General features: G+C 44.5%; 1 protein-coding gene across 2 annotated transcripts; it reads right to left on the reverse strand.

Annotated features, from left to right (window-relative positions):
- Positions 1-255,247: 255,247 nt before the first annotated feature.
- On the reverse strand, positions 255,248-781,750 carry HCN1 (hyperpolarization activated cyclic nucleotide gated potassium channel 1). 2 transcript variants are annotated; one of them, XM_073680308.1, is made up of 10 exons: positions 781,236-781,750; positions 645,765-646,188; positions 470,321-470,482; positions 387,380-387,598; positions 316,267-316,413; positions 300,837-301,077; positions 295,347-295,511; positions 285,818-285,848; positions 284,795-284,830; positions 261,869-262,136 (listed from the first exon to the last, which is right to left on the reverse strand). In XM_073680308.1, exons 1-10 carry the CDS (start codon positions 781,577-781,579, stop codon positions 262,001-262,003), a joined length of 1,905 nt encoding a protein of 634 aa, XP_073536409.1. In that variant the 5' UTR covers positions 781,580-781,750; the 3' UTR covers positions 261,869-262,000. The 2 variants fall into 2 exon arrangements, with proteins under 2 accessions (XP_073536408.1, XP_073536409.1); XM_073680307.1 differs by lacking the exons at positions 284,795-284,830; positions 285,818-285,848 and having other exon boundaries at positions 255,248-262,136.
- Positions 781,751-1,153,433: the final 371,683 nt, after the last annotated feature.

The raw sequence follows: 1,153,433 nt of genomic DNA on the forward strand, positions 1-1,153,433 counted from the left end.
GACATGCATATTCATTCTGAATGTAATGCATTTTTAGCATCATCTTTTACATACTGTAATTCTCTATGTAATTTAAATCTAGTTTGCAAACTAACAAAGCAATGTTATATACAGATATAGATAGATATCCTGTAGACATATAATTTCACAAGCCCCCTACATATAACAAAGTTTCACCCTTTACTGCCTTTCATGTGGCACTAAAGTGTGTTTAGCCTTATTAAACCTATTAAATAAATAATTTTAAAATATGACATGGAGTCCCCCTTATTTTTGATAACCAGCAAGGTAAAGCAGACAGCTGTGGGCTTATATTATCAAAAAATCATAACAAGAAGAATCATTACAGAACTTTTTCCCCTTTAATGTCACTCATAATCTGTACAATTACATTGAAAAATAAATTGAAATCATTTCAGGTGGAAAAAATAAAAATAAAGAACTAAAATAATGTGGTTGCATAAATATGTACACCCTTAAACTTGTACTTTGTTGAAGTACCCTTTCCATTTATTAGAACTTTCAGTCTTTTTGGGTAAGAGTCTATCAGCATGGCATATCTAGAATTGGCAATCTTTGCCCTCTCTTCCTTGCAGTAGGGCTCCAAATCTGTAAGATTGCAAGGGCATCTCCTGTGTACAGCCGTCTTCAGGCGAACCCACAAATTTTCAATTGGATTCCGGTCTGGGCTCTGGCTGGCCACTCCAAAACTTATATTTTCTTCTGGCAAAGCCATTCTTTTTTTGATTTGGAGGTATACTTAGGGTCATTGTCATGCTGAAAGGTGAAATTTATCTTCAGCTTTTTAGCAGAGGCCTGAAAGCCTTGTTGCAAAATTTATCGATATTTTTAACTGTTCATAATTCCTCAAGCTGCTAAAAAACAGCCCTAAGCACGATGCTGCCTCTACCATGCTTCACTGTTGTATGGTGTTCTTTGTGTGATGCGCAATGTTGGCTTTGAGCCAAACATAGCTTTTGGAATTATGGACAAAAATTTCAACCTTGTTCTCATCAGACCATAGCACAATTTCCCACATACTTATGTACTCATGTAAGTTTTGACAAAACAAAGCCAGGCTTGGATGTTTTTCTTTGTAAAAAAAAGGCTTCTGTCCTGCCACGCTACTGCACAGGCCAGAAATATGAAGACTATAGGAGGTTGCTGTTACATGCAGTACACAGCAAGCACTTGCCAAAAATTCCTGCAGCTCCTTTAATGTTGCTGTAAGTTGCAGGCTTCTGAACCAATTTTTTTCTTGTGTTTTCCATCAATTTTTGAGAGAAGTCCAGTTCTGGGTATTATCACTGTTGTGTCAATTTTAAAGGGATTGTCCCACAAACAAAGTACATTTTAATAAATAGATTTTAGAATAAAAATAAGTCCCACCATTGGTTGTGTTAAAAAAAAATGTTCCTGTCCTAAAGTAGTGGTATACTGTAAATATGCCCCTATGAATGCATGTGTCCGACCATGCAGGAACATGGTTGGATATACAGTACCACAGCTCCTGGATAGGTGAGAAAGCAAAAGAGTATACAGACATTACCGCTTGGGAACACAACTGATTCTTCCTGTGAGGTAAAAAAAAGTTTTTAAACAGACAGGGAAATGTTTTTCCTTACAGAAACCAGCAGCTCAGATCCCCTGCTATAATGTCTGTGTTCTCTCTTTTGCTTCCTCCCCTGCCCAGGAGATGTGGTATAATCAGACCATGTTCCTGCACGGTCAGACACAGCCATTACACAGTACATACACTGTGTGCAGAATTATTAGGCAAATGAGTATTTTGATCACATGATACTTTTTATACATGTTGTCCTACTCCAAGCTGCATAGGCTTGAAAGCCAACTACCAATTAAGTAAATCTGGTGATGTGCATCTCTGTAATGAGGAGGGGTGTTGACTAATGACATCAACACCCTATATAAGGTGTGCTTAATTATTAGGCAACTTCGTTTCCTTTGGCAAAATGGGTCAGAAGAGAGATTTGACGGGCTCTGAAAAGTCCAAAATTGTGAGATGTCTTGCAGAGGGATGCAGCAGTCTTGAAATTTCCAAACTTTTGAAGCGTGATCACCGAACAATGAAGCGTTTCATGGCAAATAGCCAACAGGGTCGCAAGAAGCGTGTTGGCCAAAAAAGGCACAAAATAACTGCTCATGAATTGAAGAAAATCAAGCGAGAAGCTGCCAAGATGCCATTCGCCACCAGTTTTGCCATATTTCAGAGCTGCAACGTTACTGAAGTATCAAAAAGCACAAGGTGTGCGATATTCAGGGACATGGCCAAGGTAAGGAAGGCTGAAAAACGACCACCTTTGAACAAGAAACATAGGATAAAACGTCAAGAATGGGCCAAGAAATATCTTAAGACTGATTTTTCAAAGGTTTTATGGACTGATGAAATGAGAGTGACTCTTGATGGGCCAGATGGATGGGCCAGAGGCTGGATCAGTAAAGGGCAGAGAGCTCCACTCCAACTCAGATGCCAGCAAGGTGGAGGTGGGTTACTGGTATGGGCTGGTATCATCAAAGATGAACTTGTGGGACCTTTTCGGGTTGAGGATAGAGTGAAGCTCAACTCCCAGACCTACTGCCAGTTTCTGGAAGACAACGTCTTCAAGCAGTGGTACAGGAAGAAGTCGGTATCGATCAAGAAAAACATGATTTTCATGCAGGACAATGCTTCATCACATGCATCCAACTACTCTACAGCGTGGCTAGCCAGTAACGGTCTAAAAGAAGAAAAAATAATGACATGGCCCTCTTGTTCACCTGATCTGAACCCCATAGAGAACCTGTGGTCCATCATAAAATGTGAGATCTACAGGGAGGGAAAACAGTACACCTCTCGGAACAGTGTCTGGGGGGCTGTGGTGGCTGCTGCACGCAATGTTGATCGAAAACAGATCAAGCAACTGACAGAATCTATGGATGGAAGGCTGCTGAGTGTCATCATAAAGAAAGATGGCTATATTGATCACTAATTTTTGGGGTTTTGTTTTTGCATGTCAGAAATCTTTATTTCTAAATTTTGTGCACTGATATTGGTTTACTTAGTGAAAATAAACAAGTGAGATGGGATTATATTTGGTTTTTATTAAGTTGCCTAATAATTCTGCACAGTAATAGTTACCTGCACAAACAGATATCCTCCTAAGATAGCCAAATCTAAAAAAAACCCATTCCAACTTCCAAAAATATTAAGCTTGGATATTTATGAGTCTTTTGGGTTGATTGAGAACATAGTTGTTGATCAATAATAAAAATAATCCTCTAAAATACAACTTGCCTAATAATTCTGCACACAGTGTAGCAGAGGCACATTTCTAAGATTATCTCAACATAGGAACATTTTTTTAACACATCCAATTGTGAAACTTATTTTTTTTCCAAGATGTATTGATTAAAGAGTACCGTATTTTTCGGACTATAAGACCCACCTAGGTCTGAGAATAGGAAAATAGAAAAAAAATGTAAGCAAAAAATGTGGTCATGATGCACTGTTAAGGGGGAGGGGGTCTGCTGCTGACACTGTTATAGGGGAATGTCCCCCAATTCTGTTAATATCCCCCATCCTGTTATATATGGCCCCCCCTCCCTATTATACGCCACCATACCCATCCTGGTATGCATGGCACCCCTCATCCCCATCCTGGTATGCAAGGCATACCAATCCACCATCCTGGTATGCATGGCACCCCTCAATCTTGGTATGCATGGCACCCCTGATCTCCATCCTGGTATGCATGGCACCCCTCCATCCTGGTATGCATGGCACCCCTTATCCCCACCCTGGTATGCATGGCACACCTGATCTCCATCCTCGTATGCATGGCACCCCTCACCCTTATCCTGTTATGTATGGCACCCCTCACCCCTATCATAGTATGCAAGACCCCCTTATCCTTATCCTGGTATGCAAGGCATCCCTCTTCCTGGTATGTATGGCCCCCTCATCCCTCTTCCTGGTATGCATGACCCCCTCATCCCTCTTCCTGGTATGCATGGCCCCCCTCATCCCTCTTCCTGGTATGCATGGCCCCCTCATCCTGGTATACATGGCCCCCCTAATCCCCATCACGCTGCACACAAAAAAAAAAAAAACACTTCTACTCACCTTCCTCCCCTCTGCTGCCAACACTGATCTCAACGTGTGAGCCGCACATGACGTCACTGCCATGAGCCCTCACAAGGTGAGATGAGCTGCCGGAATAGTCACTGTTCCCCACGCCGGGACCGTGTGCGTGGGGAGCAGTGACTTCATTCTCCTTAATAGCGGGTACACAGTGTAGCCACAGCGCAGCTCCTGCTGTGACCGGGCGATCGCGTGTGCCTGTTATTAAAGAGCATGAATATTCACTAGGTGGATCTGGAGCATGAGGGACGGGCATTACGAGATCTAGATCATGATCTATCCTGAGGGATATGCCATCTATATACACTTCCAGATTGTTTGTCGTGTATATCACGGTGAAATTTTTTTAGTTTATTGCCATGAATTTCTTTTACCCATCTCTGACACTCCAGATCCACCTCGTCATTAAGCTGTTTTAATTTAGCAGTGTCCAGCTCTTTTTGGAGTTGTATCTGAATCTGTTCAATCTCCTTTTCCATTTCATTAAGTGATGTGTCATTCAAATCCTTCAATAAATTCAAAAATCCGAGGGAACAGGTGTTGGCCAGATCTTCCCATTTATTTTTAAAAACATCATCCTCAATCGGAAAAGAGGGGAAGATCTGCACCTGCAAGCCTCTTGGAACAAGAGCTTTCTCAATATATTTTGCCAAGAAAGCCCTATTCCACCAAGTACGTGTTCTGCATCTCAAAAGAGTCTTGAATTTAGTGATGCCCTACTGCACACCCTGCTGTGTCCCCAGGCCACCATCAGCTTGATCTGCAATATCACCAGATATCTCATTTAGTTGAGCGAGCCAGGTGTGATCCCAGGCTCCAAAGTCCATTTCCGGCCTAGAGAAAACTGTGAAAACACAGAGATAGATTATAGAAAACAATACAATTCACACCCCATAGCCGTGTATTATTGCCTACTCGAAGAGATATACAGTATATAAACACAGAGCAAAGTGAGTATAGCAGCATATAAAGGCTTTATTAATAAAAAATTTTAATATACAATATCACAAAAGTCATTGCAAAAAATGTCATTACAAAAGTGTGCAAATATGCAGAGCAAGAGACCCCACCGTATGTCGAAGCCCAAAAAAGAAAGAAAAAAATGCAGAGAAACTAGATGCAAAAAAATGAAAGATTTGGCAAAGAACTGCCCCAAGAATCTCTAGAAGCACAATAGGGTAATCATGAGAACTCGAGTCAATGTATGTCTCACATATGTAGCTGGACAAACATGGTCCTTAATATAAAGAGAGACGGGCGACTCAGCCTAGAGGTGACAGAGTATAACGCTCACAATGTAAAAAAAGGAACAAGAGAGAAGAGGGAAAGACAAACAAGGTAAGGGGCAAGGAAAGGTGGCAAAAGCGAACATCACAATGAGACAACAGGTGGACATGGGATAGAATCAATCTAAGTCACTAATCCACTGGTAGATCCCTATCGTACATTTCAAAGGTGTGACAAAAGATAACTCACCCAAAAGTATCAGGATGTCGCAAGATGTGGAGGGTGCCTGCCCAGTGTCTGCCCAGTGTCAGAAAGCATGGTCTCAGTCCAGGTCATGGGTCTTGCAACAGGATAATGACCCAAAACACACAGCTAAAAACATCCAAGAATGGCTAAGAGGAAAACATTTGACTATTTTGAAGTGGCCTTCTATGAGCCCTGACCTAAATCCTATTGAGCATCTTTGGAAAGAGCTGAAACATGCCGTCTGGAAAAGGCAACCTTCAAACACAAGACAACTGGAGCAGTTTGCTCATGAGGAGTGGCCAAAATACCTGTGGAGAGGTGCAGAAGTCTCATTGACAGTTACAGGAATGGTTTGATTGCAGTGATTGCCTCAAAAGGTTGTTCAACAAACTATTAAGTTAAGAAGAACCATCATTTCTGTCCAGGCCTATTTTATGAGTTTAATTTTTTTTAAATTCTGTGGAAGCAGGTTGAAAAGCAATGTCTGACTTTCATTTGTTCATTTTCAAAGATTTTTAATTTATTATTACTTTTGTCAGATTCAAGTTGTTTCTGTGACCATTGTGGGTTTTTCTTTCATTAAACGAGGGGTACCAACAATTTTGACCACGTGTGTATATATATATGTGGCACCCCAGGAGTCCGGTTGCCACAGTGGCATTGCCTCCCTCACAAGGGGTGATGCTGACGCGCCCCCTGGGCCGTGGGGTACTCGGTGCCGGACCGGTCGTTGCAAGGGGAGATGTCACAGTGGCGGTGACCTGGTCCATGACCCAGGGCGGTCAATCAAAAGGGGAATATTTACAGGGGATTTATAGTTTTTATATACAGTTCATGACGCCACCTGTGGTATGCGGCTATGTGGAGCCTCCGCTGTGGAGCAGGTCCTATGGAGCTGGTGTGAATGCAGCAGAGTTGGTTTAGCTCTTCACAGGTAGAGCTTAGCTCCAGGGCAGTGTAGATGTTGTTGTGATGAAGTAGCACTCATGGTGCAGTGTAGTGCAGGGAGTGATGGCGCAGCAGCAATAACTGACAGAGACGGTGGGGTGCAGTCTTCAGGGTTTTACTCACGGTTTTCAGACTCCAAGTTACCAGGGCCAGGGTAACCTCCCACGTTGTCCTGTGCTTACTCAGGGAGGGGTTCAGCCAACCCTCAGGTACCTCCAGAGTACATAGCGGGACCCCCTTCTGTGTATTCCTTCTGGCCGTCTCCCTGCACCTCACACCTAGTGTCCCAATCCAGTGACCGCGGACTTCTCTGTCCCCTGGGTCCTCTATGGCTAACTTCTTGGTGAGACAGATGTGGATTGTGGCTGCAGTACCTGAAATACTGCAGCCTCCGGTTTCCTAGTTGAGGCTTGAGGTACTCTGCTAGTTTAGGGACCGGTCCCCTCTGTGCGACCTGACCCCTCCACCGCCTGGCAGATTCGGGCATACGGGTGGCCTCCAGCACTGCCCGTACCCCTGGGGTCCCTTCTACGTTCCTGGAGCCTTTCTCCTGCTCCTCTCCTCCTCAGTCTGTCCTGGGCCTCTCTCTAGGCCCTCCTCCTGAGCAGAGCCCCTACAGAGCTCCTGCTCCTCTCACTGTCCTCCTCTGACTGACTGGCTCAACTCTCTTCACACCAAAGATGGCTTCTCTTTTTATACTACTTCTAAGAAGTGCTACCCTGAACTTCTTCCTCCACCCACACCCACTACATGGTTCCCCCTACTTTGGTTCCCCCCACTCCAGCCAGGGACAGGGCTCAGCAGGGAAGCGACGCATCTTGCCCCTCCTGCTGGTCTAGTAGTGTAGTGTTGGATGCAGGTGTTAGGGTCCCGGGCAGTACTTCTTCCTTACCTGAGCGTGAGATACCACACCTCTGGGTGAGATGCAGCACCTCTGTGGCGACTGAACCTGCAGGGGCGCCACAATGCCATGCCTGGAAGCAAGCAGGGGTCCCCTAGTCAGGTATACTGGCATGCAACACTTTCCTGGCTCCAGACCAGCAAGGGAAGCTTCTCCCCTTGACAACTGGAATCTGGAGGCGGGGTTAGTTAGAGTTAGTGAGAGGAGTTGAAGTCAGGACAGCGATGAGGAAAGACCTGGGGAGTGGAGCTGCACGGCAGTTCACCCCAGAGAGGAGCGTAGAAGAACCGGACACCGGAGTCTGAGGTTGTGGGGCACTGAAAACCCAGCAGCAGAAACCGGAGGGCAGGAGACTGCAGGTCTCCTGGCCCCATCAGACGCCCGGAGGCTCAGCAGCACAAAGGGCCGAGCACCGCCAAGTGGGAGTGACACTCCAGGAAGGCCCGAGCTGCCTGCCATACGGGTGAGCACAAAGACGTTTTACTCAGGGACGAGGGCCACAGCACAGCTATAAGCAGCAGGGCCAAAGAGATTAGTGCAAAGGGAAGGCCTTCAACTTCACCTGGTGATGTGGATTCCCATCTTGCCTCCAGGACGCCCGGACCTCTAGTACTCGTGCCCCGGTCTGCCTAACCACCGCAAGTAAAGATAAGAGGAAACCGCCATTAAGTTGTGGACTGGTCATTATCTGCACCATCCCCTGCACAGCAACCTCTATCACATCATCACTTCCTGCCCTGGAGCTAAGCTCTGCCTGTGGAGAGCTGAACCAACTCTGCTGCGTCACCATCAGCTCCAGAGGATCTGCACCGCAGCGGCTCCCCCATATATCCGCATACCACAGGTGACGTCACGAATATTATATATATAAAAACTTTATTTCCTTTTCACTTAACCCCCTTTTATTGACCGCCCTGGGTCACGGACCGGGTCACCGCCACTGTGACATCCCCCAGCATCGACTGGCCCAGCTACCGAGTACCCCATGGCCCAGGGGGCGCATCATATATATATATATATATATATATATATATATATATATATGTGTATAGACATATATATGCACACACCACATTCAGACTATAAGACGCACCCCCAACTTTCCTTCAAAATTTTGGAGGAAAAAAGTGTGTCTTATAGTCAAAAAAAATATGGTACTTTGTTCCTGGTACAACCCCTTTAAGCCACTTCTTGATGACCGTTTTTTGCATTGTATATCTAATGTCTTGGAACAGCAAAACCTTATATGGGTGTTAATCACTGTAAATGATGGCAGCAGTGTAGTGACTACTATGTAACATGAGTTTAAATGTAATTGGCTAAATCTGAACACAACCACACCCCAAATTATAAGAGGGTGTTCGCACTTATGCAACCACATTATTTTAGCTTTATTATTTTTATTTTCCCCCTCAAAATTATTTCAGTTTTCTTCTCAATAGATTTTTACAGATTATCGGTGACATTAAAGGTGGAAAAAGTTCTGAAAAGATTCTTTTTGCTATAATTTTTTACATGACAAACACCAGACATTTTAACACAGATTTTTTATATCCACTGTAGATGCCAAAGGAGATGCTTCAGCATTTTCATTAAGCGTCTTCCTCTAGCAAAACTCATCAGATACACCGGCATCTATAAGACTACGTTCCAACAATGAGCTTTTGGAGAGTTTTTGATACAGATTTTCAGCACCATTTCTGCACCAATTAAGTAAAATAGGTTATTTGCATTATTTCTAAAATATGTAGCGTAAAAAACTCACCAAAAGCTCATTGTGGGAACATAGCTTAAGACTCTGTGTGCAAATACCCTTAAACGCACTTTGGGCATTAGTTTTCATCAAATTACATTCACTTTGTTTACATTCCCATGATGAGTTTTTGATGTTGCAGATTCGCTTCACCATTTCTGGACCCATTAAGTAAAATACACTACTTGCATTTTTCGAAAACAACAGCGTAAAAACTCACCAAAAACTAATTGTGGGAACGTAGCCTTAAGATAAATTCCCATGAGTTTTAGGTGAGTTTTTGATGCAGTAGATATGTGCTGCGCAAAAAATGCAACGTACTACAGTACTAATATAAAAAAGAACACTAAAAACGCAATGAAATTTTTTTATCTTCTAGGTGCATAAATGATCAGAAATTCTGCAACTTCAAAAACTCACCAAATTCTCATCGTGGGAAAGCAGCAGATTTTCTGCACTAAATACAGTAATGGAAAATGCGATACATAGCCTTATTATCCAAAAGTAATCAAATTCTTAGAGCATAGAGTTTACAGTCTGACCACAACAGTGAATCTAATGTCTCGACTTCCGAACAACATTTTCTGCGTGTAATTATTCAGGCTTGTTTCCTCTATATGTCTCCCATATACCAGGTATTAATTGTAAATCAGTGTCTGCGCTCAGTACACTGAGCTGAATAGGCAGTGTTTAATAGGGGTCAGTGCAGATCAGCGCTAGAGATCAGAATGTTCCCAACCCAGATGGTGCTGTAAGACTGATCCAAAAATAAGCATTAGATGCATGATGCCATTCAGCTTCTCTGTTAAATGACACAAATCCTGCTAGACTTTAACATGCGTTCGCAACTTTGTAACTTGTATTCAATTAATTACAATTTTGATCTGATTGATCCCAGAGGATGAAATGAAAAAGAGTGACATTCTGTAATGTGATTATGACTGGGAAGTGATATTCTTGTTAATATGAAGGCACTGGTTTTCTTTTCTCCCTAGATTAAAATGTGTTCTTTTTTTAAAAAAAAATCTGTATGCAGAAAAATCTTCTTTGAATTTAGTATAAAAGATGATAAAACTTAATACTATATATATAGTAACACAAATTATACGACTATGAGCCTCATTATATCCCTTGTTAGAATGTTTCCCAGGAAATACCAGGATTCTGTCCTTGTTCAAAGGAAATTCTCATGTATTTTCTATTTTTTTTTCTACCAACTCAAAAGAAAAATTATGTGACTCTCTTATGTGTTATGTGAAAAATTAAAGTTTATTAGTTGTGGATATATATAAAAATGAGTCATTGATGTAGAACATTCACAAATGTCATTTTGTTCTGTGTAAAAATATAAGAAAGCTTCTTTACTGTAGTGTGCTCGATCACATTTTTTCATCACAATTTTTGAAAAATGTACAGATGTGATATTACTGTAAACAAGAAGATATAAACACTATATAATTACACCCACAGGGTGTATTCACATGGGGAGGTATTGTGCAAAACCTTAGGTGTTTAAGGGCTCATTCAGACAAGTGTATTACATGGATGTGTGTTCTCCGAGTAAAAAACGCACAGCACACTGACCAATGTAATTCCATAGGGCTGTTCAGATGACAGTTTTTTTTTACACAGACTATAGTGTCCATGTGAAAAAAAAAAAACAGCATGTGCCATTCTCTTCCGTATTTCGGTTGAGACTCGCCCAATGTTCAAATCATCAACGATTAGAGTATAAATAGCATTTTATTGAACAAACAATATTTTTTTAAACACTAAAAATGCTCTGTTCCAAATTATTATACATAACAGAGTTTCCAAACACTTTATAGGTTGTAAAGAACTTTAAATGGTCATTTGTTGAATTTGCAGCATTAAGAGGTCACTAGTGATGAGCGAGTATGTTCTGTTAACCCTTTCGCCAAGTATGCTCGGGCGAGCACCGAGTATTTACAGCGTGCTCGGTGATATGTTTGAATCACTCCCGTGTATGATTTGAGTGAAGGCTAAAGGGCCAACAAGTGCTAAGCATCTCTGGGAACTCCTTCAAGATTGTTGGAAGACCATTTCCGGTGACTACCTCTTGAAGCTCATCAAGAGAATGCCAAGAGTGTGCAAAGCAGTCATCAAAGCAAAAGGTGGCTACTTTGAAGAACCTAGAATATAAGACATATTTTCAGTTGTTTCACACTTTTTTGTTAAGTATATAATTCCACATGTGTTAATTCATAGTTTTGATGCCTTCAGTGTGAATGTACATTTTTCATAGTTAAGAAAATACCGAAAAATATTTAAATGAGAAGGTGTGTCCAAACTTTTGGTCTGTACTGTATATCCATCTGAACTAACAGTCCTTCTGAGGACTAATCCAGTTGCATATATTCAGTGGTGAAGGTGATAGCAGGAGTTAGGCAGGCAGACAATGTATGTGGCAGACTACAGTGCATGACACAGCACAAAAGGGTCCATTGAAAGTTCTGTCTGCTGCTGCTGTTCAGACATATATTTATAGACATAGCCTCATATATCAGGGGCCAGGAGGACCAATTTTTTTTATCTTATTCCTGAATATTTGCTTAAAAAGGAATTCAGAGTACACAGTTTTTTCTACTCCATTTGCTTGTTAGCACTGCAGATTACAGCCAGATCTTTTCCATATTACAGTGATAAAAATCCAGAAATTTGAACTGAACGTGGAAAATATTGGCTTACATTTTCATTAAGTTGCAGTGTGTCGGTCAAACTAGTCACACTAAGTCTCTGAGAAGAATAGTATTACTAAACTACAGGCCTACTATTTAAAACCGTGGTTCTCTGTCAAACGTATCTCGCATATAACTGTGTTCCAAAATCAGCCATTTCTGTCTTCCATTTCGTTGCAGTGTGTCGGTCAAGCTATTCACACTAGGTCTCTGTGAAGAATAGTATTAGTAAATTACAGGCCTGCTATTGAAAACCGTGGTTCTCTGTCAGACGTATCACATATATAACTGTGTTCTAAAATCAGCCATTTCTGCCTTCCATTTCGTTGCAGTGTGTCGGTCAAGCTATTCACCCTAGGTCTCTGTGAAGAATAGAATTAGTAAATTACAGGTCTGCTATTTAAAACCGTGGTTCTCTGTCAGATGTATCATATATATATAACTGTGCTCCAAAATCAGCCATTTCTGCCTTCCATTTTGTTGCAGTGTGTCGGTCAAGCTATTCACACTAGGTCTTGTGAACGCGGAAAATATTGTCCTCCATTAAAAATGGATAAGGTGCGTGGCAAGGGACGGGGAAGTGGACATGATGGTGATGGTGCATGCAGAGGCAGAGGACATGGCCATGAGCAAGCTGAAATTGTGCTACAACAAACACCCACATCTTGTCGCTTGACCTTCCTGTCCCAATTACTAGGGGACAGCAGTACACCACTATTGAACGCAGAGCAGTGTCAAAAGGTTGTTGGTTGGATAGCAGATAATGCTTCCAGTCACTTGGCCACGACCACCCTGTCTTTCATACGGTCAAGTCTCAGTAGCCGTGAGTCTGGACCGCATATTTGTCACCCTGATGCTCCTTCCTCCCACCATGCCGAGTTCTCGGAGACAACTGATCCCACACTTGGACACTCAGAAGAGCTGTTCACTTGTCCATTTGTAGATTCGGGCCTCTCGCCCAGCCAGCTTCAAGCGAGTCAAGAGGAGAACGCGTGTAGCAATGCCCAAATATTGGAGCAGCCACAGTCACATGAAGGCGACGGTGGGAAAGTGCAGTTACTGTCGCAAGAGGTGGATGATGATGATAATGAGACACAATTGCCAGAAAGTCAGGAGGAGGACCAGGATGCGGAAGTGGAAGATGAGGTGGTGGATGATATAGTAACTGACCCAACCTTGCAGGGAGACATAGAGAGCGAGATCAGCAGCACACAGGGGAAGGGAGGCGTAGCACCACAACAGGCAGGAAGAAGCAGTGTGGTGGCCGCAGACACAAGGCGGGAAAGCGATCCTCATAACACGACGGAAGTTGCCAGCACAACTGTTAGGTCTTCCCGAGTCTGGTTATTTTTTAAAATGCAAAAGGTAAAAGCTGGTGATAAAGAGCGCTAAGGCATATAAAATTCAGCAATTAATACTTTTATTAAAGTCCTTGTTGAAACACAACTTGTTTTGACGGCATGCAAGCCGTCTTCATCAGGTGAAGCTCATGCCGTCGAAACGCGTTGTGTTTTTACAAGGACTTTAATAAAGGTATTAATTGCTGAATTTTATATGCCTTAGCGCTCTTTATCACCAGCTTTTACCTTTTGCATTTTCCACATTTCACCCGTTTGGGGTTACTGGTGAGCTGCTTTGGCTTTTTAATTTTAGCTCATGGATTGTTTGCCCCTCATTTTGACATCCTAGCGTGTCTTACTACCAGCTTCAACTTTTTTTTTTTCTCTTCACATGGTTATTTTTTAAAGACTCTGCAGATAACCCCAAAAAGGCCACTTGTTTTGCTGTTGTGCGTGCATGCCAATCCCCTGTCCATGGCGCATGCCAAGATGCCTCCCGCCCTGCACCTGTCGTTGAACACTCTCAACTAGTGCCATCAGCAAGCACGTCCAGGTCCTTGTCCCAGGGCAGTGTTCAGTTGTCCCTAACCCAGTCCTTGGAATGCAAGCGCAAATGCGCAGTACTAAAAACCTGCTCTGACAAAACGCTAGCGGCAGGGCAGGCCAGGATCTCGAAGGCATAGAGAGCCACTTCATGCCACGTGTCCAGCTTGGATACCCAATAATTATAAGGCACAGCGGAATCACGGAGGATGTTAATACGGTCGGAAAGGTAATCCCTCAGCATCTTCCGAAACTTTTCCCTTCTCGTGAGAGTACCCCACGCCTCAGGGCCTGTGCTATGGGAGGGTCTGAGAAAACTGTCCCAGAACTTTGACAGTGTTCCCCTGCCTCTGCTGGATTGCATTTGTGGCTCTCTCGCCTGTACTCCTTGGTTGTCCAACGAACTGTGACCTCTGCCGCCAGCGTTTTCAGATGGGAATTTTATTAAGAAGTACGCAACACGGGCATTCTTGTACTGCACTATTTTATTAGGCCTGTCTTGTAAGGGAATAAAAGACAGAAAGTTCTCCTTGTAGCGAGGGTCTAGAAGTGTAACCAACCAGTAATGACTGTCATCCAAAATGTGGACAACGCGAGGGTCACGGGAATGGCAGCATAACATAAACTCAGTCATGTGTGCAAGACTGCAAAGAGGCAAGACTTCCGTGTCCTCACCAAAAGGATGACTGACCATGCTCTCCTCCTCATCGTCCTCCTCCTCCTCCCTGTCCTCAGGCCAACCACGCTGAACAGACGGTTTGACAGTTGTGCAGGTAGTACCATCTATAGCGCAGGAAACTAGCTCCTGTTCTTCCTCCTCCTCCTCTTCCTCATTGTCACCCAATCCACGTTGGGATGAGATGAGGCTGGGCTGCGTGGAATCACCCTGTATGGTTCTTTGCTCCATCTCATCGTGTTCCGCCTGCAATGCATCCTCTTTAATTGTGAGCAGAGAGCATTTCAGAAGACAGAGAAGTGGGATGGTGATGCTAATTATGGCATCATCGCCGCTCACCCTCTTGGTGGAGTCCTCAAAGTTTTTGAAGATGGTACATATGTCTGACATCCATGTCCACTCCTTAGGTTTTATGTGTGGAGTCTGAACTGAATACCGATGGCCTTGTTGATGCTAGTAGTCAACAACTGCCCTCGTTTGCTCAAAAATCCTTCCCAACATCTGCAATGTAGAGTTCTAATGCGTGGGGACTTCGCAGATCAGTTGGTGAGCAGGAAGCTTCAAACGCTGCTGAAGCATAGCAAGGGTGGCAGAAGCTGTAACTGACTTTCTAAAATGGGCACACAGACAGGGTACTTTGACAAGCAGATCTTGCAGATCCAAGTAGGTTTTGAGAAACCGCTGAACCACGAGGTTAAGCTCATGGGTCAGGCATGGTACGTTTGTGAGCTCGCCTCACCTCAGAGCTGCCACCAGGTTCCAGCCATTGTCACACACAACCATGCCTGGCTGTAGGGTCAGCGGTGTCAGCCACAGATCTGCCTGCTCTTTCAGAGCTGTCCAAAACTCTTCAGCGTTGTGTGGTTTGTCACCCAAGAATATTAGCTTCAGCACAGCCTGTTGCCGCTTGGCCGAGACAGTACTGTAGTGCTTCCAGCTTGCGACCGATGTGGTAATTTCTGAGATGGAGGCTGAAGAGGAGCAGGAGGTGCAGGAGCTGTAGAATGTGGGGGCAACCCTGATTAACCTAGTGCCCGCAATCCTCGGTGTTGGGAGGACGTGTTCCATCCCAAGGTTCCGACTGGGTCCCAGTTACCGCTATATTAACCTAGTGTGCCGTCGGCGAGATGTACCGCCCCTGCCCACAAGCACTTGTCCACGTGTCTATGGTTAGGTGGACTTTCCCTGTAACTGCCTTGTTGAGGGCACATCTAATGTTGTGAGACACGTGCTCGTGTGATGCGGGGACCTCACACCGGGAGAAATAGTGGCAGCTGGGGACTGAATACCGAGGGACAGCCGCCGCCATCAGGTTGCGGAAAGCTTCCCTCTCCATGAGCCTAAAAGGCAACATTTCGAGTTCAAGCATTCGCAAAATGTGTGAATTTAGTAGTGTGACCTGTGGGGCGTTGGCTGCGTATTTGTGCTTGCATTGCAAGGAATGGGGTAGGCACAACTGAACGCAGCGCTGGGATAAGGACGTGGACGTGCTTGCTGATGGTGCTAGTTGAGAGTGTGCAACGACAGGTGCAGGTCCGGAGGCAGCTGGGCATGTGCCATGGACAGGGGATTGGCGTGCACGGACAACAGCGGAAGAAGCAGTGGTGTCACCCACAGACATTGTTCCTGGACCCTGAGGTTCGACCCACTTAGTTGAGTGCTTTGCTGCCATGTGCCTGATCATGCTGGTGGTGGTCAGGCTGCTAGTTTTGCTACCCCTTCTGATGCTGGCCTGGCAGGTGGTGCAAATCGCCTTTTTAGGGTTACCTGCAGAGTCTTTAAAAAACAACCAGACTTGGGAAGACCTAACAGTTGTACTGGCAAGTTCCGAGGAAAGCTTTCCCACCTTGTGTCTGCGGCCACCACACTGCTTCTTCCTGCCTATTGTGGTGCTACGCCTCCCTCCCCCTGTGTGCTGCTGTCCTCGCTTTATATGTTCCCCTGCCAGGTTGAGTCAGTTACTATATCATCTACCACCTCGTCTTCCACTTCCGTACCCTGGTCTTCCTCCTGACTTCCAGGCAATTGTGGCATCATCATCCAGTTCTTGCGACAGTAATTGCACTTTTCCACCGTTGCCTTCATGTGACTGTGGCTGCTCCAATATTTGGGCATCGCTACACGCATTCTCCTCTTGACTCGCTTGAAGCTGGCTGGGCGAGAGGCCCAAATCTACAAATGAAAAAGTGAACAGCTCTTCTGAGTGTCCAAGTGTGGGATCAGTTGTCTCCGGGCACTCGGCATGGTGGAAGGAAGGAGGATCAGGGTGAGGAATATGCAGTCCAGACTCACGGCTACTGAGACTTGACCGTGTGGAAGACAGGGTGGTGGTGGTGGCAATGTGACTGGAAGCATTATCTGCTATCCAACCAACAACCTTTTCACACTGCTCTGCGTTCAATAGTGGTGTTTTGCGGTCCCCTAGAGTAATTGTGACAGGAAGGTTGAGTGACAAGAAGTGAAAGTTTGTTGTGGCACAATTTCAGCTTGCCCGTGGCCACATCCTCGGCCTCTGCATGCACCATCACCATCACGTCCACTTCCCTGTCCCTTGCCACACACCTTGCCCATTTTAAATGGAGGACAATATTTTCCACATTCACGAGAAATGGCTGATTTTGGAATGCAGTTATATGTGATACGTCTTACAGAGAACCATGGTTTTAAATAGCAGGCCTGTAGTTTACTAATTTTATTCTACACAGAGACCTAGTGTGAATAGCTTGACCGACACACTGCAACAAAATGAAAATGGAAGAAATGGCTGATATTGGAACACTGTTATAGTTGATATGCCTGACAGAGAACCATGGTTTTAAATAGCAGACCTGTAATTTACTAATACTATTCTTCACAGACACCTAGTGTGAATAGCTTGACCGAAACACTGCAACAGAATGGAAAAGGAGGCCAATATTTTCCACATTCAGTTAAAATTTCTGGATTTTTATCGCTGAAATATGGAACAGATCTGGCTGTATTCTGCAGTGCTAACAAGCAAATGGAGCAGAAAAATTGTGTACTCTGGATTTCTGTTTAAGCATATATCCAGGATTAAGATTAAAAAAAAATTTGCCCTGGTCCCTGATATCTGGGGCTATGGTGAAGGAAATAATTATTTGATCTCTTGATGTTTTTGTAAGTTTGCCCACTGACAAAGACATGAACTGTCTATAATTTTATGGGTAGGTTAATTTTAACATTGAAAGATAGAATATCCAAAAACAAATCAAGAAAATCACATTGTATAAATTAGATACATTTTTTTGCATTTTGCAGTGAGAAATAAGTATTTGATCCCCTACAAACCATTATGAGTTCTGGCTCCTACAGACCAGTTAGACGCTCCTAATCAACTCATTACCTACATTAAAGGCAGCTGTCTTACATAGTCAACTGTATAAAAGACTCCTGTCCACAGACTCAATTAATCAGTCAGACTCTAACCTCTACAACATGGGCAAGACCAAACAGCTTTCTAAGGATGTAAGGGACAAGATCATAGACCTGCACAAAGCTTGAATGGGCTACAAAACCTTAAGTAAGATGCTGGATGAGAAAGAGACAACTATTGGTGCAATAGTAGGTAAATGGAAGAAATACAAAATGACAGTCAATCGACATCGATATGAAGCACCATGCAAAATCTCACCTCGCGGCGTATCCTTAATCATAAGGAAGGTGAGAGATCAGCTTAAAACTACACGGGGGGAATTTGTTAATGATCCCAAGGCAGCTGGGACCAAAATTCAAAAAAAAAAAAATCTAATTTATACAATGTGATTTTCTTGATTTTTTTGGGATATTCTAACTCTCAATGTTAAAATTAACCTACCCTTAAAATCATAGATTGTTCATGTCTTTGTCAGTGGGCAAACTTACAAAAACAGCAAGGGATCAAATAATTATTTCCTTCACTGTATGTATACAAATATCTGTAATTATTACAGCAGCAGCAGACAGCACGTTCAATGGACCCTCTAGAGCTATATGCACTGCCGTTTGCCACAAACACTGCCTGCCTAACACTGATTATATGCAGCTGGATTAGTCCTCTGAAGTACTGTTAGTTCAGATGGATATATACAGGTGCATCTCACAAAATTAGAATATCATCAAAAAGTTAATTTATTTCAGTTCTTCAATACAAAAAGTGAAACCCATATATTATATAGAGTCATTACAAACAGAGTGATCTATTTCAAGTGATTTTTTCAGTTAATGTTGATGATTATGGCTTACATTATGGCTTTTAGTTCAGATGGATATATATACAGTTATATGAAAAAGTTTGGGCACCCCTATTAATCTTAAGGTTAATGTTTTATAAAAATTGGTGTTTTTGCAACAGCTATTTCAGTTTGATATATGTAATAACTGTTGGACACAGTAATGTTTCTGCCTTGAAATGAGGTTTATTGTACTAACAGAAAATGTGCACTCTGCATTCAAACAAAATTTGACAGGTGCATAAGTATGGGCACCTCACCAGAAAAGTGACATTAATATTTAGTAGATCCTCCTTTTGCAAAAATAACAGCCTCTAGTCGCTTCCTGTAGCTTTTAATGAGTTCCTGGATCCTGGATGAAGGTATTTTTGACCATTCCTCTTTACAAAACAATTCCAGTTCAGTTAAGTTTGATGGTCGCCGAGCATGGACAGCCCTCTTCAAATGATCCCACAGATGTTCAATGATATTCAGGTCTGGGGACTGGGATGGCCATTCCAGAACATTGTAATTGTTCCTCTGCATGAATGCCTGAGTAGATTTGGAGCGGTGTTTTGGATCATTGTCTTGCTGAAAGATCCATCCCCTGCGTATCTTCAACTTTATCACTGATTCTTGAACATTATTGTCAAGAATCTGCTGATACTGAGTGGAATCCATGCGTCCCTCAACTTTAACAAGATTCCCGGTGCCGGCATTGGCCACACAGCCCCAAAGCATGATGGAACCTACACCAAATTTTACTGTGGGTAGGAAGTGTTTTTCTTGGAATGCTGTGTTTTTTTGCCGCCATGCATAACGCCTTTTTTGTATGACCAAACAACTCAATCTTGGTTTCATCAGTCCACAGAACCTTCTTCCAAAAAGAAATTGGCTTCTCCAAATGTGCTTTTGCATACCTCAGCCAACTCTGTTTGTGGCGTGCTTGCAGAAACGGCTTCTTTCGCATCACTCTCCCATACAGCTTCTCCTTGTGCAAAGTGCGTTGTATAGTTAACCGATGCACAGTAACACCATCTGCAGCAAGTTGATGCTGCAGCTCTCTGGAGGTGGTCTGAGGATTGTCCTTGACTGATCTCACCATTCTTCTTCTCTGCCTTTCTGATGTTTTTCTTGGCCTGCCACTTCTGGCCTTAACAAGAACTGTCCCTGTGTTCTTCCATTTCCTTACTATGTTCCTCACAGTGGAAACTGACAGGTTAAATCTCTGAGACAGCTTTTTGTATCCTTCCCCTGAACAACTATATTGAATATTCTTTGTTTTCAGATCATTTGACAGTTGTTTTGAGGAGCCCATGATGCCACTCTTCAGAGGAGATTCAAACAGGAGAACAACTTGCAAGTGGCCACTTTAAGTAGCTTTTCTCATGATTGCATACACCTGGCTATGAAGTTCAAAGCTCAATGAGGTTACAAAACCAAAAAAAGTGCTTTAGTAAGTCAGTAAAAAGTAGGTAGGAGTATTTAAAACAAGAAAATGATAAGGGTGCCCATACTTATGCACCTGTCAAATTTTGTTTGAATGCAGATTGCACATTTTTCTGTTAGTACAATAAACCTCATTTCAAGGCAGAAACATTACTGTGTCCAACAGTTATTACATATATCAAACTGAAATAGCTGTTGCAAAAACACCAATTTTAAGAAAACATTAACCTTAAGATTAATACGGGTGCCCAAACTTTTTCATATAACTGTATATGTTGGGGAATACCTATACTAACTCTAAACAAGCAAATCTCTCCCTGACTCAGCAGTAGTTCTCCCTACTCTGCCTTATTCCGGGGTAGACTGTGACGAGCATAGCGGCGCCAGGTCTTATATAGACCTGATGACGCTGTTCGGCCAGCTAATCACTGTAATGCCACAACCAACATGGCTACGGCATTACTTTGCATGGCAGGTAATCCCTGCATGTTCATTGGCGCCAAACATTGCAGGGAGGGGACCCGAGTTACCACCCGAGCAACCTGGAAATACTCGCCGAGCACCATGATTCTCAGGCGAGTAGCGAGAAGTGGCGAGCACGTTTGCTCATCACTATTTAGAAACTGAACAAAGTATTTTTTTGCTGTGTATGACGCGTGTATAACATAAGAGATATTCTCCAAACTTTTTCAAACTCAGTTCTAGCCTGCTGTATCAAGTTAGGAACAGAAAAAAATAGATTTTTTGACTCTGCACAAGCTCTGAATACAGCTGAATTTCACCGACACTAAAGGACTATGTGGCTTATAGCAGAGTGTAACACGTTTGCGAATAAATTTTTTACTCTGAAAAAAGCTGAAGTACACCGCCACTAACATAGTAGCTGATGTATAGCGAAGTATATGACATTTGCCACACAAAAAAATCTTTGGTGGACTCTGCCTAGCAAGACAAAAAATCTATTTTTTACTCTGAAAACAGCTGAGGTTCACTGCCACTACGATAGTAGGTGTCTTTTAGCAGAGTGTATCACGTTTGCTACACAAAAAAAATCTTTGGGGGACTCTGCCTGCAAACAGAAAAAAATATTTGTTTTACTGTGCATACAGCTGAAGTTCACACACCAAAAAAATGACAAACTGGGCTAACACAGCTTGCACTATCACATTAGCAAATGAAAAAAAAAGGTTTTTGTGCTCTGCACTCAGAAGCCCTGCACTGACAAGCTCTGCAGATAGCTGAATTTCAACCTCACAAAATCAAAAAGTGGCCTACAAGGGATTGCTTGCTTGCTTTATCTCATTAGCAAGTGCAAAAATAGATTGAAAGTATACCCAGGGCTGTGAAGTCGGAGTCATGGAGTCGGAGCCCATTTTGGTGGAGTCAGAGTTGGAATAAAATGGACCGACTCTGACTCTTAAAATATATAATAAATTGGGTACAGCAATTCAATGCAGTTTGTGGGGAATATTTTTTCATAAGAATTTGGGAAAGTTATGAAATATCCTATAAATGTCCGTCCTATTCCTGATCTAAGGGTCTAGACTTTTAGCTGAGATGAATCTGTGCTACAGTAAATGTATCACTTAAACATGAGCCATGTTGGAGTCGGAGTCGTGGAGTTGGAGTCATGGAAATTGAGGAGTCAGAGTCGGAGTTGGAGGTTTGGCTTACCGACTCCACAGCCTTGGGTATACCCCTGCATGGAGCACAGACAGTACAACTGGTGCACAGCACTGTTCTTTGCCATAGACCCTGCTCTTTCTGTCAAAATCTCAGTAATTGCACAAAAACAAAAAAAAAGGGCTGCAAGGTCGATTGAACAAGTACACAGCACAGGACTTATCTACACTATCTGACTTCCACAGAAGCGCCCATCTATCTAGCTAATATCTCTCATTACACAAGAGCTGGGTGCAGGAGCAGCGTCTAACATGAGTGACATGCATAAAAAGGCGCTGAGGGAACATAGCCGTTTTTTATATGGAGAGGACATGTGATTATAGCAGCCAATTACAGAAGCCCTTGTGTCTGGGACACTGTGGATGCTTCCTGTGCTCTGATTGGCTAGCTGTGCTTTCCTGACTTAAAGTTACCGCCTATAGAAAAAAAAAAAAACAGTGCGCCACTGATCTGACCTGTTCTCAGCTTTCACCAGCCCGCACACTCATCTACCACGTCTTCCTGCTCATAATACACAAGCACTATGCTAGCAAAACTGTTAAAAATGCTAGTTGCCCCGCAATCAGGTAACCACGTAAATTCACCAAACGTTACAGATTTTCCCGAATTTAACAAATTTTGCTCGCCTTTCCGATCACGAATCCGAATGTGCCACATTCGCATCGAACTTAAAGGGGTTTTCCCACAAACAAAAGTTAATTTTAAAAATTGGCTGTGTCTGACCATGTACGGAACATACCACATCTCCTGGGCAGGAGAGGAAGCAAAAGAGTATACAGACATTACAGCAGGGGATCGCAGAGGATTAATGTTGAGCGAACATGCTCGACACTGCTCGGTACTCGCCAGAGCATCACGCTACTCGGGATGTTCGGCAAGCACCGAGCATTTCCGGGTTACTCGGGCGGGAGCTCGGGTCTCCGCCCTGCATGTTTGGCGCTCTTTACAGAGCCAATGAACATGCAGGGATTGCCAGCCAGTCACTGTAATGCCGCAGCCATGTTGTTTGTGGGCATTACAGTGATTGGCTGGCCGCACAGCGTCACCTCGAGTATTTAAAACCGGGCACCGCCATCTTGGACACAGTCGCTCCGGATCAGACAGTGTAGGGACAGCGCTGCTGATTTAGGGAGAGATATATCCTGCAAAATAGTTAGTGTAGGGTCTGTAAAGGCTGCCAGATCAAACAAACAGTCCTTCTCAGGACTAATATCCATCCCAGGTATATCAGGCAGGCATGCAGGCAGGCTGTAAAGGAGACGCAGTGGTTATACCAGCAAACGCTGCATTACAGTCCTGTGTGCTGCTCCTGTTGCTGAAATTGCTGGACTTAGCTCCAGGTCCCGGGGGCCAGGAAAAATCCTTTTTTTTTATCTAAATCCTCTTTTTTTTTTCCTCCTTCACAATGTACAAATACCCATCTTATTAACCTTTTGGTGCCCCCCCCCCAAAAAAAAAATAAAGTGTGCCTCTGATTTTTCAGACACAAATATATCTGTTGAAAATAGTCTGGTGTAGGCCAGAGAAATAGAAGTGTGGTTTTGCAGTTCTATGGGCCATTTGTATCTAAAAAAAACAGTTTGAGTGTGTCGCTCACTGTTCAGCCGCAAATATATATATATTTTAAAAAGCCTGGTATACACCAGTAAATTATTACTGTGGTTTTGATGTTCCACGGTAAAACATCTCTATTATCCTGTTTTTGGCATTTTTTGCTGTATAAAAATAATAAGTGTCTCCCTGATTTTTCAGACACAAATATATCTGTTGAAAATAGTCTGGTGTAGGCCAGAGAGACAGAAGTGTGCTTTTGCTGTTCCACGGTAAAAAAATCTCTATTATCCTGCTTTTTGCATTTTTTGCTGTAAAAAAAAAAAAATAGTGTCTCCCTGATTTTTCAGACACAAATATATCTGTTGAAAATAGTCTGGTGTAGGCCCGAGAAATACAAGTGTGGTTTTGCAGTTCCACGGTACAAACCTCTGTATTATCCACTTTTAGGCCATTTGTATCTAAAAAAAACAGTTTGAGTGTGTCGCTCACTGTTCAGCCGCAAATATATATATATTTTAAAAAGCCTGGTATACACCAGTAAATTATTACTGTGGTTTTGATGTTCCACGGTAAAACATCTCTATTATCCTGTTTTTGGCATTTTTTGCTGTATAAAAATAATAATAGTGTCTCCCTGATTTTTCAGACACAAATATATCTGTTGAAAATAGTCTGGTGTAGGCCCGAGAAATACAAGTGTGGTTTTGCAGTTCCACGGTACAAACCTTTGTATTATCCACTTTTGGGCCATTTGTATCTGAAAAAAAACAGTTTGAGTGTGTCGCTCACTGTTCAGCCGCAAATATATATATATTTTAAAAAGCCTGGTATACACCAGTAAATTATAACTGTGGTTTTGCTGTTCCACGGTAAAAAATCTCTATTATTAAGGTTTTGGTAGTTTTTTCCGTAAAGAAAAACAGTAGTGTCTCCTGACTGTTGTGACACAAAAATATATCTGTTGAAAATAGTCCTGTGTAGGCCCGACATCCCAGTGTGGTTTCGCAGTTCCACGGGTCAAATCGCTGTACTATCCAGTTTTGGGCCTTTGGTATCTAAAAAAAAAACAGTTTGAGTGTGTCGCTCACTGTTCAGCCGCAAATATCTCTATTTAAAAAAGTGTGGTATACCCCAGTAAACAATAACTGTGGTTTTCCTCTTCCACGGTTCTAATCTACTCTTTATTATCCTTTTTCCATTGATAGTGCAAGTGTAAGCTATTTTACTTCATTTACAATGGGCAAGGCGCGTGGCAAGGGACATGGAAGTGGACGTTCTGGTGATGGTTCGTGCAGAGGACTGGGTCGTGGCCAAGGTGAAAATGTGCCACAACCAACAGCCACATCTTCTTGTTCCCACTTCTTGACCGAATTACTAGGGGAGCACAGAACAACACCAGTATTGAGAACTCATCAGTGTGAACAGGTTATTAATTGGATAGCAGACAATACTTCCAGTTACCTGGGCACCACCACCTCCGGTCTGTCTTCCACACGGTCAACTCTTAGTAGCCGTGAGTCTCGACCGCATACTCCTCCTCACCCTGATGCTCCTTCCTCCCACCATGCCGAGTGTCGTCAGACAGCAAGTGATCCCACACTTGGACACTCTGAAGAGCTGTTCACTGGTCCATTTCCATATTTGGGCCCCTCGACTGATACGCTTGAAGTGGTCGAAGAGGAGATCCCATGTTGCGATGCCCAAATATTTGAACAGCCACGGCCACAGGAAGTCGACGTTGGCAATCTGTCACAAGAGGTGGACGATGACGGGACACAATTGCCAGGAAGTGAGGAGGAGGTGGTGGATGATCTAGTAACTGACCCAACGTGGAAGGAGGACATGCAGAGTGAGGCCAGCAGCACACAGGGGGAGGGAGGCAGAGTACCCCAACAGGCAGGAAGAAGCAGTGTGGTGGCCGCAGACAGAAGGCAGGCAACCGTTCCCTGTAACACCAACACGAGGGACGTTGCCAGTACTAGCGGTAGGTCTTCCAGAGTCTGGAATTTTTTTAAAGACTCTGCTGATAACCCCAAAAAGGCCATATGTTCCACCTGCCATGCCAGCATCAGCAGGGGTGACAAAACTACCAGCCTGACCACCACCAGCATGATCAGGCACATGGCAGCAAAGCACCCGACTTTGTGGGGCGAAACCCAGGGTCCACGACCAGTGTCAGCGGGTGTCACCACTGCTTCTTCCACTGTTGTGCATGCAATAGAACCCCCTGTTGTGTGTGCAAGGCAATCCCCTGTCCATACTGCATGTAAAGATGCCCCCTCCTCTCAGTCTTCACTTGTTATGGCAGTTTCTCAAGAAACAGCATCAACGTCCACGTCCACGTCCCACCGCAGCGTTCAATTGTCCATATCCCAGACCTTTGAACGAAAGTGGAAATTCGCAGCTAACGCCCCACAGGCCACAGTCCTAAATTTGCACATTTCACGACTGCTTGCATTGGAAATGCTGCCTTTTAGGCTGGTGGAGACGGAATCCTTCCGCAATCTTATGGCGGTGGCCGTCCCACGGTACTCGGTCCCCAGCCGACACTATTTTGCCCGGTGTGCCATCCCCGCACTACACAAGCACGTGTCCCAAAGCAACTGCCGTGCCCTCAACAACGCAGTTACTGGGAGACCTGACAACGGACACGTGGACAAGTGCTTGTGGCCAGGGACGGTACATCTCTCTGACGGCACACTGGGTAAACATAGTGGAAGCCGGGACCCAGTCGGACCTTGGGACGGAACACATCCTCCCCACACCGAGGATTGCGGGCCCTATGTCAGTCAGAGTTGCCCCCACAGTGTACAGCTCCTGCGCATCCTCCTCCTCCTCCTCCTCCTCATGTTCAGCCTCCATCTCAGATATCACCACATCAGTTACAAGCTGGAAGCATTGCAGTACTGCCTCCGCCAAGCGGCAACAGGCTGTGCTGAAACTCATAAGCTTAGGTGATATACCTCACACTGCTTGTGAGTTGTGGACAGCTGTGAAAGAGCAGGCAGATCTGTGGCTCAGACCGCTGAACCTACATCCCGGCATGGTCGTGTGTGACAATGGCCGTAACCTGGTGGCGGCTCTGAGGCGAGGTGAGATCACACACGTACCATGCCTGGCTCATGTGCTTAACCTTGTGGTTCAGCGGTTTCTTAAATCGTACCCCGAGTTGCCAGATCTGCTTGTGAAAGTACGCCGCCTGTCAGCTCATTTTCGCAAGTCGGCTACAGCTTCCGCCGCCCTTGCTGTGTTGCAGCAGCGTTTGCAGCTACCGGCACACCGACTGGTGTGTGATGTCCCCACACGTTGGAACTCTACCCTCCACATGTTGCAAAGGATTTGTGAGCAGAAGAGAGCAGTTGTGGAGTACCAGCTGCAACAAGGCCGTCGATATTCAGGTCAGACTCCACACATAAGACCTCAGGAGTGGACCTGGATGTCTGACATATGTACCATCCTGACAAACTTTGAGGAGGCCACCAAGATGGTGAGTGGCGATGACGTCATCATTAGTGTCAGCATCCCACTTGTCTGTCTTTTGCAACGCTCTCTGCAGAGAATTAAAGAGGAGGCATTGCAGCCAGAGTATGATGAGATGGATCAAGAAGCCGTAGCGGGCGATTACACACAGCCCAGCCTCATCTCATCCCAACGTGCATTGGGGGACAATGAGGGAGAGGAGAAGGAGGAGGAGGAGGAAGAACAGGAGCTGCTATCATGCGTTGTAGACGGTAGTACCTGTACAAGTGTCATACCGTCGGTTCAGCGTGGGTGGCCTGAGGACAGGGGGGAGGAGGAAGAGGAGGAGGAGGAGGAGAGCATGGTCAGTCGTCATCTTGGTGAGGACACGGAAATCTTGCCCGTTACCAGTCTGGCACGCATGGCTGACTTTACGTTACGCTGCCTTAACCGTGACCCTCGCGTTGTCAAAATGTTGGGTGACAGTCATTACTGGTTGGTGACACTTGTAGACCCCCGCTACAAGGAGAACTTTCACTCTCTTATTCCTGAGGTGGAGAGGTCTACAAAAATGGGGCAATACCAGAAGGCCCTTGCTGCAGAACTCTTAAAAAAATTCCCATCTGAACACGCTAGCGGCAGAGGTCACAGTTCGTTGCCCAACCAAGGCGTACAGGCGAGAGAGATGCAACTCCAATCCAGCAGAGGCAGGGGAACACTGTCAACGTTCTGGGACAGTTTTCTGACACCCGCCCAGCTTACAGGCCCTGAGGCGCGGGGTACTCTCACAAGGAGTGGAAAGTTTCAAAAGATGGTGAGGGAGTACCTTGCCGATCGTACCAGCGTCCTCCATGATTCCTCTGTGCCTTTTAATTATTAGGTATCCAAGCTGGACACTTGGAATGAACTCGCTCTGTACGCCTTGGAGGTCCTGGCCTGCCCTGCCACTAGCGTGTTATCGGAGCGTGTTTTTAGTGCCGCTGGGGGAATTATAACTGATAAGCGCACTCGCCTGTCAACTGACAATGCTGACAAGCTGACCCTTATCAAAATGAACAAGGGCTGGATTGGGCCAGACTTCTCATCACCACAAAATGACAGCAGAGTAACATAAAGTCAAATACACTGTGTTATTTCGGGAGGTGTATTCACATGCACCGCTTCACACCCACACATAGGTATACGCTTCCTCGTTTCGGCTGTTTAATCTTCTTCTCCTTATCCTCAGCCTCCACCACCACTATACCACCAGGGTGCCAGCATTGCAAGTTCCTCCGTCCTAATTTTTGGCAGCTTTTGCTGGGAAAGCATAAACAAATACCATGGGACACCCACTCCCCAATAATGGGGCTTATGTTTGTAATATGCTGTACTGCATAGCTCTTGTAAGGGGCATTGCAAGTTGCTCCGTCCTAATTTTTGGCAGCTTTTGCTGGGAAAGCATAAGCAAATACTATGGGAGACCCACTCCCCAATAATGGGACTTATGTTTGCAATATGCTGTACTGCATGGCTCTTGTAAGGGGCATTGCCAGTTTCTCCGTCCTAATTTTTGGCAGCTTTTGCTGGGAAAGCATAAGCAAATACTATGGGAGACCCACTCCCCAATAATGGGACTTATGTTTGTAATATGCTGTACTGCATGGCTCTTGTAAGGGGCATTGCCAGTTGCTCCGTCATAATTTTTGGCAGCTTTTGCTGGGAAAGCATAAGCAAATACTATGGGAGATCCACTCCCCAATAATGGGACTTATGTTTGTAATATGCTGTACTGCATAGCTCTTGTAAGGGGCATTGCAAGTTGCTCCGTCCTAATTTTTGGCAGCTTTTGCTTGCAAGGCATAAGCAAATACTATGGGACACCCACTCCCCAATAATGGGACTTATGTTTGTAATATGCTGTACTGCATGGGACTCGCCCCCTGGGCCGTTTGTACACGTGTATGGGATACCCGGTGCCGGGTCTCTGGGGTTTGTAGTCTCCGTGGCGGTGACCCGGTCCCGTGGGTCAGGCTGGTCAAACCAGTGGCAATCTTTCTTAGGTTTTGAGGTTAATTGTCCGACTGCGCCACCCGTGGATTGCGGTCAGGGAGTACCACCGCTGCGAGGCAGACCGCTGAGGCTGGTGTTGTGTGCGCAGCATAAAATGGGATAACTCCCCTCGGGAGGAGTATAGCCTCAGGGCAGTGAGTGTGGATGATGGGGGTGGTGGTGCACGAGCACAGCAGGAACGACTCAGAGTCTTTGCAGTGCAGTTCAGGGTCTTTACTGATGATTATAAGGTAGATCCTCCCGGGAGTACTGGCTAGCATAAGAGGCCTGGTCAGTCTGTGAGCAAGCAGGAGTTCCCCTGGCCAGGTGGAGTTGTAGGCCTCCCCGTCTGTCTGCACTCTTCCTGGCTACCTTGCTGTAAGCGGGTAGAAGTAGCCCACGTCCCTGAGTGTACCGTGTAGTGCTCACCCGTATGGCTGGTGACTTGGGGTCTTCTGTTAGCCTCCGCTCCACGACGTCGGTGCTGGTCCCTTGCTTGTGACTGAGCCTCCGGGCTTCTATGGCCAGAGGACCTGAAATCCCCTGCCGGCTGGTTTCTGCTGCTGGATATATAAGTCCTCACAGCTTCGGACTCCTGTGTCCGGTTCCTATTGTCTTCTGCCAGGGCGAGCTCTGCTCAGCTTCCAGCCCCTGGTCTTTAGCTCCTAGCTCCTACAGAGCTCCTTGCTATTACTTTCCCTTGCTCTCACTCTGACTGTTCTCTGACTCACTCAACCCCGCCCCAGATCCAGTTTATAAGGGCAGAATTCTCCCCTCCCAGGATTGGGGCAGGAGGATGTTGCATGTTTAAGGGATCCTGACCAGGAAACCTCCCACTTGCTCTCCAACGTAATATCTCTATTACTGTGGTGACCAGACCCCTGGGGTGCCACACATGGCTCTTGTAAGGGGCATTGCAGTTCCTCATAATTTTTGGAAAGCCTTCCATTCACTGCTTAGGCCAACAGTGCACGGGAGACCCAGTTGCTATAAATGGAAAAAAAGGTTTAGTTAACGCCCTGTGACCTCCATGTCATTTCCAAGGGGCATTGGAGTGGCTCGAAATTTTTGGTAGGCATTGCACTCACTGTATGCCCTATAACTGTGTAGCCGAACCACTCCTTTTGTTACAGAAACATATCCTACAAGACATATCTGGTTGACTGGCCTGATATTGATGTGAATGGTCCCTGTTCCTCCTGCTCTTTCTCCTTTGCCACTACCTCATCCATCATTTATCACCTGAAGCTTTGTTTTAACGGGAGTCATAGAACTTGGATAGTAGCAGGAAAACATCCAGCAATCCTCGGAGGAGGTAGGATATGCGCCAAAACGCTGACCACCTCAGGCCTAGCCGCTACTACATACATGCGCTTGCATTACAACAAAACAAAGCAGATGCTAACTTCTATCATCCTCATCATGCTCCTCACCTTGGCACTCTCAACTCCCCTGATGGAGAAGCCAGGGCCCACCGGAGGAGTCTGATAGTCCGGTGGGCTCGGCCAATGCTGTCCTAAAGCAGGCCAGGCTAAGAAAAGTGTGGGAAAGGTTACCGGGACAAATAGGAGTGGCTGGGGACCGAGTATGGACACCCGGCCACCCCCTGGAGGCTGGGGAGCAAGCGGGGACACCCGGCCACCAGGAGGCTGGGGACTGAGTATGGATACCAGGCCGCCGACACAGCCATGGCGTGGTGGCCAGATTCCGCCTCCACATGCCTAAAAGGCCCAATTTAAAGTGCAAGCAAGCAGTATGGTATTGTCGCCTGGGGGTGGGTGGGTGGCAGGCAGCATACTTGAGCTTGTATTGCAAGGAATGGGGGAGGTACAATTGAACACTGCCCTGGGACTAGAACTTGCATGGGGATAGTTGCAAGTCTGCATCTTCTGATGCGGTAAGGATCACTTATGATGGGCACACTTTTAGACAGTGACCTGGGAGTCAGAGATGCTTCCAGGGGTCTTCCCCATGCTGTTCCCTTGTCTTTTCAGCACTTTATGCATGTGTCACACAGCACATGGCCAGATAAGGTTGTAAAATGTTAAAATGACATTTCACGGTGAATGCATTTGTCATAGTTGAAAGCTATACAAAAGTGCAAAAACGCATAAAAAATGCTACTTGTGAACATAGCCGAAGGTGTGGAGGAGTATTTTTGTTTTTGGTCATTTATTTTAACTTATACACAAGTCTTTTCCCTGGAAAGGATGTTCCTTAACTAGTGTTGAGCATTCCGATACTGAAATATCGGGTATCGGCCGATATTCGCGGTATTGGAATTCCGATACTTAATTCCGATACTTTTACAATATCGAATACCGGAATCGGAAGTTCCCATAATGCCTGCGCTCTGCAGTGTCTCTGAAGTATGACAAGCTGGATGGCAGCGCTCAGCTGAGATCCAGCCTGTCATCAGAATGCCATCCCAGCGTGGGAGAATTCTCCTGATCGTTTAAAAGCCGGCTTTTAAACAATCACACAGCCCCATACTGCTTCCCCGCAGCCTCCCACCCCGATCCTCCGCTCCCCTCGCCACCTCCCATCCCGATCGTAAGTTAGGACCGGGCGGGGAGCGCAGCACCAAGGAGCGGGGAGCGAAGGACCCGGGCGGGGAAGCCGGCAGTGAAAAGACTTCACCGCCGGCTATCCCGTTCTGTGCTGCGCTTTCCCGCCGGTTATTTCAAATGAACAGCTGAGGTATCAGGTGATGCTGATCAGCTGTTCATTTGAAGTAGCCGCGGTGCCCTCAGAGGGTTCACGTGAGTTCATGCTTGACTGCATTGCATGAACTCACATGAACTTTCCCACGGCCGCACAGGTCAGCCTCATCTCCCAGACGATCAGCCCGTCATGATTGGTGTGTGTGGGTGTCTGTGCGTGTGTCTGCGAGTGTGTGCGGGGTGTCTGTACGTGTGTCTGCGAGTGTGTGCGGGGTGTCTGTGCGATGTCTGCGGGTGTGTGCGGTGCGGGTGTGCGCGGTGTCTGTGCGATGTCTGCGGTGTCTGTGCGATGTCTGCGAGTGTGTGCTTTGTGCGATGTCTGCGAGTGTGTGCGGAGTCTGTGCGATGTCTGCGGGTGTGTGCAGTGTCTGTGCGATGTCTGCGAGTGTGTGCGGTGTCTGTGCGATGTCTGCGGGTGTGTGCGTGCAGGCAGACATAGGCCGATGTGACACTACTACTCCCATCGGCCTATGTCTGTCCCCCCGTCCACTCGTGCCAGCAGGATCAGCTCGATGGGAGCAGTAGTTCCCATCAGCCTGATCCTGCTATTTAAATTGCCCTACTGTGTCCCCAATAAATTTTAAATACATGTCATTGGTGGCCAGTGGTTTCCTACAATAAATTAGTTCATACATTACCTGTCCCTGCCGATCGCCACCTAAAATAAAGTAAAAAATAAAAAACTACACCTATACTCACCTAGACACCTAATTCCCCGAAGCCATCGATCTCCTGTAATAAAATATAAAATAATAAACCACAACCTTATCCTTACCCCTCCGTAGTAGTCCATGAGTGTCCCACGATGATCTCCAGTTTAGAGCAGCCACATAGAATGTGACCGCTCTGAACCGCTGCCGCCGCTAGAATGATGGGGCCGTAAAGCAGCCCCGTCATTGCATAAGCGGGTTCGCCGGAGTTCAGGCAGCGCTGCTCCAGTTAGCTCCTTTACGGCCCTGCTGTATCGTGAGAAATTCCCACGGTACAGCAGTGCCGTAAAGGAGGTCTCCGGAGCTGCGCTGCCTGAATGCACTCCGGTGACCTCAGTCAGTGGCTCCCGCTGCCGGGAGCGGACGTGTTCCCGGCAGTGTGAGCTTACAGAAGCCATGCACAGCTGTCACCATCTCCAGATGTGACAGCTGTGCATGGGAACATGGACAGGTAACTATTTTTTTTTAGTAAACTAAGAATTAAATAAAATTGTGTGTTTTATTTCAAATAAATTATTTTTTTCTGGGTGTAGTGTGTTTTTTCTTTTTAACACTTTGTAGGTTAGTAATGGGGGTGTCTTATAAACGCCCATCATTACTAACCTGGGCTTCATGGCAGCTGGCGCTGACATGAACCCCAACCCTATTTCCCCCTGCCACCGCACCAGGGCAGTGTGGAAGAGCGAGGCTAAGTGCCAGAGTTGGCGCATCCTATGGATGCGCCATTTCTGGGGCGGCTGACGGCTGGTGTTTCTAGCCTGGGAGGGGGCCAATATTCATGGCACCCTTCCTGGGCTATTAATATCAGCCCCCAGCTGTCTGCCTAGCCTTTGCTAGCTATTAAATAGGGGGTACCCCACGTCATTTTTTTGGGGGGGTCCCCCATTTTAATAGCTAGTAAAGGCTAGGTATTCAGCTGGGGGCTCATATTAGTAGCCTGGGAAGCTCTGTGGGTATTACCCCCTTCCCAGGCTTCAAACATCTGCCCCAGCTGTCTGCTTAACCTCCGCTAGAGACTAAAATTAAGGGGAACCCCACGCCAATTTTTTTTTAAATAAATCCTTTATTTTAACACTAAATGACAAGTACAGTAATCAACACTGTCACTGTACTTCATATATATGTGACTGACATGTTTCTATCTATCTAATCTATGTGTGATTCTCTATTCCTTCTATTCTAAATTGTCGGGTACCGCTGCTGAATTGCTGGCCGGCTTTTTTAAAGAGACAGTGCATGAAAATACTATTATATTTTTAAATAAATCCTTTACACTAAATGACAAGTACAGTAAGCAACACTGTCACTGTACTTCATATATATGTGACTGACATGTTTCTATCTATCTAATCTATGTGTGAAGCTCTATTCTTTCTGTTGTAAATTGTCGGGTACCGGTGTATGCCGCTGATGAATTGCCGGCTTTTCGCGTAATACATTCTACATTATTCTTAGTTGTTTTACTTCATGTAGAATTAACCTACAAGGAAAGAAAGGGTTTATTTTCATTCCGATATTTGTGTCCCATTGACTTGCATTGGTTTCCGGTATCGGAATCGGCGATATCCGATACTTTTTGGGTATCGGTCCGATCCAATCCAATACGATATTTCCTGATATCGGAAGGTATTGCTCAACACTATCCTTAACATATTTCACAGGAAAAAAGTTTCACTTTCGTTTTTGAACGTTTTATTGTGAGCCCGTAAAAGTGGCTTAATACCTCTGACCACATTGTTGACAGCAGTGACCTGGGGGTCAGAAATGCTTCCTGGGGCGATCCCCATGCTGTCCCCATGTCATTTGAGCACTGTCACTATCGTTTTGGGCACTTGTTAGGCTTTTAAAAGACTGCCGGGGGTGCCACCGCAAAAATGCTCGAGTCTCCCATAGACTAACATTGGGCTCGTTGCTCGGGTCGAGCACCCGAGTCTCACGGCGAGCTCGGCCCGAGCTTCGAGCACCCGAGCATTTTAGTGCTCGCTCAACACTACAGAGGATTCATTTTGTGAGGTAAAACATTTCCTTGCCTGTTTTTAAGCAATATTTTACCTCACAAAATTAATCCTTTGCGATCCCCTGCTGTAATGTCTGTATTGTTTTTTGCTTCTTCCCCTGCCCAGGAGCTGTGGTATGATCAGACCATGTTCTATACACTGTCAGACACAGACAATTTTTACAATTATGACCAGTATCCCATTGATTCTGAGACTGTTTTTTTGTGACACATTGTACTTTAGGTCAATATGTTTTGCAATTTTCAAACTTTTATTTTTTATGCCCTTTAACCAGTTATATCACACAAAATAATTAATACATAACATTTCCCACATGTCTACTTTACATCAGCATAATTTTTTAAAGATATTTTTTTTAGTTAGGAAGTTAACCCTAATTTTTAACCCCTAATTTTTGGGGTTAAAAATTTATCAGCAATTACTTATTTTTCTAACAAAATTTACAAAACCAATTTTTTTAGGAACCACTTCACATTTGAAGTGACTTTGAGGAGCCTATATGGCAGAAAAGACTCAAAAGTGACACCATTTTAAAAATGGCACCCCTGAAAGTGCTCAAAACCACATTCAAGAAGTTTATTAACCCTACACGTGCTTTACAAGAAGTAAAGCAACGTGAAAAAAGAAAATTAAAATTTGACTTTTTCCCACAAAAATGTTTCTTTAGCCCCAAATTTTGCATTTTCACAAGAGTAACAGGAAAAAATGGACTATAAAATTTGTTGCAATTTCTCCTGAGTATGCAGATAACCCATATGTGGTGAAAAACTACTGTTTGGGCGCACGGCACAGCTCGGAAGGGAAGGAGCACCATTTGACTTTTGAAATGCAAAATTGTCTGCAATCGATAGAGGACACCATTTTGTGTTTACAACAAAAAAAAAACACTAGTTACTAGTGATGAGTAGAGATGAGCGGTGTTCGACTAGAACTGTTCGCCAATCTCAAATTCGAGCTGTTTTGGGCGGTGTTCGAGTTGTTCGACGAACCCGAACGATTTGCAAAAAATTCGGCTGTTCGAGGTTATGTTCGATAACTGTTCGTGCACCAAAAGCGAGTCCTGCATGTCTGGCGCTATTTAGAGCACCAATCATGCAGGGATTGTCTGCCACTCACTGTAATGCCACAGCCATGGTGGTTGTGGCATTACAGTGATTGCCCAAATCGATGGGAACAGTGCCAACAGTGAAACATGAAAAGCCGGCAATTCAGCAGCGGCATACACCGGTACCCGACAATTTAGAACCGAAAGAATAGAGCTTCACACATAGATTAGATAGATATAAACATGTCAGCCACATATATACGAAGTACAGTGAAAGTGCTGCTTACTGTACTTGTCATTTAGCGTAAAGGATTTATCAAAAAAAATAATAGTGTTTTCATGCACCGTCTCTTTAAAAAAGCCGGCCGGCAATTCAGCAGCGGTACCCGACAATTTATAACAGACAGAATAGAGCTTCACACATAGATTAGATAGATAGAAACATGTCAGTCACATATATATGAAGTACAGTGATAGTGTTGGTTACTGTACTTGTCATTTAGTATTAAAATAAAGGATTTATTATTAAAAAAATTGGCGTGGGGTTCCCCTTAATTTTAGGCTCTAGCGGAGGTTAAGCAGACGGCTGGGGCAGATGTTTGAAGCCTGGGAAGGGGGTAATACCCACGGAGCTTCCCAGGCTACTAATATCAGCCCCCAGCTGAATACATAGCCTTTACTAGCTATTAAAATGGGGGACCCCCCAAAAAAAATGACGTGGGGTCCCCCCTAATTTAATAGCTAGCAAAGGCTAGGCAGACAGCTGGGGGCTGATATTAATAGCCCAGGAAGGGAGCCATGAATATTGGCCCCCTCCCAGGCTAGAAACACCAGCCGTCAGCCGCCCCAGAAATGGCGCATTCATAGGATGCGCCAATTCTGGCACTTAGCCTCGCTCTTCCACGCTGCCCTGGTGCGGTGGCAGGGGGTAATAGGGTTGGGGTTGATGTCAGCTTATAATGCCAGCTGACATCAAGCCCAGGTTAGTAATGGAGAGGCGTCTATAAGACACCCCCATTACTAACCCCATAGTCAAAGTTAAAAAAAACACAAACACCCAGAATAAAGTCCTTTAATTGAAATAAAGACACAATCCTTTATTGTTCTAAATTAAACCATACTTACCGTCACGCCCATTCCAGCTGAAGCCAACGATCTCCTGCAATAAAAGAAAAATAACAAAGCAACCTCATCCTTACCTTTCCATGGTTCCCACGACAGCTTCAGCTCTGCTACATCGAGATGACAGGCTGGACCGCAGCAGAACGCTGCCATCCAGCCTCTCATCCCGCAGACACTGAGAAGCGCAGGCTTGCTTGCGCTGCTCAGCGTCTCTCTGTGACGACATCCAGATGAGCCGAGTTCATGTCCAATGAACTCGGCTCACCTCATGCACGTCACTGACAGCGTGGGAAAATTCTCACGCTGAAGCGGTGAGTGCAGGAGAATTCTCCCACGCTGTCAGTGACGTGCATGAGGTGAGCTCATGTCCAATGAACTCAGCTCACCTCCTGCACGTCACTGACAGCGTGGGAGAATTCTCCTCCACTCAGCGCTTCAGCGTGAGAATTCTCCCACGCTGAAGCGCTGAGTGCAGGAGAATTTTCCCACGCTGTCAGTGACGTGCATAAGGTGAGCTCATGTCCAATGAAATCAGCTCACCTCCTGCACGTCACTGACAGCGTGGGAGAATTCTCCTGCACTCAGCGCTTCAGTGTGAGAATTCTCCCACGCTGAAGCGCTGAGTGCAGGAGAATTTTCCCACGCTGTCAGTGACGTGCATGAGGTGAGCCGAGTTCATTGGACATTAACTCGGCTCATCTGGATGCCCTCACAGAGAGACACTGTGGAGCGCAAGCAAGCCTGCGCTTCTCAGTGTCTGCGGGATGACAGGCTGGATGGCAGCGTTCTGCTGCGGTCCAGCCTGTCATCTCGATGTAGCAGAGCTGAAGCTGTCATGGGAACCATGGAAAGGTAAGGATGATGTTGCTTTATTATTTTTCTTTTATTTCAGGAGATCGTTGGCTTCAGCTGGAATGGGCGTGATGGTAAGTATGGTTTAATTTAGAACAATAAAGAATTGTGTGTTTATTTCAATTAAAGGACTTTTTTCTGGGTGTTGTGTTTTTTTTAAATACTTTACTAGAAATTCATGGTGGTCATGTCTAATATTGGCGTGACCCCATGAATTTCGGGCTTAGGGCCAGCTGATAATGCCAAGCTGGCCCTAACCCCTTTATTACCCAGTGAGCCACCGCATCAGGGCCCTGGATGAGTTGGGTACAGCGCCAGAAGATGGCGCTTCTATGAACGCGCCATTTTCCGGGGTGGCTGCGGACTGCAATTTGCAGCGGGGGTGGCCCAGAAAGCTTGGGCCTCCCTGCGCTGCGGATTCCAGCCCCCAGCTGCCTAGTTGTACCTGGCTGGACACAAAAACAGGGCGAAGCCCCACGTCAATTTTCTTTAAATTATTTCATGAAACAATTAAGAATAAAAGGGCTTCCCTATATTGTTGTGTCCGGCCAGGTACAAATAGGCAGCTGGTGGTTGGGGGCAGCCCGTTCCTGCCTGCTGTACCTGGCTGGACACAAATATAGTGCGAAGCCCCACGTCAATTTTTTTTAAATTATTTCATGAATTTCCTGAAATAATTTAAAAAAATTGAAGTGGGGCTTCGCACTATATTTGTGTCCAGCCAGGTACAGCAGGCAGGAACGGGCTGCCCCCATCCACCAGCTGCCTATTTGTACCTGGCCGGACACAACAATATAGGGAAGCCCTTTTTTTCTTAATTATTTCATGAATTTCATGAAATAATTAAAAAAAATTGAAGTGGGGCTTCGCACTATATTTGTGTCCAGCCAGGTACAGCAGGCAGGAACGGGCTGCCCCCAACCACCAGCTGCCTATTTGTACCTGGCCGGACACAACAATATAGGGAAGGCCTTTTTTTCTTAATTATTTCATGAATTTCATGAAATAATTAAAAAAAAAGTACGTGGGGCTTCGCCCTATTTTTGTGTCCAGCCAGGTACAACTAGGCAGCTGGGGGCTGGAATCTGCAGCGCAGGGAGGCCCAAGCTTTCTGGGCCCCCCCCCCGCTACAAATTGCAGTCCGCAGCCACCCCGGAAAATGGCGCGTTCATAGAAGCGCCATCTTCTGGCGCTGTACCCAACTCATCCAGGGCCCTGGTGCGGTGGCTCACTGGGTAATAAAGGGGTTAGGGCCAGCTTGGTATTATCAGCTGGCCCCAAGCCCAAAATTCATGGGGTCACGCCAGTATTAGACATGACCGCCATGAATTTCTAGTAAAGTATTTAAAAAAAACACAACACCCAGAATAAAGTCCTTTAATTGAAATAAAGACACAATTCTTTATTGTTCTAAATTAAACCATACTTACCATCACACCCATTCCAGCTGAAGCCAACGATCTCCTGCAATAAAAGAAAAATAATAAACCAACCTCATCCTTACCTTTCCATGGTTCCCACGACAGCTTCAGCTCTGCTACATCGAGATGACTGGCTGGACCGCAGCAGAACGCTGCCATCCAGTCTGTCATCCCGCAGACACTGAGAAGCGCAGGCATGCTTGCGCTCCTCACTGTCTCGCTGTGACGGCATCCAGATGAGCCGAGGTCATGTCCAATGAACTCGGCTCACCTCATGCACGTCACTGACAGCGTGGGAAAATTCTCACGCTGAAGTGCTGAGTGCAGGAGAATTCTCCCACGCTGTCAGTGATGTGCATGAGGTGAGCTCATGTCCAATGAACTCAGCTCACCTCCTGCACGTCACTGACAGCGTGGGAAAATTCTCCTGCAATCAGCGCTTCAGCGTGAGAATTTTCCCACGCTGTCAGTGACGTGCATGAGGTGAGCCGAGTTCATTGGACATGAACTCGGCTCATCTGGATGTCGTCACAGAGAGACGCTGAGCAGCGCAAGCAAGCCTGCGCTTCTCAGTGTCTGCGGGATGACAGGCTGGATGGCAACGTTCTGCTGCGGTCCAGCCTGTCATCTCGATGTAGCAGAGCTGAAGCTGTCGTGGGAACCATGGAAAGGTAAGGATGAGGTTGCTTTATTATTTTTCTTTTATTGCAGGAGATCGTTGGCTTCAGCTGGAATGGGCGTGATGGTAAGTATGGTTTAATTTAGAACAATAAAGGATTGTGTCTTTATTTCAATTAAAGGACTTTATTCTGGGTGTTTGTGTTTTTTTTAACTTTGACTATGGGGTTAGTAATGGGGGTGTCTTATAGACGCCTCTCCATTACTAACCTGGGCTTGATGTCAGCTGGCATTATAAGCTGACATCAACCCCAACCCTATTACCCCCTGCCACCGCACCAGGGCAGCGTGGAAGAGCGAGGCTAAGTGCCAGAATTGGCGCATCCTATGAATGCGCCATTTCTGGGGCGGCTGACGGCTGGTGTTTCTAGCCTGGGAGGGGGCCAATATTCATGGCTCCCTTCCTGGGCTATTAATATCAGCCCCCAGCTGTCTGCCCAGCCTTTGCTAGCTATTAAATTAGGGGGGACCCCACGTCATTTTTTTTGGGGGGTCCCCCATTTTAATAGCTAGTAAAGGCTATGTATTCAGCTGGGGGCTGATATTAGTAGCCTGGGAAGCTCCGTGGGTATTACCCCCTTCCCAGGCTTCAAACATCTGCCCCAGCCGTCTGCTTAACCTCCGCTAGAGCCTAAAATTAAGGGGAACCCCACGCCAATTTTTTTAATAATAAATCCTTTATTTTAATACTAAATGACAAGTACAGTAACCAACACTATCACTGTACTTCATATATATGTGACTGACATGTTTCTATCTATCTAATCTATGTGTGATGCTCTATCTTTCTGTTCTAAATTGTCGGGTACCGCTGCTGAATTGCCGGCCGGCTTTTTTAAAGAGACAGTGCATGAAAACACTATTATTTTTTTAAATAAATCCTTTACACTAAATGACAAGTACAGTAAGCAACACTCTCACTGTACTTATTATATATGTGACTGACATGTTTCTATCTATCTAATCTATGTGTGAAGCTCTATTCTTTCTGTTCTAAATTGTCGGGTACAGATGCTGAATTGCCGACCGGCTTTTTTAAAGAGACGGTGCATGAAAACACTAATATTTTTTTAATAAATCCTTTACACTAAATGACAAGTGCAGTAACCAACACTGTCACTGTGCTTCTTATATGTGTGACTGACATGTTTCTATCTATCTAATCTATGTGTGATGCTCTATTCCTTCTTGTCTAAATTGTCGGGTACCGGTGTATGCCGCTGCTGAATTTGCCGGCCGGCTTTTTTAAAGAGAGTGTCTTCTGAGCAGTTTGTCAGCTTTTGGACACCTTTGCAGGTGTTTTCTATGTGTTTCTATGTGTTTTTGTTTGCCTGCCATTGGTTTTAACGGTGTTCGACGGTGTTCTAAGGTGTTCGACGAACAGTTCCTCGAACATCCCGGTGTTCGACGAACCGAACCGAACCCGAACACTACGGGGGTGGCTCAACACTAGTGATGAGTGAGTAGTAAAATGCTCGGGTACTCGTTGCTCGGGTCGAGCAGATCGTAATGCTCGGGTGCTCGAGCCCAATGTAAGTCAGAGGGAAACTCAAGTATTTTTCCGGCAACCCCCCCCCCCCAGAAGTCTGGAGGGGGCCTAAAAATTTGCCAGATCAATGAGAATAGTGCTAAACTGATATGGGAACAGCATGGGGAAGACCCCTGGAAGAATCTCTGACTCCCAGGTCACTGCTGTGAACAATGTTGTCAGATTATTACGCCACTTTTACGGACTCACAATAAAACAAACAAAAACGAAGCCAAAATGGATTTTCCTGGAAAAAATGTTAAGGAAGGCAAAATAAATAACCAAAAACAAAAATACTCTTCCACACCTTGGCCTATGTTCACACATAGCGTTTTAGATGCGTTTTGCCCTTTTGCATTGCTTTAAACAGTGAAAAATTCATTCACCGATGTCCAATAAATGTAATTTTAGCATTTTACTACCTTATCTGGCCATGTGGTGTGTGAGACATGATCAGACACATCCTGTTTCATTTATGAAGGAGGGACTGTGAAAGTCACAAAGCCTATTTTTACAAGGCCATCAGGCGGCCATTACTATTGTTAGAGGGCCAGCAGTCATCCCTCACTATTGTTAGAGGGCCATCAGCCGGCTATGCTTTGTTGTTCCCATTATTAAGGAGTTGGTCTCCTATACTGTAATTGCGTATGCAGTGACTGCAAGGGCTGCCAAAAATTAGCACACACTCCAATACCAATTGAAAAGATGTAGAGGAGGGCCTCATTAAAAAAAAATATTCCCATTGTTAAGGAGTGGGTCTCCTATAGTGGTAATTCCCATGCAGTGACTGCAAGGGCTGCCAAAATATTGGACGCACTCCAATACCCCTTTGAAGAGACGTAAAGGAGGGCCTCATTAAAAAAAAAATTCCCATTGTTAAGGAGTGGGTCTCCTATACTGGTAATGCCCATGCAGTGACTGCAAGGACTACCAAATAATTGGATGCACTCCAGTACCCCTTTGAAGAGACATAGAGGAGGTTCTCTTTTAAAATTTTTTTACCATTGTTAAGGAGTGGGTCTCCTATACTGGTAATGCCGATGCACTAAGTGCATGGGCTAAAAAACATTTACCCTTGGGGGGGTATACATGAACATACTGTATAACATACAGAATGTTAGAGGTAGGCCTCCTTTCCTACGGGCATCATAAACACCCTTAAAAAATTATGCGGGTGTTACATCATGGTCACCCTGGTGATATGGTGGTGGAGGATGAGGATAATGAGAAGGAGGAGGACAACAGAAAATAGACAAAATCAGGAAGCATATACCCATGTCTTGATGTGAAAAGGTGCATGGGAATTGACCCTCCCAAAAAAACACTGGATCTGACTTTATGTTCCGCAGCTATCATCCGGTGATGTTGAGAAGTCTGGCCCAATCCAGCCCTTGTTCATTTTGATAAGAGTCAGCCTGTCAGCATTTTCAGTTGACAGGCGGATGTGGCTATCAGTGATAATACCCCCAGCAGCACTAAAAATCCGATCTGACAAAACGCTAACGGCAGGGCAGACCAGGACCTCAAAGGCATAGAGAGCCAGTTAATGCCACGTATCCAGCTTCGATACCCAATAGTTATAAGGCACAGAAGAATCACGGAGGACGTTGGTACGGTCTGCAAGGTACTCTTTCAGCATCTTCCAAAACTTTTCCCTCCTTGTCAGAGTACCCTGCGCATCAGGGCTTGTGCGCTGGGAGAGTCTGAGAAAAGTGTCCCACACCTTTGACAGTGTTCCCCTGCCTCTGCTGCATTGTATTTGTGCCTCCCACACCTGTACTCCTTGGTAGCCTAAAGAACTGTGACCTCTGCCACCAGCGTTTTCAGATGGGAATTTAGTTAATATTTCCTCAACAAGGTCCTTCTGGTACTGCACCATTTTATTAGACCTCTCTGCTATGGGAAGGAGAGATAGAAAGTTCTCCTTGTAGCGTGGGTCTAGAAGTGTGACCAACCAGTAATTACTGTTGCTGAAAATGCGTACAACACGAGGGTCACGGGAAAGGCAGTGGAACATAAAGTCAGCCATGTGTGCTAGACTATCAACAGCCAAGACTTCCCTGTCCTGACCAAGAGGACGACTGTCCATGCTCCCCTCCTCATCCTCCTCCTGATCCTCCTCCTCATTCTTGCTCTCCTCAGGCCATCCTTGCTGAACAAACGGTATGACTGTTCTGTGGGTAATACCATCTGTAGCGTAGGAAAACAGCTTCTGTTCCTCCTCCTCTTCTTCCTCCTCATTATCACCCAATCTGCTTTGAGGTGAGATTAGGCTGGGCTGTGTGGCATCACTCTGCATAGTTCCTTCCTCCATCTTATTGTGCTCCACCTGCAACGCCTCCTCTTTAATTGTGAGCAGTGAGCATTTCAGTAGACAGAGAAGTGGGATGGTGAGGCTAATTATGGCGTCATCGCCGCTCACCAACATGGTGGAGTCCTCAAAGTTTTGGAGGACGGCACAGATGTCAGACATCCATGCTCCTCAGCTCTTATGTGCGGAGGCTGACCTGAATACTGACGGGCGTATTGAAGCTGGTACTCAACAACTGCCCTCCGCTGGTCACAAATCTTTCCCAACATATGCAAGGTTGAGTTCCAGTGCGTAGTTACATCGCACACCAGTCGGTGAGCTGGAAGCTGCAAACGCTGCTGAAGCACGGCGAGGGTGGCAGAAGCCGTAGGTGACTTTCTAAAATGGGAAGACACGCTGTGTATTTTGACAAGCAGCTCAGGCAGATCTGGGTAGGTTTTGAGAAACCACTGAACCACTAGCTTGAGCACATGGGCCAGCCATGGTACGTGTGCGAGGTTGCCAAGCTTCAGAGCCGCCACCAAGTTCCGGCCATCGTCACACACGACCATGTCTGGCTGTAGGTTCAGCGGTGCCAGACACAGATCTGTCTGCTCTCTTACAGCTGTCAACAACTCCGCAGCTGTGTCCGGTTTGCACCCTAAGCATATTAGCTTCAGCACAGCCTGTTGCCGCTTGGCCGAGGCAGTGCTGCAGCGCTTCCAACTTGTGACTGAGGTGGTCATTTCTGAGATGGAAGCTGAAGAGGAAGAGGAGGTGCAGGAGCTGTAGAATGTAGGGGCAACCCTGAATGACCCCGGGCCTATAGTCCTCAGCGTTGGGAGGACGTGTTCCGTCCCAGGGTCTGACTGGGTCTCGGCTTCCACTATATAAATCCAGTGTGCCCTCAGCGAGATGTACCGTCCCTGGCCACAAGCACTTGTCCACGTGTCCATGATCAGGTGGACCTTCCCAGTAACTGCGCTGTTGAGGGCACGGCTAATGTTGTGGGTCACATGCTTGTGTAAGGCGGGGATGGCACACTGGGAGAAATAGTAGCAGCTGGGGATCAAGTACCAAGGGACGGCTGTCGCAATGAGGTTGCGGAAAGATTCCATCTCCACAAGCCTAAAAGGCAACATTTCAAGTGCAAGCAATCTAGAAATGTGGCAGTTTAGAGATGTGGCCTGTGGGTGGTTGGTTGCCTATTTGCATTTGCATTCAAAGGACTGGGGTAGGGACAACTGAACTTTGCACTGGGACAAGGACGTGGACGTGGTTGCTGATGGTGCTGGTTGCGAGTGTGCAACCACAGGTGCAGGGTGAGAGGCAACTTCACCTGCGCCATGGACAGGGGATTGGCGTGCATACACAACAGCGGACCAGGCAGTGGTGTCACCCACAGACACTGTTTCTGGAGCCTGGCATTTGGTCCAACTAGTCGGGTGCTTTGCTGTCATGTGCCTGACCCAGTGAAGAAAATATAATTAAATTTTTGACACAAAAATGTTGTTTTAATCCCAGAATTTACATTTTCATGGGTAAAAATGCCACCAATATTTGTCACACAATTTTTACTGAACGTGGAAATGCCCCATATGTGGCTGCACAGTACTGGAGGGACGGAGTGCTATTTGACTCTTTGAGCACAGATTTTCCTAGAATAGTTTGTGGACTCCATATACAGAGACACTAAATGCCAGAATCCTCCCCCATGTGACCCCATTTTGGAAATTACACCCCTCTGGGATTTTATCTACAGGTATAATGATGATTTTGACACCATGGGTGTTTTCCAGAAACGAGCAGCAGTGGATGTTGGTAAGTGAAAATTGCAAATCTGCCATAGTAGTGCCGAGTACATTGTAGTGCCCATACACTGTAGTGCTTCAGGAGACATGCACCAGTAAATTAAGCAAGCTCTCATCGCTGCAGAAGTGCTAAACATATGGATGCGAAATGTGGCTTAGGCACACTGGGGCTCTGAAGGAAGGGGAGCATTTGGATTTGAGAGCACAAAATTCGCTGGATTTCTTTTGGATGTCGAGGAGCCATACCATAGCACTTTTACAGAGCCTTTGTGCTACCAGTAACGTGGCAGCCTCTTATATTTCCATTAACAAATGAGATACCTAAGTGGGGACTTACTTTTTTTGTGGATTGAGTAGAAGTTTTTATTGGTAACATTTTACATACCATTTTGGATCACATTTATCCTGTACTCTACGCTGAGCACTTACATCGGGGTTTACATCTAAATCTCCAAACAACGTGATTCAGATGAAATCCCCCAATGGATCCAATCACTATAATGCTGTAGCAGAGTTAGGCCACATTCACACGTTCAGTATTTGGTCAGTATTTTACATCAGTATTTGTAACACAAAATGAGGAGTGGAACAATCAGAAGAAAAGTATAATAAAAACTCGTACACTTTGGCATTTTTCACCTACTCCAGGTTTTGGCTTACAAATACTGATGTGAAATGCTGACCAAATACTGAATGTGTGAATGTGGCCTTAATCTGGACACCGTCTGTTCAGCTGTGTCTTTCTTTTCAGAAATGCACAAAACTGTGGCTAGCGGCACTTTTATGCACACTTAAAAAGACAGATACCACCCGATTATAGGCTAGACAACGTCTCCATCTGCCTCATTATAGGGAATTTTCTTCTGGGTGTTCCGTCTGAATCACTTATTTCAGAGACTGATACTTAAACCCCTGCATAGAGTGCAGGATAAATGTGCACCGAACCTTACTGCAATCTTTGGGAGGCAGAATGAACAAATTAACAGCAGGTGAAGAATTGTTTTTATTTATTTTTTACGTCGTTCCTCGTGCAGTATAAGTGATTAGACAACTTTATTCTTCGGGTCGGTGCAATTACAGCGATACCAGATGTATATTGTTTTTTTCTGTTTGACTGCTATCATACACTAAAAGGTTTTATTTTTGCAAAAAACAGTTTTGCATTGCAATATTTTGAGAGGTATAATTTTTTAGTATCTTGTGAGGGCTTGCTTTTTGCGAGACGAGTTGACATTTTTATTGGTACCATTTTCAGGCACATAACATTTTTTGATCACTTTCTATTCCGATTTTTGGGAGACAGAATGAGCAAAAACCAGCAATTCATTAATTATTTTTGCGGGATCTTCTTTCTGCCGTTCCACGTGTGGTTAAAGTGATAAGGCAGCTTTATTCTTTATTCTTTATTCAGTACGATTACAGCGATACCACATTTATATCATTTTTTTATGTTTTGCTGCTTTTACACAATAAAAACAAGTTGATAGAAAAAAATAATTGTTTTTGCATCACTATATTCTGAGAGCTATAACTTTTTTATTGCTCCGCTGACAGAGCTGTTTTCAGCTAAAACATTTTTATTTACATTTGACTTTTTGATCTTGTTTTATTCCACTTTTTGTTCGGGGATCTGATGAAAAACCATTGATTTTTTTTTTGCCAGGTTTTTCATTTATTTATTTTAAGGTGTTCACTTTTAGGTGTTCCCGAGATCTCAATCTGCGCATGCGTCGCTTCTAGTGGCCATGTTCCTGAAGCACATCACAGGGAAATCTATGGGAAAGGGGACTCTGCTCACCGGTGCCAACATTTTATCAGAGCACAGGGTTTTCAACATCGCCCCACTCCTGCCGCTGCTGGCCTCCTGAAGCAGCGACCCTGCCTCCTGTAACCCCCGCTGCACCGCAGCCACCCCCCAGGTAAGCTACCTTTAAAACCGACTATAAGACACACTACCATTTTATTTAAAAAAAAAAAATCCTATTTGCTACCCCAAAATTTGGGGTGCGCCTTATGGTCCGGTGCATCTTATAGTCTGCAAAATACAATAAGTGATACATCGTTGGTTTCAGGATTTATTTGCCTACATTATGCTGCTCTCAGATAAAGTAGCAAAAACCTGCTCACTGGTTTACTTTAAATATGAACATGTAATATTTCCATGTACAGTAGCAGCATGATGGGCCATTGGAGTGAATCCCACCTCAGTCTGACGCTGCACTGTACAGTAACTCTAAATAATGGCTTTCACAAAAAGGGTATTCCTGTTATAACAAGTTTAATAGGTGATAACAGCTAGGTATGCGAGTTCAACTAGGAATCATGGCTAAGGTTGGTGTATGTAAAAAATGAATGTCATTATGTAACAGGTAAGGCAATACAATACACCAAATACGAGTTTCATCAAAAAAGAAGGTTTCTCCAAAAGCAAATGTTACAGGAGGCATCAAATGTATTTTTATTTTAATAGATATTTAAATTTTAATCTATTGATTTTGGCATTGAAAGCTGCAATATACGTGATATTCATCTGCAGACATTTTTTCATATACTCAAATTCTTTCCAGCCCAAGAAAAACTATTGAAGATAACTAGATTTTAGTATAAGACAAGAGGTATTGTTTTTGCACTTGTTGACTTCATGTATGTGAATAATGTCAGTAGATGTTTGTGACCCAGTGGTCATGATATGGTCCTGCATCTGTAGATGTCAAAGGGAACCTTATCAGAAACTTTTACCCCCAATACCATTTACATGACTGTGTGGCCCTTTAAAAAATAAGCCAGTCAATCCCTTTTATGGCCTCTTTCACACGTTCAGTATTTGGTGAGTTTTTTATCTTAGCGTTTGTAAGCCAAAATCAGGAATGGACAATCAGAGGAAAAGTATAATAGAAACACATCACCACTTCTGTATTTATCACCCACTCCTGGTTGTGGCTTACAAATACTGATGTAAAATACTGACCAAATATTGAGCTTGTGAACGTGGCCTAACACCATAATGGGCTGCTTTAGCAGTAAGAAATTACATATTTTGAAGTTCTGTATACTGGTGTCTGGAGGTGCATTGGGATGTGACGATGCACTTTCAGCTCCTCTGCATCATGCTCTTTACCTTAGCGCCACCCTTCTCTGGTTGATTGACAGGATGTGTGGCCTATCAACTTTGAGTTATACAGCGAGGTCCCCGAATGCTGAGACACAGTGGCCACCATTCATTAAGACCAGTGTTATTCACGCTGCTCTTACCTCTTAGGGAATCACTAGCTTCGGAAAAGTGGTGTATATCTCCGGATGCACCTTGCCACAAATCCTATTCCAGTCTGGAACTGGAGTAAAATTTAAAATTTATGGCGTGTAGGAGTGCATCCCCTCATCCTGAATTTGACAAGCGGGGGTTGTCACGCCCCTGACCTGCCCCAGCTTGGCCCACTTTGTCGGATCTGGGCGAAAATGGAGTGAGAACGCCATAATTCACAAAATTTTAATGCAGTCTTGTGTTGCAACAAAACTTTTAGGATTTTTCAAAACTTTTTATACCAGAAATCTGGCTTAAAATCTTTTGATGAATCAGCATAAAAGTCGCACTAACTCCTCTGTTATTAATATCTGTAGTGTGGAGATGTCGCAATACTTTTATCCTTACGTGTAGTTATAATTAGTGTTGAGCCACCCCCGTAGTGTTCGAGTTCGGGTCGGTTCGTCGAACACCCGTGTGTTCGCCGAACTGTTCGTCGAACTGTTCGTCGAACACCTTCGAACACCGTTAAAACCAATGGCAGGCAAACAAAAACACATAGAAACACATAGAAAACACCTTCAAAGGTGTCCAAAAGCTGACAAACTGCTCAGAAGACACAACTAACACATGGAAAAGTGACAAGTACATATAGTCATGCGAAAAGAAAAGAGGTGGAGGAGCAAAAGGAGGGGGAGACACAGATATAGGCATGTCATGCCCTTCTAAAATCCAAAAAGTGAGAAACCGAGACGGCCAGTCCGCTCCTGCCCGTGCCACCTCCGTGTCGCCGGGTTTGTGCCAGAGCCGCGGTGAACCCTGACGGCCAGCCCCCCTCTCCCAATACTGGTGCCTGTCCGCTGGTGGGTCGAGAGAGCCCCCCTGTGGTGGAGGCAGCTCTAAGCTTTTTAATTTAAATTGTCCCTCTAATTTGAATGAATACACTTTAAATCCATTTACAAGGATCTATTGGAGGGCAAGTCTCATGCCAGCAGCCGCGTAATTCCAGCTCCAGTAGCGTCCACTAAAGCTGCTGCAGTTAAAAAGCTTTTATAAGGATTGAGCTCGGCTGTCCACCGCAAGGCATCCTAGTGCCAGTCCCAGCCCCTATGCCTTGGGGTGCCTCCTGATGCTCTTCACTAAGTATCCCGTGGTCCCGAAGCATTTCCTTTGAAAAAATTAAGTGTCCAAACTACAGGTGGTGTAGCTTGCTTAACAGCCGGGATAATCCGCTGACTAGCAGACACTGCTACTAGGCACAAAGTATTTCCTGGGCTAGATGCAGTTAAAAATTTGCAAGTAGATACTCTCGTTGGATGCTGAGAAAGCATTCCATAGAGTCTCCTGGCACGCCATATATGATTCTCTTAAAAAGCTTGGGGTAGGGGTCTAGGGGACCCTTTTATAGCCAAAATCACGGCCCTGTATCACAATACGTCACCTAGGCTGAAGATAAATGGAACTGTAGCACCGAGGGCTCGGTTGCTACAGACGTATTGCACCTCACCCAGAGGTGTGATATCTCACTCTCAGATAAGGATGGAGTGTGGATCAGGACCCGACACCTGCATGCATTACACCACATTGCCGTGGGGCAGGGCGACCAATATGCCCCTGAGATGGTCACGACAGTCCCTGTCCCTGGCTGGAGTGGGGGGAGGGAACACTGAGGAAGGGGAACCCTGCAGTGCAGGAGCAGGGAGGAAGCAGTTCCTGGGTGCATTGAGAAGGGAGTATAAAAGGTGGGCACCATCTTAGTTCAGTGCAGAGAAGTCTGAGCAGAAGTGGCAGGGAGCAGGGGCTCTGCATGAGCTCTGCTCCGGAGGCGGGCCTAGTAACAGAGGCCCAGGCCTGCAAGAGGGAGAAGGAAGGAAGAGGAGCGGAGAAGGCTCCAGGAACGAGGAATGAAGGGATCCCAGGGGTGCGGACGGGCGAGTCGCCACCGCACGCCCGAATCCACCTGCGTGGAGGGGTCAGGCCAAAGGGGGAGACCGGTCCCCGAACTAGTGGAGGCAGGAAACGACCCTCAGCTAGAAACCGGAGGCTCTGACATTTTATGTGGCGCAGCCCCTTGCTCCACCCGCTAGGAAGGCACCACATAGGGTCAGGGAAACTGGCGCCAAGTTTACCAAGAGGAGGCCCGAGGCAGCCGGACAGAAGTGTTGGTAAGAAAGGCCAGACAAAGGACACACAAAGGGGGTCCTGTGAAGCGCTCCAAAGTTATCTGGGAGTTGTCTGAGCCCCTCACCTGGTGAGCACAGTACGACGTGGGCAGCCGTTACCTGCAGACGTGGTCTGGATAATAAGAACTGTGAGTAAAGGCCCTGAACTGCATCACTGACTCCGTGTCGTTACTGCTGCTGCCCTGCACCATCACCCCCATCCTCCGCATACACTGCCCTGAGGCTATACTCCTCCCGTGGGGAGTTATGCTACGCTCTGCTGCACCCACAACACCAGCCTTAGCGGTCTGCCCTGTAGCGGCGGTTCACTCTGACCGCAATCCACGGGTGGCGTAGTCGGACATTTAAACATCAAAACCACATAAATAGTTCCGCCACTGGTTTGACCGCCCTGAGCCACGGAACCGGGTCTCCGCCACGAAGACTACAACCACCAGCATCCACCAAAAAGGGTCCGGCTCCGGGTGTCCCAAGGCCCAGGGGGTGCGTCAGAACATTTTCATCACCTTTCACAATCACCAATGGGACAAGGCAGGGATGTCCTCTGTCCCCTCTCTTATACATCCTAGTGACGGAGCACCTGCTCTCATCAATTCGCCATAACCCCAATATTAGGTGGATTGAGGTGGGAGGCACCGAGTACAAGTGCTCTCTATTTGCTGATGATGTCCTAGTATATATCACTCAATCACATATATCCATCCCTGCTGTTATGGCTGAAATAGATCACTTTGTTACATGGTAAAATTTTAAAATCAATGCAGCGAAGTCTGAGGCCCTCGATGTCTCCCTCCCTAAATCCATATAGGATTCCATCCAGTCCAACTTTCCCTTTGCCTGGCCCTCACAGGGTATCAAATACTTAGGAATTCCTATTCATAGAGACCTCTCCCATCTATGTTATCTTAATTTTGGGCCCTTTATTGAACAATTCCATACAGACCACGGTTGGCAAGTTAGAACTGTAAGATTCACTACGTGAACCACTGGTGTTTTGTGGAAAAGCACATGTACACCGCGTTCCAAATTATTATGCAAAAAGTGTTTAGGAGTGATAAGGGAAGAATTTGTTTGTTTGTCAGTTAAACTCATTGATGGTGATGTGTGTCAGGGCTCTTTATATCACTGTAAGCAATTGCAGACACCTGTGCTAATTAGTTTGGCAGGTGTGTCCAATGAAAGGCAAGACTACTTAAGAAGGCTCTCTCACATTATTAAGCAGCCTACATTTTCTGCCAAAATGGGAAAGAAAAAGGATGTGTCGGCTGCTGAGAAGCAACAAATTGTGGAGTGTTTAGGTCAAGGCATGACTACAATCAACATTGTGCGATGATCAGGATGAAGTGTCTTGGCAATCAAGAAGTATGTAGCTGATTCACAGTACACACGTGTGCGTGCTGATAAGGGCAAATTGAGGACTCTTTCCTACAGGCAATTACGTCAGGTTGAAACAGCAGCGGCAAAAAAGCCTTGTCATAGCAGCAGACTAGTTTTTGAAGCTGCTTGTGCCTCCAACGTCCCCCGAACAACAAGATGCAGGGTCCTTCAGAGGTTTGCAGCTGTGCATATGCCATCCTGTCGACCTCCTCTATCCACTTCACACAAGCAGAAACGGCTCCAGTGGGCCAAACATTACATGAAGACTGATTTCAAAACTGTTTTGTTCACGGATGAGTGCCGTGCAGCGCTCGATGGTCCAGATGAATGGAGTGGAGGATGGCTGGTTGATGGACACCCCACGCAAACACGGCTACAGCGCCAACAAGGAGGAGGTGGAGTAATGTTTTGGGCTGGAATCATGGGGAGAGAGATTGTCGGCCCCTTTAGGATCCCTGAAGGCGCTAAAGATGAACTCCATAATGTATGTGGATTTTCTCAAACAGCACTTCCTGCCATGGTTCAAGAAGAAGAACCGTATATTTCACAGCAAGATCATTTTTCTGCATGATAATGCACCATCTCATGCTGCACATAAAACATCTGCATCTCTGGCTGATATGGGCATAAAAGGGGACAAACTTATGGTGTGACCCCCATGCTCCCCTGACCTCTACCCCATTCAGAACCTTTGGAGCATCATTAAAAGGAGTGTCTATGATGGCGGGAGGCAGTTCACATCTAAGCAACAGCTCTGGGAGGGTATTCTGTCCTCATGCAAAACAATTGAAGCAGAAACCATCCAAAACCTGACAAATTCAATGGACGAGAGAGTTCAGAAGCTCCTTTCGAACAAGGGGTCCTATGTGAAAATGTAACATCACCTAGAATAAAGTTTTGAGTTGAAAACTGTTTGATTTCAGTTTCTAACAACCTGCTAATGCTTATAATTTCAAAAATGACCATTTTTTTGGTCTTTATTAAAATGAAAAGGTTGATCGAAAAGTTTGGGGGATCTAAGAGTGTGGCAACCCAGTAGTCATGATTACTTCGAATTCTGACAATATGAGGGTCATGCTGCAGGTAGTGCAGCAAGAAGGCACTTATGTGTCTTGCGCATCTCGGAGCCCCAAAATTATTTTCTGGGCTAGATGCAGCTAAAAATGATTTTTAATTTTAAATCTGGTGAAGCTTATTATAGATGGCCTAATAGGATCAGTGCTGCACACTGCTACAAAGCCCAAATTATTTTCCAGTCAAGATACAGATAAACATGATTAGTAATTTGAAAGCTTAAAACGGTTGGTAGGGTGATTTTAACCAATCATCAAGCTTTTACTCTCCCCAGGATGACACAGGGGTAGAAAAGTCGTTTCGGATCCATGATTTGTTCATCTTTATGAACGTGAGTCTGTCTACATTATCAGTGGAGAGCCGCGTGCGCTTATCTGTCAGCACACCACCAGCAGCGCTGAACACACGTTCAGACAGAACGCTGGCTGCGGGGCATGACAAGATCTCCAAGGCGTAAGTGGCTAGCTCCGGCCATTTATCCAGATTGGAAGCCCAAAAAGAGCAAGGGTCCAGTGACACAGTCGTGGCTTCAATGTTTACTTGGAGATACTCCTGTACCATCGTCTCTAGGCGTTGACTATGTGTCAGACTTCTTGTCTCCTGTGGCCTTGCAAAGGATGGGCTAAAAAAGTGGTGAAATGATTCCGCAAAATTGATGTTACCAGCAGATACTGTGGTTCTGTTACGGTTTGAGTGCTGAACACTTGACGGTCCCACGGTTGGCAAGTTGGAACTGTGAGATTCACTACGTGCACCACTGGTATTTTGTGGAAAAGCACATGTAAGATTCTGCAACAGTCTCTGCTGATACTCCTGCATGCGTGCATCCCTTTCTATGGCAGGAATAATTTCTGCAAATTTACTTTTGTACCGGGGATCTAACAGTGTGGCAACCCAGTAGTCAGGATTATTTCTAATTCTCACAATTCGAGGGTCATGTTGCAGGTAGTGCAGCAAGAAGGCACTCATGTGTGTTGCGCATCCAGGAGCACCAAGTCCCTGTTGTGTTGGTGGCGAGGTAACAATCATGCTTCCTTCCTCTGTCCTCTCCCCCCAACCTCGCACAACAGAAATGTGATCAAGGTCTCCCTCATCTGATGAGTCTTCCATCAGTTCGTCCTCCACTTCTTCCTGGGCTCCTGCACCTTCCTCACTAGTTTGGCTGCTACCATGCGCCCTGGTAAAACCATCTCCCCCACCCTCACATGCCTGCCGCCTTGGTGCTGCCGACCGTCTGGACCTTGCAGATGTTAGCCCTTCCGCATACAACTCCTCCTCCTCTACTTCCTCCACCTCCTCTTGTGCCACCACCTGACTCCGAATTCTGTTTAACATGTGCTCCAGCATGTAAATCACCGGAATAGTCATGCTGATAATGGCATCGTCAGCACTAAACATCTTCGTCGCCATTTCAAAACTGTGCAGAAGGGTGCATAGGTTCCTGATCTGAGACCACTCCTCCAGCGTGATTTGCCCCACCTCTGAATCTCGTTGGCCCAGGCTATACGTCAGAACGTATTGAACCAGGGCTTGTCGGTGCTGCCACAGTCGCTGCAACATGTGCAGAGTTGAATTCCACCGGGTAGGCACATCGCATTTTAGCCGGTGAAGTGGCAGGCCCAACGACTTCTGTAGAGATGTAAGTCGCTGAGCTGCGGGATGCGAACGGCGGAAGTGAGCACACAGCGACCGTGCCCTCTGCAGAAGGCCATCTAGTCTGGGATAGTGGGCTAAAAATTGCTGGACAACCAGGTTCAACACGTGAGCCATACAAGGCACGTGTGTGACATTGCCCCGGCGAAGGGCCGCACCCAGGTTTGCAGCATTGTCGCACACGGCCTTCCCTGGTTTCAGGTCCAGTGGAGACAACCATTCATGAAATTGGTTCTCCAGAGCTGACCACAACTCCTCAGCTGTGTGACTCACATTTCCCAGACAATTCAATGTAAAAACCGCCTGATGACGTTGAGCCCTACTGCCAGCATAGTAAGGAGGTGTGCAGGATCCCTTCTGCGCAGTTAGAAAGCTTGTGGCATGAACAGACAGGCTTTGGGTGCAGGTGGAAGACCGAGAGGAGGTTGAGGAGGCAGAAGCAGTGGAGGAACTTTGACATAAAGAGGATTGACGCACAACTCGTGGGGACGGCAAGACTTGGACAGCAGCCCCTTGTCCTGCTGTCACCATAGTTACCCAGTGCCCAGTCAGCGACATGTAACGCCCCTGTCCATGCCTACTCGTCCAAGTGTCTGTGGTGAAATGCACCCTGTCACACACAGAGTTTCTCAAAGAAGCGGTGATGTTGTGTGCGACATGCTGGTGGAGCGCAGGCACACCTTTCTTTGAGAAGTAGTGCCGACTGGGCATCTGGTACTGGGGCACTGCGACGGACATAAGGTCTCGAAAATCCTCTGTGTCCACCAGGTGGAAAGGCAGCATTTCTGTAGCCAAGAGCTTGCAGATGGTGAAATTCAACCTCTTAGCTTTCTCATGGCTAGGAGGAAATGGTCTTTTACTTGTCCACATCTGAGGGACCGAGGGCTGGCTATTGTGCTTAGACGGGGTTGATAAGGGTGTCCCCGGCAAACTGCCGGTCTGTGAGGAAGATGCAGGCGGACATGTTAGGTTGCCTTGATCCAAAGGTGGTGCTATCGATGTCGGACAGCGCTCAACACCAGCTGGTGTTACCACCTCCAAAGAAAATGATGACCTGCCAATCACGCTGGCTGTTGCGGGTAAAGAGGTGGCAGGTCTGCGCCCCAAAACAGGTGTGACTGCTGTCCCCCCAGTCACAGAGGATGAAGAGGCCGCGGATGCACAAGATATGGCAGACGGTGATTGGCCCGGCCGGCTAGGCCGCATTGTAGCACACTGAGCTTCCCACTGCAACTTATGCTTCATGTCCATGTGCCGGTTCATGCATGAAGTACTCAAACTATGTATTTTTTGGCCTCTACTTAGCTTTTGCTGACAAATGTTACAGATAACATGAGTTGGGTCATCTTTATCGATCTGAAAAAATGCCCAGGCTATGCAAGGCTTAGCACCCATGCGACCTGAAGAGCCACCACGACTTGTGGTGAGAGGCAGAGTTGTGTTTGAGGATGCAGTTGTTGACGTGCTTCCAGTACTACGTCTCTGTCCAGGAAGGCGCAACCTGACCTCGTCGTCACTAGCATCTTCCTCCACCTCCTCTGCTGACCTCATCTCTTGGCTGACTGTGGGTTGACAGTAAGTGGGATCTCCGACCTCATCATCATCACCCTGTGCGTTATCACACCCGTCGTCCTCAGAGCCAACCTGTTCCTGCCCTGACAAAAAACTAAAGTTGTCGCTCCAATCAGGTATTTGAGTCTTATCATCGTCTTCCTCATTGTCTCCACCAACAGGAGTTACAGTTTGGGAATGAGGGTCTACATTATGGTCAGAACCTTCTGCGTCTGGTCCTGGATCCGACTCATAAAGATTCTGGGCATCAGTGCAGATCATTTCCTCGTCTGGATTCACAGAAGCGCTGGAGTCGACCTCTGATTCCCAGGCTATAGTATGAGTAAACAGCTCTGCAGACTCAACCATCTGTTCTACCTCATACTCAGACGGGCAGCTGGAGATTTGGGAGCTGTGAGGAAGCAAGTGCGATTTGGGTGACACCTTTGAGGACTGGAGTATTTGTGATGTTGAAGTTGATGTGGAGGAGAGCCCACTTAAAGGAGCACTTGATATCCGTTGAAGCACCTGCTGTTTTTGTGCCTCATCTGGAATTTGTAGCGATTGGCGTGGCCGTAAGAAAGGGATCTTATCACATTGTCCGCTAAAAGAAGTAGACATTTTAGTTTGGCTGGAAGATGGTCTTTCTTCTGCACCTACCCCACGGACACAACCTTTTTTCCCCTTCCCAACACGCCTATTCCCCTTTCCACCAGCAGCAGGCCTTTTTCCACTCATTTTGGTGGTTAACTAATTCACAACTCTGGAGTTGTTTGCACAAAAAAACAATGGATGGTAACCGAGCAGAGCTGAGTGGCCAAACTGTGGTATTAGGCCAAAACTATTGGCTGGGCTAGATGCAGAAAAAAATTATTTTTAATTTGCAACCTGATGGAGGTCAGTATAGATGGACTAATAGAACAAGTCCCACACGCTGCTAGAAGCCCAAATATTTTTTCAGAGATAAATGAAGAAAAAAATTATTTTTAATTTGCAACCTGATGGAGGTCAGTATAGATGGACTAATAGACCAAGTCCCACACACTGCTAGAAGCCCAAATATTTTTTCAGAGCTAGATGCAGAAAAAAATTATTTTTAATTTGCAACCTGATGGAGGTCAGTATAGATGGACTAATAGACCAAGTCCCACACACTGCTAGAAGCCCAAATATTTTTTCAGAGCTAGATGCAGAAAAAAATTATTTTTAATTTGCAACCTGATGGAGGTCAGTATAGATGGACTAATAGACCAAGTCCCACACACCGCTAGAAGCCCAAATATTTTTTCAGAGCTAGATGCAGAAAAAAATTATTTTTAATTTGCAACCTGATGGATGTCAGTATAGATGGACTAATAGACCAAGTCCCACACACTGCTAGAAGCCCAAATATTTTTTCAGAGCTAGATGCAGAAAAAAATTATTTTTAATTTGCAACCTGATGGAGGTCAGTATAGATGGACTAATAGAACAAGTCCCACACGCTGCTAGAAGCCCAAATATTTTTTCAGAGATAAATGAAGAAAAAAATTATTTTTAATTTGCAACCTGATGGAGGTCAGTATAGATGGACTAATAGACCAAGTCCCACACACTGCTAGAAGCCCAAATATTTTTTCAGAGCTAGATGCAGAAAAAAATTATTTTTAATTTGCAACCTGATGGAGGTCAGTATAGATGGACTAATAGACCAAGTCCCACACACCGCTAGAAGCCCAAATATTTTTTCAGAGCTAGATGCAGAAAAAAAATATTTTTAATTTGCAACCTGATGGAGGTCAGTATAGATGGACTAATAGACCAAGTCCCACACACTGCTAGAAGCCCAAATATTTTTTCAGAGCTAGATGCAGAAAAAAATTATTTTTAATTTGCAACCTGATGGAGGTCAGTATAGATGGACTAATAGACCAAGTCCCACACACCGCTAGAAGCCCAAATATTTTTTCAGAGCTAGATGCAGAAAAAAATTATTTTTAATTTGCAACCTGATGGAGGTCAGTATAGATGGACTAATAGACCAAGTCCCACACACTGCTAGAAGCCCAAATATTTTTTCAGAGCTAGATGCAGAAAAAAATTATTTTTAATTTGCAACCTGATGGAGGTCAGTATAGATGGACTAATAGAACAAGTCCCACACGCTGCTAGAAGCCCAAATATTTTTTCAGAGATAAATGAAGAAAAAAATTATTTTTAATTTGCAACCTGATGGAGGTCAGTATAGATGGACTAATAGACCAAGTCCCACACACTGCTAGAAGCCCAAATATTTTTTCAGAGCTAGATGCAGAAAAAAATTATTTTTAATTTGCAACCTGATGGAGGTCAGTATAGATGGACTAATAGACCAAGTCCCACACACTGCTAGAAGCCCAAATATTTTTTCAGAGCTAGATGCAGAAAAAAATTATTTTTAATTTGCAACCTGATGGAGGTCAGTATAGATGGACTAATAGACCAAGTCCCACAAACCGCTAGAAGCCCAAATATTTTTTCAGAGCGAGATGCAGAAAATTTTTTTATTCAATTTGCAACCTGATGGAGGTCAGTATAGATGGACTAATAGACCAAGTCCCACACACTGCTAGAAGCCCAAATATTTTTTCAGAGCTAGATGCAGAAATTTTTTTTATTCAATTTGCAACCTGATGGAGGTCAGTATAGATGGACTAATAGACCAAGTCCCACACACTGCTAGAAGCCCAAATATTTTTTCAGAGCTAGATGCAGAAAAAAATTATTTTTAATTTGCAACCTGATGGAGGTCAGTATAGATGGACTAATAGACCAAGTCCCACACACTGCTAGAAGCCCAAATATTTTTTCAGAGCTACATGCAGAAAAAAATTATTTTTAATTTGCAACCTGATGGAGGTCAGTATAGATGGACTAATAGAACAAGTCCCACACGCTGCTAGAAGCCCAAATATTTTTTCAGAGATAAATGAAGAAAAAAATTATTTTTAATTTGCAACCTGATGGAGGTCAGTATAGATGGACTAATAGACCAAGTCCCACACACTGCTAGAAGCCCAAATATTTTTTCAGAGCTAGATGCAGAAAAAAATTATTTTTAATTTGCAACCTGATGGAGGTCAGTATAGATGGACTAATAGACCAAGTCCCACACACTGCTAGAAGCCCAAATATTTTTTCAGAGCTAGATGCAGAAAAAAATTATTTTTAATTTGCAACCTGATGGAGGTCAGTATAGATGGACTAATAGACCAAGTCCCACACACCGCTAGAAGCCCAAATATTTTTTCAGAGCTAGATGCAGAAAAAAATTATATTCAGTTTGCAACCTGATGGAGGTCAGTATAGATGGACTAATAGAATGATGCTATGCCCAAAAGATTTTACTTCACTAGGTGCAGTAAAAAAAATTGGTATTCTATACACAGGTGGTATATCTTGCAACACAGATAGGCTACTCCACTGACTAACACACTCTGCAATAGGCCAAAAAGGATTAGCTTTGCTAGATTCAGCCAAATGCTGTGAAAAAAACTTGCACAGCACTGGCACAGACCTGCCTGGCAAAAACTGATAGGAACTGATGTAACCTAGTCCTGAAAAGGACTCCAATTACAATTAGTCTTTACTCCCACAATCTATCTATTTAAGAGCACAGACCTGCCTGATAAAAGTCGTAGGAAATGCTGTAACCTAGTCCTTAAAAGGACTGCAATCACAACTATTCCCTACTCCCAAGCTATCTGTATATTTGTGCGAAAATTGGCTTGAAATTAACAAGGTATAGCGCACACAGCAACAGCGGTGCCGTCTAACACGCAGCTGCAGCAGTGAGAAAATGGTGGCGACGGGGAAAATGGCTTGGTCTTATAGGGCAAGGACATGTGACATACACTGCCAATCACACATGCCCTTGCTTGTGTGAAAAAAAGCACTTCGCTCCGTGTGTGCGCTGCTGATAGGCTGACAGATTGCACCTCCCCACTGCAAATGCGGGAAAGAGAAAAAAAAATGGAGATCTTCATTGTTCCTGCAGAGATCCATCCCCTGCCCCTCCCCCCGCCCCGCTGTACACTCAAACTGCGTATTAACATTAATTTTCATCATTACTGAGAAAAAATCCAGTTATGATTTTGGTGCACGAACAGTTATCGAACATAACCTCGAACAGCCGAATTTTTCTCAAATTGTTCGTGTTCGCCGACCGGCTCGAACACCGCCCAAAACAGCTCGAATTTGAGATTGGCGAACAGTTCGAGTAGAACAACGCTCATCTCTAGTTATAATGCGGGATAAGTTAGAGCAGAGTCAGAATGATTTCATGTCTGTGCTAGAATCTTCCTTTAGTGCCAAGGTTATTGTGCCGCTGATTATTTTTGATCATTAGACTTTACATAAACCGTTATCTGCCATGCTGTTAGTAAGAACACTGGATGACTTCTTTGCACTTGAAAACATACATTTTCTTTGACAACTCGAGCAATTTTAATGGGATAAAAGCCACTCTCTCTTTTTTGTCCTCTGAACTTAAAAGGTTATAACGAGAAGCTTGCAGTCGGCGATTATTCACCAAGGATTTTTCCATAAATACTGTGTAATTTCTTTAAGTAGTTTTCAGTTTATACATCACGCAAAGTGATGGTTTTCTGCAATGAAAAAAGCACAATCCATGTTTTTACATCAATAGATCTGTATCTCTTGCATACCCCATAGTATTCATAAGGCTCACCCACACCAACTTATAATCAACCATTCATCAGACTTTAATTCATTTTGTAAAGAGATTTGATTTGGATAGAAAAAAACTTCTTAAAAAGTTTTGCTTTAAACATAAATTAAAATTTTGCTGCTATGGGCTTGAATAGTAAACTTCAATAAAACACATATTTGATTGAGACAGATAATGAAATGAACCTTCCCTTTCTTTGTCAATCATAGATTGTGTTCATTTATTGTATTTATTTTTTTGTGTAGAATTTGCTTCACATAATAGATTTAAATGTTAGTTCTAGCTCCTATAGTAAAAAATGCTGATGAAGCGGAACTACCCAATCAAAAAGAATGGATGGCATGTTATAGATTATGAGAATTGGGATACTTCTTGGACATATTAAACTGATATGTAGAACAGAAGTTGTTTTATCGTTCTGTGAATAATGAAGGAAACAAATTCATAATTTTTCAAAAGTTTTGTGTGAAAGGACAACTGCATTTTAAGATTCTAGGTTTGAATGGCAGTTCTGTTTCAGGACCACTACCATCAAATATCACTCAAAACTTGTTTTCTGATTAAATAATTTTAGACCAAAAATTCATAAAAGAGACTTTTATAAATGCCAGGGCATTTATAGAGGGGTCTTGAAGACTAGAAGGGTCTGGCTACCATACAATGTGCTATCCCACACACGCCATAAGGAAACGTTCACACATTCAGTATTTGGTCAGTATTTTACCTTAGTATTGGTAAGCCAATATCAGGAGTGGGTGATAAATGCAGAAGTGGGGACGTGTTTCTATTACAGTGGGTACGGAAAGTATTCAGACCCCTTTAAATTTTTCACTCTTTGTTTCATTGCTGCCATTTGGTAAATTCTAAAAAGTTCATTTTTTTCTCATTAAAGTACACCATGCACCCCATCTTGACAGAAAAAAACAGAAATGTAGAAATTTTGGCAAATTTATTAAAAAAGAAAAACTGAAATATCACATGGTCATAAGCATTCAGACCCTTTGCTCAGACACTCATATTTAAGTCACATGCTGTCCATTTCCTTGTGATCCTCCTTGAGATGGTTCTAATCCTTCATTGGAGTCCAGCTGTTTTTAATTAAACTGATAGGACTTGATTTGGAAAGGCACACACCTGTCTATATAAGACCTTACAGCTCACAGTGCATGACAGACCAAATGAGAATCATGAGCTGAAAGGAACTGCCCAAGGAGCTCAGAGACAGAATTGTGGCAAGGCACAGATCTGGTCAAGGTTACAAAAGAATTTCTGCATTACTCGAGGTTTCTAAGGGCACAGTGGCTTCCATAATCCTTAATTGTAAGAAGTTTGGGCCACCAGAAGTCTTCCTAGACCTGGCTGTCCAGCCAAACTGAGCAATCGTGAAGAACAGCCTTGGTGAGAGAGGTAAAGAAGAACCCCAAGATCACTGTGGCTGAGCTCCAAAGATGCAGTAGGGAGATGGTAGAAAGTTCCACAAAGTCAACTATCACAGCAGCCCTTCACCAGTCAGGCCTTTATGGCAGAGTAGCCCGACGGAAGCCTCTCCTCAGTGCAAGACAGATGAAAGCCCGCATAGAGTTTGCTCAAAAACACATGAAGGACTCCCAGACTATGAGAAATAAGATTCTGTGGTCTGATGAGATGAAAATAGAACTTTTTGGTGATAATTCTAAGCGGTATGTGTGGAGAAAACCAGGCACTGCTCATCACCTGCCCAATACAATCCCAGCAGTGAAACATGGTGGTGGCAGCATCATGCTATGGTGGTGGCAGCATCATGCTATGGGGGTGATTTTCAGCTGCAGGAACAGGATGACTGGTTGCAATTGAAGGAAACATGAATGCGGCCAAGTACAGAGATATCCTGGATGAAAACCTCTTCCAGAGTGCTCTGGACCTCTGACTTGGCCGTAGGTTCATCTTCCAACAAGACAATGACCCTAAGCACACAGCTAAAATAACAAAGGAGTGGCTTCAGAACAACTCTGTGACCATTCTTGACTGGCCCAGCCAGAGCCCTGACCTAAACCCAATTGAGCATCTCTGGACAGACCTGAAAATGACTGTCCACCAACGTTCACCATCCAACCTGACGGAACTGGAGAGGATTTGCAATGAAGAATGGCAGAGGATCCCCAAATCCTGGTGTGAAAAACTTGTTGCATTATTCCCAAGAAGACTCATGGCTGTACTAGCTCAAAAGGGTGCTTCTACTCAATACTGAGCAAAGGGTCTGAATACTTATGACCATGTGATATTTCAGTTTTTCTTTTTTAATGAATTTGCAAAAATTTCTACATTTCTGGGGGGTTTTTTCAATCAAGATGGGGCGCAGAGTGTTCTTCAATGAGAAAAAAAAATAACTTTTTTGAATTTACCAAATGGCTGAAATGAAACAAAGAGTAAAAAATGTAAAGGGGTCTGAATACTTTCCGTACCCACTGTATACTTTTCCTCTGATTGTTCCACTGCTGGTTTTGGCTTACAAATACTGAGGTAAAATACTGGCCAAATTCTGAATGTGTGGCCGTGGCCGAATCATGGCATTAGTACCATTGTAACGTTCCCTCGTAAAGACCTCTTTATGGCATTGGCCACATGGCCTAAAGACCACTCTCTGGTTATCATTGCGTCCAAGACAAAAGTGTGACTTCTAGCCTCCATTGCTGTCTTTCTATGCACCATGATAGTCTTTTTGCTGTATATCAGAGCTGAAAGGTGGTGGTCTTACCTCATATGGTAAAAACCTGGTGACAGGTTCGCTTTAATAACCTTATTGATGGCAGACAAGGCTGTAAGTGTGGGGATTTCTGTGGATAACCTTCATAATCCATACTGAATAAAGTGAGATGTTTTCAAACTGGTATTTCCAATTTTTTATCATTTGCATATCATTAACATGTCTAGCCATCCTGTGATTTTCATAATTCCACGACTTTTCTTTCTTGGTGCTGCAATTTCAATGTTGAGAACAGAATGTATTTTCCCATTTACAGTAGATTGAAAAATCTATGTTTACTGGACTATGTGAGACATGATAAATCAGTCATTCAAGCTGTGATGCCAATGTGCAATAAAGTTCATGAAAACCCAGTGATGGCAGCTTTTTTGTGCCAGTAACCATGTGTTTATAATCCAGGGCTACAATACTCAACAAACCAGTTCAGACCCTTTTGTTGTACAAGTGTCAAGGCATAAGGTCCAGTAAGCCTCTTGGGATATTAATAGTTTAACTAAATCCACTCCACACGTAGGTGGTTGACTCTTTTATTGCCATATACAATTAGTTGAGAAGTGTTGACCATGACATGATGCACCATTTAGAGACCGTTTTGTGTGTTAAGGTGGTGATATTGTGGCAGCGCAGCCCACATACAGTCATGGCTGTAAGTGCTGGCACCCTTTATGTTGTGCTCACACCTGTTACTTGCCACAGGTGAGTTTGAACGAGCATCACATGCATAAAACAAAGTTGTTTACCCACAATTTTTGGAAAGATGCCAACAATTTTGTCCGGCACATTTTATGGGTTTTGTGTGAAATTATGTCCAATTTGCCTTTTTTTCAGGGTTTTTTTTTGTGTATAACAAAACATGTGTAATTGCAATAATTTTCTGGGAGAAATACTTAATTTTCTGAAACAATTTCAAGGATGCCAACACTTTCGGCCATGACTGTAATGTAGGCAACGTATTTTTCATTCTATCATATAGACTATGAGTGGTATTACAACTGATTGGCCCCGATTTATCAAGACCAGAAATTTTCACACTTGTTTAGGATGCGTGATGGCATCAGACACTCAAGATTCATTAAGAGACACATGCCTCTGTGCGCCTCGCCACAAAGTAAGATTTCTGATATAAGGAATGCACAACTCGTCATGAATTAGATGAGCTGTAGCGTAACGCCCTGTCGCGCTCCCATACTGTGACAGGTCCACCCCTTTTTCAAAGCTGGGCAAAACTGTTGGACAGCAAAATTTGCCATATTTTCGTGCAACTCACCATTACGCAAAAACTTTGCTACATTTCCAAGCTATTTACACCAGAATTCTTATGTATTCACTTTGATGAATCAGCACCCTAATGTTACAAGTATTGTCTTCATTTGAAGATGAAAAAATAGGAATCTTCTCAAAATATTTACATAACTTGCACATTTGAAAGCCACATTTAAAGGGAACCTGTGATATTACAAAAACGCTATTAACCTGTTGATATGGGGGTTAGTCTGCAGGTCAACAGCACTGAGTAGCCATGCGGCTGCCGCACTGAAAGCCACGCTGCCGGGAGGAAATTAACTTTATTCCTCCCAATAGCCTCAGGCTTTCAGCCGGCATGGATCGCCAATACAGTTTAGCCAATAAAAGCAAGAACTTTGGAAACATTTAACAACTCTGCACTTGAAGAAAACAATCATGATTGAAAGAAAAAAGTTGTTAGTCAACAAAAAATTCTTTTTGGTGAATATATACCTACAATGGGCCAAATAAGTATTTGATCCCTTGCTGTTTTTGTAAGTTTGCCCACTGACAAAGACATGAACAGTCTATAATTTTAAGGGTAGGTTCATTTTAACATTGAAAGATAGAATATCCAAAAATAATTTCAAGAAAATCAATCACATCGTATAAATTAGATAATTGTTTGCATTTTGCAGTGAGAAATAAGTATTTGATCCCTCTGACAAGCAACACTTAATACTTAGTGGAAAAACCCTTGTTGGCAAGCACAACAGTCAGACGTTTTTTGTAGTTGATGATGAGGGTTACACACATGTCAGGAGAAATTTTGGTCCACTCCTCTTTGCAGATCATCTCTAAATCATTCAGATTTTGAGACTGTCGCTTGGCAACTCAGAGCTTCAATTCCCTCCATAAGTTTTCTATGGGATTAAGGTCTGGAGACTGACTAGGCCACTCCATGACCTTACTGTGCTTCTTTTTGAGCCACTCCTTTGTTGCCTTGGCTCTATGTTTTGGGTCATTGTCTTGCTGGAATAGCCAGCCATGATCCATCTTCAATGCTCTTACTGAGGGAAGGAGGTTGTTGGCTAAAATCTTGCGATACATGACCCCATCCAGTACGATGCAGTCATCATGTCCCCTTTTCAGAAAAGCACTCCCAAAGTATAATGATTCCCCACCATGCTTCATGGTTGGGACAATGTTCTTAGGGTTGTACTCATTAATCTTCTTCCTTCAAACACGGCGAGTTGAGTTAATACCAAATAGCTCAATTTTTGTCTCATCTGAACACAGCACCTTCTCCCAATAACTCACAGAATCATCCAGGTGTTCATTGGCAAACTTCAGACGGGCCTGCACATGTGACTTCTTGAGCAGGGGAACCTTGCGGGCACTGCAGGAATTTAAACCTTTAAGGCTTAATGTGTTACCAATGGTTTTCTGGTGACTGTGGTCCCAGCTGCCTTGAGATCATTAACAAGTTCCCCCCATGTAGTTTTAGGCTGATCTCTCACCTTCCTCATGATCAAGGATACCCCACGAGGTGAGATTTTGCATGGTGCCCCAGATCAATGTCAATTTACAGTCATTTTGTATTTCTTCCATTTTCTTACTATTGCACCAACAGTTGTCTTCTTCTCACTCAGCGACTTACTTATGGTTTTGTAGCCCATTCAAGCTTTGTGCAGGTCTATGATCTTGTGGCACCCCAGGGGTCTGGTTTCCACAGTAACAGCAATGTTATGTCTGAGAGCAGGTGGGAGGTCTCTTGGTCAGGGATCCTGTGCATGCCACACCTCCTGCCCAGTCCTGGGAGGGGAAGAACTTCCCCTATATAAACCTAGGGCTGAGGCAGGGTGAGTGAGTAGAGAAGAAGTAGAGACAGAGAAGAGAAGCAGATCTAGGAAAAGAACATCAGGAGCTCTGTGGGAGCAGTGCTATAAGGAGTCAGGGGCTGGCAGCTGCAGAGCTCGCCCTGACTGAGAAGCTATCACCGGACCCGGAGTCCGAGGCTGTGGGGACTAATCTTTACCCAGCAGCAGAAACCGCCCGGCAGGGGATTTCAGGTCCTCTGGCCAAGAAACCCGAAGGCACGGTCACACGCGTGGGACCAGCACCGCCGTCGTGGAGCGGACGCCACTAGAAGGCCCCGAGTCACCGGCCATACGGGTGAGCACCACACGGTACACTCAGGGACGTGGGCTACTTATACCCGCCTCTAGCAAGGTAGCCAGAAGAGTACAGTCAGTTTGGGAGGCCTACAACTCCGCCTGGCCAGGGGAGATCCCATCTGCTCAAGGACTGACCAGGCCCCGATCGCTAGCCAGTACTCCGGGAGGGTCTATCTTTATCACCAGTAAAGACCCTGAATTACACCGCATCGTCTCTGAGTGATTCCTGCTACCCCCATCTTCCACGTCGGCTGCCCTGAGGCCATACCCCTCCCGTTGGGGGTGATACTATCACGCTGCACAATCCTACCACCGGCCTCAGCGGTCTGCCCTGCAGCGGCAGCTCCTTCGCTGCATTCAACGGGTGGCGTAGTCGTCGAACATCTACCGCTAATACATCGCCGCTCAGTTTGACTCCTTGGGCACGGACCGGGTCACCGCCACGAGACTACAACCCTCAACAGATCCGGCTCCGGGTAAGCTCCCGTGCGCGCGATGCCGCGCGACGAAGGCCCAGGGGTGCGTCAATTTTTGGCGTAGTCGGCAGGATCTCGTGCCCGCAACCACCGGGTACTGCGTGCCTGAAAAAGACTGTTCAAACTTACCAGTGGTGAAGATTCCTGCCATCCGGCGCCATCTTCTGTCTTCTTCCCGCCATCCGCGATGTTTTCCCGCCATCCGGTGCCATCTTCTGCCTTCTTCCCGCCATCCGTGGAGTTTTCCCGCCGTTGGACGCCATCTTGAAGACGCCGCGCGGGAAGAAGAGGGGCGTGGACTCCGAAAGCGCGCGAGAACTGAAGCCCCGCCTCACGTCCGGACGTTGCGTAAGGTCCTGGAAGGAGCCCAGCAGACGCCGACGTCACAGGAGCGCGACGGAAGGTCCTCAACCCTGACGATCCACTGCGGAGCCGCGGCCTACGGAAGAGGATCATCGCAAGGTAGGCCACGGTCCACTAGGGGGGAGGAAGATGTCGGATACGGAGGAGAGCTTCACTGCCTCAACCCCCGCCAGCGCCACCGCTGCTGCAGTCATGCCTTTCACCATGCCCTATATCCCGGGAGCGGCCTGGCTACCCCAGTACTCAGGGGAGTCACATACCCTGCATGACTTTAGAGAAAAGCTGGATAGCCTCTTCCAGGTGTATCCCCTCACAGAAGAGCAAAAAGTGAGCATCCTGGTGGCCCAATTAACCGGGGCAGCCCAAAGGGAGGTAAAGTCCTGGCCACCTGGGGGAAGGACTGTTGCAGGGATACTAACCCGGCTGAGGGACACCTTTGATACCCGCACCTCAGCCGAGATCAAGCTTAGGTTCTACGGGTGCAAGCAGCGAGCACACGAGAGTATAAGGGACTATGCCCTGAACCTACAAGAGGCCCTGAGAGCCATTAAGCAGACCGACCCTGACGGCGTGGGAGACGAGGACAGGCTGTTGACTGAACAATTTATAGAGGGTTTATATTGCAATGCCCACCGAACCCAGTTGCGGGCAATGGCCTTACAGGACCCTCATCTGGGATTTGCACAGTTCAAGGACAGAGCCATCCGGGTGCTCCGAGAACCGGCACCAGGTGGCGTTGTGACCCACAGACGCCCCACTACCACTTACCACCAGGAGGCGGCACCCTTGTCAGCAGGGCCTGTGGGAGCTGATGCGCAGGCTTTGAACAATGACCCGGCTCCAGACCTGTACCATCAGGTCCAAGAGCTAGCTAAAAGCGTTGCCGCGCTAACCCGAACTGTGCAGTCTTTACAGGTTTCCACTCCAGGGAAGATCCAGCTGGCATCCGGACCGGAGGACATCCCGTGGCGTCGACCAAGGAGGACCCCACCGGCCAGAGGAAGACCCAGCGACCGATACAACGAGGACGGACAACCCATCTGCCGCCGCTGCAATCAACCCGGACATATGGCAAGGTACTGTCCTTTAAACTGGCACAACCTGGGGTAGAGGGCCAAACCCCAGGAAAAAGATCATCAGGCCCATCGAACTGGCGCGACAAATATGTGGGAGGACGTCCAGTCTTGCCCGTAGTACTGGATGGCATCCCCATGAGTGCCCTACTGGACACCGGGTCAGAGGTTACCACTATCCCGTACGTGCTCTTCAAGCAGTACTGGAATGACTCGGATATCACCCGCTACCCTGACGACGACTTGAGTATCATCGCCAGCAATGGTCAGCCCGTGCCACAGATTGGATTTAAAGAGGTGACCATTAAAATCGGTAGAGTCGAATTGGCGGCACAGGGACTGATCATTGTAGACATTGACAAGCGCGAGAGTCACCCAAAGATAACTCTAGGAACTAATGTAATTGAAAATTGTCTTGCAGAGGTGATTTTCCTTTTACAGCAGGTTGCCAAGAACGCCAGCTCCGGCCAGCAGCGAGTGCTCCAGAAAGAGATCCGGGCACTGATGCGACGGCAACAGATAGAACTCTCCGGTGGTGAGATTGGTAGCGTAAGAATGTGTGACCCTTTTCCTATTGCCATGCCCCCAAAAAGTGAAATGATGATTTGGTGCCGGGCAGCTATTGGTCTGAGAGGTAGAGATTACCAGGCAATGGTAGAACCAGTTTACTCAGACAGTAGGCCCACCATTTTGACAGCACGGGGGGTGGTCAATGTACGCCATGGGAGGGTGCCCGTTCGCATAATAAATATCGGGAAGAGGGAAGTGTACCTGCCCCGGTATGCCACGCTAGCCAAATTGTATACCATCAATCAAAATTCCATACAGTCCGTAGAACCCTTGCCTCCATCTTCCCCGGAGGAAAGTAACGGCTCTAAGGAAACAATGGAGGACTGGTGTCAGCAACTACATTTGGGTACTGACTCCACTCCCTCACACCAGAGACAGGGAGTCTATCGGGTGGTTCAAGAGTACGAGAGAGTGTTTAGTAAACACCCGTTAGACTTCGGGCGAGTCAAGGGGGTAGAACACCACATCCCCACGGGAGACCATCTTCCCATAAAAGAGAGGTATCGACCCGTACCCCCTGCACACTACCAACACGCCAAGGGGATGCTTAGGGACATGAAGGAGGCTGGGGTGATCAGGGATAGTTGTAGCCCCTGGGCAGCCCCATTAGTTTTAGTCAAAAAGAAAGACAACACCATGAGGATGTGTGTAGATTACCGGAAAATCAACCGTATCACACACAAGGATGCGTACCCCTAGTGAGCCAAAGAGCCGGTAGACAGCTGCCCAGTTTACCCTTGACAGCTCCTACACCCTGTAGTTCAGGGCTAGACAGTCAGCTCCGTAGGTCCACTAGGGCCACTAGAGGCCAGTTACCCGCACGTTGGAGGATTTGAAGTGTATAAACTGTTTTATTTGTGGTTACCTGTTTTTCTTGTTGTTTGTGTATAATTATGTGTTTCTAGTTATTTATAGGAGTCCTTGGTGGATTTACCGGGAATCCTTGTACATGGTTGCAGCGTAACCTAGGAATGGACTAAAGACTGTTAAGGACTTGGGGCAGGACAGACCCCTACCTGGTTACGTCTCCCTGTTTTGGTGAAATGGACACCTTTGTTTTCTTCAAAGACTGCACCCGGTTGCGGACACGCCGTAACCATCTTTATGTGTTTTTCTTATTGTATTATTATTGTTTATACCTTGTTATGTTTTTTCTAAAAATATGTTTAGTCCCGGAGTACTAAATTTCACTAGGGGGGAATGTGGCACCCCAGGGGTCTGGTTTCCACAGTAACAGCAATGTTATGTCTGAGAGCAGGTGGGAGGTCTCTTGGTCAGGGATCCTGTGCATGCCACACCTCCTGCCCAGTCCTGGGAGGGGAAGAACTTCCCCTATATAAACCTAGGGCTGAGGCAGGGTGAGTGAGTAGAGAAGAAGTAGAGACAGAGAAGAGAAGCAGATCTAGGAAAAGAACATCAGGAGCTCTGTGGGAGCAGTGCTATAAGGAGTCAGGGGCTGGCAGCTGCAGAGCTCGCCCTGACTGAGAAGCTATCACCGGACCCGGAGTCCGAGGCTGTGGGGACTAATCTTTACCCAGCAGCAGAAACCGCCCGGCAGGGGATTTCAGGTCCTCTGGCCAAGAAACCCGAAGGCACGGTCACACGCGTGGGACCAGCACTGCCGTCGTGGAGCGGACGCCACTAGAAGGCCCCGAGTCACCGGCCATACGGGTGAGCACCACACGGTACACTCAGGGACGTGGGCTACTTATACCCGCCTCTAGCAAGGTAGCCAGAAGAGTACAGTCAGTTTGGGAGGCCTACAACTCCGCCTGGCCAGGGGAGATCCCATCTGCTCAAGGACTGACCAGGCCCCGATCGCTAGCCAGTACTCCGGGAGGGTCTATCTTTATCACCAGTAAAGACCCTGAATTACACCGCATCGTCTCTGAGTGATTCCTGCTACCCCCATCATCCACGTCGGCTGCCCTGAGGCCATACCCCTCCCGTTGGGGGTGATACTATCACGCTGCACAATCCTACCACCGGCCTCAGCGGTCTGCCCTGCAGTGGCAGCTCCTTCGCTGCATTCAACGGGTGGCGTAGTCGTCCAACATCTACCGCTAATACATCGCCACTCAGTTTGACTCCCTGGGCACGGACCGGGTCACCGCCACGAGACTACAACCCTCAACAGATCCGGCTCCGGGTAAGCTCCCGTGCGCGCGATGCCGCGCGACGAAGGCCCAGGGGTGCGTCAATCTTGTCCCTGACATCCTTAGAAAGCTCTTTGGTCTTGCCCATGTTGTAGAGGTTAGAGTCTGACTGATTAATTGAGTCTGTGGACAGGAGTCTTTTATACAGGTGACTATGTAAGACCGCTGTCTTTAATGCAGGTAATGAGTTGATTAGGAGCGTCTACCTGGTCTGTAGGAGCCAGAACTCATAATGGTTTGTAAGGGATCAAATACTTATTTCTTACTGCAAAATGCAAAAAAAAAAATCTAATTTATACAATGGGATTTTCTTGATTTTTTTTGGATATTCTATCTCTCAATGTTAAAATTAACCTACCCTTAAAATTATAGACTGTTCATGTCTTTGTCAGTGGGCAAACTTACAAAAACATCAAAGGATCAAATACTTATTTCCCCCACTGTTTGTAATGTTCTAATTATTGTACTTTTGTAAGTGAAGAGATAGAGTTCTAAAATATTGGGGGATACACGGATTCGTGATTGGAAAGGCGAGCATTTTTTCTTAAATTCAGGAAATTCTGCAACATTCGGCGAATAAGTGCGGGAACGTGATTGCTCGGCAACTACAGTGTTTTGAACAGTTTGGCTAGCATAGTGCTTGTGTATGATGAGGGGGGGACGTGTTAGATGAGTGGGGGGCTTGTGATAACTCAAAAGAGGTCAGAGCAGTGGTGCGCTTGCAATCTTTTTTTTCTCTGTAATTTTAAGTGAGGAAGCGCGGCTAGCCAATCAGAGCACAGGAAGCATTCATACTGTCCAGACACAAGGGGTTCTGCTATTGGCTGCTGAAAACACATGTCCTCTCTATATAAAGAGCGGCCATGTTAACTTAGCATCATTTTAGGCATGTCACTGCTGGAGACATAAGCTGCTGAGTGTGCTCCTGTGTACTGAGAGATTTTAGATAGATAGATGAGCGCTTGTGTGGAAGTCAGATAGTTTAGATAAGTCCTGTGCTGTGAACCTCCTGTTGTACCTGTGAAATCGATGTTGCAGCACATTTTTTTTTTTTGTGCAATTACTGAGATTCTGACAGAAAAAGCAGGGTCCATGCCATAGAAATGTGTTGTGCACTGCTTGTATTGTGCTCCATGCACGAGTATGCCTTCAATCAATTTTTTCACTTGCTAATGTGATAAATCAAGCAAGCCCTTGCAGTCCACCTTTTGATTTTGTGGGGTTGAAATTGAGCTGTTTGCGGACTCTGCAGAGATTTTCAGTGCAGAGCACAAAAAAACTTTTTTTTTCATTTGCTAATGTGATAGTGCAAGCTATAGCATCCCACTTTGTCATTTTTTTGGTGGGTGAAATTCAGCTGTATGCACAGTAAAATAAATAGTTTGGAGAATATCTCCTATGTTATACAGGCCTCTTCCACACTAAAAAAAATAGTTTCTTCTGTTAGTAACATTATACAGCAAGCCATATCTTACCTTGTCATTTAATGCCGCTGAAATTCAGGTGTGTGCATAGCTGTTGCAGAGGAAAAAATCTAATTTTGTTTTGCTAATAGTGTGCTTCTATCACAGTATCTGAGCAACATGAGTGGGAAAAAGAGAGGTCATGGTGGAAGAGGGAATAGGCTTGGTGTTCAAGGTATACGTGGGTTAGGTGGTAATGTTAGTGAAAGCACTAGTGAACCAACACCGCCATGTCCTATCCGAAGACAACTGACAACTGTTACAGGACGGGCAACTCTACTCCTTTTCTTTGGCAGCCGTACAGCGATACGCTTTGTTGATAAGGGCCAGAAAGAGCAGGTGCTCAAGTGGACGGCAAGCCCTGCTTCAAGTGGCCTCTCCTCTTCTTCCTCCACCTCAACATCACACACAGTACAGTCCACAGAGGTGGCACACCAATTACCCTTGCTTCCCCCCGTGTCACAACTGTCCAACTGCCCAACTGTCTGTAGGGAACCACAGATGGGCTAGTCTGTAGAACTGTTCACCCATTCTATACCATGGGCATCAGAAGTGTACTCCAAACATTCACAGAGGCAAGAGGAGGAAAGCATCTGCACCGATGCCATATTTTTTTAGGTTGGATTTGGGGCAGGACAAAGTAGGGGCCAAGCAGGCTCCTGACCCTCATCACCAGACTTTAACCACCGGGGAGGGAGGTGATCCTGATGACAGGGCAACAAGAGGAGAAAGTCACTCTGAGGGCGATGAATGGGATAACACATTAGATGATGATGAGGTTGAAGATCCTACATGGTGAGAACCCAGAGTCATGCAGCCGAGTAGCTCATCTGAGGAGGTGGAGGAGGAGGAAGATGATGAGGTTACATTTCGGCCTATGGTGCAGACACGTAGTGATGCAAGCATGAGGAGCACTGCATCCTTAGCCACAACTGTGGCTATGGCAAGCAGCGGTCGCGGGTCTGCAGCTCGCAGGGGCGGCAAGGGTTGCCTAACCTGGGCCTTTTTTGTCACCGCAAAGGATGAGCCAACTTACGTTATCTGCAAACTTTGTGATAAAAACTCAGTAGAGGGAAAAACTGCAATAATTTGACTACTACATGCATGAACCTTCACATGCGCAAACAAAATGCGTTATGCTGGGAATCTCACCACACTGAAATGCGGACCTGCTTCTTCCTCCTTCTCTTTTATCATGCCAAGTATTGTGGCGCAGGTCTCCCACCGCAGAACCTCCGGTTCTCTACCCCCTCCAGTCAGGCTGAGTGAGAGCCTGTCAGCTGTAATGGAAGTGGACATGCATGCTGTGTTTGTTTCACCAAGCACACCATATGTGTCTTAATCCACCGTAACATCTGCGCCTGCACTCACGGTCCAGCAGTTTGTCCTTTTCACCATAATCCGCCCTCTCTCAGCACTGCAGCCAGCCCTCGGTCCCACAGTTATGATCATGTAAAAGATTGTTTCCTTCTACACATGACAGTGCTAAGAGGTTGAACTCTACCGTCTCCAATCTGTTGGCCATGGAAATGGTGGTGTCAGGCCCTAATTTTTTGAACTGTGAACACTTCTGTATGGCTACTTTTTTACTGAGGAGGAAACCCCCGTAAACACGGGGAGAACATTCAAACCTCTTGCAGATGTTGTCCTTGGTGGGATTTGAACCCAGGACTCCAGCGCTGCAAGGCTGCAGTGCTAACCTCTGAGCCACCGTGCTGCTCTTTCTTTTCTCCCGGCCTCATATCTAACATGCTGAAGAAACTTACACCTACTGCCACTCAGTGTGGTCAGCTCCTTTGTGAAAAACAAATGTTTGGGCAGCCACTCAGTCTACCAAATAAAATTCCTGAGAAGGAAATTGTGGATGGCTTTGCTTCTGGTACTGGGTGCACTGCTAATACCATGGCATCATGCCATAATTCACTGGAAATATTCCAGACTGGTTGGAGACAAGCTCATTTCCACAGAAAAGTACCAGCAGCAAGCTAAGGAGATGGTGGCCTCTATCATCATAAAGGAGTTAGCTTGTTGTCTAGGACACCGACCACCGCTGCTGTCTACCTTGTGAACATTGTGTTGAAGCTTGCAAGGTGTCACATGACAAAGTGGAGCCAGAAGACCGCAGTATCTGATTCCTCCCACTCCTGCAGTTATTCAGTTATTAGAAGCCTTTCGCCTTCATATTAATCGATGCAGGGGTTAGTCTGCTCAGTTGTGAGCTCCTGGAAGCTTACCGTGATTTAGGCTCTCAGCAGATTTGTCCCGTGTGTCTCACCTACTGTGAAAACGCTGTATCGAAACACATCAGACTGTCGCCTACCGTGGAAACCTTGAAAAGGAGCTGAAGATCCACTTCTTCTGACAAGTGTACAATCTGAGGTAACCCTCGCTCCAGCATACCACTGTATGACTAGCTGTACCCTGCCCTACTGTATCCGCACCCATCTTTTGTAGATTGTTTGTGCACCCTGGCGGGCAGGGTCCTCACTCCTCTTGTACCTGTCGGTGACCCTTTTTCACATGTAAAGCGCCACGGAATAAATGTCGGTGTAATAGTAATAATAATTATAGTATTTGCACTCTGGGTCAATTGATGACACTTTCATGGTGTCTATCCCTACTTTGATGTGTTTTGGCAGCTTTTGGGCCCATTTGAAGGTGTTGTATATGGGTTTTTTTTTGGCTCTCCATTAAATCCTATGGCATTAAGCAGTGTTCGGCGAATGTTCGACGAATAAATTCGGCGAATGTTTATATATTTGGCGAACATTTCCAAACCGGAAATATTGAAATATTCACTCATCTCTACTAGTATAGTAATCCATATAGAATCCTTGGTCCAAGTAATGTTGTCCATAATCTGCAACAGTTGCTTTGCTTCACGTATATGGCTAGGTAGACGTAACACTAAAAGCTGGAGAAATTTGTTTAACCAAGCAGATACACATTCAGTCAAGGGGCCAATTCCAAGAACAAGAAGGAGGGAGAAAATTCTCTATGGGTTTTAGGCCATGCATGAAAAATTGAATGAACTGGAAATTCCACTAAAAATATTTAGCCTCTGTTGGTGAAAAATTGCTATTTAAAAACACTTTTTAAAAAAAAATAAATTGGTGAAACAGAGCTAGAGTTGGGGAGTGTTTTTTAAAATAAAATATGTGTGGGTGTTTTTTTTTTATTTAACTTACAGGGTTAGTAATGGTGGTGACTGACAGACGCCTCTCCATTACTAACACCAGGGCTTGATGCCAGCTTACATTACACAGCTGACATCGACCCCATAAAACAATTTCCACTGATGGCTTCCACACCAGGGCAATCGGAAAGAGCCGGGGCTAAGTGGCAGAATTGGCGCATCTAATATAATGCGTCACTTCTGAGGCGGCTGCGGGCTTGGATTTTTAGGCTGAGAAGGGCAAAATAACCATGGGCCTTCCCAGCCTGACAATACAAGCCCGCAACTGTCTGGTTTTCATGGGCTAGTTATCAAAAATAAGGGGGACCACATGTCATTTTTTAATTATTTATTTATATGTTTGTTTAGATGCGTTTTTTGGGTGCGTTTGAGCTGTACTTTACAACGCATGTCCTTTTTTTTTTAACCGTGCACTTTGCGCATCTAAAGAAAGTCTATGGGAAAATTCCGCACAGAAGACTGAGCGTTCCCGCAAGAGAAATTGACATGCTGTGGCTCGGAAACTCACACCACAGGTGAGTATACACAGTGTAAATAAGAAGCACAGTGGGCATTTCTATTAATCTACCAATCCACTATGCTCGTACTGTACAACGCAGCATTTTGGACGCAGCAAAACTACACTGCTTCCAGAATGCTAGTATTCCAAATCATGTACACGCAGCCCTAGACTGTCTATTCTAAGTTCATGCCATCTAATTGTTGACTTACTTTCTGCCAAAATTAGCTCCAAAACCGTGTTGCATCTTTTGCTGCACAGTGTGAATAATAGGCCAAGCCATTTGTTTTGTAAACCATGGTACTTTTCACCAAAGCCACACCCCCTCATGAGAAAAAGCATTTGGGGGAAAATTTTAGCCCAAATTCTTGTACTTTTAGCTTGAAAAATATTCCCTGTAGTGACCATTTGGTGGCCATTTCAACATTAAAATATACACTACCATTCAAAAGTTTGGGGTCACCCAGACAATTTTGTGTTTTCCATGAAAACTCATACTTTTATTTATCAAATGAGTTGCAAAATGAATAGAAAATATAGTCCAGACATTGACAAGGTTATAAATAATGATTTTTATTTGAAAGAATAATTTTCTCCTTCAAACTTTGCTTTCGTCAAAGAATTATCCCTTTGCAGCAATTCCAGCATTGCAGACCTTTGGCATTCTAGCTGTTAATTTGCTGAGGTAATCTTGAGAAATTTCACCCCATGCTTCCTGAAGCCCCTCCCACAAGTGCTTGATGGGCACTTTTTGCGTACCATACGGTCAAGCTGCTCCCACAACAGCTCAATGGGGTTGAGATCTGGTGACTGCGCTGGCCAATCCATTACAGATAGAATACCAGCTGCCTGCTTCTTCCCTAAATAGTTCATGCATAATTTGGAGGTGTGCTTTGGGTCATTGTCCTGTTGTAGGATGAAATTGGCTCCAATCAAGCGCTGTCCACGGGTTATGGCATGGCGTTGCAAAATGGAGTGATAGCCTTCCTTATTCAAAATCCCATTTACCTTGTACAAATCTCCCACTTTACCAGCACCAAAGCAACCTCAGACCATCACATTACCTCCACCATGCTTGACAGATGGCGTCAGGCACTCTTCCAGCATCTTTTCAGTTGTTCTGCGTCTCACAAATGTTCTTCTGTGTGATCCAAACACCTCAAACTTTGATTTGTCTGTCCATAAAACTTTTTTCCAATTTTCCTCTGTCCAATGTCTGTGTTCTTTTGCCCATATTAATCTTTTCCTTTTATTAGCCAGTCTCAGATATGGCTTTTTCTTTGCCCTGAAGGCCAGCATTCCGGAGTCGCCTCTTCACTGTAGACGTTGACACTGGCGTTTTGCGTGTACTATTTAATGAAGCTTCCAGTTGAGGAGCTCTGAGGCATCGATTTCTCAAACTAGAGACTCTAATGTACTTGTCTGGTTGCTCAGTTGTGCAACGGGGCCTCCCACTTCTCTTTCTACTCTGGTTAGAGCCTGTCTGTGCTCTCCTCTGAAGGGAGTAATACGCACCGTTGTAGGAAATCTTCAGTTTCTTGGCAATCTCTCGCATGGAATAGCCTTCATTTCTAAGAACAAGAATAGACTGTTGAGTTTCAGATGAAAGTTCTCTTTTTCTGGCCATTTTGAGAGTTTCATAGAACAAACAAATGTAATGCTCCAGATTCTCAACTAGCTCAAAGGAAGGTCAATTTTATAGCTTCTCAAATCAGCCAAAACGTTTTCAGCTGGGCTAACATACTTGTGCAAGAGTTTTCTAAACATCCATTAGCCTTCTTACACAGTTAGCAAACACAATGTACCATTAAAACACTGGAGTGGTGGTTGTTGGAAATGGGCCTCTATACACCTATGTAGATATTGCAATAAAAACAAGACGTTTGCAGCTTGAATAGTCATTTACCACATTAACAATGTATAAAGTGTATTTCTGATTCATTTAATGTTAGCTTCATTGAAAAAAATGTGCTTTTCTTTCAAAAATAATGAAATTTCTAAATGACCCCAAACTTTTGAACGGTAGTGTATATATATATTTTTATTGCTGATTTCCCCTGTAACTGGAGAGGGCATATTAGTCCCAGTTACAGGGCAAATTTAGCCTCCGCCTACAATGTAGAGCTGATCTGGGTCTGCTAAATCCAAGCAGCTCCTGCATCTTCTCAGCACCTGCCAAACACGTGATCACTGGGGTAAGAGATGGGAGTACTATTACCAATTCCTTAATTGGCACTTATTCAGCACTGTGTACATAGCTCATCTAAAATGCAGAGACAGTAATAAACCATCTCCGTCTTTTCTATAGGGGAGAACAGTGCTCCGGCAGCAGCACGATCCCCGGTGAAAGTTCTGCAAGTGAATAATGAGTTTTTGGCAACCTACCCCAGCCAAATCAACTGTTTAGCATGGGTCTTGTCACTTGTGACCCAGATCAATTGAGAATATCTAATAACTGACGCAGGTCTAATATTATAGGGGTTATATGTAGCAAGACATTTTTCATCTGACAGCTGCTTAAAATAATTTTTGATTGTCAATTTTTTTCCTTTCATCTCTCCCATTTTGCATGTATAGGTTTGGTTTCATCACCATTGATGTTACATGTTATGTATTGTGAAGAAAAAGGAATTTTTCAAAAATAAATAAAAGATACGAGATTACATATACAGTGCCTACAAGTAGTATTCAACCCCCTGCAGATTTAGCTGGTTGACACATGCGGAATTAACTTGGCATTGTGACATTTGTACTGTAGATCAGCCTGGAAGTGGGAAATGCACTGCAGCAAATTTTGTTTTTGTTTTTTTTTTTTGTGTTTTTTTAAAAACGTTAAAAGTGAATTCAGAGTGTCATTTATTATTCAACCCCCTCAAACCACAAGAATTCTGTTTGGTCCCCCAAAAGTATTAAGAAGTAGTTCAGGCACCAAGAATAATGAGCTTCACATGTGTGGATTAAAGATCTCTTTTGCCAGCCTTTTCTGACTATTTAAGACCCTCCCCAAACTTGTGAACAGCACTCAGACATGGTCAACATGGGAAAGACAAAGGAGCATTCCAAGGCCATCAGAGACAAGGTCGTGGAGGGTCACAAGGCTGGCAAGGGGTACAAAACCCTTTCCAAGGAGTTGGGCATACCTGTCTCCACTGTTGGGAGCATCATCCGTAAGTGGAAGGCTTATGGAACTACTGTTAGCCTTCCACGGCCTGGACAGCCTTTGAAAGTGTCCTCCCGTGCCGAGGCCAGGCTTGTCCGAAGAGTCAAGGCTATCCCAAGGACAACAAGGAAGGAACTCCGGGAAGATCTCATGGCAGTGGGGACACTGGTTTCAGTCAATACCATAAGTAACGTACTCCACCGCAATGGTCTCCGTTCCAGACGAGCCCGTAAGGTACCTTTACTTTCAAAGCGTCATGTCAAGGCTCGTCTACAGTTTGCTCATGATCACTTGGAGGACTCTGAGACAGACTGGTTCAAGGTTCTATGGCCTGATGAGACAAAGATCGAGATCTTTGGTGCCAACCACAAACGTGACGTTTGGAGACTGGATGGCACTGCATACGACCCCAAGAATACCATCCCTACAGTCAAGCATGGTGGTGGCAGCATCATGCTGTGGGGCTGTTTCTCTGCCAAGGGGCCTGGCCATCTGGTTCGCATCCATGGGAAGATGGATAGCACGGCCTACCTGGAGATTTTGACCAAGAACCTCCGCTCCTCCATCAAGGATCTTAAGATGGGTCGTAATTTCATCTTCCAACAAGACAACGACCCAAAGCACACAGCCAAGAAAACCAAGGCCTGGTTCAAGAGGGAAAAAGTCAAGGTGTTGGAGTGGCCTAGTCAGTCTCCTGACCTTAACCCAATTGAAAACTTGTGGAAGGAGCTCAAGAATAAAGTCCACATGAGACACCCAAAGAACCTAGATAACTTGGAGAAGATCTGCATGGAGGAGTGGGCCAAGATAACTCCACAGACCTGTGCCGGCCTGATCAGGTCTTATAAAAGACGATTATTAGCTGTAATTGCAAACAAGGGTTATTCCACAAAATATTAAACATAGGGGTTGTATAATAATTGACCCACACTTTTATGTTTAAAATTTAATAAAATTCAACTGAGCAACATAACTTTTTGGTTTGTAAGATTTATGCTTCTGTTCATAAAACCTACTCTCGTTTGCAGTTTGAAGGCTCTAACTTATTTGCATCTTATCAAACCAGCTAAATCTGCAGGGGGTTGAATACTACTTGTAGGCACTGTATATTACTTTATACATTATATATCAAAACTTTTATTTTACGTACAAGAAAACCTTTCATTCTTCCAAAACAGCAAAATGAAATAATTCTGTAATAAAAGACATTGTATTAATATTTAATCATTGTATTTTTACCCTCTCAAAAATATATCATTATCTACATTTTCTACAGGACGTGGAAAAAAAAGCTCATTTGCAAACATTGCAATACCTGAAAGACTGTGAAACATGGCATACATATTGCTGAGTAAGCAATTTCTGTTATCTAAAAATATTGCTCTCTACGGGTTGTTCTGGGGGTCTTTCTATTTTCATCTTCATTTTGCCTTACCCTCAGCAGCTTCTATATAAAGCTCTAAGTCATTGCTATAGGTTGTTGCCTTAAGACAAGACTCTCCATTATGCATCATAAGTCAACAAATGAATAATTTTCTATCAATGAAATGAAATATTAGCTAGAGAGGCTGACTCAAGTCAAGGTTTATATGCGCATAAGACAGGTTGAGCTGTGGTCTCAATACAACGGTCATAGTAAGGTTCAAAGGGTTGATCCAGAGGAAGGCAAAATCATCCATAGGAGAACCATATTTTCCATCTAAGGCCACGGACGCACTATCAGTATTTGGTCAGTATTCGGTCAGTATTTTTTCCCAAGAGTGGGAGAAAAAACCAGGTGAGGAACAATCAGAGAAAAGATATAATAGAAACAAGTCACTAATTCTGCATTTATCACCCACTCCTGGTTTTGGCTCCCAATCCTGAGAAAAATACTGACCGAATACTGATAGTGGGGCCGTGGCCTTAGTGGAAAAAAATCCTTCCTAATGCTAAATGCTGCATAAATCCCTGGATCAACAATTTTCCAGAAACCTTGTAACCATCACAAGGTTGGAGCTACACATTAACTTTAGAGATGAACCATTTGATGTGTGCTCTCCTTCATCAGTCATCCAGTCCAATCCTCCATGACATTGTGGAGCCTAGTAAGTGCCAGAGATGCCTGGGCTGCTGGGTCCAGGATGCCAGGTGTAAAATGGAAGACCGGCTGCCAAGGAGGACCAGCCTAGACATCAGACCAGGGAAGCGTGAATTGGATTTCTCATCTCTAATTGTACTTAGTTAAGATAACTGTGACACCAGTTGCAAAAAAATCCAAAGCTGCTTGACTTCTTGTGTGTTATGGTCACGGCAAATTGCTGGTCACAACACAACCACATTCACCCTTATGATTCAAAGTAGTATTGACATAGTGCAATTTTTGCCTCTGTGCTGTGTGACAGCCAATTTGCCATGTAGTCCACAATCTATCTTGTAACATAACACTCAAGAAAGGCACCCAAACTCCTCTTGAACTATTTCAACAAATTAACCATATTGGCATCCTGTAGCTGAGAGATCCATAGTCTCACTGCTCTTACTATGAAGAATCCTCTTCACTGTGATGTAGAAACCTTCTTTTCTTGAGTTGAGGTAGCCTCTATTGATCTTTGGCATATTTATACAAAGTTGTTAGGTCAGCTCGGAGCCTACTTTCTCTAAATCAAATAGTTCAATATACTCACTGCTTTTACAGTAAAGAATCCTTCTACATGATTAAAAACCTTGTTATAGTTACAGTCTTGTGTATAAAACAGATAATTCTGCATATCTCTCTTTTTTTTTTTTTACTATTTCTATAATACACAGTTATTAGTGTTATGATTAGAGATGAGCGGTGTTCGACTAGAACTGTTCGCCAATCTCAAATTCGAGCTGTTTTGGGTGGTGTTCGAGTTGTTCGACGAACCCGAACGATTTGCAAAAAATTCGGCTGTTCGAGGTTATGTTCGATAACTGTTCGTGCACCAAAAGCGTGTCCTGCATGTCTGGCGCTATTTAGAGCACCAATCATGCAGGGATTGTCTGCCACTCACTGTAATGCCACAGCCATGGTGGTTGTGGCATTACAGTGATTGCCCAAATCGATGGGAACAGTGCTCACAGTGAAACATGAAAAGCCGGCAATTCAGCAGCGGCATACACCGGTACCCGACAATTTAGAACAGAAAGAATAGAGCTTCACACATAGATTAGATAGATAGAAACATGTCAGTCACACATATAAGAAGCACAGTGACAGTGTTGCTTACTGTACTTGTCATTTAGTGTAAAGGATTTATCAAAAAATATAATAGTGTTTTCGTGCACCGTCTCTTTAAAAAAGCCGGCCGGCAATTCAGCAGCGGTACCCGACAATTTATAACAGACAGAATAGAGCTTCACACATAGATTAGATAGATAGAAACATGTCAGCCACATATATATGAAGTACTGTGACAGTGTTGCTTACTGTACTTGTCATTTACTGCAAAGGATTTATTAAAAAAAATATTAGTGTTTTCATGCACCGTCTCTTTAAAAAAGCCGGCCGGCAATTCAGCATCTGTACCCGACAATTTATAACAGACAGAATAGAGCTTCACACATAGATTAGATAGATAGAAACATGTCAGTCACATATATAATAAGTACAATGACAGTGTTGGTTACTGTACTTGTCATTTACTATTAAAATAAAGGATTTATTATTAAAAAAAATTGGCGTGGGGTTCCCCGTAATTTTGGTCTCTAGCGGAGGTTAAGCAGACAGCTGGGGCAGATGTTTGAAGCCTGGGAAGGGGGTAATACCCACGGAGCTTCCCAGGCTACTAATATCAGCCCCCAGCTGAATACCTAGCCTTTACTAGCTATTAAAATGGAGGACCCCCCCCAAAAAAATGACGTGGGGTCTCCCCTAATTTAATAGCTAGCAAAGGCTAGGCAGACAGCTGGGGGCTGATATTAATAGCCCAGGAAGGGAGCCATGAATATTGGCCCCCTCCCAGGCTAGAAACACCAGCCGTCAGCCGCCCCAGAAATTGCGCATCCATAGGATGCGCCAATTCTGGCACTTAGCCTCGCTCTTCCACGCTGCCCTGGTGCGGTGGCAGGGGGTAATAGGGTTGGGGTTGATGTCAGCTTATAATGCCAGCTGACATCAAGCCCAGGTTAGTAATGGAGAGGCGTCTATAAGACACCCCCATTACTAACCCCATAGTCAAAGTTAAAAGAAAACACAAACACCCAGAATAAAGTCCTTTAATTGAAATAAAGACACAATTCTTTATTGTTCTAAATTAAACCATACTTACCATCACGCCCATTCCAGCTGAAGCCAACGATCTCCTGCAATAAAAGAAAAATAATAAAGCAACCTCATCCTTACCTTTCCATGGTTCCCACGACAGCTTCAGCTCTGCTACATCGAGATAACAGGCTGGACCGCAGCAGAACGCTGCCATCCAGCCTGTCATCCCGCAGACACTGAGAAGCGCAGGCATGCTTGCGCTCTGCAGTGTCTGGCTGTGACGGCATAAAGATGAGACGAGTTCATGTCCAATGAACTCGGCGCACCTCATGCACGTCACTGACAGCGTGGGAGAATTCTCCTGCACTCAGCACTTCAGCGTGAGAATTCTCCCACACTGTCAGTGACGTGCATGAGGTCAGCTGAGTTCATAGGACATGAATGAGCTCACCTCATGCACGTCACTGACAGCGTGGGAGAATTCTCACGCTGTAGCGCTGAGTGCAGGAGAATTTTCCCACGCTGTCAGTGACGTGCATGAGGTGAGCTGAGATCATTGGACATGAATGAGCTCACCTCATGCACGTCACTGACAGCGTGGGAAAATTCTCCTGCACTCAGCGCTTCAGCGTGAGAATTTTCCCACGCTGTCAGTGACGTGCATGAGGTGAGCTCATTCATGTCCAATGAACTCAGCTGACCTCATGTACGTCACTGACAGCGTGGGAGAATTTTCACGCTGAAGTGCTGAGTGCAGGAGAATTCTCCCACGCTGTCAGTGACGTGCATGAGGTGCGCCGAGTTCATTGGACATGAGCTTGTCTCATCTTTATGCCGTCACAGCGAGACACTGAGGAGCGCAAGCATGCCTGCGCTTCTGAGTGTCCGCGGGATGACAGGCTGGATGGCAGCGTTCTGCTGCGGTCCAGCCTGTCATCTCGATGTAGCAGAGCTGAAGCTGTCGTGGGAACCATGGAAAGGTAAGGATGAGGTTGCTTAATTATTTTACTTTTATTGCAGAAGACATTGGCTTCAGCTGGAATGGGCGTGACGGTAAGCATGGTTTAATTTAGAACAATAAAGAATTGTGTGTTTATTTCAATTAAAGGACTTTATTCTGGGTGTTGTGTTTTTTTAAATACTTTACTAGAAATTCATGGTGGTCATGTCTAATATTGGCGTGACCCCATGAATTTCGGGCTTAGGGCCAGCTGATAATGCCAAGCTGGCCTTAACCCCTTTATTACCCAGTGAGCCACCGCACCAGGGCCCTGGATGAGTTGGGTACAGCGCCAGAAGATGGCGCTTCTATGAACGCGCCATTTTCTGGGGCGGCTGCGGACTGCAATTTGCAGCGGGTGGGGCCCAGAAAGCTTGGGCCTCCCTGCGCTGCGGATTCCAGCTCCCAGCTGCCTAGTTGTACCTGGCTGGGCACAAAAATAGGGCGAAGCCCCACGCATTTTTTTTTTAAATTATTTCATGAAATTCATGGAATAATTAAGAAAAAAAGGGCTTCCCTATATTGTTGTGTCCAACCAGGTACAAATAGGCAGCTGGTGGTTGGGGGCAGCCCGTCCCTGCCTGCTGTACCTGGCTGGACACAAATATAGTGCGAAGCCCCACGTCAATTTTTTTTTAATTATTTCATGAAATAATTTTTTTAAAAAAGGGCTTCCCTATATTGTTGTGTCTGGCCAGGTACAAATAGGCAGCTGGTGGTTGGGGGCAGCCCGTTCCTGCCTGCTGTACCTGACTGGATACAAATATAGGGCGAAGCCCCACGTCAATTTTTTTTAAATTATTTCAGGAAATTCATGAAATAATGAAAAAAAAATTGATGTGGGGCTTCGCCCTATATTTGTGTCCAGTCAGGTACAGCAGGCAGGAACGGGCTGCTCCCAACCACCAGCTGCCTATTTGTACCTGGTTGGACACAACAATATAGGGAAGCCCTTTTTTTCTTAATTATTCCATGAATTTCATGAATTTAAAAAAAAAATACGTGGAGCTTCGCCCTATTTTTGTGTCCAGCCAGGTACAACTAGGCAGCTGGGGGCTGGAATCTGCAGCGCAGGGAGGCCCAAGCTTTCTGGGCCCCACCCGCTGCAAATTGCAGTCCGCAGCTGCCCCGGAAAATGGCGCGTTCATAGAAGCGCCATCTTCTGGCGCTGTACCCAACTCATCCAGGGCCCTGGTGCGGTGGCTCACTGGGTAATAAAGGGGTTAAGGCCAGCTTGGCATTATCAGCTGGCCCTAAGCCCGAAATTCATGGGGTCACGCCAATATTAGACATGACCACCATGAATTTCTAGTAAAGTATTTAAAAAAAACACAAACACCCAGAAAAAAGTCCTTTAATTGAAATAAACACACAATTCTTTATTGTTCTAAATTAAACCATACTTACCGCCACGCCCATTCCAGCTGAAGCCAATGATCTCCTGCAATAAAAGTAAAATAATAAAGCAACATCATCCTTACCTTTCCATGGCTCCCACGACAGCTTCAGCTCTGCTACATCGAGATGACAGGCTGGACCGCAGCAGAACGCTGCCATCCAGCCTGTCATCCCGCAGACACTGAGAAGCGCAGGCTTGCTTGCGCTACTCAGTGTCTGGCTGTGACGGCATCCAGATGAGCCGAGGTCATGTCCAATGAACTCGGCTCACCTCATGCACGTCACTGACAGCGTGGGAAAATTCTCACGCTGAAGCGCTGAGTGCAGGAGAATTTTCCCACGCTGTCAGTGACGTACATGAGGTGAGCCGAGTTCATTGTCGGCTCATCTGGATGCCGTCACAGTCAGACACTGAGGAGCGCAAGCATGCCTGCGCTTCTCAGTGTCTGCGGGATGACAGGCTGGATGGCAGCGTTCTGCTGAGGTCCAGCCTGTCATCTCGATGTAGCAGAGCTGAAGCTGTCCTGGGAACCATGGAAAGGTAAGGATGAGGTTGCTTTATTATTTTTCTTTTATTGCAGGAGATCGTTGGCTTCAGCTGGAATGGGCGTGATGGTAAGTATGGTTTAATTTAGAACAATAAAGAATTGTGTCTTTATTTCAATTAAAGGACTTTATTCTGGGTGTTTGTGTTTTTTTTTTAACTTTGACTATGGGGTTAGTAATGGGGGTGTCTTATAGACGCCTCTCCATTACTAACCTGGGCTTGATGTCAGCTGGCATTATAAGCTGACATCAACCCCAACCCTATTACCCCCTGCCACCGCACCAGGGCAGCGTGGAAGAGCGAGGCTAAGTGCCAGAATTGGCGCATCCTATGGATGCGCCATTTCTGGGGCGGCTGACGGCTGGTGTTTCTAGCCTGGGAGGGGGCCAATATTCATGGCTCCCTTCCTGGGCTATTAATATCAGCCCCCAGCTGTCTGCCTAGCCTTTGCTAGCTATTAAATTAGGGGGACCCCACGTCATTTTTTTGGGGGGGTCCTCCATTTTAATAGCTAGTAAAGGCTAGGTATTCAGCTGGGGGCTGATATTAGTAGCCTGGGAAGCTCCGTGGGTATTACCCCCTTCCCAGGCTTCAAACATCTGCCCCAGCTGTCTGCTTAACCTCCGCTAGAGACTAAAATTACGGGGAACCCCACGCCAATTTTTTTTAATAATAAATCCTTTATTTTAATACTAAATGACAAGTACAGTAACCAACACTGTCACTGTAGTTATTATATATGTGACTGACATGTTTCTATCTATCTAATCTATGTGTGAAGCTCTATTCTGTCTGTTATAAATTGTCGGGTACAGATGCTGAATTGCCGGCCGGCTTTTTTAAAGAGACGGTGCATGAAAACACTATTATTTTTTTTAATAAATCCTTTGCAGTAAATGACAAGTACAGTAAGCAACACTGTCACAGTACTTCATATATATGTGACTGACATGTTTCTATCTATCTAATCTATGTGTGAAGCTCTATTCTGTCTGTTATAAATTGTCAGGTACCGCTGCTGAATTGCCGGCCGGCTTTTTTAAAGAGACGGTGCACGAAAACACTATTATATTTTTTAATAAATCCTTTACACTAAATGACAAGTACAGTAAGCAACACTGTCACTGTACTTCGTATATATGTGGCTGACATGTTTCTATCTATCTAATCTATGTGTGATTCTCTATTCCTTCTATTCTAAATTGTCGGGTACAGATGCTGAATTGCCAGCCGGCTTTTTTAAAGAGACGGTGCATGAAAACACTATTATTTTTTTTAATAAATCCTTTGCAGTAAATGACAAGTACAGTAAGCAACACTGTCACAGTACTTCATATATATGTGACTGACATGTTTCTATCTATCTAATCTATGTGTGAAGCTCTATTCTGTCTGTTATAAATTGTCGGGTACCGCTGCTGAATTGCCGGCCGGCTTTTTTAAAGAGACGGTGCACGAAAACACTATTATATTTTTTAATAAATCCTTTACACTAAATGACAAGTACAGTAAGCAACACTGTCACTGTACTTCATATATATGTGACTGACATGTTTCTATCTATCTTATCTATGTGTGATGCTCTATTCCTTCATGTCTAAATTGTCGGGTACCGGTGTATGTCGCTGCTGAATTGCCGGCCGGCTTTTTTAAAGAAAGCGTCTTCTGAGCAGTTTGTCAGCTTTTGGACACCTTTGAAGGTGTTTTCTATGTGTTCCTATGTGTTTTTGTTTGCCTGCCATTGGTTTTAAGGCTATGTGCCCACGTTGCATTTATGAAGCAGAAAATTTCTGCAACATTTCTGCATGTCCCTTGCCAGAAAATCGCGTGCGTTTTTTGGTCGCGTTTTTGACGCGTTTTTGACGCGTTTTTGATGCGTTTTTGTATGCCGATTTTACATGCGTTTTTGTAAGCTTATTTCATGCGTTTTTGAGCACAAATAAAGTTATTGAAAAAAAAAAAAAAAAAAGATGGAAATCCTGATGTCATTTCCTAGTTCAACCCCTCTTCACCATTTTGTTTTTTGCAAAAGACAGTATGCCACAGGAATTGCAGCCCCTGCGTGTCAGCAGACCATGCCTAAACCTTCTGCTAATGACTTGCTTAAATCTCCTGCACTACAACGTTGAGCAGGTAATATAAACTAAGTTTTTTTGGGGTACATTATTTTTATGTAGTGTGTGTACTAACCTATTATTGTTCTATAGGAGCGTTTAAGGAGGAGAAGACGACCAAAAAAAATTTGGGTGCACCCTATCTTGCAGGAGCGGACGGACAAGGGCCACTTTAATGTTCTCTACCAGGATTTAAGGAGGTAAGATATATGTGAAGAAAGTATAATGTCATCCGTCTATGCTGTTTTTATAAGGTTTTGTTTGTATACTATGTTACAAAATTATCTTTTAATATTTTTTTTTTCTCTGTTTACTATAGTTTTCCTGAAAAATTTAAACAGTTCTGCCGTCTGAACATTATTGCATTTGATCGGCTGCTGAGCCTTATGTCTCCTGACCTGGACTTCCAAGACACTGTAATGCGAAGGGCCATCTCTGCTGAGGAAAGGCTGCTCATCACCTTGCGGTAAGTTGAATGTTGATTTATATGTACCTGGTTTTGTTCGCCACCCTGCGGTGATGGCTGGTGTACCTGGTTTTGTTACCCTGTGGTGATGGCTCCACTGTGTCTGTCTTTGTGTACATATTTTTGGCTTGACCATGAGATCACCATGCACAGAGATCAGATTGAAAAGGTCACTGATGTGTAAACTCTAGAGCAAACATCGTAGGCAAACACAGACACAAAGTCAAAACACATTATAAATTGATATGTGTGAACTCAAGAGAAAACAAAAGATGACCAAAAAAGATTGAAAATGTGGAGCCCCCCCCCCCCAAAAAAAAAACGCGCCCATTGTTGGAATAGTTTTTTGTAATAAAGACCTTAATTTTTTAAAAGATGAATTAATAATGGATAATTACTGTTGGCTTGTATTTCTTTTTATGGCTTTTCTAATTATCTATTTTTCCTTTTCAGATTTTTGGCCACAGGAGAGAGCTATACATCACTGCACCTCCAATTTAGGGTTGGTAAATCCACCATTTCCAGAATTGTGAGGTGCACATGTACCGTCATCTGGCAGAAGTTGCAGCCCATCGTGATGCCTTCTCCAACCGAGGAGACTTGGCTGCAGGTCGCAGCAGGCTTTCAAACTGTGGCCAATTTCCCAAACTGCATTGGTGCTGTCGATGGCAAACATGTGAGAGTTCAGCAGCCACCACGATCAGGATCACGCTTCTTTAATTATAACAAATTTTTTTCTGTGGTCCTGATGGCGGTTGCTGATGCACATTTCAAATTTGTTGCCATTGACGTTGGTGCTTATGGCAGTACTGGGGACTCTCGGGTGTTTAGATCATCACAGATTGGGCTGCAAATTCTTCAAGATGGCGTAACGCTCCCAGCCCCAAGACCTTTGCCGGGTTCCACACATCCAGTTCCTTTTGTGATGGTATCGGATGAGGCATTTCCCTTACAGACCAACCTGCTGCGCCCATACCCACGAAGGGCACTGAATGCCCGGCGGAGGATTTTCAATTATCGGCTGAGTCGTGCACGCAGATATGTGGAATGCACCTTCGGAATCATGTGTAGTCAGTGGAGGATCTTTCACACTGCCATCCAGTTGGATACGGAGACCGTTGACACTGTAATTAAGGCATGCTGTGTACTCCACAACTATGCTCGTGAGTACAGCACCGAGCAAGATGAGGAGTCACAGCTATCTGAATTAATTCCAGTTGTCAACTCCGGTCAGGGAAGGCCATCCAACTCTGGTGCCAGGGTGCAAGAAACCTTCGCTGACTACTTCATGAGTCCTGAAGGTGCCGTGCACTGGCAATACTCCTGTGCTGGTGTTGAGCAGCCTGACCAGCAGAGAAGATCTGATGAACAATAAAAGAAGAACTTCCTCCTTTTTTTTTAAATAAAAATGTAAAAAAAAATGTTTTTAAAAAAAATAAATTTTGGTTAAACTTAAATTTGTCTAAAATATTTCTTGAATTGCAACCTTCTACATTTTGTTTTTCGACAATACGTCAACGCAAAAGTGAACAACCCACAAAGACCAGAGCCTGTAAATTGGCATTACTACCTAGAGCGCTATTCACAAGTACTGTCTGCTAAAGTCAACCCTCACCATTGTTATTTGCTTGCGCTAAGAACAGAACTAGCAAATAACAGTGTTGAGAGTAGTATTCATCCAAAAAATAGTTGTGGTCCAAAATATCAAAGTATATTTCTAATTTAAAAACCACTGTATACAGCCGACCACATACGTAGATTAGTTTGAACAAATTTCAAAAATGTAGAGTTCCTCTGACCTGCGCTATGGTGAGCGCAGATCAGGGGAACACTTTTTCATTACAACCCAATCCAACCACATATACACTTGAAAAGAAAAATTAACAGATAGTTTAAATAATTTTTTTAATACGTAATATAGAATAACTGTAAAAAACTTTTTAAAAACACAAAACAACAAACTTCTAGAAAATTTAATCGGACAAACATTGCCCATAACTTGGGAAGAAATTACACACTGTGTACAGCACACCTGTCCTGTAATCAGTTTTGGGCCCTAAAATACGGGCAGCACCTGTAGGTTGTTTAATTATATAAAAAGAAAGACCTTTTCTTACAGTCCCCTACGCCTGATGCCTGGTATAGGTGACCATAAGAAAAGGTCTTTGTTAATTGTCTGATTCTCTAAAACATCTATTGACCTACAGGTGCTGTCTGTATTTGCTAGGGTCCAAAAATGCTGACAGGGAGGGGTAAAATTTTTTAACTACAAGTTTTGAAGGTCTTCTTCAAAGCTGTACCCAGGAAACATTTCTTGAGAAAAAGTAGAGTTGGGGGATGGTCCTCTGACAAATGATGATGCACCATGAGCCATTTGCTGACCATAACTTGGTTGCATATCTTCTGGACGGTATGCTGCAGCAACCTGCCCAAAACGCTGGGTTGCAGCTGCTGGTCGTGGTGGAGGCACACTGGGTTTGAAACAATTAAATATTCCGCATACTACGGCTGGGGGCGAGGGCATAACTGCTGCCTCTTCAATTGCCATGACCATAGCGCCTGCTGCAGTCATGTACATGTTCTGCCTATCTCGTGGCAGAGATCTGATGCGGGCAGCTTGGGCTGAGCAAAATTTATCGATGGCATCTTCCTGGGATGCCCTTTCCACAAGGCTGAGGGTTCGATTTGTGAGTGCTTCAAGCACAATAGTCCCACCCCCGTGGCTTTTGGCCTTTTTTTTGCCCGCCCTTCTCGATGCCACGAGATGAGCAGAACCAGACCCCCTCCCAGTGGGCCTCAACACATCACCAGCAGAGCTTCCAGCGTCACTTGGAGCAGGAGCAGGAGAATCAGTCACCAAACCCGTCCCGATGTCCGCTGGATTGGACAAAGAATGTGAGGGACAACCAGATGCTGAAGATGCCGAAGCAGATGGATCCGGTGAGGAAAGCTGGAAAAAGTCCTCGGATTCCTCCTCTGCTTGCTCTGTGTTTGTGTCCTCTTCTGCTGTTGGGGCCATGATGTTTCCTTCAGTTCTGTATATAATAAAAGGTAAATCCCAATGTAAATACAACATTTTTGGAAACATTTCAATTAATATGTTTTGGGAATTTACCTCCGCAAACTCCTACTGGTTAGTATGAAGGCCAGCTCGTCCGCAAAAGGAAATTTTCTTTTTTTGGGTGATGAGCCACTTTGCACCGACTGGTGATACTTCACCAGCCGGTCAGTGACCGATCTCCACCGATTTTTAATATCATACACTGCAATGACACAACCAAAACAATTTATGAACTGCTTTCACACCAAAAAGTGCAATTATAAATAGATATAAAAATAAGTGTAAAAATCAAAACTTACTAATTTCCTCTTGGGCATCACGTTCCGCATTCACCCACTGGGGATACATTTGGCTCAACACAGAGGCCCAGGCGTCTTTTTTCTTCTGCTTGTCTTTGTAGTCAGGACTAGCTCGGTCCCATATTTCGGGATATTTTTCAATCTACAGTGAATAATAACGTGTGTGAATATTATTTTAAAAACAAAATGGAGGAATAAAAGATTAACCCCAAAAAAATAATTAAATAAACATATGGAGATATGTACGCACACACACCAACACTAACCCCTCACCTATATTTTACGGTTCTTTCACACGTCAATCTCCGGGACGAGTGTTGATGCCATTTTCCACACACAGCGGAGACCCACACACAGACCCATTGCAAAGCATGCTCGGTCACACTTATCTGTACTAACGTGGATATGTGGACGTGAGAAATCAACCTTACAGCGTATGCAGGAGCTTTCAGTGAATGAACCTACATACACTGTACAATAATCTTTCACTTTAATAAAATCTTTTAACCAAAAAAAATAAGTGGGCTCACGCATAGCTTTAATAAATAGCAAAGGGAAAGCAGACGGTTGTTGGCTGATGTTATAGTCTGTGAAGTAGCCAATAACCATGGACCCTTCCTTTGCTATTAATACCAGGCCGCAGCAGTTAGCTTAGCCTTTACTGGCTACTATATAGGAAGCCCCCCCCCCAAAAAAAGTGACATGGGGTCCCCCTATAAATTGTAGCCAGCAAAGGCTAGCCGCTTTGCCTTTTCTGGCCACTATATAAGAAGACCCCCCCAAAAAAATGACATGGGGTCCCCCTATAAATTGTAGCCAGCAAAGGCTAGCCGCTTTGCCTTTTCTGGCCACTATATAAGAAGACCCCCCCAAAAAAATGACATGGGGTCCCCCTATAAATTGTAGCCAGCAAAGGCTAGCCGCTTTGCCTTTTCTGGCCACTATATAAGAAGACCCCCCCAAAAAAAAGTGACATGGGGTCCCCCTATAAATTGTAGCCAGCAAAGGCTAGCCGCTTTGCCTTTTCTGGCCACTATATAAGAAGACCCCCCCCAAAAAAATGACATGGGGTCCCCCTATAAATTGTAGCCAGCAAAGGCTAGCCGCTTTGCCTTTTCTGGCCACTATATAAGAAGACCCCCCCAAAAAAAATGACATGGGGCCCCCCTATAAATTGTAGCCAGCAAAGGCTAGCCACTTTGCCTTTTCTGGCTACTATTTATGAAGACCTCCCCAAAAAAAAGTGACATGGGGTCCCCCTATAAATTGTAGCCAGCAAAGGCTAGGCGGACAGCTGCGACCTGATATTAATAGCCTAGAAAGGGGCCATGGTTATAGGCCCCCTCCCAGGCTATAATATCAGCCCTCAGCTGCCCCAGATTTGGCGCATCATATTTGTGCGCCAAATCTGGCACTTAGCCTCGCTCTTCCACGCTGCCCTGGTGCGGTGGCAGGGGGTAATAGTGGTGGGGTTCATGTCAGCTGACATGAAGCCCAGGTTAGTAATGATGGGCGTCAATAAGACACCCCCATTACTAACCTACAAAGTGTTAAAAAGAAAAAAGACAAACACCCAGAAAAAAATAATTTATTTGAAATAAAACACAATTTTATTTAATTCTAATTTTACTAAAAAAAAAAAAATAGTTACCTGTCCACGTTCCTGCGCTGATCTGCCATGCACAGCTGTCACATCTGGAGATGTGACAGCTGTCATGGCTGCTGTAAGCTCACACTGCCGGGAACACGTCCGCTCCCAGCAGCATGAGCCCCTGACTGAGGTCACCGGAGTGCATTCAGTCAGCGCTGCTCCGGTGACCTCCTTTACAGCCCTGTTGTACCGTGGGAATTTCTCACGATACAGCGGGGCCGTAAAGCAGATCACCGGAGCAGCGCTGCCTGAACTCCGGCGAACCCGTTCATTCTAGCGGCGGCAGCGGTTCAGAGCGGTCACATTCTATGTGGCTGCTCTGAACTGTAGATCTTCGTGGGACACTCGTGGACTACTACGGAGGGGTAAGGATAAGGTTGTGGTTTATTATTTTATATTTTATTACAGGAGATCGATGGCTTCGGGGAATTAGGTGTCTAGGTGAGTATAGGTGTATTTTTTTATTTTTTACTTTATTTTAGGTGGCGATCGGCGGGGACAGGTAATGTATGAACTAATTTATTTTAGGTAACCACTGGCCACCAATGAAAAAAAAGGGGGCAGTAGATTACATATTATTGGGGCCAATAACCAAAAAACTTTAATAATGATAGCACCCCCCCCAAAAAAAAAAAAAAATAGGGGGGGGGGGATAGGGTCAATAATATATGGAGGCACATATGGGGGCTATTAAATTTAATTTTGGGGCACATTTTACAGCAGGATCAGTCTGATGGGAACTACTGCTCCCATCGAGCTGATCCTGCTGGCAGGAGTGGACGGGGGACAGACATAGGCCGATGGGAGTAGTAGTGTCACATCGGCCTATGTCTGCCTGCTGACACCCGCGCACACAGACCCCACACAGACCCCACACAGACCCCACATACACACCACACAGACACATAAAGACCACATACACACCACACAGACACATACAGACACTTACCACACTAATCATGAATCCCACGTTGACATTCATCCGCTTGTACCATCCCACGTTAGCAGCCATGATCCTGAGAGACGGGAATATTATGGGATTCTCGTCTTCCTGGATTATGGGATGCTCATGGGATGGATGGATGGAACGCCCAATTGTGACGTCACTTCCTATTTGCTGCGGTTTTGAGGTACAAGACCGCAGCAAATGCGCTTCACTTCCGCAATTATTTTTACATATTTGCGGATTTGAAGCGGCCCAATGCAAGTCAATGGCGGCGATTACGCCGCGCTTCCGCAAAATTAAATGACATGCTGCGGATTTTTCCGCGGAGCATAAACGCAGCGGAAAAAACCGCAGCGTGGGCATTGACAGTGCGGCTTCTCATTGAGGACCATGGGGGGCAGATTACCAAGCGTTTTTGGAGCGTTTATGCTGCGGAAATTCCGCAGCATATACGCTTGAAAAATGCTACGTGGGCACACAGCCTAACGGTGTTCGACGATGTTCTAAGGTGTTCGACGAACAGTTCGACGAACAGTTCCTCGAACATCCCGGTGTTTGACGAACCGAACCGAACCCGAACACTACGGGGGTGGCTCAACACTAGTTATGATCTGCTACAAGCACTAAGGAAAGAAAGGAGATCTGTCCCTACAATAGAACTAAGCTAGATCCCTACGATGTAATGGGGAACCTGATCCTGCGATCAGACCCGCTAAAGTCCTCGGCTAGTCTGTACGAAGACCTATAGATGCAAGGGAGGGATCCCTACAAGAACTAGGGACTGGGATAAAGTTGGACACCTCCTAGCAGAAATTGTAGCAGTAAAAGACAAACACACAACATAGAACATAAAGGTCCGAAGCCCTAGCTAAACTGACTGAGAAAGGTAACTAAGCACCAGGCTAGCTTAAGAGTAGAAATTACAATGAAGTCCAGCAAGGCCAGGAGGGCGGAGCAGGATTAAATAGGCAAAAAAGGTCATGTGACCAGCAAGATAGAAAAAACCTAGCAGGAGAGTTCTAACAGTACCCCCTCTTCTATGAGGATCCTCTGGATCCCCTAGGCCCAGGCTTATCAGGAAACCTCTTGTGAAACGCTCTGACAAGTCTGGAAGCAGAAACATCATCCGCCCTCACCCATGAGTTATCCTCGGGTCCGAAACCCTTCCAAGCGACGAGATACTGCAAACTCCCTCTATACCGTCTAGAATTTAGGATGCGGGAAATTTCGTATTCCCCGTCCTCCACCACCGGAGGAACAGTGGCAGAGGCGTCTCTATCCGACACATAAGCTCTTTTCAACAGAGAAACATGAAACACCGGATTAATCTTCCAGGAGGTAGGAACCTCCAACCTAACAGCAGATTGGTTAACTACCTGAAGCACCTTAAAGGGCCCTACAAACTTGGGACCCAATTTTTTAGAAGGAATCCTCAACTGCAGATTCTTAGAGGACAACCAAACCATGTCACTAATAGCAAACAAAACCTCTTGCCGTTTCCTATCAAAGTACCTCTTAGATTTTTTGTTAGCCTCCTGAAGATTACCACGCACATCCGTCCAAACTCTCTCCAAATCACCGGAAAAACTCTACTCCTCAGGCACAGCCGATACCAATTTGGAGAATGACCCAAAAGACGGATGTCTCGCAGAACAACAAAAAAAAGGCGAACAACCAGCAGAAGAGGATGTATGGTTGTTAAGAGCAAACTCAGCAAGTGGCAGAAACTCAGACCACCCCTCCTGATTGTCTGCCACAAAACAATGCAAGAAGTGCTCAACATCCTGATTCTTCCTTTCTGTCTGGCCATTAGACTCAGGATGATATCCGGATGAAAACGACAAATGAACTCCCAACCTGTCACAAAAAGCACGCCAAAAACGAGCCACGAACTGAGGTCCCCTATCCGAAACAATGTCAGTAGGAACACCATGTAGTCTGACAATTTCCTTGACAAAGGCCTTAGCGAGTGTCTTAGCGCAGGGCAGTTTGATGAAAGGAACCAAGTGACACATCTTGCTAAAATGGTCCACGACCACCCAGATGACTGTGAAACCCTCAGAGGGGGGAAGGTCAGTAATAAAGTCCATAGCCAGATGAGTCCAAGGTGCACTAGGAACCTCCAGAGGGCAAAGCAACCCCGCTGTAGGAGTATGTGAAGACTTAGATCTAGCACACACAGTACATTGACGCACCCACTTAATGACTTCCTTCTGCCATCCAGGCCACCAAAAACTGCGACCCACATGTCTCTTGGTCTCAGAAATTCCTGGATGACCTGCCAACCGAGACTCATGACACTCAACAAACAAATCTCTCCTAAAGGTCCTAGGCACAAACAACCTCCCATGGGGAGTGTTAGATGGGGCATTCTCCTGTACTTTAAGAATCTCATCTTCCAAAACAGAGTCCAATGCAGCAATCACAACATCTTCTTGTAAAATGCTCCCCTCCTCCTCAGCACCGACCATGGGAGAAAAGCTGTGAGACAAAGCATCAGCTTTAACATTCTTGGTACCCGGGATGTAAGTAACGGAAAAATTAAACCGCGAGAAAAAAAGTGCCCACCTAGCCTGATGGGCATTCAAGCGCTTGGCAGCATCAAGATAGATCAGATTTTTATGATCAGTGAAAACCTGAATGGGAAATTCACACCTTCCAAGAGATGACGCCAGTGTTCAAATGCGAGTTTAATAGCCAGCAATTCCCGATTACCAATATCGTAATTAAGTTCAGTCTCAGAAAATTTTTTTGAAAAAAAAGCACAGGGATGTACTCCATCCTTGTTTTTCTGAGACAACACCGCACCGACCCCCACCGAAGAAGCATCAACCTCAACCAAAAATGGCTTAGTCACATCAGGCTGCATAAGGATGGGAGCAGAGCTGAACCTCTCCTTTAGAAACACAAAAGCTTCAATGGCCTCAGTAGTCCACTGAACCGCATTAGCACCTTTCCTGGTGAGATCGGTCAGTGGTTTGACAATAATAGAAATTTTTTTAATGAATTTTCTGTAATAATTGGCGAAACCCAAAAACCTCTGTATTGATTTCAAACCAATAGGCCTGGGCCATTCCTGCACAGCTTGAACTTTCACCGGGTCCATCTCAAAGCCCTCGCTGGAGATAATGTAGCCCAAAAAACTAATTCTCTGTACAGCGAACTCACATTTCTTCCAGCTTAGCAAAAAGTGAATTGTCAATTAATAACTGTAATACCTCACGTACGCTCCACCAATGAGACTCCAGAACCGGTGAATAAATCAAAATGTCATCCAAATACACAACCACATTTTTGCCGATCAAAGGTCTAAGGATGTCATTAATAAGATTCTGAAAAAATGCTGGAGCATTGGTAAGACCAAAAGGCATAACCAGATTCTCAAAATGACCCACAGGGGTGTTAAAAGCAGTCTTCCATTCATCACCCTCCTTCATGCGCAACAAATTGTATGCCCCCCGGAGATCAATTTTAGAGAACCACATGGCCCCCACTAACTGGTTAAACAAATCAGGAATCAATGGCAGTGGGTAAGGATTGTGTACAGTAATTTTATTAATCTCACGAAAATCCAGACAAGGACGTAAACCGCCGTCCTTTTTTTTAACAAAAAAAAATCCAACAGCCACAGGAGACTTGGAAGGCCTAATGTGACCGGCGGCCAAGCTTGTCTGTATGTATTCCCCCAAAGCCTTTCTCTCAGGAATAGTAAGATTAAATAAACGACTTTTTAGGAAGAGTCGCTCCAGGGACAAATTCAATGGTACAATCATAGTCTCTATGGGGATTTGTGACTCCTCCTCAGAAAAAACTCTCCAAAAATCCTGAATAGGTACAGGTAATTCCCCTTTTTCCACCGCAGCAATACGTCCGTTACAACACTTGTCATAACACTTAGGGCTCCAGGATTTAATTTCATTGGTAGACCAATCCAGTACAGGATTGTGCAATTTTAACCAGGGTAACCCCAAAACTACTGGAGAAGGCAAATTATTTAATACTACCAAATCCAAATTTTCTTGGTGAATACCATTAATAGTGAGGGGAAATTCACAGACCTTGTGAGTAACACTCTTCAAGGGGGAGCCATCGACAGAAACCACAGCAATAGGGGATGACAAAGGTTTGGGTTTTAATTTAAGTTTTTCCAAGAATCCCCCATCAATCACATTCAGAGTAGAACCACAATCCACAAATATCCGAAATTCAATTAATTCTTCCTGAGCAGCAGTAGTAGCAGAAAGAAATACCCCCTTAGTATTTAAACAGGCTATACGGGCGGAACTGACCTTTTTTTTTCTTTGTTCATATGAAGCACTCAGTTCTTAATAAAATGGTCAGATTTCCCGCAATAAAAGCACAAACCTTCAGAAGACCTGCGGTCTTTTTCCTGAGAGCGGGGTGCCATCGCCCCAATCTCCATCGGCTCTCCAATGTCAGTACAGACCCTCTCAAGACTCGGAGCTGACATGGCAGAGGATTTACTCTCATTAACCCTTGCACGCAGTCTCCTGTCCACCCGTAAAGCTAATTGCATTTCCTCCTGCAAGTTTCCAGGTGTGGGATAAGCAATCAGCAAATCCTTAACCCTTTCACCTAGCCCCGCAAGAAACAAAATTTTCAAAGCTGAATCGTTCCACCCCACCTGGGCAGACCACCGACGGGAGTGAGAACAATATTTTTCCGCATTACCTGATCCCTGCCTCAAACGTCTCAATTCAGTCTCAGCTGATGAGACATGATCAGGATCATCATGCAACAAACCTAAAGCAGAAAAAAACTATCCACTGATCTAAAGCATGGATCACTAGGTTGGAGAGAAAAGGCCCATCCCTGAGGTTCTTTGCGCAAAAGTGACATTATGAACCCTATGCGCTGTGATTCATCACCAGAGGATCTGGGTCTCAAACGAAAATACAACAAACAAGCATTTTTAAAAGAAAAAATTCTTGTTGATCACCAAAAAATAAATCAGGCAAACGTACCTTTGGCTCCACAAAATGTGCTCCAGAACAGCTACTCACGTGTTATTGGAGCTCGGCCACCTCCAGAGAGAGTCCCTGCAGGCGTTGAGCCAAATCCTGAACCGACACCATGATGGAAACTGGAGGTCTTTCCTTAGAGATATTTTTGGGCTGGACTTACTGTTATGATCTGCTACAAGCACTAAGGAAAGAAAGGAGATCTGTCCCTACAATAGAACTAAGCTAGATCCCTACGATGTAACGGGGAACCTGATCCTGCGATCAGACCCGCTAAAGTCCTCGGCTAGTCTGTACGAAGACCTATAGATGCAAGGGAGGGATCCCTACAAGAACTAGGGACTGGGATAAAGTTGGACACCTCCTAGCCGAAATTGTAGCAGTAAAAGAAAAACACACAACATAGAACATAAAGGTCCGAAGCCCTAGCTAAACTGACTGAGAAAGGTAACTAAGCACCAGGCTAGCTTAAGAGTAGAAATTACAATGAAGTCCAGCAAGGCCAGGAGGGCAGAGCAGGATTAAATAGGCAAAAAAGGTCATGTGACCAGCAAGATAGAAAAAATCTAACAGGAGAGTTCTAACAATTAGGTCACCCGAGCTTTCTTTTTTCTAAATGAAATAACCTAAGCCTTCATAATCTTTCTGAATAATCAGTTCATTCATTACATATTTCAGTGTCCTTGCCCTTCCTTTGGTAGAATGATTTCCTTATCATGTACATCTATGTCACTCTTTGTATGTACAATGATATTATTTGTATTGGCAGCAGCTGCCTGATACTAATTGCTAAAATATAGCAATGTTAACTACTTGCATTTTTTTTAGTTTTGTTTATTAATTCTTCAATCTCTCGACAATGTCAGTAAGAAATATAATTAAATTATCACAACACAACCTAATACTGAGCCCTGTAATACTCCACTTGTAACCTGTGTTCCATTGTTAACAACCTTCCATCATTACCAAGGTTGTTATTTACCCAATTACACACATTTTAGCTCATTCTAAGTATTCTTTTTAAAAGATATGAACACCTCTGGGGGATTTTTTACTTAAATACATGTGTTTTTGTCTAAAAATCATTTTTTAATTGGATTTGATCATAAATTTTGCACTGTCTACATTCTGTAACTTCTCTTTTGCAAAGTCTAGTGCTAGCTGGAGAATGAGTTAGCTGAAAATCTGTCAATAAGCTTGTTCTAATCGGAAAGTTTCTAACTTTTCTCATCTTTCTTCTGAGCTGTTTTCAGCTAACTTATGACTAGTGTTGACTTAACATGCTCGACACTGCTCGGTACTCACCCGAGCATCACGCTACTCGGGATGTTCGGCGAGCACCGAGCATTTCCGGGTTACTCGGGCGGGAGCTCGGGTCTCCGCCCTGCATGTTTGGCGCTCTTTAAAGAGCCAATGAACATGCAGGGATTGCCAGCCAGTCACTGTAATGCCGCAGCCATGTTGCTTGTGGGCATTACAGTGATTGGCTGGCCGCACAGCGTCACCTCGAGTATTTAAAACCGGGCGCCACCATCTTGGACACAGTCGCTCCGGATCAGACAGTGTAGGGACAGCGCTGCTGATTTAGGGAGAGATATATCCTGCAAAATAGTTAGTGTAGGGTCTGTAAAGGCTGCCAGATCAAACAAACAGTCCTTCTCAGGACTAATATCCATCCCATGTATATCAGGCAGGCAGGCAGGCAGGCTGTATAGGAGACGCAGTGGTTATACCAGCAAATGCTGCATTACAGTCCTGTGTGCTGCTCCTGTTGCTGAAATTGCTGGACTTAGCTCCAGGTCACGGGGGCCAGGAAAAATCCTTTTTATTTATCTAAATCCTCTTTTTTTTTTCCTCCTTCACAATGTACAAATACCCATCTTATTAACCTTTTGGTGCCCCCCCCCCCCCCCCCAAAAAAAAGTGTGCCTCTGATTTTTCAGACACAAATATATCTGTTGAAAATAGTCTGGTGTAGGCCAGAGAAATAGAAGTGTGGTTTTGCAGTTCTATGGGCCATTTGTATCTAAAAAAAACAGTTTGAGTGTGTCGCTCACTGTTCAGACGCAAATATATATATATTTTAAAAAGCCTGGTATACACCAGTAAATTATTACTGTGGTTTTGATGTTCCACGGTAAAACATCTCTATTATCCTGTTTTTGGCATTTTTTGCTGTATAAAAATAATAATAGTGTCTCCCTGATTTTTCAGACACAAATATATCTGTTGAAAATAGTCTGGTGTAGGCCAGAGAGACAGAAGTGTGCTTTTGCTGTTCCACGGTAAAAAATCTCTATTATCCTGCTTTTTGCATTTTTTGCTGTAAAAAAAAAAAAAATAGTGTCTCCCTGATTTTTCAGACACAAATATATCTGTTGAAAATAGTCTAGTGTAGGCCCGAGAAATACAAGTGTGGTTTTGCAGTTCCACGGTACAAACCTCTGTATTATCCACTTTTGGGCCATTTGTATCTATAAAAAACAGTTTGAGTGTGTCGCTCACTGTTCAGCCGCAAATATATATATATTTTAAAAAGCCTGGTATACACCAGTAAATTATTACTGTGGTTTTGATGTTCCACGGTAAAACATCTCTATTATCCTGTTTTTGGCATTTTTTGCTGTATAAAAATAATAATAGTGTCTCCCTGATTTTTCAGACACAAATATATCTGTTGAAAATAGTCTGGTGTAGGCCCGAGAAATACAAGTGTGGTTTTGCAGTTCCACGGTACAGACCTCTGTATTATCCACTTTTGGGCCATTTGTATCTAAAAAAAACAGTCTGAGTGTGTCGCTCACTGTTCAGCCGCAAATATATATATATTTTAAAAAGCCTGGTATACACCAGTAAATTATAACTGTGGTTTTGCTGTTCCACGGTAAAAAATCTCTATTATTCAGGTTTTGGTAGTTTTTTCCGTAAAGAAAAACAGTAGTGTCTCCTGACTGTTGTGACACAAAAATATATCTGTTGAAAATAGTCTTGTGTAGGCCCGACATCCCAGTGTGGTTTCGCAGTTCCACGGGTCAAATTGCTGTACTATCCAGTTTTGGGCCTTTGGTATCTAAAAAAAAAGCAGTTTGAGTGTGTCGCTCACTCTTCAGCCGCAAATATCTCTATTTAAAAAAGTGTGGTATACCCCAGTAAACAATAACTGTGGTTTTCCTCTTCCACGGTTCTAATCTACTCTTTGTTATCCTTTTTCCATTGATAGTGCAAGTGTAAGCTATTTTACTTCATTTACAATGGGCAAGGCGCGTGGCAAGGGACGTAGAAGTGGAAATTCTGGTGATGGTTCGTGCAGAGGACGGGGCCGTGGCCAAGGTGAAAATGTGCCACAACCAACAGCCACATCTTCTCGCTCCCACTTCTTGACCGAATTACTTGGGAAGCACGGAACAACACCAGTATTGAGAACTGATCAGTGTGAACAGGTTATTAATTGGATAGCAGACAATACTTCCAGTTACATGGGCACCACCACCTCCGGTCTGTCTTCCACACGGTCAACTCTTAGTAGCCGTGAGTCTCGACCGCATACTCCTCCTCACCCTGATGCTCCTTCTTCCCACCATGCCGAGTGTCGTCAGACAGCAAGTGATCCCACACTTGGACACTCTGAAGAGCTGTTCACTGGTCCATTTCCATATTTGGGCCCCTCGCCTGATACGCTTGAAGTGGTGGAAGAGGAGGTCCCATGTTACGATGCCCAAATATTTGAACAGCCACGGCCACAGGAAGTCGACGTTGGCAATCTGTCACAAGAGGTGGACGATGGCGAGACACAATTGCCAGGAAGTGAGGAGGAGGATCGTGGTGCGCAAGTGGAAGAGGAGGAGGTGGTGGATGATCTAGTAACTGACCCAACGTGGAAGGAGGACATGCAGAGTGAGGCCAGCAGCACACAAGGGGAGGGAGGCAGAGTACCCCAACAGGCAGGAAGAAGCAGTGTGGTGGCTGCAGACAGAAGGCAGGCCACCGTTCCCCGTAACACCAACACGAGGGACGTTGCCAGTACAAGCGGTAGGTCTTCCAGAGTCTGGAATTTTTTTAAAGACTCTGCTGATAACCCCAAAAAGGCCATATGTTCCACCTGCCATGCCAGCATCAGCAGTGGTGACAAAACTACCAGCCTGACCACCACCAGCATGATCAGGCACATGGCAGCAAAGCACCCGACTTTGTGGGGCGAAACCCAGGGTCCACGACCAGTGTCAGCGGGTGTTACCACTGCTTCTTCCACTGTTGTGCGTGCAATAGAACCCCCTGTTGTGTGTGCAAGGCAATCCCCTGTCCATACTGCATGTAAAGATGCCCCCTCCTCTCAGTCTTCACTTGTTATGGCAGTTTCTCAAGAAACAGCATCAACGTCCACGTCCACGTCCCACCGCAGCATTCAATTGTCCATATCCCAGACCTTTGAACGAAAGCGGAAATTCGCAGCTAACGCACCACAGGCCACAGTCCTAAATTCGCACATTTCACGACTGCTTGCATTGGAAATGCTGCCTTTTAGGCTGGTGGAGACGGAATCCTTCTGCAATCTTATGGCGGTGGCCGTCCCTCGGTACTCGGTCCCAAAGCATCTGCCGTGCCCTCAACAACGCAGTTACTGGGAGAGTCCACCTGACAACGGACATGTGGACAAGTGCTTGTGGCCAGGGACGGTACATCTCTCTGACGGCACACTGGGTAAACATAGTGGAAGCCGGGACCCAGTCGGACCTTGGGACGGAACACATCCTCCCCACACCGAGGATTGCGGGCCCTATGTCAGTCAGAGTTGCCCCCACAGTGTACAGCTCCTGCGCATCCTCCTCTTCCTCCTCCTCCTCATGTTCAGCCTCCATCTCAGATATCACCACATCAGTTACAAGCTGGAAGCATTGCAGTGCTGCCTCCGCCAAACGGCAACAGGCTGTGCTGAAACTCATAAGCTTAGGTGATAAACCTCACACTGCTTGTGAGTTGTGGACAGCTGTGAAAGAGCAGGCAGATCTGTGGCTGAGACCGCTGAACCTACATCCCGGCATGGTCGTGTGTGACAATGGCCGTAACCTGGTGGCGGCTCTGAGGCGAGGTGAGATCACACACGTACCATGCCTGGCTCATGTGCTTAACCTCGTGGTTCAGCGGTTTCTTAAATCGTACCCCGAGTTGCCAGATCTGCTCGTGAAAGTACGCCGCCTGTCAGCTCATTTTCGCAAGTCGGCTACAGCTTCCGCCGCCCTTGCTGTGTTGCAGCAGCGTTTGCAGCTTCCGGCACACCGACTGGTGTGTGATGTCCCCACACGTTGGAACTCTACCCTCCACATGTTGCAAAGGATTTGTGAGCAGAAGAGAGCAGTTGTGGAGTACCAGCTGCAACAAGGCCGTCGATATTCAGGTCAGACTCCACACATAAGACCTCAGGAGTGGACCTGGATGTCTGACATATGTACCATCCTGACAAACTTTGAGGAGGCCACCAAGATGGTGAGTGGCGATGACGCCATCATTAGTGTCAGCATCCCACTTGTCTGTCTTTTGCAACGCTCTCTGCAGAGAATTAAAGAGGAGGCATTGCAGCCAGAGTATGATGAGATGGATCAAGAAGCCGTAGCGGGCGATTACACACAGCCCAGCCTCATCTCATGCAAACATGCAATGGGGGACAATGAGTGAGAGGAGGAGGAGGAGGAGGAAGAACAGGAGCTGCTATCATGTGTTGTAGACGGTAGTACCTGTACAAGTGTCATACCATCGGTTCAGCGTGGGTGGCCTGAGGACAGGGGGGAGGAGGAAGAGGAGGAGGAGAGCATGGTCAGTCGTCATCTTGGTGAGGACACGGAAATCTTGCCCGTTACCAGTCTGGCACGCATGGCTGACTTTATGTTACGCTGCCTTAACCGTGACCCTCGCGTTGTCAAAATGTTGGGTGACAGTCATTATTGGTTGGTGACACTTGTAGACCCCCGCTACAAGGAGAACTTTCACTCTCTTATTCCTGAGGTGGAGAGGTCTACAAAAATGGGGCAATACCAGAAGGCCCTTGCTGCAGAACTCTTAAAAAAATTCCCATCTGAACACGCTAGTGGCAGAGGTCACAGTTCGTTGCCCAACCAAGGCGTACAGGCGAGAGAGATGCAACTCCAATCCAGCAGAGGCAGGGGAACACTGTCAACGTTCTGGGACAGTTTTCTGACACCCGCCCAGCTTACAGGCCCTGAGGCGCGGGGTACTCTCACAAGGAGTGGAAAGTTTCAAAAGATGGTGAGGGAGTACCTTGCCGATCGTACCAGCGTCCTCCGTGATTCCTCTGTGCCTTTTAATTATTGGGTATCCAAGCTGGACACTTGGAATGAACTCGCTCTGTACGCCTTGGAGGTCCTGGCCTGCCCTGCCGCTAGCGTGCTATCGGAGTGTGTTTTTAGTGCCGCTGGGGGAATTATAACTGATAAGCGCACTCGCCTGTCAACTGACAATGCTGACAAGCTGACCCTTATCAAATTGAACAAGGGCTGGATTGGGCCAGACTTCTCATCACCACCAAGTGACAGCAGAGTAACATAAAGTCAAATCCACCGTGTTATTTCGGGAGGTGTATTCACATGCACCGCTTCACACCCACACATGGGTATACGCTTCCTCGTTTCAGCTGTTTAATCTTCTTCTGCTTATCCTCAGCCTCCACCACCACTATACCACCAGGGTGCCAGCATTGCAAGTTCCTCCGTCCTAATTTTTGGCAGCTTTTGCTGGGAAAGCATAAGCAAATACCATGAGACACCCACTCCCCAATAATGGGACTTATGTTTGTAATATGCTGTACTGCATGGCTCTTGTAAGGGGCATTGCAAGTTGCTCCGTCCTAATTTTTGGCAGCTTTTGCAGGGAAAGCATAAGCAAATACTATGGGAGACCCACTCCCCAATAATGGGACTTATGTTTGTAATATGCTGTACTGCATGGCTCTTGTAAGGGGCATTGCAAGTTGCTCCGTCCTAATTTTTGGCAGCTTTTGCTGGGAAAGCATAAGCAAATACCATGGGACACCCACTCCCCAATAATGGGACTTATGTTTGTAATATGCTGTACTGCATGGCTCTTGTAAGGGGCATTGCAAGTTGCTCCGTCCTAATTTTTGGCAGCTTTTGCTTGCAAGGCATAAGCAAATACTATGGGAGACCCACTCCCCAATAATGGGACTTATGTTTGTAATATGCTGTACTGCATGGCTCTTGTAAGGGGCATTGCAAGTTGCTCCGTCCTAATTTTTGGCAGCTTTTGCTTGCAAGGCATAAGCAAATACTATGGGACACCCACTCCCCAATAATGGGACTTATGTTTGTAATATGCTGTACTGCATGGCTATTGTAAGGGGCATTGCAAGTTGCTCCATCCTAATTTTTGGCAGCTTTTGCTTGCATGGCATAAGCAAATACTATGGGACACCCACTCCCCAATAATGGGACTTATGTTTGTAATATGCTGTACTCCATGTGACGCGCCCCCTGGGCCGTGTGTACACGTGTGTGGGATACTCGGTGCCGGGTCTCTGGGGTCTGTAGTCTCCGTGGCGGTGACCTGGTCCCGTGGCTCAGGCTGGTCAAACCAGTGGCAGTCTTTCTTAGGTTTTGAGGTTAATTGTCCGACTGCGCCACCCGTGGATTGCGGTCAGGGAGTACCACCGCTGCGAGGCAGACCGCTGAGGCTGGTGTTATGTGCGCAGCATAGAATGGGATAACTCCCCTCGGGAGGAGTATAGCCTCAGGGCAGTGAGTGTGGATGATGGGGGTGATGGTGCACGAGCGCAGCAGGAACGACTCAGAGTCTTTGCAGTGCAGTTCAGGGTCTTTACTGATGATTATAAGGTAGACCCTCCCGGGAGTACTGGCTAGCATAAGAGGCCTGGTCAGTCTGTGAGCAAGCAGGAGTTCCCCTGGCCAGGTGGAGTTGTAGGCCTTCCCGTCTGTCTGCACTCTTCCTGGCTACCTTGCTGTAAGCGGGTAGAAATAGCCCACGTCCCTGAGTGTACCGTGTAGTGCTCACCCGTATGGCTGGTGACTTGGGGCCTTCTGTTAGCCTCCCCTCCACGACGGCGGTGCTGGTCCCTTGCTTGTGACTGAGCCTCCGGGCTTCTATGGCCAGAGGACCTGAAATCCCCTGCCGGCTGGTTTCTGCTGCTGGATATATAAGTCCTCAAAGCTTCGGACTCCTGTGTCCGGTTCCTATTGTCTTCTGCCAGGGCGAGCTCTGCTCAGCTTCCAGCCCCTGGTCTTTAGCTCCTAGCTCCTACAGAGCTCCTTGCTGTTACTTTCCCTTGCTCTCACTCTGACTCTGACTGTTCTCTGACTCACTCAACCCCGCCCCAGATCCAGTTTATAAGGACAGAATTTTCCCCTCCCAGGACTGGGGCAGGAGGATGTTGCATGTTTAAGGGATCCTGACCAGGAAACCTGCCACTTGCTCTCCGACGTAATATCTCTATTACTGTGGTGACCAGACCCCTGGGGTGCCACACATGGCTCTTGTAAGGGGCATTGCAGTTCCTCATAATTTTTGGAAAGCCTTCCATTCACTGCTTAGGCCAACAGTGCACGGGAGACCCAGTTGCTATAAATCGAAAAAAAGGTTGAGTTAACGCCCTCTGACCTCCATGTCATTTCCAAGGGGCATTGGAGTGGCTCGAAATTTTTGGTAGGCATTGCATTCACTGTATGCCCTATAACTGTGTAGCCGAACCGCTCCTTTTGTTACAGAAACATATCCTACAAGACATATCTGGTTGACTGGCCTGATATTGAAGTGAATGGTCCCTGTTCCTCCTGCTCTTTCTCCTTTGCCACCACCTCATCCATCATTTATCACCTGAAGCTTTGTTTTAACGGGAGTCATAGAACTGGGATAGTAGCAGGAAAACATCCAGCAATCCTCGGAGGAGGTAGGATATGCGCCAAAACGTGGACCACCTCAGGCCTAGCCGCTACTACATACATGCGCTTGCATTCCAAGAAAACAAAGCAGATGCTAACTTCTATCATCATCATCATGCTCCTCACCTAGGCACTCTCAACTCCCCTGATGGAGAAGCCAGGGCCCACCGGAGGAGTCTGGTTCTCTGGTGGGCTCGTCCAATGCTGCCCTAAAGCAGGCCAGGCTAAGAAAAGTGTGGGGGAAGGTGACAGGAGAAATCAGGGCGGCTGGGGACCGAGTATGGACACCTGGCCGCCACCTGGCGGCTGGGGACCGAGCGTGGACACCCGGCCGCCGGGCGGCTGGGGACAGAGTATGGATACCTCGCTGCCGAAGCGGCCATGAGGTAGTGGCCAGCTTCGGCCTCCTCCAAACTAAAAGGCCCCATTTCAAGTGAAAGCTAGCAGTATGGTATTGCAGCCTGCGGGTGGGTGGGTGGTTGGCTGCATATTTTCGCTTGCATTGCAAGGAATGGGGGAGGTACAATTGAACACTGCCCTGGGACAAGGACTTGCACGGAGATAGTTGCAAGTCTGCATCTTCTGATGCGGCAAGGATCACTTCTGATGGGCACACTTTTAGACAGTGACCTGGGGGTCAGAGATGCTTCCAGGGGTCTTCCCCATGCTGATCCCTTGTCTTTTCTGCACTGTATGCATGTGTCACACAGCACATGGCCAGATAAGGTTGTAAAATGTTAAAATGACATTTCCCGGTGAACACATTTGTCACGGTTGAAAGCAATACAAAAGTGCAAAAACGCATGAAAAATGCTACTTGTGAACATAGCCCAAGGTGTGGAGGAGTATTTTTGTTTTTGGTTATTTATTTTACTTTATACACAAGTTTTTACCCTGGAAAGGAAATTCCTTAACATATTTCACAGGAAAACCATTTCAGTTTAGTTTTTGAACGTTTTATTGTGAGCCCGCAAAAGTGGCTTAATACCTCTGACCACGTTGTTGACAGCAGTGACCTGGGGGTCAGAAATGCTTCCAGGGGCGATCCCCATGCTGCCCCCATGTCATTTGAGCACTGTCACTATCGTTTTGGGCACTTTTTAGGCTTTCTACAGACTGACGGGGGTGCTGCCGCAAAAATGCTCGGGTCTCTCATAGACTAACATTGGGCTCGTTGCTCGGGTCGAGCACCCGAGTATCACGGTAAGCTCGGCCCGAGCTTCGAGCACCCGAGCATTTTAGTGATCGCTCAACACTATCAGTCGTCATCTTGGTGAGGACACGGAAGTCTTGCCCGTTATCAGTCTGGCACCCATGGCTGACTTTATGTTACGCTGCCTTAACCGTGACCCTCGCATTGTCAAAATGTTGGGTGACAGTCATTACTGGTTGATGACACTTTTAGACCCCCTCTACAAGGAGAACTTTCACTCTCTTATTCCTGAGTTGGAGAGGTCTACAAAAATGGGGCAGTACCAGAAGGCCCTTGCTGCAGAACTATTAAAAAAATTCCCATCTGAACACGGTAGCGGCAGAGGTCACAGTTCGCTGCCCAACTAAGGCATACAGGCGAGAGAGACGCAACTCCAATCAAGCAGAGGCAGGGTAACACTGTCAATGTTCTAGGACAGTTTTCTGAGACCTGCCCAGCTTACAGGCCCTGAGGCGCAGGGTACTCTCACAAGGAGTGGAAAGTTTCAAAAGATGGTGAGGGAGTACCAGCGTCCTCCGTGATTCCTCTGTGCCTTTTAATTATTGGGTATCCAAGCTGGACACTTGGAATGAACTCACTCTGTATGCCTTGGAGGTCCTTGCCTGCCCTGCCGCTAGCGTGTTATCGGAGCGTGTTTTTAGTGCCGCTGGGGGAATTATAACTGATAAGCGCACTCGCCTGTCAACTGACAATGCTGACAAGCTGACCCTTATCAAAATGAACAAGGGCTGGATTGGGCCAGACTTCTTATCACCACCAAATGACAGCAGAGTAACATAAAGTCAAATCCACTGTGTTATTTCGGGAGGTGTATTCCCATGCATCGCTTCACACCGACACATGGGTATACGCTTCCTCATTTCGGCTGTTTTTTGCTCTTCTCCTTATCCTCAGCCTCCACGACCACTATACCACCAGGGTGACCATGGTCCATGTTGCCAGCATTGCAAGTTCCTCTGTCCTAATTTTTGGCAGCTTTTGCTTGGAAGGCATAGGCAAAGACTATGGGAGACCCACTCCCCAATAATGGGAATAATGTTTTTAATATGCTGTACTGTATGGCTCTTGTAAGGGACATTGCAAGTTCCCCCTTCCTAATTTTTGGCAGCTTTTGCTTGGAAGGCATAGGCAAAGACTATGGGAGACCCACTCCCCAATAATGGGAATAATGTTTTTAACATGCTGTACTGCATGGCTCTTGTAAGGGGCATTAAAATCATCTTGTTAAGCTACTGTGACCTCCACGTCTCTTCCAAGGGTCGTTAATATTGTCTTTTTATTCCACTGCGACCTCCACCACTCCTCCAAGGGGCATTAAAAGCGTCTTGTTAAGCTACTGTGACCTCCACGTCTCTTCCACAGGGCTTTGATATTGTCTTTTTATTGCACTGTAACCTCCACCACTCTTCCAAGGGACATTGATATTGTCTTTTTATTCCACTGCGACCTCCACCACTCTTCCAAGGGGCATTAAAACTGTCTTGTTAAGCTACTGTGACCTCCACGTCTCTTCCACGGGGCATTGATATTGTCTTTTTATTCCACTGTAACCTCCACCACTCTTCCAAGCGGCATTAAAACTGTCTTGTTAAACCACTCTGAACTCCACGTCTCTTCCAAGGGGCATTAAAACCATCTTGTTAAGCTACTGTGACCTCCACATCTCTTCCAAGGGGCATTAAAACTGTCTTGTTAAACCACTCTGAACTCTACAGCTCTTCCAAGGGGCATTGACATGTTGTTTTTAATTACCTCTAACCTCCACGACTCTTGCAACGGGCATTGCATTTCCTCCTAATTTTTGTCAGCTTTTGCTTTTCAATGCATAGGCGAACACTAAGGGAGACCCACTCCCCAATAATGGGTAGAAGGTTTTTAATACGCTGTAATCCACGTCTGTTTCAAGGGGCATTGCAGTGCCTAATAATTTTTGGAAAGCCTTCCATTCCCTGCTTAGGCCAACAGTGTACAGGAGACCCAGTTGCTATAAATGGAAAAAACGGTTTAGTTAAGGCCCTCTGACCTCCATGTCACTTCCAAGGGGCATTGGAGTGCCTCGAAATTTTTGGTAGGCATTGCATTCACTGTATGCCTTATAACTGTGTAGCTGAACCGCTCCTTTTGGTACAGAAACATATCCTACAAGACATGTGTGGTTGGCTGGCCTGATATTAATGTGAATGGTCCTTGTTCCTCCTGCTCTTTCTCCTTTGCCACCACCTCATCCATCATTCATCACCTGAAGCTTTGTTTTAACGGGAGTCATAGAACTGGGATAGTAGCAGGAAAACATCCAGCAATCCTCGAAGGAGGTAGAATATGCGCCAAAACGCTGACCACCTCAGGCCTAGCCGCTACTACATACATGCACTTGCATTCCAAGGAACAGAAAGCTAAGGAGGTGGATGGCCTCATGATCATGAATAATTTACTCGTTGTGTAGGAGGCCGACCACTGCTGCTGTCTACCTTCTGAACTTTGTGTTGAAGCCTGATTGACCCAGGACCCGCAATCCTCTATGTCTGGAGGACGTGTTGCATCCCAGTGTCCAACTGTGTCCCGGCTTCCACAATATTAACCCAGTGTGAAGGCGTCAGTGAGATGGACCATTCCTGGCCACATTCACTTGTCCACGTGTTTGTGGTTAGGCTGTCCTTCCCACTAAATGCACTGGGGAGGGCACAGGTAATGTTTTGGTATGCGCGCTTGTGTATAAGGCGCACCGGGACAAATAGGGGCGGCTGGGGACTGTTTATGGACACCCGGCCACCCCCACGCGGCTGGGGACTGTGTGTGGGCACCCGGCCGCGGGGCGGCTGGGGACTGAGTATGAATACCAGGCTACCGACGCAGCCATGACGTGGTGGCCAGATTCCACCTCCACATGCCTAAAAGGCCCAATTTCAAGTGCAAGCAAGCTAGCAGTATGGTATTGCAGCCTGGGGGGTGGGTGGGTGGCAGGCTGCATACTTGCGCTTGTATTGCAAGTTATGGGGGAGGTACAATTGAACACTGCCCTGGGACAAGGACTTGCACGGGGATAGTTGCAAGTCTGCATCTTCTGATGCGGCAAGGATAGCTTCTGATGGGCACACTTTTAGGCAGTGACCTGGGTGTCAGAGATGCTTCCAGGGGTCTTCCCCATGCTGTTCCCATGTCTTTTTAGCACTGTATGCATGTGTCACACAGCACATGGCCAGATAAGGTTGTAAAATGTTAAAATGACATTTCCCGGTGAATGCATTTGTCACGGTTGAAAGCAATACAAACGTGCAAAACGCATAAAAAATGCTACTTGTGAATATAGCCCAAGGTGTGGAGGAGTATTTTTGTTTTTGGTTATTTATTTTACCTTATACACAAGTCTTTACCCTGGAAAGGATGTTACTTAACCCCTTTCCGACCTGGTCAGTAATTGTACGCACCAGGTCGGGAAGGCCGATTCAGCCGGGGCTCCGGCGGTGAGCCCGTACTGAAACGAGCACATGTCAGCTGATTATTGGAATCGCAATCCACCCGCGGCTGTTAATATGTTAAATATCTGACAGTGGCATTTAACTCGTGCTTCCGGGAGTCCTAAGCCCCGCCCATCAGTTACCCCGTCACGTGATCGCGGGTCACCAATGGGTGGGCATGACAACTCAGGGTCTGCAGCAGACGCCTGTGGTTGTCATGTCTCAATTGCTATGAGCGCCACCTAGTGGTCAGCGCTCATAGCAAGTGAGCATTTCTCCTGCATACAAGCGATCTGCTCATCGCTTGTATGCAGTAGAAGCAATCAGACAACTGCTGCTTCTAGTCTCCTCTGGAGACTATAGAAGCAAGCAGAAAGTGTAAAAAAAGTTTTTTTTAAAAAAAAAAATATATATATATATATAAAAGTTTAAGTCACCCCCCTTTCGCCCCATTCAAAATAAAATATATATATATAAAAAAAAAAGACACATACACATATTTGGTATCGCCGCGTTCAGAATCGCCCGATCTATCAATATAAAAAAAGAATTAATACAATCAGTAAACGGCGTAACGAGAAAAAAAATTTAAACGCCAGAATTAAGTTTTTTTGGTCGCTACAACTTTGCAATAAAATGCAATAACGGGCGATCAAAACATCGGATCTTCCCCAAAATGGTATCAATAAAAACGTCAGCCCGGCACGCAAAAAATAAGCCCTCACCTGGCCCCAGATCCCGAAAAATGGAGAAGCTAAGGGTCTTGGAAAATGGCGTCATTTTTTTTTGTTTTTTTAGCAAGCTTTGGATTTTTTTTTCACCACTTAAATAAAAAAGAACCTATACATGTTTGGTGTCTATGAACTCATAACGACCTGGAAAATAATGATGGCAGGTCAGTTTTAGCAATCTGTGAACGTGGTAAAAAAAGGACCCAAAAAACAACTGTGAAATTGCATTTTTTTTGCAGTTTCACTGCACTTGGAATTTTTTTCCCATTTTCCAGCACACGATATGGTAAAACCAGTGATGGTGTTTAAAAGTACAACTCGCCCCGCAAAAAATAAGCCCTCACATGGCCATATTGAACGAAAATTAAAAAAGTTCTGGCTCTGGGAAGAAGGGGAGCAAAAAAGGAAAACACAAAAACAGAAAGACCCATGGTCGTTAAGGGGTTAACATATTTCACAGGAAAGCACTTTCACTTTCGTTTTTGAACGTTTTATTGTGAGCCTGTAAAAGTGGCTTAATACCTCTGACCACGTTGTTGACAGCAGTGACCTGGGGGTCAGAAATGCTTCCAGGGGCGATCCCCATGCTGTCCCCATGTCATTTGAGCACTGTCACTATCGTTTTGGGCACTTTTTAGGCTGTCTACAGACTGCCGGGGGAGCCGCCGCAAAAATGTTCGGGTCTCCCATAGACTAACATTGGGCTCGTTGCTCGGGTCGAGCACCCGAGTATCACAGTGAGCTCGGCCCGAGGTTCGAGCACCCGAGCATTTTAGTGCTCGCTCAACACTACTTATGACCAAAGAGTTAGAATCTCTCCTGTCAGAACAATCAAAAAAGACAGTATCTCAGTTAACTCACTCTGCAGCCAGCAACAGAAGGAAAAGACTATAGAAGACAAATAGTACAACATTTAGAATGAAACTCAATAGCAAAAATAATTTCCCTTGGATGGACGTCTCAGTCCGGCCATGTCCTGCTCTGCCCTTATTCACATTGACGTCGTTTGACACATGGTAAGGTTTTAATAGTAGAGATAGGTTAGAACCGTCCTGATTGGGTACACCTTGTCGCGGTGGGATGACTTTTATGCTTTTTTGATCAAAATAGTGTTATGTTAACTAATAAGTACTAGTGATGAGTGAGCGCTAAAATGCTCGCGTACTCATTGTTCGAGTCGAGCAAATTGGAATGCTCGAGTGCTCGGTACGAGTAACGAGCATTTTTCCGGCGGCCCCCCGGCGGTCTGCAGAGGGCCTAAAAATTATCCAAATCGATGGGAACAGTGCTCAAATGACATGGGAACCCGCATGGGGAAGACCCCTGGAAGCGTTTCTGACTCCCAGGTCACTGCTGTCAACAACTAAACCAAAATGGATTTTCTTGAGAAATATGTTAAGGAACATCCTTTCCAGGGTAATGACTTGTATATAAGGCAAAATAAATAGCTAAAAACAAAAATGCTCCTCCACACCTTGGGCTATGTACACACGTAGCGTTTTTGATGCGTTTTTGCACTTTTGCATTGCTTTCAACCAAGACAAATGAATTCACCGGGAAATGTCATTTTACCCTTATCTGGCCATGCGGTGTGTGAAGCATCATCAGACACATCCTGTTTCATTTATGAAGGAGGGACTCTGAAAGCCGCAAACACTATTTTTACAGCCTTACTATTCTTAAAGGGCCAGTAGTCGGCTATGCTTTGTTGTTCCCATTAATAAAGAGTGGGTCTCTTATACTGTTATTGTGTATGCAGTGACTGGAAATGGCTGACAAAAATTTGGACACACCCCGATAGCCCTTTGAAGAGACATAGAGGAGAGTCTCAGTAAAAAAAAATGTTCCCATTATAAAGGAGTGGGTCTCCTATAGTGGTAATGCCCATGCTATGACTTCAAGGGCTGACAACATTTGGGAAAAACCCCACTAACAATTTAAAGACACATAGAGCTGGCCACAGTAATGAGTACAACATGTTCACATTAGAAAGGAGAGGATCTGCAATCCAGTTATAGGGTATGCAGTGAGTCCAACAGCTGCCAAAATTTAGGAAAAAACCCACTAACAATTTAAAGACACATAGAGCTGGGCAACAGTATCGACATGTTCCCATTAGAAAGGAGAGGGTCTGCTATACAGTTATAGGGAATGCAGTAAGTCCAACGGCTGCCAAAATTTAGGAAAAACCCATACTAACAATTTAAAGACACATAGAGCTTGGCTACAGTAACGAGTACGACATGTTCCCATTATTAAGAAGTGGGTCCCCCACACTGCTTGCCTATGCAGTGAAGCAATGTCTGCCAAAAATTTGGAGGAACTCCAGTGCCCCTTGCAAGAGCTGTAGAGGTCAGAGGGCCTCCTGAAAACAAGGTTTCCCATTATTTGGAAGTGTGTCTCCCATACAGTTTGCCTATGCAGTGAATGCAATGGCTGCCAAAAATTTGGAGGATCTCCAGTGCCCCTTGCAAGAGACGTAGAGGTTGGATGGCCTCCTGAAAACAATGCTCCCATTATTAGGAAATGGGTCTCCCATACTGATTGCCTATGCAATGAAGCAACAGCTGCCTAAAATTTAGAGGAACTCCAATGCCCCTTGCAAGAAATGTAGAGGTCGGATGGCCTCCTGAAAACAATGTTCCCATTACTAGGAAGTGGGTCTCCCATACTGTTTACCTATGCAGTGTTGAGAAGTCTGGCCCAATCCAGCCCTTGATCATTTTTAGAAGAGTCAGCTTATCAGCATTTTCAGTTGACAGGCGAATGCGCCTATCGGTTATAATTGCACCGGCGACACTAAAAATCCGCTCTGACAAAACGCTAGCGGCAGGGCAGGCCAGAGAGAGCCAGGCGTAGAGAGCCAGTTCATTCCACGTGTCCAGCTTGGATACCCAATAATTGGTACGGTCGGCAAGGTACTCCCTCACCATCTTCCGAAACTTTTCCCTCCTTGGGAGAGTACCCAGCCAAACCAAATGAACAGGACACAAGAACTGAGGGCTTTAAGTAGGAGAAAATGGCTCCAAAAAGCATAAGGAATCCCTAAAAGGGGAGTAGGAGGAAGCGAGGAGAAAGAAAAAGAAAAAAAAAAGGGTGTTGACACAAGGCACAAGGGAGGTAAAGTGGTTAATAAAACAGAGAAGAAATAAATGAAGGGGTGCAGGGAACAAAGTTAAACCTTGATTGAGCAGATTGATATGTAAAATTAAAAAAAAGGGTGATAAAAAGAAATGAATTGCGAGGGAAGATAAACATAAAGAGTAATTAAAAAATACAAGAAAGGCTGTGTGCCAACGATGTGTTTTTAATGCTGCAGAAACGCATTAAAAACGCATGGTAGAGGGGCAGCAATGTTGCCCAATGATAATCCGCATGTGCTGTGCACATGCTGCGGAAATTTCCGCTGCGGATTATCATTGCGGAAAAAAACGCAGCACTACCAATTATTTTGCGGAAGTGCTGCATTTTCGCCGCCATTGACTTGCATTAGAACACGCCAATTCCGCAAGACTGCATCTGTACTTGCATAATTGGCGCGTTCTAATGTGCGGATGGTACCCGGGTGTAGAGGAGAGGAGAGTCTCATCCACACCCAGGTACCATAAAAAAATCTGTAAAAAAAGAATAAAATAAAAAATAAATGTATATTTACCTTCCGGTGGCCCGCGCTGCGCTCCTCCTTGCTTCTCGGCACTTTGCAGTGGATTGAAGGACCTGCGCTGACGTCAGAGTCATGTGACGGGTCACGCGACGCTGACGTAGGCAGGTCTTTCAATCCACCGCTGCCGGCACCGAGCGAAGCAAGACAGCGCGGGCCATCGGAGGGTAAGTATATATTTATTTTTTTATTTTTAACCACTCTCTCGGGTCTCACTATATAAATCCATGCAGTTTGCATGGATTTATATAGTGTGACCTAGTTGTCACAAGCACTTTCCAAGTGATGCTAATCGCTTGGAAAGCGCTTGTCAATCCGCATGCGGAAATGTCAGTGAATAACGCTTCATTTCCGCATGTCCCTGGCAGGAAAACGCATGTACAATCCGCGTGCACAATCCGCATGTACAATCCGCATGCGTTTTTTTCTGCCAGGGGAGATGCAGAAACGTTCAGGAAAAAATCCTGAGCATTTCTGCATCGTGGGCACATAGCCAAAGTGAGACAACCGAGATTAGATCTTGTCTCACAGTGGGATAGATTTAACCAAAGTCAGGAGATTTAGGTATGTGGCTACATGAGAATCCAGGGTGAAACTGAGAAGAGAAAAGGAAAAGAGAAAAAAAAAAAAACAAGCAAAAAACAAACACAACTGGGCTTGTTTTCAGAGGAAGTGCTCCAGAGTTTCACCATGGGGTTATAGTGAAGACTATGTGCAAAAATAAAGTTAGTGCAAATGTAGTGAAAGTAAATAAAATATAAAAGTACAGGAAGATATATATAGTGAAAATTGCGACAGCAGCTCAATATCAAAAAGTCATACAGAATTAGCATATAAAGTAACAATATAAAATATATAAAAATATATAAAAATAAGGCCACTCTAAATTTCTGTGTTAAGTTGTGTACCCTCATAAAACCAAAGAGAATCTGCACTGGTAAGCATAAATAAAATAAAGATGACAATTAGAGTATACAATATAATAAAAAATTTACTGGCAACTTCCGTCGTGTTGGTGTTACGAGGAACGCTTTCCCGCCTTCTAGCTGTGGCCATGCTTCTTCCTGCCTTTTGTGGTGCTACGCCTCCCTCCCCCTGTGTGCAGCTGTCCTTGCTCTGTATGTCTCCCTGCCAGGTTGGGTCAGTTACTATATCATCTACCACCTCGTCTTCTACTTCCACACCCTGGTCCTCCTCCTGACTTTCTGGCAATTGTCTCATCATCATCATCCACCTCTTGTGACATTAATTGCACTTTCCCACTGTTGCCTTTGTGTGACCGTGGCTGCTCCAATATTTGGGTATCGCTACACGCGTTCTTCTCTTGATTTGCTTGAAGCTGGCTGGGCGAGAGGCCGGAATCTACAAATGGAAAAGTGAACAGCTCTTCTGAGTGTCCAAGTGTGGGATCAGTTGTCTCCGGGCACTCGGCATGGTGGGAGGAAGGAGGATCAGGGTGAGGAATATGCGGTCCAGTCTCACGGCTACTGAGACTTGACCCTGTGGTGCTGGTGGCAAAGTGACAGGAAGCCTTATCTGCTATCCAACCACCAATCTTTTGACACTGCTCCGGGTTCAATAGTGGTGTACTGCGTTCCCTAGTAATTGGGACAGGAAAGTCGAGCGACAAGATGTGGTTGTTTGTTGACACATAATTTTAGCTTGCCCACAGCCACGTCCTCGGCCTTGGCCTCTGCATGCACCATTACCATCACGTCCTCTTCCCCGTCCCTTGCCACACACCTTGCCTATTTTAAATGGAGGACAATATTTTCCACGTTCACGACAAATGGCTGATTTTGGAATGCAATTATATGTGATACGTCTGACAGAGAACCACGATTTTAAATAGCAGGCCTTTAATTTACTAATATTATTCTACACAGAGACCTAGTGTGAAAAACTTGACCGACACACTGCAACGAAATGAAAGGCAGAAATGGCTGATTTTGAAACACTGTTATAGGTGATATATCTGACAGAGAACCACGGTTTTCAATAGCAGGCCTGTAATTTACTAATACTATTCTTCACAGTGACCTAGTATGAATAGCTTCACCGACACACTGCAACAGAATGGAAAGGAGGCCAATATTTTCCACGTTCAGTTCAAATTTGTGGATTTTTATCGCTGAAATATGGTACAGATCTGGCTGTATTCTGCAGTGCTAGCAAGCAAATGGAGCATAATAATGGTGTACTCTGGATTGCTTTTTAAGCAAATAACCAGGATTAAGATGAAAATAAAATTTGCCCTGGCCCCTGATTTCTTGGGCTATGTCTACAAATATCTGTAATTATTACAGCAGTAGCAGACAGGACGTTCAATGGACCCTCTTGCGCTATATGCACTACAGTCTGCCACATACACTGCTTCCCTGCCTAACATTGATTATATGCAGCTGGATTAGTCCTGTTAGTTCAGATGGATATATATATATATATATATGTTGTGGAATACCTAAACTAACAGGACGTTCATAGTAGCATAGTAACATAGGTTGAATAAAGATCTAGCTCCATCCAGTTCAACCTTTCCCCCCGTAATGTACTCGCTACACTAACTTACTAACTTACTGGGACTAGGCCTCACAAATGTATTATTAACATTTTATTATTGATGCACTATTACAATTAAAAATGAACAAAGTTTTAATTTTTTAATCAGTTTTATATTTTGCATTACTCTTGTCATTCCAATAATAGTATTACTAAAATCCCTATGCCTTAATCTGTTCATCCAGAGGAAGGCAAAAACCCCAGGACGCATTCAGCCAATTTGCATCACAGGGAAAAATTCCTTTTTGACCGTGAGAAAAGGCGATCAGTCCTAGAACCCTGGATCAAACCTAATTTTGATACTAGTTATGTAATTACTAATATCTTATTAAAAGTACTACTATAGGTGTAATATTTTGTCTAATTTAATTGTAGCCCACAATGTTATGTGTTCTGAGGAAATCATCCAGCCCTTTTTTGAAAGCTGTTATAGTGTCGGCCATCACTACCTCTTGTGGTCGGCATTCCACAGCCCAACTGCTCTTACTGTAAAGAACCCTTTCCTGTTTAGCTGCTGGAATCGCCTTTCTTCCACCCGTAATGAGTGCCCCTGGTCCTTAGTATGGTCTTTGGAAGGAATAAGTCATGTGCCAGTCCTTTGTACTGACCACACATATATTTATACATGTAAATGAGATCTCCTCTGAGGCGTCGTTTTTCTAAGCTAAACAGACTTTTTCAACTTCTCATCATATGAGAGGCCTCCATCCCTTGTAATAATCTAGTTGCCTGCCTTTGAACTGACTCTAACATCTGAATATCCTTTTTAAAATGTGGAGCCCAAAACTGGATCCTATTTTCCAGATGTGGCCTCAACAGTGATTTATAAAGGGGTAACAGTACCTTGGGATCGCGGGATTTTATTTCTCTTTTTATACATCCTAAAATCGAATTTGTTTTTGCTGCTGCTGCTTGATATTGAGTACTGCTGCTCAGCTTACTTGTAACCAGGATACCCAAGACCTTCTCCTGTTTGGTAGTCCCGAGTATACTCCCATTTAATGTGCATGCAGTAATAGGATTACTCCGTCCTACGTGCATTACTCTACATTTATCTACATTAAACCGCATCTGCCAAGTGTTTGCCCATTCAGTCATCTTATCCAGATCGTTCTGCAATATTGTAACGTCAAGATCAGATTTTAATATCCTACATAGTTTGGTGTCGTCAGCAAAAACTGGCACTTTACTCTCAATCCCATCCACTAAGTTATTAATAAAAAGGTTAAAAAGAATCGGTCCTAGCACAGATCCCTGTGGCACCCCACTGCTGACTATATCCCATTTAGAGAACATACTCTTTGTTTCCTATCATTTAGCCAATTCTTTACCCATCTACATATAGTTCCCCCAAGTCCTTGCTTCTGTAGCTTCAGTATAAGGCTGCTACGTGGTACAGTATCAAATGCCTTTGCAAAGTCCAGAAAAATCATATCCTCCACATTACCAACATCCTGATTTACACTTACCTCCTCATAGAACCCCAACATATTGGTTAGACATGACCTATTTTTCATGAATCCATGCTGATTATTATTTATTATATTATTCTCTGCGATATAACTATGCAGGTCATCTCTTATGATGCCCTCAAAAACTTTGCACACTACTGATGTCAGACTTACCGGATGGTAGTTACCTGGATCCACCTTTTTACCTTTCTTAAATATCGGTACCACGTCAGCTAACCTCCAATCCTGTGGCACTACCCCTGTTACCAAAGAGTCTAAGAATATGAGATACAGCGGTTTGTCAATTACTGAGCCTAATTCCCTCAGTTTTCGTGGATGAATACCATCTGGGCCGGAGGATTTATTAATGTTTAATTTGCTCAGACGGAGGCGTACTTCTTTTTGTGTTAAACTAGGTATATTAGGTAGTGAACTTTGATTTTTGCCCTGTTGAAAGATCCCTGGAACGGACAGTTTGTTGGTAAACATGGATCAGAAGTGCCTGTTTAATATCTCAGCCTTTTCTTTGTCCTCTATAATTATCTTGTTGTTATCGTTTTTTAAGGGGCCGATACCATCTGATTTTTTCTTTTTGGCAGTGTTGTACTGTATGTATAACATTTTTAGGGATTTATTTTAATGTCGCTGGCGATTTTTTGCTCTGTAGATAATTTAGCTAGCTTGATTTCTTTTTTACATTTCTTATTTAGGTCTTTATACTCCTGAAATGCTATTTCTGTATTCTCGGACTTCAAGATTTTGAATGCCCTTTGTTTTTGTCTTATTAAACTTTGTACTGTCTTATTTATCCATAATGGTTTCTTTCTATTCCTGGACATTTTATTACCAGAGGGTATAAATTTTCTATAGGATTCTACTAGTATTTCCTTAAACATGCCCCATTTATGTTCAGTATCCCCAGTTACCATGACATGGTCCCAGTCTACATGATTAAGCTCTTCCCTTAATTTGTTGAAATCAGCATTCCTAAAGTTCCAGGTTTTTGCATTTCCTTTTTGAAATGATTTATGGCCATTTTTACGTTGAAACTTACCATATTATGGTCACTGCATCCCAAATGCTGCCGGGCCTGTAGATCTGAAACTGTATCTGGTCTATTTGATGGACCCTCTTGCACTATATGCACTGCAGTCTGCCACATACCTTGCCTACCTGCCTAACTCCTGCTATCACCACTGATTAGTCTTCAGAAGCACTGTTAGTTCAGATGGATATATATATATATATATATACACTGCTCAATAAATAAGGGAACACTCAAATAACATATCCTAGATCTGAATGAATGAAATATTCTCATTGAATACTTTGTTCTGTACAAAGTTGAATGTGCTGACAACAAAATCACACCTAAATCAAGAATGGAAATCAAATTTATTAACCAATGGAGGCCTGGATTTGGAGTCACCCCCAAAATTAAAGTGGAAAAACACGCTACAGGCTGATCCAACTTTGATGTAATGTCCTTAAAACAAGTCAAAATGAGGCTCAGTATTGAGTGTGGCCTCCACGTGCCTGTATGACCTCCCTACAATGCCTGGGCATGCTCCTGATGAGGTTTGCGGATGGTTTCCTGTGGGATCTCCTCCTAGACCTGGACTAAAGCATCCGCCAACTCCTGGACAGTCTGTGGTGCAAGATGACATTGGTGGATGGAGCGAGACATGATGTCCCAGATGTGTTCAATCGGATTCAGGTATAGGGAACGGGCGGGCCAGTCCATATCTTCAATGCCTTCATCTTGCAGGAACTGCTGACACACTCCAGCCACATGAGGTCTGGCATTGTCCTGCATTAGGAGGAACCCAGGGCCATCCGCACCAGCATATGGTCTCACAAGGGGTCTGGGGATCTCATTTTGGTACCTAATGGCAGTCAGGCTACCTCTGGCAAACACATGGAGGGCTCTGCGGCCCTCCAAAGAATTTCCACCCCACACCATTACTGACCCACTGCCAAACCGGTCATGCTGAAGGATATTGCAGGCAGCAGATCGCTCTCCACAATGTCTCCAGACTCTATCACATCTGTCAAATGTACTCAGTGTGAACCTGCTTTCATCTGTGAAGAGCACAGGGCGCCAGTGACGACTTTGCCAATCCTGGTGTTCTGTGGTAAATGCAAAGCGTCCTGCACGGTGTTGGGTTGTGAGCACAACCCCCATCTGTGGACGTCGGGCCCTCATACCACCCTCATGGAGTCGGTTTCTAACCATTTGTGCAGACACATGCACATTTGTGGCCTGCTGGAGGTAATTTTGCAGGGCTCTGGCAGTGCTCCTCCTGTTCCTCCTTGCACAAAGGTGGAGGTAGGTGTCCTGCTGCTGGGTTGTTGCCCTCCTACGGCCACCTCCACGTCTCCTGGTGTACTGGGCTGTCTCCTGGTTGTGCCTCCAGCCTCTGGACACTACGCTGACAGACACAGCAAACCTTCTTGCTGCAGCTTGCATTGATGTGCCATCCTGGATGAGCTGCACTACCTGAGCAACTTCTGTGTGTTGTAGAGTCCGTCTCATGCTACCACGAGTGTGAAAGCACAACAAACATTCAAAAGTGACCAAAACATCAGCCAGAAAGCATTGGTACTGAGATGTGGTCTGTGGTCCCCACCTGCAGAGCCACTCCTTTATTGAGGGTGTCTTAATAATTGCCAATAATTTCCATCTACTGTCTATTCCATTTGCACAACAGCATGTGAAATTAATTGTCAATCAGTGTTGCTTCCTAAGTGGACAGTTTGATTTCACAGAAGTTTGATTTACTTGGAGTTATATTCTGTTGTTTAAGTGTTCCCTTTATTTTTTTGAGCAGTGTATATATATGTTGTGGAATACATATACTAACCATAAACATGCAAATCTCTCCCTGACTCACCAGCACATCTCCCTACTCTGCCTGTTTCTGGGGTAAACTGTGGCGAGCATAGCTGCTCCAGGTCTTATATAGACCTGATGACGCTGTGCGGCCAGCCAATCACTGTAATGCCATAACCAAGGTGGCTACGGCATTACTGTGCGTGGCAGGCAATCCCTGCATGTTCATTGGCTCTCTAAAGAGCGCCAAACATGCAGGGTGGGGACCCGAGTTCCCGCCCGAGCAACCCGTAAATACTCGCCGAGCGCCGAGCTTGTCGAGCACAGTGATGCTCTGGCGAGTACCAAGTAGTGGCGAGCACATTCGCTCATCACTAATAAGTACCCTATGTTATTTACATGTAGTATTACCATTTACTTGTTTGTTTTATTTTTTTCTTGGATTTTTTTCTGTGAAATGGCCACAGTGTGAACAAGATCTTACATCTTGCATGTATACCAACTTATAGTCCAGCTCAGTTTTTTGCTTTTGTAGCAAAAATAATTTGTAGCCAAAAATAAATACATTTAAATAAAGAAAAATGTGTCCCTATTAGTGGTGAGCGAGCACTAAAATGCTCGGGTACTCCTTGTTCGAGTTGAGCAAATTGGAATGCTCGAGTGCTCGGTCCGAGTAACGAGCCCAATGTAAGTCTATGGGAAACTCGAGCATTTTTCAGGCGGCTCCCCCCAGCGGTCTGCAGAGGGCCTAAAAATTGCCAAATCAATGGAAACAGTGCTCAAATGACATGGGAACAGCATGGGGAAGACCCCTGGAAACATTTCTGACTCCCAGGTCACTGCTGTCAACAACGTTGTCAGAGGTATTACGCCACTTTTACGGACTCACAATAAAACATGCAAAAACAAAACCAAACTTGATTTTTCTGGGAAATATGTTAAGGAACATCCTTTCCAGGGTAATAACTTGTATATAAGGCAAAATAAATAACCAAAAACAAAAATGCTCCTCCACACCTTGGGCTATATTCACACGTAGCGTTTTTGATGCGTTTTTGCACTTTTGCATTGCTTTCAACCAAGACAAATGCATTCACTGGGAAATGTCATTTTAACATTTACAACCTTATCTGGCCATGTGATGGGTGACACATCATCAGACACATGCATACAGTGCTGAAACGACATGGGAACAGCATGGGGAAGACCCCGGGAAGCATCTCTGACTCCCAGGTCACTGCCTAAAAGTGTGCCCATCATAACATGCACCTGTCATTGCAGACTTGCAACAATCACCATCCACGTCCTTGTCCCAGTGCAGCGTTCAGTTGTCCCTACCCCATTCCTTGGAATGCAAGTGCAGTATGGAGGCAGCCACCCACCCACCCACAGCCTTCAATACTATACTGCCAAATTTTTGACAGCTGTTTGCACTTGAAATGTGGCCTTTTAGGCTCGTGAAGGTGGAAGCTGTCCACAACCTCATGGCGGCGGTGGCCGGGTGTCCATACTCAGTCCCCAGCCGCCACTATTTCTCCCGGTGTCATCTCCGCCTTCCACAAGAACGGGTCCCATAACATTAACCGTGCCCTCCCCAGTGCACTTAGGTGGGAAGTACTGCCTAACCACAAACACGTGGACAGGTGAATGTGGCCAGGGATGGTACGGAGGCAGTCCACATTAAAAATGCAGCCATACAAACACATTTCTTAGCCAGGGCTGCTTCTCGGCAGGGTTGGATGGGCCCACCCGAGAATTCTCCAGTGGGCCCTGGCTTCTCCAACAGGAAAGTTCATGATAGCGTAAACTTTGTTGCAGCTATGGGGATCTTGAGCGGGGGAGAAAGTTGAGCCCTCAGAATCAAATCCTCTGGGGGGCCCAATGTTTTTCAGTTTGAAACTGCTTCTCAGTGGGAGTTGTATTTCACCACAGCCATATTCTTTATCTAGGTGAAAGGACTGGCATAGAGGGAAACCATATCTCCGGCTGTCATTTCTTTGTCACCACCAGGTTCCGCCCATTGTCACATACGACCATGCCTGACCGTATGTTCAGCAGTGAGAGCCACAGATCAGGCTGCTGTGTTACAGCTTTCAACAACTCTGCAGCGGTGGGCGGTTTGTCACCTAAGCATTAAGCATGTTACCTTCAGCACAGCCTGTTGCCTTTTGGCCAAGGCAGTGCTGCAGTGCTTTCAGCTTGTGACTGATGTGGTCATTTCGGAGATGGAGGCCAAACTGGAGGAGGAGGTGCAGGAGCTGAACAATGTGATTACATTGAGGTTATATTGTTACAGATTACAGTCTGGTTTTTATACTAAACAAAGATCCTACTGTGTTTTTATTTATTTTTTTATTTATTTATTTTTTTTACGTTATTTTTTAAGACAAATGCATTCACCGGGAAATGTCATTTTAACATTTTACAACCTTATCTGGCCATGTGGTGTGTGACACATCATCAGACACATCCTGTTTCATTTATGATGGAGTGCCTCTGAATGTCACAAAGCCTATTTTTATAGGGTCATCAGGTGGTCTTTACTATTCTTAAATGGCCAGCAGTTGGCCCTCGCTATTGTTAGAGAGCCATCAGCCGGCTATGCTTTGTTGTTCCCATTATTAACGAGTGGGTCTCCTATACTTTTATTGCGCATGCAGTGACTGCAAGGGCTGCCAAAAATTTGGACGCAACCCAATACCCCTTTGAAGAGACATAGAGGAGGGTCTCAGTAAAAAAAATGTTCCCATTATAAAGGAGTGTGTCTCCCTCACCATCTTCCGAAACGTTGCACTCCTTGTGACAATACCCCGCGCCTCTGAGAAAACAGTCCCAGAACTTTGACAGTGTTCTTCTGCCTTTGCTGGATTGCATTTGTGGCTGTCTCGCCTGTACTCATTGGTTGTCCAACAAACTGTGACCTCTGCCGCCAGAGTTTTCAGAGGGGAATTTTTTTAATAATTCCGCAACAAGGGCCTTCTCGTACTGCACCATTTTATTAGGCCTGTCCTGCAAGGGAATAAAAGACAGAAAGTTCTCCCTGTAGCGTGGGTCTAGAAACATCACCAACCAGTAATGACTGTCACCCAAAATTTGGACAATGCGAGGGTCATGGGAAAGACAGCGTAACATAAACTCAGCCATGTGTGCCAGACTGCAAAGAGGCAAGACTTCCGTGTCCTCACCAACAGGACGACTGACCATTCTCTCCTCCTCATCCTCCTCCTCTTTCTCCTCCACCCTGTCCTCAGGCCATCCACGCTGAACAGACAGTATGACAGTTGTGCAGGGAGTACCGTCTAAAGCAAAGGAAACTAGCTCCTGTTCTTCCTCCTCCTCCTCATCCTCATTGTCACCCAATCCACATTGGGATGAGATGAGGCTGGACTGTGTAGAATCACGCTGTATGGTTCCTTGCTCCATCTCATTGTGCTCCGCCTGCAATGCATCCTCTTTAATTGCGAGCAGAGAGCGTTTCAGAAGACAGAGAAGCGGGATGGTGATGCTAATTATGGCGTCATTGCCGCTCACCATCTTGGTGGAGTCTTCAAAGTTTTGGAGGATGGTACAGATGTCTGACATCCATGTCCACTCCTGAGGTTTTATGTGTGGCGTCTGACCTGAATACCGATGGCCTTGTTGATGCTGGTAGTCAACAACTGCCCTCTTCTGCTCAAAAATCCTTTCCAACATCTGCAATGTAGAGTTCCAACGCGTGAGGACAACGCAGATCAGTCGGTGAGCTGGAAGCTGCAAACGCTGCTGAAGTATGGCAAGGGCAGCGGAAGTTGTAGCTGACTTTCTAAAATGGGCACAAAGGCGGCGTACTTTGACAAGCAGATCCGGCAGATCTGGCGGATCTGGGTAGGTTTTGAGAAATTGCTGAACCACAAGGTTAAGCACATGGGTCAGGCATGGTACGTGTGTGAGCTCGCCTCGCCTCAGAGCTGCCACCAGATTCCAGCCATTGTCACACACGACCATGATTGGCTATAGGGTCAGCGGTGTCAGACACAGATCTGCCTGCTCTTTCAGAGCTGTCCTCAGCTCTTCAGCGTTGTGTGGTTTGCCACCTAAGCATATTAGCTTCAGCACAGCCTGTTGCTGCTTGGCTGAGGCTGTGCTGCAGTGCTTCCAGCTTGCGACTGATGTGGTCATTTCGGAGATGGAGGCTGAAGAGGAGGAGGAGGAGATGCAGGAGCTGTAGAATGTGGGGGCAACCCTGATTGACCCGGGGCCCACAATCCTTGGCGTCGGGAGGACATGTTCTGTCCCAAGGTCTGACTGGGTCCCGGCTTCCACTATATTTACCAAGAGAATAGAGGGACGGCCGCCGCCATCAGGTTGTGGAAAGCTTCCATCTCCATGAGCCTAAAAGGCAACATTTCGAGGGCAAGCATTCGCGAAATGTGTGAATTTAGTAGTGTGGCCTGTGGGGCATTAGCTGTGTATTTGCTCTTGTGTTCCAAGGACTGGGGTAGGGACAACTGAACGCTGCACTGGGACAAGGACGTGGATGTGCTTGCTGATGGTGCTAGCTGAGAGTGTGCAACGACAGGTGCAGGGCGGGAGGATTCTTGGCATGCTAGTTTTGCTACCCCTGCTGATTCTGGCCTGGCAGGTGGTAAAAATTGCCTTTTTGGGGTTATCTGCAGAGTCTTTAAAAAATAACCAGACTCCGGAAGACCTAACAGTTGTACTGGCATCTTCCGTCGTGTTGGCGTGACGAGGAACGCTTTCCCGCCTTGTGTCTCCAGCCACCACACTGCTTCTTCCTGCCTCTTGTGGTGCTAGCCTCCCTCCCCCTGTGTGCTGCTGTCCTCGCTCTGTGTGTCCTCCTGCCAGGTTGGATCAGTTACTATATCATCCACCACCTCGTCTTCCACTTCTGCAGCCTGGTCCTACTCCTGACTTTCTGGCAATTGTTTCATCATCATCATCCAGCTCTTGTGACAGTAATTGAACTTTACCACCGTTGCCTTCTTGTGACCGTGGCTGCTCCAATATTTGGGCATCGCTACACGCGTTCTCCTCTTGACTCGCTTGAAGCTGACCGGGCAAGAGGCCCGAATCTACAAATGGAAAAGTGAACAGCTCTTCTGAGTGTCCAAGTGTGGGATCAGTTGTTTCCGAGCACTCGGCATGGTGGGAGGAAGGAGGATCAGGGTGATGAAAATGCGGTCCAGACTCACGGCTACTGAGACTTGACCATGTGGAAGACAGGGTGGAGGTGGTGGTGGCCAAGTGACTGGAAGCATTATCTGCTATCCAACCAATAACATTTTCACACTGCTCTGTGTTCAATATTGGTGCTCTGTGGTCCCCTAGTAATTGGGACAGGAAGGTCGAGCGACAAGATGTGGGTGTTTGTTGTGGCACAATTTCACCTTGCCCTCGGCCACGTCCTTGGCCTCTGCATGCACCATCACCATCACGTCCACTTCCCCGTCCCTTGCCACGCACCTTGCCCATTTTAAATTCCAGACAATATTTTCCATGTTCACGAAAAATGTCTGATTTTGGAACGCAGTTATATGTGATACGTCTGACAGAGAACCACCATTTTAAATAGCAGGTCTGTAATTTACTAATATTATTCTACACGGTGACCTAGTGTGAATAGCTTCACTGACACACCGCAACAGAATGGAAAACGATGCCAATATTTTCCACATTCAGTCCAAATTTCTGGATTTTTATCGCTGAAATATGGAACAGATCTGGCTTTATTCTGCAGTGAGCAGAAAAATGGTGTACTCTGGTTTGATTTTTAAGCAAATAACCAGAATTAAGATAAAAAGAAAAATTTTCCCTGGCCCCTGATATCTAGGGCTATGTCTAGAAATACCTTTATTTATTACAGCAGCAGCAGACAGGACGTTCAATGAACCCTCTTGTGCTGTATCATACACTGCAGTCTGCCACATACACTGCCTGCCTGCCTAGCACTGATTATATGCAGCTGGATTAGTCCTCAGAAGGACTGTTATTTCAGATGGATATATATTTATATATGTTGTGGAATAGTTATACTAACAGGACGTTCAATGGACCCTCTTGTGCTGTATCATACTCTGCAGTATGCCACATACACTGCCTGCCTGCCTAGCACGGATTATATGCAGCTGTATTAGTCCTCAGAAGGACTGTTAGTTCAGATGGATATATATATGTTGTGGAATACCTATACTAACTATAAACAAGCAAATCTCTCCCTGACGCTGTAGCAGCTCTCCCTAGTCTGCCTGATTCCGGGGTGACTGTGAGAAGCATGGCGGCGCCGGGTCTTATATACATCTGATGATGCCGTGCGGCCAGCCAATAACTGTAATTCCCACAACCAACATGGCTACGGCATTACAATGCGTGGCAGGCAATCCCTGTATGTTCATTGGCTCTCTAAAGAGTGGCAAACATGCAGGGAGGGGACCCGAGTTCCCGCCCGAGCAACCCGGAAATACTCGCCGAGTGCCGAGCTCGTCAAGCACAGTGATGCTCGGGCGAGTACCGAGTAGTGGTGAGCACGATCGCTCATCACTAGTCCCTATGTGCTTCGAGTATTTACATTTATATCCTACTAGCTATTGAACCCGTTCTACGCCCGGATGGCGAGCATTTTTATTGGTATATGGTCCCCCATCCTGTTATGTGCTGCCCCCATCCTGTTATGTGCTGCCCCCATCCTTATATGTGCTGTCCCCATCCTGGTATAAGTGTTGCCCCCATCCTGGTATTTGTGCTGCCCCCATCCTTGTTTTTGTGCTGCCCCCATATTTTTATTTGTGCTGCCCCCATCCTGGTATTTGTGCTACCCAATCCTGTTCCCCCATCCTGTTATGTACAGCCCTCATCCTATCCTGGTATGCATGGCTCCCTTATCCCCAATCCTGATATGTATGGCCCCCTCAGCCTTATGCTGGTATGCATGGTACCCCTCATCCCCATCCTGGTATGCATGGCAACCCCTCATCCCTATCCTGGTATCCATGGTGCCCCCTCATCCCTATCCTGGTATGCGTGGTACCCCATCCCAATACTGGTATGTATGGTACCCCTCATCCGTATCTGGTATGCATGGTACCCCCTCATCCCTATCCTGATATGCATGGTGCCCCCTCATCCCTATCCTGGTATGCATGGCCCCTCATCCTAGTATGCATGACACCCCTTATCCCTATCCTTGTATGCATGGTACCCCATCCCTCATCCTGGTATGTATGGTACCCCTCATCCCTATCCTGGTATGCATGGTACCCCCTCATCCCTATACTGGTATACATGGTACCACCTCATTCCTATCCTGGTATGTATGGTACCCCCTCATCCATATCCTGGTATGCATGGTATCCCCTTATCCGTATCCTGGTATGCGTGGTACCCCCTCATCCCTATCCTGGTATGCATGGTGCCCCCTCATCCCTATCCTGGCATGCATGTTACCCCATCCCTCTCCTGGATTGTATGGTACCACTCATCCATATCCTGGTATGCATGAGGCCTTATCCGTATCCTGGTATGCATGGTACCCCCTCATCCCTATCATGTATGCATGGTGCCCCCACATCCCTATCCTGGTATGCATGGCCCCTCATCCTAGTATGCATGACACCCCTTATCCCTATCCTGGTATGCATGGTAGCCCAACCCTCATCCTGTTATATATGGTACCCCTCATCCCTATCCTGGTATGCATGGTACCCCCTCATCCCTATCCTGGTATGTATGATAACCCATCCCTCATCTTGGTATTCATGGTACCCCATCCCTCATCCTGGCATGCATGGTACCCCCTCATCCCTATCCTGGTATGTATGGTACCCCTCATCCCTATCCTGGTATGCATGGTACCCTTCATCCCAAATCCTGGTAAGCATGGTACCCCTCATCCCTATCCTGGTATGCATGGTACCCCCTCATCCCTATCCTGGTATGCATGGTACCCCATCCTTCATCCTGGTATGCATGGTACCCCCTCATCCCTATCCTGGTATGCATGGTACCCCCTCATCCCCATCCTGGTATGCATGGCATCCCCTCATCCCTATCCTGGTTTGCATGGTACCCCTCATCCCTAGCCTGGAATGCATGGTACCCCTCATCCCTATCACACTGCACACACACAAAAAAATAAACACTTATACTCACCTTTCTTCCCTCTGCTCCAGCGCTGCGTTCCCTTCTGCCGGAGGCCGGGGAAGGAGTGTGGTGCCGGAGTACGCGCGTGCCCATACAGCGCTGTCCGGTGATATTTTGCTGAAGACACACTGCGCATGCGTGGATTCCGACACCTCACTCCTGCCCTGGTCTCCGGCCAGATCAGAGGCGCCGCGGCAACACTCCTCCTGGCCAGGTAAGTATGTAAGTATGGCGCCGGAGAATGCAGTATGCATTCAGTGTCTACGCAAACCGCGATTTCCGGCACCATACACTCCTCTTACCTGTAACGGCTCGAAGCGTTCTTCTGTCTGGAGCCAGACTGCGAAGGAGCATTGCGCTTGCAAAGTCTATAAAGGCTTCGGACAGAGGGACGCATCTACGATTATATTATAGATTAATATTTTCCCTTTTCCTATTTATTTCGCTTTCATATGGAGCAGTTTTAAATATTTTTTTATTTAGATTTATTAATATATACACTGTGTTCCAAATTATTATGCAAATAATATTTTCTCAGATTTTCCCAAATTACCTATATGAATTGCAGTCATTGTAATTTTCCAGTGAAATAACTATTAGAGTACAATTAAAAGGTTTTTGTACAAACTGCCTATGATAACAGTATATTTTTAAAAAAATAAAACACTCAAACTGCACTCAAAATGCATGTTCCAAATTATTATGCACAGCAGAGTTTTCAACCTTTTCATTTTAATAAAGAACAAAAAAATGGTCATTTTTGAAATTATAAGCATTAGCAGGTTATTACAAACTGAAATCAAACAGTTTTCAACTCAAAACTTTATTCTAGGTGATGTTACATTTGCACATAGGACCCCTTGTTCGAAAGGAGCTTCTGAACTCTCTCGTCCATTGAATTTGTCAGGTTTTGGATGGTTTCTGCTTCAATTGTTTTGCATGAGGACAGAATACCCTCCCAGAGCTGTTGCTTAGATGTGAACTGCCTCCCGCCATTATAGACACTCCTTTTGATGATGCTCCAGAGGTTCTCAATGGGGTTGAGGTCAGGGGAGCATGGGGGGCCACACCATAAGTTTGTCCCCTTTTATGCCCATAGCAGCCAGAGATGCAGATGTGTTATGTGCAGCATGAGACGGTGCATTATCATGTATGAAAATGATCTTCCTGCGGAATGCACGGTTCTTCTTCTTGAAACATGGCATGAAGTGCTGTTTGAGAAACTCCACATACATTATGGAGTTCATCTTTACCCCTTCAGGGATCCTAAAGGGGCCGACAATCTCTCTCCCCATGATTCCAGCCCAAAACATTACTCAACCTCCTCCTTGTTGGCGCCGTAACTGTGTTTGCATGGGGTGTTCATCAACCAGCCATCCTCCACTCCATCCATCTGGACCATCGAGCGTTGCACGGCACTCATCGATGAACAAAACAGTTTTGAAGTCAGTCTTCATGTATTGTTTGGCCCACTGGAGCCGTTTCTGCTTGTGTGCAGTGGTTAGAGGAGGTCGACAGGATGGCTTACGCACAGCTGCAAACCTCTGAAGGACCCTGCATCTTGTTGTTTGGGGGACGTTGGAGGCACCAGCAGCTTCAAAAATTTGTCTGCTGCTATGACAAGGCTTTTTTGCCGCTGCTCTTTTAACCTGGCGTAATTGCCTGTAGGAAAGAGTCCTCAATTTTCCCTTATCAGCACGCACACGTCTGTACTGTGAATGAGCTATATACTTCTTGATTGTGCGATGATCACGATGAAGTGTCTTGTCAATGTTGATTGTAGTCATGCCTTGACCTAAACACTCCACAATTTGTTGCTTCTCAGCAGCCGACACATCCTTTTTCTTTCCCATTTTGGCAGAAAATGTAGGCTGCTTAATAATGTGGGACAGCCTTCTTAAGTAGTCTTGCCTTTCATTGGACACACCTGCCAAACTAATTAGCACAGGTGTCTGCAATTGCTTACAGTGATATAAAGAGCCCTGACACACATTACCATCAATGAGTTTAACTGACAAACAAAAAAATTCTTACCTTATCACTCCTAAACACTTTTTGCATAATAATTTGGAACACAGTGTATATATATATATATATATATATATATATATATACATATATATAAATATATATATATTTATAGAAAATAATGTATGTATATACATATACAGTACTGTGCAAAAGTTTTAAGCTGTGCAGTGGCAGCGACAGAAGTCGCACTGTACAGCATTAAGATGGGGCACGCAAGCACCACCAGTTCAATCTAGCACTATAAAATACAGTTGGTTGGAAGCCAGGATAAGTGTGGCTGGGTTGGCTGTGCAATGGCAGCAGCAGAAGCCGTAGGGTAGAGCATTAAGATGGCGCAGGCAAAGAGATATCTGACAATGTAGGGACAGCCCTGGCAGCAGCAGAACTATAGTATAGTTGACATGATGGACAGGGATTAGGTGCAAAGCTAGGTGTTGGCCATTATCACTGGCAACAAAAAAGTGTGGAAGACAGGAAGGCAAATGGTACAGCCAATTTATTGATTGGTATCAGCCGTATGTGAATGAAATTTGGCACTGATCCATGTCTGATTAATTTTAATTAATTACATTTTTTACAAATGTAAGTATTTACACGCTTGTGGTGGATGACTTGGTCTTCTTAAGTGTGACAAAGCCACCGCCTGCACTGAATACCCTCTCTGACATTACACTGGGGGCTGGAGATGATAGTACACCAATAGCAAACTGGGCCAGTTCTTGCCACTGGAAATGTTGTACTTGTTATGTTCTGCTACCAGAGCTAAGGAAAGAGAGGAGATCTGTCCCTACGATAGAACTCAGCTGAATCCCTACGATGTAACAGGGAACCTGATCCTGCGATCAGACCTGCTAAAGTCCTAAGCTAGTCTGTACGGAGACCTATAGATGTGGGGAAGGAATCCCTACAAGTACTAAGGACTGGGAGGAAAATGGGACACCTCCTAACAGAAACAGTAGCAGACAGACGAACAAACAAAATATATAGAACATAGAGGTCCGTAGACCAAGCAAACTAACAGAGTTAGATACAGAGCACAGGCTAGCTAGAAAGTAGTTATACAATGAAGTCCAGCAAAGCCAGAAGGGCGGAGCAGGATTAAATAGGCCAACAAGGTCATGTGACTAGCAAAGGAAAAAACCTAAGAGAAAGGTTCTAACAGTACCCCCCCTTCTAAGAGGATCCTCCGGATCCCCTAGGACCAGGCTTATCAGGAAATCACCTGTGGAACGCTCTGATAAGTCTGGACGCGGAAACATCATCTGACCTCACCCAAGAGTTATCCTCGGGTCCGAAACCTTTCCAGGCCACAAGATACTGCAAACTACCTCTATACCGTCTAGAGTTAAGGATGCGAGAAATTTCATATTCCCCGTCCTCCACCACCGGAGGAACAGAGGCAGAGGCGTCACCATCCGACACAACAGCTTTTTTTAACAGAGAGACATGAAATACCGGATTAATTCTCCAGGAGGTAGGAACCTCAAACCTAACAGCAGATTGGTTGACAACCTGAAGCACCTTAAAGGGCCCTACAAACTTGGGACCCAATTTCTTAGAAGGAATCCTCAACCGCAGATTCCTAGAGGACAACCAAACCATGTCACCAACAGCGAACAAAACCTCCTGTCGTTTCCTATCAAAGTAGTCTTTAGATTTTCTGTTGGCCTCCTGAAGATTACCACGCACATCCGTCCAAACTCTCTCCAAATCACCGGAAAAATTCTCCTCCTCAGGCACGGCAGATCCCAACTTGGAGAACGACCCAAACGACGGATGTCTCCCAGAACAACAAAAAAAAGGCGAAGAAGATGTATGATTGTTCAGAGCAAATTCAGCAAATGGCAGAAACTCAGACCACCCCTCTTGATTGTCTGCCACAAAACAACGCAAGAACTGCTCAACATCCTGGTTTTTCCTTTCTGTCTGGCCATTAGATTCAGGATGATATCCGGACGAGAACGACAAATGAACTCCCAACCTGTCACAAAAGGCACGCCAAAAACGAGCCACGAACTGAGGACCCCTATCAGAAACAATGTCAGTAGGAACGCCATGAAGTCTGACAATTTCCTTGACAAAGGCCTTAGCGAGAGTTTTAGCGCAGGGCAGTTTGACGAAGGGAACCAAGTGACACATCTTGCTAAAACGGTCCACGACCACCCAGATGACAGTAAAACCCTCAGAGGGGGGAAGGTCAGTTATAAAGTCCATAGCCAAATGTGTCCAAGGAGCACTGGGAACCTCCAAAGGACAAAGCAACCCCGCAGCAGGAGTATGTGAGGACTTAGATCTAGCACATATAGTACATTGACGCACCCACTTAATGACTTCCTTCTGCCATCCAGGCCACCAAAAACTGCGACCCACCAGTCTCTTGGTCTCAGAGATTCCGGGATGACCTGCCAACCGAGATTCGTGACACTCAACAAACAAATCTCTCCTAAAGGTCCCAGGCACAAACAACCTCCCATGAGGAGTGTTAGATGGGGCATTCTCCTGTGCTTTAAGAATCTCATCTTCCAAAATGGAGTCCAAAGCAGCTATCACAACACCTTCTTGTAAAATGTTCTCCTCTTTCTCAGCACCGACTATGGGAGAAAAACTGCGAGACAAGGCATCCGCCTTAACATTCTTAGTACCAGGGATGTAAGTAACGGAGAAATTAAACCGCGAGAAAAACAGTGCCCACCTAGCCTGACGGGCATTCAGGCGCTTGGCAGCATCAAGATATATCAGATTTTTATGATCCGTAAGAACCTGAACGGGAAATTCCGCACCTTCCAAGAAGTGGCGCCAGTGTTCAAATGCGAGTTTAATAGCCAATAATTCCCGATTACCAATATCGTAATTCAGTTCAGTCTCCGAAAAATTTTTTGAAAAAAAGGCACAGGGATGTAATCCATCCCCGTTATCCTGAGACAATACTGCGCCAACCCCCACAGAGGAAGCATCAACCTCAACCAGAAACGGCTTAGTCACATCAGGCTGCATAAGGATGGGAGCAGAGGTGAACCTCTCCTTGAGATACACAAAAGCTTCAATGGCCTCAGAAGACCACTGAACCGCATCAGCACCTTTCCTGGTGAGATCGGTCAGAGGTTTGACAATACTAGAAAAATTTTTTATGAATTTTCTGTAATAATTGGCGAAACCTAAAAACCTCTGTATCGATTTCAAACCAATAGGCCTAGGCCATTCCTGTACAGCTTGAACTTTAACCGGGTCCATCTCAAAACCTTCGCTGGAGATAATGTAACCCAAAAAACTAATTCTCTGTACAGCGAACTCACATTTCTCCAGCTTAGCAAAAAGCGAATTGTCCATTAATAACTGTAATACCTCACGTACGCTCCGCCAATGAGACTCCAGATCCGGCGAATAAATCAAAATGTCATCCAAATACACAACCACATTTTTGCCGATCAAAGGTCTAAGGATGTCATTAATAAGATTCTGGAAAAATGCAGGAGCATTAGTAAGACCAAAAGGCATAACCAGATTCTCAAAATGACCCACAGGAGTGTTAAAAGCAGTCTTCCATTCGTCACCCTCCTTCATGCGCAACAGATTGTATGCCCCCTTAAGGTCAATTTTAGAGAACCACTTGGCCCCAATTAACTGGTTAAACAGATCAGGAATCAGTGGCAGTGGGTAAGGATTGTGTACAGTAATTTTGTTAATCTCACGAAAATCCAGACAAGGACGTAAACCGCCGTCCTTTTTTTTTACAAAAAAAAAATCCAACCGCCACAGGAGACTTAGAGGGACTAATGTGACCGGCGACCAAACTTGTCTGTATGTATTCCTCCAAAGCCTTCCTCTCAGGAATAGTAAGGTTAAATAAACGACTTTTAGGAAGAGTCGCTCCAGGGACAAATTCAATAGAACAATCATAGTCTCTATGGGGAGGCAAAACCTGCGATTCCTTCTCAGAAAAAACTCTCCAAAAATCCTGAATAGGAACAGGCAATTCTCCCCTATCCAAAGCTGCAATACGCCCGTTACAACACTTGTCATAACATTTATGGCTCCAGGATTTAATTTCACTGGTAGACCAATCCAGTACAGGATTGTGAAATTTTAACCAGGGCAATCCCAATATTACTGGAGAAGGCAAGTTATTCAAAACTACCAAATCCAATTTCTCATGGTGAACACCATTAATAGTGAGAGGAAATTCACAGACCTTGAGAGTAATATTCTTCAAAGGGGAACCATCCACAGAAACCACAGCAATGGAGGATGATAAAGGTTCGGGTTTTAAATTGAGTCTTTCCAAGAATCCCCCATCAATTACATTCAGAGTAGACCCACAATCAACAAACACCCGAAATTCCATTAATTTTTCCTGAGCAATCGTGGAAGCAGCTAAAAATACACCCTTGGAATTTAAACAGGCAATACGGGCATGACTGACCATTTTTTTTTCTTTCTTCATACGAAGCTCACAGCCTTTAATCAAATGACCAGATTTTCCGCAATAGAAACACAAGCCTTCAGAAAATCTACGGTCTTTTTCTTGAGAGCGAGGAGCCACCGATCCAATCTCCATCGGTTCACCACTGTTAGTACACACATTCTCATAACCAGAAACTGACATAGCAGAGGATTTGCTCTCATTAACCCTTGCACGCAGTCTCCTATCCACCCGTATAGCTAATTGCATAGCCTGCTGCAAATCTTCAGGTGTAGGATAATCAATTAGCAGGTCTTTAACCCTTTCATTGAGCCCAGCAAGAAATAGACTTTTCAGAGCAGAATCGTTCCACCCTGTTTGAGTAGACCAACGACGGAAATGAGTACAATATTTTTCCACATTACCTGATCCCTGTTTCAAACGTCTCAACTCAGTCTCAGCTGATGCGACACGGTCAGGATCATCATATAATAGTCCCAAAGCAGAAAAAAAACTATCCACTGATCTGAAGCATGTATCACTAGGTTGCAAAGAAAAGGCCCACTCCTGAGGCTCTTTGCGCAAAAGTGACATTATGAACCCTATGCGCTGGGATTCATCCCCAGAGGACTTGGGTCTCAAACGAAAATACAATAAGCAAGCATTTTTAAATGAAAAAAATTCTCGGTGTTCACCAAAAAATAAATCCGGCAAACATACCTTAGGCTCCAAGAAATGTGCTCCAGGACAGTTACTCACGTGCTGACGGAGCTCGGCCACCTCCAGAGAGAGTCCCTGCAGGCGATGAGCCAAATCCTGAACCGACACCATGATGGAACAGAAAAATCTTTCCTTAGAGAATTTGCAGGCTGGACTTACTGTTATGTTCTGCTACCAGAGCTAAGGAAAGAGAGGAGATCTGTCCCTACGATAGAACTCAGCTGAATCCCTACGATGTAACAGGGAACCTGATCCTGCGATCAGACCTGCTAAAGTCCTAAGCTAGTCTGTACGGAGACCTATAGATGTGGGGAAGGAATCCCTACAAGTACTAAGGACTGGGAGGAAAATGGGACACCTCCTAACAGAAACAGTAGCAGACAGACGAACAAACAAAATATATAGAACATAGAGGTCCGTAGACCAAGCAAACTAACAGAGTTAGATACAGAGCACAGGCTAGCTAGAAAGTAGTTATACAATGAAGTCCAGCAAAGCCAGAAGGGCGGAGCAGGATTAAATAGGCCAACAAGGTCTTGTGACCAGCAAAGGAAAAAACCTAAGAGCAAGGTTCTAACAGTACTATTATATCCATTTGACCGTAAGGGAGCCAGAATCCTCCAGGCATTGTTGTTTATGACTATTCCCAGCTGCAGTTCATGGGGAGCCAGCCAGCAGGAGCAATTCATCCACTGTAAGGTTTTTGGCCCCAGGCTTTCATGCTGTAAAACCACTTGGCAGTGCTTTACACATGTGGATTGTTGGTACCCTTCTGCTAAAGTAAGAAAAACCCACAATGGTCATTGACATAACTTGAAACTGACAAAAGTAATTTTCAATTTAAATTTGCTGAATATCAACTAATGAAAATCAGACATTACTTTTGAATTTTGGTGCAACAGAAAATAAATAAATAAAAATATATAAATAATAATAATGGGTATTTTAGCCCACTCCTCGTGAGTAGCGATCGAGCACTAAAATGCTCGAGCGCTTGGTACTCGAATCAAGCAGGTCGGTCACTCGGACGGGTCTCGATTCGAGTAACGAGTATAATGGAAGTCAATGGGAAACTTGAGCATTTTTCCGGGAGACCCTAAGAGGAGGTCTGGGGAGGCAGGAGAATCACTGAAATGGATGTAAACAGCACTCAAATAGAATGGGAACAGCATGGGGAAGATGCCTTGACGCATCTCTTACTCCCAGGTCTCTGCTGGGAATTAAATAAATAATTTAAAAAAATGATGTGTGGTCCCCCCTATTTTTCAGAACCAGCCATGGTAAAGCAGACAGCTGGGTGCTGAAATTATAAGGCTGGGAAGGTCCCTGGTTATTTGACCCTTCCCAGTGTAAAACAAAACCAGCCCGCAGTCGCCCCAGAATTGGCGCATAACATTAGATCCCTCGATCACTAATTTATTATAACAAATTTTTCCACAAAGCTCCTCCGATGTAGTCCATGTTCCCTGATGTCGCCGGCGTCTGTAAATAGCAGTAAAGTACTGCTATTCATATGTGCTGGGTAGTGACGACATCTTTCATCAGAGCTGCTGGCTCTAGCTGAGCGCAGTGTTGAGCCAGCAGTTCTGATGAGAGTTGTCACTACCCGGCGCCTGTGAACCGCAGTACTTTACTGCTTTCAGAGATGCCGGAGACATCGTGTAACGTGGATTACATCGGAGGAGCTTTATGGGAAGATTTGTTATAATAAATTGGTGATTTAGGGATCATGTGGGGGAGTCTTTATTCAAATAAAGTATTTTTTTTCTCCCTCATATAAAACAAGTCTCCCTGAACTGCTGCCAGAGGATAGTGTGCCAAGTATCACATCACTGGGTCTTCTATAAGATCCAATGACGTGATGCGGCTGGCCAATCACAATAATGTCAGTAGCCAACATGGCTACAGCATTACTGTGTATGGCGGGCAATCCCCGCATGTTTATTGGCTGTCTAACAGCTGCGAAACATGCGGACCAGGGACTCAAGCATGGTCCTCGAGCAATTGTGATAATCAAGTAACGAGCATGCCCAAGCACCCCGATACTCGATTGAGTATCGAGCAGTGGCGAGCACAAGCACTCATCACTACTTGTGAGCAAACTTCTCCTTGTGTCTCAGGTGTGAAGGCGTCTTCTACAGACTACATGTTTCAGCTCCTTCCACAGATGTTCAATAATATTTAGATCGGGGCTCGTAGAAGCCACTTCAGAATAGTCCAATGGTTTGCTCTTAGCCATTATTAGATGTTTGTAGCAGTGTGTTTTTCAAAAGAGCTTCTAGACATGAGATGCCTGCATGTACGGCTCGACATCACCGACAACAGACCCTCCAGGTGCCATTGAACCTTCTACACCAATAGCATGTTCATCATCACCTGCTCCAGAGCTGACCGCAGAAAGACCAGATTTTGAGCGAGAGAATCTTTTAGCTGCACATTGCCTGAGCTGTGAATCATTGAGGACCACATCCTGCTCCTCTAATGACATCACCTCAGCTCGGTGTTACATTATTTGGTTGTGGAACCATTTCTTCAAAGTGTTCTAGGAGCCATTTTTCAACATAAAAACTCCAGTTGCATGTTGCTCATGATGTGAGCAGTCTGTGTGGCCTAGACATACTGCCTGCTAATGTTCGGGTTTCAGTCACGGGGGTGGTGCCGGCATGGGTTCAGTCACCGCTCTGTATTGAGTGTTGGCTGTAACCGCGCCCCTGGCCAGTCTGACACTTGCTCAGCAATAGGGCCAGGTGTCAGTCAGGGCCGGGTGTGTGAGTACAGCTGCTGCTCTCTTTACTCAGAGCAGTGACTGAACCTGTCGCCAGCACCGACCCCATGACTGAAACCCAAACACTGGAGGGAATAAAGTTCATTTTCTGGATCATCCATATGGTCATTGGTGAACTTCAAACGGGCCTGGACATGTGCTGGCATGTGCAGTGGGACCTTGCATGCCCTGTAGGATTTTAATCCATAATGGCGTAGTGTGTTACTAATAGTAATTTTTGAGAGTGTGGTCCCTGCTCTCTTCAGGTCATTGACCAGGCCCTCCTATTTAGTTCTGGGCTGATTTCTGACCTTTCTTAGAATCATCCTTACCCCACGAGGTGAGATCTTGCATGGAGCCCCAGACAGAGGAAGATTGACAGTCATCTTGTGTTTCTTCCATTTTCTAAGAATTGCACCAACAGTTGTTGCCTTCTCAACAAGCTGCTTGCCTATTGTCCTGCAGCCCATCTGAGCCTTGTGCAGGTCTACAATTTTGTCTCTGGTGTCCTTAGATAGCTCTTTGGTCTTGGCCATGGTGGAGAGGTTGGAGTGTGATTGATTGAGTGTGTGAACAGGTGTCTTTTATACAGGTAATGAGTTCAAACAGGTGCAATTAATACAGGTAACGAGTGCCGAGTAGGGGGGATTCTTAAAGAAAAACTAACAGGTCTGGGAGAGCCAGTATTCTTGCTGGTTGGTAGGTGATCAAATACTTATTTCATGCAATAAAATACAATTTAATTATGTAAAAATCATACAATGTGATTTTCTGATTTTCCCACACCTGTGGGAAAACATTTCTCTGGACCGAGACACTGTATGACAGATTTAAAAGTTTTAATACTAAACGGTCATTTCAAGGGCGAGAGAGAGAGAAAAATTTGAGAATTTAAACTGATAAGAATATTCGATTCCTTGACAACAGGACTCAATTTAACACCTGGATTTATGACTCACTACATGGATTCAACTCACATCTCCACCAGATAGTCTCCAGATAATTAAACATTCCCACAGTTTCTCCATATGCAACAAAATCCCTAATTTGACTTCTTAGGCTTATCTTTGGGAGGCATCACCCCTTCTACCTCATGAACAAATGTCCTGCTGGAATCTTAAATGTTGTGCCTTCCTCATTTGTCTTACTAATTCATTTGTAATCCTGCCTGAAAAAGAAGCCAATGTGCTCTCAAAGCTGGCATATATATATATTTTTTCTGGTTGGACAATAAAGGTATCACTCCGAGAATACTTTTGTCATTTTTGGGCATAAAAGTATTTGCATCAATTATATGGATGAGATACGTATGCAGACTGATTAAAATGCGGTTGAAAAATGCTCATTTTTGTTCTAGCAGAAAGACGTATGCTATTACATGCACCACTAATCTTCTATGCACACTCATATTCAAGCACACATACAACACAGACACGCAACTATATGTATGCTCATTACGAGAGATCTACATACTTGAGCATAATCTCAACATACCAGTGCACACCCTTGCACTGTGAGGTACACAGACTTACAGTGGTGGCCAAAAGTATTGGCACCTCTGCAAATCTGTCAGATAATACTCAGTTTCTTCCTGAAAATGATTGCAATCACAAATTCTTTGGTATTATTATCTTCATTTAATTTGTCTTCAATGAAAAAACACAAAAAGGATTGTCCTAAAGCCAAATTGGATATACTGTAATTCCACACCAAACCTAAAAAAGGGGGTGGACAAAAGTATTGGCACTGTTTGAAAAATCATGTGATGCTTCTCTAATTCGTGTAATTAACAGCACCTGTTAGTTACCTGTGGCACCTAACAGGTGTTGGCAATAACTAAATCACACTTGCAGCCAGTTAACATGGATAAAAGTTGACTCAACCTCTGTCCTGTGTCCTTGTGTGTACCACATTGAGCATGGAGAAAAGAAAGAAGACCAAAGAACTGTCTGAGGACTTGAGAAACCAAATTGGGAGGAAGCATGAGTAATCTCAAGGCTACAAGTCCATCTCCAAAGACCTGAATGTTCCTGTGTCTTCCGTGCGCAGTGTCATCAAGAAGTTTAAAGCCCATGGCACTGTGGCTAACCTCCCTAGATGTGGACGGAAAAGAAAAATTGATGAGAGATTTCAACGCAAGATTGTGCGGATGGTGGAAAAAGAACCTCGACTAACATCCAAACAAGTTCAAGCTGCCCTGCAGTCCGAGGGTACAACAGTGTCAACCCATACTATCTGTCACGTCTGAATGAAAAGGGACTGTATGGTAGGATACCCAGGAAGACCCCACTTCTTACCCCGAGACATAAAAAAGCCAGGCTGGAGTTTGCCAAAACTTACCTGAGAAAGCCTAAAACGTTTTGGAAGAATGTTCTCTGGTCAGATGAGACAAAAGTAGAGCTTTTTGGGAAAAAGCATCAACATAGAGTGTACAGGAAAAAAAAGAGGCATTCAAAGAAAAGAACACGGTCCCTACAGTCAAACATGGCGGAGGTTTCCTGATGTTTTGGGGTTGCTTTGCTGCCTCTGGCACTGGACTGCTTGACCGTGTGCATGGCATTATGAAGTCTGAAGACTACCAACAAATTTTGCAGCATAATGTAGGGCCCAGTGTGAGAAAGCTGGGTCTCCCTCAGAGGTCATGGGTCATCCAGCAGGACAATGACCCAAAACACACTTCCAAAAGCACTTAAAAATGGTTTGAGAGAAAGCACTGGAGACTTCTAAGGTGGCCAGCAATAAGTTCAGACCTGAATCCCATAGAACACCTGTGGAGAGATCTCAAAATGGCAGTTTGGAGAAGGCACCCTTCAAATATCAGGGACCAGGAGCAGTTTGCCAAAGAAGAATGGTCTACAATTCCAGCAGAGCATTGTAAGAAACTCATTGATGGTTACCAGAAGCGGTTGTTCGCAGTTATTTTGGCTAAAGGTTGTGCAACCAACTATTAGGCTGAGGGTGCCAATACTTTTGTCTGGCCCATTTTTGGAGTTTTGTGTGAAATGATCAATGATTTGATTTTTGCTTCATTTTCTTTTGTGTTTTTTCCTTGCAAGCAAATTAAATGAAGATAATAATACCAAAGAATTTGTGATTGCAATCATTTTCAGGAAGAAACTGAGTATTACCTGACAGAATTGCAGGGGTGCCAATACTTTTGGCCACCACTGTATGTAGCATGTACAACGTATGCGCATACTCACTACGTGACCTTGCATAAAGGCATCGGTCTTTTGTTTAGCCAGCTTTGGTTCTTTTAGGATTCCTATAATAATGGTTGTGGTGAGTTTGAGTGAATCTCTGAATACACAGTCGTTATTTCACGACTCAAATCTTTGGAAAACAGTACAATGAGCAATGAGTTTCCTGCTCTGTGCGCTATATCACCAACTCCAATTTGAATGAAAATGAAGAAAATGGATCATAAGTTGCACATTTAGCAGAAAAAAAAGGTTTCATTTCCTGACTGTAACTATTTTTGGAAGAGTTTGATCTCTGGAGAATACATACTATTTCTGTACCTTGGTTTTGCTGGCCTTGCTATTACATAGAGATTGATAGTTCAGAGCACCATGTCCCAGATGTGTCTCGTCCTCTGTTATAACACGTGCAGAAGTGCAGCCCACTGCTAACACTGGCTGGTGATGTAAACATGTATTATGGCCAATGACAATGGAAGCCGCTATTCCAAATCCCTTTTCTAAAGTTATTGTAATCCTTCACGTCTTTTTAGAGAACTAGTGAACATTTCATATAATATCTTTATAATAGTCATGTCTAGGCTTCTTACAGTACAGTTATCAGAGCTCTTGTAATGAATTTGCATGGTATTAATACATTAATCTCCTTTTCTATAGGCTTCATGAACCTGCAACGGACTCAGCCTCTCTACACCAGCATTGGCAAGCAAAGGCTTGGAGATGGAGTGATTGCTGCACAATCTCTGGCCCTATTATACTGAGATCTGCACTTTAACCTCATTGGATCAGGATCAAGGGATGTAGTGTGTTTGACCGTAGGAGGGGGCTCCACCTGTCATGCTCAGTATCCCGTGATAGGCCTGATAAAGTTCTGTAAGTGTCAGGAATGCATTGCATTCAGCAGTGTATTGGTGGTTTTTGTCCAGGACTTCCATCTGAATCTCTGAAATATAGGATTCAGATGTGCCCCTGATGTAGCCTTTCATTCCAGTGAAACAAATAGAGTTCAAATAGACTCTGTGCTTTTTTGCTATGGTATCTGTCTTTTCAAAGGGGCATGAAGCCACAGGTCTCCGTGGACACATGGACCCAGGCTATTGGCACTGCAAACAGGAAGGCACGTGGAACAGTAGCACGGTAGCTGGGAAGCACGGTGACTCAGTGGTTAGCACTGTAGCCTTATAGCGCTTGGGTCAGAGTCGGACTGGCCTGGTGGGGTATCGGGGAAATCCCAGGGGGCCCTTGCTGCAGACGAGAGGGGGAAGAAGAGGATTAAAAAAAAATCCTGCGTTTTTTTTAGGGGCACAGGCCCTTTAAAAGCGCAGGCAGAGTATGTAAAAGGAAGCATGCTCGCAGCATTCATCACCAGAACCACTGCGATGCACGTTTCGATGAAGCTGAAGCTGTGCATCTGACGTCGCCGGCGTATGACGTCACCGTCATGCGCCTGGTGCGACGGATGTACGCAAGACAGTCGCCTGCCTCTGCTAGGTCGTCGGCCTTTTTAACATGAGCATGCTGGATCTAAGCAGATGAGGACACCGCACGGCACCTGGAGCGCCGGAAGGTAAGAGGAATATTTTTTTTTCTTCTGTGTGTTGATGCAGAATGGGATAGGGGCCAGGATGTATACATGGGGATTAGGCTGGACACATGAGGGCCAGGATGGATATATGGTGGCCAGGATGGGTATATGGGGGGGCAGGCTGGACACATGGGGGCCAGGATGTATATATGGGGGGCAGACTGGACACATGGGAGCCTGAATGGGTATATGGGGGGGGGCAGACTGGACACATAGAGGTCAGGAAGGATATATGGGGGCCTCGATGGACACATGGGGGCCTGGATGGGTATATGGAGGGGTGAAGGCTGGACACATGGGGGCCAGGATGGACATATGGGGCGGGGCAGGCTGGACACATGGGGGCCAGAATGGATATATGGGGGGCAGGCTGGACACATGGGGTCAGGATGAATATATGGGGGGTCAGGATGGATGCATGGGGTCCAGGATGGATATATATATGGGGAGCAGGTTGGACACATGGGGGCCAGGATTGATGTATGGGGGGGACAGGCTCTACACATGGGGGCCAGGACAAGGGACATATGGGAGCCAAAAGGGATATATGGGGGGGGTGGGTGTCTGGATGTATATTTGGGGGGACCATAATGGATATATGCATGGGGGGGACCAGGCTGGACAAGGGATATGGGGGGCCAGGCTGGATAAGGGACTTAATTACTGTTTGGGGTCCAGATTGAGGAACATACATTATTAGTCTATGGTGGCAAGTAGGGAACATTATTAGGGTCCAATTAGGAACATTATTACTTCTGTAATATAATTTTCTTTTATGAAACTATTTTCCAGCAAAAGGGGGGTCCTGTTACTGTGCAGGGCGGCACTATGTAGCTTTTTTTCTTCAGCTGGCATAGTGTAGAAGTCGGGGAAAAAGTGGGGAATGTGATCTAGAAGTGATCAGTTATTGATAACTGTGTGTTATTTTCTGCCTTGACGAGTCCTGCCTGGAAGAAGTGATGGTCTGTGCCAGATGAAGAAGAAAAGAAAAGATGAAGGACTTCACCTAGAGACATCACTGGTGAGTTAGTGTATTACATGTGTAACGGGGGGCAGGGTGGCAGTCGGTGGCGAGTGGCACGTCAGTTTCAGTGATTAAACCCTCACCCTGACCAGCTACAGAAAAAGGGCACTCGGAGAATCCCTGGGCGTGTGTGTGTTGTGGTGTCTCCGTGGAGGATACCTCCATACTGACTTCTGTCTCGCCGTCCCGGATGTTGAGTCTTTTAGCCTTCAGAAGGAGAAAACCAGACCAGCTTAAAAACGAAAAAACTTCTTTAATTGCAGCTACAGTCACATACAGGGAGTAACAAGTAATACAGTCTCTTTGTGATCTCTTCACATACAGCGGCACTTTACCAGTGACGAAAGACACAGACACCGATTTGGATATGAAGATTAACGCCGAATGCGCCAGCTCTCTGGGTAACTCCATTCTCTGTCCCACTGCCTGACCTGCTTGGATCCACATCCCTGATGAGGCTGTCCTGTCCTGGCATGTAAGGTGAAATTCCCTCATTGACCTCTCCATGTACATCTGTTCTTGTTGTCCCCGCTGTTTTAAATTGTTCGGATTCACATTCCAGATAAGGTTGTCCAAAAACTCCCAGACTGTGACACACACACACCCTTCTCCTGTACTTTGTCCTGTGTACTACAGACACGTCTTCTCTAGTCACTGTCCCTCACTCAACTCGAACTCTCTGCAAAACAGGAAGTGTCTAAGTTCTTCACTGAACCTGCTCCTCCCACACTGAAGCTGCTCACAAGACTATTAACTGTTTCAACTACTATAGTGCCTACATCTGTACTCTCATACCTAACCTCTAGCTGTCTCTTAACACAGATCTTAGGCACTAATCTCTACATATGACACAAACACATTATGCATTTAGCAGAAAACATATTAAAGCAGTGCTTTAACCACGTAACTTTAGTGCTTATGAGATTCTATTCAGAAGGTATTCTATTTACCACACAATTTATAACCATTTTTCCTGCTTAAGGAGGGAACATGCGACCGCATCGGTCACCCCCTTACATACCTCCCTCCTAAAACGTGGTCGTCCCGACCATGACAACACCTGTAAAAAGAAACACCAATGCACATTCAAAGCATTCAACACATATGTTTATATCAAAATGCATGATAGATCAATTCACTTTAATCACTTCTTCTTGCTGGTCAACCTTGACCTCGGTCCCACTTGGTTGGGACCCTGGAACACAGAGTTCAAGTTCCTTTGAATATGGGTCCGTCTGACCCCGGTCCCCTTGCTCCTGGGACCCAAAAAAAATGGCCATCACAGGCCCGCTGGCCAACAAATCCTGCTCCAACAGTCCTGGAGCAGGGACCCGGCACGATCCTCGGGTCATCCTGACAGTTTTCTCCCCCTCCCTCCTTTTTGCTGAGTACGGTCCCTTTAAGAACCATGTACTGCTCACTAGCTACCATACAAGAGCACAGTCCATGAAGCAGATGCACACAGTCCTTCAATTAACCCTATCAGGGTTCAGTCCTGTAATCCAGCAGGGGAATGCGCCAACGTGCGCAACAGAACTTGGAGAGGGGGAAACACACAAACATAAAGTCATCTTCTGGCCGTCCGGCCAGCATCATTTCTTCCTGGTGCTATCAGGGCCGCTTGCCCTTTAAGAGACGCGGAACAGTCTCTGTTAGTGACCACATCCTTGGCCACCTCCGGTCATCACTGGGCTAAACAGGGGCTCCTGCCCCTAGGAACACGGAACAGTTCCTTTTTGTAGGTTTCACCGTGCAACTAGCACAACCAGATGTTTTCTTCTTTTAAAGCAACCGCTCACTCTGGGATTCCCCTGGGACCGCCGTAGTGGGCCACTCCCTGGCCTTGGATATAGATGATGGTGGTCCCAGAGCATGAATCACTGGAGGTCGAGCCCCCGCTGTTGCTCCGGATCCTTGTCTGTGATGTTGACAGACTCGGGGACTCCGACTGTACGCTTCCCTGGGAGACGGCCGTTGCTCACAATGACTCCGCTGCAGGGGATGCTGTTCTGTGACTCACACTTTCACTTTGGCCCACGGCCAGCTGTACTGCGGCCACCACAGTGGGCCGCACAGGCTGGTTCATCGCCTGCTGCTCCATCTCCTGGCGCTTCTTGCGCTGGTTCCATTTCATCCGCACGAGGCCTCCACGATAGGACATGGTGTTGCGTTGCTGTAGCTTTACCGTCTCCTTCAGCAATGGAGCCGCACTGCTTGACATGAGGGATCCTCCCTCTAGGCTCCGCCCATCCATGGGTAGAGCCGCCTTCGGCAATTCTTCCCACTCTGTTTCTGGGATCTTCAATAGTAGGCGGAACTTCTTTCTTCGCCGCGCCCATCGTGGGCGGATACCGCTCACAGGGGGCCACAATCTCCGTCTGGCCAGGCGTCCATACCATACTGTTTTCCGCGCCGTTTGGTGCTCAAGACGCCCACGATGGGCGGAGCTATCGCCAGCCTCCACGCCATCATCCGCCATCTTGGGACTCACGTTGCCGGCCGCCATCTTGAGATCTCCATTTTCGTCCACCATCTTGGTTTGCACGTTTTTCAATTCTTTCCGTTTTATCTGTTTATCTTCAGGTGCCTCATCTGCACCAGGGGCATTTTTCTTGCGGTCCTTGTCCGGCATCTTCTCTCTCTTGCCACAGGACCTGTTCACGCCGCTGTTTGGATGCGAGGACTTCGCATCCTGCCGACTACGCCAGAAAAAGGGGACTCGGAGAATCCCTGGGCGTGTGTGTGTTGTGGTGTCTCCGTGCAGGATACCTCCATACTGACTTCTGTCTCGCCGTCCCGGATGTTGAGTCTTTTAGCCTTCAGAAGGAGAAAACCAGACCAGCTTAAAAACGTAAAAACTTCTTTAATTGCAGCCACAGTCACATACAGGGAGTAACATGTGATACAGTCTCTTTGTGATCTCTTCACATACAGCGGCACTTTACTAGTGACGAAAGACACAGACACCGATTTGGATATGAAGATTAACGCCGAATGCGCCAGCTCTCTGGGTAACTCCATTCCCTGTCACACTGCCTGACCTGCTTGGATCCACCTCCCTGATGAGGCTGTCCTGTCCTGGCATGTAAGGTGAAGTTCCCTCATTGACCTCTCCATGTACATCTGTTCTTGTTGTCCCCCCTGTTTTAAACTGTTCGGATTCACCTTCCAGATAAGGTTGTCCAAAAACTCCCAGACTGTGACACACACACACCCTTCTCCTGTACTTTGTCCTGTGTACTCCTGACACATCTTCTCTAGTCACTGTCCCTCACTCAACTCAACTCTCTGCAAAACAGGAAGTGTCTCAGTTCTTCACTGAACCTGCTCCTCCCACATTGAAGCTGCTCACAAGACTATTAACTGTTTCAACTACTATAGTGCCTACATCTGTACTCTCATACCTAACCTCTAGCTGTCTCTTAACACAAATCTTAGGCACTAATCTCTACATATGACACAAACACATTATGCATTTAGCAGAAAACATATTAAAGCAGTACTTTAACCGTGTAACTTTAGTGCTTATGAGATTCTATGCAGAAGGTATAATTCTATTTACCACTCAATTTATAACCATTTTTCCTGCTTAAGGAGGGAACCTGCGACCGCATCGGTCACCCCCTTACACATGTACAGGCACACTTTACACTATATAGTATATACTGAGCTCCTGTGTGAACTGGTGAACACTGTATTTCCTATACACTATATGCAGTGCTGCTGTGTATAATGTCACTGGTGATCACTGTATTACCTGTATACTTACTCTATACACTGTATACTATATACAGCGCTCCTGAGTGTAATGCCACTGGTGATCACTGTATTACCTGTACACTTACACTGTATACTTTATACAGAGCTCTTGTGTATAATGTCACTGGTGGTAATAACAGTGTTGTTAGTATTGTGTTTCTATTCATAAATAGAGGTAAGGACTACTGACCAGAGGTAAGAATAAAGGAGGATAGTAGGTATACTAAAATATATCTTTTAATAATGAATGTTAAAAGAACCAGGAGGGCTCACAAAGGACACTTCAAATAAACGACACAAAAAAAAATATTGTCACTTAACACAAGGAAATATCGTTGTATCCTAATGGTGTGATGATGATGACACAATATAGACAAGTGTATGGGAAAGGAACATTCTCACCATTAGTTGGAGTCGAACCTTACTCATGCCAGATGAGATCCCCACTTTACTGGCAAACCACAGAGCAGATAATAATGATGGGGGCGGACAAAGGTTACCCACACAATAACCTCAAAAATATCTCATGTGAAATATGGAAAGAAAGGGGGATCTAAGCATACAGTACAGACCAAAAGTTTGGACACACCTTCTCATTTAAAGATTTTTCAGTATTTTCATGACTATGAAATTTGTACATTCACACTGAAGGCATCAAAACTATGAATTAACACATGTGGAATTATATACTTAACAAAAAAGTGTGAAACAACTGAAAATATGTCTTATATTCTAGGTTCTTCAAAGTAGCCACCTTTTGCTTTGATGACTGCTTTGCACACTCTTGGCATTCTCTTGATGAGCTTCAAGAGGTAGTCACTGGAAATGGTCTTCCAACAATCTTGAAGGAGTTCCCAGAGATGCTTAGCACTTGTTGGCCCTTTTGCCTTCACTCTGCGGTCCAGCTCACCCTAAACCATCTCGATTGGGTTCAGGTCTGGTGACTGTGGAGGCCTGGTCATCTGGCGTAGCACCCCATCACTCTCCCTCTTGGTCAAATAGCCCTTACACTGCCTGGAGGTGTGTTTGTGGTCATTGTCCTGTTGAATAATAAATGATGGTCCAACTAAACGCAAACCGGATGGAATAGCATGCCGCTGCAAGATGCTGTGGTAGCCATGCTGGTTCAGTATGCCTTCAATTTTGAATAAATCCCCAACAGTGTCACCAGCAAAGCACCCCCACACCATCACACCTCCTCCTCCATGCTTCACGGTGGGAACCAGGCATGTAGAGTCCATGCGTTCACCTTTTCTGCGTCGCACAAAGACACGGTGGTTGGAACCAAAGATCTCAAATTTGGACTCATCAGACCAAAGCACAGATTTCCACTGGTCCTTGTGTTCTTTAGACCAAACAAGTCTCTTCTGCTTGTTGCCTGTCCTTAGCAGTGGTTTCCTAGCAGCTATTTTACCATGAAGGCCTGCTGCACAAAGTCTCCTCTTAACTAGAGATGAGCGTTGTTCTACTCGAACTGTTCGCCAATCTCAAATTCGAGCTGTTTTGGGCGGTGTTCGAGCCGTTCGGCGAACACGAACAATTTGATAAAAATTCGGCTGTTCGAGGTTATGTTCGATAACTGTTCGTGCACCAAAATCATAACTGGATTTTTTCTCAGTAATGATGAAAATTAATGTTAATACGCAGTTTGAGTGTACAGCGGGGTGGGGGGAGGGGCAGGGGATGGATCTCTGCAGGAACAATGAAGATCTCCATTTTTTTTTCTCTTTCCCGCATTTGCAGTGGGGAGGTGCAATCTGTCAGCCTATCAGCAGCGCACACACGGAGCGAAGTGCTTTTTTTCACACAAGCAAGGGCATGTGTCATTGGCAGTGTATGTCACATGTCCTTGCCCTATAAGACCAAGCCATTTTCGCCGTCGCCACCATTTTCTCACTGCTGCAGCTGCGTGTTAGACGGCACCGCTGTTGCTGTGTGCGCTATACCTTGTTAATTTCAAGCCAATTTTCGCACAAATCTACAGATAGCTTGGGAGTAGGGAATAGTTGTGATTGCAGTCCTTTTAAGGACTAGGTTACAGCATTTCCTACGACTTTTATCAGGGAGGTCTGTGCTCTTAAATAGATAGGTTGTGGGAGTAAAGACTAATTGTAATTGGAGTCCTTTTCAGGACTAGGTTACATCAGTTCCTATCAGTTTTTGCCAGGCAGGTCTGTGCCAGTGCTGTGCAAGTTTTTTTCACAGCATTTGGCTGAATCTAGCAAAGCTAATCCTTTTTGGCCTATTGCAGAGTGTGTTAGTCAGTGGAGTAGCCTATCTGTGCTGCAAGATATACCACCTGTGTATAGAATACCAATTTTTTTACTACACCTAGTGAAGTAAAATCTTTTGGGCATAGCATCATTCTATTAGTCCATCTATACTGACCTCCATCAGGTTGCAAATTAAAAGTAATTTTTATCTGCATCTACAGTACCTCTGAAAAAATATTTGGGCTTCTAGCTGTGTGTGGGACTTGTTGTATTAGTCCATCTATACTGACCTCCATCAGGTTGCAAACTGAATATATTTTTTTCTGCATCTACCTCTGAAAAAATATTTGGGCTTCTAGCTGTGTGTGGGTCTTGTTCTATTAATCCATCTATACTGACCTCCATCAGGTTGCAAACTGAATATAATTTTTTTCTGCATCTAGCTCTGAAAAAATATTTGGCCTTCTAGCAGTGTGTCGGACTTTCTCTATTAGTCCATCTATACTGACCTCCATCAGGTTGCAAATTAAAAATAATTTTTATCTGCATCTACAGTACCTCTGAAAAAATATTTGGGCTTCTAGCTGTGTGTGGGACTTGTTGTATTAGTCCATCTATACTGACCTCCATCAGGTTGCAAATTAAAAATAATTTGTATCTGCATCTACAGTACCTCTGAAAAAATATTTGGGCTTCTAGCTGTGTGTGGGACTTGTTGTATTAGTCCATCTATACTGACCTCCATCAGGTTGCAAACTGAATATATTTTTTTCTGCATCTACCTCTGAAAAAATATTTGGGCTTCTAGCTGTGTGTGGGACTTGTTGTATTAGTCCATCTATACTGACCTCCATCAGGTTGCAAATTAAAAATAATTTGTATCTGCATCTACAGTACCTCTGAAAAAATATTTGGGCTTCTAGCTGTGTGTGGGACTTGTTGTATTAGTCCATCTATACTGACCTCCATCAGGTTGCAAATTAAAAATAATTTTTATCTGCATCTACAGTACCTCTGAAAAAATATTTGGGCTTCTAGCTGTGTGTGGGACTTGTTGTATTAGTCCATCTATACTGACCTCCATCAGGTTGCAAACTGAATATATTTTTTTCTGCATCTACCTCTGAAAAAATATTGGGCTTCTAGCTGTGTGTGGGTCTTGTTCTATTAGTCCATCTATACTGACCTCCATCAGGTTGCAAACTGAATATAATTTTTTTCTGCATCTAGCTCTGAAAAAATATTTGGCCTTCTAGCAGTGTGTCGGACTTTCTCTATTAGTCCATCTATACTGACCTCCATCAGGTTGCAAATTAAAAATAATTTTTATCTGCATCTACAGTACCTCTGAAAAAATATTTGGGCTTCTAGCTGTGTGTGGGACTTGTTGTATTAGTCCATCTATACTGACCTCCATCAGGTTGCAAATTAAAAATAATTTGTATCTGCATCTACAGTACCTCTGAAAAAATATTTGGGCTTCTAGCTGTGTGTGGGACTTGTTGTATTAGTCCATCTATACTGACCTCCATCAGGTTGCAAACTGAATATATTTTTTTCTGCATCTACCTCTGAAAAAATATTTGGGCTTCTAGCTGTGTGTGGGACTTGTTGTATTAGTCCATCTATACTGACCTCCATCAGGTTGCAAATTAAAAATAATTTGTATCTGCATCTACAGTACCTCTGAAAAAATATTTGGGCTTCTAGCTGTGTGTGGGACTTGTTGTATTAGTCCATCTATACTGACCTCCATCAGGTTGCAAATTAAAAATAATTTTTATCTGCATCTACAGTACCTCTGAAAAAATATTTGGACTTCTAACTGTGTGTGGGACTTGTTGTATTAGTCCATCTATACTGACCTCCATCAGGTTGCAAACTGAATATATTTTTTTCTGCATCTACCTCTGAAAAAATATTGGGCTTCTAGCTGTGTGTGGGTCTTGTTCTATTAATCCATCTATACTGACCTCCATCAGGTTGCAAACTGAATATAATTTTTTTCTGCATCTAGCTCTGAAAAAATATTTGGCCTTCTAGCAGTGTGTCGGACTTTCTCTATTAGTCCATCTATACTGACCTCCATCAGGTTGCAAATTAAAAATAATTTTTATCTGCATCTACAGTACCTCTGAAAAAATATTTGGGCTTCTAGCTGTGTGTGGGACTTGTTGTATTAGTCCATCTATACTGACCTCCATCAGGTTGCAAATTAAAAATAATTTGTATCTGCATCTACAGTACCTCTGAAAAAATATTTGGGCTTCTAGCTGTGTGTGGGACTTGTTGTATTAGTCCATCTATACTGACCTCCATCAGGTTGCAAACTGAATATATTTTTTTCTGCATCTAACCCAGCCAATAGTTTTGGCCTAATACCACAGTTTGGCCACTCAGCTCTGCTCGGTTACCATCCATTGTTTTTTTGTGCAAACAACTCCAGAGTTGTGAATTAGTTAACCACCAAAATGAGTGGAAAAAGGCCTGCTGCTGGTGGAAAGGGGAATAGGCGTGTTGGGAAGGGGAAAAAAGGTTGTGTCCGTGGGGTAGGTGTTAAAGCAACAGTAACATCTGCAGAAGAAAGACCATCTTCCAGCCAAACTAAAATGTCTACTTCTTTTAGCGGACAATGTGATAAGATCCCTTTCTTACGGCCACGCCAATCGCTACAAATTCCAGATGAGGCACAAAAACAGCAGGTGCTTCAACGGATATCAAGTGCTCCTTTAAGTGGGCTCTCCTCCACATCAACTTCAACATCACAAATACTCCAGTCCTCAAAGGTGTCACCCAAATCGCACTTGCTTCCTCACAGCTCCCAAATCTCCAGCTGCCCGTCTGAGTATGAGGTAGAACAGATGGTTGAGTCTGCAGAGCTGTTTACTCATACTATAGCCTGGGAATCAGAGGTCGACTCCAGCGCTTCTGTGAATCCAGACGAGGAAATGATCTGCACTGATGCCCAGAATCTTTATGAGTCGGATCCAGGACCAGACGCAGAAGGTTCTGACCATAATGTAGACCCTCATTCCCAAACTGTAACTCCTGTTGGTGGAGACAATGAGGAAGACGATGATAAGACTCAAATACCTGATTGGAGCGACAACTTTAGTTTTTTGTCAGGGCAGGAACAGGTTGGCTCTGAGGACGACGGGTGTGATAACACACAGGGTGATGATGATGAGGTTGGAGATCCCACTTACTGTCAACCCACAGTCAGCCAAGAGATGAGGTCAGCAGAGGAGGTGGAGGAAGATGTTAGTGACGACGAGGTCAGGTTGCGCCTTCCTGGACAGAGACGTAGTACTGGAAGCACGTCAACAACTGCATCCTCAAACACAACTCTGCCTCTCACCACAAGTCGTGGTGGCTCTTCAGGTCGCATGGGTGCTAAGCCTCGCATAGCCTGGGCATTTTTTCAGATCGATAAAGATGACCCAACTCGTGTTATCTGTAACATTTGTCAGCAAAAGCTAAGTAGAGGCCAAAAAATACATAGTTTGAGTACTTCATGCATGAACCGGCACATGGACATGAAGCATAAGTTGCAGTGGGAAGCTCAGTGTGCTACAATGCGGCCTAGCCGGCCGGGCCAACCACCGTCTGCCATATCTTGTGCATCCGCGGCCTCTTCATCCTCTGTGACTGGGGGGACAGCAGTCACACCTGTTTTGGGGCGCAGACCTGCCACCTCTTTACCCGCAACAGCCAGCGTGATTGGCAGGTCATCATTTTCTTTGGAGGTGGTAACAGCAGCTGGTGTTGAGCGCTGTCCGACATCGATAGCACCACCTTTGGATCAAGGCAACCTAACATGTCCGCCTGCATCTTCCTCACAGACCAGCAGTTTGCCGGGGACACCCTTATCAACCCCGTCTAAGCACAATAGCCAGCCCTCGGTCCCTCAGATGTGGACAAGTAAAAGACCATTTCCTCCTAGCCATGAGAAAGCTAAGAGGTTGAATTTCACCATCTGCAAGCTCTTGGCTACAGAAATGCTGCCTTTCCGCCTGGTGGACACAGAGGATTTTCGAGACCTTATGTCCGTCGCAGTGCCCCAGTACCAGATGCCCAGTCGGCACTACTTCTCAAAGAAAGGTGTGCCTGCGCTCCACCAGCATGTCGCACACAACATCACCGCTTCTTTGAGAAACTCTGTGTGTGACAGGGTGCATTTCACCACAGACACTTGGACGAGTAGGCATGGACAGGGGCGTTACATGTCGCTGACTGGGCACTGGGTAACTATGGTGACAGCAAGACAAGGGGCTGCTGTCCAAGTCTTGCCGTCCCCACGAGTTGTGCGTCAATCCTCTTTATGTCAAAGTTCCTCCACTGCTTCTGCCTCCTCAACCTCCTCTCGGTCTTCCACCTGCACCCAAAGCCTGTCTGGTCATGCCACAAGCTTTCTAACTGCGCAGAAGGGATCCTGCATACCTCCTTACTATGCTGGCAGTAGGGCTCAACGTCATCAGGCAGTTATTACATTGAAATGTCTGGGAAATGTGAGTCACACAGCTGAGGAGTTGTGGTCAGCTCTGGAGAACCAATTTCATGAATGGTTGTCTCCACTGGACCTGAAACCAGGGAAGGCCGTGTGCGACAATGCTGCAAACCTGGGTGCGGCCCTTCGCCGGGGCAATGTCACACACGTGCCTTGTATGGCTCACGTGTTGAACCTGGTTGTCCAGCAATTTTTAGCCCACTATCCCAGACTAGATGGCCTTCTGCAGAGGGCACGGTCGCTGTGTGCTCATTTCCGCCGTTCGCATCCCGCAGCTCAGCGACTTACATCTCTACAGAAGTCGTTGGGCCTGCCACTTCACCGGCTAAAATGCGATGTGCCTACCCGGTGGAATTCAACTCTGCACATGTTGCAGCGACTGTGGCAGCACCGACAAGCCCTGGTGCAATACGTTCTGACGTATAGCCTGGGCCAACGAGATTCAGAGGTGGGGCAAATCACGCTGGAGGAGTGGTCTCAGATCAGGGACCTATGCACCCTTCTGCACAGTTTTGAAATGGCGACGAAGATGTTTAGTGCTGACGATGCCATTATCAGCATGACTATTCCGGTGATTTACATGCTGGAGCACATGTTAAACAGAATTCGGAGTCAGGTGGTGGCACAAGAGGAGGTGGAGGAAGTAGAGGAGGAGGAGTTGTATGCGGAAGGGCTAACATCTGCAAGGTCCAGACGGTCGGCAGCACCAAGGCGGCAGGCATGTGAGGGTGGGGGAGATGGTTTAACCAGGGCGCATGGTAGCAGCCAAACTAGTGAGGAAGGTGCAGGAGCCCAGGAAGAAGTGGAGGACGAACTGATGGAAGACTCATCAGATGAGGGAGACCTTGATCACATTTCTGTTGTGCGAGGTTGGGGGGAGAGGACAGAGGAAGGAAGCATGATTGTTACCTCGCCACCAACACAACAGGGACTTGGTGCTCCTGGATGCGCAACACACATGAGTGCCTTCTTGCTGCACTACCTGCAACATGACCCTCGAATTGTGAGAATTAGAAATAATCCTGACTACTGGGTTGCCACACTGTTAAATCCCTTGCTCTTTTTGGGCTTCCAATCTGGATAAATGGCCGGAGCTAGCCACTTACGCCTTGGAGATCTTGTCATGCCCCGCAGCCAGCGTTCTGTCTGAACGTGTGTTCAGCGCTGCTGGTGGTGTGCTGACAGATAAGCGCACGCGGCTCTCCACTGATAATGTAGACAGACTCACGTTCATAAAGATGAACAAATCATGGATCCGAAACGACTTTTCTACCCCTGTGTCATCCTGGGGAGAGTAAAAGCTTGATGATTGGTTAAAATCACCCTACCAACCGTTTTAAGCTTTCAAATTACTAATCATGTTTATCTGTATCTTGACTGGAAAATAATTTGGGCTTTGTAGCAGTGTGCAGCACTGATCCTATTAGGCCATCTATAATAAGCTCCACCAGATTTAAAATTAAAAATAATTTTTAGCTGCATCTAGCCCGGAAAATAATTTTGGGGCTCCGAGATGCGCAAAACACATAAGTGCCTTCTTGCTGCACTACCTGCAGCATGACCCTCATATTGTCAGAATTCGAAGTAATCATGACTACTGGGTTGCCACACTCTTAGATCCCCCAAACTTTTCGATCAACCTTTTCATTTTAATAAAGACCAAAAAAATGGTCATTTTTGAAATTATAAGCATTAGCAGGTTGTTAGAAACTGAAATCAAACAGTTTTCAACTCAAAACTTTATTCTAGGTGATGTTACATTTTCACATAGGACCCCTTGTTCGAAAGGAGCTTCTGAACTCTCTCGTCCATTGAATTTGTCAGGTTTTGGATGGTTTCTGCTTCAATTGTTTTGCATGAGGACAGAATACCCTCCCAGAGCTGTTGCTTAGATGTGAACTGCCTCCCGCCATCATAGACACTCCTTTTAATGATGCTCCAAAGGTTCTGAATGGGGTAGAGGTCAGGGGAGCATGGGGGTCACACCATAAGTTTGTCCCCTTTTATGCCCATATCAGCCAGAGATGCAGATGTTTTATGTGCAGCATGAGATGGTGCATTATCATGCAGAAAAATGATCTTGCTGTGAAATACACGGTTCTTCTTCTTGAACCATGGCAGGAAGTGCTGTTTGAGAAAATCCACATACATTATGGAGTTCATCTTTAGCGCCTTCAGGGATCCTAAAGGGGCCGACAATCTCTCTCCCCATGATTCCAGCCCAAAACATTACTCCACCTCCTCCTTGTTGGCGCTGTAGCCGTGTTTGCGTGGGGTGTCCATCAACTAGCCATCCTCCACTCCATCCATCTGGACCATCGAGCGCTGCACGGCACTCATCCGTGAACAAAACAGTTTTGAAATCAGTCTTCATGTAATGTTTGGCCCACTGGAGCCAATTCTGCTTGTGTGAAGTGGATAGAGGAGGTCGACAGGATGGCGTATGCACAGCTGCAAACCTCTGAAGGACCCTGCATCTTGTTGTTCGGGGGACGTTGGAGGCACAAGCAGCTTCAAAAACTTGTCTGCTGCTATGACAAGGCTTTTTTGCCGCTGCTCTTTCAACCTGACGTAATTGCCTGTAGGAAAGAGTCCTCAATTTGCCCTTATCAGCACGCACACGTGTGTACTGTGAATCAGCTACATACTTCTTGATTGCCAAGACACTTCATCCTGATCATCGCACAATGTTGATTGTAGTCATGCCTTGACCTAAACACTCCACAATTTGTTGCTTCTCAGCAGCCGACACATCCTTTTTCTTTCCCATTTTGGCAGAAAATGTAGGCTGCTGAATAATGTGAGAGAGCCTTCTTAAGTAGTCTTGCCTTTCATTGGACACACCTGACAAACTAATTAGCACTGGTGTCTGCAATTGCTTACAGTGATATAAAGAGCCCTGACACACGTCACCGTCAATGAGTTTAACTGACAAACAAACAAATTCTTCCCTTATCACTCCTAAACACTTTTTGCATAATAATTTGGAACACAGTGTACATGTGCTTTTCCACAAAACACCAGTGGTTCACGTAGTGAATCTTACAGTTCTAACTTGCCAACCGTGGTCTGTATGGAGTTGTTCAATAAAGGGCCCAAAATTAAGATAACATAGATGGGAGAGGTCTCTATGAATAGGAATTCCTAAGTATTTGATACCCTGTGAGGGCCAGGCAAAGGGAAAGTTGGACTGGATGGAATCCTATATGGATTTGGGGAGGGAGACATCGAGGGCCTCAGACTTCGCTGCATTGATTTTAAAATTTGACCATGTAACAAAGTGATCTATTTCAGCCATAACAGCATGGATGGATATATGTGATTGAGTGATATATACTAGGACACCATCAGCAAATAGAGAGCACTTGTACTCGGTGCCTCCCACCTCAATCCACCTAATATTGGGGTTACGGCGAATAGTGTTGAGACACCCCCGTAGTGTTCGAGTTCGGTTCGGTTCGTCGAACACCCGTGTGTTCGCCGAACTGTTCGTCGAACTGTTCGTCGAACACCTTCGAACACCGTTAAAACCAATGGCAGGCAAACAAAAACACATAGAAACACATAGAAAACACCTTCAAAGGTGTCCAAAAGCTGACAAACTGCTCAGAAGACACAACTAACACATGGAAAAGTGACAAGTACATATAGTCATGCGAAAAGAAAAGAGGTGGAGGAGTAAAAGGAGGGGGAGACACAGATATAGGCATGTCATGCCCTTCTAAAATCCAAAAAGTGAGAAGCCGAGACGGCCAGTCCGCTCCTGCCCGTGCCACCTCCGTGTCGCCGGGTTTGTGCCAGAGCCGCGGTGAACCCTGACGGCCAGCCCCCCTCTCCCAATACTGGTGCCTGTCCGCTGGTGGGTCGAGAGAGCCCCCCTGTGGTGGAGGCAGCTCTAAGCTTTTTAATTTAAATTGTCCCTCTAATTTGAATGAATACACTTTAAATCCATTTACAAGGATCTATTGGAGGGCAAGTCTCATGCCAGCAGCCGCGTAATTCCAGCTCCAGTAGCGTCCACTAAAGCTGCTGCAGTTAAAAAGCTTTTATAAGGATCGAGCTCGGCTGTCCACTGCAAGGCATCCTAGTGCCAGTCCCAGCCCCTATGCCTTGGGGTGCCTCCTGATGCTCTTCACTAAGTATCCCGTGGTCCCGAAGCATTTCCTTTGAAAAAATTAAGTGTTCAAACTACAGGTGGTGTAGCTTGCTTAACAGCCGGGATAATCCGCTGACTAGCAGACACTGCTACTAGGCACAAAGTATTTCCTGGACTAGATGCAGTTAAAAATTTGTAAGTAGATACTCTCGTTGGATGCTGAGAAAGCATTCCATAGAGTCTCCTGGCACGCCATATATGATTCTCTTAAAAAGCTTGGGGTAGGGGTCTAGGGGACCCTTTTATAGCCAAAATCACGGCCCTGTATCACAATACGTCACCTAGGCTGAAGATAAATGGAACTGTAGCACCGAGGGCTCGGTTGCTACAGACGTATTGCACCTCACCCAGAGGTGTGATATCTCACTCTCAGATAAGGATGGAGTGTGGATCAGGACCCGACACCTGCATGCATTACACCACATTGCCGTGGGGCAGGGCGACCAATATGCCCCTGAGATGGGCACGACAGTCCCTGTCCCTGGCTGGAGTGGGGGGAGGGAAAACTGAGGAAGGGGAACCCTGCAGTGCAGGAGCAGGGAGGAAGCAGTTCCTGGGTGCATTGAGAAGGGAGTATAAAAGGTGGGCACCATCTTAGTTCAGTGCAGAGAAGTCTGAGCAGAAGTGGCAGGGAGCAGGGGCTCTGCATGAGCTCTGCTCCGGAGGCGGGCCTAGTAACAGAGGCCCAGGCCTGCAAGAGGGAGAAGGAAGGAAGAGGAGCGGAGAAGGCTCCAGGAACGAGGAATGAAGGGATCCCAGGGGTGCGGACGGGCGAGTCGCCACCGCACGCCCGAATCCACCTGCGTGGAGGGGTCAGGCCAAAGGGGGAGACCGGTCCCTGAACTAGTGGAGGCAGGAAACGACCCTCAGCTAGAAACCGGAGGCTCTGACATTTTATGTGGCGCAGCCCCTTGCTCCACCCGCTAGGAAGGCACCACATAGGGTCAGGGAAACTGGCGCCAAGTTTACCAAGAGGAGGCCCGAGGCAGCCGGACAGAAGTGTTGGTAAGAAAGGCCAGACAAAGGACACACAAAGGGGGTCCTGTGAAGCGCTCCAAAGTTATCTGGGAGTTGTCTGAGCCCCTCACCTGGTGAGCACAGTACGACGTGGGCAGCCGTTACCTGCAGACGTGGTCTGGATAATAATAACTGTGAGTAAAGGCCCTGAACTGCATCACTGACTCCGTGTCGTTACTGCTGCTGCCCTGCACCATCACCCCCATCCTCCGCATACACTGCCCTGAGGCTATACTCCTCCCGTGGGGAGTTATGCTACGCTCTGCTGCACCCACAACACCAGCCTTAGCGGTCTGCCCTGTAGCGGCGGTTCACTCTGACCGCAATCCACGGGTGGCGTAGTCGGACATTTAAACATCAAAACCACATAAATAGTTCCGCCACTGGTTTGACCGCCCTGAGCCACGGAACCGGATCGCCGCCACGAAGACTACAACCACCAGCATCCACCAAAAAGGGTCCGGCTCCGGGTGTCCCAAGGCCCAGGGGGTGCGTCAGAACATTTTCATCACCTTTCACAATCACCAATGGGACAAGGCAGGGATGTCCTCTGTCCCCTCTCTTATACATCCTAGTGACGGAGCACCTGCTCTCATCAATTCGCCATAACCCCAATATTAGGTGGATTGAGGTGGGAGGCACCGAGTACAAGTGCTCTCTATTTGCTGATGATGTCCTAGTATATATCACTCAATCACATATATCCATCCCTGCTGTTATGGCTGAAATAGATCACTTTGTTACATGGTAAAATTTTAAAATCAATGCAGCGAAGTCTGAGGCCCTCGATGTCTCCCTCCCTAAATCCATATAGGATTCCATTCAGTCCAACTTTCCCTTTGCCTGGCCCTCACAGGGTATCAAATACTTAGGAATTCCTATTCATAGAGACCTCTCCCATCTATGTTATCTTAATTTTGGGCCCTTTATTGAACAATTCCATACAGACCACGGTTGGCAAGTTAGAACTGTAAGATTCACTACGTGAACCACTGGTGTTTTGTGGAAAAGCACATGTACACCGCGTTCCAAATTATTATGCAAAAAGTGTTTAGGAGTGATAAGGGAAGAATTTGTTTGTTTGTCAGTTAAACTCATTGATGGTGATGTGTGTCAGGGCTCTTTATATCACTGTAAGCAATTGCAGACACCTGTGCTAATTAGTTTGGCAGGTGTGTCCAATGAAAGGCAAGACTACTTAAGAAGGCTCTCTCACATTATTAAGCAGCCTACATTTTCTGCCAAAATGGGAAAGAAAAAGGATGTGTCGGCTGCTGAGAAGCAACAAATTGTGGAGTGTTTAGGTCAAGGCATGACTACAATCAACATTGTGCGATGATCAGGATGAAGTGTCTTGGCAATCAAGAAGTATGTAGCTGATTCACAGTACACACGTGTGCGTGCTGATAAGGGCAAATTGAGGACTCTTTCCTACAGGCAATTACGTCAGGTTGAAAGAGCAGCGGCAAAAAAGCCTTGTCATAGCAGCAGACAAGTTTTTGAAGCTGCTTGTGCCTCCAACGTCCCCCGAACAACAAGATGCAGGGTCCTTCAGAGGTTTGCAGCTGTGCATACGCCATCCTGTCGACCTCCTCTATCCACTTCACACAAGCAGAAACGGCTCCAGTGGGCCAAACATTACATGAAGACTGATTTCAAAACTGTTTTGTTCACGGATGAGTGCCGTGCAGCGCTCGATGGTCCAGATGAATGGAGTGGAGGATGGCTGGTTGATGGACACCCCACGCAAACACGGCTACAGCGCCAACAAGGAGGAGGTGGAGTAATGTTTTGGGCTGGAATCATGGGGAGAGAGATTGTCGGCCCCTTTAGGATCCCTGAAGGCGCTAAAGATGAACTCCATAATGTATGTGGATTTTCTCAAACAGCACTTCCTGCCATGGTTCAAGAAGAAGAACCGTGTATTTCACAGCAAGATCATTTTTCTGCATGATAATGCACCATCTCATGCTGCACATAAAACATCTGCATCTCTGGCTGATATGGGCATAAAAGGGGACAAACTTATGGTGTGACCCCCATGCTCCCCTGACCTCTACCCCATTCAGAACCTTTGGAGCATCATTAAAAGGAGTGTCTATGATGGCGGGAGGCAGTTCACATCTAAGCAACAGCTCTGGGAGGGTATTCTGTCCTCATGCAAAACAATTGAAGCAGAAACCATCCAAAACCTGACAAATTCAATGGACGAGAGAGTTCAGAAGCTCCTTTCGAACAAGGGGTCCTATGTGAAAATGTAACATCACCTAGAATAAAGTTTTGAGTTGAAAACTGTTTGATTTCAGTTTCTAACAACCTGCTAATGCTTATAATTTCAAAAATGACCATTTTTTTGGTCTTTATTAAAATGAAAAGGTTGATCGAAAAGTTTGGGGGATCTAAGAGTGTGGCAACCCAGTAGTCATGATTACTTCGAATTCTGACAATATGAGGGTCATGCTGCAGGTAGTGCAGCAAGAAGGCACTTATGTGTCTTGCGCATCTCGGAGCCCCAAAATTATTTTCCGGGCTAGATGCAGCTAAAAATTATTTTTAATTTTAAATCTGGTGAAGCTTATTATAGATGGCCTAATAGGATCAGTGCTGCACACTGCTACAAAGCCCAAATTATTTTCCAGTCAAGATACAGATAAACATGATTAGTAATTTGAAAGCTTAAAACGGTTGGTAGGGTGATTTTAACCAATCATCAAGCTTTTACTCTCCCCAGGATGACACAGGGGTAGAAAAGTCGTTTCGGATCCATGATTTGTTCATCTTTATGAACGTGAGTCTGTCTACATTATCAGTGGAGAGCCGCGTGCGCTTATCTGTCAGCACACCACCAGCAGCGCTGAACACACGTTCAGACAGAACGCTGGCTGCGGGGCATGACAAGATCTCCAAGGCGTAAGTGGCTAGCTCCGGCCATTTATCCAGATTGGAAGCCCAAAAAGAGCAAGGGTCCAGTGACACAGTCGTGGCTTCAATGTTTACTTGGAGATACTCCTGTACCATCGTCTCTAGGCGTTGACTATGTGTCAGACTTCTTGTCTCCTGTTGCCTTGCAAAGGATGGGCTAAAAAAGTGGTGAAATGATTCCGCAAAATTGATGTTACCAGCAGATACTGTGGTTCTGTTACGGTTTGAGTGCTGAACACTTGACGGTCCCACGGTTGGCAAGTTGGAACTGTGAGATTCACTACGTGCACCACTGGTATTTTGTGGAAAAGCACATGTAAGATTCTGCAACAGTCTCTGCTGATACTCCTGCATGCGTGCATCCCTTTCTATGGCAGGAATAATTTCTGCAAATTTACTTTTGTACCGAGGATCTAACAGTGTGGCAACCCAGTAGTCAGGATTATTTCTAATTCTCACAATTCGAGGGTCATGTTGCAGGTAGTGCAGCAAGAAGGCACTCATGTGTGTTGCGCATCCAGGAGCACCAAGTCCCTGTTGTGTTGGTGGCGAGGTAACAATCATGCTTCCTTCCTCTGTCCTCTCCCCCCATCCTCGCACAACAGAAATGTGATCAAGGTCTCCCTCATCTGATGAGTCTTCCATCAGTTCGTCCTCCACCTCTTCCTGGGCTCCTGCACCTTCCTCACTAGTTTGGCTGCTACCATGCGCCCTGGTTAAACCATCTCCCCCACCCTCACATGCCTGCCGCCTTGGTGCTGCCGACCGTCTGGACCTTGCAGATGTTAGCCCTTCCGCATACAACTCCTCCTCCTCTACTTCCTCCACCTCCTCTTGTGCCACCACCTGACTCCGAATTCTGTTTAACATGTGCTCCAGCATGTAAATCACCGGAATAGTCATGCTGATAATGGCATCGTCAGCACTAAACATCTTCGTCGCCATTTCAAAACTGTGCAGAAGGGTGCATAGGTCCCTGATCTGAGACCACTCCTCCAGCGTGATTTGCCCCACCTCTGAATCTCGTTGGCCCAGGCTATCCGTCAGAACGTATTGCACCAGGGCTTGTCGGTGCTGCCACAGTCGCTGCAACATGTGCAGAGTTGAATTCCACCGGGTAGGCACATCGCATTTTAGCCGGTGAAGTGGCAGGCCCAACGACTTCTGTAGAGATGTAAGTCGCTGAGCTGCGGGATGCGAACGGCGGAAGTGAGCACACAGCGACCGTGCCCTCTGCAGAAGGCCATCTAGTCTGGGATAGTGGGCTAAAAATTGCTGGACAACCAGGTTCAACACGTGAGCCATACAAGGCACGTGTGTGACATTGCCCCGGCGAAGGGCCGCACCCAGGTTTGCAGCATTGTCGCACACGGCCTTCCCTGGTTTCAGGTCCAGTGGAGACAACCATTCATGAAATTGGTTCTCCAGAGCTGACCACAACTCCTCAGCTGTGTGACTCACATTTCCCAGACATTTCAAAGTAAAAACCGCCTGATGACGTTGAGCCCTACTGCCAGCATAGTAAGGAGGTGTGCAGGATCCCTTCTGCGCAGTTAGAAAGCTTGTGGCATGACCAGACAGGCTTTGGGTGCAGGTGGAAGACCGAGAGGAGGTTGAGGAGGCAGAAGCAGTGGAGGAAAAATGACATAAAGAGGATTGACGCACAACTCGTGGGGACGGCAAGACTTGGACAGCAGCCCCTTGTCTTGCTGTCACCATAGTTACCCAGTGCCCAGTCAGCGACATGTAACGCCCCTGTCCATGCCTACTCGTCCAAGTGTCTGTGGTGAAATGCACCCTGTCACACACAGAGTTTCTCAAAGAAGCGGTGATGTTGTGTGCGACATGCTGGTGGAGCGCAGGCACACCTTTCTTTGAGAAGTAGTGCCGACTGGGCATCTGGTACTGGGGCACTGCGACGGACATAAGGTCTCGAAAATCCTCTGTGTCCACCAGGCGGAAAGGCAGCATTTCTGTAGCCAAGAGCTTGCAGATGGTGAAATTCAACCTCTTAGCTTTCTCATGGCTAGGAGGAAATGGTCTTTTACTTGTCCACATCTGAGGGACCGAGGGCTGGCTATTGTGCTTAGACGGGGTTGATAAGGGTGTCCCCGGCAAACTGCCGGTCTGTGAGGAAGATGCAGGCGGACATGTTAGGTTGCCTTGATCCAAAGGTGGTGCTATCGATGTCGGACAGCGCTCAAGACCAGCTGGTGTTACCACCTCCAAAGAAAATGATGACCTGCCAATCACGCTGGCTGTTGCGGGTAAAGAGGTGGCAGGTCTGCTCCCCAAAACAGGTGTGACTGCTGTCCCCCCAGTCACAGAGGATGAAGAGGCCGCGGATGCACAAGATATGGCAGACGGTGGTTGGCCCGGCCGGCTAGACCGCATTGTAGCACACTGAGCTTCCCACTGTAACTTATGCTTCATGTCCATGTGCCGGTTCATGCATGAAGTACTCAAACTATGTATTTTTTGGCCTCTACTTAGCTTTTGCTGACAAATGTTACAGATAACACGAGTTGGGTCATCTTTATCGATCTGAAAAAATGCCCAGGCTATGCAAGGCTTAGCACCCATGCGACCTGAAGAGCCACCACGACTTGTGGTGAGAGGCAGAGTTGTGTTTGAGGATGCAGTTGTTGACGTGCTTCCAGTACTACGTCTCTGTCCAGGAAGGCGCAACCTGACCTCGTCGTCACTAGCATCTTCCTCCACCTCCTCTGCTGACCTCATCTCTTGGCTGACTGTGGGTTGACAGTAAGTGGGATCTCCGACCTCATCATCATCACCCTGTGCGTTATCACACCCGTCGTCCTCAGAGCCAACCTGTTCCTGCCCTGACAAAAAACTAAAGTTGTCGCTCCAATCAGGTATTTGAGTCTTATCATCGTCTTCCTCATTGTCTCCACCAACAGGAGTTACAGTTTGGGAATGAGGGTCTACATTATGGTCAGAACCTTCTGCGTCTGGTCCTGGATCCGACTCATAAAGATTCTGGGCATCAGTGCAGATCATTTCCTCGTCTGGATTCACAGAAGCGCTGGAGTCGACCTCTGATTCCCAGGCTATAGTATGAGTAAACAGCTCTGCAGACTCAACCATCTGTTCTACCTCATACTCAGACGGGCAGCTGGAGATTTGGGAGCTGTGAGGAAGCAAGTGCGATTTGGGTGACACCTTTGAGGACTGGAGTATTTGTGATGTTGAAGTTGATGTGGAGGAGAGCCCACTTAAAGGAGCACTTGATATCCGTTGAAGCACCTGCTGTTTTTGTGCCTCATCTGGAATTTGTAGCGATTGGCGTGGCCGTAAGAAAGGGATCTTATCACATTGTCCGCTAAAAGAAGTAGACATTTTAGTTTGGCTGGAAGATGGTCTTTCTTCTGCACCTACCCCACGGACACAACCTTTTTTCCCCTTCCCAACACGCCTATTCCCCTTTCCACCAGCAGCAGGCCTTTTTCCACTCATTTTGGTGGTTAACTAATTCACAACTCTGGAGTTGTTTGCACAAAAAAACAATGGATGGTAACCGAGCAGAGCTGAGTGGCCAAACTGTGGTATTAGGCCAAAACTATTGGCTGGGTTAGATGCAGAAAAAAATTATTTTTAATTTGCAACCTGATGGAGGTCAGTATAGATGGACTAATAGACCAAGTCCCACACACTGCTAGAAGCCCAAATATTTTTTCAGAGCTAGATGCAGAAAAAAAATATTTTTAATTTGCAACCTGATGGAGGTCAGTATAGATGGACTAATAGAACAAGTCCCACACGCTGCTAGAAGCCCAAATATTTTTTCAGAGATAAATGAAGAAAAAAATTATTTTTAATTTGCAACCTGATGGAGGTCAGTATAGATGGACTAATAGACCAAGTCCCACACACTGCTAGAAGCCCAAATATTTTTTCAGAGCTAGATGCAGAAAAAAATTATTTTTAATTTGCAACCTGATGGAGGTCAGTATAGATGGACTAATAGACCAAGTCCCACACACTGCTAGAAGCCCAAATATTTTTTCAGAGCTAGATGCAGAAAAAAATTATTTTTAATTTGCAACCTGATGGAGGTCAGTATAGATGGACTAATAGAACAAGTCCCACACGCTGCTAGAAGCCCAAATATTTTTTCAGAGATAAATGAAGAAAAAAAATATTTTTAATTTGCAACCTGATGGAGGTCAGTATAGATGGACTAATAGACCAAGTCCCACACACTGCTAGAAGCCCAAATATTTTTTCAGAGCTAGATGCAGAAAAAAATTATTTTTAATTTGCAACCTGATGGAGGTCAGTATAGATGGACTAATAGACCAAGTCCCACACACCGCTAGAAGCCCAAATATTTTTTCAGAGCTAGATGCAGAAAAAAATTATATTCAGTTTGCAACCTGATGGAGGTCAGTATAGATGGACTAATAGAATGATGCTATGCCCAAAAGATTTTACTTCACTAGGTGCAGTAAAAAAATTGGTATTCTATACACAGGTGGTATATCTTGCAACACAGATAGGCTACTCCACTGACTAACACACTCTGCAATAGGCCAAAAAGGATTAGCTTTGCTAGATTCAGCCAAATGCTGTGAAAAAAACTTGCACAGCACTGGCACAGACCTGCCTGGCAAAAACTGATAGGAACTGATGTAACCTAGTCCTGAAAAGGACTCCAATTACAATTAGTCTTTACTCCCACAATCTATCTATTTAAGAGCACAGACCTGCCTGATAAAAGTCGTAGGAAATGCTGTAACCTAGTCCTTAAAAGGACTGCAATCACAACTATTCCCTACTCCAAAGCTATCTGTATATTTGTGCGAAAATTGGCTTGAAATTAACAAGGTATAGCGCACACAGCAACAGCGGTGCCGTCTAACACGCAGCTGCAGCAGTGAGAAAATGGTGGCGACGGGGAAAATGGCTTGGTCTTATAGGGCAAGGACATGTGACATACACTGCCAATCACACATGCCCTTGCTTGTGTGAAAAAAAGCACTTCGCTCCGTGTGTGCGCTGCTGATAGGCTGACAGATTGCACCTCCCCACTGCAAATGCGGGAAAGAGAAAAAAAAATGGAGATCTTCATTGTTCCTGCAGAGATCCATCCCCTGCCCCTCCCCCCGCCCCGCTGTACACTCAAACTGCGTATTAACATTAATTTTCATCATTACTGAGAAAAAATCCAGTTATGATTTTGGTGCACGAACAGTTATCGAACATAACCTCGAACAGCCGAATTTTTCTCAAATTGTTCGTGTTCGCCGACCGGCTCGAACACCGCCCAAAACAGCTCGAATTTGAGATTGGCGAACAGTTCGAGTAGAACAACGCTCATCTCTAATGGCGAATTGATGAGAGCAGGTGCTCCGTCACTAGGATGTATAAGAGAGGGGACAGAGAACATCCCTGCCTTGTCCCATTGGTGATTGTGAAAGGTGATGAAAATGTTCTGACGCGCCCCCTGGGCCTTGGGACACCCGGAGCCGGACCCTTTTTGGTGGATGCTGGTGGTTGTAGTCTCCGTGGCGGCAACCCGGTTCCGTGGCTCAGGGCGGTCAAACCAGTGGCGGAACTATTTATGTGGTTTTGATGTTTAAATGTCCGACTACACCACCCGTGGATTGCGGTCAGAGTGAACCGCCGCTACAGGGCAGACCGCTGAGGCTGGTGTTGTGGGTGCAGCAGAGCGTAGCATAACTCCCCACGGGAGGAGTATAGCCTCAGGGCAGTGTATGCGGAGGATGGGGGTGATGGTGCAGGGCAGCAGCAGTAATGACACGGAGTCAGTGATGCAGTCCAGGGCCTTTACTCACAGTTCTTATTATCCAGACCACGTCTGCAGGTAACGGCTGCCCACGTCGTACTGTGCTCACCAGGTGAGGGGCTCAGACAACTCCCAGATAACTTTGGAGCGCTTCACAGGACCCCCTTTGTGTGTCCTTTGTCTGGCCTTTCTTACCAACCCTTCTGTCCGGCTGCCTCGGGCCTCCTCTTGGTAAACTTGGCGCCAGTTTCCCTGACCCTATGTGGTGCCTTCCTAGCGGGTGTAGCGAGGGGCTGCGCCACATAAAATGTCACAGCCTCCTGTTTCTAGCTGCCTAAACTAGTTTCGGGGACCGGTCTCCCCCTTTGGCCTGACTCCTCCACGCAGGTGGATTCTGGCGTGCGGTGGCGACTCGCCCGTCCGCACCCCTGAGATCCCTTCGTTCCTCGTTCCTGGAGCCTTCTCCGCTCCTCTTCCTTCCTTCTCCCTCTTCCAGGCCTGGGCCTCTGTTACTAGGCCCGCCTCTGGAGCAGAGCTCATGCAGAGCCCCTGCTCCCTTCCACTTCTGCTCAGACTTCTCTGCACTGAACTAAGATGGTGCCCACCTTTTATACTCCCTTCTCAATGCACCCAGGAACTGCTTCCTCCCTGCTCCTGCACTACAGGGTTCCCCTTCCTCAGTGTTCCCTCCCCCCACTCCAGCCAGGGACAGGGACTGTCGTGCCCATCTCAGGGGCATATTGGTCGCCCTGCCCCACGGCAATGTGGTGTAATGCATGCAGGTGTCGGGTCCTGATCCACACTACATCCTTACCTGAGAGTGAGATATCACACCTCTGGGTGAGGTGCAATACCTCTGTAGCAACCGAGCCCTCAGGGTGCTACAGTTCCATTTATCTTCAGCCTAGGTGACGTATTGCGATACAGGGCCGTGATTTTGGCTATAAAAGGGTCCCCTAGACCCCTACCCCAAGCTTTTTAAGAGAATCATATATGGCGTGCCAGGAGACTCTATGGAATGCTTTCTCAGCATCCAACGAGAGTATCTAATTACAAATTTTTAACTGCATCTAGCCCAGGAAATACTTTGTGCCTAGTAGCAGGGTCTGCTAGTCAGCGGATTATCCCGGCTGTTAAGCAAGCTACACCACCTGTAGTTTGGACACTTCATTTTTTCAAAGGAAATGCTTCGGGACCACGGGATACTCAGTGAAGAGCATCAGGAGGCACCCCAAGGCATAGGGGCTGGGACTGGCAGTAGGATGCCTTGCGGTGGACAGCCGAGCTCGATCCTTATAAAAGCTTTTTAACTGCAGCAGCTTTAGTGGACGCTACTGGAGCTGGAATTACGCGGCTGCTGGCATGAGACTTGCCCTCCAATAGATCCTTGTAAATGGATTTAAAGTGTATTCATTCAAATTAGAGAGACAATTTAAATTAAAAAGCTTAGTGCTGCCTCCACCACAGGGGGGCTCGCTCGACCCACCAGCGGACAGGCACCAGTATTGGGAGAGGGGGGCTGGCCATCAGGGTTCACCGCGGCTCTGGCACAAACCCGGCGACACGGAGGTGGCACGGGCAGGAGCGGACTGGCCGTGTCGGCTTCTCACTTTTTGGATTTTAGAAGGGCATGACATGCCTATATCTGTGTCTCCCCCTCCTTTTACTCCTCCACCTCTTTTATTTTCGCATGACTATATGTACTTGTCACTTTTCCATGTGTTAGTTATGTCTTCTGAGCAGTTTGTCAGCTTTTGGACACCTTGAAGGTGTTTTCTATGTGTTTCTATGTGTTTTTGTTTGCCTGCCATTGGTTTTAACGGTGTTCGAAGGTGTTCGACGAACAGTTCGACGAACAGTTCGGCGAACACACGGGTGTTCGACGAACCGAACCCAACTCAAACACTACGGGGGTGGCTCAACACTACTCTTAACAGTTGTTGTAGAGATGTGTCTGCTGCTAGAACTCTGTGTGGCATTGACTTGGTCTCTAATCTGAGCTGCTGTTGACCTGCGATTTCTGAGGCTGGTGACTCGGATAAACTTTTCCTCAGAAGCAGAGGTGACTCTTGGTCTTCCTTTCCTAATGTGAGCCAGTTTCTTTGTAGCGCTTGATGGTTTTTGCAACTGCACTTGGGGACACTTTCAAAGTTTTCCCAATTTTTCGCACTGACTGACCTTCATTTCTTAAAGTAATGACGGCCACTCGTTTTTCTTTACTTAGCTGCTTTTTTCTTGCCATAATACAAATTCTCACAGTCTATTCAGTAGGACTATCAGCTGTGTATCTGTGAAGCCCAGCTGTGCTTGGTATCACAGATCCTAGAAGGGTGTATTGATGGATTCCTCCACAAGAGGCCCCCATAACCATTCACACATCTCCACCTTCCACCTCAGACCACCAGAGGGAGCCCGTTAGGGATATAAATGGGAAGGTGGAGCCAGGCAGCTCAGTCTGTTGGTGAGTTCCTGCAGAGTGAGACACAGAAACAGGTCAGTCTGCAGTGGAGCTCAGTGATTCAGCAATTCCTCTGGAGAGTTTAGTTAGTGCAAGCCTGAATACAGAGTTGAGCCAGTTGAATCGTAGCTCGGAGAGGTGAGCTTTAGGTGGGCCGGCGCCATAAGATCGGTGAAACGCGGCACGCTGCCGTTAGTGTGAGTAGCTTATTGAGGGTCCGAGTAGGCCAAAGGTGAGTAGAGAGAGTTAGTTCATAGGGGGCAGAGGAGCTTAACTAGCTCACCCCGAAGAAGCAGTTACCGGACACCGGGTCCGAAGCTTACCGGGATCTCCATGACCCAGTAAGATAAACCGGAATCCCTGGAGAGCTACAAGTCCCAGGATCGCTAAATTGCTGATACGTACCAGAGCCAGGAGACACATAGGCCCCGTAGGTCGGGAGCGTGCACTCCAAGAGTCGGCCCTACCACAAGGTCAGCCAGCACAGGACAGAGACAAAGTTAGGCCTAGCTCCAGGCAGGTCAGAAACTTACTACGCAGAGTCAAGAAACTGGAAGCCCAAAACCCGCTCATTGGGGAGGATCCGGACATACACCCTTCACCCTACAGTGCTCCAGGGAGTGCCTGAATTTCCATCAGTAAAAGGTACTGAAGTGACTATCGTGTCTGTCCCTGTTCTTGCTCTGACCCGTTAGGGACTCTTCATCCTGCTTTCCCCGTTCATACACTGCCCTGAGGCCTAGCTCCACCTGTGGGGAGCTATACCATCCAGCTGCCTTATCACCAGCCTCAGTGGACTGCGCAGCGCTGGTGATCATCACCAGAAGCCATAGGTGGCGTCACAAACTCTTTTATAAACTTAACAAATCACCAACCCTTTTAATGGAGCGGCCCAGGGTACGGGCCCGGGAGCCGACCACCGCGACATCCCTAAAGGCCAGGCTAAAAGCCCGGGTACCGAGTCATCCCCATCCCCCTGGGCTAGTCATATCCACCTGACTTCTGCACAACACAACTGATGGTCCCAACCCCATTTATAAGGCAAGAAATCCCACTTATTAAACCTGACAGGGCACACCTGTGAAGTGAAAACCATTTCTGGTGACTACCTCTTGAAGCTCATCAAGAGAATGCCAAGAGTGTGCAAAGCAGTCATCAAAGCAAAAGGTGGCTACTTTGAAGAACCTAGAATATAAGACATATTTTCAGTTGTTTCACACTTTTTTGTTAAGTATATAATTCCACATGTGTTAATTCATAGTTTTGATGCCTTCAGTGTGAATGTACAATTTTCAAAGTCATGAAAATACAGAAAAATCTTTAAATGAGAAGGTGTGTCCAAACTTTTGGTCTGTACTGTATATTGATTACATCCTGGTCATCTGGAAAAGTGACCAGGATAGCTTCTCAAAATTCGTGACTCGTCTCAATAATAACTCTCTGGGACTATTTTTCACCTTTGAGTGTCATGAATGGGAATTGGCCTTTTTGGACATACTCATCCAAAAAACATCAGAAGGTAACCTACTAATAAAAACATACAGGAAACCTACGTCGTCTAATGCCCTATTTCGTTGTGACAGTAACCATCCTACCCCCTGAGAAATGGCGTCCCCAAGGAACAATATTTGCTGGCCCGATGGAATTGCTCTTCACCTGAGTCCTTTGAGGAACAGGCGAAGGACTTTAGACAATGGTTCCTTGATAGGGGTTACCCTGACAGGGTACTAAGGAGAGCATATATTGATTCAAAATCAAGGGACAGATCATCATTACAAGTCCCAAAACCCAAGTAGACTGAACAGACGTTTATCCGTTATATTACTACCTTTGACAATAGCTCGCAACAGGTTCGTTCCATTCTGCAGAAACATTGGCAGGTATTACAGATGGATCCAGACATTGGAGATTTGACTGGCCCTCATCCTCTTATTACCTTTAACAGAGGCCGTTCAATTAGCGATAGGCTTGTGCACAGTCATTTTGTTCCCTCCAAGAATCCAACCTGGCTCACATCCAACATTAGGGGGTGTTACAGATGTAGTGGTTGCATTGCCTGTCGTATTTTAACACCAGAGAAAACGTTTAACAGTAATGTAACAGGTAAGCATTATGTGATTCGTTCCTTTATTAATTGCCGTACAAAGGGGGTCATGTACAAAGCTACATGTAGTTGTAGATTGGAATTAGTTAGGGGAGACCACTCGAGAGATACGAAGTTTAAATGGTGAATATCTGAGAGACATTGCCAATAAAAAGGATACACCCCTGGTTAGGCACAGGAATATAGCACACAGGGGAAACGTTTCATTTTTTTCCTTTATGGGAATTGACAGGGTTGATGTCCCAACACGGGGCGGTGACTGGGATAAATAAATCCTACAGTGTAAGACCAAGTGGATTTTTTGCTTGAAGAGCCTGTCACCACTCGGTCTCAATGAAATCCTCACCTTTGCCTGTTTCCTTTAATTCAGGGCCTTGTAGGGATATTTAGGGAGAGTTGTTGTGGAGCGGGGGTGCCTCTTTGTTTCCCCTAGGGTGCCAACCTCGGCTGGTAGGTAGGTTGTCAAGTACAGCTATAGCAGGGTGAACTAGGGCGCCCCTCCCTCTTTCCTACCCATAAAGTGCCCATTCCATCTGTATGCCTGCCAATCTGCACCTTTGTCGATGTTTTTGACCTTTTGGCCATGCCAGTACTACCAGTTCTTCATCCTCCCTTTGGATTTTATTCCCTAGGTCGTAGGATTTTTTCTGTTTGTGGACCTTTTTATGGGATTTGCCATTTTACATTTGTTTTGGCTCCCTTTGCCCTTATTTGTATCTGGACAAATTTAATTAAGTGATATCATTATACATCTAACTATGCATTCACTTTTATACGATACCAATCAATTATATTTGATCATCACATCATGATATTTCAGAGTGTGTTTTTCTCACATAGGACTCTAGCATTTGTATGGGCATGATTTATGTGTCCTTTGAAATGCACACCTATTTATGAGACGCATTTTTGCCCCTTTGGTATACCTTGGTGTGACCTATATACGCTTTATGTGGCATCAGCATTCCCCACCTCTGCGTCCCTGTTATGATCGCATTGTGATGGCTATGTGTGCATCTTCGTCCTTGGTTATGAGGCTCAGATGTGCGGGTGCGTCCGTTCGGTTGCCAATGCATTTCAGCCTGGAGCGCACCAGACCGGAAATTACATTCTATCCCTGCCCTTCCCAGCATACCGCGGACCCGGAAGTGACGCAAGCGCTCCATGGGTGCATTCCAGTCTGGAGCGCATCACTTGCTGATCTTGCGTCCTATGGGTCTCAGCACCGGCGCACAGGACGTTGTGCACACTCTCGTGGGCCGAAAGTGTTGTGCAGCATCTTCTTAGCACCAGAATGTTATATATTTAAATGCTACCGGTCCTCTTTTCTATATAGCACAATTAGTTCCATATTTTTCTGGGAACCCCCTTTTGATTTCAGCCATTATGGCTATCCCTTTTCCCCACTCTCACCTGATGAGTTAACCAACGAAATGCGTAGGGATTATTTTGGGAGCATATGCTTATACCCACTTTCTTTCCATATTTCACATGAGATATTTTTGCAGGTATTGTGTGAGTAACACCCCCCATCGTTATTCTCTCCTCTGTGGTTTGCACACTCCTTCCTGGATGTTCGCCAGTAAAGTGGGGATCTCATCTGGCATGAGTAAGGTTCGACTCCAACTAACGGTGAGATTGTTCCTTTCTCATATACTTGTCTATATTGTGTCACCATCACACCATTAGGATACAACGTCATTTCCTTGTGTTAAGTGACAATATTTTTTGTGTGTGTTGTTTATTTGTAGTGTCCTTTGTGAGCCCTCCTTGTTCTTTTAACCTTCATTTTTAAAAGTTATTTTTTAGTATACCTACTACCCTGGTTTGTATTCATGATCAATATTGTAGTATTTGGTCATTATGTGGTGGCAATATGTAATCTAGTCATGGTGTGATGGTATTTGTCCCCTGTATGTGGTATTATTCGTTCACTATTAGGTAGTAATATGTGGTCTGGTCATGATGTGGTGGTATTTGTTCCTTGTATGTGGTATTATTTGGTCACTATGTGGTGTTAATAGAGGGTCCAGTCATGGTGTGGTAGTATTTGTTCCTTGTATGGGGTATTATTCAGTCACTATGTGGTGGTAATATGTGGTCCAGTCATGCTGTGGCGATATTTGTTCCTTGTATGTGGTATTATTCAGTCACTATGTGGTGGTAATATGTGGTCTGGTCATGGTGTGGCGGTGTTTGTCACTTGTACTTGGTATTATTTGGTCACTATATGCTGGTAATATGGTGTGGTAGTATTTCTCCCTTTTGTATGTGGTATTATTGGTGTAGGTATAGTAGATTGTGTTGTGAATGGCGGTCATTTGTTCTCTCAAATATTAATTAGGAGAAGATTCTTTATTTCCATTAAAGATTAAATACTTGGAACACAGTGGCAGAGATGCACTTACAGGGGTTCTCTGGTGAAAAAAAGTAATCACCTCTCCACAGGATAAGCGATAACTTATTGATTGGAGGGGGGTTGACTGCTGGGACCCAATCAGCAGAATGTGGAGCTTTTATCCCCAATAGACTGGAGCAGCATGTGCAACTCGACCACTGACCCATTCATTCCCTCAGTGGCTGCAAGCGCTGCTCTTGTTTTTTTTTAGGAAGCCCCCAGGAGATTGAATGAGACTGCGGTCAGACATCCCACCTGCAGCTCCATTTTAAAATGGGGATAAGTATCCTGTCAGGGATAAAACTTCCACATTCTTCCAATCGGTGCATTATCCAAGGGTTGGACCTAAATGAACAAAAGTCATCACCTATCCTGTGGAGCCCATGGATTGGTGATAACTTGCTTTAACCAAAGAAGCCCTTTAATGCAAACTACCGTAATTGTACATCTCAGTTATAGTGGTGCAGAGTAGATGTGCAGGAACCGCCTGTGTCTTACAGTCGACGCTCCACTATGACAGGGATAATGGCTAACAGATATTTACATATAGCTGTAGGGTGGGTCTCTATGGTCAAATCTCTCTGTGGGCCCCAGGCACCCCAGTCCAACCCTGGCTGGGGTCCTGTGTTCTCACCAAGGACAACATCTGCAAGGAGTTTGTATGATCTCCCCATGTTTGCGTGGGTTTCCCCCAGGTTCACCGGTTTCCTCCCACACTCCAAAGACATACTGATAGGGAATGAAAATTGTGAGCCCAAATGGGGATTGTGATGATGATGTCTATAAAGCGCTGCAGAATATGGCGCTATATAAGTAAAGCATAATGAATGAATAATAAATAACCCGAACAACTGGTTATGCTGGAGAGCAGACAAACAGGTGAGACAGGACACACTGGAAGCCTCAGAGCCAGATGAACAGATTAATAGAAGATCTGAAGCAGCACACATGACGGTGGCAGAAATATTTTAATATGAACAGTCTCTAATAGTTTGCTATGCTCACAGCAAATGAAGGGTTAACCATTAGTGAGCTAGCAGAAGGTTAACCAGAAGGTCTGAGGGTTTGTAGAAATCACAAGAGTTTGCAAAGTTAAATATAAATGCAGTATATTGATTGATCTCTAAATGTCAGTTCATAGTTAATGATGGGTTAATCAGTTGGTCTTGAGGAGCCGTAAGTGGTAGTGTGGAGGTTTCACCAATTTAAGATACACCAGGTAACTGCTCTCCTCCAAATTAAAGATTTCCGAGTGCATGCAGAGAAGCTAATTAACCAAATCTGCTAATCTGGTTGAAAAACTTCACTCAGAGACTGAACCACGCAAATAGCATACTTTATTACGTAGACATGGGGTTATATAGTATTCTCCTTCTAGGTGGGATTAGTAAAATTTATTGCTCTTTTCTGATAACTCGGCACACTGTAATTTGTTCATCCATGTATCTTTTGACCTTAGTAACGCCTTAGGAATTCTGATGGGAGGGGTGAGTTCGTCTCTCAGCGCCATCTTTGCCAACTCGACATGAATCTCTCTGTTATCAGCCAATGCACATGCATACGTCATTGTTCATGTCTACAATAAGAATAGAAGCTGTTAGTTATATATTTATTAACTATTAACATAATCCATGTGCATATACCGTACAGACCAAAAGTTTGGACACATCTTCTCATTTAAAGATTTTTCTGTATTTTCATGGCTATGAAAATTGTACATTCACACTGAAGGCATCAAAACTATGAATTAACACATGTGGAATAATATACTTAACAAAAAAGTGTGAAACAACTGAAAATATGTCTTATATTCTAGGTTCTTCAAAGTAGTCACCTTTTGCTTTGATGACTGCTTTGCACACTCTTGGCATTCTCTTGATGAGCTTCAAGAGGTAGTCACCGGAAATGGTTTTCACTTCACAGGTGTGCCCTGTCAGGTTTAATAAGTGGGATTTCTTGCCTTATAAATGGCATTGGGACCATCATTTGTGTTGTGCAGAAGTCTGGTGGATACACAGCTGATAGTCCTACTGAATAGACTGTTGGAATTTGTATTATGGCAAGAAAAAAGCAGCTAAGTAAAGAAAAACGAGTGGCCATCATTACTTTAAGAACTGAAGGTCAGTCATTGCGAAAAATTGGGAAAACTTTGAAAGTGTCCCCAAGTGCAGTTGCAAAAACCATCAAGCGCTACAAAGAAACTGGCTCACATGAGGGCCGCCGCAGGAAAGGAAGACCAAGAGTCACCTCTGCTTCTGAGGATAAGTTTATCCGAGTCGCCAGCCTCAGAAATCGCAGGTTAACAGCAGCTCAGATTAGACACCAGGTCAACGCTACACAGAGTTCTAGCAGCAGACACATCTCTACAACAACTGTTAAGAGGAGATTTAGTGAAGCAGGCCTTCATGATAAAATAGCTGCTAGGAAACCACTGCTAAGGACAGGCAACAAGCAGAAGAGACTTGTTTGGGCTAAAGAACACAAGGAATGAACATTAGACCTGTGGAAATCTGTGCTTTGGTCTGATGAGTCCAAATTTGAGATCTTTGGTTCCCATCACCGTGTCTTTGTGCGACGCAGAAAAGGTGAACTATACATGCCAGGTTCCCACCGTGAAGCATGGAGGAGGAGGTGTGATGGTGTTGGGGGTTTATTTAAAATTGAAGGCATACTGAACCAGCATGGCTACCACAGCATCTTGCAGCGGCATGCTATTCCATCCGGTTTGCGTTTAGTTGGACCATCATTTATTTTTCAACAGGACAATGACCCCAAATACACCTCCAGGCTGTGTAAGGGCTGTTTGACCAAGAAGGAGAGTGATGGGGTGCTACGCCAGATGACCAGGCCTCCACAGTCACCAGACCTGAACCCAATCCAGATGGTTTGGGGTGAGCTGGACCGCAGAGTGAAGGCAAAAGGGCCAACAAGTGCTAAGCATCTCTGGGAACTCCTTCAAGATTGTTGGAAGACCATTTGCGGTGACTACCTCTTGAAGCTCATCAAAAGAACGCAAAGAGTGTGCAGAGCAGTCATCAAAGCAAAAGGTGGCTACTTTGAAGAACCTAGAATATAAGACATATTTTCAGTTGTTTCAAACTTTTTTGTTAAGTATATCATTCCACATGTGTTAATTCATAGGTTTGATGCCTTCAGTGTGAATGTACAATTTTCATAGTCATGAAAATACAGAAAAATCTTTAAATGAGAAGGTGTGTTCAAACTTTTGGTCTGTACTGTACACATTTGCATACATACATACACATAGATTATTCCATCATCTCTACATTGATTCACACTGATTAGGTAATCTATTAAAAGAAACTAATTGATTTTCTATAATATATATATCTTACCTTGACAGACCCCTCCTAAAATCAATTATTTGCTTTTAATATCCATATGCTAAAAATCAGAGTGGGAGAAGAACTGACCCTATGTTAAGGCTATTCTGGAACCCTACGATGTGACAGGCACCCTGTCCCTTTTAGACGGACCCACCGATGTTCCTAAATCTAACTCATACGAAGACCTACAGGAAAGGGATGGAGACCCTAAAAGATCTAGTGACTGGGTAATCGGGGGCCACTCCTAACACAGAAATATGGATATTAACTTTACAAACTCATTTACTTCTGGTAATCTCTCTGGTACAACACCTTTGTTTTAAGGGGAACTGTTTGTTCATAGATTTTGAGAGCCTTAGTACCTTTCCCTGTAGGGCCGGTATTGTCTGTGATATAAGTACAACAATGCTCACCTATCATTTTGCATACCCCTCCTTTTCTGCATGTAACATATCCAGAGCTATTCTGTTTTGGAAGGCCATTGTTTGTTCCTCTAATGATAATGGAGTGGAGACATCTACATCATATCATATCTGAGTATTTAACTTCTGGAGTAGATCTGCTCCCAACAAATTAAGCGGGCAGATGTCTGAAACGAGCAATCTGGCCAGCAGCTTCTGTTCTTTCCCAATTGGCAATGGAAATCTTAGTCGGGATGAGTGTGGTTTTCCATCCACTCCCACACATGAAAGGAAATCAAAAGATATAAGCGATTCATAGGGAAAATCTCTTGACCGTATTACTGATCTGGCTGCACCTGTGTCTACTAGGAAAGGTAAAGTTCTGTCCTCTGCATCAATTTTGACAGTAGAAATCAGTCCAGATTTAGTGGGGTCGTTTTCAACTGAGGTCAAGGTGAGCACAGGTTTGCCACTGTCCTATGCGGGGTAATTCTGGTATTCCCCCGCAAACCGGCGTGGTGGGTCCCTGTTATTTTGGTACATCTGTTGTGGTGGCTGGTCTCTGTAATTCTGCACAGGTTCTCTTGGCGTTGTCTCATACTCTCTCTGTGGTGGCTGCCGTGATGGCTGTCTATACTGTTGGCGGGAGTACAGTGGATTTCCTTGGTAGCATGGAGAATCTCTTCTTTTAAATTGCGTGTTGTACGAGAGTGGCATCGAGTCATAGAAAGGATTCCCTCTTTTCTCTGGACATCCTCTTCTGAAATGACCTGGTTGGTTACAACGGTGACAGATTGGTTCCCATAGTCTTAAACTCGGTCCTCTGTACATTTGTGGAGGACCCATCCATTGTGGGGTTGAGCGGTATAGTTGTTGTGGGTATCCTGGGGGATATGGCAACTGTTCTTGTTGATTATCTGCAGGTTGATAGACTGGAGTAGGCTCTGGATCAGGCCTTGGAGCAGGCCTTGGTACAGCATTCAATTGTTTCTCTATAGCTTTAGCAATGAGGAGTACCTTTCGCAGGGACATGTCCACGTATTCTGGCCTGGAGTCTGTAAGCTTCGCTGAGATTTCCTCTCTGAGTCCTCTAACAAATGAAGTGACTAGCAGATTCTGTTGGATCCTCTGACCTTCATCGAACCCTTCATCCTTGAACAGAGTATAGATTTCACATTATTTTGATCAAAATTATGTTAACTAAATACCCTTTATTATTATTTTTGCACTGTGTGATTTATACATTTACTTTTAGTTATTTGGGTATTTTTCTCTTTGGTCTCTCAGAGTATAGATTCTGGTGTAAAAATTTTTTGACATTCTCCCCTGATTCTTGAGTACAGTCCAATACACTGGTAGATGAGTCTGTGAGCTGCTCCTTGGCCTATAGCTGAAGTTGTTGACAAAAAGTTCCTCCTGATTGGTAAGTCTCCTTGTCTGTCACTTGGCTGTCATTCAGAGCTACTTGAATTATTGGCCAGAAGGCATCTCCCGCTTTAATGCTAGTGATTTCATGAAGATTTTTCCAAGTGGCTGAATAAGCTTGTTGAATTTGTCTGATTCTTCTGTAGAACGCCATAGGGTGTCAGTCTGGATCAGGTAGTTGTCTAATCACTTGATAAATTTACGAAGGTGTGAATGCCACATACAATGCTGGCCAAAAGTATTGGCATCCCTGCAATTCTGTCAGATAATACTCAGTTCCTTCCTGAAAATGATTGCAATCACAAATTCTTTGGTATTATTATCTTCATTTAATTTGCTTGCAAGGAAAAAGCACAAAAGAGAATGAAGTAAAAATCAAATCATTGATCATTTCACACAAAACTCCAAAAAAGGGCCGGACAAAAGTATTGGCACCCTCAGCCTAATACTTGGTTGCACAACCTTTAGCCAAAATAACTGCGAACAACCGCTTCCGGTAACCATCAATGAGTTTCTTACAGTGCTCTGCTGGAATTGTAGACCATTCTTCTTTGGCAAATTGCTCCAAGTCCCTGATATTTGAAGGGTGTCTTCTCCAAACTGCCATTTTGAGATCTCTCCACAGGTGTTCTATGGGATTCAGGTCTGGACTCATTGCTGGCCACCTTAGAAGTCTCCAGTGCTTTCTCTCAAACCATTTTATAGTGCTTTTGGAAGTGTGTTTTGGTCATTGTCCTGCTGGAAGACCCATGACCTCTGAGGGAGACCCAGCTTTCTCACACTGGGCCCTACATTATGCTGAAAAATTTGCTGGTAGTCTTCAGACATTCAGGTCTTTGGAGATGGACTTGTAGCCTTGAGATTGCTCATGCTTCCTCACAATTTGGTTTCTCAAGTCCTCAGACAGTTCTTTGGTCTTCTTTCTTTTCTCCATGCTCAATGTGGTACACACAAGGACACAGGACAGAGGTTGAGTCACCTTTAATCCATGTTAACTGGCTGCAAGTGTGATTTAGTTATTGCCAACACCTGTTAGGTGCCACAGGTAAGTTACAGGTGCTGTTAATTACACGAATTAGAGAAGCATCACATGATTTTTCAAAGGGTGCCAATACTTTTGTCCACCCCCTTTTTTAGGTTTGGTGTGGAATTATATCCAATTTGGCTTTAGGACAATTCTTTTTTGTGTTTTTTTCATTGAAGACAAATTAAATGAAGAGAATAATACCAAAGAATTTGTGATTGCAATCATTTTCAGGAAGAAACTGAGTATTATCTGACAGAATTGCAGGGGTGCCAATACTTTTGGCCAGCATTGTATCTATTATGGTAATCTGGCACTGGAGATTCTGACTGAGAAGATGTTGAGGGATATACTGGCAACACAGCAACAGGAGGTGGGCTTGTTTGTCTAGGAAATAGTTCATTCGGGTTATCTTCTGAGGTCATCTGGCGGCTGAGTGAGTCTGATCTAGCTGTGGCACTTTCCACAGCTCTGGTGAGAATTTGAGATTTATGATAGTCATTGCTGATTAGTTTTATCTCCTCCAACATAGTTAATCTTCTATACTCCGGTATAGCTTGGACTATCGCTTGGGCACAGGCTTGCATAGGAAATCCATACATTCCAGAACTTATAGCAAGACGAGCAATAGAAGTAAGGTTCCTTGTTCCAACATAGTTCAGAATATTGTTCATTGTAGCTCTAAGTTGTGTCACACACTGATCATGATGATCTTCATCATACACATTCCGGGTGTAGTGTGTATTGCGGCCTGTATCCTGGGTGTGCCAAGATGGCCGCCACCGGAAGGAAGCACACTACAGGAAGGGTGCACCAAGATGGCCGCCACCAGAAGGAAGCACCCTACAGGAAGGGTGCGTTCCACTGGGAAGGAGCACACCCACTGACATCTGGTCAGAGGCCGGAGGTGATGTAATGGGTGTAGCAACATGGCCGCCGCAGAAAGGGTTGAAACTTTGGGCGGACATAGGTATAACAGATGAGGATGGGGCACTAGGAGTGGCTTGGGTAGTAGCAAGGGGTGGGCCTCCTGGATGGGGCGCGTGACATGCAACACAATAATCTGCTGACAATGGATTCTGCTGGCCACAATTGAACACCCCAACAATTCATTGCGCAGCCATTATAGGGTGGTGGCGGAGGCATGGTGGGGAGGGGAGGAGCAGTGTGAGGTCTGGAATGTGGAGCCCTGCATGCAAGAGAAGTATCTCTATTATCAGGATTCTGCTGACTGCAATTTGTACAGGTCCATCCGCCCCGTCCTCCATTATCGGGCGGTGGCTGGAGAGCAGTATCTTTGTAATACACATACCATGGCATCTTTCCCTTATTGTCTGTATTTTCTTCCTCCACCCATCCTTATTTTGACAAATTCTCTGCTGTTCTATACCAAGCCAAAGCTGTTTATAACAATCCTTTATCTTCTAGCTTGCCCTTTTTCTTTTGCCATTCTAGCGGCTGTAACCGGCCCTTATCTGGTAGCTTGCATATTATAGTTAACTGTTTCAATTTCTCCACATACTTTTTCCCTTCTTTCGATAAACTCAGCGCAGCCTTTTTCCACATGTATTCACTTTGCAACGACCCATTATCTTCCAGTTTTCCCGTTTTCACAAATTGCTGCATTCAACATCTTGTACTGTAATCTACCCCCTGGTTACATCCCACACAATGACATTACTCTTTTAGTTTTCTCTACATATTTCCTTCCTTCTCTTCTAGCAACTATATCTTTGGGGTCCTGTCGCTCCTGATCGAGCGACCCCTACGACACAAACAATTTCTTTAGTTTTTTCATGATTTTGGCTCCAGGCATTCCGTCCCCTTAGACTTATGAACAGACCAGGCAGCTGATACACAAGTAGAATTGTAACAAGTCCCTACACTCCCTACCAAGCACTGAATTGATTTTTTTATGACTTAATGAAGCACTGCTGAACACTCCGCGCACCTGCGTCCTAGTGACGTCTTAATATATGACTTAACGATGCAGTTGGCTCCCCGCGTATTCCACGTCTTAATAGAGGATTGGTTAACCCCGCGTGCCCGCGTCCTAATGACGTCTTAATACACGACTTATCAGTAACTTCACTCCCCGCGTATTCCACGTCTTAATAGAGGATTGGTTAACCCCGCCTGCCCACGTCCTGATGACATCTTAATACACGACTTATCAGTAACTTCACTCCCTGCGTATTCCACGTCTTAATAGAGGATTGGTTAACCCCACGTGCCCGCGTCCTAATGACGTCTTAATACACGGTTTATCAGTAACTTCACTACCCGCGTGTCCTACAACTTAATACACGACTTAATAGAGGATTGGTCTGCCCCGCGTGCCCGCATCCTAATGACGACTTAATACACGATTTATCAGCAACAGCGTCACTCCCCGCGTGCCCGCATTATAAACAAATACATTTTCCTAAATTCTCAAGTGTATACGTGTACGCCCCTGCATACAAAGATCGTTCTAATGGGACGGGACGCGTAAGATACCACAGAGCAGCAGTTAGCCAGGAGCGACTACACACCAGAGTTCTTGGAATCACACAGCGGGGACCCGCCCAGTCGCACGGGGCTGTCCCTAAGGAACAATCTAGACACCACAAACTCACCAGAGACTGCTCAAAATACGAGTAAGCACTACGGATTCATTAAATCTGCAGATTTACCGTATTCAGTAATGAGAGTTGATCAGGCTCTCGCTTTGAGGAGTCCCGGCTCATCTGTAGGAGGTCCGGTGATGGGCACCCCGAGACCTAGAATTCCCCTCGAGTGTGATCCGAGTCACGGCACCATTTGTGGAGATTTCACCAATTTAAGATATACCAGGTAACTGCTCTCCTTCAAATTAAAGATGTCCGAGTGCATACAGAGAAGCTAATTAACCAAATCTGCTAATCTGGTTAAAAAACTTCATTCAGAGAGTGAACCACGCAAATGGCATAATTTATTACGTAGACATGGGGTTATTTAGTATTCTCCTTCTAGGTGGGATTAGTAAAATTTATTGCTCTTTTCTGATAACTCGGCACACTGTAATTTGTTCATCCATGTATCTTTTGACCTTAGTAACGCCTTAGGAATTCTGATGGGAGGGGTGAGTTCGTCTCTCAGCGCCATCTTTGCCAACTCGACATGAATCTCTCTGTTATCAGCCAATGCACATGCATAGGTCATTCTCAGGAAATCATTTAGTTGTTCGTGTCTACAATAAGAATAGAAGCTGTTAGTTATATATTTATTAACTATTAACATAATCCATGTGCATATACACATTTGCATAGATACATACACATAGATTATTCCATCATCTCTATATTGATTCACACTGATTAGGTAATCTATTAAAAGAAACTAATTGATTTTCTATAATATATATATTTTACCTTGACAGTAGTTGCAGAATCACAAAAGTCTAAAGAGATGGTAGCAACAGAAAAGCTGGATACTGACAGTCCAAACGAATGGCAGTTGAGCACAGTACTGTCTGAACACTCAGACACAGGGATTTGTCCAACTGGGTCTTAAAATGCAAGGGGAGATGATGTCACTGAGACACATCAGGCAACTCGTAACACCCGGCAGCAAGGGGTGCTAGCCATAGAGGAAGGGAGCAGAGCCTGGCCAAGTAAAGAGACATTTGTAATAACTATGTTCTTGTGCCTGTCTGAAAAAAAGATGAACACAGCCACAAAGGAGTGCATAAGTCGTCCATTTTAACTCTATTTGTCTCATTGGATTGAATAGCTTCATCAGAAACACATCTGAATCCCACTTTTCAAAGATTCAGATGGAAGCCCTAGGCGATAACCAACAAGGCACTGATGAACGCAGTGTGTACCTAGCCTTACGCTGACAGGCAATAATTTTTTGGAATATTATGCATTTCAAAGCATTATGTAAGCGACCAACGATTCAATACTTAAAATTCTTTCAGGGGACTAAAAGGTGTAACTAAGATTTGCACAAAAAAATCACCCTCCTCCAAACAAAGATTTTAAAAAACTTTTTTTAATCTAATCTTTTATAGTTTTTTATTATTATTATTTAAAATCCAGCAAAATGGTGGCCAAATTCAAAAAGAAAGGGAAAAGATTAAAATGTTATGCTTGTTATGTTTTGGGGTTTCAAGAGACCACAGAGCATGATAACACATATTCAATTTACATTGAATAATTTCAGGTCAAATCAAATTTTCTGGCCAATTTTGAGAAAACTGATGAAATTAAATTTCAGCAAATTTGCCATCACTGCAAAATACATTTTAGTACTTCCACAATTGTAATGATCTATAGAATGAAGATTAACATAAACAGCATGGCACATGGCTAACAAGAAAAAAATGGCAGGTTTGCTGCTCTTTTTTTCCATTTCACACTAACCTCAAAAATATAGAAATTTGTCATTAAATTATATGTTCCCCAAAATGGTACCAATAAAGAGTACATCAAAATAATAAAAAAGTTGTAGCTCTTAAAATATGTCAGCACAAAATTGTACAAAAGCATTAACATTAAAAAAATTTAACATTATACAAATTTGGTATCACTGCATAAAAAATGCCCCAAATAGGGCAAAATACTAACTTTCCTGCAAAAAAGCAAGCTTCATACTTCTGTATGAACAAAAAAATGAAATAGTATGGCTGTTGAAATTCAACGATAAAAAAAAATTAAATTGCTGGTTCATGTGGGTCCAAAATAGGTTGATCCTTAAGAGGTTGAATAAATCAGCTCCAACAGGAAGCCCAAATATTGCTCATTATGGGTTATTGCTTTTTATTTTTTGCTGCATATAATGTATCCATTTAATAAAAAGAATAGTTCAAAGTAGAAAAAATATCCACTCACTAAACTGCTCATCCTAATATATAGTAAACCTCATATCTATCATATATAAGCTTCTTCATTCACATGATAATCCTTTAAACATTAGCTTGCTGATTGGTAATGGGATTTAGGGCTTAGATTTTCCACAACTGAGGTGATCAGTCAGTCTACCCATAGCAGCTGTGAGGTAGCGCTAATGAACATGTTGAGGGGCACTCACTTCACCGGGTCAATTAAAGCACACATGCAACGTTTTCCAGTAATATGAAGACCAGCAGTTTATTACACATCATAAACTGCTTATAACATAGTCCATCTCAGTGGCTCGCAGGAATGTTACACTTGTAAAATCCTAGAGCCTTTTCAGTGGCAGCTATGCTCGCTTGGCTTCAAATACAGACTTCAGCAAGGTAACAACAATAATGTCCTTATAAAGCATCGTTTTTACCTTTGCCGGGTCTCAGCTGCTTCTATCAGCTCTGTTCTGCCGCAGCTGTGGTTTAAGGCTCCCCAGACGTGGTCTCCAGGCCACGTGCTTTCCAGGGCTACTGATGTCCCAGACACAGGGATCAGGCCTCTTGCCTCCCCACTGTTTCAAAACCACCAGGATTTATATATCCTTTTGTGCGCACAGGACCTGTGATGATGTCACAGTCATGTGATCAGTCACCTGAAGGGGAGATACGTGGTCAGCCAGAACACACCCCCTGGACATTTTAGTAATGCAGCAAGCCACTGCATTACACAGCTCATATAACCTATTTCAGATACTACCTCTGTAAAGTACGTACATTTCAGGTAAAAGGCACTAATAGGTATTGTGTTTGCCAATGGTGCAATTTACATTTGGTAACACTGTGAAAGAATTAGGGTATAATACTCTAGGATGAATGCTATTAAAGGGTTTATACAAAGTTGGTAAGTTATCATTTATCTATTCAATAGGTGATAACTTACTGAAGTGTCTGACCACTCGGACCACCCCATCAATCTTGAGAATGCAGCTCTGCAGTGCACTGCCTGAATAAAGCTGAGGTCGAGAATGCATACCACCGATCCACTCAAGGTTTACAGAACTAAAGGGGGTAGCCTTTTGGTATGTACAACAGCCACAGGTTTATGCTAAGGAGGGACTGTGTTGAGCAGATTGCAATATGTTAATAGAGTTTGTTTATAGTATACTATTATTTGTATTGTTTTATAGTCCTGTTAATAGAATTATGTATTTAAATGTTGTATATGTATCCTTGCTTCCATAAGTCTATTTTGCATCTTTTAAATGTGTTTTTGTTACTGCCATTTCAACTGGCTGATCATATGATTTTTTTAATTGGTGAAGGGAATATAAATCCTGTATGTGGGTGTGTACTCTGTTTTCTATGGCATGATAAAGACCTATCCATCATGTAAGGTCGAAACGTTGCAGTCTCCCTGTATTATATGACATATTAATAAAGAAGAAGATACTTTTTGCTACTCTGGATGCTGTTGTCGCTCTCACATTTGGATCTTACAGAGGATTGGGATTGTCCTCTTTTTGGTATACTTGCAACCACTATCTACACATCGATTTATTTGGGGGTAGGTACTACTCTACACTTGCTACTTTAGCATACATTTTGGACACCTGTTAAACATTTAAGTCCTTTCCTAAAATTTGTGACCAGCCACACCTAACCGACCCTGAAAAACTATGGAATAAGCCACAAATGCAAGGCAGGGTTCACATGATGGCCAAAAAATTAATGCAACAACAGCCTGCCTGTAATAATGTTGTAGCGTGTATGTGTTTCCAATTTGGAAATTTAAACAGGTGTCTCAAAGCAGACCTGCACTGCCAATGTCTCAATTTACTCTAATGATTTGTAATCAAATGTTTAGATTAAGCAAATTAACTCTCACTGCCCAAAATGGAACATGTAACAACAGATGCCAGGAGGTAGGACCACAGCTTCAAAATCCAGCAACATCACACAGTATACTGTAGTTGTGGGGTATACGGTTGTCAAATTGGAATAGTCAAACAGGTATGTAAAAAGTAAATCATAAGTAGAATGTTTTCAAATTTCTATCTTTAGTTTATAAAACACTATTATCCCCTATGGCCAAAACACCTAACCTAAAATGCTTCATTATTTGTTAGGTATATGTAAGACTGGTGGACTGTTCTGCTGCATTCCTACCCCTGAAGACAACAATCGTGGTATGTGTACAGTGTTATATGTAATATGAATAGTGATGTGCGTCTTTCATATTGTATGATGGTAATGTACAGCATATAAGAATGTAAAGTGTTAATGTATAATGTGAGTAGTGCATAGTGTAGGGTAAGCGCAGGGTTAGACTTGGGATAGTATGAGTACTGCTCATATTGATAAGTGGATTAACAATTGCATAGGACATAAAATAATGTTAAAGACATAACAATAGGTTTCGTCTATAGGACAGGATATAGTTAATGGATAGAAATAGCCCAGTCGGTGGGGACTAGTGTCAGTGAAAAGGGGGTCACTTCTTTGTAGTGACACAGATATGGTAGTACTGTGACAGGTCAAGTTCAGGTGCAGTGGGCTGTTAGGTCCAGCATGTACCAGCTCAAGGTCTGGCATAGGGGCTGCTGGGTAGTGATGGGCGAACCTGTGGATGTTCGGTCCGGTGGGTTTAGCAGAACATCTAAAACAATGTTTGGCTCTGATACCAGAACAGTACCCGAACCCAAACCCCTTTCAAATGAATAGGGGGCCGAACATACATTGTTTGCCACTTTTGTCATATGCGTGACAGGGCTGCATAAATGGCCTCTGATCGGCGGTAAGATCATTACCGCCGGTCAGAGAGCTGCAGTTCCTATGCTGTCAGATGACAGCGTGAGCCAGCAGCTGTGACCGGCGGTAGATAGATGACCGCCGTTCACAGGTGTCGGCTGATGTAAGAGTACTACTCTCATCAGCGTACGCCTGCTGTCGCTGATAACAGCAAGAGCAGGCACCGCTTATGGGAGTATTCATCATCTGGCACCTGTGCTATAAATAAATAAACTAAAAAAAATGACGTGGGGTCTCTTCTATTTTTGATACCCCAGCTCTCAGCTTTATCATGGCTGGTTATCAAGAATAGAAGAGACCCCATGCCTTTTTTTAAATTATTTAAACAATTTAAAAAAAAGGGTAGGGTCCACTGATTTTGACAAGCAGCTGAGCTAAAGCAGATAGCTGGGGGCTGGTATTCTCTGACTACTAAGGGGCCATGGATATTGACCCCACAGCCTAAAAACAACAGCCCCAGCCATCTATTACATGTGCCAATTCTGGCGCTTTGCATGGCTCTTTCTACTTGCCCTAGTGCAGTGGCAAGTGGGGTAATAAGTTCGGGGTTGATGTCAGCAGTTTTATGGCCGCTGACATCAAGCCCAGGGGTTAGTAATGGAGAGGTGTCTATAAGACGCCTCCATTACTAACCCCATAGTTATACTCACATTTACGCCTTATCCAATTAAGCCCATTTTCCCCGTAAAAGACATAAAATAATAAACAACTATAATACTCACCTTTATGACTTTTCCAAGGGGGAAAACTATTGTTTGGGCTCATGGCAGGGCTCAGAAGGGACGGAGAGCCATTTGACTTTTTGAATGGAAAATTTGCTGGAATAATTAGTGGTCCTGATGTGCCTAAAAAGTGGAAACCCCTCACAAGTGACCCCATTTTGGAAACTAGACCCATCAGTGAACTTATCTAGATGTGTGGTGAGAAGCTTTAACCTCCAGGTGCTTCACATAAGTTTATAACATTGAGCCATGAAAATAAAGAAACCACATCTTTCCACAAAAATGTTTTTTAACCCCCAAATTTAGCATTTTTACTAGGGTAACAGGAGAAATTTCACCATAAAATATGTTGTGCAATTTCTCCTGAGTACGCTGATACCCCATATGTTGGTGAAAACTACTGTTTGAGCACACGACAGGGCTTGGAAGGGAAGGAGCTCCAATTGACTTTTTGAATGTAAAATTTGCTGGAATAATTAGCGGATGCCGTGTCGCATTTGGAGAGCCCCTCATGTGTCTAAACAATTGAAACCCCCTACAATAGACACTATTTTGGAAACTAGATCTCTCAGGGAACTTATATAGATGTGTGGTGAGCACCTTGAACCCCCAGGTGCTTCACAGAAGTTTAGAACGTAGAGCCATGAAAATAAAAAAATGACATTTTTCCACAATAATGTTTTTTTAGTCCCAAATTTTTTTATTGTTACAAGGGTAACAGGAGAAAATGGACCAAAAAATTTGTTGTGCAATTTCTTCTGAGTACGCAGATACCCCATATGTGTGGGAAAACTAACATTTGGGCACATGGCAGGGCTCAGAAAAGAAGGAGTGACGTATTGGAACTTAGACTTTACTGGAATGTTCTGCGGGTGTGATGTGAGAGCCTGATGTGCCTAAACAGTAGAAATCCCACACAAGTGACCCCAATTTGGAAACTAGACTCCTCAAAAATGTATCTAGGTGTGTGGTCAGCACCTTGAACCCAGAAGTTCTTCACATAATTTTACTATGTTGATCTCTGAAAATGAAAAACATATATTTTGTGCAATTTCTCCTGAGTACGCTGATACTCCATATGTGGTCGAAAATTACTTTTGAAGCACAGTGCAAACCTCAAAAGCGAAGAAGCACCATATTGGAGTTCACAATTTGCTGGACTGGTTTGAGGGTACCATGTCATATTGGCAGAGCCCCTGAGGTATCAGAATAGCAGAACTCCCTATAAAAGATCTCATTTTTCAAACTACAACTCTCAATGAATTCATCTAGGGGTGCAGTAATCATATTGACACCACAGGTGGGTCACAGTATTTTATACAATTGGGCAGTGAAGAAAAAAATTATTTATATTTTTACCACCAAAATGTTGTTTAAGCCCCAGATTTTACATTTTCACACTGGGAAATGGGTAAAAATTACACCAAAATTTGTCCCACAATTTCTGCTGAATGTAGAAATACCCCATATGTGGCTGTGCAGTGCTGCTTAGCCACACGGTGAGACTCGGGAGGGACGGAGCGCTATTTGCCTCCTGGAGACTAGAGCAGATTTTCCTAGAATAGTATAAAGACTCCATATACAGAGCCCCAAGGGCTAGAAGAGCAGATTCCCCCCTCACGTGACCCCATTTTGAAAATTATACCCCTTTGGGAATTTAATTTATGTACAGGTGTAGTGATGATTTTGACTCCATTGGTATTTTCCAGAATCAACAACAGTGAATGTTGCTGAGTAAAAATTGCAAACTGCCGTTGTAGTGACCAGTACATTGTTCTGACCAGTACGTTGTGCCCAGCTCGTGCTTCTGGAGACATGCACCCGTAAATTAGATTGGCTCTCATCGCTACAGAAATGCCAATCATGTGGACGCTAACTGCGGCTTAGGCACACTGTGGTGCTCAGAAGGGAGGGGCGCATTTGGATTTGGGAGCGCAGAATTCACTGGATTTCTTTTGGGGGGCAAGGAGCCATAGCGCTTTTCCAGAGCCTTTGTGCTACTAGTAACATGGAAGCCCCCTATATTTCCATTAACAGATGATGAACCTGAGTGGGGACTTGCTTTTTTGTGGATTTATTTCAAGCTTTTGTAAGGAACATTTTACAAAACATTTTGGATCATGTTTATCCTGTAGTCTATGCTGCACACTTACATTGGAGTTTCCATCTAAATCTCTGAGTGACATGATTCAGATGAAACCCCCGAGGGATCCATTGACTATATTGAGGCACAGCAGAGTTACTCTGTACTCCGTCTGGCCTCTGTTCATTGGTGTCCTTCTTTTCAGAAGTGTACAAAACTGGCTGACGGCACTTTTATGCATGCCTAAAAAGACGGACACTGCCGGATCACAGGTCAGACGGCATCCACAGTGTCCCCATCTGCCTCATTATAGGGAATCTTCCATCGGGGGTCTGTCTGAATCACATATTTCAGAGATTTACACGGAAACCCTGATGTAAGCGCTCAGTGCAGAGCGCAGGGTAAATGTGATCCAGGCCTTACTACTATCTTTGGGAAGCAGAATGAACAAATCAACAGCAGGTGAAGAATTGGTTTTATTTATTTTTTACACTGGTCCTCGTGTGATATAAGTGATTAGACAACTTTATTCTTCGGGTCGCTGTGATTTGGCTGCTGTCACACATTAAAAAACGCTTTTTGTTGCAAAAACTAGTTTTTGCATCGTCATATTTTGAGAGCTATAATTTTTCCATATTTCGGCTGACAAAGTCATGTGAAGGCTTGTATTTTGTGGGACGAGTTGATGCTTTTATTGGCACCATTTTCGGCCACATGACATTTTTTGATCGCTTTCTATTTCGATTTTTTGGAGGCAGAATGAACAAAAACCAGCAATTCAAGAATTGTGTTTTTTTTTTTTTTAATGTCGTTCCGTGTGTGGTAAAATTGATAAGGCAGCTTTATTCTTCGCGTCAGTACAATTACAGCAATACCACATTTATATCATTTTTTTTGTTTTGGCGCTTTTACACAATAAAAACTATTTTATAGATAAAATAATTATTTTTGCATCACTTTATTCTGAGAGCTAGAACTTTTATTTATTTTTACACTGATTGAGCTGTGTTGCAATTTTCTTTTTGTGGGACAAGATGACTTTTTCAGTGGTACTATTTTTATTAACATTTGTCTTTTTGATCAGATTTTATTCCACTTTTTGTTCAGCAGTATGATGATAAAGCATTGGGTTTTGCCTCGTTTTCTTTTTTTACGGTGTTCACTAAAGGGGTTAACTAGTGGGACACTGTTAAAGTTCGGGTCATTCCGGACTCCGCGATACCAAATATGTGTACTTTTTTTGTTTATTTATTTTTTTCGTAACAATATATATATATTTTTTATTATTATTTTGTGATTTTGTTTTAATATTTTTTCAATTTTTTTTCACTTTTTTTTTTACTTTTTTGCTTTGTCCCACTAAGGAACTTTCATTTTTTGCAGGCTGGTGGCTTATAAAGCATAGTACTGCTATGCTTTACAAGTTGTCAGCGTTGCACTAACAGACAAACTTGCTACACCATGCTCTGAGCATGGTGTAACAAGTTTGCTAGCTCTGGTGACTCGGATGTCCTCATGCATGATGACAACGGATCACCATGGCAACTATCAGCCCCTTGCGATGATGTCACAGGGGCGCCGATCGAAAAGCAGAGGGGGCTTCCTCCCTCTGCCTGCTCTCTAAATGCTATGATCAATATTGATCGCAGAATTTAGGGGGTTAAAGTGCAGGCACCACTCCTGCACTGAACGCCGGGTGTCAGCTGTCAGAATCAGGTGACACCCGGCTGCGATTGCGCGCGCACAGCCTCTCTTTGCGCAAAATTGCCTGGACGTATCCATATATCCAAAGTCGTTAAGTACCAGGCGACCTGGGAGTATGGATTCATCCAAGGTCGTAAAGGGGATAAAGTGCTGCTGTGCTGTTACTACATTATATCACAAATCAATAATTTAACAGTCACACTAAATATACAGGTACAGCACCTTCATGTTTCACTTAAATCTTTGGATTCTTTGGAATCCAATTATTATTCACAGACTGACTACCACTCCCATTTTCAGTGTGCTCCAACAATAAAGCAGTAGTACAGTTCACAACACTTCGATTTAGGTCTTTTTCTGTCCCTACGTGAATAAGCTCTGTGCTCAGACCTCTAGCCCTACACTGTAAAAGCATACAAAGTCGCTGCTTGGTCGACTCCATATATATCACATAGGATACACTGATAAATAAATACAGTTGCACTCTGTAACTCTATAGCATGAAAACATGAAATATATAAAATTGGAAATGCATTACTGCTCTAGAAAATAGGTTAAAATGAAGATACTTAGCACATAAATTGGCCAATTCATGTGTGGCCAGCAGCAAACGGCAAGGCAATGCTCTTTGCTGGGAACCTAACCTAATATGATACCTGGGCTGCTAGCCCATAATTTTATGGATAGGTAGGTTTCTGCTGTGATTAAAATCACCATAGACTGATAGGATACACTGAGACTGCTGTTTATTCATCACATAGGATATACAGATATGGAACCCCAGGCCTGGTGTAACGGGTCTGGGAGGCGGAACCTCTGAGCAACTATACAAGGGGGTGGTCCTTGTAAGGAAGCGGGTGGCTCCCAGGGAAGACGGGCAGGTAGTCACGACAAGTGACAGGGACAGTCTCTGGGTAGAAGGGCAGGTAGTCACGGCAAGTGACAGGGACAGTCTCTGGGTAGAAGGGCAGGTAGTCACGGCAAGTGACAGGGACAGTCTCTGAGTAGAAGGATGGGTACTCACGGCAAGTGACAGGGACAGTCTCTGGGTAGAAGGACAGCAGGCAGGTGGCTGGTGAGCGCTCCCAGGTGAGCGGGCGAGAGTCTTTGGACAGGCAGGTGGTCACGGCAAGTGACGGCAGAGCCTCCAGGTAGGCTAGCAGGCAGGTAGCAGGTGAGCACTCCCAGGTGAGCGGGCAAGAGTCTCTGGACGGGCAGGTGGTCACGGCAAGTGACGGCAGAGCCTCCAGGTAGGCTAGCAGACAGGTAGCAGGTGAGCGCGCCCAGGTGAGCAGGCAAGAGTCTCTGGACAGGCAGGTGGTCACGGCAAGTGACGGCAGAGCCTCCAGGTAGGCTAGCAGACAGGTAGCAGGTGAGCGCTCCCAGGTGAGCAGGCAAGAGTCTCTAGACAGGCAGGTGGTCACGGCAAGTGACGGCGGAGCCTCCAGGTAGGCTAGCAGGCAGGTAGCAGATGAGCGCTCCCAGGTGAGCGGGCAGGCTGGTTCATAGACAGACTGACAGGTGTCGGAAGGCAGACCGTCGGACCGCAGGCTTGCAAGCAGGTAAACGGATATCAGGCAGGTATCAAGCAGGAATCTGGCAGGTGACTGGCAGGTAACTGGTAACGGGACCTGAGGGCTGAAGCAGAGTGAAGGCTTTGCAACAACATTGCTCGGGCACCTCCATTTTGGAGGAGGTGCCTTATATATGGTGAAGTCCTCCGGCCATTGGCCGGGGACTCCTTAGGACGACGCGCGCGGCCCCTTTAAGAGAGGGGGAGTGCTCGCGCGCGCGCCCTAAGCACAGTGGCCGGGAAGCAGCGCGCGCTGCCAGCAGAGCGGGAGGAGGACGCCGGGCACGGAGTAGAGAGGTGAGGGGAACAGCGTCCCTGCCTAGCAGGAGGCAGGGACACCGACGCTACAGTACCCCCCCTTTAGGCCCCCCCTTTTTTAGGCCAGACAGAAATTTATCAAGGATGAGAGGGGCATGGATGTTCTCCCGGGGCTCCCACGTTCTCTCCTCAGGACCAAACCCCTTCCAATCTACCAGAAAAAAGGTTTTTCCTCTTACCCTTTTGGTGGCCAGAATGCTCTCTACCTCAAACTCGTTTTCAGCGGAAACCGGAGCTGGAGGCGTACCTGTAGACTTGGAAAAAGAGTTAAGTACTACGGGTTTGAGGAGAGATACATGGAAGGAGTTAGGGATCCGCAAGTTGACCGGGAGTTTCAATTTATAGGCCACTGGGTTGATTTGCTTGATAACTTTTAGTGGGCCGATGAACCGAGGCCCTAACTTGTAGGAAGGAATCTTGAGCCGGACATACTTGGACGAGAGCCAGACTTTATCTCCAGGACGGAATTGTGGAGGATCCAGGCGTTTTTTGTCAGCGTGTTTTTTCATCCGCTCGGACGACTGAAGGAGTGCGGATCGGGTACTCTCCCAAATGGAGGAAAATTTGCTAACGAGAGATTCCGCAGCCGGATTGTCCACCGAGGTGGAGACGGGAAATGGGATCCGAGGATGCTGACCGAAGACTACAAAAAACGGGGATTTGGAGGAAGATTCGCTCTCGTGATTATTGTAAGAGAATTCGGCCCATGGTAGGAGATCCACCCAGTCTGAATGGTGGGCATTAACGAAGTGCCGGAGGTAACTGGTCAGGATCTGATTGATCCGCTCCACTTGACCATTGGACTGTGGATGGTAAGCGGAGGAGAAGTCCAGGGTGACGTCTAGCAGCTTACATGTGGCTCTCCAGAAGCGTGAGGTGAACTGAACCCCACGATCCGACATGATGTGGAGGGGCAGGCCATGGAGACGGAAGATGTGGCGGATAAAGTCTTTAGCCAGCTCGGGTGCAGACGGGAGGCCTGGCAGGGGAATGAAATGAGCCATTTTGGAAAAGCGGTCAGCGACCACCCAAATGACCGTACAACCGGCAGAGACAGGGAGATCTGTTATGAAGTCCATAGCTATATGCTGCCAGGGGGCAGCATGTACTGGAAGAGGAAGGAGGCGACCGGCTGGCAGGTGTCTCGGAACCTTGTTGCGGGCGCAGGACTCACAGGCAGAAACAAAGTCTATTACGTCCTTGTGCAGGGTAGGCCACCAGTAGTGCCGGGTGATAAGCTGGAGGGTCTTTTTCTGACCGGCATGGCCAGCAAGCTTAGACGAGTGACCCCAGTGTAGGATCTTCTCCCGATCATGTACCGTTACGAACGTCTTACCGGGAGGGAGACGATTTAGACTCACGGGGGCCACCTGCATTACTCTGGCGGGATCGATGATGTGTTTAGGTTCCTCCTCTAGATCAGACACCAGGAAGGATCGGGACAAGGCGTCAGCTTTGATGTTTTTGTCAGCCGGGCGAAAATGAAGAACAAAATCAAAGCGAACAAAAAACAAGGACCACCGGGCTTGGCGCGGGTTAAGTCTCTGGGCACTCTGGAGGTAAGCCAAGTTCTTGTGGTCCGTGTAAATTATTACCGGGTGAAGAGCCCCCTCGAGCAGGTAACGTCACTCCTCCAATGCCAGCTTAATGGCCAATAACTCTCGGTCTCCTATAGAATAGTTGCGCTCGGAAGAGGAGAAGAGTTTGGAGAAGAAGCCGCAAGTTACCATTCTCCCGGAAGACGATTTTTGGGTAAGTACCGCTCCGGCTCCAGAGGAGGAGGCGTCAACTTCCAGGAAGAATTGCTTGTTGCCGTCCGGGCGATGCAGCACCGGGGCGGAAGAGAAAGCCTGTTTTAAGGAAAGAAAGGCTTCCTCAGCTTCGGGCGGCTATTCTCTGGGATTAGTGCCCTTACGGGTGAGCGCAGAGATTGGGGCAGTCCGGGAAGAGAAGTGCGGTATGAAGAGGCGGTAGTAGTTGGCGAAGCCCAGGAACCGCTGAATAGCCTTCAACCCCTCTGGTCGAGGCCACTTCTCGATGGCAGACAGTTTCTCAGGATCCATTCGTAGGCCGGTCTGAGAAATTATGTAACCCAAAAACGGAAGCAAGGTCTGCTCAAAGAGGCACTTCTCATATTTAGCGTAGAGGTGGTTCTGCCTGAGCCTGAGCAGAACCTGACGAACATCCCTCCGGTGTGTGGGGAGATCCGGAGAGAAGACCAAGATGTCGTCCAGGTACACCACTACGCAGGAGTAGAGAAGGTCCCGGAAGATGTCATTGACCAACTCTTGAAAGACGGCGGGAGCGTTACAGAGACCGAAGGGCATTACCAGGTATTCATAGTGGCCGTCCCGGGTGTTGAATGCCGTCTTCCATTCATCCCCCTGACGGATACGGACCAGGTTATACGCCCCACGGAGGTCCAGCTTGGTGAAGATTCTAGCCCCCCTCAGACGGTCAAATAATTCCGGAATGAGCGGAAGGGGGTATTTATTCTTCACTGTGATCTGGTTAAGGCCTCTATAGTCTATACAGGGACGGAGTGAGCCATCCTTCTTTTTGACGAAGAAGAAGCCTGCTCCCGCCGGGGAAGTAGATTTCTGGATGAATCCCCGGGCCAGATTCTCCTCAATATATTCTAACATGGATCGGGTCTCAGCAGCGGACAAAGGGTAAATGCGCCCACGGGGAGGAGTAGCGCTGGGCATCAGGTCGATTGGGCAGTCGTATGGTCTATGAGGGGGTAATGTCTCTGCCTCCTTTTTATTAAAGACGTCCACATACGACCAATAAGGAGCCGGAAGACCAGGTAGATTGGCTGGAGTAGGAGAAGGACGGACAGGATGGACGGGAACTAAACAAGTCTTATGGCAGTCCTGTCCCCAGCGAAGGACTTCTCCGGTCTGCCAATCAAGCACGGGTGCATGTCTCTGAAGCCAAGGTAGGCCTAGTAAGAGGGCGTGAGAGAGTCCAGGCAGAACATGAAAGAAGATGCTCTCAGAGTGCAGCATTCCGACCTGCAGGGTTATGGATTCGGTGATGAGTTGGATGGGATGTGGTAAGAGGCCCCCATCCACGGCAGCGACAGATAAGGGTACAGCTAGAGGTTTGGTGGGAATGCGGTATTTCTCTACCAGAGACTGAGAAATGAGATTTCCGGCAGCTCCAGAGTCAAGTTGGGCTAGTTCAAAATAACGATTCTCCCCGCAGATGATAGAGACCGACAGCAACAGAGATGGAGAGGGTTTACTCTTGTCTAGGACGACCTCTCTGAGCGATCCTAGACACAGGCGTTTCCCGACCCCTCCGGGCAGGAACGGATCCGGTGCTCCTTACTGCCACAGTAGAAGCAGCTCCCCTCGGCACGGCGTAACTCTTGACGGGTTTTGACCATCTTGGTCTGGTCGACCTGCATAGGCTCGGGTGAGTGCGCCTGGGGAGTAGCGGGAGAAGTGACAGGTTTCTGAAAGGTAGAGGCTAGACGTGGAAACCTCCTCTCACGGGTGACCTCTTTGGCGCCGTTCCTGGAACCGGATGTCAATCCGGGTGGCAAGAGTTATTAAGTCGTCGAGAGTGGTAGGTATGTCCCGACCGGCGAGTTCATCTTTAATACGGCCGGACAGACCCTCCCAAAAGACAGACACCAGGGCGTCGTTATCCCAGGCCAGCTCCGAAGCAAGGGTACGGAACCGTATGGCATATTGGCCCACAGTGAGATTTCCTTGATGGAGGCGTAGCAGAGATGATGCGGATGAGATCTTCCGTCCGGGTTCGTCGAAGACTTTCCGGAAAGCCGTGAGAAAGGCTGGCAGGTTGGACACCAAGGGGTCTCCTCTCTCCCATAGAGGATTTAGCCAAGCCAGTGCCTCCCCCGTGAGATGGGACATGATGAAGGCTACTTTGGCCCGGTCGGAGATAAACTGGTGGGACAGGAGTTCAAAATGCAGGGTGCACTGGTTTATGAAGCCCCGAGCTTGAGCGGGGTCGCCTCCGAAGCGTGGAGGTGCAGAAAGCCGGGGTCCGGGGCAGGATACCATGGTATTGGTGGGCAGCGGCGCTGCCGGGTTGCGAGTCATGACACTAGAGGTGGTAGCTGGTGTAGCAGTCAGAGTGTCCAGGCGAGAGTTGACATTCCGCAGGTGACTCAGGATGGACTCCTGTTGGGACCTCTGACGGGACAGTTCATGACATAGATCCGAGAGCGAGGGAGCTTGGGTGCCACCGGGTTCCATGGCCCGAGCAAACTGTAACGGGTCTGGGAGGCGGAACCTCTGAGCAACTATACAAGGGGGCGGTCCTTGTAAGGAAGCGGGTGGCTCCCAGGGAAGACGGGCAGGTAGTCACGGCAAGTGACAGGGACAGTCTCTGGGTAGAAGGGCAGGTAGTCACGGCAAGTGACAGGGACAGTCTCTGGGTAGAAGGGCAGGTAGTCACGGCAAGTGACAGGGACAGTCTCTGAGTAGAAGGACGGGTACTCACGGCAAGTGACAGGGACAGTCTCTGGGTAGAAGGACAGCAGGCAGGTGGCTGGTGAGTGCTCCCAGGTGAGCGGGCGAGAGTCTTTGGACAGGCAGGTGGTCACGGCAAGTGACGGCAGAGCCTCCAGGTAGGCTAGCAGGCAGGTAGCAGGTGAGCGCTCCCAGGTGAGCGGGTAAGAGTCTCTGGATGGGCAGGTGGTTACGGCAAGTGACGGCAGAGCCTCCAGGTAGGCTAGCAGACAGGTAGCAGGTGAGCGCTCCCAGGTGAGCAGGCAAGAGTCTCTGGACAGGCAGGTGGTCACGGCAAGTGACGGCGGAGCCTCCAGGTAGGCTAGCAGGCACGTAGCAGATGAGCACTCCCAGGTGAGCGGGCAGGCTGGTCCATAGACAGACTGACAGGTGTCGGAAGGCAGACCGTCGGACCGCAGGCTTCCAAGCAGGTAAACGGATATCAGGCAGGTATCAAGCAGGAATCTGGCAGGTGACTGGCAGGTAACTGGTAACGGGACCTGAGGGCTGAAGCAGAGTGAAGGCTTTGCAACAACATTGCTCGGGCACCTCCATTTTGGAGGAGGTGCCTTATATATGGTGAAGTCCTCCGGCCATTGGCCGGGGACTCCTTAGGATGACGCGCGCGGCCCCTTTAAGAGAGGGGGAGCGCGCGCGCCCTAAGCACAGTGGCCGGGAAGCAGCGCGCGCTGCCAGCAGAGCGGGAGGAGGACGCCGGGCACGGAGTGGAGAGGTGAGGGGGAACAGCGTCCCTGCCTAGCAGGAGGCAGGGACGCCGACGCTACACCTGGTTGCCACAAATGTAATTAATCTGCGTCTGAAAGCAGGAGGGAGGTTCCCTGGTTAGGGACAATTAGCATGCAGCACCTCCTGTCCCAGGCCAGTAGGGGGGAGCTGGCTGCCCTATAAAAGCTGGAACTGGGGCAGGGTTAGGGAGAAAAGAACACACTTCTGAAGTGACCAGAAGGATTTCTTAGAGGAAGGGACAGGTCAGCAGCAGCTGAGGAGTCCGTGAGGCAGAGGAGAGACTGCAAGCCAGGGACAGAGGCGACGAGAGCCGGTCCTGGCAGAGAATCAATCCAACCGGACATTGGGGTCCGTGTCTGTCCGGGTTATCATTCCCAGCAGCAAAGAACCAACCCGCGAGGGATTTCAGGTCCCTTGGCCTAAGAAGCCTGGAGGCTCCGCCACACAGAGGGACCAGTACAGCGAGGAGAAAGCAAAAGGTACCCAAGGCCCGAGTCGCAAGCCATACAGCCGAGAAGTACACGGCAAGCTCAGGGACGTGGGCTATTACACCACGAAGAGGGGGATAGTCAGAAAGAGCATAGAGAGAACGGTAGGCCTACACACTCACCCTGACCAGTGGGGCTCCCCCGAATGCTCTCAGACACCCAGGCCCATTCCTAACATCTACAATAAAGACCCAGAAATGTTTTGAAACGAACTCTGAACTTTTACTATTGCGGCCGGCACTATCACCCCCAGCATCCACCTACACTGCCCTGAGGCCACACTCCTCCCGTGGGGAGTTATCCTACCCTTGAGCTGCACACCAACACCAGCCTCAGCGGTCTGCCTTGCAGCGGCGGTTATCCCTGACCGCAATCCACGGGTGGCGTAGTCGGACATTCACAAATCTATAAATAGGCCTCCACAACATTGGTCTGACCACCCTGAGCCACGGGACCGGGTTGCCACTACTACCCCCATCAGCACCGTACACCAGAAGACCCAGTTTTGAGTACCCCACGGCCCAGGGGGTGAGTCAGCTTTGGCGTAGTCGGCAGGATTGTGACCAACCCGCCACAAACGGGTATTGCGTGCCTGAAAAGACTTTATATTTACCTGAGTGAAGTTTCTCGCCATTCGGGGCCGTTTCCCGCCAATAGGCGCCATCTTCGGGACGCCGCGTGGGAAGAAGAGGGGCGTGGACACCAAAACCGTGCGAGACCTGAAGCCCCGCCCTACGTCCAGACACTGCGCGAGGTCCTGGAAGGAGATCCAGCGGACTCCGACGTCATCACCCCGCGACGCAAGGTCCTCACCCAGAGCATCGCGAGTGGAGCCGCCTACAGAAGAGGTTCGTCGGAAGGTAGGCCATGGTTAACTAGGGGGGGGGGAAGATGTCGGAAGCGGAGGGACCCTCTACCACCAGCGTAGCCGCTGCAGCTGTGATGCCTTTTTCCATGCCCTATATCCCCGGAGCGGTCTGGCTGCCAAAGTATGCCGGCGAGTCGCATACCTTGAGTGGCTTTAAAGAAAGGCTGTATAGCTTGTTCAAAGTTTATCCCCTGACAGAAGAACAGAAAGTAAGCATACTGATAGGGCAGTTAACTGGTGCGGCCCAGCGGAAGGTAAAGTCTTGGACAGCTGAGGAGAAAAGGACTGTAAAGGGGGTTCTGACCCGTCTACGGGACACCTTTGATACCCGTACCTCAGCAGAAATCAAAATGCGGTTCTATGGATGTAAGCAGCGGGCCCAAGATAGTATCAGAGACTATGCCTTAAACTTGCAAGAAGCCCTGAGAGCAATCAAACAAGCTGATCCTGGCAGCATGCAGGATACAGATAAACTATTGACTGAACAGTTCATAGAAGGTCTGCTGTCCAGCGCCCACAGAACCCAGCTGCGCCTCATGGCCCTACAGAACCCCGATTTGACTTTTGCACAGTATAGAGATAGGGCCATCCAGGTGCTCCGAGAACCCGCATCAGGTGGCGCTGTAGCTTCCCGGCGCCCTGCCATCACTTACCACCAGGAGGCGGCGCCCTACCCTGCAGACCTTGTGGGGGCTGATGCGCAGGCCCTAAACCCATCCCCGCCTGCAAACTTGACCCATCAGGTCCAAAGCAAAGAGTGTTGCTGCATTGACCAGGACCATACAGTCGTTACAGATGGACCCGTCAGGACCAATCAAGCTGGCTTCCAGTCCGGAGGATGTCCCGTGGCGTCGACAGAGGAGGATCCCGTCGTTCAGAGGGAGGCCCACAGACCGCTACGCTGAGGATGGACAGCCGATTTGCCGCCGTTGCAACCAGCCAGGACACGTAGCCAGGTACTGTACTTTAAAGGGGTCCAACCTGGGGCAGAGGGCCAACCCCCAGGCATAAGGTCACCAGGCCCGTCTAATTGGCGCGATAAGTACGTGGGGGGATGCCCGGTTTTACCCGTAGTGCTGGACGGTATCCCCATGAGCGCACTGCTGGATACCAGGTCCCAAATGACTACCATCCCCTATGTACTTTTCAAGCAGTACTGGAGTGACACTTATATAACCCGTTATCCAGACAATGACTTGAGCATCATCGCCAGCAATGGCCAACCCGCGCCACAGGTGGGGTTCAAAGAGGTGACCATCAAGATTGGTAAAGTTGAACTGCCGGCACAGGGGATGATTATTGTGGACATTGACCGTCGTGAAAGTCACCCTAAAATAACTTTGGGTACTAACGTGATTGAAAATTGTCTTTCAGAGATAATTGTAATTTTACAGCAGGTGGCGATGAATGCTAGCTCCAGCCAACAGAGGGTCCTCCAGAAAGAGATAAGAGCCCTGATGAGACGGCAACAAGTAGAACTGTCTGGTGGTGAGATCGGTAGCATGAGGATGAGCGACCCGTTCCCCATTGCCATGCCTCCCAAAAGTGAAATGATGATCTGGTGTCGGACTGCAATCGGGCTAAGAGGAAGAGACTACCAAGCCATGGTAGAACCCGTGTACTCAGACAGCAGGCCCACCATTTTCACAGCCCGGGGGGTGGTTGATGTCCGCCATGGGAGGGTGCCCGTCCGCATCTTAAACATTGGGGAAAGGGAAGTACACTTGCCCGGGTATGCTACACTAGCCAAATTGTTTGCTGTCGAACACAATGCTATCAGGGTCGTGGAACCCTTGCCTCCATCTCCCCCGGTGGAGGATAATGGCTCCCAGAAACACAAGGAGGACTGGTGCCAGAAACTCCATGTGGGTGCTGACTCCACTCCCCTGCACCAAAAACAAGGAGTCTACCGGGTGGTTCAGGAGTACGAGAGAATCTTTAGTAAGCATCCGCTAGACTTCGGCAGAGTGAAAGGGGTAGAACACCACATCCCCACGGGGAGCCACCCACCAATAAAAGAGAGATACAGACATGTACCCCCCGCACACTATCAGAACGCAAAGGGCATGCTGAGGGAAATGAAAGAAGCCGGGGTCATTAGAGACAGCTGTAGCCCCTGGGCAGCTCCCTTAGTTCTGGTAAAAAAGAAAGATGTTACCATGAGAATGTGCGTGGACTATAGTAAGGTTAATCGTATTACCCATAAAGACGCGTACCCGCTGCCTAGGATAGAGGAGTCTTTAGCCGCACTAAAATCGGCTAACTTCTTCTCTACTTTGGATCTTACTAGCGGGTACTGGCAGGTTCCTGTGGCAGAGGCTGACAAGGAGAAGACCGCCTTCACCACCCCGATGGGACTCAGTGAATTCAACTGTAGGCCGTTCGGGCTCTGCAACGCACCAGGGACCTTCCAGAGGTTGATGGAATGCTGCCTAGGACACAAAAATTTTGAAACGGTCCTACTCTACTTGGACGATGTTATTGTCTATTCAAAGACTTACGAGGACCATCTAAAACACCTGGCAGAGGTGTTCGAGGCCCTGGCAGGCTTTGGCATGAAAGTGAAGCCATCCAAGTGCCATCTGTTAAAGCCGAAGGTACAGTACCTGGGACACGTGGTGAGTGCAGAAGGAGTAGCCCCCGACCCTGACAAGATCACAGCAATAAAGAACTGGCCAAGCCCCTCTAACATAAAAGAAGTGAGAAAAAAAACAGACAATGTGAACTGAGGTCTAAGATGGCAGACATACAAGAAACAGAGGCATGTTCACAATAGCAAAAAAGAAGCAAGACAAAAATATATCTCATACCCTACCATAATTATATATAAATGTAAAGCAAAGTTGCATAATAAATATAGGGTACTTAGTGAACTATTTTTGATCAAAAAAAGTATACAAGCCGTCCCACCAGCGGCAAGGTGACCCTAAATTGGGACGGTACCTATACTGCCTATATTAAAAACCTTACTGTATATCAAAGTTGAAGTAATGCATATAAAAGGGCAGACAAATAGGACCGGGTCCCAACTCCAGACCACCTAGGCCCGTGGTAAGCTACATATATACCAATCAGCTCAACAAAGGGCATGCCACACCCTTAAATTGCACAGAATGCAAACAAGTCAAAAAAAACAGACAATGTGAACTGAGGTCTAAGATGGCAGACATACAAGAAACAGAGGCATGTTCACACTAGCAAAAAAGAAGCAAGACAAAAATATATCTCATACCCTACCATAATTATATATAAATGTAAAGCAAAGTTGCATAATAAATATAGGGTACTTAGTGAACTATTTTTGATCAAAAAAAGTATACAAGCCGTCCCACCAGCGGCAAGGTGACCCTAAATTGGGACGGTACCTATACTGCCTATATTAAAAACCTTACTGTATATCAAAGTTGAAGTAATGCATATAAAAGGGCAGACAAATAGGACCGGGTCCCAACTCCAGACCACCTAGGCCCGTGGTAAGCTACATATATACCAATCAGCTCAACAAAGGGCATGCCACACCCTTAAATTGCACAGAATGCAAACAAGTCAAAAAAAACAGACAATGTGAACTGAGGTCTAAGATGGCAGACATACAAGAAACAGAGGCATGTTCACACTAGCAAAAAAGAAGCAAGACAAAAATATATCTCATACCCTACCATAATTATATATAAATGTAAAGCAAAGTTGCATAATAAATATAGGGTACTTAGTGAACTATTTTTGATCAAAAAAAGTATACAAGCCGTCCCACCAGCGGCAAGGTGACCCTAAATTGGGACGGTACCTATACTGCCTATATTAAAAACCTTACTGTATATCAAAGTTGAAGTAATGCATATAAAAGGGCAGACAAATAGGACCGGGTCCCAACTCCAGACCACCTAGGCCCGTGGTAAGCTACATATATACCAATCAGCTCAACAAAGGGCATGCCACACCCTTAAATTGCACAGAATGCAAACAAGTCAAAAAAAAACAGACAATGTGAACTGAGGTCTAAGATGGCAGACATACAAGAAACAGAGGCATGTTCACACTAGCAAAAAAGAAGCAAGACAAAAATATATCTCATACCCTACCATAATTATATATAAATGTAAAGCAAAGTTGCATAATAAATATAGGGTACTTAGTGAACTATTTTTGATCAAAAAAAGTATACAAGCCGTCCCACCAGCGGCAAGGTGACCCTAAATTGGGACGGTACCTATACTGCCTATATTAAAAACCTTACTGTATATCAAAGTTGAAGTAATGCATATAAAAGGGCAGACAAATAGGACCGGGTCCCAACTCCAGACCACCTAGGCCCGTGGTAAGCTACATATATACCAATCAGCTCAACAAAGGGCATGCCACACCCTTAAATTGCACAGAATGCAAACAAGTCAAAAAAAACAGACAATGTGAACTGAGGTCTAAGATGGCAGACATACAAGAAACAGAGGCATGTTCACACTAGCAAAAAAGAAGCAAGACAAAAATATATCTCATACCCTACCATAATTATATATAAATGTAAAGCAAAGTTGCATAATAAATATAGGGTACTTAGTGAACTATTTTTGATCAAAAAAAGTATACAAGCCGTCCCACCAGCGGCAAGGTGACCCTAAAATAGTTCACTAAGTACCCTATATTTATTATGCAACTTTGCTTTACATTTATATATAATTATGGTAGGGTATGAGATATATTTTTGTCTTGCTTCTTTTTTGCTAGTGTGAACATGCCTCTGTTTCTTGTATGTCTGCCATCTTAGACCTCAGTTCACATTGTCTGTTTTTTTTTACTTGTTTGCATTCTGTGCAATTTAAGGGTGTGGCATGCCCTTTGTTGAGCTGATTGGTATATATGTAGCTTACCACGGGCCTAGGTGGTCTGGAGTTGGGACCCGGTCCTATTTGTCTGCCCTTTTATATGCATTACTTCAACTTTGATATACAGTAAGGTTTTTAATATAGGCAGTATAGGTACCGTCCCAATTTAGGGTCACCTTGCCGCTGGTGGGACGGCTTGTATACTTTTTTTGATCAAAAATAGTTCACTAAGTACCCTATATTTATTATGCAACTTTGCTTTACATTTATATATAATTATGGTAGGGTATGAGATATATTTTTGTCTTGCTTCTTTTTTGCTAGTGTGAACATGCCTCTGTTTCTTGTATGTCTGCCATCTTAGACCTCAGTTCACATTGTCTGTTTTTTTTGACTTGTTTGCATTCTGTGCAATTTAAGGGTGTGGCATGCCCTTTGTTGAGCTGATTGGTATATATGTAGCTTACCACGGGCCTAGGTGGTCTGGAGTTGGGACCCGGTCCTATTTGTCTGCCCTTTTATATGCATTACTTCAACTTTGATATACAGTAAGGTTTTTAATATAGGCAGTATAGGTACCGTCCCAATTTAGGGTCACCTTGCCGCTGGTGGGACGGCTTGTATACTTTTTTTGATCAAAAATAGTTCACTAAGTACCCTATATTTATTATGCAACTTTGCTTTACATTTATATATAATTATGGTAGGGTATGAGATATATTTTTGTCTTGCTTCTTTTTTGCTAGTGTGAACATGCCTCTGTTTCTTGTATGTCTGCCATCTTAGACCTCAGTTCACATTGTCTGTTTTTTTTTGACTTGTTTGCATTCTGTGCAATTTAAGGGTGTGGCATGCCCTTTGTTGAGCTGATTGGTATATATGTAGCTTACCACGGCCCTAGGTGGTCTGGAGTTGGGACCCGGTCCTATTTGTCTGCCCTTTTATATGCATTACTTCAACTTTGATATACAGTAAGGTTTTTAATATAGGCAGTATAGGTACCGTCCCAATTTAGGGTCACCTTGCCGCTGGTGGGACGGCTTGTATACTTTTTTTGATCAAAAATAGTTCACTAAGTACCCTATATTTATTATGCAACTTTGCTTTACATTTATATATAATTATGGTAGGGTATGAGATATATTTTTGTCTTGCTTCATTTTTGCTAGTGTGAACATGCCTCTGTTTCTTGTATGTCTGCCATCTTAGACCTCAGTTCACATTGTCTGTTTTTTTTTTACTTGTTTGCATTCTGTGCAATTTAAGGGTGTGGCATGCCCTTTGTTGAGCTGATTGGTATATATGTAGCTTACCACGGGCCTAGGTGGTCTGGAGTTGGGACCCGGTCCTATTTGTCTGCCCTTTTATATGCATTACTTCAACTTTGATATACAGTAAGGTTTTTAATATAGGCAGTATAGGTACCGTCCCAATTTAGGGTCACCTTGCCGCTGGTGGGACGGCTTGTATACTTTTTTTGATCAAAAATAGTTCACTAAGTACCCTATATTTATTATGCAACTTTGCTTTACATTTATATATAATTATGGTAGGGTATGAGATATATTTTTGTCTTGCTTCTTTTTTGCTAGTGTGAACATGCCTCTGTTTCTTGTATGTCTGCCATCTTAGACCTCAGTTCACATTGTCTGTTTTTTTTGACTTGTTTGCATTCTGTGCAATTTAAGGGTGTGGCATGCCCTTTGTTGAGCTGATTGGTATATATGTAGCTTACCACGGGCCTAGGTGGTCTGGAGTTGGGACCCGGTCCTATTTGTCTGCCCTTTTATATGCATTACTTCAACTTTGATATACAGTAAGGTTTTTAATAAAGGCAGTATAGGTACCGTCCCAATTTAGGGTCACCTTGCCGCTGGTGGGACGGCTTGTATACTTTTTTTGATCAAAAATAGTTCACTAAGTACCCTATATTTATTATGCAACTTTGCTTTACATTTATATATAATTATGGTAGGGTATGAGATATATTTTTGTCTTGCTTCTTTTTTGCTAGTGTGAACATGCCTCTGTTTCTTGTATGTCTGCCATCTTAGACCTCAGTTCACATTGTCTGTTTTTTTTGACTTGTTTGCATTCTGTGCAATTTAAGGGTGTGGCATGCCCTTTGTTGAGCTGATTGGTATATATGTAGCTTACCACGGGCCTAGGTGGTCTGGAGTTGGGACCCGGTCCTATTTGTCTGCCCTTTTATATGCATTACTTCAACTTTGATATACAGTAAGGTTTTTAATATAGGCAGTATAGGTACCGTCCCAATTTAGGGTCACCTTGCCGCTGGTGGGACGGCTTGTATACTTTTTTTGATCAAAAATAGTTCACTAAGTACCCTATATTTATTATGCAACTTTGCTTTACATTTATATATAATTATGGTAGGGTATGAGATATATTTTTGTCTTGCTTCTTTTTTGCTAGTGTGAACATGCCTCTGTTTCTTGTATGTCTGCCATCTTAGACCTCAGTTCACATTGTCTGTTTTTTTTGACTTGTTTGCATTCTGTGCAATTTAAGCGTGTGGCATGCCCTTTGTTGAGCTGATTGGTATATATGTAGCTTACCACGGGCCTAGGTGGTCTGGAGTTGGGACCCGGTCCTATTTGTCTGCCCTTTTATATGCATTACTTCAACTTTGATATACAGTAAGGTTTTTAATATAGGCAGTATAGGTACCGTCCCAATTTAGGGTCACCTTGCCGCTGGTGGGACGGCTTGTATACTTTTTTTGATCAAAAATAGTTCACTAAGTACCCTATATTTATTATGCAACTTTGCTTTACATTTATATATAATTATGGTAGGGTATGAGATATATTTTTGTCTTGCTTCTTTTTTGCTAGTGTGAACATGCCTCTGTTTCTTGTATGTCTGCCATCTTAGACCTCAGTTCACATTGTCTGTTTTTTTTTGACTTGTTTGCATTCTGTGCAATTTAAGGGTGTGGCATGCCCTTTGTTGAGCTGATTGGTATATATGTAGCTTACCACGGGCCTAGGTGGTCTGGAGTTGGGACCCGGTCCTATTTGTCTGCCCTTTTATATGCATTACTTCAACTTTGATATACAGTAAGGTTTTTAATATAGGCAGTATAGGTACCGTCCCAATTTAGGGTCACCTTGCCGCTGGTGGGACGGCTTGTATACTTTTTTTGATCAAAAATAGTTCACTAAGTACCCTATATTTATTATGCAACTTTGCTTTACATTTATATATAATTATGGTAGGGTATGAGATATATTTTTGTCTTGCTTCTTTTTTGCTAGTGTGAACATGCCTCTGTTTCTTGTATGTCTGCCATCTTAGACCTCAGTTCACATTGTCTGTTTTTTTTTTACTTGTTTGCATTCTGTGCAATTTAAGGGTGTGGCATGCCCTTTGTTGAGCTGATTGGTATATATGTAGCTTACCACGGGCCTAGGTGGTCTGGAGTTGGGACCCGGTCCTATTTGTCTGCCCTTTTATATGCATTACTTCAACTTTGATATACAGTAAGGTTTTTAATATAGGCAGCATAGGTACCGTCCCAATTTAGGGTCACCTTGCCGCTGGTGGGACGGCTTGTATACTTTTTTTGATCAAAAATAGTTCACTAAGTACCCTATATTTATTATGCAACTTTGCTTTACATTTATATATAATTATGGTAGGGTATGAGATATATTTTTGTCTTGCTTCTTTTTTGCTAGTGTGAACATGCCTCTGTTTCTTGTATGTCTGCCATCTTAGACCTCAGTTCACATTGTCTGTTTTTTTTTGACTTGTTTGCATTCTGTGCAATTTAAGGGTGTGGCATGCCCTTTGTTGAGCTGATTGGTATATATGTAGCTTACCACGGGCCTAGGTGGTCTGGAGTTGGGACCCGGTCCTATTTGTCTGCCCTTTTATATGCATTACTTCAACTTTGATATACAGTAAGGTTTTTAATATAGGCAGTATAGGTACCGTCCCAATTTAGGGTCACCTTGCCGCTGGTGGGACGGCTTGTATACTTTTTTTGATCAAAAATAGTTCACTAAGTACCCTATATTTATTATGCAACTTTGCTTTACATTTATATATAATTATGGTAGGGTATGAGATATATTTTTGTCTTGCTTCTTTATAAAAGAAGTGAGGCAGTTCCTCGGGTTGGTGGGCTACTACCGCAGGTTCATCCCCGGGTTCACCAAGATGGCAGCCCCTATGCAGTACCTCCTGATAGGACAATCTAAGACCAGAAGCCAAAAGCCACCCTTCAAGTGGGACAAGCTGGAAGAGGAGTCCTTCCCCCAGCTGAAGATGGCCCTCACGGGGGATGAAATCCTGGCCTACCCCGATTATGGCCAGCCTTTTATCCTCCACACAGACACCAGTAATGTGGGGCTGGGAGCCGTACTGTCACAGAACCAACAGGGCAAAGAAAGGGTGATTGCGTACGCCAGCCGGAAATTGAGGCCCACCGAGAGAAACCCGGAGAATTACAGCTCCTTCAAACTGGAGTTCTTGGCCGTGGTGTGGGCCGTAACAGAACGTTTTAAACATTACCTGACCTCTCCTAAGTTCACAGTATACACGGACAATAATCCATTGATGCACCTGGACACTGCAAGACTTGGTGCCTTAGAGCAGCGATGGATGGCCCGGCTATCAAACTATGACTTCACAATCAAGTACTGGGCAGGCCGAGCCAATGCCAATGCAGATGCCCTATCAAGAATGCCCCACTTACCCGATGAGGGAGAAGATCCAGACGAGCTGGAGGAAATAGAGCTCCCTGCATTCCACCGGTATGGGGCAACTCAGTACTCCCACCGTGTAAGAGACAAAGACTCGACCACCGTCATGTTCAATCCCTTACCTCACCACGGCTGGGCTGAAACGCAGGATACTGACTCAGGCAGATGCCTACCCCGATCCGGATGCCCCTGAGGAAGCTAAGCAGCTGTGGAAGGAGAAGAGCAGGCTATTCCTCTATGAGGGGAAGCTGTGCAGAAGGCTTGTCAATCACCGGACACACGAGTTAACCTGGCAGGTAGTAGTCCCAAGGCGAGATGCGGCCATGGTCTTGGAGGCCTACCATGACAGAGCAGGACACTTCGGGTGGAAGAAACTGGAGTTCCTGTTACATGAGCGGTTCTTCTGGATAGGTATGAGAGGGGCCATAGAGAGATGGTGCAGAGAATGCGGTCCCTGTAACCTCAGAAGGAAGGATCGTACCAGCCAGAAGACTCCTTTGAGGCCGAATATCACCAGGCAGCCTCTTGAGCTGGTAGCACTAGACCACGTGAAGTTGGCTCCAAGCCAGTCCGGCTACATCTATGCCCTCACGATTGTGGACCATTACTCCCGGTTCCTAGTGGTGGTTCCTGTTAAAGACTTGACAGCGCAAACGGCAGCCCGCGCCTTCCAGCAACACTTCTGCCGTCCACACTGGTACCCGGAGCAGGTATTGACAGACCAAGGTCCAGCGTTCGAGGCTGAAGTCTTCCAAGAGTTCTGCAACCTCTACGGCTGTAAGAAGATACGGACGACGCCTTACCACCCCCAGACCAACGGGATGTGTGAGAAAATGAACCAGGTCGTCATAGACCTGCTCAAAACGTTGCCGCTGGAGGAACTCTGCCTGTGGCCTGAGAAGCTGCCAGATCTAATAGACTTGTATAATCATATCCCGGTGGGATCTACCAACTGCACCCCGGCTTACCTAATGCGAGCAAGACCTGGTAAGCTGCCGATGGACTTGGAGATGGGAGTCCTGACACCTGAGGACACCTCCCCAGAAGCAGACAGGGACACGGAAAGGAGGCAGCAGTACAAGAAAGTACAGGAGAGTGTGGAGAGGAGCTTATCCCAGGCGAGAGAGAAACAGCAGAGGCTCTTCAACCAACACGCACCTGCTAGTCCCCTGGCACCTGGAGAACAGGTCCTAAAGAGGAAGAGGCGGCTCCACAAGCTGGACGACCAGTGGGAAAGGACCCGTACATGGTGCTGCCTTCCAACCATGACAATTCGAAGGTGTGTGTAATCAGCAAGGATGGAGGAGAAACCACCACCACTGTTTCCAGAGACCACCTGAAAAGGTGCCCCGAGCAGCTACAAAGTGCTGGTGAAGACCAGGATAGCCTTGAACCCACAGTGGACAAGGAAGAAATGGTCAGCACGGTCCTCGGAGAGTTCTCCCGGTCCTGGACTCAAATTAACAACGCCATAGTGGTACCCTTCCTTACCTTCCTTCAACCAAACCAGCAAGAACCTACAGGAGAGCAGGAAGAGTCGGAAGAACAAGCAGCCCCGGAGGCAGAAGAGTCCATACAAGCAGCCCAGGAGAGTAAGTCCTCTGCTGATAGTGAGCCTGCCATGCCTGCGGTAAGCCAAAGGACGCGCAGACAACTGCCCGACCTACCTGTAGGCCCTGCAAGTATCTGTAGCCCCAATAAGAGTAAAGAGAGCCAGGTTAGACCACCACCAGACAGTGGGTTACGTAGGTCAACCCGGAGCACTAGGGGACAGATACCCTTGTGCTGGAAAATATAGGATGTGCCAATAGTGTGACCTGTATATATTTTCCTGTAAATGGTGCCTAATGTTGAAAAAGTTTACAAAAGTTAATTGCATGACCAGTAATTATGTTTTTCTAGTTTCTCCTGGGGACAAATGGACTAACAGGTTATGAACTTTGAGTAACAGGGACTGCTTGTAAATAATTGCACAAGGTGCCTCCTTTTGAAGCTCAACCGCGGAAGAAAGACTGTCCAAGCAAAGACTGTCAAGGACTTGGGGGTTAGGACAGATCCCCACCCGGTTTGAGCCTTACCTGTTTAAGTGACATGGACACCCGGTCACAGACCATACTGTGACCTAAAGAGCTCAATTGTGTTTTGTTTGTTGCCATGTATTAATGTTGTGTTTATGGTTGTGCATATGTTACCCAGTTGTTTTTGCCAAAAAGGCTTAGTCCCGGAGTACTAACTTTTACTAGGGGGGAATGTGGCACCCCAGGCCTGGTTGCCACAAATGTGATTAATCTGCGTCTGAGAGCAGGAGGGAGGTTCCCTGGTTAGGGACAATTAGCAGGCAGCACCTCCTGTCCCAGGCCAGTAGGGGGAGCTGGCTGCCCTATAAAAGCTGGAACTGGGGCAGGGTTAGGGAGACCAGAACCCACTTCTGAAGTGACCAGAAGGGTTTCTTAGACGAAGGGACAGGCCAGCAGCAGCTGAGGAGTCCGTGAGGCAGAGGAGAGACTGCAAGCCAGGGACAGAGGCGACGAGAGCCGGTCCTGGCAGAGAATCAATCTAACCGGACATTGGGGTCCGAGGCTGTCCGGGTTATCATTCCCAGCAGCAAAGAACCAACCCGCGAGGGATTTCAGGTCCCTTGGCCTAAGAAGCCTGGAGGCTCCGCCACACAGAGGGACCAGTACAGCGAGGAGAAAGCAAAAGGTACCCAAGGCCCGAGTCGCAAGCCATACAGCCGAGAAGTACACGGCAAGCTCAGGGACGTGGGCTATTACACCACGAAGAGGGGGATAGTCAGAAAGAGCATAGAGAGAACGGTAGGCCTACACACTCACCCTGACCAGTGGGGCTCCCCCGAATGCTCTCAGACACCCAGGCCCATTCCTAACCGGTACTACTGTTGGGTCATTAATAACATCTACAATAAAGACCCAGAAATGTTTTGAAACGGACTCTGAACTTTTACTATTGCTGCCGGCACTATCACCCCCAGCATCCACCTACACTGCCCTGAGGCCACACTCCTCCCGTGGGGAGTTATCCTACCCTTGAGCTGCACACCAACACCAGCCTCAGCGGTCTGCCTAGCAGCGGTGGTTATCCCTGACCGCAATCCACGGGTGGCGTAGTCGGACATTCACAAATCTATAAATAGGCCTCCACAACATTGGTCTGACCACCCTGAGCCACGGGACCGGGTTGCCACTACTACCCCCATCAGCACCGTACACCAGAAGACCCGGTTTCGAGTACCCCACGGCCCAGGGGGTGAGTCACAAATACTGCTGTATATACATCACATACAGTCCTACTCATCGTTATTGGCACCCATGAAGTTTAAGTACATAATGTGGAATATCTCATGAAAAAAATCAAGTGAAACAGTTTTTTTGTATAGAGCTCTCATGTTAAATACAAAAGAGCAAATGATAAACAATCATTTAAAGCAAAAAACAATGGGGGAAATAGATAAACCTAAAGCTTGCTGTGCACTGGTATTGGCACCCTTAACATTAAATTTAGTATGGAAACACATTTTGACTCGCCTGTGGTATATCACAAAAGAGATTCACTTGTGATTGTTGGTGCCCATGTGACAAGAATTAGACAATGAATGATGACTTCAGTATTTTAAAAAGCCACATGGTAGGCCCTGTTCCTTTGTCACAATGGTGAAGACAAAGGCGCTGTCTGAGGACATCAGAACTGCTATTATTAGCAAACACAAGACTTTCAAAGGGTATAAGGCCATCTCCAAAGACCTTGGTATCCACGTTTCAACAGTGTGCAATGTTATTAAGACGTTTGCCAAGCATGGAACCATCAAGTACCTCCCTGGACCTGGGGGAAAGAGGAAAATTTACAAGAGATGTCTTCAAACGTTGGTGCAAATGGTGGAAAAAACATCACTTCAAACATCCAAAGACCTGAAGGCCAACCTGGAACAGCCTGGGGTTATGGCTTCAACAAGTACCATATGCTACAGACTAAACCAACCACAGCTTTATGGGCAAAAGCAAAGGAAGAAACCATTGCTGAAGAAAAGACATAAAAAGGAATGACTGATCTTTGCCAAAGAGTACCTTGACAAACCACAATCCTTCTGGGAAAATGTTCTCTGGACGGATGAAACAAAAATAGAGCTTTTTGGCAATGCAAAGCAACAGTTTGTTTGCAGACAGCACAATGAAGCTTATAAGGAAAAGAACACCTTACCAGCAGATAAGCATGGTGAAGGATCCATAATGCTTTGGGGTTGCTTTGCTTCATCTGGTACTGGAGGCTTTGACTGTGTCACATGAAATCAGAGAATTATCATGAGATTAGCGAAATGTCCTACCCTGTGTAAGAAAACTTGTTTTCAGTCGAAGATCATGGGTCCTTCAGCAAGATAATGACCCAAAGCACACATTCAAAAGTACACAGGAATGGTTGAAAAAGATAAAATTGACTTTTATTTAAAATGGCCTGCAATGAGTCCTGACCTCAATCCCATTGAAAATCTTTGAGGTGAGCTGAAATCTGCCATTGGGAAAAAGAGCCCTGCAAACATTCAAGAGCTTGAACAAGCTGCAACGGAAGAGTGGGAGAAAATTCCATCTGAAGTGCAAGAACTTACTAAGAAGCTTATAGATGGCTACAAGAAACGTTTGGAGGCTGCCATCAATGCCAAAGGGTGTGCAACCAAGTATTAATTAGGGGTGCCCTTATTGCTGCACATGATGTTATTCTGCTTTTTCTTTGAAATTGCAACATTTAAGTTGTTGTATTACTTTGGACCAGTAATTAAAAAACCCTGAGGATATAACTTTGGTACATTTCCATTTATTTCTGAAGATATTGTACAGTCTCTGAAAAAAATGAAAGGGTGCCAATAATGGTGAGCAGCACTGTAGGATATACTGAGACTGCCATATATACACTGAGACTGCTGTGTGCATATACAGTGGGGAAAATAAGTATTCGATACACTGCCGATTTTGCAAGTTTTCCCATCTACAAAGAATGGAGAGGTCTGTGATTTTTATCGTAGGTACACTTCAACTGTGAGAGACAGAATCTAAAAATAATTCTAGAAAATCCATGTAGTTTCAGCAAAATGGCAGCAGCTGGCCGCCATATTTCTGAAAAGTAAAAGGCCATCAAAGGTCATGGCGTCATGACATCATGGTGTGATATCTGAAGATGTGGCAAGGACAGGACAAGTGATGGTAAGGAGTGGAAATTTCAGAGAGGTGAGCGGTAAGGTGAATACAAGGATTTTTTTACAATTTTTACATCTTACATCAGGGCCGGTTCCAGATTTTTGTGGGCCCCTTTAACACATACCACGATTCATGCACAGATACGGTGGAGAAATACACTGCTCAAAAAAATAAAGAGAACACTTAAACAACAGAATATAACTCCAAGTAGATCAAACTTCTGTGCAATCAATCGGTCCACTTAGGAAGCAACACTGATTGACAATCAATTTCACATGCTGTTGTGCAAGTGGAACAGACAATAGATTGAAATTATTGGCAATTATCAAGACACCTTCAATAAAGGAGTGGTTCTGCAGACCACATCTCAGTACCATTGCTTTCTGGCTGATATTTTGGTCACTTTTGAATGTTGGTTGTGCTTTCACACTCGTGGTAGCATGAGACGGACTCTGCAACCCACAGAAGTTGCTTGGGTAGTGCAGCTCATCCAGGATGGCACATCAATGCGAGCTGTGGCAAGAAGGTTTGCGGTGTCTGTCAGCGTAGTGTCCAGAGGCCGGAGGCGCTACCAGGAGACAGGCCAGTACACCAGGATACATGGAGGGGGCCGTAGGAGGGCAACAACCCAGCTGCAGGACCGCTACCTCCGCCTTTGTGCAAGGAGGAACAGGAGAAGCACTGCCAGAGCCCTGCAAAATGACCTCCAGCAAGCCACAAATGTGCATGTGTCTACACAAACGGTTAGAAACCGACTCCATGAGGGTAGTTTGAGGGCCCGACGCCCACAGATGGGGGTTGTGCTCACAGCCCAACACCGTGCAGGGCAATTGGCATTTGCCACAGAACACCAGGATTGGCAAAGTCGCCACTGGCAATGTGCTCTTCACACATGAAAGCAGGTTCACACTGAGCACATGTGACAGACGTGACAGAGTCTGGAGACGCTGTGGAGAGCGATCTGCTGCCTGCAACATCCTTCAACATGACCGTTTTGGCAGTGGGTCAGTAATGGTGTGGAGTGGCATTTCTTTGGAGGGCCGCACAGCCCTCCATGTGCTCACCAGAGGTAGACTGACTGCCTCAGACCCATTGTGAGACCATATGCTGGTGCGGTTGGCCCTGGGTTCCTCCTAATTCAGGACAATGCCAGACTTCATGTGGCTGGAGTGTGTCAGCAGTTCCTGCAAGATGAAGGCATTGAAGCTATGGACTGGCCCGCTCGTTCCCCAGACCTGAATCTGATTGAGCACATCTGGGACATCATGTCTCGCTCCATCCACCAACGTCACGTTGCACCACAGACTGTCCAGGAATTGGCGGATGCTTTAGTACAGGTCTGGGAGGAGATTCCACAAGAGACCATCCGCAACCTCATCAGGAGCATGCCCAGGCATTGTAGGGAGATCATACAGGCACGTGGAGGCCACACACAATATTGAGCCTCATTTTGACTTGTTTTAAGGACATTACATCAAAGTTGGATAAGCCTGTAGTGTGTTTTTCCACTTTAATTTTGGGGGTGACTCCAAATCCAGGCCTTCATTGGTTAATAAATTTGATTTCCATTGATGATTTTTGTGTGATTTTGTTGTCAGCACATTCAACTTTGTACAGAACAAAGTATTCAATGAGAATATTTCATTCATTCAGATCTATTATTTGAGTGTTCCCTTTATGTTTTTGAGCAGTGTATATATATATATATATATATATATATATATTTATATAGTACAATGCCAAAGATTTCACTTCTTGCATTACATGAGCGATATCTATAGTAAATTCTACAATAGCTCAGAAACCAGAGAATCCTCGCAGCGCACAGTGCAGACCGGACATTATAGTCCTCCATACAGTATTATGGGCACCACATAGTCCTCCATACAGTATTATGGGCCCCATATATTTCTCAATACAGAATAATGGACCCCATAAAATGCTCCATGCAGAATACTGGCCCCCATATAATGTTCCAAATAGGATACTGGCCCCCATATAATGCTCCATACAGGACACTGGCCCCCATATAATGCCCCATGCAGGTTGTTTCCCCTCCCACATATAATGCCCCAAGCAGGCTGTTTCTCCCCCCACACACATAATTCCCCATGCAGGCTGTCCCCTCCCATATAATGCCCCATGCAGGATGTCACTCCCCCCCCCATATAATGCTCCATGCATCCATACATACAGAAAAAAAATCAAATACTCAGCTCACTTCTCACCTGCTGCCGCTGCTCTGACTGAACTCCTCACCCGCGCTGCCGTCTTCCCACTCTGTGCTGCCTGTGATGGCTCCGCAGAGGGCACGGTGGAAAGACGTCACCGCGCCCTCTGACCTGAGACGTCACAGTCAGAAGACGCGGAAGACACTGCTGCGGAGGCACCGAGGAGAGGTAGGTATTGTGCTGACTGCCGGGGCTGTGAGCAAGTGGTGGGGGGTGGAGGGTGCTGGCACTGGCACCGCACTCCTCCGCTCACCGGTCCCATAGTGCGCAGGGGTGCCTGACGGCGAGTGGGCACCTCCACCTGCTCAGGGCCCCGGCACTTGCCCGGGTGTGCCGGGTGCTGACGCTGGGCCTGTTTATATTTATTATGCCCTGGGGGTCTGAAGAGAACAAGCATATCAAAATGAGGCTCTGACATCAAGAAATGTGTAGTCTGCATTAGGGGAATTATATTAGAGTGGAAGAAGGAACCGAGATGGCACATCAACCAAATCTTATCAGAGGGGAAGAAGAAACCAGTCATGGTAAATCAAGCAAAAGGCATGCACAAAACCCCTTTACATTATTCTTTAATAATAGCCTATTCTGCATTATATATGCAAAAAAAAAAAAATTTTGCTGGAGTGCTTCTTTACATAAAGCTGCCAGGGATGTTCAGACATGGTTACCTTCCTAATATCTCTACAAGATGCAATGCTATGGTTAAACTAACAACTTCTCGCCATTAAGCATGCTGTATAAATTATATATTGGAAGCACGAGGTGGATGTTTTAAGGGACTATTGCCTTCCTTAACTTCAATGTTGAAATAATATTTAAAAATTGTTAAATATCCAGCAGACAGAACTGTGCGCTGCTCGCTAAAAGTTCATGCATAATCAATGTGACGGCAACATTGGTTAGCGGAAACTAAAAATAGACTGACTATATTCGGCTGTAGTAATTCCCATATCTCATCCCAGCTCGACTTCACTATCTTAACTCAAAACATACCATTATTTCATCAGGCAGTGTAATCTCGAAATTACTGTATCTGATGAGAATTCATCTTAAATGGAGAGTGTTTAGATTTACTAATCCAGGTATGAAGTGATAGGAAACATATGATTCATGTACTGTATACAAAATAAATGTAATTCACATGTGTTCTCCGTATTCACATAGACATCCTACACATATTCAGTTGGTTAATTGACTTTCTATGAATTTGACTCAAGTCTGTATGTGTTTTTGAAATAGGAAAATTACATTCTGAGCCAGATTGAGACTCATAAGTAATAGAGACCATAAAAAATAAAAATACAGCAAAACTACGGTACGTGTTAGCTCTTCAAGAATGCAGTTTAATTTATTTTTTTCTCTTATTTCTTCCTCCTGTTCTTCCAAGAGCCATAACTATTTTATTTTTCCTTCGACTTGCATATGTTTTTTATTTTCTTCCGACACGTGTAGTAGTTTTGAATGACCCCATTCATTATGCCATATAAACCAGAATAGAAAAATTCAAATGATGTCAAAAGGTGAATAAAAAAGCAATTCTCCATTGTTTTTTGGGTTTTCGTTTACTGCATTCGGTGTACGGTAAGAATTACCATTCAATATGATTCTTCAAGTCAACACAATTACAGCAACATTAAACTTGTATCGTGTGTGTGTATGTATATATATGTATATATTAATAGCTTACCCCTTTAGGAACCGCTGATACACATTAAAACGCAGGTCACTAAGGGGCCTTATTACCTCATCACTGTTTTTAAACAAAATTAGGACTAAGAGATCAACGCCTCCAGCGGGCGAAATTCCCACTGATGACAGCTGTATATCACAGCTGACACCCTGCAGAATCAGACCCGACCAATTTTGGAACCAACCAAATAACCCCTTAAATACCACTGTCAATTGCCATAGCGGCATCTAAGTGCTTATAAGGGGGTTAAAATACCCCCTTTGACACCAACGGCTCCCTGTGATCTAAATCACCGGTGCCAATGGTTGCCATTGCACCCTGAGGTCATCTGATGACCCCAGGGTATGGTGGCCTGCTACCAGGCAGGGCCTACCAGGCAGTTGAACGTGAGATACTGACAGATCTCAGGCACTGCAGTGCACGAGTACTGCAATGCATGAGACAAGTGGTCAAACTAAAAAATATTCATGTCCAACAGTGGGACTAAGGGTAAAAGTAAAAAAAAAAGTTTAAACAAAATACAGTAGGTAAAAAAGGAAAAAAAAAACATGCAAAAAATGCACACAAGTCATAAAAACCCGTTTTGCCACTTAAAATGCAGAGTCTGTGTTAAAAAAAATAAAAATAAAAAAAACTTACTGTATGATGTCTAATGGACACATAGTTAATGGGAGGTATGCATCACAGAGGCTGTCCTCTGTGATTTAACCCAGAATGTTGCTCTAGTACACGTAAGAACTGAGAGGACTGTTTGGTGTACCTGGGGCTGGGTTATGGGTAGTTGGAGAGATGGGCGGGTCTAGTTACCCACATTTCTCACCTCTGGATGTGATTAAGATATAAAGGAGGCCATTGTTCGGCACATGGTCTGTGTGTTTTGAGGGAGAAGGCCTCCTGTGTGTTGTGGTCTCCCGACTGAGCCAGTGAACGGGATGCTATCCAGCCTGTGTGCCCACAGGACTGGCTAGCCAGAAACTTTGCCTTAAGGACTCTTTACTTTGTTTTTGCCTGAACTAAAGGCTGTTTGTATTCCTTTTGCTTTTGCCTGGTTTATGAAGTAATAAACCGACATGGACATTAAGGAACATGCTTCCTGTTTGCCTCCTATCTTAGTCAAGGGAGTAGAAACCTCACAGTACACATAATTGGTCTCAACGCGTCAGGAAAGACCTGAACTATACAACTGTCATCTTATTTATTCTGAACGGCGAACACCGTAAAAAATTTTTTTTAATGAAAAGTAATCAAAAAGACATGTTAAAATATGGTACAAATGAAAACAACAAACAATTATGCAAAACACAAGCCCTAATATGGATCATTCAGCAAAAAAAGTTATGGCTCGCAGAGTATGGCGATGCAAAGTTAATTTTTATAAAATATTGTTTTTCATGTGTAAAAGTAGCAAAACATAAAAAAATATATAAATCTGGTATCGCTGTAATTTTACTGACTCGAAAAATAACTTTGTCTTATCACTTTTATCGCATGGTGAACAGCAAAAAATTAAAAAATAAAAACAATAACTAAATTTCCGTTTTTTGTTCATTCTGTGTTTGAAAAATCTGAATAAAATGGGATCAAAAAATGATATGCCCCCCAAAATGGTAAAAAAATAATCTTCAACTTTGGTAAAACAAATAAGCCCTTATACAGCTCTGTTCACCAAAAAGTAAAAAAGGTACAGTTCTCAGTAGATGGCGACAAAAAATAAAGTTTTTATAAAAAGGCATTTATTCTGTGTATAAGTACAGTAAAAGAGTAAAAACCTAACTTTTAATAGATATAAGTAAAAAATGTATACATAGCAAACAAAAACAATAATACTAATAAAGTGCTTGTAACGCTAGTGCTCATAATAAAAATGTCACAGTCTCACCCAATTTGCTTGTGGTGACCTGAAGTGAAATCCTCAGCACGGAGAAAGATGATCCAAGACAGGGAAAAACAGTGTTACTGACCACCTCTGTCGTGCCCTGTTTGTCTACCCCCCTTACAAGGGCAGTGCCCAAATGTTACATATAAATTGTACCCCGGACACAAAGCCAAAAAGCCCTGCCATTTATTCTGTGTGATAGCAGTAGAGATGAGCGGTGTTCGACTAGAACTGTTCGCCAATCTCAAATTCGAGCTGTTTTGGGTGGTGTTCGAGTTGTTCGACGAACCCGAACGATTTGCAAAAAATTCGGCTGTTCGAGGATATGTTCGATAACTGTTCGTGCACCAAAAGCGTGTCCTGCATGTCTGGCGCTATTTAGAGCACCAATCATGCAGGGATTGTCTGCCACTCACTGTAATGCCACAGCCATGGTGGTTGTGGCATTACAGTGATTGCCCAAATCGATGGGAACAGTGCTCACAGTGAAACATGAAATGCCGGCAATTCAGCAGCGGCATACACCGGTACCCGACAATTTAGAACCGAAAGAATAGAGCTTCACACATAGATTAGATAGATAGAAACATGTCAGTCACACATATAAGAAGCACAGTGACAGTGTTGCTTACTGTACTTGTCATTTAGTGTAAAGGATTTATCAAAAAAAATAATAGTGTTTTCGTGCACCGTCTCTTTAAAAAAGCCGGCCGGCAATTCAGCAGCGGTACCCGACAATTTATAACAGACAGAATAGAGCTTCACACATAGATTAGATAGATAGAAACATGTCAGCCACATATATATGAAGTACTGTGACAGTGTTGCTTACTGTACTTGTCATTTACTGCAAAGGATTTATTAAAAAAAATAATAGTGTTTTCATGCACCGTCTCTTTAAAAAAGCCGGCCGGCAATTCAGCATCTGTACCCGACAATTTATAACAGACAGAATAGAGCTTCACACATAGATTAGATAGATAGAAACATGTCAGTCACATATATAATAAGTACAGTGACAGTGTTGGTTACTGTACTTGTCATTTACTATTAAAATAAAGGATTTATTATTAAAAAAAATTGGCGTGGGGTTCCCCGTAATTTTAGTCTCTAGCGGAGGTTAAGCAGACAGCTGGGGCAGATGTTTGAAGCCTGGGAAGGGGGTAATACCCACGGAGCTTCCCAGGCTACTAATATCAGCCCCCAGCTGAATACCTAGCCTTTACTAGCTATTAAAATGGAGGACCCCCCCCAAAAAAATGACGTGTGGTCCCCCCTAATTTAATAGCTAGCAAAGGCTAGGCAGACAGCTGGGGGCTGATATTAATAGCCCAGGAAGGGAGCCATGAATATTGGCCCCCTCCCAGGCTAGAAACACCAGCCGTCAGCTGCCCCAGAAATGGCGCATCCATAGGATGCGCCAATTCTGGCACTTAGCCTCGCTCTTCCACGCTGCCCTGGTGCGGTGGCAGGGGGTAATAGGGTTGGGGTTGATGTCAGCTTATAATGCCAGCTGACATCAAGCCCAGGTTAGTAATGGAGAGGCGTCTATAAGACACCCCCATTACTAACCCCATAGTCAAAGTTAAAAGAAAACACAAACACCCAGAATAAAGTCCTTTAATTGAAATAAAGACACAATTCTTTATTGTTCTAAATTAAACCATACTTACCATCACGCCCATTCCAGCTGAAGCCAACGATCTCCTGCAATAAAAGAAAAATAATAAAGCAACCTCATCCTTACCTTTCCATGGTTCCCACGACAGCTTCAATTCTGCTACATCGAGATAACAGGCTGGACCACAGCAGAACGCTGCCATCCAGCCTGTCATCCCGCAGACACTGAGAAGCGCAGGCATGCTTGCGCTCTGCAGTGTCTGGCTGTGACGGCATAAAGATGAGACGAGTTCATGTCCAATGAACTCGGCGCACCTCATGCACGTCACTGACAGCGTGGGAGAATTCTCCTGCACTCAGCACTTCAGCGTGAGAATTCTCCCACGCTGTCAGTGACGTGCATGAGGTCAGCTGAGTTCATTGGACATGAATGAGCTCACCTCATGCACGCCACTGACAGCGTGGGAGAATTCTCACGCTGTAGCGCTGAGTGCAGGAGAATTTTCCCACGCTGTCAGTGACGTGCAAGAGGTGAGCTGAGATCATTGGACATGAATGAGCTCACCTCATGCACGTCACTGACAGCGTGGGAAAATTCTCCTGCACTCAGCGCTTCAGCGTGAGAATTTTCCCACGCTGTCAGTGACGTGCATGAGGTGAGCTCATTCATGTCCAATGAACTCAGCTGACCTCATGTACGTCACTGACAGCGTGGGAGAATTTTCACGCTGAAGTGCTGAGTGCAGGAGAATTCTCCCACGCTGTCAGTGACGTGCATGAAGTGCGCCGAGTTCATTGGACATGAGCTTGTCTCATCTTTATGCCGTCACAGCGAGACACTGAGGAGCGCAAGCATGCCTGCGCTTCTGAGTGTCCGCGGGATGACAGGCTGGATGGCAGCGTTCTGCTGCGGTCCAGCCTGTCATCTCGATGTAGCAGAGCTGAAGCTGTCGTGGGAACCATGGAAAGGTAAGGATGAGGTTGCTTAATTATTTTACTTTTATTGCAGAAGACATTGGCTTCAGCTGGAATGGGCGTGACGGTAAGTATGGTTTAATTTAGAACAATAAAGAATTGTGTGTTTATTTCAATTAAAGGACTTTATTCTGGGTGTTGTGTTTTTTTAAATACTTTACTAGAAATTCATGGTGGTCATGTCTAATATTGGCGTGACCCCATGAATTTCGGGCTTAGGGCCAGCTGATAATGCCAAGCTGGCCTTAACCCCTTTATTACCCAGTGAGCCACCGCACCAGGGCCCTGGATGAGTTGGGTACAGCGCCAGAAGATGGCGCTTCTATGAACGCGCCATTTTCTGGGGCGGCTGCGGACTGCAATTTGCAGCGGGTGGGGCCCAGAAAGCTTGGGCCTCCCTGCGCTGCGGATTCCAGCTCCCAGCTGCCTAGTTGTACCTGGCTGGGCACAAAAATAGGGCGAAGCCCCACGCATTTTTTTTTTTAATTATTTCATGAAATTCATGGAATAATTAAGAAAAAAAGGGCTTCCCTATATTGTTGTGTCCAACCAGGTACAAATAGGCAGCTGGTGGTTGGGGGCAGCCCGTCCCTGCCTGCTGTACCTGGCTGGACACAAATATAGTGCGAAGCCCCACGTCAATTTTTTTTTAATTATTTCATGAAATAATTTTTTTAAAAAAGGGCTTCCCTATATTGTTGTGTCTGGCCAGGTACAAATAGGCAGCTGGTGGTTGGGGGCAGCCCGTTCCTGCCTGCTGTACCTGACTGGATACAAATATAGGGCGAAGCCCCACGTCAATTTTTTTTAATTTATTTCAGGAAATTCATGAAATAATGAAAAAAAAATTGATGTGGGGCTTCGCCCTATATTTGTGTCCAGTCAGGTACAGCAGGCAGGAACGGGCTGCTCCCAACCACCAGCTGCCTATTTGTACCTGGTTGGACACAACAATATAGGGAAGCCCTTTTTTTCTTAATTATTCCATGAATTTCATGAATTTAAAAAAAAAATACGTGGAGCTTCGCCCTATTTTTGTGTCCAGCCAGGTACAACTAGGCAGCTGGGGGCTGGAATCTGCAGCGCAGGGAGGCCCAAGCTTTCTGGGCCCCACCCGCTGCAAATTGCAGTCCGCAGCCGCCCCGGAAAATGGCGCGTTCATAGAAGCGCCATCTTCTGGCGCTGTACCCAACTCATCCAGGGCCCTGGTGCGGTGGCTCACTGGGTAATAAAGGGGTTAAGGCCAGCTTGGCATTATCAGCTGGCCCTAAGCCCGAAATTCATGGGGTCACGCCAATATTAGACATGACCACCATGAATTTCTAGTAAAGTATTTAAAAAAAACACAAACACCCAGAAAAAAGTCCTTGAATTGAAATAAACACACAATTCTTTATTGTTCTAAATTAAACCATACTTACCGCCACGCCCATTCCAGCTGAAGCCAATGATCTCCTGCAATAAAAGTAAAATAATAAAGCAACATCATCCTTACCTTTCCATGGCTCCCACGACAGCTTCAGCTCTGCTACATCAAGATGACAGGCTGGACCGCAGCAGAACGCTGCCATCCAGCCTGTCATCCCGCAGACACTGAGAAGCGCAGGCTTGCTTGCGCTACTCAGTGTCTGGCTGTGACGGCATCCAGATGAGCCGAGGTCATGTCCAATGAACTCGGCTCACCTCATGCACGTCACTGACAGCGTGGGAAAATTCTCACGCTGAAGCGCTGAGTGCAGGAGAATTTTCCCACGCTGTCAGTGACGTACATGAGGTGAGCCGAGTTCATTGTCGGCTCATCTGGATGCCGTCACAGTCAGACACTGAGGAGCACAAGCATGCCTGCGCTTCTCAGTGTCTGCGGGATGACAGGCTGGATGGCAGCGTTCTGCTGCGGTCCAGCCTGTCATCTCGATGTAGCAGAGCTGAAGCTGTCCTGGGAACCATGGAAAGGTAAGGATGAGGTTGCTTTATTATTTTTCTTTTATTGCAGGAGATCGTTGGCTTCAGCTGGAATGGGCGTGATGGTAAGTATGGTTTAATTTAGAACAATAAAGAATTGTGTCTTTATTTCAATTAAAGGACTTTATTCTGGGTGTTTGTGTTTTCTTTTAACTTTGACTATGGGGTTAGTAATGGGGGTGTCTTATAGACGCCTCTCCATTACTAACCTGGGCTTGATGTCAGCTGGCATTATAAGCTGACATCAACCCCAACCCTATTACCCCCTGCCACCGCACCAGGGCAGCGTGGAAGAGCGAGGCTAAGTGCCAGAATTGGCGCATCCTATGGATGCGCCATTTCTGGGGCGGCTGACGGCTGGTGTTTCTAGCCTGGGAGTGGGCCAATATTCATGGCTCCCTTCCTGGGCTATTAATATCAGCCCCCAGCTGTCTGCCTAGCCTTTGCTAGCTATTAAATTAGGGGGGACCCCACGTCATTTTTTTTGGGGGGTCCTCCATTTTAATAGCTAGTAAAGGCTAGGTATTCAGCTGGGGGCTGATATTAGTAGCCTGGGAAGCTCCGTGGGTATTACCCCCTTCCCAGGCTTCAAACATCTGCCCCAGCTGTCTGCTTAACCTCCGCTAGAGACTAAAATGACGGGGAACCCCACGCCAATTTTTTTTAATAATAAATCCTTTATTTTAATACTAAATGACAAGTACAGCAACCAACACTGTCACTGTACTTATTATATATGTGACTGACATGTTTCTATCTATCTAATCTATGTGTGAAGCTCTATTCTGTCTGTTATAAATTGTCGGGTACAGATGCTGAATTGCCGGCCGGCTTTTTTAAAGAGACGGTGCATGAAAACACTATTATTTTTTTTAATAAATCCTTTGCAGTAAATGACAAGTACAGTAAGCAACACTGTCACAGTACTTCATATATATGTGACTGACATGTTTCTATCTATCTAATCTATGTGTGAAGCTCTATTCTGTCTGTTATAAATTGTCGGGTACCGCTGCTGAATTGCCGGCCGGCTTTTTTAAAGAGACGGTGCACGAAAACACTATTATATTTTTTAATAAATCCTTTACACTAAATGACAAGTACAGTAAGCAACACTGTCACTGTACTTCGTATATATGTGGCTGACATGTTTCTATCTATCTAATCTATGTGTGATTCTCTATTCCTTCTATTCTAAATTGTCGGGTACAGATGCTGAATTGCCAGCCAGCTTTTTTAAAGAGACGGTGCATGAAAACACTATTATTTTTTTTAATAAATCCTTTGCAGTAAATGACAAGTACAGTAAGCAACACTGTCACAGTACTTCATATATATGTGACTGACATGTTTCTATCTATCTAATCTATGTGTGAAGCTCTATTCTGTCTGTTATAAATTGTCGGGTACCGCTGCTGAATTGCCGGCCGGCTTTTTTAAAGAGACGGTGCACGAAAACACTATTATATTTTTTAATAAATCCTTTACACTAAATGACAAGTACAGTAAGCAACACTGTCACTGTACTTCATATATATGTGACTGACATGTTTCTATCTATTTAATCTATGTGTGATGCTCTATTCCTTCATGTCTAAATTGTCGGGTACCGGTGTATGCCGCTGCTGAATTGCCGGCCGGCTTTTTTAAAGAAAGCGTCTTCTGAGCAGTTTGTCAGCTTTTGGACACCTTTGAAGGTGTTTTCTATGTGTTCCTATGTGTTTTTGTTTGCCTGCCATTGGTTTTAACGGTGTTCGACGGTGTTCTAAGGTGTTCGACGAACAGTTCGACGAACAGTTCCTCGAACATCCCGGTGTTTGACGAACCGAACCGAACCCGAACACTACGGGGGTGGCTCAACACTAGATAGCAGCAAAACATTAAAAAAAATATATAAATCTGGTATCTCTGTAATCACACCGACCCAAAGAATAAATCCGCCTTATAACTTAAACCGCATAAAAATTAGGACTGTTCTTGTACTGCTGTCTATTATTTCATTCTGCTGAAAAAAAATTGGAATAAGGCTCGGTTCACATTTATCCTGTGCTCTCCGCTGAGCACTTACGTTGGGTATAAATCCCAAAAAACTGCGATTCAGACAAAACCCCAGGCAGAACCACTTGCTATAATGAAGCAGATGGAGTCACTTTGGACTCTGTTCCGGTGGTGTCACATAATTTTAGGTGTCTTTTTAGCGCACAAGTGTGGTCAACCACAGTTCTGTGAACACCTAAAAAGATGGTACCATAACAAATGCTAAACAAAGTCCGAAGTGTCTCCATCTGCCTGATTATAGTGAGTAAAGATTACTTATAGAAAAATATAGCATGTCTATAATGTTTATATATATATCTTAAAAACAAGATTAATAAGTATAATATGCACTTCATGACTAATTAGATATGTTAAGATAAATCATCTAATAGCAGATAAGAGAAAACAAACAAGAAAAACAATACAGGGTGGGCCATTTATATGGATACGCCTAAATAAAATGGGAATGGTTGGTGATACTTCCTGTTTGTGGCACATTAGTTTATGGGAGGGGGAAAACTTTTCCAGATGGGTGGTGAACATGGTGGCCATTTTGAAGTCGGCCATTTTGGATCCAATTATATTTTTTTCAATGGGAAGAGGGTCATGTGACACATCAAACTTATGGAGAATTTCATAAGAAAAACAATGGAGGCTGATAATGATGAGATACAGTTGCCATCAGGTCAGCCTACAATGTCAACTGGGAAGGAGGATGAGATGGAAGACGAGGTGGTCGATGATGAGTCCACTGATCTGACCTGGACCATTGGCACGCATAGCTATGACAGCAACACAGAGAAAGTTGGATATGTAGCACCAACACATGCACCAAGTGGTCGTGGTTTGCCCAGAGTGAGAACTGGGTCAACTGTTCCCAAGACCACACCCGCTTTGCACCAAGTCAGGGCAAGGGGGCGTTCAGCTGCTGTGTGGAATTTTTTTTCCGAAAGTCCTTCAGAGAAAAACATTGTAGTCTGTAGCATCTGCCATACCAAGTTGAGCAGAGGCCAGGGCAAAGGCAATCTGAGCACCACCAGTATGCGAAACCGCATGGCAGCCAAGCACCCCAGTAGGTGGGCGGAACACCAGGGTACCAAATCTGCATCTGCGGGTCAAATCAATGACATGTCGCCTGGGCTATGTCCGTCAGAATTTGTTGTTCAGAAAGCAGGCGCTCATACCTCCTGCCCACAAGCCGCGGTTGCTTACACACAACAAACATCAACCACATCCACTTCCTTGTCCCAGCGAAGCATCCAATTGTCCGTGCCTGAGAGCTTGGAAACAAGGCATAAACACCCAGCCACGCACCCACGGGCACAAATACTAAACTCGCACATTGCCAAATTGCTAGCTGTGGAGATGTTGCCGTTTAGGCTTGTGGGAACACAGTCTTTCTGTGATCTCTTGGCTGTGGCTGCCCCACGATACAGTGTTCCCAGTCGCCACTATTTTTCCGGGTATGCCGTCCCTGCGTTACACAAGCACATGTTAAACAATCTGAACTGTGCTCTCACTAACGCCATAACCAGGAAGGTCCACCTAACAACAGACACCTGAACAAGTTTTTGTGGACAGGGACAATACATTTCTGTCATGGCACACTGGGTGAACCTGGTGGAGGGTGGGACAAAGGCGCAAACTGGAACATCACACATCCTACCCACGCCAAGAATAGCGGGCCCAACTTCTGTCAGGGTTTCTGCCTCTTCATATTCCCCTTCCTCACTCCCCTCCTCCTGCTACTCATCCTCTGCTAAATTACCCTCCCATCACTGCCAAGCTGGGACCTGTGCAGCAGCGCTTCGGCAAAGAGGCAACACAATCTGCTGAAGCTGATCTGTTTAGATCAGAAAGCACATACTGCAGCAGAGGTGTGACAAGCTTTAAAACAATAGACCGATCTGTGGCTCTCCCCACTGCACCTCCAACCCGGTCTGGTCATCTGTGATAAGGGTCATAACCTGGTGGCGGCTTTAAAGGTCGGCAAGCTGGTACACATGTCATACATGGCTCACGTGCTAAACCTAGTTGTGCAGAAATTTCTGAAAACTTACCGTGACTTGCCATACCCACTTGAGAAGGCGTGCCGTATTAATGCCCATTTCCGTCATTCCTCTACCGCTTTTGCTGCTCTTACAGCACTGCAAAAGCACTTGAATTTTCCAAGTCACCAACTCATTTGCGACCTGCCCATGCGGTGGAACTCAACCTATCATATGTTAGCGAGGATTAGTGAACATCAGAGGGCAGTAGCTGAATACCAGCTTCAACATTCAGACTGAGAGTCAGCCACCACACATAACAAATGTCGAGTGGGTGTGGATCGCCGACATTTGTGTGGTTCTTGAGAACTTTGAGTATTGCACCAACCTTGTGAGCGGTGATCAGGCTATTATCAGCGTAACCATCCCGCTTCTGTGTCTCTTGAAACAATCACTGCATAATCTCAAAGAGGAAGCTTTGAGTGCCCAGCATGTTGGTATGGAGCCAGATTTCTCAATAGGTGATGCTACTTAGCCCAGCCAATATTCTAAGGCAACATTCGGTGATGAGGAGGAAGATGAGGAGGATGAGGAGGGAGAGGACTTGTTTTTCTGTGCTACCGAGGGGACTCATAATGCTACAGAGGGGACACTCAACCCAAGATTCATGTCTGTCCAGTCTGGAAGGGCTGGGGAAGAGGAGGTGGAGGAGGAGGAGGAGGCGATTCAACGTGAGGAGAGGATGGGTACTGTTTCTACTGTTGAGGACACAGAACTTCTGCCTTTTTGCAGCTTGGCCCACATGGCACAATTGATGTGTAAATGACTGTGGCAAGACCCTCGCATGATACAGATTTTATCCAACAACCTATACTGGTTTGCCACCTTTCTCGATCCACGGTACAAGAAGAATTTTTCTTCTCTCCTTTTGGAGTCACCAAAGAGTTTTACAATGGAATCGTTCAAGAGGGCCGTTGTACTGTAGATCAGTGCTGAAAACATCACCCTCAGACAATGCTGGTGGCAGAGGTATTGGCTCTTTTCAACACCAAGGGATAATGGAGAGAGACACAAACACCAGCTCCAACAGAGGTGGGGGAAAAATGTGCACAAATTGGCCAATTGTCAATAAACCAGCACAACAGCAAGGGATATCTGTGCCTGCAACAATGCCAAGGAGGGATAAGTTGCAGAACATGGTCAAGGGGTACTTAAGTGACCATACGTGCGTCCTTTCTGACGCTTCAGTTCCCTTTAATTATTGGGTGTCTATGCTGAACACTTGGCCTGACCTCTCCTAATATGCATTGGAGGTGCTGGCCTGCCCAGCTGCAAGTGTGGTGTCAGAGCGTGTTTTCAGTTCCGCTGGGGCTGTCATCACTGATAGGCACACACGCCTCTCCACGGAAAATGCAGACAGACTTACTCTGATTAAATTCAACAAGGACTGGATATCTCCACAGTTTGTAATCCCTCCAGATGACAGCAAGCCAACCTAAATTCACAAAAAATGCAGATTCATGCTACTGCTGTTAACGTCACCCCCTTCCCATCAAAACCTGTTTCCTTCCTTCGTCAACCATGGCTCAGCCCATAGGGCTAATTTTTATAAACGATATGCACATTGTGCAGTGGACAAACCAGGACAGTATTCCTACTCCAGCCTAACTACTATTTGTGATTGGAGGCTCTTGGGATGGTGGCTTCCTGCACCAACCATGACTCAGCCCATAGGGCAAATGTTTACAAACCGTATGCACATTGTGCAGTGGACAAACCAGGACAGTATTCCTACTCCAGCCAAACTGCTATTTGTGATTGGAGGCCCTTGGGATGGTGCCTTCCAAAATAGTTGGTAAAATGGCCTACTGTGTGCTTGGTAGCAGGCAGTGGGAAATGTTTGGACTACTGATTTGCGTAGGGCACTAACTGCCTTTTTAACTGGACTAATGTGGACAGCAGAAGCCAGACTCTGACCCCTAACACAGTGAGGAAAATGGCCTGGTGCGTGCTTTGTAGCAGGCAGTAGGAAATGTTTGGACTACTGCTTTGCATTGGGCACTAACCGCCTTTTCAAGTGGACTAATGTGGACAGCAGAAGCCAGGCTCTGACCCCTAAAACATCGGGGAAAATAGACCGGTGCTTTTAATGAAAAAAGGCAGCACAAAATGCTACTCTGTGTGTTGCTTTGCCTCTCAAGATGCTTTGTGTCTTAAGATGGACACTTGAAGAACACTTTAACCTCTCCCTACCTAATACACAATCTCTCCCTCCCGGTACTCTGACTTTGTTGTGTCTGCAGCTTTTCAGAGCTATTTTTTGGTGGTATTATGGAACTAGTGAGCGGCTCCTTTAAACTATCCTTGCTCGAGTATCTCTCCCTCCCTACTCTACACTGAACTAGTATACACTGCAGGTAGCTCTGAAGAGGCCTAACCACTCTCCCTAGCAGCTCAGCGATCTCTCCCTATGCTTTTAAAATGCAGGCTCAGGACGCAATGTGCACAAAATGGCGGCGGCAGGGCTTAAATAGACCCTATGACACTGGGCGGCCAGCCAATCACAGTAATGACACAATCAAGACTGACTGTAACATTACTGTGATTGGTTAAGAAGCCCAACATGTTTAGTGGCTGCAAAGGAGGCGCCAAAACTGCAGGGCGGGACATCCGAATATAGCGAGGCGAGTACACAAATACTCGCAATACAGTGAGTAACCCGAATACCGTACTATCCGTGCGAATAGCGAATACACTCGCTCATCACTACATATATACATATATATGTACACATACAGTTGCAAAATAGCACAGCTTCCATTCAGAAACCCCGGTACATGCGGTGACACATCCCAGGTGACTGCTTGTATTATTTACTTCTTGCAATTATATGTTATATATGCACTACTGTCATTATTATTATTATTTGATGTATAATTATTGATTTGTACCTGAATGTGATGTGCGCCCATTTTCATCGTGTGTGTATATATACCTCTTCTCTCCCCCATCCCTGATCTTCGAATAAAGTTTTTGTATTTTGAATATCATTCATGTAGACTATAGTTTTTTTCTTGTTTGTTTTCTCTCATCTGATTATAGTGAGTGGTTCCATCAGGGGTTTCGTCTGAATCACATTTTTGTGGGATGTACATGGAAACCTTGCTGTAATTGCACAGCGTAGAACACAAGAATGTGATCCCAGCCTTATACTGAAAGCAATTAAAAAAATGTTATGTACCCCAAAATGTTACCAATAAAAACTCTATATTATCTGGCACAAAACCAGCCCCCAATAAGGTATGTCAACATGGTGTCCAAATTTGCGTTTTAAACATTAAATAGTTTTGCCATGTGCCCAAACACTAGTTTTTTGCCACATATGGGGCATCACTGTGTTTGGGAGAAATTGCATAACAAATTATGGGGCATTATTTCCCCTAGTACACCATGCATAAATTATAACTTTGGTGCAAAAACAGTATTGTAGTGGGAAAAAATGTAATTTTTTGTTTTCACATCTATGTGTTCTAAAGTTTCATGAATACAGATGGTTGGTTAAAAATGCCAAGTCCACCACTAGATGACTTTCTTAAAGAGTCTAGTTTCCAAAATTGGGTCACTTGTGGAGGGTTTCTGCTGTTTTGGCATGTCAGGGGCACTGCAAATGTGATACAGCATTCACAGTCTTTTCTAGACAAATTTATGCTCAAAAATCATATAGTGCTCTTTTCTTTCAGAACCCTGCCATGTGACCAAACAGCAGTTTTTGGCTACATATGGGGTATTATTGCATTGAGGAGCAATTACATAGCAAATTATGGGATCCGGTTTCTCTTATTATACATAGTGAAAATTACAAATTTGTGGCTAAAACATAATTTTATCAGAAAAAATTAATGTTAGTTTTCCCATCCACATTTTAAATTATTCTGTTAAGCACCTAAGGGTTCAACATTCTCAACACACCCCTAAATAAATTCCTTGATGGGCCTAGGTTCCAAAAATGGGTCACTTGTAGGGTTTTTTCTGTTTTGGTACCTCAGGGGCTCTGCAAATAAGATATGGTGTCTGCAATCTATTCCAGCCAAATTTACATTCCAAATACCAAATGTAACTTCTTCCCTTCCGATCCCGGCCGTATGTCCAAACAGAACTTTTGACTAAATGTAGGGTATTGCAATGCTCAAAAGAAAGTGGAAAACAAACTGTGGAGTCCACTTTTTCGTGATACGTCTTGAAAAAGTGAAAAATTTGTGGCTAAAGAAACATTTTTATGAAAAAAAATGAACATTTTCAATATGATGACCTAATTTTTTCAAATTCCGTGTAGAACATATGAAATCAAAATGCTCGCTATACCCCTGAATAAAATCCTAGAGGGGAGTAGTTTCCAAAATAGGGTCACTTGTGGGGGTTTTCAGCTGTTTAGTCACCTTAAGGGCCCTGCAATTGCGACATGGTGCCCACTATCTATTTCAGCTAAATTTGCGTTCCAAAATCCAAATGGCACTCCTTCCCTTCCAAGCCCTGCCATTACCCAGAAACTGGGTAACAAATTGTGGGGTCTATTTTGATGTACTATCCCTTGTAAAAGTGAAAAAATTGGGGCTAAAGCAACATTTTAGAGGAAAAATACTTTTTAATTATTCCATTTTGCATTAATTCCTGTGCAGCACCTGAAAGTTTAAAAAAATTACTGACAGCATTTTTGAAATACTTGAGTGATGCAGTTTTTAAAATGTTATCACTTTTGGGGAGTTTACAATATATAGGCCTCTCAAAGTCCATTTAAATCTGAATAGGTCACTAAAGTAACAGGTTTTGTAAATTTCTTGAAAAAAAGCAAAATAAACTTTTAACCCTTCTAACATCCTAACAAAATAAAATAGAATTTGAAAAATGATACAGATCAAAAGTAAACATATGGCAAATGTTATGTATTAATTAGTTTTTGTACAGCATAACTAATTGGTTTAAGGATATAAAAATAGAAAGCACCAAGAGGTAGTGACAGAGACCATGATTCAGATGATGTATCACTTAGAATCAGTTTTCTCTGCTGCACTTCTAGCAGAGCTCAGTTTTTGAGCTGTGTATACCCTGCCCACACCCCTGATTAGCAACTTTCTACATATTGTATATTGGTAAAAAGCTGCTAATCACTGTTGTGTAACTGTGGTTGGACTAAAAAAAGGAGGCAAGGTGTTCTATAGTGACAATTTCCTGCTGATAAAACACTGATTGTATTTAAACAGCCACACAGGGCATAGTAAGTGACACATCACTATATTCAGGCACTTTTGCACATCATGGTGCTCTCAGATTACATAGCAAAAACCTGCTGACAAATTCCCTATAGAAGTTAACATGTGTCAGATTTCCATACCGCAAATCCAACCTGTATTTTCTCGCAAGATCTGTGACCGAATTTCGAAGCGGAAAGGCTTCTGCTATGGAAGTGCAGTTTGAATAGTTGAAGTTCCACTTGAAGATTTACCCCCTATCAGTCTTAAGTCTTATCAACTAAATCTTATCAACTAAAATAAGATCATATCGTTCAAATTTTTACAAAGCTAAGGACAAGTCCCAGTAGAAATTTGTTTTTGTAAATATGAATAGCTTTTTAAACTGTAGTTAGGATAGCTTATAGGATAGGTCGTCAATATCAGATCGGTCGGAGTTCGACTTCCACGACGCAAACAAGCTGATTGAAGAAGCTATGCCACATCAAAACTGGCACAGCCCCATACATTGTAGTTTGGTCATGAATGGTACCACCGCTTTCTCCAACTGAAGCGGAAGGAAGTCTTCTAGAATTTTTTTACGTGTAATCCCCAAGAATTGAGAAAAAAGAAAGTTTTTCAACAGTGATTATTTTCTGATAAATCCAACAAAAAGGCAAAGTATTTACAAAAGATTTACTGCAGAAATGCAGACTACTTTAAATGAAAAAAAAAATCAGTTCTATAGGTTTTATGTTATTTTTTTTATTAACTTTTTGATGCATTTATGGCTTTGAGCAAAGACAAAAGAAAAAAAATTAAATCCTCCCTGATCTTACAGTCATTCTGTAGGAATCAGTTTATCTATAATTTCATATTTTTCCCAGCAGCATTAATATCCAGTCTTTACAAAATACACTTCATCCTGTACAGATGTGAAATTCCATTTATATGTACATAAATACAGAAATTGCAGGCTGGCTTAACAATAGACCTCTATAATACATGAATGTTAACTGTTTATCCAAGTAATATATACATTCATATATATATAGACTTTATATATATTTATGTATAGTTAAAAATATAAACAAAGTAAAATAACATTTTATTGACCTTTATTAAATTCACATGGCTTTGGACCATTCCAATTTTCATTTTTAGAAATTTTTGAAAATAATATTTTATATTACTTTTTTTGCTCCATCTTCACATTACTATCTTCTAAAAATTAAAATCTGATTAACAACAATAATTTAAAAATACCACAGGGTTTTGATTTCCTTTTTTTATTATTCTTATATTTTTTTTTTTTACAAAAATCTATGATAATTCTTTTTAGAATGTTAGAAATTAAACAGCATCAAAGTTACAAGTTTCAAAAATAAAGTTACGCTTCTTAAAGAAAATAAACAAAAATGTATTAATTTTCATCTGAATGACATTTTTTTGTGCGTATCATTAGCACATCTTCTTGCAAACTGAAATATCATAACATTTGATTAATCATTTTATAAATAAAAGTTCTGCTTTCTGTGTATGTCTTCCTTATACTGGATTAACTGATTTTCTAATTGATTTCTTAAGGAAAAAAATTGGCAAAATTTTTTAAATGTGCAATTTGTTCAAAATGTTGTGGTTTTTCCAAATTGCTAGCAATAAATAATAAACTCAGCTATGTGATGTGCTTAGTAAAATACATCAATGGTTTGTATAAATCTGGTTCTTAACAACAGTTTCCTTCTGCAATTACACAATATTATTAAGCTACAGTCCAGGTCAAGATACATGCATATTTGGGCCCTTGGGCCAAAGTTACACCAGACATCCTATCTATTCTTTCTTCCTTGGCTAGCCAATCATATAATAGGTTTGTGCAATCCACCACAGCTCTTCTAAGCCCAGTGGGCCATGGCATTTGCTTCATTTTCCTGTGTCTAATGACTGCTCTAATAATAGGAAACTACAATTCTTTTATTCACTAGAAAGTTCTAAACCATTAACGGTTTTTGAAAATTTGTCTAGAATTGAACATTATCTTTTCATATTTACATGTAGAAAGTAAAAAGCGTACCATTCAAATAAAATATATAGGCCACATGTATTTTAGCTAAAGGAAAATATAATTGTACATCAAATAAAAAAAATAAGATGTGTTTCCATTTAAACTGAATTAAAAATTTTAAATATAAAACAATATCTTTGCATTTTTCTAAATTAATTTCAGGGCAAATTTACAGAAAGTAGTATTTCAGATTTGTAAAAAAAAATTTACGTATTTTATTACAATTTTTAAAATGTTGATGACCTTATATTAAAAATTATATGTTTTATTCTTGCTTCAGTATCCAAAATCCTAATTTGAATTGTGATGTACATTCTCAGGGTAAATACTCAAAATACTCAAGTATATTTAATAGTTAGTCCTTTTCTAAGCAGGGTGGTTTCCATTTCTCAGTCTTTTTAAATGTAATAAATAGTAGAATGTTAAAACTTATCAATTATATCCTATTTTTATGCACTGTCTGACCTAGTTAGTCTTTTCTTTAAAGGGGTTTTCCCATGAACAAAAGTTAATTTTAATCAATAGATTTTGGAATAATAATAACTTCCACAATTGGATGTGTTTAAATAAAATGTTCCTGTGCTGAGATAATCTTATAAATGTGCCCCTGCTGTGTACTGTGTAATGGCTGTGTCTGACCGTACAGGAACATGGTCGGATCATACCACAGCTCCTGGGCAGGGGAGGAAGCAAAAGAGTATACAGACAGGACAGCAGGAGATCACAGTTGATTCTTTCTCTGAAATAAAAAATTGTTTAAAACAGGCAGTAAAATATTTTACCTCACAAAAAGAATCAGCTGCGATCCCATTCTGTCCCGTCTGTATACTCTTTTGTTCCCCCCACCCACCCAGGATTTGTGGTATGATCAGACCATGTTCCTGTACGGTCAGACACAGACATTACACAGTACACAGTAGGGGCACATTTATAAGATTATCTCAGCACAGGAACATTTTATTTAAACACATCCAATTGTGGAACTTATTATTATTCCAAAATCTATTGATTAAAATGAACTTTCGTTCATAGGAAAAACCCTTTAACTCAGCCCACTTTTTGGCAGAAATTGACCTCTTTACAAATATGTATCTCCTGTAATCCCTTTTAATTTATTATGATATTCACTTGAGTCTGATTTTTTTAGTAGGGGTTACATTGCATTTACAATTCACAATCATATATGTCGTTTCTATGTTTTCAGAATGCTCACTAAATAATGTACACATTTTTTATGCAGACCCATCAGATCCCAACAAACTGAAAAAAAATTTTTTTCTTAAAAATGCAACACAAATTTTCCATTTCTTTTAATGATGAAATATGATTATTATAATGCATCTTCTAATTATCTCATGTACATAAATAACATGTATTTAGATATGTGTCATTTGCGGTCATTATATTCTTAAATATACATATTATTTTAGGCTTTTTTCTTCATTTTCCTTGAGTCAAAGTTTCAACAGCTCAATATCCAATTAGTAAAGTTTAATAGAGACTAATAGTTTAATAGATCTGCATAGGCATACTTTCTTTAAGACCAAGTTAAAGTCGTAAACAACTCAATATAAGGGATTTGAATTTTTAGATCCAAATCCAAAGGTTCCAGAAATTTTCCAAAACTGAAAAATTCCAGTTTAAATCTACAAATAGGACTCCCTTTGTTATGGAAATGATTGGTAACATTTTTATAGACAATCTTTTCAGTATCATATTCCATAATCTATACAGATGTAGCTTTTTGCTAAAATTACAAAGATATTCCAATGAAGAAAGTGATGCTTGTTACCTAACTATGTAAGTGTTGAGTTAACTTTTTGCATTGTTATATTTTTCTGATATGTTAGTTAAGAAAAGGCTACATCTGTATAATAATAGACTTAGTGAAGCATTCGAGAAGACTAGAAATCCAAAACATTTTTCAAACAAAGTGCGTGACTGGTACAGCCCTTGACTTAGCACTTGACAGTTGGTGCCTTCTTAACTATTTTTCATGCTTTACCAAAATTACAATTATATTTAAAGACAAAGACATGATAGAAGTTAGTTAAAGAGAATCCAATACCAGGACAGTACTCCTACATGTAAGCAATCTAACAAATACTCTAAGAAAGCAAACGTGTCCTCCAGCACCAGTAAAGGTTATTTGAAGGTGGAAGGTATTGAACCTTCTGAGCATTTAATTTTGCTAAATGGCCATGCATAAAATGCTGCCTATTTGCTACAGTTTTAATGACACACCTCTTGGCTTGTCTTATTAGGGTTTTTGGCTACGTCTGGGTGACAAGTTCTCTTTAAGCTTAATGTCTAATGTCTGTCTTTGTGGATACTGTGGATTAGACATCAGCAAATCTTTTGAAATTCAAATTTGCCAAATTTTCCCCAAAAAATTGATTTGCGGTGAATAAATGTGCACCAATTTCAATATTGGAAAGTTTGTAATTTCTCGTAAAATACACATGGGACGAAGAGATAGAGAACCTTGCTGACCGTAAGAGCTAACATTTTACAGGCAAGAAAGAGAGGACCCCGCTAAAGAGTTTAGAATTTATAGGTCAGAGAACCCTGCTGACCATAAGAGCTTACACTTTATGGCAGAGAGAGAGAGAGGACCCTGCTGGCCATAAGAACTTACACTCTACATAAGAGAGAGATTTACCCAGTGACTCTGGAGATGGAAAATGATTATGCCATACAAATTGTGCTCCGCTGGTAACTGCTGATCTGTGATGGCCCAGGTACTGACCACCACTGTACAAGGTACAGCCATAAGATGTCATAGCTGCAAGACATTATGGGGAAGCTCGCACGGCACTGCAAAATGACATGTGCCTGCTCTCTCATGCTTCAGAAGCGTATGAAATGGTGCCATGCAAATCAAATCTCAAAATGTTCAAATTTGTGTGAAACTACGAATTTCAGGAAATTTGACTCAAATCATTCCTACGCAAATCGATCTGCTTAGCTCTATAGTGGATCCAAATAAGAACAATTTAGTGGATCCCTGGCAAAATTGAGCCTAAATTTTCACTTAAACTGCAATTGACTCAACTGAAGTTCTTTCATTTTGTAAACATTATGAGAAGAACCATTTCCATGGCATACGCAATTATATCTGGAAGAATTGAAGAGGACGATCATCAAAAAGATAGATGGATATTATTATGGAAATAATGAACATGGCCTTCAAAAACAAGGGGACCCAGAAAACAGGAGGCTGAAAATTCTGGAATAATAATTTATATGGCTTACAAAAGTCAAAATCATCCTGATGGCACTATCTGTGATAATAATGGATGTCTCAAAGTTATCACCATAGTAAGACAAAATCATATTATAATTTATTATACTAGAAACCTGGAGTGTGCAATTTTCTGAACTTGACAAATTTTCCTGTTAGTTGTTTTCTGCTATTTGTATGATAAATGTATACAGCCAAAGAAAGCATGATTTATTTTCAAAGAAGTGCACATTTGTAGAGAGTCATTACTTATGGTGACTACTTTCAATAATATCAAACTTGAAATTATTAGTCCGATATTGTAATAATTTATATCACATTAATTGTGTTATTATAGTAAAACAAAGTAAATTTGAGCAGGAATATTATGTTAATGAATTCACACAAACGTGCTAATATTTGTGGTTCCCAGATACAATTTCTTCTAATCTGCTCCCATTACTACTACTGTAGGAGCACAGGATGAAGCAATTTAAAATCTGATGCAAAATCAGAAGATCAACAATATTTCACAAAATGTTTTTAAATATATTATTCACTTCCATGTCCACTGCATACAGTGTAAAGATAATATTATTTATAACTGGAGTTGAGCTTTATAAAAAAAGGAAAAAAAATATTTCTCATAGACTGACTTTTCCTTATTAATAACATTATTAATGTTTCTCTAAGGGAGGTAAAAACAATCGTGTTTCCGGTCCGAGTGCGATTCGACAAAACATCGGATCGCCCTAGGACAAATGTTATTTTATGGGGCCATGCATGTCTGATTTTTTTTCTTGGACTGAGTCAATCCGAGGAAAAATAGCAGCATGTACAATTTGTATCTGTAAATTGGATTGCACTCGACCATGCAAGTGAATGGGTCAGTCAAAAAATGACATGCTAATGCGGTTCAATTTTCACGGTCTGACAGAATGGAGAAAATAGAGACAAAAAAAATTCCCATCTTCTTCACATCTGAGAAAATCGAATCACACTCTGATCATACTCTGATCAGAGTGTGATCAGAGTGTGATTAGCATAATCGGCCCGATTCTCTCGAATTAGAGAAAATATGCTTTTCTGACCCTCGTCTAATTAAAAATAATCAAGACCATCTATTCTCAAAGGCCACAACCCCACTATCACTATTCAGTCAGTATTTTTCTCAGGAGTGGGAGCCAAAACCAGGAGTGGGTGATAAATGCAGAATTGGTGACTTGTTTCTATTATACCTTTTCTCTGATTGTTCCTCTCCTGGTTTTGGCTCCCACTCCTGAGAAAAAATACCGAATACTGACCAAACACTGATAGTGGGGCCGTGGCCTAAGGGTGACAATACAACTTCTCATTCGTCAGGCTCCTCTGTGCATGTAGTCTCTGTAGGAAAAGGGGAACCGGCCAAAATAAGTGGAAAGTGGTAGCATATCTCTACAAGCACATAAGGATCAGGCAGATGAAATCCAAAGACCCAATTCTTATCTTTCCCAACTTCTGTCATGGTTGGAGAGGCTAAAAGACCCTTCCACATTAGAACAACGAATGGCCTCATCGGACTTCAACCAATATACATCTAATAGGAATGTTCAGCTTACCTATGAGATGCTAGGATTTTTTCAAAGCAATACATCGTTGTGGAGTAGTAGGGAAGCAGCCATGCCCAAGATCCTCTTTTGGAGCCTCTGCACTCACTGTAATTGTACATTACTCAGGGATGTATCTAAAGAGAGGCCAGTAAACTCCAGCAACCAAGGCAAGTGCCAGCGTACAGGGATAGGAAACTAAATCTGACATTGTTCATTTCTCGTCTTTATCTTCTACATTGGATAACATTAATAAACAATATACCAGATCGATACCAAACACTGATCACTACTCCTTGATTAGAGCAGCTCTGTCTATAAACTGTGTGGTCTTACCACTGCCCGCACAGTCTACAAGAAGATGGTGATCTCCCATTCATTGATTATGGTAGGGGAAACTATCAAAGCAGGTTCTCTAAACTGATCAGATCAGGAGTGTGTGTAAATTACCACAGGTAACCTTTGACAATAAAATGTGTAAGAGAAGACTGATTTTGCCCAAAGTTGCCAATCACTGTGGAGCTGACATTTTTCAGTTTAAATTTAGGTGAAGAAAGCTGAACTCTTGGAAATTTTTGGACTCTGGGAATGAGGCTGACTATTCCATATGTATCAACGCTTTTAATAACAATAGATGATAGATAGATAGATAGATAGATAGATAGATAAAATTTTTAGATGTTTATTAAGGAAATATTATTTTTCCTAATCCAAAAAGAGAAATAATGTTTTAGTAATTGAAGTTGAAGACTAATAAAAGTGATTTATTGGAAGACTCAAAAAATAACTTTTTTTTTACTCTCTTCACATTAACATCTGTTTTGGTTTCTTTTGTTACAATGGGGAGAATAGCAAAGTCTAGAACGCAGAAACAAAAAATTGAGAAACCCCTTATAATTCAGTAGGATTTGTAAGGATCCTTTAGGATCCAACGCAAAAAGAAAGTACCAAATTAAAATCCATAAAGAAGACTGTTAAAGTGGAAAACCTTGCACCAGCGTAAACAAAGCATTAGTCCACATTATATCAAGAAATTGGCTTTGTTCCCCCAACTCTTTTTATTTCTTCAATCTTAGAATTTCTAGATAGATACTTCCATTTCATGCATACTGCTTACCATGCTTGGGCCCCAACTCATCAATTATTTTTGGTCCAGAATTCTGGAGTAAAACTGTTTGCGCAAAAAATGTTCACATGACATCAATCCCTGAATGGAGTAATCTTCTTGTGGAAGTTTACAACAGCTGAAAGATGCATTAAATTTATTCCGAGACACACACCTTTAAATGCATTTGGCGCATCCTTACTCTAGCACACTATTCATCGCCAGGATTGAGGTGGGGTAAAACACCCGTCTTGATGAATTATAATGTTAGTAAAGCATAATTTTTTGATATATTAAATCAAAAGAGTGGACAAATTTCCTTTTGTCCTCTGAAAATTCCAAAAAGCAAAAAATGTGCCTAATAGTGATCACTTCATTGTATGTATTTTATTTTGTCGGCTAGGTAAGTGATATGTCTGAATAAGGGGTTGTGTATGGACAGCAACCTGAAAAGCCGAGGACTATGAATTTATCATTTACAGATATTAGTGAGGTCAGAAGCAAACTTTTAGCTGTAGTTCCTTCAACCAGTTTAAAAGTTTTCCCCATCTATGGGATATGGGCTAACTTTCAGATTGTTGGGGGTCTGACTGCCATTGCCACAAGAAATTCCCGAGAACGAGGGAAGCTGAATGGAGCAGTGGTCGATCATGTGCTCTCCATTCACTCTTAAAGGGAATCTGTTGCCAGATTTTTGCTACCTGATCTGAGAGCAGCATCATGTAGGAAAAGAGACCCTGATTCCAATGATGTGTCACTTAGAGTTCTTAGATGCAGCAGAGCTCAGAAAGCTGCCCCCACCCACACCACAGCTTTTTATGTACATTGTCTATTGACAGTCAACTATTTATCAGAGGAGGGGGGCGTGGTCGGACCACTCAGCATGAGGGAGCTAGTCTGGACTGTGATAATCTAATGGTGATAAAACATTAATTGTATGAAAGCAAGAGCACACAGCCTAATAAGTGACACATCGCTGAAATCTGTGTCTCAGCCCCCATATCATGCTGTTCTCAGATTATATAGCAAAAACCTGCTGACAGATTGACTATAATGGAAGCGATGAAGATTGCCGAGAGCTGCACTCAGCTGAACTTCAACACTTCCATTAAAATGAATGGGCTGTTGCAAAGGAAATGTAGTATCACATGGTGACAATTAAAATGTTTGCACCAAGTAAGTTAGAGCCCCTAAAGATCATAAAAAAGTGAGTTTTGGTCCTTTACAGAGTACCCTAAGTACTTGATGCACTACTGAAATCAGGGAGTAAAATTTTGCTTAAATTATGAGGCTTGAAATTTTAATCATTCACCATTGTACTCTTATGAAGTTATTAAGCAGCACTTCAGTTCTATAAAGCACGGATTATACGTTTGTAGGTATAAGAATATTATCTAATATGAATATGCTTTGATTAAGCTTTTTACAGTTTTATATTTACATGTACGGAAATATAATTCAGAACCGGGGCTTTAACTGTAGAGCTGACGAGGTAAAGGAAATGATCAAATTAGGAGCCTACTTGGTCATATTTGTTTTTTAATTCTCAATTTATGATTAATAATGCCATTTCTCATGTTCCATTTTTGTTACTTTTTGCGTTTTTAGTCCTGTTCCGGACAGCTCCACCAACTGTTTGAAAACTGGGCTTAAGCTTATCTTAGAGTTAGAGTGACCAAACACGGCAGACAGATTAATGAAAATTTACACTAGAAAAGTAGTGTAAATTATGACAAGAACTAACTCCAGTCCCTGACCAGAGTACATGTTTTGCAGAGGTGAACAAAAGCTGAAAGATACATCAGGTTTAAGAGATGCGCGCCTATTAATGAATGTAACGCTTATTACTCCAGTGCACTTTTCATTAAAACTGAAGTACAAAACTTACGTTTTGATGAATCGGGGGAATGTGTGGATGCGATTAATGCATTAAAAGTAGACTTCAATCTATAAGGCACAACCTAAAAGAGAATTTTGCTAAATTCACCGTCCTTCTTGGAATTTAGATCAGAAACAATAGATATTAAATTCTATAGAATTACAACAAAACACAGCTCTGGGTATTATTTGCACCAACAAATCCCACCCTTAAAATATTGGAGCTTTTTTCTACCATGGCTAAATATATTCCTTTTTGTTTGCATCCAGCTAGGCTGAGATAACCTATTGTTTTTTAGATAAAGAATACTTAAAATTCTGAAATGTTGACAGAAATAGGACACGATGATTATAGATCTATGAAATCTCTCTCTTTTTTTTTTTTTGCACGGGATGTGCTGAGTCAGCAGTCTCAGAATGGACATGCATAGTAGGTGTTAGGAAGAAAAATATGAGAAGAGCATTGTTAAACTGTATCTATCCACAATAAAAACAAGATGGGTCTGTTTCCCATTATACTGCGGTGACTCATTCTCTCTCGCACAGAATCCACAAGGATATTTTTCCACTTGTTACAATTATACATTAAAGGGTAAATCTATAAAACAAAAATAAAATTAACTTGTCACATTGTACATGCTATTCTACATATTGACAGGTTGGACGGAGATCCATATATTATTTTGTAGGAAAATATTTGGTATATCTTATAAATTCCTGACCAATGAAGGCTTATGAGTCCAGTGGGTGGAACTTCTCAGTGATTGACAGCTATATGTGAATACTCACTCTCACAGGAAAGGTTGTCATCATCTATAGAGCACTCAAGCCCCTTTAGCACTGCTTAAAGATTTTTCTTAATGGACATTGACATACCAGATCAGGATTAGGATGAATACAAATCAATTGACATAGAATGTCGTGAACAATTTCAGTTATAAAAGTCAATAAGTAGCGCCAAAGAGGTCTGAGCGCCCTTATTGAAAAATCTATGGTAGCTCGAGATCACAGACTTCATCAATGCAATGAGATCTTCCCACATATATCTGCAAAATATCACAAGATCATTTAGGCTTTGTTCCCCCTTTAAACGGTTTGAGTGAAGATTCAATTTAATTGATTTTTCAAAATTCTGAAAATGGATTGCAAAATAGAAAAATTCACCTGACCAATCCTCTGCTGCTCCTTCAACTTTGCTGGATTACTACTGTGGCTAGAGATTGTCCCTGAGTTCAGGAATCAGCCTTGCAGCAAAAAGTTGAGACTGTTGGGAGACCAGGCAGCATTAGGACAGGAGCATTTTTAACCCATTCTCAGCATTTTGAAAACATTTTTTACTCCCCAGATAACTTCGTTAACGGAAAACTGTCATCAGGTTTTCCTATATTAACTAAGCTCTCTTACACACCACTACAGCAATCTGTGTATAAGCCCTCTTCACCTCCTACAGATCAATGAAACTTTTATAACTCATATGCTAATCAGCACGGTCTGGCCCAATGTGTGTCGCTGGTCTCTGCTTGGCGGCTGCTCTCATGTCTTGATAGCTATGGATGATGTCTCCCTACATCTTCCACCCATCATTGCAAATTTTGAGCCTGTGCAGTAGACACTTAGACCAGTGCAGATGCACTTCACTCTAACCTGAGGGAGCCGATGAACCGGGAGTGAAGCCGACACATGACAGGGCTTTGCTCGTCCCTTGGCCAGGTGTGTGCTTAACAGCACAGGCTTTGGATTTGCAGAGCTGGGTGGGTGACTAGGAGATATCATACACATCCATGAAGAAAGAAGGGTTGGCAATTGTGGGGGAGAGGAGGCATCGAGCACAGTTCAGCGAAGCCTCTCCGACCAGACCACCCTGATTACCATATGGAATTCTAAAAAGTATTTTCATGAATCTGTGGGGGAGCGGGGAGCTTATACACAAATTGCTGGAGTGATATCGAAGAAGGCGTAAAGGTAGTGCTTATAGTTTATGTTGAGAAAACCTAATTAATTTTCAGTCTGGCGACAGTTTTGAAGTGCACTATGTTACTACACATTTTTTGCTTTTTTTTCCGCTTATATAATTGCGGTTTTTAGTAATAATGTTGAACTATATTCAAAGAGGCCACAGTTATAAGCCCATGTCTCTGCATATGTGCTCATCACAGAAAGCCAGAGCTATAGTACACTGGTTTCCCTTGGAGAGGTCAGAGTTTCTCATTGTCTGCATGGGCACGTCTTGAATGTTGAAATAGGTGCCAGCTGGAAAATCATAATGTACAGTATTACATTGTGTATTAACCCCTTAAGCCCCGGAGCAATTTTCGTTTTTGCATTTTCGTTTTTGCTCCCCTTGTTTCCAGAGCCATAGCGTTTTTATTTTTTGGTCAATATGGCCATGTGAGGGCTTATTTTTTGCGGGACGAGTTGTACTTTTCAACGCCATTACTAGTTTTATCATATCCTGTACGGGAAAACGGGAAAAAAATTCCAAGTGCGGTAAAATTGCAAAAAAAGTGCAATACCACAGATGTTTTTTATTTATTTTTTTTACCATGTTCACTGAATGCTAAAACTGACCTGCCCTTCTTATTCTACAGGTCATTACGAGTTCACAGACACCAAACATGTATAGGTTCTTTTATATTTAAGTGGTGAAAAAAAATTCCAAAATTTGGTAAAAAAATAAATAAAAAAAAAGCGCCATTTTCTAAGACCCGTAGCGTCTCCATTTTTCGTGATCTGGGGCTGGTTGATGGCTTATTTTTTGCGTGCCAGGCTGACGTTTTTATTGATAGCACTTGGGGTAGATCCGATGTTTTGATCGCCCGTTATTGCATTTTATTGCAATTTTGCGGCGACCAAAAAACGTAATTCTGGCGTTTAGAATTTTTTTCTCGCTACGCCGTTTACCGATCGGAATAATTCTTTTTTTATTTTGATAGATCAGGCGATTCTGAACGCGGCGATACCAAATATGTGTATGTGGGTTTTTTTTTTATATATTTTATTTTGAATGGGGCGAAAGGGGGGTGATTTAAACTTTTATATTTTTTTATTTTTTTTTATATTTTTAAAAACTTTTTTTTTTTACTTTTTGCATGCTTCTATAGTCTCCATAGGAGACTAGAAGCAGCAGTTGTCCGATCGCCTCTGCTACATACAGGGGACGAGCAGGTCCCCTGCATGCAGCAGAAATGGTCCTGTGCTATGAGCGCCGACCACTAGGTGGCGCTCATAGCGACAAGATCATGACAACCACAGGCGTCTGCTGCAGACCCTGGGTTGTCATGCACGCCCATCGGCGACCCGCGATCACGTGACGGGGTCGCCGGTGGGCGGGGCTTATGACGCGCTACCCGGAAGCGCGCGTTAAATGCTGCTGTCGGAGATTGACAGCAGCATTTAACTGGTTAACAGCCGCGGGTGGATCGCGATTCCACCCGCGGCTGTTGCGGGCACATGTCAGCTGTAAGAATCAGCTGACATGTGCTCGGTTCAGTGAGGGCTCAGCGCCGGAGCCCTCACTGAACCGGCGGTACGCAAAAGTGCGTACTAATACGTCCCCGGTAAGTAAGGGGTTAAAAGGGTTTCCCAGTGGATAAAAATTATTTTCAAAGAGCTTAGACTGGTTGAAGACAAGGACGATACCCTCACTGATTCCTTGCAGCCACATATTGATGCCTATCTGGTCCTCTCTGATGGCTTCTTCCTAACAGAAACCGCCTGCTCAGCCAATCACTGACCGTTGCAGGTCACCCTTTTATTTAGTGATTGGCTGAGCATTAATTTCCTTCCACTACAGATTTGTCAAGACAGAACCAGGAAGTAGAGACCAACGTAGACATGTAAGCATCGAGAACAGGAGTCTGAGCCCTTTGGAAAACTATTTATATATACTGGACAACCCTCTTTAAGATACGCAAAAAAGGGTAACTAGTTGATGGTTATTTTAAATATATGTGAACATACAAGTTAAAATGATGTACTCTCCATAATAAAACTTTACTTTTGCCCCATTATTAATCTCAGACAATATTGGGAGGTGGGTTCCTATTTTTAACCTTTCACCACCTCTTCAGTTTCCACACTCCCACTATTTGAAATACTTTAAGGTCATAAAGGCGCATTGACCAAGAGGGGGGGGGGGATCTAATGTAAAAAAATGCAAGTCAAGCAATTGCATGATAGAATTCAGAAAAATACTAGAAAGATAAAAAATCTAAACAGGTAATAAGCGAATATGCTGTATTTTTTTAAATAAATCTACAAAACCCAACTCACATGCTTACAATATGTTTCAGTGCAACCTATTAGGATTTCTTAAATGCATAGTTTAGAGGAACACACACAAGTTTTTGTTCTTGACTGCAGGACATGTCACGATTTGTGGTTGTCTGCTTTGGACAATCCAAGCAGTTTTTGAAATTAAGCTAAACATAAGGTGTCCCACTGCTGGGACCCCTGGCAGTAGTACTTGGCAGTAAGTGTTAAGTTCCCTACAGCGCTACCACAGGTGATATTAAGTATTACATAGTGCCAAATGAAATAATTGGTCAGTCCATGTAATGAATGTAAAAGTTAGGTTCTCCAGAGAGAAGAGCTATTTTTTTTGTTCCACTCTAGTTAATAAATGCTGATTTCTAAGTGGATGATCTCCACTGTTAACTGAACAGTCACAATGACATATCTCTTAAAGTAGAGCAAAAGAGCTTCTCTAGAGTCATATGGGGAATCACATGATCCTTATCAACCAGTTAACAGCATTGAAAAATATCATGTGACATATATACTCCATGACACCTCAAAAACTAGAGATATATCATGTGACTTCATGGAAGCAGGAAGTGCTTTTTTTTCAGCCCTACCAACCCCCAAACCCCCATCCACCCCAATTTGGAAATTTGCAGGGCTGTTTTGTGGGTGTAACTGTATGCACTAGTATAATGCTATTATGACATTATTCTGATGTCTTTACTGACGTGGTGACAGATCCTAGTTAACCTAACAACTTTCGGGAGGACTTCCCAACGTACACTTCCTACAGATGCGATGGAAGAATATCCGGCATGGTTGGACCATGATAAAAACCCTCTGGTTGAAATGCGTTGGTTTTGCTAAGCTATCCTGTCTATATTTTGTGTTCCTGAAATAAATCTGAAAATTTTAGTCCACCCGCGGAGTGCCGGATTTCCTTTCACCGTTAATGTCTGACAAGCGTATATGGCCGTGCAGCTATATGAGGATTACACTGCAAGAGTGGTGAGCTGGAGTCGTCATTCTCCGCTTCTCACAGATGCCTCTAGTTTGCAGGCATACAGAGGCATCCATAGCCCATAAGCTCCTATGTTAGAAAGATATAAACCGGGTCGTAAATATTCTTTTACTGGATGATTGGTTTGCAATAGCACAGCAGATTGCAGAGCAATCGATATACTAATGTGTATGCCAGCCCAACAGAGACCAAAAAATCTGATTTTTGTCTTCCGGGATGTATGGGGATCTATAGATTCATTAAACATATGCACTGGGAGCTTGCACAGTGCACATGGCAAATGAATATGGTTATGTGTGGTTTCCATACTGCAGCCCACAAAACCTTTTTCTGGGTCTGAATACACTCAAATTGAAAAATCATGACATATGCAACAACCACATTACACCGAAGTCCACAAAGGACCTGTCTACTTCATTTGAAGACCCATCACATTTTATCATGACAAGTAGGTCATTGTGAGTTTTTTTTAATACCCAAAATATTAAAATTAAAGAAATATTTAGGTCAAATAGATATACAGTAAAAGGACTGTATCAGACAGACACAAAGGGCCGAATTTATCAAAATGTCTGAAAGAAGAAAAATGGTCTTTTCTGCCTATAACGCTCAATCACAGCTCAACTTTTATTTTTTTTATATTGCTTTCATAAAATGAAAGCTGCGCTGTGATTCGTTGAAATGGACGATAATAGTTTTTGTCTTAAACAGTTTTTATAAATCTGACTGAAAAGTGTAGACATTTCCATTAGTAGTCAATCAGAGCACTGGATACAAATTCTTATCTTCTCTAGAAAAATAAAAAATAAGATCTGAGAAGCTTCTTTGGAAAATAACTAAATTTTTTTTATCTTCACTATTTTCTAGTCTTACATGTTTTTCGGGACTTTAATACTGATTGTGGGGTTCCAACTCTTAGCACCCCAGTTACGACCTGAGTGAGCACGTCATTGGTGTCATTGACCTATCCACACTATGCATATGGCTATTACTGCACATGATAGACCTGCTCTACCCCTTTCACTTGAATTGGACCGATCAGCAACGTGCACAGCCATATTTGTTTATTTCTGGGGCTTCTATAGAGCCAACATATGTTGCAAAGCTGTGCAGGACTCAATCTAATTTTCCAACTTAAGCATCATACACTAGGGTCAATTTTAAATTAAGCAAATTAACCTCTAAGTATATTTTTGGAGTGTGTTAAAAACTGGAGTTCCTGGTGAAAATCCACACAAACACAGGGGGAGCATAAAAATTCCATGCAGATGTGGACCTTATTTGGATTTGAACCCAAAACCTCAGCAAGATAACAATAATAACCACTGAGCCACCGTGCCGTGCATGGGTGAACAATGTTGTGCATGTGGCCCTTGCTGGAATGCTGCTCAGGGTTGCCAACTTGACATTTTTTTCTTAGCAAAAAATAACAGACATTGGAAAACCATAAAAAATCATTATGATTGTGAGTGATCCATGTCTACAATCCAGAATTCTGATATGAAAACATCAACTGCAATCACTGTAAACTGTAAAATTATGAGAATTACAGTCAAAATAATCTGTATAGGTTTCTTCAGCTTCAAAAAAATCATGGACGACTCAAATTATTTTTATGGACAGAGCTAAAAAGTGCCTTATTTTTACGGACTGTCCTGGAATTTTTGGACGGTTGGCAACCCTTATTCTGCTGCTTTCCACAGATCTAATATTAATGCCGACAATGTTTAAAGGGATATTCCCATCTCATACATTTATCACATTCATAGGATTTGCCATATATGTACAGCAGAAACTAAGCTGTCGCCAACAGCAAAAGTACATATATCGAGAATGAGGTCTTGACACACGCAGCTCTTAGTCAAGAGATGGTCAGAATTCCCATCTTTTGTATTGGAATTCTGACCTCTACTCCGTGACAATCAGCGTCCCGATCTCGAGATTTATACAGGTCCCACTGGGGTGATCCATACCTTCTATAAATTTATGGCATATTCTGTTAATATACCAAAAAGGTACCAGATAGGATACGCCTCTAAGTTCCAGAAAACTATTTTAAGACAGTTGGAAGAAACAACGCCATGAGCTATGTCCTACTTCGAACCACTCTCTTGAATTGGAACTCAACTGACACAGCCCATAGACACGTGAGTTTATTTCTGGAAGAAAACATCAATGTATCTTGTACAATCCCCTTTCATATATAAATATAACAATATAAAGATGTGTCCGCCCTTACCCTTCAACAAAATTTATTAAAGGGGTTATCCAGCCTTTAAAATTGAGGGCTTAACCCTGGAATAAGTCATTAATATCGAACCTGTAGGGGTATAACTATAGTCACCCTCTATGATTAGCTGTTGAAAAAGGATGCAGCTCCATATATTATCAGAACATGCAAGAAAAATCCCTGACAGTCTGAGGGGTACATCACGACCACTCGGTGTGCCACACAAAGACACATGCAGCATAAACATCTCCTGGCAGTGTATCACAAAATCATATTTTGTTTTTTCTTTAAAACTGCACCCCTTATCTCAGAATATACCAAGTACAAAGGAAAAATAGGGATGGACACATCTGTATATGCTTTTTCCAATAATTGGTCAATTCTATAGTCTTCCTGGAGAACATGTGATTTATATCCCTAATCTCAGTAGAAGGCATACAAGAGTATTAGCAGAATCTTGTGGTAGAACATTGCACATGGTCGTCAATAAAGCTTTGTCTTCTTTTTAACGTTCTCACACAGAAAGCTTACTATGTACAGCCCTAAAATAAGGATCTAAGGTAGTTGTGATCTAATCACACAGCAGGCTTGTATTAAGAAAAGAACATGTATACCTAATATATATATATATGATTCCGTACATAAGTCGACAAACTGTCGTCACGATGATCGCTTTGAATGAATATGTTTCTTGACGAGTTTAGGCACCAATGATTCCTAATGGATGAAGTCACCTAAATCACAAGACTAATTTAAGGTTAAAACATTAAATTTGGCTTTCACAAAACAGTTGATCCCACTGCTTTTTAGTTTTCCCTTTACCGAGCCACCCCTATTTATTAAAAAATACATTTTATAAATTTATTAAACTATTGGCTAAGCTTTTATACTACATGCCTTAGGATATAATGATCCTTTACATTAACGACAGAGCAAACCGTGCGCATCTGGACAACATAATGAAGTCATATATTTTTTTTTTTTACCGACATGAGCGTAACGTCTAAATTTTGAAGACACGATGTAGGGATGTATGATGTATGGATCACAAAAAGCCCACAAATAACCAGTGTTCTAGAATTGGTTCAGGCAAAAGAAGTGCTTCATTACATTCTCAAAGACCTTGAGATTATACATTTGTTTTTGCTATCCCTAAAGTTGATCCAATTAGATTTTTGCTTTACTAGCAGCCATGCAATAGACATTGGTATTTTTTGATGATCAAATGGGAGAGAACTGTAAGATTAATAACAAAAAAAACAGCAAAAAAAAAAAATACAATTTACATTTTTTGTAGTGGCAATATTGTATATACATCGGGCATGCAGATTTAGTCTTTGCAACAAGAAATTGTTCTTAAAAGAAAATATGTCATCGCTAGTAATTCCAATAAATTAGAAAAATACTGAAAATCAATGGCTGCAAAAGTATACCTTCAATCTATTATATAAATTCATAATTCTCATCATGGCATGGAAATTAAAAAAAATAAAAAAAAACGATCCAAAGAAATTTGATCTATGCAATATGGAAGCAGATGAAGTATTAATAAAATGCTACAAAATAGAGGGGTAAGTCAAAGCTCCCAGGCCCCAATGCAAAATCTATAAGCGAGACCCAAATACGATAGTTCTATAAATAATGTAATTTCATCAATTGGGGCAAAGGAACCAGGGGCTTATTATCACCCCCTATAGTGAGGCCCCTGCAACAAGTTTAGAGCAAAACTCTATTTGTGACATTGAAATTTACAAGATGAGAAAATATATTTTTCAAAAACATTTTAGTGATTAGGGTGAATGATCATAATTGCTGGTTATAAGTAAATGAGATTCCAGCTTGTAATTAAGTAAATTAGGAAGAAATTATTTGGAAATGCGTAGTCAAAGAAAAAAAAAAGTTACAAAAATGTTTTTAATGTTTAAAGTAAAGGAAGACACACGTATGTATATGAATTTATATGCATGGACGTTTTAGTGCTAAACAGTTTATATATGTTTATATATATTTTTATTTTTTACATTCTTTTTGTATGATTGAGCCATCTAAAATATTTCTTGATATAGATATTAGGATTCTATAGATTTAAAGAGTTTTTTTTTGGGATGGTTTCAGTTTATTACAGTGCTGTTCATATGTACACATAAGAGGCATCATAAATTTGAAGCATAACGTGGTTTGTCTGTGTCTGTTTCTGTGGTTGGTCCTGTGGTGGTGGAATCCTTACTGCAAGCTGGAGCTGATGTTGATGGTGGAGCTGGAGCTCCAGCTCTTGCAGGAGGTAGAGCTCCAGAGGACATCTGGCGAAACAGGGCAACCCTTGGTGGAACATTGCCCCGGCTTCCAGATTGAGCACCTGTAGCTTGCACATTTGATACAGGTTGAGGTAGGGAGGCCAATGACTCCCCTACCGTTGGATGTGGCTTTGCCACAAGAGTAGAAACTTCATGGGGTAAGGAAGGCTGTGAAGCAGAGAGAGGCCTCACATCTCTTGTCAGGTTAGAGTTTGGTAAAGCTTGGGTGCTCCTATGAATTTCATTGATCGGCATTGCTCCAGACACTGACTGTTGCTGCTGTTGTTGCATTAGAGAAAGTTGTGATGCAGTAGGAGAACTGTAATGAAATGTTCGACCTGCCAATGGACTCTGTACTGAGGGACTACCCACAGCTGACGTAAAAGAGGGTGAGAACATAGCAGCTTGCTGTGGGGTCTGTGGACTTGGTGTTGGAGACTGTAGGTTTCCATGAGAAAGACTGTTTGCAGTATAAACAGGTGGAGATTGGGTCCTCATTCTCAGAGATGTATTAGAATTTAGAGCTGGCATTTGTTGGTAGCTAACTGAGGGAGTCACTTCTATCATCTCCCTGTCGTGTTTCACTATCTGCTTCAGGATCTCGCTCTCCTGGTTGTTGAACACTCCCGTGTTGAGGTCCTTTTGAAATCGTTGCTGGAGAATGGAGTTCTTCTTCCCTGTTGGAAAAGAGGAAGGTTTTAATATGCTCTTAAAATTAAACATATTTATCTCATTAGAAAAGATGAGTTGTGATGCTAAGAAGCCATAATCTTAAATTCAATAAATATTAAGAATAACCTCTTACTGCAGCAGAAGACATGAAGAAATCAAGAGTATAGTGAGCAGTTATTAAAGCCTCTTTAAGGGATTTTCCCAAAATAGATATTAATCATCTTTCCACTGAATAGGTGATAAATATATATTGACTAGAAACCTCAATGGTCACTAGAACTGGCTTCCCGAGTCCTTATTTCCTGATTACTGCACAACTTCAATGCAAATGCACAATCTACGGGACTGATGGAAACAGCTAAGTACAGAGTTTGGCTGTTTTTGTCAGCCCCATAGACATTGAATGCAATGGAAGGGCACATGGTTGACCAAAACTCCATTCAAATGCCTCCCCATGGAGGTCGTGAAGATAGAATGGCTTAGAGCCATTTCCTAGTGATTAGTGTGGTTCAAAGCAATATCCATGGCAATCAGACATGTATTATTTATTCTGTTGATAGGTGATGAGTATCTGTTGTTGGAAAACGCATTATCTACAGATAGACAGACTGATAGATAGGTAGATAGACGGAAAGATTGCTTTGCTATCTGATATACAATTGGCCTCGAAATTTCAGTAACTATAACATTGTGGACTAGAATATATGTGCTGTTGTAATAAGCAAGGTTAACGTGAGCAAAACTTAAAACATAAAAATGTGTTCCCTTCTAATACTGCAATGTATAAGGCTTTGTAAAACAAAACATATCAACCAAACTCACTTCCATCAAATGTAAATGTTAAAACATGAAATTGTCCCTTAATGCCTCAGCAGACTCTCAATAATTCAGAGCCACTAGTCCAATAAATTACATGAACCTTATACTCTTCTAAGTCATCAATAATAAAAGATTCCTCCAGTGCATATTTTTTTAAGTTTACCTCCTAATTATAGATATGTGTTTAATCTATGTAGATACTTTAGTTTTACAAATATGCAAATTGTCTCTTCAGAAAGGAAGAGGACTTGAACTCTAGCGCCACCTATTGGAAGTAGCAATCCTACAAGTCATTATTGACCCTTTAACGAGTCCTGAAATATGGCTTAAGATAAAAGCCAAATCAGAATCTCAATTTGTAGACATGGTGTTTCTGGGTATTGCCCCTCATCAGTACAAAGTATGAGATCTGATTTGGCTGGGTGAGAGGCCAGAGGAGCATGCAAGGCGTTTAAGTCTCCTCATACTGGCATGCCAGACCTTGAATGTCCCTCTCACAAGGAGAAACCTTACCCCTTAGATCCCAGTTTTACAAATGTCACACTGTAATCTGATACTAGAGATAATATGGTCGGCACTCCTGGCGTCGGTTTGGGTGCACAAGCGGTAGAGATGAAATCCAAGTAATCAGTGAAGAGTAAACTATGTCACTACAATTAGTCTTTGAATCAATGGATTTATTTGTGAAATATCAGCGTTTATAACATCTGCCAAAGCAAAAAACGACCAATGTTTGATACTTTCTGCACTTTGTTCATGGCTGACGCTAAGTTTTAGCCATTCTAGATGTGCCAACTGCTCTGACTGACCATGAACAAGGTCCAGAACGCACCAAAACATTGGCTATTGTTTGCTTTGTGGATGTGATAAATGCTGATGTTTCACAAATAACTTTACATATTCTATACTAACTAATTGGGAGTGCCATAGTTAATTCTTCACTGAATATTTTAATCTGATGTAATTATTTAGAATTGAATTTAGAGTTGGTCATATAAATAAATCCATATTCACATGGTGCATCTTGATTATGTACCAAGCCCATACATGCTGCAAAAAAACATGGCCATGAGATCCATTGACAGAGCCCGATATGAATGAAGACCAACTACTTGATAAAGCAGAACAGTTCGAGCTATTATCGTCACTAATGTTCCTTCAAATTTGCCTCAAAATAATTATTCAATTAACCATTTAAGATTCCATTCCATATAAAATTTAAATAAATTCAGCAAAAATGTACATACATAAGCCTACTGTAGAAGTTAGAATAGAAGGTACAACTAGTGTTGCGCGAGTAAGTCTCATTAATCTCTTTGGCGAGCATGTTCGGGTACTATATACAAGTATTTTGGCGAGCTCAGCATTTCTTTTAATATTGCTGCGCCTGCAAGTGTCACGGCTGTTTGACAGCTGTGACACATGCAGAGATTGTCTATCAGACAGGCAATCTCTGCATGTGTCATAGCTGTCAAACAGTCGTGACACTTGCAGGCGCGGCGACATTAAAAGAAATGCTGAGCACGCTAAAATACTCGGCGAGCACCCGAGCATGCTCGCCAAAGGGGTTAATGAGACATACACGCTCAACACTAATTACAACCCCAATTCCAAAAAAGTTGAGATGCTGTGTAAAATAGAAAGAAGACAAGAAAGCAATGATTTGGAAACCTCTTATAGCCATATTTTATTCACAACAGAACATAGGAAACAAATCAGAAGTTAGAAATTAGACACTTTCACATTTAATTAGAAAAAAATAACTAATTTTGAAATTGATGGCAGCAACTAGAGATGAGTGGATCTTTTGACATTCAAATTTGCCACCTTCGCTGAATTTTCTCCAAAAGTAAATTTGTGGTGAATAAATTCGCACAGATCTCAGTGCTGGAAAGGGAGAAGGAGAACACATGACATAAACATATAATATGCTTATCTGGGGAATATGGATGAAATCCAAATCTGTTGTACATACTACCAGTCCTGCGCCCGACTGTGCTCCACTTGCAATCACAAGTCTCTGATAACCTTGGAACAGATCTACTGACCACCAATGTACAAGGAATGAAAATCTGGTTGATAAACTGAAGTGTGATGACATAGCTGGTGGATATTATGGGGAATCCCCGGTGGGGTAAAACTGATTTTAGCCAGGTCTCTGATGTATCACAAGTGTGGGAAATGGTGGCAGAATTTTTTTTTTTTTTGCAAATCGAATCTTAAAGTGTTCAAATTCGAGAGGAACCGCAAATGTCAGGAAATTCAATTTGAACATTGTAGATCAATTCGCTCATTTCTAGCAGCAACACATCACAAAAAAAAATTAGGACAGGGTTTACAAAAGGCTGGAAAGTAAGTGGTACTAATGAAAAACAGTTGGATTGTCAATTGTCAATAATTCTCAAGACTGAATATAAAAATAGGATGTTAGATAGGCAGAGTCTCTCAGAAACAAAGATGGTCATAGGTTCACCAATCTGTGAACAACTGTGCCTAAAAAATGTTCCTCAATGTTAAATTGCAGAGACTTTAATATCCCACCATAATAAAATTCAGAAATACTGCAGAAATCCATGTGAGCAAGGGGCAAGATCGAGTCAGTGTTGGATCCTCATGATCTACAGGCCTTCAGGCAGCACTGCATTAAAAACAGGTACGATATAGTTGTGCAAATCACTGCATGGGCCCAGGAATACTTCCAGAAATCATTATCTGTGAAAACAGTTTGCTATGAAATCCACAAATAGAAGTTAAAGCTATATCATACAAGGAAGAAGCCATATATCAACACAAAATAGAAAACTGTTGTGTGGTCAGATAAATCAAGATTTGAAATTATGGAAACCATGGTCTCCGAGCCCTGCAGACTCAAGAGGAAAGAGACCATCCAGCTTTTTATCAGTGCACAGTTCCTGCATTCCTGATGGTATGAAGTTGTATTAGTGCCTATGCCATGGGCAGCTTACACATCTTGAAATGCACTGCCAATAACATGCGCTCCTATCCAGAGAACATCTATTTCAGGGAAGGTCTTGCATATTTTAGCACAACAATGCTAAACCAGATACTGCATCCATCACAATAACATATGTGAAGCAGTGACCGGGATCGTATACGAGGGATGGTATATATCTCCCAGAATGTGTACAGAGACCTATAAAATCCATTGGAGTGCACTGCAGTCACAAACTCACCTGCGGCTGCAATGCAGGTGTAGTGCCGGCGTCCCTGCCCTCTGCTAGGCAGGGACGCTGCTCCCCTCACCGCTTTGCCCCGTGCCCGGCGTCCCTCTCCCGCTCTGCTGTCAGCGCGCGCTCCTTCCCGGCGTCCTCCTCCCGCTCTGCTCTCAGCGCGCGCTCCTTCCCGGCCCCTGTGCTTAGGGCGCGCGCGCTCCCCTCCTCTTAAAGGGGCCGCACGCGCCGTCCTAAGGAGTCCCCGGCCAATGGCCGGAGGACTTCATCATATATAAGGCACCTCCTCCAAAATGGAGGTGCCCGAGCAATGTTGTTTGCACCTGTGTCTCACCTGTGCTTCAGCCCTCAGGTCCCGTTGCCAGTTACCTGCCAGTTACCTGTCAGATTCCTGCCTGATTACTTGCTACCTGTCTGCTAGTCTGAGGTCCGACGGTCTGCCTTACTACTCCTGTCAGTCTGTCTAAGGACCAGCCTGCCCGCTCACTTGGGAGCGCACCTCAGCTACCTGCCTGCTTGCCTGAGGTCCGACGGTCTGCCTTACAACTCCGGTCAGTCTGTCTATGGACCAGCTTGCCCGCTCACCTGGGAGCGCTTCTCCGTTACCTGCCTGCTTGCCAGCCCGGAGGCTCCGCTGTCACGTGCTGTGACCACCAGCTACTCCAGACTCTTGCCCGCTCACCTGGGAGCGCTTCTCCGCTACCTGCCTGCTTGCCTGCCCGGAGGCTCCGCTGTCACGTGCTGTGACCACTAGCTACTCCAGACTCTTGCCCGCTCACCTGGGAGCGCTTCTCCGCTACCTGCCTGCTTGCCTGCCCGGAGGCTCCGCTGTCACGTGCTGTGACCACCAGCTATTCCTGAGACTCTTGCCCGCTCACCTGGGAGCGCTTCTCCGTTACCTGCCTGCTTGCCTACCTGGAGGCTCCGCCGTCACGTGCTGTGACCACCTGCTATTCCAGAGACTCTCGCTTGCTCACCTGGGAGCACACATACTTCATCTGCCTTGCTAGCCTACCTGGAGGTTCAGCCATCACAGGTCGTACCTACCCTTTATCCAGAGACTGCCCCGATCACTTGCCGTGTCCTCCTGCCCGTACACCCAGAGACTGTCCTGGTCACCTCCTGTGACTACCTGCCTGGTCGCCACCCGCTCCCTTACAAGGACCGCCCCCTTGTATTGTAGCCCAGAGGTTCCGCCTCCCAGACCCGTTACAGTTTGCTCGGGCCATGGAACCCGGTGGCACCCAAGCTCCCTCGCTCTCGGACCTCTGTCTTGAACTGTCCCGTCAGAGGTCCCAACAGGAGTCCATCCTGGGTCACCTGCGGAATGTCAATACTAGCCTGAACACTCTGTCTGATCCACCAACAACCTCCGCCAGTGCCATATCTTGCAATCCGGCAGCTCCGCTGCCCACTAATACCATGGTATCCTACCCCGGACCCCGGCTTTCTGCACCTCCTCGCTTCGGAGGCGACTCCATCCAGGCTCGGGGCTTCTTAAATCAGTGCACCCTGCACTTTGAACTTTTGTCCCACCAGTTTAACTCCGACCGGGCCAAAATTGCCTTCATCATGTCCCATCTCACCGGGGAGGCCCTGGCCTGGCTAAATCCTCTATGGGAGAGAGGAGACCCCCTGGTGTCCAACTTGCCTGCTTTTCTCACGGCTTTCCGGAAAGTCTTCGACGAACCCGGACGGAAGACCTCATCTGCATCATCGTTGCTACGCCTCCGTCAGGAGAGTCTCACCGTGGGCCAATATGCCATACGGTTCCGTACCCTTGCCTCGGAGCTGGCCTGGGATAACGACGCTCTGGTTTCCGTCTTCTGGGAGGGTCTGTCCGGCCGTATTAAAGATGAACTTGCCGGTCGGGACATTCCTACCACTCTCGATGACTTAATAACTCTTGCCACCCGGATTGACCTACGGTTCCAGGAGCGTGCCAGAGAGGTCACCCGTGAGAGGAGGTTACCACGTCTAGCTCCTACTTTTCAGAAACCCGTCACTCCTTCTGTCTCTAACCAGGTACACCCTCCTGAGCCTATGCAGGTCGACCAGACCAAGATGGTCAAGACCCGTCAGGACTTACGCCGTGCCGAGGGGACCTGCTTCTACTGTGGCAGTAAGGAGCACCGGATCCGTGCCTGCCCGGAGAGGTCGGGAAACGCCTGTGTCTAGGTTCGCTCAGAGAGGTCCACCTAGACAAGAATAAATCCTCTCCATCCCTGCTGTTGTCAGTTTCAATCGTCTACGGGGAGAACCGTTATTTCGAACTAGCCCAACTGGACTCTGGAGCAGCCGGGAATCTTATTTCACAGTCCCTGGTAGAGAAATACCGCATCCCCACCAAACCTCTGGCTGTACCCTTGTCTGTGGCTGCCGTGGATGGGGGGCTCTTACCACGCCCCATCCAACTCATCACCGAATCCATTACTCTGCAGGTGGGAATGCTGCATTCTGAAAGTATCTCCTTTCATGTTCTGCCTGGACTCTCTCACGCCCTCTTGCTAGGTCTGCCTTGGCTCCAGAAACATGCACCCGTGCTTGACTGGCAAACCGGAGAAGTCCTTCGCTGGGGACAAGACTGTCATAAGACCTGCCTGGTTCCCGTCCATCCCGTCCATCCCTCTCCTACCCCAGCTAATCTACCTGGACTTCCAATTCCTTATTGGTCTTATGCTGATGTCTTTAATAAAAAGGAGGCAGAGACATTACCCCCTCATAGACCATACGACTGTCCCATCGACCTGTTACCCGGTATTACTCCTCCCCGTGGGCGTATTTATCCTTTATCCGCTGCTGAGACCCGGTCGATGTCCGAATATATTGAGGAGAATCTGGCCAGGGGATTCATCCGGAAATCTACCTCCCCGGCGGGAGCAGGCTTCTTTTTCGTCAAAAAGAAGGACGGCTCTCTCCGTCCCTGTATAGACTATAGAGGCCTAAACCAGATCACGGTGAAGAATAAGTACCCCCTTCCGCTCATTCCAGAATTATTTGATCGTCTGAGGGGGGCTAGAATCTTCACCAAACTAGACCTCCGTGGGGCGTACAACCTGGTTCGTATCCGTCAAGGGGATGAATGGAAGACGGCATTCAACACCCGGGACGGCCACTATGAATACCTGGTAATGCCCTTTGGTCTCTGTAACGCTCCTGCCGTCTTTCAAGAGTTGGTCAATGACATCTTCCGGGACCTTCTCTACTCCTGCGTAGTGGTGTACCTGGACGACATCTTGGTCTTCTCCCCGGATCTCCAGACTCACCGGAGGGACGTTCGTCAGGTCCTGCTCAGGCTCAGGCAGAATCACCTCTTCGCTAAATACGAGAAGTGCCTCTTTGAGCAGACCTCGCTTCCGTTTTTGGGCTACATTATTTCTCAGACCGGCCTACGAATGGATCCAGAGAAACTGTCTGCCATCGAGAAATGGCCCCGACCGGAGGGGTTGAAGGCCATTCAGCGGTTCCTGGGCTTCGCCAACTACTACCGCCTCTTCATACCACACTTCTCTTCCCGGACTGCCCCAATTTCCGCGCTCACCCGTAAGGGTACTAATCCCAAAGAGTGGCCGCCCGAAGCAGAAGAAGCCTTTCTTTCCTTAACACAGGCCTTCTCTTCCGCCCCGGTGCTGCATCGCCCGGACGGCAACAAGCAGTTCTTCCTGGAAGTGGACGCCTCCTCCTCTGGAGCTGGAGCGGTACTTACTCAAAAATCTTCTTCCGGGAGGATGGTAACTTGCGGCTTCTTCTCTAAACTCTTCTCCTCCTCAGAGCGCAATTATTCCATAGGAGATCGAGAGTTATTGGCCATCAAACTGGCATTGGAGGAGTGGCGTTACCTGCTTGAGGGGGCTCTTCACCCGGTAATAATTTACACTGACCACAAGAACTTGGCTTACCTCCAGCATGCCCAGAGACTTAACCCGCGCCAAGCCCGGTGGTCCTTGTTTTTTGCTCGTTTTGATTTTGTCCTTCATTTTCGCCCGGCTGACAAAAACGTCAAGGCGGACGCCTTGTCTCGATCCTTTCTAGTATCTGATCTCGAGGAAGATCCGAAACACATCATCGATCCCGCCAGAGTAATGCAGGTGGCTCCCGTGAGTCTAAATCGTCTCCCTCCCGGAAAGACGTTCGTATCAGTACCTGATCGGGAGAAGATCCTTCACTGGGGTCACTCGTCTAAACTGGCTGGCCACGCTGGTCAGAAGAAGACCCTCCAGCTTATTTCCCGGCACTACTGGTGGCCTACCCTGCACAAGGATGTAATAGACTTTGTTTCTGCCTGTGTGTCCTGCGCCCGCAACAAGGTTCCGAGACATCTGCCAGCCGGTCGCCTCCTTCCGCTCCCAGTACCTGCTGCCCCCTGGCAGCATATTGCAATGGACTTCATAACTGACCTCCCACTCTCTGCCGGTTGTACGGTCATTTGGGTGGTCGCTGACCGCTTCTCCAAGATGGCTCATTTCGTTCCCCTGCCAGGCCTCCCGTCTGCACCCGAGCTAGCTAGAGACTTTATTCGTCACATCTTCCGTCTTCATGGCCTGCCCCTCCACATCGTGTCGGATCGTGGGGTACAGTTCACCTCACGCTTCTGGAGAGCCACTTGTAAACTACTAGATGTCACCCTGGACTTCTCTTCCGCTTACCACCCACAGTCCAATGGTCAAGTGGAGCGGATCAATCAGAACCTGACCAGTTACCTCCGGCACTTCGTTAATGCCCACCATTCTGACTGGGTGGATCTCCTACCATGGGCCGAGTTCTCTTACAATAATCACGAGAGCGAATCCTCCTCCAAATCCCCGTTTTTTGTAGTCTTTGGTCAGCATCCTCGGATTCCTTTTCCTGTCTCCACCTCGGTGGACAACCCGGCTGCGGAATCTCTCGTTAGCAAATTTTCCTCCATTTGGGAGAGTACCCGATCCGCACTCCTTCAGTCGTCCGAGCGGATGAAAAGACACGCTGACAAAAAACGCCTGGATCCTCCTCAATTTCGTCCAGGAGATAAGGTCTGGCTCTCATCTAAATATGTTCGACTCAAGATACCCTCTTACAAGTTAGGGCCTCGGTTCATCGGACCTCTGGAGGTCACCAGTCAGATCAACCCGGTGGCCTATAAATTGAAACTCCCGGCCAACTTACGGATCCCTAACTCCTTCCATGTATCTCTCCTCAAACCTGTGGTGCTTAACTCTTTTTCCAAGTCTACAGGTACGCCTCCTGCTCCGGTTTCTGCTGAGGACGAGTTTGAGGTAGAGAACATTCTTGCCACCAAAAGGGTAAGAGGAAAGATCTTTTTTCTGGTAGATTGGAAGGGGTTTGGTCCTGAGGAGAGAACGTGGGAGCCCCGGGAGAACATCCATGCCCCTCTCATCCTAGCTAAATTTCTGTCTGGCCTAAAAAAGGGGGGGCCTAAAGGGGGGGGTACTGTAGTGCCGGCGTCCCTGCCCTCTGCTAGGCAGGGACGCTGCTCCCCTCACCGCTTTGCCCCGTGCCCGGCGTCCCTCTCCCGCTCTGCTGTCAGCGCGCGCTCCTTCCCGGCGTCCTCCTCCCGCTCTGCTCTCAGTGCGCGCTCCTTCCCGGCCTCTGTGCTTAGGGCGCGCGCGCGCGCGCTCCCCTCCTCTTAAAGGGGCCGCGCGCGCCGTCCTAAGGAGTCCCCGGCCAATGGCCGGAAGACTTCATCATATATAAGGCACCTCCTCCAAAATGGAGGTGCCCGAGCAATGTTGTTTGCACCTGTGTCTCACCTGTGCTTCAGCCCTCAGGTCCCGTTGCCAGTTACCTGCCAGTTACCTGTCAGATTCCTGCCTGATTACTTGCTACCTGTCTGCTAGTCTGAGGTCCGACGGTCTGCCTTACTACTCCTGTCAGTCTGTCTAAGGACCAGCCTGCCCGCTCACCTGGGAGCGCACCTCAGCTACCTGCCTGCTTGCCTGAGGTCCGACGGTCTGCCTTACAACTCCGGTCAGTCTGTCTATGGACCAGCTTGCCCGCTCACCTGGGAGCGCTTCTCCGTTACCTGCCTGCTTGCCAGCCCGGAGGCTCCGCTGTCACGTGCTGTGACCACCAGCTACTCCAGACTCTTGCCCGCTCACCTGGGAGCGCTTCTCCGCTACCTGCCTGCTTGCCTGCCCGGAGGCTCCGCTGTCACGTGCTGTGACCACCAGCTACTCCAGACTCTTGCCCACTCACCTGGGAGCGCTTCTCCGCTACCTGCCTGCTTGCCTGCCCGGAGGCTCCGCTGTCACGTGCTGTGACCACCAGCTATTCCTGAGACTCTTGCCCGCTCACCTGGGAGCGCTTCTCCGTTACCTGCCTGCTTGCCTACCTGGAGGCTCCGCCGTCACGTGCTGTGACCACCTGCCATTCCAGAGACTCTCGCTTGCTCACCTGGGAGCACACATTCTTCATCTGCCTTGCTAGCCTACCTGGAGGTTCAGCCATCACAGGTCGTACCTACCCTTTATCCAGAGACTGCCCCGATCACTTGCCGTGTCCTCCTGCCCGTACACCCAGAGACTGTCCTGGTCACCTCCTGTGACTACCTGCCTGGTCGCCACCCGCTCCCTTACAAGGACCGCCCCCTTGTATTGTAGCCCAGAGGTTCCGCCTCCCAGACCCGTTACAGCAGGAATGAAGGTGAGCATTGACCTGTTCAGGCTATCTGGCTAAGGCAGATTAAGTAAAACCGGCAGGGCCTTCATTTCTTGGGGGAGGCTACAGGAAGGCAGTGGGGTGGCCTCCTCCCTCCAACCCGGGTTTTCCAGTGGCTCTTGCCACAGGTCCTTTAAAAACCCTGCATTAAGGAGTAGTGTTGTTCAGTGTTGGGACCTGCTAGAAACATAGCAGGAAAGCTCGGCGGACCTGTGTGTAGCTGAACCCATGCCTGGGATGGCTCTGCACCCGTCAGGCTTTGAGCGGCCCGGTGCGGCCATAGCCCATGGCAACCGTTGTCTAAGGACTCATGTTAACCCGGCTGCAAACCGGAGGACTTTTCTGTTTACACGTGAGTTGCTGAATAAAGCTGTTTATGTTGGACTTGCTTGAGTCACTGCCTCAGTTACTGCATGGTGTGAACACCACCACCTTACACATGGCTTTGCAGAAGAATAGTTCGGGTGGTGAACTGGCCTCCTGCCATCCAGAATTTTCAACAATAGAAAACATTTGGCGCTTTATGAAATGAAAAATCTGGCACAGAAGACCCAGGACTGTTGTAAAAATAAGAAAGGATGCTACACAATGGTTGACATAGAATCATAGAATGGTAGAGTTGGAGGGGACTTCCTGTGTCATCTGGTCCAACCCCTTGCTCAAAGCAGGATTCACCAAATCATCTCAGACAGATATCTGTCCAGCCTCTGTTTGAAGACGTCCATTGAAGGGGAACTCACCACCTCTCGTGGCCGCCTGTTCCACTCATTGATCACCCTAACTGACATGGCCCTGTCCCAACTTTTTTGAGATATATTGATGCCATCAATTTATAATGAGTTAAATTATTCAAATTAAATGGAAAAATGTCTGACTTTCAACTTCTGATTTATGTTATTTGTTATGTTGTGAAAAAATATGGCTTTAGGAATAACTGAAGAAATCAGGCAAAATTAGAATTTGCCTGTTCACGCCATTTTTCTCAGGAAACTCAATTCGGTTTGCAAAGTTAATGTCTCTTATTATGTTCTGGGGTCTCTCCAAACCCGAAAGCATAATAAATGTAATATGTAAAAAATAAAAAAAAAATTATACTCACCTCTCCGACCCGTCTGCTCCTAACCGTCACTCGTCTGGTCCTCATAGCATCTTCAGATTGCTGCCACTTAGGTTGAATTCCATCTCACACTAAGCCAGAACTTCCTGGTCTAATGAGCAGAACCCTCCTTTTAGCGGCGGTGATCTGCATATGCGACGAGGATTGAATGAGTGACGGTGAGGAGAGGAGGATCCGGAGAGGTGAGTGGTGAAGTAAGTGTAATGATTTCTTTTTGTACAATCTGATGATCTTTTACGGTTCTGAAAAATGGCAGCAAACAGCCATCATTTTGCTGAATCTGTGCAAGAGTGAACTAAAAAAATTCACATTTTGGCAATTTGACTTTGTAGAATTCAACTCCACTCAAATTTATTGTCTCATCTCTAGCTATAAGAGATTTCTCTAGCTAAGAGAGATTGTATTGTTATTTTCTTTACATTTTACACAGTGTCCCAACTTTTTTGGAATTGGGGTAGATTGCCATAAGAATAGTCCTAATTGGGTACAGTTATCACAGCCCCTGGTTAGTTATCAATAATTCTGCTGATATTTAGAGCTCTCTGCTCCGATGTAGCTGCTTTCACCTGTATTTGCATCTGAAAGCATAGAAGATTCTCTAAAAAGCAACAGAGAGCTTTCAGTATTACTATTATTATAAGCACAGTGAATGCAGTTGGTGGCAAGACCTGGATGAGAGGTCAACTTCAGCCAATAGCAGTAGTGCAGGAAGTGATGTCAGAGAAAATGGCATCATTTTGGCAACTTCTACTGTACAACCCAGTAATATACAACAGTAATTATTTCTTCCGATAATAGTTGTTCAGCAGCACAAAATGCTATACACTTCTCAACATTCATATTGCAAGACCAAGAAGGAAAAGTCATGGAATTATGGAACTCACAGGATTGAACGATATGTTAATTATATGCAAAGGTTGAAAAATGGAAACAAAATTCCGAAAGTCTGAATTTTTTCAGTATTTAATATGATGGTGAGACCAATATTAGGCTATCAATGCATCCAAGACAAAAGTGGACTCATCACTGAAGAGGATACACCTTCATTCCATTCTCCATTGCTCCATTTGTGCTTCCAGGCCTCGGACAGAGGCCTTCATAAGGGAATATCATACCAATCCCACTCCTGGGATTATGATGTAGGGTGGCAAAACGTACGGTATCCGGAACCCTCTGGTCCTCATTCGATATACACTAACCACTCAAAGTTAAGTGATTTGGGGTGGAACTTGTGGTATGGCCATTTCTTCACAGTGTCCCAGGAGTCATTTTTAACATGACAATGCCAGGTCACATGTTGCTCATGCTACTTTTAGCAGCCTGCGTGGTCTTAACAGGCTACCATGGCCGGCAACGTCTCTGGACTTGTCTCCCAACAAGCACATATTGGAAATCATTGGATGGCATTTGTAAAGGGAGCATGCAGCACTGGAATTTGGAGATTTGCATGTGCAAATGCATTCAGCGTGGCAGAACATTCCTCAGACAAACATTAGTAACCTTATTGACAAGAGCCAACACATGTAAGTGCGTGTATTTCTGCACGTGACGCTTATACTCGATACTGAGTTAAGCAAGATGCGTTGAAGATTTTGTTTTCATATTTTCATCAATTGCATATCATGAACACGTCTTATCGATCCTGTGATTTTCACAATTCTGACTTTTCCTTCTTAGGGTTGTTACTTTATTGTTGATGAGTGTATAGTAGTACTTAATAAAGATTAACCGATCTGACAAAATTCAAGTTCACCAAATAGTGCAGATTTTACAAGAAATGATTTGCAGCGTAGTTATCTACGCAAATTGAATATTCCCTATTATGCTCTGGGGTATCACCAAAGCCTGGAGCGTAATAAACGTAAGATGTAGAAATAAAAAAAAAAAGCAGCATGGGAGGTGGGGAGCAGAGAGGTGATGAGTCGTCAAAAAGTTAAAAAGATAAAAAAGCATACTGTATTTTGCGGATTATAAGATGCACCAGATTACAAAATGCACCCCAAATTTTGGGGTGCAAAATAGGGAAAACATTTTTTAAATTAAAATGGTGAGCCTTATAATCTATTTTTCCTGGGGGGCGGCAATGGTGGAGTGGGGGTCACAGGAGCCAGGGTCACTGCTTCAAGAGGTTAGCAGCGGCTGCAGCAGGAGTTGGGCGATGCTATGGGCCCCGTCCTCTCAGAAGGGTTGCTGATTCAGGATGACTTGAGCAGTGGTGGCGGCAGAAGTGGTGAGATGCTGCAGGCCATGTTTTCAAAAAAAGGGTCGCTGATTCAGGATGACTTGGGCGGTGGTGGCGGCATGAGTGGGGCGATGCTGAGGGCCCCATCCTCAGAAGAATTCGGCAGTGAGCGGAGGTTCTCTCTCCAATATATAGCACTGCGGTGGGCTTAGGGAAAATGGCCTCTGGAGCATGCACAGAACAAGATTTTGAGAGACGAGATCTCAATCTGCTCATGCTTCGACAGCCATTTTCCCGAAGCCTACCCCAAGGCTATGTACGGGAGAGGGAACCTCCGCTTTTTTGAGAGGACGGGTCCCGCAACATCACCTCACTCCTGCTGCCACCACCGCCCAAGTCATCCTGAATCAGTGACCCTTCTGAGAGGAAGGGGCCTGCAGCATTGGCCGATTCCTGCCACGGTCGCCGCCAACCTCCGGCATCTGTGAGCCCGCTCCACCGATGCCTCCCACCAGATAAAATACCATAAAATACCGTACCTTCACATTGCAAGACGAACCCCCCTTTTCCTTCCAAATTTGGGGGGGGGGAGGGCATCTTCTAATCCAAAAAATACGGTACCTAACCACTCGGATTTTCTGTCATCCTCACTGTTCCCTGTCTGTTGTCTGATCCCCTGCATCTCCGTTGCACATCATCTCTGGCCACTGTTCACTCTGGATCAGGGTTTCCAGCCGCAATTAGTGCATGGGGCATGTGCAATGAACTCCTGGGCTTACTCACACCTGCAAGTTCCAACCCAGAATGATCATTAGGCTGGGACTTCCAGCCACAAGCCATGGGGGTGACTGCAAATGCCAAAAAAGAGGAAAAAAAATACATCCCCCCCGCTCCCTACCCACTGTCCAGCCCTCTGAGTCTCTGTCACATTGCATCTCACTGTAGGCTATGGCTACAACACAGTGCCATAAGTGTGGTGGGATGGAGTTACAGAGGACTGAAAGGCGGGCAGGAGCAGTGGGGGCAGCTGTAAAGGTGAGCAATTAGTTAAATACATAATTTTTCTTTTTAACCTTTTGTCCATCCTACTATTAAGCAAGATATCGCCCACAAGTTGCAAAAAATTGGTATTCTTCAGAATGCAGATTTTTGTAAAATTCAATTCCACTCAAATAAACTGGCCCATTTTTACTACTTGGTGATGTACTTTATTGTTCCAAACTGCTCCAATGTCCCAGATTTAACACCCCTCTTGGTCTTGTCAGATCCACGTTCACGTGGGTCAAGATACAAGGGAGCATCCTCTTGGCTTGTGACCAGTAATATTCTGAAAGGGGCCTGGCTGCTTGGCTCAATATGGTACACCCCATCTAAAAGGAGATGTGAAAGCTAATAAAGTGAATCAGACAGCCACCTCTTTTCAAACATATCATTAGTTACAGTATATGCTAACACATGGGGGTGACAACTTCCTTCTTCTGTAATATATAATGAGTAATACCCTTAAAATGGCAGAAAAACATTTTACAGCCACCAAACACCCCTATTGCCTCATTCATCTACGTGCTACTTCTCACATAAAGTTAAGCCCAAGTCTAATGCTATTTAGCCAAAGACAAGCGGTGCTACACCACTCCACCATCACTATAACCTCAACATTAGAATACTCCTCAACATCAGAACGACTGATGAGTCACAAAAAAAGAAGACTATTTAATCTATTTTAAACTATTTAAAACATATTTTTCATAAATTAACTTTTCATACCACATCCTCCACATAGCAAAACCTACTGATCAGTAGCATGACTTGTAACACGTCCTGATGAAGTTGCCAGTTTGGCTTCGAAATGCGTTGACATTGAAAGCAATAACGTAACCTTGGATAATGCACTTGCTGTTTATGCTGCACTTCACCAAAAAGTAAAGACAGCATAATACAATATACATATAATATATAATATATACAATATAAATTAATAAAAAATAATCAATTAGAAATAGAATAAATTACATCTTAAATCACCAATTCAATAATGATAATAGGGGCCTTCCTTTTAATCCTTTCAAGACCTGGCAATGTTTCACTATGGTGCTTTCGTTTTTCTCTCATGTTCTTTTAGGAGTCATAACTTTTTTATTTTAGCTGTCACATAGGTGTATGACGGCTTGATTATTAGTGGGACATTGGTGTGTTGAAAAACACCATTCCTTTTACTGTGTGATATACTGACAAATGGTAAAAAAATAAATTCCTATTGGGGTGAAATGATAAAGTGGGTTTTGTTTTTATGGCATCGTGCTGTAAAAATAACTTGGCAATATGGTTCTCCAGGTCAGGACGATTACAACGATTCTAAAATATATGTTTTCTTTTCTTTTATAAATTAGTGATTAGGAAAAAAATATTTTAACATTGATTGAGCTTTGTAAGGGCTTGTTTATTGCACGCTGACATGCACTTTACATTGATACCACATTTGGATCACCTTTTATTGTATTTTTTGAGGGGAAATATGGAAACTAAAAAAGGTTATTCTGGTATTTTTTTTTCTTTTCTGCCTTTAAGGTACGGTATAAATTTTAGATTTCCATAGATCATATTTTTACAGATGTTATGATACAAAATATGCTTATTTTTAATTATTCTATAATTTTAATAATTATTTTTGATCAGTGCAAAGGGGGGTGATTTAAACTTTTATATTTTTTATTGCTATACTTTTATTAATTTTTTTTTTTCCTAGGAGACTTAAACATGATGAGATCTCATACTATATAGTAAAATAGTATATAGTAGAACAGATGTTCTCCTAGGAAGTGCAGCCTGAGACTATGCTGCGCGGGAGGACCAAGCTGATAGCCAAGGGGGACTTCGGCAGGCTCCCAGCTGCCATGGTACCCCTTTGGCTCTTTGCAATAAACAGACCATTCAAAAAGCGCTGTCAGTGATTTAAAGGATTTTCATTTCATATCCATATTCAGCTCCATTTTCCAGTGAAAGAGAAAAATGTTGGGGCCCAACACCAGTTGAAACAATAATACATCACTGTAACTCCATTGTTATTAAAACTCACATAAGAGCGTGAAACTCGAGACACATAATTGCCTTGTGCGTTTTTAACTCCCAAGAGCTCTTCGCTACTATTTTCCAGTATATTTTACCACATTTTTCAAAAGTAGGCCAACATTTGCATACTCAGAAGGTAGTGGTACGATGAGCAAAACATTTTTTTAGAACAGAAATTTATATTTATCCTTAAAATCTCCTAAACCTACACAAACCAAGAGCCACAGCTCACGACATTGAGGTATAACAGTTGACACGTTAGCATAATTGGATTTGACCAAATGAAGTGCACAGAAGGCTAGTTGAATTGCAACAGAGCAATAGTGACTTGGTTTTAACTTGGAGAAATACTCATGTACTTTTCTGAAGAATCGGTGAAACCTGAAGTCATTAATTCATGCAAGTTGCTATAAACTCCAGACCTCATTAGCATTATGTATGTGAATACTTGCCAACTTTCAGAAATTGAAGTTCAAGAAGTCATGTATTACTGCACACATGGCTAATTCTTTTTTGCAGGTAATGACCCCTCCAAGCCTCTGCTACTTGCTCCTAAATGTGCAATTAGATGCCAAGGCTTAGGTTAATGAAGAGGCATCCCGGTTTCACACTCAAATATTTTCCTGGAGGTGCTGCTTTCAGGGAGATTTAGAAGTGCCTGGGAAATTAGCCTGTTCTCCTGAGACTCCAGGAGGTCTCTACTCTTTCCAAGGACCCTTTGGGTACATTCAAGAAAAATTGGCAAGTATGTGGTGGTAAAAACACTTCATCATAGGCTCATAGTATGGACTTGTATTGTAGCCCATGAGCTGAGAGGCAAGCACTGTAGCTTAAAGAGGTTGTCCAGGCTTGGGGTACAAGTCTGCAGTCACTCTGTGTGACTGCAGACTCTTGAATCCTCAGGGAAGCGAGAGCAGTGCACACGGTTAGGAATCTCCAGAGCTGGAAGTGGCTGGTCATGTGACAGTGAGTATACAATTTGCATACTTCCGGATACATTCCAACTAGACTCAATTCTAACTCTAACTCTGAGCGAGGCCGCGAATGTCTAGTTGGCGCATCACCTTACATATGCAAATTATATGCTTGCGGTCACGCGCCTACATGCTTCCAGCAACAGAACCTTAAAATCCTGACAGGGTGCACTGTGAGGACTCACAATTCTGCTATGACATAGAGTGACTGCAGACATGTACCCCAAGCCTGGACAACTCTTTTAACTTTATTCAAGTGAATATAATTGAACTGCAATACCATACACAACCTGGTGTGGCACTGTTTTTGGAAGAAAGTAGACACGTTTCTTATCCTGTGTATCCTCTTTCAAGGTAGTTTCTTGTCCATATGTCTACTCAAAAGAACTCACAACCTTTGAAAAACATGATCTTACAGCCTTCCCTCAATAACGGTGAACACAACAACATGTGATTGGCATGCAGCTTGCAAGAGAAAAACTGGAAGTGCACAAACAAGGAGGAAGTGCTCACTGAAAGTGCATTATAAAAGTAATAATATGAGATTAGTTGCCTGCTATAGTGATATAACGATAACCTACTAAAAGCATGTTACATGCCCAACCTTATCCTTTATTTCTTAAAATTCCAGTTCACACGAATATAGCATAGATGCAATATTGGAATATAAATATTAATATAACAGAAAATGCAGAACAGAAAACAATTGACGAGTGAATCTTTAATAAATTAGATAACCATCTCGCCAAGACATAAATATTGTACTAGACAATCAAAACCACCAAGGGATTGAGATTGCATAGCGTAAGTATGTTCTGAATTCTTGTAGAAGCCTCTCAGAGTAGTTCTAAACTGAAGGTTTAATTAATCTACTGATGCTTCCCTCAAGGAAGACTTGGAGTGACAAACACTCATAAAGGTGCTCAGGGTAAGCTGTCAGTTGCCTTCCATGACATGGCAGTGAAGGGCAATACCTGCTTTATCCTGTCTAGAATGCTGCAGGCCAATAGAAGCTTAATTAAGCCACTATTTTGCAAATTATGGTTTTGAATAAGACCATAAAAATAGATGTGATACACTTTTTGAAGTTGTCTAGGTCGCAAAGCTTTTTGCGAACACTAAAAAATTGTCGTTTTAAACGTGAGAATATCATTCTTCAGTCTATAAAATCATAGCATATTTGTCCCATTACATAATTTCTTCCCCATTAGGCTAGGGCTACTTGGCATATTGCATCATGAATTAGAATATAATGACTGAATTCTTCCCTTCACATTCCCATTTTTTGCATAGCTTTGCATGTGCTATGTGAAAAAAGGATTAGTTTTAATTAAAACATTTTAATAACTTTGCTTCTGCACTTTGCATATTTCACAATACATTGCAAGCTGCTCTAGGCTGATTAGTGTCAATCGAAGTTTTGAGTCAGTTTTTCTTCTCCCGAATGCAAATCTAATCAATCTTGATAATATCTAACTAAGTTAGAATGTAGCTTAGATTCAAATTCAGCAAAAGACAGAAAGGGCTGGAGTATGAGTCATAGTAAGCAGAATGTTGGGATTGATACTGAAAGTTATCAAGAAGCTTGCAATGTATTGTAATACAAGTAAGCTGCAGAAGAAAAATGATGAAAAAGTTTTAACAAAACCAATAATAGAAATGTTTTGTTTAAGATAATACATGCAAAAAAGCAAAAATGTCCATAGCCTTGAAATTATACACCTCAAATTCCAAAATAGTTGGGACATTATGTAAAATGTAATGAGAACAAGAATACAATGATTTGGAAATATATTTTAGCCATATTTTATTGACAACAGAACACAGAGCAGAAGATGAAAGTTAAACATTTTTCTACTTCATTTGAAAAAAATAAACATATATAGAAATTCATGACAGCAAAACATGTAAAAGAAGCTGGGACATATCTACCAATGGGTATCATTCCCTCTTCTTTTTGCAACAGTCTGTAAACTTCTGGGAAGTGAGGAGACCAATTGCTGGAGTTTTGGGATGTTGTGATATTTTTGCTCATGTAGGATTCTAGCTGCTCAACAGTCCTGGGTCTTTGACGGATTTTTCATTTCATTATGATTGGTGAAAGGTGTGCACAGATCATCACCTGAACTCTTCTTCTCGGAAACAATGCTGGTGTGGTGGATGCAGTATGTGGTTTAGCATTGTCAGGCTTAACTATGCAAGACCTTCTTTACATGGTAAGGCTTTAATTTGCATTTGTGGATTGCACAGTGAGCTGTGTTCACAGACAATGATTTCTGGAAGTATTTCTGAGCCCATACAGTGATTTGCATGACTGAATCATTACTCTTTATAATGCAGCACCACCTGAGGATCCATAGATCATGAGAATCCAATATTGACTGATGGCCTGGTGCACATGGATTTCTCCAGAATCTCTGAATTTTTGACGACATTATGTATTGTAGATGGTGTGATATTCAAAGTCTTTGCAATTTTATGTTGAAGACATTTTTCTAAAATTGTTCCACAATTTTTAGATGCAGTTGTTCACAGAATGGTGAACCTCTGACCATCTTTGCTTCTGAGAGACTCTGTCTCTCTAATATGCTCTTCATATACACAGTCATGTGAATTTTTTGAAAATTGGTCCCCCAGCTGTTTTGCATTAGTGCCAACCTTTTTGTTAAAACTTTTCCAACTTTTTGACATGTGTTGCTGCCGTCTATTTCTAAATGAGTTACTTTTTCAAATGAAATGGAAAAATGTCTAATTTTCAACTTCTGATTTGTGATCTACATTCTGTTGTGAATTAAATATGGCTTTAAGAGATTTCAAAATCCTTACATTCTTAATTTCTTTACATATTACTATAATTACACTATTCAAAATGTGTAGGATACAACTTTGGTACTTATAGGCCTCTGTACTAATAGGGATGTCACTGGAGCAGTGCAAGTTGTGTATCGGGAGAGATACCACCAGCTGGAGAGCTCTCAATATTGTGTTTTACCACACTGAGCTCCAAGGACTTAAAGGGACTGTGTTAGCACAGAATGACTGTTGAAACCAAGTGCAGGTGCTCGGTGCATCAAGGCAGGACTAAACATTTAAATACACCTTCCCACCTGCTTGGTTTCCATCTATCTCCACCCTTCTCTGGCTCTACGAACCCAGAGCTGTCAATTAATGAAGACAGGGGTGGAGGTTGAGGGAAAACAAGCAGGTGGGAAGGTGTATTTAAATGATGGGCCCGGACGTTAGGAACCGAGCGGAGGGACTTAGTCTGAACAGTCATCCTGTGCTGACAGAGTCCTTTTAATTTTATCTGTCATCAACTTCCCTGCCTTTTGAATTATCCATTTGGACAATTTGGTCACTACCAGTTGGAACATTTTGACTTTTACAAGAGGCACATTAGTATGTAAGGTTAGCACACATCTGTAATGTTTATTAGCTTTTCTATTGTATAATTGCCATTAGCGCATACATTATCTTTATAAGTCTTGACATAGCCCTTTCGGAAAGTGTAATTATAGGGCGAGATTGTGAGTGAGCGCTGGGGGACCACACTGAGTATAGTGTTGACTATTGTTGTTTTCCGTTATTATTACTAAATGTGCAGATATACTCATTAGCTACCTGCAGCTTTTGTACACTGGAATTCTTAGAGATTTCCATAATTTTACTTTAAAAGAAGCACTAGTGCTAATTTTATTCGTTTGGCACAATAAATGCAAGCGATTTCTGTTATCACTGCCGCACCTGCAAGTGGTGACTACTAGAGATGAGCGAATATATTCCAATGGAATTGAATTCTACTCGAATTTTACAAAAACTCACATTCGCCAAGATGTGGATTTTTTTGTAATTCAATTCTACACGGATTCAGCAAAATTGAGGCCACTGGCCATATAGGCCCATGAAAGTGTTAAAAAAATGAACAAAAATTCTTATAATCACCTTTTCAACCCCTCCGCTAGTCACTGACAGTGTCCGGGTCATTCCTTACCGCATCTTGTGATCGCCACTATTCGAACTGAAATCCCTGAGCCTCTCACACTAGCCTAGGACTTCCTTCTCTGATGAGGACTGGCATGGTCCTGCCCATATGCACACAAGTTCTTTGTGTACATCGTGACCTTATAATGTGGGGAAGACCGGACAGGTGTCGGTGAGGGCCGGAGGGGCTAAAGAGGTGAGTGGTAAGATGTGTATGAAGTTTTTCTTTTTACACCTTATATTTTATAAGCTCTGGTTTCTGCATAGACCCCAGATCATAATAAGGGACATTAAATTAATGGAGAATATCTTCTCTGCAAATCAAATTTTTTGGGAGAATCCGAGCAGACAGGCTATTTGGAATTTTGCCTGATCCGCTCATCTCTAATGGCTACAAAGAGATAGCTCTAAAACTCTGTATGAAGAAGTCCAATTTAACCCCTTACGTATAAACATCTTTTAGATTCACAAATTTAAAAAAAATGATACTAGTGTGAACCCAAAACTTTTCTGATACTGTGGAAGCTCTTGGGGCCATATTTATAAAAAACTACGGTATACAGTAAATAATCACAGATACATGTATGCCATATTTAAAAAAAAGTTTCTGGCCGCCATAAGCTGCATGCTTTCCTTTATGTTCAACATATTCTATGCCACAAAACAGTCAACCTACCTAGGCCTGGTCTTTCGTACACTTTGAGAGGGTTTTCTAATGGGGCAAAAAGTCACATATGAGACATTTTATTTATTTTTGCAACATTTTAGGTATCAGCGAGCATGCTCCAACATATAGAATTTGCTCCGACTTCCCATATATTCATGCACCCACTTGGGGAATTTGATGCATCTCTAGTAAACTTTGAACAAGTTTTGCAGACAAAAAATGTTGTCAGGATGATGGGTTTTTTTTAGAAATGTTCCCCATTTTTTGCAAATTCTATTACAAAAATACTGTTGACCCTAAACTTTGTGATCTATAGGAATTCTAATCTAAGCTTCTTTTCTGCATAAAGCATTACCAATGAATGCCCAAATACAGACAATATTTGTGAAGGAAAACAGATTTAGAACCCAATTCTTTTTGTAGCCTATGTTATGCTACCAGTCAACGAGGACTGAACATTCCAGATCACAAATTCCTATGCAATCACTTCACACTTGGTGCAACCACATTTGCAGCGTTGGAAAATAAAAATGCATGCAAAGGAAAAAAAAAATACAGCACTCTTAATGTAGCATAAAATAGGCTTCAGGAAGTCCTACCAAATGATTAGTATTCATTTCTGTCATTAGTATTTAAAATAAAATAATAAAAAATAGAAGCACATCAAAAGTTGCCACGTGAAGGTGAACAGGTGGAGATTGCAAAGAAAAAGGTGACATACCACAGGACAAAATGGGAAAAAGCAGTGGTCGATTGGTGGTGAAAATGCCCACAGGTTTTCACCAACTTTCAGCAGAACCATATCTAGCCACACACAAGATCATGCTGTTGCACTGTATTCAGATCAAACCTCAAACTACCTAGTATGCATTCAAGCTTGCGGAGAAATCTGACTTATTTTCTAAGGAGAACAGTACAACTAATGAGAAGCATAGTACTAATAGGAGAGTAAAGACAGCATTTATGTAAGAAAGCGTTAACAAAAGAAAACTAATGCTTTTCGGCTATTGCTTGAGGAAGACATGAACAAACCTGAATTTCTTTTCCAAGTCGTCTTTGAAGCCTGAATATGAATTGCAATAAAAATAAAACATTATAAATATAAAATGTCTTTTTTTTTTTCTTTAATAGATTTTTTTTTTTCACCAGTTTAGATGAACGTGGATAACGTTTTTTTGGAGAACGAAAGGATAAATATGACATGATGGAAAACGTCTTTTTTTTTTTTTAAGTTAAATTTATTTAAAATTAAAAATGTGTTTTGTTCTTTTTCACATATTATTTTTTTTACGTTTTAATGTTTTTCTACCCTTAATTTTTTTTTTTTAATTGTTCTTCCGTTGAATCGTAACTTAAAATGTAAGTGTTCAATCCAGATATTAAAAATGTTTAGATTCAGCTATTACAACTTAAAGTGTAAATCTATGTGCGATGTTTTGGTAGGTTTTCCATTCATTGTTACAAGCACAATACAACAGAAAGGAAAATGTATGATCACCGTACGAATGTATATGAAAGTATGAAAAAAAACAAGAAAAAAACACACTACTCAATCACACTTTCTGTTCTTAGAAGGTTATTTCTAAGTTTTGCGCACCATAAAAAAGTATAAAAAATGATAAAACCTAATTAGTTATTTTTCAATTGTTGCTTTAACTATTACTGAAAAAAAACAAAAATTAACTATTATTAAAAAAGAAAACACAAATCATAAAAAAATCTAAAAACAACTGGAAAATGTTGTACCACAGAAGAGCATTTAGACAACACCCTCAGCCTTCTATGATTTTTGGTCCAGTCCATATGGAATCTAGAAATTGTGAAATGTGTTTTTGGATTCCCCACTATAGAGGTATTCTTCTCTAATGGACTGTTTCTTCAGGAAAATATAAAGTGGGTAAGTATATTATCTTGAGAATGAAAGTTGTTTTTTTTCTTTATAGCCAACTTAAAAATGTCAGAAAATTTTGGCAAAATTTTAAATACAAACATAAGAGCTACTTAAGGAGGTTGACTACTACGTTTTTATAGATGGTCTCTCTTAAGTATAGGCCATCAATATCTGATTGGTAGGGAAGAGACACTAAGCATTCCCGGCGACCAGGCGTTGCCGACAGGAGCCGAAAGTTTGGAACATAGAAGCTCCGTCATTTCTATAGTAGCTGGATACTGCAGATCCACCCCCTATTTGCTTAAATAGGGGGTGAACCTGCAAAACACAACTGAGGCCAATATTGTTTTGATGGAGCTGCTATGTTTCGGCAGAGAACTTCAAGTTGCTGTCAGAAACACCTAATCGGTGAGAATGCAGACTGTGGTACCCCCACCAATGAGATATTGATGGCGTATCCTTAGGGTAGGCCATCATAAAAAATACTGGCCAACCCCTGTAAGTGGTGCAAAGTCGTGAGTGACCATAAATATCTCTAAATAAGTTGAAAAGCAAACTGACTTATTAGAGTAGTTTTCAATGGCAAGAGATCTATCGCACAATCCAGTTATGCCATTTTACCAATACTGTCTTATTTCGCTCAAGAGGAAAGACATTTCCGTATGTTAATCTATTGCCCTGTCACTGCCCTTGTCTCCAGTGCTAATTTATGACTCTCTAAGAACAGAAATCTATTTCTTTGGTGCTCCATAAATAAATGGTAAAGTTGTCTTCTTTTCCCTTTATCTAATTTGTCAATGATAAAATCTGCAAAAAAAAACAGATTATTTCTACAGTTTTGAAAAATGCTTATTTAAATGTCTGGAACTGATAAAAACTATTTTAGAAAATAAAGATTTATATAAAATAGTGGATACTGTAAATAAATACATGGAAAAAAAATCCTCCTGCGTCAAAATTCACAAATAATAATAATAAGTATTGGTGGCATAAAGATGAAAGTACTGAGTTACTGCCTCAGGTAGATAACCATTTCTCTCTTAGGCTCAAAATAGCAATGGTTTAGGACATTTTTTTTGTGTTACTCCTTATTTTTTGCAAATGACGTCAAAACTAGAAATACACATTGAGAAAACACACACTTACAAAAAATAATCTACGTCTATTCACTTGTTTTCTTCCGCCAGGTGTTCAATAACTGGTTGATTCATTTTAAATATATGTTTTAAAAATTGTTTAAAAGATCTTCATCATTCTCTTCCAACAATGGACCATCAACAGGGTCTTTAAATATTCATCAAGTCCTCGGTAGCTTTACTAATGTTTGGTCCCAATATGGGAATAACTAGAGATATATCATTATAAATAGAGATGAGCGAACCCGAACTTGAAAGTTCGGGGTTCGTATCGGACAGTTAGTGTCTGGTGCTTAACGCCGAACACGGACTTCTCCTGGAAGTCCATTGCAATGTTCGCAGTTCCTGGGAAAGTCTGGGAGGAGAGAGAGAGAATATTCTCCAGATCAAAAGTTCGGGTCCACATTGTTTTCAATGGGGTTCAGGTTCTGGTTCAAGGTCAGATACAGTTCTGGTACCCGAACCGAACTTTGGAATAAAGTTTGGGTTGGGTACCAGAACCTGAACTTGCAAGGGTCTGCTCATCCCTAATTATAAACTAAAAGTGTCATATAAAATATCGGCTATACTTTCAAAAACTTCCTATATCAAGGCTCAGTCCTGCATCCAGATGGATTCTCCAAGGCCGTTGGACTATGGCAATCTTCACATCTGCAGCCGTCATTCTTGACGTGTCATTATAGTTGCCTCTTGCACTTAGGTACAAGGCAAAAAATAATCCGCTTTGAAAAAAATTTTTTGAATACTCTTTTGGGAAATGTTTATGCTGTTTGTATATGGCTGCAGCAAATGTCACTCTCTCAATGCCTATATGTATGTCAATAGATGGAGACCCTGCATTAGAGATATTGCAATGCTAATGAATTCGGAACTAGAGATGAGCAGATCAAGCAAAATTCAAATTTGCCTGTTCATACAGTTTTTCATGCAAAATTCAATTCACGGAAAAGTTATGCTTTGCGAATTTATTGTCCCTTATGCTGTGGGGTCTCTCAAGACTTTAGAGCATAATAAACGTAATATGTAAAAGAAAAAAAAAATGTATACTTACCCTCCATCTGGTTCTCACCGCATATTCTGATCCCCGCCGCTCACGTTTGAATCTTTGTGCCTCTTCTACTGTGCCGGACTTCCGGCTGTCATGGCACCGGGTAGGGTTCTGCGCAAGTACATGGGAGGTCAACGATGTCATGACGTCACAACATGCGCCGTCAGCTTCATGTTGGCATGTGCATAATTGTCCGAAGCGCCATAACAGTTGGTAGTCCAGCACAGTGTGGGAGGTCTGAAGATTTCAATGCGAAAATGTGGTGAGGACCAGACGGGTGGAGGTGATTAGTGCAGGTACTGGAGAGGTGTGTGGTGAGGTAAGTATTGGATTTTTTAAAACTTTTTTTTAACCTTTTGATGTCCCATTATAGTTCAGAAAAATGGTGGCTGGTGGGCGTATTTTGGAGAATTTGGATTTTTGTAAAATTCGAGTAAAATTCAAATCCGCTCAAATTTATTAGCTCATCTCTATTTGGGATGTCTGTAAAGCACTGTAGTCTCTTTATTTTGGGAAGTAATTCTAAGCTAGCCTCATCAATGTGTACAACTTAAGACGCATTTACTTAGATTTCCTCTTTAAGATAAGGCATTTAACAACTGAAATTTGGATACTTTCGCTCTTACAGATTGTACCTCCACAATTTGTGTTTGCTGTTCATTTCTAAAAGGTTGTATGAATAGACGAAAAGTTTAGACTTGCCAATGAGTATAAATGGCGTCCAGAAATGCCGACACTGATCTTTACTTTAATTTACTGGTTGCTCAGAAATGCATAAAAGGCAAACTAGAAGGGGCCATCCATTTCCATATGATTTTAGGAATTTATATAATATAAGCATTGTAAGAAAGGTGTAAATATTAATAGGCTAGTTTTTAATTTTTTAAGGCCGAGGCTGCAGATGAGTTACACTATTGTTACAAAAAGCATCAAGTAGAATGATGCAAACTCCTTATATTTTCTGCTAATATATATGAAAAAGTAGTAATAGCAGGCATAGTGCTAAAGGGGTTATCCAAGCTTGAGGTTCAAGTCGGCAATCATTGTACATGTGGGCAATATTAGTATTCTTTGGTGCCAAGAGAGGACAGGCGCGTGACCGCAAGTATGCAATTTGCAAATATGCGGTCACATGCCGGCTAGACTTGTGCAGCCTCGCTGCAAGTCTGTTGGAACCGGAGAATCCTGACATCACACAAACACTGCGCGCTGTGAGGATTCACAAGTGTGCAGTCACAGAGGGTAACGGCAGACGAGCCTCAAGCCTGGACTACCCCTTTAAGGAGATGAGGACCAAGTAACTGCCACCCTTGTAACTAGTTATTTTACTCCTGCAATTCATTTAAATTTTTTAAAAAATTATGGAACTTTGCAAATGTGCTTCATTAAAAGCTTCCTATCATTTTGAGTCTACATCTCCTCTGCAAACCTGTGTCGCCATAGAAAAAATGGAAGACAAACCGATTCAGATTTTATGGTCATTCACCTATTCGTCTGCCTCTAACTTTCTAAATGTATATGCTAAATGTGAAGAATTATGGTTTACAAACAGAAAACACAAGATATCTAAAAGTTAAAACAAGGCTAAGGACAAGTCACTGCCCTTGAGCGTACAGAACTGATGATTTTCACGACAAGTGTCTAGTGGGTAGACAGCAAAAAGCAAAGGAGTAAACACTCAAGAAATAAGAACTTCACATAACGATTGGGAGCAGGTGCATTGCAGACACAAAAGTCAAGATCTTGATGCCACAGACACAGACTACAGAGACCAGGAGGTGCTTCAGCCCGGACAGAACCCTAGGACAAAAGCAAAATGCTAACATTTAAGAAAGTCGTGCCGAAATCTACTGATATAGAAGATTTGGACAGAACAATGCAACAATGTTATGTTGACTGCTACTCTTTGAAAGCTGAAGAGTTATATGGGAATGGAAAAAATGAACCAGAGTCAATCACTGCATGTTGTGTACAACTAGGAAAAGATCGGGAGTAGCTGAAGTATAGAAATCTAAAATTATCATCATGGAACCCAGTGAAATATGCGCTTCGTGTACGAGAATGGTTCAGAGTCTGTAGGTCCAAATTAGAGAAATAAAGAAAGTACTCAACAGTTTAAGATGGCTCATTGGTGCCAAATGTTGATGTTATCACAACATTTAAAGGGGGTTTCCAGGTTTTACCCTAATGCTTATCTTTAGGCTAAGACATAATATGTAGTTGGTGGGATCTGAACCTTAGATCTACAAATCAGCAGATCTGTTACTTTAGACCAACAACGGCTCTCCTGAATGTGATTGAGCTGCAGTAATCAGCATTTCTACATGAACAGTAAAGGGCTTTTCGTAACATCATAAATGGTTAAAATTACAAAATGCTTGTAAAATCAAGCAACTTTGCAATTTACCAATTATTAAAAAAACCTACCCGATCTCAAGATTTTTTACTACTCACTACCTAGGTTAACGGCCACCACTGCAGTCCATCAGTGGTGGTCAGTCTCCTAGGCAAGGAGTGCAAGCTTACAATTTCTTTCCAATAGAGCTTGTAAGTGCTGCTTTGAAGCTATCCGGATCATTGGATTTTGCCAGCGTCAGCGCCCATGCGCATCCATGATGCTACCACAGTTTGCTGATTCAGATGGCATGCAGTTTGGTCAAGCGGTGCAACCATGCTGTAGGCCTGTTTTGTAAACCATTGGGAGCGCACTGCACTGCTCCATCCCCCGGATTGCAGGAAGCTGGGAAGTAGGGGCACGGTGGGAACCTGAAGATCAATGTTGATAAAAAACATTTTATGGTGTTGCTTCACGTTTTTTAGTGGAGGAGTGCGTGAACATTTCTGCTGATCATTGAGGATCCTGAGTGGCAGGTCACATATTTATGATTTATCTAATGTTTTGGCCATTAATATTAAAAACTGGAAAACATTTAAGATCAGTAGATATGATTTGTCTGTTTCTGTATCAGATTTTAGAAAAAATGCCTTAAAAAATGGAAAATTGTGTTGGTCAAAGCAAAAGTACCTTTTGTGCTAATTAAGGCTGCCGACTAACTGTCCATCACTCTACTCTGTGGACAATGAATGTGGTGACCTCGACATAAAAGTAAGATTGCGGTGATCACTTGCAGTGTTGAGTGAATTTGTTCAGCACTTCAAATTCGGGTTCATGGTTCCGGCTTGTTCGTGCCAAAAAATCGGTTCCATCCATGAACATCCCTGATTTGCCACGCTGTCATACAGAATATCTGCATGACAGCGTGGCAAATCAGGGATGTTCATGGGCGGTGCCGATTTTTTGGGGGCTAACAAGCCGGAACCCCGAACATGAACCCGAATTTGAAATGCCGAACAAATTAGCTCAACACTAATCACTTGCTCATGCCATGTCACGTCTCCTTTTCTGTCCCTACTTCTGTGCAGGTGTTGAATGTGTCTAGAGCTTCATCAGATACTAGAGATTTTGCAGTTTGCATTTGCGCAAGTGCAGGTTGCGTTCAGCGCCTGCGCATTGGTAGAGGAGGAGATTGCCAAGGAGGCGGTCATGCGGTATATTCATATTTTTTCATAAAATTATAAATCAGAGCTGACTGTCACAGCTCATTACGGTATCACGGGTATGTGAGATTTTACCGAGGACAGGGAAAAACCTTGGACAAAGACAACTTTACAGATGGATGTAGCTCCAAGGGGAAGTTAGAAATGTAGCTCTGCTATATCTCTATATGAACCTTTAAAAGATAACTAAAGCACGAGAATACTGACACACAGTTTTATACGTGTACACAACATATAAATATATTATATATACACAATATAATATATATACTAGTCTAAATGATGTCAAAAGTTACAAACATAAAACGTATATTTTACCATTTCATTTCAAATATTCATCATTTTTTCTATTATGTGAAAAAAACATAACCATTAATAGTTTGTAGGCGTGGTATAAATGTAACAAGCACCAAATGAACAACCATGGCGCTCTATTATGGTAGCACAGCGTAGATGCTATTACTGCAGCAATAAAGTTCCAATTTATCAAGGCTTGGGTTTCATATGCCAATGTTAATGATGGGCGTGCAGGAGTAAGATGCACCAAATTTATTAAGAGGTGAACACAATGTAATGAATTAGGTGCCTCTTATCACTGGACTGGAGTAACCTTTCTGGTGTAAGTTACGCCACAACTTTTGTTGAAATTATCGGGGTGGGTTTCACCACAACCTATTCAACCCCAACTCCTTTCACTTTGGTGGAGATGGCCGAAACTGGCACAAAAATATCAAAAGTCGCTAATTTTTTGAGCAACTTGAATGTGTTTTACGCTAGTATTCTGGCAAAAACACCTTGGTGAATGGAGCCCTTAGGGGCCGGACCATCAAAGCTATTACGCCCAAAAAACTGGTATAACAGATTTAAAAAGTCTAAAAAATTTTGAGCGGTATGGAGTTGCGTAAAAATTTTGCAACTTTTATTGTATTTGTGCCAGTTTGAATTAGCTCTGTCGAAATGGGTGGAGCTGGGGAGGAGCCAGGAGGGGGCATTACCACATCGTCCCGTCTAATTAGTTAAAATTGCTGGCATTTTGTAGTCCAGAAATGTTACTCCAGTCCTTGAGTACTGAAGTAACATTTCAGGTACGGAGGGGCACAGAGGACATGCATCAAATTTATTAAGTGGCATGCACCTCTTAATGAATTCAGCACCTCCTACTCCGAGGAGCCAGTCTTAATGGATCGGCCGCTTAGCTTCTGACTGTCACGGTATGTTGATAGCTAAGTGCACTGGCTGTTTGTTTGCCGCTTGGTACATCTCTATGTTAAGGATGTTGATGAATTTATCAAAATAGAAGTAGACATATTTGTAGGTATGAATAATCTCTATAACTACAGTATAATGACACTGAGAGGTGTAGAACTGGATAGGTCACGAACGACAATGAATGCTCAAACCAACAGAAACTTTGAAGGCTTCCGTCTAATGTTAGTGAGTGAAAAGAGTCTAAGGTGATTAGTAACAGATAACACTGAAAAATTGAGCAAGAAATCAGACATTTGAAAAATTTGATTACAACAACAGCCAAGTCTAGAATCTATTAATACGATCATCTTTAAAAAATGGGCTTGGGTCATGAAATGAAGCTCCTAGGCCCCAATGGAATATCTGTAAGTAGGTAAGCCTGGGTGAGACTACTATACCTGCATCCTATAGGCAAGCTCACAGATTTAGACCTTCTTTCCATTTTCTTACTATTTGGGGCACAGAGTCTATAACACCAACTTATTCAATAACTTTGAACTTTTGATCATTATGCAGTACATTACTATAAAAGAAATCTTATTGGCCACCTCAAATTTTACTCATCACCCATAACCTATGTTTCATGTATTAAAAGGAATCTGTCACCAGGTTTTTGATACCCCATCTGAGAGCAGCACAATGTAGGGGTAGAGACCCTGATTCTAGCAATATGTCACTTACTGGACTGCTTTCTGCACTTTTGATAAAATCACTGTTTTCTCTGCTGCAGATCTACCAGCTTTCTGAATAACCCCACCCCCGGTTGGCAGCTTTTTGTGTACACTGTGAATAGGCAGGAAGCTGACAATCAGTGGTGGGGGTGTGGTTTTACAGCTCATTAAAATGTAGGACTATGTGGCATCAGGTTTACTAGTCCTCTGATAATCTCTTGCTGATAAAACAGTGTTTTTTATCAAAACTACTGCAATCAGCTCAGTAAGTGACACATCACTTGAATCAGGGTCTCTGTCTCTACAGTGTGCTGCTCTTAGATGAGATGGTAAAAAGTGGTGACAGATTCCCTTTAAGAAAAAAAATGACATAGAGTATCTTAAAGAACACTTCAGGCTTTAACTCATTTAAGAAACGTGCAGTACTATGAAGATAGCACATAACTTAATGGCTAGGTGGCTCAGGGGGTGTGCTATTAGCCCAATCTTTTGTGTGGGGTGAACCAGAAATGAAAAAGTTCAGAAAAATAAAAACAGCCTTAAAATACCTAAAATGTAACCAAGAAGAATGTTTTTTTTTTTATAATGACCAATATACAATAAGACTTCATCTAAATGTGAACATAAAACTGGTTCCAAATATATTGGTCAAATTAAATATAAAATAAAGAAAAAAATGTCATTATTTCTAAGAATAATTCCAGATGACCCCAACCCTCATATCCTCATATGTGCTCTAAGAAAAAGCAAAAAAAAATACATTAAGCAGGAAATTGGTGTAGTAGATGAACTTTCTACTGCTTTGTCCATCAATCCTTGTCAATAAAAGCAGTAATACATGTAGCAATATAGAAGAAAGCACCTATCCAGCATGCACATGCATAAAAGCACTGTCAATGATGATGAATGATGTGCTGGCCTCAAAAAATGCATTTTTCTATAGACTAAACACACTAAATGCATCACTGTCTGGAACTGGATGGAAAAAATAGGTAAAAAAAAATAATACCTATCCTGTCTAGTCTGTCAATGGCAACAGTTTCGAAGGCTCTCCTCATCATGGGATATTCCTCTAGTACTTCATTAAAATTCTCCACGGATAGCGAGTACAGCCGACAGTAAGTCTCAGCTTTCACACTGGCTGTTCGACGACCCTTTGTTAGAAGGCAAATCTCTGCAAAACAGTAGTAAAAAAGGTTTATTCCATGTTAATTTATTTTCATCTATGAATGTAAAAGACAACACTTCTAAGTATACAACATTCTTCTTAAATTGCATTTATTCATACATTTTGAATCTTGACCATTTTGTTCCACTTAGGTTTACGGAACTTTATTTAAAGGGAAACTATCATCAGAAAATGAGAATTTAATTCAGGTTTTTGTGTTACCTGTATTAACATTTTTTTTTCAACAATAAAAAAAATAGTAATCTGGCATTTTTCACACTGGCTGCTAGGGATTTTTTTAGCCCATATTTTCTGTCCTTTCTGCAAGAGTTTTGAGCAAGGCTCCTCATTATCAGAGGAATTAATAGGGCTTGTGTAGATGGCCTTATTTTTGGTTGGAGTCTGACCTAACAAAACATCTGATCTTGCTCAGACTGATGTTATTCTATGGGGCTGTGCAGATGTCCTCTAAAATGCTATAGTATGAAAACATTGAATACTAGCAGCCCGAGTTCTGAGACAAATAAGTTTCGAAGCTAGAAAAGTGTGCTCTACATAATTAAAACTAACTCAAATTACCCATGTCTATTCACTTTCAGCCTTTTTACACAATAAACAACAAAGTTGTCATAATTAATAAATTAGTAAATGGCATTACAGAAAACAAAAATAAAATTTAGAAGATTACAGAGACGTTCGCCAATTAAAAAAGTGGATTGCCCAGGGCAGATTGTGTGGAAATCTCTCTGTATGCCTTATCACCTTCAGCTGATCTTGCTAAAATCTCTGCCTCAAGAACATTTCTATTCAATGATGTTACAACTAATCGTGTACCATTTGCAGAGTCCTCGTTTTGTATTCAAATTTCTCGAAAACATAATAATGCTCCCCACTTTAAGTCTAAGGCAATGACTTGGCATGCCTGATGGGGTTAAGTTATTTAAAAATTCAATAGGAAAATCTTCCCTTTCATCGTCGTCATCTACAACAACAGAGTCATTGTTCCAACGTCAGCTGATGTTTTTCTCGGACTCACCTCAACATTAAGCTCTTTATGTAGTAAGATATGAAATTTTAATTGCATTACTCCTGTAGAAAACATGTCAGAAAATGAAGGTGCTTAACACACAAATTGGCCAATTTGTATGAGCCAATAGCCAGCCTCAAAGCGTACTCCTTTGTTGGGACCCTAAACCTAACATTATGCCAATTCCGGGCTAAAAGTCTATAATTATATGGGCAGGTAGGATCAAGGTCTATTTATTATTGATATTTGTAGTACATGCCTTCTGACTGAACACTCCTCCGATCAGCCTAAGACTTGCTCTTACCTGTCCATATAATTGTAGGCTTTTAGCCTGGAATTGGCATCATGTTAGGTTTATGGTCCCAACAAAGGAGTACGCTTTTTAGCCCAGTAGAGGCAAAATGTTAGATTTAGGGTCTCAAAGATTAAAGGTCCAAATCTTGTCGCTGGCTGTTGGACTCACACGAATTAGCCAATTTGTGTGCTAAGTGCCTTCATTTTTTAACATGTTTTCTACAGAAGATATGTAGTTCCAATTTCCTATATTCAGTTTTTACATATTATAGCATTTCAGAGGACATCTGAATGTACTTCGATTTCCACGGACTGACAGAATGGAGAAGATGGAGAAATTTTTTGCTCCATCTTCTCCTTATCCAAAAGAATCTGACCACACTCTGATCACACTCTGATCAAACTCTGATCAGAGTGTGATTAGCATAATCAGTCCGATTCTATCGAATGAGTGAATACAGAGTTGTCTGCACCTAGCCTTGTAATGACAGGTAACACCTCTACACACAGCTGATAACATAGGATACATCAATCACAATAGACGACGTCACAGCTGACCCTGCTCCTCCTCCCTTCACAATGAACTTTGCACACACTCATTAGACACTTCAATACAAAAGCTAGGGCCGGGATCCAACCATTGTGACCAATGTGCATGTATTAATAAAATATTTAAAAAATAGAAAATAAACATAAAATGACAGCTTCCTTATAATAGGAAGATATACTTATCTCTGATTAGAAATCTTGTAGTAAATGGTTCTTGGCAGAGCAATGGAGATCCCTCATAGTCTCTAACCAACTTTGCTTTCTATGTTGTGTGAAGCTATACGTACCCTTAATGAGCTCCCAAATTCAGGGATTACCCAGTTCCCGCTGGTCTCTACATCCTTGTCTCCTCTCAACACACCATAAGTAAAAAGAAATAGCCATTCAATAGATAAACACCAGTCACATCGATCATCCATCTCAGTCAGTGATTGGCTCACCAGACATTTCCAGACATTTCTGATGTATTGAAATGTGACCAAGATGTAGAGATCAGCGGGAATTAGTTAAGTTTTGAAATAGGCGCTATGGGGTATCAGTAAAAGTGAGAAATGGTTCTTTTATTTTTTACACCAGTCTGAGCCCTTTTAAGTTACCCCAAGCAGTGGAGACTTTGATGCCGTGATGGAGCATTGTCCTGCATAAAAATCATGGTTTTATTGAAAAATGCTGACTTTTTCCTGTACCACTGCTTGAAGAGTGTCTTCAAAAAACTGGCGGTAGGTTTGAGGGCTTGATTTTGAGTCCATGTTCAACCCAAAAAGGTCCAACTAGCTCATCTTTAATAATACCAGCCCAGAAGCAGTACCCCACCTCCACCTTTATAGTGTCTGAGTGGAAGTGGAGGTCTGTGTCCGTTACTGATCCAGCCACGGGTCCATCTATCTGGTCCATCAAGAGTCATTCTTATCTCATCAGTCCATAAAACCTTTTAAAAATCTGTCTTCAGACGTTTTTTGTCCCAGTCTTGACATTTTCAATTCTGTATATTGCTTCATGGTGGTTGGGTTTCCCCCTTCCTTACCTTGACCATGTCTCTGAGCACTGAACACCTTGTACTTCTGGCCTCCAGTGAGGTTGCAGTTCTGGAATATGACAGCACTGGAGGATAATGGCTTCAGGGTCATTTCACGCTTGATTCTTCTCAAATCTTTGGCAGTTCCATTTTTTCTCAGCACTTTATTTGCAACCCTGTTGACTTTGTTTGCAACAAAACTTTTGATGGTTCTGTGATCGCGCCCCAATATTTTAGGGCACCTCTGTAAGACTTGTAACAATTTTTGACTTTTAAGAGTCAGATAAATCTTTCATTTGGCCCATTTTACCTAATGAACACAAGCTGCCTAATAATTCTGCACACCTTGAAAAAGGGTGTTATATCCTCCTCATTACAAAAATACTCATCACCTGATCTCCTTCATCCAATAAGCATTCAAGATTATACAGCTTGGGGTTGGAAAATTATACAGTTTGGGGTTGGAAAATCTGCATCAAAATGATGATATGGTCAAAATACTCACTGCCTAATAATTCTACTCACAGTGTAATTTATCTTCATGTATCAACTATGTAGATACAATTTACGTTATTATGAACAAATTCAGAAAAGCTCTTAGAACTTTCAACATTGTGTGCAACTTTAAAACAAAAGTTTTACATTGTCCTTCCTTTAATGGCATTTCAGAATCAGAAAAATATTATCAATTTATTGTAGGGGTCGATAAAAAAACTTTTAGTAATTCTAATATCAAAGTAATGCAATCCAAACAGGTCTAGAATTTCTGATGAACTTTGGCAACATGTTTTGGAAGCTTCAAATTATATGTGAATTATGACAGATTAACAGAGTATATTAACCACAGTTTCCCATTATATCATTTTCAACTATATTTTAAATAGGCATAATAATTATTTTACCATACTGGCCTTTTTTTCTCTCTTTCTTATTTTTTCTATTTCCTATATTGCATTATATGCTCACCATGTGTCGGTTATTTTGGTTTTTGTTCTTTACATGAGGGTTTACCTCCACATTTAATATAAATTAGCAAAATGTTGGACATTGTACATATTGGAGCTCTATGCTGACACTACATATAATTTTCTGATTGCATTCCTTGGAGTGTTGTGGCTAATTTCTCCTGTACAATTTCAATGTCATCTCAATGTTTTCAACTTACTTAGGACCAATGTGGGTATTTTATTACTCATTTAACTACTTCTGGACTGCCTATAGACTAGAAACATCCTGGCAGTCCACACTTTACTCTGCACTGACATTCTAAAACATCAATGCAGTGTAAGCAGCTAGCACAAGATTGTGCAGCTGTGAGAGTGGGAAGCTTCCCAAAGAGAAGATAAACATGGTTTATTACCATACTCGCCTTCTTGATCTCGATATACACAGCTCTGAACATCTGATTGCTAGGTGTAGGGAGGTAATAGGAGCAGCATGGTCTTAAGAGACCTAGTCAGCTCTGCTGAGCAGGCAGAAAGCTTAAACTCCTCTGTAACTGTGACTAATATACCAGCCCCAGTTACAGGAGAAATCAGCAATAATAAGAATGTATTAATATATTAAAAAGGTCTTTTAAGACCTTATGGGGGGATGCTGCATGGTAAATAAATTAATAAAAATAGCAAAAATAAAATAGATATTGACAGTCAAAATCTGTTTCTAGCCACACACCCCCAACAAAGTCCAATATAAAAAATGTAAAAATATATAATATATATATTTATTTCATATAAATATAGAATATAAAAATAACTTACGTGGAAAGAGGAATGGAATTTAAAATGTTTTAGTGGTCCTTTGTGGTCATAAATTAAAAAATGTAAAAATAGAATCCCCAGATATAAACAAAAAAAAAGCATAACTTAATGACATATATATTAAGCCCCATGTATTTTGAAAAATAGAGGCAAAATTATTTGAATATCTAAATGGAATATTTTTTTAGAGCCTTTAAAAGCGATTAAACCTAAAAATGGCCCAAAGTGTATATACGGTAACTCTTTTTTTTTTGTAGGATGAGTTGTACTTTTTATATGAATCATTATGTACTATTTAAAATTTTAATTAATATATACCGTATTATTTGAGCATGTTGTGAAGGAGCTATGGGGTTAACAAATAAGTAAGCGTTTATATTTCTTCTCCTGAAAAATGGTGTTTTTAAATATGTAGTAAAGATTAAAAATCTATCAGAAATAGCAGCAGGAGATGAGGAAGCTGATTTTGTCGGGGGATAGTGACCTGAGATTTTATTATGTAAATGCAGACATGATAGCGAAATGAATACAATACAAGAAACTGGAACAAGACAGATCAGACCATTTCTTGCATTTGAGTTTCCCTTTTTATTATTTAGCATTGACATTCTTGTCTTACCTTATTACCTGTGGCGATTAGCATTTTTTTGTAAAGAGGACTTTCACCCCATTTTAATCATACTGACCTCCAAAATATGATCCATCAGTCAGTTTCATTTCCCTGCTGGATTTAGTTATGACACCGGCCACACCATGCTGAATAAAATACATCTTCTTCCCAACTGCTCCTTCACGGATTATATAATCTCCAGGCTGGAAAACCTCAAACCTCAATTTGCTGAGCATGGCTGTGACAAAGTTCGGGTCTGCATTAGCAAATAGAGGCATAGTAGCCACTAGTTTTCGACAGTTGAAATTGACTATTTCCTAAAACAGAACACAAAAGAAAAAAAAATATACCATGAAATTAGGGTACACACCATCACTTTATAATATTTAACCATAGTACCACATCCGGTCAGTAGGAGTTCATTAAAGGGAACATATTCCCTTGAGACGGATCCCACACATCCAACCACAGCCACTACAAAGTCTGCTAATGCTTAAGTTATTAGTAATGTTGTTTTTCTGACTTCATTTACATAATCCTACATTGGTTTTATTCTCTTTTTATTTTTCATGCTTCTTTTTCTTAAACTCATATACATTAATAATTCCAAAATGCTCACTGTTAGACATGTACCAACAGTGACTGGTGACAGGGCTGTAGCTCCACTGTAAAAAAGATAACTTCCTCTTGGGGAATTAGGATGTAGGAAGAAACGTCTCCTTCAAAGTTGTCATTTGTGCTGATAAAGGAGAATTTTACATAATACATTGACACCTTCAGAGGCGAAACGATCATGGATCCAGGCGGAAGGATGAGCCCCCCGACATCAGTGACTATTTCAGCTGGATGTGTGTCTAAGGACTCATATTCAGCTGAAATGTATTGCAGCGCAGAGTCCCTCCACTGCAATATATGCTGCCAGCCAATCAGAGGCAGGCAACTGAGGTTGGCATGCCAGTCACAGGCGGCGTATATCAGTGACGTCATTATGCCAATATCAGGCATGCCAAAGTCGTCAGAGTGGGTAAAGGTGAAAAGAATGAGTTTGTTTTATGTGATTTTTAAATGGCAGAACATGGAACATTATTACAGGATGGGTCCAGGATGGGGGACATTATACCAGGAAGGGGCCCAGGATAGGGGCGGTATACCAGGATGGGGGACATTATTACTGGTAGGCGTCCAGAATAGGGGACAATATACCAGGAAGGGGCTCACAAAGGGGGACATTATACCAAAATGGGTGACATATATTACTGGAAGAGGCCAGGATAGGGAAATTACACCAGGATAAGGGACAATATTACTGGTAGGGGTTCAGGATGGGAGACATTATACCAAGATGTTGAACATTATAGCTTGAATGGGCTCAGGATGGGGAACATTATTATAGGAAGGTGCAGAGGATGGGTGACATTATACCAGAAAGTGGCCCAGCATAGGTGAAATTAGCACAGGAGAGGGTACATTATTACATTATGGGGGGCAACACGTATGTCTTTATAGGATTTAGACATGCTAGGGCCTGTAATCTGACCAACATGCAGGTGGGGTCCATTTCCAAACTTTGCTCCGACGACTATCGGACTCTAGTTACACTAGATCCAGGTTGACAACAGCAGTACCTGATCTCTAGCAATATTTAATCTCTAGTAATCTTGAGTCTTTTTCAATCTTAAGAAAGGGTCAACATTACTAAAGTCGAAGTGCAATAAAACACTCAAGGTGACCATACAAATTAGACTAATAATGGCTGAACTCATTAATTTTGTCACAACCAGCTGGCCAGCCATCATATGTGCATTAGGTTTTTGGCCAACGTTTGTTAAGCAAATGTTAAGGAAAAAAGGATCGCCATGTTGAATTTCAACTCACCCAAACCTTTGTTCACAAGGGGGACGAGCTACAGCAAGAAAGAGGTGTCTAGTAGCAGTTTACTCCCTTCTCCCTATTGAGAACAAATGCAGACAAGGATACATGTGTTTTGAGTAGGCAGAAGGAGGCCTTGAAATAGCGTGTATGAGTCCGAAAAGGCATTGAGAAAGTGAGCAAGCATTCAAAATGGCGTGGGCCTGAGAGAGCGCCATTTATTCAGATTACCCCAGTTTGAAGTCTAAAGCACAATAAAAAAAAATTTTAAGGGAAAAGTACTTTGAAGATAATTTTTCTTCTTCTTTTTGCCAGGACAAATAGCTGTTGGCTGCACTGGCTATCAGCTGACAAATGCAGAAGGTGTATGGCCACCTTTGTGGACAGTATGAAGTTATTAGATTTCGAATTAGGATCTTGGAATAAGTCATACAGAAAACAATCACATGGATAGAGGTGTGCAGCATTGTAGAAAAATCCATAATCCATTGGCTTTACTCTAAACCAACCCCTAAAAATATAGTATAGAAAGACTGACATATAGGAGAGTTTTCTTAATAGTAGAACCTCTAAGAGCTGCGGAAAAGATTTGGGCATATCTACGTATATACCATTCAGAATATGATCTTGGCTGAATTTTCATTTTTGCTAACTGAAATCTTATAAATAAAGTTAATTGAATAGAACACAATAATTTAAAAGTGATTCATAAGAAAGTCGATCACAGAGATCATTAATCAAAGTGTCAACTGCTGCCTAGTTTTATGACCCTACAGTGGTGGTAGTTAGACAAGAATGGGGTTTTCAGTAATGACGGTAACAGTGAGGAATGGCAAATAAAGGTATTACCATAGGCCCACCCCTCACCCGGTCCTCTACTCTTCAAACAGGTCTTCTTCTCGGTCTTTTGTCTGGATATTCCAACGCTGACCAGGCCTCAAGTAGTCACATGACCTGCATCATGCCTCACGTGACCACATGAGACCTAGTCACAAAACAGAAGTGAAAACCGTTCTGAAGCGAGTGGACAACCGGACAGGGAGCAACACAGTAAGACCTTTCGACCCTCAAAAGAATTGATTTGCACTAAATATGAATTAATTTGCTTATCTTTACTATTAAAAGGAAGTGATCTTCAGCAAATGACCTATTGTTTAAATCTGTCTTTTTGTGTTAAATATTTGTTTTTCAATTTTGGCAATGTTTATTTTTTCCTATTATAATTTTTGTTGAAAATAGAAAATAGAAATCTTGTAATTTTCACACTGGCCACTGGAGCTTTTTTTAGACTTCCACTTCCTGTTGTTTCAGGAAACAATACATGTATATTAGCCATAATGGTCAGACACTGTTGTTTTGTATTGAAGCATCTAATGAGCCAGTGCAAAGGTCATTGTGAAGGGAGGTGGAGCAGGGTCATCTATGACATTGCCTATTGTGATTGGTGGATCTTGTGTTATCAGCTGTGTAAAGAGGTCTTATCAGTCATTTTAATCCAGCCTCTTATAACATAGAGATTTGATTAAAAATCTTCCTGAAAGGACAGCAAGAAATTATCAGTGGCCTGTATAAAAATGAGAAGGTTACAAATTTTATTTTTCTAAATAAAGGTTATGATATGAAAAAAATAAATTACCATTTTTTTAAACAAATGATTTAAACACTAGGTCATTTTTTTGGTGATGATGGATATGGAACATTACTGTAAAATGTTAAGAATGCATCTACTGTTACATTTATAGTCACAGGCCCTACAGAATGTGTAAAATCAACAAAATAGTGGAAAATCTAATTCTGCAATAGTTTTACTTTATGAGGTCAGACAGTCTTGTGATGAGCCATTCCTTTTCAGATGTCACTATCTGAAGGAATGTGCACATTTCACAGAATCCAAAGGATATTGTGTCTTGTCTCTCCACTATTGGCGGTATTAGCAATATTCATGAAGGAGGATATAGAATCTGAATGTCACCCCGAGCGAGATATTGCTCATTATGCGAAGCTAAATACAGTATTTAATAATGCAACAGCTCAATTTTGTTATTTTTAGCGCTGTCAGAAATGTGTTTTATGGGAGGAAATATATTTAGCAAATGTGAAAGACAACATTTCAAGATTTGTAGCATAAACTGTAGTACATGTGATGCTACATGCATATGACGACTAAACCCCTTCATCACCATTTTCGGGAGCCGTGTTATGCATTTTATGAGCACAATATAGAAACGGATGTGATATTGCAACATTCTCTTCGCACCATCTTGTTTAATAGTGATGCTTTAAATGATTTTTCGGCTGTCATGATTCATAGAAAGGAGTCATTTGAACCTACTATGTTCAACATCGATTAGCTGATACAACATGGACAGTTCCCCCACAAAGAAACACTGTAAACCATTGAAGTGCTAGTTGCAGCGCAAAACAGTTGTCGTTATCACACCCTGGTATTTCCCTATAGCATTGTATTTTAAAAGAGGTGCAGAAAATAAAGCTATTTTTGGATGGCAGTGAGTAGAAAAAAAAAAATGTGATTACTTCATGGTTTCTGGTGATGCATTCCTGTCCTGATATTGTGTCTGGTGAAGTATTCATGCTTTGATGGTACTTTTGGTGGTATAGTCATGTACTGATGGTGATTCTGGTGCTGCATTCATGTCCTGATGGTGGCTATGGTGCTGTATTCTTGTACTGATGATGCTACTGGTAATGTATTCATGTATTGACGGTACTGCTGATGATATATTTATCATACTGATAGTGCTTCTGATGCTGTATTCATGTACTGATAGTGCCTCTTGTCATGTATTCCTGTACTGATGGTATTTCTGATGTTATACTCATGTACTAATGGTGCTTCTGGTGTTGTATTCATTTACTGATTGTGCTTCAGGTGCAGTATTCCTGTACTGTTATTGGTTCTGATCCTGTACACATGTAGCGATCCAGACAACGTGATGAATGGCTATGTCAATAAACTCTGGTGCCATCTGACAAGCTAAGGATTACTACATCTGCATTTATGTTAAAAATGTGTGCGCAGTGAGGCTGTGTAGTTACCAGCTTCACTGCTCATGCGCTATGACGAGCTGCTCCCCTACACTTGTGCAGTGAAGTTCCCAGTTTCACTGTGTGCAGCCAGAGCTGCTCGTCATAGCACATGAGCAGTGAAGCTGGTAACTACACAGCCTCACTGCGAAAGCGTGGGGAGCCCGTGTCACAGCGCATGCGCGGCTCCCAGCTCTGTAAAGCTTTACTGCCGGCTGTGTCATACTGCTCAAGCATCCCATAACTTCAGCCAGGGCAATGAAGCAGTGGCTTCGTAAGAAGCATTTCAAGGTCCTGGAGTGGCCTAGCCAGTCTCCAGATCTAAACCCTATAGGAAACCTTTGGAAGGAGTTGAAAGTTCCTGTTGCCCAGCGACAGTCCCAAAACATCACTGCTCAAGAGGAGATCTGCATGGAGGAATGGGCCAACATACCAGCAACAGTGTGTGCCAACCTTGCAAAGACTTACAGAAAATGTTTGACCTCTGTTATTGCCAACAGAGGATATATAACAAAGTATTGAGATGAACTTTTGTAATTGACCAAATTTTTTCCAATAAAATTTGAAAAAAAATTCTTTCCAAATCAGACAATGTGATTTTCAGGATTTGTTTTCTCATTTTGTCTCTCATAGTTGAGGTCTACCTATGATGTCAATTACCGGCCTCTCTTATCTTTTTAAGTGGAAGAACTTGCACAATTGGTGGCTGACTAAATACTTTTTTTTTCCACTGTATATCTACATAAAAACTGACTATACTGTCAGATTTCACACAAGATGATAAAACTGCACACAGTCCATATTACGATATATTGACATATCTCTCCATATGTGAATACAGCAGGATCATTGAAGTGCCGCAGGCGGCTTCCATGCACTGTCAAGTGTTATAGTCTGGAGGAATGAGATGAATTTAAAGGACAGCAAAATGAAACAGAGATGCTGCGAATCCCATCTCTTTCATTATGTGTACTCATCACCTATCAGGAGCTTGTCTCAGATCCAAACTCCCAGGGAACCTTACCAAAAGGATACAAATTGTATTCATGTTACTGGTACAATCTTCAAATGGAACCATGTGCAAGCGTGACTCTGTCAATTATAGGAGGTGTCTCAAAAAAATGTTTAATACTTCCTTTATACTCCTTAAAGAAACAGAACAAGCACAAAGCATGCAATGCATACAGTACAGTTCAAGTTGTGCTTAGTTGTCCTGTTTATTTATGCATAAGTCTGTGCAAATATTGAAAAAGTCTATGAATTGGTGGAAACATCAGCTGCTTGACACTTGACTTCAGCTAGCCATTATTCTAGTGTCTTACCATTTTTAGTTTTAGAACATGACATGGGGTGACACTAGTGTAATGGCTAACCACTCCCACTGAAATTAATGGAAGCTGTACTGCACTACCTGAGATGGCCACAAGACGGTGTAAAGAGCTTTGCGGTTCCAGCTCTTTAAGCTGCCTCGATACCTGCTAGCCGCTGATCAATGAGGGTGCCAGATGTTGGATCACCACCGATAAGATACTGATGACCAATCACAGAGATAAGTCATCAATATTATGGTACTAGACAACCCTTTTAATTCTACTTTATGGATCTTAGGGTATTCTGGGGGTTGGACATACCATCTCAGTAAACTATGCTGTAGACAGAAGGCCCTACCGTGATAATTCATTGGGGAAATACATTTGCAATCTCTATTTATTACTGTCTTTGTCCATCATATTGTATGAGACTATTACTGGATCCCATGGCTCACAATTACTGGTGGACTGAGATCTCCCAGAGAGCTTTCAAAGTAACAATAGTAAAAAAAATAGGTATTAGAAGAAAAGTCCCCAAGATGTCTATATTTTCCCTGGTATATACCCTTGTAGAACTATGCAGGAGCTGAAAACAGTTGATCACTGGGGGTGTAAGGATAGTGTGAATGATGCCCAATTTTCCAACCAGTAATGGCCAACAAAAATGGAAGACAAGATAAAATCAGATTGAGGAGTCTAACTCCATGCAGTGCAAGTGATCAGCTGTTTTCAGTTCTTGGACAGGACTCATCCACTGTCTAGTAGCCAATGAAAAGATCTGCAACTCAGCTTCTATTTAATTGAGCTTTAAGGGTATGTGCACACAACGACTTTTTCAGGAATATTCCGTCTGGAACCCGCCTGAAAAAGCGCAGCAGAAAAATAACGTAACGCACAGCAACGTCAAAAAAACGACTTACTGGGCACATGTTCCGTCTTATGTTACTTCTTTTAACCGCCTCAGAGTTTGGAAAACTTGAAGTGATTAAAAGTAGTAACATATTCATTCTTAGGCGGCTTCATTTGGAAGCTGCCTACTCGAAATACTCAAAAGTATAGAGCAACGTCAATGGCAGTAGAGCTGCCACAAAAAAGTGTGAAGAGTCGCTGGCAAAACCCTTCAGGACAGCAACCGCCATCGTTTTCTGAAGAGTTTACACCTTAGAAAGCTCCATATGTAGCTGGTCTCTTTAAAGGGAATGTGTCATCAAAAAATTATTATATCATTATAAAATTATATATATTTTAGTTTTCGTTTTTGACAATATCTTTTTTTAATATCGTAATCTTTATGAAAAAAAAAAAAATTAGCCATCTTGCAAATTTTCACACTGACTTTTTTTTAAGACTTATACTCCCTATTCGTTCAAGCAGGGAGTTATCAGCAAGCTCCTTATCATCAGAGACAGGATGACAATGACCGGTAACACGAATAATAGCACAGGCTCCTCGAATCACGTGATGACACATATCCATCTGCTCCCCTCCTTTCACAATAACCTTTCTACGTGCTCATTATATGAAATACATACAGTACAGACCAAAAGTTTGGACACAGCTTTTCATTTAAAGAATTTTCTGTATTTTCATGACTATGAAAATTGTACATTCACACTGAAGGCATCAAAACTATGAATTAACACATGTGGAATTAACAAAAAAATGTGAAACAACTGAAAATATGTCTTATATTCTGGGTTATTCAAAGTAGCCACCTTTTGCTTTGATGACTGCTTTGCACACTCTTGGCATTCTCTTGATGAGCTTCAAGAGGTAGTCACCAGAAATTGTTTTCACTTCACAGATGTGCCCTGTCAGGTTTAATAAGTGGGATTTCTTGCCTTATTAATGGGGTTGGGACCATCAGTTGTGTTGTGCAGAAGTCAGGTGGATACACAGCTGATAGTCCTACTGAATAGACTGTTAGAATTTGTATTATGGCAAGAAAAAAGCAGCTAAGTAAAGAAAAACGAGTGGCCATCATTACTTTAAGAAATGAAGGTCAGTCAGTGCGAAAAATTGGGCAAACTTTGAAAGTGTCCCCAAGTGCAGTTGCAAAAACCATCAAGCGCTACAAAGAAACTGGCTCACATGAGGACCGCCCCAGGAAAGGAAGACCAAGGGTCACCTCTGCTTCTGAGGATAAGTTTATCTGAGTCACCAGCCTCAGAAATCTCAGGTTAACAGCAGCTCAGATTAGAGACCAGGTCAATGCCACACAGAGTTCTAGCAGCAGACACATCTCTTCAACAACTGTTAAAAGGAGACTTTGTGCAGCAGGCCTTCATAGTAAAATAGCTGCTAGGAAACCACTGCTAAAGACAGGCAACAAGCAGAAGAGACTTGTTTGGGCTAAAGAACACAAGGAATGGACATTAGACCAGTGGAAATCTGTGCTTTGGTCTGATGAGTCCAAATTTGAGATCTTTGGTTCCAACCACCGTGTCTTTGTGCAAGGCAGAAAAGGTGAACGGATGGACTCTACATGCCTGGTTCCCACAGTGAAGCATGGAGGAGGAGGTGTGATGGTGTGGGGGTGCTTTGCTGGTGACACTGTTGGGGATTTATTCAAAATTGAAGGCATACTGAACCAGCATGGCTACCACAGCATCTTGCAGTGGCATGCTATTCCATCCGGTTTGCGTTTAGTTGGACCATCATTTATTTTTCAACAGGACAATGACCCCAAACACACCTCCAGGCTGTGTAAGGGCTATTTGACCAAGGAGGAGAGTGATGGGGTGCTACGCCAGATGACCTGGCCTCCACAGTCACCAGACCTGAACCCAATCCAGATGGTTTGGGGTGAGCTGGACCGCAGAGTGAAGGCAAAAGGGCCAACAAGTGCTAAGCATCTCTGGGAACTCCTTCAAGATAGTTGGAAGACTATTTCCGGTGACTACCTCTTGAAGCTCATCAAGAGAATGCCAAGACTGTGCAAAGCAGTCATCAAAGCAAAAGGTGGCTACTTTGAAGAACCTAGAATATAAGACATATTTTCAGTTGTTTCACACTTTTTTGTTAAGTATATAATTCCACATGTGTTAATTCATAGTTTTGATGCCTTCAGTGTGAATGTACAATTTTCATAGTCAAGAAAATACAGAAAAATCTTTAAATGAGAAGGTGTGTCCAAACTTTTGGTCTGTACTGTATATAGGGTCAGAGTCTGCTCATTGCTGTTAATGTACATGTGGATGTAGAGTCGTAGTGTGAAAATTGCAAGATTTTGATTTTTTTTTTTCAATAAAGATTGTGATAAAGAAAAAGATTCCAATAAAAGAAAAATTATTTTAACCCAAAAACGTGATTTAATAAATAGGTCATTTTCTGATGAGTCACTCCTCTCCACCTTCAATATTGTTTTAATTTCTGTAGTTCAAAGATCTAGATCCCTGATCCCTGAACTCCTGTTCCGTTTGCATTTTCCTTCAATATTGAATATCCAGCCAGTGTTACAAAGTCATTGGATTTGCAATCGGGGAAGGAGGAGCCATCTATCAGTAATCGAATAGCATCTACAAAGGCGGCATAAAATAAATTGGCGACACAAATCATGCTCTAGAGAGCTGCCAGAAGACATATCCTTCTCCTATTTCTTCTCTGAACGTGATGTATGACAGATAATTGAACATATGTGAGCTCTTTCCGTCCGCAGATGAATAACTCAGTCGATCAGCTGCCGTCACTGCTTTGTCTTGATACAGCGCTTCAATAATGCAGATTGTCACATAGTTCTGGATATGACAAACACAAATATGCTGAAGTCATGCAGATTATTAATCTTCCATGACTGATTTACGGGTTTTATCTTCCTAATGGTAAAAGTAAAATGGATTACACTTTAGAAAAAGAAAAGAACAAATTGTGTGGATGCACACTGATTCCCAAACATTAATCCAGGCTTTGCAAATGGTCCGCGCTGTGAGTAACGATAAAACTTGGTCGAGTCCATCTACCTCTTATAATAATCGCTACCAGAGGGCTATAAAGTTGACTGTATAGATGAGAACAGTTCAATCCGTTGCCATCAGGGACAGGAAGGTTTATTTTTCATATTATAAGGTAGAGGTAAAATGTAATGGCCTGTGGACCACATGAAATATAACCTATCCTTCAAGGATAATGGCCTTTCCAATTTAACAGGCCCCAGAACTAATCAAGTGGTATGCCGGGAGCATTATGACAGGATAGTTTCAGGTGAAGGATTTTATCCTCGAGCCATAGTAAAAGCTCTGCTCTACACTAATCAGCTCTGTAATGGGCTCATTGCATGTATGAATTCTCTATATAGAGATGATTGTTGAGACGAGTGAAACAATTTAATTAATTTTGAATTTTCCGAAATCTGTGGATTCAGGCGAATCTGAATCTTGGGTGATTGGCTTTACATGAACTCGCAAAATAGCAGTTGACTGGCCATCATTTTTCTGGAGCCTGAGGGCCGAGAAAGGGTTAAAAAAACAACAACTATAAACTTATACTTATACTTCTCTTTGGGTCTCCCAATACCTGTCCCTCCCCTGGCGTTTCTTCTCGGGTCCGCTGTGAAGTTCCATCTTGCCTCTTCTTTCCTTTGGCGAGCAATATATACATACAAAGGAAAGAAGAGGCCGAATGGAGCCGTACAGAGGACCGTATGGAAAGTAAGGGCGACGGGGTATGTGAGCGGTGAAGTTATGTTTATTATGCTCTGGGGTCTGAATATACCCCATGGTGTATTAAGGGACTTTCAAATTGCATCAAATCACTTTCATTTGCATCAAATTTCCTGGCCAAATTGGGGTGAATATACCTAATTCAAATTTGGTAGATTAGCTCATCATTAATTCTCTATAATGCACTGTGATACCTTATGTTCCTTGATAACAGTCATAAGGTCTCTTTCTCTTAGAGACTCAGGGGTAAAATGATGTCAGTCATAAAGAGTATGACCGCGACCGGGCTCATATGGGAGGGAGGCCCGTCGACATCAACAGACAATCAGAGGCTGGCAGCTAACGTCAGCGTGCAAAGTCACTGGCAATGATGCCATGTGCTGCCCATTGGCTTGCACACTGAAATCTGTCAGCTTCTGCGCTGTCTATGGAAGAGGAAGCGGCACGTTGTAGGAGTGGAGGAAGGTGAGTAGAATCGTTTTTTGTTTTTTTTATTTGTTGGAAAAAAGCTGAAAAACAGGAACAAATATTACTAGAAGGGGCAAAGGATGAGGGATATTATATCAGGAAGGGGCCAAGGATGGAGAACATTATTACAGGAAAGGGAGACATTATACCAGGAAGAGGCCAAGGATGGAGGACATTATACCAGGAAGGGGAGACATTATACCAAGAAGGGGCCCAGGATGAAGAACATTATACCAGGAAAGTTAGACATTATACCAGGAAGGGACCCAGCATGGAGGACATTATACTAGGAAGGGGCCCAGGATGGAGGACATTATACCAGGAAGGGGTCCAGGATGGAGGACATTATACCAGGAAAAGGAGACATTATACCAGGTAGGGGCCCAGGATGGAGGGCATTATACTATGAAGGAGCCCAGGATGGAGGACATTATACCAGGAAAAGGAGACATTATACCAGGTAGGGACCCGGGATGGGGGACATTATACCAGGAAGGGGTCCAGGATGGAGGACATTATACCAGGAAAAGGCCCAGGATGGAGGACATTATACCAGGAAAAGGCCCAGGATGGAGGACATTATACCTGGAAGAGGGACATTATTACAGAAAGGGGTCAGGATGGAGAACGCTATTACAGAAAGGGTACACGTTTTTCATAACTATGTCCATTTGTTTGGTTTTAGTACGAAGAAGGCACATCTCAGTTACAAGCCAAGAAACTTCAAGGGATCAATTCCAGTCTGGGGGTTTCCTACAGGCTTTACTAGCAAAGGAGAGATTTGCCTTGTGTTTTGGGCATGTGGATGGTCTCCACTTTTCACAGGAGTCTCCCAGACATGCCTGGAGAATACCTTAATGAATCGGGCCCTGTATGTTTTTTTTTTCCTAAATCAAAGTGTTAATCCCATCTTCTGTCTTCAGGAGCGAAACTGTCCACAGTAGCTCAATTTCCTGTGTGCTGGGGAAAGGGTGGGCACTATTGATTAATTGACAATTTGGGCCAGCTACATTACTGACTCAAAGTGTGTGGTCCTATGCTGTTATAGTGTATGAGACAGCTTTCCTCTGCTAACATCTCAACCCAACGATCCTTACCAACCTCAGTGCAGTGCTTACAAGCTTTCTAGCTGTGGCCGGTTCCCTTAACAATGAGTAGTAAATCATAACATAAAAAAATGAAAGATTTGGGGACAACTGATGCAAATTGTAATAAGTAAATTGCATAGCTGCTTTTTTTTTCAAGCACTTTGCAAATTTATCAAATTTAGAAGAATGGAAAAACCTGTTTTGTAGTACTTTTGCATAGCAACATTATTTACTGTATTTTTCGGACTATAAGACGCACTTTTTTACTCCAAAATTTTGGAAGAAAGTGGGGTGTGTGTCTTATAGTCCGATATACATAAATACTGTGGCTGTGGGGGAAGCGACAGTGGCGGAGTGGCGGGGCACAGGAGGCAGCAGCCGCCTGCTGCAGCCTACTCTGTGCCTGCTACTAAAGAAAATGAATATGGGCATGGGGAGCAGTGAATATTAATTTTCCTTAATATCCGGCACACTGTGCCTGTAGCATGGCTCCTGGTATGTATGGCACCCTTCATCCGGGTATGTGTAATAGTGGGGAAGGGCTTAGCCTTCCCTTGGCACGGAGATGGTTAAAGAAGTATTCCTGAAGTCAGACCTCACTAACTTTGGTAGGCCAAGCTAAGGGGGGGTTACCTTTAGTGGTCCAGATAGTGGAATAAAGGGGGGAGACTTAGTGCCTGATCAAGCCTTGAGTAACATAGAGCTTGTTCCTGGCATAATTCATTGTGGGCTGCAGTACCTGTAAACAGCCACAAGATGCCACTGTCCTGGGTGCAGATGTCAGGTTGAGTCTGCTAGCAGGGTTACAGGCAGTGATGAGTTAATGCTGTGTGATGACAGCTCACAGAGGGTGGGCACATTGGCAAAAAGCCTCGGTTTTAGTGTCCAGAGGCCATTAAGAGACAGTATGGGGAATCGTGCGGGCAGCCTGACTATAGTGGCTGCTAGGGTAGACGGGAGCTCTACACCCTCAGACAGTGGGATCACTACTGTGCAAGTCTCCTCACGCAAGAGCAAGAGTCCTGTTAGCTGGTCGGAGAAACTCATCAGAGGTAGTGAGGACCCGAGGTACTTCTAGTCTGCAGGAAGCAGAAGAAGATAAACAGGACTCCAGGCTAGGACATGGGGGAGATATTTGATCCAGGTCACTGTTAATGTTACAGAAGAGTCTCGTGGACTAGAGATAGAGTCACAGAGATGCTTCACTTAAAGAGGGAACCAGGGCTGAAGATGTTGCCAGTGCCTGTGAGAGAGATGATAGCCTGTCGGGCCTTATCCATTATATCTGCCTGTAAATACTGTAAATATTCCTCTTCCCCAAGTAAAGTTCAAGTTCTGGTTAAGAACCTCGTGTCCTCTGAATTTATTGCTGCCCTGGTCCCAGAAGAGAAATGCCTGGAGACAGCCGCGATCGGATGACTTGAAGTAAGTGAAGAGCACCACATACGCAGCCACACTTCAGAGGGAGGACACGTATTGTCTGTAGGGTGCCATAGCGAGTGGGGACTACAGCTCGCCCACGACTACCTCGCTGGGGCACCTTACATATGTATGGCCCCCCTCATCCCGGTATGTATGGCCCCCCTCATCCCTCTTCCTGGTATGTATGGCCCCCTTCATCCCTGTATGTATAGGCCCCTCTCACACTGGTATGCTTGGCACCCCCGATCCACGTCACGCTAAAACAAAAAAATAAACAATTATACTCACCTCCTCTCTCCTCCAGAAACTGTGTCCCGCTCTGTGCCAGAATAGTCACTGCTCCCTACGCCGGGTCTGTGTGCGTGGAGAGCAATGACCATTCATTCTCCCTAATAGCACGCACACTGTACCCGCAGAGCGGCTCCTGCTGCACTCGGCAGTCAGCGTCCTCGCTATTAAAGTCCATGAATATTCACCACTCCCATGAAATCTCTACACTGACACTACTTGGATGCTATCAATGAGATTATTAATGGTTGTCTGATTAATGTTCTACCATACTGAATGCACTTGGGAACACATCATCAAGATTCACTGCTGGCAGCTCCCTTTGCAATTGCTGACCAATTATGTCACAGATGTGCTCGATGGGAGACAAATTCGAAGATGCAGAAAGCCATGGTAGCACATTTAGATCAAACAGGCTGCTCAGAGTGGCATAAGCAACATGTAACCTATCAAAGTCATGTTGAAAAACGGTTCCTGGGACACTTTCATATTCCCTTGTGAAGTCCTCTTCATTGCATTGCCCATGTGGTCGCCAGATCAATCTCTGACTATCCAAGACAAAATCAGGACTTGTTCCTGAAAAGAATCAACCTCCATTCCAGGTTCCATTGCTTTCTTACTCTGCATCATGATAGCCTTTGAGAGCGGTGGCATAAGGTCAATGAAACACCTGTAGCTGGATGTCTGGCTCGTAGCCCAATGTCGTGCAAACACAGTCTGATAGTTTGTGTAGACACTGTTTGACATCTTACGGTTGGTATGTGACATCAAATTTCACTTCCAATACAGGATGGATCCCTATGCATCATTCTTCAAATCTTAGGAGACCACGTAGAGAACTCAATGAAGAGGCCTACATGAGGGAACATCACACCAGTCCAACTCCGGGGAGTATAGTGTGGAGTGGCATAATGTACAGTAGCCGGACCTATCTAGTCTTCATTCAGGTACACTGACAGCTCGGAGTTACATTGATTTGATCTTGGAACCAATGCTGCGGCCATTTCTTCAAAGTGTCCCAGGAGCTATTTTTCAACAAGAGAACACCAGGCCACATGTTGCTTGTGTCTAAACGTGCCACCATGGCCTGCAGTGTCTTCGGACAAAAAATTCTTCAGACAACCATCACTAACCTCACTGATAACAGCCAAGGTGTATAAGTGTGGGGATTTATGCATATGGCGCTCATACTTACTGAATAAATGGAGATGTTTTGAAAATTTTGCTTCCGTTTTTTATCATTTTCATATCATTAACATGTCTATCCATCCTGTGATTTCTGTAATTCCACAACTTTTCCTTCTCAGTACAACCTTAGTCACTATGTCTTATCAATGAATGTATTAATGTGCACTTACCTCCCTAAGAGGATCATTCAGCTCACTGAGAATATTGTCCTCATCGAAAATCTTTCCTTGGTACCGGTGCTCATAATAATCATGTATCTTCTGTCTCATGTCAGAAGGCAGTTTATGGAATGACATGTACTGTTCCACTTGTTTGTACTGTAAAAACACATCACAAAGGTCAATTAATTACAGAAAAGAAATTTCTATATTTTTGACAAGTTCAAACTTTAGAATTTACAATGAAACAGAGGAATACTTTTTTCTCAACCTATCCAGAGATGTATGGCGTGAGATGATCAGATCTGACCTCTCTCGAGGTGCAGATGTATAAAGGAGACTCAGCAGCTGAACCCACTTCACATGCGTCAGGTGCCGGATGTGTTAAACAGCCAGCACCAGTCTCTAACAGCTAGCTCCAATTGCTGCTGTTAACTATTTAAATGCTACTATCAATCTCTGACAGTGAGGTTCAAATGATTCCGATGGAGGTTCGCGTCCTACTGAAGGCCCCGGTCACCTCTATCTTTGTACCTGCAGGCCGGGCTGGACTTCATAGGAGATCATCATTTTTATTATATATCGCAATAGTGAAGTATATAGTACAAACAATCAAATAATCACTAGTTCTAATCCATAAAGGGGACCAAATAACTGTGGAAAAAAGAGTGGAAGTTGATAAAAAAAATGTAATTATAAAAAAAAAAAAGTTTGAATCATGCCCTTTGCCCAATTTAAAAATAAAAAATATATATTTGGTATTGTCGTACCTGTAAAAGTTCAATTTATCAAAATATAAAATTAACTCATATGGTAAATGCACTAAAACCAAAAAAAAAAAGTCAAAATTGGAGTTTTCTGGTCATTTCGCTTCATATGTACTCCAAAATGGTACCAATAAAAATTACAGCATGCCACGCAATAAAACCAAACCTCACATAGGTCCATCAACAAAAACATAAAAAAAGTATTTTTTTGTAATAAATTCTGAAACATTTTTTAACCATTAAAAGATAAAAAAAGACCATACAAGTTTGATATCGCTGCACTTGTAGGTACCTGAAAAATCGTTGTCAGATCACTTTTACTTTTAAGTTGTTTATGCTTTATGTGTCTATTTGTGGACACCCAGTATATGTGATGAGTATTGATGCTTGTTGAGGGTTTTGTAGAACAATAAAGTTGGAAACATATGTATGTGAACCTTCTGGAATACTCTAACAGTATGGTTGACCAAGCAATTGATGGATGAGCTTAGTCCATGAGAGCAGAAGCCGCCAACACTTAGTAGTCATAAAAGGGAAGTTCAAACCCAATAACATCATTACACCCTTATGTCTTAGAGCAAAATGAATCAAATCTTCTTTGTGAGACAACAACCATAATTATGATGATTAAACACATTAGCCAAAGTCAGACAATTGTCAAAACGGAATTGTATCAACTGTCAAACATGATAGAAAAACAAAAACATAAAATAATAGAAGTTCTGGAATAAATTGCCATTTAAATATTTATTACATAATAGATGTAATCTTAACGCATCTTACTTTCTATGAATATTGAGCAAAGAAACAAGAAGGAGAAATTAAATGAATAGTATGACTTATCAAATCCGACACGAGGCAATTTACTTGGAGTGTAGCAGCCGAGAACAAATAAGCTCTACACAACGAATCAAATTCATGCCGTCACCCCAAAATACTGAAAAGCTGTCACTCATGCTGGGAAGTGATTGAAACTCCTATATTATCGCACATGGATAGCTGTCTACCACACTGTAATCACTGCCATGAAATACCAGACTGCAGACTACACGGGAATCGTACATTTTTCATGAAAATAACGATTAGAAAACCGCTGTTCTGAGGTTCTCCCCGTGGAATCCTTTAGCTGATTAGTTTTCAGGTCATTCTCCACTTCTAGACAGTAGTTTTATGGCAGCTTGGTAATAGGTTACGTGACCTATTGATGCGAACAACAGATGGACAGCTACAGGTTGTGGATCTTCCGGGTACAGGATGGCTTCTCAATTATGCATTTGCCTCACTAGAGCATAGGAGACAAGAATACCTAATAATATTTATATTACTCAATGGTGGGTTAATTACTTGTAGTTCATTATGGAAACCAGCCTTGCATTCATGGTGAGGTTGTGCTCATACACGGAAGCCAATCAGGACAGACAGAGTTGCAGCATAAAACATGCGAGAAGAGAGAAGCAGCTGCCCAAACCACTGACGCCATAAGATATGAGCTACCGAACACTCCGACCCCACTAGGTAATGTTATCTATTTTTGTCCACAGGACACAGGAAATATTATGTACTACTATTACACTAGACACAATTGGGTTAATTAATAAAGACTGGCCTTTTTGTGCTAGTCTTGCTCCAAAGTGCGCTGAAGTAAGATGCGGCAAATTTTGAGCAAAAATGGGGAAAAAAAAAGGGAAAAAATCCTCCAGCGAAAAAAAAAATAAAAAAATTCTTATTTTAAAAATTACGTTCTTTATTAATCCGTCATAGGAAGATTAAAAACATGTAAACACCTTTAGGACATCCAAGGAACAGAGACCGACGCGTTTCGGCGAAGGGCCTTAATCATGGTAAGTATAATGGAAACTACCAAGTTCATTTATAACCAAAGTCACAGAGAAAAAGGAAGCAAAGTGTCACACATCAATCTCCTGCACCTGAAATTTAACCATCTACAAAACATATACCTGGAAACCTAACCACAAATAACAGACATATATCAAAAAACATCAAAAAAGTAAAAAAAAAAACAACCAAAAAAAAAAAAACAGTGGAAAGTAAAACCATTATGCATAAAAGATAGAAACATTGTTAAATAATCAATTATATTGTAAATCGGATCTTGCTGTTTATTTAAACGGAACTCTTGTCTGTAGCATAAAAATCCAAAAACTCTCTGTATTTAATAATTTGCGTTTAAAGTTACCTCCTCTCCAGGGTCTGTGTACTTTTTCGATCCCCATGAATCTACATGCACTGAGATCACTTTTGTGCACCAGGGCAAAATGCTTTGAAACGGCCGAGGTATTGAATGCTGCCGGATTAGCTGCATCCGATAAATGTCTCCTGATTCTTGCTTTTAGTGGTCCTGTTGTGCAACCAACATACCGTAGGACACAATCAGTACATTCTATCAAATAGATAGCGCTTGTAGTACAACAATTAATAAAATTGTGAATAGTATATTCTTTTCTTGATACAACTGATTGGAATTTAGTTTTCCTATGTTCTGCATAAAAACAAGCTTTGCAAGGATTGTGGCCACACCTAAAAAAAACCTTTCAAAGATAACCAGGTAAGTGATGTATTAGGTTTAGTTTTTTTAAAGTAACTCAGAGACAAAATATTTGCCAGAGTTGGTGCCCTGGTTACAACAAATCTTTTGTGAATTTTCAAAACCGCTGCCATTTTATCATCCTCGTTTAAAATGGGTAAATATTTCTTAATAATTTCTGTAATAAGAGAGAATTGGGGACTATATTGGGTAGTGAAGACAACAGAAGTGTTATTAATAAAACCTCTGTTGCGTTTTAAACGAGGATGATAAATCTTCGATGATACCTTGGCCGTTTCAAAGCATTTTGCCCTGGTGCACAAAGGTGATCTCAGTGCATGTAGATTTATGGGGATCGAAAAAGTACACAGACCCTGGAGAGGAGGTAACTTTAAACGCAAATTATTAAATACAGAGAGTTTTTGGATTTTTATGCTACAGACAAGAGTTCCGTTAGGTTTAAATAAACGGCAAGATCCGATTTACAATATAATTGATTATTTAACAATGTTTCTATGTATTATGCATAATGGTTTTACTTTGCACTGGTGTTGGTTTTTTTTTGTTTTTTTTACTTTTTTGATATATGTCTGTTATTTGTGGTTAGGTTTCCAGGTATATGTTTTGCAGAGGAAAAAGAAAAGGGAAATCCACCGGCACATCCAACAGGAAATAATAAAAATTTGTTCTTTATTGAAGAAAAAACTAAAACATGCTAAAATGAAACCTCAGAAACCTTTTCTTTTTCATTTGCTTGTGATCACCAATGGGTGCGGCACCCTCAGGATGGATTCCGGCTGACATATGATTTTGAAATCGACAACATGGTAAGCTTTCTACAATTCCTCTCCCCTCCTCCCTTCTATGCCATGTTTTGCAGAGGGTTACATTTCAGGTGCAGGAGATTGATGTGTGACACTTTGCTTCCTTTTTCTCTGTAATTTTGGTTATAAACAAACTTGGTAGTTTCCATTATACTTACCATGATTAAGGCGCTGCGCAGAAACGCGTCGGTGTTTACATGTTTTTAATCTTCCTATGACGGATTAATAAAGAATGTATTTTTTAAAATAATATATATTTATTTTTTTTCACTGGAGGATTTTTTCCCTTTTTTTTTCCATTTTTGTCTTCACACTCCTGACTAGAGCGACTCCAGGCGAAGGTTACTGAGGTTTTTCTGGATACGTGTTCCGACAACTGAATAGTGAGCTGACTTTTCATTTCCCCTTATACCCTCCTCTTTTCCGCAAATTTTGAGCAACGTTCAGTTGACGAGCAATGTGAATCAGGCAAGAACTAGACAACATTTACCCTACTTTTGTGACAAAAATTATGATGAATTTGTCGTGCTGTGCCTGACTATGACCCCTCCACAAGCCTATGCCCACTTTTCCAAAAGTTAATGGAGTTGGAGTAAAAACATCAAAAGTTGCAAAGTTTTTGTGCAACTACAAGTTGTGCAAAAAATTTGCAACATTTCAGTTTTTCTTGAGATTCCTGCAACAAACTGAAGATTTCGCCCCATTACTATTTGGATTTGCTCCGTATTTCCTAATCCGCTTTCTAAAGAAAGTTGTACTAGTGATTCTCACTAAATTAGAATATCATCAAAAAGTTAATTCATTTCAGTTCTTCAATACAAAAAGTTGAACTCATATCTTATATAGAGTCATTACAAACAGAGTGATCTATTAAAAGTGTTTATTTCTGTTAATGTTGATGATTATGGCGTATAGCCAATGGAAACACAAAAGTCATTATCTCAGTAAATTTGAATAATTAACAAAAAACACCTGCAAAGGCTTCCGATGCATTTAAAAAGATCCCCTAGTCTGTTTCAGTAGGATCCACAATCATGGGGAAGACTGCTGACTTGACAGATGTCCAGAAGGCAGTCATTGACACACTCCACAAGGAGGGTAAGCCACAAAAGGTCATTACTAAAGAGTGCTGTATCCAAGCATATTAATGGAAAGTTGAGTGGAAGGAAAAAGTGTGGTAGAAAAAGGTGCACAAGCAACTGGGATAACTGCAGTCTTGAAAGGATTGTTAAGAAAAGGCCATTCAAAAATTTGGGGGAGATTCACAAGGAGTGGACTGCAGCTGGAGTCATTGCTTCAAGAGCCACACACAGACGTATCCAGGACATGGGCTACAAGTTTCACATTCCTTGTGTCAAGCCACTCATGACCAACAAACAACGCCAGAAGAGCCTTACCAGGGTCAAGGAGAAAAAGACCTGGACTGATGCTCAGTGGTTCAAGGTGGTGTTTTCAGGAGAAAGTAAATGTTGCATTTCATTTGGAAATCAAGGTCCCAGAGTCTGGAGGAAGAGTGGAGAGGCCACAATCCAAACTGCTTGAGGTCTAGTGTGAAGTTTCCACAATCAGTGATGGTTTGGGAGCCATGTCATCTGCTGGTGTAGGTCCACTGTGTTTTATCAAGACCAAAGTCAGCGCAGCCGTCTACCAGGACATTTTAGAGCACTTCATGCTTCCCTCTGCTGACAAGCTTTTTGGAGATGGAAACTTCATTCTCCAGCAGGACTTGGCACCTGTCCACACTGCCAAAAGTACCAATACCTGGTTTATAAACAACAGTATCACTGTGCTTGATTGGCCAGCAAACTCACCTGACCTTAACCCCATAGAGAATCTATGGGGTATTGCCAAGAGGAAGATGAGAGACACCAGACCCAACAATGCAGACAAGCTGAAGGCTGCTATCAAAGCAACCTGGGCTTCCATAACACCTCAGCAGTGCCGCAGGCTGATCGCCTCCATGCCACGCCGCATTGATGCAGTAATTGATGCAAAAGGAGCCCCGACCAAGTATTGAGTGCATTTACTGATCATACATTTCAGTAGGACAACATTTCAGATTTTAAAAACATTTTTCAAGCTGTTGTTTTAAAGTATTGTAATTTACTGAGATAATGACTTTTGTGTTTTCATTGGCTGTAAGCCATAATCATCAACATTAACAGAAATAAACTCTTGAAATAGATCACTCTGTCTGTAATGACTCTATATAAATACAGAGTTTCACTTTTTGTATTGAAGAACTGAAATGAATTAACTTTTTGATGATATTCTAATTTAGTGAGAAGCGCTTGTACCTTCCTCGATGACATTAGAGGGTATTAATGACTAGAGATGAGCGGTGTTCGACTAGAACTGTTCGCCAATCTCAAACTCGAGCTGTTTTGGGCGGTGTTCGAGTTGTTCGACGAACCCGAACGATTTGCAAAAAATTCGGCTGTTCGAGGTTATGTTCGATAACTGTTCGTGCACCAAAAGCGTGTCCTGCATGTCTGGCGCTATTTAGAGCACCAATCATGCAGGGATTGTCTGCCACTCACTGTAATGCCACAGCCATGGTGCTAGTGGCATTACAGTGATTGCCCAAATCGATGGGAACAGTGCCAACAGTGAAACATGAAAAGCCGGCAATTCAGCAGCGGCATACACCGGTACCCGACAATTTAGAACCGAAAGAATAGAGCTTCACACATAGATTAGATAGATAGAAACATGTCAGCCACATATATATGAAGTACAGTGACAGTGTTGCTTACTGTACTTGTCATTTAGTGTAAAGGATTTATTAAAAAAAATAATAGTGTTTTCATGCACCGTCTCTTTAAAAAAGCCGGCCGGCAATTCAGCAGCGGTACCCGACAATTTGGAAGAGAAAGAATAGAGAATCACACATAGATTAGATAGATAGAAACATGTCAGTCACATATATATGAAGTACAGTGACAGTGTTGCTTACTGTACTTGTCATTTAGTGTAAAGGATTTATTAAAAAAAATAATAGTGTTTTCATGCACCGTCTCTTTAAAAAAGCCGGCCGGCAATTCAGCAGCGGTACCCAACAATTTAGAATAGAAGGAATAGAGCATCACACATAGATTAGATAGAGAGAAACATGTCAGTCACATATATAATAAGTACAGTGATAGTGTTGATTACTGTACTTGTGATTTAGTGTTAAAATAAAGGATTTATTTAAAAAAAAATTGGCGTGGGGTTCCCCGTAATTTTAGGCTCTAGCGGAGGTTAAGCAGACGGCTGGGGCAGATGTTTGAAGCCTGGGAAGGGGGTAATACCGACGGAGCTTCCCAGGCTACTAATATCAGCCCCCAGCTGAATACCTAGCCTTTACTAGCTATTAAAATGGGGGACCCCCCCCAAAAAAATGACGTGGGGTCCCTCCTATTTTAATAGCTAGCAAAGGCTAGGCAGACAGCTGGGGGCTGATATTAATAGCCCAGGAAGGGTGCCATGAATATTGGCCCCCTCCCAGGCTAGAAACACCAGCCGTCAGCCGCCCCAGAAATGGCGCATCCATAGGATGCGCCAATTCTGGCACTTAGCCTCGCTCTTCCCACTGCCCTGTAGCGGTGGCAGTGGGGTAATAGGGCTGGGGTTGATGTCAGCTTATAATGCCAGCTGACATCAAGCCCAGGTTAGTAATGGAGAGGCGTCTATGAGACACCCCCATTACTAACCCCATAGTCAAAGTTAAAAGAAAACACAAACACCCAGAATAAAGTCCTTTAATTGAAATAAAGACACAATCCTTTATTGTTCTAAATTAAACCATACTTACCACCACGCCCATTCCAGCTGAAGCCAATGATCTCCTGCAATAAAAGTAAAATAATAAAGCAACATCATCCTTACCTTTCCATGGTTCCCACGACAGCTTCAGCTCTGCTACATCGAGATGACAGGCTGGACCGCAGCAGAACGCTGCCATCCAGCCTGTTATCCCGCAGACACTGAGAAGCGCAGGCATGCTTGCGCTCCTCAGTGTCTCGCTGTGACGGCATCCAGATGAGCCGACAATGAACTCGGCTCACCTCATGCACGTCACTGACAGCGTGGGAGAATTCTCCTGCACTCAGCGCTTCAGCGTGAGAATTCTCCCACGCTGTCAGTGACGTACATGAGGTCAGCTGAGTTCAATGGACATGAATGAGCTCACCTCATGCACGTCACTGACAGCGTGGGAAAATTCTCACGCTGAAGCGCTGAGTGCAGGAGAATTTTCCCACGCTGTCAGTGACGTGCATGAGGTGAGCTCATTCATGTCCATTGAACTCAGCTGACCTCATGTACGTCACTGACAGCGTGGGAGAATTCTCACGCTGAAGCGCTGAGTGCAGGAGAATTCTTCCACGCTGTCAGTGACGTGCATGAGGTGAGCTGAGTTCATTGGACATGACCTCAGCTCATCTGGATGCCGTCACAGCCAGACACTGAGGAGCGCAAGCATGCCTGCGCTTCTCAGTGTCTGCGGGATGACAGGCTGGATGGCAGCGTTCTCCTGCGGTCCAGCCTGTCATCTCGATGTAACAGAGCTGAAGCTGTCGTGGGAACCATGGAAAGGTAAGGATGATGTTGCTTTATTATTTTTCTTTTATTGCAGGAGATCGCTGGCTTCAGCTGGAATGGGCGTGACGGTAAGTATGGTTTAATTTAGAACAATAAAGAATTGTGTCTTTATTTCAATTAAAGGACTTTTTTCTGGGTGTTGTGTTTTTTTTAAATACTTTACTAGAAATTCATAGTCGTCATGTCTAATATTGGCGTGACCCCATGAATTTCGGGCTTAGGGCCAGCTGATAATGCCAAGCTGGCCCTAACCCCTTTATTACCCAGTGAGCCACCGCACCAGGGCCCTGGATGAGTTGGGTACAGCGCCAGAAGATGGCGCTTCTATGAACGCGCCATTTTCCGGGGCGGCTGCGGACTGCAATTTGCAGCGGGTGGGGCCCAGAAAGCTTGGGCCTCCCTGCGCTGCGGATTCCAGCCCCCATCTGCCTAGTTGTACCTGGCTGGACACAAAAATAGGGCGAAGCCCCACATATTTTTTTTTTTAATTATTTCATGAAATTCATGAAATAATTAAGGAAAAAAGGGCTTCCCTATATTGTTGTGTCCGGCCAGGTACAAATAGGCAGCTGGTGGTTGGGGGCAGCCCGTTCCTGCCTGCTGTACCTGGCTGGACACAAATATAGTGCAAAGCCCCACGTCAATTTTTTTTAAAATTATTTCATGAAACTAGATGGTGGCCCGATTCTAACGCATCGGGTATTCTAGAATATGTATGCGGCAGACCCGGCGCAATCAGCAGAGCGGTGTTTAAATTTGGCGCCAAAATCGCTGACTGGTCGCGGCCAGCAACCGCGACCAATCAGCAAAGCGGTGTTGAAATTTGGCGACTATATCACTGATTGGTCATGGCCGGCGGTCGCGACTAATCAGCAGAGCGGGGTTTAAATTTTGCGCCAATAATGCTGATAGGTTGTGGTCGCGACCAATCAGCAAAGCGGTGTTTAAATTTGGCGCCAATAATGGTGATTGGTCACGACCTCGACCATTCAGCAGAGCGGTGTTTAAATTTGGCGGCAACAATGTTGATTAGTCGCGGCCGACGGTCGCGACCAATCAGCAGAGCGGTGTTTAAATTTGGCGCCAATAATGCTGATTGGTCGCGGAAGGCAACTGTGACCAATCAGCCGAGCAGGGTTTAAATTTGGCGCCAATACTACTGATTGGTCGAGGACGGCGACCGCGATCAATCAGCAGAGCGGTGTTTAAATTTGGCGCCAATAATGCTGATTAGTCGCGGCCAGCATCCGTGACCAATTAGCAGAGCGGGGTTTAAATTTGGCGCCAATCTCACTGATTGGTCGCGGCTGGAGTCCGCGACCAATCAGCAGAGCGTTGTTTAAATTTGGCGCCAATCTCACTGATTGGACGCGTCTGGCGTCCGCGACCAATCAGCAGAGCGTTGTTTAAATTTGGCGCCAAGCTCGCTGATTGGTCGCGGCCGCTATTTAAATGTGGCGCCCAAATCGGTGATTGGTCGCGGGCAGTTTCCGCGACCAATCAGCAGAGCGGTGTTTAACTTTAGCGCCAAGATCACTGATTGGTCGCGTGCGGAGAGCGCGACCAATCAGCTAATCGTATTGGTGAGGACCGGGGAGCGCCGCTGCCTGGTCGGATACTTCCGTTGCGAGAAGCCGGGAGATGAGCGACTGCTCGCAGCAGAAGTATCCCGACCCGCAGCGCCGCTCCCCGGTCCTCCCTTCACACCCTAGCCGCTGATGTCCCCACAGTATCCGCACGGTGTTACAAAGATCCGGACATTTGTGTTAAAAATCGCTGATTGGTCGCTGGCGCTGCCCGCGACCAATCACCGATTTGGGCGCCAAATTTAAATATCGGCCGCAACCAATCACCAATCTTGGCTCCACATTTAAACACCGCTGTGCTGATTGGTCGCCGACGCTGGGCGCGACCAATCACCGATTTTGGCGCCACATTTAAATAGCGTCCGCGACCAATCAGTACAGCGGTGTTTAAATGTGGAGCCAAGATGGGTGATTGGTCGCGGAGGATATTTAAATTTGGCGCCCAAATCGGTGATTGGTCGCGGCTGATATTTAAATTTGGCGCCCAAATCGGTGATTGGTCGCTGGCAGCGCCAGCGACCAATCAGCGATTTTTAACACAAATGTCCGGACCTTTGTAACACCATGCGGATACTGTGGGGACATCAGCGGCTAGGGTGTGAAGGGAGGACCGGGGAGCGGCGCTGCGGGTCGGGATACTTCTGCTGCGAGCGCCCGCTCATGTCCCGGGTTCTCTCAGCGGAAGTATCCGCACAGGCAGCGCCGCTGACATCCATGCGGCTAGGGTGTCAAGGGAGGATCGGGGAGCGGCGCTGACATCCAATTGGTCGCGGCCGCTATTTAAATGTGCCGCACAAATCGGTGATTGGTCCCCGCCTTGACCGCGACCAATCACTGATCTTGCCGCCAAAGTTAAACACTACTGTGCTGATTGGTCGCGGACGCTGCCCGCGACCAATCACAGATTTGTGCGCCAAATTTAAATATCGGCCGAGACCAATCACCGATCTTGGATCCACTATTAAACAACGCTGTGCTGATTGGTCGCGGCCGATATTTAAATGTGGCGCCCAAATCGGTGATTGGTCGCGGACGCTGCCCGCGACCAATCACCGATTTGTGCGCCAAATTTAAATATCAGCCTCATGCACGTCACTGACAGCGTGGGAAAATTCTCCTGCACTCAGCGCTTCAGCGTGAGAATTCTCCCACGCTGTCAGTGACGTACATGAGGTGAGCTGAGTTCATTAGACATGACCTCACCTCATGCACGTCACTGACAGCGTGGGAGAATTCTCACGCTGAAGCGCTGAGCGCAGGAGAATTCTCCCACGCTGTCAGTGACGTGCATGAGGTGAGCCGAGTTCATTGTCGGCTCATCTGGATGCAGTCACAGCGAGACACTGAGGAGCGCAAGCATGCCTGCGCTTCTCAGTGTCTGCGGGATGACAGGCTGGATGGCAGCGTTCTGCTGCGGTCCAGCCTGTCATCTCGATGTAGCAGAGCTGAAGCTGTCGTGGGAACCATGGAAAGGTAAGGATGATGTTGCTTTATTATTTTTCTTTTATTGCAGGAGATCATTGGCTTCAGCTGGAATGGGCGTGACGGTAAGTATGGTTTAATTTAGAACAATAAAGGATTGTGTCTTTATTTCAATTAAAGGACTTTATTCTGGGTGTTTGTGTTTTCTTTTAACTTTGACTATGGGGTTAGTAATGGGGGTGTCTTATAGACGCCTCTCCATTACTAACCTGGGCTTGATGTCAGCTGGCATTATAAGCTGACATCAACCCCAGCCCTATTACCCCACTGCCACCGCTACAGGGCACCTGGAAGAGCGAGGCTAAGTGCCAGAATTGGAGCATCCTGTGGATGCGCCATTTCTGGGGCGGCTGACGGCTGGTGTTTCTAGCCTGGGAGGGGGCCAATATTCATGGCACCCTTCCTGGGCTATTAATATCAGCCCCCAGCTGTCTGCCTAGCCTTTGCTAGCTATTAAAATAGGGGGGACCCCACGTCATTTTTTGGGGGGGGTCCCCCATTTTAATAGACAGTAAAGGCTAGGTATTCCGCTGGGGGCTGATATTAGTAGCCTGGGAAGCTCTGTGGGTATTACCCCCTTCCCAGGCTTCAAACATCTGCCCCAGCTGTCTGCTTAACCTCCGCTAGAGCCTAAAATTACGGGGAACCCCACGCCAATTTTTTTTTAATAAATCCTTTATTTTAACACTAAATGACAAGTACAGTAACCAACACTGTCACTGTACTTATTATATATGTGACTGACATGTTTCTATCTATCTAATCTATGTGTGATGCTCTATCTTTCTGTTCTAAATTGTCGGGTACCGCTGCTGAATTGCCGGCCGGCTTTTTTAAAGAGACAGTGCATGAAAACACTATTATTTTTTTTAATAAATCCTTTACACTAAATGACAAGTACAGTAACCAACACTATCACTGTACTTATTATATATGTGATTGGCATGTTTATATCTATCTATGTGTGAAGCTCTATTCTTTCTGTTATAAATTGTCGGGTACCACTGCTGAATTGCCGGCCGGCTTTTTTAAAGAGACAGTGCATGAAAACACTATTATTTTTTTAAATAAATCCTTTACACTAAATGACAAGTGCAGTAACCAACACGGTCACTGTGCTTCTTATATGTGCGACTGACATGTTTCTATCTATCTAATCTATGTGTGATGCTCTATTCCTTCTTGTCTAAATTGTCGGGTACCGGTGTATGCCGCTGCTGAATTGCCGGCCGGCTTTTTTAAAGAAAGCGTCTTCTGAGCAGTTTGTCAGCTTTTGGACACCTTTGAAGGTGTTTTCTATGTGTTTCTATGTGTTTTTGTTTGCCTGCCATTGGTTTTAACGGTGTTCGACGGTGTTCTAAGGTGTTCGACGAACAGTTCGACGAACAGTTCCTCGAACATCCCGGTGTTCGACGAACCGAACCGAACCCGAACACTACGGGGGTGGCTCAACACTATTAATGACACCTTTCTCCAACCACCCTTCTAGGAGCCTGGGAATTTCACCAACTGTTATTACTACCTTAAAGTGGTAATACAGCCAGATTCCCTACAAAACTTTTTGATGTTTTAATGTATCGCTCCAGTATTTTTTTTATTTCAGTGCTGGAGTGGTGTTACTAATCTAAGTTTTCTGTCCCTAGTTTAGTACTCGACCACCGCTGTCTTCAGTACTTTCCGGTGCCGCTCCTGTCAGTCTCCAGCAGTTTGTGACCTGCCGGATCACTCCAGTGTTTTCTGGAGTGATACGGAAGTTACAACTCAATGTAAGTCTATGAGAGCCGGAACAAGGCCAGAACATGGCTCTCATAGACTTACATTGAGAGCTTGTGACCCTTACCTCTGACGTCCAGTCAGTCAGAAGTAGAGATGAGCGTTGTTCTACTCGAACTGTTCGCCAATCTCAAATTCGAGCTGTTTTGGGCGGTGTTCGAGCCGGTCGGCGAACACGAACAATTTGAGAAAAATTCGGCTGTTCGAGGTTATGTTCGATAACTGTTCGTGCACCAAAATCATAACTGGATTTTTTCTCAGTAATGATGAAAATTAATGTTAATACGCAGTTTGAGTGTACAGCGGGGTGGGGGGAGGGGCAGGGGATGGATCTCTGCAGGAACAATGAAGATCTCCATTTTTTTTTCTCTTTCCCGCATTTGCAGTGGGGAGGTGCAATCTGTCAGCCTATCAGCAGCGCACACACGGAGCGAAGTGCTTTTTTTCACACAAGCAAGGGCATGTGTGATTGGCAGTGTATGTCACATGTCCTTGCCCTATAAGACCAAGCCATTTTCCCCGTCGCCACCATTTTCTCACTGCTGCAGCTGCGTGTTAGACGGCACCGCTGTTGCTGTGTGTGCTATACCTTGTTAATTTCAAGCCAATTTTCGCACAAATATACAGATAGCTTGGGAGTAGGGAATAGTTGTGATTGCAGTCCTTTTAAGGACTAGGTTACAGCATTTCCTACGACTTTTATCAGGCAGGTCTGTGCTCTTAAATAGATAGATTGTGGGAGTAAAGACTAATTGTAATTGGAGTCCTTTTCAGGACTAGGTTACATGAGTTCCTATCAGTTTTTGCCAGGCAGGTCTGTGCCAGTGCTGTGCAAGTTTTTTTCACAGCATTTGGCTGAATCTAGCAAAGCTAATCCTTTTTGGCCTATTGCAGAGTGTGTTAGTCAGTGGAGTAGCCTATCTGTGTTGCAAGATATACCACCTGTGTATAGAATACCAATTTTTTTACTGCACCTAGTGAAGTAAAATCTTTTGGGCATAGCATCATTCTATTAGTCCATCTATACTGACCTCCATCAGGTTGCAAACTGAATATAATTTTTTTCTGCATCTAGCTCTGAAAAAATATTTGGGCTTCTAGCAGTGTGTGGGACTTGGTCTATTAGTCCATCTATACTGACCTCCATCAGGTTGCAAATTAAAAATAATTTTTTTCTTCATTTAGCTCTGAAAAAATATTTGGGCTTCTAGCAGTGTGTGGGACTTGTTCTATTAGTCCTTCTATACTGACCTCCAGCAGGTTGCAAATTGAATATAATTTTTTTCTGCATCTAGCTCTGAAAAAATATTTGGGCTTCTAGCGGTGTGTGGGACTTGGTCTATTAGTCCATCTATACTGACCTCCATCAGGTTGCAAATTAAAAATAATTTTTTTCTGCATCTAGCTCTGAAAAAATATTTGGGCTTCTAGCAGTGTGTGGGACTTGGTCTATTAGTCCATCTATACTGACCTCCATCAGGTTGCAAATTAAAAATAATTTTTTTCTTCATTTATCTCTGAAAAAATATTTGGGCTTCTAGCAGCGTGTGGGACTTGGTCTATTAGTCCATCTATACTGACCTCCATCAGGTTGCAAATTAAAAATAATTTTTTTCTGCATCTAGCTCTGAAAAAATATTTGGGCTTCTAGCAGTGTGTGGGACTTGGTCTATTAGTCCATCTATACTGACCTCCATCAGGTTGCAAATTAAAAATAATTTTTTTCTGCATCTAGCTCTGAAAAAATATTTGGGCTTCTAGCAGTGTGTGGGACTTGGTCTATTAGTCCATCTATACTGACCTCCATCAGGTTGCAAATTAAAAATAATTTTTTTCTTCATTTATCTCTGAAAAAATATTTGGGCTTCTAGCAGCGTGTGGGACTTGGTCTATTAGTCCATCTATACTGACCTCCATCAGGTTGCAAATTAAAAATAATTTTTTTCTGCATCTAGCTCTGAAAAAATATTTGGGCTTCTAGCAGTGTGTGGGACTTGGTCTATTAGTCCATCTATACTGACCTCCATCAGGTTGCAAATTAAAAATAATTTTTTTCTGCATCTAGCTCTGAAAAAATATTTGGGCTTCTAGCAGTGTGTGGGACTTGGTCTATTAGTCCATCTATACTGACCTCCATCAGGTTGCAAATTAAAAATAATTTTTTTCTTCATTTATCTCTGAAAAAATATTTGGGCTTCTAGCAGCGTGTGGGACTTGTTCTATTAGTCCATCTATACTGACCTCCATCAGGTTGCAAATTAAAAATAATTTTTTTCTTCATTTATCTCTGAAAAAATATTTGGGCTTCTAGCAGCGTGTGGGACTTGTTCTATTAGTCCATCTATACTGACCTCCATCAGGTTGCAAATTAAAAATATTTTTTTTCTGCATCTAGCTCTGAAAAAATATTTGGGCTTCTAGCAGTGTGTGGGACTTGGTCTATTAGTCCATCTATACTGACCTCCATCAGGTTGCAAATTAAAAATAATTTTTTTCTGCATCTAGCTCTGAAAAAATATTTGGGCTTCTAGCAGTGTGTGGGACTTGGTCTATTAGTCCATCTATACTGACCTCCATCAGGTTGCAATTTGAATAAAAAAAATTTCTGCATCTAGCTCTGAAAAAATATTTGGGCTTCTAGCGGTGTGTGGGACTTGGTCTATTAGTCCATCTATACTGACCTCCATCAGGTTGCAAATTAAAAATAATTTTTTTCTGCATCTAACCCAGCCAATAGTTTTGGCCTAATACCACAGTTTGGCCACTCAGCTCTGCTCGGTTACCATCCATTGTTTTTTTGTGCAAACAACTCCAGAGTTGTGAATTAGTTAACCACCAAAATGAGTGGAAAAAGGCCTGCTGCTGGTGGAAAGGGGAATAGGCGTGTTGGGAAGGGGAAAAAAGGTTGTGTCCGTGGGGTAGGTGCAGAAGAAAGACCATCTTCCAGCCAAACTAAAATGTCTACTTCTTTTAGCGGACAATGTGATAAGATCCCTTTCTTACGGCCACGCCAATCGCTACAAATTCCAGATGAGGCACAAAAACAGCAGGTGCTTCAACGGATATCAAGTGCTCCTTTAAGTGGGCTCTCCTCCACATCAACTTCAACATCACAAATACTCCAGTCCTCAAAGGTGTCACCCAAATCGCACTTGCTTCCTCACAGCTCCCAAATCTCCAGCTGCCCGTCTGAGTATGAGGTAGAACAGATGGTTGAGTCTGCAGAGCTGTTTACTCATACTATAGCCTGGGAATCAGAGGTCGACTCCAGCGCTTCTGTGAATCCAGACGAGGAAATGATCTGCACTGATGCCCAGAATCTTTATGAGTCGGATCCAGGACCAGACGCAGAAGGTTCTGACCATAATGTAGACCCTCATTCCCAAACTGTAACTCCTGTTGGTGGAGACAATGAGGAAGACGATGATAAGACTCAAATACCTGATTGGAGCGACAACTTTAGTTTTTTGTCAGGGCAGGAACAGGTTGGCTCTGAGGACGACGGGTGTGATAACGCACAGGGTGATGATGATGAGGTCGGAGATCCCACTTACTGTCAACCCACAGTCAGCCAAGAGATGAGGTCAGCAGAGGAGGTGGAGGAAGATGCTAGTGACGACGAGGTCAGGTTGCACCTTCCTGGACAGAGACGTAGTACTGGAAGCACGTCAACAACTGCATCCTCAAACACAACTCTGCCTCTCACCACAAGTCGTGGTGGCTCTTCAGGTCGCATGGGTGCTAAGCCTTGCATAGCCTGGGCATTTTTTCAGATCGATAAAGATGACCCAACTCGTGTTATCTGTAACATTTGTCAGCAAAAGCTAAGTAGAGGCCAAAAAATACATAGTTTGAGTACTTCATGCATGAACCGGCACATGGACATGAAGCATAAGTTGCAGTGGGAAGCTCAGTGTGCTACAATGCGGCCTAGCCGGCCGGGCCAACCACCGTCTGCCATATCTTGTGCATCCGCGGCCTCTTCATCCTCTGTGACTGGGGGGACAGCAGTCACACCTGTTTTGGGGCGCAGACCTGCCACCTCTTTACCCGCAACAGCCAGCGTGATTGGCAGGTCATCATTTTCTTTGGAGGTGGTAACACCAGCTGGTCTTGAGCGCTGTCCGACATCGATAGCACCACCTTTGGATCAAGGCAACCTAACATGTCCGCCTGCATCTTCCTCACAGACCGGCAGTTTGCCGGGGACACCCTTATCAACCCCGTCTAAGCACAATAGACAGCCCTCGGTCCCTCAGATGTGGACAAGTAAAAGACCATTTCCTCCTAGCCATGAGAAAGCTAAGAGGTTGAATTTCACCATCTGCAAGCTCTTGGCTACAGAAATGCTGCCTTTCCGCCTGGTGGACACAGAGGATTTTCGAGACCTTATGTCCGTCGCAGTGCCCCAGTACCAGATGCCCAGTCGGCACTACTTCTCAAAGAAAGGTGTGCCTGCGCTCCACCAGCATGTCGCACACAACATCACCGCTTCTTTGAGAAACTCTGTGTGTGACAGGGTGCATTTCACCACAGACACTTGGACGAGTAGGCATGGACAGGGGCGTTACATGTCGCTGACTGGGCACTGGGTAACTATGGTGACAGCAGGACAAGGGGCTGCTGTCCAAGTCTTGCCGTCCCCACGAGTTGTGCGTCAATCCTCTTTATGTCAAAGTTCCACCACTGCTTCTGCCTCCTCAACCTCCTCTCGGTCTTCCACCTGCACCCAAAGCCTGTCTGGTCATGCCACAAGCTTTCTAACTGCGCAGAAGGGATCCTGCACACCTCCTTACTATGCTGGCAGTAGGGCTCAACGTCATCAGGCGGTTTTTACATTGAAATGTCTGGGAAATGTGAGTCACACAGCTGAGGAGTTGTGGTCAGCTCTGGAGAACCAATTTCATGAATGGTTGTCTCCACTGGACCTGAAACCAGGGAAGGCCGTGTGCGACAATGCTGCAAACCTGGGTGCGGCCCTTCGCCGGGGCAATGTCACACACGTGCCTTGTATGGCTCACGTGTTAAAACTGGTTGTCCAGCAATTTTTAGCCCACTATCCCAGACTAGATGGCCTTCTGCAGAGGGCACGGTCGCTGTGTGCTCACTTCCGCCGTTCGCATCCCGCAGCTCAGCGACTTACATCTCTACAGAAGTCGTTGGGCCTGCCACTTCACCGGCTAAAATGCGATGTGCCTACCCGGTGGAATTCAACTCTGCACATGTTGCAGCGACTGTGGCAGCACCGACAAGCCCTGGTGCAATACGTTCTGACGTATAGCCTGGGCCAACGAGATTCAGAGGTGGGGCAAATCACGCTGGAGGAGTGGTCTCAGATCAGGGACCTATGCACCCTTCTGCACAGTTTTGAAATGGCGACGAAGATGTTTAGTGCTGACGATGCCATTATCAGCATGACTATTCCGGTGATTTACATGCTGGAGCACATGTTAAACAGAATTCGGAGTCAGGTGGTGGCACAAGAGGAGGTGGAGGAAGTAGAGGAGGAGGAGTTGTATGCGGAAGGGCTAACATCTGCAAGGTCCAGACGGTCGGCAGCACCAAGGCGGCAGGCATGTGAGGGTGGGGGAGATGGTTTTACCAGGGCGCATGGTAGCAGCCAAACTAGTGAGGAAGGTGCAGGAGCCCAGGAAGAAGTGGAGGACGAACTGATGGAAGACTCATCAGATGAGGGAGACCTTGATCACATTTCTGTTGTGCGAGGTTGGGGGGAGAGGACAGAGGAAGGAAGCATGATTGTTACCTCGCCACCAACACAACAGGGACTTGGTGCTCCTGGATGCGCAACACACATGAGTGCCTTCTTGCTGCACTACCTGCAACATGACCCTCGAATTGTGAGAATTAGAAATAATCCTGACTACTGGGTTGCCACACTGTTAGATCCCCGGTACAAAAGTAAATTTGCAGAAATTATTCCTGCCATAGAAAGGGATGCACGCATGCAGGAGTATCAGCAGAGACTGTTGCAGAATCTTACATGTGCTTTTCCACAAAATACCAGTGGTGCACGTAGTGAATCTCACAGTTCCAACTTGCCAACCGTGGGACCGTCAAGTGTTCAGCACTCAAACCGTGACAGAACCACAGTATCTGCTGGTAACATCAATTTTGCGGAATCATTTCACCACTTTTTTAGCCCATCCTTTGCAAGGCCACAGGAGACAAGAAGTCTGACACATAGTTAACGCCTAGAGACGATGGTACAGGAGTATCTCCAAGTAAACATTGAAGCCACGACTGTGTCACTGGACCCTTGCTCTTTTTGGGCTTCCAATCTGGATAAATGGCCGGAGCTAGCCACTTACGCCTTGGAGATCTTGTCATGCCCCGCAGCCAGCGTTCTGTCTGAACGTGTGTTCAGCGCTGCTGGTGGTGTGCTGACAGATAAGCGCACGCGGCTCTCCACTGATAATGTAGACAGACTCACGTTCATAAAGATGAACAAATCATGGATCCGAAACGACTTTTCTACCCCTGTGTCATCCTGGGGAGAGTAAAAGCTTGATGATTGGTTAAAATCACCCTACCAACCGTTTTAAGCTTTCAAATTACTAATCATGTTTATCTGTATCTTGACTGGAAAATAATTTGGGCTTTGTAGCAGTGTGCAGCACTGATCCTATTAGGCCATCTATACTAAAGCTTCACCAGATTTAAAATTAAAAATAATTTTTAGCTGCATCTAGCCCGGAAAATAATTTTGGGGCTCCGAGATGCGCAAGGCACATAAGTGCCTTCTTGCTGCACTACCTGCAGCATGACCCTCATATTGTCAGAATTCGAAGTAATCATGACTACTGGGTTGCCACACTCTTAGATCCCCCAAACTTTTCGATCAACCTTTTCATTTTAATAAAGACCAAAAAAATGGTCATTTTTGAAATTATAAGCATTAGCAGGTTGTTAGAAACTGAAATCAAACAGTTTTCAACTCAAAACTTTATTCTAGGTGATGTTACATTTTCACATAGGACCCCTTGTTCGAAAGGAGCTTCTGAACTCTCTCGTCCATTGAATTTGTCAGGTTTTGGATGGTTTCTGCTTCAATTGTTTTGCATGAGGACAGAATACCCTCCCAGAGCTGTTGCTTAGATGTGAACTGCCTCCCGCCATCATAGACACTCCTTTTAATGATGCTCCAAAGGTTCTGAATGGGGTAGAGGTCAGGGGAGCATGGGGGTCACACCATAAGTTTGTCCCCTTTTATGCCCATATCAGCCAGAGATGCAGATGTTTTATGTGCAGCATGAGATGGTGCATTATCATGCAGAAAAATGATCTTGCTGTGAAATACACGGTTCTTCTTCTTGAACCATGGCAGGAAGTGCTGTTTGAGAAAATCCACATACATTATGGAGTTCATCTTTAGCGCCTTCAGGGATCCTAAAGGGGCCGACAATCTCTCTCCCCATGATTCCAGCCCAAAACATTACTCCACCTTCTCCTTGTTGGCGCTGTAGCCGTGTTTGCGTGGGGTGTCCATCAACCAGCCATCCTCCACTCCATCCATCTGGACCATCGAGCGCTGCACGGCACTCATCCGTGAACAAAACAGTTTTGAAATCAGTCTTCATGTAATGTTTGGCCCACTGGAGCCGTTTCTGCTTGTGTGAAGTGGATAGAGGAGGTCGACAGGATGGCGCATGCACAGCTGCAAACCTCTGAAGGACCCTGCATCTTGTTGTTCGGGGGACGTTGGAGGCACAAGCAGCTTCAAAAACTTGTCTGCTGCTATGACAAGGCTTTTTTGCCGCTGCTCTTTCAACCTGACGTAATTGCCTGTAGGAAAGAGTCCTCAATTTGCCCTTATCAGCACGCACACGTGTGTACTGTGAATCAGCTACATACTTCTTGATTGCCAAGACACTTCATCCTGATCATCGCACAATGTTGATTGTAGTCATGCCTTGACCTAAACACTCCACAATTTGTTGCTTCTCAGCAGCCGACACATCCTTTTTCTTTCCCATTTTGGCAGAAAATGTAGGCTGCTTAATAATGTGAGAGAGCCTTCTTAAGTAGTCTTGCCTTTCATTGGACACACCTGCCAAACTAATTAGCACAGGTGTCTGCAATTGCTTACAGTGATATAAAGAGCCCTGACACACATCACCATCAATGAGTTTAACTGACAAACAAACAAATTCTTCCCTTATCACTCCTAAACACTTTTTGTATAATAATTTGGAACGCAGTGTACATGTGCTTTTCCACAAAACACCAGTGGTTCACGTAGTGAATCTTACAGTTCTAACTTGCCAACTGTGGTCTGTATGGAGTTGTTCAATAAAGGGCCCAAAATTAAGATAACATAGATGGGAGAGGTCTCTATGAATAGGAATTCCTAAGTATTTGATACCCTGTGAGGGCCAGGCAAAGGGAAAGTTGGACTGGATGGAATCCTATATGGATTTGGGGAGGGAGACATCGAGGGCCTCAGACTTCGCTGCATTGATTTTAAAATTTTACCATGTAACAAAGTGATCTATTTCAGCCATAACAGCATGGATGGATATATGTGATTGAGTGATATATACTAGGACATCATCAGCAAATAGAGAGCACTTGTACTCGGTGCCTCCCACCTCAATCCACCTAATATTGGGGTTATGGCGAATTGATGAGAGCAGGTGCTCCGTCACTAGGATGTATAAAAGAGGGGACAGAGGACATCACTGCCTTGTCCCATTGGTGATTGTGAAAGGTGATGAAAATGTTCTGACGCACCCCCTGGGCCTTGGGACACCCGGAGCCGGACCCTTTTTGGTGGATGCTGGTGGTTGTAGTCTTCGTGGCGGTGACCCAGTTCCGTGGCTCAGGGCGGTCAAACCAGTGGCGGAACTATTTATGTGGTTTTCATGTTTAAATGTCCGACTACGCCACCCGTGGATTGCGGTCAGAGTGAACCGCCGCTACAGGGCAGACCACTGAGGCTGGTGTTGTGGGTGCAGCAGAGCGTAGCATAACTCCCCACGGGAGGAGTATAGCCTCAGGGCAGTGTATGCGGAGGATGGGGGTGATGGTGCAGGGCAGCAGCAGTAACGACACGGAGTCAGTGATGCAGTTCAGGGCCTTTACTCACAGTTCTTATTATCCAGACCACGTCTGCAGGTAACGGCTGCCCATGTCGTACTGTGCTCACCAGGTGAGGGGCTCAGACAACTCCCAGATAACTTTGGAGCACTTCACAGGACCCCCTTTGTGTGTCCTTTGTCTGGCCTTTCTTACCAACACTTCTGTCCGGCTGCCTCGGGCCTCCTCTTGGTAAACTTGGCGCCAGTTTCCCTGACCCTATGTGGTGCCTTCCTAGCGGGTGTAGCGAGGGGCTGCGCCACATAAAATGTCAGAGCCTCCGGTTTCTAGCTGAGGGTCGTTTCCTGCCTCCACTAGTTCGGGGACCGGTCTCCCCCTTTGGCTTGACCCCTCCACGCAGGTGGATTCGGGCGTGCGGTGGCGACTCGCCCGTCCGCACCCCTGGGATCCCTTCATTCCTCGTTCCTGGAGCCTTCTCCGCTCCTCTTCCTTCCTTCTCCCTCTTCCAGGCCTGGGCCTCTGTTACTAGGCCCGCCTCCGGAGCAGAGCTCATGCAGAGCCCCTGCTCCCTGCCACTTCTGCTCAGACTTCTCTGCACTGAACTAAGATGGTGCCCACCTTTTATACTCCCTTCTCAATGCACCCAGGAACTGCTTCCTCCCTGCTCCTGCACTACAGGGTTCCCCTTCCTCAGTGTTCCCTCCCCCCACTCCAGCCAGGGACAGGGACTGTCGTGCCCATCTCAGGGGCATATTGGTCGCCCTGCCCCACGGCAATGTGGTGTAATGCATGCAGGTGTCGGGTCCTGATCCACACTCCATCCTTACCTGAGAGTGAGATATCACACCTCTGGGTGAGGTGCAATACGTCTTTAGCAACCGAGCCCTCAGGGTGCTACAGTTCCATTTATCTTCAGCCTAGGTGACGTATTGCGATACAGGGCCGTGATTTTGGCTATAAAAGGGTCCCCTAGACCCCTACCCCAAGCTTTTTAAGAGAATCATATATGGCGTGCCAGGAGACTCTATGGAATGCTTTCTCAGCATCCAACGAGAGTATCTAATTACAAATTTTTAACTGCATCTAGCCCAGGAAATACTTTGTGCCTAGTAGCAGTGTCTGCTAGTAAGCGGATTATCCCGGCTGTTAAGCAAGCTGCACCACCTGTAGTTTAGACACTTAATTTTTTCAAAGGAAATGCTTCGGGACCATGGGATACTTAGTGAAGAGCATCAGGAGGCACCCCAAGGCATAGGGGCTGGGACTGGCAGTAGGATGCCTTGCGGTGGACAGCCGAGCTCGATCCTTATAAAAGCTTTTTAACTGCAGCAGCTTTAGTGGACGCTACTGGAGCTGGAATTACCGCGGCTGCTGGCATGAGACTTGCCCTCCAATAGATCCTTGTAAATGGATTTAAAGTGTATTCATTCAAATTAGAGAGACAATTTAAATTAAAAAGCTTAGAGCTGCCTCCACCACAGGGGGGCTCGCTCGACCCACCAGCGGACAGGCACCAGTATTGGGAGAGGGGGGCTGGCCGTCAGGGTTCACCGCGGCTCTGGCACAAACCCGGCGACACGGAGGTGGCACGGGCAGGAGCGGACTGGCCGTGTCGGCTTCTCACTTTTTGGATTTTAGAAGGGCATGACATGCCTATATCTGTGTCTCCCCCTCCTTTTACTCCTCCACCTCTTTTATTTTCGCATGACTATATGTACTTGTCACTTTTCCATGTGTTAGTTATGTCTTCTGAGCAGTTTGTCAGCTTTTGGACACCTTTGAAGGTGTTTTCTATGTGTTTCTATGTGTTTTTGTTTGCCTGCCATTGGTTTTAACGGTGTTCGAAGGTGTTCGACGAACAGTTCGACGAACAGTTCGGCGAACACACGGGTGTTCGACGAACCGAACCGAACTCGAACACTACGGGGGTGGCTCAACACTAGTCAGAAGTTGCCGCAGTAAGATAGCGACGTGGGACCTGAGCGGTGCCGGGAAGAGCTGAAGACATTGACTGGTAAGTATAAGACTAGGATCAGGGAATTTAGATTAATAGAACCACTTTAGCACTGAAATAAAAAAACAACGATGTAGTGGTGCATTAACCCCCTCACCACCTTGGGATTTTCCGTTTTTGCGTTTTCCTTTTTTGCTCCCCTTTTTCCCAAAGCCATAACTTTTTCATTTTTCTGTCAATATGGCTGCGTGAGGGCTTGTTTATTGCAGAAAGAGTTGTACTTTTTTACTACACCATTGATTTTACCATACAGTGTACTGAAAAACGGGGAATTTTTTTTTTACCATACAGTGTACTGAAAAAAGGGGAAAAAAATTCAAGTGCGTTCAAATTGAAAAAAAAGTTTTTTTTTACCATTTTCACTAGATGCTAAAACTGACCTGCCATTATAATTCCCCAGGTCATTACGACTTCTTAGATACCAAACATGTGTAGCATAGCGTTTCCATTTTTTTTGATCTTGGGCCGATTGTGGGCTAATTTCTTGCCCGCCGAGACGTTTTCATTGATACCGTGTTGGGGTATATGGTTTGATTGCCTGTTATTGCATTTTACTGCAATGTTACAGCAAGTAAAAAAAAGTAATTCTTGAGTGTTGATTTTTTTTCTCGTTACGCCGTTTACCGCTTGGATTAATTCATTTTATATTTTGATAGATCGGGTGTTTCTGAACTTGGCGGTACCAAATATGTGTATTTTTGATTTTTTTTTTATTGTTATTGTTTTTTTTAATGGAGCAAAAGAGGGGTGATTTGAACTTTTATATTTTTTTAAATATTTTTAAACACTTTTTTTTGTACAATTTTTATATGCTTCAATAGTCTCGATAGGGAGACAGCTTCAGCCCTCCTATGTGTAGCAAAAATGTTCATCTGCTATGAACACCGGCCACTGGACGGCGCTCATAGCAGATTGGCTATGGTAACTACAGGCGTCTCCTGCAGAACCCGGGTTGTCATACCAACCCATCGGCGCCCTGCAATCATGTGACAGGGACGACGATGGGCGGAATTAGTGACATACTTCCGGTGCGGGCATGTTAAATGCCGCTGTCAAAGATTGACAGCGGCATTTAACATGTTAACAGCAATCCACCCGCGGCTGTTACTGGCAAATGACAGCTGATCAGATCAGCTGTCATGTGCCTGAAAAGAGGGGGAGGAGACCTATGATGTACCCATACGTCACAGGTCGTAAAGAGTGCCTAAAAGTAAGAAATATACTGTATATATTATAAATAATGCAATGTAGATACATAAAAATTAAAGCCCTTTCTACTTTATTCTACACCTAAAATGCAACATTTGCAATTAGCCTGATAGATTTTTTTTCAGATGGGTTGGTCTAGCCAACCAGTCCACAGGAAGTTGGTAGAGTCACCATGGATCTTAAGTACCCTGAGTTCACCAGTGCTATACAGGACAGGTACATCAACAATTGCGCAAGGTCTAGTGTTTTCCTTTTATACAAAGGTCATATAGACAATACAGAAAGCAGGTCTTTATAACTTTTAGCGATCATGCCTTTCCCAGTATACTTCCCATAACAAACAGTTTCTCAGAACATTGCATATAGGATATGAAAATATTAGACCAAATATGAAACCTTGAAAAATCTTAACACTTCTATATCATTACTGCATTAAGTAAAAGTGTTGAACTTCAACAACTGCTCCAGGAGTTTGTCCACAACTGGACCTCTCTAACATCAAGTCACATCCTGGGCTCACATTTATGGTGTATTCATTGGGTGTGCTATAAAATCCTGAGAGGTAACAAAGAACTTGGCATTCATAATGAAGAATACACATCAGGATGATTTATTAGTTGGTGTAATCCCAAAGAAAAATGCATAATGTTTCGGTCACATTGACCTTCATCAGATGTACAATTAGTTGAGAAACCTGTAATTAGCCACATTTTTCTGTGGGATTACCCCTAGTAATAAATCATCCTGATACATAGTCTTCACTATGAGTGCCAAGTTCTTCGTTACTTGTTAGATAAGGGGTTTGACCCTACTTGTGCACAAACAGTACAGTAGTGCTTTGTCCCTCTATGCATAAACTCCTGATAGATATAGCTCTTGAATTTGTACCTATCGCAACAAAGATCTGCACCTCCATGAATAGCGAGGTGGTAGTCCAAGCTCCGCTTTCTCTATTTGCTTTAATGGCTTCTCCGATTTTCCAAATTTCCACAGAAGTGAATGGAGAGAGCAATGCATGCGCGACCCCTCTTCACATTCAGTGATGCAAGTCTGTGAATCGTGTCAATTTTAAACAATAAGCACCACTTTAAAGAGGAAATAGACAGAAGAAAGCAATAGGGTGACGAGGGGGATGCATTTAGAAATCGCTGCCATATGGTGGTTTTACACGCACGGTGGCTCAGTCGGCATACGTGAGAACCCCCCGCAAAACAAAAATTCGTACGTATGCGCCAACGAGCCAGACTATAATGGTGCCGGCTCTGCCATGCATCATTATTTTTGGGCTTGAACGCCTACTGGAGGCGGACACTCTGATGTAGTAGACTGCATCGGGATGTCCGCCTCCTGTAGGAGTACACTACCGAAAATGATGCACGACAGACCACATGTTCGCTTTGCCGGCACCATGATAGTCTATGGTCCCACCGGCGAATAGGCCCAAATACTTTTTTGCGTGGGGTTCAGACGAATGCCCCGACGGGGCCACCAAGCGTGTAACTAAGCACAATGTGAAATCACCCTTAGACACAAAGAAAGCCTATCTCTCTCCACCTCAACTTATGCCGTAAAGGAAGCCTATGCATTGGCAAATATAGGGAATACTGGGAGTGAACAAAAGACCAGATAAGAGTTGGCTTCCATTGCCAGTAGTTCTCATTTTGACATAATACTGGATGGATTAGAGGAGAATATAATTAAGTAGGCTACCCACAGACCTATAGATAACCACTGATAGTGTATCCTGATTTTATGTCTCGTGAGAGTCATGACAATTCCAGCTTTGTCACGTCTGTATGTCAATCCATTTTTTGTGCCACCTTTTTACAATTTGACACCTTTGCTGTATTCAGCTTGTTCTCGCTTGTCCCCATTTCCTGATTCCTTGCACTGCTGCTGAGTTTATAAAGAAAAGTTGATTGTCAGCAGCCATAATCATCCGTTGTTCTCCAGAATCAATGACCGCTTCTATGTAGTACACACATTTTTCTGCCGGTTGTTCTGAGAAGTGTGATTAGTGTGTTCCCATCTTTTTACTGACAGATTCACCTCTGAAAGATTTTGCTACAAAAACGTATTATTGTACTGTACTAACTCTCCACAATATATTCTATATAAAAGTAGTCATCTCTTTATGTACAAGCACCATGTCCAAAATGAGCATAGTGTAGAATAGCCACGACCTGAAAAAGTCACTGTCAATTTAACAAACTTTGCATAAATCAATCCTGAAACTTTTCAATGTACCTTATTAGAGAACTATCTATTTTTCTCCACCTTTGAGCCACTTCTTCTCTTCTTGCTGCCTACTGAACTCATCATATCTATTTTTCTCCACCTATGAGCCACTTCTTCTCTTCTTGCTGCCTACTGAACTCATAATATCTATTTTTCTCCAGCTATGAGACACTTCTTCTCTTCTTCCTGCCTATTGAACTCATCATCCAGTCTGAACAACAACCAAAAGCCTTCTAGTTAAAAATTAGTAAGAACTATCAGCTCACTGAGGTATCAGATCACAGCTATCTAATAAATTCTATTGAGAGGGGAGAGAGGAGCAGAGTAAGAGAACAGGCAGAGAGAGACATACAGGCCCAGTAGTTGTTATCTTTCCATCTTTTTGACGTATTTTTAGAGATAATTACTGTTTACATTAATCAAATGTATTGTTTTCAACCAATTATACTCAGAATTCTCCTGTTTTCAAATGTATATTTGGAGTGGTTTTTCTCTTGTGAATATTTACACCCACTGCAGTGTCTCTTTTCACAGGTAACATGGGTTTCTTTTGGTTAATAGAGGGTTCCTTGTTGGCGTTATATAAGTTAAAGGGAACCTGTCAGGCCCCCTATGTCCTCCAACCCATCAGCATTTGTATATTTATTGCTAAATTTCATGACGAATCAGCCCATTATCCTATTAGTCACTTAAACACACGCTGAAAAAAGTATTTATAAGCTCAGTTTTTCTTATGCAAATTAGACCTTCGACTAGTCGTTGGGGCGTTTGTTTCCCCAGACTAGTCATCCCTCTTTGCATGTTATTACGCCACTGCGCGCGGCTTTTTTCAGGCATGTCATTGCGCCTCTGAAGATGGGTATAAACTTCCAGGGTTCAGTGGCATGAACGGAAGTGCAGAAGACAACTCACGTATATCTTCTGCACTTTCGTGCATGCGTAGTGCGCCTTTGAAGCCGGCAAATCATATTATCATGCCCACAAATGCTGGTGGGTTGAGGGCATGGCGGACCTGACAGGTTCCCTTTAAGCACTTGACTGTAATGCATGTATTTATGAGCTTATGTTTTCCGGTGCCTACTGTCCTCTATCTCTGCCCTCTGTCCCTGTATGCACTGCAGTTGGCATGAAACTCCGGCATGTGTAATTCCAAAACTGCATGACCTTCGTTACTTTGCTTTATTTCCTTGTAGATATTTAGATTCATTTGATGTCAATCCCAAGGGTCAGTGTTTTTATCATTAACTATTCATAATGATGGCAAGTTCAATTTTGTCTATTTTATATTAGATATGTCAATGTAAAATTATTTCCCCAATGTTTTTCATAGGCCAAATAGTAGATGGTCCATACCATTTTAAGGACACTTAGATTTCGTTTGTTTTTTTACTACTTACTAATATAATTCAGTGATCAAGTGATCTACCCAACTGTCATTTTTCCATGTGGTTGTCGAATGCAAAAATAAAAATTAATATATCAAAAACCAAAAACAAATAGTAAAAAAACCTAAATCAAGAAAAACAACTAAAATGTCCAGACCATACTGCAGAGTCGTCTACATTCTTGATACGTAGCAGCACATAGTAATAATTTTGTTTGCTGTTTCAGCTTATAATAAAACCATCTGGTGCTAAAATTAAGCATCCCATCGGCCTCACATCTAACAGTCACGTTATCCATCTTATCTGACATTTTGGATTTTTGACACTGTTATGTGTACATTTACCAAGCTTCAACATCCTTGAAAGAGCAATGTGTCATACGAAAGACATCTGCTCAGGACACCAAACAAGCTTTGTAAAAGGAGAATTCTTTACTTTTACTTCGTAAATTAATGTTTTTCGAAAAAACCAAGCATGAATTAACAGGTTGTAAGGGTCATACCGGTAGGTGGCATGTATGATCTATCCATAGGGGATATGCCATTAATGTCTGATATAAAGTGGAAAAGCTGGAAGAAAACAATAGCACATCGGGGTCTTAGCTGATTTACAGATAGGACGGGTGGGTGAGGGAATTGCTCACGTGGCTCAAGTTGTGCGACCACTACCACAGAAACCACTTAGAAAGGCTGCTGCAGACACACATGGAAGTATGATGTAATGTAGTGGGAGGAGATGGGGTTAACCCTATTCGGATAAAGGATGATGGATGGAACCAATGGAGGATCAGATAAAATGAAGTTTATTTGTTGATGCGTTTCGAAGTATATACACCTTCTTCCTCAGGACAAAAACCACAAGCGACAAATTAAATCAGCTGTCAAGTGCAAGGAAAGATGTGAGCTCAGTGTCGGAGCCCGTATCAAAGTCAAGAACATGACATGTGACGTAAATATACGTCATATGTCATGAAGGGGTTAATCACGACTTGAAGTTTTCTGCTAATTAGATTTCGGTGTACATGGGGCTGGACTATGCACTGGGTCTTCTCCTCTCTGGCTATGATTCCCCGGCCTCTCTGCCTACCACCGGCATTTGAAGCAATAGAATGAGGAATTTGGTGATTTAAAATCCGCTCTGCCAAAGTCCTGATGAAGAGGTTTCTAGACTTTGAAACACGTTGATGCAATAAGCCGCAATCATACCACATCTCTATCTATGATAGTACATTGGACACTTGGCAGCGCAGATTTTGAATCACCAGATTCCTCATTCTATTGCATCAAACCCCACATGCTTTATACAGGAGTTGTGACTGTCACAACCCCATCATGTGAGCAGATTTCTTAATTCCATAGACCCGTTTGCCACCAGATTAGACCCTATCTTGTGCTTCTTGTCTCTCCAGTTTTTATATTTCTATTTACCTTTGGTATTTGCAAGATCTGCCTCCTCTGTTTGAAATCTCATTGATGATCTGTCATTCACAGACCAGAGGCAGACGGGGAGGCCAGGGAATCACAGACTGGAGGCAGGCGGAGGGGTCAGGAATCGCAAACTGAAGGCAGGCGGAGGGACTGGGGAATCACAGACTGAATGCAGGCGGAGGGGCTGGGGGTCACAAACTGGAGGCAGGTGGGGAGGCCAGGGAATCACAGACCGGAGGCAGGCGATGGGGCCGGGGAATCACAAATTGGAGGCAGGCAGAGGGGCCAGGGAATCACAGACTGGAGGCAGTCGGAGGGGCCGGGGAATCACAGACTGGAGGCAGGCAGAGTGGGCGGGGAATTACAGACTGGAGGCAGGCAGAGGGGCCGGGGAATCACAGACTGGAGGCAGGCGGAGGGGCCTGTGAATCACAAACTGGAGGCAGGCGGAGAGACCGGGGAATCACAGACTGGAGGCAGGTGGAGGGGCCTGGGAATCACAAATTGGAGGCAGGCGGAGAGACCGGGGAATCACATACTGGAGGCAGGCAGAGGGGCCGGGGAATCACATACTGGAGGCAGGCAGAGGGGTCGGGGAATCACATACTGGAGGCAGGCAGAGGGGTCGGGGAATCACATACTGGAGGCAGGCAGAGGGGCCGGGGAATCACAGACTGGAGGCAGGGAGAGGGGTCGGGGAATCACGGACTGGAGGCAGGCGGAGAGGCTGGGAAATCACAGACTGGAGGCAGGCAGAGGGGCAGGGGAATCACAGACTGGAGGCAGGCGGAGGGACAGGGAATCACAGACTGGAGGCACGAAGAGGGGCCGGGAATCACAGACTGGAGGCAGGCGGAGGGGCCAGGTAATCACAGACTGGAGGTAGGCATAGGGGCTGGGGAATCACAGACTGGAGGCAGGCGGAGGGGCCGGTGAATCACAGACTGGAGGCAGGCGGGAGGGTTGGAGAATCACAGACTGGAGACTGGCGGAGGGACTGGGGAATCACAGACTGGAGGCAGGCGGAGGGGCCTGGGAATCACAGACCGGAGACAGGCAGAGAGGCCGGGGAATCACAGACAGGGAGGAGAAGACCCGGTGTACAGTACGGACCTGTGCACCTATTTCTAATTAGCAGAAAACCTTAAATGGTGATTACAGAAGAACAACAAAGAGAGTTTCTTCACCAAAGGTATTAATGTAATCAGTATTACAGCGCCATTACATGTCTTTACTTTACATTACAAAATCGTGCTGACAGATTCTCTTTAACTTGCATAAACTGCAACTGAATGGGGGTCAGTGGACCTCCATTCTTCTGATGGTAGATTACATATAATTGTATTATTAATCTAAACTGAGCCTTTTAAAGAAGACCTTTCACCAAATTTTTCATGTTGCGCTGGACACACAATGTAATAGTGGCTGCAGAGTGGAATAAAACATTTTTTTAATTTCGCCTCTCCATTGCAGATTTCTAAGCAAAGAATTGGTACATAATGAGTTAACGTTTGTTAAGCCCAATTTTATTCTGCTCTGCAGCCACTATTACATCGTGTGTCCAGGTCAACATGAAAAATTTGGTGAAAGGTCCAACTGCCTGAAAGGATTTCCCATCTCAGATGAGGATAATTCCAACCACTAGATGTGGGGCTACGAAAACAGCTGAGAGCGGCTGAGATGTCCTGTTTCCAGTTGTCCCACTTTCAGCTCATTCCATAGCTCCACCTCCAGCGGTAGGAACTGGACAGAGTCATTCCCTTTTCAGCCATGACAGACTGAGACTTGAAAATCAAAGTGAAGGAATGCGCACAAACATTATTTCGAACAGTGGGAAAGAAGATATGTACTACATGCAAAGTCACAATTTTTGTCTATCTTGAGGATAATGTAAAAAATACAAACTGTGCAAAAATATGTTATTGCAACAAGGGGGGGGATGGAGAAGCATATACACAGAATAGCAGCATGGTACAATACATCTAGGGCAAGAATAGGTCAAATTCTGTAGGTAATCTTGTGCCGTCCTCCATTGACCCTTTGGATGCCCTATAAGAATGTCAACCATGGCGTCCCTAGAGCGCGTTCATTACAGTATCTCAAAACAAGGCCAAAGTAAGCAATATCGACAGTGCCAAATAGCGGTGCAAGCCCCACAGGATCAATAATAAACTATTGAACCATAGAGGCTGTATTGAAACGAGCCACAATGCTAATCATACTAGCCACAATGCTCCCATTGCAAGCATGCTATACTGCTCAATGGAGGTAAGTAACATGCAATAGTCTGTCTACTGCAATTATTTTTACCACTTAGTCTCTGCGTGGATCATGGCCACCTCGCTACTAGAGATGAGGAGCCCGAACAGAGAGAGAGAGAGATCCAAAGTTCGGGTCACCATTGATTCAAATGGGGTTTGGGTTCTGGTTCAAGTATCGGTACATTTCTGGTACCCGGATCGAACTTTGGACTAAAGTTCAGTCTAACCTGATGAACCTGAACTTCTATGGGTCAGCTCATCCCTACTCGCTACTCAATATCCATATGACGACACCTGGAGAGATGTGCAAACAGAATGCCTCCAATGAGTACCAGCCATGTGCTTCTTAATGTACCATAAGAACCAGGCCCCATGAGAACCCAGTACTCCCATTAAAGTGGTTTTAAATTTACATTTTCCATAGAGATTAAGACCTATAAGATGACAAACAGTCCCCCCCACGATTCCTCTCCACAATTGCTTCAATCTTTGCTGATTGGCTGCAGTGGTGACATCAAATCTACAGTGCAAGGAACCACTGTAACCAATCACATGGCTCAACGGCTCTGCCGATTTCGACAGCACAATCTGCTGAGCTCAATGATTGGCATCAACGGTCACTAGTGCTGTAGACGTGACATTATCGATTTCTGCTAGTGTTATGTGTCCATTGGCACCATGGACTCGTACTTCAGTAGTGTGCACCGGACCTAAGAGATAATTTCTTAGTTATGAGAAACTTTAAAGAGTATCTCCTAGAAATTCATTAAAAATTTATGTGGCAGCATCATACTGTTACATTTTGTACAGCACTACAGGTTACATCGGCACCATATAAATAACTGATGACGTACATATATCTTTTATCAATATTTTATAGCCATTACTGATATTTTCAGTAGATGACTGACATATTTCCCAGAGTTTTATAATATTGAAATAAAACCCTTCTTTTGAAATGCCCAAAAAAATTACCGTATGTTTTAGCTTCATACCAGGAGCAAGTAAATTATGTGCTCAGAATATGAAACACTCGGCAGGAGATATCTAAATGAGAGAGAGTAGCCATCTGTACATTTGCCGGTCATTTCACTGTTACTTTACAAAGCTTTCTATAAATGGACTGCAGAGAACTGAAATATTTCCTGATGCCGGTTAATAGGTTTTTACTTGTTCTTTACTTTTTTTAATTAATTGTGGAATGAAAGTTTAAAGCATGCTACCAATAGAGATCCTGCGGAGATAGCCCCATTGGAGCTAGTAAAACAAGTTTATTATTACATTTTAATAAATTGCTGATGAGCGTATTCTCCAATTGGGAACTGCAGTACGGTAACAGGGTTATTAGTAAAAATTATGTATCATAGTCTTACCATGATTGGCCAAAATTACTCTGGTCTATGACTATATCATTCAATATTATATTTGCCAACAGTCATGATTTTGCCAGGACAGTGCTTCGAATTAGACTGTTGGGACTAGGCCTATGCGTTTCAAGCAAAAAAAAAGCTCTTAGTCCTGCTTGAAACGCGTAGACCTAGTGTTTCCCATGTTTTATAACCATGTTTTAGCATGTGTCCATAAAAGTTTATTTTTTATAATAATATAATCCCCTGGTGGTAGCTGGATCTTTTTTCTCCTTACTAGTGTTGAGCCACCCCCGTAGTGTTCGAGTTCGGTTCGGTTCGTCGAACACCCGTGTGTTCGCCGAACTGTTCGTCGAACTGTTCGTCGAACACCTTCGAACACCGTTAAAACCAATGGCAGGCAAACAAAAACACATAGAAACACATAGAAAACACCTTCAAAGGTGTCCAAAAGCTGACAAACTGCTCAGAAGACATAACTAACACATGGAAAAGTGACAAGTACATATAGTCATGCGAAAATAAAAGAGGTGGAGGAGTAAAAGGAGGGGGAGACACAGATATAGGCATGTCATGCCCTTCTAAAATCCAAAAAGTGAGAAGCCGACACGGCCAGTCCGCTCCTGCCCGTGCCACCTCCGTGTCGCCGGGTTTGTGCCAGAGCCGCGGTGAACCCTGATGGCCAGCCCCCCTCTCCCAATACTGGTGCCTGTCCGCTGGTGGGTCGAGCGAGCCCCCCTGTGGTGGAGGCAGCTCTAAGCTTTTAATTTAAATTGTCTCTCTAATTTGAATGAATACACTTTAAATCCATTTACAAGGATCTATTGGAGGGCAAGTCTCATGCCAGCAGCCGCGTAATTCCAGCTCCAGTAGCGTCCACTAAAGCTGCTGCAGTTAAAAAGCTTTTATAAGGATCGAGCTCGGCTGTCCACCGCAAGGCATCCTACTGCCAGTCCCAGCCCCTATGCCTTAGGGTGCCTCCTGATGCTCTTCACTGAGTATCCCATGGTCCCGAAGCATTTCCTTTGAAAAAATTAAGTGTCTAAACTACAGGTGGTGTAGCTTGCTTAACAGCCGGGATAATCCGCTGACTAGCAGACACTGCTACTAGGCACAAAGTATTTCCTGGGCTAGATGCAGTTAAAAATTTGTAATTAGATACTCTCGTTGGATGCTGAGAAAGCATTCCATAGAGTCTCCTGGCACGCCATATATGATTCTCTTAAAAAGCTTGGGGTAGGGGTCTAGGGGACCCTTTTATAGCCAAAATCACGGCCCTGTATCACAATACGTCACCTAGGCTGAAGATAAATGGAACTGTAGCACCCTGAGGGCTCGGTTGCTACAGAGGTATTGCACCTCACCCAGAGGTGTGATATCTCACTCTCAGGTAAGGATGGAGTGTGGATCAGGACCCGACACCTGCATGCATTACACCACATTGCCGTGGAGCAGGGCGACCAATATGCCTCTGAGATGGGCACGACAGTCCCTGTCCCTGGCTGGAGTGGGGGGAGGGAACACTGAGGAAGGGGAACCCTGTAGTGCAGGAGCAGGGAGGAAGCAGTTCCTGGGTGCATTGAGAAGGGAGTATAAAAGGTGGGCACCATCTTAGTTCAGTGCAGAGAAGTCTGAGCAGAAGTGGCAGGGAGCAGGGGCTCTGCATGAGCTCTGCTCCGGAGGCGGGCCTAGTAACAGAGGCCCAGGCCTGGAAGAGGGAGAAGGAAGGAAGAGGAGCGGAGAAGGCTCCAGGAACGAGGAATGAAGGGATCCCAGGGGTGCGGACGGGCGAGTCGCCACCGCACGCCCGAATCCACCTGCGTGGAGGGGTCAGGCCAAAGGGGGAGACCAGTCCCCGAAACTAGTGGAGGCAGGAAACGACCCTCAGCTAGAAACCGGAGGCTGTGACATTTTATGTGGCGCAGCCCCTCGCTACACCCGCTAGGAAGGCACCACATAGGGTCAGGGAAACTGGCGCCAAGTTTACCAAGAGGAGGCCCGAGGCAGCCGGACAGAAGGGTTGGTAAGAAAGGCCAGACAAAGGACACACAAAGGGGGTCCTGTGAAGCGCTCCAAAGTTATTTGGGAGTTGTCTGAGCCCCTCACCTGGTGAGCACAGTACGACGTGGGCAGCCGTTACCTGCAGACGTGGTCTGGATAATAAGAACTGTGAGTAAAGGCCCTGGACTGCATCACTGACTCCGTGTCGTTACTGCTGCTGCCCTGCACCATCACCCCCATCCTCAGCATACACTGCCCTGAGGCTATACTCCTCCCGTGGGGAGTTATGCTACGCTCTGCTGCACCCACAACACCAGCCTCAGCGGTCTGCCCTGCAGCGGCGGTTCACTCTGACCGCAATCCACGGGTGGCGTAGTCGGACATTTAAACATCAAAACCACATAAATAGTTCCGCCACTGGTTTGACCACCCTGAGCCGAGGAACCGGGTCGCCGCCACGAAGACTACAACCACCAGCATCCACCAAAAAGGGTCCGGCTCCGGATGTCCCAAGGCCCAGGGGGTGCATCAGAACATTTTCATCACCTTTCACAATCACCAATGGGACAAGGCAGGGATGTCCTCTGTCCCCTCTCTTATACATCCTAGTGACGGAGCACCTGCTCTCATCAATTCGCCATAACCCCAATATTAGGTGGATTGAGGTGGGAGGCACCGAGTACAAGTGCTCTCTATTTGCTGATGATGTCCTAGTATATATCACTCAATCACATATATCCATCCATGCTGTTATGGCTGAAATAGATCACTTTGTTACATGGTCAAATTTTAAAATCAATGCAGCGAAGTCTGAGGCCCTTGATGTCTCCCTCCCCAAATCCATATAGGATTCCATCCAGTCCAACTTTCCCTTTGCCTGGCCCTCACAGGGTATCAAATACTTAGGAATTCCTATTCATAGAGACCTCTCCCATCTATGTTATCTTAATTTTGGGCCCTTTATTGAACAACTCCATACAGACCACGGTTGGCAAGTTAGAACTGTAAGATTCACTACGTGAACCACTGGTGTTTTGTGGAAAAGCACATGTACAAATTATTATGCAAAAAGTGTTTAGGAGTGATAAGGGAAGAATTTGTTTGTTTGTCAGTTAAACTCATTGATGGTGATGTGTGTCAGGGCTCTTTATATCACTGTAAGCAATTGCAGACACCTGTGCTAATTAGTTTGGCAGGTGTGTCCAATGAAAGGCAAGACTACTTAAGAAGGTTGTCTCACATTATTAAGCAGCCTACATTTTCTGCCAAAATGGGAAAGAAAAAGGATGTGTCGGCTGCTGAGAAGCAACAAATTGTGGAGTGTTTAGGTCAAGGCATGACTACAATCAACATTGTGCGATGATCAGGATGAAGTGTCTTGGCAATCAAGAAGTATGTAGCTGATTCACAGTACACACGTGTGCGTGCTGATAAGGGCAAATTGAGGACTCTTTCCTACAGGCAATTACGTCAGGTTGAAAGAGCAGCGGCAAAAAAGCCTTGTCATAGCAGCAGACAAGTTTTTGAAGCTGCTTGTGCCTCCAACGTCCCCCGAACAACAAGATGCAGGGTCCTTCAGAGGTTTGCAGCTGTGCATACGCCATCCTGTCGACCTCCTCTATCCACTTCACACAAGCAGAAACGGCTCCAGTGGGCCAAACATTACATGAAGACTGATTTCAAAACTGTTTTGTTCACGGATGAGTGCTGTGCAGCGCTCGATGGTCCAGATGGATGGAGTGGAGGATGGCTGGTTGATGTACACCCCACGCAAACACGGCTACAGCGCCAACAAGGAGGAGGTGGAGTAATGTTTTGGGCTGGAATCATGGGGAGAGAGATTGTCGGCCCCTTTAGGATCCCTGAAGGCGCTAAAGATGAACTCCATAATGTATGTGGATTTTCTCAAACAGCACTTCCTGCCATGGTTCAAGAAGAAGAACCGTGTATTTCACAGCAAGATCATTTTTCTGCATGATAATGCACCATCTCATGCTGCACATAAAACATCTGCATCTCTGGCTGATATGGGCATAAAAGTGGACAAACTTATGGTGTGACCCCCATGCTCCCCTGACCTGTACCCCATTCAGAACCTTTGGAGCATCATTAAAAGGAGTGTCTATGATGGCGGGAGGCAGTTCACATCTAAGCAAGAGCTCTGGGAGGGTATTCTGTCCTCATGCAAAACAATTGAAGCAGAAACCATCCAAAACCTGACAAATTCAATGGACGAGAGAGATCAGAAGCTCCTTTCGAACAAGGGGTCCTATGTGAAAATGTAACATCACCTAGAATAAAGTTTTGAGTTGAAAACTGTTTGATTTCAGTTTCTAACAACCTGCTAATGCTTATAATTTCAAAAATGACCATTTTTTTGGTCTTTATTAAAATGAAAAGGTTGATCGAAAAGTTTGGGGGATCTAAGAGTGTGGCAACCCAGTAGTCATGATTACTTCGAATTCTGACAATATGAGGGTCATGCTGCAGGTAGTGCAGCAAGAAGGCACTTATGTGTCTTGCGCATCTCGGAGCCCCAAAATTATTTTCCGGGCTAGATGCAGCTAAAAATTATTATTAATTTTAAATCTGGTGAAGCTTTAGTATAGATGGCCTAATAGGATCAGTGCTGCACACTGCTACAAAGCCCAAATTATTTTCCAGTCAAGATACAGATAAACATGATTAGTAATTTTAAATCTTGTGGAGCTTATTATAGATGGCCTAATAGAATCAGTGCTGCACACTGCTACAAAGCCCAAATTATTTTCCAGCCAAGATACAGATAAACATGATTAGTAATTTGAAAGCTTAAAACGGTTGGTAGGGTGATTTTAACCAATCATCAAGCTTTTACTCTCCCCAGGATGACACAGGGGTAGAAAAGTCGTTTCGGATCCATGATTTGTTCATCTTTATGAACGGGAGTCTGTCTACATTATCAGTGGAGAGCCGCGTGCGCTTATCTGTCAGCACACCACCAGCAGCGCTGAACACACGTTCAGACAGAACGCTGGCTGCGGGGCATGACAAGATCTCCAAGGCGTAAGTGGCTAGCTCCGGCCATTTATCCAGATTGGAAGCCCAAAAAGAGCAAGGGTCCAGTGACACAGTCGTGGCTTCAATGTTTACTTGGAGATACTCCTGTACCATCGTCTCTAGGCGTTGACTATGTGTCAGACTTCTTGTCTCCTGTGGCCTTGCAAAGGATGGGCTAAAAAAGTGGTGAAATGATTCCGCAAAATTGATGTTACCAGCAGATACTGTGGTTCTGTTACGGTTTGAGTGCTGAACACTTGACGGTCCCACGGTTGGCAAGTTGGAACTGTGAGATTCACTACGTGCACCACTGGTATTTTGTGGAAAAGCACATGTAAGATTCTGCAACAGTCTCTGCTGATACTCCTGCATGCGTGCATCCCTTTCTATGGCAGGAATAATTTCTGCAAATTTACTTTTGTACCGGGGATCTAACAGTGTGGCAACCCAGTAGTCAGGATTATTTCTAATTCTCACAATTCGAGGGTCATGTTGCAGGTAGTGCAGCAAGAAGGCACTCATGTGTGTTGCGCATCCAGGAGCACCAAGTCCCTGTTGTGTTGGTGGCGAGGTAACAATCATGCTTCCTTCCTCTGTCCTCTCCCCCCAACCTCGCACAACAGAAATGTGATCAAGGTCTCCCTCATCTGATGAGTCTTCCATCAGTTCGTCCTCCACTTCTTCCTGGGCTCCTGCACCTTCCTCACTAGTTTGGCTGCTACCATGCGCCCTGGTAAAACCATCTCCCCCACCCTCACATGCCTGCCGCCTTGGTGCTGCCGACCGTCTGGACCTTGCAGATGTTAGCCCTTCCGCATACAACTCCTCCTCCTCTACTTCCTCCACCTCCTCTTGTGCCACCACCTGACTCCGAATTCTGTTTAACATGTGCTCCAGCATGTAAATCACCGGAATAGTCATGCTGATAATGGCATCGTCAGCACTAAACATCTTCGTCGCCATTTCAAAACTGTGCAGAAGGGTGCATAGGTCCCTGATCTGAGACCACTCCTCCAGCGTGATTTGCCCCACCTCTGAATCTCGTTGGCCCAGGCTATACGTCAGAACGTATTGCACCAGGGCTTGTCGGTGCTGCCACAGTCGCTGCAACATGTGCAGAGTTGAATTCCACCGGGTAGGCACATCGCATTTTAGCCGGTGAAGTGGCAGGCCCAACGACTTCTGTAGAGATGTAAGTCGCTGAGCTGCGGGATGCGAACGGCGGAAGTGAGCACACAGCGACCGTGCCCTCTGCAGAAGGCCATCTAGTCTGGGATAGTGGGCTAAAAATTGCTGGACAACCAGGTTCAACACGTGAGCCATACAAGGCACGTGTGTGACATTGCCCCGGCGAAGGGCCGCACCCAGGTTTGCAGCATTGTCGCACACGGCCTTCCCTGGTTTCAGGTCCAGTGGAGACAACCATTCATGAAATTGGTTCTCCAGAGCTGACCACAACTCCTCAGCTGTGTGACTCACATTTCCCAGACATTTCAATGTAAAAACCGCCTGATGACGTTGAGCCCTACTGCCAGCATAGTAAGGAGGTGTGCAGGATCCCTTCTGTGCAGTTAGAAAGCTTGTGGCATGACCAGACAGGCTTTGGGTGCAGGTGGAAGACCGAGAGGAGGTTGAGGAGGCAGAAGCAGTGGAGGAACTTTGACATAAAGAGGATTGACGCACAACTCGTGGGGACGGCAAGACTTGGACAGCAGCCCCTTGTCCTGCTGTCACCATAGTTACCCAGTGCCCAGTCAGCGACATGTAACGCCCCTGTCCATGCCTACTCGTCCAAGTGTCTGTGGTGAAATGCACCCTGTCACACACAGAGTTTCTCAAAGAAGCGGTGATGTTGTGTGCAACATGCTGGTGGAGCGCAGGCACACCTTTCTTTGAGAAGTAGTGCCGACTGGGCATCTGGTACTGGGGCACTGCGACGGACATAAGGTCTCGAAAATCCTCTGTGTCCACCAGGCGGAAAGGCAGCATTTCTGTAGCCAAGAGCTTGCAGATGGTGAAATTCAACCTCTTAGCTTTCTCATGGCTAGGAGGAAATGGTCTTTTACTTGTCCACATCTGAGGGACCGAGGGCTGGCTATTGTGCTTAGACGGGGTTGATAAGGGTGTCCCCGGCAAACTGCCGGTCTGTGAGGAAGATGCAGGCGGACATGTTAGGTTGCCTTGATCCAAAGGTGGTGCTATCGATGTCGGACAGCGCTCAACACCAGCTGGTGTTACCACCTCCAAAGAAAATGATGACCTGCCAATCACGCTGGCTGTTGCGGATAAACAGGTGGCAGGTCTGCGCCCCAAAACAGGTGTGACTGCTGTCCCCCCAGTCACAGAGGATGAAGAAGCCGTGGATGCACAAGATATGGCAGACGGTGGTTGGCCCGGCCGGCTAGGCCGCATTGTAGCACACTGAGCTTCCCACTGCAACTTATGCTTCATGTCCATGTGCCGGTTCATGCATGAAGTACTCAAACTATGTATTTTTTGGCCTCTACTTAGCTTTTGCTGACAAATGTTACAGATAACACAAGTTGGGTCATCTTTATCGATCTGAAAAAATGCCCAGGCTATGCAAGGCTTAGCACCCATGCAACCTGAAGAGCCACCACGACTTGTGGTGAGAGGCAGAGTTGTGTTTGAGGATGCAGTTGTTGACGTGCTTCCAGTACTACGTCTCTGTCCAGGAAGGCGCAACCTGACCTCGTCGTCACTAGCATCTTCCTCCACCTCCTCTGCTGACCTCATCTCTTGGCTGACTGTGGGTTGACAGTAAGTGGGATCTCCAACCTCATCATCATCACCCTGTGCGTTATCACACCCGTCGTCCTCAGAGCCAACCTGTTCCTGCCCTGACAAAAAACTAAAGTTGTCGCTCCAATCAGGTATTTGAGTCTTATCATCGTCTTCCTCATTGTCTCCACCAACAGGAGTTACAGTTTGGGAATGAGGGTCTACATTATGGTCAGAACCTTCTGCGTCTGGTCCTGGATCCGACTCATAAAGATTCTGGGCATCAGTGCAGATCATTTCCTCGTCTGGATTCACAGAAGCGCTGGAGTCGACCTCTGATTCCCAGGCTATAGTATGAGTAAACAGCTCTGCAGACTCAACCATCTGTTCTACCTCATACTCAGACGGGCAGCTGGAGATTTGGGATCTGTGAGGAAGCAAGTGCGATTGGGGTGACACCTTTGAGGACTTGAGCATTTGTGATGTTGAAGTTGATGTGGAGGAGAGCCCACTTAAAGGAGCACTTGATATCCGTTGAAGCACCTGCTGTTTTTGTGCCTCATCTGGAATTTGTAGCGATTGGCGTGGCCGTAAGAAAGGGATCTTATCACATTGTCTGCTAAAAGAAGTAGACATTTTAGTTTGGCTGGAAGATGGTCTTTCTTCTGCAGATGTTACTGTTGCTTTAACACCTACCCCACGGACACAACCTTTTTTCCCCTTCCCAACACGCCTATTCCCCTTTCCACCAGCAGCAGGCCTTTTTCCACTCATTTTGGTGGTTAACTAATTCACAACTCTGGAGTTGTTTGCACAAAAAAACAATGGATGGGAACCGAGCAGAGCTGAGTGGCCAAACTGTGGTATTAGGCCAAAACTATTGGCTGGGTTAGATGCAGAAAAAAATTATATTCAATTTGCAACCTGATGGAGGTCTGTATAGATGGATTAATAGAACAAGTCCCACACACAGCTAGAAGCCCAATATTTTTTCAGCGGTAGATGCAGAAAAAAATATATTCAGTTTGCAACCTGATGGAGGTCAGTATAGATGGACTAATACAACAAGTCCCACACACAGCTAGAAGCCCAATATTTTTTCAGAGGTAGATGCAGAAAAAAAATATATTCAGTTTGCAACCTGATGGAGGTCTGTATAGATGGATTAATAGAACAAGTCCCACACACAGCTAGAAGCCCAATATTTTTTCAGAGCTAGATGCAGAAAAAAATATATTCAGTTTGTAACCTGATGGAGGTCTGTATAGATGGATTAATAGAACAAGTCCCACACACAGCTAGAAGCCCAATATTTTTTCAGAGGTAGATGCAGAAAAAAATATATTCAGTTTGCAACCTGATGGAGGTCTGTATAGATGGATTAATAGAACAAGTCCCACACACAGCTAGAAGCCCAATATTTTTTCAGAGGTAGATGCAGAAAAAAATATATTCAGTTTGCAACCTGATGGAGGTCTGTATAGATGGATTAATAGAACAAGTCCCACACACAGCTAGAAGCCCAATATTTTTTCAGAGGTAGATGCAGAAAAAAATATATTCAGTTTGCAACCTGATGGAGGTCTGTATAGATGGATTAATAGAACAAGTCCCACACACAGCTAGAAGCCCAATATTTTTTCAGAGGTAGATGAAGAAAAAAATATATTCAGTTTGCAACCTGATGGAGGTCAGTATAGATGGACTAATACAACAAGTCCCACACACAGCTAGAAGCCCAATATTTTTTCAGAGGTAGATGCAGAAAAAAAATATATTCAGTTTGCAACCTGATGGAGGTCTGTATAGATGGATTAATAGAACAAGTCCCACACACAGCTAGAAGCCCAATATTTTTTCAGAGCTAGATGCAGAAAAAAATATATTCAGTTTGCAACCTGATGGAGGTCAGTATAGATGGACTAATACAACAAGTCCCACACACAGCTAGAAGCCCAATATTTTTTCAGAGCTAGATGCAGAAAAAAATATATTCAGTTTGCAACCTGATGGAGGTCTGTATAGATGGATTAATAGAACAAGTCCCACACACAGCTAGAAGCCCAATATTTTTTCAGAGCTAGATGTAGAAAAAAATTATATTCAATTTGCAACCTGATGGAGGTCAGTATAGATGGACTAATAGAATGATGCTATGCCCAAAAGATTTTACTTCACTTGGTGCAGTAAAAAAATTGGTATTCTATACACAGGTGGTATATCTTGCAACACAGATAGGCTACTCCACTGACTAACACACTCTGCAATAAGCCAAAAAGGATTAGCTTTGCTAGATTCAGCCAAATGCTGTGAAAAAAACTTGCACAGCACTGGCACAGACCTGCCTGGCAAAAACTGATAGGAACTGATGTAACCTAGTCCTGAAAAGGACTCCAATTACAATTAGTCTTTACTCCCACAATCTATCTATTTAAGAGCACAGACCTGCCTGATAAAAGTTGTAGGAAATGCTGTAACCTAGTCCTTAAAAGGACTGCAATCACAACTATTCCCTACTCCCAAGCTATCTGTAGATTTGTGCGAAAATTGGCTTGAAATTAACAAGGTATAGCGCACACAGCAACAGCGGTGCCGTCTAACACGCAGCTGCAGCAGTGAGAAAATGGTGGCGACGGGGAAAATGGCTTGGTCTTATAGGGCAAGGACATGTGACATACACTGCCAATGACACATGCCCTTGCTTGTGTGAAAAAAAGCACTTCGCTCCGTGTGTGCGCTGCTGATAGGCTGACAGACTGCACCTCCCCACTGCAAATGCGGGAAAGAGAAAAAAAAATGGAGATCTTCATTGTTCCTGCAGAGATCCATCCCCTGCCCCTCCCCCCACCCTGCTGTACACTCAAACTGCGTATTAACATTAATTTTCATCATTACTGAGAAAAAATCCAGTTATGATTTTGGTGCACGAACAGTTATGGAACATAACCTCGAACAGCCGAATTTTTCTCAAATTGTTCGTGTTCGCCGAACGGCTCGAACACCGCCCAAAACAGCTCGAATTTGAGATTGGCGAACAGTTCGAGTAGAACAACGCTCATCTCTACTCCTTACTCACCTTTTTCACCTGGGAATCGGACTCAGGATTTCCTTGCATCACACCCATCCAGGAACAACTACCCTCATCAGTGAGTTGATGTATTCTCCTCTATATTGATTGTAAATATATGCAATATTATAAAGTGATACAGTTTAAACCATGGAGATCCTTCCTGTGTGCCCACTATTCTGTTACCCAAGGCATAGCCAAAAAGACTGGGTTTAGCAAAACTAAGCCAAAAAATGGTGTTTTGGGGATTATTTCTAAGTGTGGATCTTCAATATCCCAAATGGGGCATAGAGAGGTTATGTTATGCACCCCAATGACCTATCTCAGCATGCTGTGGTGGACACAAGTCAAGTATGGTGTACAAAGACTGAATGTTGGCATCACATAACGTCAGTATGGATGTTACAATACTATCAGGACCGGTAAACCAAGTACTCGTGGTAGATTAATGTATACTATTTTTGACATTATTATGCTCAACAAATATTTTTTTAAATTCATTGATGTCTTAAGTCTCCCATACACATTTGACTAATGTCGGTCGAATCCGCCAATATCGACAAGCTCAACCGAAACTCTTTTGTATGAGGCCGCTGGCCAAATGATCATTAGTGGAAATATTGATTAGGCACATCTGATTTTGGACTACTAGTTACTTTGTCATATTATATATGTCTCCATTTTCCTCACCTGTCCGTCCCACAGCATGCAGCCTCACACACACTGGGAAGAAAAACAGCAGCTGCATCTCCCTCCCATATAAAACTATTTTTGGGAGAAATGAAAAAGTTCTTGACTATTTGCCCATAGACTGCAGGTAGCAAAAGGATCACTAAGGGCTATTGAAAGTAAGGAAGGTATTTCTTTCTCATAAAAAGTTTTAGACATTGGCATGCACTAGTTATTAATGCAAAACTCAATTAATATACGTTAAAGAAATTATTGCATCTGAGCAACCTATCCTCATAGAAAAGCTGTTCCTGGTGATGAACGACAAAGGTATGAAGTGAATGGCAGATCATGAAAGAAGAAGTTGGCCAGACTCTCTGCTCTGGTCAAGAGAGGCCCCTGCAACTCATCGAGAGCTATGAGCACTGTTTAATTTACAAAGGAATATTGACAAGCATCACATCTAAAAATGTGCGCTTTTTGACATTGAAGTCAAAAAGGAAAAATAAAGAAAACTTCCAGGGTTTCTTCATGCATGGTCTCAAGCAAGCACAATGCAACACAAATAGCACCTGAATATGCTGCAGGAATGTGGTATTACAATCACTGAAGCGGGTCTGAAAACCACAGGGTAATTCCACACGTTCTCTTAGATGGTCAAATAAATTACAGGACCATTCTGCTTCCCGTCCCCGGAGATCAGTGTTATCACAGTACCATAACCTTGTAAGGCGATTGAGTTGCTGGATTCACAAACTCAATAAATATATATATATATATATATATATATATATATACACACACACACACATATATATATACTTATTTATCTATTGTGAGGCAGTGAGGGGGATCATATACGAGGGACGGTATGTATTCCCCAGGATGCGCATAGAGGCATATTGAACAATCAAAGACAATAGCTGTGGTTGCAGTGCAGAATAGAAGTAAAGTTTGAACTTGGTCAAGCTATTTGGCTAAGTTGGATTCAAGAAAACCCGGCATGGGCTTTTATTTTGGGAGTGAACTACAGGTTGCAGTGGGGCGGTTCACGCCTTCCAGCCGGGTCTTATAAGTGGCTCATGGCCACAGATTCCATTTAAAAACCTGCAGCAAAGGTATGGGTGTGTGAGTGTTTTGTCTGCAACCTGCAGAGCAGGTGGCTCTGCAACACAGCCCTGAGTGAAGCAAACAGAGAGCCAAGGAAAGCAAAACTCCTGGGGCCCACGGTTAGGTTTTGGAGACGGACTGTGCTGTGATCTGGAGGATACCGTTTACCTTTACTTTGTGAGTTTTTTGAAAATAAAGACATTTAAGTTGAACTTTACTGGGTCACTGCCTCATTACCGCACAGTGTGAACACCGCCACACTACAATATTATATATATATATATATATATATATATATATATATATACATATATACAGTGCTGGCCAAAAGTATTGGCACCCCTGCAATTCTGTCAGATAATACTCAGTTTCTTCCTGAAAATGATTGCAATCACAAATTCTTTGGTATTATTCTCTTCATTTAATTTGTCTTCAATGAAAAAAACACAAAAAGAATTGTCCTAAAGCCAAATTGGAAACAATTCCACACCAAACCTAAAAAAGGGGGTGGACAAAAGTATTTGCACCGTTTGAAAAATCATGTGATGCTTCTCTAATTCGTGTAATTAACAGCACCTGTAACTTACCTGTGGCACCTAACAGGTGTTGGCAATAAATAAATCACACTTGCAGCCAGTTAACATGGATTAAAGTTGACTCAACCTATGTCCTGTGTCTTTGTGTGTACCACATTGAGCATGGAGAAAAGAAAGAAGACCAAAGAACTGTCTGAGGACTTGAGAAACCAAATTGTGAGGAAGCATGAGCAATCTCAAGGCTACAAGTCCTTCTCCAAAGACCTGAATGTTCCTGTGTCTTCCGTGCGCAGTGTCATCAAGAAGTTTAAAGCCCATGGCACTGTGTCTAACCTCCCTAGATGTGGACGGAAAATAAAAATTGACGAGATATTTCAACGCAAGATTGTGCTGATGGTGGATAAAGAACCTCGACTAACATCCAAACAAGTTCAAGCTGCCCTGCAGTCCAAGGGTACAACAGTGTCAACCCGTACTATCCGTCGGCGTCTGAATGAAAAGGGACTGTATGGTAGGATACCCAGGAAGACCCCACTTCTTACCCCGAGACATAAAAAAAGCCAGGCTGGAGTTTGCCAAAACTTACCTGAGAAAGCCTAAAACGTTTTGGAAGAATGTTCTCTGGTCAGATGAGACAAAAGTAGACCTTTTGGGCAAAAAGCATCAACCTAGAGTGTACAGGAAAAAAAAAGAGGCATTCAAAGAAAATAACACGGTCCCTACAGTCAAACATGGCGGAGGTTCCCTGATGTTTTGGGGTTGCTTTGCTGCCTCTGGCACTGGACTGCTTGACCGAGTGCATGGCATTATGAAGTCTGAAGACTACCAACAAATTTTGCAGCATAATGTAGGGCCCAGTATGAGAAAGTTGGGTCTCCCTCAGAGGTCATGGGTCTTCCAGCAGGACAATGACCCAAAACACACTTCCAAAAGCACTATAAAATGGTTTGAGAGAAAGCACTGGAGACTTCTAAGGTGGCCAGCAATGAGTCCAGACCTGAATCCCATAGAACACCTGTGGAGAGATCTCAAAATGGCAGTTTGGAGAAGGCACCCTTCAAATATCAGGGACCTGGAGCAGTTTGCCAAAGAAGAATGGTCTATAATTCCAGCAGAGCATTGTAAGAAACTCATTGATGGTTACCGGAAGCAGTTGTTCGCAGTTATTTTAGCTAAAGGTTGTGCAACCAAGTATTACCCAGTCTGTGTCCCTCAGCTTAAGTGTCCATGAGCTGAAGTGCCTGAAATTTGAATTAATCCTGAATAATATGATGCATGCAGACTGTACCTTACCGGCCACCACCGCACTCTAATCAGCATCTCTGTTTATCCATTCCTCTTACAGGTACGTGACCCAACTTTTCCATCCTGATTTCCATGCAGCCTTCCCTATATCTCTCTGCTCCTACTATATACTAATGGTACGTGACCCAACTTTTCCATCCTGATTTCCATGCAGCCTTCCCTATATCTCTCTGCTCCTACTATATACTAATGGTACGTGACCCAACTTTTCCATCCTGATTTCCATGCAGCCTTCCCTATATCTCTCTGCTCCTACTATATACTAATGGTACGTGACCCAACTTTTCCATCCTGATTTCCATGCAGCCTTCCCTATATCTCTCTGCTCCTACTATATACTAATGGTACGTGACCCAACTTTTCCATCCTGATTTCCATGCAGCCTTCCCTATATCTCTCTGCTCCTACTATATACTAATGGTACGTGACCCAACTTTTCCATCCTGATTTCCATGCAGCCTTCCCTATATCTCTCTGCTCCTACTATATACTAATGGTACGTGACCCAACTTTTCCATCCTGATTTCCATGCAGCCTTCCCTATATCTCTCTGCTCCTACTATATACTAATGGTACGTGACCCAACTTTTCCATCCTGATTTCCATGCAGCCTTCCCTATATCTCTCTGCTCCTACTATATACTAATGGTACGTGACCCAAGTTACACTACCCACCCCCCACTTTCATTTATGACCTTGTTTACTGAACCTTTGAGTATCCTACATCTGGTTCAGCCTTAATCAGCTGATCAAGATGAGCACAGACCACTCCCCTCTGGTTCACAGCTGAATGCATTCTGTAGGCCATATATTGAGAACTAGGAGTCTGTGTCAGACTGAAGTCTGTGTCCCTCAGCTTAAGTGTCCATGAGCTGAAGTGCCTGAAATTTGAATTAATCCTGAATTGAACCTGAAGTGAACTGAAGGTACCTGGATACTAAGTCACAGTAAACAATGATTGTTTTTGTTTTCATTCTCACCCCCTTAATCCTTCACTTCTTTCAACCACCCCTAATCCCTACACCGGGAAAGGAACTCTTCATCTCTCCCTCCATTCTCCCCACCCATCTCACCTCTTCCTCAGAGCTATTCCACAACATACAATCCTTTGTCTCCAAACACAGACAGCCACCTCATGCCCTCTCCTGCTCCCACCTAATAACGCTTTCTCTGCTCCTCCTTACTGCCGGCGACATCTCTCCAAATCCTGGCCCTCCTCACCACATCCCTACATTCACTTCCACCTCCTACCCCCGATCTATCCCAAACTCTCGTAACCCTTCTAACCTTACACCCATCCGCCCAGCCCCTGCTTCCCTAGTCCCCCTAACAGGAGCTCTATGGAACGCTCGCTCTGTCTGCAATAAACTTTCCTACATTCACGATCTCTTCATCACTAACAAGCTTTCCTTCCTCGGAATCACTGAAACCTGGCTCACCCCCTCCGACACAGCCTCTCCTGCTGCACTTTCGTATGGCGGATTCCACCTCTCCCATACCCCCCGCCCCAACGGCAAGCACGGTGGAGGAATAGGTTTCCTCCTCTCAGAAAACTGCTCCTTCACCCAGATCCCACTGCCGCCCGCAATTACTCTCCCGTCTTTTGAGGTGCACTGTGTGCGCATCTACTCCCCCTCCAACCTCCAACTGGCTGTCATCTACCGCCCCCCAGGATCAGCCACCACTTTCTTTGACCACTTCACCACCTGGCTACTTCATTTCCTCTCTGTTGACATCCCCACTATCCTCATGGGCGACTTTAACATCCCCATTGATACTTCCCTCTCAGCTGCCTCTAAGCTTCTATCCCTCACTTCCTCCTTTGGTCTTACCCAGTGGTCTTCCACACCCACCCACAAAGACGGCCACACGCTGGACCTCATCTTCACCCGCCTCTGTTCCCTATCTAACCTCTCTAACTCACCTCTCCCTCTCTCTGACCACAACCTACTCACATTCTCTTCTCTCTCCTCCCCGGGGCAACAATCCCCACTCCACAAACTTGAATACCCTCGTAGAAATCTCAAACACCTTGACCTACACTCTCTCTCTGAATCCCTCCTCCCTCTTACAGACATTAGTTCCTTACATGATGCAGATGCTGCTGCCACTTTGTACAACACCACAATAACTGCAGCTCTCGATTCGGTCGCCCCCCTCATGCATACCAAGACTCGCACAATCAACAGACAACCCTGGCACACCAGCCTAACTAAAGAACTGCGACGGGCCTCTAGGGCTGCTGAACGTAGATGGAAAAGGTCCCACTCCCATGAGCACTTCATCGCATTCAAACAGTCCCTCACTACCTTCAAGTCCACACTCACTGCAGCAAAACAAACCTACTTCACATCTCTCATATCCTCCCTGTCCCACAACCCCAAACAACTATTCAACACCTTCAATTCTCTCCTCCGTCCCCCAGTGCCTCCTCCCTCTCCTCTTATTTCAGCCGAAGACTTTGCCTCATTCTTCAAGCAGAAGATTGACACCATCAGACAAAGCTTTTGCCTAAAGCCCCCACAGCCCCTCCCCACACCTACTCAACCCTCCTCCGCCAAAACTACATTCTCCACCATTTCTGAAGATCAACTTTCCTCCTTACTCTCCAAATCACACCTCACCACCTGTAAACTTGACCCAATCCCGTCCCACCTCATCCCAAACCTTACCACTATCTTCATCCCAGCCCTAGCCCACCTCTTCAACCTGTCACTAACAACTGGTGTCTTCCCCTCATGTTTCAAACATGCCTCAATCACACCCATCCTCAAAAAGCCCTCCCTTGACCCATCCTCTGTGTCTAGCTATCGCCCCATATCACTTCTCCCCTATGCCTCAAAACTACTGGAACAACATGTCCATTCTGAACTGTCCTCCCACCTCTCCTCCTGCTCCCTTTTTGACCGCCTACAATCTGGTTTCCGACCGCACCATTCTACTGAAACTGCACTGACTAAAGTCACAAACGACCTACTAACCGCCAAATCTAAGCGACACTACTCTGTCCTCCTCCTCCTAGACCTGTCATCTGCCTTTGACACAGTGGACCATTCCCTCTTACTACAGACTCTCTCATCTCTCGGCATCACAGACTTGGCCCTATCCTGGATCTCCTCATACCTAACAGACCGGACATTCAGTGTCTCCCACTCACACACCACCTCTTCATCTCACCCCCTATCTGTCGGTGTCCCCCAAGGTTCAGTTCTAGGACCCCTGCTCTTCTCCATCTACACCTTAGGCCTGGGACAGCTCATAGAGTCTCATGGCTTTCATTATCACCTCTATGCTGATGACACACAGATCTACCTCTCTGGACCCGATATCACCTCCGTATTAACCAAAATCCCACAATGTCTGTCTGCTATTTCCTCCTTCTTCTCTGCTAGATTTCTAAAACTTAACATGGACAAAACAGAATTCATCATCTTTCCGCCATCTCATTCAACCCTCCCAACTGACCTATCCATCATAGTCAATGGCTGCCCACTCTCCCCAGTCCCTCAAGCTCGCTGCCTCGGGGTAACCCTGGACTCGGAACTCTCCTTCAAACCACATATCCAAGCCCTTTCCACTTCCTGCCGACTCCAACTTAAAAATATCTCCCGGATCCGCACATTCCTAAACCATGAATCTGCAAAAACACTGGTGCACGCCCTCATCATCTCCCGCCTTGACTACTGCAACCTCCTGCTCTGTGGCCTCCCCTCTAACACTCTCGCACCCCTCCAATCTATCATAAACTCTGCTGCTCGACTAATCCACCTGTCCCCCCGCTATTCCCCGGCCTCTCCTCTCTGTCAATCTCTTCACTGGCTCCCCATTGCTCAGAGACTCCAGTTCAAAACCCTAACCATGACATACAAAGCCATTCACAACCTGTCTCCTCCATATATCTCCGACCTAGTCTCCCGTTACATACCTGCACGCAACCTCCGATCCTCACAAGATCTCCTGCTCTACTCCCCTCTTATCTCCTCCTCCCACAACCGTATACAAGATTTCTCCCGTGCTTCCGCCCTACTCTGGAACTCTCTACCCCAACGTATCAGACTCTCGCCTACCGTGGAAACCTTCAAAAGGAACCTGAAGACCCACCTCTTCCGACAAGCCTACAACCTGCAGTAACCACCGCTCCACCATACCGCTGCACGACCAGCTCTACCCTCACCTACTGTATCCTCACCCATCCCTCGTAGATTGTGAGCCCTCGCGGGCAGGGTCCTCGCTCCGCCTGTACCAGTCGCTGTCACATTGTGTTCAAGATTATTGAAATTGTTCTTGTATTATACCCCCTTTTTCACATGTAAAGCGCCATGGAATAAATAGCGCTATAATAATAAATAATAATAAATAAATATTAGGCTGAGGGTGCCAATACTTTTGTCCGGCACTTTTTTGGAGTTTTGTGTAAAATGATCAATGATTTTATTTTTGCTTCATTCTCTTTTGTGTTTTTTCCTTGCAAGCAAATTAAATGAAGATAATAAGACCAAAGAATTTGTGATTGCAATCATTTTCAGGAAGAAACTGAGTATTATCTGACAGAATTGCAGGGGTGCCAATACTTTTGGCCAGCACTGTACATATATATATATATATATATATATATATATATATATATATATATATATATATATATATATATATATAGACAGTACAGACCAAAAGTTTGGACACACCTTCTCATTTAAAGATTTTTCTGTATTTTCATGACTATGAAAGTTATACATTCACACTGAAGGCATGAAGGCATCAAAACTATGAATTAACACATGAGGAATTATATACTTAACAAAAAAGTGTGAAACAACTGAAAATATGCCTTATATTCTAGGTTCTTCAAAGTAGCCACCTTTTGCTTTGATGACTGCTTTGCATACTCTTGGCATTCTCTTCATGAGCTTCAAGAGGTAGTCACCGGAAATGGTCTTCCAACAATCTTGAAGGAGTTCCCAGAGATGCTTAGCACTTGTTGGCCCTTTTGCCTTCACTCTGCGGTCCAACTCACCCCAAACCATCTCGATTGGGTTCAAGTCTGGTGACTATGGAGGCAAGGTCATCTGGCGTTGCACCCCATCACTCTCCTTCTTGGTCAAATAGCCCTTACACAGCCTGGAGGTGTGTTTGGGGTCATTGTCCTGTTCAAAAATAAATGATGGTCCAACTAAACGCAAACCGGATGGAATAGCATGCCGCTGCAAGATGCTGTGGTAGCCATGCTGGTTCAGTATGCCTTCAATTTTGAATAAATCCCCAATAGTGTCATCAGCAAAGCACCCCCACACCATCACACCTCCTCCTCCATGCTTCACAGTGGGAACCAGGCATGTCGAGTCCATCCGTTCACCTTTTCTACGTCGCACAAAGACACGGTGGTTGGAAACAAAGATCTCAAATTTGGACTCATCAGACCAAAACACAGATTTCCAATGGTCTAATGTCCATTCCTTGTGTTCTTTAGCCCAAACAAGTCTCTTCTGCTTGTTATCTGTCCTTAGCAGTGGTTTCCTAGGAGCTATTTTACCATGAAGGCCTGCTGCACAAAGTCTCCTCTTAACAGTTGTTGTAGAGATGGGTCTGCTGCTAGAACTCTGTGTGGCATTGACCGGGTCTCTAATCTGAGCTGCTGTTAACCTGCGATTTCTGAGGCTGGTGACTCGGATAAACTTATCCTCAGAAGCAGTGGTGACTCTTGGTCTTCTTTTCCTGGGGCGGTCCTCATGTGAGCCAGTTTCTTTGTAGCGCTTGATGGATTTTGCAACTGCACTTGGGGACACTTTCAAAGTTTGCCCAATTTTTCGGACTGACTGACCTTCATTTCTTAAAGTAATGATGGCCGCGTATTTTTCTTTACTTAGTCCTACTGAATAGACTGTTAGCTGCTTTTTTCTTGCCATAATACAAGTTCTATCAGCTATAGTGAGAGACATAAACACAGATGCAAACAACACAGTGAAGATAAATCTAATCCCAATGGACCCATGTTATTGCATATAGGACTAATAAAAAGAACGGGCCATCATCTTGTAACAGTAAAGGGAAGGGGGGGTTGTTCCTCTGTGAAGCAGAGAAACAAAAAGATGGCCACACAAGTTCAAAATTGAAAAAGGTTTTCCTACCGAAATGTGCGTCGGGGTGACGGTAGCAGAGCCTGTCTGGTGGCCTTACCCAGGTACACAGCTATTTCAGCTTATTTATGACCAATTGTTTATATTACTTCCATCTGTATAAGGGTTTTAACCCTTTTGTTTCTGGGTATTTTGATTGTGATGGGATATTATTGTTTTGGGGGTACAATTTGGAAAAGGTATTCTTTATGGGTGGTATATATTTATTAATACATGTGACCCTGTTGCTGTCCCCCTTATATTTCCACTTGCTACATAGGCTGACCTTTCGGGCGCTGTGTCACAGTTTTTAACATTGTTTTATTCATGTGGATCCAGCACTCTGTGTCTACTCTGTCGTTCGCATTTATCTTTGTAATTTGTGTTTACTACATGTGTTAATAAAGGAATTTTCTTACTTCTTTACAAGTTCTATCAGCTGTGTATCCATCTGACTTCTGCACAACACAACTGATGGTCCCAACCCCATTTATAAGGCAAGAAATCCCACGTATTAAACCTGACAGGGCACACCTGTGAAGTGAAAACCATTTCCGGTGACTACCTCTTGAAGCGCATCAAGAGAATGCCAAGAGTGTGCAAAGCAGTCATCAAAGCAAAAGGTGGCTACTTTGAAGAACCTAGAATATAAGACATATTTTCAGTTGTTTCACACTTTTTTGTTAAGTATATAATTCCACATGTGTTAATTCATAGTTTTGATGCCTTCAGTGTGAATATACAATTTTCAAAGTCATGAAAATACAGAAAAATCTTTAAATGAGAAGGTGTGTCCAAACTTTTGGTCTGTACTGTATATATATATATATAATGTATATATTTTTTTTCCCTAGAGTGGGGTATAATCAACCTTTTCAGGTTCTTGTAAATGGCAATTTTGAGAATAAATTTTACGAATTGATTAAGTATGTGGTAACAATTGAAGACTTTTTTTTCGGTCCAATTTTGATCGCACTACAGAAAGAAGGTGTACTTATAACCTTCAGATTGGGGTGATAGGAACAATTATTGTATAGCTGCTCATCTACACAGCTTTTTCCTGAAAGACCTTAGCAGTCAGGAGGTGAGAACATTTTAATGGTAATTGAACAAAATGATGTGATGAATCAGCCATTTCTCCAGCTACCATTGAGTGATTCACACATCTAGATGGAAAAATTTTCCATGATTAATAAATGATTGGCTTACGATCTATTCTCATTAAACTGACTTAAAGAAGCCTCTACAAGGAAAGGACTGGATTGGTAAAAATTAGTCTGGTGCTATCAGTCTTAAAGTTTAAGATTAAATGTTTATACACTGCTCAAAAAAATAAAGGGAACACTTAAACAACAGAATATAACTCCAAGTAGATCAAACTTCTGTGAAATCAAACTGTCCACTTAGGAAGCAACACTGATTGACAATCAATTTCACATGCTGCTGTGCAAATGGAATAGACAATAGATGGAAATTATTGGCAATTATCAAGACACCCTCAATAAAGGAGTGGTTCTGCAGGTGGGGACCACAGACCACATCTCAGCACCAATGCTTTCTGGCTGATGTTTTGGTGACTTTTAAATGTTGGTTGTGCCTTCACACTCGTGGTAGCATGAGACGGACTCTACAACCCACAGAAATTGCTCAGGTAGTGCAGCTCATCTAGGATGGCACATCAATGCGAGATGTGGCAAGAAGGTTTGCTGTGTCTGTCAGCGTAGTGTCCAGAGGCTGGAGGCGCTACCAGGAGACAGGCCAGTACACCAGGAGATGTGGAGGGGGCCGTAGGAGAGCAACAACCCTGCAGCAGGACCGCTACCTCTGCCTTTGTGCAAGGAGGAACAGGCGGAGCACTGCCAGAGCCATGCAAAATGACCTCCAGCAGGCCACAAATGTGCATTTGTCTGCACAAACGGTTAGAAATCGACTCCATGAGGGTGGTATGAGGGCCCGACGTCCACAGATGGGGGTTGTGCTCACAGCCCAACACCGTGCAGGACGCTCGGCACTTGCCACAGAACACCAGGATTGGCAAAGTCGCCACTGGCACACTGTGCTCTTCACAGATTAAAGCAGGTCACACTGAGCACATGTGACAGACATGACAGTCTGGAGACGCCGTGGAGAGCGATCTGCTGCCTGCAACACCCTTCAGCGTGACCACTTTGGCAGTGGGTCAGTAATGGTGTGAGGTGGCATTTCTTTGGAGGGCCGCACAGCCCTCCATGTGCTCGCCAGAGGTAGCCTGACTACTAGGTACCGAGGTGAGATCCTCAGACCCCTTGTGAGACCATATGCTGGTGCGGTTGGCCCTGGGTTCCTCCTAATGCAGGACAATGCCAGACCTCATGTGGCTGGAGTGTGTCAGCAGTTCCTGCAAGATGAAGGCATTGAAGCTATGGACTGGCCCACCCGTTCCCCAGACCTGAATCCGATTGAGCACATCTGGGACATCATGTCTCGCTCCATCCACCAACTTCACATTGCACCACAGACTGTCCAGGAGATGGCGGATGCTTTAGTCCAGGTCTGGGAGGAGATCCCACAGGAGACCATCCACAACCTCATCAGGAGCATGCCCAGGCATTGTAGGGAGGTTATACAGGCACGTGGAGGTCACGCACAATACTGAGCCTCATTTTGACTTGTTTTAAGGACATTACATCAAAGTTGGATCAGCCTGTAGTGTGTTTTTCCACTTTAATTTTGGAGGTGACTCCAAATCCAGGACTCCATTGGTTAATAAATTTGATTTCCATTGATGATTTTTGTGTGATTTTGTTGTCAGCACATTCAACTTTGTACAGAACAAAGTATTCAATGAGAAGATTTAATTTATTCAGATCTAGGATGTGTTATTTGAGTGTTTCCTTTATTTTTTTGAGCAGTGTATATTCATATTCCATATATGTTCTATATTCAAAAAACACAAGAAATGAGGGTAACCACGTAGATGTGTAGATGTCTGTTTAAACCAATAGGAAATGTAAAACAGCCATTCATCCTTTGACAATAAGTTCCATAATCTCATTGCTCTAACAGCAAAGAAACCTGATCAGGTTGGGAGTATGGTAATGCACTTTCCCCCTTTGGCAGGGAAGGCACCTTATTACTAGGTGGTTCTGTACCTACTAACCTGGCCCTACGTTATGGTACTTTAATTAAAAGTATACAACGTGAAAACTCTCCAAAAGGAAACCACTTTGTGAAGGCCACTCATTCAGCCATGTTACACACTTGTCCTGAGTATCCTGGTCTTCTGGCTTCCTTCCCCTGGGTCTACAGCCCTCTGCAGTGCTCCACATCGGGTTTTGAGAGTTGCCCAGCGTGGATCAAGTACATCATTTCCCTAGGCCTATTTAAGGCTTGAGACTCTAGACCTCTATGTCTGGTGTGTTTCACCTTCTGGTCATACTGTGCTTGTACTTGCTTCCTTCCCTGGATTCCACTTCATCAGTCCTGCTGCTCCTGATATTCCTGAGAGTGTCAAGTCCTCGCTGCCACACATGCCTTCCTGGCTGTTGCATCAACGTCCGGGGTCCGTGTGCCCAACCAGACTTGAAGCCTAGTACTGTAGATCCACCTCACCTAACAATCCAGAGCAGATTTCACATGGTCTGAGTTCTCATATATTATTTATCTTTTATGAGAGGACTAGAATATCCACAATGTATGTGTAAGTACAAGTATTAAACAAAAAAAATATGTATATCCTCTTCCCAAATTATTTAACCTCTTATCGATATGAACTCAACCTTGTCAAATTGGAACACTGCCCTTAACCATGTGCAGCCATAGCATCAACCCTACAATACTAGGACACAGACATTATCTGCATACTGCCATGGCATCCATTGCATAGGTGTTAGCTCATGATCTTCAGCAGGAGAGCGGCCAAGCCTCGTAGCGGTCTGCTTGCTGGGGTGGTGCACTTCTTGATTGATAGATTGGACCAGGAATGCCATTGTCCCAAACTATGCACTCGATGATGCTGATATATGCTATTGCCACACTGAAGGTGGCTGGGAGCTAACAGTGCACTCTAGCGATACCGGACAGCTTTAACGCAGCACTTACTGGCTCAGTTGGAAAGAGCTTGTAAGTACTGAGCATGGTCAGCCACAGAAACTCGATATTCTTGAGAATGAAGAGGAATTTTAACAAGTAAATTGTAAGGTTATTTGTTTTTACAACTCATATAAAAACATGTGGATGTTGCATTCATTCTAAAAGGGCCAATTCCACAGTTGAGGGCTGCACATCAGGAGTGTGACTGAGAATAGATATTGTGATATTGGTTAATTATACTGCAAAATTTATTCCTACAGATGACAAGTATAGAAAACAAAAATAAACTCCATTTGGCTTCCACCTACTTCTAAAAGGGTTACTAATGACAAAAAAGAGGATGATCAACGTAAATCTGAGGAATCGACTCTAATCTTTAACTCATTTCCTCCAAGGCAATTTTGTAATTTTGAGCATCCAATTTCTCCTGCACTTCTTCCAAGAGCCATAACTTTTATATTTTACCATTAACAGAGAAGTATGACGGCTTGTTTTTTGCAAGACAAGTTGTAGTTTTGAATGACATTTTTTGACTACTTCTAACTGCATGTTTTGGTAGACTTAAGGTGACAGAAAAATGCGCAATTGTAGAAATTCTTTTTATTTTCTCTTTACATCTTTTATTGCGAAGGTTAATCCATTTTGTTTATTTTTTATTTTCTTTTATATTTGTATATAAAAGAGGGGATTTCACATTTTATATATAGCATTTTTATATATTTTTTATTTTATTTTTTTAACTTTTAATCTTTTTATGGGGCTTGAATCTAAAATCATCTGCTCACTTGTCCTATTGTCATGGGGATACCATGACGGAGAGTAATCTCCTCTATTTCAGGGGTCAGAAGATCTCAGTGTTTGTCAAGGTTGGATCTGCTTTGCTTTCCAGCTAGCTATGCAGATTTCCCTTGTTCGCTGGTTGCAAGGGTTAAACTCTCCTGCTTGCCTCCTAAAGCGTTCGTCCTGAGTTATCTCAGCTGTTCTGATTTTCTCCACTCCCCTCTGGTATAAGCACTCACCTCTTAGCTTGGGTAGTTGCCAGTGATAGCTTCCTATACCTTGGAATTGGTTTGGAGCTGTGAGCCATGGAAAGAGAAGTAGTTTAGGAGACGTCTCCAGAGATTGCGGTTTGGAAATTTGTCTGGTGTCTTCCTTATCCTTATCTCCTTTTTGGTTTGCCTCTCCCTTCCTCTCCCTTTATATACAATTCCTTAGTCTGGGTGCGCTAAGAGTGATTGCTGTTTTCTATTACCCTTGTTTGTTTCCCTTTGTGTCTGTATTATAGAGCAGGACTAGCGTTCCTGCTGCCCCACGCACTAGCCAGGGCCGTGCTTTGGACAAGACAGGGATAGGAACGTGATCGCGGCACGGGGTGAAATAACCCATCTAGGGATGTCAGGGAGCTCAGGGTTGCACAGGGGAAGATTCAGGGGTGTCCCTCTAATCTTTCCCTAGTAGCAATGCTTCCCTTCCCATTCGTGTCGCTGCGTGCAATCTGGCTCCTTGGTGGAGCGTAACACCTATATACTGCAATACCACAATATTGGAGTAAATAACTAAAATCATGGCCTTCTATGAAGTCCAGTATATGGCTGAGCTTCACAGGAGTTCCAACATGTCAGCCATGCGGGCCTCCAGCAGGCTCTTGGATGTCATTGCAACCCATCAAAGGAGAGCGTGGTGAGCTCATGAAATGGCTGCTGCTACAGGTTGATAATGGATGTGTAACATAGCCTGCATCTGGGTATGTGAGCGCTCAGCTTCTGAGCTGGGTCCATACACCGGCACCCTACGGTCCAGGCTCAGAAACCGGCGAATCCCCACAGATCATAGTGCGTGCGCTGGGGGGGGATTCATAAGTCTGCAGTCACAGAAAGTGACTGCAGACTTGCCGATTTGGACCGGACAACCTCTTTAAGCACATTTAGGGAATTTTCTCTTAAGGTATTTTAAATTATAGGGGTTGTTCACTTAACAGAGTTTTTTTAAATGTATTTTTGTGAACAAAGCCAAAAATGTATTAGCCATAGCTTGCAAAATATTAAAGACAGACAAAAATTATTAAACAAAAAAAAGTCAGAAGTAAATATAGGAAAATAAAATAAAAGGTAAAACTATTAACTATAAACTAATAAATCTCTAAGATTTAAAGACGTAATGTATTACTCTTCTAGTGATTGAATATGTAATGTATTTACTCCCTGTATCTTCCATTCATTTTCCTGTTCTTTCCACTGACCTTAACCGTATGACAATGCTATGTATCCACACATAAACGGTGTATATCTCACCGGGCGTCTGCTGCAGAGAAACAGAACATACTGACCTAAATGTAATTATTGCAGTGTGTATAGTTCCTACAGAACACGTACAAATTCGGAAGGAAAGGTACAAATTCCAGATGCTATTTTCAGCATACACCTGCAGTAATAACTTGCTGACTGCGAGGTTTAAATTAAAAAAATATATATAACATTATTCTACTACCAGTGGAATTAATGGCCGATGTGCTATAATTCAGCAACTTCTTGGTCATACTTGGTCTCGTTCACGTATTTTTGACTTTCTCTTTTATCATTGTGTAACCATTATTATCATTATTATATATGATCGATACATTCCCCTTGATGATAATTATAAGCAAATTGTACATAGGAGAAAACATCATGGCAACTGAGAGGAAACTTGGGCGTCATTGGATCTTCCAACAGGACCATGATCCCAAACATACCTCAAAAGTCCTCCAAAATTTGATTGCAGAAAAAGTCCTGGAAGACTCTGGAGTGACCGTCACAGTCGCCTGACTTGAACCCTATAGAAAACCTTTGATAGGATTTAAAGAAGGCAGCTGCAGCAAGCAAAACTAAAAATATCAGTGATCTGGAGACCATTGCCTATAAGCAATGAGCTAAGATTCCTCAGGAATGCTGCCAGTAACAGGTGTCAGGCTATGGATCATGTTTTACTTCTCAATCTGTGTATACACAGCGCTGAACCTTCGCCTGTGTATATAGATTAGGAAGGAGAATCACTGACTGTGCTTCCTCCTCTGGACCCAGTGTACTTGTGATCACTGGGTGTAGTGAGAGAACAGGTACTGGTGGGGTCCTAGGAGATCCTGTCACCTCTGCTATCCAGCCAGGACATTGAGATTCCCTTGTAACTTGGGGTTAATATACCAGGAGAAATAAGCAATAAAAAGAATGTACAATAAACATGTTTTTGTTTAACTGAAGATTATTTTTGCCTGAAGCTGGATGAAACCCCTTTCCCCTTCCCTCTCCATTCTCCACAATGAATTAATATGTTAAAATAGAAAATAAGCATAAATAAAACAAAACTGAAAAGAAAAAAAAAGGAAACCGCCAGTGTGAATTTCTGTTTCTTTCCACCCCATTGAAAATAAATATGTCTAATATATAAAAATAGAATTTAAAATGTTTTTAATTGTCCTTTGTGGTCATAAAAAAATAAATAAAAATAAGTAAAATTAGACATGTATTTTCTCTTTTTCGTTACTATTTCCTCATATAAGTGACGCGCCCCCTGGGCGGTGGGGTGGTCGGTCCCGGGGATGTCACGGTGGCAGTGACCCGGTCTGTCAATTAAAGGGAAAGTAAAATGGAATAAAGTTTTTAGGATAATAATGTTCGTGACGCCACCTGTGGTATGCGGCTATATGGGGCTGCCGCTGCGGTGCAGATCCACTGGAGCTGAAGGTGACGCAGCAGAGTTGGTTCAGCTCTCCACAGGCAGAGCTAAGCTCCAGGGCAGGAAATGATAAACTGTATGAGGTAGATGTTGCTGGTGCTGTGTAGTGCAGGGCTGGTGATGGCGCAGCAATTATTCAAGGACACAGTGGGGTGCAGTCTTCGGGTTTTACTCACAGTTGTTCAATTCACCAGGTTACAATGGCCAGTGTGTAACCTCCCACATCATCCTGTGTCCTCTGGGGTAGGGGTTCAGCAATCTCTCAAGTATCTCAGGAGTACTTAAACGGGACCCCGTTCTATGTACCTTTCCCGGTCGTCTCACTGCGCTGGCTCTCGCCCTCCTGCCCTGCGCATCACAATCAGTGTCCCAAGCAAGTGGCCTCGGGCCTTGTCGGGTGACGTGCAGTCCCCTGGACCCTATGCGGCCACCTTTTCGGAGATGTAATTTTGGCTGTTGGCTGCAGAACCTTGAAAATGCACAAGCCTCCGGTTGTCTAGCTGAGCCTGGTTGTTCTCCACTAGTTTAGGGTCCGGTCCCCTCTCTGCGGCCTGATCCCTACACGTTGGATTCGGGCGCACGGGTGGCATCCGCACTCACCGTGCCCCTGGGATCCCCTCTGTTCCTCCTGGAGCCCTTCTCACTGCTCCTCTCTTCTCTCTTTCCTTCTCCTGGGTCTCTCTCACTGGGCCCCTGCTCCTCTCTCCACTCCTCCTGAGCAGAGCTCCTCCTGAGCTCCTGCTCCCAGCTCTCCCTCTGAACTCTAACTCCTCAGAACTCAGAACTCTGACTCTCTGAACACTTCCAGAACCTTCTACCCTCTCTTTTATACTGCTACCCTCTGTGCTCCACTGAACTCCTTCCTCCACCCAGCTCCTCTACCTAGTTCCACCCTCCAGCTAGGGACCAGGGACTGTGCTCTCCCTTAGGAGCAATCTCGCCCATCCCAACTGAAGTGGAGTGTATTGGATGTGGGTGTGTGGGTCCCGTGTAGTGCTCCCTCCTTACCTGAGAGTGGGGTACCACACCTCTGGGTGAGATGAAGTACATCTGTTGCGACTGAACCCGCAGGGGCGCCACATAAGCAAAAAAAAAAAGAATCGAAAAATGACATAGAAATGAAGCCCCATGCATCACAAACAAAGGGACAAAAATTATTTGAATAACAGAATGAGAACATTTTTTAGAGATGTCACAAGCGCACGTGCGATAAAACCTAAAAATGTATATGGTGAGAAAGGGGGGAAAATGGTCCGGTCATGAACTGGTTAAAGTAACTCAAAAAACTGAAACCCCCTAGTAGGTCCATGAAAGAAGAAAATTAGACCTTTGGGACCCATAATTGTTTGAGAATTTGGACCCAACAGAGGATCTTATGGTACTCTAGAAGGCTAGTCTGACATTGTCCATTGAACAACCAAAATATTAAGTTTCATTTTTAATTACATTAATCACTGTTTCATATATTCTATAAAAGTAAGGGTTACAGACACTATCAACTCTCTTCCAGGTATTGAGACATGCACCGAGTGTGTACGGTCACATAACACGTTACTGCCTTGTTATTGGGCCGTAGCCTTCAGTGGTTAGACATAATTTGACAGAGATACAAAGTGCTTTATGAAGGGTCAAAGTGAGCATTTTCTTTGTTCTTGCGTCTATCCACTTCATTACACAAACCCACTGTGGCAATATTCACGCTAGTCATCCCTGACCTGGTCGTGCCTCTGGCTACCAATCAGCTTGTCAGCGAAGAACACGCCATGGTACGACTGAGTCTATTCATTCCCGTTCATGCTACCAACAGCCATTAGGATTCTAAAATCCACCAGTAAACATAAATAAACTTTGTAATAAACAGAATACATTGTTACATTTTTTCTAATGCCATTTTTGTTCTTCATTCTCAATTTTCTTGCAGGAACAAACAGGCAATTTTTTACAAAATATAAGAAGACTATAGAATGGTGAGTCTTCTCCTCACAGCGATGTCAGAATGAGGGCATAGGAAACCTAAAGCGTCTAATAGAAAAATCCTACTTTCATCTTCAAAGCCTGACAGATACTTGGTTACTATTAGATTTTTCTTTACTTTGCATCAGTGAAAGAAAAGGTAAATGTGATGTATGAAATGTGGGAAACACTGATAAACTCTACCAGTCGTCGAGGATGCGTGTAACAGTCTGCACGTAATGTCATCTCAGAACTGGGATCATCCATAGCCATATCTTACAGTGGTCTATGTGCCACCTGCCCGCCTGTTGTCTTTAGGTCCATACATTACAGTCATATAGAATGCAAGGTCCACGTGGTGATTCTGTGCACCTCTGATTTCATACGTTGGCACACATAGGTTTTTTACAGATTCAAATATCCATCCAATGGTAGACTGGATGGACCTTTAAATGGGGGGAGATTTACTAAGCTAAATGCACCAAAATTCTGGTTTTATTTGCCACAAAACCTGGCATACATGCCTTGATTCAAGTTTGTTATGTGTTTTAGCCACTTTTTCCTCCTCATCAAACAGCTTTGAAAAGTGTCTTAAAGTAATGGCCAACCCATTTAAGACTCCTATAAACTATGCCTCCTTTTTTTTACATTTTTTTAAGTCAAACACCACCCCCACCTTAAAAAAAAAACTGAAAAAAAAACCCTACACTCACTTCCTGAACCATTGGCGTTCTCCACACTTGATACTGTGTCCCATTCTGGTGCACAGGAGTGGCACTGGTACAGGAGATCATTAAAGGAACTCTATTTCTTACACCACCCTGAGGCCATTAAATTTATCTTTTAAAGTAGTGGAAAACTCCTTTAAAATGCACCAAATTGCACCAAAATTGTGGCACAACATTTTGGCACAAAATACTGGTCCCCTGTACACCAATCATGAGGTCGCATAAGGAAAAGTGTCTAACACGTCTAGAATGATGGGCCAAATCTACCATACAGCAACACCTATTCTCATAGATTGCGAAGAAAAGGGATTAAAGAAGAAAAGCAAAAGTATACTTGAAATCGTTATGCTTCTTTTCTTCAATTCTAACTTATAGAATGTCACTGTTTAGGCATATTAGAAAAGTCAGGAAATACAACAGAGTTTCATAGTTTTTAGGTTGAAGGTAGAGATGAGTTCAACCTATAGCCTAACATGTTGATCCAGAGGAAGGAAAAAAAAACATGAGGCCGATGAGAATTGTCCCATATTAGTGGGAAAATTCCTTCCCAACTAAACATACGGCAATTAGACTAGTTCTCTGGATCAACGTCGCATCACAAAATCTAGCACCAGCTCACCCGTGATTCTGTGGAAAGTCCTTTTGAAGACGTTGGAATCATGCAATTTTTGGGCACATAAAAGTTTCAAGCAAGAGAGACAATTCAATTCAGAATTAAAATTCAAGTCATTTTATTCAGGTCCGTTAAAAGTAGCTGAATTATTAAAATCACCATCGCACTCCCAATGCAGTGACTGGACAGGACACAACTAAATACGATTTCCCGAATCTGTAGACCAATCCATAATATGACTAACCAACAATAGTTTGAATGCATCCTTAAGGGCACCACATTAAAAAAACACAATTACAGTATATCCAGCAGCAACATACTGAACTAACATAACATGAAGCAAAAAGTTCTGGTGTCTAACATAGACATAGGGCGATCACACCAGGTGTTTCTCTCTAGCTTGAAACGCGTGCATAACAAAGGCATACAGTATATTAACATACTGTACCTATACTGCAGAATTCTATTATAAAAATAAGTATCCATTTTTATGGTGGCTCTCTGTATAAGTACATCTCAATCTGCTGTGCATATAGCTGAAACAAAGTTTGCTGACCCATATAACCATGATGAAAGCCTCTTGGGTCAATGGACCTGTAAGAATATTTTTGGTGCATGTGTTGGGAGCTTTTCCGGCATTTATTCTACAAGCAGGGGCAGCGTTGGACTGGCCCACCAGAGAACTGGAGAATCCTGAGGTGGGCCCTGGCTTCTCCTTCAGGAGAGTTCATAGTGCAAACCTTGCAGCTGCTATGGGGCTCTTGAGTGGGGGAGAAAGGTGGGCCCTCAGAATCCAATCCTCTGGTGGGCCCAATGTTCTTCAGTCTGACACTGACCAGGGATATTTCCAGCATATACTCCAAATGCAGTGTGGACAGATCCTTAGATGTAAAGTACATGTGTTGTTATCATGAAGGAAAGAAAGGATTCCTTACAATTGAAGGGGTTAAAGGGAATGTCCAAGTAATACTATAGTCCCGTAAAAAAAAAAAAAAAACACCTTCCTCCCAGTCTGGCACCATTCCAACAATGTTGGCAGTTTGTCTCCCAACACTCACATGACATTGTTATGTCACATGAGTGCTGCAGCCTATCAGTGCCCACTGATGGCTGCAGAGTTCTGTGAGATGAAGTTCTGTACAAGAGAAGTGTGAAGGCTGAGGCCCATTAGTGGTCGCGGACAGGCTGCAACACTCACATGAAAATGCCACATAAGCGCCGGGAGGCATAATGCCGACATTGCTGGAACAGTGAGTATGTTTTTCTTGTTTTATATGGGAGACTATAGTATTTAAAAAGGGGTTGTCCAAGCAATGGACAACTTCATCAACTATAACATTTACAAACTAGGAGTAGACATTCTGGAGTTAATTTTCTTCCAAAAAGCTCATCGACTGCCCTTGTGGGGTCAGCCAAGAGTTTGCTTTTCCCTTGGAGGCACAAATGGCCTCTATAGCCCAGAGGGTAAATTTTGCCTTCTACTGGACCAAACACCTAGATCTGAAAGAAGTTGATGACTATGTATTTTTTTCTAATTTACCTCTCTTTAGAAATGATATACCTACGTAAGTATGATAAATAAGGAAAAACATTTTGAACATAATACGCTTCTCCTGAGAGTTTGTGCCATCAGCTGCTCCGGGGCCAAGAAGCAAACACAATACTAACATGCTAAGTGATAAATCAATGGTTTAAATTTTGCCATTATTTACTTCAATAACCCAATTAAAGTGACAGACTAACAAAGTGCTCTCACAGCATATGTGCCGCAGCCCAAGGACATGATGTCTAGTATCTTTTCTGTCTAGGGAAGTCTAAGGAAGTCAGAACAGAAAACGAGGAGAGTAATTTTCATTTATCAATGTCATTTGTTTCAAGTACAAACCACACAATGTTCAATCTTCTCTACTTATTTGCCAATCCAACTGTATCGATTTTAGTGCATGATATCCAACGTATTCATTCTACGCAGCTAAGAGTGAAGAACAAAATGATTTATTTCTAGGTTCAGAAAAACCTGGTACCCAACAAGACCTTCAGAGCAAATCTCTACAATTGCCAAACAAATGTGTACACAGCCCTAAATGCCAAGAAAAATGGATTGAGGTCCGACACACTGTGTGGATAAGGCTTTTTTTATACATAGATTCGCAGAGTACACGTGCACAGAGCCTAAAAAGTTGATCAAATGTTCTTTGACGGCACTCCAAGTTAATAGAGGGGTGCCCCTCATTCAGAACTGTCAACAATTAGAGCAAAGCCCAAGTAAAGTGTTTCGCCTGCCCTGAAGGACTCGGCACATCCATCAGTTACACAGATAGCCCATTGATTTTAGCATATACTATGTAATTATGCTGAGGTTTCCTGCTGAGATAGAGGCAGAAAGAGCAGCTTTGTAAAATAGAAGCTGGTAATACTGTGTCTTCTACAGTTTAAGTTCAACAATCATTGACAAACTGATAAATTTAAGAGGAAGACCTGAAACAGGAGCCAGAGAGGAAGCGAATACAGATGGAAAACAAACAGGTGGGAAGGTGCATTGATCTGCTCGGTTACACCAAGAGTACACCAAGGGTTTGTGCTTGGTTTGCACAGTCATTCTGTTGCGACAGACCCCATTTAAAAAACTCATCCTGTCAAAACTGAGTATACAAGGCAAATATATAATTAACATATTGGTTGCTCCTCTCATGAATGATTCTTCTGCCGTCCATGCATTATGGTCTCCCCTTTCCATCTTCACAAAAAAGACACCAAACATTCAGACTTCTCTATGCAGAACATTCTTAGAAGTCTGAGACATGCCCACCTTCGCCCTATGGTAAAGCATTGCATTCTGTCAGTGTCTTAAAAGGAATGAGTCATCAGAAAATGACCTATTGTTTAAATCAGGTTTATGTGTTATAATTAATTAGTATTTATAAAAAAAAAATATTGAAATTTTTTTTTCATATTACGATCTTTATTAAAAACAAAATGAGTAATTTTGCAATTTTCACAATGGCCACTGGGGCTACTTTAAACTTATACTTGCTGTCCTTTCACAAAGAATTTTTCAGCAGTTTTCTTATTATCAGAGGCAGGATTACAATGACCGGTAACGCCTCTGTACACAACTGATAACACAGGACCCACCCACCACATCAGGCGATGTCACAGCTCTTCCTCCTCCCTTCACAGCAACTAATGCACATGCTAATTAGATGCTTCAGTACCAAATATATGATCACAATTTGGTCATTGCTAGAGATGAGTGAACCCGAACTGACGAGTTTGGCGTTTGTACCGGACAGTTAGTGTCCAGTGCTAAACGCTGAGCACCGACTTTCCCCGAAAGTCTGTAGCAAAGTTTGGAGTTCCAGGGTAGTTAGAGAGAGAGAATTGTTTTTCCTTTCCTAGTTCGGGTAACTTTTATTTTCAATGGGGTTCGGGTTCTGGTTGAAGTTCAGGTACTGTCTTGGTACTGAAATAAAATTCAAGTCGGACGTTCACCAGACCGCCAACACCCCTAGTCATTGCAAGTCAGAGTCTAAAAAAACCCAATGTCAAAATTGCAAAAGTTCTAATTTTAATTTTTAAGAAAGATTGTGATATAGAAAAAAACCTTTGCCAAAACTGTATGAAAAAATACATTTAACTTAAGAAAACTTATTTAAACAATATATAATTTTCTGATGACACATTCCCTTTAAGTATAGTCTACCTTAAAATCTGAGTATTGCCCTATTGTGAATGTAGCCTAAGAGTCTGACCAAAGAAAATTCAGAACATTGTCAGACGTCTGGTGGTTCAAAGACTTCTATTTTGTAACCACCATCTTATCTGGCTCGTGATGTGTCTTAGACAGCAGGATCATCCATGATAAGAACACCAGATATATTGATTATTTGCAATTATTTATAGAAAAAAAGTGTTATTTTTGCAATAAAGGGAATTTTTTCCCCTTTCTCTTAATTTTTGTATGGACCGATAGTACTATAAAAACATTAGCTAAAATAGCACATACTCACCCACCGAAACATCATTGTTCCTATATCCTGCTGGCTGCCTCCCCTACTGTTCTCCTTTCCCTCTTATTATGTTGGGGTCGTTTCATGACAGCTGCAGCCAATCAGTGTCAGCAGCGGTGATGCATTGGCTGACCAGGGCGGAAGAGGATGAGAGGAGAGTGGTGGTGGACATGGCCAGTGGGATGGAGGAACAGTAGGGTGTTCAAAACTATGTTATTTCTAAGTTCATAGCACACTAGGCCCATATGGCAATTAAAAGAAATGGGATGGAAAACCCCTTTAAATCGGTCCATCTCTTGCCACCTTTTTGCATTGATTTTTACTTAGGCAGTACATTTGTTAGAAGCATCCGGTTGTGCTATGCACTCACATCATACCATAAACCAAGAGAGTCTGTCAGCCAAAACTGACAGCATACACTAAGCACATAGACCCTATAAAAACCATCATCATTTGCAATCTAATAGCTGTCTCCATTCTGCAGAAGTTGAACGTTAATCAAATATATTAAGCGTACCCTTGGTGTGGCCAAGAGGCTCAGTGCACTGTTATACCTACTAGTTTTGCATGTCCCTGTCTCCCTCACTGGTGATTGACAGACCAGGTTAGCACTGTCTGCAAAGAAAGCTAAGCCAGCGATGTTAATCAAAAGTGAGGCAGGCGGGGACATGCAAAACCAGTGGGTGGAATGGTGCACTGAGCCTCTTGGCCACACCAAGGGTCCACTGAGCGCCATAATTAGCATATTTGGATAAACTTCAGTTTCAGCACAACAAAGGCAGCAATTATAACACTAAAGGTGAAATTTTTACAGGGGTTATATCCTTTACTCGACTATGTGCCTAGTTTATACTGTTAGTCTGGACTAACGGTTGGACTCCATTTAAAAATGTATATATTATCACTAATTGCTGTTTAAACAATAAGCAAAAAGTTACCTTTTCTTGATATTGTCGACGTGATGAGTCTAAGGACTGGATTAAGGCTGTCGCGTGGCCAACAAACATGGCGTAGCAGGTGGCGCCAACAATCATACTCAACATAGTTATCCATAGGTCAGACATGCTAACAGGAGCCCTGGCTCCATAACCAATGCACAGCATATGGCTCATGGCTTTGAAGAGTGCATACGAGTACTGTTTTCCCCAGGAATCATTCTGCAAAAAAAATATAAATAAATAATATTGAAAAAAAAAAAATTAATGAGATACGAATAATTCAGATATATAGAATACATAACACTTAAATACATGCATTCAGTCATACACTTAAGATAAAATTCCAGTGCAAAGCATTTCATGCATGTCAAATATATGGAGAGTATTCCACCTGCACTGACAAGCAATGCCTGAGAGACCCTGTCTAATGTCGTGATCACACTGAGCGAAGATGATTAGATAGTTTTCCTAACTCTCCCATGTATCTACTCATGCTTCCACATCAATTGTATTTAGCTTAAGGGGAATAACATTCCTCCGATGTCTGTAAAACTAAAGATAGATGATTATTTTACTGGCTCGATTAACTATAGATATAATGGGTATGACATTTTGAGTAAAGATTTAAAGCACTTGACAGGGTCTGAAATATGTACATATACATATACTTCTCTAGACTGAAATTGCAAGAACGAGAAGGAGAAGTCATGGAATTCTAGAAATCACAGGATAAACAGATCTGTTGATGATCTGCAAATGATGAAAAAATGGAAACGACATTTTTAAAACATTTCAAATTATTTAGTATTGAGTATGAGTACTGCTATCAATGATGTTGGAGGTTGTTAATGGTTGTGTGAGGAATGTTCTGCCACGCTGAATGCACTTGGGCACAAAAATCATCAAGATCCACTGTTGGCAGCTGCTTTTGTAATTGCCAAACAATGACGCCCCAAGTATGCACGATGGGAGACAAGTCTGGAGATGCTGCAAGCAATGGTAGCCACGCAGGCTGCTCAGAGTAGCACGAGTGCTTTTTGACTTGAACCGGACATTTTGAGACTGCAGGGTAGACAGTAACCTACGCAACAAGATGTACACTATAAAACAAAAACATCCCTCCGTTCTTGAGATTGAACATGATTTTTACTAAGGCACAAATTGCAAAGTTGTGTGTTTTTACAAGCACTTTGCAATTTTAACAATTTATGAACTTGATACCACCCCTTTACTTCTCGATAGTCAGTGTGCTATTCATTTGTAGCCTGTTGCCATGCTTCCATGCAATATGTCCTATTGGGGCAGAAATGATCTATTTGAAGCCGATAAATCCTAAATGCTTTTCCAACTTCAGTAGTTACTCTCCCTGCCTTCCCATACATTCATCATGCCCACTTGGTCAAACATAAATGTGTTTTTAAAAATAGGAATAGGAGAGCAAGTCTCAGTCGAAGGTGTATCTTATGGGAACAAATAATTGGGCATGTTGAAATCCTTCATGCTCTTTCCCTCAACATCTGCCGTCGAGGGTATAAGTTGCACCACTCCCATACATATACACAAGCATACTTACCACAATTAGGTTGGGTAGGGTACTGAGGTTTATACCCCTTCTCCTAATCCCTCCCGGAAATGTCTCCTTTCTACCCTTGAACTCCTATTTGTGCAACGGTTGCATAAACCACACATCCTTTTTAATCCACGGCATAACAAATTTGCTGGGATTTGTACCTGAAAAATCAATACAGTTCCAGCAAATTCTGTACAAGCAAGAGCTAAGACCATGAGATTATTGGCCGATCCCACCAAAACGATGACTTTCTTACTATTTTATTATTAGTCATATTGTACATTTGGTCACCTGCCACTGCAGGGATCAGATTTATATTATCCCCTGAAGAATCTTCCACATGGAGGAGGAAACAAGTAGGGATCACACTTTCATATGGGTTTCATTATGCCCTCTTGGTGGGTCATACCCTGAATAGCCTCAAACTTGGAGAATGCCCTTGTTAGTGCGGGAGCAACACAGGAGCACGACAGGGAAGTATAGGATGTGTATTCCATTCCCTATCCCCCATTACATGCAGAATTGTGTCTGGCTCCTAATTATCTGGTTCGCTACTTCCTGGAAATGAACTGCAAGTGGTGAGACTAAACCATTTTCTTGAACACTGGTTTATTGTTTGAGCACATGCACTTTACTGTTGTGGTCGTCAATTGGCTTTTATTCCTTAGGTATATTAATTGATATCATGATACGTTATATTTTATTTGTATTTATGATTCTCTCCTTGCCGGATTCCCTGATTTCTAACACTTCACAACTTTGGCGGAGAAGAGAAGATGACAGGAGCGTTCATTTACCTGGGGAAGGCGCCGCTCCATTCCCCCTGTATCCTGCTGTAGCCCAGGGTGCAGCACATACTCACATGACTGAGGTGCATCCCTCGAGATACCAGTTGGACATCACTGCTATAGATTCTATAGTTATTTTATAAAGCTATTTACCAGACAAGATAATTACAATTTTGCATAACTTTTTAATTGCTAACACCTGAACTGTAGCTTCCCACAGCATGGATTAATTTAAAATAAGTATATGCTTCTATTCCTGCCTTATTATCATAAATTAGCATGATGATAATTCTAATTAACTTAATTATGAAGTGTATATCTGCATATATTTATGTTGGTAAATAGGTTCCAATGAAAACTAAAAACTTGTCGCTCACATTTCATGTATTCATTGAAGCATGGAGAATATTGTATGGAGACATAACCTTCTATCGGAATATTCTCTAACCCCCTATTTTCAGATCTGTCTGGTAACCATTATAGATGAGTTAGGCCTCATTCAGACTACAGTTTTTCACATACAAAAATATATATATATTTTTAATGAGTGACTCAATTTTCATCAATTTTTGGTCAATTTTTTCCATCGGTGAGGCATCTGTTTTTCTCATATGCTAACTAAATTCAAACTTCTGACCCCCATTAAAAAGTAAAAAACGGACACCACGTCGATGACAAATGGATGAAATCCATGAGCTGTTCGTTTTGTCATGGACCTGTTCAATTGAATGGGCGAGTTTGAGCGATGACTCGGATCAAAAGCGGATATGGCTTCATTTTGTTCTGTTTTATTCATACACTTTGTCCACAAAAATCAAACATGCAGATGTGAACAGTCTTATAGAATATAATGGGTACGGACAGAATATGTTCATGAAAAATAGATGTCTTAATGAGGCCTAACAGTCGACCTTGGCCTATGAACCATTTTTAGCCCAAGTCATATTTGATTTTCGTGATGATGAAGCCTTAAAATGACTTTTTTTTTGCAAGAGTTGTGACCTTTTTTTAAGCACTGTTATCCATGAGATACAGGTTGAAACCATACACCTTTGCAAAATATAACTTTTTTATGTTAACATTTTTTTTATAAACTATTAAACTGAGGCTATCATCAGATAATCACTTATTGCTTAAATGGTGTTTTTGTGTTACATATATTTTTATATATTTTTTGGCAATTTATATATATATATGCCAGAGGCATATATATATATTTATATATATATATAAATGTATATATATATATATATATATATATATATATATATATATATATATATATATATATATATATATATATATATATATATATATATATATATATATATAAATCTGTTTATTGGGGCTCTGTGCAAGTGTTGTTTCCTAAAACACAGACCATTGGTGCTTTTCTAGACTCTAATCTTCTGTTGTTTTAGGAAACAACACATGTACATAGCCACAATGAACAGACTATCTTTTGCAGTGAGGCATCAATCAAGCGTGGTCAAATGTCACTATGAAGTGAAGGGGATTGTGATTGATGGATCCTGTGTTATCATCTGAATATAGAGGTGTTATCTTTCATTGGAATCCTGGCACTGATAAAATGGAGCGTTGCTGAAAATTGTTGCTGAAAGGACATGAAGTACAGAAAGCATTGCCATTTTTTTTAAAAAAAAAAACTAATTTCAATAATAGATCAATTTACGATGATAGCTTCTGTTTAAACTTTAATTTATATTTAGTCCCATTAAGAGACTTCACGTTAGTATACTTGGTATGCTAATGCATTATTACTTTTAAGCCTTTGGCATGGTCTAATAGACATGTAGCCATGGAAGGCCGGAGGTAGCTCCAATTGCTGCTGTTAACCATATGGATTGAAATAGAGCGATCGCTGGAAGGCCGCATGTACTGCCATCATGGTACTCATAAGAGATAAAAATTTACACTACATGTTACAATAGAGCAGTATTGCAGAATATAGGACAAGAACAAGTGATCATTGCATTGCAATTTCAAGTCACCTAAAGGGACTAAAAAATAAAGGGACAATAAAAGTTTTAAAAAAAATATTAAAAGATATATAAAATTTAAATTACCCATTTTCCCAGTATAAAAGAAACAAATTAAAAAAAATAAACATATCTGGTATCTCCACAACCAGAAAAGTCTGATCTATTAAAATATAAATGTGATTAACCCATAGGGTAATATAAGAGAAATATCAGAAAATAATACACCGAAAAATGAAAATGAAATTCCATAATTACCGTTTTTTGGTCACCGCACTACACACAAAAAATGCATTAAAAAGTGATCAAAACATTGCAAAAAAAATAAGTCCACAAACAACTCCATTACCAGAAAAATTAAAAAAAGGGTCTTGGAAAATGGCGATAAAAACATTTTTTTTGTTTTACAAAATTCTGAATTTTTCAAGTTAATTACAAATTACCATTTCATTCCAATTAGAATTTTTTTTTCCCTTTATCAGTACATTGTATAAAAAATTTATTGGTGCCATTTAAAACTACAACTCGTCCTGGCACAAAAAAAACAAAACAATAACCTCATATCCATGGAAAAATAAAAAATATATTACTCTTGGAAAAAGTGGAGGAAAAAAAAAGAAAAATCCTTCAGTCCTTCTGGGGTTAAAGTGAAAGACGGCATTTTTAGTAACTGAACATACCCCTTTAATTTGTTTTTAAACACATATGTTGTTTTTCGTGGGCTACCTGCTACTGCAAACCTCAGTTTTTCCATTGGTAGAGATGACACATCTGTCAGCTGTCACTTTAATGGAGGCAGGCAGATGTTTTCCATTGGCTTGCTTGGACGTGTCCTAGATTTGCAATGCAAATGCTATATGTAACTTGTCTGACCTATTATAGCGAGCTGTGTGATTAAACAATACAATGAAACTGGAGTAAAGGCTCCACAGTGTGCATTTTTGTATTTTGCTTCCTGTATCTCAGAAATATTTGTCATCAAAAATGTAAATTTAATATTAATTACAGTTTCTATATTTATATGTACTGGTGAATTCTTTATAGGGAATCTGTCAGTAGAATTTCAACACCCAAACTATTTATCTGCTCTTTCAAAGTCAAATCCAGCAATACCTATACATAGTCAGTCCGTTCCTCAGTTACTGAGAAATCAGAGTTTGAACTGATATGCAAATGAGGCTGAAGAGCTATTGCAGATCTGAAGCCTCTGTCACTCCAGCTCTATTCCCCTCTCAGCACCGCCTCCTCTTTCTTGACTGACTGTCTCTATGCTGTGTGTCATTATAGGCAAAGGAATGGTCAGACAAGCAGGAGGAGGAGGCGGCACTGGGCCCGGAATAGAGCTGGAGTGACAGAGGCTTCAGATCTATAAATAGCTCTTCAGTCTCATTTGCATATCGTGATTTCTCAGTAACGGAGGAATGGACTGGCCATGTAAAGGTATAGCTGGACTTGTCTTTGAAAAAGCTACACACGCATATAAATAGTTTGGGTGTTGAATTCCTGCAGACAGATTCCCTTTGGAATAAATTAAATTTGTTTTAGTGCCGTGGTCTTCCATTTTCTTATGTATAGAATGGCAGTAGATGGAGAAAAGCTATTACAATGTAGAAAACACACAGTATCCGATGATTCCCTGCAAAAACTTATACAACTTGTAATTACATAACACATAGATACTGGGATGCATAGACAAAAGTACGACAAAAGATGCCCCAGAATTATTAAACACCATGAGATATTTGGGCGTATTTTAGGACTGTTTAGTCTAAATTTGCACTTTCTAAAAGTTAGACAGCTTAGTAATCAGCCCAATAAGTGAAAGCATACTCATTGCTGGCTGGAATTTGGCTGGAAGTGGTTTTATGTCAGGAGAGGCCTATGAAGCTCCTCCAAACAATATAAGGGCACAGTCAGACAAGAGTATTACTCGCACGAGGATCGCATCGCAATCCCCGGACTGGCCGGCGGTTCTCCTTACCTTAGCATGACAGCTGCATAGAAAAACATGCTGCCACGATCAGGTCCGGATACCCAACAGCCAGTCCGAGGACTGAGATATGATCCTCGCGTGAGTAATATGGCAATCTGACGGCACCCAAATAATAAGACTGGTAGTGAGCATATAGAACAACATTAACCTCTTAGCGTCACAGCCAGTTTTGGCCTTTCATTTTTTGTTTCACTTTTTTAATGTAGCATTCCTGTAGCCATAACTTTTTAATTTACTACTTTTTCACACACCCCCAAAAAAATCACATAAAAAAATTGCATTTGTTCTAGTTATATTGTAAAAGCCCTAACCGTTTCATTTTCCGGTTTACAGAACTGTATGGGGTCTTGTTTCTTGCGTAACGAGCTGTAGAACCATATTGAGATACATACAACTTTTTGATCACTTCTTTTTTTTTAACACAAGATTAACAAAACCAGCAATTTTGGCATAGTTTTTCCACTTTTTTTTTTACAGCATTCAGTTGTATGGGATGAAAAATAATATAATTTTATATTACAGCTCATTACAAACAAGGCTATACCAAATTTGTGTCCGTTTTTTGGGGGAGGGTGTTTTTTCCCCAAATAAACAATATTTTTTTATTATAAAAACTGTGATTTTGTTTTTTATTTCTACATTTTTATAACAGCTAAAAACATTTTTTCGTTTTTTTTTAACAATGTTTACAGTATGTACTACTGTACAATATCTAACCTGTCAGTGTTTGAGACTATGAGACTCCTGCAAAATCTGATAGGATGAGGGATATGGCAGATACTGAGGCCATTGTTAGGCCTCCTATTGCCATAGAAAACCATCGGCACCCGTTAATTTTCTTGGTGGGGTGCCAGTAGGCTGACAAAATAAGAGAGATAGAGACTTCACTGTGTCAAACTCCTCACATGCCGCTGTCATTAGTGGCATGTCAGGGGTTATGCTCAGATCAAAGCTAGGACCGGCTCCACTTGCAATTTGGACATACGGCAATTTTCGTGAAGGGGTTAAAACCACTGACAGGTGAAGTTAATAACATTGATTATCTCATTACAATGGTGCCTGTTGGGGGAGGGAGATATATTAGGCAGCAACTGAGCAGACAATTCTCACAGTTTATGTTTTGGAAGGCGAAATGGGCAATTGTAAGGATCTGAGCGCCATGGTTAGAATTTACCAAATGGGGTCCAAGGAGAAACAATAGGTAAACTGTCAAAAAGGTCTTGGGCACCACAAAATCGTTGATGTGTGTGGGGACAAAAGGTTAGCCCTTGGTTTGATTCAACAGAAGACTTCATGTAATGCAAAATGAAGAGTTACTGCTGCCTACGATGGCAAGATGTCGGAACACACAAAGAATCACAGGTTACGGTATATGGGGCTGTGTACCCATAAACTGGTCAGAGGTCCCATATTGTTCCCTATACACTATAAAAAAAAGCTCCTATAATGGACATGTAAGTATCAGAACTAGACCATTGTGCTGGCAAAAGTATCCACTCTCGAAAGAAGTCAAGTTGGTAGAGGGAATGTTTGGTTTGGGCAACGTTCTGCTGGAAAACCTTAGGTCCTGGAATTTGTTTGAATGTTTGACACGTTCCACCTACCTAATCTTTGCACAAACCAAGAATACCCATTTATGTCAGTGGTATTCTCTAACAGCAGTGGCGTTGGCAGGATAATACCCTCCTTTAGAAAGCAGCGAAATGGAGTCCTGGGGTTTTCTATGCCTGTGTTGTTCTCTTTATGGTATGTTTATTATTAGGCGGCAGCTAAAACTTGTTTCACTATATCTAATAATTTATCCATGTGTTCTATAACTTATTTATTTCCTATATTTATATGCTGAAAGGTTCTTTTTTGCTATGTGCTGTATGTGTAATCTTAGAGAATACAACACTAATATTATTATACCCATTCCCCTTACGTTTTTTGCGTGAACCTTCTTTGGTGCGCAGGTCCCCAATAATTTTAATATATGTTTTTAATCTATATGTATTAAAAAAATGGTACCTTTTATTAAAATTCTTATTGATTTTGTGGTTATTCACCTCGTTGACAGGTTACTTAGGATAATTCCCCTGCCATGCTGCAAAAATTATTCAGAAATGCTCTGAAGAACATGACAAAGAATTCAAGTTAATTACTTGGGCTCCAAGTTCCCCATCAGCAGATCTCAAATCAATCGAGCATTTGTAAGATCTTCTGCAAAAACATTTATGAAGGCACACTATCAAACATCAATCAGCTACAGCATAACACCTGCCTATCATTGTATAAGTCCTATAGTGCTACTATAACAGCTATGGCAGTGAGAAAGTAAGCTTTGGAATAATGGGACTCCTGTTCATACAGTAAGTTTTTTGAGAGTTTTTCCTCTGTAGAGGTTTTTAAAATTTCGTCTTGGAAAAGAATGAAGGGACCTGTCAATTCTTTGAGGTGGGATCCACCCCAAACTTGGACCTGACAAATCAAAAGGCTGCAAAACACCAAGTGAAAAAAAATCAGAAACCTAGAAAGGGGTTAATACAATGGATAAAAGACATCCTCTCCCATCGCTTGGTTAAATTTGATGGACATATAAGTGGAAGGGGCACATGCACAACGACAATGTAGGATTCAGTCCGCCCCTAAAAGAGCTCATTTTTCTTTCCTGATCCCAATTGTCAATCCACTGCACCAAACATTCAGAACAGAACTTTACACACTTACATAAGCATTTATGTTATTTTCTTCTAACAAAGCATTCACTTTTTTTTTGAAACCTTAAAAGGTTCCCGCTGTGACCAGCTCTTCAGGTAAATTACTTTACAGATTAATAGTTTTCATGGTAAATAAAAAGCCTTGTCTCCTCTGGAGACTGAACCTTTCTTTCTGCAAACAGATGTAGTGTTCCCTTAAATTTTAAGGGGGTTTTACATGAATAAGCTTTTGATTATACTTTTTGTATGGGTCATGTATGTCCTTGTTTAACTTAAGCATGGACTCCTTAAACATCTCTTCTCAAGGCTAAATTCATTGAATGCTATTAATCTTTCCTCATAACTAAGATATTCCATACCCTTGTCATTTTTGTGGCTCTTCTTTGTACCTTTTCAAGCTCCAGGTCCTCCTTTGGTGCTCAAAACTTAACTACATATTTTTGATAAGGTCGCACTAATGCTTTGTACAGTGGTAGCATTACGTTCATAACTTTTTTAATACATAACAATATTCTCCTGGCTTTTGAAGCCACTGATTGACATTGTATGCTGTTATTTAATCTATGATCTACAAGTACACCCAGATCCTTCTCTACTAGTGACTCTCCTAGTTTTCCTGCCCCTAGAACACATTATGCCTGCATATTATTAGTACCCATGTGCATAACTTGCCATTTCTCCACATTGAACCTCTTTTGCCAAGTGGAGCCCAAACATTTGGTTTGTCCAAATCCGCTTGTAACTTATGAACATCTTCCATAGACAGCATTAAACTACATAGTTTGTTGTCATCTGAAAAACTAGAATCAACCCTATTAATCCGTCTTCTATATCATTAATAAATAAGTTGAATAATAGTTGACCTAGCAGTGAACGTTGGGGTCAACGTCAGAGACCATCCAGAGTAAAAGTCATCCACCACTACTTTCTGGATGCTCTCTTTGAACCAGCTTTCAATCCAATCATAAAAGGGGTTGTCTTGATCTAAATGTTTGGCCCCGATAAAATAAAAAAGCCTATACTCACCTTCCGTGTCGGTGCCGTTCCAAGGGTGTCAGCACTCGCGGTACGGTTGTTGTGACACGTGATGTCGGCACCTAATCAGTCGGCGTCACTGTCCCCACCTTCGGACAAATTGAATATCAAGAGGAAGTCAGGGCTGCAGCTGCTCTCTGACTTCCTCTTCATGTTCAATTCGACAGGAGGCGGGGATAGTGATTCTGGCGGCCACCAGGACGGGAGGTGAGTATAAGCTTTTTTTTTTATTTTATCGGGGCCAAGTGTGGGGGATGACAAGGAGTTGTCCAAGTAGTAGACAACTTCGTAAACCTTATTTTTTAAGCCTATAGACCCTATATTACTGTGTGGGAGAGTGGCAAATGCTTTTGCAAAGTTCAAACACTATATCCACAGCTACTGACCACTTCATAAAAACTTTCCAGAGTATTTGGACAACTACTGTCCTTCGTAAAATAGTTAAGTGGGGCTCGACCAGATGACCTGGCTTCCAGTCACCAGACCTGAACCCAATCGAGATGGTTTGGGGTGAGCTGGACCGCAGAGTGAAGGCAAAAGTGCCAACAAGTGCTAAGCTTCTCTGGGAACTCCTTAAAAGATTGTTGGAAGACCATTTCCGGTGACTACCTCTTGAAACTCATCAAGAGAATGCCAAGATTGTGCAAAGCAGTCATCAAAGCAAAAGGTGGCTACTTTGAAGAACCAAGAATATAAGACATATTTTCAGTTGTTTCACACTTTTTTGTTAAGTATATAATTCCACATGTGTTAATTCATAGTTTTGATGCCTTCAGTGTGAATGTACAATTTTCAAAGTCATGAAAATACAGAAAAATCTTTAAATGAGAAGGTGTGTCCAAACTTTTGGTCTGTACTGTATATATTTTTTAACTTGGGGAATCCTATGGAAGTTTTTATATTGTTAGAAAACCCCTGTAAATCATGTCCTCATAGTGGACCATTAGATATTGCTGTGACCTGGTATTACAGCAATGGACCATATACTGTACACACATACAGTTTTCAGGTAAGGTCACGTTCATGCATTCATTATTTGGTCAGTATTTTATATCAGGAGTGAAACAATCAGAGGAAAAGTATAATAGAAACACGTCACCCCTTATGCATTTTTCACCAATTCTTGGTTTTGGCTTTCAAATACTGATGTAAAATACTGACCAAATACTGAACGTATGAACATGGCCCAAGGGTGTTAGTTAAAGGTATAAAATAATTAATAATTTAGGAGGCAAATGCTACTGAACATACAAAGAAAATGGTTCTTTAACTAGTCCCTTGAGAGCTGCTACGTTCAATATATCATTGTTTGGTAAGTTAATAAAATGTAATTGCTCGGCTTCATACTCCTGGGAATCGACACTGATAGCCATAGATTGTATCCCGTTAAGTGCTCCCTTATTGTTGCTTTGACAATCACTCTGCTGACGACGGAGCTTGTATGGAATACACGGGCCTAATATTATTCTCTTCTATTTATCAAGCATATGTAAAACAGTTGCCAGCACAAAAAAAAAATCCTACATTTCCAGCCCAAAACTGGGAACAAACAGAAGCTTTTTCATGCTTCAGCCATAATGACTACATGATGCAAAACTCATTTGCATAAGTAGTCCTCCGTTATGTATTTATGTGCGCAGTTCACCCCAGCTCAGTGGCAAATAAACAGTGTATGAATGGAAATACATACGTTGCATTTTTCTGCAGGTGCCTCTACCAGTGCAAGTGGCCATTACTGGATTATTTTTTTTGTTATTTCAATTCTGTCTTTTGGTATTCAGTATGATTTATTACAGAAAGGGTATTTATATAAGATATATTACAACCAGAAATGTTGCATGTACGTAATAATGATGTTTTTCTAACTCCCGTCTCCATCATTTCTGTACAATTGCTACGTGAACAAGTTCTTCCTAGAGTGGAGCTGGAGAAGAAAGCTTTGTGTGTCCCAACTGCGCATATCTGCATCATATTGTGTATACACAGACTCAGCGCTCGTTCAGACTAACGTATTTATACATCCATGTGCTGCCCATATGCAGAACTGTCATGGGTATGTCAGGTGTAATAGACTGTCGCTCTGGATCTGGCTGTAGAAGGTCACTGCACTTGGCATTGCAGATGCCTTCTTAATCCTTTTCCCCTTTAGACCCAGTGGCGACCTCCCTCCTGCTGCTGATTGACACACCCTTGCATGAGAGTTAAAAACACTCAGTTTGCTCCAGGGAATTGCCAGTGAAACTTCTATGTCCCTTTGTGCAGCTTGGAGCACTAGCAGTGGGCTGGCTTCTTCTCTGGTGCCCTTGGAGGACAGTTGGCATTTCTCCTCTGGTGTCTGCTCAAGCTAAGTTTATCCCCTTTGTTTGTCTACCTTGTTGTCTTTAGTTTGTAGTGGGGCCTGATCAGTGCTCATCCTCCACCTCCCTATCTAGGGCCAAGCTCTAGGGACATCCAGGGCTTAGGGCCCTGCTAGACGATAGGTGCAGAACCTATATAGGGACGGTAAGGTAGGCAGGGTGATATTAGATCTGCCTAGGGGTCTCCACTCCCCCTTTCCCTAGTGTTTGGGCTTCCTCCCCCTCTTCCCTTCGTGTTGCACTTAGTCTTTCCCACACCTTGCGTGACAAGAATAGAACCAAAACAAATGAACTGGTGTATAAGTTTCTATACATACAACATGTAGGTGCATGTTCACACAGGCCATTAAACAGACAAAACCTACAAAAAGCAAAATGAACATATACCCTGCTGTAAGTAAGCAAAAAGCAATACTGCAAATAAACAACATAGAGCAAAATGGATAAAACATAATTTTTTTCCTGGACGAAAAACCAATGATTTTGCACACGCTCATGTGAACCTGGCAGAAAAAATGTAACATGATACTGTGTCACCCCAGGCCTGTATGCCACAAATATTAAAGGCTGTGTCTGAGAGCAGGAGGGAGGTTCCCTGGTCAGGGACCATTAGCATGCAGCACCTCCTGTCCCAGGCCAGTAGGGGGAGCAGGCTGCCCCTATAAAAGCTGGAACTGAGGGTAGGGTTAGAGAGACCAGGACCCACTTCTGAAGCATCCAGAAGGGTTCCCAGAGGAAAGGGACAGGTCAGCAGCAGCTGAGGAGTCCGGAAGGCAGAGGAGGAACAGCAAGCCAGGGACAGAGGCGACGAGAGCCGGTCCTGGCTGAGAGAGAACTACACAACCGGACACTGGGGTCCAAGGCTGACAGGGTTGCAAGCCCGGCAGCAGATAACCAACCCGCGAGGGATTTCAGGTCCCTTGGCCTGAGAAGCCTGGAGGCTCCGCCACACAGAGGGACCGGTACAGCACGGAGAAGCAACAGGTACCTAAGGTCCGAGTCGCAAGCCATACAGGCGTAGTACATGGCCAGCTCAGGGACGTGGGCTATCACACCACGAAAAGGGGGATAGTCAGCAAGGGCAAAGAGAGAATGGTAGGCCTACCCACTCACACTGACCAGTGGGGCTCGCCCGAATGCTCTCAGACATCCAGGCCCATTCCTACCCTGTACTCCTGTTGGGTCATTAGTACTAACTACAATAAAGACCCTGGACTGTTTGAAGCAGACTCTGAACCCTTATTATTGCGGCCTGCACCATCACCCCCAGCATCCTATTACACTGCCCTGAGGCTACACTCTTCCCGTGGGGAGTTATCCTATCCCTGTGCTGCATACCAACATCAGCCTCAGCGGTCTGCCTTGCAGCGGCGGTCTTCCCTGACCGCAATCCACGGGTGGCGTAGTCGGACATTCAAAACCCTACAAATAGACTGCCACAGCATTTGGTCTGACCACCCTGAGCCACGGGACCGGGTTGCCACTACTACCCCCAACATTGCACCGAAGCCCGGTTCCGGGTGCCCCACGGCCCAGGGGGCGAGTCAGCTTTGGCGTAGTCGGCAGGATTGTGACCAACCCACCACAAACGGGTATTGCGTGCCTGAAAAAGACTGTACTCTTACCTGAAAAAGAGGTTTCCCGCCATCCGGAGCCGTTTCCCGCCATCTTCAGCCGTTTTCCCGCCATCGGACGCCATCTTCAGGACGCCGCGCGGGAAGAATAGGGGCGTGGACGTCCAAACCGTGCGAGACCTGAAGCCCCGCCCTACACACCGATGCTGCGCAAGGTCCTGGAAGGAGAGAGAGCGACGCTGACGTCACCAAGACGCGACGCAAGGTCCTCGCCCGGAGCAGCACCAGCGGAGCCGCGGCCTACGGAAGAGGCTATGGCAGGCTATGGCCTGAAGGTGAAACCCTCAAAGTGTCACCTGTTGAAACCAAAGGTCCAGTACCTAGGACACGTGGTGAGTGCAGAGGGAGTAGCCCCCGACCCCGACAAGGTTACAGCCATCAAGAGCTGGCCAAGCCCCTCTAACATCAAAGAAGTGAGGCAATTCCTCGGGTTGGTAGGCTACTACCGAAGGTTCATCCCCGGGTTAACAAAGATGGCAGCTCCAATGCAGGACCTCCTGATAGGTCAATCCAAGACCAGAAGCCAAAAGCCACCCTTCAAGTGGGACAAGCCGGAAGAGGAGTCCTTCCGCCAGTTGAAGATGGCCCTCACGGGGGATGAGATCCTGGTCTACCCCGATTATGGCCAGCCTTTTATCCTCCACACAGATGCCAGTAATGTGGGGCTGGGAGCCGTACTATCGCAGAACCAACAAGGCAGAGAAAGGGTGATCGCGTACGCCAGCCGGAAGTTGAGGCCCACTGAAAGAAACCTGGAGAATTACAGCTCCTTCAAGCTAGAAATCTTGGCAGTGGTGTGGGCCGTCACAGAACGGTTTAAGCATTACTTGGCCTCCGCAAAGTTCACTGTGTACATGGACAAAAACCCGCTGACACACCTGGACAATGCAAGACTAGGTGCCTTAGAACAGCGGTGGATGGCCCGGCTATCCAATTATGACTTCACAATCAAGTACCGGGCAGGCAGGACCAACGCCAACGCAGATGCCCTATCAAGAATGACCCACCTACCTGAAGGAGAAGAAGACTCGGAAGAGCTGGAGGAAGTGGAGCTCCCTGCGTTCCACCGGTATGGGGCCACTCAGTATTCTCACCTGGTAAGAGACAAAGACTTAACCACCGTCATGTTCAACCCCTTACCCCACCACGGCTGGACTGAAACGCAAGATAGTGACCCTGCAGTTCGCCTGGTGAAAGACCTGTTAACCCAGGCAGATGCTAGCCCTGGCCCGGGCGCTCCAGAGGAAGCCAAGAAGATATGGAAGGAGAAAAGCAGGCTATTCCTCTACGAGGGCAAGCTGTGCAGAAGGCTTGTCAACCACCGGACGCACGAGCTGACCTGGCAGATAGTGGTCCCAAGGCGAGATGCAGCAATGGTCCTGGAGGCCTACCATGACAGAGCGGGACACTTCGGGTGGAAGAAACTGGAGTTCCTACTGAGAGAGCTGTTCTACTGGATCGGTATGAGAGGGGCCATAGAGAAGTGGAGCAGGGACTGCGGCCCATGCCACCTCAGAAGGAAGGACCGTACCAGCCAGAAAACACCCTTGAGGCCCATCGTCACCAGGCAGCCTCTTGAGCTAGTAGCTCTGGACCATGTGAAGTTGGCTCCAAGCCGGTCCAGCTACGTCTATGTCCTCACGATCGTGGACCATTACTCCCGGTTCCTGGTGGTGGTTCCTGTTAAAGACCTGACAGCCCAAACAGCGGCCTGAGCCTTCCAGCAACACTTCTGCCATCCACACGGGTATCCGGAACAGGTCTTGACAGATCAAGGTCCAGCGTTTGAGGCGGAAGTCTTCCAGGAGTTCTGCAACCTCTACGGCTGTAGGAAGATTCAGACAACGCCTTACCACCCGCAAACCAACGGGCTATGTGAGAAAATGAACAATATCGTCATTGATCTCCTCAAGACGTTGCCCCTGGAAGAACGCAGCCTCTGGCCGGAGAAGCTGCCAGACCTGATTGACTTGTACAACCATATCCCGGTGAATGCTACAAATTGCACCCCGGCTTACCTGATGCGAGCAAGACCAGGTAAGCTGCCTATAGACCTGGAGATGGGAGTCCTGACACCCAAGGACACCTCCCCAGACGCGGACTGGGATACGGAACGGCGGCTACAGTACAAGAAGGTACAGGAGAGTGTGGAGAGGAGTCTGGCTCAAACGAGAGAAAAGCAAGAGAGGCTCTTCAACCAACACGCCCCTGCTGGTCCCCTGGAACCTGGTGAGCAGGTCCTGAAGCGGAAGAGAAGGCTTCACAAGCTGGACGACCAGTGGGAGAGAGACCCGTACACAGTACTGCAGTCCGACCACAACAACCCGAAGGTATGTGTGATTACAAAGGATGGAGGAGAAACCACTAGCACCTTCTCCAGAGATCACCTAAAACGGTGCCCCAAGGAGCTACAGAGTCCAAGTGAAGAACAAGATGACCTTGAACCCGCAGAGGACAAGGAAGAAATGATCAGCACAGTTCTCGGAGAGTTCCCCCGGACCTGGATTCGGATAAATGATGCAATAGTGGTACCCGTCCTACACTTCCTTCAGCCTACCCAGCAAGAGCCTACAGGAGAGCAGGAAGAACAAGAAGAACAAGCAGCCCCAGAGGCAGAAGAACCCATGCCAGCAGCCCAGGAGAGTCAACCCCCTGCTGACAGTGAGCCTGCCATGCCTGCGGTAAGCCAAAGAACCCGCAGACAGCTGCCTGCCCTGCCTGTAAACCCAACTAGTAGCTGTACCCTTAATACTAGTGGGGAAAGCCAGGTTAGACCACCACCAGACAGTGGGTTACGGAGGTCAACCCGGAGCACTAGGGGTCAAATACCAGCTCGCTGGAAGATCTAAATGTATAATGTATATATTTAATGTATTATGTTTGTACCCTGGTTATTAATAATGTTTCTCCAGTTTTCCTACATGCAATGGACTGACAGGTTATGGACAGTGAACAACCGGAACTACCATGTAGATAGTTGCACCTGGTGCCCTCTTGTGAAGTTGGCCACAGAAGAAAAACCTGTCCGGCGTGGCCTCCTTGTGGTCCAAAGTAGGTAGCTCAGCCTTGCCGCCATGCCCAAGGCCAGGAACTTGGGGTTTATAGGGACAGGTCCCCACATCGCTCAAAAACTTCGCCTTATTGGGTGAAATGGACACCCGGTCACAGACCACATGGTGACCTAAAGAACTCAATATGTGGTGTTGTTTGTTATTTCTTTCCCTGTTGTGTTTATGGTCATGCATTTATACCCTGTATTTGTGTTTCTTGTTTAGTCCCGGAGTACTAAAATTTACTAGGGGGGAATGTGTCACCCCAGGCCTGGATGCCACAAATATTAAAGGCTGTGTCTGAGAGCAGGAGGGAGGTTCCCTGGTCAGGGACCATTAGCATGCAGCACCTCCTGTCCCAGGCCAGTAGGGGGAGCAGGCTGCCCCTATAAAAGCTGGAACTGAGGGCAGGGTTAGAGAGACCAGGACCCACTTCTGAAGCATCCAGAAGCGTTCCCAGAGGAAAGGGACAGGTCAGCAGCAGCTGAGGAGTCCGGGAGGCAGAGGAGGAACAGCAAGCCAGGGATAGAGGTGACGAGAGCCGGTTTTGGCTGAGAGAGAACTACACAACCGGACACTGGGGTCCGAGGCTGTCAGGGTTGCAAGCCCGGCAGCAGATAACCAACCCGCGAGGGATTTCAAGTCCCTTGGCCTGAGAAGCCTGGAGGCTCCGCCACACAGAGGGACCGGTACAGCACGGAGAAGCAACAGGTACCTAAGGCCCGAGTCGCAAGCCATACAGGCATAGTACACGGCCAGCTCAGGGACGTGGGCTATCACATCACGAAAAGGGGGATAGTCAGCAAGGGCAGAGAGAGAACGGTAGGCCTACCCACTCACCCTGACCAGTGGGGCTCGCCCGAATGCTCTCAGACACCCAGGCCCATTCCTACCCTGTACTCCTGTTGGGTCATTAGTACTAACTACAATAAAGACCCTGGACTGTTTGAAGCAGACTCTGAACCCTTATTATTGCGGCCTGCACCATCACCCCCAGCATCCTATTACACTGCCCTGAGGCTACACTCTTCCCGTGGGGAGTTATCCTATCCCTGTGCTGCATACCAACATCAGCCTCATCGGTCCGCCTTGCAGCGGCGGTCTTCCCTGACCGCAATCCACGGGTGGCGTAGTCGGACATTCAAAACCCTACAAATAGACTGCCACAGCATTTGGTCTGACCACCCTGAGCCATGGGATCGGGTTGCCACTACTACCCCCAACATTGCACCGGGTGCCCCACGGCCCAGGGGGCGAGTCAATACCCATCCTCCCTCTCCTTTATCAGCATATTTCTCACCATACGCAGAAAGTCTGCAGCAGCATCTCCCTCCTCTCATCAATGTCTTAAATTACTTTACTTTGTCATATAAGACAGAAAAAATAATGGCATGGTCCATCACATACCATACTATGGAGCTGTTCTTTGATAGAAACAATTAAATATTTCTAATATATAACATCTGATGTAGTGCAATCATTTCATAAGGTGTTATATATTGGAAATACTGCATTGTATCTGTATTGTGCATGGCAAACAGCCCTTCTGTGTAATGGATATAGAATCTTTTTGAAGCCATGACACCAATGATATTAAGGTAAAAAAAAGTCTGAAAAATGCACTCCTCAACATTGAAATTGCAACACCAAGAAGGAAAAATCACGGAATTATGGAAATCACAGGATATCTACAGGTGCATCTCACTAAATTAGATTATCATCAAAAAATTATTTTTTTTCCATTCTTCAATACAAAAAGTGAAACATATATTATATAGAGTCATTACAAACAGAGTAATCTATTTCAAGTGTTTATTTCTGTTAATGTGGATGATTATGGCTTACAACCAATGAAGACACAAAAGTCATTATCTCAGTAAATCATGGGGAAGACTGCTGAGTTGACAGATGTCCAGAAGGCGATCATTGAGACTAAGTAAATGCAAAGTAAATTTTGCATTTCATTTGGAAATCAAGGTCTCAGAGTCTGGAGGAAGAGTGGAGAGGCCACAATCCAAGCTGCTTGAGGTCTAGTGTGAAGTTTCCACAATCGGTGATGGTTTGGGGAGCCATGTCATCTGCTGGTGTAGGTCCACTGTGTTTTATCAAGACCAAAGTCAGCGCAGCCATCTACCAGGACATTTTAGAGCACTTTATGCTTCCCTTTGCCGACAAGCTTTTTGGAGATGGAAATTTCATTCTCCAGCAGGACTTCTCACCTGTCCACACTGCCAAAAGTACCAATACCTGGTTTAAAAACAACAGTATCACTGTGCTTGATTGGCCAGCAAACTGGCCTGACCTTAACCCCATAGAGAATCTATGGGGTATTGTCAAGAGGAAGCTGAGAGCCACCAGACCCAACAATGCAGACGAGCTGCTATCAAAGCAACCTGGGCTTCCATAACACCTCAGCAGTGCCGCAGGCTGATCGCCTCCATGCCACACCACATTGATGCAGTAATTGATGCAAAAGGAGCCCTGACCAAGTATTGAGTGCATTTACTGAACACACATTTCAGTAGGCCAACATTTCAGATTTTAAAAACATTTTTCAAGCTGGTATTATAAAGTATTCTAATTTACTGAGATAATGACTTTTGTGTTTCCATTCGCTGTAAGCCATAATCAACATTAACAGAAATAAACACTTGAAATAGATCACTCTGTTTGTAATGACTCTATATAATATATGAGTTTCACTTTTTGTATTGAAGAACTGAAATAAAATAACTTTTTGATGATATTCTAATTTAGTGAGAGGCACATGTAAAAGCTGAACAAAATGGAAACAAAATTTTCAAAGCATCTCAATTTATAAAGTATTGAATATGAACATTATACACAGAAATCCCCACAGTTACACGCCTTGGCTGTTATCAGTGAGGTCAATAATGGTGGTCTGAGAAATGTTCTTCCAAGCTGAATGCACTTGGGAAAATCATCAAGATCCGCTGCCGGCAGCTCCTTTTGCAGTTGCTGATAATGACGTCCCAGATGTGCTCAATGGGAGACAAATCCGGAGACACTGCAGGTCATGGTAGCACATTTAGGTCACCCAGACTGTTCACAATAGCACAAGCAACATGTAGCCTGGTGTTGTTAAGTTGAAAAACGGCTCCTGGGACACTTTGGAGAAATGTTGAGGAATGTACAGTGCCTACAAGTAGTATTCAACCCCCTGCAGATTTAGCTGGTTGACACATGCGGAATTAACTTGGCATTGTGACATTTGTACTGTAGATCAGCCTGGAAGTGGGAAATGCACTGCAGCTAATATTGTTTTTGTTTTTTTTTTGTTTTGTTTTTTAAAACGTTAAAAGTTAATTCAGAGTGTCATTTATTATTCAACCCCTCAAACCACAAGAATTCTGTTTGGTCCCCCTAAAGTATTAAGAAGTAGTTCAGGCACCAAGAATAATGAGCTTCACATGTGTGGATTAAAGATCTCTTTTGTCAACCTTTTCTGACTATTTAAGACCCTCCCCAAACTTGTGAACAGCACTCAGACATGGTCAACATGGGAAAGACAAAGGAGCATTCCAAGGCCATCAGAGACAAGATCGTGGAGGGTCACAAGGCTGGCAAGGGGTACAAAACCCTTTCCAAGGAGTTGGGCCTACCTGTCTCCACTGTTGGGAGCATCATCCGTAAGTGGAAGGCTTATGGAACTACTGTTAGCCTTCCACGGCCTGGACAGCCTTTGAAAGTGTCCTCCCGTGCCGAGGCCAGGCTTGTCCGAAGAGTCAAGGCTAACCCAAGGACAACAAGGAAGGAGCTCCGGGAAGATCTCATGGCAGTGGGGACATTGGTTTCAGTCAATACCATAAGTAACGTACTCCACCGCAATGGTCTCCGTTCCAGACGAGCCCGTAAGGTACCTTTACTTTCAAAGCGTCATGTCAAGGCTCGTCTACAGTTTGCTCATGATCACTTGGAGGACTCTGAGACAGACTGGTTCAAGGTTCTATGGTCTGATGAGACCAAGATCGAGATCTTTGGTGCCAACCACACACGTGACGTTTGGAGACTGGATGGCACTGCATACGACCCCAAGAATACCATCCCTACAGTCAAGCATGGTGGTGGCAGCATCATGCTGTGGGGCTGTTTCTCAGCCAAGGGGCCTGGCCATCTGGTCCGCATCCATGGGAAGATGGATAGCACGGCCTACCTGGAGATTTTGGCCAAGAACCTCCGCTCCTCCATCAAGGATCTTAAGATGGGTCGTAATTTCATCTTCCAACAAGACAACGACCCAAAGCACACAGCCAAGAAAACCAAGGCCTGGTTCAAGAGGGAAAAAGTCAAGGTGTTGGAGTGGCCTAGTCAGTCTCCTGACCTTAACCCAATTGAAAACTTGTGGAAGGAGCTCAAGAATAAAGTCCACATGAGACACCCAAAGAACCTAGATAACTTGGAGAAGATCTGCATGGAGGAGTGGGCCAAGATAACTCCATAGACCTGTGCCGGCCTGATCAGGTCTTATAAAAGACGATTATTAGCTGTAATTGTAAACAAGGGTTATTCCACAAAATATTAAACATAGGGGTTGAATAATAATTGACCCACACTTTTATGTTTAAAATTTAATAAAATTCAACTGAGCAACATAACTTTTTGGTTTGTAAGATTTATGCTTCTGTTCATAAATCCTACTCTCGTTTGCAGTTTGAAGGCTCTAACTTATTTGCATCTTATCAAACCAGCTAAATCCGCAGGGGGTTGAATACTACTTGTAGGCACTGTATATTCCGTCACTTCAGAAGATTTATCATCACTGTCCAATTCTTACACTGTGTGCACAATTATTAGACAAGTTGTATTTTAGAGGATTATTTTTATTATTGATCAACAACTATGTTCTCAATCAACCCAAAAGGCTCATAAATATCCAAGCTTAATATTTTTGGAAGTTGGAGTGGGTTTTTTTTAGATTTGGCTATCTTAGGAGGATATCTGTTTGTGCAGGTAACTATTACTGTGCAGAATTATTAGGAAACTTAATAAAAACCAAATATAATCCCATCTCACTTGGTCAATTTCACCAGGTAAACCAATATCAGTGCACAAAATTTAGAAATAAACATTTCTGACATGCAAAAACAAAAAACAAAAAAATTAGTGATCAGTATAGCCACCTTTCATTATGATGACACTCAACAGCCTTCCATCCATACATTCTGTCAGTTGCTTGATCTGTTTTCGATCAACATTGCGTGCAGCAGCCACCACAGCGCCCCAGACACTGTTCCGAGAGGTGTACTGTTTTCCCTCCCTGTAGATCTCACAATTTATGATGGACCACAGGTTCTCTATGGGCTTCAGATCAGGTGAACAAGGGGGCCATGTCATTATTTTTTCTTCTTTTAGACCTTCACTGGCCAGCCACGCTGTGGAGTAGTTGGTTGCATGTGATGGAGCATTGTCCTGCATGAAAATCATGTTTTTCTTGAACGATACCAACTTCTTCCTGTACCACTGCTTGAAGAATTTGTCTTCCAGAAACTGGCAGTAGGTCTGGGAGTTGAGCTTCACTCCATCCTCAACCTGAAAAGGTCCCACAAGTTCAGCTTTGATGATACCAGCCCATACCAGTACCCCACCTCCACCTTGCTGGCGTCTGAGTCGGAGTGGAGCTCTCTGTCCTTTACTGGTCCAGCCTCTGGCCCATCCATCTGGCCCATCAAAAGTCACTCTCATTTCATCAGTCCATAAAACCTTTGAAAAATCAGTCTTAAGATATTTCTTGGCCCATTCTTGACGTTTTATCTTATGCTTCTTGTTCAAAGGTGGTCGTTTTTCAGCCTTCCTTACCTTGGCCATGTCCCTGAGTATCGCACACCTTGTGCTTTTTGATACTCCAGTAACATTGCAGCTCGGAAATATTGCAAAACTGGTGGCGAAAGGCATCTTGGCAGCTTCACGCTTGATTTTCCTCAATTCATGGGCAGTTATTTTGCACCTTTTTTGGCCAACACGCTTCTTGCGACCCTGCTGGCTATTTGCCATGAAATGCTTGATGGTTCGGGGATCACGCTCCAAAAGTTTGGAAATTTCAAGAGTGCTGCATCCCTCTGCAAGACATCTCACAATTTTGGACTTTTCAAAGCCTGTCCTCTGACCCATTTTGCCAAAGGAAAGGAAGTTGCCTAATAACTAAGCACACCTTATATAGGGTGTTGATGTCATTAGTCAACATCCCTCCTAATTAGAGATGCACATCACCAGATTTACTTAATTGGTAGTTGGCTCTCAAGCCTATGCAGCTTGGAGTAGGACAACATGTATAAAAAGTATCGAAGTGATCAAAATACGCATTTGCCTAATAATTCTGCACGCGGTGTAGACATTAAGTTAAGAATGAATACTCTAAGTTTATAACACCTATTAGTTGGTTTACTTTGTGTCAAAAATGTGCACCACATTCTGGCTTATTTTTTGGCACATGATGTTGCAAGTTAACCCTAGAATGCATACCTGGGGCCTCGCAGGCCCGCCCTGTTAATTGTTTTCTATTTTCTGCAAGATTACTTTAGTTAGAATTTTGAAACTCTAGGTATTCCTCAGGTATATAGTTGTTTGTCATTTTTGTTTGAGTTATTCCATGTTATTTGCACACGGGCCTAAAAGGCCCCAGGTATTTGAAAAAGTAGATTTTTAAGTTCATGCGTTCTAGGGTTAAGCCACGGCCATTTTCTGAAAAACAACAACAACCATTTTCAACAAAACCACTCTCCCTTGTTGAACAAGGCGCAAAAAGGGTCTACAACACATACTAAATATGGTGCAAGTCAAGAAATACGTTTTTCTTTGGTGTAAATTGCACCAGAATTCTGGCAAATGTAGCTTGATTCATCCCCCCCCCCCCAATGTCCTTTCACTATGCTATGAGGCAACCATTTTTACTGTATTAAGTCCATAAAAAGACTAGGACTTTGATTAAATAAATGCAATTTCCAGCCAATTCTAGTTTGTTGAGATGGGACATGGAAGCAAAGACCAGCGAGGTACCGGCAAACATCGGAACGGGAGCTGTTGGGGATAAGTTAGGGCAAGTATCATTTTTTTTACTAGTTGGGAAGCATTTAAAAGCAATTTTTATCCAGCGGACAATTTCCATAACTAAATATTTCTGAATTATTTAGTTGAATGCCTATACTGTATGTCGTAATCTCCAATGTCCGCCTCTAGTGGAGGCAGCAGGCAGTCAGAAGTTTATCTTCACAGGATATTTGGAGTTCTGTAAAGATGAAAGGTGCCGCAAGCCTCACCGAATATTCCACATGAGATGCAGAATATACAATCCCATATACATTTCCTAACTTTGTTGAGCACCAAAAATAAATGTTCTCATTATTAAGCCATTGTATAAGATGCCAACGCCAATTAGCAAACACTACAATGGATCAATGCTAAAATGGAACTTTCAGCTGCTGATAGAGATCAACTTATGGGAATTTCAGAAACGACTTATGTCTCACTGGAGGAAGAGAAATCTCTTTACTATTGTAATGGAATTAAAGATTTCCATGGCTGTTGGACAAATATGTAAGTGAAGGATTAGGCAAATCGTTTTTATAGGCATAAAGCTGAACCAGGAGATAACTTACATATAGAGGATTAAGAGAAAAAAATCTTCTGAGCATCACTCACACGGGGATTTTGTTTTATCCCAGTAAATTAAAACTATTATCACTTCTTTAAAAATCAGTTTTTAATTTATATTCAGCACCAAGAGTTTAATTTTGAGCGGTATGTTAGTATAGTCAGCGTATTGTGAGGCGATGACTGATCATATATGTATCTGGGTCATTAAAAGGGTTGCCTCATCGTAGACTTTGGAGGTTAAGACCTAATACTAGAACAAAAATTGGCAGCTAGAATAGGAGAGCTTCACTTCATCACCCGTCAGCTGTTCTTGGCTTTGTTCTGGTTGGTCGCAAGTATGGATGGTCATAATAGTTTACTCAAACTTAGCCATTTTCTGTATGTTGGAGTTGTTAAACTATTACTCGTCAATTAAGGTTAGAGTTTTACGGCAACATTTAGTGGTAGTACAGTCATGGTAAAATCTCAAGCCTTATAGGGAATCTGTCACCCCCCTGGGCAATATCAGACCTCCACTATGGCCATACAGGGTATAGAAAAGTAAATCTATACATACCTGTATGACCCATAGCAGAGGTCTGATTGCAGTGAAAAGCACTTTAATCAAGTCTATTTTGTAACAGGCTTGGTGTCTGGGGGACGCCAAGCAATCCCCGCCTATCTGCTTATTATTCCCCTAAATCCCCGCCTCTCTGCTTAATTATCATATCTCCCCTCCCCTGCACGTCACAGGGCCCTGTGACAGGCCCTGTGACGTGCACTGTGCTCCCTGACTTCTGGGCATGTGCAAAGCGCCGCTCACAGAGTGCGCTTTGCTTCATCCCGGCCCCGTCTACCTGTGCTCTGCGCCGCAGATTTCTATTGTGCAGGTGCCGGAAAGTGTCCGTGACCCCCGGCGCAGAGCACGGAGAGACGGAGCAGGGATGAAGCAAAGCGCGCTCTATGTGAGTGGCACTTTGCGCATGCCCGGAAGTCAGGCAGCACAGTGCAAGTCACAGGGCCCTGTAACGTGCAGGGAAGGGGGGGAATATGATAATTAAGCAACGAGGTGGGGATTTAGGGGAATAATAAGCAGATAGGCGGGGATTGCTTGGTGTCACCTGGACGCCAAACCTGTGGAAAAAAGAATTCCAGCGCTTTTCTCTGCAATCAGACCTCTACTATGGGTCATACAGGTAAGTATAGATTTACTTTTCTATACCCTGTATGGCCATAGTAGAGGTCTGATGTCGCCCAGGGGGGGTGACAGATTCCCTTTAAAATCTCTATAGTTAGCATGGTGCTTAGTGGTTAGTACTGTTGCTTTGCAGTCCTGGGGTCTTCGTTTAAAATCCCACCAAGGACAACATCTATGAAGAATTTCCATGTTCTTTCCATGTTTGAGTGGGTTTCATCCGGCTTCCTCCCACACTCCAAAGTCATACTGATAGGGAATTTGGATTGTTGGCTCCAATGGGGACAGTAATGATGTCTGTAAAGCGCTGTGCAATTTATGGTGCTACATAAGTGAATAAAATAAAGACTAGATAAAGAAATAAATAAAATTTCCCTCATAGAAACTGTAGATCTTTATATTGGTATTCGCACCTACTAGAAGATGAGCAGATTTTTTTTTTATTTAAATTCGCTGACTGAATTTTCCCCCAAAAAATGTATTTACAGCGAATAAATTTGTGCAAATCTGAATACTGGAAAGGTTGTAATTGGTCGGAAAATATACCTAGGGGGAGAGGAGAGAAAGAGGACCCCTTTGACCGACCATATTAGTCTACACTCTATAGGAGACAAGAAGAAGACCCCGCTGACCATAGGAGCTTACACTCTACAGGAGAGATAGAGAGGACCCCGCTGACCATAAGAGCTTACACTCTACAGGAGAGATAGAGAGGACCCTGCTGACCATAAGAGCTTACACTCTACAGGAGAGAGACGACCCCACTGACCCTGGAGATAGAAAACAACTCTGCGGTACAAACTGTGCTCCACTGGGACCCGCTGATCTGTGATGGTCCAGGTACGGGCAACCACTGTACAAGGTATGTTAATCCATAAGATGTTGTAGCTGCAGGGCATTATGGAGAAGCCAGAACGGCAATTCAAAAATACATTAGCCCACTCTCTGATGCTTCAGCAGTGGGAAATGGTGCCTGGCAAGTGCGAAACGAATTTGCGTGAAACTAATAATTTCAGGAAAATTGACTCAAACTTGATCCTTTGAAGATCAATCCACTCATCTCTACCATCCACAGCAAGTTGTGCAACAAGAGTTGAGAAGATAACAAAAATGAAAAACTTCTCACACTATGGTGGCATTATCCGGTGAGTATTCTGGTGACATATTTGTATTGTTTGTAAGTTCAGGAAATATTAATGAAACTATTGTGATATTAATGTTATGGAAGGGAGTCCCTACTGGAGCATGGATTCAATTTAAAATTTTTAAATTAATAGTTATTTTGTTAACACTAAAACACTAATTGACTGGTTAAAAAATTATCAGAAAAAGCAAACGGATTTCTCTTCTCTGAGACCCAACTACATAAAGAATTATTTACGCTTCTCACAGCTGGAAGTCATGAGATAGCTAATGTTCATAAATTGCTACTATCTAATACGAATGGGCATTGATGCACAACGTAATGTGTTTACATTTGGATAAAGCCAAGGATGCCTTCAGTCAGAAGAGTCCCGTGCCAACTGATCTTGGGGGAAAGAATTTCCAGTAATATGAGGAAACCCCTCATGGACACAATTAGGTCTGATGCTCTTCATGGGCATAGAAAATAATGTCACTTTTAATCACTGGATGTCTCAGAAATTATATTAGAATTTTATACATGATAAATACATTATACATTTTAAAAAATTAAGAGTGAGCAGTACATTCATGGATGGAGATGACCATGTAACATAAGATGAAGTTCAGAAATTTTCAATCACCAGATTTGATAATGACTAAGCCATCAGTGAATTTAGGAATTAAGATGAAAATAATCAGATATGATGTTTTTTAATGTGACCACCCAGTAAAAAATGAAAATCTTTAAAGGGGTTGAACACTTGGGGGGAGTGCTTCATATGCCATTCTTGAATCTATAGCTCAAGTCTTGTGTGCCAAGTTTATCAGGCGGTACCCACCTTTTATTAAATGTGTTGTATCTTTGAACTGTACAGCCTGGACCAAAAGTTTGGACACAACTTCTCATTTAAAGATTTTTCTGCATTTTCATGACTTTGAAAATTGTACATTCACACTGAAGGCATCAAAACTATGAATTAACACATGTGGAATTATATACTTAACAAAAAAGTGTGAAACAACTGAAAATATGTCTTATATTCTAGGTTCTTCAAAGTAGCCACCTTTTGCTTTGATGACTTCTTTGCACACTCTTGGAATTCTCTTGATGAACTTCAAGAGGTGGTCATCGGATATGGTTTTCACTTCACAGGTGTGCCCTGTCAGGTTTAATAAGTGGGATTTCTTGCCTTATAAATAGGGTTGGGACCATCAGTTGTGTTGTGCAGAAGTCAGGTGGATACACAGCTGATAGTCCTACTGAATAGACTTTTAGAATTTGTATTATGGCAAGAAAAAAGCAGCTAAGTAAAGAAAAACAAGTGGTCATCATTACTTTAAGAAATGAAGGTCAGTCAGTCCAAAAAGTTGGGCAAACTTTGAAAGTGTCCCCAAGTGCAGTTGCGAAAACCATCAAGGGCTCACATGAGGACAGCCCCAGGAAAGGAAGACCAGGAGTCACCTCTGCTTCTGAGGATAAGTTTATCCGAGTCACCAGCCTCAGAAATCGCAGGTTAACAGCAGCTCAGATTAGAGACCAGGTCAATGCCACACAGAGTTCTAGCAGCAGGCACATCTCTACAACAACTGTTAAGAGGAGACTTTGTGCAGCAGGCCTTCATGGTAAAATAGCTGCTAGGAACCACTGCTAAGGACAGGCAACAAGCAGAAGAGACTTGTTTGGGCTAAAGAACACAAGGAATGGACATTAGACCAGTGGAAATCTGTGCTTTGGTCTGATGAGTCCAAATCTGAGATCTTTGGTTCCAACTACCGTGTCTTTGTGCGACGCAGAAAAGGTGAACGGATGGACTCTACATGCCTGGTTCCCACCGTGAAGCATGGAGGAGGAGGTGTGATGGTGTGGGGGTGCTTTGCTGGTGACACTGTTGGGGATTTATTTAAACTTGAAGGCATACTGTACCAGCATGGCTACCACAGCATCTTGCAGTGGCATGTTATTCCATCTGGTTTGCATTTAGTTGGACCATCATTTATTTTTCAACAGGACAATGACCCCAAACACACCTCCAGGCTGTGTAAGGGCTATTTGACCAAGATGGAGAGTGATGGGGTGCTACGCCAGATGACCTGGCCTCCAAAGTCACCAGACCAGAACCCAATCGAGATGTTTTGGGGTGAGCTGGACCGCAGAGTGAAGGCAAAAGGGCCAACAAGTGCTAAGCATCTCTGGGAACTCCTTCAAGATTGTTGGAAGACCATTTCCGGTGACTACCTCTTGAAGCTCATCAAGAGAATGCCAAGAGTGTGCAAAGCAGTCATCAAAGCAAAAGGTGGCTACTTTGAAGAACCTAGAATATAATACATATTTTCAGTTGTTTCACACTTTTTTGTTAAGTATATAATTCCACATATGTTAATTCATAGTTTTGATGCCTTCAGTGTGAATGTACAATTTTCAGTCATGAAAATACAGAAAAATCTTTAAATGAGAAGGTGTGTCCAAACTTTTGGTCTGTACTGTATATCTGCATGCAACAATATTAACTCTAAACCAGCCATTAGCTGGCATAGATTTCAGCTGCAATGTGCGCCAGTTTTCTCCTGCACCTTATCGTACATTTGTGGCGCAATGGCAGTTGAGAACAAAACAAAGCTGGAACACAACTGCAGAAAGTCACAAAAATTTTGCCAAATTATTACTTGCAACAAATTTAGCAACTTTACGATAACAGTTTTCTTTATTTTGACATAATTTCAACACTTACTAAAGAGATGGTCCGGAACCTAAAATATGCTTCTAAAATATCTATCCTTACTTCCTAACCAACTTTGTAATTAGTTTTATTATAAAATGTCTTGCTAATCCCTAGATGTGTTTTTAGTGCACTTCCTATGGCGTTTTTTTTTAGAGGAGTCTGAAACAGGTCTCACAGGAGGCTGGGGCAGCAATCATTTCCCTGCAGCACCTATCGCCTGTCCGGGAACAGGATGTCAGGGGGCAGCGCTGCAGTTACTTACTACAGTTACTTGAATCTCCGCCCTCTGAAGATGTCCTGGATCCATGGTGATAAACGCTGTGAGAGATGTGAGTGCAGCGCCAGTACTCTGTTTCTATCTCTCACACTGCCATAGATTCCGTGAAAGAAGATGTCATCACAGGGGGGAGATAGAAGCAGTGATTGACACCAACGCCGACCCTTGATGGTGATTTGTTTGAGGGCGGTGCTAGAAGCTGTTGGATGGCACTGGTGTCACTCACTGCTTCTATTTATTCCCCCTGACAAAGACTTCTTTCACATAAGCTACGGTGATGGCGGATACCGAAGCAGAGTGTGGGTGCTGCACTCACCTCTTCTGCAGCATCTATCACCATGACAATGGATCCAGAATGTCATTTCAGAAGGCGTCAACGCAAGAAGCTGTAGTAAGTAACTTCAGATTTGCCCCCTGCTTCAGGAGGAGTGATAGGCGCTGCAGAGAAGTGAGTACAGCCCTAGCTTCCTGTGACATCCTATTTGAGACTCTTCTCAAATGAAATATCACAGGAAAGTGCAGTGAAAAAAAAAACATTCAGTGATTAGTTCAATAGGGAATGGTGTAGGGTGTTTTAAAATAAAACTAATTACAAAAGTGGTTAGGGAGTAAAGATAGATATTTAGGAAGGACATTTTAAGTGCCAGACCACCCCTTTAATATATAAATATTATGGATTCTCCTACTGTACTTGTTAGTGGTCAGAGAACAAACAGCCTTCCTGATCTCAAATTGGCTACTGATGGAGGAGCACCTGACCTGTTCACCAGCCTCCTCCAATTGAAAACCATTGTAAATCTCCAAGCTGCTTTTCAACTGGAGGAAGACGATGGATAAGTCTGGTTACTGGCACTGGTTACCACTGCATTGGAGGCTGATTGTCACATGCTGTACTATTTTGGTAAAAGAACAGCCAGTACGATGGAAACCCAATGGTTAATGTGCATTTCTATAACAGAGCAGTAATATAAAACCAATAGCTCACATGTGGACAAATATTCTAGTTTTAACATAAGGCATTGGAGTGCACACAATAGGTAGAGATTGGAAGCAGCTTATTTTCTTTGCTTTGTTAAGTAGACTAGGGCAGAGTCATCTACCAGGACAATATTAGAATGAATTGAGGTCCCAGGGAATTTTTTTAAAAATTTTACACTGGTATGGCAAATTTTAGCTTTTCTTAGTCACTTTTAAAAACTGGCAAGAAAATGGAGTACAGTTTGGGTTGGAGAGATGAGGCAGCCATCATGGGTTGGACAAATTTACTATAATTTGGGGCTGAAATTTGCAAAAAATATTTATATGCCAGCTCAAGATGGGTCAAATATATTATGAAACATACATCTCGCTCCAACACTTACATAATTATTTGAATAATCCACAAAATGTTGGGTCTGGGAGTTATGACTAGTGTTGAGCCACCCCCGTAGTGTTCGAGTTCGGTTCGGTTCGTCGAACACCCGTGTGTTCGCCGAACTGTTCGTCGAACTGTTCGTCGAACACCTTCGAACACCGTTAAAACCAATGGCAGGCAAACAAAAACACATAGAAACACATAGAAAACACCTTCAAAGGTGTCCAAAAGCTGACAAACTGCTCAGAAGACACAACTAACACATGGAAAAGTGACAAGTACATGTAGTCATGCGAAAAGAAAAGAGGTGGAGGAGTAAAAGGAGGGGGAGACACAGATATAGGCATGTCATGCCCTTCTAAAATCCAAAAAGTGAGAAGCCGACACGTTCAGTCCGCTCCTGCCAGTGCCACCTCCGCGTCGCCGGGTTTGTGCCAGAGCCGCGGTGAACCCTGACGGCCAGCCCCCCTCTCCCAATACTGGTGCCTGTCCGCTGGTGGGTCGAGCGAGCCCCCCTGTGGTGGAGGCAGCTCTAAGCTTTTTAATTTAAATTGTCTCTCTAATTTGAATGAATACACTTTAAATCCATTTACAAGGATCTATTGGAGGGCAAGTCTCATGCCAGCAGCCGCGTAATTCCAGCTCCAGTAGCGTCCACTAAAGCCGCTGCAGTTAAAAAGCTTTTATAAGGATCGAGCTCGGCTGTCCACCGCAAGGCATCCTACTGCCAGTCCCAGCCCCTATGCCTTGGGGTGCCTCCTGATGCTCTTCACTGAGTATCCCGTGGTCCCGAAGCATTTCCTTTGAAAAAATTAAGTGTCTAAACTACAGGTGGTGTAGCTTGCTTAACAGCCGGGATAATCCGCTGACTAGCAGACACTGCTACTAGGCACAAAGTATTTCCTGGGCTAGATGCAGTTAAAAATTTGTAATTAGATACTCTCGTTGGATGCTGAGAAAGCATTCCATAGAGTCTCCTGGCACGCCATATATGATTCTCTTAAAAAGCTTGGGGTAGGGGTCTAGGGGACCCTTTTATAGCCAAAATCACGGCCCTGTATCGCAATACGTCACCTAGGCTGAAGATAAATGGAACTGTAGCACCCTGAGGGCTCGGTTGCTACAGAGGTATTGCACCTCACCCAGAGGTGTGATATCTCACTCTCAGGTAAGGATGGAGTGTGGATCAGGACCCGACACCTGCATGCATTACACCACATTGCCGTGGGGCAGGGCGACCAATATGCCCCTGAGATGGGCACGACAGTCCCTGTCCCTGGCTGGAGTGGGGGGAGAGAACACTGAGGAAGGGGAACCCTGTAGTGCAGGAGCAGGGAGGAAGCAGTTCCTGGGTGCATTGAGAAGGGAGTATAAAAGGTGGGCACCATCTTAGTTCAGTGCAGAGAAGTCTGAGCAGAAGTGGCAGGGAGCAGGGGCTCTGCATGAGCTCTGCTCCGGAGGCGGGCCTAGTAACAGAGGCCCAGGCCTGGAAGAGGGAGAAGGAAGGAAGAGGAGCGGAGAAGGCTCCAGGAACGAGGAACGAAGGGATCCCAGGGGTGCGGACGGGCGAGTCGCCACCGCACGCCCGAATCCACCTGCGTGGAGGGGTCAGGCCAAAGGGGGAGACCGGTCCCCGAAACTAGTGGAGGCAGGAACCGACCCTCAGCTAGAAACAGGAGGCTGTGACATTTTATGTGGCGCAGCCCCTCGCTACACCCGCTAGGAAGGCACCACATAGGGTCAGGGAAACTGGCGCCAAGTTTACCAAGAGGAGGCCCGAGGCAGCCGGACAGAAGGGTTGGTAAGAAAGGCCAGACAAAGGACACACAAAGGGGGTCCTGTGAAGCGCTCCAAAAGTTATCTGGGAGTTGTCTGAGCCCCTCACCTGGTGAGCACAGTACGACGTGGGCAGCCGTTACCTGCAGACGTGGTCTGGATAATAAGAACTGTGAGTAAAGGCCCTGGACTGCATCACTGACTCCGTGTCGTTACTGCTGCTGCCCTGCACCATCACCCCCATCCTCCGCATACACTGCCCTGAGGCTATACTCCTCCCGTGGGGAGTTATGCTACGCTCTGCTGCACCCACAACACCAGCCTCAGCGGTCTGCCCTGGAGCGGCGGTTCACTCTGACCGCAATCCACGGGTGACGTAGTCGGACATTTAAACATCAAAACCACATAAATAGTTCCGCCACTCGTTTGACCGCCCTGAGCCACGGAACCGGGTCGCCGCCACGGAGACTACAACCACCAGCATCCACCAAAAAGGGTCCGGCTCCGGGTGTCCCAAGGCCCAGGGGGCGCGTCAGAACATTTTCATCACCTTTCACAATCACCAATGGGACAAGGCAGGGATGTCCTCTGTCCCCTCTCTTATACATCCTAGTGACGGAGCACCTGCTCTCATCAATTCGCCATAACCCCAATATTAGGTGGATTGAGGTGGGAGGCACCGAGTACAAGTGCTCTCTATTTGCTGATGATGTCCTAGTATATATCACTCAATCACATATATCCATCCATGCTGTTATGGCTGAAATAGATCACTTTGTTACATGGTCAAATTTTAAAATCAATGCAGCGAAGTCTGAGGCCCTCGATGTCTCCCTCCCCAAATCCACATAGGATTCCATCCAGTCCAACTTTCCCTTTGCCTGGCCCTCACAGGGTATCAAATACTTAGGAATTCCTATTCATAGAGACCTCTCCCATCTATGTTATCTTAATTTTGGGCCCTTTATTGAACAACTCCATACAGACCACGGTTGGCAAGTTAGAACTGTAAGATTCACTACGTGAACCACTGGTGTTTTGTGGAAAAGCACATGTACACTGTGTTCCAAATTATTATGCAAAAAGTGTTTAGGAGTGATAAGGGAAGAATTTGTTTGTTTGTCAGTTAAACTCATTGATGGTGATGTGTGTCAGGGCTCTTTATATCACTGTAAGCAATTGCAGACACCTGTGCTAATTAGTTTGGCAGGTGTGTCCAATGAAAGGCAAGACTACTTAAGAAGGCTGTCTCACATTATTAAGCAGCCTACATTTTCTGCCAAAATGGGAAAGAAAAAGGATGTGTCGGCTGCTGAGAAGCAACAAATTGTGGAGTGTTTAGGTCAAGGCATGACTACAATCAACATTGTGCGATGATCAGGATGAAGTGTCTTGGCAATCAAGAAGTATGTAGCTGATTCACAGTACACACGTGTGCGTGCTGATAAGGGCAAATTGAGGACTCTTTCCTACAGGCAATTACATCAGGTTGAAAGAGCAGCGGCAAAAAAGCCTTGTCATAGCAGCAGACAAGTTTTTGAAGCTGCTGGTGCCTCCAACGTCCCCCGAACAACAAGATGCAGGGTCCTTCAGAGGTTTGCAGCTGTGCATACGCCATCCTGTCGACCTCCTCTATCCACTTCACACAAGCAGAAACGGCTCCAGTGGGCCAAACATTACATGAAGACTGATTTCAAAACTGTTTTGTTCACGGATGAGTGCCGTGCAGCGCTCGATGGTCCAGATGGATGGAGTGGAGGATGGCTGGTTGATGGACACCCCACGCAAACACGGCTGCAGCGCCAACAAGGAGGAGGTGGAGTAATGTTTTGGGCTGGAATCATGGGGAGAGAGATTGTCGGCCCCTTTAGGATCCCTGAAGGCGCTAAAGATGAACTCCATAATGTATGTGGATTTTCTCAAACAGCACTTCCTGCCATGGTTCAAGAAGAAGAACCGTGTATTTCACAGCAAGATCATTTTTTTGCATGATAATGCACCATCTCATGCTGCACATAAAACATCTGCATCTCTGGCTGATATGGGCATAAAAGGGGACAAACTTATGGTGTGACCCCCATGCTCCCCTGACCTCTACCCCATTCAGAACCTTTGGAGCATCATTAAAAGGAGTGTCTATGATGGCGGGAGGCAGTTCACATCTAAGCAACAGCTCTGGGAGGGTATTCTGTCCTCATGCAAAACAATTGAAGCAGAAACCATCCAAAACCTGACAAATTCAATGGACGAGAGAGTTCAGAAGCTCCTTTCGAACAAGGGGTCCTATGTGAAAATGTAACATCACCTAGAATAAAGTTTTGAGTTGAAAACTGTTTGATTTCAGTTTCTAACAACCTGCTAATGCTTATAATTTCAAAAATGACCATTTTTTTGGTCTTTATTAAAATGAAAAGGTTGATCGAAAAGTTTGGGGGATCTAAGAGTGTGGCAACCCAGTAGTCATGATTACTTCAAATTCTAACAATATGAGGGTCATGCTGCAGGTAGTGCAGCAAGAAGGCACTTATGTGTCTTGCGCATCTCGGAGCCCCAAAATTATTTTCCGGGCTAGATGCAGCTAAAAATTATTATTAATTTTAAATCTGGTGAAGCTTTAGTATAGATGGCCTAATAGGATCAGTGCTGCACACTGCTACAAAGCCCAAATTATTTTCCAGTCAAGATACAGATAAACATGATTAGTAATTTTAAATCTGGTGGAGCTTATTATAGATGGCCTAATAGAATCAGTGCTGCACACTGCTACAAAGCCCAAATTATTTTCCAGCCAAGATACAGATAAACATGATTAGTAATTTGAAAGCTTAAAACGGTTGGTAGGGTGATTTTAACCAATCATCAAGCTTTTACTCTCCTCAGGATGACACAGGGGTAGAAAAGTCGTTTCGGATCCATGATTTGTTCATCTTTATGAACGTGAGTCTGTCTACATTATCAGTGGAGAGCCGCGTGCGCTTATCTGTCAGCACACCACCAGCAGCGCTGAACACACGTTCAGACAGAACGCTGGCTGCGGGGCATGACAAGATCTCCAAGGCGTAAGTGGCTAGCTCCGGCCATTTATCCAGATTGGAAGCCCAAAAAGAGCAAGGGTCCAGTGACACAGTCATGGCTTCAATGTTTACTTGGAGATACTCCTGTACCATCGTCTCTAGGCGTTGACTATGTGTCAGACTTCTTGTCTCCTGTGGCCTTGCAAAGGATGGGCTAAAAAAGTGGTGAAATGATTCCGCAAAATTGATGTTACCAGCAGATACTGTGGTTCTGTTACGGTTTGAGTGCTGAACACTTGACGGTCCCACGGTTGGCAAGTTGGAACTGTGAGATTCACTACGTGCACCACTGGTATTTTGTGGAAAAGCACATGTAAGATTCTGCAACAGTCTCTGCTGATACTCCTGCATGCGTGCATCCCTTTCTATTGCAGGAATAATTTCTGCAAATTTACTTTTGTACCGGGGATCTAACAGTGTGGCAACCCAGTAGTCAAGATTATTTCTAATTCTCACAATTCGAGGGTCATGTTGCAGGTAGTGCAGCAAGAAGGCACTCATGTGTGTTGCGCATCCAGGAGCACCAAGTCCCTGTTGTGTTGGTGGCGAGGTAACAATCATGCTTCCTTCCTCTGTCCTCTCCCCCCAACCTCGCACAACAAAAATGTGATCAAGGTCTCCCTCATCTGATGAGTCTTCCATCAGTTCGTGCTCCACTTCTTCCTGGGCTCCTGCACCTTCCTCACTAGTTTGGCTGCTACCATGCGCCCTGGTAAAACCATCTCCCCCACCCTCACATGCCTGCCGCCTTGGTGCTGCCGACCGTCTGGACCTTGCAGATGTTAGCCCTTCCGCATACAACTCCTCCTCCTCTACTTCCTCCACCTCCTCTTGTGCCACCACCTGACTCCGAATTCTGTTTAACATGTGCTCCAGCATGTAAATCACCGGAATAGTCATGCTGATAATGGCATCGTCAGCACTAAACATCTTCGTCGCCATTTCAAAACTGTGCAGAAGGGTGCATAGGTCCCTGATCTGAGACCACTCCTCCAGCGTGATTTGCCCCACCTCTGGATCTCGTTGGCCCAGGCTATACGTCAGAACGTATTGCATCAGGGCTTGTCGGTGCTGCCACAGTCGCTGCAACATGTGCAGAGTTGAATTCCACCGGGTAGGCACATCGCATTTTAGCCGGTGAAGTGGCAGGCCCAACGACTTCTGTAGAGATGTAAGTCGCTGAGCTGCGGGATGCGAATGGCGGAAGTGAGCACACAGCGACCGTGCCCTCTGCAGAAGGCCATCTAGTCTGGGATAGTGGGCTAAAAATTGCTGGACAACCAGGTTCAACACGTGAGCCATACAAGGCACGTGTGTGACATTGCCCCGGCGAAGGGCCGCACCCAGGTTTGCAGCATTGTCGCACACGGCCTTCCCTGGTTTCAGGTCCAGTGGAGACAACCATTCATGAAATTGGTTCTACAAAGCTGACCACAACTCCTCAGCTGTGTGACTCACATTTCCCAGACATTTCAATGTAAAAACCGCCTGATGACGTTGAGCCCTACTGCCAGCATAGTAAGGAGGTGTGCAGGATCCCTTCTGCGCAGTTAGAAAGCTTGTGGCATGACCAGACAGGCTTTGGGTGCAGGTGGAAGACCGAGAGGAGGTTGAGGAGGCAGAAGCAGTGGAGGAACTTTGACATAAAGAGGATTGACGCACAACTCGTGGGGACGGCAAGACTTGGACAGCAGCCCCTTGTCCTGCTGTCACCATAGTTACCCAGTGCCCAGTCAGCGACATGTAACGCCCCTGTCCATGCCTACTCATCCAAGTGTCTGTGGTGAAATGCACCCTGTCACACACAGAGTTTCTCAAAGAAGCGGTGATGTTGTGTGCGACATGCTGGTGGAGCGCAGGCACACCTTTCTTTGAGAAGTAGTGCCGACTGGGCATCTGGTACTGGGGCACTGCGACGGACATAAGGTCTCGAAAATCCTCTGTGTCCACCAGGCGGAAAGGCAGCATTTCTGTAGCCAAGAGCTTGCAGATGGTGAAATTCAACCTCTTAGCTTTCTCATGGCTAGGAGGAAATGGTCTTTTACTTGTCCACATCTGAGGGACCGAGGGCTGGCTATTGTGCTTAGACGGGGTTGATAAGGGTGTCCCCGGCAAACTGCCGGTCTGTGAGGAAGATGCAGGCGGACATGTTAGGTTGCCTTGATCCAAAAGTGGTGCTATCGATGTCGGACAGCGCTCAACACCAGCTGGTGTTACCACCTCCAAAGAAAATGATGACCTGCCAATCACGCTGGCTGTTGCGGGTAAATAGGTGGCAGGTCTGCGCCCCAAAACAGGTGTGACTGCTGTCCCCCCAGTCACAGAGGATGAAGAGGCCGCGGATGCACAAGATATGGCAGACGGTGGTTGGCCCGGCCGGCTAGGCCGCATTGTAGCACACTGAGCTTCCCACTGCAACTTATGCTTCATGTCCATGTGCCGGTTCATGCATGAAGTACTCAAACTATGTATTTTTTGGCCTCTACTTAGCTTTTGCTGACAAATGTTACAGATAACAAGAGTTGGGTCATCTTTATCGATCTGAAAAAATGCCCAGGCTATGCAAGGCTTAGCACCCATGCGACCTGAAGAGCCACCACGACTTGTGGTGAGAGGCAGAGTTGTGTTTGAGGATGCAGTTGTTGACGTGCTTCCAGTACTACGTCTCTGTCCAGGAAGGCGCAACCTGACCTCGTCGTCACTAGCATCTTCCTCCACCTCCTCTGCTGACCTCATCTCTTGGCTGACTGTGGGTTGACAGTAAGTGGGATCTCCAACCTCATCATCATCACCCTGTGCATTATCACACCCGTCGTCCTCAGAGCCAACCTGTTCCTGCCCTGACAAAAAACTAAAGTTGTCGCTCCAATCAGGTATTTGAGTCTTATCATCGTCTTCCTCATTGTCTCCACCAACAGGCGTTACAGTTTGGGAATGAGGGTCTACATTATGGTCAGAACCTTCTGCGTCTGGTCCTGGATCCGACTCATAAAGATTCTGGGCATCAGTGCAGATCATTTCCTCGTCTGGATTCACAGAAGCGCTGGAGTCGACCTCTGATTCCCAGGCTATAGTATGAGTAAACAGCTCTGCAGACTCAACCATCTGTTCTACCTCATACTCAGACGGGCAACTGGAGATTTGGGAGCTGTGAGGAAGCAAGTGCGATTGTGGTGACACCTTTGAGGACTGGAGTATTTGTGATGTTGAAGTTGATGTGGAGGAGAGCCCACTTAAAGGAGCACTTGATATCCGTTGAAGCACCTGCTGTTTTTGTGCCTCATCTGGAATTTGTAGCGATTGGCGTGGCCGTAAGAAAGGGATCTTATCACATTGTCCGCTAAAAGAAGTAGACATTTTAGTTTGGCTGGAAGATGGTCTTTCTTCTGCAGATGTTACTGTTGCTTTAACACCTACCCCACGGACACAACCTTTTTTCCCCTTCCCAACACGCCTATTCCCCTTTCCACCAGCAGCAGGCCTTTTTCCACTCATTTTGGTGGTTAACTAATTCACAACTCTGGAGTTGTTTGCACAAAAAAACAATGGATGGGAACCGAGCAGAGCTGAGTGGCCAAACTGTGGTATTAGGCCAAAACTATTGGCTGGGTTAGATGCAGAAAAAAATTATATTCAATTTGCAACCTGATGGAGGTCAGTATAGATGGACTAATAGAACAAGTCCCACACACAGCTAGAAGCCCAAATATTTTTTCAGAGGTAGATGCAGAAAATTTTTTTATTCAGTTTGCAACCTGATGGAGGTCTGTATAGATGGATTAATAGAACAAGTCCCACACACAGCTACAAGCCCAATATTTTTTCAGAGGTAGATGCAGAAAAAAAATATATTCAGTTTGCAACCTGATGGAGGTCAGTATAGATGGACTAATAGAGAAAGTCCCACACACTGCTAGAAGGCCAAATATTTTTTCAGAGCTAGATGCAGACAAAAAATTATTTTGAATTTGCAACCTGATGGAGGTCAGTATAGGTGGACTAATAGAACAAGTCCCACACACTGCTAGAAGGCCAAATATTTTTTCAGAGCTAGATGCAGAAAAAAATTATATTCAGTTTGCAACCTGATGGAGGTCTGTATAGATGGATTAATAGAACAAGTCCCACACACAGCTAGAAGCCCAAATATTTTTTCAGAGGTAGATGCAGATAAAAAATATTTTTAATTTGCAACCTGATGGAGGTCAGTATAGATGGACTAATAGAGAAAGTCCCACACACTGCTAGAAGGCCAAATATTTTTTCAGAGCTAGATGCAGATAAAAATTATTTTTAATTTGCAACCTGATGGAGGTCAGTATAGATGGACTAATAGAACAAGTCCCACACACAGCTAGAAGCCCAAATATTTTTTCAGAGGTACTGTAGATGCAGATAAAAATTATTTTTAATTTGCAACCTGATGGAGGTCAGTATAGATGGACTAATAGAGAAAGTCCCACACACTGCTAGAAGGCCAAATATTTTTTCAGAGCTAGATGCAGATAAAAATTATTTTTAATTTGCAACCTGATGGAGGTCAGTATAGATGGACTAATAGAGAAAGTCCCACACACTGCTAGAAGGCCAAATATTTTTTCAGAGGTAGATGCAGAAAAAAATATATTCAGTTTGCAACCTGATGGAGGTCTGTATAGATGGATTAATAGAACAAGTCCCACACACAGCTAGAAGCCCAATATTTTTTCAGAGGTAGATGCAGAAAAAAATATATTCAGTTTGCAACCTGATGGAGGTCAGTATAGATGGACTAATACAACAAGTCCCACACACAGCTAGAAGCCCAATATTTTTTCAGAGGTAGATGCAGAAAAAAATATATTCAGTTTGCAACCTGATGGAGGTCTGTATAGATGGATTAATAGAACAAGTCCCACACACAGCTAGAAGCCCAATATTTTTTCAGAGGTAGATGCAGAAAAAAATATATTCAGTTTGCAACCTGATGGAGGTCAGTATAGATGGACTAATACAACAAGTCCCACACACAGCTAGAAGCCCAATATTTTTTCAGAGGAAGATGCAGAAAAAAATATATTCAGTTTGCAACCTGATGGAGGTCTGTATAGATGGATTAATAGAACAAGTCCCACACACAGCTAGAAGCCCAATATTTTTTCAGAGGTAGATGCAGAAAAAAATATATTCAGTTTGCAACCTGATGGAGGTCAGTATAGATGGACTAATACAACAAGTCCCACACACAGCTAGAAGCCCAATATTTTTTCAGAGGTAGATGCAGAAAAAAATATATTCAGTTTGCAACCTGATGGAGGTCAGTATAGATGGACTAATACAACAAGTCCCACACACAGCTAGAAGCCCAATATTTTTTCAGAGGTAGATGCAGAAAAAAATATATTCAGTTTGCAACCTGATGGAGGTCTGTATAGATGGATTAATAGAACAAGTCCCACACACAGCTAGAAGCCCAATATTTTTTCAGAGGTAGATGAAGAAAAAAATATATGCAGTTTGCAACCTGATGGAGGTCAGTATAGATGGACTAATACAACAAGTCCCACACACAGCTAGAAGCCCAATATTTTTTCAGAGCTAGATGCAGAAAAAAATTATATTCAATTTGCAACCTGATGGAGGTCAGTATAGATGGACTAATAGAATGATGCTATGCCCAAAAGATTTTACTTCACTAGGTGCAGTAAAAAAATTGGTATTCTATACACAGGTGGTATATCTTGCAACACAGATAGGCTACTCCACTGACTAACACACTCTGCAATAGGCCAAAAAGGATTAGCTTTGCTAGATTCAGCCAAATGCTGTGAAAAAAACTTGCACAGCACTGGCACAGACCTGCCTGGCAAAAACTGATAGGAACTGATGTAACCTAGTCCTGAAAAGGACTCCAATTACAATTAGTCTTTACTCCCACAATCTATCTATTTAAGAGCACAGACCTGCCTGATAAAAGTCGTAGGAAATGCTGTAACCTAGTCCTTAAAAGGACTGCAATCACAACTATTCCCTACTCCCAAGCTATCTGTAGATTTGTGCGAAAATTGGCTTGAAATTAACAAGGTATAGCGCACACAGCAACAGCGGTGCCGTCTAACACGCAGCTGCAGCAGTGAGAAAATGGTGGCGACGGGGAAAATGGCTTGGTCTTATAGGGCAAGGACATGTGACATACACTGCCAATCACACATGCCCTTGCTTGTGTGAAAAATAGCACTTCGCTCCGTGTGTGCGCTGCTGATAGGCTGACAGATTGCACCTCCCCACTGTAAATGCGGGAAAGAGAAAAAAAAATGGAGATCTTCATTGTTCCTGCAGAGATCCATCCCCTGCCCCTCCCCCCACCCCGCTGTACACTCAAACTGCGTATTAACATTAATTTTCAGCATTACTGAGAAAAAATCCAGTTATGATTTTGGTGCACGAACAGTTATCGAACATAACCTCGAACAGCCGAATTTTTCTCAAATTGTTCGTGTTCGCCGAACGGCTCGAACACCGCCCAAAACAGCTCGAATTTGAGATTGGCGAACAGTTCGAGTAGAACAACACTCATCTCTAGTTATGACCCATTACGGCAATAAGTGTTTAATATACATATCACACGCTCGAAGACACCGGCTGTAGTTTTCAGTGCTCAATATATTGATTCAGTAAGTGAAGACTGGTAAATTACAGCACAGGTTAAACTATCTCTATAAATTCTACCTCTGCATGCCACGGAGGAATTATCTGACTGCACTAAGGTCACCTTCAGATTACATAATAATTTTATGACAGCAAGTTTATTTTATCTGAACATATAGTAATTAGCAAACAAGGGAAGTAACGTACTCAATATAAGCATAAATCAAGATACAGTTACAGGGTATGCACACTTCTGCAACATTTTAAAAAGTGGAACTGTCACTAGATTTTTAAGGAATCTGTCACTAGGTTTTGCTACTCCCATTTTCCAGCAGCATAATGTAGAGGTAGAGACCCTGATTCCAGTGATGTGTCAGCCTGTCCCTAGCGTAGAATCTGTAGCCAACTGAGAAGTCGGCCCAGTTCTCGAGGGGTTTGGGTTCCTGGAGAACTGGGCCGACTTCTCAGTTGGCTACAGATTCTATGCTAGGGACAGGCTGCACCTCAATGGGGAGGGTGCAGCTGTGCTGGGGGAGAAAATGGCTAGAAGGTTGGAGGAGTGTTTAAACTAGGGATTGGGGGGGTATTCATTTTATAGGTGGGGAAGATAGTGCAGATAGTGACCTGGGCACAATTAAAGAAATTGGGGGTGGGGTTAGAACAATCAACATAGTAAGAAGTAATAGAGGTACAGAGAGATACATAAAATGCATGTACATTAATGCCAGAAGCCTCACCAACAAAATGGAGGAATTAGAATTTTGTTGGAAAATAATTATGACATGGTGGGGATATCTGAGACATGGCTGGAAGAGAGCCATGACTGGGCAGTTAATTTACAGGGCTATAGTCTGTTCGGAAATGACCGTACAAACAAGAAAGGGGGGGTGTGTGTTTATATGTAAAATCATCCTTAAAACTCATTTTGCGTGAGAATATATGTGAATCTAATGAAAATGTAGAGTCCCTGTGGGTGGAGATAAGGGGAGGTGGAAAAAATAATAAATTACTGATAGGGGTTTGTTATAAGTCTCCAAAACTAATGGAAGTAGCGGAGAATATCCTCATAAAGCAAATAGATGAAGCAGCGACGCAAGGAGAAGTCAATATTATTGGGGACTTCAACTACCCTGAAATACATTGGGGAACAGAAACCTGTAGTTCAAGCAAAGGTAATAGGTTTTTGACAACTATGAGCGACAATTACCTTTCACAACTGGTTCAGGACCCAACACGAAGGGGGGCACTGCTAGACCTAATATTAACCAACAGGCCAGACCGCATATCAAATATATGAGTTGGGTTCACTTGGGTAATAGTGATCACAAAATAATAAGTTTTCATGTATCCTTTAATAAGATGTGTAGTAGAGAGGTTACAAGGACACTAAACTTCAGAAAGGCAAATTTCCAACGGTTGAGAGATGATCTTAGTGCAATAAACTGGGACGATATCCTGAGACATAAAACTACACAAAGCAAATGGGAGACATTTATTAGCATCCTGAATAGGACCTGTGCACAATATATACCCTATGGGAATAAACATGCTAGAAATAGGAGGAAACCACTATGGCTAAATAGAGCTGTAAGGGGTGCAATAAGTGACAAAAAGAAAGCATTTAGAGAACTAAAGCAAGTAAGTAGTGATGAGGCATTAAATAAATACAGAAAATTAAATAAATTCTGTAAAAAACAAACCAAGGCAGCAAAGATTGAGACAGAGAGACTCATTGCCAGAGAAAGTAAAAATAATCTCAAAATATTCTTTAACTACATAAATAGTAAAAAACTAAAAAATGATAGTGTTGGCCCCCTTAAAAATAGTCCAGGTGAAATAGTGGATGAGGATGAGGAAAAAGCCAATATGCTAAATGATTTTTTTTCAACCGTATTTACACAAGAAAATCGCATGACAGAAAACATGATTAGTGATAACAAAAATTCTCCATTAAATGTCACTTGCTTAACCCAGCAGGAAGTACTAAAAATCACTAAAGTTGACAAATCCCTGGGTCCGGATGGGATACACCCGCGAGTACTGCAGGAATTAAGTAACGTCATAGATAGACCATTATTTTTAATCTTTAAAGATTCCATAATAACGGGGTCTGTACCACAGGACTGGCGTATAGCAAATGTGGTGCCAATATTCAAAAAGGGGACAAAAACCGAACTTGGAAATTATAGGCCAGTAAGCTTAACCACTACTGTGGGTAAAATCCTGGAGGGTTTCCTAAGAGATGCTATACTAGAGTATCTGAAGAAGAATAAAATCATGACCCAATATCAACATGGGTTTACGAGGGACCGTTCCTGACAAACTAATCTGATCAGCTTTTATGAGGAGGCAAGTTCCGGACTGGACCAAGGAAATGCAGTGGATGTTGTGTATATGGACTTTTCAAAAGCTTTTGATACGGTTCCACACAAAAGGTTGATACATAAAATGAGAACAATGGGGATAGGGGAAAATATATGTATTTGGGTTAAAAATTGGCTCAGTGATAGGAAACAAAGGGTGGTTATTAATGGAAAACACTCAGACTGGGTCTCAGTTAACAGTGGGGTACCACAGGGGTCAGTATTGGGCCCGCTTCTTTTTAACATATTTATTAATGACCTTGTAGGGGGCATACTGAGTAGTATTTCAATATTTGCAGATGACACTAAACTCTGCAGGGTAATCAATACAGAGGAGGACAATTTTATATTACAGGAGGATCTATGTAAACTAGAAGCTTGGGCTGATAAATGGCAAATGAGCTTTAATGGGGATAAATGTAAGGTAATGCACTTGGACAGAGGAAATAAAATGTATAATTATATGCTTAATTGTAAAACACTGGGCAAAACTGTCACTGAAAAAGACCTGGGTGTATTGGTGGACGACAAGCTCACGTTTGGTGGCCAGTGTCAGGCAGCTGCTGAAAAGGCAAATAAAATAATGGGATGCATTAAAAGAGGCATAGATGCTCACGAGGAGAAGATAATTTTACCTCTATACAAGTCACTAGTGCGACCACACTTAGAATACTGTGTACAGTTCTGGTCTCCGGTGTATAAGAAAGACATAGCTGAACTAGAGCGGGTGCAGAGAAGAGCGACCAAGGTTATTAGAGGACTGGGGGGTCTGCAATACCAAGACAGGTTATTACACTTGAGGTTATTTACTTTGGAAAAACGAAGGCTTAGGGGTGATCTTATTACTATGTACAAGTATATGAGGGGACAGTACAAAGACCTTTCTACTGATCTTTTTACTGTGAGGCCTGAGATGGGGACAAGGGGGCATCTTCTACATCAGGAGGAAAGAAGGTTTAATCATAATCACAGACGCGGATTCTTTACTGTAAGAGCAGTGAGACTATGGAACTCTCTGCCGCATGATGTTGTAATGAGTGATTAACTACTAAAATTTAAGAAGGGCATGGATGTCTTTCTTGAAAAGTATAATATTACAGGTTATATATACTAGATTCCTTGATAGGGCGTTGATCCAGGGATCTAGTCTGATTGTCGTATGGAGTCGGGAAGGAATTTCTTTCCCCAATGTGGAACTTAGTGTTTGCCACATGTTTTTTTTTTGCCTTTCTCTGGATCAACATGTTATGCTATGGGTTGAACTAGATGGACTTAGTTTTTAAGTTTTTAATCATTAATAACAAATCATTATATGACCTGGCTGATGAAAAGACCCCGATGTGCACGTTTCGCGGCATGTTTTTTCTTAGGGGAATGAAGAAGCAAGCCCCTAAGAAGAAACAAGCCGCGAAACGTGCACATCGGGGTCTTTTCATCAGCCAGGTCATATAATGATTTATTATTAATGATTAACTTTATTATTCTCTCCACCATTTTCTGATCACTGTTATTGTTTTGTACCTTATTCCATGGCCCTATGGAGGTGCTAGCATTTTGTGATTTCATTGATTGCACTTTATATATATGGCAGCTTATTTGCACACTGGTTCATATGCACTGTGTATGAAGTATATTTTGCACTTGCAATATCTGTGGCCCTGAGACGGTGCTTGCATTACTTGCACTATGAATTGCACCTTATAATTGTAACTTGTTTGCATAGTTGCCCATATGCATTTTATGTGATTTTTTCTGCACTTGCAGTATTTGTGGCCTCAAGGTGGTGATTATTTTCTTTGTACTATTAATTTGCACTTTATTTAAATGGTAGCTGATTTGCACAATAGCTAATGGCACTCTATGTGATTTGATTTTGATACATTTCTCAATTCTTATAAGTCGATATATTTAATCAACATAATTATGGATGAGTGATTTTTGTGATTTTGAGCACTTGTTTTATATGGTGGATATATCATGTTATAACTGGCTTGTGTAGTTCTTTTCTGTTCTAGTTTCCTTCCCACTTTTTATGTATTTTATGTTGTATTTTAAATATATGTCAATAAAAACTCCATGTTTTATTATACTGGCGCTAATCTTCCAAGTCGTTTATAGGTTTATAATGCTTTATATGGAAGTGCTCTTGAAATATTTGGGCTAAAAAATGTTTTTGGGATTACAACTAAACATGTGGCTTCTTTTCTCCTTCACTGGGATCAGCCTCCTGAATGGGCAGAACTTATCTCACCCTCCCCCCTAAAGCTAAGTGTGCATTAGTGGAGGTATTTTTCTCAGGTCTAACCCATCACCTGGGTTTGCATGTGAGACTCCCTGTGGTGACGGCTCCATGGGATCTACTTTCAACACTCACACAATGGGCTTAGTTACTGTTTGAACAATAGTTAGAGGCTCCTGAGATACTAATGAGATTACTGGAATGCTGGACACTTTACAAGTGAAATTAGTGCACATACTGAAGAGCAAGCAGAACAATAAAACACAGCAAGAAATCATTAATAATACACAACAATAAAATCGACGAAAATCGGTGCTCCGTGCTGGAAAAGTCTTTAGTAAATGGGCAGCAAGAGATTAAAGATGGACACCAATTGAACTGTCAGGCTGGTGAAAGGATTCCCCACGTCTCCTACACACGTTTCGCTTATAAAAGTGACCGCTTCATCATGGGGGAATATGAAGCGGTCACTTATACAAGCGAAACATGCATAGGGGACATGGGGAATCCTTTCACCAGCCTGACAGTTCCTTTGGTGTCCATCCTTAATCTCTTGGTATTTCTATGAGTCTGAATCATAGAATGGTAGAGTTGGAAGGGACCTTCTGCGTCATCTGGTCCAACCCCCTGCTCAAAGCAGGATTCACTAGATCATCTCAGACAGATGTCTGTCCAGCCTCTGTTTGAAGACGTCCATTGAAGGGGAACTCACCACCTCTCGTGGCCGCCTGTTCCACTCATTAATCACCCTGTCAAAAAGTTTTTTCTAATATCTAATCTGTGTCTCCTCCCATTTAGTTTCATCCCATTGCTTCTAGTCTTTCCTTGTGCAAATGAGAATAAAGATGATCCTTCTACAATGTGACAGCCCTTGACATATTTGTAGACAGCTATTAAGTCTCCTCTCAGTCTTCTTTTTTGCAAGCTAAACATTCCCAAATCCTGCAACCGTTCCTCATAGGACATGGTTTGCAGACCAGTCACCATTCTGGTCGCTCTTCTCTGAACTTGCTCCAGTTTGTCTATGTCTTTTTTAAAATGTGGTACCCAAAACTGTACACAGTATTCCAGATGAGGTCTGACCAAAGAGGAGTAAAGACCGATAATGACTTCACGTGATCTAGACTGTATGCTTCTGTTAATACATCCCAGAATTGTATTTGCCTTTTTTGCTGCTGCATCACACTGTTGACTCATGTTCAGTCTATGATCTATTAGTATACCTAAGTCTTTTTCACATGTACTGTTGCTTAGCTCTATTCCTCCCATTCTGTATATGCTTTTTTCATTTTTATTGCCCAGATGTAGTACTTTGCATTTTTCCCTGTTAAAAACCATTCCGTTGGTTGCTGCCCACTGCTCCAGTTTATTTAGGTCTTTTTGAATCCTCTCTCTCTCTTCTCTAGTATTAGCTATCCCTCCTAGCTTTGTGTCATCAGCAAATTTAATCAGTTTACCCTCAATTCCTTCATCTAAATCATTGATAAAGATGTTGAACAATACAGGTCCCAGGACGGAGCCCTGTGGTACCCCACTTGAGACATTCATCCAGCTGGATGTGAAGCCATTTACAACCACCCTTTGAGTCCGATCACTAAGCCAGTTATGAATCCACCTAACAGTTGCCTGGTCCATTGCATACTTGGTCATTTTTTCAATAAGGATGGTGTGAGATACTTTGTCAAATGCTTTGCTGAAGTCAAGATATACTATATCTACAGCATTTCCCTGATCCACCCAGTCAGTGATTCTGTCATAGAAGGAAATTAAGTTAGTCTGACATGACTTGTTAGTTACAAACCCATGCTGACTCTGGTTAATCACTTCATTCTTATCCATGTACTTACATACATGTTGTTTAATAATTTGTTCAAAGATCTTTCCTGGTATAGAAGTCAGACTCACCGGCCTATAGTTCCCTGGGTCCACCTTCTTCCCCTTTTTGAAGATAGGAACAACATTTGCTCTTCTCCAGTCTTCTGGGACTTCTCCTGTTCTCCAAGAATTTTCAAAGATTATGGAGAGTGGTTCTAAAATTTCTTCTACGATCTCCTTCAGTACTCTGGGGTGTAATTCATCTGGACCTGGAGACTTGAACTCATTTATGTTAGCTAAATATTCCCTCACAATCTTTCTGTTTACAGATAACTTGGATTCCTCTATTCCTTTAAAAGGACAGTGAAGATCAGTTGATGTTACATTTTCTTTCTGAGAGAAAACAGATGCAAAATAGGAATTAAAAAGTTCGGCCTTCTCAACATCCTCTCTTACCATTTCTCCATTTTCATCCTGTAAAAATCCTATAGCATCTTTGACTTTTCTTTTACTTTTGACATACCCCCAAAATCCTTTTTTATTGCTTTTGACATCTCTTGCAAGCCTTAATTCATTGTCAGCTTTAGCTAACCTGATACGTGCCCTACAGGATCTGCAGACTGCATTATAATCTTCTTTAGATATGCCTCCCTCTTTCCATTTAATAAACATTTCTTTCTTTCTTTTTAGCATGTGTTTAAGTTCTGTGTTCATCCATCCTGGTTTCCTTAAATGCTTCCCATTCTTCCTACTTTTCGGGATTGTTAACGATTGTGCTTTGAGAATCTCATTTTTAAAAATTTCCCATCCTTCCTGGACATCCTATTCTCTTTCTGAGTCTCTTAAAATCTGCCTTTCTAAAATCTAACCTTGAAGTCTGAGTCTTCACATGTCTTCCTCCTCTAGTTATCCAAAATTCTATAATAGCATGATCGCTGCCTCCTAGGGTCCCAGCCACCTTTACCTCCTCAACCACTTCCTCCCTGTTTATAAGGATTAGATCCAAAGTAGCAGATCCCCTTGTTTTCTCCCCTACCTTTTGGAAGATAAAGTTGTCAGCAAGAGAGGATAAGAATTTGCTTGACCTGTTAGTTTTACTTGAGAGAGATTCCCAACAAATGTCTGGATAGTTGAAATCTCCCATGACCACTACGTCATATTTTTTGGAGAACTTGGTCATTTGATACATAAAGAGTTCATCCATATCTTCAGCTTGCCCAGGTGGCCTGTAGTAAATGCCTACAATGGTGTCCTTTCCGTTGTTCTCTCCTTGTATTCTTACCCAAACAGTTTCCACAGAACTCCCAGTCTCTGAAGCTTCAATCTCTGTGCAGATATACGCTTTTCTAACATACAATGCAACACCTCCTCCTCGTTTATCAAGTCTGTTTCTTGCAAATAAGTTGTATCCTTTTAGCCTTTTATTCCAATCATGTGTATCGTCCCAACAAGTTTCAGTGATTCCAATGACATCATATTCCTTTTCCTGCATTAGTAGTTCCAATTCTCCTTGTTTGTTGCCCATGCTTTGTGCATTTGTATAAAAACATTTTAGTTTGTGATTGGTTTCTCTTCCTCCCATATTTTTATTATTTAAATTGTTTTGTCTTTGTTCTTCCTTTCCACTTCCAGTAGCAGAGATCTCAATAGTATTTGTCAGCTGTATGGCTTTTTCTGGCCTTTTGCTTCCCTTCCCACATTGTTCTAGTTTAAAGCTCTTCTGATGAGTGTAGCAAGGCGACTTCCAAATACATGTTTTCCAGTCTTCGTAAGGTGCACCCCATCTCTAGCAAGTAGTCCATCGTATAGGTAATTCATTCCGTGATCCAGAAATCCAAATCCTTGTTGACGGCACCATCGACGTAGCCAGTTGTTCACCTGTAGAATCTTATTCCACCTCATTGTTCCATGGCCATCCACTGGGAGGATGGATGAGAAGACCACCTGCGCTCCCAATTCTTTCACTTTCTTGCCTAAGTCTTCAAAGTCACTGCAGATGGTTTCCAGGTCCTTTCTTGCGGTGTCATTTGTCCCCACATGTATTAGCAGGAATGGGTAGTGATCTGTAGGTCTGAAGAGTCTTGATATCCTGTCAGACACATGTTTAATTTTTGCTCCTGGAAGACAGCACATTTCTCTTGAGGTTATGTCTGGTCTGCAGATAGCGGCCTCTGTTCCTCTTAACAGGGAATCCCCCATGACCACCACTCTCCGTTTTTTCTTCACAACATTCTTCTTTCTCCATCCAGGAGGATTCTGAGGGCTTACAAGGTTATTCATTGCTGGCAAAGTCTTATTTTGCTGTATTTCTTCATGGTTCTCCTGCGTGAGAGCCTGGTACTGGTTCCTGAGCAGTATGGGTGCTGACTGCCTCTCGATCCTCCTGCTTCTGTGGGTCACATGCTTCCATTCCTCTGTTTCGTCAGGTGCAGTTCGAATTTCTTCTCTTTCTGAATCATGAAGAGATAATTCTGCTCTGTCTAAGAACTCTTCACCTTCCTTAATGATTTTCAAGGTAGTTAACCTCTCTTCTAGATTTCGCAACTTTTCCTCCAACAGGGACACAAGCTTGCATTTCTGGCATGTGAAGTTTGGCTTTTCCACTGGCAAGTCTGTGAACATGTAGCAGGATATGCAGCTCACCAAATGGCTCCTGGACTCTTCCATGTTCTTATTGTTAATGTTCTGAAAACAGTGAAAAAAGCTTAAAAAAAAAAGCTTCAAAAACCGGCGCGCGGTTTACCGATGTCCTCTTTTCAGCTCCAACAGCCAAAATCCAGTGTTCTTTGAGCTCGCGGAGACTCTTCACTTACCCCAAAATGCAGTGGGAATATGCAAATTATCTCCTCAGGACTCCTCCCCTGGTTTACCGATGTCCTCTTTTCAGCTCCAACAGCCAAAATCCAATGTTCTTTGAGCTCGCGGAGACTCTTCACTTACCCCAAAATGCAGTGGGAATATGCAAATTATCTCCTCAGGACTCCTCCCCTGGTTTACCGATGTCCTCTTTTCAGCTCCAACAGCCAAAATCCAGTGTTCTTTGAGCTCGCGGAGACTCTTCACTTACCCCAAAATGCAGTGGGAATATGCAAATTATCTCCTCAGGACTCCTCCCCTGGTTTACCGATGTCCTCTTTTCAGCTCCAACAGCCAAAATCCAGTGTTCTTTGAGCTCGCGGAGACTCTTCACTTACCCCAAAATGCAGTGGGAATATGCAAATTATCTCCTCAGGACTCCTCCCCTGGTTTACCGATGTCCTCTTTTCAGCTCCAACAGCCAAAATCCAGTGTTCTTTGAGCTCGCGGAGACTCTTCACTTACCCCAAAATGCAGTGGGAATATGCAAATTATCTCCTCAGGACTCCTCCCCTGGTTTACCGATGTCCTCTTTTCAGCTCCAACAGCCAAAATCCAGTGTTCTTTGAGCTCGCGGAGACTCTTCACTTACCCCAAAATGCAGTGGGAATATGCAAATTATCTCCTCAGGACTCCTCCCCTGGTTTACCGATGTCCTCTTTTCAGCTCCAACAGCCAAAATCCAGTGTTCTTTGAGCTCGCGGAGACTCTTCACTTACCCCAAAATGCAGTGGGAATATGCAAATTATCTCCTCAGGACTCCTCCCCTGGTTTACCGATGTCCTCTTTTCAGCTCCAACAGCCAAAATCCAGTGTTCTTTGAGCTCGCGGAGACTCTTCACTTACCCCAAAATGCAGTGGGAATATGCAAATTATCTCCTCAGGACTCCTCCCCTGGTTTACCGATGTCCTCTTTTCAGCTCCAACAGCCAAAATCCAGTGTTCTTTGAGCTCGCGGAGACTCTTCACTTACCCCAAAATGCAGTGGGAATATGCAAATTATCTCCTCAGGACTCCTCCCCTGGTTTGACTATTAGGTTATACTTTCCCTTGAGCCTATTGATAGTTACTAGGATAGGTTTCAACATTGGTAATAGGTACTATACCTCTCTTTTTTGTTCAGGGTAAGATCTATGGACTCATTGGATATTATTCATATGTATTATGTATAGGAATGCCCTTGTGGCACAATCTGTATTCATCAAGACATATATGTAATTTGTGCCACTGGTTACTTACAGCCTGAGGTCTGTGTTTATCACATCTTTATGTATTAATGTTATGTGGGTGTTTTTTGTAATTGATTTTAATTTTTATATGTAATAAAAATGTTGATAATTGTTCTAAGCAATTTTTAAGGCTCCATTTTTTCTCCGTTATAAATTATAAGATGTAAGAAATGTTTACTCTTTTTTTTATAAGATTTCAAACTCTGACAACTTTTGAAAAATCCTGGAAAATCCCTTTAATTAGATGACTACATACGATAAATATTAGCATTAGGTATTATGATTCTATCACACGGTGAACGAGTTCTGAGTCCCTTTATCGCGGCCTGAGTTTCGCTGAGCCCGAGGAGTGCCATATTAATTGATTTATTTTTATCAAAGACTAGCTGACAGTTTCCATTAAGCATAATAATAAACTTTCTGCTATCATTAGGGAGAACAAGCGCTTTTGAATAAAAAAAATACACAGAAAATAGAGATCCAAACCCAGTTCTTCAGCATCTGTGATAATGAAGATCAAACCTCAACCACTTCACAAAAGCAAATTAATCATGTGCCAAAAAAAGAACCTTGTAAATTATTACACCTTCGACTCACTGGAGAATATGGACGTACTTTGTGTGTAATTCATACCTAGAGGGAGATTCATGGAACACAAGATCTTTTTTTTTTGCTCCAATAGTGTCCTTTACATGTCAACACATAAATCATGTTCTGCACCATTTACTTGTCATAACTACTACAAAATACATATATAGCAAGGTGATCACCTACAATGGAGTGACCCATGTTAATGTCCCAGTTGAGTGCAGATAGAAGGTGAATAAACTTACTTAATCCACCTGCACAATATATTTGTATTGTACTCAGACATATCGAATAATTAGAAAATCTTGGACATAATTATAATGATTACTTTTTTTAAGGGACTGGTTTGAATTTCAGGCTCTGGTTTTGGCTACTATCCTAAGTCATGTTAGAGCCTTGTAACATAAGAGTCAATATTGACTTTTAGGATTGCTACTTCCTATAGGTGGCACTAGAGTTCTAGTCCTCTTCCTCTGTGAAGAGACAATTTGCATATTTCCCAAAGGACCATTGCAGCTTAAAAGTTTCCTCACCTTGGCATGTCAGGCTTAACATGTCACTCTCTGCAAGGAGAAACGTTACCCCTTGGATTCAGGCTCTTTTCTTAAAACAAAATTGTATATAAACAGAGATATACTACATTACTACTTTACTGTAAATGAAACTAATTTACTTAGCAAGAACCCTGAGAGAACAATTTTGTAATGTAAAGTAAAGACATGTAATGGCGCTGTAACACAGATTAAAATGATACCTTTGGTGAAGAAATCAACTTTGTGGTTCTTCTATAATCACCATTTAAAGTTTTCTGCTAATTAAATTTTGGTGCACAGGGGCCGGACTGTGCACTGGGTCTTCTCCTCCCAGTCTGTGATTCCCAGCCCCTCTATTGCCTCCGGTCTATGAATGACCTACCTCCTCTGTTTGAAATCACACCAATGACCTGTCATTCACAGACCAGATGCAGGCGGAGGGACTAGGGAATCACAGACAGGGTGGAGAAGACCCAGTGCACAATCCGGTCCCTGTGCACCGAAATCTAATTAGCAGAAAACTGCTAAAGGTGATTAAAGAAGAACAACAAAGTGAATTTCTTCCCCAAAGGTATCATTTTAATCTGTGTTACAGCAACATTATATGTCTTTAATTTATATTACAAAATCGTTCTGACAGGTTTGACAGATAACAAGTTGAAATCATAAATGGCACATGTTCGTATGATCGGTAGGCAAAGTTGCTTTTCTGTACTGGTGTCCTGGGTTCAAATCCCATTGTGGACAACATTTATGGTCGGATGGTGTGTGGGTTTCCTCTGGGTACTCTGGTTTCCTCCAAGATTTAGATTGTTTACCCCAGTTGGAACAGTGAGTAATGACAATGTCTTTGAAGGGCTGCAGAATATGCTGGTGTTATATAAGTAATCAAGCATAATCAACTTATTTGGGGGTCTCTGTCACAGATTTTGCATTTGGGCTCAAGAGCTTAAAGAGAGATATCCAATACACTTAACAAACCTTGAACACATGTCAGTTAGTCTTGATCAGGACAGATTTTCTACTTCTAGAAGGGGGCTGGAGGCAAGTGAAGCTAGAAGGAAGCCCCACATGACCGGGATTGGCCAGGAGGGTGCAATTTTTTAAAACAAAGGGTTCAGGATTGGTTATAAGCATGGAGGGGGCGGGCATTTAAAGAGGGGGGGAGTATATTAAGGAAAGTGCGGGAAAATAGTCAGTTCGGCAGGGGAGTCAGAAGAGAAAGTACAGAAAGTAGTTAAAGTACACGGAAAGTAGAAAAAATTTCAAACTCACCCATTGTTAGTGGATACTGACCGGGCTCTATGGAGACGGTTGACTCCCTGATCACCAGGCTGCAGGATGCAGCACGATCCAGGCGTGGAGGGTGGCTAGAGTCCCAGCTTTCTGAACTGCTGGGGAACGCCAGGACTGAAGAATTGCCATCGGGATCAGGAAGAAGGACCAGGAGAACGCGGCCCCCCCGAGAGGCTTTCACCAGAGATGTCCTCGCGCAGCAGGGGATCCTGTGTCTGGTGAGTATGGCGGCGGAATCCCCCACCCTCACGCCCGCCGCGTCAGGAATCCGCCCAGCTGGCCTGTGGGCGCTGCCGCCAGCGTGTCGCAGTCCGCGACCAAAGTGACTCCCTCACCGGAAGTGCGGCCTGCTCCGGCGGTGCGCCGCAGTAACAGAGCCCGGGCTGCGCCGGAAGCAAGGCCCGCACTATAGCCGCGTCATCAGCCGGGGGGCGGGGATGCCCCGGAAGTGCGGCCTGCGTCATCGCCAGCGGTATCTGACAGGGCCACGCAGGAAGTGAGCGGTGGGCATATATATCTGCCCCCTGCAACAGGAGCCTGTGGCAATTTGCCGCGCCGCGTTTTTAATAGAAAGGGGGTCAAAGGGACCGAGAGGACCAGAGGGACCACCAGCACGGCAGGCACACCTGGTGATGTACCAATCGGGGTGCCTGTCAGACCGAGCAGCAGGGGAAGACAGCATGGCGGGTATACTGGCAGGCAGCAGCACTTTGAGGACCTGCTGCCTAGCTCAAGTCACCTAATTCAGGGTAGTGGAGCGGTGGGCAGCAGCATGGAGTTGCCTGGCAGTCACCCACGGACAAGCACGGACTGGGCTAGGAGGTCCGGGTCCAGAACGCGTGCAGGGCCACGGACGGCAGGGAGGACCAGCGCAGTGACAGGCAGAGGACGATCCGCAGGGACATCGGTACGTGCTCAGGTCCCCCCTGGTGATGAGGAGGCCAGGGTCGTGGGCCTTGAGCAGCAGCAAGAGTCTGGAGGATTGGAATACGCAGAGGATCGGGACGACTCAAGGAACCAACAGGATTCGGGACGTACGGCTGGCGGGGACACAGCACATGCGCAGCTTGGTGAGTATGCTTCTATGTATGGTTTGTCGCCCGTGGGATCATTAGCGGATGGGGCAGGGGATAGGCAGTTGGCAGGGCCCAGCGGGGTAAATGTTAGGGGGAGGCGTGGGTCAGACGTCGTGGGGCTCAGGGATATTTTGGCAAGCATGTCGCAATTTCTAGCAAGAATAGACGGTGGTGGAGCCAGCGAGGCAGGGTTATCTCCGGTGGGGGCTTGGTTACCTAGTCAACCGGTAGTGTCGCAGGTGGGGAGTGAATCGGCAAGGTCGGCGGTGTGTGTGGATGGGGCACCTTTGGGAGTATCGGTTTCCGTGCAGACAGAAAAGGATAAAGCGGATACCGTAAAACTGGATGATAGGGCAAAAGGGGAGGTATATGTGTGCTTTGAGGGGCCGTTGGGGGCACACTTGAAGAAAGAGGTTAAAGAAAAAATCTGGCAGGATGAATACGTTGAAATTTTTTCCCTTCTTCCTCTGGAAAAGTTTAATTTGGACAAGGGAAAAAAGGATGACAGTAAAAAAGAGGAGGAAGAGAAGCGCAGGTGGAGGTTGATTCCCCAGACGTTTGTCAATTGGTTGCAAGCTTTTGCAATAATGGCTAGCGTCATTGGAGAAAAATCTGCTCAGGTTAATTTTGTTACCTAGATGCTATCGGGGAGGCTCATCGTACTTATGGGGGCCAGACATGGTTACAATACGATGAGCAATTTTGGCAGAGGAAGGCAGTCCACCCGGAGATTAGATGGGATCAGAAGGACATAGGGCTGTGGCTGAAGGTTATGGCTCCGGTGAGGTATGGTCAGTCCTTTCACGGGAGCAGCAGTAGTGGGAACCAATCAGCAGGACACGGGAGAAGTAGCCAGGGGGCACAAAGCAATAAGAAGGAAACGGGAACTTGTTGGCAATTTAATGATGGCCAATGTAAGTATGGGAACTCCTGCAAATTCAAACAAGTGTGCTCCCATTGTAACGGAAGTTCACACGGAGCATCTAAATGCTTTAAGAAGGGTAAGGGAAAGCTGCCAGTGGGTACCCGTCAAGGGGGTGACTCCGGTGAGGCTTCACGAGATGGCCCCCTTTCTAAGTAGGTATCCAGATCAGTTGAAGGCTAAGGTCATTTCAGATATTTTTTTGGAGGGTTTTAGAATTCCTCCTCCTGGTCACGAGGTCCCCTTTTCTGTTAAGAATTTGATGTTGGCTTCCCTTCATCCGGAAGTGGTTAGCGTGAAGTTGGCAAAAGAGGTTGAATTGGGTAGGATGGCTGGACCATTTCAGGAATTACCTAGTAACAAGGTGATTATTTCGCTGTTGGGAGTTGTGCCCAAGAAGGAGCTGAATAATTTTTGTTTGATTCAGCATTTGTCGTACCCAAAGGGGCTTTCTGTGAATCATGGCATTGCGCAAGAATTGTGTTCGGTTGAGTATACACCATTCGATGCGGCGGTGCAATGGGTTCGGAGATATGGGCCAGGATCGTTGCTAAGAATGATATCGAGTCGGCTTTTAGGTTGCTGCCAGTTCATCCAGATAGCATTCCGTTGTTAGGTTGCTTTGGGAAAGGGAAATATTACGTGGATAGGTGTTTGCCAATGGGTTGCGCAATTTCATGTTCCTTGTTTGAAACGTTTAGTACCTTTTTGGAATGGGTGGTGAGGGATTTGCCATCAGTTCAGTCAGTCATTCATTATTTGGATGATTTTTTGTTTGTCGGTCCTCCGCAATCGTTGTTGTGTAGGAATTTGTTAGGTACTATGGTGTGGGTAGCAGAGCATTTTGGTGTACCATTGGCGGAAGAAAAAACCGAAGGACCTTGCACCATTTTAAGTTTTTTGGGCATATTAATTGATTCAGAGAGGATGGAGTGTCGGTTGCCTGACGAAAAATTGAGTTTGCTCAAGAAAGAAGTGGATTGAGTCAGTAGGTTGCATAAGGTGACGCTGTTAGGTCGTTTGAATTATTCATGCAGGATTATGCCAATGGGCAGAATATTTTGTCGCAGGAGTGCGTGCGCCGCATCATTTCATTCATTTAAATAAGGACCACAAGGAGGATTTGAAGGTTTGGAAGTTGTTTTTGGAGAATTATAACGGCAGGTCATTAATTCAGCATAAATTTTTGAGCAGTTTTGATTGTGAAATTTTTACAGATGCCGCAGGAGGTGCTGGTTACGGGGCCTACTGGAAGGGGCGTTGGAGTGTTGGAGTTTGGCCGAGTGCATGGCAGGAGAGGGGTCTTGCGAGGAACCTGGCGTTTTTGGAATGGTTTCCTATTGTTGTTGCGGTTTCAATTTGGGGGGAGTGTTTTGCGAACAGGAGAATACGGTTTCATTGCGATAATATGGGAGTGGTGTCGTTTCTGGGAGCTAGCACTAGAGGTAGAGGACGTGGGACAGGAATGCCCTTCGCATCTGTGGCAGCTGGTTATGGAAGAGCTGGACGGTTAATTCAGGGGTCCATTACAAGGCAGACCTGGTCATCATATGAGGCATCATGGCGAGTATAGCAAAGTTGGATACTGCAATGGGGCTTGGTGGAGAACGACGGCGATAGAGAGATGGCGGTGTTGTTTCTTGTGGGTAGGGCAGCCGAGATTAGGTGGTCTGTGTCCAAAGTTGGCAAATTCGTTGCAGGACTAGCGTTTGGTTTTAAATTGCAAGGGGTAAAAGATGTTACAAAGTCCTTTTTAGTGAAGCAAGTACTTAGGGGCTTTAAGTGAGGAGGTAAGGTTTTAGATAAAAGAAGACCGGTGTCTTTTAGCATCCTGGAAAGGTTGGGTTTAGTGTTGGATAGGATATGTTGTTCAGTTTTTGAAGCTAAACTGTTTAGGTTGGCTTTTTCATTGGCATTATTTGGTGTGCTGAGATTAGGTGAATTGCTGGCACCGAGCAGGAATAGGATTGGGGGTTTGTTTGCAGAGGACGTGAGCTGTTGTGCTAGGGGCATTGAATTTTGGATCGGACGTGGGAAGACAGATCAATTGGGCAGAGGCAGGCGGGTAGTATTGGGTGAGGTGAATGGAGCTTTCATGTGCCCAAGGAAATGTTTAACAGCGTACTGGCTTGGTTTGGGCGAGTTGGGCCCCTTATTGTGTCATGAAAATGGAGAGTTTTTGTCACGTTTTCAATTTATAGCAGTATTTAAGAAAGGAAATCGGGAGTGGGGCCTTCTCCCTGAAGTTTACGGCTCACATTCTTTCAGAATTGGTGCGACGTCAGAAGTGGATGGTTTGGGTTTAGGCAAGGACGTGATAAACGTATCGGGAGATGGAATTCTGATCGTTATTTGTCTTATGTACGGCATTAGGTACGGGGGGCTGATGTTGTTTTATCTTGATAAGTGTTGAATACCTTGTGGTTGTTGTTGCAGGTGGCGTTCTGTTGTTAGCATGGATTCTGCGACACTCCTTCGTCCACTGGGGGGCGCAGTGGGCAGACGTGAGGCCAGACGGTAGGCAATTGGGTTTTAGCAGAGAGCAAGTGGTGGTTCGGTGGCTGAGCTTTAGAGGGATGGTATGGAGAAGAGTGCTTCCTGAATTTCATAAGGCAGCCCGCTTGGACCGTATGCCGGATATTTTGGTGGTGCATACGGGAGGGAACGATTTGGGGGCTCGCCCGGTTAGAGAATTGATTAGGGACATTCGTTTTGATTTTTTAAGGTTGTGGACATCCTTTCCTGAGGTGTTGATGGTTTGGTCTGACATTGTGTCAAGGCAAAAATGGAGGAAGGCTAGATCACTGAAGGGTTTAGTAGGGCGCGAGTATAGTTGAATAGAGCCATATCAGCTTTTGTGTCCAGGAACGGGGGAGTGAGCGTCCGACATTTTGAACTTGAGGCGGGGGTTGGAAATTTTTGGATAAAGGATGGTGTGCACTTGAATGACATTGGTATAGATTTGTGGGCATTGGCTATACAGGAGGTGATTGAGAGGGCTTTGGCGGTGTTGGGGCACTCACGAGCCTGAGGTGGTCAGGGCTGTTCGTGTTTGGCGGGGGGTGGGGTTCCTGGAGTTGGCACAGAAGTGTCAGTGGAAAGAATTTGGTAAAATTACAGGCAGTTTGTTATTTGGAGCGGGGTGATCTGGCATTTGGTTTTGGGCTCTAGACGGGGTTTTACCCTGGGAGCTTTTGGTGCCCTTGAGCTGGTGATGGGCGGCTGAGGGTAACATGGCGGTTCGAGTTCCGTTTAATTTATGCCAGATCTATTTTTAACTTCAAGAACCCTCCCTTCTTATTTATTTTATAACACTGTTAATATGTTAATGTTGTTTGTTAATAAGATGGCCGCTGTGGACAAATTTATCCAAAGAAATACAGATGCAGTGTTTTTATTTGGTGAAAAAAGGTGCTGGAAGATGGGAGGGGCATTTGAAAGAGTGGAACCCGGGTTGGCCGTACACGGTCATGATGTAAACAATCATTTTCCAATCAATTACAGTAAACAGACATTTTAGCCAGTTCAAGACCAGGCCATTTTCCCCCGTTCCTGACCTGACACATTTTCAGTTTTTTTCGTACTTAAGGTTTTAAGAGCTCCAAAATGTTTTCAAATTCGGATATTCAAATTATTTTTTTTTACCTAATTTTTATTTTATTTTTATATTCTTTATCTTTAATTTTGCCAATATCATGGGAAGATACAGAATAAAGCAAAAGAGGTATAATTTATTTTTTTCATTTTTTCTATGATTACAAACAACCACGAAAATAGATTACAAATTGTGTTCCGCTTTCTGTAACTATTATTCTTATATATTAGACAAGTGGCTTGTTTTCCAATGGGAAGGGGGAGAATAAAAACAGTGTTTTGGACTAGCAGCATCTTTCTTTCCTTATTTTTTTTTCAAACTTTTTCAATTTAATTTACACATTGTGGACAACCCTCCCCCCCCCCGTAAGGTCAAAAAGACATTTGGGGGCATTTCAACATTTAAATACATTTCTAATATCGGATTTCCCCTGTAACTGGGGCTGGCATATTAGTCCCAAATATAGGACACATTCAGTACTGTCGGCGCTTCCTATACTGTATACATAGCACTCCCTCAGACTGTATATACAGCGATCAGGTGGGCAGAGATGGTAACAAACCATCTCCATCTCTGGCGTGGCTCATGCAATGTCATTTGTGCGTCCTGCTCATCACTAGTTGGGACCAATGGAATTATTTTTTGTTCATTCATAGTCATATCAGCAAGAACGTCTTTCTCATCTTCATGTACATTCACTATATGTCATTTGGCTTTTTTGTGTCTGTAAGGCCGTGTTCACACATTGCAGAAATACTGTGTTTTTTGTTTTCTTCAGGCATCCGCACCAAGCTACACAATAACAATCTTCCCTGGTTATTACATTTTTGCTGCATCTTATGCTTTTTCCATCTTATTTGCAGTGTTTTTAAGTGTTTTTTTTAGTACAGAAAAGTTTTGATTCTACACTTAAAAAAATAACTGCAGTTTTTTTTCCATACTTTTTTTTAGGCTCCACATAGAACCCTCTAGAGAAAAAAAGGATAAAAAAACGCACAGTTAAGCATTGTCTTTAAGCACACAATGGGCGCAGTTTTCACAAAATCACATCTGATTTACTTGGACAGTAAGACTCAGCAGAATTTCTGTGCAAGAAAAGAAGCAGAAAAAACGCAGCATTGACGCTACATGTGAATACAGCCTAAGTGTCCAAGCAAAGTGGATGTGATTTCATGAAAACTCTTGCCCTCAGTGTGTCTAAAGACGCTGGTGAACTCTGCGGTTTTGGTGCTTTTTTCACTACAGACTTCTGTATAGAGCTTGAAAAAAACGCATTTTAAAAAAAATGTATTTTTAATTGCAGAATCATAGCTTTTCTGTACTATTAAAAAGCGTAAACAAATGCTGCTTCAAATCTGCACCAAAAACATCAAAGGGGGAAATGCATAAAAGAAATACAATAATCAAATAAGAATAAGATTGTTATTGTGTCAGGTGGTGCGGACACTTGCAGAAAATGTGCAGTAAAAATCTGTAGAAAAAACGCAGAATTTACATTGTTACTTCACATTTTATGGGTTTAATAGAGAAAAAAAATCAATCACATAATTTTTCATGCCATTTACCGATCACCATAAATAATCTGATCGCTCTGATATACGGGTTGTTACAATCACAAAGGCACTGAATATGGTCATGTTATTTGCTGACTTGTGATATTTATTATTTTTTTTTAAAAAAGCACATTAAAAATGGCATTATTATAATTGTTTTTCATTATTTTTCAGTAATTTTATAGGAAGAAAAATATCTTTATTTTATTTTACTTCTAGAATACAGGGACATAGAGATATATCTGCATAGCAGTCTATTTCTATGTATCAGTATAATCTGCCTTTGGGTTCAAAGCCTGCACTGCAGCTTCAAGTATAGAAAATTCTGCCATTTCTGTCAGTGCAAGCTGTGACTCATAGCTTTAGCTGCTGCCTGCAATTTTACAGGTTGTGGGTCTGATTCCTGGGTAAACCAAATCTCAATTGTTTTTCATTATTTTGTAGGAATTTTATAAGAAGAAAAAAATCAGACTTTTTCTTCACCTCTAGAATGTAGAGACATAGAAATACACTGCTATGTACAGATATATTTCTATGTATCAGTATAACCTGCCTGTGGGTTTAAATCCTGCAATTCAGCTTCAAGTGTACAAAATCCTCCCATACTTTTCAGCAAAAGCTTTGGCTTATAGCTGTAGCTACTGCCTGCAATGATACATCTTGTGGGTGTAATTTCTGGGGAAGCCATATCTCAAGAAGAGAAAATTACATTCATTTATTTGTTTTTCATTATCTTGTAGTAATTTTAGAGGAAAAAAAATTGACTTTTCTTCACCTCTAGAATACAGGGACATAGAAATACACTGCTATCTATAGATATATCTCTATGTATCAGTATAATCTGCCTGTGGGTTCAGAGCCTGCAATGGAGCATCAAGTGTACAAAATCCTCCCATACTCTTTAGCGCAGGCTGTGGCTCATAGCTTTAGCTACTGCCTGCAATGATAGATGTTGTGGGTTTAATTCCCAGGGAGACCAGAGATCCCAAGAGAAGAAGAGAATTGTTGATTTAATGAATGTATGTGGACACAAAACAGAGATGCTGACCCTGCCCCGTGAGGAGGAGTTACAAAGTAGTAAAGTACATCGCACAGAGAAAAGAGTGAGTTGAAGACAGGAAAAAAGCAAGACTTCCTCCTCAAATAGGGACAGTTCTGCTGATTCCAGTACTGTTGGGAGCTATGCGTTTCTGCTTTCTCTAGACAGACTGTGTCTTAGGCTATGTGCCCACGATGCAGAAATGCTCTGGATTTTTCCTGAGTGTTTCTGCATCTCCCTGGCAGAAAAAACGAATGCGGATTGTACAAGAGTTTTTCCTGCCAGGGACATGCGGATGTGAAGCGTTCTTCACATGCATTTCCGCATGCAGGTTTCCAAGCGATTTTAGCATCACTTGGAAAGTGCTTGTCAACTTGGTCACACTATATAAATCCATGCAAACGGCATGGATTTATATAGTGTGACCCCAAAGAATGGTTAAAAATAAAAAAATAAATCTATACTTACTTTCCGATGGCCCCCGGAGTCTTGCTTCGCTCCGTCCTGGCTGCCGGCAGATCGCGGTACACTGAAGGACCTGCCGTCACGACTATGACGTCAGCGCAGGTCCTTCAGTCCACCGCGAGCTGCCGGCATGGGAGGACAAGCGCAGCGGGGGCCATCAGAAGGTAAATATAACATTTATTTTATTCTTTTTTTCATAGGTTCTATGGTACCCGGGTCCGGAGGAGAGTCTTCTCTCCTCCACACCTGGGTACCATCCGCACATTGGAACGCATGGAATGCGCATATACATATACAGTGATGTGGAATCCATGCGTTCTAACGCAAGTCAATGGCGGTGAAAACGCAGCGCTTGCGCAAAATAATTGGTAGTGCTGTGTCTTTTTCCCGCAATGATAATCCGCAGCGGAAATTTCTGCAGCATGTGCACAGCACATGAGGATTATCATTGGGGAACATGGCAGGCCTTCTGCGTTTCTGCAGCGTTTTTGCCGCTGCGGAAACGCTTAAAAAACGCATCGTGGGCAAACAGCCTTACAGCCGGCTTCCCACTCCTACAGCTGCACAATCATGTTCAGTTGCTTACTATGCAATGTTCGGAAGTAGTTAAAAATGTAGAGGAAATTAAACCAAGAAGTTGCATACCTCTTTATCACACAGTGAACAAGCTTTATTCTTAAAGAACCAGAACTCCCCTTAAATGTAAATCCAAATGATGGAAATGCCAGACAGACGACGTACTATTATTATAAACCATATCACATGCTCGAATACATTTAATGTTTTTTTTTTATAAATTACTTTTACAGTAAAGAAAAGTTATTCTCCTTTGTACAGATTATTTCTACAATGCAATTTTATTTTCAGAGAAGACTCTATTAGAAATGCTAATATTTGCAATAAATCTTGAGTGCGACGAGATTAAGCAATTGTTTTATATTATGTTATACTGTAAAGTGACTGCAGATACAAGATGATACCAAATAATTGTTCTGAAGAGTAATGTCAGTAGCTTCTGTGCAGTACAGTCAGTGACTCGCCATGCTTACCCTTGCCTTAACAGTTAAAAGGAATATGTCATCAGAAAATGACCTGTTATTTAAATTAATTTTTTGTGTTAAATTTATTTTTTGGGTAATGTTTTTAGTTTTATATAGCAATCTTTGTTAAAAATAAAAATGAGAAACCTTGCAAATTTCACGCTTTCCACTGGGGATATTCTAAACTTCTACTTTCTGTTGTTTTAGGAAATCCACATTTGCATTACCCACAATGAACAGATTCTGACCCTCTCCTTTGTATTGCAGCATCCAATGAGCATGTGCAAAGGTCATTGTGAAGAAAATGGGAGCAATAGGAGCTGTAACATTGCTTATTATGATTAGTGGATTCTGTGTCATCAACTGTGTATGGAGGTGTTACTTTTCATTGTAATCCTGCCTCTCATGTTAATAGGGCTAATGAAAAATCTTCCTGAAAGAACAGGAAGTATGAGTCTATAAAAGCACCAGTGACCAGTGAAACAATTGCAAGATTACTAATTTTGTATTTTTAACAAAAATCATGATCTCAAAAAAAAAAAGAAATATTGCCCAAAAAAGTAAACAAATACATGCAACACAACAACTTGAGAAAACAGTGATGGGAGAGTATGTGGGGAGAAATTGCGAGGTACAGTATGGGGGGAAATAGTGTCAGGGGACAGTATGGGTTGGAAGTGTGTGAGGGAACAGTACAGGGGGAAAACTGTGGGGGGACAGTATGAGGAAGAAAAGTGTCTGGAGACAGTATGGGGGGAGAAATGTGTGAGGGGACTGTATGGGAGGAAAAGTGTGAGAGCACAGTATGCTGCAAGAAATTGTGAGGAAAAAGCATTTTGATGATAAGTGTGCAGGGAGAGTATGGTGGTAAAAAAAAGTTTAGGAGGAGAAAAGTGTGAGGAGACAGTATGGGAAAAAAATTGCAAGGTGACAATATGGGGAGAATAATGTAAGGAAACAGTATGGGAGAAAGTGTGAGGGGACAGTATGGGGGAGAGGAGAGTGTGGGGGGAGAATATGGAGGAAACGCGTTAGAAGATAGTAAAGAGGGGAGAATGTGAAGGGTCACAGTAAAGAGATTTAGATTGTAGATTTTTAAAAATGCAGCATAAAAATGCAGACATTTACTAAAGTAGGTTTCACTTAAAAAGCGCAGCGGAATCGCGCAGGTTTAAAAGGCGAAGTTTGATCATACCTTAATAAACTTTTGCCAAACACCCCTGATTATCAAAAGTGTGAATAAAGAATTGGACATGTTGAAATCTGGCAAACGCCTACAACCTGCAAAAACCAAGTAAGTGGAATATATTTCTGCCGTAATCTATAACACTTTTATGACTTTGTTGGTCACAGTTGACCATGGATCAATAGAGCTTACTCTGGGTGACAAGGACATCATTGTTCAATAATGGTAGGGGATGCTCCTTGTGCCAGTTCACAGGTTACATACCTCAGGGACAGAACACGCACCCCCTGGATATATTGTATCCTGTAGATATGCCTTAAATGTCTATGATATTAATACCCCATAAGATGAAGGATAGAACAGCTCATGTTTACAGCGAAGCCCTAACCTCATGTTGCCTTCAGAAAGTATTGCTGTTGGCTTACAGCTTTTCTCACATGGCTCCATTTATTTCGCACTTAGATTTATAGTTAAGTGCTTCAGATAAACTTTATTGCAATTTTGGAAGAAACAAGTCCAGATACTGGGAGCATATCTTTCTTGTATACATTTGAAATATAAAAGGCAATAATAATATTTTACAGCTGAGTATAAGAGCCATAATATTCTGGACTTTTAGGGCATGACAGAATTATTTTTTTCCATTTTCTATTGTGACAAAGATATCCTATGATTTGCAGAGATATAAAAACAACAACGGGTTTTCCTTCCTCCACCTAAATTTTGTGTTGTTTTTTTTTATAAATGTGTTGCTTGTTTTTCTCTCTTCTTCATTGATCACAATGCGTGTACTTAAATCAAGTCCATCCTCGATCACTCCATTATACTTACCCTTGCCAAGTGTAGACTAGCACATTTATTATTTAACATTACATGACACTTCTTTTTCTTAAATCATATATCCAACATATACACCAGTACAATATCCATTGTTTAGTACAATAATTTATCTCCATTTGTAGCTATATGGGACTCCAAGGTAGAAGTTGCACCCCGCCATTGTGTTTGCAGTGTTTCAAAGGCCCCTTTGACAAATGAGAAGATGCAAGTATTATGAATAGAATATTAGGGTCCAGGAGCTACATTGTCAGTGCATTAGGGTCCAGGAGCTATATTGTCAATGCAATAGGGTCCAGGAGCTACATTGTCAGTGCATTAGGGTCCAGGAGCTATATTGTCAGTGCATTAGGGTCCAGGAGCTACATTGTCAGTGCATTAGGGTTAAAGGGGTTTTCCCATGAACAAAAGTTCACTAAAATCAATGGCTGTGTCTGACCGTGTACGGAACACTGTTTGATCACACAACAGCTCCTGGGCAGGGAAGGAAGCAAAAGAGTATACAGAAAGGACAGCAGAGGATCACAGAAGATTCCTTTTGTGAGGTAAAACATTTCACTGCCTGTTTTTAAACAATATTTTACCTCACAAAATGTATGCTCTATGATCTCCTGCTGTAATGTCTGTATTGTCTTATGCTTCCTCCCCTGCCCAGGAGCTGTGGTGTGATCAAACCGTGTTCTGTACATGGTCAGACACAGTCATTGATTTTAATGAACTTTTTTTCATGGGGAAAACCCTTTAAGGAGCTACATTGTCAGTACATTAGGATCCAGGAGCTACATTGTCAGTGCAATAGGTTCCAGGAGCTACATTGTCAGTGCATTAGGGTCCATGAGCTACATTGTCAGTGCATTAGGGTCCAGTAGCTATATTGTCAGTGCATTAGGTTCCAGGAGCTACATTGTCAGTGAATTAGGGTCCATGAGCTACATTGTCAGTACATTAGGGTCCAAGAGCTACATTGTCAGTGCATTAGGGTCCATGAGCTACATTGTCAGTACATTAGGGTCCAGGAGCTACATTGTCAGTGCATTGGGGTCCAAGAGCTACATTGTCAGTGCATTAGGGTCCAGGAGCTACATTGTCAGTGCATTAGGATTCAGGAGCTAAATTGTCAGTACATTAGGGTCCAGGAGCTACACTGTCAGTGCATTAGGGTCCAGGAGCTACATTGTCAGTGCATTAGGGTCTAGGAACTACATTGTCAGTGCATTAGGGTCCAGGAGCTACACTGTCAGTACATTAGGGTCCAGGAGCTACATTGTCAGTGCATTAGGGTCCAAGAGCTACATTGTCAGTGCATTAGGGTCCAGGAGCTACATTGTCAGTGCAATAGGGTCCAGGAGCTACATTGTCAGTGCATTAGGGTCCAGGAGCTACATTGTCAGTGCATTAGGGTCCAGTAGCTATATTGTCAGTGCATTAGGTTCCAGGAGCTACATTGTCAGTGAATTAGGGTCCATGATCTACATTGTCAGTACATTAGGGTCCAGGAGCTACATTGTCAGTGCATTGGGGTCCAAGAGCTACATTGTCAGTGCATTAGGATTCAGGAGCTAAATTGTCAGTACATTAGGGTCCAGGAGCTACACTATCAGTGCATTAGGATTCAGGAGCTAAATTGTCAGTACATTAGGGTCCAGGAGCTACACTGTCAGTGCATTAGGGTGCAGGAGATACATTGTCAGTGCATTAGGGTCCAGGAACTACATTGTCAGTGCATTAGGGTCCAGGAGCTACACTGTCAGTACATTAGGGTCCAGGAGCTACATTGTCAGTGCATTAGGGTCCAGGAGCTACATTGTCAGTGCATTAGGGTCCAGGAGCTAAATTGTCAGTACATTAGGGTCCAGGAGCTACACTGTCAGTGCATTAGGGTCCAGGAGCTACATTGTCAGTGCATTAGGGTCCAGGAGCTACATTGTCAGTGCATTAGGGTCCAGGAGCTACACTGTCAGTGCATTAGGGTCCAGGAGCTACATTGTCAGTGCATTAGGGTCCAGGAGCTACATTGTCAGTGAATTAGGGTCAAGGAGCTACATTGTCAGTGCATTAGGGTCCAAGAGCTACACTGTCAGTGCATTAGGGTCCAGGAGCTACATTGTCAGTGTATTAGGGTCCAGGAGCTACATTGTCAGTGCATTAGGGTCAAGGAGCTACATTGTCAGTGCATTAGGGTCCAGGAGCTACATTGTCAGTGAATTAGGGTCAAGGAGCTACATTGTCAGTGCATTAGGGTCCAAGAGCTACACTGTCAGTGCATTAGGGTCCAGGAGCTACATTGTCAGTGTATTAGGGTCCAGGAGCTACATTGTCAGTGCATTAGGGTCAAGGAGCTACATTGTCAGTGCATTAGGGTCCAGGAGCTACATTGTCAGTGCATTAGGGGCCAGGACCTACATTGTCAGCACATTTGGGTCCATGAGCTGCATTGTCAGTGCATTAGGGTCTAGGAGCTACATTGTCAGTGCATTAGGGTGCAGGAGCTACACGTTAAGCCTCTGGTTGGTAAAAAATTTACACAATTTTTTTTTTTAGAAATGTACAATGAAATACATTGCTCATTTATCCTACTTGTCAATATTTAAAAATGCATAATCAGCCCTTTTTTAAGGCCACACCTCTTCCATGTCCACCATACCTCTTACATGCTCCCATCATGACTTTTCACAAGCACTGAATTTAGATGGGGGGAAGGGGTCCTTTAGTGATCTGCGAGATGGCACCTTCCCGGGACATAGACCTTGTGTGAGTCTTGTACCATTAAGTGACTAATTTGTAACACCACATTTGTACATTTATAAGTGGGGAGAGAACCACCACTGCAACTTTCATCTGACACCGATAAGTACTCAATATTTCCATGAGAATTTAGAGCTGTATCCAATGTGATTCTCTGCCTCTTCGGAAATAATATTCATTCTGTTCAAATTTCTGATAGTTTCTGACATCTTTCTTTTTAATCTGTTCTCCTAGTGAACCCTTCTTGAGCCTCTTAAACGTTTGCCAGAACATCTTGGTTTAAAACTTGGGGAACGCTATATTCTTCCCATTATATTGTTTCAAGAAATATAAGTGCATAGCTCAGAATAGTAAGGCTGAAGTTTATTCATTTTCTGAAATGCGATCATTTCTATTTTAATGCAGTTTGCTGTCTCATCTGTTGCTGCCTCGAGCATGAGCGGTCCCTGTCTGGCCATCACACCCTCGGCTTTCACACACGCGTTAGAATCAGAATACTTGCCGCGCTGGCTTTGCTCTGCTCATCGTTTACACCCGGCCACTGACAAAACAGTGAGGATGCCGGGTGTCAGTCACCCACCGATCTGATATTGATAACCTATAGGGATGACCTGTCAATCACCTGAAGTGGAGCTGGGAGCAGCCGGATCTTCTAACTTTATTTTCTCTGAAAAATATACCTGGCTGAAATTGTACAGCCAGCCTCTGATTTATGCTGACTATGGTTTAAACAGCAGAAACTGTGGGACAGGTTGCCTTTAAAGGGGTTTTCCTATGAACAAAAGTTCACTTTATTCACTAGTTTTTGGAATAATAACTTCCACAATTGGATGTGATTAAATTAAATGTTCCTGTGCTGAGATAATCTTATAAATGTGCCCCTGCTGTGTACTGTTGTAATGGCTGTGTCTGACCAAATGGGAACATGGTCTGATCATACCACAGCTCCTGGGCAGGGGAGGAAGAAAGAGTATACAGACATTACAGCAGGGGATCACAGCTGATTCTTTTTGTGAGGCAAAACATTTCCCTGACTGTTTTTAAGCAATGTTTTACCTCACAGAAAGAATCAGCTGTGATCCTCTGCTGTAATGTCTGTATACTCTTTTGCTTCCTCCCCTGCCCAGGAGCTGTGGTATGATCAGACCATGTTCCCATATGGTCAGACACAGCCATTACAACAGTACACAGCAGGGGCACATTTATAAGATTATCTCAGCACAGGAACATTTTTTTAATCACATCCAATTGTGAATCTTATCTTTATTCCAAGGTCTAGTGAATAAAATAAACTTTTGTTTGTGGGACAACCCCTTTAAGGACACTAAATTGTTATAATACAAATTCAATACACTATCACAACATGCTAGAAAAACCATTGGCAGACTGCAATTAACATTGCAACTACTGAGTACTCACATATAGACGCAGTATAAACATCTCTTGACAGAGTAACACAAAATCGTTTTTATTCTTTTTTTGTGTGTTTTTCTACAGTTAGGCATTTTGTGTTACTCATCTTAGTATATTACAATACAGTTATATGAAAAAGTTTGGGCACCCCTATTAATCTTAAGCTTAATGTTTTATAAAAATTGGTGTTTTTGCAACAGCTATTTCAGTTTGATATATGTAATAACTGTTGGACACAGTAATGTTTCTGCCTTGAAATGAGGTTTATTGTACTAACAGAAAATGAGCAATCTGCAATCAAACAAAATTTGACAGGTGCATAAGTATGGGCACCCTTATCATTTTCTTGTTTTAAATACTCCTACCTACTTTTTACTGACTTACTAAAGCACTTTTTTTGGTTTTGTAACCTCATTGAGATTTGAACTTCATAGCCAGGTGTATGCAATCATGAGAAAAGCTACTTAAAGTGGCCACTTGCAAGTTGTTCTCCTGTTTGAATCTCCTCTGAAGAGTGGCATCATGGGCTCCTCAAAACAACTGTCAAATGATCTGAAAACAAAGATTATTCAACATAGTTGTTCAGGGGAAGGATACAAAAAGCTGTCTCAGAGATTTAACCTGTCAGTTTCCACTGTGAGGAACATAGTAAGGAAATGGAAGAACACAGGGACAGTTCTTGTTAAGGCCAGAAGTGGCAGGCCAAGAAAAACATCAGAAAGGCAGAGAAGAAGAATGGTGAGATCAGTCAAGGACAATCCTCAGACCACCTCCAGAGTGCTGCAGCATCAACTTGCTGCAGATGGTGTCACTGTGCATCGGTCAACTATACAATGCACTTTGCACAAGGAGAAGCTGTATGGGAGAGTGATGCGAAAGAAGCCGTTTCTGCAAGCACGCCACAAACAGAGTCGGCTGAGGTATGCAAAAGCACATTTGGAGAAGCCAATTCCTTTTTGGAAGAAGGTCCTGTGGACTGATGAAACCAAGATTGAGTTGTTTGGTCATACAAAAAGGCGTTATGCATGGCGGCAAAAAAACACAGCATTCCAAGAAAAACACTTGCTACCCACAGTAAAATTTGGTGGAGGTTCCATCATGCTTTGGGGCTGTGTGGCCAATGCCGGCAGCGGGAATCTTGTTAAAGTTCAGGGACGCATGGATTCCACTCAGTATCAGCAGATTCTTGACAATAATGTTCAAGAATCAGTGATAAAGTTGAAGATACGCAGGGGATGGATCTTTCAGCAAGACAATGATCCAAAACACCGCTCCAAATCTACTCAGGCATTCATGCAGAGGAACAATTACGATGTTCTGGAATGGCCATCCCAGTCCACAGACCTGGATATCATTGAACATCTGTGGGATCATTTGAAGAGGGCTGTCCATGCTCGGCGACCATCCAACTTAACTGAACTGGAATTGTTTTGTAAAGAGGAATGGTCAAAAATACCTTCATCCAGGATCCAGGAACTCATTAAAAGCTACAGGAAGCGACTAGAGGCTGTTATTTTTGCAAAAGGAGGATCTACTAAATATTAATGTCACTTTTCTGGTGAGGTGCCCATACTTATGCACCTGTCAAATTTTGTTTGAATGCAGATTGCACATTTTTTGTTAGTACAATAAACCTCATTTCAAGGCAGAAACATTACTGTGTCCAACAGTTATTACATATATCAAACTGAAATCGCTGTTGCAAAAACACCAATTTTTATAAAACAATAAGCTTAAGATTAATAGGGGTGCCCAAACTTTTTCATATAACTGTATATTCATTTTCTTTCAGCACTTTGTGGATGTACCTTTTAGGTCAATGGCATGTGATTAGGATCTAGTCAATGGTACATTCAAGGGTAGGTGTGTTTGTACATTTATGTATTTGCCAGCAACATTTCTTGCCCTTGTAAAAAATAAAATTAGTGGTTATTATCTTCACAAAACTACCAGTCAAAGTGATCCCCATAATAGGACCACCTACAAAGACCCCATATTGTCACAACCAAGCAGCAACATTCACTGTCAGCAATACAGGCCTCAGCCATATCTTTCATACAAACCACAACGTTTTTACTTCCACCCATTTTTGACTGTTGCTTTTTTACATTTTGGAAATGGGTATGTGGTTTTCTGATCGCTACGTCTGTCTGTTCTGTCCACACGCGGTGATGGAAGCTTCAGGGTGCTAAATGTTCTGTTACAAAATGTTCCGCTTTGCAGATCTTTCCTTGTTTTTTGCATCTCAGGCTTTTTGACTGGTTTTATCATGTACTAAAGTAAAAAGCTGGAAACCATAAGTAACACAATATGAACATAATGAAAGGAATTATCAGACAAACAGCAGTGAAGTCCGTGAGATGCTGACAGTGACCTACTTCTATGTCTGAGCAATTACAGTTTCAAAGGTTACAATTAGCTCTCTCCGAAGGCTTCATTGGGATGGTACAGCTGCATTTTTATTAAGTTTCTTTTACTATTAGTTATTTTTTAGATTTTGTGGAGTAGCACTTCACAACGTCTCTCTACTCTGTCATTTTTCACATGGAACAGACTGGAAAGAGCATAACCCTTTTTTCTTATGATAGAGTTCTGGAGTACTCCACCACTTCTGTGAACTTGTGAAAAATATACTTCAACTGTTTCTTCTGGAAAAGCTGCGACAACAACCATCACAGGCAGAGGATAGATGATAATGTCCACCTGCTCATACCCCCATAGATCCCGAGATTGGCGGGCCAACATCCACTGTGTGAATAAAGCAGTATTAAAGAAGTTGTCCACTACTTGGACAACTCCTTGTCATCCCCCACGCCTGGCCCTGATAAAATAAAAAAGCTTATACTCCCCTCCCGTGCTGGCGCCGTTCCTGTTGTGTCAGCACTCGTGATCCCGGGGCTCCCATGCGGTTGTTGTGACACGTGACCCCGGCACCCAATCAGCGCTGGCGTCACTGGCCCCGCCTCCTGTCAAATTGAACATGAAGAGGAAGTCAGAGATCAGCTGCAGCCTGGACTTCCTCTTCATGTTCGATTAGACAGAAGGCGGGGACAGTGACGCCAGCGCTGATTGGGCACCAGGGTCACGTGTCACAACAACCGCACGAGATCTCTGAGACCGCGAGTGCTGACAACGCTGGAACGGCGCCAGCACAGTAGGTGAGTATAGGCTTTTCTATTTTATCGGGGCCAAACATTTAAATCAAGAAGGGGTTATCCTAGTGGTGGACAGCCCCTTTAAAGGGAACATGTCACCACAAAAAACCTTTATTAACCTGGAGATATGGAGTTAATCTGCAGGTTAATAGTGTTACTAACCTGCTCGGCGCCTGCATTTAGCCGAACACTGCAGGGAGAAAATGAACTTTATTCCCCCTGGCAGCGTTCTGGTTTCAGTCATAGGGGTGACACCAGCGCTGGTTCAGTCACCGCTCTGTGTGCATTTTATAACAAGGGTATTCTACCCTAGAAGCAATGCTATTACGGCTTATCATGGAACATGTCAAAATTACATTTATGTATGATCCATATGGAAAAAAAACTCTGAAGGGGTAATATATAAAACTTATCAATTTTCTGCATTTGCTCCCTCACTTCAGAAATTACTGATAATCATTTGGCCTCCTATGAAATTTATGATATGTGCATCTGAGATAGAAATATTAGACTATAAGCCCCAATGGGACCAGGGACTGGTAATCCGTATACAGTCTTTTTTGATGGTGTACCTCACACCCTGGGATAACTTCAAGACTATAATCTTATAATGTGCTATAAACAAACAATGAGTCACTTTAGTTACTATGTAACTACATATGATTACTGGGAACAACATCCGCATTTTTCATTCATACATTTTAAAATCAATTTAATGAATTCATTGTAAATGGCATCTCAGCTGGAAGTTTCATCTCATTCCCGCTTCTGCAAGCATTCAATAATGAGTCAGCAGTCCCTGGATTGTACTAAAATGGGCAAATTAATAACAATTGGGTAAAAGTGTTTTTATTTGGGTTTATGACACATGAATTCATTTTTATTCAATGTCAAAAAAACTATGTAAAATGACTTAAAGGGTAACTGATCTTTCATACAAAAATCTGTGGAAAAACAGGGTTCACTAGGGAGTATTCCCCACATAAAGGTAAAACTCTTCATTGGCATTCTATCAGCACTATAGGTGCTGGAAATTCCTTTCCCTCACTTATCCAGCATGCATTAAACTTGTCCAATGGCTTAATTATCCTGAACTGAATGCTTCTATGCAGTTTATCAGAACGACAAAGAACTGCCAACACTTCATGTAATCCATCTCGGCATCTCTGTTGCTATAGACAGATTACACTTGACAGCTGACAGAAGACAGTTGGGCAAAATGAAGATAGCAAATGGCTAGAACTTGTGACAATGTGATTTTTAAAAAGAGTGATTTCCAAATTCTCTATTTATCATATTATCAATTAATTGGGATCAACAGGACTTTATGATAAACACTTTTGGGTAGTGAAATAAAAAGTTTGTGATAAGGACTGATCTGATATAATTACTTGGTTAGGCATCAGATAAAAAATTGTATAATAAATACAAAATTTAAGATGACCTATCACCAGGTCAAAAGTGGTCAGCCGTATTTTATTCCTGCTGTTCCCATGAGTATTTTGATTTTTTCTTTTTTAAAAATCCACCATTTGGTCCCAGAGATATGGGCATTTTTATGCTGTGTGCCCACGATGCAGAAATGCTCTGGATTTTTCCTGAGCGTGTCTACATCTCCCTGGCAGAAAAAACACATGCGGATTGTACATGCGGATTGTACATGCGGATTGTACATGCGTTTTTCCTGCCAGGGACATGCGGATGTGAAGCGTTCTTCACATACATTTCCGCATGCGGGTTGACAAGCGCTTTTCCAAGCGATTTTAGCATCACTTGGAAAGTGCTTGACAACTTGATCACACTATATAAATCCATGCAACCGGCATGGATTTTATATAGTGTGACCAAGTTAGTTAAAAAAAAAGAATAAAACTGGTAAAAAGTAAAAAAAAAACATACACTCACCTTCCGATGGCCCCCGGTCTCCTTATCCGATGCGTCCGGTCTTCCCGGTGTCTTGCAGTTGTGTAAAAGGACCTTCCATGATGTCATTTAGTCATGTGACAGGTCATGCGACCGCCAAGTCAGCGGTCGCGTGACCCATCACATGTCTAAATGACGTCATGGAAGGTCCTTTTAGACCATCGCGAGCTGCCGGGAAGCCAGGACACATCACTAAGGAGACCGGGGGCCATCAGAAGGTAAGTATAATGTATATTTTTTATTTAAATTTTTTTTTTTACAGGAACTATGGTACCCGGGTCTGTAGAAGAGTCTCCTCCTCTCCAGACCCCGGTACCATCCGCACATTGAATCGCATAATATCCGCATGTGCACATGTAGTCATGCGGATATTAAGTGATTCAATGCAAGTCAATGGCGGCAAAAACGCCGCGATTATGCAAAATAATTGGTAGTGCTGTGGATTTTTCCGCAATGATAATCCGCAGCGGAAATTTCTGCAGCATGTGCACAGCACATGCGGATTATCATTGGGGAACATGGCAGGCCTTCTACCAAGCGTTTTTAATGCGTTTCTGCAGTGGAATTGCCGCTGCAGAAACACTTAAAAAACGCATAGCGGGCACACAGCAATTATAAGCCTTATTGTCTAATATGCTAATTTGAAGTTCTCAACAAAAGGGGCGTGGCAACACCCACTTGAAAAGACCATAAAATTTGCATATTGGAGGAGCTAAATAAAAAGGCCCGTATCTTTGGAACCAAATGGTGGATTTTCAAAAATAAAAAAAAATGAAATACTCATGTGAGCTGAGCAGTAAAAATAAAATAAAGGTAAACACTGGCCACTTTTGACCTGATTACAAATCCTCTTTAAGTGGAGCCTCTCTGTAGAAGTTTTTCACTTTTACCTAATAAGCCATTGGAACAGTGTTTGTCAAATTAGGCCAACTTTTTTCAACCATGGACTTTTTTTCTTATATAAAGCAAAATTAGACTAGTGGTGACGACTCCTAGGGAAATGCCACTTCGGCCTACCCAACAATCCAGGCCAAAATGATAGTCTCAGTCGTAAAATTTTCCTACCAGGCGGACCTCCGCAATGACTAACAGTACCATTCGAAACACCTCAACAGCAAGAAAGATTCTGTACTGATAAAAGGCAATGATGTGCGTGTTTGACAATGGCATACAGGTCACATATAGGTAGCACTAAAGACACAGTTTTCTTCCCTCCATTCCCTCTTCCCTGTGAAGACTTCCATTTCTAAAGATCAGCAGACTGGCACTGCCGTAAGTATAGACCATTTACCACTGATGTATGTAATGCTGGTTAAAAGAGAATGTCAGATGTGGAGGTGCTCCACCTTGCAGCTATACAATCTTCAAAAAGTACAAGAAGGGACGAAAAATAAGAATTCTATTTTGTTCCGACTCACTTTGCTTGTAAATCTCACATTAACTTCATTATGGTTTAAGAAGCTATCGAATTCAGTAAATTCCTGTGATTTACCATCTCATTCTATGAATTGATATGTGATACAAATGGATTAGTCAAATTAAATATCTTTTCAGTTTTAAGATACCCCAAAAATATACTTGCAAAAGTCAGGGTCAATGGCGTACCCATTGCGGTACCAGCTGCCTGGGTATACCAGTGGCCCACAAAAGCAGAAGGATTTACATATAAATTTCAATAGTTCACACTTGTATCCAGTTGGATGAAACATGTTAGGTGGACTGAGCCGCTAGAGTAAACAGATTCTTCAACATTGATGATGGTTAATGGGTTTTGTATTCACGATGTTTCAACACAGTATTGGCGTTTTTATCAAGTGAAAAAAATAATAATACTAGTTCACCCTTGGTATTACTAACTTCCAATCGAAGTCTTACAGCCTGTACACCGGCATCCTGTGGAAAGCAGGTGTACAGGCTCACTACATTGATCATCGCCAGCTGGAGTCCTTCTTGCCAATCAAACTGGTTCAGTATTTGTAAAAAATCTCCTGTGTCCTGTATATACGAGGGTGTATTCTCAACTAATTGACGTAACATCCAGTTTTATTGTGAACTATTTTTAATATTAGGTGCTATCGTAATCACCGTGAACTGTAAAATAACAGCTTCCTGTTAGTTATAGTGACAAAAACCTGATAGAAAAATACAAAATTGCTTTTTTTGCAGCCTTACTCACCCCAAAAAAAGAAATATTGAAAAGTAACTAATAAACCCCATGCACCATAAAATAAGGCCAAAAAGATCTTAAACCTATCCCACAAAATACAGCCAAAAGTTATTGCTCTTGAAATGTAATGGTGAAAAAAATGGTTGCTCTTAAAGTCTAAAACATGTTCAGTATTAATGGCTTAAAGGCAGTGTCGGACACAGAAGGAAGAGGGCTCCTGTGCAAGAACTGTATATGGGCCCCTCTTTGTGACTGTGACATGACCTGCTTGCTGATTTGAAGGTGAAAGTGGGTCCCCTTACCTCTTGGGCCCTTGTGGCTGCACATGTTGCACCAGTGATATGTTCGCCCCTGCTTAAAGAGTATCATCTTATCAGGACTCTCAAATTGTATTTATTTTTTTATCTACATCTAGTCACACAGTAAACTCTTGGATCTGCATCTGATTAAAAGCCAGAAATTCAATTATTCTGCATGTTCAGCAGTCAGTTATTTGGGAATAGTTTAATGGCTGATCTGTAATTTATCTGAGCCAGTTGGGGATGACTTCTGATCAGCAAACCCAATGGCTGAGTGATATTCCCAATCATGAGCTCATGTTTCCTTCTAATAGACACCTTCACTGCTTACTTAAAAAAAAGTCCTACTCTGACCTGGGCCACCCATTAAATATCCTCAAAGAGAGTCGGTCAGCGCAAAATCACTCTTCAAACCAAGTACAGTCACTCGGTGCACCCTTGGTGTGGCCGAAGAGTTCCCACCTCCTTGTTTTGTATCTAGCACCGCCCTTCTCTTCCTTGATTGACAGCTCTGGCTTTACAGGAGACAGAGAGGGAAAGAGATAAATAGAAAACAAGTAGGTGAGAAGGAGCATTGAGCTGCTCGGCCACACCAAGCGTGCATGAAGGGCCCATGCTTGGTTTGGTCGGTCATTTTGAGCCGACAGACTCCCTTTGATTACACAGTGGAATATCCTTGCCCTTCAAGTGATCCACTCAATGTTTTATCAGAATATCTGATACACTGACAGCTAACTTATGACTGCAAGATGTTAAAATGGACTGTGAAGGAAGATGCATGGAAAACTAAAAAATGCTTCATTGTCACAAATGGAGGTGACAAATCCTACAGAAAAGACGTAATTAGCTGTCAAGAGTCAGCTACTGAATAGTTTTCCCGTGAACAAAACTTGTCTTCGTGACAGAAAGGAAACTTTCAGAAATTGAGTGTTATCAGATTTAATGGCGCTCTACTTGTATTCACGCCTACAGCGCTGGAGACTCTGATCCGCATCTAAACCTAATCACAAACATACAGATCTCAGCTTCCAAAATAACACGAAATATCGGCTGCTTGGTCGTATCACACCTGACGCGTTCCCATGGGAAAGGCTTTTTCTTGTTATGACACATCTTTTCTAAAATGCACTTGATATATTGAGATCAGCCATTTTGCTAGGTAAAAAGGTAACTGTCATTTAAAAACCAGTTTTGAGGTTTAAGTAGAGAGATGGTTGGAGGGTTGGAAATGAGCAATTGCCCGAGGTCCTCTTTCCTTGCAGTCTCTACGGATGAGACCCCTTAGAGAAACGTTCTGCTTCAATGTCAGCTCTAATAGTGAGGCAGATTGTACGGTGACAGCAGACATAACTGCTGGAACATCTCCACATCATAACCTTCTCTATGTCCTGCTCTCATCTGCGGTATGTATTATGGCAGTATTATGTGGGCTGTTCGATCAGTATTATTAATTAGGCATTGGTAGAGCATTGTATGGGAAAAATGAGGTGAGAGAATCTCCTGAAATTAGTTGCAGTCAGATTTGTTTGATTCAGCAGAAAAATTCAATTTGGTATGAATAAAATTGGTTTGCTGTTAAAAGTAAATTTATTATGCAATGAAGTTTCTCCAGACTTCAAAGTATAATAAATGGTGGAGATATCTCCTTTAAAGGCATTTCACTCTAAGCCATGTCTCATGACTAAAACACTTAAAGAAGTTGTCCACTACTTGGACAACCCCTTCTCATTCCGCATGTTTGGCCCCGTTTAAATAAAAAAACTTATATTCACCTCCCGTGCCGGCGCCGTTCCAGCAGTGTCTGTATTCACGTTCACATGGATCCCTGGAATGGCGTTGGCACGGGAGGTGAATATAAGTTTTTTTATTTAAACGGGGCCAAAGATGCGGAATGAGAAGGGGTTGTCTAAGTAGTGGACAACTTCTTTAAGTGTTTTAGACATGGGACATGGCTTAGAGTGAAAAGAGTTTGGCCTACTGGTAAAGGGGTGTGACTTTATCGTGACAGCATGCACCAAAAATGTACCAACAATTTGACACAAAATCTGTGGCACAAAGTAAGTCAACCAATTTGTGAAGTAGAGTTAGACAAAGGTGTCTAACCCTGCAGCAAAATTTATCATCCAGGATGAGCCACCATGTTATCTTTTAAAGGGGTATTCTCAAGTTATTTGATTGCATTAATTAGTTAGACAGCATGAAAATAAGCTAGTTTGCAATTGACTTGCTTTTTTTTATATGCTGTCATTCTCCTGCTGTTAGAACTTATATCTTTCATAGTGTACAGCTGGTTTCCATGGAGCTAGGACACTACTGTCTGCCCAGAACCTTGCCAACTGTACGCAGTAGTTACATTCCAGGACACAAGTTATGTTAATATTCCAGTCACCTCTCTCCAGGCTATTGATTTCTATACAGTAATTATCTGCTCACCTCCCTTCCCCTCAGCTCCTGACAAGATGCTGTTATAAATCCTGTCCAGAGCTGTGTGCTTGTTCAAATGCCCTGTTATCTATGTAAATATAGTGATAGCAGTGTAGACTCCAGAACAAACCTCTGATAGCTGAATGTGTTACAGTAGAACTTGTGCTGAGCTTTATAGTTCTACTAATACTACTGCTCTGCTACTCAGCAGAACTGTCACTCCAAGAGGAGAGTCCACCTTGCCAGAATCCAAGAAGATAGGAAACTGTAAGTAGATGGCATAGCTCTGAACTGCTCAAGAGACAACTTGAGAATAATCCTTTAAATTTGTCTAGTCTAAGATTACACAGTCTATAAATTAGTAAATCTTCCCCAATGATATTAATATGGCTTTAAGGTCAATCTTAACCAATTAACTTCATACTGTTTTTAGATCCCAAACTGTACTGTCTACAGCCACCAATGGAAGGAGCTCTCGAGCTTACATCATACTGTCTTATTATGGACTTCAATGTACGTCAGTATGCAGTCAGCTCCTGTGCTCCCTCTAGTGGTGGCTGCAGGCAGCTATAATATTTTAAAGGAAACATGTTACATCCTGAAGATATAGTAGCAATCTGCAGGTAACTAACATTTAAATCTTGTTTAATCGGCTTACTAGAGCAGCGGATAAAGGGAGAAAATTAAGTCTTGTTCTCCCTGCAGCCGCTCACTTTCACCCATGGGGCGGTACAGAGAGCAGTAACAATGACTGCTTACTGCACAGTGAGTGCAGATGTAATCACTGCCAGGCACTTTCATTGACAGCAGCTTACTCTGCAACGTATGTGTGTGCAGAGTAAGCTGGTAATCAATGTGCTGGAGGGTGATTAACGCCGCGTTCACTGTATTATGAGATGTGACAGTATCCGCTACATGCATCACCCTGAACTGAAAGTGAGCGGCTGGAGGGGGAACATAACCTCATATCCTCACGGTAGCCGCTGCTCCAGTACACTTGATAAATACCAATTTATCTATTTACCTGCAGATTGCCCCTATATCTCCAGGTAAAAACTGTTTTTGGATGTGACAGATTCCCGTTAAATCTGTGGATATGCAAGGGAGTTGGAGCTGAGACCTCTATGAGGCTATGGTCACATGTAGCTTTTTTTATGCAGCCAAAACCATGTATTCTAAGAAACTAATTAGTCTATAATTTGTTATCTGTTTATATTAACAAAAAACAACCAAACAAAAGAAAGATATTACTCAAGGTCATACAATCATTTGAATATCAATCCATCAATTATGCAAGTTAGAAAAGTAATAATACTTACAACCATATTGTTTAATGATACCCAGCAATCACTTGGAAATTCCTGAAGAAGAGGAACCAGAAACTGCAGGCAGCCATCCCAGTGGCAGAGAAGCAGCATCATACCGATGAGGTTAAAGATTCTCACCACGGCACTGGCAAGGTCATAGGTCATGTGGAAAATCTGTACAAGAGAAAATGAGAACATTACTATGTAGAACATTTCTGGAACTTTATAGTACTTTTCAGTTGATGGATCCTGGCATGATATTGTCATAGCTAAAGCCCCAGCATAGAGACAGAAATCAGGTCTCCCAGGCATCCAGAAGCACTTTGGTGACTTATTTAGTTGATCTTGGCCACCATCCAGCACTAATTTCTCATTGAACTCTCAAGCAATGTGCATTATGTGATTTGGAAGGTCTCCTATAAGGATTAAAAGGATGTGATAATATTAATGTAGAAAAAAAAACAGTAGAGTCATTTTCTACATTAGATAAACAGCCGTGCGTTAGCTCTTTTTAGGTCTCCAAAACCTGAAAAACGTCAAAATATACTGTGATACTTGATAATGAATCAAAATCAAAAAGTAAAGACTGCCTACTCAAAATAAAAAAAGAAGCCACCTCATTAACTTTTTTTTTCAGTAAACTCCTGTATATGTGTATGTAGTAAACAAACTAAAGAGATGAACTGCAATATAAGTTGGTGTAGCATGTATGTGCATGTTCACACTGGCCACTAAACAGACAAAACCAAGATAATAACATAATAAGTAAATACCCTGCAGTAAATAAACAGTAATAGTGCATGATTATAATATAGGGTGCTTAGTTAACATAATTTTGAAGAAAAAAAAAAAGGTAAAAGCCATCCAACCACTTCACAGTGACCCTAACCTTTAATATTTAAACCAGTCATGTGCGTGTGGATGAGTGCTAAAAAGTCTGAGACCCTGCTAGTGGACATGTGTAGCACCCTGGGGGTTCGGTTGCTACAGAGGTATTGCATCTCACCCAGATGTGCGATATCTCACTCTCAGGTAAGGATGGAGTGTGGATCAGGACCCCGACACCTGCATGCATTACACCACATTTCCGGGGGGCAGGGCGACCGATATGCTCCAAGTAGAGCACGACAGTCCCTGTCCTTGGCTGGAGTGGGGGGAGGGAACACCTAGGAAAGGGGGAACCCTGTAGTGCAGGAGCCGGGAGGAAGCAGTTTCTGGGTACACCTAGGGAGAGGTACAAAAGGTGGGCACCATCTTAGTTCAGAGAGAAGTCGGTTCAGTAGAGTCAGAGAGAGGATGTGACAGAGCAGGACTCTAGCCTGTGAGACCCAGTCAGCACTGAAAGGAGGGAGAGAGAGTAGAGGAGAAGAGATGAAGAAGAGCGGAGGAGGCTCCAGGAACACTGAGGAAAGAAGGGACCCCAGGGGTGTGGACCGGCTGGTAGCCACCATACGCCCGCATCTACCTGAGTAGTGGGGTCAGGCCAAGGGGGAGACCGGGCCACGAAACTAGTAGAGGCGGGGAACTACCCTCAACTAGAAACCGGAGGCTGTGGCATTTTATATGGTGCAGCCCCTCGCTACACCCGCTAGGAAGGCACCACATAGGGTCAGGTTAACTGGCGCCGAAGTTTACCCAGAGAAGGCCCGAGGCAGCCGGACAGAAGCGTGGTCACTGGTGGGGTATGACAGGCCAGAGGAAGGATACGGAAAGGGGGTCCTGCGAAGCGCTCCAGAATCATCTGGGAGTTGGCTGAGCCCCCCTCACCTGGTGAACATGGCGCGACGCGGGAAGTTACAGCCGGCCGGAGTAATGTGGAATAACGAACTGTGAGTAAAGATCCTGGACTGCATTACAGAGACTCTGAGTTATTATTCCCGCGCACCATCACCCCCATCATCCACCTACACTGCCCTGGGGCTACACTCTTCCCGTGGGGAGTTATACCATCCCTGTGCTGCTCACCAATATCAGCCCCAGCGGTCTGCCCTGCAGCGGCGGTTCATCCTGACCGCAATCCACGAGTGGCGTAGTCGGACATTTGAAAATAATGAAAACCATATCAATAGACTGCCATTGGTTTGACCACCCTCAGCCACGGGACCGGGTCATCGTCACGGTGACTACAACCCCCAGCATCCCACAAAAGGCCCGGTTCCGGGTTCCCCACGCGGCCCAGGGGGCGAGTCACATGCAGCCATGGGGAACTACATGAATGTAATGTCCAGCTCAAAGAAAAGTGAGGCCACACCTTTATATGCATAGAGTGCAAAAAAACTGAAACAAAAAACTTAAAGAGATAAACTGGAATATAAGTTAGAATGCATACAACCAGTAAGTGCATGTTTACACTGCCCACTAAACAGACAAAACCCAAGATAAAAACATAACAAGCAAAAAAAAAGCAAGAGTCATTTTATACATTAGATATATAGCCGTGTGTCAGTTCTCTTTTTTAGTCACCTAAACCTGAAAACCATCAAAATGTACTGTGATACTTGATAATAAATCAAACTTTCATCAAATCAAAAAATCTAGACTGCCTACTCAAAATAAAAAAAGAAGCCCTCCCATTAACTTTTTTTTTCAGTAAACCCCTGTATATGTGTATGTAGTGTAGTGTGTGTGTGTTAATATACGCACCTATCGTCGCCTTCTCTGGTATATGGCACCGCTCCGGTCCTCTTCTGAGTGACGTCACCGCTCTGTAGGCTCTCTGGGTCACACTGCGCTCTGTATGATCAGGAAGTCTCTTTTACATTGTTAGCCTATGGAGGGTCAGAAAGAGGTTTGATAGACTTACATCGTAAAAGAGACTTCTGGGTCACACATAGAGCATTGAGTGACCCAGAGAGTCTGAAAAGCGGTGACGTCACTGAGAAGAGGAGCAGAACAGTGCTGGACACCAGAGGGAGCATCGGTAGGTGAGTATATTAATACACTCGCACTACACTACATACACATATACACAGGTTTACTGACAAAAAAGTTACGGGGAGTACTTCTTTAAGCTAGGTTTTCAGGAGCATACCGCTCTTCTACCTCCCTGCTTTGCCGGGGGAGTGATGCGCTTTTCAATGACTGACTGGTTGGATGGGCGGAATGGTCACACTATGGGCCCAAACTGTGCACCCTCCAGTGTTGCAAGCAATAGCAGCTTTGCCTCTGCAGCATAGGAGGAACGCACCCGGCCAGCTTCAGAGCAGCGCTTGCAAAGTCTATAGCAAAGAGCTTGTATGTGCTGCATCGCTTGCCTAGGAGACCATCCGTAGCTGATTGCCAGCAGAGGTGGTCAATAGCCTAGGTAACGAGCGGTAAACAATATTCTTGAGAATGGATAGGATTTTTAATAAGAGGTATATTGCAAAGTTGCTTGTTTTTCCAAGATGAGGCCACTCCTTTATTTTTTCCCTTTTGCATAGCACAAACATATTTGGCATAACTTCTCATTGTATGTGTGGGTATTAGTGATGAGTAAATGTGCTGACATTTTAGTCGGCAGGTACAACAAAGTTTGGCCAGGAAGTTTGATTTGCATCAAATGTATTAGTTGGGAATCCAATGTGCTTTATTATGCTTTGAGGTCTAGAGCCCAGAACATGATTAACAAAAGTAAAAGAAAAAAAATGTTGAAAAATTATACTCTCCTCGTCCAGGCCCTCACCATTCCAGCGGTGCAGTCCCTGTCAGATCTTCAGGCATCTGCTCCAGTCCAGTCTGCCGTGTCCAGAGCTGAAAGGACTACGTTGTTGGATAAGTGAACACCTGGCCGAGGTAATTATCATTTTTACTAATTTTGTAACCTCTTTTCAGACCCTTAAAGTCCATTTATCTAGATTTGCGAAAATAAAACTTGCCAAAATTTTTAATCCACGAACTCTGGGAAAATTCAAAATGAAGATGTACTCATCTCTGGATGTACTGTATATGGGTTTTCATTGACCGTATACCGACTTTTCAAAGCATGAGATAAGAGTTTGTCCCATCCTAATAATGACTACCATGTTGTACGGATTAATCAAATAAACAAAAAAATAACAAAACAGATAGGGTAAAGTGCCTAAAAACAGGCGCACAAAATGTCAGTCAATCAGTGGTTGGCACAGAAGAAGGAACTTCCCATGAAAGCAATAGGTTTTGCAGGAAGAGATCTATAGTATCTACATTATTTATCGATGCTGATCGCTGTATAATCAGCAGGTTCTGACATCGTACTGTAAGGATTATAGAAATATTATTTACGATAATGTTTCCAGTAATATTTTTATGTTCCAGATTGTTTTCTGAGCTCTTGCATCATTTTCCGAAATCCCAGCCCTAAGTCATGAACCCACTTGTATAAACAGGTAAATGTAAAAATAGGCATCTGCCACACGACTGAACCACAGGGACGGGTCCCCTCATCATCGTCTGTGACCCTTAATTTCAGCTATAGCTAGAACAGAATTTTTTTTTTTATGTTGATAAATGCTGCACTTTCCCGCCAAGATAAGGACATTCCTCGGCTGGCGGCCACCACTAAATCTTCTCCAGAATGCCTATTATTTCCAATGGCTGGAGCTTTATGGAACAGCTGCAACTGTAAAGTATTCATGAACGTAAATTACTGCCACATAAAAATCAGTTAATGCCATCATCTCATCGGTGGAAGAAGTTTTACTCCAAGGTTATGGGATCAATACTCGCAGTGTAAAGGAATACTGGAGGCAAGATAGGAGGAAACAATTTAATAGATGTCATAACGTTACAATTGTATTGCTCCATACTGCAAAAGTTAAAACAAAAAACAATCCATCCACCCCACACAGGAAAAGAAATGACCATAGATGTCCATAAATTAAAGGGACATTCCCATCTCCAAGATACTATCCCAATAAGTAGTAGGTGTAATAATAATAATATTAGCAAATACCTCCTATTAGAAATGTAGTATAGTTTTTGTGATTCGCTATGTCTCTTTCCTCATGTGCAGGCATTGCAGGACATTAGGTAGCCATGGTTACGACTAGAGATGAGCGGTGTTCGACTAGAACTGTTCGCCAATCTCAAATTCGAACTGTTTTGGGCGGTGTTCGAGTCGTTCGACGAACGCGAACGATTTGCAAAAAATTCGGCTGTTCGAGGTTATGTTTGATAACTGTTCGTGCACCAAAAGCGTAACTGGATTTTTTCACATCATGCAAGGATTGTCTGCCACTCACTGTAATGTCACAGCCATGGTGGTTGTGGCATTACAGTGGTTGCCCAAATCGATGGGAACAGTGCTCACAGTGAAACATGAAAAGCCGGCAATTCAGCAGCGGCATACACCGGTACCCGACAATTTAGAACAGAAAGAATAGAGCATCACACATAGATTAGATAGATAGAAACATGTCAGTCACATATATAAGAAGTACAGTGACAGCGTTGCTTACTGTACTTGTCATTTAGTGTTAAAGGATTTATTAAAAAAAATAATAGTGTTTTCATGCACCGTCTCATTAAAAAAGCCGGCCGGCAATTCAGCATCGGTACCCGACAATTTAGAACAGAAAGAATGGAGCATCACACATAGATTAGATAGATAGAAACATGTCAGTCACATATATAAGAAGTACAGTGATAGTGTTGGCTACTGTACTTGTCATTTAGTGTTAAAATAAAGGATTTATTAAAAAAAAAATTGGCGTGGGGTTCCCCGTAATTTTAGTCTCTAGCGGAGGTTAAGCAGATGGCTAGGGCAGATGTCTGAAGCCTGGGAAGGGGGTAATACCCACGGAGCTTCCCAGGCTACTAATATCAGCCCCCAGCTGAATACCTAGCCTTTACCAGCTATTAAAATGGGGGACCCCCCAAAAAAATGACATGGGGTCCCCCCTATTTTAACAGCTAGCAAAGGCTAGGCAGACAGCTGGGGGCTGATATTAATAGCCCAGGAAGGGTGCCATGAATATTGGCCCTGTCCCAGGCTAGAAACACCAGCCGTCAGCCGCCCCAGAAATGGCGCATCCATAGGATGCGCCAATTCTGGCACTTAGCCTCGCTCTTCCCACTGCCCTGTAGCGGTGGCAGTGGGGTAATAGGGCTGGGGTTGATGTCAGCTTATAATGCCAGCTGACATCAAGCCCAGGTTAGTAATGGAGAGGCGTCTATAAGACACCCCCATTACTAACCCCATAGTCAAAGTTAAAAAAAAAAAAAACACCCAGAATAAAGTCCTTTAATTGAAATAAACACACAATTCTTTATTGTTCTAAATTAAACCATACTTACTATCACGCCCATTCCAGCTGAAGCCAATGATCTCCTGCAATAAAAGTAAAATAATAAACCAACATCATCCCTACCTTTCCATGGTTATGAGGACGGCTCTTGCTCTTCTACATTGACATGACAGGCTGGATCGCAGCCGAAAGCTGCCATCCATCACTGACAGCGTGGGAGAATTCTCCCACGCTGTCAGTGACTTGCATGAGGTGAGCTGAGTTCATTGGACATGATCTCGGCTCATGTGGATGCTGTCACAGCCAGACACTGAGGAGCGCAAGCAAGCCTGCGCTTCTCAGTGTCTGCGGCATAGCAAGCAGGATGGCAGCTTTCGGCTGCGATCCAGCCTGTCATGTCAATGTAGAAGATCTAGAGCCATCCTGGGAACCATGGAAAGGTAAGGATGATGTTGGTTTATTATTTTATTTTTATTGCAGGAGATCGTTGGCTTCAGCTGGAATGGGCGTGATGGTAAGTATGGTTTAATTTAGAACAATAAAGAATTGTGTGTTTATTTCAATTAAAGGACTTTATCCTATGGATGCACTATTTCTGGGGCGGCTGACGGCTGGTGTTTCTAGCCTGGGACAGGGCCAATATTCATGGCACCCTTCCTGGGCTATTAATATCAGCCCCCAGCTGTCTGCCTAGTCTTTGCTAGCTATTAAAATAGGGGGGACCCAACGTCATTTTTTTGGGGGATCCCCCATTTTAATAGCTAGTAAAGGCTAGGTATTCAGCTGGGGGCTGATATTCGTAGCCTGGGAAGCTTCGTGGGTATTACCCCCTTCCCAGGCTTTAAATATCTGCCCCAGCCGTCTACTTAACCTCTGCTAGAGACTAAAATTACGGGGAGCCCCACGCCAATTTTTTTTTTAATAAATCCTTTATTTTAAAACTAAATGACAAGTACAGTAATCAACACTATCACTGTACTTATTATATATGTGACTGACATGTTTCTATCTATCTAATCTATGTGTGATGCTCTATTCTTTCTGTTCTAAATTGTCGGGTACTGATGCTGAATTGCCGGCCGGCTTTTTTAAAGAGAGTGTCTTCTGAGCAGTTTGTCAGCTTTTGGACACCTTTGAAGGTGTTTTCTATGTGTTTTTATTTGCCTGCCATTGGTTTTAACGGTGTTCGACGGTGTTCGACAGTGTTCTAAGGTGTTCGACGAACAGTTCCACGAACATCCCGGTGTTAGACGAACCGAACCGAACCCGAACACTACGGGGGTGGCTCAACACTAGTAACGACCACTACCAACTAGCAGTCACTTTATCAGTGGTCGTAACCATGGATACCTAAGATCCTGCAATGCCCTGCACATGAGAAAAGAGACATAGAGAATAAAAAAAACTATACTAGATTTCTAATTGGAGGTAATTGCTAATATTATTATTATTACACCTCCTACATATTAGGATAGGATTTTGGATATGGGAATACCCCTTTAAGCTATGTGTAAAAATGAGATATAACACGTCCAAAGCCGGCGCTGATTGGGCACAGGGATCACGTGACATAACAGCCTCACTTGATCCCCGAAAATATGAGTGCTGACACCGCTGGAATGACGCCAGCCCCGGAGGTGAGTAGAAGTGTTTTTTTAACGGGTGCAAATATTCCACTCCACAGACAACCCCTTCTGAATCCCTGTTTTCCCCCAGTAAAATAATAGCACTTATACTCTCCTCCGATGCAGGCACTTTTCCAGCGTTCTCGGCACTGGCTCTCCCAGTGCTCGCATGACATTGTTATGCCATGTGAGCCCTGTAGCAAATCAGTGCTGGCTTTACTCTCCCCTCATTCAGACAAATCAAGGCATCCTGAGGAAGTGAGAGACTTCACAGCATGTCAAATTATGTCCATAGAAGAGGAGAGTGAAGCCAGTTCTGATTGGCCACGTGGATCGTGTGACATTCTTATGTAGCGCAATCCCCGGGAACGCAAATGCCTACACCGCTGGAACGGCGCTTGCATGGGCGGTGAGTATAAGTGTTTTTATTTTAAAGGGGTCAAACATTTAGATTGAGAAGGGGTTGCCCTAGTAATGGACAACCACTTAAATCTACTTTTTCCCTGTGTAGCGTCCACTCCTGGTTTATCTTCCAAACAATCCGAAATACTGTAAATATTCTGATAGACTGGAAGAAAAAAAAATAGTAGTGGAAAATAGTAACAAAGAAAAGTGAAAACAAATCTGTAAAGGCAAAGAAGAAAATAGTTTCTGTCTTTTCTCCTAAGTCTCCAGAAGTCCGCCATGAATGATGATGGTGCCTCTGATGCATAACACAAGGCCTGGACGGCCTGCCGTCAGTCTCTTCTGAACAGTAATTAAACAATTAACAAAAATAAATAAGTACAAAATAAATAAAATAAAACGGTTCTGTTGATTTTAAAACAAACAACAACAAAAAAAAACAACTGCCCAAAAATGTTTTCAGACATGCCTGATGATAAATACATTTTCTAAGAGACATCTTATCACCTTTTCACATTTTAGCCTAAAGGCCATGGGAATCTGAGTGTTCACTATCAGGAAAGAAGAAATGTGTGGGAAAATGTAAACAACTGAACACAGGGACAAGTAATGGGATGGATAGCTGCTCATTACACATTACTTGCCATTTTTTAAGCCATTTTTTCGTGACCTACTGGAGAGATGGGAACTATTAACTTCTATATCGGGAATTGGCAATTTCTAGATACTGGCTTAGAACAGGCCCAAAGGTGCTAGGGGTTCCACTGTTCCCCCAATCTCATTAGATCTCCAATATTTTTTGCAGCTATATGTACCAATCTTAATAAAAACACTTGTGACATGTTCCATCGGAGGCAAGATGTAAAAGTAATGTTTGCACCCTGTTCTGCAACACATGGGGCTGTATGACTCTGAGCTCTGCCATGTGCATGAGATTTCATACTAATTTACTTAAAAAAATAAATAAAAAAGCAATCTGCGTGGGGCCTTAAAAAGAATCTGTCACTAGGATTAGCCCTCCTAAGCCGTCTACAGTCATGGCCAAAAGTTTTGAGAATGACACCAAAATTATATTTTCACATGATCTGCTGGCCTCTGGTTTTTATTAGTGTTTGGCTGATGTTTATATCACATACAGAAATATAATTGCAATCATATTATGAGTACCAATAGGTTATATTGACAGTTAGAATGAGTTAATGCAGCAAGTCAATATTTGCAGTGTTGCCCCTTCTTCTTCAAGACCTCTGTAATTCTCCCTGGCATGCTCTCAATCAACTTTTGGACCAAATCCTGACTGATAGTAGTCCATTCTTGCATAACCAATGCTTGCATTTTGCCAGAATTTGTAGGTTTTTGTTTGTCCACCCGTCTCTTGATGATTGACCACAAGTTCTCAATGGGATTAAGATCTGGGGAGTTTCCAGGCCATGAACCCAAAATCTCTGTTTTGTTCCATGAGCCATTTAGTTATCACCTTTGCTTTATGGCAAGGTGCTCCATCATGCTGGAAAAGTCATTGTTGGGCGCCAAACTGCTCTTGGACGGTTGTGAGAAGTTGCTCTTGGAGGACATTCTGGTACCATTCTTTATTCATGGCTGTGTTTTTAGGCAAGACTGTGAGTGAGCCGATTCCCTTGGCTGAGAAGCAACCCCACACATGAATGGTTTCAGGATGCTTTACAGTTGGCATGAGACAAGACTGGTGGTAGCGCTCACCTCTTCTTCTCCGAATAAGCTGTTTTCCAGATGTCCCAAACAATCGAAAAGGGGATTCATCAGAGAAAATGACTTTGCCCCAGTCCTCAGCAGTCCACTCCCTGTACCTTTTGCAGAATATCAGTTGGTCCCTGATGTTTTTTCTGGAGAGAAGTGGCTTCTTTGCTGCCCTCCTTGAAACCAGCCCTTGCTCAAAGAGCCTCCGCCTCACAGAGCGTGCAGAAGCACTCACACCAGCCTGCTGCCATTCCTGAGCAAGCTCGGCACTGCTGGTAGTCCGATCCCGCAGCTGAAACAGTTTTAAGATACGGTCCTGGCGCTTGCTGGTCTTTCTTGTGCGCCCTGGAGCCTTTTTGACAACAATGGAAGCTCTCTCCTTGAAGTTCTTGATGATGCGATAGATTGTTGACTGAGGTGCAATCTTTGTAGCTGCGATACTCTTCCCTGTTAGGCCATTTTTGTGCAGTGCAATGATGGCTGCACGTGTTTCTTTAGAGATAACCATGGTTAACTGAAGAGAAACAATGATACCAAGAACCAGCCTCCTTTTAAAGTGTCCAGTGATGTCATTCTTACTTAATCATGACTGATTGATCGCCAGCCCTGTCCTCATCAACACCCACACCTGTGTTAATTGATCAATCACTAAAACGATGTTAGCTGCTCCTTTTAAGGCAGGGCTGCAATGATGTTGAAATGTGTTTTGGGGGTTAAAGTTCATTTTCTGGGCAAATATTGACTTTGTAAGTACAGTAATTGCTGTTAAGCTGATCACTCTTTGACATTCGGAGTATATGCAAATTGCCATTACAAAAAATGAAGCAGTAAACTTTGGAAAAATTACTATTTGTCTCATTCTCAATACTTTTGGCCATGACTGTATATGGGCATGTAAGTCATAAGAAGCTGAACAAAATGATACCTTCATATCTGCGATCTGATGTCGTATTCCAGAGAAATTCATATTTCTCTTAACCGGTTCCCGACCGCCCACTGTAGATAAACGTCGGCGCTTGCCGGGCTCTGTGCAGCGCCGACGTTTAAAAACGGTGGGTGGTCTCGCAGCGCTCAGGACCCCCAGGGTCCTGCAAGCGCTGCGATTCCGGTGCAGAGCGTTAGCTCTGACAGGGAACATCATCGGGACCTGATTAGATCAGGTCCCAGTGATGTTAACCCTTAGCTGTCTTCTATATGCTGTGATCTATAGTGATCACGGCATATAGGAGACAGCAGGAGGAGAGGGGGTCGTCAACTTACCTCTCCGAAGACCTCCGAGTCCTTCCAGGACCTGGGGTTGCTATGGCAGCTGGAGGTCACATGACCGCCTCCAGCTCTGCCATATATGGTGTCCTGTCTGGCTCAGCTGCAGCTGTAGCCAGACAGGAGACTCTGACTGAAACAGTCAGGGAAGATCTCATGTAATGTAATATATGTCTATTACATTACATGAGATCAGAGATCAGAAAAATAAAAATTAATGTCCCATACAGGGACTAAGAAAAAATGTGAAAAAAAGTAAAAAAAAAGTTTTTAAACTATTAATAAAAAAATCACAAAATAAATAAAAATAAATAAATAAAATATTAAACCAATAAATCCGTATATTTTTACAAAACCAAAAAAAGTACACATATTTGGTATCGCCGCGTCCGAAACAACCCGAGCTATAAAACTGTCACACTAATTAACTCCTTCTGTGCACACCGTAATAAAAATAAATAAAAAACGGAGCAAAAAAATATGCTTTTTCATCATATTGCCAAACAAAAAGTGGAAAAAAATGCCATCAAAAAACAAAATAGAAATAAAAATGGTACCACTGAAAACGTCATCTTGTTACGCAAAAAAAAAGCCGCCATACAGCTCCATCAGCCGAAAAATAAAAAAGTTATAGCGCTCAGAATAAAGCAATGCAAAAAAAATATTTTTTTCTATAAAATAGTTTTATTGTGTAAAAGCGCCAAAACATAAAAAAAATACAGTAAGTGTAGTATCGCTGTAAACGTACTGACCCGAAGAATAATGCTGCCTGATCACTTTTACCACACGCAGAACGGCATAAAAAAAAAACTCAAAAAACAATTCCTGAATTGTTTGTTTTTGTTAATTTTACCTCCCAAAAAACGGAATAGAAAGCGATCAAACAATGTCACGTCCCCAAAAATGGTACCAATAAAAATGTCAACTCGTCCCGCAAAAAACAAGCCGTCACATGACTCTGTCGGCTGAAATATGGAAAAATTATAGCTCTCAAAATATGGTGATGCAAAAACTAGATTTTGCAAAAAAAGCGTCTTTTAGTGTATGACAGCTGTCAGTCATAAAAACCCGATATAAATCTGGTATCACTGTAATCGCACCGACCCGAAGAATAAAGTAATCTAATCAGTTATATCACACTAGGAACGGCGTAAAAAATAAATAAAACCAATTCTTCACCTGCTACTGATTTGTTTATTATGTCCCCAAAGATCCCAGTAAGGCTCTGCCCACATTTATCCTGTGCTCTGCGCTGAGCACTTACACCAGAGTTTCCGTGTAAATCTCTGAAATACATGATTCAGCCGGAACCCATGACGGAAGATTCCCTGTAATGAGACAGATATAGGCCACTGTGGACGCCGTCTAGCCTGGGATCCCACGGTGTCATTTGTTTTAGGCGTGCATAAAAGTGCAGTTGGCCACAGTTTTGTGCACTTCTGAAAAAAAGGACACCGCTACACAGAGGCCAGACGGTGTCCAGAGTAACTCTGCTGCCTCATTACAGTGAATGGATCCTGCAGGGGTTTCATCTGAATTACATCACTTGGAAATTTAGATGGAAACCCCGATGTAAGTGCTCAGCCTAGAGCGCCGGATAAATGTTACGTAAAATGTTCCCAATAAAAGCTTCAACTCAGTCCTCAAAAAAAGCTAGTCCCCACTCAGGTCCGTCATCTGTTAAAAATATAAGGGACTTCCAAGTTACTGGTAGCAGAAAGGCTCTGGAAAAGCAAAATGACCCTTGACCCCCAAAAGAAATTCAGAAAATTTTGTGCTCCCAAATCCAAATGCCTATTCTACAATAATTTGTTCTCCAATTGTCAAATAGCACTCCGTCCCCCCCAGATCTCACCGTATGGCTAAGCGGTACGATACAGCCACATATGGGGTATCAGCGTGTTCAGGAGAAATTGCACAACAAACTTCATGGTGCAATTTATCCTGTTACCCTTATGATAATACAAAATTAGAGAATGAAAAAGATTTTTTGTGGGAAAAATGTGAAAATTTTATTTTCACGGCTCAATATTATAAACTTCTGTGAAGCAGCTGGGGGTGCGAGGTGCTCACCACACATCTAGATAAGTTCCCTAAGGGGTCTAGTTTCCAAAATGGTGGCACTTGTGGGGGGTTTCCACTGTTTAGTCACATTAGGGGCTCCCCAAATGCGACATGGCGTCTGCTAATTATTCAAACAAATTTTACATTCAAAAAGTCAAATGGCGCTCCTTCTCTTTCAAACCCTGCCATGCGCCCAAACAGTAATTTGCCTCCACATATGGGGTATCAGCGTGTTCAGGAGAAATTGCACAACAAATTTCATGGTGCAATTTATCCTATTACCCTTATGATAATGCAAAATTAAGGGATGAAAAACGGTTTTGTGGGAAAAATGTGAAAATTTTATTTTTACAGCTCAATATTATAAACTTCTGTGAAGCACCTTGGGGTTCAAGGTGCTCACCACACATCTAGATAAGTTCCCTAAGGGGTCTAGTTTCCAAAATGGTGTCACTTGTGGGGGGTTTCCACTGTTTAGGCACATCAGGAGCTCTCCAAACGCAACATGGCGTCTGCTAATTATTCAGACAAATTTTACATTCAAAAAGTCTAATGGCGCTCCTTCCCTTCCGAACCCTGCAGTGCGCCCAAACAGTGGTTTTCCCTCACATATGGGGTATCAGCACGCTCAAGAGAAATTGCACAAAAAAATTTGGGGTCCATTTTTTCCTGTTACCCCTGTGAAAATAAAAAAATTGGGTCTAAAGTAACATTTTTGTGAAAAAAGTTAAATGTTAATTTTTTTTTTCCACATTCCAAAAATTCCTGTGAAGCACCTGAAGGGTTAATAAAGTTCTTGAATGTGGTTTTGAGCACCTTGAGGGGTGCAGTTTTTAGAATGGTGTCACTTTTGGGTATTTTCTGTCATAAAGACCCCTCAAAGTGACTTCAAATATGATGTGGTCCCTAAAAAAATGTTTTTGTAAATTTTGTTGGAAAAATGAGAAATCGCTGGTCAACTTTTAACCCTTATAGCTCCCTAACAAAAAAAATTTTGGTTCCAAAATTGTGCTGACGTAAAGTAGACATGTGGCAAATGTTATTTATTAACTATTTTGTGTGACATATCTCTCTGATTTAAGGGCATGAAAATTCAAAGTTTGAAAATTGCAAAATTTTCTAAATTTTCGCCAAATTTCCGATTTTTTCACAAATAAACGCAAGTTATATGGAAGAAATTTTACCACAATCATGAAGTACAATATGTCACGAAAAAACAATCTCAGAATCAGGGGAATACGTTGAAGCGTTCCAGAGTAATTACTTCATAAAGTGACAGTGGTCAGAATTGAAAAAATTGGCCCGGTCACGAAGGCAAAAACAGGCTCTGGCGCGAAGTGGTTAATAGGTAAATTAAGATCTATGGGCTGGACATAGATCTCCCTGAGAATCTGCCTTCAGAGCTTATTTTAAAGAAAAGGTCTTTACCAGTGTGAGACTTGTAGATCAGGACAAAAGAGACAAGACTGTCAGTCATTACATGCCTCACACTTGTAACTCTCCCTTTCATTTAAAATAATCCCTGGAGGCAGATTCTCAGGGAGTTCTACACCCGGCCAATAGATCTTAACAGCTCAGTTGCATAAGAAAAATGTGTAATACTTTGAAATATAACATTGTATAGCAGATATCAAGGTATAATTTTATTCCGCTTCCTGTGACCTACATGCCCATATAGACGGCTTAGGAAGGCTGATCCTACTGACAGATTCCCTTTAAAGGGAAAATATAACAGAGGCATTTTCTATGTACTATACCTAACACTTTACATAGTGTAGACCCACGTGAAACAGTTTACTAATATTTTAGCTATTTACATATGTCATCATCCCACTTCTACAAGAAGTTTTAATGCAATGTTCTGTCGTAAGATCAAATCATAGCCCACATCAGAAAAAAAGAGTGCTAAACCACTCTTCTTAGTGTGCTCATCCAATTTAGCCGTTTTTTTTCACATTTTCCATTTTTTCCGGACTCCTAGAAGACTTGTTCCATCTCCTGCAGAAACCTCTGGGAACCCCCTATAAAGAAGCTCCCCTACTGCGGCGTAATGCTTAATCGTCAGATTGAGCATAATCGTCCAGACGCACTTTTAGATCTCGAAAAACAGGTTTGAAAGGACCATGACTACATGAAAAATACTGGAGCATTGCTCTACCCCAAAGTCTCCCACAAGACTATTTCAAAAAGTTAGCAAATATACTTTTTAGTCATGGTTGCCAGCAACGTAATAACAGCAAAACGTTTCAAAAAAAGTGAATCTAAAGAAAGAAGAATCGGCCAATAATTTCGGGGTTCAATTAGAATTGGTATTAAACAGTCTTTCTCATCATGCTGTTCATATTTTGACATCATCAGACCAAGACGACACCTGACAATTGATCAGCAGTACCTCGCCATTGCGAGGCTTCAAGCAGGATGATCTCAGATGGAAGAGGCCACTGAGCTTAGAGTCACAGAGTCATTAGCAGAGTGCAACAGAGATACAGAGAGACTGGAAGAGTTACAGAAAGGGAAGTGGACGTCCTTTGGCCCCATCCCACACTGATGACCGCTTCATTGTGAACAGTGCCCTTCGGAACCGGATGATGAATGCCACACAACTCCAGGCACAATTAAGGGAGATGAGAGCCACCCAAGTGTCATGTCAGACCATTCGATGCCATTTACATCAGCGTGGTCTGTGTGCTAGACAACCTGCAAGGGTACCTGATCCTACAGTACGCCAGGCACAGGCGTCATGGTCTTGCATGGACAAGGGAGCAACTAAGCTGAATAAGGGACCAGTGGGCCTAAGTGCTGTTCACTGATGAAAGTCGATTCACGTTGAGCAGAAATGATGGCCGCCAACGATGTTGGAGACATCAAGGAAAGCACTATGCATCAGCCACTTTTGTCATCAGACGAGCCTTTTGGTGGTGGTGGTGTTACAGAGAGGGTAGGTGTGTCTAGTCAATACAGAACTGCCCTTCACTTTGTGAATGGTACAGTGTCAAGTCCCTACTACTTGAATATCATTAATCCAGTCATTGTTCCTCTGCATGAACAACAGGCCTAATCTCATCTTCATGGATGACAATGCTCCAGCTCATCGAGGTCACATCATAAGGGAACAGCTGTTGGAGACTGAAGTACCTCAAATGGAGCGGCCTGCACTTTCTCCAGACCTGAATCCCATAGGAAAGTTATGGAATCAGCTGAGTGCCATGTAGAGACTCATAACCCTGTACCCCAGAACCTCAATGACATGAATGCCGTCCCTCAAAGAAGGGTGGGATACCATGCCTCAACAGACAATAATTCCACTTGTGAACAGCATGAAACGTCGTTGTCAAGCTGTAGTTGAGATGCTCAAGGCCACACGACAAGTTATTGATACATTAACATGTTTTTTTTGTTGTTTTTTTTTGGGGGGGGTTATATCCACCACTGTTCTTGGTTTTTGTTTCAATAAACTGTTAAGATGAGGAAATCACCATTGCATTCTTCTACTTTTCATGATAAAATATCACTGTAGAGTGAAGTCTTTAAATTTCCCATAAATTTCACCAGAAAGCCAAATATCCCTAACTTTGTGCGAGTAGTGTATATCATATTGGGTGTGTAACATGTAATTAACCATGCGCTAACCTCAGACCATTGTAGAATAACCCAGCAAGGAAGACTCATAAGACGCTCTAGTACAAGAATCCGCTAAGTGAAATGTTTAATTCACATCACATTGCCTCCACTCTTATAGGTTTTTATACTCTGGGGACAGAGAAATTACTAGAACAATTCTAAAGCCGAGAATTAGCACTTTGGGAATTAGCACGTTAGTGAATTGAGCACAAAGTGATGCATCTCTCTGCCATAATTAGCCAATTACACCAGAAAAAAATTGACAAAAATGCCACATAAAAGGAGAAAGGGAATTTTGACCTTTATGGACCATTTCTTTGAATTTCTTTTTTTTGCTAAAATTATGTTTTAACAATAAGAAACCATTTCATGCATGGAACAAACTAATAATAATTGTACAACTTTTTTATGCACCAATACCACAGTTCATAATTTGATGACTTATCCTAAAGCTTTATTAAACATATACTTCACATATTGAATATTATGTTTCATGTATACAGTGAAAAACAGACTTTGTTCCCTTTGGCTGCAGCTTACATTATTACCAAGTAGTTTTGGGAGTGAACGTTGAGCTCTGATTGGTCGCCACAGGCAAAGAACAACTGCCTTACTATTAGAAAGTTTTGATAAAAAGGCCCTAGTGCCCATTTGCAAGGTGCGTCCCACCCTGTTTCTGGACGAGTGCCACCCTCAACTGTACCAGCATCCACAAGACATTAATGCAGAAATACAGTGAGTTTAATTGTTATTTTGTGGGGCATTATCACTTGTAAACAGGCACTCGGGTTTTAGGGTGCAATTCAAAGGAAAAATTACTTTTTGGGTGGACTCAGCTGGCATAAAGGGGTACTTAAGGGGCATTAATAATTTTTAAGGAGCATTGAAGTGGGGACACTAAGGGCATTATTACTTTTAAGAAGGTGGAGAATTATAACCATCAAAACGCACATAGGAGAAGGAGATATTATTATTGCCTGGGGGCAAAAAGGGGTTCTATTATTTTCAAGGATTCACACAAGGGCACTATTACTATCCATGGAGACATTTTTACTGTGTAGTTAAGACACAAGGAAGGCATTATTATTTTGTAAGGTATCCAAGGGGTAACGGTTCTCCTTGTGGAGAGTGACATGTTAAGCATGTCAAGGTGAGGAGACTTTTAAGCCGCAATGCTCCTCTATTCTGTTCGGGCGGTAGAGTTCTAGTTCTCTTCCTCTCTGAAGAGACAATTTACTTTGTAAGGGACGCATTGATAAGCTTTATAACTATGCGGGGCACTAAAAGGACCATTGGTTCTGTTTTAGGGGACTAAAAAGCTCACTACTACTGTGGCGACCAAGAGATGGTACTAATACTGTATCCTGTACAATTACAGTCTGAAACACAATCTAGAAGACTGTTAGTCACTATTATTTTGGGAAAGAAGCCATCTGGTACTATGATCTTCAGGGGTGCTGTCAGGCAATATTTTTGATGGGTAATCGTAGAAATTACAGTATTTCACTTAACAAAACAAAGAGGCAATAGCAGACACAGAATTGCAGGGGGATAGCAGAAAATGAGGAGTTTGTGCAGGTTGGGAATAGATGAGGATGGTGCTGGAAACGTGAGAAGTCAAATGTGTCATTGTTGTAATCTCTGCAGGTGAGTCCTGGCTGGAGAAGTTGTCCTGTCGGTCTGGGCCAGATGGAAAATATGGAAAAAATAAACGACTCCACCAGAAAGAGCATCAGCTGTAAGTCACCATCTATAACTGTACTCTCTTATGATATATGTTCTGTCGGACTGGTATATGCCACTATATGATCACTATATGGCAGTAATATTGGTCTTTTTCTTTGCATAATGAGTTATTTTCAGTAACAGCGCAGTCATCTGCTGAGCTTCCCACAATACCCACTATGATTGGGAACATGGGTAACCTGGATTGAGGGCCTATTCGAATGTGTTTCTTCCTCCTGTGCTGAACCCATCTCTGTTGTCAGTAAGGCCACGTTCACATGCTCAGTATTTGGTCAGTATTTTATCTTAGGTTTTTTCTGTTAGTGGCCAGTGTAAACATGCGCCTACACAACTTATATTCCAGTTCATCTCTTTAGATTTTTGCAAATAAAGGTGTGGCCTCCCTTTTTCTTGAGCTGGACATTACATTTATGTAGTTCCCCATGGCTGGGTGTCCATTAGTTGGGGTCTTGATCCTGCTCAGCCCTTATTCACATTACATCATTTGACATATTGTAAGGTTTTAATACTAGAGGTTAGGACCGTTCCAAATAGGGTCACCGTGACGTGGTGGGATGGCTTTTATTTTTTTTTTATCAATATTATGCTAACTAAGCACCCAATATTATTTTCATGCACTATTGCTATCTATTTATTTACTGCATGTTCTTTACTCACTTTAGCTTTTTAGGTTTTTTTTTTGACTGTAGCAACCAGTGTTATAAATTAAACCCAGAATATGGGAAGATAATTATTAACATATTAATTATTGCTTCCCTAAGTTAAAGGAAAAAGAAGACAACAAACAGTAACATGATAAAATACCATGACTATAGTCATGAATGTGCTATTGAAAGAAAGAAATAGGAGCCTATAGGAAATGAGGACAACTGAAAAAAAACACTAGTCATATGGCTACCCGGCGTCTAGACCAACTGCTGGAACATAATAAAAATAATGATAAAAATAATAATCCACTATATTCCTGCTGTATCATATTACAGAAAACTTTATAACTGGTACAGTCCCCAAGTAGCATCGATCCCATTCCTGCCGAATGTCCTCTTGTTCACTTTCAGCATTTAATCCAATACAAGCAGAATTCTCCAGGCTCCTCTTTACCTCTTGCCCTACAGTCTTCATTATTGATCTCATTCCTTCACACCTTTCCTTTTCTTCTGGGATCTTTCCATCCACTTTCAAAAACATCTCTTGACCCGTCCTGAGCTGCCAACTATCAGTTTGTCTGTAATCCGCCCCTATTTATCTCTGCACTGCTGGAACAATTCGGTACCTAATGAGATATCTGTCAACTCCCTTTTCTACCCTTAGATTAAGTTCCCACAATAAGTTTTTTACCCTGCGTACCTAAAAATGCAAGTAACCTATAATACTAAATGGCTGCAGAAATGCTGCAGAAAATCTGCAACATCAAAAACTCAGCAAAAAGCTCATTGTAGGAACATAGCCTTAGTTACACCTCACATAACCTTAGTTGCACCACCATCTAAATATAATGGTGACTACTCTCTATTAATTCGTCTAGTTCTCACTGCTGATTCTGAAACTGTAGACCACCAACTCCTTCTCAGTATGGTCCACTCCTACTGACCGCTCTAGGTTGTCTTCTGAACGCTCGTAACAATCTATCTATCTATCTATCTATCCATATTTATCTTTCTATCAATCATCTATCTATCAAACATCTATCTATATCTATCTATCTATTATCTATCTATCTATCTCTCTATTATCTATCTATCATCTATCTATCCATCAATTATCTATCTATTATCCATCTATCTATCTATATATCTATCTATATGTGACATGCAGAAGTAGTGCTGTTGCTTTAAAAGCATTCAGCAACTATTAGGGGTTAACACAGTCACAGGAGAAGGGGAGTGTTTTAGCAGAGCCCCAGGGGGATTGTGGGGAAGTTGTTTACTGTATGGCTGGAGCCGAAGAGAAAGGTGGTGTGTGTGTTCTCTATCTCACAGAAGCGCCCCTGCAAGTGAAAAGGATTCAAGTCAGGAGTGAAGGTAAGCACAGGTCAGGTAGAGTTCCTGAACTAGCAGTGCAGAGTATTGTCAGGCAGAAAGATAAGGACTGGAAGAAATAGTGTCATAGGGATCATCTCCCTCAGGAAACCCCCCCCCCTCCTCCATCTCACTGTGCTGTAAAGAATGCTGTGTTCATTAATGTGCCTTTGCATTAGAACTGTGCTGTCCTGTACTACTGGGAAGACTGTGAACTGCTGTGCTGCTAAGGAAACTGTACTGTTTGTCACTGTTGCTCATAAGAATTTACTTGCACTGGCTGTGCGGCTTCTTATTAAATGCTACTGTTCTACCATTTATGAGGACTCTTGTCAAGTGTGTCTGGTCAGCAAGTGAAACAACCTACGTGTCTGTGCCTGAGGGTCAATAACCATGTGTGCCTGAGAGAAGCTGCAGCACATGGTCTAAGGTCGCCCTGAGTAACTGTTCCCCCAGGATTCCAAAGAATTCATGTAACCTGTCTCACCCCTATAGGAACTTAGCGGCGAGCGTGTAACATATATCTATCTATCTATGAGAGGGGGGGGGGGTGCGGAGAGGTCTTACCGTCTCCAGTCCCTATACAATGAGTGACAATGAGTGCGTTGTAATCGCTCCCTACACCACCTTGATGACTGGAAGCAACTTCATTTTCTCCCTGTATCTGCAGTAAAGCAGCCAAGAAGGATTTAAACACGATTCATCTGCAGATTAGCCCTATATCTGCAGGTAAATAACTTTTCTGGACATAACAGTTTCCCTTTAAAACACCAGAATAGTTAAACCACTTTCAATATACAGCAGCTTAGCTCATGAATATTGTCCATTCATACTATTGTGTGTGTTTTGCTATAGTACCATAATAATGCACACAAAAGGTGAATCTTGCCTGACACACATATAGCTGAATTTTCTATACCACTTCAATTACGGTTACTGCAACATCTTTAAACTTTCCTTTCCAATCATTGATTGATGCCTTTTTTTTAGTTCAGGCCATATTGATTGTTTCTTTGCTCAGAAAAACAACTCCAAACAATTATTACACTTTTAAAAGGTAAGCGTCATCCAAAAATGACCCCTTGTTCAACCAACCTTTTCTATTTTAAATGCATTTTTTAAAATATTTTTAGATATTTTGTTATTTGTCATATCACTGTCTGTATTAAAAGAAAAATCTTGCAGTTTTCAAACTGGCCAAAATGCCATGGCCCCCCATCCTTGTATATATGGCCCCCCACCCTGGTATATATGGTCCTGTATCCCCATCCTGGTATACATGGCCCCCCATCCTGTTATATATGGCCCCCCACCCTTGTATATATAGCCCCCATGCCCATCCTGGTATACATGCCCCCACATCCTGTTATATATGGCTCTCCACCCTTATATACATAGTCCCCCATCCCCATCCTGGTATACATGCCCCCCCATCCTGTTATATATGGCCCTCCACCATGGTATACATGGTCCCCCATCCCCATCCTGGTATACATGGCCCCCATCCTGCTATATATGGCCCCCTCATGCTACTTCCCTCTGCTCCAGTGGTGTTCTGTTCTGATGCCAGCAGCTGACATCAACATGTAAGCAACGCATGACGTCACTGACATGCGCCCTCACATGCCGAGGTCAGCTGCCAGAATATTCACTGCTCCCACACCCGGGACTATGGGCGTGTGGAGCAGTGAATATTCATTTTCCTTAATAGCAGGTACAGTGTATTGCTATATGTCCACGATCAGAATATAGTAGCACTTTGGATGCAGCGTATTTTCGCTGATTCCAAAAGGCTGTGTTCTAATCACGCAGGTAAATCCACATGTGTTCATTGAACAATGTGGACTTACCGCACCCTATACATTCTATGGGGGAAATTTCTGTTGCGGAGACAGAAATTGACATGCTGCAGTTCATAAAGCTGCGCCGCCAGTGAGTTTACGCAGCATCAAATAGAAGCACAGTGGGCATGGGATTTCTATAAATCTCATCCACTGTGCTTGTATTGTAGAACGCAGCGTTTTGGACGCAGTGCAGGTGAGCTGCATCCAAAACTCTGCTATTCCTAATCGTGGGCATGCAGCCTTAGCCGCAGCCACCAGCTCCTGCAGCGGCTTGGCGATCAAGTGTGCCTGCTATTGAAGAGAATGAATATTCAATACTCTCCACGCCCATGAGAGTGGAGAGCAGTGAATATTCATTTTATTTTATAGCGGGTACATGTGATCGCCGAGCAGCTGCAGGAGGCGGCGGCTGCGGCTAACCCTGTGCCTGCTATTAAGGAAAATGAATATTCACTGCTCCCCACTCCCATGGGCGTGGGGAGCAGTGAATATTCATTTTCTTTAACAGCATGCACAGCGTTCACTGCAGCAGGCGGCTCCTGCCTCCTGTGACCCGCTCCTCCCCCTCACCATCCACAGCCAGACTAGAAGGTACTGTACATCTGGACTATAAGACGCACCCCCACTTTCCTCCAAAATTTTTGAGGAAAAAAGTGCATCTTATAGTCCGAAAAATATGGTAGTTGGACAGGCTCTCCCCATACACAAGCAGGGTTAAATTGGTCGCTCCAGGGGAGAAGGCAGGGAGAAGTTTAGTTAAATTTACTGTTCGGAAATTTGGTAGAGCTGAAAACTCAAAAGAAGCATTCAAATAACTATATTTTTGGGTAAAGAAAAGATTAGAAGAGATTCCATGAAAATATAAACAGGTTGTTGAGCCGATCAATACCTTCAGCGGTCAGATCTGTAATCTGTAGGGCAATCTAGAGCAACTAATCGCTTTTACTGCAGCGCCACCACAGGTGAAATGCAACATTACACATTTTTGTATACTAATGAATGATCTGATTGTGTAATGCATGAATGTTCTGAAATCTCCTCTCATTGTAGCTGCACTCAAATCAACTAAGAATTCCCTAAAATATAATTGAAAAACTGTTTTTTTCAAGCTGACCAACCCACCTTTAAAATACAAGTAGAAGTTTATTTGAACGAGACAACAATTAAAGAAATTTAATTAGAAAACAGTCTCATGCCACGCTCCAAGTAATGTACAGTCCAACAGCCTAATGAACCGTGGATTACATTACAGCAATTACTGGTAGAGAATACCCATAACGTCTGCTTTCATTCCCTAGTGTGAACAAATACAGAAGTTGGAGGTAAGAAACAAAAAAAAAATAATAAGTATTTAGTTAAAAATTTAGTTGGAAGCCGCTGGTATCTGGTACAAAGTCATTATTGGATCTTCTTAGATCACTTTATAATATCACTACTATATTGTAGTAACTGCGTACAGATATTATATTATTGTGCAATGATCACGCGGAATCACTAACATCATCATCATCTCAATTTCTGTTGCAGGTTTTATTGATTTTATCACAATTTTGCGGCAACTATGGGCCGCTGCTAATCTGCTGCTAGTACCTTCTTTACAGTGTTATCCAAGTAGGTCGTACTCCTACATCGGGACGTCTATCACTCCAAACAAGTTGGGTGCACCTGTCCTGCCGATTACAATAGGGTAAGATACCTGTCAGGCAGCCATCAATGCAATCTCAGTAGCGCTTCTCACATCCCGATGTGTGATAGGCGCTGGATTACACTTTATTTAAATTGGCATGCAACGTAAATGATGTTATCTTATGGCTATGGACATCTCCGAGAACATTTTTTCAATAAGGTTTCAGCAAAAAAATTTGGTATTCACAAGCTCTTTGTTTCTCCGAACATTGCTGGCTGCAGAAGGAGTTAACTGAGAATCCGTCAGTGACCTTATTCTGAATTTGTAACTCATTTATCTTGTCTGAGCTCCTCTCAGCTCATTTATAACCACACCAAAGTTCAGCTTAATTTTTTGATGTGTTCTGTTGTCACAAATCAATGCAAAGGAGTTCAGAAAAACACATATCTCTTTAAATGTGCTCATAGACCGATTCTCAGATAAATAAAAAAAAATATAAAAAAGTATAACTTATAAATTTTAAAATTAAAGCAAAAAGAATAAAATAAATATGAGTTCAAAGCAGAAAACTGTTATGACTGCTAAAGCACATTCACATGGGTAGCGTACAAAGCAGGTGGACAAATACCTGAATCTGACAGATCCCTGTTCAGACTAGGAAAAAGCCCTCCTCTGACCCTGGTCTGTCCCTACCCGACCGCAGAGGTTGACACCCAAAGATAACGCAATGGCGCCCCCACTTGGAGGCGGCTTACCCTGAATGTCTTTAGCAGCTCCTAGGATCGCTAGAGTAACAATTCCTCAAAGGAATAAAGGAATCACACGTGGAACAGATACAACCAACATAAACTACAACAAAATAAATGAATCCAACAAAGTCTATTGCCGGCAGGAAACACCAGCACGCAAAGGTGTATAAAGCTGCACCTGAAAGGTGATAGGACAAACAAACAGAGTAAATGAGAAACACCTGTTACCCAAAACAGACAGATACAAACATAACAGAATTAAAACACCCAAAGAAAAGGTGAATCTGTTGTGGCTCAGCAGAAAGAGATGCCAACCATAAAACACAGGATCAAAGGTTTGAATCCAGATGTATGACAAAAATTATAATTACATCAGTATTTTACTCAAATTACATTACATGGAGGGATAAAATAATCAATACTGGAGTGGTGAAAGGGGCCAAGGCTGGGCTAAGATTTTATGGGCTAGGCGGCACAAAATACATGCGTTGCCTTGGACCTGTCATCCCACACTGTGCCACTGGGTCTAAGGTTACATCTAAGGCTAGGGTTACACAGCAGCATATTCTCTCTTTAGAGTGTGATCACAGTGTGCTCTGATTTTCATCGGATTAGGAGAAGATGGAAAAAAAATTTCTCCATCTTCTCCATTGTGTCAGTTCATGAAAACTGGACCATACTTGGATATTGGATATTCACTGACTTGCATGGCCGAGTGTGAACTGAAAATCGGATCCAACTCGTGCAGGCTGCGATTTTTTTCCTTGGATCGGCTTTGTCCGAATAAAAACTCGGACGTGTACACGGCCTCATAGTATAACATTGGTCCGAGTGCGATCTGATGTTTTGTTGAATTGAAAATACGATCATGTGCAGGAGCCCTAAAACACAGCAGTGAAAGCTTTTTCCCTTTGCAACACTTTTTAGAAGTGAATGAGTTAAAAAAAACGTGGTGTAGTCAAGCAGAGGAGGTGAGGCCCCCACCGATTTGGCAGTTTATGAAATCTTGCAACAGAAATTGGTGCAAATTATAAAATAAATCTACATCTGATTGTAGCATGTATAGACTGATTTCAATTTCAGCCACGAGAAATCCCCAAACTAAGGAGTACATCTTTTAATCATTTTGATTCATTTTTTTTCTGTGCAAATTGCTTTAAGACCGATATCATCATTTCTTAGCCATCTGCTATATACTGTACTAGTGAGGAGACTAGTGATGAGCGAGCATGCTCGCCACTGCTCGGTACTCGCCCGAGCATCTCAGTACTCGAGATGCATGGAGCTCGCCGAGAACTTGCGCGATGCTCGGGCGGGAGCTCGGGTCCCTGTCCTACATGTTTGGCGCTATTTAGAGCACCAATCATGCAGTGATTGTCTGCCACTCACTGTAATGCCACAAACATGGTGGTTGTGGCATTACAGTGATTGCCCAAATCGATGGGAACAGTGCTCACAGTGAAACATGAAAATCCGGCAATTCATCAGCGGCATACATCAGTACCCGACAATTTAGAACAGAAAGAATAGAGCATCACACATAGATTAGATAGAAACATGTCAGTCACATACATAATAAGTACAGTGACAGTGTTGGTTCCTTTACTTGTCATCTAGTGTTAAAATAAAGGATTTATTAAAAAAAAAATTGGCGTGGGGTGCCCCGTAATTTTAGTCTCTAGCGGAGGTTAAGCAGACGGCTGGGGCAGATGTTTGAAGCCTGGGAAGGGGATAATACCCACGGAGCTTCCCAGGCTACTAATATCAGCCGCCAGCTGAATACCTAGCCTTTACTAGCTATTAAAATGGGGGACCCCAAAAAAAATGACGTGGGGTCCCCCTATTTTAACAGCTAGCAAAGGCTAGGCAGACAGCTGGCGGCTGATATTAATAGCCCAGGAAGGGTGCCATGAATATTGGCCCCCTCCCAGGCTAGAAACACCGGCCCTCAGCCGCCTCAGAAATGGTGCATCCATAGGATGTGCCAATTCTGGCACTTAGCCTTGCTCTTCCCACTGCCCTGTAGCGGTGGCAGTGGGGTAATAGGGCTGGGGTTGATGTCAGCTTATAATGCCAGCTAACATCAAGCCCAGGTTAGTAATGGAGAGGGGTCTATAAGACACCCCCCTTACTAACCCCATAGTGAAAGTTAAAAAAAACACCAGCACCCAGAATAAAATCCTTTAATTGAAATAAACACACATTCCTTTAATGTTCTAAATTAAATTCTACTTACCATATCGCCCATTCCAGCTGAAGCCAATGTCTCCTGCAATAAAAGTAAAATAATAAACCAACCTCATCCTTACCTTTCCATGGTTGCCAGGACGGCTCCAGCACTGCTACATTGAGATGACAGACTGGATCGCAGCAGAACGTTGCCATCCAGCTTGCCATGCCGCAGAGACACTGCGGAGCGGAGTGCAGCTCCGCAGTGTCTCTGAAGGATGACAAGCTGGATGGCAGCGTTCTGCTACCATCCATCCTGCCATCTCAATGCCATCCCAGCGTGGGAGAATTCTCCTGCTCAAGCGGTGACATCATTTGCCTGCACCGCATGTGCAGGAGAATTCTCCCACGCTGTCAGTGACGTGCATGAGGTGAGCTGAGTTCATTGGACATGAACTCGGCTCATCTGGATGCCGTCACAGCGAGACACTGAGGAGCTTCTCAGTGTCTCTGCGGCATGGCAAGCAGGATGGCAGCGTTCTGCTGTGATCCAGCCTGTCATCTCAATACAGTGCTGGAGCCGTCCTGGGAACCATGGAAAAGTAAGGATGAGGTTGGTTTATTATTTTACTTTTATTGCAGAAGACATTGGCTTCAGCTGGAATGGGCGATATGGTAAGTAGAATTTAATTTAGAACATTAAAAGAATGTGTGTTTATTTCAATTAAAGGATTTTATTCTGGGTGTTGGTGTTTTTTTTAACTTTCACTATGGGGTTAGTAATGGGGGTGTCTTATAGACGCCTCTCCATTACTACCCTGGGCTAGATGTCAGCTGGCATTATAAGCTGACATCAACCCCAGCCCTATTACCCCGCTGCCACCGCTACAGGGCAGTGGGAAGAGCGAGGCTAAGTGCCAGAATTGGCGCATCCTATGGATGCGCCATTTCTGGGGCGGCTGAGGGCCGGTGTTTCTAGCCTGGGAGGGGGCCAATATTCATGGCACCCTTCCTGGGCTATTAATATCAGCCTCCAGCTGTCTGCCTAGCCTTTCCTAGCTATTAAAATAGGGGGACCCCACATCATTTTTTTGGGGGTCCCCCATTTTAATAGCTAGTAAAGGCTAGGTATTCAGCTGGGGGCTGATATTAGTAGCCTGGGAAGCTCCGTGGGTATTACCCCCTTCCCAGGCTTCAAACATCTGCCCCAGCAGTCTGCTTAACCTCCGCTAGAGACTAAAATTACGGCGAACCCCACGCCAATTTTTTTTCTAATAAATCCTTTATTTTAACACTAAATGACAAGTACAGTAACCAACACTGTCACTGTACTTCTTATATATGTGACTGACATGTTTCTATCTATATAATATATGTGTGATGCTCTATTCTTTCTGTTCTAAATTGTCGGGTACCGATGTATGCCGCTGATGAATTGCCGGCTTTTTTAAAGAGACGGGTGCATGAAAATCGGAGGGCACTAGTGTGTTCTGAGTGCCCAGCTATGTTTTTCATGCACCCTCCTATATACCCTGCCTGCCTGTCTGCCTATATATTCTGCCTGCCTGACGTTTAATTGAGCACTGTTCCCATCGATTTGGGCAATTTTTGACCATCTGCAGACAGCCGGGGGGGACCGCCAGAAAAATGCTCGAGTTTCCCATAGACTTACATTGGGCTCGTTGCTCGGGTCGAGCAACCGAGTAGTCCAATGTGCTCGACCCGAGCAATGAGTACCCGAGCATTTTAGTGCTCGCTCATCACTAGAGGAGACCATTACACTTGTCACAGATCAGTGACATCTCTGCTGGTTAGTCAATGCGAGAGTATATCTGCTGCAGTCACCGTGGTCGGTTGTGGGGCATCGATCATATTGGATAACACACAATTCTCTATTGACAAGAAGAATAAAGAGTTTTCCTTCTAAAAATAAATTTGCATCAAACGTAGTGAGATGAAATAATAGCAACATCACAGTTAACATGACTCACGGCATATATTAGTGGAAACGTGCGATTACAAACCCTGAGCTCTGGGCATTATCTGCTAAGCTATCAGGTTCCATGTATATTGTTTTATAACTGTGCCCTTGGTTGCTGATTATTAAAGATGCCTTTACATTAAGAATATGAGACCTGAGGGGGCATCAGGAATTTGGAACATTTTTATGCTGTTTACATATAGCATTCTGTCTGACACGGATGATATGTGTTTGTGTGGATTTTAAGCTAGTTTTTACTTTTATAGTTTTTTTTATTTATATTATTCATTATATTATACTTTTCTATGTGAATATTTATTCATTCTTTCGAGCTGTTTTTATCCCCTCCTCGTGTACATTTTTCACCAGGAAATTTATTAAGGTTGCATGTATCACAAGCAGGCTCTTAAAAAATGATTCAGCAGTTTCATTGACATTTAAAGCATATCCACAGCGCTCTAGAATTAGGGTACTGCTTGGCGAGGCTGTCATCGGTTACCACACCAAGCCAGAAAATGAAGGAGATGGTCACCGTATGTGTATTGCTCTCTTAATTCATTTATATGCTGTTCTGGAGAAGGATGCAGGTCCCAAAGCCATAAAAGTCTATGATGGGAATAACCCTTTAAAGCTAGCGCTCCACAGAGAGTTATTGGCTAAGGTAACATCGTAACTGTGACCATCACATAACATCAATAGAAAATAGTTGTGTGACAATTGAAAAAATACAAAATCTCAAACTCTTATGCTCTTTGTAAGCCACCTGCAGATTTTTCTAATATTTAGAGATTCGAATTAACCACCTTGTCAAATTTTTCCACAAAAATTCGATTTGTAGTGAATCAATTCACCACAAATTCAAAATAATCTAAAGCCTCCAATTGGCCTGAAAAGATGCGCAATACTCTCAAATAATGACAAAAAAAAACAAAGAGAATCCAACTCCCACCATCCAATGTAGTAAAAATCACCTTTTATTATAATCCATGTGTAGCACCCTGAGGATTCGGCTGCTACAGGGGTATTGCACCTCAGCCAGAGGTGTGATAATCCACTCCCGGGTAAGGATGGAGTGTGGAACTGAGCTCAGTTAGCTGCATGCACTACACACATCCCATTTCCGGAGGACGGACCAATGGTACTCCCACTTAATAATGTGCAGGTACGACCGAGTCTGTCCTTGGCTGGAGTGGGAGGGGGGTGGAACATCCCAGTAGTGTAGGGGCAGATAGGGGGAGCAGCCTGGGTAAAGCTAGGAGCTCATTGGGTGCTGGTCACCTGAGCTCACACATAGAGGGAGTATATAAGGTGGGAACCATCTTAGATCAGGGTCAGTCTGTGAGAAGTCAGTCAGTGAGACGTCAGTCTTTTGCAGAGCAGTGGAGGAAAGCAGAGGAGCAGAGCAGCCCCAAGGCCAAGAGTGAGAGAGGAGTTTGAAAGACCCAGAGGGGGAGAAAGAAGGAACTCTGAGAGCCCAAACTAAATCAAGGGGTGAAGAGTTGGCAACAGGGTACCGGATCCCAAGCTGGCAGAGGCTACAGCACACCTTAGCCAGGAACCGGAGGCCGTGGGCAGAATCTGCCACGGCCACCCACTAAATCCACCCGGAAGGCAGACCACGCATAGGGTCAGGGAACCCAGAGACAAGGGTTCACCAACAAGAGGCCCGAGGGAGCCGGACATAGGTGGATCCCTGGTGGGGAAGGCCAGAGACGAGGACAGGACAGAAAGGGAGCTCAGAACCACGCTCCAGAACTACTTGGGGGTTGGCCGAGTCCAGGACCTGGTGGACGCAGCATGGCTCGGGTGGTCACTCAAGGCCGGAGTGACCGGTACAAGAACAGCAGTAAGTAAAGAACCCTGAACTGCACAACCCGACTCTGACTCTCATTACCATCCTTGCTGCACCTCCACAACCACCATCCTCTGCACCTGACCCCCTGAGGCTATACCCCTCCCGTTGGGGGTTATACTACCTGGGCTGCACAAACACCATCAGCCTCAGTGGACCCTGCTGCAGCGGCGGCCGTAGTGACCGCAATTCAACGGGTGGCGTAGTCGACATAAAGAACTTTAGTAACATCAGTAAGGACTGCCACACACTGAGCTTGACACCCTGGGCACGGACCGGGTCACAGCCACTCGGAGACTACAACCCCCATCTGATCCGGCTCCGGGTATCCCCAAACAACACTGGCCCAGGGGGCGCGTCACATGGACAACAGGCAAGACCCAAGTAAAGAAAAAGCAGGAATGCAACGTGTTTCGAATCACTTCTAATTTGTCATTCCTTATAATCCTTCTTGCTATCAAGAAGGATCATAAGTGATTCAAAATGTGTTGTATTACTGCACTTTCTGTATTTGTGTCTTGTATTTAATAAAGTACTAAATATATACCATATTTTGCTGACTATAAGACACACCGGACCATAAGATGCACCCCAAAATTTGGGGAGGAAAATAGAAAAACATTTTTTTAATAATACGGTGGTGTGTCTTATAGTCCGCTTAGCTTACGGGAGGGACGGCTGTGGTGGAGCAGGGTTCCAGGAGGCAGGGTCGCTGCTGTAGGAAGTTGGTGGCAGCAGCAGGAATGGGGCGGACCTGCAGGGCCCAGGCTGGGAGAAGGGGTGCCATCCTGCAGGCCCCGGGCTGGGAGAAGGGGGTACGATCCTGCAGGCCCCGGGCTGGGAGAAGGGGGTGTGATCCTGCAGGCCCCAGGCTGAGAGAAGGGGGTGCCATCCTGCAGGCCCCGGGCTGGGAGAAGGGGTGCCATCCTGCAGGCTCCAGGTTGGGAGAAGGGGGTACGATCCTGCAGGCCCCTGGCTGGGAGAAGGGGGTGTGATCCTGCAGACCCCAGGCTGGGAGAAGGGGGTGTGATCCTGCAGGCCCTGGGCTGGGAGAAGGGGTGCCATCCTGCAGGCTCCAGGCTGGGAGAAGGGGGTACGATCCTGCAGGCCCCTGGCTGGGAGAAGGGGGTGTGATCCTGTAGCCCCCAGGCTGGGAGAAGGGGGTGTGATCCTGCAGGCCCTGGGCTGGGAGAAGGGGGTGTGATCCTGCAGGCCCCAGGCTGGGAGAAGGGGGTGCCATCCTGCAGGCCCCGGGCTGGGAGAAGGGGGTGCCATCCTGCAGGCCCAGGGCTGGGAGAAGGGGGTGTGATCCTGCAGGCCCCGGGCTGGGAGAAGGGGGTGTGTTCCTGCAGGCCCTGGGCTGGAAGAAGGTGGTGCCATCCTGCAGGCCCCGGGCTGGGAGAAGGGGGTGTGATCCTGCAGGCCCCGGGCTGGGAGAAGGGGGTGCTATCCTGCAGGCCCTGGGCTGGGAGAAGGGGGTGTGATCCTGCAGGCCCTGAGCTGGGTGAAGGGGGTGTGATCCTGCAGGCCCTGGGCTGGGAGAAGGGGGTGTGACCCTGCAGGCCCTGGGCTGGAAGAAGGTGGTGCCATCCTGCAGGCCCTGGGCTGGGAGAAGGGGGTGTGATCCTCCAGGCCCCGGGCTGGGAGAAGGGGGTGCCATCCTGCAGGCCCTGGGCTGGGAGAAGGGGGTGTGATCCTGCAGGCCCTGGGCTGGGAGAAGGGGGTGTGATCCTGCAGGCCCTGGGCTGGGAGAAGGGGGGTGCGATCCAGCAGACCCCGGGCTGGGAGAAGGGGGTGCGAGGCAGTGCAAGGCTGCAGATCGCTCTGGGATTTCAGAAAACGGCAGCGGAGTCCCTGCACTTCCAATCGTTTTCACTGTGGTGCAGCGCATTAGCAGATTGAGATCTTGGGAGTCTAGATCTCGGGAGCCGATAACTCAATCTGCACATGTGCCACCTTTGGCGGCCATTTTCCCAAAGTCCACCACAGTGAAAACAATGGGAAGTGCGGGCACTCAGCCGACATTTTGTAAAAACTGCAGCCTCACACTGCCACACACTCCCTCCTCCCAGCCTGGGGCCAGCAACATCACCCCGCTCCTGTCGCTGCCAACTTCCTGCAGCAACGACCCTGATTCCTGTGACCCTGCTCCACCACAGCCGCCCTCCCTGGTAAGCTACATTTGGATTATAAGATGCAGCCCCATCTTCCCCCTTCTTTGGGGGGGGGAGTGCGTCTTATAATCTGAAAAAATATGGTACTTCTGTACTTATTTAATAAAAGCCAATTTTTACTACATTGGATTGTGGGAGCTAGAATCTCATCATTTTTGTTACTACTGCACACAGTTTGTGTGGTCTGTGCACCTGGTGGTGAGTTAGCGGGATTTCTTATATACTACTAATACTCTTAGGTCTCCCAGGACTGTATCCAACTCCTTTCAAACTGTTTACTGCACACAAAGCCTTAGTGATTTCAAAGTGATCTCAACATGTATGGTTATGGGTAAAGCATGTCCTGTCACGCATTATCTGTAATGTTTATTCAATGTTCATCTTTATGGCTAAGCTGGGATGTCCTTTTACTGTCCCGATTCTCAATAAAATGGCTGCTGCATTCCTATACTTATGGGGAAGCCTGAGGTCATGAGAGCCTTTTCTGATGCAATTTTCAGCAATGTGTAAGTGTTAGAACCCTCCTGTTAGTTTTTTTCTATCTTGTGTTTTTCGTCATGTGACCATCTGCCTATATATTCCAGCTCCGCCCTTCTGGCTTTGCTGGACTTCAGTGTTGTTTGACTGTCTTGCTAGCCTGGTGCTTCGGTGCCTATATCTGTCTGTTCGCTTGGTCCTCTGAGACCTCTAGTACTTTTTGTCAGTTTGTCTTTTGTGTTCTGCAACAACTTCTGTTTAGGAGGTGTCCCTATTTTGTCCCAGTCCTTAGTCCTTTTTGGGACCCCTTCCTTAATTCTATAGGTCTTCGTTCAGACTAGCCGAGGACGAAGGTGGGTCTGTTCACTAGGAACAGGCAGCCCGCTACATCGTAGGGATTCAGCTTAGTCTTACTGTAGGGACAGCTTTCCCCTATCTTTCCTTAGTTCTTGTTGCAGATCATAACAGTAAGTCCAGCCCAAAAAGAAAAAAAAAACTTAATGGAAAGAATTCGGGAATCAGTATGGTTTCCGTCCAGGAGTTGGCTCAACGCTTGCAGGGATTGTCTCTGGAGGTGGCCGAGCTCCAGCAACACGTGAGTAGCTGTTCTGGAGCGCATTTTGTCGAACCCAAGGTAGGACTGCCTGGTGTTTTTTGTGGCAAACAGCAAGATTTTTTTTCCTTTAAAAATGCTTGTTTGATATATTTTCGTTTGAGACCAAAATCCTCTGGGAATGAATCACAGCGCATTGATTTTATTATGTCACTTTTGCGCAATGAACCACAGGGGTGGGCCTTTTCTCTCCAACCTAATGATCCGTGTTTGGGGTCTGTTGAGGAATTTTTTTCTGCTATGGGGCTATTATATCACGATCCTGATCGAATATCATCTGCTGAATCAGAACTTAGATGTTTGAATCAGGGGTCAGATGATGTTGAAAATTATTGCACACACTTCAGGAGATGGGCCTTAGAAGTTAAATGGAATGATTCTGCGCTGAAATGTTTATTTCTTGCTGGTCTGAGTGAAAGGGTTAAGGATTTGCTAATTGCATTCCCTGCAGCTGAGACTCTGAAGGAAGCTATGCAGTTAGCTGTTCGTGTGGACAGGAGACTGAGGTCCAGGGTGAATGATGTAAAAACTCCTGTAACGTCAGGTCCTTGTTCCCAGAAAATCTGCTCTGACAGCGGAGAACCAATGGAGGTGGGGGCAATGTCACTCCGCTCTCAGGAAAGAGACCGGAGATTCGCCGAAGCTTTGTGTCTTTATTGTGGTAAACCTGACCATTTGATTAAGTATTGTGAGCATCGTTTAAGTAAAGAAAAAAAAAAGGTCAGTTACGCCCGTATAGCTTGTTTACGCTCTGCAGGAGTATTTCTTTCTGGGAGTACTACTCTGCAGGGAGATCTGATTGAATTTCAGGTATTTGTGGATTGTGGTTCAACACTTAATGTGACTGATAAAGGGTTTTTGGAAAACCTTAAAATTGAAATCCAAACCTTTGTCATCACCTATTTCTGTGATTGCAATTGATAACACTCCTTTGAAATGTATTACTCACAAGACTGCTGCATTTTCACTCACTATCAATGGAGTTCACCAAAAAATTTTGGACTTGGTTGTTTTGGATAATTTGCCCTCTCCAGTTGTTCTAGGATTGCCTTGGTTAAAACGGCACAATCCTTTATTGGACTGGTCTACTAATATGATTAAGTCTTGGAGTCTGAAGTGCTATGATAAATGTTGTAATGGTCGCATTGCGGCTGTGGTAAAAGGGGAATTACCTGTACCTATTCAAGATTTTTGGAAGTTTTTTTCGGAGGAGGAGTCGCAAGTTTTACCTCCTCATAGGGATTATGATTGCGCCATTGATTTTGTGCTACTCTTCTCAAAGTCGCTTGTTTAATCTGACTATCCCTGAAAGAAAGGCCTTGGAGGAGTACATAGAGACAAGCCTGGCTGCTGGTCACATTAGACCTTCTAAGTCGCCTGTGGCAGTTGGATTCTTCTTTGTTAAAAAAAAGGACGGCGGTTTACGTCCATGTCTGGATTTTCGTGAAATTAATAAGATTACTGTATGCAATTCCTACCCATTGCCGTTAATTCCTGACTTGTTTAACCAGTTAGTGGGAGCCAAGTGGTTCTCCAAAATTGTTCTCCGGGGGGCATACAATTTGTTACAAGTGAAGGAGGGTGATGAATGGAAAACTGCTTTTAACACTCCGGTAGGTCATTTTGAGAATCTGGTGATGCCTTTTGGTCTAACCAATGCACCTGCATTTTTTTCAGAACCTTATTAACGATGTCCTGAGACCTTTGATTGGTAAGAATGTGGTTGTGTATTTGGATGACGTTTTAATTTATTCGCCAGATCTGGAGTCCCATTGGCAGAGTGTACGTGAAGTTTTGCAGTTATTGAGTGATAATTCACTCTTTGCTAAGCTGGAGAAATGTGAGTTCGCTGTGCAGAAAATTAGTTTTTTGGGCTACATTGTCTCCAGCGAGGGCTTTGAGATGGACCCTGTGAAGGTTCAGGCTGTGCCGGAATGGCCTAGGCATATTGGTTTGAAATCTATACAGAGATTTTTGGGTTTTGCCAATTATTACAGGAAATTCATTAAGAATTTTTCTGTAATTGTTAAACCTCTAACCGATCTCACCAAGAAAGGTGCGAATATGGCCCAGTGGACTACTGAGGCCATTGAAGCGTTTGACTATCTCAAGGAGAGGTTCAGTTCTGCCCCTATCCTTATGCAGGCTGATGAGACCAAGCCTTTTTTGGTCGAGGTCGATGCTTCATCGGTGGGTGTAGGAGCAGTTTTGTTTCAGGAGAACAAGGGTGGAGTACATCCTTGTGCCTTCTTTTCAAGGAAATTTTCAGAAACCGAACTGAATTATGATGTTGGAAATCGGGAGTTGCTGGCTATTAAACTTGCGTTTGAACATTGGTGTCATTTTTTGGAAGGCGCTAGATTTCCTATTCAGGTTTTCATAGATCATAAGAATTTGACCTATCTGGATTCTGCCAAGCGCTTGAATGCCCGTCAAGCTAGGTGGGCACTTTTTTTTTCTCGGTTTCATTTTTCTGTTACCTATATCCCTGGTACTAAGAATGTTAAAGCCGATGCTTTATCTCGCAGTTTCTCTCCTACGGTCGGTGCCGAGGAGGAGGAGAGCATTTTACAGAAAGGAGTTGTGGTGGCGGCTTTGGACTCCGTTTTGGAAAATGGGACTCTGAAAGCTCAAGATGATGCTCCATCTAACACTCCCCATGGAAGGTTGTTCGTGCCTAGAGCCTTTAGGAGAGATTTGTTTGTGGAGTGTCATGAGTTTCGGTTGGCAGGTCATCCAGGAATTTCGGAAACTAGGAGACTTATCAGTCGCAGTTTTTGGTGGCCTGGATGGCAGAAGGAAGTCATCAAGTGGGTGCATCAATGTACTGTGTGTGCTAGGTCAAAGGCTTCACATACTCCTGCTGCGGGGTTGCTTTGCCCTCTGGAAGTTCCTAGTGCGCCTTGGACGCATCTCACAATGGATTTTATTACTGATCTTCCTGTGTCCGAGGGTTTTACTGTCATCTGGGTGGTCATGGACCATTTTAGTAAGATGTGTCACTTGGTTCCATTCATTAAGTTGCCCTGCGCCAAGACACTCGCTAAGGCGTTTGTTAAGGAGATTGTCAAACTCCATGGCGTTCCCACAGATATTGTTTCTGATAGAGGACCTCAGTTTGTGGCTCGCTTTTGGCGTGCTTTTTGTGACAGGTTGGGAGTCCATTTGTCATTTTCGTCTGGTTATCATCCTGAGTCTAATGGACAGACTGAAAGAAAGAACCAGGGTGTTGAACAGTTTTTGCGTTGTTTTGTGGCAGACAATCAAGAGGTGTGGTCTGAGTTTCTGCCTCTCGCAGAATTTGCTCTTAACAATCATACATCCTCCTCTGCTGGGTGTTCTCCTTTTTTTTGTTGTACTGGGAGACATCCGTCTTTTGGTTCGTTCTCCAAATTAGGGTCGGCGGTGCCGGAGGAGGAGAATTTTTCCTGTGATTTGGAGAGAGTTTGGACTAATGTACGTTGCAACCTTCAAGAGGCTAACAAGAAATCCAAGAAGTATTTTGACAGGAAACGTAAAGAGGTTTTGTTTACTGTGGGTGACATGGTTTGGTTGTCCTTGAAGAACCTGCGGTTGAGGATTCCCTCTAAAAAAACTGGGTCCTAAGTTTGTGGGTCCATTTAAAGTGCTTCAGGTTGTTGACCCATCTGCTGTTAGGTTGGATGTCCCTACTTCCTGGAAGATTAATCCTGTGTTTCATGTTTCCTTGTTGAAAAAGGCTGACGTTTCGGATAGGGACGCCACTGTCACAGTTCCTCCTGTGGTGGAAGATGGAGAATTTGAGATTTCGCGTATCTTGAATTCTAGATGGCATAGAGGGAGATTACAGTATCTTGTCTCCTGGAAGGGTTTCGGTCCCGTAGACAACTCCTGGGTAAGGACGGATGATGTCTCTGCTCCTAGGCTTGTTAAAGCTTTCCACAGGAGGTTTCCGGAGGATCCTCATAAAAGAGGGGGTACTGTTAGAACCCTCCTGTTTGTTTTTTCTTTCGTGTGTTTTGTGGTCACGTGACCATCTGCCTATATATTCCAGCTCCGCCCTTCTGGCTTTGCTGGACTTCAGTGTTGTTTGACTGTCTTGCTAGCCTGGTGCTTCGGTGCCTATCTCTGTCTGTTCGCTTGGTCCTCTGGGACCTCTAGTACTTTTTGTCAGTTTGTCTTTTGTGTTCTGCAACAACTTCTGTTTAGGAGGTGTCCCTATTTTGTCCCAGTCCTTAGTCCTTTTAGGGACCCCTTCCTTAATTCTATAGGTCTTCGTTCAGACTACCCGAGGACGAAGGCGGGTCTGTTCACCAGGAACAGGCAGCCCGCTACATCGTAGGGATTCAGCTTAGTCTTACTGTAGGGACAGCTTTCCCCTATCTTTCCTTAGTTCTTGTTGCAGATCATAATAGTAAGATGGCAGGGTCCATTTTAGGCGATTTGCAAACTGCAAATTGTTAAAATTACCCGGGTTTCATCAAATTCCTAATATTTGATAAGAATTTGATTCGTTCATCTCTAATAATATTGCGGTCACCCAACAATCATGGTAGATTACAAATTAGTAGCAGCTGTCACACAATTAAAAGTCACAGTGGAGTCGTAGCCTGATATAGACATCCGCATCCATCAGTTCTCATACTAAAGAGGTTGTCCACTATTCAGAAAACACCTTCTGAATCTCTATATCCCTCCCCCTTCCCCCAAGTAAAATGATAACACGTATACTCACCTCTTGAGCCGGCGCTGTTGCAGTGGTGTCAGCACTTGATCTACCAGGGAACGCATGACATAATGTCACGCGATCCCTGTGGCCAATCAGTGCTGGCTTCACTCTCCTCTTCTATAGACGTAATTGACATTTGGAGGCAGTGAGAGCTGTGAAGGCTTTCACTTCCTCCGGATGTCTTGATTAGTATGAATGAGGGGAGAGTGAAGCCAGCACTAATTGGCCACATGGCTTGCGTGACATAACAATGTTATGCGAGCACTGGGAGAGCCAGTGCCGAGAACGCTGTGAAAGTGCCGACACCGGAGGAGAGTATAAGTGCTATTATTTTACTGGGGGACAACAGGGATTCAGAAGGTGTTGTCTGAGTAGTGGACAACCCCTTGAACCACTTTTTGTGCTGACGCTGCAATCATACAAAGCTGCACTTAACATAGCATAGTGCCAACAAAAATCAAGCTTTCAAAACTTTGTTAGCATTAATGATACAGAGAATTCCTAGTCTATATCTGGATTAGGGATTCTGTATTCTTCAGAAAGCAACTCTGCTTTTTTTTCTAATATATGGAATGCACTGTGTTTGTTTCCATCGATTTGCTTTTTGCTTTACAGGTTGCTCATTGTGACCTAGTTTCAGATTCTTTTGGAGTAAAAGCAAGTGAAAATAAGAGTGGTGGAAAATAGGCTTCATATTACATCAAGGAAACCATCCCTATATACAGGATAATCCACAACACTTTTCTGACTCTTTCATTCCCCATAGGCTTCGCGGTAATGAACCTTAACATATTTTTAATGCTAATAACAATAATTTTGTTTATTTTTAAAGTGCAACTAAACCTTTGTAAATTGTTTATATAAAGCATCCCCTCTAGATTGCTGAGGGTGTAGGTCCTGAGACCCCAACTGATAAACAAACCACAGGGCAAAACTACTCATCTTTTCCATAAGTGCATGCACAGTGGTGTACGGACCTTTCTATTAAGCCTTTACACTGCTGTGTGCACATTCTTGCAGGACCTAAGAGCTTCTGCCCTGTGGTTTGAGCAATAATTTTCAGGGTGTGTAAGGGAATGAATTGCATAAAAAAATGTACAAAGGCTTTGTTACACGTTACATATCTCCTAGTATATAGTTTACTTTTGCATCCCCTAAATATATAGTTGCATATTTGATTATATTGAAAAAAGACACAATTCCATCAAGACAATATAAAATCCTACAAGACAAAAAACAAAATTGCCCCATAACAGGGAAAAAAATCCTCCTCAATTCCAAATATCTCAATCAGAATAAATCCTTGGATCAACGTCCAGTATTATTTAAATTAAGACATCCAAGAAGAACATCTTAGAACATGTACGAGATCGACCATCACAACATCATGCGACAGAGTTCCAGAGTCTCACTGCTCTTTCAGTAAAGAATCACCGTCTGTGATGATGATTAGATAGAGCCTACCATTGAAGGCTTCGGTGTAAGAAGATTATAAGATCTCTGTTCTGTCCATTCATGTATTTGTACATTGTAACTAGATCACTCCTAAGTAGTTATGATTGGAGAGGTCCGTAGAGATTCAAACTCGAATTTCCTGATATTTGCAGATCCCCATGAATTTAAACAGTTTGTGGCCAGGCTTGACAAAGGACCATGCATGTCTGAAACATGTTGCCTGGGAGCTCAGCGGTTATTTATTTTTTGCATTTTTAATTTTTGTACTGTTGTGTTCAACCATTTTTTGTGCCTTTTATACTACTGGATCAATAAAGCAATTAAGATGTGAGTGCCGGCTATCGTTTGGACAATTATTGGTGGATTTTGCCGTGTACCTGGACAGTTGAGCTGATTACTCCTTTTCCACATTTTCTATCTTATCACATGGTCTAGCGCAGCCAATCATGGAGGACTATCATAGCCAGCATAAAAAATTACAGCATAGGGATAGTGAGCACACCCCAATTCACATAGGGATAGAAAAAGGCCAACTAACGCACTAGTGTTGAAGAACACTGATTTGCAATCAATTAATTGTTCAATATATGTTCTAAAGGGATATAACAGGGAATGTAAGGAACTTGAATTGGTTAGGAATAGATATATTTTTTGGAGTATCGATTCCCCACCGGAAGGAGATAGAGGGAGACATCTACTGAAGAAAAATGTCTGCTATCTCTCTTGGAAGAACTTTAACTTCTCACCATGAGGACCCTCAGTGATCAGAAAGTTATCTTAACTTTTAGACAGGTGATAACTTACCAACTTGGTAAAAAAACACTTTAAGAATGATAGATGATGTGTCACCGCAGAATTAGACTGACCTGCCTTCAGAATTCTAAACAGCTGACAATCCGCTGTAAGGGCTTCAACAGCAGAGATATTGTCACCCATCTGAATTTTTGAGGAACCATAATTGTAATATGAAGCTTCTGGGCACAATGAAGAATCTGTTCTAGAGCCCACACCTACCGTGTGCCATTTATTTTCTCTTTTTATATGAAAATGGTTATTACTAACTAGAACAACTGGTACCTTTGCACCCTGCACCAAAAAGGTTTCAGTAATTTTGCAGAAATAGACAGCTCTAGAATGTACAGAGTTTCATAGTTTTAAGGTTGGAAGAAGACTAAAAACCATCAAATACAACCTATACCTAAAGATGTTAAAGTACCTTCTGAATTGTAAAGTGCTGCAGAATATGTTGGCGCTAGAAAAACAAAAATTATTATTATGAGTGGATCAATCCGCAGGGGATCAACATTCCTCAAATTCACTGGTCTCTGCAAATTCAAACATTTTTTTATTCAGTTTGTGAGGATCTAAAAAAAAATGCCTGACGCCTATCACATCACATGGTCTAGTTCTGTCAATCAGGGGGGCCACACAACCAGTATAAAAGATGAGCGTCAGCTATGAAGCGCCATTTTAGGCTTTTACAGTGTAGGGATTGGAGGTCAGAGCACAAGGCTCATTCCACATAGGGATAGAAAAAGGCCAAATCTGACTGTGGTGTAAAACTGCAGTGCAGAAACAGATTGAAAATGGGAGTGATAGTCTCAGTCTGTAAATATTAATCCAAAGATTCAAGGGATATGTGGAGGTGCTGGACCTGCAGAGTCAGTGTGACTGTGAATTGACAGATCTGTGATATACAGGTGCATCTCACTAAATTACTGAAACAGACTAAGGGGCCTTTTTAAATGCATAGGAAGCCTTTGCAGATGTTTTTGTTAATTATTTTAATATACTGAGATAATGACTTTTGTGTTTTCATTGGCTGTAAGCCATAATCATCAACATTAACAGAAATAAACACGTGAAATAGATCACTCTGTTTGTAATGACTCTATATAATATATGAGTTTCAATTTTTGTATTGAAGAACTGAAATAAATTAACTTTTTGATGATGTTCTAATTTAGTGAGAAGCACCTGTACTGCAGTACCAGCACCTGAATAACAGCCTGTTTTTTATTCTTTACATGCTGAAAACAAGGAGGGAATTTTAAATACCTCTATTTTCTAATTTTGCTGCTAAATCTTGAAACCGAGGCTTGTGTGTCACAGAAAGTGTTCTTCCTGGTTTGTTACATTAGCAAGCCATATACTATAGAATTATATAAATACAAAAGAGAAATCTCCATAATCCAGAAGATTAAATACAACCGTCTACCTCATAAAGTGTGTGTGTTGGAATGAATCAAAAAAACAAAAAACATATACCGTATATACTCGAGGTACCTAATTTTACCACAAAAAAACTGGGAAAATGTATTGACTTGAGTATAAGCCTAGGGTGGGAAATGCAGCAGCTACTGGTAAATTTCCCCATCCTGGTAAGTATTGCCCACTCATTCCCAATCCTGGTACGCATGACCCCCTCATCCCCAATCCTGGTATGCATGACCCCCTCATCCCCAATCCTGGTATGCATGGCCCCCTTATCCCCAATCCTGGCATGCATGGCCCCTTCATTCCCAATCCTGGTATGCATGGCCCCCTCATCCCCAATCCTGGTATGCATGGCCCCTTCATCCCCAACCCTGGTATGCACGGCCCCTTAATCCCCAATCCTGGTATGCATAGTCCCCTCCTCCCCAATCCTGGTATGCATGGCCCCCTCATCTCCCAATCCTGGTATGCATGGTCCCCTCATCCCCCAATCCTGGTATGCATGGTCCCCTCATCCCCAATCCTGGTATGCATATTCCACAATTCTGGTAGGCATGACCTCCTCATCCCTCAATCCTGGTATGCATGGTCCCCTCATCCCCCAATCCTGGTATGCATGGCCCCCTCATCCCCCAATCCTGGTATGCATGGCCCCCTCATCCCCAATCCTGGTATGAATGGCACCCCTTTCCCATGGGAGTGGAGAAGAGGGAATATTAATTTCCCTTTAGCAGCGGGCACTCATGGTAGCTTCAGCAGAGGCTACTGCGTGTGCACCACTCCTCTGCCACCGCAACCCGCTCCACTATCCACCAACGGAATCTCTATATATAATCGGGTATATACCCGAGTATAAGCTGAGGGGGGCTTTTTCAGCACAAAAGATGTGCTAACAAACTCAGCTTATACTCGAGTATATACGGTATACAGTGGGTGAAATAAGTATTGAACACATCACCAATTTTCTAAGTAAATATATTTCTAAAGGTGCTATTGACATGAAATTCTCACCAGATGTCGGTAACTACCCATCCAATCTACATGATGATACCCTAACATGTTGATGCAGAGAAAGGCAAAACCTCCATGAGGTACAGCAGATGCTAATTGGACCATATTAGGAGAAAAATTTCTTCTCGACTCCACATTTGACAATCAGAATCTTAAAGGGAATCTGTCACCGCCTAGCAACTCTCTGACCTTCAATATGAGCATATATGTGATAGAAATGTAAATCTATACCTACCTGTATGCCTCATATTAGGTTACTGTGAAATGTCTTTTTATTCAGTCAAGTTTCTGATGCTGTGGTGCCAGGGCCTGTAAGAAATCCCCACTTCCTGTATGAATTACCATGTTTCTCCCCTCCCCTGCATGTCACAGTGCCCTGTGATGTGCAGTTGCAGCAGCCAAATCCAGGCACTGTAACATTCAGGGGAGGGGGAAAGATTCCCTTTAAGATCAAGAAAGACGTCCAGGCCTCCTTGAACTTTTGTAATGAATCAACCATTAAAGCATAATTTGGCAGAAAGTTCATCTGACTGCTTTTACAGTAAATAATCTACGTCTGTACTGATGATTAATCCTTATTTTCTCTAGATGTAGAGGATGTCCCCTTGTTACCGTTGCAGGCCTAGGTGTAAAAAGATCATTATACAGATATCTACTGTCCATTCATATATTTGTACATTGTAATAATATCCCCGCTGCTGTTTACTTGTTTCGGTCTGGCTATTAGCAAAGTCATCCAATAACTATTATACTGTACATTGAAAATATAAATACAAGCAGGTGTAGTGCTATAGGAACTTAAAACTTAACGTTTATTACCATTAAATAAAATATGTGCAAAATGCAAGGACCTAAAAACACACAGTTTGACTGTCTGTGATATAGAATAGCCAAAAGAACTTCCATATATTGTTACTTCCAGAGATATAAATATATGTCGTATAAGCATATTGTATCTCTAACACAAACCAAGGAAAAAATGGCAAATAAGAAATAGTGGAGCCCGCGGTACACTATATCAACTTATTGTACCCCAAAAAAAGAGAACATGAAAACACTCGCCCTGAGATATGGGAACATGAAAACACTCGCCCTACCAGTGGTGACCATTTAACTTTGTTATGTATAGAAATGGAACATCCTCACCAATTTTGATATCTGTTCCTGCTCTCAGACTTCAGAGGGGGCTCCATATGATGGAGGTGAACCGAAACTCATGAGGTCACCAACCAAATACCGCTCCCCAGATGCCGCTCCCGACGCGTTTCTTAGCCTTAGCTATTCATCAGGGGAAAAGGGAAGAGGACATGCGGTATGCACGCTGCCCAAAATCACGCAGCTCATTCACCAGACAGCGCTACTTAACGTTCTAATAGATCCGGTTTTAAATCCTAGTCGCGCTCTGTTCATAATCGTGTCACTTCCGGTTCCGGTCACCTGACATCCGGTATGTGGAACGCAGATGCCAGCCGTGACACGCAAGCGTCACTTCCGGTGTGCGCGTCATAGACATGATGAAATCGCACACAACGGAGCGACGGCCAGGGGGCACGCAGGATCGCCAATTGACATCCTACATTGGATGGCACCATAGAAAAACTCCCATCCATAAGTACCCCAGACCGGGGCAAGTGTCCAGAGCATATAGTAGCCGACACTCATCCAGGCTACTCATCCAGGCTCATCCAGGCCGACACTCATCCAGGCACATACCATATGTACCGCGGTATATATAACCGCGTCCATTCTGCCCCAGTGGTAAAAAGGCTGAAAATACTTCATAGGTCCAGAACCGCACAGTGAAGCTATGGCCCGGCCCCTAGAGCGCACTTGAGACCCAAATAAAAAATTATGATGAAAAAATGTAAAGGTAAAAATGAAAATATGAATATGTGACAAAAACAAAAATATGAAAGGACATATTTTTGTTTTTGTCACATATTCATATTTTCATTTTTACCTTTACATTTTTTTCATCATAATTTTTTATTTGGGTCTCAAGTGCGCTCTAGGGGCCGGGCCATAGCTTCACTGTGCGGTTCTGGACCTATGAAGTATTTTCAGCCTTTTTACCACTGGGGCAAAATGGACGCGGTTATATATACCGCGGTACATATGGTATGTGCCTGGATGAGTGTCGGCCTGGATGAGCCTGGATGAGTAGCCTGGATCAGTGTCGGCTACTATATGCTCTGGACACTTGCCCCGGTCTGGGGTACTTATGGATGGGAGTTTTTCTATGGTGCCATCCAATGTAGGATGTCAATTGGCGATCCTGCGTGCCCCCTGGCCGTCGCTCCGTTGTGTGCGATTTCATCATGTCTATGACGCGCACACCGGAAGTGACGCTTGCATGTCACGGCCGGCATCTGCGTTCCACATACCGGATGTCAGGTGACCGGAACCGGAAGTGACACGATTATGAACAGAGCGCGACTAGGATTTAAAACAGGATCTATTAGAACGTTAAGTAGCGCTGTCTGGTGAATGAGCTGCGCGATTTTGGGCAGCGTGCATACCGCATGTCCTCTTCCCTTTTCCCCTGATGAATAGCTAAGGCTAAGAAACGCGTCGGGAGCGGCATCTGGGGAGCGGTATTTGGTTGGTGACCTCATGAGTTTCGGTTCACCTCCATCATATGGAGCCCCCTCTGAAGTCTGAGAGCAGGAACAGATATCAAAATTGGTGAGGATGTTCCATTTCTATACATAACAAAGTTAAATGGTCACCACTGGTAGGGCGAGTGTTTTCATGTTCCCATATCTCAGGGCGAGTGTTTTCATGTTCTCTTTTTTTGGGGTACAATAAGTTGATATAGTGTACCGCGGGCTCCACTATTTCTTATTTGCCATTTTTTCCTTGGTTTGTGTTAGAGATACAATATGCTTATATGACATATATTTATATCTCTGGAAGTAACAATATATGGAAGTTCTTTTGGCTATTCTATATCACAGACAGTCAAACTGTGTGTTTTTAGGTCCTTGCATTTTGCACATATTTTATTTAATGGTAATAAACGTTAAGTTTTAAGTTCCTATAGCACTACACCTGCTTGTATTTATATTTACTTTTGTGTAGTTATTTCTACAATCCCCGTTGCTGTATATTGATATACTGTACATTGCCACAAACACGATCCACTTAGGCTCTGATTTCAGTCATTGTCTCTGCAGGGAGTGCTACTTCAGGTGCTTTATCCTGTTACAGTGGTTGGATTTTTGCAATGCTCAGTATTGTTCAGTCTGCAAGAGTAAAGCAAAACAACCTCAATTTACTGCTCTTTCTAGACTTACAAATGTAGTTTGTCATGTCCCTTATTTCTCAATACAAACTGCATACATTATTAATTAAATTTCTTATACCAGATGGGACTGGTGAACATTGATAATCCATGTCAGATTGGCTATATAATCCTGGTATCTGAAGTCGGAAAGCTCTTGAGTCTAAGCCTATCCAGTTTCCGCTCACCCAGCCTGACTGAAAGCTGCAGCTTGTACTGAGCAGTGTTAGAACTCCGCAGCAGCAGGGAGGAAGTACACTGAGGATCTATTAATCAGGCAAGGTAGGTGAAGATTGAGATTAAACTTTCAAAAAGCATTATATAGCCATTTTTACATGGATTTTTAGAATAAGTACATCAGACATAAGAGATCTATTAATAATATATACAGTTTGTATTGTGAAGTATGGTGACAGATCAACTTTAAAGAGATGGTTAAAACTACTTAAAAATGGTGGTGAAAAAACATTCAAAATGTTCTATGTAAAAAGAGTGTTCAGGATCTCTGAATCAGTCAGAGCAGTTAGCCCTATAGTGCATTTACCTGTGCAGGACCCAGTATGTCTATGCTTTCTGTGGATGGTCCATATTTTCCATAGCTGCCTTCAAGTAAAGCTTAATTTACTCCCCAGATTTGGAACAACTTTAAAGGGAACCTGTCACTTTTTTAAAGCTATTTACTTGCTGATATGGGATTAATCCGTTGGTAAATAGTGTTACAATGCTGCCCCTTCGCTTTCCTGAAAGAGCAGCTACTGGGAGAAAAATTAACTTATTTCTTACTGGGAGCCACCGGCTTTCAGTCATGATGGTATGCACTGAGCGTCTACAGTCACCACTCACAACACAGGACTATACTATGGCTGATGGCCTTAGACACACCCAGCACTCTGATTGACAGCCGGCTCTGCAATGTATTTGTGCAGAGTGAGCTGTCAATCAAAGTGCCGAGGTATGCCTATAGCCACAGTATAGTGAGGGATACTGTGAGCAATGACTGTTGCCGCTCTGTGCTTGCCTCCATGACTGAAAGCCGGCAGCTCCCGGGGAAAAAAAAAATAATTCTCTCCTAACACCTGCACTTTTAGTATGGTGGCTGGGCAGTATTATAACACTATATACCTGCAGATTAACCTTATTTCTGTGGGTAAAAAGCAATTTCCAAGGTGAGAGGTTCCCTTTAAATATAAAATCAGGGAATTGCAGGAAGTGCAAGGTTTTAATGCAATTAAAATGAATTAAGATTCTCATAAAGAGTGGGCAGGGCTGTAGAGAAATCTTATCAGGAATTATTAGAATTTATCATAACATGGATGTCCTGGATTACAAAAGACATACATGGGTCATATAGTGCAGGGTTCCCCAACTCCAGTCCTCAAGGCCCACCAACAGGTCATGTTTTCAGGATTTCCTTAGTATTACACAGGTGATAATTGCATCACCTGCACAGGCAATAATTCCATCACCTGTGCAATACTAAGGAAATCCTGAAAACATGACCTGTTGGTGGGCCTTGAGGACTGGAGTTGGGGAACCCTGATCTAGTGTATGTAAAGAGATTGTCTGGCCTTAGGGTACAAGTCTACAGTGACTCTATGTGACTGCAGACTTGTGTATCCTCACATCGCACGCACTGCAAGTTGTTAGGATTCTCCGGCAACGGGAGCAGGTGGTCATGTGACCTCAAGTATGCAATCTGCACACTCCCAACCACATTCCAACTAGACATGTACGGAATACAAGTGTATTGAGTGAGGCCACACACGTCTAGTTGGCACATGACCGCATGTATGCAAATCACGTTTGCAGTCATGTGTCTGCTGTTCACAGGGCCGGCTCTGAAGAATCCTGACATTGTGCAGTGCACGCGATGTGATGATTCACAAGTCTGCAGTCACACAGAGTGCCTACAGACTCGTGCACTAAGGCCGGAAAAACCTCTCTTATCTTTTGCATGACAAATTTCTCATGCCTCTTTTGTAAAGGTCTAAAAATAATCCCCATATGCCCTTATTGTAGTGTGCCAGCCACAGTCGTCCCCATATGTCAGCCATACACATTATGTCAGCTCTATAACAGAATGAAAGCCACAGAGGCTCCCATAATATTGTGTGCAAGTATCATACTGTATGCCCCATGTCTGCGCCATAGATGTGCCCATAACAGCATGAGACTGATACAGAAGCCCCCATAAGAGGGAGCGTTAAGCACAGAAGCCCCCACATAGCCTGACACAGACTGCCAAAACATAAAAAGCACAGAAGCCATTGCCTGTCACAAATATTTCCAAATATTACATGCCCCATTTACTGCTTGCCAAAATTGCTATACAAGGCCCCCAATAGCATTTTGTGTTGTTGACTCGCCCCCTGGGCCGTGGGGCACTCGGATCCGGGCAATAGGGAACAATGGGAGTAGTAGTGGCAACCCGGTTCCGTGGCTCAGGGTGGTCAGGCCAGTGGTAGTCCGTTATGTGCTATTGATTATGTCCGACTACGCCACCCGTGGATTGCGGTTGTTAGGAACCGCCGCTGCAGGGCAGACCGCTGGGGCTGATGATGTATGCACCTGGGATGATGTGACTCCCCACGGGAAGAGTGCGGCCCCAGGGCAGTGTAGTGGATGGTGGGAGTGATGGTGGTGAGAGTCCCAGTACCGGTAGTGCCGGAGGAGCGAAAAAGCACACAGACAACGTACTGCAGTCCAGGGTCTTTACTCACGGTTAATATCCAAGTCACTTCTGCAGGGAATGACTGCCCGAGCCGTGCTGCGTACACCAGGTGAGGGGCTCGGTCAACTCCCAGGCAGTTCAGGAGCATGGCACAGGACCCCCTTTAATCCTTTCTCTGGCCTGCCTCACCAGTGACCCACTTTTGTCCAGCTGCCACGGACTTGTGCGGGTAAACGTGGGCCCCGTCCTCCGCTGTCCTATATGGTGCCTTCCTAGCAGGTTTGATGAGGTGTCGCACCAATAAATGATCACGACGACCGGTCTTTGGCTGAGGGTAGTTTCTCCTCCACCAACATGGGATCCGGTACCCTTAATCTGCCTGACCCTTCACCCTGGATTCTCGTGGGTTCTTAGGGTCCCTTCCACCTTCTTGTTCCTGAGCCCTTCTGTTTCTCTCTCTCTTCTCCTTCTTTCCTGTTCTGTCTTCTCCCCCTTCCCTTGGCCTCTTCTCCAGGACCACTTCTCCTTCTCCTCTCAGGCTCCGGCCTCTTCTCTAGGCCTGCCTCTGGAGCAGCACTCAGCCTGAGCTGCTGCTCCCTGTCAGCTCTCCTCTCCTCACAGACTGAACACTGTTCTAAGATGGTGCCCACCTTTTATAGCTCCCTCTAACCATGAGCCCAGGTGACCAGCAACCAATGAGCTCCTATCTACGCTCAGGAACCAACCCCTATCTGCCCCTACAGCACTGGGTGTTCCACCCCCCTCCCCACTCCAGGCAGGGACATAGTCGGTCGTGCCTGCACTTCTGTCTAGTGGGAGCACCGTTGAGCTGTCCCTCGGAAATGGGGTGTGTGTGCTGTATGCAGCTAACTGAGCCCTGGTCCATACTCCATCCTTACCCGGGAGTGGAATTTCACACCTCTGGACTGAGGTGCAATACCCCTGTAGCGGCCGAACCCTCGGGGCGCTACATTGTCTTCAATACTGTGTCAATGTCCGCAGTACAGAAGAAATGTACCCGGTCTTTTCTGACAGGTTGCTGATATCAGCAGAACCGCTGAGCTCAGTGATTGGCTGCAGCGGTCAAGTGCACTTTAGTTGTAATGTTTATTATTTTAAAGGAGCGGATGCCGATGGGGAGGGAAAAGTTATTTCCAGAAAAACCCTTTAAGAAACCTTTTGTTTTCAGACAAAATATGAAAACAACATTTCGAAAGCCATGCTAAACTGAATGTGCCTGCCCTCGTCAGATCGCAGAAGCTAGAATAGAAAGTTCAAAGGAGGATCAGCACTTAATAATCGAGGTTGGGACATAAATAGTAGATTTCAATGATGTCCCGGCACTCACATTTCAGTGAATTTGTCTTTTATCCAATCAATTAGTAGGATGAATTTCAACAACACAGATCGAATAGATGTAACGGTTATTGATTTTTTTCTATACATTTTTTTGAATTAGATATTGTGTATAATTTCTTGCCATATTACCTTTAATCCTTTTTTTCAGCTAAATCAGCATAATTAATTATTAAAAAAATATATATAACATAATAAGAGAAAAAAATATATTAAAGAATAATAAAAATAAATAAATAATGAAAATATACAGTACAGACCAAAAGTTTGGACACATCTTCTCATTTAAAGATTTTTCTGTATTTTCATGACTATGAAAATTGTACATTCACACTGAAGGCATCAAAACTATGAATTAACACATGTGGAATTATATGCTTAACAAAAAAGTGTGAAACAACTGAAAATATGTCTTATATTCTAGGTTCTTCAAAGTAGCCACCTTTTGCTTTGATGACTGCTTTGCATACTCTTGATATTCTCTTGATGAGCTTCAAGAGGTAGTCACCGGAAATGGTTTTCACTTCACAGGTGTGCCCTTTCAGGTTTAATAAGTGGGATTTCTTGCCTTATAAATGGGGTTGGGACCATCAGTTGTGTTGTGCAGAAGTCAGGTGGATACACAGCTGATAGTCCTACTGAATAGACTGTTAGAATTTGTAATATGGCAAAAAAAAAGCAGCTAAGTAAAGAAAAACGAGTGGCCATCATTACTTTAAGAAATGAAGGTCAGTCAGTCCGAAAAATTGGGCAAACTTTGAAAGTGTCCCCAAGTGCAGTTGCAAATACCATCAAGCGCTACAAAGAAACTGGCTCACATGAGGACCGCCCCAGGAAAGGAAGACCAAGAGTCACCTCTGCTTCTGAGGATAAGTTTATCCGAGTCACCAGCCTCAGAAATCGCAGGTTAACAGCAGCTCAGCTCAGATTAGAGACCATGTCAATGCCGCACAGTGTTCTAGCAGCAGACACATCTCTTTAACAACTGTTAAGAGGAGACTTTGTGCAGCAGGCCTTCATGGTAAAATAGCTGCTAGGAAAGCATAGCTAAGGACAGGCGACAAGCAGAAGAGACTTGTTTGAGCTAAAGAACACAGGGAATGGACATTAGACCAGTGGAAATCTGTGCTTTGGTCTGATGAGTCCAAATTTGAGATCTTTGGTTCCAACCACCGTGTCTTTGTGCGACGCAGAAAAGGTGAACGGATGGACTCTACATGCCTGGTTCCCACCGTGAAGCATGGAGGAGGAGATGTGATGGTGTGGGGGTGCTTTGCTGGTGACACTGTTGGGGATTTATTCAAAATTGAAGGCATACTGAACCAGCATGGCTACCACAGCATCTTGGAGCGGCATGCTATTCCATCCGGTTTGCGTTTAGTTGGACCATCATTTATTTTTCAACAGTACAATGACTCCAAACACACCTCCAGGCTGTGTAAGGGCTATTTGACCAAGAAGGAGAGTGATGGGGTGCTACGCCAGATGACCTGGCCTCCACAGTCACCAGACCTGAACCCAATCGAGATGGTTTGGGGTGAGCTGAACCACAGAGTGAAGGCAAAAGGGCCAACAAGTGCTAAGCATCTCTGGGAACTCCTTCAAGATTGTTGGAAGACCATTTCCGGTTTTCATGCCTTCAATGTGAATGTACAATTTTCATAGTCATGAAAATACAGAAAAATCTTTAAATGAGAAGGTGTGTCCAAACTTTTGGTCTGTACTGTAGATGAAATGAAGTACAACTACAGTGGGGGAAATAAGCATTGGATACACTGCCGATTTTGCAAAATTTCCCACCTACAAAGAATGGGGAAGTCAGTAATTTTTATTGTAGGTACACTTCACCTGTGAGAGACAGAATCTAAAAATAAAAACCAGAAACTCACATTGTATGATTTTTAATTAATTAAATTGCATTTTATTGCATGAAACAAATATTTGATCACCTACCAACCAGGTTAAGAAGCCCTCCTACTCTGCACTCATTACCTGTATTAATTGCACCTGTTTGAACTTGTTACCTCTATAAAAGACACCTGTCCACACACTCAATCACACTCCAATCTCTCCACCATGGCCAAGACGAAAGAGCTGTCTAAGGACACCAGGAACCCAAACTGTAGACCTGCACAAGGATGGGATGGGCTACAGGACCATATGCAAGCAGCTTGGTGAGAAAGCAACAATTGTTGGCACATGATCTGGGGCTACATGCAAGATCTCGCCTTGTGGGGTGAGGATGATTCTGAGAAAGGTCAGGAATCAGCCCAGAACTACACGGGAGGATCTGGTCAATGACCTGAAGAGAGCTGGGACCACAGTCACAAACATTACCATTAGTAACACACTATGCCATCATGGACTAAAATCCTGCAGGGTATGCTAGGTCCCCCTGGTCACACCAGCACATGTCCAGGCCCATTTGAAGTTCGCCAATGACCATCTGGATGATTCAGAGGAGGCATGGGAGAAGGTCATGTGGTCAGATGAGACCAAAATAGAACTTTTTGGTATCAACTTCACTTGCCGTGTTTGGAGGAAGAAGAAGGATAAGTACAAACCCAAGAACACCATCCCAACTGTGAAGAATGGTGGGGGAAACATCATACTTTGGGGTGCCTTTCTGCAAAGGGGACAGGATGACTGCACCGTATTGAAGGGAGGATGGATGGGGTCATGTATTGTGAGATTTTGGCCAACAACCTCCTTCGCTCAGTAAGAGCATTGAAGATGGGTCGTGGCTGGGTCTTCCAGCATGAAAATGACCCGAAACACACAGCCAGGGAAACTAAGGAGTGGCTCCGTAAGAAGCATTTCAAGGTCCTGGAGTGGCCTAGCCAGTCTCCAGACCTAAACCCAATAAAAAATCTTTGGAGGGAGCTGAAACTCCATGTTGCCCAGAAACAGCCCCAAAACCTGAAAGATCTGGAGAAGATCTGTATGGAGGAGTGGGCCAAAATTCCTGCTGCAGTTTGTGCAAACTTGGTCAAGATCTACAGGAAATGTCTGACCTCCGTAATTGCAAACAAAGGTTTCAACGCCAAATATTAAGTTGTTTTTCTATTGTATCAAATACTTATTTTATGCAATAAAATGCAAATGAATTATGTAAAAATCGAATTGAAGTGTACCTATGATAAAAATTACAGACCTCTCCATCCTTTCTGGGTTGACATTTGCAAAATCGGAAGTATCAAATACTTATTTTCCCCAATACAATTCAATACAATGGACTTATTCCTTGCAAAGACCATACTAAGGACCAGGGAGCACTCATTACGGGTGGAAGAAAGGCAAAGGAAAGGGTTCTTTACAGTCAGAGCAGTCAGACGGTGGAATGCCCGACCACAAGAAGGAGTAATGGCAGATACTATATCAGCATTTAAAGTGCTTAATGCTTCTCTCCTAACAAATGGCCTTATGGATTATTAATAATCTAGTGTTTAAGAATGATTAACTGTTGGAGAAAGGTTGAACTTGATGGAACTATGTATTTTTCAACGCATACAACTATCTCACTAATTTACTTTTTACCCAATTAAAAAAAACTGCCATTAACCTAACCAAAAAGGGACTAGAACACTGATGGCATACTGTAAGAATACCCATTAATGTTTGATCGGTGCAGGCCCAACTTTGAGGGCTTCTAGTTCAGGGCAGACAAACCACTATACAGAGGCAGGAGCATTGCATGCTATTGACTCGCCCAGGGGGATATTGGGGAGACTCGGTACCCGGGCCTTTACCTTCTTTGTAGGATGTCACGGCAGTCAGCTCCGGGGCTCGTACCCTGGGGTCACTCTTTAAAAGGGGTTTTGTTAACAGTTTGTGGCTTCCGGTAATGGTTACCAGCACTGCTGCAGACCTCCGGGGGGGTGATGGGACGGCAGCTAGGGTGTTCTTGCTCCCCACAGGCGGAGCAGGCCCCCGGGGCAGTGTTGATGGAAGGGATGCAGGTGAGAGATGGCCCGGTCGGGTCAGGGGGAATGACGGACACGCACACAGGGGAATCGCTTCAGTACCTTTACTGGTGTAATGGCAGGTAGGGTTCAGGGTACTTAATAGGAAGGGTGCACTTCAGGACTCTCCCCAGTGAGCGGGTTGTAGGCCTCCTGGTCCGTGTCTTCCTCTCTCTAAGCTTCTGGCTAGCTTGGAGCTTGGCCTAGCTTCTATGTTGTTTTGCTCTCTCACCTGACTGCTTGGTAGTAGGACTTTTCTCTGGAAACCACTATCCCTGGACGTTGGGGCCTTTGTGGTTCCTAGTCCTGTAATTGATGGTAGCTTCAGGATGACCACGGGTCTGGAAGCCTCCTGATATGCCGGTTGTCCCTACTGGGTGTAGAGGACCCTGTAGGCACTGACCCGGTGTCCGGCTTGTATCTTGGGGTGAGCCTGAGATGCTCCTCTGCCCCCTCAACTCCTCTCTTCTCTCTCCTGGCCTTGGCCACACTCGGGGCCCTCAGTACAGCAGCAGACGTACTGTGTCTTCACTGCTCTCAGTGTCAGCACACTCTCTCTCAGACTGAGAGACTCTCACTGCCTAACTCCACCCTCCAGTATATATATCCCTAACAGGGCTCCCTCTGGTGGCATGAGGTGGAAGGGTAGAGGTGTTTGTAATGTAATGAGGGCCTCTTGTGGAGGAGTCCGTCCATGCACCCTTTTGGGTCCTGTGGTACCTGTGCGCAGCAGGGTGCCACACTATAAAGTGAGATAAAGGTAGTTCCAACACCTATAGTACCGAAAGATTGAACATGAATAGGAATTGTCCACTCAAAAAAGAGTGGATGGCAAGTTAAAAAGCATGAAAATAGCAACAGTTCCAGCATATATTAGAAAGAGATGTGCTCCAGAAGTAGTTTTAGTTTGCTAGTGCGGATGAAGGTAAAAAGACGATTTTTTTCTGCAGGCTTTGTGTGAAAGGACAGGAATGCTTTATTTATAAGCCAACAGTAAAAGACTGAAATTTATTAAAGTAGATTTTGTTCCAATGGACTTGCTGATTCTGCTCAAATCTGTCTGATGACGTGCTTTCTTTATATTACATTAGCCTTGAATCTACTGAATCCCGAAGCGAATGAATAGAATAATGCTACATCATACCAGCACCGGTGGAACGCTTTGTCCCGGTGCTTATACAATGTCTATAAGTCTCAGCTACACTGAAAAAACATTTATTCAGAGCTACTTGACAAGTGCGTAGCTTTAATAATTGATGGCTGCCTCTGGTTCATAGGACTGCTAAGTAAGGATCTATGGATTGTTACACCATGTGGGTGTAAAGTTGTGATAAGGTGAGAAGAGTCAACAAGTCCAATGCAGACAGAACAGTTTAGAGAGAAAAGAACAGATATGCTCCCAGAATCAACATTGTTTGTAGACCTAGAAATGCCTTGTAATGTACTGAAAGCAGCATCAGCCCTATGCAAGAAAGAAATGGAAAAACACAATTGTGTCTATGTATTAATATTGTCTAATTCTGAGAGTACAAACCTAAGGGGCGATTCATCAAAGGGTTTGGTCAGAAAACTTGGGTAAAACACTTCGAAAAGTTGCTCAGCGTGGAGTTATGCAAAAAACAATGCAACTTTTGGAGTCTTCAAATGGGCAGAGCTGAGGATGAGCTGGGGCGGGGATGGGATGTGGCTATGTTGGCAGCTAGGTGGCTCAGTGGTTAGCACAGTGGCTCAGTGGTTAGCACTGCAGCCTTCCAGTGCTGGGGTCCTGGGTTCAAATCCCACCAAGGACAATATCTGTAAGGAGTCGGAATGTTTTTCCTGAGTTTGTGTGGGTTTCCTCCAGGTTCTCCGGTTTCCTCCCACACTCCAAAGACATACTGATAGAGAATATAGATTGTGAGCCCCAATGGGGACAGTGCCCATAATGTCTGTAAAGCGCTGTGGAATATGATGGCGCTATATAAGCAAAACATAATTAATAAATAAATACATCCGCCGGTCAAATTCATCAATAGTTACGGCGTTTCTTACACCAGTATAGTTATTGCCTGACTGGAGTAACATTTCTGGAGAGGCACACATCCCACTAATAAGATGTGCCAGTTCATTAAATGGCATGTACCTACCTCTTAATGAATTTGTCAAATCTTATTCCTGCAAGTCCCTCATTAAGACGATTGTACAAAATCCCAGTCTTAATGAATCAGAGCCTAAAACTAAAGGAAAGACCTTCATGCCCTGCTCTAGTTGTTATAGGTAATTGCATGGGATATTGTCGGCCACAGATTGGCGGTTTCAGACACCCGTTTTATGAATGAATTGTTACTCCTGCTTGGCCTGTGTAGGTTATTGGTTGGCAAACACCATACGGTCCGCGGGCATGATTGGTTGGCAAACACCATAAGATCCGCGGGCAGCATGATTTCAGCCACATATGTTTTAGTCTGAAACGCTGCGGTGTTATAGAGAAAAACATACTTTAATAGCTGCAAGAGAGATTAGTCGGATAGGCCCCACCTACTGCCAGTGACTGACAGGTCTCTCCCTGCATGCATGTATATGGAGAGAGCTGTCAGTCCAGGGCAGCGAGCAGAGAGAAACCGCCGAGAACCCGCCTGTACGACTAGTCTTCAGGGCGGCTCGGTCCCCGGCCAATTTTAAAGTATGTTTCTCTCTTAAACGCTGCCATGTTTCAGAGTCACAATCATACAGCCAGTGCCTGATACCGGTTGCCCATGGTCTGGGCAGAATGCAACAGATGTCAGGTTCTGTTTAAAACTACAAATCGCTGATCGATCAGTTCAGTTATTTGTCACTCAGACTGGACTTCCATTGGTGGGATGTAGATTTCTCTTGATTTCCCAAGTAAAACACCTTAAGACAATCTAAAGAAAGACTCATTGGGTCAAACTATCCAGAAACATTTGGTTTCGACCGGTATCTGTCACGCACATTTGTGTCCGGAAAGAACACCGATCGCCAGAAGAAACTGGTCAGAATCGGCATTTTCAGCCACCCAAACTCAGATACAGACAGCTTTTAGGTTTTACAATAGCAATATGCGTGGCTGTGGTTTCTAGCAGAGTTACAGTACGTAGGGTTAGGACATTTTTTACATATTCTATTTTAGTTGACCATACACTTACATCCATCCGTGTGCTGTACGTGTTTTTTATGGACCCATAGACTTTTATTAGCACTTTTAATACTGGAGGAAAACAGACATGTCTCTGTAAGTTTTGCATGGACACACGATCCGTGAAAAACCATGGACATGTGAATAGCCCCCTAGATTATAATGGGTAAGTGTTCTATCCATAAAAAAAACGGATACAACACGTTAGTGTGAAACGGACGTCTGAATGAGGCCAATACCTGTTCCATAACAAATATGGTTCCATGTAAAATAATGCTGGCACTATCAGCATTTCAGGGACGAACTGTCCTTCAGCAACAGCTCCTGGATATTTCCTCCACAGGGGTTGTCCTCTCCTGGGTGAGGAGAGAAAAGTCTTAATAGCAGGAATTCTATTTATATGAGGGAGCAGACAATAGGTCTGGGTGCTTTTAATTGCCTAGGATGCGTTTGTGGAGTCAGGTGAGGGATCCTGGTGAGGGTTCATGGTGAGGGATCCTGGTGAGGGTTCCAGATGAGGGATTCTGGTGAGGGTTCCTGGTGAGGGATCCTGGTGAGGGATCCTGGTGAGGGTTCCTGGTGAGGGTTCCTGGTGAGGGATCCTGGTGAGGGTTCCAGGTGAGGGATCCTGGTGAGGGATCCTGGTGACGGATCCTGGTGACGGATCCTGGTGAGGGTTCCTGGTGAGGGTTCCTGGTGAGGAATCCTGGTGATGGATCCTGGTGAAGGATCCTGGTGAGGGTTCCTGGTGAGGGATCCTGGTGAGGTATGATAGACTAATGTTACCTAGCAAAGTCTGGTGAACTTCAGGCCATGTTCCCATGTAGCGTCAATACTGCGGTTTTTTTTGTGTGCAGAAAATCTGCTACGTTTAACTATTATAGCAAAGTGGATGCAATCTCATGAAATTTTCTGACCATTGTGCATTTTTGATGCATTTTTTATCTCTATGGCGTTCCTGAAAAAATTAATGTAAAAATACATATAAAAAAAAAACACAGTTGTGTTATTAAAGGGAACCCTTCTGCAGTTTTTTTATACCCCAAACTAATGTCATGTATGTAAAGTCGCTGCAATGATGATGAAATCCATACCCTTGTTTTATGTGAAAGAGAGAAGAGGGCTGGTAGATCCTGGGCGCTGCCGCTGGCAAAAATATTCCAAGCGGTAAGGATAAAAACTTCTCAATTTTATTCATGCAACGCGTCTCGGGTAGATTTCATTTCTTCTTCAGGCGTTCTTTGTGCCTGAAGAAGGAGTAAAATCTACTCTGAAACACATTGCACAAATAAAATTGAGAATTTTTTATCCTTACTATTTGGAATATTTTGACAGCGGAAGCGCCCAGAATCTACCACCCCTCTTCTCCCTTTCACTTGACATGTTCTCCACCCATCAGGTGTGAGCCCAGCGGCCGGAGCAGCAGCCATTATTGGAATCCAATTCATTCTTCCATGGCGTTGTGCTGGACACAACCCATCCAGGTGAGCGTCCCACCCTCCAGTCTATCCTCACCTGTAGTTAGCGGTGTCGCACAGGGAGCGCCTCTTTTCTTCTCTCCCCAATACCTTTGTTTTAGAAATCCTTGTTTCCATTTTTAAGTTAACTTTTATGCAACATTTTTATGCACTTACAGCTCCCCAGTCATTCTCCATATTTCCTCGCACGCCACCTGTCTACTGCCAGTAACTGACAAGTCACTATTGTCTCCCCCACAGACACCATCATTCCCTGGGACAACGCATGCACAGTAAGGCCCTGATGTTGGGATAGCCGGACTCTTGAGTGCGCTACCCCAAGAAATGTCATTTCCGACGAAGGATCTTAGACGGGGGAGACAATAGAGGCGGGAAAATAGGAAAAAAGGCCGGGGAGCTGATAGCACAGTGTCAGCTCCGCAACTCATCTGCATACAAATTTGCCAATGGATTTCTCAAAAACATAAGTAATTTTTTTTTCTAAAACAAAGGTAAAAGATTTAATCCAGATTCCAGTGACTATAGAAAGATGACAATAGTTTGGGGTGTAAAAATCTTCTCACTGGCTAAAAGAAACCCCAGTACTTCAAACCTACCCAAAAAGCGCATCAATGAAATGGGGAAATGCATAAAAAAACAGCAAAAATGCAAGAAGAGAAGATTGTTATTGTACATTATGATAAAAAACAGCAGTAAAATGCAGCATTTATGCAACATGTAAACACGACCCTATGTTGAACAGATCTTTGGAAGATTATAGTGATGGTAATGTCAAGTATAGAAAAAAAGTATAATATTTGTTAATGATTGCCGCTTAAGATTTTATTGGTTGGGGTGGGGCAGTAGATATTACGGTACTTATTTGTTGGTCTTAGAGTAAATGTTTTCTAATCCATATCATTGATGCGGCCGCACAGGGGCCCACAAAGTTAAGGGGGCCCATTTCCACCTCCAAAGCAGGTGCAATTTTGCATTTTTAAGCTCTCTTAGGCTGCAAAGGGCCCATATATTGTTCTTGCACAGGGGCCCTTTTCTGGCTGTGTCCGCTAGTGTTTGAGGAGTAAAAATGTAATAGAACACCGGAATGTTCTGATATTACAGCATCGCATTCTACGCACAAACATAGGGCCACCACTAGAGGGAGCTTAGTAACTTACTGCATAATATTGATATATTGAATGTCACTTTCTGGCTGGCTGCTATATAACTGGCAGTATTGGATCTCTCACTACACTAAATCCCGTAGATAATTGATTAATACAACACCTGGCTCCAGCTGTGATGATGTCTTCATGACATTTCGCAGAGACTGCAGCCTTTACCGCCTAAATAAATGATTTCTGCTTTTATTCTGCTTGTGTAGTTTGGGTCATCTTGCACCAAAATGTCATGTAATGCAGCACAAAATGTCACTCATAGCACAGTAAGTCATCTATTCACCAAGCCATCAAACACAACAACATCTGCATAGACCAGGGCTTCTCAATCTTTTTCCACTGCGGCCTCACTGGCCAGAACATAGTGACGCTGGGCTCCATCACTGGTTGACCATACCATGCAAATCTTGGTATAGGGTAGGTACTTCTAATTATTGTCACTAGAAAGCAAATTTTCTTCCTACTGGAGGAGAGTTGATTTGCATAATTTTCCCATGGAGCATTTCTGCAGAGACAGCAGGAGAAACAATATTCCTCTCCCAATACCTCTAGCAATGGCCTCTTAGTACCCTGTTCTGCAATGATATGGGGCAAATACCCCAAAGAGCTGTCTGTGGATGGATATCTTTTGGAAAAGTCTCTGGTTTATATTTTATCTTTATTTAGATTGCCAGGCTCCTTATAAATGCAGATATTGATTTGTACTGAGGATTTCTCTGATAGGTGCCACTAGAGAGCTAGCTTTCTTCCTTCATGTGAAGAGTTAATCAATATACTCAATATATCTTAAAATTTGTGTCCCAAACCCAGCGGAAAATTAAAATGCGCACAAAAAGAAGCAGATATAACGTGACCTGCACAGCATATCACCCTTTTTGTTTCTGCCTCCATTGCCAGGCAGCATTGCGTCTTTATCGAAGACAACGCAGGGTGTCTACGTGATGGTTTGGTGTTATTCTGGGACTTGTGATGGTTTACTGGCCGGGAGATCTGGGGTTAAACTTTTGCCTTTCTATTTCTGCTGTTATTTCATGGCAGAGCCGCTGATTATTTAATATCCTGAATTCCTGAGTTCCTATTGCCAGTTATAATTTTGCTAGATCTGGTTCACACTCTATCTACTTTTTGTAGTAGTCTTCTGTTGTTCACCTCGTCCGTTTTTTTAATTATCCACCTGCCTGACGACTCTGCTTCTGTTCTAGACATCCTGGTTTTCACCCAGGCTCCCTGACTACTCTTTGCCAGCCAGCTCCCTCGGCCAGGCTATCATGTATTCTTTCTCAGGAATGGGAGCCAAAACCAGGTGAGGAATAATCACAGAAAAGGTATAATAGAAACAAGTCACCAATTCTGCATTTATCACCCACTTCTGGTTTTGGCTCCCACTCCTGGGAAAAAATACTGACCGAATATTGACCAAATACTGAAAGTGGGGCCGTGGTCTTAGGCTACAAGTCTGCAGTCACTCTATATGACTGCAGACACTTGTGAATCCACACAACACGTGCACTGAGGGCTGTGAGGATTCGCCAGCCCCGGGAGCATCCAGTCATGTGACCACAAGTATGCGATTTGCATACATCCAGCCATATTCAGACTAGACTTGCATTAAGCAAGGCTGTGCCCATCTAGTTGTTATGTGGCTGCATGTATGCAAATAACATACTTGCGGTCACACACCCGCCACTCCTGGTGCCGACGCCGGAGCATGCTCACTGTGTGCAGTACATGCAAAGTGAGGATTCACACGTCTTCAGCCACATATGGTGACTGTAGAATTGTAGCCTAAGGATGAACAACCCTTTTAATGGTGAGGCCTGCCTTGCAGTTTGAGAAGCGGTGGTGTAGACTGCGCTCTCCCAATATAGTCATTTATATAATAAGTTGTTCTTCAGGAAAACAGCGCCACCCTTCCCTACAGGCAGTGTCTGGTATTGCAGCTCAGACATATTCAGTTAAATGGCACCAAAATGCAATACCAAATACAGCCTATAGAGAAGAGTGGAGCTATTTCCAGAAAAAAAGTAGACTTCTTTTTTATTTTTTAATATAATATCAGTGAACCCACTGAAAAAAAACTTTTTTTCTAGGCTCATGCCACAACTTCGTCACTGACATCTGTAATCTTTTTAGTATAACACGTGCTACACAAACAACTTAACATATGCAGGGGGTTTTATGCTGAGTCTTTGTCATTTTCACAATTTGTAGAAAGAAATGATGAATTACACAGCAAATGACAAAGTGCGGCAGATACATCTATGGAGGGAGCGGGGACCGAGCTATGTCTTTGCAGCACGGAAGCAGCTGCATGGAGGTAATATCTGGTGTGACTTTTCACACCTCTCTATAAATCTAGGTCACAATACGCCTGACTAATATTTCAATCTGTTAAATCCAGTCCTCCAAGGACAATATAATAATGATAATAATTAAGCAAACAATGTTGTTGCGAGCGGTCAATAAACAAATCTCGTGGACACGTAGCAAAGGAAGCGTATTACGCAAATGCCAATGTGTCACAGATCCCCAGAGCATATGCCTGCTGCGAAGCTGGTGCTTAGCTGCTGTGACCATCGGGTGACGGGAACATGTGACAGAACAGAAAGACGGATTAACACTGCAGCCACCGTCACAATGTAGCTGACTTCCACGGCCTGAGTCACAGACTCAACGCAGAGGAATAAGACCGTAAGATGCAGCCTGCCACCGGGTATCACGATAAACTGGATCTCAAGGAAAAGGATTCCTTCATGGGCTACAGAAATAGAAGAACAAGGACGGTGAGGGTTTCAAGGGCGTAGATATTAAGGATGAAGGTCAAGTGTCTGGACACCTAAATAGAAGGGGCTTAAGCGAAGATCAGACATGTTCCCATCTTGTAGAAAATGTACTAGAGTCAAGAAAATGGAATAGCACAAAGGCATGGTGTATCAAGAGCAAAATGTCTTCATATCATAAACTCGGGATGGAATGTTACTGAAGTGATACAATATAAATATACATATATACAGTATATCTATATCTATCTATCTATCTATCTATCTATCTATCTATCTATCTATCTATCTATCTATATATATATATATACAGTGCATTGTGAAAGTATTTGGCCCCCTTGAACTTTTCTACCTTTTGCCACATTTCTGACTTCAAACATAAAGATATAAAATTCTAATTTTTGGGGGAAGAATCAACAACAAGTGGGACACAATCGTGAAGTGGAACGAAATTTATTGGATATTTTAAACTTTTTTAACAAATTAAAAACTGAGAAGTGGGGGTGTATTATATATATATGTATATATACAAACACACACACACAGGAGTTTCTGACAAAATTAGAATATCATCAAAAAGTTAATTTATTTCAGTTCTTCAATACAAAACTCATATTATATAGAGTCACCACAAGCAGAGTGATCTATTTCAAGTGTTTATTTATGTTAATGTTGATGATTATGGCTTACAGCCAATGAAAACACAAAAGTCATTATCTCAGTAAATTAGAATACTTTATAACAACAGCTTAAATTTTTTTTTAAAAAGCAGAAATGTTGGCCTACTGAAATGTACACTGCTCAAAAAAAATAAAGGGAACACTTGAAAAACAGAATATAACTCCAAGTAAATCAAACTTCTGTGAAATCAAACTGTCCACTTAGGAAGAAACACTGATTGACAATCAATTTCACATGCTGTTGTGCAAATGGAATAGACAATAGATGGAAATTATTGGCAATTATCAAGACACCCTCAATAAAGGAGTGGTTCTGCAGGTGGGGACCACACACCACATCTCAGTACCAATGCTTTCTGGCTGATGTTTTGGTCACTTTTGCATGTTGCTTGTGCTTTCACACTCGGGGTAGCATGAGAGGGACTCTACAACCAACAGAAGTTGCTCAGGTAGTGCAGCTCATCCAGGATGGCACATCAATGCGAGCTGTGGCAAGAAGGTTTTCTGTGTCTGTCAGCGTAGTGTCCAGAGGCTGGAGGAGCTACCAGGAGACAGGCCAGTACACCAGGAGGGGGCCGTATGAGGGCAACAACCCATCAGCATGACCGCTACCTCTGCTTTTGTGCAAGGAGGAACAAGAGGAGCAGTGCCAGAGCCCTGCAAAATGACCAGGCCACAAATGTGCATGTGTCTGCACAAACGGTTAGAAACCGACTCCATGAGGGTGGTATGAGGGTCCAATGTCCACAGATGGGGGTTGTGCTCACAGCCCAACACCGTGCAGGACGCTTGGCATTTGCCACAGAACACCAGGATTGGCAAAGTCGCCACTGGCGCCCTGTGCTCTTCACAGATGAAAGCAGGTCCACACTGAGCACATGTGACAGACATGACAGAGTCTAGAGACTCCGTGGAGAGCGATCTGCTGCCTGCAACATCCTTCAGCATGACCGGTTTGGCAGTGGGTCAGTAATGGTGTGGGGTGGCATTTCTTTGGAGGGCCACACAGCCCTCCATGTGCTCGCCAGAGGTAGCCTGACTGCCATTAAGTACCGAGATGAAATCCTTAGACCCCTTGTGAGACCATATGCTGGTGAGGTTGGCCCTGGGTTCCTCCTAATGCAGGACAATGCCAGACCTCATGTGGCTGGAGTGTGTCAGCAGTTCCTGCAAGATGAAGGCATTGAAGCTATGGACTGGCCCGCCCGTTCCCCAGACGTGAATCCGATTGAGCACATCTGGAACATCATGTCTTGCTCCATCCACCAACGTCACGTTGCACCACAGACTCTCCAGGAGTTGGCAGATGCTTTAGTCCTGGGCTGGGAGGAGATCCCACAGGAGACCATCCACAACCTCATCAGGAGCATGCCCAGGCGTTGTAGGGAGGTCATACAGGCACGTGGAGGGCACACACAATACTGAGCCTCATTTTGACTTGTTTTAAGGACATTACATCAAAGTTGGATGAGCCTGTAGTGTGTTTTTCCACTTTAATTTTGGGGTGACTCCAAATCCAGGCCTCCATTGGTTAATAAATTTGATTTCCATTGATGATTTTTGTGTGATTTTATTGTCAGCACATTCAACTTTGTACAGAACAAAGTATTCAATGAAAATATTTAATTCATTCAGATCTAGGATGTGTTATTTGAGTGTTCCCTTTATTTTTATGAGCAGTGTATGTTCAGTAAATGCACTCAATACTTGATTGGGGCTCCTTTTGCATCAATTACCGCATCAATGTGGCATGGAGGCGATCAGCCTGTGGCACTGCTGAGGTGTTATGGAAACCCAGGTAGCTTTGATAGCAGCCTTCAGCGCATCTGCATGTCTCTCATCTTCCTCTTGACAATACCCCATAGATTCTCTATGGGGTTAAGGTCAGGCGAGTTTGCTGGCCAATCAAGCACAGTGATATTGTTGTTTTTAAACCAGGTAATGGTACTTTTGACAGTGTGGACAGGTGCCAAGTCCTGCTGGAGAATGAAATTTCCATCTCCAAAAAGCTTGTCGGCAGAGGGAAGCATGAAGTGCTCTAAAATTTCCTGGTAGACGGCTGCGCTGACTTTGGTCTTGATAAAACACAGTAGACCTACACCGGCAGATGACATGGCTCCCCAAACCATCACTGATTGTGGAGACTTCACACTAGACCTCAAGCAGCTTGGATTGTGGCCTCTCCACTCTTCCTCCAGAATCTGGGACCTTGATTTCCAAATGAAATGCAAAGTTTACTATCATCTGAAAACAACACCTTGGACCACTGAGCAACAGTCCAGGTCTTTTTCTCCTTGGCCCAGGTAAGACGCTTCTGGTGTTGTCTATTGGTCATGAGTGGCTTGACACAAGGAATGCGACAATTGTAGCCCATGTCCTGGATACGTCTGTGTGTGGTGGCTCTTGAAGCAATGACTCCAGCTGCAGTCCACTCCTTGTGAATCTCCCCTAAATTTTTGAATGGCCTTTTCTTGCCAATCCTTTCAAGGCTGCGGTCATCTTGGTTGCTTGTGCACCTTTTTCTACCACACTTTTTCCTTCCACTAAACTTTCCATTAATATGCTTGGATACAGCACTCTGTGAACAGTCAGCTTCTTTAGCAATGACCTTTTGTGGCTTACCCTCCTTGTGGAGTGTGTCAATGACTGCCTTCTGGACATCTGTCAAGTCAGCAGACTTCCCCATGATTGTGGAGCCTACTGAAACAGACTAAGTGACCTTTTAAAAACGAGCAGGAAGCCTTTTCAGTTGTTTTTTGTTAATTCTAATTTACTGAGATAATGACTTTTGTGTTTTCATTGGCTGTAAGCCATAATCATCAACATTAACAGAAATAAACACTTGAAATAGATCACTCTGTTTGTAATGACTCTATATATGAGTTTCACTTTTTGTATTGAAGACCTGAAATAAATTAACTTTTTTATTTTTGATGATATTCTAATTTTGTGAGAAGCACCAGTATATACATAACAGAGACATTACAAAACATGCTACCAAAAAGTCACAAAATCATATATGCCCCAATGTACTCAATATTCAGTGGGCACAGAAAGTATTCAGGCCCCTTTACATTTTTCACTCTTTGTTTCATTGCAGCCATTTGGTAAATTCTAAAAGCTTCATTTTTTTCTCATTAAAGTACACTCTGCACCCCATCTTGACTGAAAAAAAACATAAATGTAGAAATGTTTGCAAATTTATTTAAAAAGAAAAACTGAAATATCACATGGTCATGCTGTAAGTATTCAGACCCTTGGCTCAGACACTGATATTTAAGTCACATGCTGTCCATTTCCTTGTGAACCTCCTTGAGATGGTTCTACTCCTTCATTGGAGTCCAGCTGTGTTTAATTAAACTGACAGGACTTGATTTGGAAAGGCACACACCTGTCTATATAAGACCTCACAGCTCACAGTGCATGTCAGACCAAATGAGAATCATGAGCTCAAAGGAACTGCCCAAGGAGCTCAGCGACAGAATTGTGGCAAGGAACAGATCTGGCCAAGGTTACAAAAGAATTTCTGCAATACTCAAGGTTCCTAAGAACACAGTGGCCTCCATAATCCTTAAATGGAAAAAGTTTGGGACCACCAGAAGTCTTCCTAGACCTGGCCGTCCAGCCAAACTGAGCAATGGTGGGAGAATAGCCTTAGTGATAGAGGTAAAGAAGAGTCCCAAGATCACTGTAGCTGAGCTCCAGAGATGCAGTAGGGAGATGGGAGAAAGTTCCACAAAGTCAACTATCACTGCAGCCCTCCACCAGTCGGGTTTTATGGCAGAGTGGCCCGAAGGAAGCCTCTCCTCAGTACAAGACATTTTAAAGCCAGCATAGAGTTTGCTCAAAAACACATGAAGGACTCCCAGACTATGAGAAACAAGATTCTCTGGTCTGATGAGATAAAGATAGAACTTTTTGGTGATAATTCTAAGCGGTGTGTGTGGAGAAAACCAGGCACTGCTCATCACCTACCCAATACAATCCCAACAGTGAAACAATGCTTTGACAGCATCATGCTATGGTGGTGGCAGCATCATGCTATGGGGGTGTTTTTCAGCTGTAGGGACAGGACAACTGGTTGCAATTGAAGGAAACATAAATGCGGTCAAGTACAGAGATATCCTGGATGAAAACCTCTTCCAGAGCGCTCTGGACCAAAGACTTGGCCGAAGGTTCACCTTCCAACAAGACAATGACCCTGAGCACAAAGCTTAAATAACAAAGGAGTGGCTTCAGAACAACTCTGTGACCATTCTTGACTGGCCCAGCCAGAGCCCTGACCTAAACCCAATTGAGCATCTCTGGAGAGACCAGAAAATGGCTGTCCACCAATGTTCACCATCCAACCTGATGGAACTGGAGAGGATCTGCAAGGAAGAATGGCAGAGACCCCCAAATCCAGGTGTGAAAAAACTTGTTGCATCATTCCCAAGAAGACTCATGGCTGTACTTGCTCAAAAGGGGGCTTCTACTCAATACTGAGCAAAGGGTCTGAATACTTATGACCATGTGATATTTCTGTTTTTCTTTTCCACATTTTTTTTCAGTCAAGATGGGGTGCAGAGTGTACTTTAATGAGAAAAAAATGAACTTTTTAGAATTTACCAAATGGCTGCAATGAAACAAAGAGTGAAAAATTTAAAATTTCCGTACCCACTCTCAATCTTGAATAGTACCTTAAACCCTTTCATCACATCCCAAAATAAATTCAGACTTAAAACCAGACCCCAGAAAAAAAAAATCAGAAACCAAAAATAAATACCGACCCCTTCCACCTCCAAGCCAGCCTACAATATAAATGCAAACCTCAAACCAGACCAAAAAGTAAATGCAAACCCCATAAAAAAAGGACCCCAGACCAGATACCAGAATGATTTGAGATAACCTCAGAATATAACAGACACAAGACCAAACCCAAAAATAAATACAGACCCTGAAAAAAAAATAATATAGACCACAGACTGGAGTACAGAATACATTTTTACACCAGAGAAAACCCAAAAATAATTTCCCCAAAGCAGACTGCAAAAAAATACTGACCCAAAAAGCAAAAATAAATAGACACTATAATGAATTGAGATCCCAGATCTGAACAAAGAATAAATTCACACACTAGACTTAAAGGGAACTTGCTATGTCCAAGAAAGATATTTACCTGCAGATATAGTGTTATTGTTCCTGGCTGTCTTACTGAAGCTGTGGCTACAGGGAGAAAATTAATTCATATCCTCCCTCTCCCTGCAGCCGCTTGCGGCCAGTCATTGGGGCGGTGCAGGAGGCGGATATAGTCACCACTCACTATACAGTGGGTGTGCTGTAATCACTCTCCAGCACATTGATTGATAACCTGATCTGTAGCGTATGCTAGCAGCATGTACAGTACAGACCAAAAGTTTGGACTCACCATCTCATTTAAAGATTTTTCTGTATTTTCATGACTATGAAAATTGTACATTCACACTGAAGGCATCAAAGCTATGAATTAACACATGTGGAATTATATACTTAACAAAAAAGTGTGAAACAACTGAAAATATGTCTTATGTTCTTCAAAGTAGCCACCTTTTGCTTTGATGACTGCTTTGTACACTCTTGGCATTCTCTTGAAGAGTGTCAAGAGGTAGTCACCGGAATTGGTTTTCACTTCACAGGTGTGCCCAGTCAGGTTTAATAAGTGGGATTTCTTGCCTTATAAATGGGGTTAGGACCATCAGTTGTGTTGTGCAGAAGTCTGGTGGATACACAGCTGATAGTCCTACTGAATAGACTGTTACAATTTGTATTATGGCAAGAAAAAGCAGCTAAGTAAAGAAAAACGAGTGGCCACCATTACTTTAAGAAATGAAGGTCAGTTAGTCCGAAAAATTGGGAAAACTTTGAAAGTGTCTCCAAGTGCAGTTGCAAAAACCATCAAGCGCTACAAAGAAACTGGCATACATGAGGACCGCCCCAGGAAAAGAAGACCAAGAGTCACCTCTGCTTCTGAGGATAAGTTTATCCGAGTCACCAGCCTAAGAAATCGCAGGTTAACAGCAGCTCAGATTAGAGACCAGGTCAATGCCACACAGAGTTCTAGCAGCAGACACATCTCTACAACAACTGTTAAGAGGAGACTTTGTGCAGCAGGCCTTCATGGTAAAATAGCTGCTAGGAAACCACTGCTAAGGACAGGCAACAAGCAGAAGAGACTTGTTTGGGCTAAAGAACACAAGGAATGGACATTAGACCAGTGGAAATCTGAGCTTTGGTCTGATGAGTCCAAATTTGAGATCTTTGGTTCCAACCACCGTGTCTTTGTGCGACGCAGAAAAGGTGAACGGATGGACTCTACATGCCTGGTTCCCACCGTGAAGCATGGAGGAGGAGGTGTGATGGTGTGGGGGTGCTTTGCTGGTGACACTGTTAGGAATTTATTCAAAATTGAAGGCATACTGAACCAGCATGGCTACCACAGCATCTTGCAGCGGCATGTATTCCATCCAGTTTGCGTTTAGTTGGACCATCATTTATTTTTCAACAGAACAATGACCCCAAACACACCTCCAGGCTGTGTAAGGGCTATTTGACCAAGAAGGAGAGTGATGGGTGCTACGCCAGATGACCTGGCCTCCATAGTCACCAGACCTGAACCCAATCGAGATGGTTTGGGGTGAGCTGTACCGCAGAGTGAAGGCAGAAGGGCCAACAAGTGCTAAGCATCTCTGGGAACTCCTTCAAGATTGTTGGAAGACCATTTCCGGTGACTACCTCTTGAAGCTCATCAAGAGAATGCCAAGAGTGTGCAAAGCAGTCATCAAAGCAAAAGGTGGCTACTTTGAAGAACCTAGAATATAAGACATATTTTCAGTTGTTTCACATTTTTTTGTTAAGTATATAATTCCACATGTGTTAATTCATAGTTTTGATGCCTTCAGTGTGAATGTACAATTTTCATAGTCATGAAAATACACAAAAATCTTTAAATGAGGTGTGTCCAAACTTTTGGTCTGTACTGTATGCGCAGAGCAAGCTGCTATCAATCAATGTGCGGGGGAGTGATTACAGCTCACAATAAAGTGAGTCATAACTATATCGACTCCTGGCACTGCCAATATGACTGGCAGCGAGTGGCTGCAGGGAGGATATAGGTTCATTTTCTCCCTGGAGCCACTGCTTAAATAAGGCAGGCAGGATTTTAATGCTATTTACCTATATTTACTGGTAAATAGCATTTTTGAACATGTACATAGCGCAAGTGATCGGACGATCGCATCTTCAAGTCACTAAGGAGACAAACAAGAACAGTGAAAAAATTAAAAAATGTTTTAAAAAATAAGAAAAAAAAAACCTAAAAGTTCTAATCACCCTCCTTTTCCCGCATTGAAAATGAAGATATTTAAAAAACAAGAAAAAATTAACCCGATCGGTAAACACCGTAAACGAAAAAAAATTAATGAATGGCAAAATTATTGAGCTGCAATATCAGATACTGCCCATGGATACAAATATAGCTGTTTTTGAACAAAAAGCTATTTTTTTCTAATCTCTGACACCCCCTTTAAAGGAAATCTATCAGTAAAAATCAAGCCCCCAAACCGCATATAAGGGTTTCCAGGTGTTTGAAATGTAAATCCATCGACACCTTTATATCTTCTACCTGTTGTTGCATTCCCAAATAATTACTGTTACCTTTCATATTCAAATGAAGCACTAAGTGCTCTGGGTGTGACAGAGCACCTACAAGTCTCTGCCTCATGAGGTTGTTTTCCTGCCCATCACCAGCCTCTTTAGCTTAATTGATAGCACAGTGTCTGATTTCCTTGCCTGGTGTCTGACGTCACACAGACAGTGAGCTAGCAATCAAGCTAAAGGCTGGTGCTGAGCTGGGAAATAAGTTTCGGGAGGCAGAGGCACGTAACACTTTCTTTGTTTATGAATGAATGTGTGATTCAATTGGAAATGCAGCAACAGATAGAAGATATAAAACTGCCAATTTATTTACATTTCATATAATTCTAGAATGATAGAGTTGGAAGGGTCATCCTGTCCAACCACCTGCTCAATGTACGATTCACTAAACCATCTCAGACAGATGTCTGCCCAGCCTCTGTTTGAAGACTTCCATTGAAGGAAGTGGCAGCCTGTTCCACTCATTGATCACCCTCACTGTCAAAAAGTTTTTTCTAATATCTAATCTGTATCTTCTCCCTTTCAGTTTCATCCCATTGCTTCTAGTCTTTCCTTGCGCAAATGAGAATAAAGATGATCCTTCTACACTGTGACATCCCTTCAGATATTTGTAGACAGCTATTAAGTCTCCTCTCAGTCATCTTTTTTACAAGCTAAACATTCCCAAATCCTGTAATCGTTCCTTGTAGGACATAGTTTGCAGTCCGCTCACCATTCTGGTCGCTCTACTCTGAACTTGCTCCAGTTATTTCAAAGACCCTAATGTCCATATATGTAGATTGGGGGGGACTGAGTTTACTGATGATTCCCTTTAAAGGAAATAAATATTGTGTTATCAATTCAGAGTATAACTGGAATATAAAACGTCCTGATTACCATTAACTTGTTACATGAATTATGTATTCTTGTGCCCATTGATTCATTTTGCAATATTGTCTCTAATGAGGGACCGGCACGAAGTTGCATTTGGTTGCAGAGTGGCAAATATCAGAATGCATTCATTATAAGAGGTTAACAGTTCAGCTTAATGAAGAGGCTCACATACTGTAACCTTCATACAGATTTAAACCGGTAAAGTGATAAAGCTGGAAAATCCCCCTGCAGAACGGGCACCGTGCCATAGGAAAAACAGGGCTGCAATTCCCTCTCCAGCTCCAATGGTACAAGTCAAGTACAAGTTCTTGTATCCTAACTCTTCTGCATCCATCTTCATTGATCATCTGTCTTTCTTTAACCCATCCTTTGATTTCTCCTCCGTATTTGCCCTCAGCACTTATCTCACACAGCGCCTTGTCTGACTGCAGAGCGGGGTCTTTACACATCACTTTATGCCTTTTAACTTCCTTACAAGGGGATTTCCCTGTAGCCGGCAGACCACTTCTTTAAATAATTTACCACAGGTATTTTCTACAGTTTAGTAATCCTGTATATTCCTGAATTTAGTCTCTATTACTGTACCCAGAAAAACAACCAGTCTGTATGTCCTATAGGGCCACGTGGGCATCATATAGGGCCCCCACTATAAACCAGAAACAATGTTGTGCCATAGAGGAAACACAATATACAATTGTCTTTGTGGGTTGTTTTTCCTTCGTTCCCGGGATTTTACTGAATATTTGAAGGGTTTTCCCATTACTTTAAATGCCCTTAATGAAATGGATTTTGTAAAAATAAAATTACTTTGTCTGGCACTTGAATTAAAGGATATATCCACATTTAACTTCGGGGGGAATGGTTTTTACTTTCATGTATTTTGGGTTTTTATTTGGGTCGCATTAAAATGTTGCACTGTTTGACTTTCAAAGGGAATCTGTCAGCAGGTTTTTGTTATGTAATCCTAGGGAAGCCCAACATAGGGGCTAAGACACTGATTTCAGCGATGTGTCACTTATTAGGCTGTGTGCTGTTGCTTCAATACAATCAGTGTTTTATCAGCAGGAAATTATCACTGATGGACTACAGCTCATGTGCCTCCTGGTCCAACCACACCCCTTCCTCTGATGAGCATCTCACTGTCAATAGACAATGTGCACAGAAAGCTGTGGAGTGGGTGGGGGAAGCTTTTGAGCTCTGCTACATGCTACATCTAAGGCCTCTTTCACACATCCAGATATTTCCGGTACTGGAAAAAACAGTACCGGAGATATCCATGTCAGTGTGTCCGTATGTGTGATATGTGGTGACCGTGGGCCGCCCTTCTGAAAGCTAATCCATCTGACCGCTCACGCCGAGGAGTCGGGGAGAATGACTCGATCCGCTGGAGAGAGTCATTCTTCCCGGCTCCTCTGCGTGAGGGGTCAGGTGGAATACAGCGGGGGACATCTTCGGGCAGGTGAGTATAAGGATTTTATTATTTTATTCTTATTTTTACACCAGGACACAGTAAGAGCAGACTACTACTCTCATCATTGTCCCTTGCTCGCGCTGATCGCAGCTTTGGCAGGGTGCAATGATGAAGGCAGCATTCAGCACCCAGCGCTTCGGAACAGCGCAAACTGTACGGCTGATTCCCAGGCGTCGGTAGGTGTCACACGGATGACACACAGATGTCATCCGTGTGTCAGTGTGGAAAGATTTGCAGCCCATGCAGCGAGAAAAAAACAGATATGTCAGCGTGTTTTGACACATGGTCCATGGAAACACACTGACATTTGCACAGACCCAATCATTTGAATGGGTCTACATGTGTCAGTGTCTCCACTACGTGTGGAAACGGACACCACACGTACTCAAAATATGGACATCTGAAACGCGCCTAAAGCAGAGAAAACTCTGGATTTGTCACAACTGCTGCACTCATTAAACTAAATGACACATCGCTGGAATCAGGGTCTCTTTCCCTGCATTATGCTGCTCTCAAATGAGGTAACAAAAACCCGCTGACAGATTCCCTTTAAGGCTGTATGTTTCCCTGCTCACTGCTGGCTGCAGAATGAAATTAACAAAAAAATCCACCAGTAAGCTCCTTGTGAAGGATGAATTTGTATTTTTTTATCTGTTTTATATTGACTTCCACTCAGCTGATTTATGACCAGAAACCAAATCAAAGGAAAGCTGATCATTCATGGGATCATAAATCTGCTGAGAGAAATTCCATAAAACACAGAAAAGAGTTCCAAACTCTGTCAGAACAAGCTCCCTGACAGATCCTTAGTTAACTCATTCTACAGTGCAACGCAGAAGCTACAGAGAAGCCAAAAGGTGCAAATTTTATAATGAAACTCAATTGCAAAAATTATTTATAGTCCAAAACACAAGCACTTAAAAGGGTTGTCTGACCTAGGGATACAATCCGCGTTGTGAGGATTCTCCGGTGCCCGGAGTGGGTGGGTCTGTTACCGCAAGTATGTGATTTGTATACATGCAGTCATGTGCTGACTAGATGTGCGTGGCCTCGTCCTTTACAAGTGTATTCAGCAAGGCCGGATACGTCTAGTCCGGATGTGGCCAGGAGTAAGCAAATTGCATACTTGCCACCACATTACTGCCTGCTGCCGGCTCTGGAGAATCCTGACAGTGAGCACTGTGCACGCTGTGAGGATTCACAAGTCTGCAGTCACATAGATTGACTGCTGACGTTTACCCTAAGCCTGATCAACCCCTTTAAGCAAAAAAGAGTGCCATTAAAGGTGTTTATATCCTATAAAAAATATTTAACCTTAGTGCAACGTTCAGGAAGTGTTTGCAATGCCAGGATGACTTTCAGCTCCAGTCTACTTTACACTTCTGCTTCCTGAGCAACGCTCTGCAGAGACACGCATGATTGGCGGTGTCAATAAACTTCTATACTGTAGATTCTGAAAGGTGCAATGACTGGTGATATAATGGATTCACCAGTCTAGGAAACATTGCAAGCAATCATCAAATCACACGGCTTATAAAGGTCAGATAAAATAGAGCAAACGCGACTTAAAACCTCCGTAGTACGGTACAGGCAGCGCACATTGATGGTATCGACATCCACGGAGAATGAATACATCAAGATCAATGGATGCGGCGGATTCAACATGAGGCGCAGCTTAGCCAGGTTAAGATTTATCCTGACAATTTCATAGATAATCATTATTCTTTATATAATATTGGAACATATAACAGAGCGATTTATTATTAAAAAAGTTACAAACAAGTAAAAAAAAACAACACACAGCACATGAATAAAGTAATGAGTTACCAGCAGAGAGGTCTCCGCCCATAAGAGCTTACGATCCAAATGGCAAGGGTACAGTGACATAATAATAGTCCATTGTGGTTTCTAGGAGAATATAAAAATGCTGCATAAACAGGAATCTCAGCCATTATCAGAGCCAACATATAAAGTGCAGATTGATGTGACATGGGTAGATAATTGAGGACAGGGATAAGCGGAGATATCGGTGACCAAGTCAGGTTTCCTAACTGGGATTGTTAGGGGAAAGTCACTCAGACGTATGACTCAGACAATGCTCGGAACACAATGCTCGAACTGGCCGTCAGCTGCATACAAATACATGGTGTTACGCTCCTGTCGGGAGAGCCGCCGGCATTGCATTGCTAGAGATGGGGTGCACCTTACGAAGACTGGAAAACATGTATTTGGAAGTCGCCTTGCTACACTCATCAGAAGAGCTTTAAACTAGAACAATGTGGGAAGGGAAGTGTAGCACCCCGAGGGCTCGGCTGCTACAGGAGTATTGCACCTCAAACCAGAGGTGTGGTATTCCACTCCCGGGTAAGGATGGAGGGTGGGACTGAGCTCAGCTAGTTGCATGCACTACACTCATCCCATTTCCGGGGGACAGAACAACGGTACTCCCACCAGATAGATGTGCAGGTACGACAGCGTCTGTCCCTGGCTGGAGTGGGAGGGGGGGAGGAACATCCCAGTAGTGTAGGAGCAGTCAGGGGAGGGACTCTGGGCATAGGAGGAGCCCATTGGTTGCACTGTGACCTGGGCTCGGGTGTCAGAGGGAATATATAAGGTGGGCACCATCTTTAGACAGGGTCTGTTCAGCCTGGAGGAGTGGAGAGAGGAGCTCAGCCAGAGAGGGCTGAGGAGGGAGCTGCGGCTCCGTCTGGGCCCAGCTCCAGAGCCAGGCCTGAAGCAGAGAGAGGAACACAAGGAAAGGCCCAGAGACGCAAGCAGAGGGAACCCTGAGATCCCATGAGTGAACTAAAACGGGTGAAGGGTTGGCAGAGAAGGGTACCGGATCCCAAGCTGGTGGAGGCAAATCATCCTTAGCCAGGAACCGGAGGTCGTGGTCAAGCTTTGGCACGACCCCTCGCCACATCCACCCGGAAGGCACGCCACATAGGGTCAGGAAAACCGGAGAGAGGTTTTGCCCCATAAGGCCCGAGGAAGCCGGACATAGGTGGGTCCCTGGTGAGGACGGCCAGTAGGAAGGAAGAGAGGGGAGCTCAGGACCACGCTCTGGAACTGCCTGGGAGTTGGCCGAGTCCCGCACCTGGTGGACGCAGCACGGCTCGGGTGGTCACTCTTGGCCGAAGTGACCGGAGCAACACCTGTGAGTAAAAGCCTTGAAACTGCACCACACGTCTCTGAGCTTCCTTGCTGCACCATCACTACCACTATCATCCACATCTGCTGCCCTGAGGCCATACCCCTCCCGTTGGGGGGTTATACCATCCACGCTGCACATCTGTACCACCGGCCTCAGCGGACTGTCCTGCAGCGGCGGCTTCATAGCCGCATTCAACGGGTGGCGTAGTCGAACACCGTACCATCTTCTGCTAAACTCTGCCACTCAGCTTGACTCCCTGGGCACGGACCGGGTCACCGCCACGAGACTACTACCCCTATCTGATCCGGCTCCGGGTAAGCCCCGTGCGCGCAATGCCGCACGACTCAGGCCCAGGGGCGCGTCAACTTTGGCGTAGTCGGCAGGATTACGTGCCCGCAACCGACGGGTACTGCGTGCCTGAAGAAAAGTTCACATTTACCGTAAAAAGGAGTCTCCCGCCAATTCCGGAGGGTCCCCGCCATCGGACGCCATCTCGGATCGTTTCCCGCCGTTTGCCCGCCATCTGCAGCCTTTTCCCGCCATCCACGGAGTTTCCCGCCATAAGGAGACGATTCCCGCCATCTGAGACGATTTCCCGCCCTGGCAGAGCGGACTCCATTGTGGGCGTGCCAGAGGGTGGCAAGAGGCCACCTCCCATCGTGGGCCAGGTCCAGGAATGGCGCCAAAAGCGGAAACCGCCCCCACCAGCAGAGACTGCAATGATAGAGGTGTCCATCAGCATGAGGGGGCTGCCCCTGGAACTGACTGTCACCAAGTTGTCCCGGGACCACCCTCAAGGGGGGCGGATAGAGAACAAAACAGAGAAGATGGGTGCGGCCTGGAGGAGTCTGGACAGATCGCACCCGGAGATGGAGGAAGAGTCGAGCAGCACTGACCCTGTGGTCCGGAACCTGTTGCAGGCTGCCACCCCAGAAGGCCTGGTGGAGATCCTGGCACAGCTCCCCAGAGATCGGGAGCGTGCACAGACCGCGCTGGAAGCCCTGGCCCGGAAGATGGCCCAGGTACAGCAGGAAGCACTGGCCGAGTGGAGGAGAGAGATGGTCCAGCAGGCTGGAACCCGCCAGCAGAAGACGCCACCCGCAACGTGGAGCATGTCTGCCCCTGAGGATGGTGCAGGAGGAACGGAGGCAGGAGACGACGCCGCAGAGGGAGCCGCAGAGATGGAAGCAGGTAATGGGGACGTCATCACCCCGTGCCCAGTAGCCGTAAGCCTGCCCCAGCTCCCCGTCGCAGAGCCCGAAGTTCCACTCACCGCGCCCGTTGCTGCACCGCCGCTGCTCCCGACTAGGCCTCGAGCGGCAGGAGCCGCGGTCGCGCCCTCTGTTACGCCACGCCCCTTGACCCTGAGCGCGGCAAAAGAGGAAGTGCCCCCGGCCTGGTCGCAGGGCCGAGTACCCCCGGGCGCCGCAGTCTCCACAGCGCCCTCTACCTCCACTGCGCCACCGGCCTGGTCGCAAGGCCTAGTGGACCGGGGCGCCGCTGCCCCTCCAGCGCCCTCTTTCCCAAAAGTGCCATACTTGAACCCAGACAGGATGCCTACGGCCTGGACGCAAGGCCGAGTACCTCCGGGCGCCGCTGCCCCTCCAGTGCCCTCAACTTCCACAGTGCTGCCCCTGGGCGAAGATCTCTTTGCGCAGCATACTAGCCCGGACGGGCTGCCTTTCGTTTGGCCACCGGAGTACGTCAACCCCCGACTCCGGAAGGAATGGCCTCTGTGTGAGCCTCTGATCCCGGCTCCGGCACCCGCCAAAATTGTTCCGCTCCCGCTGGAGGAGGCCCAATTTGCATGGGACCCCACCGGTGAGGACCTCATGGGGTTCACCAAGGAGACCCGGGCGGCCGCAGCCCAGCGGGAGGAGTGCTGCCGTCAGCAGTTAGAGGTCTTCGGGAGAGAACGGCGAGAGAGGCGGATCCGCAAGGAACGGCTGCAGGTCCAAAGTGCGGAGCAGAAACGCCGAGCCCGACGAAACCCCCGTGCGGCCCACAGTCCCCGCGCCACCGGGACTGTAATAAAGTTTCAAATGGAGCACGGCTGGGGCTTTATCCGGGATCACAGAACCCCCGGCGATGTCTTTGTTACCCGCAGGGATGTTGAGAGCCACCTGCCGGAGGGACACCGAGGACGTGACCTCTACCCGGGTGATGAGGTCACCTTCACCCGGCATCAGTGTGCCAAAGGACCATACGCCCTTCACGTGCACCGGTTGACGGAGGAGGAGTTGCAGTATGGGGAAGATCAAGAGGACCCGGACGGGTCTGAAGACTACCCTCAGGAGGAGACAAGGAGAGGACATCGCTACTAAAGGGGAGTAGCATAAGCAAAGTACTGTAGATAAGTTACCCGTATGGGTATTTGACATGTTGCTAAATGGAGTGTGGTCCCCGTTGGGACTAGTGTGGGACTGTTAAAGAACTGTTTCCTGTGTGCCCCTATCCATTACCAGGCTGAGGACTGTGAGCAGCCATTCCCCTATCCCCACTGGCCGAGGACTGAAAGCGGCCATACCCTGTAAATAGTTGCGCTTCCTAAGGCGCCCCCTACTGGTTTCATAGGGAACTATTTTTCTCTAGTGACTGTTGCACTTTACCCGGTCACAAGTTGCACCGTGGCCGGAAGAACAAGAACATTTTATATAAAAGAGTTTTATATAATATAAGAAGTTACCTGTAACGTTATATTTTCTGATAATGTTTTTTTATAATGTTTTATATGTTAGTGTGTACTTTAAAAATTTTGTATGTTTTGTTTTATTCTTTTATAGCCTGAGGATGTGCTGTGATTTACCAGGGGGGAATGTAGCACCCCGAGGGCTCGGCTGCTACAGGAGTATTGCACCTCAAACCAGAGGTGTGGTATTCCACTCCCGGGTAAGGATGGAGGGTGGGACTGAGCTCAGCAAGTTGCATGCACTACACTCATCCCATTTCCGGGGGACAGAACAACGGTACTCCCACCAGATAGATGTGCAGGTACGACAGCGTCTGTCCCTGGCTGGAGTGGGAGGGGGGGAGGAACATCCCAGTAGTGTAGGAGCAGTCAGGGGAGGGACTCTGGGCATAGGAGGAGCCCATTGGTTGCACTGTGACCTGGGCTCGGGTGTCAGAGGGAATATATAAGGTGGGCACCATCTTTAGACAGGGTCTGTTCAGCCTGGAGGAGTGGAGAGAGGAGCTCAGCCAGAGAGGGCTGAGGAGGGAGCTGCGGCTCCGTCTGGGCCCAGCTCCAGAGCCAGGCCTGAAGCAGAGAGAGGAACACAAGGAAAGGCCCAGAGACGCAAGCAGAGGGAACCCTGAGATCCCATGAGTGAACTAAAACGGGTGAAGGGTTGGCAGAGAAGGGTACCGGATCCCAAGCTGGTGGAGGCAAATCATCCTTAGCCAGGAACCGGAGGTCGTGGTCAAGCTTTGGCACGACCCCTCGCCACATCCACCCGGAAGGCACGCCACATAGGGTCAGGAAAACCGGAGAGAGGTTTTGCCCCATAAGGCCCGAGGAAGCCGGACATAGGTGGGTCCCTGGTGAGGACGGCCAGTAGGAAGGAAGAGAGGGGAGCTCAGGACCACGCTCTGGAACTGCCTGGGAGTTGGCCGAGTCCCGCACCTGGTGGACGCAGCACGGCTCGGGTGGTCACTCTTGGCCGAAGTGACCGGAGCAACACCTGTGAGTAAAAGCCTTGAAACTGCACCACACGTCTCTGAGCTTCCTTGCTGCACCATCACTACCACTATCATCCACATCTGCTGCCCTGAGGCCATACCCCTCCCGTTGGGGGTTATACCATCCACGCTGCACATCCATACCACCGGCCTCAGCGGACTGTCCTGCAGCGGCGGCTTCATAGCCGCATTCAACGGGTGGCGTAGTCGAACACTGTACCATCTTCTGCTAAACTCTGCCACTCAGCTTGACTCCCTGGGCACGGACCGGGTCACCGCCACGAGACTACTACCCCTATCTGATCCGGCTCCGGGTAAGCCCCGTGCGCGCAATGCCGCACGACTCAGGCCCAGGGGCGCGTCAGAAGCAAAAGGCCAGAAAAAGCCATACAGCTGACAAATACTATTGAGATCTCTGCTACTGGAAGTGGAAAGGAAGACCAAAGACAAAACAATTTAAATAATAAAAATATGGGAGGAAGAGAAACCAATCACAAACTAAAATGTTTTTATACAAATGCACAAAGCATGGGCAACAAACAAGGAGAATTGGAACTACTAATGCAGGAAAAGGAATATGATGTCATTGGAATCACTGAAACTTGGTGGGACAATACACATGATTGGAATAAAAGGCTGAAAGGATACAACTTATTTGCAAGAAACAGACTTGATAAACGAGGAGGAGGTGTTGCATTGTATGTTAGAAAAGCGTATATCTGCACAGAGATTGAAGCTTCAGAGACTGGGAGTTCTGTGGAAACTGTTTGGGTAAGAATACAAGGAGAGAACAACGGAAAGGACACCATTGTAGGCATTTACTACAGGCCACCTGGGCAAGCTGAAGATATGGATGAACTCTTTATGTATCAAATGACCAAGTTCTCCAAAAAATATGACGTAGTGGTCATGGGAGATTTCAACTATCCAGACATTTGTTGGGAATCTCTCTCAAGTAAAACTAACAGGTCAAGCAAATTCTTATCCTCTCTTGCTGACAACTTTATCTTCCAAAAGGTAGGGGAGAAAACAAGGGGATCTGCTACTTTGGATCTAATCCTTATAAACAGGGAGGAAATGGTTGAGGAGGTAAAGGTGGCTGGGACCCTAGGAGGCAGCGATCATGCTATTATAGAATTTTGGATAACTAGAGGAGGAAGACATGTGAAGACTCAAACTTCAAGGTTAGATTTTAGAAAGGCAGATTTTAAGAGACTCAGAAAGAGAATAGGAGGGATCCAATGGCTGGATGTCCTTAAGGACAAAAATGTCCAGGAAGGATGGGAAATTTTTAAAAATGAGATTCTCAAAGCACAATCGTTAACAATCCCGAAAAGTAGGAAGAATGGGAAGCATTTAAGGAAACCAGGATGGATGAACACAGAACTTAAACACATGCTAAAAAGAAAGAAAGAAATGTTTATTAAATGGAAAGAGGGAGGCATATCTAAAGAAGATTATAATGCAGTCTGCAGTTCCTGCAGGGCACGTATCAGGGTAGCTAAAGCTGACAATGAATTAAGGCTTGCAAGAGATGTCAAAAGCAATAAAAAAGGATTTTGGGGGTATTTCAAAAGTAAAAGAAAAGTCAAAGATGCTATAGGATTTTTACAGGATGAAAATGGAGAAATGGTAAGAGAGGATGTTGAGAAGGCCGAACTTTTTAATTCCTATTTTGCATCTGTTTTCTCTCAGAAAGAAAATGTAACATCAACTGATCTTCACTGTCCTTTTAAAGGAATAGAGGAATCCAAGTTATCTGTAAACAGAAAGATTGTGAGGGAATATTTAGCTAACATAAATGAGTTCAAGTCTCCAGGTCCAGATGAATTACACCCCAGAGTACTGAAGGAGATCGTAGAAGAAATTTTAGAACCACTCTCCATAATCTTTGAAAATTCTTGGAGAACAGGAGAAGTCCCAGAAGACTGGAGAAGAGCAAATGTTGTTCCTATCTTCAAAAAGGGGAAGAAGGTGGACCCAGGGAACTATAGGCTGGTGAGTCTGACTTCTATACCAGGAAAGATCTTTGAACAAATTATTAAACAACATGTATGTAAGTACATGGATAAGAATGAAGTGATTAACCAGAGTCAGCATGGGTTTGTAACTAACAAGTCATGTCAGACTAACTTAATTTCCTTCTATGACAGAATCACTGACTGGGTGGATCAGGGAAATGCTGTAGATATAGTATATCTTGACTTCAGCAAAGCATTTGACAAAGTATCTCACACCATCCTTATTGAAAAAATGACCAAGTATGCAATGGACCAGGCAACTGTTAGGTGGATTCATAACTGGCTTAGTGATCGGACTCAAAGGGTGGTTGTAAATGGCTTCACATCCAGCTGGATGAATGTCTCAAGTGGGGTACCACAGGGCTCCGTCCTGGGACCTGTATTGTTCAACATCTTTATCAATGATTTAGATGAAGGAATTGAGGGTAAACTGATTAAATTTGCTGATGACACAAAGCTAGGAGGGATAGCTAATACTAGAGAAGAGAGAGAGAGGATTCAAAAAGACCTAAATAAACTGGAGCAGTGGGCAGCAAACAACAGAATGGTTTTTAACAGGGAAAAATGCAAAGTACTACATCTGGGCAATAAAAATGAAAAAAGCATATACAGAATGGGAGGAAAAGAGCTAAGCAACAGTACATGTGAAAAAGACTTAGGTATACTAATAGATCATAGACTGAACATGAGTCAACAGTGTGATGCAGCAGCAAAAAAGGCAAATACAATTCTGGGATGTATTAACAGAAGCATACAGTCTAGATCACGTGAAGTCATTATCGGTCTTTACTCCTCTTTGGTCAGACCTCATCTGGAATACTGTGTACAGTTTTGGGCACCACATTTTAAAAAAGACATAGACAAACTGGAGCAAGTTCAGAGAAGAGCGACCAGAATGGTGACTGGTCTGCAAACCATGTCCTATGAGGAACGGTTGCAGGATTTGGGAATGTTTAGCTTGCAAAAAAGAAGACTGAGAGGAGACTTAATAGCTGTCTACAAATATGTCAAGGGCTGTCACATTGTAGAAGGATCATCTTTATTCTCATTTGCACAAGGAAAGACTAGAAGCAATGGGATGAAACTAAATGGGAGGAGACACAGATTAGATATTAGAAAAAACTTTTGACAGTTAGGGTGATTAATGAGTGGAACAGGCGGCCACGAGAGGTGGTGAGTTCCCCTTCAATGGACGTCTTCAAACAGAGGCTGGACAGACATCTGTCTGAGATGATCTAGTGAATCCTGCTTTGAGCAGGGGGTTGGACCAGATGACCCAGGAGGTCCCTTCCAACTCTACCATTCTATGATTCTATGATTCTATGATGAGAGAAGTTCTGCAAACGAATGTCCAGGATGCTAAAGGTACCTTTCTCAAAGCACCTCATTAGAGCAGTAAGGTTCAATAGTTCCTATCCGTGAGAAGAAGTTTTCCAGTGTTGTCTTCTAGTTTCTGTCCCTGCTTGAACAGGACTTTGATTCTTGCCTTCCCTGACTTTTTTACTTGACCACCATTTTGATAGTACTCCATCGGGTCTCACCTTGGCTAGTCTGACAATGCCTCTCCGATCTTGGCCAATGCCTCACTGCTCACAATTCACTGTCAGCCATGGCCGTACTGCCAACTATAAAACAGTGAAAAAACTTGAAAAGCGCACCAGTTCCTTAAATAAAATCCAGAATTTATTCACTTGATATTTAAAATATAACAATGCTCCTGAAAGAAAGAGCGATGCGTTTTGATCGCAGAGCGATGCGTTTTGATCGCTAAGTGATCTTTGTCAAATTTTTGTGAGCTTTGACAAAGATCACTTAGCGATCGAAACGCATCGCTCTTCCTCCCCCTATCTGAATACAGTTCAGGAGCATTGTTATTTTTTAAATATCAACTGAATAAATTCTGATTTTATTTAAGGAACTGGAGCGCTTTTCAAGTGTTTTCAATGTCAAAACACTTCTAAACAGTACAGAGTTCCGTGCACCTTCTATGGCTGTCGGTGAGCGGGCTTTAATTAGTATATGTGACTATAAAACAGCCCTGGAACACAAACCCCACCAGCCAACAAACAACATATCCTCCAACCACACACTGACCAAGCAAAAATAGCAGCGTGCAATACAAGATTCAGCGAATTTTGCTTTACTTCGTCATGCCCCTCACTACATCCCTAAACACGTTGTCCACATCCAATTTTTATTTGCAGCATGCAGATGTAGAACATTCTAAACACAACAATTCCCACCATCGCCTGCTCCTGCGATGGCTCTCCATTGCTGCTTCTTTCTATGTTGATAGGCTAAAATGGTGACATCATGACCACAGACCGCTGCTGTCAATCACTGAAATGTCATGAGGTAGACAGCACGAGACCACTGAGCCTATTAATAAGTCACATGCACTCTAGTCGTTGCGACGTCACCGCTGTAGCCTGTAAAAAGAAATGCAGTAGCGGCAGACAACTGGCTCCTGAGCAGTGGTGGATGATTATAGCTGTGATTTTTATTTTTCCATATACACTCAAAACTCCAAAAGACATACTGATAGGGAACTTAGATTGTGAGCACCAATGGGGACAGTGATGATAATGTGTGTGTAAGGTGCTGTGGCATTTAATGGTATAAGCGAGTAAAATAAATAAAAACATTCAAATTTGTAAAACTCATTAAAAAAACTTCTGGATGCAGCAATTTTTGCAAAATAAAAATGTTTGTAAAAACATCATGAAACTATACTACAAAAAAACATGGTTTTCTTTTCTAGGTGGCAGCTAAACACGAACAATTAGGGATCATGAAGACGTCCGTGCAAATTGATGCGAGCGCAGACTGGAATGCATGGATTGGCCGCGGCTCTCCTAACCCGAACATCACAGCTTTATATTCTGTATGTCTATGAGGCTGTGATGCTCGAGTTTGCAGTATAAAATCTGCACCCTGCAATGCAACTCATATAAAACAATTTACTATGAGCAAGTCACTGCAATAAATACAATATAATGTTACATTTTTTACACCATTCCAGCATTAATTAGATGTCACACAAGCACAGTACACAGGTCAGACGTGCATACATCACACAAGCACAGCATATGCATCACACTATGCACATGGCACATAAGCACACTACACATTATACACATTTTATTTATTTTACTCGCTTATATAGCGCCATTAATTCCACAGCACTTTACAAACATTATAATCCCTGTCCCCATTGGGGCTGACAATCTACATTCCCTATCAGTATGTCTTTGGAGTGTGGGAGGAAACCGGAGAACCCAGAGGAAACCCACACAAACACGGGGAGAACATACAAACTCCTTGTAGTTGTTGTCCTTAGTGGGATACACATGTTACATAAGAACAGCATACACGTCATACAAGAACAGTGTGCACTTAATAATGACACAGAATACATGTCACACAAGCAAAGTACAAATATCACATGAACAGAGTGCACATGCCACACAAGCACAATGCACATTTGCACGTTGAATAAAATGATACCTTGATATCTGCGGTCTGATGTCTTATTCCATGGAAATTTATTTATTTATTTATTTTACTCACTTATATAGCACCAATAATTCTACAGCGCTTTACAGACAATATCAGCACTGTCCCCATTGGGGCTCACAATCTACATTCCCTATCAGTATGTCTTTGGAGTGTGAGAGGAAACCAGAGAACCCGGAGGAAACCGAGACAAACACGGGGAGAACATACAAACTCCTTGCAGATGTTGTCCTTGGTAAGATTTGAACACAGGATCCCAGCACTGCAAGGCTGCAGTGCTAACCACTGAGCCACCATGCTGCCCTATAGAAATCCATGTTTTTCTTCATATGGAAATGATCTGTTAAGATCTATTGGATCAACATAGATCTCCTTGAGAGTATGCATCCAGAGTTTATGTTCGATGAAAGGGGGAGTTACCCGTGTGAGACATATAATGACTGACAGTCTGCTCTCCTGATCTCACAGCAGAGCTGTGTGTGATTATAACTAAAACATTACAGCAGAGCTGAGGTTTGTCTCATTACAAACACATTCTGAGTAAACGAGCCAAGCGTTCCTGTGTATGGGACACTCAGGATATATAGCTGTTAACTGAATGATCAGCAGAACGATATTTATCTTTTACGTATGGGCAGAGGGGGCTTTACTGATGGGAGAGAGGCAAAGTTAACTGTTCCAGTCATCAATTTATTCTCACAAGTGCAAGTGTGGGGAGGACACTTCTATCCTCTTTATGCAATAAATAAAAAACCTAATGAATTTCTGTTCTAAAAACTAATTAATAAACTATAAGGCTTGCTGGGAAAATGTCTGTGAAGCACCCTCAGCTTGCGTACATTTAAGTCAGTGGTTCTCACTAAATCTTAAAGAGGTTCTAATAAGTTCTGTAAAGAGAAGATAGCACATGTTCTAATATCACTGTGCTGGTAATCTACAAATCCATTCATTGTGACCCATTAAGATTTTCAACATGCATCTACTGTGTGAGATAATTCGCTGTACGTTGCACTTCTATATCTCAAAAGGGAGCGGAAGCCTTAATACGATCCTGTGTGCTGCAAAACTGCTGAAGCCTTTCACAGCTATTTTGCACAGCTGGAACATCAGAGCTTAGCGTCAGCAAGAAGAACATCATGGAATGTATTTAAATTCAACAACTAGAGATGAGCAAATCGACTCGATACAAATCGAATTCATGATAAATTATTATTAAGAGTTTGTTGAAAACGGTAAATTTGAACAATCTGCCATTCACTTTGCACAAATCACCTAAAATGGTCACTGCCTTTTTACACACTGCAGAAGATTACATCAGCCAGCGAAGGCTCACATGACTTCAGGCACAGCCAGGGCATGCGTCCCCATAATGACTTGCAGCTATCACATCACATGGTATAGAACAGCCAATCAGGTGGGATTATAATAGCCAATATAAAAGCAAAAGCAGAGAATGCAGCAGCCATTTTGCGGTGAGTCTGGATGGTGAGAGGACATCACAGTTCATGGCTTAGCCGTAAAGATAGGGAGAGTAAGTTCTAAAACAGGCAATAATTATTACAGTTAGTGTGTGATAGTACAGCAGTAAAAAATGGCTACTTTGACAGTACTAAGGCAGTGTTTGCGTTAAAGAGTTTGAAAGAGATATATGCAGTCCTAGTAGGCATTCAGGGCTATTTGAGACTTTTCTGTACTTTTGATTGACCGCAAATTGTAAATGTCTGCATGGATTAATGTAGAAGGATATCCATGTGACAGCCCATAAGCTGAAAAAAACATTATAAAGGTCTAGTCTTTGATTATCCATTTCTTTCAGTGGAGGACACTTATGGTAGGAACTTAAAGGGCATCGCACGCAGCGTTTCTGGAAGTGAAGTGTCTGCTTAAATTTAAGCTATGATCTTGGGTCTAATCACTTTAAGGCATCTGATCTGGCATCTGAATACATTTTTTGTGGTGTGGCGTCAAAATTCATTTAAGTGTCTGATCAAAGGACTTAGTTTATTTTGTTTGTCTAGTCTGGCATGTGAATTAATTTTTGCAGCTTGGTCAAATTTAGGGGTAATATAAAATAGTTTGTAGATACAGCTCACCACTTGCCACAATTTAAGTCATAATAAAGTATGTTTGCTTTTAATTCGCTTTGCTAGATTGAAAGACCTCTTTAGGGAAATGATCTAGGATAAGCGATTTTAGGGATATGACTTGGGATCTGAGTAGCAAATATTAATAAATTTCAAAGTAAATAAGTAAATAGTTCTATAAAGTTTGAAAGTTATCTGCTGCTGGAAAGGAGCCCTGAAAACTGCCTCCTACGTCCTACCTCCTGCCTGGGCAGGGTCCTGAAAATTGATTCCCACTAACTATTTCCAAACTGATTTGCAATAACTCTATTTGTAATCCATTAAACCCCCTTGGCTGCCACTTTATACATATTCTTCTGTAAATATATTTTAGGTAAACAGGATTTTATGCAACTGGTGTCAAAAATTCCTGAAACTGACATATGTTTACCCAAATTTAGACGGTGTGGGGAAAAAAACAAATCCCAGTGCAATAGATATAGTAGTGTTCAAAAAATAATAGCAGCCAAATTTGACTAACCAGATTAATCACTGTTTTTGGTATAAATTATATTATCACATGTCAAACAATTTACCAGTTGGTGCAGTAGATTCTAAGAAAACCAACAGACTCAGCATTCATGATCTGCACCTTTTTGAGTCTGTGTATTTGAATAATTAATTGTACGGAGGAGGGGTGTTCAAAATAATAGCAATGTGGAGTTCAATTAGTGAGGTCAATCATTCTGTGAAGAAACAGGTGTGAATCAGGTGGCCCTTATTTAAGGGTGAAGCCAGCACATGTTGTACATGCATTTCTCCTTCAAAGCCTGAGAAATATGGGTCGTTCGAGACATTGTTCAGAAGAATAGCGTACTTTGATTAAAAAGTTGATCGGAGAGGGTAAAACTTATAAAGAAGTGCAGAGAATGATAGGCAGATCAGCTAAAATGATCTCCGCATCTTTAAAATGCAAAGTAGAACCAGAGAGACGTGGAAGAAAATGGAAGACTACCATTCGAATGGATCGAAGAATAGCCAGAATGGCAAAGGCTCAGCCAATGATCAGCTCCAGGATGATCAAAGACAGTTTCAAGTTACCTGTGAGTACTGCGACAGTTAGAAGACACCTGTGTGAAGCTAATCTCTTAGCAAGAATTCCCTCAAAGTCCCACTGTTAAAAAAAATGACCTATACTGTATTGTAATGAAGCAGATACTATTTGCCAAAGAACACATCAACTGGCCTAAAAAGAAATAGAGAAACATTTTGTGGACTGATGAAAGTAAAATACGGTTCTTTTTGGGTCCAAGGGCCTCAGCCAGTTCATGAGATGACCCCCAATCTTATCATTCAAGCCACAGTATACTCTGAAGACAGTGAAGCATGGTGGTCCAAGCATCATGATATGGGAATGTTTCTCTTACCATGGTGCTGGACCTATTTACCGCACACCAGGGATCATGGACCAGTTTGCATATATTAAAATACTTGAAGAAGTCATGTTGCCTTACACTGAAGAGGATATGCCCTTGAAATGGGTGTTTCAACAAGACAACGACCCTAAACACACCATTAAATCCACAAAATCCAGTCCAACAAAATTGAAGTTATGGAATGGTCAGCCCAATCCCTGGACCTTAAACCGATAGAACAGTTGTGGGGTGACATCAAAAATGCAGTTTATGAGGCAAAGCCAACAAATGCCAAAAAAATGTGGGATGTAGTCAAAGCATCCTGGGTTGGAATAACAGTTGACAGGTGCCCGAAGTTGGTTGACTCTATGCAACATAGATGTGAAGCAGTTCTAAAAAACTGTGGGTATACAACTAAATATTAGGTTAGTGATTTACAGGAATGCCAAATCCTCAAAAAAGAGTACATATTGTGAGTTTATAAAGACAAATGCACACACTGCTATTTTTTTGAACGGCCCAAAGTTCATTTTTTGTTATTTTCTGTAAAGTAGTTAAAATTATATACATTTCTCTTCATGTTTTGAATTAGAAAACAGTGTGCAATATTCTCAATGCATGAAAATAAAAACTAGTATAAAAATGTTGTGCTTAACTCATGTTTTTGAACATACTGCTAATATTTTGAACACTACTGTATAGGGCACAGTCTAACAGTTTTATCAGTTTATAATTTAACAAAAAGTGAATAAATGAACAAAAGATAATTATAAATCAAATCAATAACAGCATTAATTCTTCTATGCACACTTGCAAAAAGTCAGATTTTATAGGATTAGTCAGGTGTACGTGTCACCAATTATATCAAACAAGTGATAGTGATCATAATTTTCTTATGTTGGTTTAAAGACACTCATTAACTGAAACAGAAACAGCTGTGTAAGAAGCTTAAAACTGGGTGAGGAATAGTCATACTCGAGTACAAGAGTGAGGTTAAAGAAGAAAGTTTCATGTCACAGATCATACACCATGGCAAGACTGAGTACAACAACAAGACTAAAGGTAGTTATACTACATCAGCAAGGTCTCTCACAGGCAAAGATTTCAAAGCAGACAGGGGTCTCAAGATGTCCATTTCAAGCTATTTTGAAGAAGCACTAGGAAATGTGCAATTTTGAGGACCGTAAATGCAGTGTTCAGCTAAGGAAACTTTGAAACTGGAAGATGTTCAGCAGTGTCCAGCAATCCGTGGTTCCTATCTACACCCATCTACTGTTCGGAGAAGCAGATAGAAATGGTCTTTAGTGAAGAATTGTGGCCATAAAGCCCATACCTCAGTCATGTGCAAAAAAAACATAGGAATTGGGGTATAGAAAAATGGCAGCAGCTGCTTTGGACTAATGAGTCGAAATATTGACATTTTTAGCTGTAACAGAAGACAGTATGATCACTGAAGGTTAGAGGGTGGTACATGTTCATTGTAAATTTGGGGCTGCATTTCAGCAAACTGAGTTGGGGATTTGGTAAGGATTAGTGATGAGCGAACACTAAAATGCTCGGGTGCTCGAAGCTCGGGTCGAGCACATTGGAATACTCGGGTGCTCGACCCGAGCAACGAGCCCAATGTAAGTCTATGGGAAACTCAAGCATTTTTCTGGCGGTGCCCCCGGCGGTCTGCAGAAGGTCAAAAATTGCCCAAATCGATGGGAACAGTGCTCAATTAAACGTCAGGCAGGCAGAATAAATAGGCAGACAGGCAGGCAGGGTATATAGGAGGGTGCATGAAAAACATAGTAGGGCAATTGGAACACACTAGTGCCCTCCGATTTTCATGCACCCATCTCTTTAAAAAAGCCGGCCGGCAATTCATCAGCTGCATACACCGGTACCCGACAATTTAGAACAGAAAGAATAGAGCATCACACATAGATTAGATAGATAGAAACATGTCAGTCACATATATAATAAGTACAGTGACAGTGTTGGTTACTGTACTTGTCATTTAGTGTTAAATTAAAGGATTTATAAAAAAAAAATAATAGTGTTTTTGTCTCTTTAAAAAAGCCGGCTGGCAATTCATCAGCAGCATACACCGGTACCAGACAATTTAGAACAGAAAGAATAGAGCATCACACATAGATTAGATAGATAGAAACATGTCAGTCACATATATAACAAGTACAGTAACAGTGTTGATTACTGTACTTGTCATTTAGTGTTAAAATAAAGGATTTATTAAAAAAAAAAATTGGCATGGGGTTCCCCGTAATTTTAGTCTCTAGCGGAGGTTAAGCAGACAGCTGGGGCAGATGTTTGAAGCCTGGGGAGGGGGTAATACACACGGAGCTTCCCAGGCTACTAATATCAGCCCCCAGCTGAATACCTAGCCTTTACTAGCTATTAAAATGGGGGACCCAAAAAAGAAATGATGTGGGGTCCCCCCTATTTTAATAGCTAGCAAAGACTAGGCAGACAGCTGGGAGCTGATATTAATAGCCCAGGAAGGGTGCCATGAATATTGGCCCCCTCCCAGGCTAGAAACACCAGCCGTCAGCTGCCCCAGAAATGGCGCATCCATAGGATGCGCCAATTGTGGCACTTAGCCTCGCTCTTCTCACTGCCCTGTAGTAGTGGCAGTGGGGTAATAGGGCTGGGGTTGATGTCAGCTTATAATGCCAGCTGATATAAAGCCCTGGTTAGTAATGGAGAGTCGTCTATAAGACTCCCCCATTACTAACCCCATAGTCAAAGCTAAAAAAAACCACAAACACCCAGAATAAAGTCCTTTAAATGAAACACACAATTCTTTAATGTTCTAAATTAAACCATACTTACCATCACGCCCATTCCAGCTGAACTCAATGTCTTCTGCAATAAAAGTAAAATAATAAACCAACCTCATCCTTACCTTTCCATGGTTCCCAGGACGGCTCCAGCTCTGCTACATTCACATGACAGGCTGGATCGCAGCCAAAAGCTGCCATCCAGCTTGCCATGCCGCAGACACTGAGAAGCGCAGGCATGCTTGCGCTCCTCAGTGTCTGGCTGTGACGGCATCCAGATGAGCCGAGTTCATGTCCAATGAACTCAGCTCACCTGCGCTTCTCAGTGTCTGCGGCATGGCAAGATGGATGGCAGCTTTCCGCTGTGATTCAGACTGTCATGTGAATGTAGCAGAGCTGAAGCTGTCCTGGGAACCATGGAAAGGTAAGGATGAGGTTGCTTTATTGTTTTACTTTTATTGCAGAAGACATTGGCTTCAGCTGGAATGGGCGTGATGGCAAGTATGGTTTAATTTAGAACATTAAAAAATTGTGTGTTTATTTCAATTAAAGGACTTTATTCTGGGTGTTGTGCTTTTTTTAAATACTTTACTAGAAATTCATGGCGGTCATGTCTAATATTGGCGTGACCCCATGAATTTCGGGCTTAGGGCCAGCTGATAATACCAAGCTGGCCCTAACCCCTTTATTACCCAGTGAGCCACCGCACCAGGGCCCTGGGTTGGGTACAGCGCCAGAAGATGGCGCTTCTATGAACGCGCCATTTTCTGGGGTGGCTGCGGACTGCAATTTGCAGTGGGGGGGGGGCCCAGAAAGCTTGGGCCTCCCTGCGCTGCGGATTCCAGCCCCCAGCTGCCTAGTTGTACCTGGCTGGACACAAAAATAGCGCGAAACCCCACGGATTTTTTTTTTTCATTATTTAATGAAATTCATGAAATAATAAAAGAAAAAAAAGGGCTTCCCTATATTGTTGTGTCCAGTCAGGTACAAATAGGCAGCTGGTGGTTGGGGGCAGCCCGTTCCTGGATGCGAAGCCCCACGTCAATTTTTTTAAAATTATTTCATGAATAAATTCTTTGGACATCAACTCGGCTCATCTGGATGTCGTCACAGCCAGACACTGAGGAGCGCAAGCATGCCTGCGCTTCTCAGTGTCTGCAGCATGGCAAGCTGGATGGCAGCTTTCAGCTGCGATCCAGCCTGTCATGTGAATGTAGCAGAGCTGGAGCTGTCCTGGGAACCATGGAAAGGTAAGGATGAGGTTGGTTTATTATTTTACTTTTATTGCAGAAGACATTGGCTTCAGCTGGAATGGGCGTGATGGTAAGTATGGTTTAATTTAGAACATTAAAAAATTGTGTGTTTATTTCAATTAAAGGACTTTATTCTGGGTGTTTGTGTTTTTTTTAACTTTGACTATGGGGTTAGTAATGGGGGTGTCTTATAGACCAGAGGTCCCCAACCGCCGGTCCGCGGACCAGGACCGGGCCGTTGGGGTTTTTCAGCCGGTCCGCGGGGAGAGGGGGCCCCTCCAGCCTCCAGCAGGGTCGCCATCAGGGCATGACTGCCCTGACTCCAGTATGGGGCCCGGCCAGTAGGAGCCCCCTCGGAGCCCCCCTCTTGTGCGTCTCTCTCCTCATGGGGCCCCCGGCCGCATGCTAAGCGCCGGGTCCGGGACATCTTAGCGCTGCGCTGCTGCGGCAGCACCTTCATGATTCCCCTGACTTCCGGTCATGTGACGGCGCCGTCACATGGCCGGAAGTCAGGAGAACCTGGTGTCAGCGATTTGGACGAGCGCCAGGATTCTGCAGGGATCGCATGGGGGTAAGTATAACAAGTTTTATTTTTTTTTAAATACAATTAACTAGGAGTGGGGGGAATGGGAGATGCACATGGGGGGAGGGGAGAGATGAGAGATGCACATGGGGGAGGGGAGAGATGAGAGATCCACATGGGGGGGAGGGGAGAGATGAGAGATCCACATGGGGGGGAGGGGAGAGATGAGAGATGCACATGGGGGAGGGGAGAGATGAGAGATCCACATGGGGGGGAGGGGAGAGATGAGAGATGCACATGGGGGAGGGGAGAGATGAGAGATCCACATGAGGGGAGGGGAGAGATGAGAGATGCACATGGGGGGAGGGGAGAGATGAGAGATGCACATGGGAGGGAGGGGAGAGATGAGAGATGCACGGGGGGGTGAGAGATGCACGGGGGGGTGAGAGATGCACGGGGGGGATGAGAGATGCACGGGGGGTGGATGAGAGATGCACGGGGGGGTATGATGCACGGGGGGGATGAGAGATGCACGGGGGGTGGATGAGAGATGCACGGGGGGGTGAGAGATGCACGGGGGGCGGGATGAGAGATGCACGGAGGGGATGAGAGATGCACGGGGGATGAGAGATGCACGGGGGGTGGATGAGAGATGCACGGAGGGGGATGAGAGATGCACGGAGGGGGATGAGAGATGCACGGAGGGGGATGAGAGATGCACGGAGGGGGATGAGAGATGCACGGGGGTGAGCTGCACATGGGGGGGGTGAGAGATGCACATGGGGGGGTTATGTTTACATAACTTTGTTGCCTTATGAAGGGCGGGGGGGGCCCCCAAAAATTTCTTGCACAGGGGCCCACTACAGTCTGTGTCCGCCCCTGGGATGAAGTAAATGCAGCTGAACAGCAGCTGTCAGGACAGCTGCCCTGTCCTGCTGCAGGGCGTGATGGGGCCTCAGTGATGCGGCTCCTGGCACAGCACATTATGTGGGGCTCCTGGCATAGCTCCTGGCATAGCTCCTGGCGGGGACCTGGTCTACACTATATGATAAGTATGCACTAAACTCCAAATCCCTCCATTACCCCGCCCCCATATGACCAAAGTCCCGCCCACCCCACCCCCTCCTTGCTGGGCCATGGAAAAATGATCTTGCTTCAAGCCGGTCCCTGGTGCAAAAAAGGTTGGGGACCACTGTTATAGACGACTCTCCATTACAAACCAGGACTTGATGTCAGCTGGCATTATAAGCTGACATCAACCCCAGCCGAATTACCCCACTGCCACCGCTACAGGGCAGTGGGAAGAGCGAGGCTAAGTGCCAGAATTGGCGCATCCTATGGATGCGCCATTTCTGGGGCAGCTGACGGCTGGTGTTTCTAGCCTGCGAGGGGGCCAATATTCATGGCACCCTTCCTGGGCTATTAATATCAGCCCCCAGCTGTCTGCCTAGCCTTTGCTAGCTATTAAAATAGGGGTGACCCCACGTCATTTTTTGGGGGGGGTCTCCCATTTTAATAGCTGATAAAGACTAGGTATTCAGCTGGGGGCTGATATTAGTAGCCTGGGTAGCTCCGTGGGTATTACCCCCTTCCCAGACTTCAAACATCTGCCCCAGCCGTCTGCTTAACCTCCGCTAGAGACTAAAATTACGGAAAACCCCACGCCAATTATTATTATTTTTTTAATAAATCTTTTGTTTTAACACTAAATGACAAGTACAGTAACCAACACTCTCACTTTACTTATTATATATGTGAATGACATTTTTCTATCTATCTAATCTACGTGTGATGCTCTATTCTTTCTGTTCTAAATTGTCGGGTACCGATGTCTGCCGCTGAAGAATTGCCGGCCGGCTTTTTTAAAGAGATGGGTGCATGAAAACACTATTATTTTTTTTTTAATAAATCCTTTATTTTTACACTAAATGACAAGTACAGTAACCAACACTGTCACTGTACTTATTATATATGTGACTGACATGTTTCTATCTATCTAATCTATGTGTGATGCTCTATTCTTTCTGTTCTAAATTGTCGGGTACCGGTGTATGCCGCTGCTGAATTGCCGGCTTTTCATGTTTCACTGTGAGCACTGTTCCCATCGATTTGGGCAATCACTGTAATGCCACAACCACCATGGCTGTGACATTGCAGTGAGTGGCAGACAATCACTGCATGATTGGTGCTCTAAATAGCGCCAAACATGCAGGACGGGGACCCGAGCTCCCGCCCGAGCATCGCGCAAGTACTCGGCGAGCTCCGAGCATCTCGAGTACTGAGATGCTCGGGTGAGTACCGTGCAGTGGCGGGCATGCTCGCTCATCACTAGTAAGGATTAATGGTATCTTCAATACAGACAGATACCTATACATCATGCATTATCCTTATCATCACTGAGGCATATGATTGGATCCAAAGTTATTCGACAACGACCCCAAACCTACAGCCAATGTCATTATGAACTATTTTCAGTGTAAAGTAGAACACGGAGTCCTGTATGTAACTGTATATAATGATATGGCCCCACAGAGCACTGATCTCAACATCTTAGATATTAGAAAAAAACTTTTGACACTGTGGGTAATCAATGAGTGGAACAGGCGGCCACGAGAGGTGGTGGTGAGTTCTCCTTCAATGGAAGTCTTCAAACAGAGGCTGGACAGACATCTCTCTGAGATGGTTTAGTGAATCCTGCATTGAGCAGGGGGTTGGACAACATGACCCTGTAGGTCCCTTCCAACTCTACCTTTCTATGATTCATCGAGCCTGTCTGGGACTACATGAAGAGACAGGAGCCTTCATCCACAGAAGATCCATGGTTAGTCTTCCAAGATGTTTGAAACAATCTAGCCAAGTTCCTTCAAAAACTGTGTGTAGGTGTAACTAAAATTGATACTGTGTTGAAGGTAAAATGTGGTCGCACCATATTTTATACACACACATACGGTATATATTGGGATACATATACTTTATATGCACACTCTGTATATACTAGAGTAAAAAAGTGTACCTGGTAATTGTATGGCATGATGGTAACAATGTACATGACACATTTCCACTGAAAGCACTAATTGGAAGTGAAATGCGTGCATTTGCAATGGGAGATAAGTGTTTAAATAATATGTCCTTAATTATATGTTCCTGTTATCCCAATGAAATGGTCTGAATGTGGAACTAATAACATGTCATTAGCTAGTTCCACTACACTAGAAGTTAAATATCAAATGTAATTAAATAAAATTAACATACTGACAAAACTATCTACGGTTAAGAACAAGTAGAAAAAAAAAGAATCTTAAAGGTGTTGCCCAACCTTGGTGCTTCATCTCACCTCTACTTCGGTTGCCCACTACTTTCTGTCCCTCTCTACTCAATCTGTAGAACAGATACTGTGCATGCCCATGAGCAGCCATTCTGAACTCCACTGCACAGGGCGAGGCGTTAATGTGAATGTGCTTTAGCATCCCTGTCCATCCACAGAAGAAATTATAAGCTCGGAGATAGCTCCTGCATCAAAGAGGGGTCTGCACCTCTTGACATCTAAAGTTAGAGGGAAATTATATCTAAAGAATGGGGCAAAACAGTTCAGACACCAGATTGATTGAATTTTGCTACAATGTATCTGTGGTGCCCCTGAGGGTTACCCACAGGGGTACTGCACCTCAGTTCCAGGTGTGGTATCTCCTCTTCCAGGTAAGGATGGAGCATCTCTTAGGACCCCACTTCACCATTCAACACTACACCACTCCTGTCCTGTAGGGGGCCTAAATGCACCAGGGTGCTGCCCCAGCCTGGGATAGAGGAGATGGGGGGGAACCAAAGATAGGGAGGACCATGTAGTGGGTGAGGGTGGAGGACACACTTTTAGGAAACACTTATTCTTTCATATTTAATCTACGGCCATCTTAAGTTCAAGGTCTTTGATTGTGATCTTCGTCTGTGATTGTGGTCTTCCTCTCTGATTGTGGTCACCCGCCAGAGTTCAGCATAAGGCCACAGCCGACTGAAGATACACGGTCCTCGTTCTCTGGCCTTGAGACGAGGAGCGGGTCAGAGTTAACCACTGTCTCTACCCGGTCAAGGTCCTTACCTAAGAAGGCCTGGAGGGGAGCAGAGGCACAAGGATCCCAGGGGGATGCGGACGGAGCGGCCTACGCCACCTGTATTCTTTATTCTGGCCTAGTCAGAGGGATTCCTGCTGCAAGAGGGGTGACCGGCCCCCGATATCTGACTTTGTTACTTCATGTCTCAGTCAGAAAAGCCCGGAGGCTTAGTGGATCCCAGGAGGGATACGTACGGAGCGGCATACGCCACCTGTACCTCTCTACCTGCGTTTATCCAGTGGGACCCGGCATTACACCTTGTTCTATCCACACAAACAGTCAGGTGAAGACTTAGTGGGAGAACTTACCAAGGAGAGGAACACACACCAGAAGGGTCTTGACAGGTGCTCCTGATCTACCTGGAAAGTGCTGAACCCCCTTCCCGGTGGCCGCAGTACGCCGTGAGGGGCAGAGGGAAGCTTTGTGGCTAAAGTTCATCTGAATGTGAGTAAAAACCCTGGATGACTTCACACACCGCCTCAGCCTGTTATTTCCTGCACGGCACTGCACCCACCACTCTTTCTCACACTGCCCTGAGGCCCGCTCCGCCTGAGGGGAGCCGTCCCATCTTAGCTGCCTGTAACACCAGCCTCAGTGGACTGTAGCAGTGCTGGTGTCCATCACCGGAAACCGCAGGTGGCGTAGTCGAAAAATACCACTCTTGATTGAAAGCCCATTAAAAATCCTTTTATGTGACCGCCCTGGGCACAGACCGGGTCCAGGCCACGACTACCTCCCCCGCTACCCCTACACCGACCCGGCTCCGAGTAACCCCATTTCTCAGGGAGGGCCTCACATATCAAAGTGTGACAGGTAAAAAAAAATATGCTACTTATTTTTTTCGTTCATGGTCACTGTCATTTCAACAAACTTTGCATAAATCAACAGTACAAGCAATAATATTAAACTTTGTAAGTAATCTTATCAGAGAAGTCAGCTTCTTTCTCCATTTATGAGTCACTTCTACCCATCGTCAGTGCTTCCTAAACTCACCAATCGATTTTTAGAAAACAGAAATCTGCCTTGGTCAAAGCTAGACAGACTGCCAGCACAGTGAGGGGTCAGGTTACACCTCCTTATATATTCTTTGAAGAGGTGAAGTGGGAGGAGGACTCAATACACTGAGAGATTGGGCAGATCCTTGCTGCAGCTTCAATCAGCTGTTCACCTAATTCCAGTGCTGGATTCACAGCCACGCAGCTCAGTACTGCTGTATAATGTCTTCCATGCTACTTCTTTTCTTCTTCAGTGTGCTACTGAGAAAGAACAGTATTTCATGTCTATGTGTGTGCAGTGCATAAAAGAAATCATAGTAGCTAGTCTCCACCCAATAGATCAGGACATATGTAGTAGTTATCAATGTTACAATTATTTTTTTTTATCATAGAATGTACTGAAAAACATTCCAAGTAAGGTGAAATAGTGGAAACAATGTAATTCAGTGTATTTGGGGGTGCTTTGTTTTTAGGGTGTTCATTGTGCAGTAAAAATGACCTTGCAACATGAATCTTTAGGTCAGTATGATTACAGTGATTCCAAACTTGTCTAGTTTTTTTTTCTTTTTATCTTAGACTTAAAAAACTTGAAAATGTATAAAATAAAAATTAGTTTGTGTCAACATTGTTTTAGACCCGCAAATTTTTATTTTTTACTGTTTTGCTTTTTTTTCGTATAGCTTGTAAGATGATGTTTTTATTGATACCATTTTTGGTGCATATAAGATGTTTTTATCGTATTTTATTACAATTTTCTAGGGAGGTGCAGTCACAGAAAACCACAAATCAATTATTTTCTCTTTATTTATCATACTTCATTACGATAAGTTAACTCATTTTATATTTTGATGGATCAGACTTTTTATGGAGTTGGCTATATCAAAAATGTTTACCTTTTAATTTTCTTTTCATACTGAAATTGGTGATTTGATTTTTTATTTATATATATATATATATATATATATATATATATATATATATATATATATATATATATATATATATTTAAAAAAAAAATGTTATATATTTTTTAACTTTATTATTTAGTCCTCCCTGGGACGTTATAAAGAGATAATTCCAATTTCCTATGAAGTATTGGCTACATGGGATGACCCAAGAGGAAAATGATGGGGGTCTTTGGTAGACAACCCATCGGCCAAACACAATTGAGTTGAAGGGTCTGATGGTAGCCAATGAACCCAGTTACATAAATGCTGCTGGTCACTGCTGTTACAAGTAGATGCTGACTGTATAACACAGTACTATTATGTCCTACATCAGGAAGGCGTTAAAAAGTTTGCACGGGATTAATAAATTTAGCTGTCTACTTCTGAAAACTGCAGCACCCCTGTTTTCAGGTTATATGTGATATTGCAGCTATGCACCATTCACTTCGACGAAGTTGAGTTGCAATACCAGACACAACCCAGAGACAGGTGTGGCGCTGTTTTTGCAAGCAGGATGGCATTTTAATCTAATTCTGGACAACTCCTTTAATTCCCCTTTTTGATTCATTCACAGATTTGCAAATAAAGCTTATAACTGTTTTCCCATTGAACATTCTTATTTCCTTTTTTGAGTATTACGTACGTCTATGACATTGAAGATAAATCAGCAGCATTGAGAACAGAGCGAAGCGTGACACGTTTGCCCTTAATGACGAATGCAGACGTGTCACCAATCACAGTGACTAAGGGAAATGGGCTTCATTAATAATTGATCAATGCGTCGGTGGGCAGACAGAATTATATATAGACTATGGGTAGGTGGCAGGGGGATTCCTGGCCAGGATAGCATATAAATGGATCTGACAAGAGGACAGCGAGGTTGGCAAGTTTTCAAAATGCATTTTAGAAGCTGGATAAAGTGACAAAATTTCTAGTTGTCAGGGTCCAACATTGTTTATTCACCTCTGCAATATCTGTTAATGTGAGAAGGATATCGAGGTTACAAAAGCTTCCAATAATAAAGTACATGGTCAGGGCTATCAATCGTGGGGAAGGAATTAGACTCACTGACGGCCACAAAAAAAATTATCAGAACCTTTAATGGAGATATCTGCCTAAATAGTTAATTTATCCATTTAGGAAGGCCAATTATTTGCAGGAGACGTTACAGCTGTTTTCCTTATTTTCGGTAGTTCTCTGCCTATAATATTTGATTTACGTGTGCTCCTCCAAATACTTTGTTCTAACCTATACATTTTTTTTTATATTTTGCACCTATAAGATCTAGGCCTAGTATAATGACTATAGTGCTTGCAAAGCTATTGGCTGCTCCTAGGGATCGCCCTCCTACATAGTGAGTAGTGATGAGCGAGCATGCTCGCCACTCGAGTGTCATCGGGGTATTACGGTACGCATCATGTATAGCGGGTGCTCGGGCATCATGCTAGAGTCTCCAGGGATAGCCTGGCATACACGGTAATGTCGTAGCCAACATGGCTATGGTATTATTGTGCATGTCAAGAAAAATGAGCAATTGTAAGTACACAGTGCTGTATAATATGATGACTGCAATATATTAAGAGGATAAAAAAATAGAATAAAAGGATAACCAATTCTATGGGAGTGCTTGTTTAAGCTGGCCATACACATTATATGGCTGTCAGCATAACGATGCTTCGGCTGATTGTTTGACCGTCAGCCGTCTCTCCCACAAAATTGAGCGCTTGTTTGAGAGAGTATTCCTGTATTCTCTGTGACAATGCCACCTAATGAGACATCAGCTGGCGGCTTATCTCTGGGAGAATGATATGATCGCAAGTCTGAAATCGGACATGCGTGATTGTCATCTCCCTTGACCATCAGTTCTGTCAGCCAAATTCGTCGATATTGGCGGGTTCAGCTGACATTAGTCTAATGTGTATGTGAGCCTTTAGATTAATGACCTATTCTAAAGATAGGCCTTCAATTTTAAAGTTCATAATCCCTTTAAGCAAGGGACAGGCAAATGTATTTTGCTTATCTTTGCTCCTATCCTTCTCTATTTTGAACAGGGACTTCAACAGTTCAGATTACCAGATTAAAATCGGCCAAAGCCACTGATATCGACAAGACACATTAGACTAAAGTTGGCTAAACCTTCTGATATCCCCAAGGAACATTGGACTAAATTCGACCAAACCCTCTGATATCCCCAAGACACATTAGACTAAAGTCGGCCAAACTCTCTGACATCACCAAGACACATTAGACAAAAGTTGGGCAAACCCGCTGATATCCCCAAGACATATTAGACTAAAGTTGGCCAAACCCGCTGATATCTCCAAGACACATTAGACTGAAGTCGGCCAAACCTGCTGATATCCCCAAGACACATTAGACTAAAGTCGGCCAAACCCTTTGATATCCCCAAGACACAATACACTAAAGTCGGCCAAACCCTTTGATATCCCCAAGACACAATACACTAAAGTCGGCCAAACCCTTTGATATCCCCAAGACACATTACACTAAAGTCGGCCAAACCCTCTGATATCCCAAAGACACATTAGACCAAAGTCGGCTAAACCCGCTGATATCCCCAAGAAACATTAGACTAATGTCAGCTGAACTCGCTGATATTACTAGGGTTGGCGGACAGTCTAATGTGTATGAAGACCTCTTGACTCTCTCCTGACATATGATGTCGGGGAGAGAAGGATCCAGCAGGTACGATTTTGGACGGCCAATCCTTTTATTCTCCCTGAGATAAGCCGCTGCCGGAGAAGTCTGGCAGTGACTCTCTCATATAGACCCGCTTCTCTGAGCTGAGCACTCGTGTGTGGGAGAGTTTGGAGAGATAACTGCTCACTGAATCATGGCTTGGCCTACAGCTATCTGTAGGGCAGCACGGTGGCTCAGTGGTTAGCACTGCAGCTTTGCAGCACTGGGGTCCTGGGTTCAAAAACAACCAAGGACAACATCTGCAAGGAGTTTGTATGTTCTCCCCGTGTTTGCGTGGGTTTCCTCTGGGTTCTCCGGTTTCCTCCCACACTCCAAAAACATACTGATAGGGAATGTAGATTGTGAGCCCCCATGGGGACAGTGCCAATAATGTCTGTAAATTGTCTGAATTGTAAAGTGCTGCGGAATATGTTGGCGCTATATAAATAAAAAGATTATTATTATCTATTTTGTAGGGGGGGCTTACTGATACCATTTGTTAAGGCAGGCTCATAAACATCTTTTCTAGTTGTCCATTTTAATCATTTCCTTCATTGTTCGATGTTTTCCAACTTCCACTATTTGCATCTTCTCTCCTTTGGTCTTTTTTGTAACAATTCCATGATCCCCCCTCCAATTATGTTTACAGTCCATAAATGGATGTTCCAGGAGCAAAAAAAAAAATATTTGTATATTTTGCAGATAGAAAGTAATTAAACTCAATAATATATCTTAATTATAAAATTGGTATCAAGGTCCTGATTTCAAACCTCCTCTCCTGACCCCATAACCTCCTCCTCTTTGTTAGAACGTCCTCACTCTCTCTGTGTGAGTGATGTGAGAGAGAGCTCTGGCTGTCAGGCTCAGCTCATCAGCTTGTCCAGCCCTCTTTTCTGCTCTGTATCAGCTGTGACAGAGTAGGGGACTGGCTTAGTTGATGAACTAAGTCTGCCAACCAGCCCTCTTCTCATGCGCTGACACACATGGATAGTGGAGAAGCTCTCTGAGTGTGTCAAAAAGAATTCGAGAATGGTGGTTCCGGGTCAAGAAGAGGGGTTCTGACATATTTTCTATTTCCAAGAGACAACATTTTATGTCCCCAGTAATCCCATTTAAAGAGCTATTGAATAGTAACTGGTATTTCAATTTAAATCTATATTATTATATAGACATTAATATTTAATATGATTCCATATTGTGGCTTTTATAGTAAGCTCCTGACCTTGGGACAAGGCCATTAAATGTGATATATGGTCCCCTCCACGAAAACTATTTGGAGAACTATTTATAGCACCATCTCATGAAGACTTTAACATTTGCTTCTAAAAGTAACACATTGAGTCTTATTTTTCAAAGATAATTATCCATAGACACCTCTTGTTGGGTTGTCGCTGGTCCCTGTGGCTGCTGCTATGCCCAGTACCGTGGAAAATACCCCGGTGTTCCCTAGTTTCATGTGTCTGGAGATGACGGAAAACCAATTCTCAAATTTCTTTATGCAAATGTATTCTTGAGCATTGCCGACCCTGGAACATTTCCTACGACTTGGAAAACACCTCTATACAGAATAGATGTACTGTAAAGAATATGGCTGCGAACCCAAGTCTTTCCCTGGGCAACTGTGCCAACTTGAGAACATAAAATCCAGCCATAATTTAACATTAAGAGACACAACACCAGCAGGAAGAAGTAATGTTCTGCAGAGTTTACACATTATTTTCAGTAAAGGAAGACTTTTAATTAAATTATACGAAAACTGGCGACGATGATGATGCCTCAAGGCCATTTCCACAGAACAATTACAATTAAAACAGTTATCACATAGTAGAAATAATGATTGTTGTGGATGCGATCCTTCAGACATGGGAGCCCCAGATAACAGCTCTGATTGCTTTGTCTGTCTAGTGATAAATGGTGGTAGAACAAAATGTGGCACTTTGATGTTTATAAATGAGTTTGCACATCGAGAGCACTGGAGACGACCAGCAGGGGAGAAGAATTTACTAAATACATGGCTTTGCTTATCCCCATCATCCTGTAAAATGTAAACCCGCAAGGGCAGGGTCCTCTTCCCTCTGTACCAGTCTATCACTGTTAGTTTGTTCATTGTAGTTTATATTTGTATTTTGTTTGTAACCTCTTCTCATGTACAACACCATGGAATTAACGGTGCTATATAAATAAATAATAATTAATAATCCATGTGAATATAAGCATCTTAGTAGAGAAAAATGCTTCTCTCCCCACTTATCCGTCACTTTTTCTCTCCGTCGCTGACCATTCATTCACAAAAATTGATTAAATCTGTCTACAAATCTGTCTTCAGTGAGGAATCAAATTACACCAGCTGCCTATTATGAACAAGGTCTAATGCCTAAGATCCTATTATATAGGGAAATAAACGTGGATGTTCAGTGCTGCTGGTAGGAAGAAATGCAGATCTAGGATACACAAGGATAAGTTTGCTGTTTCTATTAGTCGACGCGTTTCGAGGTCTTCATACTGCTTCCTCAGTACATAACCACAAGATCCTCTTATGTCTATAGTTGAGGCTGTGATAAGTAAAATACATTTTTCACTTTAGTGATGAATTATGTTACTCATTTTGTAGAGGTTTAATAGGTTACAGTGGCGTTACCTAACAGGTTGTGACTCATGACCTGCAAGATGGCAAGCGGAAATCTGAGAATTACTTACTGAGACTTTCAATACTTGTCTGGTTATCTACTAGTAGTTAGGATAACTTATATATTTTTTGTAGTTTCTTACTGTCTGTTATGGTAGACAAGAGACAACATGAACAAGCAAAGCTGCAGTATAAAGCATAGGGGACAGGTAGGCAACCTGAGCCTCAATTCTAAACAGTACAACAAAACTGGAATCCCTGATCTTAACTGTCCTAATGACTTACAACACTGATCTGTACTTTGAGCAGTGCTCCTCCTATACATCTTCATTGCAGAAGTGTTCCCATCACAGACATTTATCCAGCTGTTCCATAAATGTCACTTCTCCCACCCTCCTGAGGCGGCCGCCAACCATTGCATCAGGCAGAGTATGAGTGGCAGATAGCTGCACATGTACATATATGTCTAAAAAAATTGAAAAAATCATAAAATCGCTATATTTTTTTAAATTCTAAAAAGTGGTCATAGATTAGCAGAAGGGGTGAGGACACCTGTGTTCGCACAAATAATTTACTCTGGAAAATGGGCTAAGGTAGATTTCTGGATGCGTTGAAAGGAGATGCACTGTATTTATTTAGGAGTCGGCTATTCTCATAAAAAATTATGCATTTCTCATTCCAGCAGTCTAGTTTTTTTTAAGATTTGCACACCCCCAGAAGAAGCTGAAGCGAAACACCCATTGAGATTATGGTCCCATTCCTCCCAGGTGCTTGTTTCACATCTTTATTGTTTTTTTTTCATTCATAGTTATGTGCCTTATCTGTATTACCTTGTCAATATTGGATATTATCATTTTTTATACTCACCTATATCCATTTGGTGGATAGACATTGGTCCACTTTGACTTTTGTTCACACAGATACTCTGACTTTAGTGCACAGTGTATTTTATATTCTATATATATTGCCCTGATTACTTGTTACCTGTATAGAAGGGATCTCTTGCGTCCCATACTCACTTCATGATTTTAATCTATTTGATCATGTTTGCTACAGTGTGTATAAATACAAATAAATATAGTTTATTATTTCTACTTGGGTTTCTCTGCTTCTATCTATGTTTGGATTTTCTATTTTTTGAAATTGCTCTAAATAGATTTTTTTATACTAAGACCAGTGTAAAAAAAAAGTCAGTCTTAATAAATTAATTCCCCTTATGATATTTGCCATCCAATGTGTTGTAAATATAGCAAGTTTTGAAGACTTAAAGGAATTGACCGATACCTAAAGTGCTCTTTATAAACATTTATTTTAAACCCATCATCATGTATGTAATTTGCTTTATTTTAAAATTCCCTCCTCTTCTCTCTATACGGCTATTAACTATATGTGGCTTTTTTTTTTACTTTACTTCCTGGCCCTGCAGTCACTTCTCCCTTCTATCACCCCAACAGAAACAGGACCTCATCAGGGGGCAGCACTGCAGTTTATTACTGCAGTGTCTTTCTTCCTTGTCTTCTGTTAACATCCGGAATCAATTGAGCTGATAGAAGCTGTGGCAGAGGTGAGTGCAGCGGTGGTACACTTCTTCTGTCACCACTTGCTTCTCTGAAACAAAATGTCATCCGGGGGCGGTGATAAAAGCAGGGTAAGTGATAGCAGCATTGCACCCTGTTAGCGCTCCATTACAGAGCGGTGACAGAGGTGTGCCAGTGCTGCACTCACCTCTCCCCCAGCTTCTATTAGCTATACCGATTTCAGAGGACGGCATTGATATAAGCTGTAGTAAGTAACCGCAGCGCCATCCCTTCATGATGTCCTGTTCAAGTCAGGACGATAGAAAGAAAAAGGGAGTGCAGTGCCATCCTCCTGATGACCTCAGATGACACATCACAGGAAGTCAAGTGAAAAAAGCACATATAGGGGATTGTTATATAGGAAGAAGAGTAGGGTATTTTATAATAAAGCAAATGATAAAAGTGCTAAGGGTGAAAAATTAGATTGTTATAAAAAGGCATGTTAGGTATTGGGCAACTCCTTTATTACTTGTTCTCAGACTCTCTCCAGTAATTTGGTTGTCTTTCCCTCAATAACTGTATAAGGCAGCAGTTGCGGAGTTACTCAGGTGCGATCATTTATATAATTAAGACAATGGGAAGCTTCAGGTTTGGGGTCATTGAACGTAATAGAACAAAAGGAAGAGGTCAAGGATTGGATGAGTTGATCATCTGAAGACCTATGAAGCATGTAATCCTGACCTTCTCTCATCTACATGAATGGACTCTATTTATAAGGGGGAGATGAGAGGTACCTCATGTTACTTAGAGAAGTAAAATGATCATTAGGTTATGTGCAACCAGACCCTGGATGTTCATCTCGCCTGTGACCTCCGGGCATGTGGTTTCTTCATGCATGGACTTTTCATCTATCACACGCATCATATAGGGCTACGGAAACTGAAAAAAGTCCTTTTCGTCCATCCAGTTACTATCTAATTACTTTCTTATTATAATATTATTTTTAATATATTGTTATTATTTTTTACTTATGTCAGCTGGAATATGTTCTCCCTAGTAGCATGTGCTTTGTAAATTTCAATACCTACCTGTTGTAATGTTTACAACCGAGCTGTGAAAACATTGTACCTGTAATCTGGAATCACCATGTCACATCATCAGGTTCCTTTTTTTATTTCAGGAGATTGCGATTACAAGAAATACCTTTTAGTGAATTTCGGAAGCAGTATTTTCTCAAGAAGGTTAATTACTGTAATGTCTTTATCTAGTTGTCCATCTATAATTCCCTTAGTCACATGGCAATATCGCTTTAAAAATAGGCCAGATTAAAGAAATCTCTTTACTTGGATTGTAAAAATAACTGTTGGGGTCAGAAGGCAGTGTGCATCCAACAGAAAAAAAGTTTTATGCAAGCGAGTAATTGTAGAAGACCAAGTGAGAATGCGAGTGGTGTGTCTTACCATGTGACAAAGTGAAAACGCGGATATTATCATAGATAAGAATTAGACGTAGTTAACTCTCAGTTCCCATCTGTGTCGGAGGCTGTGGGCAGAGCTCTTATTCTGATCAGAAGGGCTGACACTTTGATGGAATTCTGGAGTCGTATGATAGGTCTGGTACCTATTATTAATGGACCCAAAAACGTACATATGAACGCAACATGGATCTGTCCAATCACTGAAAATAATTTTGGGAGACATTCAGACAGAGCTGAATATATAACCCATGAAGTAACTTTGATGACTCACAGCAAAATCTAGGAGGGCCACCTTCCTGACCATGAAACTTTTGCAACACACCAATTTATTGATTTACCTGCAATCTACTATACCTTATTGGGAAGCTGTCAACATGTTTTCCCAAAATAAAACATGGCCACCACCATGTTCAAATATGTATTTATGCCTGTATGTGTATGCATCTGTGTATATGTTTGTGTATGTGCGTGTCTGCGTGTTGTATGTGTGCATATCTGTGTACCATGTGTGTGTGTATGTGTGCAGGTCTGCGTACCGTGTGTGTGTGCATGTCTGCATACAGTGTGTGTGCATGTCTGCGTACCGTGTGTGTGCATGTCTGCGTACCGTGTGTGTGCATGTCTGCGTACAGTGTGTGTGCATGTCTGCGTACCAGGGCCGGACTGGCCATCTGGCAATTCTGGCAAATGCCAGATGGGCTGGTGCCAGCTGTGGGCCTCTCCTTCACTCCAGGGACGGACATGCAAACCTTTCCCCTGGCACCTCATTTTTCTATTTAGATTCCTACACTGCGCTGGGATTAACTCCAGTGGTGACTTGACCTACGCTTCTTCCTATCCGCATTCAGTACATGAAGGAGGAAGGAGGGCAGGACGTTGATGCAGCCAGTTAGCTTAAAGGGGTTGTCCGTTCTAAAATAAAAACTCTTCTCGCTTCTGGACAAATCCAGACATGCAGACAAAGTGAGAACTGCGTCTGCTTTCTCACCTCCCTCAGATGTCAGTTAAGTCCAAATGAGAGGAGAGTGAAGAAGCCACTGAATAGCTATAGGCATCACCTGGAACGGCGTCGGCACCAGAGGTGAGTATAAGTGTTATTTCTTTAATGGGAGGAATAAAAACAATAGTGATTGAGAAGGGGTTGTCCGAGTAGTGGACAACCCCTTTAATTTTACATTTATCATCAATCACTATGCAACAAAAAACGGGGCTAATGAAAATGTAAAAAAAGGGGGCAATGCAGTCATGGTGGCGGTTTAAGGAGTTAGAGCACCTAAATTGTACATTTAGGTGCAGTTAATGCACCTTGAAGGGGAGGCCCGAAGCTAATAATGATTTTTTTCCTAAATGACTATTTATTGCAATAATAGCATTCCTAATATGCTTTAATTAGAAAGTCCTTATCATTCCCTTTCTAATCTAACTGATTTAGTTATTTTTTTTAATCTATTTCCTCTTTGATTATTTCTGTTTCAGTATCCCAGCATGCAATGGGGATTTTTAAATGAGTCGTCATCAGGAGGCAGAGACTGCGGTACGTGCCACAGCCTCTGTCCCCACCCTGAAACAAAGTGTCATCCAGGGGTGGACATATCATTGATGTAACCTGTGTTGTCGCACCGGGCCTAAGAGGTCAGGGGACCCATTTCCACTTCTAAAACAGGTGGAATTGTGCATTATGATGAGCTATTGGACGGAAAATGGCCTATATACTGTTCTTGCACAGGGGCCCTTTTCTGTTTGTGTCCACCAATAGCATCAATTTCAAAGGCTGGGCTAGTCTCTGCTCTACTGAGCATGTGTTAGTTGTCAATTCCAATGCACGCTCCATAGGACCTCCCTTGTCACTGTACAATATTTTTCTCAGTGCACAGTGACTGTGTACAACCTCACCGGCTCTAATGACAAGTGATAAGCCGTAAAAAGAGGGCACTGTTAGTGTGCATTGTAAGGAGCGAACGGGGAGAGCAGAGACCAGCCCAACCTTATAGTGAAGTCACTTTTGTGGTCCCTGCTCACTGCATTTTTTCCTTGACTGATGGCCAGTTGTTCATCAGTGCACGGTTGGCTGTCAGTAAAAGTGTTGGGGCATGCTTACAGCTGCTGCTCTCACTGCTTTCAGCGGTGACTATAATTACTCCATGCACACATGCATGACTGAAATTTGGTGGCTCATTGGAGAAATAAAAAAAATTATTTTGTCCCAGGTGCTTAACTTTAAGTACAGCGGGGGGGGGCACCTTCATAATGCTATTAACCTGCAGATATAGGGTTAATCTGACCTGACAGGTTCCCTTTAAATTTAACATAGTGTTTTTCTGGGTTAACAGCAATTTGTTTCTGTAAATTTGATATATATCTCAAGCGAACCACAAAAATCGACAAACATATAACACATTCACTTCATAGCAAATGGGCCTGTGTGCTCTCAAATGCCAGGGCCCAATTTTTCGCACTGACTGACCTTAATATCTTAAAGTAATGATGGCCACACGTTTTTCTTTACTTAGCTGCTTTTTTCTTGCCATAATACAAATTCTAACAGTCTATTCAGTAGGACTATCAGCTGTGTATCCACCTGACTTCTGCACAACACAACTGATGGTCCCAACCCCATTTATAAGGCAAGAAATCCCACTTATTAAACCTGACAGGGCACACCTGTGAAGTGAAAACCATTTCCGGTGACTACCTCTTGAAGCTCATCAAGAGAATGCCAAGTGTGTGCAAAGCAGTCATCAAAGCAAAAGGTGGCTACTTTGAAGAACCTAGAATATAAGACATATTTTCAGTTGTTTCACACTTTTTTGTTAAGTATATAATTCCACATGTGTTAATTCATAGTTTTGATGCCTTCAGTGTGAATGTACAATTTTCATAGTCATGAAAATACAGAAAAATCTTTAAATGAGAAGGTGTGTCCAAACTTTTGGTCTGTACTGTATATTTCTCCGCCGTATTTGTGAATCATCAATCGTGGTATGTGTTAAAGGGGCCCACGAAAACCAGGAGCCGACCCTGACTGTATATATGTATTATATATATATATATATATATATATATATATATATATATATATATATATATATATATATATATATATATATATATATATATATATATATATATATTGCTAAACTACTCTAAAAGAGGCATTAAATGTGGTGGCTATAGTTTATACTGAAGAAACCTGGTGACATGTTCCCTTTAAATTTTCTATTATTCTTTCAAACATCCACTGTCTTCATTAATTGTGACTCATTTCTGATTGATGATCGGCCCCCTTATATGGTGGACTCCAGAGCATTTGCTATGTCTGCTCCTCATAGCGCCAAAGTAGAGCATTGGTAATTATATTACAAGCTCCATACTTACATTTAAACCTCAAAGATTAAGAAAATGTGAACCCTGCATCGGCGGATGGCCAAAAATGGCCACTATTGGATGTGGCTTTCATAACCCTGCCCATTTTTTTGTCCAGGTTGCAGGATTGTCCTGCCACAATTAGGACTGTTTACAAATATGCATATTCACATGATTAGCTCAGAACTGTATTCTTGCAGCGCTGGGGTCCTGGGTTCAAATCCCACCAAGGGCAACATCTGCAAGGAGTTTGTATAATCTCCCCATATTTGTCTATGTTTCCTCCGGGTTTTCCGGTTTCTTCCCACACTCCAAAGACATAATGATAGGGAATGTAGATTGTGAGCCCTAATGTGAACAGCGATGATAATGTCTGTAAAGCGCTGTGGAATTAATGGCACTATACAAGTGAGTAAAATAAATAAACGGAAGAATAAATAAGGGAAATTGTAAAATCAGTCATATCCAAAATACAGGATCCAATAACAAGCCTGGAAGAATACTAAAAAGGTAAAAAGCATGTATTGAATAATTAAAAACAATGAAACCACATAATAAAAGAAAACAATAAAACCCAAGTGCGTGTGGAAAGCTGTACGATGAAAGCGACAAGATCTAATGTATTAATAGTATAAAGATATAATTCAAAATAATACAAAAATGCTTTTGGAATAAGATGGCAACAAAAGGATAACAAAATATAATAACTGCATATAAAGGAAGATACATTAATGGATCTACGATGACAAGATACGTAATTATTGTTTGGTAGACAGGGGTCCAAAATTTGCACTCCCCTATGGGAGGGGGAGAGAACCTGTGTGGCCTGAGCAGCTAATCCTAATCATGAGCCACAAACTCCTCAGATTGTTGGGGGTCCCAGAGGTCGGACGCCCACTGATCACACATTGATGGTCACACGATAATGTATTTTATATAAAAGACTTCAAAAGACGAATCCTGATTCTTGCTTTGTAATTCCTTTCAAGCCAAATGAAAAGACTTTATTAGACCAGTACAAGCCACATCAGAGGTAGAATATAGATATTATCAGCCCCTATTATCAGGCCTTTGTATCAAAATTCCCAGTTAAATAGCTTTATTGGTCTTGTCATAATTATTAGAATTGTACCAAAAACGGAAATAAAGTATTCAGTGGTAGAACATTAAAATCAGATTACAAGAACTTTCTGTATTTCTGCCACAATAGTTGAAGGGTAATTATTTTAATCATACATTAAGAACAAGAAAAACTATCGAGAGATCTATAAGAAAGCGTTTCTGGCATGTTTTTGAATATTGGAGATTTATTTTAAAGGGAACCTGTTAGCTGATTCATTAGATCGGATCCATTATTACAGCAATTTATGCTTCACACTGCGGCATTTCGAAGAAAAAATACTTTAAAACCGCAGTCGACTAGGTCGGGGACTAGGATGACTAGTCTAAGAAGTAGGTCCCCAGTGGCTTGTCCCTAAGCCACTCCCTTAGATTGACAGGTCTCTCCCTATATGTACAGCATATGTGTGGCACCCCAGGGGTCTGGTTTCCCACAGTAATGTAATGTTATGTCTGAGAGCAGGTGGGAGGTCCTTTGGTCAGGGATCCCTTGCATGCCACACCTCCTGCCCAGTCTTGGGAGGGGAAGACCTTCCCCTATATAAACCCGGGGCTGAAGCAGGGTTAGTCAGTCAAGGAGAGTAGAGACAAGAAACAGTCACAGGAAGAAACAGCAGAAGCTCAGTGGGAGCAATACTACTACAAGTCAGGGGCTGGCAGCTGCAGAGCTCGCCCTGACTGAGAAGCTTTCTTACCGGACCCGGCGTCCGAGGCTGTGGGGACTAACTCTTACCCAGCAGCAGAAGCCGACCGGCAGGGGATTTCAGGTCCTCAGGCCCAGAAACCCGAAGGCACGGTCACACGCGTGGGACCAGCGCCGCCATCGTGCAGCGGAAGCCATTAGAAGGCCCCGAGTCACCGGCCATACGGGTGAGCACCACACGGTACACTCAGGGACGTGGGCTACTTATATCCGCTTCTAGCAAGGTAGCCAGAAGAGTACAGTCAGTTTGGGAGGCCTACAACTCCGCCTGGCCAGGGGAGATCCCATCTGCTCAAGGACTGACCAAGCCCCGTTCGCTAGCAAGTACTCCGGGAGGGTCTATCGTTGTTACCAGTAAAGACCCTGAATTACACCGCACCGTCTCTGAGTGGTTCCTGCTACCCTCATCTTCCACGTCGGCTGCCCTGAGGCCATACCCCTCCCGTTGGGGGTTATACTATCACGCTGCACAATTCTACACCGGCCTCAGCGGTCTGCCCTGCAGCGGCAGCTCCATAGCTGCAAATCAACGGGTGGCGTAGTCGACACTCAAATAACATCTATCAAGACTGCCACACACTGAGTTGACTCCCTGGGCACGGACCGGGTCCCCGCCACTCGGAGACTACAACCCTCATCTGATCCGGTTCCGGGTAAGCCCCCGTGCGCGAGACGCTGCGCGACACAGCAGGCCCAGGGGCGCGTCAACTTTGGCGTAGTCGGCAGGATTTCGTGCCCGCAACCACCGGGTACTGCGTGCCTGAAAAAGAGACTTTTAAAACTTACCATCCGTGAAGTTTTCCCGCCATCGGTGAAGATTCCCGCCATCCGGCGCCATTTTCAGCCTTCTTCCCGCCATCTGTGAAGATTCCCGCCATCCGGCGCCATCTTCAGCCTTCTTCCCGCCATCCGTGGAGTTTTCCCGCCGTTGGACGCCATCTTGAGGACGCCGCGCGGGAAGAAGAGGGGCGTGGACTCCGAAAGCGCGCGAGAACTGAAGCCCCGCCTCACGTCCGGACGTTGCGTAAGGTCCTGGAAGGAGCCCAGCAGACGCCGACGTCACCGGAGCGCGACGGAAGGTCCTCAACCCTGACGATCTACTGCGGAGCCGCGGCCTACGGAACAGGATCATCGCAAGGTAGGCCACGGTCCACTAGGGGGGAGGAAGATGTCGGATGCGGAGGAGAGCTTCATTGCCTCAACCCCCGCCAGCGCCACCGCTGCTGCAGTTATGCCCTTCACCATGCCCTATATCCCGGGAGCAGCTTGGCTACCCCAGTACTCAGGGGAGTCACATACCCTGCATGACTTTAGAGAAAAGCTGGATAGCCTCTTCCAGGTGTACCCCCTCACAGAAGAGCAAAAAGTGAGCATCCTGGTGGCCCAACTAACAGGGGCAGCCAAAAGGGAAGTAAAATCCTGGCCACCTGGGAGGAAGACTGTCGCAGGGATACTAACCCGGCTGAAGGATACCTTTGATACCCGCACCTCAGCCGAGATTAAGCTTAGATTCTACGGGTGCAAGCAGCGAGCGCATGAGAGTATAAGGGACTATGCACTAAACCTACAAGAGGCCCTGAGGGCCATTAAGCAGACCGACCCTGATGGAGTGGGAAACGAGGACAGGCTGTTGACCGAACAATTTATAGAGGGACTATATTGTAATGCCCACCGAACCCAGTTGCGGGCGATGGCCTTACAGGATCCCCATCTGGGCTTTGCACAGTTCAAGGACAGAGCCATCCGGGTGCTCCGAGAACCGGCACCGGGTGGCGTTGTGACCCACAGGCGCCCAGCTATCACTTACCACCAGGAGGCGGCGCCCTTGTCGGCAGGGCCTGTGGGAGCTGATGCGCAGGCTTTGGACAATGACCCGGCTCCAGACCTACACCATCAGGTCCAAGAGCTAGCTAAGAGCGTTGCTGCGCTAACCCGAACTGTGCAGTCTTTACAGGTTTCCACCCCAGGGAAGATCCAGCTGGCATCCGGACCGGAGGACATCCCGTGGCGTCGACCAAGGAGGACCCCACCGGCCAGAGGAAGACCCAGTGACCGATACAGCGAAGACGGACGACCCATCTGCCGCCGCTGCAATCAACCCGGACATATGGCAAGGTACTGTTCTTTAAATGGGCACAACCTGGGGTAGAGGGCCAACCCCCAGGAAAAAGATCACCAGGCCCATCGAACTGGCGCGACAGATATGTGGGAGGACGTCCAGTCTTGCCTGTGGTACTGGATGGCATTCCCATGAGTGCCCTACTGGACACCGGGTCACAGGTCACCACCATCCCGTACGTGCTCTTTAAGCAGTACTGGAATGACTCGGATATTACCCGCTACCCTGACGACGACTTGAGTATCATCGCCAGCAATGGCCAGCCCGTGCCACAGATCGGATTTAAAGAGGTGACCATCAAAATCGGTAGAGTCGAACTGGCAGCACAGGGACTGATCATTGTAGATATTGACAAACATGAGAGTCACCCAAAAATAACTCTAGGAACTAATGTAATTGAAAATTGTCTTGCAGAGGTGATTTTCCTTTTACAGCAGGTTGCCAAGAACGCCAGCTCCGGCGAGCAGCGGGTGCTCCAGAAAGAGATCCGGGCACTGATGCGACGGCAACAGGTGGAACTCTCCGGCGGTGAGATTGGTAGCGTAAGAATGTGTGACCCTTTTCCTATTGCCATGCCCCCAAAAAGTGAAATGATGATTTGGTGCCGGGCAGCTATTGGTCTGAGAGGTAGAGATTACCAGGCAATGGTAGAACCAGTTTACTCAGACAGTAGGCCCACCATCTTGACAGCACGGGGGGTGGTTAATGTACGCCATGGGAGGGTGCCCGTTCGCATAATCAATATCGGGAAGAGGGAAGTGTACCTGCCCCGGTATGCCACGCTAGCCAAATTATATACCATTAACCAAAATGCTATACAATCTGTGGAACCCTTGCCTCCATCTCACCCGGAGGAAGGTAACGGCTCTAAGAAAACAAAGGAGGACTGGTGTCAGCAACTACATTTGGGTACTGACTCCACTCCCTCACATCAGAAACAGGGAGTCTATCGGGTGGTTCAAGAGTACGAGAGAGAGTTTAGTAAACACCCGTTAGACTTCGGGCGAGTCAAGGGGGTAGAACACCACATCCCCACGGGAGACCATCCTCCCATAAAAGAGAGGTATCGACCCGTACCCCCTGCACACTACCAACACGCCAAGGGGATGCTTAGAGACATGAAGGAGGCTGGGGTGATCAGGGATAGCTGTAGCCCCTGGGCAGCTCCACTAGTCTTAGTCAGAAAAAAAGACAACACCATGAGGATGTGTGTAGATTACCGGAAAATCAACCGTATCACACACAAGGATGCGTACCCCTTACCAAGGATAGAGGAGTCATTGGCTGCTTTAAGATCTGCTAACTTCTTCTCTACCTTGGATCTCACTAGCGGGTACTGGCAGGTTCCTGTAGCAGAGGCGGACCGGGAGAAGACCGCATTCACCACCCCGATGGGACTTAGCGAGTTCACCTGCATGCCGTTCGGACTCTGCAACGCACCAGGAACCTTCCAACGACTAATGGAGTGTTGTCTGGGCCACAGAAACTTCGAGACGGTCCTGTTGTACCTGGATGATGTCATCGTATATTCCAAGACGTATGAGGACCACCTGAAACACCTGGCGGAAGTGTTCGAAGCTCTGGCGAGTTACGGCCTAAAGGTGAAACCCTCCAAGTGTCACCTCCTGAAACCAAAGGTGCAGTACCTGGGACACGTGGTGAGCGCTGACGGAGTGGCTCCCGACCCTGATAAGATCACCGCAATTAAGGAATGGCCAAGCCCCTCCAGCGTAAATGAAGTGCGGCAGTTCCTCGGGTTGGTAGGCTACTACCGAAGGTTTATTCCCGGTTTCACCAAAAAGGCAGCACCTATGCAGGACCTCCTGATAGGCCAGTCCCGGAAGGCCAAGAACCAGAAGCCGCCCTTCAAATGGGAGGAGCTGGAAGAAGAGTCCTTCCGCCAGCTGAAGATGGCCCTCACGGGGGACGAAATCCTGGCGTACCCGGATTATAGCCAGCCCTTTATCCTCTACACCGACGCCAGTAACATCGGGCTAGGAGCTGTACTGTCCCAGATCCAGCAGGGGAAGGAACGAGTAATCGCCTACGCCAGCCGAAAGCTGCGACCCACCGAAAGGAATCCCGAGAATTACAGCTCATTTAAGCTAGAGTTCCTGGCCGTAGTATGGGCAGTCACCGAGCGCTTTAAGCATTACCTCGCTTCTTCCCGGTTCACCGTGTACACGGATAACAACCCGTTGACACACCTGGACACGGCAAGACTCGGTGCCCTGGAGCAGAGGTGGATGGCCCGTCTGTCCAACTACAAGTTCACAATCAAATACCGGGCCGGACGCTCCAATACCAACGCGGACGCCCTGTCCAGGATGCCCAACCTGCCGGACGAAGGAGAAGATCCGGAGGGACTGGAAGAAGTTGAACTCCCTGCGTTCCACCGTCATGGGACTATCCAGTACTCCCACCGGGTAAGGAGTAAGCAGGCTGCTACGTTGAACCCCTTACCTCACTACAACTGGGCGGAAACGCAAGACAGCGACCCTGCCGTCCGACTGGTGAAGGAGATGCTGACTCGCCCGGAGGCTTGCCTTGAACCAGACGCTCCGGAGGAAGCCAAACAACTATGGGCAGAGAGGAGTCGACTGTTCCTTTACAAGGGGAAGTTGTGCCGCAGAATGGTTAACTCCCGGACGCATGAACTACTCTGGCAAGTAGTGGTGCCACGAAGAGACGCAGCCATGGTGATGGAGGCATACCACGACGGAGCTGGACACTTCGGGTGGAAGAAGCTGGAGTTCCTGCTGCGCGAGCGATTCCACTGGGTAGGCATGAGGGGAACCATTGAGAAGTGGTGCAGAGACTGTGGCCCGTGCAACCTAAGAAGGAAGGATCGTGCCAGCCAGAAGACTCCCCTGCAGTCCATCGTCACCCGGCAGCCGTTGGAACTGGTAGCCTTGGATCATGTAAAACTGACCCCAAGCAGAAGTGGCTACGTCTACGCACTAACCATCGTGGATCACTACTCCCGGTTCTTGGTTGTCGTCCCCGTCAAGGACTTAACAGCTCGAACAGCAGCGAGAGCCTTCCAGCAGCATTTCTGCCGTCCACACGGGTACCCGGACCAAGTGTTGACAGACCAGGGACCTGCCTTTGAAGCGGAGGTCTTCCAAGAATTCTGCACTCTGTATGGCTGCCGGAAGATAAGGACGACACCCTATCATCCGCAAACTAATGGACTTTGTGAGAAAATGAACCAGGTGGTAATGGATCTTCTGAAAACGTTGCCCCTGGAAGAACGCAGTCTGTGGCCTGAGAAGCTGCCCGATCTGGTGGACCAATACAACCACATCCCGGTAGGTTCCACCAACTGTACCCCGGCTTACCTAATGAGGGCAAGACCTGGTAAGTTACCTGTTGACCTGGAAATGGGAGTCCTGACACCCGAGGACACTTCACCAGAAGCAGACTGGGACACAGAGAGGCAGCAGCAGTACCGGAGAGTACAGGAGAGCGTGGAGCGAAGTCTCTGTCAGGCTAGGGAAAGACAAGAGAAAACTTACAACCAGTATGCTCCCGCTGTTCCCCTGGTACCCGGAGAGCAGGTCTTGAAGAGGAAGAGACGGCTCCACAAGTTGGACGACCAGTGGGAGAAGGACCCGTACACCGTACTGCCCTCAAGCCACGAGAACCCGAAGGTTTGTACCATCAGTAAAGACGGAGGGGAAACTACAGCCATTGTATCCCGGGACCACCTGAAGAAGTGTCCCGAACAACTGAGGAACCCTGAAGAGGAACAAGAAGACCATCGACCCGTAGAGGAAAGGGAAGATATGGTTAGTACTGTGCTCGGGGACTTCCCTCGGTCTTGGACTCAAGTCAATGGTGCAGTTGTGGTACCCGTACTCACCTTCCTCCAACCAGCATCCCAAGCACCTACGGAGCAACAGGTAGAGCTGGAAGAACAGCCGGTCCAGGAGGCAGAAGACCCCACACCCGCAGACCAGGAGGATCAACCCTCTGCTTGCAGTGAGCCTGCCATATCCCTAGTGAGCCAAAGAGCCGGTAGACAGCTGCCCAGTTTACCCTTGACAGCTCCTACACCCTGTAGTTCAGGGCTAGACAGTCAGCTCCGTAGGTCCACTAGGGCCACTAGAGGCCAGTTACCCGCACGTTGGAGGATTTGAAGTGTATAAATTGTTTTATTTATGTTTACCTGTGTATTGTTGCTTGTGCATAATTTTGTGTTTCTAGTTATTTGTAGGAGTCCTTGGTGGATTTACCGGGAATCCTTTGTACATAGTTGGAGCGTAACCCAGGACGGACTAAAGACTGTTAAGGACTCGGGGCAGGACAAACCCCTACCTGGTTACGTCTCCCTGTTTTGGTGAAATGGACACCTTGCTTTTCTTCAAAGACTACACCCGGTTACGGACATGCCGTGACCACCTTTATGTGTTTCTTCTTATTGTACTATTATTGTTGTTATATCTTGTTATGTTTTTCTAAAATATGTTTAGTCCCGGAGTACTAAATTTCACTAGGGGGGAATGTGGCACCCCAGGGGTCTGGTTTCCCACAGTAATGTAATGTTATGTCTGAGAGCAGGTGGGAGGTCCTTTGGTCAGGGATCCCTTGCATGCCACACCTCCTGCCCAGTCTTGGGAGGGGAAGACCTTCCCCTATATAAACCCGGGGCTGAAGCAGGGTTAGTCAGTCAAGGAGAGTAGAGACAAGAAACAGTCACAGGAAGAAACAGCAGAAGCTCAGTGGGAGCAATACTACTACAAGTCAGGGGCTGGCAGCTGCAGAGCTCGCCCTGACTGAGAAGCTTTCTTACCGGACCCGGCGTCCGAGGCTGTGGTGACTAACTCTTACCCAGCAGCAGAAGCCGACCGGCAGGGGATTTCAGGTCCTCAGGCCCAGAAACCCGAAGGCACGGTCACACGCGTGGGACCAGCGCCGCCATCGTGGAGCGGAAGCCATTAGAAGGCCCCGAGTCACCGGCCATACGGGTGAGCACCACACGGTACACTCAGGGACGTGGGCTACTTATATCCGCTTCTAGCAAGGTAGCCAGAAGAGTACAGTCAGTTTGGGAGGCCTACAACTCCGCCTGGCCAGGGGAGATCCCATCTGCTCAAGGACTGACCAGGCCCCGTTCGCTAGCAAGTACTCCGGGAGGGTCTATCGTTGTTACCAGTAAAGACCCTGAATTACACCGCACCGTCTCTGAGTGGTTCCTGCTACCCTCATCTTCCACGTCGGCTGCCCTGAGGCCATACCCCTCCCGTTGGGGGTTATACTATCACGCTGCACAATTCTACACCGGCCTCAGCGGTCTGCCCTGCAGCGGCAGCTCCATAGCTGCAAATCAACGGGTGGCGTAGTCGACACTCAAATAACATCTATCAAGACTGCCACACACTGAGTTGACTCCCTGGGCACGGACCGGGTCCCCGCCACTCGGAGACTACAACCCTCATCTGATCCGGTTCCGGGTAAGCCCCCGTGCGCGAGACGCTGCGCGACACAGCAGGCCCAGGGGCGCGTCATATGTATAGGGAGACACTGGCTAGTCAAGGGGGAATGGACCACGGAAAAGCCACCAGGGACCGGTCTCTTGGACTAGTTATTCTAGCAGGTTTCTACTCTTTTAACGGGTTTTCTTTGAAATGCCACAGCATGAAATAAGCATGAAATAACGCTCTTGACTCATGCTGCCTGTGGTTCGGACACCATGAATCAGCTGACAGGTTCCTTTAAGCATCATATTTTTGCCACCTGTGAGATACAGAAGGTCACAGCCTGTTCCTGTCTTCCATGAGTCAAATTGCTCTGGAAGGTCGGTGTTATCAGAGGGACAATGGGTCACAAAGCCACCAATTAAGATGAGTCTTCAACAAAGAGAGACATCCTGTTGGTTGCTGTGAGGACCATTGTACGTAAGAAAACACTATACGGTCAGGTCTGATCACAGGAAAAGAAGTGTTGTCATGGGGACACACAATTTGTTTTTCATTTTGAATATAAGCTTATTAGGTTTGTTGAGACATTTATGGGGCCGTTTTGAAATGCTTTCCCTTCCTAGTGCCACAAGACGAGGCTATAAGTCAGAAATAGGAATACACCTTTAAAAGAAATCAGTCACCGGGTATTTGCTACCTCATCTGACAGCAGAATAATGTAGGGACAGAGACGCTGATTCCAGGGATGTATACTGGAATACTGGATGCAGCTGTTGTGATACAATCAGATTTTTTAGATGTGGTATATAGCAGAGCTCAGAAAGCTGATCCTTCCCGCACCACAGCTTTCTGTGTACATGGTATATTGACAATGAGCTGCTTATCAGAGGAGGGAGCGTGGTGGTACCACGTGGCACATGAGATGTAGTCCAGCAAGTGATAATCTCCTGCTGTTAAAACACTCATTGCATTGAAACAACAACACACAGCCTAATAAGTGACACATCCCTGGAATCAGGGTCTCTGCCCTGACATTATGCTGCCCTAAGATAACATAGCAAAACCTGCTGACAGATTCCCTTTCACAACACAGCTCATTAAGGCTTTAAACACTAAATATGTTTTGCTTTTTACCTTGCCTTTCAAAGGTTATAGCCTACATTATGTTTTTCTTGTTCACATTGTAAAAATATAGGGGATATAAAGCGGTTTTTAATTAAAAAAAAAATATTTGTGTTTATATATTTTTTTAACGAATCGCTCTATTAAACTTTATTACTAGGTAATAATGATTTACTTTGTTATTGGTTATTGACTAGCAAGGGGATTTTTACTTTACAGGTTTTTTTTTTCTATTGAATCTATTGGAATACTTAAAGAGAGCCTGTCATCAGGATTTTATACACGAGTCACAGAGGATAACCTCTGGATGGCACAGGACTGTTCCTTTAAACGACAAGCCCCAGCAATTGCTATTCCCAAGACTGTCTATTGCAGTTGCTTCTCAAACTCTGAGTTTAACCTCATGAGCGAGGCGCCCCCAGTTGTTGGCGAGCGCCATGAAAGCGCCTTTGCAGCATGGGAGACGCACAGGGGAACTGAGGTTGGTCGGATCTCGTTATCTGGTCAGCTTCAAAGTACTGCAAGCAGGCTGTAAAACAAAGACCCTTCTTGTGCTGTGTGCTGCTTGCCTAGGTAACCAGCCATGTTGGGATAGCAAGGTGGCCGATAACCTAGGTAACAGCTTGTACACTATAAAATTAAATTCTTGATAATGGAGAATACTTCTAATAAGAGGTAAATTACAAAGTTGATCGCTTTTACAAGCATTTTGAAATTTTACCCATTTATGAAATTGAGACAACTCCTTTAAACCCAACTCCTAACGCCATATGTTGACAGCAACTGATACAAAGGGGTTGACCCTGAGAATATTTAAACAGAGTCTCCCTCTATAATTGGTAGAAACGAGGGCACTCTGGCAGATGGATAGTATCGTGTTTCCCCGAAAATAAGACCTACTCTGAAAATAAGCCCTAGCATGATTTTACAGGATTTTTTGAGTATGCTTAAAATAAAAGCCCTAAAAAAATAAGGCCTAGATACTGTGTGGGCTAGAGTTAGGGGGTGAGAAATGGGCAATTGCCCAGGGCCCCCAATTTCTTAGGGGCCCCCAACGTTTCTATTATTTTGCTAAGACTGCTTTTGGACCTTTGGTGACATCACGGTCATGTGACCATGATGTCACCAAAAGTCCTTTAACTGCAGGAGTCTAGAGGAACTGAAGAGGAGACAGACTGGTACGTGCAGTGTGTGTATATAAATATGTACAGGGGGGGGGGGGGGGGGGGGGAGTATTTAGTCAGCCACCAATTGTGCAAGTTCTCCCACTTAAAATGATGAGAGAGGCCAGTAATTGACATCATAGGTAGACCTCAACTATGAGAGACAAAATGAGAAAACAAATCCTGAAAATCACATTGTTCTTTTTGGAAAGAAATTTTTTTCAAATTTTTCGGTGGAAAATAAGTATTTGGTCAATTACAAAAGTTCATCTCAATACTTTGTCATATATCCTTTGATGGCAATGACAGAGGGCAAACATTTTCTGTAAGTCTTCACAAGGTTGGCACACACTGTTGCTGGTATGTTAGCCCATTCCTCCATGCAGATCTCCTCTAGAGCAGTGATGTTTTGGGGCTGTCGCTGGGCAACACAGATTTTCAACTCCCTCCAAAGGTTTTCTATAGGGTTTAGATCTGGAGACTGGCTAGGCCACTCCAGGACCTTGCAATGCTTCTTACAAAGCCACTCCTTCGTTGCCCTGGCAGTGTGCTTGGGATCATTGTCATGCTGAAAGACCCAGCCACGTTTCATCTGCAATACCCTTGCTGATGAAAGGAGGTTTGCACTCAAAATCTCACGATACATGGCCCTATTCATTCTTTCATGTACACGGATCAGTCATCCTGGTCCCTTGGCAGAGAAACAGCCTCAAAACATGATGTTGCCACCCCCATGCTTCACAGTAGGTATGGTGTTCTTTGGATGCAACTCAGCATTCTTTCTCCTACAAACACGACAAGTTGTGTTTCTACCAAACAGTTCTACTTCGGTTTCATCTGACCATATGACATTTTCCCAATACTCTTCTGGATCATCCAAATACTCTCTAGCAAACTTCAGACGGGCCCGGACATATAATAGCTTAAGCAGGGGGACACGTCTGGCACTGCAGGATATGAGTCCCTGGCAGCGTAGTGTGTTACTGATGGTAGCCTGTGTAACATTGGTCCCAGCTCTCTGCAGGTCATTCACTAGGTCCCCTCCGTGTGGTTCTGGGATTTTTGTTCATCGTTCTTGAGATCATTTTGATCCCACGGGGTGAGATCTTGTGTGGAGCCCCAGATGGAGGAAGATTATCAGTGGTCTTGTATGTCTTCCACTTTCTAAATTATTGCTCCCACAGTTGATTTCTTCACTCCAAGCTGCTTGCCAATTGCAGATTCAGTCTTCCCAGCCTGGTGCAGGGCTACAAGTTTGTTTCTGGTGTCCTTCGACAGCTCTTTGGTCTTCACCATAGTGGAGTTTGGAGTGTGACTGTTTGAGGTTGCGGACAGGTGTGTTTTATAATGATAACAAGTTCAAACAGGTGCCAGTACTACAGGTAATGAGTGGAGGACAGAGGAGCCTCTGAAAGAAGAAGTTACAGGTCTGTGAGAGCCAGAAATCTTGTTTGTTTGTAATTGACCAAATACTTATTTTCCACCAAAATGTGAAAAAAATTTCTTTCCAAATCAGAAAATGTGATTTTCAGGATTTGTTTTCTCATTTTGTCTCTCATAGTTGAGGTCTACCTATGATGTCAATTACAGGCCTCTCTCATCTTTTTAAGTGGGAGAACTTGCACAATTGGTGGCTGACTAAATACATTTCCCCCCCTGTATTTGTAGTGTGTGTGTGTGTGTGATAACATGATTATATTTGAATAAATTTTGATTTTTTTTATTCAATTAATGTGGATTGTTGTTAATGAAAAAAAAAAAAGACATCCCCTGATGAATAAGCCTTACCCCATCTTTTGGAGCAAAAAATAATATAAGACCCTGTCTTATTTTCTGGGAAACAGGATAGGTCACAATGAGAGTGCAGTGCGGTTAGGTTATTACAGATTTCCCCATTTTATCATACCAGATTCATCATTGCATAATATCTGACATAAATGAACATTTTCAGTCTTCTGTGTTTGGCTGAGAAAAAAAAATTTTGCTCCAAATCTGCAAGAAATACATTTCTGAAACGCTTTGAATATTCGTCTCTTCTTCCCGGTACAAGGAGCAGCGCAGAAAACGAGGCCACACACAACAATTGGGGGCGAGATAACCTTTACTCTTTCTTAGTACAGTAAAATTCACACAAGTGAAATCTTGACATCCGGCTTTCATAATCAATGGAGTAGATAAGAAAGCATTCTAACAACTCCCCGGGTCAGGCATCAAAATCTGAGAGTCTCGACTCTCCGCTCTTAAAATAAGTTGTAATAATCTTCCAGCCCTGAACAATGTTTTCTGGGAACTGGAACATCTAAGAGCAAGAATAAATGATCCGCCATGTAATCTGTGTGCAGCAAAGAGTGGGGAGAAGCAGACAGGGTAAAGGACGGAAAACTAATTGGAATGTCATTTCCTATTTTCGTTAACAAACATTTTTTTCGGCAAATATAGTAAAGACGGTTTGTTATTTTTCCAGTGTATACCATTGATTGTCCAGGACGAGTATAAGTGTTGGTTCACACAAGTATATAAAAAAAAAATTCTCACTTGTCCTCCATATACAATAAGTTTTTTTACAGTGGCAGCTATCAATCATTTACAAGACCATTTACTGTACAGTTTCCTATGCTACTGAATTGCAATGTTTCTGTAAAACATGGCTACTATAGTGTGGCTAGTTTATCTGCGGAACGAGCAGTAGTTTTTACTGGTATTATTTTGGGCTATATACAACTTTTTGATCACTTTTTTTAATTCTTTATTTTGGGGTAGTGGGGAAAAAATAGATTAAATCTGGAATTATTTTTTTACTTGATCTTTTTAAGAGTTTATGATGCAGAGAATAATTGACATGTTACCTTTATTCTGCAGGTCAGTATGATTATGCTGAAATTCAATATATAACTTTTTTATGTTTTACTACTTTTTTCACAAGAAAAATGTTTTGGTATTTTTTTCAATTTTGGGGGGATATTTTTAAAATCCTAACTCTTTCTTTTTTCTGTTTACAGAGCCGTAGGAGGGTTTGTTTTTTTGCATAATGACCTGTACTTTTTATTGATACTGTATTGGGATATTTACGACTTCTTAATCACTTTGGGTTTTAGTTTTAGCTGAGATTATAAAAAAACAGCAATTATAGCATGATTTTTAATTTTTTTTTTAACAATGTTGTCCATATAAGAAGAAAAATACTATAGGTTTATAGAATAGGTTGTTACAAATGCAGTGACACCAAATACGAATATGTCCTTCTTGCACTGTTTTTCATAAACAAACCTTTTTTTTTTATTAATAAAACTTACATTTTTTTAAAAAAAAATTTACATTTAACACTTAAAAACATATTTTTTTACAATGCCTAATTACTAGTCCCACAAAAGGACTTGAATATGTGAATATGTGATCCTTTGATAGCACTGATAATACACTGTACAGCCTATGACAGACAGGTAGCCTATTAGACCCAGCCCCTGGTAAAAACTGATATTATGATGGATATGGCAGACATATAGGACATTGTTAGGCCTCCAGTTGGTATTGCAGCCCGTTAACACCCCATGATCGCCCTGCGTGGGTGCTGATGGGTGTCGGAGAGAGTAATCTCCCTATCTCAAACACCTCACATGCAGCTATCACTATTGACAGCAGCAATGCAGGGGTTAAACTGCTGGGATCTGAGCTAGGTCCAGTCCCAGTACATGCAGCAGGAGCCTGGCTCTATATAAGTCCTGTGCCCTTGCAAAGTTGTGTCCATTTCCAAGACGGTGTCAAAGGCTTGTTTCTGGGCATATTTTGTGAATGGACTGGTTGTTCTTAAGAAGGTCAACTGGATATAGAGTGTGGCCTTCACAATGGCTCAGTGGTTAGCACTGTTGCTTTGAAGCACTGGGGTCCTGGGTTCAAATCCCACCACGGACAACATCTGCAAGAAGCTCGTGTGTTCTCCCTGTGTTTGAATGGGTTTCCTCCCACACTCCAAAGACATAGTGATAGGGGAACTAGATTGTGAGCCTCAATGAGGACATATATACAGTGAAGGAAATAAGTATTTGATCCCTTGCTGTTTTTGTAAGTTTGCCCACTGACAAAGACATGAACAGTCTATAATTTTAAGGGTAGGTTAATTTTAACATTGAGAGATAGAATATCCCAAAAAAAATCAAGAAAATTACATTGTAAAAATTAGATACATTTATTTGCATTTTGCAGTGAGAAATAAGTATTTGATCCCTCTGGCAAACAACACTTAATACTTGGTGGCAAAACCCTTGTTGGGAAGCACAGCAGTCAGACGTTTTTTGTAGTTGATGATGAGGGTTGTGCACATGTCAGGAGGAGTTTGGGTCCACTCCTCTTTGCAGATCATCTCTAAATCATTCAGATTTTGAGGCTGTCGCTTGGCAACTCGGAGATTCAACTCCCTCCATAAGTTTTCTATGGGATTAAGGTCTGGAGACTGGCTAGGCCACTTCATGACCTTTAATGTGTTTCTTTTTGCACCAATCCTTTGTTGCCATGGCTGTATGTTTTGGGTCATTGTCTTGCTGGAAGACCCAGCCATGACCCATTTTTAATGTCCTATTGGAGGAAAGGAGGTTGTCACTCAGGATTTTACGGTACATGGCTCCATCCATTCTCCCATTGATGCGGTGAAGGAGTCCTGTGCCCTTAGCAGAGAAACACCCCCAAAACAAAATGTTTCCACCTCCATGCTTGACAGTGGGGACGGTGTTATTTGGGTCATAGGCAGCATTTGTCTTCCTCCAAACACGGTGAGTTGAGTTAATGCCAAAGAGCTCAATTTTTGTCTCATCTGACCATAGCACCTTCTCCCAATAACTCACCAAATCATCCAGGTGTTCATTGGCAAACTTCAGACGGGCCTGCACATGTGCCTTCTTGAGCAGGGGGTCCTTGCGGGCACTGCAGGATTTTAAACCTTTAAGGCGTAATGTGCTACCAATGGTTTTCTTGGTGACTGTGGTCCCAGCTGCCTTGAGATTATTAACAAGTTTCCCCCATGTAGTTTTAGGCTGATCTCTAACCTGTTTCATGATCAAGGATATCCCACGAGGTGAGATTTTGGATGGTGCCCCAGATCGATGTCGATTGACAGTCATTTTGTATTTTTTCCATTTTCTTGCTATTGCACCAACAGTTGTCTCCTTCTCACGCAGCGTCTTACTTATGGTTTTGTAGCCCATTCCAGCTTTTTGCAGGTCTATGATCTTGTCCCTGACATCCTTAGAAAGCTCTTTGGTCTTGCCCATGTTGTAGAGGTTAGAGTCTGACTGATTAATTGAGTTTGTGGACAAGAGTCTTTTATGGAGGTTACTATGTAAGACAGCTTTCTTTAATGCAGGTAACGAGTTTATTAGGAGCGTCTAACTGGTCTGTAGGAGCCAAAACTCAATGGTTTGCAGGGGATCAAATACTTATTTTTTGCAAAATGCTAAAAAATTATCAAATTTATACAATGTGATTTTCTTGATTTTTTTGGATATTCTATCTCTCAATGTTAAAATTAACCTACCCTTAAAATTATAGACTGATCATGTCTTTGTCAATGGGCAAACTTACAAAAACAGCAAGGTATCAAATACTTATTTCCTTCACTGTATATTATTTATATATATATATATATATATATATATATATATATATATATATATATACAGGGTGGTCCAAAAGTAGGTGGACAGAAAGTGTAATAAGGTTATGAAGTGGGAGATTTATCAAACATGGTGTAAAGTGAAACTGACTCAGTTGCCCTTAGCAACCAATCAGATTCCACTTTTCATTCCTCACAGACTCTTTGGAAAATGAAAGGTGGAATCTGATTGGTTGCTAAGGGGAACTGAGCCAGTTTCACAGATCTAGTTTTCACAGATAGATCTCCCCCAAATCGGTTTTCTTTTCAGATAATTCAGATAACACTTAATGGCAATAATTTAAATACAGATTAAAGAAAATGGATTTTAACAGAGTATTGGAAATCTCAAAATGCTGAAACCGTTAGAGCAAATTGGGTTGAAACATTTGGTACTCAAGCCCCAAAGAGACAAACCATTTACCGCATTCGTGACAAATTCAATGTCACTGGCTCAATCCTTAATGCTCCAAAAACTGCTCGACCCAAAACAGTCTGTACACAAGATAATAAACAACTCATTGCTGAAACATTTGTTCAGAGTCCAAAAAAGTCCACCAGAAGAGCCTGGTTGGAATTGGGAATTTCACGAGCTTCTATCATGCGAATCCTGAAATCTATTGGGTGGAAAGCTTATCGTCCATGTCTAATTCATGGTTTATTGGAGGATGATCCAGACAGGCAGCTGCATTTTAGTGAGATTATGCTTAACGAAATTGAAGAAAATCCAGTAATTTTAGATAACATTATGTGGAGTGATGAAGCTTCTTTCAAATTATCCGGCCATATTAACAGACATAATTGTATTTACTGGTATAATGAGAACATGCATTTAACATTAGAGCAACAACTAAATGAGCCTGGTGTCAATGTTTGGGGTATTTCAAGTTTTGGTGTTTTAGGACCAATATTTTTTGATGGAACAGTCACAGGAGATAAGTATCTCGAAATTTTAATGAATCAAGTTGTTCTCCAGTTACAGCAACAGCCTAATTCAAATGACCTTTATTTCCAACAAGATGGGGCCCCTCCACATTATTCACGAGTAGTCCGCGAGTATCTTGATGAAATATTTCCTAGTAAATGGATTGGCCGAAGAGGCCCACTTGATTGGCCGGCACGTTCCAAAAATGGATTTTTTCTTTTGGGGAGTACTCAAGGACAAAGTTTATAGTCGAAAACCAAAAAGTGACAGTGATTTGAAAAATTACATAAGAGATGCATTTTAAGAAATTAATACCCAAAGAGACTTGTGCAAAAAAGTTTGTCGAAGTGTAAGAGGCGACTTCAAAGCTGTGCAAATTGTAATGGAAAACAGTTTGAGCACCTGCGTTGATAAAATTTAAGGGCTTTTGTATTATTGTTTAGAATAAAATTTAATTGTCAGTGTTATGCCTGTGTTAGTAAATATAAGTTATTAATAATGTTATTATTTTCAGGCCACTTACTTTTGGACCACCCTGTATGTATACTGTATATTATATATATATATATATATATATATATATATATATATATATATATATATATATATACACACACACACACACACACACACACACACACACACACACATATATATATATGTATACACACATACACACATAATATGGAGTCCTACTGGCCAGAGCTGTGGAGTCGGTGTCCATTTTGGTGGAATCGGAGTCGGTATAAAATGGACCAACTCCATCTCCTAAAATATATGCAGTTTGTGGGGAATATTTTTTTCACAAGAATTTGGGAAAGTTATGAAATGTCCTATAAATGTCCGTCCTATTCCTGATCTAAGGGTCTAGACTTTTAGCTGAGATGAATCTGTGCTGCAGTAAATTTATCACTTAAACATGAGCCGTTTATGAGGGAGTCGGAGTCGTGGAAAAGGAGTCGGAGTTGGAGTCGGAGGTTTGGCTTACCGACTCCACAGCCCTGCTAGTGGCAGTGCTCCATGAGAAAAAAGTATACAAATTAGCTTTCTCCTTGAAGGTAATAAAATAGGCACAAATATGTTTAAAGAGCTGTGCAATATTATTGTGCTAAATATATAATATGGAGTCCTACTGGCAGTGCTCCATGGGAAAAAGTAGCTTTCTCCTCGAAGGTAATAAAATAGGCAAAATTATTTTCTTTCTCTATGGGAGAAAGCTAATTTGCATTTAAAAACGAAGAAACTTTTTATATGGTCTTCGTATGACAGTCTTGATCCTAAAATAAAAATATCCTACTCTTTTGCGCACACAGCGTCAATGCAGACTTATGTGTTTCCATGGTAAAGAGTAAGCAGTCATACCTCCTCCCATATATCTATTTTTCTTAATTATATTCCAATTGTATGTGGTGCTGCCCTGGCTCTGAACACCGCTTACTTCTCACAGCCATGTATCCGCAGCCAGTTGATTCGAGGTGGGTGTCCGGTCTTGTGAACCCTTATGACCTGATATTGATGACCTCTCCTACAGTCATCCATATCTAAGTCATGGACATCCCCTACAGCCAGTCCACAAGGTATAACATACCGAATGAACATGACCTGACTCTATAATAATCTTTTTTAATTTCAGAAAATGCCCCTTAGGTTATGGTACAAATTCTTACAGTGTGCGACTTGCACATTGCCAGGAGCTGGGTGGCACCTTATGTTCTGTACAAATCTCTTGCTGAAGAAATATCTGTATAAATTAAAGGCTTTAGTTTAATATAAAGTAGTCACCCTCTGGTATTTGGATTCTAGAAGAAAGCAGATTATGGTACTGTGTAAAAAAGCCAGCACGCTGCGCGCCAGCACTCGCTGATACCAGAGATGTTCGCGGGCTCGGTGCTCAGTGACCTGTACATAATGCCACTGACATACCCTTTAGAAAAGAGGAGGCGAGCACTCAGAGAAGCTCCACGCTGCTTATACTGAACTAAATACACCCTTGGCTTGCTTTTATGATGTGTTGAACAATTGATACAAAATAGAAATTGTTGCTGCTTCAGGTAGAAAAAATGTGATAGAAAATATGTGCCACAGGTTATAGAAAAATAGAATTTCGCTGTCGGCTACACAGTATTTTATATAACATCACATTTCCCTTAGCAAAAGAGGAAACAAGAAAAAAATATAATACAGCAAACCCCAAAATCCAAAAACCCAATGTCTGTCTGTCTATCTGAACAACAGAAAAATATTTAATGGCCCACAGTGGCAACTAGTGATGAGCGAGCATGCTCGTTACTCGAGATTTACAAGCATGCTCAGGTGTTTTCCGAGTATCTTCAGCGTGCTCGAATGTTGTTTGAGTCACTCTGTGTGCATGATTTGCGACTATTTGACAGCTTTAATACATGTGAGGAATGCCTGGCATTCCTCACATGTATTAAAGCTGTCAAACAGTCGCTCATCACTAGTGGAAACATTTCAGTCCAACTAAGAACCTTTCTCAAGCCCAAAGACGTTCTCTAGGACTTGTTTTGTCCGTGTGTACTTGGACCCTATTATTTTCTCTATTGCTGATTTTGCACCTACTTTTTTATATCTATCTATCCATCTCTGCATCTATCCATCCAAGGAAAAGGGAAAAAAGTAGCACCAGTTATACAGTATATATAAAAAAACAAATGGGGGTGCAAAGCTTCCCAGGCATAAGCCTAATCTAAATAGTAGAAACAAAAAATGGAAGCAGCATTCCAAAAATAGTGAAAATTATAGGACTTTAATGGCCCATGTGGCAACGTTTTGGTTCATAGTGTGAAACCTTGGGAAAGGTTCACAATATGAACAGAAACGTCGCCACTTGGGCCATTAAAGTCCTATAGTTTGCACTATTTTTGGAGCGCTGCTTCCATTTTTTGTTTCTATCTACAGTGGGGGGGAAATAATTATTTGATCCCTTGCCTACTGACAAAGACATTAACAGTCTATAATTTTAAGGGTAGGTTAATTTTAACATTGAGAGATAGAACATCCCCCCAAAAAATCAAGAAAATCACATTGTATATATTAGATAATTTTTTTTGCATTTTGCAGTGAGAAATAAGTATTTGATTCCTCTGGCAAACAACACTTAATACTTGTTGTAGTTGATGATGAGGGTTGCGCACATGTCAGGAGGAATTTTGGTCCACTCCTCTTTGCAGATCATCTCTAAATCATTAAGATTTTGAGGCTGTCGCTTGGCAACTCGGAGCTTCAACTCCCTCCATAAGTTTTCTATGGGATTAAGGTCTGGAGACTGGCTAGGCCACTCCATAACCTTAATGTGCTTTTAGAGACACTCCTTTGTTGCTTGGCTATATGTTTTGGGTCATTGTCTTGCTGGAAGACCCAGCCACAACCCATCTTCAATGCTCTTACTGAGGGAAGGAGGTTGTTGGCCAAAATCTCGCGATACATGACCCCATCCATCTTCCCTTCAGTACGGTGCAGTCGTCATGTCCCTTTTGCAGAAAAGCACCCACAATGTATAATGTTTACCACACCATGCTTCACGGTTGGGACGATGTTCTCAGGGTTGTACTCATCCTTCTTCTTCCTTCAAACACGCGAGTTGAGTTAATACCAAAGAGCACAATTTTTGTCTCATCTGACCACAGCACATTCTCCTAATAACTCACAGAATCATCCAGGTGTTGATTGGCAAACTTAAGACGGGCCTTCACATGTGCCTTCTTGAGCAGGGGGACCTTGCGGGCACTGCAGGATTTTAAACCTTTAAGGCGTAATGTGTTACCAATTGTTTTCTTGTGGTCCTAGCTGCCTTGAGATCATTAACAAGTTCCCCCCGTGTAGTGATAGGCTGATCTCTTACCTTCCTCATGATCAAGGATACCCCACGAGGTGAGATTTTTCATGGTGCCCCAGATCGCTGTCGATTGACAGTCATTTTGTATTTCTTCCATTTTCTTACTATTGCACCAACAGTTGTCTCCTTCTCACCCAGCATCTTACTTATGGTTTTGTAGCCCATTCCAGCTTTGTGTAGGTCTATGATCTTGTCCCTTACATCCTTAGAAAGCTCTTTGGTCTTGCCCATGTTGTAGAGGTTAGAGTCTGACTGATTAATTGAGTCTGTGGACAGGAGTCTTTTATACAGGTGACTATGTAAGACAGCGGTCTTTAGTGCAGGTAACGAGTTTATTAGGAGCGTCTAACTGGTCTGTGGGAGCCAGAACTCATAATGGTTTGTAGGGGATCAAATACTTATTTCTCACTGCAAAATGCAAAAAAAAAAAAAAATTTAATTTATACAATGTGATTTTCTTGATTTTTTTTGGATATTCTATCTCTCAATGTTAAAATTAACCTACCCTTAAAATTATAGACTGTTCATGTCTTTGTCAGTGGGCAAACTTACAAAAACAGCAAGGGATCAAATACTTATTTACCCCACTGTATCTACCGTACCTATCTGTCTATCATACATCAGAGATCAGCAAATCTGCAGCTTCACTCGAATTCGACCAGAAAATTCGATTTGCATTGAATTTATTCTACAGTATTTGAATTGAATTAGCTCAGACATAAAAGAAAAAAAAAACAACATTTTATTAAACTCTGAGGTCTCTTGACCCTAACGGCAAGGAAGAGGTTAGAAAACAATAAAATAAAATATCATACTTACCTCACCCCTCCACTTGTCTCTTTCGCTGAAGGTTCCTACTGGTTCTCCATTGGCTTCTTAAGGGACCTACTGCGCTCAGGTCTCTTCTTCACTCTTTTATGGCACTTCTAGCACAGGCTAGAGCTCAACGAATATCATCACATCAGATTATGTGTTGAGGCCTAGCCAACGCTGGAAGAGCTGGTGAAGAGGAGACAAAAGTAAGTGTGAGTACTGTCGTGTAGCTGTAAATCGAATTCTAAAAATTTTGAATTTGCTAAGAATAAACAAATTTTGGGAAATTCTAAATGAATTAGATCAATTTAGAATAAACTTGCTCATCCTTATTTATTTGTCTAGATATAACAAATTATTACTGGAATACCCCTTTGATGGATGGTCTTATTACTGATGCCCTCACCAATAACCAGAGTGGGGTCCCATTTTTCCCATTCAAATGGACACAATTCAATGTCAATGGAACTGATGAAGATAGCCAAATGTTGCACTCTGTTATCTGTGTCAGTCTCAGAGATTGAGAACAGTTTAAACAAAACCTGTGTTTTGGTAATCGGTGGAGTTCTTAGACCCCCACAATCTACAAATTATCACCTCTGGATTCATGTTAATGTAGTATTGGAATACCTCTACATTTTTAAAGACCCTCTGTAGTCTACCAGAAAATCCATGTTTGGTACTTCAAAATATGGCGCAGTGGCATCACAAATTGAGTGTGTGTGTTTTAAGCAGTATCGGACTGGCCCAGCAGGACACAATTGGAATGACCACTCAGTATCAGACGGGCCCAGCAGGACTCAATTGGAACGACCACAGGCCTCAGTGCATAGTAGTGATGTTAAAATGGCCACTGACCCATCAGAGGCTGTGCGCTGATGTCAGTGCGCGGCGCATAGCAGTGACGTTCAATGGCTGCCGGCCTATTAGAGGCCACACGCTGACGACCACAGCATTTGATAGGCTGGTGGCCTTTCAACGTCACTGTTATGCACCGCACACTGACATCAATGCGCCACCTCTGATGGGTCAAGCCAGATATGAAACCTCAAGAGGATGCAGGGGGAGCGCAGGAAGTGAAAAGAATCTCTTTTTTTTTCCTCCTTTGTGAATGGGCAGGGTTTTGGACATAGGAGCTCAGGATACTGGCAACATAGGGGCCCAGGATGGAACAACATAGGGCCCGGGATGTGGGAACAAAGGGGCCTAGGACAGGTGACATAGGGGCCCAGGATGGAGCAACAAAGGGTTCTAGGACGGAGGAACATAGGGTCCCAGGGCAGAGGAAATAGGGACATTATTAAATAAAGAGGCCCAGGATCCAGACATCATTAAATAAAGAGGTGTCAGGATGGGTGACATAATTACTGCATGGGGCCAAAATGAGGAACATACATTATTGGTCTATGGAGCCAAGTGGGGAACACAATTACAGTACGGGCCAATCAGGGGACATTATTACGGCAGCAATATATTTTACTTTTGAGGATATTGTCTTCCATGGGGAAGAACAAAAGGGAGGTCCTGTTACTGTGGAGGGCGCTATGTCACTGTGTTTTACAGTTGACGCTCCACTATAACAGGGATAACAGCTAACAGGTATTTGCATATAGCTGTAGGGTGGGCCCCTAGAGTCAATTCCTCTCGGGGGCACCACCTGCTCCTAAGGATCATATAAAAAGAAATTCAGGGAATAAATAGAATTTATCAAGAGCTGGTCTTCACTTTTTCATTTTTTGCTGCCTTGCGTCTCTTCCATCACTTTTCGCAAGTGATGAAATAAGAGGATAGGGATTAGCAAGAAGAGGGGGCTAAACAGATTTACTTATTTACATCAGAAACTGATATACACTGCTCAAAAACACTTTGAGGGAACACTAAAATACCACATCCTAGATATCACTGACTGAATGAATGAAATATTCCAGTTGCAAATCTTTATTCATGTCTGCATTGAGAACAATAAAACCTAAAAATAAGCAATGTAAACATGATACTCAAAATCAAAGTGTAAAATCAAATTACAGGCTGATCCAACTTCAGTGGAAATGCCTCAAGACAAGGGAATGATGCATGTAGTGTGTGTGGCCTCTATGTGCCTGTATGACCTCCCTAACAATGCCTGGGCATGCTCCTGATGAGGCGCCGGATGTTCTGTTGAGAGATCTCCTCTGAGACCTGGATTAAACATCAGTGGTGCAACGTGGTGTTGGTGGATGGAACAAGACATGATGTGCTTGATTGGATTCAGGTCTGAGTAATAGGCAGGCCAGTCCAAAGCATCAATGCCTTTATCATGCAGAAATTGCTGACACACTTCAGCCACATGAGGCCTAGCATTATCATGCATCAGAAGGAACCCACTGCACCTGCATATGGTCTGACAATGGGTCTGAGGATCTCATCCCGGTACCCAATGGCAGTCAGGCTACCTCTGGCGAGCACATGGAGGGCTGTGTGGCCCTCCAAAGAAATGCCTCCCCAAACCATTACTTACTCACTGCCAAACCGGTCATGCTGGAGGATGTTGTAGGCCACAGAACGTTCTACAAGGCATCTCCAGGCTCTGTCACATCAGTCACATATGCTCATTGTGAACCTGCTCTCATTCATGAAGCGCACAGGGCGTAAATGTCAAATCTGCCAATATTGGTGTTCTCAGGCAAATGCCAAATCGCCCTGCATGGTGTAGGCCTGTAAGCACAACACCCACTCGTGGATGTCGGACCCTCATACCACCCTCATGGAGTCTGTTTCTGACAGTTTGAGCAGACACATGGATATTATTGGCCTGCCGGAGGTCATTTTGCAGGGCTCTGGAAGTGCTCCTCATGTTCCTCTTTGCACAAAGGAGGAGGTGGCGGTCCTGGTGCTGGGTTGTTGCCTTCCTACGGCCCCCTCCACGTCTCCTGGTGTACTGGCCTGTCTCCTGGTATCTGCTCCAAGCTCTGGACACTGTGCTGACAGACACCGCTACTCTTCTTGCCACAGCTCACATTGATGTGCCATCCTGGATGAGCTGCACTACTTGAGCAACTTCTGTGGATTGTAGACACCGCCTTATGGTACTGTACCTCTAGGGGTGAGAGCAATGACAAAATGCAAAATTGACCAAAAAAACAGCCAAAAAGGATGAGAACAGAGAAATGGTCTGTGGTCACCACCTGCAGAACCCCTCTTTTATAGGAGGTATCTTGCTAATTGCCTATCATTTCTACCGGTTGTCTGTTCCATTTGCACAACAGCAGGTGAAATTGATTCACAATCAGTGTTGCTTCATAACTGGACAGTTTGATTTCACAGAAGTGTGACTGACTTGGAGTTACATTGTGTTGTGTAAGTGTTCCCTTTATTTTTTTGAGCAGTACATTTTTGACCCATAGCTGGTGTAGAATTAAATTTTTAGGGACATGGACAACCCAAGATTTGCCATATTAATAAAGTGTTATCCTCATAAGAAATACTTGATATAATGAGAGTCAAAACCAATTTACAAAATTTGGAAAATTACCATTATTTTAGCCTTAAAGGCTTGAGAAAATCTCATTATCACGCCTTTTTATAGGCAGGGGTATGTACATTCCTTTAATCTCAGTAAAAATTTAATGTGAAATCCCAACTTTAATAACCAAGCTGAAAATTTTATCTGTCATTCTCACTTCAATAAGGATCTTGTAGTACAGCAGTGACATTCGAGAATTCATGTCTCTTTCAGCAGCTACACAAAAGACGAGAAGGCCTGCCGCTGGGAGAACCCAACTGTGTTTTCCCTTTACGTGCAGATAATTGATGTTAAAATGTTCATAATTATACCTTGTGAGCACCAGCATCGCTTTCTCATGTTGACCAAAGAAGAAATATACAGGGTTTCCATTTAGAAGGACTTGGGATTTCGGTCTGGTAGGATTATAGAAAGTATCTAAAATTCAATAATGCATAGTTCCTTTATTAGATATCCCAATAGTTGAGTGACTGGGGCGTGAGGATGAGAAGATAGGGAATATTAATTCTATTATTAATTAATTAATTTGATTAATTTTATTATTCTTGAAGTGGTTATAATGTCACAGTTGATCACTTCATCACTCCCGAGACCCCTAACAAATTTTTAGTAATGCTCGAGAGAGCTGGTCATTTCCTCCGCAGTGGAGAAATAGACCATGGAATGGGCCATGCATAAATTTAATGCATGGTCTATTGAAAGAGGATGTCAATGTGAAAAAATACCTTTAGAAGCCAGTTTACACAATATGGTTTTGCCTTAAAAAATCACGGATCAGGAAAATGCTGTAGATATAGTATATCTCGACTTCAGCAAATCACTTGATAAAGTATCTCACACTATCCGTATTGAAAAAAATTACCAAGTATAGGATTGACAAGGCTACAGTTAGGTGGATTCATAACTGGTTCAGTGATCATACTCAAAGGGTGGTAATAAATGGTTGCACATCCAATTGGAAGAGTGTTTCAAGTGGAGTACCACAAGGCTCTGCCCTGGCCCCAGTGTTGTTCAACATTCTTAGAAATATTTTAGAAAAGGGAACTGAAGGTAAACTAATCAAATTTGCAGATGATGCAACGCTAGGAGGGATAGCTAACACTAGAAAAGACAGAAAGAATTCAGAAGGATCTAGATAAGCTTGAACAATGGGCAGCAACTAATAGAATGGTATGTAACAAGGAGAAATGCAAGATTATACATCTGAGCAAGAAAAATGAAAATTACATTTACAGTATGGGAGGAATAAAACTAAGAAACAGCACATGTGTAAAAGACTTGGGTATACTAATAGATCACAGTCTGCACATGAGTCAACAGTGTGATGCAGCAGCAAAAAAGGTAAACATAGTTCTGGGATGTATTAAGGGAAGCTATAGTCTAGATCACGTGAAGTAATTATCCCCCTCTACTCCTCCTTGTTCAGACCTTATCTGGAATACTGTTTCCAGCTCTGGGCACACATTTTAAAAAAAGGCATTGAAAAACTGGAGCAAGCTCAGAGAAGAGCTACCAGGATGGTGAACGGACTGCAAACTATGTCCTACAAGGAACTGTTAAAAGAGCTGGGAATGTATAGCTTTCAAAAAAGAAGACTGAGAGGAGACTTAATAGCTGTCTACAAATATCTCAAGGGAGGTCACAGTGTAGAGGGATCATCCTTATTCTCTTTTGCACAAAGAAAGGCTAGAAGCAATGGAATGAAACTAGAAGGGAGAAGATGCAGATTAGATATTGGAAAAAACTTTTTGACAGTGAGGGTGATCAATGAGTGGAACGGGCTTACACGAGAGGTGGCGAGTTCTCCTTCAATGGAAGTCTTCAAACAGAGGCTGGACAGACGTCTATCTGAGATGGTTTAGTGAATCCTGCATTGAGCAGGGGGTTGGACACGATGACCCCGGAAGTCCCTTCCAACGCTAGCATTCTATGAAATTCATTACTGATTTTGTAGAAAATCCATAACAAAACACCCGGAGATAAAACTTGTATTTCTCTGTCAGATAGGTGTTAAATATTTTGTAATTTAGTGCAGAATCCACAATAAGATTTTAAGATCTGCAGATCATTTCTTTCTGAAGCATGTGAATGGGGCATATACCCCATTCACATTACTATAAATTGCTTGTGGAATACCAGTGTATATGACCCAGCCAAATTAGTTTAACGATTCCTTTGTGGCTGCTCAGAAAATCATAATACCTTGTTGTTCTATCAGCATTATTCCATGTGCTAATAACTTCAGCTGTAACTTGTGGTTGAACTCTTGTAGACCTCCAAGCTCTACGATGGATCGTATTGATACATGCCCCAGATCTTCAAGGCACATGACTGTCTCTACCCACCTGAGAGCAAGGATTAATATGAAGAGGCAACTAAACTAAATATAACACATTATTTTGGTTTGTTGCAAATTTGCTTTGGTCTTGTCCCCGTGATTTTAATGTCAGCACTGGTGCACTTTGAGAACATATCAGCCTTCATAGAAAAAAATTGTGAGACCTTTCCTAGTTTTTCTCATTGTGATGTGAGCACTGAAGAGTATGAACAGAGAGGCAGTTCTTCAAAGTTGATGATGGGCAAACCCAATCTCAACGCTGTCACAAACAGTGAATAGAAGGTTGTACATCAGTAGTAGTATATTCCCCAAATGTGGTGAACTCAAGGTGGATAGACATGAAAAGCTCAGAATAGGACAGTAGTTTCAATTAAAACTCACTTTGATGATCGATGGTTACATCTTTTGACCAACAGAGAGGCACGGGTGTAAACCTCCAAAGAGCAGTAGATGACCCTGGATGTTCTCCTCCAAGGTGAACACTAGACTATATATCGCCTTGAGCTCCTTTACTCTATAGGGTATTAGTTCCCTCCTCCTCAGTGATCTTCAGGCATCCAGTACTGCAGGCTCCTCTTCCATTTTAAATAGGGTAGCACCCCAAACATTTGCAGCTTTGCTTCATCCACTCAGTTTAAGGGCCACACGTCTGTGGGCATTACAGCAGTCCCCTTCAGGTTGTGCAGAAAAATAAACTACATGGTTGAGACCTGCTCCTTGCAACCACTACATGAGCTAACTGGTTGAGCTCTGCCTACCCTTGGGTTGTGTCCTCTTTATAAAGTAAACCACTAGCACCTTCCAGTGCCTTCTATTATGGCGGGGGCAAACAAGATGGGATTTCCCAGCCTAATGTAACTAAAAAGAAGAGAACCACTAATGTAAAAGTGCAAAGTAACATAGTTGGAAATACACATCTTATTCTTTACCAATGAACAGTATATTAAAAAAAAGTTACATGAGCATCGCAATAAATAACAGATATAATATTATTGAAGACATACAGTACGACCCAGGAAAAAAAAAACAGACAATCACAATGATTGAAATTAGAGTTGGTGCGTAGCGATTCACTAGATTCTTGGAACTTTGACCCAATAAGGATTCAAGTGTAATTTTGAGAACAATAGCTCGGTGATATGCTATAACACTGGTGCCTAATGGACAGCATTGACTCTTAATGAGGTCCATTGGGCTTCAATGTGATTTCCATTAGACAAGATGTGAATTGATTTGTAAGGCCCGGTCCACCGACCACATCAGTAATCTCTGCTTATTGGACGGGAGCCCTGATAAGTGGCTCTTATCTAAAGGCATCAGCAACTTTACTTTGACTATCTGGCATGACATGACGACGTCTTTGTGGTGTGATGAACATGCGACGACATGCCAGACTGGTTAATCAAAAGAAGAGCCACAGATGCCGTCAGGTAAGAGGTGGGTTCTCATAGCTCCTATCCAGCGACCACAGAGTACTGACACCAACTTCTATAGGAAACCATATGGGAAACCAATGGACCGTATTACAGGTCAATGCATCCATTGGGCACCAGTAGTATATGGTATCACTGAGCTGGTGTTACCATTACAATACCTGTTGACATTCAAAAATGACACTTAAGCCCATATTGGGTTAAAGCTCCAGGAATCCAGAGACCCCATCCACTTGCCAATGATGCAGCATAGTAGACGAATGTGTACAGTCACATATACCTAAATACACAATCTATTATTTGTGTAGATAGTGCACCTGAAGTTACGTGAAGCAACACTGTTCTCCTATATGGTAGCAGGACAGGACTATGGGTCTCGCCACAATTGTGAATGTTGCGACCTAAACTGATGAATATTTGCTTTCTACCTAAACATCCAAATCATGTGTACCTCATGCACAGATCAGTTGTTTGACATCTTAATACGAAGACATAGCGAATGCAGTGAGATTCTTAGGAATTTTTTGTACGTTTTTAAGCAAAGTTATGTGTTTACCTGTAATTGCACAATAATTGTTATCCTGAATAGTGATTTTTAAGTATCCTCTGTTCCTCTGGTTTTGTAAAAATCACTTAGTAAAAGTACTGAACCCTGGAAATCATTGTGCAAAAGTGTGATTCCTGAGCTGAGATCTCTGGGACTACGGTTATATGCATATGCCAATAGCATTGGCCATGGCACTAATGTACACTGCTCAAAAAAATAAAGGGAACACTCAGATAACACATCCTAGATCTGAATGAATGAAATATTCTCATTGATAACTTTGTTCTGTACAAAGTTTAATGTTCTGATAATAAAATCACACAAAAATCATCAATGGCAATCAAATTTATTAACCAATGGAGGCCTGGATTTGGAGTCACCCCCAAAATTAAAGTGGAAAAATACACTACAGGCTGATCCAACTTTGATGTAATGTCCTTAAAACAAGTCAAAATGAGGCTCAGTATTGTGTGTGGCCTCCACGTGCCTGTATGACCTCCCTACAACACCTGGGCATGCTCCTGATGAGGCTGCGGAAGGTCTCCTGTGGGATCTCCTCCCAGACCTGGACTAAGGCATCCGCCAACTCCTGGACAGTCTGTGGTGCAACGTGCCGTTGGTGGATGGAGCGAGACATGATGTCCCAGATGTGCTCAATCGGATTCAGGTCTGGGGAAAGGGCGGGCCGGTCCATAGCTTCAATGCCTTCATCTTGCAGGAACTGCTGACACACTCCAGCCACATGAGGTCTGGCATTGTCCTGCATTCGGACGAACCCGGGGCCAACCTACCAGCATATGGTCTCACAAGGGGTCTGAGGATCTCATCTCGGTACCTAATGGCAATCAGGCTATCTCTGGCAAGCACATGGAGGGCTATGCGGCCCTCCAAAGAAATGCCACCCCACACCTATTACTGACCCACTGCCAAAGCGGTCATGCTGCAAAAGAGGTCATGCTGAAGGATGTTGCAGGCAGCAGATCGCTCTCCACGGCGTCTCCAGACTCTGTCACATCTGTCACATGTGCTCAGTGTGAACCTGCTTTCATCTGTGAAGAGCACAGGGCGACAGTGGAGACTTTGCCAATCCTGGTGTTGAGTGGCAAATGCCAAGCATCCAGCACGGTGTTGGGCTGTGAGCACAACCCCCTTCAGCGGACGTCGGGCCCTCATACCACCCTCATGGAGTCGGTTTCTAACCGTTTGTGCAGAGACACATGCACATTTGTGGCCTGCTGGAGGTCATTTTGCAGGGCTCTGGCAATGCTCCTTGCGTTCCTCTTTGCACAAAGGTGGAGGTAGCGGTTCTGCAGCTGGGTTGTTGCCCTCCTACGGCTCCCTCCGCGTCTCCTGGTGTACTGGCCTGTCTCCTGGTAGCGCCTCCAGCCTCTGGACACTACGCTGACAGACACAGAAAACCTTCTTGCCACAGCTCGCATTGATGTGCCATCCTGGATGAGCTGCACTACCAGAGCAACTTATGTGGGTTGTAAAGTCCGTCTCATGCTACCACGAGTGTGAAAGCACAACCAAAATTCAAACGTGACCAAAACATCAGCCAGAAAGCATTGGTACTGAGATGTGGTCTGTGGTCCCCACCTGCAGAACCACTCCTTTATTGAGTGTGTCTTGATAATTGCCAATAATTTCCATCTATTGTCTATTCCATTTGCACAACAGCATGTGAAATTGATTGTCAATCAGTGTTGCTTCCTAAGTGGACAGTTTGATTTCACAGAAGTTTGATTTACTTGGAGTTATATTCTGTTGTTTAAGTGTTCCCTTTATTTTTTTGAGCAGTGTATATAATGGGGCAAAACAAATTTTGGAAACCAAACTTTCACCAAACTAAATTATATAACACCAAATGAAATCATGTGTCAACAAAATAGTATATTTTTATTCCGTTTAACATTTTTCAGAGAATATGATAACAGTACTTACACTTGATTGATCAAACTAAGAAGAATTTGGTGGTGCCATATTGAGTTCAGTCTATGGGTAAATGACCCAATATACCATGTTATGGCACATTAGGCTACAAAGTTTCATTTTGAAACAGAAAATATCATTAAAGAGTTTTTTTTTCAAAGCTTTGTTAGTTTAATAAAGTCCATTGAGTTCACATATACATGTGCATTAGCAGCAATAATCTTAGAGCCATTCTTTTGTATTGAAGCATCTAATGAGAGTGTGCAAAGGTCATTGTGAAGAGCCAGGGAGCTGTGACGTCAGCTATTGTGATTGGTGCATCCTGTGTTATCAGTCGTGTATTGAAATGTTGCCCATCATTGTAATCCTGTCTCTGATAATAATGAGACTGCTTCTGTAAAGAACAGAAAGTATGAGTTTAAAATATCCCCAGCGCCCAATGTGAAGACTGTAAGATTCTTATTTCTTAATATAGATTATGATATAAAAAATAAAAACTTAACTTATAAAATACATTTAACACCAAAACCTGATATAAACAGCAGGTTATTTTCTGATTAAACATTCCCCTTAAAGGGGTGTTCTGAAACTAAAATGTATTTTAATCACAAATGTCCGTCTATTGTAATAATCTAATCTATTTTCAAATGTACAGTACAGACCAAAAGTTTGGACACACCTTCTCATTTAAAGATTTTTTTTGTATTTTCATGACTTTGAAAATTGTACATTCACACAGAAGGCATCAAAACTATGAATTAACACATGTGGAATTATATGCTTAACAAAAAAGTGTGAAACAACTGAAAATATGTCTTATATTCTAGGTTCTTCAAAGTAGCCACCTTTTGCTTTGATGACTGCTTTGCACACTCTTGGCATTCTCTTGATGAGCTTCAAGAGGTAGTCACCAAAAATGGTCTTCATTTCACAAGTGTGCCCTGTCAGGTTTAATAAGTGGGATTTCTTTCCTTATAAATGGGGTTGGGACCATCAGTTGTGTTGTGCAGAAGTCAGGTGGATACACAGCTGGTAGTCCTACTGAATAGACTGTTAGAATTTGTATTATGGCAAGAAAAAAGCAGCTAAGTAAAGAAAAACGAGTGGCCATCATTACTTTAAGAAATGAAGGTCAGTCAGTGCGAAAAATTGGGCAGTGTCCCCAAGTGCAGTTGCAAAAACCATCAAGCGCTACAAATAAACTGGCTCACATGAGGACCGCCCCAGGAAAGGAAGACCAAGAGTCACCTCTGCTTCTGAGGATAAGTTTATCCGAGTCACCAGCCTCAGAAATCGCAGGTTAACAGCAGCTCAGATTAGAGACCAGGTCAATGCCACACAGAGTTCTAGCAGAAGACACATCTCTACAACAACTGTTAAGAGGAGACTTTGTGCAGCAGGCCTTCATGATAAAATAGCTGCTAGGAAACCACTGCTAAGGACAGGCAACAAGCAGAAGAGACTTGTTTGGGCTAAAGAACACAAGGAATGGACATTAGACCAGTTGAAATCTGATTTGGTCTGATGAGTCCAAATTTGAGATCTTTGGTTCCAACAACCGTGTGTTTGTGCGAGGCAGAAAAGGTGAACGGATGGACTCTACATGCCTGGTTTCCACCGTGAAGCATGGAGGAGGAGGTGTGATGGTGTGGAGGTGCTTTGCTGGTGACACTGTTGGGGATTTATTCAAAATTGAAGGCATACTGAACCAGCATGGCTACCACAGCATCTTGCAGCGGCATGCTATTCCATCCGGTTTGCGTTTAGTTGGACCATCATTTATTTTTTAACAGGACAATGACCCCAAACACACCTCCAGGCTGTGTAAGGGCTATTTGACCAAGAAGGAGAGTGATGGGGTGCTACGCCAGATGACCTGGCCTCCACAGTCACCAGACCTGAACCCAATCGAGATGGTTTGGGGTGAGCTGGACCGCAGAGTGAAGGCAGAAGGGCCAACAAGTGCTAAGCATCTCTGGGAACTCCTTCAAGATTGTTGGAAGACCATTTCCGGTGACTACCTCTTGAAGCTCATCAAGGGAATGCCAAGAGTGTGCAGTCATCAAAGCAAAAGGTGGCTGCTTTGAAGAACCTAGAATAGAAGACATATTTTCAGTTGTTTCACACTTTTTCGTAAAGTATATAATTCCACATGTGTTAATTCATAGTTTTGATGCCTTCAGTATGAATGTACAATTTTCATAGTCATGAAAATACAAAAAAATCTTTAAATGAGAAGGTGTGTCCAAACTTTTGGTCTGTACTGTACGTTAATTAAAAATTCCCTCTCCTTCATGTACTACTCTATTTAACTATTATGTTTTTTTTACTACTTACTGTATGATGATGCTTCACTTGAGAATCCAGTGCATGTAAGGAGGAAATGAGAGATCAAAGACCAGTACTGCCCCCAGAAGCGGTGCTGGTCTCTGTTTGCTGGTCCTATTTTTACAATGCGCACTGACAGTGCGCTCTCTTGCTGGATCGTTACTTCTTATCAGAGCGCACTGTCACTGTGCACCGAGAAGAATAGTGCACAGTGACAAGATTCTACTGAGCATCTGCTGGAATTGACAATTGACGCTTGCTCAGTAGAGCAGGGACTATCCCAGAGCCTAAAATGGATGTCACTGAGGACGCTGATTATGATACATTTGAGTATCCCAGGATGACTTTGATTCTCAAACAAAGCACAGTAGTAAAATAAAAAATAAAGCAGTTAGATAGTGTAGTGAGGGAGCGATACAGAATTTCTAAGTAAAGTGTATTTGAAAAAAGGATTACAGTAGATCATGACATTACAAAGAAATACATTTAAGATTAAAAGAAATTTTAGTTTCGGACCACCCCTTTAATGTCATTTTGGAGCAAACTAGATTTTAGTGGAGTAGATCACAATAGCTGTCCAATGCTAAAAATCCAGGATTACGTTCCAATATTTATGATGTTACCGAAACATTACAGTTCGCTATCACTATTACATATAAGAGGGGAGTCTAATGTTCACTATGAATTCTGTTTTTGGGTGAACAAAGTTCAACGTTTTTAGGGAAACAAATGCATTAAGATGTGATCTGCTTCTCCTCATGTTTCCAATTCTTGTGAAGTGTTTTTGGCAACTATCTCCAAAACACAAATCTATTGCTCAAGTCCCTGGTTCATATCATATACGACATGGCTAGAAAATGCTTCCAGCGTGACATGTGCGGATGACTACGCTGCCTGATACTGATAGTTGGGGAACCTCCTTACCACATTCTTAGGAAACGCATTTCATTGCAGGTTAAACACAAAAACCTTCAAAGTGCACTTATCCTCATGGATTATTTATAGGTGGATGTGATCTTATGTATAGGACATTAGGGTCACTTAAAAAAATAAATCACCTACTAAATGCCTCTTTGACTTTACGGACTGAAAACCTGGGAAATTGATTGCATTATTTATGGTAAGGCACCAGACTCAGACTAAAAGTTTGAAAGTGAAAGAAGTGAATTGGCAAAAATAGTTCCCAAAAATGGAACCCAAAGTGGTTGTTTAATATTTAGTGTCACACGTTATATTTTCATTCCTTCCTGCTTGGGTGATTGACAGTATCACATACCCATAGGCACTTATAAAGATGGCTCTTGGACCTGACTGGAATTTGACATTCATCATTACATAGTTATATAGGTTGAAGAAAGACACTGGTATATTAAATTCAACCTTATACATTCTTTATCGCTAGATTATTTATAACCCACAATGCCATTTGTTGTGAAAAAAACATCCAGGCCTTTTTAAATGCTTACATTGTGGTTGGGCATTCTACAGTTTGAATGCTCTAACTGTAAAGAACCCTTTCATATTTAGCTGCCGGCATTGCCTTTCCTCCACACGTAATGAACGTGCCCTGGCCCTTTGTAAGTCATGTGCCAGTCCTTTGTATTGTCCACATGTGTATTTATACATATAAATGAAATCTCCTCTGAGGCATCTAAACAAGCCCAACTTTTGTAACCTTTTATTATATGAAAGGTTTTCTATCCAATGTAATAATCTAGTTGCCGTCTCTGAACTGGCTATAACTTTTGAATATCCTTATTAAAATGTGGAGCTCAACACTGGATCCCATATTCTAGATGTGGCCTCACAAGTGATATATAAAGGGGTAAGAATTACATTAGGATCACTGGATTTTATATCTCTTTTTATACACCCAAAAATCTTGTTTGCTTTTGCAACTGCTGCTTGACATTGAGCACAGCTGCTCAGCTTACTTGTAACAAGAATACCCAAGTCCTTCTCCTGTTCTGTAGTTCTGAGTATATTTCTATTTAATGTCTATGTAGCAATAGGATTACTCCATCCTGGGTGCATTACTCTACATTTATCTACATTACTGTACATCTCTTCTACCATGCGTTTGCCCATGCAGACATCAGAACCAGATTATTCTGTAATATTATATTATCAAGCTCAGTTTTATTATCTAACAAGGTTTTGTGTTATCAGCAAAGACTGACACTTTACTCTCATTCCCATTCACAAAGTCAGTTATAAAGAGATAAAAAAAATTGGTGCTAACACAGATCCTTGAGGTCTCCACTGCTCCCAGTTCAGAGTTCAGATCCTTGTTGTCTCCACTGCTCCCAGTTCAGAGTTCAAATTCTTGTGGTCTCCACTGCTCCCAGTTCAGAGTTCAGATCCTTGTGGTCTCCACTGCTCCCAGTTCAGAGTTCAGATCCTTGTGGTCTCCACTGCTCCCAGTTCAGAGTTCAGATCCTTGTGGTCTCCACTGCTCCCAGTTCAGAGTTCAGATCCTTGTGGTCTCCACTGCTCCCAGTTCAGTGTTCAGATCCTTGTGGCCCCCACTGCTCCCAATTCAGATCCTCGTGGCCTCCACTGCTCCCAATTCAGATCCTCGTGGTCTCCATTGCTCCCAATTCAGATCCTTGTGGCCCCACTGCTGATTACATCCCATTTAGAGAATGTATTTACAATGACTTTTCGTTTCCTGTCCCTTAACTAGTTATTTACCCATCTATAAGTAGTGTTCCCTAGTCCTGGCTTCTGAAGCTTCAGTACAAGGCTATGGTTTAGAAAAGATTTGTATTTGGCGGTGCATCACAGATGTTTATGACTTATCCACATGATATGCGCTTCCAATACAGAGAATAGGTGTCCACTCTTATGCCATCTGATGGGGCGATTGATGTGGAGAATGGATAGAGAGGTGGCCTTGCATGAGCACTGCAAGCTTTAGCGGTTAGATGTGGACAGCCTTTCTACCCTTTTCTTTGTACACAGCTATAACAGTAGTCAACGTGATTCTCACTTTTTTTTTTTAAGATTATAAAACGGACTATAATTAAAGAGAAGAGGCCCCCCAAAAAATGAAAACAGTGCCTCTAAACCAGCCTATCTTTAATCCTACGATGGACGGGAGAAGAGCATGTACCCACCTCCCATCACGTATATATAGAAGAGAAGGTCTCTTCGATCATTGGTCTTTTCTCTTGTAATGTTGACGTTGATGAGAAGGCTGGAAATCTTATATGAGTATAAAAATCTTTTGAGATAAGGTTACCCTCTAATAAGCCCCTTCTGAACTAACTCCCTTATAAGTTCTGTACATCCTTAGAAACAAGGACCGAGCAATTGCCTCTACTGTGACCACCATTATTACAAGGTTATGATTATTATGATTATGATCTTTTACTTTCTTAGTTTCTCCATCTCTACACTCCATTTTTTATGCCCTTCAATTATCCAAACATTTCTGTCTTGTATCAGAAGTTACAGAGCAATCACAAACCACAGATCACCTCTGAAGCTTCCTTAATATAGCGGTTGGTGACCTTAAAGGGGTTGTACAGGCTTGGGGTCCAAGTCTGCAGTCATCTTATGTGATTTTAGACTTGTGAATCCTCACAGCATGCAGTGTGCGCACTTTTAAGATTCTCCGGTGTAAGGATTGAGCAGGCAAGTATGTGATTTACATACATGCAGTCATGTGCAGACTAGATGTATAAGGCTGTGTGCCCACGTAGCATTTTTCAAGCGTATATGCTGCGGAATTTCCGCAGCGTAAACGCTTGAAAAACGCATGTATATCCGCACCCCATGGTCCCCAATGGGATTCCGCAAGTTCTATGCACATGCTGCGGATTTTTCCGCAGCGTTTATGCCGCGTTCAAAAATCCGCAGCATGTCATTTAATTTTGCATTTCCGCAAGCGGAATTGCCTTTGTCCAATGCATAAAAAACGCAAGGCAATTCCGCATGTGGAAAACGCGTGATAAACGCGCGAAAAATGCGCGATAAACGCGTGCGGAATTCCGCATGCATTTTTCCGGGAGAGGACTTGCATTTATGCAGCAGAAATTTTCTGCTTCATAAATGCAACGTGGGCACATAGCCTAAATATACTGAGCAATGCCGGACACGTCTAGTTGAAATGTGAGCAGCCTGCCCCCATCTCCAGCACCGGAGAATCCTGACAGCATGCACTGTGCACGCTTATCAGAATTCACAAGTCTGCAGTCACATAGAGTGACTGCAGACTTGGACCCCAAGCCTGGACAACCCATTTAATGCACTGGGCCCTTTAGCCATAGCTATGTATTAACATGGCACTAATTATACTTAATATGCAAATTGCCTCTTCAGAGAAAAACAGGATTTTTTAGTGTCACCTATTGGAAGCAGCAATCCTACAATTATTATTACAAATCAACTAATTATACTTACAAATCAAAGAGAAAAGTAAACAATTTACAAAGTTTCAATGTAGAAAACTTTTACATCGTGGTGATAAAATCAATTAGCAGAGAAATAATCCAGCCTGGAGCATCGGCTGTCCTGCCGTGCATGGATCATTTCCAAAAGGTGCAGCTTCTTACCCCTCAGCAGTTAGACGCAAGCAGCGCCAACCCTTCAAAGCGCAGCCACCCACACAAAAACCAGAAACGACGAATCTTTCCAGTGTTTATTTGGACTCTCTGCAGGATTGGAGTGTTTATTTGGGTTCAGCTCTGCTGGGTTCCCTTTCTAAGATCTCCATGTGATTAACAGAAGAGGCAGGCAATTTACTATCTGAATAAATCATTAGAAGAGTACAACCAAATCTAATGGGTGGTCGTCAAGAATCTGCTCAGCAAGTGGTCTTGGAAAATAAATGTTGTGTATATTTCCAGTGAATGCCTCATGATGGTAATAAATTCAGTTAATGATTCATGGAGGAAATTTGATAATACTGAATTGCTACCTCTGAATTGCAAATTTAAAGCGGTATTTGGAAATTCAGAAGCTATGCCCTATCCATAGGGTAAGGGAAAGTTCCCAAACGCTAGGCGTCCGACCACTGAGACCCCCACTGATCCCGAGAACAGAGGCCCTGAAGAACTTCACAATGGTCAACCATACTGTTAGGAATTGTGGTATTGTGCTCCCACCTGGGAATGGAGCAGGTCCAGTGCTGCCCTATTCCAGTCGCAGGCGCAGCCATTGTCCAGACCCTGAAGGCAGAGCTACTACGCGTGCACAGAGACTGTCCCAATCTTTTCAAACATCATGTTCTGGTGTAGTTGGATATGTGAGGATGCAGGACGCCGTGTCTGTCACTGATTTCCCCAGTTGCCAGGCAGCGCAGGACGCTGCTTTGTCTGGTACTAAGCAATGGTGGAATTGTGTTCATTCAGCTGTGCAGGCTAGCAGGGAGTGGCTGTCTGGGGATGATTGGGAGGTATTCAACACCTGATGATTATGAGGGCTATATAATCCTGCTCCCTGCTCAGTGCCTTGCTGTTTATTGCAGTACCATGTGCTGTAGTGGTGAGTGGTGCTAGCATTAGTTATGCTATCTTTTCAGCGGTTTTCTCATTTTCTCTTCAGGTATCACTTCCTGGGGTTCTTGCAGAGGTACTCACCTGTTCCTTGACTAGGCACCAGCCGCGTCAACAGACGCTAGCTGTCCGGCGACAGTGGGCCTGGGAAGGGCTCTGCCAAAGTCCCTCTTCCATTTACTGGGAGTTGGGTGAAGAGTATTCCTGGCTCTCAAGGCCTCGTCTAGCTAAGCAACTTGTGCCAAGCGAGTCTCTGGCTACGCCTTTGCTGATTTGGCACCAGTCTTGCTGGGTCATTCTGCAAACCGCATAACACATACGCACTGCTGCTCCCCTCATTCCTAATGGGACTGCCGAAGATAGCCAAGCACTGCGATTGGCTGGTCTTCAGCACTCCCATAAGAATGAATGAAGCAGCAGTGCACATGATCGATCACTGCTCCATTCACAGGTGGCTTTTCAGAGCCCCAGTTCTCAGGATTGGTGAGGTTCCCAGCAGTTAAGAAATTATTCCCAGTCCTATGGACAGGGGATAACTTCCATACTTGAGAATGCCTCTTTAAATTTTTGCTTACAGAATAATGGATCTACATATCACACAGGGTCTGCTATTTTTCAGAAATACTGTGATTTTTGTTCATAGGGTTATTTGGTTTAATAGCTCAGTTCTCTTTCAAGTGAATGTGGTTGAGCTGTAATACCCGACACAACCTATGGATTAGGTGTAAAAAAAATGAAAGTAAAAAACAAAAACAAAATAAATAGATCCATTTTCTAATCTTAGACGACCACTGTAGCACATTCTTAAAGGGGCTGTATAACATAAAAAATAACATATCAATTAAATCAGATTGTAAAATATAGACTTTTTTTTAACTAACCTTTTTTTTTCCAAGGTATTTTTAATTTTATTTTCATTTCTGTACATGGTTACAGGAGTGGCCATCTTGCTTTTGTTTTTAAAGGGAATCTGTCAGCAGGTTTTTGCTACCTCATCTGAGAGCAGAAAGATTTAGGCAAGGAAAAGCTGAATCCAACAATGTATCACTTAGTTTACTGTGTGCTGCTGTCATGACACAGAGTTTTTAGATTTAGCAGTGCAGCAGAGCTGAGAAAGATAATCCCGCCCACACCAGACTCTCTATGTACATTGTCTATTGACCGTGAGCTGCTTATCACAGGAAGGGAGTGGTCGGACTAGCATGCAGCAGCTGATGTAGTCCGGACAATGATAATCACCAGGTGATGAAACCTTCATTGTAAGTAAACAACAGCACACAACCTGACATGTGACATATCGTTGAATTCAGTGTTTTAACCCCTGCCTCATGCTGTCCTCAGATTACGTAGTAAAGCCCTGCTGACAGATTCTCTTAAACAACATTTAGAGATTGGCTTTACAGCAGCCACATGGACCACTGACAGCAATGATGTGGAGATGGTCAATGGCTTTTTAGGAGACTTTTTAGTCATCCTTTCTGACTTGTGTAGAGATTGTTGTGCGGGGAGGAGGAGGAAGTGAGCTGCATCCATTACTGATTGTGAATGGTGGATCCTGTGTTATCTACTCTATATAAGGTAGTTAGCTTTCACTGTAATCCTGCCTGTGACTATAATGAGATACATGAAAAGTGACTCTCTACAGAACAGGAATTGTCACTCTATAATTAGACTTAAGCTGGCCAGACACAATAGACTAATGTCGACGAGTTCGGCTTATGAGCTAATGTGTATGGGGGCGCCGGCCGACTGATGGTTGGGAGAGATGTCGATCAGGAATGTCCGATTGAGGACTTCTCAGTCAGTGGTTTTCTCATAGAGGACACAGGAGATCTCGGTCAAAAGAACGCTCCTGTGTTCGGAGGAGTCGGCTGAGATGGCTTTTGCAAGAACGATCTTTCGGCTGACAATCATCTAATTGACATCCAATGTGCATGGCCATCTTTAGTCGCCAGAGTGAAAAAAAAAGGATTTCAGCAATTTTTAGACTATAGATTGTGATAAAGAAAATGAAAGAAAATTAACTAACATTTTTTTAAAATACAACTTCAAGCAAAAACATATACCCTTTAAAGTGAAGCTCAACCTTTGACTACCATTTAGTATATAGTTAGCAACATTAAAATCCGCCATCATTATAATATATCTCACAGAAATGAAAAAAAAGCTGTTGCTACAGGGTATCTCCTGCTGACAGATATTAAGATGCTTCATTTTCATCTAACTATGAATTGTGTTTATACCAAGACATCCAGACTTATTATCACATCACACAGATGTTTGATTAATGGATCAATAAATCTTATCATATTGGATATTAATATGTGAGCAAACAGGGCCGAGAGGTGTTATTTTATGTAAGTTCCCATTTCTTATACAGCGCCAATCTAAAAGATATTCATTTTTATCTTTTCTTTCAGGCATATATATTCATGCATGCAAAGGCTAGGGACATAAATAGAAATCATGGAGTCCCATAGCAAAAGTCCTAATAGGGCCCAACTTCCCCCCACCAAAAAAGAAAACATTTGGCGGAGTAGGCAGGGTCACAGAAGACAGAAGAAGGCCGAAGACAGGGAGAGGGACTTCTATTGCAGAGTGAACACAGTAATTGTGCCCCTACTGAAGCCCCTTAGTGTTCTCACCACTATGATACCCATTTCATGGCCCCCATAAAATATGATTCCCCCCAAAAAAATTCCCCCACACACTCCTTATGATACCCCTACAGTGAATTCCCCCACATAATTTGCCCCCATGGCGTCCCCACACAGTGCCCCAGCAAAATATGATGCCCCTACAGTGCCATTCACACATTATGATCCTACAACAGTGATCCCAACAAAATATGATGTCCCCACAGTGCCTTCCAACACTGTATAATGCCTCCCACAGACCCAACACAGTGTGATCCCCAAACCCAGTAAGATGCCCACAAAGTTATTCCACCCACAATATGATACCCCCACAGGCCAACCATACAGTGTGGTATGATGCCCCCACAAACTATATGATACGCTGCAAGCTACCACACACAGCATCATGAACCTAACAACTCCCACACAGAGTGTGATGGCCCTACAGCCCCACATACAGTATGATGGCCACCACACTGTCTGATAACCCCCATAGCACCCCTACACAGTATGGTATGATGCCCTCACACACAGTATTATGTCCCCACACATAGCATATGCCCCCACAGCATTCCACACACAGTATGATGGGCCCCAACAGCCCTCCCACATAGTATAATGGGCTTCATAGCACCCCACATGGTATGATGGCCCCCACAGCCACACACACACAGTATATTGGACCACACAGATCCTCCACAAAGGGTGATGCCCGCAGCTCCTCCCCACGGTATGATGAACCACACAGCTCCCACACACAGTATGTTGACCCTCCATACCCCCACACAGAATGATACCACCACTGCCCAATCACACAGTATAATGACCCCTCCACCCCCCCAAAGTATGATGCCTCCACAGTCTCCTCCACAAGGACTGACTGACTAAATAAAAAAAAGAAATAGTCAACTAGGTCCATCCCTGAAAGTGCTGCTCCAGTCTGTACAGTGTATTGAATGAGACTTCACGCAGTGATTTAGTGACATAATCGTGCCTGCTACGTTGAGACACATATTCATAGGCTGCAGATGGCTCCCTGTTCCACCATTATATTCTATATCTACATCCTGAGGACAGATACAGTTGAAATCGAGACAACGGGAGAAGAAAAGCAGAGCCACTCTACAATGGTGGCCCACCGTACTCTCGGGCCCCACAGCAGCAGCGTGGTCTGATGCTTTCAGTGGTACTCCACCGGCAAAGGCTAATTTCAGCCAGTTATATTATCAGCACTGGAGGAACTGGAGTACTTGGAGATAATCCATGCATAAGCAGAATATTCCAGCTTCTTGTATTATGTAACTGATCTAATCAGATCCACAACCCATGCACAGACACACACCATAATATACGTAAAGTACAGAATAATGGACAAAAAAATAAAAAAAGTAGATCTGTTGCAGAAATTTTTGTGATTGTCACATTCATTTGATCTGCAGAAATCTGTGTGCTTGCTGCCAAAACAGCTCCATTCAGATGAATCAAACTGATTTTCATTCACAGAAATTTCTGCAAAGTAGCTCAAAGCAGCCAAACCAGAGACCCAGTCCGGCTGTTACGAGATACTTTACATATTTTTCCCCCATGGAACATTGCTTTGAAAACAAGTCTCCATACGGAGTTGAGTATTCTTCATTGAAGACCAGTATCCACCCTGAACAGAAATGTCTTCAAATTGCTGTGAGATGAAAATGTAATAATAACGACGATGCTGTGGTTTCTTTAAAATTTGAAGAATATTCATTGTTCCTCCAAGATTTTTTTCTCCGTATGTGAATGGAAATGTCAGCAGATTCTGCAATAGAAGCTACGGCTAAATTCTGCCAAAATCCTGAACTTATAAATACTGCCTTACAGATCTGACAGCAAGAGCTCGTGACAGTTTCCAATTTGCAACAGCAATTTTTAGATAAAAATCTTAAAGTGAACGTATTAGCAATTTTTTTACTTCTCCAAACCATTCATATGATTGGGTAGTCCTTTAATAGATAAGCCAGTCAATCCTTCTGTGACTCCGGAGCAATGCTTTTGCACTGAGAAATTGCATTTTGCAGTTGTGTGTGGAAGTGCATTGGGGCGTGTTAATGCACTTCTAGCTTCTCTGTCTCATGCAGTATTCCCCACCTAACAGCACCTTACTCTTGACTCATTGACAGATCAGTGGCCCTTTTAAAAACTGTTATTTTAATTTTTATTTCATAAACAGGTAATGCATAAGAAAATATTAAACTTTTTATTATATATTAATCAGAGAAATCTGCTTCTTTTTACTCCTGCATTGATCTTTCAATTTCAATTCATGGGTAAAGTAATGAAAAAGTAAATATAGATTTTCTCATTATTAAGATAGGAGATGACAGTTGGTGCTTATCAGATGCTATGCAGAGGAAGGAGGAGACATTCTGCTGCAAGTTCTCCTAAAACGACAGTTACGTTCTCCTGAAATGACAGACACAGACATTCTGCTTTAAGTTCTCCAGAAACGACTTGTAACTGTTGTTTCAGAAGAATTTAAAGGGAACCTGTCACCATTTTTTCATGTCTGAACTAGGACTAACACCTTAATCAGCACCTGTTCTGCATTCCATAAAGAGCTATATAACCCCTTGACTCCTCATGTATACCCCCAAAAAACTTTTAAAATCCCACCGCGCTGGCGGTAAATCCTGAGAATTCGGATTCTGATCGCTGTCCTCCTACTCTGATTGACATAGATGACACCTCCTGCGCACTTTGGAATTCCCTATTGCGGGCAGAGCCTAAAACATAAGGGCACATTCGCTCTTATGTTTTATGATCCGCCTGCAGTAGGGCAGAGCAAAGTGTGCAGTCGCGAGCCGGTGATGTCTCTGTGCAGGAGCAAGATTTTGCCTGTCAATCAGAGCTGGAAGACGGCGATCAGAAGCCGGAAGGAGGGATAGACGATTCAGCCAGGATGCCTATTGGACCGAACCGGCTAATTAAGGTGCCAGTCTTAGTTCAGACATGAAAAAACAGGTGACAGTTTCCCTTTAAGACCACCCCGCTATCAGTATTCGGTAGTATTTTTTCTCAGGAGTGGGAGCCAAAACCAGGAGTGGGTGATAAATGCAGAATTGGTGATTTGTTTCTACTATACCTTTTTTCTGATTGTTCCTCACCTGGTTTTGTCTCCCACTCCTCAAAAAAATACTGACCGAATACTGAACAAATACTGATAGTGGGGCTGTGGCCTAAAGCAGAATGTCGGTATCTGTCCTTTCAGGAGAATTTGCAGCAGAACGTCTGTCAGCCTCTAGTTCTTTCCCCTTCCCCTCTCCATAAGACTTTATGAGAAAGTAACTGTCTCAGTAAGGCCGGGGTCATACGACTGTCAATTCTCTCATACGAGAGAATCGGGCCGATTATGCAAATAACACTCGGCTCAAACTCTGTCAGATCCTCTCGCATGAGTGAATCGGAGCACAGGGGCAGAGGAGATGGAGAAAGTAATTTCTCCATCATCACAATCATGGCACATGGACATTTAATTTCAAAAGAGAGATCTATTCATAATGTCAGATAATAGAAGTAATGTACCGTATTTTTCGGACCATAAGACGCACTTTTTTTCCCCCAAATTTGGGAGGAAAATGGGGGGTGCGTCTTATGGTCCGAACGTTGCGTACCTGCGGTGGTGGTGGAGCGGGATCTCCCTCCTTTAAGGTGGCGGCGGCAGCAAAGGAGGAGGAGGTGAGATGCTGCTGGTGTCTGGCTAGGGGCTGCGGGTGTCTGGCTGGGGGTCAGCGCGGGTTGGACTGAATGCAAGCAGTGTCTGTCTGCGGGCCGGGGAGGTGAGCGGCGCAGGTTTCTGGTGTGCGCGGTCACTTCCTGAAGCTGTGATCCACAGGAAAATGGCCGCCCGAGCCGGCGCATGCGCTGACTTGTAGCTCGGGCGGCCATTTTCCTATAGACCACAGCTTCAGGAAGATGGCCGGGCACACCGCAAACCTGTGCCGCTCACCGCCCCGACCCGCAGTCTAACCCCAGCAAGAGACTCACGGCCCCCAGTCAGTCACCTGCAGCACCTCACCGCCTCCTCCTTTACTGTTGCCGCTGCCGCCACCACTACCACCACCCGTCCCGGTCCCCAGGCAGGCCTCGGTGGCACGCAGCCAGACCCCGGTCCTTGTCCTCAGGCAGGCCCCTATCGGCAAACACTGACCCCGGCCCTCTGCCAAGCCCAGGGCCCAGCCCCCAGCCATGCACTGGGTTTCAGCCAGGCCACCAGCCATGCACTGGGCCTCAGCCAGGCCCCCAGCCATGCACTGGGCCTCAGCCAGGCCCCCAGCATGCACTGGGCCTCAGCCAGGCCCCGAGCCATGCACCGGGCCTCAGCCAGGCCCCCAGCCATGCACCGGGCCCCAGCCATCTCTTCTGCTGCAGCTGCCAGGTTCCTGAGGGAGGGAACAGAGGGCCCTGCAATCCAGCTCCACTGCGACTCCCCACTGCTGGAGCACTGGATTCCTAAAGGACCCTGCCTCCTGTGACCCTCGCTCCACCGACCCCCAGGTAAGATACTGTACCTATTAAGACTATAAGAAGGACCCCATCTAATAAAAATATATATTTTTTCTATATTCCACCCCAAAATTTGGGGTGCGTCTTATAGTCCGAAAAATACGGTAATTAATTTTAAAAAATCCCAAAAAGATTATTGACACGGCAGATTTCTTGCAGAAATTGCTGACAATGAAAATGTGTTCTGTACATTTTAATGGGGTTTGATGACAAGAACATGGATGTTTGCAAGCCCCATTCAGATTATTGGGGCGGTTGTAGACAAACTGCATATTATGATATAGATCGCTTAGACATAAAGACACTGACACACATACTGTAAAAACCCAAGTCATAATAGCTATACAATACCGATATTAAAATGAGCAGCTAAAGAATGAGAAAGCTCATGAGTCCAAGTGTGTTCAGACTCCACCCAGCCAGCCTGACTGACAGCTGCAGCTTGTACTGAGAAGTGTGAGATCTCAGCAGCAGCAGGGAGGAGGGATACTGAGGAGCTGTCAAACAGTAGAGGTGGGTGGAGATCAAGTTTAAACTTTCCAGGATTACAATGAGAGATGACATCTACATACATACATATAATATATATATATATACAGTACAGACCAAAAGTTTGGACACACCTTCTCATTTAAAGATTTTTCTGCATTTTCATAACTATGAAAATTGTACATTCACACTGAAGGCATCAAAACTATGAATTAACACATGTGGAATTATATACTTAACTAAAATGTGTGAAACAACTGAAAATATGTCTTATATTCTAGGTTCTTCAAAGTAGCCACCTTTTGCTTTGATGACTGCTTTGCACACTTTTGCCATTCTCTTGATGAGCTTCAAGAGGTAGTCACCGGAAATGGTTTTCACTTCACAGGTGTGCCCTGTCAGGTTTAATAAGTGGGATTTCTTGGCTTATAAATGGGGCTGGGACCATCAGTTGTGTTGTGCAGAAGTCTGGTGGATACACAGCTGATAGTCCTACTGAATAGACTGTTAGAATTTGTATTATGGCAAGAAAAAAGCAGCTAAGTAAAGAAAAACGAGTGGCCATCATTACATTAAGAAATGAAGGTCAGTCAGTGCGAAAAATTGGGAAAACTTTGAAAGTGTCCCCAAGTGCAGTTGCAAAAACCATCAAGCGCTACAAAGAAACTGGCTCACCTGAGAACCGCCCCAGGAAAGGAAGACGAAGAGTCACCTCTGCTTCTGAGGATAAGTTTATCTGAGTCACCAGCCTCAGAAATCGCAGGTTAACAGCAGATCAGATTAGAGACCAGGTCAATGCCACACAGAGTTCTAGCAGCAGACACATCTCTACAACAACTGTTAAGAGGAGACTTTGTGCAGCAGGCCTTCATGGTAAAATAGCTGCTAGGAAACAACTGCTAAGGACAGGCAACAAGCAGAAGAGACTTGTTTGGGCTAAAGAACACAAGGAATGGACATTAGACCAGTGGAAATCTGTGCTTTGGTCTGATGAGTCCAAATTTGAGATCTTTGGTTCCAACCACCGTGTCTTTCTGCGACGCAGAAAAGGTGAACGGATGGACTCTACATGCCTGGTTCCCACCGTGAAGCATGGAGGAGGAGGTGTGATGGTGTGGGGGTGCTTTGCTGGTGACACTGTTGGGGATTTATTCATAATTGAAGGCATACTGAACCAGCATGACTACCACAGCATCTTGCAGCTGCATGCTATTCCATCCGGTTTGCATTTAGTTGGACCATCATTTATTTTTCAACAGGACAATGACCTCGAACACACCTCCAGGCTGTGTAAGGGCTATTTGACCAAGAAGGAGAGTGATGGGGTGCTACGCCAGATGACCTGGCCTCCACAGTCACCAGACCTGAACCCAATCGAGATGGTTTGGGGTGAGCTGGACCGCAGAGTGAAGGCAAAAGGGCCAACAAGTGCTAAGCATCTCTGGGAACTCCTTCAAGATTGTTGGAAGACCATTTCTGGTGACTACATCTTGAAGCTCATCAAGAGAATGCCAAGAGTGTGCAAAGCAGTAATCAAAGCAAAAGGTGGCTACTTTGAAGAACCTAGAATATAAGACATATTTTCAGTTGTTTCGCACTTTTTTGTTAAGTATATAATTCCACATGTGTTAATTCATAGTTTTGATGCCTTCAGTGTGAATGTACAATTTTCATAGTCAAGAAAATACAGAAAAATCTTTAAATGAGAAGGTGTGTCCAAACTTTTGGTCTGTACTGTATATATATATATATATACACACATATATATATATATATATATATATATATATATATATATATATATATATATATATATATATATACACACACATATATATATATATATATATATATATATATATATATATATATATATATATATATATATATATATATATATATATATATATATATATATATATATATATATATACATACATATACATATACACACATATACACACAGTAGATACAAGATCCACCATTCTCAATAGGTGATGTCACAACTCACCTCCTCTCCCTCCTGTACAATGACAGATGACACCTCTATATACAGTAGATTACACAGGATCCACCGTTCACAATAGGTGATGTCACAGATCACCTCCTCCTCCTCCATGCATACTGATCTCTACACAAATCACTCAGGATGCCTAAAAAGCTCTCCTTAAAAGGTCAATGAACTTCTCCAGCCTTTTTTCTGTCTAAGGTCCAAGAGGCTGCTGTAAAGCAAATCTCTAAATGTTAAGGTTAACAGCTGCTAAGACAAGATAACCACCACTGTAGCCATGTACAGAAAATTAAGTGAAAAAAAAATGACATTTAAAAAAAGAAAAAGGATAATATATGTTACAATCTGGTTTTGAATTTGAGCTTAAACTTTCCATAAAGATTATACAACCATTCTGCAGAGGATTTTTAAAGTGAGTACACCTGCCTCATCAGGTTTAATAGGTCTATTTCAAAATGTAAGCAGTTTGTATTGTGAAATGTGGTGACAGACCCCTTCTCACACACTATCACTATCTTTCTGTGTTAGAATAATATCCCGTTCAGAAGTCCTAGCACCGCTGCAGTCAGTAATTGGCTGCAGCCTCTAAACAGCTGCAATGGTCAAAAGTGACCTGCGCTGGTTTTGCAGGGGCGTTAGAAGCTGGATGTTTATTTATTTTTATTTTGCTTATATAGCGCCATTAATTCCACAGCGCTTTACAGACATTATGGGCACTGTCCCCATTGGGGCTCACAATCTACATTCCCTATCAGTATGTCTTTGGAGGGTGTGAAGAAAGAGGAGAACCCGGAGGAAACCCACGCAAACACGGGGAGAACGTACAAGCTCCTTGCAGATGTTGTCCTTGGTGGTAGTGTGCCTCCATTTATTAATTTTCATCTATCCACATGCTGAAAAAAAAATAACTTACAGTTGGACAACCCCTTTAATCCTCTAGGAGGTTATTTAAACTGGTGTATCTTCAAGGCAGCAAAATCTACTGGACTGTGTTTTCTTCTGGCAATTTGCAAAAACCAGAAAGAACATGTGAATTAGTAAAATGGATCTACCAGAATGATTAGCCCTCATAAGCCTTTTATATGGGCATTTAAGTCACATGAAGCTGAATAAAATGATAACTTCATATATGCATTACGATGTCTTATTCCAGAGAAATCCACATTTTTCTTAATATGTAAATGAGCAGTTAAGATCTATGGGCAGGACATAGATCTCCCTGAGAATCTGCCTCCAGGGTTTACTTTAAATGAAAGGTGTTACCAGTGTTTGTCATATAGAACAGGAGAGCAGACTGTCAGTCATTACATGTCTCACACTGGTAACTCCCCCTTTCATTTATAAGAATCTCTGGGGGCAGATTCTCATGGAGATCTATGTCCAGCCCATAGATCTTAACAGCTCATTTACATATTACAAAAAAATGTAGATTTCTCTGGAATAAGACATCGGATTGCAGATATCAAGGTATCATTTTATTTAGCTTTCTATGACCTACATGTCCATATAGATAGACGAGGAGGGTTTATCCTACTGACAGATTCCCCAGATAATTAACAAATATATATATATATATTTTAACGACTTTAAAAAATGTCTGAAAAAAAAATACTGGTAATAAAGAAAATGAAGAAAAATGAACCATTCTCCCTTAAAAAAATAATAATATTGGATTTTAATATGAATTGAACACGCATTATTCAATCACTGAAATAAAGCAATTCCAATAGTATTTTTCCTTTTTTTTATTGCAAAATGCCCCGCACAGCAGCTTCAAATGGCACATTACATATTCATGTTAAGACTCTCAGAATAAATGAAATTTACTGAATGTTACTAAAAAAAATATTTTCTTAGGGCAAAATAAGCTGGGATCTGCAACAAACATAATTAACTATTCCTGGTTCTTATGGCGCCTCCAATAGACTTTACTTCCCCTCCGGACATAAATATATCAAGGTCAATCTAGGTGATTCCTCATGTATGTCATATTACAATGTGAATTGCCGGTTGGGTTTGACAAATTAAAAAGAATATTAAATATAATTTAATATTTGATTTAATAGCAAAGGTTAAATTTAGCATTTCTGCATAGTGCGCAGTACAATCTTATTTATTTTTTCACTCTGTTGATCTTTTACTTGAATACATTTCCTTGGTCTATTAATGCGCAGAAGAGATGGAATATTTATTTCTAAGAAAGAAATGAAAGTCTATTACAATGTGTTCTCATGGTGGAAATCAACACCGATGGGAAAAACTAATAGGATTTCCAGACAGGAATTGAGTGAATTAGAAACTAGTAAAAGGGGAAAGGAAAGTATTCAGGATAAAATTGTACAAAATGAATAGCCAGGAAGGTTGGCATTGCGCATAATGGAAGATGACGCCTGGTTTGCACAATAATTCTCAGAGCAAAAATGGAAAATTCTGAGTTTGCCTTTAAATGAGTTGTTCAACGAAACTGTTACAGTGTTACCGCAAATTAGGCTGAGATTTCATAACTTTCTAAGAATGACGGTATTTGGGCTCTGGACCCTTCTAGAAGGATGGTAGCGTAATAACGGCGGACTTGATTCTGGTGTAAAATACACTAAAAGTGCATGTCCACTACATATAGTTATAATAAATGTGGAACCATGAGGTCTTAAAAAAAATTGATATATATATATATATATATGTATATATATATATATATATATATATATATATATATATATACACACACACACAGTATATTAATCTACCAGACCATTGCTGTGCCTCTGCACCACTATCTGTGTTCACCAGTCTTCTAGCTTCCAGTTGGAGATTTCGCATGCCCACTGCAGCCAATTGTAGAATAGATAGTTAGCGTGCACTCTCGTCAGAAAGAGAGAGGTGCTGATGAAGGGACACGTTGTGCCCAATACGTACAGTAAATTATATCATCGCACACTCAGAGGTTCAAATGCAGTGTTCGTTTATTAATGAGGCATAACATCAAACCAAATAGTTGTAGTTGCGACAGTGTTTGGCGACTGAAGACGTTTCGGCCTCATCCAGGCCTTATTCATTGAGTCGCGCTACTAAAAAAGGGAAATACAGTGTTAAGGATACAGACATATGAAATTAAAACATGATGTAAGTAGGAGTTCCATTGTGAAAGATATTAATAGACGAAAAAAGAGGAAATGGTATAGGGAAAGGTAGAGGGGAGGGTGGGGGTGGGAAAAAGGGGGGAAAAGGATGGAGGGTGGGTGGGAGGGAGGAAGGGAAGGGTATCAGGAGAGAGGAAGAGGGATAGAGGCAGGTGACAGAGATAAGACTTAATAAAATCACAATTATTACACATATACATTATATACAAAAAAGAGGGGGTTGCTGAGTATCGTACAGTATTTAGTAGGGTTACCTTATATAGGTTTAGATGCAGGTATGTGCCGACAGAGGTAAAGATAGAAATCTTTTTAATGGTGCTGTAATAGCAAGAAATGCATGTTAAGGGAATGCACACAACATGGTTAAACAGTAGATTTTTATAAAAGGATCTATACCTCTTGTATCACGTGTTCCACAATCTATAAGAGATTCATTTGCTGGTGTGATATGACACGTCTGTGTCTTGGTACAGTGCTGGTGTCCCAGATATGGCAGGGAGAGGAGAGGAGGGGCGGTATAGCCGTTTCTCTGTATTGTTATTTGTGCACCATGGGAGGCTGGAGTGGAAAGAGCGTCCCAGTTAGTAACCAGTGTACAAGGGGGAAAAAAGGGGATAAAAAGGGGTGGGGGTGCGCTCCTAGGAGCTGCGTACCTTGTTCCTGTTTGTTGTCTGTGGTGGTGTGGGGCTCCCAGGTATGGCCTGTGGAGGAAGGGCAGCGTGACCGTCTCCCAGCGCTGTGGGTTATGTACTGGGAGCTCTCACTTAAGTATGTGCGTGCCTGGCGTTGGGGCGGAAGTGCGTCACACACGTGGGCGGGAACCCGGAAGTGACGTCGTGCTACTAAGAGGCTCATGTGTGGATGTTTCGGTTGCTATGGTGCGGTAGCTAACGCATGCGCAGAGCATAGTGAAGCATGTAGAGCAGAGTATAGGGTAATGTGCCACAGGGGAGATATTCCAAGGCAGCCAGAAGTAAGATTTGGTATTGTGCTTATGGTGGCATATGTTATAGAGCAGTACATTGTCTATAGGGAGTATATCCAGAGAAATACAGGTAATAAGCACCCCATATGTATATCATATAATCCCCGGGGGGGGCGGAGTGTCATATTGACACCGTGGTGGTAGACTTGTGCATTGGGGGGGGGGGGAGGTGCTAAAAGTGTACTGTTATATGTACATGTAGTGTATCTTTAGGTTGGATGATAACTCACCTATGCATGTATTCAATGGGTCTGTAGGAAAAAAAGGGTAGTTTAAGGATGAGAACTAATAAATCCAATCAATCTCGCGGTTCAAACCTTTTGGGGACAATGTCTGGAGTGTGTAAATCCAGTAGGATTCCCGTTGTTTCAGTAGCTTAATATGGTTGCCACCCCTCCTAGGTCTCGTCACCTGTTCGATCACTTGAAAACGGAGTTGGGCCACTGTGTGTCTTGCTCTGGTGAAATGATCAGGGAGTGGGAGCCAATTAGTTCCCAATTCCACAGAGTGACCAGGATTGTGTCCAACCCTAACACACTTCCCCAACGCCTACAAGATATGACGACCAAATTCAAAGAACGCGACTACCCTACCCAACTGACACTCCGCCCCCCCCGGGGATTATATGATATACATATGGGGTGCTTATTACCTGTATTTCTCTGGATATACTCCCTATAGACAATGTACTGCTCTATAACATATGCCACCATAAGCACAATACCAAATCTTACTTCTGGCTGCCTTGGAATATCTCCCCTGTGGCACATTACCCTATACTCTGCTCTACATGCTTCACTATGCTCTGCGCATGCGTTAGCTACCGCACCATAGCAACCGAAACATCCACACATGAGCCTCTTAGTAGCACGACGTCACTTCCGGGTTCCCGCCCACGTGTGTGACGCACTTCCGCCCCAACGCCGGGCGCGCACATACTTAAGTGAGAGCTCCCAGTACATAACCCACAGCGCTGGGAGACGGTCACGCTGCCTTTCCTCCACAGGCCATACCTGGGAGCCCCACACCACCACAGACAACAAACAGGAACAAGGTACGCAGCTCCTAGGAGCGCACCCCCACCCCTTTTTATCCCCTTTTCCCCCCCTTGTACACTGGTTACTAACTGGGACGGTCTTTCCACTCCAGCCTCCCATGGTGCACAAATAACAATACAGAGAAACGGCTATACCGCCCCTCCTCTCCTCTCCCTGCCATATCTGGGACACCAGCACTGTACCAAGACACAGACGTGTCATATCACACCAGCAAATGAATCTCTTATAGATTGTGGAACACGTGATACAAGAGGTATAGATCCTTTTATAAAAATCTACTGTTTGACCATGTTGTGTGCATTCCCTTAACATGCATTTCTTGCTATTACAGCACCATTAAAAAGATTTCTATCTTTACCTCTGTCGGCACATACCTGCATCTAAACCTATATAAGGTAACCCTACTAAATACTGTACGATACTCAGCAACCCCCTCTTTTTTGTATATAATGTATATGTGTAATAATTGTGATTTTATTAAATCTTATCTCTGTCACCTGCCTCTATCCCTCTTCCTCTCTCCTGATACCCTACCCTACCCTTCCCTTCCTCCCTCCCACCCACCCTTTATCCTTTTCCCCCCTTTTTCCCACCCCCACCCTCCCCTCTACCTTTCCCTATACCATTTCCTCTTTTTTCGTCTATTAATATCTTTCACAATGGAACTCCTACTTACATCATGTTTTAATTTCATATGTCTGTATCCTTAACACTGTATTTCCCTTTTTTAGTAGCGCGACTCAATGAATAAGGCCTGGATGAGGCCGAAACGTCTTCAGTCGCCAATCACTGTCGCAACTACAACTATTTGGTTTGATGTTATGCCTCATTAATAAACGAACACTGCATTTGAACCTCTGAGTGTGCGATGATATAATTTACTGCACTGCAGCCAATTGGCAGCCATTGATCAGCTGCAGCGGTGATATTCTGTTTGACGTAGAAGAGAGAGCCAGGAAACTGTTTCTTTTAGATTGAATGGACCAAGTAGCCTCAAATTGGCTGCAGCGGTCAAGGGATCAAAGCAGGGTCATGTTGGTGAGCATATACTCTTTTTTGTTTGTTCATTTTTAGCATAATATATAGCGAACAACCTGTTTAGATTTTGCTCCGTGTGTGACACAAAGCTTAAGGCTGGGGTCACACAACCGTAGATTCTCTCATGCGAGAGTCTCGTCGATTATGAAAATGACACTTGGATCAAATTATGATCAGAGTTTGATTAGAGTGTCAGCTTAGTGTGATCAGATTCTCTTGGATGAGAGAACAGCAGCACAGGTGAGAAGATGGAGAACTTAATTTCTCCATCTTCTCCATTGTGTGAATCCACGGAAATTGATCTAATGTGAGTGCAGTCAGATGTTTTCTATGCACCCACAGACTTGAATGGGTCTGTGTGATCCGATTTGCATAGCCACTCGAAGCATGCTGTGATTTTTTTCTCCTGCCTCATTAGAGAAAAAAAAAAGGTGATCAGCACTGCCTCATAGAATAAAATTTTTCAGAGTGTTATTGGATAAAACGTCGGAGAGCACTCGTTCGATCCATACGCTTGCATGAGCGAGTGCTAACGGTTACAATGGAAGTATAAGTTATGGAGGTTTAGAGGTTACAATATTCGCACGGATGTTTGGAGGTTACAGTATACGTTACAGAGGCTTGGATGGTACAGAATATGTGCAAGCTAGCCCTAATGGTTGCAATGGCAGGATATGATACGGAGGTTTGGAAGTTACAGTATATGGTACAGATGCTTGACAGATACAATATATGGTAAAGAAGGTTTTGATTACTGTCTATTGGCACAGATGCGTTTTGGCTATTGACACACACACTTGGAGGTTACAGGCGATTGGCACACACACACTGGGAGGTTACAGGCGATTGGCACACACACACTGGGAGGTTACAGGCGATTGGCACACACACACTGGGAGGTTACAGGCGATTGGCACACACACACTGGGAGGTTACAGGCGATTGGCACACACACACTGGGAGGTTACAGGCGATTGGCACACACACACTGGGAGGTTACAGGCGATTGGCACACACACACTGGGAGGTTACAGGCGATTGGCACACACACACTGGGAGGTTACAGGCGATTGGCACACACACACTGGGAGGTTACAGGCGATTGGCACACACACACTGGGAGGTTACAGGCGATTGGCACACACACACTGGGATGTTACAGGCGATTGGCGAACACACTAGGATGTTACACACTAGTGACAAACACACTTGGAGGTTATACGCCAGTGAAACACACACTTAGAGGTTACAGGCTATTAGTACACACACACTTAGAGGTTACAGGCTATGGAAAATAGATGGCACACAACTACTCACAGACACTTATCGGAAAATTAGTGGGCACATAGTAAACCTAACACATTTGCTGGGTATAAGATGGGTAATACTGCTCTTGAATTACCTTGCAGTCAGGATACACATATATATATGATGGGAAGTGACTGATCCAGAACTACTCAGTGGATCATCTTAGACAGCTCTAATGTCCCTGAATGCACCTACGTATTTAACGCATAACATGCACTCATGCCTACGTACGCCGTTTTAGCATATACAGCACTATATTGTTCATGTGAGTGGTTGGCTGCAGGGGTCATGTGCGTGGACAACTCATGACTGTTGCAGCACTATTATCAAAACTGGCGAAGACCACAGAAGCGGCAGTGCTGGAGTGCAAGTAATTTATCAGGTGACTATTAGACCTTTTGCTATTTTATGGTATTCTATCCCTTTATGCACAATTCTTACATTGTTTGAAAACCCTTTTAACATTCCCAAATAGTTCAGAAAATGACAACTAAAGACTCCTTTAGGTATTGAGTTCAGTGGCACCAACTTTGCTAAAGTTTTGATGCATAAGGCTAATATTTTAATTATTGAACAGAAACAAGCAAAAATGTAACAACATCACAGAGTCAATATGTTTTGCACTTTGGGATTAAAAGATCCATTTGGGTGACCTATCTTCTATGCAGATTTTAGAATAAGTGTCATGCATTTACTTAATGGCATCAAAACTTAGATATGAAATAAACAGTCCCCCAGGGGCTCCTAAGTGATGTTTGGCTGACAGAGAATTTACTTAAAAACAATCAATATTTATACTGTGCTTCACTTCTTGAGAATCCAGATGTCCAGATTCTGTAACACAAACCAACAGTAGAAGACTATCTATTTTATCTATTATATACATAGGGTGAAATAAGTATTGAACACGTCCCCAATTTTCGAAAGTAAACATACAGTGATATCCGAAAGTGTTGACACCCTTGAAGTTGTTCCAGAAAATTAATTATTTCTCTCAGAAAATTATTGCAATTACATGTTTTGTTATACACATGTTTATTTCCTTTATGTGTATTGGAACAACAACAAAAAACTGAAAAAAAGGCTGATCTCCTTGGATGTGGATGGCAAAGAAAAATTGATGAAAGGTGGTAACGCAGGCTAGTCCAAATGGTGGTTAAGCAGCCCCAATCAATTGAAGCTGTCCTGCAGGCTCAGAGTGCATCAGTGTCAGCGCAAACTATCCGGCGACATTTGAATGAAATGAAACGCTATAGCAGGAGACCCAGGAGGACCCCACTGCTGACACAGACATAAAGAGGCTAGACTAAAGTATTGCCAAAATGTACATGAGTAAGCCAAAATCCTTTTGGGAAAGCGTTTTGTGAACAAATGAGACCAAGATAAAGCTTTTTGGTAAAGCACACCATTCTACTGTTTACCTAAAATACAATGAGGCCTACAGATAAAAGAACACAGTACCTACAGTCAAATATGGTGGAGGTTCAAGGATGTTTAGTGGTGGTTTTGCTGCATCTGGCACTGGGTGCCTTGATGTGTGCAAGGCATCATGAATCTGAAGATTACCAAAGGATTTTGAGTCGCAATGTAGTGTCCAGAGTCAGAAAGCTGGGGTTGCGTCTTAGGTCATGGGTCTTCCAGGAGGACAATGACTCCAAACATACTTCAAGAAGCATCCAGAAATCGATGGGAACAAAGCACTGGAGAATTCTGAAGCCGCCAGCAATGAGTCCGGATCTAAATCCCATTGAACACCAGTGGAGAGATCTTAAAATTGCTGTTGAAAGAAGGCATTCTTCAAATATGAGAGACCTGGAGCAGTTTGCCAATTCAGTTGAGAGGTGTAAGAAGCTTGTTGATGGTTATAGGAAACGACTGATTGCAGATATTTATTCCGAAGAGTTCGCAACCAAATATTAAGTTGAGGGTGCCAACTGTCTGCTACATTTTTGAGGTTTTGTGTGCAATTATTTCCAATTTGCCTCTTTTTCTCTGGAAATAAACATGTGTATAACAAAATAATAATTTTCTGGGAGAAATACTTCATTTTCTGGAACAACTTCAAAGGTGCCAACACTTTCAGCCATGACTGTATGTTCAAAAATAAACCTGCTCTGTTTCATAAAATGAAATGATCTTTCAGACATCCTTCCAACACCAAGATCATTGTGATTGGCCTTGTGATCGGCAGACACAGTTTTATGCAGTTTATGGCCGGTTACCTGTTTAAGATCAAATGGCAATTAACATATATTAGTTTAGATTCATAATGACCTGATTGAAAAAAAATGAATAAGAAATATGTATGTGTGAATGCCTATACTAAGTATAGGCCATCAATCTAAAGCTACTGGACAACCCCTTTAAAAAACTCGTTGACAGCACATCCCCTGTTTACACAAAGGGGAATGTGCTGCTGAGAACAACATTTTTAAGGATGCTTTGCCACATATCTGCAGCATTTTTTTATACCTACACTGATGACCATCGATTTCAAAACTGTATCAATTCTTATTAGGCTATTTTACCAGTTTCTACTGCAAACTGGTGATCCAGATACAAAAAACACAATGTGTAACTGTCTGTTCTGGATTTTTGAAGGGTCCGGATCTGGGTGAATGTGAACGTTTGCCAAGTGAATGTGAACTCTATTGCAAACAGAGAGACCCGACCAAACAGAGAGACCCGACCAAACAGGGAGATCCGACCAAATGGAGATCCGACCAAACTGAGAGATCCGACCAAACTGAGAGATCCGACCAAACTGAGAGATCCGACCAAACTGAGAGATCCGACCAAACTGAGAGATCCGACCAAACTAACTGAGAGATCCGACCGACCTAACTGAGAGATCCGACCAAACTGAGAGATCTGACCAAATTGAGAGATCCGACCAAACTGAGAGATCCGACCAAACTGAGAGATCCAATTGACCAAACTGAGAGATCCAATTGACCAAACTGAGAGATCCGACCGACCAAACTGAGAGATCCGACCGACCAAACTGAGAGATCCGACCAAACTGAGAGATCCGACCAAACTGAGAGATCCGACCAAACTGAGAGATCCGACCAAACTGAGAGATCCGACCAAACTGAGAGATCCGACCAAACTGAGAGATCCGACCAAACTGAGAGATCCGACCAAACTGAGAGATCCGACCAAACTGAGAGATCCGACCAAACAAACTGAGAGATCCGACCGAACAAACTGAGAGATCCGACCGAACAAACTGAGACATCCGACCAAACTGAGACATCCGACCAAACTGAGACATCCGACCAAACTGAGACATCCGACCAAACTGAGACATCCGACCAAACTGAGACATCCGACCAAACTGAGTCATCCGACCAAACTGAGTCATCCGACCAAACTGAGTCATCCGACCAAACTGAGAGATCCGACCAAACTGAGAGATCCGACCAAACTGAGAGATCCGACCAAACTGAGAGATCCAATTGACCAAACTGAGAGATCCGACCGACCAAACTGAGAGATCCGACCAAACTGAGAGATCCGACCAAACTGAGAGATCCGACCAAACTGAGAGATCGACCAAACTGAGAGATCGACCAAACTGAGAGATCGACCAAACGGAGAGATCCGACCGACCAAAATGAGAGATCCGACCAAACAAACTGAGAGATCCGACCAAACTGAGACATCCGACCAAACTGAGACATCCGACCAAACTGAGACATCCGACCAAACTGAGACATCCGACCAAACTGAGACATCCGACCAAACTGAGAGACCCGACCAAACTGAGAGACCCGACCAAATAGAGATCCGTCCAAACAGAGAGATCCGACCAAACAGAGATTCGGCCAAACAGAGATCTGACCATCATTGTTTCACAGCCACGCCAAGTGGGGAAAAAAAGCCACATATGTCGAAATCCAACCTGAACCAGCAGACCATTCACAAGCTGCCATGTTAACACAAGCCTATGGTTGGAAACAAGTGGTTTTTTTTTGGAAGGCTGATCATCTGATGCCTTCCAGAAATGTTAGACATTTCAGAGCAAGATGATACAGTTATATCAACTTGCTGCAGATGGTGTCACTGTGCATCGGTCAACTATACAACGCACTTTGCACAAGGAGAAGCTGTATGGGAGAGTGATGCGAAAGAAGCCGTTTCTGCAAGCAGGCCACAAACAGAGTCGGCTGAGGTATGCAAAAGCACATTTGGAGAAGCCAATTTCTTTTTGGAAGAAGGTCCTGTGGACTGATGAAACCAAGATTGAGTTGTTTGGTCATACAAAAAGGCGTCATGAATGGCGGCAAAAAAACACAGCATTCCAAGAAAAACACTTGCTACCCACAGTAAAATTTGGTGGAGGTTCCATCATGCTTTGGGGCTGTGTGGCCAATGCCGGTACCGGGAATCTTGTTAAAGTTCAGGGATGCATGGATTCCACTCAGTATCAGCAGATTCTTGACAATAATGTTCAAGAATCAGTGACAAAGTTGAAGTTACGCAGAGGATGGATCTTTCAGCAAGACAATGATCCAAAACACCGCTCCAAATCTACTCAGGCATTCATGCAGAGGAACAATTACAATGTTCTGGAATGGCCATCCCAGTCCCCAGACCTGAATATCATTGAACATCTGTGGGATCATTTGAAGAGGGCTGTCCATGCTCGGCGACCATAAAACTTAACTGAACTGGAATTGTTTTGTAAAGAGGAATGGTCAAAAATACCTTCATCCAGGATCCAGGAAATCATTAAAAGCTACAGGTAGTGACTAGAGGTTGTTATTTTTGCAAAAGGAGGATCTACTAAATATTAATGTCACTTTTCTGGTGAGGTGCCCATACTTATGCACCTGTCAAATTTTGTTTGAATGCAGATTGCACATTTTCTGTTAGTACAATAAACCTAATTTCAAGGCAGAAACATTACTGTGTCCAACAGTTATTACATATATCAAACTGAAATAGCTGTTGCAAAAACACCAATTTTTATAAAACAATAAGCTTAAGATTAATAGGGGTGCCCAAACTTTTTCATATAACTGTATATAATTAATAATGCAAAAAATCGAATCAATCATTCAAAGGTCCAGATCACCAATTTAGAAATAAAATTGTGAATGTGCAAACCAGCATTAAAACATATTACATGAAATGTTTTTAATGTTTAGAAATCTGAAATTTTGTAAAAAAAATTGTAAAAGTTCAATTTACCGTAATCATCATGAGATGATTTAAAGGTTTATTCACATCTCTTTTATGGTGTCAGTCAGAGGAAGTAGAGCAACTAGAACTGTGAACTGTAACTTCAACAGAAATGAATGGAAGTTACAGAAAAAGCATAGTACAGTGAGCTACGCTTTTCCATAGCGCATTAATTTCAATGTAGCACAGCTACGTTCGACTTTTTTGTTATGCAACTACAGACCTAAAAACACTTGTTCCCGTCTCAGTCATGAAAGTATGAAACAGGAAATAACCTGTTAACCAAGATATAAAAAAGTGCAAAAAATACATAAAAGAAAAAAAAAGAAACTTAAAAGAAAAATTAAAAAATAACAACTTTGCAAATAGGCAAATATATTGACTAAAGTTGAATTTCTTACCTCTTCCCACTGATGAATGTATCTAATTAATCTTGAAAGTCGTAGCAGGCGCAATAAGCTGAGAATTTTTGTAAATCTCACAATGCGTAGTGCTCTGGCAGTCTTATAAACCTCAGAATCCATGCCTTTCTCGACAATGAGAAAGATATAATCCACGGGAATAGAAGAGATGAAGTCAACAACAAACCAACTCTTTAAATAACTCATCTTTATGACTTTGGGATCTAGTATTATTTCAGAATTGTCTTCAATGACAATCCCAGTCCTAAAATTCATGAACAAGTCAAATAAAAAAACTGTGTCGGAGGCGACGTTGAATATAATCCACGGTGTTGTTGTCTGTTCTGTGAAGAAGGTTATCCCGACTGGAATAATGACAAGGTTCCCCACCATCATAATCAGCATTATTAGGTCCCAGTAAAACCTGCAAAAAAAAAATCAAAATTCCAAATAATTAGCAGGCAGAGATTACATCATGTACTTCCTCATTTAATTTGCATGATAATAACAAGAGCAAGTACTGTATTCTGCGAGAATGCATTATAATGAGTCATTCAAAGTCTGAAAGCAAAGTCTTCCACATTTACATAGAGTCTTTGTGAATGCTGCAAATTAGTGGATATTGATTCAGCTCAGTCTCAATAAAGTACACATGAAATACTGTAATAATAGTATGTGTATATGCAGGTTTTTTTGGGCTCATTCATTCCACATTTTTTTTATGAAATACACATGTATTACTGTGAATGCATTGACTCATGAATACTGAGTGACTTGCCTATTATAGGTTTCAAAAGGGATCACTAAATACACTGCCATCTTTTATCCTATTTTGTTTCATATTTCAAATAAAACTCAAAAATATATAAAGAAATCTTTGTGTCACTCAGAAACTCAGCCATGTCACCCCTCCTTCTCATCACTGTCCTGTGTATGTCGGTAAGACAACTGGCTGCAGCAGGAGCCTCCCCCCTTTGCTCTGTCTGCAGTAGGACAAAATATCCCCTCCCCTAAGTAGGCGAGACTTGAACCGGACACCAGTAAAAGATGGAACTGATCGCCAAGAGATTCATCTTTGTTTTCTCTGCAGCAGGAGCCTCCCCCCTTTGCTCCGTCTGCAGTAGGACAAAATATCCCCTCCCCTAAGTAGGCGAGACTTGAACTGGACACCAGTAAAAGATGGAACTGATCGCCCAGAGATTCATCTGTGTTTTCTCTGCAGCACGAGCCTCCCCCCTTTGCTCCATCTGCAGTAGGACAAAATATCCCCTCCCCTAAGTAGGCAAGACTTGAACTGGACACCAGTAAAAGATGGAACTGATCGCCAAGAGATTCATCTGTGTTTTCTGCAGCAGGAGCCTCCCCCCTTTGCTCCGTCTGCAGTAGGACAAAATATCCCCTCCCCTAAGTAGGCAAGACTTGAACCGGACACCAGTAAAAGATGGAACTGATCGCCCAGAGATTCATCTGTGTTTTCTGCAGCAGGAGCCTCCCCCCTTTGCTCCGTCTGCAGTAGGACAAAATATCTCCTCCCCTAAGTAGGCGAGACTTGAACCGGACACCAGTAAAAGATGGAACTGATCGCCCAGAGATTCAACTGTGTTTTCTGCAGCAGGAGCCTCCCCCCTTTGCTCCGTCTGCAGTAGGACAAAATATCTCCTCCCCTAAGTAGGCGAGACTTGAACCGGACACCAGTAAAAGATGGAACTGATCGCCCAGAGATTCATCTGTGTTTTCTCTGCAGCAGGAGCCTCCCCCCTTTGCTCCATCTGCAGTAGGACAAAATATCCCCTCCCCTAAGTAGGCGAGACTTGAACCGGACTCCAGTAAAAGATGGAACTGATCGCCAATAGATTCATCTGTGTTTTCTCTGCAGCAGGAGCCTCCCCCCTTTGCTCCGTCTGCAGTAGGACAAAATATCCCCTCCCCTAAGTAGGCGAGACTTGAACCGGACACCAGTAAAAGATGGAACTGATCGCCCAGAGATTCATCTGTGTTTTCTCTGCAGCACGAGCCTCCCCCCTTTGCTCCATCTGCAGTAGGACAAAATATCCCCTCCCCTAAGTAGGCAAGACTTGAACTGGACACCAGTAAAAGATGGAACTGATCACCAAGAGATTCATCTGTGTTTTCTGCAGCAGGAGCCTCCCCCCTTTGCTCCGTCTGCAGTAGGACAAAATATCCCCTCCCCTAAGTAGGCAAGACTTGAACTGGACACCAGTAAAAGATGGAACTGATCACCAAGAGATTCATCTGTGTTTTCTGCAGCAGGAGCCTCCCCCCTTTGCTCCGTCTGCAGTAGGACAAAAAATCCCCTCCCCTAAGTAGGCGAGACTTGAACCGGACTCCAGTAAAAGATGGAACTGATCGCCCAGAGATTCATCTGTGTTTTCTCTGCAGCAGGAGCCCCCCCCCCCCTTTGCTCCGTCTGCAGTAGGACAAAATATCCCCTCCCCTAAGTAGGCGAGACTTGAACCGGACTCCAGTAAAAGATGGAACTGATCGCCCAGAGATTCATCTGTGTTTTCTCTGCAGCAGGAGCCTCCCCCCTTTGCTCCGTCTGCAGTAGGACAAAATATCCCCTCCCCTAAGTAGGCGAGACTTGAACCGGATGCTAATAAAAGGTGTCACTGATTACAAAGAGATTAATCTGCAGGTTCTGTGCAGTCTACAAAACTGGCTTTCAGGATCAAACAGTAAATGCAGTGAACTAAGAAACAATGAGGACTAGACAGGAAAAATTCTTTTGATATTTGAATTTGCCAGGTTTGGTGATTTTTTCTAAAAAAATAGATTTGCAGTGAATAATTCACTGTGAATCATAGGTACTCCAATTGCCTTTAAAAGATGTGTATAACACTCTGAAGTCTCTTGGGACTGTATCCAACCACTTTCAATGTTTTTAATGCAAACGCAGAGTTAGAAATATCAGTGACTTCACCACAGAAAGGGCCATAGAAAGGGAGGGTACCTGGTAGCAACCAACAGTCCATTTAACAATTCACTGAAAGACTTTTCATGTTTTTTCAATTTAAATAACAGTGCAAAACTTATCCCTGTTAGTTATGTATGATAAGGCACACTGACTCAAACGTATCATGCCACTGTCAGAGGAAACATTATCCTGCTGTGACTGACAAGAGGGATGTGCCATATACTTCATAATGCTCTCTGATTCTTGACTACTAATACATTTGCAAGAGGTAAAAGAGGCAAATTGTGGATGCCTTTGGAAGAAGTAATGCCCAGATGACTGATTCCAGTGGGGGTGGAAGTGCTTATGTAGCTGCTAGTGGCTCCCACATTATTAAACATTGTATTTTTTTTTTTTACAATACCCTGTCCAAAAGGGATGTAGTAAAAAAAATTCTAGGAATGTAGGTACAAGTTATAACGTGGCTGTAGGACACCTAATGGATAGGAGATAGACCTGGGGTAATGCTTTAGTACAGGGGTAGGGAATCTTTATTCTGTTAAGGGCCACTTGGATATTTATACCACCCTTTGGGGGCCATACAAATCGCACGCTAACTCCACCCACAAAGTACGTCCTAACGCTGGCATTGGTGTCAGAACGTAATCTTTCATGCTCACAGGGCAAGAAGAAATTAAATGGCCGACGTCTGTCAAAATACAGCTGCGGGCCCAAGCACTGCGATCCTGGGAATATGCCCAGTGGACGGATGAAAGATCATCAAGGTCCGGAAACGGCCCTCGGGCCTGAGGTTCCCCACCCCTGCTTTAGTACATATGGGACTAAAAGGGGTTAATTGGCCATGACAGATTGATTAGGAGCAGCTGAAGAGTTGAGAGAGAAGGCTGCTCACCATATCTCAAACCCTGGGTGTGGTTCACTTTGTAAAATGAGACCTGTTTGTCTCACACATGGCTGTGTACCTTTGCTAAAAGGACAAAAAATCTGGACTCTAAGCCAGGCGGACTAACCAGCACTATTGTATGGACTTGTTACTTTAGGTTTTAGTTTGTGCTGGACAAAGGCTGTATTTAGGTTTTCCTGTGTTGTGGTTTATGAGGAGTTAAATAAACCAGCCGGACTTTAAATACAAACGTTTCCTGTGATACCTCAGATCACTCCCAAGTGATTAGCATTGTTACAATGTACATAAAGCAAAATGTGACAGTAAGGCGCAGTATAGCTATCAAGTGTATGTGGTCAAACTGGGCTAGTAATATAGATGTGCGAAAACAGACCTGCAACATTTTTTTTTTAACAAAATTCAACCATTTTCCCAAAAATGACAAAATAAGAAATGCTAGGTAGGTAAATGATCAAAAATCCCACACCTGCGACAGGGCACTGGACTTGGTGTCCAGATGTAAAATTTGACTAGTAAAACAGATAGATGTGACACACACACTTTGTGAGGTAGAGAATCACAGTTTAAATGTCTGGAGTTTGGGCAAAAATCTTTTGCATTCTTCCCTTCACAAAAAAATAATTGCACAAGAAATGCAGAGAATCAGTACAGTCTTTTTTGACAAGCAAGCACATCGTCTGTCATGGATTTCAGATTTTTTTCTATAGTGCCATCTTGCTTCTGCTTTTTAGTGTATTAAAAATGAATTTTAAAAATATGTACAGTAATTGTAATTCAAATGCAACACGACAGATGTCAGTTACACTATTTCACTGATGAATTACACTGAGTCTGGCACTGCTGCTATCTCCCCTATCTCTCTCTGTTCCTATCTTTATGACTGAGTTGTGAGCTCTGACATCCTCCCACTATCCAAAATTACCCTAAAATGTATGCTGCATTCACTGCCTAGGCTTTTATACATGCAATATGATCCCTCCTGATTGGCTGAGCTACACCATGTGACGTGATAGCGGCAAGGCATTATCAGGAGCCCACGCTTAGGTCATGTTAGCCTTATGTGACTATTACAATCTTCCACAATTTGTTTAATAGGTGGCTGGAATTATTTGGTGATTCGCGCATATCAAATTGAACATTTTTCAAATTTGCTGGGACCTGCGAATGTCATAAAATTCTAATCAAATTGTATTTGTATTGAATCAATTTGATCATCTTTAGTGATGATGACTATATTTCTGTAATTGATTTCTAGGTTTCATGTTGCTTTAAGTTCATCTTCAGGGTCCATGCACTTGATTAGGTTTTCTTTACAATTGTTAAAATGATACATAGCTATTGTGCAGGTTGTATCTTGGCTGTTTGATGGGATGGAAACAAGATCCAGTAAGTAGTTTTGTTTTTGTTTTTCTGGTAGCGACACTTATTTTCAAGGATACTATCCATTTGCTAGCTGAAGTAGACAAAGCAATCCAGAATATTTTACATAATTTAATACTGATACAATATGATTTTATTGCATGGATTACTACTGCACATTAAAATATGGTATTCCGGCCAATTTAGAATTGCTTTGTATTCGGAGAGTTAGTAAAGTTCAGTTTGTCATTTACTGCCCATGTATATTATGTTTTCAGCAATTTTAAATAGAACGTAACTTTAAAGAATTATCAGAGAACATTACAAAATTCAGGTCTGCTACATCTATATGCTGTACTCTATATAAACCCAACTCCTAAACGTGACACATTCAACAATTATTATTTGGGGCAAGTAGTGTGCACTTTATTTCATTTTTCTGAAATAAATCTACTCTGCTTTTATGAGTAGTTTAACCCTGTTTCCAGATGCCATGAATCACAGTGGCAGAAGTGTAGCAGTATGGGGTACAGAGGTGTCTGTCAGACTTGGACTAGTGATGAGCGAGTATGTTCTGTTAATCCTTTCGGTGAGCATGCTCGGGTGCTCGCCGAGTATCTTTAGCATTCTCGGGTGTTATCTTTGAGTCATGCTGTGTGCATGATTTGCGACTTTTTGACAGCTTTAATACATGTGAAGAATGCCTAAGAAACAGGCATTCCTCACATGTATTAAAGCTGTCAAACAGTCGCAAATCATGAGCACGGAGTGACTAAAACATAACACCCGAGCACGCTGAAGATACTCGGTGAGCACCCGAGCATGCTCCTAAATCTTGAGTAACAAGCATGCTCGCTCAACACTAACTTGGACCCTAATGCCAAAAGAGCTTAAAAAGCAGAAAACCCATAAAATTCAGTGAAACCATTCAGTACAGATGTAGCAAAGGTTATTATGACTCATAATAATGCATGATCTTGATAATGTCACAGAAGGTTATCTCCTTAAAGGGGTATTCCCATCTCCAAGATTCTATCCCAATATATAGTAGGTGTAATAATAATAATAAAATCAGTGGATACCTCCAATTAGAAATGTAGCATAGTTCTTCTGATTCGCTATGTTGCTTACCCCAGGTGCAGGGCATTTCAGTAGTTTAGGTTATGACTACTAGCAACTAACTGTTAATAAATGAGTAGTTGTAACCATGGATACCTAAGCTACTGCAAAGCCCTGCACATGAGGTAAGAGACATAGCTATTCAGGAGTAATATTCTACATTTCTAATTAGAGGTATTTGCAAATATTATCATTATTATTACACTTACTACATATTGAGATAGGATCTTGAAGATGGGAATACCCCTATAAGATGATTACAATAACATTGCCCAAGCCGTTGACTGATGTCAAGTTAGGTCTTGAATTACACTTTTTTCTGCCATGATATTGAGTGCTGTGTTTTGTGAGTCAAGTGAACCTTTGCTAGATCTGTACTTCCATGTGTCCCTAAAAATCCTACTTGCTAACTCTCCCAGAACGTGCAGGAGATTTCCGCAAAAAGGGAAGGCTCCTGGGGAAGTTGGCCACAAAAGTCTCCCACGACCTCCTGGTAAACAGCACTTCCTGTAAGCCCTGATGTCCACACACACAACCAAGAGGCAGGAACGGGGATGGGATCTGCAAATGGGGGAATGATTAGATAAAATGCCCTATGTGTGCCGCACTCCAGGTTATTCTACGGGACCATTTTTTAAAAAGTTGGCAAGTATGGCATTAATATACAGAAGCACAAGAAGGTTTTTTGTTCTACAGTACTCACCAAAATCTGGCCTAAAGAACAGCTACAATCATGAATGTTGACTCCTTCTACAGTCTTTGAACCGCTGTAGAGGGAGGGTCCCCTCACATGGTGGGGTTGTGCGTATTAGGACTTAGGTTTTATTCTATAAAATTCTACGGGACTCAATCTTACCAAATCAGTTCAGATCAGAAGCAGAGTAAAAAATCATACTGCAAAAACATGCAAAAGAAAACGGTAACACTGCAAAGTGTGAACTTAGCCTTCACCCACTGAACCTGCCCTACATAATGAATGCACTGAGAAAATGTAATATATGGTACAAGCATACATAATAATGCCACGCACATGCAAATGGCCGTGAAACCAATGTCTGCCATGCCCTGTTATATCCCTTCACAGAAACAAATTTGCAAATGCCACAAAGTCAAGAAAAATAAATAAATTCAAGAAACGATGATAAATTAGGCGCAAGGAAATAAGACAGCTTGTAACCTAGCAACGCTGTTAATTCACATGGACGACACTTCTATATAGGGTTTTCAGGTGTATATTTAGTCATATCTGCTAAATGGTTCTGAAAATAATCAAAACCAACACATACTCTATGATTGACAGTATAACATAGTAAGTGCCACAAATAAATATTATGTCCTCAACATTTGTCTGATTTCTACTAAATAGTATGTATAGTGTTATAGAATATATGTATATATATATGTTCATAGGTAAATCTATCCATATATATATATATATATATTTATTACACACACACACACACACACACACACATTTGTATATACTGTACATGCAGTAGCATAATACATATTATATAGAAATAAAATATTCAACAGCAAAAACATGTAAGGCAATGTCAAATGAGAAACCATAGTATAGCTTATACATATTCTTAAGAAGGGAATGTATAAAATAATTTAGACATTATTTTATTTTTAGGGAATTTGCCTTATAGCACGATACAGTTACACCATATTGGAATGGATGTGTCGTGCCTATTATTTCAGAGAAAGTTTTGAAAAGTCATAGATATAAGTCAGAAGTAGAGATGAGCAATTAATTAGAAGCAAATTGAATTTGCTTTGAATTTCATAAACAATTCAGATTTTCCCTAATCCAAATTTTTTTTGCATTTTGATTCTTTCAAATCTAGCACAATGATGGTCTGGAAGGGGATACAATTTATACTCACCACACTACAGCCCTCACCTGTTCCCCCCGGCAGCTTCAAACCCAGGCTCCTTCCAGTGTGGTCTTTTATCTCCACAGTGCTCTTCAACCCCCTCCCGCACTACCTAGTGTAATGGGTCTGGAAGGCGGAACCTCTGAGCAACTATACAAGGGGGTGGTCCTTGTAAGAAAGCGGGTGGCACCCAGGGAAGACGGGCAGGTAGTCACGGCAAGTGACTGGGACAGTCTCTGGGTAAACGGGCAGGTGGTCACGGCAAGTGACCGGGACAGTCTCTGGGTAAACGGGCAGGTGGTCACGGCAAGTGACCGGGACAGTCTCTGGGTAAACGGGCAGGTGGTCACGGCAAGTAACGGCAGAGCCTCCAGGTAGGCTAGCAGGCTGGTAGCAGGTGGACGCTCCCAGGTGAGCGAGCAAGAGTCTCTGGACAGGCAGGTGGTCACAGCACGTGACGGCGGAGCCTCCAGGTAGGCTAGCAGGCAGGTAGCAGATGAGCGCTCCCAGGTGAGAGGGCAGACGGATCCATAGACAGACTGGCAGGGCTGGTAGGCAGACTGTCGGACCGCAGGAATAGCAGCAGATAGACACGAGGCAGGCAGGTATCAGACAGGAAACTGGCAGGTAACTGGCAGGTAACTGGCAGGTAACTGGAAACTGGACCTGAGGGCTGAAGCAGAGTGATGAACTGTGCTACAACATTGCTCGGGCACCTCCATTTTGGAGGAGGTGCCTTATATATGGTGAAATCCTCCGGCTATTGGCCGGGGACTCCTTAGGGCGGCGCGCGCGGCCCCTTTAAGAGAGGGGGAGCGCGCGCCCTAAGCACCGTGGCCGGGAAGAAGAGCGCGCTGCCAGCAGAGCGGGAGGAAGACGCCGGGCACGGAGCGGAGAGGTGAGGGGAACAGCGTCCCTGCCTAGCAGGAGGCAGGGACGCCGACGCTACAGTACCCCCCCCTTTAGGCCCCCCCTTTTTTAGGCCAGAGAGAAATTTATCAAGGATGAGAGGGGCATGGATGTTCTCCCGGGGCTCCCACGTTCTCTCCTCAGGACCAAACCCCTTCCAATCTACCAGAAAAAAGGTTTTCCCTCTTACCCTTTTGGTGGCCAGAATGTTCTCTACCTCAAATTCGTTCTCAGCGGAAACCGGAGCAGGGGGCGTACCTGTAGACTTGGAAAAAGAGTTAAGTACCACGTGTTTGAGGAGAGATACATGGAAGGAGTTAGGGATCCGTAAGTTGGCCGGGAGTTTCAATTTATAGGCCACCGGATTGATTTGTTTGATAACTTCCAGTGGGCCGATGAACCGAGGCCCTAACTTGTAGGAGGGAATCTTGAGCCGGACATATTTGGATGAGAGCCAGACTTTATCTCCAGGACGGAATTGTGGAGGATCCAGGCGTTTTTTGTCAGTGTGTTTTTTCATCCGCTCGGACGACTGAAGGAGTGCGGATCGGGTACTCTCCCAAATGGAGGAGAATTCACTAACGAGAGATTCCGCAGCCGGATTGCCCACCGAGGTGGAGACGGGAAACGGGATCCGAGGATGCTGACCGAAGCCTACAAAATACGGGGATTTGGAGGAAGACTCGCTCTCGTGATTGTTGTAAGAGAACTCGGCCCATGGTAGGAGATCCACCCAGTCCGAATGGTGGGCATTAACGAAGTGCCGGAGGTAACTGGTCAGGTTCTGATTGATCCGCTCCACTTGACCATTGGACTGTGGGTGGTAAGCGGAGGAGAAGTCCAGAGTGACGTCAAGCAACTTACATGTGGCTCTCCAGAAGCGTGAGGTGAACTGAACCCCACGATCTGACACGATGTGGAGGGGCAGGCCATGGAGACGGAAGATGTGGCGGATAAAGTCTTTAGCCAGTTCGGGTGCAGACGGGAGGCCCGGCAGGGGAATGAAGTGCGCCATCTTAGAAAAGCGATCAGCGACTACCCAAATGATCGTACAACCGGCAGAGACAGGAAGATCCGTTATAAAGTCCATAGCAATATGCTGCCACGGGGCAGCAGGTACTGGAAGAGGAAGAAGGTGACCGGCTGGCAGGTGTCTCGGAACTTTGTTGCGGGCGCAGGACACACAGGCAGAAACAAAAGTCTATTACATCCTTGTGCAGGGTAGGCCACCAGTAATGCCGGGTAATGAGCTGGAGGGTCTTTTTCTGACCGGCGTGGCCAGCTAGCTTAGACGAGTGACCCCAGTGTAGGACCTTCTTCCGATCAGGTACTGTTACGAACGTCTTACCGGGAGGGAGACGATTTAGATTCACGGGAGCCACTTGCATTACTCTGGCGGGATCAATGATGTGCTTAGGTTCCTCCTCTAGATCAGATACCAGAAAGGATCGGGACAAGGCGTCAGTTTTGATGTTCTTGTCTGCCGGGCAAAAATGAAGAACAAAATCAAAGCGGGCAAAAAACAAGGACCACCGGGCTTGGCACGGGTTAAGTCTCTGGGTGCTCTGAAGGTAAGCCAAGTTCTTGTGGTCCGTGTAAATTATTACCGGGTGAAGAGCCCCCTCGAGCAGGTAACGCCACTCCTCCAGTGCCAGCTTAATGGCTAACAATTCTCGGTCTCCAATAGAATAATTGCGCTCAGAAGAGGAGAAGAGTTTGGAGAAAAAAACGCAGGTTACCATTCTTCCGGAAGATGACTTTTGGGTAAGTACCGCCCCGACTCCGGAGGAGGAAGCGTCAACCTCTAGGAAGAATTGTTTGTTACCGTCCGGACGATGCAGCACCGGGGCGGAGGAGAAGGCCTGTTTTAAGGAAAGAAAGGCCTCCTCAGCTTCGGGCGGCCATCTTCTGGGATTAGTACCCTTACGGGTGAGCGCAGAGATAGGGGCAGTCCGGGAAGAGAAGTGCGGTATGAAGAGGCGGTAATAGTTGGCGAAGCCCAGGAACCGCTGAATAGCCTTCAACCCCTCTGGTCGGGGCCACTTCTGGATGGCAGACAGTTTCTCAGGATCCATTTGTAGGCCGGTCTGAGAGATTATGTAGCCCAGAAATGGAAGAGAGGTCTGCTCAAAGATGCACTTCTCATATTTAGCGTAGACGTGGTTCTGCCTGAGCCTGAGCAGGACCTGATGAATATCCCTCCGGTGAGTAGGAAGGTCCGGAGAGAAGACCAAGATGTCGTCCAGGTACACCACCACGCAGGAGTAGAGAAGGTCACGGAAGATGTCATTGACCAACTCTTGAAAGACGGCAGGAGCGTTACAGAGACCAAAGGGCATTACAAGGTACTCATAGTGGCCGTCCCGGGTGTTGAATGCCGTCTTCCACTCATCCCCCTGACGGATACGGACCAGGTTATACGCCCCACGGAGATCCAGTTTGGTGAAGATTCTAGCCCCCCTCAGGCGGTCAAATAATTCAGGAATGGGCGGGAGGGGGAATTTATTCTTCACTGTAATCTGGTTAAGGCCTCTATAATCTATACATGGACAGAGTGAGCCGTCCTTCTTTTTGACGAAGAAGAAGCCTGCTCCCGCCGGGGAGGTAGATTTCCGGATAAATCCCCGGGCAAGATTCTCCTCAATATATTCAGACATGGACCGGGTCTCTGCTGCGGACAAAGGGTAGATATGCCCACGGGGAGGAGTAGAGCCGGGTATCCGGTCGATTGGACAGTCATATGGTCTATGAGGGGGTAATGTCTCTGCTTCTTTCTTATTGAAGACATCCGCATAAGACCAATAGGGAACCGGTAGACCGGGTAGATTGACTGGGGTAGGAGAAGGACGAGCAGGATGAACGGGAACTAGACAAGTCTTATGGCAGTCCTGTCCCCAGCGAAGGACTTCTCCGGTCTGCCAGTCAAGCACAGATGCATGTTTCTGGAGCCAAGGTAGGCCCAGCAAGAGTGCGTGAGAGAGTCCAGGCAGAACATGAAAGGAGATGCTCTCAGAATGCAGCATTCCCACCTGCAGAGTTATGGATTCGGTGATGAGTTGGATGGGATGTGGTAAGAGGCCCCCATCCACGGCGGCGACAGATAAAGGTACGGCCAGAGGTTTGGTGGGAATGCGGTACTTCTCTACCAGGGATTGAGAGATGAGATTACCAGCAGCTCCTGAGTCAAGTTGAGCCAGTTCGAAATAGCGGTTCTCTCCGCAGATGATAGAGACTGACAGCATCAGGGATGGAGAGGGTTTACTTTTGTCTAGGGCGACCTCTCTGAGCGACCCTAGACACAGGCGTTTCCCGATCTCTCAGGGCAGGAACGGATCCGGTGCTCCTTACTGCCACAGTGGAAGCAGCTCCCCTCGGCCCGGCGTGAGTCTTGACGGGTTTTGACCATCTTGGTCTGGTCGACCTGCATAGGCTCAGGTGAGTGTGCCTGGGGAGTAACGGAGGGAATGACGGGTTTCTGGAAGGTGGGGGCTAGATGTGGAAACCTCCTCTCACGGGTGACCTCTTTGGCGCGCTCCTGGAACCGGATGTCAATCCGGGTGGCAAGTGTTATTAAGTCGTCGAGAGTGGTAGGAATGTCCCGACCGGCGAGTTCATCTTTAATACGGCCGGACAGACCCTCCCAGAAGATAGACACCAGAGCGTCGTTATCCCAGGCCAGCTCCGAAGCAAGAGTACGGAACCGTATGGCATATTGGCCCACGGTGAGATCTCCTTGACGGAGGCGTAGCAGAGACGATGCGGATAAGGTCTTCCGTCCGGGTTCGTCGAAGACTTTCCGGAAAGCCGTGAGAAAGGCTGGCAGGTCGGACACCAGGGGGTCTCCTCTCTCCCATAGAGGATTTAGCCAAGCCAGTGCCTCCCCCGTGAGATGGGACATGATGAAAGCAACTTTGGCCCGGTCGGAGATAAACTGGTGGGACAGGAGTTCAAAGTGCAGGGTGCACTGGTTTATGAAGCCCCGAGCTTGAGCGGGGTCGCATCCGAAGCGAGGAGGAGCAGAAAGCCGGGGTCCGGGGCAGGATACCATGGTATTGGTAGGCAGCGGCGCTGCCGGGTTGCGAGTCATGACACTAGCGGTGGTTGCTGGTGGAGCAGTCAGAGTGTCCAGGCGAGAGTTGACATTCCGCAGGTGACCCAGGATGGACTCCTGTTGGGACCTCTGACGGGACAGTTCATGACATAGGTCCGAGAGCGAGGGAGCTTGGGTTCCACCGGGTTCCATGGCCCGAGCAAACTGTAACGGGTCTGGGAGGCGGAACCTCTGAGCAACTATACAAGGGGGCGGTCCTTGTAAGGAAGCGGGTGGCACCCAGGGAAGACGGGCAGGTAGTCACAGCAAGTGACAGGGACAGTCTCTGGGTAAACGGGCAGGTGGTCACGGCAAGTGACCGGGACAGTCTCTGGGTAAACGGGCAGGTGGTCACGGCAAGTGACCGGGACAGTCTCTGGGTAAACGGGCAGGTGGTCACGGCAAGTGACCGGGACAGTCTCTGGGTAAACGGGCAGGTGGTCACGGCAAGTGACGGCAGAGCCTCCAGGTAGGCTAGCAGGCTGGTAGCAGGTGGACGCTCCCAGGTGAGCGAGCAAGAGTCTCTGGACAGGCAGGTGGTCACAGCACGTGACGGCGGAGCCTCCAGGTAGGCTAGCAGGCAGGTAGCAGATGAGCGCTCCCAGGTGAGAGGGCAGACGGATCCATAGACAGACTGGCAGGGCTGGTAGGCAGACTGTCGGACCGCAGGAATAGCAGCAGATAGACACGAGGCAGGCAGGTATCAGACAGGAAACTGGCAGGTAACTGGCAGGTAACTGGAAACGGGACCTGAGGGCTGAAACAGAGTGATGAACTGTGCTACAACATTGCTCGGGCACCTCCATTTTGGAGGAGGTGCCTTATATATGGTGAAGTCCTCCGGCTATTGGCCGGGGACTCCTTAGGGCGGCGCGCGCGGCCCCTTTAAGAGAGGGGGAGCGCGCGCGCGCGGTCCCTAAGCACCGTGGCCGGGAAGCAGCGCGCGCTGCCAGCAGAGCGGGAGGAAGACGCTGGGCACGGAGCGGAGAGGTGAGGAGAACAGCGTCCCTGCCTAGCAGGAGGCAGGGACGCCGACGCTACACCTAGACCTCGTCATGACATGCATTGGAGCGGTAGTTGCAAAAAAATTTGTATTCTAGTCTGAAGCCTAAGAAGGCAGCCAGATGAGTCAAAAGCAGGGCCGGTGTCAGCAGCCAGAGCACCCGGGCAAGTTCCGGGGCCCTGGACCATCAGAGGGCCCCACTTGCTGTCGGGACCCGGGCCACTCCCCCAGCACCTGTGCAGGATCGCCGGCGCTGCTTGATTGCCAGCACTTCACCAGACATGGCCGTGCAGTGCGCTGTGCGGCTGTGTCTGGTAGTAATGATACAGCAGGGGCGACACTGCACATTTAATTGTGCTTGTGTGTCACCCTTGCCGCATCATTACAACCAGACACAGCCACATAGCGCACTGTGCGCAGCCATGTCTGAAGTGCCGGCAATCAAACACCATCAGAGGTCCTGCACAGATGATGGGGGGGCGGCCCAGGTCCCAACAACAAGTAGGCCTCTCTGATTGTCCAGGGCCATGTCTGTGATGACACAGCCACATGCCAGAGGACCTGAACGAGAGACAGGCCGGGGGTTAGGTGAGCGAGACTTGTTGCCAGCTTCTTCAATCCCCATATTGAAAATATTTCTAATGTGTATGTATGATGTGAATGCCTGTGTATGTCAGTGTGTATGACTGTGTGTATATATATTTATGTCCGTTTCATACAGTACAGACCAAAAGTTTGGACACACCTTCTCATTTAAAGATTTTTCTGTATTTTCATGACTATGAAAATTGTACATTCACACTGAAGGCATCAAAACTATGAATTAACACATGTGGAATTATATAGTTAACAAAAAAGTGTGAAACAACTGAAAATATGTCTTATATTCTAGGTTCTTCAAAGTAGCCACCTTTTGCTTTGATGACTGCTTTGCACACTCTTGGCATTCTCTTGATGAGCTTCAAGAGGTAGTCACCGGAAATGGTTTTCACTTCACAGGTGTGCTCTGTCAGGTTTAATAAGTGGGATTTCTTGCCTTATAAATGGGGTTGGGACCATCAGTTGTGTTGTGCAGAAGTCAGGTGGATACACAGCTGATAGTCCTACTGAATAGACTGTTAGAATTTGTATTATGGCAAGAAAAAAGCAGCTAAGTAAAGAAAAACGAGTGGCCATCATTACTTTAAGAAATGAAGGTCAGTCAGTGGGAAAAAATGGGAAAAGTTTGAAAGTGTCCCCAAGTGCAATTGCAAAAACCATCAAGCGCTACAAAGAAACTGGCTCACATGAGGACCGCCCCAGGAAAGGAAGACGAAGAGTCACCTCTGCTTCTGAGGATAAGTTTATCCGAGTCACCAGCCTCAGAAATCGCAGGTTAACAGCAGCTCAGATTAGAGACCAGGTCATACCACATAGCAGCAGACACATCTCTTCAACAACTGTTAAGAGGAGACTTTGTGCAGCAGGCCTTCATGGTAAAATAGCTGCTAGGAAACCACTGCTAAGGACAGGCAACAAGCAGAAGAGACTTGTTTGGGCTAAAGAACACAAGGAATGGACATTAGACCAGTGGAAATCTGTGCTTTGGTCTGATGAGTCCAAATTTGAGATCTTTGGTTCCAACCACCGTGTCTTTGTGCGACGCAGAAAAGGGGAACGGATGGACTCTACATGCCTGGTTCCCACTGTGAAGCATGGAGGAGGAGGTGTGATGGTGTGGGGGTGCTTTGCTGGTGACACTGTTGGAGATTTATTCAAAATTGAAGGCATACTGAACCAGCATGGCTACCACAGCATCTTGGAGCGGCATGCTATTCCATCCGGTTTGCGTTTAGTTGGACCATCATTTATTTTTCAACAGGACAATGACCCAAAACACACCTCCAGGCTGTGTAAGGGCTATTTGACCTAGAGGGAGAGTGATGGGGTGCTACACCAGATGACCTGGCCTCCACAGTCACCAGACCTGAACCCAATCTAGATGGTTTGGGGTGAGCTGGAACGCAGAGTGAAGGCAAAAGGGCCAACAAGTGCTAAGCATCTCTGGGAATTCCTTCAAGACTGTTGGAAGACCATTTCCGGTGACTAACTCTTGAAGCTCATCAAGAGAATGCCAAGAGTGTGCAAAGCAGTCATCAAAGCAAAAGGTGGCTACTTTGAAGAACCTAGAATATAAGACATATTTTCAGTTGTTTCACATTTTTTTGTTAAGTATATAATTCCACATGTGTTAATTCATAGTTTTGATGCCTTCGGTGTGAATGTACAATTTTCATAGTCATGAAAATACAGAAAAATCTTTAAAAGAGAAGGTGTGTCCAAACTTTTGGTCTGTACTGTATATATATATATATATATATATATATATATATATATATATATATATATATACAGTTATATGAAAAAGTTTGGGCACCCCTATTAATCTTAAGCTTAATGTTTTAGAAAAATTGGTGGTTTTGTAACAGCTATTTCAGCTTGATATATGTAATAACTGTTGGACACAGTAATGTTTCTGCCTTGAAATGAGGTTTATTGTACTAACAGAAAATGTGCAATCTGCATTCAAACAAAATTTGACAGGTGCATAAGTATGGGCACCTCACCTGAAAAGTGACATTAATATTTAGTAGATCCTCCTTTTGCAAAAATAACAGCTTCTAGTCGCTTGCTGTAGCTTTTAATGATTTCCTGGATCCTGGATGAAGGTATTTTTGACCATTCCTTTTTTCAAAACAATTCCAGTTCAGTTAAGTTTGATGGTCGCCGAGCATGGACAGCCCTCTTCAAATGATCCCACAGATGTTCAATGATATTCAGGTCTGGGGACTGGGATGGCCATTCCAGAACATTGTAATTGTTCCTCTGCATGAATGCCTGAGTAGATTTGGAGAGGTGTTTTGGATCATTGTCTTGCTGAAAGATCCATCCCCTGCGTAACTTCAACTTTGTCACTGATTCTTGAACATTATTGTCAAGAATCTGCTGATACTGAGTGGAATCCATGCGTCCCTCAACTTTAACAAGATTCCCGGTGCCGGCATTGGCCACACAGCCCCAAAGCATGATGGAACCTCCACCAAATTTTACTGTGGGTAGCAAGTGTTTTTCTTGGAATGCTGTGGTTTTTTGCCACCATGCATAACGCCTTTTTGTATGACCAAACAACTCAATCTTGGTTTCATCAGTCCACAGGACCTTCTTCCAAAAAGAAATTGGCTTCTCCAAATGTGCTTTTGCATACATCAGCCGACTCTGTTTGTGGCGTGCTTGCAGAAATGGCTTCTTTCGCATCACTCTCCCATACAGCTTCTCCTTGTGCAAAGTGCGTTGTATAGTTGACCGATGCACAGTGACACCATCTGCAGCAAGTTGATGCTGCAGCTCTCTGGAGGTGGTCTGAGGATTGTCCTTGACTGATCTCACTGATCTCTTGGCCTGCCACTTCTGGCCTTAACAAGAACTGTCCCTGTGTTCTTCCGTTTCCTTACTATGTTCCTCACAGTGGAAACTAACAGGTTAAATCGCTGAGACAGCTTTTTGTATCCTTCCCCTGAACAACTATGTTGAATAATCTTTGTTTTCAGATCATTTGACAGTTGTTTTGAGGAGCCCATGATGCCACTCTTCAGAGGAGATTCAAACAGGAGAATAACTTGCAAGTGGCCACTTTAATTAGCTTCTCTCATGATTGTATACACCTGGCTATGAAGTTCAAAGCTCAATGAGGTTACAAAACCAAAAAAAGTGCTTTAGTAAGTCAGTAAATAGTAGGTAGGAGTATTTAAAACAAGAAAATGATAAGGGTGCCCATACTTATGCACCTGTCAAATTTTGTTTGAATGCAGATTGCACATTTTCTGTTAGTACAATAAACCTCATTTCAAGGCAGAAACATTACTGTGTCCAACAGTTATTACATATATCAAACTGAAATAGCTGTTACAAAAACACCAATTTTTATAAAACATTAAGCTTAAGATTAATAGGGGTGCCCAAACTTTTTCATATAACTGTATATATTCCTTTTTAGGTCTTATGTGTATTATGTAATGGAGTCTTGGGCATTTTGGCGATTGCCACAGAAAAAATACAGACCACCAGAGTAGAGCTATCTAAATATGCACCCCAGAATAGATACATGCTGTACCTCAAATTAGACACCAGTATACAGTTCTACCTTACATTAAACATTAAAATAAATATGTTATGACTGTATAAGCAAACTCACACAAGTTACGTACAAACCTGGAGAAACAAACACCTGAACCCAACAGGTCCTTGTTCAGACTAGGAAAGTGCCTAATATGACCCTGAATTGTGCTTACCCGCCTGCGGAGGTTGTCACTCTAAGAATACGCAATGGCACCCCCACTCAACGTTGACTTACCCTGAATATCCTTAACTGCACCCTCTCTATAAACAATGTGCAACACTAAAACAATGATAACTATAAAGTGAAATACAAAAAAATCTAAGGAAGAGAGGCTTATGAATGTGTTCACACAGACACACAGGAAAGATGGAAGAAAATAAAAAGAACCACACAACAAATGGAATACATGAAAAACCTCCCAAACCCCAATTGTAAAAGAAAGGAAAGGGTACTGGGGAGGTAGACACACAAACAAACCGTAGGAAAAGCAACAGAGATTAACCAGGTAAGATTATCCCTATCTGTGAAGATGGATCTCCAAGCACCATCTGTCTTAAAGCATAGCCAGCAAAGAAGGCAGGTGCAAGCTAAGTATAAATAGCCCCTCCCAAGAAGTGATAGGACGGAATTAAATAGGGAAGTGAGAGACACCTGAATAGAAGCAAACCAAGGAAAAAAAAGACAAGAACCATCAGCAGTTGGACAGAGACCAAACAGGCTGTGGCTCAGCAGAAAGGGAAAACAACCACGCAGCAAGAGGTCCCCGGTTTAGACCCCTAAATTAGTCATAGGACACACAGCAGTCTCTAATATATATACAGACCCCCAAAATACAGCCTATCCACTCATTCTAAACATTCTAACTATAGACACTAACTATAGACACCAGACCCCCTAAATAAATACAGACGCACAAAAAATAAACTTCAAACACAACCCCCCCAAAACAAATACAGACTTACAAAATACAAAACCCAGTTTAGTCCCCCTAAAGACTCCCTAAATACAAGATCACTTAAACTCATACAGACTCCAGATAAATATAGACCCCTTAAATATAAACAATCCCCAAACCAGACCCCTTGAATAAAGATTATCCCACCATAAAAAAAACAGACTTCCAAAAGAATTACAGCTCCCCCAATACTAATCCCAGACATTTTCACAGAATAGTTCACCCTCTTCTCTGAGAACCTGTATAAACTTTTGCACCTTCACTCATTGGCTTGAGGACCTACACAGATATGATTATGTGTCCATCTCCTTGCAAGTCTTTCTACAGAAAAGTAAAGGTCCTGCAGACATTTGGGATCAGTGTGCATGCTGCGATTTACAGCAAAAATGTGACAAAATTGCAATGAGCACTCTGCCCTTAATATTTGTTGGGAGTTGGCACTGACGCACCCCCTGGGCCGTGGGGATACCCGGAGCCGGGTCTTGTAGATGCTGGGGGTAGTAGTCACCGTGGCGGTGACCCGGTCCGTGATCCAGGGCGGTCAAACCAGGGGTAGTCTATGTGTATAGGTTTATATAGTCCGACTTCGCCACCTGTGGATTGCGGTTATGGAAAACCGCCGCTGTGGAGCAGTCCACTGAAGCTGGTGGTATGCGCAGCAAGTGTAGTATAACTCCCCACAGGAAGAGTGTAGCTTCAGGGCAGCGCAGGTGAATGATGGTGGTTGTGCGGGGCGTCCCAGTGCAGTGAGTGCTGGCGCGGTAAGAAACACAGAGACAAGGTGATGCAGTCCCAGGGTCTTTACTCACGGTTATCAGTTTCCAAGTTACACTGCAGATCATAACTTCCCACGTCGTGCTGTGCGTACTCAGTGAGGGGCTCGGTCCACCCTCAGGTATCTCCAGAGCACTTTTCAGGACCCCGTTCTGTGTACCTTTCTCTGGCCTCTCTCCTTGTACCTCACACCTAGCGGCACCTCTATCCAGTGTCCTCGGGCCTTGGTGGGCGACGTGTGTTCCGTCCCCTGACCCTATGTGGCTACCTTCCTAGTGTCTGGTGTGGGCGGCTTGCCGTACTTGAAGTGCTGCAGCCTCCGGTTCCCAGTTGAGCCTTGTAGTCTGTGCTGGTTGAGGGATCCGGTTCCCTTTCTTCTGGCCTGATCCCCCTACCTCCTGGCAGCGGCGGGCCTACGGGTGGCAGCTGCATGGCCCGTACCCCTGGAGGTCCCTTCGGTTCCTTTCCTGGAGCCTTCCTGCTCCCTCTTTCCTCTCCTTTCTCCTTTCAGGCTCAGGCCTCTTGACTAGGCCTGCCTGCGAAGCAGAGCTCGTACAGAGCCCCTGCTCCTGTCACCTCCTCCTCTGACTGAACTCTCTCTTCTCTCTTCGAACCAAAATGGTTCCTTACTTTTATATGCTCCTACTCCAGTGCTCCCCTTAACTACTGCCTCCACCCATCCACTACCTGGTTCCCCCTCTCTAGGTGGTTCCTCCCCACTCCAGCCAGGGACCAGGGACAGTTGTGCTTCCCCACAGGAGCATTGTCGCCCTGTCCCCCGGAAATGTGGTGTAGTGGATGTAGTGTTAGGGTCCTGAGCCGTACTCCTTCCTTACCTGAGAGTGAGATACCACACCTTTGGGTGAGATGCAATACCTCTGTGGCGACCGAACCCTCAGGGGCGCCACAGCACCCTAGTTGGTTGTTTACCCCTCATCCTGACATTGGGTCTCTTTGTCTACGAATCTGATTAATTCTTCCCTGTGAATGGAGCGAGTGAAGCAGCTTGCAGCAGGTAGCTGGCAGTGACAGCAGGAACGTGATAACCTGCAATCTTTGAGGAGTACCTAGTTTTCTCTAGGAATCTGAAATGTTCTCCAGTTTCTCAATAATCTTTTCTCGTCAGATTCTGCAGCCTGGGTTGATTGCGCATTGTTAACATTCTCTTAATCAGGCACCGACATTACCATAGTCATTCAAGACAACTGCTATTTTTGTGCTAATAATTCCACCATATGCTAGAATACAGTCACTGATGTCGATGGTAGCGATCGGTTTGGTGGTCACATTTTATGATATGAAGACCAGAAGACAGTATTATCACGTAGTGACAATTAAATTACCGAAGAGGTCCTCACAAAAACATCCCAAAAAGCCGAACTAAGGGGACTGCTGGAGCCACACCGGTTCTCTGAGAACTGCAAGCTGCTGATTGAAGAGATCATCTTGCGAAAAAATTCATTTTCCGTTGAGTAACCTTGACATCGCTAGTAATTAAAATGCTTTCAACGGAATACAGAGTGGCAATTATCATTGCTAGAGAAGTTTTCTGTGTACGGACGCCGGTGTGGAGTGATTTCAGCCATCTTCAAAGTAAAGAAAAAAAAAACCTGATTGCATCTCCTGTTTGGCATGCATTGGCTGCTGCAGAATGCACACTTCAAATGCAATAAATTATGCAAAATAAGGTACAATTCCGAGAAAGATTATGTAAGACTTTAATTCGCTGCACGAAAAACAGGTCATCCCCAGCAAGACAGAGTGGTTTACTCCTGCCTAGTGATACCGTATTTTTGTTTATTTTCTCAGAAAGAACATGTTTGTTCATTGCTATAATATGTCATACTGTGATGTAATTACAAAGTAGACGTCTATAATGGGCTGGATAGAAGAGGTCTAAAGGATGTAATTCTTGAAATGTTTACACCCCATGATGCGCCAGTGATGTTCTTCACCATTTCAGATGAGCTCAATGGGGGGGGGAGATTTATTATTGAAAAGCACTAGAATTCTGGCACCACAAACCGGCTCTATAAAGTCCCTATTTGACAAACCATCAGATTTGGTTTCCCATATGATCTACATGCTGATGACACCCAATTATACACCTCTTCTCCTGACATCACCCTCACCTTAAGGACTCGCTCACATGAGCACAGAACATTGCCAAGTGCTATCCGATGTTTGATCAGATAACACTCGGACCAATGTGATACTATGGGGTAGCGCAGACTTGCTCTTTTTTTCTCATATCAATTCGACATGAGAAAAAAATTGCAGCATGCTGCGAGTGTATCCGATAATCAGACTGCATTCGAATGTCATCCAAGTTCTTTCTAATTTACGCTGACAGAGACAATGGAGAAATTACGTTCTCCGACTTCCTCACACCTGTTCTGCAATTCTCTCATGCAAAAGAATTAGATCAAAGTAAACTTACACTCGACTCAAACTCTGACAGAGTTTGAGCTGAGTGTTATTATCATAATCGGCCCGAATCTCTGGCATGAGAGAACATACGGCCGTCTGACTGCAGCCTAATACAAAATGCCAGAGATTGTCCACTGTCTCTCACACCATGTCCTTCTTTTATCGGAAACTAAATCTTGCCAAAACTGAACTTTCCATGTTTCCTCCCTCTACTAATCTACCTATGGCCGATATCGCAATTTCCTTGGGTGGTTCAACCAGAACTCCTAAGCAGCATGCTACCTCTCTTGGGGTCATATTTGACGCTAAACTTTCCTTTATTCCCTATATCCAATCATTCACTCGCTCATGTCATCTGTATCTTAAAAACATCTCCAGAATCCGACCTTTTACCTCTTACTGTTGCTCTTATTCGTTCTTGTCTGGACTACTGCAACTCTATACTGATAGGTCTACCTCTAGCCAAACTTTCTCCTCTCCGGTCTGTCCTGAATGCAGGTTCCAGAGTTGGATTGATGTCCAGCAACTCACCGTTGCCTTCACCTTGTGCCAGTCATTGCACTGGTTGCCCATCACCTACAGAATACAATACAAACTTATTGCTCACATTCTCAAAGCTCTCCACAGTTCTGCACAACCTTATACCTCCTCAGTCATCTCTGGCTGTCACCCCTCCCGTGCCCTCAACTCTGCAACTGGTCTATGACTAACATCCTCCATAATACAAACCATTTACTTCCAACTTCAAGACTACTCTCGTGCTGTGGCATTTTTCTGGAATGAACTACCATGGATGATCCAATTTATGCCTAGCCTCCACATTTGTAAGCATGCATTAGAAATACATCTCACTTCTCATCTCACTTCACTAATCTAACTCTTCCCTCTTTCTAAATTTTCTTCAGAAACTTGTCCCTCCTAATCATCTGTCTCCACATCCTCCAAGCACCTAATAGCACTTGGTAACTGTACTGAGATACTGACTGTTGACCGCTCTTGCGGCATTATTTATTATAATGATGGCTGGACCATACATGACCAGCACTTTTTACCTATTATGTTCCCCTTATTTTCTTATAGATTGTAAGCGTGCAAGCAGGACCCTCACACTCCTCCTGTAACTGTTGAACTATGTCTTTATTGTCTGTATATGTCCCCGCTTAATTGTTAAGTGCTGCGGAATATGTTGGCGCTATGTAAATAAAATTATTATTATCTATGAGCTACATTTATTATGTGTTTTAGACATTTAGACATAATGTGCCTGAAAAGGAATCGAATAAAAGACGAGGTGTAACATGCAGTTCCATGCACCCAAAATGGTGTAAACGTAGACTAGACAGTGTATAAAAGCAGTAAAAGGCAGTTTCATTGCATTTTGTACACCAGTATTGATCCAGGATGCACTGGAATGTGGTGCACCAAATTCATCAAAAGGTGTATGCCATGTCATAAATTCGTTGCATCTTTCAGCTGCCGTGTGACACCATCAGAACTTTTCTCCAGTCTTGGATTGCAGCACATTTCTATTGTAATTTAAGCCACTTTTATGGCGTAAAATCCACAAATTTGTTAGGAATTTCCTCCATGCCCAACTAAATTCCAATAAACTTCACCCACTTTTCAAACAGTTGCCATAAAAATTACAAAATGCACAACTAAGTTGCAAAAGCGGTTTGCTACATTTCAAAGAGCTTTACTCCAGGTTTCAGGGCAAACAGTTTGATGAATTGGCCCCTAAAATTAATAACCAGGATAAGCCAGTGTATTTTAAGACTCTCCTCTAAGTTTACACTGTTTAAAACTTAGACAGTCTTAATAAATATGCCTCAATGTAACTAGAACATTTAGATCTGGTAAAGTAAGTTACCATCTGTTGTAAATCATGTGCATCATCATACAGTCATTAACCCGAACAGAGTAGGCAAAATAGAAATGTAAAATGTAATCCTATCTCTGGAAATTACTCTAAGCCCCATAAACATTTTTTGTGATCGCTGTAACAAATGTGAATACATAATGTTCTGTGAATGAACAGCTCCCTCTGCCTCTCTCACAGCAAAAAGTCACAGTGCAATCTCAAGTGCCACGCAGCTATAGATCAACTGTATGTATGGATAGTGTATTTGTAGAAGTAGGACGAAGCAAGAAACTAGAGGTAATTACCATGTGAAATGCTTTCTTAACTTGAACTAAATGAATACAAATTGAATCAATTATTTCCAATCGAGAAACCCAGCTTCAATCAAGTAAGAAAGTTCACTTTGTGACTTGACAACTGAGTCACAACTCTGCCATCTGCTCTTCCCCACTTACTCATCCAGGCACTTGTTGAAGACACAAATTAATTAGTTGGTCCTAATGTCATTCCGAAATGCCATTGCTTTTTTTCCTAATGATTTGTTGCCAGAAAATGTAGACATTTATGATATTAAATAAAGACGTTTGCTGTGAAAAACCAGAGTCATATAAGTGACATCTCAGTCTTGTGTAATGAAGAGCTGTCACTTTCTGACCTCTGGAAAAGACTCACACTAGTAAATATACTGGAGTAAGCATAAAGAAAAAATGTTCCAATAAATCTGTGCATACACATTGTGAGGAGTCGGCCTCGTTCTAAAGACTATTGGACCAATGCACATAGAGCAGAATCCACAGCTCTAAGGGATGCAGACTTTTTCCAGCACGGAGCAAAGGTTAAGTTGATCTTATTGTTGTGTTTTATTAGAGATTTGCTTTCTGTGTTTTATTAGAGATTTGATTGCTTATTCGTAAAAGGGAACAAATCAATCCTGGAAAGTGTTCAGCTTGAGGAATCAATGTTTCCATTCAGGGACAGTAAGCAGAGGAAGACATGCTGGCTGGATCTTATGCATACACAATGCCAGATACAAGATGGGTAATCAGGTAAAGCAATCATTACATTACTCTCGTTAGTGTCTCAGGGGCCTCAAGCCATTGTTCTCCCAGTCACTAGTCCCATTATGTGGATGGGGATAGTAGACCCAATGGAGCCATCACCACAGGGGGTCTCACATGCAGTTATAGGTGATGTGGCTCGGCCTAAGGAAAATATCTCCACCAATGCACAGTTAGCTTTGGGGAATGGGGGTGTTTCCCGAGGGACGGGCTCAATTACGGGAGGGGGCGGCTTGGGGTATTTAGGACACTGACGAGGAAATGGAGGGGTTGTTGCTGGCTGGAGTTGGATACATATGCTACAGTTGTGGAATCCGTCATCGGGAGGAACATAAGTTGTGACTGCAGAAAATAGTATTTCACAGAAAAAATTTTTTTCCTCTCTTAAAATGTAACTTTTATTAAATACTACGAATAAGACTCAGACGTAGAGATTATTCACAGGTGAATTTTTCACCTGTGGATAATCTCTACGGCTGAATTTTATTCATAGTATTTAATAAAAGTTACATTTTAAGAAAGCAAAAAAATTTTTCTGTGAAATACTCTAAATGTTGAACTCTGGTCTGTGAATGCCTGCAGACTATACTGGTGGAAGATACCAAAAGTTGTGGGCTAACCAAAAGTTGGGAGACAGTGTGTATCACCTGGTACAGGGGTAGTGGAACTACCAATCCCGGGTTCAGATCTTGTGGACATTGTATTTTGGCCATCTTCCTGGAGCTGCTATATAAACATGGATGGAAGAAATAAAACTAATTGCATCATTAATCTGACTTGATGATTAATGCAACCTACAACCTCAGATCTTCACAAACCACTAAGCTCAGTGATTGGCTGCAGCAGTGATGTGAGCTGTTGATATGCTGTCACTGCTGCAGACAAAACAAAGAGCCTGGAGTAGTGGTGGATTTTGTTATTTTAAATGACAGGATGCATTTGGAGTCTTGGAGTCCAATCTTCTAAAAATGGAAAACCTCTTTAAGAAAATATTTTTAAGGAACAGGATAAAGACATTGTAAAGGGTCCCATACACATTAGACTAAAGTTGCTGATACCAGCCTGATTGGACAACAGTCTAAGGTGTATGGGGGGCCACCTTAGTCTCCCTCCCCCCCCAACAGATGACATCGATTTGGATTCTCTCCATTGTTATGCCATGCAGTATCTTAGTATTTGATCTCCATTGATTACAAAACATATTCAGGATAATTTATGTCAATAAATGTTGTGAACCTCTTAAATGTATGTGTCTCCTCACTAAACACATTTTTCACCTGTCCACAAATATCCACATTATTTCTAGGGGGAATCACTGGAAAACGCAAAATCACAAGAATGAGTGTGTGAAGAACACGTGTGACCTCCCCTCTTTTCACTTCTTCGGGTTTGACAGAAACTATTCACACAGGGGATTTTGTAACCCCCTTTCTCATGAACATTGGGGGTCCTAGCAATCAGACCCCATACACATAACTTGAGAACACTTCATAATCATAGTCGTTATGTAGCTAGAAAACACATTTGGTGCTGTTTACAATTTTGGAAATATGGATTCCTGGGTTCCCTCCAATTATATTATGTCCGGATGAGAAGTCAGAAGTGTTATCTTGGGAAAGGTATGGTCAGTGCAGTAATCCCTGGGCTGTACGTCCTGCCAAGCCTCCATGCCCCTTCTCTGTCCTTGGTTATGTGCCAATTCTGCTGAGTAATTTGGGATAAACGGGTTGCCATCTGCCACTAAGTTTATGGTTTAAAAGGCTCAAACTTTGCTGTGACTCATCTCGATCTGTATGATTGGGGTTAACAGCCATGAAAAAGTCATGTTTCATGGGTCCTCTATAGCATAATGTACACTGCTCAAAAAAATAAAGGAAACACTCAAATAACACATCCTAGATCTGAATGAATGAAATATTCTCATGGAATACTTTGTTCTGTACAAAGTTGAATGTGCTGAGAATAAAATCATCAATGGAAATCAAATTTATTAACCAATGGAGGCCTGGATTTGGAGTCACCCCAAAAATTAAAGTGGAAAAACACACTACAGGCTGATCCAACCTTGATGTAATGTCCTTAAAACAAGTCAAAATGAGGCTCAGTTTTGTGTGTGGCCTCCACATGCCTGTATGACCTCCCGACAATGCCTTGTCATGCTCCTGATGAGGTTGCGGATGGTCTCCTGTGGGATCTCCTCCCAGACCTGGACTAAAGCATTCGCCAACTCCTGGACAGTCTGTGGCGCAACGTGACATTGGTGGATGGAGTGAGACATGATGTCCCAGATGTGCTGAATCGGATTCAGGTCTGGGGAATTGGCGGGCCAGTCCATAGCTTCAATGCCTTCATCTTGTAGGAACTGCTGACACACTCCAGCCACATGAGGTCTGGCATTGTCCTGCATTAGGAGGAACCCAGGGCCAACCGCACTAGCATATGGTCTCACAAGGAGTCTGAGGATCTCATCTCGGTACCTAATGGCAGTCATGCTACCTCTGGCGCACACATGGAGGGTTGTGCGGCCCTCCAAAGAAATGCCACCCCACACCATTACTGACCCACTGCCAAACTGGTCATGCTGAAGGATGTTGCAGGCAGCAGATCGCTCTCCACGGCGTCTCCAGACTCTATCACGTCTGCCTGCTTTCATCTGTGAAGAGCACAGGGCGCCAGTGGCGACTTTGCCAATCCTGGTGTTCTGTGGCAAATGCCAAGCACACTGCACAGTGTTGGGCTGTGAGCACAACCCCTATCTGTGGACGTTGGGCCCTCATACCACCCTCATGGAGTAGGTTTCTAACCGTTTATTCAAACACATGTACATATGTGGCCTGCTGGAGGTCATTGTGCAGGGCTCTGCCAGTGCTCCTCCTGTTCCTCCTTGCACAAAGGCGGAGGTAGCGGGCCTGCTACTGGGTTTTTGCCCTCCTACGGCCCCCTCCACGTCTCCTGGTGTACTGGCATGTCTCCTGGTAGTGCCTCCAGCCTCTGGACACTACGCTGACAGACACAGCAAACCTTCTTGCTACAGCTAACATTGATGTGCCATCCTGGATGAGCTTCACTACCTGAGCAACTTCTGTGTGTTGTAGAGTCCGTCTCATGCTACCACGAGTGTGAAAGCACAACCAACATTCAAAAGTGACAAAAACATCAGCCAGAAAGCATTGGTACTGAAATGTGGTCTGTGGTCCCCACCTGCAGAACCACTCCTTTATTGAGGGTGTCTTGATAATTGCCAATAATTTCCATGTATTGTCTATTCCATTTGCACAACAGCATGTGAAATTGATTGTCAATCAGTGTTGCTTCCTAAGTGGACAGTTTGATTTCACAGAAGTTTGATTTACTTGGAGTTATATTCTGTTTTTAAAGTGTTCCCTTTATTTTTTTGAGCAGTGTACATTAGTGTTGAGCCACCCCCGTAGTGTTCGAGTTCGGATCGGTTCGTCGAACACCCGTGTGTTCGTCGAACTGTTCGTCGAACACCTTCGAACACCGTTAAAACCAATGGCAGGCAAACAAAAACACATAGAAACACATAGAAAACACCTTCAAAGGTGTCCAAAAGCTGACAAACTGCTCAGAAGACATAACTAACACATGGAAAAGTGACAAGTACATATAGTCATGCGAAAATAAAAGAGGTGGAGGAGTAAAAGGAGGGGGAGACACAGATATAGGCATGTCATGCCCTTCTAAAATCCAAAAAGTGAGAAGCCGACACGGCCAGTCCGCTCCTGCCCGTGCCACCTCCGTGTCGCCGGGTTTGTGCCAGAGCCGCGGTGAACCCTGACGGCCAGCCCCCCTCTCCCAATACTGGTGCCTGTCCGCTGGTGGGTCGAGCGAGCCCCCCTGTGGTGGAGGCAGCTCTAAGCTTTTTAATTTAAATTGTCTCTCTAATTTGAATGAATACACTTTAAATCCATTTACAAGGATCTATTGGAGGGCAAGTCTCATGCCAGCAGCCGCGGTAATTCCAGCTCCAGTAGCGTCCACTAAAGCTGCTGCAGTTAAAAAGCTTTTATAAGGATCGAGCTCGGCTGTCCACCGCAAGGCATCCTACTGCCAGTCCCAGCCCCTATGCCTTGGGGTGCCTCCTGATGCTCTTCACTAAGTATCCCATGGTCCCGAAGCATTTCCTTTGAAAAAATTAAGTGTCTAAACTACAGGTGGTGCAGCTTGCTTAACAGCCGGGATAATCCGCTCACTAGCAGACACTGCTACTAGGCACAAAGTACTTCCTGGGCTAGATGCAGTTAAAAATTTGTAATTAGATACTCTCGTTGGATGCTGAGAAAGCATTCCATAGAGTCTCCTGGCACGCCATATATGATTCTCTTAAAAAGCTTGGGGTAGGGGTCTAGGGGACCCTTTTATAGCCAAAATCACGGCCCTGTATCGCAATACGTCACCTAGGCTGAAGATAAATGGAACTGTAGCACCCTGAGGGCTCGGTTGCTACAGACGTATTGCACCTCACCCAGAGGTGTGATATCTCACTCTCAGGTAAGGATGGAGTGTGGATCAGGACCCGACACCTGCATGCATTACACCACATTGCCGTGGGGCAGGGCGACCAATATGCCCCTGAGATGGGCACGACAGTCCCTGTCCCTGGCTGGAGTGGGGGGAGGGAACACTGAGGAAGGGGAACCCTGTAGTGCAGGAGCAGGGAGGAAGCAGTTCCTGGGTGCATTGAGAAGGGAGTATAAAAGGTGGGCACCATCTTAGTTCAGTGCAGAGAAGTCTGAGCAGAAGTGGCAGGGAGCAGGGGCTCTGCATGAGCTCTGCTCCGGAGGCGGGCCTAGTAACAGAGGCCCAGGCCTGGAAGAGGGAGAAGGAAGGAAGAGGAGCGGAGAAGGCTCCAGGAACGAGGAATGAAGGGATCCCAGGGGTGCGGACGGGCGAGTCGCCACCGCACGCCCGAATCCACCTGCGTGGAGGGGTCAGGCCAAAGGGGGAGACCGGTCCCCGAACTAGTGGAGGCAGGAAACGACCCTCAGCTAGAAACCGGAGGCTCTGACATTTTATGTGGCGCAGCCCCTCGCTACACCCGCTAGGAAGGCACCACATAGGGTCAGGGAAACTGGCGCCAAGTTTACCAAGAGGAGGCCCGAGGCAGCCGGACAGAAGTGTTGGTAAGAAAGGCCAGACAAAGGACACACAAAGGGGGTCCTGTGAAGTGCTCCAAAGTTATCTGGGAGTTGTCTGAGCCCCTCACCTGGTGAGCACAGTACGACGTGGGCAGCCGTTACCTGCAGACGTGGTCTGGATAATAAGAACTGTGAGTAAAGGCCCTGAACTGCATCACTGACTCCGTGTCGTTACTGCTGCTGCCCTGCACCATCACCCCCATCCTCCGCATACACTGCCCTGAGGCTATACTCCTCCCGTGGGGAGTTATGCTACGCTCTGCTGCACCCACAACACCAGCCTCAGTGGTCTGCCCTGTAGCGGCGGTTCACTCTGACCGCAATCCACGGGTGGCGTAGTCGGACATTTAAACATGAAAACCACATAAATAGTTCCGCCACTGGTTTGACCGCCCTGAGCCACGGAACTGGGTCGCCGCCACGAAGACTACAACCACCAGCATCCACCAAAAAGGGTCCGGCTCCGGGTGTCCCAAGGCCCAGGGGGTGCGTCAGAACATTTTCATCACCTTTCACAATCACCAATGGGACAAGGCAGTGATGTCCTCTGTCCCCTCTCTTATACATCCTAGTGACGGAGCACCTGCTCTCATCAATTGGCCATAACCCCAATATTAGGTGGATTGAGGTGGGAGGCACCGAGTACAAGTGCTCTCTATTTGCTGATGATGTCCTAGTATATATCACTCAATCACATATATCCATCCATGCTGTTATGGCTGAAATAGATCACTTTGTTACATGGTAAAATTTTAAAATCAATGCAGCGAAGTCTGAGGCCCTCGATGTCTCCCTCCCCAAATCCATATAGGATTGTCACACTGTCACAGAATACTGGAGGTAGGGGGCCTAAGCTGACCCTAAGCTGGGGCCCTGACTAATCCCTCAACCTGGAGGTACTGTTAAAGGTACAGAGGTCCAGGCCGCCAGCGTAACCCCTACCTCCTGAGGATCCCTGCACCTCAGTAATCTAGTCCTGAGAAGGACCCCGATCACAACAATTGGGAACCAGAAATAATATGCCCACACACAGTATTTAGACGAACGAGACAGTACAAGGGAAAAACCAAAACCACCTTGCATACAACTTCTACACAACTACAACAGAGGGAACACCAACGGGAAAGGAGATAAATGATAAAGCGAGGAAAGGGAAAAAACACTTCCAAATACACTTATCTCAGCAACTCCAAACACCACGATCCGCTCTGTAAGTCTGAATGAAAAGCTTTCACCGACACCTCCCAAACAGACCTGCAGGAATATGAAGGAGTCTCACTAAAGAAGCATTGATTGCAGCTGGGCGAGGCTGGACCTCAGCTAGCCCAGAGAGAGAGAGAATTAACTCCTTCACTGCCGAAAAAACACAAAGCACCAACAAGTCAGCTGCGAGAAGTCAGGCTGTGTACTCGTGACGATCTTCGTGGCAACACACCCGTGACAGTACCCCCCCTTCTACGAGGGGCCTCCGGACCCTCAGGGCCAGGTTTATTCGGGTGAGTCGTGTGGAAGGCCCGAACTAATCGGTCTGCGTTAATATCCGACGCAGGAACCCACATCCTCTCCTCAGGACCATACCCCTTCCAATGAACCAAGTACTGAAGGGACCGGCGATTAAAGCGTGAATCAATGACCCTCGATACCTGGAACTCCAAGTTACCATTGACAACCACAGGAGGGGGAGGTAAAAGTGACGGTACCACCGGCGCCACATACCTCTTAAGCAATGATCTGTGAAACACGTTGTGAATTTTAAACGTAGGGGGGAGGTCAAGACGGAATGCCACCGGATTAATAATAGAACTGATTCTGTACGGCCCGATGAACCTGGGACCCAGTTTCCAGGAGGGAACCTTAAGTTTAATATTCCTGGTAGACAACCATACCTGATCGTTCACACTTAGGTCCGGACCAGACACTCTCCTCCTATCAGCCATACGTTTGTATCGGTTCCCCATAGTATTCAGATTCTTCAGCACCCCTCTCCATACTGAAGCGAGAGATGAGGAAAATCGTTCCTCCTCCGGAACCCCCGAAGAGCCCCCCCTACTGAAAGTACAAAACTGGGGGTGAAAACCATATGCCCCAAAAAACGGGGACTTACCAGTGGACTCGCTCCGCCTATTATTGAGAGCAAACTCTGCCAGAGGTAGGAAAGAAGCCCAGTCCTCCTGGTTCTCTGACACAAAACACCGAAGATATGTCTCCAAGCTCTGGTTCATACGTTCCGTCTGACCATTGGTCTGAGGATGAAAAGCCGACGAGAATGACAAATGCATCCCCCGCCGTGCACAAAACGCCTTCCAGAACTTGGACACAAACTGAGACCCCCGATCAGACACCACCTCGGAGGGTACCCCGTGAAGCCTCACAATCTCCCCAATGAACACCTGCGCAAGAGTTTTAGCATTAGGGAGAGCCGGAAGAGCGATAAAATGTGCCATCTTGCTGAACCTGTCCACTACAACGAGTATGACCGTTTTACCCGAAGACGGAGGGAGGTCCGTAATAAAGTCCATAGACAGATGAGTCCAAGGACGCTCCGGGATCTTCAAAGGTAAAAGGGCCCCAGACGGACGGGTATGTGAGGTCTTAGAGCGCGCACAAACCCCACAGGACGCGACAAAAGTTACCACCTCTTTATGTAAGTTAGGCCACCAAAACCGACGCGAGAGGAGATCCACAGTTGCTTTACTCCCCGGGTGTCCTGCAAAAACTGAGTTATGGTGTGCCTCGATCACCTTTTGTCGCAACTGATCTGGAACGAACAGTCTCCCCGGAGGTCCAACAGGGGCGTCCCCCTGAGCCTCCAATATCTCCTCCTCCAGCTCAGAGCATACTGCCGAAACCACCACCCCCTCCTGAAGAATAGGAATCGGGTCGTCCGTATTCCCGGCCCCAGGGAAACTACGAGATAAGGCATCCGCCTTTACATTTTTAGACCCAGGACGATATGTAACGACGAAATTAAACCTGGTAAAAAACAATGACCACCTAGCTTGTCTGGGATTCAGACGTTTAGCGGACTCCAGATATAGCAGGTTCTTGTGATCGGTGATGACGGTGACCGGATGAACTGCCCCCTCCAAAAAATGGCGCCACTCCTCAAAAGCTAACTTAATGGCCAAGAGTTCCCTATTGCCGACATCGTAATTCCTCTCAGCGGACGACAATTTTTTTAGAGAAAAAGGCGCACGGATGCCACTTACCAGGGGACGAACCCTGTGACAATACTGCTCCCACCCCTACCTCGGAAGCGTCTACCTCTACAAAGAATGGCTGAGACGCATCAGGTTGAATGAGTATGGGTGCCGAGGCAAAACATTTTTTCAAGGAGGAAAATGCTTGACAAGCCTTGTCAGACCACCTAGAAAAATCCGTCCCCTTTTTAGTCATGTCTGTGAGAGGCTTAACCATGGACGAGAAATTACGAATGAACTTCCGGTAATAGTTAGCAAACCCCAGGAAACGTTGTAGTGCCTTAAGATTCTCCGGCCGATCCCACTCAAGAACTGCCCGCACTTTCCCAGGGTCCATACGAAAACCGGACGCTGAAACCAGGAAGCCTAAAAACTGGAGTTCCTGTACGGCGAACACACACTTTTCCCACTTGGCATACAGTTTATTATCCCGCAAGATCTGTAACACCTGTCTAACGTGCTCCTGATGAGACACCAGATCCGGCGAGTAAATTAAGATATCATCCAGATATATGACAACAAACTGTCCCACCAGGTGGCGAAAAATATCATTAACAAAGTGTTGAAACACCGCCGGGGCATTAGTCAGACCGAATGGCATGACAAGGTTCTCATAATGCCCCTCCGGAGTGTTAAAAGCCGTCTTCCACTCATCCCCCTCCTTCATCCTAATCAGATTGTACGCCCCCCTGAGATCCAACTTAGAGAACCATTTGGCGCCCACGATCTGATTAAAGAGATCGGGAATAAGTGGGAGCGGATACGGATCTCGGACCGTAATCCGATTAAGTTCACGGAAATCCAGGCAAGGGCGTAGGCCTCCATCTTTCTTCTTAACAAAGAAGAACCCCGCGGCCACCGGTGAAGATGAAGGTCTAATATGCCCCTTAGCCAGACTTTCAGAAATATAATCCTTCATGGCCTGCCTCTCAGGACCAGAAAGGTTATACAACCTAGCTTTAGGTAACTTGGCCTCAGGGAGCAGTTTTACAGAACAGTCATACTCGCGATGAGGAGGTAGTTCCTGACACCCATTCTCCGAGAATACATCCTCAAAGTCCGCCAGAAATGGAGGTAAGACCCAAGGAGTAACCGCACCGATGACCGTGTTCATGCAGTTTTTATTACAGAATTTACTCCATTGGCTTATCTCTCTGGTTTGCCAATTAATAACCGGGTTATGCTTAGCTAACCAAGGAAGGCCCAACACTATAGGAGTGGGAAGACCCTCCAACACGTAGCAAGACAACAGTTCTTTATGTATTGCCCCCACTTGAAGTTTTACGCCATGCACAGCTTGCAAAAAACTTCCCTGACCGAGAGGCCTGGCATCGATCGAGAATATGGGGATGGGTTTAGCCAACTCACTCAATCGCATACCTTGAACCCGGGCAAACCGAGCATCAACCAGATTAGCCCCGGCCCCACTATCCAGAAGAACAGATATCCTCTCAGTTCTCGCACCCACCACCACCTCCGCCGGTACGAGAAACTGAGACGAACCTAGGGACGAAATACCTACTCCCAGATTGCCGTCCACCACACAACCTGGGATCAACAGTTTTTTCGACGACTCTTTACTCTGCAAGGGACGGGATGGACACCCCCCAATAAAATGTCCCTTTTTCCCGCAGAGGAAACACCTTCCTGTCTTATGGCGCTCCACCAGTCCCCTTCCCCGAAATGATGTCCCTCCTAATTGCATAGGCTCCTCCGGACTGACCAGGGGAACCACCATATGAGGGGACCTTGTAGGAGGTGGAGACATTACAGGGGGTAGAGTTATCCCGCACCTCTCCCGAAGCCGTCTGTCAACGCGAATGGCAAGGGCCATAGCGGCTTCCAGTGACGCGGGAGAGTCATACTGTGCCAACACATCCTGTAATTTGTCGGATAAACCATGACAAAACTGGCTCCTAAGAGCCGGGTCATTCCACTGGGTGTCCGTGGCCCACCTACGGAACTCCGAACAGAATTCCTCCGCCGGACGATCTCCCTGCTGAATCCTACGTAACTTAGACTCAGCAAGGGAGATCCGATCTGGGTCATCATATACGAGTCCCAGAGCAGCGAAAAACCTATCCACTGACTGGAGAACCGGGGAGCTTGGGGGAAGAGAGAACGCCCAAGATTGTGGGTCCCCTTGTAGGAGCGAGATGACAATTCCCACCCTTTGTTCTTCGCTGCCCGATAACCGAGGCCGCAGCCGAAAGTACAATTTGCATGCCTCCCGGAAAACAAAAAACTTGTCCCGCCCCCCAGTGAACCTGTCAGGGAGAGCTACTTTAGGTTCTGGTCCGGCTTGCTCCAGAGGATGCAAAACCTTGGACCTAACGTCCGCCAGCCCCATGGACAAACTCTGCAACTGCCGAGCTAGACCGGCTACTGGATCCATGGTAGCTGGAGAAAAACTAAGTTGGTCGGTGAAAATGTCACACTGTCACAGAATACTGGAGGTAGGGGGCCTAAGCTGACCCTAAGCTGGGGCCCTGACTAATCCCTCAACCTGGAGGTACTGTTAAAGGTACAGAGGTCCAGGCCGCCAGCGTAACCCCTACCTCCTGAGGATCCCTGCACCTCAGTAATCTAGTCCTGAGAAGGACCCCGATCACAACAATTGGGAACCAGAAATAATATGCCCACACACAGTATTTAGACGAACGAGACAGTACAAGGGAAAAACCAAAACCACCTTGCATACAACTTCTACACAACTACAACAGAGGGAACACCAACGGGAAAGGAGATAAATGATAAAGCGAGGAAAGGGAAAAAACACTTCCAAATACACTTATCTCAGCAACTCCAAACACCACGATCCGCTCTGTAAGTCTGAATGAAAAGCTTTCACCGACACCTCCCAAACAGACCTGCAGGAATATGAAGGAGTCTCACTAAAGAAGCATTGATTGCAGCTGGGCGAGGCTGGACCTCAGCTAGCCCAGAGAGAGAGAGAATTAACTCCTTCACTGCCGAAAAAACACAAAGCACCAACAAGTCAGCTGCGAGAAGTCAGGCTGTGTACTCGTGACGATCTTCGTGGCAACACACCCGTGACAAGGATTCCATCCAGTCCAACTTTCCCTTTGCCTGGCCCTCACAGGGTATCAAATACTTAGGAATTCCTATTCATAGAGACCTCTCCCATCTATGTTATCTTCATTTTGGGCCCTTTATTGAACAACTCCATACAGACCACGGTTGGCAAGTTAGAACTGTAAGATTCACTACGTGAACCACTGGTGTTTTGTGGAAAAGCACATGTACACTGCGTTCCAAATTATTATACAAAAAGTGTTTAGGAGTGATAAGGGAAGAATTTGTTTGTTTGTCAGTTAAACTCATTGATGGTGATGTGTGTCAGGGCTCTTTATATCACTGTAAGCAATTGCAGACACCTGTGCTAATTACTTTGGCAGGTGTGTCCAATGAAAGGCAAGACTACTTAAGAAGGCTCTTTCACATTATTAAGCAGCCTACATTTTCTGCCAAAATGGGAAAGAAAAAGGATGTGTCGGCTGCTGAGAAGCAACAAATTGTGGAGTGTTTAGGTCAAGGCATGACTACAATCAACATTGTGCGATGATCAGGATGAAGTGTCTTGGCAATCAAGAAGTATGTAGCTGATTCACAGTACACACGTGTGCGTGCTGATAAGGGCAAATTGAGGACTCTTTCCTACAGGCAATTACGTCAGGTTGAAAGAGCAGCGGCAAAAAAGCCTTGTCATAGCAGCAGACAAGTTTTTGAAGCTGCTTGTGCCTCCAACGTCCCCCGAACAACAAGATGCAGGGTCCTTCAGAGGTTTGCAGCTGTGCATGCGCCATCCTGTCGACCTCCTCTATCCACTTCACACAAGCAGAAACGGCTCCAGTGGGCCAAACATTACATGAAGACTGATTTCAAAACTGTTTTGTTCACGGATGAGTGCCGTGCAGCGCTCGATGGTCCAGATGGATGGAGTGGAGGATGGCTGGTTGATGGACACCCCACGCAAACACGGCTACAGCGCCAACAAGGAGGAGGTGGAGTAATGTTTTGGGCTGGAATCATGGGGAGAGAGATTGTCGGCCCCTTTAGGATCCCTGAAGGCGCTAAAGATGAACTCCATAATGTATGTGGATTTTCTCAAACAGCACTTCCTGCCATGGTTCAAGAAGAAGAACCGTGTATTTCACAGCAAGATCATTTTTCTGCATGATAATGCACCATCTCATGCTGCACATAAAACATCTGCATCTCTGGCTGATATGGGCATAAAAGGGGACAAACTTATGGTGTGACCCCCATGCTCCCCTGACCTCTACCCCATTCAGAACCTTTGGAGCATCATTAAAAGGAGTGTCTATGATGGCGGGAGGCAGTTCACATCTAAGCAACAGCTCTGGGAGGGTATTCTGTCCTCATGCAAAACAATTGAAGCAGAAACCATCCAAAACCTGACAAATTCAATGGACGAGAGAGTTCAGAAGCTCCTTTCGAACAAGGGGTCCTATGTGAAAATGTAACATCACCTAGAATAAAGTTTTGAGTTGAAAACTGTTTGATTTCAGTTTCTAACAACCTGCTAATGCTTATAATTTCAAAAATGACCATTTTTTTGGTCTTTATTAAAATGAAAAGGTTGATCGAAAAGTTTGGGGGATCTAAGAGTGTGGCAACCCAGTAGTCATGATTACTTCGAATTCTGACAATATGAGGGTCATGCTGCAGGTAGTGCAGCAAGAAGGCACTTATGTGCCTTGCGCATCTCGGAGCCCCAAAATTATTTTCCGGGCTAGATGCAGCTAAAAATTATTTTTAATTTTAAATCTGGTGAAGCTTTAGTATAGATGGCCTAATAGGATCAGTGCTGCACACTGCTACAAAGCCCAAATTATTTTCCAGTCAAGATACAGATAAACATGATTAGTAATTTGAAAGCTTAAAACGGTTGGTAGGGTGATTTTAACCAATCATCAAGCTTTTACTCTCCCCAGGATGACACAGGGGTAGAAAAGTCGTTTCGGATCCATGATTTGTTCATCTTTATGAACGGGAGTCTGTCTACATTATCAGTGGAGAGCCGCGTGCGCTTATCTGTCAGCACACCACCAGCAGCGCTGAACACACGTTCAGACAGAACGCTGGCTGCGGGGCATGACAAGATCTCCAAGGCGTAAGTGGCTAGCTCCGGCCATTTATCCAGATTGGAAGCCCAAAAAGAGCAAGGGTCCAGTGACACAGTCGTGGCTTCAATGTTTACTTGGAGATACTCCTGTACCATCGTCTCTAGGCGTTGACTATGTGTCAGACTTCTTGTCTCCTGTGGCCTTGCAAAGGATGGGCTAAAAAAGTGGTGAAATGATTCCGCAAAATTGATGTTACCAGCAGATACTGTGGTTCTGTTACGGTTTGAGTGCTGAACACTTGACGGTCCCACGGTTGGCAAGTTGGAACTGTGAGATTCACTACGTGCACCACTGGTATTTTGTGGAAAAGCACATGTAAGATTCTGCAACAGTCTCTGCTGATACTCCTGCATGCGTGCATCCCTTTCTATGGCAGGAATAATTTCTGCAAATTTACTTTTGTACCGGGGATCTAACAGTGTGGCAACCCAGTAGTCAGGATTATTTCTAATTCTCACAATTCGAGGGTCATGTTGCAGGTAGTGCAGCAAGAAGGCACTCATGTGTGTTGCGCATCCAGGAGCACCAAGTTCCTGTTGATTGTTACCTCGCCACCAACACATGCTTCCTTCCTCTGTCCTCTCCCCCCAACCTCGCACAACAGAAATGTGATCAAGGTCTCCCTCATCTGATGAGTCTTCCATCAGTTCGTCCTCCACTTCTTCCTGGGCTCCTGCACCTTCCTCACTAGTTTGGCTGCTACCATGCGCCCTGGTAAAACCATCTCCCCCACCCTCACATGCCTGCCGCCTTGGTGCTGCCGACCGTCTGGACCTTGCAGATGTTAGCCCTTCCGCATACAACTCCTCCTCCTCTACTTCCTCCACCTCCTCTTGTGCCACCACCTGACTCCGAATTCTGTTTAACATGTGCTCCAGCATGTAAATCACCGGAATAGTCATGCTGATAATGGCATCGTCAGCACTAAACATCTTCGTCGCCATTTCAAAACTGTGCAGAAGGGTGCATAGGTCCCTGATCTGAGACCACTCCTCCAGCGTGATTTGCCCCACCTCTGAATCTCGTTGGCCCAGGCTATACGTCAGAACGTATTGCACCAGGGCTTGTCGGTGCTGCCACAGTCGCTGCAACATGTGCAGAGTTGAATTCCACCGGGTAGGCACATCGCATTTTAGCCGGTGAAGTGGCAGGCCCAACGACTTCTGTAGAGATGTAAGTCGCTGAGCTGCGGGATGCGAACGGCGGAAGTGAGCACACAGCGACCGTGCCCTCTGCAGAAGGCCATCTAGTCTGGGATAGTGGGCTAAAAATTGCTGGACAACCAGGTTCAACACGTGAGCCATACAAGGCACGTGTGTGACATTGCCCCGGCGAAGGGCCGCACCCAGGTTTGCAGCATTGTCGCACACGGCCTTCCCTGGTTTCAGGTCCAGTGGAGACAACCATTCATGAAATTGGTTCTCCAGAGCTGACCACAACTCCTCAGCTGTGTGACTCACATTTCCCAGACATTTCAATGTAAAAACCGCCTGATGACGTTGAGCCCTACTGCCAGCATAGTAAGGAGGTGTGCAGGATCCCTTCTGCGCAGTTAGAAAGCTTGTGGCATGACCAGACAGGCTTTGGGTGCAGGTGGAAGACCGAGAGGAGGTTGAGGAGGCAGAAGCAGTGGAGGAACTTTGACATAAAGAGGATTGACGCACAACTCGTGGGGACGGCAAGACTTGGACAGCAGCCCCTTGTCCTGCTGTCACCATAGTTACCCAGTGCCCAGTCAGCGACATGTAACGCCCCTGTCCATGCCTACTCGTCCAAGTGTCTGTGGTGAAATGCACCCTGTCACACACAGAGTTTCTCAAAGAATCGGTGATGTTGTGTTCGACATGCTGGTGGAGCGCAGGCACACCTTTCTTTGAGAAGTAGTGCCGACTGGGCATCTGGTACTGGGGCACTGCGACGGACATAAGGTCTCGAAAATCCTCTGTGTCCACCAGGCGGAAAGGCAGCATTTCTGTAGCCAAGAGCTTGCAGATGGTGAAATTCAACCTCTTAGCTTTCTCATGGCTAGGAGGAAATGGTCTTTTACTTGTCCACATCTGAGGGACCGAGGGCTGGCTATTGTGCTTAGACGGGGTTGATAAGGGTGTCCCCGGCAAACTGCCGGTCTGTGAGGAAGATGCAGGCGGACATGTTAGGTTGCCTTGATCCAAAGGTGGTGCTATCGATGTCGGACAGCGCTCAACACCAGCTGGTGTTACCACCTCCAAAGAAAATGATGACCTGCCAATCACGCTGGCTGTTGCGGGTAAAGAGGTGGCAGGTCTGCGCCCCAAAACAGGTGTGACTGCTGTCCCCCCAGTCACAGAGGATGAAGAGGCCGCGGATGCACAAGATATGGCAGACGGTGGTTGGCCCGGCCGGCTAGACCGCATTGTAGCACACTGAGCTTCCCACTGCAACTTATGCTTCATGTCCATGTGCCGGTTCATGCATGAAGTACTCAAACTATGTATTTTTTGGCCTCTACTTAGCTTTTGCTGACAAATGTTACAGATAACACGAGTTGGGTCATCTTTATCGATCTGAAAAAATGCCCAGGCTATGCAAGGCTTAGCACCCATGCGACCTGAAGAGCCACCACGACTTGTGGTGAGAGGCAGAGTTGTGTTTGAGGATGCAGTTGTTGACGTGCTTCCAGTACTACGTCTCTGTCCAGGAAGGCGCAACCTGACCTCGTCGTCACTAGCATCTTCCTCCACCTCCTCTGCTGACCTCATCTCTTGGCTGACTGTGGGTTGACAGTAAGTGGGATCTCCGACCTCATCATCATCACCCTGTGCGTTATCACACCCGTCGTCCTCAGAGCCAACCTGTTCCTGCCCTGACAAAAAACTAAAGTTGTCGCTCCAATCAGGTATTTGAGTCTTATCATCGTCTTCCTCATTGTCTCCACCAACAGGAGTTACAGTTTGGGAATGAGGGTCTACATTATGGTCAGAACCTTCTGCGTCTGGTCCTGGATCCGACTCATAAAGATTCTGGGCATCAGTGCAGATCATTTCCTCGTCTGGATTCACAGAAGCGCTGGAGTCGACCTCTGATTCCCAGGCTATAGTATGAGTAAACAGCTCTGCAGACTCAACCATCTGTTCTACCTCATACTCAGACGGGCAGCTGGAGATTTGGGAGCTGTGAGGAAGCAAGTGCGATTTGGGTGACACCTTTGAGGACTGGAGTATTTGTGATGTTGAAGTTGATGTGGAGGAGAGCCCACTTAAAGGAGCACTTGATATCCGTTGAAGCACCTGCTGTTTTTGTGCCTCATCTCGAATTTGTAGCGATTGGCGTGGCCGTAAGAAAGGGATCTTATCACATTGTCCGCTAAAAGAAGTAGACATTTTAGTTTGGCTGGAAGATGGTCTTTCTTCTGCAGATGTTACTGTTGCTTTAACACCTACCGCACGGACACAACCTTTTTTCCCCTTCCCAACACGCCTATTCCCCTTTCCACCAGCAGCAGGCCTTTTTCCACTCATTTTGGTGGTTAACTAATTCACAACTCTGGAGTTGTTTGCACAAAAAAACAATGGATGGGAACCGAGCAGAGCTGAGTGGCCAAACTGTGGTATTAGGCCAAAACTATTGGCTGGGTTAGATGCAGAAAAAAATTATTTTGAATTTGCAACCTGATGGAGGTCAGTATAGATGGACTAATACAAATAGTCCCACACACTGCTAGAAGCCCAAATATTTTTTCAGAGGTACTGTAGATGCAGATAAAAATTATTTTTAATTTGCAACCTGATGGAGGTCAGTATAGATGGACTAATAGACCAAGTCCCACACACCGCTAGAAGCCCAACTATTTTTTCAGAGCTAGATGCAGAAAAAAATTATTTTTAATTTGCAACCTGATGGAGGTCAGTATAGATGGACTAATAGACCAAGTCCCACACACCGCTAGAAGCCCAACTATTTTTTCAGAGCTAGATGCAGAAAAAAATTATATTCAATTTGCAACCTGCTGGAGGTCAGTATAGAAGGACTAATAGAACAAGTCCCACACACTGCTAGAAGCCCAAATATTTTTTCAGAGCTAAATGAAGAAAAAAATTATTTTTAATTTGCAACCTGATGGAGGTCAGTATAGATGGACTAATAGACCAAGTCCCACACACTGCTAGAAGCCCAAATATTTTTTCAGAGCTAGATGCAGAGAAAAATTATATTCAGTTTGCAACCTGATGGAGGTCAGTATAGATGGACTAATAGAATGATGCTATGCCCAAAAGATTTTACTTCACTAGGTGCAGTAAAAAAATTGGTATTCTATACACAGGTGTTATATCTTGCAACACAGATAGGCTACTCCACTGACTAACACACTCTGCAATAGGCCAAAAAGGATTAGCTTTGCTAGATTCAGCCAAATGCTGTGAAAAAAACTTGCACAGCACTGGCACAGACCTGCCTGGCAAAAACTGATAGGAACTCATGTAACCTAGTCCTGAAAAGGACTCCAATTACAATTAGTCTTTACTCCCACAACCTATCTATTTAAGAGCACAGACCTCCCTGATAAAAGTCGTAGGAAATGCTGTAACCTAGTCCTTAAAAGGACTGCAATCACAACTATTCCCTACTCCCAAGCTATCTGTATATTTGTGCGAAAATTGGCTTGAAATTAACAAGGTATAGCGCACACAGCAACAGCGGTGCCGTCTAACACGCAGCTGCAGCAGTGAGAAAATGGTGGCGACGGGGAAAATGGCTTGGTCTTATAGGGCAAGGACATGTGACATACACTGCCAATGACACATGCCCTTGCTTGTGTGAAAAAAAGCACTTCGCTCCGTGTGTGCGCTGCTGATAGGCTGACAGATTGCACCTCCCCACTGCAAATGCGGGAAAGAGAAAAAAAAATGGAGATCTTCATTGTTCCTGCAGAGATCCATCCCCTGCCCCTCCCCCCGCCCCGCTGTACACTCAAACTGCGTATTAACATTAATTTTCATCATTACTGAGAAAAAATCCAGTTATGATTTTGGTGCACGAACAGTTATCGAACATAACCTCGAACAGCCGAATTTTTCTCAAATTGTTCGTGTTCGCCGAACGGCTCGAACACCGCCCAAAACAGCTCGAATTTGAGATTGGCGAACAGTTCGAGTAGAACAACGCTCATCTCTAGTGTACATGTGTATTGTGCAAAATTCTCCCCTACAATATAAGCAAAGGAACAAAGCAGCAATCTTCTGTGTGCTTCCGTATAAAAGAGGCACATGAAAGTTTAGTTTGGGCCTACAGAATGCCCGGAGCATGAAGACTTAGGCAGATTTGGGTGGGAACCACCCCAGGTCATTATTTTTTTTTTTTACATTATGAATTTGCCCTATTGAATCCTGTTAAAAATGGATCACCCTTAGTGTACCGTGAAAGCGACACTTTCTAAGCAGGTACACAGGCTGGACAAGACTTGACAATTGCTTCTTATCTGTCACTAAATGGTTGGTGCATTTTATTTGATTCTCATACTTATGTGATTAGTAACTTTATCCAAGAACTAAGTGCCCGAGGCTTCTGCGGAGAGGAGCCGAGTGGATGCGGTGACTGTGAGCGGAGGTCTCTAGATTACTGTCTTCAGGCAGATAGGTTAGTTATTCAGTGGAAATGTTGAAGGAGTGCCAGGCCTGCAGGAGTTATCTTCAAAAACACATTTGTGTTGCTATTTTTGAAGAGTCGGCTTAGGCTGCTCGTACAGTGAAGGTTTTATTCTCTAATATTAGCAAAGTGCGCTTCTATAATATCTCAATATTTTAAGAAACTGTCAAATGTATTGTCCACTGCTAGATATTAGCCATATGATTTATTAGTGGATTATGTATCAATAGTGACATTTTCATTTTTGTTTCGCAGCAAAATCTACAAAAAGATGTAACTCTTTCTCCACCACCACTATAAATATACTTATTTTTCCACTTCGATGTGCCCTATCTGGGCTTGAAGTGCTTTCAACATCCTCCATTTAAAATCACTAATACAACAATATACTATTATGCAAGACAGTTTACTAAATTAAGGTGGCCAAACACATTGGATTAAAGTCTGAACTAAGCAGTAATGGCCAACCGTCATGTTTTATGTGTATGGGGAGTCTCAACATTTCCCTCACGGTCGATGTCAATGTAAGAAGGAAACAATAAAAGAGGGGACTGTGCTTTGTGTCAGATACCATATAAGAGGAGGTATTAAATAAAGAGTCTCGGGGAGAGGATCACGTTGCAAAAAGAAAGTAGTGCTTGTAACCCTTTAGGATAGAGAATGAGGTAGAACCGCTAAGCCTGTTGTCCTGGTGAAACATGGAGTGATAAACCAGTAGAGCTCGAAATGGAACAGCTTGAACGAACACCTTCACGACACTGTCACCTCTTCAAAAATAACATCAAGTAGGTGATGGAAAATGTATAATAGTTCTGTTCAAAAGGCAATGCATTTCAGGTCTCATACCTCTTCTTCAGACCAGTAAAAAAAAGTTTTAGGTATTGTAGGTGTTTGAAGATGTTCTCATACCTGTGGTCTCATGCTCCTTCATCAGATCGGTAAAACAATGTTTTAGGTGTTCTAGATATTTGTAGGTGTTCTCATACCTGAGGTCTCATAAATCTTCATCAGACCAGTAAAACAATGTTTTAGGTATTCTACGTGTTTGAAGGTGTTCTCATACCTGTGGTCACGGACCCCTTCATCAGATCAGTAAAACAATGTCTGAGGTGTTCTAGATGTTTGAAGATGTTCTCATACCCAGGGTCTAATATTCCCTCATTAGATTAGTAAAACAATGCTCGTCTGAGACCCTGAAACGCGATGCCTTTTGAATAAAACTAGTATACATTTGCCATCCTCTACTTGATGTTTTTATGAAGAGGTGACAGTGCCGTGAAGGTGTTCTTCATTCTGTTCCACAATGGCAAAATGAAAATTGGGATGTGGAATCTCACCATGACCAATCCTTTTATTCTTTAGGGACAGTGGTGTCTGTCAGCGACCTATTTCCCTAAACCAATTCAGAACACATGCATGCTTGCCTGAACCAAGAGGACCCATGTAAGGTGAAAATCATGAGGAATAACTGTTGGTTAAATGCTTGTTTGAGCTACAGCAATCCAAATTTATTCCATCTTTACAATATGAGGCTAGTAAACTGATGGATAGCTATAATCCACAGCACAGCACAGACAAATTAATCTATATTTGTCCACCCTGTGTTTCTTTTATAAGGACAAGCTGCTACGCAGAACATCAATTTTATTCTGCCTTTGAGTATAACAAGTCATAGATGACTTATAGCCGTTTCGTTTCTCAAAAAAAAGTGAAAAGCTCCTGCCATATGTTTTATTGTAGGACCTCAACCAATGTTGACCCCAACCTGTTTTCAAAATAGAACATTGCTTTCAGCCCAATTTTTGCAGCGTGACAGTAAGTGCTCCCCACTCTGGTGCTACTCATGGTCACTGTGTACTTCTACATGGCAGTCACATGCTGTGTATACAACGGACCATTTCAGCACATCATTGCTGGTCAGTGTCCACTTCACCATCATTTCACGCGTCAGCAAATGCCTGCAGTGGTCATGTGGGTAGACCGCCGCTGCATAGAAGTAAACCAGCAAGGAGCCCTACAGCATCGGTGCAGGAGCAACAAGGGTAAGTAATGTTTGTTCTGCTATTTTGTGCCATTTATTACCAAATATCTGTTATTGATCCTAGAAAACCCTGTTGAAATGAAAAAAATGCAAAAAAGCATAAGAGAACATCTCCATTCATGACTATTAAGCATCCCAGATTTTTCCACACACTTATAAAATAATGCCACTATACTGCAAGGAATATATGATGCCCTAGAAAAAAACTAAAATTATTGTTGGCCTCAGTTTTTTGTCTTTTCTACTCACAGGTATATTTGACCTTATCCCTTGAAATTCCTGTACATTGTGTTTTGCTTTCAGTTCGGAATTTTTTTTAAAATTCATGGCTTTTCCTTGAGATAGGCCATTTACATGTTATCCATGGTGAGTTGTACTGTAATTGTGCACAATATAGTGATTCTACATAATCAATTAGAAAAATATACAAAAGTCATTCCACAAAATTCTATATATGCAATATACACATACAGTAAATGTAGTCTAAAACTAAAAAAAAAAAAAGTAAAATTAATTCAAGATGGAATCAACAAGACCTGACATACAGAACTGTTATCAGATATTCTGGACTATCAGATGTCATAAAAACGATATAAACTTAGTTGGAAGGGTACAACGTAATTATAAGGGTAATCAACCTCCTTGTGAAGGGGTTAAAAAATAATTGGCCAAACCTGATTATTTTGGTGGGGGTCAGTCAACTATCTGATGTACATGGAGGACTCAAGAACCTCCTTCGGCAGATGAAGTTGGGAGAGAGTAGAATCAGGCGGTGGGAATTTCATACCCCAATCCGTTTCTTTTCAGGGGAGATAAGTCACTGTCAGAAGTCTTTGGCTTAAGATTACTGCTCTCTCCCCATTGAAAGCACATGAAAGCTCAGTCGTGCGTATGTATGGGAAGTCGGGAAACATAACTGTCTGCAATTATTTTCTCCGACCTGTGCGATCTATAGGGGCCTCCATCAGGAATAGTTTTCATGCGAAAATAAAGCGGCATCTTTTTAATACATAATAATTTTTAAATGTTTATTTTTCATAAAGTAATTAAGTTATTAAATCTACAAATCCATTGCATGGTATTATCAATAATGTATAGTACAATGAACTACATATTCAGAACATGCACATGCCAGTATACATTAACCCGGATCCCGTGAGTTATTACACTACAGCAATGTATAATATATTTACATTGTTGTAATTTGTGGTTGTATCCAATTAAAAGGGATTTAACTCTCTCAAAACGTTGGTACCATGAAGGGACTTGGTCTCTGTATAGCTATGTACCACATGGACAACAATTAGTTTAAATGGCCACTTTTAATGTCAATGGCCACAAGAGAACTGAGCTGCCAACCGCTTCAGTGGCAAGATCATCTCTTTTCTGGAGTATGTGGAGAATATTCTTGTCCTTAGCAAATTTTGTTTAATTCAGACACATTGGGGCATATTTATCAAGCTAAATGCACCACAATGCTAATGTAATTTGTGCCAAAAAAATGTTTTTAAAAACTTGCACCATAGTTTTAGACACTTAATAGATTTTTCCAACTAGACTAGACAGTCATAAAAGTAGACAGATTTATCAAACTGCATGAATCAGTAAGATACAGCTGCCTCATTTTAAGACTGGTCTAAGTATGAACTGTCTAAGAATTAGACAATATTGAGAAATATGTTTTTGTGCATGGGCTGATCATTTCAGGTTCTGTTATATAATTTTCATTGGATTATATTCAAATCAAGGCATTGATTAGGCCAAAAACATAATTCCAAATTTGCTATTTTACTTAAAGGGTTTTTCCCATGAACAAAAAGTTGATGTTAATCAATAGATCTTGGAATAATAATAACTTCCACAATTGGATGTGTTTAAATAAAATGTTCCTGTGCTGAGATAATCTTATAAATGTGCCCCTGCTGTGTACTGTGTAATGGCTGTGTCTGACCATGCAGGAACATGGTCTGATCATGAATTAGCATAGTGGTGCACAAGTTAGACACTTGTCAACTTTGATGGAAAAAAGAGACAACGTCCAATTCAGGTGAAAAAAAACGTCAAGGTTCCATTTATTCTGCCATAGATGCGACATTTCGACCAGCCATAGGTCTTTCTTTTAAGCATATGCTTGAAAAAGACATAAGGCTGATCGAAACGTCACTTCTATGGCAGAATAAATGGAACCTTGACGTTTTTTCCACCTGAATTGGACACTGTCTCTTCCTTCTATTTTTTCCCAAGTGGACTCCTTGGAACTTTTTGAAGGTGCATCCTTTTTGTACCTACGTGCTCTAATTGTCCAATATTGGAGTGCTGCGAGCCACCTTTATTTTTATACTTGCCAACTTTGAGTGATGACTGCGATGTGCAAAGCCATGTTATAGTCATGTCACTTTTTACAGGTCACTCCTCTCCACGCTGCTTTTACATCTTCATCTCCCCTCCTGTGCGTTTATACGCCTGGACTACATCTCACAATGAAGAATCCTAATCCTAGTATCACATATTAGAAACCTTCTGGAAGGAAAGCTTTCTGGGTGGTTATAGGAAACTTTTGCTGCTTCTGGCAGACTTGCTATCTCTTCTGAGAGGTCTCCCCTTTCACCAAGAGACTCTCAAATGATCCAAGGGAGTTGGCAAGTATGTGTTAGTATAGGTTACACAGCTACTTTTTCACCAGGAAGAAATGGGTGCCTGGTGACTTCAATGTAGTAATACGTTAAAAAGAAAAATGATTATGGATCTATGAAGAGGTTACCCACCTTTTTACTTTAGAAATGTGTCCAGAATAAAATAAAACACACACTCGTCTACCGCTCACTCTCTGAATGCCGGCCTGGGTCCCCCTCCAGTCATCATGGTTTCTCCAACCAGCAGAACAACATGATGCAAAAATTAGCAGAAGTCCAAGATTCAAGTAAAAAGAAAAGGCTGCGCTTTTATTAAGCCATGTGGTTACAGCTCACAACTTTTTCTTTTAACATGAATCTTTGAGGGCGGCAATTTTGGGCATTTTTGTGCTAAATATGCAACAATGGGTGAAATCTGCAAATGGACAAATACACTATGCTCTGTAAGAGAACAAGAATCAGTGTATACTCACAGAAGCTAGACAGATGGGCAGGAGCTTAGGAAAGACCATAAATATCTTTACACATTGCCTTGGAAAAGTATTCATACCCTGTGACCATTTCGATATTTTTTCATGTTACACAAAAATTTTAATTTTATGTGATATACCAGCACAAAGTAACAAGCATTTATGAAGTGTAAAGGAAATAATACATGGTTTTCTAATGATTTTAAAAATATAAATCTAAAAATTGTGAGGTGCATTTGTATTCAACCCAAGTAGTCTGATACCCCTAAATAAAATCCTGAGTGACCAGCTGCCTCTAGAAGTCATATAATTAGTAAATGAAGTCCACTTGTCACGCCAGGTGTGAGTGAAACACAGAGGGGAAAGGGAGCCCAGACACTAGGGAAAGGGGGAAGAGGTGACATCCTAATCTGGACTAGCGTCACCCTGTCTCCCCCTAACGTCCCTATACAGCCTCCGCAGCTGTAGCCGATCATGTGCCTCGCCCTACTATCCCTGGCGTAAGGCTATATCTGGGGGTGGAAGGAGATGTGCACTAGTCAACCTCCGCTAGCACTCTAAAGACAAAAAGGGAAGACAACACAGGGGAATTACAACTTAGCTTTAGACGAAACTCCAATAGGGCACATGGCCTCAAGACTCCAAAGAGGATGTGATGCTACTTCAGCCAAGTTCAAAGTAGGAATGAGTATAACCGGCGAAGCCCACCTAGACACACCAGGCATATATACACCCAGACTAAAGGGAAGTAGTCGCTGGGTCCTAAACATAGCCTCCTATCTAGGCAGCTGTCTGCATTGCCAAACGTGGAGACCTCCTGTAAACCACTGCAGGGCGACTGTCTGTCACCTCTGACACCCATGACACCACCTGTGTGTAATTTATTCTCAGAATAACTACAGTTGTTCTGTGAAGGCCTCAGAGGTTTGTTTGAGAACATTAGGGATCAAACTTCATCATGGAAACCAAGGAACACACCGGACAGGTCAAGGATAAAGTTGTGGAGAAAAGTAAAGCAGGGTTAGGTTATAAAAATATAGCCCAAGCTCTGAACATCTCACGGAGCACTGTTCAATCCATCATCCAAAAATGAAAGGAGTATGACAACTGCAAACCTACCAAGACATGGAAGTCCACCTAAACTGACATTCCAAGCAAGCAGAGCACCAATTAGAGAAGCAGTCAAGAGGCCTATGTTCACTCTGGAGGAGCGGCAGAGATCCCCAGTTCAGGTGGCATAATCTGTCCACAGGACAGCTATTAGTCGTATACTCCACAAATCTGGTCTTTATTGAAGAAGAGTGACAAGAAGAAAGACATTTTTGAATGCAAGCCATAAGATGTCCCATTTGTAGTTTGCAAAAAGCCATGCAGGGAAGAAGGAAGAAGGTGCCTTGTCAGATGAGACAAAGGTAGAACTTTTTGAGCTTGTAGCCACAGTTACAATGGAATGGTTTAGATAAACACATTCTTTGTGTGAATGGCCCAGTCCCAGTCCAGACCTAAATCCCATTGAGGTCCAAAATTGCTGTTCACGGACATCTCCATCCAAGCTCACTGGGCTAGAGCGAATGTGCAAAGAATAATGGGCAAAAATATCACCTCTAGATGTGTAAAGCTGGTAGAGACAGACCCCAAAAGACTTTCAACAGTAATTGTAAAAGGTGGTCCTACACAGTATTGACTCAGGGAGGCCGAATACAAATTCATGTTACAATTTTCAGATTTATATTCTTTAAATATTTAGTAAAAAAAAAAAAAAGTGACGCGTTTCGAACGCACGGAGCTCTTCCTCAAAGCCTTTACATTTCACAAATAATTGCAACTTTTTATTGCTATAACACATCAAATCCCAATAAAGTACAATTAAGCTTGTGGGTGTAACGTGAAAAATGTGGAAACGTTCACGTGGTATGAATACTTTTTCAGGGCACTGTATATTTCTAAAAAAAAAAATAAAAAAATTAAAAAAACTTAAGAAAGTTTAACTTTTAGACTGTTTAAAGTTCAATCCAGGCACTTTGGATTGGAGCCTCTAGAGTCGGACCATTTCATTTATACCAGGCACAGAACAATCCGTGATACTGAACAGTGTGTTGTGGGCATAGTGTTACAGTACATTCTGTAATCTGGTGGGATCCATTACATTATTAGCAAGTGATGTATTGCAGACACTCCTGAAAAATATCTGAACACCGCCAAAGTAATGAAGAATTGATAAGAACGGCTGACACAGAGGAGGCAACAGTAACAGATTAGCCAAATATGAGCACTATTTAAAAAGTGTAAATAAGGTCTGCAGAATTGGGCAATTGTCCTGGCCCCCACATTTTCCTAAGAGGCACCAAGGAGCTACGTGAGAAAGAAGAACAACACTCTGCTCTAGTGTCAGTCCCAGTGGTCTGCAGAGGCTCAATCACACTGAGGAGAGCCCAAAAATAGACAGATCTGTTCAGTTCCTAAGTTTTAGCCTCCTGCACGGCACTAGAATATATGGTTGTGTGGATACTTTTTAGCCATTGTGCGGTAGAATTATTTGGATACTAAGTGGTACATTTAGTTAAATACCGAATAGTAATACTGTGTGGGCAATATATGGCAACACTATGAGAACATATTAAGACTATTGACTGCTATATGCAGGTATTGTATATGGTACTTTTATGTAACTGGAAAAAGCAGAGCATGGAGCCCAACTCTGCTAGTCTCTGATGGCATTATTTTTTTATAAAGTTGCTTTGTATACATCACAAGTGTACACACAGCATCAGTCCAATTACTGTATGTATAGTTAACCCACGTGTTAATTACCGGCCCCAGCTCTAGCATCGGCCGCTATGTCCTTCTCCTCAGTAGCTGCCTCCCTCTGCTCCATTGTGCATCAGGTTACCTTAATAACCTGCTGTGCACCTCTGTTATTATGATCTTGGATTTTTTTTAGTCCAGCTCACACAGTGGCGTGCCACCTTAGTATTCAGGTAGTTAGACCTCCATGACACTACCTCTTTACTGAGCACTGCTTCTCCAATTTATTGAGTATCCTATCAAACCCAGTTCTACTGTTTAACTGGGTTCTGTTATTTCACCAAAGTGAAACTCCTGCCAAACCCAGCTCTGGTGTTTCACTAGGTTCTGCTAGTCTAGTAAACTGCCCCACAGCATTATTATCAATGTGCCATCAAACTTATCCAGGTCTGTGTGCCATCCATATCCAGCTCAGCTCAGAGTGCAGTCCAGCATCCCCAGGTCCGCTATTCCACGTGCCGTTCAATATATCCAGTTCTGCTGTTACTTGCTGCACCAACACTTTTGGTTCATGTTGCAAGTCTACATCTAGGGCTAAGGGCTCATACCCATATGTGGACTGGAAAATCGGACGAGTGTCATGCGATTTTCATGAGAGGACAATATGATTTTTAACACCTAGCATCCGTATGACATCCGTATGCAATGTGTTTTTTTTCTCTGCAACTATTATTCTATAATCATTTACAGGACCATTTACAGTTTTCTATGCTACAGAATGGTAATGTATCTAAAAATCGAATGGCATACGGATGGTCCATTTGTTTCTCGCACCCATTAACTTACATTGGCAAGGCTCGTCCGATATACAGTATGCGGCAATTTTTTTTTTCAGTGCGATTTAAAAAAAAAAAAAAAAAATCGCAGATGAGCTGTAACTCATAGATTAACATTGGTCAGCGTGCAATCCGATTTTTTATCGGATGGCACTCGTCCATTTTTCTCGCAAATGAGTATGAGCCCATAGAGAATACACCTCACCAGGTCAGTCATAACACCTGGAATTTACAATGTATGAATTTATTAAAGGGAATCTGTCAACCATTTTTTACTATGGAATCTGAGAGCAGCACGATGTAGGGGCAGGGACCCCGATTCCGGTGATGTATCACTTACTGGGCTGCTTGTTGCAGTTTTGATATAATCACTGTTTTCGCTGCTGCAGATCTAGCAGTGCTCTAAACACTGAATTCTGTATAACCCCGCCCACACCACTGATTGGCTGCTTTCTGTGTACACTGTATATTGAAATAAAACTGCTAATCAGAAGTGGAGGCGGGGCTACACAGAGCAGGAGGACCACATGACAAAAGACAACTAGTCCTCTAGTGATAACCTCCTGTTGACAAAACACTGATTGAAAATATTGAATATTGAAACAACAAAAACAGTCCAGTAAGGGACACATCATTGTAATCAGGGCCTCTTCCCCTACATCATGCTGTTCTCAGATTAAGCAGCAAAAACTGCTGACAGTTTCCCTTTAAATGATGATCAAATGACCTGCTCTTTTCTTTTCTCAATGGCACGATACATTTTAGATCTTTGGGAGATATAATCATTACATTACATTATATATAAACAGAGTTGACTACATAAAAAGAACCCTTCTCCTTGCTGAAATAAACCATACTTTTACACTCATGAGTATTGCTGCAAAGTGTGAATTCTGACGTGAAAATATGATAAAAAAAAATCCATAATGCAGGTAAATTCCTGCAATGATTCTGCACATATTTTTTCATGGAGGATTTGGATGATCCACAATGCTGCTATTGTATTAGGCAAAGCATTAAAAGTTTCCAATTGGAATTATTGGAATAGTCTGGGCTCATGAAATGGAGAATGGGGAGAATAGTCCCTAGCACGGAGAGTCCGCTGGGTTACTCCATCCTTGCCATCTAACTTGCCCGAATTGACAGGTCTTTTCCTGTTTTTGTATAGGAAGAAAACTATCAATCAAGCCAAGCCGAAAAAGGAGAATTTAGAGGGCGCTTCTGAGCTTAAATTTTTACCCGATCCCGGAATTTTCTCTTCCTTTTTAAAGTAACTTATGTTACTTTAAAACACATACGTTACGTTTTCCTTCAAGTCACAGTATTTTGGACTGAAAGCTAGTTGTAGGTAATAAGGGAGCCTGTATGGATTACATTTTACTGGCAACATGAATCTCCTGACATTTTCCATTTAATTCTATCTAGTGTCTCTAAAAGAGATTTATGTTGGTACAGTATTATTGTAAGTAGAGGACCCATAAAGTATATTGCACAATATATTCTCATAAGTCTTTCTCTTATCTTCATTCTTCACATTTCCTCATTTGAATGTTCCTAAATATTAAGGGACTTTTCCAGGCACATTAAAAAAATAATAAAAAATGATATGGCTGTCCCTGTAATGATTCCTCATATACCTCACTGTTAGCTTTACTTTTCTTTTTAGCTCATTTTCAGCTCCCTGCAATCATTCTTGAGGATCATTATTATTCTTAAATTTCAGCTCTTCCTATGTCTTTAGACTACATTTTCCAAGAGGCAAAGTCGTATTTGTAGCACAGATCACTCACTCTCACCCTCTGTACCAGCCCAAGGCACCAACAAAGCACCATCTAGAGACTCCTATATAGTCTCAGGATGGATAATTCTCTGCACACAGTTTCTTCTTCCTAACATTCCTCCCACTTTACCCAGTATGTACTTCAATCAGTACTGTTTGAGGTGATGACGATGGCTGAGTGTACATTTGGGGAGTAATAATTCAGACAATATATTCATGTATTCCTATGTAATGTAGCATTCTGTAATATAATGCTTTTTTGTTTGTTTTTTTGCAACCTGTGCAAATAAAGGTTAAAGGCCTCCCTTTCTTTTGAGCTGGACATTACATTCATGTAGTTACCGATGGCCGGGTGTACATTATCCGGGTCTCAGTACTTCTCAGCCCTTATCCACAAGTACATTACTTGACAAAAGATAAGGTTTTAATATTAGAAGTTAGGACTGTTCTGAATAGGGTCATTGTGACGTGGTGGGATGGATTTTAAATTTTTTTGATCAAAATTATGTTAACTAAGCACCCTATATTATTTTAATACACTATTGCTATTTATTTATTTATTTATTGCAGAGTATTTGCTTATTATGCTTTTATCTTCGGCTTTGTCTGTTTAGTGCCCAGTGTGAACATGCGCTTACACGTTGCATGTATACCAACTTATATTCCAGTTCATCTCTTTAGGTTTTTTGGGTGTCAATAATGTACACACTTAGGGGGCAGGTTACATTAAGGTTAAGGGGCTCTGTAATGTGTACAGCATAGCGGGGATCCTATAAAAAGTATAAACAGACCAGGTATTAAAAAATTAAAATTGACTCTTTGGAGTGGCAACATTTTTTTCGATTCTTGTGGGATCTGCAACACTAAAGATCACTCAAGGCTCCTCTAATTTAGGCAATACGCAGGTAAGAATAGTGGCAAAGCTACAGTAACAGTTTCATCTGGGCCCTATGTAAAGGGAAGTGTTACTCCACTACTTCAGGGGGGCCAAGAGGCCCCTGTCACATAAGAAAACATCAGTATTATAATTGGCACGTGGTAGGTGGGGACCCTAGACCAAACTTAAAACTAAACCAAGACTCCAGACTTGACCCCAATCTAATTCACACCCAAGACCAAGCCTCAAAATTAATTCAGATGATAGACCACACTTTATAGAAAATCCAGATATCGAGGCTAGACATCAGAAATGATTCATCAATTCAGACATTACACCAAACGAGTCCTACATAGAAGTAAATAGAAGCTTATTACTCCCCGATCACATACTTTTCAGCTTTGGGCACTGCAGTACTGGGTCGTATTGTATGAGTTAGTCACATAGTTGCCAGCAATCCTACATTTTCTGATACAATCCTGGTAAATTAATATCTGTGTGATTTATATTCAGTAAACCCTGCACAAAAATAAGTGGCCCTGTTCAGATTAGGGGCCGTCCGGAAAAGCCTGGGGGCATTGTGCTCTTCTTCGACAGCAAGGTTGTTAACATGCACACAAAGTCCTGACACTGAATGGAGCTGCGATGGTGGAGGTGAAGATGACTTGACCTCGAAGTAAGGAAGGTAATTGCATGGAGAACGTACTGTAGTAACAGAGGCCATGTATATTTTCACCCAATGGAAACACTAGACCTAAGTTATTGCACTTTGCTGACAGACATTGTACAGGTGGGCTGCAGGACTGCTTACAACTGCAAGCGCTAGACCCCCTACAGCTACCTGCAGGGAAATGAATGCAGCTCTTAAGCTCGATTAAGTAGTTTATTAATAAGAGGTTACTTAAAAGTATAATAAAAAACAGCAAACAGGCATAAAATTAGAGATAAGGTCCATGTAACATGTTTCAACATCAAACAGGGGTTTTCATCAGGCATTCAGAATTTAAATTCCAAATTAATAGGATTTTAAAGCTCTATATCATAGGTTATGGTAACACCTCCAACCAGAAAGGCCCATTTAAAGGTCCAGTAACTGGACTGTTGGCAAATATTCCAAAATTAGCTCCAGTCTCCTGCAGTAATCTACGCCCATCACAATAAAACATATTTAAATATACAGTGAATTGTTTTCCCTGACAAAAAAACTTGGTTTACTTTTTGGCTTTTTGCGGTTTTTGAGTCTTCCATTAATGACTTCAATATGATCCCATCTGATACAATTTGTGTGCTTTAGAATCTTAACTTTGGGAAATCCTAAAAGGGCTGTGTATTGGGACCAGCAGTCATTCACATATATCTACATGCTTTTTAATTGCCCACAAATGTACTTAATAATTCATTTACTATTTCTGAAATTTAACTTACTGGCTTCTTCCAACAGAAGATTCAAATATTAAGTAATTTTAGGAAAGTTTACAGTTAGTCTTTTTTGTGTAAAAATATTTATGTAATCATTTTTTAATTTTTATTTTTACATTTTGCATCTTAAAATATTATATAAATAAGGATAGAAAGAGACAAGAGAACATGAAATTGAAGCTTTCTATAAAAAAAATAAACTTTACCGTCCATTTATCGTCATAACATTTGAACCTCCTGTGCTTCTATCAAACAAAGCTTAAAGTGGTTGTCCTGTCTTGGGGCTCAAGTCTGCAGTTACTCTATGTGACTGCAGACATGTGAATCCTCACAGCACGCGCACTGTTAGGATTCTCCTGTGCGATTTGCATACTTGCGGCCACATTCCGAATGGAAGTGTCCGGCCTCGCTCAATTCACTTGTATTGAGCGAGACCACACAGTTCTAGCCGGCATGTGACTGCAAGTATGCAAATCGTATACATGCGACCACAGGCTTACTCTCAGCACCGGAGAATCCTGACAGCATGCAATGGGTGCGCTGTTAGGATTCACAAATCTGTAGTCTCATAGGGTGACTGCAGACTTAAGCCCCAAGCCTGGACAACCCTTAAAAAGGGGTTGTCAAGGTTTGGTATGGAATTCTGCAGTCAATCTATGTGACAGCAGACTTCTCAATCCACAGAGCGTGCTGTCAGTATTCTCTGGTGTTGGCGGCGAGAGTGGGTGGTCATGTGACCACAAGTATTCTATTTGTAAAAATACGGTCACATGCCGACTAGACATGTTTGGCCTTGTACTTATATTATAGGCCGCGCCTGTCTAGTCGGAATGTGGCAGGAACTATGCAAATCACATACTTTCTGGTCACATGACTGCACGCTTTTACCGCCGGCACTAGAGAATCCTGACAGCGTGTGATCTGTGCGCTTTGAGCATTCAGTCTGCAGCCCATCCCAAGCCAGGACAACCCCTTTGTCCAGCAAAAAGCCTGGGTTTTGTGGCAATAAAACAAGGGCAAAAATGTTGCTATATTACAAATGTCTAAAAGTCTTTAAGAACACGTATATTGTAACTGTTCCAACCAGAACGTCGGATTTACCATAGTTGTCCGGGCTTTTTGATAAATCTTGGTGAATCTTTAGACTATCTAGTCTCTACAGTAGTTTCACCACCTGTTACTTCGTATATTATGGACCTTAAATTTGAGCCAAAATTCTGATGCACAATAGGGCACATTAGGGCACACCGTTTGCTGCTAAGCCAGGCCCTGTATGGCACAAGGCCCAGAAAGTGACTAAAACACTTAATAAATATGGTGCAAGTTAGGAAAGACTTCAGACTTCTGGCTCATTTTTCTTGATAAATCTCCCCAATTATGTTTGGGCCATGTGTCTAAAAAATATATATGGATTCTTGGTAGGCTATGTTCCCGCGATGAGCTTTATGGTGAGTTTTCGATGTTACAGATTTTCTCCACCCATTAAATAAAATAGGTTACTTGATTTCATTTTGATTCATAAGCTTCTTTCTAAAACATCAAAAGCACCAAGAACAACACATGAAAAAAAATACCCCACCCACCTCAGAGCAAGCTTACGGCAACCTACACAGAAATATATATATATATATATATATACACACATACATATACACACATACACAGTAATATATACACTGATAGTGTTCGTCTCTGTTAGCCGATTCGAGCGGTCATCACATGACCACAAGTTTCTCATCCGCTTCTCTCAGTAGAACATTCTATTGAGAGAAGCAGATGAGAGAAGCAGGTGTGAAACTAATCGGCACGTGACCCCAAGTAGGCAAATTGCTTACTAGCTGTCACCTGGCTACCAGATCAGAATCCTAAGGCAATATTCACACGCACCATTCTTGCAGCGTTTTTTTTTTCTGCAGCCAAAACCTGCTCTCTTGGCAGTAAAAACGTTGTGCTCAAAACACAGCTATTTTCTTGTCTTTTCATGTGGAATTTGTCTACAGTACATGCAGAGGTGTATCTAGGTGGGGCATTTGCCCTGGGCGCTGCCAGCAGGGGGGCACAGATGGGCCGCCAAATGCAGCGGTCCGAAGCGTCTCCCCAGCGGCTGCATTCTGCCACTCTCCCCCCGGACTGGGAGTCGGCAGTTCTCTGAGCCGGCTGTCAAGCTGACAGCCAGCGCACAGAATGAGCATTGCTCCGGATCCCAATGTTCAATTGTACTCGAGGGGCCCAGTATGGTAAGAAGAGGGACATTGTGGGGGTCATATTTTGTGCAGGGAATATAGCGAGGGGCAATTATTTATTCAGGGGCTCAGTATCGGGCAGATATTTTTATTCAGGAACATTATACTGACACTGACATTTCTAAGGGCATCGTGTGGGGATGTGCTGCAGAAGACCGGAGAAGATGGAAGTCTGCAGAGAAGAGCTGTGGATGAGAAAAGTCATCATGGAGTCTGGACAAGAGGAAGAAAAGAAAGAGAACGACTCCGGAGACAGCGTCATCTATCAGGTACCTGGATGTAAAGTTTTCTTGTGATACTGACTAATGCTCATATTTTTAGTTATGTTTAGTTAGTTAGGAGCATTAAAGGGGTTGTCCATGTTAGTGATGAGTCTGCAGTCATTCTATGTGACTGCAGACTTCTGAATTCTCACAGTGTGCACTGCATGCTGTCAGGATTCTCTCATGCCGGAGATTTACATACATGCGGTCATGTGACGACTAGACATGCGTGGCCTCACTCAACGACAATGAATTGAGCGAGGCCGGACACGTCTAGTCGGAATGTGGCCAGAAGTATACAAATCACATACTTGTGAAAGGGAGAATCCTAAAAGTGTGCAGTGCATGCGCTGTGAGAATTCAGAAGCCTGCAGACACATAGAGTGACTACAGACTTTCATCTCAAACCTGGACAAGCCCTTTAATTATAAAATAAAGCCCTGTAGCCAATCCTAACAGCGTGTAATATAGTCACTGTTAGGATTTAGCTCTGCTTGCTGGTTCCATCTGGCATCACATGGCACTTCACTCATATGCGATTTTCAATCTAAGGCCATGGCCCCACGATTAGTATTTTTTTCTCAGGAGTGGGAGACAACACCAGGTGAGGAACAATCAGAGAAAAGGTAAAATAGAAACAAGTCACCAATTCTGCATTTATCACCCACTCCTGGTTTTGTCTCCCACTCCTGAGAAAAAATACTGACTGAATACTGACCAAATACTGATAGTGAGGCCATGACTTAAGTGTGCAAATCACATATAAGCTTGGGGGGTGGGCACGCCAAACTGAATTCTTGACCCAGGTGCCAGAAAACCTAGATACACCTCTGAGTTCAGTAAAGTTAGTTTTATTGACCAAAAATGTAAAAAAAAAAATCTTTTTTTTTCTGAGTTTTTGCACTCTCTCATTGCTTTCTATGGGTGAAAAAACGTTGCAATTGTGAAAAGTGACATGCTGCAGATTTCAAATTCAATCAGGAAAAAAAAAACAAGCGTGTGCATGAGATTTATGAAACCTCACAGCTTTTGCTAGCATTGTAAAACACAGAATTTTATATGAATAAAAAAACATAACACTGCAAAAACGCTGAGTGTGAAAATAGCCTGAGGCCTCATTCAGAAGTCTGATTTGTGAGTACGAGTGCTATTTGAGGTTTTTGTGGATACCTGTGATAGTCTCTGGGTCCATTTACATGTTCATGATTTTTCGTGGGCCGAACAGTCAGTGGAGAATTGCAAAGACATGTCTGATTTTGATCTGAGGGGGCAGATCAAAATCGGTAATGCAAGTTTAGGGGTCTGTGAAAAAAAATAAAAAAAAATAAAAATCGGACTGCACTCGGATGACACCCGATTGCAGTCTGATTTTCGAGAACTGTCAGAAAGAAGATGGAGACACTTTTTTTGTTTTAATTATCCAAGTATAAATCGGTCCATTTTTCTTGTACCAATGTATGAATGAGGCCTAACAGTGTGTACATTAAACTCTGTGAGTATTTGGCCAACCGCTCTGCTAACTTAAAGGTTTGTCCTTGGGTGGAAAACACCTTGAAGGCCACGTTCACACGTTCAGTATTTGGTCAGTATTTTACATCAGTATTTGTAAGCCAAAAACCAGGAGTGGAACAATCAGAGGAAAAGTATAATAGAAACAAGTCACCACTTCTGTATTTATCACCCACTCCTGGTTTTGGCTTACAAATACTGATGTAAAATACTGACCAAATACTGAACATGTGAACGTGGCCTTAAGAAGAACTTAAGAAGAAAGCCTTTGGTAATTGTAAGTAAAATAAAACGTGGATGGCAGTGTTACCCAACCTTACTAGAGAGCTGAAGGGCAAACCTCTACTACTTTAGTATTAAGGCATCGATCACCAAATCTGCCCCTCAGAAGTCTTGTCCACTAGGTGGCGCTGCCGATCATCATAGAATGACTAAAGTCCGGACGGCAGCATGAAACATTACAGGACGCCTCTGGGGACTTCTCTGGGGCCAACAGGTGACTTTTCGATCACCAGCAGATACACTCGTTACAGGGGTTCATTTTCCTACGGCTGCTCCTCGTTAGCCGACATTACATCAGTTAATTGGATTTTGTGTTTCAAATTAAAACGGAAAAATCTTTTCCTCAGCACAATAAATTATTTATTTTGACGCATATCAGAACTGAAGGTGACTAATTGTGGGTCATTTGGCCTTAATTAGTTACAAACACAAATCCACTGTGTATAAACAGCAATTCACACCCGGTAGGAAATGTTTATGAATATTTATAATTGGCATCTGCGGAAGTTCAATAAATTCACCAACGTTAAGCAAAAAAAAAAATCTAATTTTTTAAAATCATTTCAAAAATATGTTTTATAGGAAATCAGATCGTAAGGCCGAGCGCACACAATGAGTTTTTTGACGCTGTGTATTTTATGTGAGCGTCTTACAGTTTCATCAAAGTGGATGGGATTTATAGATATATCATACACATTTTTTTTTTTTACTCAGCGTAACAAGTTTCAAATCCGCCACATCATCAATTTCTCTTTTACGTGCGGATTTTTCCCATAGACTTGCATTAGATGTGGAAAAATCTGCAGGTAAAAAACGCACGTGTGTTTTTTAGTTAGTTTCTGCGGCGGAAACACATAAAAAGCGCATTTGATCCGCACATGACTGTATCAATAAAGTTTTGTCAAAGCCAAATACCAGGAAGTGTCAAAAACAACGCAACTTTATTTAAAACATGGCACAGAACAAGAGACAAAAAAAAGTAATAAAAACGCATGTAAAAAAAACAAAAAACGTAAGGCACCTAATTTAGGTGCAGAAATTGCGTAGAAAATCTGCAACGTCAAATCTCACCAAAAGATCATTGTGGGAACGTGACCCTAGGCTATGTTCACACATTAAGTTTTTGATGCATTTTTTTAAGGCAAATTTTAAGCAGCGTTTTACAGTACCGGTAAAAACGTACAGAAATCTCCTGCGCACATTGTTTTTTTTTTCCTGACCGATTTGGAAAACCGCTGCGTTTTTGCAAACTGCAGCATGTCACTTTCAGCGTTTTTTTTTCACCCATAGAAAGCAATGGGTTAGTGCAAAAAGGCAGCAAAAGACGCAGGTATCAGGTTTTGCTGCGTATTTGGTGCAAAAACCTGAGGAAGTTGCATCGTGTTTCTTTTTGGGGGAGCACTAAACTTTATCAGCATGCGCAAGAGACAACAAAAACAAAGTAAAAACGCAGCAAAAAAAATGCAGCAAAACATGCTTTTGGTAAGCAGCTTCTTTACTGCCAAGAGAGGAGGCTTTGTCTGCAGAAAAAAAAAAAAAAGGTAGCAAAAACACAACATGTGAACATGGCCACTCACATGTTCATGTTTATTCACAGACCGGGTGGTCTGGGCAAAATTGAGAAGACGTGTCCAATTTTGATCCGAGTTTTGGATAAAAATCGACAATGCAAGTCCATGATAAAAATGGGACCGCACTCGGATGCCATCTGATTTTCACACACTGTTACATAGGAGAAGGTGGAGAAAAATTATGTGTTTGTCCTCAATATGGTCACCTCCTGAGAAGTAATAAGGCTATGTGCACACAGTGCGTTTTTGGTGCGCTTTTTTCTGCACAGAAATGGGCCAAAAACGCATTGCAAACCTTATCCCAGGGTTTCCTATGACATATTGCAAGTTCTGTGCACATGATCAGGATTTTTCCTGACTATTTAAAAAAAAAAAGGCTATATTTTATTTTTGATAGGCTTTATCCTAATAGGACCAAAATGAAATACAAGAGCTATTCCCTTGAACAAGCAGATCCTGTGCATCTTTCAGACACTGTGAAACATGGCACAGGTGAAAAGGCTTTAGTTAGGGAAGCCAGGACATGATTTCACTGCCTGTACATATGATTCAATCAGTCCTGACAGCGCATTCATGCACAGCAAGTTTGCAAACCTCATGCACCTGTCATGTCAGCTACACTGTATCTTCTATTAGGTATGACAATCTGCTACAAAGAGAAAAATACAAAGTGATGGACATATTAACAGAGCCTCGAATGCTGCAAAAATAAAAAAATCTTACGACAATGCAGCTTTAGAGATAGAAAGAAGGGGGTGAAAAGGGACCCCAGAAGAATATACCCATACAGAATACCAGACATACTTTGCACTGATGAGGAGCAAGTAGCCCAAAACTGCTGTCTGCAAATGGAGATTTTGATTTGGCTTTATATTCTAAGTCATGTGACAAGGCTCTTTAAAGGGTCGATTTTGACTTATAGGATTGCTACTTCCAAGCAATAGGTGGCGCTAGAGACCCTGTTCTCTTCCAATGAGAGGACTCTATTTGCAAATATTTACTTAGAGACCACATTCACATGTTCAGTATTTGGTCAGTATTTTACATCAGTATTTGTAAGCCAAAACCAGAAGTGGGAGATAAATACAGAAGTGGTGACGTGTTTCTATTATACTTTTCCTCTGATTGTTCCACTCCTGGTTTTGGCTTACAAATACTGAGGTGAAATACTGACCAAATACTCAACGTGTGAACGTGGCCTCAATTTAACTTTTATCTGAAGAATCAGTCACAAAAGACAAGTCAATGATCCTTAGGCTATGTTCACACATAGCGTTTTTTGTGCGTTTTTTTCTGCAGCAAAACCTGCTCTCTTGGCAGTAATGATTTTTCGCTGAGTTTTTGCTGCATTTTTTTACTGTGGTTTTGCCAGTGTTCATTTGTCTCTTGTGCATGCTGATAAAGTTTAGTGCAGAAAAAAATAACCTAAGGCTATGTGCGCACGATGCAGAAATGCTGCATATTTTTTCCACTTCTCCCTGGCAGGAAAAATGCATGCGTTTTTTACATGCGTTTTTCCCGCCAGGTAGAAGCGTTTGTCAAGCGTTTTTGCATGCATTTCTGCATGCGGGCTATCAAACGCTTTTCCAAGCGATTTTAGCATCACTTGGAAAAGTGCTTGACAACTTGTTCACACTATATAAATCCATGCAACCGGCATGGATTTATAGTAATGTGACCAAGTTAGTTAAAAAAAAAGAATAAGAATGGTAAAAAATAAAAAAAAAAAGATTATACTCACCTTCCGGTGTCCTCCCGGTGTTATCTCCGCTGCGTCCGGTGTCTTGCACTGCTCGCAGTGGTGTGAAGGACCTGCGGTGACGTCATTCAGTCATGTGTCAGGTCACATGACTCAATGACGTCATGGCAGGTCCTTCACAACAGCGCGAACAATGCAAGAGACCGGACGGAGCGGACAAAACACTGGGAGGACATCGCTAGGTGAGTAAATTGGGTGAAAAACGCTGAAAGAAGTGACATGCAGCATTTTGCAAAAACGCGGCTCTTAGACAAAACAGTCAGGAAATAGAAGCAAGGTGTGTGCATGAGATTTCTGAAATCTCATAGATTATGCTGGTACTGTAAAACGCACCTGAAAATTTTCATAAAAAATGCATAAAAAAAATACTACGTGTGAACATGGCCTTAGGCTACATGCCCACGATCAGGCTATAGCAGTGCTTTGGATGCAGTGTATTTTTGCTGCATCCAAGCGCTGCATCCGATCCAGCACATAAATCCGCATGTGTTCATTGAACACATGCGGATTTGCCACATCCTATACATTCTATTGTGGAAATTTCTGTTGCGGAGACTAGCGTCTCTGTAACAGAAATTGACATGCTGCGGCTCGTAAAGCCACGCTGCTGGTGAGTTTACGCGGAATCAAATAGAAGCACAGTGGGCATGGGATTTCTATAAATCCATCAACTGTGCTTGTGATGTACAACGCAGCGTTTTGGACGCAGCGCAGGTGAGCTGCGTCCAAAACTCTGCTTTTCCAGATCGTGGGCACGTACCCTTACTGTTGATGATAAGGGCCCAAATACATTTTTAGTCCCCTGCACTACAAAGGAGTTCATTATCTTGCCACCGTTCATAATAAGGAAATGATTGCGTTGGAGACCCATCCAGTACAAGACAAAATTCATAATCTGATTACAATTTATTAGGTCGTTTTCATTAAACAGCTATTGACCCTTAAGATGAAGCTTTGCGGTTACTTAAAGGAATTGTACAACCAGCAAATATTGTATTGTTAGAATTGGAATTGCAATTCCACTGATAATGTTGCAGATCTTCGTCTAGAGCCCTGCGATCCTCCTCCCACCTGCTGGCATCCCCAACACCTCTTCTGATTAGTAGACCTGGCGCAACATCATAATTGTTGTGTGACGACCACATGACGTCTTGCCGAGTCTACTAATAAGGCCACGGCCCCACTATCATTATTCGGTCAGTATTTTTTCTCATGAGTGGGAGCCAAAACCAGGTGAGGAACAATCAGAGAAAAGGTATAATAGAAACAAGTGCCCCAATTCTGAATTTATCACCCGCTATACTTCCTTCGTAAACAAAGAAGAGGTTAAAGTATTGGTGAGTCACCTAGGAGTTTTCTATGTAACTATAAGTGTTAATTTTAGAATTATTAAAGTTCTACTTTTAATAACTAATCATGGTCACGAGCAGATTTAAGCAATCATCACGCTTCTGTTTTGACATTATGTTTGTCTGTCCCATTTTTAGGAGCAGACAAACAGAAATAATGTCAAAAATACATCAGTTTCATAACTGGAGGAAACCCATTGATTATTATGGGATCTGCTTGGGTTCTGTTATCATAAAAAAACCTTTTTGTTCCTTTAAAAAAAACTGATGCAAAGCTGAATCAGAGTGATCCCATAACAAATATTGGGGCTCCTTCATTTTTGCAATAGAAATAGACATGTTGTAGTTTTCAAAAAAGCACCAAAAACACGAATAAAAAAAAAGGCAGAATCTGGATGAGATTAAGTGTAAACCCAGCCTAAAAGGATGTTGGAAAATTGCACTCTACACTGTGTGCACAATTATTAGGCAATTATTTTGATCATATCATCATTTTTATGCAGATTTTCTAATTCCAAGCTGTATACAGTGGGTACGGAAAGTATTCAGACCCCTTTAAGTTTTTCACTCTTTGTTTCATTGCAGCCATTTGGTAAATTCTAAAAAGTTCATTTTTTTCTCATTAAAGTACACTCTGCACCCCATCTTGACTGAAAATAAACAGAAATGTATACATTTTTGCAAATTTATTAAAAAAGAAAAACTGAAATATCACATGGTTATAAGCATTCAGACCCTTTGCTCAGACACTCATATTTAAGTCACATGCTGTCCATTTCCTTGTGATCCTCCTTAAGATAGTTCTACTCCTTGATTGGAGTCCAGCTGTGTTTAATCAAACTGATAGGACTTGATTTGGAAAGACACACACCTGTCTATATAAGACCTCACAGCTCACAGTGCATGTCAGACCAAATGAGAATCATGGGCTCAAAGGAACTGCCCAAGGAGCTCAGAGACAGAATTGTGGCAAGGCACAGATCTGGCCAAGGTTACAAAAGAATATCTTCATTACTCAAGGTTCCTAAGACCACAGTGGCCTCCATAATCCTTAAATGGAAGAAGTTTGGGACCACCAGAAGTCTTCCTAGACCTGGCCATCCAGACAAACTGAGCAATTGTGAGAGAAGAGCCTTGGTAAGAGGTAAAGAAGAACCCCAAGATCACTGTGGTTGAGCTCTAGAGATGCAATAGGTAGATGGGAGAAAGTTTCACAAAGTCAACTATCATTGCAGCCCTCCACCAGTCGGGCCTTTATGGCAGAGTGGCCCGACGGAAGTCTCTCCTCGGTGTAAGACATATGAAAGCCCGCATAGAGTTTGCTCACAAACACTTGAAGGACTCCCAGACTATGAGAAATAAGATTCTCTGGTCTGATGAGACGAAGATAAAACTTTTTGGTGATAATTCTAAGGGGTATGTGTGGAGAAAACCAGGCACTGCTTATCACCTGCCCAATACAATCCCAACAGTGAAACATGGTGGTGGAAGCATCATGCTATGGGGGTGTTTTTCAGCAGCAGGGACAGGAAAACTGGTTGCAATTGAAGGAAACATGAATGCGGCCAAGTACAGAGATATCCTGGATGAAAACCTCTTCCAGAGTGCTCTGGACCTCAGACTTGGCCGAAGGTTCACCTTCCAACAAGACAATGACCCTAAGCACACCGCTAAAATAACAAAGGAGTGGCTTCAAAACAACTCTGTGACCATTCTTGACTGGCCCAGCCAGAGCCTTGACCTAAACCCAATTGAGCATCTCTGGAGAGACCTGAAAATGGCTGTCCACCAACGTTCACCATCCAACCTGACGGAACTGGAGAGGATCTAAAAGGAAGAATGGCAGAGGATCCCCAAATCCAGGTGTGAAAAACTTGTTGCATCATTCCCAAGAAAACCAAGAAGACTCATGGCTGTACTAGCTCAAAAGGGTGCATCTACTCAATACTGAGCAAAGGGTCTGAATACTTATGGCCATGTGATATTTCAGTTTTTCTCTTTTAATAAATTTGCAAAAATTTCTACATTTCTTTTTTTTGCAGTGAAGATGGGGTGCAGAGTGTACTTTAATGAGAAAAAAAATGAACTTTTTAGAATTTACCAAATGGCTGCAATGAAACAAACAGTTAAAAATGTAAAGGGGTCTGAATACTTTCAGTACCCACTGTACACTTGAATGCTTATTGGATATATATCAGATGAGCTGATGTGTACTTATGTAATGAGGAGGATACAACACCCTTTATCAGGGTATGCAGAATTATTAGCAAGCTTGTTTTCCTCAAGCAAAATGAGCCAAAAAAGAGATTTAACTGACTCTGAAAAGTCAAAAATTGTTAAAAGTCTTACAGAGGGATGCTGCACTCTTGACATTGCTAAGATATTGGGATGTGATTACAGAACCATCAAAGTTTTGTTGAAATAGTCAACAAGGTCACAAATAGTGTGTTGAGAAAAAAAGAACCATTAACTGCCAAAGATTTGAGAAGAATCAAACGTGAAGCGACCAGGAAACCATTATCCTGCAGTGCTGTCATATAGCAGATCTGCAGCCTCCCTGGTGGGCCCAGCAGTACAAAGTGTTTAGTGCTCAGAGACATGGCTGAGGTAAGGAGGCTGAGCCAGACCACCACTGAGCAAGACATAGAAGTACAAGGTGTTCAGTTCTCAGAGACATGATCGAGGTACGGGAGGCTGAAACCTGACCACCACTGAGCAAGACATAGAAGTACAAGGTGTCCAGTGCTCAGAGACATGGCCGAGGTAAGGAGGCTGAGTCAGAACACCACTGAACAAGACAGAGAAACACAAGGTGTTCAGTGCTCAGAGACACAGCCAAGGTAATGTAAGGGGGAAGACCGGGGTGTAAGTACTTTCAGAAGAAGGGATTCGGAACTGCCGGGGCCGTACCTCTGGTTGCAGGGGGAAGACAGACTGCGAGCACAGGAGTCTGGTGACTGGGAAGCTGTGGGCGTGTCCAGAGTGAGAGCTGGGAGGTCAGGTGACCGGGAAACTGGTGGCATGGCTAGAGAGAGGGAGAGACGAGGACTTTTGCGCGGGAAAACGGTAAGAGAGTTCTGCTCAGGAGAGCAGTATGAGAGGGTCCAGGCTCCTGGTTCCTGTACTGGGAGCAAGATCCGAGTGCAGTGGACCGGAGGAGTCAAGCTGACTAGAGGGAGAAGAGACGCAGGGTCCGTGAAGCCGAGCACGTGAGGTGCACTGTTATGGACTAGGGGCTCAGCGGGTAAAACCGGAGACCGCCCGCTGCCATTGTTTGGGCGGGGAAGCCTGAAGAAAGCGTCACCAGCATCAGCTGGCAACTGCCTTGTGGAGGATAAGAATCAGCTAAGTGTAAAAACTGTCGTTTACAACCGGTTTGACTCTGCTACATCTAGTTAAACTGTGAACTGTCAGTTATAGACTTCTACCTGCTATTTCCCTTGTTTTTCCCCATATTTTCCCCTGTTACTCCTTGCGTGGAGATTTACCCTGTTATCATAAACCTCCCCTGTTTATTAACCCTGTATTGGCTGCTCTGTGTTTCTGTGTCACTGCATCTAAAGTACCCGTGTTACAGTAAGGAGGGCTGAAACCCGACCACCACTGAACAAGACACAGAAGAACAAGGTGTTCAGTTATCAGAGACATAGCCGAGGTGAGGAAGGCTGAAATCCGACCACCACTGAACTAGATACAGAAGTACAAGACGTTCAGTGCTCAGAGGCATGGCCGAAGTAAGGAAGGCAGAAACCCGACCACCACTAAACGAGACGCAGAAACTCAAGGTGTTCAGCGCTCAGACACATGGCCGAGGTAAGGAAGGTGGAAACAAGACCACCACTGAACAAGACACAGAATTACAAAGTGTTCAGTGTTCAGAGACATGGCCGAGGTAAGGAGGGCTGAAACCTGACCACCACTGCACTAGACATAGAAGTACGAGGTGTTCAGTGCTTAGAAACACGGCCGAGGTAAGGAAGGTGGAAACCTGACTGGAAGGTGGAAACCTGAAAACTGAACAAGACACAGACTTGGAAATGTCAAGACTGGGCCAAGAAATATTTCAAGACAGATTTTTCAAGGGTTTTATGGACTGATGAGATTAAAGTGACTCTTGACAGACCAGTGAACCAATAGCTGGATCAGTAACATATGTCTGCCGTTCCATCTGAATCCCAATTATTTTGCGTTTTTGCTTCTAGGGGGGAACGTGATGTCACATGGAAAATACTCTACCTTCTGTATATTGCTTCATTTACATGAGGTCTAAAGAAGAATGATTTGAAGGCCAGTTCATACATATGCACTTTCAGATGCTATCCTGCTCAAAGCAACGGAAAATATGCATAAATGTTGTCTTTTACTAACTATACTGATATGGTTACATGTTTTTAGCTGCAGATTCAATATATTTTATCACCTCATCTGTTTTGTAAAGCAGTAAAAGGATTAATTAGACAACTGTCACTATCAGCGTATAGGTCATTTAATTAATCTGGGAGCTCAGCCCTCACAAGTGTTATGGAAGATTTGCTACTGACCTCATTCTTCAAAGAATTATTTTGCAGCTGTGTTTCTTCCTAAATGTCTGTATCAGATACAAGAGGAAACTGACAAATAATAACATTCCTAAAATCGAAAACTTTTAAAATGTTCATTCCCCAAAATTAATAAGTCTGCTGTGAAATCAGGTATGATGATTACCAAGTCAGATTCACAGAAACGTATAAAAAACATCGCCCGATTTTCATCCAGAACAAAAAACGGACGATATTTCCTCTGTATTGTCATCCATATGTCATCTGTATAACAATTGTGTGGCATTCGTTTTTATACATCAGAAGTGAATATAATGTACAAGACCAAATACAGATTCCTATTGTAACATACCTGGCGGCGTCCTTGCATAGTGGTCCATCTCCCACTGTGCAAGAGCGCGCACTTGATCTCCTGTCCAGAATGTCTCTCTGGCTTCCCTCCATGCTGTCTGTTTGTGTCTGTTTCTGCTGCTTAAGGGCGGCGCCCGATCACTTCCTGCTTTTTGTACCTGCTGTGGGTCACACCCCTTGTGCGTCCTCAGCCTATTGATGTCTGTCAACTGGTATATAACCCAGCTGCGGCAATCAACCCCTGCCTGAGCATAGTGTTTCATTCAGTGTGTGCTTGCACTCTGAAGGTGCCAGGTCCCGTTCTTTGTCTCCTGCCTTGCGGTATCAGTTCCCGTGTCTGAACTGAGTCCTGTCTATGTCTCCTGCCTTGCGGTATCAGTTCCCGTGTCTGAACTGAGTCCTGTCTTTGTCTCCTGCCTTGCGGTATCAGTTCCCGTGTCTGAACTGAGTCCTGTCTATGTCTCCTGCCTTGCGGTATCAGTTCCCGTGTCTGTACTGTGTCCTATCTGTGTACCTTAACCTGCAGTCTGTACTCGTTCCTTGCCTGTTCGTTCCGCCTTCCTGGAGGCTGTATTTCCAGGCCAGTCTGAACACGCTCCTTGCCTGTTCGTCCTGCCTCTCTGGGGGCCGTATTCCCAGACCCGCTCCTGTATCCCGCTGCAGTGTCGGTCTCCTCCGTACACTCAGTTCCAGTCTGAACTCTCTCCTATCTTTTACCTGTTTTTTCTCTATGTCCGTTCCATTCCTTTTTCTGCAGAGTCTGAACTCGTACCTAACTCCTGCTCGTTGTCACTGTACTTCCGTTTGTGAGTTTGTGGTCCACTCGCTACTTCTCTGCAAGTACCCTGTGGGTATCTGGTTCTGCCTTTCCCTTCTAGTCTGTTCCGTGTGAACAGAGCCCTGTTCCCACCGCGTCTGCGGTTTTCGCTTTGCTCAGCTCTGTCCGCCGCGTCTGCGGTTTTCGCTTTGCTCAGCTCTGTCCGCCGCGTCTGCGGTTTTCGCTTTGCTCAGCTCTGTCCGCCGCGTCTGCGGTTTTCGCTTTGCTCAGCTCTGTCCGCCGCGTCTGCGGTTTTCGCTTTGCTCAGCTCTGTCCGCCGCGTCTGCGGTTTTCGCTTTGCTCAGCTCTGTCCGCCGCGTCTGCGGTTTTCGCTTTGCTCAGCTCTGTCCGCCGCGTCTGCGGTTTTCGCTTTGCTCAGCTCTGTCCGCCGCGTCTGCGGTTTTCGCTTTGCTCTGCTCTGTCCGCCCCGCGTCTGCGGTTTTCGCTTTGCTCTGCTCTGTCCGCCGCGTCTGCGGTTTTCGCTTTGCTCAGCTCTGTCCGCCGCGTCTGAGGTTTTCGCTTTGCTCAGCTCTGTCCGCTGCGTCTGCGGTTTTCGCTTTGCTCAGCTCTGTCCGCCGTGTCTGCGGTTTTCGCTTTGCTCAGCTCTGTCCGCCGCGTCTGCGGTTTTCGCTTTGCTCAGCTCTGTCCGCCGCGTCTGCGGTTTTCGCTTTGCTCAGCTCTGTCTACCGCGTCTGCGGTTTCGAATTTGTCTCCCAGTCTGTACTGGACCCTACCCAGCCTGTGCTCTAGTCTGCCTGTTCCTGTATTCCCCGGTGTGGGTCAACAGCCGTGTCCGGAGTCTGACCTGGAGTAGACCCTGGTTCCTCTGCTCGGTTCCTCCCTGGTGCACTGGCGTCGTATGCCGTCGTGCGACCTTGGTCGGATCGGGCAGATACTTAGTTACGCCCCTCCAGGCACTCTCCGGTTCATGGCACAGTGGAATCACTACATAAACACGCACACGCCAGTCAGTCCGGGCGTGTGCATAACAGCATGCTCAGGCCATGGTTCCCGTTGAGCCCCACGGCCTTCGCTCTCTGAGAAGTTTTCCAGAGAATACATGCATTAAAATAAATAATTTTTTTTTTTTTTTTCCCTTTAGCTGAGTTCCACGCGAATTACGCACCCGTCCAGATGGATCTATCTGCTCTCGTTCCTGCGGATCCGCTACGTTATTATGGGGATCGAAGACAAAGTCGTGCATTTGTGGAGCAATGCATGCTACACTTCAAGTTCTACCCTCTATGTTTTCCCACCGATCGGGTTAAGGTGGCATTCATTATGTCTTACCTGGCGGGTGATGCCTTGGAATGGATCAACCCCCTATATGAAACACAGGATCCGATCCTCCTGGACCTAATGGCCTTCCTGGTGGCCTTTCTAATGGTCTTCGATGATCCTAACCCGGAGGCTCCTGCTGAAGCTTCACTTCCCAATATCCCGGAGCAGCCCCAATGGGTAATGTGTGTGGGTAGCGCAATAGTCCTCCAGCCCAATGAGACTACTGCCCACCCAGAATCCTCACAGGGTGACTACGCTTTCCGGAATACTTCTCCCAACCTCAAGAGGCAGTCCAGACGTGCTAGACGTAGAGGCAAGCCGTCACGCCAGGGTCTGTCCTCCCTGAGACCTCCTGACCCCAACCTTGAAGTCCCTACTGAAGCTTCATCTCCCTGTATCCCGGAGAAGCCCCAACGGGTAATGTGTGTGGGTAGTGCACCAGTTCTCCTGCCCGAAGAGACTTCTGCCCATCCAGACTCCACACAGGAGAACTTCCTGCACCCGGCATCAGATGCTTCACCCACTTTAACCGGTGTGCATGTCCAAGGATGCTCCAAAGCTGTGGTTACCTCAGAGTCTGTGCACCTCTACTACCTGGCGGAGGATCCCCTGTTGCCTCCTGAATCCTCCGGGATACCACTCAATGACAAATGGAGAGAGACTTCTCTACACCCGGTACTCGATACTTTGTCCGCTTCGTCCTGTGAGCCTGACAATGGGTACCCCAAAGTGGTAGTTACCTCCGAGTCTCTACACCCCTCCGACCAGGCGGAGGACCTCCAGTTGTCTCCAGAACCCTTCGGGGTGCTACCTGGTAGCGAAAGGACAGAGACTCTCCTATACTCTGTACCTGATACCTCGCTCGCTTCGTCCAGTGAGTCCAACCTAGTGTACTCCGAAGCAGAGGTTACTCCCGAGTCTCTACACCCCTCCGACCAGGCGGAGGACCTCCAGTTGTCTCCAGAACCCTTCGGGGTGCCACCTGGTGGTGAATGGATAGAGACTTTCCTATATCCTGGATCTGATACCTCGCTTGCTTCGTCCAGTGAGTCCGACCTAGAGTACTCTGAAGCAGAGGTTACCCATGAGTCTCTACACCCCTCTGACCAGGCGGAGGACCTCCAGTTGTCTCCAGAACCCTTCGGGGTGCTACCTGGTAGCGAAAGGACAGAGACTCTCCTATACTCTGTACCTGATACCTCGCTCTCTTCGTCCAGTGAGTCCAACCTAGTGTACTTCGAAGCAGAGGTTACTCCCGAGTCTCTACACCCCTCCGACCAGGCGGAGGACCTCCAGTTGTCTCCAGAACCCTTCGGGGTGCCACCTGGTGGTGAATGGACAGAGATGTTCCTATATCCTGGATCTGATACCTCGCTTGCTTCATCCAGTGAGTCCGACCTAGTGTACTCCGAAGCAGAGGTTACCCATGAGTCTCTACACCCCTCTGATCAGGCGGAGGACCGCCAGTTGTCTCCAGAACCCTTCGGGGTGCCACCTGGTGGTAAACGGACAGAGACTTTCCTATACTCGGTACCCGATACCTCGCCTGCTTCGTCCAGTGAGTCCGACCTAGTGTACTCTGAAGCAGATGTTTTCTCTGAGCCTCTGCACTCTTCTGACCCGGCGGAGGACCTCCAGTTGTTTCCTGAATCCTCCGGGGTACCACCAGATAACAAAGAGACAGTGACTTTTCCTCATCCTGTACCTGATAACCCGTCTATTTCTTCCTGTGAGCTTGACAAGATGTACCTCGAAGCAGAGATTACCCCCAAGTCTCTGTCCCCCTCCAACCCGGTGGAGGACTTCCAGTTGTCTCCTGTACCCTCTGGGATGCCACCTGAAAGTATGTGGAGTGAGACTTCCTTGTGTGCTGTTCCTGATACTCCACCCATTTCGTCTGTTGCTAAGGGTGGCTGGATGGGAGGTAGCATCCTAGCTACCCAGAGGAGACCAGTTTTTCCGGTGGACAGTGGAAGTGATCTCTTCGAAGTGAAGAATTGGCCCTCAAATTCCCTGCGGAAGATTCTGGCAGGCCTGAAGAAGAGGGGGCGTAAGGGGGGGGGTACTGTAACATACCTGGCGGCGTCCTTGCATAGTGGTCCATCTCCCACTGTGCAAGAGCGCGCACTTGATCTCCTGTCCAGAATGTCTCTCTGGCTTCCCTCCATGCTGTCTGTTTGTGTCTGTTTCTGCTGCTTAAGGGCAGCGCCCGATCACTTCCTGCTTTTTGTACCTGCTGTGGGTCACACCCCTTGTGCGTCCTCAGCCTATTGATGTCTGTCAACTGGTATATAACCCAGCTGCGGCAATCAACCCCTGCCTGAGCATAGTGTTTCATTCAGTGTGTGCTTGCACTCTGAAGGTGCCAGGTCCCGTTCTTTGTCTCCTGCCTTGCAGTATCAGTTCCCGTGTCTGAACTGAGTCCTGTCTATGTCTCCTGCCTTGCGGTATCAGTTCCCGTGTCTGAACTGAGTCCTGTCTTTGTCTCCTGCCTTGCGGTATCAGTTCCCGTGTCTGAACTGAGTCCTATGTCTCCTGCCTTGCGGTATCAGTTCCCGTGTCTGTACTGTGTCCTATCTGTGTACCTTAACCTGCAGTCTGTACTCGTTCCTTGCCTGTTCGTTCCGCCTTCCTGGAGGCTGTATTTCCAGGCCAGTCTGAACACGCTCCTTGCCTGTTCGTCCTGCCTCTCTGGGGGCCGTATTCCCAGACCCGCTCCTGTATCCCGCTGCAGTGTCAGTCTCCTCCGTACACTCAGTTCCAGTCTGAACTCTCTCCTATCTTTTACCTGTTTTTTCTCTATGTCTGTTCCATTCCTTTTTCTGCAGAGTCTGAACTCGTACCTAACTCCTGCTCGTTGTCACTGTACTTCCGTTTGTGAGTTTGTGGTCCACTCGCTACTTCTCTGCAAGTACCCTGTGGGTATCTGGTTCTGCCTTTCCCTTCTAGTCTGTTCCGTGTCAACAGAGCCCTGTTCCCACCGCGTCTGCGGTTTTCGCTTTGCTCAGCTCTGTCCGCCGCGTCTGCGGTTTTCGCTTTGCTCAGCTCTGTCCGCCGCGTCTGCGGTTTTCGCTTTGCTCAGCTCTGTCCGCCGCGTCTGCGGTTTTCGCTTTGCTCAGCTCTGTCCACCGCGTCTGCGGTTTTCGCTTTGCTCTGCTCTGTCCGCCCCGCGTCTGCGGTTTTCGCTTTGCTCAGCTCTGTCCGCCGCGTCTGCGGTTTTCGCTTTGCTCAGCTCTGTCCGCCGCGTCTGCGGTTTTCGCTTTGCTCAGCTCTGTCCGCCGCGTCTGCGGTTTTCGCTTTGCTCAGCTCTGTCCGCCGCGTCTGCGGTTTTCGCTTTGCTCAGCTCTGTCCGCCGCGTCTGCGGTTTTCGCTTTGCTCAGCTCTGTCTACCGCGTCTGCGGTTTCGAATTTGTCTCCCAGTCTGTACTGGACCCTACCCAGCCTGTGCTCTAGTCTGCCTGTTCCTGTATTCCCCGGTGTGGGTCAACAGCCGTGTCCAGAGTCTGACCTGGAGTAGACCCTGGTTCCTCTGCTCGGTTCCTCCCTGGTGCACTGGCGTCGTATGCCGTCGTGCGACCTTGGTCGGATCGGGCAGATACTTAGTTACGCCCCTCCAGGCACTCTCCGGTTCATGGAATCACTACATAAACACGCACACGCCAGTCAGTCCGGGCGTGTGCATAACACCTATGTTAAGTATCCGTAAAAAGTGAATACCATACAGATAATCCTTATGGGATCCGGGTTTTTTTGCACACCCATAGACTTGAATAGGTGAGTCTCAACCAAAATGCGGTAGATACTAGTGCATGCTGCAATTTTTTTTACATGAACATTCGGTCTGGGTAAAAAAACAGTCATCTGGGCAACCCTATCAAATAACATTGATCCGAGTGCTGTCCATGTGAGGTCAATTTTTTTCATGGGCAGCACTAAGACCAAGAATACATTTGTGAGCAGTTAACTTTACCAAGAACTTAAAGAGGTTGTCCACTACTTTTACATTGATGGCCCATCCTTAGGATAGGTCATCAATATCTGATTGGTTGGGTTCCGACACCTGGCACCCCTGACGATCAGCTGCTATCGGTGTCGGTGGCCGCCAGCCGAAAGTACTTACTTGCGGAGCTAGCACTCACCACGCTGTATGATAAACAGCTGTTTATTTGTTAATTTTCTTTGCATGGTCGAGGGGTATACAAATAGAACAATTTTAAAGTCAGTAGCCTTCGGCCATTTCACACACAGAGCACGTTCTTAAGTTTGAGCCTAAAAGATGAGTGCCAATCTACTCTTTGATATGAAACATCAATTCTGGTTGATTCAACCATGAACTTTGGCTCTACCATGAGCTAAAATATTATGGAGTTGATTCATCAAGCAGTTTTTGGTGGAATTCACACGTAAAACTTCCTGAAACACCGCACAATTTTTGGACAACTTTGAGTTGGGCAAGAATTTCACTACATTTGGTGTTTTTAAACCAGTTTCAGACAGTTCCCACAACTTTTTTTGAAAAGTGGGCAGAGATCGGGGAGGATGGGATGGAGTGTGCCCAATCGCACTTTACAAATTCATCATAATTCATGCCACAAAAGCGATTGTAAATTATGACAGAAAAGTCCGCCACTTCCGCCTAATTGACGCACAACAGTTGAAACATGCGCCAAATTTATTCAAGAGGCCTCTTAATTAGAGATGAGCGAACGTGAACTTAAAAGTTTGGAGTTTGTACCTAACATTGAGTGTCTAGTGCTAAACTCCGAACACGTACTTCTCCCGGAAGTCAATTTTAATGTTCGTTGTTCCGGGGGAAGTCCGGACGAGAGAGAGAATTTTTCTGCTCCAAAGTTCGGGTCGCCATTGTTTTCAATAAGGTTGGGTTCCGGTTCAAGTTCAGGTCCAGTTTTGGTAACCAATCCAAACTTTGGACTAAAGTTCAGGTTGGATACCAAAACCCAAACTTCCACGAGTCAACTCAACTCTAGTCTTAATGAATTTGGCACATTATACTTTTGTGCTGTCTTTATTAAGACTGGTATACAAAATGTCAATCTTAAAGGAATCTGCCAGCAGGATTTTACCCCTCCCCCCCCCCCCCAAACTATTTAGACAAACGTGTGACAACAGTTTCAGCAATGTTTTTTTTTCATTACAGTTTCATCAGAGTTTGGTCACACTTTTATCAGCTTTCTCAAAACAAATAGTCTGACAAAGACGGACATCACTCGGATGTCTTCCGAGTGCTGTCCTATGGCGTGGTGATTTTCATCAGAAAATCGGACATGTCGTTCTGTCAGCAAAAAATACACGGACATGTGAACAGCCCCCATAGACTATAATAGGTATATTATAAGTTTTAGTCCTGAAAACCACGAGTAGAACCGGTACGTGAATAACTGACATCTGAATAAGGACTAAGGCTGTGTTCTCATGTGGCATTTTTGCAGTATTTTTGTTCTGCAGCAAAATCCAGAGTGTTAGCAGGAAGAATGGTGCAGAAAAGTCCTGCATTTTTTCCACTTTTTTGGGTGCGTTTTTGATGTCTTTTAACTTGCACTTTTGTCCAATTGATTAGAGTGGGTGTAAAATGCTGCAAAAATGCTGAAAGAATTGACAGGTTGCAAAATTCCAAAAAACACCCAGCAGCTCAAAAAAATGCAAGGAACAAAAACAAGCGTGTGCATGAGATTTTTAAAATCTCATTCCCTTTGCTGCTGCAAAGCGTGTTTTTGCAGCAAGGAAAAAGCTTGCAAAGAAAAGAAAAAAAATGCTGCAAAAAAGCCACGTGTGAACATACCCTAAGGAACATTTTAGAGTTGGTTTAAAAAAAGGTTACTTTTAGGTTTATATAATTTTTTTTTAGTTTTTGCCTGTTAAACTTTAAGACTGCAGAGATCATGGGACAGAATTTTATCACAAAAATATCTGTACGAAAAAATGACGATCCAGCAATTTACCTAATAAAAAAAAATAACTCATACAGAAGAGAAGCATCTGCCTCTGGATGACACTGCGGGTAATAGAAGACTGTGATGTTAATGAGTCCATTCTGGATGTGTGTAATGGAGTGATGACAAACAAGAAGCAACATGTACAGACCCAGAATGACGTCATGAAAAGCGATACAAGAATGGTATAATAAAATGGAAAATAGAACAAAATAAATGAGCACAGAACTCTCTTGGACACCAGGGCTCGGATAAAGGACGGGAGACATGGGCTGTCGTCTATGGGGTCGTTGGGAGCGAGTATTTTAAATAAGAATGTTTGAGACTTTTAAGAGGGATAACAAGTAAAATGATTGTCCATCCAACAAGTATAATGCTGAATATCAAAGGGGCAAGTGTTGGGGGCCGCCTCTCATAAATCACCGTGGCTCAGTCCCGCTATCCCCTTGTAACATACCGTAGGTGGAAGTATCATTTCTGCTATTTAATCATCCAGACCTTGCCATATTTTTTTCTATTACTCTGGTAATGGTATTAATCAATGCACCCAATGATCTCTGTATAAAAACTTGCTGCTAATCAATGCTTCAACCATCAGTATATACTAACTAATGTGTGAAGTATGAAGCATTAATTATTGTAGCCTTCAGATCCTTCACAAAAATCAGCGTAATAGATAAAAAAAGGAGCACAACAAAAGAGAGAACAAAGCTCCGACTCATCAAAGCAATTTATCCAGAATTCTGCTGTAAATTGCTTTGAAAAGTTTCAAAAGTTTTGCGCAACTCATAGTTATATGAAAGTCATAGGAAACCTTGCAGTAACCTGGCATTCAGCTCACCCATGGACCAAGGATCTCCTCTGCACGGACGGTCTTGTAGTATAGCAAGGAACAATGAAGAGAAAAGGAAGGTACATCCAGCACTGGGTCCTCATAAAAAAATTTTTCTTTATTGCAAATCCATAAAAACTCCAGACATAGAGTAATCGCACACGCGTTTCAGACGGTTACGTCCTCAGTCACTGCAATGACTAAGGACATATTCGATTACTCTATATCTGGAGTTTTTATGGATTTGCAATAAAGAAGAATTTTTTTATGAGGACCCAGTACTGGGTGTACCCTCCTTTTCTACTCATAGTTATAGTTGTACAAAAATTCCGTAACGCTTGGCGTTTTCACTCCAGTTTCTCCCAGTTTTCCCCCACTGCCACTAATCACCTGGCTCAGTGGTGGCACCAATGTAACTGGCTGCAGCGTTCATGTGCTCTGTAGTTGTGATGTCACCACTGCAACCAGTAAACCAGTATATGGAGTTGTGCACCAGTTGAACAACCTAGCCAGGTGAAAGACTCCTCTTATTATTGCCATATTGATCTCCAAATGACTACGCTCAGAAAGCGCCAAGTTTTGTCCCTTCCCCACAGTGATAATTAGGGACGAGAGGACCTGTGGAAGTTCGGGTTCTGTTACGTGACCTGAACTTTATTCCAAAGTTCGGTTTGGGTACCAGAACTGCACCTGGACTTGAACCAGAATCTGAACCCTATTGAAAACAATGTAGACCCAAACTTTGGGTCTGGATAAGAAAAAAAAAAATTCTCTCTCTCTCTTCCCCAAAACTCCGAACATTGCAACGGACTTATGGGGAAAGTCCGTGTTCAGCATTTATTAAGGCTTCACACATCATGGTTTTTTCAGCGTTTTTTGATGCAAATTTTAAGCTGCGTTTTGCAGTACCAGCAAAGTCTTTGAGATTCCAGAAATCTCATGCACACATCATGGTTTTTTGAAAGACAGAGCAGGTCACTTCTTTCAGCGTTTTTTCACCCATTGGAAGTAATGGGTGGTGAAAAAAAAACGCTGAAAAAAATTGCACCGAAAATGCAGGTGTCAGGTTTTCAGAGTTTCTTGTACATATACCAGAATGAGATACTTTTTTTTCACTGAACTTTATGTACATGCATAGCAGAGACAAAAGGACAGTGAAAAAAACACACCAAAAAAAAGCAAAAAAGCAAGAAAACAGCAACGAAAATCCTGAAGAACCTCCTGGCAAGAGATCAGGTTTTGCTGCAGAAAATGAACGCAGAAAAAAACGTGATGTGTGAACATAGCCTAACAGTCCGGTGCAAACACCAAACGTTTAAGTTCGAGTTCGCTCATCCGCTCATCTCTAGTGATAATCCATATTATATTATTTTTCAGTCAGTAATAAACAGTGCTACACAGAGGTTATAGACAGCAAGCAGTGAAATTTTTTTAACACACCAAACTGCAAAAATTTATATTGGCCCCATTACATGCATTTAAGCAAAAAAAAATTATATATATAATTACTCTGGGTGCTCATTGGGAATGGAGTGAAAATAAAAAATACACTTTTCATGATAATATCAGTAGCTAGCCCTTGGAAAATCATTACAATCATGTGAAATACTATATATGCATTACATTTACATGTAGGAAAGGAATTGATCAGACCAATACAGCTGATCAGCATCAGCCAAAATCATCAAATATCAGTTTTAGTACCAAAGACAAAGTGACTGTGTCATGTATCATACTGTATGCAAGAATGTATTCTCTCCTAGAAGCAATGCTTCTGGGAATAATACCTCCGTATACAGTATCTACGAGATTAATAGAGTGTGCAACTATTTTTTCTATGTTAGATTAGTACAAAATTCACAACAAAAAAAAACTCTTTCGTGTTTAAAACTGGAAATACCTAAGAACCTTCATATACTACAACAGGGGCGGAACTACCGCCCGTGCAGCCGGTTCATTGAACGGGGGCCCCGAGGGAGAGGGGGCCCCTCCAGCCTCCAGCACGGCCGCCATCAGGGCATGACTGCTCTGACTCCAGTATGGGGCCCGGCCGGTAGGGGCCCCCTCGGAGCCCCGTTGGGGGCCCCCCTCTTGTGCATCTCTCGCCTCATGGGGCCTCCGGCCCCATGCTAAGCGCCGGGTCCGGGACATCTCAGCGCTGCGCTGCGCTGCCGTGGCAGCGCCTTCATGATTCCCCTGACTTCCGATCATGTGACGGCGCCGTCACATGGCCGGAAGTCAGGAGAACCTGGTGTCAGCGATTTGGACGAGTGCCAGGATTCTGCAGGGATCGCATGGGGGTAAGTATAACAAGTTTTATTTTTTTTAAAATACAATTAACTAGGAGTGGGGGGAATGGGAGATGCACATGTGGGGGGGGGGGATGGGAGATGCACATGTGGGGGGGGAATGGGAGATGCACATGTGGGGGGGTGAGAGATGCACATGTGGGGTGGGATGAGAGATGCACATGTGGGGGGGGATGAGAGATGCACATGTGGGGGGGGAGATGAGAGATGCACATGTGGGGGGGGAGATAAGAGATGCACATGTGGGGGGGGAGATGAGAGATGCACATGTGGGGGGGGAGATGAGAGATGCACATGTGGGGGGGATGAGAGAGGTGCACATGTGGGGGAGGGGGATGAGAGGTGCACATGTGGGGGAGGGGGATGAGAGAAGTGCACATGTGGGGGAGGGGGATGAGAGAGGTGCACATGTGGGGGAGGGGGATGAGAGAGGTGCACATGTGGGGGAGGGGGATGAGAGAGGTGCACATGTGGGGGAGGGGGATGAGAGAGGTGCACATGGGGGGGTGAGAGAGGTGCACATTGGTAGGTGGTGAGAGCCGCACATGTGGGGGGATGAGAGATGCACATGGGGGGGATGAGAGAGGGGCACATGTGGGGGAGGGGGATGAGAGATGTGCACATTGGGGGGTGAGAGATGTGCACATGGGGGGGTGGTGAGAGATGTGCACATGGGGGGGTTTGAGAGCTGCACATGGGGGGGTTTGAGAGCTGCACATGGGGGGGTTTGAAAGCTGCACATGGGGGGGATGAGAGCTGCACATGGGGGAATTGGGAGAAAATGAGCTGCACATGGGGGAATTGGGAGTAGGGGGATAATGAGCTGCACATAATGAATGTGGGGTGGGGGAGAGTAAATGATGATGGGGTGGGGAGAGCACGGACATGATATAATGAATTGGGGCAGGGGGTGCATGTAAATAATGAATGCGGGGAGCAGGAAGCATAGAGTAGGGGGCGTTGCGGATGCAGGAGTGTAACTGGTAACAAATTGGCGGAAAGAGTAGAGGTTCTAATTAAATTATATATTAAGTGCCTATTTACAGTTAATGGGGGCACCGTGGTGGATTACAATTTATATTTGGAATGGTAGGTGGCATAATAACTAACCATATATTGATGGTGGATGCACGTCTGTATTCCGCTGCGTAATGTAGAAGTTGGGGAATGTGCTCTAGATAACTGTGTTATTTTATGCAAGACAAGTCCTGGCTGGAAGACGTGATGGCGGTCTGTGCTGAATGAAGGAGAAAAGCGTAGCTGAAGGACTTCACCTAGAGACGTCACCAGTAGAGATGAGCGTTGTTCTACTCGAACTGTTCGCCAATCTCAAATTCGAGCTGTTTTGGGCGGTGTTCGAGCCGGTCGGCGAACACGAACAATTTGAGAAAAATTCGGCTGTTCGAGGTTATGTTCGATAACTGTTCGTGCACCAAAATCATAACTGGATTTTTTCTCAGTAATGATGAAAATTAATGTTAATACGCAGTTTGAGTGTACAGCGGGGCGGGGGGAGGGGCAGGGGATGGATCTCTGCAGGAACAATGAAGATCTCCATTTTTTTTTCTCTTTCCCGCATTTGCAGTGGGGAGGTGCAATCTGTCAGCCTATCAGCAGCGCACACACGGAGCGAAGTGCTTTTTTTCACACAAGCAAGGGCATGTGTGATTGGCAGTGTATGTCACATGTCCTTGCCCTATAAGACCAAGCCATTTTCCCCGTCGCCACCATTTTCTCACTGCTGCAGCTGCGTGTTAGACGGCACCGCTGTTGCTGTGTGCGCTATACCTTGTTAATTTCAAGCCAATTTTCGCACAAATATACAGATAGCTTGGGAGTAGGGAATAGTTGTGATTGCAGTCCTTTTAAGGACTAGGTTACAGCATTTCCTACGACTTTTATCAGGCATGTCTGTGCTCTTAAATAGATAGATTGTGGGAGTAAAGACTAATTGTAATTGGAGTCCTTTTCAGGACTAGGTTACATCAGTTCCTATCAGTTTTTGCCAGGCAGGTCTGTGCCAGTGCTGTGCAAGTTTTTTTCACAGCATTTGGCTGAATCTAGCAAAGCTAATCCTTTTTGGCCTATTGCAGAGTGTGTTAGTCAGTGGAGTAGCCTATCTGTGTTGCAAGATATACCACCTGTGTATAGAATACCAATTTTTTTACTGCACCTAGTGAAGTAAAATATTTTGGGCATAGCATCATTCTATTAGTCCATCTATACTGACCTCCATCAGGTTGCAAACTGAATATAATTTTTTTCTGCATCTAGCTCTGAAAAAATATTTGGGCTTCTAGCAGTGTGTGGGACTTGGTCTATTAGTCCATCTATACTGACCTCCATCAGGTTGCAAATTAAAAATAATTTTTTTCTTCATTTAGCTCTGAAAAAATATTTGGGCTTCTAGCAGTGTGTGGGACTTGTTCTATTAGTCCTTCTATACTGACCTCCAGCAGGTTGCAAATTGAATATAATTTTTTTCTGCATCTAGCTCTGAAAAAATATTTGGGCTTCTAGCGGTGTGTGGGACTTGGTCTATTAGTCCATCTATACTGACCTCCATCAGGTTGCAAATTAAAAATAATTTTTTTCTGCATCTAGCTCTGAAAAAATATTTGGGCTTCTAGCAGTGTGTGGGACTTGGTCTATTAGTCCATCTATACTGACCTCCATCAGGTTGCAAATTAAAAATAATTTTTTTCTGCATCTAGCTCTGAAAAAATATTTGGGCTTCTAGCGGTGTGTGGGACTTGGTCTATTAGTCCATCTATACTGACCTCCATCAGGTTGCAAATTAAAAATAATTTTTTTCTGCATCTAACCCAGCCAATAGTTTTGGCCTAATACCACAGTTTGGCCACTCAGCTCTGCTCGGTTACCATCCATTGTTTTTTTGTGCAAACAACTCCAGAGTTGTGAATTAGTTAACCACCAAAATGAGTGGAAAAAGGCCTGCTGCTGGTGGAAAGGGGAATAGGCGTGTTGGGAAGGGGAAAAAAGGTTGTGTCCGTGGGGTAGGTGCAGAAGAAAGACCATCTTCCAGCCAAACTAAAATGTCTACTTCTTTTAGCGGACAATGTGATAAGATCCCTTTCTTACGGCCACACCAATCGCTACAAATTCCAGATGAGGCACAAAAACAGCAGGTGCTTCAACGGATATCAAGTGCTCCTTTAAGTGGGCTCTCCTCCACATCAACTTCAACATCACAAACACTCCAGTCCTCAAAGGTGTCACCCAAATCGCACTTGCTTCCTCACAGCTCCCAAATCTCCAGCTGCCCGTCTGAGTATGAGGTAGAACAGATGGTTGAGTCTGCAGAGCTGTTTACTCATACTATAGCCTGGGAATCAGAGGTCGACTCCAGCGCTTCTGTGAATCCAGACGAGGAAATGATCTGCACTGATGCCCAGAATCTTTATGAGTCGGATCCAGGACCAGACGCAGAAGGTTCTGACCATAATGTAGATCCTCATTCCCAAACTGTAACTCCTGTTGGTGGAGACAATGAGGAAGACGATGATAAGACTCAAATACCTGATTGGAGCGACAACTTTAGTTTTTTGTCAGGGCAGGAACAGGTTGGCTCTGAGGACGACGGGTGTGATAACGCACAGGGTGATGATGATGAGGTCGGAGATCCCACTTACTGTCAACCCACAGTCAGCCAAGAGATGAGGTCAGCAGAGGAGGTGGAGGAAGATGCTAGTGACGACGAGGTCAGGTTGCGCCTTCCTGGACAGAGACGTAGTACTGGAAGCACGTCAACAACTGCATCCTCAAACACAACTCTGCCTCTCACCACAAGTCGTGGTGGCTCTTCAGGTCGCATGGGTGCTAAGCCTTGCATAGCCTGGGCATTTTTTCAGATCGATAAAGATGACCCAACTCGTGTTATCTGTAACATTTGTCAGCAAAAGCTAAGTAGAGGCCAAAAAATACATAGTTTGAGTACTTCATGCATGAACCGGCACATGGACATGAAGCATAAGTTGCAGTGGGAAGCTCAGTGTGCTACAATGCGGTCTAGCCGGCCGGGCCAACCACCGTCTGCCATATCTTGTGCATCCGCGGCCTCTTCATCCTCTGTGACTGGGGGGACAGCAGTCACACCTGTTTTGGGGCGCAGACCTGCCACCTCTTTACCCGCAACAGCCAGCGTGATTGGCAGGTCATCATTTTCTTTGGAGGTGGTAACACCAGCTGGTCTTGAGCGCTGTCCGACATCGATAGCACCACCTTTGGATCAAGGCAACCTAACATGTCCGCCTGCATCTTCCTCACAGACCGGCAGTTTGCCGGGGACACCCTTATCAACCCCGTCTAAGCACAATAGCCAGCCCTCGGTCCCTCAGATGTGGACAAGTAAAAGACCATTTCCTCCTAGCCATGAGAAAGCTAAGAGGTTGAATTTCACCATCTGCAAGCTCTTGGCTACAGAAATGCTGCCTTTCCGCCTGGTGGACACAGAGGATTTTCGAGACCTTATGTCCGTCGCAGTGCCCCTGTACCAGATGCCCAGTCGGCACTACTTCTCAAAGAAAGGTGTGCCTGCGCTCCACCAGCATGTCGCACACAACATCACCGCTTCTTTGAGAAACTCTGTGTGTGACAGGGTGCATTTCACCACAGACACTTGGACGAGTAGGCATGGACAGGGGCTTTACATGTCGCTGACTGGGCACTGGGTAACTATGGTGACAGCAGGACAAGGGGCTGCTGTCCAAGTCTTGCCGTCCCCACGAGTTGTGCGTCAATCCTCTTTATGTCATTTTTCCTCCACTGCTTCTGCCTCCTCAACCTCCTCTCGGTCTTCCACCTGCATCCAAAGCCTGTCTGGTCATGCCACAAGCTTTCTAACTGCGCAGAAGGGATCCTGCACACCTCCTTACTATGCTGGCAGTAGGGCTCAACGTCATCAGGCGGTTTTTACATTGAAATGTCTGGGAAATGTGAGTCACACAGCTGAGGAGTTGTGGTCAGCTCTGGAGAACCAATTTCATGAATGGTTGTCTCCACTGGACCTGAAACCAGGGAAGGCCGTGTGCGACAATGCTGCAAACCTGGGTGCGGCCCTTCACCGGGGCAATGTCACACACGTGCCTTGTATGGCTCACGTGTTGAACCTGGTTGTCCAGCAATTTTTAGCCCACTATCCCAGACTAGATGGCCTTCTGCAGAGGGCACGGTCGCTGTGTGCTCACTTCCGCCGTTCGCATCCCGCAGCTCAGCGACTTACATCTCTACAGAAGTCGTTGGGCCTGCCACTTCACCGGCTAAAATGCGATGTGCCTACCCGGTGGAATTCAACTCTGCACATGTTGCAGCGACTGTGGCAGCACCGACAAGCCCTGGTGCAATACGTTCTGACGTATAGCCTGGGCCAACGAGATTCAGAGGTGGGGCAAATCACGCTGGAGGAGTGGTCTCAGATCAGGGACCTATGCACCCTTCTGCACAGTTTTGAAATGGCGACGAAGATGTTTAGTGCTGACGATGCCATTATCAGCATGACTATTCCGGTGATTTACATGCTGGAGCACATGTTAAACAGAATTCGGAGTCAGGTGGTGGCACAAGAGGAGGTGGAGGAAGTAGAGGAGGAGGAGTTGTATGCGGAAGGGCTAACATCTGCAAGGTCCAGACGGTCGGCAGCACCAAGGCGGCAGGCATGTGAGGGTGGGGGAGATGATTTTACCAGGGCGCATGGTAGCAGCCAAACTAGTGAGGAAGGTGCAGGAGCCCAGGAAGAAGTGGAGGACGAACTGATGGAAGACTCATCAGATGAGGGAGACCTTGATCACATTTCTGTTGTGCGAGGTTGGGGGGAGAGGACAGAGGAAGGAAGCATGATTGCTACCTCGCCACCAACACAACAGGGACTTGGTGCTCCTGGATGCGCAACACACATGAGTGCCTTCTTGCTGCACTACCTGCAACATGACCCTCGAATTGTGAGAATTAGAAATAATCCTGACTACTGGGTTGCCACACTGTTAGATCCCCGGTACAAAAGTAAATTTGCAGAAATTATTCCTGCCATAGAAAGGGATGCACGCATGCAGGAGTATCAGCAGAGACTGTTGCAGAATCTTACATGTGCTTTTCCACAAAATACCAGTGGTGCACGTAGTGAATCTCACAGTTCCAACTTGCCAACCGTGGGACCGTCAAGTGTTCAGCACTCAAACCGTAACAGAACCACAGTATCTGCTGGTAACATCAATTTTGCGGAATCATTTCACCACTTTTTTAGCCCATCCTTTGCAAGGCCACAGGAGACAAGAAGTCTGACACATAGTCAACGCCTAGAGACGATGGTACAGGAGTATCTCCAAGTAAACATTGAAGCCACGACTGTGTCACTGGACCCTTGCTCTTTTTGGGCTTCCAATCTGGATAAATGGCCGGAGCTAGCCACTTACGCCTTGGAGATCTTGTCATGCCCCGCAGCCAGCGTTCTGTCTGAACGTGTGTTCAGCGCTGCTGGTGGTGTGCTGACAGATAAGCGCACGCGGCTCTCCACTGATAATGTAGACAGACTCACGTTCATAAAGATGAACAAATCATGGATCCGAAACGACTTTTCTACCCCTGTGTCAGCCTGGGGAGAGTAAAAGCTTGATGATTGGTTAAAATCACCCTACCAACCGTTTTAAGCTTTCAAATTACTAATCATGTTTATCTGTATCTTGACTGGAAAATAATTTGGGCTTTGTAGCAGTGTGCAGCACTGATCCTATTAGGCCATCTATAATAAGCTTCACCAGATTTAAAATTAAAAATAATTTTTAGCTGCATCTAGCCCGGAAAATAATTTTGGGGCTCCGAGATGCGCAAGACACATAAGTGTCTTCTTGCTGCACTACCTGCAGCATGACCCTCATATTGTCAGAATTCGAAGTAATCATGACTACTGGGTTGCCACACTCTTAGATCCCCCAAACTTTTCGATCAACCTTTTCATTTTAATAAAGACCAAAAAAATGGTCATTTTTGAAATTATAAGCATTAGTAGGTTGTTAGAAACTGAAATCAAACAGTTTTCAACTCAAAACTTTATTCTAGGTGATGTTACATTTTCACATAGGACCCCTTGTTCGAAAGGAGCTTCTGAACTCTCTCGTCCATTGAATTTGTCAGGTTTTGGATGGTTTCTGCTTCAATTGTTTTGCATGAGGACAGAATACCCTCCCAGAGCTGTTGCTTAGATGTGAACTGCCTCCCGCCATCATAGACACTCCTTTTAATGATGCTCCAAAGGTTCTGAATGGGGTAGAGGTCAGGGGAGCATGGGGGTCACACCATAAGTTTGTCCCCTTTTATGCCCATATCAGCCAGAGATGCAGATGTTTTATGTGCAGCATGAGATGGTGCATTATCATGCAGAAAAATGATCTTGCTGTGAAATACACGGTTCTTCTTCTTGAACCATGGCAGGAAGTGCTGTTTGAGAAAATCCACATACATTATGGAGTTCATCTTTAGCACCTTCAGGGATCCTAAAGGGGCCGACAATCTCTCTCCCCATGATTCCAGCCCAAAACATTACTCCACCTCCTCCTTGTTGGCGCTGTAGCCGTGTTTGCGTGGGGTGTCCATCAACCAGCCATCCTCCACTCTATTCATCTGGACCATCGAGCGCTGCACGGCACTCATCCGTGAACAAAACAGTTTTGAAATCAGTCTTCATGTAATGTTTGGCCCACTGGAGCCGTTTCTGCTTGTGTGAAGTGGATAGAGGAGGTCGACAGGATGGCATATGCACAGCTGCAAACCTCTGAAGGACCCTGCATCTTGTTGTTCGGGGGACGTTGGAGGCACAAGCAGCTTCAAAAACTTGTCTGCTGCTATGACAAGGCTTTTTTGCCGCTGCTGTTTCAACCTGACGTAATTGCCTGTAGGAAAGAGTCCTCAATTTGCCCTTATCAGCACGCACACGTGTGTACTGTGAATCAGCTACATACTTCTTGATTGCCAAGACACTTCATCCTGATCATCGCACAATGTTGATTGTAGTCATGCCTTGACCTAAACACTCCACAATTTGTTGCTTCTCAGCAGCCGACACATCCTTTTTCTTTCCCATTTTGGCAGAAAATGTAGGCTGCTTAATAATGTGAGAGAGCCTTCTTAAGTAGTCTTGCCTTTCATTGGACACACCTGCCAAACTAATTAGCACAGGTGTCTGCAATTGCTTACAGTGATATAAAGAGCCCTGACACACATCACCATCAATGAGTTTAACTGACAAACAAACAAATTCTTCCCTTATCACTCCTAAACACTTTTTGCATAATAATTTGGAACGCGGTGTACATGTGCTTTTCCACAAAACACCAGTGGTTCACGTAGTGATTCTTACAGTTCTAACTTGCCAACCGTGGTCTGTATGGAATTGTTCAATAAAGGGCCCAAAATTAAGATAACATAGATGGGAGAGGTCTCTATGAATAGGAATTCCTAAGTATTTGATACCCTGTGAGGGCCAGGCAAAGGGAAAGTTGGACTGGATGGAATCCTATATGGATTTAGGGAGGGAGACATCGAGGGCCTCAGACTTCGCTGCATTGATTTTAAAATTTTACCATGTAACAAAGTGATCTATTTCAGCCATAACAGCAGGGATGGATATATGTGATTGAGTGATATATACTAGGACATCATCAGCAAATAGAGAGCACTTGTACTCGGTGCCTCCCACCTCAATCCACCTAATATTGGGGTTATGGCGAATTGATGAGAGCAGGTGCTCCGTCACTAGGATGTATAAGAGAGGGGACAGAGGACATCCCTGCCTTGTCCCATTGGTGATTGTGAAAGGTGATGAAAATGTTCTGACGCACCCCCTGGGCCTTGGGACACCCGGAGCCGGACCCTTTTTGGTGGATGCCGGTGGTTGTAGTCTTCGTGGCGGCGATCCGGTTCCGTGGCTCAGGGCGGTCAAACCAGTGGCGGAACTATTTATGTGGTTTTGATGTTTAAATGTCCGACTACGCCACCCGTGGATTGCGGTCAGAGTGAACCGCCGCTACAGGGCAGACCGCTAAGGCTGGTGTTGTGGGTGCAGCAGAGCGTAGCATAACTCCCCACGGGAGGAGTATAGCCTCAGGGCAGTGTATGCGGAGGATGGGGGTGATGGTGCAGGGCAGCAGCAGTAACGACACGGAGTCAGTGATGCAGTTCAGGGCCTTTACTCACAGTTCTTATTATCCAGACCACGTCTGCAGGTAACGGCTGCCCACGTCGTACTGTGCTCACCAGGTGAGGGGCTCAGACAACTCCCAGATAACTTTGGAGCGCTTCACAGGACCCCCTTTGTGTGTCCTTTGTCTGGCCTTTCTTACCAACACTTCTGTCCGGCTGCCTCGGGCCTCCTCTTGGTAAACTTGGCGCCAGTTTCCCTGACCCTATGTGGTGCCTTCCTAGCGGGTGGAGCAAGGGGCTGCGCCACATAAAATGTCAGAGCCTCCGGTTTCTAGCTGAGGGTCGTTTCCTGCCTCCACTAGTTCGGGGACCGGTCTCCCCCTTTGGCCTGACCCCTCCACGCAGGTGGATTCGGGCGTGCGGTGGCGACTCGCCCGTCCGCACCCCTGGGATCCCTTCATTCCTCGTTCCTGGAGCCTTCTCCGCTCCTCTTCCTTCCTTCTCCCTCTTGCAGGCCTGGGCCTCTGTTACTAGGCCCGCCTCCGGAGCAGAGCTCATGCAGAGCCCCTGCTCCCTGCTACTTCTGCTCAGACTTCTCTGCACTGAACTAAGATGGTGCCCACCTTTTATACTCCCTTCTCAATGCACCCAGGAACTGCTTCCTCCCTGCTCCTGCACTGCAGGGTTCCCCTTCCTCAGTGTTCCCTCCCCCCACTCCAGCCAGGGACAGGGACTGTCGTGCCCATCTCAGGGGCATATTGGTCGCCCTGCCCCACGGCAATGTGGTGTAATGCATGCAGGTGTCGGGTCCTGATCCACACTCCATCCTTATCTGAGAGTGAGATATCACACCTCTGGGTGAGGTGCAATACGTCTGTAGCAACCGAGCCCTCGGTGCTACAGTTCCATTTATCTTCAGCCTAGGTGACGTATTGTGATACAGGGCCGTGATTTTGGCTATAAAAGGGTCCCCTAGACCCCTACCCCAAGCTTTTTAAGAGAATCATATATGGCGTGCCAGGAGACTCTATGGAATGCTTTCTCAGCATCCAACGAGAGTATCTACTTACAAATTTTTAACTGCATCTAGCCCAGGAAATACTTTGTGCCTAGTAGCAGTGTCTGCTAGTCAGCGGATTATCCCGGCTGTTAAGCAAGCTACACCACCTGTAGTTTGGACACTTAATTTTTTCAAAGGAAATGCTTCGGGACCACGGGATACTTAGTGAAGAGCATCAGGAGGCACCCCAAGGCATAGGGGCTGGGACTGGCACTAGGATGCCTTGCGGTGGACAGCCGAGCTCGATCCTTATAAAAGCTTTTTAACTGCAGCAGCTTTAGTGGACGCTACTGGAGCTGGAATTACGCGGCTGCTGGCATGAGACTTGCCCTCCAATAGATCCTTGTAAATGGATTTAAAGTGTATTCATTCAAATTAGAGGGACAATTTAAATTAAAAAGCTTAGAGCTGCCTCCACCACAGGGGGGCTCTCTCGACCCACCAGCGGACAGGCACCAGTATTGGGAGAGGGGGGCTGGCCGTCAGGGTTCACCGCGGCTCTGGCACAAACCCGGCGACACGGAGGTGGCACGGGCAGGAGCGGACTGGCCGTCTCGGCTTCTCACTTTTTGGATTTTAGAAGGGCATGACATGCCTATATCTGTGTCTCCCCCTCCTTTTACTCCTCCACCTCTTTTCTTTTCGCATGACTATATGTACTTGTCACTTTTCCATGTGTTAGTTGTGTCTTCTGAGCAGTTTGTCAGCTTTTGGACACCTTTGAAGGTGTTTTCTATGTGTTTCTATGTGTTTTTGTTTGCCTGCCATTGGTTTTAACGGTGTTCGAAGGTGTTCGACGAACAGTTCGACGAACAGTTCGGCGAACACACGGGTGTTCGACGAACCGAACCGAACTCGAACACTACGGGGGTGGCTCAACACTAGTCACCAGTGAGTCAGTGTATTACATGTACACTTACACTATATACTATGTACCGGGCTCCTGTGTATAATGTCACTGGTGATCACTGTATTACCTGTACACTATATACAGAGCTCCTGTGTATAATGTCACTGGTGATCACTGTATTACCTGTACACTGACACTATATACAGAGCTCCTGTGTATAATGTCACTGGTGATCACTAGATTACCTGGACACTTACATTATACATACCATGTATAGAGCTCCCGTGTATAATGACACTTATGGTAATATTAGTAATGTGGTGGTAATATTAGTAATGTGGTGGTAATATGTGGTCTGGTCATGGTGTGGCAGTTTTTCTCCCTTCTGTGTGGTATTATTCGGCCACTATGTTGTGGTAATATGTGGTCTGGTCATGGTGTGGCGGTATTCCCTGTATGTGGTATTATTGGTCATTTAAAAAAAAAATGTATATGACACATTCCCTTAAAGAAAACTAAATAAAAATATATCTAAAAAGAGTATTGGATATTTTAAGAAAATTTTAATAGCTTAGAGTAGGGCCCGGCCAGAAGAGTCTACCTTATCGTGGTGGCGGCTTTAAAAATCTTTTGGCCAAAACAAAAGCTGATGGCTATGTATGTGGCGCCGTCACATGGCCGAACGTCAGGAGAACCTGGTGGCAGCGACGTGGACGAGCGCCAGGATTCTGCAGGGATCGCATGGGGGTAAGTATAACAAGTTTTATTTTTTTTAAATACAATTAATTAATCAGGAGTGGGGGGAATCAGAGATGCACATGGGGGGGGATGAGAGATGCACATGGGGGGGATGAGAGATGCACATGGGGGGGTGAGAGATGCACATGGGGGGGTGAGAGATGCACATGGGGGGGATGAGAGATGCACATGGGGGGATGAGAGATGCACATGGGGGGGATGAGAGATGCACGGGGGGGATGAGAGATGCACGGGGGGGTGAGAGATGCACATGGGAGGGATGTGAGATGCACATGGGAGGGATGAGAGATGCACATGGGGGGGATGAGAGATGCACGGGGGGATGAGAGATGCACGGGGGGGTGAGAGATGCACGGGGGGGTGAGAGATGCACATGGGAGGGATGAGAGATGCACGGGGGGGATGAGAGATGCACGGGGGGGATGAGAGATGCACGGGGGGGATGAGAGATGCACGGGGGGATGAGAGATGCACGGGGGGGGCAAGAGATGCAGGGGGGGATGAGAGATGCACGGGGGGGATGAGAGATGCACGGGGGGGTGAGAGATGCACATGGGAGGGATGTGAGATGCACATGGGAGGGATGAGAGATGCACATGGGGGGGATGAGAGATGCACGGGGGGATGAGAGATGCACGGGGGGGTGAGAGATGCACGGGGGGGTGAGAGATGCACATGGGAGGGATGAGAGATGCACGGGGGGGATGAGAGATGCACGGGGGGGATGAGAGATGCACGGGGGGGATGAGAGATGCACGGGGGGATGAGAGATGCACGGGGGGGGCAAGAGATGCAGGGGGGGATGAGAGATGCACATGGGAGGGATGAGAGATGCACATGGGAGGGATGAGAGATGCACATGGGAGGGATGAGAGATGCACATGGGGGGGATGAGAGATGCACGGGGGGGATGAGAGATGCACGGGGGGGATGAGAGATGCACGGGGGGGGTGAGAGATGCACGGGGGGGATGAGAGATGCACGGGGGGGGATGAGAGATGCAGGGGGGGATGAGAGATGCACGGGGGGGATGAGAGATGCACGGGGGGGTGAGCTGCACATGGGATGAGAGCTGCATATGGGGGGGATGAGGGCTGCACATGGGGGGGTTATGTTTACATAACTTTGTTGCCTTATGAAGGGCAGGGGGGGGGCCCCAAAAATTTCTTGCACAGGGGCCCACTACAGTCTGTGTCCGCCCCTGTACTACAATAGGCGTCACATTTCCTTATTAGCAATAAAAGGATTGTCCATGAATTCAAAAAAATGCTACAAAGTTGGAAGAAATCTAAAATGACAAATAATAAAAAATAAGAACAAAAAATAAGAACTAAAAATCCCTTACACTCAACCGGTAAATCTCTAGCAGTTCCAGCACAAGCATTAATGACATGCACTCTACCTATGCAGGACGCCTGCAGCCAATCTCAGATTTCAGCCATCACATGCTGACCTTACTACCATCATAGATGATGCCAGTGATTGGCTGCAGTGGTCAAATGTTATTGTCATCACTGCAGGACAATTAACAAGGACCGGGAGGACCTCTGGAAAGGCGGTGCTGGTGCGACTGGGCACATACCAGGTAATTCTAAGTTACTATGTTACTTTATCTGGTTCTTTGTATGTGAGAATTAAAAAAAAAAAATCCTGGATTACAATTTTAAGATTACAAGTAGGGATGAGCGGACCGGAGGAAGTTTGGGTTCGGATACCTGATCCAAATTTTATTCCAAAGTTAGGTTTGGGTACCAGAACTGTACTCGAACTTGAACCAGAGCCTGATCCCCATTGAAAACATTGGGGACCTGAACTCTTGAGCTAGAAAATTCTCTCTCTCCCCTCCCGGAACTCCGATCATTGCAACGGACTTACAGGAGATGTCCATGTTCGGTGTTTAGCACCGGGCACTAATAAGCATAGAGAGACCAGTGGGAGTTCGGGTAACTAGAGCCTGAACACCATTGAAAACAATGGGTACCCGACTTTTGAGCCAGAAAATGTTCTCTCTCTCAAGGGAAAGTCCGTGTTCAGCGTTTAGCACCAGACAGTGACTGTCCAGTACGAATGGCGAACTTGTAAGTCCGAGTTCGCCCATATCTAATTACAAGTTGTAAAATGTAAACTATCAAGTAAGTTCTGTTTAGTCACTGAGCCGTTGGTTTTTTTACTGGAAGATTTCAGCTCTGAAACAAGCTGAATTATAAATGCAGCTCTGGAATAAAATACTCAGTAAATTGTAAAATGATGGTCAAAGTTGATCATTTGCTTTAACTTTGATCCTGGCAGCACAGCTCACACTTACCTAATGTCTACCGAAACAAAATGTTCTTAATGCCGTATCCTCGAGATGTTTATACATCTACCTCTGCATTAGTATATTCAATGTCATTTTCATTTCTCCGTTTCCACATTTCCTCTTATCATTTATTGATCCATTTGTTTAATATCCAAGTATGTTGGCTGGCAGAAGAGCACTTTCCTATTAATAGCTTAAGTTATTGTAAAACAATGACAGAACTCCTGCCATTAAGGGAGAGGAGAGCTCTGAAGTTTTCTGAGCATTTACTCTCAGTTATCCATTAAAGGTATCACCGTTACAGCACTCTTGTTATTTTTAACTTTCATTATGTAATTTCTGCTACAGCTTTTTCATTTTTTTTTCAACTATCCCATCTTCCCATTCTCTCAGCACTATCAAATTTTCCAATGGTTATTTGATTATCCTGATTTGCATACGGCTTGTAGATGCGGCGAAGATGAAATGGAAAAATCAAAACTCCCAATGACCTAAAGGAAACTTGGTGAATACAAATCTTTGTGTAAAAAAATACTGTGTACTCCTTCTGGCCCCCAGGCTGGTCCTGGAGCGGGATCAAAATCGTTGCATCAGGGTTATGGATGAAGGAGAAGTGCACAACTTTGTTATCATTTGTGCCCAACTGATTTATTGAAAGGGTGGCATTCTTACTTAAACCGCTTCCGGCCACGGACAATTACCACTTTTTTCCTCCCCTTCTTCCAAGAGCCATAACTTTTTTATTCTTCCATTAATATAGCCGCACGAGCACTTGTTTTTTTGCGGGACGAGTTGTAATTTTAAATGATACCATTCATTTTATCATGTGATACACTGCAAAGCAGGAGAAAAAATTCCAAGTCTGTCGAAATTGAAAAAAAGTGCAATTTCACAATTTACTATGTTCACTATACGGCAAAACTGACTTGGCAATATCATTCTCCAAGTCAGTGCAATTATGCTGATACCAAACATGTATAGTATTTTTTTTAAGTGGTGAAGAAAAATCGTAAATCTGTAAAAAAAAAAAAATATTGGCTTGTGTTGCCATTTTCCGAGACCCATAAAGTTTACAATTTTTGGAATATGGGGCTGTGTGAGGGCTTATTTCTTGCACCCTGAGCTGATGTTCTTGCTGATAACATGTTGGAGTAGATACAATGTTTTGTTCGCTCTTTATTGCAAAGTTGCTGTGGCCAAAAAAAACCCCATAATTTTGGTGTTTTTGATTTATTTTGTCATTATGCCGTTTGCAAATCGGATTAATTAATTTTATATTTTAATAGATCAGACTTTTATGAATGCAGTGATTACAAATATGTGTATTTTTTTTATTTGTTTTATTGTTAATGGAGCAAAAGGGGAGATGATTTGAACTTTTATTTTTTTTTTTTTTTCATATTTTTAAACTTTTTTTTTTCACCTTCTACAGAATTTGTTATTTTCCTTGGGGGACTTGACCCTGTGATCATTTGATCACTTGTGATATACACACGTGGTCAAAATTGTTGGTACCCCTCGTTTAATGAAAGAAAAACCCACAATGGTCACAGAAATAACTTGAATCTGACAAAAGTAATAATGAATTAAAAATCGATGAAAATGAACAAATGAAAGTCAGACATTGCTTTTCTGCTTCCACAGAATTTAAAAAAAAATGAAACTCATGAAATAGGCCTGGACAGAAATGATGATTCTTCTTGACTTAATATTTTGTTGAACAACCTTTTGAGGCAATCACTGCAATCAAACGATTCCTGTAACTGTCAATGAGACTTCTGCACCTCTCGACAGGTATTTGGCCCACTCCTCATGAGCAATCTGCTCCAGTTGTCTCGTGTTTGAAGGTTGCCTTTTCCAGACGGCATGTTTCAGCTCTTTCCAAAGATGCTCAATAGGATTTAGGTCAGGGCTCATAGAAGCCACTTCAGAATAGTCCAATGTTTTCCTCTTAGCCATTCTTGGGTGTTTTTAGCTGTGTGTTTTGGGTCATTATCTTGTTGCAAGACCCATGACCTGCGACTGAGACCAAGCTTTCTGACACTGGGCAGCACATTTCTCTCCAGAATCCCTTGATAGTCTTGAGATTTCATTGTACCCTGCACAGATTCAAGACAACCTGTGCCAGATGCAGCAAACAGCCCCAGAACATAACAGAGCCTCCTCCATGTTTCACAGTAGGGACAGTGTTCTTTTCTTCATATGCTTCATTTTACCATCTGTGAACATAGAGCTGATGTGCTTTGCCAAAAACTTCAATTTTTGTCTCATCTGTCCATAGGACATTCTCCCAGAAGCTTTGTGGCTTGTTCACATGTAGTTTGGGAAATTCCAGTCTGGCTTTTTATGATTTTTTTTCAACAATGGTGTTCTCCTAGGTCGTCTCCCATGAAGTCCACTTTGGATCAAACAACAACGGATGGTGCGATCTGACACTGATGTTCCTTGAGCTTGAAGTTCACCTTTAATCTCTTTAGAAGTTATCCTGGGCTCTTTTGTTAACATTCATATTATCCGTCTCTTTGATTTGTCATCAATTTTCCTCCTACGGCCACGTCCAGGGAGGTTGGCTACAGTCCCATGGATCTTAAATTTCTGAATAATATGTGCAACTGTAGTCACAGGAACATCAAGCTGCTTGGAGATGGTCTTATAACCTTTACCTTTAACATGCTTATCTATAATTTTCTTTCTAATCTCCTGAGACAACTCTTTCCTTTGCTTCCTCTGGTCAATGTTGAGTGTGGTACACACCATGTCACCAAACAGCACAGTGAGTATCTGTAGCCTTATAAACAGGCCCACTGACTGATCACAAGATTGTAGACACCTGTGATGCTAATTAGTGGACACAACTTGATTTAACATGTTCCTTTTGTCACATTATTTTCAGGGGTACCATCATTTCTGTCCAGGCCTATTTCATGAGTTTAATTATTTTTTTAATTCTGTGGAAGCAGGGTTGAAAAGCGACGTCTGACTTTCATTTGTTCATTTTCATAGATTTTTAATTTATTATTACTTTTGTCAGATTCAAGTTATTTCTGTGACCATTGTGGGTTTTTCTTTCATTAAACGAGGGGTACCAACAATTTTGACCACGTGTGTACATAGAAGTGCATAAGCACTGCTATGTATCGCAAAAATCACAGCCTCTTATGAATGCCGGCTGCAGGCTAGCTTTCACAGGCGTACCTTCATGACAAGCACGGAGGTCTTCAGAGACTCCAGCTCTCATAGCAACTCATCGGCGCCCCACAATCATGTCATAGGTGTCGATGGGTGCACTGAATGACGTGTCCATTTGCCGATACGCATTAAACTCAGTTGTCCGAGATTGACAGCAGCATTTAACAAGTTAACAGCTGCGGGCGGAGGTTTGCTCTATTTGCGGCTGTTAGAGGCAGATGATGGCTGAATAATTCAGCCATCATCTGCTGGCAAAGATGTGGGCTCAGATTGTGAGCCAGCATCAAATTCAGGGAGCCGGTGAAATCCAAAAGACATACATGAATCCGCTTGTGAGTTAAAAATTCTAATAAAAGTTGCGACTTTTGTAAACTAGTTCATTTATTCCAGTTCCTGACACATTCGGGGTTTTTTTCATACACGCAGTTTAAAAAGCTGTAAAATGTTTTCTGGTTCAGATGTTTAAGTCATATTTTGTATCTATTTTTCGTGATACACTGGGCTTCATTTTTATATCACCGCCATAGTCTATCTCTCTTTTCTTTTTTTTGCTAATGTCAGACGATATTGGTGGAAATATAAAGGAAACAAGTAACCGTTTTTCCCATTTTTTTATACCAAAAACCATTACTAAGATACATTTAAAAATTTGTTCCTGATTCTGTAACAAATATTTATATTTATTAGACACTTTTTTTTTAACAGGGACGGGTCTTGTAACAGCAATTTGGTTTGACAGTGGCATTTGTTTTAATATTTTGGTATATTGGTATATTTTGGACTGCTATATTAGACCCAGTTACAAGGGAAATGGCTCCTTTGAGGTCTCCTATCACCCGGCAGCTCCTGCTCCCTCTTTATGCACAGCAATCACATGACTGCTGTGTATAGAGGAGGAAAATGCTGCCAGCGCTCCTTATTACTGCATATACAATGCTTGTTTAGTGCTGTATATACAGCAATTAAAGCACAGACAGTAATAAACCGTCTGTCTTCTCTATGGGGACTGTCTTTGATGGCGTGTAGCTGCTCTACTATGCAGTGACGTCAGCGCAGAGTAGGAGCAGGACCGCCCAGAAGTTTAAAGTTTAAAGTCAATGGATGGTCCTGAAGTAGTTAAATTAAAAACATAACATTTAAGACAGCAGATGAGACTCCCAACTTTCTATATAAAATTACTAGACAGCATTTGCCTATATTTATCAATTATTAACAGCAATGGATCCAGCCGTCGATAAGTACGGCATCTGGTAGAGAAAATATGAAAGCTCTATAAAGAACTTCAGATCTAATAATATGTCTAAAACATTAAGATCTGTACAAGCTATAGGCATTTTTAGTGTCTAATGCTGTTAAAACTGAACAAGATATTGGCCAAGAATTATTTTTCCTTTTGAACTGTGGTTCGAAGGCAAGCTTTTACTTGGAGAGCAAATAAAAGAGAAAAAATCTTTTTATGGGCAAACTAGACACCATTAACTTTAGGAAGCTAAAATAAGATAAACTCATATAATGGCACTGATAATATTATTAACAAATGACTCCAAAAAGTTGGCTGCAACACTACTAACCATATTACTTTTCATCTCATGCTGTTTGGTGCCCACAAGGGTAATAATGATGAGTAGGGATGAGAGGACCCCTGGAAGTTCGGGTTCTGGTACCCGACCAGAACTTTATTCCAAAGTTTGTTTCGGGTACCAGAACTGTACCTAAACTTGAACCAGAACCCGAACCCAATTGAAAACAATCGGGACCCAAACTTTTCAGCTGGAAATTGTTTCTCCTCCAGGACTTCCCACAGAACTCCAAACATTGCAACGGACTTCCAGGAGAAGTTCGTGTTCGGTGTTTAGCATGGACACTAACTGTCCGGTATCAACCCCAAACTTTTTAGTTCGGGTTCTCTCATCTCTAATGATGAGGACTCCTGGGATGAAGATGTAATCCATAGCTCAAAACTCTTCTGCTAGTTTCCTACAGGCTGTTTCCTTAAATTGATTAGACTTGAATGTGGTTGACCAACTCTACTCATTCCTCTCTCTTATATATGGCTACAGCCAGACATCTACGACTGCAACATCACCGGATCCCTTTTTAGGTGAGATTATAGTGTTCAAACCTCCACCTTTCAGATATTGATGGCATAACCTTTCAGCCTTCCTAGAATTTTTACAAAGCACAGCAGCAAGATGGGGTTCAAGAGGGTTCATGTCTCTCTATATATTAAAAATGAATATCTCATCAGAGACAACACCTTTGTAGAACATGGTAGCTGACTGCTATGGACCTCATTCCCGACACCCCCAACAAGCCATGTTTTTTTGTCAATGGGAGTCGAAGCAAGTCAACCAGATTAATGGCCATCCATGTAATACACAAACCTCTTGTAGAGAGGTGTCTTAGATGGTGGACTCTCAACTACAGGTTCAAGGAAAAAAAGGTCCAGCTTCCAGATCCATTAGAGATAAAATCGTGATTTTATTGTTAATCGATTATTGTTAATCCTGGTATGGATTATGAACATTTGGTGTTCAAAACGAGTAGGTTTCATGGAGGTCTTCCCCTTAATTTATTTATTTTTGCTGTGTCTTCTTAATGGATTCACAATAAAATCACGATTTTATCTCCAATTGGATCTGGAAGCTGGACTTTTTTTTACCTTGAACTTGCATCTACAAACACTGGGCAGTTGTGTGGCCTCATGTTTCCTTACTATTCGGAATACAAAGGATGAGCTGGTGTTTTTTCTTTATATTTTGACTCCCAAATATGACATCAATTTGCCTTAATAGGGCATATGAATATAACTGTCTTCATGAAACAATGACATTAACAAGTATTGTATTTGAGACAATGGCACTCCAACACGCTCTTCAAATGACTTTATGATTACGCATCTATTATAAGTAGAAAATATTGATGAGATTTATCACCAATGCAGAAATAATGGGCATTGATTAAAATTAATCTACTATCTTGTTTAATCAAAAAAGGGGATGTCCAGCTAGCTAAACTTATTTAATTGCGTTTTAAACAATGATTTATTAAATCTATGAATTTAGTTTCAAGGTTCCCTGAGATGTCAGAGATAGCAGTGCCAGGACAGGGTTTAGTGAGCTCCGCAGCTGATGCGGAGAAGGGGGCTGACTTAGGTATTAAAATAAGCCTGACAGCCAGTCCTTTCATCACAAGCCTAGGAAGTAGGGGAAGGTCTCTTCTTGTGTTGAAACCAAGTGGTGGTGACTGGACTCTGGGATCAGCACTGACATCTTGAAATGGAGGCACTTTTCTTAAAGGGTTTCTGGAAATAGAAAAAAATAAGGAAAAAAAAAAGCCATCATATTTGCTTTGTACAGGGAGGAAATCATTATAGTACATTAAAATGACCTCTATCATGTCACACTGATATAACCCTGTGTACAATGTTAGGACAGATCAGGTGCAAAAGGAAAATCTGCTGCTGTGACCTGCTGATAGCTTGACGGTATGTGGTATAGGTTATCAGCAGGTCACAGCAGCAGAGCATCCTGCTGCACATGCTCACAGGCGCCTGACTTGTCCTAACATACTAGGACATGATTCTGGCAGTGTAACAAGAGGGCATCCATTTTAATGTGCTATATTGATTATCTCCCAAGACAAAATCAATGATTTGTGAAGTAAAGGTATTTAGAAAATTATTTATAATCACATTTTCTTTCTTCCTTCCTATCTATCTATCTATTAATCAAAGTATATAGAAAGTTTTTCATTTATAATGCATAAAAACAACTTGTTATGTAGCTGGACAATTACTTTAATAAAGTAACTTAAAGCATATGATGATGGTTTGTCTGGATAAAGAACCTTGGGTTCCTAAATAATGGAAACAACAGTTCTGAAAATTAATTCATTCACACAATCCTTCTTTTTGTTGAGGTGTCCTGATAAAAAATCTCTTTATTAGGACATTTGTCCTCAATGATGTAAAAAAATTTCATTTAAGTGGCTTCCAAATTATTTATTTTTCCCAATCTATTGGAATGCCTTAAGCTGCATCGATATCAGGATGTATTCTTTTGGAGTACAGATGATGGCAGTGAAAGGGTCAGCTCAGCACCTGAGCTGACCCATCACTGTCATCATCTGTACTCCTTATTAATATGTTCTGATATCAAGGTATACAAATAGCCTGGGGAAAAGAGGGGATTTTGAGGCCACTTAATTACATTTTTTTACAGGAATGAAGATAATAAAGTAATTTGCAAAGTTTCATAAATTTCCATACCGGACACAATTATTTAAAAAAAAATAAACTTTAGTTATTCTTTAAATTAACAGGAAGATTATATATTGCAAAAACCGGCATAGCTCTCCAGAAAAAATACTCTTTACTACCTCTCTGCACTCAGACTAATAACCGAGGGTCCTGAACCAGGAATCTCCTTTTATAAAAATGAATTTTCTAAATCAGAGATGGATTTGAATGGATTATCTCATATAATGTCTCTGCTCCTCAGCTGTACTTACACTTCAAATGAAGAAGACTATGACCCTCATATTGGCATTGTCTTTGGAACATACTCAGTATTAGATTGATGGATATCATTGATCGATATGAAGGTCACACAAATCTGGTACTACTCAAGTTCAACAAATCCAATGTATTTAAAGCATCCTCTACACCCAAGTCCTTGAAGACTAATCTATGCCTATACATTAGGAAAATCCAGGCCCTGGAATCCCATTATAGCTCCTGATAAACCATACGTTCAGATCTGGGAAGTAATGATACAAGAGATTATCACAGTAAAGTAGATGGAGCAATTATTCATTCATTTAGCATATTCCAGTCTGTAATCTGTCTTGGAAGACACGCCATTAAGAAGCTGAGGATGAGCAGTCTGTATGTTTTTGTCCGCGTTACCAGAGAGATAACTGCTGGCAGGGAATGCGTGAGAGGAATTTGTGTGAGACAATAATGTTTCGCATTGATGACCTCATGTATGGAAAAAGCAGTTGACAGTCATCATCAGAGAGCGTATTTATAGCCTTTTACCTACCTACTTGGCATTGATTACGTACTTTAGGTATTAATTATATGATTCAACGAGCAAAACTGCACCAGGTTTATCATCTATAGAAGCGAATATAAGTTTAAAGAGACCAAAGTCACATTTTTGTAAGTTGTTGGGTTCGGCCTCCAGTGATTGGGCTTTTACATAGAATCATAGATGGTTAGAGTTGGAAGGGACCTCCAGGGTCATCTGGTCCAACCCCCTGCTCAAAGCAGGATTCACTAAATCATCTCAGACAGATGTCTGTCCAGCCTCTGTTTGAAGACTTCCATTGAAGGGGAACTCACCACCTCCCGTGGCCGCCTGTTCCACTCATTGATCACCCTGTCAAAAAGTTTTTTCTAATATCTAATCTGTATCTCCTTCCATTCAGTTTCATCCCATTGCTTCTAGTTTTTCCTTGTGCAAATAAGAATAAAGATGATCCTTCTACAATGTGACAGCCCTTGAGATATTTGTACACAGCTATTAAGTCTCCTCTCAGTCTTCTTTTTTGCAAGCTAAACATTCCCAAATCCTGTAACCGTTCCTTATAGGACATGGTTTGCAGGCCGGTCACCATTCTGGTCGCTCTTCTCTGAACTTGCTCCAGTTTGTCGATGTCTTTTTTAAAATGTGGTGCCCAAAACTGGACACAGTATTACAGATGAGGTCTGAAGAGGAGTAAAGTCCAATAATGACTTCACGTGATATAGACTGTATGCTTCTGTTAATACATCCCAGAATTGTATTTGCCTTTTTTGCTGCTGCATCACTCTGTTGACTCATGTTCAGTCTATGATCTATTAGTATACCTAAGTCTTTTTCACATGTACTGTTGCTTAGCTCTATTCCTCCCATTTTTATTGCCCAGATGTAGTACTTTGCATTTTTCCCTGTTAAAAACCATTGTTAGTTGCTGCCGATTGCTCCAGTTTATTTAGGTCTTTTTGAATCCTCTCTCTCTCTTCTCTAGTATTAGCTAGCCCTCCTAGCTTTGTGTCATCAGCAAATTTAGTCAGTTTACCCTCAATTCCTTCATCTAAATCATTGATAAAGATGTTGAACAATACAGGTCCCAGGACAGAGCCCTGTGGTACCCCACTTGAGACATTCATCTAACTGGATGTGAAGCCATTTACGACCACTCTTTGAGTCTGATCACTAAGCCAGTTATGAATGCACCTAACAGTTGCCTTGTCCATTCCATACTTGGTCATTTTTTCAATAAGGATGGTGTGAGATACTTTGTCAAATGCTTTGCTGAAGTCAAGATATACTGTACTATATCTACAGCATTTCCCTGATCCACCCAGTCAGTGATTCTGTCATAGAAGGAAATTAAGTTAGTCTGACATGACTTGTTAGTTTTTCTTCCAGTATGTCCCACAAATGGTTGATCAGATTGAGATTTGTGGAATTTGGAGGCCAAATCAATGTACTGAACTCTTTGTAATGTTCTTTAAACCATTTCTAAACTTTTTTTTGCAGTGTGGCAGGGGAATTATCTATCTGAAACAGATCACTGCAATATCTGTCAAAGCATCACATGGGTCTTAAACCCATATTTTGGCGTCATCTATTCCACTGGGAAGTGATGCACACGTACCCAGCCATCCACATGATTCATCGGATGGTATGTTCTGATAAATGCCTACCTAGCGCTACCATCAACTTTCTATCTCAGCCCCTTTTCAACAATTTGTGTTACTGTTGCTCTTCTGTGGTTTCCGATCAGTTACTGTAGACCAGCAGTATGAGGATCCAACAGAAAAACTCCTCCAGCCGAAAATCCAGGTAAAAAATAGAACCTTATTCCAGTGCGATTAAAAAATGAATGACATCTTCAATTTCATCTATCAATATAGTATACATTTTTTGACTGTAAAAAAGTCCTTAATTTTAGATAACAAAAATGAATTACAGACTCTTTGAAGCACATTTGATAGGTACTATCCACTTTTTATCGAGAGCAGCCATCGGAGTCTTTGACCCAGTTGTCTAGGCATCACAATTCGGTCCTTTTCAAAGTCGCTTATATTTTCTCCTCATAAAATCAGAATTGACTCTTCACTTGCTGCTTAATATATCCCATCACCTTGACAGGTATAGAGAAGAACACAGCAATCCAGTCTAGCAAACTTCTTTATTGACATGGACATACAGAGTAATGTTTCACCGTCTTGAGTTTTTTTTTCAAGCCTTAAAAAAAGACCCATGAGACTTGAAATGTTGCTGTATATGTCCATGTGAATAAAGAAGAAGTTTGTTAGACTGGAGAGCTGTGTTATTTTCTATTGCTGCATTAATGGTTCTGTAAACCAGGGAATCCTCTTGCATTAGACCCATTCAAGTGTTGTCTGGTAAAAGGATTGTGCTACTTGTTTTCTTTTTTATACCTCTTCGTAGAATCATAGAATGTTAGAGTTGGAAGGGACCTCCAGGGTCATCATGTTCAACCCCCTGCTTAATGCAGGATTCACTAAATCATCTCAGACAGATGTCTGTCCAGCCTCTGTTTGAAGACTTCCGTTGAAGGAGAACTCACCACCTCTCGTGGCCTCCTGTTCCACTCATTGATCACCCTCATTGTCTAAAAGTTTTTTCTAATATCTAATCGGTATCTTCTCCCTTTCAGTTTCATCCCATTACTTCTCATGTTTCCATGTGCAAATGAAAATATGAATGATCCCTCTACAGTGTGACAGCCCTTCAGATATTTGTAGACGGCTATTAAGTCTCCACTTAGACTTCTTTTTTTTGCAAGTTTTTTTTTTTGACAGGTATAGTTAGTGCTAACATCCTGGAATCAGATACTATAGGACAACATTCAAAGATCTTTTGGAGTCCATGCCTTGATGAGTTAGACCTGTGTTGGTGACAATATTTGGAGGTGTTTTTTATGGTATAGCTAGTGGGTGCCTATATATTGCCCTTAGGGTCAGACCACAACAGAAGACAAGGGGTATTTCAGTGATCTTATGGCTTCATAGCAACACAGATTTGTAATACAGATCTGTGCATGGGCTCTACATATATAGATGAGTGAATGGATGTATGTTTGGACAAGCACGGGTTCAGGTTTATGTGGGCCTTTGGGATCCCAGTGGGCATCAGTTTACTTTTGATTTTTCCTCCTAGCCTTCCAAGAGCTATATTTTATAATTTTTGGTTAATGAAATTGTATGAGGAGGAGCTGTAGTTTTTATTATTAATATGTTGGGGTCTATTTGACTTCATGATCTCTTTGTTATGAATATTATTTTATATGTATATACAGATACCGTATTTTTCAGACTATAAGTTGCACCGGACCATAAGATGCACCTAGGTTTTAGAGGAGGAAAATAGAAAAAAAAATGTAAGCAAAAAATGTGGTCATGATGCACTGTTAAGGGGGAGGGGGTCTGCTGCTGACACTGTTATAGGGGTAATGTCCCCCAATTCTGTTAATATCCCCCATCCTGGTATATAGCAGCGGGGGAACAAGGAGAGGTGAGTATTTGATTATTTTTTATGTGTGGAGCATTATATTGCACCCATTATACTCTATGGAGTAATATATAGGGGCCCATTATACTGTATGGAGTAACATATGGGGCCCATTATACTGTATGGAGCACTATGTGGGGCCATTATACTGTATGGAGTAATATATGGGGCCCATTCTACTGTACGGAGCACTATGTGAGGCCATTATATGGTATAGAGCATTATATGGGGCCCATTATACTGTATGGAGCATTATATGGGGCCCATTATACTGTATGGAGTAATATATGGGGCCCTTTATACTGCATGGAGCACTATGTGGGTCCATTAGGCTGAATGGAGCAATATATGGGCCCCATTATACTGTATGGCACAATATATGGGGCCCATTATACTGAATGGAGCAATATATGAGGCCCATTATACTGAATGGAGCAATATATGAGGCCCATTATACTGTATGGTGCAATCGATGGGGCTCATTATACTGTATGGTGCAATATATGGGGCCCATTATACTGAATGGAGCAATATATGAGGCCCATTATACTGTATGGTGCAATCTATGGGGCTCATTATACTGTATGGTGCAATCTATGGAACCCATTTTACTGTATGGAGCAATCTATGGGGCCCATAATACTGTATGGAACACTATGTGGTGCACATAATAGTGTATGGAGGACTATATGGTGCCCTGTGCATATATATATATATATATATATATATATATACATATGTATATACACAGTACAGACCAAAAGTTTGGACACACCTTCTCATTTAAAGATTTTTCTGTATTTTCATGACTATGAAAATTGTACATTCACACCGAAGGCATCAAAACTTTGAATTGACACACAAGGAATTATATACTTAACAAAAAAGTGTGAAACAACTGAAAATATGTCTTATATTCTAGGTTCTTCAAAGTAGCCACCTTTCGCTTTGATGACTGCTTTGCACACTCTTGGCATTCTCTTGGTAGTCACCGGAAATGGTCTTCCAACAATCATGAAGGAGTTCCCAGAGATGCTTACACTTGTTGGCCCTTTTGCCTTCACTCTGCGGTCCAGCTCACCCCAAACCATCTTTCCATTGATTTCCATCAATGGAAATCAAATTTATTAACCAATGGAGGCCTGGATTTGGAGTCACCCCCAAAATTAAAGTAGAAAAACACACTACAGGCTGATCCAACCTTGATGTAATGTCCTTAAAACAAGTCAAAATGAAGCTCAGTATTGTGTGTGGCCTCCACGTGCCTGTATGACCTCCATACAATGCCTGGGCATGCTCCTGATGAGGCTGCGGAAGGTCTCCTGTGGGATCTCCTCCCAGACCTGGACTAAAGCATCCGCCAACTCCTGGACAGTCTGTGGTGTAACGTGACATTGGTGGATGGAGCGAGACATGATGTCCCAGATGTGCTCAATCAGATTCAGGTCTGGGGAACGGGCGGGCCAGTCCATAGCTTCAATGCCTTCATCTTGCAGGAACTGCTGACACACTCCAGCCACATGAGGTCTGGCATTGTCCTGCATTAGGAGGAACCCAGGGCCAGCCGCACCAGCATATGGTCTCACAAGGGGTCTGAGGATCTCATCTCGGTACCTAATGGCAGTCAGGCTACCTCTGGCGAGCACATGGCTGTGCGGCCCTCCAAAGAAATGCCACCCCACACCATTACTGACCCACTGCCTAACAGGTCATGCTGAAGGATGTTGCAGGCAGCTGATCGCTCTCCACGGCGTTTCCAGACTCTGTCACGTCTTTCACATGTGCTCAGTGTGAACCTGCTTTTATCTGTGAAGAGCACAGGGCGCCAGTGACGACTTTGCCAATCCTGGTGTTCAGTGGCAAATGCAAAGCATCCTGCACGGTGTTGGGCTGTGAGCACAACCCCCATCTGTGGACGTCGGGCCCTCATACCACCTTCATGGAGTCGGTTTCTAACCATTTGTGCAGACACATGAACTTTTGTGGCCGGCAGGGCTCTGGCAGTGCTCCTCCTGTTCCTCTTTGCACAAAGTCGGAGGTAGCGGTCCTGCTGCTGGGTTGTTGCCCTCCTATGGCCCCCTCCACGTCTCCTGGTGTACTGACCTGCCTCCTGGTAGCGCCTCCAGCCTCTGGACACTAAGCGGACAGACACAGCAAACCTTCTTGCCACAGCTCGCATTGATGTGCCATCTTGGATGAGCTGCACTACCTGAGCAACTTCTGTGGGTTGTAGAGTCCGTCTCATGCTACCACGAGTGTGAAAGCACAACCAACATTCAAAAGTGACCAAAACATCAGCCAGAAAACATTGGTACTGAGATGTGGTCTGTGGTCCCCACCTGCAGAACCACTCCTTTATTGAGGATGTCTTGATAATTGCCAATAATTTCCATCTATTGTCTATTCTATTTGCACAACAGCATGTGAAATTGATTGTCAATCAGTGTTGCTTCCTAAGTGGACAGTTTTATTTCACAGAAGTTTGATTTACTTGGAGTTATATTCTGTTGTTTTAAGTGTTCCCCTTATTTTTTTGAGCAGTGTATACATCAGTATATCAGTGTATGTATATATATATATATATATATATATATATATAGTGTATATATATATACTGATCTTTTATGTATCTATGAGAGTACAAGTCTTTGTTTTTGGCATCTAAATTACAGTATGGGTGATAAGATTCACTCTGCTTTTCCAACTGTACTTGTATTTGAGGGATCAGACGTAAAAAAACCCATGCAGTTACATGAGATCCTCTACAAAGAGCAGTCACGTTGCCTACGGCTGTAGGGACTTTGGGGCCTTCTCCAATGCATCTGAAACAACGGATACTGGAAGCCTGTGCTGGCATTTCTTCTGTGATGTTGCTATCAGTGTGTCAAGAGTGGGAGAAGAGGGTTGCATTGACAATCCAACACAATGGGCAGCACTTTGAACACATTTTATAAGTGGTCATAAACTTGTAAAAAACTCATGAAAGAATAAAGTTACGTTAAAACCAAGCACACCATTGTTTTTCTTATGAAATTCTCAATAAGTGTGATGTGTCACATGACCCTCTTCACAGTGAAAAAAATAAAGTTGGATCGAAAATGGCTGACTTCAAAATGGCCACCATGGTCACCACCGATCTGGAAAAGTTTTTCCCCTCCCAAATGCCACAAACAGGAAGTTGATATCACCAACCATTCCCATTTAATTTAGGTGTATCCATATAAATGGCCCACCCTGTATAGGTTTTTAACACAGAATACAGCAGCATAGATCTCGTCTTCCTTAGAGTTTTGGAAGTTTGATTAAAGGATTGCTCCACTGCTATTATATTGATGACCTACCCCTGGTGATAGTTTATCAATAGCAGATTGGTGGATGTCATATTTTTAATAGAACCTTTTTGGGGTAAATATAAACTATTGATTAAACTTTATTGGTTTTGGATGTATCTTCATCAGATAATATAACTTTACCCCGGTCCTCTTATGTCCAATCCCTGTACCTCTGGCAAAGTTATTCTCTCTGAAGAAGCCCCCTTCAGACTGTTTGGGCCACCTAGAAGAATGGTTGTCTGGAGAAGATAAGGTGAGCGCTGCCATGAGTCATGTGTCATGCCAACAGTAAAGCATGCTGAGATCATTAATTTGTGGGGTTACTTTTTTTTATCAATGGAGGGGTTCATTCATAATTTTGCCTAAGAACACTGCCATAAATAAAGAATGGGATCTAACCATCCTCCAAGAGCAACTTCTCCCAACCATCCAAGAGCAACTTCTCCCAATCATCCAAGAGCAACTTCTCCCAGTCATCCAAGAGCAACTTCTCCCAACCATCCAAGAGCAACTTCTCCCAATCATCCAAGAAAAACTTCTCCCAACCAACCAAGAGCAATTTGGTGATGAACAATGCTTTTTCCAGCCTGACGGAGACCATATCACAAGGCAAAAGTGATAATCAAGTAGTCGGTGAACAAAACATTGAAATTTTGGATCCATGGCTAGATCTCAATCCTAAAAGCAGATTGACAAGATTGGGCCCAGAAGTTGATATCCAGCATACCACAGAAAATTAAAGACCACTTGAAAAACAAAGGTCAACACTGTAAACAGCAGCAAACTTTGTGAAAAACAAAATTTGTGTCAGTCTCAAAACTTTTGACCCTGATTGTAGATGCTAATTCTGCTGCCGTTGATGGCAGCATCTAAGGAGTTTAATGACTATGATTAGAGTTATGTCCAATTTTGGCCGTTACAGTAGGATGTTGCCTATACATTACAGAGGCCATTTATTGAGCAATCCACTGGAAGTAACTCTACGTCCATTTGTAGGAACAGCTGAAAATAGACAGTCCTTTTATGCCAGATATGGCTCTGCAGAGAAAGGCCTGCTGCTGTAGTCCTGAATCAGGATGTTGTTTGTGCAGCCACACGCTATGGGGGAAATTCATTAAGATGATTTACGCCAGAATTTTGGTGTAAAACACCATAATAAGTTGCAACATGTTTACGCAACTTGGAAGATGCAGAAAAATAAACACATTTGGTGTTTATACGCCAGTCCTGATGAGCTCTGCCAATCTCAATGAATCGGCCTCTGTGTCCTAATTCTTAATAATACAAGGACATATTGACCCTGATTCATCAAACTGTTTATGTTTTAACTTAAAACACTTTGATAAGTCGCAACATTTTTGTGCAATGCAAAGTTTTTGAAAAAATGTTGTGACTTTTGTCACTTTAAGGCCACGGCCCCACTATCAGTATTCGGTCAGTGTTTTTCTCAGGAGTGGGAGCCAAAACCAGGTGAGGAACAATCAGAGAAAAGGTATAATAGAAACAAGTCACAAATTCTGCATTTATCACTCACTCCTGGTTGTGGCTCCTACTCCTGAGAAAAAATACTGACCAAATACTGACGGAATACAGATAGTGGGGCCGTGGCCTAACACCACTAGGGTTGAGCTGGGGAGGAGCGGGGCATGACAGGATGTGACTCTGCTCGCCTGTCAAACTTTTTATTTTTTTCTGGACGGCTTATAAAAAAAATCACGGACGGACAATATTTTTAATGAACACATTGGAAAACCATAATCAATCATTATGATTGAGTGATTCATGTCTACAGCCCGTAATTCTGATATGGTGACATCAGCTGCATTCACTATAAACTGTAAAATAATGATAATTACAGTCAAAATAATCTGTATAGATTTATTCAGCTTCAAAAAAATCAGGGACACCTTAATTTTTTTTTACAGACATGGCAACAAAGTGCCTTATTTTTAAGGACTGTCCAGGAATTTCTGGACAGTTGGCAACCCTCATCACGTTCAACGACCCACTGCAATACAATGTAGTGACTCAGACTGGTCTCTGTCCTAAATGGGCTCACTTAATTTTCTGTCAGGTTAAAATAATTTTCGAAAATATTTTTATTTATTTACATTTTTTATATTAATTTAGACAAAATTTAAGGACATTTTGAACAAACGAGGGACAGAAAAAAAAACAACACAAAACAGATATTGCTTGGAGGTATTTACTCCTAATTCTAACCAGTAGAGCACATGCTTGCCATCCTATATACCACAATATATTTGCCACCATACCATGTTAAGGTATTTTATTTAGCTTAAAAGAACTGTCTTTTGTAGGCCGACAGTAGTTTTCATATTGATGTACTGTAGACCTGGCGATCAACTGATCACTGCAAGCCTAGCTTTAGAAACTCATGTCGATTAGTTTCTACCACTGGAGAAAGCTGTGGCTAGCAACATAGTTCTCCAACATGACATGGCAGCCATTCAACATGTATTACATGGCAGCACTCAGTCTGTTCTAGATCATTGAGCAGGTCTTAAGCATGGACCTTTCTTCAGGGAATGATTTGATGAGACGACCCCTTCAATTAGCTTCTGTATGAAATTTTGGTTGAAAAAAAATGACCAATTTGGTTGGTTTACAGTCCCCACATAGCTCTTCTCCACAACTGAATAGCAAATCTGATGCATCCTCAGCCGATACCAATGAGTGGCCATTTAGAACTCCAGAAAAGTTGTGTGACAATCTCTGAGAGCTAAGGCTATGGTCACAAGAGCATATATTCCCTCATCCTCAACATCTGATCAGAATTTGACCAGAGTGCGATCATGGTGTGATCTGATTTTCTCAGATAACGAGAAGATGGAGAAAAAAAAATCTCCATCTTCTCCATTGTGTCAGTCTGGGGAAATTGTCATCTGACTGCAGTCTGATGTTTTCCAAGGACTCGTTGACATGCACAGCCAAGTGTGATCCAAATTTGCTATGTCCGAGGAAAAAAATTGGACAAGTGCACGCCCCATGGAATAACATTGGCACACAACTGTATTTTCGGCCAAAGTGCGATCCGACAAAACATCGAATCGTACTCAGGCAGAATATCCGGTCGTGTACACGAGCCCTAACATTGAGAAATGTGGCACATTGGTTGTGAGTCTCTTCACCTATCCACAGATATCATTAAGAAACCACTTTAGTATTTTCGTGATTAATCAGTTTATACGGATGATGCCCTTTTAGTTTTTTTGGTAGGTGTTTCATAAGACGTGTATTCCCAATTAACTGCTGTAACTTTCTGTTAATTAAGTCATTAAGAAGCACAATAAACACCAAAAGAATTCTCACCGCGTAGATAACCTGCAGCGATAAACCCTCAACAATTATTAAACATTAATGCAATGATAATAAATTTGAAGCTCTTTCGATTCGGCTGATGCATGAAATGCTCGCTGCTGCTTCAGTAATTAAAATGCTCCAACCACTATTAATCTGTATTACTGCAATTCATGTTGTTGCTTTCAACTATTACAAAGTTAAGTACATGTCATTGGTGTGTAAAAGTTTCCACACTGCAAATATGTACATTTGGATGCTATTGCTTGTTTGTACTGATGTGATAGAGCTGAAATTGTCATTTGCCATATGAGTTTATAAAGTTGAAATCGGGAAATACCCTATGCATAAAAATATATATAGTCAATGTCACGGGGATATCGCGACAGAGAGGAGTCAGAAGATCGCTGTTTCTGGTCATCCAAACTTCTGCACTGGATAGAACTGCTTCAGCATCCTACTAAATAATGAAGGTTTTCTTTGCTCTGGCATTGCTAGGGTTAATTAGATCAGTTGATCTCCTGGAGCTCTACATTATGGAATGCCTCAGCTGTTCTGTGTTCGACACTCCCCTCTAGCATATATGCTTGCCTCTGGCATTTGGGAATTGCCAGTGATAGTTCATTCTGCCTGGTTTGGAGTTGGAAGAGTTGTTCAGTGTTTATACTTGGCGGTTGGAGAGATGTTCTTGAAATTTCTGAGTGGAGTTTGTTTGCGTGTTCAGCCTCACCCTTTCTTATTTGGTTTCACTTATGTTACCCTCCCCTGTGTACCACTCTGTTGTTTGGTCAGTGTATTCTGTATGATTGTAGTTTTCCTTTATCCCTGTCTGTCTTGCCCTATCTGTCTGGTTAGTGTAATCCTAGCACCTTCCTGGGTGGGGGAGGGAACAAATAAGGGTAAGAGAGGAGCATAGCAAAGCACGTGACCCTGACGTCTTCACCATCAGAAGTAATCTGGGAAACAGGGATAGACTAGGGCGTGCCCCTAGTTTGTGGGATAGTGAAGGAGCCCCGGGAAATCCTGCAATAGTACCCTGACAGTCGAGCTTTAAATACAGCATGTGAAGCCTTAAAATCCTAAAAATATACAGCCCTACCACTAATGATTTGCAACAACATTATCCAGTCTAGACAATCCTTGAAGAAAAGTAAATCAGCAGCACAATACTCTCTCCTATCCCGATAGTTTATCACAATGTATTAATGTAGAGAAAACTTTTGCCCTAACAGAGGATTGTAAAGATTGGATACGATTTTAGCAAGTTCTCACAAATTTAGGATATTATAACCAATGAACAGAAACCAGAATGTTGCTATTTACGCAAAGAAAGCAGAGATCTTGAAATAATACAGAACTGAAGCACAAAGTACATAAAAAAGTTCCTGAACTTTTATTATGCGACGTCTAAGATCAGGGAAAGAAATTCATGGCAAATACAGTATTTATCCCCTGGGATCCTGACTAGAGGTGAATGTAATTAATACATTTGGTGGAATTTAATTTGGCTCAAATTTCTCAAAATGAGAAATGTTTTGTAATTCACTTCCACGCACCTTACCGCTCACGTCTCCGGATCCCCGCTCTTCAGCATCCCACATGCATTCCTTATCGCATCTTCAGATCGCTGCCACTTGCCGTGAATTTCCTGGGTTTGATTAGACCTGGGAAGGTTCGGCTTATGTGTGCACCAGGTAATGGAGCACGCAGTGATGTCATGATGCCATGACCTTTGGCGCACTTGTGCAGAACCCTCCCGTCCGGGGCCAGTGTAAGAGACCTGGGGAATTCATCGCAAGCAGCAGCGATCTGAACATGTGACTATGACCAGACAGGTGACAGTGAGGAGTGGGGAGTGTATTTTTTTTACATTTTTTACATATTATATTTATTATGCTCTGGGGTTAAAATTTCCTATGAAAAATGCAAATTCGAGTTCAAAATGACACTCTGGTAAATTTTTTTTTTTTAATTATTATTTTCCCCTTTAGACATAGTTATTATGCGCACAATGCATGTGTAACACTCACCACTTGCCATCTTCTTCCATTCCTCTTCTGAAACGTGTGATCTCAGTCCTGATCACATAGCCTCCTGTATGGACTGTAGGTTTCATTCTCAATGTAAGTATATGAGACTCACATCGAGTATCGCATAGACTTACACTGAGAAAGTAACTTACAATCCACATGGAAGGCATTCTCTTGATGAGCTTCAAGAGGTAGTCACCAGAAATGGTTTTCACTTCACAGGTGTGCCCTGTCAGGTTTAATAAGTGGGATTTCTTGCCTTATAAATGGGGTTGGGACCATCAGTTGTGTTGTGCAGAAGTCTGGTGGATACACAGCTGATAGTCCTACTGAATAGACTGTTAGCTACTTTTTTCTTGCCATAATACAAATTCTAAGTAAAGAAAAACGAGTGGCCATCATTACTTTAAGAAATGAAGGTCAGTCAGTGCGAAAAATTGGGAAAACTTTGAAAGTGTCCCCAAGTGCAGTTGCAAAAACCATCAAGTGCTACAAAGAAACTGGCTCACATGAGGACCGCCCCAGGAAAGGAAGACCAAGAGTCACCTCTGCTTCTGAGGATAAGTTTATCCGAGTCACCAGCCTCAGAAATCGCAGGTTAACAGCAGCTCAGGTCAATGCCACACAGAGTTCCAGCAGCAGACACATCTCTTCAACAACTGTTAAGAGGAGACTTTGTGCAGCAGGCCTTCCTGGTAAAATAGCTGCTAGGAAACCACTGCTAAGGACAGGCAACAAGCAGAAGAGACTTGTTTGGGCTAAAGAACACAAGGAATGGACATTAGACCAGTGGAAATCTGTGCTTTGGTCTGATGAGTCCAAATTTGAGATCTTTGGTTCCAACCACTGTGTCTTTGTGTGACGCAGAAAAGGTGAACGGATGGACTCTACATGCCTGGTTCCCGCCGTGAAGCATGGAGGAGGAGGTGTGATGGTGTGGGGGTGCTTTGCTGGTGACACTGTTGGGGATTTATTCAAAATTGAAGGCATACTGAACCAGCATGGCTACCACAGCATCTTGCAGCGGCAAGCTATTCCATCCGGTTTGCGTTTAGTTGGACCGTTATTTATTTTTCAACAGGACAATGACCCCAAACACACCTCCAGGCTGTGTAAGGGCTATTTGACCAAGAAGGTGAGTGATGGGGTGCTACGCCAGATGACGTGGCCTCCACAGTCACCAGACCTGAACCCAATCGAGATGGTTTGGGGTGAGAGGGACCGCAGAGTGAAGGCAAAAGGGCCAACAAGTGCTAAGCATCTCTGGGAACTCCTTCAAGATTGTTGGAAGACTACTTCCGGTGACTACCTCTTGAAGCTCATCAAGAGAATGCCAAGAGTGTGCAAAGCAGTCATCAAAGCAAAAGGTGGCTACTTTGAAGAACCTAGAATATAAGACATATTTTCAGTTGTTTCACACTTTTTTGTTAAGTATATAATTCCACATGTGTTAATTCATAGTTTTGATGCCTTCAGTGTGAATGTACAATTTTCATAGTCATGAAAATGCAGAAAAATCTTTAAATGAGAAGGTGTGTCCAAACTTTTGGTCTGTACTGTATATATAAAACACGCGCATTACTCACCTTCCCCAGGTATATATAGGAATATTGGTATATATAAAATAAGCGCATCCCGTTGAATGTCAACCACTGCTCGTGGTGTCTGGTATTAGCTATGGCGCTGACATCACTTCGACTGCGATGCAGCCCATGAGTGAATCCAGCGGCTCTGTCAGTGTAGACGGAATACCCCACTCATATTTGATATGATGGACAAACATTAACTGAAAGGGGATAACCCCTTTAACTTTGCACAAGCCCTTATATTTTTTAGGCCATGATATCCCAGTGCTGTGTTATCTGAGTCTAATCTTTGCTAGATCTGTACATGACCATTTGGGAGAGACATGTGATACTGTTATATAATAGGATGTCTACTGTTATGACAGCACATGTTTGGGAGAAACATTACTAAATATATAGGGGAACTACTATTAATTTTTCTGCATTGGTTATAACATACTAAGAACTCCCTGCACATGCGTTGTCATGCCAGGGGGTCATCTGGTGGAATATATAGTATTCCATGCATAGTGAGGTATTGTATAGATTGTGTTGTTATAAGGGACCAACTTTATATATTTATACTGATTTTTGTCATTTTTCAGTAAGTGATACCTACAGTATGCATGGGCCTCTTACAAAGTATCTGTTATTGAGGAATTCTTGCTTTTTAATTATGTTTGTTTTTTAGAAATGTCTAAATAAAAGGATTTGTTTTTATTAATTTTGGCATTGTATTTGCACTAGGTTCTGATCCCCTAGACCAGGGGTGGGGAACCTTTTTTCTGCCAAAGGCCATTTTGGATATTAATACCATCTTTCTGGGGCCGTACAAATTGTGCTCTAACGCCGCCAGCAAAGTAGGTCTTGACGCTAACACTGGTGTCAGGACTTATGTGCAGGCATCACAGGAGCTTAGGTATCAACGGTTACGACCACTAGCAACTAGCTAACTAACTGTGACTTTTTCAGTGGACGTAACCATGGATACCTAAGGTCCTGTGATGCCTGCACATGAGGAAAGAGAGATAGCGAATCTAAAATACTATACTACATTTCTAATTGGAGGTATTTGCTTATATTATTATTATTACACCTACTCCGTATTGGGATAGGATCTTGGAGATGGGAATACCCCTTTAAAGAAATGATAAAAACTGAATCTGCCCAGGGGTGGAGAACCTTTTGGCCTAGACCAGGGGTGGAGAACCTTTTTTCTGCCAAAGGCCATTTGGATATTTATGCAATCCTTCGAGGGCCGTACAAATTGTGCTCTACCTTCGCCCACAAAGTACGTCCCGATGTTGGCACAGTTGTCAGGGTGTAATCTTTCATTGCATGCGCCTCAGTGTCCAGTAGTGGATGCTGCGTGCATGTGCTCACAGAGCAAGAAGAAATTAAAAGGCTGATGGCCATCAAAACCGAATCTGCCCAGGGGTGGAGAAAAGGTCATTGTGGGCTGTAATTGGCCTGCGAGCCTGAGGTTCCCCACCCCTGCCCTAGACCTATGATCTGGGTCAGTGAGATTTGTATGGTTCATATCAAATGGGTGCATCCCTACTCTTTAACATAGGTTGATTTAAGGAATATTGATGGTACATGTGATACTGGTTGCATTTGGTAGTAGGGGGTTCTGCTACAGATTTTGCATGGTGGCCTGGGGGCTTCGAGTTCCTGCTGCTCCTTCCATTGTAGCTTCGATTCTAGATTGGCTACTGTGCACATACACAAACCCATCACATAATCACCAGGTTGTCAGTATATAGAAATATATATATAGAATGTATATTCCATTAAGAGAAGAATTAAAGTACAGATTACTAAGCCACTACTGGAAAAGGGAATACTATCAGATAATTTCCAAAACCTACAAAGGAAAATCAACTGTACAGAAAATGGAACATAGAGATATGCTTTAAGCTTGATCTGTCAGCTTCTAAAACACATTTGCATTTGCAATGTCTATCTTGTTTTTTTTACCCCATGACTTCCATTATGCATTTCACAGATTTACATAGGTCTGCCAGTAAACCTCAAAATGCACAGTGCAAAAACGAAGGCAACCAAAACAAATTCCGCTCTGCCACATTTGTAAATTCATAGCAGAATAAGGTGATTTACGATGTTTGCAGAATTCCTGACAAGTTCAGGACATAAAACACAGGCTTCTGGCAGTAAGGTAATGACTTTAAGAAGCACGAGCATGCTTAAAGCGTCCTTGAGGAGCTACAAGCCGCCATCTTTGATTTGTGATGTCACATATGTCAGCAATTATTGCAGTAGAACCAGTAAAAGCGAGCCTCTGCCTTCCTCACCTTGACCTCAGATACCAGCGTCCGTCAAGGCAGTCGTCGTGCTAATCCCCAGCACGATGCTGAAGCTCACGACATCTTAAATTAAGAACTGCCTTTCAGATGCTGCAGGTAACGTTACGTAATATTTTAATTGCTTCGTTTGGGGTTTTATTTTGCCTTTTTTGACGCATGATTATATGAGAACGCAATGCGACAAATGGTATCGGACAAATCGCAAACATTTGATGTCGCGTATAAACACTAATGGAAAGTAAAAAAGCATATAATGTCACTGAAGCCTAATTCTGCCATTAAGCAGCTACAGAGGATTAAGACATTGCAATCACAACCAGGTCCCGAGAATTTGGGGTCACATCGCCCACCTAGACACACGAGGACGCAGAATAATGCCTTCCATCAAGCACACAGTAATGAGACTATACATGTGTAGCTGATATACAGTATTAGGAGGTACAAGTAGGGAAGACGACAACTGTTTGATGGCAGCATACAAGTGCATCTTCCTGCACATATACTGCAAAAGTATAAGGCAGTGGAAAGCATTTTACTGTATGCTGCAATTAGACCTTAAAGGGATTGTCCAGGCTTGGAGCTCAAGTCTGCAGTCACTCCATGTGAATGTAGACTTGAGAATCCCCACGGTGAGCACAGTGAGCACTGTCAGGATTTTCTGGTGCCAAGCAATCTGTATCCTTCCGGCCACATTCCTAGTAGATGTGTCCGACCTCATTCAGTTCACTGATATTGAAGAGGCCACGCACGTCTAGTCGGCACATGCCTGCCAGCTCCAACACCGGAGAATCCTGACAGTGTGCACATTGCTCGCTGTGAGAAGTCACATAGAGTGACTACAGACTTGAATCCCAAGCCCTTTAAGGGCTTTATAATGAATTCACATGAGGTCATGTATAGAGTTGAGCATAAAAATTTGCACCACCAAGCATGGTCCAGCATCTAGTTGGATCCTGTGTGGCAGCCGGGTTGGGGCAGTCATTACTTCTGCCGCTGGCACCCTGGGTGCATCTTACACTTTCTAGGCTCAGCAGCACCATGACAGCGCAAGTCTATTTACTCAGCTCTAATTACGTGTGCTATAGTAATATTGCAAAAATTTAGTAAAAATGCAAAAATACAGAAAATCACAAAATGGGAGACTATTGCATCCTTAAGTGTAACAATGACTGGCAATGCAGGAGCTGCTTTTAGTTTTACTGTTTTGATCCCAAAGAGTTAAATTATGGACCCAAAATATCATAATTGCCTTTTTTTCCAATTTACCCTTATTACTTGTGTTCACTGCTATTGCTGACTTCATATTAGCGATACAATACCAAACAATCCTGTATTTCCCTATCTTGAGGTTTGTGGCTGTATGATACAGAATGTAATGCTGTCTAATCCCTAATGGCACTAAATAAATAACATTTTAGCATACAGTAGTTATTTATGAGTGTTGGGATTGAAAGGTTCAATTGACTAAAGGTTTTGAGCTAATGATACTACTGTTAGATGCTTGTGGACAAACTTTGCATTACTTCAAAGGAGACTTGTCACCAAACCAAAAAAGGACAGTTTTCGCACTTATTTTATTTCTGCTGTTCCCCTGAGAATGCCATTTTTTTATTTTTTTAAATCCATCATACAGTTCTAAAGATAGGGGCCTTTTTATTTAGTGCTAAATTTTTATGGTCCTTACTAAGGGGGTGTGGCTCACATGGTAATTATGCAGAGCAGCCCATAGACACGCCCCTAAGGAAAACTGTGGGCCACACCCTCTTTAAAAGACCATGAAAATTTGCACTAAAAAAGGCCCATATCTCTAAAAATGTAAGGTGGATTTAAAAAATAATAATATTTTTTTATATCTATAGCGCCAACATATTCCGCAGCATTTTACGTTTTAGCGGGGACTTGTACAGACAATAAAAGACATTACAGAATAACAATAATGACATAAATCAACAGATGCCAGGAAGATAGAGGACCCTGCTCGCAAGCTTACAATCTATGAGTTAATGGGGGAGATACGAAAGGTAGATGGTAACAATTGCTTGTATTGTACGGTCCAATCAACAATGTAATAAATAGGGTAATCACATAATGCTAAATGAACCAGTCACCAACCAGTATGTGAACAAGTACAGACCCAAAAGTCTATTAAGTACATGGGGGTGTTTGAACAGATGATACGAGGGTCCTGATTTGGAAGGAAGTGTTGTATGGGGAAAAAAAAAGGATAGTTAGATAAGTGAGGTGAGGCGATAGGCCAGTCTAAAGAAATGCATTTTTAGGGCATGCTTAAAACTGTGGGTATTGGGGACTAAACAAAGAGTCCTGGGCAGTGCGTTCCAAAGAATTGACGCAGCAAGTGAGAAGTTTTGGAGACGGGTATGGGAGGTTCGGATTATTGAGGATGTTAATCTTAGGTCATTAGCAGAACGGAAGGTACGAGTGGGGTGATAGACTGAGACGAAGGAGGAGATGTAAGGCGGTGCTGAAGCATGGAGCTCTTTGTCGGTAAGAGTGATGAGTTTATATTGAACTCTATAGCGGATGGGTAACCAGTGTAACGACTGGCACAGGGTGGAGGCATCGGTGTAGCGTTTGGCAAGGAATATGATCCTGGCTAAGAATTGGCCAATTTAGATCTAGTGGCAAATCCCCTTTAAATAATGATCCCATCGTGCTCTCTTGATGCCTACCAAAAATACAAAATAATACAAGGGATATGACAATATGTAAGGAAGTCCAGGGGCTCTTCCAATTCAATGGTTGTGGAGGTCCAGATATTTCATGTGGTGGCTCTGGATATGTTGTGATCATTTTCTGCAGCAAAACCTGATCTTTTGCCAGGAGGTTGTCCAGGATTTTTGTTGCTGCTTTCTTGCTTTTTTTTTCGGTGTGTTTTTCAAGCGTATTTTTCTCACTGTCCTTTTGTCTCTGCTCTGCATGCACATAAAGTTCAGTGAAAAAAAAAATTCTTTCTGGTTTAGACACAAAAAACACTGAAAAACCATGATGTGTGAACATAGCCTAACACTCAGTTCTCAGCCTGTAGTGAACCAGTCAAAAATACTCATTAAAGAACCCTTACTTTTTTTTTGGACTCATAAATGTGATTTCCAACCTTGCATTTGTCCCCAACTTACTTTACAGGGAATCTGTCAGTAAGATCAGCCCTCCTAAGCCGTCTATATGGGCATGCAGGTCATAGGAAACGGAATAAAATGATACCTTGATATCTGCGATCCGATGTCTTATTCCAGAGAAATCCACATTTTTCTTAATATGTAAATGAGCAGTTAAGATCACGATTACGGCGAAACCAAACATGCATAGATTTTTTTTTTATATATAAGTGATGAAAAAAATTCTGAATATTGTTTTTTGCTTTGTGTTGCCATTTTCTGAGACATGTAACATGTTTTTATTTTTCTGTTGCTGGGGCTTGCTTTCTGCCTGGTGAGCTGATGTTTTTATTGATACCAATTTTGCGTATCTGCTCTGGAGGCAGATTCTCAGGGTGATCTATGTCCAGCCCATAGATCTTAACAGCTCATTTACATACATATAAGAAAAATTTGGATTTCTCTGGAATAAGACATCAGATCACAGATATCAAGGTATCATTTTCTTCCTCTTTCTATGACCTACATGCCCATATATACGGCTTAGACGGGATTCCCTTTAATGTAGTGTCCCTAATAAATCTAAATGGGGGATATGAAATTAAAATAAAAAATTTAAGAACTGACTAAGCATGCGGTGATGTCTGAAACACATAAGTATTTGTGTAAATAACCTGTTTCTCCCATTGGATAATTACATGCAACTGAAAAAGACTTGTGGATATTAGTTAGTAAATTCTACTTTAGTGACCAATGCCAGGCAGCTGCTGCCAAGGCAAAATAAAATTTTGAGATTAATTAAAAGAGACATAGATGCTTATGACAAGAACATAGTTTCGCCTCTATACAAGTCACTTATGTGGCCATACTTGGATACTATGTACAATATTGGGCTTCAGTGTATAAGAAGGACATAGCTGAACTACAGGAGGTGCAGAGGAGAGCAACTAAGGGTATTAAGAGAATTGGTGGACTGCAGTATCTAGATGGGCTGTCACACTGTAGAGGAATCAGCTTTATTCTCATTTGTACAAAGAAAGACTAGAAGCAATGGGATGAAACTGAATGGGAGAAGATACAGATTAGATATTAGAAAACACTTTTTGACAGTGAGGGTGATCAATGAGTGGAACAGGCGGCCACGAGAGGTGGTGAGTTCTCCTTCAATGGACGTCTTCAAACAGAGGCTGGACAGACATCTGTCTGAGATGGTTTAGTGATTCCTGCATTGAGCAGGGGGTTGGACATAATGGCCCTGGAGGTCCCCTCCAACTCTAATATTCTATGATTCTATGACGGGTCATCAAATTTGGGGTTATTCAATTGGGAAAAATGAAGGCTTAGGGCAATCTTATTACGATGTACAAATATATGAATGCAGATACAGTTGATCTATTTGCACCTAGGTCTACAATGGTGACAAGGGGGCATCTGCTATTTCGAGAGGAAAGAAGGTTTAATCATAATTACACAAGGTGATTCTTTGCTTGATCTCTCTTGTACAACATGATGTAATAGTCGATTCATTGAACAAGTTGAAGGAGGGCCTGGATGCCTTTCTTGAAAAATATAATATTACAAGATATGTGTACTAGATTCTGGAGATGAGACGTTTATCCATGGTCTTATTCTGATCGCCATATTTGGAGTTACATTGTTACATATTGTTGCCTAGTTATATAGATTGAAAAAAGACCTAGGTCCATCAAGTTCAACCCTTCTCCATCAGTTATACCCATATTGAGGATGTGGCCTTACCATTGATTAATAACACATTGGGATGGCAGGATTTTATCTCTCTTTGTAGAGTTGAGATGAAGTTTTTCCGCAAATATGAGGCACTTAGCATCAGCCTAAGGCTTCTTTTACACGGCGTTTAGGCACCTGTTCATTGGTCCCGTCGGGGATTACGTCCAAACTCCCAACAAAATGACAATCGGGCGTATGCGCCGATGAGGCCATAAACTATAATGGTGCTGCCGCGTGTGATTTTTGGGCGTCTACGCCTACTAGAGGCGGACACCCAGATGCAGCATACTACATCTGAGTGTACACCTCCAGTAGGCGTACACGCCCAAAAATGATGCACAACAGAGCACAAATTCACCATTATAGTATATGGCCCTGTCGGCACATACTACCCAAATCCAATTTTGCGGGGGGTTTGAATGTGAGCCCGAACGGGGCTAACGAACGGCTGCCAAAACGTAATGTAAAGCAACCTTATAGGGTTTTTTGCCCTTCTTTGGATCAATACTTTAGGACTATAAAATGGACCGGCCGGGCTTGTGTCTTATTTCAACCTTATCAACTAGGTAACAATGTAATAGAGACTTTGCAAGTAATTCTTTCTGCCACTGGACAATGTCCTTGTTTTCTCTAGAATACAGATAAAGAATTGACTTTTACTCAAGCACGCTTGAAGCATAAAGACTAACCCCAACCCAACCCTGCAAATTAAAAAAAGGAAAATTATTTCACTGGGATTAAAAGCTCCTATTTAAAAAAGTTATTGTTCAAAATAATAATTTTTATTTGCAAGACATGCAATGCAAAGTAAACCTACTGATCTTTAAAACTAGACTATTTCTAATAAATAGAAATTACTAGAGAATAAAAGATGTGAAAATTGTAATTGCAAAGTTTATAATAGTTTATAGTCACAAAATCATAAAATATACAAATGATCACCTATAAAATAGTCTTTCTCTCTAGGAGATTCTTCCTAAGCTGTCATGGAAGGACCGGCAGACTGAGAGACATAGACAAAAGTTCCACTAAGCTCAATTGATCAATATAAAAAGCATTTTTACCCCAGGTATGATATGTAGAATGGTTATATGGAAAGGATGCATGTTACAGATGTGACCTCCTGAATGGTTATTTAATACGTATGCTTCGTCAACTGCACAGATACCCCAAGAAAAATTTGTAAAAATTTTTGGAAATTAGATCTACAACCTGTGCTCGAATTCTGTGTTCTGGGTAAGGTTAACATCCCGAATACATAGATAAGATTAGCTGTAACTATAAAATAAATTCTATCTAGACAATTGGTAACTAAAGCCTGGAAAAATATTAATCCGCCAACAATTCGAGCTTGGAGGAATGCCATTAATCGTTTAATACTATTCCAGAAGCTTACCTATATTAAAAGATGGAAATTACCTATTTTCCACAAGCTTTGGGTCCCATGGATTAGCTGGGTGAGTGATTATTATTCACATATACAAGTGGGTTTGACCTAGAAGACGGGGACAATCAACTAAAGCTTTGGAAAATAGGTAGAATAAGGACAGCCATGACATTCCAATAGCTTTACTTTTATTATGTTAATGTACTGATAATAGTAAAAAATGAAGAAAAAAAGAAAAATCATTCACAGTAACCACAATAATAAGCACAGAAGTTGCTGATATCAGGTCGCCTTCTCTTTTACAGATTATTTCTCTCCATTGCAAATTTCTTCTATCTCTCCTCTTTCTCTTTATCCCCCTCTCCCTATCTCTCTTCTTCCCTGAATCACTTTAGTTTTTATACGTAAGTATAACTTGGTGAAACGATGGTGCTAAACTTTACAGAAACTGAAGTTCCTTGTCAAAACTCTTGGAAAACATGTACGGCCCATTTAGGTGGTCAGATAGTCAATAGTTCATGTAGATGGTCAGATAGTCAATATTAACTGCAACCAACTACAGCGTAATTGACTTAGAGTATATGTCCTACAAGAAAGTGCCTAGAGTCACTATTGAGTGGGGAAATAATTTCCATCCTGATGGAATTTCTCCACAATTTTTACACATCTTAGAAATACATGATCCATAGAACAGATCTTGACTCCAAGAAAAAAAATTAAAAAAAATTGGCCACATATCAATTCAGACCTTCAATTAGGCCACCAGGTCGGCAGAGGAACTAAGCTCCTGAATATGTACAATTATTAACTAAAATATCCACCAGAAGTCCCAGGTATGGCCTCAGACAGTAGCCTCTGTTCTGGGACAGTATATCAGCCCCCTGCTCTCTGATTTCCGACACCATCTCATGTCTCTCTAAAAAATCCACCAGTAATAAGTAGCTCAGGCACTTACATGAAATCTAATAGATAGTAAGTTTGTGCACCCCATTATCTTCTACCACCAATGGGTATGTCTGCTCCTCAGAGGTCACATTTAAACCTGGAGCAGCACAAGACTGGGAGAGTGCAAATATGAGAACTGGTGTCATAGAGGGAAATGATCCAATTACTCGTTGCTATATCTGCAGAACCATAAAGCTCACGTTTATAACAGATAACACAGCACAATGGATGCCAATGGCACCCGAGAACTTAATTAAAGAGGTTGTCCTCTACTTTTATCCTTAGGAATGATCATCACCCGGCACCTCCGCCGATCAGCTGTTATTGGTGTCGGCGACCATCAGCCGGAAGTACTCACTTGCCGAGCTGCTCCATCCTTTGGTAGTGACTGAGGCTTGGTACTGCACATTTGCCTTCTATTCAAATCAATAGGAGACGGATGTGCAATACTCTATGGTGGCCACTATCAGAAGACAGAGCAGCTCCGCAAGTGAGTACTTCCGGCTGGCGACCTTTGCCGAAACTGATAACAGCTGTTCGGTGAGGGTGCCGGGTGTCGAACCCCGACCAATCAGACATTGATGACCTATCCTAGAAATGGGTCATCAATGTAAAAGTAGTGGACAACCTCTTTAATTCTACTGTGAAATGTAAAGAATTTTGTTGGTTCAGTAATGTCGTCAGGCTTGGACTGGCCCACGGGAGAACAGGAGAATCCTCCGGTAGGCCGCCCCTGTGAAGGATTGCTAATGAATAGTGCTATTACATTTGATTCACAATTTGCAGAAGAAGGTATAATCTAATCATTCATTAAACAAGCTAGCCAAATTAATATTACATATAATCGAAAGTAAATTTGTTTACTGGGGTCAGGTTATTTTAGCATATCGCTGAACAGTGGGCCCCATGAATCAATGTTACTGGTGGGCCTTTGCCAACCCAGTCTGACATTGAATGTCATTCATTTTTTTAATGGGTAATAGAGATCTGTAAGTAGTTCTAATCTTCCAGTGTAAATGATGGAATCTGTGATAATGAGTAGAGCTGAACGAACCAGAACTTAGAAGTTTGGGGTTTGTACCAAACAGTTAGTGTCCGGTGGTAAACACCGTACATGGACTTCTCCCCAAAGTCCATTGCAATGTTCGGAGTTTCGGTTGGAGTTCCGATCAGAGTTCCGGAGAGAGAATTTTGAGGATCAAAAGTTTGGGTATGCATTGTTTTCAATGGGGTCTGGGTTCTGGTTCAAGTTTGGGTACAGTTCTGGTATCCCAACCGAACTTTGGAGTAAAGTTCGGGGCGGGTACCAGAGCCCAAACTTCACTCATCCCTAATTATGAGGCATCTGACATACATGAGCTGGAACCAAAATAATTTCACAATAAATCCTCTTGCACCACAGATTTAGCATCTTGTAAATATATTTCTTAGTTTGGATATCTCATTGTTTTCTACCAGATGACAAACACCAAAGCAAGTGATCCTGGCATCTGTTTTTGTGCAGAAATGACACACTGTATTTTTAGTGCAGACAGTGACATAAATATTGACATAATTGTTTATGATAATGAAAACGTTTTGTTTTCTTTATGATAGAAATGTATGGCTATACGGTTATACATATCTGCACAATAAAGAGTATTCAACTGTGTACCTCATACAAAGGATTTAATGAAACAAAAGCATGTGGTCGTCATACCGTGTGCCATTGTCATGTAATTAATACATCGGCCTTTGACTCTCAGTACTTAAAAAAGAAAAGTTTACAGATTTTTATAGAGTTTCAATTAAGGTACACCAGACAATTAAGGATGAACGAGCGTGCTCGGATTCAGCGTGCCAGAGAAAACAATTGGGACCCGAACTACAGGACCAAAATCAGGACTGTCTGACAGGCAATGACATGAATTATTATTAATAAAGCTAACTCTGGAATAAAGATGCTCAAATACTTTCATGTCAATAGAAAACTAATTGAGTTATTTATTTTTTGTATTAGGCAGAAAATTACTCAGAGGGCACTACTGACAGAGTATGGCGGAATGCATCCTTTCATATCATTTTCATTTCGTATAGTCTGTGCTTTATAATTAAGCAGATGTAAAAAAAGATATAACATTAATGATGTGACACTTCTATCTGCTGCATCTCTTCAACCCAACTGAGAGACTTAGCAGGCGGGAGTTCATCAGGTTACGTAACTTTCAACGCATCTTATCTGTGATTTTGCATCATATAATCCACATAAGACAACAATTTCCAAGTTTGCAACTTTGATCTACAAAGAAAAAAAACGTGCATATGAAAGTATAATCATAAACTATTTGCCAGGTGTAGGTCTAAAGCCGCCTATTTATAGTGTGATTATTTTTTCTCCTGTAAGTAAAATGATTGATATATAAATTAATACGGTCATAAATAGTCAATATTTCATTTAATTTATACTAAACTATAGAGCCGATGTAATATCCAGAGCACAGATCAGTGTGGCCTCCAGCACCATGGACAGCTCCAGTGCTGCTCCTCATCTGGCCAGGGATCCTGGATTCTAATGGGCGGACTGCTGACACTTAGAAACTCTAACTTATATGTTCAAAGTTTTCTTAATATCTATCTATCTATCTATCTATCTATCTATCTATATGGAAATGCATTCAACAAAATACGGTGCATGTAATATTATAATCAATTAGTGAATGCCAGTTATTATAGCTTGCAGTTTGGTTGGAAGAGTTATATTTAACGTTACATGCATATCACCATACATTCAATTACTCTGCAATATCTTTTGAAAATACTGACTGTTCCCATCCATAATCAAGAAATTAGACAACAGCAAATGAGAAGGGCAAACAACCCAGCTATGCCAGTGTGTGATGGTGCCCTCCTCTCATACTTTCCTATGGTCACACATATGTATGTCATTCCCTTGTTACAACAAGCATGGACTAGTTTCAAGGTCATTGTTACATGCAATCTATAAATCACTCTCTGCAGAATCAAGCTCTTCATAAAAGTGAGAAGACATTATGTGAGTAGCACTAAAGTCTTATGTTGTATGAGCGCAGCACTCCGCACAATCTAATGAAGAGAACGCTAATGATGTACATTCTACGTCATATTGTAATGAGTATGATACAGTACATTATGCTCGACAGTAAGCTAAAATTGTTAATATTAATGACAATGAAGGTTCATACTGTACATAGTATATAATACACTGCTGATACGTAATATTATAATGAAGAGGATGCTCATACTGTACATAGTATATAATACACAGCTGATACGTAATATTATAATGAAGAGGATGCTCATACTGTACATAGAATATAATACACAGCTGATACGTAATATTGTAATGAAGAGGATGCTCATACTGTACATAGTATATAATACACTGCTGATACGTCATATTGTAATGAAGAGGATGCTCATTCTGTACATAGTATATAATACACTGCTGATACGTAATATTATAATGAAGAGGATGCTCATACTGTACATAGTATATAATACACTGCTGATACGTAATATTGTAATGAAGAGGATGCTCATACTGTACATAGAATATAATACACTGCTGATATGTAATATTGTAATGAAGAGGATGCTCATACTGTACATAGTATATAATACACTGCTGATACGTAATATTGTAATGAAGAGGATGCTCATACTGTACATAGAATATAATACACAGCTGATACGTAATATTGTAATGAAGAGGATGCTCATACTGTACATAGTATATAATACACTGCTGATACGTAATATTGTAATGAAGAGGATGCTCATACTGTACATAGAATATAATACACTGCTGATACGTAATATTGTAATGAAGAGGATGCTCATACTGTACATAGAATATAATACACTGCTGATACGTAATATTATAATGAAGAGGATGCTCATACTGTACAGAGAATATAATACACTGCTGATACGTAATATTATAATGAAGAGGATGCTCATACTGTATATAGTATATAATACACTGCTGATACGTAATATTGTAATGAAGAGGATGCTCATACTGTACAGAGAATATAATACACTGCTGATACGTAATATTGTAATGAAGAGGATGCTCATACTGTACATAGTATATAATACACTGCTGATACGTAATATTGTAATGAAGAGGATGCTCATACTGTACATAGAATATAATACACAGCTGATACGTAATATTATATTGAAGAGGATGCTCATACTGTACAGAGAATATAATACACTGCTGATACGTAATATTGTAATGAAGAGGATGCTCATACTGTATATAGTATATAATACACTGCTGATACGTAATATTGTAATGAAGAGGATGCTCATACTGTACAGAGAATATAATACACTGCTGATACGTAATATTGTAATGAAGAGGATGCTCATACTGTACAGAGAATATAATACACAGCTGATACGTAATATTGTAATGAAGAGGATGCTCATACTGTACATAGAATATAATACACAGCTGATACGTAATATTATAATGAAGAGGATGCTCATACTGTACAGAGAATATAATACACTGCTGATATGTAATATTGTAATGAAGAGGATGCTCATACTGTACAGAGAATATAATACACTGCTGATACGTAATATTATAATGAAGAGGATGCTCATACTGTACATAGAATATAATACACAGCTGATACGTAATATTGTAAAGAAGAGGATGCTCATACTGTACAGAGAATATAATACACTGCTGATACGTAATATTATAATGAAGAGGATGCTCATACTGTACATAGTATATAATACACAGCTGATACGTAATATTATAATGAAGAGGATGCTCATACTGTACATAGAATATAATACACTGCTGATACGTAATATTATAATGAAGAGGATGCTCATACTGTACATAGTATATAATACACAGCTGATACGTAATATTATAATGAAGAGGATGCTCATACTGTACATAGTATATAATACACTGCTGATACGTAATATTATAATGAAGAGGATGCTCATACTGTACATAGAATATAATACACTGCTGATACGTAATATTGTAATGAAGAGGATGCTCATACTGTACATAGAATATAATACACTGCTGATACGTAATATTATAATGAAGAGGATGCTCATACTGTACATAGTATATAATACACAGCTGATACGTAATATTATAATGAAGAGGATGCTCATACTGTACATAGTATATAATACACTGCTGATACGTAATATTATAATGAAGAGGATGCTCATACTGTACATAGAATATAATACACTGCTGATACGTAATATTGTAATGAAGAGGATGCTCATACTGTACATAGTATATAATACACAGCTGATACGTAATATTGTAATGAAGAGGATGCTCATACTGTACATAACATATAATACACTGCTGATACGTAATATTATAATGAAGAGGATGCTCATACTGTACATAGTATATAATACACTGCTGATACGTAATATTATAATGAAGAGGATGCTCATACTGTACATAGGATATAATACACAGCTGATACGTAATATTGTAATGAAGAGGATGCTCATACTGTACATAGTATATAATACACTGCTGATACGTAATATTGTAATGAAGAGGATGCTCATACTGTACATAGTATGGAACAGAAACCTCAGATGTAATAGGATGCTAATGGTACATATTTTATTTAAACCAATGCACATTCTGTATATTTAATAAACAGATGACTGACTTTGCTCATTGCTTGTATATTATATGTTACTGTATAGAATGCTCATAGATTACATTCTAATGTTTGGCATGCTCATACAGTATATACTACTGATCACATCCTCATACTGTATAGTCCAGTGTATAGAATGTTCATTCTTTGTAGTATTCTAATAGAATTCATATAGAATAGAATGTAATAGAGTGCTAATGTACTATATTCTAATTATTCGAATGCTCATATTGTACATTCTAAGGAAGAAAAAACTTATACAGTATCTTCTAATGCTGACATCTCACATACAGTATCTTCTAATGTTGACATTGCTCATACAGTCATTCTAATGTTGGCAATACTCATAAAGTATGTTCTAATATTGACAATGCTCGTATACTATATTCTAATGTTGACAGTAATTATACAGTATCTTCTAATGTTCACAGTGCTAATACAGTCATTCTAATGATGGCATTACTGAAAGTATATTCTAATATTGAAAATGCTCATACAGAATATTGTAATTTTGACAATAATCATACATTATATTCTAATGTTGACATTGCTCATACACTACATTCTAATGTGGAGAATGCTCATCTAGTACATACTAATGTTGACATTTTTGTTGACATTTCTCATACAGTGTATATACTAATGTTGACACTGCTCAGTGTATATACTAATGTTGACATTTCTCATACAGTGTATATACTAATGTTGACATTGCTCAGTGTATATACTAATGTTGACATTTCTCATACAGTGTATATACTAATGTTGACACTGCTCAGTGTATATACTAATGTTGACATTTCTCATACAGTGTATATACTAATGTTGACATTGCTCAGTGTATATACTAATGTTGACATTTCTCATACAGTGTATATACTAATGTTGACATTGCTCAGTGTATATACTAATGTTGACATTTCTCATACAGTGTATATACTAATGTTGACATTGCTCAGTGTATATACTAATGTTGACATTTCTCATACAGTGTATATACTAATGTTGACACTGCTCAGTGTATATACTAATGTTGACATTTCTCATACAGTGTATATACTAATGTTGACATTGCTCAGTGTATATACTAATGTTGACATTTCTCATACAGTGTATATACTAATGTTGACATTGCTCAGTGTATATACTAATGTTGACATTTCTCATACAGTGTATATACTAATGTTGACATTGCTTAGTGTATATACTAATGTTGACATTTCTCATACAGTGTATACACTAAAGTTGACATTGCTCATACACTACATTCTAATGTGGAGAATGCTCATCTAGTATATACTAATGTTGACATTTCTCATACAGTGTGTCCAACTGAATCCATGCTCATAGTATAAAGCGCAGAATGCTTGTAAATATTAGAATGCTCCTTCTGTGCACTCCACAGAACAGACAGTAAACCATAACACCCAAAGCCTAGAAAGCAGCCATGGAACAGCATTACTGATCAGATTTCTGTGCATCTGAGCTGACATTCCATAAGTCATTAACCTGCTGCAGCTCCACAAGTTAGATAAAGTTGCTGCAGTCCTGCTATCTTCCAGCTATGCCAGACCACCAGGGAGAGACCCCACACACATACACACACATGCACAATCCCACAAGCCTGGCATGCACCTCTAGAGTCACTGTGCACCACTTGTGGCATCTGCCACTCATAAGTAAGCAGGGATTATACACAAGGTAGATTTGCATGAGATTACCTGAAATCACTATATGGATGTATGATCCAAACGCCTGCAGTTTTAACCCTTTCTTGTTCTTTCTCTACTGCCTTTTGACTTCCAAACATGCGAAGGGAGAATTTATTGACTCCTGGTTGCATCAGAGAGCTGAACTGTCTCTGCATAAACCCATATTGCCTGCTGGGCCCCTCTGCATCCTCAAAGCCAACCACGGGGTCCTCGCCATCTGCTTTGAAGCACACAGAGTTGCCATGCTCCTTCACGCTGGAACTGCTTGCTGTCAGACTTTTCTCTGCTTTCCCCTGGAAAACGTTATTGCCTTCATCTCTGCTGTTAGACGATGAGTTTAATTTGCTTTCCATGCTCAGTAGTGCAGAATGGGGGGAAGATGTAGAGAAGAAGAAGACTGGGCTCAGGGAGCTCCTGGTCTACACCTCTCCTGCTCTCATCTGATGCCCTTCAGGAGCTCAGCCTCTCTCCTCTGCAGCTGATGTGGGAGCCTTAGACCCGGCAGAGCTCTGCGTCTGCCTCTCTCTAGCGCCACCTGCTGGAGCTGCGCCGCCTAGCAGTCTGTCCTTCCAGCAAGGCAGACTACCTGGTGACATTGAGATCAGTCCTTGAAAAATATACAGCTGCTTTTAGCTGATCTGGGATCCCAAAATGTCTTAACATCAGATGTTTTCTTATTAAAAATCAATATTTTTAATAGGTGAATAAATTACAGTCATTTGGTATTAAAATTAATATTTTTCATTTTGTGCATTAGTTAATCTCATGATATAGAATTGCATGTGGACATCAGCACTTGTAGGACAGAGACAATAGAAATTATTTGTATTGTATTGTATTATCTTCTATGGTCAGACATAGGTGACCGGCGATGGTCAGCATGCAATCTGGGCCATAAAGTGCTGTAATTATAAGTGATTTACTACTTTCCGGAATATCTCCAGCACCTATATTATTTTAGAATAGTGCATGTTATATAATTCTAACACATTATAATTATCCATCTATTGTAATGCATACCATATACTGGATCATCAAGTTTTTATTCCATTTTTTTCCCATAAATTCAGTAGAAATCTAAAAAGGAATAATAATTAGCATTGCATTTAAGGAACGATATTGGGCCTCATATCATCATTCAATGCCAAATGGAGTAGTCAGTAATAAATATCTATAAGGGCGCTGTCTGCTAAGAGCTGCAGATTAGAGATGAGCGAACACGAACTTAAAAGTTCAAGGTTCGTACCGGACAGTTAGTGTCCGGTGCTAATTGCTGAACACAGACTTCTCCTGGTAGCCCGTTGGAATGTTCGGAGTTCTGGTTACAGTTCCGGTCGGAGTCCCGAATAGAGAGAGAGAATTTTCCAGATCAAAAGTTCAGATCCCCATTGTTTTCAATGGGGTCTGGGTTATAATACAGTTCTGGTACCCAAACCAAACTTTGGAATAAAGTTTGGGTCGGGTACCAGAACCTGAATTTCCACGGTTCTGCTCACCCTCATGCAGATTGTCAAGTGCATGAGACCTGTCATTAGATCCATGCTGCCTGAACAACGGGCAGCATGAATCAGAATCTGGCGATTGCAGCCAGATATGTCTTATACAGACCACCGGTGGCTATAGGGAGAGGTGTGATTAGTCCGATCTGGATCACGCCCTGTTCCAGTTGATTAACAGGTCTCTCCCTTTGTACAGCAGCATTTCAGAGTAAGACACCCCTTGCTTTAATCGTGCGCTCAGTCTCTGATTCTGACTGACCATATTTCTTGCAGCATGAATCTAGTGACAGATTCCCTTTAAAATAACAAATCATTTAGTTTCACTTCTATACCCGTCCATAGGTATTCTGCAATACCTGGGAGCCAGGGGTTGACATAGATGTTCTGCAATACCTGGGAGCCAGGGGTTGACATAGATGTTCTGCAATACCTAAGAGCCTGGGGTGGACATAGATGTTCTGCAATACCTGGGAGCCAGGGGTTGACATAGATGTTCTGCAATACCTAAGAGCCTGGGGTGGACATAGATGTTCTGCAATACCTGGGAGCCAGGGGTGGACATAGATGTTCTGCAAAACCTGGGAGCCCAGGGTGGACATAGATGTTCTGCAATACCTGGGAGCCCAGGGTGGATCTACCATTGGTGTAACCTGTGACAAAGAAGTAGCGGGTCCTTGCTCAAAAGCTGCAAGCAGCCTCTGTCACAGACACGTAAAGGATATAAAGCATAGGACCACAAAAGTCCAATCTATTGTTCTTGCCCAGGGGCCCTCTCCTGTCTGTGTCAGTGCTGCTGTAGCTAATAACAGCTGATCGGTGGAGTGCCGGACGATGGACCCCAGCGATTTGACATTGATGACCTACCTTAAGGATAAGTCACCAATATCTTGTGACTGGTCAACCCCTTTAAGAGCTATGCAAAAAATCTCCAATATTTTAATGTAACCCACCTACTGGCAACCAATTTATTGATGGTTGTACTTGAAATACCATTACAGCTCCCATAGGGGTTATCATCCAACTTTCCCAGAGGACTGAATAGAAGATCTGTCTGTCCTTGCATGCCAGCCTTCACTGTAACACTACAAATCCCAGCCTGTCCTGGCACAGTGGTGGTATACCATGTTGCCCTTTGTTAGAATAATTGATGCTCGTCCCTCGCAGCCCCTGTGCACTGTATGAATGGGCTTATTACAGTCCAGCCTGCGCAATGCAGATGTCTAGTCTGACTGCCTGCTATTTCCAACACACATGAATGTATCTGAGTCATTTTAGGTTCCTGTGTTCCCCTCCCCCTCCTGGATGACAGCAGAATTTATCAGTAGCAGGCTGGATTCTCTTTCTCTTGTGAGCAGAGCTGCTGCTAACATTTCCTTTTCCTTTCCAGCATATTATTAATGTTGCCAGGGTCTGGATGCCAAGGTCAGGAGGGGCTGCAGATTGCCCACCCATATCTGCATGCATCACACGCAAGATGGCACGCCATGCCAGCTAATGACACATGACACTTTCTGCATGAAGGGTCATTCTGAATGTAGTCCCCTTGAATTTGCTTCCCGCAGCTTTGATGTAGCAACAGTAGGTGGTGGACCAATAATAAAATGCATTACAACAGCAAGTGGCATTGAGACGCATCCTGCAATTGGCTGCAGGTTTATTAGCCGGTGCTAGTAAATTGTGTGCCATAGGAAAATGGATTAGGGGGTTTACACAGCTCAGTACTGGTGTCCTGCTGGATGATGAAGGCGAAGCTGGGATTGCATCAGGATCCTGGTAGAAGTAGGGGGCGCAGCATGGGCATGCAGAGGGGACTGGCCGAGGGCTACAGGACCTGCAGAAATACTTCTCTAATTCACCTTGTCACTTACAAAGATGTATTACGACCACCAATCACTGCGCCACTCTCATTGAGCACAGGTCCTGGGACTGATGCCAGAAGAGCTGTGACTGGGGGTCGCTGGAGCGGAGCGCAGCTACAGGGGGGTTAGTGACTGTGACAATTCTGCAGTGACAATGTGCAGATATGTATGTGGACACCGGCTATATGAGGATTACAAGATTGTGAAAAAATAAGTCTACAATTGGAAAGTGTATATTGCTCCTATTCAGCTCTGCTATATCCTTCCAAAATGCTGCAAAAAAGGTGCAAGAATCGCTGGGAAAGCTGGAGGAGTTTTTTGAGGCGGGCAAATCCAATGTAGAAATGCTTAGGTTGGAGGGTGGGAGGTTGAAGAGTTTTGGAATAGTTTTTCTTTTTTCCTCAGTCTTATTTTGATTTGACAATGTCCAGTTTGGAGCAGATTCCGTCAAAGAAGTGACGTGCAAAACCCATTTCAGGAAAGCCCAAAAATACTCCTCATATCAACAGCAAATGTATTTCCATAGAAATGAATAGGTCAGTTCCCAAAAAAAAAGGCTCAAAAAAGCCTCTGCATGATTAAGCCCTTAATTGTAAGAATATTAGCAGTGACCCAGATTCTCTGGTAACCTCTTACAGGGAGTCAAATTTTGGTAAATTTGTATGAAAGAAACATGAGGTGGGTTCGAGGCACCCCTCATTTACAATACTCTGCCCCTCACCTCCTGGTGATTTGCAGCGCTCCCTTTAGAATGCTGCTGATCTAACTCCCCAGCCCTGCACACACTGACACTGGAGCGGCTGAGCATATGCATCTAACTCCCCAGCCCTGCACACACTGACACTGGAGCGGCCGAGCATATGCATCTAACTCCCCAGCCCTGCACACACTGACACTGGAGCGGCCGAGCATATGCATCTAACTCCCCAGCACTGCACACACTGACACTGGAGCGGCCGAACATATGCATCTAACTCCCCAGCCCTGCACACACTGACACTGGAGCGGCCGAGCATATGCATCTAACTCCCCAGCACTGCACACACTGACACTGGAGCGGCTGAGCATATGCATCTAACTCCCCAGCCCTGCACACACTGACACTGGAGCGGCCGAGCATATGCATCTAACTCCCCAGCACTGCACACACTGACACTGGAGCGGCCGAGCATATGCATGTAACTCCCCAGCACTGCACACACTGACACTGGAGCGGCCGAGCATATGCATCTAACTCCCCAGCACTGCACACACTGACACTGGAGCGGCCGAGCATATGCATCTAACTCCCCAGCCCTGCACACACTGACACTGGAGCGGCCGAGCATATGCATCTAACTCCCCAGCACTGCACACACTGACACTGGAGCGGCCGAACATATGCATCTAACTCCCCAGCCCTGCACACACTGACACTGGAGCGGCCGAGCATATGCATCTAACTCCCCAGCCCTGCACACACTGACACTGGAGCGGCCGAGCATATGCATCTAACTCCCCAGCACTGCACACACTGACACTGGAGCGGCCGAGCATATGCATCTAACTCCCCAGCCCTGCACACACTGACACTGGAGCGGCCGAGCATATGCATCTAACTCCCCAGCCCTGCACACACTGACACTGGAGCGGCCGAGCATATGCATCTAACTCCCCAGCACTGCACACACTGACACTGGAGCGGCCGAGCATATGCATCTAACTCCCCAGCCCTGCACACACTGACACTGGAGCGGCTAAGCATATGCATCTAACTCCCCAGCACTGCACACACTGACACTGGAGCGGCCTAGCATATGCATCTAACTCCCCAGCACTGCACACACTGACACTGGAGCGGCTAAGCATATGCATCTAACTCCCCAGCACTGCACACACTGACACTGGAGCGGCCAGGCATATGCATCTAACTCCCCAGCCCTGCACACACTGACACTGGAGCGGCCGAGCATATGCATCTAACTCCCCAGCCCTGCACACACTGACACTGGAGCGGCCGAGCATATGCATCTAACTCCCCAGCCCTGCACACACTGACACTGGAGCGGCTAAGCATATGCATCTAACTCCCCAGCACTGCACACACTGACACTGGAGCGGCCGAGCATATGCATCTAACTCCCCAGCACTGCACACACTGACACTGGAGCGGCCGAGCATATGCATCTAACTCCCCAGCACTGCACACACTGACACTGGAGCGGCCAAGCATATGCATCTAACTCCCCAGCACTGCACACACTGACACTGGAGCGGCCGAGCATATGCATCTAACTCCCCAGCACTGCACACACTGACACTGGAGCGGCCGAGCATATGCATCTAACTCCCCAGCACTGCACACACTGACACTGGAGCAGCCGAGCATATGCATCTAACTCCCCAGCACTGCACACACTGACACTGGAGGGGCCGAGCATATGCATCTAACTCCCCAGCACTGCACACACTGACACTGGAGCGGCCGAGCATATGCATCTAACTCCCCAGCACTGCACACACTGACACTGGAGCGGCCGAGCATATGCATCTAACTCCCCAGCACTGCACACACTGACACTGGAGCGGCCGAGCATATGCATCTAACTCCCCAGCACTGCACACACTGACACTGGAGCGGCCGAGCATATCCATCTAACTCCCCAGCACTGCACACACTGACACTGGAGCGGCCGAGCATATGCATCTAACTCCCCACCCCTGCACACACTGACACTGGAGCGGCCGAGCATATGCATCTAACTCCCCAGCCCTGCACACACTGACACTGGAGCGGCCAAGCATATGCATCTAACTCCCCAGCACTGCACACACTGACACTGGAGCGGCCGAGCATATGCATCTAACTCCCCAGCACTGCACACACTGACACTGGAGCGGCCGAGCATATGCATCTAACTCCCCAGCACTGCACACACTGACACTGGAGCGGCCGAACATATGCATCTAACTCCCCAGCACTGCACACACTGACACTGGAGCGGCCGAGCATATGCATCTAACTCCCCAGCACTGCACACACTGACACTGTAGCGGACGAGCATATGCATCTAACTCCCCAGCACTGCACACACTGACACTGTAGCGGACGAGCATATGCATCTAACTCCCCAGCACTGCACACACTGACACTGGAGCGGCCGAACATATGCATCTAACTCCCCAGCACTGCACACACTGACACTGGAGCGGCCGAGCATATGCATCTAACTCCCCAGCACTGCACACACTGACACTGTAGCGGACGAGCATATGCATCTAACTCCCCAGCACTGCACACACTGACACTGGAGCGGCCGAGCATATGCACACAGGATTACACCGCAGCGGCTGCTACAGTGTCAGTGTGCGTGCTCTCATCTACCTCTCCTGTGTGTAGTGGACGCACGCTGGTGTGTGATCATGTGTGCAGCGAGCGGCTATTATACACAGGAGAGGGATGAGAACAGGCACACACTGACACTGTTCACGTGCTCGCCTCCTGCAGGTCAGTGTGTGCACGTTTTCATCTCCCTCCCCTTTGTGTAGCAGCCGCTCGTTGCACACAAGATAACACATCAGTGTGTGTCTGCTACACACAGGAGACAGATGAGAGCTCTTCCGCTGCCCACAGTGGCATTATGAATGTAGGCGCTCGGCCTCTGCACTGTCAGTGTGTGCAGGGCTTGGGAGTTAGGCCTTGGCTCCACTATCAGTATTCGGTCAGTATTTTTTCTCAGGAGTGGGAGACAAAACCAGGAGTGGGTGATAAATGCAGAATTGGTGACTTGTTTCTATTATACCTTTTCTCTGATTGTTCCTCATCTGGTTTTGGCTCCCACTCCTGAGAAAAAATACTGACTGAATAATGATAGTGGGGCCGTGGCCTTAGTTTGGATATTGCTCGAAAGTGAGCGCTGCCAATCACCATGAGGGGAGAGGTGGAATATTGTAATTGAGGGAGCGGGAAGGTGCACCGAACCCTTGGCCCTCGTCAAGGATGCACCAGAGCCCCCTCATTTACATATGTGCTAAAACTGTTTTTCAATCAAACAAATTTGCTAAAATCTACAATACCAGTATGATTCTTATAGTGGCTAAGACCCCCATATAAAGGACTAAATAGTTACATTTTAGTTTTCAGGGTGACAGACTCCCTTTAATACAATGCGACTACTGGGTATATTTTCCATTTTTCTGGTGATTTTAGGTGGTAACGTTCTCTAATATTGTATAATTTCTTGTTTTAGGTTGCATCCAAGTCAGTCGTCAATGTTTTGATAGCACTTATCTGAACATTTAGTTTTATAGCGGTGTTAGCCATTGGATATATTGGCACTGTGGCTCATGTTATGTGTCGTATGGCTTCAATTTACCGTCCACATTACAGCTGTGGACCGAAGGTACAGCCAGTGACTGACTTCAGTGGAGGATTGGGAAATGTTGTAACAGTAGCAGAGGGATATCAGTAAGGCGAGTGTAACTTCTTTTGTTATTTTAAACCATTCTAAGCTGATTTCGAAAATATTTTTTATGGCTGGGCAACTTCTTTAAAATTATCATTTTAACCTACAAAACTCTGCACTATGCTTTATCGCCCTACATCTCGTCTGTTTTTAAAAAATTTTACACCAATTTTCACTAATTCTTCTCCTTGTGTATGTTTTTACTATGCAATCTGAGAGCAGCATGACGTAGGAGCAGATACTCTGATTCCAGCGATATATCACTTACTATGTTTTGATGTTTCAATAAAATTTGTGTTTTTATCAGCAGGACATTATCACCACAGGACCAGCTGCCTCGTGCCTCCTGGTCCAACCCCACCCTCACCACTAATTATCAGCTCTCTGTCAATATACAGTGTACACAGAAAGCTGTCAATCAGTGGTATGGGCAGGGTTATACACTGCTTAGCATAGAAAACTTTGCTAGATTTGCAGCAGAGAAAACTGTGATTGTATCACAACTGCTGCACCCAATAAACTAAGTGATACAATCCCTGGAATCAGGGTCTCTGCCCCTACATCATGCTGCTGTCAGATTACATAGCAGAAACTTACTGACAGACTCCCTTTAACTCTGTACAATCCCAACCCTTTATCCACTCTCTATGGCCATTATGCTTTACTTGCAGGTTTTCCTCTATTTTCAAAAAAAGACATATAGGTTGTTGGTGAAATCATTTAAAAATTGACAAACTCAGTGACAAATTAGTTTTGGGGTTGTCCGTTGTTTCCTGTGTCTGGACCTTGGTTTAGCAGAGGCGTAGCTAAGGTTTTGGCTCGGGAAGGGGGGGGGGGGGAGAGAAACTTCTGAGTGGGTCCCTAACCAGGTAACCCTGATTACAACTATGGTGCCGCACCGTAATAGAGGATATAGGAGAACCTCTGCAGATGACTGTGCTGTTACTAAAAATAATCTCTATACAAAGACCAACACTCATATTACTGCCCGTCATGTATTCCACAGAAACGACACCAGGGAGATCATGCAATATCTCGCTGTTGCCGTCACTCGGTCAGGGATACATGAGCACACGATCCCGACTACTCACTACATAGGTATCGGCAAGCGACCAGTGAGCGTATGACGTCACACCTCCGGATTCCGACACATGAAATATGTGTATACGCCCCCCGTACAGTCACTGTCAGCTTCACGATAGCCCAATTATTAATATTCTCTGCCACCACCATCCAGATGTGAAATATAATACAGGCCTGGGCAGCCGCCTGAGTTCTGGTAGCGTAAGGCTTTGGGGGAGGGAACGGTTACAGGACAAAAGAAACAGAAGTATTACATTTTATATTTAATACAAAAGGGAGGCAGTGTTATGAAAAATATACAAGATTTTACAAATGGACATTTACAATATAGAATAGACAGTTACATAAAATAAACAGGATTACAGAAGAAACTTACTATAGAGTTTGCAGGGAAGAAGGGGCTCCCCGATTTGAGCATTATCAAACGCGATCCGTTGCTTATAGTATCTATACACCCCTGGCAAAGAATGCTCATCTATCCTCTGTGGACTCTTTTATGCCTAAGGGGAGGTCTGTCCACACACCCCCTGTGCTGACATGATGGAGGCTGGTCTCCAGCCTGCACATTTTATTTAAGATACCTGGTTTTTGGGATAACTTATCGCTGGCTGATCTCAGAAGCCCAAAAGTGATACCATATTTTCTGTTATGATTTTACCTTCATTTAGAGACCACACATGGCGTAGTTGTGATCTGCTATTTTGTCACTTTTGCGCCACAGCCCCACGGAGGGGTTTATAGCTACGAAAAAATAAGCATCTTGTTCCTTGGCTGACTCTGCCACTAAAAATATGGGTCCCATTATTATCAGAATTATGGAATTACCATTTTTATTTCCTTTTTATTATTTTATTTTCCCCTAACTGGCCACATACAGTGATTTTTTTTCTTACAATTAGCACCATATAGTAATTCTGACCAACTTCTTATAGTAATGCCCCCATCTTGCAGTAATGTACCCATCCTGGTCCCCATCTTGTAGTAATGTGCCCATCCCGGTCCCCATCTTGTAGTAATGTGCCCATCCTCATCCCCATCTTGTAGTAACGTCGCCCATCCTGGTCCTCATCTTGTAGTAATGCCCCATCCTGGTCCCCATGTTGTAGTAATGTGCCCATCCTCGTCCCCATCTTGTAGTAATGTCGCCCATCCTAGTCCTCATCTTGTAGTAAAGCCCCATCCTGGTCCCCATCTTGTAGTAATGTGCCCATCCCGGTCCCCATTTTGTAGTAATGTGCCCATCCCAGTCCCCATCTTGTAGTAATGTGCCCATCCCGGTCCTCATCTTGTAGTAATGTGCCCATCCTGGTCCCCATCTTGTAGTAATGTGCCCATCCCGGTCCCCATCTTGTAGTAACGCCCCATCCTGGTCCTCATCTTGTAGTAATGTGCCCATCCTCGTCCCCATCTTGTAGTAATGTCGCCCATCCTTGTCCTCATCTTGTAGTAATGCCCCATCCTGCTCCCCATCTTGTAGTAATGGCCCATCCCGGTCCCCATCTTGTAGTAATGTGCCCATTCCGGTCCCCATCTTGTAGTAATGTGCACATCCCGGGCCCCTTCTTGTAGTAATGTGCCCATCCCGGTCCCCATCTTGTAGTAATGCACCATCCCGGTCCCCATCTTGTAGTAATGTGCCCATCCCGGTCCCCATCGTCTAGTAATGGCCTATGCTGGTCCCTATCTTGTAGTAATGGCCCATCCTAGTCCTTAACTTGTAGAATATTGACCTGAAAAGAATCACTGACTTCGGCAGCCCCCAGGACCAGGCTGCAATCATTACGGGTTCTTCAGTGCCAGCGGGCCGCATTAAGCAGCCTCAGGGGCCGCATGCGGCCCTCGGGCCGCGTGTTTGAGACCCTTGCTCTATAGTATAATGCATCCCCATATGCAGACTCTATATAGTATAATGCGTCCCCATAGGCCTCTATAATATAATGCACTCCCCATCTGCAGACTCTATATAGTATAATGCATCCCCATATGCCTCTATAGTATAATGCATTCCCATATGCCTCTATAGTATAATGCACTCCCCATATGCAGACTCTATATAGTATAATGCATCCCCGTATGCCTCTATAGTATAATGCACCCCCATATGCAGACTCTATATAGTATAATGCATCCCCCATAGGCCTCTATAGTATAATGCACCCCCATATGCCTCTATAGTATAATGCACTCCCCATATGCAGACTCTATATTGTATAATGCACTCCCCATATGTAAACTCCATATAGTATAATGCTTCCCCTTATCTCTATAGTATAATGCACTCCCCATATGCAGACACTATATAGTATATGCACCCCCCATATGCCTCTATAGTATAATGCACCCCCCATATGCAGACTCTATATAGTATAATGCATCCCCATATGCCTCTATAGCATAATGCACCCTCATATGCCTCTATAGTATAATGCACTCCCCATATGTAGACTCTATATAGCATAATGCACCCCATATGCCTCTATAGCATAATGCACTCCCCATAAAAAATAAACAAAAAAAAACAAATGCAATACTCACCTCTCCTCCTCGTTCCACGCACTGCTCCGAGCGCCCGTACATCTCAGGACAGCGCCAAGTGATGATGTCATCGCGCCCAGTCAGTGTCGACATCAGATGCAGAGGGGGACAGATGGGAGAAGGAGCGTTGTGCTCCCTCTCTCATCATTGAACTTGCGGTGGCAGGTGGCGGGTCCGAGGCTGGCACCGGGGGCCCCTCGCCCTCCTGCTCAAGGGCCCCATAGCTGCTGCCTGGCAGTGCAGGGACATCGAGTCTCCCTGTTCTGCCCCAGAGTGTACATATATCGATAAAGTTACACTGGGGTAGCTCCGGGTGGGCCCCCTCAGAACGTGGGGTCCGAGGCCTCCGCCCCCTCTGCCTCCCTGGTAGAAACGCTACTGGCTGGAACACTTCAGAGAAATGACTGATTCCACAACCAAATGTAATGCCAAGCTGTTAGTGTATCTGGAGTGAAGACGAGCGGGGTCAGGCTACCGTACACTATGCCAATTCCACACCATAATCCCAAAAGTTGGACAGGTGTAAAGGTCCCTCATGAAAGCCTCTTTATAGTATTGTCCATGTGGTCTACACATGTAGACAGGAGGCTGTAATAGAGCAATGGATGCTGAACTAGAGGTCTATCTTCTTAAACAATGAGTCCTGCTTTTGGTTTGGATGCTGGAGATTGGTTTGGAGACCACATGACCCATGCCAATGCCATGAAATGGCTTTCATGAGGGAACAACACACCAGTCCCACACCCTGGATTTTTGTGTAGGCTAACAGAATGTATAGTAGCCAAACCCCATCTAGTCTTCATTTCAGGTACACTAGCAGCTCGGGATTACATTGATTTGGTCTTGGAACGGACCTTTATCCAAAATGTCCCAGTAGCCATTTTTTATCACGACAACACCAGGCCGCATGTTTCTCATGCTACTGTGAGCAACCTGTGTGGCCTAAATGAGCTACCTAAGCCGACAGTGTCTCTGGACTTGTCCCCTACCAAGTGCATCTGATATGTCATTGGTCAGCAGTTGCAAAGGGAGCTGCCAGCAGAGGATCTTGTTGATTTGCCCACGTGTATTCAGTATGGCAGAATATTCCTCATCCATTAGTAACCTCACCAAGGCAAGGAGTGTCTATTTCTGCATGTGGTGCTCACAGTCAATACAGGTGTTTTGAATAATTTTGCTTCCACTTTCCATCACCTGTATATCATTAACACGTTAAGTGATCCTGTGAGCTCCATAATTCCATGACTTTTTCCTCTTGGTATTTCAATTTCAATGATATATATACAAACTGCGCAGCAAGATCATTGGTCATAATAAACAAGCCCACAGCAGCTTCCACGGGGAGAAATATTTTATAATCACAGTAGGTAATTGCTTTTACTCTTCCTGACCTCGCCACAAAGGCTATTTGCTGCTTTGACATGATCTTTGGGGGGGGGGGATTTACCCAAAATATAGACTGTAATAATTTATGGGGTCATATGACGACAGGTTTACGCCGCTGCTGTCAGCGGTTGACAGATGCAGTGCGCAGCATTTCTCTGAACTATATTTACTACAGAAATGCTGATTATACACTTTTTATAGTGACCTATGGTCGCCGCCACTGGCGGATATCTGCGACATGACATTTTCATTGCTATCATTATAACCGTAGCTAAAAGATGTCAGAATCTGTCTTTTGCTGTGTATATAGCTGAAAAGTGAAGATGTGAACTGTGGCTGAAAACATATCCTGTATTTTACATAAAGTCACATAGATGGAAAGGTGAACTAATTTTGTATCGATTGAGATCGGTAGGAATATTTCAAAATTCATCGAAACTTGTGAATCTGAATAATTTGCTGCTAGTTTTGAACAAATCACCACTAGCAAGTTACAAATGGGGTAAGGTTATGTTCACATCATGTTTTTGCCCCTGTAAGGTGCCCAGGACGGTAGGTGTGGGTGAGCTGCTGCTCCATAATGCCCTTGCACTTTACAAACAAATCGTGTCCCTGTCCATAAGTGTTGTGCTGTGTACACTGCATTGTACTCACTGTCTCCACGTCCTCAGTTCCAGGACCAGCCGCGCACACATCAGGGGACATCCGGTTCGTTTTAACAAGTTCAACTTTACTGGACAGTTCAAGTACATCAGTCTTTAACACGCAGTATCGGGCACAGCACCCTTCGCCACCTGCTTCGTTCACACAGTACATTTCCATCATTTTCTTACATTCAGCTCGGACTATCCCTACTTTTACAGATCCTGTTAGCCCTAGGGATTTCCCATCCGGCACCACAGTATTTCAGAGGTCCACTACGTTTTCCCTCATGCGGTTACCCATCCATCTTCCTCTGTACAGAAGGGTTGTCAGTGCTCTCCATAGCCCCCAACTTGAACCTTGAGCTCTGGATGTTGCAGGAATGTCCGCAGGGAGTTTTGTACTGCCTCATACCGCCAGAACGCTTCTTCCACACCGTGCTTCCAGCCCACTCCACCTTGAACTTCACCTTGCCTCCAACAAGCACTTTCACTAAGTCTCTCACTCACTAAATAAACCTGGAAGTGGTTCCCTTTTTACTTGCCCCTCCCAATCTGGGCTAGTCCCAAACATTTAACTATATCTTGCCCTAATGTATCTACAGTCACTATCTCTATCCTACACCTAAGCTGAAGTGGATATAACTCACACTAGGCATTACCTTTACAGTATTTACACAGCAGCATCAGTACCTACAACACTATACAGTAGTTATATTACATTACTAAAAAATGCATGACACAGTACACACTTTACATGGCACAATAAAACGCAGTAAAACTTCACAACACTATTATTATAAATCAACGCAGTCTTCAGGGGCAGGGACAGAGCAGTCCAAACCCTTACACCACACGTCAGTGGCTCCATCGAGGCTTCCGTCTGAAGCCATGAAAAATGGGATTCAGGTGTATCCGCCGTTGACTTTAATGAAGCAGATGGTGTCACTCTGTGCTTTGTTTGACCTCATTTTCAGTACTATCCGCCTTTTTCAAGCATGCATTTTAAAAAAGTCGACCGCGTTTTTCTGCCCGCCTGAAAACAAGCTTCACTGTAAAAACAGATAAAACACGTTCCTGCAGCCACAATCTTCAGAGCATAATCTACATAATCCAGAATCCTCCCTCTTATTATTCTTTTCAGCAGCCACATGGACAGCAATAGACTGACTCTGAACCTATTGACCTGTATAGAAGTATTTTCTGGCCACTCGCTGATATTGGTAAAGGTCATTGTGAAGCTGTTACATCAATTATTGTGAATAGTGGAGCCTGTATTACCTACTGTATATAGAGGTGTTACTTTTCATTGTAATCCTGCCTGTAATGATAATATGATTGCTGAAGATGTTCCAAAAAACAGAAATCATGAATCTAATATTAGGCTTAATTGTCAGTGTGAAAATTGTCAATATTCCTGAAGTTATATATATATATATATATATATATATATATATATACAGTACAGACCAAAAGTTTGGACACACCTTCTCATTTAAAGATTTCCCTGTATTTTCATGACTTTGAAAATTGTACATTCACATTGAAGGCATCAAAACTATGAATTAACACATGTGGAATTATATACTTAACAAAAAAGTGTGAAACAACTGAAAATATGTCTTATATTCTAGGTTCTTCGAAGTAGCCACCTTTTGCTTTGATGACTGCTTTGCACACTCTTGGCATTCTCTTGATGAGCTTCAAGAGGTAGTCACCGGAAATGATTTTCACTTCTCAGGTGTGCCCTGTCAGGTTTAATACGTGGGATTTCTTGCCTTATAAATGGGGATGGGACCATCAGTTGAGTTGTGCAGAAGTCAGGTGGATACACAGCTGATAGTTCTACTGAATAGACTGTTAGAATTTGTATTATGGCAAGAAAAAAGCAGCTAATTAAAGAAAAACGAGTGGCCATCATTACTTTAAGAAATGAAGGTCAGTCAGTCCGAAAAATTGGGCAAACTTTGAATGTGTCATCAAGTGCACTTGCAAAAACCATCAAGTGCTACAAAGAAACTGGCTCACATGAGGACCGCCCCAGGAAAGGAAGACCAAGAGTCACCTCTGCTTCTGAGGATAAGTTTATCCGAGTCACCAGCCTCAGAAATTGCAGGTTAACAGCAGCTCAGATTGGAGACCAGGTCAATGCCACACAGAGTTCTAGCAGCAGACACATCTCTACAACAACTGTTAAGAGGAGACTTTGTGCAGCAGGCCTACATGGTAAAATAGCTGCTAGGAAACTATTGCTAAGGATAGGCAACAAGCAGAAGAGACTTGTTTGGGCTAAAGAACACAAGGAATGGACATTAGACTTATGGAAATCTGTGCTTTGGTCTGATGAGTCCAAATTTGAGATCTTTGGTACCAACCACCGTGTCTTTCTGCGCGCAGAAAAGGTGAACGGATGGACTCTACATGCCTGGTTCCCACCGTGAAGCATGGAGGAGGAGGTGTGATGGTGTGGGGGTACTTTGCTGGTGACACTGTTGGGGATTTATTCAAAATTGAAGGCATACTGAACTAGCATGGCTACCAGAGCATCTTGCAGCGGCATGCTATTCCATCCGGTTTGCATTTAGTTGGACCATCATTTATTTTTCAACAGGACAATGACCCCAAACACACCTCCAGGCTGTGTAAGGGCTATTTGACCAAGAACGAGAGTGATGGGGTGCTACGCCAGATGACCTGGCCTCCACAGTCACCAGACATGAAACCCAATCGAGATGGTTTGGGGTGAGCTGGACCGCAGAGTGAAGGCAAAAGGGCCAACAAGTGCTAAGCATCTCTGGGAACTCCTTCAAGATTGTTGGAAGACCATTTCCGGTGACTAGCTCTTGAAGCTCATCAAGAGAATGCCAAGAGTGTGCAAAGCAGTGATCAAAGCAAAAGGTGGTTACTTTGAAGAACCTAGACTATAAGACATGTTTTCAGTTGTTTCACACTTTTTTGTTAAGTATATAATTCCACATGTGTTAATTCATAGTTTTGATGCCTTCAGTGTGAATGTACAATTTTCAAAGTTATGAAAATACCGAAAAATCTTTAAATGAGAAGGTGTGTCCAAATTTTTGGTCTGTACTGTATATATATATATATATATATATATATATATATATATATATATATATATATAAATATTGTGGGGAAGCAGGAGGTATAGTCATGGATAACAAGTATGGGTCACTAACGTAGCTAGACTCGGTGACGTAAGTCCTGGAAAAGAAGGCTCTAGCAATGATGGTTTGCTGCGGAGGTGTTTGTTGGGATTGGATTTTGGGTCCGGGATTTAGGAGTGGTCAAAGAGCCTGGGTGGGAATGGTTACTCTCATATCTCCAATCCAGCTTTTGTAGCTCCTATCAAAAGCAGCTGAATTGCCTCAGGTGGGTGGTGGGAGTGACCAGTGAGTGTGAAGCATGCTGAGGCTAAATAAGGATTTGTGCTGCTGTCTTGGTGAGACACTATTTGCTTTACCTTCTTTGTAAGAAGGACTGTCTTTCGTTACCACATGTGTGCCAGAAAAGGTAACTGTTTCCATCAAAGAACGGTGGAAGTTTATGAAGTCAATAAACTTCACTGTTTGGACACATGAACCCGGTGCTTATCTGAACTCTAGTGCCTACTTTTGAGCGTCAACCCCCTACAATAGATAGATAGATTTATTATAAAAATCTGATTTAAACAATACGTGATTTGATGACACACTCCCTTTAAGACTAGTGTTTTCCTCTTGAGCAAAGTATTGGATTTTTTTTTAAGTCCCTTGTAACTTTTTCATCAAGAGGACAGATTGTGGCTGTGTATGCAGTAATCCTGCTGTGCTGCTGTTGAGCCCTAGCCTTATCTTTTATTTCAGTTTGGACTCCAGGTACAGTATCGAAACTAAAATTTTTCAGTTTTTACCCTTTAGAAGAAACTTAGTGCATAACTGTGAGTGCCTGACAGTTGAAATATTGGTAAGGAGAGGAAATTATCATGACACTCTTTCTGCCTTCCAAAGAATAATTTCGCCAGGAAAATGAAAGTCACCCATTGCAATAATATAGAAAATAAATAAATGTGAATGTTGGAGGAGTTATCAAGGCTTCTTAAATTGATGGCCCATCCTTGGGGCTCATGCAGATGACCGTATTTTCAGTCTGAATGCGATCCGACAAAACATCGGATTGCACTCAGACCAATGTTATTGGTCCCTGATTTTTTCCACAGACCGAGTCTGTTCAAAGAAAAAAGATCGCAGCATGCACTATTTGCATAAATCGCATCACACTTGACCATGCAAGTCAGAGTCCTTGGAAAAAATCAGACTGTACTCGGACTGCACTCAGACTCCAAGCATGCACAAAGGTACATAGAGGTATCGCTGACAATTGCCTGTAGCAAACTGAGAGTTTTTAACTCCCGTGCAAGGGTGTGTCAATAAGCAGCAGGAGGGAGGTCGCCGCTGGATCTTAAAGGAAGAAGGATTAAGAAGGTGTCTGCAATGCCAAGCACAGTGACCTTCTACAGCCAGATCCAGAGTGATTGTCTATTACACCTGACACACCTGTAAAAGTAAAGTCTTTCTGATTCTCCTTGATTCTGCTTTGCAGCACTACAGACATCCCTGTTTATATTTACATCTGTGTCATCACTCACAGGTTGGGGGGAAAGGGCAGCGCTCAGGTCTCATTGGTAGAGCATTTAATGAATTTAATGAATGAGTCAACAAGCCACAGGGTCCACACAAAGATAAATCAACATATTTAGCAAACATTCATTGTTCCACGCTGAGTCACTGTCCTTCTTGACCAGCCACAGAAATACCCATACATTTACAAGTCATAGAAACACAATAGTGTATTTCTCTTGGCTTAACAAATCTAATCGTCTGGATGATTAAGATTATAAGCTGTATCGTCACAGTAATATTCCTTATTCATAGCGCCAATATATTCTGCAGCACTTTACAAACCAGAGGATACATATACATACGATATCAGACATTACAGAGTAATAAACTATTGTTAAATTCAAACAATACGAGTGGAGACCTGCTCGCAAGAGCTTACAATCTCTGGGGAAATAACACAAGCTCTGCTGTATATTTGCACCACTCATACTTTGCATAGTGGCACTGCTTGGTATTGCCGCTTAGTCCCAATCAAAACAGCTTATCAGCAGGGTTGTGGAAGGTTGGACCACCGCTGATTTAAAACAGATGGCCTATCCTAAGGATATACGTCCAGAGATAAAGGAAAATAGGCTTTTACTGAGAATGGAGAAGGATTAATTGATTTCCTATGTGTTTCAGAGCCAGACCGTGATGTGTTTCTTTTATTGTCATTCTGTGAGCAGCTCTGGGTAAAAGTCCATTTTCCTGTCTCTATGGATGTGGATCTAATGATCGACTAACATTAGCCTGAACGCGCATCTTACTGCAGCGATCGGTTTATTCTACACATTTGGCATGTCTTGCTCCTAGCTGCTTTGTTTTAGATTTATCCTAAGGGTACATCATTATTTACAAGTGATAACCGCTGTATGGAGCGAGAATCCTTTTCTAGACAAAACATGTATCTAACACTATGACTGGAGTTGCATCTACTTATATGTCCTGCCAGTACACCGCGGGACGCCGAGGAGAGAGGAACCGGCCGGGAGGAGCCCGGGGGCCGCCGGAGAGGTGAGTATGAATGTTTTTTTTTATTTTTTACTTTATAATTCTTTTTTAACTTGCAGGTACCATGGTACCAGAGTTGGATGAGAGTCTCCTCTTCTCCAGACCCGGGTACCATCTGTGCATTGAACCGCAAAACATCTGCATGTATACATGTGGATATGATGCCGTTCAATGCAAGTCAATGGGCGCGATTTCACCACGAAATTGCGCCCAAATTGGTTGTGCTGCGGATTTTTCCACAATGATAATCCGCAGCGGAAATTTCATGCGGATTACCATTGGGAAACATGGCAGACATCTTACCAAGCGATTTTAATGCGTTTCTGCGGTGGAAATGCCGGCGTGGAAACGCATTAAATATACATCATGGGCACACAGCCTAAAGGGAATCTGTCACCAGGTTTTTGCTACCTAATCTGAGAAAAGCATAAGGTAGAGACATAAACCCTGATTCCAGAGATGTGTTCTACAAAGCTCAGCATTCAGAGAACTGGTAGGTCTGCAGCACAGAAAACTGATTTGAATCAAAACCGCAGCACTTAGTAAAGTAAGTGATACATCGCTGGAATCAGGTTCTCTGCCCTTGTACCATGCTGCTCTCAGATAGGGTAGCAAAAATCTGGTGACAAATTCCCTTTATTGTGTCACATTAACAGGAGAAGCTGCTGACCAGAATCGTCACTCACCCCTCCCAGCAACCAGAAAGTAAGGAGACTGCAGAGCACACAACTTTAGAATACCCCTTTAATAAGTCTTGCTTTTGTTTTTTGGGTGTTGTTTTTTTGAGATTTGAAATCAAAAGATTCTAAAAGGAATTTTGGTATCCCATGATCTGTGAATCACATGAGTTATATTACTTAAAATGCAACCTAAAACACAATTATGAAGCACCTTGAGAAAAAAGGGTGTTAAATCCTCGGAAAAAAAAATGAATGTGAAAGCAGCAGCATTTCTGCATCTCACACCCGCCTGACAGCCGCCTGTCTGTGAGATGATTGTATCACATCTAATAGGCACACGGCTTCAGAGCAGATATAGTGCGGCACCGTTTTCTTTTGCAGAGATGCAGAGCTCTGTACAATATCTCCGCTTCAATCTCTGTGAAAACACCTCTCATGATAATTTCTTTCTTGTGCCTAAGAAATCAAGTGTGAAACTGGTATAGGCTGCAATCTGCTATGTAGGCCAATTTGCTCCTTGGACCTTTTCCCAGATCCCATGTATCCAGATGTCTCTGGTCACACTCACTAGAAATCACTGTTGCTGCCTGGTAATGCTGGCAGATGTGAAGCTTATAGGCGAAGCTTAGGCTTTGTGAAAAATTTGCAATTATTCAGTTACATGAAGAAAGAGCAATTACTAAACTGATTTAGAAACAGGCCGAACCGCGTCGGGTCTAGTATTTTTTTTTTTTATATTATTTGCTGTCCGTCATTCACAAAACTTTGGACATCATGATCACCTCAGTGCTATCTGGGTCTCTTTACTCTTTACCCCCCTCCCCAGATTGTAATGGCCGCCGGCCAGGCTGTTCTGTGCTCTTCTTGCCTAAGCTAAATGTCAAAGGTGAGCAAAATGATTAAGTGCTTCTCTTGTGTTCTTATCACACTTATCTCTGACACAAGTGGATTAGCTGCCATTTTGCTAATGAAGTCAGAAGGGAAGTCTTACTGCAACGTGCAGGCATTAAGGACATGTGTGGCGCTCATCCCTTGCTTTCCTTGCATTTTTTTTTAGAGAAATGTCTGTTTTTTATGTACAGAGTCAGAGGGATAATCCTATACAAAATGAAAATGTGCATCAGGCCTTGCAATGTGAATCAGAGGGGTAGCTAAGTTTTTGGTTCAGGTGTGTGTGGGGGGGGGGACTTCTGAGTGGGCCCCTAACCAGGTACCCCTGATTACAACTATGGTAGCACACCCTAATATTGGATGTAGGAGAACCGCAGCAGATAACCGCACTATTACTGAAAATAATCTCTATACAAAGACCAACACTGATATTATCACCATATGGTGACCATATAGTGGTAGATACCAGTTCTGCCGAACATATAAGAGATTATAGTACAGTTATAGATAGTACAGCTGATGTTCTTTCTGGTGGAGTCGTTCAATATTCCCGTTTTTTCCATCTGGCCCAAACCGACATGACAACTTCTTCCAGCCAGGCAGAGATTACAACAAAGACACATATGACTTCTCACATTCCCAGCACTGTCCCTATCTGTTCCCAACCTGCACAAACTCCTTATCCTGTTCATACCCCAATACTGATCTGCTGCTGCCGTATGTGTCCCTATTGCTGCACGTGCTGTGTGGTACTGTGTGCCCCCTAAATCGTAAAACAACAACGCTCTAGAATATATGAATGTCCTAGAAAACAGTACCCACATTTTGCCCCCTAGAAAGTAATAATGCCGTCTGTATGCCCCTTTGACCGTCACAATAACCTGAGTTCCCCTATAACAATAAGTGCCCACTTAACATTTAATAATGTCTCGAGTTTCCCCCTGTACAACTCCCCTCTGCACAGTATGTTGATCTCTTATACACAGTATAATGCCCCTTTACTGCATAGTACCCCCACACAGTATACTGACACCTTAGTAGCCCCCAAACTGTTTGATGGCCCCCACACTAAATGATGGCCCTCAAAGTAGCCCCCACACTGTGTCATGGCCCTTTAAGTAGCCCCACTCTGTATCATGGCCCCTTTAGTAGCGCCCTCTCTGTATCATGGCCTCCCCTTAGTAGTCCCCGCTATTTATGGGGGCCCCCTTAGTAGCCCTTACTATTTATGGGGCCTCCTTAGTAGCCCCCACTATTTTTGCAGAGCCCCCACACATTATGGCCATAACACAATTTTAAAGAAAAAAAAATAGACATCATATATTCACCTTACCCCAGCGAGTCCAGCAGCAGACAGTGGTAGGTCCCGGCAAGACGAATGCGGCAACGTCATTGCTACGGGACTCACATCCTTTGCGTGACGCGGCGTTATGATCTCATCGCGTCTCTCTGCTCTAGACCTGCCATTCTGTAAGCCACAGGATTAAAACGACCTACAGAACGGAGAGAGCGGCAGTCAGGGGCATACACAGAAAGCATGAGGCATAATAGCAGAAGTTCTAATTGAGCCCCTCCTCCCCCACAAAAGAAAAAAATAATTTGATGAGGTCCCAGAAGAGCATGCCTCACAACTTTGCAGCCTTTGAAAAGTAATTTTCCTCCTACTAGAGCCCTAGATTCCCCTTTCATTGCACTCATAAAGTATGATGTCAACAAAAGTGCTCCACAAACACTGTAATATACCCCCACAGTGAATTCATCCACAGTACCCTCCACATGCACAGTATGATGACCCTACTGTACCCTCCCTGCAACTCCCCCAGAAAAGTATGATCCCCCCCCAAGTGTGACACCCACACAGCTCTCCACACAGTATAATGGGCCTGCACCTCTCCACACTATATAAAGGCTTCCATTCAGTATGATGGACCTCACACAAACCTTCACATTGTAAAATTGCTTGTATAAAGTATAAAGGCTCCCAAATATTCTAATAGTCCCCATATAGCATAATGCACCTCATAGCCCTTCATATTGTATAATGCACTCCCCATAGTTTACCCTATAGTATAATGCACTCCTCGTAGTCCTCCATGTAGTATACTGCACTTCACGTAGTCCTACATATAGTATTCTGCACTCCACGTAGTCATTCATATAGTATACTGCACTCCTGGTAGTCCTCCATGTAGTATAATGCTCTCTCCGTAGTCCTCCATATAGTATACTGCACTTCCCGTAGTCCTCCATATAGTATAATGCACTCCCCATAGTCCTCCATATAGTATACTGCACTCCCCGTAGTCCTCCATGTAGTATAATGCACTCCCCTTAGTCCTCCATATAGTATACTGCACTCCCCATAGTCCTCCAGATAGTACACTGCACTTCCCATAGTCCTACATATAGTATGCTGCACTTCCCATAGTAATCCATATAGTATACTGCACTCCCCATAGTCCTCCATGTAGTAGTATACTGCATTCCCCATAGTCCTCCATGTAGTATACTACACTCCCCATAGTACTCCATATAGTATACTGCACTTCCCGTAGTCCTCTATATAGTATACTGCACTTCCCGTAGTCCTCCTTGTAGTATAATGCACTCCCCGTAGTCCTCCATATAGTATACTGCACTTCCCGTAGTCCTCCATAGAGTATAATGCACTCCCCATAGTCCTCCATATAGTATACTGCACTCCCTGTAGTCCCCCATGTAGTATAATGCACTCCCCATAGTCTTCCATATAGTATAATGCACTCCCCATAGTTCTCCATATAGTATACTGCACTCCCCGTAGTCCTCCATGTAGTATACTGCACTCCCCATAGTCCTCCATAAAGTATACTGCACTCCCCATAGTCCTCCATATAGTACACTACACTTCCCGTAGTCCTACATATAGTATGCTGCACTTCCCAGAGTAATACTTATAGTATACTGCACTCCCCGTAGTCCTCCATGTAATATACTGCATTCCCCATAGTCCTCCATGTAGTATACTACACTCCCCATAGTACTCCATATAGCATACTGCACTTCCCGTAGTCCTCTATATAGTATACTGCACTTCCCGTAGTCCTCCATATAGTCTACTGCACGCCCTGTAGTCCTCCATATAGTATACTGCACTCCCCGTAGCCCTCCATATAGTATACTGCTCCCCACCTTAGTCCTCCATATAGTATAATGCATTTCCCGTAGTCCTCCACATAGTATACTGCACTCCCTGTAGTCCTCCATATAGTATACTGTACTCCCCATAGTCCTCCATATAGTATACTGCACTCCCCGTAGTCCTCCATATAGTATACTGCACTCCCCGTAGTCCTCCAAATAATATACTGCACTCCCTGTAGTCGCCCATATAGTATACTGCACTCCCCGTAGTCATCCATATAGTGTAATGCACACCTCGTAGTCATCCATATAGTATACTGCACTCTCCGTAATCATCCATATTGTATACTGCACTCCCTCTAGTCCTCCATATAGTGTAATACACACACCATAGTCATCCATATAGTATAATACACACCCCGTAGTCATCCATATAGTTCACTGCACTTCACGTTGTCCTCCATATAGTATACTGCACTCCCTGTAGTCCTCCATATAGTATATTGCACTCCCCGTAGCCCTCCATATAGTATACTGCTCCCCACCTTAGTCCTCCATATAGTATACTGCACTCCCCGTAGTCCTCCACATAGTATACTGCACTCCCTGTAGTCCTCCATATAGTATACTGTACTCCCCGTAGTCCTCCATATAGTATACTGCACTCCCCATAGTCCTTCATATAGTATACTGCACTTCCCGTAGTCCTCTATATAGTATACTGCAATCCCCGTAGTCCCCCATGTAGTATAATGCACTTCCCATAGTCTTCCATATAGTATAATGCACTCCCCATAGTCCTCCATATAGTATACTGCACTCCCCGTAGTCCTCCATGTAGTATACTGCACTCCCCATAGTCCTCCATATAGTATACTGCACTCCTCATAGTCCTCCATATAGTACACTGCACTTCCCGTAGTCCTACATATAGTATGCTGCACTTCCCATAGTAATACTTATAGTATACTGCACTCCCCGTAGTCCTCCATGTAGTATACTGCATTCCCCATAGTCCTCCATGTAGTATACTACACTCCCCATAGTACTCCATATAGTATACTGCACTTCCCGTAGTCCTCTATATAGTATACTGCACTTTCCGTAGTCCTCCATGTAGTATAATGCACTCCCCGTAGTCCTCCATATAGGATACTGCACTTCCCATAGTCCTCAATATAGTATAATGCACTCCCCATAGTCCTACATATAGTATACTGCACTCCCCGGAGTCCCCCATGTAGTATAATGCACTCCCCATAGTCTTCCATATAGTATAATGCACTCCCCATTGTCCTCCATATAGTATACTGCACTCCCCGTAGTCCTCCATGTAGTATACTGCACTCCCCATAGTCCTCCATATAGTATACTGCACTCCCCATAGTCCTCCATATAGTACACTGCACTTCCCGTAGTCCTACATATAGTATGCTGCACTTCCCATAGTAATACTTATAGTATACTGCACTCCCCGTAGTCCTCCATGTAGTATACTGCATTCCCCATAGTCCTCCATGTAGTATACTACACTCCCCATAGTACTCCATATAGTATACTGCACTTCCCGTAGTCCTCTATATAGTATACTGCACTTCCCGTAGTCCTCCATATAGTATACTGCACTCCCTGTAGTCCTCCATATAGTATACTGCACTCCCCGTAGCCCTCCATATAGTATACTGCTCCCCACCTTAGTCCTCCATATAGTATACTGCACTCCCCGTAGTCCTCCACATAGTATACTGCACTCCCTGTAGTCCTCCATATAGTATACTGTACTCCCCATAGTCCTCCATATAGTACACTGCACTTCCCGTAGTGCTACATATAGTATGCTGCACTTCCCATAGTAATACTTATAGTATACTGCACTCCCCGTAGTCCTCCATGTAGTATACTGCATTCCCCATAGTCCTCCATGTAGTATACTACACTCCCCATAGTACTCCATATAGTATACTGCACTTCCCGTAGTCCTCTATATAGTATACTGCACTTCCCGTAGTCCTCCATATAGTATACTGCACTCCCTGTAGTCCTCCATATAGTATACTGCACTCCCCGTAGCCCTCCATATAGTATACTGCTCCCCACCTTAGTCCTCCATGTAGTATACTGCACTCCCCGTAGTCCTCCACATAGTATACTGCACTCCCTGTAGTCCTCCATATAGTATACTGTACTCCCCATAGTCCTCCATATAGTATACTGCACTCCCCGTAGTCCTCCATATAGTATACTGCACTCCCCGTAGTCCTCTATATAATATACTGCACTCCCTGTAGTCGCCCATATAGTATACTGCACTCCCCGTAGTCATCCATATAGTGTAATGCACACCTCGTAGTCATCCATATAGTATACTGCACTCTCCGTAGTCAACCATATTGTATACTGCACTCCCTCTAGTCCTCCATATAGTGTAATACACACACCATAGTCATCCATATAGTATAATACACACCCCGTAGTCATCCATATAGTACACTGCACTTCACGTAGTCCTCCATATAGTATACTGCACTCCCTGTAGTCCCCCATATAGTATACTGCACTCCCCGTAGCCCTGCATATAGTATACTGCTCCCCACCTTAGTCCTCCATATAGTATACTGCACTCCCCATAGTCCTCCACATAGTATACTGCACTCCCTGTAGTACTCCATATAGTATACTGTACTCCCCATAGTCCTCCATATAGTATACTGCACTCCCCGTAGTCCTCCATATAGTATACTGCACTCCCCGTAGTCCTCCATATAATATACTGCCCTCCCCGTAGTCATCCACATAGTGTAATGCACACCTCGTAGTCATCCATATAGTATACTGCACTCTCCGTAGTCATCCATATTGTATACTGCACTCCCTCTAGTGCTCCATATAGTGTAATACACACACCATAGTCATCCATATAGTATAATACACACCCCGTAGTCATCCATATAGTACACTTCACTTCACGTAGTCCTCCATATAGTATACTGCACTCCCTGTAGTCCTCCATATAGTACACTGCACTCCCCGTAGTCCTCCACATAGTATACTGCACTCCCTGTAGTCCTCCATATATTATACTGCTCCCCACCTTAGTCCTCCATATAGTATACTGCACTTCCCGTAGTCCTCCACATAGTATACTGCACTCCCTGTAGTCCTCCATATAGTATACTGTACTCCCCGTAGTCCTCCATATAGTATACTGCACTCCCCGTAGTCCTCCATATAGTATACTGCACTTCCCGTAGTCCTCTATATAGTATACTGCACTCCCCGTAGTCCCCCATGTAGTATAATGCACTCCCCATAGTCTTCCATATAGTATAATGCACTCCCCGTAGTCCTCCATATAGTATACTGCACTCCCCGTAGTCCTCCATGTAGTATACTGCACTCCCCATAGTCCTCCATATAGTATACTGCACTCCCCATAGTCCTCCATATAGTACACTGCACTTCCCGTAGTCCTACATATAGTATGCTGCACTTCCCATAGTAATACTTATAGTATACTGCACTCCCCGTAGTCCTCCATGTAGTATACTGCATTCCCCATAGTCCTCCATGTAGTATACTACACTCCCCATAGTACTCCATATAGTATACTGCACTTCCCGTAGTCCTCTATATAGTATACTGCACTTCCCGTAGTCCTCCATATAGTATACTGCACTCCCTGTAGTCCACCATATAGTATACTGCACTCCCCGTAGCCCTCCATATAGTATACTGCTCCCCACCTTAGTCCTCCATGTAGTATACTGCACTCCCCATAGTCCTCCACATAGTATACTGCACTCCCTGTAGTCCTCCATATAGTATACTGTACTCCCCATAGTCCTCCATATAGTATACTGCACTCCCCGTAGTCCTCCATATAGTATACTGCACTCCCCGTAGTCCTCTATATAATATACTGCACTCCCTGTAGTCGCCCATATAGTATACTGCACTCCCCGTAGTCATCCATATAGTGTAATGCACACCTCGTAGTCATCCATATAGTATACTGCACTCTCCGTAGTCATCCATATTGTATACTGCACTCCCTCTAGTCCTCTATATAGTGTAATACACACACCATAGTCATCCATATAGTATAATACACACCCCGTAGTCATCCATATAGTACACTGCACTTCACGTAGTCCTCCATATAGTATACTGCACTCCCTGTAGTCCTCCATATAGTATACTGCACTCCCCGTAGCCCTCCATATAGTATACTGCTCCCCACCTTAGTCCTCCATATAGTATACTGCACTCCCCGTAGTCCTCCACATAGTATACTGCACTCCCTGTAGTCCTCCATATAGTATACTGTACTCCCCATAGTCCTCCATATAGTATACTGCACTCCCCGTCGTCCTCCATATAGTATACTGAACTCCCCGTAGTCCTCCATATAATATACTGCACTCCCTGTAGTCGCCCATATAGTATACTGCACTCCCCGTAGTCATCCATATAGTGTAATGCACACCTCGTAGTCATCCATATTGCATACTGCACTCCCTCTAGTCCTCCATATAGTGTAATTCACACACCATATTCATCCATATAGTATAATACACACCCCGTAGTCATCCATATAGTACACTGCACTCCCCATAGTCCTCCATATACTATACTGCACTCCCTGTCGTCATCCATATAGTATACTGCACTCCCTGTAGTCATCCATATAGTATAATGCACACCCCGTAGTCATCCATATAGTATACTGCACTCCCCGTAGTCCTCCATATAGTATACTGCACTACCCAAAGTCCTCCATATAGTATACTGCACTCCCCGTAGTCCCCCATATAGTACACTGCACTCCCCATAGTCCTCCATATAGTATACTGCACTCCTCATATTCCTCCATATAGTATACTGCACTCCCCGTAGTCCTCCATGTAGTATACTGCACTCCCCATAGTCCTCCATATAGTGTACTGCATTTCCCGTAGTCCTCCATATAGTATACTGCACTTCCCGTAGCCCTCCATATAGTATACTGTACTCCCCGTAGTCCTCCATATAGTATACTGCACTCCCCGTAGTCCTCTATATAATATACTGCACTCCCTGTAGTCGCCCATATAGTATACTGCACTCCCCGTAGTCATCCATATAGTGTAATGCACACCTCGTAGTCATCCATATAGTATACTGCACTCTCCGTAGTCATCCATATTGTATACTGCACTCCCTCTAGTCCTCTATATAGTGTAATACACACACCATAGTCATCCATATAGTATAATACACACCCCGTAGTCATCCATATAGTACACTGCACTTCACGTAGTCCTCCATATAGTATACTGCACTCCCTGTAGTCCTCCATATAGTATACTGCACTCCCCGTAGCCCTCCATATAGTATACTGCTCCCCACCTTAGTCCTCCATATAGTATACTGCACTCCCCGTAGTCCTCCACATAGTATACTGCACTCCCTGTAGTCCTCCATATAGTATACTGTACTCCCCATAGTCCTCCATATAGTATACTGCACTCCCCGTCGTCCTCCATATAGTATACTGAACTCCCCGTAGTCCTCCATATAATATACTGCACTCCCTGTAGTCGCCCATATAGTATACTGCACTCCCCGTAGTCATCCATATAGTGTAATGCACACCTCGTAGTCATCCATATTGCATACTGCACTCCCTCTAGTCCTCCATATAGTGTAATTCACACACCATATTCATCCATATAGTATAATACACACCCCGTAGTCATCCATATAGTACACTGCACTCCCCATAGTCCTCCATATACTATACTGCACTCCCTGTCGTCATCCATATAGTATACTGCACTCCCTGTAGTCATCCATATAGTATAATGCACACCCCGTAGTCATCCATATAGTATACTGCACTCCCCGTAGTCCTCCATATAGTATACTGCACTACCCAAAGTCCTCCATATAGTATACTGCACTCCCCGTAGTCCCCCATATAGTACACTGCACTCCCCATAGTCCTCCATATAGTATACTGCACTCCTCATATTCCTCCATATAGTATACTGCACTCCCCGTAGTCCTCCATGTAGTATACTGCACTCCCCATAGTCCTCCATATAGTGTACTGCATTTCCCGTAGTCCTCCATATAGTATACTGCACTTCCCGTAGCCCTCCATATAGTATACTGTACTCCCCGTAGCCGTCCATATAATACACTGCACTCACCGTAGCCCTCTATATAGTATACTGCACTCCCCATAGTCCTCCATATAGTATACTGCACTCCTCATAGTCCTCCATATAGGATAATGCACTCCCCATAGTCCTCCATATAGTATTCTGGCCACCACAATGTGGTGGAAAACTACTGTTTTGGTGGACAGCAGGGATCAGAAGGGAAGGAGTGACATTTGACTTTTGGAATGCAAAATTGGTTAGAATAGATAGTGGACACCATGTCGCGTTTGCAGAGCCCCTGATGTGCCTAAACAGTGAAAACTCCCAACAAGTTACTCCATTTTGGAAACTACACCCCTCAAGGAATATATTTAGAGGTGTGGTGAGCACGTTGAACCCAAACGTGCTTTATAGAATTTTATAACATTTAGCCATGAAAATGAAAAAATACATTTTTACCACAAAAATGTTGATTTTTGCCCCAAATTTTTCATTTTCACAAGGGTAACAGGAGAAAATGGACAATTCAATTTGTTGTGCAATTTCTCCTGAGTACACAGATATCCCTTATGCAATGGAAACTACTCTTTGGGCACACTGAAGGGCTCAGAAGGGAAGTAGCGCTATTTTGGCCGGAATAGATGGCGGACACAATGTCAAATTTGAAGAGCCACAAGTGACCCCATTTTGGAAACTACACCTCTCGACAAATTCATCTAGGGGTGTGGTAAGCATTTTTAAACCTCAGGCGATTAAGAGAATTGTATAATATTGGGCTAAGAAAATTACAATTTTTCCACAAAAATGTTGCTTTGGCCCTAAGTTTTTAATTTTCAGAAGATGTAATAAGAAAATCTGGATGTTACAATTTGTTACGCAATTTCACCTGAGTACGCCAATACCCCATATATGATCAAAACTACTTTTGAGGCACAGTGCAAGGCTCAGAAGGGAAGGAGCGCCATATTTGCGTGCATATTTTGCTGGAATCGTTTGAGGGTTACATGCCACATTCACAGAGCCCCTGACAAGCCAGAAAAGCAGATGCCAACATAAGTGACCCCACTTTACAAACAACATCCCTCAATGAATTCATCTAGGGGTGCAGTCAGCATATTGACACTACATGTGCCTCACAGAATTTTATACCAATGGGAGGGGAAGAAAGAATAGTTACATTTTAACTAAATTTTAAATTTTTATAAGGGCTAATAGGAAAAGTGGATCTCAGTTTGTTGTGGAATTTTTGATGGGGGATGCCAATACCCTAAGTGTAATCGAGAAATACTTTTCAGGCACAGTGCAAGGCTCAGAAGGAAAGGAGCTCCATATTATACTGCAGATTTTGTTGTTATGGTTTGCAGGTGCCATGGCAGAGTCCTTGAGGTGCAAGAACAGCAGAACTTCTCGACAAGTGACCCCATTTTACAAATTACACCTCTCATTAAATTCATCTAAGGGTGCAGTGATCATATTGACAACACGGGTGTGTCACAGAATTTCATACCATTAGGTGAAAAAAAAAATAATTACATTTCTACCACAAAAATTTTGTTTTAGCCCAAGATTTTACATTTTCACATGGGGAAAAATGGCACCAAAATTTGTCGTACAATTTCTGCTGAACGTGGTAAAACCTCATATGTGGCTTTACAGCACTTAGTCCCACGCCTAAAGTTAAGAGGGATGGAGCACTATTTGACTCTTGGAGAATAAATTTCCGTAGAATAGTTTGTGGATTTCATATAAAGAGCTCCTATGTGCCAGAAGAGCAGAATCCCACTCTTAAGTGACCACATATTGGAAATTACACGCCTCTAGGAATTTATCTACAGGTGTAGTGACAATTTTGACTCCATGGATGTTTTCCAGAAACAAGCAGCAATGGATGTTGCTAAGTGAAAATTGCAAATCTGCCAGTGTAGCGCCTGTACGTTGTAGTGCTCATATATTGTGCACGCTCTTTCTTCTGTAGACATGGATCCCATAAATTAAGCAGGCTCGCAACAGAAATGCCAAATGTGGATGATAACTGCAGTTTGGGCACACTGTGGGTCTCAGAAGGGAGGGGAGCATTAGGATTTGGGAGTGCAGAATTCACTTGATTTCTTTTGGGGGGGTGAGGAGTCATTTTGCTTTTCCAGAGCCTTTGTACTACCAGTAACGTGGATCATGATATCCGGACTGTTCGGGGACTCCTGAACGGAACCCAACAGCCTCATTGGCATGTACAGAATGATATTGTTAAGTTTGGCTCAGGTGATCCATGGCAAGTCCAAACAATCCAGTGTTATTGGGTGTTTGTTATATGTTTCTGCCTGACAATGTATTACGTTTATAAATCAGAGTCCTGAAATGGGTGGTCTGGCCTTAGGCTACACGTCTGCAATTACTCTATGTGACTGCATACTTGTGCATTATCACTTCGTGCATAGCGTGCGACTTGAGGATTCTCTGGTTCTGGTGCCAGGAGCGGGCAGTCATGTGACCGCAAGTATGCGAGTTGCATACTTCTGGCCACTCTCCAACTAGACTGTGTCTGGCCTTGCTCAATACACTTGCATTGAACTAGGCCACGTTCATGTCACGCTCCAGACACAGATACCGGAGAATCTTCCTAGTGCACAGTGTGCGCGCTCTGAGGATTCGCAAGTCTGCAGTCACATAAAAAGAATGCAAACTTGTAGAGTAAGGCTGGACAACCCCCTTAAAGAAGCACTCCTGTCTATCTTTCTTTCTCTAACCCCGTCTATATATGTGGTATGTTGTAGTTATGTTAATATACTTGCCGATCACCATCTTCCCCGGTTTCCAGCACCGCTCTGATCCTCTTCTAGGTCATGTGAGCTCTCCTCTTCTTTGCCGACTCACACAGGCACAGTAGTGCTGGGCAGAGCTACTTCCACTAATGTAAGTCTATGAGACTCAGAACAAGGATAGTCAGCATACCCCTGGCATTCTGCTCACCCTGTGACAATTTTAATAATGATTCCACAACTCAAAACTTCAATATAGTATTGTCACGATCAAGAAACAAATCTTCACAAATGAATACAACCTTTATAAATTAAGCTTAATTTCTACTACTTTACCGACTAGTGTGCAGTGAATTTTTCCCTTCTGATTGACTGGGATTCCGCTCCCGCCTCGCTAGCACCTCCAAGAGTAACCGTGTGAGCACTCCGAATATATTCTATTCACATTTATAAATGCGCAGACTAGAGTTTCTAGGTGTAAACATGTTGGCAAATGCCCAACAAAAGAGTAAAATGCTGCTCATTCATCGGGTGATTGGATTGTTTATGCCAAAATCCTTGTTCTCAGCAGCACATCGCCCGGTGTAAACTGTAGATGTGCTGCTGATAACATGATACTGTATTGGGACAGATTGATCTAGTGATCATCCTGTGCCCATCATTCTTCCTAAGTCTGTGTAAAGAGGTGAGGAAATAAGCGCCGAACAACTTAAATATTGTTGATCGCGCTCATTTAACGGCCTAAACTCAGCGCATGTAAATGCAACCGAAATGTTTCTGTAAGATGGTGCAATATGTCAGCATTTGTACCCCCCTTTTAATTTTTGCTCTGGGTCCCATTTTGTCTCGGCCTGGCTCAGCAGTATGTACTGAATGAGTATACAGCCCATACTAAGTATAGAGAAAAAAAAAGGATCTAAATGTGGTATCCGTGCTGCAGATAGGTAATGAAGATCCAAACCGTAGGATATTAAAAATTGATTTTTTATTTATTTAGGTTCTAGGTTGACTAAAGAACCTAAATAAATTAAAAAAAAAAAAATAAAAAATAAAAAAATCCCCCCACTCCATAAAAAGCATCCAATTTTAAAAAATACATTTTTAATATCCTACGATTGGATCTTCATTACCTATCAGCAGCGCGGATAAAACACATTTTGCTCCTTTTTTACTCTATCTCTGGTCAGAAGACCCTTGGATCTGCAGCAGCTGTTAACACATATACATGGTTGTGTGTCACACATCTGACGCACCCCCTGGGCCGTTAGGTACCCGGATCCGGGCCTGTAGACGCTGGGGGTGGTAGTCCGTGACCCAGGGTGGTCAAACCAAGGGTAGTCTATGTGTAAAGGTGTTTAATGTCCCACTACGCCACCTGTGGAATGCGGTCAATAGGAACCGCCGCTGCGGAACAGTCCTCTGAAGCTGGTGGTACAGCAGCTAAGGTAGTGTAACTCCCCACAGGAAGAGTGTAGCTCCAGGGCAGCGTGTATAGATGATGGTGGTTATGGTGCAGATAGTCAGTAATAACACGGAGTCAGATAGTGCAGTCCCAGGGTCTTTACGATTATAGCAGTTCCAGTTACAGGCGCCAGTGCAAGGCCCACGGGGTCCTGTGTTCACGTAGTGAGGGGTTCAGCCGACCCTCAGGTAACTCCGGAGCATTTTACAGGAGCCCCTTCTGTGTGTCCTCTCTCTGGCCTGCTCCCTGCACCTCACACCCAGTGGCACTTCTATCCGGTATCCTCGGGCCTTGGCGGGCGACGTGTTTTCCGTCCCCTGGGTCCTATGCGGCTACCTTCTTAGTGTACTGGTGTGGACTTGCGGCCTGCGGTACTTGAAGTGCTGCAGCCTCCGGTTTCCTAGTTGGGCCTTGTATCTCCGTGCTAGTTGAGGGACCGGTTCCCTTTTTCTGGCCTGACCCCCCTACTTTCTAGTAGCGGCGGGCGTACGGGTGGCTTGCTGCACGGCCCATACCCCTGGGGTCCCTTCTGTTCCTGGAGTTTTCCTGCTCCCACTCCTCTCAGGCTCAGGCCTCCTAACTAGGCCCGCCTGTGGAGCAGAGCTCATACAGAGCCCCTGCTCCCTGTCTTCACCTCAGTCTCTCTGGACTGGAACTCTCTGTCGGGACTCCCCCTTGATCTAAGATAGTCCCATACTTATACTCCTACTCCAGTGCTCCCAGGATCTACGTCCTCCACCCATCGACTACATAGTTCCCCCTTTCTAAGTGGTTCCTCCCCACTCCAGCCAGGGACCAGGGACTGTGCTCTTCCGTAGGAGCAATCTCGCCCTGTCCCCCGGAAATGTGGTGTAGTGGATGTAGTGTTAGGGTCCTGAGCCATACTCCTTCCTTACCTGAGAGTGAGGTACCACATCTCTGGATGAGATGCAATAACTCTGTGGTGACCGAACCCTCAGGGGTGCCACACATCCATCTCAGGTTAGTATATTCCTTTTTTGCATTATTGCTATTCTTGGATAAGGCCCTATTTGCGCTTTTTCTTGCTCCTAGTTTTTCCACTATACTAAGTATAGGCAAGCAGAGGCTTGTAAGCTGAAGTGCGAGTCTGGGTGGGTGCCATTGTTGTGATTTTCTATGACCAGGTTGGTTATCCTATTGTTATGGCATAATCTATTACTATTTCTGCTCTGTTAGGATACTTTTATAATAACTGCACATTCCAGACCCTGTGTCATGTATAGATTGGCTACTTTATTTCTGTGGTGAGATTTAACATAGACTAGGGAAGTCAAACTTAAACACACAGAGGGCCAAAATAAAAAGCAAAAGTCGAGGACCAACCTTGATTTATACCATATAAAAAAAGTCTACAATTGAGGAAGTTATTTCTTATCAAATATAATGATTAACCTTTTCACATGGAAACAAAATTAAATGTAATCACAATGGATAAATAACAGTGAATCAATAAATAATACAGATAATAAAGTAGGATGCCAACAAAAGTCCCACCCCCCCAAACACAGTGTGATACCCCCATAGTGAATTTCTCCACGGTACCCTCCAAACGCACGGTATGGTGAACCTACTGTACCCCCCCCCAGCAAAGTATGGTGACCCCAACCCAGTATGATGCCCCAACTATTATCCCCACACAGCTCTCCATAAAATATAATGGAACCCACATAGTCCTCCATACAGTGTAGTGGGCCTCATAGTCCTCCATACAGTATAATGGGCCCCACATAGTCCTCTATATAGTATTGTGAGCCCCACATAGTCCTCCATACAGTATAGTGGGCCCCACATAGTCCTTCATACAGAATAATGGGCCCCACATAGTCCTCCATACAGTATAATGGTCCCCACATAGTCCTCCATACAGTATAATGGACCCCACATAGTCCTCCATACAGTATAATGGGTCCCACAGTCCTCCATACAGTATAATTGGCCCCACATAGTCTTCTATACAGTATAATGGGCCCCACATAGTCCTCTATACAGTATAGTGGGCCCCACATAGTCCTCCATACAGTATAATGGTCCCCACAGTCCTCCATACAGTATAATGGACCCCACATAGTCCTCCATACAGTATAATGGGTCCCACAGTCCTCCATACAGTATAATGGGCCCCACATAGTCCTCCATACAGTATAATGGGCCCTACATAGTCCTTCATAATAATAATTCATACAGAATAATGGGCCCCACATAGTCCTTCATACAGAATAATTTGCCTCGCATAGTCCTCCATACAGTATAATGGGCCCCACATGATCCTCTATACAGTATTATGGACCCCACATAGTTCTCCATACAGTATAGTGGGCCGACGGTCGCAGGCCAAATATAATCAACCTATGGGCCGGATTTGGCCCATGGTCCAGAGTTTTACATATGTGCCATAGAGTATTACACTGATGTAAAATACTGACCAAGTACTGAATGGGTAAACGTGGCTTAAGTGGCTGTCTAAGAAGTTGGACCTCTACTAATGATGATTTGCTATAATTTATAAAGACGTAAATAATTTTATGTGAAGTCTTTGCCATCGCTCCATATTTTCCAGCTAATGCAACTCAGAAAAAGTGAGTGGGATTTCAGGTGACTCATTTATGAAGCCATGTGGTCGCGCTATTCCAGAGGAGGTATATAAGGCTTTGCTAGGGTGTTAGATTTTCTAATAAATGAATTCCAAAATGCTTTGTGAATATTCTAAGATTTATCATGGAAAATAAAAAGACTTCTTTAAATGAGTGCATAAGCAACCATTATATCTGAGGCTGTCAGCTAAGAACACACAGCGAGATCCATCAACAGGCTGCCGGGATCAGGATGACAGCTTTAAATGATACCCAGACAGAAGTGTGAAAATGCTGAGGAATGAATGAAGTAATTTCCCAAAGTTAATAGAATTTCAAAACTGTGTGTTTATAAGTAGATAATGAGAATCTGGAGATTTCTATCTGTAAAACTCTGAAAACCAGGAATAATGACTGCCCTTCATTATACTGGGCAAGATGGAAGAAGATGTACTTAGACTCGAGCTGGTGTTTAATACTCCTAAAACTGCTCAGCAGAGGAATAAGATGAGTTTAATTTATTTAAAATGTGCAAGTCCCTAAAAAATTTGCCACATCTCTATCATCTACACCTCATAGGAGCAGAGATAGGTATGCTCTGTAAGGGCCATAAAAATCAGATGAGTTCTATCCATCATTTTGAGGGATACCACTCATCCCCATGTTATTCTATGGGGGTGTGCAGACGTCCGATTTTTTCTTCGGACCAAGTTGATCACACTCTGATCATACTCTGATTAAACTCGTATCACACTCTGATCAGAGTGTGATTAGCTAATGGGACCAATTTTCTCCGATGAGAGAAAATCTGTCTCCTCATCCAAGAAAATCAGATCACACCATGATCGCACTCTGAACGCTCTCTGTTCGCACTCTGTTCGCACTCTGATCAAACTCTGATCAAACTCTAATCAAACTCTGATCACACTCTGATTACACTCTGATCACACTCTGATCACACTCTGATTAAACTCTGATTAAACTCTGATCAAACTCTGATTGCACTCTGATCACACTCTGATGAGTGTGATTAGCTAATGGAACTAATTTTCTCTGATGAGAGAAAATCTGTCTCCTCATCCAAGATAATCAGATCGCACTCTGATTAAATTCTGATCACTCTCTGATTAAACTCTGTGTCACGGGTGTGTCAGATGTGACAGACAGTCACTCTGCAGCTGGCTACAGAAGATCAATTTGTTTGGCCTTACAGACGCTTCCTTAAATCTGTCTTTAGAACCCAGCAGCTACCTCCCTCCCGCTCTGATTGACACCCTGGCCTGGGTGTTTAAATACTTTCAGTTTGCTGTAGGGAGGGGCCGGTGATATTCACATGTTCCCTTGTGAAGGCTTGGAGCAATTGCAGTCAGCTTACTTCCTCTCTAGTGTTTTTGAGGACGCTTGGTGAAATCACTCTGAAGTCTGCTCATGCTAAGTTTCTTTCCTCCTGTGTTTGTCTCCCTTGTTGTCTTTAGTTTATAGTGGGGACTGACCAGTGTGACTCGCCCCCAGGGCCGTGGGGTACTCGGCAGCCGGACCTTATGGCTGCTTTAGGGGGAGATCACGGTGGCTGGCTCGGTCCGTGACCCAGGGCGGTCAGTGCAAAAAGGGGGATATATTTATAGGGGATTTCTCGTGACGCCACCTGTGGTGTCTGGTGAGGATCACCGGCGCTGCAACAGTCCTCTGAGGCAGGTGTTAGGGCAGCTTGTGATGGAATGGCTCCCCACAGGTGGAGCGTGTTAGAACTCTCCTGTTAGTTTTTTTCTATTTCAGTCACGTGACCTGCTGCCTATTTATTCCAGCTCCGCCCTTCTGGCTTTGCTGGACTTCAGTGTTATTTGACTCTCTATCTAGCCAGGTGCTTTTGTACCTATCTCTCTAGTTCGTTTGGTCCTTTGGACCTCTAAGTACTTTTTGTCTGTTTGTCTTTTTGCTCCGTTACAACATCTGCTAGGAGGTGTCCAATTTTGTCCCAGTCCTTAGTTCTTTTAGGGACCCCTCCCTTTATTCTATAGGTCTGCGTTCAGACTAGCTGAGGACGAAGGCGGGTCTGTTCACAAGGAACAGGTCGCCCGCTGCAACATAGGGAATCAGCTTAGTCTTATTGTAGGGACAGATTCCCTTTCTTTCCTTAGTTCTTGTAGCAGATCATAACAGTAAGTCCAGCCCAAACTAAACTTGGAAAGAAATCCGGGGATCAGTATGGTGTCTGTTCAAGAGTTGGCTCAACGCCTGCAGGGATTGTCTCTAGAGGTGGCCGAGCTCCAGCAACACGTGAGTAGCTGTCCTGGAGCGCATTTTGTGGAACCGAAGGTAGGACTGCCTGATATTTTTGATGGTAAACAACAAGATGTTTTTTCCTTTAAAAATGCTTGTTTATTATATTTTCGTTTGAGACCCAGGTCCTCTGGGAATGAATCACAGCGCATTGGGTTTATCATGTCACTTTTGCGCAAGGAACCACAGGGGTGGGCCTTTTCTCTCCAACCTAATGATCCATGTTTTAGATCAGTGGAGGATTTTTTTTCTGCTATGGGGTTATTGTATGATGATCCTGATCGAGTCTCATCTGCTGAGACAGAACTGAGACGTTTGAAGCAGGGGTCAGGTGATGTTGAAAATTATTGTACACACTTCAGAAGGTGGTCTTCAGAAGTGAAATGGAATGATTTGGCGTTAAAATGTTCGTTTCTTGCCGGTCTAAGTGAAAGGGTTAAAGATCTGCTGATTGCGTTTCCTGCACCTGTGACCTTGCAAGAGGCCATGCAATTAGCTATACGTGTGGACAGGAGACTGCGTGCCAGGGTTAATGATGAGAAAATTCCTGCAATGGCAGCTCCTAGTCCTCAGAGGGTCTGCTCGGACAGCGGAGAACCGATGGAGGTTGGGGCGATGTCACTCCGCTCTCAGGAAAGAGACAGTAGGTTTTCCAAGGGATTGTGTTTTTACTGTGGTAAATCTGACCATTAAGAACTGTGAGCTTCGTTTAAGCAAAGAAAAAAAAAAGGTCAGTTACTCCCGTATTGCTTGTTTGAATTCTAAGGGAGTATTTCTTTCAGGGAGTACCTTATTGCAGGAAGATTGAATTTCAGGTATTTGTGGATTGTGGTTCAACACTTAATGTGATTGAAAAGGGGTTTTTGGAAAAACTTAAATTGGAATCCAAACCTTTGTCATCACCTATTTCTGTGATTGCTATTGACAACACTCCTTTGAAATGTATTACTCACAAGGTTGCTGAATTTCCCCTCACTATCAATGGTATTCACCAGGAAAATTTGGATTTGGTGGTATTAAATAATTTACCTTCTCCAGTAGTTTTAGGTTTGCCTTGGTTAAAACTGCACAATCCTTTACTGGACTGGTCTACTAATGAGATTAAGTCATGGAGTCCTAAGTGCTATGATAAGTGTTGTAACGGTCGCATTGCGGCTGTGGAAAAAGGGGAATTACCTGTACCTATTCAGGATTTTTGGAAGGTTTTTTCAGAGGAGGAGTCACAAGTTTTACCTCCTCATAGGGACTATCATTGCGCCATTGAGTTTGTTCCTGGAGCTACTCTTCCCAAGAGTCGCTTATTTAATCTGACTATCCCTGAGAGAAAGGCCTTGGAGGAATACATACAGACGAGCTTGGCTGCTGGTCACATTAGACCTTCTAAGTCACCTGTGGCTGTTGGATTTTTTTTTGTAAAAAAAAGGACGGCGGTTTACGTCCATGTCTGGACTTTCGCGAAATTAATAAAATTACCGTAAGCAATTCCTACCCATTGCCGTTAAATCCTGACTTGTTTAACCAGTTAGTGGGGGCCAAGTGGTTCTCTAAAATTGATCTCCAGGGGGCATACAATTTGTTACAAATAAAGGAGGGTGATGAATGGAAAACTGCTTTTAACACTCCGGTATGTCATTTTGAGAATCTGGTGATGCCTTTTGGTCTTACCAATGCACCCGCGTTTTTTCAGAACCTTATTAATGACATCCTGAGACCTTTGATTGGTAAGAATGTGGTTGTGTATTTGGATGACATTTTGATGACATTTTCATTTATTCACCAGATCTGAAGTCTCATTGGCAGAGCGTACGTGAGGTATTGCAGTTATTAAGTGACAATTCACTTTTTGCTAAGTTGGAGAAATGTGAGTTCGCTGTTGAGAGAATTAGTTTTTGGGCTACATTATCTCCAGCGAGGGCTTTGAGATGGACCCGGTGAAGGTTCAGGCTGTGCAGGAATGGCCTAGGCCTATTGGTTTAAAATCGATACAGAGATTTTTGGGTTTCGCCAATTATTACAGAAAATTCATTAAGAATTTTTCTATAATTGTTAAGCCGCTGACCGATCTCACCAGGAAAGGTGCGAATACTGTCCAGTGGACTACTGAGGCCATTGAAGCTTTTGTGTATCTCAAGGAGAGGATCAGTTCTGCCCCTATCCTTATGCACACAAAAAATGCCATCAAATATACAAAACAATGGGCAGATAGCATGTGAGATGACAAGCATCTGTCCCTAAGCATGCTGAAAAGACATAATAAAAAGAGGAGAACAGCTCAGCATATATTGCAAAAATAAAGTTTATTGGTGAAATATACATAAAAATTGTCAATAGAAAAGGAAACCAGGAGGTAATTGGAAAGTAGCTTTACAAGCCAGGTATATTGTAAATAGTAGGATCATAATAGATCTATGGATCTATAGAATTGCACATTTGCCCACAATAGTAGAGAAATAATAAATAACAAAATAGTGAACATTCAATATCAAAAAATGGCAATGGGTAAAGACACAGAGGTCAGCCCAAATACATATAGACCTGCTAATATTAGTAAAAGTCGCCCTTACTATGTTATGGGAGACTCTGTGTCAGAATTAAGGTGCTCACACATTATAGTTCCATAAACTCATTACCTGGCAGGAAAGCACAGCCCAAAAGGAGGGGGGGAGGAAGGTGGTCAGAAGAGCCCTATCCTTATGCAGCCTGATGAGACCAAGCCTTTTTTGGTCGAGGTTGATGCTTCTTCGGTGGGGGTCGGTGCGGTTTTGTCTCACGAGAACAAAGATGGAGTACATCCCTGTGCTTTTTTTTCGAAAAAATTTTCAGAAACCGAACTTAATTACAATGTTGGTAATCGGGAATTGCTGGCTATTAAACTCGCGTTTGAACATTGGCGGCATTTCTTGGAAGGTGCTAAATTTCCGGTTCAGGTTTTCACTGATCATAAAAATTGTATTTATCTGGATGCTGCCAAGCGCTTGAATGCCCGTCAGGCTAGGTGGGCACTTTTTTTTTCTCGGTTTAATTTTTCTGTTACTTACATCCCTGGTACCAAGAATGTTAAAGCCGATGCTTTATCTCGCAGTTTTTCTCCAATGGTTTGTACCGAGGAGGAGGAGAGCATTTTACAGGAAGGAGTTGTGGTAGCAGCATTGGACTCCGTTTTGGAAGATGGGATTCAGAAATCCCAGGAGGATGCCCCATCTAACACTCCCCATGGGGGGTTGTTTGTGCCTAGAACCTTTAGGAAAGATTTGTTTGTGGAATATCATGAGTCTCGGTTGGCAGGTCATCCAGGAATTTCTGAGACTAAGAGACTTATCAGTCGCAGTTTTTGGTGGCCTGGGTGGCAGAGAAAAGTCATCAAGTGGGTGCGTCAATGTACGGTGTGTGCTAGGTCAAAGGCTTCGCATACCCCTGCTGCGGGGTTGCTTTGCCCTCTGGAGGTTCCTAGTGCGCCTTGGACGCATCTAGCAATGGATTTTATTACTGACCTTCCTGTGTCCGAGGGTTTCACTGTCATCTGGGTGGTCGTGGACCGTTTTAGCAAGATGTGTCATTTGGTTCCTTTCATTAAACTACTCTGCCCTAAGACACTTGCTAAGGCGTTTGTTAAGGAAATTGTCAGACTCCATGGCGTTCCCACCGACATTGTTTCTGATAGGGGACCTCATTTTGTGGCTCGCTTTTGGCGTGCTTTTTGTGACAGGTTGGGAGTCCATTTGTCATTTTCATCTGGGTATCATCCTGAGTCTAATGGACAGACAGAAAGAAAGAACCAGGATGTTGAACAGTTTTTGCGTTGTTTTGTGGCAGACAATCAAGAGGGGTGGTCTGAGTTTCTGCCACTCGCTGAATTTGCTCTTAACAACCATACATCCTCTTCTGCTGGGTGTTCTCCTTTTATTTGTTGTACTGGGAGACATCCGTCGTTTGGTTCGTTCTCCAAGTTCGTGTCGGCTGTGCCGGAGGAGGAGAATTTTTCCGGTGATTTGGAGACAGTTTGGACTGACGTTGTAACCTTCAAGAGGCTAACAAAAAGTCCAAGAAGTATTTTAACAGGAAACGTAAAGACGTTTTGTTTACGGTGGGTGACATAGTTTGGTTGTCCTCAAAGAATCTGCGGTTGAGGATTCCCTCTAAAAAATTGGGTCCAAAGTTTGTGGGGCCATTTAAGGTGCTTCAGGTGGTTAATCAGTCTGCTGTTAGGTTGGAGGTCCCCACCTCCTGGAAGATTAATCCTGTGTTCCATGTTTCCTTGTTGAAAAAGGCTGATGTATCGGATAGGGATGCTACTGTCACAGTTCCTCCGGTGGTGGAAGACGGCGAATATGAAATTTCTCGTATCCTGAATTCCAGAAGACATAGAGGGAGATTGCATTATCTCGTCACTTGGAAAGGTTTCGGTCCCGAGGATTACTCCTGGGTAAGGGCGCATTATGTCTCTGCCCCTAGACTTGTCAGAGCGTTCCACAGGAGGTTTCCTGATAGGCCTGGGCCTGGAGGATCCAGAGGATCCTCATAGAAGAGGGGGTACTGTTAGAACTCTCCTGTTAGTTTTTTTCTATTTCAGTCACGTGACCTGCTGCCTATTTATTCCAGCTCCGCCCTTCTGGCTTTGCTGGACTTCAGTGTTATTTGACTCTCTATCTAGCCAGGTGCTTTTGTACCTATCTTTCTAGTTCGTTTGGTCCTTTGGACCTCTAAGTACTTTTTGTCTGTTTGTCTTTTTGCTCCACTACAACATCTGCTAGGAGGTGTCCAATTTTGTCCCAGTCCTTAGTTCTTTTAGGGACCCCTCCCTTTATTCTATAGGTCTGCGTTCAGACTAGCTGAGGACGAAGGGTCTGTTCACAAGGAACAGGTCGCCCGCTGCAACGTAGGGAATCAGCTTAGTCTTATTGTAGGGACAGATTCCCTTTCTTTCCTTAGTTCTTGTAGCAGATCATAACAGAGCGGGCCTCAGGGCAGCGTGGGGGAAGTATTGGATGGCGGTGCAGGGGAGAGATGGCAGGACGGTCCCGGAGGAAGTACGGGCACACACACAGGGGTAAACTTCAATACCTTTACTGGTGGTGATGCAGGTACGGTGCAGGGTACTCAGGGCGAAGGGTGCATTTCTGGACTCTCCCCAGTGAGCGGGTGTAGGGCCTCCTGATCTGTGTCTCTTACTCTCTAAGCTTCGGGCCTGCCTGGAGCTAGGCCTGGCTTCTATGCTAGATCTCTCCTTCACCTGCTGACTTGGTAGTAGGACTTTCTTTTGGCAATCACTCTCCCTGGACGCTGGGGCCTTCGTGATTCCTAGTCCTGTATATGAGTTCAGCTTGGTCGACCTGGGACCTGTAGTTCTCCATGGGTTCCGGTTGTTCCTACTGGGCATAAAGGGCCCTGTAGGCACGGACCCGGTGTCCGGCTTGTATTCTGGAGTGAGCCTATGATGCTCCTCTGCCCCCATTACTCCTCTCACTCTTCTCCTTGCCTCCGGCCCCACTCGGGGCCCTCAACTCAGGCTTCAGCATGTGCTGCAGGCCTCAACTTGCCTCAGCACAGCAGTCAGCGTGCTGCTACATCCTGAGCACACTCTCAACTCTCTAACCAACTAACTGACTGCCTAACTCCACCTTCCAGTTTATATATGTCCCTAACGGGCTCCCTCTGGTGGTATGAGGTGGTAGGGTGGAGGTGTTTGAATGTAGTGAGGGCCTCTTGTGGAGAAGTCCATCCATGCACCCTTCTGGGTTCTGTGGCACCAATGCACAGCAGGGCACCACATTCCCCCCTAGTAAAACTCAGTACTCCTGGACTGAAGCATTTTTCAAAACAGATTAACAATAACTCTTCCCTTTATGGGAGGCACATCTCTTGAACGTTACAGGTAACATTATAATACAACAAATATATAAAAATAATATAAAGCATCCTCAGAGTTTCTCAAATCAGTTCCAGTGAGATCCCAACAGGGTGTTCCTCTCACTGGTTAAAGTGCAAAGGTAGCTTGAGGGACCTGTCTGTAAACCCTCCACGTAGGCCCTGGGCGTGGCTGCAGGGCATAGGTGATCCTGGTGCTGGACCACGTCTTCCGCCACGCCAAACAGGTTTTTGTTCTGAGGTCATCTTATATAAAATCAATAAGGGCACTTTACGAAGTGCAAATTATTCACAGGGACAGTCTTTGGGCTGCTCACAGTCCTCAGCCTACAAGTCTTTATACCCTTACGGGTAACTAAATGCACAAATGTTACTTTTTCAGTTTACATAAGTAAATGGCAGTAGGCAATACCCAACTGGGTAACTATTTACAGTACCTTTCAGCAGTTCAATAGTGGTGCTCCATCCGGGGAAGCACCTGTCCACAATAGGCTGGCCCAGCCGGGTCACCAGCTCTAGATGGCGAGGGTTTGCTCTCCTCCACAACCCTGTGGACATTCAGGGCATAAAAGCCCATTTCACCTCTATGCCTGGTGTAGGTAACGTAGTCACCAGGGTTGAGATTCCGGTCAGGAGCATTAACCGGTGCTCCGGCGTTCTGCTGGTCGTCGGCCATTGTTGCGCCCCCCTAGTGAACCAGAGCCTACCTTCTTCACTTTCTTTACCAGGTAGGCCGCAGCTCCGCGGGCGACGGTCTTCTTCCAGGACCTTGCGTCGCTCGCGTCTGACGTCAGAGCGTCCTCTGGCTCCTTCCAGGACCTGACGCTTTCTGGTTCGACGTCAGGGGCAGGGCGTGTCCTCAACTTCGCGTGCTTCCAGCGGTTACGCCTCTCCGATTCCCACGATTACGCTCCTCTTCTTCCCGCGCGGCGACAGGAAGATGGCGGACAATGGCGGGAAAACTTCACCACAGTGAGTACTACAGTCTTTTAAGGTGCACAGTACCCGTTGGCAATGGGCACGCAATCCTGTTCATGACGCCAAGAAAGCTGACTCGCCCCCAGGGCCGTGGGGTACTCGGCAGCCGGGCCTTATGGCTGCTTTTGGGGGAGATCACGGTGGCTGGCCCTGTCCGTGACCCAGGGTGGTCAGTGCAAAAAGGGGGATATATTTATAGGGGATTTTTCGTGACGCCACCTGTGGTGTCTGGTGAGGATCACCAGCGCTGCAACAGTCCTCTGAGGCAGATGGTAGGGCAGCTTGTGATGGAATGACTCCCCACAAGTGGAGTGGGCCTCAGGGCAGCGTGGGGGAAGTATTGGATGGCGGTGCAGGGGAGAGATGGCAGGACGATCCCGGAGGAAGTGCGGGCACACACACAGGGGTAAACTTCAATACCTTTACTGGTGGTGATGCAGGTACTCAGGGCGAAGGGTGCATTTCTGGACTCTCCCCAGTGAGCGGGTGTAGGGCCTCCTGATCTGTGTCTCTTACTCTCTAAGCTTTGGGCCTGCCTGGAGCTAGGCCTGGCTTCTATGCTAGATCTCTCCTTCACCTGCTGACTTGGTAGTAGGACTTTCTTTTGGCAATCACTCTCCCTGGACGCGGGGCCTTCATGATTCCTAGTCCTGTATATGAGTTCAGCTTGGTCGACCTGGGACCTGTAGTTCTCCAAGGGTTCCGGTTGTTCCTACTGGGCATAAAGGGCCCTGTAGGCGCGGACCCGGTGTCCGGCTTGTATTCTGGGGTGAGCCTATGATGCTCCTCTGCCCCCATTACTCTTCTCACTCTTCTCCTTGCCTCCGGCCCCACTCGGGGCCCTCAACTCAGGCTTCAGCATGTGCTGCAGGCCTCAACTTGCCTCTGCACAGCAGCCAGTGTGCTGCTACATCCTGAGCACACTCTCAACTCTCTGACCAACTAACTGACTGCCTAACTCCACCCTCCAGTTTATATATGTCCCTAACGGGCTCCCTCTGGTGGTATGAGGTGGTAGGGTGGAGGTGTTTGAATGTAGTGAGGGCCTCTTGTGGAGAAGTCCATCCATGCACCTTTCTGGGTTCTGTGGCACCAATGCGCAGCAGGGCGCTACAAGTGCTTGCCCCCCTTCCCTATCCAGGGCCTAGCTCTAGGTATTTACAGGGCTTAGGTTTCCTGTTCGGCGATTGGTGAGGAACCAATATAGAGACGGTAGGGGAGACATGGTGATATTAGATCAGCCTAGGGGTCTCGACTCCCCCTTTCCCTAGTGCTCCCTCCCTCCCCTCATCCCTTCGTGTTGCACTTTCCTACACTGTGCGTGACACTCTGATCCCACTCTGATCACGCTCTGATCACACTCAGTTTAAACTGTGAATAAACTCTGATCACACTCTAATTACACTCTGATCACACTCTGATCACACTATGAACAGATTCTGATCAGAGTGTGATTAGCTAATGGGACCAATTTTCTCAGTTGAGAGAAAATCTGTCATGTGACCCTGATATTTAAAATAAATTGTCAGACCTGGCTCCACTAAACCCTGCACTACAGTGTCCATTTTAGAACATGATCAGATATCAAAATCAAACATCAGAATGATGTCAGTTTGAGGCTAAATACCCTGTCTGACAAGTGATTCTGACAAGTGATTTTGTCAAGTGACTTTTACAACTGTAATAATAATAATAAAAAAAGTCATTGTTCGCTGATGGGACTTGAACCCAAAATTCTGTGTCAGAAACCAGTGCACTAACCACTGAGCTAATAATGCAGATAAAGAAACCTAGGAGTTCTATTTGGTTATATGATTTTCAGTGCAAACCTGATTGAAACTCATTGGGATTTATGCACAGACTGCAAGCAAGCCAAATTCAAATGATGTTTGATTTTGATGTGTGAGTCTGATGTGTGTCTTTCTTCAAACATCAGAATCACAGTGACTTTTTGTCACCCTGAGTATTTTTTAATGATTGATCTCATAAGACAAGAAAAGCTGTTACTTACTATTTCTTGACTGGATAGCTCAATGGTAAGACATCAACATCTGAAACCACAGTGTCAGGGTTCAAATCCCTATAGAAATACTGTCTTTTTTTGTAATTATGACTATTTAGCACACAAACTACAGGGGTGTTTTACTTTTAATATCTGACATTTTGATTGTCATCCTTACGTGTTAAGAGTTTCAGACACGCTGTCTATTTGCATGGTAAATTACATAGCCAAAGTAAATTGGGAGGCACTAATTTACTACATATCTATTTCCAAGTGACTGTACATTTGCATAATTTCTTTAAGGGGTCTAATAATAAAATTTCTTTATTGACAATTTTTCTTTTCATCCACCCAAGAACGGGCTGCAAACTCCAAATTTACTTTTGATATGTAATTATTATTATTATATATCACTACCTAAATAATCAAATAATGAACCTATAGTTTAATGGTAAGGCATCTGTGTCACTTGTCAGAATCACTTGTCAGAATCACTTGTCAGGATCACTTGTCAGAATCACTTGTCAAAATCACTTGTCAGAATCACTTGTCAGGATCACTTGTCAGGGTCACTTGTCAGGATCACTTGTCAGGATCACTTGTCAAAATCACTTGTCAGAATCACTTGTCAAAATTACTTGTCAGGATCACTTGTCAGGATCACTTGTCAGGATCACTCGTCAGAATCACTCGTCAGGATCACTCGTCAGAGTCACTCGTCAGGGTCACTCGTCAGGATCACTCGTCAGGATCACTTGTCAGACAGGGTATTTAGCCTCAAACTGACATCATTCTGATGTTTGATTTTGATATCTGAAAATGTCCTAAAATGGACACGGTACTGCACTTTTCTCAACACTTTTGAAAAGTAACAAGATCAGTAAAAAATCGCACGTTTTTAGCAATAATGGCATATAGCTATAGATCACTTTCCCCCTATGTGTCGAAAACTATGTTGACAACCATCCATCACACTCATATGACCTTGTCGGAGATCCTATTCCAAACCATAGGTGTTAGTGTGGTGGTTCTGCGGCTAAAATAGCGTCCATTACATATTTAAGAACATAGAAGAACCCATTTCATGAATTTTTTGAATTACAATTCCTGTCAGTGTGGAACAAAGAGGGACATGGACAGTGAACGGCCCCGATGTAAAACTTGTGTTTGGACCCTCCAACCCTCTGAAGGCTACGCCTTCATACATACGCACTTTTACATGTATATTCATATGAAGCGAAGCACAGATAGATAACATATACACATACTAATACATTACACGTGCACTTACAATGTACATATTACACCCGCATATACATAATACACGCGTACACACCCACTTATACTGTATATACAATCTGCACATACACAATACATGCATATACACAATGATATTTCTGTCATCTCTCTTTCAGATCACCAGACAATTTTTTGTTCAATCTTTCACAGGAGCTATAGTTTTTTAAAACTGTTTTGGCAAACACATCTATAATCACATTATTAATTTACACTATTTACTGATCACCATAAAAAAAAGTTGATTCGTCTTGGTATGACAAAATGACATGCCAAAATCCTAGCATTTTAACAGGGGTGTATAGACGTTTTGTATCCACTGTGCCAATGAAGCTTGTGGCTCAATGTTAAACTTTATGCCTGCCATGCTAGCGTGACTTTGAATCCCGAAGAAGACACAATTAAAAAAAATGAAATAATTAAATACACTGTATTTAAATTGAATCTGTCACCACATTTTTGCCACCTAATCTGAAAGCAGCATAATTATGGGGCAGAGACCCTGATTGCAGGGATGTGTCAACTTACTGGGCTACTGAGTGTAGTTTTGATAAAATCACTGTTTTATCAGCAGAAGATTATAATTAGAGGACTAGTAAACCTGCAACCAGGTAGTTCTTCATATTCATGAACTCTGTATATGCTGTACAACCCCCCCCCCCACTGACTGGCAGCTTTCAGTGGTGTGGGCAGGATTATACAGGGCTCACCATTCAGAGAACTGCTAGATCTGCAGCATAGAAAACAGGGATTTTATCTATATGACAGCAAGCACCCAGTAAGTGAAAATGGAGCCCCTTACTTCTTGGACCTCTGAACGGCTGCACAGGTTGCACCAATGATACATCTGCCCCTTAGTTAAAAGGAACATATGTGTTTTTGTCGCCCCAGACTGTCATCATTACCATCCAGTACTGCTCTAGAACTCTCTATGTCAGTGTTTTATTAGCCCAAGAAGCGGACTAATTTATATTTTAAAAAAATAAGTTTAAAGATTGTGCCTTGTAAAACTTACTGTCCTAAAGTCAAGGAAACTGGCCTAAAATCAAGGCACACATAGCGCAAGTACTGTACATTCTGCTTTATTGCCCCAGAACTAAACGTCAACAATGTTTCCACAGGATTTCAGAAAGGTTTAGGGCCCATCCAGATAAATATTAGCTTGTAGAAACAGGTTGGCAAACAACCAACCAACCAACAAGCAAAACGCTCTTTCGTCAGGTTCAATGATTTTTTTCCTGGCTTAAAAATCATTATTGGCAATACCTCACCCCATATAAACAAGATAATATGTAAAGAAAAAGAAGTATGGAAAACCAAGAGATCACCTAAGAGTATCAAAATGTATTTAATAACACATAAGCCAAAACTTACACTTAAAAACATTTAAAAGGTGTAAAAGAGATTGCCCAAAATAAGGCTTTTTGTCTCCCCCATCTGTCACAATAGGAAACCACTACAAAAATAACCAGTCAGTAGAATATAAATGCCGATATATTAAATGCTGAGGTTGCAGAACATGCTCAAAAAATATAATGATTAAATATTTTCCAAATATAAGGAAAAAGCAAACATACAAACATTTCAACATACACTATATAAGCAAAAATCTTCGGCAAGTTTCCAGGGTTGCAGAGCAGCACGGGAAGAAAACACATTTACAGCAAGACTTTACCACATTCAAATCGGCCCCCGCCTCTGTCAAACAGGTCTATTTTATAACCCTTGTATCTTTGTCCCACAACATTTATTCAACACTTTTGACTCCTCCACCCTCCACCGCCCCCTCCGACATCCCTCATCTCTGCAGAAGTCTTTTCCGTACATTTAAAAAATAAAGTTGCCCAAACAAGGCAAGTCTTTACTGCCCATCCATCACAACCCCTACGTATAAAAGACCACTTTACCATCTGAGAAAATAAAGAACCTCATCCACAACTACCATAGAAGACTTCAAGCTGTCATTGATGTTAGAGGGGGCAATACACAGTATTAAGAACTGGGGGATGTGAACTTTTGATCGGGGTCATTTGGATGTTTTTGGTTGTCATTAAGATTTAAAAAGAGAAAACACAGTAGTTTGACAATAAATGGCTTCACCCAACCAATAACCATGAGTGGAGAAAAAGTTTTTTGTTATCATTCATATTCTCTGAAACAAGGCCAAGAAAGGAAAAATTCTGCCGGGGTATGTAAACTTTTGATCAAAACTGTATATCTCCGAATTAATCTTCCATTACTTTCCAACATGTAATATCCGGTCCTCTCAGGACCTCCTTCTCTCCTCCACATTTATACTTTCTCACACAATCTCCTCCAGAGTTCTCTCTTGCATCTCCTAGACCCTGGAATTCTGTGCACCAACATGTCCGATTATCCACCAGTTTCTGAACTTTCAGACGGAACTTGAAAACGCATCTCTTCAAGAAACCTACAGCCTGCAATAACCCTAGTGCCACCTCACCACCATCAAAGCTTCTGCAACCATCCCCCACCTAATGTCTTCTTCTCCATTATCCAGTAGAACGTGAGCCAGTCTGTCATTGTTAGTTTGTTACCTGCAGTTTATATTTGTATTTTGTATGTAACCTCTCCTAATGTTAAGCACCATGGGATCAATGGTGCTCTAAAAATAAATAAAATTAATAATAAAAATTGTGGAGCTTATATAGCTAGATGCCTGAAAGCAATATGTTCAACAAAATCCAATAGAAAACCATTATTAAAATAAATAATGGACTAATTGATATGCCAAAGTGAGTACAGAATTGTCATAACAACAAAGTTGCAAAGTGCACTTTTACCCCTGATGAAGCCACAAATCTAGTGGCCATACATGTGGGGTCTGTACCCCAATGTAGACCACATTTCCTTTGGGCTGCCACAATATTTTTCCATTTGGATTTTCCGTCAACCTCCTTCACTGTGCTGGTAGTATGCTGCTGGTAAGACTATTTGGGTCACTGCCTCAGTTACTGCACGGTGTGAACACCATCACCTTACAGCTTGGTGGAGAATGCAGGCACTGTGACTGAGGCATACCCCCACCGGCAGCTGCATGACCACAATCCGGCCTGCCACCTTTCAGCCCCACCCCGTGGACAAAATGGAGGAGCTGTTAAAGCAGCTGATACTCACCCAGCAGCAGCTGCAGTCTCAGCGGCAACAGCAGGAGCAACACCTGAGTCTCCAGAGGCAACAGCAGGAGCAGCAGCATAATCAGCAGCAGCTACTGTACCAGCAGCTGCAAAAAACAAATGAACTGTTGCTGCAACAGATTTCTGCCCTGCGGGAGACGCCGACGGTGCCAGCCCCGGAACATCGAGAGGCCCGGGATAAGCTTCGCTCAGCGTTGAGGAAGATGGGACTGGAAGACGACGTGGAAGCCTTCCTGACCATTTATGAGAGCACAGCAGAGCGGGAAAACCTACCAGCCGGCCAGTGGGCAGAAGTGGTGGCTCCGTTTCTGGTCGGGGATGCCCAAAAGGCCTACTTCGACCTCAGTCTGGAGGACGCCCAGGACTACCAGAGGCTCAAAGGTGAGATCCTTGCCCGACTGGGGGTCAATACATACGTGAGGGCTCAGCGCGTATTTTCATGGGCCTATGTGGAGACCCGACCCGCCCGGTCTCAGGCTTATGACCTTTTGCAGCTGGTAAAAAGGTGGCTCCAGCCTGAGTCTTTGACTCCAGCCCAGATGGAGAGGGTGGTGGTCCCCTGGGAGGACTCTGCGAGACGCTATCCAATGTTGGGTGAGGCAAGGGGACCCCAGCACCCTTGACCAGGTGGTCAGCCTGATCGAGCGCTACTCGGCCACTCAGGACTTCATCCGAGACTCTGCCCCCTCGCGGCTGTCACGCCGATCCCTGCCAACCCAGGAACCGGGAAAGGGGTCGCGTCCCTCTGCTGAGGAGAGTCAGCACCGTACCCGTGCTGAAGGGGTACCCCGGAGTGAGAGTGGCAGGAGACCGGTTACCTCCCAAACGATCATAAGACCTAACAGTCTTATGTGGTTGCTAACTGCCTCCTGACTACAGAGCCCATGGACTGCGGGTATAACCGCCGGGTCTCAATGTATGCCCAGACCGTCTGCACAGCGAGCGCAGACCCCCCCAGACAGTTAACCCCAACTATGCCAGGTACTGGTTAATGGGTACCCCACGGAGGCCCTCCTAGACTCGGGAAGCCTAGTGACTTTGGTACATGGGTCACTGGTGGCAGGAGACAATCCCAGTGGATGGACAGTTGGGGTTGTGTGTATCCATGGGAACCTCCAAGAGTACCCAACCGCAGAGGTAGTTTTGTCCATGCCATGTGGCGACATAAAACATGTGGTGGGGTTGGTAAAAACTCTTCCCTATGGGACTGTGTTGGGAAGAGACTTGCCCCTGTTCTGGACTCTGTGGAAAAACAAAATCCACTCTCCCCTGGTAAAATTTGTTACAGGCACTGTACCCGATGAACCCGAGTCAGGGGTACCCACCGTAGGGGTGTCCAACCTAGGGACAGAGTGTAACCCCGATATGTCTCCCCTAGAGGTGCTGGCAGGAGAGGTCGAGGAGCCCCCATCGATCCCCGAGCTGGAAGTGTCCCGGGGCATATTTGGGACAGCTCAGCTACAGGATCCCACTCTGACTCGGGCGCGGGAAATGGTGTTAGAGGTATATGGCATAGCTCAACAGCCCAGTGCAGATACTGTATTTCCACGCATGGTAGTCAAGAGTGAGTTGCTCTATAGGGTAGACAAAATCAGGGACAAAGTCGTGGAACAGTTAGTGGTACCTCAGTCGTACCGTTGGGCGGTTCTGGAGTTGGCACACACACACCTGGTAGGTGGACACTTAGGGGTTAAAAAGACACAAGAGTGTATCTTGCAGCAGTTCTTTTGGCCGGGGATTTACGCGTTGGTCCAAAAGGACTGTGAATCCTGCCCTGAATGTCAGTTGACCACATCCACTGCAAGTTTCCTTAGCCCATTGGTACCCCTGCCAGTGATAGAGGTACCTTTTGAACGGATTGCAATGGACTTGGTAGGGCCCATTGTAAAATCCGCTCGTGGCCACCAACGTATACTGGCGGTTGTCGACTATGCCACCCGGTACCCGGAGGCTATACCGCTACGCCACACCTTGGCGAAACTGATTGCACGGGAGCTGTTTGCCATGTTCTGTCGCCTTGGACTACCTAAGGAGATCCTGACAGATCAAGGGACCCCTTTTATGTCCAAGGTGACAAGGGAACTGTGCAAACTGCTAAAAATTAAACAATTGCGCACCTCGGTGTACCACCCTCAAACCGACGGGCTAGTAGAACAGTTCAATAAAACCCTCAAGTCCATGTTAAAAAAGGTGGTTTCTAAGGATGGAAGGGATTGGGACATGTTACTACCCTATTTGATATTCGCCATCCGTGAGATACCCCAGGCTTCCACAGGGTTCTCTCCCTTTGAGTTATTGTACTGCAGACACCCTAGGACACAGCCAAAGAGATGTGGGAACAAGAGCCGACTCCACATAGGAGTATAATTGAACACGTGGCTGGTATGCAGGACCGGATTGCGGCGGTCATGCCCATCGTGAAATAACATCTGTTAGATGCCTAGGCAGCCCAGAGGCGCACATATAATAAAAGAGCCACAGTCAGGTCTTTTAACAAGGGTGATCGGGTGTTAGTACTGGTACCCACAGTCAAGAGTAAGCTCGTGGCCAAGTGACAAGGACCATATGAGGTTCGAGAAAAGGTGGGGGAGGTAAATTACCGGGTGTATCAGCCCAGAAGGAGGAAACCTGAGCAGCTTTACCGTGTAAACCTGCTAAAACCTTGGAAAGATCGAGAGTGTTTAGTTACAGACGTCACTTCGGGCATGCCGTCAGAGAGTTTTCTACCTTCAGCCAGGGATGCGTCCGGGGGAGAGGTTAGGATAAGTGATGCTCTCACTAAACAGCAGCGACGGGAGGCTTGCTCGCTGGTGCAGCAGAATATCAACGTGTTCTCAGAGCTACTGGGTAGGACAACAGTTCTCCAACATGACATTGTCACCGAACCTGGGGTATGGGTGCGAATGAGACCGTACAGGGACCCGAAGCCCGAAGGCAAGCCATCACGGCTGAGGTAAAACAAATGCTCCAGTTAGGCGTCATTGAGGAATCACGGAGTGAGTGGGCTAGCCCCATTGTACTGATTCCGAAACCAGACGGATCTTTACGCTTCTGTAACAATTTCTGGAAATTAAATGAAGTGTCGAAGTTTGACCTTTATCCAATGCCCAGGGTGGATGAGCTGATTGAGAGACTGGGGCAGGCCCAGTACTTTATCACGCTTGATCTCACCAAGGGTTACTGGCAGGTACCTCTCACGAAATCGGCAAAGGAAAAGACAGCCTTCATAACTCTGGAGGCTCTATATCACTATGTGGTCTTACCTTTTGGGTTACATAGGGCCCCAGCAACATTCCAGAGGTTGATGGACATAGTGCTCAAGTGTCATCAGGAGTACGCGTCCGCGTGTCTAGATGACATTATCATCTTTAGCACCGACTGGCATACGCATCTATCCCAGGTACAAGCGGTGCTGGATTCTCTCAGAGCCGCGGGGTTCACGGCAAACCCCCCAAAAAATGTGCGATAGGGCTAGAGGAAGCCCGATATTTGGGGTATGTTATTGGCCGAGGAGTTATCAAGCCCCAAATCAATAAAGTTGAGGCCATAAAAAACTGGCCTAAACCGTCAAGTACAAAGCAGGTGAGGGCGTTCCTTGGCATCCTTGGGTATTACCGCCGGTTTATACCTAATTTTGCAGGGAGAACGGCGGCCCCGACCGATATCTTAAAAAGAAAAAAATCGGTAATGGTTCGGTGGAACCCTCAGGCAGAAGAAGCCTTTCAGTCCATGAAGTTTGCCCTGTGTGGACAGCCGGTCCTCATCAGCCCCAACTTCAAGGAAACCTTCATTGTACAGACAGATGCCTCGGAGGTCTCGGAGGTAGGCCTACGGGCAGTATTGTCACAAAAAGTGAATGGTGAAGAGCACCCGGTTACCTACTTGAGTAGAAAACTTGTCCCGGCAGAGAAAAACTATAGCGTGGTAGAGAAAGAGTGTTTGGCTATTAAGTGGGCCTTGGAATCACTACGCTATTATTTTATTTAGTTCCTCTGGGTGATGGACCACTCACCCTTGGTATGGATGAGGAATGCAAAATTTCAGTTTTTCTGTAGAACATCGCCCTGGAAAATCGCAGGCACCCTCTATGGTGACAAATGTTCAACCCCTCAAGTTTGAACAGGGGGGGGGATATGTGCGGCTGCAATGCAGGAATGAAGGTGAGCATTGACCTGGTCAGGCTATCTGGCTAAGGCAGATTAAGTAAAACCCGGCAGGGCCTTCATTTCTTGGAGGAGGCTACAGGAAGGCAGTGGGGTGGCCTCCTCCCTCCAACCCGGGTTTTCCAGTGGCTGTTGCCACAGGTCCTTTAAAAACCCTGCACTAAGGATTAGTGTTGTTCAGTGTTGGGACCTGCTAGGAGGATAGCAGGAAAACTCGGCAGGACTGTGTATAGCTGAACCCACGCCTGGGAAGGCTCTGCACCCGTCAGGCTCTGAGTGGCCTGGCGCAGCCGTTGCCCACAGCAACTATTGTGTATGGACTTCTGTTAACCCAGCTGCGAACCAGAGGACTTTCTGTTAACCCGTGAGTTACTGAAATAAAAGCTATTTATGTTGGACTTGCTTGGGTCACTGCCTCAGTTAGTGCACGGTGTGAACACCGCCGCCTTGCAGCTGGTAAACAGTATGCAAGAGCGAAGACACAGGCAGAACAACAGTATATTTCTTTTATTTAACAACTAATATAAATTGTAACACGTATACTATTTGGTAACAATTTCTTAACAATATTTGACAGTAAAATAAGCAGTAAATCACATAACAGAATAAATTATCAGAATACACTAGAATTCAGGGGCTGGTAGTTTAAAATTGTCTATTGGAGAGAAGGGGAACTATATTAACTATAGTGGGCAAGGGGCAGTCTTTTAAAGCTTTGGCAATACTCTGTTCCTATCACAACTCGTTGCCCGTTTCCCCCGTAACTATCCACTTTTGTGATGCCGCTCTGGTGTCTGCTGGTCCCCGTCTGACTACGGTCTTTCCCTCTATCCGTGCCCGGTACCATATGTCCTGTCAGAGGTAACGGCCTGTCTCGCACGTCCTTCCTGGTTGCCGACCCAACCGTGAATCTCCAATCCAACACCTCTGGAGCTTCTGCGATGTCCTGTCACTGGCACACATGTCTGAGAACCGTGCCGCTGCAACCTGTTCCCCTTCTGTCGACCGACGTCACCCGGGTGAGGAACCTTGACTGGCGTCGCTCGGGTTTTTGGGGCTTGACCGTCGACGTCTGGGCTGGGCGGATACGCGACATTTTTCTTCCTGACAGGAGCTCCAGTCGCTGCTGTTGCACCTCCCATCTCTCCTTGGCATCAGAATCACCTCAGAACTTGCACACATGCTGTATTTCTCCTCAGCTCATTTCCCTGACAACGCTGTCCCCAGAGTCCTGATCAAACTCCTCTCCTCTGCTACGCCTCCATGCTGTTCTGGTTCCACAGTGGCTTATCTCCTTACACACATGGCCTAAGGCTATGTTCCCTCAATGAGTTTTTGGTGAGTTTTCGACTTCGTATTTTTGAAAAAATGCAAGTAGCCTATTTTACTTGATGGGTGCGGAAATGGTGCAGAAAATCTGCAACATCCAAGACTCACCAAAAGCTCATTGTGAGAACATAGCCTAATATACTGTGTCCTTAGAGGATCACGAAGCCATATTGGGTGGAAAGGATGCAGCAAGCATGTTTTCCTGGATACAGTGTCTTTCCTTCCATGACTTCAGACTGGTATTTTGCAGATAGTGGCATTTTTACATTTTTTTATCAAAATTAGTCCAGTGCTACGGATAAAAAAAACACTGATTTAGAAAGTACTGGGTCCAGCAATGGATGGGAATGGTGACGATTTGTGGGGGGAAAAAAATGTCAATCTCTCTTTCATGTCTTCCCATAGCCAATAATTTACGTTTCTTCCCCGCCTTCTTTCAAGAGCTATAACTTTTTTCTTTCAACATAGTCATATGAGGGCTGTTTTTTTTACGTGTATTTTTTTTTTAACTGACACCTTTAACTTTCTCATTTAGCTATATGGAATTTTAAATATCCAATTAAAAAAATGTCATACTTTTCAAAGTGTTTTCTTTTTTAAAAATTTTTCCATCAATAGAACTGTGTGAGGGCTTGCTTTTTCTTTTTTTCAAGGAGAGATGTAGTTTTCATTTATTCCAATTTGGGGTACATTCGACTAATTGATCGCTTTTTATTCCATTTTCGTTGGGAGGTGAGATGACAGAGAAAAAAATCTGTTTTATTTCTTTTACAGCATTTACCATATGGGTTAAATAATGTTTGTTTTGATAAGTCAGATTTAAGAGCTCGGCAAAACCAAATATGATTTTTTTTTTTTTTGGAATGAGAAAGTGGGGCAATTTTTTTAAATATTTTTCAAATATCTTTTTACTTCCTCTGGGGTATAGAAATCTACAATTGCTCCTAAAATATTTCAGTATTGCAGTATATTGTTAAATTACCAATCTTCAATGAAGCCCAGCTAGCTCATGAGCAGCCTCCATACTCACGCACCTGATATATGACAAATAGCATATCTTGGATAGGGGATAAAGTGAACCTGTCACGTGATTCATGCTGCCCAAACCACGGGCAGCATAGAGATCAGAGCCTGGCTGCACAGTCACAGCAAGGTATACTTTTCTCTGAAACACTGTGACTTTTCAAAGAAAATATAGTTATAAGGTCTATAGCGAGAGACCTGTCAATTACCATTAGCGGCTCAGGGAGAAGCCGCCCATGAGAAGCACTGCGCTAGTCTCATCTCTGGCTATGGTTTCTGGACAGATTGTCTAAGTATATTTTCTGTGCAAGGCCCAAATATTCAGAAAAATATATACATGGTCGCAATCATGCAGGCAGGCTCTGATTCATGCTACCCATGGTTTGGTCAGCATCAATGACGTGACTAGTTTCTTTTAAACACAGACAAAGAGAAATTGACAGCATCCAGCATGGTATAGGAGTTGAAATATACGTTTATAGTTCCATATGTGCGAAGTTTTAATCTAGTAAGGGTCTTTATCAAGATTCCCTTTAAAGTCACTGAGCTCTTTAGTGTAATCAATACAAACACCAATTTTCATGTATGGAGATTACATGTACAGTTAACATTTTTTGTGACCAGCCCAGCATGGGAGGGGACAAAGGTATACAAAAAGGGGAGCACTTCCTGATTAGATTAGATTAGATTAAAGATAGTGTTAGTGAGAATTCAATGCCAGAGAGATGGAGCCACGAGAAGTATATATTGTTCTGGCAGTAAGAGAACGTTGGCAACTTTCTTCGGACATTCCCGTAACATCTGGGACCTTCGGCCCGAACTAGGCACTAGGAAGAGTGCCTTATTCTCTTCCAACAAGTGGAATCCAGTCGTGGAAATGTGTGAGGGAGACGGGGCTGATCTCAAGAATACTGCGAAGCCGAATGGAAGATCCCAGCGGCTGAAGAATCTAACACCCCATTGACTAGTCAAAGCCCTCATTAGCATGGGAAAAGGGATAATATAAATGTTTTTTTAAAGCACTTATTGAACAGAATTACGTTATACAGGGATGGTTAGGCAGGGAGTTGAATCATGCATAGCTGAATGCTGCTGGGTTGGATTGCATGGGGGACCTGACAGGATACCTTCAAAATGGCAGCCGTAAGTGGTTGTTGCACTACAGAGTCATGGGCCCATTCCACATCCCTGAGGGCAGGGAGCTCTGAAAACAGATGGAAAATGCCGCACGTTGCGCACCACCCTGATAAATTGCAGGACTGTGAATCCTTAAAATGCCAGAACCCCTGGTGGCCCTGTGGACTGTGTGCAACTGTGCTATGGACTCTGTCCCATTGTCCCTATGAACTCTGCCTACTTTTATCCGTGAACTTTCCCCCAGGGGCTGACATGGGGGCAGCAATGCACTTCTTAAAGGAACCGTGGTTCACAAAAAGGGTGGGAGGGGGAAGGAAACGGACGACCCAAGAATTGGGCTGGGTCATTGTTTCTGGACTGTTGGAGCTGTTGTAAGTTTGGCCAATGGGCCAATGTTGTACTGAAAAGTGTACACGCTGTGTCGGGAACTTTGAGCAGCGGGACCAGCGCCATGCAGACCCGTGTTTACAGGAACTTGGACACTCTATGTCGGGGTCCCCGGAGCAGTGGAACCGGGGTCATGTGGACCTGTGGAAAAATGAATGACCCGATGTGCCTGCTAGGTTGAAGAGAAAAAGGACTGTGCCCATGGATGGTTGGGTGGCTACTTGTGTGTGGGCCAAAGGGTCTTTGTTACGGAAAGAACTTGGACTCTAAGTTTCAGGGTCCCAACCAAGTGGGACTGAGGTTAAAGTTGACCATCAAAAAGTCACTTTTTGTCCTTGGACGGACAGAACATTAAAGTTTATAAGGATTTAAAGTGAAAGTGTTGTGGTAAAGCGACTTGCTCGACTCTCACAGAGGCAGACACAAGAAACACTTCTTGGGTTAACTTCCTGCTGCTTTATTAATACATGGCATAAACCTTGGCAGGGTTCCACAAAATAAACATGGCCTCTCTGTGATAACGGGAAGCAAAAAGATAAAGTATAGTACAGTTCATAGGTGAGCGGGGTTTAGCCTGCTCCGGGTATCACAATAACGTTTCACCACAAAATACTTCTGTGGAGCTCCCTGGCTTTCATACACACAGTTTGGAGACTTCATTCTTCACACCACACCACAGAGAAAAAAAACAGTGGCTGAGCATTTATCTTCTTCAGCCACACCCTTGAGGTAGAGATATGGTGAGTAGGCATCCTGCCCATCTCACACTTACTATCAAAGAACCAAACCCAAAATAGCTGAGTAACCTCTTCAGCACCCAACATGCTGAAGAAATTTCTAGGTTCAGTTCAATGAAGCTAGTAGCCGCAGTGAAACATATCTCCCCTCACATACATCACCAGTGACTCTGTCACAGTGTATTATATGGTATTATATGTGTTAAGGTGTAAATTGTTGTCTTGTAGGTTCCATTATGGTCGAGGATGTGTTAGAACCCTCCTGTTTGTTTTTTCCATCTTGTGTTTTGCGGTCACGAGACCATCTGCCTTTATTTTCCAGCTCCGCCCTTTTGGCTGTGCTGGACTTCAGTGTTTGACTGTTTCTCTAGCCAGGTGCTTTGGTTCCTTTCTCTGTCAGTTCGCTTGGTCCTTCTGGGACCTCTAGTACCTTTTTGTCAGTTTGTCTTTTTGTGTTCTGCAACAACTTCTCTGTTTAGAAGGTGTCCCATTTTTGTCCCAGTACTTAGTTCTTTTACGGACCCCTCCCATTGTGCTATAGGTCTTCGTTCAGACTAGCCGAGGACTAAGGCGGGTCTGTCGCTAGGAACAGTCAGCCCGTTACATTGTAGGGATTCAGCTTAGTCTTACTGTAGGGACAGCTTTCCCCTATCTTTCCTTAGTTCATGTTGCAGATCATAACAGTATGACCATAATTAAAGAGAGAAGGTATCTAAATGTGTTACAGGGACTGTCAAACACCTTCCCCTGAAGACAACAATTGAATTGTAATTACTAATATGCGGTTATATTGTGTTTTTATGGTATAATGTAAAATATAAAATAGATAATGTTATAAGTGCTGATGCTGCTGTGTGGGTACTGCAATGGTAACACCTAAGGTAACTCTGGTACACTCAGCTCAGGTTTAGGGAGCGTATAGGACATAGGTTAAAACTTAGATAGTGATAGATAGGAACATTAGGATAGATAAGACAATGGCCAGTCTTATTAGTGTACAGGTTAGGCTATAGTTAACATTTTTGGGACCAGCCCAGCATGGGAGGGGACAAAGTTATACAAAAAATGGAGCACTTCCTGGTTTTATCAGCTAGAGATAAAGTTAGTGAGAGTTCAAGGCCAGAGGGCTGGAGGGACGCGGAGTACATATTGTTCTGGCAGTATGCGAACATCAGCAAGTTTTTTCTGATATTCCTATAACATCTGGCGCCCATGGCTCGAAATGGGCACTTGGAAGAGTGCCTTATTTCTGTCATGGGTGTGTCAGAAGTGACAGACAGTCGCCCTGCAGTTGGTTGCAGGAGATCTCTACGTTTGGCATTACAGACACCTTCTTAGAGGCTGTCTCTAGAACCTAGCAGCTACCTTCCTCTGGCTAATTAACACCCTGGCCTGGGTGTATAAATACCTGCTGTGTTCCAGAGGGAGGTGCCGACGTTATTCATTACTCCTTGTGTAGTCTTGAGCAAGAGCAGTACTTCATCCTCTCTGGTGTCGAGGACGTGTGCGCAGTTGTCTGCAGTCATCTAAAGCTAAGCAATTCCCCTTTGTTTGTCCCCCTTGTTGTCTTTAATGTCAGTTGGGATTGACTAGTGCTCATCTCCTCCCTTCCTTAGCCTTAGCCAAATGCCAGGAACAGACAGGGTGAGGAATGCGTGCAGCGATTGGTGAAGAGCCAATATAGAGACGTTAAGGGAGACAGGGTGATATTCTATCAGCCAGGAGGTCTCCACTCCCCCCTTTACCTACAGTGTGGGCTTCCTTTTCCTCTTCCCTTTGTGTTGCACTAAGTCTTTCCCACACCTTGCGTGACAATTTCCTCCAACAAGTGGAAGCCAGATGGGAAAATGTTTGAGGGAGACAGGGCGGGTCTTGAAAATACGGAAGATCTCAGGGGCTGAAGAAGCAAGTAAGTGAAGGGATAGTTCAGGCTGAACAAATGGAGAACATGAAAACCTACTGTGTTTTGTGATCAATTGAACTTGGATTGTTAAGTAAAGTTGAACTGGTTGATAAGAAGCGGGAGTCCCCTGATTTGTGTGCCGCTGTTCCTAATCTCAAAGCATTGAGAAGGCAGAGGCCTGCGGCCAAAACGTGAGTGTTCTGCAACACACGCACAGCACATCTGATCCGGGACACTGTTTATTTGTGGGGTGCCAGGATGTGGGAAGACAGACCCTCGTTCATGACTACCGCACTGCGCACATTACAATTGTTGCACCTATTTACAACGGGTGCTGCTGAAAAACCGGGCGAAATGCCGCATACTATTGGCCATACAGTATATTATTTTAGGGAATTGCAATCTGAAGCATAAACAGATTGCTTAATTCTAACCACACTGCATACAGACTTTTCTAGCTATAAAATGTATAAAAATATGTATGCAGTGATCTCCCTATAAAGACTGCAGCAGGTAGAGATTATGATATAATGGCAAGCACATGAAGCAGCTCAATGCCAGACCCCTTCCAATACTGCCCACTTAACAGTTATATGCTCAATTTCGTGGTAGCTGCCACTGATTATAATATGGACAAGTCTTTAACTTCTTCTTCTGCTAGAAATGTGTATATAAATCCTATCATCCACCTCTGGGTAAAACAGAATATTCTAAATTAAGCAAACTTATTTTACTGTATTGATCAAAAATCTGAAGGACGTGCACTGTCATCGTCATCACTTTGTATTATCAGCTCTTCGTTAAATGAAAGGTGACTTATATCAGCCAGAATAACAAAAATACGATATAACGGAATATTGTGTGAATTTGATCCTTTCCTGTAATTGATACAGTAATTAATATGAATATTTTTGTGCATCTGATGACAGATTATATTATACATGTGTATGTGATTTTACTGATTTGTACCTAAATATACTTTTTTCCACAACTGGCAAGAAATTTCGTAAACAAAGATTACAGATGTAGTAAAATGAAATTGATATGGAGTCCGTGAAGGTGGAGGATTGGACTGCCCTGTTATGAGCAGAGCTAATTTCACGCCTTCTATTTGTCTCCCCACTGACTGAAGACCCATCACTGACACATCACCATCCAAGGGTAAAATCACAGGGGTGAAGACACAAACAGTGATTGCCCACCCAAGCAATCAGAGGCCCCATTCCCTACCATTTCTTTCCATGTTCTTGTAAGATGGAGCAGGGCGGTAGCTGTGAGCGAGGTACTCGCCTCTTATGCCCCGTTACACGTTACATGAAGGTGGGAGTCCTGGGTGGGTGTGGACTTGTGCTGTCAGGGCGTTACGCCCTTGCAGGCCGCATGTAACTGATGACTTTGGTTGGCCAGGACCAGATGTTTGACAGTTCAGTGAGGGAGACCACCAATCAAAATAAACTTTTTACTCAACAATAAATTGGGGAGGATTATATACAGGAGATAGTGGGCACACAACTTGATGAATGTTTCCTTTACAATACAGTTAATTTTTCACACACATTTTCAATTCCTTCCTCTTTACTCACTTCTTCTCTATCTTTATCGTTCCTTTATACTAAATAACAGCCCAGCTCAGTACTAGAGTCCAATTAGCAAGAGTCCTATTCTTGTTATGATCTGCAACATGAACTAAGGAAAGATAGGGGAAAGCTGTCCCTACAGTAAGACTAAGCTGAATCCCTACGATGTAGCGGGCTGCCTGTTCCTAGCGAACAGACCCGCCTTAGTCCTCGGCTAGTCTGAACGAAGACCTACAGCATAACGGGAGGGGTCCGTAAAAGAACTAAGTACTGGGACAAAAATGGGACACCTCCTAAACAGAAAAGTAGTTGCAGAACACAAAAAGACAAACTGACAAAAAAGTACTAGAGGTCCCAGAAGGACCAAGCGAACTGACAGAGAAAGGCACAGAAGCACCTGGCTAGAGAAACAATCAAACACTGAAGTCCAGCACAGCCAGAAGGGCGGAGCTGGAATATAAAGGCAGATGGTCACGTGACCGCAAAACACAAGATGGAAAAACAAACAGGAGGGTTCTAACAATTCTCAACCTGTGGTTCCGCATCTCTTTCCCCTATAAGGTACTATGTTGCCAGTATGGACGGTACTTATCTTCCCTGTCCCTGACGCTCTGGTACTCCCACCTGGGGCACTTTCTTCATCTTATGTACTCTGTCCTGTCCAGGCCTGTTACCTCTGTGAGTTATAAACTCTGGGCCGTACTGCTAGGCGTCCTGACCCAAGACCAGTCTCCAATCAATCACACTGTTCTTTCAGTCACTTCTCTTTTACTTTCCACTAGGATATCACTATCCTCCACTTCTGTCTTCTCTCTCGTTAGGGACACCCATGTCATGCTGCATTGCTCACATTAGACCTTAGGTCTTCTTTCTACACACTCTAGGCCCTTTCAAACCTCCTGACTTGAAACTGAGTCCCTTCAGCTCAGTACCTCCCACTCTGGGCTAGTCCCAACCATTAACTCTTACTTTCCCTACTGTCAAACATCATAAATCATACATAATTAACACCATTAACGCATCACAAAATTCACATTACACAATATAACAACACACTTTTTCTTCAAGGGGTAAACATGGGCAATATATCCATCTCCTTACATTCTCAGAATCTTCCATCTTCTATAACATCACATGTACCCAATTTTACCTGGGGAGAAAATTCTGTAAATTTCTGTGTACGGCATAAAGCTTTTTTGGCTGACAGATATTTGTCCCAACTCAGCAAACCCAAACAGACATCTCTGGCAGCAACCTATCATCTCTGGGAACAAAAGGCTTACTTAAATCCAACATGCCCAATCATTTTTTCATGTAATATCTGCCATTGGGCAGTGTCAGGAGATCTCCATTCACATTAACATAGTTGGCTGATCCCATCATAATTGGTGCCTTTGGTCCACATTCATATGTATGGCCAACTATTGTCAACCTGCAAACCTAGGTAAGGCCCTGTTCGCACTGCAGAAACGCAATGTGACCCGGAATTCCATTCAAGTCCTTCTAAAAGCAGGATTCAGATGAGACTCTTACAGAGTCATAGACTGCAAGGACATGAACGGAGTTCAAATAAACGCTGTTTGTGGTTTCTTCTGTGTCTGTCAGTTTAGACCAGCACAGAAATGTAGCCTGCTATGTCTCTGTGCAAGTCTGAACATACACTTACAGAAGAAAACACAAATGGCACTGATTTGAACTCTGTTCGTGTCATAGCTGACCATGGCTCCATCAGGAGCTCATGTGAACCCATTTTTAGAGAGACTCAGGTGCAACCCTTGGAAGCGCTGCAGAAACCCAGTGTGGATGGGGCCTAAGACACACTGAAGAAGAAAAGCGAAGAGCTACTACTATGCAGTTTTATAATATTGAAAGAAAAAAAAAACAAAAGACACACAAAACATATAACTCATAATCATATGAATTAATTGGCCAAGCATCCATTTTTCTCATTCAAGGCCCAAGTTACATAAAGGGGAATTCTCAAATTTGATAGTTATCCCCCACTTATTGGAAAGTTATCCCCTATCCTATGTGTAAAGTGGCCGAGAATGGCAGTCATGACAGATCTACTGTCCCATTATGCTCTGGCATCTTACAGGAAAACCGTGTCCCATTCCTAGTGTGCTGTCAGGTGTGGGATGAATCACACTCACTTGTAGGCCACAGGCCTCCGCTGTCTCCAGGCCTCCATCCTCAGCAGCCGCCGCACACAACTCAGAGGACTCCCAATTCATTTCAACAAACAGAAGTTTACTGGACAGTTCAAGTTCATGAGGTTGTAGCATGTAGGATTAGGCACAACACATCTTCATCCCTACCATCCGTTCCTCCTGGACTATCCCTATGCCCACTAGCCCTGTCAGCCCCAGAGATTCCCTGTCCAGTCTAGCAGTGCACCCGAGATCCACAACTATCCCTTCACATGGCTCCGCATCCATCTTCCCCTGTGCGCCAGAGGACAAGATACGCCCTTTAGCCCCTATGCTGGGCCTTGAGCTTCTGACAATCCTGGAAAGTCTATCCGGGATTCTGGTGCAGCCTCCCACTGCCTTGAATGATAGGTACGCGCTGTCCCTAGCAGCCCACTGAACTTGAACTTATCCTGGTTACTGTACTTCCGTATCTCACAACTACTACAAATCCCTTTTCTTACCTCACTAACCTCCTCCCACTGTGGGCTAGTCCCAAACATTAACTGTATGTTATTCTATACCCTATACTTTGCAGCATGTCCTATACCACTGCAGCGTACTATATTAACAGTCTAGTTACAATTTACACTATGCATATTATACTTACACATTACACATTATCATATCATCATATATATAACAGATGCATAACATTGTTCACATTACACAATATTGATGAGATTGGTGTCTTCAGGGGTAGGAACACAACAGGAAAGTCCACCACTCTTACCCATGGATAGGGAATAACTTTCAAACTTGAGAATACTGTCTAATCTATAATTGGAGACACAGAAACATTTTCTGGAGCATATGTATTTTTAAGTATGATTATTAATGTTTTTCTCAACACAAATCAGGGATTTTCAATAAGCAAAAATGACAGAGAGATTTGGACTACAAGGACTGCCCCTGTCCAGATAGAAAGAAAGAGCTGCATTTTTCACACTTTCTCATGCCACGTCTCCTTCCTGTAGTGTCTCTCTTGAATTTGTATTTTTTCTGGACAACTAATCAAAAATATTATGCACATGTAGGGGGCTGAGGGTGATGAAGACGTTGAGTTGAAGATGGGGTTAATAATTGTTATATGTGGTTATGTTTATATGTGTGATAAAAGTGTGTCTTGCTGTGAAATCCCTATGGCCGATTATTGTATGCCGGTTCTCCTATCGGCTTTGCCAAAGGCCGTCCTGGGATGCGGGAGGTCTCCCCAGTAGGGGGAACCATACAATAGAAATAGGGGCTTAGTATACTACACTGCTTAGACACCAGAGGGTTAGGACAAGGGTTACATCATCAGCTGGGAGGAGTTCCAGCACAAGAACAGTTTTTTTTACAGAAAATCATTTCCTGGTTACAGACCGTCTAGGAGGGGAGAGTGAGGAGTGAGGAACATTAGGCAGTGTATGCTTGCCATTAGGAGAGGCCTGTGTCAGGCCACTCCATTCCTGGGTTCAAGACCCGAGTGCACAGAACTGGGGTAGGTTCTGTTTCCATACACAGAAAGAGATGGAGTGTGGAGGATGACTGAGCAGACTCCAACAGCAGTATCAGCAGTGAATAAGTGTTTACTAGTGCAAGTTATCTGAACAGAATGAGGACACATTTGAGACAGAATCTGGATGCTGGTAATGTCCTAGGCTCATGGCCTGTGAGAGGTGCTCAGTGCGAGGCCTCTGTTTCTCTAGAGAGGAGTCTCTCAGCCGGGTCACAGAAGATGTGGAAGATGTTGAGTTTCAGGAAGGGACGAGAACAGACATTGGAAAGGTACATTCCCAAGGGGGCTTCACTAACCAAAGAACTTGTCTTGATCTGTATACTGCAGCCGTGTATGGAAGAATTGCACAGTAAAAGTAAGTCTGTTAACCTGGATCTACGATCTCCTGTCTTGCTTGCGGTCGGTGTCGGTCCTGGTCCAAGGGACGGCGAAACAGTGAGTACAGCAAATTCTCCATTGCAGCATACACTTCGATCTCAGTCCTTAATACTAGAGGGGGCATTAGGCGAAGAAAAGATAGTTCCGGCACACAGCGTGATGGTAGCGGTCCCGTGTGCTCCCCTCTACACACAGCCACTCTTTTACTGATATGTTGGAAAACTATTAAGATTGTAAAATCACTATGATTGTAAGTGATATACAGTATGTGTTGTAACAAAGCTGCTCATTTGGGAGCGAGATGAGGTATCACAGAAACCGTTTCTATTTAAAAGTACGGATGGTTTATTTCAGTCCTCATAAACCACTTCACAGGAAAACTCAAATACAGCCTTTGTCTTGCTCAAAGTGAAACATAAAGTAAACAGTCCACACAATTTAGCTGGTTCGCCCGATTGGCTTAGAGTCCAGCTTCTTTGTCCTTTTGCAAAGTCGGAAAATTCAGGAGGTCTACAAACCTCCATACACAGAACCATGTGTAAGATAAATAGGTCCCATTTTACAATGTGAACCACACCCAGGGATGAAGATATGGTGAGCAGCCGTCCAGCCCTAACTCTTCAGCTGCGCACAATAAACCCAGCCCTATCAGACTGATTAACCCCTCTTTGGCTGAAATTCTGTGCCCTTTTTTCTTCACACATACCTTTGATCATTGTGGCCAAAGAGTTCTATTTTAACCTTATCGGTCCTTAGGACTTGTTACCAAAATGCATCAGGCTTGTTTAGATGTTCTTTTACATACTTCTGACCCTGAATTTTATGGTGAGGACGCAGGAGAGGTTTTCTTCTGGTAACTCTTCCATGAAGGCCATATTTGTGCAGGTGTCTTTGAACAGTAGAACAATGTACCACAACTCCAGAGTGTGCTAAATCTTTCTGAAGGTCTTTTGCAGTCAAGCTGGGGTTCTGATTTGTCTCTCTAACAATCCTACGAGCAGCTCTCAATGAAATTTTGGAAACAAGTCCTGTGGACCGATGAGGTTAAAATAGAACTCTTTGGTCACAATGATCAAACGTACGTGTGGAGAAAATAGGGCACAGAATTTCAGGAAAAGAGCATATCGCGAACCATTAAGCATAGGGGTGGATCAATCATGCTTTGGGGTTGTGTTGCAGCCAATGGCACTGGGAACATTTCATGGGTAGAGGGAAGAATGGATTCAATGAAATTTCAACAAATTCTTGATCCAAACTTAACACCAACTGTAAAAAAGCTGAAGTTGAAAAGAGGATGGCTTCTACAAATGTATAATGATCCTAAACACACATCAAAATCCACAATAAATGACCTCAAAAGGCGCAAGCTGAAGGTTTTACAATGGCCCTCACAATCCCTGATCTGAACATGATTGAAAATCTGTGGTAGACTTCAAAATAGCTGTTCATGCAAGACGATGCAGGAATCTCAAAGACGTGGAAGAATGGATGAAAATCCCTCAAACGAAAATTGGCTACAAATTCTTGGCTACAAAAAGTGTTTACAGGCTGTGATACTTTTAAAAAGGGGTGCTAGGTACTAAACATGCAGGGTGCCCAAACATTTGCATTGGCCCATTTTCCTTTTTGTAACTTTTAAAATGTAAAAGATGAAAATATATATTGTGAGCGAAATACGCTCTCTTCTATGCCTTCCGAACTCCAAATTAATAAGATTTGTTTTACGAGCGCTCGGGAAATCAGTACAGCACAGCCAGGAATGTTGTACTAGAAAAAGACTTCTGCTTTATTAACACATGTGACACTTTAAATAGGGTCAGAGACAAAGGAATAGTTCCCTCTGACCTATGAACCAATAGTAACCATAGGGGAGTGAACAGTAATGTGAAACCTCATTGCCCCTCAGTGTTACCTGATGACCATTACATAAGAGTGAAGACAAAATGGATACCACAGACAAGCAAGATGGATTCTTTCCTCTCACATTTCCCCCCTTTTGTGACCAATTATGGCATCTCAGTAGGTATATAGGAGCACGCTAGTCGCGTCCTCAGGACTTTCCTACCTGCTTCGCCTCAGTTCCCTACCTAAACACCTATAATTGTATCACAACAATGGATCTTTGTTTGGGGTCCATAGTATACAATCAGGGGTTCTGTGACACGGTTTTCCTTACATATAAACCTGAGTAACTTAGGTGTAACATACATCAGCGCTTTTACGGCTACATATATCAACAAGCAGAATAATAATAATTGCATACATGTATAATCCCTGAGAGCCCCCCACCTAGACCCTTGAACCAATTAGTGGGATTCAGGACAGAGAATGTTTCTCCCACCAGGAGTCCATGCTCCTGTAACCACTTATCCCTTATCTCGGTTATCTTCTGTATATCAGTCCTAACCTGGAGATTTCCCATAATGTCATGTAATGACGACATGCAGGACCGATGATCTGACACATCCCACCATAGCTGTCAGGTGGTCCAGCACTATGGTGTGTTGTCAGTGACTACAATCAGCTGCTTCTGTATTATATTAGATGCATTAAGGACATCAAGCACCTGGAAGATCTGGTCATCTAGATAATCATTCGCCTCTACCAGCTTATCCCACATCTGGACGGGTAAATCAATACGCTGCTCACAATCTTATTTGCCACCCCCATTTCTACAAGATGAGGTTTACCATTGGGTCTGGAATTGTCTGCAGCTCGTCTATATAATGTGTGTAGAGGGATTGCTTTAACATTTACTCTGGTGTGAGGCACTATAAAGGTTGATGGGGTCAGGAAGGCCGGTGTGCAGACCCCTGTGAAGTTATTAGGTAACCACTTGTAGGCCTGATGTCCACATACAATGTACAAACTCTCCGGTGCTCCCATAACAGTGTTATTGAATAGACTAGTAATCCATTTAGACAACAAGGTGGAGCTTAATATGTCCATAATCTCTTCCTAATACTGAGTGTCATTTGACATAATACCTGATATCAGTCTTTCCAAGGTGACGTTTACACAGTGAAGCTCAGGATTGAGCGTGGCATCGACCACTGCACACTGTGTGATGTCGGTACAGACCCATTACACTCAGAATACTCAGCTACACACTGTGTGATGTCGGTACAGACCCGTTACACTCAGAATACTGTAGAGAAAGCGACGTCTCTGGATCTTATCTGGATGCAGCTGCAAGAGGTGAAGTTCGGATAACAGGAGAGGTCAACAGGACTAGAAGCCCAAGGCATTCCTGTCTGTCTTAGAGGCGGACCACTCCTGCTGAACATCAACCACGGCTCTGTCACCCGTGCAGCTACAGGCAAACCTACAGCCCTCTTTCCTACTGTTATCTAGCTTAGTGGGAAAAGTGCGGTTACTCAAATAGAACATTTCTTTCAGTCACTTGAATGGCTTAATAAGGCATAGTATTGGAGCTCACAGGACTGTGAGTGCAAATCCAACAGTCTTTTGCTAATGTACTCATGTCCATGTCTTTTAAAAGTATTTGGTGATGTCTAATGAATTTATTATCTCAGTCATCATTCAGAACTTCATTTAATGTCTTTGCTAGAGACAATGCCACCACTATCCCCATTAGAACTGGTAAAATGGTCATCATTCTGCTGGTGGAGTGACTCTTACAGTGGCTGGCGTGTATCCAAGTGGATTTTCCCTCAAGCTTCACCAAAGTTGCTGTGGTCAGAAGAACTTGGAATAGTCCATCAAATCTTGGATCAAGGCTTTTTCTGACGTGTCTTTTTAGGACCACCCAGTCTCCAGGCTTGAGATCATGTGTTCCAGACATTGATTCAGGGTCTGGAATGGAAGAATACACCTGTTTATCACACTGTTTAGGAAATTATGCAAGGCTTGCACATAGCTAGTCAGGCTGTCATTCTGCATCTGAAGTGACTGTGGGAAATATGACCCTGTTCTAGGTACTGAACCAAAAAGTATCTCATATAGATTGAGACCTGTTCTTATACTTGGAGTGTACCTTATTGAGAAAAGAGCTAGAGGCAAGCATTCGGTCCATGGTTTGCCGGTTTCCTCTTTTGCCTTCTGAATCTTTAACTTTAATGTCCCATTCAGTCTTTCTACCTTCCCACTACTATGTGGATGATAAGGTGTGTGTAAACCCTGCTCAATTCCCAAAGACTTTAAGATCTCTCTCATGATCTCTCCAGTGAAATGTGTACCTCTATCACTTTCAATCACTTCAGGAACCCCATATCTACATACCACCTCCTTCATGAGTTTTTGAGCAGTAATCTTTACTGTCGCTTTCTGCACCGAATATGCCTCAGGCCAACCTGAAAAGAGATCAACACACACAAGCACGAACTCATATACCCCTACCCGTGGTAGTTGTATATAGTCAATCTGCAATCTCTGGAACGGTAGAGCGGACGAGGGGTGTGTTTCTGCGGGATCTTCACAGCTTTCCCTACGTTGTTGTGCACATCTCATACAAGACTGTGTGTGCCTGGGTACTGGACCCTGGCGCCACCCATACCTTGTCTACCAAAGCACACATAGCTGTTTTTGACAAATGTGTTAGTCCATGGATTACCTGGGCCGTCACTGAGTAAAGAGCTGGCGGCAGGCAGAGCTTACTGCCCTTTTTCCACAAACCTTCGTCAGTCAGCTGGGCTCCCTGCATCTCCACTCCTTCTTTTCCTGTTGAACCGCCTGTTTCTGCAGGTGTAGCGCCCCGAGGGTTCGGCCGCTACAGGGGTATTGCACCTCTGCCAGAGGTGTGATATTCCACTCCCAGGTAAGGATGGAGTATGGACTCAGTTAGCTGCATACAGCACACACACCCCATTTCCGAGGGACAGCTCAACGGTGCTCCCACTAGACAGAAGTGCAGGTACAACCGACTATGTCCCTGCCTGGAGTGGGGAGGGGGTGGAACACCCAGTGCTGTAGGGGCAGATAGGGGTTGGTTCCTGAGCGTAGGAAGGAGCCCATTGGTTGCTGGTCACCTGGGCTCATGGTCAGAGGGAGGTATAAAAGGTGGGCACCATCTTAGAACAGTGTTCAGTCTGTGAGGAGAGGAGGGCTGACAGGGAGCAGCAGCTCAGGCTGAGTGCTGCTCCAGAGGCAGGCCTAGAGAAGAGGCCGGAGCCTGAGAGGAGAAGGAGAAGTGGGCCTGGAGAAGAGGCCAAGGGAAGGAGGAGAAGACAGAACAGGAAAGAAGGAGAAGAGAGAGAGAAACAGAAGGGCTCAGGAACAAGAAGGTGGAAGGGACCCTAAGAACCCACGAGAATCCAGGGTGAAGGGTCAGGCAGATTAAGGGTACCGGATCCCAAGTTGGTGGAGGAGAAACTACCCTCAGCCAAAGACCGGTCGTCGTGATCATTTATTGGTGCGACACCTCATCAAACCTGCTAGGAAGGCACCATATAGGACAGCGGAGGACGGGGCCCACGTTTACCCGCACAAGTCCGCGGCAGCTGGACAAAAGTGGGTCACTGGTGAGGCAGGCCAGAGAAAGGATTAAAGGGGGTCCTGTGCCATGCTCCTCAACTGCCTGGGAGTTGACCGAGCCCCTCACCTGGTGGACGCAGCACGGCTCGGGCAGTCATTCCCTGCAGAAGTGACTTGGATATTAACCGTGAGTAAAGACCCTGGACTGCAGTACGTTGTCTGTGTGCTTTTTCGCTCCTCCGGCACTACCGGTACTGGGACTCTCACCACCATCACTCCCACCATCCACTACACTGCCCTGGGGCCGCACTCTTCCCGTGGGGAGTCACATCATCCCAGCTGCATACATCATCAGCCCCAGCGGTCTGCCCTGCAGCGGCGGTTCCTAACAACCGCAATCCACGGGTGGCGTAGTCGGACATAATCAATAGCACATAACGGACTACCACTGGCCTGACCACCCTGAGCCACGGAACCGGGTTGCCACTACTACTCCCATCGTTCCCTATTGACCGGATCCGAGTGCCCCACGGGGGCGAGTCAGCTTTGGCGTAGTCGGCAGGATCGTTACCCACCCGCCACAAGCGGGTATTGCGCGCCTGAAAAAAGACTGTTTTATTGTACGAAAGATGGCGCCCGCCCCAGAAGAACGAGTGCCATAATGTGCACGCCAAAAGACAACAGGAAGCCACCTCCCATCGTGGGCCAGGTCACAGAATGGCGCCAAAGAAAGAGCACGCCCCCAACAGCCCTGAGCACGGCTGTGGAGATGTCCATCAAGGTGGGGGCGCTGCCCCTGAAAGTGATTGTCACCAAGTTGCCCCGGGACCAACCCCAAGGTGGGAAGAGAAGAAAACTGTGGGGCAGGGCGCGGTCTGGATCAGTCTGGCCAGGCCACACCCAAAGATAGAGACAGGAACCAGCTCCAGCGCCCTGGCGCGTGGCCTGCTGCAGGCCGAATCCCCATGCAGCTTCACGGAGCTGCTAGTACACCTCCCCAAGGAAGACCCCGAGTATGTGCGGGCTGCGCTGGAGGAGCTGGACCGGAGGATGGTCCGGGCGCAGCGGGACGTGATTGCCGGGTGGAAAGAAGAAATGGCCCGGTGGGCCGTGATCCTGCAGCAGGAGGCGCCGTCGACATCCAGCGGCACACCAGCCACCGAGGGCAGTGAAAGCAGAGCGGAGGCCGAGGACAACGCCGCGGAGGAGGCCGCGTCAGCAGAGGCAGGTAACGGAGACGCCCCTACCCCGAACCCTGGGGCCGCCGACCTGCCCCTGCACCCTGTTGCGGAGCCCAACGTACCTCAACCCGCCATCGACACCGTGCCTCCGCTACCAACCGGTTCCCAGGCCATCGACACCACCAGCGAGCCCCGCCCCACACCGTGCCCTCTGACCCCGGGCGTGATCAGCAGACCACAATCGCAGGTCCGGTCGCAAGGCCTAGCGCCCCCGTACGCCGCCCGTCGACGGGAGTACTGCCGCCAACAGCTGGAGGTGTTCGAGAGGGAGCAGCGGGAGCGGCGCATGAAACAGGAGAAGCTGCAGGCCCAAAGTGCGGAGCAGAAGATGAAGGCCCGACGAGATCCCCGAGCTGCCCGCGGTCCCCGAGTCACCGGGACTGTCGTGAAATTTCACATGGAACATGGCTGCGGTTTCATCCGAGACCCTGAGACCATCAGCGATATATTCGTGACGAGGAGAGATGTGGAGAGCCACCTGCCGGAAGGCCATCGAGGGCGGGATCTATTTCCAGGTGATGTGGTGTCTTACACCCGACACCAAGGCGTGAAGGGATGGTACGCCCTCCACGTCCACAGAGTAGTAGAGGAGGAGGAACAGCACTACTCGGACTCTGAGTACCAAGAGAGCCCGGACGGGCCTGAAGGTTATGAGGAGCAAGGCGCATATGGAGAACGACGATAGAGAGTAAGAAGAAGTGCCAATGTAAATAGTTACCCGTCAGGGTACAAAGGAACTGTGTGGGACTGTTTCAAATTGAGTGTGGTCCCCGTTGGGACTGATATAGGACTGTGTGTCTGTTGCCCTATCCCCTAAGTAACCTGGCTGAGGACTGAGAGCAGCCACCCCTCTTCCCTTTATCAGGCTGAGGACTGTGAGCAGCCATTCCCCCTTTTCAACCGGCCGAGGACAGGGAACGGCCAATCCCTTGTATATAGTTGCGCTTCCTAAAGCGCCCCCTACTGGTTTTATACAAAAACTGCAACGTCTACCTCAAGACAAGTTTACTGGACTGTTGCACCTTTGAGAAGAAAGAACACCTGGTCGCAAATTGCACCGCGGCCATGATCCAAGAATACAAGAATGTGCTTTACTTAAAAATGTTTTACATGAGAAAGTTTTATATGCTGCTAGAAGATAATGCAAGAGTTTTATAAGATGTTTTATACAAAAGAGTTCCGGAAGTACTGAAAATGTTTCTATAATGTCTAGTGAAAAAGAAGAGTGTGTCCCATAAAGGGAATTGAACAATGTCGTCCGTTTCTAAATGTAAAAAGTTTTAAAAAGTTTTGCATGTCCTGTAATCAACTGTTTTTGCTCTTTTCCAGCCCAAGGACGTGCTGTGCTTTACCAGGGGGGAATGTAGCGCCCCGAGGGTTCGGCCGCTACAGGGGTATTGCACCTCTGCCAGAGGTGTGATATTCCACTCCCAGGTAAGGATGGAGTATGGACCAGGACTCAGTTAGCTGCATACAGCACACACACCCCATTTCCGAGGGACAGCTCAACGGTGCTCCCACTAGACAGAAGTGGAGGCACGACTGACTATGTCCCTGCCTGGAGTGGGGAGGGGGGTGGAACACCCAGTGCTGTAGGGGCAGATAGGGGTTGGTTCCTGAGCGTAGGAAGGAGCCCATTGGTTGCTGGTCACCTGGGCTCATGGTCAGAGGGAGGTATAAAAGGTGGGCACCATCTTAGAACAGTGTTCAGTCTGTGAGGAGAGGAGGGCTGACAGGGAGCAGCAGCTCAGGCTGAGTGCTGCTCCAGAGGCAGGCCTAGAGAAGAGGCCGGAGCCTGAGAGGAGAAGGAGAAGTGGGCCTGGAGAAGAGGCCAAGGGAAGGAGGAGAAGACAGAACAGGAAAGAAGGAGAAGAGAGAGAGAAACAGAAGGGCTCAGGAACAAGAAGGTGGAAGGGACCCTAAGAACCCACGAGAATCCAGGGTGAAGGGTCAGGCAGATTAAGGGTACCGGATCCCAAGTTGGTGGAGGAGAAACTACCCTCAGCCAAAGACCGGTCGTCGTGATTATTTATTGGTGCGACACCTCATCAAACCTGCTAGGAAGGCACCATATAGGACAGCGGAGGACGGGGCCCACGTTTACCCGCACAAGTCCGCGGCAGCTGGACAAAAGTGGGTCACTGGTGAGGCAGGCCAGAGAAAGGATTAAAGGGGGTCCTGTGCCATGCTCCTCAACTGCCTGGGAGTTGACCGAGCCCCTCACCTGGTGGACGCAGCACGGCTCGGGCAGTCATTCCCTGCAGAAGTGACTTGGATATTAACCGTGAGTAAAGACCCTGGACTGCTGTACGTTGTCTGTGTGCTTTTTCACTCCTCCGGCACTACCGGTACTGGGACTCTCACCACCATCACTCCCACCATCCACTACACTGCCCTGGGGCCGCACTCTTCCCGTGAGGAGTCACATCATCCCAGCTGCATACATCATCAGCCCCAGCGGTCTGCCCTGCAGCGGTGGCTCCTAACAACCGCAATCCACGGGTGGCGTAGTCGGACATAATCAATAGCACATAACGGACTACCACTGGCCTGACCACCCTGAGCCACGGAACCGGGTTGCCACTACTACTCCCATCGTTCCCTATTGCTCGGATCCGAGTGCCCCACGGCCCAGGGGGCGAGTCACAGGGATTTAAGAATATCAGGAGTGACAGGTGCCACTGAGGTCACGGTCTGTACCGCTGCTAGACTCTCAACTCTCGGCCTCTTTGCTGCTTCCTTGGCGGCGGCATCCGCACAAGCATTTCCTCTGCCTTCATTGGTGTCAACTCGAGTGTGAGCTTTATTCTCACTATGCCAAGGTTAGTTGGTAACAGTAGAGGCTTCATCAGGGCCCTTACGCTCTCTGTGGTTTATCGGTTTTTCATGTGACTTTAGGCAAGATCTCCTATCTACACACACATTTGGCCGTCTTACCCTTTGCCGCTCTACACGCCTCAGTGAGTGCCTTCAGCTCTGCCTCCTGTGCCGATAGGTGAGGAGGGAGTGGTTCAGCTTTTATTACCTCATGTTGTGTGATCACAGCGTATCCAGTATAGAACCGACCAGCATCTTGGCATTTGGATCCATCTACAAAAAAACCCTCAAAATCTGCATTAGCAATGGGTTCACCTGAGACATGTTCAAACCCTGCCGTCTCTTTCTACATCAGAGCTACACAATCATGAGGTGTATCTATGTCGGCTATTTCCTCCTCTGTCAGAGAATGTAAAAATAGTTCATTTTCCCCATCTTTCCCCCCTTTTTGAATCCAATGGCAGAAGCGTAACTGGATTCAAAACTGTACGTCGTTTGAGGTCTACATTTGGGGGAATGAGGAGGGCACATCGAAGACAAAGTTGCTGGGTCATTGAAATGTACCTAGGATGTACCTGACTGAGGACACCATGAATGTCATGTTGAGTGTAAAGTGTGACCTTGTAATCAATAACTATTTCTGTGGCCTTTTCAATCATGGCTTGAACCGCAGAAATGGCTGTAACACAAGAGGGTGCCCCCCTGGCAACAAGATCCAGCCTAGCTGAGTAGTAGGCCGCTGGTCTTTGTAGTTTTCCCGTGTTTTGGGGTAATGCAACCTACTGTATTGTGACCTTTCTTTCCTCTGTGAAATGTCTGTTGTATTGTGACATGGCATGTCCTAAGAAGACTACCTTCTGGTGATAAACCTGTGGTTTCTTTTAGAGGCCTTACATGCACATTCTGCTAGTGAGCACAAAAGTGAGATAGACGACTCCTGACATGAGACTTGGTCAGAACAAAGTAATAAATCGTCCATATACTCTAAAGCATCACAACCTCCAAACATGGAGTCAACAAATTTTCAAAATGAGAAAACATTGCAAAACTAGACATTATCGGTGAATTCTGAGCACCTTGTGATAGCACCATCCATGTAAATTGTTTATGACTAAGGAAAAATAAATAAATAAAAACAAATAAATAAATACCGGCAGTCTGGGTGCAGAGACGTGGAAATAATGCATTGTCTAAGTACAGTGCCGGCAAAAAAAATCTTTACACTTGCGCAGCAAAAAAAACTTTACATATAAAATCCACATCATAATTTCACTTTTTAAAAGTGTACACAATTTTGGGAGATAATAAAAAACTGTCTAATATTAAAGCTGGCTTTGTTGCAAATATCAACCAATCAATGCTCAGTTTTCACTTCTCTGATCAAGCGAAAGCTGCACTCTCATTGGTTGTTATGTGCAGCTCAGCCAGTTTTGCTATTAGGCAGTCTTTTACTATCTCCCTCAGTTTTATATTATCTCCCACAATGGGTCGAAAGAAGCTTAAAATGGAAGAGAAATCCCGTGCCTTGACTCTGCTCGAGAAGGGGGATTCAGTGATTGCTGTAGCTAGAGATCTGGGAGTGTCAAGAGAAGCAATTTTCAACTGAAGTGGTTGGCGGCATTATTGCCTCCTGGGATGGTACCGCAGAGGAAGTCAGGCTCTGGCGCACCTAAGAAGACTTCACCAAGGACTGATAAGCTTCTGGAGCGTGAAGTGATGTCACATCCTTCTATAACTGCCGTTGAAATAAAAAATAAGTACCCTATGCTCCTCCAGAACATCGCAACTAGGACAATTCGTCACCGCCTGCAGAAGGACCTGGGTCTACCAAGTTGCCGTGCCGCAAAGAAGCCTCTGCTCACAGCAGCAATGAAGAAGAAACGGCTTGCCTTTTGTAAGAAATATCAAGATTGGACATCTGAAGAGTGGAAGAAAGTGATGTTTAGTGATGAGAGCACTTTCAGGCTGGTCAGGGGAGGCTCAAAGGTTGTGCGTCGTCCGAGTACAGTGTCACGTTATGACCCAAAATATACAGTTAAGACTGTTAAACACCCTGACAGTGTGATGGTGTGGGGTGCATTCAGTGGAAGCATGGGCAGGGCAGGTTTGTACTTCCTTCCCAAGATTATAACTATGAAAGCAAGCAATTATATTACTGTTTTGGAAGAACACATGCTTACTTTTTGGGTCATACATCAGTGTGATTACTTTATGCATGATGGAGCCCCTGTCCACAAAGCCAAGGCCGTGAGAAAGTTTCTCAGTGACCATAACATTAACATTTTAGAGTGGCCAGGTAATTTCCTTGACCTTAACCCCATAGAAAATGCCTGGAATTTAATGAAAAACAAGGTTCAAGAGACACGACCCAGCAACATCAACAATCTAAAGGAGGTGCTGAAGACACTGTGGGTAAACATGGACTCCACATACTTAGCCAGCCTTGATGAATCCATGCCTAAACGACTGCAGATGGTGATAAAATGTAAGGGTGACATGACAAAATACTAATTGTAATAAAATATCCACAATAGAACACTTGAATCCACTTGAATATTAAGATTTTGTGGTTTCATTGAACTTGTAAAGATTTTTTTTGCCGGCACTGTAAATCATCATGAAATGCTTTGATGATTTCTCAAAGAAAAACACTAATTGTATACTGACCCGGCTGTCCAGTATCTATTAAGGAAAAAATAAAAATGTGCCTGGAGTTCATTTTAATCATTGAAATAGAACCTCTAAAATTAGAATTTCTGTCATTATAATTTTTATCTAGTGGCTTTCAATAATTAGGATGAAGGGAAAAAGTCATTCCCAGCTATCTGCTATGTGAGTGGGGGCCGCTGCATTCCAGTCTCCCCCCCCCCCTTTTTCTATGGTAAAGAAAAAAAAACTTACTCTCTTCATTCTGCAAGTTTGGATCAACTCTTGCTCCACCCCTTTGGCTACTTGTAGCAAATCCTTTGGGTCCTTTCCCCTCTGCTCTGGGCGCGCTTTTACAAGTCCCTCTCTAATTGGTTTCTTTAACCCTTCCACAAAAGCATTTCCCAATATACGTATATTAAGAGTGTCCCCTGGAAAATATCCCATATCTGTCCAAGTCATCTGTAAACGGGCAAAATATTTTTCTACAGCTTCATCTTCGTCTACTAATGATTCTAAATCCTGCCATGTACAGTTGTATGTAACCTGTGTCTGCTGAATTTGTCTAGAGAAAGGAACAGACTTCTCATCAGGGTCAGGAAGTTGTTTTATCACCTTGTGAGGGGGGCCATGCCTCTGTGAGGAGTACTGGTCGTTGGTATGTGAGAGTATCCTCTATCAGTCCCCCCCTTCTCACTGCTCTCTTCCCCCTCCCCATCCCATGTAATTAGCTCTGGGGGAGGAGGTGTACTATCAGCTACCACATGCGTCTTTGTTATAACTGGAAAAATCGGAGCAATTGGGGAACTGAATTTAAATTTAGTTATCTTGCAATTTGAACAGTTATTTTTCCATCCCATATTCTGTACCCTACATACTGTACATGTCCACCGTCCTGGTCCGTTATAAGGAGGAGGTACTGATGATTCTGTCTCATTGAGTCCGTTCAGTCCATTGTCAAAAGCACTCACACAATACTTTTACTTATAGCACTTTTCTCACACTTTCTGCACTAATTACTTCCAGAGCCAACATTCTTTTCCGGCTCAGCCTTCTCCCTGATCACATACGGACCAGACCCCCCTGTGGGGAATTTCAGTCATTTCAACATTCTTTTACTATCCGTTATGACATCCTTGCCTTCACGTTATCTGCACATTCTACTTTTTGCTGTCTTTCCACTGGGTTTCTGTCTCCATTTACATGACAAGTTTCCCATACTTGCCTCAAAATCAGCGCTAGCACAATATCAACAATAGGCACAAAACCACAGGTCCAATAGGCAGGCACACAGCCACAGATCCTATTATTCTGTAGAGTAGTCCGTCACAAAGCCACAAATACTACAATACAGCCCGTAAATGGTCCATAAGATACCCCTCTGGTGAGATGATCAGTCTCATCAGCCCAACAAGATTCAGCAACACAACAATCCTCTAAGTATAAGTACCGCTATATCACACTCATACACTGATCAGATCACATGCACACAGTTCAAAAAGGCATAGGTAACTCTTCGCAGTTCTTGGACTAGACTATTAATTGCAAAAATAACTCACCCGGATTGGAGGTGACCAGCTCACAGTAAAAGTGAAATACAATTGTAAGAATAAGCTTCTTACCTTATGCTGCAGCGTTTGAATTCACTTTTACTGGAGAGTCCTCCTCACTTTAGATCCGGATGGTATAATGCACGTCTAGTCCCGGAACTTTTCGGCACCAAATTCTGTGAGCGAAATACGCTCTCTTCTATGCCTTCCGAACTCCAAATTAATAAGATTTGTTTTACGAGCGCTCGGGAAATCAGTACAGCACAGCCAGGAATGGTGTACTAGAAAAAGACTTCTGCTTTATTAACACATGTGACACTTTAAATAGGGTCAGAGACAAAGGAATAGTTCCCTCTGACCTATGAACCAATAGTAACCATAGGGGAGTGAACAGTAATGTGAAACCTCATTGCCCCTCAGTGTTACCTGATGACCATTACATAAGAGTGAAGACAAAATGGATACCACAGACAAGCAAGATGGATTCTTTCCTCTCACAATATAAAAAAAATTTCAAGCAAAAAAACAGAAATTTAGATAGAGGGCGGGGCCCTAATTATGCATGTATACCGAAAAAAAGAAAAGACCCCTAAAATGTAATTTTAATTTGTAAGGTTAAAAAATAGTGATGAGTGAACGTGCTCGCCACTGCTCGGCACACGCCCAAGCATCTCACTGCTTGAGATGCTCGGCGCTTGACGAGTATTTCCGGGTTGCTCGAGCGGGAGCTCGGGTCTCCTCCCTGCATGTTTGGCTCTCTGTAGAGAGCCAATGAACATGCAGGGATTGCCTGCCACGCACTGTAATGCCATAGCCATGTTGATTGTGGGCAATACAGTGATTGGCTGTTCGCACAGCATCATCAGGAGTATATAAGACCGGGCGCCGCCATGCTCGTCATAGTCTACCCCGGAATCAGGCAGAGTAGGGAGAGGTGTTGCTGTGTCAGGGAGAGATTTGCTTGTTTAGAGTTAGTATAGGTATTCCACAACATATATATATATATATATATATATATATATATATATACAGTGCCTACAAGTAGTATTCAACCCCCTGCAGATTTAGCTGGTTGACACATGCGGAATTAACTTGGCATTGTGACATTTGTTCTGTAGATCAGCCTGGAAGTGGGAAATGCACTGCAGCAAATTTTTATTTATTTTTTTTTTTTTTTAAAAACGTTAAAAGTTAATTCAGAGTGTCATTTATTATTCAACCCCTCAAACCACAAGAATTCTGTTTGGTCCCCCTAAAGTATTAAGAAGTAGTTCAGGCACCAAGAATAATGAGCTTCACATGTGTGGATTAAAGATCTCTTTTGCCAGCCTTTTCTGACTATTTAAGACCCTCCCCAAACTTGTGAACAGCACTCAGACATGGTCAACATGGGAAAGACAAAGGAGCATTCCAAGGCCATCAGAGACAAGATCGTGGAGGGTCACAAGGCTGGCAAGGGGTACAAAACCCTTTCCAAGGAGTTGGGCCTACCTGTCTCCACTGTTGGGAGCATCATCCGTAAGTGGAAGGCTTATGGAACTACTGTTAGCCTTCCACGGCCTGGACAGCCTTTGAAAGTGTCCTCCCGTGCCGAGGCCAGGCTTGTCCGAAGAGTCAAGGCTAACCCAAGGACAACAAGGAAGGAGCTCCGGGAAGATCTCATGGCAGTGGGGACATTGGTTTCAGTTAATACCATAAGTAACGTACTCCACCGCAATGGTCTCCGTTCCAGACAAGCCTGTATGGTACCTTTACTTTCAAAGCGTCATGTCAAGGCTCGTCTACAGTTTGCTCATGATCACTTGGAGGACTCTGAGACAGACTGTTTCAAGGTTCTATGGTCTGATGAGACCAAGATCGAGATCTTTGGTGCCAACCACACACGTGACGTTTGGAGACTGGATAGCACTGCATACGACCCCAAGAATACCATCCCTACAGTCAAGCATGGTGGTGGCAGCATCATGCTGTGGGGCTGTTTCTCAGCCAAGGGGCCTGGCCATCTGGTCCGCATCCATGGGAAGATGGATAGCACGGCCTACCTGGAGATTTTGGCCAAGAACCTCCGCTCCTCCATCAAGGATCTTAAGATGGGTCGTAATTTCATCTTCCAACAAGACAACGACCCAAAGCACACAGCCAAGAAAACCAAGGCCTGGTTCAAGAGGGAAAAAGTCAAGGTGTTGGAGTGGCCTAGTCAGTCTCCTGACCTTAACCTAATTGAAAACTTGTGGAAGGAGCTCAAGAATAAAGTCCACATGAGACACCCAAAGAACCTAGATAACTTGGAGAAGATCTGCATGGAGGAGTGGGCCAAGATAACTCCACAGACCTGTGCCGGCCTGATCAGGCCTTATAAAAGACGATTATTAGCTGTAATTGCAAACAAGGGTTATTCCACAAAATATTAAACATAGGGGTTGTATAATAATTGACCCACACTTTTATGTTTAAAATTTAATAAAATTCAACTGAGCAACATAACTTTTTGGTTTGTAAGATTTATGCTTCTGTTCATAAAACCTACTCTCGCTTGCAGTTTGAAGGCTCTAACTTATTTGCATCTTATCAAACCAGCTAAATCTGCAGGGGGTTGAATACTACTTGTAGGCACTGTATGTATATATATATATATATATATATATATATATATATATATATATATATCCATCTGAACTAACAGTCCTTCTGAGGATTAATCCAGCTGCATCTATTCAGTTTGACAGCAGGAGTTAGGCAGCCAGACAGTGTATGTGGCAGACTGCAGTGCATATAGCAAGAGAGTCCATTGAACGTCCTGTTAGTCTAGGCATTCCACAACATATACAGTACAGACCAAAAGTTTGGACACACCTTCTCATTTAAAGATTTTTCTGTATTTTCATGACTTTGAAAATTGTACATTTACACTGAAGGCATCAAAACTATGAATTAACACATGTGGAATGTGGAAAGTGTGAAACAACTGAAAATAAGTCTTATATTCTAGACTCTTCAAAGTAGCCACCTTTTGCTTTGATGACTGCTTTGCACACTCTTGGCACTCTCTTGATGAGCTTCAAGAGGTAGTCACCGGAAATGGTTTTCACTTCACAGGTGTGCCCTGTCAGGTTTAATAAGTGGGATTTCTTGCCTTATAAATGGGGTTGGGACCATCAGTTGTGTTGTGCAGAAGTCTAGGGGATACACAGCTGATAGTCCTACTGAATAGACTGTTAGAATTTGAATTATGGCAAGAAAAAATCAGCTAAGTAAAGAAAAACGAGTGGCCATCATTACTTTAAGAAATGAAGGTCAGTCAGTCCGAAAAATTGGGAAAACTTTGAAAGTGTCCCCAAGTGCAGTTGCAAAAACCATCAAGCGCTACAAAGAAACTGGATCACATGAGGACCGCCCCAGGAATGGAAGACCAAGAGTCACCTCTGCTTCTGAGGATAAGTTTATCCGAGTCACCAGCCTCAGAAATCGCAGTGACTGACCTTCATTTCTTAAAGTAATGATGGCCACTCATTTTTCTTTACTTAGAATTTGTATTATGGCAAGAAAAAAGCAGCTAACAGTCTATTCAGTAGGACTATCAGCTGTGTATCCACCTGACTACCGCACAACACAACTGATGGTCCCAACCCCATTTATAAGGCAAGAAATCCCACTTATTAAACCTGACAGGGCACACCTGTGAAGTGAAAACCATTTCCGGTGACTACCTCTTGAAGCTCATCAAGAGAATGCCAAGAGTGTGCAAAGCAGTCATCAAAGCAAAAGGTGGCTACTTTGAAGAACCTAGAATATAAGACATATTTTCAGTTGTTTCACACTTTTTTGTTAAGTATATAATTCCACATGTGTTAATTCATAGTTTTGATGCCTTTAGTGTGAATATACAATTTTCAAAGTCATGAAAATACAGAAAAATCTTTAAATGAGAAGGTGTGTCCAAACTTTTGGTCTGTACTGTATATATAGCAGAGCTAGGCAGGCAGGCAGTGTATTTGACAGACTGCAGTGCACATAGCACAAGAGGCTCCACTCCAGTTCTTTCTGCTGCTGCTGTTACAGATATTTCTAGAAATAGCCCCAGGTATCAGGGCCCAGGGATAATTTTTTTTTATCTTAATCCTGATTATTTGCTTAAAAAGCAATCCAGAGAACACTGTTTTTCTGCTTCATTTGCTTGTTGCCACTGCAGAATACAGCCAGATTCTTTCCATATTACAGCGATAAAAATCCAGAAATTTGTAGTGAACGTGGAAAATATTGGCCTCCATTTAAATTTTGTTGCAGTGTGTTAGTGAAGTTATTGACATGAGGTAACTGTGAAAAATAGTAACCTACAGGCCAGCTATTTAAAACTGTGGTTTTCCGTCACACGTATCACATATAAGTGAGCTCTAAATTCAGCTATTTCTGGCCTCCATTTAAATTTTGTTGCAGTGTGTCAGTGAAGTTATAGACAAGAGGTAGCTGTGAAAAATAGTAACCTACAGGCCAGCTATTTAAAACTGTGGTTTTCCGTCACACGTATCACATATAAGTGAGCTCCAAATTCAGCCATTTCTGGCCTCCATTTAAATTTTGTTGCAGTGTGTTAGTGAAGTTATTGATACGAGGTCGCTGTGAAAAATAGTAACCTACAGGCCAGCTATTTAAAACTGTGGTTTTCCATCACACGCATCACATATATGTTAGCTCCAAATTCAGCCATTTCTGGCCTCCATTTAAATTTTGGTGCAGTGTGTCAGTGAAGTTATTGACATGAGGTCGCTGTGAAAAATTGTAACCTACAGGCCAGCTATTTAAAACTGTAGTTTTCCATCAGACATATCACATATCACTGCGGTTCAAATCCAGCCATTTGTAGTGAACATGGAAAATATTGTCCTCCATTTAAAATGGGCAAGGCGAGTGGCAAAGGACATGGAAGTGGACGTGATGGTGATGGTGCATGCAGAAGACGAGGCCGAGGCCGCGGGCAAGCTGAAATTGTGCCACAACAAACACCCACATCTTGCAAAGCTAGGCAGGCAGGCAGTATATGGGACAGACTGCAGTGTGTTACGCTCGCGCCCGGACTGACTGGCGTGAGCGTGACTAGTGATCCCACTGTGCCATGAACCGGAGAGTGCCTGGAAGGGCGTAACTAAGTATCAACCCGATCCGACCAAGGTCGCACGTCGGCTAACGACGCCATGCACCAGGGAGGAACCGAGCAGAGGGACCAGGTGCTACTCCAGGCCAGACCCCGGACACGGCTGTTGACCCACACCGGGGAATACAGGAACAGGCAGGTTAGGCTGGCACACAGACAGGTGGGTATTGGCAGGCACGACTGGCATGCAGACAGGTGGGCACTGGCAGTCACGGCTGGAGTGCAGACAGGAGGATACTGACAAGTATGGCTGGCGTGCAGACGGGGAGGTACTAGCAGGTTGGAGCAGAGTGGGCAGGAACCGCCGGAGTGGTAAGCAAGGCAGAGCTGGCAGGAACTGCTGGAGCGGCGAGCAAGGCAGAGCAGGCAGGAACCGCTGGAGCGGTGAGCAAAGTAGAGCAGGCAGGAACCGCTGGAGCGGTGAGCAAGGCAGAGCAGGCAGGAACCGTCTTGCACACGGTCAAGTCTCAGTAGCCGTGAGTCTGGACTGCATATTCCTCACCCTGATCCTCCTTCCTCCCACCATGCCGAGTGCCCGGAGACAACTGATCCTACACTTGTACACTCCAAAGAGCTGTTTACTTTTCCATTTATAGATTCGGGCAAGAGGAGAGGCAGTGATGCCTAAATATTTGAGCAGCCATGGTCACATGAAGGCGACGGTGGGAAACTGTCACAAAAGGTGGATGATGATGAGACACAATTGCCAAAAAGTCAGGAGGAGGACCAGGGTGCGAAAGTGGAAGACGAGGTGGTGGATGATATAGTAGCTGACCTAACCTGGCAGGGGGACACACAGAGCGAGGACAGCAGCACACAGAGGGAGGCGTAGCACCACAACAGGCAGGAAGAAGCAGTGTGGTGGCCGCAGACAGAAAGTGGGAAAGCATTCCTCGTAATGCCAAGACGACGGAAGTTGCCAGTACAACTGTTAGGTCTTCCCGAGTCTGGTTGATTTTTAAAGACTCTGCCGATAACCCCAAAAAGGCCATTTGCACCACCTGCCAGGCCAGCATCAGCAGGCATAGCAAAACTAGCAGCTTGTCCACCACCAGCATGATCAGGCACATGGCAGCAAAGCACTCGACTAAGTGGGCCGAACCCCAGGGTCCAGCAACAGTGTCTGACACCACTGTTTGTTCCGCTGTTGTGCGTGCACGCCAATCCCCTGTCCATGGTGCATGCCAAGATGCCTCCCGCCCTGCACCTGACGTTGAACACTCTCAACTAGCACCATCAGCAAGCACGTCCACATTCTTGTCCCAGCGCAGCGGTCAATTATCCATACCCCAGTCCTTGGAACGCAAGCGCAAATATGCAGCTAACGCCCCACAGGCCACACTAATAAATTCACACATTTAGCGAATGCTTGCGCTCGAAATGTTGCCTTTTTGGCTCGTGGAGATGGAAGCTATCCGCAACCTGATGGCGGCGGCCCTTCTTCGGTACTCGTTCCCCAGCCGCCACTATTTCTCCCGGTGTGCCGTCACCGCATTACACAAGCACGTGTCCCACAACATTAGCCGTGCCCTCAACAATGCAGTTACTGGGAAAGTCCACCTAACCACGGACACGTGGACAAGTGCTTGTCAGCAGAGATGGTACATCTCGCTGATGGCACACTGGGTTAACATAGTGGAAGCCGGGACCCAGTCGGACCTTGGGACGGAACACGTCCTCCCTATGCCAAGGATTGTGGGCCCTGGGTCAATCAGGGTTGCCCCCACATTCTACAGTTACTGCACCTCCTCCTCCTCTTCAGCCTCCATTTCCAAAATGACCACATCAGTAGTAGAGCGATCGAACAGTTGCTTCTTCTAGTCTCCTATGGAGACTATAGAAGCAAGCAAAAAGTGTAAAAAAAATGTTTTTAAAAATATAAAAAAAAATGTTAAAAATATAAACCCCACAAACACATATTTGGTATTGCCGGGTTCAGAATCGCCTGATCTATCAATATAAAGAAAGAATTAATCCGATTGGTAAACGGCGTAACGAGAAAAAAATTGTAATCGCCAGAATTACGTTGTTTGGTCGCCGCAACATTGCAATAAAATGCAATATTGGGCGATCAAAACATCAGATCTACCCCAAAATTGTATCAATAAAAACTTCAACTCGGCCCGCAAAAAATAAGCTCTCACCCGGCCCCAGATAACGAAAAATGGAGACGCTATGGGTCTTGGAAAATGGCACAATTTTTTTTTTCTTAGCAAACTTTGGATTTTTTTTTCACCACTTAAATAAAAAAGAACCTATACATGTTTGGTATCTACGAACTCGTAATGACCTGGAGAATAAGAAAGACAAGTCAGTTTTAGCATTCAGTGAACGTGGTAAAAAAAAACAAAAAAAAAAAACATCTGTGGTATTGCACTTTTTTGCAATTTCACTGCACTTGGAATTTTTTTCCTGTTTTCCTGTACACGATATGGTAAAACCAGTAATGTCGTTCAAAAGTACAACTCGTCCTGCAAAAAAGAAGCCCTCACACGGCTATATTGACCAAAAAATAAAAACGCTATGGCTCTGGGAACAAGGGGAGCAAAAAACGAAAATGCAAAAAACGGAAAATCCCAGGGTCCTTAAGGGGTTAAAATGACATTTCCCGGTGAATGCATTTGTCTTAAAAAATAACATAAGAAAAAAAAAAAACACAGTAGGATCTTTCTTTAGTATAAAAACCAGAGTCGCCAATGTAACCTCAATGTAATCACATTGTTCAGCTCCTGCACCTCCTCCTCCAGTTCGGCCTCCATCTCCGAAATGACCACATCAGTCACAAGCTGACAGCACTGCAGCACTGCCTTGGCCAAGTGGAAACAGGCTGTGCTGAAGATAACATGCTTAATGCTTAGGTGACAAACTGCCCAGCGCTGCAGAGTTGTTGAAAGCTGTAACACAGAAGCCTGATCTGTGGCTCTCACCGCTGAACATACAGCCAGGCATGATCGTGTGTGACAATGGGCGGAACCTGGTGACGGAGAAATGACAGCCGGAGTAGATACGGTTTCCCTCTATGCCAGTCCTTTCACCGAGCTAAAGAATATGGCTGTGGTGAAATACAACTCCCACTGAGAAGCAATTTCAAACTGAAAAACATTGGGCCCACCTGATGATTTGTTTCTGAGGGCTCACCTTTATCCCCCGCTCAAGAACCCCATAGCTGCAGCAAAGTTTGTGCTATCATGAACTCTCCTGATGGAGAAGCCAGGGCCCACCCAAGGATTCTCTGGTGGGACCGTCCAACCCTGCCGAGAAGTAGTCTTGGCTAAGAAAAGTGTGTGGGAAGGTTCCCAGACACTCTATGGCTCTTTTACTGAGGTGGAAACCAACGCACACACAGGGAGAACATATAAAATCCTTGCAGATGTTGTCCTTGCTGGGATTTGAACCGAGGATCCCAGGGCTGCAAGGCTTCAGTGCTAACCACTGAGCCAATGTGCTGCTGCTCACCCTCTGATGTCTAACAGGCTGGAGAAACTTGCACCTACTGCCACTCTATCTTCAGCTCCTTTGTGAGAAACTAATGTATTTGGGCAGCCATTCAGTCTGTCAAATAGAATTCCTGAGAAGGAAATTGGGGATGACTTCGCTACTGGTACTGGGGGCAGTGCTAATACCATGGCGTCGTACCATAGTTCACTGGAAATATTACAGGCTGGTAGGAGGCAAGCAGATTCCCACAGAAAAGTACCAGCAGTAATGTTCAGGGACCATTGCTTGTGGAAGGCGGAGACGATACCGGGAGAAATAGTGGCGGCTGGGGACCGAGTATGAACACCCGGCTGCCGCCGGCAAGTGCAAGCAGCTTTAGAGGGCTTCCTGGGAGAAATGACAGCTGGAGTACATATGGTTTCCCAAGTCCTTTCACTAAGCTAAAGAATATGGCTGTGGTGAAATACAACTCTCAGCAAAAAAAGCTTTGGACTGGCTCCGTACCGTCCCTGGCCACATTCACTTGACCACGTGTTTGTGGTTAGGCAGGCCTTCCCAGTAAGTGCACTGGGGAGGGCACGGGTAATGTTGTGGGACCCGTGCTTGTGGAAGGCGGAGACGATACCTGGAGAAATAGTGGCGGCTGGGAACCGAGTATGGACACCCGGCTGCCGCCAGCATGAGGTTATGAAAAGCTTCCGCCTCCACGAGTCTAAAAGGCCACATTTCAAGTGCAAGCAGCTGTCAAAAAATTTGGCAATATAGTATTGCAGCCTGTGGGTGGGTGGGTGACTGGCTGCAAACTTGCTCTTGTATTCCAAGGAATGGGGTAGGGACAACTGAATGCTGCGCTGGGACAAGGACGTGGATGGTGATTGCTGCAAGTCTGCAATGACAGGTGCATGGCGGTAGGCATCTTTGCATGCGCCAAGGATCACTTATGATGGGCACACTTTTAGGCAGTGACCTGGGAGTCAGAGATGCTTCCAGGGCTCTTCTCCATGTTGTTCCCATGTCTTTTCAGCACTGTATGTATGTGTCTGATGATATCTCACACACCACATGGCCAGATAAGGTTGTAAAATGTTAAAATTACATTTCCTGGTGAATGCATTTGTCTTGGTTGAAAGCAATGCAAAAACGCATCAAAAATGCTACGTGTGAACATAGCCCAAGGTGTGGAGGAGTATTTTTGGTTATTTATTTTGCCTTATATACAAGTCATTACCCTGGAAAGGATGTTCCTTAACATATTTCCCAGGAAATTCCATTGTGGTTTCGTTTTTGTATGTTTTATTGTGAGTCCGTAAAAGTGGCGTAATACCTCTGACAACGTTGTTAACAGCAGTGACCTGGGAGTCAGAAATGCTTCCAGGGGTCTTCCCCATGCTGTCCCCATGTCACTTGAGCACTGTTCCCATCAATTTCCACAATTTTTAGGCCCTCTGCAGACCGCCGGGGGAGCTGCCTGAAAAATGCTCGAGTTTCCCATAGACTTACATTGGGCTTGTTACTCGGTCCGAGCACTTGAGCATTCCAATTTGCTCGACCCGAGCATTGAGTACACGAGCATTTTAGTGCTCACTCATCACTATTAAAAAACTCTCAAGAAAATATTAAAAATATTAAGGATTGTGTCCTCAAAAATATCATATATCAAAGGGAGGGACAGGCTTAGCCATATAAATTGATGAATATCAGAAAAGTGCTTACTAAATAACCCTGCACGGCCCTAATGGAGGCCCTGCCTGACAGCGGAGGTTGGCACCCTACTTTGAAACGATATGGCGTCCGCGCTCAACAGTGACTTTCCCTATATTCCCTTGCACACCCCTAATATAAAGTGGCCCATTTTCCTGTTTGCAACTTTTAAAATATAAAAGATGAAAATATATAAAAAAAGTTTGCCTAAAATACAAAGGAAATGTGTCATCTGTAACTTTAGGCCTTTTAGAGATCATTTCACCTTCAACTTGCTTAACTGTTCACAAGAACAGTCATTTTGACCAGGGGTGCCCAAACTTTTACATTCCACTGTACTTAATATATGTTTAAGACACATTTCTATGTTTAGTTTGACAAGGGATGTGAAGGGAAGAAGTGGTTGTAGCTTAGAGGAAAAGGAGTTTGGCTTTAAACGAGAAAAATTGCCTACATTGGACCAAAATATAGGTGTGTGACGCCTCATTCTCGAAAGAACCCTTTTAGTTTACCCTAGGTGATGGGGGACTCGGAGTCGGGTCCTATGATGGAGAGATGGGGTGCAGCCGTGGCCCGGACCCGACCCGTGCTCAGGGCCGTCACATTAAAAAGAGATGGTGTGGGCTCATCCGGGTTGAGTGGCTGATTAACGACTACGCCACCTGTGGTACCTGGTGAAGGGTCACCAGCGCCGCTTCAATCCGCTGAGGCCTGGTTTTATGGCGGCCAGAGTTCTTACTACTCCCCACAGGCGGAGCGTGGCCTCAGGACAGAGGGACAGGAGGATGGGAGTAGTAGTAGAGGGAGACGGGCGCCGCGTCGTGCGGTGTGGAGCAGAATAAACAGTACGGAGGCCATAGAGGTGAACTTCCAAGGCTTTACTCACTTTAGAGATGGTAGAAGGAAGGCGACTCCCTGCTCCTCGCGGGGTCCTGCGGTCACCAGGGACAGGGGTCCGACAACCTCCGAGTAAGTCCAGCATTCAGTCGGGACCCTACTGCACAGTGTTCCTGAACTACAGACCGAATCCTTTCCTGTCCGTGTGTGTGCGAATAGGCGGGGTCTCCCTCTGAGCTCCTCTCAGAACAAGGGCACGGGTGGCAGCTCCGCTCCGTCCGATACCCGCTAGGATCCTCTGGGCCTACTGGGCTTCCCCAACCAGGACATGGAGTAGCAAGGTCGGGTGTTGGGGGCCGGTACCCCTTTTGCAGCCGGAGTCCCTCTGAATATATCAGCATGGCGAGGACAGTTGGCGTACTCCGCTCCGTCTGCATCCTGCCTGGGATCCATTTGCTGTGGAGCCACACTCTTAAGCTCCGGGCCTTCTTGATCCTGGTCCTTGGCCGGGTTGAGACATTCCTGGTCTACAACCTACCTCTCGTCGCAAGGCCAGGGTACGAGGGCTGTGTCCCTAGCCGGAGCAGGCCCACACAGGATCTGCGCTCCGGGAGGGAGGTCACATTACACACAGTATTTGACAGCACAGAGACAGCCGACAGACTAGCAAAGGCTAGACAAAGGACCAAGATCAAAGATGGCTTTTTATTAAATATCAGATTTAAAGTGTAACTAACTTGTAAGTCCTCCACCCTCACCCACTAACTGGTTCCCCTCACTCTTGGTTCCCCAGTCTCCCTGTAACCAGGGGAGCAGCACCTAGTGCATACTAGCCCCCTCTGGTGGAGAAATGTGGTGTTGTATGCAAAAGGTTAGGTTCCGACTATCACACTGTCCTTACCTCAGAGGAGGAACACTACACTCCATTAAAGAAGTGCAGCATCCCTGTGGCGGTCGAACCCTCAGGGGCGCCACAGATGCAAATAGTGTAATAAATTAGGTACATTTTCAGATTGTCTGGTCTAAGTTTGCACTGTCTAATTATGTCAGGATTAGTAAATCGACTTCTGTTTGTTCCATTAGATTGGTGTTATAGTGTCTCTGTAACATATAGGTACTCCTAATGGTGCTCATGAAATTTACCTAATATAACTGTAACGTATACAGCTCCTCGGGGATACCTTTATCGCTGGGCTTTAATAGCCGTCTGCTTAAAAAAACATTTATAGTCTTAAAATCACATCAATCCACCTAATTATGCATCAAAATACTGTTCTCAGGGGTCTCGCCATCTGTGCGGGCAAAGTGTTTGTCGGGTGGGGTCCTGCAGGCTTTACCCCCTGGTATATTCAGCAGTTCAGGTTTTCCCAGCACGAAGGATTATCCTTGTTTAATTTAGGATAAATGTTAAAACATGTCTAACTGAGCAGTCCTAGGAATACAGCAAGATAGAAACAAAAAAAAGAAATAAAATATACCGTCTTTATCGTTATCAGTGGAGTTTTAGAATGACCTGATCACAACATGTCAATCTGTGGAGACCCCCAGTAATCAGCTGGGGTGGGATTCAACAAGTGTTTTGTGTCTCTGCAGCACCACCGTAGGGAAAATAAAGCATTACATAGATCAAATTGAAATCAATAGTCTGTAATGCTTTGAAATATGAAGATGTACTCAGTTCTCCTGAGCAGGAGACACTATTTTTGCTGCTGTTCTCATTGGCTAAGGGCTCATGCACATGGTCGTACTTTTGGTCCGTGCACGATCCGACAAAACATCCGATCGCACTAGGACCAATGTTATTCTATGGCGCCGTGCACATGTCAGATTTTTTCCTTGGACCGAGCCAGTCTGAGGAAAAAATTGCAGCATGCCCAAATTTGATCAGACTCTTGGATCGCAGTCAATGAGCCCATGGAAAACATTGGACTGCACTCGGATGACTCCTGAGTGCAGTCCGATTCCGAGGCCTCATAGAGTGGAGAAGATGGAGACATTTTTCTTCTTCTTTTCCTCATCCGAGGGAATCAGATCACAGTACGATCACATTCTGATCAAACTATGATCAGAGTATGATCATACTGTAGTGTGGTCCAATTCACTCGAATGAGAGAATACACTATCATCTGCACCGAGGCTTTATAGACTGGTTCTGAGCTAACTCAGAATTTACTTTAATAACTAGACAAACTTTATTTTTTTGAAAGATGTAGAAGAGCAGAATATGTCCTTGAGAGGCTTCCTTCTTTTGCAGAGATGGGGGAGACAAACACGAGAATTCAACTTAAAAAAGTTACCAAATTTTGGTGTTCTGTTACTGTGTGGTTTATGCATTTTTCAATGCTTAAAGGGGATTTCCATTTTTGTCCTCCTGGCCACAGTTTATAAAAATTGGCTAGTCTCACCCTCCCCAGGTCCAGTGCTCAGTTTCTGCCCGGTGTCTCTTATTATCTGCAGCCTTGACGCAACACCGACAGCAATGCAAACAGTACTTGCATACAGAAGCCCTGCCCGAATAGAATGGCAGAGAATTACAAACCGTAGGGGCACAGACTCAGTGCTGGACCTGGAGAGGGTGAGTAAAGCAGAGTTTGTTTGTATAAAACGCAGCCGGGGAACAGGGTTTTTCCAAAACCAACAAACCCCTTCAACTATTTCCATAAACTTTGAATGGAGTTGTTGCTCGCGTGTTTGACCACCAATCAGTTTACAACCTCTTGCTGAAAGTTTGACATTTACGAAGGTAGTTTATAAAAATTATGGAATTATGCCGAAGGAGCACTGCCCTGCCATTTTGTTCTGGACTGACAAGTAACATAGTAACATAGTTTTTAAGGTTGAAGGAAGACTAAGTCCATCTAGTTCAACCCATAGCCTAACATGTTGATCCAGAGGAAGGCAAAAAAAAAAAACATGCGGCAAACACTAAACTCCACATTGGGGAAAAAATTCCTTCCTGACTCCATACGACAATCAGACTAGTTCCCTGGATCAACGCCCTATCAAGGAATCTAGTATATATAACCTGTAATATTATACTTTTCAAGAGAGGCATCCATGCCCTTCTTAAATGTTAGTAGTGAATCACTCATTACAACATCATGCGGCAGACAGTTCCATAGTCTCACTGCTCTTACAGTAAAGAATCCGCGTCTGTGATTATGATTAAACCTTCTTTCCTCCTGATGTAGAAGATGCCCCCTTGTCCTCGTCTCAGGCCTCAGAGTAAAAAGATCAGTAGAAAGGTCTTTGTACTGTCCCCTCATATATTTGTACATAGTAATAAGATCACCCCTAAGCCTTCGTTTTTCCACAGTAAATAACCCCAAGTGTAATAACCTGTCTTGGTATTACAGACCCCCCAGTCCTCTAATAACCTTGGTCGCTCTCCTCTGCACCCGCTCTAGTTCAGCTATGTCTTTCTTATACACCGGAGACCAAAACTGTACACAGTATTCTAAGTGTGGTCGCACTAGTGACTTGTATAGAGGTAAAATTATGTTCTCCTCATGAGCATCTATGCCTCTTTTAATGCATCCCATTATTTTATTTGCCTTTGCAGCAGCTGCCTGACACTGGCCACTAAAAGTGAGCTTGTCGTCCACCAATACACCCAGGTCTTTTTCAGTGACAGTTTTGCCCAGTGTTTTACAATTAAGCATATAATTATACATTTTATTTCCTCTGCCCAAGTGCATTACCTTACATTTATCCCCATTAAAGCTCATTTGCCATTTATCAGCCCAAGCTTCTAGTTTACATAGATCCTCTTGTAATATAAAATTGTCCTCCTCTGTATTGATTACCCTGCAGAGTTTAGTGACATCTGCAAATATTGAAATATTACTCTGTATGCCCCCTACAAGGTCATTAATAAATATGTTAAAAAGAAGCGGGCCCAATACTGACCCCTCTGGTACCCCACTGTTAACTGAGACCCAGTCTGAGTGTTTTCCATTAATAACCACCCTTTGTTTCCTATCACTGAGCCAATTGTTAACCCAAATACATATATTTTCCCCTATCCCCATTGTTCTCATTTTATGTATCAACCTTTTGTGTAGAACCGTATCAAAAGCTTTTGAAAAGTCCATATACACAACATCCACTGCATGTCCTTGGTCCAGTCCAGAACTTGCCTCCTCATAATAGCTGATCAGATTAGTTTGACAGGAACGGTCCCTCGTAAACCCATGTTCATATTGGGTCATGAGGTTATTATATCATATCATATATGATGACTATCATATCCATTTTTTGTTCCCGTTGACCCTGTTGCATTGGACCTAAGTTGACTATTCATTATGCAAATGCCATGCTTATGCAAATGTTATGGTTTGTGTTATTTTTATGCGGTGTATCCCCCTGATGAATACCGCCATCCAAACACTATTCCGACATAGCACTGTGTCTATTACAGGAAGGTCTGCAATGTAACAATAATTTATGCAGATTGGTCTGCAATGGACTTTATTCTGAATAAGATAAGATAAGATAAGATATACTTTATTTATCCCGGAGGAAATTGCGGTATCACAGCAGCAGAACACAGATCTCGAACATGACACATATGATAACAAAACATTTGGGATGCTTTAGACATTGCTTTTCAGACATTTGTTAAACACCCCCATAGCTGTTGGAACAAACGATCTCCTGTATTTTTCCTTTTTACACCTTAGTTGTATTAGACGATTGCTGAATGTGCTCTTCTGTTTCGCAAACAGTTCATAAAACGGGTGTGTGTTGTTGCTCATTATAGCTCTGCACTTCTTCTTAATCCTATCCTCTACCACCTCTTCAAAAGTCCCAAGCTGTAGGCCCACCGTCGCGCTAGCCTTCTTTATAAGTTTGTTGAGCTTGTTGGCGTCAGCAACACGCACACTGTTACCCCAGCAAATTATTGCCGCAAAGGTGGCACTAGCCACAATGGATTGGTAGAACACCTCAAGCATTTTGCCACACACATTAAAAGACCTTAACTTCCTTAGGAAGTACAATCTACTCATCCCCTTCTTGTAGACCTTCTCCATGTGGCACTTCCAGTCTAGCTTACTATCCAGGTAAACCCCCAAATATTTGAAACTGTCCACCATCTCCACATCCTGACCGTCAATGGTAACAGGTAGGTATACCTTCTTGCACCTTCCATAGCTCATCACCAACTCCCTCGTTTTCTTAACATTTAGTTCTAGATGGTTATCCTGGCACCATACTACAAAGTTCGCAACCACCCTTCTATATTCCTCTTCATCCTGGTCCTTCCCAATACCGCCAACTATCACAGAGTCATCCGAGTACTTCTGGAGGTGACAACGGTCTGATTAATACTGAAAGTCAGCTGTGTACAATGTAAAGAGGAATTGCGACAGCACTGTTCCCTGCGGGGCTCCGACACTGCTCAGTACACTATCTGATGTAGCCGTCCCCCACCTAACAAACTGTGGCCTATCCGACAGGTAGTCAATTATCCAATTCACAAGTCCCTCATCCACCGCCATTTTAATCAACTTTCCACGCAGTAAGAGTGGCTGTAATGTGTTGAACGCACTAGAGAAATCAAAGAACAAAGCACGCACTGTGGTTCCATCATTGTCCAAAAAGAAATGTACTGTTTGTAGCAGAGACGCTACAGCATCGTCCACCCCCAGTCCCTGCCGGTACGCAAACTGAAGAGCATCAGTATGCGCCATCACCCTCGGACACAAGTGAGCAAGTACTATTCTCTCCAAGGACTTCATCGCATGCGATGTTAAGGCCACCGGTCTATAGTCCCCCGGGGAAGCCGGGAAGGTAGTCTTGGGAACCGGCACCAGGCAGGAAGTCTTCCATAGCACCAGGCAGGAAGTCTTTGATTGTAAGCTCTGGTTAAAGAGATGCTGGAAGACAGTACACAACTCATTTGCACACACTCTGAGGACACGTGGACTGAGACCGTCAGGCCCTGCTGCTTTGCCAATGGCCAGCTTACTAAACTGGTCCCTCACGTCATTTTTGGAGACCGAGAAATGATCTATTTCACCCCCTGTTAATTTAGCTAGTTGTTCCCCGGCCTCCTCCCCCTTCCCTGCTGCTACCGCACCTTTATTGCTGAATCTATTGAAGAACTCATTCATTTCATTAGCCATTCTAAGTCCACCACCCCCCTGCTCTGACCTTGCCTTAAACCCAGTCACTAGCTTCATTCCAGCCCACACCTCTCTGGAGCTTTTTTGTGCAAATTGATTTTCTAATTTAACTCTGAATGCCTCATGGGCAATCTTAATTTTCCCCTTTAGGTCTCGCTGTATAATTTTCAATGCCTCCTTGTCCTTCCTTTTAAAAGCCAGTTTTTTCATGTTTAGTAAATGTTTCAACTCTTTTGTAATCCATGGCTTATTGTTTGCATAACACCGAATCTCTTGAACAGGTACTACAATGTCCATACAGAAGTTGATGTAATCAGTAACTCTGCCAGTAATCTCATTAACATCACAATTCTCTTTCATGGTACACAACACCTCCCAGTCTGTACAATCAAAGCAGTCTTGTAACGCCTCCTCTGCTGCTGGACACCACTTCCTTATCTTTTTAATTGTCACTGGTTGTTTGCAGACGTCTGGTTGGTAAGCAGGAGACAATAGTATGAGGTTGTGGTCAGATTTCCCCAGGGGGGGTAATGCAGCCGATGAATAAGCATTCTTAACATTAGCAAAGAGGAGATCCAGTGTGTTGTTGTCCCGTGTAGGACATTTGACATATTGATAGAACTTTGGTATTGCAGATGAGATCTTTACTCGATTGAAATCCCCAGAAATTACAGTTAGAGAGTTTGGGTGTTTAGTCTGAAGCCGGGCCATCACCCCTGACAACACATCCCCAGCAGCCTCTGGGTTCGCACATGGTGGTATATACATCACAACTACAATAACAAGAGTGAATTCTCTAGGCAGATAGTAAGGCCTGAGGCCCACTGCTTACATTTCAATATTTGGACAGCAATGTTTCTCCTTAACAGTTACATGCCCCTTATTGCACCATCTGTTGTTAATGTAGAGTATCACTCCTCCACCTTTTTTCTTGCCGCATCTAACTCTCTCTCTATCAGCCCGAACCATTTGAAACCCTGGTACCGAGACACATGAATCTGGGACCTCCTCATGCAGCCAGGTTTCTGTAAAGCACATGAGACTGCATTCCCTAAACTCCTTCTGGGTCTTACTCAGAGCCAGCAGTTCATCCGACTTATTTCCCAGCGATCGTACGTTACCCATGATAATGGATGGGACCACTGGTTTAAACCTTCTCCTCCAGGACTTGATCTTCTTGCCTGCTCTGCAGCCTCTGAAAGGTCTCCTTATTTCCCGTGGAACATTCAGTATTGCCACTGCTGGAGAAGACTTTATCCTGCGCAGTTCCAGAAGACGATCCCTAGAATACACTGCTCGTTTAGCAACAGACCTAGGGTCCACCATCCCGTCATTGTTTCCACCCGTCACACCAGTCCTCTCCATGGCAAATCGTATGCAGTGACCTCCACCGCTCACATATGGCTGTATCCCTGTCACAGGCTGTGGGTAGCAGCATGCATCCTTCAGTAGCATTAGCTGAGATGGTCCGTATTGCGTGCCCCAGAGTGTCTGTACCTGCAGGATACTTGTAAGTGGTGGAAGAAGATCCAGGTGCAGATCTCGTGCTGTGTGCCCAGCAGCAGTTGATAGTGTGGGAAGTGTTGCATCTTCCATCCCCAATAGACGAGTATACAGGAACGTTGCAATCCAGAGAAGGTAATAAAATAATAAAATAACTGTAACAAAACTGTAACTGAAATAAAGTAGAAGCTTCTGCTGCTGCAATGGGCTGCCAGTAGTCCGGCGCCGTATTGTCTCCACAATCTAGCAGAGAGGCAGACAGGCATGTCCACACCCTCCGGAGTCAGAAAGTGAAGTATATACAGTGAAAGTGAATATATAGAGAAATTACACTCTTTTGATTTGCAATGTTATGGATGGATCAATGTTTGATATATATAAGATTGGGGAAGCCATTGAATGATTATGAATATATAAGGGTGATGTTCCACTGTTTTTCGCTGGGGGGGATAGGATATGTATGCATGTATTGGTGAATATCATCCACTAAATCTACCTTGAAATTATAACAAGGCCACTAGATAAAAATATTTAATCCCCCTCTTTACCAATTCTCTCTCCTCCCCTTTCCTTAGATTAGCCTTCGGATTATTCCTGAGCATATTGCTTTTGGGTTACAATGATATTAGATTTTCCATTCAAGGCTTATTACAGGGGAGAATTATGTATTCCGAAACGGCGATAATGATAAATGGAATGGAATGTCAATTCCCCTTTTTCCCTGCGTTTTTTCTCCCCCATGGATATTTTTTCCGCTGTAGATCAAGCTCAGTATATGATAGTTGGAGCTTGTGATCTCGGGTATAGCTAACATAAGATTTATAGATGCATAAGGGGGTCTTTAAAACTGAACGGTAACCTCATATGCAAAAAAACTTAATATACTCAGTATACCATTAAACCCCCTTTCCGATTACTGGGTGGGTTGTGGGGATATGTGAGAGGAATCAATGGGATATAGGAATTTGTGTCTTCATTTCTGTTTCACAAATATGCATGGATTAAGGTATATTCATATAGCTATACTTATATAACGCTAAATAGATCTTATACTTATCTATGACCACTTGATCTCCGCTATCATCCCTGGTGCGCATGCGCGCCGCGGCCGCTTCGGGCCTTCCGCTTGCTGACACCAGATACGTGAGCGTGGGCGCCGCTGCTTAGCAGCGGTGGCACGCTTGCGTCTCACTGTCGGCCGGTGGAAGTGCCCTACAGGAAGTGACACGCGGCGGCGCATGCGCCGTCATCAGGGAGACTACCCGGAAATAATCTTCCACATCAGACCGCGACACCACAAGCTGCTATTTAAGGCAATATGAACTCATATCTAAGATACCCGCCCCCCGACGAAGCGAGGGCGAAACGTGCGTAGGGGCGTGAGGGCACGAGCGACACTCATTCACCTCCACAGGTAGGTACTCTTGATTAATATGTGGAGGTATGGCTATTAGCCAGATGAATTTTTGACAGAGGTGGAACCTTATATTAGGGTCTGAATGCCAGGCATAGTCCTAATGTCAGAGTGATTAACAGATCTATAGGCACATGAATGTGCTGTTATAAATCGACGGGCTATCTATGAGTCCAACAAGGTTGTGAATGTTTACATGACTTATTATGCACTATGCACTGTTCACTTTAACCTGCTATATTACAATATTGATTGGATTCTATATTATGGTTGAAGGACATATATTATCCATAGCCCAACACTCACTTTTGATATACTTCGTATGCACTTCAATGACGCTGGACTATTATATCTCTGACATATACTCCTGTTGAATAATATGTGAGTTAGCTGTACCCTCTTTTTGCAGCACCATAATATTTTAATATGTAATGTCTAAATAAAGTATTATTTTTTCTGAAAAACTCTGGTCGTATAAGCTCTCTTATTTTTGAGAGTCTTGTTTGTGAATTAAATAATTTATGCTAGTCTGAAGTATTTAACAATGTTTATTGCTGTCATTGTGAAGTGTGGTGCTACAACTGGAGTGTGACAATTAGGACGCAGTCAGACGGCCATATAATATGGACAGTGGTCGCATAGCAATGCTCGGACTGGCCGGCGGTTCTCCAGACCCGAGCATGACAGCTGCATATAGATACATGTAACTCTAGGTGGAGAGAGCCGGCGGCCAGTCCGTGCACTGCGATTCGATCGTCGTCCGTGTTATACGGTCGTCTAACTGAGCCCGTAGGAGGAAGGCGCATGAGTGATGTGAGTGAGTGACAGATTTAGGTGACAGACAACCCCAATCAGATAATGTCGGATGGGATGCCACTGGTCACTGGGAGAAGGGCACTGGTGTACTTTCGGAGCAAGGGTTGCACTGTGACCTTTAATCATTTAATAACCAGGCCATTAACCACCTTTTCCTGACCAGGCACATTTTCTCAGGTTTTTTTTCCTTAAATGTGATTTAAAGGAGCTGTAAAAAATTTTCTCTTTTGGATATTCAAATAATTTTTGCATTTTTTTGTGATATGTGGGGTTTAATTTTTATATTTTTTTGTTATTTTATGTTATCTTTATGCTCTTTTTTAATTTTTTGCTGATATCAGATTTTAATGGTTGGAAAATAAAGGAAATTTGTGTCTGTTTTTTACTTTTTTCTAAATTTTATTTTATGACCACAAAGGACCCCTGAAATACATTTTCAAAATTGTTTCCCTTTCCGTAACAATTATTTTTATATATAGGATTTGTTTTTGTTTTTATTAGATGTGGGCGGGGCTAGTGATAGCAATTTTTTCCTGCTTTTTAATCTATTTCTGTATATACAGTACAGACCAAAAGTTTGGACACACCTTCTCATTTAAAGATTTTTCTGTATTTTCATGACTTTGAAAATTGTACATTCACACTGAAGGCATCAAAACTATGGATTAACACATGTGGAATTATATACTTAGCAAAAAAGTGTGAAACAACTGAAAATATGTCTTATATTCTTGGTTCTTCAAAGTAGCCACCTTTTGCTTTGATGACTGCTTTGCACACTCTTGGCATTCTCTTGATGAGCTTCAAGAGGTAGTCACCGGAAATGGTTTTCACTTCACAGGTGTACCCAGGTTTAATAAGGTGGATTTCTTGCCTTATAAATGGGGTTGGGACCATCAGTTGTGTTGTGCAGAAGTCTGGTGGATACAGAGTTGATAGTCCTAGTGAATAGACTGTTAGAATTTGTATTATGGCAAGAAAAAAGCAGCTAAGTAAAGAAAAACAAGTGGCCATCATTACTTTAAGAAATTAAGGTCAGTCAGTCCGAAAAATTGGGCAAACTTTGAAAGTGTCCCCAAGTTCAGTTGCAAAAACCATCAAGCGCTACAAAGAAACTGGCTCACATGAGGACCGCCCCAGGAAAGGAAGACCAAGAGTCACCTCTGCTTCTGAGGATAAGTTTATCCGAGTCACCAGCCTCAGAAATCGCAGGTTAACAGCAGCTCAGATTAGAGACCAGGTCAATGCCACACAGAGTTCTAGCAGCAGACACATCTCTACAACAACCGTTAAGAGGAGACTTTGTGCAGCAGGCCTTCATGATAAAATAGCTGCTAGGAAACCGCTGCTAAGGACAGGCAACAAGCAGAAGAGACTTGTTTGGGTTAAAAAACACAAGGAATGGACATTAGACCAGTGGAAATCTGTGCTTTGGTCTGATGAGTCCAAATTTGAGATCTTTGGTTCCAACCACCGTGTCTTTGTGCGACGCAGAAAAGGTGAACGGATGGACTCTACATGCCTGGTTCCCACCGTGAAGCATGGAGGAGGAGGTGTGATGGTCTGAGGGTGCTTTGCTGGTGACACTGTTGGGGATTTATTCAAAATTGAAGGTATACTGAACCAGCATGGCTACCACAGCATCTTGCAGCGGCATGCTATTCCATCCGGTTTGCGTTTAGTTGGACCATCATTTATTTTTCAAGAGGACAATGACCCCAAACACACCTCCAGGCTGTGTAAGGGCTATTTGACCAAGAAGGAGATTGATGGGGTGCTACGCCAGATGACCTGGCCTCCACAGTCACCAGACCTGAACCCAATCGAGATGGTTTGGGGTGAGCTGGACCGCAGAGTGAAGGCAAAAGAGCCAACAAGTGCTAAGCATCTCTGGGAACTCCTTCAAGATTGTTGGAAGACCATTTCCGGTGACTACCTCTTGAAGCTCATCAAGAGAATGCCAAGAGTGTGCAAAGCAGTGATCAAAGCAAAAGGTGGCTACTTTGAAGAACCTAGAATATAAGACATATTTTCAGTTGTTACACACTTTTTTGTTAAGTATATAATTCCACATGTGTTAATTCATAGTTTTGATGCCTTCAGTGTGAATGTACAATTTTCATAGTCATGAAAATACAGAAAAATCTTTAAATGAGAAGGTGTGTCCAAACTTTTGGTCTGTACTGTATGTATTGTATTTTTATTTATTTTACATATTGTGCTCCCAAAAGGGTCATAAAAGACCTCTTGGGAATCCTTTCTTCCTCCCTTCCTCGTTCTTCAGCGCTGTGACTACAACAATCAGTAAGACAGAGCTGGTAACAAACTGTTTCTGCATTCTTTATGGGGAATCTAGATATGTCTGACAGCAGGATTACTGTACCGCGACTGCACTATGTTGTGCAGCTGCTTTACTATGCAGAGATGTTTCAAAATGTCACAGTAGAGTAAAACGCGATGACTAGACATCTATCGTCTATGAGCAGTTTAGAAGTAGTTAAAGAGATGATAAACTAAATTGCTGGTGACATTACTGGGTCAGAGCCCACTCCCATAGAAATATCTATAGAGGGCATAAAAGGTTCTTGATTAGAGATCTGTTGTATCAAGATAGGCAGCATGGCAAAAGTTTAGAGGCCAGCAGAGATTCTTTGTATAATAGCTAGCTAGAAGTAGGTGTGAGTAGCGCTTATATGTTTTATATTGTTGAGGGGCTTAAGCAGGATCATCTAGCTTTTATTGCTGTCAGTGTAAGTTGTCCCAAGTGAGGGACACCAGCCCACTTACATTGTATCTGCCAAATAGGTAAAGTTTATTGGCTAGGACCAAACAAGAGGGAGACTATATGCTGACACCTGTGAGTTAAGTTTGCCACCATAGATATGACATAGAGACTGGGTGCCTGAGTTTGAGGGACTAATATGTGTGTGTAAGTATGAGTAGGCTGCAGGAGTGCACAAGTTGCCAAACAAGCTACAGGAGTCCTTTGCTGTTATGAGAGACAAGAAAGAAATGAGATGATCCAAATACTGAGAATGTGTCATGTCCTGCATTAAGAGTAATGTGGAAACATGTATGGAAAGCTTTAGGAGAAACTCAAAAGGTTTCACATGTTTGCCAGTTTTGATCAAATCAGAGAGTCGATCGATTGGAGGCAAGAGCACACAACCAGTGTGTTAGTGTACAAGGCTTGTCTGAATCTCAGATGCCCAGTCACAAATTTTTATTACAACTACAAAGAGAAGAAAAGTGGTAGGTGTTACACGCACGCCGCTAGGTATCGATAGGGTGAGACGGGTTTCATGTATTCCTTGGAATCCTGGGGGAACCGTTGTTCAGGGCGACCATAGGCTGCAGCTTCACTCAGGCACATGATACATTCAACTGCTGACCAGACACATCTGACAAGAGTCCTTTTCAACAGTTTAACAGTGGAATTTAATCTGAAGCATGGCCAGTCCAATTCAGTGATATTACAGCAACAATCTTCATTACAGTACTGTCTGAGTTTCTTGAGCAACTGGCTTCAGCAACAATACAGTAGTTTCTTCACAAGGCACAGTATCACAGTCTCTTCAGTAGCATAATTCAGCATAGATTAGATCTCTTAGCAGCACACTTCTATGCATACACAACCACAGGCTTTTCCTTCCCAAGGACACAATAGTACACAGCATTCTTTATCCTGCATGGAGATGGAGGACGGGAGGGTTTGATGAGGGAAATGATCCCTGTGACACAATTCCTTCCAGTCCTTATCTTCCTGCCCGATAATACTCTGTACTGTTAGTTCAGGGAGTTTATCTGACCTGTGTTTAGTTTCTCTCCTGATCTGAATCCTGATCAGTTGCCTTCTGTCAGATCCAGATAACACACCACCTTTCTCTTCGGCTTCAGCCAGACTACAATAACAAGTTCCCCACAATCCCCCTGGGGCTCTGTCTCCTGTGCTTGTGTTATTTGTAACAGTTGCTGGATGCTTTGGAAGCAACAGCACTACTTCTGCATGTCACATATGGCTTTACATTACCTAAGAAAGAAGATATTTTAATTGGGAAAAGAAAGTATTTTAATTGGGAATAACTAAGTCGTAAATTATGGATTCTGCTGAATTCCTTGAAACTGGTACTAAGCAGTTTCCTATGCCTTCTGTAATAAAGAAAACTTAACACAAAGACACCTCTATATCAGAGACAACGCCCTGTGTTATTGCTTTTATGAATAACACTTATAAAGCTGTGGCGAAGCACGACAGGAGTTGTTGAAGAGATTGCCAGCAAGCTGTGAAGTGTTCATAGTGCAAGTCCATTTGTTGTTACAAAATCCATCAGTCTACTCCTTTTCAACCCTAAAAACTTGTTTCCCCTTATCTTGTAAAACTGTTCTTGAACCATCTCCTATGTAGGTCTGCTCTAGTAATTGTGGAGATTGCAGTCATCAGTCATGTATTACCTTTACTTTGGACAGATGATAAGTGCTCTTGATGGGAAAACATTTTGGATATGCTTTCATGTGTAGTTTTAATGCAGTTGTTTAATGCAGTTTGCATCAAAGAGGACCTTTTTGTTACTTTAATTGTAACTGTGGTGCTGACCTCATAATAAAGGGGCTGAAGAGCTGATTAAATTTTTTTTTTTACTTAATTCTTTACTTCACTCTGCTGTCAACATATGGGCTTCTGAATTTTACTGCACCCAATATGCAAATTTCCCCTTCAACCAAAGGGGCTAATAGAGTTTCTTCTCTGGGCAAAAACCTGCAGAGAATGCAAAACAGGATTTTTTTAGCGTGATCTGGTGAAACTAATGTGTGTCACTTGAGCATGCTGAGGACTCCTCACCCATTGACTTACTATCATTAGCGCTGGGAGAGAGGGAGAGCTGCAGTGTGGGAGCACTGGAGCAGAGAAGAGCATCGTGTGCGCACTGTTTGTCACACACAGTACAACTCTCTGGAAATACTACAGGTTTAAGGAGATTAACGGTATACATGTAGTAGTTCAAGAGTGTTGTATATTGTAGAAATCTACAGCACTTCTGGGAATGGGTGCTCAAGTAGGAGCCCATCCTGTAATGATTGCTGCAACAATGCTCCTCCTTTCCTTGTGCCATAATGACAGGAAGAAACAACAGTGAGGAATCAGCTGAATGATCAAAGGAGACAGACAAGTTTCATCAGATCATGCAGAAAAGCCTGCTTTGACCTTCTCTGTGTGCATTTTCCTTTCATCCCTCTATAATGCTGCTTTCTTATGACGAAGGCGGTCCGAAATGCGCGTCGGGGCGGATGCATTGGTTGTGTGGAGCCCTCCTCTTGAGCTGCGGTAGTCTAAGGTATAGCACTATCTAAATACTATGGTTAACATGAAAACTTTGCCACTAGTGATGAGCGAGCGTGCTCGTTTAACCCTTTCACCGAGCATGCTCAGGAGCTTGCCGAGAATCTTCAGCGTGCTCGTATATTGTTTGAGTCCCTGCTGTAAGACAGAATCAACACGTGAGGATTCCTTAACAAACAAGCAATCCTCACATGTGTTCAGGCTGTCTTACAGCTGTAAATCATGCAGACTCAGAGACTTGAACATAATATACGAGCACGCCGAAGATACTTGGCAAGCACCCGAGCACGCTCGGTGAAAGGGTTGAACGAGCATGCTCGCTCATCACTAGTTGCCACATTCTGTGTACCTGTGATATCTTTTGGTACAATTGAGGAGTTATTACTGTATGGTTACTCTATATGGTACTTTTTAGTGCTATTGTATTGTTACTCTATAATGCTTTGGTATTTGCTCCACCTCCAGGCACTCCATGCGCAGGTTGTACTGCATATATGCACTTTCTTCTCCTTTTACCTGTATTGTATTTTCTAAATAAAAATTATGATATTTTTTTAATATATTTGGACTTCTGATCGTTTTTTTGTTCGTTCTATTTTCACTTTTTTTATGATTGGACAGCATCACACAGGGGAAAAAGTAAACACCCCAAGGGAATAATCACTGTTAACGCCCCCTAGGTTGAAGGTAAAATTTGCATATTGGAGCAGTAAAATTCCAAAGTCCATATCTCTACAACAAAATGAAGGAAAAAAAATACATTTTAATCTGTTCTTTAACCTCTTTATGACTAGGTAGGCAGTTATACATTAAAAAAGTAGCTAAAGATCCTCTTCAAACGGAGAGAAATTACATAGACAAACTTTTATGTCTCTCTTTTTTTAATCCACTTCTAAAACTTTATCAAAACAGCAAGTGTGTCAGCGCCCTAATGGAAAATGTATGGAACCAAATAGTATTTCATTTTAAGGTATATTTTCAATACTGTAATTAGTTGCATAGTTTAAAAACTACATATCATGCCAGTGACTGTATGCTAGGAGTTGTGCTGAATGTTAAGACTAGTGTTGAGCCACCCCCGTAGTGTTTGAGTTCGGTTCGGTTCGTCGAACACCCGTGTGTTCGCCGAACTGTTCGTCGAACACCTTCGAACACCGTTAAAACCAATGGCAGGCAAACAAAAACACATAGAAACACATAGAAAACACCTTCAAAGGTGTCCAAAAGCTGACAAACTGCTCAGAAGACACAACTAACACATGGAAAAGTGACAAGTACATATAGTCATGCGAAAAGAAAAGAGGTGGAGGAGTAAAAGGAGGGGGAGACACAGATATAGGCATGTCATGCCCTTCTAAAATCCAAAAAGTGAGAAGCCGACACGGCCAGTCCACTCCTGCCAGTGCCACCTCCGTGTCGCCGGGTTTGTGCCAGAGCCGCGGTGAACCCTGATGGCCAGCCCCCCTCTCCAAATACTGGTGCCTGTCCGCTGGTGGGTCGAGCGAGCTCCCCTGTGGTGGAGGCAGCTCTAAGCTTTTTAATTTAAATTGTCTCTCTAATTTGAATGAATACACTTTAAATCCATTTACAAGGATCTATTGGAGGGCAAGTCTCATGCCAGCAGCCGCGTAATTCCAGCTCCAGTAGCGTCCACTAAAGCTGCTGCAGTTAAAAAGCTTTTATAAGGATCGAGCTCGGCTGTCCACCGCAAGGCATCCTACTGCCAGTCCCAGCCCCTATGCCTTGGGGTGCCTCCTGATGCTCTTCACTGAGTATCCCATGGTCCCGAAGCATTTCCTTTGAAAAAATTAAGTGTCTAAACTACAGGTGGTGTAGCTTGCTTAACAGCCGGGATAATCCGCTGACTAGCAGACACTGCTACTAGGCACAAAGTATTTCCTGGGCTAGATGCAGTTAAAAATTTGTAATTAGATACTCTCGTTGGATGCTGAGAAAGCATTCCATAGAGTCTCCTGGCACGCCATATATGATTCTCTTAAAAAGCTTGGGGTAGGGGTCTAGGGGACCCTTTTATAGCCAAAATCACGGCCCTGTATCGCAATACGTCACCTAGGCTGAAGATAAATGGAACTGTAGCACCCTGAGGGCTCGGTTGCTACAGACGTATTGCACCTCACCCAGAGGTGTGATATCTCACTCTCAGGTAAGGATGGAGTGTGGATCAGGACCCGACACCTGCATGCATTACACCACATTGCCGTGGGGCAGGGCGACCAATATGCCCCTGAGATGGGCACGACAGTCCCTGTCCCTGGCTGGAGTGGGGGGAGGGAACACTGAGGAAGGGGAACCCTGTAGTGCAGGAGCAGGGAGGAAGCAGTTCCTGGGTGCATTGAGAAGGGTGTATAAAAGGTGGGCACCATCTTAGTTCAGTGCAGAGAAGTCTGAGCAGAAGTGGCAGGGAGCAGGGGCTCTGCATGAGCTCTGCTCCGGAGGCGGGCCTAGTAACAGAGGCCCAGGCCTGGAAGAGGGAGAAGGAAGGAAGAGGAGCGGAGAAGGCTCCAGGAACGAGGAATGAAGGGATCACAGGGGTGCGGACGGGCGAGTCGCCACCGCACGCCCGAATCCACCTGCGTGGAGGGGTCAGGCCAAAGGGGGAGACCGGTCCCCGAAATAGTGGAGGCAGGAAACGACCCTCAGCTAGAAACCGGAGGCTCTGACATTTTATGTGGCGCAGCCCCTCGCTACACCCGCTAGGAAGGCACCACATAGGGTCAGGGAAACTGGCGCCAAGTTTACCAAGAGGAGGCCCGAGGCAGCCGGACAGAAGTGTTGGTAAGAAAGGCCAGACAAAGGACACACAAAGGGGGTCCTGTGAAGTGCTCCAAAGTTATCTGGGAGTTGTCTGAGCCCCTCACCTGGTGAGCACAGTACGACGTGGGCAGCCGTTACCTGCAGACGTGGTCTGGATAATAAGAACTGTGAGTAAAGGCCCTGGACTGCATCACTGACTCCGTGTCGTTACTGCTGCTGCCCTGCACCATCACCCCCATCCTCCACATACACTGCCCTGAGGCTATACTCCTCCCGTGGGGAGTTATGCTACGCTCTGCTGCACCCACAACACCAGCCTCAGCGGTCTGCCCTGTAGCGGCGGTTCACTCTGACCGCAATCCACGGGTGGCGTAGTCGGACATTTAAACATCAAAACCACATAAATAGTTCCGCCACTGGTTTGACCGCCCTGAGCCACGGAACCGGGTCGCCGCCACGAAGACTACAACCACCAGCATCCACCAAAAAGGGTCCGGCTCCGGGTGTCCCAAGGCCCAGGGGGTGCGTCAGAACATTTTCATCACCTTTCACAATCACCAATGGGACAAGGCAGGGATGTCCTCTGTCCCCTCTCTTATACATCCTAGTGACGGAGCACCTGCTCTCATCAATTCGCCATAACCCCAATATTAGGTGGATTGAGGTGGGAGGCACCGAGTACAAGTGCTCTCTATTTGCTGATGATGTCCTAGTATATATCACTCAATCACATATATCCATCCATGCTGTTATGGCTGAAATAGATCACTTTGTTACATGGTAAAATTTTAAAATCAATGCAGCGAAGTCTGAGGCCCTCGATGTCTCCCTCCCCAAATCCATATAGGATTCCATCCAGTCCAACTTTCCCTTTGCCTGGCCCTCACAGGGTATCAAATACTTAGGAATTCCTATTCATAGAGACCTCTCCCATCTATGTTATCTTAATTTTGGGCCCTTTATTGAACAATTCCATACAGACCACGATTGGCAAGTTAGAACTGTAAGATTCACTACGTGAACCGCTGGTGTTTTGTGGAAAAGCACATGTACACCGCGTTCCAAATTATTATGCAAAAAGTGTTTAGGAGTGATAAGGGAAGAATTTGTTTGTTTGTCAGTTAAACTCATTGATGGTGATGTGTGTCAGGGCTCTTTATATCACTGTAAGCAATTGCAGACACCTGTGCTAATTAGTTTGGCAGGTGTGTCCAATGAAAGGCAAGACTACTTAAGAAGGCTCTCTCACATTATTAAGCAGCCTACATTTTCTGCCAAAATGGGAAAGAAAAAGTATGTGTCGGCTGCTGAGAAGCAACAAATTGTGGAGTGTTTAGGTCAAGGCATGACTACAATCAACATTGTGCGATGATCAGGATGAAGTGTCTTGGCAATCAAGAAGTATGTAGCTGATTCACAGTACACACGTGTGCGTGCTGATAAGGGCAAATTGAGGACTCTTTCCTACAGGCAATTACGTCAGGTTGAAAGAGCAGCGGCAAAAAAGCCTTGTCATAGCAGCAGACAAGTTTTTGAAGCTGCTTGTGCCTCCAACGTCCCCCGAACAACAAGATGCAGGGTCCTTCAGAGGTTTGCAGCTGTGCATACGCCATCCTGTCGACCTCCTCTATCCACTTCACACAAGCAGAAATGGCTCCAGTGGGCCAAACATTACATGAAGACTGATTTCAAAACTGTTTTGTTCACGGATGAGTGCCGTGCAGCGCTCGATGGTCCAGATGGATGGAGTGGAGGATGGCTGGTTGATGGACACCCCACGCAAACACGGCTACAGCGCCAACAAGGAGGAGGTGGAGTAATGTTTTGGGCTGGAATCATGGGGAGAGAGATTGTCGGCCCCTTTAGGATCCCTGAAGGCGCTAAAGATGAACTCCATAATGTATGTGGATTTTCTCAAACAGCACTTCCTGCCATGGTTCAAGAAGAAGAACCGTGTATTTCACAGCAAGATCATTTTTCTGCATGATAATGCACCATCTCATGCTGCACATAAAACATCTGCATCTCTGGCTGATATGGGCATAAAAGGGGACAAACTTATGGTGTGACCCCCATGCTCCCCTGACCTCTACCCCATTCAGAACCTTTGGAGCATCATTAAAAGGAGTGTCTATGATGGCGGGAGGCAGTTCACATCTAAGCAACAGCTCTGGGAGGGTATTCTGTCCTCATGCAAAACAATTGAAGCAGAAACCATCCAAAACCTGACAAATTCAATGGACGAGAGAGTTCAGAAGCTCCTTTCGAACAAGGGGTCCTATGTGAAAATGTAACATCACCTAGAATAAAGTTTTGAGTTGAAAACTGTTTGATTTCAGTTTCTAACAACCTGCTAATGCTTATAATTTCAAAAATGACCATTTTTTTGGTCTTTATTAAAATGAAAAGGTTGATCGAAAAGTTTGGGGGATCTAAGAGTGTGGCAACCCAGTAGTCATGATTACTTCGAATTCCGACAATATGAGGGTCATGCTGCAGGTAGTGCAGCAAGAAGGCACTTATGTGTCTTGCGCATCTCGGAGCCCCAAAATTATTTTCCGGGCTAGATGCAGCTAAAAATTATTTTTAATTTTAAATCTGGTGGAGCTTATTATAGATGGCCTAATAGGATCAGTGCTGCACACTGCTACAAAGCCCAAATTATTTTCCAGTCAAGATACAGATAAACATGATTAGTAATTTGAAAGCTTAAAACGTTTGGTAGGGTGATTTTAACCAATCATCAAGCTTTTACTCTCCCCAGGATGACACAGGGGTAGAAAAGTCGTTTCGGATCCATGATTTGTTCATCTTTATGAACGTGAGTCTGTCTACATTATCAGTGGAGAGCCGCGTGCGCTTATCTGTCAGCACACCACCAGCAGCGCTGAACACACGTTCAGACAGAACGCTGGCTGCAGGGCATGACAAGATCTCCAAGGCGTAAGTGGCTAGCTCCGGCCATTTATCCAGATTGGAAGCCCAAAAAGAGCAAGGGTCCAGTGACACAGTCGTGGCTTCAATGTTTACTTGGAGATACTCCTGTACCATTGTCTCTAGGCGTTGACTATGTGTCAGACTTCTTGTCTCCTGTGGCCTTGCAAAGGATGGGCTAAAAAAGTGGTGAAATGATTCCGCAAAATTGATGTTACCAGCAGATACTGTGGTTCTGTTACGGTTTGAGTGCTGAACACTTGACGGTCCCACGGTTGGCAAGTTGGAACTGTGAGATTCACTACGTGCACCACTGGTATTTTGTGGAAAAGCACATGTAAGATTCTGCAACAGTCTCTGCTGATACTCCTGCATGCGTGCATCCCTTTCTATGGCAGGAATAATTTCTGCAAATTTACTTTTGTACCGGGGATCTAACAGTGTGGCAACCCAGTAGTCAGGATTATTTCTAATTCTCACAATTCGAGGGTCATGTTGCAGGTAGTGCAGCAAGAAGGCACTCATGTGTTTTGCGCATCCAGGAGCACCAAGTCCCTGTTGTGTTGGTGGCGAGGTAACAATCATGCTTCCTTCCTCTGTCCTCTCCCCCCAACCTCGCACAACAGAAATGTGATCAAGGTCTCCCTCATCTGATGAGTCTTCCATCAGTTCGTCCTCCACTTCTTCCTGGGCTCCTGCACCTTCCTCACTAGTTTGGCTGCTACCATGCGCCCTGGTAAAACCATCTCCCCCACCCTCACATGCCTGCCGCCTTGGTGCTGCCAACCTTCTGGACCTTGCAGATGTTAGCCCTTCCGCATACAACTCCTCCTCCTCTACTTCCTCCACATCCTCTTGTGCCACCACCTGACTCCGAATTCTGTTTAACATGTGCTCCAGCATGTAAATCACCGGAATAGTCATGCTGATAATGGCATCGTCAGCACTAAACATCTTCGTCGCCATTTCAAAACTGTGCAGAAGGGTGCATAGGTCCCTGATCTGAGACCACTCCTCCAGCGTGATTTGCCCCACCTCTGAATCTCGTTGGCCCAGGCTATACGTCAGACCGTATTGCACCAGGGCTTGTCGGTGCTGCCACAGTCGCTGCAACATGTGCAGAGTTGAATTCCACCGGGTAGGCACATCGCATTTTAGCCGGTGAAGTGGCAGGCCCAACGACTTCTGTAGAGATGTAAGTCGCTGAGCTGCGGGATGCGAACGGCGGAAGTGAGCACACAGCGACCGTGCCCTCTGCAGAAGGCCATCTAGTCTGGGATAGTGGGCTAAAAATTGCTGGACAACCAGGTTCAACACGTGAGCCATACAAGGCACGTGTGTGACATTGCCCCGGCGAAGGGCCGCACCCAGGTTTGCAGCATTGTCGCACACGGCCTTCCCTGGTTTCAGGTCCAGTGGAGACAACCATTCATGAAATTGGTTCTCCAGAGCTGACCACAACTCCTCAGCTGTGTGACTCACATTTCCCAGACATTTCAATGTAAAAACCGCCTGATGACGTTGAGCCCTACTGCCAGCATAGTAAGGAGGTGTGCAGGATCCCTTCTGCGCAGTTAGAAAGCTTGTGGCATGACCAGACAGGCTTTTGGTGAAGGTGGAAGACCGAGAGGAGGTTGAGGAGGCAGAAGCAGTGGAGGAACTTTGACATAAAGAGGATTGACGCACAACTCGTGGGGACGGCAAGACTTGGACAGCAGCCCCTTGTCCTGCTGTCACCATAGTTACCCAGTGCCCAGTCAGAGACATGTAACGCCCCTGTCCATGCCTACTCGTCCAAGTGTCTGTGGTGAAATGCACCCTGTCACACACAGAGTTTCTCAAAGAAGCGGTGATGTTGTGTGCGACATGCTGGTGGAGCGCAGGCACACCTTTCTTTGAGAAGTAGTGCCGACTGGGCATCTGGTACTGGGGCACTGCGACGGACATAAGGTCTCGAAAATCCTCTGTGTCCACCAGGCGGAAAGGCAGCATTTCTGTAGCCAAGAGCTTGCAGATGGTGAAATTCAACCTCTTAGCTTTCTCATGGCTAGGAGGAAATGGTCTTTTACTTGTCCACATCTGAGGGACCGAGGGCTGGCTATTGTGCTTAGACGGGGTTGATAAGGGTGTCCCCGGCAAACTGCCGGTCTGTGAGGAAGATGCAGGCGGACATGTTAGGCTGCCTTCATCCAAAGGTGGTGCTATCGATGTCGGACAGCACTCAACACCAGCTGGTGTTACCACCTCCAAAGAAAATGATGACCTGCCAATCACGCTGGCTGTTGCGGGTAAAGAGGTGGCAGGTCTGCGCCCCAAAACAGGTGTGACTGCTGTCCCCCCAGTCACAGAGGATGAAGAGGCCGCGGATGCACAAGATATGGCAGACGGTGGTTGGCCCGGCCGGCTAGGCCGCATTGTAGCACACTGAGCTTCCCACTGCAACTTATGCTTCATGTCCATGTGCCGGTTCATGCATGAAGTACTCAAACTATGTATTTTTTGGCCTCTACTTAGCTTTTGCTGACAAATGTTACAGATAACACGAGTTGGGTCATCTTTATCGATCTGAAAAAATGCCCAGGCTATGCAAGGCTTAGCACCCATGCGACCTGAAGAGCCACCACGACTTGTGGTGAGAGGCAGAGTTGTGTTTGAGGATGCAGTTGTTGACGTGCTTCCAGTACTACGTCTCTGTCCAGGAAGGCGCAACCTGACCTCGTCGTCACTAGCATCTTCCTCCACCTCCTCTGCTGACCTCATCTCTTGGCTGACTGTGGGTTGACAGTAAGTGGGATCTCCGACCTCATCATCATCACCCTGTGCGTTATCACACCCGTCGTCCTCAGAGCCAACCTGTTCCTGCCCTGACAAAAAACTAAAGTTGTCGCTCCAATCAGGTATTTGAGTCTTATCATCGTCTTCCTCATTGTCTCCACCAACAGGAGTTACAGTTTGGGAATGAGGGTCTACATTATGGTCAGAACCTTCTGCGTCTGGTCCTGGATCCGACTCATAAAGATTCTGGGCATCAGTGCAGATCATTTCCTCGTCTGGATTCACAGAAGCGCTGGAGTCGACCTCTGATTCCCAGGCTATAGTATGAGTAAACAGCTCTGCAGACTCAACCATCTGTTCTACCTCATACTCAGACGGGCAGCTGGAGATTTGGGAGCTGTGAGGAAGCAAGTGCGATTTGGGTGACACCTTTGAGGACTGGAGTATTTGTGATGTTGAAGTTGATGTGGAGGAGAGCCCACTTAAAGGAGCACTTGATATCCGTTGAAGCACCTGCTGTTTTTGTGCCTCATCTGGAATTTGTAGCGATTGGCGTGGCCGTAAGAAAGGGATCTTATCACATTGTCCGCTAAAAGAAGTAGACATTTTAGTTTGGCTGGAAGATGGTCTTCCTTCTGCAGATGTTACTGTTGCTTTAACACCTACCCCACGGACACAACCTTTTTTCCCCTTCCCAACACGCCTATTCCCCTTTCCACCAGCAGCAGGCCTTTTTCCACTCATTTTGGTGGTTAACTAATTCACAACTCTGGAGTTGTTTGCACAAAAAAACAATGGATGGTAACCGAGCAGAGCTGAGTGGCCAAACTGTGGTATTAGGCCAAAACTATTGGCTGGGTTAGATGCAGAAAAAAATTATTTTGAATTTGCAACCTGATGGAGGTCAGTATAGATGGACTAATAGAGAAAGTCCGACACACTACTAGAAGGCCAAATATTTTTTCAGAGGTAGATGCAGAAAAAAATATATTCAGTTTGCAACCTGATGGAGGTCAGTATAGATGGACTAATACAACAAGTCCCGCACACAGCTAGAAGCCCAAATATTTTTTCAGAGGTACTGTAGATGCAGATAAAAATTATTTTTAATTTGCAACCTGATGGAGGTCAGTATAGATGGACTAATAGAGAAAGTCCGACACACTACTAGAAGGCCAAATATTTTTTCAGAGGTAGATGCAGAAAAAAATATATTCAGTTTGCAACCTGATGGAGGTCAGTATAGATGGACTAATACAACAAGTCCCACACACAGCTAGAAGCCCAAATATTTTTTCAGAGGTACTGTAGATGCAGATAAAAATTAGTTTTAATTTGCAACCTGATGGAGGTCAGTATAGATGGACTAATAGAGAAAGTCCGACACACTACTAGAAGGCCAAATATTTTTTCAGAGCTAGATGCAGAAAAAAATTATATTCAGTTTGCAACCTGATGGAGGTCAGTACAGATGGATTAATAGAACAAGACCCACACACAGCTAGAAGCCCAATATTTTTTCAGAGGTAGATGCAGAAAAAAATATATTCAGTTTGCAACCTGATGGAGGTCAGTATAGATGGACTAATAGAACAAGTCCCACACACTGCTAGAAGCCCAAATATTTTTTCAGAGGTACTGTAGATGCAGATAAAAATTAGTTTTAATTTGCAACCTGATGGAGGTCAGTATAGATGGACTAATAGAGAAAGTCCGACACACTACTAGAAGGCCAAATATTTTTTCAGAGGTAGATGCAGAAAAAAATATATTCAGTTTGCAACCTGATGGAGGTCAGTATAGATGGATTAATAGAACAAGACCCACACACAGCTAGAAGCCCAATATTTTTTCAGAGGTAGATGCAGAAAAAAATATATTCAGTTTGCAACCTGATGGAGGTCAGTATAGATGGACTAATAGAACAAGTCCCACACACTGCTAGAAGCCCAAATATTTTTTCAGAGGTACTGTAGATGCAGATAAAAATTAGTTTTAATTTGCAACCTGATGGAGGTCAGTATAGATGGACTAATAGAGAAAGTCCGACACACTACTAGAAGGCCAAATATTTTTTCAGAGGTAGATGCAGAAAAAAATATATTCAGTTTGCAACCTGATGGAGGTCAGTATAGATGGACTAATAGAACAAGTCCCACACACTGCTAGAAGCCCAAATATTTTTTCAGAGGTACTGTAGATGCAGATAAAAATTAGTTTTAATTTGCAACCTGATGGAGGTCAGTATAGATGGACTAATAGAGAAAGTCCGACACACTACTAGAAGGCCAAATATTTTTTCAGAGGTAGATGCAGAAAAAAATATATTCAGTTTGCAACCTGATGGAGGTCAGTATAGATGGATTAATAGAACAAGACCCACACACAGCTAGAAGCCCAATATTTTTTCAGAGGTAGATGCAGAAAAAAATATATTCAGTTTGCAACCTGATGGAGGTCAGTATAGATGGACTAATAGAACAAGTCCCACACACTGCTAGAAGCCCAAATATTTTTTCAGAGGTACTGTAGATGCAGATAAAAATTAGTTTTAATTTGCAACCTGATGGAGGTCAGTATAGATGGACTAATAGAGAAAGTCCGACACACTACTAGAAGGCCAAATATTTTTTCAGAGGTAGATGCAGAAAAAAATATATTCAGTTTGCAACCTGATGGAGGTCAGTATAGATGGACTAATAGAACAAGTCCCACACACTGCTAGAAGCCCAAATATTTTTTCAGAGGTACTGTAGATGCAGATAAAAATTAGTTTTAATTTGCAACCTGATGGAGGTCAGTATAGATGGACTAATAGAGAAAGTCCGACACACTACTAGAAGGCCAAATATTTTTTCAGAGGTAGATGCAGAAAAAAATATATTCAGTTTGCAACCTGATGGAGGTCAGTATAGATGGACTAATACAACAAGTCCCGCACACAGCTAGAAGCCCAAATATTTTTTCAGAGGTACTGTAGATGCAGATAAAAATTATTTTTAATTTGCAACCTGATGGAGGTCAGTATAGATGGACTAATAGAGAAAGTCCGACACACTACTAGAAGGCCAAATATTTTTTCAGAGGTAGATGCAGAAAAAAATATATTCAGTTTGCAACCTGATGGAGGTCAGTATAGATGTACTAATAGAGAAAGTCCGACACACTACTAGAAGGCCAAATATTTTTTCAGAGGTAGATGCAGAAAAAAATATATTCAGTTTGCAACCTGATGGAGGTCAGTATAGATGGATTAATAGAACAAGACCCACACACAGCTAGAAGCCCAATATTTTTTCAGAGGTAGATGCAGAAAAAACTATATTCAGTTTGCAACCTGATGGAGGTCAGTATAGATGGACTAATAGAACAAGTCCCACACACTGCTAGAAGCCCAAATATTTTTTCAGAGGTACTGTAGATGCAGATAAAAATTAGTTTTAATTTGCAACCCGATGGAGGTCAGTATAGATGGACTAATAGAGAAAGTCCGACACACTACTAGAAGGCCAAATATTTTTTCAGAGGTAGATGCAGAAAAAAATATATTCAGTTTGCAACCTGATGGAGGTCAGTATAGATGGATTAATAGAACAAGACCCACACACAGCTAGAAGCCCAATATTTTTTCAGAGGTAGATGCAGAAAAAAATATATTCAGTTTGCAACCTGATGGAGGTCAGTATAGATGGACTAATAGAACAAGTCCCACACACTGCTAGAAGCCCAAATATTTTTTCAGAGGTACTGTAGATGCAGATAAAAATTAGTTTTAATTTGCAACCTGATGGAGGTCAGTATAGATGGACTAATAGAGAAAGTCCGACACACTACTAGAAGGCCAAATATTTTTTCAGAGGTAGATGCAGAAAAAAATATATTCAGTTTGCAACCTGATGGAGGTCAGTATAGATGGATTAATAGAACAAGACCCACACACAGCTAGAAGCCCAATATTTTTTCAGAGGTAGATGCAGAAAAAAATATATTCAGTTTGCAACCTGATGGAGGTCAGTATAGATGGACTAATAGAACAAGTCCCACACACTGCTAGAAGCCCAAATATTTTTTCAGAGGTACTGTAGATGCAGATAAAAATTAGTTTTAATTTGCAACCTGATGGAGGTCAGTATAGATGGACTAATAGAGAAAGTCCGACACACTACTAGAAGGCCAAATATTTTTTCAGAGGTAGATGCAGAAAAAAATATATTCAGTTTGCAACCTGATGGAGGTCAGTATAGATGGACTAATAGAACAAGTCCCACACACTGCTAGAAGCCCAAATATTTTTTCAGAGGTACTGTAGATGCAGATAAAAATTAGTTTTAATTTGCAACCTGATGGAGGTCAGTATAGATGGACTAATAGAGAAAGTCCGACACACTACTAGAAGGCCAAATATTTTTCAGAGGTAGATGCAGAAAAAAATATATTCAGTTTGCAACCTGATGGAGGTCAGTATAGATGGATTAATAGAACAAGACCCACACACAGCTAGAAGCCCAATATTTTTTCAGAGGTAGATGCAGAAAAAAATATATTCAGTTTGCAACCTGATAGAGGTCAGTATAGATGGACTAATAGAACAAGTCCCACACACTGCTAGAAGCCCAAATATTTTTTCAGAGGTACTGTAGATGCAGATAAAAATTAGTTTTAATTTGCAACCTGATGGAGGTCAGTATAGATGGACTAATAGAGAAAGTCCGACACACTACTAGAAGGCCAAATATTTTTTCAGAGGTAGATGCAGAAAAAAATATATTCAGTTTGCAACCTGATGGAGGTCAGTATAGATGGATTAATAGAACAAGACCCACACACAGCTAGAAGCCCAATATTTTTTCAGAGGTAGATGCAGAAAAAAATATATTCAGTTTGCAACCTGATGGAGGTCAGTATAGATGGACTAATAGAACAAGTCCCACACACTGCTAGAAGCCCAAATATTTTTTCAGAGGTACTGTAGATGCAGATAAAAATTAGTTTTAATTTGCAACCTGATGGAGGTCAGTATAGATGGACTAATAGAGAAAGTCCGACACACTACTAGAAGGCCAAATATTTTTTCAGAGGTAGATGCAGAAAAAAATATATTCAGTTTGCAACCTGATGGAGGTCAGTATAGATGGATTAATAGAACAAGACCCACACACAGCTAGAAGCCCAATATTTTTTCAGAGGTAGATGCAGAAAAAAATATATTCAGTTTGCAACCTGATGGAGGTCAGTATAGATGGACTAATAGAACAAGTCCCACACACTGCTAGAAGCCCAAATATTTTTTCAGAGGTACTGTAGATGCAGATAAAAATTAGTTTTAATTTGCAACCTGATGGAGGTCAGTATAGATGGACTAATAGAGAAAGTCCGACACACTACTAGAAGGCCAAATATTTTTTCAGAGGTAGATGCAGAAAAAAATATATTCAGTTTGCAACCTGATGGAGGTCAGTATAGATGGACTAATAGAACAAGTCCCACACACTGCTAGAAGCCCAAATATTTTTTCAGAGGTACTGTAGATGCAGATAAAAATTAGTTTTAATTTGCAACCTGATGGAGGTCAGTATAGATGGACTAATAGAGAAAGTCCGACACACTACTAGAAGGCCAAATATTTTTTCAGAGGTAGATGCAGAAAAAAATATATTCAGTTTGCAACCTGATGGAGGTCAGTATAGATGGATTAATAGAACAAGACCCACACACAGCTAGAAGCCCAATATTTTTTCAGAGGTAGATGCAGAAAAAAATATATTCAGTTTGCAACCTGATAGAGGTCAGTATAGATGGACTAATAGAACAAGTCCCACACACTGCTAGAAGCCCAAATATTTTTTCAGAGGTACTGTAGATGCAGATAAAAATTAGTTTTAATTTGCAACCTGATGGAGGTCAGTATAGATGGACTAATAGAGAAAGTCCGACACACTACTAGAAGGCCAAATATTTTTTCAGAGGTAGATGCAGAAAAAAATATATTCAGTTTGCAACCTGATGGAGGTCAGTATAGATGGACTAATACAACAAGTCCCACACACAGCTAGAAGCCCAAATATTTTTTCAGAGGTACTGTAGATGCAGATAAAAATTAGTTTTAATTTGCAACCTGATGGAGGTCAGTATAGATGGACTAATAGAGAAAGTCCGAGACACTACTAGAAGGCCAAATATTTTTTCAGAGATAGATGCAGAAAAAAATTATATTCAGTTTGCAACCTGATGGAGGTCAGTATAGATGGATTAATAGAACAAGACCGACACACAGCTAGAAGCCCAATATTTTTTCAGAGGTAGATGCAGAAAAAAATATATTCAGTTTGCAACCTGATGGAGGTCAGTATAGATGGACTAATAGAACAAGTCCCACACACTGCTAGAAGCCCAAATATTTTTTTAGAGGTACTGTAGATGCAGATAAAAATTAGTTTTAATTTGCAACCTGATGGAGGTCAGTATAGATGGACTAATAGAATGATGCTATGCCCAAAAGATTTTACTTCACTAGGTGCAGTAAAAAAATTGGTATTCTATACACAGGTGGTATATCTTGCAACACAGATAGGCTACTCCACTGACTAACACACTCTGCAATAGGCCAAAAAGGATTAGCTTTGCTAGATTCAGCCAAATGCTGTGAAAAAAACTTGCACAGCACTGGCACAGACCTGCCTGGCAAAAACTGATAGGAACTCATGTAACCTAGTCCTGAAAAGGACTCCAATTACAATTAGTCTTTACTCCCACAACCTATCTATTTAAGAGCACAGACCTCCCTGATAAAAGTCGTAGGAAATGCTGTAACCTAGTCCTTAAAAGGACTGCAATCACAACTATTCCCTACTCCCAAGCTATCTGTATATTTGTGCGAAAATTGGCTTGAAATTAACAAGGTATAGCGCACACAGCAACAGCGGTGCCGTCTAACACGCAGCTGCAGCAGTGAGAAAATGGTGGCGACGGGGAAAATGGCTTGGTCTTATAGGGCAAGGACATGTGACATACACTGCCAATGACACATGCCCTTGCTTGTGTGAAAAAAAGCACTTCGCTCCGTGTGTGCGCTGCTGATAGGCTGACAGATTGCACCTCCCCACTGTAAATGCGGGAAAGAGAAAAAAAAATGGAGATCTTCATTGTTCCTGCAGAGATCCATCCCCTGCCCCTCCCCCCACCCCGCTGTACACTCAAACTGCGTATTAACATTAATTTTCATCATTACTGAGAAAAAATCCAGTTATGATTTTGGTGCACGAACAGTTATCGAACATAACCTCGAACAGCCGAATTTTTCTCAAATTGTTCGTGTTCGCCGAACGGCTCGAACACCGCCCAAAACAGCTCGAATTTGAGATTGGCGAACAGTTCGAGTAGAACAACGCTCATCTCTAGTTAAGACCACTCATTGGTAAAGCTGCGGTGTACATACTGTACTTGAGGCATTGTTTGAATCCTATTTTTACAGGTGGTGGCAAGGCCGGCTCTAGGTTTTCGTGGGCTCCGGGCGAGAGAGTCTCAGTGGCCCCTTTAACACATACCACGAGTCATGATACACAGATATAGCAAAGAAATATATATATAGTACAATGCCGAAGATTTCACTGAATTCTTACATTACCTGAGTGATATCTATTGTAAATTCTGCAACACCATACAGCAGGGGGGTATTATGCAAGTCATTATCATCAAATCTCAGTCATGGGTTAAACAGCACACATATCATGATGTCAATATGAGCTGTGCCAAGTGACAAACTCAGCCCTGCAGCTTCTTTCTACACCAGTCACCCATCTGGAGGGGGTGGGTATGAGCAAGTGGCACTTAGAGGTCATTTCTCTTATTTGTGGATGGAGTGTATGATGCAAATGGTTAATGTTCTACATCTACACCACATACAGTGCTACAGATGGAGGAGAGCCAAGTTTCTCATCTACTTTGAAGTTGCAGCATTATCATCTACTGTCAGTCCTATGTTAAAAGTACTTGTCACACACTTATCGCAATCATCGTGATCTCCAGTACTAGGGGTCCAGCTAGAGGGTTCCAAGCAGGGAATGTGCCTGGGTGCAAGTGACGCGCCCTGGGCCTATGTGATGTAGCGTTGCGCACGCAGGGACTACCCGGAGCCGGATCTGATAGGGGTAGTAGTCTCGTGGCGGTGACCCGGTCCGTGCCCAGGGAGTCAGACTAAGTGGCGGTATATTAGCAGTAGATGTAGGACGACTACGCCACCCGTTGAATGCAGCTATGGAGCTGCCGCTGCAGGGCAAACCGCTGAGGCCGGTGGGAGGATGGTGCAGCGTGGATGGTATAACCCCCAAAGGGAGGGGTATGGCCTCAGGGCAGCCGACGTGGATGATGGGGGTAGCAGGAATCACTCAGAGACGATACGGTGTAGTTCAGGGTCTTTACTGGTGACAAAGATAGACCCTCCCGGAGTACTGGCTAGCGGTCGGGGCCTGGTCAGTCCTTGAGCAGATGGGATCCCCCTTGGCCAGGCGGAGTTGTAGGCCTCCCCAACTAATTGTACTCTTCTGGCTACCTTGCTAGAGGCGGGTAAAGGTAGCCCACGTCCCTGAGTGTACCGTGTGGTGCTCACCCGTATGGCCGGTGACTCGGGGCCTTCTGGTAGCTTCCGCTCCACGACGGCGGTGCTGGTCCCACACGTGTGACCGAGCCTTCGGGTTTCTGGGCCAGAGGACCTGAAATCCCCTGCCGGTCGGTTTCTGCTGCTGGGTAGGAGTTAGTCCCCACAGCCTCGGACTCCGGGTCCGGTAAGAAATCTTCAATCAGGGCGAGCTCTACAGCTTCCAGCCCTTATCTCCTCTTAGCACGACTCCCACAGAGCTCCTGATCTTTCTTTCCTATCACTGCTTCTCTTCTTCTCTCTACTCTTCTCCTTAACCCTGCCTCAGCCCCAGGTTTATATAGGGGAAGTCCTTCCCCTCCCAGGACTGGGCAGGAGGTGTGGCATGCATAGGATTCCTGACCAAGAGACCTCCCACCTGCTCTCAGACATAACACTGCTGTTACTGTGGAAACCAGACCCCTGGGGTGCCACACAAGCCTCTGTGCCCTGACCAGCTTATGTAGACACAAAACTGGTGCAGAGAACTGGACTGTGCCCCAAGTGTAGGAAAGCAGAGCTCACACTGTACTCTGCCAATGACAAACTAAGCTCTGCTACCTCTGCCCAGAAAAGGGTCTCTTACCCCTCTGGATGGATTCATTCTGGAGCGTACATGACGCGCCCCTTGGGGCCGTGGGGTACTCGGTGCCGGGCTGGTCGGTGCTGGGGATGTCACGGTGGCAGTGACCCGGTCCGTGACCCAGGGCGGTCAATTAAAGTAAAAGTAAAAGGGGAATAAAGATTTTGGAGATAATGTTCGTGACGCCACCTGTGGTATGCAGCTATATGGGGCCGCCACTGCGGTGAAGATCCACTGGAGCTGATGGTGATGCAGCAGAGTTGGTTCAGCTCTCCACAGGCAGAGCTAAGCTCCAGGGCAGTATATGATGAATTGTGGAGGTAGATGTTGTTGGTGCGGTGTAATGCAGTGCTGAGGGCACAAGTAATGACCAGACAAATTGATGGCGGCTTCCTCTATCTTTACTTGCGGTTTGTCAGAACACACTGGGGCACGGGTACTAGCTGGTGGTGGAGGTCCGGGCAGCCTAGAAGCAGTTTGGGAATCCACTTTGCCAGGTGGAGTTGTAGGCCTTCCCTCTGCGCTATTCTCTTTGGCCCTGCTGCTTGAAGCTATGCTCTGGCCCTTATTCCTGAGTAAAACGTCTATTCCTCACCCGTATGGCAGGCAGCTCGGGCCTTCTTCAAGTGTCGCTCCTTTGTGGTGGTGATGGGCCCTAGGATGCTGCTGAGCCGCCAGGCGTCTGGTGGGGCCAGGAGACCTGCAGTCTCCTGTCCTCCGGATTTAGCTGCTGGGCCTTCAGACTCCGGTGTCCGATTCCCTTGCGCTTCTCTCTGGGGCGAGCTTGTTCCCCTGCTCCCTTCCCCAGGTCCTTCCTCGTCGCTCTCCGGTTTCCAACTCCTTCTTAAACTAACTCTTTTTAACCCCGCCTCCAGGTTCCAGTTTGAAGGGGAGGAGCTCCCCTTTCTGGTCTGGAGCCAGGAAAGTGTTGTATGCTGGTATACCTGATTAGGGGACCCCTCCTTGCTTCCAGGCATGGCATCACCCCCTGTGAGGGAGGCAATGCCACTGTGGCAACTGGATCCCTGGGGTGCCACATACACTACATGGAAGAGTACAGATGGAGTACAACGTTTCTCATGTATGTTGAAGCTGTATCATGATCATCAATGGTCAGTCCTATGTAAAAGTACATGCATACTCATTGTCAGTCATCGTGATTTCCATGTAACTAGAGGGGATGCTAATAAACACTGAGCCGTGACCATGGTATGAAGATCCAGGACTGTTGCAGAGACCTGAACCTTTGCCCTGGGAGAAGCTAAGACTGAACCGTGCCAAGGACAAACTCAGCTCTGCTCATCTCTGTACTTGAATCACCCACTTGGATAAGCGCAAACAAGTGGCTACAGTGCCTCACTCTCAGCTCTGGATGTGAAGTGTATGATGTGAAGGGTTAATATTATAAAACTACACAGATGGAGCAGACCTAAGTTTCTCATGTACTTTAAAGCTGCATCATCATCATCAACTGTCAATCCTATGTAAAAGTACATGCAGACTCAATATGATTTCCCTAGAACTAGAGGGGACACCAACAAGCCACTTAGCCTTGCTCAGGGTATGAAGATGACGCGCCCCCTGGGCCGTGGGGTACTCGGTGCCGGGCCGGTCATTGCTAGGGGAGATGTCACAGTGGCAGTGACCCAGGGCGGTCAATCAAAAGGGAATATTTACAGGGGATTATAGTTTATATATAAAGTTTGTGACGCCACCTGTGGTATGCGGCTAAAGGGAGCCGCCGCTGCGGAGCAGGTCCTCTGGAGCTAATGTTAATGCAGCAAAGCTGGTGTGGCTCTCCACAGATAGAGCTTAGCTCCAGGGCAGTGTAGATGTTATAGGTGATGCTGGGCATTGTAGTGCAGGGGTGATGGCACAGACAATAATCACAGAGACAGTGGGGTGAAGTCTTCCGAGTTTACTCACAGTTATTAAGTTCCTCAGGTTACAGGTTCCGGACTACAACCTCCCACGTCGTGCTGCGTTCACCAGGCAGGGGTTCAGCAATCCCTCAGGTAGTTCAAGAGTGCCTGACAGGACCCCTTTCTATGTGCCTTCCTCAGTCGTCTTCCTGCGCTGGCTCTCGCCCTCCTGCCCTGCGCCTCGCAATCAGTGTCCCAATCCGGTAGTCTCGGGTCTTGTCGGGTGACCTGCAGTTCCCTGGACCCTCTGTGTCCACCTACTCGGCGATATAATTGCGGATGTGGCCACTGCACCTTACAAGTACAGCAGCCTCCTGTTCATAGCTGAGCCTTGTAGTTCTCCACTAGTTTAGGGGCCGGTCCCCTCTGCGGCTCGATCCCTCCACCGCCTGGCAGATTCGGGCGTACAGGTGGCCTCCAGCACTTCCCGTAGCCCTGGGATCCCTTCTGTTCCTGGACCCTTCCTCCTGCTCCCTCTCCTCTCTCTGTCCTGGGCCTCTCGGGCTAGGCCTGCCTCCCGAGCAGAGCTCCTGCAGAGCCTCTGCTCCTTTCACTTCTCCTTCTCTGACTGGCTGAACTCACTTTCCAAGATGGCTCCTCCTTTTTATACAGCTTCCTTTCATGTGCTCCCCTAATCTACTTCCTCTACCCACACTCACTACATGGTTCCCCCTCACTAGGTTCCCCTCCACTCCAGCCAGGGACCAGGGACTGTGCTCTCCCTTAGGAGCAATCTCGCCCTGCCCTACTGAAGTGGATGTGCTGGATGCAGGTGTTAGGGTCCCGGGCAGCACTCTATCCTTACCTGAGGGTGGGATACCACACCTCTGGGTGAGATGCAGTACCTCTGTGGTGACTGAACCCTCAGTGGCGCCACATAGACACAGGACTAATGCAGATCTGTACCAGTGACAAATTCAGCACTGCTGCATCTTTCTACATGAATCACCCTCTTGAGTAAGTGCAATCAAGTACAGTGGGTACGAAAGGTATTCAGACCCCTTTAAATTTTTCACTCTTTCTTTCATTGCAGCCATTTGGTAAATTCTATTCACATCTTGACTGAAAAAAAACAGAAATGTAGAAATTTTTGCAAAATTTATTAAAAAAGAAAAACTGAAATATCACATGGTCATAAGTATTCAGACCCTTTGCTCAGACACTCATATTTAAGTCACATGCTGTCCATTTCCTTGTGTTCCTCCTTGAGGTGGTTCTACTCCTTCATTGGCGTCCAGCTGTGTTTAATTAATCTGATAGGACTTGATTTGGAAGGCACACACCTGTCTATATAAGACCTCACAGCTCACAGTGCATGTCAGACCAAATGAGAATCATGAGCTCAAAGGAACTGCCCAAGGAGCCCAGAGACAGAATTGTGGCAAGGCACAGATCTGGCCAAGATTAAAAAAGAGTTTCTGCATTACTCAAGGTTCCTAAGAGCACAGTGGCCTCCATAATCGTTAAATGGAAGAAGTTTGGGACCACCAGAAGTCTTCCTAGACCTGTCCGTCCAGCAAAACTGAGCAATCGTGGGAGAAGAGCCTTTGTGAGAGAGGTAAAGAAGAACCTACTGCATCTCTGGCTGAGCTCCAGAGATGCAGTAGGGAGATGGAAGAAAGTTCCACAAAGTCAACTATCACTGCAGCCCTCCACCAGTCGGTCCTTTATGGCAGAGTGGCTCAACGGAAGCCTCTCCTCAGTGCAAGACATATGAAAGCCCGCATAGAGTTTGCTCAAAAACACACGAAGGACTCCCAGACTTTGAGAAATAAGATTCTCTGGTCTGATGAGACAAAGATAGAACTTTTTGGTGATAATTATAAGTGGTATGTGTGGAGAAAACCAGGCACTGCTCACCACCTGCCCAATACAATCCCAACAGTGAAACATGGTGGTGACAGCATCATGCTATGGGGGTGTTTTTCAGCTGCAGGGACAGGATGACTGGTTGCAATTGAAGGAAACATGAATGCGGCCAAGTACAGAGATATCCTGGATGAAAACCTCTTCCAGAGTGCTCTGGACCTCAGACTTGGCCGAAGGTTCACTTTCCAACAAGACAATGACCCTAACCACACAGCTAAAATAACAAAGGAGTGGCTTCAGAACAACTCTGTGACCATTCTTGACTGGCCCAGCCAGAGCCTTGACCTGAACTCAATTGAGCATCTCTGGAGAGACCTGAAAATGGCTGTCCACCAACGTTCACCATCCAACCTGACGGAACTGGAGAGGATCTGCAAGGAAGAATGGCAGAGGATCCCAAAATCCAGGTGTGAAAAACTTGTTGCATCATTCCCAAGAAGACTCATGGCTGTACTAGCTCAAAAGGGTGCTTCTACTCAATACTCAGCAAAGGGTCTGAATACTTATGACCATGTGATATTTCAGTTTTTCTTTTTTAATAAATTTGCAAAAATTTCTACATTTCTGTTTTTTTCAGTCAAGATGGGGCGCAGAGTGTACTTTAATGAGAAAAAAAATGAGCTTTTAGAATTTACCAAATGGCTGCAATGAAGCAAAGAGTGAAAAATTTAAAGGATGAATACTTTCTGTACCCACTGTAGCTACAGTTCTCGATGTCAAGGTTTAATATTCTACATACAGCTGGAGCAGACCTAGGTTTCTCCTGTACTTTGTTGATGAGTCCTTATCTGCTGGCACTATGTAAATATCCCTGCCTACTCATCAGCACAGCCACCATGCTCTCCCTGAGGGGTCCACCACACACCACTTTTCTTGCCCAGGCATTCAGGCAACATAGACACAGGACTGTTGTAGAACACAGGACTGTTGTAGAACTCTGATCCTCTGCCCCGCGTGGGGGGGAGCAGTGACACTACTACTACTGTCGGCAGTGTGCCGGCATGTCTTACTTCACTCCTTGTTCTGGATGGAGAGGGCATACAGCCTGCAGCATTATATGAGGGCCCATACAGCTTGCAGCATTATATGGGGCCCATACAGCCTGCAGCATTATTTGGGGCCCATACAGCCTGCAGCCTTAAATGGGGCCCATGCAGCCTGCAGCATTATATGGGGCCCATGCAGCCTGCAGCATTATATGGGGGCCCATACAACCACAGCCTGCAGCATTATATGGGACCCATACAGCCTGCTGCATTATATGGGGCCCATACAGCATGCAGCAATATATGGGGGCCCGTACAGCCTGCAGCATTATATGGGGCCCATACAGCCTGCTGCATTATATGGGAGCCCATACAGCATGCAGCATTATATGAGGCCCATACAGCATGCAGCAATATATGGGGGCCCGTACAGCCTGCAGCATTATATGGGGCCCATACAGCCTGCAGCATTATATGGGTGCCCATACAGCATGCAGCATTATATGTGGGCCCATACAGCATGCAGCAATATATGGGGCCCATACAGCCTGAGCATTATATGGGGGCCCATACAGCCTGCAGAATTATATGGGGGCCCATACAGCCTGCAGCATTATATAGGGGCCCATACAGCATGCAGCAATATATGGGGCCCATACAGCATGCAGCAATATATGGGTCCCATACAGCATGCAGTCATATATGGGGCCCATACAGCATGGAGCATTATATAGGGTCCATAGAGCATGGAGCATTATATGGGACCCATAAAGCATTATATGGGGCCTATAGAGCATGGAGCATTATATGGGGCCCAGCCTGCATGGAGCATTATATGGGGGCCAGTATTCTGTATGGAGCATTATATGAGGTTCATTATTCTGTATGGAGCATTATATGGAGTCCATTATACTGTATGGAGGACTATAATGTCCGGTCTGCACTGTGCGCTGCGAGGATTCACCAGTTTCTGAGCTATTGTAGAATTTATAATAGATATCACTCCTGTAATGTAAGAAGTGAAATCTTTGGCATTGTACTATATATATATTTCTTTGCGGTATCTGTGCATCATGAATTGTGGTAGGGGCCACTGAGACTCTTTCGCCCGGGGCCCATGAAAACCTGGAGCAGACCCTGAACAGAGTCACACACCTCATACATGAACTGACAGCAGTAGAAGGCATTCTGGAGTACTCAATGGTGTTCAGTGTAGTGTTACTCACCATGGCATGGCACTACAGAGAAGTAACTTATGAACAATTTTCCAGGCAGATTTCAACACACCCTGCTCTGCCCACTTTGGTGGATCTAGCTTGAAAATGCCAAAAGTCACTACATTTTTGCTCAACTTTGACTTTCGCAAAAAAAATTACATTTTTTCAAAGTGTTTTACATCTGGAAATCTTGTAAAAACACATTGTATTTGAGATTGGAGCTTATATTCTTGGATTCTGGCTTGCAAGCTTCACATATCTTAATCTATTTTCCACTCCATTCAGGGCAATCACTCCCTCAGTGTTCCAGTTTCCTTGCAAATCTTCATTACATGTAGTGCACCATCACTCACATCATAGAATCATAGAATCATAGAATCATAGAATGGTAGAGTTGGAAGGGACCTCCTGGGTCATCTGGTCCAACCCCCTGCTCAAAGCAGGATTCACTAGATCATCTCAGACAGATGTCTGTCCAGCCTCTGTTTGAAGACGTCCATTGAAGGGGAACTCACCACCTCTCGTGGCAGCCTGTTCCACTCATTAATCACCCTAACTGTCAAAAAGTTTTTTCTAATATCTAATCTGTGTCTCCTCCCATTTAGTTTCATCCCATTGCTTCTAGTCTTTCCTTGTGCAAATGAGAATAAAGATGATCCTTCTACAATGTGACAGCCCTTGACATATTTGTAGACAGCTATTAAGTCTCCTCTCAGTCTTCTTTTTTGCAAGCTAAACATTCCCAAATCCTGCAACCGTTCCTCATAGGACATGGTTTGCAGACCAGTCACCATTCTGGTCGCTCTTCTCTGAACTTGCTCCAGTTTGTCTATGTCTTTTTTAAAATGTGGTGCCCAAAACTGTACACAGTATTCCAGATGAGGTCTGACCAAAGAGGAGTAAAGACCGATAATGACTTCACGTGATCTAGACTGTATGCTTCTGTTAATACATCCCAGAATTGTATTTGCCTTTTTTGCTGCTGCATCACACTGTTGACTCATGTTCAGTCTATGATCTATTAGTATACCTAAGTCTTTTTCACATGTACTGTTGCTTAGCTCTATTCCTCCCATTCTGTATATGCTTTTTTCATTTTTATTGCCCAGATGTAGTACTTTGCATTTTTCCCTGTTAAAAACCATTCTGTTGGTTGCTGCCCACTGCTCCAGTTTATTTAGGTCTTTTTGAATCCTCTCTCTCTCTTCTCTAGTATTAGCTATCCCTCCTAGCTAATCCTCATCCCTCCTCATCTGCTTCATCATCTATAGCAGACCTAGGCAAAGTGCTGCCCTCGGGCCACATGTAATAGTGGGGAAGGGCGTAGCCTTCCCTTGGCACTGAAGTAGTTAAAGGAAGTGTTCCTGTAGTTAGACCTCTCTGAACTGTTGGTAGGCCAAGCTAAGGGGAGAGCTTTAGTGGTCCAGTCAGTAGAGTAGAGGGGGAACTTAGTGCCCTGATCAAACCTTGAGTGTTATAGAGCTTGTTCCTGGCATAATTCCTTGTGGGCTGCAGTACCTGTAACCAGCCACAAGATGCCACTGTCATGGGTGCAGATGTCAGGTTGAGTCTGCTAGCAGTGTTACAGACAGTGATGGGGTTAATGCTGTGTGATGGCAGCTCACAGAGGGTGGGCACTTTAGGGAAATCCCTGTTTAGTTTCCAGAAGCAGGAAATGATGAGTAGTAAGAGATGGGACAGTGAACCGTACGGGCAGCCTGACTATATGGTGGCTGCTAGGGTAGACGGGAGCTCCATACCCTCAGACAGTGGGATCACCAGTGTAAAAGTCTCCCCACGGAAGAGTCCTGTTAGCCGGCCGGAGAAACTCAACAGAGGTATTGAGGACCCGGGGCACTTCTAGTCTGCAGGATACAGAGGAAGATAAATAGGACTCCAGGCTAAGACGTGGGGGAGATATCAGATCCGGAACACTGTTGATATTGCAGAAGAGTCTCTTGGGCTAGAGATTAGAGTCACAGAGATGCTTCACTTGAAGAGGGAACCAGGGCTGAAGATGTTGCCAGTGCCTGAGAGAGAGATAATAACCTGTTGGGCCTTATCCATTATATCTGCCTGTAAATACTGTACATATTCCTCTTCCCCAAGTAAAGTCCAAGTTATGGTTAAGAACCTCGTGTCCTCTGAGTTTATTGCTGCCCTTGTCCCAGAAGAGAAATGCCTGGAGACAGCCGCGATCGGATGGTTTGAAGTAAGTGGAGAGCACCACATACACAGCCACACATCAGAGGGAGGGCACGAATTGTCTGTAGGGTGCCAGAGCGAGAGGAAGCTACAGCTCGCCCACGACTACCTCACTGGGGCACCTTACACTTCATTACATGTAGTGCACCATCACTCACATCATTTGCTTCATCATCTATAGCAGACCTAGGCAAAGTGCTGCCCTCGGGCCACATCCGGCCCTCTGTCTGTTCCAGTCCGTCCCGTGGGCTGAGACAGCCGAGGGGCTGAAAACAGTGGCCCAAGGGCCGCACCGTGCCCTCCCCTGCCCACTGTGAATGCATTCCCTTCTTCCACCAGTCAACATGTGATACAGCTGATACGGTGAGGTCATTTCAACGCGTCAGATGGGCACTGCAGACAGGAGCAGAGCTCCAGGAGAGCAGGAGCAAGGTGAGTATGTGTTCTTTTTTTCATGTGTATGGGATGTTTGGCTGGACATGGGGAGACTATATGGTCCCGTGCTGGACATGGGGAGGCTATGGGGGTCTCGTGCTGGACATGGGGAGACTATAGGGTCTCGTGCTGGACATGGGGAGACTATAGGGTTTTGTGCTGAACATGGGAAGGCTATGGGGGTCTCGTGCTGGACATGAAGAGGCTATGAGGGTCTTGTGCTGGACATGGAGAGGCTATAGGGGTCTCGTGCTGGATATGGGGAGGCTATGGGGGTCTCATGCTGGACATGGGGAGGCTATGGGCGTCTCCTGCTGGACATGGGGAGGCTATGTGGGTCTCGTGCTGGGCATGGGGAGGCTATGGGGTCTCGTGCTGGACATGGGGAAGCTATATGGGTCTCGTGCTGGGCATGGGGATGACGTGCCCCCTGGGCCGTGGGAGTACTTGGGAGCCGGGCCTCTGCGTATGCCGGTGGGGAATATCACGGTGGCTGGCCCGGTCCGTGGCCCAGGGCTGTCACTAAAAAAGGGGAATATTAATTTATAGGGCATTTGGAAAGTTTGTGACGCCACCTGTGGATTGCGGCTAAAGGGAGCCGCCGCTGCGGAGCAGTCCACTGGAGCTGGTGTTACGGCAGCAGGGATGGCGTGGCTCTCCACAGGTAGAGCTTGCTGCAGGGCAGTGTAGGTAGTGTGAGTTGCGCTGGGCGTTGTAGTGCAGGGAGGGAAAGATGGCGCGGATGAAAGAAGGGACGGAGGCAGTGCAGTGCAGTCATCCGAGTTTTTACTCACAGTTCTTATGACAGTTCCACTGGTGCACTGTACAGGTGTCAGCCTCCCACGTCATGCTGCGTTCACCAGGCAGGGGTTCAGCACTTCCTCCGGCAGATTAGGAGTACCTGGCAGAACCCCACTTTCTTGTGTTCCTAGCTAGACCGTCTTCACGCTGGGTCTTTCTCCCTCCTGCCCTGCGCTGCCCACTCTCAATCCCGCTCGGGTGCTCTGAAGTCCCTCCTGTACGTTGGAGTTCCCGGACCTGCTTGACCTTCACGCGGATTAGAATGCGGCTTCGGCAACTGACTATATAAGCCAGAAGCCTCCGGTTTTCCCAGCCGAGACGTAGAGTAACACGGCTGAACCAGGGGCCGGTCCCCTTCTTGCGGCCTACGATCCCTCTGTCTTCTGACAGATTCGGGGCGTACGGGAGCTGTCCTGCACTCGCCGTACCCCCTGGGATCCCTTCCTTAGAACGGAGCATACTCCTCTGCTCCCCTCCTGGGCCTTTAGGACTGGGCCTTGCTTGTGGAGCAGAGCTCCTAAAGAGACTCTGCTCCCTGACTGCCCTTACTCACTTCTCTGTCTGTTCTGCCGCCCCAAGATGGCCTCCCATTATATATCTCCTACCATGGTGCTCCTCTATACTGCTTCCTCCACCCACACCCACTACTGGTTCCCCCTACCTTTGGTTCCCCCCACTCCAGCCAGGGTCAGGGCTCAGCAGAAAACACATTGCATCTTGACATTCCAGCCGGCCTGGAATAGTGTAGTGTTGGATGCAGGTGTTGGGGTTCTGGGCAGCACTCCCTCCTTACCTGAAAGAAGGAGACACCACACCTCTGTGTGAGGTGCAGTACCTCTGTGGCGACTGAACCCTCAGGGGCACCACAGGGAGGCTATGCGGGTCTTGTGCTGGACATGGGGAGGTTATGGTGTCTCGTGTTGGACATGGGGAGGCTATGGGGGTCTCATGCTATATACGAGGTGGCTATGGGGGTCTCGTGCAGGACATGGGGAGGCTATGGAGGTCTAATGCTGGACATGGGGAGGCTATGGGGGTTTCGTGCTGGGCATGTGGAGGGTACGGTAGTCTCGTGCTGGACATGGGGAGGCTATAGGGGTCTCATGCTGGACATGGGGAGGCTATGGGGGTCTCGTACTGGACATGGGGATGCTATGGGGATCTTGTGCTGGACATGGGGAGGCTATGGGGGTCTCATGCTAGACATGAGGTGGCTATGGGGGTCTTTTGCTGGACATGGGGAGGCTATGGGGGTTTCGTGCTGGACATGTGGAGGCTATCGGGGTCTTGTGCTGGACATGGGGAGGCTATGGGGGTCTTGTGCTAGACATGGGGAGGCTATGTGGGTCTCATGCTGGACATGGGGAGGCTATGGGGGTCTCGTGCTGGACATTGGGAGGCTGTGGGGGTCTCATGCTGGCTTGGGGAGACTATGGGGGTCTTGTGCTGGACATGGGTAGGCTATGTGGGGCTTATGCTGTATATAGGGAGGCTATGTGCGGCTCATGCTGTATATGGGGAGGCTATGGGGATCTCGTGCTGGACATGGGGAGGCTATGGGGGTCACGTGCTGGACATGTGGAGGTTGTGTGGGGTTCATGCTGTATATAGGGGGCTATGTGGGGCTCATGCTGTATATGGGGAGGTTATGGGGTCTCGTGTTGGACATGGGGAGCCTATGGGGGTCTCGTGCTATACAGTCCCTGACAGAAGTTATGTCGCTTATCCATGTTATGTAAATAAAAGCTTATAACCTGACGTTAAATTTATCCATTGGTTTTATAAATTACTCTTTTGAAAGCTGAAACCCTCCCAAATTAGATTTGGGTTAAGAAAATAATTTGGCATCAATGCTGAAATATTGATCATTTCATGAACAAAGAATGGTCAGATTTTGGCAAGACAAAAGTTTTGTGGCCCACAGAAAGTAATGTGATATTCAAACAAATAATTATCTTAAAATACAAATATATGTTGCATAACATTGGTGAATGAAGTTGTGCTGTTATTAGAGTCATATTTAATATTTTGTGTGACTTCCATGAGCTTGAAGGACTGCATCCATGCGGTTCAACGATGATTCATACAATTTATTAATGAAGTCATCAGGAATAGCAGAGAATGCCGTCTTACATGCCTCCCAGAGTTCATCTAGATTCTTTGGTTTTGTCTTCCAAGCTTCCTCTTTCATCCTAGCCCAAACATGCTCAATGATGTTCATGTCTGGTGACTGGGCTGGCCAGTCCTTGAGCACCTTGATCTTTTTTACCTGGAGGAACTTTGTTGTAGAGATGGATGTATGAGATGGAGCACCATCCTGCTGCAGAATTTGACCCCTTTTATGATTTGGAATGTAAGAGGTAGCTAATACTTCTTGATATTTTAGGCTATTGATATTGCCTTCCACCTTGCAAATGTTTCGCACACCCCCATACTGAATGTAACCCCAGACCATGATCTTTCCACCACCAAATGTAACTGTTTTCTGGGAGTATTTGGGATCCATAAGTGCTCCAGTAGGTCTCCTGCAGTATTTGCAGCGGCTGTGGTGTAATTCTACTGAAGATTCATCAGAGAAATCCACCTTCTGCCACTTTTCCAGCGTCCATCTGTTTAGCAGGCTGTGGGACTTTGCAAATGCTTTTTATTTGCCTTTTGTTTAGTGTTGGCTTTTGGGCACTGATTCGACCATGGAGGCCATTTTGAGACAGAATCCTACAAACTGTTCTTGTTGACACAGGGACTTGAGGTGACCAGGCTTGTTGGAGCTCTGCTGCAGTGGAAGAGGGGCTTGCTTTGGATTTTCTAACCAACAAACGTTCCTTCTGAGCAGTTGTCTTGCCGGGTCTGCTGGACCTGGGTTTGTCAAACACATCTCCAGTCTCTTCAAATCTTTTTTTTAATTCTTTGTACTTGAAGCTAAGACACATTAAAGGTGCCAGCCACCTCTGCAGTGGATCTGGTCTTCAGCCTCTTGATAATCAAGGCTTTGGTCGCAGGGTGGATTTTTGGCATGTTGTCAGAGCTCAAGTTGCAGTTAAAGTGAAGGTCTGGGGTGCTGGGTTTCTTTTAATACACACCCACTAATTAACCGATCATTTTCTGAGCACTGGTGAGGATGTAAACTAGGAATTGGGTGCATTATATCACCAGGCGACAAAACTTTTGTCTTGCCAAAATCTGACCATTCTGTGTTCATTAAATGATCAATATTTCAGCATTGATACCAATTTATATTCTTAACCTAAACCAAATTTGGGAGGGTTTCAGCATTCAAAAGAGTAATTTATAAAACCAATGGATGAATTTAACATCAGGTTATAAGCTTTTATTTACATAACATGGATAAGCGACATAACTTCTGTCAGGGAGTGTATATGAGGTGGCTATGGGGGTCTTGTGCTGGACATGGGGAGGCTATGGAGGTCTCATGCTGGACATGGGGAGGCAATGGGGGTCTTGTGCTGGGCATGTGGAGGCTATGGGAGTCTCGTGCTGGACATGGGGAGGCTATAGGGGTCTCTTGCTGGACATGGGGAGGCTATGGGGGTCTCATACTGGACATGGGGAGGCTATGGGGGTTTCGTGCTGGACATGGGGAGGCTGTGGGGGTCTCATGCTGGCTTGGGGAGGCTATGGGGTCTTGTGCTGGATATGGGAAGGCTATGTGGGGCTCATGCTGTATATAGGGAGGCTATGTGCGGCTCATGCTATATATGGGGAGGCTATGGGGATCTCGTGCTGGACATGGGGAGGCTATGGGGGTTTTGTGCTGGACATGGGGAGGCTATGGGGTCTCGTGCTGGACATGGGGAGGCTATGGGGGTCTCGTGCGGGACATGGGGAGGCTATGGAGGTCTCCTGCTGGACATGGGGAGGCTATGGGGGTCCCATGCTGGACATGGGGAGGCTATATGGGTCTTGTGCTGGACATGGGGAGGTTATGGGGTCTTGTGTTCGACATGGGGAGGCTATGGGGGTCTCATGCTATATATGAGGTGGCTATGGGCGTCTCGTGCTGGACATGGGGAGGCTATGGAGGTCTCATGCTGGACATGGGGAGGCTATGGGGCTCTCGTGCTGGGCATGTGGAGGCTATGGGAGTCTCGTGCTGGACATGGGGAGGCTATAGGGGTCTCGTGCTGGACATGGGGAGGCTATGGGGGTCTCGTACTGGACATGGGGAGGCTATTAGGATCTTGTGCTGGACATGGGGAGGCTATGCGATCTCATGCTGGACATGGGGAGGCTATGGGGGTCTCGTGCTAGACATGAGGTGGCTATGGGGGTCTTTTGCTGGACATGGGGAGGCTATGGGGGTCTCGTGCTGGACATGTGGAGGCTATGGGGGTCTTGTGCTGGACATGGGGAGGCTATGGGGGTCTTGTGCTAGACATGGGGAGGCTATGTGGTTCTCATGCTACACATGGGGAGGCTATGGGGGTCTCATGCTGGACATTGGGAGGCTGTGGGGGTCTCATGCTGGCTTGGGGAGGCTATAGGGGTCTTGTGCTGGACATGGGTAGGCTATGTGTGGCTTATGCTGTATATATAGGAGGCTACATGGCAGCAGGTTTACTAGTCCTAGGTCAGACGCAGCCTACTACGTCTGGTAATCCGCCTCCTGTAGGCGGACACTCCCGAAAATGGTGCACGTCAGAGAGCCCGTTCACTCTGCCGTCATCATTACTGTCTATGGCTCCGTCAGCGCATGGCTCCGTCAGCGCATGCCTCCGGACCCCGTTTTGGGGGGGTTTCGGACATATGGCCCGACAGGGACACTGAACGTAATGTGAAAGCACCTTTAGGGTCCAAATTATTATCAATGCCACATGGTAGGTGGAGTGCGGCAGAACATCTGTTAAATATGCATTAGGGTTTAATAGCAGAATGTAAGTTATGGCCTTTTTATGTCTGTGTATATATTTGTGGTAGATGAAAATAATTTTTGAGGATGTCTTGCTTATTTTTGCTGTATTTTACCAGCTTTCTAGAACAATACTAGAAATATGAATATACTCAAGCACTTTCCCTTTAACAGGAAAGCCCTTTTCTTCTCATGCATAATTTTGCTGTTTTTAATGAATTTTTAATCTTGTTTATGTCGTACTTTTTTATCTTCAGAAACGAAATCTGTTGATCAAACAACAACAGAAAACATCTTGTTGGAAATTCCCTTTGATGCTGAAGGTTTTCAGCAGAGATTTTTACAAGCTGACACATACGAGGCAGGAGCGTGCTTCCTAGCTCTTTAATGTGTTCGTTTCACATTTTCATGTGTCATCTGAACGTTGACTTTTTTTTTCTTTACTGCCTCTAACTCCATGAATGTGGTTATCTGCTGTGATAAACCATGGAAGCATTGTTAGTGCTATTGACAAATATGGAAATCCTCCTCTTTAGGTTCATAGTCATGAAGGCTAAAATTCAGAACTTAAAGAGTACTCAGCCTGAGGTGCCAAATGCCAACCAGTAACATTAACTCTAGAGGTCCATTCTAGAGCTACATGCAAATATTACATCACGCTCATTCACAAATTTACCTATTCTTCTAAATAGTGTAAAAATAGTTGTTTGTTAAATGAGTGATTAGTACTGCTTATATAGGATGGTGCGAGATCCACTGCTGCATAGGGGCCCACCGGGGAATTCTCCTCTTCCCCAGTGGAACAGTCCGAGCCTGAGGTTACGTCCACATGAGACATATCCATTGGGAATCTTCTTTAGTGGAAAATCTTCATAGCAAAATCTTCATCGTGGGAATATAATCTAAAATTATTCACGAAATGGTAGCTCCTGGGCCCCAATGTAAAACTTGTCCCACAAAAGTCACCCACCTACCTTGTGACATTTATAATGCTGGTACTGAGATTGAGCCATTTGACTCTCTCAGCCATCAGGGCTCATGTGAAATTTCTATATCTGAATCCCCTACCCTCTAACTCCTACTTCAGAGCCATTTCTGACCTTCTTAGTTACCCTGTCATCTACCCTCTATGTCAGTAAGGTGTCATCTTTCTAATTTAACAATCTGTCACCTCTGATTGAACTTCAGAACAAGCCTTTCTGTTTAGGCCTAAAGGGTTCCCTGCAACACCTATGCAAGGAATCTGGTGTTTCCCACAATGGCCCCTTAGGTTGCACACTCAGATTGACCGCTCACCAATGGAGCAAACTGAGGGAAAAATCAAACAAGCTGGTGTCAGAACCAGAAACTAACTCAGTGGTATTGATGAAAATTGGCTCCAAACACATAGTTAGAGACTACCAGGTCAGACTGCAGAAGGTCAGGGAGAATAAACAGGGAAAGAGCAGTCAGGTAGGCATAAGTAAAACCAGAATAGTCATCCAGGGTTAACTCAAAAGAAGGTGAAAAAGTCATAACCCTAGTGTATAGTGATGAGCAAATTTAATGAAATTCAGCACTTTGCTCAAATTTTACAAAATACATTTTTTCATTGAATGACTCTTATTATAATTAAAAAAAATATTACTCCACTCATCCCACCTCAGTCCCCTGTCCTCTACTCTATGTAGCTCCCTCTGGCCTCTTCTTTCCTTGTTCACAACTCACAACGATCTCGACCTCCATCATCGCTCGATGATGGAGCTTCTAGCGCTGACTGGGTCTCTAATGTCATAACTTATATTAAGGCGTAATGACATCAGGACCTGCATCGCCCGAGGCACTAGACGCTCGGGCTTGGGCAACGCATAACTTGTGACGTCAGATACCTGCTCAGCACCAAAAGTGTCCATCCCATTCCTTGCCCTTTAAGAATCAGCAAGATGTAATTTTGTTGAATTCGCATGAAGCTAGTCAGAAATAATTTCAAATTCAGGAGAATCCAAGCTTTTTGTAAGATTCACTTACCTCTACTAGTATATCAATCTAGAAAGCATAACAGGTTTGTATAGGAATGCAATAGTTGGCACAGAGTTACAAACTAGGAGAGTTAAATCACAGCTATTTGTCTAACTTACAGTGGGTACGGAAAATATTCAGACCCCTTTACATTTTTCACTCTTTGTTTCATTGCAGCCATTTGGTAAATTCTAAAAAGTTCATTTTTTTTCTCACTAAAGTACACTCTGCACCCCATCTTAACTGAAAAAAACAGAAATGTAGAAATTTTTGCAAAATTATTAAAAAAGAAAAAACGAAATATCACATGGTCATAAGTATTCATACCCTTTGCTCAGACACTCATATTTAAGTCACATGCTGTCCATTTCCTTGTGATCCTCATTGAGATGGTTCTACTCCTTCATTGGAGTCCAGCTGTGTTTAATTAAACTGATAGGACTTGATTTGGAAAGGCACACACCTGTCTATATAAGACCTCACAGCTCACAGTGCATGTCAGACCAAATGAGAATCATGAGCTCAAAGGAACTGCCCAAGGAGCTCAGAGACAGAATTGTGGCAAGGCACAGATCTGGCCAAGGTTAAAAAAGAATTTCTGCATTACTCAAGGTTCCTAAAAGCACAGTGGCCTCCATAATCCTTAAATGGAAGCAGTTTGGTGTTACGGATCCGGGTGGTGGAAAGTCTGTGCTGCGGTGCAAGGAGGGACCAGAGGGGCGTAACTAGGTATCAACTCGGACCGACCAAGGTTGTACGGCGGCTCAATCGACTCCATGACCAGGGAAGGACCGAGCAGAGGGACCAGGTGCTACTCTGGGACCAACCTTGTATGAGAGCAGGTGACTCCCACGGGTCAGAAGGCAGGGACTGACCGGTACAGCAGATGAGCACGGCAGGCAGGCTGACGGGTGATCCGGGCAGACGGACTGGCAGACACGGCAGGTAACAAGCAGGAGCCTCCAGGTAAGCAGGCTGGCAGGCACGGCAGGTAACGGGCAGGTGCTTCCAGGTAAGCAGGCGGGCAGAGCCCATAGACAGACTGGCGGACTGGACTGTAGACAGACTGTCGGGCTGGAGAGTAGACAAGCTGGCGGACGGGACTTGTAGTCAGGCTGGCGGGCTGGACTTGTAGACAGGCTGGCGGACTGGACTTTTAGACAGGCTGGCGGACTGGACTTGTAGTCAGGCTGGCGGACTGGACTTGTAGTCAGGCTGGACTTGTAGTCAGGCTGGCGGGCTGGACTTGTAGTCAGGCTGGTGGGCTGGACTTGTAGTCAGGCTGGCGGGCTGGACTTGTAGTCAGGCTGGCGGGCTGGACTTGTAGTCAGGCTGGCGGGCTGGACTTGTAGTCAGGCTGGCGGACTGGACTTGTAGTCAGGCTGGCGGACTGGACTTTTAGACAGGCTGGCGGACTGGACTTGTAGTCAGGTTGGCGGACTGGACTTGTAGTCAGGCTGGCGGGCTGGACTTGTAGTCAGGCTGGTGGACTTGACTTGTAGTCAGGCTGGCGGACTGGACTTGTAGTCAGGCTGGCGGGCTGGACTGGTAGTCAGGCTGGCGGGCTGGACTGGTAGTCAGGCTGGCGGGCTGGACTTGTAGTCAGGCTGGCGGGCTGGACTTGTAGTCAGGCTGGCGGGCTGGACTGGTAGTCAGGCTAGCAGCGGGATCTGAGGGCTGAAGCAGAGTATAACACACAAAGCTACAACCTTGCACGGGCACCTCCATTTTGGAGGAGGTGCCTTTTATATGAGAGGTCCTCCGGCCATTGGCTTGGGACTCCTTAGGACGGCGCGCGCGGCTCCTTTAAGAGGGAGCGTGGCGCACGCCCTAAGCACAGTGCCCAGGGAGCTGTGCGTGCCGGCAGCAACAGAGGCAGGAGCGCGGCAGTGAATGGGACGACATCTTTGCTTGTCAGGGGGCAGAGACGCCGATACTACATTTGGGACCACCAGAAGTCTTCCTAGACCTGGCCGTCCAACCAAACCGAGCAATCGTGGGAGAAGAGCCTTGGTGAGAGAGGTAAAGAAGAACCCCAAGATCACTGTGGCTGAGCTCCAGAGATGCAGTAGTGAGAAAGTTCCACAAAGTCAACTATCACTGCAGCCCTCCACCAGTCGGGCCTTTATGGCAGAGAGGCCCGACGGAAGCCTCTCCTCAGTGCAAGACATATGAAAGCCCGTATAGAGTTTGCTCAAAAACACATGAAGGACTCCCAGACTACGAAAAATAAGATTCTCTGTTCTGATGAGATGAAGATAGAACTTTTTGGTGATAATTAGAGATGAGCGGTGTTCGACTCGAACTGTTCGCCAATCTCAAATTCGAGCTGTTTTGGGCGGTGTTCGAGCCGTTCGGCGAACACGAACAATTTGAAAAAACTTCGGCTGTTCGAGGTTATGTTCGATAACTGTTCGTGCACCAAAATCATAACTGGATTTTTTCTCAGTAATGCTGAAAATTAATGTTAATACGCAGTTTGAGTGTACAGCGGGACGGGGGGAGGGGCAGGGGATGGATCTCTGCAGAAATAATGAAGATCTCCATTTTTTTTTTCTCTTTCCCGCATTTACAGTGGGGAGGTGCAATCTGTCAGCCTATCAGCAGCGCACACACGGAGCGAACTGCATTTTTTCACACAAGCAAGGGCATGTGTCATTGGCAGTGTATGTCACATGTCCTTGCCCTATAAGACCCAGCCATTTTCCCCGTCGCCACCATTTTCTCACTGCTGCAGCTGCGTGTTAGACGGCACCGCTGTTGCTGTGTACGCTATACTTTGTTAATTTCAAGCCACTTTTCGCACAAATCTACAGATAGCTTGGGAGTAGGGAATAGTTGTGATTGCAGTCCTTTTAAGGACTAGGTTACAGCATTTCCTACGACTTTTATCAGGCAGGTCTGTGCTCTTAAATAGATAGGTTGGGAGTAAAGACTAAATGTAATTGCAGTCCTTTTCAGGGCTAGGTTACAACAGTTCCTATCACTTTTTGCCAGGCAGGTCTGTGCCAGTGCTGTGCAAGTTTTTTTCACAGCATTTGGCTAAATCTAGCAAAGCAAATCCTTTTTGGCCTCTTGCAGTGTGTGTTAGTCAGTGGAGTAGCCTATCTGTGTTGCAAGCTACACCACCTGTGTATAGAATACAATTTTTATTACTACACCTAGTGAAGTAAAACCTTTTGGGCATAGCATCATTCTATTAGTCCATCTATACTAACCTCCACTAGGTTGCAAATTCAATATAATTTTTTTCTGCATCTAGCTCTGAAAAAATATTTCGGCTTGTAGCAGTGTGTGGGACTGGTTCTATTAGTCTATCTATACTAACCTCCACCAGGTTGCAAATTCAATATAATATTTTTCTGCATCTAGCTCTGAAAAAATATTTCGGCTTGTAGCAGTGTGTGGGACTTGTTCTATTAGTCCATCTATACTAACCTCCACCAGGTTGCAAATTCAATATAATTTTTATCTGCATCTAGCTCTGAAAAAATATTTCGGCTTGTAGCAGTGTGTGGGACTTGTTCTATTAGTCCATCTATACTAACCTCCACCAGGTTGCAAATTCAATATAATTTTTATCTGCATCTAGCTCTGAAAAAATATTTTGGCTTCGGCTTGTAGCAGTGTGTGGGACTTGTTCTATTAGTCCATCTATACTAACCTCCACCAGGTTGCAAATTCAATATAATATTTTTCTGCATCTAGCTCTGAAAAAATATTTCGGCTTGTAGCAGTGTGTGGGACTTGTTCTATTAGTCCATCTATACTAACCTCCACCAGGTTGCAAATTCAATATAATTTTTATCTGCATCTAGCTCTGAAAAAATATTTCGGCTTGTAGCAGTGTGTGGGACTTGTTCTATTAGTCCATCTATACTAACCTCCACCAGGTTGCAAATTCAATATAATTTTTATCTGCATCTAGCTCTGAAAAAATATTTTGGCTTCGGCTTGTAGCAGTGTGTGGGACTTGTTCTATTAGTCCATCTATACTAACCTCCACCAGGTTGCAAATTCAATATAATTTTTATCTGCATCTAGCTCTGAAAAAATATTTTGGCTTGTAGCAGTGTATGGGACTTGTTCTATTAGTCCATCTATACTAACCTCCACCAGGTTGCAAATTCAATATAATTTTTTTCTGCATCTAGCTCTGAAAAAATATTTCGGCTTGTAGCAGTGTGTGGGACTTGTTCTATTAGTCCATCTATACTAACCTCCACCAGGTTGCAAATTCAATATAATTTTTTTCTGCATCTAGATCTGAAAAAATATTTCGGCTTGTAGCAGTGTGTGGAACTTGTTCTATTAGTCCATCTATACTAACCTCCACCAGGTTGCAAATTCAATATAATTTTTTTCTGCATCTAGCTCTGAAAAAATATTTCGGCTTCTAGCAGTGTGTGGGACTTGTTCTATTAGTCCATCTATACTAACCTCCACCAGGTTGCAAATTCAATATAATTTTTATCTCCATCTAGCTCTGAAAAAATATTTCGGCTTCGGCTTGTAGCAGTGTGTGGGACTTATTCTATTAGTCCATCTATACTAACCTCCACCAGGTTGCAAATTCAATATCATTTTTATCTGCATCTAGCTCTGAAAAAATATTTCGGCTTGTAGCAGTGTGTGGGACTTCTTCTATTTGTCCATCTATACTAACCTCCACCAGGTTGCAAATTCAATATAATTTTTTTCTGCATCTAGCTCTGAAAAAATATTTCGGCTTGTAGCAGTGTGTGGGACTTGTTCTATTAGTCTATCTATACTAACCTCCACCAGGTTGCAAATTCAATATAATTTTTATCTGCATCTAGCTCTGAAAAAATATTTCGGCTTGTAGCAGTGTGTGGGACTTGTTCTATTAGTCCATCTATACTAACCTCCACCTGGTTGCAAATTCAATATAATTTTTTTCTGCATCTAGCTATGAAAAAATATTTCGGCTTGTAGCAGTGTGTGGAACTTGTTCTATTAGTCCATCTATACTAACCTCCACCAGGGTGCAAATTCAATATAATTTTTTTCTGCATCTAGCTCTGAAAAAATATTTCGGCTTGTAGCAGTGTGTGGGACTTGTTCTGTTAGTCCTTTTATACTAACCTTCACCAGGTTGCAAATTCAATATAATTTTTATCTGCATTCAGCTCTGAAAAAATATTTCGGCTTGTAGCAGTGTGTGGGACTTGTTCTATTAGTCCATCTATACTAACCTCCACCAGGTTGCAAATTCAATATAATTTTTTTCTGCATCTAGCTCTGAAAAAATATTTCGGCTTGCAGCAGTGTGTGGGACTTGTTCTATTAGTCCATCTATACTAACCTCCACCAGGTTGCAAATTGAATATAATTTTTTTCTGCATCTACCTCTGAAAAAATATTTCGACTTGTAGCAGTGTGTGGGACTTGTTCTATTAGTCCATCTATACTAACCTCCACCAGGTTGCAAATTCAATATAATTTTTTTCTGCATCTAGCTCTGAAAAAATATTTCGGCTTGTAGCAGTGTGTGGGACTTGTTCTATTAGTCCATCTATACTAACTTCCACCAGGTTGCAAATTCAATATCATTTTTTTCTGCATCTAGCTCTGAAAAAATATTTCGGCTTGTAGCAGTGTGTGGGACTTGTTCTATTAGTCTATCTATACTAACCTCCACCAGGTTGCAAATTCAATATAATTTTTATCTGCATCTAGCTCTGAAAAAATATTTCGGCTTGTAGCAGTGTGTGGGACTTGTTCTATTAGTCCATCTATACTAACCTCCACCTGGTTGCAAATTCAATATAATTTTTTTCTGCATCTAGCTCTGAAAAAATATTTCGGCTTGTAGCAGTGTGTGGGACTTGTTCTATTAGACCATCTATAGTAACCTCCACCAGGTTGCAAATTCAATATAATTTTTTTCTGCATCTAGCTCTGAAAAAATATTTCGGCTTTTAGCAGTGTGTGGGACTTTTTCTATTAGTCCTTTTATACTAACCTTCACCAGGTTGCAAATTCAATATAATTTTTATCTGCATTTAGCTCTGAAAAAATATTTCGGCTTGTAGCAGTGTGTGGGACTTGTTCTATTAGTCCATCTATACTAACCTCCACCAGGTTGCAAATTCAATATAATTTTTTTCTGCATCTAGCTCTGAAAAAATATTTCGGCTTGCAGCAGTGTGTGGGACTTGTTCTGTTAGTCCATCTATACTAACCTCCAGCAGGTTGCAAATTCAATATAATCTTTTTCTGCATCTAGCTATGAAAAAATATTTCGGCTTGTAGCAGTGTGTGGGACTTGTTCTATTAGACCATCTATAGTAACCTCCACCAGGTTGCAAATTCAATATAATTTTTATCTGCATCTAGCTCTGAAAAAAGATTTCGGCTTGTAGCAGTGTGTGAGACTAGTTCTATTAGTCCATCTATACTAACCTCCACCAGGTTGCAAATTCAAAATAATTTTTATCTGCATCTAGGTCTGAAAAAATATTTTGGCTTCGGCCTGTAGCACTGTGTGGAACTTGTTCTATTAGTCCACCTATACTAACCTCCACCAGGTTGCAAATTCAATATAATTTTTATCTGCATCTAGCTCTGAAAAAATATTTCGGCTTGTAGCAGTGTGTGGGACTTGTTCTATTAGTCCATGTATACTAACCTCCACCAGGTTGCAAATTCAATACAATTTTTTTCTGCATCTAGCTCTGAAAAAATATTTCGGCTTGTAGCAGTGTGTGGGACTTGTTCTATTAGTCCATCTATACTAACCTCCACCAGGTTGCAAATTCAATATAATTTTTTTCTGCATCTAGCTCTGAAAAAATATTTTGGCTTGCAGCAATGTGTGGGACTTGTTCTATTAGTCCATCTATACTAACCTCCACCAGGTTACAAATTGAATATAATTTTTTTCTGCATCTACCTCTGAAAAAATATTTCGGCTTGTAGCAGTGTGTGGGACTTGTTCTATTAGTCCATCTATACTAACCTCCACCAGGTTGCAAATTCAATATAATTTTTTTCTGCATCAAGCTCTGAAAAAATATTTCGGCTTGTAGCAGTGTGTGGGACTTGTTCTATTAGTCCAACTATACTAACCTCCACCAGGTTGCAAATTCAAAATAATTTTTATCTGCATCTAGCTCTGAAAAAATATTTTGGCTTCGGCTTGTAGCAGTGTGTGGGACTTGTTCTATTAGTCCATCTATACTAACCTCCACCAGGTTGCAAATTCAATATAATTTTTATCTGCATCTAGCTCTGAAAAAATATTTCGGCTTGTAGCAGTGTGTGAGACTAGTTCTATTAGTCCATCTATACTAACCTCCACCAGGATGCAAATTCAAAATAATTTTTATCTGCATCTAGGTCTGAAAAAATATTTTGGCTTCGGCTTGTAGCAGTGTGTGGAACTTGTTCTATTAGTCCACCTATACTAACCTCCACCAGGCTGCAAATTCAATATAATTTTTATCTGCATCTAGCTCTGAAAAAATATTTCGGCTTGTAGCAGTGTGTGGGACTTGTTCTATTAGTCCATCTATACTAACCTCCACCAGGTTGCAAATTTAGTACAATTTTTTTCTGCATCTACCTCTGAAAAAATATTTTGGCTTGTAGCAGTGTGTGGGACTTGTTCTATTAGTCCATCTATACTAACCTCCACCAGGTTGCAAATTCAATATAATTTTTTTCTGCATCAAGCTCTGAAAAAATATTTCGGCTTCTAGCAGTGTGTGGGACTTGTTCTATTAGTCCAACTATACTAACCTCCACCAGGTTGCAAATTCAATATAATTTTTATCTCCATCTAGCTCTGAAAAAATATTTCGGCTTCGGCTTGTAGCAGTGTGTGGGACTTATTCTATTAGTCCATCTATACTAACCTCCACCAGGTTGCAAATTCAATATAATTTTTATCTGCATCTAGCTCTGAAAAAATATTTCGGCTTGTAGCAGTGTGTGGGACTTCTTCTTTTTGTCCATCTATACTAACCTCCACCAGGTTGCAAATTCAATATAATTTTTTTCTGCATCTAGCTCTGAAAAAATATTTCGGCTTGTAGCAGTGTGTGGGACTTGTTCTATTAGTCTATCTATACTAACCTCCACCAGGTTGCAAATTCAATATAATTTTTATCTGCATCTAGCTCTGAAAAAATATTTCGGCTTGTAGCAGTGTGTGGGACTTGTTCTATTAGTCCATCTATACTAACCTCCACCTGGTTGCAAATTCAATATAATTTTTTTCTGCATCTAGCTATGAAAAAATATTTCGGCTTGTAGCAGTGTGTGGAACTTGTTCTATTAGTCCATCTATACTAACCTCCACCAGGGTGCAAATTCAATATAATTTTTTTCTGCATCTAGCTCTGAAAAAATATTTCGGCTTGTAGCAGTGTGTGGGACTTGTTCTGTTAGTCCTTTTATACTAACCTTCACCAGGTTGCAAATTCAATATAATTTTTATCTGCATTCAGCTCTGAAAAAATATTTCGGCTTGTAGCAGTGTGTGGGACTTGTTCTATTAGTCCATCTATACTAACCTCCACCAGGTTGCAAATTCAATATAATTTTTTTCTGCATCTAGCTCTGAAAAAATATTTCGGCTTGCAGCAGTGTGTGGGACTTGTTCTATTAGTCCATCTATACTAACCTCCACCAGGTTGCAAATTGAATATAATTTTTTTCTGCATCTACCTCTGAAAAAATATTTCGGCTTGTAGCAGTGTGTGGGACTTGTTCTATTAGTCCATCTATACTAACCTCCACCAGGTTGCAAATTCAATATAATTTTTTTCTGCATCTAGCTCTGAAAAAATATTTCGGCTTGTAGCAGTGTGTGGGACTTGTTCTATTAGTCCATCTATACTAACTTCCACCAGGTTGCAAATTCAATATCATTTTTTTCTGCATCTAGCTCTGAAAAAATATTTCGGCTTGTAGCAGTGTGTGGGACTTGTTCTATTAGTCTATCTATACTAACCTCCACCAGGTTGCAAATTCAATATAATTTTTATCTGCATCTAGCTCTGAAAAAATATTTCGGCTTGTAGCAGTGTGTGGGACTTGTTCTATTAGTCCATCTATACTAACCTCCACCTGGTTGCAAATTCAATATAATTTTTTTCTGCATCTAGCTCTGAAAAAATATTTCGGCTTGTAGCAGTGTGTGGGACTTGTTCTATTAGACCATCTATAGTAACCTCCACCAGGTTGCAAATTCAATATAATTTTTTTCTGCATCTAGCTCTGAAAAAATATTTCGGCTTGTAGCAGTGTGTGGGACTTTTTCTATTAGTCCTTTTATACTAACCTTCACCAGGTTGCAAATTCAATATAATTTTTATCTGCATTTAGCTCTGAAAAAATATTTCGGCTTGTAGCAGTGTGTGGGACTTGTTCTATTAGTCCATCTATACTAACCTCCACCAGGTTGCAAATTCAATATAATTTTTTTCTGCATCTAGCTCTGAAAAAATATTTCGGCTTGCAGCAGTGTGTGGGACTTGTTCTGTTAGTCCATCTATACTAACCTCCAGCAGGTTGCAAATTCAATATAATCTTTTTCTGCATCTAGCTATGAAAAAATATTTCGGCTTGTAGCAGTGTGTGGGACTTGTTCTATTAGACCATCTATAGTAACCTTCACCAGGTTGCAAATTCAATATAATTTTTATCTGCATCTAGCTCTGAAAAAATATTTCGGCTTGTAGCAGTGTGTGAGACTAGTTCTATTAGTCCATCTATACTAACCTCCACCAGGTTGCAAATTCAAAATAATTTTTATCTGCATCTAGGTCTGAAAAAATATTTTGGCTTCGGCCTGTAGCACTGTGTGGAACTTGTTCTATTAGTCCACCTATACTAACCTCCACCAGGTTGCAAATTCAATATAATTTTTATCTGCATCTAGCTCTGAAAAAATATTTCGGCTTGTAGCAGTGTGTGGGACTTGTTCTATTAGTCCATGTATACTAACCTCCACCAGGTTGCAAATTCAATACAATTTTTTTCTGCATCTAGCTCTGAAAAAATATTTCGGCTTGTAGCAGTGTGTGGGACTTGTTCTATTAGTCCATCTATACTAACCTCCACCAGGTTGCAAATTCAATATAATTTTTTTCTGCATCTAGCTCTGAAAAAATATTTTGGCTTGCAGCAATGTGTGGGACTTGTTCTATTAGTCCATCTATACTAACCTCCACCAGGTTACAAATTGAATATAATTTTTTTCTGCATCTACCTCTGAAAAAATATTTCGGCTTGTAGCAGTGTGTGGGACTTGTTCTATTAGTCCATCTATACTAACCTCCACCAGGTTGCAAATTCAATATAATTTTTTTCTGCATCAAGCTCTGAAAAAATATTTCGGCTTGTAGCAGTGTGTGGGACTTGTTCTATTAGTCCAACTATACTAACCTCCACCAGGTTGCAAATTCAAAATAATTTTTATCTGCATCTAGCTCTGAAAAAATATTTTGGCTTCGGCTTGTAGCAGTGTGTGGGACTTGTTCTATTAGTCCATCTATACTAACCTCCACCAGGTTGCAAATTCAATATAATTTTTATCTGCATCTAGCTCTGAAAAAATATTTCGGCTTGTAGCAGTGTGTGAGACTAGTTCTATTAGTCCATCTATACTAACCTCCACCAGGATGCAAATTCAAAATAATTTTTATCTGCATCTAGGTCTGAAAAAATATTTTGGCTTCGGCTTGTAGCAGTGTGTGGAACTTGTTCTATTAGTCCACCTATACTAACCTCCACCAGGCTGCAAATTCAATATAATTTTTATCTGCATCTAGCTCTGAAAAAATATTTCGGCTTGTAGCAGTGTGTGGGACTTGTTCTATTAGTCCATCTATACTAACCTCCACCAGGTTGCAAATTTAGTACAATTTTTTTCTGCATCTACCTCTGAAAAAATATTTTGGCTTGTAGCAGTGTGTGGGACTTGTTCTATTAGTCCATCTATACTAACCTCCACCAGGTTGCAAATTCAATATAATTTTTTTCTGCATCAAGCTCTGAAAAAATATTTCGGCTTGTAGCAGTGTGTGGGACTTGTTCTATTAGTCCAACTATACTAACCTCCACCAGGTTGCAAATTCAAAATAATTTTTATCTGCATCTAGCTCTGAAAAAATATTTTGGCTTCGGCTTGTAGCAGTGTGTGGGACTTGTTCTATTAGTCCATCTATACTAACCTCCACCAGGTTGCAAATTCAATATAATTTTTATCTGCATCTAGCTCTGAAAAAATATTTTGGCTTGTAGCATTGTGTGGGACTTGTTCTGTTAGTCCATCTATACTAACTTCCAGCAGGTTGCAAATTCAATATAATCTTTTTCTGCATCTAGCTCTGAAAAAATATTTCGGCTTGTAGCAGTGTGTGGGACTTGTTCTATTAGTCCATCTATACTAACCTCCACCAGGTTGCAAATTCAATATAATTTTTATCTGCATCTAGCTCTGAAAAAATATTTCGGCTTGTAGCAGTGTGTGAGACTAGTTCTATTAGTCCATCTATACTAACCTCCACCAGGTTGCAAATTCAAAATAATTTTTATCTGCATCTAGGTCTGAAAAAATATTTCGGCTTCGGTTGTAGCAGTGTGTGGAACTTGTTCTATTAGTCCACCTATACTAACCTCCACCAGGTTGCAAATTCAATATAATTTTTATCTGCATCTAGCTCTGAAAAAATATTTCGGCTTGTAGCAGTGTGTGGGACTTGTTCTATTAGTCCATCTATACTAACCTCCACCAGGTTGCAAATTCAATACAATTTTTTTCTGCATCTAGCTCTGAAAAAATATTTCGGCTTGTAGCAGTGTGTGGGACTTGTTCTATTAGTCCATCTATACTAACCTCCACCAGGTTGCAAATTCAATATAATTTTTTTCTGCATCTAGCTCTGAAAAAATATTTCGGCTTGTAGCAATGTGTGGGACTTGTTCTATTAGTCCATCTATACTAACCTCCACCAGGTTGCAAATTGAATATAATTTTTTTCTGCATCTAGCTCTGAAAAAATATTTCGGCTTGTAGCAGTGTGTGGGACTTGTTCTATTAGTCCATCTATACTAACCTCCACCAGGTTGCAAATTCAATATAATTTTTTTCTGCATCTAGCTCTGAAAAAATATTTCAACTTGTAGCAGTGTGTGGGACTTGTTCTATTAGTCCAACTATACTAACCTCCACCAGGTTGCAAATTCAAAATAATTTTTATCTGCATCTAGCTCTGAAAAAATATTTTGGCTTCGGCTTGTAGCAGTGTGTGGGACTTGTTCTATTAGTCCATCTATACTAACCTCCACCAGGTTGCAAATTCAATATAATTTTTATCTGTATCTAGCTCTGAAAAAATATTTCGGCTTGTAGCATTGTGTGGGACTTGTTCTATTAGTCCATCTATACTAACCTCCACCAGGTTGCAAATTCAATATAATTTTTTTCTGCATCTAGCTCTGAAAAAATATTTCGGCTTGTAGCAGTGTGTGGGACTTGTTCTATTAGTCCATCTATACTAACCTCCACCAGGTTGCAAATTCAATATAATTTTTTTCTGCATCTAGCTCTGAAATAATATTTCGGCTTGTAGCAGTGTGTGGGACTTGTTCTATTAGTCCATCTATACTAACCTCCACCAGGTTGCAAATTCAATATAATTTTTTTCTGCATCTAGCTCTGAAAAAATATTTAGGCTTGTAGCAGTGTGTGGAACTTGTTCTATTAGTCCATCTATACTAACCTCCACCAGGTTGCAAATTCAATATAATTTTTTTCTGCATCTAGCTCTGAAAAAATATTTCGGCTTGTAGCAGTGTGTGGGACTTGTTCTATTAGTCCAACTATACTAACCTCCACCAGGTTGCAAATTCAAAATAATTTTTATCTGCATCTAGCTCTGAAAAAATATTTTGGCTTCGGCTTGTAGCAGTGTGTGGGACTTGTTCTATTAGTCCATCTATACTAACCTCCACCAGGTTGCAAATTCAATATAATTTTTTTCTGCATCTAGCTCTGAAATAATATTTCGACTTGTAGCAGTGTGTGGGACTTCTTCTATTAGTTCATCTATACTAACCTCCACCAGGTTGCAAATTCAATATAATTTTTTTCTGCATCTAGCTCTGAAAAAATATTTCGGCTTGTAGCAGTGTGTGGAACTTGTTCTATTAGTCCATCTATACTAACCTCCACCAGGTTGCAAATTCAATATAATTTTTTTCTGCATCTAGCTCTGAAAAAATATTTCGGCTTGTAGCAGTGTGTGGGACTTGTTCTATTAGTCCATCTATACTAACCTCCACCAGGTTGCAAATTCAATATAATTTTTTTCTGCATCTAGCTCTGAAAAAATATTTCGGCTTGTAGCAGTGTGTGGGACTTGTTCTATTAGTCCATCTATACTAACCTCCACCAGGTTGCAAATTCAATATAATTTTTTTCTGCATCTAGCTCTGAAAAAATATTTGGGCTTCGGCTTGTAGAAGTGTGTGGGACTTGTTCTATTAGTCCATCTATACTAACCTCCACCAGGATGCAAATTAATAATAATTTTTACCTGCATCTTGCCTGTAAACTAATTTTGGGCATATTAGCAGTGTGTGGTACTCATTCTATTAGGCCATCTATACTAAGCTCCACCAGCTTTCAAATTACAAATAATTTTTAGCTGCATCTTGCCTGGAAAATAATTTTGGGCATAGTAGCAGTGTGTGGTACTCATTGTATTAGGCCATCTATACCAAGCTCCAGCAGCTTTGAAATTAATAATAATTTTTAGCTGCATCTAGCCCGGAAATTTTTTTTTCTTCTCAATAGTAGTAGCAATAGAAATATGGGGCGCACTCCTGCCTAACAAAAATATACGCTTCATAACAAAAAACACCAGCCTAGCGCACTGCATTAATAAGATGGCATCATCGTCTCTCCAGTCTACGCCGGCTAGCATTCATGTGCCTAAAACACAATGCATGGGTCCGCGCTAGCCACGATGCTGAGGGGTCTAAAGCTGCTGCTGGCTCTATCACAATTCAATTGGCAGATTTTCACAGAGCTCCTCAGCAACGCCCACCCATCGGGCAACAGTTGCCCACCCTCCCTATGGGATCTAGTGGCGGATAGTTGATGCCTTTAATCAGAGCGTCAGTTGCCCCGTCGACGTGGCAGGCATACGGTAAGACATGAATTTCTCCACCAGCTAATGATGAGGGGCATATCAGGGGCGTCAGCGCAGCGGTGTCTGACCGGAGTAGCATTTCACTTCCAACTACTGAATTGGGGAGATGTGACAAAGAGATCCATCATCAGACAATCCATAAAAGGGTGGAAAAAGGGTCAGCCAAGTCAGGAGTGTAGACGTCCCGTCCCGTGTCACTAAAACTGATTTCTCACATCACTATCCCTAACACCATTAACATGACACTCACAATTTGAAGCAATACTACTGTCTACTGCATTTGCGATCGCCTTCTTCGGGGCGCTATGCATAAGCGAATTAGTCCCTCAATCCAAAATTACCACCAGTGGAGGCTTATTACACCAGGACGTAGTCATAGCCAATAATGCTATACGTCTACGCATACGCCAATTGAAAACGGTTCCAGCGGGCAGGGGCACTTGGGTACTTCTACAACCCACAAACGGCACACTGAGTGGGGTAACAATAGTAAAAACATATATAACCGTTAGATCACAAAGTAATTTCTTCCTATCACACATTGATGGAACGCCATTATCAAGATACCAGTTCCAAGCTATATTTAATAAATGCATAACATCGACAGGGAACCACCCCAAAGATTACGTGACACACTCATTCCGCAAAGGCGCGGCCATGGAAGCAGCAAGAGCAGGACTGTCAGAAACGGAAGTTCAGAGGATAGGGAGATGGAGATCCACGTGTTTGGCGAGATACATAAGACCGGACTTGTTATCCTAACGTGGTTTGTTTCTTTTACAGGTGACGCTAAGCCAACAGTGTGGGTGATAGGCCACTCGTATATATATTGGGCAGAAAAAAGGGCGAAAGTCCGCCCAGGCGGGAGGAAATTAGAGTTTCATAACACATATTTCAACTGGAGAGGTATTAGAGGCCTGCTATGGCCACAGGTACTAATGGAGGTAATCAAGGTAGGGAGAGAGGCAAGAGGTCCGGTCATCTTAGTTATACAGGCCCGGGGAAATGACCTAGGTCATCACAAGAGCGCATAACTAATGGCAATAATAAAACTAGACACTGAGCGCTTCAGAGAATTTTTCACAAAACTAACTATAGTACGGTCAGAGATTGTACCGAAAGCGGTATGGCAAGGTGCGCGAGACATCACGGCCATCGAACAGAGAAGGCGGGTAATAAATATTCGGATGGCAAAATTTAGAAGAGACAGAGGCGGTGTAGTGATACAACACCGACAACTGGAAGGAGATAAAGCAGGCCTCATACGGCCCGACGGTGTTCACTTAATGGATATTGGACTGGACATATTCCAGTCAGGACTCCAGGACGGAGTGGAACAAGCGTTAAGAGTGCTGGATGGGGTCAGAGTCCTGCATACGAGTACGCACGATCCTCTGTGGCCTGGAAATAGAAAGGACATGTTGGAGAGTTACACTTGTTGGCCAACTTGCCGGTGTGGAGACCCAGGGCATGCTGCAACAAGCTGAATTATTTTAGAAATAAAATGCCTTTCTAATGGAATGAGTATAAAGAGTTAATAAAGCTGTGACCGATCCTCACCCATCCAGTTGTAAGAGTTACATTATTGTATTGTCAAGGAAAGGGGGGCGGTAGGGGGGCTGAGCGTCTGGGTTTGGTTGGGGGTCCCCACAGTCTGCCTAGGCTAGATGCATTTAAAAATTCTTATTAGATACACAGGCGGTGCAGATTGCTTCGCAGCTGGGCTACTACGCCCAAAGTATTGCCTAGGCTAGATGCAGTTAAAAATTCTACGCTGACTAGCAGACACTGAAGCTTTGGAGCAGACCTCTGAGTAAACAGCTCTTTAGACTCAACCATTTGTGTTACCCCAAGCCATAGTGTATGTAGTTTCTTATAGTTAAAAGGGGGGGAGCGACCCAACCCACCTGGAATTGATGATGCCAACGTCACGTAAAACACAGCAAGGGGACTCCAAAAAGGGTCTCCATTTTTTCCAAAAATTGTGGCACAGACACCACTTAAGTGGCACAATTGCCCCAGAGTTGCTTAAAACGGTTGGTGAGGTGATTTTACCAAATCCTCAAGCTTTTAGTCTCCCCAGGATGACACAGAGGTAGAAAAGTCCTTGCGGATCCATGATTTGTTCATCTTTATGAACGTGAGTCTGTGTACATTCTCAGTGGACAGCCGCGTGCGCTTATCTGTCAGCACACCACCAGCAGCGCTGAACACATGTTCAGAGAGAACGCTGGCTGCAGGGCATGACAAGATCTCCAAGGCGTGAGTGGCGAGCTCCGGCCATTTTTCCAGATTGGAAGCCCAAAATGAGCAAGGGTCCAGAGGCACAGTCATAGCTTCGATGTTCACTTGGAGATATTCCTGTACCATCCTCTCTAGGCGTTGACTATGTGTCAGACTTCTTGTCTCCTGTGGCCTTGCAAAGGATGGTCTAAAAAAGTGGTGAAACGATTCCCCAAAATTGCTGTTACCAGCAGATACTGTGTTACTGTTACGGTTTGAGTGATGAAGACTCGACAGTCCCATGGTTGGCAAGTTAGAACTGTAAGATTCACTACGTGCACCACTGGTGTTTTGTGGAAAAGCACATGTAAGATTCTGCAACAGCCTCTGCTGATACTCCTGCATGCGTGAATCCCTTTCTATGGCAGGAATTATTTCGGCAAATTTACTTTTATACCGACGATCTAAGAGTGTGGCAACCCAGTAGTCGGGATTACTTCGAATTCTGACAATCCGAGGGTCATGTTGCAGGTAGTGCAGCAAGAAGGCACTCATGTGTCTTGCGCATCCAGGAGGACCAAGTCCTTGTTGTGTTGGTAGCCAGGTAAGAATCATACTTCCTTCCTCTGCCCTCTCCCCCCAACCTCGCACAACAGAAATGTGATCAAGGTCTCCCTCATCTGATGAGTCTTACATGCCCATCGCCAGTTCGTCCTCCACTTCTTCCTCGGCTCCTGCACCTTCCTCAACAGTTTGGCTGCTACCATGCGCCCTGGTTAATCCCTCTCCCCCACCCTCCCATGCCTGCCGCCTTGGTGCTGCCGACCTTCTGGACCTTGGAGATGTTATCCCTTCCGCATTCGACTCCTCCTCTACTTCCTCCACCTCCTCTTGTCCCACCACCTGACTCTGAATTCTGTTTAACGTGTGCTCCAGCATGTAAATCACCAGAACAGTCATGCTGATAATGGCATCGTCTTCAGCACTAAACATCTTCGTCGCCATTTCAAAACTGTGCAGAAGGGTGTGTGGCGCCCCTGAGGGTTCAGTCGCCACAGAGGTACTGCATCTCACCCAGAGGTGTGGTATCTCACCCTCAGGTAAGGAAGGAGTATGGCTCGGGACCCTAACACCTGCATCCAACACATACCCGCAGTGGGGGTAGGGCGAGATTGCTACTAAGGGAGAGCACAGTCCCAGGTCCCTAGCTGGTGGGATGGTCCTATGTAGTGGGTGTGGGCGGAGAAAGAAGCTTAGGGGAGCACATGACAGGGAGAGTATAAATAGGAAGCCATCTTAGAAAGAGCAAGCCAGTCAGAGGAGATGTGACACGAGCAGAGGCTCTGCATGAGCTCTGCTCCGGAGGCGGGCCTAGCCTGGGAGGCCCAGGACTGAAGGAGAGAAGAGAGGAGTGGGAGCAGGAAGGCTCCAGGAACCGAAGGGACCCTAGGGGTACGGGCTGTGCAGAAGGCCACCCGTACGCCCGCTGCTACCAGGAGGTAGAGGGGTCAGGCCAGATAAGGGGAACCGGTCCCTCAACTAGCGGAGAAACAGCAAGGCTCAACTAGAAACCGGAGGCTGCAGAATTTCATGTACTGCAGGCCAAAGTCCACACCAGTCTACCTAAGAAGGTAGCCACATAGGACCACACGTCCCCCGCCAAGGCCCGAGGATACCGGATAGAAGTGTCACTGGGTGTGAGGTGCAGGGAGAAGGCCAGAGAAAGGACACACAGAAGGGGGTCCTGCCTTTGGAAGTGCATTGAGGTGAAGGGTGCAATGCTGGAAAATGGAAAAAAAAACAAAACCAACTCTTTAAATCTCTTAGTTTGCGAGTGTGAACGAGCTGCGTGTGTCCGGAGCGTAAGTGCGAACGAAAGTAAGTGTGTGACTTGTTTTTCAGTGACTTTGGATTCAGGGAGTTTGGAAGGGAGGACTTTGGACTGAATTGCTGACTGTATTTCATTAATTCTTTACTTTACCTTTTACTTAACATTCTGTATATTGCAATCCCCATTAGGAAATGAGCTCCATTATTGACAGTGCTATCCAGTGTACATCTTGCCACATGTATGTATTCCTTTAACAGCCGGTCGAGGTTGCTTACTGCTGCGCGAGATGTGTGCACGTTGTGCGTTTGGAAGCCCAGATACTGAATCTAAATGAGCAGCTGGCAACACTGAGATCCATTGACAACATGGAAAGGAGTCTGCTGCTCACTGAGCAGCATCTCACTGGGGTAGATGTGGGGGAGGGTGGTAGTCGGGAGCTGCAGGACAGTGAGGTCGCTAGTTGGGTGACAGTTAGAAGGGGTGGTAGAGGGAAGAGTGCCAGGGAGGCTAGTCCTGATCTTGCACACCCCAATAAGTTTGCAAAGTTGGCAGATGAGGGGAGTGACGGTACAGGGGTAGCACTACTGCAGCAAGGCATGTCCCCTGAAAGCCGGAGGAGTGTCAGCTCCAGTAAGGAGGGAAATAGGAGAGTAGGGCAGGCCAGGCAGGTGCTGGTAGTGGGGAACTCAATTATTAGGGGAACAGATAGGGCAATCTGTCACAAAGACAGGGATCGTCGAACAGTGTGCTGCCTACCTGGCGCTCGAGTCCGGCACATCGCTGATTGGGTTGACAGATTACTGGGAGGGGCTGGTGAGGACCCAGTGGTCATGGTGCACATTGGCACAAATGACAAAGTTAGAGGTAGGTGGAAGGTCCTTAAAGATGATTTCAGGGAATTAGGCTGCAAGCTGAAAGCAAGGACCTCCAAGGTGGTATTCTCTGAAATACTACCGGTACCACGTGCCACGCCAGAGAGGCAACGGGAGATTAGGGAGATAAATAAGTGGCTCAAGAACTGGTGTAGGAAGGAGGGATTTGGGTTCCTGGAGAACTGGGCCGACTTCTCAGTTGGCTACAGACTCTATGCTAGGGATCGGCTGCACCTTAATGGGGAGGGTGCAGCTGTACTGGGGGAGAAAATGGCTAGAAGGTTGGAGGAGTGTTTAAACTAGGGATTGGGGGGGAGGGTATTCATTTTATAGGTGGGGAAGATAGTGCAGATAGTGACCTGGGCACAAATAAAGAAATTGGGGGAGGGGTTAGAACAGTCAATAAAGTAAGAGGGAATAGAGGTACAGAGAGATACATAAAATGCATGTACACTAATGCCAGAAGCCTCACCAACAAAATTGAGGAATTAGAATTAATTTTGTTGGAAAATAATTATGACATGGTAGGGATATCTGAGACGTGGCTGGATGAGAGCCATGACTGGGCAGTTAATTTACAGGGCTATAGTCTGTTCAGAAATTACCGTACAAACAAGCGAGGGGGGGTGTGTTTATATGTAAAATCATCCTTAAAACTTGTCTTGCGGGAGGATATATGTGAATCTAATGAAAATATAGAGTCCCTGTGGGTGGAGATAAGGGGAGGGGGAAAAAATAATAAATTACTGATAGGGGTTTGTTATAAGTCTCCAAAAATAATGGAAGTAGAGGAGAATATCCTCGTAAAGCAAATAGATGAAGCAGCGACTCAAGGAGAAGTCATTATTATGGGAGACTTCAACTACCCTGAAATACATTGGGGGACAGAAACATGTAGTTCAAGCAAAGGAAATAGGTTTTTGACTACTATGAGAGACAATTACCCAACAAGAAGGGGGGCACTGCTAGACCTAATATTAACCAATAGGCCAGACCGCATATCAAATATACGAGTTGGGGGTCACTTGGGTAATAGTGATCACAAAATAATACGTTTTCATGTAACCTTTAATAAGATGTGTAGTAGTGGGGTTACAAGGACGCTAAACTTCAGGAAGGCAAATTTCCAACGGTTAAGAGATGATCTTAGTGCAATAAACTGGGACGATATCCTGAGACATAAAGCTACACAAAGCAAATGAGAGACATTTATTAACATCCTGAATAGGACCTGTGCACAATATATACCCCTTGGGAATAAACATGCTAGAAATAGGAGGAAACCACTATGGCTAAATAGAGCTGTAAGGGGCGCAATAAGTGACAAAAAGAAAGCATTTAAAGAACTAAAGCAAGTAGGTAGTGATGAGGCATTAAATAAATATAGAAAATTAAATAAATTATGTAAAAAACAAATCAGAGAAAGTAAAAATAACCCCAAATTATTCTTTAACTACATAAATAGTAAAAAACTAAAAAATGATAGTGTTGGCCCCCTTAAAAATAGTCTGGGTGAAATGGTGGAGGAGGATGAGGAAAAAACCAATATGCTAAATGATTTTTTTTCAACCGTATTTACACAAGAAAATCGCATGACAGAAAACATGATTAGTGATAACAAAAATTCTCCAGTAAATGTCACTTGCTTAACCCAGCAGGAAGTACGGCGGCGTCTAAAAATCACTAAAGTTGACAAATCCCCGGGCCCGGATGGGATACACCCGCGAGTACTGCAGGAATTAAGTAACGTCATAGATAGACCATTATTTTTAATCTTTAAAGATTCCATAATAACAGGGTCTGTACAACAGGACTGGCGTATAGCAAATGTGGTGCCAATATTCAAAAAGGGGACAAAAACTGAACTTGGAAATTATAGGCCGGTAAGCTTAACCTCTACTGTGGGTAAAATCCTGGAGGGTTTCCTAAGAGATGCTATGATAGAGTATCTGAAGAAGAATAACCTCATGACTCAATATCAACATGGGTTTACGAGGGACCGTTCCTGTCAAACTAATCTGATCAGTTTTTATGAGGAGGCAAGTTCTGGACTGGACCAAGGAAATGCAGTGGATGTTGTGTATATGGGCTTTTCAAAAGCTTTTGATACGGTTCCACACAAAAGGTTGATGCATAAAATGAGAACAATGGGGATAGGGGAAAATATATGTATGTGGGTTAAGAATTGTCTCAGTGATAGGAAACAAAGGGTGGTTATTAATGGAAAACACTCAGACTGGGTCTTAGCTAACAGTGGGGTACCACAGGGGTCAGTATTGGGCCCCCTTCTTTTTAACATATTTATTAATGACCTTGTAGGTAATGCACTTGGGCAGAGGAAATAAAATGTATAATTATATGCTTAATTGTAAAACACTGGGCAAAACTGTCACTGAAAAAGACCTGGGTGTATTGGTGGACGACAAGCTCACGTTTAGTGGCCAGTGTCAGGCAGCTGCTGCAAAGGCAAATAAAATAATGGGATGCATTAAAAGAGGCATAGATGCTCATAAGGAGAACATAATTTTACCTCTATACAAGTCATTAGTGCGACCACACTTAGAATATTGTGTACAGTTCTGGTCTCCGGTGTATAAGAAAGACAAAGCTGAACTAGAGCGGGTGCAGAGAAGAGCAACCAAGGTTATTAGAGGACTGGGGGGTCTGCAATACCAAGACAGGTTATTACACTTGGGGTTATTTACTGTGGAAAAAAGAAGGCTTAGGGGTGATCTTATTACTATGTACAAGTATATGAGGGGACAGTACAAAGACCTTTCTACTGATCTTTTTACTCTGAGGCCTGAGATGGGGACAAGGGGGCATCTTCTACGTCTGGAGGAAAGAAGGTTTAATCATAATCACAGACGGGGATTCTTTACTGTAAGAGCAGTGAGACTATGGAACTCTCTGCCGCATGATGTTGTAATGAGTGATTCACTATTAAAATTTAAGAAGGGCATAGAAGGTTATTTATAGAAGGTTATAAATACTAGATTCCTTGATAGGGCGTTGATCCAAGGAACTAGTCTGATTGTAGTATGGAGTCGGGAAGGAATTTTTTTCCCCAATGTGGAGCTTAGTGTTTGCCACATGGGTTTCTTTTGCCTTCCTCTGGATCAACAAGTTAGGCTATGGGTTGAACTAGATGGACTTAGTCTTCCTTCAACCTTAAAAACTATGTTACTATGTTACTATGTAAGTACTCCGGAGCTATTTGGGGGTGTACTGGGCCCCTCACTGAGTACGCACAGCACGACGGGGGAGATTGCTCTGGTACCTGTAATCTGGACTGCAACAACTGTGATTAAAGATCTTGGGACTGCATCACACGGACTCTGTGTTCATTACTGACTCCCTGCGCTATAACCACCATCATCCACCCACACTGCCCTGAAGCTACACTCTTCCTGTGGGGAGTAATAATACCATTGCTGCAAAACCACCAGCTTCAGAGAACTGTTCCGCAGCGGCGGCCCCTTTGGCCGCACTCCACAGGTGGCGTAGTCGGACATTATAAAACCCATATATACAAATTACCCTTGGATTGACCGCCCTGGGTCACGTACCGGGTCGCCGCCACAGTGACTACAACCCCCAGCGTCTACCGGCCCGGCTCCGAGTACCCCACGGCCCAGGGGGCGAGTCACCTTCATAGGTCCCTGATCTGAGACCACTCCTGCAGCGTGATTTGCCCCACCTCTGGATCTCGTTGGCCCAGGCTATACGTCAGAACGTAATGCACCAGGGTTTGTCGGTGCTGCCACAGTCGCTGCAACATGTGCAGAGTTGAATTCCACCTTGTCGGCACATCGCATTTCAGCCGGTGAACTGGCAGGCCCAACGACTTCTGTAGAGATGTAAGTCATTGAGCTGCGGGATGCGAACAGCGGAAGTGAGCACACAGCGACCGTGCCCTCTGCAGAAGGCCATCTAGTCCGGGATAGTGGGCTAAAAATTGCTGGACAACCAGGTTCAACACGTGAGCCATACAAGGCACATGTGTGACATTGCCCCGGCCAAGGGCCGCACCTAGGTTTGCAGCATTGTTGCACACGGCCTTCCCTGGTTGCAGGTCCAGTGAAGACAACCATTCATGAAACTGGGTCTCCAGAGCTGACCACAACTTCTCAGCTGTGTGACTCACATTTCCCAGACATTTCAAAGTAAACACCGCCTGATGCCGTTGAGCCCTGCTGCCAGCATAGTAAGGAGGTGTGCAGGATTCCTTCTGCGCAGTTAGAAAGCGGGTGGCATTACCAGACAGGCTTTGGGTGCAGGTGGAGGACTGAGAGGAGATTGAGGAGGCAGAAGCAGTGGAGGAACTTCTAGATAAAGAGGATTGATGTACAACTCGTGGGGACGGCAAGACTTGGACAGCAGCCCCTTGTCCTGCTGTCACCATAGTTAGCCAGTGCCCAGTCAGCGACATGTAACGCCCCTGTCCATGCTTACTCGCCCAAGTGTCTGTGGTGAAATGCACCCTGTCACACACAGAGTTTCTCAAAGAAGCGGTGATGTTGTGTGCGACATGCTGGTGGAGCGCAGGTACACCTTTCTTTGAGAAGTAGTGCTGAATGGGCATGTGGTACTGGGGCACTGCGATGGACATAAGGTCTCGAAAATCCTCTGTGTCCACCAGGCGGAAAGGCAGCATTTCTGTAGCCAACAGCTTGCAGATGGTGAAATTCAACCTCTTAGCTTTGTCATGGCTAGGAGGAAATGGTCTTTTACTTGTCCACATCTGAGGGACAGAGGGCTGGCTGTTGTGCTTAGACGGGGTTGAGTAGGGTGTCCCCAGCAATCTTGCCGGTCTGTGAGGAAGATTCAGGCGGACATGTTAGGTAGCCTTGATCCAAAGGTGGTGCTCTCGATGTCGGAGAGCGCTCAACACCAGCTGGTGTTTCCACTTCCAAATGAAATGATGACCTGCCAATCACACTGGCTGTTGCGGGTAAAGAGGTGGCAGGTCTGTGTCCAAAAACATGTGTGACTGCTGTCCCCCCAGTCACAGAAGATGAGGAGGCCACGGATGCACAAGATGGGGCAGACGGTGGTTGGCACGGCCCGCTAGGCCGCATTGTAGCACAGTGAGCTTCCCACTGCAACTTATGCTTCATATCCATGTGACGGTTCATGCATGAAGTACTCAAACAATGTTTTTTTGGCCTCTACTTAGCTTTTGGTGACAAATATTACAGATAACACGAGTTGGGTCATCCTTATCGATCTGAAAAAATACCCAAGCTATGCAAGGCTTAGAGCCCATGCGACCTGAAGAGCCACTACGACTTGTGGTCAGAGGCAGAGTTGTGGTTGAGGATGCAGTTGTTGACGTGCTTCCAGTACTCCGTCTCTGTCCAGGAAGGCGCAACCTAACCTCGTCGTCAATAGCATCTGTGACGCCCAGCTGCGCTTGGTATCACAGATCCTCGAAGAGTGCATTGATGGAATCCTCCACAAGAGACCCCCATAAACATTCACACATCTCCACCTTCCACCTCAGACCAGCAGAGGGAGCCCGTTAGGGATATAAATAGGGAAGATGGAGCTAGGCAGTTCAGTTCCTCTGAAGAGTTCCTGCAGTAGAGAAGCCTAAGAGAGGTCAGTCTGCAGTGGAGCTCAGTCTAGTCTAGAGAACTCAGTCAATAGTTCAGCAGTGGAGCACGAGGCTCCTGTTAGCTAGATTCAGGGAGCCCAGTTAGAGCTTAAGGTGTGCGGGCGCCATAAGATCGGTAAAGCGCGGCAAGTTGCCGTTAGTGTGTATAGCCTAGTGAGGGCCCGAGTAGGCCGAAGGCGAGTGGAGAGTTAGTACATAGGGGGCAGAGGAGCTTAACCAGCTCACCCCGAAGCATTTACCGGACACCGGATCCGAGCTTACCGGGATCTCTATGACCCAGTAAGGCATAACCGGAATCCCTGGAGGACTAGAAGTCCCAGGATCTCTAAGGTGCTGATACGTAACAGAGCCAGGAGACGCTTAGGCCCCGCATACTGGGAGCGTGAGCTCCAAGACAAGGCCCTACCACAAAGTCAGCCAGCGCAGGACAGAGACAAAGTTAGGCCTAGCTCCAGGCAGGTCAGAAACTTACTACGCAGAGGCAAGAAACAGGAGGCCCTACACCCGCTCATTGGGGAGGATCCTGATATGCACCCTTCACCCTACAGTGCTCCGGGATGTGCCTGAATTTCCACCAGTAAAAGGTACTGAAGTGACTACCGTGTCCGTTCCAGTTCTTGCTCTGACCCAGCTGGGTCTTGCCTGTCCTGCATTTCCCCTGCATACGCTTTTCTGAGGCCTAGCTCCACCTGTGGGGAGCTATACCATCGAGCTGCCTTATCACCGGCCTCAGTGGTCTACTGCAGCGCTGGTGCTTCTCACCAGATACCACAGGTGGCGTCACGAACTCTTATAAAATTAACAATTATCCACCCTTTTAAAGACTGACCCCAGGGTGCGGGCCCGGGAGCCGACCACCGCGACATCCCAAAGGCCAGACAAAGGCCCGGGTACCGAGTCATCCCCATCCCCTGGGCTAGTCACATCCTCCTCCACCTCTTCTGCTGACCTCATCGACTGGCTGACTGTGGGTTGACAGTAAGTGGGATCTCCAACCTCGTCATCATCACCCTGTGTGTTCTCACACCCGTCGTCCTCAGAGCCAACCTCTTCCTGCCCTGACCGAAAAGTCAAGTTGTCGCTCCAATCAGGTATTTGAGTCTCATCATCGTCTTCATCATTGTCTCCACCAACAGGAGTTACAGTTTGGGAACGAGGGTCTACATTATGCTCAGAACCTTCTTCATCTGGTCCTGGATCCGACTCATAAAGATTCTGGGCATCAGTGCAGATCATTTCCTCGTCTGGATTAACAGAAGCTCTGGAACAGACCTCCGTTTCCCAGGCTGTGCAGACTCAACCATCTGTGTTACCCCATACTCAGGCAGGCAGCTGGAGACTTGGGAGCTGTGAGGAAGCAAGTGCGATTGGGGTGACACCTCTGAGGACTGGAGTATTTGTGATGTTGAAGTTGAGGTGGAGGAGAGCCCACTTGAAGGAGCACTTGATATCCGTTGAAGCACCTGCTATTTTTGTGCCTCATCTGGAATTTGTAGCGATGGGCATGTCCGTAAGAAAGGGATCGTATCACATTGTCCACGAAAAGAAGTAGACATCTTAGTTTGGCTGGAAGATGGTCTTTCTTCTGCAGATGTTACTCCCCCCCACCGCGGGGGGGCTCGACCCACGAGTGGACAGGCACCAGTATTGAGAGAGGGGGGCTGGCCGTCAGGGTCCACCGCAGCTCTGGCACAAACCCGGCGACACGGAGGTCGCACGGGCAGGAACGGACTGGCCGTGTCGGCTTCTCACTTTTTTGGTTTTAGAAGGGCATGACATACCTATATCTGTGTCTCCCCCTCCTTTTACTCCTCCACCTCTTTTCTTTTCGCATGACTATATGTACTTGTCACTTTTCCATGTGTTAGTTGTGTCTTCTGAGCAGTTTGTCAGCTTTTGGACACCTTTGAAGGTGTTTTCTATGTGTTTCTATGTGTTTTTGTTTGCCTGCCATTGGTTTTAACGGTGTTCGAAGGTGTTCGACTAACAGTTCGGCGAACATACGGGTGTTCGACGAACCGAACTCGAACACTACGGGGGTGGCTCAACACTAGTGATAATTCTAAGCGGTATGTGTGGAGGAAACCAAGCACGGCTCATCACCTGCCCAATACAATCCCAACAGTGAAACATGGTGGTTGTAGCATCATGCTATGAGGGTGTTTTTCAGCTGCAGGGACAGGACGACTGGTTGCAATTGAAGGAAACATGAATGCGGCCAAGTACAGAGATATCCTGGATGAAAACCTCTTCTAGAGTGCTCTGGACCTCAGACTTGGCCAAAGGTTCACCTTCCAACAAGACAATCACCCTAAGCACACAGCTAAAACAACAAAGGAGTGGCTTCAGAACAACTCTGTGGCCATTCTTGACTGGCCCAGCCAGAGCCCTGCCCTAAACCCAATTGAGCATCTCTGGAGAAACCTGAAAATGTCTGTCCACCAACGTTCACCATCCAACCTGACGGAACTGGAGAGGATCTGCAAGGTAGAATGGCAGAGGATCCCCAAATCCAGGTGTGAAAAACGTGTTGCATCATTCCCAAGCAGACTGATGGCTGTACTAGCTCAAAAGGGTGCTTCTACTCAATACTGAGCAAAGGGTCTGAATACTTATGACCATGTGATATTTCAGTTTTTCTTTTTTAATAAATTTGCAAAAAATTCTACATTTCTGTTTTTTTTAGTCAAGATGGGGTGCAGAGTGTACTTTAATGAAAAACAAATTAACTTTTTAGAATTCACCAAATGTCTGTAATTAAACAAAGAGTGAAAAGTTTAAAAGCGTCTGAATACTTTCCGTACCCACTGTAGATGTTCTCAGAGATCAGTACTCGTACTGGTGGGGTTCCCAGGGCCTGCACCCCTGGAAAGCGTAGACCCCCAGAGAAGACTGTGGAGAAACATCCAGTTGGACTACATACAGAGATTTCAGAAAATGTGCTCCACAAGCAACAAATGTGATTATAGCTGAAATGGAGCGACACAGTGCAAAATGGAATAAAAAAGTGATAGAATCAGGGGAGCTCAGGGAGAGAGGCATCAAAGGGGTTCTCCAGTACTAGGACAACCCCTCCTTGATCTAAATGTTTGGCCCCGATTAAAATAATAAAGCTTATACTCACCTCCCGTGTGAGCACCATTCCAGCGATGTCGGCACTCGCGTTCCCGGGCTTTCGTGTGGTTGTTGTGACACGTGAGCCTGGCACCCAATCAGCGCTGGCGATGCTGTCTCTGCCATCATTCCCATCTCCAAGATGCTATCCCAATATGTAGTAATCTCTCTTTTTAAAACTTACTATGCTCAGAAAGAGCCATCTTCTCTCATTTTTTCCTTAATGGAATTTCACTATTGATTTATTTTCTCCCATTTTTGAGAGGCATCAATATAATTTTGCTTTATTTCACTTTCCCTGCATTTACTATTGTAATGCAGTGGCTTTCACGACAATAATAATAATAATTTTTATTTATATAGCGGAAACATATTCCTCAGCACTTTACAATTAAATGGGGACATGTACAGACAATATATTCAATACAAGTTAAGACAGTTTAAACAGTTACATTAGAAGTGAGGTCCCTGCTTGCAAGCTTACAATCTACAAGGAAATGGGGAGACACAATAGGTGAAAAGTGCTGGTTATTTCAGGTCTGGCAATTATAATAAATAGGGATTTTCATATAAGACTGCATGATCCGGTCATCAGGCAGTATGCTTAAGTAGTGATGGGTGAGCACTAAAATGCTCGATGCTTGGGTCGAGCAAATTGGAATACTCGGGTGCTCGACCCGAGCAACGAGCCCAATGTAAGTCTATGGGAAACTCGAGCATTTTTCAGGCGGCTCCCCCCGGCGGTCTGCAGAGGGCCTAAAAATTGCCCAAATCGATGGGAACAGTGCTCAAGTGACATGGGAACAACATGGGGAAGACTCCTGGAAGCATTTCTGACTCCCAGGTCACTACTGTCAACAACGTTGTCAGAGGTATTACGCCACTTTTACGGACTCACAATAAAACATACAAAAATGAATCCAAAATGGATTTTCCTGGGAAATATGTTAAGGAACATCCTTTCCAGGGTAATGACTTGTATATAAGGCAAAATAAATAACCAAAACCAAAAATACTCCTCCACACCTTGGGCTATGTTCACACGTAGCGTTTTTGATGCATTTTTGCACTTTTGCATTGCTTTCAACCAAGACAAATGCATTCACCGGGAAATATCATTTTAACATTTTACAACCTTATCTGGCCATGTGGTGTGTGACACATCATCAGACACATACATACAGTGCTGAAAATACATGGGAACAGCTTGAGGAAGAACCCTGGAAGCATCTCTGACTCTCAGGTCACTGCCTAAAAGTGTGCCCATCATAAGTGATCCTTGGAGCATGCGAAGATGCCTCCTGCCATGCACCTGTTGTTGTAGACTTGCAACAATCACTGTCCACGTCCATGTCCCACTGCAGTGTTCAGTTGTCCCTACCCCATTCCTTGGAATGCAAGCACAAGTATGCAGCCAGCCACCCACCCACCAACAGGCTGCAATACTATACTGCCAAATTTTTGACAGCTGGTTGCACTTGAAATGTGGCCTTTTAGGCTTGTGGAGGTGGAAGCTATCCACAATCTTATGGTGGCGACGACCGGGTATCCATACTCGGTCCCCAGCCGCCACTATTTGTCCCGGTGTTGTCTCCGCCTTCCACAAGCACAGGTCCTACAACATTACCCATGCCCTCCTCAGGGAACTTACTGGGAAGAACCGCCTACCCACACACACGTGATCAAGTGAATGTGGCCAGGGACAGTACGGAGCCAGTCCACAGCTTTTTTTTGCTGAGAGTTGTATTTCACCACAGCCATATTCTTTAGCTTGGTGAAAGGACTAGGGAAACCATATCTACTCCAGCTGTCATTTCTCCCAGGAAGTCCTCTAATGCTGCTTTTGACGCGCCCCCTGGGCCGTGGGGAACTCGGTACCGGGCCGGTCGTTGCTAGGGCAGATGTCACATTGGCGGTGACCTGGTCCGTGACCCAGGGCGATCAATAAAAGGGGAATTTGGGAAAGGGGATTATAGTTTTTATATAATGTTCGTGACGCCACCTGTGGTATGCAGCTAAAGGGAGCCGCCGCTGAGGAGCAGGTTCTCTGGAGCTGTTGTTAATGCAGCAGAGTTGGTTTAGCTCTCCACAGGTAGAGCTTAGCTCCAGGGCAGTGTAGATGTTGTATGAGGTAGATGATGCTGGGCAGTGTAGTGCAGGGGGTGATGGCGCAGCAATAATTCACAGAGACAGTGGGGTGCAGTCTTCAGGGTTTACTCACAGTCCTCTCTTTGCTCCAGGTTACAACTGCCAGCTTATAACCTCCCACGTCGTGCTGCGTTCACCGGGCAGGGGTTCAGCAAATGGTAATTCCAGAGTGCCTGACAGGACCCCGTTCTAGATGTCTTTCTCAGCCGTCTTCCTGCGCTGGCTCTCACCCTTCCTGCCCTGCGCCTCGCAAACAGAGTCCCAAGCCGGTATCCTCGGATCTTTCTGGGCAACCTGGAGTTCCCTGGATCCTATGTGGTTACCTTTTTGGCGACTTGAGTGTGGATGCAGCAACTACTCCCTGAAAGAGTAGAAGCCTCCGGTTTCTAGTTGAACGTTGTAATTCTCACTAGTTAGAGGCCGGTCCCCTTCTGTGGCTCAATCCCTCCACCGCCTGGTATATTCGGATGTACGGGTGGCCTTCACCACTGTCCGTACCCCTGGGATCCCTTCTTCACTCCTGGAGCCTTTCCTCTGCTCGCATTCCTTCCTCCTCTCCTTCTCCTGGGCCTCACTCACTCAGGCCTGCGCTTCCCTGAGCAGAGCTCCTGCAGAGCTCCTGCTCCCAACTCTTCCTCTGACTCAATCTCCTCAGACTCAGACTCCCTCTAGAATGTTCCACCCTCTCTTTTATATCGCTTCTTGCTGTGCTCCCCTGAACTTCTTCCTCCACCCACACCCACTACATGGTTCCCCCTACTTTTTTTCCCCCCACTACAGCCAGGAACAGGGCTCAGCAGAGGAGCAGCACATCTTGCCCCTCCTGCCGGTCTGGAGTAGTGTAATGTTGGATGCAGGTGTTAGGGTCCCGGGCAGCACTCTGTCCTTACCTGAGAGTGAGATACCACACCTCTGGGTGAGATGCAGTACCTCTGTGGCGACTGAACCCACAGGGGTGGCATACTTTCACTTGAAATGTGGCCTTTTAGGCTCATGGAGGCGGAAGCTTTTCACAACCTCATGCCGGCGGCGGCCGGGTGTCCATACTCGGGCCCCAGCCGCCACAATTTCTCCCGGTATCCTCTCCGCCTTCCACAAGCACGTGTCCCACAACATTACCCGTGCCCTCCCCAGTGCACTTACTGAGAAGGACCGCCTAACCACAAACACGTGGACAGGTGAATGTGGCCAGGGAAGGTACGGAGCCAGTCCACAGCTTTTTTTCCTGAGAGTTATATTTCACCACAGCCATATTCTTTAGCTCGGTGAAAGGACTGACATAGAGGGAAACCGTATCTACTCTGGGTGTCATTTCTCCCAGGAAGTCCTCTAATGCAGCTTGTTGCAGAAGCAATGGCCGCCCGTCCAACATCACCTCGCACTTGTCAGTGGTGCTTCGAAACACAAACATCTTTCTTTGCACCTTTAATTTCATAACTACAGAGTTGGGCAATGGCCTGATCTGTAATGCGGTTTGATAAATAACATGCATAAGCACGTCCAATCCACATTAAAAAAGCAGCCATAGAGTGTCCGGAAGCCTTCCCACACACTTTTCTTAGCTAGGGCTGCTTCTCGACAGGGTTGGACGGGACCACCAGAGTACTGGAGACTCCTCCGGTGGGCCCTGGTTTCTCCTTCAGGAGAGTTCATAGTGCCAAGGTGAGGCCATGATGATGATAGAGGCCACCATCTGCTTAGTTTTCTGTTACTTGGAATGCAAGCGCAAGTATGCAGCCAGCCACCCACCAACAGGCCGCAATACTAAACTGCCAGATTTCTGGGCAGCTGTTTTCACTTGAAATGTGGCCTTTTAAGCTCGTGGAGGTGGAAGCTTTTCACAACCTCATGCTGGCGGCGGCCGGGTATCCATGCTCGGTCCCCAGTCGCCACTATTTCTCCCGGGAACGTCTCCGCCTTCTACAAGCGCAGGTCCCTAAACATTACTGCTGGTACTTTTCTGTGGGAATCTGCTTGCCTCCTACCAGCCTGGAATATTTCCAGTAAACTATGGTACGACGCCATGGTATTAGCACTGCCCCCAGTACCAGTAGTGAAGCCATCCCCAATTTCCTTCTCAGGAATTTTATTTGGTAGACTGAGTGGCAGCCCAAATACATTAGTTTCTCACAAAGGAGCTGAAGCTAGAGTGGCTGTAGGTGCAAGTTTCTCTAGCTTGTCAGATATCAGAGGGTGAACGGCAGCACATTGGATCAGTGGTTAGCACTGAAGCCTTGCAGCGCTGGGATCCTGGGTTCAAATCCCAGCAAGGACAACATCTGCAAGGATTTTGTATGTTCTCCCCGGGAACCTTCCCACACACTTTTCTTAGCCAGGACTTAGCCAATCCTCTGCTGTGCCCTGACTTCTACATCAGGAGAGTTCATGATAGCGCTAACTTTGCAGCTGCTTTGGGGCTTTTGAGCGGGGGAGAAAGGTGAGCCCTCAGAATCAAATCCTCTGGTGGGCCCAATGTTTTTGAATCTGAAACAGCTTCTCAGTGGGAGTTGTATTTCACCACAGCCATATTCGTTAGCTCAGTGAAAGGACGGGCATAGAGGGAAACTGTATATACTCCGGCTGTCATTTCTCCGTCACCAGGTTCCTCCGATTGTCACACAGGACCAAGCCTGGCTGTATGTTCAGCGTTGAGAGCCACAGATCAGGCTGCTGTGTTACAGCTTTCAACAACTCTGCAGCGCTGGGCGGTTTCTCAACTAAGCATTAAGCATGTTATCTTCAGCACAGCCTGTTGCCACTTGGCCAAGGCAGTGCTGCAGTGCTTTCAGCTTGTGACTGATGTGGTCATTTCGGAGATGGAGGAGGAGGTGCAGGAGCTGAAAAGTGTGAATACATTGAGGCTACATTGGCGACTCTGTTTTTTATACTAATGAAAGATCCTACTGTTTGTTTGTTTTTTTACGTTATTTTTTAAGACAAATACATTCACCGTGAAATGTCATTTTAACATTTTGCAACCTTATCTGGCAATGTGATGTGTGACACATCATCAGACACATCCTGTTTCATTTATGATTGTTTGGATTCTGAAAGTTAAAAAAGCCTATTTCAGTAAATGACATCATCTTTTCCCTGTACCGACAATCCACTGCCTCGGAGTAACCCTTGACTCTGCCCTGTCCTTCAAACCCCACACCCAAGCTCTCACCACCTCCTGTTGCCTCCAGCTCAAAAATATTTCCAGATTCCGTCCTTTCCTCAACCTTCAATCTACTAAACTGCTTGTGCATTCCCTCATCATCTCCCGCCACGACTACTGCAACATCCTCCTCTGTGGCGTACCTGCTAGCTCTCTCGCACCCCTCCAGTTCATCCTTAACTCTGCTGCGCGACTGGTCCATCTCTCACCTCGCTACTCCTTTGCTACCCCCCTTTGCAAATCCCTTCACTGGCTCCCATTTCCCCAGCGTATCCAGTTCAAACTACTAACACTGAACTACAAAGCTATCCATTACCTTTCTCCTCCGTACATCTCTGAACTAATCTCCCGATATATTCCCTCACGTAATCTCCGTTCCTCCCAAGACCTCCTTCTCTCCTCCACACTTATTCATTCCTCACGCAATCGCCTCTACAGATTATCCCCCATCCTATGGAATTCTGTGCCTCAACCCGTCTGATTATCCACCACACTTGGATCCTTCAAACAGAACCTGAAAACCCATCTCTTCACACAAGCTTACAGCCTTCCATGACCTTGCTTGCTGCCACCCCAACAACACCAGAGCTACTGCAACTCCTCAACCTACTGTATCTTTCCCCATACCTGGAGAATATAATCCCGCAAGGGCAGGGTCCTCTTCCCTCCGTACCAGTCTATCATTGTTAGTTTGTTTACTGTAAGTGATATCTGTATTTGGTATGTAACCCCTTCTTATGTACAGCGCCATGGAATCAATGGAGCTATATAAATTAATAATAATAATAATTCTTAAAAGGCCAGCATTCGGTCCTTGCTATTGTTAGAGAGTTATCAGCCGGCTATGCTTTGTTGTTCCCATTATTAACGAGTGGGTCTCCTATACTGTTATTGCATATGCAGTGACTGCAAGGGTTGCCAAAATTTCGGAAGCAACCAAATACCCCTTTGAAGAGACATAGAGGAGGGTCTCAGTAAAAAAAATGTTCCCATTATAAAGGAGCGGGTCTCCTATAGTGGTAATGCCCATGCTGTGACTGCAAGGGCTGCTAAAATTTGGGAAAACCCCCACTAACAATTTAAAGACACATAGAGCAGGGCCACAATAACGAGTACAACATGTTTCCATTAGAAAGAAGCGGGTGTGCTCTTCACCCGACTGTGCTCCCTATCTAACCTCACAACCTCCCCCCTAACCCTATCTAACCACCATCTACTGATGTTCTCATCCCTATCCTCCTCACCTGTCACCCATGTCCAGCAATTGGCACACCCCCGCAGAAACCTTGCACATCTAGACACCCACACACTCTCTGACTCTGTTCTACCACTGACATCCATATCTTCACTTCATGACACTGACAGTGCCACTGCTTTCTACAATGCCACTCTCGCATCAACTATTGACTCGGTCGCCCCTCTTATGCATGGCAGAGCACGAAGAGTCAACAGGCAACCCTGGCATAACAACCTCACTAAACAGCTTCGACAATCATCCAGAGTTGCGGAGCGGCGTTGGTAGAAAACACATACTCAAGATGACTTCACTGCATTCAAACAAGCAACACTCGCATCCAAATCAGCACTCACCTCTGCTAAGCAGGCCTACTTCACAGCCCTCATATCTTCCCTATCCTACAACCCCAAACAGCTATTCAACACTTATAACTCTCTCCTCCGCCCTCCACTGCCCCCTCCGACCTCCGTCATCTCTGCTGAGGAGTTTGCCACACACTTCAAAAACAAGATTGACCAAACACGGCAAGTCTTTACTGTCCAACCACCGCAACCCCTTTGTTTTCCACACCATTGCCCTACCCCCATAACCTCCCTTTCCAACATCACTGAAAGAGACCTTACTCGTCTCCTCTCCAAATCACACCTCACCACATGTGCACTCGACCCCATCCCATCCCACCTCCTCCCCAACCTCATCCCCACACTCATCCCATCCCTAACCCATCTTTTCAACCTATCACTATCTTCTGGTACCTTCCCTGCTGCCTTCAAACATGCCACAATCACGCCCATCCTCAAAAAGCCATCCCTCGACCGAACCGCCTTGTCCAGCTATCGCCCCATATCACTGCTCCCATTTGCCTCCAAACTCCTTGAGCAACACGTTCATGCTGAACTTTCCTCCCACTTCTCATCTAACTCCCTCTTCGACAACTGACAATCCGGCTTCCACCCCCGCCATTCCACCGAAACTGCCCTTACCAAAATCACCAATGACTTACTTACAGCCAAAGCTAACAGACAATTCTCTGTACTCTTCCTTCTTGACCTGTCCTCTGCTTTCGATACAGTTGACCACTGCCTCCTACTATAGATCCTCTCTTCCTTTGACGTCAAAGACCTTGCCCTATCTTGGATCTCCTAATACCTTTCTAACCGCAAATTTAGCCTCTTCCACTCCCACACTATCTCCTCATCCCGCCCCCTCTCTGTATGAGTCCCTCAAGGCTCTGTCCTAGGACCCCTACTCTTCTCAATCTATACCCTTGGCCTGGGACAGCTCATAAAATCCCATGGCTTCCAGTGCCATCTGTGCGCTGATGACACCCAGATGTACCTCTCTGGCCCAGATGTCTCCTCTCTGCTGTCCAGAATCCCAGCATGTCTAGCAGCCATATCCTCCTTCTCCTCCTCCCGCTACCTCAAGCTCAATGTGGACAAAACTGAACTCATTATCTTTCCCCCATCTCGCATATCTTTCCCTCCTAATCTTTCTATCACAATAAATGACATCACTCTTTACCCTGTAAAGACAATCCACTGCCTCAGAGTAACCCTTGACTCTGCCCTGTCCTTCAAACCCCACATTCAAGCTCTCGCCACCTCCTGTCGCCTCCAGCTCAAAAATATTTCCAGAATCTGTCCTTTCCTCAACCTTCAATCTACTAAACTGCTTGTGCATGCCCTCATCATCTCCCGCCTCGACTACTGCAACATCCTCCTCTGTGGCGTACCTGCTAGCAGTCTCGCACCACTCCAGTTCAACTTTAACTCTGCTGCGCGACTGGTCCATATCTCGCTACTCCTCTGCTACCCCCCTTTGCAAATCCCTTCACTGGCTCCCATTTCCCCAGCGTATCCAGTTCAAACTACTAACACTGATCTACAAAGCCATTGATAACCTGAACTAATCTCCCGATATATTCCCTCACGTAATCTCCGTTCCTCCCAAGACCTCTTTCTCTCTTCCACACTTATTCGTTCCTCACGCAATCGCCTCCAAGATTTCTACAGAATATCCCCCATCCTATGGAATTCTGTGCCTCAACACGTCCAATTATCCACACTTGGATCCTTCAAACGGAACCTGAAAACCCATCTCTTCAAACAAGCTTACAGCCTGCCATGACCTTGCTTGCTGCCACCCCAACAACACCGGAGCTACTGCAACCCCTCAACCTACTGTCTCCTTCCACATACCTTTAGAATGTAAGCACGCAAGGGCAGGGTCCTCTTCCCTCTGTACCAGTCTATCATTGTTACTTTGTTTACTGTAAGTGATATCTGTATTTGGTATATAACCACTTCTTATGTACGGCGCCATGGAATCAATGGCACTGTATAAATTAATAATAATAATAATAATAATAATAATTATTATTAAAAGGCCAGCATTCGGCCCTTGCTATTGTTAGAGAGCCATCAGCTGGCTATAGTGGTAATGCCCATGCTGTGACTGCAAGGGCTGCCAAAATTTGGGAAAACCCCCACTAAGAATTTAAAGACATATAGAGCAGGGCCACAGTAACGAGTACGACATGTTTCCATTAGAAAGGAGCGGGTGTGCTATACAGTTATAGGGTATGCAGTGAGTCCAACGGCTGACCAAATTTAGGAAAAACCCCACTAAGAATTTAAAGACACATAGAGCAGGGCCACAGTAACGAGTACGACATGTTCCCATTAGAAAGGAGAGGGTCTGCTATACAGTTATAGGGTATGCAGTGAGTCCAACGGCTGACCAAATTTAGGAAAAACCCCACTAAGAATTTAAAGACACATAGAGCAGGGCCACATTAGAAAGGAGAGGGTCTGCTATACAGTTTTAGGGTATGCAGTGAGTACAACGGCTGACCAAATTTAGGAAAACCCCCACTAAGAATTTAAAGACACATAGAGCAGGGCCACAGTAAAGAGTACGACATGTTCCCATTAGAAAGGAGAGGGTCTGCTATACAGTTATAAGGTATGCAGTGAGTCCAACGGCTGACCAAATTTAGGAAAAACCCCACTAACAATTTAAAGACACATAGAGCAGGGCCACAGTAAAGACAAATTCCCATTAGAAAGGAGAGGGTCTCCCATAGTGTTGGCCTATACTGTGAATGCAAGGGCTGCCAAAAATAGGGAGGCACTCCAATGCCCCTTGGAAGAAACGTAGAGGGCCTCATGAAAAAATATCGCCCCATTATTAGGAAGTGGGCCTCATAAAAAAATGTTCCCATTAGAAAGGAGCGGGAGCATGAGGAGAAGGAGGACAACAAGAGCAAATAGCAAAATCAGCAAGCGTATACCTATGTGTGGGTGTGAAAAGGTGCATGGGAATACACCTAAAAAAAAAAGACACTGGATTTGAGTTTATGTTACACTGCTATTATTTGGTCGTGTTGAGAAGTCTGGCCCAATCCAGCCCTTGTTCATTTTTATAAGAGTCAGCCTGTCAGCATTTTCAGTTGACAGGCAGATGCGCTTATCAGTTATAATTCCACCAGCGGCACTAAAAACCCGCTCTGATAAAACGCTATCGGCTGGGCAGGACAGGACCTCCAAGGCGTAGAGAGTCAATTCATTCCACGTATCCACCTTGGATACCCAATAATTATAAGGCACAGAGGAATCACGGAGGATGTTGGTACTGTTGGCAAGGTACTCCCTGAGCATCTTCCCAAACTCGTTGTGAGAGTACCCCGCACCTCAGGGCTTGTGCGATGGGAGGGGCTGAGAAAATTCTCCCAGAACTTTGGAGGATGGTACATATGTCTGACATCCATGTCCACTCCTGAGGTCTTATGTGTGGAGTCTGAACTGAACACCGATGGCCTTGCTGATGCTGGTACTCAATAACTGCCCACTTCTGCTCACCAATCCTTCCCAACATCTGCAATGTAGAGTTCCAATGCGGCGGAAGCTGTAGGTGACTTTCTAAAATGGGCACACAGACGGCGTACTTTAACAAGCAGATCCGGCAGCTCCGGGTAGGATTTGAGAAATCGCTGAACCATGAGGTTAAGCACCTGGGCCAGGCATGGTACGTGTGTGAGCTCGTCTCGCCTCAGAGCCGCCACCAGGTTCCAGCCATTGTCACGTACGACCATGCCTGACTCTAGGTTCAGCGGTGTGAGCCACAGATCTACCTGTTCTTTCAGAGCTGTCCACAACTCTTCAGCATTGTGCAATTTATCACCTAAGAATATTAGCTTCAACACAGCCTGTTTCCGCTTGGCTGAGACAGTGCTGCCGTGCTTCTTGCTTGTGACTGATGTGGTCATTTTGGAGATGGAGGCTGAAGAGGAGGAGGAGGCTGAGGAGGATGAGGTGCAGGAGTTGTAGAATGTGGGGGCAACCCTGATTGACCTAGGGCCTGTGATCCTTGGCGTCGGGAGGACGTGTTCTGTCCCATGGTCTGACTGGGTCCCGGCTTCCATTATATTAACCCAGTGTGCCGTCAGCGAGATGTACCGTCCCTGCCCACAAGCACTTGTCCACGTGTCCGTGGTAAGGTGGACTTTCCCGGTAACTGTGCTGTTGAGGGCACGGCTAATGTTTTGGGACACGTGCTTGTGTAATTGCGGGGGCGGCACACTGGGAGAAATAGTGGCGGCTGGGGACCGAGTACCGAGGAAGGGCCGCCGCCATCAGGTTGCGGAATGCTTCCGTCTCCACGAGCCTAAAAGGCAACATTTCTAGCGCAAGCAGTCGCAAAATGTGAGAATTTAGTAGTGTGACCTGTGGGGCGTTGGCTGCGTATTTGTGCTTGCGTTCCAAGGACTGGGGAATGGACAACTGAAAGCTGAAGGATGTGGACGTGCTTCCTAATGATGCTACTTGAGAGTGTGCATTGACAGGTGCAGGGCAGGAGGCATCTTCGCATGCACCATGGACAGGGGATTGACTTCCATGCACAACAGCAGAAGAAGCAGTGGTGCCACCCACAGACACTGTTCCTGGACCCTGGGGTTCGGCCCACAAAGTTGGGTGCTTTGCTGCTATGTGCCTGATCATGCTTGTGGTGGTCAGGCTGGTTGTTTTGCCACCCCTGCTGATGCTGGCCTGGTGCAAATGGCCTTTTTGGGGTTATCGGCAGAGTCTTTAAAAAACAACCAGACTCGGGAAGACCTAACAGTTGGACTGGCAACTTCCTTCGTGTTGGTATTACGGGGAACGGTCGCCTGCCTTCTTTCTGCGGCCACCACACTGCTTCCTCCTGCCTGTTGGGGTGCTCTGCCTCCCTCCCCCTGTGTGCTGCTCTCGTTGCTCTGCATGTCCTCCTGCCAGATTGGGTCAGTTGCTATATCATCCACCACCTCGTCTTCCACTTCCGCACTCTGGTCCTTCTCCTGACTTTCCGGCAATTGTGTCTCATCATCGTCCACCTCTTGTGACACTTTCCCACCATCGCATTCGTGTGACTGTGGCTGCTCAAATATTTGGGCATCGCTACATGCGATCTCCTCTTGCCCCGCTTCAAGTGGACGGGGCGAGAGGCATAAATCTATAAATGGAAAAGTGAACAGCTCTTCAGAGTGTCCAAATGTGGGATCAGTTGTCTCTGGGCACTCGGCATGGTGGGAGGAAGGAGGTTCAGGGTGAGGAATATGCAGTCCAGACTCACAGCTACTGAGACTTGACCATGTGGAAGACAAGGTGGTGGTGGCTAAGTGACTGGAAGCATTATCTGCTATCCAACCAATAACCTTTTCACACTGCTCTGTGTTCAATAGTGGTGTTCTGTGGTTCCCTATTAATTGGGACAGGAAGTTCGAGCGAGAAGATGTGGGTGTTTCTTGTGGTACAATTTCAGCTTGCCCACGGCCTCGGCCTCTGCATGCACCATCACCATCACGTCCAGTTACCCGTCCCTTGCCACGTGCCTTGCCCATTTTAAATGGAGGATAATATCTTCCACGCTCACTACAAATGACTGAATTTGGAGCGAACTTATATGTGATCCGTGTGACGGACAAACCACAGTTTTAAATACCGGGCCTGTAGGTAACTATTTTGAACAGCAAACTGGTGTCAATTGCTGCACTGACACACTGAAATTTTTTTTAATGGAGGCCAGAAATGGCAGTATTTTCTGACAACGTATATCCATGTGACAGAGAAAACACAGTTTTAAATACATGGCCTGTAGGTAACTATTTTGAACAGCAAACTGATGTCAATAGTGACACACTGAAACAAATGTTTAATGTAGGCCAGAAATGGCAGTATTTTCTGAAAACGTATATGTGATCCGTGCGATGGAGAAAGCACAGTTTTAAATACCTGGCCTGAAGGAAACTATTTTGAACAGCTAACTGGTGTCAATAGCTTCACTGACACACTGAAACAAATTTTTAATGGAGGCCAGAAATGGCAGTATTTTCAGCGCAAATATATGTGATCCATGTGACAGACAAACCACAGTTTTAAATATCTGGATTTTTATCGCTGTAATATGTAATATAGTATTCTGCAGTGCCAACAAGCAAATGGCACAGAAAAACTGTGTTCTCTGGATTGCTTTTTAAGCAAATAATGAGGATTAAGATCCAAAAAAATTATTCCTGGCCCCTGAGACCTGGGCCTGTTTCTAGAAATATCTAACAGCACCAGCAGACAGAACTGGAATGGACCCTCTTGCTAAGTGCACTGCCGTCTGATATATACCCTGCCTGCCTGCCTAGCACTGATATCTCTGCAGATGGATTAGTCATCAGAAGGACTGTTTTTTGATATGGATATGTGTCTCTAATATAGTTTGGTACACCTACACTAACTAGAAACAAGCAAATCTCTCCCTAGCTCAGCAGCACCTCTCCCTACACTGTCTGATTCCGGAGTGACTGTGACGAGCATGGCGGTGCCAGGTCTGATATAGACCTGATGACGCTGTTCGGCCAGCCAGTCACTGTAATGCCACAACCAATATGGCTGCGGCATTACAGTGAGTGGCAGGCAATCCCTGCATGTTCATTGGCTCTATAAAGAGCGCCAAACATGCAGGGTGGAGACCCGAGCTCTCGCCGAGCAACCCTGGAAATACTCGGCGAGACAGATGAATAGTAGGGAGCAAATTCTGAATAATATTTAGAAGGAGGGAACAGGGGAAAGGTAGTTTACTGAGTAGTTGAGATGGTAGGCTTGTTTAAAGAGATGGGTTTTTAAAGTGTGCTTGAAGACGTGGGGGCTAGGCATCAGTCGGATCATCTGAGGTAGTGCATTCCAGAGAACTGGCGTAGCACGAGAGAAGTCTTGGAGACAGAGGTGTGAGGTTCGGATTGTGGGGGATGTTAGTCTTTTGTCAGTTGTAGAACGGAGGGCACATGTAGGGCGATAGACAGAGAAGAGAGAGGAGATATAAAGGAGATATAAAGCGGTGCAGAACTGTGGAGAGCTTTGTGGGTGAGAGCGATGAGTTCATATTGGACTCTGTAGTGAATGGATAACCAGTGTAATGACTGGCACAAGATGGAGGCATTTGTGAAGCGGCTGGACAGAAATACGACCCTGGCTGCCCCACTCAGGACGGATTGGAGAGGAAAAAGTTTGGTAAGAGGGAGACCGATCAGAAGAGAGTTGCAGCAGTCCAGACGAGAGTGAATAAGACCGACAGTAAGAGTTTTAGCAGTTTCAAAGGTGAGAAAAGGTCGGATTCTGGAGATGTTTTTAAAATGCAGATGACAAGAGCAAGTGAGTGATCGGATATAGGAAAGTTTAGAGACAAATATGACTACAAGGCAGCGAGCATGCTGCTTGGGAGTTATGGTTGAACCCTCCAAGGTAATTTCAATGTTAGGTAGAGTTAGGTTAGTAGAGGGGCAAAACACAAGAAGTTCAGTTTTGGAGAGATTCAGTTTAAGATAGAGGGAGGACATCATGTTAGAGACAGCAGACAAACAATCCTTGGTATTTTGTATTAGGGTAGGGGTGATGTTAGGGGAAGAAGTGTATAATTGGGTGTCGTCAGCATAGAGATGATACTGGAACCCAAATCTGCTGATTGTTTGTCCAATATGGGCAGTGGTAATGAGTAGTGATGAGCGAGCATACTCGCAAGTACTCGGTACTCGCCCGAGCATCTCAGTACTCGAGATGCTCGGAGCTCGCCGAGTACTTGGAGATGCTCGGGCGGATGCTCTTTAGAGCACCAATCAACATGCAGGGATTGCCTGGCACTCATTGTAATGCCGCAGCCATGGTGGTTGTGGCATTACAATGATTGGCTGGCCGCACAGTGTCATCAGGTCTATATCAGACCTGGCGCCGCCGTGCTCGTCAAAGTCACTCTGGAATCAGGCAGAGTAGGGCGAGGTGCTGCTGAGCTAGGGAGAGATTTGCTTGTGTATTAGGTAGTGTAGGGAGAAAAACTGTACATTACACATATCGATCTTAACAAACAGTCCTTCTGAGGACTAATCCATCTGCAGAGATATCAGGCAGGCAGTGAATATAGCAGACTGCAGTGCATATAGCACAAGAGGCTCCATTCTAATTCTGCCTTCTGCTGCTGTTAAATATTTCTAGAAATAGGCCCAGGTCTCAGGGAACAGGAATACTTATTTTTAGATCTTAATCCTCATTATTTGCTTAAAAAGCAATCCAGAGAACACTGTTTTTCTGTGCCATTTGCTTATTGGCACTGCAGAATACAGCCAGGTCCTTTCCATATTACAGCGCAAAAAATCCAGCTATTTAAAACTGTGTTTTCTCCATCACACGGATCACATATACGTTTTCAGAAAATACTGCCATTTTTGGCCTCCATTCAATTTTTCTTTCACTGTGTCAGCGAAGTTTTTGACACTGGTTTGCTGTTCAAAATAGTTACCTACAGGCCAGGTATTTAAAACTGTGTTTTCTCGGTCACACGGATCACATATATGTTTTCAGAAAATACGGCCATTTCTGGCCTCCATTAAAAATTTGTTTCAGTGTGTCAGTGAAGCAATTGACTCCAGTTTGCTGTTCAAAATAGTTACCTACAGGCCAGGTATTTAAAACTGTGTTTTTTCCGTCACACGGATCACATATAAGTTCGCTCCAAATTCAGTCATTTGTAGTGACCGTGGAAGATATTGTCCTCCATTTAAAATGGTCAAGGCATGTGGCAAAGGACGGGGAACTGGACGTGATGGTGATGGTGCATGCAGAGGCCGAGGACAAGGCCGTGGGCAAGCTGAAATTGTGCCACAACAAACACCCATATCTTCTCGCCCGACCTTCCTGTCCCAATTCCTAGGGGACCGCAGCACACCACTATTGAACCCAGAGCAGTGTCAAAAGGTTGTTGGTTGGGTAGCGGATAATGCTTCCAGTCACTTAGCCACCACCCAGTCTTCCACACAGTCAAGTCTCAGTAGCCATGAGTCTGTACCGCATATTCCTCACCCTGATCTTCCTTCCTCCCACCATGCCTAGTCCCCGGAGACAACTGATCCCACATTTGGACACTCTGAAGAGCTGTTCACTTTTCCATTTATAGATTTATGCCTCTCGCCCCGTCCACTTGAAGCGGGGCAAGAGGAGATCGCATGTAGCGATGCCCAAATATTTGAGCAGCCACGGTCACGCGAAGGCGACGGTGGGAAAGTGTCACAAGAGGTGGATGAAGATGAGACTCAATTGCCAGAAAGTCAGGAGAAGGACCAGGTTCCGGACGTGGAAGACGAGGTGGTGGATGATATACCAACCTGACCCAACCTGGCAGGAGGACATGCAGAGTGAGGACAGCAGCACACAGGGTGAGGGAGGCAGAGCACCCCAACAGGCAGGAAGAAGCAGTGTGGTGGCCGCAGACAGAAGGCAAACAACCGTTCCCCGTAACACCAACACGAAGGTAGTTGCCAGCACAACTGTTAGGTCTTCCCGAGTCTGGTTGTTTTTTAAAGACTCTGCCGATAACCACCTGCCAGGCCAGCATCAGCAGGGGTGGCAAAACTAGCAGCCTGACCACCACCAGCATGATCAGGCACATGGCAGCAAAGCACCCGTCCTTGTGGGCCGAACCCCAGGGTCCAGGAACAGTGTCTGCAGGTGACACCATTGCTTCTTGCGCTGTTGTGCATGCAAGCCAATCCCCTGTCCATGGTGCATGCGAAGATGCCTCCTGCCGTGCACCTGTCATTGCACACTCTCAAGTAGCAGCATCAGGAAGCAAATCCACGACCTTGTCCCAGCGCAGCATTCAGTTGTCCATTCCCCAATTCTTGGAACTCAAGCGCAAATACGCAGCCAACGCCCCACTGGCCACACTACTAAATTCTCACATTACACGACAGCTTGTGCTCGAAATGTTGCCTTTTAGGCTCTTGGAGACGGAAGCATTCCACAACCTGATGGCGGCAGCCATCCCTCGGTACTCGGTCCCCAGCCGCCACTATTTCTCCCGGTGTGCCGTCCCCGCATTACACAAGCACGTATCCCAAGACATTAGCCATGCCCTCAACAACGCAGTTACCGGGAAAGTCCACCTAACCACGGACACGTGGACAAGTGCTTGTGGGTAGGGACGGTACATCTCGCTGATGGCATACTAGGTTAACATAGTAGAAGCCGGGACCCAGTCGGACCTTGGAACGGAACACGTCCTCCTGACGCCAAGAATTGCGGGCCCTAGGTCAATCAGGGTTGCCCCCACAGTCTACAGCTCCTGAACCTCATCCTCCTCAGCCTCTTCCTCCTCTTCAGCCTCCATCTCCGAAATGACAACATTAGTCACAAGCGACAACAGGCTGTGCTGAAGCTAATATGCTTAGGTGACAAACTGCACAATGCTGAAGAGTTGTGGACAGCTCTGAAAGAACAGGCAGATCTGTGGCTCACACCGCTGAACCTACAGCCAGGCATGGTCGTGTGTGACAATGGCCGGAACCTGGTGGCGGCTCTGATGCGAGGCGAGCTCACACACGTACCATGCCTGGCCCATGTGCTTAACCTCGTGGTTCAGCGGTTTCTCAAATCCTACCCGGAGCTGCCAGATCTGCTTGTTAAAGTACGCCGCCTGTGTGCCGATTTTAGAAAGTCACCTACAGCTTCCGCCGCCCTTGCCGTGTTTCAGCAGCGTTTGCAGCTTCCGGCTCACAGACTAGTATGTGTTGTCCCCACGCATTGGAACTCTAAACTGCAGATGTTTGGAAGAATTTGTGAGCAGAAGAGGGCAGTTGTTGAGTACCAGCATCAACAAAGCCGTCGCTATTCAGTTCAGACTCTACACATAAGACCTCAGGAGTGGACATGGATGTCAGACATATGTACCATCCTCCAAAACTTTGAGGACTCCACCAAGATGGTAAGCGGCAATGACGCCATAATTAGCGTCACTATCTCACTTCTCGGTCTTCTGAAACGCTCTCTGCTCACAATCAAAGAGGATGCATTGCTGGCGGAGCACGATGAGATGGAGCAGGGAACCATACAGGGTGATTACACACAGCCCAGCCTCATCTCATCCCAACGTGGATTGGGTGACAATGAGGAAGAGGAGAAGGAAGAACAGGAGCTAGTTTCATGCGCTATAGACCGTACTACCTGCACAGCTGTCATACCCTCTGTTCAGCGTGGATGGCTAGAGGACAGAGAGGAGGAGGAGAGCATGGTCAGTCATGATCTTGGTGAGGACACAGAAGTCTTGCCTGTTAGTAGTCTGGCACGCATGGCTGAGTTTATGTTACGCTGCCTTTCCCATGACCCTCGCGTTCTCAAAATTTTGGGTGACAGTCGTTACTGGTTGGTGAAACTTCTAGACCCACGCTACAAGGAGAACTTTATATCTCTTATTTCTGAGACGGACAGGTCTACAAAAATGGGGCTGTACCAGAAGGCCCTTGTTGCGGAACTATTAAAAAAATTCCCATCTGAAAACGCTGGCGGCAGAGGGCACACTCTGTTGGACAACCAAGGAGTACAGGCGAGAGAGACACCACTTCAATCCAGCAGAGGCAGGGGAACACTGTCAAAGTTCTGGGAGAATTTTCTCAGCCCCTCCCATCGCACAAGCCCTGAGGTGCGGGGTACTTTCACAAGGAGTGCAACGTTTGGGAAGATGTTGAGGAAGTACCTTGCCGACCGTACCGACGTCCTCCGTGATTCCTCTGTGCCTTATAATTATTGGGTATCCAAGCTGGATATGTGGAATGAACTGGCTCTCTATGCCTTGGAGGTCCTGGCCTGCCCTGCCGCCAGCGTTTTATCAGAGCGGGTTTTTAGTGCCGCTGGTGGAATTATAACTGATAAGCGCTTCCGCCTCTCAACTGAAAATGCTGACAGGCTGACTCTTATAAAAATGAACAAGGGCTGGATTGGGCCAGACTTCTCAACACCACCGAATGATAGCAGCGTAACATAAACTCAAATCCAGTGTCTTTTCTTGGGAGGTGTATTCCCATGCACCTTTTCACACCCAGACATGGGTATACGCTTCCTGATTTTGGCTATTTGCTCTTGTCCTCCTCCTTCTCCTCATCCTCCACCATATCACCAGGGTGACTGTGGTCCGTGATGCAACACCCACATAATTTTTTTAAAGGGTGTTTATGATGCCCGTGCAAAAAAATTTTTTTATACAGTATGTTCATGTATACCCCCCCAGGAGTAAATGTTTGTCAGTCCATACACTTAGTGCATGGGCATTACAAGTATAGGAGGCTCGTTCCTTTCTAATGGGAACACTTTTTTATGAGGCCCTCTTCCACGTCTCTTCCAAGGGGCATTGGAGAGCCTCCCAATTTTTGGCAGCCCTTGCATTCACTGCATAGGAAAACACAATGGGAGACCCACTTCCTAGTAATGGGAACATCGTTTTCAGGAGGCCCTCTGACCTCCACGTCTCTTCCAAGGGGCATTGGAGTGCCTCCAAATTTTTGGCAACGCTTGCATTCACTGCATAGGCAAACACAATGGGAGACCTACTTCCTAATAATGGAAAAATTGTTTTCAGGAGGCCCTCCTCTAAGTCTTTTCAAAGGAGTATTGGGGTGCATCCAAATTTTCAAAGTGGTATTGGGGTGCGTCCAAATTTTGGGCAGCCCTGTCACTCATTGCATACACAATAACAGTATAGGAGACCCACTCTTTAGTAATGGGAACAATAAAACATAGCCGGCTGATGGCTCTTTAAGAATAGTGATGGCCGACTGCTGGCCCTTTAAGAATAGTAAAGGCCGTCTGATGGCCCTATAAAAATAGGCTTTGTGACTTTCAGAGTCCCTCCTTCATAAATGAAACATGATATGTCTGACGATATCTCACACACCACATGGCCAGATAAGGTTGTAAAATGTTAAAATGACATTTCGTGGTGAATGCATTTGTCTCTGTTGAAAGCAATCCAAAAGTGAAAAAACGTATCAAGAACGCTACGTGTGAACATAGCCCAAGGTGTGGAGGAGCATTTTTGTTTTTGGTTATTTATTTTGCTTTATATACAAGTCATTACACTGGAAAGGATGTTCCCTAACATATTTCCCAGGAAAATCCATTTTGATTTCGTTTTGGTATGTTTTATTGTGATTTCGTAAAAGTGGCATAATACCTCTGACAACGTTGTTGACAGAAGTGACCTGGCAGTCAGAAATGCTTCCAGGGGTCTTCCCCATGCTGTCCCCATGTCATTCGAGCACTGTTCCCATCGATTTGGGCAATTTTTAGGCCCTCTGCAGATCGCCGGGGGGAGCCGCCTGAAAAATGCTCACGTTTCCCATTGACTTACATTGGGCTCGTTGCTCAGGTCGAGCACCCGAGTATTCCAATGTGCTCGACCCGAGCATCGAGCACCCGAGCATTTTAGTGCTCGCCCATTACTAGTAATGAGGCATTGAACCAGGTTAGTCCAACTTATATGTCTTTATTTTGGCAACTTACAAAAATTACTTATTTATCCTCCAGTACCTATCAAATCCATTGTTGTGGGTGACTACAACACCATATCACTCGTGGGTGCGTCAATGGCTTTGGTTTCTATGGCTCTGGCCTGTGTTCAGTGTCACACAGACCTGGTTTTCAGAGCTCCTGCTCTGATGCCTGCAAACCAACACTGGCACACCCAAACCTTAACTGAAATTTTAAATGGGAATTGTGGACATGGGCCACTCCCAAAACCCGGAATGGAGGGAGAGATCCGTCCAACTACCATCCTACAGATCTCTCCAAAAATTTGATTAGCAGGGGATCGATAAATTCGATCATCTCTACATGGGACTCCTTGCCCCAGTACAGGCTGCACTCCTTTTTGATTTTATGTTCTGTCATTCAGAACATAACATTGGGTATGACCACAATTTATGCATTATGCTTTGCTCCTATATGGAAGATTATTCTATCAATCTTGACTTCTGAAACATGTAACTAGTGGAAATAACCACATGCATGAGACTCTTTTGCATTTTTGCATTAGGAATATCCTTTTTTAGATACTGTAATCTGATGACTGTTATCTTGCAGGTGCAATTATGATAAGGAACGTTTAGGGCAGGCTCTAGATCAATCCAGCTTAAACAACAGATATAGGTAAAGCTGATAGCTTGAATCTCTTGGACCCCAATGCAAAATCTTTGACAATTTTCAAAGTATTTCTAAACATGTGGGATAACACTAAGCATGGTGAGGCTTGCTTTGCGGTCCCTAAGCACCCAGTTACCGTACTTCTGAGTGTGTGTGTCATGGGGGCTGGATGTCTGCCACTATTCAGGCCACAAGTGGTTGAATGGTTTGAGGACCTTGAAAATATGCAATGAATCAATGAGACCAGAATCTGTTGTAAAAAGCTAAAAAGGTTCTTACTGGAATTCTTTAAGTAGAGCTGCAACAATCGATAGCAGGCAATACACTTTCAGTACAAATTTTCTGTATCATACAGAGGCCTTCTTCTTTTACGTAAAATACACAACATTTTGATGGTACAAAGTGTATTACTCAAGTGTAGTTCTCTCCAAGCTTTCCTGCTTTCCTGCCCTTGAAGCCCACTCCTTCTAGTTGCCTTGGGGAATTATGCCTCCCACAGCTCTGATAAGCTACAGCAGTAGTCACTGCAGATTGGTAGATGGTTTTGTCCTATTCGTTCTAGCGCCGCACTGCGGCCATCTAAGTAATAGTTACAGGCAGAATACTTTGGTAATGAACTTGCTATCTATAAATCTTCTGTCGCTAAACACACTCTCCACTTGTGGCCATCTCCTAAACAGCAATACTTCTTACTTCTTCAGAAGCTGCTCTCCAACGCTCCCTCTCTGCATTACTCAAGAAAAGAGGAACTAGCTTTCTATATGCCCATTTAACTCCTCCTACCTATAGACCGGCCTCTAATAATTAACCCTATCCACAGGCGAACAAACTATTGTAACAGATTATAAAAAAACACATATAAAATCAGGTCAATGCATTGCAATCAATACAAATTCTTTTCAGAAGGGGTGCCAGCAGCTTTTCCTTTTTTATTTACACTTCTAAGACTCAATTCACACATCCATGTTTCACAATTGTGTTCTATCTATGTCTGGTTTGCTTGTTTGTTTTTTTGCTGGCTAATTGTTCTTAAAAAAAAATGGAAATATCTTGATCTACCAATAAAAATAATTTCTCTGTTGTGGCGCTAGTAGGTTAAGGCAATAAATCAGCAGCGAATTAAGACAATAAACCACACAGTGTCAATAGACGTATAAATTAGAAGATAATAAATTCGCACTGATCTAATTGAAAAAAAAATATATATTTTTTTTTCAATTAGATCAGCGCAAATTTATTATCTTCTAATCTTGATCTACCAGATTACCATTCATATCAATTGATTAGTAAAAGAAAAAAACAACAACAAAACTGATAGCACTTGGAAACCATCTGTGTGTTATCCAAGTCCTGTTCATTTTTACGGCCTAAGGCTATGTTCCCACACGTTGTGTTTTCCAGTGTATTTTACTGCAGATTTTTATGCTAATTTTCAGCTGCATTTTGCAGTACCAGAAAAGTCTATGAGAAACCAGAATTCTCTATTCACACATCTTGTTTTTCTTTGCAGCTTATTTTGTGCCTTGGTTGGGTTTTTGTAAAATAAAGCATGTCACTTCTTTCAGCGTTTTTTCAGCCTTTTTTCACCCATAGGAAGTAATGGGTTGTGAAAAAAATGCTGAAAAAACGCATAAAAAAACGCAGCAAAACCTGTAGATTTGACCCAGCTGATTTCCTGCCAGAGATCAGTTTTGCTGCAGATTTCTGACTGACTAGAAACACAACATGTGGGAATATAGCCTAACAGTTGGAGAAGCTTTGAAATTCTTTTTTTTTGCATATGATTAAAACAGATGTCACACTGATGGTAAAAATGGACACATGGACCAAAAATGGAATAAAAACTGTATATATTTTTTGTATACAATAAAAATGGATGTCGGTGGCCTACAATTGCACAAAGTTTAGAGTTTCCAGGTGTTTTTTGCCGAATTCATCACTCGCGACTTTTTGAAAAGTCGCTAAATTTGTTGTAAATGTACTCCTGGATTGATTTCATGTACATCAGAAACTTTTGTTGCACTCTTTGCAACATTTGTCAAAATAGGTATACGTTTTGCACTGAAAAGTTGCAAAAATGATTAAATTACAAAAATCAGGACTATTTTTTAATTTTGTGACAAATTCTTGAACCATGTGCACCATTTTAAAGAATTTGGCACAATATACATCAATGAAAGCCACAAGGCAAAAAAACAAATGTGACTTAAAAAAAATTTCAACTCTTGAATCAGAGCCGTAGTGTCTCTTTTCTATGTAACTTGCTGTGCAGTTCCTATTGTCAAGTGTAATCCATCTCTAGCAGCAGAGACACAGAGACAGATTACAGGAAATGGGGGGGCTTTGTTGTTTCTTTACTCCTTTTCTCCGATCTGTTAAACAAAAAGGCATAACAGAGAGGCAGACTTTCAATTTGAGGACAGACAAGTTAGTTACTGGACAAGTCAGGTGCAAGGCATGCTGGGAAGCGAGGGAAAAGGAAGTCCCAGCACATACAGTGCTCACAGTATGCTGATAAAAAGGAAATGCCCGCTCAAAAAAAAGAGAATGGCAAATTACTGAGCAAGAGAATCAGGATAGTTCCTGGACATAATAGTCTGGTGTATGCACCCAAAGCAGTTTTAACTGCTTGTGCGATGAGAGACATTAGACCATGCTTTTCTACAGGTTTTTTGTTAAGGACAGGTATGCCTTAAAGTAAAGATATCTTTAAATGTTTGAAGGGAAAAGTACAAGAGCATGTTAATGAAGTTTCTTGTCTTTGCTGCGATAAAATAGAGTAAAATAGAAGAGGAACACGCTGAATCAGAAGCAACAGATCAGAGAGATCAAGGACTGTTATCTACAGTACATAATAGTGAGACTTACTGTAACTTTCCAACAGTCATATAATTGCATATGAATAGCTTTATTGAATGCGTTTAGTTATGGTATCACATATTACCGGGTACACAATACCCGCACGACTCAGCTACAATTAGTATTGAAATGAGGAACGACATTGACCATCATTTAGTAACTTTTCTGAGTTCATTTAGAACATAAATGCTATAGAAAGAAACAGAAATTTCTGTTCAGAAAAGATTTATCCATTATGATTGAGGTTGTGATGCCCAGTACACGGCTTGGGATAGTTGTAGTGATTAGAGATGAGCGAACATGTTCAGATAACGTTCAGTTTTTTCAAATTTGTCACAAACATTGCACATTTGGATTTGTGATCGGACCCCCGAGCTTAGTGGTGTTGTATAATGAGCGGGGGGGGGGTGATGTGTTTGATGAGGGGAGGGGAGGGGATGGGTAGAGGTCAGAGTAACGGCGGACTGTTAATCTTAATTTTTTTTTTTCTTAACTTAATGTGCAGAGATTTCAGTTGTACTCACATGTCCCTCTCCATGTAAAGAGTGGACATGTTGTTTTAGCGCCATTTTGTCAGTGTACAGCACAGAGAGGATGCTCCTGCTGCTGTTACTGGATAGTGAGATAGTTAGCTAGGCGGGTGCTTGAAAGTCAGATAGTTTAGATAGATAGGATCCTGTGAGGCTGGGAAATCGACCTTCCAGGAGATCAATCGTTTTTGCTATTAGTGTGGTCGAGATGGAGACACCAGGCCAAATTTCAGCATAGAACTCTGTTGTGCTGATATTGTGCTCCATGCAGGAGTACACCTCTGAAACTCTATTTTTTTTCTGTTAGTACCGTGCTACATAAAGCAGGCCTCATCTCAGCTTGTAATTGTTTTGTGCTGAGATTCTGCTGTATCCAGGGCTCCACAGTAAAAAATCAATTTTTTTGTTGCTAATAGTGTGCTCCAGCCAAACTATCTGAGCAAATAAATACTAATTGGTAATTTAGTGACAGGTAACTCACAGGTTTGGGCATAGGTGTTACGCTCGCGCCCGGACTGACTGACGTGAGCTTGATTAGTGATCCCACTGTACCATGAACCGAGGAGTGCCTGGAGGGGCGTAACTAAGTATCAACCCGGTCCGACTAAGGGAGGAACCAAGCAGAGGGACCAGGTGCTACTCCCGGTCACAGCTGTTGACCCACAATGGGGAATGCAGGAACTGGTAGGTTAGCTGGTATGCTGACAGGTGAGTACAGGCAGGCACGGCTGGTATGACGGCAGGTGGGTACTTAGCAGGCACGGCTGGTATGTAGGCAGGTGGGTACTGGCAGGCGCGGCTGGTATGCAGACAGGCGGGTGCTGACAGGCACGGCTGGAATGCAGACAGGCAGATATTGGCAGGTATGAACGCAGGCTGGATAGGGACCAGTACAGACTGGGATAGAGGAACAGAGCCGCAGGTGCGGTGGACTAGAATAGAAAAACCGCAGGAGCGGTGAACAAGCAGAGCGGAGCAAAACCGCAGGTGCGGTGAGCAAGCAGAGCGGAGCAAAAACGCAGGTGCGGTGAACAAGCAGAGCGGAGCAAAACCACAGGTGCGGAGAACAAACAGAACGGAGCAAAACCGCAGGTGCGGTGAACAAGCAGAGCAGAGCAAAACCGCAGGTGCGGAGAACAAGCAGAGCGGAGCAGAACCGCAGGTGCGGTAAACTAGCGGAACAGAGCGGAACCGCCGGTCCGGTGAACAAGCAGAGCAGAACAGAACCGCAGGTGCGGTAAACAAGCGGAACAGAGCAGAACCGCCGGAGCGGTGAACAAGCAGAGCAGAACAGAACCGCAGGTGTGGTAAACAAGTGGAGCAGAGCGGAACCGTTGGAGCGGTGAACAACCAGTGCAGAACAGAGCAGAAGGTGAAGGCAGACAGGACAGGGCTCTGTTCACATGGAACAGACTGGAAAATACAGGAAGATGGTTAGAACACAGGAGGTAGATACGGAGGCAGGGAAAGGGGACAAGCAGAACCAGATACACACAAGGTACTTACAATGAATAGCGAGTGGACACAAAACTCACAAACAGAAGTACAGAGACAACGAGTTGGAGTTAGGTGCGGGTTCAGACACTGCAGGCAAAGGGAAGGTACAGACATAGAGAGAAACAACTAACGGGCTAGGACACTGTTCACACAGTAACTGAACTGGGAACAAGATACAGGAACGAGCCTGGGAACTCAGCCCCCAGGGTGGCGGAAACAGACTAGAAGTCAGAGATACAGGTAGCGGCCCTGGGTACTCGGCCCCCAGGGTGGCGGAAACATCCTAGAAGTCACAGGTACAGGAAAAGACCCTGGGTACTCAGCCCCCAGGGTGGCGGAAACAGACTAGAGTCAGGACAGGACCTGGCACCTCAGTTGCAAAAGACAAACTGAGAGAAAGTGTTGCTCAGGCACCTTCTACTGGGTGGAGGGGGTTTAAGTATCCAGTGACTCACAGCAATAGGCTGGGGACGCATTAGGACTGTGCACACAGTAGCTATAAGAAACAAGCAGAAAGCCGCGCCTACGCCCTAAGCAATCAGACAAGAGACATGGACAGAGCAGGTACTGGAGCAAAGAGTGCAGCATGGACTGACAGGTAAGATTGCGGTCTTGCATGGTGGGAGGTGGTGCACCATGCAAGCACGCCGCCAGAGATGTTACAGTACACCCCTCCTTTACGCCCCCTCTTCCTCCAGCCAGCAAGGATTTTCTGCAAAGAATTTGGAGGCCGATCCTTCTCCTCAAGAAGATTTCCTCTTCTGTCCACTAGAGGGAACAAAGCTGTTCTCATCATCTTGGTAACTAGGATGCTTCCTTCCCTCGGGCCATCCTCAGCAACAGATGAAGTGGGCGAGGTACCAGGAACAGGACACAGGAAAGTCTCTCTCCACTTATTGATATTGGGTAGCACCCCAAAGGATTCACGGGACAACTGGAGATCCTCCACTGGGTTGGAGGGGAGCAGAGACTTGGGGGAAACCAGCGCCTTGACGTGCACTTTGCCAAGCTTACTGGAGGAAGTGGGCGAAGTACCAGGTATAGGGTGCAGAAAGGTCTCTCTCCATTTGTTATCAGGTAGCACCCCGGGGGATTCAGGAGACAACTGGAAGTCCTCCGCGTGGTTGGAGGGGTGCAGAGACTCGGGGGTAACCACCGCCTTGATGTACACTTTGCCAAGCTTACTGAATAAAGTGGGCGAATTACCAGGTACAGGGTGCAGAAAAGTCTCTCTCCATTTGTTATCAGAGAGCACCCCGGAGGATTCAGGAGGCAACTGGAGGTCCTCCGCCTGGTTGGAGGGGTGCAGAGACTTGGAGGTAGCCATCTCCTTGATGGACTTATTGCCAGATTTGTTAGAGATGGAGGATCCTTGATTAGGGACCAATTTCAGTCTGGTGTTATGATCTGCAACATGTACTAAGGAAAGATAGGGGAAAGCTGTCCCTACAATAAGACTAAGATGAATCCCTACGATGTAGCGGGCTGCCTGTTCCTAGTGAACAGACCCGCCTTAGTCCTCGGCTAGTCTGAACGAAGACCTATAGAATTAAGGGAGGGGTCCCTAAAAGGACTAAGGACTGGGACAAAAATGGGACACCTCCTAAACAGAAGTTGTTGCAGAACACAAAAGACAAACTGACAAAAAGTACTAGAGGTCCCAGAGGACCAAGCGAACTTGACAGAGAAAGGCACAGAAGCACCTCGCTAGAGAGACAGCACAGCCAGAAGGGCGGAACTGGAATATAAAGGCAGATGGTCATGTGACCACAAACCACAAGATAGAAAAAACAAACAGGAGGGTTCTAACATCTGGTTTCTGAGATGACATGTCCGCGAGGCGGGGCGGTGCCTAAAGCCAGATCATTGGTACAATCGTCGAGACTGTGTGGGAACAATGCCTCCGCTTCCCTTCCTTCGGAGACTTCAGCGCACAGCGAGTCAGCGACTAGCAGATCTGGTGGAGAAGAATAAGAAACTGATTACTGTCCTGAAGATATGGGGACTGGACACCTCTTGCACCTCAGCAGTCCCCCAGGAAACACCATACAGGATCTCCAGACCTGAGCGGGCACTACATCTCTCGGCTCTGGACGACCTGTGGGTAAACCAGACAGCACCTGGAATGTGAACTTCTTCATGTGTAATGCACCAATCTGGAGCTTAATTTGTACAGACATATTTTGACTGTTTCTGAATAGGGCTCGTCCTTCTGCTGACAATGCCCAAACCGGCTTCTGGAGTTGTCGGATGGGAATCAGACACCGACTCTTCAAGGCTTTAAGCCCGAAACTTCCCGTTAATCCGAGGCCTTCACTTGCCACGAAGACAGTCATGGTCATCTGTGGAGAGGAAACACTAACGCCAAGGGCAGCCTCTCCTACAGGCCTAATGTCTTGGGATTCTCCAACCTTCACTGGACAAAGACCGTCAGTGGGTCCCAAACAACTGCAGTGGGACCACAATCCAATTTTGTGACTGAGTTCTGGCCTCTGCTTTGCCTGACGAACATAGTCATCCTTCATGGATTCTGTGCAGAGAGCTGCCTCTACAGGCTGGGGAACAGGAGGTCTTTGGGAGGACAGAACCTGGCATGACGGTTTACCTCTATGCCTTGCACGTTTGGACTGCCTCTTGAGGTTGGGAAGGGAAGTATTCTGTGGAGCATTGTCATCCTGTGTGGATTCTGTGTGGGCAGCGTCTCTTCAGGCTGGAGAACTGGTAGGCTACCTACACACATCACCCATCGGGGCTGCTGAAGGATATTGGGAAGGGAAGCTTTAGCAGAAGCTTCAGGATAAGGGTCATCGAAGACCATTAGAAAGGCCACCAGGAAGGCCTGCAGGTCAGAGACGATAGGATCCCATGCTTCCCATAGGGGGGTGATCCATTTCAAGGCATCGCCCGCTAGGTAGGACATCATGAATGCTACTTTAACCCGATGGGTAGGAAAATAGTGAGCATAGAATTTGAAATGCAGCATGCATTGCTCCACATATGCATGGCTTCGTTTTGGATCCCCATAGTACCGTGGTGGATCCGCAGGAACGAGTGCTGATAGCTCCATTTGGGGCTGGTGCGTAAATCAGCATAGATTAGATGTCTTAGCAGCACACTTCTATGCATGCACAACCACAGGCTTTTCCTTCACAAGGACTCAATAGTACACAGCATTATTTATCCTGCTCCTGCATGGAGATGGAGGGGGGGTGAGAGTTTGATGAGGGAGAAAATCCTTGTGACACAATTACTTCCAGTCCTTATCTTCCTTCCCGATAATACTCTACACTGTTAGTGCAGGGAGTATGTGAAACCCAGCTGTGCTTGGTATCACAGATCCTAGAAGGGTGTATTGAAGGATTCCTCCACAAGAGGCCCCCATAACCATTCACACATCTCCAGCTTCCACCACAGACCACCAGAGGGAGCCCGTTAGGGAGATATAAAAGGGAAGGTGGAGCCAGGCAGCAGTTAGTCTAAGTCAGTTGAAGTCAGAATTCAGTCTGGTTTAGCAGTGAGTCCAGTGCAGTCTGAGAAGAGTTACCTCAGAGGACAAAAGTCTGTTCCAGCTCCTGCAATTGCTAGCCTGCAGTGGAGCTTCCAGATCAAGATTCCGTGTAGCTCAGAGAGGTGAGCTTTAGGTGTGCCGGCACCATAAGATCGGTGAAGAGCGGCAAGCTGCCGTTAGTGTGAGTAGCCTATTGAGGGTCCGAGTAGGCCGAAGGCGAAGAGTAGAGAGAGTTAGTTCATAGGGGGCAGAGGAGCTTAATTAGCTCACCCCGAAGTATTTACCGGACACCAGGTCCGAAGCTTGCCGGGATCTCCACGACCCAGTAAGATAAACCGGAATCCCTGGAGAACTACAAGTCCCGGGATCGCTAAAGTGCTGATACGTACCAGAGCCAGGAGACACATAGGCCCCGTAGGTCGGGAGCGTGCACTCCAAGAGAATGCCCTACCACAAGGTCAGCAGGACAGAGACAAAGTTAGGCCTAGCTCCAGGCAGGTCAGAAACTTACTACGCAGCAGAAAGAACCAGGAGGCTCAAAACCTGCTCATTGGGGAGGATCTGGACATACACCCTTCACCCTACAGTGCTCCGGGAGTGCCTGAATTTCCATCAGTAAAAGGTACTGAAGTGACTTTTGTGTCCGTCCCTGTTCTCGCTCCGACTCGGCTGAGTCTCCTTGTCCTGCATCCCCGTTCTTATACTGCCCTGAGGCCCAGCTCCACCTGTGGGGAGCCATACCATCTAGCTGCCTTATCACCGGCCTCAGTGGACTGCGCAGCGCTGGTGAATATCATCAGAAACCATAGATGGCGTCACAAACATTTTTATAAACTTAACATCTATCAGCGCCTTTTTAAAGAGTGACCCCAGAGTACGGGCCCGGGAGCCGACCACCGCGACCTCCTTAAGGCTAAAGGCCCGGGTAACCGAGTCATCCCCATCCCCTGGGCTAGTCAAGTATATCTGATCTGTGTTTAGTTTCTCTCCTGATCTGAATCCTGTTCAGTTGCCTTCTGTCAGATCCAGATAACACACCACCTTCCTCTTCGGCTTCAGCCAGACTACAATAACAAGTTCCCCACAATCCTCCTGGGGCTCTGCTAAAACACTCCCTGTCTCCTGTGACTGTGTTAACCCCTCTAGTTGCTGGATGCTTCTGGAGCACAACACTTCATGTCTCCTGTGCTTGTGTTATTTGTAACAGTTGCTGGATGCTTTGGAAGGAATAGCACTACTTCTGCATGTCACACATACTCTCTTGACAGTACACAAACATGATCAGCCTACCTAAAACTATCCCTTTATTTAGGGAGCATGAAAGGTTAGCTGTTTTCAAAGTGAAAAAACAATGGCTTCCCAACAAACTGTGAAAAAAATGAGGTGAGAATTAGGGAGCCACCTTCTACTGGACAAACTACCATATTTTTCGGACTATAAGACGCACTTTTTTCCTCCAAAATTTTGAAGGAAAGTGGAGGGTGCATCTTATAGTCTGGATGTACCTTATGGTTGAGGCTGTGGCTGGTGGGGGGGAGCGGCAGCGGTGGATGAGTGGGTCACAGGAGGCAGGAGCCGTCTGGTGCGGCTAACACTGTGCCCGCTGTTAATGAAAATGAATATTCACTGCTTCCCACGCCCATGAGAGTGAAGAGCAATGAATATTCATTCTCTTTCATAGCGGACATAGTGTTAGCCGCAGCCGATGGCTCCTGCAGCTGCTTGGCGATCACGTGTGTCCGCTATTAATGAGAATGAATATTTACTGATCATGGGGAGCAGTGAATATTCATTCTCTTTAATAGCAGGCACATGTGATCACCCATCGACTGCATGGTCGTGAGGTGCAGTGAATATTCTGGCTGATGATCTCGGTGTGTGAGAGCACATGGCAGTGATGTCATGCTCTGCTTAGACGCTGAGATCAGCTGCTGGCAGAACAAGACACAGCGCTGGAGCAGAGGGAAGGAAGGTGAGTAGAATCGTTTATTTTTTATGTGTGCAGCATGATGGAGGTCATATATACCATGATGGGGGGCCATGTAAACCAGGATGGGGTTGAGGGGGCCATGCATACCAGAATGGGGATGAGGTGGCCATGCTTACCAGGATCAGTATGGGATGGAGGCCATGTATACCAGGATAAGGAATGGGGGTTGCCATGTATATCAGGATAAGGATGAGGGGGCCATGTATACCAGGATGGGAATGGGAGCCATGTTTACCAGAATCTGGATGAGGGGGCCATGCATACCAGGATTGGGATGGGGGCCATGTATACCAGGATGGGGGGAGGGCATGTATACCAGGAAGGGGTACCATGTATAACTGGATGGGGAGCCATTTATACCTGGATTGGGGGCAATATATACCTGGATTGAGGGCCATATATACCTGGGTTTGGGGCCATATATATACCTGGATTGGGGGCCATATATACCTGGATTAGGGGACATATATACCAGGATGAGAATCATATAAACCTGGATGAGGACATACACTGTATATATATATATGTGCTTGGGGGAGGCATATATACCAGGATGGGGGATATTAGTACAGAAGTGGGGGACATTATGCCTATAACAGTGTCAGCAGCATACCACCCCCCCATAACTGTGCATCTTGACCACATTTGGAGGGAGAAAGGAAGGAAGGGAGGGAGGGAGAAATGAAGGGATACAGGAAGGAAATATAACAGGAATGAAGGAAGGAAGGGATGGAGGGAGGCAGAAAGGAAGAAAGTGAGAGGAAGGAAAGAACAGAGGAAGAAAAGGATAGAGGGAAAAAGGAAGGAAGGGACGGGATGGAGGGAGGGAGAAAGAAAGGGAGGGATGGAGGGAAGGAGAAAGGATGGGTGGCAGACAAGAAGGAAGGCACGAGGGAAGGGAAAAAGGAAGGATGGGAAAAATTAAAGGAGGAAGGAAGGAAGAAACTAAGACCAGAAAACAGAGAAGTAAATTAGAAGAAATTGAGAAAGAAAAGAAGGCAAAATAAGGAAGAAAGGGAAAAAAAGAAGGAGCATTCGAAGGGAGGAAAAAGATAGAGGACACAAGGAAGGGAAAAATTGATGAACTGAGGGTGGAATAGAGAAATTAAAGGAGAAAGGAAAAAAGGAAAATAGGAGTACATTGGTTTTAATACATATTAAGCATTGCCATGGACTGCATACAAATGAGAACAAGCTGCGTTACATTCTTCAAATAGAGAACATCCAGTGCATGCAGATCAATTCCGTTTTCCAGAATCGTGACATTTTCCTAGCATGCATAAATTTGAAGGGATATGTAAAAAAGATAAAAACATTACTTAAACCAATATAATCTTAGGGTAATTAGCGTTATGCAAAGGAAATTCCTGTTGATGAAAGAGACACACATGTAAATCTATGCCTTGCATTGATTTGCATTTTTTCAATTTATTTCACTTGCTCAAAAGCAATTATGTTTGTGTAATAGATGAACACTGAAAACTATTTCTAATCAATGTTATTGTTTTATTCTTATTTTTATGCTTTATCATAATGAGATATAATGTATAGTAATAGAATTTTCCTGGCTTTCCTGAAAATACAATAAAAGATTTTTACCGCTATAGAAAGTTATGGCATATCCATATGATCAGGTGAAAGCAGATTCAAAGCGGTGGCCCTGTACCACCTGGTAAAGTAGCCACCATCCTCGTTCATGTGCAGATTGATAGGAAAAATGGAAAGATGCAAAGCGTTTGCGTGGCTGTCCATATAAGTCAGAGGATGTCCTGTTTTCCAGTTGGTTGAAATCTTTGAGGAAGGTTTCCACTTATCAGACAGTATTGATATATCCTACGTCATAAATGTTTGTTACAAAATGAAAGGGGTGGACACAAAGCCTACCTGTAAAGGAATGGAACCTTTGGGTTGCAACAGATTTTTACTTTGGTCTAAACTGAGGCGCAGAGGAAGGCAGACCTCCTTCAGGGATCTTCAGGGATCTGGACTACAACTCAGGGAGGTCACAACCTCAGAGTAGTCTCCATTATCAACAGCTGGTGAGATGATGGAATCTAAAATGTAAGACTGAGGTCTGTGACGCATAGTCAGATAATCCCAGGTAAGGACAGGTGGAGTTAATTCAAGGGGTAGTCTTGCATGGAGTCAGAACAAAATATATATTTATATATATATATATACAACCCCTGGCAAAAATTATGGAATCACCGGGCTCGGAGGATGTTCACTCATTTGTTTAATGTTGCTGAAAAAAAGCAGATCACAGACATGGCACAAAACTAAAGTCATTTCAAATGGCACCTTTATGGCTTTAAGAAACACTTAAAGAAATCAAGATTAAAAATGTGGTACTCAGTAAGGGTAATTTTTTTCAGACCAAGCAGAGGGAAAAAATTATGGAATCACTCAATTCTGAGGAAAAAATTATGGAATCATCCTGTAAATTTTAATTTCCAAAACTAACACCTGCATCAAATTAGATCTGCTCGTTAGTCTGCATCTAAAAGGAGTGATCACACCTTGGAGAGCTGTTGCACCAAGTGGACTGACATGAATCATGGCTCCAACACGAGAGATGTCAATTGAAACAAAGGAGAGGATTATCAAACTCTTAAAAGAAGGTAAATCATCACGCAATGTTGCAAAAGATGTTGGTTGTTCGCAGTCAGCTGTGTCTAAAATCTGGACCAAATGCAAACAACATGGGAAGGTTGTTAAAGGCATACTGGTAGACCAAGGAAGACATCAAAGCGTCAAGACCGAAAACTTAAATCAATATGTCTCCAAAACAGGAAATGCACAACAAAACAAATGAGGAACGAATGGGAGGAAACTGGAGTCAATGTCTGTGACCAAACTGTAAGAAACAGCCTAAAGGAAATGGTATTTACATACAGAAAAGCTAAACATAAGCCATCATTAACACCTAAACAGAAAAAAACAAGGTTACAATGGGCTAAGGAAAAGCAATCGTGGACTGTGGATGACTGAATAAAAGACATAATAAGTGATGAATCGCGAATCTGCATTGGGCAAGGTGATGATGCTGGAACTTTTGTTTGGTGCTGTTCCAATGAGATTTATAAAGATGACTGCATGAAGAGAACATGCAAATTTCCACAGTCACTGATGATATGGGGCTGCATGTCAGGTAAAGGCACTGGGGAGATGGCTGTCATTACATCTTCAATAAATGCCCAAGTTTACATTGATATTTTGGACAGTTTTCTTATCCCATCAATTGAAAGGATGTTTGGGGATGATGACATCATTTTTCAAGATGATAATGCATCCTGCCATAGAGCAAACACTGTGAAAACATTCCTTGAAAGAAGACACATAAGGTCAATGTCATGGCCTGCAAATAGTCCGGATCTCAATCCAATTGAAAATCTTTGGTGTAAGTTGAAGAAAATGGTCCATGACAAGGCTTCAACCTGCAAAGCTGATCAGGCAACAGCAATCAGAGAAAGTTGGATCCAGATTGATGAAGAGTACTGTTTGGCACTCATTAAGTCCATGCCTCAGAGACTGCAAGCTGTTATTAAAGCCAGAGGTGGTGCAACAAAATACTAGTGATGTATTGGAGTGTTCTTGTGTGTTTGTTTTTCATGATTCCATAATTTTTTCCTCAGAATTGAGTGATTCCATCATTTTTTTCCCTCTGCTTGGTCTGAAAAAAATTACCCTTACTGAGTAACACATTTTTAGGCTGTGTGCCCACGATGCGTTTTTTAAGCATTTCCGCAGCGGCAAAAACGCTGCAGAAACGCTTAAAAAACGCATGGCCTGCCATGTTCCCCAATGATAATCCGCATGTGCTGTGCACATGCTGCGGAAATTTCTGCTGCGGATCATCCTTGTGGAAAAAAATGCAGCACTACCAATTATTTTGCTGAAGTGCTGCGTTTTCGCCGCCATTGACTAGCATTAGAACGCGTGCATTCTGCTTCACTAGATAAGGACATGCGGAATGCACGCGTTCTAATGTGCAGATGGTACCCAGGTCTAGAGGAGAGGAGACTCTCCTCCGGACCCGGGTACCATAGAAAACTGTGAAAAAAATAAAAAATAAAGATTATATTTACCTTCTGGCGGCCCCCGCTCTCCTTGTCTTCACTTGCCGGCAGCTAGTGATGGACTGAAGGACCTGCGCTGATGTCATAGTCATATGACGGGTCACGCGATGCTGACGTTGGCAGGTCCTTCAGTGTACCGCTGCCGGCAAAGGAGAACGGAGGGAATCAAGACACCGGGGACCATCAGAGGGTAAGTATATATTTATTTTTTTATTTTTTATCATTCTTTCGGTCACAGTATATAAATCCATGTTGTTTGCATGGATTTATATAGTGTGACCAAGTTGACAAGCACTTTCCAAGTGATGCTAAAATCGCCTGGAAAGCGCTTGACAACCCGTATGCGGAAATGCAAGTGAAGAACGCTTCACTTCCGCATGTCCCTGGCAGGAAAACGCATGTACAATCCGCATGTACAATCCGCATGTGTTTTTTTCTGCCAGGGAGATGCAGAAACGCTCAGGAAAAAATCCTGAGCATTTCTGCATCGTGGGTACATAACCTTAATCTTGATTTCTTTTAGTGTTTCTTAAAGCCCTAAAGTTGCCATTTGAAATGACTTTAGTTTTGTGGCATGTCTGTGATCTGCTTTTTTTCAACAAAATTAAACAACTGAATGAACATCCTCAGAGCCCGGTGATTCCATAATTTTTGCCAGGGGGTTGTGTATGTATGTATGTATATGTAATAGTGGGGAAGGGCGTAGCCTTCCCTTGGTACTGAGATAGTTAAAGGAAGTGTCCCTGAGGTCAGACCTCCCTCTCTGTGGTAGACCAAGCTAAGGGGGTTAGCTTTAGTGGTCCAGTTAGTAGAGTAGAGGGGGAACTCAGTGCCTTATCAAGCCTAGAGAGATATAAAGCTTGTTCCTGGTATAATTCCTTCTGGGCTGTAGTACCTGAAAACAGCCACAAGATGCCACTGTTCTGGGTGCAGATGTCAGGTTGAGTCTGCCAGCAAAGTTATAGACAGTGATGGGTTAAAGTTCTGTGATGACAACTCACTGAGGGTGGACATATTAGGAAAGTCTCTGTTTAGTTTCCAGAATCAGGAAGTGATTCTTCATTACGAGTGGAGACCTCAAGTTGTTCAGACAGCCTGATTATAGTGGCTGCTAGGGTAGACGGGAGCTCCGTACCCTCAGACAGTGGGATCCCAGTGTGCAAGTCTCCCCACACAAGAGCACGAGTCCTGTCAGCCCGCCGGAGAAACTCATCAAAGCGTAGTGAGGACACGGGGCACTTCTAGTCTGCAGAAAGCAGAGGAAGCTAAATAGGACTCCAGGCTAAGACGTGGGGGAGAGATATCGGATCCAGGTCACTGTCAATACAGAGGAGTCTCTTGGGCCAGGGATTATAGCCACAGAGATGCTCCGCTTAAAGAGGGAACCAGGGCTGAAGCAGTTAACAGCGCCTGTGAGAGAGATGATTGCCTGTCGGGCCTTATCCATTATATCTGACTGTAAATATTGTATATATTCCTCTTCCCCAAGTAAAGTCCAAGTTCTGGTTAAGAACCTTGTGTCCTCTGAAATTATTGCTGCCCTGGTCCCAGAAGAAAATTGCCTGGAGACAGCCGCGATCGGATGGCTTGAAGTAAGTGAAGAGCACTACATACACAGCCAAACTTCAGAGGGAGGACACATATTGTCTGTAGGGTGCCATAGCGAGAGGGGGCTACAGCTCGCCCACGACTACCTCGCTGGGGCACCTTACATATACATACATAGGTATGCAGAGATATCCTGGATGAAAACCTCTTCCAGAGTGCTCTGGACCTCAGACTTGTGTAACACGGGTACTTTAGATGCAGTGACACAGAAACACAGAGCAGCCAATACAGGGTTAATAAACAGGGAAAGTTTATGATAACAAGATGAATCTCCATGCAGGGAGTAACTGGGGAAAATATGGGGAAATAGCAGGTATTAGTCTGTAACTGACAGTTTACAGTTTAACTAGATGTAGCAGAGTCAAACCGGTAACAAACGACAGTTTTTTCACTTAGCTGACTTGTATCCTTCACAAGGCAGTTGCCAGCTGGTGCTGGTGACGCTGCCTTCAGGCGTCCCCACCCAAACAATGCTCCGTCTTCTGGCAGCAGCAGGCGGTCTCCAGTTTTACCCCCTGAGCCCCTAGTCCATAACAGTGCACCTCACTTGCTCAGCTCCACGGACCCTGCGTCTCTTCTCCCTACAGTAAGCTTGACTCCTCCGGTCCACTGCACTCGGATTCCTTGCTCCAAGTCCTGTAGCCAGGAGCCTGGACTCTCTCACACTGCTCTGCTCCGCAGGACTCAGCTCCGCTTTCCAGCGCAAATGTCCTCGTCTCTCCCTCTCTCTCGTAACACCAGGAGTCCCTCTGTCACCTCACCTCCCAGCTCTCTCTCTCAACACACCCCCTGCTTCCCTGTCACATGACTCCTCTGCTTGCAGTCTGTCTTTCCCCTGCAAAAAGAGGTACGGCCCCGGCAGTTCCTGATCCCTTGCTCTGAAAGTACATACACCCCGGTCTTCCCCCTTACACTTGGCCGAAGGTTCACCTTACAACAAGACAATGACCCTAAGCACACAGCTAAAATTACAAATGAGTGTCTTCAGAACAACTCTCTGACCATTCTTGACTGGCCCAGCCAGAGCCCTGACCTAAACCCAATTGAGCATCCAACCTGACGGAACTGGAGAGGATCTGCAAGGAAGAATGGCAGAGGATCCCCAAATCCAGGTGTAAAAATCTTGTTGCATCATTCCCAAGAAGACTCATGGCTGTACTAGCTCAAAAGGGGGCTTCTACTCAATACTGAGCAAAGGGTCTGAATACTTATGACCATGTAATTTTTCAGTTTTTCTTTTTTAACAAATTAGCAAAAATTTCTACATTTCTGTCTTTTTTTAAGTCAAGATGGGGAGAAGAGTGTACTTTAATGAGAAAAAAAATGAACTTTTTAGAATTTACCAAATGGCTGCAATGAAACAAAGACTGAAAAATTTAAAGGAGTCTGAATACTTTCCCTATATATATATATATATATATATATATATATATATATATATACTGTATATATACACACACTGATCAACTGGTCAAAAAATAAAGGGAACACTTAAACAACACAGTGTATCTCCAAGTCAATCACACTTCTGTGAAATCACCCTATCAAGCAACACTGATTGGGAATCAATTTCTCCTGCTGTTGTGCAAATGGAACAGACAACTGATGATAGGCAATTAGCAAGACACCCCTATTAAGTAGCGGTTCTGCAGGTGGTGACCACAGACTATTTCTCTGTTCTCATCCTTTACAGCTGTTGTTTTGGTCACTTTTGCATTTTGGCATTGCTCTCACTCCTAGAGGTACAGTAGTATGAGGAGGTGTCTACAGTACAACCCACAAAAGTGGCTCAGGTAGTGAAGCTCATCCAGGATGGCACATCAATGCAAGCTGTGGCATGAAAGATAGCTGTGTCTGTCAGCACAGTGTCCAGAGCATGGAGCAGATACCAGGAGACAGGCCAGTACACCAGGAGATGTTGAGGGACCGTAGGAGGACAACAACCCAGCAGCAGGATCGCTACCTCCTCTTCTGTGCAAGGAGGAACAGGAGGAGCAGTGCCAGAGCCCTGCAAAATTACCTCCAGCAGGCCACTAACATCCATGTGTCTGCTCAAACTGTCAGAAACAGACTCCATGAGTTTGGGATGAGGGCCCGAAGTCCACAAGTGGATGTTGGGCTTACAGCCCAACAACATGCAGGGCAATTGGCATTTGCCAGAGAACACCAAGATTGGCAGATTTGACATTTGTGCCCTGTGCTCTTCATGGATGAGAGCAGGTTCACACTGAGCACATGTGACAGACGTGACAGAGTCTAGAGACGCTGTGGAGAACGTTCTGCTGCCTGCAACATCCTCCAGCATGACCGGTTTGGCAGTGGGTCAGTAATGGTGTGGGGTGGCATTTCTTTAGAGGGCCGCACAGCCCTCCATGAGCTAGCCAGAGGTACCCTGCCTGCCATTAGATACCGGGATGAGATCATGAGACCCATTGTCAGACCATATGCAGGTGCAGTGGGTCCTGAGTTTCTTCTGATGCAGGACAATACTAGGCCTCGTGTGACTGAAGTGTGTCAGCAGTTCTTGCATGATGAAGGCATTGGACTGGCCTGCCGTTTCCCCAGACCTGAATCCAATCGAGAACATCTGGGACATCATGTCTCGTTCCATCCACCAACATGGTGTTGTACCACAGACTGTTCAGGAGTTGACTGATTAATCCAGGTCCGGGAGGAGATCCCACAGAAGAACATCTACCGCCTCATAAGGAGCATGCGCAGGTGTTATAGGGAGGTCACACAGGCACGTGGAGGCCACACACAATACTGAGCATCATTTCCTTGTCTTGAGGCATTTCTACTGAAGTTGGATCAGCCTGTAATTTGATTTTCCATTTTGATTTTGAGTATCATTCTAAATCCAGACCTCCATGGGATATTAATTTTGATTTACATTGATTATTTTTAGGTTTTATTGTTCTCAATGCATTCCACTATGTAATGAATAAAGAATAGCAACTGGAATATTTAACTCAGTGATATCTAGGATGTTGTATTTTAGTGTTCCCTTAATTTTTTTTAGCAGTGTATATATACAGCAGTCAAGCTGCAGTGAAAGGTATGGGGGACATAACATCCTTCATGGATATCGGCGTTACTCAAACTCCACAGAGTCAGTGAAGCTAAACTGCTACTACTGATTATAGCTGAGCTATAATGGAGCAAAACTAAGGTACAGAAAAGAAGACAACGCCAGAAAACATAGATTGGTGATAGTGACAATTGTTTTATCTGTACAGTATATATATTACTTAATGCTCCACATACAAAAAATATATATATATATATATATATATATATATATATATATATATATATATATATATATATATATATATATATATATATACACAGTACAGACCAAAAGTTTGGACACAACTTCTCATTTAAAGATTTTTCTGTATTTTCATGACTATGAAAATTGTACATTCACACTGAAGGCATCAAAACTATGAATTAACACATGTGGAATTATATACTTAACAAAAAAGTGTGAAACAACTGAAAATATGTCTTATATTCTAGGTTCTTCAAAGTAGCCACCTTTTGCTTTGATGACTGCTTTGCACACTCTTGGCATTCTCTTGATGAGCTTCAAGAGGTAGTCACCGGAAATGATCTTCCAACAATCTTGAAGGAGTTCCCAGAGATGCTTAGCACTTGTTGGCCCTTTTGCCTTCACTCTGCGTTCCAGCTCACCCCAAACCATCTCGATTGGGTTCAGGTCTGGTGACTGTAGAGGCCAGGTCAGTTGGTTTAGCACCCCATCACTCTCCTTCTTGGTCAAATAGCCCTTACACAGCCTGGAGGTGTGTTTGGGGTCATTGTCCTGTTGAAAAATAAATGATGGTCCAACTAAACTCAAACCGGATGGAATAGCATGCCGCTGCAAGATGCTGTGGTAGCCATGCTGGTTCAATATGCCTTCAATTTTGAATAAATCCCCAACAGTGTCACCAGCAAAGCACCCCCACACCATCACACCTCCTCCTCCATGCTTCATGGTGGGAACCAGGCATGTAGAGTCCATCCATTCACCTTTTCTGCGTCGCACAAAGACACGGTGGTTGGAACCAAAGATCTCAAATTTGGACTCATGAGACCAAAGCACAGATTTCCACTGGTCTAATGTCCATTCCTTGTGTTCTTTAGCCCAAACAAGTTTCTTCTGCTTGTTGCCCGTCCTTAGCAATGGTTTCCTAGCAGCTATTTTACCATGAAGGCCTGCTGCACAAAGTCTCCTCTTAACAGTTGTTGAAGAGATGTGTCTGCTGCTAGAACTCTGTGTGGCATTGACCTGGTCTCTAATCTGAGCTGATGTTAACCTGCGATTTCTGAGGCTGATGACTCGGATAAAATTATCCTCAGAAGCAGAGGTGACTCTTGGTCTTCCTTTCCTGGGGAGGTCCTCATCTGAGCCAGTTTCTTTGTAGTGCTTGATGGTTTTTGCAACTGCACTTGGGGACACTTTCAAAGTTTGCCCAATTTTTCGCACTGACTGACCTTCATTTCTTAAAGTAATGATGGCCACTCGTTTTTCTTTACTTAGCTGCTTTTTTCTTGCCATAATACAAATTCTAACAGTCTATTCAGTAGGACTATCAGCTGTGTATCCACAAGACTTCTGCACAACACAACTGATGGTCCCAACCCCATTTATAAGGCAAGAAATCCCACTTATTAAACCTGACAGGGCACACCTGTGAAGTGAAGACCATTTCCGGTGACTACCTCTTGACGCTCATCAAGAGAATGCCAAGAGTGTGCAAAGCAGTCATCAAAGCAAAAGGTGGCTACTTTGAAGAGCCTAGAATATAAGACATATTTTCAGTTGTTTCACACTTTTTGTTAAGTATATAATTCCACATGTGTTAATTCATAGTTTTGATGCCTTCTGTGTGAATGTACAATTTTCATAGTTATGAAAATACAGAAAAATCTTTAGATGAGAAGGTGTGTCCAAACTTTTGGTCTGTACTGTATATATATAAAACCTCTTATTATACAGCTATAGAAAGGCCCTTGTGAAATTCGCCTTTACTCTAATTGTTTAGAGTAAAATCTTATTTTTCAGACTACAGAATATAATGGGGTTTTATTGCTATTGTATTTTATTTCTATGGCCCTGACATATTACATCTCTGCAGAAAGAACTTGTTCATTTACATTACACCTTGCCCCAGTGGACTCATTTTCTTTTCAAGGATTATTTATATTTATAAGTGTTAAGATTACTTTCATGGAAAGCAAATAAACCCGCCAGTAAATTTTTTGGCTATAGAAATTCCTGTATTTGAATAAAGTTCATTTTAAAATAAGGAAAGCGTCTTATTTATTATACTCCCTTGTATAGTGCCATTAATTCCACAGCGCTTTACAAAGAACATCATCACTGTCCCCATTGGGGCTCACAATCTACATTCCCTATCAGTATGTCTTTGGAGTGTGGGAGGAAAGACATTCTGCTACCATGAGCTTTCCTGGAGCTTTCGTAGAGTCAAGCGATACTCTCCCAAGTTGTTTAAAGGAGCATTCTCATCTCCAAGATCCTATCCCACTATGTAGTAGGTGTAATAATAATATTAGCAAATACCTCCAGTTAGAAATGTAGCATAGTTTTTCTGATTCACTATGTCTCTTCCCACATGTGCAGGCATTGCAGGACCTTTGGTATCCATGGTTATGACCACTAGCAACTAGCTAACTAACTGTCACTGTGTCAGTGGTCGTAACCATGGATACCTAAGGTCCTGCAATGCCTGCACATGAGGAAAGAGACATAGCGAATAAGAAAAACTATACTGCATTTCTAACTGGAGATATTTGATAATATTATTATTATTACACCTACTAAATATTTGGATAGGATTTGCAGATCGGAATATCCCTTTAAGCCAGGTGTTCGATTATCTGTTCAACTGCTCCAGACTGGTACCCAGTAACCAGCCTCTACTATTAAGCTCTATTCTGCTATTCCTGGTCTTCTCCGCACTCTCAACCTTGCTGTGTCAAGTTATCTGATAACCAACTCTTCTCTGCCATCCCTTGTGCTGGCCTTCACTGTTTCACATGCTTTCCAGTAAGTCCTGCTCTGCTGCTTCAACACGTGCTGCTTACCCTAACAACAACTTAGAGAATCTACCTCACTCGCTGAGTCCAGAACACTCTCAAGGGTCTTGATCCTCAAAAACGGGCCCAATTTGCTCAGTCTTTCTCATGTTACCACTGAACTTAGCTCCAATAAGCACCATATATGGACCTTTTGCATTCTCCTCTGTTGGGGCTCAAGCTCTGCTTGTACCACCTCCAAACTGCTTCTCCTAGCAGATTCTTGTTACAGCTTTACCACGCACATCTTCAGGCTCTTCTTGGGCCAACTTTTCTGTCTGTTCCTCCATCTCTAGCTGATAACTACAAAGACCATCATTGCCATAGCCAGTCACAGCAGCTTCTCATGATGGTTGGACAGACCGTTGCGTCCAACCCAGAGGCCTATCTAGGGCTTCAGCTCAGGGGGGGAGGCGAAACATCTGAGTGGGCCCCTGACCGATAACCCTGATTACAACTACGGTGGAGCAGCCTAATCATGGGTATAGAGCAACCTCAGGAGATGGCCACTCCGTTACTGGAAAAAAAATCCTTATAGAAAGACCAACATTGATATGTTGCAGGTTAATAGCGTTATTATGCTGCCCGGCGCCTGCAAGTAGATGAATGCTGCCAGGAGAAAATTAACTTTATTCCCCCCAGCAGCACTTTGCATTCAGTCATGGGGGCGGCGTTGGCGTAGAATCTGCACCCCCGGCCGGGGGGCGCAGTTAAAGCGGCCTCTCTGTATACTCAGAGCGGTGACTGAGCCAGCGCCGCCACCCGTCCCTGAATGCTGAACGCTGCTGGGGAGAATAAAATTCTCTTTCTCCCAGCAGTGTTTGGCTAACCTGCAGACTAACCTCATATCTGCAGGATAAAAGAATTTTTTCTGGTGACAAGTTCCCTTTAATCATACAAAATTTTCATGGTGTTTCAGTCCTTGTCACATATTAGAAAAAAAGTTTAGGAACTTCTTTAAAAATGTTGCCCAGTGATTGAAAAAAAAGCCTCATGAAAGAAAATGGTTTAAAAAATAAATAATAAAATAACTAAAGTTGATATATTCCTCAATAGATAGATGAGAGATAAAAAATGAACAGCAGGCAGCACTCCAAAGTATGCAAAGAAAAAGTGGCCTTTTATTAGCCCATGTGGAGCGGAGATGTTTTGGTTACAAATAACCTTTCTCAGCCGCTCCACATCGGCTAATAAAAGGCCACTTTTTCTTTGCATAATTTGGAGTGCTGCCTGCTGTTCGGTTTTTATTCATCGTTTGGAAGGTTTTGCACCCATTTTTTTCTCTAGATACATAGATGATAGATACATGATAGATAGAGATTGATAGACAGACAGACGGATAGAGAGATGGAGGTAAGTAAGGAAACCACAGCGAGAAGAAAAAGACGATCAAAAAGGCCACAAGGTTTGTATAATCTCAATAAAAATATTCTTTATGGACAATAATTAACAGGAAGAATAGGAGGGAAAGTGCAAATGTACAGGTAGCTATGGACACATTGGACGCACAGCAGTGGAGCTACAATTCATGAAGATATCAATAACACAGTATATATGCATCTCTCATATGCCATAAATCCATGCCTGTATGAATGGATCTGTCACCCCTACAAATCACTCAATAATGTGCCACAAAATCATCATAGCCATATAGGTTTGTAGGGCACATCTATATGTGATACCCTGCAGCAGTGAAATCACATTCATATATGAAGCAAGGTCATGCCAGTTTTACCAATGATTCAATACCTGGGGTGCAGGGGAAAGAGAGAGCACAGAGGACTCCACTGGCCCCCATGCTGCCATACAGCCAGGCCTGGTCTACAGAGCAGTAGGGGAGGAGCGGCTGCTGGGCCCCAGGACACAGGAGGAGGGAGTAACTGCAGGAGCATCCAAGTGGTCAGATGTGCTGCACTCCTGATCTCCTCTCCCTCTGCTGATTGTAAGGGTGTGGAAGAATGGAGGCGGAGCTACAGGGAGGCGGAGCTACAAAGGTATGCAGATACCACCTGCTGGGGAAGCCCTGTGTGTGCGCTTCTGTGCAGCAGGCAGTGGCTACTACATTCCGACCACAAAACCTGTGATAGGACTGTCTGTGCCTAGTGATGCCCTGGCTGTCAGCTGCTTTGTAGACCTGCGGTCTCAGGGCCTCCCTGCACTACCGCAGGGCTTAACTATATCAGCGCTGTGCACACTGATATAGTTTACAGGAGGAGTAGCTCTAGAATAACATTGGTCCAAGTGTGATCCGATATTTTATAGAATCGCACTTGGACCGAAAATGCTCTCATCTGCACCTGCCCTCAGCAAGATACAGGAACTCAAACGCCCCAATGGGGATAAAACACTACAACAATGGAAATATTGCATATTTATCAAAAGGTGAAACTAAATAAGAAAACTTTTTGAAACAGAAATTACGAGAAGCCCTGAAGGACATCTTTTATGTTTCCAAAATTTAAGAAAGTAAATTAGGATCACCATGTATTATGTGCACACAACACCAGTCCTTAACCCCTTAATGATCTCTGATACCCCTTTTTACAGTGGTCACTGCGTCTGCATGATTTACAGCTGTGAGACAGCCTCAACACATGCAGGGATTGCCTGTTTGTTAGGGAATCCACGCTCACTCATCACTAATTCTCAGCACCCCTTTTTCACGCTGAGGATTAAGTGTATAGCGCCCAAAGCGGGCAAAAATCTCCCCAAAAATATTGTTTTTAGTCTGTAAAAGTAGCAAAGCATAAAAAAACTATATAAATCTAGGATCATGTAATCATCCTGACTAGAAAAACAAAACGATTTTATCACTTTTAGCGCACAGTGAACCGCACACAAAAAAAGTGTGAACGACCATAGATGTGCGCTCCTAAAAAGATGGATACCACCAGAACAGATGGAAAATGGAGTCCAAAGTGTCTCCATCTCCCTCATTACAGTGAGTGGTTCCTTTGGGGGGTTCATCTAACCCCGACTTAAGTGATCAGCATAGAACACAAGAATGTGACCCCAGCCTTATAATGGAAGCGATGAAAAAATATACCCCAAAATGTTAAATGTTGTCAATAAAAACCCTAACTTATCCCGCACAAACCCAGCCCCAACTCAGGCACGTCATTTGTCCCTGGAAATACAGGGTAACCACTTTATTGGTTGAACAAAGACTCTGATAAAGCAACACTGCTCCCATCCCCTCAAATAAAATCCAATGAAATCTGTGCTCCCAAATCCAAATGCCCCCTCCTTCTGAGCCCCACTATGCCTAAACCACAGTAAGTGGCCACATGTTTGGCACAGGCTGTGCACAATGTATGGAAACTAAAAAGTCAGATTTGCAATTCTCCAGAAAATAGCATGATGTGGATGTTACAAGATAGGTACTGCAGCCGCAGATTAATTCATTGATGGGTGTAATTTCTACAATGAGGTCACTTTGGGAGTTTTTCTGCTGTTCTGGCACCTTCGGGGCTCCGCAAATGTCACCCGTAAACTATTCTAGGAAAAGCTGTGCTTCAAAAGCCAAATAGTGCTCCTGCCTCCTCAGCCCTGACGTCTGGCCTAAAAGTAGTTTCTGACGACATGTGGGGCATCACCGCATTAGGGAGAAATTGCACAATAAATTCTGGTGTCCAGTTTCACCTATTAACCCTTGTGCAACTGACAATTTTACAATATATAAAAAAAAAAATTTTTTACCACTAAAATGTTTTTTTTCCAATCCCCAATGTTCTAAAATTCTGTGAGGCACCTGTGGGTTCGAAATACACATTACACCCCAAGATAAACTCCATAAGCAGTGAAGTTTCCAATATGGGGTCACTTATGGGGATTTCTGCTTTTTTTGGCACGTCAGGGGCTCTGTAAATGCAAATGCACGTCTGGGTGGCTTTAGTCATCGCTCAGTGTATGTTTAGTGGCAGTTATAACCGCTTCCCCCTGACACTGATGGATAGCAGGCTCTAATGCTGAGCCTGTTGTTTGTCAGTGCTGGTCAAGGTTTCAGCCGCATCTCACTATGTACTGAGCAATGACTGAAGCCTCGCCTTTATGACTGAAAACCCAAGTCTGCCAGGAGGAATAAAGTTTATTTCCTTCAGACAGCCGGTTCTCAGTAGGGCATCTTCAAAACACTATTGACCTACAGATTTACCCTATCTGTAGGTTAATAGCGTTTTTTTACATGACAGGTTTCCTTTAACCCCTTACCAAGTTCTGCTGTGCATGTGGAGCCGAAACTATACCAAGCAGATAACTCATTCTATGTGATTTCAGACTTCTGAATCTTCACAGTGCACATCACATGCTGTGAGGACTCTCCGGTGTTCGCTGTGACAGCAGGGGTCATGTGACTACAAGCATGTGATTTTCATACTTTCTGACACATTTCGACTAGACATGTATTGAGTGAGGATGTGCACGTTTAGTCTGAATGAAGCCAGAATTATGGAAATCATATACTTGTGGTCACATGTCCGCCCGCTCTCACCACCAAAACCAGAGAGTCATGACAATATGTGATGTGCACTATGAAAAATCAGATTCTTTTTATCAAAAGACAAGACAACCCCTTTAACAGCGCACTGGCATCATTCTAAGCGCCCTCCGGCCACTGTGCAACATGATCACTGGGTTAAAAAATATATGGGTTAAAAAATAAGAAACAGATATATGGTATCTGCGTGTCCATAAAAGTCTAATCTATAAAAATACAAAACTTAAATAACCTGATCAGTAAACACCGTAAATAGCAAAAAAAAATTGGGTCACCGCATCGCTGCACAAAATTACAGTAGATAGTGATCAAAATGTCATATCTTTCCCAAAATGGTATGAAAATAAATGTTATTTTGCCCCGCAAAATAATAAGTCATCACATAGCTCCATCATTTGAAAAATGAAAATTATTATTATTTTCCCTTTTTCCAGTACAATATGTGGTAAAATGAATGTGGTCATTCAAAAGTGCAACTCTTTCTGCAAAAAACTAAACCCATATGGCTACAGTCCTGCTCATCGTTATTGGCACCCATGAAGTTTAAGTACATGATGTGGAATATTTCCTGAAAAAAAATGAATCAAGTGAAACAGTTTTTCTGTATAGAGACTCGTGTTAAATACAAAAGAGCAAATCTTAAACAATAATTTAAAACCAAAAACAACGGGAAGGAAACATAAAAAAACCTAAAGCTTGCTGTGACATTGGTATTGGCACCCTTTACATAAATTTAGTATGAAAACACATTTTGACTCGCCATGGTAAATCACAAAAGAGATTCACCTATGATTAATTGTCGGTGCCCATGTGATATACATTAGCCAATGAATGATGACTTCAGTGTTTTAAAAAGCCACATGGTAGGCCCTTTTCCTTTGGCACAATGGTGAAGACAAAGGAGCTGTCTGAGGACATCAGAACTGCTAATATTATCAAACACAAGACTTCCAAAGGGTATAAGGTCATCTCCAAAGACCTTGGTATCTGCATTTCAACGGTGCGCAATGTTATTAAGAAGTTTGCTAAGCATGGAACCATCAAGGACCTCCCTGGACGTGGGGGAAAGAGGAAAATTGACAAGAGATGTCTTCGAAGGTTGGTGCGAATGGTGGAAAAAACACCACATCAAACATCCAAAGACCTGAAGGCCAACCTGGAACAGTCTGGGGTTATGGTTTCAACAAGTACCATACATCGCACACTAAACCAAGCAAAGCTTTATTGGCGAAGGCCAAGGAAGAAACCATTACTGAAGAAAAGACATAAAAAGGAGCGACTGATCTTTGCCATTGGGAAAATGTTCTGTGGACAGATGAAACAAAAATAGAGCTTTTTGGCAATGCAAAGCAACAATTTGTTTACAGATGGCGCAATGAAGCTTTCTAAGGAAAAGAACACCTTACCAACAGTTAAGCATGGTTGAGGATCCATAATGCTGTGTGGTTGCTTTGCTGCATCTGGTACTGGAGGCCTTTACCATATCACAGGAATCATGAAATCAGAGAATTATCAAGAGATTTAAGAAAACTTGGTTTGAGTCGAAGATCATGGGTCCTCCAGCATGACAGTGACCCAAAGCACACATCCAAAACTACACTGGAATGGTTGAAAAAGAAAAAACGGTCTGTTTTAAAATGGCCAGCAATGAGTCCTGACCTCAATCACATTGAAATCTTTGGTATGAGTTGAAATCTGCCATTGGGAAAAAGAAACCTGTAAACATTCAAGAGCTTGAACAAACTGCAAAGGAAGAGTGGGAGAAAATTCCAGCTGAGAAGTTCAAGAAGCTTATAGATGGCTACAAGAAATGTTTCAAGGCTATCATCAATGACAAAGGGTGTGCAACCAAGTATTAATTAGGGGTGCCTTTATTGCTGCACATGCTGATTATTTTGTTTCTTCTTTGAAATTGCAACATGGAAGTTGAAAAACAATGTTTTATTGTTGTATTACTTTGTACCACTGATTAAAAAATCCTGAGGATATAACTTTGGCATATTTCCATTTATTTCTGAAGATGTTGTACAGTCTATGAAAAAAATGAAGGGGTGTCAATAATGGTGATGTATGTGGACAGAAAAATAAAAAAATTATGGCCTTTGGACAAAGGGGAGGAAAAAATGAAAACGTAAAAATGGAAATTAGCTATGTCAGGAAAGGGTTAAAAAGAACCTGTCATGAGAATTTTATTCGTCAAACTATGATTTACAATGCAAAGTTATATTGTGGTACCGTGTTAGCCAGAAAAATCGATGTAAATACTTGTATGCCCAAAAATGACAAAAGTATTCTAGGAGTGATACCTTTATTGGCTAACCAGAAAAAAAATATATAAGTGCAAGCTTTCAGAGCACAGAGGGCTCAGGCAATATTACAAATGAATTCATAAGACACAGGGCACAACATTTTACAGCAACAACATTTGTTCATGAGGTGGAGAAGGTGATGCCTCCTACTGATCAAGTAAGGTATTTTTGTTGCAAGTGGAGAAGAGGCCCTGGGAATGTTTAATTATCTGGAGGTGTGAATTGTGTCCATGTAGTGAGTCATAAATCCAGGTGTTAGATTGAGTCCTGTTGACAAGGAATTCAACATCCTTATCAATTTGAATTTCCAGATTTTTCTCTCCCTGTACTCCTTGAAGTGACCTTTCAGTATTAAGACTTCTATATTTGTCATTCAGTGTCTTGGACCAGAGCAATGTTTTCCCACAGGCGTGTCCAGTTCATTCTTAATTGTCTGTCTGTGTAAATTCATTCTCATTTGCAGTTATTACATACTTTCCCCAGTATAAACGTCTTCCAGACACTTTGTACATTGTATCATGTACACCACATTTGAGGATGTACATGAAAAGATATCCATGATTTTGTAATCCTGATTTGTGCTTGGTATGCAGACTGTATTTGATGGTAATATGTGGGTACAAGTCTTGCATTTTTTGTTTTTACATGGGAATGTGTGCGTCACTGATGAGATGAGAGGACACTTCTGACAAGTTTCAGACCCGGGACCGGAGGTTATGTATGAGTTATACACACCCCGGCCAGTGGGCGCGGCCTCGGCTCAATTGTCTCATTGTCGCCTGTTCTCCCTGAGATCAACGCGACCAGGCGACAATGATGTGAGTTGTAGCAAGCACCCGCAGTATACATTATGTATAGTATAGTATATGTGTTCACATGAATGGGATCCGAATTCGAGTTCGGGTACTGCTCTGCTACCTGAACCAAAGTTTTATAGATGCTCGCCAGACTCGTACCGCCACGGGTTTGCCCATCACTACTCACTGCTTTCCATGCCAGAGCATGTCAATTATTCTTACGGGAATGCTCAGGCTTCTGTGAGAAATTCCCCATAGATTTGCATTAGACGCTGTAAATCCTGCATTGTAGATGCATTTACGTGTTTTTGGCCTGGTTTTAATAGATACATTTTATAAAATTACGCGGGGTCCCCCCTATTTTTGATAAACAGCCAAGGTAAAGCAGACAGCTGATGACAGCGAGACTCAGCGGCTCTGATGAGCGTCATAGTCACTACCCAGCTACTTTGAATAGCAGTAACTTTACTTCTATTCACAGACGCCTGAGACTTCGGGGAATGTGGACTACATCGGATCTCTGTGGCAACATTTTGGGTAGTAAATTGGTGAACGAGGGAGTGTCTGCTGTCTTTTTTATTTTGTCTTTTTATGTATTTCAGGTTTCCATTTCTGGACTATTTCGGATTTGGTGGATTACTTCGGACCTGCATGGAATTTTTTTACATCTTTTTTTAATAAATTGGTGAACGAATGATAATATGGGATAGTCTTTATTCAAATAAAGAAATTTTTGTATGTGTGAGTTTTAATTTTTTATTACTGGGTTAGTAATGGAGGTGTTTGATAGATACCTCTTCATTACTAACCCCAGGGCTTGATGGCAGCTGTGATTTGTGACAAATCAGAACTGTCATCAACCCCAACTACCATTACCCCGATTGCCACCACACCAGGGCAATCAAAAAGAGCCAGGCAAAGAACCAGAATTGGTGCATCTCATGTGATGAGCCAATTCTGGGGTGGCTGCAGGCTTGTATTTTTAGGCTGGGAAGGACCCAATATCCATGGACCTTCCCAGCCTAATAATATAATTTGCAGCTATCTGCTTTACCTTCTCTGGTTATCAAAAATAGGGAGGGACCATGTCTTTTTTTTTAAATTATTTATTTATTAAACCAAGCTAAAAAACACCTGCGTAAACACACTTACAATGCATTTGCTTTTGTTATTTAACTGCGGACTTACCGCATCTAATGCAAGTCTATGGGGAAATTCCTTGCAGAAGACTGAGCATTCCTGCAGGAGAAATTGCCATGCTGCAAATCGGTGAAATTGACCTACTGCGGGAGATGAAATGCAGCCTTAAAAAAGAAGCACAGTGGGTATGGGATTTCAATTAATCCCGTCCACTGTGCTTGTACTGTACAAAGCAGCATTTTGGACGTAGCGAAAATACGCTGGTTCCAGAACTCTTGTATTACTGATCTTGGGCACGCAGCCTAATGCCAGTAGCCAACATGTCTACAGTGTTACCTTGTATGGCAGGCAATCCCTGCATGTTTATTGGCTGTCTAACAGGCGTGAAACATGTGGGGATACTTGATCGCGTAATGAGCGTGCCCAAGCACCCTGCTGCTCGAACTAGTATCTAGCAGTGGCGAGCATGCTCGCTCATAACTAGTGTTGAGCATTCCGATACTGAAATATCGGGTATCGGCCGATATTCGCGGTATCGGAATTCCGATACTTAATTCCGATACTTTTGCAATATCGTATACCGGAATCGGAAGTTCCCATAATGCAATGAGACATTTTCATTTTATTCAGCCAATGAGGATCCTAAGAAGTGTGGGCACATCCTGTTAGGCATGTAGGCATCTTAACTAATGGCATGGCTGTGATTGGCTGCTGAAATGATGTCATGATGCACTATAAAAGCCACCGCCGCCATTTTGAGCTCACTCTGCTGTGAATTCAGTTAGGGATAGGACGCTGTTGTTCTGAGGGACAGTTTTAGCTACCTATTTGCTCTATACTGCTTTACCCAAGCTACTTTCTAAATCACTGTGCCTTGCAGTGCTAGTGCACAGTTCCCTGTGCTGTTCACCGCTGTCTGCAAGGTCTGTGTGTGTGAGTGCAGCTCACCCTGTAGTGTGTGCTTCAGCCACGTCTGGTTGTAGTGCACTCAGCGTGTGTCACTGCCTCATACATTGTCCTTTTTTGCCAATTCATAATTTTTCCTGATATCTCCTATTAGTGTGGTGGTTCCATCTGTATTCAGCTAAATTGGTTCCAAACACACTATATAGGAGTAGATAGAGACATTTTTTTCCGTCTTGCAGCACTAGTGCACAGTGCTCTGCATCTGTACTGTTCACCGCTGTCTGCAAGGTCTGGTGTGTGAGTGCAGCTCACCCTGTAGTGTGTGCTTCAACCCCGTCTGGTTGTAGTGCACTCAGTGTGTGTCACTGCCTCATACATTGTCGTTTTTTGCCAATTCATAATTTTTCCTGATATCTCCTATTAGTGTGGTGGTTCCATCTGTATTCAGCTAAATTGGTTCCAAACACACTATATAGGAGTAGATAGAGAAATTTTTTTCCGTCTTGCAGCGCTAGTGCACAGTGCTCTGCATCTGTACTGTTCACCGCTGTCTGCAAGGTCTGGTGTGTGAGTGCAGCTCACCCTGTAGTGTGTGCTTCAACCCCGTCTGGTTGTAGTGCACTCAATGTGTGTCACTGCCTCATACATTGTCCTTTTTTGCCAATTCATAATTTTTCCTGATATCTCCTATTAGTGTGGTGGTTCCATCCGTATTCAGCTAAATTGGTTCCAAACACACTATATAGGAGTAGATAGAGAAATTTTTTTGGTCTTGCAGCGCTAGTGCACAGTGCTCTGCATCTGTACTGTTCACCGCTGTCTGCAAGGTCTGGTGTGTGAGTGCAGCTCACCCTGTAGTGTGTGCTTCAACCCCGTCTGGTTGTAGTGCACTCAGTGTGTGTCACTGCCTCATACATTGTCCTTTATTGCCAATTCATAATTTTTCCTGATATCTCCTATTAGTGTGGTGGTTCCATCCGTATTCAGCTAAATTGATTCCAAACACACTATATAGGAGTAGATAGAGGAGCCTTTCTGCAGCCTTGGGCCCTGCAGCCCCAGCCAGATTAGTATTAGCCTATTTTTTGCAGCCTCATCTATTGCATTGTAGGTTACCTTCCTACATTGTAATAGCTACAAAAAGTTTGTGATACTATCGTTATTACATCTTTAGGCACATCCAGTGTCTTTTTGTGACAAAAAAAAAACCTAAATAAAGTTCACCAAACACTCCACTTTACAGTTGTGTAGGCCACATTAGCTCATATTAAAGTCTAGTCCACACTTGATAAAATTAGTGTTTCTTATACCTGTTAGCAGCTGTTCAGGAATAAGCACACTAAGCCCTTAGTACTTTTCTGCCTATCTTTATCAGTCTACCAAGATGAAGAAGGCAGGGAGTAAGGCATGTGGTCGTGGGCGTGGGCGTGGGCGTGGAGTTTCTGCAGGGAGAGGACGTGAGGATTCTGTGCCTGCAGGGAGAGGACGTGGGGATTCTGTGCCTGCTGCGGGCACCAGTGACTCAGCATCCCCCAGTTTTACCAGGGAACAGTCCTTTATGCGCAGCTTTGTAGGAGCTAGCCGTACCCCACTGCTGCGCGAGGACCAAATTGAAGCCGTTGTCGGATGGATGGCAGCTAACGCATCGACTTCAATTAGTTCCAGATCCTCTCAGGTCCTGAGCACTGAAGAGCACCCATCTGTCTCTTCACCACCTGCCAAATTGCCCAGGCAGTCAGAGAGCCCTGGACAGGAGCCATCTCTACTTCTGTTCTCTGAATCTCTTGGCTTGGAAAGAGGGGGCCAGCCAAGCAGAATTCGAGAATTTGAAGAAGAGGTAGTATGCAGTGATGCGCAACCGTTTTGTCTCTCTGAATCTGAAGAGGCGGGTGGGCCAGTGCCTATGGTCAGCAGCACACCTCAGTACGCATCTGATGATGAGACTCAGGTGCCACTTTCTGGTGCGTACTGTGCTGTCGAGACTACCCAGGAGAAGCAGTTGTTTGAAGAGGGTGGTGTAGATGATGAGGTCCTTGACCCATCATGGCGTGAGGGACAGGAAGGTGGTGGGAGCAGCTCTGAGGAAGAGATTCCCCGAACGGCCCAAAAAGGAGGGAGAGGGAGGGGGCAGACTTGGTTGCCTGTAGCCTCCACTTCGGCACCCATTAGGAGCATGGCTCTTCCAAAATCCAAAGCGGGCGCTCCCAAGACTTGCAGTGCCTGGTCCTTTTTTGACACAGTTGCAGATGACATTTGCTTTGTCAAATGCAAGCTGTGTAATCAGAAGGTGAAAAGAGGGAAAAGTGTCAGCAACCTCAATACCACAAATATGTGGAAACATGTGCGGACCAAGCACGTGGTGGAGTTACACAAACACACTGAAGACCTAGGCCAACCTACAGCGCCACCTACCACCTCTTCAGCTCGTGTTGTAGCCTCTTCCTCCAGCTCACACACAGCTGGTTCGGCTTCCTCACAGGATCGCCATGGAAGAATCTCTGGCACTGTTGTACAGAGACACAGTGTAATTCCACCCACAGCACCACTTTCCCAGTCATCCTCACACTCCCAGGCCAGTCTACAGCCATCGTTAGCACAGGCATGGGAGAAAAGGCGCCCATACTCGGCAAACCACCCCCGAGCACAGGCTCTGAATGCTGGCATTGCTAAACTACTAGCCCTTGAAATGCTATCATTCAGGCTGGTGGAGACTGACACATTCCGTAACTTTATGGCATTGGCAGTCCCACAATACAACGTGCCCAGCCGCTTTTATTTCAGCAGGCAAGCCGTCCCTGCCCTGCAACATCATGTGGAGGGAAAAATTAAACATGCGCTACAAAACGCCGTCAGTAGCAAGGTCCACCTGACCACTGATGCGTGGACCAGTAAGCATGGACAGGGACGATACCTTTCCCTCACTGCCCATTGGGTAAATGTTGTGGAGCCGGGTACAGATCTTGAGAGTGGCGCTGTACGTGTTCTGCCAACTCCAAGGATTGCAGGAATCCAGTCTGTACACATTGACTCCTCCTCATACTCCAGTTCCTCTGAATCAGCGCTGCAGGAGCCGTCACGGTCTACCTCCACATCGACCCGTGAACGGTTACCTGTTATGATGACCGATATGAGCACAGCCGTGGCCAAACGTCAACAGGCCGTATTAAAATTAATTTCTTTGGGGAATCGAAGCCACACAGCGCAGGAGCTCTGGAATGCCATCAAGCAGCAGAGTGACGTGTGGTTTGTGCCAGCGAATCTCCAGCCAGGCATGGTAGTGTGTGACAATGGCCGAAATCTGGTGGCAGCTCTGGGCCTAGGCAACCTCACTCACATCCCATGTCTGGCACATGTGCTCAACTTGGTCGTGCAGAGTTTTTTGAGGGACTATCCGGATCTTGATGCACTGCTTCACAAGGTCCGCATAGAGTGCGCTCACTTGCGGCGTTCCAGCAATGCAAGATCACGCATTGCAGCTCTGCAGCGCCGATTATGTCTTCCGGAACATCGCATCATATGTGACCTACCCACCAGGTGGAATTCAACGTTACATATGTTGGAGAGGTTGTGTGAGCAGCAGGCAGCAGTAATGGAGTACCAGCTGCAGCAGGCGCAAACAAGTCGCAGTGCGCGCCGTTCACACTTCACCACCACTGAGTGGGCCTCTATGAAGGACATTTGCCACGTTTTGCGTGCCTTCGATTATTCCACGCGGATGGCGAGTGCAGATGATGCACTAGTCAGCATGACTATCCCCCTTATCTGCCTGCTTGAAAAAACACTGCAAGCACTAAGGGACGAGGTTTTGGAAGAGGTGGAGGATGAGGAGTCACAAATGCCATCTGCTTCTCTACAGTCTGCGCAACGTGGTTCCTCACAAAGGCCTAGGCAGGGGACACTTTGTGAGGAGGATGAGGAGGAGTCAATGGATGAGGAAGACATCTGTCCAGAGGAGGGAGGTACACAATGCTCTAGTAGTCAGTATCTAGAGCGAGGGTGGGGTGATGCAGAGCAGGCAGAGATCACGCCTCAAGCAGGGGACAGCGTTTCTTGGCCAGTTGGCAGTCTGCAGCACATGGTTGATTTCATGCTGCAGTGCCTGAGAAACGACCGCCGCATCGCCCACATTCTCAACACGGCTGATTATTGGGTGTCCACCCTCCTAGATCCTCGCTACCGGGACAACTTACAAAGCCTCATAACACCGTTGAACCGGGAGCGTAAAATGCGGGAGTACCAAGACGCACTGGTGCATTCCATCATGTTCTCCATTCCAACCGAGAGCAGTGCTGCTAGTGCTTTACAAAGCAGCTCAGTGCGTCGAGGCAGTGGAGGAAGCTCTGCACAAAGAGGGAGCAGAAGCAGCGCCTCAGCACAAGGCAAGACCAGTATGGCCGAAATGTGGCAAAGTTTTGTGTCCCCGCCGCCACAAATGTCTACACCATCACAGACGGCTCCAGTCAGCAGGAGGCAACGTTTCCGTCAGATGGTGACAGACTACATGTCTTGCCCTCTTAGTGTACTCCCAGACGGCTCTTCTCCCTTCAAGTTTTGGGTCTGTAAGCTGGATACATGGCCAGAGCTTAGTCAGTATGCACTGGAGGTGCTAGCTTGCCCTGCTGCTAGTGTATTATCGGAACGCGTCTTTAGTGCCGCAGGTGGTGTACTAACAGACCGTCGCATGCGACTATCCTCCGATAACGTTGACCGGCTTACTTTTCTCAAAATGAACAAGGCCTGGATCTCTCATGAATTTGCCAGTCCTCTTCCAGAATAAATAATTGGTTGGCAACAGTATCCAGGTCTCCTGTTCTGTTCATGTTTCTACCACCTGAACTGTAATCCCTGAGCTCCAACACCGCCAGTTGGCGCTCGGAAGTGCCGTCTGCACAGTCAACACTTGCTGCCGTGTTATTGGGGTTCAGTAACGTCAGCTGTTCCCCTGCTGTGCGGACGTCAATTTCTCCTGCTCTGTCCACATCCACTGTACTACTGATTTAAAACCTCCTCCAAATACACCTCTGGCTCCTCTGTTTTCAGTATTATCCCTGAGCTCCAACACCGCCAGTTGGCGCTCGGAAGTGCCGTCTGCACAGTCAACACTTGCTACCATGTTATTGGGGTTCAGTAACGTCAGCTGTTCCCCTGCTGTGCGGATGGCAATTTCTCCTGCTCTGTCCACATTCTCACTACTACAGATTTTAAAGTTGCTCCAATTACACCTCTGGCTCCTCTGTTTTCAGTATTATCCCTGAGCTCCAACACCGCCAGTTGGCGCACGGAAGTGCCATCTGCACAGTCAACACTTGCTGCCGTGTTATTGGGGTTCAGTAACGTCAGCTGTTCCCCTGCTGTGCGGACGGCAATTTCTCCTGCTTTGTCCACATCCACTGTACTACACATTTTAAAGTTGCTCCAATTACACCTCTGGCTCCTCTGTTTTCATTCTTATCCCTGGGCTCCAACACCGCCAGTTGGCGCTCGGAAGTGCCGTCTGCACAGTCAACACTTGCTGCGGTGTTATTGGGGTTCGGTAACGTCAGCTGTTCCCCTGCTGAGTTCACGGCAATTTCTCCTGCTCTGTCCATATTCACTGTGCTACTTATTTAAAACTTGCTCCAATTACACCTCTGGCTCCTCTCTATTTTTATTCTTATCCCTGGGCTCCAGCACCGCCAGTTGGCGCTCGGAAGTGCTGTCTGCACAGTCAACACTTGCTGCCGTGTTATTGGGGTTCGGTAACGTCAGCTGTTCCCCTGCTGTACGGACGGCAATTTCTCCTGCTTTGTCCACATCCACTGTACTACACATTTTAAAGTTGCTCCAATTACACCTCTGGCTCCTCTGTTTTCATTCTTATCCCTGGGCTCCAGCACCGCCAGTTGGCGCTCGGAAGTGCCGTCTGCACAGTCAACACTTGCTGCGGTGTTATTGGGGTTCGGTAACGTCAGCTGTTCCCCTGCTGTGTTCACGGCAATTTCTCCTGCTCTGTCCATATTCACTGTGCTACTTATTTAAAACTTGCTCCAATTACACCTCTGGCTCCTCCGTTTTTAGTATTTACCCTGGGCTCCAATACCGCTAGTTGCTGCTCAGAAGTGCCGTCTGCACAGTCAACGCTTGCTCCAGTGTTATTGGGGTTCAGTAACGTCAGCTGATCCCCAGCTGTGTGTCCGGCAAATTCTCCTGCTTTGTCCACATCCACTGTACTACGGATTTAAAACCTCCTCCAAATACACCTCTGGCTCCTCTGTTTTTAGTATTTACCCTGGGCTCCAGCACCGCCAGCTGGTTCTCGGCAGTTCCATTGGCTCTTGTACCTTCTGCTACCCATCCGGGTTCCAGTACCGTCAGCTGGTCCTCGGTAGTTCCATTTGCTCTTGTATCTTCTGCTACCCATCCGGGTTCCAGTACCGTCAGCTGGTTCTCGGCAGTGTCTTTGGCACGGGTACTCCCTCCTGCCCAGCCTGGTTCCAGCACGCCAGCTGTTTCCGGGTAGTGTCAACGTCACTTTGCCTCCAATGCGTTGTCCTGTCGTGTTGCGGTCGGGTTAGCCGACTCTATGGTGCCTGCAGTTTAGGTGACTCCTATGTGGGCTGCGGGATCTGGCAATGAAGGCTGGTTCCATAGTGCCAATAGGACAAGCACCCCCTGTAGGACTGTGGGTTTTGGTAACTGCGGCCGGCTCGCGGCCTTGAACTTTTTTTTACATGGGTACCTTCTGCTACCCATCCGGGTTCCAGTACCGTCAGCTGGTTCTCGGCAGTGCCTTTGGATTAGGTGCCTCCTTCTCGGTATCCAAGTTCCACCAACGTCTGCTGGTCCTTGGTAGTGCTTTCTGGCACAGGTACCTCCTGCTTAGTAACCGAGTTCTAGTAACATCAGCTGGTCCTCGGTAGTTCCATTGGCTCTTGTACCTTCTGCTACCCATCCGGGTTCCAGTACCGTCAGCTGGTCCTCGGTAGTTCCATTTGCTCTTGTATCTTCTGCTACCCATCCGGGTTCCAGTACCGTCAGCTGGTTCTCGGCAGTGTCTTTGGCACGGATACTCCCTCCTGCCCAGCCTGGTTCCAGCACGCCAGCTGTTTCCGGGTAGTGTCAACGTCACTTTGCCTCCAATGCGTTGTCCTGTCGTGTTGCGGTCGGGTTAGCCGACTCTATGGTGCCTGCAGTTTAGGTGACTCCTATGTGGGCTGCGGGATCTGGCAATGAAGGCTGGTTCCATAGTGCCAATAGGACAAGCACCCCCTGTAGGACTGCGGGTTTTGGTAACTGCGGCCGGCTCGCGGCCTTGAACTTTTTTTTACATGGGTACCTTCTGCTACCCATCCGGGTTCCAGTACCGTCAGCTGGTTCTCGGCAGTGCCTTTGGATTAGGTGCCTCCTTCTCGGTATCCAAGTTCCACCAACGTCTGCTGGTCCTTGGTAGTGCTTTCTGGCACAGGTACCTCCTGCTTAGTAACCGAGTTCCAGTAACATCAGCTGGTCCTTGGTAGTTCCATTGGCTCTTGTACCTTCTGCTACCCATTCGGGTTCCAGTACCGTCAGCTGGTCCTCGGTAGTTCCTCAGCTTTCTTGTACCTTCTGCTACATTTCCAAGTTCAAGCTTTTTGAAATGGTTCTTGGTAATCACTCTGGATCTCCCTGACGAGGACCCTGAAGACAAGGACCCTGAAGACCAACCCTAACAAGACGAGGACCCCGAAGACAATGACCCTGAAGACGAGGACCCTGAAGACCACCCCGAAGAAGACGAGGACCCTGAAGACCACCCCGAAGAAGACGAGGACCCTGAAGACCACCCCGAAGAAGACGAGGACCCCGAAGACGAGGACCCAGAAGACCAACCCGAAGAAGACGAGGACCCCGAAGACGAGGACCCCCGAAGACGACGACCCCGAAGACCACCCCGAAGAAGACCAAGAAGATGACCCTGAAGAAGTTGACCAAGAAGACAAAGAAGAGAAGACAAGCACCAAGATACAGAAGAACAAGAGACAGAAAACCAAGAAGCAGAAATACAAGAAGCTGCAGAACAAAAAGCGGAAGAACATTAAGCATAAGACTAAAAATCAGAGCAAAAGATAATATCTAAATTATAAGCAGAAGATGACTAAGCAGTGTATGGGGGTGAGTCCGTTCCTCCTCGTGGTGCCCCTGGAAAAGACCTGCTGCTGCAGGCCAAACTGAACGCGGACAAATCCTGTTGTAAATCTTTTGTGACGGGCAGAACGAAAGGTGTAATGTCCAACCTTTTATAGATAACAACTACAGGAATGCCTGTCACAAATAAGAATATGATGAAGAAGAAGAATATGAAGAAGATGAAGAAGTAGAATATGAAGAATGTAAAAAAAAGAATAATACGAAGAAGGTGAAGAAGAAGAAGGTGAAGAAGAAGTGGATGAAAAAGATGCTGAGGATGATGAAGGAGAAAGTGTGGGAGAAGTAAAAAAGAAGGTGAAGAGCATGGAAGTAGTGAAACATAAATATCTGACAAAATATAAAAATACTTAACATAGTTAATATTTCCGTAACTCAGAACATAATAAAAAAATAGTAATTCCTGCTATTCCATTTGACTGGGCTAAACCTCTATGCCTTTATTGTCTCCCCCACCTCCCCCAATACATTCTACATTATTCTTAGTTGTTTTCCTTCATGTAGAAATAACCTACAAGGAAAGAAAGGGTTTATTTTAATTCCGATATTTATGTCCCATTGACTTGCATTGGTTTCCGGTATCGGAATCGGCGATATCCGATACTTTTTCGGTATCGGTCCGATCCAATCCGATCCGATATTTCCCGATATCGGAAGGTATCGCTCAACACTACTCATAACTAATCATCATCTCTTAGGACAGATAATTTTTGTAGAGGAATAAAGAACACAATCCACACCAGCTCTTTGGTATAAAAATATATATATATTATTTGCAATATTTACATTACTTACACTATATACAAAATGTACAAAAATATAAGTAGAGTAAAAAATATAAAAAATTTTATAGCGGTAGATGGTACTGGCAGGTGGAAAGTAGCGGTAGATGGTACTGGCAGGAGGAAATTAGCCGTAGATGGTACTGGCTGGAGGAAATTAGCCGTAGATCGTACTGGCAGGAGGAAATTAGCCGGAGATGGTACTGGCTGGTGGAAACTAGACGTAGGTGGTACTGGCTGGTGGAAACTAGACGTAGGTGGTACTGGCAGGAGGAAATTAGCCATGGTGGTACTGGCAGGTGGAAATCAGTGGTAGATGGTACTGGCAGGAGGAAATCAGCGGTAGATGGTACTGGCAGGTGGAAATTAGCCGTAGATGGTACTGGCAGGTGGAAATCAGCGGTAGATGGTACTGGCAGGTGGAAATTAGCCGTAGATGGTACTGGCAGGAGGAAATCAGCCGTAGATGGTACAGGCTGGTGGAAATTAGTAGTAGATGGTACTGGCTGGTGGAAATTAGCCGTAGATGGTACTAGCAGGTGGAAATTAGTGGTAGATGGTACTGGCAGGTGGAAATTAGCCATAGATGGTACTGGCAGGTGGAAATTAGAGGTAGATGGTACTGGCAGGAGGAAATTAGCCAAAGATGGTACTGGCTGGTAGAAATTATGCATAGATGGTACTCACAGGTGGATGTTAGGTATAGATGAAATTGTCTAGTGGATACAAATATAGATCTCTTATTTATAATATTAAAAATGATATAAAAGTATGAATAGATTAAAAATATATAAAATTAGTTCTAACTATAAAAATAAATGCTCAAACATTAATTAAATATAAAATGTACAATAGGTGTATAAGAATAAATAACTAGCCCTATAAATAAAATGGATATTAGAAATATGCTAAATTATGGTGGTGGCTGGCAGTTGCTCTTGGTATTTAGTGCCAGCTTTTATTATTTAGTCGAACTTGTTAATGGCAGGTGATCATGACTGGTGGTGATAGCTGATGGTGCTGATGTTTTGGGGCAGTCACCACCTAGAACAGGAAAACATAAAAAGAAAAACAAAGTTTAGTGAAACCTTCATTCACTACTGACATATATTCATGGTTCATTGTCCCATTCCTGACCACTGTGATGTGTCGGCCATTGTTAAAATATGTAGCATATCATTTTCTTATGTGTTTCCCAATCACTTGCTCTTCTATAAAATACCTGTTCTGTTCATAATCATGTTCATACTGTGAATATTTCTATGTGACTACTTTCCCCAATTATTTATCAGTCTGAAAGCGCTGGGGTAGAGTCATCCTCCTCTGCCTTCCCCCACACAGAAATGAAGGCATCGGAGCTCTGTGTTACCTCATTACTTTTAGTTCTTTTTTGCTTTTTTCTTGAGGGGGGGCTTGCTGGTCTTAACAGCTCTTCTCTTTGAGTCGTTCTTCTTTTTTGGATTTTTTGCCCTGAAAAAGAAAAAAAAATCTTGACGTTCTACATCTGTAAGGAACAAGAAATAAGATCTTGAGATTAGGATACAGTGTGAGGCCGGTGCCATCACTGATTGTAACTCACTGTTCAGTTACGCTGAGCTCCTCACATGTTCTTGATAGCTCCATAAGCGCGAGCGCGACATCAATCTCGTCTCTGTATAGATTAGACAATGAATACATTAGGGATAGGCGTGAATTTGGCTCAACGTAGCCAATCGCATTCACTCATTGGTCTGATGTCAGCAAATCAGCGTGACCTTATCTTCAAATGACCGTCATGTTGGCAGCACCATTCATTATACATAGTGCATGCAGGGCGCATATTTGGTGTCCTGCACTCTTGGGAATGTTGTGTGGCAACTTAAAACAACTGTTAGTAGTCAAATGAGCTAATAATAATAAGCTTCTAATAGAGAGGCCCCGATGCAGGTTTAGAGCGGCCTCGGCTCAATTGTCTCGTTGCCGCCTGTTCTTTGAGATCAACCGACCAGGCGACAATGATGGGAGTAGTAGTCAGCACCCGCAGTTTACATTATGTATAGTATAGTATACAGTACAGACCAAAAGTTTGGACACACCTTCTCATTTAAAGATTTTTCTGTATTTTCATGACTATGGAAATTGTACATTCACACTGAAGGCATCAAAACTATGAATTAACACATGTGGAATATATACTTAACAAAAACGCGTGAAACAACTGAAAATATATCTTATATTCTAGGTTCTTCAAAGTAGCCACCTTTTGCTTTGATGACTGCTTTGCACACTCTTGGCATTCTCTTGATGAGCTTCAAGAGGTAGTCACCGGAAATGGTCTTCCAACAATCTTGAAGGAGTTCCCAGAGATGCTTAGCACTTGTTAGCCCTTTTGCCTTCACTCTGCGGTCCAGCTCACCCCAAACCATCTCGATTGGGTTCAGGTCTGGTGTCTGTGGAGGCCAGGTCATCTGGCGTAGCACCCCATCACTCTCCTTCTTGGTCAAATAGCCCTTAAACAGCCTGGAGGCGTGTTTGGGGTCATTGTCCTGTTGAAAAATAAATTATGGTCCAACTAAACGCAAACCGGATGGAATAGCATGCCGCTGCAACATGCTGTGGTAGCCATGCTGGTTCAGTATGCCTTCAATTTTGAATAAATCCCCAACAGTGTCACCAGCAAAGCACCCCCACACCATCACACCTCCTCCTCCATGCTTCATGGTGGGAACCAGACATGTAGAGTCCATCCGTTCACCTTTTCTGCGTCTCACAAAGACACGGTGGTTGGAACCAAAGATCTCAAATTTGGACTTATCAGACCAAAGCACAGATTTCCACTGGTCTAATGTCCATTCCTTGTGTTCTTTAGCCCAAACAAGTCTCTTCTGCTTGTTGCCTGTCCTTAGCAGTGGTTTTCTAGCAGCTATTTTACCATGAAGGCCTGCTGCACAAAGTCTCCTCTTAACAGTTGTTGTAGAGATGTGTCTGCTGCTAGACCTCTGTGTGGCATTGACCTGGTCTCTAATCTGAGCTGCTATTAACCTGCGATTTCTGAGGCTGGTGACTCGGATAAACTTATCCTTAGAAGCAGAGGTGACTCTTGGTCTTCCTTTCCTGGAGCGGTCCTCATGTAAGTCAGTTTCCTTGTAGCGCTTGATGGTTTTTGCAACTGCACTTGGGGACACTTTCAAAGTTTGCCCAATTTTTCGGACTGACTGACCTTCATTTCTTAAAGTAATGATGGCCACTCGTCTTTCTTTACTTAGCTGCTTTTTTCTTGCCGTAATACAAATTCTAACAGTCTATTCTGTAGGACTACCATCTGTGTATCCACCTGACTTCTGCACAACACAACTGATGGTCCCAACCCTATTTATAAGGCAAGAAATTCCACTTATTAAACCTGACAGGGCACACCTGTGAAGTGAAAACCATTTCCGGTGACTACCTCTTGAAGCTCATCAAGAGAATGCCAAAAGTGTGCAAAGCAGTCATCAAAGCAAAAGGTGGCTACTTTGAAGAACCTAGAATATAAGACATATTTTCAGTTGTTTCACACTTTTTTGTTAAGTATATAATTCCACATGTGTTAATTCATAGTTTTGATGCCTTCAGTGTGAATGTACAATTTTCAAAGTCATGAAAATACAGAAAAATCTTTAAATGAGAAGGTGTGTCCAAACTTTTGGTCTGTACTGTATGTGTTCATATAAATAGGGTCCGGATTCGAGTTTGGGTACTGCTCTGCTACCCGAACCAAACTTTTTATAGATGTTCAACCGGACCCGCCGGAACCGAACATCCACGTGTTCGCCCATCACTACTCACTACTTTTTTAGGGTTTTTATGATAGTCTCTAATACTATAAGAGTTACATGAATATAATAGGTCTTTGAAAATAAATGTCTCCTGATGTCTACTCATCTACTAGTGGGCCAACGAAACGCGTAGACATCTGACACCTTTTAGGGAGAGTTGTTGCTTTGACGTTTACAACCTATGAGGCTCATGAGACGTAGGATATTTGTATGTATTTTGCTTATGCATGTATCAGTCATCTCGTGTGGAATCAGGACTTGTAGTACTTTAGTGCACTAATTGTAGCTATTAATTGGGGTTGTTTAATGCTATAATGATTAATAGTTATGTTTTATCTCTTTCTCAGTGAGTCTCTGTAATGGATGATGATAAGATGAAGTTATAGAGTGAGGCTTGGTGTAACTCACTGGTTCGGGATTCTTTTCTCCTCAAATTGTCTTGATATTTCCAAAAGCCCGAGCGATGCGTCAATCTCATCTCTATTTAGAGTAGACAATGAATTCATTAAGACCTGTGAGATTTTGCACTTATAATATAAAGAGACAAGACCCCTTCTATCCCTGATACATAGACATAAAAGTAAATGACCCCTCTGACACAGCAGGTACAGTACTATACAAATGGTGACTTACGTTGTGTACAGTCTGCAGTCTACTTCTGCATCCGGCTCTCCCATCTCAGGGAGTTCTGCAGCCTGTTCTAGGATGTATTTTAATGTTCTCTTTCTTGGATAACTTGGTTCAATATGATGAACAGCTAATAGTGGAGAAAATGGGGAATATTGGGAGAATAATCTGCTTAGGAAACAATAGCAGCAGATTTGGGGTTTACATATTTACTTGGATTTTCCACTAGAAGGCTTTCTCCCCTTATTAATAATTTTTATCTATTTTACTAGGAATACTGGTGATAATAAATATTAGCAAATATCTGTTAATCCAGCACTTGTCAGGCTGCTCTTATACCATATTAAAGGGAACCTGTCACTCAATTCATTCTGCCCAATCTACGAGCAGCATGAATCAGAGTCAAGCTGCATGAATTCCATCCAGGTATGTTTTTCTCTAAAAATGCTCTGGTGTGTCAGAGAAAATATAGTTTAAAGAACCGTCCATCTCCCTGCCACAATCCGGAGCCCATCCCGGCTTCTCCCTGCCTGGCACCAGGTGACTGACCGATTGCTCCCTATGTTCACACTTGAGAGATCTGTCAACTAGAGCGATATGTGGAATAGCCACCTGAGCATTTCAGAAAAAACATACCTGGCGGCAGTCATGTAGCCAGCCTCTGATTCCTGCAGCCCGTGGTTCGGGAAGCATTTATCTAATGACCGGGTTCCCTTTATAGGAATTTTATTGCACTATTTTATGTCTTCATTTTACACTTACGTGGTTTTTCCTTTTCCCAGAAAAAGTTGAGCAGGCCATGAGATACATATTCCTTGTATCTGGCCCCTTTATTTGCTCTGGCAGACCTTCTTTCAGCCATTATTGTGGATAGCGATTTCGATTTTGGTTCCCACTTCACAGAAAGTGAATGTGAAATGTCGCGTTTTCACTGTGTCAGTGAAACGGTTACTGGCGGAATGTTTGGTTGCCATAGAGATAGAATGTTTGGATTGTTACATCATGCGGCAGTTTGTGATGGCATCGCTCTCTGGTCAGAGCTACTGACTGCAGGGTCGTATTCACCTCTTATGTACAGAGCATCTTTGGATGTAATCACATATAATGATGATATATTGTATCATGTGAGGAGAAATGTATTAACTGTCACATGTTTCTTCATCAAAATAATACATAATTAAATATTTATAAGACACTAGTCTCCCTCTATAACATACATGTCAAACTCTGGCCCATGGGCCAAATCTGGCCCGCAGGGTGGTTTTATTTGGACCGGGACACCAGAACAAGCACCCCTAGGTGTGGCCATTATACTGTATGGAGGACTATGTGAGGCCCATAATACTGTATGGAGGACTATGTGGGGTCCATTATTCTGTATGGAGGACAATGAGGGGCTATTATTCTGTCTATCTTGTAGTCTTCACTGGTCCTCTAAGCATTTGCACTTTAGATATTACCCATGGATCAAGTTTTTGATTGGCAGCCTGGCTGATATTTCCTATTGTGGATTTTGCATCATCATGTTCCTTGCTTGTGCCTCTGTTCTTTTTGTTTTGTTTTTTTTTCTGTTATTTTATTGATTACTGTTCCCGGTTTAGAGATGAGCGGTGTTCAACTCGAACTGTTTGCCAATCTCAAATTCGAGCTGTTTTGGGCGGTGTTCGAGCCATTCGACGAACTCGAACGATTTGCAAAAAATTCGGCTGTTCGAGGTTATGTTCGATAACTGTTCATGCACCAAAATCATAACTGGATTTTTTCACAGTAATACTGTTAATCAATGTTAATGGACAGTTTCAGTGTAGAGTGGGTGGGGGGAGGGGCAGGGGATGGATCTCTGCAGAAATAATGCCGATCTCCATTTTTTTTTCTTTCCTGCATTTACAGTGGGGAGGTGCAGTCTGTCAGCCTATCAGAAGCGCACACACGCAGCGAAGTGCTTTTTTTTTCACACAAGCAAGGGCATGTGTCATTGGCAGTGTATGTCACATGTCCTTGCCCTATAAGACTCAGCCATTTTCCCCGTCGCCACCATTTTCTCACTGCTGCAGCTGAGTGTTAGACGGCACCGCTGCTCCTGTGGGCACTATACAGTATAACTGTGTGAATTGCGAGCGAATTTCCAGTTACATAGAGAGATAGGTTTAGGGAGTAGGGACTAGTTCTAATTGCAGCCCTTTTGAGCGCTAGGTTACAGCAGATCATAGCACTTTTTCCCAGGCAGGTCAGGTCTGTGCCAGTGCTGTGCAAGTGTTTTTCACAGCATTTAGCGAAATGTAACTCAGACAATCTTTTTGGGCCTGTAGCAGTGTCTGTTAGTCATTGGAGTAGCCCATCTGAAGCAAGCTACACCACCTGTGTATCTAATAACAATGTTTTACTGCATCTAACCCAGGAAATCCTTTTGGGCCTAGTAGCAGTGTCTGGTAGTCAGCTGAGTAGCCCACCTGTGAAGGAAGCTACACTGCCTGTGTATCTAATTCTAATTTTTTACTGCATCTAACCCAGGAAATCCTTTTGGACCTAGTAGCAGTGTCTGGTAGTCAGTGGAGTAGCCCATCTGAAGCAAGCTACACCACCTGTGTATCTAATAACAATTTTTTTACTGCATCTAACCCAGTAAATCCTTTTGGGCCTAGTAGCAGTGTCTCGTAGTCAGCGGAGTAGCCCACCTGTGAAGGAAGCTACACTGCCTGTGTATATAATTCTAATTTTTTACTGCATCTAACCCAGGAAATCCTTTTGGACCTAGTAGCAGTGTCTGGTAGTCAGTGGAGTAGCCCATCTGAAGCAAGCTACACAACCTGTGTATCTAATAACAATTTTTTACTGCATCTAACCCAGTAAATCCTTTTGGGTATAGTAGCAGTGTCTCATAGTCAGAGGAGTAGCCCACCTGTGACGGAAACTACACCGCCTGTGTATCTAATTCAAATTTTTTACTGCATCTAATCCAGGAAGTCTTTTTGGGCCTAGTAGCAGTGTCTGGTAGTCAGCGGAGTAGCCCACCTGTGAAGGAAGCTACACCGCCTGTGTATCTAATTCTAATTTTTTACTGCATCTAACCCAGGAAGTCTTTTTGGGCCTAGTAGCAGTGTCTGGTAGTCAGCGGAGTAGCCCAGCTGTGAAGCAAGCTACACCGCCTGTGTGTAATGCAGGTGCCGGAATGAAACGCACAGAGACACAAGGTGAGAACAGTCAGAGATGAATATAAACAGTTTATATATATATATATATATATATATATATATATATATATATATATAACAGGTATTCTGAACAAGGGATTGCAACAAGGTTAATAAACTGTAACTTGAAATATTAACAAAATACGAAGTCTCTCAAAGTAATGTGGTGCCCTCAGTCATGGGGGACCACGTGAGTTCTTTAACTCTGCATATGGCCCTAGCGGGGGTCACCGGTTATTCCCGCTACGCCGAAAGTCTTTTCCGGACAAATTCAATTAGATCACGTTGAGCTCCTTTAACCCCAACCATTCCCCTCCCAACTTGAGTACCTAAATACAATTGGCCCCGGTACCGTGAGTGAACAGAAGAAGTGACGGCCCTGTTCACGTATGCAGCTCCTCTGCTTTCACTTGCGTGACTTTCCTGGGACAGCCGTCTCTCAACTCCTCTCTTCTTTGCTGTTGGAGGCAATCTCTCAAGCCTTGGGTAGGGGGGTCCAGACCTCGTCTGTCGGCGGGCGACGTCGGGTTCCGCGAACTCACTCAGCACCGCAAACAGGCTCCGAGTCTCCTCAGCAGGCACAGCACTTGGGTCACATCTGTGAGGGATCTGGAGCTCTTCCACCGGCGTCCGGCTGTGGCACCTCACAGGCCTCTGGCTTAGGCGGGGCTTCTCAGCACGCAGAGAACACGTCTCCTCCTCTCTGGTGCTTGGCGCCAAAAACTCCTCAGGCTTGGCGCGCTGGCCTCTTATCTCCAGGAACTCCTTCCTGGAAGTCACCTGATCGGGTCCAGCGTCTAAATCTGCTCTCCCTTCAACTTCACTTGCATATCTTGGTTCCGCTTGACTGTGTCTGGCCAGCAGATGGCAGCCTCTCTCCATCTTTGGAACATCATGTAGGAGTTCCCTTTCAAGCTCTCTCATCTTTGCTACATGTGTATCTAATAAAATTGTTTTACTGCATCTAACCCAGCCAATCCTTTTGGGCTCGTACCACAGTTTGGCCACTCAGCTCTGCTCTGTTTCCATGCATCGTTTTTTATGCAAACAACTACAGAGTTGCCAATTAGTTAACCACCAAAATGAGTGGCAAAAGGCTTGCTGCTGGTGGAAAGGGGAGTAGGCGTGTTGGAAAGGGAAAAAAAGGTTGTGTCCGTGGGGTAGGTGGTAAAGCAACAGTAACATCTGCAGAAGAAAGACCATCTTCCAGCCAAACTAAGATGTTTACTTCTTTTCGTGGACAATGTGATATGATCCCTTTCTTACGGACACGCCCATCACTACATTTCCAGATGAGGCACAAAAACAGCAGGTGCTTCAATGGATATCAAGTGCTCCTTCAAGTGGGCTCTCCTCCACCTCAACTTCAACATCACAAATACTCCAGTCCTCAGAGGTGCCACCCCAATCGCACTTGCTTCCTCACAGCTCCCAAGTCTCCAGCTGCCCGTCTGAGTATGGGGTAACACAGATGGTTGAGTCTGCAGAGCTGTTTTCTCATACTATAGCCTGGGAATCAGAGGTCTGCTCCAGAGCTTCTGTGAATCCAGACGAGGAAATAATCTGCACTGATGCCCAGAATGTTTATGAGTCGGATCCAGGCCCAGATGAAGAAGGTTCTGAGCATAATGTAGACCCTCGTTCCCAAACTGTAACTCCTGTTGGTGGAGACAATGAGGAAGACGATGATGAGACTCAGATACCTGATTGGAGAGACAACTTGACTTTTCGGTCATGGCAGGAAGAGGTTGGCTCTGAGGACGACTGGTGTGAGAACACACAGGGTGATGATGATGAGGTTGGAGATCCCACTTACTCTCAACCCACAGTCAGCCAGTTGATGAGGTCAGCAGAGGAGGTGTAAGAGGATGATAGTGACGACGAGGTTAGATTGCGCCTTCCTGGACAGAGACAGATTACTGGAAGCACGTCAACAACTGCATCCTCAACCACAACTCTGCCTTTGACCACAAGTCGTGGTGGCTCTTCAGGTCGCATTGGGCTCTGAGCCTTGCATAGCTTGGGCATTTTTTGAGATCACAAAGGATGATTCAACTCATGTTATCTGTAACATTTGTCACCAAAAGCTAAGTAGAGGCCAAAATATCCATAGATTGAGTACTTCATGCATGAACCGTCACATGGATATGAAGCATAAGTTGCAGTGGGAAGCTCACTGTGCTACAATGCGGCCTAGCGGGCCGGGCCAACCACCGTCTGCCCCATCTTGTGCATCCGCGGCCTCTTCATCCTCTGTGACTGGGGGGGCAGCAGTCACACATGTTTTTGGACGCAGACCTGCCACCTCTTTACCTGCAACAGCCAGTGTGATTGGATGGTCGTCAGTTCATTTGGAAGTGGAAACACCTGCTGGTGTTGAGCGCTCTCCGACATCGAGAGCACCACCTTTGGATCAAGGCAACATAACATGTCCGCCTGCATCTTCCTCACAGACCGGCAGTTTGCCGGGGACACCCTACTCAACCCCGTCTAAGCACAACAGCCAGCCCTCGGTCCCTCAGATGTGGACAAGTAAAAGACCATTTCCTCCTAGCCATGACAAAGCTAAGAGGTTGAATTTCACCATCTGCAAGCTGTTGGCTACAGAAATGCTGCCTTTCCGCCTGGTGGACACAGAGAATTTTCGAGACCTTATGTCCGTCGCAGTTCCCCAGTACCAGATGCCCAGTCGCCACTACTTCTCAAAGAAAGCTGTGCCTGCCCTACACCAGCATATCGCACACAACATCACCGCTTCCTTGAAAAACTCTGTGTGTGACTAGGTGCATTTCACCACAGAAACTTGGACCAGTAGGCATGGACAGGGGCATTACATGTTGCTGACTGGGCACTGGGTAACTATGGTGACAGCAGGACAAGGGGATGCTGTCCAAGTCTTGCCGTTCCCATGAGTTGTGCGTTAATCCTCTTTATCTAGAAGTTCCTCCACTGCTTCTGCCTCCTCAACCTCCTCTCGGTCCTCCACCTGCACCCAAAGCCTGTCTGGTAATGCCACCCGCGTTCTAACTGCGCAGAAGGAATCCTGCACACCTCCTTACTATGCTGGCAGCAGGGCTCAACGGCATCAGGCGGTGTTTACTTTGAAATGTCTGGGAAATGTGAGTCACACATTTGAGGAGTTGTGGTCAGCTCTGGAGACCGAGTTTCATGAATGGTTGTCTCCACTGAACCTGCAGCCAGGGAAGGCCGTGTGCGACAATGCTGCAAACCTGGGTGCGGCCCTTCGCCGGGGCAATGTCACACATATGCCTTGTATGGCTCACGTGTTGAACCTGGTTGTCCAGCAATTTTTAGCCCACTATCCCGGACTAGATGGCCTTCTGCAGAGGGCACGGTCGCTGTGTGCTCACTTCCGCCGTTCGCATCCCGCAGCTCAACGACTTACATCTCTACAGAAGTCGTTGGGCCTGCCAGTTCACCGGCTGAAATGCGATGTGCCAACACGATGGAATTCAACTCTGCACATGTTGCAGCGACGGTGGCAGCATCAACGAGCCCTGATGCAATACATTATTGTGTGACGCTGGAAGCCCTACCCTGGGAGATGGGGGACTCGGAGCCGGGTCCTATGTGGTAGATGGGGTGCAGCAGTGGCCCGGACCCGCTCCTTGCCCAGGGCCATCGCACTAAAAAGGATGGTATGGGCTTATCCGGGTTGAGTGGCTGATCTCGACTACGCCACCTGTAGCACCTGGTGAAGGCCACCAGCGCTGCTGCAGTCTGCTGAGGCATGGTGTTGTTGCAGCCATGGTTGTTACTACTCCCCACAGGCGGAGCAGGGCCTCAGGGCACAGGGACAGGATGGAGGGAGTAGTAGTCTAGGAGGTCTGGTGCTGCGTAGTGTGGTGTAATGCAGAATAAAGAGTCCGGAGGCCATAGGGGTTAACTTCCAGTTTTTTTTTTACTCACGATGGAGATGGCAGTAGGAAGGCGTCTCCCTGCTCCTCGCGGAGTTCTGCGGTCACCAGAGACGGGGGGGTCCGACAACCTCCGAGTAAGTCCAGTGTTCAATCAGGACCCCGCACCAGAGTGTTCCTAGACTTCAGACCGGGTCCTTTCCTGTCTGCGTGTGTGTGAATAGGCCGGGTCTCCCTCTGAACTTCACTCAGAAAAAGGGTACGGGTGGCAGCTCCGCTCCTTCCGATACCCGGTGGGATCCTCAGGGCCTACCGGACTTCCCTGACCAGGACGTAGAGTAGCAAGGTCAGGTGTCGGGGGCCGGTACCCCTCTTGCAGCAGGAATCCCTCTGAATAAATCAGGTTGGCGAGGACAGGTGGCGTATACCGCTCCGTCTGCATCCCCCTGGGATCCATTTGCGGTGGAGCTACACTCCTAAGCTCCAGGCCTTCTTGGTTATGGTCCTTGACCGGGCTGAGACATACATTATCTGCAGCCTGCCCCTCGACCCAAGGCCGGGGTACTAGGGCCGTGTCTCCGTCCTCTGCAGGTCCACACAGGATCCACGCTCAGGGAGGAAGGTCACATACACAGAGCCGTGAACGAAACAGTCAAAAAACCAAGAACCAAAATGGCTGTGGATTAAATATGAAATTTAAAGTGTCACTAAAATGTGAATCCTCCACCATCACCCACTAATTTGGTACCCCTATCTCTTGGTTCCCCAGTCTTCCGAGTGCCAGTAGGGGCAGCACCTAGTGCCTTCTAGCCCCCTCTGGTGGGAGAAGTGTAGTGTTTGATGTGGAGGTGGGGTCCAGACCATCACACTGTTCTTACCTCAGAGGAGGAACACCACACTCCATTAGAGAAGTGCAGCATCCCTGTGGCGGTCGAACCCTCAGGGGCGCCACATTATGACGTATAGCCTGGGCCAACGAGATCCAGAGGTGGGGCAAATCACGCTGCAGGAGTGGTCTCAGATCATGGTAGCAGCCAAATTGTTGAGGAAGGTGCAGGAGCCGAGGAAAAAGTGGAGGACGAACTGGCGATGGGCATGGAAGACTCATCAGATGAGGGAGACCTTGATCACATTTCTGTTGTGCGAGGTTGGGGGGAGAGGGCAGAGGAAGGAAGCATGATTCTTACCTCGCCACCAACACAACAAGGACTGGATGCACAAGACACATGAGTGCCTTCTTGCTGCACTACCTGCAACATGACCCTCGGATTGTCAGAATTCAAAGTAATCCCGAGTACTGGGATGCCACACTCTTAGATCCCCGGTACAAAAGTAAATTTGCCGAAATAATTTCTGCCATAGAAAGGGATTCGCTCATGCAGGAGTATCAGCAGAAGCTGTTACAGAATCTTACATCTGCTTTTCCACAAAACATCAGTGGTGCACGTAGTGAATCTCACATTTCTAACTTGCCAACCGTGGGACTGTCGAGTCTTCATCACTCAAACCGTAACAGTAACACCGTATCTGCTGGAAACAGCAGTTTTGTGGAATCGTTTCACCAATTTTTTAGACCATCCTTTGCAAGGCCACAGGAGACAAAAAGTCTGACACATAGTTAACGCCTAGAGAGGATGGTACAGGAGTATCTCCAAGTGAACATCGAAGCCATGACTGTGTCACTGGACCCTTGCTCATTTTGGACTTCCAATCTGGATAAATGGCCTGAGCTCGCCACTCACGCCTTGGAGATCTTGTTGTGCCTCGCAGCTAGCGTTCTCTCTGAATGTGTGTTCAGCGCTGCTGGTGGTGTGCTGACAGATAAGCGCACGCGGCTGTCCACTGAGAATGTAGACAGACTCAAGTTCATAAAGATGAACAAATCATGGATCCACAAGGACTTTTCTATCCCTGTGTCATCCTGGGGAGACTAAAAGCTTGAGGATTTTGGAAAATCACCTCACCAACCATTTTAAGCAACTCTGGGGCAATTGATGCCACTTAAGTGGTGTCTATGCCATAATTTTTGGAAAAAATGGAGACTCTTTTTGGAGTCCCCTTGCTGTGTTTTACATGACGTTGGCATCGTCACTTCCAGGTTGGTCGGGTCGCTCCCCCCCTTTTAACCGTAAGAAACTACATACACTATGGCTTGGGGTAACACAGATGGTTGAGTCTGCAGAGCTATATACTCATACTATAGCCTGGGAATCAGAGGTCTGCTCCAAAGTTTCAGTGTCTGCTAGTCAGTGTAGTAGCCCAGCTGTGAAGCAAGCTACATCGCCTGTGTATCTAATATAAATTTTTTACTGCATCTAACCCAGCCAATCATTTTGGGCTAGTAGCAGTGTCTCGTAGTCAGCGGAGTAGCCCATCTGAAGCAAGCTACACCGCCTTTGTATCTAATAACAATTTTTAACTGCATCTAGCCCAGGCAATACTTTGGGCCTAGTAGCAGTGTCTGCTAGTCAGCGGAGTAGCCCAGCTGTTAAGCAAGCTACGCCGCCTGTAGATCTAATTACAAATTTTTAACTGCATCTAGCCCAGGCAATACTTAGGGCCTAGTAGCAGTGTCTGCTAGTCAGCGGAGTAGCCCGGCTGCTTTGCAAGCTACACCGCCTGTAGATCTAATTACAAATTTTTAACTGCATATAGCCCAGGCAATACTTTGGGCCTAGTAGCAGTGTCTGCTAGTCAGCGGAGTAGCCCAGCTGTTAAGCAAGCCACACCGCCTGTAGATCTAATTACAAATTTTTAACTGCATCTATCCCAGGCAATACTTTGGGCCAAGTAGCAGTGTCTGCTAGTCAGCGGAGTAGCCCAGCTGTTTTGCAAGCTACACCGCCTGTAGATCTAATTACAAATTTTTAACTGCATCTAGCCCATGCAATACTTTGGGCCTAGTAGCAGTGTCTGCTAGTCAGCAGCGTAGCCCAGCTGTTAAGCAAGCTACACCACCTGTGCTTTGGACACTTAATTTTTTCAAAGGAAACGCTTCGGGCCCCCGGGACACTCAGTCAAGGGCATCGGGGAGGTCCCCAAGGCAGAGGGGCTGGGACTGGCGGTAGCACGCCTTGCGACGGACCGCCAAGCTTGATCCTTATGAAAGCTTTTTAACTGCAGCAGCTTTAGTGGACGCTACTGGAGCTGGAACTCTTTCTTTATTTATAAAAGTACAAAAACAAAACACAAATAGAAACCACAAATACAAACATTATACAAGAAAAACCAAAAACCCCAGCAAGACAAGCCCAAATCCAAAATTATACAGAGTCCAACAAACTAACACATGACACTTGACACTAAACACAACACACAAAACGTCCTCGTTTTTCCAAAGACCCCCCCAGCAAGGGAAGACCTTCCGTACCTACCAGCCAGGCCACGCCCTAAGGCGCACAAGACCCCTAACATCCGCAACATTCATACCTGCACATTCACACCTAACCCCAAAAAGGTAAACTAAATAACTGGCCCACCGCCCAAAATAAGAGATGGGCCACCTGGCCAAAACTAACACTCTACACACACAATTTTTTTTTTTTTTTTTCCCCACCACCATTTTTAAACACCCAAGGTCCCACGAAAGTCTGTGGCCTCTTAACACCAACAAGGTCCCACAAAAATTTGTGGCCATATACAAGCAAAAAGGGTCCTTTTACCCGCATCCCGCAGGATGTCCATTTTTCTTTTTTTTTTATCAAACTCCCCTTCTCCCTCCCCCCCTGAAACCCCCCCAACCTAAAACTACACCCCCCACGCGCAATACACATACATATACATACAATACACATATGCATACAATACACAACATAACAAGTCTGTTTTAACAATATACTTAGCTGTGACATGATAATATAAACTAACCACAAAGAATCAACCATAAATCAAAAATCAGACCAAAGTTCAGTGCTTGCAAGCCCTATATTCTGATTCCGATACCGCAAAACAAAAAACTACAATGTGAGGGGAGCAGCCCACCACCAGGAAACTGGAGACTACAGAGGCTCTCACCCTAATCTAACACACAACACCCTGTCCCTCCCTATTAAAGAAAAGAAAAAACCTGTCCCTACCGCCCTACCAATCTTTCCCTATCTGTCCCTACCTGTCCCTCACTGACCCTCACTGCCAACCTAATACTAAACTACCTATCCCTGACGACTGTCCCTGTCTGTCCATCCCTGACCCTACACAACTACCTGACCCTACAAATAAATATAAAATATAGAAGGGGACTAACTCACCCTATCACAGACACACGTAACCTAACTCTCCCTAGGGCACAATAAATGAGAACCCCCTCCATAGAAGGGAAGCCCTCCCTGCACCCAGCCTCTCATACTCCAGCGAGAGCACTTTTGCCAGGTCACCCAGGATGTTCCTAATCACCTCTTCCCGGGGGAGGGCTCTCTGCTGGGTGGACACTAAGCAACGTGCGTTCCACGTGTAAAACCTAGTCACTAAGCTAACTAAGAAAACAGTGCCCCGATCTCGGCCACCAAGGGACCTGAATTCCCCATAGGCCCACTCCGCATAGGAAAGGCCTGCCACCCTGGGCCAGCCAATGAAAGCACCCACCCTACTGTAGACCTCTGTATTAAAGGGACACCGAAGCAGGAAGTGCTCCATGCTCTCAAGCATGCCGCCACACTCCTCGCGGGGACAATCCCTGTCATCAGAGTTCCTGTACTTCAGGTTTTCCCTCACATACAGTCTCCCATGGAAGCAGCGCCAAGCCAAGTCCCAAAACTTCAAGGGGATCCGTTTAGAGTTCAATAACCCAAGCCCTACCTCCAGATCCCGGCTCGGGCAATCCTTGAGCGCCAGGGGCTTCTGAAAGTGGGTCAACTGGACCCTATTGTCAAGTAACCTCCTTGACAAGGTCCTGATCTCCCACACTCCCAGACCCCACCGACGGATCACCTTCTGAACCGGGGTAGCATAAGCCGGAAGATGCCCATGAGGCGTTCGAAGGTCCTTCACCTGCCCTCCTGTCTCCCATTCCTGGAAGAAAGACCGAAACCACCCCCTACAGGAGAATACCCACGGAGGAGCCCTCTCTAACCAGAGGTTGGCGATGTTTGCCTTAATAAAGGTGTTTACTAGGAACACCACTGGGTTGACCATACCCAACACTCCTAGTCTCCTCGTGAGGTACGTGACCTCCCTCTTGATTAGGTTCAGCCTATTCTCCCATAATAGTTGGAAGAACAGGCTGTAGACCCGTGTCCAAAGAGGCTCTGGCAAGATGCAGACGCTGCCCAGGTATATTAGTAAAGGGAGCAAATACCCTTTGCCAGGCTAACCCTTTCCCTCAGGGTCAGGGACCAACCCTTCCACTGATCCACCTTCTGGTCGGCAATCTTAAGTCTGCCCTCCCAGTTTTGCTGGGGGTAGTCCCCCGGGCCAAAACTGATGCCTAGTATTTTTGCTGTTGCCTGAGGCCCTGGAAGGGTGTCCAGGAGATCAAAACTAGGATCTCCCCCTCCCAGCCAGAGACTTTCACACTTATCCCGGTTGATCATGGACCCAGATACCACCGAGTAGCTCTCAACCTCAGACATGACCCAATCTGCCTCCCCTTTCGAGGTTACAAAAAGGGAAACGTCGTCGGCGTACGCCACTACCCTCAAGGTGGCATCTGGCTCCGCCTGGTCCATCCCGACTCCCACCAACGGTCCGCGCTCCACCCTCCTTAGAAGGGGGTCGATCGCAAACACGTATAACAGTGGGCTCAGAGGACAGCCCTGGCGGACACCTGACTTCACCTCAAAAGGGGGTCCGACCCAACCGTTCACGAGCGGAAAAGTCTCTGCCCCATTGTATAAAACTGTCAACCAATCAACAAACCTCCCGAGCAGACCGTACCTCAGAATGACGGACCAGAGGTACTCGTGGTTAACTCGGTCAAAGTCTTTCGCCTGGTCTAAGGACAGCAAGTACCCCCCTTCCAGTGACCTGCCCTGCTCTGCTCCACTGCCTCTCGAACACCGAGCACAGGACTAAATGTGCTGCGGCCTGGAACAGAGCAGTGCTGGGCCCCCGAAAGGAGCCGGGGTGCGTATTTCACCAACCGATTAAAAAGCACCTTTGCCAGAATCTTTCGGTCTGTATTGAGAAGCACTATGGGACACCAATTCTCAATACGGGACGAGCCTTTACCTTTTGACAGAATAATCAGGGCTGACTTCCTCATTGAACTGGGCAGAGCGTCCGAGGAGAGACACTCAATAAACACCTCAGCCAAGAGGGGGACCAAGGAGTCCCTAAAAGTCTTGTAAAACTCGGATGTTAAGCCATCCGGACCAGGCGACTTTTTGGGCCGGAGCCCATCAATCGCCCGTCTCACTTCCTCTTCCCTGATTGCTTCTGCCAAAACATGAAGAGAGGGGACATCCCTTGGCTCATGGATGGTTTCAGCCAGGAAAGCCGACATCTCATCCGGATCAGGTTCCCTCCTCCCCAAGAGGTGCGAGTAGAAGGATCTGACCACCTCCAGGATCCCTGATTTGGATCTGTTCAGGGACCCCGTACTGTCGATCAGTCCTGTTACCACCTTACAACTCACTGACATCCTGCAGTTCCTGTAAGGGTCGGGCGAGCGGTACCTCCCGAAATCCCTCTCAAAAACCAAGGATGTGTGCCTATCATACTGGCACCCCTTGAGCAAGGCCTTCACCCTGGAGATTTCCTCACGGTCCCCTCCAGTCGAGACAAGCTGCTCGAGTTTCCTCCCCAGATCCCGATACAGGCGGTGCCTGTTCAGGTCCCTGAGGCTCGAGAGCTGACGGAAGAACCTTGCAACCCTTCTTTTGAAGATCTCCCACCACTTAGACTTAGTACTACAAAGACCCAAGAGAGGTACCTGGCTCTGAAGAATTTCCTCAAAGGATTGTCTTACATCAGTTTCTTCCAACAGGGATGAATTCAGCTTCCATAGGCCTCTCCCCATCCGGGGGGGTCTCTGTAACATTCAAGGAAAAGAAAATGAAACAGTGATCGGAGAATTTCACCTCAACAGTGGACATAGCAGAAGAGACAGCCTCCTCCTTTAAAAATAACCTATCTATCCTAGACCTACTGCTACCCCTATGAAAGGTGAAACCCCCATGACCTGGGTTGTGCCGGATGTGGACATCCACCAGGCGAGCTTCACTTGCTATGCTATTGATGCGTCCCCTGGGCCGTGGGGATACCCGGAGCCGGGCCTTGTAGATGCTGGGGGTTGTAGTCACCGTGGCGGTGACCCGGTCCGTGACCCAGGGCGGTCAACCAGGGTAGTTTATGTGAATCTGTTTGTATAGTCCAACTACGCCACCTGTGGAATGCGGTTATTGGAACCGCCGCTGCGGAGCAGTCCACTGAAGCTGATGGTGTGTGCAGCAAGGTGATGTGACTCACCACAGGAAGAGTGTAGCTTCAGGGCAGCGTATATGGATGATGGGGGTGATAGTGCCTGGATCAGCAATAATAACACAGAGTCTTTGCAGTGCAGTCCTAGGGTCTTTACTGGTGGTAATTATATAGGCCCAATGGGAGTACTTGCTAGGGATGAGGGCCTGGTCAGTCTGGGAGCAATCCTAGAATTCCCCTGGCCAGCTGGAGTTGTAGGCCTGCCGTTCTGACTGTACTCTTTTGGCTATCCCGCTTATAGTCGTGTTGTAGCCCACGTCCTTGAGTGTAACGTGCTGCTCACCCGTATGGCTGGAGACTCGGATCCCGTGTATTCCTCGCTCCTCTGTGGCGGTACAGGTCCTTTCGTGTGGCTGAGCCTCCGGGCTTCTGTTGGCCAGGAGACCTACAATCTCCTGCCGTGCGGTTTCTGCTGCTGGGCTTGAAGGGTCCCACAGCCTCGGACTCCGGTGTAGGGTTCTCGGTGTGTGCTCTGGCTAGGACGAGCTCTGCCAGCTCCAGTCTTCAGCTCCTTGCTCCTTAGTCCTGCTTGACTCCTGACACTGACTAGACTCTGGCTAGACTGACTAACCCCGCCTCCAGACCCAGTTATAAAGGGCAGGATCCTCCCCTCTCTGGTCTGGAGCAGGAGGTGTTGCTTGTAGTGTGTCCCTGACCAGGAAACCCCTGTTTTGCTCCCAGACATGGTATTTCTACCACTGTGGCAACCAGACCCTCTGGGGTGCCACACTATTCAGGGCTATGCTATCATAAGCCAGCCGGTCTCCGGGGCCTCCCCTATCACGGGATCTAGTTACAGTGTTAAAATCCCCACCGAAGACCACCTGCCGGCTTGTAAAAAGATAGGGCCTGACCTTCAGGAAGAGACATTTACGGTCCCACTTAGATTGCGGGCCGTAGATATTAATGAGCCGGAGCTCCTGTCCTCTCATGAAGACATCAAGAACCAAGCACCTCCCCATTTCTACCTCAATCACCCATCTGCGGCCTTAAAAAGGACCGCTACCCCGCTATACGGCTCGACCGCAAGAGACTAGTATGAGGGCCCACACCTCCACTCCCTCTTTGCTTTATAAATGGCCCCCATGTCCGTTAGTCTGGTCTCCTGCAAAAATAAATGTCAGCCTCAAATCGGGTGAAAAAAATCAAAGGCCGTAAATCTGGCCGCATCTGACTTTATACTGGCGACATTAATCGACGCCAGAGTCAACGGGGTAGGTTCCGCCATCATGGGTGATTGAGTTAGATGGCCTTCTTTTTCACCATACCCCCCTTCTTCCTCTCGCCTTCTGAGGAGGAGCCCGAGTCACCCCTCCTCTTTAGGGATACCGAGGTGTCCATGCCCGCACCTCCAGCATCGGACACCTCCTTCCCGGCACAGGTTTCCTCGCCTCTGGACCCCGGGGCAGTCACCCCCCCAGGCTCCGCCGCCCCCTGAAGGCACCCCAGATGTTGTCTCCGGCTCCTTACCCCCGACCTCCGACACAGCAGAGTCATCAAGGGCTTGGAACCGATTGGAGAGGGGGATAAGAGGGGAGGGGAGCCGGTGAGCCCTTCTGTAGGCACCGTAGCTGTCAGGGGGGGCTTTAGTTTTTTTTTACCCTTTTCCTGTTCTTTTTCCTCCGACTACTGGTACTTTTGTCACCTGATTTTTTGGGCTGCTCCACCACCTCCTCATCCAGACTTTCATACTGGGAGGAGTTATCGGAAGCAGCCGCCTCCTCCCTCTCCATCCTCCTGATCTCCTCGCTCACCGCCTTTTCCCCCAGGGCCTCAGAGGCTCCGGCTGCAACCTCTGGGGAGGGGACAGTCATCACCCCAGTGACCTGAGGCTTATCCTGCCCACTGTCCCTTCGGCGCCCCACCTGTTGCCACTGGCGGGCAGATGTATTCGCCTCGCCTTTCCTCACTGACCCCTCAGCTCCCCTCCCGCCCCCACATCCAGTTCCAGCAGAGGATGAACCACTGGGGACCCTCCCGTGACCCTCCTCCGCCTGACCAGAGATAGTATTGGAAAAGGAACGGGGCAGCGGCTATACGGGTGACCTAGATCACAACACAGGTGACACCTAATGTCACCACAGGCCACAGCTAGATGACCTAACCCGCCACACAAGGCACATTTCTGCACCTTGCAGCCCGCGCTGAAGTGGCAGGGGTCACCGCACCTGTGGCAGACCTTCGGCTGCCCCTGGTAGAAGATCAGGATCCTGTCCCTACCCAGGAATGCCGAGGAGGGGATGTGGGTGACCTGAAACCTTCAATTTCATCATGAAAGTCCAGCCTCCTGACCAAATGCCGAACTCGTCCCTGTTCTTCTTTGGGACCTCCGTGACTTCCCCATAACGAGAAAGCCACGTCATAATATCGATCCCAGAGAGAGACTCGTTATTTGTTAGAACGGTCACCCTCTTTACGCCATTTTGGCGAGACACCACCTGTACGGAAAAGTCTCGCCAGCCGGGCTCCCCCTTCACCAGTTCATAATTCGACCAGAAAAGCTCTAAGCCCTCTGGCCGCACAAAACTGATGTCAAAGATGGAGGTACCAAAAGGATGGATCAGGTCAAAGATGTCAATCGCCCTGAAGTCCATCTTCAGGAGGAGCTCTACGACCCTCGCTCTAGGCGGGCACGCTTCACTGCCCCTCCACCGAAGACGGACCACATTCCTCCTGGCCACCCCTTGCCCGGCTGTCGGGAGGGACCACACTGTTTCCCCCTCCCTTTTATCTTGGAAGGCAGCCTGGCCATGCCTGTCCAGCCAAAAGGCCAGATCCACCTCTCTTCCCTCTACCATGATCGTCCGTTCTCCCTTCTTGAGGGCCTCCAGAAAACGGCAAGTCACCGTCCCTGAGGTCCAGAGGCGAGGAAACCCCCCGAGAGAACCCCGAGGCCCCGGCCACTACCCCACAAAACTCCGGGGGCCCGCGGCTGGGGGGGCTGGTGGGCCAGCCCCCTCCCCGTGCTCCCCGCTACCAACAGACACTCCACTCGCACACCCTACCGCAGACACACCCCCATTCGCATCCTCAGCCACAAGCACGTCCGTACCCACACCATTCCCATTTATATCCACAATCGCCCCACTCCCATGCGCACTGGGGTCAACGTGTTTTGTTTTCTGGGCACACTTTTTATGCACTGCTGTATTTCCACTTTCCACATTACCGGTGTTGCTGGTATTGCCACCTGCTGGCGGAGCCTTCCCTGCCGGGGGGTTTTGTACACTGGGCACACTATGTGCTGCTAGCCCTTTAAGGACCACACTGCATGCTTTAAGTAGTGCAGCACTACTGCTCCCAGTATTCCTGGAGCTTCCTGCTTTACTGGCAGGAAGAGAGCCAGGTGTAGCTCCTCCCCCTGCGCTATCCAGCCCTGCTGCAGCTTTCCTGGACATCCGCACTGCCAGAGCCCCTGCCCCAGGTAAGCCCCCAGACACAGGGGACCCCGACACGCAGGCACCCGCAACAGCCGCAGCAGCTGCTCCCACACTGGTGCTGACTGCAGCTGCGGTCTCTGTTACTCCAGGAGCGGGTGCCGCCCAGCCCCGCCCACTTGGAGTAGCCACGCCCACATGGGGCGGACCCGGCCTGGGAAGCCACGCCCCCAGCGCCCGGCAGCACAGCTCCCTAAAGCTCCTCCTACATGGACGGGCTCCTCCTACATGGGCGGGCTCCTCCTACATGGGCAGGCTCCTCCTACATGGGCGGGCCCCGCCCCAAAACCACGCCCCCCTGCACCTGGCAGTGTGTGACTCACGCGCGCCTTCTGTAAGCCCTACCCTGGGAGATGGGGGACTCGGAGTCGGGTCCTGTGATGTAGAGATGGGGTGCAGCCGTGGCCCAGACCCGCTCCGTGCCCAGGGTCGTCACACTAAAACAAAAGAGATGGTACGAGCTTATCCGAGTTGAGTGGCTGATCTCGACTACGCCACCTGTGGCACCTGGTGAAGGCCACCAGCGCTGCTGCAGTCCGCTGAGGCATGGTGTTATGGCAGCCGTCGTTGTTACTACTCCCCACAGGCGGAGCAGGGCCTCAGGGCAGAGGGACAGGATGGAGGGGGTAGTAGTCTAGGAGGTCTTGTGCTGCGTAGTGCGGTGTAATGCAGAATAAAGAGTCCGGAGGCCATAGGGGTTAACTTCCAGGGTTTTTACTCACATTGAAGAGTACAGCTGCAAGGCTTCTCCCTACTCCTTGCGGAGTTCTGCGGTCACCAGAGACGGGCAGGGGGGGTCCGACAACCTCCGAGTAAGTCCAGCGTTCAATCAGGACCCCGCACCAGAGTGTTCCTAGACTTCAGACCGGGTCCTTTCCTGTCTGTGTGTGTGTAGATAGGCCGGGTCTCCCTCTGAACTTCTCTCAGAAAAAGGGTACGGGTGGCAGCTCCGCTCCTTCCGATACCCGGTGGGATCCTCAGGGCCTACCGGGCTTTCCCGACCAGGACGTGGAGTAGCAAGGTCAGGTGTCGGGGGCCGGTACCCCTCTTGCAGCCGGAATCCCTCTGAATAGATCAGGTTGGCAAGGACAGGTGGCGTACACCGCTCCGTCTGCATCCTCCCTGGGATCCATTTGAGGTGGAGCTACACTCTTAAGCTCCGGACCTTCTTGGTCATGGTCCTTAACCGGGCTGAGACATACATTATCTGCAGCCTGCCCCTCGACCCATGGCCGGGGTATGAGGAGCCGTGTCCCCGTCCTCTGCAGGTCCCCACAGGATCCACGCTCAGGGAGGAGAGATAAGGAACAGTCAAAGAACCAAGAGCCAAAATGGCTGTGTATTAAATATGAAATTTACAGTGTCACTAAAATGTGAGTCCACCACCCTCACCCACTAAATGGTTCCCCTATCTATTGGTTCCCCAGTCTCCCGATTACCAGGAGGGGCAGCACCTAGTGCATTCTAGCCCCCTCTGATGGGAGAAGTGTGGTGTTGGATGTGGAGGTGGGGTCCTGACCATCACACTGTTTTACCTCAGAGGAGGAACACTACACTCCAATAGAGAAGTGCAGCATCCCTGTGGTGGTCGAACCCTCAGGGGCGCCACAGCAGCACAGTGCGGCCCTCTGAGGCGACTCGCACATGGGCGGGGGACACCAATGGGGCCATGCCCCTGAGATTGGCCACGCCGGGACCCCCAGAGCCGACCCGGAGACGGGTTTACTCTCAGCAGCACCAGTTCCCATGGGCACAGCACCCCCCACAGCCACCGGCGGCGGACCCCACCAGGGGAGCGGGCCCCACCACCTTCTTTTTACGAGCCTGCTCTGCCGGAGCCACAGGCCCCGCACTCTTTGCTTTACCAGGTGCATTGCCAGATGCCTGGGTCCCCAAAGGTGATCCAGTATTTTTAACGGATCCGTGAGTAGGGGACCCAGACACCTTCCCAGCACACGCCGCCGAAGATGCGGCCCCGGCTGCCGGGGTGCCGCCAGCAGTGCGGGTTGCAGCGGCAGTTACAGTCGCCGCCCCCCGCACTCCAGCAAGCACACCAGGTGCCAGGCCAGCCCCCTCTCTCACAAGGGACCCAGCCTGAGCACCACCATAGATTTTGACCGCCGCCGGGCCGCCATCCGTGCCATGCTCCATGTCAGACACATCCGACACGCCACCTTCATTACCACAAACAGAGGCAGCGCTCTGCGTGCCATGGCCTACAGTCTCCCAGCTCCCTTGCTGAAGACCCACAACAGAGCCCGAGCCGGGGTGGGTAGCGGGTGTCGCATAACGGGACTGGGGGGCCCCAGAGAGGGGGACAAACACAAATTTATGTGCCACAGATGTTTTTTTCTTTTTCTTTGCTTTCTTCCTCTTCGTCCCACTCCCGGTTGCCTCATCCTCCCAGATCTCTTCCCCAAACATCAGCTCTTAAAAACGTACCGGGGACTCGATCTGCCTGATCTGCTTCATGACGAAGCAACCCCCCTCACTGCTGCTACTACCGCCATCCTCATCCTCCCCTTCGCTCCCGCTGCCCTCTGAAGGGCTAGAATCAGACGGGAGTGCCATCCGCTCAGGGGCTATCCCGCTATGCGATGCCTGGAGATCACTTACCAGGCCACCAGATGGCGGGCAGGGCGCGACCTCCTCATCATCCTCCACCGCCACCACCTGGCTGGAGTTCCGTGACCCCTCCAGAGATCCACCGGCCATGGCCCTGAACCGGTCATCGTTCTCAAGGTTTTCTTTGAATGGCCCGCTGCCGCCCAGGATGACACACCGCCGGCTCTCCACCTCCTGGATGGTTTTCTTTATCCTTCTGACCGCGGCAGATAGCTCAGGCTTTTTGCTGCTAGAGACCCTGTCGGACCTCTCCTGAGCTACCCTCAACTCCCCCCAGAGGGATTTTAGCTTCCTAGAGGCGTCCTCATACTCGCAGAGGTGCGCATGAATGCGGGAGCCATAGCTGACTGTGGACTCCTTCGCCACCTTGGTGCCCCAATCAAGGTGCACCGCTGCAGCACCCCTGCTCGTACTCGGCCTACCTCTGGGGGGAGGAGCTACCGCGGCCGTAGCCTCGGGGGTCCCTCTGGTCTTCATGCCGGACCCCTTGCCTTTTCCGGACCTGATCATCACAGCCACGATGGTATTCCTCCCACCCCCAAGTGTTAGTTGTGTCTTTTGAGCAGTTTGTCAGCTTTTGGACACCTTTGAAGTTGTTTTCTATGTGTTTTCTATGTGTTCCTATGCGTTTTTGTTTGCCTGCCTTTGGTTTTAACGGTATTCGACGATGTTCAACAAACCGTTCGGCGGACATGCCGGTGTTCGACGAACCGAACCCGAACACTGTGGGGGTGGCTCAACACTACTCAATACATATCTAGTCGAAATGTGGCAGAAAGTATGAAAATCACATGCTTGTAGTCACATAACCCCTGCAGTCACAGCCAACACCGGAGAGTCGTCACAGCATGTGATGTGCACTGTGAAGATTCAGAAGTCTGAAATCACATAGAATGAGTTATCTGCTTGGTATAGTTTGGTCTCCACATGCACAGCAGAACTCGGTAAGGGGTTGAAGGAAACCTGTCATTAGTGTTGAGCGAACATGCTCGACACTGCTCGGTACTCGCCTGAACATCACTCTACTCGGGATGTTCGGCGAGCACCGAGCATTTCCGGGTTACTCGGGCGGGAGCTCGGGTCTCCACCCTGCATGTTTGGCGCTCTTTACAGAGCCAATGAACAAGCAGAGATTGCCTGCCAGTCACTGTAATGCCGCAGCCATGTTGGTTGTGGGCATATTGATTGGCTGGCCGCACAGCGTCACCTCGAGAATTTAAAACCGGGCGCCGCCATCTTGGACACAGACGGCTGGGATTAGACAGTGTAGGGACAGCGCTGCTGATTTAGGAAGAGATATATACTGTGAAATAGTTAGTGTAGGGTCTGTAAAGGCTGCCAGATCAAACAAACAGTCCTTCTCAGGACTAATATCCATCCTAGGCAGGCAGGCTGTATAGGAGACGCAGTGGTTATAACAGCAAACGCTGCATTACAGTCCTGTGTGCTCCTGTTGCTGAAATTGCTGGACTTAGCTACAGGTCTCTGGGGCCAGGAAAAATCCTTTTTTTTTCATCTAAATCCTCATTTTTTTTCCTCCTTCACACTGTACAAATACCCGTCTTATTAACCTTTTGGCTTCCCCCTCCCCCCCCCCCAAAAAAAAAAGTGTGTCTCTGATTTTTCAGACACAAATATATCTGTTGAAAATAGTCTGGTGTAGGCCAGAGAAACAGTGTGGTTTTGCAGTTCCACGGTTCAAACCTCTGTATTATCCACTTTTTGGCCATTTGTAGCTAAAAAAAACAGTTTGAGTGTGTCGCTCACTGTTCAGCCGCAAATATATATATTTAAAAAAGTCTGGTATACACCAGTAAATTATAAGAGTGGTTTTGCTGTTCCAAGGTAAAAAATCTCTATTATCCTGCTTTTGGCATTTTTTGGCGTAAAAAAAAACTAATAGTGTCTCCCTGATTTTTCAGATTGTTTAAAAGAGTCGGGTGTAGGCCAGAGAAATAGAACTGTGGTTTTCCTCTTCCACGGTTCTAATCTACTTTTTATTACCCTTTTTCCATTGATAGTGCGAGTGTAAGCTATTTTACTTTCTTTACAATGGGCAAGGCGCGTGGCAAGGGACGTGGAACTGGACGTTCTGGTGATGGTGCGTGCAGAGGACGGGGCCGTGGCCAAGGTGAAAATGTGCCACAGCCAACAGCCACATTTTCTCACTCCCACTTCTTGACCGAATTACTAGGGAAGCACAGAACAACACCAGTATTGCGAACTGATCAGTGTGAACAGGTTATTAATTGGATAGTAGATAATACTTCCAGTTACCTGGGCACCACCACCTCCGGTCTGTCTTCCACACGGTCAACTCTTAGTAGCCGTGAGTCTCGACTGCATACTCCTCCTCACCCTGATGCTCCTTCCTCCCACCATGCCGAGTGTCGTCAGACAGCAAGTGATCCCACACTTGGACACTGAAGAGCTGTTCACTGGTCCATTTCCAGATTTGTGCCCCTCGCCTGCTCTGCTTGAAGTGGTGGAAGAGGAGATCCCATGTAGCGATGCCCAAATATTTGAATAGCCACGGCCACAGGAAGTCGACGCTGGCAATTTGTCACAAGAGGTGGACGATGACGAGACACAATTGCCAGGAAGTGAGGAGGACGATCATGGTGCGCAAGTGGAAGAGGAGGAGGTGGTGGATGATCTAGCAACTGACCCAACGTGGCAGGAGGACACGCAGAGCGAGGCCAGCATCACACAGGGTGAGGGAGGCAGAGTACCCCAACAGGCAGGAAGAAGCAGTGTGGTGGCCGCACACAGAAGGCAGGCAACACTTCCCCGTAACACCAACACGAGGGACGATGCCAGTACAACCTGTAGGTCTTCCAGAGTCTGGAATTTTTTTAAAGATTCTGCTGATAAACCCAAAAAGGCCATTTGTACCACCTGCCATGCCAGCATCAGCAGGGGTGACAAAACTACCAGCCTGACCACCACCAGCATGATCAGGCACATGGCAGCAAAGCACCCGACTTTGTGGGGCGAACCCCAGGGTCCACGACCAGTGTCAGCGGGTGTCACCACCGCTTCTTCCGCTGTTGTGCGTGCAATAGAACCCCCTGTTGTGTGTGCAAGGCAATCCCCTGTCCATACTGCATGCAAAGATGCCCCCTCCTCTCAGTCTTCACTTGTTATGGCAGTTTCTCAAGAAACAGCATCAACGTCCACGTGCACGTCCAACCGCAGCGTTCAATTGTCCATATCCCAGACCTTTGAATGAAAGCGGAAATTCGCAGCTAACGTCCCACAGGCCACAGTCCTAAATTCGCACATTTCACGACTCCTTGCGTTGGAAATGCTGCCTTTTAGGCTGGTGGAGACGGAATCCTTCCGCAACCTTATGGCGGCGGCATCCCTCGGTACTCGGTCCCCAGCCGACACTATTTTGCCTGGTGTGCCATCCCCGCACTACACAAGCACGTGTCCCAAAACATCTGCCGTGCCCTCAACAACGCAGTTACTGGGAGAGTCCACCTGACAACGGACACGTGGACAAGTGCTTGTGGCCAGGGACGGGACATCTCCCTGACGGCACACTGGGTAAACATAGTAGAAGCCGGGACCCAGTCGGACATTGGGACGGAACACATCCTCCCCACACCGAGGATTGCGGGCCCTATGTCAGTCAGAGTAGCCCCCACAGTGTACAGCTCCTGCGCATCATCCTCCTCCTCCTTATGTTCAGCCTCCATCTCAGATATCACCACATCAGTTACAAGCTGGAAGCACTGCAGTACTGCCTCCGCCAAGCGGCAACAGGCTGTGCTGAAACTCATAAGCTTAGGTGAGAAACCTCACACTGCTTGTGAGTTGTGGACAGCTGTGAAAGAGCAGGCAGATCTGTGGCTGACACCGCTGAACCTACATCCAGGCATGGTCGTGTGTGACAATGGCCGTAACCTGGTGGCGGCTCTGAGGCGAGGCGAGATCACACACGTACCATGCCTGGCTCATGTGCTTAACCTCGTGGTTCAGCGGTTTATTAAATTGTACCCCGAGTTGCCAGATCTGCTCGTCAAAGTACGCCGCCTGTCAGCTCATTTTCGCAAGTCGACTACAGCTTCCACCGCCCTTGTTATGTTGCAGCAGCGTTTGCAGCTTCCATCACACCGACTGGTGTGTGATGTCCCCACACATTGGAACTCTACCCTCCACATGTTGCAAAGGATTTGTGAGCAGAAGAGAGCAGTTGTGGAGTACCAGCTGCAACAAGGCCGTCGATATTCAGGTCAGACTCCACACATAAGACCTCAGGAGTGGACCTGGATGTCTGACATATAGACCATCTTGACAAACTTTGAGGAGTCCACCAAGATGGTGAGTGGCGATGACGCCATCATTAGCATCAGCATTCCACTTGTCTGTCTTTTGCAACGCTCTCTGCAGAGAATTAAAGAGGAGGCATTGCAGTCAGAGTATGATGAGATGGATCAAGAAGCCATAGCGGTCGATTACACACAGGCCAGCCTCATCTCATCCCAATGTGCATTGGGGGACAATGAGGGAGAGGAGGAGGAGGAGGAAGAACCGGAGCTTGTATTATGCGCTGTAGACGGTAGTACCTGTACAACTGTCATACCGTCGGTTCAGCGTGGGTGGCCTGAGGACAGGGGGGAGGAGGAGGAGGAGGAGAGCATGGTCAGTCATCATCTTGGTGAGGACACGGAAGTCTTGCCCGTTACCAGTCTGGCACGCATGGCTGACTTTATGTTACGCTGCCTTAACCGTGACCCGCGCATTGTCAAAATGTTGGGTGACAGTCATTACTGGTTGGTGACACTTTTAGACCCCCGCTACAAGGAGAACTTTCACTCTCTTATTCCTGAGGTGGAGAGGTCTACAAAAATGGGACAGTACCAGAAGGCCCTTGCTGCTGAACTGTTAAAAAAATTCCCATCTGAACACGCTAGCGGCAGAGGTCACAGTTCGTTGCCCAACCAAGGCATACATGCGAGCGAGATGCAACTCCAATCGAGCAGAGGCAGGGGAACACTGTCAACGTTCTGGGACAGTTTTCTCAGACCCTCCCTTCGGACAAACCCTGAGGCGCAGGGTACTCTCACAAGGAGTGGAAAGTTTCAAAAGATGGTGAGGGAGTACCTTGCCGACCGTACCAGCGTCCTCCGTGATTCCTCTGTGCCTTTTAATTATTGGGTATCCAAGCTCGACACTTGGAATGAACTCGCTCTGTACGCCTTGGAGGTCCTGGCCTGCCCTGCCGCTAGCGTGTTATCGGAGTGTGTTTTTAGTGCCGCTGGGGGAATTATAACTGATAAGCGCACTCGTCTGTCAACTGACAATGCTGACAAGCTGACCCTTATCAAAATGAACAAGGGCTGGATTGGGCCAGACTTCCCATCACCACCAAATGACAGCAGAGTAACATAAAGTCAAATCCAATGTGTTATTTCGGGAGGTGTGTTCACATGCACCTCTTCACACCCACACATGGGTATACGCTTCCTCATTTCGGCTGTTTTTTGCTCTTCTCCTTATCCTCAGCCTCCACCACTATACCACCAGGATGACCGTGGTCCATGTTGCCATTATTGAAAGTTCCTCCGTCCTTATTTTTGTCAGCTTTTGCTTGGAAGGCATAAGCAAAGACTATGGGAAACCCACTCCCCAATAATGGGAATAATGTTTGTAATATGCTGTACTGCATGGCTCTTGTAAGGGGCATTGCAAGTTCCTCCGTCCTAATTTTTGGCAGCTTTTGCTTGGAAGGCATAAGCAAAGACTATGGGAGACCCACTCCCCAATAATGGGAATAATGTTTTTAAGATGCTGTACTGTATGGCTCTTGTAAGGGGCATTAAAACCGTCTTGTTAAGCTACTGCGACCTCCACCACTTTTCCGAGGGGCATTAAAACCGTCTTGTTAAGCTACTGTGACCTCCACCACTTTTCCAAGGGGCATTAAAACCGTCTTGTTAAGCTACTGCGACCGCCACCACTTTTCCAAGGGGCATTAAAACCGTCTTGTTAAGCTACTGTGACCTCCACGTCTCTTCCAAGGGGCATTCAAACCATCTTGTTAAGCTACTGGGACCTCCACGTCTCTTCCGAGGGGCATTAAAACCGTCTTGTTAAGCTACTGTGACCTCCACGTCTCTTCAAAGGGGCATTAAAAGCGTCTTCTTAAGCCACTCTGAACTCCACATCTCTTCCAAGGGGCATTGAAATGTTGTTTTTAATTACCTCTAACCTCCACGACTCTTCCAATGGGCATTGCATTTCCTCCTAATTTTAGTCAGCTTTTGCTTTTCAATGCAAAGATGAAAACTAAGGGAGACCCACTCCCCAATAATAGGTAGAAGGTTTTTAGTGCGCTGTAATCCACGTCTGTTCAAGGGGCATTGCAGTTCCTCATAATTTTTGGAAAGACTTCCATTTACTGCTTAGGCCAACAGTGTACAGGAGACCCAGTTGCTATAAATGGAAAAAACGGTATAGTTAAGGCCCTCTGACCTCCATGTCATTTCCAAGGGGCATTGGAGTGCCTCGAAATTTTTGGTAGGCATTGCACTCACTGTATGCCCTATAACTGTGTAGCCGAACCGCTCCTTTTGTTACAGACACATATCCTACAAGACATTTGTGGTTGACTGGCCTGATATTGATGTGAATAGTCCCTGTTCCTCCTGCTCTTTCTCCTTTGCCACCACCTCATCCATCATTTATTACCTGAAGCTTTGTTTTAACGGGCGTCATAGAACTGAGATAGTAGCAGGAAAACATCCAGCAATCCTCGGAGGAGGTAGGATATGCGCCAAAACGCTGACCACCTCAGGCCTAGCCGCTACTACATACATGCGCTTGCTTTCCAAGAAAACAAAGCAGATGCTAACTTCTATCATCATCATCATGCTCCTCACCTTGGCACTCTGAACTCCCCTGATGGAGAAGCCAGGGCCCACCGGAGGAGTCTGGTTCTCTGGTGGGCTCGTCCAATGCTGTCATAAAGCAGGCCAGGCTAAGAAAAGTGTGGGGGAAGGTGACAGGAGAAATAGGGGCGGCTGGGGACCGTTTATGGACACCCGGCTGCCCCCAGGCAGCTGGGGACCGAGTGTGGACACCCGGCCGCGGGGCGGCTGGGGACCGAGTTTGGACACCCGGCCGCCCCCTGGCAGCTGGGGACCGAGCATGGACACTCGGCCACCGGGCGGCTGGGGACTGAGTATGGATACCTCGCTGCCGAAGCAGCCATGAGGTAGTGGCCAGCTTCAGCCTCCTCCAAACTAAAAGGCCCCATTTCAAGTGCAAGCTAGCAGTATAGTATTGCAGCCTGCGGGTGGGTGAGTGGGTGGTGGGCTGCATATTTGCGCTTGCATTGCAAGGAATGAGGGAGGTACAATTGAACACTGCCCTGGGACAAGGACTTGCACGGAGATAGTTGCAAGTCTGCATCTTCTGATGCGGCAAGGATGACTTCTGATGGGCACACTTTTAGGTAGTGACCTGGGTGTCAGAGATGCTTCCAGGGGTTTTCCTCATGCTGTTCCCATGTCTTTTCAGCACTGTATGCATGTGTCACACAGCACATGGCCAGATAAGGTTGTAAAATGTTAAAATGACATTTCCCGGCGAATGCATTTGTAACGGTTGAAAGCAATACAAAAGTGCAAAAACGCATAAAAAATGCTACTTGTGAACATAGCCCAAGGTGTGGAGGAGTATTTTTTTGGGGGGTTATTTATTTTACCTTACACACAAGTCTTTACCCTGGAAAGGAACTTCCTTAACATATTTCACAGGAAAGCAGTTTCAGTTTCGTTTTTGAAAGTTTTATTGTGAGCCCTTAAAAGTGGCTTAATACCTCTGACCATGTTGTTGACAGCCGTGACCTGGGGGTCAGAAATGCTTCCTGGAGCGATCCCCATGCTGTCCCCATGTCATTTGAGCACTGTCACTATCGTTTTGGGCACTTGTTAGGCTTTTAAAAGACTGCCGGGGGTGCCGCCACAGAAATGCTCGGGTCTCCCATAGACTAACATTGGGCTCGTTGCTCGGGTCGAGCACCAGAGTATCACGGCGAGCTCGGCCCGAGCTTCGAGCACCCGAGCATTTTAGAGCTTGCTCAACACTACCTGTCATGTAAAAAAACGCTATTAACCTACAGAAAGGGTTAATCTGTAGGTCAATAGTGTTTTTAAGATGCCCTACTGAGAACCCGGCTGTCTGAAGGAAATAAACTTTATTCCTCCTTGCAGACTTGGGTTTTCAGTCATAAAGGCGAGGCTTCAGTCATTGCTCAGTACATAGTGAGATGCGGCTGAAACCTTGACCAGCACTGACAAACAACTGGCTCAGCATTAGAGCCTGCTATCCATCAGTGTCAGGGGGAAGCGGTTATAACTGCCACTAAATATACACTGAGCGGCGACTGAAGCCACCCAGACGTGCATTTGCATTTACAAAGCCCCTAAGGTGCCAAAAAAAACAGAAACCCCCACAAGTGACCCCATATTGGAAACTTCACTGCTTATGGAATTTATCTGGGCGTGTAGTGTGTATTTCGAACCCACAGCTGCCTCACACAATTTTAGAACATTGGGGATTGGAAATATAACATTTTAGTGGTAAAAAATAATTTTTTTATATATTGTAAAATTGACAGTTGTACAAGGGTTAATGGGTGAAAGTGGACACCAGAATTTATTGTGCAATTTCTCCCTAATGCGGTGATGCTCCACATGTCGTCAGAAACTACTTTTAGGCCAGACGTCAGGGCTGAGAAGGCAGGAGCACTATTTGGCTTTTGGAGCACAGCTTTTCCTAGAATAGTTTACGGGTGACATTTGCGGAGCCTTGAAGGTGCCAGAACAGCAGAAAAACCCCAAAAGTGACCCCATTGTAGAAATTACACCCATCAATGAATTCATCTGTGGCTGCAGTAACTATCTTGTAACATCTGACGCGCCCCCTGGGCCGTGGGGCAGTCTTCTGTCGGTCACTTCCAAGGGCAGCCCCCCCCCCACGTTGATGGACACATCCACATACATAATCACTGCTGCTTGGGGCGAGCCCCGCTTTTGGCGCCATTCTGGGACCCAGCCCACGATGGGAGGTTCAGTACTGTTGTCTTTTGACTCGCACATAATGGCGCCCGTTCTTCTGGGGCGGGCGCCAGATTCAGTACAGTAAAACAGTCTTTAGGCGCACAATACCTGGTGATAACGGGCTGGTTGCATATCCTGCCGACTACGCCAAAATTGACGCGCCCACTGGGCCGTGGGGTACCCGGTGCCAGGCCTGTAGATGCTGGGGGATTGTAGTCACTGTGGCGGTGACCCGGTCCGTGACACAGGGCGGTCAATCCAAGGGGAATTTATAGGTATAGGTGTTTAATGTCCGACTACGCCACCTGTGGAGTGCGGCTAAAGGGGGCCGCCGCTGCGGAACAGTCCTCTGAAGCTGGTGGTATTGCAGCAAGGGTATTATTACTCCCCACAGGAAGAGTGTAGCTTCAGGGCAGTGTGGGTGGATGATGGTGGTTGTAGTGCAGGGAGTCAGTAATGAACACAGAGTCCGTGTGATGCAGTCCAAGATCTTTACTCACAGTTGTTGCAGTCCAGATTACAGGTACCAGAGCAATCTCCTCCGTCGTGCTGTGCATACTCAGTGAGGGGCTCAGTCCACCCCCAGATAGCTCCAGAGTATTTAGCAGGACCCCCTTCTGTGTGTCCTTTCTCTGGCCTTCTCCCTGCACCTCACACTCAGTGGCACTTCTATCCGGTACCCTCGGGCCTTGGCGGGCGACGTGTGTTCCGTCCCCTAGGTCCTATGTGGCTACCTTCTTAGTGAGACTGGTATGGACTTGTGGCTACAGGACATGAAATCCTGCAGCCTCCAGTTTCTAGTTGAGCCTTGCTGTTTCTCCGCTAGTTGAGGGACTGGTTCCCCTTATCTGGCCTGACCCCTCTACCTCCTGCTAGCAGCGGGCGTACGCGTGGTCTTCTGCACGGCCCGTACCCCTAGGGTCCCTTCGGTTCCTGGAGCCTTCCTGCTCCCACTCCTCTCTTCTCTCCTTTATTCCTGGGCCTCACAGGCTAGGCCCGCCTCCGGAGCAGAGCTCATACAGAGCCTCTTCTCCTGTCACTTCTCCTCCTCTGACTGACTGAACTGTCTTTCTAAGATGGCTTCCTATTTATACTCTCCTTGTCATGTACTCCCCTAAGCTGCTTTCTCCACCCACACCCACTACATAGGACCCTCCCGCCAGCTAGGGACTGTGCTCTCCCTTAGGAGCAATCTCACCCTACCCCCACTGCGGGTATGTGTTGGATGCAGGTGTTAGGTTCCCAAGCCATACTCCTTCCTTACCTGAGAGTGAGATACCACACCTCTGGGTGAGATGCAGTACCTCTGTGGCGACTGAACCCTCAGGGGCGCCACACATCCACATCGTGCTATTTTCTGGAGAAATGCAAATCTGACTTTTTAGTTTCCATACATTGTGCACAGCCTGTGCCAAACATGTGGCCACTTACTGTGGTTTAGGCACAGTGGGACTCAGTGATGGAGGGGGCATTTGGATTTGGAAGCACAGATTTCATTGGAGTTTATTCGAGGGGATGGGAGCAGTGTTGCTTTATCAGAGTCTTTGTTCAACCAATAAAGTGGGAACCCCCTGTATTTCCAGGGACAAATGACGTGCCTGAGTGGGGGCTAGGTTTGTGCGGGATAAGTTAGGGTTTTTATTGACAACATTTAACATTTTGGGGTATATTTTTTCATCGCTGCCATTATAAGGCTGAGGTCACATTTTTGTGTTCTATGCTGAACACTTAAGTCAGGGTTAGACGAACCCCCCAACAGAACCACTCACTGTAATGAGAGAGATGGAAACACTTTGGACTCCATTTTCCATCTGTTCTGGTGATATCCATCTTTTTAGGCGCGCACATCTATGGTCGTTCACACTTGTGTGCCTGTTCACACTTTTTTTGTGTGTGGTTCACTGTGAGCTAAAAGTGATAAGACCGTTTTGTTTTTCTAGTTAGGATGATTACATGATCCTAGATTTATATAGTTGTTTTTATGCTTTGCTACTTTTACAGACTAAAAACAATATTTTTGGGGGGATTTTTGCCCTCTTGTGGGCACTATACACTTAATCCTCAGTGCCGTGAAAAAGGGGTCCTGAGGATTAGTGATGAGAGAGCGTGGATTCCCTAACAAATAGGCAATCCCTGCATGTGTTGAGGCTGTCTTACAGCTGTAAATCATAAATGATAGAGAAATAGATAGAGAAACACAATCCGGACAAGAATAGTTTCAAATAGATTCAAAATCATTACCCAAATTGGACCAGTATCAGTGTATAGGGGATCTACGAAGCAGAGCAATTATAGAAGCAAACGAGAGAAAAAAGCTTGGAAAACGATCCACAAAATTATCAAAATAAAGATAAGTTTTTATTAATTCATGATCAGACATAGAAAAAAGGGGAGGAATCCATAGTAACAGGGATAGTGTTGAGCCACCCCCGTAGTGTTCGGGTTCGGTTCGTCGAACACCGTTAAAACCAATGGCAGGCAAACAAAAACACATAGAAACTCATAGAAAACACATAGAAAACACCTTCAAAGGTTTCCAAAAGCTGACAAATTGCTCAGAAGACACAACTAACACGTGGAAAAGTGACAAGTACATATAGTCATGTGAAAAGAAAAGAGGTGGAGGAGTAAAAGGAGGAGGAGACACAGATATAGGCATGTCATGCCTTTCTAAAATCAGGAAAGGCTGGAGTAAAAATCTAAATTCAGCCTACCAACACCCAGACGTCGTGACAAGACAATTAAAAAAAGAAATATCTTTAGGTAGAATGGCAGTCCCATTCAGAACACTTTCCTTACAAGACGTAGTGGTATCCCCGTTGGGAGTCGTGCCAAAAACGGAACCCAATACATTCGGACTAATCCACCATTTGTCATATCCAAGGGGCAGGTCAGTAAACGACAACATCGACGCGGAACCAAGTACAGTAGTATATACTGTACCTCCTTTGACAAGGCAATCAGGTGGGTCAAGAAGTTGGGAAGGGGCACCCTAATGGCCAAAACAGACATTGAGGGGGCGTTCCGGTTACTTACAACCTGTGCCTCCGAATAGTGTCCGCCTATTGGGCTGCTTCTGGGAAGGAGCATACTATATAGATCGCTGTTTGCCCATGGGGTGCTCCATATCTTGCTCACTATTTGAGGCGTTTAGTTGCTTCATCGAATGGGTCGTCATGGACGTTTCTAAGGGGGCACATATTATCCATTACCTCAACAACTTCTTATGCCTGGGCCCAAAAGATTCGCCACAGTGTGTATACACGCGGTAGTCCACCTGTGAGAAGGAGAAAGCTGGAGGGAGAGCGGACACCACAGAGCCAAGGGATTAGATGGAGAATGGAAGAAGGAAAGAGGGCGAGGGAGGTAAGGGAGTACGGTGGAAGGCCGACCTGAGCTCCCCCACGTTCCTGCTGGGCAGGGAACAGACCTGGGAAGAAAAGCCACTTGCGCATCCCTTTGAGGTTATGGGCGCGATCGGGCAGAGGGACTACGCTGGATTGCGAAGCCGACACGGCCAGGCCGCTCCTGCCCGTGCTACCTCCGTGTCGCCGGGTTTGTGCCACAGCCACGGTGGACCCTGACGGCCAGCCCCCCTCTCCCAATACTGGTGCCTGTCCGCTGGTGGGTCGAGACCCCCCGCGGTGGAGGCAGGTCTAACCTCTGTCATTTAAATTGGCTCTGTAATTTGAATGAGTACACTTTAAATCCTTTTACAAGGATCTATTGGAGGGCAAGTCTGGTGCCAGCAGCAGCGGTAATTCCTGCTCCAGTAGCGTCCACTAAAGCTGCTGCAGTTAAAAAGCTTTTATAAGGATCGAGCTTGGTGGTCCGTCGCAAGGAGTGCTACCGCCAGTCCCAGCCCCTTTGCCTTGGGACGCCTCCCCGATGCTCTTGACTGAGTTTCCCGGGGGCCCGAAGCATTTCCTTTGAAAAAATTAAGTGTCCAAAGCACAGGTGGTGTAGCTTGCTTAACAGCTGGGCTACTCCGCTGACTAGCAGACACTGCTACTAGGCCCAAAGTATTGCCTGGGATAGATGCAGTTAAAAATTTGTAATTAAATCTACAGGCGGTGTAGCTTGCTTAACAGCTGGGCTACTCCGCTGACTAGCAGACACTGCTTTTAGGCCCAAAGTATTGCCTGGGCTAGATGCAGTTAAAAATTTGTAATTAGATCTACAGGCGGTGCAGCTTGCTTAACAGCTGGGCTACTCCGCTGACTAGCAGACACTGCTACTAGGCCCAAAGTATTGCCTGGGCTAGATGCAGTTAAAAATTGTCATTAGATACAAAGGCGGTGTAGCTTGCTTCAGATGGGCTACTCCGCTGACTACGAGACATTGCTACTAGCCCAAAATGATTGGCTGGGTTAGATGAAGTAAAACATTGTTATCAGATACACAGGCGGTGTAGCTTGCTTCACAGCTGGGCTACTACGCTGACTATTTGACACTGAAGCTTTGGAGCAGACCTCTGATTCCCAGGCTATAGTATGAGTAAACAGTTCTGCAGACTCAACCATCTGTGTTACCCCAAGCCATAGTGTATGCAGTTTCTTACGGTTAAAAGGGGGGGGGCGACCCGACCCACCTGGAATTGACAATGCCAACATCATGTAAAACACAGCAAGGGGACTCCAAAAAGAGTCTCCATTTTTTCCAAAAATTGTGTCACAGACACCACTTAAGTGGCATCAATTGCCCCAGAGTTGCTTAAAATGTTTGGTGAGGTGATTTTCCAAAATCCTCAAGCTTTTAGTCTCCCCAGGATGACACAGGGGTAGAAAAGTCCTTGCGGATCCATGATTTGTTCATCTTTATGAACGTGAGTCGGTCTATATTCTCAGTGGACAGCCGCGTGCGCTTATCTGTCAGCACACCACCAGCAGCGCTGAACACACGTTCAGAGAGAACGCTGGCTGCAGGGCATGACAAGATCTCCAAGGCGTGATGGAGACTCCTGTACTCCTGTACCATCCTCTCTAGGCGTTGACTATGTGTCAGACTTCTTGTCTCCTGTGGCCTTTCAAAGGATGGTCTAAAAAATTGGTGAAATGATTCCACAAAATTGCTGTTACCAGCAGATACGGGGTTACTGTTACCGTTTGAGTGATGAAGACTCGACAGTCCCACGGTTGGCAAGTTAGAACTGTGAGATTCACTACGTGCAACACTGGTGTTTTGTGGAAAAGCACATGTAAGATTCTGTAACAGCCTCTGCTGATACTCCTGCATGCGTGAATCCCTTTCTATGGCAGGAATTATTTTTGCAAATTTACTTTTGTACCGGGGATCTAAGAGTGTGGCAACCCAGTAGTCGGGATTACTTCGAATTCTGACAATCCGAGGGTCATGTTGCAGGTAGTGCAGCAAGAAGGCACTCACGTGTCTTGCACATCCAGGAGGACCAAGTCCTTGTTGTGTTAATGGCGAGGTAAGGATCATGCTTCCTTCTTCTGCCCTCTCCCCCCAACCTCGCACAACAGAATTGTGATCAAGGTCTCCCTCATCTGATGAGTCTTCCATGCCCATCGCCAGTTCGTCCTCCACTTTTTCCTTGGCTCCTGCACCTTCCTAAACAGTTTGGCTGCTACCATGCGCACTCGTTAATCCCTCTCCCCCACTCTACCATGCCTGCCATCTTGGTGCTGCCGACCGTCTCGACCTTGGAGATGTTATCCCTTCCGCATTTGACTCCTCCTGTACTTCCTCCCCCTCCTCTTGTCCCACCACTTGACTCCGAATACTGTTTAAAGTGTGCTCCAGCATGTAAATGACCGGAATAGTCATGCTGATAATGGCATCGTCAGCACTAAACATCTTTGTCGCTATTTCAAAACTGTGCAGAAGGGTGCATAGGTCCCTGATCTGAGACCACTCCTGCAGCGTGATTTGCCCCACCTCTGGATCTCGTTGGCCCAGGCTATACATCATAACGTATTGCACCAGGGCTCATCGGTGCTGCCACAGTCGCTGCAACATGTGCAGAGTTGAATTCCATCGTGTCGGCACATCGCAATTCAGCCGGAGAACTGGCAGGCTCAACGACTTCTGTAGAGATGTAAGTCGTTAAGCTGCGGGATGGGAACGGCGGAAGTGAGCACACAGCGGCCGCGCCCTCTGCAGAAGGCCATCTAGTCCGGGATAGTGGGCTAAAAATTTCTGGACAACCAGGTTCAACACGTTAGCCATACAAGGCACGTGTGTGACATTGCCCCGGCAAAGGGCCACACCCAGGTTTGCAGCATTGTCGCACACGGCCTTCCCTGGCTGCAGGTTCAGTGGAGACAACCATTCATGAAACTCGGTCTCCAGAGCTGACCACAACTCCTCAGATGTGTGACTCACATTTTCCAGACATTTCAAAGTAAACACCGCCTGATGCCGTTGAGCCCTGCTGCCAGCATAGTAAGGAGGTGTGCAGGATTCCTTCTGCGCAGTTAGAAAGCGGATGGCATTACCAGACAGGCTTTGGGTGCAGGTGGAGGACCGAGAGGAGGTTGAGGAGGCAGAAGCAGTGGAGGAACTTCTAGATAAAGAGGACTGACTCACAACTCGTGGGGACGGCAAGACTTGGACAGCAGCCCCTTGTCCTGCTGTCACCATAGTTACCCAGTGCCCAGTCAGCGACATGTAACGCCCCTGTCCATGCCTACTCGTCCAAGTGTCTGTGGTGAAATGCACCCTGTCACACACAGAGTTTCTCAAAGAAGCGGTGATGTTGTGTGTGACATGCTGGTGTAGCGCAGGCTCACCTTTCTTTGAGAAGTAGTGCCGACTGGGCATCTGGTACTGAGGCACTGCGACGGACATAAGGTCTCAAAAATCCTCTGTGTCCACCAGGCGGAAAGGCAGCATTTCTGTAGCCAAGAGCTTGCAGATGGTGAAATTAAACCTCTTAGCTTTGTCATGGCTAGGAGGAAATGGTCTTTTACTTGTCCACATCTGAGACACCGAGGGCTGGCTGTTGTGCTTAGACGGGGTTGAGTAGGGGGTCCCCGGCAAACTGCCGGTCTGTGAGGAAGATGCAGGCGGACATGTTATGTTGCCTTGATCCAAAGGTGGTGCTCTCAATGTCAGAGAGTGCTCAACACCAGCAGGTGTTTCTACTTCCAAATGAACTGACGAGCTGCCAATCACACTGGCTGTTGCGGGTAAAGAGGTGGCAGGTCTGCGTCCAAAAATATGTATGACTGCACAAGATGGGGCAGAAGGTGATTGGCCCGGCCCGCTAGGCCGCATTGTAGCACAGTGAGCTTCCCACTGCAACTTATGCTTCATATCCATGTGACGGTTCATGCATGAAGTACTCAAACTATGGATTTTTTGGCCTCTACTTAGCTTTTGGTGACAAATGTTACAGATAACATGAGTTCGGTCATCCTTTGCGATCTCAAAAAATGCCCAGGCTATTCAAGGCTTAGAGCCCATGCGACATGAAGAGCCACCATGACTTGAGGTCAGAGGCCGAGTTGTGGTTGAGGATGCAGTTGTTGACGTGCTTCCAGTACTCCGTCTCTGTCCAGGAAGGCGCAACCTAACCTCGTTGTCACTAGCATCCTCCTCCACCTCCTCTGCTGACCTCGTCGACTGGCTGACTGTGGGTTGACAGTAAGTGGGATCTCCAACCTCGTCATCATCACCCTGTGTGTTCTCACACCCGTCGTCCTCAGAGCCAACCTCTTCCTGCCCTGACCGAAAAGTCAAGTTGTCTCTCCAATCAGGTATCTGAGTCTCATCATCTTCTTCCTCATTGTCTCCAAAAACAGGAGTTACAGTTTGGGAACGAGGGTCTACATTATGCTCAGAAACTTCATCTGGGCCTGGATCCGACTCCTAAACATTCTGGGCATCAGTGCAGATCATTTCCTTGTCTGGATTCACAGAAGCTCTGGAGCAGACCTCTGATTCCCAGGCTATAGTATAAGTAAACAGCTCTGCAGACTCAAGCATCTGTGTTACCCCATACTCAGACGGGCAGCTGGAGACTTGCGAGCTGTGAGGAAGCAAGTGCGATTGGGGTGACACCTCTGAGGACTGGAGTATTTGTGATGTTGAAGTTGAGGGGGAGGAAAGCCCACTTGAAGGAGCACTTGATATCCGTTGAAGCACCTGCTGTTTTTGTGCCTCATCTGGAATTTGTAGCGATGGGCGTGTCCATAAGAAAGGGATCATATCACATTGTCCACGAAAAGAAGTAAACATCTTAGTTTGGCTGGAAGATGGTCTTTCTTCTGCAGATGTTACTGTTGTTTTACCACCTACCCCATGGACACAACCTTTTTTTCCCTTTCCAACACGCCTATTCCCCTTTCAACCAGCAGCAGGCCGTTTGCCACTCATTTTCGTGGTTAGCTAATTGGCAACTCTGTAGTTGTTTGCACAAAAAACAATGGATGGAAACAGAGCAGAGCTGAGTGGCCAAACTGTGATACTAGCCCAAAAGGATTGGCTGGGTTAGATGCAGTAAAACAATTTTATTAGATACACAGGCGGTGTAGCTTCCTTCACAGGTGGGCTACTCCGCTGAATAACAGACACTGCTACTAGGCCCAAAAGGATTTCCTGGGTTAGATGCAGTAAAAAATTACAATTAGATACACAGGCGGTGTAGCTTCCTTCACAAGTTGGCTACTCCGCTGACTAACAGACACTGCTACTAGCCCAAAAGGATTTCCTGGGTTAGATGCAGGAAAAAATTAGAATTTGATACACAGGCGGTTTAGCTTCCTTCACAAGTTGGCTACTCCGCTGACTAACAGACACTGCTACTAGCCCAAAAGGATTTCCTGGGTTAGATGCAGTAAAAAATTAGAATTAGATACACAAGCGGTGTAGCTTCCTTCACAAGTTGGCTACTCCGCTGACTACCAGACACTGCTACTAGCCCAAAAGGATTTCCTGGGTTAGATGCCATAGAAAATTAGAATTAGATACACAGGCGGTGTAGCTTCCTTCACAAGTTGGCTACTCCGCTGACTAACAGACACTGCTACTATGCCCAAAAGGATTTACTGGGTTAGATGCAGTAAAAAATTGTTATTAGATGCACAGGTGGTGTAGTTTGCTTCAGATGGGCTACTCCACTGACTACCAGACACTGCTACTAGGCCCAAAGAATTTCCTGGGTTAGATGCAGTAAAAAATTAGAATTAGATACACAGGCGGTGTAGCTTCCTTCACAGGTGTGCTACTCCGCTGGCTACCAGACACTGCTACTAGGCCCAAAAAGATTTCCTGGGTTAGATGCAGTAAAAAAATTAGAATTAGATACACAGGCGGTGCAGCTTCCTTCATAGGTGGGCTACTCCGCTGACTACGAGACACTGCTACTAGGTCCAAAAAGATTTCCTTGGTTAGATGCTGTAAAAAATTTGAATTAGATACACAGGCAGTATAGCTTCCCTCACAGGTGGGCTACTCCGCTGACTACCAGACACTGCTACTAGGCCCAAAAAGATTTCCTGGGTTAGATGCAGTAAAAAATTAGAATTAGATACACAGGCGGTGTAGCTTCCTTCACAGGTGGGCTACTCTTCTGACTACCAGACACTGCTACTAGGCCCAAAAAGATTTCCTGGGTTAGATGCAGTAAAAAATTAGAATTAGAAACACAGGTGGTATAGCTTCCTTCACAGGTGGGCTACTCCGCTGACTACAAGACACTGGTACTATACCCAAAAGGATTTACTGGGTTAGATGCAGTAAAAAATTGTTATTAGATACACAGTTGGTGTAGCTTGCTTCAGATGGTGTACTCCACTGACTACCAGACACTGCTATTAGGCCCAAAAGGATTTCCTGGGTTAGATGCAGTAAAAAATTAGAATTAGATACACAGGCGGTGTAGCTTCCTTCACAGGTGGGCTACTCCGCTGACTACGAGACACCGCTACTATGCCCAAAATGATTTACTGGGTTAGATGCAGTAAAAAATTGGTATTAGATACACAGGTGGTGTAGCTTGCCTCAGATGGGCTACTCCACTGACTACCAGACACTGCTACAGGCCCAAAAGGATTGGCTGGCTTAGATGCAGTAAAAAATTGCCATTAGATACACAGGTGGTGTAGCTTGCAACACAGATAGGCTACTCCAATGACTAACAGACACTGCTACAGGCCCAAAAGGATTGGCTGAGCTACTTTTCGCCAAATGCTGTGAAAAACACTTGCACAGCACTGGCACAGACCTGCCTGGGAAAAAGTGCTATGAACTGCTGTAACCTAGCCTTCAAAAGGGCTGCAATTAAAACTAGTCCCTACTCCCTAAACCTATCTCTCTATGTAACTGGAAATTCGCTCGCAATTCACACAGTTATACTGTATAGTGCCCACAGGAGCAGTGGTGCCGTCTAACACTCAGCTGCAGCAGTGAGAAAATGGTGGCGACGGGGAAAATGGCTGGGTCTTACAAGGCAAGGACATGTGACATACACAGCCAATGACACATACCGTTGCTTTTGTGAAAAAAAAGCACTTCGCTGCGTGTGTGCGCTGCTGATAGGCTGACAGACTGCACCGCCCCACTGTAAATGCGGGAAAGAAAAAAAAAATGGAGATCGGCATTATTTCTGCAGAAAACCATCCCCTGCCCCTCTCCCCGCCCACTCTACACTGAAACTGTCTATTAACATTGATTAACAGTATTACTGTGAAAAAATCCAGTTACGCTTTTGGTGCTCAAACAGTTATCGAGCATAACCTCGAACAGCCAAATTTTTTGCAAATCGTTCGAGTTCGTCAAATGGCTCGAACACCGCCCAAAACAGCTCAAATTTGAGATTGGCGAACAGTTCGAGTCGAACACCGCTCATCTCTAGTATTGAGTGAGAATGTGCACGCTTAGTCTGAATGAAGCCAGAATTATGGAAATCATATACTTGTGGTCACATGACCGCCCACTCTCACCACCAAAACCAGAGAGTCATGACAACATGTGATGCTTGCTATGAAAATTGAGATTCTTTTTATCAAAAGACCAGACAACCCCTTTAACAGCGCACTGGCTTCATTCTAAGCGCCCTCCGGCCGCTGTGCAACATGATCACTGGGTTAAAAAAATCTGAGAAAAAAATTAAATCACCCTCATTTATCCATTAAAAATATAGATACCAAAAAAAAAACAGATCTGTGGTATCTGCATGTCCATAAAAGTCTGATCTATAATAATACAAAACTTAAATAACCTTAACAGTAAACACCGTAAATTGCAAAAAAAAATTGGGTCACCACATCGCTGCACAAAATTACAGTAGATAGTGATCAAAATGTCATATCTATCCGAAAATGATATGAAAATAAATGTTATTTTGCTCCACAAAAAAAAACAACTATCACTTAGCTCCATCATTTGAAAAATGGAAACGCTATGATTCTTGGAAAATAGAGACACAATAAAAAAATATATATTTTTACAAATTTCACATTTTTTTCATCACACAGCCCACAGCTGTCTGTTTAGCCTTTGCTGGTTAGAATTTATAGGGGGACCCTACGTCAACTTTTTTTCTGGGGTCTCCCTGGAATCTAGCCCGTAAACGCTAATCAAACTGCTGTGAGCTGTTATTAATAGTCAGGGAATATGTTGGCCTAATAGCTCCTTCCTAGGCTGTTAATATCAGCCAGAAGCAGTCTGTTTAGCCTTTGCTGGTTAGTGAATATAGGGGACACCCAAGATAATTTTTGCGGGGGTCTCCCCTATAATAACCAGTAAAGACCAAGCAAACAGCTGTCAGCTGATATTAATAGACTGGGAGCCTTTAGGGCTATTGGTCTGTTCCCAGAATATAAACATCAGCCCCCGCCATTGGCTTTCCCTCTGCTAATTATGAAAATTACGGGGGACCGCGTGCCTTTTTTTTCCTGTTTTTTTTATTAACAAGTACATTAAAATACACACCCAAGGTAACCTTAGTTGACAGCCTCCGGGTGTTCCAGCAGCTGGAAATGCCAGTAACCTTAAAGGGGTTGTCTGGTCAAAACAGATAAGTCTGCAGTCACTCTGTGTGACTGCAAACTTTTGAATTACCCCAGCACACACACTGTGCACTACGGGGATTCTATGGTTTCAGACTTGGGACCGCAGGGTATGTAGGAGTTATACATACCCCTGGCCAGTGGACGTGAACTCAGCTCAATTGTCTCATTGTCGCCTGTTCTCCCTGAGATCAAAGCGACCAGGCGACAATGATAGGAGTTGTAGTCAGCACCCCCAGTATACATTATGTATAGTATAGTATATATGTTCACATGAATGGGGTCCGGGTTCGAGTTTGTGTACTGCTCTGCTATTCGAACCAAAATTTTATAGATGTTCGGCCGGACCCTCCGGATCCGAACATCCACGAGTTCGCCCATCACTACTCACTACTTTCCAAGCTGCAGCATGTCTATTCTTACATGAACGCTGAGGCTTCTGTGACAGATTCCCCATAGACTTGCATTAGATGCGGTAAATCCTGAATTATAGATGCATTTACACAGGTGTTTTTGGCCTGGTTTTAATAAATACATTTTAAAAAATTGTGTGGGGTCTCCCCTATTTTTGATAAACTGCCAAGGTAAAGCAGACAGCTGAGTACCGCGAGATACAGCGGCTCTGATGAGCATCGTAGTCACTACCTAGCGCCTTTGAATAGCAGTCACTTTACATCTATTAACAGACGCCTGAGATTTCGGGGAATGTGGACTACAACGGACCTGTGTTGCAACATTTTGGGTACTAAATTTGTGAACGAGGGACTTTCTGCTGTCTTTTTTATTTTGTCTTTTTAAGTATTTCAGGTTTCTTGACTTTTTTGGATTTGGTGGATTACTTCGGACCTGCATGGAATTTTTTAAATTTTTTTTAATAAATTGGTGAACAAGTGATAATGTGAGGTAGTCTTTATTTAAATAAAGTTTTTTTTTCTATATGTGAGTTTTTATTTTTTATTACTGGTTTAGTAATGGAGGTGCTTGATAGATAACTCTCCATTACTAACCCCAGGGCTTGATGGCAGCTGTGATTTTTGATAAATCACAACTGTCATCAACCCCAACTACCATTACCCCGATTGCCGCCACACCAGGGCAATCAAGAAGAGCTGGGCAAAGAACCAGAATTGGTACATCTCATGTGATGCGCCAATTCTGGGGCAGCTGCAGGCTTGTATTTTTAGGCTAGGAAGGACCCAATATCCATGGACCTTCCCAGCCTGATAATATAATCCAGCAGTTATCTGCTTTACCTTCACTGGTTATCAAAAATAGGGGAGCACAGTGGGCATGGGATTTTAATTAATCCCGTTCCACTGTGCTTGTACTGTACAAAGCAGCATTTTGGACGTAGCAAAAATATGTTAGTTCCAGAACTCTAGTATTACTGATCATGGGCATGTAGCTTAATGCCTGTAGCCAACATGGCTACTGTATTACCGTGTATGGCAGGCAATTCCCACATGTTTATTGGCCGTCTAACAGCCGTGAAACATGTGGGGCGGGGACTCGAGCATGGCGCTCGTTCACCCACGATACTCGACCGAGTAATGAGTGTATCCGAGCACCCTGATGCTCCAACGAGTATCAAGCAGTGGCAAGCACGCTCGCTCATCACTAATCATCATCTCTTTGGACAGATAATTTTTGTAGAGGAATAAAGAACACAATCCACACCAGCGCTTTGGTATAAAAAATATATATGTTTTATTTACAATATTTACATCATTTACACTATATACAAAATGTACAAAAATATAAATAGAGTAAAAAATATAAAAATAAATATAAAATTCACTAAATCTAAAAATAACAATGGATGGTGGATGATACTGGCAGGTAGAAAGTAGCGGTAGATGGTACTGGCAGGAGGAAATTAGCCGTAGATGGTACTGGCAGGTGGAAAGTAGCAGTAGATGATACTCGCAGGTAGAAAGTAGCCTTAGATGGTACTGGCAGGAGGAAATTAGCCGTAGATGGTACTGGCTGGTGGAAAGTACCCTTAGATGGTACTGGCAGGTGGAAAGTAGCCGTAGGTGATACTTGCAGGCGGAAATTAGCCATAGAGTGTACTGTCGGGTGGAAATTAGCGGTAGATGGTACTGGCTGGTGGAAAGTAGCGGTAGATGGTACTGGCAGGTGGAAATTAGGCATAGATGGTACTGGCAGGTAAAAATTAGCCATAGATGGTACTGGCAGGTGGAAATTAGGCATAGATGGTACTGGCAGGTGGAAATTAGCGGTAGATTGTACTGGCAGGTGGAAATTAGTGGTAGATGGTACTGGCTGGTGGAAATTATGCATAGATGGTACTCGCAGGTAGATGTTAGGTATATATGAAACTGTCTAATGGATGTATAAAAATATAGATCTCTTATTTATAATATATAAAAAATATACAAAAGTATAAATAGATTAAAAATATATAAAAATAATTCTAACTATAAAAATAAATGCTCAAACATTAATTAAATTTAAAATTTACAATAGGTGTATAAGAATAAATAACTAGCCCTATATATAAAATGGATATTAGAAATATGCTAAATTATGGTGGTGGCTGGCAGTTTCTCTTGGTATTTAGTGCCAGCTTTTATTATTTAGTCGAACTTGTTAATGGCAGGTGATCATGACTGGTGGTGATAGCTGATGGTGCTGATGTTTTGGGGCAGTCACCACCTAGAACAGGAAAACATAAAAAGAAAAACAAAGTTTAGTGAAACCTTCATTCACTACTGACATATATTCATGGTTCATTGTCCCATTCCTGACCACTGTGATGTGTCGGCCATTGTTAAAATATGTAGCATATCATTTTCTTATGTGTTTCCCAATCACTTGCTCTTCTATAAAATACCTGTTCTGTTCATAATCATGTTCATACTGTGAATATTTCTATGTGACTACTTTCCCCAATTATTTATCAGTCTGAAAGCGCTGGGGTAGAGTCATCCTCCTCTGCCTTCCCCCACACAGAAATGAAGGCATCGGAGCTCTGTGTTACCTCATTACTTTTAGTTCTTTTTTGCTAGTTTCTTGAGGGGGGGCTTGCTGGTCTTAACAGCTCTTCTCTTTGAGTCGTTCTTCTTTTTTGGATTTTTTGCCCTGAAAAAGAAAAAAAATCCTGACGTTCTACATGTGTAAGGAACAAGAAATAAGATCTTGAGATTAGGATACAGTGTGAGGCCGGTGCAATCACGAATTGTAACTCACTGTTCAGTTACGCTGAGCTCCTCACATGTTCTTGATAGCTCCATAAGCGCGAGCGCGACATCAATCTCGTCTCTGTATAGATTAGACAATGAATACATTAGGGATAGGCGTGAATTTGGCTCAGCGTAGCCGATCGCATTCACTCATTGGTCTGATGTTAGCAAATCGGCGTGACCTTATCTTCAAATGACCGTCATGTTGGCAGCACCATTCATTATACATAGTGCATGCAGGGCGCATATTTGGTGTCCTGCACTCTTGGGAATGTTGTGTGGCAACTTAAAACAACTGGTAGTAGTCAAATGAGCTAATAATAATAAGCTTCTAATAGAGAGGCCCTGATCGCGGTTTAGAGCGGCCTCGGCTCAATTGTCTCATTGCCGACTGTTCTACCTGAGATCAACGCGACCAGGCAACAATGATGGGAGTAGTAGTCAGCACCTGCAGTATACATTATGTATAGTATAGTATATGTGTTAATATAAATGGGGTCCGGGTTCGAGTTCGGGTACTGCTCTGCTACCCGAACCAAACTTTTTATACAGTACATGTTCCGCCGGACCCGAACATCCACGGGTTCACCCATCACTACTCACTACTTTTTTAAGGTTTTTATGATAGTTTCTAATACTATAAGAGTTACATGATAGTCTTAAGTATTATAATAGGTCTTTGTAAATAAATGTCTCCTGATGAGTCGTCTACTAGTGGGCCAAAGAAATGTGTAGACATCTGACACCTTTTAGGGAGAGTTGTTGCTTTGACGTTTACAACCTATGAGGCTCATGAGACGTAGGATATTTGTATGTATTTTGCTTATGCATGTATCAGTCATCTCGTGTGGAATCAGGACTTGTAGTACTTTAGTGCACTAATTGTAGCTATTAATTGGGGTTGTTTAATGCTATAATGATTAATAGTTATGTTTTATCTCTTTCTCAGTGAGTCTCTGTAATGGATGATGATAAGATGAAGTTATAGAGTGAGGCTTGGTGTAACTCACTGGTTCGGGATTCTTTTCTCCTCAAATTGTCTTGATATTTCCAAAAGCCCGAGCGATGCGTCAATCTCATCTCTATTTAGAGTAGACAATGAATTCATTAAGACCTGTGAGATTTTGCACTTATAATATAAAGAGACAAGACCCCTTCTATCCCTGATACATAGACATAAAAGTAAATGACCCCTCTGACACAGCAGGTACAGTACTATACAAATGGTGACTTACGTTGTGTACAGTCTGCAGTCTACTTCTGCATCCGGCTCTCCCATCTCAGGGAGTTCTGCAGCCTGTTCTAGGATGTATTTTAATGTTCTCTTTCTTGGATAACTTGGTTCAATATGATGAACAGCTAATAGTGGAGAAAATGGGGAATATTGGGAGAATAATCTGCTTAGGAAACAATAGCAGCAGATTTGGGGTTTACATATTTACTTGGATTTTCCACTAGAAGGCTTTCTCCCCTTATTAATAATTTTTATCTATTTTACTAGGAATACTGGTGATAATAAATATTAGCAAATATCTGTTAATCCAGCACTTGTCAGGCTGCTCTTATACCATATTAAAGGGAACCTGTCACTCAATTCATTCTGCCCAATCTACGAGCAGCATGAATCAGAGTCAAGCTGCATGAATTCCATCCAGGTATGTTTTTCTCTAAAAATGCTCTGGTGTGTCAGAGAAAATATAGTTTAAAGAACCGTCCATCTCCCTGCCACAATCCGGAGCCCATCCCGGCTTCTCCCTGCCTGGCACCAGGTGATTGACCGATTGCTCCCTATGTTCACACTTGAGAGATCTGTCAACTAGAGAGATATGTGGAATAGCCACCTGAGCATTTCAGAAAAAACATACCTGGCGGCAGTCATGTAGCCAGCCTCTGATTCCTGCAGCCCGTGGTTCGGGAAGCATTTATCTAATGACCGGGTTCCCTTTATAGGAATTTTATTGCACTATTTTATGTCTTCATTTTACACTTACGTGGTTTTTCCTTTTCCCAGAAAAAGTTGAGCAGGCCATGAGATACATATTCCTTGTATCTGGCCCCTTTATTTGCTCTGGCAGACCTTCTTTCAGCCATTATTGTGGATAGCGATTTCGATTTTGGTTCCCACTTCACAGAAAGTGAATGTGAAATGTCGCGTTTTCACTGTGTCAGTAAAACGGATACTGGCGGAATGTTTGGTTGCCATAGAGATAGAATGTTTGGATTGTTACATCATGCGGCAGTTTGTGATGGCATCGCTCTCTGGTCAGAGCTACTGACTGCAGGGTCGTATTCACCTCTTATGTACAGAGCACCTGTCTTCAATATACTATCTTTGGATGTAATCACATATAATGATGATATATTGTATCATGTGAGGAGAAATGTATTAACTGTCACATGTTTCTTCATCAAAATAATACATAATTAAATATTTATAAGACACTAGTCTCCCTCTATAACATACATGTCAAACTCTGGCCCATGGGCCAAATCTGGCCCGCAGGGTGGTTTTATTTGGACCGGGACACCAGAACAAGCACCCCTACGTGTGGCCATTATACTGTATGGAGGACTATGTGAGGCCCATAATACTGTATGGAGGACTATGTGGGGTCCATTATTCTGTATGGAGGACAATGAGGGGCTATTATTCTGTCTATCTTGTAGTCTTCACTGGTCCTCTAAGCATTTGCACTTTAGATATTACCCATGGATCAAGTTTTTGATTGGCAGCCTGGCTGATATTTCCTATTGTGGATTTTGCATCATCATGTTCCTTGCTTGTGCCCCTGTTCTTTTTGTTTTGTTTTTTTTTCTGTTATTTTATTGATTACTGTTCCCGGTTTAGAGATGAGCGGTGTTCAACTCGAACTGTTTGCCAATCTCAAATTCGAGCTGTTTTGGGCGGTGTTCGAGCCGTTCGACGAACTCGAACGATTTGCAAAAAATTCGGCTGTTCGAGGTTATGTTCGATAACTGTTCGTGCACCAAAAGCGTAACTGGATTTTTTCACAGTAATACAGTTAATCAATGTTAATGGACAGTTTCAGTGTAGAGTGGGTGGGGGGAGGGGCAGTGGATGGATCTCTGCAGAAATAAGGCCGAACTCCATTTTTTTTTTCTTTCCTGCATTTACAGTGGGGCTGTGCAGTCTGTCAGCCTATCAGAAGCGCACACACGCAGCGAAGTGCTTTTTTTTTCACACAAGCAAGGGCATGTGTCATTGGCAGTGTATGTCACATGTCCTTGCCCTATAAGACTCAGCCATTTTCCCCGTCGCCACCATTTTCTCACTGCTGCAGCTGAGTGTTAGGCGGCACCGCTGCTGCTGTGGGCGCTATACAGTATAACTGTGTGAATTGCGAGCGAATTTCCAGTTACATAGAGAGATAGGTTTAGGGAGTAGGGACTAGTTCTAATTGCAGCCCTTTTGAGCGCTAGGTTACAGCAGATCATAGCACTTTTTCCCAGGCAGGTCAGGTCTGTGCCAGTGCTGTGCAAGTGTTTTTCACAGCATTTAGCGAAATGTAACTCAGACAATCTTTTTGGGCCTGTAGCAGTGTCTGTTAGTCATTGGAGTAGCCCATCTGAAGCAAGCTACACCACCTGTGTATCTAATAACAATGTTTTACTGCATCTAACCCAGGAAATCCTTTTGGGCCTAGTAGCAGTGTCTGGTAGTCAGCTGAGTAGCCCACCTGTGAAGGAAGCTACACTGCCTGTGTATCTAATTCTAATTTTTTACTGCATCTAACCCAGGAAATCCTTTTGGACCTAGTAGCAGTGTCTGGTAGTCAGTGGAGTAGCCCATCTGAAGCAAGCTACACCACCTGTGTATCTAATAACAATTTTTTTACTGCATCTAACCCAGTAAATCCTTTTGGGCCTAGTAGCAGTGTCTCGTAGTCAGCGGAGTAGCCCACCTGTGAAGGAAGCTACACTGCCTGTGTATATAATTCTAATTTTTTACTGCATCTAACCCAGGAAATCCTTTTGGACCTAGTAGCAGTGTCTGGTAGTCAGTGGAGTAGCCCATCTGAAGCAAGCTACACAACCTGTGTATCTAATAACAATTTTTTGCTGCATCTAACCCAGTAAATCCTTTTGGGTATAGTAGCAGTGTCTCATAGTCAGAGGAGTAGCCCACCTGTGACGATAACTACACCGCCTGTGTATCTAATTCAAATTTTTTACTGCATTTAATCCAGGAAGTCTTTTTGGGCCTAGTAGCAGTGTCTGGTAGTCAGCGGAGTAGCCCACCTGTGAAGGAAGCTACACCGCCTGTGTATCTAATTCTAATTTTTTACTGCATCTAACCCAGGAAGTCTTTTTGGGCCTAGTAGCAGTGTCTGGTAGTCAGCGGAGTAGCCCAGCTGTGAAGCAAGCTACACCGCCTGTGTGTAATGCAGGTGCCGGAATGCAACGCACAGAGACACAAGGCGAGAACAGTCAGAGATGAATATAAACAGTTTATATTTATATATATATATATATATATATAACAGGTATTCTGAACAAGGGATTGCAACAAGGTTAATAAACTGTAACTTGAAATATTAGCAAAATACGAAGTCTCTCAAAGTAATGTGGTGCCCTCAGTCATGGGGGACCACGTGAGTTCTTTAACTCTGCATATGGCCCTAGCGGGGGTCACCGGTTATTCCCGCTACGCCGAAAGTCTTTTCCGGACAAATTCAATTAGATCACGTTGAGCTCCTTTAACCCCAACCATTCCCCTCCCAACTTGAGTACCTAAATACAATTGGCCCCGGTACCGTGAGTGAACAGAAGAAGTGATGGCCCTGTTCACGTATGCAGCTCCTCTGCTTTCACTTGCGTGACTTTCCTGGGACAGCCGTCTCTCAACTCCTCTCTTTGCTGTTGGAGGCAATCTCTCAAGCCTTGGGTAGGGGGGTCCAGACCTCGTCTGTCGGCGGGCGACGTCGGGTTCCGCGAACTCACTCAGCACCGCAAACAGGCTCCGAGTCTCCTCAGCAGGCACAGCACTTGGGTCACATCTGTGAGGGATCTGGAGCTCTTCCACCGGCGTCCGGCTGTGGCACCTCACAGGCCTCTGGCTTAGGCGGGGCTTCTCAGCACGCAGAGAACACGTCTCCTCCTCTCTGGTGCTTGGCGCCAAAAACTCCTCAGGCTTGGCGCGCTGGCCTCTTATCTCCAGGAACTCCTTCCTGGAAGTCACCTGATCGGGTCCAGCGTCTAAATCTGCTCTCCCTTCAACTTCACTTGCATATCTTGGTTCCGCTTGACTGTGTCTGGCCAGCAGATGGCAGCCTCTCTCCATCTTTGGAACATCATGTAGTAGTTCCCTTTCAAGCTCTCTCATCTTTGCTACATGTGTATCTAATAAAATTGTTTTACTGCATCTAACCCAGCCAATCCTTTTGGGCTCGTACCACAGTTTGACCACTCAGCTCTGCTCTGTTTCCATGCATCGTTTTTTGTGCAAACAACTACAGAGTTGCCAATTAGTTAACCACCAAAATGAGTGGCAAAAGGCTTGCTGCTGGTGGAAAGGGGAGTAGGCGTGTTGCAAAGGGAAAAAAAGGTTGTGTCCGTGGGGTAGGTGGTAAAGCAACAGTAACATCTGCAGAAGAAAGACCATCTTCCAGCCAAACTAAGATGTTTACTTCTTTTCGTGGACAATGTGATATGATCCCTTTCTTACGGACACGCCCATCACTACATTTCCAGATGAGGCACAAAAACAGCAGGTGCTTCAATGGATATCAAGTGCTCCTTCAAGTGGGCTCTCCTCCACCTCAACTTCAACATCACAAATACTCCAGTCCTCAGAGGTGCCACCCCAATCGCACTTGCTTCCTCACAGCTCCCAAGTCTCCAGCTGCCCGTCTGAGTATGGGGTAACACAGATGGTTGAGTCTGCAGAGCTGTTTTCTCATACTATAGCCTGGGAATCAGAGGTCTGCTCCAGACCTTCTGTGAATCCAGACGAGGAAATGATCTGCACTGATGCCCAGAATGTTTATGAGTCGGATCCAGGCCCAGATGAAGAAGGTTCTGAGCATAATGTAGACCCTCGTTCCCAAACTGTAACTCCTGTTGGTGGAGACAATGAGGAAGACGATGATGAGACTCAGATACCTGATTGGAGAGACAACTTGACTTTTCGGTCATGGCAGGAAAAGGTTGGCTCTGAGGACGACTGGTGTGAGAACACACAGGGTGATGATGATGAGGTTGGAGATCCCACTTACTCTCAACCCACAGTCAGCCAGTTGATGAGGTCAGCAGAGGAGGTGTAGGAGGATGATAGTGACGACGAGGTTAGATTGCGCCTTCCTGGACAGAGACAGATTACTGGAAGCACGTCAACAACTGCATCCTCAACCACAACTCTGCCTTTGACCACAAGTGGTGGTGGCTCTTCAGGTCGCATTGGGCTCTGAGCCTTGCATAGCTTGGGCATTTTTTGAGATCACAAAGGTTGATTCAACTCATGTTATCTGTAACATTTGTCACCAAAAGCTAAGTAGAGGCCAAAATATCCATAGTTTGAGTACTTCATGCATGAACCGTCACATGGATATGAAGCATAAGTTGCAGTGGGAAGCTCACTGTGCTACAATGCGGCCTAGCGGGCCGGGCCAACCACCGTCTGCCCCATCTTGTGCATCCGCGGCCTCTTCATCCTCTGTGACTGGGGGGGCAGCAGTCACACATGTTTTTGGACGCAGACCTGCCACCTCTTTACCTGCAACAGCCAGTGTGATTGGATGGTCGTCAGTTCATTTGGAAGTGGAAACACCTGCTGGTGTTGAGCACTCTCCGACATCGAGAGCAACACCTTTGGATCAAAGCAACATAACATGTCCGCCTACATCTTCCTCACAGACCGGCAGTTTGCCGGGGACACCCTACTCAACCCCGTCTAAGCACAACAGCCAGCCCTCGGTCCCTCAGATGTGGACAAGTAAAAGACCATTTCCTCCTAGCCATGACAAAGCTAAGAGGTTGAATTTCACCATCTGCAAGCTGTTGGCTACAGAAATGCTGCCTTTCCGCCTGGTGGACACAGAGAATTTTCGAGACCTTATGTCCGTCGCAGTTCCCCAGTACCAGATGCCCAGTCGCCACTACTTCTCAAAGAAAGCTGTGCCTGCCCTACACCAGCATATCGCACACAACATCACCGCTTCCTTGAAAAACTCTGTGTGTGACTAGGTGCATTTCACCACAGACACTTGGACCAGTAGGCATGGACAGGGGCATTACATGTTGCTGACTGGGCACTGGGTAACTATGGTGACAGCAGGACAAGGGGATGCTGTCCAAGTCTTGCCGTTCCCATGAGTTGTGCGTCAATCCTCTTTATCTAGAAGTTCCTCCACTGCTTCTGCCTCCTCAACCTCCTCTCGGTCCTCCACCTGCACCCAAAGCCTGTCTGGTAATGCCACCCGTGTTCTAACTGCGCAGAAGGAATCCTGCACACCTCCTTACTATGCTGGCAGCAGGGCTCAACGGCATCAGGCGGTGTTTACTTTGAAATGTCTGGGAAATGTGAGTCACACATCTGAGGAGTTGTGGTCAGCTCTGGAGACCGAGTTTCATGAATGGTTGTCTCCACTGAACCTGCAGCCAGGGAAGGCCGTGTGCGACAATGCTGCAAACCTGGGTGCGGCCCTTCGCCGGGGCAATGTCACACACATGCCTTGTATGGCTCACGTGTTGAACCTGGTTGTCCAGCAATTTTTAGCCCACTATCCCGGACTAGATGGCCTTCTGCAGAGGGCACGGTCGCTGTGTGCTCACTTCCGCCGTTCGCATCCCGCAGCTCAATGACTTACATCTCTACAGGAGTCGTTGGGCCTGCCAGTTCACCGGCTGAAATGCGATGTGCCAACACGATGGAATTCAACTCTGCACATGTTGCAGCGACGGTGGCAGCATCGACGAGCCCTGATGCAATACATTATTGTGTGACGCTGGAAGCCCTACCCTGGGAGATGGGGGACTCGGAGCCGGGTCCTATGTGGTAGATGGGGTGCAGCAGTGGCCCGGACCCGCTCCTTGCCCAGGGCCATCGCACTAAAAAGGATGGTATGGGCTTATCCGGGTTGAGTGGCTGATCTCGACTACGCCACCTGTAGCACCTGGTGAAGGCCACCAGCGCTGCTGCAGTCTGCTGAGGCATGGTGTTGTTGCAGCCATGGTTGTTACTACTCCCCACAGGCGGAGCAGGGCCTCAGGGCACAGGGACAGGATGGAGGGAGTAGTAGTCTAGGAGGTCTGGTGCTGCGTAGTGTGGTGTAATGCAGAATAAAGAGTCCGGAGGCCATAGGGGTTAACTTCCAGGTTTTTTTTTACTCACGATGGAGATGGCAGTAGGAAGGCATCTCCCTGCTCCTCGCGGAGTTCTGCGGTCACCAGAGACGGGGGGGTCCGACAACCTCCGAGTAAGTCCAGTGTTCAATCAGGACCCCGCACCAGAGTGTTCCTAGACTTCAGACCGGGTCCTTTCCTGTCTGCGTGTGTGTGAATAGGCCGGGTCTCCCTCTGAACTTCACTCAGAAAAAGGGTACGGGTGGCAGCTCCGCTCCTTCCGATACCCGGTGGGATCCTCAGGGCCTACCGGACTTCCCTGACCAGGACGTAGAGTAGCAAGGTCAGGTGTCGGGGGCCGGTACCCCTCTTGCAGCAGGAATCCCTCTGAATAAATCAGGTTGGCGAGGACAGGTGGCGTATACCGCTCCGTCTGCATCCCCCTGGGATCCATTTGCGGTGGAGCTACACTCCTAAGCTCCAGGCCTTCTTGGTTATGGTCCTTGACCGGGCTGAGACATACATTATCTGCAGCCTGCCCCTCGACCCAAGGCCGGGGTACGAGGGCCGTGTCTCCGTCCTCTGCAGGTCCACACAGGATCCACGCTCAGGGAGGAAGGTCACGTACACAGAGCCGTGAACGAAACAGTCAAAAAACCAAGAACCAAAATGGCTGTGGATTAAATATGAAATTTAAAGTGTCACTAAAATGTGAATCCTACACCATCACCCACTAATTTGGTACCCCTATCTCTTGGTTCCCCAGTCTTCCGAGTGCCAGTAGGGGCAGCACCTAGTGCCTTCTAGCCCCCTCTGGTGGGAGAAGTGTAGTGTTTGATGTGGAGGTGGGGTCCAGACCATCACACTGTTCTTACCTCAGAGGAGGAACACCACACTCCATTAGAGAAGTGCAGCATCCCTGTGGCGGTCGAACCCTCAGGGGCGCCACATTATGACGTATAGCCTGGGCCAACGAGATCCAGAGGTGGGGCAAATCACGCTGCAGGAGTGGTCTCAGATCATGGTAGCAGCCAAACTGTTGAGGAAGGTGCAGGAGCCGACAAAAATGTGGAGGACGAACTGGCGATGGGCATGGAAGACTCATCAGATGAGGGAGACCTTGATCACATTTCTGTTGTGCGAGGTTGGGGGGAGAGGGCAGAGGAAGGAAGCATGATTCTTACCTCGCCACCAACACAACAAGGACTGGATGCACAAGACACATGAGTGCCTTCTTGCTGCACTACCTGCAACATGACCCTCGGATTGTCAGAATTCAAAGTAATCCCGAGTACTGGGTTGCCACACTCTTAGATCCCCGGTACAAAAGTAAATTTGCCGAAATAATTTCTGCCATAGAAAGGGATTCGCTCATGCAGGAGTATCAGCAGAAGCTGTTACAGAATCTTACATCTGCTTTTCCACAAAACATCAGTGGTGCACGTAGTGAATCTCACATTTCTAACTTGCCAACCGTGGGACTGTCGAGTCTTCATCACTCAAACCGTAACAGTAACACCGTATCTGCTGGAAACAGCAGTTTTGTGGAATCGTTTCACCAATTTTTTAGACCATCCTTTGCAAGGCCACAGGAGACAAAAAGTCTGACACATAGTCAACGCCTAGAGAGGATGGTACAGGAGTATCTCCAAGTGAACATCGAAGCCATGACTGTGTCACTGGACCCTTGCTCATTTTGGGCTTCCAATCTGGATAAATGGCCTGAGCTCGCCACTCATGCCTTGGAGATCTTGTCGTGCCCCGCAGCTAGCGTTCTCTCTGAATGTGTGTTCAGCGCTGCTGGTGGTGTGCTGACAGATAAGCGCACGCGGATGTCCACTGAGAATGTAGACAGACTCACGTTCATAAAGATGAACAAATCATGGATCCACAAGGACTTTTCTATCCCTGTGTCATCCTGGGGAGACTGAAAGCTTGAGGATTTTGGAAAATCACCTCACCAAACATTTTAAGCAACTCTGGGGCAATTGATGCCACTTAAGTGGTGTCTATGCCATAATTTTTGGAAAAAATAGAGACTCTTTTTGGAGTCCCCTTGCTGTGTTTTACATGACGTTGGCATCGTCACTTCCAGGTTGGTCGGGTCGCTCCCCCCCCTTTTAACCGTAAGAAACTACATACACTATGGCTTGGGGTAACACAGATGGTTGAGTCTGCAGAGCTATATACTCATACTATAGCCTGGGAATCAGAGGTCTGCTCCAAAGTTTCAGTGTCTGCTAGTCAGTGTAGTAGCCCAGCTGTGAAGCAAGCTACATCGTCTGTGTATCTAATATAAATTTTTTACTGCATCTAACCCAGCCAATCATTTTGGGCTAGTAGCAGTGTCTCGTAGTCAGCGGAGTAGCCCATCTGAAGCAAGCTACACCGCCTTTGTATCTAATAACAATTTTTAACTGCATCTAGCCCAGGCAATACTTTGGGCCTAGTAGCAGTGTCTGCTAGTCAGCGGAGTAGCCCAGCTGTTAAGCAAGCTATGCCGCCTGTAGATCTAATTACAAATTTTTAACTGCATCTAGCCCAGGCAATACTTTGGGCCTAGTAGCAGTGTCTGCTAGTCAGCGGAGTAGCCCGGCTGTTTTGCAAGCTACACCGCCTGTAGATCTAATTACAAATTTTTAACTGCATATAGCCCAGGCAATACTTTGGGCCTAGTAGCAGTGTCTGCTAGTCAGCGGAGTAGCCCAGCTGTTAAGCAAGCCACACCGCCTGTAGATCTAATTACAAATTTTTAACTGCATCTATCCCAGGCAATACTTTGGGCCAAGTAGCAGTGTCTGCTAGTCAGCGGAGTAGCCCAGCTGTTTTGCAAGCTACACCGTCTGTAGATCTAATTACAAATTTTTAACTGCATCTAGCCCATGCAATACTTTTGGCCTAGTAGCAGTGTCTGCTAGTCAGCAGCGTAGCCCAGCTGTTAAGCAAGCTACACCACCTGTGCTTTGGACACTTAATTTTTTCAAAGGAAACGCTTCGGGCCCCCGGGACACTCAGTCAAGGGCATCGGGGAGGTCCCCAAGGCAGAGGGGCTGGGACTGGCGGTAGCACGCCTTGCGTCGGACCGCCAAGCTTGATCCTTATGAAAGCTTTTTAACTGCAGCAGCTTTAGTGGACGCTACTGGAGCTGGAACTCTTTCTTTATTTATAAAAGTACAAAAACAAAACACAAATAGAAACCACAAATACAAACATTATACAAGAAAAAACAAAAACCCCAGCAAGACAAGCCCAAATCCAAAATTATACAGAGTCCAACAAACTAACACATGACACTTGACACTAAACACAACACACAAAACGTCCTCGTTTTTCCAAAGACCCCCCCAGCAAGGGAAGACCTTCCGTACCTACCAGCCAGGCCACGCCCTAAGGCGCACAAGACCCCTAACATCCGCAACATTCATACCTGCACATTCACACCTAACCCCAAAAAGGTAAACTAAATAACTGGCCCACCGCCCAAAATAAGAGATGGGCCACCTGGCCAAAACTAACACTCTACACACACAATTTTTTTTTTTTTTTTTCCCCACCACCATTTTTAAACACCCAAGGTCCCACGAAAGTCTGTGGCCTCTTAACACCAACAAGGTCCCACGAAAATTTGTGGCCATATACAAGCAAAAAGGGTCCTTTTACCCGCATCCCGCAGGATGTCCATTTTTCTTTTTTTTTTATCAAACTCCCCTTCTCCCTCCCCCCCTGAAACCCCCCCAACCTAAAACTACACCCCCCATGCGCAATACACATACATATACATACAATACACATATGCATACAATACACAACATAACAAGTCTGTTTTAACAATATACTTAGCTGTGACATGATAATATAAACTAACCACAAAGAATCAACCATAAATCAAAAATCAGACCAAAGTTCAGTGCTTGCAAGCCCTATATTCTGATTCCGATACCGCAAAACAAAAAACTACAATGTGAGGGGAGCAGCCCACCACCAGGAAACTGGAGACTACAGAGGCTCTCACCCTAATCTAACACACAACACCCTGTCCCTCCCTATTAAAGAAAAGAAAAAACCTGTCCCTACCGCCCTACCAATCTTTCCCTATCTGTCCCTACCGCCCTACCAATCTTTCCCTATCTGTCCCTACCTGTCCCTCACTGACCCTCACTACCAACCTAATACTAAACTACCTATCCCTGACGACTGTCCCTGTCTGTCCATCCCTGACCCTACACAACTACCTGACCCTACAAATAAATATAAAATATAGAAGGGGACTAACTCACCCTATCACAGACACACGTAACCTAACTCTCCCTAGGGCACAATAAATGAGAACCCCCTCCATAGAAGGGAAGCCCTCCCTGCACCCAGCCTCTCATACTCCAGCGAGAGCACTTTTGCCAGGTCACCCAGGATGTTCCTAATCACCTCTTCCCGGGGGAGGGCTCTCTGCTGGGTGGACACTAAGCAACGTGCGTTCCACGTGTAAAACCTAGTCACTAAGCTAACTAAGAAAACAGTGCCCCGATCTCGGCCACCAAGGGACCTGAATGCCCCATAGGCCCACTCCGCATAGGAAAGGCCTGCCACCCTGGGCCAGCCAATGGAAGCACCCACCCTACTGTAGACCTCTGTATTAAAGGGACACCGTAGCAGGAAGTGCTCCATGCTCTCAAGCATGCCGCCACACTCCTCGCGGGGACAATCCCTGTCATCAGAGTTCCTGTACTTCAGGTTTTCCCTCACATACAGTCTCCCATGGAAGCAGCGCCAAGCCAAGTCCCAAAACTTCAAGGGGATCCGTTTAGAGTTCAATAACCCAAGCCCTACCTCCAGATCCCGGCTCGGGCAATCCTTGAGCGCCAGGGGCTTCTGAAAGTGGGTCAACTGGACCCTATTGTCAAGTAACCTCCTTGACAAGGTCCTGATCTCCCACACTCCCAGACCCCACCGACGGATCACCTTCTGAACCGGGGTAGCATAAGCCGGAAGATGCCCATGAGGCGTTCGAAGGTCCTTCACCTGCCCTCCTGTTTCCCATTCCTGGAAGAAAGACCGAAACCACCCCCTACAGGAGAATACCCACGGAGGAGCCCTCTCTAACCAGAGGTTGGCGATGTTTGCCTTAATAAAGGTGTTTACTAGGAACACCACTGGGTTGACCATACCCAACACTCCTAGTCTCCTCGTGCGGTACGTGACCTCCCTCTTGATTAGGTTCAGCCTATTCTCCCATAATAGTTGGAAGAACAGGCTGTAGACCCGTGTCCAAAGAGGCTCTGGCAAGATGCAGACGCTGCCCAGGTATATTAGTAAAGGGAGCAAATACCCTTTGCCAGGCTAACCCTTTCCCTCAGGGTCAGGGACCAACCCTTCCACTGATCCACCTTCTGGTCGGCAATCTTAAGTCTGCCCTCCCAGTTTTGCTGGGGGTAGTCCCCCGGGCCGAAACTGATGCCTAGTATTTTTGCTGTTGCCTGAGGCCCTGGAAGGGTGTCCAGGAGATCAAAACTAGGATCTCCCCCTCCCAGCCAGAGACTTTCACACTTATCCCGGTTGATCATGGACCCAGATACCACCGAGTAGCTCTCAACCTCAGACATGACCCAATCTGCCTCCCCTCTCGAGGTTACAAAAAGGGAAACGTCGGCGTACGCCACTACCCTCAAGGTGGCATCTGGCTCCGCCTGGTCCATCCCGACTCCCACCAACGGTCCGCGCTCCACCCTCCTTAGAAGGGGGTCGATCGCAAACACGTATAACAGTGGGCTCAGAGGACAGCCCTGGCGGACACCTGACTTCACCTCAAAAGGGGGTCCGACCCAACCGTTCACGAGCGGAAAAGTCTCTGCCCCATTGTATAAAACTGTCAACCAATCAACAAACCTCCCGAGCAGACCGTACCTCAGAATGACGGACCAGAGGTACTCGTGGTTAACTCGGTCAAAGTCTTTCGCCTGGTCTAAGGACAGCAAGTACCCCCCTTCCAGTGACCTGCCCTGCTCTGCTCCACTGCCTCTCGAACACCGAGCACAGGACTAAATGTGCTGCGGCCTGGAACAGAGCAGTGCTGGGCCCCCGAAAGGAGCCGGGGTGCGTATTTCACCAACCGATTAAAAAGCACCTTTGCCAGAATCTTTCGGTCTGTATTGAGAAGCACTATGGGACGCCAATTCTCAATACGGAACGAGTCTTTACCTTTTGACAGAATAATCAGGGCTGACTTCCTCATTGAACTGGGCAGAGCGTCCGAGGAGAGACACTCAATAAACACCTCAGCCAAGAGGGGGACCAAGGAGTCCCTAAAAGTCTTGTAAAACTGGGATGTTAAGCCATCCGGACCAGGCGACTTTTTGGGCCGGAGCCCATCAATCGCCCGTCTCACTTCCTCTTCCCTGATTGCTTCTGAAGAGAGGGGACATCCCTTGGCTCATGGATGGTTTCAGCCAGGAAAGCCGACATCTCATCCGGATCAGGTTCCCTCCTCCCCAAGAGGTGCGAGTAGAAGGATCTGACCACCTCCAGGATCCCTGATTTGGATCTGTTCAGGGACCCCGTACTGTCGATCAGTCCTGTTACCACCTTACAACTCACTGACATCCTGCAGTTCCTGTAAGGGTCGGGCGAGCGGTACCTCCCGAAATCCCTCTCAAAAACCAAGGATGTGTGCCTATCATACTGGCACCCCTTGAGCAAGGCCTTCACCCTGGAGATTTCCTCACGGTCCCCTCCAGTCGAGACAAGCTGCTCGAGTTTCCTCCCCAGATCCCGATACAGGCGGTGCCTGTTCAGGTCCCTGAGGCTCGAGAGCTGACGGAAGAACCTTGCAACCCTTCTTTTGAAGATCTCCCACCACTTAGACTTAGTACTACAAAGACCCAAGAGAGGTACCTGGCTCTGAAGAATTTCCTCAAAGGATTGTCTTACATCAGTTTCTTCCAACAGGGATGAATTCAGCTTCCATAGGCCTCTCCCCATCCGGGGGGGTCTCTGTAACATTCAAGGAAAAGAAAATGAAACAGTGATCGGAGAATTTCACCTCAACAGTGGACATTGCAGAAGAGACAGCCTCCTCCTTTAAAAATAACCTATCTATCCTAGACCTACTGCTACCCCTATGAAAGGTGAAACCCCCATGACCTGGGTTGTGCCGGATGTGGACATCCACCAGGCGAGCTTCACTTGCTATGCTATTGATGCGTCCCCTGGGCCGTGGGGATACCCGGAGCCGGGCCTTGTAGATGCTGGGGGTTGTAGTCACCGTGGCGGTGACCCGGTCCGTGACCCAGGGCGGTCAACCAGGGTAGTTTATGTGAATCTGTTTGTATAGTCCAACTACGCCACCTGTGGAATGCGGTTATTGGAACCGCCACTGCGGAGCAGTCCACTGAAGCTGATGGTGTGTGCAGCAAGGTGATGTGACTCCCCACAGGAAGAGTGTAGCTTCAGGGCAGCGTATATGGATGATGGGGGTGATAGTGCCTGGATCAGCAATAATAACACGGAGTCTTTGCAGTGCAGTCCTAGGGTCTTTACTGGTGGTAATTATATAGGCCCAATGGGAGTACTTGCTAGGGATGAGGGCCTGGTCAGTCTGGGAGCAATCCTAGAATTCCCCTGGCCAGCTGGAGTTGTAGGCCTGCCGTTCTGACTGTACTCTTTTGGCTATCCCGCTTATAGTCGTGTTGTAGCCCACGTCCTTGAGTGTAACGTGCTGCTCACCCGTATGGCTGGAGACTCGGATCCCGTGTATTCCTCGCTCCTCTGTGGCGGTACAGGTCCTTTCGTGTGGCTGAGCCTCCGGGCTTCTGTTGGCCAGGAGACCTACAATCTCCTGCCGTGCGGTTTCTGCTGCTGGGCTTGAAGGGTCCCACGGCCTCGGACTCCGGTGTCCGGTTCTCGGTGTGTGCTCTGGCTAGGACGAGCTCTGCCAGCTCCAGTCTTCAGCTCCTTGCTCCTTAGTCCTGCTTGACTCCTGACACTGACTAGACTCTGGCTAGACTGACTAACCCCGCCTCCAGACCCAGTTATAAAGGGCAGGATCCTCCCCTCTCTGGTCTGGAGCAGGAGGTGTTGCTTGTAGTGTGTCCCTGACCAGGAAACCCCTGTTTTGCTCCCAGACATGGTATTTCTACCACTGTGGCAACCAGACCCTCTGGGCTGCCACACTATTCAGGGCTATGCTATCATAAGCCAACCGGTCTCCGGGGCCTCCCCTATCACGGGATCTAGTTACAGTGTTAAAATCCCCACCGAAGACCACCTGCCGGCTTGTAAAAAGATAGGGCCTGACCTTCAGGAAGAGACATTTACGGTCCCACTTAGATTGCGGGCCGTAGATATTAATGAGCCGGAGCTCCTGTCCTCTCATGAAGACATCAAGAACCAAGCACCTCCCCATTTCTACCTCAATCACCCATCTGCGGCCTTAAAAAGGACCGCTACCCCGCTATACGGCTCGGCCGCAAGAGACTAGTATGAGGGCCCACACCTCCACTCCCTCTTTGCTTTATAAATGGCCCCCATGTCCATTAGTCTGGTCTCCTGCAAAAATAAATGTCAGCCTCAAATCGGGTGAAAAAAATCAAAGGCCGTAAATCTGGCCGCATCTGACTTTATACTGGCGACATTAATCGACGCCAGAGTCAACGGGGTAGGTTCCGCCATCATGGGTGATTGAGTTAGATGGCCTTCTTTTTCACCATACCCCCCTTCTTCCTCTCGCCTTCTGAGGAGGAGCCCGAGTCACCCCTCCTCTTTAGGGATACCGAGGTGTCCATGCCCGCCCCTCCAGCATCGGACACCTCCTTCCCGGCACAGGTTTCCTCGCCTCTGGACCCCGGGGCAGTCACCCCCCCAGGCTCCGCCGCCCCCTGAAGGCACCCCAGATGTTGTCTCCGGCTCCTTACCCCCGACCTCCGACACAGCAGAGTCATCAAGGGCTTGGAACCGATTGGAGAGGGGGATCAGAGGGGAGGGGAGCCGGTGAGCCCTTCTGTAGGCACCGTAGCTGTCAGGGGGGGCTTTAGTTTTTTTTTTACCCTTTTCCTGTTCTTTTTCCTCCGACTACTGGTACTTTTGTCACCTGATTTTTTGGGCTGCTCCACAACCTCCTCATCCAGACTTTCATACTGGGAGGAGTTATCGGAAGCAGCCGCCTCCTCCCTCTCCATCCTCCTGATCTCCTCGCTCACCGCCTTTTCCCCCAGGGCCTCAGAGACTCCGGCTGCAACCTCTGGGGAGGGGACAGTCATCACCCCAGTCACCTGAGGCTTATCCTGCCCACTGTCCCTTCGGCGCCCCACCTGTTGCCACTGGCGGGCAGATGTATTCGCCTCGCCTTTCCTCACTGACCCCTCAGCTCCCCTCCCGCCCCCACATCCAGTTCCAGCAGAGGATGAACCACTGGGGACCCTCCCGTGACCCTCCTCCGCCTGACCAGAGATAGTATTGGAAAAGGAACGGGGCAGCGGCTATACGGGTGACCTAGATCACAACACAGGTGACACCTAATGTCACCACAGGCCACGGCTAGATGACCTAACCCGCCACACAAGGCACATTTCTGCACCTTGCAGCCCGCGCTGAAGTAGCAGGGGTCACCGCACCTGTGGCAGACCTTCGGCTGCCCCTGGTAGAAGATCAGGATCCTGTCCCTCCCCAGGAATGCCGAGGAGGGGATGTGGGTGACCTGAAACCTTCAATTTCATCATGAAAGTCCAGCCCCCTGACCAAATGCCGAACTCGTCCCTGTTCTTCTTTGGGACCTCCGTGACTTCCCCATAACGAGAAAGCCACGTCATAATATCAATCCCAGAGAGAGACTCGTTATTTGTTAGAACGGTCACCCTCTTTACGCCATTTTGGCGAGACACCACCTGTACGGAAAAGTCTCGCCAGCCGGGCTCCCCCTTCACCAGTTCATAATTCGACCAGAAAAGCTCTAAGCCCTCTGGCCGCACAAAACTGATGTCAAAGATGGAGGTACCAAAAGGATGGATCAGGTCAAAGATGTCAATCGCCCTGAAGTCCATCTTCAGGAGGAGCTCTACGACCCTCGCTCTAGGCGGGCACGCTTCACTGCCCCTCCACCGAAGACGGACCACATTCCTCCTGGCCACCCCTTGCCCGGCTGTCGGGAGGGACCACACTGTTTCCCCCTCCCTTTTATCTTGGAAGGCAGCCTGGCCATGCCTGTCCAGCCAAAAGGCCAGATCCACCTCTCTTCCCTCTACCATGATCGTCCGTTCTCCCTTCTTGAGGGCCTCCAGAAAACGGCAAGTCACCGTCCCTGAGGTCCAGAGGCGAGGAAACCCCCCGAGAGAACCCCGAGGCCCCGGCCACTACCCCACAAAACTCCGGGGGCCCGCGGCTGGGGGGGCTGGTGGGCCAGCCCCCTCCCCGTGCTCCCCGCTACCAACAGACACTCCACTCGCACACCCTACCGCAGACACACCCCCATTCGCATCCTCAGCCACAAGCACGTCCGTACCCACACCATTCCCATTTATATCCACAATCGCCCCACTCCCATGCGCACTGGGGTCAACGTGTTTTGTTTTCTGGGCACACTTTTTATGCACTGCTGTATTTCCACTTTCCACATTACCGGTGTTGCTGGTATTGCCACCTGCTGGCGGAGCCTTCCCTGCCGGGGGGTTTTGTACACTGGGCACACTATGTGCTGCTAGCCCTTTAAGGACCACACTGCATGCTTTAAGTAGTGCAGCACTACTGCTCCCAGTATTCCTGGAGCTTCCTGCTTTACTGGCAGGAAGAGAGCCAGGTGTAGCTCCTCCCCCTGCGCTATCCAGCCCTGCTGCAGCTTTCCTGGACATCCGCACTGCCAGAGCCCCTGCCCCAGGTAAGCCCCCAGACACAGGGGACCCCGACACGCAGGCACCCGCAACAGCCGCAGCAGCTGCTCCCACACTGGTGCTGACTGCAGCTGCGGTCTCTGTTACTCCAGGAGTGGGTGCTGCCAAGCCCCGCCCACTTGGAGTAGCCACGCCCACATGGGGCGGACCCGGCCTGGAAGCCACGCCCCCAGCGCCCAGCAGCACAGCTCCCTAAAGCTCCTCCTACATGGGCGGGCTCCTCTTACATGGGCGGGCTCCTCCTACATGGACAAGCTCCTCCTACATGGGCGGGCCCCGCCCCAAAACCACGCCCCCTGCACCCGCCCCGCCCCAAAACCACGCCCCCTGCACCTGGCAGTGTGTGACTCACGCGCGCCTTCTGTAAGCCCTACCCTGGGAGATGGGGGACTCGAAGTCGGGTCCTGTGATGTAGAGATGGGGTGCAGCCGTGGCCCAGACCCGCTCCGTGCCCAGGGTCGTCACACTAAAACAAAAGAGATGGTACGGGCTTATCCGAGTTGAGTGGCTGATCTCGACTACGCCACCTGTGGCACCTGGTGAAGGCCACCAGCGCTGCTGCAGTCCGCTGAGGCATGGTGTTATGGCAGCCGTCGTTGTTACTACTCCCCACAGGCGGAGCAGGGCCTCAGGGCAGAGGGACAGGATGGAGGGGGTAGTAGTCTAGGAGGTCTTGTGCTGCGTAGTGCGGTGTAATGCAGAATAAAGAGTCCGGAGGCCATAGGGGTTAACTTCCAGGGTTTTTACTCACATTGAAGAGTACAGCTGCAAGGCTTCTCCCTACTCCTCGCAGAGTTCAGAGACGGACAGGGGGGGTCCGACAACCTCCGAGTAAGTCCAGCGTTCAATCAGGACCCCGCACCAAAGTGTTCCTAGACTTCAGACCGGGTCCTTTCCTGTCTGTGTGTGTGTAGATAGGCCGGGTCTCCCTCTGAACTTCTCTCAGAAAAAGGGTACGGGTGGCAGCTCGCTCCTTCCGATACCCGGTGGGATCCTCAGGGCCTACCGGGCTTTCCCGACCAGGACGTGGAGTAGCAAGGTCAGGTGTCGGGGGCCGGTACCCCTCTTGCAGCCGGAATCCCTCTGAATAGATCAGGTTGGCAAGGACAGGTGGCGTACACCGCTCCGTCTGCATCCTCCCTGGGATCCATTTGAGGTGGAGCTACACTCTTAAGCTCCGGACCTTCTTGGTCATGGTCCTTAACCGGGCTGAGACATACATTATCTGCAGCCTGCCCCTCGACCCATGGCCGGGGTATGAGGAGCCGTGTCCCCGTCCTCTGCAGGTCCCCACAGGATCCACGCTCAGGGAGGAGAGATAAGGAACAGTCAAAGAACCAAGAGCCAAAATGGCTGTGTATTAAATATGAAATTTACAGTGTCACTAAAATGTGAGTCCACCACCCTCACCCACTAAATGGTTCCCCTATCTATTGGTTCCCCAGTCTCCCGATTACCAGGAGGGGCAGCACCTAGTGCATTCTAGCCCCCTCTGATGGGAGAAGTGTGGTGTTGGATGTGGAGGTGGGGTCCTGACCATCACACTGTTCTTACCTCAGAGGAGGAACACTACACTCCAATAGAGAAGTGCAGCATCCCTGTGGCGGTCGAACCCTCAGGAGCGCCACAGCAGCACAGTGCGGCCCTCTGAGGCGACTCGCACATGGGCGGGGGACACCAATGGGGCCATGCCCCTGAGATTGGCCACGCCGGGACCCCCAGAGCCGACCCGGAGACGGGTCTACTCTCAGGGGTCCCAGGTCTAGAAGCACCAGTTCCCATGGGCACAGCACCCCCCACAGTCACCCCCTTGGCCACAAAGAGCTTGGCCACAGCAACTCTGGCAGCCGGCCCCAGGCTAGGCCACTCGCCCTCGGCGTCCACCGGCGGCAGACCCCACCAGGGGAGCGGGCCCCACCACCTTCTTTTTACGAGCCTGCTCTGCCGGAGCCACAGGCCCCGCACTCTTTGCTTTACCAGGTGCATTGCCAGATGCCTGGGTCCCCAAAGGTGATCCAGTATTTTTAACGGATCCGTGAGTGGGGGACCCAGACACCTTCCCAGCACACGCCGCCGAAGATGCGGCCCCGGCTGCCGGGGTGCCGCCAGCAGTGCGGGTTGCAGCGGCAGTTACAGTCGCCTCCCCCCGCACTCCAGCAAGCACACCAGGTGCCAGGCCAGCCCCCTCTCTCACAAGGGACCCAGCCTGAGCACCACCATAGCTTTTGACCGCCGCCGGGCCGCCCTCCGTGCCATGCTCCATGTCAGACACATCCGACACGCCACCTTCATTACCACAAACAGAGGCGGCGCTCTGCGTGCCATGGCCTACAGTCTCCCAGCTCCCTTGCTGAAGACCCACAACAGAGCCCGAGCCGGGGTGGGTAGCGGGTGTCGCATAACGGGACTGGGGGGCCCCAGAGAGGGGGACAAACACAAATTTATGTGCCACAGATGTTTTTTTCTTTTTCTTTGCTTTCTTCCTCTTCGTCCCACTCCCGGTTGCCTCGTCCTCGCAGATCTCTTCCCCAAACATCAGCTCTTAAAAACGTACCGGGGACTCGATCTGCCTGATCTGCTTCATGACGAATCAACCCCCCTCACTGCTGCTACTACCGCCATCCTCATCCTCCCCTTCGCTCCCGCTGCCCTCTGAAGGGCTAGAATCAGACGGGAGTGCCATCCGCTCAGGGGCTATCCCGCTATGCGATGCCTGGAGATCACTTACCAGGCCACCAGATGGCGGGCAGGGCGCGACCTCCTCATCATCCTCCACCGCCACCACCTGGCTGGAGTTCCGTGACCCCTCCAGAGATCCACCGGCCATGGCCCTGAACCGGTCATCGTTCTCAAGGTTTTATTTGAATGGCCCGCTGCCGGCCAGGATGACACACCGCCGGCTCTCCACCTCCTGGATGGTTTTCTTTATCCTTCTGACCGCGGCAGATAGCTCAGGCTTTTTGCTGCTAGAGACCCTGTCGGACCTCTCCTGAGCTACCCTCAACTCCCCCCAGAGGGATTTTAGCTTCCTAGAGGCGTCCTCATACTCGCAGAGGTGCGCATGGATGCGGGAGCCATAGCTGACTGTGGACTCCTTCGCCACCTTGGTGCCCCAATCAAGGTGCACCGCTGCAGCACCCCTGCTCGTACTCGGCCTATCTCTGGGGGGAGGAGCTACCGCGGCCGTGGCCTCGGGGGTCCCTCTGGTCTTCATGCCGGACCCCTTGCCTTTTCCGGACCTGATCATCACAGCCACGATGGTATTCCTCCCACCCCCAAGTGTTAGTTGTGTCTTTTGAGCAGTTTGTCAGCTTTTGGACACCTTTGAAGTTGTTTTCTATGTGTTTTCTATGTGTTCCTATGCGTTTTTGTTTGCCTGCCTTTGGTTTTAACGGTATTCGACGATGTACAACAAACCGTTCGGCGGACATGCCGGTGTTCGACGAACCGAACCCGAACACTGTGGGGGTGGCTCAACACTACTCAATACATATCTAGTCGAAATGTGGCAGAAAGTATGAAAATCACATGCTTGTAGTCACATAACCCCTGCAGTCACAGCCAACACCGGAGAGTCGTCACAGCATGTGATGTGCACTGTGCAGATTCAGAAGTCTGAAATCACATAGAATGAGTTATCTGCTTGGTATAGTTTGGTCTCCACATGCACAGCAGAACTCGGTAAGGGGTTGAAGGAAACCTGTCATTAGTGTTGAGCGAACATGCTCGACACTGCTCGGTACTCGCCTGAACATCACTCTACTCGGGATGTTCAGCGAGCACCGAGCATTTCCGGGTTACTCGGGTGGGAGCTCGGGTCTCCACCCTGCATGTTTGGCGCTCTTTACAGAGCCAATGAACAAGCAGAGATTGCCTGCCAGTCACTGTAATGCCGCAGCCATGTTGGTTGTGGGCATTACATTGATTGGCTGGCCGCACAGCGTCACCTCAAGAATTTAAAACCGGGCGCCGCCATCTTGGACACAGACGGCTGGGATTAGACAGTGTAGGGACAGCGCTGCTGATTTAGGAAGAGATATATACTGTGAAATAGTTAGTGTAGGGTCTGTAAAGGCTGCCAGATCAAACAAACAGTCCTTCTCAGGACTAATATCCATCCTAGATATCAGGCAGGCAGGCAGGCTGTATAGGAGACGCAGTGGTTATAACAGCAAACGCTGCATTACAGTCCTGTGTGCTCCTGTTGCTGAAATTGCTGGACTTAGCTACAGGTCTCTGGGGCCAGGAAAAATCCTTTTTTTTCATCTAAATCCTCATTTTTTTTCCTCCTTCACACTGTACAAATACCCGTCTTATTAACCTTTTGGCTTCCCCCTCCCCCCCCCCCAAAAAAAAAAGTGTGTCTCTGATTTTTCAGACACAAATATATCTGTTGAAAATAGTCTGGTGTAGGCCAGAGAAACAGTGTGGTTTTGCAGTTCCACGGTTCAAACCTCTGTATTATCCACTTTTTGGCCATTTGTAGCTAAAAAAAACAGTTTGAGTGTGTCGCTCACTGTTCAGCCGCAAATATATATATTTAAAAAAGTCTGGTATACACCAGTAAATTATAAGAGTGGTTTTGCTGTTCCATGGTAAAAAATCTCTATTATCCTGCTTTTGGCATTTTTTGGCGTAAAAAAAACTAATAGTGTCTCCCTGATTTTTCAGATTGTTTAAAAGAGTCGGGTGTAGGCCAGAGAAATAGAACTGTGGTTTTCCTCTTCCACGGTTCTAATCTACTTTTTGTTACCATTTTTCCATTGATAGTGCGAGTGTAAGCTATTTTACTTTCTTTACAATGGGCAAGGCGCGTGGCAAGGGACGTGGAACTGGACGTTCTGGTGATGGTGCGTGCAGAGGACGGGGCCGTGGCCAAGGTGAAAATGTGCCACAGCCAACAGCCACATTTTCTCACTCCCACTTCTTGACCGAATTACTAGGGAAGCACAGAACAACACCAGTATTGCGAACTGATCAGTGTGAACAGGTTATTAATTGGATATCAGATAATACTTCCAGTTACCTGGGCACCACCACCTCCGGTCTGTCTTCCACACGGTCAACTCTTAGTAGCCGTGAGTCTCGACCGCATACACCTCCTCACCCTGATGCTCCTTCCTCCCACCATGCCGAGTGTCGTCAGACAGCAAGTGATCCCACACTTGGACACTGAAGAGCTGTTCACTGGTCCATTTCCAGATTTGTGCCCCTCGCCTGCTCCGCTTGAAGTGGTGGAAGAGGAGATCCCATGTAGCGATGCCCAAATATTTGAATAGCCACGGCCACAGGAAGTCGACGCTGGCAATTTGTCACAAGAGGTGGATGATGACGAGACACAATTGCCAGGAAGTGAGGAGGACGATCATGGTGCGCAAGTGGAAGAGGAGGAGGTGGTGGATGATCTAGCAACTGACCCAACGTGGCAGGAGGACACGCAGAGCGAGGCCAGCATCACACAGGGTGAGGGAGGCAGAGTACCCCAACAGGCAGGAAGAAGCAGTGTGGTGGCCGCACACAGAAGGCAGGCAACAGTTCCCCGTAACACCAACACGAGGGACGATGCCAGTACAACCTGTAGGTCTTCCAGAGTCTGGAATTTTTTTAAAGATTCTGCTGATAAACCCAAAAAGGCCATTTGTACCACCTGCCATGCCAGCATCAGCAGGGGTGACAAAACTACCAGCCTGACCACCACCAGCATGATCAGGCACATGGCAGCAAAGCACCCGACTTTGTGGGGCGAACCCCAGGGTCCACGACCAGTGTCAGCGGGTGTCACCACCGCTTCTTCCGCTGTTGTGCGTGCAATAGAACCCCCTGTTGTGTGTGCAAGGCAATCCCCTGTCCATACTGCATGCAAAGATGCCCCCTCCTCTCAGTCTTCACTTGTTATGGCAGTTTCTCAAGAAACAGCATCAACGTCCACGTGCACGTCCAACCGCAGCGTTCAATTGTCCATATCCCAGACCTTTGAATGAAAGCGGAAATTCGCAGCTAACGTCCCACAGGCCATAGTCCTAAATTCGCACATTTCACGACTTCTTGCTTTGGAAATGCTGCCTTTTAGGCTGGTGGAGACGGAATCCTTCCGCAACCTTATGGCGGCGGCATCCCTCGGTACTCGGTCCCCAGCCGACACTATTTTGCCTGGTGTGCCATCCCCGCACTACACAAGCACGTGTCCCAAAACATCTGCCGTGCCCTCAACAACGCAGTTACTGGGAGAGTCCACCTGACAACGGACACGTGGACAAGTGCTTGTGGCCAGGGACGGTACATCTCCCTGACGGCACACTGGGTAAACATAGTAGAAGCCGGGACCCAGTCGGACATTGGGACGGAACACATCTTCCCCACACCGAGGATTGCGGGCCCTATGTCAGTCAGAGTAGCCCCCACAGTGTACAGCTCCTGCGCATCATCCTCCTCCTCCTTATGTTCAGCCTCCATCTCAGATATCACCACATCAGTTACAAGCTGGAAGCACTGCAGTACTGCCTCCGCCAAGCGGCAACAGGCTGTGCTGAAACTCATAAGCTTAGGTGAGAAACCTCACACTGCTTGTGAGTTGTGGACAGCTGTGAAAGAGCAGGCAGATCTGTGGCTGACACCGCTGAACCTACATCCAGGCATGGTCGTGTGTGACAATGGCCGTAACCTGGTGGCGGCTCTGAGGCGAGGCGAGATCACACACGTACCATGCCTGGCTCATGTGCTTAACCTCGTGGTTCAGCGGTTTATTAAATTGTACCCCGAGTTGCCAGATCTGCTCGTCAAAGTACGCCGCCTGTCAGCTCATTTTCGCAAGTCGACTACAGCTTCCACCGCCCTTGTTATGTTGCAGCAGCGTTTGCAGCTTCCATCACACCGACTGGTGTGTGATGTCCCCACACGTTGGAACTCTACCCTCCACATGTTGCAAAGGATTTGTGAGCAGAAGAGAGCAGTTGTGGAGTACCAGCTGCAACAAGGCCGTCGATATTCAGGTCAGACTCCACACATAAGACCTCAGGAGTGGACCTGGATGTCTGACATATAGACCATCTTGACAAACTTTGAGGAGTCCACCAAGATGGTGAGTGGCGATGACGCCATCATTAGCATCAGCATTCCACTTGTCTGTCTTTTGCAACGCTCTCTGCAGAGAATTAAAGAGGAGGCATTGCAGTCAGAGTATGATGAGATGGATCAAGAAGCCATAGCGGTCGATTACACACAGGCCAGCCTCATCACATCCCAACGTGCATTGGGGGACCATGAGGGAGAGGAGGAGGAGGAGGAAGAACCGGAGCTTGTATTATGCGCTGTAGACGGTAGTACCTGTACAACTGTCATACCGTCGGTTCAGCGTGGGTGGCCTGAGGACAGGGGGGAGGAGGAGGAGGAGGAGAGCATGGTCAGTCATCATCTTGGTGAGGACACGGAAGTCTTGCCCGTTACCAGTCTGGCACGCATGGCTGACTTTATGTTACGCTGCCTTAACCGTGACCCGCGCATTGTCAAAATGTTGGGTGACAGTCATTACTGGTTGGTGACACTTTTAGACCCCCGCTACAAGGAGAACTTTCACTCTCTTATTCCTGAGGTGGAGAGGTCTACAAAAATGGGGCAGTACCAGAAGGCCCTTGCTGCTGAACTGTTAAAAAAATTCCCATCTAAACACGCTAGCGGCAGAGGTCACAGTTCGTTGCCCAACCAAGGCATACATGCGAGCGAGATGCAACTCCAATCGAGCAGAGGCAGGGGAACACTGTCAACGTTCTGGGACAGTTTTCTCAGACCCTCCCTTCGGACAAACCCTGAGGCGCAGGGTACTCTCACAAGGAGTGGAAAGTTTCAAAAGATGGTGAGGGAGTACCTTGCCGACCGTACCAGCGTCCTCCATGATTCCTCTGTGCCTTTTAATTATTGGGTATCCAAGCTCGACACTTGGAATGAACTCGCTCTGTACACCTTGGAGGTCCTGGCCTGCCCTGCCGCTAGCGTGTTATCGGAGTGTGTTTTTAGTGCCGCTGGGGGAATTATAACTGATAAGCGCACTCGTCTGTCAACTGACAATGCTGACAAGCTGACCCTTATCAAAATGAACAAGGGCTGGATTGGGCCAGACTTCTCATCACCACCAAATGACAGCAGAGTAACATAAAGTCAAATCCAATGTGTTATTTCGGGAGGTGTATTCACATGCACCGCTTCACACCCACACATGGGTATACGCTTCCTCATTTCGGCTGTTTTTTGCTCTTCTCCTTATCCTCAGCCTCCACCACTATACCACCAGGATGACCGTGGTCCATGTTGCCATTATTGAAAGTTCCTCCGTCCTTATTTTTGTCAGCTTTTGCTTGGAAGGCATAAGCAAAGACTATGGGAAACCCACTCCCCAATAATGGGAATAATGTTTGTAATATGCTGTACTGCATGGCTCTTGTAAGGGGCATTGCAAGTTCCTCCGTCCTAATTTTTGGCAGCTTTTGCTTGGAAGGCATAAGCAAAGACTATGGGAGACCCACTCCCCAATAATGGGAATAATGTTTTTAAGATGCTGTACTGTATGGCTCTTGTAAGGGGCATTAAAACCGTCTTGTTAAGCTACTGCGACCTCCACCACTTTTCCGAGGGGCATTAAAACCGTCTTGTTAAGCTACTGTGACCTCCACCACTTTTCCAAGGGGCATTAAAACCGTCTTGTTAAGCTACTGCGACCGCCACCACTTTTCCAAGGGGCATTAAAACCGTCTTGTTAAGCTACTGTGACCTCCACGTCTCTTCCAAGGGGCATTCAAACCATCTTGTTAAGCTACTGGGACCTCCACGTCTCTTCCGAGGGGCATTAAAACCGTCTTGTTAAGCTACTGTGACCTCCACGTCTCTTCAAAGGGGCATTAAAAGCGTCTTCTTAAGCCACTCTGAACTCCACATCTCTTCAAAGGGGCATTGAAATGTTGTTTTTAATTACCTCTAACCTCCACGACTCTTCCAATGGGCATTGCATTTCCTCCTAATTTTAGTCAGCTTTTGCTTTTCAATGCAAAGACGAAAACTAAGGGAGACCCACTCCCCAATAATAGGTAGAAGGTTTTTAGTGCGCGGTAATCCACGTCTGTTCAAGGGGCATTGCAGTTCCTCATAATTTTTGGAAAGACTTCCATTCACTGCTTAGGCCAACAGTGTACAGGAGACCCAGTTGCTATAAATGGAAAAAACGGTTTAGTTAAGGCCCTCTGACCTCCATGTCATTTCCAAGGGGCATTGGAGTGCCTCGAAATTTTTGGTAGGCATTGCACTCACTGTATGCCCTATAACTGTGTAGCCGAACCGCTCCTTTTGTTACAGACACATATCCTACAAGACATTTGTGGTTGACTGGCCTGATATTGATGTGAATAGTCCCTGTTCCTCCTGCTCTTTCTCCTTTGCCACCACCTCATCCATCATTTATTACCTGAAGCTTTGTTTTAACGGGAGTCATAGAACTGAGAGAGTAGCAGGAAAACATCCAGCAATCCTCGGAGGAGGTAGGATATGCGCCAAAACGCTGACCACCTCAGGCCTAGCCGCTACTACATACATGCGCTTGCTTTCCAAGAAAACAAAGCAGGTGCTAACTTCTATCATCATCATCATGCTCCTCACCTTGGCACTCTCAACTCCCCTGATGGAGAAGCCAGGGCCCACCGGAGGAGTCTGGTTCTCTGGTGGGCTCGTCCAATGCTGTCATAAAGCAGGCCAGGCTAAGAAAAGTGTGGGGGAAGGTGACAGGAGAAATAGGGGCGGCTGGGGACCGTTTATGGACACCCGGCTGCCCCCAGGCAGCTGGGGACCGAGTGTGGACACCCGGCCGCGGGGCGGCTGGGGACCGAGTTTGGACACCCGGCCGCCCCCTGGCGGCTGGGGACCGAGCATGGACACTCGGCCACCGGGCAGCTGGGGACTGAGTATGGATACCTCGCTGCCGAAGCAGCCATGAGGTAGTGGCCAGCTTCAGCCTCCTCCAAACTAAAAGGCCCCATTTCAAGTGCAAGCTAGCAGTATAGTATTGCAGCCTGCGGGTGGGTGAGTGGGTGGTGGGCTGCATATTTGCGCTTGCATTGCAAGGAATGAGGGAGGTACAATTGAACACTGCCCTGGGACAAGGACTTGCACGGAGATAGTTGCAAGTCTGCATCTTCTGATGCGGCAAGGATGACTTCTGATGGGCACACTTTTAGGTAGTGACCTGGGTATCAGAGATGCTTCCAGGGGTTTTCCTCATGCTGTTCCCATGTCTTTTCAGCACTGTATGCATGTGTCACACAGCACATGGCCAGATAAGGTTGTAAAATGTTAAAATGACATTTCCCGGCGAATGCATTTGTAACGGTTGAAAGCAATACAAAAGTGCAAAAACGCATAAAAAATGCTACTTGTGAACATAGCCCAAGGTATGGAGGAGTATTTTTTTGGGGGGTTATTTATTTTACCTTACACACAAGTCTTTACCCTGGAAAGGAACTTCCTTAACATATTTCACGGGAAAGCAGTTTCAGTTTCGTTTTTGAAAGTTTTATTGGGAGCCCTTAAAAGTGGCTTAATACCTCTGACCATGTTGTTGACAGCCGTGACCTGGGGGTCAGAAATGCTTCCTGGGGCGATCCCCATGCTGTCCCCATGTCATTTGAGCACTGTCACTATCGTTTTGGGCACTTGTTAGGCTTTTAAAAGACTGCCGGGGGTGCCGCCACAGAAATGCTCGGGTCTCCCATAGACTAACATTGGGCTCGTTGCTCGGGTCGAGCACCAGAGTATCACGGCGAGCTCGGCCCGAGCTTCGAGCACCCGAGCATTTTAGTGCTTGCTCAACACTACCTGTCATGTAAAAAAACGCTATTAACCTACAGAAAGGGTTAATCTGTAGGTCAATAGTGTTTTTAAGATGCCCTACTGAGAACCCGGCTGTCTGAAGGAAATAAACTTTATTCCTCCTTGCAGACTTGGGTTTTCAGTCATAAAGGCGAGGCTTCAGTCATTGCTCAGTACATAGTGAGATGCGGCTGAAACCTTGACCAGCACTGACAAACAACTGGCTCAGCATTAGAGCCTGCTATCCATCAGTGTCAGGGGGAAGCGGTTATAACTGCCACTAAATATACACTGAGCGGCGACTGAAGCCACCCAGACGTGCATTTGCATTTACAAAGCCCCTAAGGTGCCAAAAAAAACAGAAACCCCCACAAGTGACCCCATATTGGAAACTTCACTGCTTATGGAATTTATCTGGGCGTGTAGTGTGTATTTCGAACCCACAGCTGCCTCACACAATTTTAGAACATTGGGGATTGGAAATATAACATTTTAGTGGTAAAAAATAATTTTTTTTATATATTGTAAAATTGACAGTTGTACAAGGGTTAATAGGTGAAAGTGGACACCAGAATTTATTGTGCAATTTCTCCCTAATGCGGTGATGCTCCACATGTCGTCAGAAACTACTTTTAGGCCAGACGTCAGGGCTGAGAAGGCAGGAGCACTATTTGGCTTTTGGAGCACAGCTTTTCCTAGAATAGTTTACGGGTGACATTTGCGGAGCCTTGAAGGTGCCAGAACAGCAGAAAAACCCCAAAAGTGACCCCATTGTAGAAATTACACCCATCAATGAATTCATCTGTGGCTGCAGTAACTATCTTGTAACATCTGACGCGCCCCCTGGGCCGTGGGGCAGTCTTCTGTCGGTCACTTCCAAGGGCAGCCCCCCCCACGTCGATGGACACATCCACATACATAATCACTGCTGCTTGGGGCGAGCCCCGCTTTTGGCGCCATTCTGGGACCCAGCCCACGATGGGAGGTTCAGTACTGTTGTCTTTTGACTCGCACATAATGGCGCCCGTTCTTCTGGGGCGGTCGCCAGATTCAGTACAGTAAAACAGTCTTTAGGCGCACAATACCTGGTGATAACGGGCTGGTTGCATATCCTGCCGACTACGCCAAAATTGACGCGCCCACTGGGCCGTGGGGTACCCGGTGCCAGGCCTGTAGATGCTGGGGGATTGTAGTCACTGTGGCGGTGACACGGTCCGTGACACAGGGCGGTCAATCCAAGGGGAATTTATAGGTATAGGTGTTTAATGTCCGACTACGCCACCTGTGGAGTGCGGCTAAAGGGGGCCGCCGCTGCGGAACAGTCCTCTGAAGCTGGTGGTATTGCAGCAAGGGTATTATTACTCCCCACAGGAAGAGTGTAGCTTCAGGGCAGTGTGGGTGGATGATGGTGGTTGTAGTGCAGGGAGTCAGTAATGAACACAGAGTCCGTGTGATGCAGTCCAAGATCTTTACTCACAGTTGTTGCAGTCCAGATTACAGGTACCAGAGCAGTCTCCTCCGTCGTGCTGTGCATACTCAGTGAGGGGCTCAGTCCACCCCCAGATAGCTCCAGAGTATTTAGCAGGACCCCCTTCTGTGTGTCCTTTCTCTGGCCTTCTCCCTGCACCTCACACTCAGTGGCACTTCTATCCGGTACCCTCGGGCCTTGGCGGGCGACGTGTGTTCCGTCCCCTAGGTCCTATGTGGCTACCTTCTTAGTGAGACTGGTATGGACTTGTGGCTACAGGACATGAAATCCTGCAGCCTCCAGTTTCTAGTTGAGCCTTGCTGTTTCTCCGCTAGTTGAGGGACTGGTTCCCCTTATCTGGCCTGACCCCTCTACCTCCTGGTAGCAGCGGGCGTACGCGTGGTCTTCTGCACGGCCCGTACCCCTAGGGTCCCTTCGGTTCCTGGAGCCTTCCTGCTCCCACTCCTCTCTTCTCTCCTTTATTCCTGGGTCTCACAGGCTAGGCCCGCCTCCGGAGCAGAGCTCATACAGAGCCTCTGCTCCTGTCACTTCTCCTCCTCTGACTGACTGAACTGTCTTTCTAAGATGGCTTCCTATTTATACTCTCCTTGTCATGTACTCCCCTAAGCTGCTTTCTCCACCCACACCCACTACATAGGACCCTCCCGCCAGCTAGGGACTGTGCTCTCCCTTAGGAGCAATCTCGCCCTACCCCCACTGCGGGTATGTGTTGGATGCAGGTGTTAGGGTCCCAAGCCATACTCCTTCCTTACCTGAGAGTGAGATACCACACCTCTGGGTGAGATGCAGTACCTCTGTGGCGACTGAACCCTCAGGGGCGCCACACATCCACATCGTGCTATTTTCTGGAGAAATGCAAATCTGACTTTTTAGTTTCCATACATTGTGCACAGCCTGTGCCAAACATGTGGCCACTTACTGTGGTTTAGGCACAGTGGGACTCAGTGATGGAGGGGGCATTTGGATTTGGGAGCACAGATTTCATTGGAATTTATTCGAGGGGATGGAAGCAGTGTTGCTTTATCAGAGTCTTTGTTCAACCAATAAAGTGGGAACCCCCTGTATTTCCAGGGACAAATGACGTGCCTGAGTGGGGGCTAGGTTTGTGCGGGATAAGTTAGGGTTTTTATTGACAACATTTAACATTTTGGGGTATATTTTTTCATCGCTGCCATTATAAGGCTGAGGTCACATTTTTGTGTTCTATGCTGAACACTTAAGTCAGGGTTAGACGAACCCCCCAACAGAACCACTCACTGTAATGAGGGAGATGGAAACACTTTGGACTCCATTTTCCATCTGTTCTGGTGATATCCATCTTTTTAGGCGCGCACATCTATGGTCGTTCACACTTGTGTGCCTGTTCACACTTTTTTTGTGTGTGGTTCACTGTGAGCTAAAAGTGATAAGACCGTTTTGTTTTTCTAGTTAGGATGATTACATGATCCTAGATTTATATAGTTGTTTTTATGCTTTGCTACTTTTACAGACTAAAAACAATATTTTTGGGGGGATTTTTGCCCTCTTGTGGGCACTATACACTTAATCCTCAGCGCCGTGAAAAAGGGGTCCTGAGGATTAGTGATGAGAGAGCGTGGATTCCCTAACAAATAGGCAATCCCTGCATGTGTTGAGGCTGTCTTACAGCTGTAAATCATAAATGATAGAGAAATAGATAGAGAAACACAATCCGGACAAGAATAGTTTCAAATAGATTCAAAATCATTACCCAAATTGGACCAGTATCAGTGTATAGAGAAAAAAGCTTGGAAAACGATCCACAAAATTATCAAAATAAAGATAAGTTTTTATTAATTCATGATCAGACATAGAAAAAAGGGGAGGAATCCATAGTAACAGGGATAGTGTTGAGCCACCCCCGTAGTGTTCGGGTTCGGTTCGTCGAACACCGTTAAAACCAATGGCAGGCAAACAAAAACACATAGAAACTCATAGAAAACACATAGAAAACACCTTCAAAGGTTTCCAAAAGCTGACAAATTGCTCAGAAGACACAACTAACACGTGGAAAAGTGACAAGTACATATAGTCATGTGAAAAGAAAAGAGGTGGAGGAGTAAAAGGAGGAGGAGACACAGATATAGGCATGTCATGCCTTTCTAAAATCAGGAAAGGCTGGAGTAAAAATCTAAATTCAGCCTACCAACACCCAGACGTCGTGACAAGACAATTAAAAAAAGAAATATCTTTAGGTAGAATGGCAGTCCCATTCAGAACACTTTCCTTACAAGACGTAGTGGTATCCCCGTTGGGAGTCGTGCCAAAAACAGAACCCAATACATTCGGACTAATCCACCATTTGTCATATCCAAGGGGCAGGTCAGTAAACGACAACATCGACGCGGAACCAAGTACAGTAGTATATACTGTACCTCCTTTGACAAGGCAATCAGGTGGGTCAAGAAGTTGGGAAGGGGCACCCTAATGGCCAAAACAGACATTGAGGGGGCGTTCCTGTTACTTACAACCTGTGCCTCCGAATAGTGTCCGCCTATTGGGCTGCTTCTGGGAAGGAGCATACTATATAGATCGCTGTTTGCCCATGGGGTGCTCCATATCTTGCTCACTATTTGAGGCGTTTAGTTGCTTCATCGAATGGGTCGTCATGGACGTTTCTAAGGGGGCACATATTATCCATTACCTCAACAACTTCTTATGCCTGGGCCCAAAAGATTCGCCACAGTGTGTATACACGCGGTAGTCCACCTGTGAGAAGGAGAAAGCTGGAGGGAGAGCGGACACCACAGAGCCAAGGGATTAGATGGAGAATGGAAGAAGGAAAGAGGGCGAGGGAGGTAAGGGAGTACGGTGGAAGGCCGACCTGAGCTCCCCCACGTTCCTGCTGGGCAGGGAACAGACCTGGGAAGAAAAGCCACTTGCGCATCCCTTTGAGGTTATGGGCGCGATCGGGCAGAGGGACTACGCTGGATTGCGAAGCCGACACGGCCAGGCCGCTCCTGCCCGTGCTACCTCAGTGTCGCCGGGTTTGTGCCACAGCCACGGTGGACCCTGACGGCCAGCCCCCCTCTCCCAATACTGGTGCCTGTCCGCTGGTGGGTCGAGACCCCCCGCGGTGGAGGCAGGTCTAACCTCTGTCATTTAAATTGGCTCTGTAATTTGAATGAGTACACTTTAAATCCTTTTACAAGGATCTATTGGAGGGCAAGTCTGGTGCCAGCAGCAGCGGTAATTCCTGCTCCAGTAGCGTCCACTAAAGCTGCTGCAGTTAAAAAGCTTTTATAAGGATCGAGCTTGGTGGTCCGTCGCAAGGAGTGCTACCGCCAGTCCCAGCCCCTTTGCCTTGGGACGCCTCCCCGATGCTCTTGACTGAGTTTCCCGGGGGCCCGAAGCATTTCCTTTGAAAAAATTAAGTGTCCAAAGCACAGGTGGTGTAGCTTGCTTAACAGCTGGGCTACTCCGCTGACTAGCAGACACTGCTACTAGGCCCAAAGTATTGCCTGGGATAGATGCAGTTAAAAATTTGTAATTAAATCTACAGGCGGTGTAGCTTGCTTAACAGCTGGGCTACTCCGCTGACTAGCAGACACTGCTTTTAGGCCCAAAGTATTGCCTGGGATAGATGCAGTTAAAAATTTGTAATTAGATCTACAGGCGGTGTAGCTTGCTTAACAGCTGGGCTACTCCGCTGACTAGCAGACACTGCTACTAGGCCCAAAGTATTGCCTGGGCTAGATGCAGTTAAAAATTGTCATTAGATACAAAGGCGGTGTAGCTTGCTTCAGATGGGCTACTCCGCTGACTACGAGACATTGCTACTAGCCCAAAATGATTGGCTGGGTTAGATGAAGTAAAACATTGTTATTAGATACACAGGCGGTGTAGCTTGCTTCACAGCTGGGCTACTACGCTGACTATTTGACACTGAAGCTTTGGAGCAGACCTCTGATTCCCAGGCTATAGTATGAGTAAACAGTTCTGCAGACTCAACCATCTGTGTTACCCCAAGCCATAGTGTATGCAGTTTCTTACGGTTAAAAGGGGGGGGAGCGACCCGACCCACCTGGAATTGACAATGCCAACATCATGTAAAACACAGCAAGGGGACTCCAAAAAGAGTCTCCATTTTTTCCAAAAATTGTGTCACAGACACCACTTAAGTGGCATCAATTGCCCCAGAGTTGCTTAAAATGTTTGGTGAGGTGATTTTCCAAAATCCTCAAGCTTTTAGTCTCCCCAGGATGACACAGGGGTAGAAAAGTCCTTGCGGATCCATGATTTGTTCATCTTTATGAACGTGAGTCGGTCTATATTCTCAGTGGACAGCCGCGTGCGCTTATCTGTCAGCACACCACCAGCAGCGCTGAACACACGTTCAGAGAGAACGCTGGCTGCAGGGCATGACAAGATCTCCAAGGCGTGATGGAGACTCCTGTACTCCTGTACCATCCTCTCTAGGCGTTGACTATGTGTCAGACTTCTTGTCTCCTGTGGCCTTTCAAAGGATGGTCTAAAAAATTGGTGAAATGATTCCACAAAATTGCTGTTACCAGCAGATACGGGGTTACTGTTACCGTTTGAGTGATGAAGACTCGACAGTCCCACGGTTGGCAAGTTAGAACTGTGAGATTCACTACGTGCAACACTGGTGTTTTGTGGAAAAGCACATGTAAGATTCTGTAACAGCCTCTGCTGATACTCCTGCATGCGTGAATCCCTTTCTATGGCAGGAATTATTTTTGCAAATTTACTTTTGTACCGGGGATCTAAGAGTGTGGCAACCCAGTAGTCGGGATTACTTCGAATTCTGATAATCCGAGGGTCATGTTGCAGGTAGTGCAGCAAGAAGGCACTCACGTGTCTTGCACATCCAGGAGGACCAAGTCCTTGTTGTGTTAATGGCGAGGTAAGGATCATGCTTCCTTCTTCTGCCCTCTCCCCCCAACCTCGCACAACAGAATTGTGATCAAGGTCTCCCTCATCTGATGAGTCTTCCATGCCCATCGCCAGTTCGTCCTCCACTTTTTCCTTGGCTCCTGCACCTTCCTAAACAGTTTGGCTGCTACCATGCGCACTCGTTAATCCCTCTCCCCCACCCTACCATGCCTGCCATCTTGGTGCTGCCGACCGTCTCGACCTTGGAGATGTTATCCCTTCCGCATTTGACTCCTCCTGTACTTCCTCCCCCTCCTCTTGTCCCACCACTTGACTCCGAATACTGTTTAAAGTGTGCTCCAGCATGTAAATGACCGGAATAGTCATGCTGATAATGGCATCGTCAGCACTAACATCTTCGTCGCTATTTCAAAACTGTGCAGAAGGGTGCATAGGTCCCTGATCTGAGACCACTCCTGCAGCGTGATTTGCCCCACCTCTGGGTCTCGTTGGCCCAGGCTATACATCATAACGTATTGCACCAGGGCTCATCGGTGCTGCCACAGTCGCTGCAACATGTGCAGAGTTGAATTCCATCGTGTCGGCACATCGCAATTCAGCCGGAGAACTGGCAGGCTCAACGACTTCTGTAGAGATGTAAGTCGTTGAGCTGCGGGATTGGAACGGCGGAAGTGAGCACACAGCGGCCGCGCCCTCTGCAGAAGGCCATCTAGTCCGGGATAGTGGGCTAAAAATTTCTGGACAACCAGGTTCAACACGTTAGCCATACAAGGCACGTGTCTGACATTGCCCCGGCAAAGGGCCGCACCCAGGTTTGCAGCATTGTCGCACACGGCCTTCCCTGGCTGCAGGTTCAGTGGAGACAACCATTCATGAAACTCGGTCTCCAGAGCTGACCACAACTCCTCAGATGTGTGACTCACATTTCCCAGACATTTCAAAGTAAACACCGCCTGATGCCGTTGAGCCCTGCTGCCAGCATAGTAAGGAGGTGTGCAGGATTCCTTCTGCGCAGTTAGAAAGCGGATGGCATTACCAGACAGGCTTTGGGTGCAGGTGGAGGACCGAGAGGAGGTTGAGGAGGCAGAAGCAGTGGAGGAACTTCTAGATAAAGAGGATTGACTCACAACTCGTGGGGACGGCAAGACTTGGACAGCAGCCCCTTGTCCTGCTGTCACCATAGTTACCCAGTGCCCAGTCAGCGACATGTAACGCCCCTGTCCATGCCTACTCGTCCAAGTGTCTGTGGTGAAATGCACCCTGTCACACACAGAGTTTCTCAAAGAAGCGGTGATGTTGTGTGTGACATGCTGGTGTAGCGCAGGCTCACCTTTCTTTGAGAAGTAGTGCCGACTGGGCATCTGGTACTGAGGCACTGCGACGGACATAAGGTCTCAAAAATCCTCTGTGTCCACCAGGCGGAAAGGCAGCATTTCTGTAGCCAAGAGCTTGCAGATGGTGAAATTCAACCTCTTAGCTTTGTCATGGCTAGGAGGAAATGGTCTTTTACTTGTCCACATCTGAGACACCGAGGGCTGGCTGTTGTGCTTAGACGGGGTTGAGTAGGGGGTCCCCGGCAAACTGCCGGTCTGTGAGGAAGATGCAGGCGGACATGTTATGTTGCCTTGATCCAAAGGTGGTGCTCTCAATGTCAGAGAGTGCTCAACACCAGCAGGTGTTTCCACTTCCAAATGAACTGACGAGCTGCCAATCACACTGGCTGTTGCGGGTAAAGAGGTGGCAGGTCTGCGTCCAAAAATATGTATGACTGCACAAGATGGGGCAGAAGGTGGTTGGCCCGGCCCGCTAGGCCGCATTGTAGCACAGTGAGCTTCCCACTGCAACTTATGCTTCATATCCATGTGACGGTTCATGCATGAAGTACTCAAACTATGGATTTTTTGGCCTCTACTTAGCTTTTGGTGACAAATGTTACAGATAACATGAGTTCGGTCATCCTTTGCGATCTCAAAAAATGCCCAGGCTATTCAAGGCTTAGAGCCCATGCGACCTGAAGAGCCACCATGACTTGAGGTCAGAGGCCGAGTTGTGGTTGAGGATGCAGTTGTTGACGTGCTTCCAGTACTCCGTCTCTGTCCAGGAAGGCGCAACCTAACCTCGTTGTCACTAGCATCCTCCTCCACCTCCTCTGCTGACCTCATCGACTGGCTGACTGTGGGTTGACAGTAAGTGGGATCTCCAACCTCGTCATCATCACCCTGTGTGTTCTCACACCCGTCGTCCTCAGAGCCAACCTCTTCCTGCCCTGACAAAAAACTAAAGTTGTCGCTCCAATCAGGTATTTGAGTCTTATCATCGTCTTCCTCATTGTCTCCACCAACAGGAGTTACAGTTTGGGAATGAGGGTCTACATTATGGTCAGAACCTTCTGCGTCTGGTCCTGGATCTGACTCCTAAACATTCTGGGCATCAGTGCAGATCATTTCCTCGTCTGGATTCACAGAAGCGCTGGAGTCGACCTCTGATTCCCAGGCTATAGTATGAGTAAACAGCTCTGCAGACTCAACCATCTGTTCTACCTCATACTCAGACGGGCAGCTGGAGATTTGGGAGCTGTGAGGAAGCAAGTGCGATTTGGGTGACACCTTTGAGGACTGGAGTATTTGTGATGTTGAAGTTGATGAGGAGGAGAGCCCACTTAAAGGAGCACTTGATATCCGTTGAAGCACCTGCTGTTTTTGTGCCTCATCTGGAATTTGTAGCGATTGGCGTGGCCGTAAGAAAGGGATCTTATCACATTGTCCGCTAAAAGAAGTAGACATTTTAGTTTGGCTGGAAGATGGTCTTTCTTCTGCAGATGTTACTGTTGTTTTACCACCTACCCCACGGACACAACCTTTTTTTCCCTTTCCAACACGCCTATTCCCCTTTCAACCAGCAGCAGGCCGTTTGCCACTCATTTTCGTGGTTAGCTACTTGGCAACTCTGTAGTTGTTTGCACAAAAAACAATGGATGGAAACAGAGCAGAGCTGAGTGGCCAAACTGTGATACTAGCCCAAAAGGATTGGCTGGGTTAGATGCAGTAAAACAATTTTATTAGATACACAGGCGGTGTAGCTTCCTTCACAGGTGGGCTACTCCGCTGAATAACAGACACTGCTACTAGGCCCAAAAGGATTTCCTGGGTTAGATGCAGTAAAAAATTACAATTAGATACAAAGGCGGTGTAGCTTCCTTCACAAGTTGGCTACTCCGCTGACTAACAGACACTGCTACTAGCCCAAAAGGATTTCCTGGGTTAGATGCAGGAAAAAATTAGAATTTAAAACACAGGCGGTTTAGCTTCCTTCACAAGTTGGCTACTCCGCTGACTAACAGACACTGCTACTAGCCCAAAAGGATTTCCTGGGTTAGATGCAGTAAAAAATTAGAATTAGATACACAGGCGGTGTAGCTTCCTTCACAAGTTGGCTACTCCGCTGACTACCAGACACTGCTACTAGCCCAAAAGGATTTCCTGGGTTAGATGCCATAGAAAATTAGAATTAGATACACATGCGGTATAGCTTCCTTCACAAGTTGGCTACTCCGCTGACTAACAGACACTGCTACTATGCCCAAAAGGATTTACTGGGTTAGATGCAGTAAAAAATTGTTATTAGATGCACAGGTGGTGTAGTTTGCTTCAGATGGGCTACTCCACTGACTACCAGACACTGCTACTAGGCCCAAAGAATTTCCTGGGTTAGATGCAGTAAAAAATTAGAATTAGATACACAGGCGGTGTAGCTTCCTTCACAGGTGTGCTACTCCGCTGGCTACCAGACACTGCTACTAGGCCCAAAAAGATTTCCTGGGTTAGATGCAGTAAAAAAATTAGAATTAGATACACAGGCGGTGCAGCTTCCTTCATTGGTGGGCTACTCCGCTGACTACGAGACACTGTTACTAGGTCCAAAAAGATTTCCTTGGTTAGATGCTGTAAAAAATTTGAATTAGATACACAGGCAGTATAGCTTCCCTCACAGGTGGGCTACTCCGCTGACTACCAGACACTGCTACTAGGCCCAAAAAGATTTCCTTGGTTAGATGCTGTAAAAAATTTGAATTAGATACACAGGCAGTATAGCTTCCCTCACAGGTGGGCTACTCCGCTGACTACCAGACACTGCTACTAGGCCCAAAAAGATTTCCTGGGTTAGATGCAGTAAAAAATTAGAATTAGATACACAGGCGGTGTAGCTTCCTTCACAGGTGGGCTACTCTTCTGACTACCAGACACTGCTACTAGGCCCAAAAAGATTTCCTGGGTTAGATGCAGTAAAAAATTAGAATTAGAAACACAGGTGGTATAGCTTCCTTCACAGGTGGGCTACTCCGCTGACTACAAGACACTGGTACTATACCCAAAATGATTTACTGGGTTAGATGCAGTAAAAAATTGGTATTAGATACACAGGTGGTGTAGCTTGCCTCAGATGGGCTACTCCACTGACTACCAGACACTGCTACAGGCCCAAAAGGATTGGCTGGCTTAGATGCAGTAAAAAATTGCCATTAGATACACAGGTGGTGTAGCTTGCAACACAGATAGGCTACTCCAATGACTAACAGACACTGCTACAGGCCCAAAAGGATTGGCTGAGCTACTTTTCGCCAAATGCTGTGAAAAACACTTGCACAGCACTGGCACAGACCTGCCTGGGAAAAAGTGCTATGAACTGCTGTAACCTAGCCTTCAAAAGGGCTGCAATTAAAACTAGTCCCTACTCCCTAAACCTATCTCTCTATGTAACTGGAAATTCGCTCGCAATTCACACAGTTATACTGTATAGTGCCCACAGGAGCAGTGGTGCCGTCTAACACTCAGCTGCAGCAGTGAGAAAATGGTGGCGACGGGGAAAATGGCTGGGTCTTACAGGGCAAGGACATGTGACATACACAGCCAATGACACATACCGTTGCTTTTGTGAAAAAAAAGCACTTCGCTGCGTGTGTGCGCTGCTGATAGGCTGACAGACTGCACCGCCCCACTGTAAATGCGGGAAAGAAAAAAAAAATGGAGATCGGCATTATTTCTGCAGAAAACCATCCCCTGCCCCTCCCCCCGCCCACTCTACACTGAAACTGTCTATTAACATTGATTAACAGTATTACTGTGAAAAAATCCAGTTACGCTTTTGGTGCTCAAACAGTTATCGAGCATAACCTCGAACAGCCAAATTTTTTGCAAATCGTTCGAGTTCGTCAAATGGCTCGAACACCGCCCAAAACAGCTCAAATTTGAGATTGGCGAACAGTTCGAGTCGAACACCGCTCATCTCTAGTATTGAGTGAGAATGTGCACGCTTAGTCTGAATGAAGCCAGAATTATGGAAATCATATACTTGTGGTCACATGACCGCCCACTCTCACCACCAAAACCAGAGAGTCATGACAACATGTGATGCTTGCTATGAAAATTGAGATTCTTTTTATCAAAAGACCAGACAACCCCTTTAACAGCGCACTGGCTTCATTCTAAGCGCCCTCCGGCCGCTGTGCAACATGATCACTGGGTTAAAAAAATCTGAGAAAAAAATTAAATCACCCTCATTTATCCATTAAAAATATAGATACCAAAAAAAAAACAGATCTGTGGTATCTGCATGTCCATAAAAGTCTGATCTATAATAATACAAAACTTAAATAACCTTAACAGTAAACACCGTAAATTGCAAAAAAAAATTGGGTCACCACATCGCTGCACAAAATTACAGTAGATAGTGATCAAAATGTCATATCTATCCGAAAATGATATGAAAATAAATGTTATTTTGCTCCACAAAAAAAAAAAAACTATCACTTAGCTCCATCATTTGAAAAATGGAAACGCTATGATTCTTGGAAAATAGAGACACAATAAAAAAATATATATTTTTACAAATTTCACATTTTTTTCATCACACAGCCCACAGCTGTCTGTTTAGCCTTTGCTGGTTAGAATTTATAGGGGGACCCTACGTCAACTTTTTTCTGGGGTCTCCCTGGAATCTAGCCCGTAAACGCTAATCAAACTGCTGTGAGCTGTTATTAATAGTCAGGGAATATGTTGGCCTAATAGCTCCTTCCTAGGCTGTTAATATCAGCCAGAAGCAGTCTGTTTAGCCTTTGCTGGTTAGTGAATATAGGGGACACCCAAGATAATTTTTGCGGGGGTCTCCCCTATAATAACCAGTAAAGACTAAGCAAACAGCTGTCAGCTGATATTAATAGACTGGGAGCCTTTAGGGCTATTGGTCTGCTCCCAGAATATAAACATCAGCCCCCGCCATCGGCTTTCCCTCTGCTAATTATGAAAATTACGGGGGACCGCGTGCCTTTTTTTTCCTGTTTTTTTTATTAACAAGTACATTAAAATACACACCCAAGGTAACCTTAGTTCACAGCCTCCGGGTGTTCCAGCAGCTGGAAATGCCAGTAACCTTAAAGGGGTTGTCTGGTCAAAACAGATAAGTCTGCAGTCACTCTGTGTGACTGCAAACTTTTGAATTACCCCAGCACACACACTGTGCACTACGGGGATTCTATGGTTTCAGACTTGGGACCGCAGGGTATGTAGGAGTTATACATACCCCTGGCCAGTGGACGTGAACTCAGCTCAATTGTCTCATTGTCGCCTGTTCTCCCTGAGATCAAAGCGACCAGGCGACAATGATAGGAGTTGTAGTCAGCACCCCCGGTATACATTATGTATAGTATAGTATATATGTTCACATGAATGGGGTCCGGGTTCGAGTTTGTGTACTGCTCTGCTATCCGAACCAAAATTTTATAGATGTTCGGCCGGACCCTCCGGATCCGAACATCCACGAGTTCGCCCATCACTACTCACTACTTTCCAAGCTGCAGCATGTCTATTCTTACATGAACGCTGAGGCTTCTGTGACAGATTCCCCATAGACTTGCATTAGATGCGGTAAATCCTGAATTGTAGATGCATTTACACAGGTGTTTTTGGCCTGGTTTTAATAAATACATTTTAAAAAATTGTGTGGGGTCTCCCCTATTTTTGATAAACTGCCAAGGTAAAGCAGACAGCTGAGTACCGCGAGATACAGCGGCTCTGATGAGCATCGTAGTCACTACCTAGCGCCTTTGAATAGCAGTCACTTTACATCTATTAACAGACGCCTGAGATTTCGGGGAATGTGGACTACAACGGACCTGTGTTGCAACATTTTGGGTACTAAATTTGTGAACGAGGGACTTTCTGCTGTCTTTTTTATTTTGTCTTTTTAAGTATTTCAGGTTTCTTGACTTTTTTGGATTTGGTGGATTACTTCGGACCTGCATGGAATTTTTTAATTTTTTTTTAATAAATTGGTGAACAAGTGATAATGTGAGGTAGTCTTTATTTAAATAAAGTTTTTTTTTCTATATGTGAGTTTTTATTTTTTATTACTGGTTTAGTAATGGAGGTGCTTGATAGATAACTCTCCATTACTAACCCCAGGGCTTGATGGCAGCTGTGATTTTTGATAAATCACAACTGTCATCAACCCCAACTACCATTACCCCGATTGCTGCCACACCAGGGCAATCAAGAAGAGCTGGGCAAAGAACCAGAATTGGTACATCTCATGTGATGCGCCAATTCTGGGGCAGCTGCAGGCTTGTATTTTTAGGCTAGGAAGGACCCAATATCCATGGACCTTCCCAGCCTGATAATATAATCCAGCAGTTATCTGCTTTACCTTCACTGGTTATCAAAAATAGGGGAGCACAGTGGGCATGGGATTTTAATTAATCCCGTTCCACTGTGCTTGTACTGTACAAAGCAGCATTTTGGACGTAGCAAAAATATGTTAGTTCCAGAACTCTAGTATTACTGATCATGGGCATGTAGCTTAATGCCTGTAGCCAACATGGCTACTGTATTACCGTGTATGGCAGGCAATTCCCACATGTTTATTGGCCGTCTAACAGCCGTGAAACATGTAGGGCGGGGACTCGAGCATGGCGCTCGTTCACCCACGATACTCGACCGAGTAATGAGTGTATCCGAGCACCCTGATGCTCCAACGAGTATCAAGCAGTGGCAAGCACGCTCGCTCATCACTAATCATCATCTCTTTGGACAGATAATTTTTGTAGAGGAATAAAGAACACAATCCACACCAGCGCTTTGGTATAAAAAATATATATGTTTTATTTACAATATTTACATCATTTACACTATATACAAAATGTACAAAAATATAAATAGAGTAAAAAATATAAAAATAAATATAAAATTCACTAAATCTAAAAATAACAATGGATGGTGGATGATACTGGCAGGTAGAAAGTAGCGGTAGATGGTACTGGCAGGAGGAAATTAGCCATAGATGGTACTGGCAGGTGGAAAGTAGCAGTAGATGATACTCGCAGGTAGAAAGTAGCCTTAGATGGTACTGGCAGGAGGAAATTAGCCGTAGATGGTACTGGCTGGTGGAAAGTACCCTTAGATGGTACTGGCAGGTGGAAAGTAGCCGTAGGTGATACTTGCAGGCGGAAATTAGCCATAGAGTGTACTGTCGGGTGGAAATTAGCGGTAGATGGTACTGGCTGGTGGAAAGTAGCGGTAGATGGTACTGGCACATAGAAATTAGCCGTAGATGGTACTGGCAGGTGGAAATTAGGCATAGATGGTACTGGCAGGTAAAAATTAGCCATAGATGGTACTGGCAGGTGGAAATTAGGCATAGATGGTACTGGCAGGTGGAAATTAGCGGTAGATTGTACTGGCAGGTGGAAATTAGTGGTAGATGGTACTGGCTGGTGGAAATTATGCATAGATGGTACTCGCAGGTAGATGTTAGGTATATATGAAACTGTCTAATGGATGTATAAAAATATAGATCTCTTATTTATAATATATAAAAAATATACAAAAGTATAAATAGATTAAAAATATATAAAAATAATTCTAACTATAAAAATAAATGCTCAAACATTAATTAAATTTAAAATTTACAATAGGTGTATAAGAATAAATAACTAGCCCTATATATAAAATGGATATTAGAAATATGCTAAATTATGGTGGTGGCTGGCAGTTTCTCTTGGTATTTAGTGCCAGCTTTTATTATTTAGTCGAACTTGTTAATGGCAGGTGATCATGACTGGTGGTGATAGCTGATGGTGCTGATGTTTTGGGGCAGTCACCACCTAGAACAGGAAAACATAAAAAGAAAAACAAAGTTTAGTGAAACCTTCATTCACTACTGACATATATTCATGGTTCATTGTCCCATTCCTGACCACTGTGATGTGTCGGCCATTGTTAAAATATGTAGCATATCATTTTCTTATGTGTTTCCCAATCACTTGCTCTTCTATAAAATACCTGTTCTGTTCATAATCATGTTCATACTGTGAATATTTCTATGTGACTACTTTCCCCAATTATTTATCAGTCTGAAAGCGCTGGGGTAGAGTCATCCTCCTCTGCCTTCCCCCACACAGAAATGAAGGCATCGGAGCTCTGTGTTACCTCATTACTTTTAGTTCTTTTTTGCTTTTTTCTTGAGGGGGGGCTTGCTGGTCTTAACAGCTCTTCTCTTTGAGTCGTTCTTCTTTTTTGGATTTTTTGCCCTGAAAAAGAAAAAAAATCCTGACGTTCTACATGTGTAAGGAACCAGAAATAAGATCTTGAGATTAGGATACAGTGTGAGGCCGGTGCCATCACTGATTGTAACTCACTGTTCAGTTACGCTGAGCTCCTCACATGTTCTTGATAGCTCCATAAGCGCGAGCGCGACATCAATCTCGTCTCTGTATAGATTAGACAATGAATACATTAGGGATAGGCGTGAATTTGGCTCAGCGTAGCCAATCGCATTCACTCATTGGTCTGATGTCAGCAAATCGGCGTGACCTTATCTTCAAATGACCGTCATGTTGGCAGCACCATTCATTATACATAGTGCATGCAGGGCGCATATTTGGTGTCCTGCAGTCTTGGGAATGTTGTGTGGCAACTTAAAACAACTGGTAGTAGTCAAATGAGCTAATAATAATAAGCTTCTAATAGAGAGGCCCTGATCGCGGTTTAGAGCGGCCTCGGCTCAATTGTCTCATTGCCGCCTGTTCTACCTGAGATCAACGCGACCAGGCAACAATGATGGGAGTAGTAGTCAGCACCTGCAGTATACATTATGTATAGTATAGTATATGTGTTAATATAAATGGGGTCCGGGTTCGAGTTCAGGTACTGCTCTGCTACCCGAACCAAACTTTTTATACAGTACATGTTCCGCCGGACCCGAACATCCACGTGTTCGCCCATCACTACTCACTACTTTTTTAGGGTTTTTATGATAGTTTCTAATACTATAAGAGTTACATGATAGTCTTAAGTATTATAATAGGTCTTTGTAAATAAATGTCTCCTGATGAGTCGTCTACTAGTGGGCCAAAGAAATGTGTAGACATCTGACACCTTTTAGGGAGAGTTGTTGCTTTGACGTTTACAACCTATGAGGCTCATGAGACGTAGGATATTTGTATGTATTTTGCTTATGCATGTATCAGTCATCTCGTGTGGAATCAGGACTTGTAGTACTTTAGTGCACTAATTGTAGCTATTAATTGGGGTTGTTTAATGCTATAATGATTAATAGTTATGTTTTATCTCTTTCTCAGTGAGTCTCTGTAATGGATGATGATAAGATGAAGTTATAGAGTGAGGCTTGGTGTAACTCACTGGTTCGGGATTCTTTTCTCCTCAAATTGTCTTGATATTTCCAAAAGCCCGAGCGATGCGTCAATCTCATCTCTATTTAGAGTAGACAATGAATTCATTAAGACCTGTGAGATTTTGCACTTATAATATAAAGAGACAAGACCCCTTCTATCCCTGATACATAGACATAAAAGTAAATGACCCCTCTGACACAGCAGGTACAGTACTATACAAATGGTGACTTACGTTGTGTACAGTCTGCAGTCTACTTCTGCATCCGGCTCTCCCATCTCAGGGAGTTCTGCAGCCTGTTCTAGGATGTATTTTAATGTTCTCTTTCTTGGATAACTTGGTTCAATATGATGAACAGCTAATAGTGGAGAAAATGGGGAATATTGGGAGAATTATCTGCTTAGGAAACAATAGCAGCAGATTTGGGGTTTACATATTTACTTGGATTTTCCACTAGAAGGCTTTCTCCCCTTATTAATAATTTTTATCTATTTTACTAGGAATACTGGTGATAATAAATATTAGCAAATATCTGTTAATCCAGCACTTGTCAGGCTGCTCTTATACCATATTAAAGGGAACCTGTCACTCAATTCATTCTGCCCAATCTACGAGCAGCATGAATCAGAGTCAAGCTGCATGAATTCCATCCAGGTATGTTTTTCTCTAAAAATGCTCTGGTGTGTCAGAGAAAATATAGTTTAAAGAACCGTCCATCTCCCTGCCACAATCCGGAGCCCATCCCGGCTTCTCCCTGCCTGGCACCAGGTGACTGACCGATTGCTCCCTATGTTCACACTTGAGAGATCTGTCAACTAGAGCGATATGTGGAATAGCCACCTGAGCATTTCAGAAAAAACATACCTGGCGGCAGTCATGTAGCCAGCCTCTGATTCCTGCAGCCCGTGGTTCGGGAAGCATTTATCTAATGACCGGGTTCCCTTTATAGGAATTTTATTGCACTATTTTATGTCTTTATTTTACACTTACATGGTTTTTCATTTTCCCAGAAAAAGTTGAGCAGGCCATGAGATACATATTCCTTGTATCTGGCCCCTTTATTTGCTCTGGCAGACCTTCTTTCAGCCATTATTGTGGATAGCGATTTCGATTTTGGTTCCCACTTCACAGAAAGTGAATGTGAAATGTCGCGTTTTCACTGTGTCAGTAAAATGGATACTGGCGGAATGTTTGGTTGCCATAGAGATAGAATGTTTGTATTGTTACATCATGCGGCAGTTTGTGATGGCATCGCTCTCTGGTCAGAGCTACTGACTGCAGGGTCGTATTCACCTCTTATGTACAGAGCACCTGTCTTCAATATACTATCTTTGGATGTAATCACATATAATAATGATATATTGTATCATGTGAGGAGAAATGTATTGACTGTCACATGTTTCTTCATCAAAATAATACATAATTAAATATTTATAAGACACTAGTCTCCCTCTATAACAAGATTGTTATAAGACCATTTCCGGTGACTACCTCTTGAAGCTCATCAAGAGAATGCCAAGAGTGTGCAAAGCAGTCATCAAAGCAAAAGGTGGCTACTTTGAAGAACCTAGAATATAAGACATATTTTCAGTTGTTTCACACTTTTTTGTTAAGTATATAATTCCACATGTGTTAATTCATAGTTTTGATGCCTTCAGTGTGAATGTACAATTTTCATAGTCAAGAAAATACAGAAAAATCTTTAAATGAGAAGGTGTGTCCAAACTTTTGGTCTGTACTGTATATATGTATATATATATCCCTCTGAACAAACAGTCCTTCTGTGGTCCAATCCAGCTACATATAGTCAGTGCTAGGCAGGCAGGCAGTGTATGTGGCAAACTGCACTGTATGATACAGCACAAGAGGGTCCATTGAATGTCCTGTCTGCTCCTGCTGTAACAATTACAGTTATTTCTAAACATAGCCCAAGATATCAGGGGCAAGGGAATTTTTTTTTTTATCTTAATCCTAGTTATTTGCTTAAAAAGCAATCCAGAGTACACCATTTTTCTGCTCCATTTGCTTGTTCTCACTGCAGAATAAAGCCAGATCTGCTCCATGTTTCAGCGATAAAAATCCAGAAATTTGAACTGAACGTGGAAAATATTGGTCTCCTTTTCCATTCTGTTGCAGTGTGTCGGTGAAGCTATTCACACTAGGTCTCTGTGTAGAATAATATTAGTAAATTACAGGCCCACAATTTAAAGCCATGGTTCTCTGTCAGACATAACATCTAAAAGAGTGTTCAAAAATCATACATTTCTTCCATTTTCATTCCGTTGTAGTGTGTCAGTGAAGCTATTCACACTAGGTCATCTCAGACGGATAGGTTGATAGATATAGATTGAACCCTGAATCATAACTGCGGATGGGTCCAAAGTTCCTCAATACATCACCAGGACTCTTATAGAAGCTGTCCACTACTTTCACATTGATGCCCTATCCGCAGGATGATCGGCCGCGGTCCCGCCCCTGGCACCCCCCGTCAATCAGCTGTTATCGGTGCTGGTGGCGGCCACCAGCCGGAAGTGCTTACCTGCGGTCCTTGGCCGTCTATCTGTAGTGGCCGCCACGGGGTACTGCACATCCGCCTCCCATTGAATTGAATGGGACGTGGATGTGCAGGAACAAGCGCCGGCCACTATAACCTGACGGCCAAGCACCACAGGCGAGTACTTCCGGTGGCGGCCGCCGCTGGCACCGATAACAGCTGATCGAAGGTGTGCCACGTGTGGGACCCGGCCGATCATACATTGATGCCCTATCCAAACGGATAGGTCATCTATGTGAAAGTAGAGGACAACCCCTTTAATATTTTCAGATGTTTTTCCTACTTCTAATTCACAGAAAACCATTCAATAATTCTAAGGTATCAAGGTTCATTTCTTACCTATGTGAAAAGTCACAGTAGCCGGAATCTATCTATATAATGGCCGAGAGGTTGACAGGTTTGGAAACAGAAGACCTTAGCTCTTAAAGGTAAGGTGGAGGTGCTATAATTCACAGACACCCTATTGGTACAGTCAGAGAGATATAAGACAACGGTGGATTAATGCATCCACCGTGATTAAGTAGCTGTTCAATTTCTTGTTAATGCGGAACGAGTCAATTTGTCAGCACACTTTTCTTTCTGACGTTCCTTTTGTATAAATGCACAATATTAATTAAGATACTTAACATATAAGCACAAAGGGCTCGTCAGTGAAAGAGATGTTAGGGGCCTTTTTCTGAACTATAAATACAATCTGACTTTATCACTTATTAATGGACTGAGAGTCTACGGTTACAGTCCTTAACCAGACCGCTAAGTCTGTCAGACTCACTGATGAAACAGCACTCCTGTATTATACACCAAGGTGGACAGTCAATATTCTCTGCCTAATTGAATGTGATACGAGGGACTCTTACATTACCTGTACTTACTGCTGCCAGTTCCGCTACGTGTAATGATACTTTTGGAACGACTTTTGATTGAGGAAATCAATAAAATGCAATAACTTTTAAACACTTTTGTGTAACAGGCAGTGCTGGCTGGCAAAGGGATTTTTATTTTTCTAAAAGAACTGGATCCAACCCGAATCTAACCTCCTGCATTTAAAGGGACCTGTCAATTGTCGCATTACTCTATTTTGTTTCATTTGTACTTAGTACATTAGCATCGCTATACACGCCATAACATTGAAATTGCAACACAAAGACAGAAAAGTCACGGAGTTATGGAAATCACAGGATGTGTGGAACCCCAGGGGTCTGGTTTCCACAGTAATGTAATGTTATGTCTGAGAGCAGGTGGGAGGTCCTTTGGTCAGGGATCCTGTGCATGCCACACCTCCTGCCCAGTCTTGGGAGGGGAAGAACTTCCCCTATATAAACCCGGGGCTGAAGCAGGGTGAGCAGTCAAGGAGAGTAGAGACAAGAAACAGCAGAAGCAATACTACTACGAGTCAGGGGCTGGCAGCTGCAGAGCTCGCCCTGACTGAGAAGCTTTCTTACCGGACCCGGCGTCCGAGGCTGTGGGGACTAACTCTTACCCAGCAGCAGAAGCCGACCGGCAGGGGATTTCAGGTCCTCAGGCCCAGAAACCCGAAGGCACGGTCACACGCGTGGGACCAGCACCGCCATCGTGGAGCGGAAGCCATTAGAAGGCCCCGAGTCACCGGCCATACGGGTGAGCACCACACGGTACACTCAGGGACGTGGGCTACTTATATCCGCTTCTAGCAAGGTAGCCAGAAGAGTACAGTCAGTTTGGGAGGCCTACAACTCCGCCTGGCCAGGGGAGATCCCATCTGCTCAAGGACTGACCAGGCCCTGTTCACTAGCAAGTACTCCGGGAGGGTCTATCGTTGTTACCAGTAAAGACCCTGAATTACACAGCACCGTCTCTGAGTGGTTCCTGCTACCCCCATCATCCACATCTGCTGCCCTGAGGCCATACCCCTCCCGTTGGGGGTTATACCATCTACGCTGCACCATCCATCCACCGGCCTCAGCGGACTGTCCTGCAGCGGCAGCTCCATAGCTGCATTCAACGGGTGGCGTAGTCGTCCTGTATCTACCGCTGTTACATCGCCGCTCAGTTTGACTCCCTGGGCACGGACCGGGTCACCGCCACGAGACTACAACCCTCAAGAGATCCGGCTCCGGGTAAGCTCCCGCGTGCGCAACGCAGCGCGACACAGGCCCAGGGGCGCATCAGATGCAGAAAACATGCAGAAAAAAACATAGCATTTATGCTCTTATGTGAACACTGCCTCAGCGTTACATTTTTATAACATTTTTATGGGTATAATAGAGAAAAAAATCAGTCATACCATTTTTTTACACCATAAATAATCTGTTCACTGTGTTGCATGGGTTGCTACGATTACAGGGATACCAAATATGTCTGTGTTATTTGCTGATTTGTGATATTTATTTTCTTAAAAAAGGGCAGTAAAATTATAATAATTATAATTGTTTTTTATTATTTTTTAGTACTTTTATAGGAACAAAAAAATATGACTTTTATTGTACCCCTAGAATACAGGTATGCAGAAATGCACTGGTATATAGAGATATATCTCTATGTACCAGTACAATCTGTTGTAATTTAGGAGACTACAATTAAGTAAATAAAAAATAAACATATTTTGCATTTCCATGTCTGAAAAAGTCCAAACTCTTAAAAAATTACATATTTGTCTCATAAAGTGAACACCATTAAAAAGCCAGAATTGCTGTTTTTGGTAACTTTACCTCCATAACGCCCTATAAAATATGGAGCTAAAAGCAAAAAAAAATTCCTATGGTACTAATAAAATCTACAGATGCAAAACAAGAAGTCCTCACAAAGCTCCATCGGAAAAAAAAAATAGTTATGGGCCTTGGAAGACGGGGAACAAAAAAAGAGTAATGGCTGCAGCATGAAGGAGTTAAGCTGTAATTGTTCTTTTCCTTTTCTTTGTTAGACTAGATCCTGAATTCTGCCAATCCATGTATAGCAGCAGAGAGAAGAGGAGCGTCTGATGTGCACACGACTGCTGCTGGAATAAGGTGGGAGAGTAATTAACTTACAGCATCCTTCCAATCAGATAGCAGAAGAATGTAAGCACTGAGATGAAATTATAGTTCACTAATCAAGTTACTAATGGATGGCTCACTATAGGGATTGTGTACTAAAAACCGTACTTAATTCAGATAGCGGAGATGCAATCAAGAGAAAACCGTGTTATGGCTTCATGTTAAGCTTTATTAGCTAATGCATGTTTTATCTGATTTTATCCATCAGGTGTATTTAGATATTAACTGTTATGAACATGCACAACATAAAGGGAAGATCTGCCTCACAACCATCTTACTAGTTACAAAATGAAAAATGAGGAAGAGGATATTGTAAAATAATTGAGGTCTCTATGACTTCTTCATTAGGAGAACTACAGAGCTACTACTCCCATCCTCCCACCAACAGCATAAAAGCTGTCAGTGAAGAAGGAGAAGGCAGCGTTGGCCAAGAATAGAGCTGGAGTGACAGAGGCTTGGGAGGAACTTCCCAAAGCATTTCAGTCTCATTTGCATATTAATTCAAATACTGATTTCTCAGCAATGGAAGAATGGACGCAACATTTAAAAGTATTGCTGGACTTGTCTTTTCAAGTCCCCCAAACGTTGGACAAACCTAAAGTGCATGAGGCTTCCTGCCTAGAATTCAGAAATTGGATAGTATCTGTGCTTTGGTCCTGATAAAGTCCTGAAACTGATCAAGAGGTTTTAAAACCTTGAAACGCGTTGACATAATAAACCGCATTCATACTTCACCTACGTGTGATCGTATCTTTGAACCTTAGGCAGCGCAGACTCTGAACCACCATATTCTTCATTTATTTTATTTCAATGTATTTTTCAGATTGACTGTTCTGCACAAAAACATGGAGACATTTACGATATAGATCAGAGTATCCTATTCAAGTCTATGGGTCCATGAAAAAAATCGGGCAGCACGTGGATATCGTCACCTTTAATGAGCTATTGACTTTTAGGATTGCTACTTCCTGTAGGGGGCACTAGAGTTCTAGTCCTCTTCCTCTCTGAAGAGACAATTTTCATATTTCCCAGAGGAGAATTGCGGTTTTAAAAGTCTCCTCACCTGACGTGCTTAACATGTCACTCTCCACAAGGAGAAATATTACCCCTCGATACTAAAGAAACAGTAACTGCTTGATGTGCCAAAAACTGTCAGCAACATTTTAGTGGGGCACAGCCCCCGATACATTTGGAGACGATTTTTATTACCGCAAAATACTTTTAAAATACATTCATCCAGGCCACCGATGAGAAAAATTTGGTCCTGCTTGACATGTCCAACATTCAGGATCCATGTACAGACTGTGATGTAGGGACTGACCGCAGGTCTTATAAGTCTATGAGGCTGTTGAATTCAGGTGAGGAGACTCATGGCCAGTCCTTGAACATTGTATCTGTGAAACCAGAGTTAACCTGTGTATATGTTTTATACGTTCATTATTTTTGGTGATTATGAAAGTTGCGGCACAATTTTGTGACAGAGGGAGACACAGGTACGTGGCTTCATCAGTCATACCATGCTTATTACAAGGGTGAATAAACAAATAGAATAGAATAGAGGCGTCTCATTCTAGTGTACAGAGTTACAGAAAGACATTTACCTTCAGAGTGAATTACCATGCACTCAGTGTAACAGGCGTCACCGAATCACACGATTGTAATTAACACAAATGGCCTCGTGGCACAAGAAGACAGTGAATCCTTACAGTCCTCTTAGGTTTCTGCTATTTGAGAACCCTTGAAGGTTGCACTTGTCCATATTTATTTGTACTGTCTTAATAAATTAGCGGTAACAGCCATGACAGAACTTGTAGGCCATAGTGACATTTGTCAGTTTTGCCATTTTGGGGACACTAGTGCAAGTCACTCCATTGTAAGGAATGGGCTTTTAATAAAAATGTACCCACATATTCTAAAGAAACAATTACAAATATTTCTTTTTCAAAGGGGTATTCCAGTATCAGCAAATAACAGTTACTCTCTGTATAATGTGTATAGCAATCTCACATGCTTTTCCTTGCAGTGCCCTAGTTAAGATTTGCGGAGAAAAGAAGAATGCATGTCAGATCATTTCTAAGATGACGCACTATAGTAGGTTTTCTTAAAGTCCTCTACAAAGCTACATATAGTCAGTCTCTATATATATACAGTTACATACAAGAATGATTATTTACAGTCTAGGTGTCTTGCACCTGTCTTGGCTTCAGGATTTGGCTCTGTTCCTTTTCCCCTATGTCCACTTTCTTTTGCTGTGCTCCACGTCAGCTTTCACAAATCGCCCAGAAAACTTCAGTGACATAGTCACCCAAGATCTTTTAAGGCCGACTTAGGCTGTGTGCCCACGATGCAGAAATGCTCCGGATTTTTTCCTGAGCGTTTCTACATCTCCCCTGGCAGAAAAAACACATGCGGATTGTACATGTGGATTGTACATGTGTTTTTCCTGCCAGGGACATGCGGATGTGAAGCGTTCTTCACTTGCATTTCCACATGCGGGTTGACAAGCGCTTTCCAAGCGATTTTAGCATCACTTGGAAAGTGCTTGACAACTTGGTCACACTATATAAATCCATGCAAACGGCATGGATTTTATGCAGTGTGACCCCAAAGAATGTAAAAAAAAAAAAAAAAAAAAAAAATCTATACTTACCTTCTGATGGCCCTCGCAGTCTTGCTTCACTCCCTCCTGGCTTGCCAGCAGCTCGCGGTACACTACACTGAAGGACCTGCCGTCACATGACTATGACGTCAGCGCAGGTCCTTGAGTCCACCGTGATCTGCCGGCAAGCGAAGACAAGGAGACCGGGGGCCATCAGAAGGTAAATATAATATTTATTTTTTATTTATTCTTTTTTTTACAGGTTCTATGGTACCCGGGTCCGGAGGAAAGTCTCCTCTTCTCCAGACCCGTGTACCATCCGCACATTGAAACGCATGGATTCCGCATGTACAGATGCAGTGATGCGGATTCCATGCGTTCCAATGCAAGTCAATGGCTGCGAAAACGCAGCGCTTCCGTACAATAATTGGTAGTGCTGCGTTTTTTTCCGCAATGATAATCCGCAGTGGAAATTTCCCCAGCATGTGCACAGCACATGCGGATTATCATTGGGGAACATGGCAGGCCTTCTACCATGCGTTTTTTAAGCGTTTCTGCAGCATTTTTGCCGCTGCGGAAATGCTTAAAAAATGCATCGTGGGCACACAGTCTTAGACACTTATGTGTGTTTGCGTATTTATTAAGCTTTGTGTTCAGTTATCTTGTGTTTTTGACTTTGCCACCTTCAGTTCTCTAATCTGTAATCATGTTTGCAAACTCCTGTGGTTTCTACAACCTGCATCTACTTCCTGGTTCAGACCTGTTGATTAACCTTTTGTGTGCTGTAAACATAAGGAGCTGTTATCTGGACTTATTCACACTTCAAATGCTACTGCATGAGAATGTATCTTCTCTAAAAACAAGTTTTCCTTTTCATCTCTGCTGCCAATGCCAATTGTTTGTTCATTAACCCTACATCTGCTGTAATTATAATTAACTCTCCTCTGGATTAGTTCACATTTCAAATACTACTGCAATGCCTAGACTGATTAAACATCTTCAGTTCCCATGCTTGTCGATCCCCCATAACTCTGTGTCTTCTGGTGTTTCCTGCTCCACTTGTTTGCCTGCCATCCAACATAATTATTCAAAGTGTCATCTGGCAAGTCTTGCTCACTGTGCCATCACCTTCAATCCATGCATTCAGCCTGAATCTACCTCACCGGGTGAGACCTAACACCAGGCATACATCAATCTAGTGGGTGAAATCAGAGTTATGGAAAATACTAAGTAAATATATTAAGAGGCTTCTCAAACTCTACTGGAAGTTGTCATGCATTTACCTAACCAAAAGACATGTGAGAATATCTTGCACAAACACTGAGTGCCACAATGACACACTCCCCTTTCTCCATTACTGGTGTGCCTACACAATCTACTATTGACTTGTATGACCCTTTACTAAGAATTTTCTATCAAATTGTTAGTTAGAGAAAACTCTGCAGAGCCAAAATGACTGAAAGAAGACCCGGTACCACCTCTATGGCTATTTTAGTAATAATTGTATTTCCCAAGAAATACGAATTCTGACGCTTTTTTCATATAACACTTTATCGTGTTGTTCCCTTTGTTTCCCTCTTAGAAGTTTATTAATAAATTGACAACTGGGTGTCATCATTCTTCTTGTTAACCCTTTATGACCGGAGCATTTTCCAGTTTTGAGTTTTCGTTTTTTGCTCCCCTTATTCCCAGAGCCATAGCCTTTTTATTTTTCGGTCAATATGGCCATGTGAGGGCTTACTTTTTGCGGGACGAGTTGTACTTTTAAATGCCATCACTGTTTTTACCATATCGTGTACTGGAAAACGGGAATAAAATTCCAAGTTTGGTGAAATTGCAAAAAAAATGCAATTCCACAGTTGTTTTTCTTTTTTTTTTCCCACGTTCACTGAATGCTAAAGCTGACCTGGTATTATTATTCTCCAGGTTATTACGAGTTCGTAGACACCAAACATGTATAGGTTCTTTTTTATTTAAATGGTGAAAAATAATTCCAAAGTTTGCTTAAAAAAAATGGCACCATTTTCCCAGACCCTTAGCTTCTCCATTTTTCAGGATCTGGGGCCAGGTGAGGGCTTATTTTTTGCGAGCCGGACTGACGTTTTTATTTATACCATTTTGGGGTAGATCTGATGTTTTGATCGCTCGTTATTGCATTTTATTGCAATGTTGCGGCGACCAAAAAAACGTAATTCTGGTGTTTGGAATTTTTTTCTCATTACGCCGTTTACCGATCGGATTAATTCTTTTTTTATATTGATAGATCGGGCGATTCTGAAATCGGCGATACCAAATATGTGTATGTGGGGTTTATTTTTTATTATTTTATTTTGAATGGGGAAAAAGGGGCGTGATTTAAACTTTTATATTTTTCAAATTTTATTAATATTTTTAAAAACATTTTTTTTACACTTTTTGCTTGCTTCTATAGTCTCTATAGGAAACTAGAAGCAGCAACTGTCTGATCGCCTCTGCTACATAGAGATGATGAGCAGATCACCTCTTTGTAGCAGAAATGCTCCTGTGTTATGAGCGCCGACCACTAGGTGGCGCTCATAGTAATCTTTTCATGACAACCACTTGAGTCTACTGCAGACCCCGGGTTGTCATGTCTACGCATCGGTGACCTGCGATCACGTGACGGGGTCACCGATGGGCGTGGTAAGTGACTCGCTTCCAGCGCGGCGCTGTTAAATGCTGCTGTCAGAGATTGACAGCGGCATTTAACTAGTTAACAGCCGCGGGTGGATCGCAATTCCACTCATGGTTGTTGTGGGCACATGTCAGCTGTATAAAGCAGCTGACATGTGCCCGGTTCAGTGCGGGCTCAGCGCCGGAGCCCGCGCTGAACAGGGGGTGCCGACGTGGTGCGTACTATTATGTACCACGTTGGAAAGAGGGGAGTGTTTCTACACAGCATTAATTGTTCAGTTTGAAATTATATAGGGACACAATCCCAACTGGTAACACCCCATTGCCAATTTATTCATAAACTTCTAGGAGGAATAACAAAGGAAGTGATCACATTTTTTTTCACCTATATCTGTCATATCAGCAGAACAGTTAACTGTGTTTCCCCTTTAAATCAATTTCTGAGTTTTATCTTCCTTAGATGTCAGAAAGTTGCTGCAGAATCGTGGTGAGGGTTGACATGAATGGCGATGCTGACTGCAGAGAGAATTTATTCCTATCCTCTCGGTTTGTATTTTCCAGTTTGTTATTTTTACCTTGTGTGTGCATAAAAAATGCATCACAGACACCTACACAAACCCTCTTGTATGCTGTCACAATGCGAACTGTGTAAGCGTATTGTTCTCTATAGAAAGAAAATATACTGTCAGCTGTAGTAAAGAATCGTAGGATGTTAGTAGATTTCCTTCACTTCCCACAATGATGATGTTGCGCCCGCCCCGGCAAAAGCCACACGGGGATTCCAGAGATTTGGCCAGCGGCCAGCGTTACTGACATGACCTATGAACCGGAGTCCGGCAAATAGATCTGCCATCTCTACTGATGACCACTTCTGATTAGTTTTTTGTTAGAAATATTAGAAATGCTGATCACAAGGTTTCCTGCTGATGTCACCTCCATCAATCAACTGGCTGGAACTTGTCTACAAAATGAAGATATGGGTTACCCAGTGAAAACCAATTCCATGGTAATAACTTACTGATCAATGGGGGTCCAACTGGCAATTAGCAGAATGGGGAATTTTTATCCCCGACTGCTTCCAACAGGTGGCGCTATAGCGTTCAAGTCCTCTTCCTCTCTGAAGAGGCAATTTGCATATCCTTGATTGGGCATTTTTATCTCCATTACAAAATGGAGTGGCGTGTCAGAAAAAGCTGAGCGCATGCCTATAGTTCATGTATGGAGAGGCGGTCACGCAAGCACACTGCCGCTCCATTCTATAGCAGGGATAAAAGCTCCTCAGTGCTGGTCCCAGTGTACAGTTCCCCACTGATCAATAAGTTATCACACACTGCCTCTTTTGAAAAAATATTTTCATGTTGTTTTTTCAGGGTTTATTCTTTCAAATTGAAGCACAGTCGAGGTATAATTTTTTTATAGAACTTGAAAAATGTTAGTTCGATCCTGTGTTAGAGCAGGAAGCCACAGACTGCACCCTGCCCTACCCTTCTCCCTTGTAGGCCTCAGTCTGATGCTGGGCAGGCTGCTCCCTGCCCTACCACTCTCCCTTGTAGGCCTCAGTCTGATGCTGGGCAGGCTGCTCCCTGCCCTACCACTCTCCCTTGTAGGCCTCAGTCTGATGCTGGGCAGGCTGCTCCCTGCCCTACCACTCTCCCTTGTAGGCCTCAGTCTGATGCTGGGCAGGCTGCTCCCTGCCCTACCCTTCTCCCTTGTAGGTCTCAGTATGATGCTGGGCAGGCTGCTCCCTGCCCTACCCTTCTCCATTGTAGGCCTCAGTCTGATGCTGGGCAGGCTGCTCCCTGCCCTACCCTTCTCCCTTGTAGGCCTCAGTCTGATGCTGGGCAGGCTGCTCCCTGCCCTACCACTCTCCCTTGTAGGCCTCAGTCTGATGCTGGGCAGGCTGCTCCCTGCCCTATCACTCTACCTTGTAGGCCTCAGTCTGATGCTGGGCAGGCTGCTCCCTGCCCTACCACTCTCCCTTGTAAGCCTCAGTCTGATGCTGGGCAGGCTGCTTCCTGCCCTACCACTCTCCCTTGTAAGCCTCAGTCTGATGCTGGGCAGGCTGCTCCCTGCCCTACCACTTTCCCTTGTAAGCCTCAGTCTGCTGCTGGGCTACAGCCGACAAGATATCACTGCATTGTACCGCCATTACCAATTTGCTCTTGTGTGCAATTTCAGAAGAGGACGAGGGGGGAAAAGATTACGTTTTTGGGGGGTATGGAAGAGGGCACTTTGTGGGTATTATATTACAAATGGCATTATTACTGGAGGGATAAGACAGGGGGAATTATTACTGGAAGGGTAGTCAGTGGGTATTATTACTGGAGGGGCAATTTAAGGGAATTATTACAGAAGAGGGATAAGGGGGCATACAGCACGGTGGCTCAGTGGTTAGCACTGCAGCCTTACAGCACTGGGGTCCTGGGTTCAAATCCCACCAAGGAGTTTGTATGTTCTCCCCGTGTTTGCGTGGGTTTCCCCCGGGTTCTTCGGTTTCCTCCCACAGTCCAAAGACATACTGATAGGGAATGTAGATTGTGAGCCCTATTGGGGACAATGATGATAATAACTGTAAATTAATGACTGTGGAATTAATGGTGCTATATAAGTGAGTAAAATAAATAAAAATAAATAAATAATTAGCACTCACGGGGCATTATTATAGAAGGGGGTAGTAAGATATTGTGGCACCCCAGGGGTCTGGTTTCCACAGTAATAGCAATATTACGTCTGTGAGCAGGTGGGAGGTCTTCTGGTCAGGAATCCTATGCATGCCACACCTCCTGCCCAGTCCTGGGAGGGGAAGAACTTCCCCTACATAAAACTAGGGCTGAGGCAGGGTTAGAGGGAGAAAGAGCAGAGAACACAGACAGAGACACAGTCTGGTCTGTAGTGTAGCAGCTTTAGGGAAAGAAAGATCAGGAGCTCTGTGGGAGCTGTGCTAAAAGAGATCAGGGGCTGGAAGCTGTAGAGCTCGCCCTGATTGAAGAGTTCTTACCGGACCCGGAGTCCGAGGCTGTGGGGATTAATCCTTACCCAGCAGCAGAAACCGACCGGCAGGGGATTTCAGGTCCTCTGGCCAAGAAACCCGAAGGCACGGTCACACGCAAGGGACCAGCACCGCGACGTGGAGCGGAAGCTACCAGAAGGCCCCGAGTCACCGGCCATACGGGTGAGCACCACACGGTACACTTAGGGACGTGGGCTACTTTTATCAGCCTCAAGCAAGGTAGCCAGAAGAGTAGGATTAGTTGGGGAGGCCTACAACTCCGCCTGGCCAGGGGAGATCCCATCAGCTCACGGACTGACCAGGCCCCGATCGCTAGCCAGTACTCCGGGAGGGTCTACCCTGTCACCAGTAAAGACCCAAAACTACAGCGCACCGTCTGAGTGGTTCCTGCTACCCCCTTCAAACACGTCGGCTGCCCTGAGGCCATACCCCTCCCGTTGGGGGTTCTACCAGCTACGCTGCACAACCTTACCACCGACCTCAGCGGTCTGCCCTGCAGCGGCGGCCTCATAGCCGCATTCAACGGGTGGCGTAGTCGAACACTGTACCATCTTCTGCTAAACGCTGCCACTCAGCTTGACTCCCTGGGCACGGACCGGGTCACCGCCACGAGACTACTACCCCTACCAGATCCGGCTCCGGGTAGGCTCCCGCGTGCGCAACGCTGCGCGACTCAGGCCCAGGGGCGCGTCAACTTTTGGCGTAGTCGGCAGGATTTCGTGCCCGCAACCACCGGGTACTGCGTGCCTGAAAAAGACTGTTCAAACTTACCAGTGGTGAAGATTCCCGCCATCCGGCGCCATCTTCTACCTTCTTCCCGCCATCCGCGAAGTTTTCCCACCATCCGGCGCCATCTTCTGCCTTCTTCCCGCCATCCGTGGAGTTTTCCCGCCGTTGGACGCCATCTTGAAGACGCCGCGCGGGAAGAAGAGGGGCGTGGACTCCGAAAGCGCGCGAGAACTGAAGCCCCGCCTCACGTCCGGACGTTGCGTAAAGGTCCTGGAAGGAGCCCAGCAGACGCCGACGTCACAGGAGCGCGACGGAAGGTCCTCAACCCTGACGATCCACTGCGGAGCCGCGGCCTACGGAAGAGGATCATCGCAAGGTAGGCCACGGTCCACTAGGGGGGGAGAAAGATGTCGGATACGGAGGAGAGCTTCACTGCCTCAACCCCCGCCAGCGCCACCGCTGCTGCAGTCATGCCTTTCACCATGCCCTATATCCCGGGAGCAGCCTGGCTACCCCAGTACTCAGGGGAGTCACATACCCTGAATGACTTTAAAGAAAAGCTGGATAGCCTCTTCCAGGTGTATCCCCTCACAGAAGAGCAAAAAGTGAGCATCCTGGTGGCCCAACTAACCGGGGCAGCCCAAAGGGAGGTAAAGTCCTGGCCACCTGGGAGGAGGACTGTCACAGGGATACTAACCCGGCTGAGGGACACCTTTGATACCCGCACCTCAGCCGAGATTAAGCTTAGATTCTATGGGTGCAAGCAGCGAGCACATGAGAGTATAAGGGACTATGCACTAAACCTACAAGAGGCCCTGAGAGCCATTAAGCAGACCGACCCTGACAGCGTGGGAAACGAGGACAGGCTGTTGACCGAGCAATTTATAGAGGGACTATATTGCAATGTCCACCGAACCCAGTTGCGGGCCATAGCCTTACAGGATCCTCATCTGGACTTTGCACAGTTCAAGGACAGAGCCATCCGGGTGCTCCGAGAACCGACACCGGGTGGCGTTGTGACCCACAGGCGCCCAGCTATCACTTACCACCAGGAGGCGGCGCCCTTGTCGGCAGGGCCTGTGGGGGCTGATGCGCAAGCTTTGAACAATGACCCGGCTCCGGACCTGCACCATCAGGTCCAAGAGCTAGCTAAAAGCGTTGCTGCGCTAACCCGAACTGTGCAGTCTTTACAGGTTTCCACTCCAGGGAAGATCCAGCTGGCATCCGGACCGGAGGACATCCCGTGGCGTCGACCAAGGAGGACCCCACCGGCCAGAGGAAGACCCAGCGACCGGTACAACGAGGACGGACAACCTATCTGCCGCCGCTGCAATCAACCCGGACATATGGCAAGGTACTGTCCTTTAAACTGGCACAACCTGGGGTAGAGGGCCAACCCCCAGGAAAAAGATCACCAGGCCCATCGAACTGGCGCGACAAATATGTGGGAGGACGTCCAGTCTTGCCTGTGGTACTGGATGGCATCCCTATGAGTGCCCTACTGGACACCGGGTCACAGGTCACCACCATCCCGTACGTGCTCTTTAAGCAGTACTGGAATGACTCGGATATAACCCGCTATCCAGACGACGACTTGAGTATCATCGCCAGTAATGGTCAGCCCGTGCCACAGATCGGATTTAAAGAAATGACCATTAAAATCGGTAGAGTCGAACTGGCAGCACAGGGACTGATCATTGTAGACATTGACAAGCGCGAGAGTCACCCAAAGATAACTCTAGGAACTAATGTGATTGAAAATTGTCTTGCAGAGGTGATTTTCATTTTACAGCAGGTTGCCAAGAACGCCAGCTCCGGCCAGCAGCGAGTGCTCCAGAAAGAGATCCGGGCACTGATGCGACGGCAACAGGTGGAACTCAACGGTGGTGAGATTGGTAGCGTAAGAATGTGTGACCCTTTCCCTATTGCCATGCCCCCGAAAAGTGAAATGATGATTTGGTGCCGGGCAGCTATTGGTCTGAGAGGTAGAGATTACCAGGCCATGGTAGAACCAGTCTACTCAGACAGTAGGCCCACCATTTTGACAGCACGGGGGGTAGTTGATGTACGCCATGGGAGGGTGCCCGTTCGTATAATAAATATCGGGAAAAGGGAAGTATACCTGCCCCGGTATGCTACGCTAGCCAAATTATATACTATCAACCAAAATTCTATACAGTCTGTGGAACCCTTGCCTCCATCTCACCCGGAGGAAGGTAACGGCTCTACGAAAATAATGGAGGATTGGTGTCAGCAACTACATTTGGGTACTGACTCCACTCCCTCCCACCAGAAACTGGGAGTCTACCGGGTGGTTCGAGAGTACGAGAGAGTGTTTAGTAAACACCCGTTAGACTTCGGGCGAGTCAAGGGGGTAGAACACCACATCCCCACGGGAGACCATCCTCCCATAAAAGAGAGGTATCGACCCGTACCCCCTGCACACTACCAACACGCCAAGGGGATGCTTAGAGACATGAAGGAGGCTGGGGTAATCAGGGATAGCTGTAGCCCCTGGGCAGCTCCACTAGTCTTGGTCAAAAAGAAAGACAACACCATGAGAATGTGTGTAGATTACCGGAAAATTAACCGTATCACACACAAAGATGCGTACCCCTTACCAAGAATAGAGGAGTCTTTGGCTGCTTTAAAATCTGCTAACTTCTTCTCCACCTTGGATCTCACTAGCGGGTACTGGCAGGTTCCTGTAGCAGAGGCGGGCCGGGAGAAGACCACATTCACCACCCCGATGGGACTTAGCGAGTTTACCTGCATGCCGATCGGACTCTGCAACGCACCAGGAACCTTCCAGCGATTGATGGAATGCTGTCTGGGACACCGAAACTTTGAGACGGTCCTGTAATACCTGGACGATGTCATCGTCTATTCCAAGACCTACGAGGACCACCTGAAACACCTGGCGGAAGTGTTCGAAGCTCTGGCAAGTTACGGCCTAAAGGTGAAACCCTCCAAGTGTCACCTCCTGAAGCCAAAGGTGCAGTACCTGGGACACGTGGTGAGTGCTGACGGAGTGGCTCCCGACCCTGATAAGATCACCGCAATTAAGGAATGGCCAAGCCCCTCCAGCGTAAAGGAAGTGAGGCAGTTCCTCGGGTTGGTAGGCTACTACCGAAGGTTCATTCCCGGTTTCACCAAAAAGGCAGCTCCTATGCAGGACCTCCTGATAGGCCAGTCCAGGAAGGCCAAGAACCAGAAGCCACCCTTCAGATGGGAGAAGCTGGAAGAAGAGTCCTTCCGCCAACTGAAGATGGCCCTCACGGGGGATGAAATCCTGGCGTACCCTGATTATAGCCAGCCCTTTATCCTCTACACCGACGCCAGTAACATCGGGCTAGGAGCCGTACTGTCCCAGATCCAGCAGGGGAAGGAACGGGTAATTGCTTACGCCAGCCGAAAACTGCGACCCACCGAAAGAAACCCTGAGAATTACAGCTCATTTAAGCTAGAGTTCCTGGCAGTGGTGTGGGCAGTCACCGAACGCTTTAAGCACTACCTCGCTGCTTCCCGGTTCACCGTGTACACGGATAACAACCCATTGACACACCTGGACACTGCAAGACTCGGTGCCCTAGAGCAGAGATGGATGGCCCGCTTGTCCAATTATGAGTTTACAATCAAATACCAGGCAGGACGCTCCAATACCAACGCGGACGCCCTGTCCAGGATGCCGAACCTACCGGACGTAGGGGAAGATTCAGAGGAACTGGAAGAAGTTGAACTCCCCGCGTTCCACCGTCATGGGACTATCCAGTATTCCCACCGTGTAAGGAGTAAGCAATCCGCTACGTTCAACCCATTACCTCATTACAACTGGGCGGAGACGCAAGACAGTGACCCTGCCGTCCGACTGGTAAAGGAGATGCTGACTCGGCCAGATGCACGCCTTGACCCAGACGCTCCGGAGGAAGCCAAGCAACTGTGGGCTGAGAAGAGTCGACTGTTCCTTTACAAGGGGAAGTTGTGCCGCAGAATGCTTAACTCCCGGACGCATGAACTGGTCTGGCAAGTAGTGGTGCCAAGAAGGGACGCAGCTATGGTGCTGGAGGCATACCACAACGGAGCTGGGCACTTCGGATGGAAGAAGCTGGAGTTCCTGCTGCGCGGGCGGTTCCACTGGGTAGGCATGAGAGGAACCATCGAGAGGTGGTGCAGAGACTGTGGCCCGTGCAACCTAAGAAGGAAGGACCGTGACAGCCAGAAGACTCCCCTGCAGTCCATCGTCACCAGGCAGCCGTTGGAACTGGTAGCCTTGGATCATGTAAAACTGACCCCAAGCAGAAGTGGATACGTCTACGCGTTAACCATCGTGGATCACTACTCCCGGTTCTTGGTTGTCGTCCCCGTCAAGGACTTAACGGCTCAAACAGCAGCTAGAGCCTTCCAGCAGCACTTCTGCCGTCCGCACGGATACCCGGAGCAGGTGCTGACGGACCAGGGGCCTGCCTTTGAAGCGGAAGTCTTCCAGGAGTTCTGCACCCTGTATGGCTGCCGGAAGATAAGAACAACACCCTATCACCCGCAAACTAATGGACTTTGTGAGAAAATGAACCAGGTGGTGATAGATCTTCTGAAAACATTGCCCCTGGAAGAACGTAGTCTGTGGCCTGAAAAGCTGCCCGACCTGGTGGACCTATACAACCACATCCCTGTAGGTTCCACCAACTGTACCCCGGCTTACCTAATGAGGGCAAGACCTGGTAAGCTTCCTGTTGATCTGGAGATGGGAGTCCTGACACCCGAGGACACTTCACCAGAAGCAGACTGGGACACAGAGAGGCAGCAGCAGTACCGGAAAGTACAGGAGAGCGTGGAGCGAAGTCTCTGTCAAGCTAGGGAAAGACGAGAGAAAACTTACAACCAGTATGCTCCCGCTGTTCCCCTGGTGCCCGGAGAGCAGGTCTTGAAGAGGAAAAGACGGCTCCACAAGTTGGACGACCAGTGGGAGAAGGACCCGTACACCGTACTGCCCTCAAGCCATGACAACCCAAAGATCTGTAGAATCAGTAAAGACGGAGGGGAAACCACAGCCATTGTATCCCGGGATCACCTGAAGAAGTGTCCCGAACAGCTACGGAACCCTGAAGAGGAACCAGAAGACCCTCGACCCGTAGAGGAAAGGGAAGATATGGTTAGTACTGTGCTCGGAGACTTCCCTCGGTCTTGGACTCAAGTCAATGGTGCTGTTGTGGTACCCGTCCTCACGTTCCTCCAACCAGCATCCCAAGTGCCTACGGAGACACAGGTAGAGCTGGAAGAACAGCCGGTCCAGGAGGCAGAAGACCCCACACAAGCAGACCAGGAGAATCAACCCTCTGCTTATAGTGAGCCTGCCATACCCCTAGTGAGCCAAAGAGTCCGTAGACGGCTGCCCAGTTTACCCTTGACAGCTCCTATACCCTGTAGCTCAGGACCAGTCAGCCAGCTCCGTAGGTCCACTAGGGTCACTAGAGGCCAGTTGCCCATACGGTGGAGGATCTAAATGTTCAAGCTATTTTATTAATGTTTACCTGTTTATTGTTGCTTGTGTATAATTATGTGTTTCTAGTTATTTGTAGGAGTCTTTGGTGGATTTACCGGGGATCCTTTGTACATATGTTGGAGCGTAACCCAGGAATGGACTAAAGACTGTTAAGGACTCGGGGCAGGACAGACCCCTACCTGGTTACGGCTCCCGGTCTCTTGGTGAAATGGACACCTTTGTTTTCTTCAAAGACTGCACCCGGTTGCAGACATGCCGTGACCATCCTAATGTGTTTTTCTTTATTGTACTGTTTCTGTTTTTACTTGTTATGTTTTACAAAAATATGTTTAGTCCCGAAGTACTAAATTTCACTAGGGGGGAATGTGGCACCCCAGGGGTCTGGTTTCCACAGTAATAGCAATATTATGTCTGTGAGCAGGTGGGAGGTCTTCTGGTCAGGAATCCTATGCATGCCACACCTCCTGCCCAGTCCTGGGAGGGGAAGAACTTCCCCTACATAAAACTAGGGCTGAGGCAGGGTTAGAGGGAGAAAGAGCAGAGAACACAGACAGAGACACAGTCTGGTGTGTAGTGTAGCAGCTTTAGGGAAAGAAAGATCAGGAGCTCTGTGGGAGCTGTGCTAAAAGAGATCAGGGGCTGGAAGCTGTAGAGCTCGCCCTGATTGAAGAGTTCTTACCGGACCCGGAGTCCGAGGCTGTGGAGATTAATCCTTACCCAGCAGCAGAAACCGACCGGCAGGGGATTTCAGGTCCTCTGGCCAAGAAACCCGAAGGCACGGTCACACGCAAGGGACCAGCACCGCGACGTGGAGCGGAAGCTACCAGAAGGCCCCGAGTCACCGGCCATACGGGTGAGCACCACACGGTACACTTAGGGACGTGGGCTACTTTTATCAGCCTCAAGCAAGGTAGCCTGAAGAGTACGATTAGTTGGGGAGGCCTACAACTCCGCCTGGCCAGGGGAGATCCCATCAGCTCACGGACTGACCAGGCCCCGATCGCTAGCCAGTACTCCGGGAGGGTCTACCCTGTCACCAGTGAAGACCCAAAACTACACCGCACCATCTCTGAGTGGTTCCTGCTACCCCCTTCAAACACGTCGGCTGCCCTGAGGCCATACCCCTCCCGTTGGGGGTTCTACCAGCTACGCTGCACAACCTTACCACCGGCCTCAGCGGTCTGCCCTGCAGCGGCGGCCTCATAGCCACATTCAACGGGTGGCGTAGTCGAACACCGTACCATCTTCTGCTAAACGCTGCCACTCAGCTTGACTCCCTGGGCACGGACCGGGTCACCGCCACGAGACTACTACCCCTATCAGATCCGGCTCCGGGTAGGCTCCCGCGTGCGCAACGCTGCGCGACTCAGGCCCAGGGGCGCGTCAATATCATTATTAAATAAAGGGCAATCTGTAAAAGTATGCAATTCATTGAGTCACAATTCAGACTCAAAGCCATGAGCCCCTGCGCATGTCGTAGCCAAAAAATGTATGTTGCACATCAGTAATAATTAAAGAAGCACTCCTCCTCCCATCAAAATATTGCAATGATCATATCATACAGCACCGTGTACTTACAATTGGTCATTTTGCCTTTCTACTCAGCTAACTCTTCTCTTTACCATTAGGTCTATGAGAGCACATGATTAAAAACTGCCTAGCTGACTCCTTCTGAGCTCCATGTAGAAATAGGAAGTCAATTTTCTCTGTATGACTCATCAGTCACTGCAAAAGTCCCTGGCAGAGGGATGGAGGGAGCAGCTAGGTCATGAGGTGAAGAAGGGAATGATTTCTGCAGGACAAGAGACCTCCTGTTTCTACACAGAGCAGAGAAAAGAGAAGAATTAGCTGGGTAGAAAGGCAAAATGAGCAATTGTAAGTACACAGTGCTATATAATATGATGACTGCAATATATTAAGAGGATAAAAACTTTGATGGGAGAAGGAGGAGTGCTTCTTTAAGCAATGCATAAGCAAAATAGAAACAATCATTAGTTTTCATGGCCCTTTAGCATAGCACCCAACCGTCACGGATTCGAGAGGGAAAGCGCACGGTGAATGCTGGGTTGTGACGCGCTTCCCCACCCTGCCCACAGTCCATCAATCAACGGGGTGTGAATCACTGGCTTATGCCCGACTTGACTTGCCGTATGCAGATGCCAGAACCGGCTCACGTGATGCCTGTGAGCGGTCAGCGATACTGCCTCTCACAGGCAATAAAGAACACACAAGGTAATTAGAAAAAAAACTTCTCTCCACAGATTAAATACACTGGGGGCATTTTAAATAGTAGTGGACCACCTCTTTAAAACACTACAGATTAGGTGCTTTAAGCTGCTGAGCCACAAGCCCAGATGATGTTATTGGCAGAATTTTATGTACTTGATCTGTATTGCAGCCTCTGACTACAGGCAGCTTATACTGATAGAAATACACAGCGCTGTACAATATATGTATTTTTATTCTAGAGAGAGAATAAAATATTTTTTCATCCTATAAAATTACTAAAAAATAATAATGAAAACATTTGATAATAAAAAAAAATCACTTTTAATGTGTTTTTTTTTTAAATAATGAACATCACAAATCAGCACATAACATTGACATATTTGGTGTCCCAGTAATCGTAATGACCCACACAACACACCGATCAGAATATTTACGGGGATTGGTAAATGGCATAGAAAAGGCAGAATTTATATTTCTTCTCTATTAACCCCTTAAGCCCCGCGGGTGGTTTGCACGTTAATGACCGGGCCAATTTTTACAATTCTGACCACTGTCACTTTATGAGGTAATTACTCTCGAACGCTTCAACGGATCCCCCTGATTCTGAGATTGTTTTTTCGTGACATATTGTACTTCATGATTGTGGAAAAATTTCTTCGATATCACTTGCGTTTATTTGTGAAAAAAACGGAAATTTGGCGAAAATTTTGAAAATTTTGCAATTTTCAAAATTTGAATTTTTAAGCCCTGAAATCAGAGCGATATGTCACACAAAAGAGTTAATAAATAACATTTCCCACATGTATACTTTACATCAGCACAATTTTGGAACCAAAATTTTTTTTTGTTAGGGAGCTATAAGGGTTAAAAGTTGACCAGCGATTTCTCATTTTTCCAACAAAATTTACAAAACCATTTTTTTAGGGACCACATCACATTTGAAGTCACTTTGAGAGGTCTTTATGACAGAAAATACCCAAAAGTGACACCATTCTAAAAACTGCACCCCTCAAGGTGCTCAAAACCACATTCAAGAACTTTATTAACCCTTCAGGTGCTTCACAGGAATTTTTTGAATGTGGAAGAAAAAAATGAACATTTAACTTTTTTCACAAAAATGTTAATTTAGACCCAATTTTTTTTATTTTCACAGGGGTAACAAGAAAAAATGGACCCCAAAATTTGTTGTGCAATTTCCCCTGGGCATGCAGATACCCAATATTTGGGGAAAAAATACTGTTTGGGCGCACGGCAGGGCTCGGAAGGGAAGGAGCGCTATTTGACTTTTTGATTGTAAAATTTGCTTGAATAATTAGCGGACGCCATGTTGTGTTTGGAGAGCCCATGTGTGCCCAAACTTTGGAGCTCCCCCACAAGTGACCCCATTTTGGAAACTAGACCCCCCAAGGCACCTTTCTAGATGCATAGTGAGCACTTGGAACCCCCAGGTGCTTCACAAATTGATTCGTAACAATGAAAAAGTGAAAAAAAAAAACACTTTTTCATTTTTATGAATCAATTTGTGAAGCACCTGAGGGTTCCAAGTGCTCACAATGCATCTAGATAGGTGCCTTGGGGGGTCTAGTTTCCAAAATGGGGTCACTTGTGGGGAGCTCCAATGTTTGGGCACACAGCGGCTCTCCAAACGCAACATGGTGTCGCTAACAATTTGAGCCGATTTTCCGTTAAATTTGTTAGAGGACACCATGTTGCATTTAGAGAGTCCCTGTGTGCCCAAACATTGGAGCTCCCCCACAAGTGACCCCATTTTGGAAACTAGACCCCCCAAGGCACCTATCTAGATGCATAGTGAGCACTTGGAACCCCCAGGTGCTTCACAAATTGATTCGTAACAATGAAAAAGTGAAAAAAAAAACACTTTTTCATTTGTATGAATCAATTTGTGAAGCACCTGAGGGTTCCAAGTGCTCACTATGCATCTAGATAGGTGCCTTGGGTGGTCTAGTTTCCAAAATGGGGTCACTTGTGGGGGAGCTCCAATATTTGGGCACACAGCGGCTCTCTAAATGCAACATGGTGTCCGCTAACAAATTTAACGCAAAATTGGCTCAAATTGTTAGCGACACCATGTTGCGTTTGGAGAGCTGCTGTGTGCCCAAACATTGGAGCTCCCCCACAAGTGACCCCATTTTGGAAACTAGACCCCCCAAGGCACCTATCTAGATGCATAGTGAGCACTTGGAACCCCCAGGTGCTTCACAAATTGATTCGTAACAATGAAAAAGTGAAAAAAAAAACACTTTTTCATTTTTATGAATCAATTTGTGAAGCACCTGGGGGTTCCAACTGCTCACTATGCATCTAGATAGGTGCCTTGGGGGGTCTAGTTTCCAAAATGGGGTCACTTGTGGGAGAGCTCCAATGTTTGGGCACACAGGGACTCTCTAAATGCAACATGGTATCCGCTAACAAATTGAATGGAAAATCGGCTCAAATTGTTAGCGGACACCACATTGCGTTTGGAGAGCTTCTCTGTGCCCAAACTTTGGAGCTCCCCCACAAGTGACCCCATTTTGGAAACTAGACCCCCCAAGGCACCTTTCTAGATGCATAGTGAGCACTTGGAACCCCCAGGTGCTTCACAAATTGATTCGTAATAATGAAAAAGTGAAAAAAAAAACACTTTTTCATTTTTACGAATCAATTTGTGAAGCACCTAGGGGTTCCAAGTGCTCACTATGCATCTAGATAGGTGCCTTGGGGGGTCTAGTTTCCAAAATGGGGTCACTTGTGGGGGAGCTCCAATGTTTGGGCACACAGGGACTCTCTAAATGCAACATGGTATCCGCTAACAAATTGAATGGAAAATCGGCTCAAATTGTTAGCGGACGCCACATTGCGTTTGGAGAGCCCCTCTGTGCCCAAACTTTGGAGCTCCCCCACAAGTGACCCCATTTTGGAAACTAGACCCCCCAAGGCACCTTTCTAGATGCATAGTGAGCACTTGGAACCCCCAGGTGCTTCACAAATTGATTCGTAATAATGAAAAAGTGAAAAAAAAAACACTTTTTCATTTTTACGAATTAATTTGTGAAGCACCTAGGGGTTCCAAGTGCTCACTATGCATCTAGATAGGTGCCTTGGGGGGTCTAGTTTCCAAAATGGGGTCACTTGTGGAGGACCTCCAATGTTTGGGCACACAGGGACTCTCCAAATGCAACATGATATCCGCTAACAATTTGAGCCGACAATTTGTTAGCGGATATCATGTTGCATTTGGAGAGTCCCTGTGTGCCCAAACATTGGAGCTCCCCCACAAGTGACCCCATTTTGGAAACTAGACCCCCCAAGGCACCTATCTAGATTCATAGTGAGCACTTGGAACCCCAGGTGCTTCACAAATTGATTCATAAAAATGAAAAAGTGTTTTTTTTTTCACTTTTTCATTTTTACGAATCAATTTGTGAAGCACCTGGGGGTTCCAAGTGCTCACTATGCATCTAGAAAGGTGCCTTGGGGGGTCTAGTTTCCAAAATGGGGTCACTTGTGGGGAGCTCCAATGTTTGGGCACACAGCGGCTCTCCAAACGCAACATGGTGTCGCTAACAATTTGAGCCGATTTTCCGTTAAATTTGTTAGAGGACACCATGTTGCATTTAGAGAGTCCCTGTGTGCCCAAACATTGGAGCTCCCCCACAAGTGACCCCATTTTGGAAACTAGACCCCCCAAGGCACCTATCTAGATGCATAGTGAGCACTTGGAACCCCCAGGTGCTTCACAAATTGATTCGTAACAATGAAAAAGTGAAAAAAAAAACACTTTTTCATTTGTATGAATCAATTTGTGAAGCACCTGAGGGTTCCAAGTGCTCACTATGCATCTAGATAGGTGCCTTGGGTGGTCTAGTTTCCAAAATGGGGTCACTTGTGGGGGAGCTCCAATATTTGGGCACACAGCGGCTCTCTAAATGCAACATGGTGTCCGCTAACAAATTTAACGCAAAATTGGCTCAAATTGTTAGCGACACCATGTTGCGTTTGGAGAGCTGCTGTGTGCCCAAACATTGGAGCTCCCCCACAAGTGACCCCATTTTGGAAACTAGACCCCCCAAGGCACCTATCTAGATGCATAGTGAGCACTTGGAACCCCCAGGTGCTTCACAAATTGATTCGTAACAATGAAAAAGTGAAAAAAAAAACACTTTTTCATTTTTATGAATCAATTTGTGAAGCACCTGGGGGTTCCAACTGCTCACTATGCATCTAGATAGGTGCCTTGGGGGGTCTAGTTTCCAAAATGGGGTCACTTGTGGGAGAGCTCCAATGTTTGGGCACACAGGGACTCTCTAAATGCAACATGGTATCCGCTAACAAATTGAATGGAAAATCGGCTCAAATTGTTAGCGGACACCACATTGCGTTTGGAGAGCTTCTCTGTGCCCAAACTTTGGAGCTCCCCCACAAGTGACCCCATTTTGGAAACTAGACCCCCCAAGGCACCTTTCTAGATGCATAGTGAGCACTTGGAACCCCCAGGTGCTTCACAAATTGATTCGTAATAATGAAAAAGTGAAAAAAAAAACACTTTTTCATTTTTACGAATCAATTTGTGAAGCACCTAGGGGTTCCAAGTGCTCACTATGCATCTAGATAGGTGCCTTGGGGGGTCTAGTTTCCAAAATGGGGTCACTTGTGGGGGAGCTCCAATGTTTGGGCACACAGGGACTCTCTAAATGCAACATGGTATCCGCTAACAAATTGAATGGAAAATCGGCTCAAATTGTTAGCGGACGCCACATTGCGTTTGGAGAGCCCCTCTGTGCCCAAACTTTGGAGCTCCCCCACAAGTGACCCCATTTTGGAAACTAGACCCCCCAAGGCACCTTTCTAGATGCATAGTGAGCACTTGGAACCCCCAGGTGCTTCACAAATTGATTCGTAATAATGAAAAAGTGAAAAAAAAAACACTTTTTCATTTTTACGAATTAATTTGTGAAGCACCTAGGGGTTCCAAGTGCTCACTATGCATCTAGATAGGTGCCTTGGGGGGTCTAGTTTCCAAAATGGGGTCACTTGTGGAGGACCTCCAATGTTTGGGCACACAGGGACTCTCCAAATGCAACATGATATCCGCTAACAATTTGAGCCGACAATTTGTTAGCGGATATCATGTTGCATTTGGAGAGTCCCTGTGTGCCCAAACATTGGAGCTCCCCCACAAGTGACCCCATTTTGGAAACTAGACCCCCCAAGGCACCTATCTAGATTCATAGTGAGCACTTGGAACCCCAGGTGCTTCACAAATTGATTCATAAAAATGAAAAAGTGTTTTTTTTTTCACTTTTTCATTTTTACGAATCAATTTGTGAAGCACCTGGGGGTTCCAAGTGCTCACTATGCATCTAGAAAGGTGCCTTGGGGGGTCTAGTTTCCAAAATGGGGTCACTTGTGGGGGAGCTCCAAAGTTTGGGCACAGAGGGGCTCTCCAAACGCAATGTGGTGTCCGCTAACAATTTGAGCCGATTTTCCATTCAATTTGTTAGCGGATACCATGTTGCATTTAGAGAGTCCCTGTGTGCCCAAACATTGGAGCTCCCCCACAAGTGACCCCATTTTGGAAACTAGACCCCCCAAGGCACCTATCTAGATTCATAGTGAGCAGTTGGAACCCCAGGTGCTTCACAAATTGATTCATAAAAATGAAAAAGTGTTTTATTTTCACTTTTTCATTTTTACGAATCAATTTGTGAAGCACCTGGGGGTTCTAAGTGCTCACTATGCATCTAGATAGGTGCCTTGGGGGGTCTAGTTTCCAAAATGGGGTCACTTGTGGGGGAGCTCCAATGTTTGGGCACACAGGGGCTCTCCAAACGCAACATGGCGTCCGCTAACAATTTGAGCCGATTTTCCATTCAATTTGTTAGCGGACACCATGTCGCGTTTGGAGAGCCCGTGATGTGCCTAAACAGTGGAGCTCCCCCACAAGTGTCCCCATTTTGGAAACTATACCCCTCAAAGATTTTATTAAGGTGTATAGTGATCATTTTGAACCCAGAGGTACGGCACATTATTTGTTTACATTAGGTCATCATATTGAATAAGTTTTCATTATTCTTGAGCGCAAGTGCTCGCTACTTGAGTTTGCATCGGGTACTCAGGTATGCACCATGTACAGCGTGTGCTCGAGTGACATGCTCGAGTCCCTGCTCTGCATGTTTCACGGTTATTAGACACCCAAAAAAAAACATGCGGGGATCGCTCGTGCATGGCAGGCAATTCCCGTAAAGTTTTTTGGCCGCGAAGCATATGGGGCAGAGACTCGAGCATGTCACTCAAATACCCACGATACTAAATGCATACCAGAGCACCCGATGCAAACTCAAGTAGCGAGCACTTGCTCTCAACACTAGTCGCCATATCGTCATCTTTTTTTCTTACTTTTGAAAAAAATCCCAACCCCAGCCCTAACCCTAGCACAACCCTAGCCCCAGCACAACCCTAGCCCCAGCACAACCCTAGCCCCAGCACAACCCTAGCCCCAGCACAACCCTAGCCCCAAACCCAGCCCTAACCCTAGCCCAATCCTAACTCAAGAGTTTATTTTTGACGCCGTTCCGTGTGCGGTATAAGTGATTAGACGACTTTATTCTTCGGGTCGGTGTGATTACAGCAATGCCAGAATCATATGGGGTTTTTATCACTGACAGCTGTCACACACTAAAAGACGCATTTTTTGTAAAATTTAGTTTTTGCATCGCCATATTTTGAGAGCTATAATTTTTCCAGATTTTGGCAGACAGTCATGTGACGGCTCGTTTTTTGCGGGATGACTTGACGTTGTTATTGGTGCCATTTTCAGGCACGTGACATTTTTTGATCGCTTTCTATTCCGATTTTTGGGAGGCAGAATAAACAAAAACCAACAATTCAGGAATTGTTTTTTTTTTTTTTTTTTTTATTCTGTTCCGCGTGTGGTAAAATTGATGAGGCAGCTTTACTCTTCGGGTCAGTACGTTTACAGCGGTACCACATTTGTATCATTTTTCTATGTTTTGGCGCTTATACACAATAAAAGCTATTTTATAGAAAAAAAATATTTTTTAGTATCGCTTTATTCTGAGAGCTATAACTTTTTTATTTTTCGGCTGATGGAGCTATATGGCGGCGTGTTTTTTGCGGGACGAGATGACGTTTTCAGCGGTATCATTTTTATTTATATGCGTCTTTTTGATCGCGTGTTATTCCACTTTTTGTTTGGCGGTATGGTGATAAAGCATTGTTTTTTGCTTGTTTTTTTTTTTTTTTTTTTTACCGTGTTCACTGAAGGGGTTAACTAGTGGGAAAGTTTTATAGGTCAGGTTGTTCCGGACGCGGCGATACCAAATATGTGTACTTTTATTGTTTTTTTTTTATTTTTTTTATAATAATATTTATTGATGGGTACATTATATTTTTATTTTTGGTGTATTATTTTTTTTATTTTTTTATAATATTTTTGCACTTTTTTTTTTTTTTTTTTTTTTCCACTTTCACACAGTTTATACACTTTATTACTTTGTCCCACTCTGGGACTTTCACTTTTTTTTTCTGATCGCCTGCATGGCACAGGAATGGAGCACCATCCCTATGCCATGAAGGCTGTCAGAAGTGCACAGTGTGAAGATTGCTTGGAGATGCACTGCGCATGTCCAAGCAATCTTCCTGCTCTCTGGTGACCCGGATGTTGTCATGACGACATCGGGTCGTCATGGCAACACCCGGGAAGCCTTTGCAGACTGCGCTGGAAGCCGGAAGAGGAGGTGAGTATCGCCGATCACCTCCCCTTGCCCCCGCAATGCCGCGATCGACTTCGATCGACTTCGATCGCAGCATCACGGGGGTTAATGTGCTGGGAGCGGTGCGTGACCGCTCCCTGCACATAGTACCGGGTGTCAGCTGTGACAATCAGCTGACACCCGGCGGCGATCGCGCCCGCACAGCCTGTGTGCGCGCGCGATCGCGATGACGTACTAATACGGGTCTGGCTCTTAAGTCCCAGGGCACAGACGCGTATTAGTACGTCAGATGTTATTAAGGGGTTAAACCCATAAAAAATGTAATAAAACTGTAACGCTGAGGCCGTGTTCACACGTAGTGTAAATGCTGCGTTCTTTCTGCTGCTTTTTGTCTGCAGGTGTCCGCACCACACGACGCAATAACAATCTTTTCTGATTATTGTGTGTTTTCTGCGTTTCTTTGATGTGTTTTCCCCTTATTTAATGCATTTGTAACGCTGTTTTGGTAGCACAGAAAAGCTTTGATTCTGCGCTTAAAAATGCAATGGCGTTTTTTTTTCTTCATTAATTTTTTTCCAGATGAAGTCTACAAAGAAAAAATGCAGCAAAACTGTAGAGTTCAGCAGCGTCTTAAGACCACAAAGGCCGAGATTTCATGGAATCACGTCCACTTTTCTTAGACATTTAGACCGTGTTCACATGTAGCGTAAATGCTACGTATTTTCTGCTGCTTTTTTTTCACAAAAATTCTGCTGTTTAACTGTTCAAGCAAAGTGGATGTGATTTCATGAGAACTGCGCCCACTATTAGAATTCAACAAACAGCATTTTACATTATTTAGAAGTTAATATTTATATACACTGCTCAAAAAAATAAAGGGAACACTCACATAACACATCCTAGATCTGAATGAATGAAATATTCTCATTGAATACTTTGTTCTGTACAAAGTTGAATGTGCTGACAACAACATCACACAAAAATCATCAATGGAAGTCAAATTTATTAACCAATGGAGACCTGGATTTGGAGTCACCCCCAAAATTAAAGTGGAAAAACACTACAGGCTGATCCAACTTTGATGTAATGTCCTTAAAACAAGTCAAAATGAGGCTCAGTATTGTGTGTGGCCTCCACGTGCCTGTATGACCTCCCTACAACGCCTGGGCATGCTCCTGATGAGGTTGCGGATGGTCTCCTGTGGGATCTCCTCCCAGACCAGGACTAAAGCGTCTGCCAACTCCTGGACAGTCTGTGGTGCAACGTGACGGTGGATGGAGCGAGACATGATGTCCCAGATGTGCTCAATCAGATTCAGGTCTGGGGAACGGGCGGGCCAGTCCATAGCTTCAATGCCTTCATCTTGCAGGAACTGCTGACACACTCCAGCCACATGAGGTCTGGCATTGTCTTGCATTAGGAGGAACCCAAGGCCAACCGCACCAGCATATGGTCTCACAAGGGGTCTGAGGATCTCATCTCGGTACCTAATGGCAGTCAGGCTACCTCTGGCGAGCACATGGAGGGATGTGCGTCCCTCCAAAGAAATGCCACCCCACACCATTACTGACCCACTGCCAAACCGGTCATGCTGAAGGATGTTGCAGGCAGCAGATCGCTCTCCACGGTGTCTCCAGACTCTGTCACGTCTGTCACATGTGCTCAGTGTGAACCAGTTTCATCTGTGAAGAGCACAGGGTGCAAGTGGCGACTTTGCCAATCCTGGTGTTCTGTGGCAAATGCCAAGCGTCCTGCACGGTGTTGGGCTGTGAGCACAACCCCCATCTGTGGACGTCGGGCCCTCATACCACCCTCATGGAGTCGGTTTCTAACCGTTTGTGCAGACACATGCACATTTGTGGCCTGCTGAAGGTCATTTTGCAGGGCTCTGGCAGTACTCCTCCTGTTCCTCCTTGCACAAAGGCGGAGGTAGCGGCCTGCTGCTGGGTTGTTGCCCTCCTACGGCCCCCTCCACGTCTCCTGGTGTACTGGCCTGTCTCCTGGTAGGGCCTCCAGACTCTGGATACTACGCTGACAGACACAGCAAACCTTCTTGCCATAGCTCGCATTGATGTGCCATCCTGGATGAGCTGCACTACCTGAACAACTTCTGTGGGTTGTAGAGTCCGTCTCATGCTACGACGAGTGTGAAAGCACAACTAACATTCAAAAGTGACCAATACATCAGCCAGAAAGCATTGGTACTGAGATGTGGTCTGTGGTCCCCACCTGCAGAACCACTCCTGTATTGAGTCTGTCTTGATAATTGCCAATAATTTCCTTCTATTGTCTATTCCATTTGCACAACAGCATGTGAAATTGATTGTCAATCAGTGTTGCTTCCTAAGTGGACAGTTTGATTTCACAGAAGTTTGATTTACTAGGAGTTATATTCTGTTGTTTAAGTGTTCCCTTTATTTTTTGAGCAGTTTATATTCCTGTCTTTCCAGCTGTTTTTACAGGTGTTCTTTTTCCCTTTCTTTCCTTGCCTTTCCCGTTCCTTTTCTTCTCCTCCTACCTCCTAAATGTTTTCTATATAAGGTATCTTATATGTGTATCGCAACCCCTTTCCCTTGCCTATCCTGTACATACCAATCTTTTTCATTTCCCTTCTATCCCCTTAACTTTTTCTTTTTCCTTTTTTCCCATTTTCCTTAATAAACCCTATTTTCCCTTCCTTCTTCTCATCCTTAACCCTTTCCACCTTTTATTTTATATTACTGTGTATTTATATGTCTCCCCCCTTTTTCTATATTACTATATATTTATAATATGTCTCCCCCTTTCCTATCTTACTGTGTATTTATAATATGTCTCCCCCCTTCTTCTATATTACTGTGTATTTATAATATGTCTCCCCCTTCTTCTATATTACTGTGTATTTATATGTCTCCCCCCTTTTTCTATATTACTGTGTATTTATAATATGTCTCCCCCTTTCCTATCTTACTGTGTATTTATAATATGTCTCCTCCCTTTTTCTATATTACTGTGTATTTATAATATGTCTCCCCCCTTTTTCTATATTACTGTGTATTTATAATATGTCTCCCCCCTTTTTCTATATTACTGTGTATTTATAATATGTCTCCCCCCCTTTTTCTATATTACTATGTATTTATAATATGTCTCCCCCTTTCCTATCTTACCGTGTATTTGTAATATGTCCCCACCCTTTTTCTATATTACTGTGTATTTATAATGTCTCCCCCCTTTTTCTATATTACTGTGTATTTATAATATGTCTCCCCCCTTCTTCTATCTTACTGTGTATTTATAATATGTCTCCCCCTTTTTCTATATTACTGTGTATTTATAATGTCTCCCCCCTTTTTCTATATTACTGTGTATTTATAATATGTCTCCCCCCTTCTTCTATATTACTGTGTATTTATAATATGTCTCCCCCCTTCTTCTATCTTACTGTGTATTTGTAATATGTCCCCCCCTTTTTCTATATTACTGTGTACTTATATGTCTCCCCCCTTTTTCTATATTACTGTGTACTTATAATATGTCTCCCCCCTTCTTCTATATTACTGTGTATTTGTAATATGTCTCCCCCCTTCTTCTATCTTACTGTGTATTTGTAATATGTCCCCCCCTTTTTCTATATTACTGTGTATTTATAATGTCTCCCCCCTTTTTCTATATTACTGTGTATTTATAATATGTCTCCCCCCTTCTTCTATCTTACTGTGTATTTATAATATGTCTCCCCCCTTTTTCTATATTACTGTGTATTTATAATATGTCTCCCCCCTTCTTCTATCTTACTGTGTATTTATAATATGTCTCCCCCTTTTTCTATATTACTGTGTATTTATAATGTCTCCCCCCTTTTTCTATATTACTGTGTATTTATAATATGTCTCCCCCCTTCTTCTATATTACTGTGTATTTATAATATGTCTCCCCCCTTCTTCTATCTTACTGTGTATTTGTAATATGTCCCCCCTTTTTCTATATTACTGTGTACTTATATGTCTCCCCCCTTTTTCTATATTACTGTGTACTTATAATATGTCTCCCCCCTTCTTCTATATTACTGTGTATTTGTAATATGTCTCCCCCCTTCTTCTATCTTACTGTGTATTTGTAATATGTCCCCCCCTTTTTCTATATTACTGTGTATTTATAATGTCTCCCCCCTTTTTCTATATTACTGTGTATTTATAATATGTCTCCCCCCTTCTTCTATCTTACTGTGTATTTATAATATGTCTCCCCCCTTTTTCTATATTACTGTGTACTTATAATATGTCTCCCCCCTTCTTCTATATTACTGTGTACTTATAATATGTCTCCCCCCTTCTTCTATATTACTGTGTATTTATAATATGTCTCCACCCCGTTTTCTATATTACTGTGTACTTATAATATGTCTCCCCCCTTCTTCTATATTACTGTGTACTTATAATATGTCTCCCCCCTTCTTCTATCTTACTGTGTATTTATTTATCTCCCCCCTTTTTCTATATTACTGTGTATTTATAATATGTCTCCCCCCTTTTTCTATATTACTGTGTATTTATAAATTGTCTCCCCCCTTTTTCTATATTACTGTGTATTTATAAATCCCCCCCCCCTTTTTCTTTACCCCATTTATGTAAAAAATCCTTAATAAAAACTACTTTAACAAAAAAGGTGCCCGCTGTGCGTAAGGACGCTGCTGAACTGTGCGGTTTTGGTGATTTTTTTTCTCTAGATGCTTCTATGTGGAGTCTAAAAAAAAAGCAGTTACTTTATTAAGCGCAGAATCAAAGCTTTTCTGTACAATAAGAAAAATATTAAAAACGCGGCTTCACGTCTGCACCAAAAACGCATCAAATAAGGGGGAGAAGATTGTTATTGCGTAGTTTGGTACGGATCCTGAAGAAAATAAACAAAACAGTATTTCTGCAACGTGTGAACACTGCCTTACAGCCACAAAAAAAAACAGATGTCATATAATGAAGCTACATACAGATGAGAAAGTTCTATTGTCTCCAACTGTGAATAAAGGAACAAAAAATAATCCACAGGTCCCAACTAGAGATGAGCAGGACGCACAGATGATGTCACGCTGCTCTGGGTGATCAAAAGCCGCTGGGGACACCGGACGGTTAGAGATTCGCGGCCTCCTGTCCAGCTGCTAGGTAGCATTGACCTGGACGCTGGACCAGAGACCCAGGAATCCATCTGCTCATCTCTAATCCCAACCATCCTGGATACAGCAGACAGTCCCAGATTTGGGTCTACGCCCTGCAGTCTCGGGCGTCTGCTGAATTTCCCTCACTACCGGCGCCCCTCTGATAACTCCTCCTGCCAGGGGAGAATGATAATCATAAATGGGCGAGACGTCGGGTGTGGCCAGGGGCGTGGCCAAAATTTGCGGCGCACATAGCATGATGTGTCCCTCTCTCTGTTCTTCAAAAGTTGGGCGGTATGCTTTTGTAGCGCCCCGAGGGTTCGGTTGCTACAGGGGTATTGCACCTCAACCAGAGGTGTGATATTCCACTCCCAGGTAAGGATGGAGTGTGGACCAGGGCTCAGTTAGCTGCATACACACACTCACCCCATTTCCGGGGGGACAGCTCGACGGTGCTCCCATATAATTGCATGCACAACTGACCATGTCCCTGGCTGGAGTGGGGAGGGGGGAGAGAACACAGTGGTGTAGGAGCAGAGGGGACGGTTTCTGGAGCACAGGAAGGAGCTCATTGGGTGCAGGTCACCTGAGCTCAGACACAGAGAAGCAGATAAAAGGTGGGAGTCATCTTAGTTTTGAGAAGAAGTTCTGTACAGTAGAGAGGTGACAGGGAGCAGAGGCTCTGTAGGAGCTCTGCTCAGAAGGCATGCCTAGAGAAAAGGCCGGGGCCAGAGAGGAGAAGAAGAGAAGGAGAAGAAAGGAAACAGGAGAGACAGAGGAGTAGAAAGGCTCCAGAAACAATAAGGCAGAAGGGACCCTAAGAGAGCAGAACGGACAGCAACCTTTACAAGCCCGCGTTATATCGGGTGAAGGGTCAGGCCGCGGAAGGGTACCGGATTCCCAAGTTGGTGGAGGTAAATCATCCCTCAGCCAAGAACCGGAGGTCGTGATCATTTATTGGTGCGACCACTTGCTACACCCGCTAGGAAGGCACCACATAAGGTCAGGGTAACTGGCGCCAAGTTTTACCAGAGAAGGCCCGAGGCAGCCGGACAGAAGCGTGGTCACTGGTGGGGCACGAGAGGCCAGAGAAAGGATAGAAGGGGGTCCTGTACCACACTCCTGAGTTGCCTGGGGGTTGACTGAGCCCCTCACCTGGTGGACGCAGCACGGCTTGGGCAGTCATTGCTGACAGAAGTGACTTGGATATCAACTGTGAGTAAAAGGCCTGAACGGCACCATTGGACTCTGTGTGATTTATGCTGCGCCTGCACCATCACCCCCAGCATCCACCTACATTGCCCTGAGGCTACACTCTTCCCGTGGGGAGTTATCCTACCCCTGTGCTGCACACCAACACCAGCCTCAGCGGTCTGCCTTGCAGCGGCGGTCATCCCTGACCGCAATCCACGGGTGGCGTAGTCGGACATTCCAAAACACTGATAAATAGACTGCCGCCATTTGGTCTGACCACCCTGAGCCACGGGATCGGGTTGCCACTACTACCCCCATCAGCACCGTACACCAGAAAGCCCGGTTCCGGGTACCCCACTGCCCAGGGGGCGAGTCACTTTTAGTCTGTAGGACATCAAGACCTCAGGTTTCTTCCAGGGCATGTTGTATAAAAAACAGAATCTTACAGAACATTCCAAGGCTTAAGTTTGTTTTGTTTAGCTGAAATTTAACATTATCTGTCACCACATTTTGCTATAGAATCTGAGAGCAGTATAATGTAGTGACAGAGAACCTGATTCCAATGATGTATCACTTACTGAACTGCTTGCTGTCGCTTTCATAAAATCACTGTTTTCTCTGCTGCAGATCTAGCAGTTCTCTGAATGCTGAGCCCTGTATAACCCCATTCACAATACTCATAGGCAGCTTTCTGTGTACACTGTCAGAAAGCTGCCAATCAGTGGTGGGGGCAGAGTTACACAGATTAGCCTGACTGCTGTGCATGTCACACCTAGTCCTGTAGTGATAATCTCCTGCTGATAAACCACTGATTGTATCGAAACTGCAGTAAGCTGCTGAGCAAGTAACAATTCCCTGGAATCAGCGTCTACATTATGCTGCTCCCAAATTACATAGCAACAACCTGCTGACAGATTCCCTTTAAAAAAAAGATGATTTACAAAGCTAATATATAGTGGGCATATAAAAGGTAACGTAACATATTGGCAAATTATAGATAACAATAGCTGTATTGATTATTGTATTTATCATACCAAATATACAGTATATATAATTGTATATGGATATAATGTGATTTTAATTGAAGGGGGCAGGTATATTTGGAGACATCGCTTGAGGCTTGGACCACTGATTTTTTTAAAACCCTAAAAACAACGTTGGCCCTTGGTTGGATTTAAGCTCATAACTAGTGTTGATCGAGCAGTGAAGTTACTAAACACAGTCTCATGATAAATTACAGATCAGTGTCATATAGATCCGCAATATGGTGCCCCAGAAAATTTTGTTGGGCCTTTGGTAGCTATACTTTTACGCAGATGGTTTATATTTCAAATATTGTGTAAGAATCTGCAAAAAAAAAAAATTGCATGTATATTACTGTGCTGTATATGCATGTATATTACGGTATTCTTTACTAGAACCATATGACGGAACACATAGTGCCTGTTGCCAAATAAAGAACACAAACCCTTACATATAAAATACTGCATAAATATTAGTATTTGGCATTTTATATGACGCAGGGCTTTTACAGTATTATTTATGAATTTTATATTATCCTTCATGCTACGGGGTTGATTATTAAACTGCATGATGTAATAATACTTATATGGCATTAACAGGAAATGCAACAATTACACAAGGGATGTTTAAAACCATAACTGGATTATGTATAACAGCAGCACCACTGGGCTGAATAATATGGTGTCTGTTCTTAGGTATTTGCACATACAAATAACATGGCTTATACCCTTTGGAACACTTAAGCTATTAGCAATAAAGGGTCCGAAGCCCACGGTACATAAAAACAGCAGCAAATAATGTTCCTGGGGTTTGTCATACTAGGTCTCGATGCCGGTATGCCGCTAGGAGAAGAGATTGTGTTAATCTCTCTTTAGGGACACTAACTACTCCCTGAACTGAAAAAGAGCATGGAAGATTAACCGATTATCTAGAACAATATTGGAACGCTCGCAGCAATATTTCTTATTGCTTTTTAAAGCACAACACATTATAATAGAAACTGCGGCGGTCGAAAGCACAACACATTATAATAGAAACTGCGGCGGTCGTCAAAATTATTTTTCCTCATTTTTGCAGTATCTTCTCCAGAAGCTAAAGCGAGATGAGCACGGAGATTAGAGATACAAAAAAAACATTCTACATCTAATGCATGACCTTGGCCAAAGTACATTAATTTCAACTCGCCCATTGTTCTCGTACGAGTGCTTTTCGTGGTTTGCAAGAGTACCACTCGTACCTATGATATTCTATGGAGCCTTTCATATGTCTGAAGGGTCCACGGAGACATGTCTGATTTTCGGCAATGCAAATCTATGGCTCCGTGAAAAAATCTGACCACACTTTTTTTAAATTATCTAATAAACAGTATATTTTAAGTTTATATTTTTTGTCAAAGTGTGGTATTTTTCTTTGTAGGACTTATGATTAACTTATACACTTATTACTATTGTTTAGTGAATCGGTAATCTCATTTTTAGTAATCTGAAGAGGTTAAAAGATATTCAAAAACCTGAACATAAGCACAGCAAGTCGTTTTTACATAAAAATGCAAATGTTTACTCTTTTGAGCATTTTCTTATAAGTTATGTGTTTTTCGACACTTTCCGTTATGGAATCTGCCTGAAAAAGACATAGTGTGCACATACCCTAACAGGATCCCATTGCTACCATTACAATACTTATACGGTACATTTTTATTTGCCTTTTCTTGGCAGTTGCACTTCTGCACTACCATAAAGTTTTTGCCTCTCCATTGCGGAGATATTTGCAATCTAAGTATTTGGCACCTAGTGGGTTAAAAAAATGTTAAAGTTCAAATGGGTGTTATCAGACCGTTCTCACTGGGAACATACTTCTTCTCCATATGATGTTGACTGAAAATTATCTGATGACATACACTTAATTTTTTATAAATCCACTTGGATTTATAAAAAATTTAACTCGTTAGGTGCCAAATACTGTGATTGCAAATATCTCCGCAATGGAGTGGCAAAATAATAAAAGAAAAACGCAAAACAAACAAACAAAAACGTTTTATTCTGCTCTGCAATCACTATTACATGTGTCCAGTTCAACATGAAAAATTTGGCGAAATGTCCTCTGTAACCCCTTCACGACATTCGCCGTACATGTACGGCGCTGCAGGAGGTGCGTTCCTGCAAACAGGCGTACCTGTATTACATGACGATCGTGGGGTGCACTCAAAGTGCCGGCGCGATCAAAAGCGGGTGTCGGCGCTATATGAGAGCAGACACCTAGCAGTAATGCCCATGATTAGTGCTAGCACCGATCGCGATTGTTTAACCCCTCTGATGCCACTGTCAATAGTGACAGTGACATCAATCAGCGTGCAGAGGGAGGGAGCTCCCTCTCTGCTCTGAGCGTTGGGATCGCGTTGTCCCAATGGTCTCCATATTGACCCTAAGCCGAAAGATGGCTGCGTGGTCACCCAGGGATGGTGGCCTGTAAGCTCCTGCTGAGAGTAGGGACTGACATGCCTCCTGCCTGTGTGCGAGACGCTGATCTAATGCCCTGCAATGCAAAAGCATTGCAGAGTATTAGACCTGTGATCAGAGCAGGGAAAGTTGATGTCCCATACTGGAACAAAATAAAAAAGTTAAAAAAAAGTTGTAAAAAATATAAAAAAAACAACAATACAAAATAAAACCTGAAAAAATATTGATCCAATTAACACAGATATTTATGTAAAAACAAAAATATACAAATAGAGTACACATATTTGCTATCGCCACGTCCGAAACGACCCGACTTATAAAACTGTAAGATTCACTAGCGTGCAAAGCACGCCATTCTCACCGCACCAGGAGCACTTCGGAGCACAGAGGGACACCAGGAAAGTTAATAGCCGGTATTATAATAGCCATTTTGTGATTATAATGCCTACATGGCTTCTCTATACAGCACTGATAACACTCCTGTGGGATTGTTTTGGACCTAAGGGCACCTCTCAGTGCAACACTTTGCATGAACATTTTTTTCTTCTTGGCACAAATACCAATGGTTCCCTATTAGTGATGAGCGAGTATGTTCTGTTAACCCTTTCGGCGAGCATGCTCGAGTGCTCGCCGAGTATTTACAGCATGCTCGGAGTTATGTTTGAATCTCTCCCTTTGTGTGCATGATTTGCGACTGTTTGACAGCTTTATTACATGTGAGGAATGCCTAAGAAACAGGCAATCCTCACATGTAATAAAGCTGTCAAACAGTCGCAAATCATGCACACGGGAGTGATTCAAACATAACACCCGGGCACGCTGAAAATACTTGGGAAACACCCAAGCATGCTCGTAAATCTCGAGTAACGAGCATGCTCGCTCATCACCATTCCCTATATATTGAACATTTAGCATGAGGCTGATTGATCAGCTTGTTTCCTTTATATTACAGAACTATCCCTATTAGATTGATGCTACAGCTCATTGATTTAGATTTTTTCTGTTATTATTCTTTCTGTTATTATTATTTTGTCTTATTAACACAGTGATGAGATTCCTTGAATTTGATACCTGTTATTTTTTTGGTATGTTACATATAGATAACCTTGACAAAGGCCAAAAGGTTGAAACGTTAGTCATTACTTCTTTCTTCACTGGTCGCTCGAATAAAGTTACTTGCAAAAGAACATTTACACTCATACATATATTGTGCCAAAGGTTTTTTTATTGAATGATTTCCTTCTGAGCACATCATATTCTGGCCGTGCGAGCCCCTCATTCATATTATATACACTAGTTAACCCCTTCAGTGAACACTGTAGCAAAAAAACATAGCAAAAAACGATGCTTTGTCATAATACCACTGAACAAAAAGTGGAAAAAAACGCGATCAAAAAGTCAAATGTAAATAAAAATTGTATTGCACTGCTCCCCACGCACACAGTCCTGGCGTGGGGAGCAGTGACTTCCGGCAGCTGATCTCTCCTTGTGAGCCGCGCATGGTAGTGACGCCATGCACGGCTTACATGGCGAGATCAGTGCGGGCAGACAGGACGCAGCGCTGGAGGAGAGAAGAAAGGTGAGTAGGAGTGTTTATTTTTTTTATGAGCAGCATGATGGGGATTAGGGGGACCATTCATACTAGGATAAGGATGAGGGGGCCATACATACCAGGGTAAGGATGAGGGGGTCATACATACCACGGTAAGGATGAGGGGGCTATAAATACGAGGGTAAGGATGTGGGGGCCATACATACCAGGGTAAGGATGAGGGGCCAAACATACCAGGATAAGGATTAGGGGTGCCATGCATACCAGGATAGGGATTAGGGGTGCCATGCATACCAGGACAGGGATGAGGGGTGCCATGCATACCATGACAGGGATGAGGGGTGCCATGTATACCAGGACAGGGATGAGGGGTGCCATGCATACCAGGATGGGGATTGCTGTGCCATGCATACCAGGATAGGGATGAGGGGTGCCATGCATACCAGGATAGGGATGAGGGGTGCCATGCATACCAGGATAAGGATGAGGGGTGCCATGCATACCAGGTTGGAGGGATGCCAGGCGTACCAGGATGGGGATGGGGACCACGTATAAAAGGAAGTGGGGGCATATATACCAGGATGGGGGATATTGTCAGAATTGGGGGAAATTACCCCTATACCAGTGTCAGCAGAAGACCCCCTCCCCCTTAAAAGTGCATCATGAACAAATTTTTTGCTTACATTTTTTTTCTATTCTCCTCCTCTAAAACCTGCGTCTTATAGTCTGAAAAATACGGTAGTTTTTATTGAGTAAAAGCAGCAAAGCATAAAAAAATGATATACATGTGGCACCGCTGTAATCGTTCTGACTGGAAGAATAAAGCTGCCTTATCAATTTTACCACACGCGGAACAGCATAAAAAAAACAAAAAAAAACCCTGAATTGCTGGTGTTTGTTCATTTTGCCTTCCAAAAATAGGAATAGAAAGCGATCAAACAATGTCACGTGCCCGAAAATGGTACCAATAAAAGTGTCTACTTGTCCCGCAAAAAACAAGCCCTTATATGACTCTGTTGGCAGAAATATGGAAAAATGATAGCTCTCGAAATATAACAATGCGAAAACTTTGTTTTGCAAAAAAAAAGCGTTTTTTAGTGTGTGACAGCAGCCAAACATAAAAAACTATATAAATCTGGTATTGCTGTTGACGCGCCCCCTGGGCCGTGCGTGTAGGGGAATACCCGGAGCCGGGCCTCTGTGTAATGCTGGGGGTTGTAGTCTCCGTGGCGGCGACCCAGTCCCGTGGCTCAGGGTGGTCAAAGCAGTGGCGGATCTGTCTCTTTGGTTCTTGTAATACTTAAATGTCCGACTACGCCACCCGTGGATTGCGGTCACTGAGAACCGCCGCTGCGGGCAGACCGCTGAGGCTGATGTTATGTGCGCAGAAGGGGGTAGTATAACTCCCCACGGGAGGAGTATAGCCTCAGGGCAGTGAGTGCAGATGGTGGGGGTGATGGTGCGCGGGAGCAGCAGTAATGACTCAGAGTCCAGTGATACAGTTCAGGGTCTTTACTCACAGTTTTACACTCCAAGCCACTTCTGCAGATGATGGCTGCCCACGTCGTGCTGTGCTCACCAGGTGAGGGGCTCGGCCAACTTCCAGGTACCTTTGAGTGCTTTTCAGGACCCCCTTCGTGTGTCCTTTCTCTGGCCTGTCGTACCCCACAATTGACCACGTTTCTGTCCAACTGCCTCGGGCCTTGGCGGGCAAACGTATGTTCCGTTTCCCTGGGTCCTATGTGATGCCTTCCTAACGGGTGTAGTGAGAGGCCGTGCATGTACAATGCCACGGCCTCCGGTTACTAGCTGAGGGTAGTTGCTCTCCTCCACTAGATGAGGGATCCGGTTCCCTTTACTTGGCCTGACCCCCCTACTCTGGTAGCGGCGGGTGTGCGGTGGCGGCTGGCCGGTCCGCACCCCTGGGGTCCCTTCAGTCTTCTCTTAGAGCTTCTTCCATTCCTCTCCTCTCCTTTCCTCTCCTCCAGGCCCAGGCCTTAAGACTTGGCCTGCCTGCGGAGCAGAGCCCATGCAGAGCCTCTGCTCCCAGCCTCCTGCTCTCTCCACTCTTCTCCACCTTCACCTTCTACATTCTCCCTGACTCCAAGATGGTGCCCACCATATATACTCCTCTATACAGTGCACCCGGGATCTACTCTCCCCACCCACACACTACTGGGTTCCCCCTTTCTAGGTGTTCCCTCCCCCC

This window comes from Phyllobates terribilis, unplaced genomic scaffold (genome assembly GCF_046119375.1).
Source record: "Phyllobates terribilis strain yellow unplaced genomic scaffold, ASM4611937v1 Scaffold_1__5_contigs__length_1240528914, whole genome shotgun sequence".
NCBI classification, from domain to species: domain Eukaryota; kingdom Metazoa; phylum Chordata; class Amphibia; order Anura; family Dendrobatidae; genus Phyllobates; species Phyllobates terribilis.

Bases quoted from the DNA above. Each gene is read 5' to 3' on its own strand.
- HCN1 (XM_073680307.1), bottom strand. From the start codon at position 781,579: ATGGAAAGCAAATTAAACTCATCGTCTAACAGCAGAGATGAAGGCAAT. The intron at 646,189-781,235 runs GTAATCTCATGC...TTTTTTTTGCAG, and splicing joins CATCCATATAGTGATTTCAG to GTTTTACTGGGACCTAATAA. The intron at 295,512-300,836 runs GTCAGTATGATT...ACTGTTTTGCAG, and splicing joins TGATGGATCATATTTTGGAG to AGATTTGCCTTCTAACAAAG.